The sequence below is a fragment of the Giraffa tippelskirchi genome, chromosome 8, assembly GCF_054371585.1.
Source record: "Giraffa tippelskirchi isolate mGirTip1 chromosome 8, T2T-mGirTip1v1.2.pri, whole genome shotgun sequence".
Lineage (NCBI taxonomy): Eukaryota > Metazoa > Chordata > Mammalia > Artiodactyla > Giraffidae > Giraffa > Giraffa tippelskirchi.
This window is the reverse complement of record NC_137282.1, coordinates 119,133,278-119,952,873: the sequence shown is the minus strand read 5'-3', so window position 1 is coordinate 119,952,873 and position 819,596 is coordinate 119,133,278. Positions and strand designations below refer to the sequence as shown.

Sequence of the window (819,596 nt, the reverse complement as noted above, 5' to 3'; positions counted from 1 at the left end):
TCCATGAATATCTAGGTTGCTTCCATGTCCTTGGGCTTCCGTGGTGGCTTAGATGGTTAAGAATCTGTGTGCAATGCGGGAGACCCAGGTTCAATCCCTGGGTCAGAAGATCACTTGGAGAACGGAATGGCTACCTACTTAAGTATTCCTGCCTGGAGAGTTCCATGGACAGAGGAGACGGGTGGGCCACAGTCCATGGGATTGCAAAGAGTCAGACAAAACTGAGTGACTAATACTTTCACTTTCCATGTTCTAGCTATGGTAAATAGTCTTCTGTGAACATTGGAATACATGTGTCCTTTTTAGTTATGTTTTTCTCAGGGTATATGCTCAAGAGTAGATTGCTGGGTCATATGGTAGTTTCACTCCTAGTTTTTTAAGGGATTTCCATACTGTTCTCCGTAGTGGCTGTATCAATTTACATTCTCACCAACAGTGCAAGAGGGTTCCCTTTTCTCCACACCCTCTCTGGCATTTATTGTTCATACATTTTTTTGATGGTGGCCATTCTGACTGGTGTGAGGTGATACCTCATTGTAGTTTTGATTTGCATTTCTCTAATAATGAGTGATGTTGAGCATCTTTTTGTGTGTTTGTTGGACACCTGTATGTCTTTTTTGGAGAAATGTTTGTTTAGGTCTTCCCCCCATTTTTTGATTGGGTTGTTTGTTTTTCTGGTATTGAGTTGCATGAGGTGCTTGTATATTTACAAGATTAATCCTTTGTCAGTTTCATTTGCAATTATTTTGTCCCATTCTGAGGGTTGCCTCTTCATCTTGTTTATAGTTTCCTCTGCTGAGCAAAAACTTTTAAGTTTAATTAGGTCCCACTTGTTTATTTTTGTTTTTATTTCCATTCCAAGTGGGTCAAAGTGGATCTTGCTGTGATTTATGTCAAAGAGCATTTGTCTGTGTTTTCCTCTAAGAGTTTCCTAGTTTCTGTACTTACATTGAGGTCTTTAATCCACTTTTGAGTTTATCTTTGTGTATGATGTTAGGGAGTGTTCTAATTTCATTCTTTTACACATAGCTGTCCAGTTTTCCCAGCACCACTTTATTGAAGAGGCTGTCTTTTCTCCACTGTATATTCCTGCCTCCTTTGTCAGAGATAAGGTGCCTATAGGTGTGTGGGTTTATCTCTGGGCTTCCTATCTTGTTCTGATCTATATTTCTGTTTTTGTGCCAGTACCATACTGTCTTGATGACTGTAGCTTTGTAGTATAGTCTGAAGTCAAGAAGGTTGATTCCTCTAATTCTAGTTTTCTTCCTCCAGATTGCTTTGGCTTTATATAGTCTTTTGTGTTTCCTCACAAATTGTGATTTTTTTTTTGCTCTAGTTCTGTGAAAAATGCCATTGGTAATTTCATAGGGATTGCATCGAATCTATAGAATGCTTTGTGTGCTATAGTATAGTCATTTTCACAATGTTGATTCTTCCAATCCAAGAACATAATCTGTCTCTCCATCTGCTTATGTTATCTTTAACTGCTTTCATCAGTGTCTTATAGTTTCTATGTACAAGTGTTTTGTCTCCTTAGGTAGGTTTATTCCTAGGCATTTTATTCTTTTGGTTGCAGTGATGAATGGGATTGTTTCCCTAATTTCTCTTTCTGATTTTTCATTGTTAGTGTATAGGAATGCCAGAAATTTCTATGTATTAATTTGTATCCTGCAACTTTACCAAATTCACTGATTAGCTCTAGTAATTTTCTGATAGCATCTTTAGCGTTTTCTATGTATAGTATCATGTCATCTGAAGGAGTAAGAGTTTTACTTTTCCTATCTGGATTACTTTTATTTCTTTTTCTTCTCTGATTGCTGTGGCTAAGGCTTCCAAAACTATATTGAATAATAGTGGTGAGAATGGGCACCCTTTTCTTGGTCATGATCTGAGAGGAAATGCTTTTACCATTGAGAATAATGTTTGCTGTGGATTTGTCATATATGGCCTTTATTGTGTTGAGTTAGGTTTCTTCTATGCCCATTTTCTGGAGAATTTTTTTTTCTTAATCACAAATGGCTGTTGAATTTTGTCAAAAGTCTTTCTGCATCTATTGAGATTATTGGATGTTTTTTATCTTTCAGTTTGTTTATATGGTGCATTGATTGATTTGCATATATCAAAGAATCCTTGCATCCCTGGAATAAACAAACCCTACTTGATCATGGTGTATGACCCTTTTACTATGTTTTGGATTCTCTTTGCTAGTCTTTTGTTCAGGATTTTTGCATTGTCCTTTTTTTAAGATAGGCTTTCTTTTAAGATAAGCTTTCTTTTTAGTTCTCTTGCTTCTTGATGCTGACTAATAAAAGCAATCTGAAAGAAAGGAAGAAAGGACGAGGTTTTAGGTTTCTTCCCAGAGGTGGGCAGTGAGATGGCAAGGATGACGGAATCAGGGTGGAAAGGGTAGGCTGACACACTGCTCTGCCTTGGCAGCCGAGATACACAGAAATCACAGACCTTGACCTCACACCCTGTGCCTGACTAAGTGGGCATTAGCTTTTATGGGTCAGCTGTCCTGCTAGGAATGCCTCCTGTTCCTCTGCTTTCCACGGCAAGAGGAGCTGGAAGGACCCAGTGTTTACAGTGTCCTCACTGGGTAAATAAAGTTACCAGGCCTTCAGATTTTAGGGTAACACACCCTGCACAGGGTAAGAATGAAACCTCTTTGATTTACAAAGAGTGGTGACTAAAATCTCTGCTGCAAGTGTGACACACGACAGGACTGAAGTCCTGGAACTGGAGTCACCTAAGGATAGAAGCTCCGTGGGACAGTCTGTTGGCAGCTGGGTAATGCCCAGGGCAGGCCCTGAATTAAGCAGTGATGATTCATGGAAATTCCATTAGAGAAGGTACTCTGTGCTTTATTACAGACTAAACTGGGGTAGCCAAGTCATTCTGGAAGGAATGTGTACAAAGTTTTCAGATGAGGACTTGAAGTTTTATAGGTTGGAATTCCATTTGATTCAAAACATCTGTTGAATATTCAGTTGAAACCATCACTTTTTTTCATATATCTCTCATACTTTACATCAGCTCAGGATAATAAATATTTGTTGAGAGTCCACAGAGTGTCCGTCACCAGGGTTATAAAGATGAACGACACAGTGGTCCCTGTTTTTGAGACTGTTATGGTCTGGTAGAAGTAAAAGTTATACATTTATATGTGTTTTCCTCTCCCTGACTTTGAGGTTGAGATCTGTAATTTATATGCACCTTGGTTGCCAGAGCTAAGCATTGGGTAAATCCACTTTGTTGGTGAAATAAACACAGGAGGAGCTCACAGTCATTTACCAGATACAGCAAACTTAAATGTATCATTATCGTGCATTATTGGTCCTGTAACACACAGGTTCCTAATGTAATTGCCAAAAACACTGTTCACAGTGAAGTAGTGATCAAAACTGTGGCATGGGAAAGCAATAAAGATGCTAAAATAGTTGGAAAGAACACAAGCTATTCTGTACTCCGAAGCTTAAAGTAGGTCTTTAATACAATAAAAAGACAGTTCTTATGTGACATGTTTAACTTTTAAGGTTTGCATGTTTTTCCAGCTCTCTCTTTGTATTTCTACTTGAAGAGATCTTTAGTCTTTCCCATTCTATTGTTTTCCTCTATTTCATTGCATTTATCAGTGAGGAAGGCTTTCTTATCTCTCCTTGCTATTATAGAGACACCAAGGGAATATTTCATGCAAAGATGGGCACAATAAATGACAGAAACGGTATGAACCTAACAGAAGCAGAAGATATTAAGAAGAGGTGGCAAGAATACACAGGAGAACTATACAAAAAAGATCTTCATGACCCAGATAATCACCATGGTGTGATCACTCACTTAGGGCCAGACATCCTGGAATGCAAGTCAAGTGGTCCTCAGGAAGCATCACTCCGAACAAAGCTAGTGGAGGTGATGGAATTCCAGTTGAGCTATTTCAAATCCTAAAAGATGATGCTGTGAAAGTGCTGCACTCAATATGACTGCAAATTTGGAAAACTCAGCAGTGGCCACAGGACTGGAAGAGGTCAGTTTTCATTCCAATCCCAAAGAAAGGCAATGCTTTTCTTTGTTCAATGTTCAAATGTTGAACATTTAGAACACTGAATATTCAAACTACCACACAATTGCACTCATCTCACACACTAGCAAAGTAAAGCTCAAAATTCTCCAAGCCAGGCTTCAACAGTTTGTGAACTGAGACCTTCCAGATGTTCAAGCTGGATTTAGGAAAGGTCGAGGAACCAGAGGTCAAATTGCCAATATCCGTTGGATCATAGAAAAAGCAAGAGTATTCCAGAAAAACATCTACTTCTGCTTCATGACTAGGCTAAATCTTTTGACTGTGTGGATCACAACAAACTGGAAAATTCTTCAAGAGATGGGAATACCAGACCACCTTACCTGCCTCCTGAGAAATCTGTATGCAGGTCAAGAAGCAACAGTTAGAACCGGACATGGAAAAATGGACTGTATATGGTTCCAAATTGAGAACGGAGTACATCAAGGCTGTATATTGTTACCCTGCTTATTTAACTTATATGCAGAGTACATCATGTGAAATGCCGGGCTGAAAGAAAGACAAACTGGAATCAAGTTTGACAGGAGAAATATCAATAACCTCAGATATGCAGATGACACCACCCTTGTGGCAGAAAGCAAAGAACTAGTCTCTTGATGAAAGTGAAAGAGGAGAGTGAAAAAGTTGGCTTAAAAACCAACATTCAGAAAACCAAGATCATGGCATCCGGTGCCATCACTTCATGACAAATAGATGGGGAAACAATGAAAACAGTGACAGACTTTGTTTTCTTGGGCTCCAAAATCACTGCAGATGATGACTGCAGCCATGAAATTAAGAAGCTTGCTCCTTGGAAGAAAACTCGTGACCAGCCTAGACAGCATTTTAAAAAGCAGAGATGTTACTTTGCCAACAAAGGTCCATCTAGTCAAAGCTATGGTTTTTCCAGTGGTCATGTATGGATGTGAGAGTTGGACTATGAAGAAAGCTGAGCACTGAAGAATTGATGCTTTTGAACTGTGGTGTTGGAGAAGACTCTTGAGAGTCCCTTGGACTGCAAGGAGATCCAACCAGTCCATCCTAAAGGAAATCAGTCCTGAATATTCATTGGAAGGACTGATGTTGAAGCTGAAACTCCAATACTTTGGTCACCTGATGCAAAGAACTGACTCCTTGGAAAAGACCCTGATGCTGGGAAAGATTGAAGGCAGGAGGAGCAGGGGACGACAGAGGATGATATGGTTGGATGGCATCACCGACTTGATGGACATGAGTTTGAGCAAGCTCTGGGAGTTGGTGATGGACAGGGACGCCTGGTGTGCTGCAGTCCATGGGGTCGCAAAGAGTCAGACATGACTGAGCGACTGAACTGAACTGAACCAGCTCTCTATGAAACGGTCCTAAAATGACATTAATTATCTCTCCTTTTAATTTAAAAGACACTTTGCAGGCAGTTTAGGGAAGACAAAGACAAATAAAAGGAGCTTGTCCAAAAAGAGCTGAAAATCTGGTAGTGCTACACAGTCAGCCACACATGTGTTTACAAACATTTCTGAAAGACTTAACAAAGCTGGTACGTAGGTGCATTTTTCTGAGGAGTACATTCATCGAATCATCCAGTAGATCATGATCCCCAAAGATGAAGGCTATCTGCAGTAGAGGGATAGAACTAGAGAAGAAATCATATGACATGGAAGTACTGGGGTATAACCCAGGAGCAAACAATGCAGGATAAGCAAAGGCTCAGGAGGATGGAGGCTGGTAGTCGAGTGGTGAGTGAAATACTGATTGAGGAGGGTTGGAGCCCCTAGAGTGGGGAGGTCACCACAAAGAGACACAGGTAGGGACTTCTAGGCCTTCTTTGGGGAAGAGCTGGTAGGTCATTCCACAGGCTGGGGGCAGTTACAGGCAAGAAAGTCATTGAATCTTGGGGCCATGCTGTGGGAAGCTTTCACATGTTTCTTGAATTAAAATTTATAGAGAACTTCATATAAAATTAAAATAGAACTTTAAAAATACCATCAGATGTTCCACTGCCAGTGTCTTAGTTCCCACAAATGTAAGCATTTTTCTGTTTGCAATAGACTAATTTTTTAAATTGTCCAAAGAAGTATTTAATATCATCTATCATAGCAAAGCTCCAATACTTTGGCCACCTGATGTTAAGAGCTGACTCATTAGAAAAGACTCTGATGCTGGGAAAGATTGAAGGCAGGAGGAGAAGGGGAGGACAGAGGATGAGATGGTTGGATGGCATCACTGACTCAATGGACATGAGTTTGGGTAAACTCCGGGAATTGGTGATGGACAGGGAGGCCTGGCGTGCTGCAGTCCATGAGGTTGAAAAGTCAGACACGACTGTGTCTGAACAGAAACAGTCATAGAAAAGGGCTTCCCAGGTGGTAAGAGTGGTAAAGAACCCATCTGCCAATGTAGGAGATGTAAGAGACATGGGTTCGATCCCTGGATGGGGAAGATCCCCTGGAGGAGGGCAGGGCAACCCTTTCCAGTAGTCTTGCCTGGACAATCCCATGGACAGAGGAACCTGGTGGGCTCCAGTCCATAGGGTGGAAAATAGTTGGAAGTGACTTAAGTGACTTAGCACAGACATACATCATGCTGATGTGATCACTGCTTCCCTGGTGGCTCAGATGGTAAAGAAACTGCCTGTGTTTAAGTTAAAAGAGGGCCAGTTTAAGACCAGGCTGAAGATAAAGCCAAGAAAAGTTAAATAAAAACAAGAATAGCAGAGAGGGATGGTCTTGCACCTAAAATTCTGATTGCAACACATAATATATGCCTGGATTGTAAGGTAAGAATGGGAGTTGAAGAAAGCAGACCACTCATAGTAGTGAGAAACACTGCAGAATATTGTAATGGTATGTTCTTACAACCTTGGAATCATATGGCATACATCAGCTCAGTTCAGTTCAGTTGCTCGGTTGTGTCCGATTCTTTGTGACCCCATGGACTGTAGCACGCCAGGCTTCCCTGTCCAACACCAACTCCCAGAGCTTACTCAAACTCATGTCCATTGAGTCAGTGATGATATCCAACCATCTCATCCTCTGTCGTCCCCTTCTCCTGCCTTCCTTCAATCTTTCCCAGCATCAGGGTCTGATCCAATGAGTCAGTACTTCACATCAGGTGGCCAAAGTATTGGAATTTCAGCTTCAGCATCAGTCCTTTCATGAATATTAAGGATTGATTTCCTTTAGGATTGACTGGCTCGATCTCCTGGCAGTCCAAGGGACTCTCAAGTGTCTTCTCCAACACCGCAGCATCAATTCTTCAGCACTCAGCTTTCTTTACAGTCCAACTCTCACATCCATACATACATGGTTTTATGTATTCTGCTCTGTTAACCTCATAGCATCCTAAACATTTTCCCAGGTCAATATTGTTCAAAAGCATATATATTTACAATATCCAGGACATGGAATCAACCTAAACGTCCGTCATCAGAGGAATGGATAAAGATGTAGTACATATGTACGATTGAATATTACTCAGACATAAAAAGGCTTCCCTCGTGACTCAGATGGTAAAGAATTTGCTTGCAGTGCAGAAGACCCGTGTTCAGTCCCTGAGTTGAAAAGATCCCCTGTAGGAGGAAAGGGCAATCCACTCCAGTGTACTTGTATGGAGAATTCCATGGACAGAGGAGCCTGGCAGGCTACAGCTCATGGGGTTGCAAAAAGTCAGACACAACTGAGCAACTAACACTAATACTTTCAGTCATAAAAAGGATTGAAACTGTGCCAGTTGCAAAGACTTGGATGGACCTAGATGGTGTCATACAGAGTGAATAAGGTCAGAAGAACGAATATCACATACTAATACATACATGTGAGAGAGTCCTTTCCAGGGCAGGTTGATAAGAAGTCTAGGGGTCCCCAAGGAGAGAGGGGTCTGGAATTCTCAAAGAGGAAGAAAGGACAAACTTTTTTTTTTCTTTTCTCTCTACATTCCTTAGGATTATATAACAATAATGTATCCTGCCTGAGGACAGTCTCTGGATTAAACTCTCTGGATTCTAATTCTGTTATCTTAAAATGTAAATTATGGGAGTAGGTCTGTCTTTACAAGGATTATAACAATAATGTATCCTGCCTGAAGGACGGTCTCTGGATTAAACCTTCTGGCTAATCCTGTTATCTTAGAGTATATAACTCCACTGCTAACACTAGCAAGGGGGTACTCTTTCTGCTCCCTTCTGATGCCTATGTCAGAAGTTTTCTCTGTCTCCTTTATACTTTAATAAAACTTTATTACACAAAAGCTCTGAGTGATCAAGCCTCGTCTCTGGCCCTGGGTTGAATTCTCCTCCGGAGGCCAAGAATCCCGGCGCCTTTTCGTGATTCAGCAAACAACCTTTCACATGTGGAATCTAGAAAAATGGTACAGATGAACCTATCTGCAAAGCAGAAATTGACACAGATGTAGAAAACAAACGTACAGACACCAAGAGGGGAAGGGATAGTGGGATGAATTTGGAGATTGGGATTGACATATACACGCTGCTGTGACTAAGATAGAGAACTAATGGGAATGTACTACTGTGCAGCACAGGGAACTCTGCTCAATGCTCTATGGTGACAAAGAGGTGCTATACGTCTACGTATTCCCTCTGCTCTACAACAGACAGTAACACAACACTGTAAAGCAAGTAACCTCTAATAAAGTTTTTTTTTTTTTTTAAAAGCCTGTGTAATGTCTCACAGGGCTTCCCTGGTGGCTTGGTGGTAAAGAAATATGCCAGCCAATGCAGGTGACACACGTTCGATCCCTGGGTCGGGAAGATCCCTTTGAGAAGGAAATGGCAACCCACTCTAGTATCTTTGCCTGGGAAATCCCATGGACAGAGGAGCCTGGTGGGCTCATGGGTGGGCGAAAGAGTTAGACACAACTTAAAGACTGAACAGTAACAACTGACATATTAGTGGAATTGGTACAGTTTGGTGGTTAGCACTGTGGTGCTTGGCTAGTCTCTGAGACTCTGAACCTGGCTCTGCCAGTTACTACGTGATCTTTGAAGTAACTCAATTTCTCTGTTGTACAATCCATATCTGTAAAGTGGGTTAATAACAGGGACTGCAGCAATGAAATTAAAGGATGCTTGCTTCTTGGAAGGAAAGCTATGACAAACCTAGACAGTGGGTTAAAAAGCAGAGACAACACTTTTTCAACAAATGTCGATATAGTCAAAGCTATGGTTTTTCCAGTAGTCATGTGCAGATGTGCGAGTTGGACTATAAAGATGGCTGAACACTGAAGAACTGATGCTTTTGACTTGTGGTGCTGAAGACGGCTTGAGAGTCCCTTGGACTGCAAGGAGATCAACCCTGAATATTCATCGGAAGGACTGATGCTGAATATGAAATACTCCAATACTTTAACCACCTGATGGGAAGAGCCAACTCATTGGAAAAGACCCTGATGCTGGGAAAGATTGAAAGCAGAAGGGACGACATAGGTTGAGATGGCTGGATGGCATCATTGACTCAATGGGTATGAGTTTGAGCAAACTCTGGCAGATAGTAAAGAACAAGGAAGCCTGGTGTGCTGCAGTCCACAGGGTCACAAAGATTCAGAAGCGATTTAGCAACTGAACAGAAGAGAACCTTAAATGGGTTCAGTTCAGTCGCTCAGTCGTGTCCTACTCTTTGTGACCCCGTGGACTGCAGCACGGCAGGCCTCCCTGTCCATCACCAGCTCCTGGAGCTTGCTCAAACTCATGTCCATCGAGTCGGTGATGCCATCCAATCATCTCATCCTCTGTTGTCCCCTTCTCCTCCAGCCTTCAATCATTCCCAGTGTCAGGGTCTTTTCAAACGAGTCTTTTAAATGGGTTATAGCAATACAATGAACTGACATGTAAGTTCCTCAGAACACGTCCTGGTACAAGGTCGGGGTCAACCCCTGTTTGGCCCAGGCTGGGCAGGTGCTCTGAAGCTTGACACTCTCTCAGCTAAGTCTGCATTTCCGAAACCTTGAAAGTCTTGAAGGAGCCTCCCTTCCTACCTTGACTGGAACTTCCCGAGGCCTCTTTTGTGAGCGAGACCCGCCACCTAGCGGCCTCAGCTCTGAAACGCTGCCGCGCACAGTGGGGTCGGCGCGGCCCGGGTTCGCAGCGCCGTCGCTTCCCGCGCTCTCCGCCTGTAACCGGCCGGCTCTCCGCCTGTTACCGGTCGGCTCCCCGCGGTCTCCTTCCGCAGACGCCGAGCGTCCCGGCTCGACGCGCGTCCCCTGCGGGCACTCGCCGCGCAGCGAGTGTGCGTAAGGGGCGCGCTGGACGCACAGCCGTGCCCGCGGAGCCCGCGACCAGGAGGAAAGCGGGCTGCCCCCGCGGTACGCAGGCCGCCTAGCCTCCGCCTCTGTGAGCGGTGAGCCGGGCCGCCCGCTCGCCGGGCTCTCTGAGATTATCACCCAGGGTCCCAGCCTGGAGCCGGTGCTGACCCGGCGCCGACCGCTCAGACCCACGCACACGTAGTGCAGCAGTGAGAGTGAAAGTCGCTCCGTCGTGTGAGATCTTTGCGACCCCACGGACTACACAGTCCATGGGATTCTCCAGGCCAGAATACTGGAGTGAGAAGCTTATCCCTTCTGCAGGGGATCTTCCCGACCCAGGGATTGAACCCAGGCCTCCCGCATTGCAGGCGGATTCTTTGCCAGCTGAGCCACCAGGAAAGCCCAAAATCACCTGGCAGCGGTGGGATTCCAACCCAGACCCCTGAAGAGGCTGGAGCCTTAATCCAGCGCCTTATCTCGGCTACGCTACGTAGTGCAGTACCTGGGACAGAAACCCAGAGGCCCCCAGAGCGCCCACTGAGCATGCGCGAGCCTGGGCTGGGCGGGCTTGGGGAAGAGGGCGGGCTCCACGGTCCAGCCATTTCCGTTTCCGGTCCCGTACGAACTCTCCCGCCACCTGAGAATAGCGGTTGTTTCGCTGCGTGTGTGTGTTTGGTGTAGTTGCAGGTGAGAGAAGCCTCCGGGGTTTGCGAAGACGTTGAGGCTTGCGAGCCTAGAGAAGGGGGAGAGCGGCGAGCGCGGAGGGACTGTGTCCGTCCTGGTGGCTTGTCTGGGCGGAGGCGGGTGCCGGGGCTGACAGACCGCGCTGCCTGAGGGACCGCGGAGGCGGCGTGTAACTCGGCGCCGCTGGACCCTCCGGAGAGGACCTCCGACGGGCGGCGCCTGAGAGACAGCCGTCAGTTTTCCGGGCTTGTCAGGGAGGAAGCGGGTAGCTAACTGGACCTGGCCTACGGAGTCGCGTTCCTAGCTGAAGCTCCCGCGCTTTCCTCCGAGTTCGGGGTCGCAGCCCTCGGGCAGTCTCAGCCTTACCCGGGAGAGCTCAGAGCCTTCAGGGAGGAGCGCGCAGACGCCCAGAGAACAGGCCGCGCGCGTCCCCTGCTGTGGACGTTGCGGGAAGTCAGGACCGCTGCCAGCGTCTGCGCAGCGCTCACCTCTCCCCACCGCCTGTGCACCGTGGTTCCAGCGGTGTTGTCGAAGGTCTGGAAGACAGGGACATGACTCTTAACATGTTATGCGTGCTCTTCAGAATCAATTTTGTTTTCCTTTGTGTGTGGAGTTATTGTTTCTTTTTAACTCCACTTTCCACCATGTTTTGTGCTTGCTTCCAAGGTAACAGCATGGAGTTTTCTGGAGCAAAACGGAGGAAACTGAGGTTGGCGGATGACCAGAGGAATGCTTGCTACCCACATAGCCTTCAGTTTTACTTGCAGCCACCTTCTGGAAACGTATCTTTGACAGAATTTGAAACGTTGGCTATCGATAGAGTTAAATGTGAGTGATTTGAGTTTTTGTATTTCTTAGAACCTCACTGATACCTTGTAGGGATAAATTAGAGTAATTTATTTCCTTCCTTAAACTAATATTTGCTGAGGTTTTTCTGTTGAGATGTTGCTGTTCATTCATTTTTTTCCATGTACGGTGCGTATTTATTGAGTGCCACTTGATTCTAGGCGGTAGGGATTTTGAGCTGAGTAATGAAATTCTCATGTTTGTTGAAGCTGTATTCTAATACATGGAGACAGATGTCCAAAGCAGTAAGTAGAGTTTAGTATTTTAAGTGCTCTAGTAGAGGTGCTATTGAAACATAGAGACAGGAGTGAATGACCTAGTCTGATTAAGCAAAACTTCTTAAGAGAAGTTGAAATGTGACCTGGATCTTGAAGCATGAGTAGCAGTTTCTCAATGGAGAGGAAGGGAGGGGTTTGCAAGCTGACATAATGGTCTGAAGGAAGAGTTGAAAGCACCAGAGAGTGTCACGCTGGAGGGAAAGGTGACAAGTTCAGGGTGGATGGAGAACCCTGGGTGACCAAGGGCGTTTTGCACCAAGCTACTGTTGGGATACTGGGGTGTAAGAAGGATGTGGCAATTTTCCTGAGCCTGCTTGTCTTCTCTGTGCTGGTGGAAGAAAGAAATAAGTTAGGTGTCAACTGCAACAATAGCACTGCCTGCAGAGTTTATGTTCCAAAGTGTATCCTGTTGGGAAGATCAGAAGTAGAGGTGAGAAACTGTTAGTCATTCTCAGAGGAGCTGGGTGAGAATTGCTAGTACAGAGTACCTGTATTACCTGTTTGTTGAATGAAAGAGTAAAGGACAGGGAGAACAGGCTCTGGGAAGCTTAGCAGTGTCAGATGCCTCATAGAGGTTAAGATAGTGGTTGAAAAGGGTCCCTTCGGTTTGGCCCTGGAGGTGAGATGGTAAGGCAGGGACAGGAAGGGAGAGATTGAAGGGATACCAAGGAGGTGTAAGTGACAGGGTTTGATGACTGCTTGGGTGTGAGGAACAGGGGATCTGGTGGGGATGGCTGTAGTTCCAGGGTGGCTGATCTGGTGGGTAGAAATGCTGCTGTTAGAGGTGGGTGGCAGGAAGAGGAGCAGGATTGAGGGGCAGAGAATGAGTTTAGTTTGGGAGACCGTAAAACGAAGGTCCCTGCTGGACATGGCTTTATGTTCAGGATTCATTTCAGAAGTTTTTCATTCTTGAGTTAATCTCTCTTTTCCTACCAATGGAAGAAGAATTCATCTGAGGAAGGGTTGACAGGTGCTTCAGGAGCCTTTGGACAGAGAGTAGCATCTAATAAGAGTGGCTCGTTTGCTTCTTTACTGCTGCGTCTTCTCCTTCTCAGCTTCATCATGAAGGGACAGGCTGTCTTCTGAAGAGTCTGTGCTAAGTTGGTGAAGCAGCTGCCTCACAGCCAGCTTCGCATGAGAGATGGATGTGCATGCTGACACACTTGTGCATCCCTCAGCAGTGATGCTCAGTACATCAGTGATTGTCCCCATCCCCCTCTCCCTTCCGGTTGAGAATCCCTGGTATGAGATTATGCTGTGGGATGTGGTTATTTTCTGCATATGGTTGGAAGTTATCCTCTTATAAACATATATAATTTATATAATGTGCTTGCAGAAAGTGAAGCTTAAGTATTGTCATGTTTTATAAAAAGTAATTATGGAATTGCTATCCATAGATTTGTCTTGGATTTAGTTTTTTAAAATTACCTTGCATTTATAATTTTACCCCCTTTCTTCTGTTCTTCACGTTTTTTTCTAGTGCTAAAATCAGTTGAGAATCTTGGTGTGAGCTACGTGAAGGGCACTGAGCAGTATCAGAGTAAGCTGGAGGCTGAGCTTCGGAAGCTCAAATTTTCCTACAGAGTAAGTAAAAGAGGGACAGAGATGTTCCTTCAGTTTGTATATATACTGGTAGTAACTGTGGGAAAGGTCTTGTATTATGCACAGGGCTTTAAAAAAGACTCTTCCTGAAGGAACCTACCGACCACGAGGGATGATTGACATGCAAGCAAACTCCAGTGTGGCAGGGTGTCTCCACCTTGGGAATGTGGACATTCAGGACCTGATGATTCCATGGTGCATTTAGGGGGCTCACTGGCATCTCTGGCTTCTGGGCTGTGTTTCCAGATATTGCCAGATGTGTCCTGTGCAGTCAAGGTGACAAATGCTATTATTTGATGTGTGCTCCAGGAACTCTGTTTTGCTCTCCTGGTGGCTTAGTGGTAAAGAATCTGCCGGCCAGTGCAGGAGTTGTGGGTTCTATTCCTGGGTCAGGAAGATCCCCTGGAGAAGGAAGTGGCAACCCACTCCAGTATTCTTGACTGGGAAATCCCATGGACAGAGGAGCCTGGCAGGCTAGAGTCCATGGGGTTGCAAAAGAGTGGGACATGACTTAACGACTGAACAACAGCTAGGAACTCCAAAAGCATAGAGAACTAGCTCAGGTTGGGGAGGGCTTCCCAGATGAGATAGTGTTGGAACCGAATCTCAATGGATATGATCTCATTTTTATTTTGAGAAGATGAATATCCACAGCAGATGGACAGGGTCGTCACTGTTGGGGAACATCAGTCAAGAGCTTGGAGACGACAAGTAAATTGAATGGAGTGAAGAGGACTGATTGAAGAGATAGAAGGTGGAATCATAAAATTATAGTGATTGAGTACAAGGAGAAGGGAGAGGAGAGTTCAGAATGACGCTCGGGTTTCTGGTGAGGACAGCTGGGTGGATGGTGGGGTATGTAGAAGAGGAGGCAAGTCTTACTAGAAAGAAAACTGAGTTTAGTTCTCGTTGTAACTCCGAGATGTTTGTGAGCTGTCTTGAGGGCTGCAGAGTGTGCAACAGATCTGGACTTGTAAACGGAGGCAGAAGGCGGAACAGTGGTAGTGTTTGGAGGAGAGTGGTGAGAGGTGGGTGTGGAATATTTCCTCTTCCAACATGTTTAGCTGAAAAGACTGGGGAGGTAGGTCTGAGTATAGGAAAATTTGAGGGAAAAAGATACACACATACACATGACAGCATATATTTGAACATATTTATAAGCTGAGCAGAAAGGTCTGGAAGAGAAGATGAGGGCAATTGTAGATACTTTGGGAGAACATTGATTAGTCACGGTCCTTAGGAGGCAGGAGCAGGTGAGCTTCGGAGTTTCTGTGTGGGATCAGCTGTGTGTAGGAGGAGAGAGTGTGGGATCAGCTGTATGTAGGAGGAGAGAGCCATCTGTCAGTAGGGATAGTGGGGAAGGCAGTACCACATGTGGTGGCAGGAGTGTGGGTTGAGCAGTCGGCCTGAGGCCTTTGCTTTCTGTAAAGTAGGAGAGGCCCTGTGATTAGAGGAGGGGACAGGGGTATATCGGGGAGCACTGGCCACCTAGTGAAGATCAAAACAGCTGTCCTGAGATGGAGGAAGGAATGGTTACGGGGCCAGACCCCAGCTCTGCTGCCTACAGGCTTGTGATCTGGAACAAAGTCAGTTTCCTCATCTTTAAAATACCTATATTTAGAAGAGTCACAAGGACCCTCCTTAATGATGGATTTAGCCAAGCTGATAGAGTGGTGTTAGTCTGGCTATATGTGATAACTCAAATGTGGGTGGTTTAATGAATGATTTTTGAAAGGACCAAGAATGTCATAAATCCCTCTTCGCATCCCTGTGGCTTGCTGTCCCCGCTCACTTTAGGGAGTTTGGGGGACGTAGGCCATTGCTAGTGTTTCAGCACTTTGAGTTTCCGGGAAATGTGAACACATATGTATGATCCATTTCTCATCAATTTGGCCTTCTACTGCTGAAGTCGCTTTACCTATTAAGTAACTTGCCATCAACAAATGAAAGCGGTAGCTTGTAAGTTTCCAAAAGATGAAACCTTGTACCATGATGAATAAGAGTATTATTTATCGGCAATGAGACGCTCTGATCTTCTGCAGACATGCCATCGTCTGCTTTGCACTCAGTATTATCTATTTTTATTTCCTGTATGGATGTCTAGAAATTCTTTATATGAGAAATAATTGCTGGTAAAATAGACCATTTTAACAAAGTAACTATATTTCTTTTTACCAAAAAATGCTATTTTTCTATGATGTAAACAATTGTTAGGTGGCAGATTTTTAAGGAAGTTTATTGTATTTAAGAGTCTGTATCCCTTTGTGTGAGAGGAACCCAGAGAGGGTTCGCATTTGCTTTAAAGCATAAACCCCTCACCCATTCACAACTCTTGCTACTCTTAGTTTATCTTAGAAAGAGATGTCAATAGAGACATTTTTCAGGGTTAATAAAATTAACTTTTCACACAAAAAAAATAAATAAATAAAATAAAATAGGGATATAGTGGTACCCAAAGGATTATGTGGATTAACGGATTACAAAAGCTTGTAACAGTGCCTGGTACCTTGGAAGCGCTCAGGACATGTTTGCTCTGACTGTGCTGAACTTGAAGAAAGATTCCTTGCTGTTACTTGTTTGACTTAGTATGAATAGAATGCTAGATTTCTAATTAAAAAGTAGATACGCAACAAGCAACAAAGGTTTACTGTATAGCATAGGAAACTATATCCTGTAATAACTTATGATGGAAAATAATTTCAAAAATAATATATGTGTATTTGTATAACTGAATCACCTTGCTGTGCACCTGAAACGTTGTAAGTCAACTATACTTCAATGAAATATATATATTAAAAAAAAAAGATACCTGGGTGTTGATAAAGGTCCAGTTGAGGTTTGTTGTTGTTCAATTGCTCAGTTGTGTCCGACTCTTGGCGACCAGTTGAGGGTAGAGGCTGTGAATTTTCAATGATCCTGATTCCTATAATTGTATATTTTTTTCCCAGAAGTTCTCAGCACTTTGGGAACAGGACTGCAGAGTATAGCTATGGATTTGACTAGAATCTAGGTTTTGCCAAATGGTTGAAATGAAGACAGTTGAGGGTGTATCTGAGAAGTGGTGGAAGAGGTGAGTGGCTAGGTGTAGGCTGGACAAGAAGGAAAGTTAGGGGAGGAAGAAAATAGTGGGATTCAAACCCAGGGGGAAACAGTGGCTGACTTTATTTTTTTGGGCTCCAAAATCACTGCAGATGGTAACTGCAGCCATGAAATTAAAAGATGCTTACTCCTTGGAAGGAAAGTTATGACAAACCTAGACAGCATATTAAAAAGCAGAGACATTACTTGTTAGCAGAGACCAACAAAGATCTGTCTAGTCAAAGCTATGGTTTTCCCAGTAGTCACGTATGGATGTGAGAGTTGGACTATAAAGAAAGCTGAGCACTGAAGAATTGATGCTTTTGAACTGTGGTGTTGGAGAAGACTTTTGTGAGTCCCTTGGACTGCAAGGAGATCCAACCAGTCCATCCTAAAGGAGATCAGTCCTGAGTGTTCATTGGAAGGACTGATGCCGAAGGTGAAACTCCAATATTTTGGCCATCTGATGCGAAGAGCTGAGTCATTTGAAAAGACCCTGATGCTGGGAAAGATTGAAGGCAGGAGGAGAAGGGGATGACAGAGGATGAGATGGCTGGATGGCATTACTGACTCAATAGACATGAGTTTGAGTAGACTCTGGGAGTTGGTGATGGACAGGGAGGCCTGGCGTGCTGCAGTCCATGGGGTCGCGAAGAGTCAGACACCAGTGTGCGATTGAACTGAACTGAACTGAACCCCAGGAGGTGGTGTTGTTCAATTGTGTTTCACCCAGTTGTCAACCTAAGTAAAATGATACTCATCCTGGGGAGCATGTTATGAAATCTCTGTTATTGAACTTCTGCTTCACCGTTGGCTTATGCTGACTCAGTAATTCTTTACACCTTTCACTGCTCTGCATTTATTTTCTTCATTTGCCATTGTTTTTCAGGAAAGCTTGGAAGATGAATATGAACCTCGAAGAAGAGATCACATTTCTCACTTTATTTTGCGCCTTGCTTACTGCCAGTCGTGAGTATACCTTTGTCCTCCACAGTCAAATCTGACATCTTGGGCTATAAACTGGGGCAGGAGGGATGACGAGTTTTGTACCTATCACAGGAAATCCCAGAATAACATCAGAAACCAGTGGTTTGTGGGCTGAACGCTGTTGCAGCGAATTGTTTGAAACAAGTTGACGACTAAAAATGAAAAAAAAAATTTTTGCAGATTTTGCCTATTAAGACACTTTTTACTTTGTGGGAGAGATTCTTCATTTAGGATTTAAAATTAGAGGTGATGTCATTAGGAAGAAGGATTTTGGAATCAAATGCATACTTGAATCTGCACAGGTTTTAGCGGTTGACGTGTATGGGCTGGTGTCCATTAAATTAAGATCTTTTCCTTTGGTAGTTTCTTAGAAGTCAATACTGCCACCCAGAGGAAAGGGTTGGTTGCATTTTTTTTTTTTTACTGTGTTTTTCCTTGTTTATTTTGGCTAAATTGCATAGTTACTATGTTTCTTTTCTGTTTCTTTTTTGGCAATAGGCTTATCAAATGGAAATCTTGAATTATTTACTATCCCAAGATAATGACTGTGAAATTATTGACCAACTTTGGTCCTAGAGTTTTTCTTTTGTTAAAAAAGCACATGCAGGTTATGCAATTTATGCAATAAATGAATTGCTGACAATGTGAAAGTCATTTGAGGAAAGAAATCATATTTTACATGGAGTAGTTTAATTATTTTATAACAACAATAATGCCTATCTGTCTTATAAATTAATATGTTACGTTTTGACTTTTGAGGCTTCTTTGGTGGCTCAGTCGTAAAGAATCCTCCTGCCAGTGTAGGAGATGTGGGATTTGATCCCTGGGTGGGGAAGATCTCCTGGAGAAGGAAACGACAACCCACTCCAGTATTCTTGCCTGGAAAATCCCACGGACAGAGGAACCTGGGGGGCTACAGTCCATGGGGTTGCAAAAGAGTGGTACATGACTTAGCGACTAAACAGTAACAAATGTTGACTTTTAAAAAGTTGAGGTATCTTATTGCATATTAAATTTTGTTACGTTATAAACTCTAAAGCTGTAAGCAAAGTTTGCTTTGCAGAGTTTATCTGATCATAATCTATTCAGAGGTAAAATTACCTTTAAAAATTTTTGATGTTTATTTGGCATTGACAGGAGGGATACTCCATTTTCTAATGTAAACAAATACTTTGCAGTTAGATTAAACGAAGTGCACTATTTTATGTTGTTTGATGATAATGCAGCTGGACTCTGTATTTAATTCTTTTAATTATGTTCATAACATCTTTCTTCCCCATATTTTACTCAGTCCCGGGAGATTGTGGCGTGTCACCTGTATTCACACTCTTACGATAGTAGAGAGCTTGATACTCTTAATTAACTTCAGTCTGTTGGCCTCTTGCTCATGTTTGAATGTTGTTTCATAGAAATTTCTTGGATTTAATAATCAGTGGACTTTTAAAATTGTCTTTGATCTTTTCACTTACAGTTTTCTTGTCTCTATTTTAGTGAAGATCTTAGGCGCTGGTTTATTCAACAAGAAATGGATCTCCTTCGATTTCGATTCAGTATTTTACCCAAGGACAAAATTCAGAGTTTCTTAAAGGATAGCCATTTACAGTTTGAGGCTGTAAGTATATTTTTATAGTCATTTCCAATGGTTGTCATCTCCCTTGACCTTCAGTGCTGGTGTTAATGTGTGGAGTTTGTTCTCTTTACATTTTCTTCCTGAGGACTCGCCTGAAAGAACAGCTGTTGGCTTTGCACAAAGGGAACGTCTCCCTTCCATGACTAGAAGAAAAGGGGCTCCTTAGTAGCAGAGCCTCACATTTATTTAGTTACTATATTAAGTATGTGACTTAATGAAAGCACAAAAAGGTTTAATTTATAAAAGTTCATCTTTACCCAGAATCTTCTAGGCCAAAAATTTAAAGCTAATAATATTCCAAAGAAAACAGAGAAGTGGTAGTACTTATTTCCAGCAGTGAGGTTTAGGGTGGATAATACTTTATTTTAGAAGTCGTTTGTCAGCAACATCTCTGAATAGTTTTAAGGTATAATTTTGTAGACAGATCAGAATGAGTTACATGTAGGAATTATATAAGAAAGAAGAAATGTTGGGTATATATTTAGCAAGGATAATTATTGTGGATAGAAACAGAATTTGTCTTTTAGGTGGGCCTGTACTGCTGTGAGAAGAAAGAAAAGTTCTGTTTTGGGAAACTCAGAGCAGTCGGATGGCAGTAGGACAGTCAGGACTATTTGGGCGTTAGAGTGGGGGCTCCAGGGCAGAGCAAGGAAAAAAGGAGAAATTGGAGTAGGTGAAGGAGTTGTCCTGCTGAGAAGTGGGCGTGCCCACTGCAGCAAGAACCATGGTGGCTTCCTGCTTTGGGGGAAGGAGATATGTGAAGAGGAATACATGAACCTTTGGTGGACATTCAGTGTGTCACCGGTGAGCAGGGCATTTTCCAAAGTTTCACTCACTTCCGAGAACCGCGTGAGGTTTCTTGTAACATCCACTCAGACAGAGGAAAGTGTTGGTCCCAGTACCGTCTCACCCAGCCCCATGCGTTCTCCACTTTGCTTAGAACTCTGATCTTTAGTGAAGTCCGTTACTGTTAATATCAGTTATAGTTCATTGATCCTCTCATATTAAAAATAGGTGTGTTTTTTTTTTTTTTTGCTGTTGTTGAAATTATGGTTTTAGTAGGTCAGAGAAGTATTTTTGAGATTGTGTTTATTCTAGATCGTCTCACTAGGTCAGGTAGAATTTTTTGTTTCTTTTTTTGAAAACTTTTTTACTGAAGTATAACATACACAGAAAACTGCACAACTTTAACTGTCTAGCTCCATGAAGTATCATGAAGGTTAAGGAAGAGAACTTTGCTGTCACCTGGTGTTGCCTTGTGTCTCCTTCCATTCACCACCCCATCTCCCTCTGATAACCACTTTTAATATCATGGATGATTCTGCCTGTCTTTGAACTTTGTGTTAATAGTATTATGTGGAGTGTATTTGGACATTAGAATGGGTGACTCCAGGCCAAATAAAGTAAAAAAGTAGAAATAGGAGTAAATGAAAGAATTGCCTTGCTGAGAAGTGGATGTGCCCCCTGCAGCAAGAACCAGTGTGGCTTCCTGCTTTATGTAAATAGTATTACATGGTGTGTCTTTTTTCCCTCAGCTTTATTGAGATATAATGGATGTATTAATGTTGTGTCAGTTTAAGGTGCACAGTGTGATGATCTGATACATGTATATTTTGTGAAATGTTTACTGCAATAAAGATAGCTAACAGATCCTCACATACATATTATGTGAGGTCAGGTCAGTTCAGTCGCTCAGTTGTGTCTGACTCTTTGCGACCCCATGGACTGCAGCACACCAGGCCTCCCTGTCCATCACTAACTCCCAGAGCTCACTCAAACTCATGTCCATCGAGTTGGTGATGCCATCCAACCATCTCATCCTTTGTCGTCCCCTTCTTCTCCTGCCCTCAATCTTTCCCAGCATCAGGGTCTTTTCCAATGAGTCAGCTCTTCGCATCAGGTGGCCAAAGTATTGGAGCTTCAGCTTCAGCATCAGTCCTTCCAATGAATATTCAGGGTTGATTTTCTTTAGGATAGACTGGTTGGATTTCCTTGCAGTCCAAGGGACTCTCAAGAGATTTCTCTAACACCACAGTTCAAAAGCATCAATTTGAACACTCAGCAATCTCACATAATTACCATTTTGTTGTGGTGGTGGTGAGAACGTTTAGAATCCACTCATAGCTGCTTTCAAGTACACAGTGCAGAACTCTTAGCTGCAGCCCCATGCTATCATGAGATCTCTGGAGCCCATTTCTCCTGTAACTGGATGTATGTGCCCTTCCACCAATATCTCACCTTCTCTGCTGCCCAGCCCCTGGCAGCCACTGTCCTATTCTGTTTCTGAGTTCGACTCTTTTAGATCCCACAGATAAGTGAGATCACAAGTATACTTTTTTATAATTGCTTTACTGAGACAGAATTTACATACCTTGAACTTCACTCTTAAAGTGTGCAGTTTGTTGGCGTTTTAGTATAATCATAGAGCTGTGCAACAATCAGCATCTAATTTTAGAACATCTTCATTATTCTAAAAAACCTGCACCCACTAATCATCATTCTTAATTTGTCACCGTGTCATCTCTTGGCAACAATCTGCTGTCTTTGTGAATTTGCCTATTCCGGGCATTTCACATAAATGGACATTTCATATAACTTGTTTTTTGTTACTGGCTTCTTTCACTTAGCATAATATTTTCAGGTTTCATGTATATTGTATATGTAGCATATATCAGTATTTCATTCATTTTAGTCATTTCTCTATTCAGTAGTTGATGGACATTGGATTATTTCAACATTTTAGCTATGAAGGAATAGTGCTGCAGTGAATATTTGCATACACGTTTTTGTGTGGATATCTCTTTATTTGTTTCAGATATATACCTGGGAGCAGGATTGCTAGGTCGTAGAGTAATTCTCTATAAAGCTTTCTAAGAACTGCCACACTGTTTTCCAGAGGGGCTGCACCATTGTACATCTCACTAGTTGTGAGGGTTCTTGTTGCTTTACATTCTATAGCAGTTGCTTCTGTCTGTTTTTTAAATATAGTCATCCTGGTGGGTGTGAAGTGATATGTCATTGTGGTTTTGATTTTCATTTGTGACTAATATAGTGATTTCATAGTGACTGATGAAGTTGAGCATCTTTTCATGTACTTATTGGTTATTTGTATGTTTTGTTTGGAGAAATGGTGATTTGTATCCTTTGTCCATTTTTTATTTGAGTTGTCTTTCTATGGTTTACTGTTACATACTCTACATATTCTGGATACACAGCCACTATAAGGTCTGTGAATTAGAAATCTTTTTCTTCTACTCTGAGGATTGTCATTTTTTAAAAACATTATTTACTTACGGTTGCATAGGGTCTTCATGGCTGTGTGCGGGCTTTCTTGAGTTGCAGCGAGCAGGGGCTACTCTTCATTATTGCAGTGTGTGGGTTTCTTGTTACAGTGGCTTTTCTTGCTGCAGAGCAGAAGCTCTAGGCATGTGGATTTCAGTACTTGTGGCACACAGGCTCAGTAGTTGCTTGCAGGTGCAGCTTGTGGGCTCTAGAGTGCGGGTTTCAGTAGTTGCAGAACATGGGCTTAGTTGCTCCTTGGCGTGTAGAATCTTCCGGGATCAGGGATTGGACCTCTGTCTCTGCATTGCCAGGCAAGTTCTTTATCACTGAGTCACCACTGAAGTCCTTGTCGTTTCATTTTCTTGTTAGGTTCATTTGCAACATGAAAGTTTTTTAATGTAGATGAAGTGTAAGTTGTCTGTTTTCTTTTGTTATTTGTGTTTTTATTGTTGGCTGTAAGAAGGATTTGCCTAATAGATGGTCATGAAGATTTACTCCTATGGTTTTCTCTAAGAGTTTTATAGTTTTTGTCCTTTTTAAGTCTGTTTACATTTAAAGTTAATTTCTGTGTATGGTGTAAAGTAGGGGCCCAGCTTCATTGTTTTGTGTGTGGATACAGTTGTCCTAGCATCATTTGTTGAAATGACTATTCTTTCCTCTTTGAATTGTCTTTTCACTCTTGTCAAAAGTCATTTGGCCATAAATTAGTTTATTTCTGGACTCAGTTTTATTAGTGCTGTGTGACTGGAGCATGGCAGTCCATGGAGCTGCAGAGTCGAACGTGACTGAGTGACTTAGCACCCACGTGTTTCTCCTTAATGTCAGTACTATGTGGTCTTAAATATTGATTCCTCTGGTTTTGTAATATGATTTCAAATTCAGTAGTGTGCATTTTCTCACTTTGTTCTTCTTTTTCAAGGTTATTTTGACTATTCTGGCTTCTCTATATTTTATGAATTTTAGGATCAACTTGTTAGTTTCTACCAATTAGCTGGGGTTCAGGTTGGGATTATGAGGTCTATGAAGATCCATTTGGGCAGTATTGCTGTCTTAATCCCTTAGGATAGGAAATGACAACCCATTCTAATATTCTTGCATGGAAAATCCCATGGACAAAGGAGCCTGGTGGAGTCCATGGGGATTGCAAAGAGTTGGATACGACTGAGCGAATAAGTGTGCATGCATGCTGTCTTAATATTAAGTCTTCTGATCAATGAACATGGGAATTTTTTTCTGTTTCTTGAGCTCTTTAATTTTTTTCAACAAAATTGTGTACTTATTTATACCTCAGTATTTTATTCTTTACTGTCATTATAGATATAGTTGCTTATTGCATTTTTGAAATGTTCATTGCTAGCATACAGAAATCCAGTTGATTTTTGTATATTGATCTGGTATCCTGTGCCCTTACAAAATCATTTATTCTGACAGTTTTTAGTGGATTCCTTAGGAGATTGGCTCTTACAAAGAAATAATCCTTACTTTTCAATCTGGATGCCTTTTATTTATTTTTTCCTTATTTCACTAGCTAGTGTCTCCAGTACATAGTTGAATAGAAGTGACAATAGTGGAAGTACTTGTCTTGTGCCTGATTTTAGGGTGAAAGCATTCAGTCTTTTACCAAGATATATGATGTTGGCTCTGAGGTTTTTGTAGGTAGCCTTTACAGACTGAGAAGATTTATAATTTTCATTGAGCATTTTCATCACAAAAGGGATTTTGTGCTTTTTCTACACCTGTTGAAATGATCATAGTGCTTTGTCCTATTTTATTAATATGGTGATAACCACAATGGTGTGATCACTTACCTCGAGCCAGACATCCTGGAGTGTGAAGTCAGGTGGGCCTTCAGAAGCATCACTGTGAACAACGCTAATGGAGGGGACGGGATCCCGGCTGAGCTACTTCACATCCTCAAAGATGATGCTGTGCAAGTGCTGCACTCAAATGTCAGCAAATTTGGAAAACTCAGCAGTGGCCACAGGACTGGAAAAGGTCAGTTTTCATTCCAATCCCAAAGAGAAGCAATGCCAAAGAATGTTCAAACTACCGCAAAATTGCATTCATCTCACACGCTAGTAAAATAATGCTCAAAATTTTCCAGGCTAGGCTTCAACAGTATGTGAACCGTGAACTTCCAGATGTTGAAGCTGGATTTAGAAAAGATAGAGGAACCAGAGATCAAATTGCCAACATCCGTTGGATCATCAAAAAAGCAAGAGAATTCCAGAAAAATGTCTACTTCTGCTTCATTGACTGCAATAAAGCCTTTGAGTGTGTGAATCACAACAAACTGTGGAAAATTCTTCAAGCGATAGGAATACCAGACCACCTTACCTGCCTCTTGCGAAACCTTTATGCGGGTCAAGAAGCAACAGTTAGAACTGGACATGGAACAATGGACTGATTCCAAATTGGGAAAGGAGTATGTTAAGGCTGTATATTTTCACCCTGTTATTTAACTTATATGCAGAGTACATCATGCAAAATGCCGGGCTGGATGAAGCACAAACTTTAATCAAGATTGCGGGGAGAAATATCAGTAACCTCAGATAAGCAGATAACACAACCCTTACGGCAGAAAGTGAAGAGGAACTAACGAGCCTCTTGAAAGTGAAAGAGGAGAGGGAAAAGCTGGCTTAAAACTCACTATTCAAAAAACGAAGATCATGGCATCTGGTCCCATCACTTTATGGCAAGTAGGCTTCTCTGTCCTTGGGATTCTCTGGGCAAGAATACTGGAGTGGGTTGCCATGCCCTCCTCCATGGCATCTTGCCCACCCATGGATCGAACCCGTGTCTCTTACATCTCCTGCATTTTGCAGGCAGGTTCTTTACCACTATTGCCAACTGGGAAGCCCTTTTGTTGTTGTTCAGTTGCTCAGTCGTGTCCGACTGTTTGCGACTCATGGACTGTAGCCCGCCAGGCTCCTCTGTCCATAGGATTCTCCAGGCAAGAATACTGGAGTGGGTTGCCATTTCCTTCTCCAGAGGATCTTTCCAACCCAGGGATTGAACCTGCATTGGCAGATAGATTCTTTAACCACTGAGCCACCAGGGAAACCCAATGTAAAGCTACTGTTGTTCAAAACCTGTAGCCAGAAGTCCACACAAGGCCAGCTCTGATCCTACAAGGATTTTTCTGAGCTTGGGAACTTGTTGGGAGCCCAGATTTCTAACCAAAGCCACTAATCAAAACTTATAACACAGGACTTCCCTGGTGGTCCAGTGGTTAAGAATCTGCCTGCTGATGCAGGGGACATGGGTTTGACCCCTGGTCCAGGGACTATGGTCCTACCTGTGCCATGGCAACTATTGATGCCCTTGTGCCACAGCTACTGAGCCTGCACACCCTAGAGCCCATACTGCACAACAGGAGAAGCCACTGTAGTCAGCCTGTGCGCCGCAACTAGGAAAAGCCCTCACACGGCAATGAAGACCCAGTGCAGCGAACAAACAAAGCAAACTTGGAATGCAGCTGTCAGACTCAGGCAATTCCGTCAAAGTGAGATATGCTTATTAAATTCTCATCAAACCTCTTGCAAACAATTTTATGAAATCCAGTGCTTACCCATAACCTGATTTCCTATAGAAAAAGACCCCACAAGATGTATGATTAATCTATTTTTCTCTACCAGTGTAGGGGTAGGTAGAAAGTAGGACCTTTTTCGACACCAAAGAACTCTCGAGTTACTGTTCCTTTATAATCCTATTCATTTCTAAAGATTGCTTATGATATCTTCTCTTTCATTCCTGATTTTAGTAATTTAAATTTTTTTTGTTGATCATTTAAGTACAGTTGTCAATTTTATTGATCTTTTCAGATAACATTTGGTTTTGTTGACTTTTCTCTTGTTTTTCTCTGCCTTATACTCTGTATTATTATCAGTTAACAATTTTTATTACTGTTTTCCTTCTGTTTGTTTCGAGTTTGGTTTGTTCTCCCCATGTAGTTTCTTAAGGCAGAAGTTTAAGTTACTGATTCAAAGTGTTTTTCTTTTTTTTTTCTTTTGAATTGTAATATAGTTGATGTATAACGTTAGGTTAGTTTCAGGAGTCCTACATAATGACTTGACATTTGCATGCATTATGAAATGATCACCACGATATCAAGTAACATTACCATTCAAAGTTATTACATCATTATTGACTATATTCCTTAATCATATCCCTGTGACTTATTTCTTTTAAACTGGAGATTTGTACTTCTTAATCTCCTTTACCTATTTCACCTACCTTCTGCCCCCTGACTTTTGGCAAACATACATTTGTTCTCTGTATCTATAGGTCTGTTTTCATTTTGTTTTGTTTGTTTTTTAGATTTCACATGTAAATAAGGTCACACTGTATGTTTTTCTGTTTGACTTATCTCACTTGGCATAATAACCCTGTAGGTCCATCATATTGTCGCAAGTGACAAGATTTCCTTATTTTAATGGCTGAGTAATATTCTTGTGTGTGTGTGTGTGTGTGTGTGTGTGTGTGTGTGTGTGTGTGTACACACATACACAAGCATACCATATTTTCTGTATTCATTGCTTTATCAGTGGATACTTAGGTTGTTTTCATATCTCGATTAAGGTGAATAATGCTGCAGTAAACATAGAAATGCATGTATCATTTTGAACTAGTGTTTTTGTTTTCTTCAGGTGAATACCCACAAGTCAAATTGCTGGATGATGGATGTTCTAGTGTTAGTTTATTGAGGAACCTCCATACTGTTTTCCATAGTGGCTGCACCAATTTGCAGTCCCATCAAGAGTGCACAAGGGCCCTTTTCTGCACCTGCTCACCAGCACATGTTATTTGTTGTCTTTTTAATGGTAGTCATCCTGACAAGTGTGAGGAGACATCTCATTGTGGTTTTGATATGCGTTTCCCTGATGAGTAGTGATGCTGAGCATCTTTTCATGTGCCTATTGGCCGTCTATATATTTCCTTTGGAAAAATGCCTATTCAGCTTGTCTCTTCATTTTTTTAATCTGTTTTTTTTAATGTTGAATTGTATGAATTCTTTGTACATTTTGAATAGTAACCTTTATCAGATATATTGTTAGTAAATATCTTCTCCCATTCAGTAAGTTGCCTTTTCGTTTTCTTGATAGTTCCTTTTCTTGTGCAAAGACTTTTATGTTTGATGTCATATTTGTTTATTTTTGCTTTTATTTCCCTTGCCCGAGGAGACATATACAAAAAGATACTGCTAAGACCAAAGTCAAAGAATGTACTACCTATTTTGTTTTTGGAGATTTATGGTTTCAGGTCTTACATTTATGTCTTTAATCCATCTTGAGTTTATTTTTGTGCCTGGTGTGAGAGAGTAATTCAATTTGATTCTTTTTGTACCTGTCCAGTTTTCTCAACATCACTTACTGAATAGACTGCCTTTTCCCCATTGTATATTCTTGACACCTTTGTTTTAGATTAATTGACCACATAAGTATGGGTTTATTTCTGGGCTCTCTGTTCTGTCCCATTGATCTAATGTATCTCCTTTTGCACCAATATCATACTGTTTCGATTACTGTAGCTTTGTAGTATAGTTTGAAATCAGGGAGTATGATTCCTCCAGTTTTGTTTTTTCTTTCTTAAGATTGTTTTGGCTATTTGGGATCTTCTGTGTTTCCACATGGATTTTAGAATTATTTGTTTTAGTGCTGTGAAAAATGCCATTTGTATTTTGATAGAAATTGCACTGACCTTGTAAGTTGCCTTAGGTAGTATGGTCATTTTTTAAAAAAATATTTATGTGGCTGCACTGGGTCTTTATTGCTGTGTGCAGGCTTTCTCTAGTTGCATCAAGCAGGGGCTGCTTTTTGTTGTGGTGTGCAGGCTTCTTGTGGTGGCTTCTCTTGTTGTGGAGCCTGGGTTCTAGGGCACACGAGCTTCAGTAGTTGCAGCACATGGGCTAAGTAGTTACAACTCATGGGCTCTGGAATGCTGGCTTAGTAGTTGCAGTACGTGGGCTCAGCTATGCTACACCATGTAGAATTTTCCTGGACAAAGGAATCTCTGTCCCCTGAACCAGCAGGTGGACTCTTAATCACGGGGCCATCAAGGAAGCCCAGTGTGATCATTTTAACAATGTTATTTATTCCAGTCCATCAGCATGCTTTACCTTTCCATTTGCTTGTGTCGTCTTTAGTTTCTTTCATCAGTGTCTTAAAGTTTTCTGAATACAAGTCTTTTACTTCCTTGGTTAGATTTTCTCTCATAGATATTTTATTCTTTTGAGTGCAGTTGTAAGTGAGATTGTTTTCTTAATTCCTCTTTCTGATAGTTCATAGTTAGTGTACAGAAATGCAGCAGATTTCTGTATATTAATCTTGTATCCTGCAGTTTTACAAGATTCGTTTACTAGTTTTAATAGTTTTAAAGTGGCCACTTCAGGATTTTCTGTGTATAGTATCATGTCATCTGTCAACAGTAACAGTTTTGCTTCTTTCTTTCCCATTTGAATTCCTTTATTTCTTTTCTTTGGTTGTTGTAACTAAGACTTCCAGTACTATGTTGAATAGAGTCGAGAGTGGCACTCTTGTCTTGTTCCTGATCTTAAAGGAAATGCTTTCAGTTTTTCACTGTTGAGTTTGCTGTTGGCTGTAGATTTGTCATATCTGGCCTTTATGTTGAGGGATATTCCTTCTATTCGCTCTTTGTTGAGTGTTTTTCCCATAAGTGGTTTTTGAATTTCGTCAAAAGCTTTTTTAACATCTAGGATGATCGTATGATTTTTATTCTCTGTTAGTTGCACATCACACTTAATAGATTTGGAGATATTGAAGCATCTTTACATGTCTGGGGTAAATCCTGTATGATCATAGGATATTTTCCTTTTAACGTATTGTTGAATTTGTTCTGCTTGTATTTTGTTGAGGATGTTTGTACCTGTGTTTATCAGTGATTTTGGGGTTTTTTTTGCGATGTGTTTGTCTTGTTTTGCTATCATAGTAATGTGGGCTTCATTGAATGAGTTTGGAAGGGTTTCTTCCTCTTCAGTTTTTGGAGTAATTTGAGAGGGATGGATTTTAAGTCTTCTTTAAATCTTTGGTATGCTCCACCTGTGTTGCCATCAGGTCCTGGACATTTGTTTGCTCGGAGATTTTTGATTACTGTTTCAGTTTCAATGGTGATAATTGGTCTATTCACATTTTTCTATTTCTTCCTGATTCAATCTTGGGAGCATGTACATTTTTAGAAATTTGTCCATTCTTTCTACATTGTCCATTTTATTGGTGTATAATTGTAGTTATACCTATGATCCTTTGTATTTCTGTGACATTGTAACTTTTCCTTTTTCACGTGATATTTTATTTGAGTTCTCTCTTTCTATCTTGATGAATCTAGCTAAAGGTTTGTCTATTTTGTTTGTCTTTTCGAAGAACCAGTTCTTAGTTTCATTGATCTTCTCTGATTTTAAGTTAGTCTCTATTTCACTTATTTTTTGCTTTGATTTTTATTATGTCTTTCTTTCTACTAATTGAGTTTTGTTTTTCTACTTCTGTTAGGTGTAAGGTTAACTTACTTGGTTGAGATTTTCCTTCTTTTTTGCTCTTAATGTTTATCTGTGTGTTTGGCCGTGTTTGCTGCTCATTGCGGCATTGCGGGCTCTTTGTTGTGGTCTGCAGGCTCCTGTCTCGCTGTGGCATGCGGGCTCCAGCGGCACAGGCTTTTTGGTTGCAGTTTGTGGCCCTAGAGTGTGTGTGCTCAGTAGTTGGAGCGCATGGGCTTCATTGTCTCACAGCATGTGGGATCTTAGTTCCCCAATCAGGGATCAAACCCATGTCCCCTGCATTGGAAGGCAGATTCTTAATGACTGGACCACCAAGGAAGTCCCTTTTCTTGTTTCTTGAGGTAGGCTTATATTACGGTAAACTTCCCTCTTAGAGCTGCTTTTGCTGCATCCCATAGATTTTTGATTGATATTGTCTTTCCATTTCATCTGTTTCCATGTAATTTGACTTTCTCTTGATTTCTTCACTGGCCCGTTGGTTGTTTAGAAGCATATATTTTTATTAATTTTGAAGTGTTTGTTATATATGTGTGTATTTGTTTATGGCTGCACTGGGTCTCATAGCTGTTGGCTTTCTCTAGTTGTGGTGGGTGGGGGCTGCTCTTTAGTTGCGAGCCTGGGCTCTGGGCACGTGGGCTTCAGGGTGGGCTTGGTAGTTGCGGCTTGCAGGCTGTCGAGTGCAGGCTCAGTGGTTGTGGCGCATGGGTTTAGTTGGCCATGGTGCGTGGAATCCTCCCAGACAGGGATCAAATCCATGTCCCCTACGTTGGCAGGTGGATTCTTAACCACTGGAACACCAGGGAAGTCCAGTAACGCGTTGTTTAGGCTCCATGTATTTTTCTTCTGGTAGTTTTTTCTTGTAGTTGATTTCTAGTCTCATAGTGTTGTGGTCAGAAAAGATGCTTGATATGAGTTCAGTCTTCTTTAATATTTTTGGAACTCTTTTGTGGCTTAGCATGTGATCTGACCTAGAGAATGTTTTGTGTGCACTTTAAAAGAATGTATTCTGCTGCTTTGGATGGATTTCTCTCTATGATTTGTTAAGTTCGTCTGTTTACCTGTGTTATTGAAGGCCATTGTTTTCTTAATGAGTTTCTGTCTGGAAGATTTGTGGAAGTGGAAGTGTTAGTCGCTCAGTCGTGTCCATCCTTTAATGTTAAGTGAGTGTTAAAGTCCCCTACTATTATTTTGTTACTGTCTCTTTGTTTTTGTTTACGATTGAGATGTGAAAAAGTAAATTGGAAGTAAGTATTTATGTTCAGTTTGCCATTTTTAACCAGAAGCCTCAGCAGTCTCAATTATTACAGTTTTAAGTTTAGGGAACAAAGTTAAATTTTTGGAATGTATTTTATTAATAGTGCCTAACAGTCCAGCATGTATCAGTGTTGGGCAAAACCCTCCCTCCACATGTCTCTCCTGCTCCTATACACCTTGCTGGGTATGTCAGGAATGCAGGGTCCTGATCCTGGGCCATTTCTTACAGCTGTGTTTTTAGCAGGCAGCCTCCAGGGATGAGATAATGTCTTTCTGTTATATCCAGTTGGGGCTTCTCAGCTGCAGTGCAAGCTCACTGTACTGAAGCATCCATCTGGGCTGTGTCATGATGCTCTTGAGGAATTTGAGGGGAGGAGAACTACAGAAACATGCTGGTTCTTTTGCTGCTTCCTGTGATGTGAGTAGTAAAAGTTCTGTGTCCCTAATGCAGGAGCCTGTATCTTCTGTTGGGGCTTCCTTGATGGCTCAGCTGGTAAAGAGTCCCCCTGCAGTGCAGGAGACCCTGGTTCGATTCCTGGATCAGGAAGATCCCCTGGAGAAGGGATAGGCTACCCACTCCAGAATTCTTGGGCTTCCTTGGTGGTTCAGCTGGTAAAGAATCTGCCTGCAATGTGGGAAACCTGGGCTCGATCTCTGGGTTGGGAGGATTTCCTGAAGAAGGGAAAGGCTACCCACTCCAGTATTCTGGCCTGGAGAATTCCATGGACTGTATAGACCATGGGGTCACAAAGGGTCTTCTGTCAGCCTGCATTAAGCAGTAATGGGTGAACTTGCTGGTTTATAAGTAGCATAAAGTCAGTGTAGACTTGATAGTTAGCTGTGTGATTTTTGAATGTGTACTTCAGTCTCCTCATCTGCACAATGGGAATAATCACAGTTCCCACTTCACTGATTTATGAGGTTTAAATGAGATAGAGTGTATGGCGTGTTTAGTACTGTGGCTGACATGTATGTTCACTAGTGATATTAAGGAGGAGTCACAGGCAGCAAATGCATATATGTTGGAGAATTTTGAGGTTATTAGATTGGTGTGTTTTGCTACAATTAAAAAAATCTATTTTGGGTCCTTATTTTAGGAAACAGTAATTTATGGGAAATATATGCATACTTTTAACAAGTGTGTTGCCAGTCATGATTGGTTTTTAATACTATTCTGGTTGCTTCTAGTCTGTTTGCTATAACTATTTATTTCCTGTTTTATTCTCCGGGCCATTTGAGGGACATGTTAATAAACATATACATTAAAGTAAGTGTGGAAATATGGATAAAAATGGAAGATTGGCTGAAGGGAGCATTATTATTCACATTTGTACATCATGGTGGACAGGGGTCCCATACAGTTTCTAAAAAGAACAGTAGCTTTGGCTTCTTGGGTGACTGGCTTTTCTAGTTCAGTGATTCTAGGTGGGTAGATAGGCTAGAGCTAGTCCTCTGCAGGGCAGGGAGGTAGAGCACAGTTTATCAGAACTGTGGATGGAGGTGTGTAGAGTGTTACACATTTTCTTTTTGAAATAAACACTGTAGGTAAAACTTGACCAAGTATTTGTAGCTGGTGGGGATGCATGGCATGTGGAGTGAGAGAGTATTGTGGGGGCCTGGAGAAAAGTCACTCTTGGGACAGATTGTCATCACTCTCCTTGTGGAGACCTGTCCCCCCTCCCCCCGGTCCCCTCCCCGGCACCTCCTCCTGGCGGATAAGGCACCTGAACTCCGGAGCTGTTGATGAGCTTGCCCCTCAATCCCTGTAGTTCTTCCAATTTCCAACGTTTTCTTTGCTTTGATTAGCATTTTGGCTTGCTCTCTGTTAAAACAGGTGTCAGTGATGCTTTTAGGCTCAGGATAAAGCAAGGGGTAGGGAAAAGTTACTAGAATGCGTCACATGAACTGGTCTTGGTGTATAACAGACTCTTGCCTAAGTTGAGGCAGCAGGAACAGCGGAGGACGGAGAGCCACAGGCCCTCTTGGTTTTCGTGTCACAGAAGCTGGGTAGCTGCTGGTGCCCGCGTCTTAGGATCTGCCTGCACTCCAGGTGCTTGTGTGTGGTGTTTGCATGTCTTCATCTTCCATTTCATTAATGCTGCAGTGACATTTTTATGTTAGGAGGAGATGCAATGTTATAATTAAATTGCATTACTTTTGCTTTTGTGGAGAAATATGTATGGAAAAAATAATTTTGTTGCATAGTTTTTTATTTTAAGTTTTATTTTTGCTCAGTTTGTTACAGCTGGTGTAGTTTTATTGGATAAAAATAGGAGGAGGTGAGGACGGAGCCGTTACCAGATGTGGGACTCTCAGTTCTGTTTCTGGCTTGGGCAGTCCTTTGTTATCTGACTCTTTTCTGATGTCTGGAAGATTTTGAATCTTCATGACACACAACAGAAAGCTTTAATACGAAGTATTATTCAAGAGGAAAAGCTGATATTTTTTATTCTTATACTTACATGTAGCTAACTTGGATTTTCAATCTGAAATTTCTAGGAGAGATAAGAAATGAGTAGCTACTGCTGTCTCTTGGGACTGTTTTGGGCCTCTCATTGCGGAATTGATTGACTCAGCCTCATGTCACAGTGAAGGGGGGAATGGGGAGGCGTGGCAGATTTCTCTTAGCGCTTCTTCAGCTGACCAGTTAGGCAGAGGTCAGGCTTTGACAGCTGACAGCATCCCCAACAAAGGGTCCCTGTGCTGCCGCAGTTCAGAGTCTAACAGCAGCTTATAATTTACCTTGATGTTTTTAAAAACCTTCTCAGGACAATCACATATTTTTCATTTGATTTGAAATGCCAGTGGCTAATGGCAGGATGCTTTTCATGAGAATAGTACTGAATGGCAGGGAAAGGGAGGCTGAGTATCCAAGTTGGAGAGGATTTTGTGTGTCACAGATGAAAACTCCACTTCATATTAAATAGAACATGTGTTGGTCAGTTCCCAAGTATGTTCAGAGAGTGAGGGTTTTGAGAGAAAGCAAGTGTGGTTGTTACCTTTTTTACATGACTCACTGAAAACAAGTATGTGTAAAACTTTGAATTGCTTATTTTTGCTTATTTTGAAATAACTTTCCTTATCCTGAATCTGACATTTATAATTTGTTTCTTACCCCTGTAGTTTGAAATCTGAATTTTTTCCATCATAGACATTATTTTATGTCATTTTTGGCTATAACTTCTTTTCAATGAACATGAATTGAAATTTAATTTGTCATTTGTTATTGAAAATGTCAGTTATGTGAATTTATTAGGACTTTTGAATGCTTTTTTCCAGTTAGCATTGGAACATTGATTTTATATTGATTTAATAGTTTTATGTGTGTAGAATTTTAAGATAGTTTTTGGTGTTCCCTTGCATATGCTTATTTCGTAGATTTTTGCAAGTTGGCCTTGAGATGGACGTGGTTTTCTGATCATTTTGGCCCTTATTATATTGTTAGTTGATCTCAATCAGGTTGCTTAAGCTCTTGTGGAATGTGCATCCATCGTGTGGTCAACTCTTTTTTTCTCTTACTTAAAATACGAAAAAGCCATTTGTGTGATGTACATGACTCTCTTCATGCCTTACCCTCTGCGACACATTTATAAATTATTATAAACCTACCAATAAGACAAAGTGATTTTAATGTGGTATCTGCAGAATGGAGATATACGTGTACCTTTGATCTTTCCTTTTGACACAGAATGAATTTTAGCCAGTAGGGAGTGTGATGATACAGCTGAGGCAGGACATGCAGATGTAAGAACAGGGCACACTAGAGAACGCACGTGTGAAAAGCATGGGCGCCTTCCCCAGAACTTCTGATGGGCGTTGCCTGTGGTGGGAGTGGGGAGGGGTCTGGAGGAGGGGGCGGCAGTGGTTAGACACACTCAGTACTTGGTGGGCTTTCAGAGCTAACGGGGACGAGCGGGAGAAGATTAGTGACCTGACGAGAGGGCACGTTTGCCTTCGGATGTGAAAGTAAGTTGTATGTTCCACGATTGTGAAGCAGGCATGTTGGAGTTGAATTGCCTATAGGGTTCCAAGCAGTCTTAAATAACTTGGGAGAGTCTTCTCTTTTTTTGTGATTTTATTTGTTTGTTTACTGTGCTGGGTCTTATTTGCTGCTGAGGCCTCTTTCTGGTTGCGGCCAGCGGGGGCTCCTCTTTGTTGTGCTGCGCGGGCTTCTCTCGTTGCCCAGCACAGGCTCTGGAAGACGTGGGCTCAGTAGTTGCGGTTCCTGGGCTCCAGAGTACAGACTCAGCGGTTGTGGCATACGGGCTGAGTTGCTCCGCGGCATGTGGGATCTTCTTAGACAGGGGATCGAGCTGCGTCCCTTGCATGGGCAGGTGGATTCCTTACCACTGGAGCACCAGAGACATCTCAGGAAAGTCATCTTTTAAAAACAATTCCCTGTGACTTTTACAAGGAACCTAGGGTTCCTTGTGCTCTGGTTGATGAGTCTATGCCTGTGAGTTTGCCCTTGAAAAAATTGTATGACTGTAAATTAACTAGTTTCCCATATATAGAGCTATGTCCTAATTGTCTTCTAATGTTATATATATAAGTTAATATTAAGCTCCTAAAAGAATTAAATTAATTTTACTAAATATTATTTTTAGTGTTTTAACATTTTCTATAGTCAAACATTTACATTGTAAAATGTTACTCATGTTTTCTGAAGGTGTTTCAAAAGAGATAGTTTTTTAATGTTCACATTATTTTTTCATTCCAAAATCTTTCCAGCCTTTTCCTTTTACCCTCAAGCTCCCTGAAAGTTTAATCCTTTTCAGTTGAAGTCACATCGTGGACTAGTTCAGAGCCTGGGTCAGATCACCTTATCTCAGTCTGTGAACGAGAACAGGAGCTGGAGTGTGGAGGGCTAGTGGGAGTGCGGAAAGCACCGTTGTGCTCCCGGTTACCGAGTAGCTAGATCTGAGTTACAGAGGCAGGACGTGGTTGCAGTGATGACGGTTACTCCGGCAGCTCAGGCTGTGTCCGTGTGTCCCTTCTCCTGCCCTCTCTCTGCTGCCCCTTGAGCCATACTGACATATGTTACAGGTCTTAAGATTCTGGGCTTCTCCTCACCTACTCTCTGCCTGCCCTGATTCTAATCTCCTGGCTCTCAGATTCCTGCTGCCATACTTCAGCCACTGATACCTGGCAAAGAGGGGTGGCTTTTCCCCTGCCCCTCTCTGGTTAGAATGTGGTCTCCAGGTCTGAGACTCGTGCAGCTTGTGGGCACGAGACTCTCTCTGTCGTCTGTTTGGAGCCCGGTGACCGGATATATCCAGCTTCTTTAGTTGACCCAAGGAGTGAGGTCTCTGCACGCGTGCTGGAAAACGCGGGGGGCTGTGGACGGCTTGCACAGGTCCTTGCTGCCTTGGGAAGGACTGCTTGTGGATGACTGGATGGACGGATACTTACTGAGGTTTGTTCTGCCCCATGGTACAAGGAGACAGAGGAAAAGAGTCAGTCACTAAGAGCTAGCGTTTGTTATGTGTTTACTGAGTGCCAGGCACTGAGCTATACGCTTTCCATGCTTTATATAATTTAATCCTCACAGCAGTTCCTCGAGGAAACCGAAACTCAGAGAGGTTAGGTAGCCTCCCCAGAGTGGAGTGAGAGAATTGGAATCTGAAAGTCAGACCTCTAGGTTTTCTGAAAAGTGTAAATCATGAAGCTTGTTACTAAATATGTGAGCAGATTTCTTTCTAGTTAGTCCTTCACTGGCAGTGAAATGGAATAGATGCTGACATGACCCATCAAAGGCATATATAAACACAGATAGGAGCTGGAGGTTTATACCAAGGTGAAAATTAAAGCAGTAAGGTTAGTTTACTGAGTTGTTTATTTTAGCTGCCAGTGTGAGCAGAAATGGAAACCAGTGTGTTATTAATAAATACACCGTAAGTGTTTTCCCTGTATAATATGTGTGCTGCCTCTTGGGAAACATTGTTAGGGAGGGGCTCTTCATCCAGCCCTTGACTTTTCCATACACTTTTTTGCTTTTCTTCTCTGAAGTGTTTTAAAAAACATTTCTTTTTTCACATTGCATGTTTTAGTTCATGTTCAACAGTAGACTCATGTAATATTCAAAGATCAGTGTAAACCAAAATCCATGAGCAGATTTTATACTGGGATGGGAGTAACTGAACTGAACCAGTCAGGAGAAGTTACAGAGGCCACTGGTTGTTCAGATTCTTAGGAGGATAGATTCTTTGTCCAGCCTCAGAGTTCTGGACTACAGGGGCTGTGTTCCCATCTGGATATTCTGGATACCTTTGTGGGACTGTGGGCAGCTGTGACGGTGCGGGGTGGGTTGGGAGAAGTGTGGGCAGTCGTGGCGGTGCGGGGTGGGTTGGGAGAAGTGTGGGCAGTCGTGGCGGTGCGGGGTGGGTTGGGAGAAGTGTGGGCAGTCGTGACGGTGCGGGGTGGGTTGGGTTGCCTGCAGTGCTCTGGGCAGCTCTGCACGGTGACTTGCCCGTATCTTCTTGACTGTTTCATGTTCCTTTTTTATATTCTTGTGGTTCATAATGACCTGTTTCTGAGGACCTGACTCTAGAACCAAGCATGGTTTGTATATACACACTGCATGTTGTCCCCCCGTGGTGTCTGCGCACTCGCTGTCCCTGGAATCCCAGGCAGGGGGAGGAAGCCCCTCCATGCGGAGTCTGAGGCCCCCTGCCTGCTGCTGAGAGGCGGCCGCGCAGGGCTCCTGGCGGCGGACGGCGTCCGACTCCTGAGCGGGTCACTGGTGCGCGAGGCCGCATCGTGTATCTGTATCACAGTTATTTTGTTTTAAATTACTTTGCTTTCCTTTTTTTAAAAATCTTAGTTCCAGTACTGTTGCTGTTTAGTTGCTAAGTCATGTCTGACTCTTTTGCCCCCTCATGGACTGTAGCCCACCAGGCTACCCTCTCCACAGGATTTCCCAGGCAAGAACACTGGAGTGGGTTGCCGTTTCCTCCTCCAGGGGATCTTCCCGACCCAGGGATTGAACCCATGTCTGCAGCATTGGCAGGCAGATTCTTTACCACTGTCCCACCTGCTGAACTGGTTATGGTATTACCCCGTTTAAAAAAAAACACATTTTTTACCTCACTAATACCAAAGTAGCTGTCATCCCAGGTATGTTGTTCCCATAACTAAAGTTATATCTGGATGTCTTCTATTTTTTTTTAAAATAATCTTAAATTAAGCCCTGAATGTTGCCTGTTTTAGGACACTCATGACTGTGATCGTAGCAGGTGAGGGAAGCAGCCAGGAGCAGCACCGCAGTCTTGCTTCTCTGCAGCCCCCTGGCAGCAGCGCGGGGCTGTCCAGTCCCCGGGGAGGAGGACTCCGGCTGCTCTCAGGTCCTCCGGGAGGCCCGGGGCAGGACATTCAGGTCTATCTGTCCCATAGAGCAGACAGTGAAGGTGTCTTTTCCCTGGGATTGTGCTGTCCATATAGGGATTTCTGGTCTTTAGTGTAGAAATAATTCCTAGAAATTATAAACTTATGATTATGACCTAAAGTAGCCCGTCTTGGGGGGCTTCCCTGGTGGCTCACACGGTAAAGAATGTGCCTTCCAGTGCGGGAGACTCGGGTTCAGTCCCTGGATCAGGAAGATCCCCTGAAGGGGGAAATGGCAACCCACTCCGGTATTCTTGCCTGGGGAATCCCATGGACAGAGGAGCCTGGCGGGCTGTAGTCCATGGCTTGCAAAGAGTCGGACATGACTTAGTGACTAAACAACAACAAACTAGTCCTGAGGAATGTTAATCATAAAAAGAATTGTATTTTTTCAAAATGTATTTATATTTTAATTCATGATGATAATGGTGGTGGGAGTAAACAGCATCAGAGAGGAATTGGAAGCATCATAAACCATTGAGAGAACGTTGCCTTTGGACCTAGGAGCTGTGAAATTCATTCAGCTTGTCAGTCTGCAGGTCCTGAAGATAGACCAGGGCGATGCTTTGGAAGGGGATGGGGTTAGGGTGGTCTCTCTCTCTGCTCCTGTGGAGGCTCTGTGGCTGCTGGAGCTGAGTTCTGAGCACTGAGTGGGGCAGGCCCTGGTCCCCCCTCTCTGGCGCCAGCAGCAGCTCCTCCTTCATGTGGGGGTGGGGGATGGTTCTTTCTCCGCTTTCCAGCTGGTACACAGGCGTGGCTCCGTTGTCACACTTTCCTAACCCTAGCATAACCCCCACCCCTTTGGAGGTCTAGGTGTCACACACCCTTTTCACTGAATGTCATTTAGATTGCCACATAATTCTGACGTGTATCTTACAGTGTGCTAGCCACACATGAGAATTCATCTGTTAAAGGCTTAGTGGGATTGATTAATTAGCACTAAGACCCTTGGGGTAAAAGTGATTGCTGCCAGTGGCGGTTCTCCTGCAGGTCTGCAGGCGTGGCACGGTGGCGGAGCGGTGCGCTTGGTTTTCTGAGGTCACCTTCCTACCTGAGGTGCTGCTGCATTTGACGAGACGGGTCACTGTGGGCTCCGGGCAGAGGCCTGCGGGGCCTCTCTGCTCTGCTTTGCAATGTCTTGTGAGTCTGTAATTATTTTAAAATTAAAAGTTAAGAGGAAAAGGGATTGCCAAGTAATAGCCCGTGGAGACTTCTGCTGGGGTTCTGTAAGGATATTGCTGATCTCTTCGTTAATAAAGAAAAGAGTTTGTTGAGTGAGTGACTGGCCAGCTGAAGGCCTGCCGAGAGTCTGACCTGCAGCCAGGCTGTGGCAGTGGAGAGCAGCGGGCAGGGCTGGCAGTTACGGCCGCCTGGGGGTGTGGTGACTGATGGCTTCTGAGGGGAGGACAGGGCCAGGCTCTGTGGGGTGGAGTGCAGGGACAGTGTCAGGTCAGTGGTGGCCGGGAGTACGGAAATAGGAGGACGTTTTGGGGAAGGATAGTATTAGTACTTTCAGTCCTGAAAATATTTCTGTGAGAGCTGGTGTACCAAGATTGGCAGTGGACAGTTCAAAATGTGTTCAAGAGGTCATGGGAATCCATAATCAAAATACCATGCAACGGTAATATTTGAAATGGTGGAAGAGGAGATTGCTGAGGGAGAGAGTGTGAGTGAGAAGACCTGGGAAGAGTAATCTCATGGTGGATTCATGTCCCTGGGTAAGTTGCCTAACCTTTCAGCGCCTCATTAGAACATCATAGCCCTTGGATGATTGTTGTGAAACCAATTGAAATTATCTGTGTAAGTGGCATAATTCTTGGTACATAGTAAATATTTACTAAAGGTTAGCTATTTTATCATTTATTAAGTACTTTGGTTATACATATAAACTCAAAACTAAATAATACTTCTAACTTTAGAAGTTGTATTGAATGTTTAAAATTAAGCAAGTGATCTAATTAGCTGTTATGTTGGTTTCTGAAGGTCTAGTTGGTTATAATTGTGGAACTAATGTTTGTGATAATTATAGTTGACCCTTGAACAACTTGGGGGTCAGGGGCGATGACATCTCTCCCCTTTGCACGGTCAAAATCCACATGTAACTTTATAATCAGCTGTAGCTCCCCATCCTCGGATTTAACAAACGGTAGATTGTGTGGAACGTAGTACACGTTTATTGGGAAAAGATCCCCATGTAAGTGGAACCACATAGTTCAGACCCCTGTTGTTCAAGGGTCACCTGTATATGATTCACTTTATAAGTGTGTGCTGTGTGCTTGGTTATGTTCGACTCTTTGTGACCCCACAGACTGTAGCCAGCCAGGCTCCTTTGTCCATGGGATTTTCCTGGCAAGAATACTGGAGTGGGTTGCCATTTTCTCCTCCAAGGGATCTTCCTGACCCAGGGATCGGACCTGTGTCTCCTGCTTCTCCTGTATTGGCAGGCAGATTCTTTACCACCAAGCTACCAGGGAATCACAGTTCACTTTAAGGTGTTTTTATAAAAAACTCCCATTTTTCTTGAACATTAATATCTTCAGTTTTCTTCTTCATATAATTCCTTCACCTTTTGAGACTTAGAGATAAAGTCTTGGTCGAATATATTTTTCTTTGATTAGGTTGATAGTGGGGTGGATGAGAGATGACAGTTCCAAGATTGAATCGAGTGCTTCATAAGTTTCTCCTAACGCAGGTGCACTGCAGGAACCCGCTTTTCATGTGGCATCGCTTTCTTTTCTCTGGGGCAGGATTATTGTGCTCGGGAAGCGTCGTTTGGGGGAGCCAAAGCACTGTGCTTTAGCTTGCAGCCGCCCGTTCAGTGTGAAGGGGAAGCAAAGAGGAAACGAAGTCCGTGCTTTGTGGTGTTGTGTGTTTCTTCTTTCTGCCTTAATTGTAAGTGGTTAGAGGGGTTCATTAAATATTAAATGCGTACGAGTCAGGCACATATCTAGAGTTTTAACTTTTTACATTTGCATTTTAGTTGTTCTGTTGATATTTTAGGGGTTAAGAGAAATTAGTCTTTTTCAACCGGATGTATGTCATGCCATGTCAGAGCTCTAGTTGCTCTGAATTAGGCTGTTGATTCCATGTCTAATTGAGTTGTTGTTTAGTCATTAAGTCGTGTCTGACTCTTTGTGACCCCATGGACTGTAGCCTGCTGGTCTCCTCTGTCTGTGGCATTCTTCAAGCAAGACTACTGGAGTGGGTTGCTATTTCCTTCTCCAGGGGATCTACCCGATCCAGGGATCGAACTTGCATCTCCTGCATTGGCAGGCGGATTCTTTACCACCGAGCCACCAGGAAGGGAAGCCTGTCTGACTGAGATCACCATAAACACCTAAAGAAGCAGCCCTTGAAGTAGAGACTTGGTTTTTCCAATCAGTGAACCAACTAATATTTTCTGAGGGCCTCTAGATGCAGAGCACTGTAAATTATATTAAAAATATTGCCACTTGAATAAGTCTGTAAAGAAACAGTTTGGGTACTGTCTGGTTGATTAGTGTATATCAGAGCTATTGTTTGGGTTTTGTAGATCCAGGGTGTTCAGAGATGCAAAGGATCTGGTACAGATGGATTGGAATTTGGAAAGGATAACCTCTTGTTTGTTTTATACTATGTCTTTGTTTTTTGTGTAGGTTGCTGTGTACTCTTTAATATGGATTAGAACTCATTTTAGTATCCCTTTTTAATATAACCTTGGCATGATTTTTTTTCCTCCTCTTTTTATTTACCACTGACTCTGACACAGGCGTGTGTATACACACACGAAAGAAGAGCTGCAGTTTGGGTAGAATTTATAGCAGGATAAAGATGTGATTTATTTGAAGTTTTTAGTAGGTTGTTATCTATAGTCATGAGAAAAGTCTACTTTGGAATTTCCCTGCCCCTTTTTTGTTTCAAGAGGATTAATTCTAGCACACAGGGCTGTCCCCAAGACCACATTTTCCTCCGAAGCTGGAGTCGGTGTGTTAGACATGACACATGCTTCCTCCACATCCTGTTCATGCTTGCAGTTTATTATGTGACTATTGTTGATCAAATCCAAGTGGCTTATTTTTGTTAGCTAATGGGGTGTTTTGGGTCAGTTAAAAGAGGAAATAATTTTTTTAAAAGCTCACATCACTCTTTGTGTTAAAGAACATAGTTGCTATAGGTAAAAGCAGTGGGCTAGTTGGGTGTGTTGTGATGGCAGCTTTGCTCCTGTATTGTCTGCCAGCTTCTCTTCATCTAACAAAGAAAACCGACTTTGAGTGCTTTTCTTTAAAAAACTGATCGAATGCCTAGTGAAATTGACTTTGGCTTCTCCAGTACTGAATGGCTAAAGTGGAAGGAAGGAAACCCACTCCTTCCCTCTCTCCTCCTTCCTTCCTTTTTCTTAAAAAATGCTATTTGAACCTAGTTTGAGTAAAGTTGACCTCTCGAGTATTGATAGAGAAAACTGAAATAAAATACATATTTTTTCTTCTTTTCTGAGCTGTGTGTTAAATTCTCCTTAAATGATAGAATTAGCCCAGATGTGAAGTGCTAGGTTTTAGCAAACTAAGGTGAACTTAATTTATATTTCTTTTTGAAAAAGATTCTTAAAACTTTTTTTTGATTTTAATTTGTTATTTATTTATTTTTTGGTTGCGCTGGGTCTTCGTTGGTTCATGCAGGCTTTCTCTTGTTGCGGCAGGTGGGGGCTCCTCTCTAGTCGTGGTGCATGGGCTTCTCATCGGGGTGACGTCTCTTGTTGTGGAGCACGGGCTGCAGGGTGTGTGGGCTTCAGGGACTTGGCACATAGGCTTGGTTGCTCCATTGCATGTGGAATCCTCCCGGATCAGGGATGGAAGCTGTGTCCCTTCCACTGGCAAGAAGATTCCTATTCACTGTACCACTAGAGAAGTCTTGATTTGTGTTTCTTTATTTTTACTGTTTATGTGGTAAAATTAGATAATTAATAAAGATTTAAAGGAATATCTAACTGATAAACTCACCCTGTTTCACCTTCTTAAACTTAAGAAGCATAATTTGCCTGAATTATGCAAAATACTAATTAAAGAGTTTATTTGCTAATCATCTCAGTTTGATTAGAAGCAGATGCCAATTATCTGCAAAAATCTAAACCTTTCAAAGATGGCTTTCAGTATTTAAAATCAACTTGTCAAACTAATTTAGACATAAACTTAAGGGATAACAAATACCAGTGGTTATCTGTAGACTTGCAGTATAACACAGGGCAGGATAACCCAGGACTGAAGACTTGGTGTGTACATGTAAAAATGTCATTATGATTTTCATTTTTCCCAAGGTTTAAGAGTTGAACTTTGGTTTATCTTACTGATCTCATTAGAGTCTCTAGTTGATGCATCTCTAATTTTTTTCCTGGCTCTTTTTCCTCCCGCTGTGAGTCAGAACAAGGGAGCCAGTAACAGTCCTTGCAGTGTCTTCAAACCAAGCATGGAAACAGGCAGGTGTGTCACAGGGCTGCCCGGCTCTCCTCACAGCTGACCAGATCTGCCCCGGGGCAAGTCTGAGATAATCAAAAGGTATGGGTCAACGTTAATGCCAGGAGGCATGGGAGCATCTCGGTTCAGTAACTGAGCAAGAATTTGGATCCCTGCTTTTGTGTTCTTCCTAGCTTTTTTTTTTTTTTTTTAAATCAGAAGATACTTTATAGACTGGTCAAGTGTCTGTCGCTGATTTAGGGATAAGACTAGGGAAACCAAGATAAAGAATGTATTACTCCTAGTCTGAGCAACAGTGAATGTTTGGGGTTTTTTAGTGGAGACCTAGGGTGTTAGGAAGGGGACCTGAGGTGTAGATACAGGAATCCTGCTTTGATCTGTGCCACGGTCGAGGGTGGTGTGCTGGTTCAGTGGGGTAGTCTGAGGTCACTCGGCCTGGGCCTGAAGAGTCCGGGCCTCAGTGATACACCTCCTCAGGTTGAATGTGGTGCCGCCACTGCACTAGGCCTTCTTTTTCCCTGTGGACTCCTTGCCTGCAGAATAGACACTGTAACAGCACTACCTCATCAGTTGGGAAGCTTCTATAAGTTACTGTATGGAAACTTCTTAGAACAGTGCCTGGCAGGTAATAAGCACATAATAAATGTTATCTCCTACTATTATTATTTTTAGTTGCCATGCTAGCTTTTGTATAAGATCTTCAAAAGATGGTGTATACAGAGAATATTGGATAGTTTCCCCCAGTAGCACTTTGAACCATTTAAAAATCACGGCTGCATTTGTAGCAACGTGGATGCAACTTCATACTGTCATACTAAGTGAAGTAAATCAGAAAGAGAAAAACAAATACCATATGATATCACTTATATGAAGACTCTAAAATATGACACAAATGAACTTATCTGTGAAACAGAAACAGACTCATAGACATAGAGAACAGACTTGTGGTTGCTAAGCAGGAGGGATGGAGTGGAAGGTTGGGGTTAGCAGATGTAAAGCTTTTATAAATAAACAACAAAGGTCCTACTGTTTAGCATAAAGAACTATATTCAGTATACTATGATAAACCGTAATGGAAAAGAATATTAAAAAATATGTGCATAACTGAGTCACTGCTGTAGAGCAGAAATTAACACAGCATTGTAAGTCAACTGTGCTTCAGTTAAAAATAACATGTACATGTAAAATAACAAAAATTATAAGAACTTCAGTTAGATAAGTGGAGACAATTTGGAATATGAGAATTTCATTAAAATACATGGGCTTCTCTGGTGGCTCAAACCATAAAGAATCCACCTGCAATGCAGGAGACCTGGGTTTGATCCTGGGTAGGGAAGATCTCCTGGAGAAGGGAATGGCTACCAACTCTAATATTTCTGCCTGGAGAATTCCATGGACAGAGGAGCACAGATTTTAGTCCAAATCTTGCTTTTCTGTGTGTAGTGTGATGGGTTAGGGATACATGCAAGTATGTGTTGGACAGACAATTAGACGATTCCGATCATGAGCACTTTTTACATTTTAATTCAGAGGGTAAAACGAGAGCTTACTTTAAAATTCAGTTATTTTCTAACTCCCAGAAGATTCAAAACAAGCTATTATCTAATAGGATGAAAGGGTTTGTTACCAAGAGGGACTTTGACCATAGAATATGGGGGCGGTGGTTCTCTGCCAGTGTCCAGGGAAGGCCATCAGAACTGGCAGCTGCTGCCTCCTGCATTCTGAGATGCCATGTAAGATGTCCAGCTAGACTTGCTGAGACCACCGTGTGGGAGAGATCTGTCCTGAAACCAGCATAAACCAGCAGCTGCCATGCTGGTTTCAGGACAGATCTTTCCCACAAGCTGGTTTGACCCTGCAGTACACAATGAAGCAGGGCAAAGGCTAACAGAGTTTTGTCAAGAGAATACCAAGTTACAGCAAACACCCCTTTCCAACAACCAAAGAAACAACTTAACACATGGACATCACCAGATGGTCAATACTGAAATTAGGCTGATGATGTTCTTTGCAGTGAAAGATAGAGAAGCTCTATACAGTCAGCAAAAATAAGACCTGGTGCTGACTATGGCTCAAATGATGAGGTCTTTATTGCAAAATTCAGGCTTAAATTGAAGAAAGTAGAAAACTCTAGGCTATTCAGGTATGACCTAAATCAAATCCCTTATGATTATACAGTGGAGGTGATGAATAGATTCAAGCGATTAGATCTGGTAGACAGAGTGCCTGAAGAACTGTGGATGAAGGTTTGTAACATTGTACAGGAGGCAGTGACCAAATCCACCCCAAAGGAAAAGAAGTACAAGTAGGCAAAGTGGTTGTCTTGGGAGGCTTTACAATAGCTGAGGAAAGAAGAGAAGTGAAAGGCAAGGGAGAAAGGGAAACATACCCAGCTGAATACAGATTTCCAGAGAATAGCAAGGAGAGATAAGGCCTTCTTAAATGAACAGTGCAAATAAATAGAGGAAAACAATAGGATGGGTAGGACTAGAGATCTCTACAAGAAAATTGGAGCTATCAAGGGAACATTTTATGCAAGGATGGGCTCAATAAGGGACAGAAATGGCAAGGACCTAACAGAAGCAGAAGAAATTAAAAGAGGTGGCAAGAATACACAGAAGTGTACAAAAAAGGTCTTAATGACTTGCATAACCATGATGGTGTGGTGACTCACACAGAGCTGGGCATCCTGGAGTGTGAAGTCAAGTGGGCCTTAGGAAGCATTACTATGAATAAAGCTTGTGGAGGTGATGGAATTCCACCTGAGCTATTTCAAATCCTAAAAGATGATGCTGTTAAAGTGATGCACTCAATATGTCAGCAAATTTGGAAAACTGAGCAGTGGCCACAGGACTGGAAAAGGTCAATTATCATTCCCATCCCAAAGAAAGGCAATGCCAAAGAATGTTCAAAACTACAGATGTGCTCATTTCACATGCTAGCAAGGTTATGCTCAAAATCCTTCAAGCTAGGCTTCAGGAGTATGTGACCTGAGAATTTCCAGATGTGCAAGCTGGATGTAGAAAAGACAGAGGAACCAGAGATCAAATTGCTGACATTTTTTTGTATCATAGAGAAAGCAGGGAAATTTCAGAAAAAACATCTACTTGTGCTTCATTGACTACACTAAAGCCTTTGTCTGTGGGGATCACAGCACTCTTGAAAATTCTTAAAGAGATGGGAGTACCAGACCACCTTATCTGACTCCTGAGAAAGTTGTATATGGGTCAAGGGGCAACAGTTAGCAGATATGAAACACCTGGTGGGTTCCAAATAGGGAAAGAAGTATGACAAGGCTGTATATTGTCACCCTGCTAATTTAACTTATATACCGAGTACATCGTGGGAAAGGTGGGAGTGGATGGAGCACAACCCAGAATCAAGATTGCCGGGAGAAATATCAGCAACTTCAGATATGCAGATGATACCACTCTAATGGCAGAAAGTGAAAAAGCACTAGAGAGTCTCTTGATGAGGGTGAAAGAGGAGAGTGAGAAAGCTGGCTTAAAATTCAGCATTCGAGAAACAATATCAGGGCATCAGGTCCCATCACTTCATGACATACAGAAGTAGAAAAAGTGGAATCAGTGACAGATTTTATTTTCTTGGGCTCCAAAATAACCACAGATGGTGACTGCAGCCATGAAATTAAAAGATACTTGCTCCTTGGAAATCTAGACAGCGTATTAAAAAACAGACACATCACTTGGCTGACAAAGGTCCATATAGTCAAATCTATGGTTTTTTCCAGTGGTCATGTACGGATGTGAGAGTTGAACCATAAAGAAGGCTGAGTGCCGAAGAACTGATGATTTCAAATTGTGGTGCTGGGGAAGACTTGAGAGTACCTTGGACAGCCAGGAGATCAAACCAATCAAGGCTAAAGGAAATGAGCCTGAATATTTCTTGGAAGGCCTAATGCTGAAGCCATGATACTTTGATCACCTGATGTGAAGAGCTGATTCATTGGAAATGACCCTGATGTTGAGAAAGATTCAAGTCAAAGGAGAAGTGGGTAGCAGAGGATGAGATGGTTAGATAGCATCATTGACTCATTGAACATGAATTTGAGCAGACTCTCAGAGATTGTGGAGGTCAGAGGTGCCTGGCATGCTGCAGTCCATGGGATTGCAGAGTCAGAATCAACTTAGATACTAAACAACAGCAAGAGGTAATAAACAAGGAGATATATTCAGGGTACTGTTCAGTTTGGCCTTGGAGTACAAAATGAAGTAGAGCAAAGGCTAACAGTTTTGCCAAGAGAGCGTACTGGTCATAGCAGACACTCTCTTCCAACTATACAAGAGACAACTCTACACATGGGCATCATCAGATATTCAATACCGAAATCATATTGATTTTACTCTTTATAGCCAAAGATGGAGAAGCTTGTATACAGTCAGCAAAAACAAAACTGGGAGCTGACTGTGGCTCAGATCATGACCTCCTTATTGCCAAGTTCAGACTTAAATTGAAGATAGTAGGGAAAACCACTAGACCATTCAGGTATGACCTAAATCAAATCCCTTAACGATGATACAGTGGAAATGACAAATAGATTCAAGGGATTAGATCTGAAGGCCAGAGTACCTGGAGAATTCTGGATGGAGGTTCATAACATTGTACAGGAGGTGGTGAACAAAACCATCCCCAAGAAAAAGAAATGCAAAAAGGCAAAATGGTTGTCTGAGGAGGCCTTACGAATAGCTAAGAAAAGAAGAGAAGTGAAAAGCAAAGGAGAAAAGGAAAGATATACCCGTTTGAGTGCAGAGTTCCAAAGAATAGTAAGGAGAGATAAGAAAGCCTTCTGCAGTGATCAGTGCAGAGATATAGAGGAAAACAATAGAATGGGAAAGACTAGAGATCTTTTCAAGAAAAGTAGAGATATCAAGGGAACACTTCATGCAAAGATGGGACAATAAAGGACAGAAATGGTATGGACCTAAAAGAAGCAGAAGATATTAAGAAGAGGTGGCAAGAATACACAGAAGAACTATACAAAAAAGTTCTTCATGACCCAGATAACCACGATGCTGTAATTGCTCACCTAGAGCCAGACATCCTGGAATGCAAATGAAATGGGCCTTAGGAAGCATCACTCCAAACAAAGCTAGTGGAGGTGATGGAATTCCAGTTGAGCTATTTCAAATCCTAAAAGATGATGCTGTGAAAGTGCTGCACTTAATATGCCAGCAAATTTAGAAAACTCAGCAGTGGCCACAGGACTGGAAAAGGTCAGATTTCATTTCAGTCTCAAAGGAAGGCAATGCCAAAGAAGGTGCAAACTACCACAACAGTTGCACTCATTTCCATGGTAGCAAAGTAATGCTCAAAGTTCTCTGTTGAAGCTAGGCTTCAACAGTACGTGAACTGAGAACTTCCAGATGTTCAAGCTGGTTTTATAAAATGCAGAGGAACCAGAGATCAAATTGCCAACATCCATTGGAACATAGAAAAAGCAAGATAATTACAGAAAAGCATCTACTTCTGCTTCATTGTCTACATTAAAGCCTTTGTGTGGATCACAACAAACTGTGGAAAATTCTTCAAGAGATGGGAATACCAGAACCCTTACCTGTCTCCTGAGAAATCTCTATGCAGGACTTGGAACAGTGGACTGGTGCCAAATCGGGAAAGGAGTATATCAAGGCTGTATATTGTCCCCCTGCTTATTTAACTTATATGTAGAGTACATCATGCAGAATGCCTGACCGGATGAAACATAAACTGGAATCAAGATTGCCGGGAGAAATATCAATAACTTCAGATGTGCAGATGACACCACTCTTATGGCAGAAAGCAAAGAGGAACTAGAGAGCTTCTCAAAAGTGAAAGAGGAGAGTGAAAAAGCTGGCTTAAAACTCAGCATTCACAAAACGAAAATCATGGCATCTGGTCCCATCGCTTCATGGCAAATAGATGGGGAAAGAATGGAAACAGTGACAGACTTTATTTTCTTCGGCTCCAAAATCACTGCAGGTGGTGACTGCAGCCATGAAATTAAAAGACACTTGCTCCTTGGAAGAAAAACCACGACAAACCAAGACGGTGTATTTAAAAGCAGAGACATTACCTACTGACAAACATCCATGTAGTCAAAGCTATGCGTTTTCCAGTAATCATGTATGGATGTGAGAGTTGGATCATTAAGAATGCTGAAGAATTGATGCTTTTGAACTGTGTTGTTGGAGAAGACTCTTGAAAGTCCCTTGGACTGCAAGGAGTTCAAACCAGTCCATCCTAAAGGAAATCAACCCTGAATATTCATTGGAAGGACTGATGCTGAAGCTGAAGCTCCAGTACTTTGGCCACTTGATGGGAAGAGCTGACTCATTGGAAAAGATCTGCTGTTGGGGAAGATTGAAGGCAGGTGGAGAAGGGGACGACAGAGGATGAAATGGTTGGATGGCATCACCAACTTGATGGACATGAGTTTGAGCAAACTCTGGGAGATGGTGAAGGACAGGGAAGCCTGACAGACTGCAGCTGCAATCCATGGGATTGTAAAGAGTTGGAAATAAGTGAGCGACTGAACAACAACAAAACAACAACTTTCCTGTTTTCTTTCAGCCTTTAATGCCTTGTCTGGCTCTTCATATTATGTAATTTGGATTACACTAGATAAGAGGGAGACTTTAATTTATGTGGAAAACGTATTGAAATTATTTTGTACTGAAAAACTGAAAGTATGTTTAAAAATTATTCTATAATTCCAGGGAAGCAGGACAGTTGAGATCTAATAAAACCTCTTTCTGTATGTTGGCAGACACATTTGCTGCCATTATGACGCTTTGCTTAAGGAACCAGAGAATTGTAGATGAATACAAACACAAACAACTGTTTGAATTTGCTGCTTAGCTCTCTGGATCCCTTAAGCTGTACCACTTTGGGGTTGTAATAATCTTACTTGATATGAGAAACAAAGTGAATGAAATATACCATAAAATTCTCTTGTAAGGTTTGAAGACTGTCTTCTTTATTTTTATAAAGTTGAGTTAATAGTTAATAATTTTGCCTTTTTGGGGGGTAATTTTAAACTAACAGTAGCAAGGAAAATGTAGTTAAGAAGCCAAGTGACTGATGTTTTGAATAAAAGATCAGTGTCACGTTTATTATAGAGAGCAGTATAAGGTATGAATTCAGCGTGTTCTGTCTCTTCTTGCAATTTTGAGGACATATAGAATGCAAATGTCTCCATTTAGTTGAGGGAGTTCAGGCTTTGGAGGGAGACTGTGTGGATGAGATACGTACGTACAGTATTGCAAGAATAATGCAATCATGTTAGTGTCACAGGCTCCTCAGGGCTGACATGAGCTCTTTCCTCGTATTTCTGATGTAGAGGAGCAGAAGGAGGGCTGTGAATTGACTGAGCCCAGAAGAGGTCCCCGGGCGGTGTGGGCAGGGTGCTTCCCGTGTGCTGCAGTGTCGTAGCCTGGAGAACTGGAGACTGGATGTCCCTGTAAGAGATACTCATGCTCTGTTAGTTGTATCACGGCGTTGCTGTGTTTGAATCTGTATTTCATGTATTTTGAGTCTAGATGGAGTGCTTGTAGGGCTGTAATGAGGGATGAACTGTGAGTTGGGAAGAGAGATTCCCGGGGAGGACTTGGAAGTACGATCATGGGTAAGCAGTGTCTGTCTGCAGGTATGTGTGTGGAGATGCTGGGAACACGTGTCTGTGTCTCTGTCTGTGTCAGCAGGTGGCCTGAGAGGACTTGACTGCACAGCTCCTTTCCTACCAGGGTCCTCAGATTCACACACAGTATATAAGAAATGTGCTTACAAGGCAGACTGGTCTATAAGATAAGTCCCTTAGCTGCCAGAATTCACTGCTGAGTCCATCCTGCTTAGAAATCCTTTATATTAGTTTGTAACCAGTATTTAATAAAGGCTTTACATATATCCAGCAGTGTGTGATGGAAGATTTGCATTGAAGTGTTTATAGTGGGGAGAAGAAGAGGAGACTTTTAAAGAGACAGAACAAGGTGAAATGTCTGATGCTGTCGGTAAAAGTTATGAAGAAGTAAAGAGGGTGTTGTTGTGGGCTGGATTAATCTAGGAAGGCATCAGTGAGGTAATGGTATTTCATCTGAATCTTAAAAGACAAGAAGGCAGAAAGGAGATGGCAGAGAAGCTCTGATGGGGGTTTTCCATGCCAACTGCAGCCTCGAATTTTCTGAGGAACTGAAGTTGTTGAATTGGGTCATTAATTATAGGACCCCTTTTTCAAAACCATAAAGCTGATTTCTAAAATTGTCAGTTACCAACATATGTATCTGAGCATCTCTTGGAATAAACACCTCTTCCTTCACTCAATCACTGAAACTGCCTACTGTTCTAGTCTCTGGGCTTCCCTGGTAGCTCAGCTGCTAACAAATCCGCCTGCAATGCAGGAGACCCCAGTTCGATTCCTGGGTTGGGAAGATCCTCTGGAGAAGGGATAGGCTACCCACTCCAGTATTCTTGGTCTTCTCTGGTGGCTCAGCTGGTAAAGGAATCCTCCTGCAATGGGAGAGACCTGGGTTTGACCCCTGGGTTGGGAAGATCCCCTGGAGGAGGGCATGGCAATCCACTCCAGTATTCTTGCCTGGAGAATCCCATGGAGAGAGGAGCCTGGCAGGCTACAGACCGTGGGCTCCCAAAGAGTTGGACGTGACTGAGCAACTAAGTGCAGCACAGCACATTCTACCGTCTGCTTGAATTTGGAATACATGATAGACATATAAATGGAGTAACAGCTAACTTACAAAAGGGAAGCCCCAGTGGCTCAAGAGGTAAGGAATCTGCCTGCAGTTCAGGAGACACAGGAGACATGGGTTCGATCCCTGGGTTGGGAAGATCCCTTGGAGAAGAAAATAGCAACATACTCCAGTATTCTTACCTGAGAAAACCCATGGACAGAGGAGCCTGGTGGTGTAGGGAGAGGGAGTTAGAGAAGATGAGGTTTGGGAAAAGAACGAGACCGGCACTTTACAGGAACAGATCACCTTTAATGAGGTGAGAAGGGGCAGCAGTCAGATGAGTGAGCTGCTGCCCTAACCCAGGAAAAGAGTAAGTATGTATAGGCATGTATGTGGAAAGCTACTGTCTTAAGGGGGCCTGTTCTTCTCCAAGGTTGTTCGGTTAGTTATCTCTTAAACAGCTTGGGCAAGCAATTCTGGAGATCGGCCAGAGGCTGGACCGGCTGGGAGCTGGGTGTAATCAACCTTAATGTCCATTTTTTTTTTTTTCTTCCTGTGAGAGAGTTCTTTGTTTTGCATAGACTGGTGGGGAGGACCGGAGGAGAGTTTTGACTCCAGGCTGTTTTGAGCCTGTAACTTTCCTTCAGGTGGGCTGCAGTCCATGGGGTCACAAAGAGCTGGACACAGCGGAGCATGCACAGCAACAGCTTGGTTTTTACTGAATTTCCAAGATCTGATGTCCCATGGCTTGTGAGAGAGAATCTAACAACTCAGTTTCTTTTTCTGACCTTATTTTCGCCTACTCGTATTCATTCTCTATTTGCTTGAATGAACAACATGACTTTACTGCTAGTCTGTACGGACTGTAAGCAAGCTTCATCATTCCCTCCCCAGCTAAAAGTAAAGCCTTGTTTTTGTAGTATCTGACTGTTAGCTGGTTACATTGGACAGCTTCCATCTTATCCTATCTTTTGTGTATGAGTTTGGCTGCCTCTCTTCCAGTGACCTTGAAAATGTCCAAAATGTTGCAGAGTTAAAAAAAAACTTAGAACTAAGTAAAGTTGAACAATTTCTACTGGGCTACATTGTAAAAGTGGGAAGGAAAATTACTTCCTTTGCTCTTTTGGGAAGACATTTGCCAGTTGGAGCCTCCACAAAGATTGAGTTTAGAGGCCTTTAATTGTGCACCAAAAGGTTATTGCAGAAGATAACATAAGGAGATGTCATAAAGTGGCAAATTTGAAGCTCAGTAATAGAAAGCCATGTGAAGGTATAGGCATTCTGCCAGTTTACTGGGTGCTTGAAAGAAATAGTTTGAAATTAAAGAAACAGTTACAGATTTCATATACTTCATTGACTTAGTTCACAGGAAAACTGGAGAAGGGGAACACATTTGAGATTGCGTTAGTTGTGATGTCTTCTTGGCATTTATTAAAATTTTGCTTTAAAATATTTATTGATTATAAAGTATAATAATGTAAAATCAGAGCAATTGTTAATCTAATACTTTATGTTAAACCATTGAAATAAAATTCCACATGTATTTGGGTGGAAATAAATTGTGATGGTAGGCATTCTGTCCTGAACTATTGACGAAGTCAGCAGCCAGTAAATATTTCTCAAACTAGGCACAGTGATTTTAAGTATGTAGAAGGGACACCCACTGAAGCCTGTAAATGGTACCTGACCCTTGGACGTTCTGATCTGTTGAAGAACCATAGCACAATTATATAAGTAACCAGTTGTTAATAATAGAAAATGTGTGATTGTGTATATAAGATATGTGCAGGAAAGCATTAAATATTAATCTTCCCATACATGTTAAGCTGTTCTCATGTTGTACTAGTTTGAGGTAAAGTACAATTTTTTAGGCTTTATTATTATTCTTTCATTTGAATGACTATGCCTCTTGTCCAAACACAAACAGGAAAGGAGATTGCATTGTTTTCTGTTGAAGGATATTTTTGCTGGATGAAGAATTCTTTGTTGGCAGATACTTTTAGCACATTGAAAATATATGACTCTGCTGTCTTCTGGCTGCTTCTTTGGCTGCTGAGAAGTCAGCTGGTGTACTAACTGTTGCTCCTTTGAGGGTAAGATCACCAGCCTACTTATTGTATGCTTTTAAGGTACCGTTTGATTCACTTCTGTTTAAACTTTCTCAGTGTGGCTGGGAGTGAAATCCTTTAATTGATTCTGTTAGGGCAGCTCTAGGTTTCTTGGATCTGTAGATTGGTGTCTGATACTGATTCTGGACATTCTCAGCTATATCGATTTAAAATTTTGCTCCATTCATTCTTTCTCCTCTCTGCCTGGGATTCCAGTTAATGTTTTGGAGTCCTTCTTAGCCAGTCCACATCTTAGTCTCATATCTGCCTTTTCCTTTTTTAAACCTTTATCTCTGCCGAATTACAGATTTATCCTGAACTGCTTCCCAGTTTGTTGTCTCTCTGTCCTGCTTTGTCTGTCTTGCTGCTGTCATGTGTTTGTTTTTTTAATGTCTATTTATTTATTTGACCGCATCAGGTTTTAGTTGCAGCCGTGGGTCTTGTCCTGCGGCACGTGACTTCTCTGTGTGGTGCGTGGGCTCAGCGGTTTCAGCCTGCAGGCTTAGTTGCCCCTCAGCACGCAGGGTCTTGGCTCCATGACTGAGGATCAAATCCTTGTCCCCTGCCTTGGCAGACAGATTCCCAACCGCTGGACCATCAGGGGAGTCCCTCCGTCATGTTTTAAATTTTGGCTATTGTAGTTTCTTGAAGTTCTTCTAAAGAACTGTTGTTAGATTTATAGATTCTTGTTCCTTGCTGATATTTGAAAATCTGTTGTTCTCTTTTCTAAATGTTGCAGGTTGTGCTTATCTCTAACTTGTGCTGCCTTGCTTTCCACGAACCTGGTTTTCTGTGCCTGGTTGTTGCCCATACACGATTCTGGGTGTTCCCAGGGTGGGTGCTCTCTGAGAGGCGGTGTGTGGCCTCTGACAGTCCTGGGGTGTCACTGGTCAGGGGCTCTTGTTAGTCATCTTAGCGCCGTTCCTCCTGGCCTGGGTGCGCTCTGCATGTGTGCGTGCCATGTGGCTGGAGTGGCTGCAGCTTTTCCAGATTGTGTTCCTGCCCTTTTCTTGTCTTTGTTTCATGCCTGGAGAGCCTGCTTCCTATTCTCCAGTCGTTGGGGGGGGGACGGTGAGTCACGCTAGTTCATTCTTCCCCTGGGTTGTTGGGAGGGTCAGGGTCTCCTTCAGGAGACTGTGGTCCTCGGGTGTTAATCTTGACTTTTGCCGCCTTGCCCCTTGAGGCTGTGGTTCTGAAGCACAAGCAGATGGCTAATGCCCTGAGGGTAAAAGTGGCCTTGGTTCTCCTGGGTTTCAGGTGTCCTCAGAATTTGGCTTGGCAGTTTCCCTTGTTCTGTCAGTTTTTTAGTGCTCTTAAACTAGTTATTTTTTAATGGTTTATCCAGTATTTTTCATTGTGTTCAGTGAGTAGATCTGAGTAACTTAAGAAATCAGAAACTGACCAAGGGCCCACGGCTGGAGCCAGGAGCCCCTGTCGGCTTCCCTGCTGTTGGGACTGTAAGCACACCGCCTCCCCAGTGGGGGCCGGACAGCCTCTGTGCAGGCTGGGCGCAGAGAGGACCGCTCTCCAGGGGGCTGTTGCTTTAATTTGCTGAACAGTCCATGTGCGCATCTGGAGCAGCTGTGTCAGGAAAACCGTCTTTATAAAGACACTGGCCATGCTTTCACCCGGCATGATCCTGTATCTTTCATTTCTGGCGGTTTCCTTTCCATCTTTCTTACCGCTTATCTTTTTCTCCCATTTCTATCACAGTATCCTAATTCTTGGATTACCTTACCGTTGCTCATTGGTCTACTGTAGTAACCTCTTGAGTAGTCAGTCGTTGATTACTATGAAAATTGAACATCTTTTTTCATTTATGAATTCTTATGACCTCTTGTGTGAGTTATCTGTTTTTATCATGTGATGAATTATTTTATTATATGCTCTCAAAAATTTTTAGTCATTTGAAGTTTTACTATACAGAATACTTATTCTCTTTTTCTGTATTTCTTCAGTTTGAACATCGTCACGTTTTATAGTTTGTACATTCTAGTCGGTAAACGTCTTACGGGGTTACTCTGACAGAAGCTGGGAGTATGAACATCACACGTTCATCTCTGCTTGCGAATGTGTGCTCAGTTGCTTCAGCGTGTCCGACTCTTTGTGACCCCAGTAGGCTCCTCGGTCTGTGGGATTTTCCCAGCAAGGATACTGGAGTGCGTTGCCATACCCTCCTCCAGGGGATCTTCTTAACCCAGGAACTGAACACACATCTCCTGTGTCTTCCGCATCGCGGGCCAATTCTTTACTGCTGAGCCACAGGGAAAGCCCCTATATCTTTGCTTAGGTTTGTGTTGTGGTGAGGAAGATACACACGTGCTTGTGCTACCGTGTGTAAATACTGTAACACTGCATGTTTAAGCACAGGAAGGAGAGTAACTTGTTGATGAAATTGGGGGAAACTCTGTGTAGATAACATTACCTGCATAGCCATTTTACTGTAGAAAAGCAGGGTATGGAAGGACATTTCAGATCTAGAAAATATGTGCAGAATCGAAGTGATGAAAGTCACGGTAGCATGGAGTGATGAAAGTCATGGTGGCGCGAAGTGATGAAGGTGGTGGTGGTGCGGAGTGATGAAAGTCATGGTGGCGTGGAGTGATGAAGGTGGCGGTGGCGCGGAGTGATGAAGGTGGCGGTGGCGCGGAGTCGTATAGGCTGGTATCACTGGGGAACAGAGCGCTTGGGGGACGAAAATGGAAGCCAGGGCGGGGCTCTAGACCTGGGATAGACTAGGCTTTGATGGGCCCACGGACCGCGTGCAGTGGGGACGACGGGCCGTGAGTGGTGGGCGAGGCGTCTGGCTGGGGAGAGTGTGTGGGCCGCGGGCTGCTGAAGTGGAGCGGGGTGGGCAGTGGGCTGGGACCGTGAGCCTGGAACGTTCTGGTCTTCACGTGGGTATGAGAGGCACTTCGGACAGTGGCAAGAAGGGAGCTGATACTGGGTCAGCAAAGTTGGGGTTTGGATTCTGTCTCTCCTAGTTTTAGCCCTGAAAATACCACGTCCTGAAAAACCCTAAGTCCTGTGAGAACTGGGACGGGGGTCTCCGTGGGGAGGGCTGATGCATTTGGGGCCTCGAGTGATGTGGGGAGGTGCTGGCTGGAGTCGGGGGAGGTGGGGTGAGTCTATGTGACTTAGGTGGAGCAGGAGCCCTGGGAAGGGAGTAGGCGGCTGGTTAGGAGGGCGCAGTGGGAGATGTTTGGGTGTGAGCTCAGCGTGGGTGTGCCAAAACTGGGGGGCTTGTAGAGGGCCGGGCGAAAGAGATGAGAGAGACTGGGAGCACGATGGGGTCTCTGGAGGGTTTGGGCTTTGGGTACTAAGGGCAAGGACAAGGGACATATGTGAAGATAATCGTGCAAAAGATTCATTGAGAACTTTGGTCAAAGCTGTTTCAGTTCTGGCTCTAGGTTTCTGACTCAGGCTTTTTTAACCGGTTGGTTGGGGGATGGCAAATAGATGGGGAAACAGCGGAAACAGTGTCAGACTTTATTTTTTTGGGCTCCAAAATCACTGCAGATGGTGACTGCAGCCATGAAATTAAAAGACACTTGCTCCTTGGAAGAAAAGCTATGATCAACCCAGACAGCATATTAAAAAGCAGAGACATTTCTTTGCCAACAAAGATCCATCTAGTCAAAGCTATGGTTTTTCCAGTGGTCATGTATGGATGTGAGAGTTGGACGGTGAAGAAAGCTGAGCGCCAAAGAATTGACGGTTTTGAACTGTGGTGTTGGAGAAGACTCTTGAGAGTCCCTTGGACTGCAAGGAGATCAACCACTCCATCCTATAGGAGATCAGTCCTGGGTGTTCATTGGAAGGACTGATGTTGAAGCTGAAACTCCAATACTTTGGCCACCTGATGCGAAGAGCTGACTCATTTGAAAAGACTCTGATGCTGGGAAAGACTGAAGGCAGGAGGAGAAGGGGATGACAGAGGATGAGATGGGTGGATGGCATCATCGACTCGATGGACATGAGTTTGAGCAAGCTCCAGGAGTTGGTGATGAACAGGGAGGCCTGGCGTGCTGCAGTCCATGGGGTCTCAAAGAGTCAGACACCACTAAGCGACTGAACTTAACTGGGGTGGAATAATATAATCTGATTTTTCTCTGCCACTAATTTCACTAAGGTTCAGTACTTTTATATTTAACCCATTGTCTTTTGTAATATATTTTTACTTTTGGTCTCAGGGATAGAGATGAATTTTTAAATAAATTTTCTTAGCATTGCTTTCTATGTACTCAGCATCATTTACTACATAATGTGTTGTTTACCCATTGTTACTTTACTTTATATTTTGCTATATTTACTGGCATTTTCCTAGACCACACCAGCCTAGGAGTGACTCAGCCCATCAAGTGGCCACTGTTGAGTCCTGCTCCCCAGTTCAGATCTGGGGTGGAGTGTGTGTGTGTGAGAGAGCAAGTGGGATTGATTGGTTAATTGCGGCTGATTAACTGGGAGTGACTTTCTTCCGTCTTCTGTGCTCCACGTGGCTTCCTGGGTTTCTGGCCCTTTCAGTGGCATCAAGCTGCTCATAATAAATCTCAGGATTTGATGCTGTGAGAGCTGCCTGGCCGCCCTGTCACTGATAATCCAGACCTCCGCCACAGCCACTGCCCTGTGGTGGATCGGTGCCCTTCGGGTGTGTCCGCGGCTGTTCTGTGCTGGTCTCTGAAGGCAGGTTCCTGGAGTGGACCCCTTGTCACCTCCCTTCCACCGCTGCATGGGCTTCCTTCCGTCTGCACTGGGCCTCGGGCATCCTGCCCCCGGGCCATTGGGAGAGTGTCCCTCCCCTCACCCGGCCGCCCCGGGGTGTGTGCCTCACCCCTGCCCCCCAGGCTTGGGGACACACTGGTCCTGGGGGAGCGTCTGCCCTCCTGTGTGCTGGCAGGAGACCCCCAGGCCTGGGGACACACCGGTCCTGGAAGAGAGTCTGCCCTCCTGTGCGCTGGCAGGAGACCCCCAGGCCTGGGGACACACTGGCCCTGGAGCAGCGTCTGCCTTCCTGTGCGCTGGCAGGAGATCACCTCACCTTCTCTGTGAGTTGCTGCTGCTTTCCAGTGTTACTGTTGGTGGAGTCAGCTTGTCTTGCGTAAGCTCTTGCTGTGGTTGAGTAACACTGTTTACAAATAGCACCTTAGTTTTCTTCCTGTCACCTGTGGGCACTGTCCCCAGCTCCTCGAAGGTGCTGTAGGCGTGTTGCTGGGTGGGGAAGGGTGAGTGGAATGCTTTCCTGATCCATCCTTTCAGACTGAACTGCTTGCATGTGTGTCTAGGCTTGTTATGCCCAACTCAGGACTGACTGCTGTTTTATTTAGGATACTTAAAGAAGTCTTGTACGAATTACCCAGCTTTTTTTTTTAAGAGGCTTGTTTTCTAGGAGAGAAGATACGTGCTTGAGTGTAAGTGATTAATCTTTCTTTTTTGGTATAAATTTTAGTGTATTCCAAATGTGCCTATGCTGTTAAAGAAAAAGGCAGTAATAAAATAAGCAGATGATTGATTTTTACATGGATCATGTTGGCAAAGTTATATCAACATACTAATTAAAATGTTAGGATATTAAATTATTATTCATTTTTCTAACTTTATATGTTTTGGGCAACTATAAATGAATGACAAATAATTTGTAAGTGAAGATTTCCCCTAGAGATTTACCAATTATTAACAGTTTAATTTTTTTCATATTTCCCTTTATTTGATTCTCTTCTGGACATTTAAATGAAGGAAGTATTTTGTAAGAATTGGATTGTAAGTAAAAAAAAATGTTTTAAATGAACTTTTATTTTAGGTAGATAAGTGTTCTGGTTAGTAGCTCAGTCATGTCCGACTCTTTGAGACCCCATGGACTGTAGCAGCCGGGCTCCTCTGTCTGTGGGCTTTTCCAGGCAAGAATACAAGAGTGGGTAGCCATTTCCTTCTCCAAGGGATCTTCCCAACCCAGAGATCGAACCAGGTTCTCCAGCATTGCTGGCAGATTCTTTACCATCTGAGCCACCAGGGAAGCCTGGTTATTTATTACTATGTAACATATGTCAACAAGCTTAAAACAACAATTCTGAAAACTAACATTAAAACTTAAAACCACATCCTAACCCTACTGTTTTAAAACAATTCCATTTTATTATATCTCACAGTTTTGAGGCTCAGGGGTTCAGACTGGGCTCAACAGCACATTTCTTCTGCTTCACATAGTGTCATATGGGGCTCCGTGAGCCAGTCTGGTCTAGGATGTCCAGGGCAGCTTCACACATGCGTTGTGCTGGGTGAGGACTTCTAGGAGGCTGGACAATGCTGGGATCCTCTCCATGGCGTCCTGCAGGTGAGGGGGGTGGACTTCTTTCCTGGTGGCCCAGGACTCTAAGAGATGGAAGCTGTCAGTCCCTCAGAGATGCAGAGATGCAGCCTGGAGGGGCGTGGCACCCCCATTCCGTGCTGTGTTGGTCAGGCAGCCCCAGGGCAGTGCAGTCATGAGGAGGCCGGTAGATCTCAGCTCTCAGTGGCAGAGTCAAGGCATTGGCTGCCATCCTCAGTCCCCACAGCAGGGGTGATGAATCGGTCACAGGGCGTTTGGGAAATACATGCCCTCCACAGATCACAGTGTTTACTATCCATGTAGGACCAATGTTTATTAAAAATAGTGAAAACTATTAACATCATGATAATTGCTTTCAGTATTGCTTTTCCCACAAATTGTTAACTTCATTTTAAATGATTCCTAATTGTTTTGTTATACACCGGATACTTTAAACAGTCTTCCCATTGTTTCTATTAGGTTTTTACTATCAATATTTTAAATTAATTTTGTAGTAAATAATATTAAATATTAATATTTAATATTAATAAAACTAGAAGTTTTAATATTGTTGGATTATTACTTTTTACCTGCTATATAGACATTTTCCATTTTAAGAAAAACTGGTACTTGAAATCATTTATTTGTATTTATTGATGCCATGCCCCTTCCCTCAAAGGATTTGAGGTGACTTGCAACAAGGCACATGTGATAAGTAGGTATAGAGACAAAATATAAATGGTAGTGGAGGATGCGGATCAAGAAAAAGACGAGTCAGTAAGTGGTGTCCGCGTCTGTCCCGTGGCTGAAGCCCCACACCCGGGAGTCTGTCTCTGCACCCTCCATCTTGCTGCCTCCCAGACACACCCCAGCTGTGCCCACTTGTGTTTTTCCTGATGTGCTCCTCTCGTTGAGGCCTGTATCCTTTCCCTACTGCCGACTGACGGTAGAGCTCTTTCTCCCTCAGTACAGTTCCTTAAAACGCAATCCCTTCTCCATTCACCAGCAGAGCAAGCTTTAAATCTCGGTGTAAATCAGATCAGAGCTTCCCTCTGCCTAAAATCTCAGCTCAGTGCACCGTTGTTAGCACAGAGCCCTGTCCTGGCCTCGGGCCCTGTCTGCCCCACTCCGCCCCTGCTTCATCGTCTCCCGTTCCTCTTCATCGCTTCCGCACGAGCTGTTACCTCTGCTTGGGATGCTCTTGTCATTCAGGTTTCCAATTAAGTGTCATTTCTCCAGAGAGGCTTTAATTGACTACACAGCAGACGTATAAATCCGTCCCATCCAGAGCACATCCCTTTGTTTTATTTTCACCATCGATCACAACCTGATAGTTCATTGTTTACTGTCTGTGTCACCCCATTAAAATATAAGCCGCATGAAAGCAGCGTTGTTTTTTTTTTTTTTGGCTTGTTTAATAGCTGGATTCCATCTGCTGGAAATTGTGCTTGGTACATAGTAGGTCCTCAGTGTTTCAGAATGAGTGAATTCTACAAAAAAATCAAATGCTAGAATTGATGGCAGTATTTCTAGAACAGCATAAATTTATTTTAGAAAAGAAGGTTTTTTCCCTGGGCTTTACTGTTTTAGACTAGTGGTATGTTTCAGAGTCATTATAGGACCTTTCAAAGTGCACACCTCTGTGCTTCAATCTGTAGGTCTAAGTGGTACAAAGGATCGTAGTTTTGAAAAGCTCCACTGCAAATCTGAGGTATAGCCATGTTTAAGGACCAGGGCTTGAGAGAGCTGTGTGGATTCAAGGAGAAAACTGGCCAAACTGTTTATTAACATGAATGAATATTGATGATTGAAAATTTATAGAATAAATCTCTGGAAAGCATTTGTTTATATCTTTACTTTAGTGGCCAGGGTAATAGCCTAGTGGTTTCAAAGTGGTGTGCCCAAGACGATCATTTGGGAGTGTGGGAAGGATGTAAGTAATACAACTTATACATTTTTAATATCATTCCTTTTACATTTTGGGGGGGGTGGACGAACATGTTTTCAGTACCTAATGTACAGTGATATGTGTATGTAATTTATAAACATACTGGAATTACGTGCTCAAGATAATTTATTTATGATAAATGTGTGATTCAGAGAGGAGGGAGATGACTTGTCAGTCAAGATAGGTGATGCTGTGTTAACAAATGACCCTAGGCATCAGAGACTGCTAAAAGCTTTGTTTCCTGTTCCTGCTCTGCATCTCCTGTGGGCCAGTGGTGGCCCTTCCCTGTGTCATTTGGGTGCCATGACTCAGGTGGATTAAGCAGTCTTTGTTTGGAACTTCACCAGTTGCTGTGATGCAGGAAGGAGAGAACCCAGTGAATCACGTGTTTGTAAAGCATTGGCTTGAGAGTGACATGTGTTGCCTCTGCTCATATTTCACTGGCAACTCGTGTGACTGCTTGTGAGTGCAGCAGGTAGCAGTTGTGTAACCCCCTCAGAGAGGGACTCGGCTCGGAGCGAGTAACGGGCAGTCTACACAGACAGCCTCTACCACATGCCTGTTCAGTGTGGGGCCGTTTGCTGCTCCACAGCTCACTCCTGACCCTTTCAGGAGTGCTGGCAGAGGAAGCCTGGTCTCCCTGTTCTTGGGTTTGATGAAGAATACCAAAAAGAAAAAGATACCACAGCCCAGATCCTTAATTCTGTTACTAAGGAGCGTGTAAAACAACATGATTATAAAATAAGGAAATACAATTTTATCAAAACTGTTAGAGCCCTGTGTAATTTTTTGCCTGAAAAAAGATTATACCACTACCCTGTATACCATTTGAAACATTCAAGTGCTTAATATTTGGTGGATAGTTGTGGAAAATAGAGGTTGAGGTGGGGGATTGTGAGTAGTGGTGGAAAGAAAATTTAGGGCTCAAATGTTCAGGGTCTTTGCTGATTGACAGTTAACCAGACTGAAGGTGGAGCACCCCTGGAATAAAAAAGTAAGTCATTCTGGAAGTGCAGTTCTATTTAGAGCAATTTGTTATATACTTCTTTTCAGGAAGATGTTAATTTGGGAGGCATAATACACCTTGATTGTAAGGTGCTGTAGTGATATCCTAGCTAACTTTATTACATGTTTTGTATACCCCCCTAAAGACCAGTCCTGTGTTAGTTTAATAAAATGACAAGTTCTTAGAAACAGTTTATTTACAGGAAGCATTTTACTTTATTTATTTACTTACATGAAATATAGTTGACTCACAGTGTCATAATAGTGTCAGTTACACAACATAATGATTCATTGTTTGTGTACATTACAAAATGATCACCACTATGCGTCTACTTACCGTCTGTCACCATATGAAGTCATTACAGTATTATTGACTATATTCCCTATCCTGTACATTGTATCGTCATGACTTAACTAGAAGTTTGTGCCTCTTAATTACCCTCACCTATTTGCCCTTTGCCCTATCCTGCACCCCTCTGGCAAAAACAAGTTCATTCTCTGTATTGATGAGTCTGTTCCTGTTCTGTGTTTGTTCTTTTGTCTTGGCTTTTAGATTCCACATATAGGTGAGATCATATGGTATTTGTTTTTCTCTGAGTTGTTTCACTTAGCATAATACACTCTAGATCCACCCATGTTGTCACAGTAGAAAGCTGTCGTTCATGGCTGAGTAGTATTCCATTGTGTATACATGCACCACGTCTTCTTTACCCTTTTGTCTGTCAGTAGGCACTTGGATTGCTTCTGTATCTTGGCTGTTGTAAATAATGCTGCATTGAGCATGGGGGTGCATACATCTTTCGAGTTAGTGTTTTTGTTTTCTTTGGATAAATACCCATGGGTAGAATTGATGTGTTTTACAGAAGGTTTATTTTCAGTTTTTAAGGAATCTCCATACTGTTTTCCATAGTGGCTGCACCAGTTTGCATTCCCACCAGCAGTGTATTGTTTGTCATGGTTTTGATAATAACCTTTCTGACAGATGTGAAGTAATATCTCTGGTTTCGATTTGCCTTTCCCTGGTGAGTAGTGATGTTCAGCATCTTTTCATGTGCCTGTTGGCCATCTGTTTGTCTTCTTTGGAAGAAGTATCTATTTGGTGCGTTTGCCCAGTCTTGTTTTGTTTTTCTTTTTATAAATCTGTTTATTTATTTGGCTGCTCTCAGTCTTAGTTGTAGAATGCAAACTCTTGGTTAACGGCATGTGGGATCTAGTTCCCTGACTAGGGTTGAACACCAGCCCCCTGCATTGGGAGTACAGAGTCTTAGCCACTGGACCACCAGGGAAGTCCCCCCAGTTTTTAATCAAATTGTTTTTTGACATTAAGTTATATGAATTGTTCATATATTTTGGATATTAACCCCTTATCAGTTATAATTTACAAATGTCTTCTCCCATTTAATAAGCAGCCTTTTTGTTTTGTTGATAGTTTTTCTTTTCTGTAAAAGCTTTTTTGTCTGATGTAGTCCCACATGTTCATTTTTGCTTTTGTCTTCCTTGTCTTGGGTGACAGATTCAAAAGATATTGCTGAGACTGATGTCAGAGAACATACTGGATTTTTAAAATTTATTTATTTTAATTGGAGGCTAATTACTTTACAGTATTGTGGTTTTGCCATACATCAACATGAATCAGCCACGGGTGTACATGTGTCCCTGATCCTGAACCCCCCTCCACCTCCCTCCCCACCCCATCCCTCTGGGTCGTCCCAGTGCACCAGCTTTGAGTGCCCTGCTTCATGCATTGAACTTGCACTGATCATCTATTTCACGTATGGTAATATACATGTTTCAATGATATTCTCTCAAATCATTCCACCCTCGCCTTCTCCCACAGAGTCCAAAAGTCTGTTCTTTACTTCTGTGTCTCTTTTGCTGTCTTGCATATAGGGTCTTTCTAAATTCCATATATATGTGTTAATATGCTGTATTGTGGAGAAGGCAATGGCACCCCACTCCAGTACTCTTGCTTGGGAAACCCCATGGATGGAGGAGCCTGGTAGGCTACAGCCCATGGGGTCGCAAAGAGTCAGACACGACTGAGCGACTTCACTTTCACTTTTCACTTTCATGCACTGGAGAAGGAAATGGCAACCCACTCCAGTATTCTTGCCTGGAGAATCCCAGGGACGAAGGAGCCTGGTGGTCTGCCGTCTATGGGGTCGCACAGAGTCAGACATGACTAAAGCGACTTAGCAGCAGCAGCAGCAGCATGCTGTATTGATGTTTTTCTTTCTAACTTACTTCATTCTGTATAACAGGCTCCAGTTTTATCCATCTCATTAGAACTGATTCAAATGTGTTCTTTTTTATAGCCGAGTAATATTCCATTGTATATATGTACCACAACTTCCTTATCCATTCATCTGCTGATAGACATCTAGGTTGCTTCCATGTCCTAGCTAGTGTAAACAGTACTGCAGTGGACATTGGGGTACATGTGTCTCTTTCAATTCTGGTCTCCTTAGTGTGTTTGACCAGCAGTGGGATTGCTGGGTCATATGGCAGTTCTGTTGTCAGTTTTTTAAGGAACCTCCACACTCTCCTCCATAGTGGCTGTACTAGTTTGCATTCCCAGCAGTGTAAGAGGGTTCCCTTTTCTCCACACCCTCTCCAGCATTTATTGTTTGTAGACTTGATGGCAGCCATTCTGACCTGTGTGAGATAGTACCTCATTGTGGTTTTGATTTGCATTTCTCTGAGTATGAGTGATGTTGAGTATCTTTTCATGTGTTCGTTAGCCATCTGTATGTCTTCTTGGGAGAAGTGTCTGTTTAGTTCTTTGGCCCATTTTTTGATTGGGTCGTTTATTTTTCTGGTATTGAGCTGCATGAGCTCCTTGTATATTTTGGAGATTAATTCTTTGTCAGTTGTTTCAGTTGCTGTTTGTTTCTCCCTTGCTTATAGTTTTCTTTGTTATGCAAAAGCTTTTAGGTTTAATTAGGTCCTATTTGTTTATTTTTGTTTTAATTTCCATTACTCTGGGGTGTGAGTCACAGAGGATCGTGCAGTGATTTATGTCAGCAAGTGTTCTGCCTATGTTTTCCATTTAAGAGTTTTATAGTTTCTGGTCTTACATTTAGATCTTTAATCCATTTTGAGTTTATTTTTGTATATGGTGTTAGAAAGTGTTCTATTTCACTCTTTTACAGGTGGTTGACCAGTTTTCCCAGCATTACTTGTTAAAGAGATTGTCTTTTCTCCATTGTATTTTTTTGCCTCCTTTGTCAAAGATAAGGTGTCCATTTTGTTCCATTGATCTATATTTTGTCTTTGTGCCAGTATCATACTGTCTTGGTGACTGTAGCTTTGTAGTATAGTCTGAAGTCAGGAAGGTTAATTCTTCCAGTTCCATTCTTCTTTCTCAAGATTGTTTTGGCTATTCGAGGTTTTTTGTGTTTCCATACAAATTATGAAATTATTTGTTCTAGTTCTGTGAAAAATACTATTGGTATCCTGACAGTGATTGCATTGAATGTATAGATTGCTTTGGGTAGTATACTCATTTTCACTATATTGAGTCTTCCAATCCATGAACATAGTTTATTTCTCCATCTGTTTGTGTAATCTTTGATTTCTTTCATCAGTGTTTTATAGTTTTCTATATATAGGTCTTTTGTTTCTTTAGGTAAATTTATCCCTAAGTATTTTATTCTTTTTCTTGCAATGGTGAATGGGGTTGTTTCCTTAATTTCTCTTTCTGTTTTTTCATTGTCAGTATATAGGAATGCAAGGGGTTTTATGCTTTCAGGTCTTAACATTAAAGTCTTTAACCCATTTTCAGTTTGTATGTGGTGTTAGAAAATGGCCATTTCATTCTTTTGTATGTAGTTGTCCTGTTTTCCCAACACCATTGATTGAAGAGACTGTCTTTCCCCGTTGTAAATTCTTGGCTCCTTTGTAGTAAATTAATTGATCAGAAAAGTGTGGGCTTATTTCTGGACTCTGCATTCTGTTCCGCTGATCTATTTGTTTTTGTGGCAGTACCATATTATTTTGATTACTGTAGCTTTGTAGTACAGTTGGAAATCAGGAGCATGATATTCATTCCAAGTTTGTTTTTCTTTCTCAAAATGGCTTTGGCTGTTTGGGGTCTTTTGTGACTCCACACAAATTTTAGGACTTATTCTAGTTAGGACTGTTTAGGGCTATTCTAGTTCTGTGAAAAATGCTATTCTTGGCATTTTGGTTTTTTTTGGTATTTTGGTATTTTGATAGGGATTGCATTGACTGTAGATTTTTGAGAGTATTATGGACATTTTAATAATATTTATTCTTTCATCCCATGATCATCTAATGTATTTCCAATTGCTTATATTGTCTTCATTTTCTTTCATCACTGTCTCATAGTTTTCAGAGTACGGGTCTTTAGCCTCCTGAGTTAAATTTATTTCCAGATATTGTCTTTATTTTGATGCAAAATGAGATTTGCCTAATTTCTCTTTCTGATAGTTATTAGTGTACAGAAATGCATTTAACTCCTGAGATTCCAGTCTCAATTCAAATTATATGCCAGAGTTAAACCAAAACATCTTTGTTGTTCAATCGCTAAGTCGTGTACAACTCTTTGTAACCCCACAGACCATAGCACGCAAGGCTCTTCTGTCCTTCACTATCTCCCAGAGTTTGCTCAAACTCATCTCCATTGAGTCGGTGATGCCATCCAACCATATCATCCTCTTCCTTCTCCTGCCTTCAATCTTTCCCAGTATCAGGGTCTTTTCCAGTGAGTCAGCTCTTTGCTTTAGGTGACCAAAGTTTTGGAGCTTCGGCATCAGTCCTTCCAGTGAATATGCAGGGTTGATTTCTTTTAGGATTGACTGGGTTGATCTCCTTGCTGTCTAAGGGACTCGCAAGAGTCTCCTCCAGCACCGCAGTTCAAAAATATCAGTTCTTCGGTGCTCAACCTTCTTTATGGTTCAACTCTGACATTTGTACGTAACTACTGGAAAAATCATAGCTTTACTATATGGACCTTTGTCAGCAAAGTGATGTCTCTGCTTTTGTTAGTATAGTGGTGAGTATCCTTGCCTGTCACTCAGGAGACTGGGGTTTGATTCCCCAATGGGGAGGCAACATGCCTTTTGGGCTTCTCTTGTGGCTCAGACAATAAAGAATCCGCCTGCAGTGTAGGAGACCCAGGTTGGATCCCTGGATTAGGAAGATCCCCTGGAGAAGGGAATGGCAACGCATTCCAGTATTCTTGCCCAGAGAATTTCATGGACAGAGAGAGGAGTCTTGTGGACTGCTGTCCATGGGGGTTGCAAAGAGTTGTACACAACTGAGCAACTAACACTAACTAACTAGGTTTGTCATAGCTTTTCTTCCATGGAGCAAGCGTCTTAATATCATGGCTGTAGTCACCGTCCACAGTGATTTTGAAGACCCAAGAAAATAAAGTCTGTCATAGTTTCCATTGTTTCCCCATCTATTTGCCAGATGGGACTGGATGCCATGATCTTGGTTTTTTGAATGTTGAGTTTTAAGCCAGCTTTTTACTCTCCTCTTTCACCTCCATCAAGACGCTCTTTAGTTCCTCTTCACTTTCTGCCATTAGGATCATGTCATCTGCATATCTGAGGTTATTGATGTTTTTCCTGGCAGTCTTGATTCCAGCTTGTGATTCATTCAGCCTGGCATTTTGCATGACATACTCTGCATATAATTTAAATAAGAGGGTGACAATATATAGCCTTGACATACTCCTTTCTCAGTTTTGAATGTGAAAGAGGAGAGTGAAAAAGTTGGTTTAAAGCTCAACGTTCAGAAAACTAAGATCATGGCATCTGATCCCATCACTTTATGGGAAATAGATGGGGAAACAGTGGAAACAGTGTCAGACTTTATTTTTTGGGCTCCAAAATCACTGCTGATGGTGATTGCAGCCATGAAATTAAAAGACGCTTACTCCTTGAAAGGAAGGTTATGACCAACCTAGAGAGCATATTTAAAAGCAGAGACATTACTTTGCCAACAAAGGTCCGTCTAGTCAAGGCTGTGGTTTTTCCAGTGGTCATGTATGGATGTGAGAGTTGGATGGTGAAGAAAGCTGAGTGCCGCAGAATTGATGCTTTTGAACTGTGGTGTTGGAGAAGACTCTTGAGAGTTCCTTGGACTGCAAGGAGATCCAACCAGGCCATCCTAAAGGAGATCAGTCCTGGGTGTTCACTGGAAGGACTGATGTTGAAGCTGAAACTCCAATACTTTGGCCACCTCATGCAAAGGGTTGACTCATTGGAAAAGACCCTAATGCTGTGTAGGATTAGGGGCGGGAGGAGAAGGGGACGACAGAGGATGAGATGGTTGGATGGCATCACTGACTCGATGGACATGGGTTTGGGTAGACTCCGGGAGTTGGTGATGGACAGAGAGGCCTGGCGTGTTGCGATTCATGGGGTCGCAGAGTCAGACACGACTGAGCGACTGAGCTGAACTGAATAGACTATAGTTGTTCTTACAAAAATTAGTGTTTTATTTAAATTTGAAATTGTTTTATATGGCTAGAAAATTCCACTCTTAGTTCAGATAGGTATTTTAATAAATTAACATAACTCCACATTGAGGTAATGTTCATTTTTTGTCTGTATTACCTTAATTTTTATTATAACTTCTTTTCTTTCATATTATAATACATTAACGATTATAAAATCACCTAGTAATTGTATTAGGAGTGATTTGAGATATCAGGGTTTCAAGAGTTTTAAAGTATAGAATCTTCACTAGGACAGGAAGTACTTTATTGAAACTGATCGCAGTTTTAATTTTTAAATGATATAAAATATGTTTCCTTCTAGATAAGTGATGAGGAAAAGACTCTCCGAGAACAGGATATTGTGGCTTCATCACCCAATTTTGGTGGGACTCAGTTGGAGCTGGAGTCAGTCTATAAGGTAGGTGCACTTTTAGAGCACTTCATAGGTTCCGTCGTGTTTAACTGGTGCATTTGTGCAGCCTCTCGGGTGCAGCCTCTCCCCTCCTGCTCAGATATTGTTTTCACCCGCTGCTCTGCTCAGGGCTGCGCTGCACCAACACCAGGCCCTGCCTGGGCGCTGAACGGCCTGTGGCCAGGCGCTCCTCCCTGTGCACAGCCTTGCCTCTCACACGCAGGGTGGCGGCGGGGGATGCGTTTCTCATGGGGCAGCAGCGCTAAAGAGCCCCCAGGGTCCCCACCCCTTGCCCGTGCTCTGGATCTGGCAAGCGTCATGACATGTACTGAAGTGCTCAGCCTCACGAGAGAAGAGCCTGTGCTGGAGCCACCTGTTCAGACTTCCTGCTCCCGTCCTTCCCGGGATTATGGAAACAATCCCTCTTCCTGCCTCCTTGTGTCCTGTGTGACCCCATACTGAGCTGGGTCACTGCTGCTCTCTGCAGCTGCTGGACTGCCACGCAGGTCCGCCTTGTTGCCTCAATCAAGCAGTGAATGGTTTCAGGGCAGGGACTGTGTGCTAGATGTACAAATATGTAAACTAATCAGAAACTTTCTGCAAAAACACATGATCTGATTATTATGTGGTGTCATTGAATACACTGAAGAATTATGGCCATATACATTTAACTCTTCCATAAAACTTGAGCCAATAGGTTATTTGGGGATTCTTTTCTTTTCTTTTTTTTACCTAATTTTTTGCCTCATTTTTAAGAAGTAGAAAAACTATTGAAGAGTAAGGATGATTTTTTTCAATTTATTAATACTGTTGTCATAATCTGCTCATCTCTTAAAATTTTATGGTAGTTCATAAGACTTAAAAAAAATGTAAGTAGAATAGTGTTCAGTTTTTAAAAATTGTTTACTGGCAAATACTTATTTTAAAGGCAATGCTGGACATTTATTATTATTTCCATTTCTTAGTATTGAGATTAACTTTTCTAATATAGTCCTGTGGAGAAAGAGTGGAAACATAGATGAAGAAATTTGGAACTAGTTTACTTACTAGCAATTGTTAGCACTGAGCATACTGTATATACATTAGATTCTACCTGATGCAGAAAAAAATGTGGAATATGTTGTATGAGGGCAGTGCGATGTACCTAGAGGGCTTGAGGTTAGAGTTTGAAATTCTAGTGATAAATTGATAAGAATAGAAATAAACCATTCTAACTTGGCTTGTTCATTTTTGAAAGATCTACTCTGAAGCAAAACCTTTTTTGGCCTGGCACTCCTTCCTAATGCTGTTGTTTACTCACAAGGAGTACAAATTGATCTTGCTTTTTTGTTTGTTTGTTTTTGATCTACCGGCACTGATGACTTTTTCATAGGAGGCATTTTGTTTAGATTCCCTACTGATGAAGTTTTAGGAGAGTTTTGTAACGACAGGTACTGACTTATTTTCTGTGTTTCACTCTGAATTCAGATCCCTTTTGCTGAAGCTCTGGATTTATTTCGAGGAAGGAAAGTCTATTTGGAAAATGGCTTTGCTTATGTACCACACAAGGATATTGTGGCGATCATCCTGAATGAGTTTAGAACCAAACTGTCCAAGGCTTTGGCTGTAAGTATTTAGTTTCCATATTCACTTCATTTCCATATGTTCATGTTTGCAATTACATACTCTTGATAGATTTGTTCTGTACTTCTTAAAAAATAATATAATTATTACAATGATATTGAGATTGCTTCTGTTACTTATAGAACTCCTAGATTTCAATTTTTTAAAAAATTTATTTTATTGAAGTATAGTTGATTTACAGTGTTCTGTTAATTTTGGTCTTCAGCAAAGTGACTCAGCTATGCATATATATATTCTTTGTTATGTTCTTTTCCATTATAGTTGATCCCAGGATATTGACTATAGTTCCCTGTGCTATACAGTAAGACCTTGATGTTGATCTATTCTGTGTGTAGTAGTTTGTGTCTGATAATCCCAGACTCCCAGTCCAGCCCTCCTTGGCAACCACGAGGCTGTTCTCTGTATCTGTGAGTCTGTTTCCATTTCATTTGTTGTTGCTTAGTCGCTCAGTAGTGTCCAACACTTGGCAACCCAGTGGACTGCAGCGTGCCAGGCTTCCCTGTCCTTACTATCTCCCGAAGTTTGCTCAAATTAATTTCCATTGAGTTGGTGATGCCATTCAACCATCTCATCCTCTGCCACTGCCTTCTCCTCCTGCCCTCAGTCTTTCCCAGCATCAGGGTCTTTTCCAGTGAGTCAGCTCTTCCCATCAGGTGACCAAAATCTTGGAGCTTCAACATCAGTCTTTCCAATGAATGCTCAGGGTTGATTTCCTTTAGGATTGACTGGTTTGATCTCCTTGCAGTGCAAAGGACTCTCAAGAGTTTTCTTCAGCATCACAGTTCAAAAGCATCAGTTCTTCAGTGCTCAGCCTTCTTTATGGTCCAACTATCACATCCATACATCCCTACTGGAAAAATCATAGCTATGACTATATGGACCTTTGTCGGCAAAGTGATGTATGCTTTTTAATACGTTGTCTAAGTTTGTCATAGCTTTTCTTCCAAGGAGCAATCGTCTTTAATTTCATGGCTGCAGTCACTATCTGCAGTGATTTTGGAGCCAGGAAAATAATGTTTGTCACTGTTTCCATTGTTTTCCCTTCTATTTACCATGAAATGGTGGGACCGGATGCCATGATCTTCATTTTTTGAATGTTCATTTTTTGAATGTTGAGTTTTAAGGCAGCTTTTTCACTCTCCTCTTTCACTTTCATCAAGATGTTCTATAGTTCCTCTTCACTTTCTGCCATAAGGGTGGTGTTATCTGCATATCTGAGGTTATTGATATTTCTCCTGGCAAGCTTGATTCCAGCTTGTGATTCTTCCAGTGCAGCATTTCACATGATATACTCTGCATAAAAGTTAAATATGCAGAGTGACAATATACAGTCTTGGTATACTCCTTTCCCAGTTTTGAAACAGTCTGTTGTTCCATGTCTGGTTCTAACTGTTGCTTCTGCATACAGATTTTTCAGGAGGCAGGTAAGGTCATCTGGTAGTCCTGTCTCTTTAAGAATTTTTCACAGTTTGTTGTGATCCATACACTCAAGGGCTTTAGCACAGTCAATGAGGCATAAGTAGATGTTTTTCTGGAATTCTCTTGCTTTTTCTATGGTTTAACAGATGTTGGCAATTTGATCTCTTGTTCCTCTGCCTTTTTGTAAATCCAGCTTGAACATCTGGAAGTTCTAGGTTCACATACTGTTGATGCCTAGCTTGAAGGATTTTGAGCATTACTTTGCTAGCTTGTGGAATGGGTGCAATTGTGCGGTAGTTTGAACATTCTTTGGCTTTGACCTAGATAAGTTCATTTGTGTTATATTTTAGATTCCACATAAAAGTGATGTCACATGCTATTTGTCTTTTTCTTTCTGGTTTACCTCACTTAGTATGATAATCTGTAGCAACCATCCATGTTGTTGCAACTGGCATTATTTCATTTTTTTTTTAATGGCTGAGTGGTATTTTATTGCATATACATAGCACATTTTCTTTATCCATTCATCTGTCAGTAAACATTGAGGTGGTTTCTATCTCTAAGCTACTATAAATAAGTGATTCTGTGAATATAGAGGTGCGTATATCTTTTTGAACTATGGTTTTTCTGGGTATATACCTAGGAGGGGGTTTGCTGGCTCATAAGGCAATACTATTTTTAGTTTTCTGAGGAAGCTCCATACTGTTTTTTATAATGGCTGTACCAGCTTACAGTCCCACGAATGATTCCCTTTTCTCCACACCCTCTTCAGCATTTGTTGTTTTTGTAGACTTTTTAAATGATGGCTATTCTGACTGATTTGAGGTGATACCTCACTCTAGTTTTGATTCACATTTCTCTAGTAATTAGTGATGTTGAGCATCTTTTCATGTGGCTCTTGGCCATCTGTATGTCTTCTTTGGAGAAATGTCTGTTTGGATGGTCTGCCATTTTTGATTGGGTTATTTGTTTTTTTTTGTTATTGAGTGATATGAGCTGTTTATATTTTGGAATAAGCCCTTATTCTTTGCATCATTTGCAAATATTTTCTCCCAGCCATTCCATTGGTTGCCTTTTTGTTTTGTTTATGGTTTCCTTTACTGTGCAAAAGCTTATAAGGGTGATTAGGTCCCATTTGTTTTAGTTTTATTTCTATGGCCTTGGGAGACTGACCTAAAAACTGAAAACAATGGTACAATTTATTTCAACGAATGTTTTGCCTGTGTTCTCTTCTAGGAGTTTCTTGGTGTCATGTCTTATATTTAAATCTTTGAGTAGGTTTTTATTTGTTTCTACTCATGGTTAATTTTGTCATTTTTTTCTTGCTTCTGATAATGCTAATGGTGAGATGACTAATTTTGTGAACAACCTCTGTTTCTTCAAGGTTGTGCCTTTTTTCCCTTGGAGATGGATGTCATGTATGACCATTAAGAATTAGTGGTGACTGTGGTAAATAAAACCCATAGATTTCTGTTCTGAATTGGAATTTTGTGTCAGTAGAGGGCAATGTAGAAGAAAGTCTTTATATTTAAGTACTAAAAGCAGTGCTAGGTTAACACTACTGGGTGAAATTGGAGATGGTGACTTAAATAAGTACCATAATCAATGCTTTTTAAGAGACTTGTCAAAAACAGACACTTAAGTGATAATATCTTAAACATACACACATTTTTCAGTGGTGTTGTCTGTTAATCTGAGGCTGGTTTTCTTTTGCACTTTTTTGGGCGCTTGAAGTCTAGTGCATAACTTCAGAGCTATTTGCTGTCACTCTCATCTCACACGCTAGCAAAGCAATACTCAAAATTCTCCAAGCCAGACTTCAGCAGTACAGGAACTGACAAATGCCAGATGTTGAAGCTGGATTTAGAAAAGGCAGAGGAACCAGAGATCAAATTGCCAACATCCATTGGATCATTGAAAAAGCAAGAGAGTTCCAGAAAAACATACTTCTGCTTCATTGACTATGCCAAAGCCTTTGTGTGGATCACAACCAACTGTGGAACATTCTTCAGGAGGTGGGAATACCAGACCACCTTACTTGTCTCCTGAGCAATCTATATGCAGGTCAAGAAGCAACAGAACCGGACTTGGAACAACCAACTGGTTCCAAATTGGGAAAGGAATACGTCAAGGCTGTATATTGTGACCCTGCTTATTTAACTTACATGCAGAGTACATCATGAGAAACGCTGGGCTGGAGGAAGCACAAGCTGGAATCAAGACTGCCAGGAGAAATAACAATAATCTCAGATATGCAGATGATACCACCCTTATAGCTGAAAGTGAAGAGGAACTAAAGAGCCACTTGATGAAAGTGAAAGAAGAGAGTGAAAAAGCTGGCTTAAAACTCAACATTGGAAAAACGAAGATCATGGCATCTGGTCCCATCTTCTCATGGCAAATAGATGGGGAAACAATGGAAACTGTGACAAGCTTTATTTTCTTGGGCTCCAAAATCACTGGAGGTGGTAACTGCAGCCATGAAATTAAAAGATGTTTGCTCCTTGGAAGACAAATTGTGACCAACCTAGACCAACATATTAAAAAGCAGTGACATTACTTTACTGACAAAGGTCCATCTAATCAAAGATATGGTTTTTCCAGTAGTCATGTATGGATGTGAGAGTTGGACTCTAAAGAAAGCTGAGCGCCGAAGAATTGATGCTTTTGAACTGTGGTGTTGGAGAAGACTCTTGAGAGTCCTTGGACTGCAAGGAGATCCAACCAGTCCATACTAAAGGAGATCAGCCCTGGGTGTTCATTGGAAGGACTGATGTTGAAGCTGAAACTCCAATACTTTGGCCACCTGATGTGAAGAACTGACTCATTGGAAAAGACCCTGATGCTGGGAAAGATTGAAGGCAGGAGGAGAAGGGGACGACAGAGGATGAGATGGTTGGATGGCATCACCGACTCTATGGACGTGAGTTTGAACAAGCTCCGGGAGTTGGTGACGGACAAGGAGGCCTGGTGTGCTGCAGTCCATGGGGTCTTAAAGAGTTGGACATGACTGAGCGACTGAACTGAACTGAATGTCTCATACATAACTTCAAAGTTATGTCCTGTCGCTTTTTTAAGCTTTACTGATTACAATATAAGCAAATGCCAACCTTTCCTTTTGAGTTAAAACTTGCATTGTTTTCTGGTATAAGTAATTTTGTTTCCTGACTCTGGGGTTACCTACACACATACAGTTTAGCTATTTGGAAACACAAAAATATTAACTTTTTACTAAATGAGGCCGTTTATGAAATCACATAACAAATTGAGTGCTCTTCCTCTCTCCTTACTCCTGTGTGTATCTGTGTGTGTGTTTTGTCCTCAGTAAAGTTAGTGTTCTCAAATAGTTTCTGTTTTATAAAATAATTTTATTCATTTATTTTTGGCTGTGCTGGGTCTTCATTGCTGTGTGGACTTTTCTCTTGTTGTGGTGCGTGGGCTTCTCGTTGCAGCGGCTCTCTTGCTGTGGGACACGGGTTCCGGGGTGTGCAGGCTTCAGCTGTTGGCGTGTGGGCTCAGTGGTTGCGGCTCCTGACCGCTCAGGCACCAGCTCAGTGTTGTGGTGCACTGGCTTAGTTGCTCTGAGGCATGTGGGATCTTCCTGGGTTAGGGATTGAACCTGTGTCTCCTGCATTGGCAGGCAGATTCTTTACCACCAGGAGTCACCAAGGAAGCTCCGGAAGTAGTTTCTTGACGTTTTACTAGCAATTTCTACTGTGACTGATCCTGCATCATAATGTACTTACAGATAAGGGCTGTGTCTTTCACAGCTGAAAGTCTCTCTGGAGACACTGATGTCTGCCTGTTGATTGGCTGCCCCCCTTCTTTTATTATGATTGGTTTTGTTCTTTCTCTCTGTCTCTCGCAACATTTTGGGCAGCACTTCTTTGTGTGAGGCAGGCGTGTAGTTTTTAGAACATTGGGCGTCTCTAGCTGTCATCCATTAAATGCCAGTACTGGCCTTCTAGCCCCATGACAGCCAGAAATATCACCATGAACTTCAGGAAGCTTGTGGTGCCACCTTGAACTGATCACGGCCATTTCCTCTTCTTTGCAAATTGTCTGTGCATGTGAGACAGTGCAGTTCTGACTGAAAATATGAGAAGTTGTTGAGGGGAACTTTTGAAAAACATTTTCCTTGCTGATAAAAATGGGCTAAAAGACCATGTATATTTGCTATTCAGTTTATCTTCCCAATAATCTAAAGTACACAGAAGGGTATGTGGCAATTATTTGCAAATATTATAAATTTTTTTCTTTATGGTTAGAATATGGAGGATCTAAATGTACTAAAATTAAAGATAAGACAATGAGTTCTTAAGTTAGTAATTTTTTCAACAAATTTCACTTAAGCTTTGTATTTCTTGGTAAGAAATATAGCACATGAACTTTGAATTCCTTTCTCCTGCTGTCCTTCCTGCTCATTCATTCTTCTTCCAACATGCTTTTTAAAAAGATTAATAAATTTTTGGAATTTTGAAACAATGGGAAAGTTACAGAAAAGATGCAGGTAAAGAAACAGTAACTTTTCCCCTAAATATTTGAGAGAAAGTTCCCAGTGTAAGGTCTCATTATCCCCAGTACTTTAGTATGTGGTTTCTACAAAGAAGGATGTCTTCCCGCATAATCACAAGTTTAGCTGTCAAACCAAAGCTTCGTGTCAATACATGGCTGTCCTCTCAGGCCTCATTCTGTTTTCACTACTTGGTCAGTCGTGTCCTTTATTTGAAAAAGATCTAATGTAAATCACAAGTACTGTTTGCTAATGTCGTATTAGTTTCCTTTGGTCTGGAAGGGGTTCTTAATTTCTCCTTTACTTTTGTGACTTCGTTCTTTTTGAGCATTACAGGCTAGGTATTTGTAGAATCTTTGTCGATTCAGATTTGTTGTTTCTGCATGTTCAGAGTCCAGTTATAAATCTTGAGCAGGGATATCATAGAAGTGATGCTGTATTCTTTTCACTGCATCCTAGCAGGTGACACATGATTTTGATTCATCTCAGTTCTGATTGTCTGTATCACAGTTTATCCCAGCCAGCTGTTGATAGGCATTTGGGTTTGTTTTCTTTCTTGTGATTATTACTAGTACCGCTACTCTGAACATCCTACGACATCTTTGACAGACACATTTCTGTTGGTTATATGCCTAGGAGTGGAACTGTAGGGTATAAGGTATGTCTGTGTTCTGCTTTAGTGGATTCAGCTGTATTTTAATGAATTTGTCCTGATCACCAGTGGGATGTGGAGAGTCCTGGCCTCAGTCTGGGTTGATCTGAGTGGGACAGTGACTGGCTCCCGCAGGCAGTGCTTGGCTTTCTCTTGGTAGGTCAAGGCTGAGTCTGGTTGCGAGGCTGTCCAGCGTTTGCCCTTTGTCTTGCTGTGCAGGGGAGTGGGTGAGGGGTTGTCCAGGAAGGTGTCCTGACAGCCTGGGGGCTGAAGGTGCTGGAAAGTGGGGAAGCGGCTGCTTTTAGGACTGCGCTGAAGGGGAGATTAAACCTATTGCGGTTACTGCCCTTTCCGGTGGGGAAGGTTTTGACCATGGAGTATGTAATTGGAAAAAATTGAAAATGTTCTTGAGGATGAGAAGAATTGCCCTAAAGATTTAGAAAAAGTTATTCTAAGTAGTGGAAGAGGATGAAATAAATGGGACTGGGGGAAGTCAAAATTGATGGGAGAGTTTTATCCCAGCTGACATCCCAAGCTGTTTAACAGCAGCTTTGATCATGTGGGTTATAATGAATCTGGCTTTTGAATGTGCTTTAAGACTGGTAAAATATGGACGTTATCTTCTTACGTGGTAAGCACTCTTTTCTCACCCCGCTGATCCTGGGAGACTCAGTTGTGGCACTATTTCCTGCTGGAAGCCTCCCTTGAGTCCTGGAATTAAGTTGAATTGTCTCCTTTGTGTCCCCACTGCGCTCTGCACTCACTGAAATTATTCTAGTTTGTGTTTTTCTTCTCAACTACAATGTAAGCTTTTTGAAAGTAAGGGCTTGGTCTTAATTAGACTTTTCTCTCAGCATAACTTAGGGTCAGTGCTCAATAACATTTTGTTGGAGTGATTCATACTGAATAATGAAGATGAAGCTCACGGCTTACACATAGTGTACAGTTTGTGTGATCTCACTGGATCCTCACCACAGGCCTCTGAGGTAGATGGAGATGACCATCTGCTCACACAGCCAGGCACGCGCTGCTCAGGGAGGCCGGGTGGTCGGTCCAGTGTCATGTCGGCCAGTAACTGCCAGAGCTGCACCCGAGTCTCACATTCTCTAAAACTGTGCCTTTGTGAGAAGTTGTATTATCAGGGGAGTTAGGTTTTCAAACTCTGAGGAAATATTGAAAGGCAAGTGTATTAGGGTCCAGGTTTCCCTGGTAGCTCAGCTGGTAAAGAATCCGCCTGCAATGCGGGAAACCTGGCTTCAGTCCCTTGGTTGGGAAGATCCCCTGGAGGAGGGCGTGGCAACCCACTCCAGTATTCTTGCCTGGAGAATCCCATGGACAGAAGAGCCTGGTGGGCTGCAGCCCATGCGGTTGCAAAGAGTTAGACACGACTGAGTGACTAAGCACAGCACAGAGCAGGGAAAAAAGGGTGAATTGGAGCTGAGATGCAATCAATTGACGGCCAGTTAGGGAAGAGAACGAGGGAAAGATACATTTCTGTGCTTCACACAACAAGTTTAGAACCTTTAACCAGTTCTCTCAGTTAATGTTTGTTTGTTTGTAATAACTTTTTATTTGTTAACCCACATGTTACTTTACATACTAGGGATACAGTACTTAACAGGATATATGACAATGAAACTTACATTCTAGTGGAATATAGACAATTACCACAGATATAGGTAATTACCACAGGAGAAAACAGTAAGAACATTACTTACGTTCTGATCATGTTAAGTGGGAGGTGCTTGTCATCCAGATGGAGATGAAAGTGTGAGGCTGGGTTTAAGTCTGGATTTCTGGGGAGGATAAAGTGAAGCCCCGAAGCATGAGGGTCACAGTGGGAGGTGTGGAGAAGGCAGAGCCCACCCCCGAGTTTGGGTTCTCACTGCTTCCACTCTGTGTCACTGGTGGAGCATGCTGGCTTGGTTTTTAGAAAACAGGCAGCTTCTTAAGTTCTAGCTGAATGTCTTTAAGGCAGATTCTCTTTTTTCTCACATACTGCTGAATAATTTCACTTTCTACAGGTGAGACTCATTATTAGAATGTGTCGGTAAAACTTCAGAAGATTGACTTTCAGAAAATATATATTTTTCTAATTTAGAGAAAGAAGGACTTTGAGACATGCCCTAGGAAATAACTGACAGCGAGTAAGCAGCTTTTTTTTTTTTTAGAGTTGAGAGGAAAGTAAAGATTTTCTTTCTTTGAAAAAGATTTTCTTTTTCACATTTTTAGAATAGTAGTTCAACTGTAACTCACCAAGTATTTGTTGCTTTGGAAAAATATTCTTTTTGTAGCACTTGATCAAGTAAGTTTTATTTCTACAGAGCTTCAGTTCAGTTCAGTTGCTCAGTCGTGTCCGACTCCTTGCGACCCCATGAATCGCAGTACGCCAGGCCTCCCTGTCCATCACCAACTCCTGGAGTTTACCCAAACCCATGTCCATCGAGTCAGTGATGCCATCCAACCATGTCATCCTCTGTCATCCCCTTCTCCTCCTGCCCCCAATCCTTCCCAGCATTAGGGTCTTTTCCAGTGAGTCAACTCTTCGCATGAGGTGGCCAAAGTATTGGAGTTTCAGCTTCAACATCAGTCCTTTTGATGAACACCCAGGACTGATCTCCTTTAGGATGGACTGGTTGGATCTCCTTGCAGTCCAAGGGACTCTCAAGAGTCTTCTCCAACACCACAGTTCAAAAGCATCAATTCTTTGGCGCTCAGCTTTCTTCACCGTCCAACTCTCACATCCATACATGACCACTGGAAAAACCATAGCCTTGACTAGACGGACCTTTGTTGGCAAAGTAACGTCTCTGCTTTTAAATATGCTATCTAGGTTGGTCAGAACCTTCCTTCCAAGGAGTAAGCGTCTTCTAATTTCATGGCTGCAATCACCATCAGCAGTGATTTTGGAGCCCCCAAAAATAAAGTCTGACACTGTTTGCACTGTTTCCCCATCTATTTCCCATGAAGTGATGGGACCAGATCCCATGATCTTAGTTTTCTGAACATTGAGCTTTAAGCCAACTTTTTCACTCTCCTCTTTCACTTTCATCAAGAGGCTCTTTAGTTCTTCTTCACTTTCTGCCATAAGGGTGGTGTCATCTGCATATCTGAGGTTATTGATATTTCTCCCGGCAATCTTGATTCCAGCTTGTGTTTCTTCCAGCCCAGCGTTTCTCATGATGTACTCTGCATAGAAGTTAAATAAGCAGAGTGACAATATACAGCCTTGACGTACTCCTTTTCCTATTTGGAACCAGTCTGTTGTTCCATGTCCGGTTCTAACTGTCGCTTCCTGACCTGCATACAGGTTTCTCAAAAGACAGATCAGATGGTCTAGTATTCCCAGCTCTTTCAGAATTTTCCACAGTTGATTGTGATCCACACAGTCAAAGGCTTTGGCATAGTCAATAAAGCAGAAATAGATGTTTTTCTGAAATTCTCTTGCTTTTTCGATGATCCAGCAGCTGTTAGCAATTTGATCTCTGGTTCCTCTGCCTTTTCTAAAACCAGCTTGAACATCTGGAAGTTCACAGTTCACGTATTGCTGAAACCTGGCTTGGAGACTTTTGAGCATTACTTTGCTAGCGTGTGAGATGAGTGCAATTGTGCGGTAGTTCGAGCATTCTTTGGCATTGCCCTTCTTTGGGATTGGAATGAAAACTGACCTTTTCCAGTCCTGTGGCCACTGCTGAGTTTTCCAAATTTGCTGGCATATTGAGTGCAGCACTTTCACAGCATCGTCTTTCAGGATTTGAAATAGCTCAACTGGAATTCCATCACCTCCACTAGCTTTGTTCGTAGAGATGCTTTCTAAGACCCACTTGACTTCACATTCTAGGATGTCTGGCTCTAGGTGAGTGATCACACCATTGTGATTATCTGGGTCGTGGAGATCTTTTTTGTATAGTTCTTCTGTGTATTCTTGCCATCTCTTCTTAATATCTTCTGCTTTTGTTAGGTCCATACCATTTCTGTCCTTTAGCGAGCCCATCTTTGCATGAGAAGTTCCCTTGGTATCTCTAATTTTCTTGAAGAGATCTCTAATCTTTCCCATTCTGTTGTTTTCTTCTATTTCTTTGCACTGATCGCTGAGGAAGGCTTTCTTATCTCTCCTTGCTATTCTTTGGAATTCTGCATTCAGATGGGAATATCTTTCCTTTTTAACCTTTGCTTTTCACTTCTCTTCTTTTCCCAGCTATCTGTAAGGCCTCCTCAGACAGCCATTTTGCTTTTTTGCATTTCTTTTCCATGGGTATGGTCTTGATCCCTGTCTCCTGTACAGTGTCACAAACCTCCGTCCATAGTTCATCAGGCACTCGGCCTATCAGATCTAGTCCCGTAGATCTGTTTGTGACTTCCACTGTATAATCAAAAGGGATTTGATTTAGGTCATACCTGAATGGTCTAGTGGTTTTCCCTACTTTCTTCAATTTAAGTCTGAATTTGGCAATAAGGAGTTCATGATCTGAGCCACAGTCTGCTCCCGGTCTTGCTTTTGCTGACTGTATGGAGCTTCTCCATCTTTGGCTGCAAAGAATATAATCAATCTGATTTCGGTGTTGACCATCTGGTGATGTCCATGTGTAGTATTGAAGTGTAATTTTTAACAGTGACTGGACATTGAGAAGTAATGATTATGTGTGCATCTTTGAGTTTCAGGCTCTTTTACATTGTCTGATTCTTCATTAATGAGAAAGAATGAGGATGAGAGAGAGATACATACATGACATAGAAGAATTTATACCAAAGTAAAATATTATATTAATTAAAACAACTTTGTCTCATAGAAATAAGATTGACTATGTCCTGTATTCAATCCAGGTCAGCTTTTTAATCTGTGACACTTAATAGTGGTATTAAAAAGAATAGTGGCCAGAAAAAGTAGATTAAAAAGAAGCATTTGGTTATATATGTTTGGCTTTATTTTATGACTGACTATCATTTTTGTCATAATTATATTGTGTTTAGAAAAAGATTTTTATTCCGATTCAACACAGTAACTCTGCGAGTATTCCCTGCATGCCAGTAAAATGCACAGGGGCACAGGTTTGATTCAGCTCTCTGGGTGCCCAGATGGTGAGGGGGCGGCAGTGGGCAGAGACGTCAGCAGTCCTCCTGCTCTGTGGTCAGGAGCAGAGCAGTGTGTCCTGGGTGCAGCCGTAGCACAGAAAGGCGGTGATGGGCTATGAGGGGACTGCAGAGAGGGCTTCAAGGAAGAGGTCAGCTCTGAGCTGAGTTTTGCAGGACCCTTTCTTGAATGTGAAGAGTCCCTTGGCTTGTCTGTTTTTGGGGTGGGAGGCGCTGGGGATGAGGAGTAAGACACGGGTCTGTTGTCTTCGTTGTGGGTTTGCTCTTTGTTTCCTCCCTGCCCTCTCCTTTGGTTGGTGTTTGTCTTCCCCGCCTCTCTGTTCAGGCGCACTCATTCTGGATCTTCCAGGTTTCACTGCTTGCCTATTTAATTGCGCACATATATATCTGAGGACTTTGGCAGGGAGTGAAGAATCCATCTTCTTATTTACATGCATTGGGAATCTTGTGCCTCAGAAATAAAAATCTTATTAAGGCTTTATGTCTTAATCCAGCTGACACAGACAGAACTCTGTGATCTCAAGTAGACGGCATATGTACTAAAATTGGAACGGTGTGGAGAATCTTGTGTGAAATGTTCGAGGAGAGTAATGTGTGAATTCAAAACAGAAATAAAAGCAGCAAATGAAAATTGTCCCAGACTCATTGATACTAGAAATAATTAAGGAAAGATGGAATTGAGAATCATTAAATGTATAGGTTTGGTTTCACCTAAATGTTTAAAAAGACACTAAGAGTGGGAGTAAATGTTCTATGAGACTTGCTGTTTGTATAAAATCCACTTTATTTTTAATAACTTATACTTTTAGGATACGTCTTAGAACATACTAGGTGAGTTTCAGTGTTTTTAGGCCTATATTTTAAATTAGTGACCTATCATAGACTCTAGTAGTATTAATATTGAAGGCAGTTAAGCTCTGGTGTAGAAAAAATTCTGGCTGTCCTTTGAGCACCTATGAGTTTGTCCATATCTATCACTGTATTTGTTGAGTTGCAAAGCAGTTTGGGAAACAGTGTCCGTGAGTAGCTAAATTGAAGTGTGATATTCAGAGTGATAATCTAGAAAATACAGACCTGAAAATGGAAAAAGACATAGAAATAGATTTCTTTCTCACAAACGTGGAAATAGAAGAATAGCAAAGTTGGTAACAGGGATGTTATCTTCCATACTCATTCCATCAAAAATTCCAGTTTTCACATTGACTATTACAGGCTGCAATAATGGGGAGAAGGTGAAATAACATGCAGTCTTTAAGAAAGAAATGAACTAATACAACTTTGGATTTTGGCAGAGTAGCTATAATCCCAAAGAAAGGGAGTAGCAATTTGCATTTATAGTCTTTTCTAACACTTTTGTAAGTACATTATCATTAATCCTTTGGACTCCTTTTGAGCTTTGTTTAAAATATTAGGAAGGAAGTCATCTCTATAAGTATGCTTGAACAAAATTATATACTGAAAGTCATAGAAATTTTGGCTTTCTTTGATGGATTCAGTGTTTTATGTGTTTATAACTCTCATTTATTTAAACACGTTGACCAAGGAATTTATCCTTTGGCAATATTTATCAGTTGCGCAGACTTGGATTACTGTAGTGTTGAATGGTTTGCCTTGAAATCAGAGATCATTCTGTCATTCTTAAGATTGCTTCCAAGTACTACATTTTGAATTCTTCTATTGACTGTGAGGGCTACTCCCTTTCTTCTACTGGATTCTTGCCCACAGTAGTAGAAGTAATGGTCATGTGAATTAAATTCATCCACTCATCACTGATTCCTAAAATGTCAGTGTACTCTTGCCATCTCCTGCGTGACCATGTCCAGTTTACTTTGATTCATGGACCTGACATTCCAGGTTCCTGTGCAATATTGTTCTTTACAGCATCGGACTTTGCTTTCATCACCAGACACATCCACCACAGGCTGTTGTTTCTGCTTTTGCCCAGCCTCCTCATTCTTTCTGGAACTATTTCTCTGTTCTTCCCCAGTAGCGTATTGGATACCTAAGGGGCCCATCTTCCAGTGTCGTATCTTTTTGTCTTTTCATACTATTCATGGGGTTTTCAAGGCAAGAATGCTGAAGCGATTTTCCAAGACAAACCATTCAGTATCACAGTAATCCAAGCCTATGTCCCAACCACTAACATTGAAGAAGTCGAATGGTGTATGAAGACCACCAAGACCTTCTAGAACTCATACCAAAAAAGACGTCCTTTTCATCATAGGGGATTGGAGTGCAAATGTAGAAAGTCAGAAGATACCTGGGGTAACAGGCCAGTTTGGCCTGGGAGTATAGAATGAAGTAGGCAAAGGCTAACAGAGTTTTGCCAAGAGAACACACTGGTCATAGCAAACACCCTCTTCCAACAACAAAAGAGACAACTCTACTCATGGACATCACCAGACGGTCAGTACTGAAATCAGATTGATTATATTCGTTGCAGCTGAAGATGGAGAAGCTGTATACGGGCAGCAGAAACAAGACAGGAGCTGATTGTGGCTCAAATCATGAGCTCCTTATTGCAAAATTCAGACTTAAATTGAAGAAAGTGGGGAGAACCACTAGACCACTCAGGTATGACCTAAATCAAATCCCTTACTATGATACAGTGGAAGTGACAAAGAGATTCAAGGGATTAGATCTGATAGACAGAGTGCCTGAAGAACTATGGACAGAGGTTCGTAACGTTGTACAGGAGGCAGTGATCAAAACCATCCCCAAGAAAAAAAATGCAAGAAGGCAAAACGGTTGTCTGAGGAGGACTTACAAATAGCTGAGAAGAGAAAAGTGAAAGTGAAAGTGAAATCGCTCAGTTGTGTCTGACTCTTTGCGACCCTGTGGACTGTAGCCTACCAGACTTCTCCGTCCATGGATTCTCCAGGCAAGAATACTGGAGTGGGTTGCCATTTCCTTCTCCAGGGGATCTTCCCGACCCAGGGATTGAACCTGGGTCTCCCACATTGCAGGCAGACGTTTTACCCTCTGAGCCACAAAGAGAAGCAAAAGGCAAAGAAGAAAGGGAAAGATACACCCAGCTGAATGTAGAGTTCCAGATAATAGCAAGGAGAGATAGGAAAGCCTTCCTAAGTGAACAGTGCAGATAGAGGAAAACAATAGAATGGGAAAGACTAGAGATCTCTTCAAGAAAATTGGAGATACCAAGGGAACATTTCATGCAAAGATGGGTACAATAAAGGACAAAAACTGCAAGGACCTAATAGAAGCAGAAGACATTAAGAAAAGGTGGCAAGAATACACAGAAGAACTGTGCAGAAAGGTCTTAAATGACCCTGATACCGTGATGTCTAGATCACTCACCTAGAGCGAGATATCCTGGAGTGTGAAGTCAAGTGGACCTTAGGAGTCATTACTACAAACAAAGGTAGTAGAGGTGATGAAATTCCAGGCGAGCTCTTTCAGTTCCTAAAAGATGATGCTGTTAAAGGGCTGTACTGAATATGCCAGCAAATTTAGAAAACTCAGCAGTGGCCACAGGACTGGAAAAGGTCAGTTTTCATTCCCACCCCAAAGAAGGGCAATGTCAAAGAATATTCAAGCTACCATACAGTTGTGCTCATTTCGCATGCTAGCAAGGTAATGTTCAAAATCCTTCAAGCTAGGCTTCAACAGTATGTGAATCGAGAACTTCCAGATGTACAAGCTGGATGTACAAGAAAAGGCAGAGGAACCAGAGATCAAATTGCCAACATCCACTGGATCATAGAAAAAGCTAAAGCCTTTGAGTGTATGGATCACAGCAAACTGTGGAAAATTTTTAAAGAGATGGGAATACCAGACCGCCTTAGCTGCCTCCTGAGAAACCTGAATGCAGCTCAGGAAGCAACAGATAGAACTGAACATGGAATAACAGTCTGGTTCATAATTGGGAAAGGAGTACATCAATGTTGTATATTGTCACTCTGCTTATTTAACTTATAAGTAGAATGTGTCATGTGAAATGCTGAGCTGGATGAATCACAAGCTATGGAATCAAGATTTCTGGGAGAAATACCAACAACCTCAGATATGCAGATGATACCACCCTAATGGCAGAAAGTAAAGAGGAACTAAAGAGCCTCTTGATGAAGGTGAGAGAAGAGAGTGAAAAAGCTGACTTAAAACTCAAGATTCAAATAACTTAAGATCATGGCATCTGTTCCCATCACTTCATGGCAAATAGATGGGAGAAAAAATGGAAACAGTGACAGGCTTTATTTTCTTGGGCTCCAAAATCACTGCAGATGGTGACTGCAGCCATGAAATTAAATATGCTTGCTCCTTGGAAGAAAAGCTTTGATAAAACTAGATAGCCTATTAAAAAGCAGAGATATTACGTTGCTGACACAGGTCTGTCTAGTCAAAGCTATGGTTTTTCCAGTAGTCATGTATGGATGTGAGAGTTGGACCATGAAGAAAGCTGAGTGCCAAAGAATTGATGATTTTGAAGTGTGGTGCTGGAGAAGACTCTTGAGAGTCCCTTGGACTGCAAGGAGATCCAACCAGTCCATCCTAAAGGAAATCAACCCTGAATATTCATTGGAAGTACTGTTGCTGAAGTTGACACTCCAATACTGTGGCCATCTGGTATGAAGAGCCGACTCACTGCTAAGACCCTGATTGAGGAAAGATTGAGGGCAGGGAGCCGAAGGGGGTGACAGAATGAGATGGTTGGATGGCATCACCAACTCAACGGACATGAGTTTGAGCAAGCTCCGGGAGATAATGCGGGACATGGAAACCTGGCTTGCTGCAGTCCATGGGGTTGCAAAGAGTCCGACATGAGTGAGTGACTGAACCAACAATCAGTTGCATACCATGGGTTTGGCCTGAGGCAGTAAGTTATATGTGCAGGGATACACCCACCCGTGTCTTACATTGCGTGTGCTCATCTTCTTATCACGTACATATTGTATGAGCTTTCAGTAACAGGTCTTTCATCCGTATTTCTTCCCAACGTTTGTTTTCTGTGTGGTAAAGTGCATGTAACATGGCCTTTACTGTCTTGTCACGTCATGTTTATGTGGGGCGGTTGCATGTGGTTCTGAGTGTCCTGGGAGGAGAGCCCCATGCACTGCTGTCAAACCAGGCGTTTCTCTCTCTGTTTCTGGTGATGAACTTTAGTTGTAGCTCTTAGTGCTTGATCACAACCTTTCTCTTTGTTTCTGGGGCCAAATATAGTTATGCTTCTTCTGTCTCACGTTGTAATTTCTACGTGTGCCGTTGCTAAAAGTACAAAGAACACGAATGGTTTTTAAAAAAGTCTGTGAATGTTACTTGTTAGTGAACTAGCCAACAATTTGATACTTATTTTGCTTTCAATAATGTCTCAGCTTCTAAGAATACTATATATTTGAACCCATTCTTTTACTTATAAAGAAAAAAATCTATATTAAATAGAGTTGTAAGTATCTGTTTAAAAATATGATATGGGGCTTTTAAATTTTCATACTGTAGTGTCAAACAATTCATCTATACTTTTGGTTCATTGTTTATTATGTTACTAGAATACTTCAACACATTTCAGACTTAATTCATAATTCATTGTGGCTTGGACATGGTTCAGTGTACACACACACATACACACACTTACATATACTCTCCAGTTTTATTTTTTAAACTTTTCCCCTCAGGACTCTGCTGGTTTATCACAGTGTTATGTTAAAAAAGATTAACAGTTTTCAGGAAGATGCAACCAGACAGTAATAGGTGGTTTAATTTAGAGTAGCTTAAGCCTAATGGACAAGCCCTGCCTTCCACTGAGATGATGTCTGTTGTGTTAATATGTAGTTCTTCACTAAAGAAACATGCAAGTGTTGATTATATTTTACTTTTGGTAGAGAATGTTGTTTGAGAATTAGGAGAAATGTGAATGCTGCAGTTCAGCACAGTACAAAGCTGTCTGTCCTTTATATTCATTGGAGGCTGTTTCCTCTTTCTAGGTCATTCTCTGGAGATTGTTAGAACCACTGTGTGTGTGTGTGTGTGTGTGCACGCTTGTGTCCCTACGTGAACAGTGTTAGTGATCTTCTTTGCTCTGTGTTTGCTTTAACTGTGCCCAGTATTGCTCTTTAAGGCCATCCTTGGCATCAGGGGCATTGAAACTGGCATTTTGTTAAGAAATGCCTCACAGTGGGGCCTCCTTTTCAGCAGCTGGGCCAATTCACTAAAGAATCCCTTATTCCTTGTTTCACAGTCTTGTTCTTTAAAGATCAGATATACTTCTCCCATGACTATCCAACAGAAGCCATCAAACAGAATAGAAGCTATTTTAAATGAGTGTATTTTTTTTCACTTGTTAAAGATTTACAGCATATTCTTGGAGAGTAAGTGTAGTGATGATTAGAATTACATATGCCTGTAGTATACCTTAGGTTAAAAATGTATGCAGGGTATATTTTAATGTTTATGAGCTCTATTTTTTTCTTTTTAATAATTTGTTCCTTTTTTCTATGATTGGGACTATGGTTTTTATAAGTATTATATTTAAATTTTTAAACTGGCTTTATTGAGGTATAAGTTAAATGCATAAAATTCAAGAGTTTTAAGTGTACAGTTGGATGAGTTTTGACATGCGTATGTGGTTGTGGAACCATCACCACAATCAAGGTATGTAATATTTCCATCTCCCCATCTCCTCCAAATTCCTTATGAGCTCACTTTTTATGGCTTATGTCATTGCTTAAAGTTTTTTTGGGGGGGGATTAGCTACCTGTTATCTAAAAATAGGTGTCTGGAACACAGAGACCACTCAAAAGTAGTAATTTGCAAGAAATGAAAGAAAATAGCAGTGAAACTCAAAACTGTGTGAAGGGGAGGGTAGAAAATTTGTCCTTTATAAGTAAATTTGATAGACAATATAAATTAAGAGTATGGGTGACTGACAAACAATGACAGAAAAAATGGAGGAGAATGAATTGATGTGTGTTTTGGTGGGCAAAACAAAATATAAACTTTTAAATAGAACCTTGGTGTATATCATTTTTATGGTACGTAGATTGATTTATAACCTCTTTGTTTCCACCAAATGTCTGAGGCAGCTTACACAAAGCATGTTGATTAAAATAATTTAAAAAAGAAAAAGGAAAGAAAATTAGGATAAATGAACAAATCATAACTTGTAAGTGTTAGTATGGATGCTATGATTGGGTTTTGTATTTCAGTGTAAACTTACTGGGGCTAAAGGCAAAAAGGAAACCAATTGTTTTCCTAGAATGGAGGGGACTATGCCAGTTCCTAAAATCCAAGACATGAGAACTGTGCTCTTCCAGATCAGTAAAAATTTTTTACTGATGGAGGATATATGAATTAATATAAAAAACATAAATCACCAAAATGGTAAAACCTTTCAGTATTTGAGACTCTTGTCAAACACTATAGTGGACATAAATGATTTGAACTCTTTTGTTTTTAATTTTTATTCATTTAATTTATTGAAGTATAGCTGGCTTATTATTAGTTTTAAGTACACAACAGTGATTTGATATTTTGACAGATTATACATCATCCAAAGTTATTATAAAATATTGATTATATTCCCTGGGCTATTACTTCCCATGATTATTTATTTTGTAACTGGTAGTTTATACGTCTTAATCTCTTTCACCTAGTTTGCTTCTCCTGCCACCCTTTTTTTCTGGTTTGTTCTCAGTATCTGTGAGTCTGTTTCTGTTTTGTACATTTGTTAGTTTGTTTCATTTTTGTTTTTTAGATTCCACATGTAACTGACCACATGCAGTATTTATCTTTCTCTTTCTGACTTATTTCACTAAGCATAATATGCTTCAGGTGCATCCATGTTGTTGCAGGTGGTAGAGTTTCTTTATTTTTTATAGGTGAGTAATGTTTCATTGTATATACCGTATATGCTACATCTTCTTTAACCATTCATCTGTCAGTAAGCACTTAAGTTGCTTCCAATCTTGACTATTGTAAATAATGCTTCTGTGAACATAGGGATACATACATCTTTTCTAATTACTCTTTTTGTCTTCATTGGAAAAATATCCAGAAGTGGAGTTGCTGGATCACATGGTAGTTTTATTTTTTATTTTTTGAGGAACCTCCATACTGTTTTCCATTGTGGTTGTATCAGTTTACCAATCCAACACTAGTACATGAGAGTTCTCTTTTCTTTTGCCATAAATATGTTGATGTGGACTATGCAATATACTTGATCCAGGTCTAGAGGTATTTGACTAAGTGGTAAATAAGTTGTGGGGTTGGTTCGACTTCTGCTGCTACAATGGTGAGGTACACCTGGACTGCATCCTTTGAGTTCAGTTCAGAGCCCAAACAGCATCAGAGTAGACAATCAGAGGCTACTTTCATACCTTTTCTAAAGGATGATCACAAATGATACCCATTTGAAGAGCATGAATATTTTTATTACAGTTGAGAAACATAGATTGAAAAGAATAGATGCTTCTTTTTCATCTTTGAATTCTCAATGCTTACCATATTACTTTGCATATTGTTGTTGTTATTCAGTCACTGTCACGTCCAACTCTTTGTGACCCCATAGACTGCAGCATGCCAGGCTTCCCTGTCCTTAGCTATCTTCTGGAATTTGCTCAAACTCATGTCCACTGAGTTGGTGATGCCATCCAACCATCTCATTCTCTGTCACCACCTTCTCCTTCTGCCTTCAGTCTTTGCCAGCATCAGGGTCTTTCCATTGAGTCAGCTCTTCACATCAGGTGGCTACAGTATTGGAGCTTCATCTTTAGCATGGGACCTTCCAATGAATATTCAGGGTTGATTTCCTTTAGGATTGACTGGTTTGATCTCCTTGCTGTCCAAGGGAATCTCAAGAGTCTTCTCCCAATACCACACTTTGAAAGCATCAATTCTTTGGCGCTCAGCCTTCTTTATGGTCCAATTCTCACATCCATACATGACTACTGGAAAAACGATAGCTTTGACTATATGGACCTTTGTTGGCAAAGTAACATCACTGCTTTTTAATATGCTGTTTAGGTTAGTCATAGTTTTTCTTCTAAAGAGGAAGTGTCTTAATTCTGTGACTGCAGTCACCATCTGCAGTGATTTTGGAGCCCAAGAAAATAAAGTCTGTTACTGTTTCCATTCTTTCCCCATCTATTTGCCATGAAGTGATGGGACTGGATGCCATGATCTTCGTTTTTTGAATGTTGAGTTTCAAGCCACCTTTTTGACTCTCCTCTTTCACCCCCATCAAGAGGCTCTTGAATTCCTCTTGGCTTCCTGCCATTAGAGTGGTATCATCTGCCTGTCTGAGGTTGTTGATATTTCTCCCAGCAGTCTTGATCCCAGCTTGTGATTCGTCCAGCCCAGCATTTCTCATGATGACAGTATACAACCTTGATGTACTCCTTTCCCAGTTTGAAACCAGACTGTTCCATGTCCGGTTCTGTTTCTTCTTGACCTGCTTACAGGTTTTTCAGGAGGCAGGTAAGGTGGCCTGATATTCCCATCTGTTTAAGAATTTTCCACAGTTTGTTGTGATCCACATAGTCAAAGGCTTTAGCATAGTCAATGAAGAACAAGTAAATGTTTTTCTGGATTTCCCTTGCTTTTTCTATGGTCCAGTAGATGTTGACAATTTGATCTCTGCTTCCTCTGCCTTTTCTAAATCCAGCTTGGACATCTAGAAGTTCTCAGTTCACGTACTGTGGAAACCTAGCTTGACGGATTTTGAGCATTACCTTGCTTACACGTGAAATGAGTGCAATTGTATGGTACTTTGAACATTCTTTGGCATTGGTCTTTTTTGGGGTTGGGATGAAAACTGACCTTTTCCATTCCAGTGGCCACTGCTGAGTTTTCCAAATTTGCTGGCATATTGAGTGTAGCACTAGCACTTTAACAGCATCGTCTTTTAGTATTTTTAGATAGCTTAGCTTGAATTCCATTACCTGTACTACCTTTGTTTGTAGTAATGCTTCCTAAGGCCCACCTGACTTCAGACTCAGGGATGTTTGGCTCTGGGTGAGTCTCCACACCATCGTGGTTATCTGGGTTTTAAGACATTTTTTGTATAGTTCTATGTATTCTTGCCACCTCTTCTTGATATCTTCTGCTTCTTTTAGGTCCATACCGTTTGTGTCCTTTATTGTGCCCATCTTTGCATGAAATGTTCCCTTGGTATCTCCAGCTTTCTTGAAGAGATCTCTAGTCTTTCCCATTCTCTTGTTTTCTTCTATTTCTTTGCATTGTTCATTTAAGAAGACTTTCTTAGCTCTCCTTACTGTTATCTGAAACTCTGCATTCAGATAGGTGTATCTTTCACTTCCTCCTTCACTCTTCAATTCTTTTCTTTTCTCATCTATATGAAGTTGTTTGTAACTTTGCATATTATAAAGATTCAATAAATGTTTATTGAATGACTGAAAAGAAAAATTGGAGAGATTTGTAAGAGAAATAAAATATTAAAAAGATAGAAACCTTTCTAAAAAATTTTAAAGATAGTATTAGGTGATGAGAGCTGTTAATTTTTCTAATGTAGTTATGGGGACAACTTGCCAGTAATGTCTTTGTTAGAATCTAGTTTATCTTCAAAATTTAAATGAAACTACTAATTTATAGGATGTTGTATATACTTAAAAATAATCCCAATATTAAGTCACTCTCACTAACCTGGCAGAGAAACCTCCAATTTGAAATAGCTGAATGTAGTAGCAGGTGTAATATTGCTTCTTAATCATCAAAGCTCTTTGAATACATTCTTTATTATCAGACAACTTGCTGGACTTTCATATTTTTGATATTTGTGGCATCTTATGCAGTGTCCAACCTTATAAATGCAATGTATGAACAACTATCTAAGTACTTTCTACATGTGGAGTAGAAGTGGTTTAAGACAGAATTGTTTTTCTTTTTAATCTATTTAAAAATTTTTTATTTTACTGAAGTGTAGTTGATTTACTATGCTGTATTAATTTCTGCTGTGCAGCAAAGTGACTCATATATATACATTATATGTACATTCTTACATATACATCCTATACATTCATATATACATATATATGTGTATATACATTCTTTTCCATTTTGGTTTATCACAGGATATTGAATATAGTTCCCTGTGCTATAACAGCAATAGGACCTTGTTTTCATCCATTCTATGTACAATAGTTTCCATCTGCTAATTCCGAACTCCCAGTTCATCCCTCCCTCCCCACTTTGGCAACCACAAGTGTGTTCTCTGTGTAAAATAGGATTCTTGATATGTGTACCTTGTTTCCTCTTCTAGTTGACATGGTAACAATCAACATAGCATAATAAAAACATCATTTAACAGCTATGTGGGTTTGGAGAAGGGAAGGGATCTCTGACTGTTAAGGAATATGAAGGCAACACTGATTAATCTTTAACACAAAGGTAGAAATCCATTAATTTATTTAGTTGCTTCTTACTGGTTAAAGAAGGAAAAGGAACTATGCATCTTTCTGCACTTCTTTTGACAAGTATGTGTGCAGGCATCTAGAGCCTTGCTAATCTGTTTGAACACAAACATTGTAAATCATTATTTTAACAGGAATTGAGCCTTTTGCAAATAGGTGAATGTTTATAGCCAGAAGGTTTCTACAAGGCAGCTCTGAGAGAAATTGTAGTGCAAAACAAATGCTAAAAAATCTTTCACCAAAGAATTGGAAGTATTTATAATTAAGAAGGCTTGAAAAGGGAGATATGCAAATGCCTTAGTCATGAGATTGAATGGAGAAAAATAACTGGGCAGAAGAGGACATTTACATTAGAAAAAATGTAGGGGAAATTTTTAAGAAGATAAGGTATGACTTTAGAGGGAGGATAAAGGATAAACTTAGGGATAGTAATGGGATAAAATTGTATTTCCTATACTTTTATATTCTTGTTCACTCATTAATATTTCATGATTGCCTCCTCTGTCCACAGTCTGTAAAGAGAAACTTAGGAAGTGTTTTCTGTCATTCAGTTTTGCCTTGTCTGTTAGAGTAGAGATCCGTTATTTGCCAAACTTGGTTTCCTTTTTCCCCATGCATCTACTCACACTCACGTGTGAGAGTGATGAGGATGGCAGGGAGCGTGGTGTAGGCTCCTTACATCTGGCTGTGCTTTAGGGCACCGAGAGGAATTGTTCTGGAGCACGCTTTCCACAGTTCTTTCTGTGGTCTCTTTGTATGGAAGAGGAAGTAGCTGTGGCTGGGGGTTGGAAGTTGGTCCAGAGCAAAGGCTGGTCTCTCCAGGCCTGGTGACTGGCAGGACCCAGCCAGGGTATTTGGGCTCCAGCCAAGCGGTCTGGGTCACAGTGTGGGTCCGGTTCCAGCAGCACATTGGAGTGAGCTCACCAACAGTCTGGTGGGATCTTGGACAGACCCATAGTAGGCGTGGAGGCAGGGGCAGGAAGGACAGGTAGGGTGTAGTACAACTTGTGTTTATATTTAAGCTCAACCTTTGAATAGCCTTTTTATATTTGGGCAAGTTTTACCAACATAAATATAGTCTTGTTAATGTAGGAGTCAGGTTTGCCAGTATAGAGAGTTGTACTCACATTTTCATTCTCTTTTGTAGCAGATCGTAAGAATATGACTTTAGACCCACCTCCCTCGGGACCTTGGTTAGAACTGAGGAAGCAGAGTCTGCAGAGAGCTTGTGTTGGTGGAGGGTGTGGGTTGCAGCCGGGGCTTCCTAGTGTCCCCAGGTCGATTGCCGTGACGGCTGTTTTCTAATTACTCTTGTTTTGTAGCATGGTTGGGACATTGTCCCTGGAAGGTTCATTTTGACCACATTTATCTTCCCAACAGTCCTGTGAGATGCCCAGTAACCTGTTAAACATCTTTTCTGTGATTACCCGGGGCCCCCTCCGTAGCAGAGGAAGCAAGACTCCCTCAGTGCCCCTCTGTGTACCTGGCTGAGGCTGAGCACAGGGGTCGGCAGTCAGTGCCGGCTGTCGAGGAGCAGTGAGGATGGTTGGAGACCGACCCCTGAGCCTACAGAACTCGTTTCAGATCGTCCTTTGAGGATGAGTTAGAAGAGAAATGGAAAACAGCTGTGGTGATAGTTGGTCTGACTTGAGTGTATGAAACAGTGATTTTAGTTTTGTACATGTTTAAGGTTCCAGTAGAATTATTCATTTTTGGAGCTATGTGGCATGTAATTGGAAATGCAGTTCTAACATTCAGGGAATAGAAGTGATTTATTCAACTGACAGTTATTTTAAGGTTCTGTTGAAGGTGGATGAGAGCAACAGGGAATGAGGAGAGAAGGGTGGAGGGCAGGCCTTGGTGGGCGTTCATACTTGTGGGGGAGCGAGCGCGGGTGGAAGGGAGAAGCTGAGGAAGGCAGAGTGTTTCTGGGAGCAGGTGGCAGCGCCACATCCTGCAGAGGGCATAGAGACTGAGAGAGGCCGTTGGTATTTTTGTGACTTTGGAGAAAATCATGGAAAATAGAACAAAACCTACAGTAGCAGAGTGAAAGGCTGAAATCGCATCTGGAAGAGTAGAGGTTAAGTGAAGATTCTGGTCAGATTTTGTTAGATTTGGAATCTAAATCATAAAATAAATTCTGAAACTGGTAAACAACCCATATCCTTAACAATTTTTATCAGGCTCGTTGTTAAGTTCGTCTCAGTACTTGCACCAGGGTATCAAATCCTTTGGTTTTCATGAGGCAACAGCTGTCTAGTGTGGAAAACTTGGGAAGATATTTTGCTTTTCAATTTTAGTGTTCATTGAACACTATTATGTAAGCTGTAAACAAATGTTAGCGAGCTTAAATGTTTGTGACATTTGTGTTTTTATTGTGAATGTGAGATATCATTTTGTATTACAATGATTATTGTTAACAATTTGACCTCATTGTATATTTCTGCCAGACTATTCAGTGATAGCTATTTGATTTATATCTTTTCTCCCTTTTATTCTAGTTTTTCCCCATCCTCATAAACAATGACTTCGTTATTACTGAATGAGAATCTTGACTGCTGTGTTTGGTTAGAGCCTCTGTGACTCAAGGTTTTCATTTTCTCTGCATTTTGAAGTGCTGTCTTTTTATATTTTCATTTTCTCTATTTTAAAGAGCTGTCTGTTTATGTTTGATATTCTGATAGAATTATCTGCGGAAAATGAAAGTGTGTGCTCCTTGAATTCTGACTTCAAAATAATCATTTAAAATAGATACGAGATGCTAGAGCAAGATGAAAGGCGCCAAGCTGTCAGCCTCGTTTACAAAGGTTCACTGTCAACAAGGCTGGACCTTGACCTGCCCCAGTGTTAAACATGTGTCTTGCATTGTTATTGGAGCAATGGGTATCTCATCGGACATGCAGTTTAAATTTATAGAGTCCTATTTTTTGACTCAAGTTGTGTAGTCAAATAGAAGACATGAAATTCAAACAGTTTCTTAAGATAAAGGTTTGTTTATATGTTCTGTCATTTTCGGGCAGTGTGTTTTAAAATGAATTGCAGTTCAGTCTTGGTTTGTGGAAGATGATCTGAATATCACTACATATCATAGAACTTTAAGGGTTCTTCAGTGGTTGTCTAGTTCAGCATCTAAACCTTCCTATAAATTATTCCTTTATGTAAATGAAAGTTTAAAGTGTCGTTTAGGTCTTGGTTTTGTTTACGACCCGATTCCTGGCAGCACACACGGTGCTAGAACTCCTCCTGCCCTGTCCCCACGATGGAGTCGCCGAGGCCCCCTGAGGGTGCCTGGCACCGGGGCGGCATCTGCTGCAGGATGGATGTTTGTCAGGGAGTTTGAATTCCTAGCCTGATATTTGTCTATTTGTTTTGATAAACTATGTCGACAGGTTTATAAGATAATTCATATAGTCTAAAAATTAAATATTTAAAAAATGTTTTTTTGTCATTAGCTGTATTGCGCAGGCTAACTACTGAAACTTAGAATTTTACCTAGAGACCAAAAACCCCACCAAACTTTTATTAGAATTCACATGTCAGAATTTGATGGCAATAATACTATTTACATTTCTTCTTGATGGGATTCCCCATTAGTGTAGTGCTGGTCTACAAATGAGAGCATCTTATGCTAAGCAGCTCTTTTTCCTAGGTGCAGCAGAGCTCTGTTTACAGTGTGACCTTTCAGAGTAAATTGGCAAGCATGTCATGCTCAGTGCTAAAAAGGGCTGGAAAAACAGTTTCTTGCCGATGAATCTTTGGGATGCTCCATTTACTTGAAATTTTAAACAATGAGTTAAAGGACCATGTTGAAACATGAATGTTTCAAAATGATGGTTAATGAGGAACTTGTCACTTGGGATTCACTTCAGGTCCTGTTTACAGTGTCAACCCAGAGTCACTCCTTGTAACACAAATGGATGATTTTTATAATGTGTACATACAAGGTTAGTGTAGGAAGATAGTAATTTAGCAACACAGTAAAAGCCTTGTGTCCTTTGCCTTTGCTCATTTTGAAGTTGACTTGTTAGCCTATCAGAAAGCTTATTTTCATTTCTTCCTTAGCATTGTACCAAGGTATTGAGGGATTCTTCTGAAAATTTACTTTTTTTATGTGTGTGTGTGTGTGTGTGTGTGTATGTGTGCTGTATACACACATATATATAAATATACATATATATATATGTTTTTTGTCCGAGAAGTTCTAGGTTTAGGAACATATTTAATAGATTTTTATGTACTTTCACCTAGTTCATCATTATTCAAATAAGCATGTGGGTAAACTTCATTTTAGGCCAGAAATGTTGCAGTTGATAGTATGTAAAATTAACCAGGATCAGTATGTTGATGGTTAATGTGGAAGAGATTTAAAAGGCCCCAAGGCCACATGTGCGACAACACAAACATTACATTAAACCCTGTCACACTGAATGGGGTTGAGGGTGGGGCCGCAGAGTTGGGTCTGGTAAGAGTTCCACAGTCACTGGACCGTAGGATCCAAGTTAAAGGTGCAGGGCCTGAGGTGATCACTGTCAAATCCTTTTGAGGTGATGAAGAAGCAAACTAAACTGGGTCCACGCACAACCAGCAGAAGCTCTGCGTTGCTGGAATGAGTAGCTTAGTGCTGAAGGTCCAGGGCTGTCGTGGAGGAGCTCCTGGAGCTCTGCTGACTGTGTTGAGGGAGGCAGCTTAGTGGGAGGCAGATCAGTCATCCGAGCTGTGCAGGAGCTTGGGGAGTCTGTGTCTGAGGGTGGCTCTGGTTGGAGGTCCTTCTTGTGTGTGCCTAGGTCTCTGTGTGCTGCAGGCATGCCTGTGGGTGTACATGGGGGTGCTTGTATCCCACAAGGCTTTGGCTTGACCGAAGCCCCATCAGTATCTGTTCACGCTATGTTCTGAGTATTTTCTTTTTAATACCTTATTTCTTAGGAGTGGCATTCTTGCATTTTGACTTTGGACTGACCAGGAATGTATATGAGGCCAGCTGTGAGTGGATGGGTACAGAAGTAGAGATGGGTGTGTTTTAGCCAGCATGGATTGTAAAAAAGTGCATTTACTTCAGTGAATTATGAGAAAAATAAGCAAAAAAATGTGGATTTAATGTAAACATCAGATACTCCCAGAAATTAAGAGATTCTTTTGCTGCCTGTTTAGTTAGGTTAGCTCTCTGAGGTTTAATTAAAAGACCAAGACAAATTATTAATAAATACTTGTTTGTCACAACCACATCTTATAGTGTTTGAAGTAATGTACTTTATTAATGTAAGGGTAGTAAAAGATTTTTTAAGTTGCATCAAAGGAGAGGTTAAACCTATTTGAAAGTCTGGCCAGAGAAAAACAACCAGATTTTAAATATTGAGTTAGATGAGAACAGATGCAAAAGATAGGAGCAGTTACCAGACTCCAGAAGATAACCTGAGAAAGTGCTAAAGTAAAGGTATTGAAACTTGTAAAGTAATTGATGAACAGCAGATCAAGGGTGGAGATCTTTGCAGTAGCTTCATTAAAAGACTATCACATTTGGGAAACTTTTATAATAAGGAGATTAAATTGCCATTAAATCAAAGAACTGCTTACACAGTAATTCTGGCCAGTAATTTAAGGGGATCTTATTTATGCAGAACAATACATTCAAAAGATTGTCACATTGGATACTTCAAGTTGGAAGAGATTGGAAAGTGCATTTCTCACATAAGTTATTACACCTGATGCTAAAATACCATTTCATCAGCAGTCTTTATGAAGAAGTTATTATTAATCTTGATGCAGATAGTGTATAATTTGAGACAACTAGAATATATTATTAATTATTAAAGAGTCTCTTTAGATATTTTATACATATGCAAATAAATGCTATTCAAATAACTAAAAAAACTCCTGAATTGTGTTCCCTCAAGTATAAGGTAGAAGAATAATGAATGAATGAACTAACAGACATACATATAAAACTTTTTTTTTCTTGGTTAAGTGGGTAACTATATTATACTTAAGAATAGCTTTGACTTCTCAAACTTTTCTCACATAACATGTGTACTGTGTTTGGTATTTCTGGTCTGACCGTGTATCTTTAAGTACGGCTGCACTGGATCTCACTTGGGAAGCGCCAGGCCTGTAGTGCAGCCTCCCCCAGCAGGTGTCAAACCCGGGACCCCAGCGTGGGGAGTGTGGACCACCAGGGAAGTCCCTGGTTGTGCAGCTAAATTATATTGTTATTTCCTTTGCTTTTTGAACAAATAATATTTGTTCATTTGATTTGGATTCTAAACGCAATATTTTATGGGATTGCCGTCTATGGGGTCGCGCAGAGTCGGACACGACTGAAGCGACTTAGCAGCAGTAGCTGTAGCAGTGTGGTCTGATTTACAATAACGTTAGACATTTGACGCAAACACTGGAAATCTCTTTCAAACATGTGAAACATTTGGTCAGTATAAGTTTAATAGTCTCTTTAAAGACTAGGTAATTCTCAGAAGCTAGACGTTGTTAATAGTCTGGGTAATGATGAGTTCATCTGGGTTCATCATTTATTGTATTTTATTCCTCTTTATTGCAGACTATTATTCCATTATGTGAATATCTTGAAATGGGGAAAAATTCAAACAGGCATTTTATAGAGTTGTATATGTATTAATGCCTATAAGTATCTGAAAAAAATCCTCAGTATCATGTGTCATCCAAGGAAATGGAAATTAAAGCCAAACTGGGATATGACTACATACCCTCTAGAATGGCTAAAATTGAAAAAACCATTCACAGCAAGTGTTGGTGACCAGATTGTATTCTCATGCTTTTCTGCTGGGGGTGTAGAATGGTGCTTGGCAGTTTCTTATAAAATTCTTATAAAATTAAGCATTCTTATAAAATTCTTATAAAATTCAGCATATATTTACCGTAGGATGCTGCAGTCTCACTCCTAGATATTTACCCCAAAGAAAGCAGACCATATCTATATATAGTCTTGTTCATTAATATTCATAGCAGTTTTATACATAATATTTCCAAACTAGAAACAACCCAAGGGCCTACCAGTAAGTGAATGGATGAATGCATTCTCATATAGATTTGATTTTGTTCTTATACCTGAGGTTTGTCCTTGGCTAACTTAGAAATGTGTAAAATTTTTACAAATGTAGTACTGAAAGATTCTTGAAAAAAATTGCCAGGTCTTTGTTAAGCTAAAAACTATAGTAGAATTCTGTTTCATTTCATTCCTAACAAATTAAAAAACAGTGGCTCTCTGCATTGTGTTTGTGACCGAGAATAAGATGGAGAACCTGATTGAAATTGTGGCCCAGCCATGCTCTGTCTGTCTGAAAGTAGTTCCCTTCTCCTGAGTGAGAACTGAATTGTCTAGAAAATGAGATGGACTTCTGTACTTCTGTATCCCTTGGCACAGATTGGCTTAGACAATGCAGTAGTTTGTCTTGTTCCTTTCAGATTCTTTCAGTCTTAGTTTTATTACATGTCTTCTTACTTTACACATTTCATAACTATTCAGAATGATTTGGGGAATGGATGTGTCAGATTGTTTTAAACCAAAAACTTCTGCAGTTGTAATTTAACTATGTCATTCAATTTTCAGCCTTATTGAATTTTTGTCAGTGTTGTCTGTCTGTATTGCAGTCCTATCTTTTTTGGGTTTATGGTTTATTTATAAATGAAATTAAGATGTATTATATGAATTCATTAGGGATGATGAATGAAGAGTTTTGTTAGAATTACTTATATAGTAGAAAATTGTAAGATCAGAAATTAGAACTCCTGAGTCTTTTACATATGGTTTGTATATTATAATGCTGCTTTTTCTTAAAATAAGAATACTATAAATTGGAGCCTTATTCTTATAAATGAAACTTTGCAGATTAACTGCAAATTTCAAGCTGTTTCAATTAATTTAAATTTGTGTAGAAAACTCAGTGATTGTTTCCTAAGGAGACTCTAGGAATCCTGTGGCTACATCTAGACAGCTCCAGAAGCTAAACTACAAACTGACTTTACAAAAAAGCCACTTATTAACTATGTGGCTTAATTTTAGACAGTTGGAGTTGATATTTTTTTAAAAATCAAAGATTATTTATACTCTGGTTTTCTTAAAAAATTATACACACAACAGATGTGTTAAACCTGTCATTATATTGCTGAAATATAATCAGTTACTCTCTGGTAACTGAATATAAATCAATACCAATACGCTAAGTTGTTTACTTTCCCTCTCTACTTTGCTTCATTGTTTCTAAAATTAAATCTAGGGAGGATAAAATTAACAAACAGAAATTGATGTGACATTGCTCTTGAAATCCTGGGCAGTGTATTTCACGGTGTATTAATCAAACCCCCATGTAAGGGTGTTTTGAAGAAAGAAATAACGTCACTGTTGATTTTTGCCTGAAACCTTGTTTCTCAAGTTACTTCTGCTCGTGCTCCATGTCTGGGTTTTCTTGGCTCTGGCAGCGTCCTCGCCCGACTGGGGGACACGGGTGTCTGAGTGGGGGCGGCCTGACGGCCCAGCTTTTCTTCGGCACGTGAGGAGGGTGGGCGTGAGCTGGGCAGCACAGCTGCTCAGCTTGTTTCTCCAGCCTTCCCTGGAGCATCCGGGAGCTATGAATGTGTATTTTTATAAACTTTTTTAAAGAAATGATTTTATTTTTAATTTTTAAAATCACTTATTTTTTGCCGTGCTGGGTCTTGGTTGCTACTTGGGCTTTTCTCTAGTTGTGGCAAGTGGGGGCAGCTTTGTAGTTTCTGTGTAAGGGCTTCTCACGGCAGTGGCCCCCTTGTTGCATGCAGAGCACAGACTCTAGGCCCCTAGGGCTTCAGTAGTTGTGGCGCGTAGACTCAGTATTGCTGCTCCGAGGTTCTAGAGCACAGGCTTAATAGTTGCGGGGCACAGGCTTAGCTGCTCTGCGGCATGTTGATCCTCCGGGATCAGGGATCAAAACCACATCTCCTGTGTTAGCAGGTGGATTCTTTACTGTTGAGCTACCAGAGAATCCCTAGAGATGAATTTAGACTCACACAAAACTTGGAAAAATAGTTCAGAGAGTTTCTACTCTACTCCTCGCTTAGCTTTCCCCAAAGATAACACCTGACCTAACCACAGCACTACCTTGTTATTGACTAAACTCCAGACCTTTTTTCAGATTACACTGGTTTTTACATGTACTCTTTGTGTGTGTTTTCTGTGAAGTTTTACCGCATGCACTGAGACTTGTAACCACCACACTCGAGATACAGAACTTTTCCATCACCGTGCTCCTCCTCATAGTGATGCCTTCTCTCCATCCCTGGTAGCCACCAATCTGTTCTCCATCACTACAGTTTCGTCACATTGGCAATGTGACAAAAATAAATGGAGCCATACCATTATAGGCTTCATTGTGTCTCCCAAAGATTCATGTGTTGAAATCCTAGCACTCAGTACCTTGGGGTGTGACCGTATTTGGCAACGGAGTCAAAGTGAAGTCGCTCAATTGTGTCCGACTCTTTGTGACCCCAGGGACTGTAGCCCGCCAGGCTCCTCTGTCCGTGGATTCTCCAGGCAAGATACTGGAGTGGATTGCCATTCCCTTCTCCAGAGGATCTTCCCCACCCAGGAATCGAACCCAGGTCTCCTTCATTGCAAGCAGATCCTTTACTGTTTGAGCTACAAGGCTGTTAAAAGAGGTGATTGAATTAAAATGAGAAACTGTTTGGGTGGGCCCTAATCCAGTCTGACTGGTGTCCTTATAAGCAGAGGAAATTTGAGCACACAGAGACACACCAGCAGTGTATCCACAGAGAAAAGACCATGTGAAGACAGAGAGGGAAGGCGGCCAGGAGAGGCCTCGGAAGAGCACCTTGATCTTGAACCTTTCGTCCCCAGAACTGTACAGAAACTGTTTCCTGTTGTTTAAGTCACTCAGTCTGTGGTGTTTTGTTATGGCAGGTCTGGCAAACTAATACATGCATAGTCTATAACCTTTAAAGATTTAAAAAAATTCAGCGTAATTCTTCATCCACCAGTGTATCAGCAGTTCTTTCCTTTAATTGCTGAGTGGAATTCCATTGTGTGGATGTCCTGCAGCTTGTTTATCCATTCTTTCATTCAAGGACATTTGGGGTATTTCTATGTTTTGGCCTTTCTGATTAGAGCTGCTGTGAATACTCATGTACAGGTTTTTGTGCAAATGTACATGTTTATTTCTCTAGGGTAAACTCGTCGGAATGAGGTTCTTGGGTCATGTGGTAAGTATGTTGTTTAACGTTCTATAAGAAACTGCCCTGCAGGCTTCCAGAGTGACTGAACCATTCTGCGGTTCTGCTGGTGATGTGCAAAGTACAGCTGCTCTGCTTTCTTAGCAGCACTTGGTATTGGCAGTATTCTTATCATTCCCATTCTGCTAGGTGTGTGCTGTTATCTCAGCATGGCTTTAATCTGCCTTTCTCTAATGGCTAATGACATTCAGCATCTTTTTAGTTGCTTGCCATCCCTCTCTTCTCTTTGATGAAGAATGTGTGTGTGTGTGTGTGTTAGTTGCTCAGTCGTGTCCGACTCTTTGTGACTCCATGGGCTATAGCCCGCCGAGCTCCTCTGTCCATGGAATTCTCCAGGCAAGAATCCTGGAGTGGGTTGCCATTTCCTTCTCCTCTTTGATGAAGTAATTGTTTCTGATTTTAGTTCAGATGTAGAGCATTGCAGTCCTGCAGTCAGAGCCAGGAAGTTGACCTTAAGGATGGGTATGGGGTCAGTTGGCATTGGGAGGTGTGGGGTGCTCTCGAGGTGGTGAGTTATTAGTCCAGCCACAGTGAAGTAGTCCTAATACATATAATTAAATCCCATAGTGTAGATTTTGAAGATTATTTGGATAATGAGTAATTTTAAAATATATCCTCTATTGACTTCAGGGATTTTCTTCAAATAAGCATATCCTAGCTTTAATGAGACTGGTTGCAGAACCAAAACAGAAAAGCTTTTGCATGTTTTGAAGATAAACTGTTTCAAATCAGACTACTTTCTCACGCAGTATTCATACTGTTGTGGATTTTGTGGACGGCGGTGTTAGGGACAGGTTTCAGAGTGAATGCTCCTGTGTGCACACGCTCGTGTCACCACATGCAAACACCCGCGCACGTGGACGTGGACACACATGGCTCCCCTCCGTCGGCCCCTTCCTCTCCCTGTCCTCTGGGTTGGTGCTTCTCCGCCTTGCCCCAGCCGCCTTCTCTAACGTGTCCACGTGGAAACCGGACAGTGACCGTGCTCAGATCTTTGTGACCTGCAGCGCCATGGCCGCACTCAGAGAAGTATCCGTGGGGCCAGTCTATCCTTCCCTATGTGATGCAGCACGCGTGAGCACTCAGGGTAAACCGCTCTGCCAGTTTCAGTTGTGAGTGACTCGACCGGTGACGTCTGGAAGAGACAACTTCAGCTGCTTTGAGAGTGAAGCCGAGTATTTGATCTCCGGGCATCTAGTGACATTTTCACGCAGAAGCTGCTGAGTGTCTGCTGCTCCTGTGGCCCAGCCTGGCTGTGATGAACGCATGTGCTGCTCTCTGCTCTCCTTCCACTTCCAAGCACAACATGGACACGTTCTCCTAAGTCAGGATTTTAAAATTATGCACGTGTCTGTAGGTGTTTATTTCTGTGTCTATTTTGGACCTGAAATAGAGAATTGAATGAATAGTTGTGGCTGTAATGCAGCAAGACTGAAGCATCTTTGTAGACATGGTTTACCGTAGCATCTGGTTTTACTGTAGGAACTGTAAGATATTAAAACATTATTTTCTCCCTTAATATGGATATGGTCTATTCCAAGTACTATGTTATCACCAACTTAGCCTTTGTAAAGTAAGAAAGATGAATGGAACACTGGCATTTGGGATTTCTTTTTTGTGTGTTCATCTACTCTTGGAGTAAGTGAACTTGGAAATATGAGAAATGAGAAAAACTTATTACATTATGGGCAACAGATTATGCAGTTGCTTTCATGAATGAAATTTGCTTACATTCTAGTAAAACGACTCTACCATTAAGCACCTGTTGAATCAGGAGTTGGCACACTATGGGGCTATATAGAGCAAATATTATTTTTGTAAATAAAGTTTTATTGGGACACAGGTTCTGGTGGCAGAGTTTGAATACTGAGATCATGTGGGCTTCAAAGACTAAAATATTTGCTATCAGACTACTGACCCCCAGTGCTACATGGTAGTACAAAAAATTTATATAAATCTTTGTTTTATTTTAAGTTGTGTTGAAAGACTAGGACTCTTTTCTAGTTAAAAAGTTAAGCTATCATTTTACACTGAAGGGGAACAGGGCACTTAATGTTGGCAACTTTGGGGATCCTTTCTTTACCTTAACTAGTGACTATGTATATAACTTTAAATAGAAACAGCCAGAAGTTTTTAATCATTGAATAAATGTGACAGACCAGTGTCTTTTAAGAAGCTAACAATTAAATTATACAAGACATTCAGAGCAGGTAGTTGGAACCATTTATTTTCACATTTTATTTTGTTTGCAGTTTATAGCAAATTACTTTATGTTTTATGATATGGAAATAAATGTTTAATTTTTTCCCTAATGCCTGAGTGGGCTTGTTTTGTGGCATGTCTAGAAAGACTTGGGTTTGAATCCTGCTTTTTCCCCTTAATAGTTATGTGGGCAGGTAACTTCACTTCTCTGTGCTGTGCTTAGTCTCTTAGTCGAGTCTGACTCTTTGTGACCCCATGGACTGTAGCCCACTAGGCTCCTCTGTCCATGGGGATTCTCCAGGCCAGAATACTGGAGTGGGTAGCTGTTCCCTCCTCCAGGGGATCTTCCCGAGCCAGGGATGGAACCCAGGTCTCCTGCCTTGCAGATGGATTCTTTACCAGCTGAGCCCCCAGGGGAGCTCCCATGGTAAAATGGGGATGACAGTCAGACCTGCATTGTAGGGTTGTTGGCTTAATACATGTAAAGCACATAATGTAAAACATATAGTACAGTGCCTTCATTTTGTAAATGCTTACTGTACGTTGTCATCTGTATGGTTTGCTTTTATAGCACCTCATTGAAATATCTCCAGCCACAAGGGGGCAGCCTCTATAATTGAAAGCAGTGTGCTTGATGAAGATAAAAGAAGTTTGTAAGAATTTGCCCTGAACCCTCAGCTCTTTCTGTAACAGCAGTAACTGTCAAGTTATGCTGTTCCTATGAGTTATCAGAGTTGAAAACCAAGCAAACACCTGCATTTCTGGAGTAACATGAAGGTTGTCCATCAATACAATACAATCAAATTTAATTTATTAACAGATTAATTGAGGCAAATACTTCTTTTAAACCCTTGACTCAGTTTTTCTGTTGCCTGCTTTCTGCCATTAAATATTTTTTTTTACAACTTGAGCTTCTGAGAGTGTAGTGTGCCTTTTAATATGTCAGATTGCTGAGTCTCTGCTCTGACCTTACTGAGTTGAGCTCTCTTGGAACCAACCTGTGGTGATTCTCATGCACACTGAAGTCTGCGAACCAGACCAGGGGACAGAGTGATTTAAGATGCAAATGACTGCATTCTCTTTTCCAGTATCTTTGGTGTGAGGCCCCACTGGGAGGAGAATGGATTTCTGTCCGGCCCCAGGGTTTGCTGAGGTTTGCTCGGGGCCTGTGGAGTAAGGCCATTCAGGAGACTGTGGGCTCTGCTGTCCTTCCTCCTCCTTGCTGTCCTGGCCGGGTCACCTTTCTGTCCCTCGGTTACTCCTACCCTTTGACTGCCAGCTGAGCCGCACTTACTTGAGCTAACCCTGTTAGGGCAGCCTGAGAATTCCTAGGGAACGTTGGAGACCGAGGAGAAAACAGATGCTTAAAGGAAGAGACAAACGTTGTGAAGTGTGGGCTTCTGTCTGCTTCTAAAGTTCTGAAGAACCGTTGGAGCCTGGGCTCCCCTTCTTCCAGCAGCTGGGGTGACACGCGGCTGGCTCTGCTTCCAGGCCCCTCCAGTGTGCACCGCCTCCTCCTGGCTACATAGAGGCCAGCTGCCTGCTCGTGTGGCTTCTCTTAAGACAGTGCCTACTGCTGGTTTACTTTAAACTTCCAGATTCCATAAATCTTCCCAATTTAGCTTCAGGAGTGTCACCAAATTCGGTATCTCTTTGTTGGTCATGGGTGGTTACTACTTAAACAATCTTCGTAAATTGCTACTCCTTTACTTTTCTGGGTCCTTCCCTGCTGGCTTAGATGGTAAAGTGTCTGCCTACAATGTGGGAGACCTGGGTTTGATTCCTGGGTTGGGAAGATCCCCTGGAGAAGGAAATGGCCACCCACTCCAGTACTCTTGCCTGGAAAATCCCATGGACGGAGGAGCGTGGTAGGCTACAGTCCATGGGGTCTAAAAGAGTAGGACACTACTGAGCGACTTCACTTTCACTTTCTTTTTCACTTTTACTTTTCTGGAGCCTTCTATTAACTCCTGTAAAATGAGTTTTCCTTTTCCTTTCCTTCATTAAGCCCTCCATATAGAGAAGCATCACAATATAACAGTACTTTGTCTCATGTTAATTTGTTGTGTGATGGTCTTCAGAATTGAACACAGTAGAGGAAGGGTGAGGTGGTTCTTCTGACATGGGACTCCCATCCCCATGATTGCAGATATTTGAGTTATTCAGTGACAAGTGCTGTAGGATTCCCCTGCTGGGGAAAGTTATTTGCATGCTTGGAGGGCCCTGTCCATGTCCCCTGACCCTGGAGAGGCCCACGTCTAAACTGTTCTATCCTTTTTTCTTTTTTTTCTGCTGCACTGCATGGCTTGTGGGATCTTTCTTCCCTTACCAGGAATTGAACCCCTACCCTCTGCAGTAGGGTAGCACCGAGTCCTAATCACTGGACTGCCGGGGAATTTCTTATATTCTAGCCTATTTTTAAAGTCTCTAACAAAGACAGTTTCACAGCCTGTCATGATAATCTGTTCCAGTATTTAATCAGCATTACAGATTATAGTACAGTTCTTCTGTACCACCATCAAGCTGTTGCTTTGAGACACATGAAGTTTCTTTTAGTTTCTTAATACTGATTGATTAAACTCGTGGTCCATTATGACTCTGAGATCTTTCACTGCTCCCATGTTTGTGTGACTAGACATTACCCATATCACTTTTGGGGCATTTAGTCTTTTAATCCATCAGTGGGCTTTATTATATTTCATTAGTATGGTGACTGATCATTTTTAATTTAGAATTCTCTGGAGCTGCTGATTGATTCTTCTTGTCAGCAGTTGGCAAATTACATTCAGATTCTAGCAAAATTATGCCATCCTCTTTTCATTAATAAAATTGGGTCTAATTTTAGCCTGTAAGTCTTAAGCACTTCTCTTCATCTCCTCCTCTTGTTCTGTTCCCATCTTCTCTTTCCATGTTCATCTCTCCCTGCATTTGCCCTCTGCTCCCTCGTGTGTGAGAGTGAAGGGGCTAATATTTGATTTCAGAGCTTTTGCTGAGTTTGCCAACAGTGGTATTGACTAGGTTGTAATTTTTAAGCGCTGTAGGGACAGCTTTATTTTGGATGAAGACGATTTGATTGAGTAAAGCTGTGGAAAAACCACATCATATCTTATAAATCCTTATAAGGCCCCTAAGTCTCTTGCAGAGCATAATGTGATTTGTCAGTTGTCACCTTTGTGAGCTGGAGATGTCATCAATCATGAGAGAGAAAAATTTCTACTTAAATGTGTGATCATTTGTCTTCAGAAAATGTGATTTTCAACTTTTTTAGAGTCACAAAACTTATAAGCAGTAATGAGTTGGATTCCCATCAACAGGACTGATTGCTGGGCAGTGTTCAGAAGCAAAATAGAGACTGACTTGCCTTAGATTGGATGCTGTTTCCCTAGCCCTTAGGGCCTTCTACTTGTGCCCTGGGCTTGAGTGTTGATGGGCAGAGGATCTGTGATGGAATATATTTTGTGTGAAGTTTCAACCCTTTTTTGTTGTTGTGATAAGAAGATTTGTCTTACTGTTGAACAAAAATTTGTGTGAAAGAATAAAAATAGGACTATTTTTTTTGCAGATTCTTTCATTTAAGTAAGTTGTGTGAGCTCTGGGAGTCTTGCTGGTGTGTGCATACTTAACAGAAATTGTGTGCCCTGTTTTTGAAACTGGAAGAAAGTGGAAGAAACTAGAATAAGGCACTTTAGGCTTCTCTGTTTCTTGTGTTTTGAAGTTTTTATAGAAACTAGTTGTGTAGACCAGGCCTTTTATTTTGGGGCTCCGGAGGGGGTTTGGGGTGCTGCTGCTGTTTGAGTCACTCTCTGTCCTCCTCAGTCACCCTGCCTCCATCTGGTTGACCCTTGTGTGTTCCTGTTCAGACTTTCCTGGACAGGGGTGGAGTGACAGAGACGCACATACGTTTTTGGAGGGAAGGGTTGAAACCTGGAATTCATTTTCAGTGTAGACTTTTGAGATAAAGTGATTGAAAGAGAGATGATTTGTACATTAGCAACTAACCAAGATCCTTGGGAAGAATTTTTAAATACAGTTGACCTTTGAACCACATGGGATTAAACTTTGTGAGTCCATTTATACGTGGATTCTTTTTCAGTGAATATGGACTATAGTAGTGTGCGATCAGTGGTTGATCGAACCCTTGGATGTGCAGCCCTGACTGGGAGGCTGACGAAAAAGTTGCAAGTGGATTTTTGAGTCGGGGTGAGTGGTTGGTGCCTCCATGTTGTTCAAGGGTCAACTCTAAACTTCTCCAATTCCACTCCCTATTTAAATGGTATTCATTACTTAAGTTAAATGTTTTCCTAACAGCATTGTAAAATTGGTTTGAGGAAGTCTCTTTTTTCAGTTTTGAAATATTTTAAATGTAGTCTTTTGCTTAAGTGAATAAATTAAAAATCTGCTAGTTATTGTTTTTTCAGATTTGCTCTTTAAGGTTTTTTCCAAAACCCTAAAGAATCCTCTTCTTGGTAGTGTGTCAGTGACCAAAGCCTTTTCCTGTAGAAATGTTCAGTTTTTCAAGCTTTGTTGCTTTGACATGGAAAGTCCGTCCAGGAAGGATTATTGTTGGGGCTAGGTTCACAGACTTGCATCCCAGGGACTGTGTAGAGGAAAATGAAGAGTAGGAAAATTGTTGTGGAAATTGACATGGGTGGTCTCTTCCTGGCTCTTCCAGCTCTAGTAAAGAGGTGCTGGCTGCTGGAATCACCTCCCCCACTTGGCCTGCAGCTGTGGCTCTCCTTGAGCTTGATGGATATGAGCATGTTTTAAAATTGTTTCAGAAAGCATCGTAATTCTGGCTGAATATTGGTGCATCAAAGTCTTATTGCTTCAAGCATGAAGGAAATAGATTTAAATGCTCCTTGAGAGGTGTAGTTTAAAATGATTGGGTTCTGAAACTTGGAGGGTTTTATGAAGTCTGTCTAATAGTGTTTGTTTACAGGAGCAGAAATCTATACTCTCTCTGGGGGTGGGGGTGGTGGTCCCTCCCTCTCTAGGTTGATTTTTTCAAGTTAATGAACTTTACATCTTGCTTTTGAACTTTTTAAGGAAATGCTGCATGTTAGGATAGGAGTCAGTCACTGTTGGTTTTTAAGAGAGTTCTGTGGCCGTATCTTGGACCTATTAGGTTGTTTAGATCAGATGCTTCATTGTTTTTTTTTTGGTTTTTTTTTTTTTAATTTTAGTTATGGCCACTTTGAATTTGAGTTGAAGGCTTTTTTTGTCTTTTGAGTGGAGTTGACAGTGTTATGTGGAAAAGACTTGTGTGTTTATTTTAACTTTTTCATTTAATTGAATCTAAACGAGGCAAACTCTTCTCCTAGAGCGCTCTCCCTGTCCTGGTCAGTTCAGTTCAGTCGCTCAGCCGTGTCGGACTCTTTGCGAACCCATGAATCGCATCACGCCAGGCCTCCCTGTCCATCACCAACTCCCGGAATCTACGCAAACCCACGTCCATCAAGTCAGTGATGCCATCCAACCATCTCAGCCTCTGTCATCCCCTTCTCCTCCTGCCCCCAATCCTTCCCAGCATTAGGGTCTTTTCCAGTGAGTCAACTCTTCGCATGAGGTGGCCAAAGTATTGGAGTTTCAGCTTCAACATCAGTCCTTCCGATGAACACCCAGGACTGATCTCCTTTAGGATGGACTGGTTGGATCTCCTTGCAGTCCAAGGGGCTCTCAAGAGTCTTCTCCAACACCACAGTTCAAAAGCATCAATTCTGCGGCGCTCAGCTTTCTTCACCGTCCAACTCTCACATCCATACATGACCACTGGAGAAACCGTAGCATTGACTAGATGGACCTTTGCTGGCAAAGTAATGTGTCTGCTTTTAAATATGCTGTCTAAGTTGGTCATAACCTTCCTTCCAAGGAGTAAGCGTCTTTTAATTTCATGGCTGCAATCACCATCAGCAGTGATCTTGGAGCCCCCAAAAATAAAGTCTGACACTGTTTCCACTGTTTCCCCATCTATTTGCCATGAAGTGATGGGACCAGATCCCATGATCTTAGTTTTCTGAACGCTGAGCTTTAAGCCAACTTTTTCACTCTCCTCTTTCACTTTCATCAAGAGGCTCTTTAGTTCTTCTTCACTTTCTGCCATAAGGGTGGTGTCATCTGCATACCTGAGGTTATTGATATTTCTCCCAGCAATCTTGATTCCAGCTTGTGCTTCATCCAGCCCAGCATTTCTCATGATGTACTCTGCATATAAGTTAAGTAAGTAGGGTGACAATATACAGCCTTGACGTACTCCTTTTCCTATTTGGAACCAGTCTGTTGTTCCATGTCTGGTTCTAACTGTTGCTTCCTGGCCTGCATACAGGTCCTGGTCAGTAGTCCATAAATTGTTTTCTTGCCTTTATCTCATGTTGAGAGGATTAGATTGCCGTGAACTTTGAGGACAGATACTTTTTTTCCTTGTGAAATTTATGTAAAATCTGTTACGTTGTATGCTCAGTTCAAGATTATATAAAATATGTCTAAAGCAGATGCTAGAATTTTAGTTTTCATGCATCAAACATTATAGTTGGATTTTTTTGAAGCTAATAACTAGATTATCAATTTAAAATTCAGACTTATTTAATGTGGAAACTTGAATGGTCAGTGCTTATTTTAAAAAAATATTTTAACTTGCGTATATATGCATATGTATATGGGAGAAGGCAATGGCAACCCACTCCAGTACTCTTGCCTGGAAAATCCCATGGACAGAGGAGCCTGGTAGGCTGCAGTCCATGGGGTCGAGAAGAGTTGGACACGACTCAGGGACTTCACTTTAACTTTTCATTTTCATGCATTGGATAAGGAAACTGCAACCCACTCCAGTGTTCTTGCCTGGAGAATCCCAGGGATGGAGGAGCCTGGTGGGCTGACTTCTAGGGTTGCACAGAGTTGGGCACGACTGACGTGACTTAGCAGCAGCAGCAGCATATGTATATAAATGTATCTACCTATATATCTAGATCTTTCTATCTGTTTTCTGATGACTAGAGTTCAGTTCAGTCGCTCAGTCATGTCCGATTCTTTGCAACCCCATGAATCACAGCACGCCAGGCCTCCCTGTCCATCACCAGCTCCTGGAGTTTACCCAAACTCATGTCCATTGAGTCGGTGATGCCATCCAACCATCTCATCCTCTGTTATCCCCTTCTCCTCCCGCCTTCAATCTTTCCCAACATCAGGGTCTTTTCAAATGAGTCAGTTCTTCCCATCAGGTGGCCAAAGTATTGGAGTTTCAGCTTCAACATCAGTCCTTCCAGGGAACACCCAGGACCGATCTCCTTTAGGATGGACTGGTTGGATCTCCTTGCAGTCCAAGGGACTCTCAAGAGTCTTCTCCAACACCACAGTTCAAAAGCATCAATTCTTCGGCGCTCAGCTTTCTTGATAGTCCAACTCTCACATCCATACATGACCACTCGATAAACCATAGCATTGACTAGATGGACTTTTGTTGACAAAGTAATGTCTCTGCTTTTTAATATGCTGTCTAGGTCGGTCATAACTTTCCTTCCATCAGTAAGCGTCTTTTAATTGACTAGAATAGAATAATATATGTTCCCTTTGGAAATTTCAGAAAATAACAGCAAAATGCCAGTAAGTAAATGAAAATTACTTACAATCCAATCACATAGAAATAACGTCAGTTTACATTCTAGTAAATATAATTTTTTTAGTTCAAATTGTATTTTATCATTAGGAGAAACTTCTTAGTCAGATTTTCAACCAAGGCTTCTGTAAAGAGTGTTGATTATTAGGTGACACCAAGAGAGAGATGTAAGAAAAGGAGTTAGGGATGGTACTTGGTTTGGGACCGCATTCCCCTTTCGTTCTCTTTTTTGAAAAAGCAGTTGTTTGCAGACAGCTGGTTTATTTTGAAGCACAGACATCCATTCCTCCATGCCCTGGATTCAAGAGCTTTCTCTAGACTTCAGGATATCCAGTTCTCTGACTAATCTGTCTTTGTGAACTCTCTTGTCATTTAGGTAATACCTTTGATTTTGACTTTTGACTGACAGCACTTTGAATGATTCCATCAACTAATACAGTAAGTGTATTTGTTGATCAAATTAAATTGCTTCCCAGTAGCCATATTTATTCATTCTCTGTGAAGCTCACTCTGTCTAAATCTTTTCCCTATAGCCTTCTTGCCATTAAACAGCAAAATTTGAATAGTACTTTTGTGCAGGATAAACATGTCAGAGCAGAAATGACGCTGCTTTGGCTCAAGTGGCATCAGAGCCTCTGTGCCGTCAGAAGGCGTCTGCATCTCTGATGTGTCATCTCCGTGAGCCTGAAGGAGTTCACAGGGGCGGGCTCTTTTTGCTGAAGTCAAGTGCTTCTTTGACATTTACTGTGTCAATGATGTGGTGCTGAATGTAGCTTGCAAAGGTCCCATTGTTGATGAGCTCGCATGTCTGTGTGTGCTTGCACGTGAAAGAGCTGTGTGCTCTTTCCTTCTCGGGTGTAACTTAAAGAGAAGCTCCATCAAAGAGAACCCCCTTCCCACTGCCAGAGCAGTAGCAGTCTTGGCTATGAGTTGTTCATTCTGCCAGACTTAATAATCAATACCTCTTTCTTTCTTTTCTGAGCTTACCCGAACAATTACAGATTAAACCCAATGGGAGAAAATAAACCAGTACATTAAAAAAATTGTGTTTTGTTTGTTTTTGCTTTTGTACAGTGATAATAATGATTCTTATAAGGAAAGTAGTAACATATGTGTGTGTGTTATTTGCTCAGTTGTGTCTGAGTCTTTGCAGTCCTATGGACTGTAGCTCCACCAGTCTTTTCTGTCCATGGAATTCTCCAGGCAAGAATACTGGAGTGGGTTGCCATGCCCTCATCCAGGGTGTCTTCCCGACTCAGGGATTGAACCCGGGTCTCCTGCGTTGTAGGCAGGTTCTTTACTATCTGAGCCACCAGGGAAGCCCAATAACATATGATAGTATGTAAGTAGTTTTGTTTTTCATCAGTGTTTTGTTTAAGCTATCTAAGGAACAGTGGCTATATAAACAGACCACTTCCCTACAGAATTATGATAGTTTTCTGGCTTTACTAGTGTTAATGGATAGTTTCCTAAAAGGTAAAATCCACTCTCAGGTAAATATAAAATGAATCTATGTCAGAAATTTTATTTAACTGATAAGATTAATGAGGCAATCAGGAAGGTGTTATGGCTCGTTCGAAGAGCATTTGAGACATTAGGCATATATAGGCAATTTAACAAGGAAATGTTTCTATCTAATGATAGAAAATTGGTTAATACCCACCGAAGACATCACCCTTTGTGGTTATCTGTTCCACCAGACAGACAGTTTTTGCATCTCATTTGGATAAATATCTGCAAATTCACAAACTCCTTCTCTCATCTTGGGAGCTTTAATCCAAAGTAAACAATGAGTTGCATTAGGTCCATGTGGTTGCTGTGTCTTTTCCTCCCCATTTGATACTGAAGACATGTGTCCAGATGTTTCCCAAGTTTGGATACCTTTTTTCCTCTTTTTTCTGATATGAAGAAAAGGGAAAAAAATTGAAAAGAAGGAACATGATGTTTGCTTTTATTACAAGAACACGAAGGGGGAAGTTTAGGAAAAAGAAGACGGGTTAGGTAAGAAATTTTTACTTTGACAGTGTTTGATATTAAAGATTAAACACATCTTATGTTATAGAAGAAATGACGTTTTTCCTTTTCTCCTGGTCTGTAATGTTGGTGCTTCTCTAAAAACCAGTGGAGAAGGTTAGCTGTTGTAGACTCATTCATGTTCTTGGGCCTGAGTTTGTCCCACAGCTGAGTAGAAGGAACTCTTAGTAGAACATCATCCAGTTAACATTTGAGCAGCTGACGTACTGAATCATATTTTATTTTGATTCATTTGTGAGACCCAGCTCTGTTGTAAGAAATAATTGTTTAAAAAAAGCGTTAAAAGTGTCAAAAATGGCCATGTAATTCCACTAAAATAATACTGAATAAACTTTATATTAACTCTGTGATGTAGAATCTTCAATGCTTAGAACAGGGAGGACTTCAGAGGTTTTATGTGGATAAGGAGAGGGAGGCCCAGTGAGGCTGAGTGATAGATGGATTCTCTGAAGAAGAACTAAACTCTGTGCTCCTGTTGTTGATCCAAGACCGCCTCTTAAATGTGTGCATAATTGTGATCCGTGGGGCAAGGCTGAGTGACTGAGCACAGCACACAGCACAGCGCTTAGAAACCGGTCATCCTGCCTTGATACTGATTTTGTGTTACTGTTTTACTAACTCTGTGCAAAGTATTTAAGCTACAGGGAAGATAATATACAGTCTGTACTCTTGAAGGGCTTAAGCTCTAGCTTAAGCGATAGTCTTCTTTGCTCTCCTTTAAAGCAGAGTGATCTTCATGTGTCTCTCTAGCATTAGGAGAAATTATTTGCTAAGGTGACAATTTTTCTAAATGCTCACAACACCTAGAGCGTGAACATTTATAAGGTGCGCCTTCACAGTGTGTTGTGTGGCAGATGTGATGCGATTGACGATTCTGCTGTTGGATTTCTCCTGTTGGATATCTAATTGCTAACTCCCATGGCATGTCTTTCTGAAGTACTGTTTTTGGTAGGTTTAGGCAGATTACAGAAAGATTGGCATTTTTGTGTTTGCCGACATTCTAATGCTAGAAGGGATTCAGGATAACTCTAGGGTAGCCTGTCATTTTTGTAACTGAAAATGAGACCCTATCTGGGGATAGAAAATATATGTATATATACACACACAAACACACACACGTGTGCATATATACACATCTATGAATTTTTCTGTATCTCTTGTGTGTATTGTAAAATCATGGGTTCATAATGATACCTTCAGTCCTAACACAGCATCTTGTAGCTCTTTGTGAATACTGTTTCTGGCAGTGAAAAACCCAGCATTTATTACCCTCAATCTAGTTCCTTATTTGCTCAATCAAAAATAACTTGCGTAGGTGCATCTGCCAGCTGCACTGCTGTCTTTGCTGCTCACCCTCTGTGTCAGCCCTGCATTGGCTTGATGGGCCCGGGCCTCTGCATTGACCCCCAGCCCCTCCTCACTGCTGTGCCATCGCCACGTGGCAGCTATGCTGGAAGCAGAAAGGGAGGGAGGGCAAGTTTTAATCTTTGATGCTTCAAAGATAGTGCCTGAGTCCTGTCCGAGTTTCTTGAGAACTTGTTTCTGAGATTCCTTTGTAGAGGCTGGGAATCCCCAGGCACGCACTCATTCCTGTGATTGCTCTGGCTGCTGTCTTCACAGAAGGGAGACTTGCGGCTCTCATTATTTTACTCGGGGCTGTGTTTCCTGCAGCCCAGGGTAGTTTTGGTCCACTGGAAAGAAGACGGGCATGGTCTTTGCTGCAGCCTCAGGCTTCACAAAGATGTCACTGGAGGCCTTCTGTTCACTTCTGATGGAGGGAGGCTCAGCTGTGGTCCTTACAGCTCTGTAGTTCAGCTTCTTCCTTAGGCACGGAAACACCAGAGCCATTTCTTGGTATTCACACCCTTCGAGCTGGGCTGGTCAGGTCAGGGGGAGGTGTGGCCCTAGCCAGCATTGTGTCCGAAAATTCCTCATGTGAATACTCAAACATCCTGATGCTTGAGGATGAGAGGAGTCCATTCTATTCCTAAACCTAGTATAGCCTTACTTTTTCTTCCTTTTTTTTTTTTTTGCTATTTAATTTAAGGCGAGCTTACTACTTCTTTGGAAGCTTCAGTTCCTAGTGGTAAAGAACCCACCTGCCAGTGCAGGAGTTTAAGAGACGTGGTTCAATCCCTGGGTCCGGAAGATCCCCTGGAGTAGGAAATGTTGACCCACTCCAGTATTCTTGCCTGGAGAATCCCATGGACAGAAGCACCTGGTGGGCCACAGTCCATAGAGTCACATAGAGTCAGAGAAGACTGAAGTGAATGAGCATGCTCATAGATATATTTACACACACACACATACATATATATTTTTTTATTCTTCATGGGTCCCAGCCTTGTCTCGAGGAAGGGGCTTGTGTTAACTCAATGAAGCTATGAGCATGCCATGCAGGGCCACCCAACACAGATGGGTCATAGTGAGGAGTTCTGACAAAACATGGTCCAGCTGGAGGAGGAAATAGCAACCCACTCCAGTATTCTTGCCTGGAGAACTCCATGAACAGTATGAAAAGTCAAAAGAATATGATACTGGAAGATGAGCCCCACAGGTCAGAACTTGTCTATTATGCTACTGGAGAAGAGTAGAGAGCAATTACAAATAGCTCCACGAAGAATAAAGGGACTGGGCCAAAGTGGAAATGACACTCTGTTGTGGATGTGTCTGGTGTGTGAGTATAAAGTCCGATGCTGCGAAGAACAGTTTTGCATAGATCTGTGATCAAGATAAATTGGATGTTGCCAAGTAGGAGATTGCAAGATTGAACATTGACATCTTAGGAATCAGAGAACTAAAATGGATGGGAGTAGGCGAATTTAATGCAGATGACCATTATATCTACTGCTGTGGGCAAGAGTCCCTTAGAAGAAATGTAGTAGCCCTGATAGTGAACAAATGAGTCCAAAATGGAGTACTTGATTGTAACCTCAAAAATGACGAAAATCTCAGTTCATTTCCAAGGCTAGCCATTCAGTGTCACAGTAATCCAAGTCTATGCCCAGCCACTAATGTCAGAGAAGCTGAAGTCGATCCATTCTGTGAAGACCTACAACACTTTCTAATTGTTGCTGTTCCGTTGCAAAGTCATGTACAGCTTTTTGCAATGCCATGAACTGCACCATGCCAGGCCTCCCTGTCCTTTTAATGCTGAAGAAGCTGAAACTGACCAGTTCTCTGAAGGCCTACAAGACCTTCTAGAACTAAAACCAAAAAAAGATGCCCTTTTCACTGTCAGGGATTGGAATACAAAAATAGGAAGTCAAGAGATACCTGGAATAACAGGCAAGTTTGACCTTGGGGTACAAAATGGAGCAGGGCAAAGGCTAACAGAGTTTTGCCTAAACAACACACTGGTTATAGTAAACACCCTCTTCCAACAACACAGTAGGCAACTTTGCAAATGGACATCATCATATGGTCAACACCAGAATCAGATTGATAATGTTGTTTGCAGCTGAAAATGCGGAAGTTCTTTTCAGGCAGTAAAAATTAAGACCTGGAGCTGACTGTGGCTCAGCTCGTGAGCTCCTTTTTGCAAAATTCAGAGCAAAATTGAAGAAAGTAGGGGAAACCACTAGACCGTTCATATATGACCTAAATCAAATCCCTTATGACTATACAGTGAAGGTGATGAATAGATTCGAGGGATTAGGTCTTGTAGACAGAGTGCCTGAAGAACTGTGGATGGAAGTTTGTAACATTGTACAAGTGACCAAAACCATCCCAAGAAAAAGAAATGCAAGAATGCAAAGTGGTTGTCTCAGGAAGTTTTACAAATAGCTGAGGAAAAAGTGAAAGGGAAGGAAGAAAGGAAAAGATATACCCAACTGAATGCAGAGTTCCAGAGAATAGCAATGAGAGATAAGAAAGCCTTCTTAAATATACAATGCAAAAATATAGAGAAAAACAATAGCATGGTAAAGACTAGAGATCTCTTCAAGAAAATTAGAGATACCAAGGGAACATTTGATGCAAGGATGGGCACAATAAAGGACAGAAACTGTAAGGACCTAGCAGAAGCAGAAGAGATTAAGAAGAGGTGGTAAGAATACACAGAAGAACTACACCAAAAATGTCTTAAGGACCCACATAACCATGATGGTGTGGTGACTCATCTAGAGCTGGACATCATGGAGTGTGAAGTCAAGTGGGTCTTAGGTAGCATTACTATGAACAAAGGTAGAGGAGGTGACAGAATTCCATCCAAGCTTTAAAATTCTAAGAGATAGTGCTGTTAAAGTGCTCCATTCAATATGTCAGCAAATTTGGAAAACTTAGCAGTGGCCACGGGACTGGAAAAGGTCAGTTTTCATTCCAATCCCAAAGAAGGGCAAGGCCAAAAAATGCTTCAACTACTGAACAGTTGCATTCATTTCATATGCTAGCAAAGTTATACTCAAAAATCCTTCAAGCTAGGCTTTAGCAGTACATGAACCAAGAAATTCCAGATGTACTAGCTGGGTTTAGAAAAGACAAAGGAACCAGAGGTCAAATTGACAATATTTGTTGGATCATAGAGAAAACAAGGGAATTCCAGAAAAACAGCTACTTTTGCATCATTGACTATGCTAAAGCCTTTGGATCACACCAAACTATGGAAAATTCTGAAAGAGTTGGGAGTACCAGACCACCTTACCTGTACCCTAAGAAACCAGTATGTTAACAACCGGACATGGAACAATGGACTGGTTCAAAATTGGGAAAGGAATCCACAAGCATGTATATTGTCACCCTGCTTATTTAACTTACATGAAATACATTATGCAAAATGCCAGGCTGGATGAATCACAAGCTGGAATCAAGATTCCCAGAAGAAATAGCAACAACCTCAGATATGCAAATGATAAACACTCTAATGGTAGAAAGTAAAGAGGAACCAAAGAGCCTCTTGATGAGGGTGGAAGAGAAGAATGAAAAAGCTGGCTTGAAGCTCAACATTTAAAAAACTAAGATCATGGCATCTGGTCTCATCACTTCATGGCAAACAGAAGGGTAAAAAGTGGAAGCAGTAACAGATTTTATTTTCTTGGGCTCCAGAATCACTGCAGACAGTGATTGCAGTCATGAAATTAAAAGATGCTTGCTCCTTGGAAGGAAAGCTATGACAAACCTAGACAGTGTACTAAAAAGCAGAGACATTACTTTGCCTACAAAGGTCCATACAGTCAAATCTATGGTTTTTCCAGTAGTCATGTGTGGATGTGAGAGTTGGACCATAAAGAAGGCTGATTGCCGAAGAATTGATGCTTTTGAACTGTGGTGTTGGAGAAGACTCTTGAGAGTCCCTTGGACTGCATTTAGATCAAACCAGTCAATCTTAAAGGAAATCAACTAACTCATTTGAAAAGACCCTGATGCTGGGAAAGATTGAAGGCGGGAGGAGAAGGGGTCGACAGGATGAGATGGTTGGATGGCATCACCGACTCAATGGACATGAGTTTGGGTAAATTCCAGGAGTTGGTGATGGACAGGGAGGCCTGGTGTGCTGCAGTCCATGGGGTCACAAATAGTCGGACAAGACTGAGAGGCTGAACTGAATTGAAGTGATGCTGGAGCTCCAATACTTTGGCCACCTGATACCAAAAGCTGCCTCATTGGAAAGACCCTGATGTTGGGAAAGATTGAGGGGAGGAGGAGAAGGGGGTGACAGTAAATGAGGTGGTTGGATGGCATCACCGACTCCGCAGACAGGAGTTTGAGCAAACTCTGGGAAACATTGAAGGACAGGGATGCCTGACGTGCTGCAGTCCAAGGGGTTGCAAAGAGTGGAACATGACTTAGGGATTGAACAACAACGGTTGATTTATAATTTTGTGTTAGTTTCAAGTATACAGCACAGCAAGTCAGTTACGTGTGTGTGTGTGTGTGTGTGTGTGTGTGTGTGTGTATGTATGTATGTATTCTTTTTCAGACTCTTTTCCCTTGTAGATTATTATAAATATTGATTGTGTTTCCCTGTGCTGTACATTAGGGCCTTGTTAGCTATATGTTTTATATATGGTAGTGTGTATATGTTATTCTGAACTCTTATCTTTTTTTGTTGCTCAGAATGGTAAATAACATTTCTTTTTAGTTGCAGATGATAGAATAGCTTGAAGAAGAGAGAAAGTGTGTGTGACCATGCAGCTGGTGAAACGCAGAGCTGAGTGGGCCTCAGGCCTGGCAGGCACTGGCTCTGTTTCTTTGTGATTCTCTTGGCTGTGCTCTCTCTGGAGCAGCTTTGACCTTCGGCCGCTTCCCTTATGGTAACTGAACGGCTCTAGTGGTCCCAGGCTTCAGATCGACATACCAGATGGTCCAGGGAGAAAGAGAATAGTATTTTGGTTTTATACTGATTAGACCAGCTCTGGTAATATGTTTATCTCTGAATCAAGGATTGTAGCAAGGGGGATGATTGTTGGATTATACGCATCTTAAGCTCTTTTTTTTTTTTTAAGCAGTATTGTTCAGTTTCAGTTTCAGGGTCGTTTCCCTTTCATAGAGTAGTTGTGAATCATGTGAAATGGACACTAATTGTTTATGCTGGAGGCTAGTTGAAATCAAGGCTAACATCAGATGAAATTCTGCTCTTTCATGTATAATATTAATACTTTCATGAAAATAGGTTTAAAAGTGCAGCGTATGAAAGGTAGGTAGTATAATATGTTTAAGTGTGTGGTGGATTTAGTTGTTTTCTAGGGAGATAGGAAATAGAATACAGTCTCTTATATGGGCTTATAAGGCAACTGCTTTGCTGAACACAGACAATGAGGTGGGTAGATAAGAACCATCAGAAATAACCAGTTAGTTATTAATGGAGACTTGGTCCAAGGCTGTCAGTTAAACAGCCCTTAAGGTTAAAATTTCTGCACAGGAATTCGCTATTTTCCTGGAGAAGGTATTTGGAAATAGAACCTACACTCTTCCCTCAAGATGAATGCAAACTGAACTGGCCGCCTCCACGTCTCATGTGTTATGCTGGTTCCCCCGGTTGCCGTGTGCACTTGTTCACTGCTCTGAGCCTGCACTCTTCGCTGGATGGTAGGCACTCACGGTTGGTCCAGTTGTGGGTCCTCGAGGGAGCAGTGAGGGCTTGGCCCTCGAACCTCACCACCGTGACCTGTTGGAGGCCTGATCTGGCCAAAGTCTCACAGCCACTATACCGTTGCAGATAATTTTTCCACCAAGTTCTGTGATGTATACAAGTGTATGATATGTGACAGTTGAGAATGACTTTAGTGAGTTTTTGTTGTGGATCTGGGCCTCTTTACCTTTATTGAGCGCTGGTGTGAAATCTGGGTATACTCAGGTGTGTCTGTGCAGATTTACAGAGGTAGTGGCTCTGGATGTGGTGTGTGGTCCCTGACCCTGGTCCCTGACCCTGCTGACCCTGGTCTCAGTTGCTCTTCAAGTAGCTGATCACAGAACTGACACACGTGACAGAATTGAAGAACAAAGTGACAGTTTATGTGACAGTGAGTTTCTAGAGTCAAAGGAAAGTCAGGCTCTTGTGGTCCAAAACTGAGAGATGTATTGAGCTATGTGCTGAAGATGGGCAGGGTCTGGGGAGCTGGAGAGGAGAAGGAGTACTGGCTCTTCAGAGAGAATGGGTGAGAGGGAACGTGGGGTTGGAGAGGGGGTGGGATGAGTAAAAACACTGCAGACAGTGATCACAGCAATGTAACTGAGGGAGCACAGGCGGAAATAAAGTTGACTAGGATGAGACACGGGGAGACATTCTAATATGAGGCCAAAGAAGCAGGGCAGAGAGAAGTTGCAGATTGAAAATATGGTATTTTAGGAGACTATTAAATTAAGCTTCTCAGCAGTAGCTTCTTTAAGTAGAGAAAGAATTTGTTTCAAATGATTTGTTCCAAATTGAAGAAGTGCTAGGGAATTAGGAAAACCTTCTAACTTCCCATTAAAATGGCCCAGAACTCAAAAAAATGTATGTATGTTTTGATGAAATAGTTTCATATTTTCATCATTGAAGAAAAATAGTTGGAATGCATAACGTTTTGTGGTTTTTTTTGGTGTTATTCGAATAGCAAAACTATTCCCAGACTTCCAAGGTTACTTTTGAGAGTAGTTAAATTTTGAGCTATTTGTGTCATTTGTTTGTTTTTCTTTTGGAAAGTGAAATAAGCAAATTGTCATTCACTTCTCTGAAGTGAATTTGAAAGAATTAAAAAATACTGCTTTCAAATGTATAGCAAACATTTTGAAAGTGCAATCCTCTAAGACTATTTATTGGGGCAATGCATTATGGAAATTTCTAAGGAAAAATCTAACACAAAATGTATTCCCGGCAAGAAATTTTAATCAAAATAGATTATTTTTAAAATCCAGTAACTTATACCTAAATTTTCAAATCAACAGGAGTCTCACAATTTCATGTAACGAAAATAGAATGTCTACTTAATACTTACGGTTTCTTTCAAACATTAATGTTGATTCTGAGAGTAAATTCTGAAATAGGGTGGGGTTTGGATGGGAAGGGGGATGCCCATCTAACAGCAGACTGTTTTGGGGATCTGTTATAAGCCTGGGATAATGTGGAAAAAAATTTTAAGCCATCTTTAAATCAAATTGAGGTTTATGTTTTCATTTTGATCAATAGGGATTAATTTGGAAAGTAAACAATAATGAGCCAATATATATGTTAATTTCTCAGGGTTGACAGTTTAGCCTTAGGTACTAAATTTGTATCAAAGAATTATGATCAAATAATTTCTCATTAAATTAGCAAACATTTGCTTTAAACAGTCCTCTCAAACAATTAAAATTATTGTTGTTCTTATGTTTGACTCTAAACTTGAGAAACTAAGTCTTCTAATTGCAAGGAGAATAAAATGACAAAATATGTCAGGACTATTCAATTATTTTATGTAAATATAAACCCATTTACTTTAAGGAGAACCATCTCACCTTTTAAAATGACACCAATCAACACCTTTGTTAGGATTGCTTTCATTGAGCTAATGAATAGATATTTTTATTGTGGAGATACTGCATTTTTAGTCTCCTTACTAATGCCCCCCACCCCCTCCCTGCAGAGGAATAAATCAGTCATCTGGCTGCTAGTAGCTCTAAGTGCTTTTCAAAGAGTGTTTAAATGCTTGTAACAACTAAACAAAGGAGTACTATGGATTAAATGTGTTATGAACCACACATGGAAGCAGTGTCTTTTTATTTTATTATCTGTAACTTTAACGGAAAGAAAATGTTAATTTAGGGTAATAAAATAGACCTCCAAGTATGATCAGTAAATAGACCATTAGGTTAATTAAAATGAGGATATGTATCACGGCTGTACTAGAGCTGTCACTGTGGAAGAGACAGATGCATTTAGTGTTTGAATAGTAAAATTCAGAATATGTCACTCCCAAACCAGATTTACTACACAACGGAACAAGATTGATATCAAGGGTAATTCAGTTTTGTTTCATTTTCTTTTACCTGTCACACTGCTTGTCATTCTGAAGAGCTTGTCACTTAAAGGTAAAAATTTATCCAGTCTTTTAAAAATCAATTAAGTGTCAGTTTTGTACTTCCCTATCTATCACCTAGCTGAATTAAAACACAAAAACAAGACTTAAGTAATAGGCAATGTACAGATTGTGATAGTTCAGAAAGTTCATTTCAGTTCACTCAGTCCTGTCAGACTGTTAGCGACCTCATGTGGCAGCATGCTAGGCTTCCCTGTCCGTCACAGGGACTTGCTCAAACTCATGTCCATTGAGTCGGTGATGCCATCAAACCATCTCATCCTCTGCTGTCCCCTGCTTCTCCTGCCTTTAATCTTTCCCAGCATCAGAGTCTTTGCCACTGAATTAGTTCTTCCCATCAGGTGGCCAAGTATTGGAGTTTTAGCTTCAGCATCAGTCCTTCCAATGAATATTCAGGACTGATCTCCTTTAGGATGGACTCGTTGGATCTCCTTGCAGTCCAACGGACTCTCAAGAGTCTTCTCCAACACTATAGTTCAAAAGCATCAATTCTTCAGCATTCTGCTTTCTTTATAGTCGAACTCTCACATCCATACATGACTATTGGAAAAACCGCAGCTTTGATTACAAGGACCTTTGTCGGCAAAGTGATGTTTCTGCTTTTTAATATACTCTCTAGGTTGGTCCTAGCTTTTCTTCCAAGGAGCAAGTGTCTTTTAATTTCATGGCTGCAGTCACCATCTGCAGTGATTTTGGAGCCCAAGAAAATAAAGTCTGTCACTGTTTCCAAAACCATCTATTTGCCTTGAAGTGATGGGACTGGATGCCATGATCTTAGTTTTCTGAATGTTGAGTTTTAAGCCAATGTTTTCACTCTTCTCTTTCACTTTCATCAAGGGTCTCTTCAGTTCCTCTTCACTTTCTGCCATAAGGGTGGTGTCATCTGCATATCTCAGGTTATTGATATTTCTCCTGGCAGTCTTGATTCCAGCTTGTGCTTCATCCGGCCTGGCATCTTGCGTGATGTACTCTGCATATAAGTTAAATAAACAGGGTGACAATATACAGCCTTGAGGAACTCCTTTCCCAATTTGGAACCAGACCGTTTTTCCATATCTGGTTCTGTTGCTTCTTGACCTGCATACAGATTTCTCAGGAGGCAGGTCAGGTGGTCTGGTATTCCCATTTCTTTCAGAATTTTCCACAGTTTGTTGTGATCCACACAGTCAAAGGATTTGGCCTAATCAATAAAGCAGAAATAGATGTTTTTCTGGAACTCTCTTGCTTTTTCAGTGATCCAGAGGATGTTGGCAATTTGATCTCTGGTTCCTCTTCCTTTCTAAATCCAGCTTCAACATCTGGAAGTTCTAGGTTCATGTACTGTTGAATTCTGGCTTGGAGAATTTTGAGCATTACTTTACTAGCATGTGAGATGAGTGCAATTGTGTGGTAGTTTGAGCATTCTTTGGCATTGCCTTTCTTTGGGATTGGGATGAAAACTGACCTTTTCCAGTCCTGTGGCCACTGCTGAGGTTTCAGAATTTACTGACACACTGAGTGCAGCACTTTCACAGCATCATCTTTCAGGATTGCTCAACTGGAATTCCATCACCTCCACTAGCTTTGTTCATAGTGATGTTTCCTAAGGCCCACTTGACTTCTCATTCCAGGTTGTCTGGCTGTAGGTGAGTGATCACACCATCGTGATTGTCTGGGTCATGAAGATCTTTTTTGTATAGTTTTTCTGTGTATTCTTGCCATCTTTTCTTAATATCTTCTGCTTCTGTTAGGTCCATACCATTTCTGTCCTTTAATGTGCCCATGTTTGCATGAAGTGTTCACTTGGTATCTCTAATTTTCTTGAAGAGATCTCTAGTCTTTCCCGTTCTATTGTTTTCTTCTATTTCTTGCATTGATCACTGAGGAATACTTTCTTGTCTCTCCTTGCTGTTCTTTGGACTCTGCATTCAGTTGGATATATCTTTCCTTTCCTCCTTTGCCTTTAGCTTCTTTTCTTGGCTATTTGTAAGGCCTCCTCAGGCAACCATTTTGCCTTTTTGCATTTCTTTTTCTTGGGGATGGTATTTATCATTGTCTCTTCTACTATGTTATAAAACTCTGAGCATAGTTCTTCAGGCACTGTGTCTGTCAGATCTAATCCCTTGAATCTCCCTTCTAAAAGTTAGCAACTTTGAATTCATTAAATTGTAAAAAATGTAGTTGAAACAACCACTGCAGCTTTTTGGTTATTAGTTCTTTTGGTTGTGTGTTGTCTGAATCTGTTGGAAACGTATTTTTTTATAGTTATCCACTTGGTCAGTTTACTATTTGAATTTACTGAAGAGCCTTTTTGATGTTTTTTCTTTCTTCCTTATGGAAAGTCCTAGCATTGTGTCAACTGTTGGTGGGTTTTGAGTAAGTGCTTTCCTGTTTTGATATGAAGGGCTCAGCTTGGGTTTAGAGTCTTCAGTTTCCCCGATCAGATGTCTCATGTAACAGATTAATTTCTATTCAGATCTTAGATCTGGAATCACAGCATGTAGCCGAAAAGTCAACCAACATAATCACAGCCAGTAGCTTTTTGTGTGAGGCCTGAAGTATGAATGCAGGTACTAAATGATTTATAGAGTAAATGCTTTCCCCAGAGGTTTATCAGTCAACCTAGTATTAATTGAATTCTGCTGCTAAGTGTAGTATTACAGTGGGTACTTTCATGTGCTTAAGGCTTTCTCCAGGCGGTGGTCCATGATCAGCATGGGCTTATGAAACAGCTTCTCTCCTTACCTTTAGGAAGGTGACATTCTCTTTCTCTTTTGTTTTACCATCTTGATTCTAGGAAAATTCTTTCTTATTTTTGCCTTACTTCTCTATTTTCCTGCAAAGTACCTAGATGATGTTGAGTAGGAGATATTTAATAACTTTATGTAAGTGTATGTATATATTATTTTTGATTATTTGTGAACATTACCTTAAATAAGCTTAATAAAGGGAAAATTTTTAATGATTATATTAGGAAATGCACATTCTGTGATTAGCTTTACCATAGAATTTTTCTGAATAATTGCCTTAGAACATGTAACAGATTTCATTTTGTCCTACTTTTTCTTTGAAGACTTACTTGGGCTTTTTCAGAAGAATAGGGACTTGTAATTCTTCAGTCATCCTGAATGGGACCCAAAGGCTGTGTGGAAAGGGCAGCGCTGGTGTTGGAGAGCTTTGTCAGGGCATCCGTGAGCCCCGTGGTCTCGCCTGGTGTGGTGTGTCTGTTGCTTTGTGTTGGCTCCATTTGAAAAATTCTTTAACTGTGTGCTCTCTTCACCATCTCCTGCTTTGTCTTTCCTTTTTGTATCTCACAGCTTCTGCTTACTTACAACTCAGTTTGACTTGTTGTGAAATATCGTGAGTTCAGCTGTAGCGTTTGTCATGCGTTGCTCACTGCCCCAGTTCTTTCTCTCTCTTGGTCTCCATTCCTCAGGGAAGTAATCGGATTGACATATAGGATCAGTCAAGATAGGCAATTTCATGTTGCGCTAACAGAGGTTATCCACCTACCCTCTCGTTCCTGCCATGTGGTCATCGTGGATTGATTGGGAACTGTGTCCCGTATTTTCCTCATTCAGGGATTCAAGCTATGCTCATGTTTTGAGGCGTTGTCAGAAATGAAGTCCCCATGCGTGTCCAGCTTTTATCCAGAAGTAACATCACTCTGGCTCATATTTCACTGATGGAAGCAAGTTGCCTACCCTCCCCGCCCCTTGGCATTGATAGAGTGGGGCGTGGTCTGCCCCATGTGCCCTGGAGGAGCTTCAGGTGTCTAGACTTCAGCTGGCCCCTCTAGCTGTCAGCCGCTCATGTCACGTTTCTTGCCACATGGGTTACTTTTTTCCTGGGAGCTAGTCCATGTCCTTGGCCCAGGACACCTTGGCCTGGGTGACTTCCGCACACTCCTAAGAGGCAGAGTGTGCTCTCTCCCCCTGTGGCAGGGCTTCCGTGTGACGTGGAGCACACGCAGACCTGATATACGCCAGCTCCGGGCAGAAGCTGTAGATGTTGTTTGTGTGATTTGACTTGAATTCTTTCCAGATGGGAAATTCAGGCTCCTTATGCTTTGATTCCAGAGTGAAAAGAGGTGTAATGTAGACCTACAGCCTGAAACAGGCTTTGTCTTGGCCCTTACCTTCTACTTACTGTGAACTCTGTGGTGCAGCTGGTCATTGAAACATTTGACTTTGTTACTACCAGCAAGAGCTTACTTTACACCATGAAATTTAGAGTTAAGAAAACCTGGACTTGTGTGTTAACTCCACTAGTTGTGTGATTTGGGGGTCCCTTAGGCAGGGTTTCCTCATCTACAAAATGAAGGTAATAATGCCTACCTTACAGGTTTGATGTGAGGGTTAAATTGAGTGACTTAATCAAGTAATTAGTGTAGCACTCAGCCCTCAAGAAAAGTCAGTGAATGTCGCTCCCTTCCCTTTACATTCTGCCCCAGTAGTGGAGATGTTTCACTGCAGGATTACTTCAAAGGAATTAGATAATTAATGGAAAAGAATCAGTTGTGAGATTAAGGATTGGATAAAATGTTCTTTTTAAGTGGGCCTTGTTAGCCCCAATTCAAGAATTTCCTTCTGAAGAGAATCCAGAGTGCCCTCATACCTGATCTTTTTCACAAATGATGGGTTCTTATTGCAGTGATAAGTCAGCTAGGTTTGTAACTAAGCTGAGTAGTCCCACTGCAGTAGGCCTGGCAGCCCTACAGACTGTCTGAGAGATCCCCCTCTGCCTGTTGAACAGTCTGTCAGGGACATTTGGAGCTCCATGGTCACCTCCAGTACCTCCTCCACAGAGAGTGACCCGCTGCACTGGGAACAGGGCAGTTAGCCCGGTGTCTTACTGGTGGCCTCAGGTTTGCCTGAGCTCGAGAAGGTGAGATGCTTGTGAGAGATCGTGGACTGAATGAACCTGCACCTTCAGGAGAAGACAGGAAACCACACAGAAAGCCCGTAGTGTGTGGGTGGGCTGGTCACCCAAGACGAAGTGTCCAGTTCACAGACAGGCATGAAAACATCTGTGGAGAGTTTACACATTTTGAACTTTGTAAGATAGAGACAAACGAATTGTCAATCCCAACAGTAAGGGTAAAGCTGAGAAAGAGAGGCAAAGACCAATGAAAGCTGGTCTGGCAAGGATCACAGCAAGAGTAGTTTCTTGCCTCATGATGTTCCTGAAATGTTTTGATACTGTTTCCTTCCGAAGGTGACGTGTGCCTTGCAACCTCATGATGTTCCTGAAATGTTTTGATACTGTTTCCTTCCGAAGGTGACGTGTGCCTTGCGGATAGTAGCGGGTGGGGGCACAGGCGTGTGGCCGCCAGCACACACTCATGCCTGCGTGGTGCCAGACTCCTTGTTCTCAGTCCCCATTGCTCATGTTGTGAGAAGCCAGCTGCCGTGTCGTGAGGACACCCACACAGTCTCTGGAAAGGTCCACGTGTGGAAGTGTGGAGGCCACAGCCAGTGTGAGGGATCCGTCTTCACACAGGTCTCCAGCCCCGCCAGCCCCAGGCGGGCCCTCTGGTGACCGGGACACTCAGCCCCGGCCTGACTGCCGCCGATGATGGGCTGTGAGCCTGAGCCTCCCGCCGAGGCCCTCAGGAGCTGTGGGGTCACTGCACAGCAAGTGAGATCTTTTCATGGAGCTAAGTGTCTTTTAGCGACACCTAGTGTAACCTTTCAGTATTCACTGTGTTCTTTCAACTGGACAAAATGACTCAGAAAAACAGTTGTTACACTATACTTAAGTTTCATTTGTTCTTGGTTTAAAATGATGATTTTAATAAAACACTAAAAGGAGAACAGGGGTTTACAGTGTAGCCTATTTTGGGGGAAAAACTATAAGACTTTTTATTGTTGATATTTTCTTTTGTTTTATTTTCTACCTAACTAATTTTCCAAATCTTAGTATTTCCTGAGCCTAAAACAGGTTGTGTCAGGCTGAATTCTCCAGACAAACAGACCCAATAGAAGGTAAAAGTTTCAGGCATTGGTTCACATGACTGGGGGCTGTGAGGTCTGGAGTCTGTGGGTGGATCGGTCAGCTGGCCGACTGGAAACCAGTGAGAACTGAGGTTGTCATTTTGAATTTGAACTATGTAGGGCAGGCTGTCATACTGGACATTGGCAGGAGTTCTAGGTTACAGTCCTGAGGCAAAATATTCCATTATCAGGAACCTTGGTTTTTGCTCTTAAGGCCTTCAACTGACTGACTGATTGAACAAGGCCAGTCCCCGTTAGCAGGGGGCAACCTCTGTAAAGTCCACTGGTTGTAAATGTTGATCACATCTACAAAATACTAGCACAGCCACATCTAGATCAGTGTTTGACCAAACAACTGGGCATCTAGCCCAACCAAGTTGACACAAAGTTAATGATCTTGCAGGTGAACAGGGCGGAGGAGGGAGTATGGGGTGTGGAGACTTCCTCTCCCTCTGCATTTGTGTGAAGGCTGTTGCTGCCTGTTCTCCCTGCTCCTTTAGTACATTTGATCCATGCAGTGGTGATGGTAACACATGTCAGCAAATGGCTTTGGTGGGGTCTTCAACCTGTCTGGCGGGCTCTGTTTCTCAAATTTACATTTAAAGAAAAAGTAAATTTTGTTCCTGTTTAGGGACTTCCAAGTTGACACTAGTGGTAAAGAACCTGCCTGCCAGTGCAGGAGGTGCTAGAGACAGGGTTTGATCCTTGGTTGGGAAGATCCCCTGGAGAAGGAAATAGTGGATCCACTCCACTGTTCTTGCCTGGAGAATCTCATGGACAGAGGAGCCTGGTGGGCTACACTCCATGGAGTCAAAAAGAGTTGGACACGACTGAAAACGACTTAGCATGCATGCATGCAGAGGTGAAAGTAGCTTGTTAGATATCAGAAGGAGGATGAGTCTAGAAAAATTTTCTACTGCTGGTCACTTGCTGCCAGTAGAAAAGTTAGGAACATGTTAAATTTGTTGGTGTGTTTAATTTAGTGATGGTTTATGGCAGACCTTTGCAGAGCCTTCTCAGGTATTTTGGAATATACCCAAGTCTCAGTAAGCTTCTCCTTTGAGAATCGAACAGTCTCTGTGATTTCACAGGCTACAATGCTTGTGGAAACCACCACGGTATTATTCCGTAGTGCTTCTTAAGTTTGTCTTCTTTAGAAGGTAAAATATTATATCTATTGGATTTTACACCTCTGTCATTTTAAAAAGTGTCTTTTAAGAGTTAACTGATTTAGGTCTTTGCAGTTTGATTTTACTTTTTCTTTTTTTAGTGCCTTTAAATTGAACTTTAAGGTTGATATAATTTCTGAAATGTCTCTGTGGGTTTGATTTGTTGCAGAAGTAATATTATTAATTTATGAGACTGCTTCTAAGCTGTGCTTTCCTTGCTCTTGAATTTTCTCTGTGAAAAATGCGGAAGGACTCCTTAGCTAAGTTTTATTGGGGTAAGATCAGTTTTATGAAGCCTAACGGCTTCCCATTCTGAGTTTTACCTGAGCAGTGCTCCAGCTTAGCTGAGGGGCTCATCATGGTGAGTGACTTCTCATCAGGGCCTTTATTGATTAATGACACAGATAAGAAAAATGTACATCACTGCAGCAGGATTTGACTCAAGAAAGCCTGGAGTCCCTCATCTCAGGAAGGTTGAAAATCAGTGTTTCAGGAGGATGTGAGCCGTGAGGGAGGGGGGAGTGTCAGGGCTAGCACGGCAGCAGGGAGCAGTGGGGAGAGCAGAGGAGGCTCAGGTTGGGCGTGGGTTTGAAAATAGCTTCTGGGAAATAAAGCCAGCAGAACGCTACATGAAACGTGAAACCCCTGTGGGTGAGCTCTGCTGGCCTGATGGGAAGATGAGCCCTGATCCCGCTGGTCTCCTTGTTCTGCTGTCAGAGTTGCTGGCACTCTTCCTGTTTTGACTGCTTGCTCCTTCCCTTCTGGTCTCACTGAGTTGGGTAGACCCTGATCAAGGGTGCCCAGTTAGTGCTAAACTGTCCTAAACCATTCTTGCTTTGACAGGTTCTGACCAGAGAAGCTTCTGGTAGATGTGCAGGTGTGGCCTCGTTGCTTCTGAGGGCCTGAGTAGTGTGGCAGAGTACCTAGCATGCCCCACAGCTGGATCCCACAGTACGCTCAGGGGAAGTCAGCCTGCAAGAGAGGAGAAATGCTGGAAATCAGGATGTGCTAATGTGGTCCTTTTGCTGCTGTTGCTGTTCGGTTGCTAGTTTATGTCCAGCCCTTTGCAGTACAATGGACTGTAGCCCACCAGGCTCCTCTGTCCTGGGATTTTCCAGGGAAGAGTCCTGGAGTTACCATTTCCTCTTCCAGGGGACCTTCGTGATCCAGGGATCAAACCCGCTTCTCCTGGTTGGCAGGCAGAATCTTTACCACTGAGCCACCACAGGGCTAACTTTGGTGAATTTTGATAGTACAGGCCTTTAATAAGATAATGGAGAATTCATGCAAAAAGAACTTGTATATATAAATGCTGGTCTATGTCAGACACAGTAAATGCCCACTCTTCTCTCTTCATAGAATTGGATTACCCAGTTCTGGAGTACCCTTTTGTATGTGAAAGTAATAGCAATGAAAACAAATGTACGTAGACTAGTACCTGGAATCAGTGTTCAGTGCAAATGAATAGAGGAAAACAATAGAATGGGAGAGACTAGAGATCTCTTCAAGAAAATTAGAGATACCAAGGGAACATTTCATGCAAAGATAGGCACAGTAAAGGACAGAAACAATATGGACCTAACAGAAGCAGAAGATACTAAGAAGAGGTGGCAAGAATACACAAAAGAACTGTACAAAAAAGATCTTCAGGACCAGATAACCAAGAAGGTGTGATCTCACTTTCAGCCAGACATCCTGGAATGTAAAGTCAAGTGGGCCTTAGGAAGCATCACTCCAAAGAGTGGAGGTGATGGAATTCCAGTTGAGCTATTTCAAATCCTAAAAGATGGTGCTGTTAAAGCGCTCCACTCAATATGCCAGCATATTTGGAAAACTCAACAGTGGCCACGGGACTGGAAAAGCTCAGTTTTCATTCCAATCCCTAAGAAAGGCAATGCCAAAGAATGTTCAAACTACTGCACAATTGCACTCATCTCACACGCTAGCAAAGTAATGCTCAAAATTCTACAAGCCAGGCTTCAGCAGTACGTGAACTAAGAACATCCAGATGTTGAAGCTGGATTTAGAAAAGGCAGAGAAACCAGAGATCAAATTGCCAACATCCGTTGGATCATAAAAAAGCAAGAGTTCCAAAAAAACATCTACTTCTACTTTATTGATTAGGCCAAATCCTTTGACTGTATGGATCACAATAAACTGTGGAAAATTCTGAAAGAGATGGGAATACCAGACCACCTGACCTGCCTCCTGAGAAATCTGTATGCAGGTCAGGAAGCAACAGTTAGAACCAGACATGGAACAACAGACTGGTTGCAAATTGGGAAGGGAGTCCGTCAAGGCTGTATATTGTCACCCTGCTTATTTAACTTATATACAGAGTACATCATGAGAAACGCTGGGCTGGATGAAGCACAAGCTGGAATCAAGATTGCCAAGAGAAACATGAATAACTTCAGATATGCAGATGACACCACCCTTACGGCAGAAAGTGCAGAGGGACTGAAGAGCCTCTTGACGAAAGTGAAAGAGGAGAGTGAAAAAGTTGGCTTAAAGCTCAACATTCAGAAAACTAAGATCATGGCATCTGGTCCCATCACTTCGTGGCAAATAGATGGGGGAACAGTGGAAACAGTGGCTGACTTTATTTTTCTGGGCTCCAAAATCACCGCAGATGGTGACTGCAGCCATGAAATTAAAAGATGCTTACTCCTTGGAAGGAAAGTTATGACGGACCTAGACAGCATATTAAAAAGCAGACACATCACTTTGTCAACAAAGGTCCGTCTAGTCAAGGCTATGGTTTTTCCAGTGGTCATGTATGGATGTGAGAGTTGGACTGTAAAGAAAGCTGAGTGCAGAAGAATTGATGTTTTTGTACTGTGGTGTTGGAGAAGACTCTTGAGAGTCCCTTGGACTGCAAGGAGATCCAATCAGTCCATCCTAAGGGAGATAAGTCCTGAGTATTCACTGGAAGGACTGATGTTGAAGCTGAAACTCCAATACTTTGGCCACCTGATGCGAAGAGCTGACTCATTTGAAGAGACCCTGATGCTGGAAAAGATTGAGGGCCGGAGGAGAATGGGACGACAAAGGATGAGATGGTTGGGTGGCATCACTGACTCAATGGATATGGGTTTGGGTGGACTCTGGGAGTTGCTGGTGGACAGGGTGGCCTGGAGTGCTGTGGTTCATGGAGTCACAGAGTCGGACATGACTGAGTGACTGAACTGAACTGAGAAGGGGAAGCAATGGAAACAGTGACAAACTTTATTTTCTTGGTCTCCAGAATCACTGCAGATGGTGATTGCAGCCATGAAATTAAAAGACACTTGCTCCTTGGAAGAAAAGCTATGACAAATCTAGATAGCATGTTAGAAAGCAGAGACATTACTTTGCTGACAAAGGTCCATCTAGTCAAAGCTGTGGTTTTTCCAGTAGTCATGTATGGAAGTGAGAGTTGGACTATAAAGAAAGCTGAGCACTGAAGAATTGATGCTTTTGAACTGTGGTTTTGGAGAAGACTCTTGAGAGTCCGTTGGACTGCAAGGAGATCCAACCAATCAATCCTGCAAATCAGTCCTGAATATTCATTGAAAGGACTGATGCTGAAGCTGGAGCCAAAACTTTGGCTACCTGATGCAAAGAGCTATCTCGTTGGAAAAGACCCTGATGCTGGGAAAGATTGAGGGCAGGAGGAGAAGGGGACGGCAGAGGATGAGATGGTTGGATGGCATCACCGACTCATTGGACATGAGTTTGAGTAGACACCAGGAGTTGGTGATGGACAGGGAGGCCCAGTGTGCTGCAGTCCATGGGGTCACAAACAGTGGGACATGACTGAGCAACTGAACTGACTACCTGGAAAATAAGAAAAGTTACCTGAGGAATTAAAACATTGCAGAGTAAAGCAGCCTGACATGAAAGATAAGCTATACCATAATCTTAAAAACTTGGGCTCTGGGCTCAAACTGGTGGCCTTAGATCCCTCTCTTCCACTTCAAGGACTCTTGACTGTTTTTTTTCCTCAGTGTAAGAATAGTAACAGCAAGAGTTTAAATGAGATATTCGTGAAAATCTGGCTGACTCACCTGCCCATCTGCATGTTAGTGGTCTCTATGGTAGTAATGATGACGCTTCCATTGTCTCTCCCCTAGTGAGTCAGTTGCGGAACCTCGATGTCTTACTAAGCATAGGCTGCCGTGACAAGACACGATAGATGAGGCGGCTTAAACAGCAAAGGTTAATGCTCACAGACCCGAAGGCGAGGAAGTCCAAGATCAAAGTGTGGGCCAGTTAGCTTACTGACAAGGCCCCCTTTCCTGGCTAGGGGTAGGGTGGGGAGATGGGCAGTCTCTGCTTGTATGGTCTGTCAGTCCTGTTGGCCCAGGGCTCTCTCCATAGGGCTTCCTCTAGCTTCAGTTACCTCCGAAGACGCTGTCTCCAGATATATTAGGTTGGGCATTACAGCTACAAAGCATTTGGGGAGATAGCTCACTCTGTAGCACTGAGTGATAAACTTAGGTGGTTTGTGACCATTTGGTGAAAATGAGCAAAGAATGTGGCAAAAAATGAAACTAAAGCTTCTGAAAGTATGAAAAGATGAATGTGGTAGAAATCTCTCTTTATCAAAATCAATGAAGAGGATCCTGCTGTGGTTTATGTCAGAGAGTGTTTTGCCTATGTTTTCCTCTAGGAGTTTTATAGTTTCTGGTCTTACGTTTAGATCTTTAATCCATTTTGAGTTTATTTTTGGGTATGGTGTTAGGAAGTGTCCTAGTTTCATTCTTCTGCAAGTGGTTGACCAGTTTTCCCAGCACCACTTGTTAAAGAGATTGTCTTTTCTCCGTTGTATATTCTTACCTCTTTTGTCGAAGATAAAGTGTCCATAGGTGCGTGGATTTATCTCTGGGCTTTCTATTTTGTTCCATTGATCTATATTTCTGTTCTTGTGCCAGTACCATACTGTCTTGATGACTGTGGCTTTGTAGTAGAGCCTGAAGTTGGGCAGGTTGATTCCTCCAGTTCCATTCTTCTTCCTCAAGATTGCTTTGGCTATTGGAGGTTTTTTATATTTCCATACAAATTGTGAAATTATTTGTTCTAGTTCTCTGAAGAATACCGTTGGTAGCTTGATAGGGATTGCATTGAATCTATAGATTGCTTTGGGTAGTATACTCATTTTCACTATGTTGATTCTTCCGATCCATGAACATGGTATATTTCTCCATCTATTTGTATCCTCTTTGATTTCTTTCACCAGTGTTTTATAGTTTTCTCTATATCGGTCTTTTGTTTCTTTAGGTAGATTTATTCCTAAGTATTTTATTATTTTCGTTGCGATTGTGAATGGACTTGTTTCCTTAATTTCTCTTTCTGTTTTTTCGTTGTTAGTGTATAGGAATGCAAGGGATTTCTGTGTGTTAATTTTATATCCTGAAACTTTACTGTATTCATTGATTCAGTTCAGTTCAGTTCAGTCGCTCAGTTGTGTCCGACTCTTTGCGACTCCATGAATTGCAGCACGCCAGGACTCTCTGTCCATCACCAACTCCTAGAGTCTACCCAAACCCATGTCCATCGAGTCGGTGATGCCATCCAAGCATCTCATCCTCTGTCGTCCCCTTCTCCTCCCGCCCCCAATCCTACCCAGCATTAGGGTCTTTTCCAATGAGTCAACCCTTCGCATGAGGTGGCCAAAGTATTGGAGTTTCAGCTTCAACATCAGCCCTTCCAGTGAACACCCAGGATTGATCTCTTTTAGGATGGATTGATTGGATCTCTTTGCAGTCCAAGGGACTCTCAAGAGTCTTCTCCAACACCACAGTTCAAAAGCATCAATTCTTTGGCACTCAGCTTTCTTCACCGTCCAACTCTCACATCCATACATGACCACTGGAAAAACCATAGCCTTGACTAGACGGACTTTTGTTGGCAAAGTAATGTCTCTGCTTTTAAATATGCTCTCTAGGTTGGCCATAACCTTCCTTCCAAGGAGTAAGCGTCTTTTAATTTCATGGCTGCAATCACCATCAGCAGTGATTTTGGAGCCCCAAAAAATAAAGTCAGCCACTGTTTCCACTGTTTCCCCATCTATTTTCCATGAAGTGATGGGACCAGATGCCATGATCTTAGTTTTCTGAACATTGAGCTTTAAGCCAACTTTTTCACTCTCCTCTTTCACCTTCATCAAGAGGCTCTTTAGTTCTTCTTCACTTTCTGCCATAAGGGTGGTGTCATCCGCATATCTGAGGTTATTGATATTTCTCCCGGCAATCTTGATTCCAGCTTGTGTTTCTTCTAGCCCAGCGTTTCTCATGATGTACTCTGCATATAAGTTAAATAAGCAGGGTGACAATATACAGCCTTGACATACTCCTTTTCCTATTTGGAACCAGTCTGTTGTCCCATGTCCAGTTCTAACTGTCGCTTCCTGACCTGCATACAGGTTTCTCGAGAGACAGGTCAGATGGTCTTGTATTCCCATCTCTTTCAGAATTCATTGATTAGCTCTAGTAATTTTCTGGTGGAGTCTTGAGGGTTTTCTATGTAGAGGATCATGTCGTCTGCAAACAGTCAGAATTTTACTTCTTCTTTTCCAATCTGGATTCGTTTTATTTGTTTTTCTGCTCTGATTGCTGTGGCCAAAACTTTGAAAACTATGTTGAATAGTAGTGGTGAGAGTGAGCACCCTTGTCTTGTTCCTGATTTTAGGGGAAATGCTTTCAGTTTTTCACCATTGAGGATAATGTTTGCTGTGGGTTTGTCATATGCAGCTTTTATTATGTTGAGGTATGTTCCTTCTATGCCTGCTTTCTGGAGGGTTTTTATCATAAATGGATGTTCAATTTTGTCACAGGCTTTCTCTTCATCTATTGAAATAATCATATGGTTTTTATTTTTCAATTTGTTTATGTGGTGTATTACATTGATTGATTTGCAGATATTGAAGAATCCTTGCATCCCTGGGATAAAGCCCACTTGGTCGTGATGTATGATCTTTTTAATATGTTGTTGGATTCTGTTTGTTAGGATTTTGTTAAGGATTTTTGCATCTATGTTCATCGGTGATAGTATCCTCTATGACCCACCTCCCAGAATATTGGAAATAAAAGCAAAAATAAACAAATGGGACCCAATTAAACTTAAAAGCTTTTGCACAACAAAGGAAACTATAAGCAAGGTGAAAAGACAGCCTTCAGAATGGGAGAAAATAATAGCAAATGAAGTAACGGACAAACAATTAATCTCAAAAATATACAAGCAACTCCTGCAGCTCAATTCCAGAAAACTAAACGACCCAATCAAAAAGTGGGCCAAAGAACTAAACAGACACTTCTCCAAAGAAGACATACAGATGGCTAACGAACACATGAAAAGATGCTCAACATCACTCATTCTCAGAGAAATGCAAATCAAAACCACAATGAGGTACCATTTCACGCCCATCAGAATGGCTGCTATCCAAAAGTCTACAAGCAATAAATGCCGGAGAAGGTGTGGAGAAAAGGGAACCCTCTTACACTGTTGGTGGGAAGGCAAACTAATACAGCCACTATGGAGAACAGTGTGGAGATTCCTCAAAAAACTGGAAATAAGACTGCCATATGACCCAGCAATCCCTCTGCTGGGCATACACACTGAGGAAACCAGAATTGAAAGAGACACATGTACCCCAATGTTCATTGCAACACTGTTTATAATAGCCAGGACATGGAAGCAGCCTAGATGCCCATCAGCAGAGGAATGGATAAGGAAGCTGTGGTACATATATACAATGGAATGTTACGCAGCCATTAAAAAGAATACATTCGCGTCAGTTCTAATGAGGTGGATGAAACTGGAGCCTATTAAACAGAGTGAAGTAAGTGAGAAACCAAAACACCAATACAGTATACTATCACATATATATGGTATTTAGTTAATCAGTAAAGATAACCCTGTATGCGAGACATCAAAAGAGACACAGATAAATAGAACAGTATTATGGACTCTATGGGAGAGGGCGAGGGTGGGATGATATGGGAGAACGGCACTGAAGCATGTAAATTATCATATGTGAAACGAATCGCCAGTCCAGGTTTGATGCATGATATAGGGTGCTCGGGGCTGGTGCACCGGTATGACCCGGATGGATGGGATGGGGAGGGAGGTGGGAGGGGGTTTCTGGAAGGGGAACACATATACACCCATGGTGGATTCATGTCAACGTATGGCAAAACCAATGCAATAATGTAAAGTTAAAAAATAGATAAATAAACTAATTTAAAAAAAACAAAATCAATGAAGAAAAAAGAGTTGTAGTCTTTCAGAACAACTCATTTGTTGGCATTCTTAATTCTCTCCATTTGAAGATGTTGTTGGATTCACCAAACTTTTGTTCTAAAGCCTTTGAATTAATGTTATAATGTTGCACTGATGTTTTATCCTATTTGACAGAAAATGAAAGGCCTTAGTTGGTATTAGAAACATGAAATTAATTAGCCTCTTTGTTACCAGGTGTCCAAACTATAAGTGACCCTTTCGTGTGTCTGGTCCAGCCTGATGCAGAGTCGTGTCAGGGGTTCACTATCCTGGTTGTTTTCTCTGTCACCCAGTCTTGGGCCCTCAGTGTTAGAGGGCTGTTTCCTTTGCACTTAAAAGACCCCTGCATTCCAGTGCAGCCATCTTGACCGTGACTTCTCCCTGTAGTGGAGTTAATGTATGAGGGTCACCTGGCAGGCAGTGCCGGTTTTTATTCCCTCTAATCATTATTTCTAAGAAAAAACACCTCTGACATCCATTCTTTGCTTATAATCTGACTCCTCTTGAAAGCGGAATCCTTAACAAAAAAGGGGAAATTTCCAGTTAAATCAGAAGTTACTTATTTTGGAGGACAGCAGGCAGGTGTTCAGCAAACGTCGTCCAGCACCCCCTGCTATGTGCTGCCCTTTGTTTCCGGTTGGTTGTGTTGCACGTTAGTGTTTTTTATGTCGAGGTGAGAAAGGAGCCGGCTTTCTCAGCGAGTTAAGACAGTTTTGGTTTTTGGGCAGGTTAAGGACACGGTGTTTTCTGAGGTGTAGACGAGCCGTGGGAAGAGCCCTGGTTTGGGAATCTGGGCCTGGGCTTTAGCCTGCTTTTGTCACTAGTGATAGTACAATTTCCTCAACCAGAAACGAGGAGGTTATCCTGGATCCTGTCTCTTGGTCTTTTCTATCTTTGATATATCCTTTTTAGTTTTGTGGTTTAGAACTCATTGTGGGTCAGTGGAGGACAGGACTGAAGTAGGTGGAGAGCTCGCAAATGCCTGTACAGAATCTTCAGAGTCCAGACAGTTCAGGCCTTTGCAGTCACGGATGTGACGTTTTGAGCGTGAATCGCCTCTTCCTCCTTGGGGTCCCCTCCTCAGTGCTGGTGGCGTCCAGCCGCACCTGGTGTCTGAGCTGCTCCTGAGGAGGGGTGTGGGGGACGGGGTCCAGGGCACACTGTGGAGTCTGTGCCTGGAAACAGAGCAGTGGCTGCTCACAGGAGCCATCGTTGGACGTAACTGGATCTTATTCGTCATCCGCTGCCAGGCTGGCTGCATTCAGAGCCTAGATCTTTTTAACAAATTACTCTTTCTACTTGAACTTGTCGGCTGAAGTCTTGCTGATAACTAGTACCCTGGCTGATGCTGCGGCACACACTTGTTGAGTGATAACTGTGAGTCCCGTAGAACAAACCATTTTTTTTTTAACTGGGCATCTAGAGAACCATTGCCCTATGCCTGTCTGGGGCCAAAGTGCACTTTTTTTTTTTTAAATTGAGATGCCGAACTCACCTGCTCCCTGGTTTCTTTCTCTCTGACTCGCCTTGCTCAGTCCTCAGGCTTGACCCCAGACTTACGGCTGCATTTGTTCATAAATCGCTGCAGAGCTACCCTGATGATGAGGCAGTTGTGAGGAGGCTCTGGGGGGACATCTGGGGTGTAGGTGGGAATCTCGTTGCCGCTGCCCTCGCAGGCCTTTCTGCACAGTCACAGTCATCACTGGACCAGTACCTCCTCCTGCCCGGGGATGTACTGCAGCGGGCCTGCCCCCCAGCAGATCTCCCTCTTCCCAGTAGATGCTCCTCCTGGACCTGTTGCTCTGGGTCCCTGAAGTGGACTCTCCAGAGGGAAGCTGTGGTGCCCACTGCACTGTTGGTGTTTTCACAGCAGGCAGAGTCTCTGCACCCTTCATGTAAAAACACTCCGGAATCACATTTCTGGTTTTGTCAGCATTACAGTCAGAACTGAGAGTGACATTTAAACCTGTGAACATTCAACCCTGATATTGACTGTTCATGGGAAAACCTTGAGAAAGCAGGTAGAACACTGTGACCTGAGTGATACGAATTCTCCAATCAGAGCTCACAGGGCGGTCAAATATGTGACTCATTGATTTTTGGCGAATTAAGCTGTTTTGTGTGCAAGGTATGAAAATAGATTGCGTTTTTGTCCTTGATTCAGAATGATCACTGAGAGCCAGGATCTGAAGCTGGAGATTGGAATTCATGTGGACTATTTTAGCAAATTTTAGCAGAAGAGATACTCAGTTTTCCATGTATTTGTAGCTGTATGTTTAAAACATAGAAATTTGTACTTATATATTAATTTGTTTTAAAATGGTACTAATTTATTAATAAATACATACTTTTACTAGGAACCTAGCAAAGTATCTAAATCTTAAAAAGACTCTAGCTGCATATTGTTATAAACTTTCTCTGCCTATATTTGAACATACTTTTTTCTGCATTCTTATCCTTTTAAATTTTGCTCTTTTGTAAAATTGCCCATTGAGAGCTTTATCTGTCAATTTCTGGTGCATTAAAAGCTAAAAATAAAGTAGGTTGAGTTATCCTGACCTTCCATTTTAACTGAAGTTCACCTTTAGAAACAAGGTTATCTTTTGGACAAATAGTGTTCAATAAGTTCTGCGTCCTACAACAATAATGTGTGTGGACTTTAATTTGAGCCTTGTGGCATTTTATCAGAAGTGCTTTCCATTTTCCCCTAATCATTTCAGCCACACCTTGCAAATATTTGGAAATACTTCTGTTTTTTCTTTACTCTCTGCTGCTCTATTCTGAGAGCTGGGTGCCTCTTCACTTAAATCCCATCACAGGTTAGTTGGCTTAAGTTTTTAGTGGGCTAACTGCTGTAAGTAAAATGTGGGGGAAGAATTCTATTCTGATTGTTCAGGTAATTTCTAGCAAAGCTTTAGACTAGAGAGTTGCTGCTTTGGTAGAGTAATGTGTAGAGAGTAAATATGTCAACATATTTCAGGATGACTTTGGAAACCTGAAATCCTAGGATTCTGCTTTAATGTTTAAATGACATTGAGAATTTATACTGGAAAAGGTACTTATTAAGTAATTGTATGTAGCCTCCCTGAGCTGAGCTGAGTGCCGAAGAATTGATGCTTTTGAACTGTGGTGTTGGAGAAGACTCATGAGAGTCCCTTGGACTGCAAGGAGATCCAACCAGTCCATCCTAAAGGAGATCAGTCCTAGGTGTTCACTGGAAGGACTGATGTTGAAGCTGAAACTCCAATACTTTGGCCACCTGATGTGAAGAACTGACTCACTGGAAAAGACTCTGATGCTGGGAAAGATTGAGGGCAGGAGGAGAAGGGGACGACAGAGGATGAGATGGTTGGATGGCATCACTGACTCGATGGACATGAGTTTGAGTAAACTCTGGGAGTTGATGATGAAAAGGGAAGCCTGGTGTGCTGTAGTCCATGGGCTTACAAAGAGTCAGACATGACTGAGCAACTGAGCCGAACTGAACTGAGCCTCCTTGTTAGCAGGTATTAATTCTAGTTTGGTGGAATTAATGTCCATTGTCTTTAAAAAATCTTTCTAGATGTTAGTTACAATTAGCTTTACTTACAGCCTCTTATCTCATGCATTTGCTTTTATAGTCAAGTAGTGCCTGTATTCTAGGTTTTCACTGAGACCAAGCCTCTCCTTGGTGCTGGCACTTCATGCGTTCCTTCCCACTGACTCTCCCTCCTCATTGCAGCTTCACAGAACAAGTCCTAGCCGTAGCTTCCAGGGTGCAGATGCAGAGATGAACATACCGCCCTGGTGGCTTCCCTGGTGGCTCAGACGGTAAAGCATCTGCCTACCATGCGGGAGACCCGGGTTCAGTCCCTGGGTTGGGACGATCCCCTGGAGAAGGAAATGGCAACCCATTCCAATACTCTTGCCTGGAGAATCCCATGGATGCAGGAGCCTGGTGGGCTACAGTCCACGGGGTCACAAAGAGTTGGACATGACTGAAACGACTTCACTTTCACTTTTCATACCACCTACTCAATTCTGTAAGGTTGAACCTAATTCTCTCTACTCAATTTTTGTAAAAGTATCAGTGGAAATTATAATAATAATCGAGTTGGTTCACTGTGACAGTTTTCTTATTGTTGTTCAGTCCCTAAGTTGTGACTGACTCTTTGAGACCTCATGGACTGCAGCACGCCAGGCCTCCCTGTCCATCACCAACTCCCTGAGTTTAGTCAAACTCACGTCCATCGAGTTGGTGATGCCATCCAGCCATCTCATCCTCTGTTGTCCCCTTCTCCTCCCGCCTTCAATCTTCCCAGCATCAGGGTCTTTTCCAGTGAGTCAGCTCCTTGCATCAGGTGGCCAAAGTATTGGAGCTTCAGCTTCAGCTTCCAGTGAAAATTCAGGACTAATTTCCTTTAGGATTGACTGGTTGAATCTCCTAGCAGTCCAAGGGACACTCGGGAGTCTTCTCCAACACCACCGTTCAAAAGTGTCAGTTCTTCGGCACTCAGCTTTCTTTATGGTCCAACTCTCACATCCATACCTGACTACTGGAAAAACCGTTGGTTTGACTGTATGGACCTTTGTCAGCAAAGTGATGCCTCTGCTTTTTAATAGGCTGTCTAGGTTTGTCATAGCTTTTCTTTCAAGGAGCAAGAGTCTTTTAATTTCATGGCTGCAGTCACTGTCTGCAGTGATTTTGGAGCCCAAGAAAATGAAGTCACTCTTTCCATTGTTTTCCCCTCTATTTGCCATGAAGTGAAGGGACTGGATGCCATGATCTTAATTTTTTGAATGTTGAGTTTTAAGCCAGGTTTTCACTCTCCTCTTTCACTTTCATCAATAGGCTCTTTAGTTCCTCTTCACTTTCTATCATTATGGTGGTATCATCTGCACATCTGAGGTTGTTGTTAGTTTTATAGTGTGATATATTTGCCTTTTTAAAAACAAAAGCAAAACAAAACACAACCCAGAGTCTAGTTTTTCTAGTCCCTTGGAATTTTAGATCTTACCTTTCTCCAGGGAGTCCCTGGTTCAGGAAAGATACTTGGATGGTCACATGAGGTGTGAGCTCCTGGGAATGAGACCCTGACAAGCCCCGAGGGGACAGTGGAGGGAGATGCTGAGGCAGTCAGAGAGCCGGAGAGCCGGAGAGGTGGCCGTGGTGGGGATGCAGCAGGAGGGTGGATGGGCTGGGGCAGGCAGGAGAGGTGACCTGAGGAAAGGGAGGAGGAGCTTGTCAGAGAAAATCTAGAGGAAAGTCAGTAGTGAGAGAAAGAAGGGGGTAGACTGGGTTCACAGTCAGGCAGAAACATTGGTTATAATAGAGTTAGCGGAGAGGAGGAAGCCCAGAGTGGGGGAGGGAGAAAACACCGGGGTTAGCAGAGCGGGAGGCGGGCGGGGTTGAGGGGTTGGCCCCCGTCCAGTGTCCGCCCACGGGTGCGCTTCCCCCCCTTCCCCCCACTCCCAGTGTCTGTCCGCAGGTCCGGCCCCCACCCCTCATCCCGGGGGTGTGCCCTGCCCTGTCCAGTGTCCGCCCATGGGTGCCGCCTGTGACTCTCCGTCCGTCCCTGCAGGGGTGCGGTCTGCAGCAGGCACTGCTGGGGGCTGCACAGCTCCTGAGGAGGCTGCAGAAGTGGTGGTGCACATCTTCCCATGTTATAAAGTTACACAAATCAGGTGAATCTTCAAAGTACCTTTTTCTTGAAACAAATTAAGCATAACACTTCAGTAAGAGAGCTTTGTGTGATGACGATGTCTACTACATACATGAAAAGTTGAATTTTAGATACTTCGTTCAGGATATGAGAGGAAGTAAAACTTAAGCCAAACATTTGAAAAGATGCAAGTTATTATAAAGCAGACTTTGGTAATGTTTATTCAGAACACTTGTTCTCGATGTGCAGTTTTTCTGGAGAACTGTCACTGTTGGCCAGGTAATACTTCCAACTTATCAAAAAGACCCATCTGTAACTGGAGGTAATTCTAGAGTCAGCCATCAGTTAGGTGACTCTGATGGATGGAGAGGACACATAGCTGAGTAGGATAGAGACAGAGACTTGAAGGATATACCTGGAGCTGTAGGCATGACTTTTGCCCGAGAAGGCAGACCGTGGCCTTGACAGAGATCAAGTTCTGCCCAGAGGTGGCCTTCCCTGCCGAGTGGGAGTCAGGCGTGGAGTGGAGATCACCAACTCGCTGGCCTTTAGTCAGTTCCTACCTGGGTGCTCTGCTTGTCACATCCTTAAATTGATACCTTTCAAATCCTTGATTTGAATTTTTTTGTTGGGACAATTTATCACTCTACTGGGGGGAATAGAGGAATTTAATCAATATGAAATCTTGTAATGTTCAAGTCTGAGGATAACTAGTTAAATTTAATCATAGGCAAATGTGAAAATTTGACCTTACTATTTTATTAGATTAAAAAGGGAAAATTATTTTGCTTAAAATAAAAGCATACTTTTAAAAGTTTGCTTTGGAGAGCAGGAAACAGTTTTAAGTGTGTGTAATTATCTGTATTCCATTCTAGCCTTTTTCGGATCAAATTGGTTTTCTCCAGGAAAGGCCGCTACGTGCAGAAAGCCACTCTTATTTGAATTCCTGTGTGTTGCAGGCAGTGCAGCCGACAAACCTTAAGTCATAATTACAGTTTCATATTAAAGGCTTTTGCTTTTCTGCTTCAGTAAGCCTAAATTCTCCTTTTGAAGAATTACTTATGTTAGGTCTTATGCTAAGTAGTGGATCCTGTCTTTCAGAATCTCATCAGGGGTGCTTGGCACAGTAAGGACTTCTCAGTTGGCTTTAAATGTACAGCTCGTAGTAGCTGTAGGGCGCCAGGCGGAGCTCGGTGGCCCTTACCCTGCTGATTGTTAGGCTCACCTGGGGCTTTTCCAAAAACCCGCCATCCCCACCCAGAGCTGTTAGATACCAGGCTGGGGTTTTTAAAAAGTAATTTTTATTGGAATATAGTTGCTTTATACTGTTGTATAGTTTGTACTGTACAGCAAAGTGAGCCAGCGATATGTATACACATATCCCCTCTTTTTTGGAATTCTTTCCAACTTAGGTCGCCACAGAGCACTGACAGAGCTCCCTGTGCTGTACAGGAGGTTCTCATTGGTTATGAATATCTATTTCATACACAGTGTCAATAGTATATATGTGTCGGTCACATGCTCCCAGTTCACACCACCTCCCCCATACCCGCTTGGTATTCATGTTTGTTTTCTCCGTCTTTGTCTCTATTTCTGCTTTGCAAATAGTTTCATCTGTACCATTTTTCTATTCCATATAAATGTGTTAATATACAATATTTGTTTTTCTTTGTCTGACTTACTTCACTATGTACGACAGTCTCTAGGCCCTTCCACATATCTGCAGGTGGCACAGTTTTGTACTTTTTTTTATGACCGAGTACTATTCCACTGTATATATGTACCACATCTTCTTTATCTGTTCCTCTGTTGATGTTCATTTTTAAAAAGGCTCCTTGTTGAATCTAATGTGTAGCCAAGAAAGAAAACACGTATCTGTTCGGGCCTATTTGGTGACTTTTCACCTAAAAAGTTAGTTTTTCTCTTTCCTTTGTTTTGGCTTCATGGAAGTATAAAGTATAATCAAGCAGAACAAATGAACAGAATCTGGCTGTGTTCTTTCCTCTTGGGCTTCTGTGATGGTCTGATTCTTTTCAGAGACAGGCATTTCCCTGGCCACTTCCTTAAGTTTTTGTAACTTCACCCTTTTTTCCCCATATGAAGAATGTCTAATCCAAGATTTCTTTGCTAAATTCACCTGGTTTCTAACTCTGTCAAGGACCTGTTTCTTCTCAGTGAGGCTTTGCTAGTTTTTTCCTCTGTGAATATGTAAGATTACATTTTGATCTAGAAAAGTTTTAAAATAAGGGTTTACAGTGTTTTTCTGTACATCTTTTTTTTTTGCAAATTACTAATTAAACTTCATTTCGTTTAGATTTCACATACCTGAGGAATTTATAAGTATTATCCACCCTTTTTATAAGAAAGAAAGATGTAGTAAGTACAGATTCATCTTGAATTTGAAATTGGGGTTAGTGTTCGTGGCCGCTGTGCCATCTTGTTTGGGTGTGTGTGGTGATAACTCAGTAGTGCCTGGTGGTGCACAGTGTTGCTGCAGGCAGTTCTGAGGGGAGGATACTATCAATGTCAGGCAAGCAGTGGCAGCAGGTGGTCAGAGCCCCGCTTGGGCCCTCCGTGCACCCGCTGTTGAGCCTCACACTGACTTCAGGGGGAGCACACTGTTCCCGTCCTTGGTTTGTAGGTGGGAGGAAGGCGGGGCAGGCGAGAGCCAGGCCTCTGCTTCTCGCCCTGCACCCCCCAGCGCACCCCGAGCCCCAGGCACCTTCTGCTCTGCCTCCTCTCTTCCCGTCTGCTGGACGAGGCTCAGGCTCTGGGGATGCAGGCTCACTCTGGACTTGCAGAGGGAAGGAAGGGCCTCCAGAAAGGCCGTGGAGAACAGCTCTGACGGTTCCCTTATCGGCCTGAATGCTGTGTGCTTCCTGTGTTCTGCTTTTTTCCTAACACTCATTCTGAGATACACGTCACATACTGCATGACTCACCCATATGAAGTGTAAAAGTTGTTAATTTTTGATCGATTCAAAAAGCTGTGCGACCGTCACTGTGATCAGTCTTAGCTAACTCTTCCATCGCTCCATCTCCGTCTCCTTGCTTCTCGCTGCTCCGGCTCTGGGTGCTTGTGTAAACAGTCGTGCCGCATGTGGCGTCTGTGCTGGGCTCTCTTGTACGGCAGTGCTCATGCTTGGTCCTTTCTCGTTGCCCAGTGACATCCCAGAACGCGTCTGAGCAGTTTCTGAGTGACTGTGGGGACACAGCGGTCTGGGGCCGGGGTTCTGACTTCCCCCCAGGTCCCAGCCTTGTCCTAACGTTGCAGCTGGGCTGGACCTCCAGTTGCTTCCCCGAGGATGCCCACCTACGTGCTCCCTGGCTGAAGCGGAGTGAGTCATTTGTCCAGCATTTACTGAGTGCACAGGACTGGGCTGGGTTTTTACCGCATATACATGGAGACACGTGGAAGGTATGATGTGGTGACCTGTGCAGTAAGTCCCGTTCAGAGGAGGGAAGCACGGTGTCCCTGTGTGGGTTGTTGGCTGCGAGTTCTGGCTTCCCGGCCTTGCCTGTCCCTACCAGTGCTTTGGGTCCTGGGTGGGAGCTCTCTTCAACAATTTTATCCGCCCCCCACCCTATGAATTTAAATATTAAAATTTGAGGCTGAATTGTTTTGGAATTTTTTTCAGTTTAAAACTAAAGATATTAAAATATTAGAATCTTGACGGTCATGGGTCATAATGGATCTAGAAACAGAGTATCACGTTATTCAGAAATGGTACACTCGGTCGTTAAAATTGCACAGTGATAATGTCCTATTTAATTCAGCTGAAATTCAGGCCAAAGGCAGGTTTAGTGGATGAGGGATCTCACAGCTTCTGCGTGTGCTGATGAGCGCTGCATAAATACTAGTCGTAGCACTCGGATGAGCTACAGTCACAAGAGAAGACCTGTTTAGGATTCTTTGAAGTGAGATGTCCTAGCTGCATGTTATCCTTTCCTGTTCCTTCTGCTATGTAATATTATGTGATATAAAATATTCACCACACTACCGTCATTGTATTTGTAATGTGATGTCATCAGCTGTGAAAGATGAATGCACAGCTGTGTACATACACTGCTCTTTCCTAAAAATTCTTTATGCCATCTTCATTCATTGATTTAAATATCGTATAGTTTAAATAATATAGGATTTAAAACTTTATAATAAACTGGGAAAAGGTCTTATTACTAATTTTGTGAATGAGTTGCATTTTAAGAATTTGTGAAATTTAATTCCTGGTTTTTGAAGATGATGATGTTAGCTATTACGAATAATACTGCTTATAGTTTGGACCCTATGTGTTTGTTTAAAAGTAGTATAAAGACATCTACAGAATTAACAGTATCAGATATCAAAAATGTTCTTTAGGACTTGACATCGATAGAAAATAACCTTTCTTCCACTTTTGAAAGGAAACTAAAATACTTTCCATTTGTATAGCATTTGTTTAAAAAACTTTTAAAGAGTTTTTTTTATACTACGTTCTACTAATGGTAGCAATAATAGTCATAGATATTTATATCTGTCAGCTTTTTAAAAAAAAATTTATTTATTTATTTTTATTTGTTTTGCCATACATTGACATGACTCCACCATGGATGTACATGTGTTCCCCTTCCAGAACCTCCCTCCCCATCCCATCCCTCCGGGTCATCCCTGTGCACCAACCCCGAGCACCCTGTATCATGCATTGAGCCTGGACTGGCGATTCGTTTTGACATATGATAATTTACATGCTTCCATGCCATTCGCCCATATCATCCCGCCCTCGCCCTCTCCCATAGAGTCCATGATACTGTTCTATTTATCTGTGCCTCTTTTGATGTCTCGCATACAGGGTTATCTTTACCGATTGACTAAATACCATATATATGTGTTAGTATACTGTATTGGTGTTTCTCTTTCTGGCTTACTTCACTCTGTATAATAGGCTCCAGTTTCATCCACCTCATTAGAACTGATTCGAATGTATTCTTTTTAATGGCTGAGTAATATTCTGTTGTGTATATGTACCAATTAAGGGTAGAATAATAGACAGGAAGGTGTCATAGTGCAAGTAAGTGGCGATAGGGGATTGGAAGCTCAATTAAAGATAGGTGTATTTGTTTAAAGACAGATATTAGCTTCTGTGGAAGAAGTCAGCATAAAACGGTAGTTAGTGTGTATATGTGTTATAAGCAATATTTAATAGTAAGTATCATACACCCCACTGAAGCTGGAAGCTATTTACATTTTACAATAGATAGCATAGTATTCATCACCCATGGCCATAATAAATAGATAGTGTGTGAGTTGATGATATAAATAATAACCAACAGTAAAATAACAATCATGGTTGGTGCTGATTGTTTACTGTAAGCCAAATGATGTGCATATTTTAATATAACCACAGTCTATGAGGTGTAGGGGTTTCTTACTTTACAGACTAAGAACTGAGACTCAGAGGGAGGGGATATAGCTGTCTTCTGCCATACAACAATGTGAATCAGTCATAATTTTATATATACATATATGCACAACCTTATAAAGCAGTTATCTTGCAATTAAAAAATAAGCATCAACAAAAAGAGAATTGAGGCTCAGAGAGGCTAAGCAGCTTGCCAGAGGTCACGCATACTTAATCTGTGTTCCCCACCACCATCATACTGGTTTGTCTTGTAACTTTCCTGTTAAATTATTTTTTTTTAATTATGAAATACTGTATGTTTGTTCTAACAAATTGAGCAAATAAGGGGTATATATTTGTAAATTTCCTGATATACACAAAGACAGAGATTAACATGAGTCTACTAATATTTAATTTTCCCATTGTGAGAATGTATCTTTTCTTAACTGTGAATTTGAAAGTGAACTTTGTTGGGGGGGGGGGATGGGGGGTGTTGGAATTTGTGTCTGCCCCGAGGTTGGACAGACCTCAGTCTGAAGGTTAGTTAGCAATACCTGTCTGATGGTTCCCTTGGGTGGACTCTCAGCTGTGAGATGGTGTCATTGTTGTGTAGCTCTCTTACTGACTTTCCTGGAGAGTGAAGAGACTCAATCAAACTGCATTCTAGGTTAAATATGTTATCTAAATTTTAGCAGCTAGGCTGAAAATGGGAAGAAAGTATATGCATTAAGAATAGAGCATCCATTTTATAATATATGGATATATCTGTAACTATATTGTGTAACAGGAACTAGTGTTGTAGTCCAGTTATACTTCAAATAAACAAACAAACTCATGGAAAAAGAAGATGAGATTTGTGGTTACCAGATGCAGGAGGTAGGGAGAAAGGGCCACTAAATAAGGTGGTTAAAAGGTATGAACTTCCAGCTGTAAGATAAATAAGAACTAGGAATATAATATACCACATGATAAATATAAGTAACACTGCTTTACCTTATATGTGAAAGTTGTTAAGAGAGTAAATCCTGAGTTCCCACTACAAGAAAAACATGTTTTTTCTTTTCTTTTTGTTTCTATGTCAGATGATGGATGTTCACTAAACTTACTGTGGTCATCATTTCATGATGTCTGTAAGTCAAATCATTATGCTGCACACTCTAAAGTTGTACAGTGCTGTTTGTCAACTATGTCTCAGTAAAACTGGAAGGAATGGGAAAGAATAGATCATGTGATTTATTTGAGGGGTAGTTGCTAATTCTGAGCATTAAATGGTCATCTTTTTGATACATATATGTGTGTGTATTTATACACAGATAAATATATATATCTATATGTATCAGTTCACTTCAGTTGCTCAGTCATGTCCGACTCTTTGCGAGCCCATGGACTGTAGCACTCCAGGCCTCCCTGTCCATCACCAACTCCCAGAGTCCATCCAAACCCATGTCCATCGAGTTGGTGATGCCATCGAACCATGTCATCCTCCGTCGTCCCCTTCCCCTCCCGCCTTCAGTCTTTCCCAGCATCAGGGTCTTTTCAAATGAGTCAGTTCTTCCAATCAGGTGGCCAAAGTATTGGAGTTTCAACTTCAGCATCAGTCCCTCCAATGAACACCCAGGACTGATCTCCTTTAGGATGGACTGGTTGGATCTCCTTGCAGTCCAAGGGACTCTCAAGAGTCTTCTCCAACACCGCAGTTCAAAAGCATCAATTCTTCTGCGCTCAGCTTTCTTTATAGTCCAACTCTCACATCCATACATGACTACTGGAAAAACCATAGCCTTGACTAGATGGACCTCTGTTGACAAAGTAATGTCTCTGCTTTTTAATTTGCTATCTAGGTTGGTCATAACTTTCCTTCCAAGGAGCAAGCGTCTTTTAATTTCATGGCTGCAGTCACCATCTGCAGTGATTTTGGAGCCCCAAAAAATAAAGTCTGTTTCCACTGTTTCCCCATTTATTTGCCATGAAGTGATGAGACCAGATGCCATGATCTTAGTTTTCTGAATGTTGAGCTTTAAGTCAACTTTTTCACTTTCTTCTTTCACTTTCATCAAGAGTCTCTTTAGTTCTTCACTTTCTGTCATAAGGCTGATGTCATCTGCGTATCTGAGGTTATTGATATTTTTCCTGGCAATCTTGATTCCAGCTTGTGCTTCATCCAGCCCAGCATTTCACATGATGTACTCGGCATATAAGTTAAACAAGCAGGGTGACAGTTTTCCACCTTGACATACTCCTTGCCCTATTTTCAACCAGTCTGTTCCATGTCCAGTTCTAACTGTTGCTTCCTGACCTGCATACAGATTTATCAAGAGGAAGGTCAGGTGGTCTGGTATTCCCATCTCTTTCAGAATTTTCCAGTTTGTTGTGATCTACACAGTCAAAGGCTTTGGCATAGTTAATAAAGCAGAAATAGATGTTTTTCTGGAACTCTCTTGCTTTTTCTGTGATCCAACAGATGTTGGCAATTTGACCTCTGATTCCTCTGTCTTTTCTAAATCCAGCTTGAACATTGGGAAGTTCATGGTTCGTGTACAGTTGAAGCCTGGCTTGGAGAATTTTAGCATTACTTTGCTAGCGTGTGAGATGAGTGCAATTGTACAGTAGTTTGAGCATTCTTTGGCATTGCCTTTCTTTGAGATGTGGAACGAAAACTGACCTTTTCCAGTCCTGTGGCCACTGTTGAGTTTTCCAAATTTGCTGGCATATTGAGTGGAGTGCTTTAACAGCATCATCTTTTAGGATTTGAAATAGCTCAACAGGAATTCCATCACTTCTACTAGCTTTGTTTGTAGTGATGCTTCCTAAGGCCCACTTGACTTCGCATTCCATGATGTCCAGCTCTAGGTGGGTGATCATACCATCATGAATATCTGGGTCATGAAGATCTTTTTTGTATAGTTCTTCTGTATATTCTTGCCACCTCTTCTTAATATCTTCTGCTTCTGTTAGGTCCATACCATTTTTGTCCTTTATCGAGCCCATCTTTGCATGAAATGTTCCCTTGATATCTCTAATTTTCTTGAATATATATGTATAAAATATATATATATATAAATATAAAAAAATATATATATGTGTATCTATATATACACATATATATATAAATTATATAAAAGAAGGAGAATGGCAACCCACTCCAATATTCTTTCCTGGAGAATTTCATGGACAGAGGAACCTGGTAGGCTACAGTCCTTGGGGTTGCAGAGTTGGACATTACTGAGTGATTATTACTCATTCACATATGTGTGTGTGTATATAAAACACATTTGAAATTGCTTGATTGACCATAGTTACTTGATTAATGTATTTGTGAACTGCTCAAAGAAATCAATAGTTAAAATAATTCTTTCAAGAAGAACAGGAATTGGAAAAGTTATACATTGTATAATTGCTTTTATTCATACTGTTTTCATAATTCATCTTGTTTCTCAGGTCTTAACTTGAGTAAGAGAAAACTAATGATTTTGCCTATCTGAGTAGGAGATAATTTGCAGCTCTTCTTTGAAGATTTCTAAAAGATAGAAATCTTGAGCATTAGATTAAGCATAATTTAAAATGTTCTTATTACAGTCTTGCAGGAAGAGGAACTTTTTTTTTCTAAATTATTTTGTCTGTCACAGCTAGATATACTATTCCATATCCATGTGACATTGAATGTGACATTCGAGTGCACCACAGGCCTCATAATGGTGCTTAGATGACTAAGGGAGTTGTAGGTAGAGACCTGGCGGCATGTTTAAGGGTGCGTGTGTGCATGTGTGAGATTTGCAGAACGCTTTGTCTGTTGGAAATCCAGCCAATATGTATTGTCAACCATCTGCAAGGTCAGCAGCTGGATGCTAGACAAGATAAAAAGATGAGTAATGTGGCCATGAATATGGAGGCATGTAGTGTGAGAAGAAGCAAAGCAAACGCTGCACTCTCCGACTGAGTGTGCGCATCTCCATTCCTGAAACAGTCATTGGCGGCATTCGGTGCAAGGGGAGTGCATACGTGATTCAGGGAGGCGGGACAGGTGTTAGGCAAGCAGAGACCTTCTGAAATGCGCCTTGAGGCACGAGAAGGGCTTCCTTAGCTGCTGATAGGGTGGAAGGAGTGAGTCAGGCAGGTGATCCACGTGGAGAGAACTTTGTGGGCTGAGAGCTGTCATCATAGATTCAGTGTAGCAGAGAGGGGTCGTGGGGATGTCTGTGTGGACATGGACTGTAAAGACCATGGAGAGAAAAAGTGTAATGAAAAGGTGGGTATTGGTGTTAGGTGATGAAAGTTTGGGGTATTTTTGACAAAAGTAAATTCAGAATTTTGTTTTTAGTTTTGAGACAGTGACTAATTTGGTTTCAAATTTTAAGTGCATCTAGAGCCTTTGGGTGGAGGTGTCCAGAAGGAAGTTATAAATCGGACTCTGCAGCTTAGAGAAACGTTTGGGCTAGAACTAGTTGAAGATGGAATATAGAGAGATGAGACTTCACCTTTGCTTGGACATGGGCAAAGCAAGCAAGAGAAACCTTGGAGGGACCAGTTTAGCAGATATTGGTGGCCAGCGGGGTCCTGTCCCCCAGCAGACGGAGGGAGATGCAGCTGGAAGAAGGGTGTAGTGGCCCCTGCAGTCCACCGGGATGTGGACTGACATGCGCACGTCAGCAGGAAGTTTGGTGATTTTTTTTTTTCAACACTGAACAAGCATGCATATATGAAGAGATAAGAGGAACCAGTAGAGCCATGGATGATTTAATATGCAGGTGAGAGCAGATCATCGCAAAGCTGCAAAGCGAGGGTGCTGAAGAGGAAGAAGCTGGGCGAGAGGACGGCCGACGGAGAGCATCAGGGACAGAGGAGGTGTCGTCTGCACCAAGGAGATTAAATCCCTCATCCCTGGACCCAAGATTTATGACTTTTAGATAAACCAGAAGATAGAATATCCTAGTGATGCTGAATAGAGGACAGGATTACTAGGTGATATATTCCCAGAGAAGCTCTCCTGCCTTCAGTGGCTGGGCCCTCCTGAGCTGTCCTCTGCAGCCTCTTTCTTTGCATTGTCATTACTGCACTCAGTCATCTTGACCTTAAACTTTATGTTGACCGTCTCCACCACCGGCAGGGGCTTTGCCTGGTTCAGTGTTCTGTCCTTAGCACGCAGAACAGTGACCGAATAGTGATGAGGGGATAGATCCTTGCCAGTGAAGTTGTAAAGACAGTTACTATGGAGCCGGTGTTTGGAGATGTTTGACTAGTGGTTTAACTGTGTGGGGTGATGAGTAAAGGGGTAAAAATCCACAAATGGAGGCCCAGGTTCTATGACCCTGTCACATAGGCCGGGAAATTATAACTTCACATTCTTCTGGCCTTGGTGGTTAATCCAGGATGTCTTTCCCTGGAAGGAGCGGATGGCGGAGCTGGCCTGTGTTCTGTGAGGCCTACCATGGCCCTGTTGGCTGTAGCTCTTCCTGAGAGTCTCTGAGTCGCTCCAACCTGGACCCCTTTAACAGTTGCTGTTTTCCTCCTTGGGTGGTTAGAGTTTGGCATCTGTTCCTTGTCTCTGAGAGTTCTGTCTCATGTAGGTGGACAGAGAGAGGTCCTGTGAATTAGTTCAGTGTTTTTGATGTTTGTAACCTTTAACATTAGATCTGAGTGGATATTGCTTGACGGAAAGGGCTAGTACGTATATTATTTTCTTGTTCTTTGAGTTTTAGGTCTCCAAGGCAGAGTAGGAAGATAGGAAAAAATTAATCTATATTTTGAGAACTCTTAAGTTACAGGAAGTGGGAATGTCCGTAGTGGTCCACAGATGACTAGTAGCTAGAGAATTATCTACTTATTCATTTATTTGGTAGGTGTTTAATGACATGTAGGGCATCTTCCTTACATGTCAAGGCTATTTCATTCATTTGACAGAGTTTTTATTGAGTGTAAACTCCCTGCTGCATTTATGGGGGCAGAGATGAACATGCCCTGGTCTGTATCAAGGAGCCTGGACTCCAGGAGAGGGAGAGCAACAGGAAGACCTACGAGCGCCACGCTCCAGAGGTTTTGACTGGGACGGATTGGAGGTGTTTCCTGGAGGCTCACAGATGGGCGCGGTGGGGTGTGGAGAGGGAGGACCGGAATCCAGAGGGCAGAGGCGCAGAGCTCCGGGCCCCGGAGGGCTGAGGGCTGCTGAGGGCCGAGGGATGTGGCCGAAGAGGAGGAGAGAGAGGCAGAGCACGCTCAAGGGTGAGGACGGTGACCTGAAGACAGGGAGGGGCCACTCAAGAGTTACTTAAGGGAAAAGCAGAACAGACCTGTATTTAGCCTCATTCCTGGCATGGCAGAGGGGGGCATAGGCTGGAGGTGTGTGAATGGGGGTTGGGGTCGGGGGTGGGCAGGGAGCAGGAGGGCAGGTTCCTGAAGCCTCCTGTTCTTAGACTTTTCCTTCGGGGAGAAGAGAGTTACGAGACCTGGCCTGAGCAGAGCCTTGATTTGGCTTCCAAAGGGCCCTGGGCCCCGGGGACACCTTCCTGATGTTGTCCAGTGTCCGTGATGCGGCCACCTTGCCCAGCACTGGTATCATCTTCATAACTCAGCCAGTCATAGTTCACACTGAGGGACAAACCTGCACGTCAGAAACGAGATCTTGGAAAACACCAGAACACCAGTATTGTTTCACCAAGTGAGGTGAATGTCATGGGAAAATGCCTCAAAATTGAGAGACACTGAACAGATATTTCTGTGGTTGGTTATTCATATAACAGTTGCTGGAGCCATAATCTCCTCTTCCCCTCACACAGAAGATAATTTCTTCCAGTTAGAAGCGTAAGGGTTTTACTCATATTGCTAAAGTAAAGCATTTCAGAAAAACTTGTTTCAGTTCAGTTCAGTTCAGTTCAGTTATTCAGTCGTGTTTGACGCTCTGCGACCCCATGGACCGCAGCACACCAGGCTTCCCTGTCCATCACCAGCTCCGGAGCTTGCTCAAACTCATGTCCATTGAGTCGGTGATGCCATCCAACCGTCTCATCCTGTGTCGTCCCCTTCTCCTCCTGCCTTCAGTGTTTTCCCAGCATCAAGGTTTTTCTAGTGACTCAGTTCATTTAGTGGCAAAAGCATTTCATGTTTGTTTTGTGACATATATTTAGCTATTGAATGTTTATTCACTGTTGCATCAGAAAAACAAAATATCCCTAGTGAAGTTCTAACAATTCTGCTAGAAAGTGACAACAAAAAAATGTCTTCCAATCAGCTTAATGTTAAATTTTAGTTGGAACAAGTGTGCAATTTGGTTTTGAATCAGTATATTCCAGTTTGCCCTCTTCTCTGAAATGTTCATATAGTAAAGATGGACAAGAAGGTGGAAACTACTATAAAAGAGACATGATCTAACGTGGTTCAAGGTATCTGTATTTGTGTTAATGTATATATATTTATTTTTTAAGAATTGTCTACTTTTGGGATAATATTGTAGTAGAAATGTGTCTCATGCTTGGGGCTGAGTTTATTTGATCAATGAAATTTGGAACCTAAAATAATTAGTTTTATGGTACTGTAAGCACTGTTTTTAGAAGTAATGAGAAGCAAGTATTTTGTGGAGGTGGTAATTTACTAAAATCATATAATAATAGATTTTTGGTTTTTTTTTTTAAGAAATAGATTGGATCCATTGGAAATTGAAATAATTTGAGAAATCATAAATGTATTCTTAGGATAATTGCCTCAAGAGTAAGCATATTAATTCTGAATGAAGCTCAGACAGTATGATTGAAATAATAGAAGTAATAGTAATGGTGAGGTGGTAGTTGTAGTAGCGGTTAGTACCAGTGGCAGCTAGTACCATCTCTCAGCATGGACCCTGTTGTTTTGCACAGTGCATGTTTGCTGAATGTATTATAAATAGCATACTATATTATAAATATATACTATGTTATGAATCTGTAAGTTTCTTTCATTTATTACTGTTAGTTCTTACAGTAGCCGTGTGAAATAGGAGCTAGTCCCGTCACTTTACAGATGACAAAGTGAAGCCTTAAGGAATTGAATACCTACTTCAAGGTCGTAAGCTAGTGAGGGCTGGATGTGAATCCAGGTTTGTGTAACTTGAAACTCAGGTGGACATTGTTCACAACTGTGTTTCTCCTGCCTGATTCCCCCTTCAGCCTCCCACACATTAAAGTCCTAGCGTGTGACCCCAAGGCTGGGGCCGCTAGGACAGAGGCCGGTGAGGATGTGCTACTGGTGGTGATGTTTGGAGTCTGGCAGCTCAGCATTTCTGGGATTGCCGTTTCAGCAGCCTTTCCTGTCTCTTCCCCTCCCCCAGGGCCCCATCTCCATCATCTTCAGTGCGGTGTGAGCCGGGCCTGTGATTCCAAGTAAATGCTAGGATTTCTGCAGTGGGTTTCAGGACTGCCTTTTAAAGCAGAAACTGTGATTAACTCAAAAGTAAAATGTAGGTTCAAGTCATCTGGACTTTCATGGAAAAATCTGTGATTTTGAGAATACGTTTTTACTTGAAGCAAGTGCCACGTGTCAGCATCATGGAGGAGGAGCCCCACCTTGTGGAGGGGAGCAAGGGGAGCACACGCGGGACCTAGGAGGGCAGCCCCCTGGCCTGTAGGTGCTGAGGGCACCACAGAAGGCAGGGCTCTCACACCGGGGTGAAACTGCACTCTCTCCTGGGGAGAAGAGGCAGGCCGGGGTCGGCTTCAGCAGGAGATGGGCCCCGTTAGTGGGGTTGCAGGGGGTGGTCTGTTTGCGTCCCTCTGCGTTGCGGGCCGAGGACCCGTCCCCTCCCTGCCCACGGCAGCTGTGGCAGTGGGCTTGGCCAGGTGCCACCCGCAGAGCTTTATGCAGAATGCAGAAGTACACACCAGACCTAGAACAGGGAGAGATCCCAAGAGAAGAGGGAGCGTCCCAGGCCGGGAGAGCGTGTCTCCTCCTAAGGAGATGGTCTGGCCTGAGACTTGCTCTTGCCCAGGTGTGCCAGGGCTGCGGGCATCCCTGTGATGCTTGTGTTGTGCCAGAGACATCTCAGGGGTGGAGTCGTGTCAGAGAGTCTGTCTCCGCTTTAAGAATTACTGTTAATTGTTGGCATTAGTCTGACAATTGGATTAGAGGTTTGTTTGTATTTTTAAGTGAGCATGTCCTGCTTTAAAGTGTTAGATTATTTTTACTCAGTGACATCAGTTATCCTTACAGATAACCCTGTTTTCTAGTATTTTACCATTTTCCTAAACTGTAGCACAGGGAGCCCGTTCCTTTGCTAAGTTACTTGACACTCTGTCAGGATGGAGAGGTGATGAGGGCTGTTGGCTCCTTTTCCCAAACTAACCATGGAGACACTGCAGATGTAAGAGGAAAGCCTGGATCTCAGGAAATAACTAAAATAGTTATGGGAACTCCAGGGGTTGTGAGGCTGTTGTGGGTTGGTGTGTGTGTAGGTGGTTCAGTCTTGGATATAGGCCTGAGGACTCAGGAGAAGGTACATTGTTTTAAGATTTTTCCTTTTAAGTGTCGTTTTTGGCCTTTCTCCTTTGGCTTGAAATAATGATTGCCTGCCTGACTGCTTCAGAAATTGACGTGGGCAGGCCCTGTCAGGGCAGCATGGGAGTCCTGCTGGGGGGAAGAGTGGAGAAAACGGGGTACTCCCTCCTCCCAGGGCCTGAGGATTGTGTGAAGACTGCCGTCTCCCGGTGCTGCTGCTTTCAGAGCTCAAAGGCCAGACCCATCTAGTCAACAGAAGTAAGTGAGAAAGATTGATTATTCAGTGCCTGTGGCTCATCCCACCACCCCCCTCCTTTTCAAATTTACACGGAAGGATAGGACTTGAATTTGGGCGTTTTCCACAGGTTTCCAGATCTGTTAGCTCATATCCTTTGTGAATATGACTGCATAAGCTAAAATAATTAGACACATGAAGAGTACAACTACTAGTGAAAACATAAAAGATAAACTGAATGATATATGCCTCATGAAGTAGGATGATTAGAATAGAAAAATTAATAATGTATAATAAACGTAACACACATACTCAGTGATAAAGGAGGATACTTAGTAGTATTAAGAAGAAACAAGAAATCAAAAAGAAAAAGGTGGAAATACTAGATATGACAGATAGAATAGCTGGAGTTACGGAACTTAATAAATCAGATAAACAAGGTGGATATAAGTGAAAAGCAAATTATTGAACTTGAAGGTCATGTTAAGGATTCTGAAGTCAGAGGAAAAGCAGGGGTAGAAGACAGAAAATAACCCAAGAAATGTGGAGGAGAGAGAGTGTGCCAACATTCAGAGAATAGGACTTCAGGGGAAGAAGAGAAATTGGCAGAGAAAAGAACATTTGAAGAACTAATGGTGGTTAATTATTCAGAACTAAGAAAGCAAAGACTTCAGATTGAAAGAACTAATAAAATACCAAGGAGGAAAAATAAGAAAAACCTACATCTTGATGGTGGTGGTGGTGGTTCAGTCGCTCAGCTGTATCTGACTCTTTGCAGCCCCATGGACTGCAGCACGCCAGGCCTCCCTGTCCATCACCAACTCCCAGAGCCTGCTCGAACTCACGTCCGTCGAGTCGGTAACGACATCCAGCCATCTCATCCTCTCTTGTCCCCTTCTCCTCCTGCCTTCAGTCTTTCCCAGCGTCAGGATCTTTTCCAGTAAGTCGGCTCTTCACTTCAGGTGGCCAAAGTATTGGAGCTTCATCTTCAGCATCAGTTCTTCAGTGAATATTCAGGGTTGATTTCCTTTAGGATTGTCTATTTTGATCTCCTTGCAGTCCAAGCGACTCTCAAGAGTCTTCTCCAGCACCGCAGTTTTTGAAGGCATCAATTCATCAGTGCTCAGCTTTCTTTATAGTCCAACTCTTACATCCATACATGACCACTGGAAAAACCATACCTTTAACTACACAGACCTGTCAGCAAAGTGTTGTCTCTGCTTTTTACTATGCTGTCTAGGTTGGTCATAGCTTTTTTCCCAAGGAGCAAGCATCTTTTAATTTCATGGCTGCGGTCACCATCTGCAGTGCTTTTGGAGCCCAAGAAAATAAAGTCTGTCACTGTTTCCATTGTTTCCCCATCTATTTGCCATGACGTGATGGGTTGGTGATGGACAGGGAGGCCTGGCTTGCTACAATTCATGGGGTCGCAAAGAGTCGGACACGACTGAGCGACTGAACTAAACTGAACTGAACTGATGGGACCAGATGCCATGATCTTAGTTTTTTTTTTTTTTTTTATAAGTTTATTTATTTTAGTTGGGGGCTAATTACTTTACAATATTGTAATAGTTTTTGCCATACATTGACATGAATCAGCCATGGGTTTACATGTGTTCCCCTTCCTGGACCCCCCACCCACCTCCCTCCCCATCCTATCCCTCTGGGTCATCCCATTGCCCCGGCCCTGAGCCTTTGTCTCATGCATCGAACATGGAATGGTGTTCTGTTTCACATATGATAATATACATGTTTCAATGCTATTCTCCCAGAACGTCCCACCCTCACCCTCTCCCTCAGAGTCCATAAAATTGTTCTATGCATCTGTGTCTCTTACTCTGTCTTGCACATAGGGTTATCGTTAGTTTTTTGAATGTCGAGTTTTAAGCCAGCTTTTTCGCTCTCCTCTTTCACCTTCATCAAGAGGCTCGAGGCTCTTTACTTTCTCTTCGCTTTCTGCCATAGGGGTTGTTTCATCTGCAAATCTTGGTAAGTGAGTGAAATTTAAGACTATCATAGCGAAGGACACATAAAACCTTTTTGGAGCTAAAGAATAAATTATCCACAAATTAAAATGAATTAGATTAAGTTACCTTTTCATCCCTGAGGTAGGTTCTTGGTTATTGTGAGTATTTGAGGTGAGGGAAATCATCTATATAATATATAATTGAAAATTTGGAAAATAAATTTATCAATTCTTACTGCATTTGATAAAATATTTCTCAGTGTAATAAGGTTCCTATTTTCTCTATAACCTTCCTGCTTGAGAAAAGATTTTCTGTATATAATTTTATGAATATATAAGTATTTGGGAAAGTTGCTGCTATTTTCATTGAAGAGATGCATTTCTTCTTACGTTTTTGGGGGAGTGGGTGTAGTTCTACTTTATCTCCTGTTGGGCATAGCACTTTTTAGAAGCATGCTCTGGCAGCCACAGATAAAAGATGGATGATTTTGTGTTTCTGATGTTTGCATGTGACTCTAGTGATTTGCAGTTTCTCTTCTTCATGCTCCTAGATTTAAATTATTTAAATAGCACATTATTACTGCTTGTGTTGGTACCAGAAGGAAGTCATATTCACCTTTGTTTCAGAAATCCTCTGTCCAGAGGAAATAAAATGTGATTTATGTAATTTTAAAATTTCTGAAATCTACACTAAAAAAGTTTTAAAAGATTGAAATGAATTTTAGTATATTTTATTGAACCTATATCTATATATATATATAAAATATTCAACATGTTGTCAATATACAGAATTATTAATGAGATATTTTACATTCTTTTAATGTTTAAAAGTTTGCTGGAGAGTTTGCAGTGCATCTTAATTTGAACTGGCCACATTTCACGAACTTAATACTATATGTGGCTGGTAGCTGCCATCCTGTCGGTGCATTCCTACTTCTAGGAAATGTTGGTTCAGTATCCTAAGAATTGTTGAGTAACTTCAGAGCTTCTTGCAAGGCTTCAGTTGTATTAAGGGATCTTCGGCCTTGGTGGTCCTATAGCAAGTGACACTTCATCTGTTAATTGTAGCTGATGATAAAAAGGAGCATTAAGATTGCAAGACATTGATTGCTGTCTTCCAGGTAGAAATTATGTTAAAACCCACAATGCCTAACAGGCAGTTCAAACTTACCACGGGCAAAGCTGAACTCGGACCTTCCTTCCAGATTGGCTCCTGCTGTGTTAGTAACTAGTTTCTTGGTTCTCTCCTGGCACAGAGGCCAACAGCTCCGTCTTTGATTTCCAGCTGGAAAGTTGGTGAAAAACCATAGTCTCCTGTTGCAAAGGTCCAGTTGCCTTAAGTCTTTCATTGCCCATGCTTTTACGATGATGTATCTTTAGTGAAAAAAAGGAGTTTTACATAATGTTAACGTCACTTAAAAAATTAACCTCAGTGAAGATTTAAGACAAATATTTGTGTTTTTCAGTCATTGACTTTAAAGTTTGTCAGCTCTGTGGTAGTTCACATGCCATCGCCATAGAAGCATCTTGGTAGGACTGATGTTAGCTCATACTGATAGTCATTTACGTTTGATTGAAATGATCAAACTGAGGGGAAAATGTAAGCCTGGCATAAATAGCAGAACAGAACAAAATCAAGCTTTGCATTTGGTGAACTGTACTTTGTCTGGAGGATCTTGTGGCTGTTCATTCAGAATATTTTATTGGAAAAAGTAAACTTTAACTTAGAAATGTAAGATGCAAAGCTCTTCCTCACACCAGTTTCATAACTGGTTTTGACTCTCTAACTGCAACAAAAATGCGTTTTTACTTAAGAATAGATTGCTTCAGGAGAGTACTGCTTTGGGCCTTTCTGTGTGTAGTGCGATTTTTTGGAACATTGCCTATAGGTTTTTGTTCCTTTTCCTAAGGTATGTGATAAAGCGTGAAGATGTCAGATATAAAGGATAGCTATTGCTCAGACTTGTCCTTTGCTTGTCTGGTTATCCATCAAACACTATCAACCTGATGGTGCCAGAAAGTATGAAATAATGTCATTGGAAAGCTGTTGGTCACATGTATGTCAAGGTATTTTAAAGTCTCAACTAGCTGTTCTGATGTCAAAGGATGTTTTACAAATATGCTCTGTGAAGTGATTGCTTTTAGGAGATGGGTCTTTATACATGCTCTCTTTATCGCTGTTGCCTGCTTGCTCAGTTACGTTTGACTCTTTTGTGACCGCATGGACTAGAGCCTGCCAGGCTCCTCTTGTCCATGGCATTTCCCAGGGAAGAATCCTGGAGTGGATTGCCGTTTTCTTCTCCAGGGGATCTTCCTGACCCAGGGATCAAACCCATGTCTCCTGGTTGGCAGGCTGAGTCTTTACCACTGAGCCACCCGTGCTCACTGTACCCCTTCCTGATTTCATTCCTTGGTGCTTTGGGCTAGATTCAGGTACAGGTTCTCACAGTATGTATGTCAGGGTGATCTGGCATCCACATCCTAGACAACTTGCAGGGGGCCATCTGTCACTTAAAGGGCAGCTCATAGTTTTGGGCCCTCAGAACAATAGGCACTTGTTATAATAGCCACGTTATTCTTTAAAAACCTTCTCCAGCTAAGCAAGCAGGGAAGGATTCTTTAAATTTTCAGACCAGTATCTCTTCTTTACCACAGAATCTAGTTACTGTCTCTAACTTTAAAATCATAGAAAAGGTCACAGCCTGGAAAGAAATAAGGAGTAATAAAAAATTTGACCTTTCTTAGGAAAATGGAATTTTGATTGAAATTTCTGTTTGCTGGTGACCTAAATTAACTAAGAATGACTTTATGCTTGTATTAATAAATTAAATTCATGGGTTTAGGTTGGTGTTCTTAAGGGGATTGTATATTATTAGAAACTTCTATGAATTTAGAAATGAGAAGATATCAGGCATCCAGGTCACTACTTGTGATAATTCTTAACTTTGGAAAAAAAGAAAAATAAAAGGAAGAAAGAAAAGAGGGTTTGGGGAACTCTGTTGTATTGGTTGAAACACTTCAAAATACATTTATTTCATTTTCCTTCATACTTCTTCATTTGTACTGAGTTTTGTCTCCAAATTTATAGTGAATTATTTTGAAAATCATGTTATCTGATGGTGGAGTGCTGAGGTGGAAAGTCCAGTTGGCGTTGTTTAAATGTCCTTATCACAACAAAGATGTTATAGTTCTCTGTTGCCTTCTCATAAGTGGTGGTTATTGGTTTTTATGTCCTAGTAAGGGAAATTTTTTTTCCTGTTCTGATTTGTTTTAAATATAGTAATCAGAAATTTTATGATCACAAGGTGAGGCAAAACATGGCTTGTCTGTGCATTATTGAAAGCTGGTCAAATATTTTAAGACACTCCTTTTAGAAGGGCTTAAGTGTAGAAATTTTTTAAGTAGAGTAACAAAATTCTATATGACAGTTGTACTTATTTTTAAAGGAAAACTGTAGGACTACTTCATAAATAGAGAAAATAGTTTACATTTCAGCTGAATTGAATGAAACCAGCAGTAGTGCAAAGCTTTGTTATTTCAGAATAAACTGAGTGAGATGTGGAGGCGCCCTGGACTGTGCACTGAACTGAGAACAGGCTGCAGCTGGAGCAGCGGGGGATCCAGGCGCAGGTGCAGGTCACAGAGGCTGCTCAGAGATGAACGCCTCCTGCGCCGGGTGTCAGCGCCCTGGCCGAGGGACACCTTCCCAGAATCAGTCATGCACTTTAGTTCAGCCGTGCGGGGAGAGGAGTTGTTTTTAAGTGACTTCAGGTGCACGCCCAGGAACTGTGTTTTGCCATACAACCATGCCTGTCACTGAGGCTGTGATGACAGTCCCTCTCCACTCCTTTGGCTCCACTCCTGTGGGCCCTGTCTCCACGTCCAAGTGCTCATGAAAGACTGAATTAAGGGAAAATGAGGTGTAGAAAAATGAAAGTACTGACACATACATATCCTTTGTGTGTCCCTACACTTGGTTAAGTGAGTGAAAGTCACTCAGTCGTGTCCGATTCTTTGTGACCCCATGGACTGTATAGTCCGTGGAATTCTCCAGGCCAGAATACTGGAGTGGGTAGCCCATTCCTTCTCCAGAGGATCCTCCTGACCCAGGATTTGAACCAGGGTTTCCTTCACTGCAGGAGGACTCTTTACCAATTGAGCTATGAGGGAAGCCCTGTCTCTACACTTGGTAGTTAAATATAATTGTGGATACTTTGACATTAAATTCAGATTAATTTATTTAATAAATTTATGTAAGTGTAAGGTAGCGTAGGTTGTTTAATTTGAAGTTTTCAGCATTAGAAATGGTACACTGCTTAGTAATATTTATAAAAGAGCTAAGATTGCCAGTTTAACAAGCAGCTGGAGTCTGACGTTTCTAACAGGAAACAGGTTCAGTAGGAAGTTAAAGAATTTTGGACTTAAGATAAAAACATGCACTGTGAAGGCCACTCTTCTCTCTGGATAGTCCTTCAAACCTTTACTAGAAGCCTATAGAAATGTTTGGCAACTCCAGTGCACATAGTGGAATGTATGTGGATATTTAGGAAGCTTTATGAGAAGCTTCCACATAATAAGATTCTGCTCGAGATTCATGCTTACAACAAACAGAAGGAATCCTTTCTTTCCAGAAAACTCAGATAAGTATACTTCTTACAGTAAATAAGAAGTTGACAAACGTAAATTTAGGTAAATATGGTAGAGAGATTTTGGAATACAAAAATGACAAATGAAATTGTGATAATGATGAAAAAGGACCATTAGAACTTCAGTTATTGCCTCACAAATTTATTAAGTGAATGAAAAAATCTAGGTATTTCAATGATGTTTAGAGTCTTTGCATATAAAAGTATATAGTGGAAACAAGTGTTTGGTCTGTTCCTCTGTAGTTGTGATATTACATGAAGTGACACTGGACCTGGCCAGTGAAATGTAGCAGGAGCCAGAATCACCTCAGTCAAATCCCCCACCTCAAATGTACCAGCAGAGACTGCTCTCAGGGGCTGTAAGAAGTGAAAGTGTGGTCGTATGTTTTCTAAAGCTATCAGATGGCCACGTCTATGGAATTGTATGTCCTACGGCATGTATAGAGAATGTATAGCACAGTGGTACTGTTTACTCAGTGGTAAACAGTAATAGTAAATCTTTAATAGTAATAGTAAATCTTTAACAGTAAATCAGGTGCAAATGTGGGATACATTTTTAAAATAAATACAGGAGACTAAAAGATAAGGCATAAAGGTCACTGGTTCCCTGGTGCTTTTGGCTGAATAGTTCTTAAATCCTTTCGGTGCCTTAGGAGGAATAACCCTTTTAGAGAAGGGTGTAGGATTGGACTCTGGGTGGGGCTCCTAGCAGAATGCTCTGTGAGTGTAGAGACTCGAGGAATGCAGGCTGGGTTGCTGCTGCTCATTCCCACCGGCAAGAGCAGTCCTTCACGAGGACAAACAAAAGGTCTGTAGTTCAGTCTCTCAGGTGCCAGTGTGAAAAACAAATGTGCTGAATCCACTTGTCAGGTTTTCATTTTGCTTGTGAGAAGTCCCGCTGAGAAACTGCTTGCTATAGGAGCTTAAGAACTTGGTACTCAAATTATGAGAATATTCTAGAAGTAAAATGATTTTATGGTTGTTTTACTCTGAGGGAGAAAATTCAGTGATCCGTGTACCACATATCTCTTTTTCATTCCTTTTTCCCTTGCTCAAGCAATTGTTTTACATTTTTAAATGATGTAGAGCCTCAGTAACGTGCTTAGCTTAACCTTTGAATAACAAGCTTCTTTTCATACCGTAGGCTTCATGACCGGAAATCAGCCCTGGGATATCTGCTTGTACTGTTCCCAGGTTTGCGTTCTCAGTTCTTCACATCATCCAGACTCCTGAGCTGGAAATATCTTGTTAACTCTGCACTGTTTAATATTCTTTAGAAACTCAACTGCTTGGGCATACTTAGAGCTCGAGTGGAATCTGCGCCTTTTGTTTGACATGATTTCCAATACATGGCCTCTAAACACCAGCCAACAACCTTGTCAAACAAAATGCGCAGATTCCACTCGAGCTCTAAGTATGCCCAAGCAGTTTAGTTTCTAAAGAATATTAAACAGTGCAGAGTTAACAAGATATTTCCAGCTCAGGAGTCTGGATGATGTGAAGAACTGAGAACGCAAACCTGGGAAAGGGGAGGGTCCCTGTGCTTGAAGCACCGCATAGGTGAGACCAGCTCTGCTGTGCAGATCAAGTGAGGTGGTGTGTCCAAGCTTGAGGAAAACCAGAAAGGGCTATGGGTGTCTGAACACGAAACCAAGGAGCAGATTGGGTTGCAGGGGTAACAGAATGTGAATTTGTTTGGGATTTGTGGTTGGGATCTGTTGCTATTATAAGAAAATATAGTTGAGAAAGATGCAGATTTTTCCATTGTTAAAATCAGTGAAGTTCAAAGAGCAGCTGCTTGTAAAAGTTCATTTTACTTGACAACTACCTCCATCCCAGTAATGAAAGAGCGCGATCTGTGGAACATCCCGTTCTCTCTGGAGCTGGATCTCAGTTACTCTGAAGTCTCGGTTTACATAAATCGTTGCCCTTTGGTTTCAAAGATTGTTTTCTTGACCATGAATTGTGTGTCTCTCAGAATATATATGCATGAGTATAGTCTGTGTCTTCAGTTTATTGTAGAGAAGGGTTGGTGTGCTTGATATTGACCTGATGCTCCCGGGGAGTTAGGGAGTGCAGGAGGAGACACCCCAGCTCCTGTGTAAAGTGGGAAGGACAAAAAGACATTTTGGAAAGCATCCCCTGTTTGTTTTTCATTAAAGAACAAAACAAAAACAAAAACCACCTAATAGAAACTTGGCATCCACACAAAAACCTGCATCTTTATTCATAATTACCAATGCTTGGAAGCAACCAAGATGTCTTTCAGGTGGGGAATGGAAAAGTAAAGTAATAGTACATGAGCTCTCAAGCTGTGAAAAATATGGAGCCAGTCTGAAAAGGCTGTGTCCTATATGTTTCCAACTATATGACATTCTAGCAAAGGCAGAACTGTGGAGAGGGAAAAGATCAGCGGTTGCCCGGGATGAGGAGGGAGGAGAGGATGCACACGTGGGGTGCAGAGCTTAGGGCAGTGAGACTGTTTTGTGTGACACTGCAGTGGTGGGTGAATGTCATCATGTGTTTATCCAAACCCATCGGACGCAGAGCAGCAGAAGTGAGCCTCTGTAACCCTCGGTAAACTCTTGGGTGATGATGGTGTCTCAGGGTAGGTTCATCAGTTGTAATAAATACACCACTTTTGTGGTGGTGGGGGGGAGGTTATGCGCGTGGGGGCAGAGAGTGTATGGGAAGTTTTGTACTTCCTCTCAATTTTGCTGTGAACCTAAAACTGCTCCAAAAAAAGTCTATTAAAAATAAAAAGTTTAAAAAAAAACCCAAAAAACGATCTCACTTTGGTCTCTTTGTTACGCGTGAATGGTGTGAATCCTGAGCTCTGAGCAGCACTGTCAGTGACGCCCCTGCCTCGTGTACACTCCCTGGGGAACCCTGCCCGTCCAAGTTGTGCCCCCTGCTTGCGCCTAAATCGACGTCCTTAGCTCCACACCTTCTCACGGGCATGTGTTCACTTGCCTCTTGGATATTCAGAAGCACCTCAAATGCAGCATGCCTTGGCGTATTCTCCTCTCCTGGGGCCACCGTATTGCCGTTTACAGAACAGTCCATCCCCCGACGGTGCTCTGTGACTCTCCTTCTGCTGTGACTGTGAACTTGTGTAGAGGATCCTCATTCTCATTTTCTCTGTTACTGCTGCTGTATTCTGGACCTCGGCTTCCAGATGGCCCTCCTCCAAGACGTTCCTCTCCCTTGGAGAAATTCCCTCAGCCTGCCCTCCCTCCCTGAACTACTTCACACACAAATGTATGCAAAGTGGTGTAACAGATGCTCATGTTCTTACCTCCAGGATCATCATTCCAAACGTTACCTTTTCCATGCCTAATTTCAGTGAGACATCTCCACATTGTTTTCTCTGTTTGCCTTACTCTTGAAGAGATCTGAGAACCCAGCAGGTTCTATAGCCAGACTTTTCCATTCTTAAGTGGATTAATCTAACTGTTATTTGTGTCAGTGTTTTCAAAATGTTATGTCCCTTTGGGATAGATGTGTTTCAAGACAAATATTTTGGACTTATCCACCAGAAACTGCAACTTGTAATAGTTAGCATTAATTAATATCTCAAAAAGTGTTTACCCCAGCACTGTAATTACAGCACTGTTCCATAAGTGACACAGGCTATTTCTTCACCAGACCACAGCTTTCTGTCCTGGCCTCACATGAGTGCTGTGCGCAGCTCCTGTGCTCCCGCTGGGGGGATTGCTTCCTCAGGAGGAGATGATGAGGTGGACCAGATTCCTCCCGACTTGCTTTTACCTTTTGTGCCTTTGAATCTGTGTGGTATTTAATGTCATTAAAAGAATTATTAGTTGGCAAAACACATTATTTCTCAGACCCAAATATATAGCAAAATGGAAGATTTACTAAATGGTAATCATCTTTGTAATGAGATTTATTTAAGAGTCACTGGTATATAATACTTGCCAGAAAACAGCGTAAACCTTGCATTAATTCAGTGTTCTAGATGTATCTTTAATGAGAAGACATCTTAAGAGCTCACCTCTGACCTCTCAACAATAATAAGAAATAAGATACATGTTATGCCAAGTTTTACTATGATTCCCATGAAACAGCCCTGACACAGACCCCGCATTTAGGCTTTGCAGATGTAAACTCTGATAGGTTATCTTTGTCTTTCACTGTTGGTGATTCGTGTGTCAAGGACGCCATTGTATTTTCTATCAAAACAAAGTGCTAAGACGTACGTAGAAACCGAAGACTATTTAAACTAGACAAATACTTATTTCAGGTTGTAGAGGAAAGTCCTTAATGCTGAAAATCTTGTTATGATTGTGTATCACTTTCTTGGAAGGCTGACAGTTGTGATTTATTAGTTTTTGATTTAGATTTAGTTGTGCTCAAAACAGGAATTTGAAAAGCTTTAGCATGAAAAGTATATAGATAAAACTGTTCATGGTTATCAATTTTTAACTAAAGTGTAGTTGATTTGCAGTGTTGTATTAAATTCTGTTGTATAACAATATGATTCAGTTATATACATATATACATGCATGCTTTTTTAAAAAATATCTTTTCCATTATGGTTTATCATAGGATATAGAATATAGTTATATGTAGAATCTAAAATATGACATAGGTGAACCTAGATATTCTTTTATTTTCATCAATTAATGGGATTACACAGTTAGAAGTTTTTGACCTCCTCATAGTCCAGCGGATATAGTAGTAGCTACTTGGGCTTGGAGAGGACTGTCAGAAGAAACAGTGGAAACAGCAGTCCCTAAAATGAAGTTTACATTTTGTCATCAAAAGGTCAGCAGATGGCTTTCACTCTAAAGAGCTTTGGAATAGCGTTGTTACTTCATGTCATTAACATGCGGAGATGTGTGCTCTTTTTGTTAGTATTTGCCTTATATATTGAGGTGCACCTATGTTGGTACATATATGTTTATAACTGTTATATCTTCTTCTTGGATTGAATGCTCGATCATTATGTAGTGTCCTTCGTCTCTTATAACAGTCTTTGTTTTAAAGTCTATTTTGTCTTATATGAATATTGTTACTCTAGCTTTCTTATGAATTCTGTTTGCGTGGAATACCTTCTCCTATCCCCATACTTTCAGTCTGTAAGTATCCCTAGGTCTGAGGTGGGTCTCTTGTAGACATCATATATATAGGTCTGGTGTTTGTATAGACCCAGCCAAGTGTATGTCTTTTGGCTGGTGCATTTAATCTATTTACATTTGAAGGTAATTATCGATATGCACGATGCTATTGCCATTTTCTTAATTGTTCTGGCTTTATTTTTTGTAGGTCTTTTCCTTCTCTTGTGTTTTCTGCTTAGAGTAGTTCCTTTAGCGTTTTTTGTAAAACTGGTTTAGTGGTACTGAATTCTCTTAACTCTTGCTTGTCTGTAAGACTTTTGATTTCTCCATTAAATCTGATCGAGAGTTTTGCTGGGTAGAGTGTTCTAGGTTGTAGGTTCTTCCCTTCATCACGTGAAGTATACCGTGCCATTCCTTGTGGGCTTGTAGAGTTTCTGTTGAGAAGTCAGCTGATAATCTTCTGGGATTTCTCTTGTATGTTATTTGTCTTTTTTCCCTTCAGTTCATTTGAGTCACACAGTCGTGTCTGACTCTTTGCAACCCCATGAATTGCAGCACACCAGGCCACCCTGTCCATCACCAACTCCCGGAGTCCACCCAAACCCATGTCCATCGAGTTGGTGATGCCATCCAACCATCTCATCCTCTGTCATCCTCTTCTCCTCCTGCCCCCAATCCTACCCAACATTAGGGTCTTTTCCAATGAGTCAACTCTTTGCATGAGGTGGCCAAAGTATTGGAGTTTCAGCTTCAACATCAGACCTTCCAATGAACACCCAGGATTGATCTCTTTTAGGATGGACTGGTTGGATCTCCTTGCAGTCCAAGGGACTCTCAAGAGTCTTCTCCAACACCACAGTTCAAAAGCATCAATTCTTCGGCGCTCAGCTTTCTTCACCGTCCAACTCTCACATCCATACATGACCACTGGAAAATCTAGGTTGGCCATAACCTTCCTTCCAAGGAGTAAGCGTCTTTTAATTTCATGGCTGCAATCACCATCAGCAGTGATTTTGGAGCCCCCAGAAATAAAGTCTGACACTGTTTCCCCATCTATTTCCCGTGAAGTGATGGGACCAGATGCCATGATCTTAGTTTCCTGAACATTGAGCTTTAAGCCAACTTTTTCACTCTCCTCTTTCACTTTCATCAAGAGGCTCTTTAGTTCTTCTTCACTTTCTGCCATAAGGGTGGTGTCATCCACATATCTGAGGTTATTGATATTTCTCCCAGCAATCTTGATTCCAGCTTGTGTTTCTTCCAGCCCAGCATTTCTCATGATGTACTCTGCATATAAGTTAAATAAGCAGGGTGACAATCTACAGCCTTGACGTACTCCTTTTCCTATTTGGAACCAGTCTGTTGTTCCACGTCCAGTTCTAACTGGTGCTTCCTGACCTGCATACAGGTTTCTCAAGAGACAGGTCAGGTGGTCTGGTATTCCCATCTCTTTCAGAATTTTCCACAGTTTATTGTGATCCACACAGTCAAAGACTTTGGCATAGTCAATAAAGCAGAAATAGATGTTTTTCTGGAACTCTCTTGCTTTTTCGATGATCTAGCGGATATTGGCAATTTGATCTCTGGTTCCTCTGCCTTTTCTAAAACCAGCTTGAACTTCTGGAAGTTCATGGTTCACGTATTGCTGAAGCCTGGCTTGGAGAATTTTGAGCATTGCTTTACTAGCATGTGAGATGAGTGCAAGTGTGCAGTAGTTTGAGCATTCTTTGGCATTGCCTTTCTTTGGGATTGGAACGAAAACTGACTTTTTCCAGTCTTGTGGCCACTGCTGAGTTTTCCAAATTTGCTGGCATATCGAGTGCAGCACTTTCACAGCATCATCTTTCAGGATTTGAAATAGCTCAACTGTAATTCCATCACCTCCACTAGCTTTGTTCATAGTGATGCTGTCTAAGGCCCACTTGACTTCACATTCCAGGATGTCTGGCTCTAGGTGAGTGATCACACCATCACGATTATCTGGGTCGTGAAGATCTTTTTTGTACAGTTCTTGTGTGTATTCTTGCCACCTGTTCTTAATATCTTCTGCTTCTGTTAGGTCCATACCATTTCTGTCCTTTGTTGAGCCTGTCTTTGCATGGAATATTCCTTTGGTATCTCTGATTTTCTTGAAGAGATCTCTAGTCTTTCCCAATCTGTTGTTTTCCTCTATTTCTTTGCACTGATCGCTGAGGAAGGCTTTCTTATCTCTCCTTGCTATTCTTTGGAACTCTGCATTGAGATGGGAATATCTTTCCTTTTCTCTTTTGCTTTTCGCTTTTCTTCTCTTCCCAGCTATCTGTAAGGCCTCCTCAGACAGCCATTTTGCTTTTTTGCATTTCTTTTCCATGGGGATTGTCTTGTTACTGCTTTTAATATTTTATCTCTGTCTTCAATTTTTGTCAGTTTGATTACTATGTGTCTTGGTGTGTTTATCCTGCCTAGAACTCGCTGTGCTTCCAGGACTTGCTTGACTATTTCCTTTTCCCATGTTAGGGAAGTTTTCAGCTATAGTCTTCAAATGTTTTCTCAGGTCCTTTCTTTCTTTCTTCTCCTTCTGGGACCCCTATAATGTGAATGTTGGTGTGTTTAATGTGGTCCCAGAGGTCTCTCAGGCTGTCTTCATTTATTTCATACTTCTTTCCATATTATATTTTGCAGCAGTTATTTCCACCTTTCTGTCTTCTAGGTCACTTATCTGTTCTTTTGCCTCAGTTATTCTGCTGTTGATTCCTTCTAGTGTGTTGTTCATCTCTGTTTGTTTGTTCTTTAGTTTTTCTAGGTCTTTGGTAAACATTTCTTGCATCTTCTCAATCCTTGCCTTCATTCTTTTTCTGAGATCCTGGATCATCTTCACTGTCATTATTCTGAATTCTTTTTCTGGAAGGTTGCCTATCTCCAGTTCATTTAGTTCTTTTTCTGGGAGTTTTTCTTGTCCCTTCATCTGGGACACAGTCCAATTTCTTTTCATTTTGGTTAGCTTTCTGTGAATGTGGTTTTGGAGGCTGTGGGATAGTTCTTGCTTCTTCTTTCTGCCCTCTGGTGGATGAGGATAAGAGGCTAGTGCAAGTTTCTTGATGGGAAGGAAGGACTGGCTGTGGGGAAAACTGGGACTTTCTCTGGTGGGCAGGGCCATGCTCAGTAAAGAATCCAGTTGTCTGCTGATGGGCGGGGCTGTGCTCCTTCCCTGTTAGTTGTTTGGCCTGAGGCCACTCAGTCCTGGAGTCTGTGGGCTTTGTGTGGGTGTTAAGTTGCTTCAGTCATGTCTGACTCTGTGACTCTGTGGACTGCAGCCTGTCAGGCTCCTCTGTCCATGTGATTCTCCAGGCAAGAATACTGGATTGCCATGCCCTCCTCCAGGGAATCTTCCCAACCCAGGGATCGAACCTGTGTCTCTTTCCTCTCCCGCTTTGGCAGGTGGGTTTTTACCACCAGCGCCAGCCGGGAAGCACTGTGGTAGGGCTAATGGCGACCTCCAAGAGGACTTAGGCCAACGTGTGGCCGTCACACGCCTCCCAGGGCTGCTGCTGCTGCTGCCCTGTCCCCGTGCAGGCCACTGACTACCCGTCCTCCACAGGAGACCCTCAAACTCTTACAGGAGGGTCTGGCTCAGTCTCCTGTAGGGTCCCTGCTCCTTTCCTCTAGGTCCTGGTGCATACAGGGTTTATCTGTGCCCTCCTAGAGTGGAGTCTCTGTTTCCTCCAGTCCTGTGGAAGTCCTGTAATCAAATCGCATTGGCCGTCATAGTCAGATTCACTGGGGATTCCCAGTCTTTTGCCAGATCCCCGGGCTGGGAAGCCTGTTGTGGGGCCTAAAGCCTTGACAACAATGCAAGAGTTTGTTTGGTATTATAGATCTCCAGTTTGTGGGTTGCCCACCTGGCACGGATGAGATTTGATTTTATTGTGATTGCACCCCTCCTACCGTCTTGTTGTGGCTTCTCCTTTGTCCTTGGAAGTGGCGTATCGTTTTTTTTTGGTGGGTTCCAGTGTCCTCCTGTTGATGGTTGTTGAACAGTTAGTTGAGATTTTGGTGTTCTTACAGGAGAAGATGAGCTCACGTCCTTCTACTCTGCTTGAACCAATCTTCTAAGATGTATTTTTAATACTAAAATAAATCAATAATCTTTGGTTGCTCATTTTATCATTTTGAAAACAAGACTAGGTTTATTCTTGAAGGCAGGAATTTCATTCTCACCTTTGACATTATTCCCATTCACTGGGGTTTCAGTTTCATTGACAAAACCCTAATCTGAGATGTGTGCTCTTTTTAAAAATGTTTATTGTTTTACAAGTTGAAAGCAGAACCTTTGGAAAACTCAAAAATCTTCCTTAAGATGATTTTACCCAGAACATTGACCCTTGTTTTAGGAATTACTGTTGTAAGTGATTCAATCTTGGAGATAGGTTTTGGGGGTTGGTAAGAGGTGGGCAGAGGACCGGATTATTGCGGCTGCGTTTCGGAAACTGGAGCTGGGGCCCGTCTCTGCCTGCTCTGCCCTGCTGTGTCTGGTGGAGATGCTGAGGAGTCCGTCCGCTTTGTCTTGACAGTTCAGCACAAGCGGCGGTTTCTAGGAAGCTATCTGATGAGAGAGTAGGTGTGATGATGTTAGCCTGAGGGAATTTTAAGTGATTTTAACTCAGGGAGTAGGTAACTTTGATTTTGAAAATTTGACTGTAGCCTTGGTGTAGAAGGAAAGAATTGGAGGCAGAAACATGGCGAGTGGAGATGCTGTCTCCATAGTCCAGGACAAAGGAAACTGAGGCTCAGGTGGAGATGGGAGTATGATTTAGAAATATTTCCTACAGGGATTGAAGAGATGTTTATAAATATTTTGCTGATGTTTGTGTCTGCTTGCTTTCATTTAGGAAACATGGGTTTATTAGGAATCATGCTACATGGATTTGCCAGGAGCAACTGAAAAAGCCTAGACTGTCTGCTTCATCTGTTTTCAGGAAATCGATTTTGAAATATCTAAATAAATTATTTTAACCATTTTAGAGCATAGCTTTAGTTTTGAACCATGAAACCTCTTGAACAATGAAAATGACATTTTGTAAAGAGATTTGACATTAACAGATATAGGGTGTAGAAAAGTGTTTTGTTTATAAAACCTTAATAAAATTTTATTGTCATGAACTAGTAGACTTAACATTTCTTGGGGATACTGAGAGTCTTTTGGTTGCACTGAAATTGCAGCAGACTGTCTCACTTTATTAACTGTTCATATGTTTTGACTCACAAAATTAGGAATTTTCATTATCATTAGATACAATATATAAAAATGACATCATATTTTGCATTTTGGTCAACATTTTTCACAATATAGTATTTATAAGATGTTTTTAAAGCATTAGTTTTATTTATAAAATGTTGAAAATTAGGTTTGATGAATTAAAATTAATTGATGAATTACTTTTAATTAACAAAATGATTAAAGAGACAGGTTACCCTATATATATGCTGAAGCTGAAACTCCAGTACTATGGCCACCTGATGCAAAGAGCTGACTAATTTGAAATGACCCTGATGCTGGGAAAGATTGAAGGCTGGAGGAGAAGGGAACGACAGAGGATGAGGTGATTGGATGGCATCACCGAATCAATGGACATGAGTTTGATTAAACTCCGGGAGTTGGTGATGGACACAGAAGCCTGGCGTGCTGTGGTTCGTGGGGTCGCAAAGAGTCGGACATGACTGAGCGACTGAACTGAACTGATACCCTGTATAAAACCAGAGGATATCCTTCAGTTTCTTTTTTGTCTTAAGAAGGTTCTCTTTGTGATTTGTCAAATGATTTATTAGTAGAATACAAGAGCTATATATTTGATACAGTTGAATCCAAAATAAATCTTTTACTTTTGGTGTTTTATTTAGGTGACTTAAGTATCTTATTACTTTGAAAGTTTTAGATGTCTTCAGTTCAAAATCTTATAGAATAAGAGGACTTTCTCAAGAAAAGAGAGAAATATAGGTACAGACACATATAATGTTAATATTATTGCACTAAAATATATCAGAGGCTCACATTTCCATGATACACTCTCAACCTGACAAACAATAGTTAGGGATAAGGCTTTGGCTCTTACATTTTGTTTATAGATCAATTGGGGGTCATATTTCAGTGTTGAGTACTTTGAATTGCCTTGATCAGTTCAGTTCAGTCACTCAATCGTGTCTGACTCTTTTCGTCCCCGTGGACTGCAGGACACCAGGCCTCCCTGTCCATCACCAACTCACGGAGTTTAATCAAACTCATGTTCATCGAGTCAGTGATGCCATCCAACCATCTCCTCCTCTGTCGTCCCCTTCTCCTCCCGCCTTCTATCTTTCCCAGCATCAGGGTCTTTAACAAAGAGTCAGTTCTTCACATCAGGTGGCCAAAGTATTGGAGTTTCAGCTTCAGCATCAGTCCTTTCAATGAATATTCAGGACTGATTTCCTTGAGGATGGACTGGTTGGATCTCCTTGCAGTCAAAGGGACTCTCAAGAGTCTTCTCCAACACTACAGTTAAAAAGCATCAATTCTTCAGCGCTCAGCTTTCTCTATAGTCCAACTCTCACATCCATATATGGCTACTGGAAAAACCATATTTTGAGTAGACGGACATTTGTTTGCAAAGTAATGTCTTTGCTTTTTAATATGTCTAGGTTGATCATAACTGTTCTTCCAAGGAGCAAGTGTCTTTTAATTTCATGGCTGCAGTCACCATCTACAGTGATTTTGGAGGCCCCCAAAATAAAGTCTTCCATTGTTTCCATTATTTCCCCATCTATTTGCCATGAAGTGATGGGACCAGATGCCATGATCTTCGTTTTCTGAATGTTGAGCTTTAAGCCAACTTTTTTACTTTCCTCTTTCACTTTCATCAAGAATCTCTTTAGTTCTTCTTCACTTTCTGCCATAAGGGTGGTGTCATCTACATGTCTGAGGTTATTGATATTTCTCCTGGTAATCTTGATTCCAGCTTGTGTTTCATTCAGTCCAGCGTTTCTCATGATGTACTCTGCATATAAGTTAAATAAGCAGGATGACAATATACAGACTTGACGTACTCCTTTCCTGATTTGGAATGAGCCTGTTGTTCCATGTCCAGTTCTAACTGTTACTTCCTGACCTGCATACAGATCTCTTAGAAGGCAGGTCAGGTGGTCTGGTATTCCCATCTCTTGAAGAATTTCCCACAGTTTGTTGTTATCCACACAGTCAAAGGCTTTGGCATAGTCAGTAAAGCAGAAATAGATGTTTTTCTGGAATTCTCTTGCTTTTTCGATGATCCAGCGGATGTTGGCAATTTGATCTCTGGTTCCTCTGCCTTTTTAAAATCCATCTTGAACATCTGGAAGTTCACGGTACATGTATTGTTGAAGCCTGGCTTGGAGAATTTTGAGCATTACTTTGCTAAAATGTGAGATGTGTGAATTGCCTTAGTACGTTTATAAGATATTCTTTGTTTTTTTTTTTTTTATAGTAACATGGTTGTCAAAATGAAGGAATGAATATGTGTGTGTCTGTGTGTGCATATAGTGCTGCCTGTAACCAGTTTCACAGTGACTGAGCTATAAATGAAAGTCTCTCTCCCTAATTTCTTCATCATCCTAGGATTCAGTGCTACATAATTAGTTGCTATAAATTTAGAAGTTTTTCCATTTTTATTTTCAATGATAATATTTTTGTGACCAGAGGCTTTTTCATGAACCTAGGTGGATACTGCCCTCTTACTCCTTGTTTTGCCCCCTTTTTGTTTACTTCCAGACTCAGGGACGTATGTAAGGTTGACTCTGTAAACCTCTGGTCATATGGTTAGCTTTAATGAAAGAATAGATCAGCTTTCCTTAGAATTTTTTGATTTAAAAATTAGAACAGTGTCCTTCAACTTTAGAAACATCCTCTCCTTCCATTCTCTTGTCCCTGTTTTGCATTTATTATTCAAATAAGTTCAGTCTGAGGCCTTTGGTGTGGTTATTCACCCACTTCTCTGCTTTCAGTTAACAGCCAGGTCCTTGCCTGCCGTGCAGTCCGACGAGAGACTCCAGCCTCTGCTCAACCACCTCAGGTAACACAACGGCCACCCTGTCGTGCTTGTAAGTTCCCCTCCAGCACAGTGTAGGTAAAGCACCACTGTGGGTGAAGCGCCCTTCAGGGCTAGGAACTTTACAAAGGTCTTCTCTTTTGCTTTTCTTTCTTTCCCCTTTTAATTCTGTGGTTTAAGTTCTTAGTGCCGTGTGCTTGTTACCCTTGACTGCAGAGTACGATAGACAGTTCTTTTAATTGAATAAAAGTGTAGAACTGGTTGTGAAGTTAAAATGAGTAGCGATGACTGACTTGAGAAAGATTTCAAAGGGAATGAGCCATTTCTTAACTGTGAGACTAAGGCAGACTTGAGGAACCTGCATATATTTTATTGAGCATAGTTGAAATAAGTTTTATTTGTTTTCTAAATTGAAAAAAAATTATCCTCATTATTTAAAAAGCCAACTTGGAAAATACAGAAAAGGAGGAAGAAAAGCCTGTCATCACTATACTTTTATATAATTAGCTATTTTTTTTCATTTTTTCTGTTATTAAAATCTCTCCAAAAGCTGAATTTTATTTTCTTGTATGGTTATCTGTTGAGGTCCTTTAATGGACTGGAACCTGGTGGTACAGAGTCGACAATAAGAAAGTAAAAGAAAGAAAGAGGCTGATGTTCCCTGGTTTACACAGAGAACCAATAAAACCCTGAGACAAAGGGTTTGCACCGCTTATGTAGGCTCAGGGCACCCTCTCGACGAGGTCTTGAAAGCCCAGGTAAGTAAGTAGGCACAGCGGGCCTCTGCGCTCCAAAGAATTAGCCTGAAGAAGAGAGAGAGAGAGATGAAGAAAGACATGGGGACCAAGCTCTGATGGAACAAGAGTGTTTTATTCAACATAGTGTGGGTATATATACTGTCTTACAAGGTAGCTTTTTCAGGAAAGATAAGGATCAAAAATCTTACAAATTATCGAGGAAACATAAGGCTAGAATTCATGTCAAAAAGAGAGGGTTGTAAATAATCACTTTGCATATCAGAAAGGAAGAGGGTCGTAAATAGTTACTTTTCACTGTATGGGAAAGCTAACGAAGGAAATGCATGCATTCCTCAGTCCCTGGGAGCGGCTTGCCAGCTCCTCTTAATCCTTGAATATTCAAGGATTAATAAGGAACAGAGGAATCATGATAGATCAAAAAACAGCACACAGGAAGCCTCCTGTTAAATGCTCCCTAACAGTTATCCTATCGGAGAAGGCATTGGCACCCCACTCCAGTACTCTTGCCTGGAAAATCCCATGGACAAAGGAGCCTGGTAGACTACAGTCCATGGGGTCGCTAAGAGTCGGACACGACTGAGCGACTTCACTTTCACTTTTCCCTTTCATGCACTGGAGAAGGAAATGGCAACCCACTCCAGTATTCTTGCCTGGAGAATCCTAGGGACAGCGAAGCCTGGTGGGCTGCCGTCTATGGGGTCGCACAGAGTCGGACACGACTGAAGCGACTTAGCAGCAGCAGCAGCAGCAGCAACAGTTATCCTATAGTATATTTATCATTTATTACGGAGTATTTAGACCACTTTTCATTCTTTTCACTAGTACAAAAAATGCTGTATGTAAACCTTTATCTGCATTTTTGATTGTTTCCTTAGCATAGGTTTTCAAAAGTGAAATTTGTCAAAGCATATGAATCATTTTAAAGATTTAAGATTTAAGTGTATGTATTTGTTTTTCAAAAACCTTATTCTACTTATGCTCTCATATTGTGCAAGATCCTCCATGTTGCTGTACCCTGAACAGATGAGACAATGAGAACAGTTGCTAATTTAATAGGTTTACCATAGAGATACTGTTGGTATCATGTACCTTGCATTGACTGTATTAAGAGTGATTTTAAAACATTTTAATTATCCATTTTATTGTAAGGTAGTTTTAATTCTCTGTATCTTTGCCCATTTATTGATAGCATTTCTTGGTTTTATTTGATCTTGTGTACTTTAGATATAAATATCAGCTTCCCTGGTGGCTCAGTGGGTAAAGAATCCCTCTGTAATGCAGGAAACACAGGAGACATGGATGGGTTTGATCCCTGGGTTGGGAAGATCCCCTGGAGGAGGAAATGGCAACCTACTCCAGTATTGTTGCCTAGAGAATCCCCGTGAACAGAGAAGCCCTGGTGGACTACAGTACATAGGGTCAACAAAGAGTCAGACAGGACTGAGCAAATGAGCATGCACTTTAGACATAAAGGATAGTAACTCTTTGTTGTTTTTGTTACAAATATTTTTTTCTGTAATTTTTTTTATTATGTTGCCTTATCTAGCATACCTAAATTTTCAAGTTTTATGTAGCTAAGCATGTTCAGCATTTGCCTTTATGGTTTCTTTTTATTCTTTTGAAACCTAGAGTGCCACTGCTTGGTCAGAAATTGGCCTGGAGTTTATTTCCAGTATCTTTGAGTATTGCTTATCCCTCCCCTTGCCTCCACAGTCCCTCTTTTCCTCCTCTCCTGCCTTCTCTTCAGTGGGGAGGGTGAGGTCCAGGCTAACATTTCTTGAGGGACCGGGAGCAGCGTGAATACTGCACCGTTGTTAGCCTTCCTGAGAGCTCTGTGTTAGCGAGCTCTTCCCATCCCCAGCCCAACCCCGGTGTCTCCCTCTGGTGGCCATTTATCTGTGCTGGCTTTGCCCTCTCGGTACCACTTCACATCATCGCTGCAGGTGAGTAGGGTCTGCCCTTTGTAGGGGTGTGAGGCCTTCTCATCGCCGTGGCATCTCCTGTCGCCGTGCACAGGTTCTCGGGTACTTGGGCTTCGGAAGCTGCAGCTCTCAGGCCCTCGAGTGCAGGCTCAGTGGTTGCGGAGCAGGGGCTTAGTAGCCCCGTGGCGTGTAGGATCTTCCCAGACCAGTGAATGAGCCATGTCCCCTGCCTTGGTAGGTGGATTCTTATCCACTGTGCCACCAAGGAAGTCCTATTTTGTTGCTTTTTTCCTTTTGTTGCCTAAAGTTTTTATAATTTATATAATTTATAAATCATATTATTACAGTTCTTTCTCCTATAAAACCACTAATTCAGAAGACATAGACCTAAAGGCTTGGGTCTTACCTCCAGTCAGTGCTCAGTCCTGTGCAATAATGATGGATTCTTCTTCCTCTACCCCAGTGTGGTCATTGTCAACAAGAATTTAGATTAACTACTGACACTTCATGAGTCCTTGAAACTTGCACAAACTGTACATTCATTTAGGGCTTTCATTTGCTGTGGAATTCACTCATGGCTGGTTGCTAGGCAACGAGGGCTGGATGCAACATGTAATATGCACCAACCGATGTTGCTGTTTTTATTATTATTAAATCGAATGGTTTCTTGTTTTATTACCATGTCAGAGTCATCTGTATGTAGGGTGGTAGCTGATGTGCATAGTTTGACACTTTCTATTATACAAAGTAACCTTGTGAAAGTCTTTCAAGCATACTGAATTGTCTCTTTTGGCTGTTTAAATATAATGTTTTTCTCTTACCTTCTTTTTGTTTAGGTCAAAATAGAAAAGAGTACTGTTTAGTTTGAAAGGTGCTAATGATAATCTTGTTAGAAAAAATAATCATCATTGATTTGTATGAACTGTATAGTTTAAATATAACCTAGAGGGGAAGAACATTAGGAGGTTGAAATTGAAATCATTATTAGGTCTTATTTTGTTTAATGCCTTTAATGATCAAAGAGGAATGATGAGTAGCATTTTAATTAAGTTAGTCAATAAAACTAATACGGTAGATGACACCAAAACCTGTAAAAATGATAGAGAAATTCTCAAGTCATTTTACAGGGTTTAGACATTGAAAGAGAATTATTATAACATTTTGCCAACCTACTAATTTAGGATATTGCTTAACAATATACATAATTCTGAGAATGTAGAGGCATTGTGCCCAGATTTTCTTAGTTGAACTTAGCTCTATAGTTAAAAAGTTAAATTAACCACAGGAAAGCATTTTGCTTCAATCTCTTATGGAAATGCAAGCTCTTCATTAGTGGCATCCATCAGGAACTGAGTGCCTATATTGTGCTTGGAGTAAAAAAATAAGACACAATTTCTGTTCTCAAGAAATTTACATTTTGATTTCATTTGAGTGTGTTTAATTTCATTCAAAAGGTTTATGAATGTAATGTGTAAGTGCCTGTGGCAGAAGGTAGTAGAACAAAATGGTGAATATGTTTTTCAATTATGTTCTTGGTGAAAATGAAAAATGTGTTTTATTTTTACTTAAAAAACTGAAGGAAATTTTTGGCCAACCCAATAAAATTTGGAAAAATAGAAACAAATTCCGCCTCACTAATATAACTGCTGCTAGGTTTTTGTTGTAATTGTTGTGATCTCGGTGCATATTTTTAGGTAATAATAATTTAAATGGTTAAACTTTAAATAAAAACATTCTTTTTCATTTAATATATCATTCCTATATGATAAAGGAGAAGATTAATTTTCATGGCTCTAATTTTAAGTGATTTGTAGTATTTAGATGAGGATATATATATCTATCTTTACGTCACCATTCCCATTTTACTGGATATTTAGGCTTTTTTTGTTGACTAAACCTGTGAAGAAAAACTGCAGACTGAGCGGCATCTGTGGCCAGGTGAGGGCCCTGGCCAAGAAGGGGTGCTGCGCTGACTCGTGAGGAGGGAGGTGTCGCCCAGCAGTGGGCAGGGCCAAGAGCAGGGCCGGCAGACCGCGCCACCTTCCTGGGGCAGGAGAGGCGAGAGAGTGGCCACGCTCCTAACAAGGGAACCAGTCACTTGACGAAGGCAGAATTCAGGATGATGAATTTTAAACCTTGTAGTGCATCTGGATTAGAAAATTTTATTGTAGCCATAACAAATTATCAGAAATTGAATGGATCAAAACAGCACTTACTTTTATCATACAGGTCAGAAATGTGACATGGGCTTCCCCAGGCTAAAATCGAGGTGTGAGCATGGTTCCTATTGGAGGCTCTGGGGCAGAACCTGCTGCTAAGCTTATTTGTGTTGCTGGCCAGATTTAGTGCCTTGTGGAGGTGGAACTGAGGTCCTCCCTCCCTTGCAGGCTGTCAGCCAGGGCTGCGTTCCTGCCCCTGCCGCCCTGCGCCCCAGTGGCCTCTCTGTGGTCCTTGCGTGGTCTCCTCTCAGCCAGCAGCAGCACCCCAGTCCTTCTCATTTCTCAAGTGTGACTTATTTGGCTGCATATCTGCCTCCTCCCTGAGAAAGCTTTCTGCTTTACAGGCTCATGTGATTGGATTGTCCACATGGATACCGGGGAGAATCACCCCACCTCAAGGTCCTTCATCTTAATTACATCTTCAGTGGCCTTTTTGCTATATAAGCTAACGTATTCATGGGTGAACATCTTTGGAAGCCATTGATCTGCCTATTACAGTGAGGGTTTTCTCTTGAAGACGGCTTTTAATATTCATTTTCATCAGTTTTACAAGTAAACCACTTCATTTATATACAATATTGAATTACCCTGGTGTTTTATAGTTAGGTCACTTTGTTAGCTTAACATGCTGGAAAGTTGAAAATACGGTTAACAGTGATTTTTATAAGAATATAAAGTTCAGTTCAGTTGCTCAGTTGTGTCTGACTTTTTGCGACCCCATGAACCGCAGCACACCAGGCCTCCCTGTCCATCACCAACTCCCGGAGTCCACCCAAACCCATGTCCGTTGAGTCGGTGATGCCATCCAAGCATCTCATCCTCTGTCGTCCCCTTCTTCTCCTGCCCTCAATCTTTCCCAGCATCAGGGTCTTTTCCAGTGAGTCAGCTCTTTGCATCAGGTGGCCAAAGTATTGGAGTTTCAACTTCAACATCAGTCCTTCCAATGAACACCTAGGACTGATCTCCTTTAGGATGGACTGGTTGGATCTCTTTGCAGTCCAGGGGACTCTCAAGAGTCTTCGACAACACCACAGTTCAAAATCATCACTTCTTCGGCGCTCTGCTTTCTTTACAGTCCAACTTTCACATCCATATGTGACCACTGGAAAAACCATAGCCTTGACTAGATGGACCTTTGTTGACAAAGTAATTTCTCTGCTTTTTAATATGCTGACTAGGTTGGTCAATAACTTTCCTTCAAAGGAGTAAGCATCTTTTAATTTCATGGCTGCAATCACCATCTGCAGTGATTTTGGAGCCCCCCAAAATAAAGTCAGCCACTGTTTCCACTGTTTCCTCATCTGTTTGCCATGAAATGATGGGACCGGATGCCATGATCTTAGTTTTCTGAATGTTGAGCTTTAAGCCAACTTTTTCACTCTCCTCTTTTAGTTTCATCAGGAGGCTCTTTAGTTCTTCTTTACTTTCTGCCATAAGGGTGGTGTCGTCTGCATATCTGAGGTTATTGATATTTCTCCTGGCATATTTAACTTATGTACTCTGCATATAAGTTAAATAAGCAGGGTGACAATATATAGCCTTGACGTACTCCTTTTCCTATTTGGAACCAGTCTGTTGTTCCATGTCCAGTTCTAATTGTTGCTTCCTGACCTGCATACAGGTTTCTCAAGAGGCAGGTCAGGTGGTCTGGTATTCCCATCTCTTTCAGAATTTTCCACAGTTTATTGTAATCCACACAGTCAAAGGCTTTGGCATAGTCAATAAAGCAGAAATAGATGTTTTTCTGGAACTCGCTTGCTTTTTTGATGATCCAGCGGATGTTGGCAATTTGATCTCTGGTTCTTCTGCCTTTTCTAAAACCAGCTTGAACATCTGGAAGTTCACAGTTCATGTATTGCTGAAGCCTGGCTTAGAGAATTTTGAGCATTACTTTACTAGCGTGTGAGGTGAGTGCAATTGTGTGGTAGTTTGAGCATTCTTTGGCATTGCCTTTCTTTGGGATTGGAACGAAAACTGACCTTTTCCAGTCCTGTGGCCACTGCTGAGTTTTCCAGATTTGCTGGCATATCGAGTGCAGCACTTTCACAGCATCAAATTTCAGGATTTGAAATAGCTCAACTGTAATTCCATCACCTCCACTAGCTTGGTTTGTAGTGATGCTTCCTAAGGTCCACTTGACTTCACATTCCAGGATGTCTGGCTCTAGGTGAGTGATCACACCATCGTGATTATCTGGGTCGTGAAGATCTTTTTTGTACAGTTCTTCTGTGTATTCTTGCCAGCTCTTCTTAATATCTTCTGCTTCTGCAGTTCGGACCCTTTTGTTGACTATGATGGCTACTCCATTTCTTCTAAGGGGTTCCTGCCCACAGTAGTAGATATAATGGTCACCTGAATTAAACTCACCCATTCCAGTCCATCTTAGTTCGCTGATTCCTAGAATGTTGACGTTCACTCTTGTCATCTCCTGTTTGATCGCTTCCAATTTGCCTTGATTCATGTACCTAACATTCCAGGTTCCTATGCAATATTGCTCTTTACAGCATCGGACTTTGCTTCTATCACCAGTCACATCCACAGCTGGGTATTGTTTTTGCTTTGGCTCCATTCCATCATTGTTTCTGGAGTTATTTCTCCACTGATCTCCAGTAGCATATTGGGCACCTACTGACCTGGGGAGTTCATCTTTCAGTGTCCTATCTTTTTGCCTTTTCATACTGTTCATGGGATTCTCAAGGCAAGAATATCGAAGTAGTTTGCCATTCCCTTCCCCAGTGGACCACATTCTGTCAGACCTCTCCACTGTGACCTGTCTGTCTTGGGTGACCCCACATGGCATGGTTTAGTTTCATTGAGTTAGACAAGGCTGTGGTCCGTGTGATCAGATTGTTAGTTGTCTGTGATTGTGGTTTCAGTCTGTCTGCCCTCTGATGCCCTCTCTCAGTGCCTACCGTCTTACTTTGTTTTCTCTTACCTTGGATGTGGGGTATCTCTCACAGCTGCTCCAGCAAAGTGCAGCTGCCACCCCTGACCTCGGGCATGGGGTAGCTCCTCTTGGCCGTGCTTGTGCGCTGTAAAGTACTGATTTTCTTTTCAGTTATATAGAAACAAGATAGGAAAATCTTTCCTTGCTTGTTCTACTGGCCATCCAGCCAAGGCAAATAGATACCTTTGTAAACAGTAGACTTTGTAATGAGATTGTATGTATTGGCTGTAACTTGGGAGTCGATGCAGAGTCACAAATCTTTTAGCATCTGAAGAGTTAGTTTTGTTTATCGTTGATTTAACACACATTACGGGGACTGCTTGGTGCCAGATATGATGTTAGGTTCTAGGGATACGTATTTACGTCTGACCTTACAGAAGTGATTGTTGTTCAGAAAAGAGGGAGTCTTGACTGAAGTAGTCACAGTGAGTTACGCGGCTGTCAGCGTTGGATAACGCCTGGCTCTGTGGGGTCACGGCCCCCGTGACGCCGTGTCCATGCAGCTTGTTCCCAACCAGAGGGTCCCATTTCCGTTCACCCCCCGAGTCCACGGTTTCTTAGGGATTTATGGAGTGTGGATGCTGTCAGTCTTCCTGGAAAGCAAAGTTTATGATTATTTATGTTTTTCAAGTAGTTTCATTGCCTGTAGTTATTAAATTTCTCATTCTTTACTCTTTGAGTTTCTTTAAAATATTGATTGTCCTATGTTGAGTAACAAAGAAAATTATTTACACTGTGTTAGGCATAAAGCCCTAACAAAGTACAAAATGGTGACGGTACTGTGGGAAACAGTTTTCCTTTGAAGCCTGAGAAAACGTTGTGGTAGTTACTGTGATATATTAGCAGCTAAAGAGCTTTGCAGTGGAACTTTCTGTGATGATGGAAGTGTTCTGTACCTGCGCCACTCAACCCAGTAGCCAGCAGCTGCTTAGGCTGTTGAGTGCTTGAAGTATAGCTCCTGTGTTTTTATTTTAATTCATTTAAATTTACGTAGTCGGTCGTAACCGATGCTTATTGGATTGGACAGCACGTTTCTCTGTCATACTTGAAATGTGTTTAGATAATCATATATTTTAAAAAGTGTAATAATGGTTTTTAGATGAACAGATTTGTATTTCTCAGTCTACAATGGCTGTGCCCATGGTTCTGGGGCTTGGGGCCATGTGAGGGTCTGAGGCACTGCTCCGCAGCAGCCCCGCACCCCCAGGTGTAGGGTGGTCCCATCGCCCTGGAGCTGCCCTCCCCTTACCTCCCCCCCCCCCCCACCGTGCTGGCGTTGCAAGAGGAGCGTGGTCAGGGGGTGTTCAGGCTGCCCAGCCGGTGAACTGGGGTCCTTCCTGGGTCTTTATGAGCTGCCTGGTGCCACATGTGACCTTTGGAAATTTTGCAAGTCTACGTGTTTGTGTCCTGGGAACCGGACCCAATTCACAGTAAAAAACAAAACTAAATTTGATAGATTAGGCTGAGGTAAGCCAGACGGCCCAGACTCACCAAAGGTGAAGAAGGGTGCCCTCTCAGCTGTTTGTAGCTACTGTGTACAAAGTAGCTCTAAAAAGGTAATACAAAGGGAATAAGAAGCCCGTTTGTAATTGAGCTGCTGTGGTCCTCGGTGGGCAGCAGGCAGACCGTCCACACTAGGCCCCTGGGGACCTCGGTCATAGGACGTAACTGGGTCCTCAGCCTCACGAGGGGCCTCTCCTGGTCACCAGCCCACATTCCTGCGCCTCTGTGATGCTCTCAGCTCTGTTTGCCTCGCAGCAGTGTTGCTGGCTGAAATGAAATTTTTACGTGTTCATTTGAATTTGGTGTTTGTCTGGGGTGTGTGCTCCATGGGAGCAAGGCGTCTGTGTGTCCTCCTGTTTTCCTTTCTCCCTGTTACTGCAGCATGGCTGCACCTCAGGGAAACTCCTGGATGAGCCAGTGCTGGGAGAAGACCCTTTCAGGTTTTAAAGTTTACCTCTCACTTAGGTTTTTTAAGCTACTAAATGTTGAGACTGAATTTTGTCAATTGCAAGGAAAAGCTCTTGGAAACACTAAGTAAAGAAACACTCTTTGGACTTTGTAGAAATTTCAGTGCTGGTTTTGCCTTTTGTTTTGGGACTTGGGACTCTTTCTCGGAATCAGTAGCTAACTGGGGAGAGTCTTTTCTTTCTTTTTCTCAGTGTGATTTTAGAAAGACCCCCATTTTTTTCCTCCAGTGACATATACAATCGTTGAAGACTGTATTTAAAAGCAGAATAAAACCAAACCTGTTATGAACCTTGCTATTTTGATCTGTGAAATGAAAGCCTTAACATGATGAGCCATTGGTAATGGCTGTGCAAGAGCAAAGGAGTGTGCAGGAAGTGTGTGACGGGGTCTCTGGATGTGACTTGTCATAATCACCCTCATTAGCTGTCCCCTTCATCTCCTCTTCCTCCGAAACCCCACCAAACCCCAATCTCATGTTCCTGGTTTTCTGTTATTAGGGAACAGCTGTGAGAGGGCGTTGTAGCGTGCCTCAGCTGTGACAGCCCATCTCAGAAGCGTCCCGCCCTCTGAATTACGGGGAAATGAGACAATGACCGTCAGTTCAGTGTCTTAGTTCTGCTGGGTATTAGAGCTTTATTTCACGCCCACCCATCCTCAGCTTTTCATAACCAGTCTCTCAGGCCAGTCTCTCTTTTCTTTATTGTAATCATTTGACCATCCTGGGTCAAGGTCCAGTCAAAACAGCCTCTCCTTAGGGAGTCATTGTACTTACAGAATATGCCGAGAATGTAAAGGAATATGAAAAAACGTAGTCATCTACGTAGTCATCTCTATGAAAGTAGAGATCTTTTGGGGGGGCTTTAAGTGTATGTGGTGAAAACACCTATGTAGTGTTGTAGAGCTACTATCTTATAGGGGTGTATGTGTATATTTTGTTTTAAATCAATTTTATTGAAGTATAATTTACATACAATGAAATGCACTCATTTTAAGGGTGCAGTTCCATGACTTTGGACAATTGTGAGGTACAGGTATTTTTGATAGAAAAATGAAATGCATGTCAGCACTCTTGCAGTTCACTGGACTGTTGCAGCTTAGAAACTGGAATAAATAGGAAAATATGGACCACATGGGAAAAGACGAGGCCATCTTGAAACAAGAAAGAGTAGTGATTGTGCTGTTTGTAGTCCTCACCTGATGTGGAAACCCATGTCAGCCTGGGTTTTTATTGGGTTTGTGTGCCTCTTGTCTCTTAGTTGTAAGGAAATATACATTATTATCCTTCATGTTGTCTGCCGGTAGATTTTTGGAGACAATTTTTTTTTTTTATGCAAAATGGAGTAAACTTTGTGCTTATGGAAAAATAATTTACATTCAATTTATAATAGAATTTTATTGATTTTGTTCTCATTGGAGTAACTGCAGGCAAAATCACCTGGGCTAACATAAGTTGGATATCATTTAAAAGGGATTTAGCAGTAGAAAGAAACTCATTCCATTGCAGTGGTGACAGCTGTTGAGTGAAGTTTTCTGTGATACTCTCACAGCAGGAAATGATACATTGTAGCTGTGGTTCCCTGATTTCCTGCGGGCTGCTGAAATCCAGCCTGACAGGACTGTGCTTTCTGAATGTCTGAGTAGCCTAGCTTAAGCAGTCAGTATTTTTTTTAATGTCCAAAGTGGATAGAATTGTGATTGCAAAAGTGGATATATGGGTGATATACAAAACCTTTGTTTGCTCTTTTCAAAATTGTTTTTCCATTTGTGCTATGATTACACCTGAGTTTCTGTGAAAAGGTTGTATTGGAACTTGGTATACTTGTATAGAATGATAGAGGAAATTACAGTTCATTTTGAAAGATATATCAGCTTACTTTTTAATTTAAACAGAAATAAGTTTCCTTAATGCAGAGGTCAGTTTTGATTACTTGTGATGCTTTCTTCACTGCTTTTTTATTTGATATCAATTTTTAAATTATGATACCCTATAGCTGCCAGATAGAAAGGAGTAAACAGTGTTAACCTCTTTCAAGACTACTGGTAAATACTTGACACAGAAAGGAAATGTGTTTTATGTGTTACTGTTTATGACCCTCAGAGTTTGTCTGTTGGTAAGGAGGAAGGGCATGGAGGTACTTTCTGAGGTTGGGAGGTGGGTTCTGTCCAGCCTGGGCCCCGGTCCTGTGGTCACTGGGACTCATACCTACCCCAGCATAGCTTCTTACAGATGAGAGGAGAAGGGAGAGTTGTGATTAAGTGTCTGTTGAGGCAGTCTGAGTGCAGGTTGGAAAAGAATTTCCCGACACAGAGAACTGCAGAAAAGAGTGAGTTTATTAAGAACAAAGAGCAGAGATAAAGTGGGCACTTCGAGCGCAGTGGGCCGACAACTCCTGACAGGCCAGGGAGAGTCGACAGTTTCTGTGAGTTAGTAGCCAATTTTTATAGCCACAAGAAAAAATTCATGCTGGAAGGTTGGCATTAGGTGATTGGTTGGGGTGCTATAGGTTGTTTAGTGGAGTGGGCATCTTTGCTTAATTTGGAGTCAGAAAGCTTGTTAGTGGTGATCAGGGGCTTTTGGCAATGGTAACAAAGAGGCCAAGTTAGCTTCAGAGTGACCTTGATTCTGGGCTCTGCTTCTGTGGATCTTGGTACAAGGCCTTGCACCTGTGGCCTGGGCAGGACTCAGCAGTGTAGAGGTGGACCATGAAGCCCAAAGACTCCCAGACAGAAATGTGTTACCCTCGACCCCCGAAGATTCAGGCCACCTCCAAGCTAATCAGAATTCATGACGCTTCCCGAACGGAGAAATGGAGAACTGTGGCTCAAGTTTGGAACCTTGAGTCTCAAGCATAGTGCTGTGAAAACAGGTATATTAACAGTCAGCTGGAGTTGCAGCTTGTATTCCGAGTATGACCAGCAGAGTCTGGTGTAACTTGGCAGCTGGCGTTTCTCCAGGTAGAGCCAGTCCTCACGGGAGGACCTTGGCGGCCTCAGGTCCATGTCCGCTCTCTGCGACCATGCTGCTCAGGAGAAGCAGTGAGCAGCACAGGTATGAGCCACATGTGTAACTTTAGATTACTTCAGTGTCATTGATTTTAGTAATATCTTATTTAACTCACTTCAACATGTAATTGGTATGAAAATTTATTGATGAAATGTTTTACATTATTTTTTCATAGTAAGTCCTGGAAATCCAGTGCAGGCTTTACACTCATAGAATGTCTTAATTCTGACTAAGCTGCATTTCAAGTGCCCAGTGGCCACAGTTGGCTGGTGGCTACCATGTTGGACCTGCAGCTTGGCACAGCTGGGTTCCGTTGAAACCTGCAGTGTTTGCAGCTGGAGTTTGGCGCCGTGAAAACGTCCTAAGAATGTAGATATAGGTATAACCTTCGAAATCATCAGGTTATTCAAAGACATCTAAATTCTATTTCAAGATTAAATATTATATGTGATAGTATAAAAAAGATAGGAAAGAAGTTTAAGTTTCTTCCTGACGGTCAAGGCAAGAAACTGGTGAATGTTAACAAGAGGGAAAAGCAGCAGCCAAAGCATCTAAGTGTAATAAATTGAGGCCTGGATGATAGTGAGGATTACAGTCTGACTGAAGTGTTGGCCACAGCAGCAGTGACCAGGCCATGTTCAGGTCGAGCAGGATCATGAAGCCCAGTGGTGAGAAGCCCCCTGAGTTCGAGTTGGGCATCTCCCAGGCCCTCCTGGAGCTGGAGATGAACTTGGACCTCAGGGCCCAGCTGCAGAAGCTGAACGTCATGGCCACCAAGGAAATTGAAGTTGGTGGTGGTCAGAAAGCTATCATAATCTTTGGTCTCATTCCTCAACTGAAGTCTCTCCAGAAAATCCAGGTCCTGCTGGTATGTGAGCTGGAGAAGTTCAGTGGGAAGCACGTTGTCTTTAGGCTCAGACGAGAATTCTGCCTAAGCAAACTCAAAAAAGCTGTACAAAAAACAAGCAAAAACTTCCCAGAAGCTGCACACTGGTAGCTGTGCATGACACCATCCTGGAGGACTTGGTTTTCCCAAGTGAGATTGTGGGCAGGAAAATCTGCGTGAAGCTGGATGGCAGGCAGCTTGTAAAGCACAGCAGAACAGTGTGGAACCCAGGGTTTAACGTTTTCTGGTGTCTATAAGAAGCTTATGGGCAAGGATATAAATTTTGAATTGCCAGAGCTTCAGTTGTAAACAAACATGAGTAAATAAAATATTATTCACAATTAAAAAAGACAACTTGAGTGAAAAATCATGCAGCAAACACATCTCCTTTGATCCTCACTGTAGCCCATGGAGGGGTACTTTCATGACCCCTTTTATGATCCCTGTTTCCCTGTAAGGAAATTGGAAGCAGAGTCAGCAGGCAGTGAATGTAAACCCAGGACTCGTGGGTCTGACCCCCAAGCTCCTCACCATGCTGCTTGGCTCTCCCTTACTCTGGTGTGCTCCCTGATTGCTGGGCAGATTGGACTTGGGAAAATTATGAAAGTGCGGAAGAATTGCAGCTGATTCCGAAGCTGTTGCAAGTATTCCACTACTCCTGCTCCCTCCTGCAAGGGAAAAGTTTCTCAGATGTGACTGAGTTTTAATTAAGTTGCATGTAGGCCTGTTGAACATGTAGGAAGATGCTTTTGTATATTTTGTGTACAATTAGTTCTCTTATCGTAGATGAATAACTTAAGACCATCACCTCAAAACAAAACAGAAAAAATAACCAAGGACAAACACTGAATTTCTTCTGTGTAAGCTAAGGGTTTGTTACACACAATTGCAAATTTTAGTTTTCTTAGGAAATATTATTATACACAAGTTTGGGGTTTTAAACTTGACAAGACCTCATTGAAGTCATGATTTAGCACTATATTATTGCAAAAGGAGATAGAATTTGCCTTTTATCTTGATGGTTTTTGCTTGGAGACCAGTGTTCCCCGCCCGCTCAGTTTCAGCTCTCTCTTCTCTCTTGCCTCTGCTTGTCTTTTTTGCCGCTTAACTCTACCTCTTCATCTGTAAACTGTGAAATTTCCTTGGTTTCACTGATCTCTTTCTACTTGTCCATCTGATATGTGCTAACCCTCTACTTGCTGAGAAAACAGACTCGTTTATTATCCCTAAGTGTCACCTCTTTATCACGTGCTTACTTTTAAACGGTCCAGCAATGCTAATAAACTCACATTACGTACTTTTCTGAACCAGGTCAAAATTTAAGAGTGTTTTTAATGCAGATAAAATTGTTCAACTACAAATGGTAAAAACACTAAAACAACCAGGCCCGTGACTTTTCCTTATTCCCTGACTGTGGTCTCCTGCCCCTCCCCTCTGTGCCTAGGCCCACCTGGTGGTCACCTTCTTCTCTGGCCTTGAGCTGGCCTGGCAGGTGCATATGATCAGCCTTGACACTGTGGTCAGTTGTCTCAACAGCATCCTCTGGACACTCAGAATTCTGGGTGCTGTCCCTGAGCACCCCTCTGTGGTGCCATTTTGGGGCTGCTCTGGGATGTGTCCTCCCCCTGCTTTGAGAAGGGCCTGTTCTCTGCAGCCTCATCGAGGTTCTCAACACCTCGTCATGTTGCACTGTTTGCATCATCTCTGGGTCCGTCACGACTTTGTGACTCTTCGTTGGTCAAAAAAGTGCTTGATGAAGGACTGAGAAACTGTGCAGAGACTCTTGAAAGTTTATTTCTTTAAAAAGGGTAATTAGAAAAGGACAACTACTGTGATAGAGAAAAGTCTGTTATAGAGAGTCTGACAGTCTAATGGCCTTTAAAAGGATAAGGTTCATTCTGGGTTTTATGCATTTCTCTAGTTCTCTTTGGTGAGTGCAAGTGTTTGTGTTGTTTGTACAGTGGAGTGTAACTGTTACATTTCAGCAAACACTCAGTACTGGTGGACCCACATCTTTATTCTCTGACTTTTTGGTAACTTGAGAAAAACGATATCATTTTACCTTTAGTGCCTTTGGCCTGCTACTCTAGCAAATAGAAGATAAATTAGCATACAGGATGGAAATAAGTTACTCTCCACATTTATGGATGAAAAACTTGGTGGCTCTGACTGCCTGCAATGCAGGAGACCCAGGTTTGATCCCTGGGTTGGGAAGATCCCCTGGTGGAGGGCATGGCAACCCACACCAGTATTCTTGCCTGGAGAATTCCATGGACAGAGGAGCAGAGGTTCATGGGGTCGCAAAGAGTCAGACACAACTGAACGACTAATGCACACAATTAATGCATAGTTTGACTTATCCTTTTTCTTTTTTACTTGTGCCAAAATAGTGGCTAAACTGAGAATTAAATCAAATTTTGACTTTTTAAGATTCTCTGATTAGTCATAAATTCCTCTTTATATTTGGCAGGATAATGATTAGTGAAATAATTTGAATTTTTTGACCCATTAAAATATTTTTTTGGTCCACTGTATTGAAAAAGTGACATTTGTGTTATGTCTAATTTATTCTTTTATGGAAGGTTAGAAGCAAGAAAGCTTTTATGCTGGCTAAAACCCCCTTGTTAAAACTGTATATCAGTGACAGCGAGTGTTTCTTAAAGCTGTGATTATTGAAAATGGACTGAAAACAGTGTTTTTTGGTGGGTTTGTGTGTGTGTGTATCAAACCAATAAGAAACTGGTTTTACTTTTAAAAATTACAGTAAAAAAGTAGTAAAACATTTGTATTAGTTTTTCCCTATTACCCCAATACAGTGATTAAGAAATGTTTGTTCATAAAATTGATCAAGTTTTTAAAGTCATGAAACTGAGACAGTATTTTGACAGTTCATTACACATGTTTTTGCTCATTAGTGTAGCAGCTGCACTATTTGAAAGCTGTGTGACATGAAGCTGCCACAGGCTCTGAGGGTGGCAGAAGGTGCCTCACTTGTCCTCGGCCTGTTGGGAGTCTCATCTCATAGCTTCCTCTTCACTTCCAAGTAAAATCCAAAGGTCCCGTCTCATGAGCTAATGTGAGTTGTTCCTAAGGATTTTTATTCTTTTATGGCAGCACTATTTGTTCCTTTTTCTTTTACCTTAATTGCCTTCCTTTCTCTGTTGCTGCTACTTTACAATTTTTGCAAAGTCTTCTCTTGTCTGGAATATTATATTCTTCCAACTGATTTTCCATTGCCTAGTCCTAATTTCTGCTTTCTTTCTCGAGTATAAACCTGCTTATGTGAATTCTTGCCCCAGATATTTTCATGGTTCTTTACTGCTTACAGACCATTGGATACCCTGCTTCTCATGATTTGTCTTTCTTGTATCTGAAAATCCTCCCCACCTTGGCTTCACCTATCCATAACTAGTACAAATATGTGTTAAATAGCTGTGATGTTCCGACTCCTTTAACAAGATACAAGTTAGCCTTTCTAATCCTGAATGAGTGGAGGAGAAATCTCATTCCAATACTTATGCTTCAGTTCTTTATTTCTGTCACTTTTCTTCTGAGAGTTCCACGCTTGCCCTTACTGGGTTGGCTGGTGGCCATCTTCCTGTCTATTCATAATGTTTTTAGAAATGTGTGTCTGACAGTTTCCTTATATTCTCTCTGTAATTATTTCTAACCAGCAAATTCTTTGTGTTTATCATTGCTGCCATTCTCTTTTTAATTTTTTTCCTTGGAATTTGGCCCTTTTGCATATCCTATCAAAGCACTGAGGAAGCATTTCCTACTGCCCTTCAGGTCCTCTTTATGCATCTTCTCTTTGTACTTTGTATACTGCGTTAATCTGGACTGAGAAAACTGTTTACTCATAACTATAATCATGTTTGTACATCATTTATACAAGACTTTTATATTCATGTATTTGAGCTGAAAAGTTCTGTTAGATGATTGTGATCAATTTATAGCCTAAGAAACGCAAGGATCTAGGAGTGACCCAGCATCTCCCAACTGGGGGACGAATTCTCTCCAGGATCAGCTGCCTCCCTTCCCATCCTGTTTTGTTGTCCTCTTTACTTATTGGTACAGACTGCAGTTGCTCTGTGTACTGGAATATGCTTTAGTGATTTTAGTTAGCACCTTGTGTTTATTATTTCATTTGATTTCCCCAGCATTTCTGTCGGTTAGGCAGGCTTGGCATTCTCAATACTATTTTATGAATGATAATAATGCTGATTGCCAGTTTGCCAAGCCAGTGATTTAAAGGACAGACACAGGAGCAGGTCTCCAGACACATAGCCTGTGCTGTTTTCATTGCCCTGTGTATAAGATACATTGGAAAGGGAAGTGTGTTTTTACTTTGAGGGGATTCAACCTGGGTCAGAAAGATCCCCTGGAGAAGAGAATGCCAACCCACTGTAGTATTCTTGCCTGGAGAATCCCATGGACAGAGGAGCCTGGTGGGCTACAGTCTGTAGAGTCTCAAAGAGTCAGAAACGACTGAGTGACTAACACTTCACTTCACTGAAACATTGCTCTGGTTGTGTTCTGTATTGAAATGTGGAATATTAAAGTTAAATGGCAGCTGTTGTTTTAACTTAGTCTGAATTTTGTGTGCCATGGGACTGCTAGGCTAAGGCTAAAGAGAATGAATCCCTTTATGGTATAGTGTCAGAGATTTGTTACTGGAGGGAGAAATAAAACCAAAGGCCAGAAGATGTGTTTTAGGTACAGGATCATTCTGTGTCACTCTCCACCATTTGCTTGTCCTGCTCTGAGTGATTCTGACCACTCTTAGCCCATAGAGGGGGGATTGTTCAGAGGGGACATCTGCACTTGTGACGCTTTCCTTGCCAGTGGCTGCAGTGTCTTGAGATAGCCTGTAGTTTTTGCTTCATAATCCGTACCCATTAGTGACTTGATTGATTGTAGAACAGCTTTTCTACAGAGCGTCTTGAAAGTGAAAGTGAAGCTGCTCAGTCATGTCTGACTCTTTGCGACCCCATGGACTGTAGCCCAGCAGGCTCCTCCATCCATGGAATTTTCCAGGCAAGAATACTGGAGTGGGTTGCCATTTCCTTCTCCGGGGATCTTCCCGACGCAGGGATTGAACCCGGGTCTCCCACATTGCAGGCAGATGCTTTACCATCTGAGCCACCAGGGCAGCCCTTGAGAGCATCTTGAGGGCATATGTTAACCAGCAGCAAGAAGCTCTAGTGCTGAGCAATGGAGAGTAGAGCATCTGGAATCCCTTGTGATTGTAATGATACTTTAGTCCAGAACTTCCTTTAGTTGTGGGATCTGCATGAGCCCCTGTTTGTGGTTTTCTGTGTAACCATGTGGTTCCTGGACGTCTGCATCTGAGTCCCTGTTGATGGAGCTGTGGGTGTGGAGTTGTATCAAGGAGATGATAAAGTGTACAGGTGGAGACTTTAGGTAGATTGAACCATGTTGCATTTCCTCATTTCTAAATATACAAGACGACAGTATATCACAGGAAAGAGAGTAGTGTGGTCTAGTGAAGAAACAGGAAGTTAGGAGTCAAAAGTTTGAATTCCTACTGCACTGCTGACTTGCTCTCTGATCTCACAAGTTCCCCTCTTCTCAAATATACAGTAAACTCACTTGCTTGGGGCTGTTGTGAGGATATAATTAGAGGATATGGATAAGGACTCTGCACATGTAAGTGCTGTTCACATGTTACTTATTTTAATGAATAGTGATTACGATATGTTAGGTCCTTTAACGAAAAATATTTCAACTCCAGCCTCCTGTCAACACTGCAGGCAGGCAGTGCCATCTCCATTTGACAGACAGGGATCTGGGGGGTGCAGAGTCTTGGTGGCTCACTCTAGGGCCTGCTGAGCAATGGCTTCAGATATAAGCTCTGTTTATCCCTAGCTTTGCACTGTGCTGTTGGAGAAGGAAATGGTAACCCACTCCAGTATTCTTGCTTGGAAAATCCCATGGACAGAGGAGCCTGGTGGGCTACAGTCCACAGGGTCGCAAGAGTTGGACACGACTTAGTGACTAAACCACCACCACCACTGTGCTGTGCTGTGACAAGGGGTCAGTAGTAGAGGAGTGTGAACTTTAACAACAATTTGCATATTGCTCTTAAGGAAATAGCACTCTAGATTAGGAATCGGGAGATACAGATGAGCACTATATTTCTGTATTATTTACAGGGAAAGTTACTTAAACATATTCTATTAAGTACCTTTGAAACACTTGGCTATGTTTCGCCTAAGGTTTATGTGTAAAATGTTGTCTCTTGACTTTTTGTCAGAATTTTGAAAATTTCCTTTGAGGTGATCAAAATATGTTTTATAAATCCTATATTAATATTTTGTTCTTTTTTTTCAGTCATTCCTACACTGGTCAAGACTACAGTACACAGGGCAATGTTGGCAAGATTTCTTTAGATCAGATTGATTCGGTAAGCATCTCATCCTGTTAAACCTTTATCAACAGAGAAAACAGATTTTCTTCAACCAAAGATTATTTTTAGGGTGGGATGATGGAAGAGAATGTTATTTCATTGCTTGCCAGTCATTTTTAAAATAAATCCCGTGTGCTGTGCATATCACTTTTTGTCATTATAGGAAAACCAAACAATCAGAAAATTATTTGTAGTCTGATAAAAACAATTTAATCAGTTTTCCAAAAGGAGGTTTATTTTAAGTGATGACACCTAAATAGTATTTATGAGTTTATATTTAAACACCATATAACTTAGAAAAGGAGAAATGGAGAGTACTAAGAATAGCTGTCTCTTAGGGCCGCTGTAACAGCAGACCACGGGCTGGGTGCCTTGAAAAACAGGCTCTTATCTTCTCACAGTCCTGGAGGCGAGAGTCCATGATCAAGCTGTCAGCAAGTTCAGTTTCTTCTGAGGGCCTCTCTCCTTGGCTTCTGGATGGCTGCCTCATCCCTCTGTCTCTTCCTCTGCTTAGAAGGCTGCTAATCACATTGGACCAGGGCCCCACCCCCATGATCTCATTTAGCCTTGATTACCTCCTTACAGGTCCCAGTTCTGGATACAGCCGTATTCTGAGATTGTGGGGTTAGGACTTGGCATATAAATTTGAGGAGGATGCAGATTATTCCATGACACTAAGTATAGGTCTCTTGTTGCCTCCAGAGTGGGGAGCTCGTTTCAGCTTCACTTTGTGGCTCTATAGGAGAAGCAATGCGTGTACACTCAACTATACTTTTACTGTATAGAATTTCACTTTAATGCACTGTAGGATTTCTGCATTACCCAAAAAAGGGAAACTAAGTCAACCATAAATAATCTTTGTTTAGACAATTACCAAATTATTTACAGTAAATTAGAAGTACACTGAGATTTTAATGCTTGGAAACAAGAGTTATAATGGTGAGTAGGGGGAGATTCTGAGCTTTTGGAGACCAGAATGAATAGATCATCTTCCTATTCGAGAAATTATAATCAAGTAGAAGTTGTTACAGTGAAAGACAAAGAAGCTACCTGGTCAGTCAGGGGAGCAAAGTGAGACCCATCCCTGCTCGGGAGCAAAGTGGAACCTGCCAAGGAGCCCATGAGAGGTGGGAGTTAAGTCTCAGGAGGAGGGTACTTGAGAAGGTGAGGGAGATGCAGCTGAGACCATAAATGAAAAGGGTTTTCTTTAATTGTTAATTTCTTTAACACATTTATTTGTATTTGCCTTTTGAGAGCCATTTCTCTTATTTTTGTGTTTACTTTTGGGTTATTTTAAAATTTCATCTGTGATTCACCAGTTGTGCTTTTGAACATTTATCCCAGGAAAATGAAATGTTAGATACACATGAAAATCCATACACTCATTTATTTGAAATAACCCTCAACTGGATATAACCCAGATGTCCTTCAATGAGTGAATGAGTGAATGGTTAGACAAATGGTATTACATCCATACACTGAGGAGATACTACTCAGCAATAAAAAAGGAACAAACTATTGATAGCTGTAACAATTTAGATGAATTTTGTAGGAATTATGCTGAGTAAAAAGCCACTCTCAAAACTTTATATGATTCTATTTACGTAACGCTCTTGAAATGAAAAAGTCATAGTGGTGGAGAATGGCTTAGTGGTTGCCAAGGGTTTGGGAATGGTGGGGGGCAGGCTGCAGAAGATGGAGGGGTATAAAAAGGGAGATAGGAGGGAGCCTGGTGGTGGGGAATTCTTGAACCTACAGGGAAAAAGTTACACAGTGTTAAGTACACAGAAATGAGCACGTGAGTGTCACAGAAAATCTAAGACTAGTGGATTGTGTTAGTGTCAATATCTTGGTGGTGATAATACACTACAGGTTTACAAGATATTACCTTTAGGGGAAACCAGATGCATGATATCTCTTTGTATTATTTCTTACAACTGCATGGGAATCTATAGTTCTCTCTAAAGAGAAAGTTTAATTAAAAAAGAAGATGAAATAGGTGAAATAAATGTTAATAATTTACTTAACCTAATATATCTAAAATATCATTTTGACATGTAATCAGTATAAAAATATTAATAAGAAAAGCGATTCATCTGTAGTCACAGTGAGACAATAATAACTTCTTTATGGTGTTTGTTTTTATTCCAGTTAAAACTGAATTTGCAATTTGCAAATTAGATTGATTTTATAACAGATATTGTAGGGATTGATAAATAACAAAATATTCTTTTTTTCTGTAGCTTTCTACCAAATCCTTCCCACCCTGCATGCGTCAGTTACATAAAGCCCTGCGGGAAAATCACCATCTCCGTCATGGGGGCCGCATGCAGTATGGCCTCTTTCTTAAGGGCATTGGCCTAACCTTGGAACAGGCGTTGCAGTTCTGGAAGCAAGAATTTGTCAGAGGGAAGATGGATCCAGACAAGGTAATTTTGGAAAATCTGAGGAGTAACTGAAATTTTAATTTGGTCTGAAGACTAAAAAATTTTTCAATGTGCCCTGAAATGTAGTTGAAATTCTATAATTTCACTTACGTAAAAAAAAACTCATGAATTAATCTAATATTTGCTAAACAGAAGATTGATTCGGTTCAAAGGGTAAGATTGAAACAGCCAATGCAAGATGTAAAGTAGTGCTTGGATGAGGATGCTAAACTTCTCCTTGGTAGGTAGACTGCCAGGATCGCTATACCTGAAATTGTGTTCTGAGTTGCATTTCTGTAGGAATGCGTGTGTATGTGTAATACGTATAGGCATATATACATACATGCACAAGTAATATTATTTTCAGAACTAGGAAATGCTGAGAAAAAATAAAGTGAAAACAGTTCAGAATGCATTTTATTGTGTTATGCAGAATCTTTCACAGGGAATTTATTTTTTCCCTCAAACTTTAAAATTTGTTTTGTATTTGGGTATAGCCAATTAACAATACTGTGGTAGTTTCAGCTGAATAGCAATGGCACTTCATTCATACATATACATGTACCTATTTTCCCCCAACCCCCCTCCCATCCAGGCTGGCACATAACACTGAGTAGAGTTTTGTGTGCTATAAAATAGATCTGTGTTGGTTATCCATTTTGAATATGGCAGTGTGTACATGACCTTCCCAAACTCCTTAACTATCCTTTTCCCCTGGCAACCGTAAGTTCGTTTTCTAAGTCTTTCACAGGGAATTTTTAGATAGATGTTTATCACTGTAAACTTGAGATATCATTGTTTTTTCTCATTTTAAAAACTGATATTATATTATGATCATTTTCTTAGGTTGAATCATTTTTGAACATATCATTTGTATTAGTTGCATGAAATCATGTCCTTTGAAAAGAATGTAATTTGCTTAATCATTTGCCTGTTACTGAACACTTGGTTGTATCCATTTGACTGTGTCATAAATGTTATTGCAAACAATATCCTGAGCACATAAATCTCTGATTATAGTTCTGATTGTGTCCTCTGTATGTATTCATCAGGGGAACAGTTTACTTGGTGAAAGACTGTAGACCGTTTTGGAGTTTTGTTGAATTCTATCATGCTACTAAATGATTGGAAAGTCTGTAAATTAGCCATTGTGAGGACTTTGCTCTGTCATTGATATCACTGTATGTTATTGAAAATGTTTTATGATCTTTTGATCTTTTTATTAGGAAGTTGATGTATTAAGTAGATAGGTGTGTTAGGGTTCTCCAGAGAAACAGAACCAATTGTGTGCATTTGTGTGTGTGTGTGTGTGTGTGTTTGTACAAAAAGACAGGTATTTAACTACCCAAGTGATTATGGAAGCTGAGTCCCCAAAGTCTGCAGGTAGCAGGCTGGAGAACCAAGAAGAAAGAGTTGGTGTTTCCGTTTGAGTCTGAAGGCAGGAAAGAATCCACGAGTGAGCTCATGGCCCTCACACAGGAAGTGTGTGTGTGTTAGTCACTCGGTTCAGTCACTCAGTCGTGTCCGACTCTGTGTGACCACACTGACTGCAGCACGCCCAGCTTCTCTGTCTGTGGAATTCTCAGGCAGGATTACCAGAGTGGGTTGACGTTTGCTTCTCCTGAAGATCTTACTGACCCAGGGATTGAAGTCGGGTCTCCTGCATTGCAGACAGATTCATTACCGACTGAGCCCCTGGGGAAGCAGGAGGAGATAACCTGTTAGTCACAGGAGAGTTGGCCTCTTTGTTCTGTCCAGGCCTGGGGAGGGTTGGATGAGGCCCCCCATACTGGGGAGGCATCTGCTTTGCTCAGGCCACCAGTTCAGATGTTAATCTCCTCTAGAAATACCCTCACAGACATATCCAGAATAATATGGCCAGAGGTCTAGGCCCGTGATGGTCAAAAAATTAACCATCACAGTAAGGAAGGATTTATGAGGTGGGGTTTTCAATGAAGGGAGTGAAGTTGAGGTAGCTCTTTAGCCTGGTTTGTGCTGTAACTAAGTGGGGGAAAGAGGAGCTGAAAGGAGGTAGAGGCAGATCTGGGCACCAGGCCTTTGGCTTGTGCGTCTGTCCTACACCCCTCTCATCCCCACCCCGGGATGGTCTCATATCAGGGCCATCAGTATTTACTTTTAAAGCTATGTGTTTGAAAATATTTTTCAAATGAGATTTTTATTTTAAAATATAAAAGTTTTCTTCAAAAATTATTGCAAAAGAAAAATCAATAATTTTTATCTTTCTAGATAATATGTAGCAGTCTGTATTTTCATTAGCTTATTACTGATTACAGCAAATATATTATTTTGACTAAAATGTTTTAAGGTACATGTATGATTTACTGTGTCTCTCTAGTGTTCTGTTGTTACAGTCTGTTGTAAATAAAAGTTCATGTTTTTCTCATTTATATCTTACATATTTTTGCAATGAAATGTAATTTAGCATCTCTTTACGAAAATACTCTCTTCAACTGTACATACAATTAAAAATACTTTTTAGAGGTACAGAAAATTGATTCCTTAAAATACTGTTTATAGAGCGTGGTTATGGAGGATATATTGGGCATTTCTTGTAGTGCTCTAATGAAAGGACCTGACGTTGAGCCCAGAAATGACTTGGAACGTTGCTTCTGTTGGATGGCTTGTTTCCTGAGGGTGCGGGATGCTTCTGAGCTGATGCAGTCATTCGCACTTGGACTGCTCCTTTCTGTGGTTTCCCAGGTGACCATACTTCTGATTGCTTTTTCTTCTGTTTACGCCCTCGTTGTAACTTATTTGACGTACGTTGCTTTGTGCGTCTGAGCAGAAATTATGGATACCTTACTGTTGCTTTTGGCGGAGCAGGAAGCGGTCAGCTTGTAGGTAGTAGGAACTGAACTGTGAAAGTATACTTGTGGCAGAGGTGATTCTGCAAATGCAGGCTTTCCCCCCCACCCCCCAACATAGTTACTAAGAATAGAAGGATTAGTAGCCAGTAGGACCTGGTCTTGCTAGATAAATGACTACCAACTGGGACCAGCTGTGTAGGGTCATGATAGTGTGATTTAAAGATACATAATTTCATAGCTTTGAACATTCACTAACATCATATAATCAATTTGAGATGTTATAAAAGTTTACACAGAAAATAGTATGAACAAGGTTTCCACTTACATTCCCTCCTGGTTGAAATGAATTTCACTTCTTTAAATATGGATTTTAGATTGTATCAGCCAACACTGATTTTTTAAAAGACTTTTGCTTTGTAAGATTTCAATCTGTTTGGTAATAGAGTGACCTGAGAGAGGTAACCAGAACACAGTTAGACAACACGGTGGTGAGAAGGAGCATGTTGTTGAGGTGGCCTGGAGGCAGTAAGTTATTAGACAGGGCTGTGCTAGAGAAGATTTGGTGAGATCAGGCTCAGGTCCAGTTTGAAGGAGGTGATGGTGCTGATCAGACGAAAGAGAGGAAAGGACAGCAGTACACGGGCACCAGGAACCATGGGAAAGCAGGCCAGGCATTGCCTGCTCTTCCATCATTTGTCGTTTTTCTGCCATTATTTTATAATTTTTCTGTTATTTGTTGCTGCTACTCATTCACCAGGTTTTATTTTTGTCAGCTGGTTTGGAGATTGTTGGGATATTTGAATGTCTGCTTTCAGACTTCTGTATGGATTTGACCTGTCGGTATATTCAAATATCATTTTTATTTGGATGCATATTATACTAGAGGGTAAGGAATTCTAGTTTTAAAACATCAACCACTTCCAGAGAACGTTCTGTTGTTATGAATGATCGTGTAGCGGACTAATTGCTTTAGGGTATAACTTACTCCCAAAGTATTAGTTTCATTATGTAGGATTTTTATATTAGATTAATTATATTGAGTGTGAATGTTTATGATATATTAAAAATTTAACAATAAATCTTTTTCGGTTACTCTTGTCAGTGGGGATCAGGGACATGTGAAAACTGCACTTAGGTTTCAAATAAGATTCTTTGAATTTATGAATGATTCTATAAGAGATATTCAAAGCTTTGAATGTGTTATTCCTTAAGTAATTTCTGAGATTCCTGAAATAAATGCACTTATGCTTTATGCAAATTAAATATATTTATGAATCATAGTACAGTTTTATGCAAGTTTTTCTTGTTGTAATTATAATTTACATGGCAGTCTGCCTGAGAGAAGGCCTCACCCTGTGCACAAGAGATAAAATTAATCAAACCTCTATTGAAAGCATGCAGAAACTTGGCACTAAATGTTCTTTCACTTGGAATTTGGATATTAAATCCCTTCAGCCACTGGCTTTGTTAAGGATTAAATTGAACTAGATAATTCTTCCCATAAATTCAAAGCAATGTGTCCACTTAATCAGATTGCTTGTAGAGCTGTTGTCTGAACTGCTTTGACCCGACTCTGTTGGACGTGAAGTGTGCTGTAGATCATGTGTTATGTGGCTGAGTTCTTCTCCCTGGTGAGGCTGTACCCGAGGTCTGCTCCATGTTGTCATAATTGGGTCAGGCAATGTTTAGCACTGTAAAAATGCTTATCTTTTGTTCCAGATCCAGCTCACATCATGACTTATTGCAGACCCATGTCATTAAAAATGGACCACCCAAGGATTAAGTATTTGGCTGGTGAGGTGTGCATATATGAAGCATGTTTACCACTGGGTTTTTCTTTTTAACACCAATGGTTCACCCATGACCCCAGTGAGCAGCATCAGCTTTAGCACTGTCTGGGAATTTGTCGAAAGTGATGACTCTCAGAATCAGACCCTGGAGGCGGGTCCATAGCTGATGGTTTCCACGACTCCACATGGAAGTGATGCACACTGCAGACTGGGAACTGTCTTAGATGTTGCCTCACAGAAATCTAAGTGATCGTAGTTTATCAGATAGAGGCGTGAAAATCTCCAGCTGTTTGCTCTCTTGTCTATTTCTGTTGCAATTTGAGTGTAATGTTGTCCTTTGTTAGTAACCCACGTGTATATATTTGAGGTCTGGCTGCACGTCAGGTGCTGGTCAATACTAACTGAACACACACGCAGAGTTCCTCCGCTGGAACCCTTCCAGCACACTCGGTGGCGCCCCCTGATCCCTTGAGGGAGTCGCTGGGCCTGGGGTGCTCAGTGTTAGTTGCCTTCAACTGTGAGTAGCTCCTTCCACTTACTTTACAAAATAGCGTTTTACATGTGCTCATATTAAAAAGGCTGGAGAAAACTAATATGAAGTACCGACTTGGAGTCAGACTGAGTTGACATTTGACTCCACACCTGGAATGTGTCCTCATCTACAGAATATGGACAGTAACTGTGTATACATCTGTGGATATATAGCTCTGTCCCTGTTTACCCTTGATTGACGTGTTGAGGATTTGGTAAAGGATTAGTCCAGATTCTGGCATGTAGTAAATGCTAGCTCTTCTCATTTAGGACTTCATGGGAAGGTGGGGTTAGCTTGACGCAGAGGAATCAGTAAAGTTTCCACAAGTCGAATAGAATCTGATGGCTGGTTAAGATTTCATGTCACCTAAAATAGAGATGAGGGTTAAGGGGAAAGACTGAATTCCAGCAGAGATGATTTGTTTTAGGAAATGTTTAAGGTATTTAGACTAAGGGAATGCATTTCAGGCCGTGTTCTTGGAAACTCCTGGGTTCCAGAGGAAAGAGGGCTGAAGTTTACAGGGGAGATTCAGATGTCTGATTTCGGTCCCCACTTTAACAAATGTAACAAAACAGTACCTTCATCTATTTTTATGTGTTGGAATTATATGTAAAATTTCACTTTAAAGAGGGTTTTCCTACTTAAAAGTGTTTACAAAATACTATTGTTTATTTGTGGTGTAGAATTTAGGAAAGTAGGAGATGAGACAGGAGGAGAAGCAGATTAATGTGAGAGTAGAGTTGCTTTAAATGAACCTCATTTTCAGTCAAGAGAAAGCCACTAGCGAGTGTTAAACAGGGAAAATTGTTTTTTCAGAAGAGAATCTGGAAGTGGTATGCAGCCTTTAGACTGGGAGAGAGTCAGGTCTTCTTGTGGTGGTATTGGGACAAGTTTAAATGGAAGGTTCAGGGAAGAGGTTGCAGGATAGTGGAGGTTGGACAGTCCACAGGTAACAGGAAGGTGGGAACTCCAGGAGCAGAGGTTGTGTGTGGACTTGATGGGTCTGGGATCAGAGTAGAGACAAATGGGTCATGAGTTGAGTTTTTGGTGTAAATTTAAATCCATGTGCAGGTAGAAATTCTTCTTGGTTGATTGGTTGGCTTATCTGTTCCTTCCTTCCTCTGTGGTTTTTATGGGGCCCTTAGAGTGTGAGAGGTGCTGTTCTGTGAGGAGAAACGCAGGGATGTGGATTTGAGAGCCATTCAGGGAGAGTGGAGGGAAAAGCCTCATGCAGGTAAGTGAATGGGCAGATGGAGAATATAGAGCAGTGCAGAGAGCAGAGGCTGAGCTTTGAGGGATAACCCCATTGCAGTAGTGATGGAGGAGCCTGAAGTGAGACCTGAATTGCTAGAAATATTGGGAGAGAAAGAGAGAATAGTTTGGGGTCCAGGGACTAAGAGGGAGAAGGCTTTCTGAAGTAAGCTGTTCCTGCTACCCAGCATGCGTAGTGTATGTTGGAAGTCACTTCTAAGAAAAGTGAGAACAGGAAACAGATTTTCCTGGTCTTAATGATAGATGACAAAATAGAGGCAGCAGCAGTAATGTCTACAGGTTTGAGAAATCAGGAAGACGAGAAATAGAACCGTTTGCTGTAGGAGATGCCTGTGTGGACAGAGATTGTCCTCATGTGGGATGGGCGGAAGCACTGGGGCTCCTGGAGATGCAGGAGGCGCTAGAAGTGAGTGAGGACTCAAGGCCTGGGGTAATGGGAAGGTTGTTGATGAACCTGCATCTATAGTATGATCATTATCCAGTGAGACAGGGATCAAGACAATCCCCATGGAAAAGAAATGCAAAAAAGCAAAATGGCTGTCTGAGGAGGCCTTACAGATAGCTGGGAAGAGAAGAGAAGCGAAAAGCAAAGGAGAAAAGGAAAGATATTCCCATCTGAATGCAGAGTTCCAAAGAATAGCAAGGAGAGATAAGAAAGCCTTCCTCAGCGATCAGTGCAAACAAATAGAGGAAAACAACAGATTGGGAAAGACTAGAGATCTCTTCAAGAAAATCAGAGATACCAAAGGAACATTTCATGCAAAGATAGGCTCGATAAGGACAGAAATGGTATGGACCTAACAGGAGCAGAAGATATTAAGAAGAGGTGGCAAGAATACACAGAAGAACTGTACAAAAAAGTTCTTCACGACCCAGATAATCACGATGGTGTGATCACTCACCTAGAGCCAGACATCCTGGAATGTGAAGTCAAGTGGGCCTTAGACAGCATCATTACGGACAAAGCTAGTGGAGGTGATGGAATTCCAGTTGAGCTATTTCAAATCCTGAAAGATGATGCTGTGAAAGTGCTGCACTCGATATGCCAGCAAATTTGGAAAACTCAGCAGTGGCCACAGGACTGGAAAAGGTCAGTTTTCATTCCAATCCGAAAGAAAGGCAATGCCAAAGAATGCTCAAACTACCGCACAATTGCACGCATCTCACATGCTAGTAAAGTAATGCTCAAAATTCTCCAAGCCAGGCTTCAGCAATACGTGAACCGTGAACTTCCAGATGTTCAAGCTGGTTTTAGAAAAGGCAGAGGAACCAGAGATCAAATTGCCAATATCTGCTGGATCATCGAAAAAGCAAGAGAGTTCCAGAAAAACATCTATTTCTGCTTTATTGACTATGCCAAAGCCTTTGACTGTGTGGATCACAATAAACTGGGGAAAATTCTGAAAGAGATGGGAATACCAGACCATCTGACCTGTCTCTTGAGAAACCTGTATGCAGGTCAGGAAGCAACAGTTAGAACTGGACATGGAACAACAGACTGGTTCCAAATAGGAAAAGGAGTATGTCAAGGCTGTATATTGTCACCCTGCTTATTTAACTTATATGCAGAGTACATCATGAGAAACGCTGGGCTGGAAGAAACACAAGCTGGAATCAAGATTCCCGGGAGAAATATCAATAACCTCAGATATGCAGATGACACCACCCTTATGGCAGAAAGTGAAGAAGAACTAAAGAGCCTCTTGATGAAGGTGAAAGAGGAGAGTGAAAAAGTTGGCTTAAAGCTCAACGTTCAGAAAACTAAGATCATGGCATCTGGTCCCATCACTTCATGGGAAATAGATGGGGAAACAGTGGAAACAGTGTCAGACTTTATTTTTTTGGGCTCCAGAATCACTGCAGATGGTGATTGCAACCATGAAATTAAAAGACGCTTACTCCTTGGAAGGAAGGTTATGGCCAACCTAGATAGCATATTTAAAAGCAGAGACATTACTTTGCCAACAGAAGTCCATCTAGTCAAGGCCATGGTTTTTCCAGTGGTTATGTATGGATGTGAGAGTTGGACGGTGAAGAAAGCTGAGTGCCGCAGAATTGATGCTTTTGAACTGTGGTGTTGGAGAAGACTCTTGAGAGTCCCTTGGACTTCAAGGAGATCCAGTCAATCCATCCTCAAGGAGATCAATCCTGGGTGTTCATTGGAAGGTCTGATGTTGAAGCTGAAACTCCAGTACTTTGGCCACCTCATGGGAAGAATTGACTCATTGCAAAAGACCCTAATGCTGGGTAGGATTGGAGGCAGGAGGAGAAGGAGACGACAGAGGATGAGATGGTTGGATGGCATCATTGACTCGATGGACATGGTTTTGGGTAAACTCCGAGAGTTGGTGATGGACAGAGAGGCCTGGAGTGCTTCAATTCATGGGGTCACAAAGAGTCGAACACGACTGAGCGACTGAACTGAACTGATAATCATTCACATGTTTTCTCCATGTATTTATGAATCTATTTAACTTTATAAAACTTTATAAAGTTTGGACAGAAACTTTAGTTTAATTGGTTATGTTTTTGGCTTTTCTTTCAAAAAAATTTTTGTTTTGTTTTAACTTTCCCATTAGCTATATCCTAGGAAAGTATTTGGAATGTAATAAAAAGTAGTTTCTAGTGAAAGTAGTCTAATCTTTGTTACTTTGCTTTTGAGTGGCAATTTAAAGGTACCTCTGCTGCTTAGTCACTTCAGTCGTGTCTGGCTCTCTGCGACCCTATGGACTGCAGGCCTCCCGGCTCCTCCGTCCATGGGACTCTCCAGGCAAGAATACTGGACTGGGTTGCCATTTCCTTCTCTAGGTACCCCTAGCAGCTACCAAGTCTCTAGAATGTGTTTTTTAAACTTTTGCTATATGAGGCTTCTGTTATATTTGCTATTCTAAGTATTTTATTGTATAATAAAGATGTGTGCATGTTAAGGTTTTAACTCTTACCTCCACGGCTTCCACTGCATTTCGAATACAAATTCTAGATAACACAGTATAAGAACTCATATTTAAACATTGACTTGAGCAGGTTGGACTTGCCTTCATGAGTTGTCAAGAGGCTAGCTAGTCTGCTGTTCAATTAAATTATGTGTTGTGTTAAATTTGTCATTAGACTAAAACAGGTGTTATCATCCCTCCCTCCAAACACTAGTTTGGTGAAAAATTGCTTCAGTAATAACTCCTTTTGCTGTTCTACTCCAAATGCTTGCCATACTTACATTAGGAAAATGAGATAAAAAGTAGAACAGTTCAACTTTAATCTTTCATTTGTAACTGTTGTCTTATAAGTGATACCTTATGGATTGTGTTGTATTAAAATGATATATTACCCACCATTTAAAAATGTAGTCTAAATTTTTGTTGTTAATATGCACAGTGCTCTTAGGAGAAAATGACAGCGAGAAGATACTAATTTAAGGTTTTACAGAGTAGTAAATTGACTCCAGGTAACTGGGTAAGTGTAAACTCCAAAATGGGCCAGACTGCTGATGCTAGGGAGAAGGCAGGGAATGTAGTTTTGAACAGAGTATTCAGTGAAGGCTTAAACCAAAGGTGACATTTTACTCACCACTTGAGCTTTACATAAGAGCCCTGGGCTTGGCATGGTTGTTTATACCATAGTAGAATCTGAATGAGCAAACGTCAGTCCTTACCACTTTATAATCAAGAAACTTGAGTCAAGGAAAACTACCCACATTCACTCAGAAATCCAGATCTTGGATCTCAGAGCCTTGGCTGTGGTGCTGTGGATCTCTGTGAGCTGAGCTGCAGGCAGCCAGAGCCGGCTAGAAAGTCAGGGCTTGAGGACAGGCCAGCGGGAGACAGTGGGCACCACCATGGACAGCCTCGCCCAGGCCTGAGGCGTGGGCGAGCCTGGGAGAGGACGGGCACACACCAACTGTCACTAAGCTCAGTGCTTCTTGGGTTTCAACCAGGGAGGGAGAAAGGTGGTTTTCCTACTAGATTCTCAAAAGAATTGTTGACTGTTTATCCCCACTGGAGAGATACCCAAAAGAGAGATGATTGATGTCTGCAACATAGTATGTGGATCTTGAGCTAATTTAATCCTCTTAGCTACTTTATCCTTTAGTTTTTCTTTACATCTTTTCACCTAAAAAAGTCTTTTATTGCAGCCTTTTATTTCTTTTTTTCCTTTGCATTGAATAAGACGGACTGTCTCTTACACTTTCTCAGCTCTGCAGATGGATTCCTAAATGCCACCCTCACTTCTGAATTTTCCCACTGACCTCAAAAAAATACATAGTAGTCATTATGCACTGAAGTCCTAGCGCTGCCCCTAGCAGGTCTATGCTGTCATCACTATGCAAAAGAATCCAGCAGTCTCTCCACCGTGCTGGGTGTTTTGTTCCTTCCTTGGACAGTTTTTTTGCCTTTTCATGCTGTTCATGGGATTCTCAAGGCATTCCTTTCTCCAGTGGACCAGGTTTTGTCAGAACTCTCCGCCATAACCCATTCATCTTGGGTGACCCTTTATGGCATGGCGCATAGTTTCACTGAGTTAGACAAGACTGTGATCCATGTGATCACAGCTATGGTTTGATCTAGTCAAAGCTATGGTTTTTCCAGTAGTCATGTATGGATGTGAGAGTTGGACCGTAAAGAAAGCTGAGCACTGAAGAATTGATGCTTTTGAAGTGTGGTGCTGGAGAAGACTCTTGAGAGTCCCTTCGACAGCAAGGAGATCAAACCAGTCAATCCTAAAGAAAATCAGTCCTGAATATTCATTGGAAGGACTGATGCTGAAGCTGAAACTCCAATGGTTTCACCACCTGATGTGAAGAACTGACTCATTGAAAAAGGCCCTGATGCTGGGGAAGATAGAAGGCAGGAAGAGAAGGGGACGACAGAGGATGAGATGGTTGGATGGCATCACCGACTCAATCAACATGAGTTTGAGCAAGCTCCAGGAGTTGGTGATGGTCAGGGAAGCCTGTCCATGGGGTGGGAAAGAGTCAGACACAACAACTGAACTGAACTGGACGGTTTTTAGTGAGAAGCTTTTTCTATAAATAAACCCTATTTCCCAGTCTTTCAAAATAAGCTCCATAATGAAAATTCATCTCAGATAGTCTCCTTGTAATGTTAAAAACCCTGCAAATAAGATGTATTTTATCCTATTTGTTTTATTGATACTTCGTTCAGTTTACCCAGCAGTACACCATCATCATTAGCTGGTAGTGGTGAACTGTGTTGTTCAGTTAATGCTTGTGTACTGGTAAAGTCAATTTAGTAAAACTGACATTTCACCGGTAATGTGTGGATTAGACCTTTTTATCTGTATAAATATGGTGATTTAGATATAATGACAGTACTTTCAAATCTCCCTTAAAGATTAGTTGTGCATTCCACTTTGATGTTTTCAGATTTTATCATAGATGTGATATTTCTTTACCAACAGAGGGGAAAATGTATGTTGACTAATTTTCTTAGGTATGACTTTTATCACAATTATCTTTTATTTCTACCTTCCGGTTGAAACCACTTAAAAATTCCCCTTGAAAATATGTGTTTAGAAAACACATAAATCTAGGAGAGTACGTGCTCAGTCCCTGAGTCGTGTCCGACTCTTTGCGACCCCACGGACTGTAGCCCACAAGGCTCCTCTGTCCCTGGGATTTCCCAGGCAAGAGTACTGGAGTGGGTTGCCATTTCCTTCTTCAAGGACATGCATACTTGAATATAATATCACCAACAAAAGCGGCTTCCTTCAAGGTAATTCAAGAAGAGATCATAGAACATGTCTCCTCCTCCTAGGAGGCGTGGCATTCCTTGTCCTTCCTGGTGGGCGTGTTTTCTCACTTCCCCTCGGGTCACTTCCGCTCTAGTCGCCCCTCCTCTGCCGCGGGTGGGCCTGGGTTAGTGAGCAGATCGTTGTCAGCAATGCTCTGTACTCCTTGCTGTGAGGTCTGGGTGGCCTTCAGGGATGATAATATGACCACAGAAACACCTTAACAGGATCTTGGAATTTCAGGGATGTCATAACACAGCTGCTTCCTGTCCCTTCTTCCTGCTTCTTTACCTTTTTCAAAGTGCTGCCTTGGCCACATGTAAATTCAAGCAGATGTTTCTGCAGTTTCTAAATTCTTACCACAGAGACTTAGAACCAAGATGATTTGCAAAAATACCTTATATAAGGCAGTCTCCATTTCTTACTGTTGTTCTCCAACTCACGGGCCTTCTGGGATAGTACAAAAAAAATCTGTCTTGATAATGAGCTCTTTCTGATAAGTCACTGTTAAACATTATTTTAACATAATTTTATGATGATTGTCATCTGCTACAGTTTTATATATTTTAATTATTAACTTATTGATTGCACCTTGAGGCCTTTTATATAAAGTATGCAACTTGAATAATGCTGTGGTAATGCCATTTAAACTCTGTTTACAACTGTATTGTGTTTCATTTCAGCCAGTAATGAGAACTCCTTCTAGTGGAGTCCATGGTATGCATGATTTACATGTAAATATTGTTTTAAAAGCTATACTTTTATTAAATTTAGAAATTTACATTCAAGATCATTCATAAAACCTTATGTGATCTTTTTTTTAAAGATAATTTAAATCTGCCTGTAGGATGGGTAAGTTTGATGCCTAGAGAAAAGAGAGAGATTGTACTTTTGGGTCAGGGAAAAAATTCTGAATAATCAATGACAACTGGATGGAATTAATTTCAGTACTACTGGAGATGAATTAGATTTCATTTAAGCCACTGTTGGTTGGAGCCAAAAAATCTTTCCTATTGATCCTCTAAGGCCTAACTCTTGTGTTAGCCTTTTCCTAAATATCTGAGCCAGCAGTGATTACCCCCTCAGTACTTCTTTTAATGTCAACTAGATTTTAAATGCCTTTGTAGCAGAAAAACTGTCTTAAGGCTTTCATTCTCTAGCCACCCACATGGCAGGGATAGAAAGCTCTGTATGTAGTCTTTCCTTACGATGTATTCATTGGTAGAAAACCGTCCTCCTATGTCAAGCTGTTCGTTTTCCTCATTACAAGTTACCGGCTGTGCTACTTTTGTTTTTTTTCCCTCTCCCTTCATATTTAGATTTAGCTCTAGTAATAAAGACCTGGTTTTCCCTGGTGGCTCAGATGTTAAAGAATGTGTCTGCAATGCAGGAGACCCAGGTTTAATCCCTGGGATTCCCTGGAGAGGAGAATGGCTACCCATTCTAGTGCTCTTGCTGGAGAATCCCATGGACAGGGGAACCTGGCAGGCTACAGTCCCTGGGGTCACAAAGAGTCAGACATGACTGAGAGAATAACACTTCTTTTCTTTTTCACAATAAAGACCTACTTTTCATTTAAAAGGTATAGATGGTCAGGAACAAGTTATTATTGTTTCAAGGAAACCCTCCAGCTGAATGACTTACTCTTCTGACTGCTGCTTATATGGTAGCTTCTCCTCCGACAAGTGGGCCCTGAGTGCTCGAGTGACTGGCTTGTGGTGTTTCCTCTTTGTGAAGAGATACAAAACTCTGAAAGAGAACACTTTATATACTGAAGCGAACTATACTGAAGCTCAGTGAGTTTTCTAGTGAGTGGAAGGTCCAGGGTCACAGGATCGTCCTGTCTGCTGGAGAGGCCCCACCACAAATGCTTGGTCTGCTTTGATGGAATTGTCCTCTTCTTTTGAAAACATGAAGAAAGGCGGACTATTGAAGGAAACGGGAGTAGGCATTACCGAACCCCTGATCTCTCACTTACTCTGCTGAGCCCTAAGTGTAGCGGAGATGGGGAGAAAATGCCATGATCCTCATTGGTGGAAAGAATTCGGATTTTATTAGACTATAAAAGCTTACATATTCATAGTATTTAAAATCTACATATACCAATGCTTTAAGGACTATGAGGGGAAAAACATGCATAAGACATGACTCACAGCCTCAAGGAATATAGTCTGTACCAGACTGAGGGAACTTTTATTATAATACAACTATTGAATTACCTTCTAATTAGTTATAGGCTTCTTGAGGGGTGGAGACAGTGTTTTTTTGTGGGAGGGGCATTAAATTCAAGTAATAGTTATTGGATACTTGGAAATCTTTCACATACCTTAATAAATATAACACTAGCCTCTCAAGCAGAGTAGCTGAGCTTGTTTCAAAGACAGAGTGATTTGATAGAGAGAGCGTGTGTGCTTGTGTATGTGCCTGCTTCAGGCGCTCCAGTCGTGTCCGACTCTGCGACCCCATGGACTGTAGCCAGCCAGGCTCCTCTTTTCACGGCATTTTCCCAGCATAATACTAGAGTGGGCTGCCATGCCCTCCTCCAGGGATCTTCCTGACCTGGGGACTGGACCTATGTCTCCTGCTTTGCAGGTGGATTTTTTACTGCTGAGCCCCCTGGGAAGCCCAGGGAGAGGGTAGACTTACATGATAGTATTCTTACTGTTAGTGTCTGATATATAGAAGACAGTAAAATGTCCCCCCTTTAGTGCTCATTCTAGGTAAGTTAGAAAGTAGCAAGCACAGAATGAGTGAAATACCACACCCCTCCCCACGGACCTCCGAGAGGCTTCATGGGGAGACTGATATTTGAAGTGAACCTTCAAAGGTGATAGGATTTGGACACATGAGTAGTTCATGACCCAGGAAGTATTTATATAAAGGCTGTTGGTATCATAATGGAGATCCCTTTACTACCATGGTTTGGCTAAAGACACAGATCCACTCCTCCAAGGAATGCGTCTTACACTGAACCTCATAAAAAGCTGAGCACCTGTTGTTAGGTCTCTGTGACAGTATTCTTGCTGGATGGGGAGAAGTTCCAGGTTGGCATCACTGCTGTCTGGGGGTCTTAGTACAGGGAGAGAGATTAGCAAATCTGAGTGGTTGCATGACAGATATGTTTGGATTTTCCACCAGAATGGCACATATCCAAAGAAAGTTGGCAGTGAGTGCAGAGATGAGATCTGTGCAGAGTTCACTTTTCTAGTGAATGCTGAAAACTAACTTCCAGGTAGTCACTCAGGATACCTTTCAGGCCTCAGATGACTTTGCTCAGTGCCCTCAGATTTTTCATGTTTGTCTCATGTTTGGCTGCTTGAATTTGGGCAGCACACATCAAGGATGTGGTTGACCCTTCCTTGGCCTTGCCCATACCTTCTGCTTGCAGCGCGTTGTTCCTTCCTCAGAATTGTATCTGAGGACCTACTCGGCTCAGGGTCTTATCTGCCTGATGTCACAGTAACCATCTTTCTTCAGTTGCAGCAAAGACAGATTTACCCTTTGATCAGAATTTAAAGAACTGCTTCAGAAGAGTTCATAGGATACTTGATGGGCTCAGTCCTGTGTCCATCAATGACATTCAGCAGCCCTAAGGTAGTATTATTCATTTTCAGTAATTCAGTGCCCCAGGAACAAAGCACAGTTTTTTTGTTTTTAATCTATACTGAATCCCCAGATGAATTCATCCTGTCTTAAGGCTTCTGATGTGTCTATCAGAAGATATCCTTCTGCCTGAGTTTTAGATCGTGATAGCCAAGGGCCCACTTAGGATCTAGATTCTAGATCATGCAAACTCAATAATATTTGAAGCATCTCAAAGTCTCCAAAAGTAAGGCTCTTGGCCATGAGCCTGCCCAAACCAGCTCTTCCTGCAGCCTTTTCCATCTCAGATAATGGCAATTCCATTCCTTAAGTTGCTCAGATCAAAAACCCTGCTATACAGAGTCTTTGACTCTTTCTCTTGTACCTGCCCTCTCAGCAGATCCTCTTGGCTCAGCCTTGAAAGCACATCCTTCTTACTACCCCTGCTGCCGAGCACTGGTCCCTGCCGTCACCATCTCTGACCTGAATTATTGCAGCAGTTTCTTAACTGCATTTCCAGCGCTTTTTTCAGAAGATTTGATCAGTGTCAGCAGAGCAGGGAGAGAAGGGCCACTGGTTAGGCAGTACTTTTTTTAAAAGTAGTTTAAAATTCCTTTGAGCCCTTGGACAAAATTTCTCTGAATACCCAGTAGAGTTTCATGCCCCAGATTTCGAGAGGAGTGCTTTTCCCCATTGTGAATTGTTGGCCATATTGCTCAGTATGGCCCCTATGAATGTCTGACTTGGAGTTGACCAATCTCTTGATTGACTCTTGCTGTATATACCTTAGATATATTACTAATCTTAAAGTAATGTGAATATTATGAGCTACACTCACCGCCAAAAGTGTGCTGAACATAGTCTCATCCTCTGTTTAATGATTTAGAATGATCTTCAGGATTTGGGCCTGGTGCACGCTGGTGATAGGAACATCAGTTATCATTGTACAGTAGAGGAAGTGCTGGTTAGGAGAGATTTCCAGTAGAGTTAGTGTAGCCAAAAGCAGATCTCTCTCTAGTATTAAAAATAGTTTGTTAAATCTTTCTGGTTATTTTTTTCCTCTGAAGTTTGAGGCATAAGGGTCATCTTTGGTACAATGGTGGTGTATTTTGCTGGGGACTCACCAGTACTGAAGGTTGGCTGGTGGGTTTTATATTTCACTCAAAAAAGAGAAGTTCAGTAATTGACTTGCGCAGGTATTTTGTTTGCCTTGTATATGCTTTACTTTCTTTATTTTCCAGCCATGTAGACCCGAGGCCCTCTCTGGTTTAGTAGCAAAGTAAAAGCTACTAATGAGAATGTCTTTGGGACATAATTATGTAGATTTAAAGGAACGATGTCGTTTTAATTATACCCTTTAGCTAGTGCGCTTGCATATTAAACCATTCGGGTCTCAGTGTATTTCCCTCTGAAACTTTGCTTTTTTTAGGCCTTAAATTACTAATCAGCTCATGGGTGTACCCAAAGGTTATATAAGCTGAGTTGAAGACTGCCAAAGAATGTGTTTAAACTATTAATCCAAAATATACAGAAGTTCATAGAAAAAATGGCCCATGCGTGTATAGTGTTCTTTGCTGGGTTATTGAGGAGAAATTCCAATGTTGTGTCTGTGAGCTTCCTCCTTCCCTCCCTAAATAAAAAACACCCTTTGATTGTAGTGTGTGCAAACACGTAATGCATTGTTTCCCTTGGGTAATTTTATAAAACCCAGTGAACTTGAAGTAACAATAATAGTAATTAATAATGATTTTTCTTTAAGTCAAACATTTTTTTACATCTTTGCCTTTTTGGCTTGTTTACTTTCATTGTAAGTTTCTCGATTTGGCAGAAAAGTAACTACCTTGAAGCTATGAAATGATTTATTCATTTGTGGGACAAAATATGAAGCTACCTAAACCCTACTTTGTGGGTAGTTTTGTTTTTATTTGTGAGAACCTAAAATAGAGAAAGTCCTTGGTAAATTTTAAGGAGAAAAATTCTAAAAACCTTTTAAGGTTGAATTTCCTTTTCAAGAGACAGTGAAATGATAGAATTCAGAACAGGAGTAAATAAGCTTTGTTTTCAGGGAGAGACAGAAAATATTTTTGGCTTTGTGGAGCATGTTTCTGTTGCGCTTACTCTGATGTATGTAGCCTACAAGCTCCTGCAGACAGTATCTAAACAGATGGATAAGATGATTTCATCATGACAAAAACAGGCAGTTGTCTGGGTCTGTCCTGTGGGCCAGACATAGTTTGCAGACTCCTGATTTAGAACCTGGATTCTTTAACTTTTTTCTTTATTCAGTTTTCAAACTGTCATTCATCAAATGCTTGATATGTGTCTTAGCTACTTTTTAATCAATGATCATCACAGTAAACTTATGAAATAGGTGGAGAAAATACTTGTGAATGTTTTTATATCATGAAACATTTAAAACAAGTACAAATACAAATCTACATATGCCAGTTTGCAACCAGTGACTCTGGGACCAAGAGGAGGCTGTAGCCACAACCAGAGGGTGTCTGGCCTGGTTTAAACTCTCCTCCAGCCTGACAGGGAAATCCAGCAGGCTTGGAGTCTTAATGGGACTCCCCCTTCCCCAGGGCTAATATTAAAGAGAAAATTTTAAAATAAATAATTTCTTGATATGCCTTGAAACAATATGTCAAACATTTATTGGTTTTTCTGTGCTGCATGTGTGCTAAGTCACTTCAGTCGTGTCCGACTCTTTGCGACCCTGTGGACTGTACCCTGCCAGGCTTCTCTGTCCGTGGGATTCTCCAGGCAAGAATACTGGGAGTGGGCTGCCATGCCCTCCTCCAGGGGACCTTCCTGACCTAGGGATCAAACCCACGTCTCTTACATCTCCTGCATTGGCAGATGTGTTCTTTACCACTAGTGCCACCTGGGAAGAAGCCCAGTTTTTCCACATTTTATTTATTTATTACTTTATATTCTTTATAGTTTCTCTGAAGTATCTTAAGGCAAGTTCTTGACTATGTCATATGATGGCTACATACTTTAATATATCTCTCTAGCAAAAATTTCCTTACATAATTATAATAACGATTATCTTACCACTTGGCAAAAGTAACAATGACTTTTTGACAACATCTAATATCTAGGCCTTGTTGAAATTTCTCCAATTGCCTAAATATATATATATATATATATATATATATATATGTATATGTATATGTATTTGACATCTGATTTCTTTGAACTGGAATCTGCATATGTTACATTTGGCTTTTGTCTCACAATATCTGTTAGAGATCCATTATTTTTCTCTTTTTGCTGTTTTGTCAGTCTATAACTTATTGAAGAAATGAGCCAGTTGTTCTATGGAATTTCACATTCCGGATTTATTTGTTTGCTTCCTACACTAATATTTAATTTGTTACCATTTTTCCTGTAAATGGATTAGCTGTAAAGACTTTTCTAAATTCAGATTCAGCCTTTTTGGCAAGAATCGTTCCTAAATGGTGCTTTCTTTTTCATATTGTGTCCCATTAGGAAGCATATAGGTAGCCGGAACCTTCCATTGTAAAATTCCCTTTAGCTTTTCATGTAATGGTTTTATAAATTGAATATCTGTGAATTTTCCAAATCAATTATCTTATTTGCATTTACACATTTATTAGTTGGAATTCTTCTGTAAAGAATGTTACTACACTGTCTTGGATATTTGTTTTGTAAGGAAGGCAGTATTTTTTAATTTCAATGTATAGTTTGGCATTGAGTCCTAAAAAGGTTAAATGAATTGTCTCAGGTCACTAACCCACTAACCTAAGTAGCTCAGAATCAAACTGAAGTTTTTGATACCTGTTCTGATTAACCTGCTTTCTTCAATTTAAGTCTGAATTTCGCAATAAGGAGTTAATAACTCAGACTTAAATTGAAGAAGGTAGGGAAAACCACTAGACCTTTCAGGTATAACCTAAATCAAATCCCTTACGATAAACAGTGGAAGTGACAAACCGATTCAAGGAATTAGATCTGATAGAGTGCCTGAAGAACTATGGACGGAGGTTCGTGACATTGTACTGGAGGCAGTGATCAAGGCCATCCCCAAGAAAAAGAAATGCAAAAAGGAAAAATGGTTGTTTGAGGAGGCCTTACAAATAGCTGAGAAAGGAAGAGAAGCTAAAGGCAAAGGAGAAAAGGAAAGATATACTCATTTGAATGCAGAGTTCCAAAGAATAGTTTGGAGAGATAAGAAAGCCTTCCTCAGTGACTGATGCAAAGAAATAGAGGAAAGCAATAGAATAGGAAAGACCAGTGATCTGATCAAGAAAATTAGAGATTACCAAGGGAACATTTCATGCAAAGATGGGCTCAATAAAGGACAGAAATGGTATGGACCTAACAGAGGCAGAAGATATTAAGAAGAGGTGGCAAGAATACACAGAACAACTATACAAAAAAGATCTTAATGTCCCATATATCCACGATGGTGTAGTCATTCACCTAGAGCCAGATATCCTGGAATGTGAAGTCAAGTGGGCCTAGGAAGCATCACTACAAACCAAGCTAGTGGAGGTGATGGAATTCCAGTTGAGCTATTTCATATCCTCAAAGATGATGCTGTGAAAGTGCTGCACTCAATATGCCAGCAAATTTAGGAAACTCAGCAGTGGCCACAGGACTGGAAAAGGTCAGTTTTCGTTCCAATCCCAAAGAAAGGCAAGGCCAAAGAATGTTCAAACTACCACATGGTTGCACTCATCCCACACACTAGCAAAGTAATGCTCAAAATTCTCCAAGCCAGGCTTCAATAGTACGTGAACTGTGAACCTCTAGATGTTCAAGCTAGATTTAGAAAAGGCTGTGGAACCCGAGATCAAATTGCCAACATCTGTTGGATCATTGATAAAGCAAAAGAGTTCCAGAAAAGCATCTACTTTTGCTTTATAGACTATGTCAAAGGCTTTGACTGCGTGGATAACAAACAACAAACTGTGGAAAATTCTTCAAGAGGTGAGAATACCAGACCACCTGACCTGCCTCTTGAGAAATCTATATGCAGGTTAAGAAGCAACAGTTAGACCCGGACATGGAACAACAGACTGATTGCGATTTGGGAAAGGAGTACATCAAGGCTATATACTGTCACCCTGCTTATTTAACTTATATGCAGAGTACATCATGAGAAACCCTGGCCTGGATGAAGCACAAGCTGGAATCAAGATTGCCAGGAGAACTATCAATAACCTCAGATACACAGATGACACCAACCTTATGGCAGAAAGTGAAGAAGAACTAAAGAGCCTCTTGATGAAAGTGAAAGAGGAGAGTGAAAAAGTTGGCTTAAAACTCAACATAAGAGCATGGCATCCGGTCCCATCACTTCATGGCGAATAGATGGGGAAACAATGAAAACAGTGACAGACTTTATTTTTTTGGGCTCCCAAATCACTGCATATGGTGACTGCAGCCATGGAATTAAAAGATGCTTGCTCCTTGGAAGAAAAGCTATGACTAACCTAGACAGCATATTAGAAAGCAGATACATTACTTTACCAACAAAGGTCTATCTAGTCAAAGCTATGGTTTTTCGAGTAGTCGTGTATGGATGTGAGAGTTGGACTATAAAGAAAGCTGAGCACTGAAGAATTGATGGTTTTGAACTGTGGTGTTGGAGAAGACTCGTGAGAGTCCTTTGGACTGCAAGGAGATCCAGCCAGCCCATCCTAAAGGAGATCAGTCCTGAATGTTCATTGGAAGGACTGATGTTGAAGCTTAAGCTCCAGTATTTTGGCCACCTGATGCAAAGACCTGACTCATTTGAAAAGACCCTGATGCTGGGAGAGATTGAGGGTGGGAGGAGAAGGGGACGACAGAAGATGAGATGGTTGGATGGCATCACCAACGTGATGGACATGAGTTTGAGCAAGCTCTGAGAGTTGTTGATGGACAGGGAAGCCCGGCATGCTACAGTCCGTGGGGTTGCAAAGAGTTGGACACAACTGAGCGACTGAACTGGTTAACCAGTTCTGGTTACCTCAGATGCACACCAGTGGGAACCGGTGGATCAACATTGTACAAGTTCTTCTTGGTTCAGAAGGTAAAAAGTGAGAAATTGAGTTAGCGATTTGGTATAATTTCACTTAACTTTCTCTGTCACTCTCCTCCTCCCCAAATAAATCAGAAAAGAGCAGGTGGTTTTATCTAATAAACTATAGATACTTATGTTGCTTGGGTTCTTGTTCCCGGTCTACGTCTTAGCAGCTATCATCTGACTTTAGGCCGGTTACTTACCAGGCTCTGGTTTTCTTGTCTGTAAATGAGTATCCTAATAGTATCTGCCTTAAAGGGTAGTTGTAAGGGTTAAGTGAACTTGATCCAAGATAAAGGCTAGAACAGTACCTTTCGAATAATCAGTACTCAGTACCATTCAGCTTTTCAGAAGTAAAACTCACCCGTAATTACATTTTTAATTCTGCTGGCCATCCAAATCAAACATTTGAAAAATACAGTAATTGTTAGGAAAGCAGTGTCATGTTGTGCTGTTGATGCTTAAAAGTGATGGTAAGTAAGGCTCGGGGTGGTCTTGTTTTGTAGGCCTAAGACTTGTGTGAACCTGAGGGGCAGAGACTGTGGCTGCTCTGTCTCCTGTGATGGCTGTTAGATGCGGAGAAAGACGATTTTTACAGTTTGAGTTAGCATCATGGGCCTGTTTAGAGAACTTGTGGACAGTGATTGCAGACACTATGTTATCTGAATACTCTTCATTTTAGATGTTTTATGATTGAATTTCTTAATGTGAAAAATATTTCTTTTTGCCACCTGAAAGCTTTCCTCTGAGAACAGTAGGAAAAGCTGTCACTTGTCATATTTTCAACAGCATGTAAAATACTTTATTGTGCAGAGTGTGTAAAAAGCAAAATACACTCTGTACCCCTTCTTCCATTACCTATGTTTCTACTTACTAGAGTTACAGATGGTATCACTATATTTAAGTTGCGTTTAGAATTATGTGTTAGTTGTGTTGGGGGGATCTTTAAAGATCAGTTTTAAAAGATTCTTTTAGCGGAGTATTTTAAATCATTTTATAAAGGAATGGCAATCGTCATTCTGTTTTTCAAGATGTACTGGAGTGCTTATAAGTTTATCATTTTGCATTATTTTCTCATGGTTGACATTTTAAGGCTGGACTGAAGGTATGTGTATGCATTTGGTTTGATCATAGACTATTCTTGTTTGTTCACAGCAATTTCTTCTCTGATTCATACAGTATTATGAAAGGTTTTTCCCCGTTTATTTCTTGAGTTGTCAAGTACCTGTTGAGTCATATTCAAAAGGTCAGTTATACTATAGATATGTGCTATACCTCATTTAAAATTTTTCCGAGTGTTTAAAAGTGTTTGACCGTGTGAATCAGATGGATATAGGGGTCGGATTTTCTCGATGGATAGTAAGCAGATATGTTTATCCATGACTGATAATGTGATTTGTTAGGATGTGACCCAAATGCAGTGAGTGCTTTCTTTGGTTTTTATCAGTCTCCCTCATGATTTATGTGAGATTGTATCACCCAGCCTGAAGTAGGGAGAGACAACACGTGCAGAGCTGCAGATTTCCAGGCCTGTGTTAACAATCCATGAAAGAAAACACTATTTATTCCCTAAGCCCATTTTCCAGTATTATTTGCTTACTACATGCCCCAGAATTTCTGTTTTTGTGAATGAAATGTCATTATCTTAAGTTCTCATTGAATACAGTTTCATTAGGATCAGTAATCATAGTTTCTTAATTAACTCTGATTTTCAAATAAAGGGAAATGTATATAAATTTCTATTCTTACACAACTGTTAAGGGAATAATAGAAATGATGAGCAAGTATGTGACTAAAGGTGCAGATCAGAGAGCTCTCAGTCTCCAAGGGGCCACGCCAGCCCAGAGCCTCTGGTGCAAACACAGCTCTTTCTAGCTTCTAGTGGGGCCTGAGAATCTAAAGGAGCTCTGGCTGAAGGCTATAGCACAGAACAGCCCCTGGCCTCTGCCTCGGGAGCTGCACGCCTCTGCTTTCTCTTCTACAAAAATAGGAAAGAATACCTGTTTTTATGGGTGAGTATTAAAGGTTAAGTTTCTTGAAATGAGGATTCTAAATTACAAATTGCTAGAGCATCAGAGATGGGCTGCATGCGCTATACTCGTTGTGAAGGAGGGTTGTGATTACTGTTAAGGTCTGTTAAGGTTTGACTTGCTTCATTTTGTGATCTCCGTCAGAAGAGCTGCCTTCCTCAAGGCCTGCGCTGTGCCCTTGTCTGCAGGTGGAAACACTAGTCCCTCGTTTGCCTTGTCTCCTGTGAGGTGCAGAGATCGTGTCCACCAGGTGCTCAGCACGTGGCCAGGCACACACAGATGCTCCGTGTTGGTCACTGCTGCTGGTGTTTGCTTTAAAAGATCTTCATTTGTGCCTGTTACTGTGAAAGGAACTGAACCTTTTTGGTAGAAGGAGGAAGCTGTATATATTAACTAATAGTGTGTGGCATTTGGGGAAAGTGTCTGTTTCTAGTAATTTTATTTTTTAAGTTAATCATATTAATTAAAAAGCAACTTTGCAAAATTAAGTGAACAATATTGACTTTTCTTGAAAACAAAACATTGATGATGAAAATAGTTAAGGAATTTTGAAGCTTAGATTTCATTTATACTAGATCTTTCTTTCTTCCCTGAATGATGTCATCTACTTTGTTCATTACTCAGGCTTTTTTAAAAAATTAGAATTTGAACATAAAGCTGTGGAAGTAAAGTATAATTAAATGAGAAAAACTTATTTGCTTAAGTTCAGCTTCTGCTTGTGAATTCTAAGATGAATTCATAACTTCCCACCTTCCGTTTGTTCTCACATGTGGTGTTGATTAGCTCAGCGAGTGGTCCTTGCCTGTTTTTTTCTCGTGGACATGGACATGAGTGATGTGTTCATGAGAAACCTCCTTTTTAGTTCATTGATTCCATCATGGAAGCCGCCCACCCACCCAGCCATGGCATCATCTGCAAGAAAGGTAGTATTGGTAGAAACACTTGTATAGGAAAATGTGAGGAATTGAAGTTAACTGATATGAAGGAGCCTTTTAACATTCTGTTTTATGTAGGTTTATAGTACAAGCCAGATGTTTTTCTTTCAGCTTTTTGGTTTGATCCCTTATCAGTATTGTGGAGTGGGAAATGATTTCTTACCTTTTTTTTTTTTTTGATGATCATTTAACAGATGTCTTCAATTTCCTTCTAGAATCCATGAACTTGATCATGTTTCCTCACTCTGTCAGTAATCTTGTCTATCACAATTATCTATATTCTGAAGGCTTTCTCTTGGTACTGATAAACAGCTTTGTTTTCTAACATTCAGATAATTTTCTGATTGTTGTAAAAATACTTTGATACTTAACATTGAAAAGATTGATTCCTTTCTGAGAATTCTAATGAAAAGGAATTACGTGGCTTTCCAGGATGTCCTAGATAAACTGAAGATTCTTGTCAACTTTTTGCCTATAAAAACACAGTTTATTAAGAGGAAAATAAACCATGCCATTCAATGTATTTTTAATAAATGATATAATTGTATGATTGTCAGTAAAGCATTGGCACTTTTGTTCAAAAACTAAAATATCTTGTGCTACATGATAATTAAGAGGTGGGTGTGCCACTATGACCATTTCACATTCTGTAATTCATAGCAGTCACTTGTTATACTACCAAAATGTCAAATATCATGACAATTTTTGAAGTTTGTAAAAATGTTGTATGTGTTTCTGTTAGCAAATTGATTAGAGTACACCTAATCTTTTAAATAGGTAACTCTTGGTATAGTTATTCATGCTGTATATAATGTATGAACAGTATTGTCTAGAAAAAATAATTGACTATGATGCCTACTTTTCAATCTAGGAAAATTGGAGGAATAATCATACTTTGAAAATATTGTTACATGCTGGTTAATTTTTTTTAAGTTGAGGTTTAGTTGATGTACAGTCTTAAGTCACAGGTATATAACGTCATGATCTATGGTGATTTGTACCTCTTAATCCCCCACCCCTGTCTTGCCTTCTCTCTTCCCTCTCTCTACTGGTGACCGTAGCTTGTTCTCTGTGTGAGTCTGCTTCTTTTTTATTATATTCACTAGTTCGTTTTATTTTTTTAGATTCCATATATATAAGTGATGTCATATGTGCTGGTTAAATTTTGTATTTCAGATTTGAAACACATTAATTTGATTAAAAAACAAAACAAAAAATACTTTTAGAGTAAATGCTTTAGAGTTAGACCTGATTTCAGATCTGAGTTCCACTTCTGACCAGCTGTACAGGCTTTGTGAAGCAGGTTGCTTTATTTCTCTAAACCTCAGTCCCCTTATCTATAAAATGGGACTGAAGCCTTTTTCTAAGTGGTGTTAGGGCTTAAGCAAAGTAATATGTAAAAGAGTACCTGGAATGGAGCAGGGAAATAACTTTTCTCTACCAGAAAGTAAAGCACAAATGTTGGAATATGAATTCAAGGTTATTGTTTAATTTGAGTTTTGGAGTCACTGTTTCACAAGTTGTGAGAAGATATAGTTCACAATAGTTGATATTTCTGAGACACTTTAAGAAAGTCTGTAAAGTTTCTTAGTCTTCAGGTTGTAAAGCTGGAGAGCATTTTTTTATTCAAACTACCATGAAATGGCATCATTCCTATAATTTTTTTGCCTTCAAGAGACTCACATTGGCAATTTATGCATAGAATTTTATTGGAAAAGAAAATCCATTTGATTTATATAATGATAAAACAGAGGATGCCAGAGTTCCTCTAGTTCTCTTGTATTGAGGTGTCAGAACCCCAGATCAAAAATATATGAAAAGCATTTTCTTATTTTTTTTAACGTTTTAATCACTCCCTTCAGATTTTGTACAAACTTAGAATTTTATGACGTTATTGAGTTTTAAGATGCCAAAAGTGGAAATGACATATGCTCTTTAAATTGTCATCCAAGTAAGAGTTCCTACATACCAAATTTGTTCAGTCGCTAAGTTGTCTCTGACTCTTTGCAACCCCATGGACTGCAGCATGCCAGGCTTCCATGTCCTTCACTATATCCTGAAGTTTGCTCAAACTCATGTCTATTGAATCAGTGATGCCATTCAACCATCTCATCCTCTGTTGCCCCCTTCTCCTCCTGCCCTTAATCTTTGCCAGCATCAGGGTCTTTTCTGATGTCTTCTGTTCGTATCAGGTGAGCCAAAGTATTAGAGGTTCAGCATCAGTTCTTCCAATGAATATTCAGGGTTGATTTCCTTTAGGATTGACTGGTTTGATCTCCTTGTTGTCCAAGGGACTCTTGGGAGTCTTTTCCAGCCCCACAGTTTGAAAGCATCAATTCTTTGGTGCTCAGCTTTCTTTATGGTCCAACTCTCACATCCATGCGTGACTACTAGAAAAACCATAGCTTTGACTATGTGGACTTTTGTCAGCAAAGTGATATCTCTGCTTTTTCATACAGTGTCTCAGTTTGTCATAGCTTTTCTTCCGAGGAGCAAGTTCTTTTAATTTCATGGATGCAGTCACTGTCTGCAGTGATTCTGGAGCCCAAAAAGATAAAATCAGTCACCATTTCCACTTTTTCCCCATCTATTTGCCACAAAGTGATGGAACTGGATGCCATGCTCTTAGTTTTTTGAATGTTGAGTGTTTAGCCAGCTTTTTCACTCTCCTCTTTCACCCTTGTCAAGAGGTTCTCGAGTTCCTTTTCACTTTCTGCCATTAAAGTGGTATCATCTACATATCTGAGGTTGTTGGTATTTCTCCTGACAGTCTTGATTCCAGCTTGTGATTCTTCCAGCCCAGAATTCCTCATAGTGTACTTTGCATATAAATTAAATAAGCAGAGGGACAATACACAGCCTTGATGTACTCCCTTCCCAGTCTTGAACCAGTCCATTGTTCCATGTCCAGTTGTAACTGTTGCTTATTGACCTGCATACAGGTTTCTCAGGAGACAAGTAAGGTGGTCTGATATTCTCATCTGTTTAAGAATTTTCCACTTCCCTGGTGGCTCAGATGGTAAAGAATCTGCCTATAATGTGGGAGAGTTCAGTCCTGGGCTTGAGAACATCCCCTGGAGAAAGGAATGCAACCTACTCCAGTATTCTTGCCTGAAGAATTCCATGGACAGAGGAGCCTGGCAGGCTGCAGTCCATGGGGTCGCAAAGAGTTGCGTGTGAATGAGCGGCCAACGTATCAACGAGATGATGAATAAGAGTTATGGGTTTTCCCCCCATGATGTTTCTACCCTGTTATTAGGCAGAACAGACATCAGTGAATACAAGTAAGAAATACAGTGAGAGTCAGGCTCACAAAACCAAAACTTATTTGTGAGCTATCCAGCAAGTCTGGCTAATTATAGTTGTTATGAACTGGGTTCATGGTTTCCACTTATAATCGTAACCCGCCTTCTTACTGGATGAGTGTAAATGGCAATGCAGGTCACCTCTGGTCACTAGAATGGAGCCCTCCTGCTTTCCCGCCTTGTTTGAGTGCCTGACTTCCAGCCACCGCTAGTCCTGCTGTGAGTGTTAAATTCTTAAATTCTGTCTCACTCTATATTTGTTGAAATATTTCTCTATGTTTGTATAATTATTTATGAATATTTTGCATCTCTACCTAGAATTTTAAAATCCTCGATTTTCTTTTAAACTATGCCTTTTATTTCCGGCCTTTTCTGCGGTTGTCCAAGATAGCATTCTCCAGTATGTTTCTTTAAGGAAAAAAGTTTAATTGATGAACAAGATACTGTCAGTGTATTGTAGCAAAAAGAGAAGAAAAGACAGATTAAAGTTTCTTTCTGTTTTTATTTGTTCAATCCCCAATTGTATGGCATGGTGCTGAGCCGCAGCCAAAACCATGGAGTTTGAGATACCTGTTTCAGTATTGAATGAAGGCTCAGCTGAGAAAGATGGGTTTTAGTGCATTTTTTTCCCCTTAGTGAAACTAAGGTGACTTTCCTTTGTACACGGTGTCACCTCAATTTAGGCACTAAACAGCTTTTGCTTGTTGGTCACGTGGCTTAATTCTGTGGCTTTTTGGGTACAATGTTTTCATAATAGAAGGGAAGGGTAGATAGCCATCCTTTGAACCTTTATGAAATTCATGTTTATTACAAATAAAATGCATTACATTTTTGCATGCAATTTTATGTGCATACCTATTGAATTTCATTTGTAATTGTTGAAGACCCTCACTATCAAGAGTAGTGAGCATCTGTAGAGAGATGTAAAGAAACAGAAGCCCCTGCCATCACAGTTCAGTCTGAACTGGATATGATGCAGCTGAGGAAAAGAAACCCAAACCACATGATTCCCTAACACAGGGGGCGAGTGCTTTGAAATTTTGACTCTCTAGTATCAGAAGACAAAAATATATTCTTCACTGTTCTTGGAAATCACCTACTGTTGCAGCTGCTTGGTGAAAGGGTTGTCATGATCTACTACTATTTAAATTTCAAAAGTGATTGTTTTTTAGTCACTAAGTCCTGTCCAACTCTTTTGTGACTCCTTGGACTATAGCCTTCCAGGCTCCTCTGTCCATGGGATTTCCCAGGTGAGAATAGTGGAGTGACCTGCCATTTCCTTCTCTAGGAAATCTTGCTGACCCAGGGATCGAACCCACGTCTCTTGCATCTCCTGCATTGGCAGGCTGATTCTTTACCACCACTCAGCCACCAGGAAAGCCCTCAAAAGTGATACTGTGCTTTTATTAATATTTCTTTTAGAAGCAAATTGAGTGTACCTGCCTGCTTGATTCAGTTCAGTTGCTCAGTTGTGTCCTACTCTTTGCGACCCCATGGACTGCAGCACACCAGGCCTCCCTGTCCATCATCAACTCCTAGAGCTTACTCAAACTCATGTCCATTGAGTAGGTGATGCCATCCAACCAGCTCATCCTCTGTCGTCCCCTTCTCCTCCCGCCTTCAATCTTTCCCAGCATCAGGGTCTTTTCCAGTGAGTCAGTTCTTCGCATCAGATGGCCCAAGTATTGAAGTTTCAGCTTCAGCATCAGTCCTTCCAATGACTATTCAGGACTGATTTCCTTTAGGACAGACTGGTTGGATCTCCTTGCTGTCCAAGGGACTCTCAAGAGTCTTCTCCAATACCACAGTTCAAAAGCATCAGTTTTTTGACGCTCAGCTTTCTTTAGAGTCCCACTCTAACATCCTAGCATGACTACTGGAAAAACTATAGCTTTGACTACACATACCTTTGTTGGCAAAGTAATGTCTCTGCTTTTTAACATGCTGTCTAGGTTGGTCATTGCTTTTCTTCCAAGGAAAAATAGTCTCTTAATTTCATGGCTGCAGTCACCATCTGCAGTGACCCTGGAGCTCAAAAAAATAACGTCTCTCACTGTTTCCATTGTTTCCCCATCTATTTGCCATGACATGGTGGGACCGCATGCCATGATCTTAGTTTTCTGAATGTTGAGTTTTAAGCCAACTTTTTCACTCTCTTTTTTCACTTTCATCAAGAGGCTCTTTAGTTCTTCTTTGCTTTCTGCCATAAGTATGGTGTCATCTGCATATCAGAGGTTATTGATAGTTCTCCTGGCAGTCTTGATTCTAGCTTGTGCTTCATCCACTCTAGCATTTCTCATGATGTACTCTGCATATAAGTTAAATAATTATTAAATGATACTATAAGCATTAAATAAATTAGCATTAAATAATACTATTATTGGAGATTATAGTATTTACCAAGTTACTCCTTAAAGCTACATGTCAAAATATTATTATTCCTGTAATTTTACATGTGTTATGCTTCTCATTACTGTTCTGCTTATTTGTGTGCTGCATAGAACACCAGAGGCAGCTTTCAGATTTTAAAGAAATTAATCTACATAGTAAGTGACTAGTAGACTTTTGATCCTAAAAGTTGTCACTTAGAGCACCATGCAGAGATTTTCACATCTATGCACAGCTTTATTTTTTGTTATTACCTTGTCATATAGATCATCAAGGTTGAATTATTGTTTCCTAAGAGTTCTTATTTCAGAAACAAGTTTTCTTTATAAAACAGAAACTGGTAATTTCTAGTAAATGCTGAATTTATGACATGAGAAATTGAAGAAGATAGGTACTCAAAACATTTTTTATAGCAGTATGATAATTTAAGGCATTATTCATACTCTTGCCTGGAAAATCCCATGGATGGAGGAGCCTGGTAGGAGCCTGGTAGGCTACAGTCCATGGGGTCGCTAAGAGTCAGACATGACTGAGCGACTTCACTTTCACTTTTCCCTTTCATGCACTGGAGAAGGAAATGGCAACCCACTCCAGTATTCTTGCCTGGAGAATCCTAGGGACGGGGGAGCCTGGTGGGCTGCCGTCCATGGGATCACACAGAGTCGGACACGACTGAAGCGACTTAGCAGCATATGTATATTTTAAGGGTCAGATTTGGGGGGTGTTTGTGTGTAAGAAAGGTGTTTCACATGAGTACTCTGTTGTTGTTCAGTCACTTAGTCGTGTCCGACTCTTTATGAGGCCATGGATTGCAGCACAACAGGCTACTCTGTCCTTCACTATTTCCCGGAGTTTGATCAAATTCACGTCCATTGAGTTAGTGATCCATCCAACCATCTCATCCTCTGTTGCCCTGTTCTCGTTTTGCCTTCAATCTTTCCCAGCATCAGGGTCTTTTCTAATGGGTCGTCTCTTCACATCAGATGGCCAGAGTGTTGGAGGTTCATCTTTAGCATCAGTCCTTCCAATGAATATTCAAGGTTGATTTCCTTTAAGATTTAGTGATTTAATCTTGCAGTCCAAAGGATTCTAAAGAGTATTCCCCAGCACTACAATTTGAAATCATCAGTCCTTTGGTGCTCAGCCTTCTTAGTGGTCCAACTCTCACATCCATATATGACTACTGGTGAAGCTGTAGCTTTCACTCTGTGGACCTTTGTTGACAAATGATGTCTTTTTAATACACTAAGTTTGTCATACCTTTCCTTCCATGGAGCAAGCATCTTTAATTTTATGGCTGCAGTCACTGTCTGCAGTGATTTTGGAGCCCAAGAAAATAAAACTAGTCACAGCTTCCACTTTTTCCCCTTTTGCCATGAAGTGATGGGACCAGATGCCATGCTCTTAGTGTCCTGAATGCTGAATTTTACTCCAGCATTTTCATGCTCCTCTTTGACTCTCAAGAGGCTCTTTAGTCCTCTTTGCTCTCTGCCATTAGAGTGATATCATCTGCATAAAGGAGGTTGTTGATATTTCTCCAGGCAATCTCGATTCTAGCTTGTGATTTAGCAAGCCCGCCATTTCGCATGATATTCTATCTAGGTAACTATCCAGGCAAAATCAATAGCAATGGGATTTTTTTCCCAAAACCTTCTAAATGTGACATAGCATAGGAAAAAGTTAAAGTGGGAAAACCCCTTAATGTCATTAAATACCTTAGGAGCATAACTATACATGTATTATATTTCTTTATCATTGGTGATAGAGGCAGGTGGTAATGAATTGAGCACAGAAGTGAATTTGGGAAGCTTGAATTTATTTATCTGCTCTTTCACTATGGTTTTAGAAAAGAATCCTCCTCTCACTCAGTTATTTTACTATAAATTGATAATTATAGTATTGAAAAAGGTGTTACAAATAGATTCAAAGTCAAGTGCTTATGTAATTTATAATTGCTATCTTTAACTTTCTAGTAATTACCTACAGAAGATATCAGGAAAAGGTAATGACTGGCATTATCACCACTGACAGTCAGTGTTTCCTCAGGGCCTGTAACGCACTGGATGTGAACAGGGGGCTCAGGACCCCAGAGATCTGGGGGAGCAGTGTCCACCCTCCACTCCTCCACTCTGCATGAGCCACTGGCTCATGGTCAAAAGAAAGATGGACATGAAAAATGAGAGTTCTTCATCAATTCATTTAGTACTAGATGGAACCATGTGAACCTGCCATTTACATAGAATTGTATATGTGTAACATCAAAGCAGTTGTATTTGGACCCACATAATATTTACAGTGCCTCTGACATGTGCCTGGCATTTATGTGGGAGCTGAAAGCGTAGTAGCTAACAAAGTGAACACCATTCCTGCCTTCATGGCGTTGACTTTCTCATGGGTTCTCCAGCTAGACCTCTCTTACTGTAGGGCATCTATTTGCCTACTCTACGTTGCACTTGCATGCCAAATAGGTGAATCAACAGTACATCTAGATGTGATGTCATCTCCTCTGTAGATAGAAATCACGGCCAGGAGGACCATGGACGTGTGACCAAGCCCGGGAAACGCCCCCAGCCTGTGTGTGTGTGACAAAATAGCAGAGCCAATAAACAAGGCAGTAATGTTTATGGCATCAAATGGTGGTTTTTATCTGTTGAATTTTAAAATATACCTAGTCATGAGGGTTAAACACATCTGTGGTGTATTTGCTTTAATTTGTTGGGCCAGGCTGTTCTGTGTCCTTTACTCTGTGGGGTGAGTGGCTGAGACGTGTTAGGATTCAGTGAATGTGCTCAGGGATGGGGCTCAACAGAGCTAGGTTGTGGTTTCAGGTTTGCAGTTGGGAAGCTCAGGTATCTATCAGGAAATGCAATAAGTTACCTCTGCTTACTCACTTCAGTGACGTGGTAAAATAAATGAGATAATAATGACAAGTGGTTTGAAAATTCACCCTTTAAAAAAGATGAGAATTGTAGATAAAATACGGATAGTGGCCATTTTCATATTCATAGTGCCTTCTGATTAAGGTGCTACAGACTTCAAAATCTCATTTTGAACAAAACCCAAACACTTTGTTTTGAACTGTATCAAACTGCCTGATTTCATGTTAGCTCAACAGACAGGTTGTCCTTTCAGCTGTTTTGTTGACTGTGTCCATTGTAATGTATCATTCATAGATTAATTTTTAAATTAAATCCCTATGAATGAATAGAGATTTGTTGGGCTGTTTAAAGCATCTTCTGACATTGAAAAATACATGCTTTAAATTTTTTAAGTTGACAAAATTGGAAAAAAATGTGTTTTCCTGGTTTGTCTTGTTCTTTCCTGTTGTCATGTCCCAACGGGCAAAATAAATTCAGTCTCTTAATGAGATGCCACATCAAAGTTGGAGGCGAACAGATGTTCTAAAACCACGTAGCAGGTTTCCATAGACTTCCCTTGGTTGAGCCATCTCCCTGCATTGCAGGACACCATCCTCAGTAATTCAGTTTAGTTACATTGGTTTATGAGAAAGCAGCCACTCTGTTTTGAAACTTTAATTCTGATTCTTTATCATAGTTCACAAGGTAATATAACTTACCGTTACCGTGGCGGTATCAAAAGGACAAAGAGGGAAGTTTCTCCTCCATCATGAATATTTTATTATTTCTCTGATGTTTCCCTGGAGTTTGATATGCTTCTTTTTTGTATTAAATAATATTTTTATGGTTATATAAGTAGGTGGTATAATGTTACCTGGCAAAAAAAACTCCACTGAAATAAATATAGAAACTCCCTTGAGTTCTCCTTGTTAGATGCCTGTGAACTAGTTAAGAAAATACCTTAGAGTTGTTTCAGTGCCTCTTAAACCTTAAGGGCCGCTATAACCAGCCAGCCTTTCTTATACTCTATGTCAGGAAGCAAGCAGTGTGATGTAGTTTGTGGAGTTCTGTGAGACTTGCTGGGTGTTACAGGAGATTAAAGTGGCTTTACTTAAATATGTATTTGCCTTTTAGTATTATGATAGAAAAGCTTTTTTGTTTCCCTATAGTGTTAGTCTCTCGGTCCTGTCCAACTCTTTGTGACCCCATGGACTGTAGCCCACCAGGCTTCTCTGCCCATGGGATTCTCCAGACAAGAATACTGGAGTGGGTTTCCATTCCTGTCTACAGGGGATCTTCCCGACCCGGGGATCGAACCCAGGCAGACTCGATCCCCTGCATTGCAGGCAGATTCTTTACCATCTGAGCTACAGGGAAGTCCTAATGCCACATGTTTTAAGCAAATTGAAAATTAACACTGAGTTCTAAAATTAATTTCTGCTATTGTCGACACTTTAAATTTTTAATCTAGTTTCAGAAGAGATGACCCGTGTTTCCTGGGTGGATGAGTGCATTTCCATTTTTTATCATAACATGATGGAAAGAACACAGATACTGAGCAGGTCCTGAAGTAGTTTCAGTTCTGACATTTTACTGTGTGCATCTGAACATTTTGTTTAATTGTTCCAAATCTCAATTTTCCAGGCTATAAAATAGAGATAATCACACTAATTTTGCAGAGTTGTTAGGAGGATCAAATGAGATAATCTGTTATGCCTAGTCCATATAAACTTCTATTTTGAAAAAATTTTAGACATACAGAAAAATTACAGAAATGGTACCAAGAGGTCCATGTGGCACCCTCAAGTTAACCATGGTGTAATGCCACTAGCTGGAGATTTTGTTTAGATGACAGCGGTGTTTTCACTAATGTCTCTTTGCTGTTTGAGGTGCCACCCAGCATCGCATCCGGGACAGTTTCTGTCTTTCCTTCCGCGACCTTGATGTTTTTGGTGGGAACTGGATAGTTTCTCTCTCACTTTGGGTTTATATATGTTTAGATCTAGTTTATCCATTTTTGGCAAGAATCTCACAGGAGCGATGCTTCTTCCTGATTGCATCGTATCAGAGACATATGATATCATCATAGGTTATTAATCTTGATCACTTGGGTCAGGGGCTCTCTGCTGGGCTTCTCCACTGTAGAGTTACTGTGTTCTCTTGAAAATGTCTTGGGGGGGAGACATTTTAGACCATGTAAATATCCTGTCTCCCCACTCATTTTTGCATCCCTTGGTGGATCTTTTAGCAGCTATTATTAGTATGATGCTCTAAGGGTTATTTTCTTTTTCCCTGTCCTTCTGTGTTTATCAGTTTGAATTCTTCTGTAAGGAAAAGCTCTTCCTTCTTCCCCCATTTCTTTGTTGATTCAGTTGTTTATGTCAGTGCATGTCCATGGATACTCTGTGAGTTGTATGCTTCACTCTGTGGACTGTTGAGGGCTGTTGGTGTTCCCTTTGTTGCTCATGTTGTCCCCGCTCTATTCCTCCGGCTCCCCAAGACTAGTCTTGGTGCCCTTTCTACAGACCCCTTCCTCCCTGAGCACATCCTTTCGGTACCACCAGATGCTCTGGGCTCATGTTGTTTTTCCTGCCTCAGTCTTAGAATTAACCAGTACTTCAGAATGCCTTGTAATTCCCTTGAAAAATAAAGTACCCATCTGTCACTCAAGATACCTTTGTCTCACTCTTGATAGAGTATTTTGTGTATTTCTCTTTTGATCTTCAGATGCAGCCTTAGGGAATTCAGTGTTGGCCAGTGGGAATTACTGGTTCCTAACCTTTAGATGACAAAGAAAACACTTGCCTACAATAGGAGGCAGTAGGTCCATATGCATCTTCTTTTTGTTGCTGAAATTGTAAAGGAGCAATATGACTTCCCACTGTAAATTAAATCTTTATCTCATGCTCTTTGTCATTTCAGGGCATGATATATTCCATCTATATTTATTTCCTATAAAAATGCAATGTAATTTTTTCCTTTGGTCATCTGCTATGTAGCCTAGCTTAGATGATTAGAAGATGAAGTGAAATATCTAAGTGTATTATTGTGACTCTTGGAAAATCATTTGATCCTCAGTTATCCTGAATCTAATTTTATAATTATGATGGAAGTAAAAGTGTGCTAAAGATCTTGTCTTTTTTGTAGAGAATCTGATTTATTTTTGACATAGATAGAAAAAGGTGTATTTTCACGAGCTCTGAGTAACCACTAGAGGGGGGTCATGGGTAGCCAGTTTCCCGTTTGCTATTTATTTGAGACTTTATGATGCAGAAAGATTGACAATAAAGGTGGAGAGAGGAGTACCAGCGAGTGGACTCAAAAAGGAAAGCTGGAGTGAGGATATTACTTTGTACAAAACGGTGTACAAGAGAAAAGTATTAAACAGGAAAATACTTATATTTCTATATGTTGATAAAAGGTGTACTCCATCAGGAATATATGACAGTTCTAACTTTATGCACCCAGAAAGATATCATTGAAATATATCAATATATATGTAAATATTTAAGCATTTATTCTAGAAATGTTTAGATATTTCTTAACATTTGTAAGATTAGGGAGTTATGTTTTTGCAGTCATCCTGGTAGCTCTTCAAAATCTTAGATTTATTGCACTTAATGTGTACAATAGGTTATAAAGCAATATCTTGAGACACCTTTTTAATGATAAAGCTAGATCTTTAAAATTCTGTCATAATAGAAATTCAGTTCTAGAAAATACAAACACTGTGGATTAACAGATACCTCAGATAAGGTAATCTAGCAAACAGAGTATTAAAAAAATGATAATCTGACAAAAATTAAATCTGGGGAAATCAGTGAATAGGATGAAACTAATCTACATTTATTTTGACCTCAGAATGTTGGTAAAAAGCAATCCTGTATCTGTGAAGAGGGTGCCTTTCCCTGGCCAGTGAGACACTCTCGTCAGCTCACTTCTGTGGTCTCGGGCTGCAGGCTTCAGCATTGTTCTCGGTTTGCTTCTCGCATTTCCAGTGAGTGAAAAGACCAGTTTGCAGGCTGAGCCGGCTCATCTTGGACCCATAGCGTCAGGCGGCCTGCTCCTCTGCTTCTCTGTGGTGTTTGTTTGTTGTTGGCTCTTAGGCTGCCAACAAGATAGGGACGACATTGGCCACCTTTTTAAGGGCTACTGAATTTAGTCTTTGACACTATGTGTGTGTGATTCAGTAAGTGCTTTTACTTTAGTGAATGAAGGTTTGTGGTTTCTGTCTTCGAATTTTTAGAAATTTTGTTTAGAACACTTTTAAGTTTTCATTCACTATTATGTCAGAGGCATCCATGCCAGTGAATCGAGCACACTTTCTAAAACAAGTATTCCACGTGGGATGCTGAAAATTCCACCACTGACCTGTGCCTTCCTAGTATCAGGCAAACTGGATGAACAATTGGTGATTTTTTTTTCTATTAAAATTTTTTTTAAAACATTGAAATATAATTGTATTAGTTTCCAGTGTACAGCAAAATGAGTTGGTGCAAAAGTAATTGTAGATTCGCATTGTTGAAATTTGCCATTTAATAATAGGAATGCATTCTAAGTAAATGTGCTTATGTTATACATCATTTTAATGCACATTTCTCACTTTATGTTCTTTTGCTAATGACTTGTTACTTGCTATTTATTTTATATTTATTTTATACTATGGAAATGGTGTTAGACAAAAAGCAAATTCAAACGATTTTCTTATTTGAGTTCAAAATGGGTTGTAAAGTAGCAGAGACAACTCACAACATCAACAACGCATCTGGCCCAGGAACTGCTAATGAACATACAGTGCAGTGGTGGTTCAAGAAATTTTGTGAAGGAGACGAGCCTGGAAGATGAGGGGTGTAGTGGCCGGCCACCACAGCCACCAGAAGCTGACAGTGACCAGCTGAGAGCCATCATTGAAACTGATCCTCTTACGATTACACGAGAAGTTGTCCAAGAACTCAGTGTTGACCATTCTTTGGTTGTTTGGCTTTTGAAACAAATTGGAAAGATGAAAAAGCTCAATAAAGTGGGTACCTCATGAACTGACTGAAACTCAAAAATACTATCACTGTCAAGTGTCATCTTCCCTAACTGTGTGCAACAGCAACAAACCATTTCTCAGTCGGATTGTGATGTGTGATGAAAAGTGCATTGTGTATGAGAACCGGCAATGACCAGCCCAGTGGTTGGACTGAGAAGAAGCTCCAGAGCACTTCCCAGAGCCAAACTTGCACCAGAAAAGGTCATGGTCCCTGTTTGGTGGTCTGCTGCCGGTCTCATCCAGTACAGCTTTCTGAATCCCAGTGAAACCATTATATCTGAGCAGATCGATGAGGTGCACTGAAAACTGCAGCACCTGTATCTGGCCTTGGTGAACAGAAAGGTCCCAGCTCTTCTCTACAACAACGCCTAACTGCGTGTCATACAACCAGCGCTTCAAAAGTTGAACGAATTGGGCTGTGAAGTTTTGCCTTATCTACCATACTCACCTGCCATCTTGCCAACTGACTACCATGTCTTCACGCATCTCGACAACTTTTTGCAGAGAAAATGCTTCCACAACCAGCAGGAGGCAGAAAATGCTTTCCAGGAGTTCACTGAATCCTGAAGGATAGATTTTTATGTTACAGAGATGAGCAAACTTATTTCTGGTTGGTAAAAATGTGTTGATTGTAATGGTTCCTATTTTGATTATTAAAGATATGCTAGAGCCTAGTTATAATGATTTAAAATTCAAAGTCCGAAACCATAATTATGTTTGCACCAACCTAATATTCTTTTTCAGATTATTTTCCTTTATGGTTTATTACAAGATGCTGAATATAGCTCCCTGTTCTCTACAGTTGGGCCTTGTTGTTTAAGGTGATTAAAAGTCGAATTGTTAAGGCCTCTTTTTAAATCATGTTAAGTGTTTGGCAGTGGGAAGTTGCTAACTCTCCTTTGTCCCTGAAAGCTAATGGAGTGATCAGTGTCAGGCTCACTTTCAATTCCCTGGTGGGGAACGGATCCAGTGAGCATACACACAAGGAAGATGCTCAGCGGTTCAGCCTTGTGAACGTGGAGCGAACAGCTGCAGTTTGCTAGGCTTCGTGCCTGCCTGGGCTTCAGCCTGGACCACGAGGGGCACCAAGTAGGCGCTGCAGAGACCAGGGCTCTTTCCCTATCGCCCTGCTGTTGAGAACTAGACCCCTTGCTCCTTGCTTTCCTACACGGTCAGGGCTACGCTAGATGTTGGTCGACACCTGCTCCAGGTCTTAAATTCCAGCTGATGAGGAAGCTGCATTCACTGAAGCTCAGGTCCAGACCCCGGGGAGGAGAGGGGTAGACACTGTGTCCTGCGTCCTCCCTGTCTTCTTTCACACCCCCTTTCTCCTGCTTTTGTACCGAGTTCCTTGTCACATCTCACCTCAAGTGGTAGAGTTCCTGGTACCAAGAGTGCCTGGTAATTTGAAAGCAGGAGGAAACACTGTTTAAGATTTTATTGTATTTTTCCATTTTAGATGGATAACTTCAAATTTCCTATTTTTAATGATTCTAAAATCATGATAAACTAGAAACTAATGCTATGTAAGTGACTTGTTAGTTAGCATTTCTTTGAGAGTAGACACTTTTCCCTGGTATCAGTAGAATGAGAAGCATTGTGTTCAGCTGCGTGGTTCAGTGTGACTTTCAGATGTCCATGAAGCGACTGAGTTGCAGCAGGGAAGCAGCCTACAGTTGCATGTTTGCCATGGATAACTGACAGTTTTCTGTATTTATTAACTTTGGAGTAGTTTCTAGAAAGTGAGAGTAAAATTTTAAACTCCATCTCTTTTCTACTAAGTAATTGAAATAACTATTCACTTGACCTCTTGAAAGTTGGCTCATTTATAAAATAGGGATACTTGACTTCCATACATTACAAGTAGTAAGGGGTCGGAGAAGAATCACTTTGTCACCACTAAAGATCTGTGGAAATGTAAACTGTTAATTATTGAAGTATCACTAAGTATGACTTTGATTTGATTGCTGATAGATAACAATAGTTATCTAATTGTACTAAATCCTCCATTAGGAATTTACAAACAATGCTCTTTAATATCTGACTAAATAGATACAGTTAAAGTGATGGAGACCGCACAGCCCCAGGTCACAGAAGACTCTCAAATCTAATTTTTTGAGTCTGTATCAATACAGACCTTGTATCAGAGTATGAAAGACAAACCAACCCACTAACACCACACCCTGCATTCCTGAACACATAGCAAAGTGGGGAATCAAAATTTTTAAATTGTAGCTTGATCTTGTCTCAGGGAAATTTGAAGGAAAGAAAATCTGCACATTTGGGGATCTAGAACTGAAAACGTTCTTCACAAAAAGGGATTAGGATGTGAACATGAAAAACATATATCCTGCTTTTCCGATGAAACCTTCAGGGAGGAATAAACCTTGTCCTGTACTCATCCCAAGTTCCCCAGCGTAGACCCTGTAGATTAGCCTGGCAAAGGACAGGTTTCCAAGAGAAAAACAAAGAGAAGTACTAACTTATACACAAGCAGTACATACAGGAACACACAGTGATGAGTAACTCGTAGGGTATTTTCAATTTGCACTCATATTCAGTTTTAGCCTAAATAAAAGAAAAGGGGTTTGGAGCTTCTGGGCCAGGGGGGCAAGTTTGGGAAGTCAGTTCAGTCACTCAGTTGTGTCTGACTCTTTGCAACTCTATGGACTGTGGCATGCCAGGCTTCCCTGTCCATCAACAACTCCCAGAGCTTACTCAGACTCATGTCTGTCGAGTCAGTGATGCCATCCAACCATCTCATCCTCTGTCATCCCCTTCTCTTCCTGCCTTCAATCTTTCCCAGCATCAGGATCTTTTCAAATGAGTCAGTCCTTTGCATCAGGTGGCCAAACCATTGGAGTTTCAGCTTCAGCTTCAGTCCTTCCAATGAATATCCAGGACTGATTTCCTTTAGGATGGACTGGTTGGATCTCCTTGCAGTCCAAGGGACTCTCAAGAGTCTTCTCCAACACCACAGTTCAGAAGCATCAATTCTTCTGCACTCAGCTTTCTTTATGGTCCAACTCTCACATCCATACATGACTACTGGAAAAACCATAGCTTTGACTAGATGGACATTTGTTGGCAAAGTGATGTCTCTGCTTTTTAATGTGCTGTCTAGGTTGGTCATAGCTTTTCTTCTAAGAAGCAAGCATCTTTTAATTTCGTGGCTGCAGTCACCATCTACAGTGATTTTGGAGCCCAAGAAAATAAAGTCTGTAACTGTTTCCATTTTTTCCCCATCTATTTGCATGAAGTGATGGGACTGGATGCTATGATCTTAGTTTTCTGAATGTTGAGCTTTAAGCCAACTTTTTCACTCTCCTCTTTCACGTTCATCAAGAGGCTCTTTAGTTCTTCTTCGCTTTCTACCATAAGGGTGGTGTCATCTGTGTATCTGAGGTTATTCATATTTCTCCTGGAAATCTTGATTCCAGTTTGTGCTTCATCCAGCCCAGCATTTCACATGATGTACTCTGCATATAAGTTAAATAAGCAGGATGACAATATACAGCCTTGACGTACTCCTTTCCTTATTTGAAACCAGTCTGTTGTTCCATGTCCAGTTCTAACTGTTGCTTTGTGACCTACATACAGATTTCTCAGGAGGCAGGTAAAGCACTTCCCAAAGCCAGACTTGCACCAAAAAAAGTCATGGTCAGTTTGGTGGTCTGCTGCCAGTGTGATCCACTACAGCTTTTTGAATCCTGGCGAAACCAGTACATCTAAGAAGTATACTTAGCAAATAGGTGAGATGCACCAAAAACTGCAACGCCAGCAGCTGGCCTTGGTTAATAGAAAGAACCCAGTTCTTCTCCAAGACAACGCCTGCCACACACGCACAACCAGTGCTTCAGAAGTTGAATGAATTGGGCTATGAAGTGTCACCTGATCCGCCATATTTAGTTGACCTTTTGCCAACTGATTACCACTTCTTGAATCATCTTGATGACTTTTTGCAGGGAAAATGCTTCTGCAACCAGCAGGTACTCAAAATGCTTGCCAAGAGTTCATCACAATCTTGAAGCACAGATTTTTACATTTCAGGAATAAACAAACTTATTTCTGGTTGGCAAAAACGTGTTGATTATAATGGTTCCTATTTTGATTAACAAAGGTGTGTCTGAGCCTACTTATAATGACTTAAAATTCACAGCCTGAAACTGCAATTACTTTTGCACCAACCTAATACTTGACTATTAAGTAAAACCTCTTTTTTAAAATTTCTCCTTTCAGACAGACACAAACTGGTTTGTACAAGTTTTATGCAAATTATTGTAGCAAATAATTATAGTATATACTTAGTAGCTTACAGTTTACAAAGTGTTTTTGCAGAGAGTGAAGGACAGGTCTCATTGTTCCAGTATTAAAAATGAAATAAAAAGAGAGATTGAGATACATCCCTAACTTTCAGCTTGTAGGTGTCAGAGCTAGAACCCAAATCTGTGTTCTCTCTCTGACTTCTGCTGCCTCTCCACCTGGTGAAAATTTCTCACCAGGGAGAAATGAATTAACTCCTACAGAGCAGAAGAAATATTCAGTATCCATATGAGGAAATTGACTGAATTAAAGTAATAGCAGCAGTGCCTTCCAGCTGAGTTACAGACCTCAAATCGCTCACCTAACTGAATGTCTCATGAAAATTAGAATAATGAGATTTCAGGTTTTCTGATGAGGAAGCTGGAGGCAAAACATACAAGTAATTTAAGTAGTATTAAGCACCACACACATCTGCCTCACTACTTAATAACGCCGACTAAGAACTGTCACTAGGCATCTGCTTCTACAAGGAGGAAGTCCCTGGGCACTGCAGCCGCTGACCTTCAACACCCTCTGAAAGCAGTTTAGGGCTGAGAGCAGGAGAGACCCTCTGTGCTCTGGGATGCCTGGCAGAACAGGCTTCAGGTAGTTAAATACTTTCAGGTAAAGACTTTATGAGCCCAAATTCTTGCACTTTTTCATACCTAGAAAACCACTAAAATCGTTAATGGAAGCATCTACTCTTGACTAGCAGCAACCTTCTGCCAAAGTGTGTGCAGGTACCTTGTTACTAAAATCACATGTATACCGACCTGCCCTCTGACTCTTTGGAGCAGTTCCTCAGAGCTATCTGAAAGGCTGTCTCCTGGGCTGTAGTTCTCATTTCAGATAAAACTTAACTCACAACTCTTAACATTGTGCTTTTTTTTTTCACTTTAAAATAGTAAATAGGTAATTGTAAAACTGACTGCCATGGTAATGATTGCCCTACAGTTTTGTGGGGTTTTTTTGAAAATTGGAGTATAGTTGATTTACAATGTTGTGTTAGTTTTGAGTGTACAGCAAAGTGATTCAGTTATATTTATATATATATGTGTATATATACACACACACACACATATGTGTATTCACATACATATATCCATTCTTTTTCACATTATTTTCCATTACAGGTTATCACAAGGTATTGACTATAATTCACTCTAGTATAAGTAGGTCCTTGTTGTTTATCTATTTTATATAAAGTAATGTGTATATGGTCGATTTACCACATGGCTCAGTGGTAAAGAATTCACCTGTCAAGCAGAAGATTCAGGTTCGATTCCTGAGTCAGCAAGATCCCCTGAAGAAAGAAATGGCAACCCACTCTAGTATTCTTGCCTGGGAAATCCCATGGACAGAGGAGCCTGGTGGGCTACAGTCCATGGGGTTGCAAAGAGTTGGATATGAATTAGTCAGTACATGGCAGCAGCAGTGTATATGTTAATACCAAAATCCTAATTTATCTCTTCCTCACTTTCCCCTTTGGTAACTATAAAATTGTTTTCTCTGTGAATTGGTTTTTGATTTATAAATAAGTTCATTTGTATTATTTTTTAAGATTCTATGTATAAGTGATAACATGATATTTGTCTTTCTCTGTCTGACTTAACTTCACTAGGTGTGATAATAGGTCCATTTGTATTGCTGCAAATGGCATTATTTCATTCTTTTTTATGGCTGAATAGTAGGCCGTGTGTACATGTACCACATCTTCTATATCCATTCATCTGTAGGTGGACAGTCAGGTTGTTTCCATATCTTGTCTGTTGTGAATAGTGCTGCTTTGAACATTGGGGTACAGGTATCATTTTGAATTAGTTTTCATCTCTTGTGGATATATGCCTAGGAATGGGATTGCAGGATCTTATGGTAGCTCTATTTGTAGTTTTTAAGGAACCTCCATACTACTTTCCATAGTGGTTGCACCAGCTTACATTCCCACCAGCAGTGTAGGGGGGTTCCCTTTTCTCCATATCCTCTCCAGCATTTGTTATTTGTAGACTTTTAATGATGGTCATTCTGACCAGTGTGAAGGGATACCTTGCTGTAGTTTTGATTTGCATTTCTCTGATGATTAGTAATGTTGAGCATCTTTTCATGTTGCCTGTTGGCCATCTTTATGTCTTCTTTGGAGAAATGTCTAGTTATGTATTATGCCCATTTTTTGATTGGATTGTTTTTTTTATATTGATTGAGAATGTATTCAATACAAAACTAATTCTGTGCTTGATGGTATGCCAGGTGCTTTATTCAGATGAGCTATTAGCTAATTGTCATACCAACCCTGTGAGTGAAATGTTACTCCTTTGTGTTTATATACCATGTAAGGGGATTGTTACAAAGAAGTTGAGTCACTTGCCCAAGGTCACAAAGTTAACACATAGTAGAGACAGACTTCAATTCAAGTATTTGATTTAAAGCACTTCTCTTAACTGTTAATCTTTGGTCTCCAGGCCTCCTTCAGTGTGTTGTTTGGTTAGAATATGTGATGTTTCAGTGATCTCTCAAAGAGTTAAACTGTGGCTAAAGTTAAGAGTTAGAGAGAAGTACTTGGAATCTGTAGGTGAACGATAACAAGATTAGTTTTACAGATAATTGAGTAATTTAGTAAGTGAGCATTTAATGGGGGCACTGTATTAAAGACTTATGGCATGCGTTCTGGTTATGAACACTGTAAGCAGAGCTTTAGGGAAGTGGCAGGAGGAGCGAGAATCAACAGGTCACCAGCTGCAGGAGAGCTGGTAAAGCTGTGGCTTCACGCCCTTCCCCAGGGAGGTCTGTTTCTACACGTGGCTCTGCTGCTAAGCTGTGCCTTCCTGGTAGCTTCCGGGGGCCTTCCTGGTTATGTGGGACGCTGGATCTGGGCAGTGAAGGACCGGCCTCCATAGTTGGTAGACTCACCCTCTTGTGTGTTTCTCAATATGTAAACTAGAGTTCCAGATTCTTGTGAGTAGGAAACAACCCACAAAAAAGGATCAACTATGTCTTTGTTAGAATTGCCATATCCTTACCCTCTTCTCTGCTCGTATATTTATGGTTGTTTTGCCTTACTTAGGTCAAGAAGATTTTCTTTTTGAATATAAATCTCTCTCTGAAGAATACTTGGTTTTCAACTATTCTCACTTAACCATGCAAGCCAGGCTTGACTTATGAAAGGCAGGTGTTGACGTCCTGCCAGTAGGAATAATACTTGGTCTGGGGGCTTTTCTTGGTAGGAAATGCTTTCTTCTAAGGAAGACAGTGCATGACTCTTGGCAATTAGAGGTATGTATACTTACGGCTTCTGAGTAGATTTGGGTGTAAATACTATAAAAAATATAATAAAATGCAGTCTCTGTGCTGTAGGTGGAGCTGGGGTGGGAGGCAGACTTGTGAGGGACTCTGAAATAGACCAGCCAGAGAGGATTAAGATGCACCTGCTTTATCGCATTTCTTGAATTCCGTTGGTGACATAGTGGCTCTGAAAATAACTTGTTGCTAACTTGGGAGAAATGCAGATTGCAGTGCCACAGCTGGAATGTTAGGACTAATTTGGAAGGTTGCCAACTTCTGCTTGACCGCCTTCAGGCTGTTGATTTTTCTGATGTTTCCTATTGCTGGCTGCGGTGGGATGGAGGAGCCAAGACAGAAAAGAGTGCTTCCACCTGGTTCTCACCCTCCTTCTCATATAAGTACTTAGTGACGTTCCTTTGAGTTGTGGATGTGGACACCTGAAAAGTATTCCCTAAGACATCGCCCAATAAATGTACCTTCTGCACAATATTTCAAGTGTTGGCCAGTTTGAAAACTAAAGACAATTTGTATGATAAATATGTGAATAGCCTGAAAACTGAGTAAGGTCCAAATTTAGATATACATACACATAAATGGTGTTCATTGGAAGGTCTGATGTTGAAGCTGAAGCTCCAATACTTTGGCCACCTCATGTGAAGGGTTGACTCATTGGAAAAGACCCTAATGCTGGGTAGGATTGGGGGCGGGAGGAGAAGAGGACGACAGAGGATGAGATGGTTGGATGGCATCACCGACTTGATGAACATGGGTTTGGGTAGACTCCGGGAGTTGGTGATGGACAGAGAGGCCTGGCGTGCTGCAATTCATGGGGTCGCAGAGAGTCGGACACGACTGAGCGACTGAACTGAACTGAACACATAAATGGTAAATAAATTGGAAGGAAAAGGGAGGGGGAAGATACTAATGTTAGCTTTTTTTCCTTAGAGAGAGTAGCTTTTCATTAAACAGAATGGCTGACTGAAAATTCTTTCAGTGTTTCCTGATGAATGTAGAGAAATCTTATGTCTAATTAAATTCAATTCATACCTAAAAGTTTGCACAAAGAGATTGATTATAGTTAAATGCTTATGACTAACAAAGCAAACAGAATTTGTCCATAAAAGATGTTTGCTGGAACTTTTAACATTCTTGTTTTCACCAGTGAAGTGTAATGATAATTTGAAAGATTTTTTTATTTCTTGAAAGTTTTCTTTCAGTTAAAATGCCATTTGTTTTCCTGGCTGTAGATTGCTTGTGGGCACATCAGTAGTTATGAAACTATAAGCTACTGATTGCTGAAAATTCCAGCAGTCTTTTTTTTTTTTGAGTAGAAATCGATAAACTGATTTTAAAGTTTATAAGGAAAAGCAAGGACATAAAATAGCCAAAATAATATTGAAAAAGAACGAAGCAAGAGGACTTACATTACCTGAAACTGAGACTTACTTTAAAGATGTAACAAAGAGAGTATGGCATTGGCAAAAGAATGGAGTGTAGAATGAAGCAGCACAAAGGCTAATAGAGTTTTGCCAAGAGAATGCATTGGTCATAGCAAACACCCTCTTCCAACAACACAAGAGAACACTCTACACATGGACATCACCAGATGCAAAAAGATTGATTGCAGATGCAAATCAATCACCAGATGCAATCACCAGATGCAAATCAGATTGATTATATTCTTTGCAGCCAAAGATGGAGAAGCTGTATACAGTCAGCAAAACAAGACCTGGAGCTGACTGTGGCTCAGATCATGAACTCCTTATTGCCAAATTCAAATTTAAATTGAAAACAGTGGGGAAAAGCACTAGACCATTCAGGTATCACATAATCAAATCCCTTATGATTATACAGTGGAAGTGAGAAAAAGATTTAAGGGACTAGATCTGATAGACAGAGTGCCTGATGAACTATGGACGGAGGTTCTTGACATAGTACAGGAGACAGGGATCAAGATCATCCCCAAGAAAAACAAATGCAAAAAAGGAAAAACGGTTGCATGAGGAGGCCTTACGAATACCTGTGAAAAGAAGAGAAGCGAAAGGCAAAGGAGAAAAGGAAAGATATACCCATTTGAATGCAGAGTTCCAAAGAATAGCAAGGAGAGATAAGAAAGCCTTCCTCAGTGATCAGTGCAAAGAAATAGAGGAAAACAATAGAATAGGAAAGACTAGATATGTCTTCAAGAAAATTAGAGATACCAAGGGAACATTTCATACAAAGATGGGCTCGATAAAGGACAGAAATGGTATGGACCTAACAGAAGCAGAAGATATTAAGAAGAGGTGGAAGAATACAGAGAAGAAATATACAAAAAAGATCTTCATGACCCACATAATCATGATGGTGTGATCACTCACCTAGAGCCAGACATCCTGGAATGTGAAGTCAAGTGGGCCTTAGGAAGCATCACTATGAACAAAGCTAGTGGAGGTGATGGAATTCCAGTTGAGCTATTTCAAATCCTAAAAGATGATGCTGTGAAAGTGCTGCACTCAATATCCCAGCAAATCTGGAAAACTCAGCAGTGGCCACAGGACTGGAAAACGTCGGTCATTCCAATCCTAAAGAAACGCAGTGTAAAAGAATGCTCAAACTGCCTCATAATTGCACTCATCTCAAACACTAGTAAAGTAATGCTCAAAATTCTCCAACCCAGGCTTCAGCAATATGTAAACCATGAACTTCAGATGTTCAAGCTGGTTTTAGGAAAGACAGCGAAACCAGAGATCAAATTGCCAACATCTGCTGGATCATCGAAAAAGCAAAAGAGTTCCAGAAAAACATCTATCTCTGCTTTATTGACTGTGCCAAAGCCTTTGACTGTGTGGATTACAATAAACTGTGGAAAATTCTGAAAGAGATGGAATACCAGACCACCTGACCTGCCTCTTGAGAAACCTGTATGCAGGTCAGGAAGCAACAGTTAGAACCGGACATGGAACAACAGACTGTTTCCAAATAGGAAAAGGAGTACGTCAAGGCTGTATATCGTCACCCTGCTTATTTAACTTATATGCAGAGTACATCATGAGAAACACTGGGCTGGATGAAGCAGAAGCTGGAATCAAGATTGCCGAGAGAAATATCAGTAACCTCAGATATGCAGATGACACCACCCTTATGGCAGAAAGTGAAGAACTAAAGATCCTCTTGATGAAAGTGAAAGAGGAGAGTCAAAAAGTTGTCTTAAAGCTCAACATTCAGAAAACTAAGATCATGGCATCCAGTCCCATCACTTCATGTCAAATAGAAGGGGAGACAGTGGAAAACAGTGGCTGACTTGATTATTTTGGGCTCCAAAATCAGTGCAGATGGTGACTGCAGCCACGAAGTTAAAAGACGCTTACTCCTTGAAAGGAAAGTTATGTCCAACCTAGTCAGCATATTAAAAAGCAGAGACATTACTTTGCCAACAAAGGTCCGTCTAGTCAAGGCTATGGTTTTTCCAGTAGTCATGTATGGATGTGAGAGTTGGACGGTGAAGAAAGCTGAGCGCCGAAGAATTGATGCTTTTGAACTGTGGTGTTGAAGAAGACTCTTGAGAGTCCCTTGGACAGCAAGGAGATCCAACCAGTCCATCCTAAAGGAGATCAGTCCTGGGTGTTCATTGGAAGGACTGATGATGCAGCTGAAACTCCAATACCTTGGCCACCTCATGGGAAGAGTTGACTCATTGGAAAAGACCCTGATGCTGGGAAGGATTGGGGGCAGGAGGAGAAGGGGATGAGGATGAGGATGGCATCACCGACTCAATGAACATGAGTTTCGGTAGACTACAGGAGTTGGTGATGGACAGGGAGGCCTGGTGTGATCCGGTTCGTGGGGTCGCAGAGTCAGACATGACTGAGCGACTGAACTGAACTGATAGAGGAATGGAATAAATTATCTTCAATAAATGGTGTTGGAAAATGTGTTTTCCAGTTCACTTGGGGGTACCAGATATACCATCCCCAAATATGGTACTTTGGCATGTTGACCCAAAAAAAAAGCACAATGTGAGAGTTGTGAGTTAAGTTTTATTTGGCGCAAAATAAGGACTATAGCCTAAGAGACAGCATCTCAGATATCTCTCAGAAAGTGCTCTGAAGAGGTAGCAGGGAGGTCAGTATGTTTGTGATTTTGGTGAAGGGGGAGTACACAAATTCAAGCTTGTGAGGCTTACTGCTCATTCCAAGGAACAGACATCACCATGAAGGATTTTAGTGCTTTCATAGATACAAGGAGATCCAAGAATTAGGCTCATAAAATCTTATCCTGAAAATGTCTAACTATCTGAAGACCTCTTCTGCCATTTTTTTCCCCAGAGCACAGAGTGCCTCATTACTAATCTCCAAATTGAACTCCTTTCAGGGGGAGTTGCGGAGAGGGCAATGGCAACCCACTCCAGTACTCTTGCCTGGAAAATCCCATGGACAGAGGAGCGTGGTGGGTTGCAGTCCATGGGGTCGCACAGGGTCAGACACAACTGAAGCGACTTAGCAGCAGCAGCAGCAGGGGGAGTTGAAGGTCAACAGCTGAAGCAGCTCATAATTTGATCCTTGTAGAGGTAGAAGGCAAGTGCCAGGTTGTAGGTGATACCATTTATGTCAAGTTGTAGAATGTCTCGGAGAAGGCAATGGCACCCCACTCCAGTACTCTTGCCTGGAAAATCCCGTGGGTGGAGGAGCCTGGTAGGCTGCAGACCCATGGGGTCGCTAGGAGTCGGACACGACTGAGCGACTTCACTTTCACTTTTCCCTTTCATGCACTGGAGAAGGAAATGGCAACCCACTCCAGTATTCTTGCCTGGAGAATTCCAGGGACGGCGGAGCCTAGTGGGCTGCCGGCTATGGGGTCACACAGAGTCGGACACGACTGAAGCGACTTAGCAGCAGCATCAGCAGTAGAATGTCTAAAGCCATGGTGACAGAAGTGAAACCAGTGGATGCTTCTGGGTGTGTAGATTGGGGGAGAATGCTGTGAGGGGGCTTGAGGGAGCTCTGTGAATGATGGAAATGTGCCGTTTCTTGATGGTGGTGTATGTCACATCAAACTGGAGACTTGGTGTCTACGCATGTCACTCAATGTAGATTATAGCCTTGAAATTAAAAAGCTCAGTTCTAAACAGCAGGGTCCTACTGTATAGCACAGGGAACTGTATTCAATGTCTTATAATAACCTATACTGGAAAATAATCTGAAAAAGAATATATGTATGTATATGCATAGCTGAATCACTTCACCGTACACCAGAAACTAACACTACGTTGTAAATCACCTGTATAACTCAATGAAAAAAAATTTCATCCATAAAAATCCACAGTGTTTTCTCATCTCTTGATTCTTTTTCCTATGTTCTTTAAAGTATTGGACAGCTTAGACCCACTATATTGAGCCTTTCAATAAGTATGAGTTCCTTTTTATCCCACCCTGCAAAGTCCTTCCTGTGTAGGTACCTTGCTTATTGAACATGAGTCAGGAATTCCTGGCAGGAGGCCGTCACAGTGTTCTTTCATTCTTGAAGCATTTGCTGACGGCTTGCTTTTGTGTAGTGAAAATGCAGGGGAGGCATTACTTATATCAGGAGGCCCTTCAGAAGTAGAGTAGGCAGGATGTGGAAATGCAGGGAAGACTAGCATAAGGTGGATAGAGGAGATGATTGACATCTAGCGTGATGTTTGGAATCAAGCCAAGAAAAGGCAAGTCGATTATTCTTCTCAGGAAAGAATTATCCTCATCTTTAAACATATAAACATTAACTGTCTCTAACCTGAGAAATTTATTTCTTTTAAGTTTTGCACCTTTAAAAACCTATAAAGGACCCAAATATTGTGTATGATACAGATGTACATCTGCCATTAATGCTGAATTTGTTTTATTGTATGCTTTGATTCCAGATGGCACTGCTGACACCATCAGTTCAATGCTGGGTTAATTGGTCTCTTCTCTCTGTCTCTCTTTTCCTCCAATCAGTTTGATAAAGGCTACTCTTACAACATCCGTCACAGCTACGGAAAGGAAGGCAAGAGGACAGACTACACACCTTACAGCTGCATGAAGATCATCCTTACCAATACACCTGGCCAGGGGGATTATCACGGTAAGCGCTTTCTCTGACGTGTCTGTAATGCACAGAAACCCAGGAGCTCTGCAGGGAACAGTGCAACAGACGTTGCATTACTAAAGGGAGTGGGCTTGTGGTTTCCTGTCAGTCATCAGGTCAAGCCAGAGGTCCACTGGCTCTTATAGTTTGTTTTATTACTGAGCCGGGCCAGTAAGAGAACGTTGTCCAGCTGTGTTCTGCTTTCTGCTGAGGCAGGCTCTTCAGTCCTTCAGCTTCTTCACCTGCTGTTCTCTTTCTTCTGCATGTGGCTTAGACAGCTGATCAAAAGCTTTCTAAAGTTGAGTGCTTCAAATTTTAGAAGGGTAGATTCATTAATTTTCTATCTGATTAATAAACAAAGGCTAAGCAAGGGATTTAACAAGTCATGATTTCAAATATCTATCAATTTGCCTAAGTTGTAGGTTAAAAAAAAAGCTAATCTGTTTTCTGTAGATTGCTGAATTTAACACCTTTTTTTCTAAAATAATTATTCAAGCATATCTGAAAAGTTCCTCCATTTGTCTGATGTGTAACAGAAAGATTTAATAGTCCATATTCATTAAATTTTCTAGATTACCAGGGCTGACTACAGTGTGTGTCAAAACTTTGTTTTAACAGTTTAAATGAAATTCTTTTTTAGAAAATCATACAGTTGCAAGCTGTTAAAGATCTAAAAAAAATCCCAGATGGAATTTTGAGAAAGATACTTTGTGTGTCCAAAGCATTTGTTCAGTAGACACAGAGGTGACCAGGCCTGGAACATTCGGTGAGTGGTTCTCACCTCTCATGTCCAGCATTTATGAAACTTTCAGAAATGCAGACTTGCAGACTCCACCCTCAGATGCATAAAATCAGATTTATTTTCAAGTTCTTGGATGATTTTTATGTCTTCTAAACTTTGAAAGCAACTGACCAGATACCTGTGGTGAGAAAGTCTGTAGCTTTCCCCAGTGGCCACACCAGGGAGTAATTTACAACCTGGTAATTACACCCAAGTAATTTACTTGGCCAAGTGCACCTCCCGAAGAGAGGGTTCTGTCTGTTTCCAGGTCCTCAACTCATTGCTTATTTACTTCAGTTTCAGCTCAGTTGCTCAGTTGTGTCCGAATCTTTGCGACCCCATGGACTGCAGCAGTCAGGCTTCCCTGTCCTTCACCAACTTCCAGAGCTTGCTCAAAATCATGTCCATTGAGTTGGTGATGCCATTCCACCATCTCATCCTCTGTCATCCCATTTGCCTCCTGTCTTCTATCTTTCCCAGCATCAGCATTTGGTCTTTTCAAATGGGCTAGTTCTTTGCATCAGGTGGCCGAAGTATTGGAGTTTCAGCTTCAACATCAGTCCTTCCAATGAACACCTAGGACTGATCTCCTTTAGGGTGGACTGGTTGGATATCCTTGCAGTCCAAGGGACTCTCACGAGTCTTCTCCAACACCACAGTTCAAAAGCATCAGTTCTTCGGTGCTTAGCTTTCTTTATAGTCCAACTCTCACATCAATGCATGACTACTGGAAAAGCCATAGCTTTGACTAGACAGACCTTAGTTGGCAAAGTAATGTCTCTGCTTTTTAACATGCTGTCTAGGTTGGTCATTGCTTTTCTTCCAAGGAAAAATAGTCTCTTAATTTCATGGCTGCAGTCACCATCTGCAGTGACCCTGGAGCTCAAAAAAATAACGTCTCTCACTGTTTCCATTGTTTCCCCATCTATTTGCCATGACATGGTGGGACCGCATGCCATGATCTTAGTTTTCTGAATGTTGAGTTTTAAGCCAACTTTTTCACTCTCCTCTTTCACTTTCATCAAGAGGCTCTTTAGTTTTTCTTCACTTTCTGCCATAAGGGTGGTGTCATCTGCATATCTGAGGTTACTAATATTTCTCCTGGCAATCTTGATCCTAGCTTGTGCTTCATCCAGCCCAGTGTTTCTCATGATGTACTCTGCATATAAGGTAAATAAGCAGGGTGACAATACACAGTACTCCTTTCCCGACTCCTTGATGTACTCCATTCCTGATTCAGAACCAGTCTCGTGTTCCATGTCCATTTCTAACTGTTGCTTCTTGACCTGCATACAGGTTTCTGAGGAGGCAGATAAGGTGGTCTGGCATTCCCATCCCTTTAAGACTTTTCCACAGTTTGTTGTGATCTACACAGTCAAAGGCTCTAGCATAGTCAATAAAGCAGAAGTAGATACTTTTCTGGAACTCTGTTGCTTTTTCTGTGATCCAACAGATGTTGGCAATTTGATCCCTGGTCCCTCAACCTTTTCTAAATCCAGCTTGAACATCTGGAAATTCTTAGTTCACATACTGTTGAAGCCTGGCTTGGAGAATTTTGAGCATTACTTTACTAGTGTGTGAGATGATTGCAATTATGAGGCAGTTTGAGCATTCTTTGACATTGCCTTTCTTTGGGATTGGAATGAAAACTGACCTTTTCCAGTCCTGTGGCCACTGCTGAGTTTTCCAAATATGCTGGCATATCGAATGCAGCACTTTCACAGCATCATCTTTGAGGATTTGAAATAGCTCAACTGGAATTCCATCACCTCCACTAGCTTTGTTCGTAGTGATGCTTCCTAAGGCCCACTCAGCTTCGCACTCCAGGATATCTGGCTCTAGGTCAGTGACCACACCATCTTGGTTATATGGGTCATGAAGATCTTATTTGTATATTTCTTCTGTGTATTCTTGCCACCTCTTCTTAATATCTCTGCTTCTGTTAGGTCCATATTGTTTCTGTCCTTTATTGTGCCCATCTTTGCACATGAAATGTTCCCTTGGAATCTCTAACTTTCTTCAAGATATCTTTAGTCTTTCCCATTCTAGTGTTTTCCTCTATTTCTTTGCACTGATCACTGAGAAAGGCTTTCTTATCTCTGCTTGCTATTCTTTGGAACTCTGCATTCAAATGGGTATATCTTTCCTTTTCTCCTTTGCCTTTCGCTTCTCTTCTTTTCACAGATATTTGTAAGGTCTCCTCATGCAACCATTTTTCCTTTTTTGCATTTCTTTTTCTTGAGGATGGTCTTGATTACTGCCTCTTGTAGAATGACGCGAACCTCCATCCATAGTTCTTCAGGCACTCTGTCTATCCGATGTAATCCCTTGAATCTATTTTTCACTTCCACTGTATAATTGTAAGGGGTGTGATTTAGGTCATATCTGAATGATCTAGTGCTTTTCCCCACTTTCTTCAATTTAAGTCTGAATTTGGCAATAAGGAATTCATTATATGAGCCACAATGAGCTCCCATTCATGTTTTTGCTGACTGTATGGAGCTTCTCCATCTTTGGTGGCAAAGAATATAATCAATCTGATTTCGGTATCAACCGTCTGGTGATGTCCATATGTAGAGTCTTCTCTTGTGTTTTTGAAAGCGGGTGTTTGCTATGACCAGTGCATTCTCTTGGCAAAACTCTATTAGCCTTTGCCCTGCTTCATTCTGTACTCCAAGGCCAAATTTACCTGTTACTCCAGGTATCTCTTGACTTTGTACTTTTGCATTCCAGTCCCCTATAATGAAAAGGACATTCCTTTTGGGTGTTAAGTTCTAGAAGACCTTGTAAGTCTTCGTAGAACTGTTCAGCTTCAGCTTCTTCAGCATTACTGGTCAGGGCATAGACTTGGATTACTGTAATATTGGTTTTTTACTTTTTTACCTTAAAGGTATTTCTCCTTTCTGTTATTTTATCTAATTTATTCCTGTCCATTTTCCTTTTTTTAATTTTGTTTTTAGTTTAAACTGTATCAGCTAGAAAATAATACACAGCTGACTCTTTAACAGCAAGGGTATGAACTCCAAGGGTCCATCTTGCATGTGGAGATTTTCCAACAAATATATACAGTACTACAAGATCCGAGGTTGCTTGAATCTAAGGATGTGGAATCTTGGGTATGGAAGCCCAGCCAATGGACTTGGGTACCTGCAGACTTTGGTGTCCTGGGCAGGTCCTGGAGCCTGTCCCCACAGATGCTGAGGGACCGCTGTACTTAGCAAACAGGCAGGAAGCTCATATTGTTTATTAGATACATTGATCTACTCTTTTTTTTTTTTTTTAATGAATAATCTTGGGTTTTTTTGGAGCAGTTTTTGGTCCACAGCAATACTGAGCAAGAGACAGATAGCAAGAGTTCCTAGGGGACCCCTGCCCTCCATGTGCTCAGCGGTCCGCATGGTGACACGGCCTGCGGCAGAAAGCGTGTCCCTGTGAGCTGAAGATGTACTGTCTGCAGCTATCAGGTGTAGCTGGCTGTGGGTGTCATTGCTGTCTCTGGTGAGTGCTCTGGCGCTCTCCTGTGGTGGTGACTCTCGTGCAGGGCCCGTCCAGCGTGGTCACGGTGTGGGAGCCGCCAGCGGTGGGCAGGCCTTCTCTCTGCGGTTCTGTCAGCTCTTCCCTTGTGCGTCTGGCTGCTCTGTTGTTATGTGCACGCACATTACAGACGGCGATGTCTTCTTGGAGTGTTCACCCCTGATTGTTATGGAAAGACCCTTTTTATCCTGCATAAACCCTGTGCCCTGAGGTCTACTCTGTCTGAAAGTAATATGTACTCCCACTTGCTTTGGTTTGTGTTAGCATGGTGTATCTTTCTCTTCTGTTCCTTTCAATCCATGTGTGTCTTTAAGGTGGGTTTCTTGTATACAACATACAGTTGGGTCTTGATTTTGATCCACTTTGACAATCTGCTTTTAATGGGTGACCATGGAGAAGGAAATGGCAACCCACTCCAGTATTCTTGCCTGGAGAGTCCTGTGGACAGAGGAGCTTGGTGGGCTGCTGGCCATAGGGTCGCACCGAGTTGGATACGACTAAAGCGACTTAGCATGCATGCATGCATTGGAGAAGGAAATGACAACCCACTCCAGTATTCTTGCCTGGAGAGTCCCAGGGACAGAGGAGCCTGGAGGGCTGCCGTATGTGGGGTCGCACAGAGTCGGACACGACTGAAGCGACTTAGCAGCAGCAGCAGCATGACGTTTAAAGTAATGATTGATATGTTTGGGTTAATGCTGCTGTATTTTTTACTGTTTTTTATTTGTTGTCCTTATTCTTTGTTTCTATTTTTGTCTTCCATACTTTTTCTGCTTTTTGTGGTTTTAACTGAGCATTTTATATGATTCCCTTTTTTTTCTTCTTAACATTTCTATTATACTTATTTTATTACTTTCTAAATTGGTTTTACTTTTAAGGAATTTTCATATATGTGTACAACTAATGTGTCTCTTTTTGGGTCACCATGTTAGGCGCAAGTAACGCAAGTGCCTTATAATAACGAATATTTCTATTTCCCTTGTATCCTTCTGTCATTCATTTCATTTATGATAAGGAAATATAAACACATGCAGATAGGTACATAAACCTACATAGTAGAATACCTTGTTCCCATTTCTTTGAACAAACTGTTATCTGTTAGATAAGTTATGAATAAGAAAAGCAAAGGTTTGTATATTACCTTTCCTGTTCTTTGATGTTCAGATTTTCTTTGGGTAGATCTGAATTTCTGCTTTATATAATTTTACTTGTCTTTGAAAAACTTCTTTTAATATTTCTTGCCCTGGAGATCTGGAAACATATTACTTCAATTTTTGTTTGTCCTAAAAAATCCTTATTTCTCCATCTCCTCTAGAGGAGAGTTTTGTAGGGTACACAATTCTGGGTTTGAGGGATTTTTTCTCTCAAGAGGTTAACTGTTTCACTCCACTCTCTTCTTGCATAGTTTCTGAGGATAAGTTCAATAAAATCTTTTTCTTTGCTTCTCTGTAGGTAAGATGTTTCTCCTTTGGCTTCTTTCAAGATTTTCCTTTGTTACTGATTTTCTAAAGTATGAATATACTATACTATACTATAATAATATAATGTAACATAAGATGCCTCACTGTCTTCTTTTGGCATTTATCCTGCTTGAGCTTGGTGTTCTCTGAGCTTCCTGGGCCTGTGGTTTGGTATCTGACATTAATTTCGAGGAAATTCTCTGTCATTATTGCTTATGTTCCTTTTTTTCTCCTCCTTCTGGGATTCCAGTTGTCATATGTGACACCTTTGTTATTCACAGGCTTTGGCTATTTTGTTCTTATTTTTTTGTCCCTGCCCCCCCCCCCCAGATCTTTTTTCCCTGTTTTTTTTTCTGCTTTGGGAAGTTTCTGTTGACATACCCTGAAGCATAGAGTTTTTTTCCTCAGCTGTGTCTGCTGATAAGCTCAACAAAGGCATTCTTCATTTCTGTTAGTGTTTTGATTACTGATATCTCTCTTTTTGATTCTTCCTTAGAATTTTCATCTGTCTGCTTATGTTACACATCTGTTCTTGCACGTTGTCTAGTTTTTCCAGTAGAGCCCTCAGCATGTTGATCATAGTTAATTTAAATTTCCAGTCTGATAATGCCAACACACTGCCATACCTGGCTTTGGTTCTGCAATGTGTTCAGTCTCTTCATATTATAATTTTTTGTTGAAAGGTAGATGTGACATACAGGGTGTACAGAAATCTAGTACATTCGCCTGTAGTGATGTGCTGGTGAGCAGCAAGGGGATGACTATAGACAGTGTTTAGTGTGCCTGTGGCTGTGGCCGTGAACTTCAGCAGTGATTCTCAGCTTCCCTGCTTCCAAGGGCACAGAGTGGTCAGAGGAGGCTGGAGCTGGGCATTTCCATTCCCCCAGACAGGTGAGACTCTGGTGAGATAGTTTCTCCTGAGGGCAGCCTTGCTGGACAGAACAGAGTGCTCCGGAGTATTTAAGAATGGTACCTTTGCTTATCCCCATGCCAGAACATGTGTGGGTTTCTCTGTTAGGTGCTGTGAGCACCGACGTCCAGCTACCCACTGTGGCCTCCTCTGGCCTGTTGCCCTGGAGTTTCTGTCTGTCAGAGTCATCCACACAGAGAACAGACATCTGTCAGTTCCAGGGTGGGAGTTCCCACCCCAGGGCTGATTCCTGCAGAGATTTCTGCTCCGGTGTGTCGTGTTGTGGTTGTCTGTGTCCGCTTCTCTCTCTAATTTTTACAGGCAATGGTTTACCCTGTGATCTCATTTCTCTGATGGGTCTGAGTGGAGTTGTTGATTCCCAGTCTGTTCAACTTTTTACTTGTTAGGATGAAGTGAAAGCTTCTATGCTCTTTCTGTGCCAGGCTGGAAACCTGTCTCCATCCTTCCAGGTTTGTGTAATTTACACAGCTCTGTAGTCCCCTAGGTTGACAGCATTTCATTAACCAGTGCTGCTGGGAATGGTTGTTCAGCCAATCATGAGTCAATGTAGGTAGAACTATATTCCAGACTGTTTATCCATCTCTTCCACAAGTGTGTGCTGGGCAGTTTTGTTCAACACTTGGCTGCAACAGTATGAGTTGTAGCTACACTCTCTTTACCTTCAGTTACCTGTGAGTTCAGCCCTTTCCAGTTTGGAAAGTTGTTGGAAGATAGAGGCAACGTTCAGAGTTGCTGAATTCTGTTTTCTTTCTGTCATTTGTCAAAAATAACACCGGCTTCCCTGCTCCCGAGGTGCATCGTTTCTTCTGTTTTCTCGTTGTTGTGAGCAAAGCTTTGAAAGGCTCTTTGTGACCTGTGGCTTTTTGTCAGTCTTTGGTTTCTTCTTGGCTTTGCCCTTTCTGACCTTTTCATGTAGGCATGGCCAGTACTTCAAGTGCAGTTTGGACAGTTCAGTTAATCTGTCTCTTGCTGGTGTCTTTTAACAATTCTAGTGGCTCAGACAGCAAAGAATCTGCCTGCAGTGCAGGAGACCTGGGTTGAGAAGATCCCCTGGAGAAGGGAACGGCTGCACACTCCAGAATTCTGGCCTGGACTGTATAGTCCGTGGGGTCACAAAGAGTCAGACACGACTGAGCGACTTTCACTTTTAATAATTCTGGACTTAACTAAGCCTCATTTCCTTCTCATTGGGATCCTTTGCAGTTTCATTATAAGACTTTTTTTTGGAATAATAATGTTGGCTAGCCCATGTTGAGGTGTGCTTCCTGTATGCTGGGAGTGTGGAAGGGCTTTATATACCATTCCCACAGGAGCTCTGCTGCGTATTGCCCACACTGGCAGAGAGTGAAGCTGAGTCAACAACAAGATGCAGACATGCACATAGCCCCCCAAACCTTACCTGGTAAACCGAGATTCAGATGCAGGAAAGGCAGCTCCAGACTCTTCACCACATGCTATGCAGCTGCTCATCACACTTTCTGGTACTAAACAGTGTTACAGTGTTGATCTTAAGAAAATATATACTACCGTGAACTTTGTGGCTTTCATAATTTGTAGGAATCCAGTGTTATCATGTGTGCTTTTATTTATAGTTAAGGCTTTTGGTAATCACATTTGCTTAGCTTCTGGGCTCTTTTCCATTATTTTTGTTGCAGCCAGCTTCACATTGATTTCATTAATAATGCACAATTGTTTCTAATTAACTGACAGGTCCATCAGCTGTATGACTGAAAAAAAAATTGCCCTGGCTTCCTGTGTTAGCTTTTAAATAAAATATGTTGACTTATCATTGTAGTTTCTTATTAAAATATCTAAAATTTCCTGGATTTTGGCATATACAGCTTTTAGATGTTTTCTGTGTTCTTATTTGTGCCATTGTTTTTAGTAGTCTATCTTTATTTTTCTTATGAAATAATATAGAGATTCTGTATACCTCCTATAAGTCATTTTCCTATGAAGTATTTTCCTGTTTGTTCATCTCATTTCTACCTGGGATTCCTCTAAATTTGTATGGATTCTGCACTTTGGGAAGTAGGCATAAAATTAACATCTGAAAATGATGTGAGATTTTTATATTTCCTGGAGTTTGCACAGTTTTTCTTTTCATTTATGCCATCTATCTTCTTTTATGCCTTTATGTATTTTTTTAAACTAGAAAAAAAAATGTGAGATTGAAAGGTTGAATGACATTTTTAGGTAAACGGCTTCATAGCTACTTGGTGATTGTTTCAGGTTGTTCGTAAGTAGCATGATTAAAGCTGTTCTCCCTTCCTAGTGGATGGGCGGCCTCTCCTGAGAACGCTGGAAGCTTTGTGTCCCTCTCAAGCCTGTAGTGCCCTGATAACGCACAGCTCAGCTGTCGCTTAGACGAAGAGAGGAAAGCCGCTGCGCCCATGGGCAGTTAACCCTTTCCCTCATAGCCTGTTGGACAGTTGAGGGTGCTCAGGAGTCTCTCGAGCGTGGTGCTGTGCTGAGTCCAGGTGGATAACCTGCTGTTGTGCTGCTTGTCGTTGCCAGGGTGCCCGTTCCGACACAGCGACCCCGAGCTGCTGAGGCAGAAACTGCAGGCCTACAAGATCCCTCCCGCAGGGATCAGCCAGGTAGGTCGGACCCTGCCCGCAGTCTCAGCAACTAGACAGTGGACAGGCCCTCAGCTTCATGACATGTTCTAGCAGGGACGCTATGTACTGCCTGCTTGACCTCACACCGGACAGCCCCTCTTCTAAGTGAATTAAGCCAAAGCCTTGGCTTCTCTGGTTTAGACTCCTTGGATATTCTAGTTCTGTCTGCTAGGCAACATTTTTGTGTAATAAAGCTGAAACCCCCCCTTTTTTTTTCCTATCTCTATTTGTTTTACCATCTCAATGGGGGCCATTTTAGAAAATAAGATTTTAGAAGAATGCGTTGAAGCTTATTAATGAAGCTGAAAATCAATGACATCGTGTTTCATTTTGGAGACTTTCTGTGCTGCGGGAGGTTGAAGCAGAAGGTAGAACAGTGCATGCTGACAGGGCGTTCTGATTTACTAATCAGATCCACACTTAGGAGGATAGTTTATCAGGTCTAATAGTTCATCAGATGCTTTGTCTGGTAAACCACTTAGGTAAAAAAAGAAATGCTCGAAGGTAACAGCAAATGTTTAAGTGTGTATCTTTTAATAAATATGCTTTTAAAAAACCTGTGAGCTCACAGAGATGCACTGTCTCTGTGAATTGGCTTGGGTATTGAAGGCATTTAAAAGGAGTTTCTGCTTTCTTAGCTTAAGAAGAACACAAATGCTCAGGGCTGGGGCAATGGGATGACCCAGAGGGATGGGATGGAGAGGGGGGTGGGAGGGGGGTCCAGGAAGGGGAACACATGTAAACCCATGTCTGATTCATGTCAATGTATGGCAAAAACTACTACAATATTGTAAAGTAATTAGCCCCCAACTAAAATAAATAAATTTATTTAAAAAAAAAAAAGAAGAAGAACAACACTATTTTACAGCCAGGACATCTAATTCATTATATATCAGTTTTCCTTGGAAAAAATAATTATTCTAGAAAACTCTGTTTCTATTGTGTCTAGAGTTTATATTGAGTTTAATCAATTGAATTCCTATCTTGGTTTTTCCATCCTCTGGAAAAGGCAGTGTCCAAGGTGACCAGCTTTTCACAGATGCTAAGAAGAATTGGATATAAACCCGTGTTCCTATAAATCCCAAGTCTAATGAGAGAGGCACACATAGGATATCTTGGTTCTTCTGCATACAGGAGATGGTAGCCAGATTGTGAGGTTGAGGATCACTTCTTGGAAGGGATGCTTTGTGAATTGGACCATGAGAGTATGGGAGGTGGCTAGGAAGAGAGAAAGTGTGAATAAAAGGCAGTAAGTGTATAGAATTGCTAGCATTTCAAGCTTAAGGTATTGGTGACACCAGTATATCAACATTAATAGGTCACTTGAAAGGAGTGTTTGTTGGTTTGAGAGATTAGGTTTGGAGCTGGGACAGTTAAATGACAGATTTGTAGTGTGTTAGAGAAGTTCCAGCTGGAAATCTGGTGTTCTTTGGGGTTAGAATTGTAGATCTAACAATGAATTGGATTGGAATGAACATTAGAGGAGAGTGCTTCACTTTGGTGGAGTTGTTGGGGGGGTGTGATATGGGTGCACAGCTCCTGAGTCATTGGTACCAGAAATGGAAGCCAGGCCTCTGACCCCACGGTGTTTTCTCAGCCCCAGTCTGCTTTAGAGCTGATCATCCTGAGTTTTCTCTGGGAGAGGGGAGCAGATAGTGAGAGAGGGGGAGGGAGTCAAGGCCAGGCCTCAGGATGGGATCCTGGCTCACACTTCCCTTTGTCAGATAGTAGAAGGAAGTAGCATCAGGAGAGAGCAGAAACAGGGGAGAGGGAAGGAATGCGTGAGGGAGTGCTGAGTGCGGAAGCCAGCAGAGAACTCTTGAGAGGAGGGTGTGGCCCACAGAGCCCTTCGTGGTGGAGAGTCTAGGTGGGACTAGGCCTGGGCAGAGGCAGCTGGATTCCGCGAGGGGTGTCAGCATCTCAGGGAAACCAGACCAAGACCACAGACACGTGGATGAGTGAGTGAGGCAGTGGCTTGGACCCGCAGGCAGGGGCACCTCTCACAGGAAGTGTTGGCACGGTCAGCATGAGCCTCTCGGGTGGTTTGCCTGCATGTCTGGGGCTGCTGTGGACCTGAGCCTGTTTGTAGGAAAAGAGCCCATCAGAGAGGCTGGGCTTGATAAAGACAAAAGCAAAGACAACCCCTCTCTAACCAAGCAGTGTTAGCTTCTCTCCACTACATCATGACCACGCTGTATGTGTCTGTGGTCTTTTTTTCCTCCAGTGTTCTTGAGACAAGATTGACAGAGCACTGTGTAAGGTGCAGCACAATGCTCTGATTTACAGATGCTGTGAAGTGATGGCCACAGTAAAATTAGCAAACATGCATCATCATATACATACAAAAGTTAAGAAATAGAAAAAAATGTTTTTTTCCTTGTAATGAAAACTCTTAGAGCTTACTCTCTTTACTTTCATATATAATGTATATTTATCATGTTGTACATTACATCCTTAGTAATTATTTTTCTTACAACTGGAAGTTCCTGCCTTTTGATGGCCTTCATCCAGTTCCCCTTCCCACAACCCCACTTTTGAAAATCACAAATCTGATCCTTTTTTTCTTGGTTGGTTTTCGGAGTGACCTTCAACACCATGTTAGTTCCTGGTATACAAACATAGTGATTCGCTGTTTCTGTTTCAGTATTTCACCGCCTCCATTTTAGTAAACATCTGTTTTTCTTTGTATCTTTGACTCTGTTTATTTATATTCATTTTGTTTTTTAGATTCCACATATAGGTGAAATCATACAGTATCTGTCTTTCTCTGTCTGACTTACTAAGTATGATAATTTCTAGGTCTATCCATGTTAATGGTACTATTTCATTCTTTTTATGGCTGAATAACATTCCATTGTATATATGTACCACATCTTCATTATCCATTCTTCTGCTGATGGATACTTCATGAACAATTACTTTTTCAAAAAATATAGGCTATTAACATTTTATTGAAAAGAGTGATGCTTTTATTTAACAGTAGTGACTATGTTTGTACCTTCTTTTTTTTGAAAAAGATATGTACTGCTTCATGAATTTGTGTGTCATTCTTGTGCAGGGGCTATGCTAATATTCTCTGTATCGTTCCCATTTTAGTATATGTGCTGTCAAACTGAGCACATGTTTGTACATTCTTAGCTCTGACTCCTTTGCATTCCTCTATTTATGCTCAGTTTGCAGGTGGATCCCTTAGGTAGTTGAAGCATGATCCTTTGGACCTACTTTGTAACCTTTTTCAAGATGCACAGGGCATGTAAGTGGGCTGTAGATAATGTTGTACTGTTATTTAATGCGTTTATTGAGTGGTTCTCAATAGAATAAAGCAGCTTAGGGCTGTGTTCTAAAAGGAATAAAGTTGATGTATGAAAAATCACGTAAAACATTTAGATGGATACTTAGTTGCAGCTTGGCATAAGTGCAAGGTAGATCTTAAAAACTCCAAGTATACATTAAAATGGAGAAGGCAATGGCACTCCACTCCAGTACTTTTGCTTGGGAAACTCCATGGACGGAGGAGCCTGATAGGCTGCAACCCACGGGGTCATGAAGAGTCGGACACGACTGAGCGACTTCACTTCACTTTTCACTTTCACGAACTGGAGGAGGAAATGGCAACCCACTCCAGTGTTCTTGCCTGGAAAATCCCAGGGATGGCGGAGCCTGGTGGGCTGCCATCTGTGGGGTCGCACAGAGTTGGACACGACTGATGCGATTTAGCAGCAGCATATGTTAAAATATTGAAAGAAAGTCAAGAAAAATATCATTTAAATGCATTTAAGGTAAAACTCAGAGCTATTTTTATTTCACAGAAAAACTACTTGACAAAGATACCTTCAACATTAAGAAGTACTTATATCTTCTTATAAGTTTTATAATATTATTATTAAAATAATCAGAATTTTAATGGTTAGAAGAGAGATCATTGTGATTTAACTGGCATCACCTACTTGCATAAAAGCATATTTATAGGATCACATTTTATTGTCCTTTTAGAATGAGCTTGGTATCCAGCTTAGGAAGACCAGATTGAACAGCACAGTAAAGCCAAAGATGGTGGGTAGTCTTGCATTTGTCCCTCAGCCCTCCCCTAGAAGAGAGGAGCATGGAAGTCAGGCCACCAACAAGACACCAGAGTCCTAGCTGTTCATGCCACAACAGCATAGCTTAAAAACACACGAAGAAAGACGAGAGAGGCCTGAGTGGAGAACTGGACAACTGCACAAGTGACATCTGGGCCTTGAGCACTGCTCGTTCAGGAATGACTGAGAGTGAGTAGGGATGTAGATGACTCGAGCCACACTGACATCTGTAGACACGCCACCCCACCGCAGGTGAGGAGACTCACCCAGATAGGTCACATTCTGGGTCTTAAAAAGTTCGTTACAAATTTAAATGAATTGAAATCAGACATTGTTCTCTGACTGTAACCATTATAATAAGACAAGAAAAAGAAATCAAAGGCAGATTAGAAGGGGAGAAAGAAAACCTTCCTCTATTCTCAGTGTGATTATCTATGAAAAAAATCTCAAGAACCCATCAAAATGGAAAAGGTTTTATCATATGCAGTCATACCAAAAAGACATAAATGTTTTTAAATGAATTTATTTACAAAATATGTGCAAGATCTTTATGCTGAGACGCTGATGAAAGCAGTCAAAGAACAGAGTTGGAGGTACACCGTACCTGGTTTCAGGCTTAATGTCGAGCTACTGTAGCTCTAACCACACCAAAACAGTGTGGTTCTAGGGAAATGACAAAGAGATCAACTGGACAGAATAAAACATCCAAGAACAGACCCACGTATATACGGGCAATGCATTTTGTTCAATAGGAAAAGGTAGTTTTCTCAACAAGTGGTTCTAGAACAACTGTTCTGGCTCTAGTCCATATCCCCCACGACCTCTGCTGTTGCCGCAAAAGAACCTAGACGCCTGTCCCACACTTTCAAAAAACTTAATTCAAAGTGGATCAGAGATCTTAAATGTCAACTGTCTAGGAGAAAACAAGAAAATCTGAATAACCTTGCAGTTGGTATGTTCAATGAAAGAAAATGTTGGTAAATTAGACTTTATGAAAATTAAAACTTTTGTCCTGCACAAATATTGTTAAGAGGATGATAAAATAGCCTTAGACTGGAAGAAAAATATTTGCAAATCATATCTTTCACAAAGTCCTTGTCTTCAGAATTATAAAGATAATAAAGACCTCTCAAAGCTCAATAATAAGAAAACAGTTTTTTAAGTAAGTAAAAAGTTTGAGCAGCCATTTCACCAGATATTTGAATAATAAGTAAATGCTTAAAAAATGTTTATAATTACGTATTAGGAAAATGTGATTTTAAAACACTGTGTTCATTTGAATTGATCTAATTAAAAAAAAAAAAGAAAAAAAACCCTGACAATACGAAGTGTTGGTGAGGATGCAGAATGACTGGAAGTCTGATACCTGTGGACTGGGGTTTGCATGGTAGAGCCATTGTGAAGGCAACTGTCAGTTTCTTATGGAGTTAAGGTTGTGCATACTGTTTGATTTTGTTATAGGACTTCTAGGTAATTATACCATTGAAATAGAAGCCTAAGTCCACACAGAAAGCTGTGCATAAGTGTCTAGAGAGGCTTTATTCTAATTCCCCAAAACTAGAAATAGCCCAGTGTTCTTCATATGTGATTGGATAAGCAAATTGTGTTATACCTTTTATTGTGTTTTACTTTTTTGTGCTTCAGAGATAGTGTGTTTTCTTACAAAATGAAGGTTTGTGGCAACCCTGTGTCAAGCAAGTCTGTCAGCATTATTTTTCCAATAGCATTTGCTCAGTTCATAGCTCTGTGTCAGATTTTGGTAGTTCTTGCAATCTTTCAAACTTTTTCATTATTATATTTGTTATGGAGACCTATGAGCAGTGACCTTTGATGTTACTGTTGTAATGCTGAGGGGCAGCACCATAGACTGAGCCCATGTAAGGTGACAGTCAGTGAGTGTTGGGTGTGTTCTGACTGCGCCACTAACACGCCAGTCCCTGGCTCTCCCTTTCCTTGAGCCTCTCTTCTCCCTGAAACACAGCAGTATTGAAATTGGGCCAATTAATAACTCTACAGTGGCCTCCAAGTATTCAGGTCAAAGAAAGAGTCATATGTCTCTCACTTTAAATCAAAAGATCAAGCTCAGTGAGGAAAGCATGTCAGAAACCAAGACAGGGTGAAAATTAGGCCTCTTGTACCAGTTAGCCAGGCTCTGAAAACAAAGGAAAAGTTCTTAAAGGAAATTGAAGTGCTCCTCCAGTGAACACCTGAATGATAAGAAAGTGAAGTGACCTTATTGCTGGTATGGTGAGACTTTCAGTCTCTGGATAGAAGATCAAACCAACCATAGCATTCCCTTAAGCCAAAGGTTAATCCAGAGCAAGGACCTAACTCCTTTCAATTCTATGGAGGCTGAGAGAGGTGAGGAAGCTGCAGAAGAAAAGTCTGAAGCATGTGGTTTACGGAAAGAATCTGTCTCCATAACATAAAAGTGCGAGGTGAAGCAGCAAGTGCTGATGTGGGAGCTGCAGCAAGTTCTCTGGAAGATCTAGCTAAAATAATTCATGAAGGTGGCTCTACTAGACAACAGTGTAGCCACCAAACAGACGGTGCCATCTAGGACTTCCATAGCTGGAAGGGAGAAGTCTGACATATCTGGCTTCCAAGCTTCAAAGGACAGGCTGACTCTCTTCTTAGGGGCTGACGCAGCTGGTCTTTAAGTTCAAGCCTATGTGTGCATGCGTGCGTGCTCAGTCATGTCTGACTTTGCAACCCTATGGACTGTAGCCTGCCAGGCTCCTCTGTCCATGGGATTTTCCTGGCAAGAATACTGGGATGATTACCATTTCCTCCTCTAGGGTATCTTCCTGACCGAGGGATCAAACCCGAGTCTCCTGTGTCTCCTGCATTGGCAGGCATATTCTTTACCACTGAGGGCTTCCCAGGTGGCTCAGTAATAAAGAATTCACTTGCCAAGCAGGAGATGCAAGTTCGATCACTGGGTTGGCAAGATCCCCTGGAGAAGGAAATGGCAACCCACTCCAGTATTCTTGCCTGGGAAATTCCGTGGATGGGAGCCTGGTGGGTTACAATCTGTGGGATTTCAAAGAGTTGGACATGACTTAGTGACTGGACAGCAACAACTCTGCCTGTGCTCTGTAAATGGAACAACACAGTCTAGATGACAGAACATCTGTTTACAGCATGGTTTACTGAATATTTTAAGCCCATTGTTAAGACCTACTGCTCAGAAAAAAAGATACCTTTCAAATTATTACTGCTCATTGAACATCCACTTGGACACTCAAGAGTTCTGATGGAGATTTCCTGCCTACTAATACAATGCCCACTCTGCAACCCATGGGTGAAGAATAATTTCGACTTCCAAGTCTTATTATTTAAGAAATGTTTTGTAAGGTTATAACTGTATAGGATCTGGGCAAAGTCAATTGAAAACCTTCTGGAAAGGATTCACCATCCTAGACGCCATTAAGCATGTTTATAATTCATGGGAAGAGGTCAAAATACTAACTTTAACAGAAGTTTGGAAGACGTTGATTCCAACTCTCACGGATGACTGAGGGGTTCAAGACATCATTGGAGGAAGTAATTGCAGATGTGAATGTAGCAAGAACTGGAATTAGAAGCAGAGCCCAGACATGTGACTGAATTGCTATAATCTTAGTGTAAATCTTGAATGAATGAGTTGTTTCTTATGAATCAGCAGAGAAAGTGTTGTTTTTTTTTTTTTTGAGATTAAATTAATCCTGGTAAAGATTCTATGAAGACTACTGAAATGACAACAAAGGATTTAGAATATTCTATAATCTTATTTTATGAAGCAGCGGCAGGGTTGGAGGAGACTGACTCCAATTTTGAAAGAAACTCTCCTGTGGGTACAATACCATCATACAGCATTGTGTCCTGCAGAAAAATCATTTGCAAAAGGAAGAGTCAGTTAACATTGCAAGTTTCATTGTCTTATTTTTAGAAATTGCCCAAGCTTTCAGCAGCCACCACCTTGATCAGTCATCAGCCATCAACTTTGAGGCAAGACTCCTGCAGCGAAAAGATTATGACTGGCTGAAAGCTCAGATGATGGTTAGTGTTATTTTGCAGTAAAGGATTTTTAAATTAAGATATGTACGTTGGGACTTGCCTGGTGGTTCAGTGGTTAGGAGTCCACCTGCCAATGAGGGGGCAGGTTTGATCCCTGGTCCTGGAAGATCCCACATGCCATGGGGTGACTGAGCCCATGCACAGCTGCTATCCCGTGCTGTAGAGCTCATGCTCTGCAGCGAGAAGCCTGCATGCCGCAACCTCAGACAGCCCGGGCAGCACAAGGAAGACCCAGCACAGCCAAAAATAAAGAAACAGTTAAAATATGTCTTAAAAGATACATATATCTGTTTAAGACATATTGCTGTTAACACAGTTAGTAACAGTAGGAAACCAGAAGGTATGTGCCTCAGTCTGTCTCAGTACTCGCTTTACTGTAGTGGTCTGGCACGGAACCCACAGTGTCTCTAGAATTCCATTGCACGACTGGAATATTACTCAGCAATAAAAAAGCAACAAACTTCTGGTATATCCAGCAATAGGCACCATGCTAGATGAGACATCAGATGTGATTCCTTTTATGTACAGAAAGCAGAGTGATTGCTGGGAATGGAGGAGGTGTTGTTTACAAAGGATTAGGGGGTGACTGGGTGATGGATATGTTGTGTCTGACTGTGGACGTGGTGTCATGACTGAGTTTGTCCAAATTAAACTATACACTAAAGGGGGGTATATTTTACTGCATGAAAATGTATACCTTAATTTTTTTAATGGAAAGAAAGAGAATGGGTGGATAGTAGCATGAAAGAAAAGTGAAGTCGCTCAGTCGTGTCCAACTCTTTGCAACCCCGTAGACTGTAGCCTACTAGGTTCCTCCGTCCATGGGATTTTCCAGGCAAGGATACTGGAGTGGGTTGCCATTCCCTTCTTCAGGAGATCTGCCCGACCCAGGGATTGAACCCGGATCTCCCACATTGTAGGCAGACACTTTACCATCTGAGTCACCAGGAAAGTCCGAGTAGCATAAAGAGCCAAATAACCATCTTTCATGGCAGGATTTCAATAGATTAAGTTAATAAATAAAGAACCCAAAATATCAGCATGTAACTTAGAATTATATAGGCAACAATCTGTATGGCCCCAAAGTGGAAATGGTTAAAGGAACTGCATCTTGAGAACAGACCAAGCAGGGAAGAAGGGTGTTGTGGGAGCTTTTGATATTAATAATTAGCCACACTGTATACTTAAAAATTTATTTTCACTCTCCCAAGCAGTCCCCACTTAGAGGTTGAACAGAACAGTCTCGTGTTATGTATGAAGTTTAAATTAAGTGGTCGCGCACCTGACGGGAAGGTGCTAATAGCAGTAGTGAGAGCTGACGTGTTATCTTTGGATGAGGGTTTCAGCCTTTATCCCCTATCCTTCCAGCACTGTAGTGTCTGGCCCACGTTAAAAGCTGTGAATGTCTGAAGTTTTGTTTGTCCTCTTTGCTAACTACGAAATTAGCTGCCACAGTTGCATAGATGATGGCAGAAAGATGACCGTGGCAGTAGAAGTTTGTTGACATTCTCTTGTGTCAGCTCCCTGAGCCCCAGTTCCCACGGAGCGGTGTGAGGAAGGAGGCGCTGCTGCTGGTGCAGCAGGTTCCGTCAGAGTCGGGGGTTCTGGGTCTCCCCCGGGCAGTGAGCATGGCTGCAGGAAGGTTCTGTCTCTTCTAAGAATGTTCTGAGGCAGGAGGGATTGCCTTTTTGAAGGAACACAGTTCAGCCCATAACACCTTGTGAAGTGGTATCTTATCGAGGATTTGACTTACATTTCTCTGTTGACTAGTGATGCTGAGCATCTCTTGTGCTTGATGGCTATTTGTATCTCTTCTCTTCCTGTTAGTTACAGGAACGCCCTTGACACACCTGAAGCAAAGGCCATTGTTTTCTCTGCTTGTAAAACGTTCAGTGGTTTGAAACCCTAGAAAATTCTCTCTCAGCTGTCCACGCTGGTGACCAAATGAATAAATATGTTTATAAGCTATATTGGCCAGTTTTTTACCCACACCGTCCGTTCTTGTCCTTGAAATACTGCTGTGCATTTGAAGCTCAGTTTCTTTTAAGAATTTCCAGTGAGGTAATAACCTGCCAGTGCTTTGCTGGTTTGTTCAGTTAACCCTATCAGTAGTTCCTGGCAAATTTAGATGTCTTGACTTTTGGTTTTTAGTTTTCATTTTGCCTTCACCTTTTGTATAAAAAATTGCAGTTTTATGATGAAATGTTAGTATTTTATAGTATGATAGAGAAATTTAATAAGAATCTGCATTCAAAATATTGAGAATAAAATCTCTAAATGATCTTAAATAGTTTGATTACTCTGAAGAGATTTTTTTTCTATTGTGGAAAGATACACATGAAATTTTCACATTGCAATTTTTTCGCTGGCACCTGGAACAGTGTGCTGTATCCTTTTCAAGTTGTAAAGTTGTTTTTTTACTATGCTGAATCACGCATGCATATTGTTAATTCTCATAGAATTTAATAAAGAATAGTAATTGCTGCCTACAGGATAACTTAAATGTGATAGTTCTCTGTAATATATGTCAAGGTAGAGTTAATACCTTTTATTGCAATCTGTGAATGCTTGTACTCTTTATTGCTTTTTCTCTCTTATTATGTAGAAACAAGTGATATACTTGGTCTGTCACTGGACACAGAACCTCTTCTCTGGTTTTATATCTTGGTTTGCTCTGCACGACTGTGCCAGGCCCTGTGATGGGGATTTATACAGTGGGCTGTACCTCATTCGGCTCTTGCTGCCTTGTCAGCCCATGTGAGAAGAGAAAGTGAGGCTGGAAAGATGAGCGAAGTGCTGACCTCAGAGCCAATATGGGAGGAGGTGGGACCCACACGCCCGTGTCTTGTTTTTCTTTTTATTTTAAATTCAGTTTAAATTCTTTTTGGTTTCTTTCAGGGAAAGCCTTTACTGTGAGGTGAATAGTGATTTTTATGTACCTAAATTGAGGAATATGTTTAATATATTATTTAAACTCTGGCAAATAATATGGAATAAAGATGAGAATAATTCCACTTACAGGTGGAAACAGGGTTTCAAAAGTCCTAGTTACTTTTTTTTCTACTTGAGGTAAAATTCACATGATATGAAATTAAACCATTTAAAGGCGTACGACTCAGTACATTTTGCACATTCGTAATGTTGTGCAGCCAGCACCAGCCAGCACCAGCCAGCTTGTCACCCTGGTGAAGCCCAGTCCCTGGGGAGCAGCCCTCCCCGCCCTGGCAGCCAGCTCGCTCCACGGATCTGTCCGTGCCGGGGCCACCTGTGAATGGAGTCACACAACAGGGGACCTTTTGTGTTTGCCTTCTTTCACTGAGTATGTTTTCAAAGTTCCTCCTTGTAGCATCTGTCAGTACTTCGTCCCTCTTCGTGGCAGAATAATATTCCAGCGTGTGTTTATCCATTCACCCCTCGATGGACAGTAAGTTGTTTCCCCTTTTGGCTGTATAGTCTTATAGCATCACGGTGAGTGTTCACATACAAGGATTTGTCTGAGTGCCTGGCTTCAGCTCTCTTGGGTATACACTGAAAAGTGGCATTGCTGGCTTATAGGATAACTCTGTGTTTAACTTCTTGAGGAACTCCCAGGCCGTTTTCCACGGCAGCGATACAGTTTCACATCCCGCCAGCGGTGCTGTGAGGGTTCCGAGTTCTCCGCTTCCTCGCCAACACCTGTCACCCTGCCCCCTTCTGTTTGTTACAGCCATCGGCGTCTGGCACCTCTGCTCTGTAGATGCATCACCCTGGTCCCTTCCTTTTCGTGGGGCGTCCTCCCGGTGTGTCTTCACATGACGTCTTCCCTCTGTGTATTCTTTGTTTCCTCTTTTTATAAGGACACCAGTCATGTTGGATTCAGACTGACGCTGATGACCTATTTTAGTTTCATTTCCTCCGTAAAGACCTTTTCTTCAAATAGGATCCCGTTCTGAGGCAGGAGGGATTGCCTTTTTGAAGGAACACAGTTCAGCCCATAACACCTTGTGAAGTGGTATCTTATCGAGGATTTGACTTACATTTCTCTGTTGACTAGTGATGCTGAGCATCTCTTGTGCTTGATGGCTATTTGTATCTCTTCTTTGGAGAAATGTCTGTACAGATCTTTTGCCCATTTTGAATTGGGTTGTCTTTTTGTTATTGAGTTTAAGTGTTCCTTATATATTTTGGATACTAGACTCTTATCAGATAGCTGATTTCCAGGTCTTTGTGAGCTGCTATAACAAGTTACCGTAGGCTGGATGGCTTCTAACTGCAGAAATTTACCCTCATGGTTCTGGAGGTTGAGAAGTCCAAGGTGAAGGCACTGGTAGATTCAGTGCCCAGTGAGGCCCCACCTCCTGACTCATGGATGGTTGTCCTCGTCTTCTTACCGTGTTCTCACAAGGCAGAAGGTGGCGAGAGCTCTCTGGGGTCTCTCTTACAGAGCACTCATCATCTGCCAAAGGCCCTAACTCCTCATACCATTGCTCTGGGGATTAGGATTTCAGCATACAAACTTTGCAGGGGGCACAAACATTCAGTCTACAACAGCAATTTTTTCCTCCCATTCTGTAGGTTGTCTTATCAATACTTTTTTGATAGTGTCTCTTGGGCTTCCCTTGTGGCTCAACTGGTAAGGAATCCGCCTACAATGCAGGAGACCTGGGTTCAATACCTGGGTTGGGAAGATGTCCTGGAGAAGGGAAAGGCTACCTACTCCAGTATTCTGGCCTGGAGAATTCCATAGACTGTATAGTCCATGGGGTTGCAAAGAGTCGGACACGACTGAGCGACTATCATTTCGCTTGAGGGACGAGAGTTTTTAATTTTGATGAAATCCAGTATGTTTTTGTTGTTGTTGTTACTCACAGTTTACTGTCATATTTGAAAGTCCATTGCCAAATTCAAGGTTATTGAAAATTGACACGTGTATTGTAGGATTCTTAAAGTTTTAACTCTTATATTTAAGTCATCAATCCACTTTGAGTTAATTTTTGTATATGATGTGATATACAGGAGTCCATCTTGATTCTTTTTCATGTAGATGGCCAGTTGTCCCAGCATCATTTACTGAAAAGACCATTTTTCCTATCGTAATCATCTTAAGACCCTTGTCAAAATGTCATTGGATGTAATTATATGGCTTTATTTCAATACTCTCTAGAATCAAGGGTCCCGAAGATTCTATAGTGTTGGTCAGTATGTTTGTCTTTTTGCCATATAACACTTTTTTTGATTACTAAAATTGTAGTAGATTTTGAAATCAAGAGGTTTGAATTTTCCAACTTCATCTTTTTTTAATATTGTTTTGACTGTTTGGAGTCCATTGGAATTCCATGTGAATTTAGGGACTGGCTTTTTCATTTCTGCAGGAAAGACCATTAGAACTTTCATAGGGATTGCACTGAATCTGTAGTTTGCTTTGGGTAGTATCACTATCCTCTCAATATTATGTTTTTATCTGTGAACAGGGATTGTTTTCTGTTTATTTAGGTCTCTAGTTTCTCTCAGCAGTGTTCTGCAGTTTTCAGCATGCGTGTCTTTCGTCTCCTGGTCTCCGTCATTTTATTCTTTGGCATGCTGCTGTGGATGGAACTTTTACTTTGTGTCCTTTGCTGATAGTTGATTGCTAGTGTTAGAACTACAAGTGGTTTCTACAAAGAAATGTTGTTCTTGTATCCAGCAGTTTTGCTGAGTTTATTTATTAGCTCTAATAGTTTCTTTAATGGATTTTATAGGATTTTTCTGTATATGAGATCATGTCATCTGTGGATACGGAGAAGGCAGTGGCAACCCACTCCAGTACTCTTGCCTGGAAAATCCCATGGACGGAGGGGCCTGGTAGGCTGCAGTCCATGGGGTCGCCAAGAATCAGACCCGACCGAGCGACTTCACTTTCACTTTTCACTTTCATGCATTGGAGAAGGAAGTGGCAACCCACTCCAGTGTTCTTGCCTGGAGAATCCCAGGGACAAGTGAGCCTGGTGAGCTCCTGTCTCTGGGGTTGCACAGAATTGGACACGACTGAAGCGCCTTAGCAGCAGCAGCGGCATCTGTGGGTATATATATTATAGCTTTGCCTTTTCCATTTGCATTTGAATGCTGTTTATTTCTTGCCAGTTTGCTGTAACTCAGACTTCAGTGCATTTGTGAATAGCAGTGCTGAAAGCAGGCCTCCTTGTCTTGCTTATTCTTGATCTCAGGGCTAAGACTTCTGTCTTTCACCGTGAATATGGTACTAGCCATAGGTTTTTCATGTGCCCTTCATTATGTTAAGGAAGTTCCTTTCTATTCTGTGTGTGTGTTTAAACATGAGAGTATGTTGGATATTTTCAGAAGCCTTTTCAGCATCTGAAGTGACGGTCTGGTTTTTGTCTGTGGTTTATACACTGATCAGTATTCATGTGTGAACCCCGGCATCACTGGGATAAATCCTGCTTGGACATGGTTTATAATACTTTTAATGTGCTGCTAGATTTGGTTTGCTAGATTTTTTGTATCCTGTATTCATAGGGTTTATTGGTCTATAATTTTCTTATGATATGTTTCTTTGGCTTTGCTGTCAGGGTAATGCTAGCCTCGTTGGTTGAGTTAGAAAGTGTTGACTCCTTTTTGGAGAAGGACTTGAGAAGCGTCGGGCTTTCCTGGTGGCTCAGACAGTAAAGAATTTACCTGAGATGCACAAGACCTGGATTTGGAAAGATCCCTGGAGAAGGAAATGGAAACCCACTCTAGTATCCATGCCTGGAGAATTCCATGGGCAGAGGAGCCTGGCGGGCTACAGTTCATGGGGTCGCAAAGAGTCAGATAGGACTGAGCAGCTGTCGTTCACTCACTTGAGAAGCATTGATGTTCTCTAAATGTTCAATAGCCATCTAGTCTTGGGCTTTTTTGTTGTTGGAAACTTTTTAAACACTCAAGTCTCTTTGACTATTATAGGTTTGTTCAGATTTTCTGTCTTCTTAGGTCAGATTTGGTAATTTGTGTGTTTCTAGCAATTTGTCCATTTCATTGAGGCTACCTGGTTTATTGGTATGAAGTTGTTTGTAGTATTCCTGTATGATCTCTTTCAATTTGGTGAAGTCATTAGTAATGTTCCCACTTTCATTGCTGATTTTAGTCTTGGTTTCTTGTCTCTCTTTTTTTTTCCTTATTCGGTCTTTGTCAAATTTTGTTGATCCTTTCAAAGTAACAAGTTGTTGTTTTAATTTTCTCTATTGTATTTCTCTTCTCTATTTTGTTTAACTCCACTTTAATCTTTATTTCCTTCTTTTTGGTTTTGGGTTTAGTTTGATGTTCTTTTTCTGGTATTAAAGTTAGGTTATTGATTTGAGCTTTTTCTTCTTTTTTATTGTAGTGTGTACAGCTAGAGATTTCCCCATGAGCATTCCTTTCTCTATATTCTGTATAAGGCTTGGGTGTTGTATTTTGTTTTCATGTGATTCAAAGTATTTCCCAATTATCCTTAGGATTTTCTTCATTCCTTGACCCATTGGTTATTTATGAATGTGTTTAATTTTTACGTATTTTTAATTTTTCAGTTTTCTTTGTATAATTGATTTCACCTCACTGTAATCACAGAAGATGTTTTCTATAATTTCAGAATTTTTAAAATTATTAAGTTTTGTTTGGCCACCTAACAGATGGTCTGTCCTGGAGAATGTTCCCTGTGCACTTGAGAAGAATGTGTATTTTGCTGTTTGGGGTGGAGCATTCTGTATTGTCTGTTGTTGGTTATAGTGTTGTTCAGGTTCTCGTTCCTTGTAAATTGTCTAGTTATTCTACCCATTTATGAAAGAGTTTCCAACTGTTATTGTAGAACTGTCAATTGCTACCTTCAGTTCTTTTGATTTTTGCTTCATGTATCCGGGGTCTTTGTTTTTCAGTGTGTATATGTTTGATTGTTCCTTCCTCCGGATGGATTAACCCTTTTATCAGTGTATAATGTCCTTTTTGTCTCTTGTAACATTTAAGCAAACATTTGGCTGCACTGGGTCTCAGTTGCAGCGCATGGGATCTCATTGTGTCATACAGGACGTTTCTTTGCAGCATGCGGACTATCTAGTCGTGGCGTGCGTGTTGCAGAGCCCCAGACTCAGGAGTTGCAGTGCACAAGCCTAGTGGCTCTGCGGCATGTGGGATCTTGGTTCCCCAGTCAGGGGTTGAACCCAGGTCCCCTTCATTGCAAGGTGAATTCTTAGCCACTGGACCACCAGGGAAGTCCCTCTTGTAACATTTTTTCACTTAAAATCTGTTATGCCTGATGCTAGTATGGCCATTCCAGCTCTCTTCTGGTTACTGTTTTCACTGGATATCTTTTTCCATCCTTTCACTTTCAACCTGTTTTGTCTTTGGTTCTAAAGTGAGTCTCTTGCAGAGAACAGATAGTTTAGTTATGTAATGTTAGCCACTTTTCCACTCTCTGAGATTGGAGAGTTAATCTATTTAAAGATAAAATAATTACTGATAAGAAAGGATTCACTTTTGTCATTTTGCTCTTTGTCGCATGTCTTTTGTCCCTCAGTTCCTTCATTGCTGCCTTCTTTTGCGATTCATATTTTTGCAGTGTACTGTTTCAATTGTCTTCATTTCCTTTTCTGTATATATATATTTAGTTATTTTCTTAGTGGTTACCCTGGGGATTCCTGTTACCCTCTTAAAATAATGACAGTTAGTGCCAGCCTAACCTCCATAGTATACAGACTTCCACTTCGTGTATCTCTGTCTGTCCCCTTTATGTTGTTGTCACAAATTACATCTTTATACATTGTGTGTCTATTATCACTGATTTATGGTGATTGTTTTATGCATTTGCCTTTTACTTCATTGGAAGAAAAAGAGGGCTTAGTGCATCGGAAGTGCAGTGATGCTGGCCGGATACATGATGGAGTTAACCTTTTCCAGGGTCCTTTGTTTTCGTCTGACTTCAGCTGTCTAGCGGTCTTCCCTTCCTGCCTGAAGGACTCCCTCTGGTGTTTCTTGTAGCGCAGGTCCACTAGCAGGTCTCAGCTTTTCTCTGTCTGGTAATGAATTAATTTCTCCGTTGTTAAAGGAAAGTTTTGTCGGACATACACATCTTGGTGGACAGCTTTATTCTTGGAGCAAAGCATGTCATCCTGCTGCGTTCTGGCCCTGATGGGTTCTGCTGAGAAGACGGCGGTCACTGTCGCTGTCTCTGCTAAGTGAGGAGTGGTTCTGCTCCTGTCTGGGTCCTCGCCTGTCTTTGTCTGTTCATGGCTTCTCCTTTTGTTTTTTTTCAAATGTATCCTTTATTCGTTCATTTTTTGTTTTTCAGTTTTCTGACTGTATGTCGTGTGGTATCTTGGTTCCCCAACCAGGGATTGAATGCACGCCCCCTGCGCTGGAAGCAGAGTCTCAACCATGGGGCCAGCGGGGAGGTCCCTCAGCAGTTTCTTCATCATGTGTGTCTGTGTGGTTGCCGTTGTGTCTGTGTCCCCGTTAAGGTATTTGGTTGTGTAGATGCACCTCTTACGTCGAGTGTGGGGACTCGGAGCCGCATTCCCCCGTCTGTTCTTTGTGCCGTGGTGTCTGTCCCCGCCCTCCTGCGCGCCCTGTGTGTTCGTTGGTGCATCTCTGGTGTCCCACACGCCTCTTTTGCTCTGTGCCTGTCTCTTTATTCTTTAACTTTTTGTTTCATATTGGAGTATAGCCAGTTAACATTCTGATAGTTTCAGCTGCAGAGCAAAGCGGCTCAGCACATATGCATGTATCCATTCTCCCCCAAACTCCCCTCCCATCCAGGCTGCCAGGTGACATTGAACACAATTCCCTGTGCTATACAGTAGCACCTTGTTGGTTATCTGTTTTAAATATAAGCAGTGTGTACATGTCCATCCCAAACTTCCTAACTGTCCTTCCACCCTGGTTACCATGTTTGTTCTCTAAATCTGTGCTTCTGTTTCTGTTTTGTAAATAAGTTCATTTGTATCATTTCTCTTTTGATTCCACATTTAAGAGATCATTATTCTCCTTGCTCCTTAGACTGGATGATCTCAACTGGACTGACTTCCAAGTTTGCTGATTCTTTTTTCTGTCTGCTGGAATTGGCTATTGTTTTCATTTTAGCTATAATTTTTAGCTCCAGAGTCTCTCTGGTTCTTTTTTATAGTTTTATTCTCTTCATTACCATTTTCTCTTTGTTAGGATATCATTCCTTTAGCTCTTTGAGGGTATTTAAGACAGCTGATGTCAAGTCTTTGTCAGATGAGTCCAATGCCTGTGCTTTCTGGGGGACAGTTTGTATTCATTTCTCCTGTGAATGGACCCTACCTACTTGTTTCTTTCCAAACTTTATAATAATTTCTAGAAAACTGGACATTTTAAATATTCCAGGTCGCTAACTCTGAAAGCCTGACTCTCTTGTACGCTTGATCTGGGCTATCCAGTCGCAGTCACCAGCTACATGCAGTGACGGTTCAGCATTTGAAGTGTGGATGAACCACACTGAGATGTGCTGAGGACAGTGGTGAATTTGGGGATCAGCTCTCCTGGGAAAAGAAAAAAGCCTTGACTTGTGTCATTTGCTGAGTTTTGTTCTGTAAATACTCTGACTGGACTGATGTCACATTATCAACATGATGTTACAAACCCTAACTTGGGAAGAGATGTGCACAGCCCACACCCACAAGCTGGTGTCATCCTCTCCAGCACACTGCCTGCCATGAGTGGAAAATAATGCCAGGTGGCAAAGGATTAATATGAGAAGCACTGTAAAAATCTTAGTAATGGTATGTTTATATTGATTACATATTGAAATGACAGTAACCAATACTTATTTAAATAAGATGTATTATTTAAATTGATTTCATGTTTCTTTTTACCTTTTTAATTGTATCTTTAGAAAATTTAAAATTACAGATGCTACTCATTGTGTTCCCATTGCTGAGTATTTCTCTAAATGGTTGGTACTAAATGTAGTACTGTTAAGTACTACAGTGATTTGGTCCTATTTCCATATTCATATTTTAATGTTTACTTCTAACATACAGTTGTGCTTGACCTATTAGAGCCAATATTTAGTTTTACATGTTGACCTATAAATGAGTGAAAATAAGGCTAACTCATTTTTCAAGTTTTTGATGAATGATTCATTATTTACAAGTGTATTTCTGTACTAGTATAGTCCACGGGGTCTCAAAGAGTCAGACACGACTGAGTGACTTTCACTTTCCTTTCTGTACTAGTGTTGTTTAAACTGTCTTTTTATGTTTCATTTTAGTCTTTTTTTTTTTTTTAAGAGAAGGAGAAAATGTGACTTAGGAATTTTACTCAGCTAACCATTAATGATTATTTTAAAGGCAAATCTAATTGGTGCTTCTGGGAAAATTAATAATGATATTAAAACCTTGAAATATGTAAAAATGTATGTTCTTTATAGTTTTTGAAAGGTTAATTAACCTCTCTTTTTCACCGTCCAAAAATTTTCAAGAGATTAGTGACCATATTAAATCTAAAACTGGTAGATGCCTTTTAATGAAGAAATCTTTCAAAATGGACAGTTTAAAAAACTTAAAAGTAACACTATGCCAAGATTTTATGGCAAATATAAATCTCAATGACTCCTTATTCTGTGTTCATATAAATCTGACCTAATCCTGTGGTTTTCTTAGGTGAGGAGTACTTATCAGTGGAATGTGGTATCCATCTGTTCATTGCTTTATGGACAGCAACTGCTCTCAAGAACAGCTTCCCTCTCTGTTTGATCTCCATGAGCATCTATTCTGATTTATAAGGATTGCTGCACTTAGTTTTGCTTTTCTTGGTGATATAGTTGAAGATGTGTACATTGTTCTTGATAAATCTTGAACAGCATTAAGAAAAGATGGGAAGTTGAACTTTAGAATTGGTGTCAGGAGGATATGGTTCCATTTTTGGCTTTATCATAAAAATCTCTGAGCATCTAACTTAATTTTTGTGTATATCTTTCCTTTTCATTAGGCTGAAGAAAAATGGTCATTTGAAGATTATTTAATGTTGTTGTTTAATGTTGTTTAATGTGATTCAAAGAAAAATCACTTTGAAAGTCAAATAAAATATGCCATTTTGTTAGCCAAGGCTATTAAAGTTTGCTTTCAGTAAAACTACATTAAAATAGAAAACATAATCTTTATTAAAAACATTCATTTCTGTTTACAGTTATGTATCTTTCTGTCATTATTATTTATTTATGTGGAATTTCTGGTATCTGTAGAGGAATTTCATTCAGTAGAATATAGTCTCTTATGATACTTATAATAAAATCCACCTGCCCTCCTGTGGACAAAGCACTATTCTCCCAACTTAGTTCTGTTTCATGATCAGTTTTATAGACTATTCTTCCAGAGGATTCCTCCTGTGCCCCTCCCCCTTTTTGAAAAGCAAACTTAAACTATACAGAAATTAAGTAGTTTTTTTTCATAAGCAAGTGTTTCAGATTCTTAGTCTGCTTGCTGTTAAGCCGTTTCAGACTTGCTGGTAGTGCTGACCATCAATTTACAATGTAGTTCTTGTTAGATGAACTTTCTGTTTCTAAATATATATATATGTATGTATGTATATGTGTGTGTGTTTGTGTATAAAATATGTTTGTGCACACTCAGTCATATCTGACTCTTTGAGACCCCATGGTCTGCAGCCCATCAGGCTCCTCTGTCCATAGAATTTTCTAGGCAAGAATACTGGAGCAGGTTGCGGTTTCCTTCTCCAGGCTATCTTCCTGACCCAGGGATCTAACTCTTGTCTCCTGCATCTCCTTCATTGGCAGGCAGATTCTTTACCAGCTGAACCATTGGGGAAGCCCATATAATATATATATAAAAGTTTATATATATATATTAATTTTTCTGTTAATCCTCCAGTCCTTGGAAAAACTATTTAAGTGACAGATGTTTGGTTTCTTCTAATTTAGTCTGTTTTAAGTAGAGTATCTGATACGATACATCTCTTTTGATAAGATCTTTGAAAGTAACTGTTGTCAGGGATAAATCCTTTTCATCATTTCCATTAAGATCACGCAGGACATAGTGATTCTGAAGTGGCTTGCTTTTATACTAGGCGAAAAAAAAAAAAACAACCAGGATACCCACAAGGCAGATGTAATTAGAGAGTAAAGTGTGGGATTGCGATCTGGCCATACTTCTCTGCCTCTCTCTGCAGACTTGACAGGAGTCTTGCTGCCCTCCCCTCCCACCCTCCCCTTGGCCTTCTCTTTCTCTCCCGCCCCTGTTCCAGGTTCACTTAGTTATTTATGTTTCCCTAAAGCTTAAATGCTTTAACCCAAACGTTAGACATATCTTTAATGATTCAGAACCTTTATCCAAATATAGTAAAAGTCAATGGGACATTTTCAATATTTGGGTTTCTGTATTGTGGATGAAAGTATACTAAGGAAATGATGTAATATGATTATTAAACAGCGTAATACGTCTTTCAGGAAGCCTCTCATATTTAGAATTTAGCTGACTTGCAGGAGATTTCAGGTTTTATGAGGGATGGCATAGTACACTTCTCTAGCTGGAGAGCATCACTGTTTTGGATTGGATTCTACCATGCATTACAAGGGCCTAAATAATTGCTGTAAGCATTCTTTTTTTAACATGTTTGCATATATATGTGAAGAGCAGATTTAGAGAGCTGGTAATTAAGTAAAACAACCAGAACAGTGTCTGATATAGATGGAGCAGGAGTATAAGATGCTCTTATTGTCCCTGTTACTCCTCACCTTGAGCCCATCCCTGGCCCTGCAAAGGCAAGCAAGCAAGCCAGCGAGCGGAACAGCTTGCACTGTGTCCAAGTCTGGTTCACTGTGGTGGGCTCTGTGTGCAGGATGTTCGCTGGGAGTGTTCTCAGGGTCAACTCCTGATAGGGAGGGAGCATAAGGGGAGTGGTCTCTCCACTCTGAGGGAGTGGCCCTGTGACTGGTACCTGATGGGGCATGACCTTCACGTGCCGCGTCGGCCAGTCAGAGTCAGGCTGCTCCCAGCTCTCCTCAGCCTCCGGAACAGCGCAACCTCCAGTCTCAGCAGCCTCTAAGCCTGAAGACCTGCGTGCCCGTTCTGAGGGGACAGCGCAGCCTCAGTTCTCTGCCTCCAGGGAGAGCTAGTGGGACACCAGATGTTCAAGCCAGAAATTGGGGCAACATCCGCTGGTCCCAGGGCTCTCAAGGATGTCCCCTGCTCTCATTATGTCTCCCCATTGTCCACAGTCCCTGTCCCCCAGAAGTCCTTCATGTTGAGGTCAGATCATCTTTCTAGTATGTTTTAGAGTCTGCCCATCCCCGAGCACCTTGCTTGGAGCTCCTGTGCCTCCTTTGCATGTGGTCCTGTGTCTGGGTTGCTCTGATGCTTTATACTTTATCTGCGTCACTGTGATTCATTGTTACCACCTGGTTCCATCCTCTGCAAAGGCTCATATTGAGCTGCCCCCGCCTTGTAGCATCTTCTGGGCTCCTGTCAGGTCAGCGCCTGTTCTGGACTGCTTGTTCCCTTGTCTGTCCTTCCCTCCAAACCGACTCTGTGGCCTTATCCTCCCCAAGGGCATAAGTGGTATCTTTCATCTCTGTAAACCTGATGCTGGACTCCCTTCCAGGGGCTGAGGGAATGTAGACCACGTGGATGGAGACAGTGACTGACTTGGTTCACAGTCTGAAAGCTCGTCTGAGAGCTGTGGGCTGAGGCTGCTGTGTGCGCAGACCAGGATAAGTGGAAACTATACATAACAATGGCAGATTTCTACATTTGGAGTTCAGTTAATTTGATGGAGCGTTGTCACTCTCTTCTCCAAAGTGTCCGCAGATATGACTGGAGAAACCTCTCAAGCCCTTTTAAAGCCTGTGGAAGAACTGAATTAAGTTAGCAATTTTTTCTGTGGTGCTATACCAAAAAATAAAGAGAGAATTGGAAATCAAGTGTCTAATTGCAGAGGTTCTGGTAAAAGTACTCTAAGACAGATTCAAACAGAAAGAAGTTTCTTTGGGAAGGAAAGACATTTATTTTATGGCTCAATAAACATTTTCTGAGCACCATCCACATTGCTTAGTTTTCCATATGTTCAGATCTCGAAATGGATGATTAAGAAACTGTGTTAGAGCTTTTAGTCTGGTGGCGTTAAAGGGCATAATTAACTATAATGAAGTATGAGAAGTTCTTTTAAAAATTATCCTAAATGCTAGTTGAAGAGCCAGAGGGAGAAGACTTGCTGAGGAGGGAGGGGGTAACACTAAGGAGTGCTTCCCGCAGGAAGTGACATTTGCATTGGGTGAGGAGGTAGGAGTAGGAGTTCCCCTGGAGGGAGATCAGGCTGGTCAGGCCATAGGGGGAGCGTCCATTCAGCGTCAGCAAATATGAACAGATGTGTCTGCTTTCCAGTCACCTTCCAGATCCTGGGAGTATAATGAGCTAGAAACATGGCCTCTACCTTCTCTGAGGAGACACTGCAGTGGAGACAGGAGACACTCCAGTGGAGACAGACACTCACTCCAGTGGAGATGGGAGACGCTCACTCCAGTGGAGACAGACACTCACTCCAGTGGAGACGGGAGATGCTCACTCCAGTGGAGACAGGAGACGCTCACTCTAGTGGAGACACTCACTCCAGTGGAGACGGGAGACGCTCACTCCAGTGGAGACAGACACTCACTCCAGTGGAGACGGGAGATGCTCACTCCAGTGCAGACGGGAGACGCTCACTCCAGTGGAGACGGGAGACACTCCAGTGGAGATGCTCGCTCCAGTGGAGACACTCACTCCAGTGGAGACGGGAGACACTCACTCCAGTGGAGACGGGAGACAGACGCTCACTCCGGTGGAGACAGGAGACAGACGCTCACTCCAGTGGAGACAGGCACTCACTCCAGTGGAGACGGGAGACGCTCACTCCAGTGGAGATGGGAGACGCTCACTCCAGTGGAGACAGACACTCACTCCAGTGGAGATGGGAGACGCTCACTCCAGTGGAGACAGGCACTCACTCCAGTGGAGACGGGAGACGCTCACTCCAGTGGAGACGGGAGACGCTCACTCCAGTGGAGACAGACACTCCCTCCAGTGGAGACAGGAGACAGACGCTCACTCCAGTGGAGACAGGAGATGCTCACTCCAGTGGAGACAGACACTCCCTCCAGTGGAGACAGGAGACAGACACTCACTCCAGTGGAGATGGGAGATGCTCACTCCAGTGGAGACAGACACTCCCTCCAGTGGAGACAGGAGACAGACGCTCACTCCAGTGGAGACAGGAGATGCTCACTCTAGTGGAGACAGACACTCCCTCCAGTGGAGACAGGAGACTGACGCTCACTCCAGTGGAGACAGGAGATGCTCACTCCAGTGGAGACAGACACTCACTCCAGTGGAGACAGGAGACTCTCACTCCAGTGGAGACAGACGACGCTCACTCCAGTGGAGACAGACATTCACTCCAGTGGAGACGGACACTCACTCCAGTGGAGACGGGAGACGCTCACTCCAGTGGAGACAGACACTCCAGTGGAGACGGGAGACACTCACTCCAGTGGAGACAGGTGGTAGAGAAATCCAGCGTGTGAGAGAAGGCTCAGCTGGGGGTGGTGAGCATGGTCACATAAGGTCCTGGTGAGTTCTGAGCAGCCTGATCCTGCCCGAGCTGTGAACACAGGTTCTAGGGACAGACTAGTTGAGAAGCACTACCTTGGTAAGCCTTGCCCTGAAGAAACTAGGTAATTCTGGACTAGACCAAATCAAACAATGCATTAGACCAAAAACACCCTCTGAGAAATCACTGGAATTTTGTGAGCTGAAATTTCAAAGCACATCCCATGGGAGAAGCTGGGCTGGAGGTGAGGCCCCAGGACAGGTGGGCAGGAGGGGCCCCGGGGGAGGCTGTGTCCTGCCAGTCACTGCCGTCCAGGAGCCAGCAACGCCAGGTTCGGACCTGGACTGCAGGGAAGGTTCTCTGGGGTTGGATCAGCAGCTGTCTTGAGTGAGGACGGGAGGAACCAAGAAGTTTTGCCATAAAAAGTGGATGACGAGGGCCTGAACAATGGGGAGGAAAAGATGGGTCTTAAGGACCCGTGGAGGTAGAAATCATTCAGTGGCTGTTACAGACAGTGAAGAGTGAGTCAGAAGCGTTCATGGCACACAGTGTCGTAAACACATTGCAGCGCACCTTCAGGAGTGGGAAGCTTGCCCTGACCTGCCGGCAGGTGAAGGTCACGGCAAGGTCATCAGGCGTCTGGGAGAAACAGGAGCCAGATGAATGAGATCAAAAGTGTTCCGGACTCTGCATCAGGACCGTTTCTCTCACCTTCAAGATAAAGTCAGAAATGGAGGGGGGAAATACCAGCAGATATCTCCTTGAAAGGTTGACTTGTTAAGAAAGAAACACGCTTGTGAACACTTTTAAATAAATCAGAACGTGACCTTGAGTTCGAGATAGCTGAGGTGTGTGTCTCCCCCCACCCCGCCTGTAGCCCAGGACGGGCAGGTGGCTGCATCCCACCGCCACAGAAGCCTCTGGAACTTGTGGCAGGTGCCAGAGTGAAGGTGTAGAGGACGTGTCAGGGAGCTTGAGTGCCAGGAAGGAAGGGCGGCCCACAGTAATAAAATGTCATTTATATTCCTCCTTCCTGCATGTATACGTGTGTGCGCAGGTGTAAAGACAGCATTCCTCCCTAGTACTTCGTATCGTGTGTCTGTCAGTGGGCTGTGCAGTAACACAAGCCACATGAGGAAACTGCCACCTTACTTGCTCTTTGCCCTCCTCTGCAGGGTTATCTTGGTTCTCAGCCGTTTTATTGGCATTCAGGACCAGACAGTAATTTGCCTTGATGATGAAATAGTCAATGAAGTGTAGTTGATACTGTTACTAAACTTAGTAAGTACAAACATGATGAACATCTTATAAAGACGGCAAACTGCATTGTTTAAAAAAAAGAAAGGAAAAACCATCTAATATTCTTCTCAATAGTCTTTAGTCAGCTGATAAGTAGTTTAAGATACTTAGAGAAAAAAGTTAAAGAACATGTGTTACCAAAATATAGTAGTATGGTATCGCTTTTCCTCTTAATTTTTCTTAACTTTCTGACTACTGATGAACTAGACTAGAATGATTGTTGTGCTTTACGTTTTTGTACTCTAGCCTGGAAATGTTGACATTAAAAACCAAACTCAAATTGCCATTTGAGCAATAGCCTTGAAAGGTTGTTGCTGAACCCACGAAAAGACACCGGGATTCTTGGCCTCTGGAGGAGAAGAATTCAATCCGGGGCCAGAGACGAGGCTTGATCACTCAGAGCTTTTGTTTAATAGAGTTTATTAAAGTATAAAAGGAATAGAGAAAGCTTCTGACATAGACATCAGAAGGGGGCAGAAAGAGTACCCCCTTGCTAGCATTAGCAGTGGAATTATATGCTCTCAAATTAGTTATTACAGTGAATCAAAAGGATGTCTGGAAGTTGTGAAGACCTCACCAGACCCACTCCCATAATTTACAATTTAAGATAACAGGATTAGCCAGAAGGTTTTTTCCAGAGACTGTCCTCAAGCAGGATACATTATTGTTATATAATCCTAAGGAATGTAGAGGGAAAGAAATAGTTTGTCCTTTCTTCCTCCTTGAGAATTCTAGACCCCTCTCTCCTTAGGGACCCCTAGACTTCTTATCAACCTGCCTAGGAAATGACTCTCAGTCTTAGACCTTCATTGGAATTTTTCTTTAAATAATAAGCTTTTGTTTTCAAATAAGCCTTATTTAATAAGATTCTTCAGATTGTTTATATTTTTCTAAAGCAGAATTAAGAAACTTCTAGCGTAGGCATCAGAATTGGCACTTGATTTGGCTTCCATCTTAAAGGACTGTTTGGTATCGATGCTGGCTCATGAGGAAGCTGTGGTGTGTTGTGTCTCTTCCAGAAGGACCGGGGAGCAGGGGGACTCAGGTCCTGCTGTGGGAGCGCGGTTGCGGCCGTGGACTCATGTCTGCAGGTCATGCAGAGCAGCTGTGGGCTCTGTTCCATGGACCCATGTCTTGGGCCGTTCACACTCTGCGCCCACCTGCCTCCCTCGCCTTCCTGTTGACCTTTCTGGTCTCCTTACATCCCCTCCTTCCTCCGGTAGAGTGCCTCACCCTGTGAGGGTGTGTCTCTCCCTGGTTCTTTCAAACCCTCACTCTGGCCAGTCCTGCCTCTGAGCCCCGCCTTGGGGAGCTGGCCCTTCAGGAGGTCCAGAAAGTACTACTGCCTGACTACAGCCTCATTCTGGCTTTTCTACAAATTTTTTTTTCTTTAAAAATTCCTAATATCATGTAACACATGATAACACGAAAAATATACATAAGCAAGCACATTATGAACTGACTTGCCATGTACCCCTCTCCCCCACCAAACATATTTTAAAAAAACATGGTTAGGTATGTTCAAAATTGCCACTATAAAATATTACTACATCCAGTATTTCTTCTTTCTTGAGAAAACATAAAAGAAAAATTTCAGCTTCAAGGAAAAGCACAGCACTTCTGGTTGAAGTTAACATCTCTTCGAGCTCACGGTAGCCTGGCTATAAGTCAGACACATCTGTCCACAGCCCAGGGGCACGGACTCTTCTGTTAAAACTTAGCACTTTAGAAAAGGTCACTTGAATTACAACTACATGAGACATTTAAACTCTGAATGAGACCAACTCTCCCTAAGACCCTGAATTTCAGGAAAGAAGTATATAAAAACATAGAATGCTGTGGTGGAGCGTTTTCACATGGAGCAGCTATTCTCCCCCCACCACCACCACAGTCAGCACTGCTGCAGACCCCTGTGTCTGTCCCCTGGACTCTCGCCGTGAGCTCACTCTCTCCACCTCCCCCCCCACCCCGCCCCCACCAACCCTGGCACAGCAGGCAGACTGTCCTGGGAAAATGTGCATCTTTGTGTCACACCCGTGCTCAGAGCACTGCAGACGCTCCCGTTCCCCTGGGGAGACCCAAACTTCACTCAGTGTCCAGTTCAGTTCAGTCGCTCCTTGAGCTTACTCAAACTCATGTCCATCGAGTCGGTGATGCCATCCAACCATCTCATCCTCTGTCATCCCCTTCTCCTCCTGCCTTCAGTCTTTCCCCATCAGTGCCCAGGACCCTTCCATTTCTTTTCATGTATCTGTCTCTTTACTGTAGATCATAATGGGAAACTAAAGTATAAGTTTTTATTTGTTTGGGTTTTTTTTTTTTAATTGGGATAGTAATGGTCCAGCCTGACCTTTACTGCGCTGTGTCAGGTCCATTCTCTACATCTGCATCTCTGTTCCTACCCTGCAGCTAGGTTCATCCGTATCATTTTTCTGGATTCCACATGTATGTGTTAATATACAGTATTTGTTTTTCTTTTTCTGACTTACTTAAAGGAGAGCGTGGGATGAATTGAGAGAGTAGCATTGACATATATACACTACTGTGTGTAAAATGGTGGAAATTGTCTGTATCATGCAGGAAGCTCGGAGGGTGTTCTGTGATGACCTAGAGGGGTGGGATTGGGGGCTCAGGAGGCAGGGGATATATGTATACATGGGACTGATAACATAGAGCTGATTCATGATTCATGAACGATGCATGTGTATGGCAGAAACCAGCACATTATTATAAAGCGATTATCCTCCAACTAAAATTTTTTTTTAATAAAATAAAAAATAAATTGCCAAAAAATAGAATAGTAATGTTTCACATTTTCTATCTTAATTTAAAACACATAAGTTTTTTAAGGAAAAACTGTCTCGATGAAAATAAGATCATTCAACTGTATGATTTTTCAGTTTTTAATTCTTTCCACAGGTAAATGGCCTTGACTAGACACACACCCCTAGGGTTTCCCAGGGTGCTAGTGGTAAAGAACCCACCTGCTAATGCAGGTTAAATCCTTGGGCTGGGAAGATCCCCTGGAGCAGGAAATGGCAACCGGCTCCAGTATTTCTTGTCTGGGAAATTCCATGGACAGAGGAGCTTGGCAGGCTGCAGTCCATGGGACCGACAAACAGCCAGACGTGACTGAGCACAGACAGACTCGCCTATTCTGGGAAGGTATATTTCTTCAAATCCCTACCAGTAACCCCCAGTCACCTCAGGGCACCTTTCTCTCAGGTTTCCCTGCTGGCTCACTGACGGTCTCCCAGGCTGATTGGTTGTTACCTGTCTTCTTCCCTCACTCTTCTTCTTGGGACACAGTTCATCCAGTGAAAAACACTCTATGACCTCTTTCCCCATTGCACCTTTATAGACGTGCAGAAACCTCATCCGTTCAAGTGTGCTGCTGCACAGTCAGTGAAGTTGTTTAAGGATAGGTGGGCAAATGATTTATTTATGAATGTGCAAGAAAACTTTCAATAAAAATTCTTCATAGGAAGATGAAAAAAAAGAGGAAAAGTAAATGGTTTTTGTTAAGGAAGAGACTAGTCTCTGGAGTGGAGTAGGAATTGGTGTAGAAAGAGGATTGTTGTATGATTTATTTTTTAAATCTAAATATAATTTTTTAATGGAACCTAAAATTTCAAGATACATCATCTTTCCTCGCATTCTATGGTTTCCATGTCAATTTCTCATAATAACTTTTTATGTGTGTACTTTACCCAACTACGCATTTTTACTATTATGTTTCTTACATATTATAAAAGTATTCTTTTATAGTATGTTTCCCAAACATATAGATTAGATTGTTATATATAATGTTACATATTTATTTTGCAAGATTCTTAAATGTACCATATATATATATATATGTATAGATATAAACAAGAAGTGTGTATGCATAGAATAGGATGTTAGATTCATTCTTTTGTTTTTACATAAAGGGAATTTATTCCATACCACACAGTTGAGGTTTTTCTCTGTTTCTGTGAATTTATTTTCTCCCAGGTAATTTATGGCATCATTTAAACTTAAGTTTATGTTTAAAGTCCTTGCTTCTCCAAGATTGTAATTCACAGACATTCACACCTTGGTATCACTGATGGTTTTTTTTTGTTTTTTTAGTAGATGTAAATAACATATTTACTTTTTTAAAATAGAATTCAAAGTGGGTTTTGTCCCCTAGCAATCTAGGTAGAAAATGCCCTTTCCCATGAAGTTTTCTAAGTATAGATACATAGGCTCACTAAAAAGCATCTCTTTGCAGCACTATTAACTTAATTAATGTCTCTGTGCTTCAGTTCTGTCCTCTTTATTTTTATTTTTATTTTTTTTAATAAATTTATTTATTTTAGTTGGGGGCTAATTACTTTATAATATTGTAGTGGTTTTTGCCATACACTGACATGAATCAGCCATGGGTTTACATGTGTTCTCCATCCTGAACCCCCCTCCCACCTCCTTCCCCATCCCATCCCTCTGGGTCATCCCATTGCCCCAGCCCCGAGCATTTGTCTCATGCATCGAACCTGGAATGGTGTTCCATTTCACATATGATAATATACATGTTTCAATGCTATTGTCCCAGAACGTCCCACCCTCACCTTCTCCCTCAGAGTCCATAAGACTGTTCTGTGCATCTGTGTCTCTTACTCTGTCTCGCATATAGGGTTATCATTACCATCTTTCAAATTCCATATATATGCATTAGTATATTGTATTGGTGTTTTTCTTTCTGGCTTACTTCACTCTGTATAATGGGCTCCAGTTTCATCTATCGCAATAGAACTGATTCAAATGTGTTTTTTTTTAATGGCTGAATAATATTCCATTGTGTATATGTACCACAGCTTCCTTATCCATTCGTCTGCTGATGGACATCTAGGTTGCTTCCATGTCCTAGCTATTGTAAACAGTGCTGCGATGAACATTGGGGTACATGCGTCTCTTTCAATTCTGGTTTCCTCGGTATGTATGCCCAGCAGTGGGATTGCTGGGTCATATGGCAGTTCTATTCCCAGATTTTTAAGGAATCTCCACACTGTTCTCCATAGTGGCTGTACTAGTTTGCATTCCCACCAACAGTGTAAGAGGGTTCCCTTTTCTCCACACCCTCTCCAGCATTTATTGCTTGTAGACTTTTGGATAGCAGCCATTCTGACCGGTGGGTATCACTGATGTTTGTCAGTACTCAACTGCAAGTTCATCTCAACACAGTTGACTTATCTATGTGTAAAAACATTGGTGAATATGAGCTCCGAATATTTGAATTACTTTAAAAACTTTGTGACTTTCTTCATTTTAAAGATTTACAGTCATTCATTTTAAATTGATGTGTTTTTCACTTTGCTCTTATAATTCAAGAAAAGTGGACAGGTCACATGGGCAGACAGGCAGGATCATGGGTGCTGTGATTGGTTGGCATTTACACAATTCTTTCATGTAGGATTTAGTAAAAGGTGACCTGAAATTTAGAAATGTAATCTACAAAACAGAGAAAACGTTCTTTTAAGTACACTCCTGTCAGTATGATGTGCTGCTTATTTTGCACTATAATTTTTTTTGTATCTGTCAAAAGATGTAAGCTATATTCAGTAAGGAGGACAGCAAGAATTTAAGATTTCACTTACATTGCTTTTTCTGATAGGAAGTTCATGCTTTTGAAAAAGGATAGAAATTAACATTTCTCCAGAATTATTTTTTTCCTTCATTTGAGGCTGTCTCTTACTTCCAGCATTGTACTGTGTTTTGTGAACAGGCCACATATGTATTTTATTTGTCAGGAGAAGTGATGAAAATTTACAAATTTCAGTTGGCATTGCACTCTGCTGACAAGGACGGGAGTTTACGTGGCTCTGAAGAGGTTACATGAAGCTGAATTGGGAAGCAAATTGTATTTACAAAATAGGGGATGATGTTCCTAATAGGTGTTTAGAATAGACTATTTACTCTCATATTTTGCTGAGCTTTACTAGAAATAACTTCATTTCAAAAAGGACAAATCTGATTGAAGGCAAAAGCATTCCCTCTCCACAGATACTCATCCAGAGTGTTTACATTAGATTTTCCTGATGGGCGCACAGCTGTAGTTTATGCTATTTTTGTACAAAGCGATAATGTGGAAAATAAAAATCTAAATAGTATACTTGATTGCTTCATGTACCAACCATTTAAGTTACTAGATTTATATGTACAATTTTGGAAGTTGTGTTGCAATATGGTATTCTGACAATAACTGTCAAAATCATAATGCTGGAATTTCTTTTCATCTTGTTGTCAGGGTAAAGTTATTGAAATTCACAGTTGGTAGGTCAGAAAGATCACTTATTATCTTTTGTCATCAGTGGTTTAATGCCGATCTACACAGCTACTATATAATGTCAAAGTTATCACAGCACCCAGGCTGCAGGGGTGCAGTGTGCCACATGATTCAATGCATTTCCTGTTGGAATGAAGGTTATGAAAAGGCCAGCAAGCAGGAGCTACAGTGGTTTAGAAGAAAATTAATTTCTAATTGTTCTTTCTCTTTTTTCCCTTCATTTTTAGATTTTAGATTTAGTAAAAGGGACACATTACCAGGTAGCCTGTCAGAAGTTCTTTGAGGTGACACATAATGTAAGTAAATTTTTAAACTTTATAACCTTATCCATTCTCTTCTGTTACTCTATGTTTCATTCAGGGGTTTTTGCTGCAGCAGTAGAAACCATTCCAGCTGTTTTCAGGGGAAAGGGATTTATTACACAACATGAGGTTGCTTATAAAATTTATAGAAGGGGCAGGGAATTAAGCTTGGATGCTGCAGAACCAGCAATAGTGTAACTAAGAAAAACTGCATTCTGAGAAAATCTTGCTTTGCTACGGCTACCACCCACCACTCCACTTCTAGGGATGAGACCAGGGTTCGGCAGATTTTCTGTAAAGGGCAGGTCATGACAGGTCCATGTGCCCTTTGTCACAGCTGCTCCTCTCTGCAGCTGTCATGCAGAAGCAGCCTAGACATTGTGGGAAGGAGTAGGCTTGCATCTGTTCCAGGAGAACTTTATTTATAGGAGCACATGGTGGGCTGGACTGGACTCTCAGGCCTTAGGTACCCAATCCTCAGAGTAGGTCTGGATCACTGGCTGCTGTTGTCCAGAAGAACCAAAGGCTTTTGCCATCTTCCTTGTAGAAAATCGGATGCTTTTACTTGTGGCTGCTCCCTCATGTTACCCTAGTCTGTTTCCCAGTCTCATGTTTATCTGCGTGGCAGACCCTAGGTTATGCAGTCGACCCACAAGCTGCAAGGGAGTCAGGGAAATGTGTTTGGTTGTTTTCTTGCCAGACTTCTGTACGAAAGGTCTGCTAGTAGGTTCTGAGAGGTGTAATGCCTAGGTCACAAACTCAGAGGTCTGTAGGGGTCAGGCAGATAACCCAGAAAAGTGAAGTTGCCCGAGATGAACACCACTGAATTAGTCACACTGTTGGAGGTGTTAACATTGACAAGTTTTACAGCTGTGTGCAGGCTGACAGCATGTCTGCAGTCGACTTAGCTCACAGACCCCCTAGTTTGCAGTCACTGGTCCTGATCATGGCTTTCTCATATGGGACAGAAAGCCAAGAATGGACCTGGGCCATGCACCCTTGAAACATTTTTTCTCTAAGCACATAGTGTGCATTTTGAAGCCTAGTGTTTATCAGGTTTCAGAGGGGTCCATGATCCTCCCAAAAAAGATGCTACATGTATGGAATTCATCATCAGCTACCATGGTACTTTAAGTTTTATAATCAGTTTTATGTTTTCTGGTTTTCATGAAACCATTTTTCTTTCGTGGTTATATAATTGCAGAATTTCTTACATTAAATTTTATAGGACAAATATATCTTATAACATCACTGTTAATAATGAAAATAATAATAGTATTGAATAATATCAGCCAACACCTACAAAACCCTTCACGTGTGCCAGGCCCAGCAGTTAGTGCTCTGGACACATTGGTCCTTTGGTTCACACTGCAGACTAAAGTAAGCACGATCCGCATCCCCATCATGACAGAGCTTAGAGGGTCTGAGGGCTTACGGCCCTAAGGGGTGAAGCTTGGATTTGAACAGGCTGTCAAAGCCCTCACCTGGAGCTCATGAGCCAGTCCTGACTGCTGTTCTGGAGTACCTGAAACTATGTTTGTAATAACAACTGTGGAAGCCATTAGTAGTTTCCTGTCTAGATTCATGATCCAGCCTTCACAGTTTACTTTAAAAAATAAGCAGGCCTCGTAATTCAGCATGACTTGCCTGAGGGACCACAGCTGCTTAGTGGGAGGTCTGGAGACAGAATCCTGGTCTGCTCTGGGCCGTGGGTCCAGTCCTCGTACTATTACACCTAACTGTTGAAAATAGTGTTTTTATTTAAAAACATAAAAATTTTATTTTTACAAAGTTGAAAGGACTAAATGTCAATAAAGTAGTGAACAACAAATTGTCATCAGTTTTATTAAAATAGGAATCTCAACAGTTGAGCCACATGTTTGGTATTTTCAGCATCAGCCTTGCACAACTCTTTCCCCTGTAGACTATTCTTTAATTTGCTTTCTCAACTTGAAAATTTTAATTTAATTTAATTCTTAATTATTTGTGGACCTTTTTAATTAAGAGGACTTAAAAGTTTCACAAATTAAGGTTAATTTATTTAACCTCTTTTTTTAAGAAGATATGAAAATTATATTTAGCACTGAGTCTGTGACATTGCTAAAAAGTAAGAAGTGTTTATTTCTCAGATCTGCTTTTGTAGCATCTCTCCTATTGATTAGTCCTATAAGAGTATTACTACTATTGCCGATGTTTAAAACTTGCTTTAGATTAATGCTGCTGCTGCTGCTAAGTAGCATCAGTCATGTCCAACTCTTCGGGACCTCATGGACTGAAACCCACCAGGCTCTTCCGTCCATGGGATTTTCCAGGCGAGAGTATTGGAGTGGGGTGCCATTGGAGAGACTAAAAACACACATGTCTAAATCCTCCCACATATAGAAAGTCTACTTTAAACCACATATAAATCAATGGAATATAAAGACTGTATTCACTAAATGTCTCCCTATAGATTTTTTTGTTGTGAATCTCTTCACTTACTATTTTTTCTAATTTAATTTAAAAACAAAATCTATTTTTATTGTCATGTTGCTGTCACTCTGCCTGCTCTCCCTCAAAAACCTGTGATTATTTTTTTGAGCCCTCTGTGATCAAACTCGCTTTAATGAAAGTTTTGAAAATGAACCAGTTAGCTGATAACATTTACAGCAGTGCTATGATGGTTCCATATGGCTTTTTTTGGTAAGACCAGCTGCCTCATTACAAGCTGTCATTGAAAACCTCTTGATTAAAACCCAAACATCCCATAGGTAAAACAGTATTGCTTCCGTTCCTTCAGAATCCACATTTGCTACAGCAGATATATGAAACCTTTGTTACTGTGAAGGTCATCGTGTGCAAAACATGCTGATTCTAAGCAGATGTTAGAGAGAGATTCACTTAATAGATACCAAAGGTGGGCCTGCTTGAAATCTGTTTCCCTCAGTATTTTTAGAGAGCAATATTTTATATTGTAGTGATTTTTTTTTGTTTGTTTTGTCATACTCCGTTTATAAATGAAAACACTAGGCCTTTGTGTAGATTAAACTCTGGATTTTAATTGAAAATAGTTTCTTTAGAAGTAGATCTCTTTAGGTACTGAGTCATTCTGGATACTTAATTTCCAAACAGCTGAGCAAAATTCCTTTTCACTGTAAGAGATCTCTACACAAATCTTATTAAAATCTATCACGCATTTTCCTACAGTCTTAAATAGGATATACGAAGTACACTTAAGCTTTTTAATCCTTGCTCAAGATCACTTTGGGGATCAGTCAGAACCCTGGGCCAGCAGCCACCACTGTCTCTTGTGTGGATCACTCACTGTAGCAGCTTCCCGACTCCTTCCCCAGCAGCTGCACACTTACGGCCTAGGTCTTTTTCCTTCACACGGCTGCCGGGTGACTTTTAAAACAGAGAAATCTGACCATTTCAGTAATGTGCTTTTTAAAAACATTTTAAAAGCCTCCCCCATCCCTCTTAAGATGAAACTCAAAATTTATGTAGCCTGTAAAGGTCTCCATCCCACCTCTTTTTTCTGCTCATCTTATGTTAGATCTTTGCTTTGGGACTTCCAAGATCATAGAGCAAGGTGAAGATGTGTCACGGGATTTCCGTCTCTCAATACTTAACAGAAAGTAGAAAACACAATAAAAAAAAAATTATTAACCACAAAGAAAAATATCACCAGTAGCAACCAAACAAGAAAAAAGGCAAGGAGAGAAACATTCACAGCAAACAAAATTATGAAAATTCTCACTTAATATTTCCAAATATAGAATGAAGCAAACTGAATCTCACCACCCCCCCTTTGTTTTTTAATGAGGAGTAAAGGAAATAATGGGGCTTCCCAGGTGGTACTAGTGGCACTAGTGGTAAAGAATCCATCTCCCAATGCAGGAGATTGCAGGAGGCACAGGTTCTATTCCTGGGTTGGGAAGATTCCCTGCAGTAGGAAATGGCAACCTGCTTCAGTATTCTTGCCTGGAGATTTCCACGGACAGAGGAGCCTGGAGGGCTACAGTTTATGGGGCTGCAGAGAATCAGACATGACTGAGTGCCGCCACCACACAAAGGAAATAACTGCCAACTTGTAAGCAATAAGTGAAGTGGGAGATTTTGATGTGGATAAATGTCTTTCTCTATTCTTTTTACAAATTGGTTAAAGTAAAATCTATTTTCATTCTATTCGGTTTATGCTTCTCCCCTTCCTCCCTAAAACTTCCTAATTTTATGTTCCTGAACAGGATGAAAGATAACTTCCTTCAGCCAAAAATAAAAGTGAAAGAAAAATTTCAAAAGAAATACCCCATCCTAGAAGAAATACAGTCCAGTAAACAGAAGGAAACTCTTTATAAGTTCATCATGCTACCAGGCATCTTTCTATTAGTTTGGTAAAATTAGCTTATTTAACAAAATGACTTAAGAAAGGGCGATTGCAGACCTGAGAGAGAAAGTTGGGAAACATGACATCAGGCAGAACCTTGGTTACAGGCCCTCATTTCAGTACCCTTGGCGTTATTTAGTTGGTTAATAAAAATATTAATTAAAACGGATTACATTTCAAAGGTGACCTAACATTACATTTTGGGCTTCCTTGGTGGCTCAAATGGTAAAGCATCTGCCTGCATGCAGATGACCTGGGTTCGATCCCTGGGTCGGGAAGATCCCCTGGAGAAGGGAATGGCTACCCACTAGTACTCTTGCCTGAAGAATTCCACAGACAGAGGAGCCTGGCAGGCTACAGTCCATGGAGTCTCAAAGTGTTGGACATGGCTAAGCAACTAACACAAAGAAAACACTACATTTTAAACTTAAAAACATTTGAATGTCGTTTATTTGCTAATTTTCTGATATAAAGGCAGTCTTTTGTTTGAGTGTAATTTAGGGATGGGAATTTGGTTTCATTTTTTTCCAAAAACCATACACATAATACACCACCACTAATTTCCAGTTTGTGTTTCTTTAAAGTGGAGAAAGAACTTACTGATAATACAAAGCAGTATGATCTTTTTCCCTGTCTTTTTGAGAATTCAGGTTGTTTATTTTTAACTAACTTGCCTTTCTTGAATCTTTCCAAAGCATTTAATATAGATTTCATAGAACCAACAACTCTTGCTTTTTATCCTCATATTTCCTTGGTTTTCCTCATAGCAGCCCTATGACATAACTATTATTACCTGCATTTCAGGGGAGAGGAAACTGATGCTTAATATAAAGTGAAAAGTGAAAGTGAAGTCACTCAGTCGTGTCCGACTCTCTGTGACCCCACGGACTATATAGCCTACCAGGTTCCTCTGTCCATGGGACTTTCCAGACAAGGGTACTGGAGTGGGTTGCCATTTGCTTCTCCAGGAGATCTTCCCAACCCAGGGATCGAACCTGGGTCTCCCACATTGCAGGCAGACGCTTTACCGTTTGAGCCACCAGAGAAGCCTGCTGTATAAAATATAAAGATGACCACATTTCATTTTGTCCACATTGGAATCTAATCATTCAGTTTACTCCACAGATAACTGTGATAGATATTTTGACAGTTTTAACAACTTGAAACAAGGTGTAGGAAATATGTAATTAATTATCACAAAAAGTGCTAGCTTCTTTTTGCATAAAGTGACCCAGCTATGCTTTTTATAATTCTTATAGACAAGTTTATCTCTAAAATAATATTTATAACACTGTGATTATAAGTTTGACTTTGCATAAAACCCCTTAAAACAGATTTCAGAGTAACTAAGTGACCTAAAGGCCTGAATTCTAATTCAGACACAACTGGTTACTAGTGCCATGACTGTGTCTAAACCATCTGGGTCTCAGTTTCTTAGTCTGTACTTGGAGGAGATTCAATTTAAAGGATTCCTTACATTTTTCCAATCTCTAGTGTTCTCTATTTATAAAAAACAAAGCCTACTGGTTGAAAATGTGCTGGGAAATAAACTTACTTTTCATGAAACACTTTGTAAAATGCAAACGTTATATTGAATCTCCCAGTTTTTAAAGAATTGAGTGAAAAACAATATAATAAAGAAGTTCACAAAATGACTCCATTGTTAATAAAAAATTATAGATAAAACATTCAGGAAATATTTTGAAACTAAGCAGGAAAGGAGCAGATAAAAAATTATTCTTAGTGATCTGAGTAATAACTCTTAGGTCAGTGTGTACACTATCAATCTGCTATACACTGAGTTATTATAAAATTATTGGTCCAACATGTATCAACAATGACCACAGAGAATCAGAGAACCCTGGGATTCTCAAGTAGGTTTTACCAGGAAAGATCTTCTTTCTGTTTATTGGTCTGCTTGTTAAGAAGCTTCACCCTGAACTGTAATGGTAACCTTAACCCCCTGCCAACCCATTTTAATCCACCATAAGGTTACACATATCTTTAATCACATCACTTCCCTTCTTAAGACATTTTAGTAACTAGTAAAAATTTTGATGCCTACACAATCGGGTCTGGGTCATTGACTTGGCTGTCAGATTTCTCGGTGGTCTGGCCGCGGCCCCTTCCCAGCCTCTTGTCCTGGCACCCCCTTTCTGCGCCTGGCACACCAGCCCGCCTGCACCTCCTGCTTTCCCAGGCACCGCTCTGCACCCTGCTCCCGGGGCCCACTGCTTGTACAGCCCTTGCCCATCGTCCCAGCTGTGAGTCTCTCATCCTTCTAGACTCAGCTCATCGGGAAGAACCTCCTTGTTTCTTTTCTTGTTTTGAAACAAATATTGACTGACAAGATGCCAGGCATTTTGCTCTGACATGCCTTTGAGCGTCTGAGGTGTCAGGTAGGAGGTGGGTGGGGAAGCATGGACGTACCGCTCACAGCTTGTTACTGTCAGGGGGTGGCTGAAGCTCCCTGTGAGTGAAAGCCTGTCAGTGATGGTTGAGATTTTGAAGGAGAATCTGTGTTTCAGGTGTTGAGTGGGTTCTGAATGAGGTCCGGATGGTTCTTCACGGCCCCTTTATTTGTACTTTTGTTCTGTATGTATTTTTGTGACACACATCTGCTTCTCGTGCAGGTAGATGATTGTGGCTTTTCTTTGAGTCATCCAAACCAGTTCTTTTTTGAGAGCCAGCGGATCCTCGGTGGAGGTAAAGACACCAAGAAGGAATCTGTCCAACCTGAAACGCCCCAACCCAGACCGAGTGTCCAGAGAATCAAGGATTCGTCCTCCGCTTTGGACTCACTCAGCTCCGCTCTGGACATGGATCTGGAGGAACTGGAGGAGTTGCTTCAGTGAATGGTTCCTGGGCAGTTAGTAGCTCATCTTCTTCACTGGCTTTTATTTCCAACTTTATGATTTTGCCTTTTTCTTTTTTGTCACCTTCTCCCTCTACCCTGCCTCCTTCATCCATCCACGTGTGCATGCTTCTCAGGAAGGCAGGCTTGCAGGTAAAAACAAAGACCTCCACTATATTTTGCTTTGTCAAAAGAGAACAGGAAGTATTTCTTTTGAAATCTAACACTTGAATGATGTAACTTAAGTCCTTTTTTAGGAGAGAAAGCAGCTTTCTGGACTGGTTACTGTCCCCTAGAAACAATACAACTGAAAACAGCTTTTAGTTTAACATTTATCACTGTAATGTTGGCCCAGACCTTTTCTAGACTCTCTTTGTTAATAAATATCAAAATGTATAGTGAGAATGTCTGCATATAATTGTGAGAGTCATATTATGCCTTTGCCTCAGGTTTTAATGTGGTATTCTGGAATATCCAACATATTGCCAAATTTTAAACTGTCTTTCTGCTTCCTTTTTCTCTTGAGTTGGCCATCTGAAGTTATTCTACCTCAGCAAGAGAATTTTTGCCCCTTTGAATGGGAGCAAACTCTACTGAAGTGAGTTGTGACTCGGGAATTAAGAGAAACTGAATGTGTACAGTTGCTCACACTGTTAAGGAGTAGAAGGATTTTATTATATAAAACCATAGTACTCCTTTTCTGCTGCCACTCCCGCTCACCTGGGGGGACAGCCCGTCACTGAGGTGAGAGGGCTCTAAGGAGAGACTGAGGTGCTTCTTCACCCCCCTCCAGCTCCCATTCCTCAGGGGACAGCCTCTCACTGAGGTGTGAGGGCTCTAAGGAGAGACTGAGGTGCTTCTTCACCACCCCTCCAGCTCCCACTCCTTGGGGGACAGCCTGTCACTGAGCTGAGAGGGCTCTAAGGAGAGACTGGAGTGTTTCTTTGCTCCCACTTCTGGGGGGACAGCCCGTCACTGAGCTGAGAGGGATCTAAGGAGAGACTGAAGTGCTTCTTCACCCCCCCTCCAGCTCCCACTCCTGGGGGGACAGCCCATCACTGAGGTGAGAGGGCTCTAAAGAGACACGAGGGCGTTTCTTTGCTCCCACTTCTGGGGGGACAGCCCATCACTGAGGTGAGAAGGTTCTAAGGAGAGACTGAGGTGCTTCTTCACCCCCTCTTCCAGCTCGCACTCCTGGGGGGACAGCCCGTCACTGAGCTGAGAGGGCTCTAAGGAGAGACTGGAGTGTTTCTTCACCACCCCCTCCAGCTCCCACTCCTGGGGGGACAGCCCGTCACTGAGGTGAGAAGGTTCTAAGGACAGACTGAGGTGCTTCTTCACCCCCCCTTCCAGCTCCCACTCCTGGGGGGACAGCTCATCACTGAGGTGAGAAGGTTCTAAGGAGAGACTGAGGTGCTTCTTCACCCCTCCTTTCAGCTCCCACTCCTGGGGGGACAGCTCATCACTGAGGTGAGAAGGTTCTAAGGACAGACTGAGGTGCTTCTTCACCCCCCCTTCCAGCTCCCACTCCTGGGGGGACAGCCCGTCACTGAGCTGAGAGGGCTCTAAGGAGAGACTGAGGTGCTTCTTCACCCCTCCTCCAGCTCCCACTCCACACTGCTTCTGTGGAAGCTGTGAGCTGCCAGGTAGATTTGGTGAATTCATTGACTCAGTGGTGATTATGCTCGTATTTTTAGTAATGCCTCTTTCAGTGCCATCAGTGGAGTTAGTCATGAAAGTTCATAGGTGTGCCCTGAACTAGTGCCCAGCTCCCTGCTGCCCTTGAGGATGCACCGTGTGCCTCAGGTGGTGCCCTGATCCGAGGTGTTTCCTCCCTGTGGGCGCTGCTCACTCGCTAGAGCATTTAAGCTCAGAGAGAAATGTGACCTTCACTCACCGACTCCCTTGGATGCCATTCTACACAGGTTTCTCTTCCTGGGGAAGAGGGCCCTTGCCCTTTATCCCTTTTTTAAAAATTACGATTGTTATTGTAGTGTAGTTGATTTTCAGTGTTGTGTTCATTTCACATGTACAGCAGAGTGAGTCAGTTACACACATACATATATCTACTCTTTTTGTCCTTTGTCCTCTTTAATCACATGAGACACTGCATGGTCTGTCTTAAACAGGATCAGTGCATCAGAACCTAAAAATGTCAGCTCATCAGGTTTTTATGTTACGCTACTGAGCAAAGATTTCTTGGAATATTTAGTGACATATAAAGGAAATCAGTCCTGAATATTCATTGGAAGGACTGATGCTGAAGCTGAATACTTTGGCCACCTGATGTGAAGAACTGACTCACTGGAAAAGACCCTGATGCTGGGAAAGATTGAAAGCAGGAGGAGAAGGGGATGACAGAGGATGAGACAGTTGGATGGCATCGCTGACTTGATGGACATGAGTTTGAGTGAGCTCCGGGAGTTGATGATGGACAGGGAGGCCTGGCGTGCTGCAGTCCATGGAGTCGCAAAGAGTCGGACACGACTGAGTGACTGAACTGAACTGAACTGATAACTAAAGGAGATACATTTGAGTTTTTGCTTGTCTTTGTGACTTATTATTACCTAGTTCAGAAAATAGTGTTACTCCACTACAAATTACCCCTATAAATCTCTCCCTTCCGAAACCATCTGCTATTCCTTGTATCATGTATAGTTTGCAGCAGAAATCTGATGACTGCCAACTGCAAAACCTTTTTTTTTTTTTAAGGACAGTTCAGTTCAGTCGCCCTTTGTGACCCCATGAACCACAGCACACCAGGCCTCCTTGTCCATCATCAACTCCCGGACCCATGTCCATCGAGTCGATGATGCCATCCAGCCATCTCATCCTCTGTCATCCCCTTCTCCTCCTGCCCTCAATCTTTCCCAGCATCAGGGTCTTTTCCAATGAGTCAACTCTTCCCATGAGGTGGCCAAAGTATTGGAGTTTCAGCTTCAACATCAGTCCTTTCAATGAACACCCAGGACTGGCCTCCTTTAGGGTAGACTGGTTGGATCTCCTTGCAGTCCAAGGGACTCTCAAGAGTCTTCTCCAACAGCACAGTTCAAAAGCATCAATTCTTCGGCGCTCAGCTTTCTTCACCGTCCAACTCTCACATCCATACATGACCACCGGAAAAACCATAGCCTTGACTAGACGGACCTTTTTTGGCAAAGTAATGTCTCTGCTTTTTAATATGCTGTCTAGGTTGGTCATAACTTTCCTTCCAAGGAGTAAGCTTCTTTTAATTTCATGGCTGCAGTCACCATCAGCAGTGATTTTGGAGCCCAGAAAAATAAAGTCAGCCACTGTTTCCACATCTATCTGCCATGAAATGTTCGGACCGGATACCATGATCTTAGTTTTCTGAACGTTGATCTTTAAGCCAACTTTTTCACTCTCCTCTTTCACCTTCATCAAGAGGCTCTTTAGTTCTTCTTCACTTTCTGCCATAAGGGTGGTGTCATCTGCATATCTGAGGTTATTGATATTTCTCCCAGCAATCTTGATTCCAGCTTGTGCTTCCTCCAGCCCAACATTTCTCATGATGTACTCTGCGTAAGGACAAGCACTATTTTACCCCCAGAATTAAGTTAGTGATGAAAAGCCAAGCACAGAAAGGCACGTCTCTGTTGTATTATAAGAAGGGAGATCGAGCCACAGCCTCCTGCTATAGCTCAGTGAGAGCCTCAGGACAGGGCATTTCATACCTGGCAGGATTTGCAAGGCTTTCTTTCCTGCCTCATGTTCTGCTCTCCTGAAGCCTGAGCACCCACCACCATCAGCACGACAGCGAGCACCTGTGTTGGAGGCGACTGCTTACCCGGCAGCCTAAAGAATTTGAACGTTTTATGTGTGTCTAGTCAAACTCCAAAATAACACTAGTTTAAATATTAGTTGTTTTCCCAGTTTCATTTCTTTGTAATAAGGCTTGGTTTCCTGTCATGTATTATACAGAAGAATATATAAATATTTTGTGAATTGTATAGATTAGAGGATGGGGTTAGAGGTTTATATAAGAAGATAGACATTAATGCCTTTCTGGTGCTTTATGGAGTTGGAAAAAGCAATTTATTTTTCATGCTTCACAGGTCTTGACAATTTTGATTTGTTTTCTTTGAAAGACCTGTTTGAATCAGATGGTGTAGGAAGAACTCAAAAGAAAAATCAAAAGCCAGCAACCTCTTTTCAAAACAGCAGCCAATGAAAGAGAACATGAGCCTTCCAGGTCTGTTAATGTCCCTCTTTTATTACCTCTTCAAGGAGGAGAGGCTGTACAATAATCAGAGGCAAAAGAAGAGACAGGAGAAGCCGAACCCAGGTTGGAAATTTGCAGCTGGTGGGAGCACCAACATTGTTTGTGGAGATGCTGTCCCATTTCTTTCATTTTGTTTCTCAATCCATTCAGATAGTCTAAAACTCTTAATTGCAATGTGCATAAAAGAATACTAGGAACGTTTAAGTAAACTTTTCATATATGGTTGCTTATCATATTATAGTCGTGAAAGTAAACAGTTAGACTTTGAAAAGTAGGGAGAGAACAGAGCAATGAAAAGGAAGGATCTTTAATGCATTTGGCCTTGTAAGCTGAGGGATTTCTCTAAAAGCACGGGAGTGTCCTGCTTGTTACACTTTGCTGCCTGACTGATACTCAAGGTCTTTGTAAACAAACTCCTGCAATTCTTTGCAAAGTAAAAAAAGAAAACTTCTGGGATTTAAGCTTGAAAGGCAAAATGAGACAACTCTAAAATTCTGGTTTAGTTAGAGTCTACTGTTTGCAGATTTAATCAAGGTCTTCCACAGGCATCAGCTTGACATTAAATTTAAGTGCCCGTTAAAGTGAGAGCTGACAGCCGTTCTGAATGTGAGGCTTGGTCTGAGAATATCTTTACAGCTTGAAGGAAAGAAATTTGAGAGCCTCAAACCACTGTGGTAATCAGATCCATTTGGCAGAGGGAGGGTGAGAGAAGGCTGGAGGAGGGGCTATGGAAATGGGCAGGCAGAGCCCTGCTGCAGGGGAGAGGGCGGCTTTCCCCTGACGGGGGTGGATGGGGGGCCTGATGTGTCTCATCTCCCTTTTACGCACAGGCAGGATCACTATGTGTGAGAGGTGTGTTTTGAACAAGTGCCCAGGTTTGACTGTCAGGCTCTCTGGAATGCATGACGCTGCCTGGGAGTGGGCTTCCGAAGAAGATGTTGGCCCAGAGTGAGTGTTTCTCACAAGAGTACCTAACTGGCATTCAGGTATCACCTGTTTGCCTAGAGCATCTGCCTTCTTTTCAGTATTGTACTCCTTTTTGACAGGTAGCTGTTGTCCTAGTCTGAGGCTTTTCACTGTAATTGTCATTCCAAGAAATTAGTGCTGTGAGTCTATGGAAATCTTGTCACCTGCAGGAAATTACCTTCCCACTTCATTTGATCATCCTGCCGAAAGTGATGCAATTTCCTGTTACTGGATTTGCTTTCTATCCTATAAGCTCCTTTTGTCCATTGCCTCACGGCATTTTATTTTCTCCAAGAATTATCACTGTAGAACCTTATCAAAAGTTTAAGAATATTTCTGTACAGAGAGCTTCTGTATTTCCCGAGTCTTCTGCTGCAGGTCTGTTTTTGAACATTGATGACAAGGTAGTGAAACAACTTTGCTAATAAATGCAGGATGGAGTTTTCAGTTTAGCCCTGTGGTTTGTAGGTATTCATTCCCTGTGATGGAACTATGAGGCTTATTGAGGGGTTTTGGTTTTTTGGATTTTTTTTCTTAGTTAATAGTTAATTTACAATACTCCATTAGTTTCAAATGTTATAGCACAGTGATTCAGTTTTATATTTATGTGTGTGTATATATATATATATATATATATATATATATATATATTTTAATTTCAGATTCTTTTCCATTATAGATTATTACAAGAAACTGGGTATATTAATAGTTCCCACCACTGTATGGTAGTAGGTACTTGTTGTTTACCTATTTTATGTATAGTGGTGTTGAATTTTGGGGCTGAAAGCATGGAGAGAAAATTAAGTCAGCAAATAATGCATTTAAAAATCTGTGGGGACTCTAATCAGGGTAGTGGAGTAGAAGGATATGGAACTCAAGCTATCAGCTGATGGCTCTGTAGAAACATTACAGGCCAGAAGAAAGTGGTAAGATATTCTCAAAGTCCTGAAAGAGAAAAATCTACAACCTAGAATACTCTACCCAGCAAGATTATCATTTAGAATAGGAGAGATAAAGAATTTCTAAGATAAGCAAAAGCTAAAAGAATACAGCAATAGTAAACCTATCCTAAAGGAAATATTGAAAAGTCATCTCTACGTAGAAGGGAAGTGAGAGCTATAGGAAAGAGAACATCAGAATTGGAAAGTAAATCATTTAAATAAGCCAGTACACAGATTTTTTAAGATCAAAAAATTCTGTGAAAGTGATAACCACAATGAGTAGCAGAAGGATGAATATGAAGATACAAAAGAGGACAACAAAATCATAAAATGTGGGGGATGAGAATAAGAAAATGTAGATTTTCTTTTCTAGAATGTGTTTGAGCCTATATGACTGCAGTTAAAAGCAAGTAGATATAGAAAAGGGTTAACATACTAGAAAAACAGGTAACCACCAATCAAAACCATACAAGACATTCACAAAAGCAAAACGAACAAGTGAAAGCATAATACAAAAGAAAATCATCAAATCACAAAAGGAAAAAGAGACAAATATAAAACCAATAGGAAAACAAGGACTAAAATGGAAAGAAATGCAAAGTGATCAATAATTACCTTAAATGTCAATGGACTAAATACTTCAATCAAAAGACATATTATGGCAGATTGAATTTTAAAAAATCAAAGTCTACAAATACTGACTGAAGAAACCCACTTCAGGGCAAAGAACACACATAGATTGAAAGTGAGGGGAGGGAAAAGATTTCATGCAAACAGAAGGGACAACGAAGTGGGGATCACTAATTATATCAGAAAAAATAGACTTTAAAGCAAAGGCTATAAAGGAAAAGAAGAGCACTGTATAATGATACAAGGGTCAACACAAGGAGAGGATATTATACTCATCAGCATATATGCACCCAATATGGGGTACCCAAATACACAAAACAAATACATACAGACATAAAGGGAGAAACTGATGGGAATATAATAATAGTAGGAGACTTTAACACCCCACTCACATTAGTGGACAGATACTTGAGAAAGAAAATCAATAGTACAACAGAGGTCCTAAAGGATTCAAGAGAACAGTTAGACTCAATTGATATTTCCGTACTAAAAAAGAGTACACATGCTTCTCAAGTGCACATGAAACATTCTCCAGGATTAGCCATACCAGGGCACAAAAAAGCCTCAACAAATTTAAGAGTATAGAAGTATTCAAGCATCTTTTCTGATCACAATGACATGCAACTAGAAACCAACCACAGAAAAAGAAACAAGCAAACAAGAAACAATGGCATGCAGACTAAACTACATGCTACTAAAAAACCAATTAGTCAATGATGAAATCAAAGAAGAAATTAAAAAATTCCTTGAGACAAATGACAAAGCAGAACCATACAAAATCAATGGGATGCATGAAAAGCAGTCTTGGAAATTCATAGCAATTCAGGCCCTTTTCAAGAAGCAAGAAAATTTTCAAATACACAATCTTAACATACTACCTAAAAGAATTAGAAGAAGAAGAGCAAACAAAACCAAAAGTCAGCAGAAGGAAGGAAATAATAAAGATCAGAGGGAAAATAAAATAGAGATTAAAAAAATAGAAAAAGTCAATAAAACTAAGAGATGTTTCTTTGAAAGGGTAAACAAAATTGACAAACCTCTGGCCAGGCTCACCAAGAAGAAAAGAGAGAAAACCCAAATAAACTAAGAAATGAAAGAGGAGAAATCACAACTGATACTGCAGAAATACAAAAACCATAAGAGAATAAGAATACTATGAACAATTATAAACCAACAAATTCAACTACCTAGAAGAAATGGACAATTTCTAGAAACATAAAGCCCACCAATACTGCATCGAAAACTTGAACAGACCAATCAGTAGAGGTGAAATAGACTCGGTAATAAAGCAAAACAAAAACTCCCTACAAGCAAAAGTCCAGGATGAGATGGCTTCACAGTTATATTCAACTGAATATTTAAAAAAAAAAAAAAAAGAACTTATGCCAATTCTTCTCAAACTCTTCCACAAGATTGAAGAGGAGGGAACACTCCCAAGACATTCTGTGAAGAAACCATCACCCTGATACCAAAACCAGACTAACACACTACCAAAAAAGTTACAGGCCAATATCTTTGGTGAATATAGATGCAAACATTCTTAACAAACAAACAAATAGAAACCCAAATCCACAACAAATAAAAAAGTTCATACACCATGACCAAGTTGAGTTCATACCAGGGTCAAAAGGATGGTTCAATATATGAAAATCAAGCAGTGTGATATGCCACATCAACAAAAGAAAAGACAAAACCACATGATCATCTCAATAGATGCAGAAAAGTCTGTGGTAAAATTAAACATCCATTCATGATTAAAAAAAAAAACCTTTACAAAAGTCAGTACAGAGGGAACATATCTCAACATAATAAAAGCTCTTCATGACAAACCCACAGCCATTATAACATGCAACCACAAAAAGCTGAAAGCCTTCTTGCTAAAATATGGAACAAGGGAAGGATGCCCAGTGTCACTACTTCTCTTCAGCATAGTATTGGAAATCCTAGCCATAACAATCCAACAGGAAAAAGAAATAAAAGGTATTCAAGTTGGTAGGGAAGAGGTTTAAAACTGTTATTATGTGCAGATGACATGATACTATATATAGAAAACCCTAAAGACGCCACTCAAAAACTTCTAGAACTAATAAACTCAGCAAGGTAGCAGGATACAAGATTAACATAGAGAAATTGATTACATTTCTTTAGACTAACAATGAAATAGCAGAAAGAGAATGTAAACAAACAATCCCTTTTAAAATCATATCAAAAAATAAAATACTTAGGAATAAATCTTACCAAGGAGTTGAAAAACTTATATACTGAGAATTATGTAATAAAGGAAACTGAAGATGATTCAAAGAAATGGAAAGCCATCCCATGCTGTTGGATTGGAAGAATTAATATTGTTAAAATGGTACTAACCAAGGCAATCTACAGATTTAATGCAATCTCTATCAAATTACCCATGACATTTTTCACAGAATTAGAGTAAATAATCGTAAACTTTATACAGAACCATTAAAGACCCCAAATTGCCAAAGCAATCCTGAGGCTAAAGAACAAAGCAGGAGGCATAACCCTTCCAGAATTCAGACAATGCTACAAAGCTGCAGTAATCAAAACAGCATGGTACTGGCACAAAAACAAATCAATGGGACAGAATAGAGAACCCAGAAATAAACCTATAGACCTATGGACAATTAGTCTTCAAAAAAGGAGGCAAAAATATGAAATGAGGAAAAGATGGTCTCTTCAGCAAGTAATGTTGAAAATTTGGACAGCTACATGTAAATCAGTGAAGTTAGAACACCCCCTCACACCATGCCTGCACAGTCACTAAGTCATGTCAACTTTTTGCAACTCCATAGATTGTAACCCACCAGACTTCTCTATCCATGGGATTTCCCAGGCAAGGATAACAGAGTGGGTTGCCATTTCCTCCTCCGGGGATCTTCCTGACCCAGGGGTTGAACCCACGTCTCTTGTGTCTCCTGAGTTGTCAGACAGGTTCATTACAACTGAGCCACCTGGGATGCCCACTGTACACAAAACTAAACTCAAAATGGCTTAAAGGCTTAAAGATAAGCCATGACACCATAAAACTCCCTGAAGAAAACACAGGCAAAACATTCTTGAACATAAATCATACGAATGTTTTCCTAGGTCAGTCTCCCAAGGCAATAGTTCAGTTCAGTTCAGTTCAGTCACTCAGTCGTGTCCGACTCTTTGCAACCCCATGAATTGCAGCACGCCAGGCCTCTCTGTCCATCACCAACTCCCGGAGTCCACCCAAACCCATGTCCATCGAGTCGGTTATGCCATCCAACCATCTCATCCTCTGTCGTCTCCTTCTCCTTCTGCCCCCAATCCTTCCCAGCATCAGGGTCTTTTCCAGTGAGTCAACTCTTCACATGAGGTGGCCAAAGTATTGGAGTTTCAGCTTCAACATCAGTCCTTCCAATGAACACCCAGGACTGATCTTTAGGATGCACTGGTTGGATCTCCTTGCAGTCCAAGGGACTCTCAAGAGTCTTCTCCAACACCACAGTTCAAAAGCATCAATTCTTCGGCGCTCAGCTTTCTTCACAGTCCAACTCTCACATCCATACATGACTACTGGAATAACCCTAGGGAGTAGCAAATAGTGAGAACTCACACAAAGGAAACCACTTGAATACAAGACCCAGCATCACCCAACTACCAGTAGCACCCTGTGCAGGATACCTCATCTAAACAACAAACAAAACAAAAATACAAACCGAATCATCACCAGACAGGATTACCACTTCACTCAGCCTTGCCCATCAGAGGAAAAAGAAAAAAAATCTCAGCACAAATCTCACCCTATACAAACCTTACACAAATCACTGGACCAACTTTAGGAGGGCAGAAACCAAATGGAAGAAAGAATTCAACCTTGAAGCCTGGGAAAAGGAGACCTCAAACACAGAAGTTAAAAAAAAAGCAGAGAAACACTACACAAATGAAGGAACAAACTAGAAACACAGAAGTCCAAATAAATGAAGAGGAAATAGGCCAACTACCTGAAAAAGAATTCAGAATAATGATAATAAAGATGATCAAAACCTTGAAAACAGAATGGAGAAAATGCAAGACTCAATTAACAAGGACCTAGAAGAAATAAAGAATAAACATACAGAGACAAACAACACAATTGCTGAAATTAAAAATACTCTAGAAGGAATCAATAGCAGAATATCTGAAGCAGAAGAAGGAATCAGTGAGCTGGAAGATAAAATGGTGGAAATAACTCCTGAAGAGCAGAATAAAGTAAAAAGGATGAAAATAACTGAGGATAGTCTCCAAAACCTCTGGGACAATATCAAATGCACCAATATTCAAATTATAGGGGCTGCAGAAGAAGAGAGAAAGGGTATGAGAACATTTCTGAAGAGATTGTAGTTGAAAATTTCTTCAACATGGAAAAGGAAATAATCAATAAAGTCCAAGAGGTTCAAAGAGTCCCATACAGGATAAACCCAAGGAGAAACACGCCAAGACACATATTAATCAAACTAACAAAGACTAAACACAAAGATAGCAAGGGAAAAGCAGAAAGTAACATACAAGGGAAGCCCCATACAGTAACAGCTGAACTCTGCAGGCCAGAAGGGAATGGCAGGATATATTTAAAGTACTGAAAGGGAAAAATAGACAACCAAGATTACCATCCCCAGCAAGGATCTCATTCAGATTTGATGGAGAAATCAAAAGCTTTTCAGGCAAGCCAAAGTTGAAAGAATTCAGTATCCCCAAACCAACTTTACAACAAATGTTAAAGGGACTTATATAGTCAAGAAATGCAAGAGAAGGAAAAATCTACAAAATAAACCGCAAACAGTTAAGAAAATGGCAATAGGAACATATATACCAATAATTACTTTAAATGTAGACGGATCAAATGCTCCAACCAAAAGACACAGACTGGCTGAATGGATACAAAAACAAGACCCATATATATGCTGTCTACAAGAAACCCATTTCAGAGCTAAAGAGTTATATAGACTCAAAGTGAGAGGATGGAAAAATATATCATCCAAAGGGAAAGCAAAAGAAAGCTGGAGTAGCAATTCTCATATCAGACAAAATAGACCTTAAACTAAAGAATATTACAAGAGATAGGGAAGGACACTACATAATGATCAAGGGATCAATCCAAGAGGAAGACATAACAATTGTAAATATCTATGCACCCAACATAAAAGCTTCTCAATACATAAAGACAAACACTAACAGACATAAAAGGAGAAATTGACAGTAACACAATAATAGTAGGAGACTTTAACACCCACTCACACCAATGGACAGATCATCAAAACAAAATTAATAAGGAAACACAAGTCTTAAATGATACATTAGATGAAATGAATCTCATTGATATCTTCAGGACATTCCATCCAAATGCAGCAGAATACACCTTCTTCTCAAGTGCACATGGAACAGTCTCCAGGATAGACCACATCTTGAGTCATAAATCAAACCTCAGTAAATTTAAGAAAATTGAAATCATATCAAGCATATTCTCTGACCACACTGCTATGAGGCTAGATATCAAATACAAGAAAAAAAACTGTAAAAAAAAACCCCAAACACATGGATATTAAACAATACGTTTCTAAATAACCAACAGGTTACTGAAGAAATCAAAAGGGAAATCAAAAAAATTTCTGGAAACAAATAACAACAAAAACAGGGCAACTCAAAACCTATGGGATGCAGCAAAAGCAGTTCTAAGAGGGAAGTTTATAGCAGTACAGTCCTACCTCAAGAAACAAGAAAAAAATCGAATAGACAACCTAACTTTACACCTAAAAAAACTCGAAAAATAACAAAAAACCACCAAAATTTGTAGAAGTAAAGAAATCATAAAGATCAGAGCAGAAGAAACAATAGTAAAGATTAATAAAACTAAAAAGTGGTTCTTTGAGAAGATAAAAAAAATCGACAAACCTTTAGCCAGACTCATCAAGAAAAAATAATCAAGTCAAGAAAATTAGAAATGAAAAAGGAGAGGTTACAACAGACAGTGCAGAAATACAAAGGATTATAAGAGAATATTATGAACAACTATATGGCAATAAAATGGATAACCTGGAAGAAATGGACAAATTCTTGGAAAAGTTCAATCTTCCAAGACTAAACCAGGAAGAAATAGAAATTATGAACAACCCAATTACAATCACTGAAATTGAAGCTGTGATCAAAAATCTCCCATAAAACAAAAGCCCAGGACCAGATGGCTTCACAGGAGAATTCTGTCAAATATTTAGATAAGAGCTAATGCCTATCACTCTAAATCTCTTTCAAAAAATTGCAGAGGAAGGAATACTTCCACACTCATTCTATGAGGCCACCATCACTCTGATACCAAAACCAGACAAAGGCAATACAAAAAAAGAAAATTACTGGCCAATATCACTGATGAACATAGATGCAAAAATCCTCAACAAAATTTTAGCAAACAGAATTCAGCAACACATCAAAAAGCTCTTCCACCATGATCATGTTGGGTTATTCTGGGGATGCAAGGATTTTTCAATATATGCAAATCAATCAATGTGATACACCATATTAACAAATTGAAAGGTAAAAACCATATGATAATATCAATAAATGCAGAAAAAGCCTTTGATAAAATTCAGCACCCATTTATGATTAAAGGTCTTCAAAAAATGGGCATAGAAGGAACTTACCTCAACATAGTAAAGGCCATATATGATAAGCCTACAGCAAACATCATTTCCAATGGTGAAAAACTGTAATCATTTCCCCCTAAGATCAGGAACAAGACAAGGGTGTCCACTTTCACCACTATTATTCAACATAAAGTTGGAAGTCCTAGCTACAACAATCAGAAGGAAAAGAAATAAAAGGAATCCAGATTGGAAAAGAAGTAAATCTCTCACTGTTTGCAGAAGGTATTATCAGAAAACTGCTAATCAGTGAATTTAGGAAAGTTGCAAGATATAAAATCAATATACAGAAGTCACCTGCATTTCTATATACTAACAATGAAAAATCAGAAAGAGAAATTAAGGAATCACTCCCATTCACCACTGCAACAAAAAGAACAAAATACCTAGGAATAAACTTACCTAAGGAGACAAAAGAAGTGTACACATAAATTTATATGACACTGTTGAAAGAAATCAAAGATGACATAAACAGATGGAGAGATATTCCATGTTCCTGGGTAGGAAGAATCAATATTGTGAAAATGACTGTGCTACCACACAGATTCAATGTGATCCCTATCAAATTACCAATGACATTTTTCACAGAACTAGAACAAAAAATTTCACAATTCATATGGGAACACAAAAGACCCTAAATAGCCAAAGCAGTCTTCAGAAAGAAGAATGGATCTGGAGGAATCAACCTTTCTGACTTCAGATTATACTACAAAGCTACTGTCATCAAGATAGTATGGTACTGGCACAAAAACAGAAATATAGACCAATGGAACAAGACAGAAAGCCCAGAAATGAACCCATGCACCTATGGGAACCTTATTCTTGACAAAGGAGGCAAGAATGTACAGTGGGGCAAAGACAACCTCTTCATTAAATGGTACCGGGAAAACTGGACGGCTACATGTAAAAGAATGAAATTAGAACACTTCCTAATACCACAGACAAAGATAAACTCAAAATGGATTAAAGACCTAAATGTAAGACCAGAAACTAGAAAACTCTTAGAGGAAAATATAGGCAGAACACTCGATGACATTAATCAAAGCAAGATCCTCTATGACTCACCTCCTAGAATAATGGAAATAAAACCAAAAGTAAACAAGTGGGACATGATTAAATGTAAAAGCTTTTGCACAGCAAAGGAAACTCTAAGCAAGGTGAAAAGACAACCCTCAGAATGGGAGAAAATAATAGCAGATGAAGCAACTGACAAAGGATTAATTTCCAAAATATACAAGCAGCTTATACAACTCAATACCAGAAAAACAAACAACCCAGTCAAAAAGTGGGAACAAGACCTAAACAGACACTTCTCCAAAGAAGAGATATAGATGGCTAAGAGACACATGAAAAGATGCTCAACATCACTCATTATTAGAGAAATGCAAATCAAAACCACGAGATATCACCTCACACCAGTCAGAATGGCCATCATCAAAAAGTCTACAAAAAATAAATGCTGGAGAGGGTGTGGAGAAAAGGGAATGCTCTTGCACTGTTGGTGGAAATATAAATTGATACAGCCACTATGGAAGATGGTGTGGAGATTCCTTTAAAAATAGGAATAACACCACCATATGACCCAGTAATCCCACTGCTAGGCATGTAACCTGAGGAAACCAAAATTGGAAAAGATGTATGTATCCCATTGTTCACTGCAGCACTATTTACAATAGCTGGAACATGGTAGCAACTTGGATGTTCATCGACAGATGAATAGATAAAGAAACCATAGTTCATATACACAATGGAATATTACTCAGTCATAAAAAGGAAATTATTTGAATCAGTTCTAATGAGGTGGATGAACCTAGAGCCTATTATACAGAGTGAAGTGAGTCAGAAAAAGAAAGATAAATATCGTATTCTAACACATATATGTGGAATCTGGAAAAATGGTACTGAATAATTTATGTACAGAGAAGCAACGGAGAAACAGACATAGAGAATAGACTTGTGGACATGGGGAGAGGGGAAGAGAGGGTGATATGTATGGAAAGAGTAACATGGAAACTTACATTACCATATGTAAAATAGATAGCCAACAGGAATTTGCTCTAAGTCTCAGAAAACTCAAACAGGGGCTCTGTATCAACCTAGAGGGGTGGGATGGAGAGGGAGATGTGAATGAGGTTCAAAAGTGGGGGATATATGTATACCTATGGCTGATTCATGTTGAGATTGACAGGGAACAACACAATTCTGTAAAGCAATTATCCTTCAATAAAAAATAATTAAAAAAATGAGCATCTCATGCAAATTTTTCTGATCCTCCTACCTTAAAAAAAAAAACCTTAGCTTTCACTTGGGTCATACAGGAAATCAGGATCTTCATATTGATTAAAAAGGTCACAGAACTACATGTTTCTCTTTTTACTTCCCTTTCACTGCAGAGAATTGGTGACTGTCCTCCTCCACCCAACCTCAGCTCTTGGTTCCCCAACAGCTCGTGCCCCACCACTGTTCTCATTCTGTGAGCTTCCCAGGTGATCTCATCCATCTACATGCAGAGAACTCCCAAATGTGTCTCCACCTGAGGCTCCGTCTGAGCCCAGTCCGTCCATCCAGCTGCCTCTTGGCCTCCATCATGATGTCCCACAAAAATCTCTTACATGTCAAAACTGAGCCTGTCCTTCCCCACCATGAACTGTTGTAGAAATTCTGACATTCACCTTGAGTATTCACTCATCACACATCCAAGTCCAGTTTATTCTGGTTTAATACCAGCATGTCTAAACCAGTGGATTTCATCTTGGGACTGATTATCCTGTGGGAGACTTGATAATGTCTGGAGACACCTTTGGTAGTCACAACTGGAGGGTACCTGCTCCTGGCATCTAGTGAGTAGAGGCCAGGGATGCTGCTAAGCAGACTGTAATGCACAGGACAGGTGACCCCCACAACAAGAGATGTCAGACTCAGGATGTCCTGGTGCCAAGCTGCGACATCCTATATAGGTCCTGCTCCCATGCCCACTTGTCCTGCACTGATATCTCTTTCCTCCCTTCCTGCTGTGTCCTTACCACGTTATCTTACTCTTCCAGTCTCCATTTCTACACTGCACCTCATCCCGCATCCTTTTTCAAAGTGTAACCTTAGTCCTGAAGTGTTTTTCTTCTTGGACACAGCCCTCTCTTGCCCACTGGGGGAAGCCAAGCTGCCCCGACTCCCAGGACTTTCTCCGTGGCTGGACCCCTCCTCCCTGTGCAGTCCCATCTGTTGCCTTTGCCCTGCCCACTGGTCCAACCCTCCAAGGCGGCCACCCTGCACACACACTCTCTCTTATCCCCCATCCTGTGCTTGTCCTGCCTGGACACCCCTCCACTCCTCACTCTGTCTCTCCACTCAGGCTCAGGTCAGGAGCAGAGCCATTCAGCCGTTTCTGATGATCCCAGTATAGAACCACTGTCTCCGAGAGGCCAGCTAACATATTCCTACCATAGGACTTACTAAGTTTATAGCCATCTCTATACTTAGGCTCCCCGTCATTGACTGTGAAGTCCCTGTTTCAGGTCCATACTTGAACCCCTAATAATGACCACTGTCTCCAGTTCTTAATGTGATGCACAGCAGTCTTGGGTCTCAGTTAATGTATGTGGAGTGAATGAATGGTTCTTACTTATCCACAGGAACTTCAAATTCATCATTTACAAATTCTGCAAATACAGTTAGAATGGACTTGAGGCCCCGGAGCAGGATCACCTCCTACTGTGTTACCTTGGGCAGGTTCCTTAGTTTCCGTGTGTTTCATTGGCTTCACCTGTGAAATGAGGGAAGTAACTGCATCCACATCAAAGGTTATTCTGTGAGAACAGAACCTTCTATTAGAATGGTGTTACAGAAGTGAGGAGGCTGTGACGGCTCGGCGCAGAAGCGAGGCGGCTGCGACGGCTCGGCGCAGAAGCGTGGCCGAGAGGAGCTAGGCCGGGCCGGGGGCCAGGAGCCGGGGGCGGCGGCCGAGAGGGGCTAGGCCGGGCCGGGGCCCGGGGGCCGGGGGCCGGGGCGGCGGCCGACAGGGGCCAGGCCGGGCCGGGGGCCGGGGGCGGCGGCCGACAGGGGCTAGGCCAGGCCGGGGGCCGGGGGTAGTGGCCGAGAGGGGCTAGGCCAGGCCGGGGGCCGGGGGCGGCTGCCGAGAGGGCCTAGGCCGGGCCCGGGGGCCGGGGGCGGCGGCCGACGGGGGCTAGGCCGGGCGGGGAGCCAGGGGCGGCGGCCGACAGGGGCTAGGCCGGGCCGGGGGCCGGGGACGGCAGCTGACAGGGCCTAGGCTGGGCGGGGGGCTGGGGCCGGCGGGGGTGGCGGCGGCGAGAGGAATTACCCAAGGCCCAAGGTAAGAGAAACCCAAGTAAGATGGTAAGTGTTGCGAGAGGGCATCAGAGGGCAGACACACTAAAACTAAAATTACAGAAAACTAGCTAATCTGATCACACGGACCACAGCCTTGTCTATCTCAATGAAACTAAGCCATGCCGTGTGGGGCCACCCAAGACGGATGGGTCATGGTGGAGAGGTCTGACAGGAAGTGGTCCACTGGAGAAGGGCATGGCAAACCACTTCAGTATTCTTGCCTTGAGAACCCCATGAACAGTATGAAAAGGCAAAAGGATAGGACACTGAAAGATGAACTCCCCAGGTCAGTAGGTGCCCAATATGCTAATGGAGATCAGTGGAGAAATAACTCCAGAAAGAATGATGGGATGGAGCCAAAGCAAAAACGATACCCAACTGTGGATGTGACTGGTGATAGACGCAGAGTCCGATGCTGTAAAGAGCAATATTGCATAGGAACCTGGAATGTTAGGTCCATGAGTCAAGGCAAACTGAAAGTGGTCAAACAGGAGATGGCAAGAGTGAACGTCGACATTCTAGGAATCAGCGAACTAAAATGGACTGGAATGGGTGAATTTAACTCAGATGACCATTATATCTACTACTGTGGGCAAGAATCCCTTAGAAGAAATGGAGTAGCCATCATGGTCAACAAAAGAGTCGGAAATGCAGTACTGGGATGCAATCTCAAAAACGACAGAATGATCTCTGTTCGTTTCCAAGGCAAACCATTCAATATCACGGTAATCCAAGTCTATGCCCCGACCAGTAACGCTGAAGAAGCTGAAGTTGAACGGTTCTATGAAGACCTACAAGACCTCCTAGAACTAACACCCAAAAAAGATGTCCTTTTCATTATAGGGGACTGGAATGCAAAAGTAGGAAGTCAAGAAACACCCGGCGTAACAGGCAAGTTTGACCTTGGAGTACAGAATGAAGCAGGGCAAAGGCTAATAGAGTTTTGCCACGAGAATGCACTGGTAATAGCAAACACCCTATTCCAACAACACAAGAGAAGACTCTACACGTGGACATCACCAGATGGTCAACACCGAAATCAGATTGATTATATTCTTTGCAGCCAAAGATGGAGAAACTCTATACAGTCAGCAAAAACAAGACCAGGAGCAGACTGTGGCTCAGATCATGAACTGCTTATTGCCAAATTCAGACTTAAATTGAAGAAAGTAGGGAAAACCACTAGACCATTCAGGTATGACCTAGATCATATCCCTTATGAGTATACAGTGGAAGTGACAAATAGATTTAAGGGACTAGACCTGATAGACAGAGTGCCTGACGAACTATGGACAGAGGTTCGTGACATTGTACAGGAGACAGGGATCAAGACAATCCCCATGGAAAAGAAATGCAAAAAAGCAAAATGGCTGTCTGAGGAGGCCTTACAGATAGCTGGGAAGAGAAGAGAAGCAAAAAGCAAAGGAGAAAAGGAAAGATATTCCCATCTGAATACAGAGTTCCAAAGAATAGCAAGGACAGATAAGAAAGCCTTCCTCAGCGATCAGTGTAAAGAAATAGAGGAAAACAACAGATTGGGAAAGACTAGAGATCTCTTCAAGAAAATTAGAGATACCAAAGGAATATTTCATGCAAAGATAGGCTCGATAAAGGACAGAAATGGTATGGACCTAACAGAAGCAGAAGATATTAAGAAGAGATGGCAAGAATACACAGAAGAACTGTACAAAAAAGATCTTCACGACCCAGATAATCACAATGGTGTGATCACTCACCTAGAGCCAGACATCCTGGAATGTGAAGTCAAGTGGGCCTCAGAAAGCATCACTACGAATAAAGCTAGTGGAGGTGATGGAATTCCAGTTGAGCTATTTCAAATCCTCAAAGGTGATGCTGTGGAAGTGCTGCACTCGATATGCCAGCAAATTTGGAAAACTCAGCAGTGGCCACAGGACTGGAAAAGGTCAGTTTTCGTTCCAATCCCAAAGAAAGGCAATGCCAAAGAATGCTCAAACTACCGCACAATTGCACTCATCTCACATGCTAGTAAAGTAATGCTCAAAATTCTCCAAGCCAGGCTTCAGCAATACGTGAACTGTGAACTTCCAGATGTTCAAGCTGGTTTTAGAAAAGGCAGAGGAAGCAGATATCAAATTGCCAATATCCGCTGGATTATCGAAAAAGCAAGAGAGTTCCAGAAAAACATCTATTTCTGCTTTATTGACTATGCCAAAGCCTTTGACTGTGTGGATCACAATAAACTGTGGAAAATTGTGAAAGAGATGGGAATACCAGACCATCTGACCTGTCTCTTGAGAAACCTGTATTCAGGTCAGGAAGCAACAGTTAGAACTGGACATGGAACAACAGATTGGTTCCAAATAGGAAAAGGAGTACGTCAAGGCTGTATATTGTCACCCTGCTTGTTTAACTTCTATGCAGAGTACATCATGAGAAACGCTGGGCTGGAAGAAACACAGGCTGGAATCAAGATTGCTGGGAGAAATATCAATAACCTCAGATATGCGGATGACACCACCCTTATGACAGAAAGTGAAGAAGAACTAAAGAGCCTCTTGATGAAGGTGAAGGAGGAGAGTGAAAAAGTTGGCTTAAAGCTCAACATTCAGAAAACTAAGATCATGGCATGTGGTCCCATCACTTCATGGGAAATAGATGGCGAAACAGTGGAAACAGTGTCAGACTTTATTTTTTTGGGCTCCAGAATCACTGCTGATGGTGACTGCAGCCATGAAATTAAAAGACGCTTACTCCTTGGAAGGAAGGTTATGGCCAACCTAGATAGCATATTTAAAAGCAGAGACGTTACTTTGCCAACAAAAGTCCGTCTAGTCAAGGCTATGGTTTTTCCAGTGGTCATGTATGGATGTGAGAGTTGGATGGTGAAGAAAGCTGAGCACTGCAGAATTGATGCTTTTGAGCTGTGGTGTTGGAGAAGACTCTTGAGAGTCCCTTGGACTGCAAGGAGATCCAATCAATCCATCCTAAAAGAGATCAATCCTGGGTGTTCATTGGAAAGAATGATGTTGAAGCTGAAACTCCAATACCTTGGCCACCTCATGCGAAGGGTTGGCTCATTGGGAAAGCCCCTAATGCTGGTAGGATTGGGGGCGGGAGGAGAAGGGGACGACAGAGGATGAGATGGTTGTATGGCATCACCGACTCGATGAACATGGGTTTGGGTAGATTCCGGGAGTTGGTGATGAACAGAGAGGCCTGGCGTGCTGCAATTCATGGGGTCGCAAAGAGTCGGACATGACTGAGCGACTGAACTGAACTGAACTGTGTCTTCAGCACTCAGAACACTGCTGACACATGGTAACACTGTAAATGTTAGATGTTGACTATTTGATAATCCAACAAATGTTCTACAGGAGTCCCTCCTGTTTGGGGGTCAACCATTCTGAAGACTTACCTGGAAGGATCCTGTCATCTGCACTAATCTGTAGTATGTGTGTGTGTGTGTATGTGTCTGTGTCTGTGTCTGTGTGTGGCATCAGTCAAACAAGGTTCTAGTGAGAGGACATAACATTAGTGGATCCTGACCTTTGGCACCTTGGTGGCCAGCAGGTTGATGGAGAAGTGCAAACTGTGAAGCTGGAGTTTTCTGCAGCTTTTTGAAAAATTAGAAACGTGGCACACGCTGCAGGGGAAGTCACTGAGATGGTGCCTCGGAGGATGCTGGTCCCTTAAAGGGGCAATTTGGATCCCCCTCAAGTGACAACATGTCCCTCCGTGATGGCTCAGTGGACTTGCATCTGATTCCCCGTTCCTGTCTGGGGCCAAGCCCGCAACATTTTAAGGTACTTTCCTGTAGATGAAATCAGGTGCCACCATGGCACCACTGGAAGTGTGTAAAAGGGAGAATCGTGTATTGTCCCTAAAGAAAAAAATGATACCTGGAGACGTTAAACCGCCTGACTTATGTCACGAGCCCCCTGATGACATCACGCTGTGACTCAGGCCTGTGTCATGAACCCCTCTGTGACATCACACTGTGGCTCAGGCCTGTGTCACAAGCCACCCCTCCCCCGTGATAGCACACTGCAGCTCTGGCCAGTGCACATCCTTTTCCATCACTGGTTTCCAAAGCCAAGGACAAGCCCGCTCCCATGACTGAGCAGCCCATACTGCGGCCCCAAGTAGATCAGCTCTACTCTGTTGTTTTGTAAGGTAACTAATCCTCTTGCTTCAGTTTCCTCATCTGTAAGATCAGGATAAGAAAATTACCTACAATTTAGGGTTTTTGTTTTTGTTCAGTTGCTAAACATGTCTGACTCTCTGTGACCCCATGGACTGCAACACGCCAGGCTCCCCTGTCCTTCACTATCTCTTGGAGTTTGCTCAGATTCATGTCCATTGAGTCAGTGATGCTATCCAACCATCTCACCCTTTGCTACTCCCTTCTCCATTTGCCTTTAGTCTTTCCCAGCATCAAGGTCTTTTCCAATTTAGTGTGAGATAAAATGAGATAATTTGTCACATGTTTTGTACATGGCCTGACACATGGTAAGCATTAAATAATTGTTAGCCATTATTATACAGAGGTTCTTTAAATTTTATTTGGAAAAAAAAAGGGTTTATATAAAATAAAATTTGTGAAGTATTAAGTTAAAAATTGACTTAAAAAAACAATTAAAATCTTTTGTATCAGAGGGCAAGAACTCTTTTTTAATATTGCTGTACAGAATAAAAATTCCAGAACACTTTGCTCTTCAGTTAAAACTACAGACTTTTAAAATTGTAAGCAGCTTATGTTACCAGGATTTCTCTGAGCTATAGCTTATTTAGTATCATGGAATAATCTAGAAAATGTACAGTCAAAAGTAGCACACAAAATCATTAGAAATTTTATATGCCTTGTGTTGCCATCAGCTTCTCTAATCAATATTGTGAAAATGACTATACTACCAAATTCAGTCTCAAGAACAGTTAGCATGTCACCTTGGTCAGAGGACCACACTTTTATTCCCTTGTCTGCTCCATGGCATCTCAATCCCATTACTCTGCCTTGACCACAGTAACTTATCTCCTGCAAGAAGTAATCTGGTTGTCAGTCATAGAAACCAGATAGGGCCTTTGGATTTTTCTTGTTTGGGGTCCCATCTAGGCCCCTGTATCATCATGACAGATGTCAGTGGTTCCATGAAGATGGTAGAAGCTCTGAGGGCACACCTAGCTTCTTGGTATTAAGCAAACTACTGAAATCCATGCACAACTTAATAACTGAGTCTATACAACCAAATTAAATAAGCTCCATAGTTGCCTATGGGGCTTTCCTCATAACTCAGTCGGTGAAGAATCTGCCTACAATGCAGGAGACCTGGGTTTGATTCCTGGGATGGGAAGATCCCCTGGAGAAGGAAATGGCAACCCACTCCAGTATTCTTGCCTGGAGAATCCCATGGACAGAGGAGCCTGGTGGGCTACAGTCCATGGGGTCACAAGAGTCGGACACGACTTAGCAACTAAACCACCACACAGTTATCTACAGCTATCTGTACACGAATTGCAGGCTTAAAGAATCACTAAGGCAAAAGGGAATACATATAGTAACTGGGTGACCCTACCTTTACATGAGAAAAAACAGCCTTTTGTGAAAGTGTTATTCATTGTTTGGACAAAGTTAAGGAGAAAAGCTGTCTGCAGATTCCCAGCACTTAGTTCAGTTCAGTTGCTCAGTCGTGTCTGACTCTTTGCGACCTCATGGACTGCAGCATGCCAGGCTTCCCTGTCCATCACCAACTCCCAGAACTTGCTCAAACTCATGTCCATCCCAGCACTTAAGCTGGGATGAAAACAGCTGTTGTTCAGTTGCTAAGTTGTGTCTGACACTTCACAACCCCATGGACTGTAGCAGACCAGGCTCCTCTGACCTCCTCTCTCTCTTGAGTTTGTTCAAATTCATGTCCATTGAGTTGGTTATATATCTAACCATCTCATCGTCTGCCACCCCTTCTCCTTTCGTTTTCAATTTTCCCAGCATCAGAGTCTTTTCCAATGAGGTGTCCAAAGATGTCCTTCACATCAGGCGTCCAAAGTTTTGGAGCTTCTGCCTCAGCATCAGTCCTTCCAATGAATATTTAGGGTTGAATTCCTTTAGGATTGACTGGTTCGAACTCCTTGCAGTTCAAGGGATTCTCAAGAGTCTTCTCCACCACCATAATTTTTTAATTTATTTACTTTAATTGGAGAATAATTACTTTATAATATTGTGATGGTTTTTGCCATATATCAACGTGAATCAACCACAGTATACATGTCTCTGTCTCATCCTGAACCTCTCTCCCACATCCATTCACACCCTACCCATCTGGGTTGTTCCAGAGCACCGGCTTTGGGTGCCCTGCTTCATACATTGAACCTGCACTGGTCATCTATGTTACATATAGTAATATACATGTCTCAAAGGTATTCTCTCAAATCATCCCACCCTCACCTTCTCTGACTGAGTCCAAAAGTCTGCTCTTTATATCCGTGTCTCCTTTGCTGCCCTGCATGTAGGATAGTTGGTACCGTCTTTCTAAATTCCACCACCATAATTTGAAAGCATCAATTCTTTGGCACTCAGCCTTCTTTATGGTTCAGCTCTCACATTCATCCATGACTACTGGAAAAGTCATAGCTTTGACTATATGGATCTTTGTCAGTAAAGTGATGTCTCTGCTTTTTAATATGCTGTCTAGTTTTGTCATTGCTTTTCATCCAAGGAGCAAGCATCTTTTGTTTTCATGGCTGCTGTCACAATCCACAGTGATTTTGAAGCCCAAGAAAATAAAATCTGTCAGTTTCCACTTTTTCCCCTTCTATTTGCCATGTAGCAATGGGACTGGATGCCATGATCTTAGTGTTTTGAATGCTGAGTTTTAAACCAGCTTTTTCACTCTCCTCTTTCACCCTCCATCAGGAGGCTCTTCAGTTCCTCTTTGTTTTCTGCCATTCAAGTGGTATCATCTGCATATCTGAGGTTGCTGATATTTCTCCTGGCAATCTTAGTTCCAGCTTGTGATTCATCCAGCCTGGCATTTCTCATGATATACTCTGCATATAAGTTAAATAAACAGAGTGACAAAATAACAGGCCTATAGTACTCCTTTTGCAACTTTGAGCCAGTCAACTGTTCCATGTATGGTTTTCTAACTTGCTTCTTGACCTGCATTCAGGTTTCTCAGAAAGCAGGTAAGGTGATCTGGTATTCCCATCTCTTTAAGAATTTTCTACAGTTTGCTACAATCCACACAGTCAAAGGCTTTCGTGTACTCAATGAAGATCAAGTAGATGTTTTTCAGGAGTTCCCTTCCTTTCTCCATGATCCAAGTAATGTTGGCAATTTGATGTCTGGTTCCTCTGCCTTTTCTAAACCTAGCTTGTACATCAAGAACTTCTAGGTTCACGTTCTGCTGAAGCCCAGCTTGAAAGATTTTGAGCATAATCTTGCTATCATGTGAAATGAGTGCATTGTACAGTAGTTTGAGCATTCTTTGGCATTTTCTGCCCTTGGGGCTGGAATGAAAATTGACTTTTTCTAGTCCTGTGGCCACTGCTGAATTTTTCTAATTTGCTGACATATTGAATGCAACACTCTAGCAGCAGCATCTTTTAGTAGTATAAATAGCTCAGCTGAAGTCCATCACCTCCACTAGCATTTTTCATAGTAATGTTTCCTAAGGCCCACTTGATTTCACACTCCAGGATGTCCAACTCTAGATGTGTGACCATACCATCATGGTTACCCAGGTCATTAAGACATTTTTTGTATAGTTCTTCTGTGTATTCTTGCCAACTCTTCTTAATGTCTTCTGCTTTTGTTAGGTCCTTACTATTTCTGTCCTTTATCATGCCCAGTCTTGCATGAAATGTTCCTTGATAGCTACAGTTTTCTTGAAATGATCTCTAGCTTTTCCCATTCTATTGTTCTCCTCTATTTCTTTGCATTGTTCACTTAAGAAGGCCTCTTTTCTCTCCTTGCTATTTTCTGGAATTCTGCATTCACTTGGGTATATCTTTCCCTTTCTCCCTTTCCTCCCTCATCTTCTTTCCCCAGCTATTTGTAAGGCCTCCTCAGGCAACCACTTTGCCTTCTTGCATTTCTTTTTCTTGGGGATGGATTTTGTCAACACCTTCTGTACAATGTTATGAACCTCTGTCCACAGTTCTTCAGGTACTCTGTCTACCCGATCTAATCCTTTGAATCTATCCACCAGTCCACTGTATTTTATTTGATTTAGAGCATACCTGAATGGCTTAGTGATTTTTCCATACTTTCTTCAATTTAAGCCTGAATTTTGTAATAAAGATCTCATGTAAACCCATGGCTGATTAATGTCAATGTATGGCAAAAACTACTACAATATTGTAAAGTAAAATAAATAAATTTATTTAAAAAAATAAAAAATAAATAAAGTTTATACATGGAAAAAAACAAGAAAAAAAAAAAAGATCTCATGATCTGAGTCGCAGTCAGCTCCAGCTCTTATTTTCGTTGACTTTGTAGAGCTTCTCCATCTTCAGCTGCATAGAACATAATCAGTCTGATTTCAGTATTGATGATCTGGTGATTTCCATGTGTAGAGTCATCTCTTGGGTTGTTGGAAATGAGTGTTTCCTATGACCAACATATTCTCTTGACAGAAATCTGTTAGCCTTTGCCTGCTTCCTTTTGTATTCCAAGGTAAAACTTGCCTATTATTCTGGGTATCTCTTTACTTCCTACTTTTGCATTTCAACTCCCTGTGATCAAAGGATATCTTGATTTTTGATGTTAGTTCTGGAAGCTGTTGTAAGTCTTCATAGAACCTGTCACCTTCAGCTTCTTTGGCATCAGTGTTTGAGACATAGACGTAGATTACTGTGATGTTGAATGGTTTGCCTTGGAAACGAACTTAGATCATTCTGTCATTTTAGAGGTTGCTCCCAAGTATTGCATTTTGGAAACTATGTTGACTATGAGGGCTACTCCATTTCTTCTAAGGGATTCTTGCCCACAGTAGTACATATAATGTTCATCTGAATTAAATTCACCCTTTCCTGTCCATTTTAGTTCACTGATTCCTAAGATGTCAATTTTTAATCTTGCCATCATCTCCTGTTTGACCACATTCAGTTTACCTTGATTCATGGACCTAACATTCCATGTTCGTATGAACAGAATGAAAACTTGGTCCTGTGAACAAAACAGAACAGAAACCATGTTCGTATGCACAGTATGAAACAGTATGGAGGGGGAACTTTCAAGATGGTAGAGAAATAAGACAGGGAGATCACCATCTTCCTCACAATTACATCTAAAATACGTCAACATGTGAAACAACTTCTGCAGAACACTTTCTGAACCCTGGCAGAAGACTTCAGATTTTAAAGAGGCAAGCTAACCTCCACAGAATGAGTGTGTGCCTTTCTTTGGGTGTTCTTGTCTGTTGAGTGTTGCTTTTACCATTTGTCTTGGGGCTTTGTCTTCTGTGCTGTGTGGCTTGTGGAGTCTTGGTACTATAGTAAGGGGTCAAGCCTGAACCTCAAAGGTGGGAGACCTGAGTCCAGGACTTTGGAACACAGGAGAGCTCTTGACTCCATGGAACATTAATTGTCAAGACTTCTCACCAAGGCCTCCATCTCAACACTAAGACCTGGCCCCACCCAAAGGCCAGCAAGTTCCAGGACTGTCCAAAGCCATACCAAGCCGTGGACACCCCAAAACACACTACTTGACTTGGCCTGCCCTTCACAGAGATAAGATCCAGCTCTATACACCAGAAAAGACACAAGCCCCCACAACCAGGAAACCTCACAAGGCACTGGTCCAAACCCATCCATGGGGGACAGATTCCCCAAATAAAAGAAACTATGACCATCTAGCCCACAGAAAGCAGACCCCAAGCACAGTAAATCAAACAAAATGAAAAGACAGAGAAAGATGCAACAGATGAAGAAACATGGTAAAACCCAAAAATACCAAACAAATGAAGAGGAAATAAGCTATCTACCTGAAAAAGAATTCAGAGAAATAACACTAAAGATCATCCAAAATCTTGGGAATAAAATGGAGGCAGAGATAAAAAGAATGGAGGCACAGATCAAGAACATACAATAAATGTTTAAAAAGGACCTAGATAAATTAAAGAATAGACAATCAACAATAAAAAACAAAATAACAGATTAAAAATACACTAGAAGGAAGCAATAGCAGAGTAAATGAAACAGAAGAATGGATAAGTGAGCTGGAAAATAGAATGGTGGAAATAACCGAAGCAGCACAGATTAAAGAATGAAAAGAAGTGAGGACAGTCTCAGAGACCTCTGGGACAACACCAGTATCAGAATTATAGGGGTCCCAGAAGAAGAAGAGAAGAAGATAGGATATGAGAAGATATTTGAGGAGATTATAGTCAAAAACTTGCCCAACACGGGAAAGGAAATAGTCACTTGAATCCACGTGGCCCAGAGAGTCTCATAAGTATAACAACAAAGAGAAACATCATAGGACACATGTTGTTGTTGTTGTTGTTGTTGTTGTTTAGTCACTCAGTCATGTCGGACTCTTTGCAACCCCATGGACTGCAGCCCCATGGGCTCCTCTGTCCCTGGGATTCTCCAGGCAAGAAGACTGGAGTGGGTTGCCATTTCCTTCTCCAAGGACACATGTTAGGACACATTAATACATGATAATCAAGCTAATGAAAGTTAAACACAAAGAAAAAGTGTTAAAAGCAGCAAGGAAACAGCAACAAATAACATATAACGCAGGAGGAGAAGAGGACAACAGAGGATGAGATGGTTGGATGGCATCACCGACTCAATGGACATGAATTTGAGCATGCTCTGCGAGTTGGTGATGGACAGGGAAGCCTGGCATGCTTCAGTCCTTGGGTTGCAAAGAGTTGGACATGATTTAGCAGCTGAACAACAATAACAACAACAATTATAAGGGGATATCCATAAGGCTAACAACTGATCTTTCAACAGAAACTGCAGGCCAGAAGGGAGTGGCAGGATATACTTAAAGTGATGAAAGAAAAAAATCCTACCACCAAGATTTCTCTACCCAGCAAAGATCTCATTCAGATGCAGAGGAGAAATCAAAAACTTTGCAGGTAAGCCAAAGTTAAGAGAATTCAGCACCACGAAACCAGCTGTACAACAAATGTTAAAGGAATTTCTCTAGAAAGGAAACACAAGAGAAAGAAAAGAGCTACAAAAACAAATCCAGAATAGTAAATAGTAAAAGATCGCACAAATCAGTATCATAATTACCTTAAATGTAAATGTGTTAAATGCTCCAACCAAAAGACACAGGTAGGCTACATGGATATGAAAACAAGACCCCTATATATGCTGTCTACAAGAGACTCACTTCAGACACAGACTGAAAGTGAGGGTCTGGAAAAAGATTTTCCATACAAATGGAAATCAAAGAAAGAAGGAGTAGCAATACTTATATGAGATAAAATAGACTTTAAAATAAAGACCATTATGAGACAAGGACACTACATAATGATCAAGGGATCAATCCAAGAAAAATATATGACAATTATATATGCACCCAACATAGGAGCACCTCAATACTATGGAAGCTGCTAACAACTATTAAAGGGGAAATTGACAGTAGCACAATGGTGAAGAACTTTTAACACTCCACTTACACCAATGAACAGTCATCCAGATGGAAAATTAACAAAACACATGCTTTAAATGATATATTGCACTAGTTGGACTTAATTGATAGCTATTGGGCATTTCATCCAAAAAGAGTAGATTTCACTTTTTTCTCAAGTACACATGGAATATTCTCCAGGAAAGATTGTGTCTTGCATCACAAACCATGCCTTGGTAAATTTTGAAAAATTGAAATCGTTTCAAGCATGTTTTCTCACTATGACACTATAGAATAGATATCAAGTACAGGAAAAAAAACTGTGAAAAACACAAACACTAAACAATATGCTTCTGTATAACCAAGAATATGCACTGAATAAGTTAAAGAGGAAATAAAAAATACCTAGAAATAAATGACAAGGAAAACAGGATAACTCAAAACCTATGGGAGGCAATAAAAGCAGTGCTGAGAGGGAACTCTACAGCCATACAAGCCTATCTCAAGAAACAAGAGAAACATCAAATGAACAACCTAACCTTACACCTAAAGCAACTAGCAAAAGAACAAAAAAACACCACCCCCAAGTTAGTATAAGGAAAAATTCATAAAAATCAGAGCAGAAATAGAAAGAAATGAGGGGGGGAGGAGGAACTGGGGTGGGCTGGCGGGCAGCTATGTGGTGGCAGTGGCATGGTGGAGCCAAACGGGGCTGAGCCGAGGCCCCCCAGTCAGGTCACTGTCACGACACCCAAAGATGAGGAGGAAACTGTGATCTGTGACCAATTCTAGGTCAAAGAGTTTAAAGAGAAAGTCTCCCAGAGATTTAAGGCTCAGCAGGATCAGCTTGTCCTGATCGTCAGAGGCAAAATCCTCAAGGATGGAGACATAGTGAACCAGCATGACATACTGCTCACCTTGTCATCAAGACCTCTCAGAAGGTTCAAGATCCAGCTACTGCTACTACTTCTTCTGCCTCCACCACACCTGCTTCACTTAACACTTCTGCCCAGTTCCCATTTCTGGAAGTGCCACTTCAGATACGGGCAGTGGAAGCCAAAGGAGCAGTGGAGGGGGTCTCTCCCCTGGGGAGGGGAGCCCCAAGTGCCACTGCATCCATACTCTCTGGCTTTGGGGGCATCCTGGGCCTGGGCTCTGAAACTTCATGGAGCTGCAGATGCAGAGGCAGCTGATGTCCAATTCTGAGATGCTGCCACAGATCATGGAGAACCCCCTGGTCCAGAACATGATGTCTAACCCTGACCTGATACGCCACATGATCATGGCCAACCCCCAGATGCAGCAGCTGATGGAGTGAGACCCAGAGATCACTCACATGCTCACGACACTGAGCTTATGAGGCAGACGATGGAGCTTCCTGGAAATCCAGCCATGATGCAGAACCATGACCAGGCTCTAAGCAACATGGAGAGCATCCCTGGAGGGTGTAATGCCCTCCGCCGCATGTACATGGACATCAAGGAGCCCATGTTTACCACTGTTTCGGAAACAGTTTGTAAACAATCTCTTTTCTTTCCTGGCTGGGAACTCTAACATCTCATCCTCCCAGTTTCTGCAGACTGTGAATCAAGAGCCCCTCCCCAACACCTGGAGCCCCTCAACTCCCACCTCCCAGGCCCCTGGGTCTGGTGGGGAGGGCACTGGAGGATTGGGGACCATCCTGGTGCACCCAGCAGTCTCCAGCCCCTTTAGGATCAATGCAGCTAGCCTGGCAGAAAGTGAAGAAGAACTAAAGAGCCTCTTGCTGAAAGTGAAAGCAGAGAGTGAATAAGTTGGCTTAAAACTCAACATTCAGAAAACTAAGATCATGGCATCTGGTCCCATCACTTCATGGCAAATAGATAGGGAAACAGTGGAAACAGTGAGAGAATTTATTTTGGGGGGGCTCCAAAATCACTGCAGATGGTGACTGCAGCCATGAAATTAAAAGACACTTGCTCCTTGGAAGCAAGTGTCTTTTATATGCAGAGTACATCATGAGAAACGCTGGGCTGGAAGAAACACAAACTGGAATCAAGATTGCTGGGAGAGATATCAATAACCTCAGATAGGCAGATGACACCACCCTTATGGCAGAAAGTGAAGAAGAACTAAAGAGTCTCTTGATGAAAGTGAAAGAGGAGAGTGAAAAAGTTGGCTTAAAGCTCAACATTCATAAAACTAAGATCATGGCATCTGGTCCCATCACTTCATGGGAAATAGATGGGGAAACAGTGGAAACAGTGTCAGACTTTATTTGGGGGGGGGCTCCAAAATTACTGCAGATGGTGACTGCAGCCATGAAATTAAAAGACGCTTACTCCTTGGAAGGAAAATTATGACCAACCTAGATAGCATATAAAAAAGCAGAGACATGACTTTGCCAACAAAGGTCCGTCTAGTCAAGGCTATGGTTTTTCCAGTGGTCACGTATGGATGTGAGATTTGGACGGTGAAGAAAGCTGAACACCAAAGAATTGATGCTTTTGAACTATGGTGTTGGAGAAGCTTCTTGAGAGTCCCTTGAACTGCAAGGAGATCCAACCAGTCCATCCTAAAGGAGATCAGTCCTGGGTGTTCATTGGAAAGAATGATGTTGAAGCTGAAACTCTAATACTTTGGCCACCTCATGTGAAGAGTTGACTCATTGGAATAGACCCTGATGCTGGGAAGGATTGAGGGCAGGAGGAGAAGGGGACGACGGAGGATGAGATGGCTCGATGGCATCACCAACTTGATGGACATGAGTTTGGGTAGACTCTGGGAGTTGGTGATGGACAGGGAGGCCTGGCATACTGCGATTCATGCGGTCGCAGAGTCGGACACGACTTAGAGACTGAACTGAACTGATGACCCTATTACCATTTTCTTAATTGTTTTGAGCTTATTTTCCGGATGTCTTTTCCTTCTCTTGTGTTTCCTGCCTAGAGAAGTTCCTTTAGCATTCGTTGTAAAGCTGATTTGTTAGTGCTGAATTTTCTTAACCTTTGCTTGTCTATAAAGCTTTTGATTTCCTCATTAAATCTGGAGGAGAGTCTTGCTGGGTAGAGTATTGTTGGTTGTAGGTTCTTCCATCACTTTAAATATATCATACTATTCCCTTCTTTCGTGTAGAATTTCTGTTGCGAAGTTAGCTAATAGCCTGATGGGAGTTCCCTTGTATGTTATTTATTGTTTTTCCCTTGTTGCCTTTAATATTTTATCTATGTCTTTAATTTTTGTCAGTTTGATCATTATCAGTCTCAGTGTCTTCATTCTTGGGTTTATCCTGCCTGGGACTCTCTGTGCTTCCTGGATTTTGTTGACTATATCTTTCCTATGTTAGGGAAATTTTCAGCTAATATCTCTTCAGATATTTTCTCAGGTCCTTTCCCTTTCTTCTCCTTCTGGGATCCCTATAATGTGAATGTTGGTGCATTTAATGTTGCCCAGAGGAAAGCCTTTGACTGTGTGGATCACAACAAACTGTGGAGAATTCTTAAAGAGATGGAAATACCAGACCACTTGACCTGCCTCCTGAGAAACCTGTTTGCAGGTAAAGAAGTAAGTTAGAACTGGACATAGAACAATGGACTGGTTCCAAATTGGGTAAGGAGTATGTCAAGGCTGTATATTGTCACCCTGCTTATTTAACTTATATACAGAGTACATCATGCGAAATGCCAGGCTGGATGAAGCACCAGCTGAACTCAAGATTGTCAGGAGAAATATCAATAGCCTCATATGTGCAGATGACATCACCCTTATGGCAGAAAGTGAAGAGGAACTAAAGAGCCTCTTGAAAAAAGTGAAAGAAGAGAGTGAAAAGCTGGCTTAAAACTCAACATTCAGAAAATGAAGATCATGGCATCCAGTCCCATCACTTCATGGCAAATAGATGGGAAACAATGGAAACAGTGAGAGACTTTATTTTGCTGCTGCTACTGCTGCTGCTAAGTTGCTTCAGTCCTGTCCGACTCTGTGCAACCCCATAGACGGCAGCCCACCAGGCTCCCCCATCCCTGGGACTCTCCAGGCAAGAATACAGGAGTGGGTTGCCATTACCTTCTCCAATGCATGAAAGTGAAAAGTGAAAGTGAAGTCGCTCATTCGTGTCTGACTCGTAGTGACCCCATGAACTATAGCCCACCAGGCTCCTTCATCCATGGGATTTTCCAGGCAAGAGTACTGGAGTGGGTTGCCATTGCCTTCTCCAACTTTATTTTGAGGGGCTCCAAAATCACTGCAGATGGTGACTGCAGCCATGAAATTAAGAGATGCTTCCTCCTTGGAAGAAAAGCTGTGACCAACCTAGACAGTATATTAAAAAGCAGAGACATTACCTTACCGACAAAGGTCCATGTAGTCGAAGCTATGGTTTTTCCAGTAGTCATGTATGGATGTGAGAGTTGGAGCATAAAGAAGGCTGGCACTGAAGAACTGATTCTTTTGAACTGTAGTTTTGGAGAAGACTCTTGAGAGTCCCCTGGCCTGCAAGGAGATCAAACCAGTCAATCCTAAAGGAAATCAGTCCTGAATAATCATTGGAAGGAGTAAGCTGAAGCTCCAATACTTTGGCCACCTGACGCAAAGAACTGACTCATTAGAAATGTGAAAGATTGATTAGATTAGATGCTGTGAAAGATTGAAGGTAGGAGAAGGGAACAACAGAGGACGAGATGGTTGGATGGCATCAAGCACTCAATGGACATGAGTTTGAGCAAGCTCCAAGAGTTGGTGATGGACAGGGAAGCCTGGCGTGCTGCAGTCCATAGGGTCACAAAGTGTCGGACACGACTGAGCGACTGAGCAAGAAGAAGAAGAGGTTTCTTAGTCATCTTTAGTTTTTTTCATTCTTCTTTCTATATTCTGTTCTGCAGCAATGATTTTCACCATTTTGTCCTCCAGGTTATTTAGCCATTTTTCTGCCTCAATTATTCATTGATTCCTTCTAGTGTATTGTTTATCTCTGTTTGTTTGTTCTTTAGTTCTTCCAGGCCTTTGGTAAACATTTCTTGGATCTTCATTGTTTTCCTGAGATCCGGGATCATATTCCCTATCATTATTCTGATTTCTTTTTCTGGAAGATTGCCTATCTCCACTTCATTTAGTTGTTTTCTGGGGTTTTATCTTGTCCACTCATCTGGAACACAACTTTCTGCTTCTTCATCCTGATTAACTTTCTGTAATGTGGTTTTTGTTCTAGTTACTGTGGTATTGTGGTTCTTCTTGCTTCTTCTGTCTACCCTTTGATGGAGGAGGCTAAGAGGCTTGTGTAAGCTTCCTGATGGAGGGACTGGTGGTGGGAAAAACTGGGTCTTGCTCTGGTAGGCAAGGCCTTGCTCAGTAAAGCTTTAATCCAATTATGTGCTAATGGGTGGAGTTAAACTCCCTCCCTGTTAGTTGTTTGGACTGAGGTGACTCAGCCCTGTGGTCTGTGGGCTGTATGGTAGGGTTAATGGTGACCTCCAAAAGGGCTTACACCAAGGGAGATCTTCCAGGACTGCTTCTGCCAGTGCCCCTGTTCCTCTGGTGAGCCCCTGCCAACCCACACCTCCACAGGAGACCCTCCAACACTAGCAGGTAGTTTTGGTTCAGTCTCCTGTGGAGTCTCTGCTCCTTTCAAGTAACACTTTGTGTGCACAAGATATTGTTTGTGTCCTCCAAGACTGGAGTCTTTGCTTCCCCTAGTCCTGTGGAAATCCTATAATCAAATCCCGCTGGCCTTCAATATCAGATTCCCTGAGGATTCCCAGTCCCTTTGTCAGATCCCCAGGCTGGGAAGCCTGACATGGGATTCAGAATCTTCATAACAGTGGGAGAACTTCTTTGGCATTATTGTTCTCCAATTTGTGGGTCACCCACCTGGCGGGTATGGAATTTGATTTTATCGTGATTGCACCCCTCCTACCATCTTGCTGCAGCTTCTTTGTCTTTGGACATGGCATGTGTTTTCTTGGTGGGTTTCAGCATTCTCCTGTAGATGACTGTTCAATTGCTAGCTGTTATTTTGGTGCTCTTGCAGGAGGAGATGAGCACACATCCTTCTACTCCACCATCTTGAACTGGATTCTCTCACTGCTGTTATTCAACATATTATCGAAACTCCTAACTATGAAATGCGACAAGATAAGGCAACAAAAGACATCCAATTGGAAAGGAAGAGGTAAAAATTGTCATTATTGGCAGATGATATAATCTTATGTATCAAAAATTCTATTGACTCATCCAAAAAACTGCTGGAACTTAAAAAAAATTATGTAAAGCTACAGGTTATAAAATCAATATACAGGGCTTCCCTTGTTGCTCACTGGTAAAGAATCTGCCTGCCAACGCAGGAGACAAATGTTCAATTCCTGATCCAGGAAGATCCCACATGCTGCTGGGCAACTAAGCCAGTGGGCCACAACTATTAAGCCTGTGCTCTCGAGTCCAGGAGCTGCAACTATTGAAGCCCACATGCCCAAGATCCTGTGCTCTGAAAAAATAAATGCCATTAAGGGAAGCTACCACAATGAGAAGCCCATATCTGCCACTAGAGAGTAGTCTCCATTCTTTGCAGCTAGAGTAAAGCCCATGCATCAATGAAGACCTATCACAGCCAAATAAATAAATGAAATTTTTTAAAAACAAAAAGAGAAAAGAAAAAAAATAGAATAAATAATAAAAAAAATAAAGTCAACATACATACAAAAAGTATGGTATTTCATAAAAATAAACACATTGCCCAATGGAATGCTATAAAAAGCCCAGAGATATATGGTCAACCCCATGTATATGGTCAAGTGTTATTTGTCAAGAGAGCCAAGGACAATCAATGGGGAAAGTTTAGTTTCTTCAGCAAATTGTGATGGGAAAACTAGATAATCACAGGCAGAAAAATGAAATTGAACCTGTATATTATACCACTCACAAAATTAACTCAAAATGGGTTAACGACTTAAACATAAGAACTGATAGTTAGACTCTTAGAAGAAAACACAGGTGGTTTCTTCACTTCTTCACTTTGTTCCCTGCAATGATTGAAATCAAGCTGAAATCAAGATTGCTGGGAGAAATATCAACAACCTCATATATGCAGATGATATTACTCTAATGGCAGAAAGTGAAGAGGAACTAAAGAATCTCTTGATGAGGGTGAAAGAGGAGAGTGAAAAGCTGGCTTAAAACTCAACATTCAAAAAACGAGGATCATGGCATCCAGTCCCATCACTTTGTGGCAAATAGATGGGGGAAAAATGGACACAGATTTTTTTGTTATTTTAAAATGACAGATTTTATTTTCTTGGCCTCCAAAATCACTGCAGATGGTGACTGCAGCCATGGAATTAAGACACTTGCTCCTTGGAAGAAAAGCTATGACAACCTAGACAGTATATTAAAAGCTGAGACTTGACTTTGCTGACTAAAGTCCATATTGTAAAGCTATGATTTTTCCAGTAGTCATGTATGGATGTGAGAGTTGGATTGTAAAGAAGGCTGAGCACCTGAGATGCTTTTGAATTGTGGTGCTGGAGAACACTCTCAAGAGTCCCTTGGACAGCAAAGAGATCAAACCAGTCAATCCTAAAGAAAATCAACCCTGAATATTCAGTGGAAGGACTGATGCTGAAGCTGAAGCTCCAATACTTTGACCAGCTGATGGGAAGAGCCACTCACTGGAAAGACCCTGATGCTGGGAAAGATTGAAAGCAGGAAGAGTAAAGGATAACAGAGAATGAGATGGTTGGATGGTGTCACAGACTCAATGGACATGAGTTTGAGCAAACTCTGGGAGACAGTGAAGGACAGGGAAGCCTGGCATGCTTCATGCTTCAGTCCATGGGTTCACAAAGAGTTGGACATGACTTAGCAACTGAACCACAACTATAATGATTGTTTTGGATAAGACACCAAAAAACACATACAACAAAAACAACAAACAATTTAGACTACATCAAACTAAAAAACTGCATAGCAAAAGAAACAATCAACAAATCAAAAGGCAATCTACTGCATGGGAGTAACCATGATAAGGGCTTAATATATGAAATAAATATAAAGGTATACAACTTAGTAGGAAATAAATAACCCAACTGAAAAGTGAGCAGAGAAAGTGAAGAGTCATTTTTCCAAAGAAGGCCTCCAAATTGTCAATAGGTATATGAAAATGTGCTCAAAGTCACTAATCATCAGGCAAATGTAATTCAAAACAATAATGAGATAATACTTCACACCTGCTAGAATGACTGTTCCAAAAAAGATGAGACAGCAAGAGTTGGCAAGGCTGTGAGAAAAGGGGATGCTTGTGCACTGTTGGGGGGAATGGAAACTGGTGGAGCCACTAGGGAAAACAGTCTCTATACTACCTATTTAAAAATAAAATCACAAGCCCTGGAACCCCCATTGCTGGTAGAAGGGGACCATGGCACAGCTCCTTTTGTGCTGAGATCATACCAATAGGGAGAAGAGTGCTGGTCACGGTGCCCAGAGACTCACCTAGTGGGAAACTGTCAGGGGATCTGAGAGCCCACACAGAAAGCTGTTTGGAATTGTCCTCATGCCAGAAGGTCATCCTTTCTCCCAGCTCCCAGAGACATAGCTCCACTGGAAGCATAACTCCACAGGCTTATGCCCTTTGTCTTATACCAGCTATGAGCACCAGCCAGATGAATAGGAGGAAGGAAAAGGAGTGTACAGAGGTAGGGTCTGCAGTTAGGGTTTCTGGAGTTGGAGGCAGTTGCTTGATGTCTGTCCGCTTCCAGTCATATGTGTATCTGCAAGCATATGTTCATCCATATATTTTTTCACTTAAAAAAAATGTAAGGGACTTCCCTGGTGGTCCAGTGGCTAAGACTCTGAGCTCCTAATGCAGCAGGATCAAGTTTGATCCCTGGTTGGGGAACTAGATCCCACATGCCACAGCTTAAAAATCCTGCATTAGGAGAGGGTGAGATGTATGAAAAGAGTAACATGGAAACTTATATTATCATATGTAAAATAGACAGCGAACGGGAATCTGCTCTATGGCTCTGGAAACTCAAACAGGGGCTCTGTATCAACTTAGAGGGGTGGGGGGGTGGGGAGGGAGATGAGAGGGAGGTTCAAGAGGGAGGGGATATATGTATACCTATGGCTGATTCATGTTGAGGTTTGACAGAAAACAGTAAAATTCTTTAGAGCAATTATCCTTCAATAAAAAAAAAAAAGAAAAAGATCCTGCATGCCACAATGAAGATTGAAGATCCCGTGTGCTGCAACTAAGACCAGGCACACCATATACATATATATGTAAATTTTAAAAATGTGAAATACTGAAAGAAATAAAATATAAAACTACCATACTACCTAGCAACCCCATGTTGGTATATAAATAAAAAGGACTAAAACAGGATGTTGAAGAGATCTCTGCACTCTGAAGAGATTATTGTGTTACCAACCAGGTTTCTCGGACTCCTTGTCCTAAGTTGCTTAGTTGTGTCCAACTCTGTAGCCCGCCAGGCTCCTCTGTCCATGGGATTCTTCAGGCAAGAATACTGGAGTGGGTTCCCATTTCCTTCTCCAGGGGATCTTCCTGACCCAGGGATCGAACCTGCATCTCTCCTGCATTGGCAGGCGGGTTCTTTACCACTAGTGGCACCTGGGAATGCACTCCCATGATCATCCCAAGAAACTCCCAGGTTTCTTGGATTCTTTAATCAACTGGAATTTACAAGAGGCCTGACAAGAAATTTACACAAGGGTTTATTGGAACTCCTCCTGCAGCAGGGGGCAGTGAGAACAAGTGGCAGGTGCCCTTGCTCATGCCCATGTTTGTCCAGGTGCAGCACTGCAGCAAAGGGTCCCAGGTTTCAAGTCCCAGCCTGTCTCATTCCCCTCTGAGTGACTCCACATTATTATTCCTAAGGGGTAAGAGGCCACAGGTCTATTCTTCTGAAACTTCTTCCTGCTAGATGGGGGTCGCAGACCCTAGCCTATCCTATAGGTGTAGAAGTCCTTCACTGACTGCCAAGAACAGGTAGGGACCTGGGCCACCTTCTGCTGGAATGGGCTGAATTCTTGAGCCATCATGAAGCTTTCTTGCAACTGTTGGAACCTAGAAGACACAAGCCTAACCAAAAGGTTAAACAGACAAGGCCTCAAAAGAGCAACAATTAAGGGGCCTAGGAAGGGAGGGAACCACGTTAACTTTAGAGGACTTTCCTGTTGACCAGAGAGTGGAGGTGATGTTGCCCCTGCCAAAACTGTGAAACCACTCTGCCTGGGCATGTTTTCCCTTAATGTTAATGTCTACCTGTCCTGTCACATTGGTCCAGGTGCAGCAGGAAGTATTAATTACCATGCAAAGTCCACCTTCTTCTGCCAGAAGGTTGTCAAGAACTGTTCATTGTAAAGAACTACATTAGCAAAAGAAACACTAGAGGTCTTAAGTTCTGTTAAGGCTTGCCCTGTGTGTTCTATCATAGAAACAAGCTGTGTGGTGAGATTTCTCAGTGTTGCCTCACGATAGGGAAAGACTCCCCGTAGAGCTGCCGGTTCCTATGGCCAGTTCTGCCCCGCCAACGTCATTCGTAGTGCTCTCTGGTTTTGGCAGTGAGCCAGAGTGTTTCTGTTGTAGATAAAAGTCCCTCGTATCCCTCCAATTCCTAGAGTGCACTCTCCTATGTAGTGGACATTATTTATGCATTTATAGGCTATAACTTGGTTGGAAAATGACAGGGCTTGGCCATAATTCTACAACATATGATGCTTTCGATATCCACAGAAGAAAACAAAACCTACAGGGGTGCAGACCTGAATTTCTGTCTCACAGTTTTTAAAACTAGACAGTTCCTGAAGGACATAACTATTTTTAGTACTTGAACAATTAGAGGACAGCAGAACATTATATCAATAACTAAGTATGTAAAACTCTACAGTGTTTTTAACAAGATGCTTGTGTATGATCCTTGCCAGCTCCATAGGCCAGATCACTGTTTGCCTGGAATCCTGCATATGGGCTGAATTGGATTGACTAGGTGGATGGGATGTTTCCCCTTCCATGATGTTTAAGGAAATGGGGCCATAGTTTGAAACAGGGCACCAGTTGGTAAGGTTATGGGTACATAACCTATAAAAGAGGCAGGATCTCTGGTGAAATGATGTTTCAGGGGGTTCTGGGGGCGTGTGAAACTAATGCCATTTATGCAGTTTCACAAGTGCCTTGGGACAGTTGTATGGGTGAGTCAGGTTAAAGTACTGTAATAGTCCCCTGGAAGGTGCAAATGTGACTAGCAGAGGTCGAGGGGGTGGCAACTGTCCCCAGTGTAGATTGTTAATCACCATTGGACCTGGAAGGTTCGGGGGAAATGCAAGAGAAAGGCCAGTAGCCAATTAGGGTTGTTATATCCAGTATTCTTTTCAATGTTCCCCTTCAGATATGATTCTAGAAAGGGTGACAGATGAGATTTCTTGTCACTATCCTCTAGTTACAGGGACTAGTAAGGGGTGCAGGGTTGATAGGAGGGGCATGTCTGTGTGGGGTGTTTCCCTTATACCCAGTATGGACAAAGGGGCTGCATCTCTGGTGGGGGTGGCTGAGCAAAGCGGTAGAATGCAGGCAAGAGTTACAATAGCAAGAATGTCAAATAGGAGTCCAACACAGCACATCATTTTTCTTATCTGTTGATGTTGTTGTTCAGTTGCTCAATTGTATCTGACTCTTTGTGACCCCATGGACTGCAGCATGCCAGGCTACCCTGTCCTTCATTATCTCCCAGAGGTTGCTCAAACTCATGTCCATTGGGTTGGTGATGTCATCCAACCATCTCATCCTCTGTGGTGCCTGTCTTTTGAATCGGTCTCTCAGATTTTCCACTGGCTCACGGGTAGATTATTCTTCTGTTGTGACTTGTAGTGTTTTTGGAGGTGAAAACTTTAGTCTGAACAAATGTACCCAATTAGATATGCTTTGCAGTTTGACAGAAGTGGGCATGACAAAATACTGTATAGGAACCCTTCTATTTTGACAATAGTTGGTCTTTGGGAGACCCTTCTTTCAAAGTTTTAAGAAGCTTATATCTGGGTTTATTTCTGAAGGAACTGCTCCTTCTGCTATATATTTATTGGAACTGGCAGTGCCTGTGGGTATCATCCTGAATTGCCTTCTGATCTTGTCTGAGATTAATAGTATATCACAGGGCCTGGTTCACTTCCTCTTCTGGTAGAATGTCAGTAGTAAGAAAAGGTCTCCCACAGGTCATTTCAAATGGGCTTAGTCTCAGACCACTCTTGGGGGCTACATGGACCCTGAGGAGTACAATAGGAAGCAAGGTGGTCCAGAGAGCATGACTTTCTTGGCAGAGCTTTGCTAAGGTTGTCTTTAAAGGATGGTTCATTTTCTCTACCTTCCAAGAGGTGTGCAGCTTCTAATCTATCCCTAGGGCCATTATGAGTCCCTCTGTGGTTTTGCCTATAAAAGAAAGTCTGTTATCATACTGCAGGAATTTGGAAATCCAAATTGAGAACTTATTTCATTTACAAGGACTTACAGGCTTCATCCCCTGGACTCAACCGGAATTCCATCACCTCCACTAACTTTGCTGGTGGTGATGCTTCCTAAGGCCCACTTGACTTCACATTCCAGGATGTCTGGCTCTAGGTGAGTGATCACACCATCGTGATTATCTGGGTCATGAAGATCTTTTTTGTATAGTTCTTCTGTGTATGCTTGCCACCTCTTCTTAATATCTTCTGCTTCTGTTAGGTCCATACCATTTCTGTCCTTTATTGTGCCCATCTTTGCATGAAATGTTCCCTTGGTATCTCTAATTTTCTTGAAGAGATCTCTAGTCTTTTCCATTCTTTTGTTTTCCTCTATTTCTTTGCATCTATCACCAAGGAAGGCTTTCTTATCTCTCCTTGCTATTCTTTGGAACTCTGAATTCAAATGGGTATATCTTTCCTTTTCTCCTTTGCCTTTAGCTTCTCTTCTTTGCTCAGTTACTTGTAAGACCTCCTCAGACAACCATTTTGGCTTCTTGCATTTCTTTTTCTTGGGGATGGTCTTGATCACTACTTTCTGTACAATGTCTCAAACCTCTATCTGTAATTCTTCAGGCACTCTATCAGATCTAATCCCTTGAATCTATTTGTCAGTTCCACTGTAGGGATTTAATTTAGGTCATACCTGAATCATCAGGTGGATTTCCCTACTTTCTTCAATTTAAGTCTGTTTGGCAATAAGCAGTTCATGGTCTGAGCCACAGTCAACTCCTGGTCTTGTTTTTGCTGACTGTATAGAGCTTTTCCATCTTTGGCTGCAAAAATATAATTGATCTGATTTTGGTATTGACCATCTGGTGATGTCCATGTGTAGAGCTTTCTCTTGTGTTGTTGGAAAAGGGTGTTTGCTATGACCAGTGCATTCTCTTGGCAAAACTCTATTAGCCTTTGCTCTGCTTCATTCTGTACTCCAAGGCCAAATTTGCCTGTTACTCCAGGTATTTCTTGAGTTCCTACTTTTGCATTCCAGCCCCTATAATGAAAAGGATATCTTTTTTGGATGTTAGTTCTAGAAGGTCTTGTAGCTCTTCATAGAACCATTCAACTTCAACTTCTTCAGCATTACTGGTCGGGGCATAGGTTTGGATTATTGTGATATTGAATGGTTTGCCTTGGAAACGAACAGAGATTATTTTATTATTTTTGAGATTGCACCCAAGTACTGCATTTCAGACTCTTTTGTTGACTATGATGGCTACTCCATTTTTTCTAAGGGATTCTTGCCCATTCTAGTAGATATAATGGTTATCTGAGTTAAATTCACCCAATCCAGTCCATTTTAGTTCGCTGATTCTTAAAATGTCGATGTTCACCCTTGCCATCTCTTGTTTGACCACTTCCAATTTGCCTTGATTCATGGACCAAACATTCCAGGTTCCTATGCAATATTTCTCTTTACAGCATCAGACTTTGCTTCTATCACCAGTCGCATCCACAGCTGGGTATTGTTTTTGCTTTGGCTCCATCCCATCATTCTTTCTGGAGTTATTTCTCCACTGATCTCCAGTAGCATATTGGGTACCTACCGACCTGGGGAGTTCCTCTTTCAGTGTCCTGTCTTTTTGCCTTTTCATACTGTTCATGGGGTTCTCAAGGCAAGAATACTGAAGTGATTGGCCATTCCCTTCTCCAGTGGACCACATTCTGTCAGAACTCTCCACCATGACCAGTCTGTCTTGGATGGCTCTACAGGGCATGGCTCATAGTTTCATTGAGTTAGACAAGGTTATGGTCCATGTGATCAGATTGGTTAGTTTTCTGTGATTGCGGTTTTCATTCTTTCTGCCCTCTGGTGGGGAAGGAAAAGAGGCTTATGGAAGCTTCCTCATGGGAGAGACTGACTAGGGGGAACCTAGGTCTTGTTCTGATGGGCGGGGCCATGCTCAGTTTATCTTTAATCCAATTTTCTGTTGCTGGGCGGGGCTGTGTTCCCTCCCTGTTATCTGACCTGAAGCCAAACTATGGTAGAGGTAATGAAGATAATGTTGACCTCCTTCAAAAGGCTATGTCTGTCAATGTATGGCAAAAACTATTACAATATTGTAAAGTAATTAGCCCCCAACTAAAATAAATAAATTTATAAAAAAAAAAGGCTATGTCTGCTATGATTTCATTAGAAACTTACTCTCCTTTTTATGCCAGCCTGTGCTTCCCTTTTCATAGCCCCATTTCTCAGCATGTTCTTATTGCTCTGGGGAATACTTGGGGGAGGCTAGAGAGTTCAGGGGGGCAATCACCAGAGCCGTAACTTGTTCAGGTTCCTGCAGTCAAGCTGCGTGTTTTGCAATTTGATCAACTTTGGTGATTCCTTGGCCCACAAAGGATCCATCCCTCTGATGACCCCTACTGTGGACTACTGCTACCTTGGTTGGGAGCTCCACTCCTTCTAAAAGAACCAGAATCAAACCTTTACATTTTGGGAGAAATTTCTAGTTTTTAACATTTCATTTTCTTTCCAAATGGCAACATCAGCATGTAGCATGTGGAACCTACATTTAGAGTCAGTAAAAACATGCAGTTTCTTATCCTTCCCTAATTGCAAAGCTCTCATTTGTGCAATTAGTTCAGCCTTCTGGGCTAGTGTCTGGGCGGGGGGCGGGGAGGGAGCTAGGCTGCTATGATTTCATCTCGACTAACCACGGCATACCCTGCCTTTTAGGTTCCCATTTCTATAAAACTGCTCCCATTAGTAAACCATTCGACTCCTGTCTGTCAGGAGGTTCATGTAGAAGATCAGACCTGCTATAGTAAGTTTGGTCTATGGTCTCTATACACTGATGCAGTAAGTCTCTATTTTTGACTGCTGGAAGCAGAGTTGCTGAGTTCAGTGTTTGGCACACCTTTAAGGTACTGTCAGAGATGTCCATTAGGCAGGCCTAATATCTTTTTAACTTTTCTCCTGTCAACCAATGATGTCCTTTGACCTCCAGCACAGATCGTACCCGATGAGAGGTTAACACAAGTAAGTGTCAACCCCGGGGTGAACTTGGAAGCCTTATTAACCAACTGGTCTGTGGCTGCTACTGCCCACAGGCAGCTTGGCCACCCCAAGGCCACTGAGTCCAGTTGTTCTGAAAATTAAGTCACTGGCCTCTGGTCTGGTCCCAGCCTTTCAGTCCGGTTTCCTCGTGCTGTCCCTGACGTCTTATGAACATACAGGGTAAAGAGTTTGCCCAGGTTTGGAAGCCCCAGTGCTGGCACTCTACTTGACTCAGGCTCTGGAGTTTCAAATGTCCACTGGTGGTCCCCATTCCATTGAAGGGGTTCCCTTTCTCCTCCCTTTAAAACCTCATGGGCCATAAGACCATAATTTGGAATCCATATATGACAGAATCCAGCCACTTTGAGAAAGCCTCAGGGTTGCCTCTTTGTGCTTGAAGATAGTAATGCACTACTTGCTGTTGTTGTGGCCAGGGCTTGTGCTTATGGGGGTCAAAACAAATCTTATATACTGAGCCTTTTGCTGTGAGATCTGAGCCTTGATTTTGGAAGATTTTATGTACCATTCTTGTCAAAAAACTTAAGATCTTAAAAATATGTTGATCTGAATCTTGCATTGTCTCACTCTTTATCAATAAATCATAAAAATATTGTAGTTGAGTCCCTTCTCAAGGCTCAGCTCCCTTGACTATGCATTTCCAACAAGATGGGAGCTGTCTTCAAAGCTGTATATAGAATCACTGTTCAGGTATATTGGGTGGCCTCCAGGGTGCCAGGGTCCCTCCATTTAAAGGCAAAGAAATTTGCACAACCCATTATCAAAATCAGCATTCCAGGAAAACAAAGTTTTCATAGGAGAGAGAGAAACCAAGTCGAGTCTTGCACCAATCTACACTTAAAATCCATTTACCTAAATAAATTTAATCCAGTCTTAGAAAGTTCTGACCATATACAAAACTTTTCCCAAAGTTCCTTTTTCATAAACCTCCTACAACTTTCTGCATCCATACTATCCTGTCCTTCACTTTCTTTTTTTTAATCTAGAAACAACCAGCTCTAGGACACCCCCCACTATTTCCCTCATACCTTCCCACTCCTCGTACCTTCTTCTACCAAAAATACACTTTCAGTTTTCCTTTATACTGAAATATTTCCCTTATAATTGTTGACCTTAAAGCCTTAACCTCTAGCAGAAACTAAGAAACAAGTAAATGTAACTTTTGTCATACTAGCATTTCCTGACTGGAATATTCCATCACCTCCAGAAACATGTATTTTCCCAAGAACAATTTCTTTCCTCAATGTAGGTACAAGACATGTGTTTAATAAATCAAAACATCTTTAGTTTCTCTCTTGTAAGGAGACAAAGCAAATAAATTTAGACCTGTTTAGCAATTAATGTTCCAATATTTTATTTTACTTGAAATGGCTTAGATATTCAATGAGTTCCCATCTTTAACTTTAATTTCAAATTACCAAAATCTGGAGGGACTATTTTAGATGGACATTTCCAAAACAAAATCATTCCTATAGAGTTTACCAAAAGTCCTTATCTCTGTTGCTGCTGCTGCTACTGCAGCTAAGTCGCTTCAGTTGTGTCCGACTCTGTGCGACCCCATACACAGCAGCCCACCAGGCTCTCCCGTCCCTGGGATTCTCCAGGCAAGAATACTGGAGTGGGTTGCCATTTCCTTCTCCAATGCATGAAAATGAAAAGTGAAAGTGAAGTCGCTCGGTCGTGTCCCATGGACTGAACTGCAGCCTACCAGGCTCCTCTGTCCCTGGGATTTTCCAGGCAAGAGTACTGGAGTGGGGTGCCATTGGCTTCTCCACCTTATCTCTGTTACATTTCCTTAAAAGTTTCATCGTATCAGGTGATTTTCCTTGTTGACAAATTTTATAGCAGAAACAATATGCACTTATTGGTTTCGAGTAACTCTCAGTATGATAAAAAAATATTATACTTAATGCTGATGTCTCTAAAGACAAGTCTGTGTTAATTAAATCCATAAGCTTAAGCTAGCTCTAATGCCAGATATTAATTCATTACTGAGTATTTCCCAGATCCCATTAATCTGAAATGTACCCTGGTGAGTTTCTTTTATATTTCTGAAAATGTATATCCATGTTTAATGTCTTTTAAGCCAATTAAATACAGCTCATTTATAAGTTAATTTTTACATAAAACCAGAACCAGGGATAACATAGTTTTCCTGATTGAGTTTAAAAAGTCTGAGGGACGACAGATGGATAAAATAGTTCCTGAGAGCCCAAGCAAGACACTTACATTGCAAAGGTGAGGAGAGAAATGCAAGCTCCTCTTGTGGGTCATGCTTTCATTTCAAGATTTATGTGCTGCACCATGCTTAGACAGAGACTTGCAAGAGTATTTGGACTGACACAAATATTTATAAATAAACTATACATAAGCCAAAGATTCTTTTGAATTCACTGATTGAGACTCAACATGTGACCAATGACAGAATCTTAAAGACACAACCAAGAAACAAAGAGATGGTCTCACTGAGAGATAGCCTCTAGAGGACTCTGTCCTGTCCATTATCTCTCAACCTTCTGCAAGCTGAAGTTGGGAACAAAACAGAAAAGCACTGGGTAGGGGGAAGTTGTGAAAAAGGTGACCCAACAGAGAGTTTCCAGGATGAAAAGGAACAAGAGTGTTAAGTGTGAGGACTGGGAGTGAAAAAGAGAGAAGGGACAAAAAAGACTAAAAAAATATAGAGACAGAAAGAGAGAGTTTGCCATTTCAACCCAACCCCCGTGGGTGTCTATACACCAAGGGACCAAGAAAATCCTGCATTTGTGACAACATGGATGGACATGAGGACATTATGCTAGGTGAAATAAGCAGACAGAGAGAGAAAGCCTGCATGGTATCACTTTCAGGGGCTCGATTGGGGGAAATAGGGAGGGGTGGGTAAAAGGGTTTTGTTGTTCAGTCGCTCAGTCGTGTCCAACCCTTTGTGACCCCATGGACTACAGACATTCAGTTATAAGATGAAAAAGGACGTGGATGAAGATGTGATGTAAAGCAGGGTGACTATATTTGATAGTACTGTTATATAAATAAATTTATTAAAAGTATACAACAAATATTTTTACCGAAAAAGTATATATGTATGTGTAGTGATGGATGTTAACAAATTAATTAGAGGAATACTTTGAAAACATAATTGTATATCAGATCACCATAATGTACACTTTAAATATCTTACAATTTTGTTTATAAATTATACCTCAATAAAGTTGAAAAAAAGTAAAATATGAGAGAAACTATAGCAGGGGCAAAGCTAGGTCTTTGTGAGGACTGGCCTTTTTCTGGTTTATTTTATTCAAAGGCATAGCTTTTGAGGAGTCTAAAATTAGAGTACTGGGCAGTTGAGAGGACTCTTTACCTTGCTGGGCCTTGAAAAGTTGACTAATTTCTTCAAGTTTATGTGGGACTTTCACAGTTTTTGCACCAAATATCCTGCATCCTTAGAAACTCCTCAGTCCCAGGAAAACTTGAGCAGTGGGTTCAAGCCTTAAACTCAAACTTCTACTTATGAGATGGCTGAAAACTCTGCTACTCTGTCTTAACTGGTCATCATGAATCAGTAAATGCCAGAAGGGCTAAAGGGATACCTAGTGTCCCCAAATACACCCAGATCATTTCCATGGTCAGATTTTAAAATTTATTTTTACTTTGCCTGCCATAGTCTTTTACTAAATCTTTCAGAAACTATCATTGTTCAGGGCTCAGCTCAAATATCTTTTCCAAAAGTGACCTATGTAAAGTGGCCATATTCTCAGGACTCATTCTCTAAGAGCTCTATGACATGTTCTTTATGGCTGTTATTTGTCTCTCAAATTATTCATTTGATTACATGCTTTCTGTCTGACTGACCCTAATCTAAGTGTATGTTCAGTGATATGAATTCTTAAGAGCACAAACTTTGTCCACCTTGTTTGTTTCCACATACAGAGGGCTCCCATGGTGGCTCTGACAGTAAAGAATCCACCCACAATGCGGGAGACGTGGGTTCGATCCCTGGGTTGGGAAGATCCCCTGGAGGAGGGCATGGTAACCCACTCCAGTATTCTTGCCTGGAGAATTCCCATGGAAGAAGAGCCTGGCTGGTCTCAGCCCATGGCGTTGCAAAGAGTTGGACATGACTGAGTGGCTAAGCACATACACAGAGGCTACCTAGAACATTTCCTGCAATTCCTAGGTCCTAAAGAAACACTTGCTGAATGTGTAAATAAATGGATGGATATTTCTTGCTGAGTTGTGTTTTCAAAGTTTCTCAAGACCTTAAGGCTGCCTCACTGAAAGTTCAGTTCAGTTCAGTCACTCAGTCCTGTCTGACTCTTCGTGACCCCATGGACTGCAGCACACCAGGCTTCCATGTCAATCACAAACTCCCAGAGCTTGCTCAAACTCATGTCCAAATGGATGCCGTCAAATGATCTCGTCCTCTGTCATCCCCTTCTCCTCCTGCCTTCAATCTTTCCCAGCATCAAGGTCTTTTCCAGTGAGTCAGTTCTTCACATCAGGTAGCCAAAGTATTGGGCTTTCAGCTTCAGCATCAGTCCTTCCAATGAACACCCAGGACTGATCTCCTTTAGAATGGACTGGTTGGATCTCCTTGCAGTCCAAGGGACTCTCAAGAGTGTTCTCCAACACCACAGTTCAAGAGCATCAATTCTTCGGCATTCAGCTTTCTTGATAGTCCAGCTCTCACATCCATACATGACTACTGGAAAAACCATAGCTTTGACTAGACGGACCTTTGTTGGCAAAGTAAAGTCTCTGCTTATTAATATACTGTCTAGTTTGGTCATAGCTTTTCTTCCAAGGAGAAAGCATCTCTTAATTTCATGGCTGCAGTCACCATCTGCAGTGATTTTGGAGCCCCCCAAAATAAAGTCAGCCACTGTTTACATTTTTTCTATTTGACATGAAGTGATGGGACACTCCTAGGAAGGAAGGTTATGACCAACCTAGATAGCATATTTAAAAGCAGAGACATTACTTTGCCAACAAAAGTCCGTCTAGTCAAGGCTATGGTTTTTCCAGTGGTCGCGTATGGATGTGAGAGTTGGACGGTGAAGAAAGCTGAGCACCGAAGAATTGATGCTTTTGAACTGTGGTGTTGGTGAAGACTCTTGAGAGTCCCTTGGACTGCAAGGAGATCCAATCAATCCATCCTAAAAGAGATCAATCCTGGGTGTTCATTGGAAGGTCTGATGTTGAAGCTGAAACTCCAATACTTTGACCACCTCATGCGAAGGGCTGACTCATTGGAAAAGACCCTAATTCTGGGTAGGATTAGGGGCGGGAGGAGAACGGGACGACAGAGGATGAGATGGTTGGATGGCATAACCGACTCGATGGACATGGGTTTGGGTGGACTCCGGGAGTTGGTGATGGACAGGGAGGCCTGGCGTGCTGCAATTCATGGGGTCGCAAAGAGTCGGACACCACTGAGCGACTGAACTGAACTGAACTGAACTGAACTGATGGGACCAGACGCCACGATCTTAGCTTTCTGAATGTTGAGCTTTAAGCCAGCTTTTTCACTCTCCTCTTTCACTTTCATCAAGAGGCTCTTTAGTTTCTCTTCACTTTCTGCCATAAGGGTGGTGTCATCTGCATATCTGAGGTTATTGATATTTCTCTCAGCAATCTAGATTCCAGCTTGTGCTTCATCCAGCCCAGCATTTCTCATGATGTACTCTGCATATAAGTTAAATAAGCAGGGTGACAATATACAGCCTTGATGTACTCCTTTCCTGATTTGGAACCAGTCTGTTTTTCCATGTCCAGTTTTAACTGTTGCTTCCTGACCTGCATACATATTTCTGAGGATGCAGGTCAGGTGGTCTGATATTCCCATCGCTTGAAGAATTTTCCAGTTTATTGTGATCCACACAGTCAAAGGCTTTGGCATGGTCAATAAAGCAGAAGTAGATGTTTTCTGGAACTCTCTTGGTTTTTCAATGATCCAAGGGATGTTGGCAATTTGATCTCTGGTTCCTCTGCCTTTTCTAAATCCAGCTTGAACACCTGGAAGTTCTCGGTTCATGTAGTGTTGAAACCTGGCTTGGAGGATTTTGAGTATTATTTTGCTAGTGTGTGAGATGAGTGCAATTGTGCGGTAATTTGAACATTCTTTGGCATTGCCTTTCTTTGGGATTGGAATGAAAACAGACCTTTTCCAGTCCTGTGGCCACTGCTGAGTTTTCCAAACTTTCTGGTGTATTGAGTGCAGCACTTTCACAGCATCATCTTTGAGGATTTGAAATAGCTCAACTGGAATTCCATCACCTCCACTAGCTTTGTTCGTAGTGATGCTTCCTAAGGCCCACTTGACTTCACATTCCAGGATGTCTGGCTCTAGGTGAGTGATCACACCATTATGGTTATCTGGATCATGAAGATCTTTTTTGTATAGTTCTTTTGTGTATTCTTGCCACCTCTTCTTAATATCTTCTGCTTCTGTTAGGTCCCTAACATTTCTGTCCTTTGTTGAGCCCATTTTTGCATGAAATGTTCCGTTAGTGTCTTTGATTTTCTTGAAGAAGTCTCTAATCTTTCCCATTCTATTGTTTTCCTCTATTTTTTTTTTTTTTGATCACCGAGCAAGGCTTACGTATCTCTCCTTGCTGTTCTTTGGAACTCTGCATTCAAATGGGTATACTTTTCCTTTTCTCTTTTGCCTTTAGCTTCTCTTTTTTTCTCAGCTACACTGGAACTTCTGCTTCAGTAAATAACTCCCTCCTGACAATCTGGGTTTCCTTCTGCAGTGGACTGAAATTGAGTCATTTAATGAGACTACTTGTCCAACTGTTTTTTCACAGGTATACCAAGGAGCACAAGACCCAGAAGTTTATCTTAGAATAATTTAAATTCACTCTGAAACTCACAGCTCAACTGCCCATGAACATTTTCATACGTCCTTCAGAAAGTCATGCAGGAGTGGCTTTATGTTCAGTCTGTCAAAGCAAAATGTAAATGATTATTCATCACTCTGGTGAGTGTGTGAACTAGTGCTGTGGACTGTTGGTGCACTCAGGGGAAGAGGTCAGGTAGCAGGGTTCACAATGTGGCAGACTCTCATCAGCACATTATCACTGAGTGCTTTCAACAGTCAAGGAGGCGCTAAAGGAAAAATAAAGAAAACCAAAACTGGAGGCCTGTTTAAGGAGAATGATTATGCTGTGATTGTGATGTTTCTTATGAAGAACACCCTTGACAATAACTATTAAGATGTGATTCATAAAATACAATTTAGGAATACTTTTTCTGTAAGTTGGAGAGTATTTTACTCATAGATCTGTGGTACAGGGAACTGAAAGAGGGCAAAACATTTTTTTGAGTGCTTATATAAGTCAGGTTAATAAAGTAAGATATATTAATATAAACTTAATTATATGAAGACAACAATAATAACTGTCATTAACTGGGTGAACCAGAATTCTTGGATCCATCTTCAACTCTGTTCTTCCTTTCACACCCTATACTCAATCATTCTGCAAGTCCTCTTACCTCTATTATCAAAATACATCCATAATGTGATCATTTCCCATCATCTCTACTGTTTCCATCCTGTTCCACGGTCTGATCCACTCTCGCCTGAATTATTGCAATGAACTTTAACTGGTACTATATAACTCATTCCTAAATTTGTTGAACATTTAATAACAGCTTTAGCAAAGACAATGTATCTTTGTTTATGAACAAGTTGAATAAAACCAAACAGCTGCTTATCTAAGCTTTTGCACGGTGATGGGGAAAGCTCTTATGGGTAGTGATGGGAAGAGACAGACAATGGCCAGCCAGCCAGCCAAATCCTTCCTGCATGTTTTTGTAAATAAAGTTTTATTGGAACACAGCAATGCCCACTTATTTGCATATGATATATAGCTGCCCACGTTACAATGGCAGGGTTGAATAGTCCAAACAGATACCAAGTAATCTGCAAAGCTTAAAATATTTGCCATTTAAAAAAACCACACCAAATTCATAGAAAAAAAAAGATTAGATATGTGGTTGCAAGAGGCAGGGGGTGCAGGGAAGGGGAATTGGAGAAAGGTGATCAAAAGGTAAAAACATCCAATTGTAAGATAAACAAGTTATAAGAATGTAACATGTGATATGACTGTGGTTAACACTGCTATTAACTATGTGATGTTTAGTAAAATCATTAAAGAGTAGAACCTAAGTTATCTAATCACAAGGAGATCTTTTTTCTTGTCTTCTTATTGTATCCATATGAAATTTTGATGCTAACTGAACCTATTATGGTCATCATTTCATAATATATGTAAATCAAGCCATCATACTTGATGCCTTAAACTTAATACAGTGATGTGAGTCAATTATTTCTCAATAAAACTAGAAAAACTTTACTATTTGGCCTTTATGAAAAAGCTTGCCAATTCCTGAGCTATAGGACATATCTAGTAATCTATTTAAACCACTGTAAGAGGGCTTGCTATGTTTACTTTCCTTAAGTCTAGCCAGTAAATTTCTAGATGCACTATTCTTGAATTTCTAGAATATATGTGTAAATAAACGTTGTCAAAAGTCAGATCGAGATAATGTTGCCTTCCCTAACACAGCCCTAGTTGTGTTTTCAAGAAGCATAAAGCTCAGTGTCAGTGATCTGAAAATGATATCAGAAGCAATTAAATTCTTGGGCCATCACAAATTAAAATTAGTTTTCTGGCCAAATTGCAACAAATGTTCTGTATGGCTCCATTTCTGTTACATTTACAAGTTGGATTAGATTCTTCTTCTTTTTTTTCTTTTTACTAAATTGGACCAATTTTTGGAAGAAATCATTTCCTTCTGGAAGCTTTCTGTGAGGCCCATGTTCATTTATTGCTTGATGTGGGATGATCTTATTGATAAACTATCTACATGACTCCCATGTTGGATCATCTGGTCCCAAGACTTTAGATAACATATATAAACCCTATATTCTTATAGATCTCAACTTACTCACTTTCTCGGCCTCCCTGACATTTCCCTGTATCTTATTTTTGTCCAGAACTACACTCTCAATCTCCCCCAGCCTCATCTGCTTTGCTTCAGACTCCAGCTAGTTGTGGACACCCCATCCTTCCAACATTTCAGGCTAAACAACTTGGACTCAGCCTAAGACTACTCTCTCATATTCTATATCCGAAATAAAAGACAATCTTATCAGTCCAAAATATCCCCAGAATCTTGTCCCTTCTCAGTTACCACCTCAGCCCCATCTCCTCTTCTTCTGATAATTCACCAGCTTCCCAGTTGATCTCCCAAAGCAGCAGCCAGAATGATCCTGCCAGGGCTTACATCTGATCAGGCTTCTCCTCTGCTCAAAGCCCTCCAACTGTTACCAAGTTCAAGCTTGTATTACTTGCTGCACAACTGGCTGATAAATTAAGACATGAGTTTTTAAGGCAAGGAATAGCAACTTTATTTGGAAAGCCAGCAGACTGAAAGGATAGTGGACTTGTGTCCCAAAGAACCATCTTCTCTGAGTTAGAATCCAGGCTTCTTTTATAACTGTTTAAGAGAGGAGGCAGTAGGGTCGAACATTTTCTGGTTTTGGTCAGCCTCTGGAGGGGGTGTATGAATTTCTTCCTCCCACAGCCACTCACAGGTGGGCCTGCTCAGGCTGTTTTCTGTGGGTTAAACAGAAGTATTTTAGCTTAATGCTCATTATCTGGGAGGCAGTGTTCCCAGAGATGGGCCACTATTCTAACTTAAGCTTATAGGCAACATCCCTTAAGATTAACAGCTGGTCACTCACAAAAACTCTGCAGTTCAGAAGGGAGTAGCAGGAAATATTTAAAGTAGTGAAAGGGAAAAACCTATAACCAAGATTACTCTACCCAGTAAGGATCTCATTCAAAATAAATGGAAAAATCAAAAGCTAAGATAAGCAAAAATTAAGAGAATTCAGTACCACTAACCTGGCTTTCCCTGGTGGTACAGACAGTAAAGAATCCACCAGCAATGCAGGAAGCCCAGGTTCAGTCCCTGGGTTGGGAAGATCTCCTGGAGAAGGGAATGGCTACCCACTCCAGTATTCTTGCCTAGAGGATTCCATGGATAGACGAGCCTGGTGGGCTACAGTCCCTGGGGTTGCAAAGAGTTGGACATGACTGAGAGACTAACACTTTCATTTTCACTTTCAAGTCAGCTTTACAACAAATGCTAAAGGGATTCTTTGGGTAGAAAACACAAGAGAAGGAAAAGACCTATGAAAACAAACCCAGAACAGTTAAGAAAATGGCAATAGGAACATACATATCAAAAATGACTTTAAATGTAAATGGATTAAATGCCCCAACCAAAAGACACAGACTGGCTGAATGGATACAAAAACAAGATCCCTATATATGCTGTCTCCTAGAGACTTCAGAGCTAGAGACATATACAGATGAAAGAGAGGGGATGGAAAAGGATATTCCATGCAAATGGAAATCAAAAGAGACCTGGAGTAGCAATTCTCATATCAGGTAAAATAGACTTTAAAATAAAGACCATTACAAGAGACAAGGAAGGACCCTACATAATAATCAAGAGATCAATCAAAGAAGAACACATAGCAATTGCAAATACTAATATACCTGACATAGTAGCACCTCAATACATAAGGCAAATGCTAGCAGACATAAAAGAGGAAATCGACATTAACATGCTAATAGTAGTAGACTTTAACACCCCACTTATACCAATTAACAGGTCATCTGGACAGAAAATTGGTAAGGAAACACAAGCCTGAAATGATACATTAGATCAGATAGACCTAAGTGATATCTATAGGATATTACATTCAAACACAGAACAATGCATTTTTTTCCTCAAGTGCACACAGAACATTCTCCAGGATAGATCACATCTTGGGTCACAAATCAAGCCTCAGTAAATTTAAGAAAATTGAAATTGTATCAAGCATCTTTTCTGACTACAATGGTATAAGATTAGATATCAATTACAGGAAGAAAACTAAAAAGCACAAACACCTAGAGGCTAAACAACACAATTCTAAAAACCAAGAGGTCATTGAATAAACTGAAGAGGAAATTAAAAAAAAAAAAACCTAGAAAAAAATGACAATGAAAACATGACTCCAAACCTATGGGATGCAGCAAAAGCATTTCTAAGAGGGAAGTTTATAGTAATACAATCCTACCCCAAGAAACAAGATAGACATCAAATAAACAAACTAACCTTACACCTAAATCAATTAGAAAAAGAAAAACAAACAAACAAAAAAAGCTCCCAAAATTAGTGATTAACTTAGAACGCAAAAGATTCTTCTGTATCACATGGTGACAGAGTGAAAGTCCCTGCAGCAGCCTGTGTGGTCCAGGCCTTAAGGCCTCCCCACTGCATCTCCTCACTGCCCCCCCTCCATTCTTCCTTACCCAATACGTGGGAGTACACAGAAACCAGAAAGCTTGCTGCAGTATTGTGGCACTAACATCATCTGGACGCTGGAGCCAAAGGACCAGAAGGCAGGGGAGGACAGAGCTGGAAGGTGAATGGGAGAATCCAGCCCAGCAGAGGACAAACTCTGGGTTTTCCAAATATTCAGGAAGATTCAAATTGCAGTGTGATTTAAGACCTAGCGGCAGACACTAACTCTCTCTGGCTTCAGGATAAAGTTTGAACACTCACAGAAGAGGGTATAAGTGCCAACAGAACAACCCCACTCCCCAGCTGCCCTGAACCAGGGCAGCCATGAGCCGGTGTGGCCAGCCCAGCCCCCTTGGTCCTGGTGGGACTGTCCTTCTGTCCCTGCAAGATGAAGTGCGGTGGCCTCTGGCAGTGATGGACTCATCAACTCGTCCTCTCGTGGCATTGCTCCCTCCCTTGCCCCTTCCCTCACTCTCCCAATATGTTTCTTGGGATCATCTCCCAAACAAACCTCCAGCCCTCAAATCCTAGCCTCAAGATCTACTTCTTGGAATCTAAACCTAAAGGAGACCCTGACAAATATCTATGATCTGTGAGGCTGGGGTTCAGGAATAGTCGACATTGGTGCACAAATAGGTTCGGCCACTGGCATTATTCTGACACATATGAGGACATTTATTTTCCTGATGGTGGGCTCCCTGTCTCTGCAGCGTGATAGGAATGGGCAGAGAGAAGAGCCTTGCAGCTGTGCCCCTGGAGACCTGGAGTGGCACAGAGGTAGGGGTGTGGAGGGGGCAGTTCCTGACCCTGTTCACCAGGTTCTGTGGAAGGTGGGCAGCTTGCCCTACTGAATTCTGTGGGGGGACAGGACAGTCACACTGCCCTCTGTGCTTTCACTCGGGGTTGGGGGGTGGGGAGGCGGGGAGCAAGACGTGAAAGGCAAGGAGCTCCCCCTACATAGAAGCAGAGGTCCTCCCCTACCCCAGCGCTGACTGACCATGAGGAAATGCCAGATGGATGATGCTGCTGACGTGAGCTGCACACCCCAACACACCTCAGACACAAACTCAGGATAACTCAGTTCAAATATGACAGGACTAGAAAATGACCCCACGCAACCACCGACTTTCTAGGACCCTTCTGCAAGACACAATTCAATAGTACTTTAGACTCTAAAGCAGTTGTCACCAGCCTTTTTGGCACCAGCAGCCAGTCTGACGGAAGAAATTTTCCCATGGAACAGGGTAAGGGGGAATGGTTTGGAGATGATTCAAGCACGTTACTTTCATTATGCCGCCGCTGATCTGGCCGGCCATGGGGAGTGGCTGTGAGCACAGATGAAGCTTTGCTCCCTTGCTCGCTGCTTGCCTCCTGCCGTGTGTGTGGCCCGGTTCCTGATAGTCCGGGTACCGGTTCAAGGTCCAAGGCTCAGAGACCCCTCATCGAAGGCCATTCTGCGCACTATAGATGAGAAGAGTTTTATTATTACTTAGAGACGGTATAAATGTGTACTGTACTTAGGAAGTTAAATTTTCTCTTAGTTCATATTCTATCAGTTTGTTAAGCTATTTTGTAAAGACCAGAAAGAAATGTATAGCTACACATGACACTTAGACTTTGTCAGATGATGACTATTTCTCTCTGTTAGTCACGTGTTTATTTTCCTACTTTAGCTTCTGGTTAAAACCACACACAAAAAAGCATCATCTCAATTCTTAAAATTCTAAGCCATCTTTCTTTTCTATCCATAGCATACATGGTTCAATAATATTGCATTTCACCTACTCTAGTACATAAATTTTATGTACAGACTGTTTGTTCCTAAATAGTGTTACCATCTCTTCTTAGATTTCCACTTGTAAGGAGAAGTTGGCCTCATCTGAAGAAATTAGCTCTCTTCTTCAAAACACAGTTCCTTATTACCTGACCAGCCAAACTATCACTTTTCAACATGATAGTTCTCTTATTTTAGAAACACATTTTAAAGTACAGATCTCATAATTATAGAGTTAAAATAATCCTTAAAAGCGTTCACATATTTCCTTTCTCATAGCAAGTCCAGTACTGTGGCTTTAAGTCTTTTGTATGTTAAATATCAGGATGTATATTATTGAATTTCATTCTAGATTTTCAATGGACTTACTGATACATGGGCATTCCATGTCTTAAATTTCATTGTTTTATATGTATGTAACATGTATAATATATATTTACACAAATATATAGTATGTTTATATAAACATATATATCACTCATAAGTTATATATTTATGTATAAGTATACAATATATAAAATATGTAAATATGTGACTTGTACATTATTTATAAACATGAGTATGATTGTAACCTGTGTAGTATTATATATATTTTATACACAAATATATTTGTTTCATACAACATATATGAGACACATTTATCATATATATCACATATGTATTTATAGACACACATTTGTTACCCATAGCATATATCATACCTATTTATGTCTTGTATATCATATATTTTATATCATATATTTTTAAAATTAATTTATTTTAATTGGAGGCTAATTACTTTACTATATTGTAGTGCTTTTTGCCATACATTGACATGAATCAGCCATGGGTGTACATCTGTTCCCCATCCTGAACCCCTCTCCCACCTCCCTCCCCATCCCATCCCTCAAGGTCATCCCAGTGCACCAGCCCTGAGCACCCTGTCTTTTACTCAAGTCATTGACTTAATTTTCAGCTGTTTCATTTTCTCTCTTGTGTTCATTCTTTCAAAGTCCTCTCCATCCTCACCTTACCTCTGCATCAGGGGCAGGTGTGCTTTATTTACAGATTAGGCTCCTTCAGTAACATTTGAAGGGCTGATGTGACCTGGAATGTGTTTACTATTCTGTTTAGATAGTAATCATATCGAATCCTTCCAGGAAGGTCGTCTGGTGCTTGGTGAAAAAGCAGCTCACATTCTCATTTCTGTTCTGAAGTGCGATTTACCCTGGTTTTAGGTAAGTTAATCCCGCTTTACTTAAATGTACAAAACTTGATAGTTGTTGAGGGCATATTGCAGAGCTTGTTTCTGGTTTTGTCACTGGAATTGACCTTGGACAAGGAACTGCAAACATCTCTCTGCTTTGCTTTGTCAGTGTGAGAAATGAGAATAATAATGTGCCCACTTTACAAAAAGGAGCCTTAATGAGTTTTGCTTTCATGGAGCATTATGAGATCCCAAGGCAAGGGGTGCTGGAGGGGCTGACTTGCTGCAGAAATCTAAAAGTGCTGTTTCATCTGGTATTTTAGAGATTTCTCCTAGGGTTGCAGTGATCTCAGACTATCAGGTTTTTTGAGTTGTTGTTAAGAAAAGGATTTGGAACCTAGTAGGAAGACATGGGAATTTGAGTTAAATTTTCCTATTTGCTCTTGATCCGAGTTTTCCATGCACTTATGTGATTCTGTGAAATTAATTAGCTTGGATATTCCCTGTAAAAACAAAAATGAAGCCTGAAAATTATATCTGTCACCTTTCTAACAAAGTTTGCCCAGTGCCCAGATGGCCAGTGTTCAGGCAAGGCCAGCAGTAGAAGGAAGAGCGTGGTGATGGTGAAATGAACCACTATCCTGGGAGCCTTGCCTGTGGGTGTGGGTTAGAACAGGGACAAGAGCTGATTATGAGTTTCTGCAGGGAATTGTACAGTAAGAATCATGATGGTCTTATTTCTATAATAAAACAGTCACCATTAGTCTAGAAATTTGGCTGATTCTCATGATGACTTCAGGAAAATCACTCTGCACCTCTGTATCTACTGCTGACAAGAGCAGATGAATGTGTAAATATAATCCAGGTTTTGTCTTGTAAGCGGCCAGTGGTGTGAGCTGGATGAGCTGGTTATCTGCTCGCTGGAGCCCCTTCTCCAGGCCCCCCTCCAGTCTTTCTCCAGTCCCCTCTATCCTCCGTGCTGCTGCCATCTCCTTTCTAGAAAGAAGCCCAAGCCTTTCCCTGAAGCCCTTTCCATGCTGACTGTTGGCTACAGCTGTCATCCTACACCCTACATTCCTTAAACAGCAATGCCCTTCAGTCTCCCTTTATCAAACCATTCCCTTTGCCTGCAGATGCTGTTTGCTCATCACCATCTTACAGACGCTAAAGGTCCTGCATCTGCTCCAAGGCTGTAAGCCTTCCTGGGAACCCCTCATTCTGGCAGACAGGTCCTCACTCTGCCTACCCTCACCCCACCCCTAGCACTCCCTCACATATCCTTTCTGCCTCTCACCCCGCACAAGCTGTCTCTACCCTCCTGCCTTTCATCTGCCTACCCCTGCTTCCACCTGAACCAGGCATCTGTATCTACTGAATGAATGCATTGTATCTCAGATATGAAATATACAGACATACTCTTAAACCTTATTAGAGGTACAGCTTCCAATGAACCTCATTTTAGGTGGCAGCTTTAGGGGAGACATTGGACTCCCCTGAGGTCCTTGTGCTACACTCGGGCAGGGACCCAGGGGGCTCAAGTTTCACTGATCCCATTTTGGTAACATGATAATGCAAGGCTGTAGTCAGGAGATGCTCACATTGTGTAACCACAGGGTGTTCAAGCTGGAAGGGGTCTGACTGAGGTCACTTATCTAATCTTAGATAACCAAGTAAGGAAACCGACGCCAGGAGGGTTGGGTCTTTCTCCAGGTAACACCAAAAGTTTGAATCAGAACTGAAATCAGCACCCGAAATCCCCTAACCTGTCAGGCTACTCTTGACCTCCAGCCATGGCTCTGCCGGACATCTTCCCTGCTGCTCAGCAAGGACAGGGGTGGTGGGCGGAGGGGCATGGCATTCAATTCTCTTACATCAAATGACAACAATAGGATCAGAAGAAAGTTGGCCATGATATTTTTTAAAAAATTATCTATTTTTAATTGGAGGATAATTGCTTTACAATATCATCTTGATTTCTGCCATACACCAACATAAATCAGTCATAGATATACACATGTGCCTTCCCTCTTGAACCTCCCTACCAATTCCCACCCATCCCACCCCAATAGAGAGCAAGTGGGAATTTGCTGCATGATACTGGGATACTTCTCTGCTGGGAGTTGCCCTTAGGCACGTAATCTGTGGGTTTTATTTATTTATTTTTCCTCCTGGTTATGTTGCCCTCCGAGATTCAAAATCTTCCCCCAAACCCGCCGGTGAGAGGGTTTCCTGCTGTTTGGAAACTTCTCCTCTTTTATGACTCCCTCCCCGGGAAGGGTCTCCGTCCCTAACTCTTTTGTCTCTCTTTTTATCTTTTATATTTTGTCCTACCTCCTTTTGAAGACAATGGGCTACTTTTCTGGGTGCCTGATGTCCTCTGCCAGTGTTCAGAAGTTGTCTTGTGAAGTTTGCTCAGCGTTCAAATGTTCTTTCCGTGAATTTGTGGGGGAGAAAGTGGTCTCCCCGTCCTATTCCTCTACCATCTTAGGACTGCCTCCCTTGAGAATGTTGGTATTTTTCCCAGCAATCTTGATTCCAGCTTGTGATTCATCCAGCTAGCATTTTGCATGATATTGTTGTTCAGTTGCTCAGTTGTGTCCGACTCTTTGTGACCGCCTGTGGACTGCAGCATGGCAGGTTTCCCTGTGCTTCGTTAACTCCCAGAGATTGCTCAAACTCTTGTTCTTTGAGTCAGTGATGCCATCCAACCATCTCATCCTCTGTCATCCCCTTCTCCTCCTGCCTTCAATCTTTTCCAGCATCAGGGTCTTTTCCAATGAGTTGGCTCCAAAGTTTTGGAGCTTCAGCTTCAGCATCTGTCCTTCCAATGAATATTCAGGATTGATTTCCTTTAGGATTGAGTAATTTGATATCCTTGCAGTCCAAGGCACTCTCAAGAGTCTTCTTCAACACCACAGTTTGAAACCAAGAATTCTTCAGTGCTCAGCTTTCTTTACAGTTCAACACTCACATCTGTACATAACTAATGGAAAAACCATAGCTTTGACTATATGGACCTTTGTCAGGAAAGTGATCTCTCTGCTTTTTAATACACTGTCTAGGTTGGTCATAACTTTTCTTCCAAGGAGCAAATGTCTTTTAATTTCATGGCTGAAGTCACCATCTGTGATGATTTTGGAGACCAAGAAAATAAAGTCTCTCACTGTTTGCATTGTTTCCCCACCTATTTGTTATGAAGTGATGGGACTGGGTGCCATGATCTTCATGTTTTTGAATGTTGAGTTTTAAGCTGGATTTTTCACTCTCCTCTTTCATCTTCATCAAGAGGCTCTTTAGTTCCTCTTTGCTTTCTGTCATATGGGTGATGTCATCTGCATATATGAGGTTATTGATATTTCTCCCACAATCTTCATCCAGCCCAGAATTTTTCCTGATGTACTCTGCATATAAGTTAAATAAGCATTTGACAATATACAGCCTTGATTTTCCCAATTTGGAACCAGTTCTATGTTCAGTTGTAACTGTTGCTTCTTGACCTGCATACAAATTTCTCATGAGGCATGTTAAGTCTGGGATTCCCATCCCTTTAAGAATTTTCTACAGTTTCTTGTGATCCACAGAGCCAAAGGCTTTAGTGTAATCAATGAAATGGAAGCATATGTTTCCCTGGAATTCTCTTTCTTTTTCTATGATCCAACGAATGGAGGCAATTTGATCTCTAGTTCCTCTGCCTTTTCTAAATCCAGCTTGTACATATGGAATTTCTCAGTTCAGGTAATATTGAAGCCTTGCTGGGAGGATTTTGAGCATTACCTTGTGAGCATGTGAAATAAGTGCAATTGTGTGGTAGTTTGAACATTCTATGGCATTGCTGTCCTTTGGGATTGGAATGAAAACTGACCTTTACCAGGTCAAGATGGACTGGGGAAACAGACTCCTGGAGGGCACAAAAACACCTTGTGTGCCCCAGGACCCAGGTGAAAGGAGTAGTGACCCCACAAGAGACTGAGCCAGACTTGCCTGCGAGTGTCCAGGAGTCTCCGGTGGAGGTGTTGGTTGGGAGTGGCCTGCTGCGGGGTCAGGGACACTGATGCAGCAGTCCTGGGAGTTGTGGCATGCTGGCATAAGTCCTTTTGGAGGAGGTCGCCATAACCCTACCATAGTTTGATCTCAGGCCAAACTACAGTGGGGGAACACAGCCCCATCCATCAGCAGAAAATTGGATTAAAGATTTACTGAGCATGGCCTTGCCCACCAGAGCAAGACTCAGTTTTCCCTACAGCCAGTCTCTCCCATCAAGAAACTTCCATAAAACTCTTATCTTCATCCATTGAAGGGCCAACAGAATGAAAACCACAATCACAGAAATGTAACCAAGCTGATCACATGGGTTACAGCCTTGTCTAACTCAATGAAACTATGAGCCATGCATAGGGCTACCCATGATGGATGGGTCATGGTGAAGAGTTCTGACAAAATGTGGTCCACAGGAGAAGAGAATGTTAAATTACCTCAGCATTCTTGCCTTGAGAACCCCATGAACAGTATGAAGAGGCAAAAAGATATGACCCTGAAAGATGAATTTTCCAGGTCGTGGGTGCCCAGTATGCTACTGAAGATCAGTGGAGAAATAACTCCAGAAAGAATGAAGAGACAGAGCTAAAGCAACAACAACACCCAGTTGTGGATGTGACTGGTGATGGAAGTTAAAGTCTGATGGTGTAAAGAACAATATTGCATAAGAACCTGGAATATTATTAGGTCCATGAATCAGTAAATTGGAACTGGCCAAACAGTAAATGGCAAGAGTGAACATTGACATTTTAGGAATCAGTGAACTAAAATGGATGGGAATGGGTGAATTTAATTCAAATCTACTACTGTGAGCAAGAATCCCTTAGAAGGAATAGAGTAGCACTCATAGTCAACAAGAGTCCAAAATGCAGTACTTGGGTGTGATCTCAAAAATGACAGAATGATCTCTGTTTGTTTCCAAGGCAAACCATTCAGTATCACAGTAATCCAAGTCTTTGCCCCAACCACTGATGCTGAAGAATTTGAAGCTGAATGGTTCACATGATGTACTCAGCATATTAGTTAAATAATCAGGATGGCAATATACTGCCTTGTCATACTTCTTTCCTGATGTTGAACCAGTCACTTTTTCCATATCTGGGTTCTTTCTAACTGTTACTTTTTAAAAATGTATTTATTTTTAATTGCAGGGTAATTGCTTTAGAATGTTGTGCTGGTTTATGCCATATATCAACTTGAATCAGCCATAAGTATACATATGTTCCTTCCTTCTTGAAATTTCCTCCCACCTTCCATCCTATCCCACCTCTCTAGATTGTCACAGAACACCAGGTTGAGCTTCCTGTGTTATGAAGCAATTTTAACTGTTGCTTCTTGACCTGCATACAGGTTTCTCAGGAGACAGGTATGGTCTGGTACTCCCAACTCTAAGAATTTTCCACAGTTTGTTGTGATCCACACAGTCAAAGGTTTTAGTTTAGTCAATGAAGCACAAGTAGATGTTTTTCTGGAATTCCCTTGCTTTCTGCATGATCCAGTGAATGTTGGCAATTTGATCTCTGGTTCCAGCGCCTTTTTCTAAAGCCAGTTTATACATCTAGAAGTTCTCAGTTCATGTACTGTGGAGACCTAGCTTGAAGGATTTTGAGAATAACCCCACTAGCATGTGAAATGAGTGCAATTGTACAGTAGTTGCAATAATCTCTGGCATTGTCCTTCTTTGAGATTGAAGTGAAAATTGACATTGTCTAGTCCTGTGACCACAGCTGAGTTTTCCAAATTTGCTGACATACTGAGTGCAGTACTTTAACAGTACCATCTTTTAGGATTTGAAATAGCTCAGCTCAAATTCCATCAGTGCCACTAGTTTTGTTCATAGTAGTGCTTCCTAAGGCTCACTTGACTTCACACTCTAGGATATCTGGCTCTAGGTGAGTGACTACACTATCATTGTTGTCTGTGTCATTAAGAACTTGTTTGTATAGTTATTCTGTGTATTCTTCTCACTTTTCCTTAATCTCTTCTTCTTCTGTTAGGTTCTTGCCGTTTTTGTCCTTTATTATGCCTATGTTTGCATGAAATATTCCCTTTGTATCTCTAGTTTTATTGAAGAGATCTCAAGTGTTTCCCATTCTATTGCTTTCTTTTGTTTCTTTGTCTTGTTCACTTATGAAGGCTTTCTTATCTCTCTTCGATATTCTCTGGAACTCTGCATTCAGACGTGTATATCTTTCCCTTTCTCCTTTGGCGTTCACTCCTGTTATTTTCTCAGCTATTTTTAAGCCTCCTCAGACAACTACTTTGCCCTCTTGCATTTTTTTTCTCTTGGAGATGGTTTTAGTCACCACCTCATGTACAGTGTTACAAACCTCTGTCCATAGTCCTTCAGGCACTCTGTCTACCAGATCTAGTCCCTTGGATCTATTTGTCATTTCCTCTGTATAATCATAAGGAATTTGATTTAGGTCATACCTGAATGCACTAGTGGTTTTCCCAACTTTCTTCAATTGGAGCCTGAATTTTGTAATATGGAGTTCATGATCTGAGCCACAGTCAGCTCCAGGTCTTTTTTGGCTGACTGTATAGAGCTTTTCCATCTTTGGCTGCAAAGAATATAATCAATCTGATTTCAGTACTGACCATCTGGTGATGTCCATGTGTAGAGTCATCTCTTGTATTGTTGGAAGAGGGTGTTTGCTATGACCAGTGCATTCTCTTAGCAAAACTCTGTTAGCCTTTGCCTTGCTTCATTCTGTACTCCAAGGCCAAACTTGCCTGTTGTTTCAGGTATCTCTTGACTTTCTACTTTTACATTTCAGTCCCCTATAATGAAAAGAACATCTTTTTCTGGTGTTAGCTCTAGGAGTTCTTGTAGGTCTTCATAGGATTGTTCAACTTCAGCTTCTTTGGCATTAGTGGTTAGGGCATAGACTTGGATTACTGTGATGTTGAATGATTTGCCTGAACCAAGATCATTCTGTCATTTTTGAAATTGCACCCAAGTCTGATTTCAGACTCTTTTGTTGACTATGAGGGCTACTTCATTCCTTCTAAGGGATTTTTGCCCACAGTAGTAGATATAATGGTCATCTGAACTAAATTCGCCCATTCCCATCCATTTTAATTCACTGATTCCTAAAACGTCGATGTTCACTTTTGCCATCTCCTATTTGACCAATTCCAATTTACCTTGATTCATGGACCTAATATTCCAGGTTCCTAATGCAATATTCTTCTTTACAGCATCACACTTTATTTTCACCACTAGACACATACACAACTGGGCTTTTTTTCTGCATTGGCTCAGCCTCTTCATTTCTTCTGGAGCTATTTCTCCACTTTTCTCCAGTAGTATACTGGACACCTAACAACCTAGGGGACTCATCTTTCAGTGTCATATCTTTTTGCCTTTTCATACTGCTCATGGGGTTCTCAAGGCAAAAATGCTGAAATGCTTTGCCGTTCCCTTCTCCAGTGGACCACATTCTGTCAGGCCCTAACTAGCTGGGACATGCCCTTCAGCCACACAGTGTAGTTGGCTGACATGCCCAGTGTTCTGGTTGTCCCATTGCTGGTCCTCACTAAGCATTGAAACCTTCACTGGCCATTGAGTGTCAGTCAACCTGGGGTCGGGGGTCGAGGCAAAGGCCCTGCTGGGGTGGCTGAGAATTGGGTCTGGCAAGGCTGGAGCAGGTATTGGAGGATGCTGGGGAGTGGAGGGCACCCAGGCCTCACCACTGTTGCTGGCCACTCTGGAGCCGATCAGCCACCCAGGAGTCACTGTCTGATTAAAGATAATGATAATTAGTTAATCTAGAAAATAAAATTTTATGGTTACTGCATTGCTTTGTGAGGTAAACATTTTCTTTTCTCTAATGATGTCATGTGTCCATAGATAAAATATGACTTATTGCTTGAATGAGACAGGATTCAGCATCTACTCTATTCCTGTTTTTAATGTATGTTAAGTGAGAGACATTATTTACATAGTAAACAGGAGAAAATGGAATAATGTTTCATTGTTGTTGTTGATAAGTTGTATCTGACTATTTACAACCCCAAGGATTGCAGCACGACAGGCTTTCTTGTCCTTCACTATCTCATGGAGTTTGCTCAAATTCATGTCCACTGAGTCAGTGATGCTATCTAACCATCTAATCTTCTGCCACCCATTTCTCTTTGCATTCAGTCTTCCCAGCATCAGAGTCTTTTCCAGTGAGTCAGCTCTTCACATCAGTTGGCCGAAATATTGGAGCTTCAGCCTCAGCATCAGTCCTTCCAATGAATATTCAGGGTTGATTTCCTATAGGATTGACTGGTTGGATCTCCTTGCAGTCCAAGGGCTCTCAAGAGTCTTCTCCAACACCACAGTTCGAAAGCATCAGTTCTTTGGTGCTCAGCCTTCTTTATGGTCCAACCCTCACATCTGTACATGACTCCTGGAAAAACCATAACTTTGACTACACAGACCTTTGTCAGCAAAGTGATCTGCTTTTTAATATGCTGTCTAGGTTTATCATACCTTTCCTTCCAAGAAGCAAACTTCTTTTAATTTCATGGCTGCAGTCACTGCCCACAGTGATTTTGGAATCCAGGAAAATAAAATCTGTCACTGATTCCACTTTTTCCCCTTCTATTTGTCCTAAAGTGATGGGACCAGATGCCATGATCTTAGTTTGATCATAATTTTTGATATATCAAAAATTGTATTTTATAATCTAGCTATTGACCACTGTTATACCTACTTTTAATTTTATTTAAGGCAAAATATAGAAATGTGATGACTTGTCAAAGCAGTTTTTAGTTAGTTTTTAGAATTATTAACATTCTCATTTCCTGGGAAATTCACCAGGAAATCTTTATCAAGGCTTCAAATACCCCTTAATCTTATCTGTTTTTCTTTCATTTACAGACTCCTGTGTATAGAGATAAGACTAGATGGCAACTCAGTAAAACCCAACACTGCAAAACTGTAAAGTGTATATTTTAGGATTTTTCCCATTGGCTGTGAATGGAACATATATGTTCTGAGAATAACACATTAATATTATTTGGAATAATTATTCTATTTCAGAGTAGTACATAAATTGATTTGCAAACACTTTATCCTATTTCCATTCACAAAGAAATGTCCTGCTTTAAACTTACAAATTAATGTGCTCTGTGGAAATTCACAGCTGGAAGAAAAGATCTTGGGCCATCAGTAAATGTGGAACCTGTAAGAGGTGGATAAAGGATTTTTAACATTATTTACAGTGAAGTTAAAATTAATTTTTTTTATTACAGTGAAATTAAAAGATGCTTACTCCTTGGAAGGAAAGTTATAACCAACCTAGACAGCATATTAATAAGCAGAGACATTACTTTGCCAACAAAGGTCTGTCTAGTCAAGGCTATGGTTTTTCCAGTAGTCACATATGGTTGTGAGAGTTGGACTATAAAGAAAGCTGAGTGCCAAAGAATTGATGTTTTTGAACTGTGGTGTTGGAGAAGACTCTTTTTTTGTAAATTTTTAAATTAGTCTATTTATCTATTTTTTAACTTTGCAATATTGTGTTTGTTTTGCCATACATTGACATGAATCCATCATGGGTGTACATGTTTTCCTCTTCCAGAACCCCCCTCCCACCTCCCTCCCTATCCCATCCCTCCGGGTCATCCCGGTGCACCAGCCCCAAGCACCCTGTATCATGCATCGATCCTGGACTGGCGATTTGTTTCACATATGATAATTTACATGCTTCAATGCCATTCTCCCATATCATCCCGCCCTCGCCCTCTCCCATAGAGTCCATAATACTGTTCTATTTATCTGTGTCTCTTTTGATGTCTTGCATACAGGGTTATCTTTACAGATTAACTAAATACCATATATATGTGTTAGTATACTGTATTGGTGTTTTTCTTTGGGGCTTACTTCACTCTGTATAATAGGCTCCAGTTTCATCCACCTCATTAGAACTGATTCAAATGTACTTTTTAATGGCTGTGTAATATTCCACTGTGCCACAGCTTCCTTATCCATTCCTCTGCTGATGGGCATCTAGGCTGCTTCCATGTCCTGGCTATTATAAACAGTGCTGTGATGAACATTGAGGTACACGTGTGGAGAAGACTCTTGAGAGTCCCTTGGACTGCAAGGAGATTCAACCAGTCACTCCTAAAGGAGATCAGTCCTGAGTGTTCATTGGAAGCACTGATATTGAAGCTGAAACGCCAATACTTTGGTCACCTGATGCAAAGAGCTGATTCATTGGAAAAGACCCTGATGCTGGGAAAGATTGAGGGCAGGAGGAGAAGGGAACAACAGAGGATGAGATGGTTGGATGGCATCACCACCTCAATGGACATGAGTTTGAGTAAGCTCCAGGAGTTGGTGATGGACAGGGAGACCTGGTGTGCTGTGGTCCATGGGGTTGCAAAGAGTCGGACATGACTGAGCAACTGAACTGAACTGAACTGAACTGACAGTGAAATCAAGAACATATTTCTATCAAGTTAATCTAAATGTAACATATGCATAAGATGAATGAATAAATAAGCGGAGAAGTGGTTAAAAACAAACAGGAGGCTTTACTAAAACAAAAGTGATTATGGATTCAGTACCATTTCAGTACAAATTAGTTAAGTTATTCCTTCTATGCATCTGAATAAATGTTCAAGATATTATGAGATGCTACCGTACCTTCACATGTGTTCTTTTACCTGAGGCTATAACACTGGCTGGTTAGGGAAGTTTTTCACTTCCTTCCTAAGATGTTGTGCCTTTTGGCAGTTGTCTAGGAATGAGAAAAGGGAAGTTGTTAGAGGAAATTTTTCTCACTCCTGCTCCCTCTGACAAAATATTTGAATTCAGAATACCCCAACTCTCCTAGCCTAGGTTCCCCCTAAAGTGGAGCCTGAGACAAAGGCTTGCCTACAGGAGCAGTGAGGCAGGAGAAGGGGAGCTGGCCACTGCTACGGAAGCCTGGCTGTTGCCACAGTGTGTGTTAGGACCACCTCTGTGAACAAGCGTGGGGGCAGCCTTTACTTGCCTGTGTCGTGGCTCCAGGATCTACCACAGAGGCACCATCCTTACCTGTGGAATGTCGCCTGTGTGGGCTCCAACCCTGTCACAGTACCAGAGAAGCAGAGGCCAGGACCTTCCGGGCTGTGTCTGCAGGAACTAAACAAAGGAACAAGGGAGGAGGAGCGCACGAAGCCACAGAGGTGGATTCTAGAGCCACACTGAGCCCCTTAAAGAAACCTGTAGGCTCGAAAAACACACAAGGCCCTGTCGATTCAGGAAGGCTTTGCTGAGACGAGAGGCTTGAATTGTTTCTTTGGACCTTTAGAGGTTTACATACCCTATAAGAATGTATCTTAGCACAATTAGGAATATGTGAGGAGAATACCTGTCTTTTATGAAGAGAAAAGAAAGTGATTGTTGAAGGGGAGGTGGGAAAGACTTTAACACCGGGACTTGTAGTATAATCAGGAAGGTCAGTTTTAAGGGTGGGTCATATGGAACTTGATCCCTTGAGTTTTCTTGACAACATATCCAATGTTCTTCATGGGTTTACACATCCACTTTTAAGTCACCCAAAACCCACATGGAGAAATTCCTCTTCAGAAAGAGGAATCCATTGTCCATTATCCCAGTGCAGAGGGCTTGTGCTGACTGGTTCCAACTCTCAGGCTTCTTGGCATGGAAGCGTGATGTCTGAATTCTTTCTCCACATTTCCACCCACTTCTGCTCGGTCCTCTTCGTGGTATCCTCTTTGGCGTCTCCCATCCAATGTGTGACCTGAGTTCCTTCCTTTGTTCTCTCCTTAATCTCTTGTCTTCGTACTCTCCAGATAGATCTCATTCGCTTCCATGGATGTGGAATACTTATTTACCAAATATGGATCTTTAGCTCTGAATCCTCTCCCAGAGCTGCAGACCTGTTGATATACACCTGCTTCCTGGGTATCCTAACCAGTGATGTCTGAGGATGGCTGGAACTGGCATGCATTACTTCTGAATCTATGCTTCTCCCTAATTCCCTATCCAAGTGCATCATTATTCACTTGTTTGAACAAGTTAGAAAATTGAAAGACACCCTGGACATCCTCCTGCACTTTCCAATCAGAGTCTTTTATTTCTCAGATACTTTTGCATAGATCTGCTTTTCACCATCCCCATGCCACTAGGTGAGTCCAGGACCTTTTGCCTGGATCAGACTAGTCTCCAAACTGGTCTGACTACCCCCATTCACTTCAGTCTTCCATTCTATTCCCCAAATTGCTCCCTAAGAGTGATCTCACTAAAATGTAAGCCAAATTATGTTACTCCCTTGCTTAAAATTCAATGAACTTACATTGCCGACAGAATAAAATTCCAACTGCTTAGCATGACATAAAGTCCTTTATGATTTAATTCTGACTACTAGTGTTACCAAAACAAGCAATTATGCAAATACAGTCTTCACCACCTGGAATGCCCTTGTAAATGTAACAGAGCTTCATTAATATTGCACTGTGTTAAGGGGGCTCTTTATCTGGTTTTCCCTACTTTGGGAAACAGAATTCTTTCTGCTTCAGAATTCTTTCTAAAATATTTCAAGCACATAGGAAAGCAGAGAGACGTAATGAGAAACACTGTCAAGCTTTGGCATATCTTAAAATCTTGACATGTTTGTTTCAGAGTATTTTCTTTGTTAAGAAAGTCAGAAAGAAAAAAACAAATACCATACGATATCACTTATATATAGAAGGTAAATCTGTATATCTATGAAACAGAAACAGACTCACAGACATAGAGAACAGACCTGTGGTTGCCAAGGGGGAAGAGACAGGGGCAGTGTTATATAAATTTGTATTATATACATTTATATAGCTGGTTCACTTTGCTCTACAGAAGAAATTATCACAACATTGTATGAGATTTACTTCAATAAGATTTTTAAAAAGTCATCACAGATACAGTGCAAACCTCCACCCTTCCTTCCAATACTCCCTATCCAGAGGCAGTCACCTTACTAAGTTTGGTATTTATCATTTTTCACTTTTACTCTGCTGCTTTTGTCACCAGAAATCCTATATAGTATCTTGTCACACACTTTCAAGCTTTATGTAAGTGGTGTTACATGGTATGCATCTTGCAACTTGCTTGTTGGCTCAACAATGCTTTTGAGGTTTATCCAAGTTGATAAATGAGACTCTAATTCTTGAGGCTATTTAGTACTCTACTGTACGAACAGACCATAGTTTATACATTCATTCTCTTTTAGTGGATATTTAGGTTGTTTCCAATTTTCCCCTGTTACAAATAATGCTGCGGTGAACATTTCCCATTCATCTCTCCCTGTGTACACATGGATCACTAGGTTATATGGCTAGTGTAGGTTAACTAGATTATATACTTAGAATAGAATTTCTAGTAAAAGTGTATATGTATCTTAAAGTTTAGTATCTAGTTTTCCCCCAAAATTCTTCAAGAAATGTTAGTATAAATTTTTATTCAAAGGCAATAGAACCTTGACTATTTTTTTTAAGGACTTTTGCATCTATGTTCATCAGTGATATTGGCCTGTAATTTTCTTTTTTTGTAGCATCTTTGTCAGGTTTTGGTATTAGGGTGATGGTGACCTCATAGAATGAGTTTGAGAGTTTACCTTCCTCTGCAATTTTCTGGAAGAGTTTGAGTAGGATAGGTGTTAGCTCTTCTCTAAATTTTTGGTAGAATTCAGCTGTGAAGCCATCTGGTCCTGGGCTTTTGTTTGCTGGAAGATTTCTGATTACAGTTTCAATTTCCGTGCTTGTGATGGGTCTGTTGAGATTTTCTATTTCTTCCTGGTTCAGTTTTGGGAAGTTGTACTTTTCTAAGAATTTATCCATTTCTTCGAAGTTGTCCATTTTATTTGCATATAGTTGCTGATAATAGTCTCTTATGATCCTTTGTATTTCTGTGTTGTCTGTTGTGATCTCTCCGTTTTCCTTTCTAATTTTGTTGATTTGATTCTTCTCCCTTTGTTTCTTGATGCGTCTGGCTAATGGCTTGTTAATTTCATTTATCTTCTCAAAGAACCAGCTTTTGGCTTTGTTGATTTTTGCTATGGTCTCTTTTGTTTCTTTTGCATTTATTTGAGAAAACAGAAAGAGAAATTAAGGAAACAATTCCATTCACCATCACAATGAAAAGAATAAAATACTTAGGAATATATCTACCTAAAGAAACAAAGGACCTATATATAGAAAACTATAAAACACTGGTGAAAGAAATCAAAGAGGACACAAACAGATGGAGAAATATACCGTGTTCATGCATCGAAAGAATCAATATAGTGAAAATGAGTATACTTCACAAAGCAATCTATAGATTCAATGCAATCCCTATTAAGCTACCAACGGTATTCTACAGAGACCTAGAACAAATAATTTCACAATTTGTATGGAAATACAAAAAACCTCAAATAGCCAAAGCAATCTTGAGAAAGAAGACTGGAACTGGAGGAATCAACCTGCCTGACCTCAGGCTCTACTACAAAGCCACAGTCATCAAGACAATATGGTACTGGCACAAGGACAGAAATATAGATCAATGGAGCAAAATAGAAAGCCCAGAGACAAATCCACGCACCTATGGACACCTTATCTTTGAGAAAGGAGGCAAGAATATACAATGGAGAAAAGACAATCTCTTTAACAAGTGGTGCTGGGAAAACTGGTCAACCACTTGTTAAAGAATGAAACTAGAACACTTTCTAACATCATACACAAAAATAAACTCAAAATGGATTAAAGATCTAAATGTAAGACCAGAAACTATAAAACTCCTAGAGGAAAACATAGGCAAAACACTCTCCAACATAAATCACAGCAGGATCCTCCATGACCCACCTCCCAGAATATTGGAAATAAAAGCAAAAATAAACAAATGGGACCTAATTAAAATTAAAAGCTTTTGCACAACAAAGGAAACTATAAGCAAGGTGAAAAGACAGCCTTCAGAATGGGAGAAAATAATAGCAAACAAAGCAACGGGCAAACAATTAATCTCAAAAATATACAAGCAACTCTTACAGCTCAATTCCAGAAAAATAAACGACTGAATCAAAAAGTGGACCAAAGAACTAAACAGACACTTCTCCAAAGAAGACATACAGATGGTTAACAAACACATGAAAAGATGCTCAACATCACTCATTATCAGAGAAATGCAAATCAAAACCGCGATGAGGTACCATTTCACATCCGTCAGAATGGCTGTTATCTAAAAGACTACAAGCAATAAATGTTGGAGAGGGTGTGGAGAAAAGGGAACTCTCTTACACTGTTGGTGGGAATGCAAACTAGTACAGCCACTATGGAGAACAGTGTGGAGATTCCTTGAAAAACTGGAAATAGAACTGCCATATGACCCAGCAATCCCACTGCTGGGCATACACACTGAGGAAACCAGAATTGAAAGAGACATGTGTACCCCAATGTTCATCACAGCACTGTTTATAATAGCCAGGACATGGAAGCAGCCTAGATGTCCATCATCAGACGAATGGATAAGGAAGCTGTGGTACATATACACAATGGAATATTACTCAGCCATTAAAAAGAATACATTTAAATCAGTTCTAATGAGGTGGATGAAACTGGAGCCTATTATACAGAGTGAAGTAAGCCAGAAAGAAAAACACCAATGCAGTATACTAACACATATATATGGTATTTAGCCAATCGGTAAAGATAACCCTGTATGTGAGACATCAAAGGAGACACAGATAAATAGAACAGTATTATGGACTCTATGGGAGAGGGCGAGGGCGGGATGATATGGGAGAATGGCATTGAAGCATGTAAATTATCATATGTGAAACAAATCGCCAGTCCAGGTTCGATGCATGATACAGGGTGCTCGGGGCTGGTGTACTGGCATGACCCAGAGGGATGGGATGGGGAGGGAAGTGGAAGGGGGGTTCTGGAATGGGAAAACATGTACACTCATGGTGGATTCATGTCAATGTATGGCAAAACAAATACAGTATTGTAAATTTAAAAAATAGAAAATCAACTAATTAAAAAAAAAAAGAACCTTGACTTTACTTCTCAGATAGGGTCCAAGTACGAATCTAGTCCAAGTATAAAACAAAACACAATGTGCGGTAATGAAGCTAGCATAAAGTTATCAGAGAACTTTGTAAATGATCACAGTTGTATTGAATTATGAGAATTTCAGTAACTACTCTGTGTGTATGAGTGTGCATTTGTGTGTATGTTTTGTTTGGAATTCTATGGTTCTGGCATGTCTCTAGGCTCTTTGAGTGAACTGCCTTTGATGGCGTTCTAAAGAATTAGCTTTCTTTTGAGAGCTCAGGTTCTAGGAACTGTTTCTGTTCATTCATGTGGTCAGTCAGTAAGTTTTTATTGTGTATCCACTCCACAATTGGCACCATTCTGAGAGCTGGCGGTATACAAGTGAACACAGGAGACAGAACCTTGACCCTCACAGAGCTTACATTCTGGTAGAGGTGGGTAAACAAACATACACACAAAAACAGGTAATATGTCAGCTGGTAGTATGAGCAACTTAGGAAAAACAGAAAAAGGGGACGAGGGAGCCTGGAGTGGCCGAGACTGAGTAAGCAGGGAGAAGGGGGTGCTGATGAGGGTGAGGTTAGAGTAGCAGAGTTGGGAAGAAGCTGTTGATTTTGCTCTGACTTGGGTGGGAAGCCATTGAAGGGATTGGAGCACAGGAGGGCCATGATCACATCTGACTTTTTGAACAATCACTCTGGTCATAAGAACAGAAGCAGGAGATCAATTGAGGAGGCTGTTACAATATTCTCAGTGAGGCATGACTGTGGTTTGGACCATGATTTGGGCAGTGGAATTGCTGAGAAGAGGTCAAATGATGGGTGTATTTTGAAAGAGATTTTGTGTTGAGTTGGATGTGGGATGTAAGAGAAAAAAGAGTCATGGGTGATGCCAGGGTTTCTTCCATGAATGAAGGAAAAGTGGAGAAACTAGCAACCGAGACGGGTAAGATCAGAGCAGAAACAGGTTGGGAGGAGTAAGCAGTTTCTTATGGGTTATGGTAAGGCTAAGATTCCTACAAGACCCCCAAAAATGTTTAGTGGGCAGTGAGATATTCATGGTGGAGGTCTAGGCTAGAAGTATACATGTGGGAGTCATCAACACTCAGATTTTTTTTTTTAATAAATTTATTTATTTTAGTTGGGGGCTAATTACTTTACAATATTGTAATAGTTTTTGCCATACATTGACATGAATCAGCCATGGGTTTACATGTGTTCCCCTTCCTGGGCCCCCCACCCACCTCCCTCCCCATCCCATCCCTCTGGGTCATCCCATTGTCCTGGCCCTGAGCATTTGTCTCATGCATCGAGCATGGAATGGTGTTCTGTTTCACATATGATAATATACATGTTTCAATGCTATTCTCTCAGAACGTCCCACCCTCACCTTCTCCCTCAGAGTCCATAAGACTGTTCTATGCATCTGTGTCTCTTATTCTGTCTCGCATATAGGGTTATCGTTACCATCTTTCAAATTCCATATATATGCATTACAGATATTTTTGAAAGTATGAGACTGAATGAGCTATGCTAGGAAGTTAGTTTGAACAGAGCTGAGCTGTAGAGGGCTGAGTCCCAGGGTCCCCAACACTTAAAATGACAGGAAATGAGGAGGAAACACAAGATGATGGAAGGCAATCTTTGAGGTAGGATGAGAGTCTGGTGTCCCAGAAGCCACAGGAACAATGTGTTTCAGGAAAAAGGAAGTGGTAATTCTATTAAGTGTTGCTGGAAGATCACATTTTTAAGGATTGAAAATTCATTATAAATTCTACAACATAAAGATTATTGGTGACCTTGACAGAACCTATCTTAATGGAGTGGAGGAATCAAATGCCTTTTTGGAGCAGGTTCAAGGGAAAATGTGAGGAAAGGGATTAGAGAAAAAGAAAATAGACTACTCTTTCAGGGAAGGGTTTATTGGGAAGCCTCTGTTAATGGTTAGGGTCTAAATTTAACCCGCCACCCCGACAGCTGAATGGCAACCTGACTCTTGTTGTATTAACGCCCTCAGTGACCTTGGCAATAGCAGTCTGATGATTCCCTCCATTTATTTCCTTCTCATTGTTGGCCTTATCTGCAGGCCTCTCCATATGTGTGAATTCTTAGATGGAAAAAATTATTCTTGACTTCCTGAATGTTTTTAGTGTAACCATATCACATTATAATCACATTGCTTCCCTGATGGCTCATTGGTAAAGAATCTGCCTGCCAATGCAGAAGCCGCAGTTTCAATCCCTGGGTTGGGGAGATCTCCGGAAGAAGAAAATGTCAACCCACTCTAGTATTCTTGTCTGGGAAATATCATGGACAGAGAAGCTTGGTGGGCTGTAGTCCACAAGATCACAAAGAGACATGACTTAGCAACTAAACAACAGAAGTGGTGACTTTATGAAAATAAGTGTTGTAACTTGCAGGGCTCTCAATGCTACTTACAGAATGTGCCTAGTACTTAGTAATGATCAGGTAATATTGGTTGAATAAAACAGAATGATTTTAAAGAAATGTAGGGTTCAGGCCTTCTGTTCCATTTAAACCTGTGCCCTTTTACTTCTGTAGGGAAGGGAGAAATAGTCTTCACCCTTCAGAGAAGCCAGAAAGAGGATGCTTATGGAGAGTTTGGCCAAGCCTGGTTTTTATTTATTTATTAAAAAAATTTTTAATTTTATATTGGAGTATAGATGATTTAAAATGTTGTGTTAGTTTCACGTGTACACAAAGTGATTTAGTTATACATGTTCATATTTCTATCCTTTTTCAGATTCTTTTCCCACATAGGTTCGTACAGAGGGATAAATTAGGAGGCTGTGATTAACACATACACACTGTATTTTGTTCTTATCCCAAGTTCTCCTAGCTGAAGTCAGAGGGGGCCTCGCTGATGTCCACCCTGAGGGTGCTGCCTGGTCTAGCGTCTTCCATGTGCTCCATCATGGTGATGGTGCTGTTGTAGGTGACCCTGGAAGGTGCCTTCCTCATGCACCATTAGGTCAGACTGAGGGCTCCATTAGTTTTTCACTCAAGCAACTGTATTTTCCTAATGTGCCTTCACCAAGCATTGATGCTATTTCATTCCCAGAATCATTTCAATTAGATTCCAAGTGGTCTTTTATTGCACTTTGGAAGTTTTGAAATGACAAATTATTTCTACATTCAATCTGCTGTTCTTTCATTTTCTCTGATTGTTCATGGCTGAAAGCCCCTGAGCAATTTTTTATGTGTTATTCGGCCAACTAGAAGTCATCTGAAATATAGTTGGACACCATTCCTAAAGAATAGTCTCTTTTTGTCTGTACTCTCTATGCTCATTCTTTGGTTTCTACTATTAATTAGCAAATTCATTTCCTGATATCCACAATGAGGTTAGAATAAATGTGCCAAGTTAGATGTCCAGCAAAGCCCAATGTGTTCAGACTGGTAACAAGAGACCAATTCTAGTCTGATAAACACCATTAAAAGGAAAAACAAATCAAATCTTATTGCCTTAGTCAGAAAGTTTTATGCTACAGAAGGAATCCAAGCTGAAACACAGCTGTAATCTGGCACCTTAGCTCAAAGCGACTGCTTTGTATTTTTCTCAAGGATCAGGACATCGAATCTGTACGCTGCTGCTCAGACACACCTTAAAGGGTGCCACCTTCACCTGGGTTGTTCAGAAGGCCCATAAGTCTTGGTAACTTGGTGGATTTCAATGCACAGCCATGAGTTCCACAGGGCATTAATTCTGCTCCATTGCTTGTCCATTTGAAATAAAAAGTGTCTGTGAATACATTATACTTGGGCACTTCTAAATCCCTCTTTAGTTTGCTGTCATTCTCAAGGTCACCCAACTCCTTTGCTATCATTATTTCAGCATCCAGAGCACCTTTGAAGTTTGCTGCTCTTATGTCCTTTTTTCTTGTATCTTTGTCAGCTGCATCAGCTCCTACTCTTGAGGAAATTAACATTGCCTTTTGTTCACAAAGCAAGATTATTTGGAAAGGTCAATGGATATAGCACATCAGTCTGGTATATTTCTAGAGAGACATGCCTGCCACATTTCAGCGATTCCCTGGGTTAAAGGTACAGCTTGTTTATGATGAATATCCATGTAGAAATGATCATTGTAAATTTGAAAGAAACCAACTTCATTTAGAAGATTTTATGAGTGGCTCTATTAGAGGAAAAGAGAATCACACCATTGCTACAGATCTGCCTCTGTGGGGACTGTATGCTCGGGGAGGGTATGCTTATTTTCATCTAGCTTCCCTCACCAAGTTTTTCTATTTCATTTTTTTAAAGATTTTTTTTGATGTGGACCATTTTTAAAGTCTTTATTGAATTTGCTGCAATATTGCTTCTGTTTTGTTTTGATTTTTTGGCCATGAGTCATGTGGTATCTTAGCTTCCCACCCAGGGATCTAACCCATATCCCCTGCATTGGAAGGGGTTTTAATCACTGGGCTGCTGGGTAAGTCCCTGAATAAGTTTTTCTTGACTGGGAAAGTCACTGTTGCTTTCCCAGTCATGTTTTCAGTGCACATAGGGAGTTAATTAAATATTATTTTCACTTTTATTAGGCATTTCTATTTCAGTGACTTGGATTAAACCGTGGTGAATCTAATATTATATTTCCTCTTACTTTTTGTATTAGTGAATATTGTCTTATGATATTGATTCTACCAGTGGTTATATCAGAATACAAATTGTAAAAGATGAAATTTTGAACCAGGAAAAGTAAAAAACATATGTAACTCGTGAGGGTAAACAGAGGTAGATGGACATGAAGCTGGAGGCTGTAAGAAATCATATTTTCAGCAAGAAGCATCTGAATCGTGCCAGTAGGACACTACTTGATCAGAAATTCTTCTGTGTGAGAGGCAGATGCATGTTTTACCAAGGGCAATGGTAGCTCATCCAGGCTTAGCAAATGAAGAGCAGATAGAGACCAAGTGTATCAGCATTATTAACATTTACTCTTACTTTCATTTTGCCAGCAAACCTCCATAGTACCACAGATGTATGACAGGACTTTAGGAGAATCAAATGTAACAGCTCAAACTTATAACATTAATTGTGCTTGCCCTTTGTTGTAATTGCTGGAGCTGTAACAGTTTGACCTTTTCACAGGTTGTGGTACACGGAGTAGAGAGGATGGTTAGGGTGTGTGAATTGGCTTGTTCAGGGTGCCAGCAATGTGAGAAAGTTCCTTCTGTGACACTGATGAAAACTGGTCTTCGTTTGTTCTGCAAACAAGGTAAGCATATAATTTACCATCCAAAGTAGGAGAATTTTGAAAGTAAGCAGGGGTGCTATTAATAATTAAATTAGGACACAGCCAACTCCATAGTGTCAGAGATTTTTATTAGAAATGCAATGACTTTAAAATATTCCTGTTCTTGTGAAACACTTTCTTGTCTATGTTGTAACAGAGAACTGAATTCACTTAACATGGACTTGGTAAAAAAAAAAAAAAGGTACTTTTTATTACTCTAGGAGATGGGTCAAAAAGGACCTTGCTAATTTTATCAAAGAGTATTCTGCCTATGTTTTTCCTATGTTTAAGTTTTAATTAGGTCCCACTTGTTTATTTTAGTTTTTATTTCCTTTACTCTAGGAGATGGATCACAAAGGATCTTGTTTTGTCATTGAGTGTTCTGCCTATGTTTTCCTCTAAGAGTTTTCTAGTTTCTAGTTTTAAATTTAGGTCTTTAATCCATTGTGAGTTTATCTTTGTGCATGGTGTTAGGAAGTGTTCTAATTTCATTCTTTTACATGTGGCTGTCCCATTTTCCTTGTGCCACTTACAAAAGAGACTGTCTTTTCCTCACTGTGTGCTCTTGCCTCCTGTGCTATAGATACGGTGGCCGTGGGCTCAGGGCTTTCTGTCCTGTCCCATCAGTCCATATTTCTGTTTTTGTGTCAGTGCCATGTCTTGATGACTGTAGCTCTGTAGTATAGTCTGAAGTCAGAGAATTTGATTCTTCCAGCTCCATTTTTATTTCTCAAGATTGCTTTGATTATTTGGGTCTGTTGTGTTCCCATGTTGTTGTTCACTTACTAAGTCATGTAGGTAATCCAATGGACTGTAGCCCACCAGGCTCTTCTATTCATCAAATTTTCTAGGCAAGAATATTGGAGTTGGTTGCCATTTCCTTCTCCAGGGGATCTTCTCAGATTAGGGGTCAAACCCATGTCTCCTGCATTGGCAGGCAGATTCTTTATGACTGAGCCACCAGGGAAGCCCTTTGTGTTTCACAAGTTGTAAAATCTTTTATTCTAGTTATGTGAAAAAATGCCCCTGGTAATTTGATAGAGATTGCAGAAAAAGTACTTTTTGTGGAAAATACTGAAAAATTTTTATCTAGGAACAATAAATATTGGGCTATGAAAAGAAACATTTACTTTGGTTTTATCTTAAGACTGAAGTCTAAGCCTATTAGGTCAAGTTGGAAGACACAGACTTTTTCTTCCCAGCTAATAGGACAGTGACTCAGAATGTGTTACTGATGTGATGGGAAAGAGAAGGTCCTGAAGGACTGGTGATGGAGAATCAGGCATCTGTCAGTTCAGCAAAGGACAAACTTGAGGACAGGAAGAGCAGTCAGAATGGCAGCACAGAGACAAAAGGAGCTGCCATCTTTCCTTTTGTTTTGTCTCGAAGACAGAACCGCCACAAGACTGGCTTGCTTGTGGGTTCTGGAGGATCTGGAAAGGCTGCCCTTGGAAGAGGCCAAGGAATTTCTTCAGCCCAGTGGATGAAGCAAACAACCTTTAATTGGATTTTGATGGCAGATGAAGTGTGAAATTGTATGCTTGCTATTCCTTCTGTGGCTTTCCCTATTAATTATATTTCTTTTTATTTAACTGGTAGAAAACATGCCTGACCTGTTTGTCAGCTATTTTCAGCAGGGCACGTTGGACATTGGAAATGGACTAGGATGTAAGAGATGAAGTTACAAAACTAGTTTGATCCCTAGTGGAATATTATAATCACCCAAGGAGCCCAGGCCCCTCTTACTGTCTTACTTAACTGCTCTGGGCTAGGACATGAGTAACTATAATTTAAGAAAGATTCTCAGATAGTTCTACTATGTAGCCAAGCTTGTGAACCACTAAATCAGAGTATTTGATGCAGCAACAGTCCAAAAAATTAATTGACTGAATGAAACTAATTGATTAATGAAATAATTATTGTTAAGCCTTCATAGCTTAACCTTCAGGTCTGTAGTTCATTACCCTGGTTGCTCACGTGCAGGTGTGCTGGTGAGATACTCTCAGCTTTTACTGATCTGAACAAGGCTTCATTTTGGTTCCACTTTTAGAGGATAGTTTCACTGAGTACAGCATTATATATTGACAAGCTCTTTCTTTCATTAGGTTAAAGATATCATTCTATTGTTTTCTGGCCAGCAGGATTTTTTATCTAGAAGTCAGCTGTAATAATTATCTTTTTAAAAATAAATATGTGTAATTTCCCCCTCTCTAGCCTTAACATTATCTCTTTGTCACTTATTTTAAGCAATTTGATTATGATGTACCTTTTTAACGTTTCTTCTTGGAGTTTATTGAGCATCTTGGATCTGCTGCTTTATGAAAAAAGTGGAAGTGTTAGTTGCTCAGTCGTGTCTGACTCTTTGTGACCCCATGACTGTAGCCTGCCACGCTCCTCTGTCCATGGAATTCTCCAGGCAAGAACACTGGAATGGGTAGCCATTCATTTCTCCAGGGGTTCTTCCCAACCCAGGGATCTTGCATTTGCAGGTAGATTCTATACTGTCTGAGCCACCATGGAATACCCTGATACTTTATAGTTTTTTTCAAATTTCAACAACTATTTCCTGAAATAGTTTTTCCTGCCTGTCCTCCTTTTATGGGACTCTAATTGCATGAAGTTAAACGGTTCTATGAAGACCTACAAGACCTCCTAGAACTAACACCCAAAAAAGATGTCCTTTTCATTATAGGGGACTGGAATGCAAAAGTAGGAAGTCAAGAAACACCTGGCGTAAAAGGCAAGTTTGGCCTTGGAGTACAGAATGAAGCAGGGCAAAGGCTAATAGAGTTTTGCCACGAGAACGCACTGGTAATAGCAAACACCCTATTCCAACAACACAAGAGAAGACTCTACATGTGGACATCACCAGATGGTCAACACAGAAATCAGATTGATTATATTCTTTGCAGCCAAAGATGGAGAAGCTCTATACAGTCAGCAAAAACAAGACCAGGAGCAGACTGTGGCTCAGATCATGAACTGCTTATTGCCAAATTCAGACTTAAATTGAAGAAAGTAGGGAAAACCACTAGACCATTCAGGTATGACCTAGATCATATCCCTTATGAGTATACAGTGGAAGTGACAAATAGATTTAAGGGACTAGACCTGATAGACAGAGTGCCTGACGAACTATGGACAGAGGTTCGTGACATTGTACAGGAGACAGGGATCAAGACAATCCCCATGGAAAAGAAATGCAAAAAAGCAAAATGGCTGTCTGAGGAGGACTTACAGATAGCTGGGAAGAGAAGAGAAGCAAAAAGCAAGGAGAAAAGGAAAGATATTCCCATCTGAATACAGAGTTACAAAGTATAGCAAGGAGAGATAAGCAAGCCTTCCTCAGCGATCAGTGCAAAGAAATAGAGGAAAACAACAGATTGGGAAAGACTAGAGATCTCTTCAAGAAAATTAGAGATAACAAAGGAATATTTTGTGCAAAGATAGGCTCGATAAAGGACAGAAATGGTATGGACCTAACAGAAGCAGAAGATATTAAGAAGAGATGGCAAGAATACACAGAAGAACTGTACAAGAAAGATCTTCATGACCCAGATAATCACGATGGTGTGATCACTCACCTAGAGCCAGACATCCTGGAATGTGAAGTCAAGTGGGCCTTAGAAAGCATCACTACGAACAAAGCTAGTGGAGGTGATGGAATTCCAGTTGAGCTATTTCAAATCCTCAAAGGTGATGCTGTGAAAGTGCTGCACTCGATATGCCAGCAAATCTGGAAAACTCAGCAGTGGCCACAGGACTGGAAAAGGTCAGTTTTCGTTCCAATCTCAAAGAAAGGCAATGCCAAAGAATGCTCAAACTACCGCACAATTGCACTCATCTCACATGCTAGTAAAGTAATGCTCAAAATTCTCCAAGCCAGGCTTCAGCAATACGTGAACCGTGAACTTCCAGATGTTCAAGCTGGTTTTAGAAAAGGCAGTGGAACCAGAGATCAAATTGCCAATATCCGCTGGATCATCGAAAAAGCAAGCGAGTTCCAGAAAAACATCTATCTCTGCTTTATTGACTATGCCAAAGCCTTTGACTGTGTGGATCACAATAAACTGTGGAAAATTCTGAAAGAGATGGGAATACCAGACCATCTGACCTGTCTCTTGAGAAACCTGTATGCAGGTCAGAAGCAACAGTTAGAACTGGACATGGAACAACAGACTGGTTCCAAATAGGAAAAGGAGTACGTCAAGGCTGTATATTGTCACCCTGCTTATTTAACTTCTATGCAGAGTACATCATGAGAAACGCTGGGCTGGAAGAAACACAAGCTGGAATCAAGATTGCTGGGAGAAATATCAATAACCTCAGATATGCGGATGACTCCACCCTTATGGCAGAAAGTGAAGAAGAACTAAAGAGCCTCTTGATGAAGGTGAGGGAGGAGAGTGAAAAAGTTGGCTTAAAGCTCAACATTCAGAAAACTAAGTTCATGGCATCTGGTCCCATCACTCCATGGGAAATAGATGGGGAAACAGTGGAAACAGTGTCAGACTTTATTTTTTTGGGCTCCAGAGTCACTGCTGATGGTGACTGCAGCCATGAAATTAAAAGACGCTTACTCCTTGGAAGGAAGGTTATGGCCAACCTAGATAGCATATTTAAAAGCAGAGACATTACTTTGCCAACAAAAGTCCGTCTAGTCAAGGCTATGGTTTTTCCAGTGGTCATGTATGGATGTGAGAGTTGGACGGTGAAGTAAGCTGAGCGTCGCAGAATTGATGCTTTTGAACTGTGGTGTTGGAGAAGACTCTTAAGAGTCCCTTGGACTGCAAGGAGATCCAATCAATCCATCCTAAAAGAGATCAATCCTGGGTGTTCATTGGAAGGTCTGATGTTGAAGCTGAAGCTCCAATACTTTGGCCACCTCATGCGAAGTGTTGACTCATTGGAAAAGACCCTAATGCTGGGTGGGATTGGGGGTGGGTGGAGAAGGGGACGACAGAGGATGAGATGGTTGTATGGCATCACCGACTCGATGAACATGGGTTTGGGTGGACTCCAGGAGTTGGTGATGGACAGGGAGGCCTGGCGTGCTGCAATTCATGGGGTCGCAGAGAGTCAGACACGACTGAGAGACTGAACTGAACTGAACTGAACTGAATATTCTATTGTATATATATACCATGGCTTCTTTATCCATTCATCTCTTGATGGACATCCAGGTTGCTTATGTTCTAGGTATAGTAAATAGTGCTGCAATGAATATTGGGGTACATGTGTCTTTTTCAATTTTAGCTACCTCAGGGTATATGTCTAGGAGTGAGATCACTGGGTCATATGGTGGTTTTATTCATAGCTTTTTAGGGAATCTCCATACCATCTTCCATAGTGGCTGTATCAGTTTATATTTCCATCAACAGTGTAAGGAGGTTCCCTTTTCTCCACACCCTCTCCAGCATTTATCATTTGTAGATATTTTGATGATGACCATTCTGACTGGTGTGAGGTGATATCTCATTGTAGTTTTGATTTGCACTTCTGTAATAATGAGGGATGTTGAGCATCTTTTCCTGTGCTTACTACCTCTCTATATGTCTTCTTAGGAGAATGTCTGTTTAGGTCTTTTCCCCCACTTTTTGACTGGGTTGTTTGTTTTTCTGGTATTGAGTTGCATGTGCTACTTGTGTATTTTGGAGATTAATCCTTTGTTAGTTGTTTCATTCACTATTATTTTCTCCCATTCTGAGGGTTGTCTTTTCACCTTATTTATAGTTTCCTTTGCTGGACAAAAGCTTTTAAGTTTAATTAGGTCCCACTTGTTTATTTTTATTTCCATTATTCTAGGAGATGGATCATAGAGGATTGTGCTTTGATTTATGTCATCTAGTGCTCTGCCTGTGTGTTCTTCTAAGTTTTCTAGTTTCTGGTCTTACATTCAGGTCTTTAATGCATTTTGAGTTTATCTTTGTGTACCATGTTTGGAAGTGTTCTGATTTTATTTTATTTTTTAAACATGTAGACTTCCAGTTTTCCCAGCACCATTTATTGAAGAGGCTATCTGTGCCCCATTGTATATTCTTGTCTCGTTTGTCAAAAATAAGTTATTCCTAAGTCCTGGGTTTATCTTTGGGCTCTCTCTCTTGTTCCATTGGTCTATATTTCTCTTTTTGTGCCAGTACTATACTGTCTTCATGACTGTAGCTTTGTAGTATAGTCTGAAGTCAGGAGGGTTGATTCCTCCAGCTCCATTCTTCTTTCTCAAGTCTGCTTTGGTTATTTGGGGTCTTTGGTTTTTCCATAAGAACTGTGACATTTTTTCTTCTAGTTCTGTTAAAAATGCCATTGGTAACTTGATAGGGATTACATTGAATCCATAGATTGCATTTGCTAGTGTAGTCATTTTCACAATATTGATTCTTCCAACCCAGGAAGATGGAATATCTCTCCATCTGTTTATGTCTTTGATTTCTTTCTTCAATGTGTTATAGTTTTCTGTATACAGTTCTTTTGTCATCTTAGATAGGTTTATTCCTAAATATTTTATTCTTTTTATGGCAATGGTGAATGGGATTGATTTCTTAATTTCTCTGACTTTTCATTTTTAGCATATAGGAATGCATGTGATTTCTGTGTATTGATTTTGTATCCCATGACTTTGCTAAATTCACTGATTAGCTCTAGTAATTTTCTGATAGTATCTTTAGGGTTTTCTATGTATAGTATCATATCATCTGCAAACAGTCAGCGTTTTACTTCTTTTCTATCTGGATTCCTTTTATTTCTTTTATTTCTCTTGTTGTCATAGCTAGGACTTCCAAAACTTTGTTAAATAATAGAGGTGATAGTGGATACCCTTGTCTTGTTCCTGATGTTAGAGGAAATGCATTCAGTTTTTCACTATTGAGAATAATGTTTGCTATGGGGTTATCATATATGGCCTTTACTATGTCAAGGTAGGTTCTTTCTATGCTCAATTTTTGAAGAGATTTTATCATTTTGTCAAAGGCTTTTTCTGCACCTATTGGGGTTATCATATAGTTTTTATCTTTCAATGTTAATATGGTGTAATCATAGTGATTGATTTGCATATATTGAAGAACCCTTGTGTGTGTTAGTCGCTCAGCTTTGTCTGACTGTTTGTGACCCCATGGAATATACCCACCCCAGGCTCCTCTGTCCATGAGGGTTCTCCAGGCAAGAATACTGGAGTGGGTTGCTATGCCCTTCTCCAGGGGATCTTCCCAACCCAAGGATCAAAACCAGATCTCCTGCATTATAGCTGGATTTTTGCCTGAAGAATCCTTGCATCCCAGGAATAAACCAAATTTTATCATGGTGTGTGAGCTTTTTAATGTGTTGTTTGATTCTGTTTGCTAGAATTTTGTTGAGGATTTTTGCATCTATGATCATCAGTGATGTTGGTCTGTAATTTTCTTTTTGTGTGTTGTCTTTGCCTGGTTTTGGTATCAGGGTGTTGGTGGACCCATAGAATGACTCTGGAAGTGTTACTTCCTCTGAAAATTTTTGAAAGAGTTTCAGAAGTGTAAGATTTAGCTCTTCTCTAAATGTTTGATAGAATTCACCCATGAAGCCTTCTGGCCCTGGACTTTTTTGGGGGGGAGATTTTTATCACAGTTTTGATTTCAGGGCTTGTAATTGGGTTGTTCATAATTTCTATTTCTTTCTGGCTCAGTCTTGAAAGATTGAGCTTTTCTAAGCTGTCCCTTTCTTCCAGGTTGTCCATTTTATTGCCATGTAGTTGCTCATAATAGTATCTTATAATCCTTTGTATTTCTGTATTGTCTGTTGTAACGTCTCCTTTTTCACTTCTAGTTTTGTTGATTTGATTCTTCTCTCTTTCTTCTTGATGAGTCTGGGTCAAAGATTGTTGATTTTGTTGATCTTCTCAAAGAACCAGCTTTTAGTTTTATTAATCTTTACTATTGTTTCTTTCATTTCTTTTTCTTTTATTTCTGTTCTTATCTTTATGACCTTTTCCCTTCTGCTAACTTTGGGAATTTTTTGTTCTTCTTCTCCCATTTTTTTAGTTGTAAAGTTAGATTGACTATTCAATGGTTTTCTTGTTTCTTGAGGCAGGGTTGTATTGTGATAAACTTCCCTCTTAGAACTGCTTTTGCTGCATCCCATAGATTTTGAGTTTCATTTTTATTGTCATTTATTTCTAGGAATATTTTTATTTCCCTTTTGATTTCTTCAGTAACCTTCCTGTTATTTATAAATGTATTGTTTAATATCCATGTGTTTTAATTTTTTTTACTTATTTTATTTTAATAAATATCTAGTCTCATAGTGTTGTGGTCAGAAATGATGCTTGCTACAAGTTCAATTTTCTTAAATTTGCTGAGGTTTGATTTGTGACCCAAGATGTGGTCTATCCTGGAGAATGTTCCATGTGCACTTGAGCAGAAAGTATATTTTTCTGCATTTGGATGGAATGTCCTGAAGATATCAATGAGATCCATCTGGTCTAACGTATCATTTAAGGCTTGCGTTTCCTTATTAATTTTCTATTTTGATGATCTGTTCATTGGTGTAAGTGGGGTGTTAAATTCTCCTACTATCATTGTGTTACTGTCAATTTTTCCTTTTATGTTTGTTAGTGTTTCTCTTATATATTGAGGTACTCTTATGTTGGATGCATAGATATTTACAATTGTTATGTCTTCCTCTTGTATTGATCCCTTGATCATTAAGTAGTGTTCTTCCTTATCTCTTGTAATATTCTTTATCTTAAAGCCTATTATGTCTGATATGAGGATTCCTCCTCCAGCTTTCTTTTGCTGTCCATTTGATGGAATATATTTTTCCATTCATTCACTTTCAGCCTATAAGTGTCTTTAGGTCTGAAGTGGGTTTCTTGTAGACAGCATATATATGGGTCTTGTTTTGTATCCATTCAGCCAGTCCGTGTCTTTTGGTTGGAGCATTTAATCAATTTACATTTAAGGTAATTATTGATATATATGTTCGTATTGCCATTTTCTTAATTGTTTGTGGGTTGTTTCTGTAGATCTTTTTCTTCTCTTATATTTCTTGACTATATCAGTCCCTTTAACATTGTAAAGCTGGTTTGGTGGTACTAAATTCTCTTAAATTTTACCTGTCTGAAAAGCATTTGATTTCTCTATCAATTTTGAATGAGATCCTTGCTGGGCAGAGTAATCCTTGTTGTAGATTTTTCCCTTTAAGTACTTTAAATATATCCTGCCATTCCCTTTTGGCCTACAGAGTTTCTTTTGAAAGATCAGCTGTTAAATGTATAGGGTTTTCCTTGTATGTTATTTGTTGCTTTTCTCTTGCTGATTTTAATATTCTTTCTTTGTGTTTAATCTTCGTTAGTTTGATTAGTTTGTGTCTTGGCGTGTTTCTCCTTGGGTTTATCCTGCATGGGATTCTTTGTGCTTCTTGAACTTGATTGACTATTTCCTTTCTCATATTGGGGAATTTTTCAAGTATAATCTCTTCAAAAATTTTCTCATACCTTTTCTTTTTCTCTTCTTCTTCTGGGACCCCTATATTTCAAATGTTGGTGCTTTTGATATTGTCCCAGAAGTCTCTGAGACTATTCTCGGTTCTTTTCATTCTTTTTTCTTTATTCTGCTGTTCAGCAGTTATTTCCACCACTCTATCTTCCAACTCATTTATACATTCTTCTGCCTCAGATATTTTGCTATTGATTCCCTCTAGAATATTTTTAATTTCAGTAATTGTGTTGTTTGTCTCTGTATGTTTATTCTTTAATTCTTCTAGGTCTTTGTTAATTGATTCTTGCATTTTCTCCACTCTGTTTTTGAGGTTTTAGATCATCTTTACTATTATTACTCTGAATTCCCAGGTAATTTTCCTGTTTCCTCTTCATTTATTTGGACTTGTGTGTTTCTACGTTGTTCCTTTATTTGTGCAGTACTTCTCTGCCTTTTCATTTTTTTTTTTAAACTTATTGTGCTTGAGGTCTCCTTTTCCCAGGCTTTGGGGTTGAGTTCTTTCTTCCTTTTGGTTTCTTTCCTCATACGGTTGGTCCAGTGGTTTGTGTAACCTTCGTGTAGGGTGTGACTTGTGCTTCTGGTGAGAGAAGGTGAGTTTTCTTTTTTTTTTTTTTTTCCTTTGATGGGCAAGGCTGAGTGAGGTGTTAATCCTGTTTGATCCTGATTGGGTTTGTACTTTTATCTTATTTTTGTTTGGAGGAGGCATCCTACACAGGGTGCTACTGGCAATTGGGTGATTTTGGGTCTTGTATACACATTGTTGCCTTTGTGGAAGTTCTCACTATTTGATACTCCCGAGGGTTAGGAGTTCTCTGATAGTCTAGGGTCTTGGAGACAGGACTCCCAATCCAAGGACTCAAAACTTTATCTCTGGCCAGGAATGGAGATTCCACAGGTGGTTTTTTATGACATTACTTGGGAATAAAACAAATACACAAAAACAAGAAACAAAAGGTACACCCCAGACAAATGACAATTACAAAATCAGGCAAATAATAACGAAAATAATGGAATATACACATATACATATACACCCAGCAACAAAACCAAAACAGTCCAAAAAAAAAAAAGGACAATAGATTGACCCAGTGAACAAAGGAAACAAAAAATGATATCCACCAGTTAAGAACAAAATTAACTAAAGAACAAGGTGGAAAACAAAACTAAAGCAAGGTGCCAACTGGGGGAGTAAAGCAACAAAAACAAAACCAGCTGACAAATATGGTGAGAAAAAGAAAGAATAGAAATGCAAACTTAAATAGAGGTAGATAAAGAAGATATAAAGATTATATTAAATATTTATATATTATATATTAAAGATTAACTGCAACAGGAAAACAACAGTAGGGAAAGCAAACAAAGGAATAAATGTAGAAAAAATTTTTTAAAGTTTTTAAAAATTAAATAAAAAATAGAAGGAAAAAAAGAAAAAGAAAGAGAAAAAGGAAAACCCTATAGAACCACAAAAGGCCAACACAGAGGAAGAAGTATATAACAGGAAAAAAAAAAAGTGTGATTAAAAAAACTCTCAAAATCTTAAATAGATTTAATAGTATTAATAAAATTGATAACTACAACAACAGAGGGAAAAAAAGAAAGAAAGAATCTAGAAGCAACTACAGGACAAGTCAAAGATAAGAATATTAAATGTTTTTCTTAAGTCTCTGCTGTCAGCATCCTTTCCCTTGCCTCTCTATGATGCCCTCCAACACTGGGCTGGTCTCTGGACCTGCTGAGGGGGCAGCTCAGGTCTAATCTGGTCCTACTCCTGAGTGTTCTTGCCTCCGATGTCCACAGCTGTCAGAACTAGTGTGCTTTCTTTTGTGAGAACTTTCATTGTCCTTTTACATATGCCATAGACATAGAGTCTGCTTAGTTGATCATGTGGATTTAATCTGCTGCTTGTACAGCTGGTGGGAAGGTTTTGGGTCCTCTTCCCTAGCCACACTGCGCCTGGGTTTCAACTGTGGTTTTATCTCCACCTCTGCATGTGGGTCGTCCACAGGAGTTTGATCCTGAGGCTGCCCTGGAGGACTTGTGTCTGCCCCTTTGAGGGCCAGGTATGGAGGTGGTGCAGCTGCTTGGGTCACAGGGGCCCTGGCAACATCAGAAACTCAGGGAAGCCAGTGGTTAGGGCAGTAGGAAATATAGTACTCTAGAAGGGTATGGCTACCCACTCCAGTATTCTTGCCTGGAGAACCCCACTGAGTTGGAAATGACTGAAGTGACCTAGTGTGCACAGATGCAGGGCTTTTTTAGTCTCTGTCAGCTCTGTCCTAGTGAGGATCATGCATGGAGTTGCTGTGGGTTTTTGAATCATGGGGATCCTAGCAATACTGGCTGCTATTGTCATAGGAGATACGGTTCTAATTAGGGTTTTTTCTAGCCTGCGGCAGCTCTGCCCCAACAAGGATTGAGCGTGAAAGTGGTGCAGTTGTTTGGGTTGTTGGGACCCTGGCAGTGCCAAGTATGCAGGTAACACGAACTGCCTCAGCTGTAGGAGCTATGGCCTTATCAGAGCCTTTTTCTAAGTCCCTGGCAGCTGGTGATCAGAAAGCCTCTTTGGCTAGTACTTCTCCTTCGCTCCACCTGAGAGGGCAACAGGCAGGAAGGCCAGGGGTCTCCAAACGGAGGAAATAGGCTGCAAGTGTCAGACATTTTATCTCTCTTAAGCGGCAGGAGGAAACAAACTGGCGATTTTTTTCCCCTTCTCTATACAAATTTAAAAGAGGTTTCTCTTAAAATACTGTGTTGCCATGACACCTGGTTTCACCTGAAGTTAACTATTCTCAAACTTTGAGTTAACCAATACATTTTTCTTATGGAAATGTTTGTCTTAAGCTATGTTAACGTACTGTGCATTTACCCCAAACGCTCTGTCTTCTGCCTAATGGCTCAGAACCTACTTGACAAACCAGTATGTTATACTCAGACATTGTTCCCCTAATCTATGTAAATGAAGCTATTTGCATGATCTGCCTTTCTGCAAAATTCAAGTCAGTCGTTTTATGACCCAGAATGTCCAGTGCCCAGATTATTCCAAAATGCATCTTATGGATGAGGGACCTGGTGCCATTCTGAGTTTAAGACATTCCTTTCTTTCATTAACAAACTGCTAGTGACTATATAACATCCAGCTGAAGACTAGCAGGGGGGGTACTCTTTCTGCCCCCTTCTGATGCCTATGTCAGAAGCTTTCTCTATCTCCTTTATACTTTAATAAAACTTTATCACATCAAAGCTCTGAGCGATCCAGCCTCGTCTCTGGCCCCAGATTGAATTCTTCTCCTCCAGAGGCCAAGAATCCCAGCCGTCTTTCTGTGGCTCAGCAACAATGTTTCACACCCATTCAGGAATTTAGAGGGCTCCCCTGGCTGGGGTCCTTCTCTACTTGGCACGTCAGGCACTTAAAGTCCTCCCACTCACCCACCCCCCGGCTGGTGTCCTACTCTGTTGTTCAGGTCGTCAGGTGCCTGAAGGGCCAGCCTCTCTATTGTTGCTGGCTAGTGGGGAGAGAGAGGCTACAGTGATGGCTGCATCCCCTATGCATGACTCAGCAATATTGTCTTGCTTCCATGGCTGCCTGGCTTTCCTCCACAAGTATTTCTCCCCACAGTCCCCCCTCCCCCCCTCCCCTCTGTCTCTCTGCAGTCAATGGCAACCCTCACCCTGAGATTGCTCCACAATCCCTATGCTCCAGCTCCCAGCCGCTGCACCTTCTAGGGGACCCGCGTCCCTATCTGGGGTTTGTATGGCTATGGCAAGGATTGTCTGTGTGATTCTCATTCCATTTACACTGTCACAGATCAGCGGCTTCACTCTCAGCCTCAAATGTTTCTTCTCTGTCTCAAATAATTGCCTCGATGAGGGGATTGGACCCCTGTTTCTGTTCCCCCACCCCCAAGGGCAGGTCCAGTCCTACTAACTCTCCTCTTTGCCCCCCTACTTCCTTCATCTTACCACATTTTGCATGGTTCTATATATTCTTTTCTGGTTGGTCAGGTACTCCTGGTACTCAGCTGGTGTTCTGCAAGCTCTTCTGTGTCTGAAGGTGTATTCCTGATGTATTTGTGGAGAGAGATGTACTCCATGTCCACCTACTCCTCTGCCATCTTGTTCGCTACAATACATTTTATTTATCTATTCAACAGCTGATAGACATGTGGATTGTTTCAATTTTTTGGTTGTAATGAATAATGCTGCTATTTACAGTCACCAATATGAAAACAATGTAAATGTGCATTGACAAATGAATGGATAAAGAAAATGTGGCACATATATACAATGGAATATTACTCTGCAATGAAAAGAAGAAAATACTCCTATTTGCAGCAATATGGATGGAACTAGAGATTATCATACTAAGCAAAGTAAGTCACAAAGAGAAAGACACATACCATATGACATCACATATGTGGCATCTAAAAAATGAACATATCTATAAAACATATAACAGACTCATATAAAATGGAAACAGATTCACAGACATAGAGAACAGACTTGTGGTAGCCAAAGAGGAAGGGTTTGGGGAGGGAAGTGTTGGGAGTTTGGGATTAGTACATGGAAACTATTATACATAAAATGGATAAACAACAACTTCCTACTGTATAGCAGTGGAAACTACATTCAGTATTCTGGGATAAACCATATTGGAAAAGAATGTGAAAAAGAATATCAATGTAGAATTGAGTCATTTTGCAAAACATAACATTGTAAATCAACTATGCTTCAATAAAACTAAAAAGTAATGCTATTGTGAACTTTCATGTACAAATTTTTGTGTGGATATATGTTTTCATTTCTGTCTAATATACACTTAGACACATGGTAACTCTATCTTTAACATTTTGAGAAACTGCCAAACTGTTTTCCAAAGCAGTTGTATCATTTTGCACTTCCCCAACAAAGTATGGGCTTTAGTTTCTTTATTTCCCTGCCAACTGTTTTTGTCTGGTTTTTAATATATAGTCAGCCTAATGGGTGTGAACTGGTGACTCATTGCATTTTCCTAATGGCTAGTAATGTTGACCATCTTTTCATGTGCTAATATTGGCCACGTGAAACGTCTTCTTTGGAGAAATGTCTATTGGAATCCTTTACCCATTTTAAAACTGGGTTATTTGTAGTTTTTACTGTTCTTAATATATCCTAGCTACAAGTTCCTTAAGACTTGATATCTTCTGTAGGTGTAAAATGTAAAGTTCAATATCATTTTCTGTCTCAATACCTGGAAAAACTAGAAGGGCTTGAGTACCCTGGCTCCCCACTCTACTCCATATGTGAGAACCCTGGGCCAAACAACTCACCTTGGCAAAAGGACCAAATGTAGTTCCTGCTTATTCTTGAGTAGTGAGTTTCAATTTCCTGCCAACCCATGGAATAATTCAGATAAACCAATCACACGCTTTCCAGGAAGCCAGAAGGCATCCACTCTCTTGATGACACAAAGTTAGACTCCACAGCTTATGGTGGTTCCGTCCGCTGCTCCATGCAACCCCGTGTGGCCCTGCAGGGCAGCTGTCCTCCTCCCTGGGCTGAGTGTTTGTGGTTCATCAGCTGCTGCTGATCTCACCTGCTGTGTGTCAGACGTTGCATGTTCTGGCATTCTTGTAACTCTAGGGGGGAATATTTCCCTCACTAGCCAGGCAAAGTGGAAACAAGACGTATATTTGATTTGCAGTTTTTCCCTTTTCTGTGTATCATCCTTCACTTTTTTTTTCTAAGATGTATTTTATCCAAGTATAGTTGATTTACAATTTTGTGTTCATTTCTGCTATATAGCAAAGTAATTCAATTATACATATATACAGTCGTTTTCATGTTCTTTTCAATCATGATTTATCATAGGATATTGAATATATTATACTTCCCCATGTTATACAGTAGGACCTTGTTGTTTATCCATTCCATACATCATAGTTTGCATCTGCTAGTCCAAAACTACCATTCTCTCCCTCCCTGACCCCTCCCTCCCCTTGGCAACCACAAGTCTGTTTTCTATGTCTGTGAATCTGTTTCTGCTCATGGATATGTTCGTTTGTGTCATATTTTAGATTCCATATATTTGGTGGAATTTTGGGCTCCAAAATCACTGCAGATGGTGACTGCAGCCATAAAATTAAAAGACACTTGCTCCTTAGAAGAAAAGCTATGACCAACCTCGACAGCATATTAAAAAGCAGAGACATTACATTGCCAACAAATGTCCATCTGGTCAAAGCTATGGTTTTTCCAGTAGTCATGTATGGATATGAGAGTTGGACTATAAAGCAAGCTGAGTGCCGAAGAATTGATGCTTTTGAACTGTGGTGTTGGAGAAGACTCTTGAGAGTCCCTTGGACTGCAAGGAGATCCAACTGGTCACTCCTAAAGGAAATCAGTCCTGAATATTCATTGGAAGGACAAGCTGAAGTTGAAGCTCCAATACTTTGGTCACCTGATGGGAAGAACTGACTCATTGGAAAAGATTCTGATGGTGGGAATGATTGAAGGCAGGAGGAGAAGGGGAAGACAGAGGATGAGACGGTTGGATGGCATCACCAACTCGGTGGAGATGAATTTGAGCAAGCTCTGGGAGTTGGTGATGGACAAGGAAGCCTGGCGTGCTGCAGTCCATGGGGTCGCAAAGAGTCGGGCATGACTGAGCAACTGAGCTGAACTTAGATTCCACATATAAGTGATACCATATGGTATTTCTCTGACTTACTTCATTTAGTATGATAATCTCTAGGTTCATCTATGTTGCTTCAAATGGCATTATTTCATTCTTTTTTTTTTATTATGGCTGAGTAGTATTCCATTGTATGTATATATAGTACACATATATACCACGCCTTCTTTACCTGTTCATCTGTTGATGGACATTTAGGATTTCCCCTTGTTTTTGCTATGGTGAATAGTGCAGCTGTGAACATCTTGTTGTATGTGTCTTTTTGAATTATATTTTCTCTGGATATATGCCCAGGAGTGGCATTGCTGGGTCATATGGTAGCTCTATATTTAGTTTTCTGAAGAACTTCCATATTATTTTCCATAGTGGCTGCACCACTTTACATTCCCACCTATAGAAGGAGGGTTCCCTTTTCTCCACATCCTCTTCTGTATTTATTATTTGTAGAGTTTTAAATGATGACCATTCTGACTCATGTAAGGTGGCAGGCACCTCACTGTAGTTTTGATTTGCATTTATCCAATAATTATTAATGTTGAGAATCTTAATTTTCACTTTCTTGATGGTATGATTTGAAGGACAAAATTTTTAATTTGATGAAATCTTATTTATCATTTTGTTTTGTTTTGGTACTTATGTTTTTGGTGCCATATCTAAGAAGGCTTTGCCTAACACACATTCACAAAGATTTGCTTCTATGTCTCCTCCTAGGAATTTTATGGTTTTAGCTCTTACATTTAGACCTACACTCCACTTGGGGTAAATGTTTGCCTGTGGGGTAAAGAATGATTCCAACTTCATTCTTCTGTATGTGGATGTTAATTGTTCAGCATTATTTGCTGAAAAGAGTATTTTTCCCCACTGAGTTATTTTGGCACCCCTGTCAAAATTGCCCATTTCTTTTTGACTGTCATTCTGTGTTTGGAGAAGTTTCTATTTTTTGAGCCCCACGTCCTTAGTGCAGAGTCAAACTTCAAGTCTGTAGCCCTTTCTGCAGGTAAAGTGTACCATGTATCCTGGGATGCATCTGTCAGATATGCCTGTGTGAGACACTGATCCAGGGAGAGCAGTGTGAACTCACAGGCCAGATGTAGACTCCCACTGGCTAGTGCAGTGGTGGCAGTGGCCACAGCAAGGTGTCCTAGTTGGCTCATAGCAGTGGGGTTGCTCTTTAACAGACCAACTGCACCATGGTTTTAAACGTTGTACCCAAGCTCATCCTTGGGTCTCCAGGTGTCCCAACCAACACTTCTGTGAATTGTCACATCCTTTTTTGTTTAGCAGCCAGTGTCAACCAAGAGTATGACTGATACACATGCTAAAGGAAGATAATGTAGAATTCTGGGAGTGAATTGCACTTTAATTTTGCATTCAACATGGATCTGACAATTCCTACTGGGTTTTGAGATAGGGATGTAGAGGATAGTCTTACAATAGTGGCATCTGTTTTAAGCCCATCAGGCACATCTCTGGGTATTCCATTCGCTGCTAAAGTAAAGACAAGCAGTGGACTCCCTGATCTAAAGTTGCACATACACTTTAAACGCTCATTTCTCACCAACTCTGCTCCATTCTCCCCTGTCCTGTTTATTAGCTCTATCCCACTCTTAGCTCTATCCCTCCTGATCCTGTTTCTTAGCTCTGTAGGATGTTCTTGGACCTGGCTACAAGTTGAACTTGAATCTCCTTCTTGGAGAATGGGACCTGATGAATGTCCCTAACTGAGCACATCTGAACTGGCTGGTTGATTCGCCCTGTAAGACCTAATCCCTGGATCCAGGTAGCCTGGCAGATGGGAGGTTGCATATGCCCAACCTAGCTCAACCCATTTAAGTCCAGCTTTCTGGATTCAGGGGCAGTCCAGTTGCCACATGAAGTAGAAATAAATTCTATCTCATGGGCCCTATGATCTGGAGGAGGTGGACACTGCACCTGAGGGGCGATGGGAACTCTAAGAAGAGGGGGTGACAGAGAAGCTGCAAATCACTTCCAGAAGCTTTCCCTACATTCTCCTTGAGGGGGACCCAGTTGTATTCCAACTCCTTTCTTCTGGAAGAATTATTAGGTAAACCAGACTAATGGCTTTACTTCTGTGCTGTGCTCAGTTGCTCAGTTGTGTCCAACTCTTTGCGACCCCACACTCCTCTGTCCATGGAATTTTTCAGGTAAGAATACTGGATTGGTTTGGCATTTCCTTCTCCAGGAGATCTTCCAGACCCAAGGATCAAACCTGTGTCTCTTGCATTTCCTGCATTGGCAGGCAGGTTCTTTACCACTGCGCCACATGGGAAGCTCTTTACTTCTCCATAGAGACACAAATCCTTAAGAAACAAACCCCACTACTTATTAATGAATTCAAAGTTTTGTCCTTTTTAATCCTTCTGTGAGGGGATTAGATGAAGTGTATGTCAGAATCCTCTGTCCTCTAGAAATTCCATATTTCTTATTTTTCTTCACCACAAAATTCACATTTTGGGGCTCTGGAGCCCCTTATAATGACTACCTTAAGAGCTACAAACAATGGTACGGGGATGAGTTGGGGTGGGGTGGTGGGGGTAGAGAAGGCTCTCATCAGCTGCAGGCATTAGCTGCCCGGTGGTTGCTGGATAATGCAGTCCTGATGGTCCCTAATATAGAGATGTATTGCATATTCTCTAGCCATCACTGAGAACTGAATTCTACTGTCATTTTCTTTTTGCCTCATAGACGATCAACTTAAATCCTTGCCTATGTTGTTAAAAACTGGAATCGGTGTGAACAGGGTCATTGGGGAAAGTTAGACATTTTTGAGAGCATGAACCAAGAAAAATAGATTGGTAGAAGTAATGTGAAATGGTCTCTATCAAAGTCATTATGTTTGATCAGTTTTTCTAAGGCATTAACCTCAGAGGTGTCTTGGAGAGATGCTTTCAAAATACAGTGCTCTTATAAAAGATGACAGCAGATTCACTGGGCTAAAAAATAAACTAGGACCCGGAGGATCCCATCTGAAATTCCACCTTCCTACTGAATCTCTGAGGTACAATGCAAAGTCACTTAGGCCATCACTGCTTCAGTTTTGCTACCTATAAAGGGGAACAATAGCTTCTTAAATAGTTTGAAAGCTCAAGAATTTCTTCCTATTACACGAGCATTACACGTTTATTCAGGGGAAAATGCAGATGGATAAGAAGAATGCAAAATACGTCTGCAGGCCTCCTTTCCTAGCCCAGAAGAAATCATTACTTCTCTCTAGTGCATGTTCTTTGAGATCTCTGGATTATCTTTGCATCCTAAGTTTTGGGAGTCATTCTTTTTTTCAAAGATGCTTACTTAAATTCATTTTGTTTATTTATTTTTTGGCCATGCTGTATGGCACGCAGGATCTTAGTTCCCCAACCAGGGATGGAACCCGTGCCTCCTGCAGTGGAAACACAGATTCTGAACCACTGGCCCACCAGGGAAGTCCTTTGGAGGCCATTCTTTAACAATGATTGATGAACATGAAATATTTAGTAAAATTTCAGCCCATTTCAATACGTCACCCTTCACTTTCTTGTTGAAGTAAGGTAAGGTCAATCATACCAAAAGACATATAAAATTGGTATAAAAGATAGATTTCATGTTACATCACAAAACTGTGAATTTTTACCACAGGAAGTAGGTAAAATTTCACACATGGATACATATGCTCAGGGCAACCACATTAGCAAACACTGATCTTTGTGGAACCTTGTGGACTGTATACAACAGGTCCTCAGTCAACAGTGGAGGGGAGAGTAATTCTTGTTAATGGGACAACACAGGGATGAACACAGCAAGCTCCTTTGCTGATGGAAAAATGCTGCTAAATTGGGTTCAAGGATTGAGAGAGATCCTGACCTCTATGTGATGCTGCATAATCCAGGGCATAGTGACTGCAGTGACCCATCAACCACACTGAGTTGCCCAGTTCGTTTTAAACTTTGTTGTTGTCATGAAATTGTGCATCTCCCAACATGCCCAGGGACCTTGAGGGCCTCTGGGTAAGTTTTTTTGTAAGGGTCTTTATGGATAGGCAAGTGGAGCCCTCCAATATTATTATCTCAGAGTAGGGAGGGGGTGGCTGAGGTCTGGATTTGTGAGATGGCTTCTCCATTACATGGACAGTTCATGGACTGGGAACCAGTTGCTTAGGAAGAGACATGGGAGACATATTTACACAGAACACCTTGTGCATTTCAGTTTTATACCATGCATGTACAAATATTATCTATTACAAAAACAAATAAAATTTAACATTTAGAAAAATCTAAACAGACAAATGGCAGTGAAAAAAATCCAGCATTTCAGGTGGAGGTTGGATTGCTATACAGCATTTAAAAATCCTGAATGCAGTTTAACTCTCTAGGAAGGATCAAAGAATATGATAAAATATTCACTTGTAGAAAATTCTACTTCCTACAATATCCTGGATTAATGAAAAAAATCTAGAGATGTTCCTTTTAGAGCAGACTGTACTCCATTCGGTGCTGTGACCACAGGACTCAAACCACCCTAACTAAACCCACTGAGGAATATTGAAGGATAGTGCCCAACTCAGCTGTGAATTAAGCCTCTCTCTACTGAGTGAAACATGTTCTATGCTATCTTCTCCACAACAGAGAAACTTGAATAATCCTTACCATGTTTTCTTACTTTTAAACTTTTATAATGAATTATTTTTAGGCCAATGGACCATTTTTGAGACTCTCTGAGAGGTGGTGTTTTTCTCTTGGTTCATTAAGTTATGCACAATAGCCTTTGGAACTTCACTTACTACACTAGTAGGTCATTTATGTAATCTCTCCACATGATTTGAATACGTGCTGCTAATGGTACTAGATTAGAGCCTGTAGTTCTTTTGCACAGTAGATTACATCATGACTTAAGATATTAATGGGACTGCACTGAAATAGTCTGTATTCATCCCACGACCTTTATTTATTTTCCAAATATATTGCATTTTACTTTTAATTTGGGCAAAGAATGAGCTTACCTGCAGAAAACACATTTAAAATAGACTGTACTCTGATAACTTTCCTTTGTTTAGAAATTTCATTTATAGTCCTGGGCAAGCACATGTTTTGAATTTTCTACCTACCTATCAATTATTGACCTATCATGAGGGTTCTCCAGAAGCTAATAACTGAAATAAACTCCAAGTGAAATTATTTCCATGTTAGTAGCTCAGGGCCAGATGTAAACACACATTTGCTGCGCACCCTTCTGCACCCACACGCCTTCGCCATACTGAATTTGGCTCTGTGTGTTTCTGGAACCTTCTAGACTCTCTTTCCCGGTCACAGTCTCCTCCTGCTCAAGCTTTGCATCTCTTTCTCTGTGTTCTTGCCTTTCATCTATTCTCCTTTGGGCCAACAAGATCATCTGCAGGCTTATAAACTGATATTCCTGGTTCAATCTCAGTATAATTATAGGGACAGTTTTCAACAGTCTGGATTTCTGCTTTTCTCTCCAAACTGTGTGGTTGATTAAATTATGCACCTGACATCTATGTTCTTAAAGCAGAAGTTCATCTAATGGACTACAGCAATCAAATAAAAATTTCCCCTTGTTTTGTTTTCCTCTAAGCTGTTTTTATTTTGAACAATGGCAAGGACACTGCAACAATACATAAAGTGTAAATGAACAGCTTAATACATTTTTATAAAGCAAAGAGTACTTAATCATCAGCCAGATAAATAAACAGGACATGGCCAGCACCCCAGGATGCCCTCATGTGTTTTTCCTCCTTGCCCACAAGTTTCCATGCTCTTAACTTTCCTGCCAATTTATTCCTTCCTTTTCTCTATAATTTTACCACGTATGTGTGGATTCCCTCCAGTGGTAATTCAGTTTTGTTTCCTCTTTTTGTATCAGTGTATTTTGTAAATATTTGAGTCTGGCTTTGTATGGGTCAGGTTTCTGACAGGAAACAACATAATCAAAATGAAAATTTAAAAGAGTTTGCTAAAAAGACTGTGTACAAGTTGTGTGCAAAATGAAAGCAGCACTAATACTAATAGTGGGGAAGTGGGGAGCCTTCCTGACGCAAGGTCTGTCAGGCAGGCAGATGAAGGGATCCTGTGCTGTCTCTGTACAGAGCCACTCTGGATATGCTCCATTTGCCCGCCAGGTCCAGCTTTCAGCCCTCTCTGCCCATGTCTGTGCTGGGAGCCTGACTAGCTTTTGGTCAGATCCCACTGACAAGAAGCAGGTGAGAGGGCGAGAGGACAGAGGGGAGGACATTCATTCCTGGGCTCCTTCTGCCTGGGCTTGGTGGTTGACCAAATGATTGGGCAAATGAACGGTGTTCAGAATGGCTTTTTTCTGCTTGACCTTATTTTGAGCGATTTGCACACATTGTGTTGCATATTAATCGCTGTGTTTTATTTTCACTGCTGTATACTGCTCTGTTGTGTGAGTTTATGGTTATTTATCTATTTACTGTTGATGGGATTTTGGGCTGGACCTTGCCTTTGGCCATCATAACTGATATCTATTGAGGCACACATGCATGTTTTCTATTGTTTCTATTGTTAGAATTCATAGAATATACCCAGTAGCAGAATTGCTGGGGAATGTGGCTTATATACATTCAACTTCAGGAAATAATGACAAAGTATTTTCTAAACTTGTTGCCCTGATTTATGCTTGCCGTGAAATCACTCCCTGATTTACGTAGCAGTTTGTGAAATAGAGCTGCAAATCTTAGGTACTGTCAATCTTTTAAATTTTAGCCATACTAAATGTAGTGTTATTTCATTTGGATTTCTTTCATCAGTAATGAGGTCACTCACTGTATACATTCATTGGCTATTTGGATAAATTTTCTGTTCTAGTTTCTGGTCTATTTTTCTTTTTTTTTTTTCCAAATAATATTCCTGTAATTCTCTTTCTCTTTGATGATTAATCAAAAACATTCCTTCCTGAAAGTTTTCTAATCTGTATATTTTTACCTACCAATAATGGGGCTCCACGCAGCATAATTTATATATATGCTAAAAATTTTGTTTAGATATTCATTTTCCTCTGAGAAATACTGCAGCATGTTTCCCTTAACCTTTAGCAGTCTGGGAGTCTATTTGCTTTTAAAATATTTTATGATTTTTTTACTTTACTTCTTGAAGTTTTCATCTTGTTCATTTCCTACTGCATTGTGCATTGTCTGCCTTTTCATTATTATATAAAGATATAATATTCCTTATTACAAAAATTGTATATATGTCTTCCTACTTATAGTTTGCTTTTTGCTTCTCTTATGCATTTTTATGGTTATAAGCTTTAAAATTATTATACCCTAATTTATTAATATTTCCTTTGCATTACTGCTTATATGTTCTATGTAAAAAATAATTCCCTCCTTATTTAGATTTTTTTCCCCTAATTTCTCTTAATAGTGTTTTATAGTTTTATGTGAAGAAAGCTTGTATATCTTTCATTAATATTCCTAGGTATTTTATACTTTTGACACTATTGCAAATAGTTATCTTCTTTAAGCTTCACTTTAATTGTTTGCTTCTGTTACAGAGAAGAAATACTAATTTTTGTATATTCATTTTGTATTACATGGCAGCTTATTTTCCACTCAGGAAAGCAGGAATTATTCTAAGTATTTTATACAAAGAGAACTTAATATAAGATATTTGTAACAGGTGATAGAGGAATTGAAAATTGAAAGAGAAGAGGTAATGGGGCAATTTAAATTATAAAAACCAGTGAGCTGTTTCCACCTCTGGACTGCAGGAATGAAAAAAGAAGGTAGCATTACTGAAGCCCAGAGACCAGCATCACTCAGCCTAAGTGGAGTCAGAGACAGCACGTGCAGGAGGAGCTAGAAAGAAATCAGTAGTTCCTAAGATGACACAGGGAGCAGAGAGAGAAAAACACCCTGGATCCACTCCCACCCCAACTATTATTCACCAAGGCTCTTCCATTGGCTGAATGAGTGTAAATAGAAGCCACAGGCCAAAATAAATTGCACAATTTTGGTCCCTTCAATACAGTATAGGACAGGGGAGAAATGGAATAGATGGGGGATGGATAGGTAACTGACCAGATTATATGTTACTTATTCTGATAATTTCTCTCTCTCCTTGAATACACACAATCATATCTTCCACAAATAATGGCACTTTTATTACCTGCTTTTCAATCCTTTGAATATATATTTATTTCCCTTGCTTTGTTGTACTGCCGATGTAGGTGGGTTTTTAGGCTCAGAGACTATCAAGTCACTCAAGTCTTCTGGAACTATCTGCAGGTTCTTCCTGGGTATCACAAGCTCATCTGCGATAGGTAGGACTAACTGCCTATCTCATTTTTATTTATTTATTTTTTACTTTTTCTGTATTTGGACAGAAGATCCTTGTTTTGTTTCTTTCTTTTTTTATTTATTATTTTTTTATTTTAATTAGAGGCTAATTACTTTACAATATTGTGGTGGTTTTTTGCCATACATTCACATGAATCAGCCATGGGTGTACATGTATTTCCCATCCAGGCCCTCCCTCCCACCTCCCTCCCTATTCCATCTGTCAGGGTCATCCCAGTGCACCAGCCCTGAGCACCTTGCCTCATGCATCGAACCTGGACTGGCGATCTATTTTGCATATGATAATATACATGTTTCAATGCTATTCTCTCAAATCACCACATCCTCGCCTTCTCCCACAGAGTCCAACAGTCTGTTCTTTACATCTGTGTCTCTTTGGCTGTCTCGCATATAGGGTCATCGTTACCATCTTTCTAAATTCCATATATATGCGTTAATATACTGTATTGGTGTTTTTCTTTCTGGCTTAATTTGCTCTGTATAATAGGCTCCAGTTTCAACCACCTTATTATAACTGATTCAAATGCATTCTTGTTAATAGCTGAGTAATATTCCATTGTGTATATGTACCATAGCTTTCTTATCTATTCGTCTGCCAATGGACATCTAGGTTGCTTCCATGTTCTGGCTATTATAAACAGTGCTGCGATGAACATTGGGGTACATGTGTCTCTTTCAATTCTGGTTTCCTCAGTGTGTATGTCCAGCAGTGGGATTGGTGGGTCATATGGCAGTTCTATTTCCAGCTTTTTAAGGAATCTCCACCCTGTTCTCCATAGTGGCTGTACTAGTTTACATTCCCACCAACAGTGTAAGAGGGTTCCTTTTTCTCTGCACCCTCTCCAGCATTTATTGTTTGTAGACTTTTGTATAGCAGCCATTCTGACCGGCATGAGATGGTACCTCATTGTGGTTTTGATTTGCATTTCTCTGATAATGAGTGCTGCTGAGCATCTTTTCATGTGTTTGTTAGCCATCTGTATATCTTGTTGGAGAAATGTCTGTTTAGTTCTTTGGCCCATTTTTTGATTGGGTCGTTTATTTTTCTGGAATTGAGCTGTAGGAGCTGCTTATATATTTTTGAGATTAAACCTTTGTCAGTTGCTTCATTTCCTATTATTTTCTCCGATTCTGAAGGCCGTATTTTCACCTTGCTTATAGTTTCCATCGTTGTGCAAAAGCTTTTAAGATTAATTAGGTCCCATTTGTTTATTTTTACTTTTATTTCCATTACTCTGGGAGGTGGGTCATAGAGGATCCTGTTGTGATTTATGTCAGAGAGTGATTTGCCTATGTTTTCCTCTAGGAGTTTTATGGTTTCTGGTCTTATATTTAGATCTTTAATCCATTTTGAGTTTATTTGTGTGTATGGTGTTAGAAAGTGTTCTCAGTCAGTCAGTCAGTTCAGTCACTCAGTTGAGTCTGACTCTTTGCGACCACATGAACCACAGCAGGCCAGGCCTCCCTGTCCATCACCAACTCCCAGAGTCCAAACCCATGCCATTAAGTCAGCGATGCCATCCAGCCATCTCATCCTCTGTCATCCACTTCTTTTCCTGCCCTCAATCTTCCCCAGGATCAGGATCTTTTCCAATGAGTCAACTCTTCACATGAGGTGGCCAAAGTATTGGAGTTTCAGCTTCAACATCAGTCCTTCCAATAAACACTCAGGACTGATCTCCTTTAGGATGGACTGGTTGGATCTCCTTGCAGTCCAAGGGACTCTCAAGAGTATTCTCCAACACCACAGTTCAAAAGCATCAATTCTTCGGTGCTCAGGTTTCTTTATAGTCCAACTCTCACATCCACACATGACCATTGGAAAAATCACAGCCTTGACTAGACGGACCTTTGTTGGCAAAGTAATGTCTCTGTTTTTAAAATGCTATCTAGGTTGGTCATAACTTTCCTTCCAAGGAATAAACGTCTTTTAATTTCATGGCTGCAGTCACCATCTGCAGTGATTTTGGAGTCCAGAAAAACAGAGTCAGCCACTGTTTCCACTGTTTCCCCATCTATTTCCCATGAAGTGGTGGGACCAGATGCCATGATCTTAGTTTTCTGAATGTTGAACTTTAAGCCAACTTTTTCACTCTCCTCTTTCACTTTCATCCAGAGGTTCTTTAGTTCTTCTTCACTTTCTGCCTTAAGGGTGGTGTCATCTGCATATCTCAGGTTATTGATATTTCTCCTGGCAATCTTGATTCCAACTTGTGCTTCATCCAGCCCTGCACTTCTCATGAAGTACTCTGCATATAAGTTAAATGAGCAGGGTGACAATATACAGCCTTGACGTACTCCTTTTCCTATTTGGAACCAGTTTGTTGCTCCATGTCCAGTTCTAACTGTTGCTTCCTGACATGCATGCAGATTTCTCAAGAGGTAGGTCAGGTGGTCTGGCATTCCCATCTCTTTCAGAATTTACCAGATTTATTGTGATCCACACAGTCAACGGCTTTGGCATAGTCAATAAAGCAGAAATAGATATTTTTCTGATACTCACTTGCTTTTTTGATGATCCAGAGACTGTTGGCAATTTGATCTCTGGTTCCTCTGCCTTTTCTAAAACCACTTGAAAATCTGGAAGTTCATGGTTCACGTAATGCTGAAGCCTGGCTTGGAGAATTTTGAGCATTACTTTACTAGTGTGTGAGATGAGTGCAATTGTGTGGGAGTTCGAGCATTCTTTGGCATTGCCTTTCTTTTGGATTGGAATGAAAACTGACCTTGTCCAGTCCTGTGGCCACTGCTGAGTTTTCCAGATTTTCTGGCATATTGAGTGCAGCACTTTCACAGCATCATCTTTCAGGTCTTGAAATAGCTCAACTGGAATTTCAACACATTCACTAGCTTTGTTCATAGTGATGCTACCTAAGGCCCACTTGACTTCACATTCCAGGATGTCTGGCTCTAGGTGAGTGATCACGCCATCGGATTATCTGGGTAGTGAAGATCCTTTTTGTACAGTTCTTCTGTGTATTCTTGCCACCTCTTCTTAATATCTTCTGCTTCTGTTAGGTCCCTACCATTTCTGTCCTTTATTGAACCCATCTTTGCATAAAATGTTCCCTTGGTATCTCTAACTTTCTTGAAGAGATCTCTAGTCTTTCCCATTTTATTGTTTTCCTCTATTTCTTTACATTGGTCACTGAGGAAGGCTTTCTTATCTTTCCTTGCTATTCTTTGAAACTCTGCATTCAAATGGATATATCTTTCCTTTTCTCTTTTGCTTTTCACTTCTCTTCTTTTCATAGCTATTTGTAAGGCCTCCTCAAACAGCCATTTTGCTTTTTTGCATTTCTTTTTCTTAAGTTTCATTCTTTTACCAGTGGTTGACCAGTTTTCCCAGCACCACTTGGTAAAGAGATTGTCTTTTCTCCATTGTATATTCCTGCCTCTTTTGTCAAAGATAAGGTGTCCATAGGTGCATGGATTTATCTCTGGGCTTTCTGTTTTGATCCATTGATCTACGTTTCTGTCTTTGTGCCAGTACCATACTGTCTTGATGACCGTTGCTATGTAGTATAGCCTGAAGTCAGGCAGGTGGATTCCTCCAGTTCCATTCTTCTTTCTCAAGATTGCTTTGGCTATTTGAAGTTTTTTGTAATTCCATTCAAATTGTGAAATTATTTGTTCTAATTCTCTGAAAAATACCATTGGTAGCTCGATAGAGATTGCATTGAATCTATAGATTGCTTTGGGTAGTATACTCGTTTTCACTATATTGATTCTTCCGATCCATGAACATGGTATATTTCCCCATCTATTTGTGTCCTCTTTGATTTCTTTCATCAGTGTTTTATAGTTTTCTATATATAGGTCTTTTGTTTCTCTATGTAGATTTATTCCTAAGTATTTTATTCTTTTTGTTGAAATGGTGAATGGAATTGTTTCTTTAATTTTTCTTTCTGTTGTCTCATTGTTAGTATATAGAAATGCAATGGATTTCTGTGTGTTAATTTTATATCCTGAAACTTTACTGTATTCATTAATTAGCTCTAGTAATTTTCTGGTGGAGTCTTTAGGGTTTTCTATGTAGAGGATAAAGTCATCTACAAACAGTGAGAGTCTTACTTCTATTCCAATCTGGATTCCTTTTATTTCTTTTTCTGCTCTAATTGCTGTGGCCAAAACTTCCAAAACTATGGTGAATAACAGTGGTGAGAGTGGGCATCCTTGTCTTGTTCCTGACTTGAGGGGAAATGCTTTCAATTTTTCACCATTGAGGATAATGTTTGCTGTGGGTTTATCATATATGGCTTTTATTATGTTGATGTATGTTCCTTCTATGCCTGCTTTCTGGAGGGTTTTTATCATAAATGGATGTTGAATTTTGTCAAAGGCTTTCTCTGCATCTTTTGAGATAATCATATGGTTTTTATATTTTAATTTGTTAATGTGGTGTATCTCATTGATTGATTTGCAAATATTGAAGAATTCTTGTATCCCTAGGATAAAGCCCACTTGGTCATGATGTATGATCTTTTTAATATGTTGTTGGGTTCTGCTTGCTAGAATTTTGTTAAAGATTTTTGCATCTATATTCATCAGTGATATTCGCCTGCAGTTTTCTTTTTTTGTGGCATCTTTGTTTGTTTTTGGTATTAGAGTGATGGTGGCCTCATAGAATGAGTTTGGAAGTTTACCCTCCTCTGCAATTTTCTAGAAGAGTTTGAGTAGAATAGGTGTTAGCTCTTCTCTAAATTTTTGGTAGAATTCAGCTGTGAAGCCGTCTGGTCCTGGGGTTTTGTTTGTTGGAAGATTTCTGATTACGATTTCAATTTCTGTGCTTGTGATGGGTCTGTTAAAAATTTTTATTTCTTCCTGCTTCAGTTTTGGAAAGTTATACTTTTCTAAGAATTTATCCATTTCTTCCAAGTTGTCCATTTTTTTGGCATATAGTTGCTGATAGTAGTCTCTTATGTTCTTTTGCATTTCTGTGTTGTCTGTTGTGATTTCTCCATTTTCATTTCTAATTTTGTTGATTTGATTCTTCTCCCTTTGTTTCTTGATGACTCTGGCTAATGGTTTGTCTATTTTATTTATCTTCTCGAAGAACCAGTTTTTAGCTTAGTTGATTTTTGCTATGATCTCTTTTCTTTCTTTTGCATTTATTTCTGCCATAATTTTTGCGACTTTTTTCCTTCTACCTACCCTGGGGTTCTTCATTTCTTCTTTTTCTAGTTTTTAGGTGTAGAGTTAGGTTATTTATTTTATTTCTCTCCTGTTTCTTGAGGTAGGCTTGTATCGCTATGAACCTTCCCCTTAGCTCTGCTTTTACTGAATCCCATGGGTTTTTGATTGTTGTGTTTTCATTTTCGTTCATTTCTGTGCATATTTTGATTTCTTTTTTGATTTCTTCTGTGATTTGTTGGTTATTCAGGAGTGTGTAGATTAACTTCCTTCTGTTTGTATTTTTCATAGTTTTTTTCCTGTAGTTGACATCTAATCTTGCCACATTGTGATCAGAAAAGATGCTTGAGATGATTTCAATGTTTTTGAATTTACCAAGGCTAGATGTATGGCCCAGGATATGATCTATCCTGTAGAAGGTTCCGTGTACACTTGAGAAAAAGGTGAAATTCATTGTTTTAGTGTGAAATGCCCTATAGATATCAATTAGGTCTAACTGCTCCATTGTATCATTTAAGTTTGTGTTTCCTTGCTAATTTTCTGTTTAGTTGATCTATCCATAGGTGTAAGTAGAGTATTAAAGTCTCCCACTATTATTGTGTTATTGCTAATTTCCCCTTTCATATTTGTTAGCATTTGCCTTACATATTGCGGTGCTCCTATTTGGGGGCATCAGTTCAGTTCCGTCGCTCAGTCGTGCCCTACTCTTTGCGACCCCATGAATCACAGCACGCCAGTCCTCCCTGTGCATATATATTTATTATTGTTATATCTTCTTGGATTGATCCTTTGATCATTATGTAGTGTCCTTCTTTGTCTCTTTTCAAGGACTTTGTTTCAAAGTCTATTTTATCTGATATGAGTACTGCTACTCCTGCTTTCTTTTGGTCTCCATTTGTGTGAAATATGTTTTTCCAGCTCTTCACTTTCAGTCTGTATGTGTCCCTAGGTTTGAGGTGGGTCTCTTGTAGACAGCATATATAAGGGTCTTGTTTTTTTATCCATTCAGCCAGTCTTTGTCTTTTGGTTGGGGCATTCAACCCATTTACATTTAAAGTAATTATTGTTAAGTATGATCCCATTGCCATTTATTTTGTTGTTTTGGGTTCGTGTTTATAATCCTTTTCTGTGTTTCTTGTCTAGAGAAGATCCTTTAGCATTTGTTGAAGAGCTGCTTTGGTGGTGCTGAATTTCCTCAGCTTTTGCTTGTCTGTAAAGTTTTTGATTTCTCCTTTATATTTGAATGAGATCCTCGCTGGGCACAGTAATCTGGGTTGTAGGTTTTTCTGTTTCATCACTTTAAGTATGTCCTGCCATTTCCTTCTGGCCTGAAGAGTTTCTATCAAAAGATCAGCTGTTATCCTTATGGGGATCCCCTTGTGGGTTAATTGTTATTTTTCCCTTGCTACTTTTAATATTTGTTCTTTGTGTTTGAACTTCATTAATTTGATTAATATGTGTCTTGGGGTGTTTCGCCTTGGGTTTGTCCTGTTTGGGACTCTCTGGGTTTCTTGGACTTGGGTGGCTATTTCCTTCCCCATTTTAGGGAAGTTTTCAACTATTATCTCCTCAAGTATTTTCTCATGGCCTTTCTTTTTGTCTTCTTCTTCTGGGACTCCTATGATTCGAATGTTGGGGCATTTGATATTGTCGCAGAGGTCTCTGAGGTTGTCCTCATTTCTTTTAATTCTTTTTTCTTTTTTCCTCTCTGCCTCATTTATTTCCACAATTCTACTTCCACCTCACTTATCCTATCTTTCTGCCTCAGTTATTCTACTGTTGGCTCCCTCCAGAGTGCTTTTGATCTCAGCTATTGCATTATTCATTATTGATTGACTTTTTTTTTTATTTCTTCTAGGTCCTTGTTAAACTTTTCTTGCATCTTCTCAATCCTTGTCTCCAGACAATTTATCTGTAACTCCATTTTGTTTTCAAAATTTTGGATCATTTTTGCTATCATTATTCTGAATTCTTTTTCAGTTAGACTCCCTATCTCCTCCTCTTTTGTTTGGTTTGGTGGGCTTTTATCATGTTCCTTTACTTGCTGAATATTTCTTTGACTTTTCATCTTCTTTAGGTTGCTGTGTTTGGTGTGGCCTTTCTGTATTCTGGCAGTTTGTGGTTCCTCTTTATTGTGGAGGTTCCTCAGGGTGGGGTTGGATGAGTGGCTTGTCAAGGTTTCCTGGTTAGGGAAGCTTGTGTTGGTGTTCTGGTGGGTGGAGCTGGATCTCTTCTCTCTGGAGTGCAATGAAGTGTCTGGTAGTGAATTTTGAGGTGTTTATGGGTTTGGTGTGACTTTTGGCCACCTGTATTTTTGTGCGGGTTATGTTCCTGCTTTGTTGGAGAATTAGCTTGGTATATCTTGCTCTGAAACTTGTTGGTTCTTGGGTGAAGCTTGGTTTCAGTGTAGGTATGGAGGCTTTTGGATGAGTTTTTGTCGATTAATGGTCCCTGGAGTCAGGAGATTTCTGGTGATCTCAGTTTTTGATTTTAGGCCTCTTGCCTCTGGCTTTCAGTCTTATTCTTGTAGTAGCCTCAAGACTTCTCCATCCATACAGCACTGATGACAAAACATCTAGGTTAATGGTGAAAAGATTTTTCACAGTGAGGGACATCAAGAGAGGTTCACAGTTATATGAAAAAGAGAAGAAGGAGGAGGGAGATAGAGGTGACCAGGAGGAGAAGAGGGGGAATCAAAAGGGAAGAGTGCAGTCTAGCCAGTAATCAATTTCCTATTTGCTCTCCACCGTCTAGAACACTCAGAGAGATTCACGGAATTCCATAGAGAAGAGAAAGGGCAGGAAGGAGATAGAGGTGACCAGGAGGAGAGAAGGGGGAGTCAAAAGGAGAGAGACCAGTCTAGCCTGTGATCAGTTCCCTAAGTTTTCTTCACAGCCCAGAACACCCAAAGAGATTCACAGATTTAAGTAGAGAAGAGAAGGGGGAGGGATGAGATAGAGGTGACCTGGAGGAGAAAAATGAGAGTCAAAGGTGGAGAGAGCAATCAATCCAGTAATCATACTCCTAAGTAAAAATGGGTTCTGAAGATTGGATTCTTAAAGGTTCAAAACTGATAACAAATAACAAAAAGCAAAGATTAAAAATCTAGAGTAGAGGTTAGACTCTCAAAAATACAATATTAAAAAAACAAAACATAATTGCAAAAATTATACAAAAAAAATACAGGCCCAGAACGATTTGCTTTAAAAATAGGGTCTTTTTTTTTTATAAGGTAATAGTAGGTTTTAAAAATGAAAATTAAAGGATTACTAAAGAACTTAAAAATTAAAAAAATTAAAAAGAAATAAAAAATGATGATAGTAAAATATATCTAGGAATTTCTCTGGAGCTGTTGAGGGCAGTGTGTGGTCAGTTCAGTTTCAGATATTTCCTTGTTCCATCTTATACTTCTTTTCAAGGTTTATAGGTCCCTTCCAATGTAGTCAGTGTTAACTACAGGGTTTTAATCTGTTTTACCTGTCACTGCCAGAGCCATTCCCTCTTCTTTGTTTATTTTGACTTCCTCTGTCTGCAAGTCTCTTCAGTATCTAACTTCCACCCTGACACAAGGGGGCGAAGGTGGTCATTTATTTAGGCTCACTTGTTCAATTGTCCTGGGGGGAGGGAGGAACACTGCGTACAAATATCACTGGCATGTGTGGGGAGTGCTCACAGTGTCTGGGTCACACTGGGTTTGCCCCCGCTCACGGTGTGTGTGCTTTCCCTGTCTATACTACTAGGCTTCAGGTTGCTCTGCTGGGAACTGTCTTCTGAGGTGGGCCCTGGGTTGTGTGCACTTCCCAGATCTATGCCACTCAGGTTCAGGTTCTCGGGTACTCCACAGAGGCACAGACTCAGTTGGGCCTGCGTTTTGTGCCCTTCCCAGTTCTGAGCAGCTCAGGCGACCAGCTGCTTGGCAAGCACACACTCCCCAGGTGGGGTGGGTCTATCACCTCCCTGGTCCCAGTGCTCGGTTTCCTGGGTGTGCAGCTGCATCTCAGGTGTGATGTGTGTCTCTTCTGGGGAGCTGATCTCTGGCTGTGACCCTCCTGACGGATGTCAACCGTCCAGGATCCCAGGAAGACTTGGTTAGCGACAGAGAGCCTGCCCGCAGTTTGGTAGGGGATGCCGTCTCTGGGGCCGAGATTGCCCCTTTCTGGTTCTGGCTGGCGCCTGCCTGCCTCCCTGCCTCTGGTGGGGGATGGGCCGGTCTGAAGCTGGCTAGCTCTCCTCTGGTATTCGCTCAATCCTTTGTTCTGTGATCGGGCCGGCAGTGTCTTAGGTTAGAGCTTTTTACGGGAAAGTTCTCTCTCTCTCTCTCCTCTTTTAGTTTTATTTTTTTCCCTCTCTGGCTGTCCCACAGTTTAGGTTGCTATCTCACGTTAGCTCCCTCAGATTGCCCTCAGGGCATTCAGGCCCGGTTCTCACCCTAAGCAGTGCAGCCCACTCCTCCCTGTTCAACCTCTGCTTGCTGATGGCGGGCGTGAGCTTCCAGGCTACTTCTCCACTAAGAGTTGTAGTTGGACCCATAATCTGTGGGTTTTATTTATTTATTTTTCCCTCCCGGCTATGTTGCCCTCTGAGATTCCAAAACTCCTCACAGACCCATTGGTGAGAGGGTCTCCTGGTGTTTGGAAACTTCTATTTTAAGAGTCCCTCCCTGGGGCAGTTCTCTGTCCCTAACTCTTTTGTCTCTCTTTTTATATTTTGTGCTACCTCCTTTTGAAGACAATGGGCTGCCTTTCTGGGTGCCTGGTGTCTTCCGTCAGCGTTCAGAAGTTGTTTTGTAGTATTTGCTCAGCGTTCAAATGACCTTTCGATGAATTTGTGGGGGAGAAAGTGGTCTCCCTGTCTTATTCCTCTGCCATCTTCGGATCCATCCTATCTCATTTTTAGAATCAAAGGTTCATGAGATTTCAGAGCTGAAAGGGCTTTAAGAAGTTATCTTATACAGGCATTGGCAAGCTACTATTCTACAGCCATTGGGGCAAATTTCACCTGCTACTTATTCTGTGAATAAAATGTTATAGCCACACTTCTTTGATCATGTGTGTCTGTGGCTGCTTTTGTGCTGCAATGGCACAGTTGAGTAGATGGACAAAGACCACATGGTCCTTTAAGCCCCCAATATTTATTATTTTGACTCTGCAAAATACGTTTCCTACCCTTGATCTAGTCCACCCTCTTCATTTGACAGATGAGGAAACTGGTCACCACCCATGGCCACACAGCAATTAGTAGGGGATGTGGATTAGATCACAGACCTCCAGATTCCTAGACTAGTGTTGTTTTCACTGCATTACACAATTAGAAACTTCTCCGGATTCAATGTGAAGTCTGTGCTGTAAGATGGGGCAAGACAGAAGTCCTCGTGTGGAGACGGCTGGGGGTTGGGCCCTTCAGATGGGGAGCAAGTGGGGACTCAAAGGTTGCAGCTCTCCTGTCTGTCTGCCTTTCTCTCTATTATGGATGAGACCACGGCAGCAACAGTTCTCCTTTGCCCTACAGCAATAAAAAGAGGGAAAAAATGTGAAGAATGAGCCTCTTCTCCTCTTGTGCAAAGTCCTCTACCCACATACAGTGCCAGGATGATGTTAGGTTAGCTTCCTCAAAGTACTGCACAATTTAGATTCATCAATTTCAACTTGAAAGTGTTGTGAATGTTATTGTTTGCTTGAAAGTTAAGATTTCCAAAGGACCTTGAATTATTATTTACTGTCCTTGTTGCCATTATTCACAGCTCCCTAGACATAGAAAACATTCAATTAAATTTTCAAGCAGTGTTGTTTGATGACGGATATAGGGAGGATTTCTACTGAAAAGGAATGACCTCACATTTACTTTTCTCAGTATCGAGGCCTCAGCTTTCTTCTATTTGAAAAGGCATAATTATTTTAAAAAAAATGTTAAATGATTTTACATTTTTTTCTTCCTTATGTCCTTAATATCTCACAGCCTCACTGTGGAGATTTCAAATGGAAAGACTGATTCTAGACTCTAAGTTTGTCTTTGTCCTCTGCTGTTTACCACTGCATTGTTTGGGGGTTTAAGTGCCAATTATCACAAAAGAATATTTACTTAACTAGATATTACCATAAGTGAGGGTCTTACAGTAAGAGAGATAAAGAGCTTTATTTTCTGTTAACCTAAACATATTCTCTCTCTCTTTTTACTACTATGTAGGAGAATTTTCTTTCTTAAAGTTCATTTCAAATCCTTCCTGCTTTGATTTCTTTGCAAAGCTATGACTTCAGTCAGAATATTTTAGAACTCAAATGCTGAATTTAATTTTTTTAAATATTTATTTATAGAGTTAAGGGAACGGCTGTTTCTTTGTCTTCAGGAGCATGTTCCTTTAGCTCTGATCTCATATCCTTCTATCTTCCCCTCTGGACAAACCCTGGAGAGGCATCTGAGTAACATGGAGGCAGGTGCAGGCTGGGGAGCCCATCATTTCATAGGACTCCCATCACCTGACTTTATCATCCTCTGAACCATCTTCCTCAGTTATATCTCTTGAGGAAGACGAGAGTGGTTTGCCATATTATTGTTTTCTAAGTCTGGAATATATAAAACTGCTCATGACACCGTGGTTCCAGAAAGCAGGCTGGACACTTTACCTCAAAATGGGGAGAGAGGGAACATGTGATGCTAAGTTGAGCACAAAATCTAGTGTCCTCTCCTCCCTTTTTGATGTGGGTCCCCATAGCGAACACCTAAGCATTGATTCCCTGTGAGATGTGTAATGAGAAAGCCTAGGTTTTGCCCATCTATTACTAAAATGAGGGCAGTCACAGTAATATAAAAATTTCTACCTCTTAAGTTTCCTACTCCTAGACCAAAGATAATTTAGTTGATTTTTTGCCCCCATAGTTCCTCCTTGTTGATTTCTGAGATTCCCCAGTGGCCTGTATATCTCAGTCCTGTCTGTCGTCAACGGCTACTCTTGACAGAAGGATGCCACAGTATCTCCCCTGCAGAACTCATGGGGTTCTTCTTGGGAGATAGCCCCACATCCCAGTCTCACTCAGAGGTTCCCTTCTCTTTCCAACACTGGTTCTGCTGGCCAGATAATCACTACTGAAGTCAGGCTTCAAAGAGCCCAATGCCATTTGCCACTCAGCTGCAGGGCTGAGGGAACTGCAGTGCTCTAAGTGGACAGACAGAAAAGGAAAGGGACAGGTTCCTCTTATGCTGTGCACCTATACCAGTGCCCCCTCCCAATATTACCATCCTCACAACTTGCTTGACCCAACAATTTGCTTTTAGGTGAACCCTAAATAAGATCTTTCTGGCTTCATAGACGATTTCAGCCTGTTTGAGAGAACATTCTTTCTCCCTGAATGATGTTTGGTTGGAGACTAGAAATATTAGATTTCTTTTTTTTTTTTTTCACTTAAAATTTTTTTTTAATTGAAGGATAATTGCTTTACAGAATTGTGTTAGTTTCTGCCAAACATCAACATGAATCAGCCATAGGTATACATATGTCCCCTCCCTCTTGAGCCTCCCTCCCACATTCCTCTCCATTCCACCCGTCTAAGTTGTTACTGAGCCCTGGTTTGAGTTCCCTGAGTTATACAGCAAATTCCCATTGGTTATCTATTTTACATATTGCAATATAAGTTTTCATGTTAGTCTCTCCACACATCCCACCCTCTCCTTCTCCCTCGCCCGTGTCCATAAGTCTGTTGTCTATGTCTGTGTCTTTATTGCTGCCCTGAAAATAATTTAATCAGTACCATCTTTCTAGATTATATATATATATGTATTAGTATACAATATTTGTTTTTCTCTTTCTGAGAAGTGTCAGATTTCTTAATGGTCTGTCTTTTTCCATTCATGGGATGACATTTCCCACTTTTGCATTCCCAGTGCTCCTCCTCATTCAGGGGATTCACACATATCCAGAGAAGCTGGGCAGAAGCAAGTAGAAAAGTAAAGTATATCAGATGTGTACTCAGGTGAAGCCTGGGGTTGGTATGGGCCAGGAGCCAGGGCTAGGACCTCTGACTCAGAGGGAAGCAAATGCTTTAAATTTTTTTTGTTGTTGTTGAAGTATATTTGATTTACAATGTAGTGTTAATTTCTTCAGTACAGCAAAGTTATACACACATATATATTTTATTTCTCATATTATTTGCCATTATTGTTTGTCACAGGATATCGAATATAGTTCCCTGTGCTATATATAGTAGGGCTTCTCAGGTGGCACTAGTGGTAAAGAATCCACCTGCTAATTCAGGAGATGCAAGAGACATAGGCTTGAACCCTAGGTTGGGAAGATTCTTTAGAGGAGGAAATGGCAACCCACTCCAGTATTCTTGCCTGGAAAATTCAGAGGATCCTGGCAGCTGCAGTTCACGGGTCTGCAAAGAGTTGGACATGACTGAGTGACTGAACACAACAACAGCACAATACAATAGGAGCTTGTTGTTTATCCATCCTGTATACAATAGTTTAGGGCTTCCCAGGTGGCTAAGTGGTAAAGAATCTGCCTGCCAAGAAGGAGATGTGGGTTCAATCCCTGGGTCCAGAAGATTCCCTGGAGGAGGAAATGGCAACCCAATCCAGTATGCTTGTCTGAGAAATCCCATGGGTGGAGGAGCTTGGCAGGCCACAGCCCACGGTGTCTCAAAGAGTCAGATATGACTTAGTAACTATACAATAACAACAACAATACAATAGTTTGCCTCTGCTAATCCCAAACTTGACAGATGAGTGGATGAAGATGTGGTACATTCAATGAAATATTACCCGGCCATTAAGAAAAGGAAATAATCCCATTTACAGTAACATAGATAGACCTAGAGATTATCATACTAAGCAAAGTAAGCCAGAAAGAGAACGGCAAACATCATATGGTATCACTTGTATGTGGAATCTCAAATATAGTACAAATCAGCAGGAAATAAATATCTAGGAAACAGAATCACAGACACAGAGACTTGGGATTGCCAAGGAGGTAGGGGTGAGGGAGGGAAGGACTGGATGTTTAAGATGCTCACTTTGCCTTCTCTTGGTATCTCAAGATCCTGTGTTTCTATTGATTCCTTCATCACAGTCTTAGAAAGGATTACATCATGTTACCTTAAAAAACAGTGTTGCTCTTGGAGAAAATGCTTAGAAGAAAACTGTTGCCCTTTCTTACCCAAGGCCCACATGCCAGTTACCTTCTGGACTACTTCACTCTATTCAGAACAGTGTCCCTTCTATTTATCAGATTTGGTACTCTGAGTCTGATTTTTTGAACCAAATTCTTTACTCTTTTATGGCCAATGGTTCTGAAGTTTTAGTGCCATCGACCTCTTTGGAAGCTTGAGGGCCTTCCTTAGGGATTACCGTATTAAATACATAACATGAAATATATAAGAATATAAAAGAGCCTAAATGTAATGAAATACAGTTAACCAAGTATTTTTAAAAATTTTCTGCTTCTTTTTTTAAACATTTAACAACAAGATCCAGTGACAAGTCTAATAAACAATTATGAAATGGCGATAAAATGATATTTTGAAATAACAGGAATAATTCTAATATGATGTGAAAATATCTGTGTTTTCTGTTGGTGACAATGTCATGGGTACTGTTAAGATTGCTCTGTTTGGGGCTTCCCAGTCTTTGCTAGTTGTAAAGAACCCGCCTGCCAAGGCAAGAGCTATAACCTTGCTCTGGTTTGTAATAGAAGGAAACGCTTTGTTGCAGTTAAAGATTAGTGAAAATAAATATGAATTATTTTTCTATCCAAATTAACACATCTGGGGTTCATGGATCCCTGGTTAATGTGTGAACTCTGGGCAGGATTTCCCTGGCCATTTCTGTGGTTTGGTCTTGGTCAAGGTCCCTGTGGTCCATTTAACATTCTGTGGTATCTTTGGCTCTTGCAGGGAATCAGAGTTTCTGGCCCCCTGGTTCAAGCAGAATTTTTAGCCTCTTAGGAAACTAGAAGATACTAATTAGTACCTAGAGAGGGGTGCTACTTGGCTGCCCAGCTAAGAAGAACCCAACTCTCAAGGGCAGATGGGCTTGGAATGAATAAGGGAGGAGGGCTGTACAGCTCCTCCTCTCTCAGGCAGCATATTAACCCAGCCTTGCCCCCTAGGAGGATTCCTGGGCCTCCTGGTGCTTAATTCAGGGCAGGGTGGACAGAGGCCATTCCATCCTGCCTTTGCAATCCCTGCATCCCAGCAAATCTGGCTGTACGGGCGTTTCCTTGTGCCTTCCCACTTTTGTGCTTTGCTCTATCTCTGTCCTTGAAGGAGATCCCTCCCATCAAGCTCTGTCTGAGCAGCTGGCATCTGGGGGCCGGGATATGAGCCATTTGTTTTATTCTTTCACGTGATTAAAATATCCACCCCCCACCACCCCAGAATGGCTACTGTTTATGTTGTGAGTGTACACTAATTTTATGGGAAAAAATATGATATTTATTTTAGACTATTACCAATCTTTTCAAGCCGCATTCAAATCCAACTACCTCCTAGGTGCCTCCCCTGGTATTTTCAGATACAGAGGACTCCCAACCTGTGTTCTCAGGCCTCACTGTTGTCATCACATTCTGTGGTGAATGGATGGCTTCTCTTGTCTCTTCTTCCAGATCAGAAGTTCTTTGAAGAGAATGTTTAGGTGTTTGTTTACTGATGTATTCTTCCCAGTACCCAGCCCGATATCTTGCACATAGCATCCTATTTTATCAGATTCTCATTAGTTAATTATTTAATATGCTACATGGTAAGCACATAAGAAAAAAACATTTGTGGCAACATTTTGAGTAAAAATAATGATTGATAATATTTTGGTTGAATCAATATAAAATTTTCTTGAAAAAGCCACTCTTCACTGTAATAAGAGCTATTTATAGGGAGGGGGCATTTCTACCTATCTTTCTGCATCATATTGGCCTAAGGATAGACCTCCTGACTTGATACAATCAAAGAATTCTTTGTTAATTAAATTGGTCAGCTATTTGCTAGGCTACATGTTAAGAAGGAAGGCATCTCCTCCCTGAATACAGGTGAGGCTGTCATCCATCCCTACTCTGGGGACACCAGCCATCCTAGTCTGTGGTGTGGATGTACTGGGGATAGGGCAGAAAGTAGGAGCCCTCTTGGCTCTTTGAGCCTAAACTGTTTCCCATATAACTTCTACCAAAAAGTAATTGTATGGGGGCTATTGGATGTCTTCCCAACTATTACTAGGTTTTACTTTGATTTCCTGTCGTCTATTTTACAGAAAAACTCCCTTAGTCCAGGTTTTCTCAAGGAGGTTGGGTGAACTAGGCAGGAACTGGTTATTTCTGGGTCTCTGTCCATGATGCCATCAGAATTTTGTCAAAACCTCATCTCTAACTTAAACATCACAGAGGAGAACTACAACAGGAAGTTGACCACATTCTGTTGATTACACAGGCAGCACTATTTCTGTTTATTTTGGATTTTAGAACATCATGAAAAAAATCACCCAATTTCATAATATGAATGGTATGAAGTTCTGTTTGCAAACTCTGGACACTCATGGCAGGTTTGGGACAGATTTGAAGATTCGCACAGTGAAAGGAGACCCAGATGGTGTGGGCTTTTCATGGTGGCACTTCTCCTTGTGTCATAATGAGGAGAGAAGGTGGGTTTACTAGGATGGGCTTGCTTTCCCAGATGAGGCAACAGGAAGAGTCCTAGAGCTGAACTGCTGTGTCCAGTTTTGCAACTGGCAGCTTCAGGCTCACTGTGGCATTTCTAGGTGACTTGCTTTTATTTCCTTTTGCTAGAGCTATGACCTGGTTTTATAACTTATCCTGCTGTGATATAAATGATACAGATGAAAATCCATAATATCACAGAAAAAATGCATGTACAGAATATTCATGGCATGGTTCTGTAATATCTCAAATGTTTAAAACTTAAACATCTTTACACAATAAATTATATTTTAGGTCCCTCCCCCTACTTTGGAACACTATCCCTTCATCAGTAGGTATTAGCCATGGAATCTGGAGACTAGATTTATCAGCTGGCAGCATCTAGGGATTAATTCAGTAGTTTTTCGAGTGAAAGTTTCTTAGAATTACTTAAATATTTTATAAGCTACGATTTTTGTCCAGGAATGTATTGTAGGAATCAGGTGAAACAGATTGTAGTTGATAGAAAATGAGACGTTGATCTCCAAGGACATAATTTTATTCACCTATAATAACTTTTTTAAAAGTCAGAGAGCATTTAAATCAGTTCACCTTAACCACTCCTAGGAGACAATATTTTGTTGAACGTCTATTCTTGTCTTTTTCTTCCAGCATGAACTTGTAAGTGGTTTTCACAATATTGGTGAAGCTAAAAGACCAAATAGAATTCTGGAAATAAACCATCTTTGTCCTGTAAGCTATTTGTTCATATGGAAATGGCTGAGAGGGAAAATAATGTACTTTTGCACTGACCTCTGCAGAAAATTAGCTAGAGAGCATAAGACTTGTACATCTAATCGCCTTTTAGCGTCTCCTGTTGGATGTCTCAAAGGCAACCAGAAACCAGACTTGGGGTCTCCTGCCTCATCTTATTATATTCCTTACATGGTGAGTGGTGTAACCCTTCACCCAGTGGCAAGTGGCAGAATAATGTATTGAATGGTTGAATTGTACTTTTTCTCCTCATGCTTCTCCTTTCCAGATCACTTAAAAGGGTGTGAATTTGCCTTATAGTTAGAGTGTCTCAGTGTGACTCCCAGCTTCAGGGATCCTGGCTGGGCTGAAGCAGTGTCTGAGGTCCAAGGCTGGTCTTTGGAAAGGCTTCAGCCAGTTGCAGAGGGAGGAGCTGAGGAGGGGAAAGGTTTTGAGGAAGGGAAGGGAGAAACCTATGAGGATCTCTGCAGGGGACCTGAGTGGCACTTCCAGGCTGTGTCCCTAGGGGGTGGTTTCCCTCGGGGGAAAGAGTTATTGTCCCTAAGGAGTTGGATTTAGCCCCATCAGAGGTTTTTGTGACCTGGGAGCAGTAACATCCTAGGAGGATGACGAAAACGAGGATCGTGTACAGAGCCGTGGTAACTGTGCAGAAGGAGGCTGTTGAACCAGGAGGAAGACTGATGGAAACAGCCCTAAAGAGAGAGCCCCTGTGGTCAAGAGAGCATGATGGAGGGTGAGGCAAAGTACGTGGAAAGAGAACCTCTCAGTCCACAGACCTGCCCTGCTGATCTGCTCAGCCCACACAGGCTTCTTGAAATACATTGCTAACTTGGTCTCCATCACCCCTCAGGGAAATGGCCCTCCTCCTGAAAGTGAATGCATGGGCCTCATCTGCTCCTGTCCCTCTCCTCCCAACTTTCCCTCCTGTCCTTTCTTCCTTCCCTTTAATGAAATAAGCCCCAAACAGGTATGTGTTGAGGTCTGCCTGGGGAACAGGAGTCAGGCTCTATCAACTAAGCCTTATTAATAAAGGGAATAAGCACAGCTTTCCAAGAGGACTATTGAGAGGAAAGCTCTCTGTGAAGCAGTTATCATGACTCTGGCTCCATGCATGGTGATCTCCAGGCTCGTCATGTCCTGACACTGGGACTCAGTGGTAAACAAGATGGGTTCTTGATCTCATGATGCCCTTGTCTTTCAGCTTGACCCTGACTCCCTGGTCCCATGTGCCTGCCAGCTGGGCTCTCATTCATTCATTTCTGAGTGAATGTATTCTTATATTCTTACCATAGAGTCTCCCAAGAATGACAAGTAATTTTTAAAGGTTTAAGTAAGAACAAGTCCATCATAAGGACTTTTATTGGAACACATGTACACCCAGGGCTGATTCATGTCAATGTATGGCAAAAACCACTACAATATTGTAAAGTAATCAGCCTCCAGTTAAAATAAATAAATTAATTTAAAAAATAAAATTAAAAAAATGTAGGAGGGAATTTTCAATTTAAAAAATATCAGTTAAAAATATTAGCTGTGCTTTTTGTTGCTCTTGAAGTTAATAAAACATGGATGTGAACTTTAAATAGTTTATTGTTTCAGTTCAGTTCAGTCGCTCAGTGGTGTCCAACTCTTTGAGACCCCATGGACTGCAGCATGCCAGGCTTCCCTGTCCATCACCAACTCCCAGAGTTTACTCAAACTCATGTTCATTGAGTCAGTAATGCCATCCAACTATCTCATCCTCTGTTGTCTCCTTCTCCTCCTGCCTTCAATCTTTCCCAGCATCAGGGTCTTTTCAAATGAGTCAGTTCTTCACATCAGGTGGCCAAAGTATTGGAGTTTCAGCTTCAACATCGGTCCTTCCAATGAACACCCAGGACTTATCTCCTTTACGATGGACTATTTGGATCTTCTTCTGCCCATGGGACTCTCAAGAGTCTTCTCCAACACCACAGTTCAAAAGCATCAATTCTTCGGCGCTCAGCTATCTTTATGGTCCAACTCTCACATCCGTACATGACTACCATAGCCTTGACTGGATGACATTTGTTGGCAAAATAATGTCTCTGCTTTTTAATATGCTGTCTAGGTTGGTCATAGCTTTCCTTCCAAGGAGTAAGTGTCTTTTAATTTCATGGCTGCAATTACCATCTGCAGTGATTTTGGAGCCCCTCAAAATAAAGTCTCTCACTGTTTCCACTGTTTTCCCATCTATTTGCCATGAAGTGATGGGACCGGATGCCATTATCTTAGTTTTCTGAATGTTGAGCTTTAAGTTTATGGTTTGAATTTATATAAAAATTTTTAGTTGTGTACATGCTCACTTGTATCCAACTCTTTATGACTCCATGGACTATAGCCCACCAGGCTCCCCTGTCCATGGGATTTTCCAGGGGAGTATACTGGAGTGTGTGCCATTTCCTCCTCCAGGGGATCTTCCTGACCCAGGGATCAAACCTGCATTTCTTGCATCTCCTGCAAGAAACTGGCAGGTGATTCTTTACCATTAAATGTTAAAATATAATCTCTGGCAGATGACAAAATTCTCTGACAGATGACACGATTATTTATTGGTTCTATCTCTCTCTGTCTTCTCCATCTGGGAATTCTTGCATTACTACATCCAAAATCTCTGTGATAGTTAATTATGTTCCACATACCAGTAAGTTTGCTATGAGGTTAATAAAATTTAAGCTCTAGGACCCCCACCTGCACTAGCTCTTCTAAGATTCAGTTCTAATTCTGTTACTACACTTTGTATAGTTAATCTTAGAAAAGAATTACTTCAGTTCAGATGCCACAAGAGCTGGAGTTGTTCCTGGTTACTCAGGAAGGGCTTTTTCCCCTTGGTGGTTTATGAGTCCACCATTCTTACTGTGTTTTCTCTCAGGTGAGCTCAGGGCTCATGCCACTGCTGATCTCCCTCTGCAACTCATAGCTTTCAGTTCACTGATCCTTCCTCTGGGGCTCTCTCTGTGTGAACAAAGCTAGTCTTTAGAAAACATATGCTAGCAATTCTGAAAATGTTTTTGTTGTTTAAATAATGTAATAATAAGCCTCCGTCTCATCCTGTTTTATTCTCTAAAGGGAACCACTGTTTAGCATTTGTGTCCATCTTTCTGAATCTTTCTTTGCATTTGTAAACATGAATACTTTAAAAATTTTGCACTAAAATTGTATATTATGTTAGCAAATAGTTATGCTATATGTATTGCTTTGCATATTTTTTATTTAGCAGTTTGTCTAGGATATCTGTCCAGTACATATAGACCTAACATTCTTTAGAAACTATGTGATTCTTGGATCTGGATGTCTTTTTCCTTTCCTGGGTTAGGGAATTTTTCTCCTATTATTTCTTCAAATAAATTCTGTGCCTATTTCTCTCTCTCTTTTCCTCTGGGATCCCTGTAACACTTCATGTTGTCAGAAGTCTCAAACTATCTTCACTTGTTAAAAAAAATTCTTTTTTATCTTCATCTTGGGTGATTTCCTGGAATGAACCTGGAATTTCTTTGGATGAACCTGGAATGTTAGGTCCATGAATCAAGGTAAATTGAAAGTGGTCAAACAGAAGCTTGCAAGAGTGAACATCAACATTTTAGGAATCATGAACTAAAATGGAAGGAAACAGGCAAATTTAATTCAGATGACCATTATATCTACTACTGTGGGCAAGAATCCCTTAGAAGAAATGGAGTAGCCCTCATAGTAAACAAGAGTCTGATAGGCAGTCCTTGGGTGCAATCTCAAAAATGACAGAATGATCTCTGTCTGGTTTCCAAGGCAAACCATTCAATATCACAGTAATCCAAATCTGTGCCCCAACCACTAATGCTGAAGAAGCTGAAGTTAAACGTTTCTATGAAGACCTACAAGACCTTCTAGAACTAACACCCAAAAAAGATGTTCTTTTCATCATAGGGGACTGAAATGCCAAAGTAGGAAGTGTCAAGAGATACTTGGAGTAACAGGCAAGTTTTGCCTTTGAGTACAAAATGAAGCAGGGCAAAATTTAACAGAGTTCTGCCAAGAGAACACATTGGTCATAGCAAACACCTTCTTTCAAAAACACAAGAGAAGACTCTACATATGGACATCACCAGACGGTTGATACCTAAATCAGATTGATTATACTCTTTGCAGCCAAAGGTGGAGAAGCTCCATACAGTCAGCAAAACCAAGACGGGAGCTGACTGTGGCTCAGATCATGAACTCCTTATTGGAAAATTCAGACTTAAATTGAAGAAAGTAGGGGAAACCACTAAACCATTCAGTTATGACCTAAATCAAATCCTTTAGGATTAAATAGTGGAAGTGACAAATACATTTAAGAGATTAGATCCGATAGACAGAGTGCCTGAAGAGCTATGGACAGAGGTTCATGATATTGTATAGGAGGCAGTGATCAAGACCATCCCCATGGAAAAGAAATGCAAAAAGGCAAAATGGTTGTCTGAGGAGGCCTTGCAAATAGCTGAGGAAAGAAGAGAAGCTAAAGGCAAAAGAGAAAAGGAAAGATATACTCATTTGAATGCAGAGTTCAAAAGAATAGCAAGGAGTGATATGAAAGCCTTCCTCAGTGATCAATGCAAAGAAATAGAGGAATCAATAGAATAGGAAAGACTAGAGATCTCTTCAAGAAAATTAGAGATACCAAGGGAACATTTCATGCAAAGATGGGCTCAATAAAGGACAGAAATGGTATGGACCTAACAGAAGCAGAAGATATACACTAAGAAGAGGTGGGAAGAATACACAGAAAGAATATACAAAAACAGATCTTCATGACCCAGATAACCACGATGGTGTGATCACTCACCTAGAGCCAGACATCATGGAATGCGAAGTCAAATCAGCCTTAGGAAGCATCACTCCAAAAAAGCTAGTGGAGGTGATGGAATTACAGTTGAGCTATTTCAAGTCCTAAAAGATGATGCTGTTAGATTTCTGCACTCAATATGCCAGTAAATTTGGAAAACTCAGCTGTGGCCACTTGACTGGAACAGGTCAGTTTTCATTCTAATCCTAAAGAAGGGCAATGCCAAAGAATGCTCAAACTACCACCTGGTTGTACTCATCTCATATACTATCAAGGTAATGCTCAAAATTCTCCAAGCCAGGCTTCAACAGTACATGAACCATGAACTTCCCAATGTTCAAGCTGGGTTTAGACAAGGCAAAGGAACCAGACATTAAATTGCCAACATCTGTTGGATTATCAAAAAAGCAAGCAAGTTCCATAAAAACATTTATTTCTGCTTTACACCAAAGCCTTTGACTGCGTAGATCACAACAAGCTGTGGAAAATTCTTGAAGAGATGGGATTACCAGACCACCTTACCTGCCTCCTGAGAAATCTATATACAGGTGGAGAAGCAACAGTTAGAACTGGACATGGAACAACAGACTGGTTCCAAATTGGGAAAGGAGTACCTCAAGGCTGTATATTGTCACCCTGCTTATTTAACTTATATGCAAAGGATATCATGCAAAATGCTGAGCTGGATGAAGCACAAGCTTGAATCAAGATTGCTGGGAGAAATATCAATAACCTCAGATATGCAGATGACAGTACCCTTATGGCAGAAAGTGAAGAAGAACTAAAGAGCCTCTTGGTGAAAGTGAAAGAGGAGAGTGAAAACGTTGCCTTGAAACTCAACATTCAGAAAACTAAGATCTTGGCATCTGGTCCCATCACTTCATGGCATATAGATGGGGAAAACAGTGACAGACTTTATTTTTGGGGGCTCCAAAATCACTGCAGGTGGTGACTGCAGCCAAGAAATTAAAATGTGCTTGCTCCTTGGAAGAAAAGCTGTGACAAACCTAGACAGCATATTAAAAAACAGAGACATTACTTTGCAGACAAAGGTTCAGCTAGTCAAGGCTATTGTTTTTCCAGTAGTCATGTATGAATGTGAGAGTTGGACTATAAAGAAAGCTGAGCACTGAGAATTGATTCTTTTGAATTGTGGTGTTGGAGAGGACTCTTGAGAGTCCCTTGGACTGTAAGGAGATCAAACCAGGCAATCTTAAAGGAAATCAGTCCTGAATATTCATTGGAAGGACTGATGCTGAAGCTGAAACTCCAACATTTCGGCCACCTGATGCAAAGAACTGACTCATTGGAATAACTCTGATGCTGGGAAAGATTGAAGGCAGGAGGAGAAGGGGATGACAGAGGATGAGCTGGTTGGATGGCATCACTGACTCTATGGACATGAGTTTGAGCAAGCTCCAGGAGTTGGTGATGGACAGGGAAGCCTGGCATGCAGGCACTGCAGTCCATGGGGTCTCAAACTGTCGAACACAACTGAGTGACTGAACTGAACTGGGTAATTTCCCCTACTCTCTCTTCTGGATCAGTGATCCATTTCTTTGTCATCAAATCTCCTGTTGATTCCTTCAAGTGTGTTTTTAATTTCTGATTTTGTGTTCTCCAGGTCTGTCCAGTTGTTTATATTGTCTAACTCTTTGTTAAACTCCCTGTTTTCATCTGTTTTTCTCTGGAGGTCACTGAGCATATTTTTGATCCTTGCCTTGAATTCTTCATTAGGTAGATTACCTGTCTCTATTTTGCTAGCTTTTCTTCTGGAGTTTTGTCTTTTTTCTTCATTTGGAATATATCTCTCTGTGTACCCATTTTCTTCATCATTTGGGTTTATTTATATATTTTGGATGTGTTGATTATGTTTCCTGATCTTGGAGAAGCCTTACGTAGGAGGCATCCAATGGGACCCTCCTGCACACTGTGGTCAGCAGAACTGAGTTTGTTAGGGGTACCCCCAATGTGGGCTGCTTGTGCCCTTCTGTTATTGCCAGCCTGACTCCTGTGGATGTGCTGTGATCAGGGCTGGCCCCTTCCCAGTTGGCTTATGGGTCCACCTCGTGTGGTGGCTGCCAGCCTGCTAGTGGGTAGGGCCGTTTCATGACACAACTTGCTGTGTGGCTCTGGCGGCCCTCGAGCCGATGCTGGCCTTCTGGTGTCTGGGCCTGGGTCTTGGGGCTGCTGGCTGTGGAATGTGGAGTATCCTCAGACTGGTGTTGGCCTGCTGGATGTCTGGGCTGCATGCCCAGATGTATGGGTGCACATCCTGGGAATGCCAGCCTGATGGTGGATGGGTAAGCCCCTGGCATAAGCTAGAGGGAGGACTCCGAAGTGGAGTTTTCCAGGACCAGAGGTTCTCAGGGCGGATTGAGCTCTCAGAAATACCTTCTTTCCCAGGGAGAGTCTGAGCTGCCTCCTGACTCTTGGGAGGCTCTCCAAGACCAGCAAATCTGTCTGACCCAGACTCTTTTTACTTGGAACTTGTGAGAGTCTGTGTGTGCCTTTGAGAACAGAGCTTCTGTTTCCCAGAGCCTCTGGCTCTCTCACGCATAGATTTCTCTGGCCTTCAAAGCCAGATGTTCTGGGAACTCAGTTTCCTAGGCAAGAGCCCCAGCCTGGGAGTCCAATGTGGGGCTTGGACCCCTTGCTCCTGGGGAGAACCTCTGTAGTTGTGATTGCCCTCTCATTTGTGTTTTGGTTTTCTGGGAAGATGCTTATCCAATTCATCTATCTGGACAAAAATATCAGGCTCCCTTGATTACTGTAGATTTTAAAAAATTCTGAAGTTGTGTTAGTCTACTGACTTTGTTCTTTCTCAAATTCATTTTGGCTATTTTATGCCTTTTACATTCCCACATGGGTTTTAGAATAAACTGGTGAATTTTCAGCAAAAAAAGCTTGTTGGAATTTTAATTGTGATTACATTGAGGCTAAAGATCACTTTTGGAAGAATTGGCATCTGAAAAAATTGAAACTTCTGATTTATAAACATGGCTTATCTCTCCATTTATTTATATTTTAATATATTTTAGCAATATTTTTTCATTTTCAGAGTACAAGTTTTGTTTACCTTTTGACAGGTTTATCTCCAATTATTTCATGTTTTGATGTTACTCTAAATGGTTCAGTTCAGTTGCTCAGTCAAGTCCAACTCTTTGAGATTCCATGGACTGCAGCATGCCAGGTCTCCCTGTCCATCACCAGCTCCCGGAGTTTACCTAAACTCATGTCCATTGAGTCAGTGATGCCACCCAACCATCTCATCCTCTGTCATCCCCTTCTCCTCCTTTCAATCTTTCCCAGCATCAGGATCTTTTCAAATAAGTCAGTTCTTCGCATCAGGTGGCCAAAGTATTGGAGTTTAAGCTTCAACATCAGTCCTTCCAATGAACTCTAAATGGTATTTTTTGTTAATTACAATTTCAATTTGTTCATTACTACTCTTGCCTGGAAAATCTCATGGATGGAGGAGCCTGGTAGGCTGCAGTCCATGGGGTCGCTAAGAGTCAGACATGACTGAGCGACTTCACTTTCATGCACTGGAGAAGGAAATGGCAACCCACTCCAGTGTTCTTGCCTGGAGAATCCCAGGGACGGTGGAGCCTTGTGGGCTGCCATCTCTGGGGTCGCACAGAGTCGGATACGACTGAAGCGACTTAGCAGCAGCAGTAGCAGTATAATAGAAATATAGTTGATTTTTTATTTGCTCTTTTTTCCTATAACAGTGCTAAACATTTATTAGTTTTGATTACTTTTCTGTAGTTTCCTTGGAATTACCTACATAGATACTCATGTAGTCTGCAAATACAAAGAATTTTACTTCTTTTACAGTCTGGGTGACTTTTCCTTGCCATATTGCACTGGCTGGATTCTCTACTACAGCTCTGAATAGAAGTAGTGAGAATGAAATGTTCTTTCTTATTCACAGTGTTAGAAGGAAAGTATCTAGTCTTTCACCATTAAGTATGATGTTACCAATAAGTATTTATAGATTCTCCTTTCTTCCTAATTTTCTGAGAATTTTTTTAAAAAATCAGGAATGGATGTTGAATTTTGTCAAATGTTTTTGCTGTGTCCGTTGAAATAATCATATTCATTTTTAGTGTGTTGATATGGTCAGTTACACTCATTGATTTTTGCCTGCTGGGATTTTGATTGGTACTTTATTAATTATTAAAAAGAAGGGTTGATATCTTTCCAATAATGAGTTATGAAATTTATGAAACTTGACAACGTTTTGCAGTTTTCTGTGTAGAGGTCTGGCACATATTTCTTCCTCTCCCTTTTTTTTTCCCTCCCTCTTCTCTCTCTTTTTTTGTTTGAACTCTTTAAGAGCAGATTCCCTACATACTCGTTTTAAAATATGTCCACCTGTTTTTAGCACTCCTTCCATTAGAAGTAGTTTCAAGCCCCCTTCTCTTGAATTTTGGTTGGTCTTAGTGACTTGGTTATGAGAATGGAATGCAGCAGCTGATGCTGTGTGGCTTTTCAGGCTATTTCTGAGAAAGCTGGATCTCATTAAGGACATTCTCTTGCATTCTGACATTATATTCTCTTACATTAAACGATCTTTTGTGATTCAGCCTTTACCCTGATGCCTGGCACTAGACTTTAAATATATTTAAAATAATTTTTTAAATAGTAACTTGTTCTACCGCTAGGGACTTGACAAAGCTGGAAGTGACGGGTTGGGGATGTGAGTGGGTGGAAGATAGGGAGTGGGAGCAAATTTTGTGAAGGAAATATTTCTATTATAATTCAGCACATAGGAAAACAAAGACCCAGAGAGGGTAAATTACTAGCCCATGTAAAGGTAGACCTGCAAATGAAGCCCCCAGGCCTTATCTGGCTCCAATGTTCTGGTCCTTCCTCACTATGCCAAAGAGAATAGGATTAATATGTCATATCTTCCTGGAGGATGTTTTATTTGAATATTTTAAATATTAAACTATACATGATATATTATGGAGTATAACAAACAACTTACCATCTTTTAAAAAGACAAAACAAGAAAATTCAAAGAAATATCATCCTTGCAGCTTCTTATTTTGGACTATAACTCCAAAATTATCAATTTACCTCTTCTCTTTGGTAGGAGTTTTAAAGATATTTCTGATCCAGGGGAAAAAATGAAATGTATTTTGCCATGCTTTTCAGGGCACCGATCACACAATTCTAAAAATTACTAACACATTTTTGGTTGTCAGTACATGCCAAATGCGAGGCGTATCATTCTTCCTCATTTGTATTTACTCCCTTTCTACAAACTAGACAATATTACATCCTATTTTAGGTGAAGCCCTTGAATCTCGGGCTAAGCAGTTTGCCTACATTTTCACAGACAGAGCAGGGATCCAGTGTTAGGTCTGTTTGTTTCCAAGGACTGTGCTCCTAATTCCTAATATTGCTTAAGCAAGGATTCTTGAACTGGAGCTCCTTGTAAGATGCATAGGGGTGGAAATGTTAGTAGTAGATGTGGGCAATCCTTGATTAGCTCAGTAAAAGAATTAGTCACTCAGTTGTGTCCTACTCTTTGCGACCCCATGGACTATCACCTGCTAGGCTCCTCTGTTCATGGAATTCTCCAAGCAAGAATATTGGGGTGGGTTGCCATTTTCTCCCTCAGGAGATCTTCCCAACCCAGGAATGGAGCTCAGGGATCCTGAATTACAAGCACATTCTTTACTGTCTGAGCCACTATAGTGTAATTCTGCATTCGAGCATGGTCTACAGGGGGACCATTCTGTGCAAGTTAGATCTCTGATCTCTCAGGATAGAACTCGTTATGGCTTCAGAATGCAGTCCTCAGCTCCTCTCTGACTGGCCAGCCAGATTGCAGTGAGGTCTCACACCTGGCTGTGCATCTGCTCAGCCATCTGTAGTGTGAGGTGTCAATCATTCTTACGTTAGGGACACTATGCAATTTTAGTTTAGGAAAATTATCGTCCTGCAGAAGGATAAAGCAGGATGCCAGTGGTAAAGATATTTTAATAACATGTCTTACTTTCTTAGATATATGGATTGTAAACTTAGAATTTTAAAGTACGTGAATAATCTCCCAGTCTCTGAAGGCTGTTTATTTTATGCCTAACGGATCACTGGCTCATATGTCCTCCTTCCTAGGACACTGTCTTATCAAGTCTGACAGACAAGATTCGCAGGCCAAATAAAACCACAGTGTCTCTGGGATAAATAAATTGTTCAAACCAGCTCTTTGGTCACTCTGTGAGTGTCTGGTTTTGGTCATTGTGGTTGTGGCACAGAGTGGGCAGTGGTGAACAGGGTAGGATGAGCCATAACCTGGCTAGTCATTCAGTAGTTTCTTAGAAAGGACACTAGTTTAGTGGTGTGGTGAATCTTCTAGTTGATGATTTATTTTTTCAAAAGACCTGAAACTGTTACACGCACCACTTCCTCGCTTTCTCTCCTGTGATCAAGTGAATATGATTTCAACAGCTTTGTCTCCCGTGAACATCCAACCAACACACTGACTTTTCAGTTTTATTTGTGTCCTACATCACAAATGTCGAGGGACAGTGTCCACAGCGAGGTTTTATTTTAATGTCTAGTGATGACGCTCAAAGCGGAGGGGACTCGACGGGTCAGGAGACCCAGGGCTACTTCTTGTTCCAGATTTGCAGTTAGTACTCATTTGGATGAATTTTCATTATTTCCTGCTCCCGTTGTAGACAGAATTCACAGCCTGCAGTTATATAAATGGAAGCTACTTCTGGCGACAGGATGTGATCTTTCTCCTCAGAGCTGGACCTTTTCCCAGTCTCAATGAATGGGGCTGTCATCTTCCTAGTCACTCATGACAGAACCTAGGAGCCATCCTATGCCTTCTGCCCCTTTGGCTGTATTCAGCCCATCACCGTGTCCTTCTCTTTAGTCCTGAAATAGCCCCTTCAGCAGCCTCCCTGGTACCCTCTGGGTGCTCCTTCTCATCAATATTCTCTACATCATAGCCAGAGTGATGTTCTCAATTTATGAACGTATTGGCTCAACACATAACTATGTGTTTACTGCCTACCCTGTGTAAGGAATACAGTGGGGAGTAAGAAAAAGCTCTTCCTTCATTAAAATGAAGAAGGAATTGCATTAGATTCCCAACTCTCTCCCCTACCCCCATCACCACACCTTGAAACACTTCCATAGATTTCTACGTGTTCTCAGGTGAAAACTCAATATCTTTCCAGTGGACTTCATAACCATGTCCCCATCACTTCAGCCTCACTTTTGTCAATATTCACTTCATTCTAACCTCCCTGCCTGTTGCTGTTCCTTAATTATGCCAACCACCTGCCATTCTCGGGCCTTTGCACTGTTGTCATTCTTGTCCAGAATACATTCAGCCTTTGCTCCCATCATCAGCTCTTAAGGTCTCACTTTCAAATGTTTCCTCAAAATGGAAGACTTCCTGGGTCCACAAGACTAGGCCACATCCTTGAATTCTATGCTTTAATAGTAACATAAGAACTTTTGTGGTAGTCATCACAGTTATTCTTAGGATTAGTTAATTAGTGACTTGACCCCCACAAGTCTTTAAGCCCCGTGAATTTTTTAAAAATTGAAAAATAGTTGATTTACAATGTTGTATTAGTTTCAGGTGTAAGGCAAAGTGATTCAGTTTATACACACACACACACACACACACATATGTATACACACACACATATACATATGCATGTGTGTATGTATATGTATTCTTTCTCAGATTCTTTCCCATAGAGGTCATTACAAAAGTTTGAGTAGAGTTCCCTCTGCTATACAGTAGATCCTTGTTAGTTATCTATTTTGTATAGTGAAAGTGAAAGTGAAATCTCTCAGTCATGTCCAACTCTTTGCTACCCTATGGACTGTAGCCTGCAAGGCTCCTCTGCCCATGGGATTTTCCAGGCAAGAATACTGGAGTGGGTTGCCATTTCCTTCTCCAGGGGACATTCCTGACCCAAGGATAGAACTCAGGTCCCCAAAATGCAAGCAGACTCTTTACTGTCTGAGCCACCATAATAGCAGATGTATTTTATATTAATATATATAGTAATATATACATATAGTTGTTGTTCAGTCGCTAATTTGTGTCTGACACTTTGTGACCCCATTAACTGCAGCACACCAGGCCTCCCTGTCCTTTTCTGTTTCCCTGAGTTTGCTCAAATTCATGTTCATTGAGTCAGTGATGCCATCCAACCATCTCATCCTCTGTCGCCCACTTCTCCTTTTGCCCTCAATCTTTCTGCACATCAGGGTCTTTGCCAATGAGTTGACTCTTTGCATCAGGTGTTCAAAGTATTGGAACTTCAGCTTCAGCATCAGTCTTTCCAATGAATATTTAGGACTGATTTCCTTTAGGATTGACTGGTTTGATCTTCTTACTATCCAAGGGATTCTCAATTCTCCAGCAACACAGTTCAAAAGCATTAATTTTTCGATGCTAAGCCTTCTTTGTGGTCCAACTCTCACATCTTTACCTGAATACTGGAAATACTGGAAAAAACCATAGCTTTGACTATATGGACTTTTGTCAGCAAAGTGATGTCTCTGCTTTTTAATATACTGCCTAGGTTTTTCATAGCTTTTCATCATAGTAGGTGTATTTTATATATAGTAGTGTGTATTTGTTAATGCCAGACTGATAATTTATTCCTCCCTCATCCTTCTCCCTTTAGTAACATAAGTTTGTTTTCTATATCTGTGAGCCTGTTTCTGTTTTGTAAGGAAGATTTTTACTCATCATTTTTTAGCTGCAGAGGCCAGTATACATCATGGGTAATAAGAGCTTAAAATGATATTTTAAAAATGCATCATTTGAACAAATGGACAGACTGGATCTTATGGAGTGGGTCTGCACTTACTGATTCAGTCTGGGTTAGCCACATACACTGATGGTGTCTGAGAGCTCAGGATCTTGAAATGCATGTTCCTATGAAGCCAATCCATCTCCTCTAATTATTAGCAAATTATTCACCCTCTGAATTTTTCAGTTTTGGTACCAATATCAAAAGGCTGTTACAAGGATTAAATGGAACATTGACACAAACCACACAGCATAGTGACTGGTGTGTGGTAAACAGTAAGTGATGGTCAAAATGATAGCAGTACGTCATTATCATTTAGCACAGCTTCTGTCTACACACTTAAGTAGCAGCCCTGGTCTTTACTGCTGTCAGTGAGTCATATGTAAATGAAGTGTCCCTTGGGGAGAAAGCCTTCAGAAATCCCAAGTGTCCTTCTTAGTATTCTGTACTCCACTTTCATGCAGGAGGATTTGCCCTGGGAACAGAGACCACTGCTGTTCTCCAATATTCATCCTCTCCTCTGTTGTAATAAAAAAATTTAAGGACTCAGAATTCCCAGAATAAAGTCCATGCTTACTAGTCTCCATTGCATCTAGTGTTTCTGATTAATTTCTGCCCAGTGGGGTAATGTTTGTGGCAGTTCTGGGGACATTCTTCAAGAGACAGCTGGTGTATACCCCCACCCTTTTTTATTATTTCTCTTTCTAGCTGTAATGCTGGAATGATGGCTGTACCCAGAGCTGCCCTCTGTAACTATGATGTGACTGGGCATGGAGACCCTGTGAGGCACAGCCGCAGGGTAGAGCTTGGGTTCTCAAGGCCTTTGAGGTTGGAGACTTGCTCTGTAGAGCAGAGCCACCAGGTGACTCTGATCTTTCTCCCTCCCCAGTTTTAAATCAGGGAGAAACAAACTTCTGCTTTGCTCAAGCCATCATCGTAGGAAGTTTTATTTGCAGCTTAAATTGAATTGTAGTTGATACAGTTCTGTACTATAAGACATGGAAGGAAAAAGAATGTCCTTATTTTCTTTCAAAGCCCTGGAAAATACTGATTCTGACTCCTTTTTTCCTCTGGGACTTGGCAGCACAATGCGAGGGCCAGACTTGAGCACTGTAGAGTCCAGAAAAGTCTTTCTATGCCTTTCTACACCCAGGCGCAAGACAGAGTCCCAGCACCTTATCTGGCTTCTTCACTCATTTATTCAGACCACAGATATTTTTCTGTTATGCCCCGTGAAGCAGGCACTGTCCCGGGTACTTGGGGTTCATCAGTAGGTTAAGCAGCTGAAGTGGGTTGTGTTTGAAATGATTTTTCTTGTTTCAGAAAGGAGAGCAAAGAGGAACTGCTATAACAGTCATGTTTATGGTTTTTATTTCAACCTCAAGATCTTTTTGGTTTTAGGGTGAATTTAGTGCTGAGACTTACAGGTAACACAGATAATTTCTTTAGCTTTCAGTGTTTGTGAAAACAAGTAAAAGTGACTCTTTTTGATGTTTTATGGTCAGAAATTTGGTCATCATAGGTTGAGAGGAAGCTTGAATGATAGGCCATAGGTATTTTTCATTTCATTTTAAAATTATTTATTTTTTAATTGAAGGATAATTGGTTTACAGAATTTTGTTGTTTTCTGTCAAACCTCAACATGAATCAGCCATAGGGATACATATATCCCTCCCTTTTGAACCTCCCTTCCATCTCCCTCCCCATCCCACCCCTCTAGGTTGATACAGAGCCCCTGCTTGAGTTTCTTAGCCATACAGCAAATTCCCATTGTCTATCTATTTTACATATGATAATGTAAGTTTCCATGTTACTCTTTCCATACAGCTCACCCTCTCCTCCTCTCTCCTCATGTCCATAAGTTTATTCTCTATGTTTGTTTCTCCTCTGCTGCCCTGCAAATAAATTCCTGGGTGCCAGTTTTCTAGATTCCGTGTATATGCGTTAGTGTACGATGTTTATCTTTCTCTGATTACTTCACTCTGTATAATAAGCTCCAGGTTCATCCACCTCATTAGAACTGACTCACATGCGTTCCTTTTTATGGCTGAGCTATATTCCATTAAGTTTATGTACCACAGCTTCTTTATTCATTCATTTGTTGATGGACATCTAGGTTGCCTCCATGTTCTAACTATTGTAAAGTGAAGTGAAGAAGTGAAAGTTGCTCAGTCACGTCTGACTCTTTGCGACCCCATGGACTATACAGTCCATGGAATTCTCCAGGCCAGAATACTGGAGTGGGCAGCCGTTTCTTTCTCCAGGGGATCTTCCCAACCCAGGGATCGAACCCAGGTGTCCTGCATTGCAGGCAGATTCTTTACAAGCTGAGCCACGAGGGAAGCCGGAGAATACTGGAGAGGGTAGCCTATCCCTTCTCCAGTGGATCTTCCCAATCCAGGAATCGAACTGGGGTCTCCTGCATTGCAGACAGATTCTTTAACAACTGAGCTATGAGGGAAGCTATTGTAAACAGTGCTGCAATGAACAACGGGATACATGTGTCTTTTTCAGTTTTGGTTTCCTCAGGGTATATGCCTAGGAGTGGGATTGCTGGGTCATATGGTGGTTTTATTCCTACTCTTTTAAGGAATCTCCTTACTGTCTTCCATAGTGGCTGTATCAATTTACACTCCCACAAGAGTGCAAGAGGGTTCCCTTTTCTCCACATCCTCTCCAGCATTTACTGTTTGTAGACTTTTTGGCCAGACTGGTGTGAGGTGATATCTCATTGTAGTTTTGATTTGCATTTTTCTAATAATGAGCAATGTTGAGCATCTTTTCATGTGTTTGTTAGCTATCTGTATGTCTTCTTTGGAGAAATGTCTGTTTAGGTCTTTTACCCACTGTTTTATTAGATTGTTTATTTTTCTGGTATAGAGTTGTATGAGCTGCTTGTATATTTTGGAAATTAATCCTTTGTCAGTTGTTTCATTTGCTATTATTTTCTCCCATTCTGAGGGTTGTCTTTTCACTTTGTTTATAGTTTCCTTTGCTGTGGAAAAGCTTTTAAGTTTAAACAGGTTCCATTTGTTTACTTTTGTTTTTATTTCCATTACTCGAGGAGGTGAATCAGAGAGGATCTTGCTTTGATTTATGTCTTTGAGTGTTCTTCCTATGTTTTTCTCTGGCCTACATTTAGGTCTTTAATACATTTTAGAGTTTATCTTTGTGTATGGTGTTAGAAAGTGTTCTAATTTCATTCTTTTACATGTTGCTGTCCAGTTTTTCCAGCACCACTTATTGAAGAAGCTGTCTTTGACCCATTATATATTCTGGCCTCCCTTGTCAAAAATGAGGTACCCATAGGTGCATGAGTTTATTTCTGGGCTATCTTGCTCCACTGGTCTATATTTCTGTTTTTGTGCCAGTACCACACTGTCTTGATGACTGTAGCTTTGTAGTGTAATTTGAAGTCAGGAAGGTTGATTCCTCCAGCTCCATTCTTCTTTCTCAAGACTGCTTTGGCTCTTTGGGGTCTTTTGTGTTTCCATATGAATTATGAGATTTTTTGTTCTAGTTTTGTGAAAAATGCCATTGGTAATGTGATAGGGATTGCATTGAATCTGTAGATTGCATTTGGTAGTATAGTCATTTTCACAATATTGATTCTTCCTACCCAGGAACATGGAATAAACTCCATCTGTTTATGTCTTCTTTGATTTCTTTCATCCATGTCTTGCAAATTTCTGTGTACGGTTCTTTTGTCTCCTCAGGTAAGTTTATTCCTAGATATTTTATTCTTTTTGTTGCTATGATGAATGGAATTGATTCCTTAATTGCTCTTTCCGATTTTTCATTGTTAGTATATAGGAATGCAAGTGATTTCTGTATCGGTTTTGTATCCTGCAACTTTGCTAAATTCACTGATTAGGTCCATTAATTTTCTGGTAGTATCTTTAGGGTTTTCTATGTATAGTATCATGTCATCTGCAAACAGCAAGAGCTTTCTTTCTTTTCCAGCCATGGGTCTTTATATCATCTCATGTGGACTAGCTCTTCTTCCATCCTTGCCAGGATGCAGACCAGCCTACTCTGGAGCACAGGGATGGAGGTGGTGTGGTTACAGTCAAGGAGGCAAGGACTACTCTGAGCTGGCTCACCAAGGACAAATGGGCAGTGTGGCTTTCCCTCCTTCCGGTTTAAGTCTGCTCCTGATAATCTTGGGCAGAATGTCCACAGAGAACCTTGCTTCCTCTTGTTTAACCCTGACTGCTCCATATCAGCATGAAGGAGGCCAGGCTTGTCTCAGTATCTTGGTACCAGTGTCAGTCTAGCTAACCTGAATTTTTGTTTCTTTCTAATGGGAGCAAACTTTCTCTCTTTTTGATGCCCAGAACTGTTATTTATTTAGTGACTTGGATTCAAGTGGGGCTGTACAATATTCTCAAATATTTCTTTATCTTTTCTTTCTAATTCAAGCTGATAGATAGTGCACTTTGTTTCAGAGGATTCTGGTTCTCTTTTTCAAAAGCATAAACTATTGTGTGGAACAGGATTGCCAGAGAGAGGAAGGCTGTAGGAATACTCTCTGCTTTGGTCAGACTCAAGATTCAGCAGGACTCAGGGAGGGTGCCTTGTGGGGCACCCCAGAGGCTGTGTCTAAGCCCTCCCTGTTCTTAGGTGGCCTGGAAGCAGCAGACCAGGGAACCTGGTTGGATCACACAGGTAGGGCAGGGTAATTTAGAAGTCACCCTGAGGAGGGATGGCAAACAGACACAATTCAGCAACTGAACAACAACAACAAGCATTCTATATGTTAGTTGTTAAGACTGCCTGTTTATAGAGGATATCCTTTTGTCTTTTGGTTATACTCCTTTTATAGACTTTTCAGTAACTCTTGGAGGAAAGTGCTTTGGAAAAGAAATGTAAAGCTACTGTATTAGGAGAACATTGTTCACTAAAAAACAATAAGAACTGCAAGTAATAATTTTTGAGTGATTTAAAACAAAGCTTAAGAAATGCCATGAGTGTGATCAAAGCAGAGAGTATCCTTACGGCCTTCCTCTCTCTGGTAATCCTATCCCTCCCAATAGTTTATGCTTTTGAAAACAAAACCAGAATCCTCTGAAACTAAATTTTCTGAGGCACGTAAAAACAAAGTGTACTATCTGCTTGAATTAGGAAAGAAAACATAAAGAAATATTTGAAACTATTGTACAGCTCCAGTTGTTAAAGAACAATTCAGGACATCAAAAATGAGTTCGCAGAAACTTGAAATTTTCTGGGAAACACTTTATTTGGTGTAATAAGGAGTAACTGCAGTAAATAATTCTGTGTGTTCTAACATCCATTTTTATCTAATCTATGGTCCAATATTGCAGAATTTTCTTCTTCCTCCCACTGCAAACCAATTCAGGAAACACACCCTCATGACCCATATTCCGTGGTCCTCTGATCTTGGGGACTTTCAGTCAGAACCTGATGCTTGTGCTTGAGTAACACAAAATAAACACCCACAAAACTTTGTGGCTTGATTATTTCTAAAATCTACATTAGTGTAGTTGGCAGAATACATCAATGAAGTTCTGCATTTTGGTCTTGTGCTTATGAAGTCTACGTCAAGGCATGTAAACCCTTGTTTCCTATTTAGACCCTTAGCCCAATGTGCCGGGGCAAAGTGTCTCAAACTGTAACACTTGAACCACCTGGGGCCTCATTAAAATGCAAGTTCTGATGCAGCACAATGGGGTAGCCCAGATTCTGCTTTTCAGACAACCCCCCAGGTGGTTCCCGTGGTCAAGGACCGTACTCTGAATAGTCAGGGCCTAGGTTATGACTGGAGACTCACACCAGCAGCATGTTGTGAGAGATGGGAGCTGTTACCAAGGGAACTTCCTTCTCTTTTCCTGGAGAACTGACGCATTGAATATGTAACAGTGTGATGGGAATTCTCTAGAGGCTGCACTCTGACAGTTATTGCCACCTCTGCAGCTTTATGATGAGATAACAGAGTTCTGTTGTGGTGCGATATTTAATTCCCCTACTGTGTCCACAAGTCTTTTCTCTATGGATATCTCTCTACTGCTGCCCTGCAAATAGGTTCATCAGCACCATTTTTCTAGATTTTGTATATATGCATTGATATGTTATTTATGTCAAAGAGTATTCTATATTTTCCTCTAAGAGTTTTGTAGTTTCTGGTCTTACATTTAGTTTTTTAATCCATTTTTAATTTATCTTTGCTTATGGTGTTAGGGAGTGTTCTAATTTCATTCTTTTACACTAAGCATGCACATGCGTGTGTGCATGCTTAGTCACTTCAGTAGTGTTCAACTCTTAGAGTAGCTCCCAGGCTCCTCTGTGCATGGGATTCCCCAGGCAAGAATACTGGAGTGGGTTGCCATGCCTTATTCCAGGGCATCTTCCCGACCCTGGAATTGAAATCGCATCACCTGTGTCTCCTGCACTGCAGGCAGATTCTTTACCCACTGAGACACCTGAGAGGCGCTCATCTAAACATAGCTGTCCAGTTTTCCCAACACCAGTTATTGAAGAGACTATCTTTTCTCCATTGTATATTCTTGCCTCCTTTGTCAAAGATAAAGTGCCCATAAGTGCTTGGGTATATCTTTGGGCTTCCTATCTTGATCCATTGATCTATATTTCTATTTTTTTCTTTTTGGTTTTTAAATTAATTTATTTAAATTGGAGGCTAATTACTTTACAATATTGTGGTGATTTTTTTTGCCATACATCGACATGAATCAGTCATGGGTGTAAGTGTGTTCCACCATTCTGGAACCCCCTTTCACCTCCCTCCTCACCCCATCCCTCTGGGTAGTCCTGGAGCAACAATTTTGAGTGCCCTGCTTCTTGTATTGAAGTTGCACAGGTCGTCTATTTTACATATGGTAATATACATGTTTCATAGCTATCCTCTCATATCATTCCACTATATTTATTTCTATTTTTGTGCCCATGTACAGTCTTGATGGACACGAAACAACAGACTGGTTCCAAACTGGGAAAGGAGTACGTCAAGGGTGTATATTGTCATCCTGCTTATTTAACTTATATGCAGAGTACATCATGCAATATGCCAGGCTGGATGAAGCACAGGCTGGAATCAAGATTGCCAGGAGAAATATCAGTAACCTCAGATATGCAGATGACACCACCCTTATGGCAGAAAGCAAAGAAGAACTAAAGAGCTTTCATCACTCTTGATGAAAGTGAAAGAGGAGAATGAAAAAGTTGGCTTAAAACTCAATTTTCAGAAAACTAAGATAATGGAATCTGGTCCCATCACTTCATGGGAAATAGATGGGCAAACAATGGAAACAGTGACAGACTTAATTTTCTTAGGCTCCAAAATAACTGCAGATGGTGACTGCAGCCTTGAAGTTAAAAGACGCTTGCTTCTTGGAAGAAAAGCTATGACCAACCTAGACAGCATATTAAAAAGCAGAGACATTACTTTGCCAACAAAGGTCTGTCTAGTTAAAGCTATGGCTTTTCTAGTAGTCATGTATGGATGTGAGAGTTGGACTATAAAGAAAGCTGAGTGCCAAAGAATTGTTACTTTTAAACTGTGGTGTTGGAGAAGACTCTTGAGAGTCCCATGGACTGCAAGGAGATCAAACCAGTCCATTCTAAAGGAAATCAGTCCTGAATATTCATTGGAAGGACTGATGCTGAAGCTGAAGCTCCAATACTTTGGCCACCTGATGCAAAGAACTGAGTCATTTGAAAAGACTCTGATGCTGGGAAAAATTGAAGGCAGGAAGAGAAAGGGATGACAGAGGATGAGATGGTTGGATGGCATCACTAACTTGATGGATATGAGTTTGAGTAAGATCTGGGAGTTGGTGATGGACAGGGAAGCCTGGTGTGCTGCAGTCCATGGGGCCTCAAAGAGTCAGACACAACTGAGCGACTGAACTGAACTGAACTGTCTTGACGACTGTAGCTGTGTAGTATAGTCTGAAGTAAGGAAGGTTGATTCCTCCAGCTCCATTTTTCTTTCTCAAAATTGCTTCGGCTCTTTGACTCTTGTTTTTCCATATGAACTGTGAATTTTTTTATTCTAGCTCTGTGAAAAATGCCATTGGTAATTTGATAGAGATTGTATTGAATCTGTAAATTGCTTTGGGTAGTACAGTCATTTTCACAATATTGATTCTTCCATTCCAAGAACATGGTATATCTTTCCATCTGTTTATGTCATCTTTGATTTCTTTCATCAGCGTCTTATAGTTATTTGTATACATCTCTTTTGTCTCCTTAGATACTTTTATTCCTTGGTTTTTTATTCTTTTTATTGCCATGGCAAATGGGATTGATTCCTTAATTTATCATTCTGAGTTTTCATTGTTAATGTATAGGAATGCAAAGGGATTTTATGTACTGATTTTGTATCCTGTGATTTCACTAAGTTCACTGATTAGCTCTAGTATTTTCTGTGTCTTTTTCTTCTCTGATTGCCATATCTAGGAATTCTAGAACTTTTTTTTTTAATAAATTTATTTATTTTAGTTGGGGGCTAATTACTTTACAATATTGTAATAGTTTTTGCCATACATTGACATGAATCAGCCATGGGTTTACATGTGTTCCCCTTCCTGGACCCCCCACCCACCTCCCTCCCCATCCCATCCCTCTGGGTCATCCCATTGCCCCGGCCCTGAGCCCTTGTCTCATGCATCGAACATGGAATGGTGTTCTGTTTCACATATGATAATATACATGTTTCAATGCTATTCTCCCAGAACGTCCCACCCTCACCTTCTCCCTCAGAGTCCTATTTTGAATAATAGTGGTGAGAGTGGACACCCTTGACTTGTTCCTGATCTTAGAAGAAATGTTTTCAGTTTTTTACCATTGAGAATAATGTTTGCTGTGAGTATGTCATATATGGCCTTTATTATTTTGAAATAGGTTCCTTCAATGCCCATTTTCAGGAGAGGTTTATATATCTATATCTATATCTATATAGATAGATATATAATGAATGGGTGCTAAATATTGTTGAAAACTTTTTCTGCATCTATTGAGACTATCATTTGATTTTTATCACCACTTTTGAGAGTCTCTTGGAAAGCAAGGAGATCAAATCTGTCAGTCCTAAATGAAATCAGTCTTGAATATTCATTGGAAGGACTGATGTTGAAGCTGAAGCTCCAATATTTTGGCCTCCTGATGCAAACAGCTGACTCATTGGAAAAGACTCTGATGTTGGGAAAGATTGAAGACAAAAGGAGACGAAGGCGGCAGAGGATGAGATGGTTGGATGGCATTACTGACTCAATGGACAACAGTTTGAGCAAGCTCTGGGAGATAGTGAGGGACAAGGAAGCCTGGAGTGCTGTAGTCCATGGGGTCACAAAGAGTTGGACATGACATAGCAACTGAACAATGCAACAAAATGGTATATCACATTGATTGATTTGCATACATTGAAGAATTCTTGCATCCCTTGGATAAACCTGAATTGATCATGATGTATGTGTGACCCTTTTAATGTGATATTGGATTCTGTTTTCCAGAATTTTGTTGAGGATTTTTGCATCTATGTTCATCAGTGATATTGGCCTGTAATTTTCTATTTTTGTCATATCTTTTCTGTTTTTGGTATCAGGGTGATGGTGGCCTCATAGAATGAGTTTGGAAATTTCCTTCCTCTGCAATTTTTGGGAAGATTTTGAGAAGGATAGGCATTAGTTCTCTAAATGTTTGATAGAATTCACTTGTGAAGCCATCTGGTCCTGGCTTTTGTTTGTTGGGATTTTTTTTTTAATCAGTTTTGATTTCAGTGCTTGTAATTGACTTGTTCATAATTTCTATTTCTTCCTGGTTCAGTTTTCGAAGACTGAAATTTCCTAAGAAGCTGTTCATTTTTTCAATGGACATACAAAAATGTGACATACCATTTTGTTGTGTTGTTCTGTTCCTAAGTCATGTCTGACTGCAGCACGCCAGACTTCCCTGTCCCTCACTATCTCCGGGAGTTTGCTCAAGTTCATGTCTGTTGAGTCAGTGATACCATCCAACCATCTCATCCTCTGCTGCCTTTGTCTCCTTTTTCTTCAATCTTTCCCAATATTAGGGTCTTTTCTAATGAATCAATGAGTCGTTTCCTTGTAATTGATATCTAGTTAATTTTATTGGCATATAGTTGCTCATAACAGTCTCTTAAAGCTTTGTATTTCTGTATTGTGTGTTGTGTATTTTTTCATTTCTAATTTTGCTGATTTGATCTTCTCCCCTTTTTTCTTGATGAATATGTCTATTCATTTGTCAATCTTGATTATCTTCTTGGAGAACCAGCTTTTACTTTTATTGATTTTGCTATTGTTTCCTTCATTTCTTTTTCACTAATCTCTGCTCTGATCTTTATGATTTCTTTCTTTCTACTCACTTTGGGCTTTTGCTTCTTTTTCTAGTTGCTTTAGGCATAAGGTTAGGTTGTTTTTATGTTTTTGTTTTTTGATATAGGCTTGTATTGCTATAAACCTCCCTCTTAGCAGTGATTTTAGTGAATCCCATATGTTTTCATTGTAACTTGTTTCTAGGTATTTCTTGATTTCCTCTTTCATTTCTTCAGCAATCTATTGGTTGTTCAGAAATGCATTTTTTAATATCCATATGTTTGTGTTTTTAAACAGTTTCTCCCCCTTGTAATTGATATCTACTTTCATAGCATTGTGGTCAGAAAATATGCTTCATACGACTTCTGTTTTCTTAAATTTACCAAGCCTTGATTTGTGACCCAAGATGTGATATATCCTGGAGAATATTCTATGTCCACTTGAGAAGAAAGTGTATTCTTCGATGTTTGGATGGAATATTCTGAAGATATAAATTAGGTCCATCTGATATAATGTGTCTTTTAATGCTTGTGTTTCCTTATTAACTTTCTGTTTTGATGACCTGTCTGTTCGTGCAAAAGTTTGTACAGTCAAGGCTATGGTATTCCTAGTGGTCATGTATGGTTGTGAGAGCTGGACTGTAAAGAAAGCAGTATGCCCATGCCTTTGAACGATAGTTCTGGAGAAGACTCCTGAAAGTCTCTTGGACAGCAAGGAGATCAAACCAGTCAATCTTAAGGGAGATCAACCCTGAATGTTCACTGGAAAGGCTGATGCTGAAGCTGAAGCTCCAGCATTTTAGTCATCTGATGCAAACAGATAACTCATTGGAAAAGTCCATGATGCTGGCAAAGATCAAGGGCAGAAGGAGAAGAGGGTGTCAGAGGATGAGATGGCTGGATGGCATCACTGATGCAATGAACATGAACCTGGGAAAACGCCAGGAGATTGTGAGGGACAGGGAGGCCTGGTGTGCTGCAGTCCATGGGGTCACAAAGAGTCGTACATGACTGGGTGACTGAAAAACAACAACAATTGGGGCAACTGAGGTGTTAAAGTCCTATACTATTATTGTGTTACTGTCCATTTCTCCTTTTATGTCGGTTTTTGCCTTATGTATTGAGGTGCTCCTATGTTGGGTGTATCAATTTTTATGTCTTCTTGGGTTATCTTCTTGATCATTTGTAATGCCCTTACCTATCTCTTGTAATATTCTTTATTATAAGATATATTCTGTCTGATATAAGAATGGCTATTCCAGCTTTTTTTTTATTTCAATTTTCAAGGAATATCTTTTTCCATCCTCTCACTTTCAGTCTGTATATGTCCCTAAGTATTAAGGGGTGTCTTGTAGACAGCATATATAGGGGTCTTGCTTTTGTATCCATTTCACCATTCTGTGTCTTTTGGTTGGAGTACTTAATCCATTTACATTTAAAGTAATTTCTGATACATATGTTCCTATTGCCATTTTCTTAATTGTTTTGGGTTTGTTTTGTAGGTCTTTCCCTTCTCTTGTGTTTCCTACCTATAGAAATTCCTTTAGCATTTGTTGTAAAGCTATTTTGGTGGTGCTATATCCTCTAAACTTCTGCTTGTCTGTAAACTTTTTATTTCTCTATCAATTTTGAATGAGATCCTTGCTGGGTAGAGTAGTCTTGTTTGTAGGTTTTTCCCTTTCATTACTTTAAATATATCCTATCATTCCCTTCTGGCCTGCAATGTTTATGCTGAAAGATCAGCTGTTAACTGTATGGGGCTTCCCTTGTGTATTATATACTGCTTTCTCCTTGCTGGTTTTAATGTTTTTCCTTTGTGTTTAATTTTTGTTAGTTTGATTAATTGATTTCTCAGCATGTTTCTCCTTGGGTTTATCCTATATGGGACTCTCTACACTTTTTGGACTTTATTGACTATTTCATTTCCCATGTTAGGGAAGCTTTTGACTCTAATCTCTTCAAAAATTTTCTCAGATCCTTTATTTTTCTCCTCTCTTCTGGGACCCCTATAATTCATATTTTGGTGTGTTTAACATTGTCCCATAGGTCTTTGAGACTACCTGCAATCCTTTTTTTTTTATTCTGCTTTTCAGTAGTTATTTCCATCATTCTATCTTCCAGCTCACTTATCCATTCTTCTGCCTCAGTTATTCTGCTATTGATTCCTTCAGGAGTTTTTTTAATTTTAGTAATTATGCTGTTGTCATTGTTTGCTTAGTCTTTATTTTTTCTAGGTCCTTGTTAAATGTATTAAATGACTCTTACATTTTCTCCATTCTATTTTTGAGATTTTGGATCATCTTTACTATCATTACTCTTAATTCTTTTTCAGGTAGTTTGCCTATTTCCTTTCCTCTTCATTTATTTGGTTTTATGGGTTTTTACCTTTTTTCTTTAGTTTCATAACATGTATTTTCATTTTATCTAACTTACTGTGTTTGAGTCTCCTTTCCCCAGGGTATAGGGTCATGCTTCTTCTTGCTTTTGATTTCTGCCCTTGGTGGGCAAGGTTGGTCCAGTGGTTTGTGTAGGCCTTGTCTTGGGAGGGACTTGTACCTGCATTCTGATGGAAGAAGGTGAGTTTTTTCTCTCTGCTGGACAGGACTGTGTGAGGTGGTTTGTTTTGGGGTGTCTTTGGGAAAGCCTGTATGCTGATGATTGGGTTTGTGTTCTTGTCTTGCTTGTTGATTGTATGAGGCATCCTGCTCTGTCTGCTGCAAGCAGCAGGTGGTGCTGGATCTTGGATACAGGTGGAGGCCTTTGTGGAAGTTTTCACTAATTAATACTTCCTGGGTCAGAATTTCTTTGGCAGTCTAGTGTCCTTGACTCAGTGATCCTACCACAAGCTCAGGCCCAATCTCTTGTTGGGGAACCAAGATCTCACAAGCCATTTGTTATGTCAATGAAGGGGACTAAAGCAAACACAGAGGAAACAAATAAAAAATCAAGAAGCAAAAAATGAACCTCAGACAAATGGTAAATGGAAAATCAGACAAATAGAAACCAAAACAAAGGAACATACCCACACACAAAACTAAAACAGTCCAAAGAAAACAAATTACGAGAGAGGCATCCAGCGAGCAAAGGAAATCAAAAATGATATGAACAAGTTAAAAGCAAAGCTAACTAAAACACAACAGAAAACAAGACTAAACAGAGTGCCAACTGAGGAGTCAAGCAAAGAAAAGAAAACAAACAAACATGGTGAAAAAAAGAGAAAAGATAGAAAAGTAAAGTTAAATAGAAGTATATAAAAATTTTTGTATATATTAAAGAATACAGCAAGAAAAGAACAACAGCAAAAAAAAAGAAAGAAAGAAAACAAGAACAAAAAACCCCCAGAAAAACACAGAACCACAAAAAGTCAACGTGGAAGTATGTATATAAAGGAAATTAAAAGTGTGATTAAAAAAAAGTTCTCAAAAGCCTAAATAGAAATAATAATAAAAGCAGCAACTGCAGAAACAGAGAAAAAAGAGGGAAAAAACCCAGAACCAACTACGGAATGAATAAAAATATAAGAACAATAATACATGTTTTTTTGGGGTCTCAGTTGTCACCATCCTTTCCCCCCACTTTGAGCCACAGCCCACTTCCACTTACCTAGAAGGCCCTCCAATACAAAGGGGGCTGGTCTCTGGCCTGCTCTGGGGACAGTTCAGACTCTAATCTGGTCCTACTCCTATGTATTCTTGCCTCGAATGCCCACAGCAGCCAGAGCTGTGGCATTTTCTTCTATGGGATCATTCATTGTCCTTTTATATATTGTTTTGGTAGTCAGTCATGTCAATCTCTTTGAGACCCCATGGGCTGTAGCCCACCAGGCTTCTCTGTCTATGGAATTCTCCAGGCAAGAATACTGGAGGGGGTTGCCATTTTCTTCTCCAGGGATATATTCCTTAGATAGAGTTTTCCTAGTTGATCGTGTGAATTTAATCTGCAACTTGTACAGCTGGTGGAAAGATTTTCAATCTTCATCCTTAGCCATTCTGCCCCTGGAGTTCCACTGTGCTTTTATCCCCACCTCTGCATATTGGTTATCCACAGGAGTTTGCTCCGGAGGCTTCCCTAGAGGACTTGGGTCTGCCCCAGTGAGGACCCCGCATGGAGGTGGTGTGGCTACTTGGATTGTGTGGATCCTGGTGGCACCAGGTGTGCAGGAAGGCTGGAGGCCTTGGGAGCAGGAGATATGGTGCCATTAGGACTTTTCTAGTCTCTGGCAGCTCAGCCCCAGTGAGGACTGAGTGTGGATATGGTGCAGTTTCTTGGATTGCAGGGACCATGGTGATGCCAGGTACACAGGGAAGCTGGCAGCTATGGGGACAGGAGATATAGACATGAGATTTGGCTCTCCTCTGTCACGTGTTCTGGTGAACTTGTGTGCCTGCCTGGGTTACGTAGGGCTTGTCTGTGTAGTTTCCACTCCATTCAGACTGTCACAGATCAGCTGCTTCACATCCTGGACAGCCTCAGATGCCTCTTTTCTCAGCCCCAACCAACTGCCTGATGTGGGGATCTCACCCCTGCGTCAGCTCCCCAACCCCCAGGTGCAGGTCCAGGCCTGCTCGCTCTCTCCTTTTTCCTTCTCTTCCTTCATCCTACTGAGTTTTGTGTGGACCTATGTATTCCTTTCTTCTGGTTAGGGGCTTCCTCCTGGGTGGTGTGGAGCCACTGAAATCTATGCAGAGGAATGGCATGATCCCACTGACAAGTTACAAGGGTTACTGAGTTGTTTTGTGGCTAGAAAGAGGGGCCCAGGTGAAGATGCTAAGGATACTCTGTGGGCAAGAAAGGATAAAATCCTGTAGTACAGCTGTGAGTATGGAGAGAAACAGTCAGGAGATAAAAATTTGGCCAGGCATTGTAGCCAGAAATCAAACAGACCTGTATCAGAACCTTTCTTTGTTATCGATTAGCTGTGGGGCCTTGGTCAAGTTACTGAAACCCTCTGAAGCTGTTTCTTCATGATGAAAATGGCAGGATGATCACCACTACGGTCATAGGTGTAGGAATGTGAGTAAAAGACTAACACGGTGTCCAGCGTGAAGGGTGGTGTAGTTGGCGCTTATGGATAGGAATGGGACATCCATAAATGAGACAGAAGTGGTTTCACCTCCTGCTTTTCCTCTTTGTGTGGCCTAAAAAGGGGTGGCTCCTGGCCCTTTGGTCAATCTCCATAGCCTCTGCTGAGCACTTAGCAGGTTTTCAGATTTTTAGATTTAAGTCCAAAATTGACTTTCTAGACCTGATCTCTGATTTGAGCTCCATTTTAAAGTTATTTGTTGACCCCTTACTAAGGGCTCTGTTTTATATGTAAATTTTTGCTTAATCTTAATTACTCAATATGTATCTCCTCATTTGATTCCCATCATAAACTACTTACTTTTTCTAGCTGTTTAGTTTTTGTATCTGTCCAATAATTTGTAGAGAATCTTTTAGAGCTTTGAGAAAATTTCCCTCACCTGGAGCCTGTTTTTCCAGCCCAATACTTCCTGATCTTCTTATAACTTAACACGATTCTAAATCAGAGGAAATTAGAGAGATGTAGGAATAGAGATATGAAGTATATTAAGCTTCTATAAATGTGTCTCAGCTAAGCGCCTTATTTTATTGTTTAAAAAACAGGTATTTGAGTAACTGTTCAAACAGTTCCTTTCTTTCTCCTCCCCCTTCAAAATTTCTCATCCAAAAATAACGTATGTGCTTTGAGTATTTCATTCAAGTTTAAAGATCTATTACATTAAAAAAATGTCCTCTGCTTTCCGTTTACAAAAATCATAGCAGTAAAGTTTTAGACAATAAAATGAATTACAGGGATTTCAGTGGATTGCAAAGTTGGAAAAAAAATTCATTAACATCTCCTTTATCCAGTAAAAAGCAAGTTTGTAGTCACTGGAGAATTTAAGGTTAAAGACAAAATTTTGAGGGAAAGCCTATTGATTTTTGGTTAATGATACAAGAAAAATAAGGGTAAAATGCCAAGTACAAGTTTCTTCTATTATTTTGAAGGGATTAAAAAATCACACCAGCAGAATGTTGAAACATATCCAGTAGCTGTTATTGATTGCTGAATGCAAACACAAATAAAAGCTATTCAAAAACATGGTTATTCCCTAAAATAAAAATATGATTTATGATTCCATAAAAATATGGTTATTATTTTTTCACACATATTAAGCACCAAACAAACAGCATTTCACTTAGCTTGGAAAGGTTTGTTTTAAAGAAAATGTTGGCTTTGTTGTAGTAACTCTTGCTTTTCCTCCAATGTTCTAGTTGGATTATCACTTATAAAACTGAAAAATGCATTTGTACATTAGTCAGGTATAGAAAGAAACTTGACCCAGGTTTTAGGGCCAAGTGTTTTTTCCAACAAAAGTCAAAGAGATGATTGCTAAAGGCTTTGTATTGTTTTCCAGTGAAACTGACCTTTTATGAAATGTTGTTTGATGGGACATGCAAGATTTTAGGGAGTTATGCAGTACAAAAAGAGATGAACATGCTGAACGAATTTAGAAAGTCAGTGGAGAACATAAGCATAAGTCATATGTTCTGTATTCACTTAATATAAAGAAAGATTAACATTTGGTCCACCTACAATGCTATCAATTACGAGTTTAGAGTTTAAAAGATGAAAAAAAAAAAAAAGAGAGAAAGAGAAAACCTAAGCAATTAAATGCAAGCAATAAGTTAACCCAAGTCTTTGACCAACTCTTAAAAATAAGCTATCCAATTAAAATAATAAACTTGATTGCATATGTTGACAGAATTGAAATAAATTCTTCATGTTTGTATAATAGAAAACCAGGTTAAATATGCCAGTTTTCTATTTTTTCTTTACCCACCTATCTCTCATTGATTGTGTTAACTGCTAAATTGATTTTTCTGGTATCTATAAAAATTTGATGAAATTTTATATATTTGCTTCTTTTGATTAGTCACTTATAGTTGATCAAATCTGAACTACTATTTAGTTTTTTCCTAATCCAAACTCTTTTATTTGGAATTTAGACCTTTTACTACCTAATTAGACAAATAATGGAGATTTCCTTTTTTCTTATATACCAATTTCATAATTATTTTCTTAATGGAATTTCCACATAGTCACAAAAGCATAGAGAAAAATATAACAAATTTCATGTGCTTTTCAAACAGTTTCAATAATGATTGAATTACTCCCAGTCTGTTTCATCTTTCTCTTTATTTCTCCATCCCTCCCACTTGTCACTGGACATTTTAAAGCAAGCTCCAGGCATGATTATCTTATTCAGTTCAGCTCAGTAGCTCAGTCGTGTCCAACTCTTCATGACCCCATGGACTGCAGGATGCCAGGCTTCCCCGTCCATCAACAACTCCCAGAGCTTGCTCAAACTCATGTCCATCGAGTTGGTGATGCCATCCAAACATCTCATCTTCTGTCATCCCCTTCTCCTACCTTCAATCTTTCCCAGCGTAAGAGTCCTTTCCAGTGAGTCAGTTCTTTGCACCAGATGGCCAAAGTATTGGAGCTTCAGCTTCAGCATCAGTCCTTTCAATGAATATTCAGAACTGATTTCCTTTAGGATTGACTGGTTTGATCTCCTTGCAGTCCAAGGGACTCTCAAGAGTCTTCTCCAACACCACAGTTCAAAAGCATCAATTCTTTGGTGTTCAGCTTCCTTTATAGTCCTACTCTCACGTCCATACGTGACTACTGGAAAAACCATAGCTTTGACTAGCCGGACGTTTGTTGGCAAAGTAATGTCTCTGTTTTTTAATATGCTGTCTAGGTTGGTCATAGCTTTTCTTTCAAGGAGCAAGCCTCTTTTAGTTTCATGGCTGCAGTCACCATCTGCAGTGATTTTGGAGCCCCCCCAAATTAAGTCTGTCACTATTTCCATTGTTTCCCCATCTATTTGCCATAAGTAATGGGACTGGATGCCACGATCTTTGTTTTTTGAATGTTGAGTTTTAATCCAGCTTTTTCATTCTCCTCTTTCACTTTCATCAAGAAGCTCTTTAGTTCCTCTTTGCTTTCTGCCATAAGGCTGAGTTCATCTGCATATCTGAGGTTATTGATATCTTATTAGGGGGGATCAATAATTGTATGTGTTCTCTTAAAGAGAAATGGTCCTCTATTTTAGTTCCATCTTATTTGCCTTCCCTCTAGTTAGTTATTTTTATTGCTGTTTTACAGAGAAATACATCCACCAATTTTATTGCTCCTCCCTGCATTTTGCATGCTATTTGTTCATTTTGGCCTTCATTTCCTTCTAGACCACATATTTTAAGTAATTCTTTCATCAAAAGAGAGTGGTTGTGACTCTGTGAATTTTCTCTCTCAATTTTGTATGTGTGCTCCCTGTTAAATAATATTTATCTGGAAATAGCATACTTGACTGACAGTTACTTTTCATAGCATTTTGAAGTTATTTCCCCATTACTTTCCAAATTTTACAGTTGTTTTGTAAATAAATACAAATCAGCTATCAATCTAGTTGCCACTGTATCTTTCATCTTCTTTTGATTCCCTTATATGCATATGACTATGGATTTTTAGCTTGTTTGTCTCAGCTTCTTGAATCTGAGAATTCATGGATGCAATTTTATCTCTTTTATCTCTTTAAATATTGCCTCTCTCCATTCTTTTAATTATCTTCTTCTGGAAGCTCTATTAAAAAAAATTGGACTGTCTTAGTTGGCTTTCCATGACTTTTAACTTGTTTTTTACAATTTGCATCTCTGGACTGCAGTAACTTTTTTTTTTTTTATAAATTTATTTATTTTAGTTGGGGGCTAATTACTTTACAATATTGTAATAGTTTTTGCCATACATTGACATGAATCAGCCATGGGTTTACATGTGTTCCCCTTCCTGGACCCCCCACCCACCTCCCTCCCCATCCCATCCCTCTAGGTCATCCCATTGCCCCGGCCCTGAGCCCTTGTCTCATGCATCGAACATGGAATGGTGTTCTGTTTCACATATGATAATATACATGTTTCAATGCTATTCTCCCAGAACGTCCCACCCTCACCTTCTCCCTCAGAGTCCATAAAATTGTTCTATGCATCTGTGTCTCTTATTCTGTCTCGCATATAGGGTTATCGTTGCCATCTTTCAAATTCCATATATATGCATTAGTATACTGTATTGTTGTTTTTCTTTCTGGCTTACTTCACTCTGTATAATGGGCTCCAGTTTCATCCATCTCAGTAGAACCGATTCAAATGTATTTTTTTAAGATCTAGCTTTCAGCTCTCTAATTTCCTTTGGGGCTTCCGTGGTAGCTCAGTCAGTAAAGAATCTTCATGCAGTGCAGGAGACTTGGGTTAGATCCCTGAGTTGGGAAGATCCCCTGGAAAAAGGAATGGCAACCCATTCCAGTACTCTTGCCTGGAAAATCCTTTGGACAGAGGACCCTGGAGGCTACAGTCCATGGAGTTGCGAAGAGTCAGTCATGACTTAGAGATTAAACCACCACTATATGATTTTATTTCCCAAAGCACCATTTGATTTCTTTTCTTTTCTTTTTCTTTTGCTTTTAAATTAGTTTATTTTCTATTTTTTAACTTTACAACATTGTATTTGTTTTGCCATACATTGACATGAGTCCACCATGGGTGTACATGTTTTCCATTTGATTTTTACCAGGAGGTCACTGAGTACCTATTTATTGTCCCAGTTTTACCCTCCAGAACAGGGCACTTAATTTCTTGTCTTTTAACCTTATATGTGCTATTTTCACATTTTCTCTCAGGTGGTCTTTTAGTGACTACATGATCTTCCAGCTCTAACCTCTTGTATGTATCTGTCTACTCTTTCCCATGGGGGGCTTGTCCCCACATGATCTTGAGACAGTTTAGGGGATATTTATTTGTTGCTTTTGTTTTGTGCTGGCCTCTCACCTATAAGCCTGGAATGTGGGAGGGTTCCTCCAAAGCAGTTTTGCACTTCCCTTTACTATATGACCCAGGGATAGCATTGATCCAAGACAGACTTTTGTGGTAATTTCTCAGTTTAGAGACCTCAGACCCCAGACCATGAAATTGAAGAAATTTGGATTACAAAATTGTGTGGCTTACAAATCTGGAGTTTAAATTTATTAGGAGATACTTTTCTTTCCTTTTTTTTTTCTTTGTCTTGAGTTCAGAGCTAGACAAGTTTTCCCATTCTCTTACAACACAGCTTTGAAATAAATGAATCTTTAGAATTCCTAGGCTGTCAAATATGCTACAAAAGAAATTTGTTTTTTGTAGTGAATGTGGAAAATCTAGAGGGGGAAAAAAAACAGAGGAAAAAATAAAACAAAATGACCTATTATCGTGTTATAAGCTGACCACTTTAATGTTTTGATGTTCTTAAAGTTTTATTTTTTGGCAGCTCAGATAGTAAAGGATCTGCCTGCAATACAGGAGACTAGGGTTTGATCCCTGGGTCAGGAAGATCTCCTGGATTGGGAGAAAGGCATGGCTACTTACTTCAGTATTTTTGCCTGGAGAATTCCATGGACAGAGGAGCCTGACAGGCTATAGGCCATGGGATCACAAAGAGTTGGACACAACTGAGTGACTAACACTTCATATATTTTTCTCAAAACAAAAAACAAAAAAACCCCCACAATAACTAGATCATATATTGCACTTTATTTTATAACCATTTTCGCTTAAAAATAATACACCATAAAATATCTGCATATCTCTAAATATTTTTCTATAGCAGGTTTTCAACTAGAGTGATTTTTCTCCCTCGGGGGACAGTTTTGATTGTCATGAATGGGGAGTGCTGCTGGCCTTGAATGGGTGGAGGTCAGGGATGCTGCTAAACATTTTACTATGTGCAGGACAGACACTCCCCAACTCCTAGCAAAGAATTATGTGACCCAAAACGTCAATGGTGTTGAGGTTAAGCAACTTTTACAACATTGTTTTAATGGGTGCTAGCAATATAGTCTCTTTTTTAATTTAATTTTTAATTGAAGTATAGTTGATTTATAATATTATATTAGTTTCTTGTGTATAGCAAAGTGATTCAGTCATACATAAATATGTATATGTTCTTTTTCAGATTCTTTTCCATTATGGTTATTATAAGATATTGAATATAATTTCTTGTATCTTTTTAATATTTTATTCTGATCTTCAAAATTCTTATTGATAAAAAATTTTTGGAGCCCTTTTATTTTTCTTGTTACTTGAGCAATAATACATGCAGTCTTGAACTATCTTTTTATTTTATCTAACTAGTCTTCTTTCTCTCTAAGGAGCTACTTCTCTGTGCTGTGTTTGTTGATGATCAATAGGCCCTAAATTCCTGCCTATTGATAATGGTGGAGACGATTAGCAGTATATAAATAGTGAAAGTGCAAGACTTCCTTTGTAGATTAGCAGTAGTGTGTTGGGACATGCTAAGGTGCTGTTCCTTAGCAATTGTGTAATCTGGACTTATATTTTTCTTCCTTTGATTTCAGTTGCCAACTGAGTATAATGATATTAATACTTAGCTTGTAAGTTTTTGTTAGAATTTGAGAGCATGTGGGCAAAATGCCTGTAGGAAATTAATAGTTATCATAAAAGTGATAGAACATGTATGTTTAGGGGGGACCCATGTGAGAAATATCTTGCCCAAGATTGAGCTTCCATTAATTTCTCATTTAAATGTTTTCTTCGCTGCAATCATTCTCCTTCTTTTCAGCTTTTAACTTTATTGAGGCTTTCAAAGGCTAAGTCAAATATATCTCTTGGTAAAGGTCACATTGCACTTGAAAATATGTGGTTTATTCTCAAATATCTTTATATACTGATTTCTAAGATAATGATAAGAACAAACTCTGTATGATTTCAATACTTTTAGACCATGAAATGTTTGCAACTTGTTTTATGTCCCTGGATATATTCCAGTGTCTCCTGGTTTATAGCTTATGGGAACATGAATAGAATTTATATCCTTCTGTTTTATGTGAAAATTGTATAAATCTTAATTATATTGAAATGGTTATAGTGCTATTTAGGTCTACTATATCCTTATACTTTTCCCTCTATTTATTCTGCTATTTTTGAGAGTTTGATATTGAAACTCCAACTAAAAACCTTAATTTATCCACATAAAAATTGCAAAATATAGTGTAACTATATGTAACTAACTTTGTTCTGTATTTTCCAAGTCTCCACGTTATCATTTTGTTGTGTAGTTACTCAGTCATGTCCAACTCTTTGTGACCACACGGACAGAAGCAGGCCAGGCTTCCCTTTCCTTTACCATCTCCCAGAGGTTGCTCAAACACATGTCCATTGAGTTGGTGATGCCATCCAACCATCTTGCCCTCTGCCGTCCCCTTCTCCTCCTGCCTTCAATCTTTCCCAGCATCAGGGTCATTTTTCAATGGGTCAACTCTTTACATTAGGTGGCCACAGTATTGGAGCTTCAGCTTTAGCTTCAGCATTAGTCCTTTCAGTGAATAATCAGGGTTGATTTCCTTTAGGATTGACTGGTTTGATCTCCTTGCAGTCCAAGGGACTCTCAAGCGTCTTCTCCAACACCACAATTTGAAAGCATCAACTCTTTGGTGCTCAGCCATTTTTTATTGTCCAGATCTCATATCCATACATGACTACTGAAAAAATCATAGCTTTGACTATATGGACTTTGTTGGCAAAGTAATATCTCTGCTTTTTAATACGCTGTGTAAGTTTATCACTGCTTTTCTTCCAATGAGCAAGCATCTTTTAATTTCATGGCTGCAGTCACTGTCCAAAGTGATTTTGGAGCCTAAGAAAATAAAGTCTCTCACTGTTTCCATTGTTTCCCCATTTACTTGCCATGAAGTGATGGGACTGAATACCATGATCTTCATTTTTTGAATGTTGAGTTTTAAGTCAGCTTTTTCACTCTCCATTTTCACCTTCATCAAGAGGCTCTTTAATTCTTCTTCACTTTCTCCCATAAGGATGCTGTCATCTACATGTCTGAGGTTATTGATATTTCTCCTGGCAATCTTGATTCCAGCATGTGCTTTATCCAGCCCAGTATTTCGCATGATGTACACTGCATATAAGTTAAATATGCAGGGTGACAATATACAGCCTTGACATACTCCTCTCCCAATCGTGAACCAGTCTGTCGTTCCACGTCTGGTTCTAATTGTTGCTTCTTGACCTGCATGCAGGTTTCTCAGGAGGCAGGTAAGGTGGTCTGATATTCCCATCTCTTTAAGACTTTTCCACAGTTTGTTTTGATCCACACAGTCAAAGGCTTTGGCATAGTCAATAAAGCAGAAGTAGATGTATTTCTGGAATCTCTAGCTTCTTCTATGATCCAGAGGATGTTGGCAATTTGATCTCCATGTTATCATACTTTCATAATTAAGGAAAAAAATGGTTGAGCTTCTAGTGAACTGGTAAAAGACAGACATTACAGAGTCAAATTCTATGCAAGTGCAAAACAGTTTCTTTGGAGTGAACAGTGCTCTTTACATAGTCAGTAGAGAGAACTGTGGTCCCTCTTTCAGTCAACTGGGGCACGACTCAGGGCACCGAAGCGGTAATTTACCAGCAGCCTGGAAGCAGTAGAGTGAGTGTTACAATGCAGCAGGTCGTGGGGTTTAACATTGTCAGACAAGATACTTTTATGTTAAGATCACTTAACAGGGCTGGCCTCGGGGAATAGTGTGGAATAGGCAAGGTTGGTCTTTATTTCTCATTTCACACCACTCAGGGCCAGCTGTACTGTCACCCCTGGCCAGAAGTCTGGGACTTTTCCTGGAGAGTGTTATTCTTCACTGGCTATCACAGCAGAAATGCTGACATGCATTCTGTCTATAAATCAGTCAACAGAGCTGCCAGTGGTATGTGCATTTTAACAGGGGTTTTCTAAAGACCAAAAAGGCTTTGAACTCAATGGAATGAGTCCTTCGGGGTAATTAAAGGTCATGGGGGAGATAGTAAGGTGTGGGGAACCTTTCCAACACCTCCAAAATAATATTTAATTTAACTGATGCTGTCTCATAAGGCTAATTTTTGAGATATATGTAGAAATTTTGAGGATCACTTGGAAGAAATGCATTGTGCTTCTGGGTACTATATCTGTATTTTAATTTATTGTGCATCCCTCCTGTCTGAAATACTGTCAATTTTGTGCATTAGCACTTCAGCAAAGGCTCATATTCATCCTCTGATATAAATTATCTCACTTAGAGATGGGGTCAAAGAGGTTGAGTGATGACATCTCAGGAGTTGTCAAGGAACACATTTGCAGGAGAAGAATCACCAGAGTTCCCTGCTGGTCCTGAAAAATGCCAATGTCTTTTCTAGAGTAGATCTTTGTGATGAACTAGAAGCTTAGGACTTCTGTACCCCTGTGTTCAATATCCCAAGGGATTCTGCCAAGATATGTAGCCTGGGGCAGAGGATGGGAAGTTACTGTGGTTAATTTCATGTATTTCCTTCCATCTTTATTGCTGGTTGTGGCTAGTCTAGTTGTGAAAAAGATGGGTTGTAAATCCATGTGTGTGTATAGGCACATGATGGGTTAATGTGTGTATGGGCATGTGTAGATATATACATGGATTCTGAATTGATGTTTTGAAGTATCCTGGTCCATTGGCTAGATGGATTTTCAAATGTCACAAGTAGTTTTAGAAATGATTGGCATTACCTAAGTGTACATGGCATCTTGTCCATCATTTTATCAGCTGTATCTCTGCAATTGGTATTCTTCCATTGCTTTCCCATCTACTGAGTGGGGTTCAGGACACACTACACCTTAATATAGCATCTTGGCATATTGAATATTTAAAGCTACAGGAGTTTGAGAAAATAGCAGATGCAGAAATGTTGCTCTGCCCTTCTCTCCTGAAACAGGTCATAAACCCTCACGTAAGGGCTGCCCTCCCTACACCTGGCAGAAAGGAGCATTCTTATCTCAAAAGAGTCCTTAACGACCAGGCCTTGCTAAGTTTCCCCCATGTACTGCTCTAACCTCACACTCCTTCACCTGCTTCATTTGTCCATGACTGCCCCCTCTTCATCAAAGTCCACGTATAAATGTCAGATCTGTTTCTTCAGGTCTTCATTTCCTTAGGAAACCTCTTGCATCATGTAAAACTCATACTACGTAAATCCTTATGTTTTTCTCCCATGAATCTGTCTTTGTTAGTTTAATTTTCAGAACCAGTGACCCTAAGAGAGTAAAAAAATCTTTTCGTTCTTTGTACACGCTGTAAATTTTGTTCTGTTTGCAGGAGCTCCTCTGATAAACAAGACTCTAGATGGGATCTCAGCCCTCATTTCTGCTCACCACACCCTGCCTAGTGCTTACTGGTGTTGTTCAGTCGCCCAATCATGTCTGACTCTGTGACCCCATGGACTGCAGCACACTAGGCTTCCCTGGCCTTCAGCATCTTCCAGCGGTTGCTCAAACTCATGTCCTTTGAGTCAGTAATGCCATCCAAGCATCTCGGCCTCTGTCATCCCCTTCTCCTCCTGCATTCAATCTTTCCCAACATTGGGGCTTTTCCCAATGAGTCGGCTCTTCGGATTAGGTGGCCAAAGTATTGGAACTTCAGCATCAGCCCTTCCAATGAATATCCCGGGTTGATTTCCTTTAGGATTCACTGTTGGATCTCTTTGCAGTTCAAGGGACTCTCAAGAGTCTTCTCCAACACCATAGTTCGAAAGCATCAATTCTTCAGTGCTCAACCTACTCTCACATCCATACATGACTACTGGAAAAATCATAGCTTTGACTAGATGGACCTTTGTTGGCAAAGTAATGTCTCTGCTTCTTAATATGCTGTCTAGGTTTGTCATTGCTTTTTTTCCAAGGAGCAAGTGTCTTTTGATTTCATGGCTGCAGTCACCATCTGCAGTGATTTTGGAGTCCAAGAAAATAAAGTCTGTTATTGTTTCCATTGTTTCCCCATCTGTTTGCCATGGAGTGATGGGACTAGACGCCATGATCTTCATTTTTTGATTGTTGAGTTTTAAGCCAGCTTTTTCACTCCTTTTTCACTTTCATCAGGAAGCTCTTTAGTTCCTCTTTGCTTTCTGCCATAAGGGCGGTGTCATCAGCATAGCTGAGGTTATTGATATTTCTCCCATCAGTATTAATTCCAGCTTGTGCTTCATCCAGCCTGGCTGTGGAGAGAGAGCAAATAAGCCAAGATGGTGTGTCCAGGCTCTCTTGCCCCACGTTTTGTAAATAATGACTATGACAGCTGAGTTCATTTATAGTATTGCGCATGCACATCATGAGGTACTCACTTTGTCATAGGCTGTTTTTGATGGATGAGCTCCAACCAAAAGAAGCCGCAGCATTACTGCAGTGTCGTGGCTGTGTCCATTGTGTTGGCCACAAGAGGAGAGAATACAGCATGTCTACTGCTACGGCTGCCGCATCAGCCAGGAGAGGATAAATGTGTCTGCAGTTCCTTGGCTCCTCAAGTCCTCTTCCAGCCTCTTAGCTTGTGCCTTGCCTACCCCGGGTTCAGCGAACAGTGTGAATAGCAAGACAACTGGCGTCACAAACAGGTTGATCAGGGATACACTTGGCATAGTTGGTAGGATACCCAGCAGGTAGAAAAGCCTGATACTCCACTGGGTGGAGGAAGCCACTGGCCACCGTATAGTATGTGGCTGCTATCCTTTTGGTTTGGGCTCCATTGGAAGACTGAGAGGCAATGGGTGGTTCACCAGATAGTATTGAAAAGGCATTACAGGTGGTGAGTTCCCATTTGCTGGACAAGGCGGCACGGACTTCTGCTGGTACTGTGAGTTGGGTTTTCCTGACTACCTTGAAGGTGAACATGGATAGTGTCTTATGAGACGCCATGTTGGTGCACCATATGCAGAGATGCTTGGAAGAACTAGAGCGATGTATATTGGCATCAGAGCAAGAACCCCATGGCCCTGAAGAACCCAGCATCTGTGTCAGAGAGTTGGTAAGTGATGGTAATGATGAACATTATGAGACTGTGGGTCCCTGCTTGGCAGCAAGGCCCCTTGTTCAGCAGAAAGTGAAGCATGAATAGCCTAGGGCCCTGGGGGACATCCTCATGGGGCCCCCAATATGACCAAGTTCATGACGTATATGGTGGGGTTGGTCTACTTGGGTGTGCAGTTTTGGCAAAGACAAGGAGAACCCTGGGCAGTTGGCTTTTGTGATGCTGGAGATGAGGTAGAAGAGCTGGTATCCATAACCACTTACCCCTCACTGAGACAAAGGTTGCAGAACACTAGGTGACTCGTGCAAGGGGCACCTAACCAAACACACACCCTCATGGAATGAATTAGCACTGCCATCCACACCATGTGGTCAAAAGTGGGAGAACTCCCAGATACTGTGAGTACATGGCATACCTATGCTGAGTTGACCCAAGTAGTGAGAGAACTGGGCATGAAGAATTCAGTGTTTAACCCAAACACCCGAGGCCCAGATGATGAGCATTTTACTGGCAGCATTTGAGATGCCATTTTGAATGATGCCCCATCTACCTCTTTTGGATCCCTGGCTGCTATTCTTGTGCCCTGTGTGCGATGCCCCACCTACGAGGTGATCTTGATGGTGGCTAACCTAGGAGAAATAGAAGGATGGTGGCAAGCAAAAGGGATTATGTGAAGACCCTGAAGGGGGCCTGAGCTAGTAAAGGCCCCATCTGGGTGACAAGAGTGAAACTGTGGGCTGATTTGCTGGTACCAGGAGTTGACAGAAATAAAACTGACAGCCCAGGGCTCTGTGCCTAGAGCTATGGAGGCAACTGAGACCAGAGTAAGTTTGCCAAGTTTGGGAAGCACCCACAGCAAGAGATACGGGCAGTTCAGTTAAAAGATTGCATGACACCCGAGGATGTTACTTTAGAGGATGCCCTTTTCCATTTTGAATAGGGCTCAGACAAAGGTGTCTTCCTGAAGAGCCCAAGCAGGGACTGGAGGCCCTCTGTAGAACTTGCAATTCACTGGTCACCAGCTAATGTACAGAGAGTAATGGCCTGGGTTGACACCTGTGCTGAATACAGCCTTGTTTATGGCAAGTCTGAGCAGTTTCCTGGTCCTAGTGGTTGATGGCTGTGGCAGCCAAATAGTGTGTAAAGGCTGTGTCCCTACTTTTGGAAACTGGATGGCTTCCTGTGCAGAGGTAAAGGCTTTGTCTTATGCTGTATATTTAGAACAGTGTTCTGTAAAGTCTGTGCCCTCAGATTCAGAAAACTGTAATCATATGGATGGGCTGTGAATGCTGCAAAGATCCCCTCCTTGAAGAGGTGGGCCTGGGGACTATGGGGAGTTTGAAGGTCCTTAATAAAATTCTGCAGGAGTGGAGTTGCTCCTGTGGAGGCTTTCCTGTAATTTCACAAGGACAGATGGTGGACTGGACTTGGCCATGTGAGATAAAGGCACTCCACATGCAGTGGGTGGCTTTTCTAGCCCCATGAGGGCAAGGACTGAAGCATGCATTCCAGGTGAAACTCGGTCATTGGGTTTTACTATGTATTGGGGATGTAATTGTTGTAGCATCTACTGCTGTTGCAAGATGTAAATTCAAGGTTCAGTGTTACTCACCAAGGAAATATTGCAGAAGATGGACTACATGTAGATGGTGAGGTGAGAGACCTTGAAAGAGTGAAGTGTGGGAAGAGAGCAAATTGGCCAAGATGGTGTGGTCAGGCTGTCTCACCCCATGTTTTGTAAATAATGACTATGTAACAGCTGGGATCATTTGTAGGCCTGCACATGCAGTCACGAGGTACTCACTTGGTCATGGCCTTCTTTTGATATATGAGCTCCACCCAAAAAAGTGGTGGCTGCATCATGACTGTGTCCATTGGGTCAGCCTCCAGAGGAGAGAATACAATGTGTCTACTGCTACAGCTGCTGTGTAAGCCTGGAGAGAGGCTGTGTTATGTTAGGTTATGCTGTGGCTGCTGCGTCAGTCAGGAGAGAGTGAAGTGTCTGCATTTCCCATGGCTCCTTCAGTCTTCTTCCAGCCTCTTAGCTCGTGCCTTGCCTACCCTGGGTTCAGTGAACAGTGTGAACAGTGAGACAATTTGCATCATGAACAGGATGATCAGTGATACACTAGCATTTCCCATGAGGTACTCTGTGTATAAGTTAAATAAGCAGGGTGACAATATACAGCCTTAACGTACTCCTTTCCTGATTATGGACCAGTTTGTTGTTCCATGTCCAGTTCTAACTGTTGCTTCTTGACTTGGATACAGATTTCTCAGGAGGCAGATAAGGTGGTCTGATATTCCCATCTCTTTAAGAGTTTTCCACAGTTTGCTGTGATCCACATAGTCAAAGGCTTAGCATAGTCAATAAAGCAGAAGTAGATGTATTTTTGGAATTCTCTTTCTTTTTCTATGATATAGCAGATGTTGGCAATTTGATCCCCGGTTCTTCTGCCTTTTCTAAATCCAGCTTGTACATCTGGAAGTTCTCGGTTCACGTGGATAAACAGCAAGAGCTTTGGATCATTGAATGGAGTTTTAGCTTGCTACAACATAGGGCCTTTCAGAATTCCATTTGTAACCTGGGGACCATAATATCTACCTCTCAGTAATGCTGAAGAATTGGAAATCAGGTGGCTAAACCTGTAAAACAGTACCTGGCACACAGTAGAAGTTTGGAGAAAGGCTTATACCTGTTTGCGTGTTGATCTTAGGTGTAAACTACTACATGTTGAAGACATGGAGCACAGTCTCCTGCATACAGTGCTCCAAAATTATTTTTGTGGACAAGTAAAAAATTGTGTTACTCATTTTCTGTGTATGGCATTCACCCTTTCATGGCATACAACAGACAGCTATGGATAGTTGGCCTTAAATAAGAGAAATTCACAAGGGTCCATCAGGAAAGGCTGCTACTCCTAGAACTTATTCCTGGTGAAAGGTCACAGAAGGTCTCTCAATTAAAAATCCTTTTGTGTATGTGCAGTTTTAGTGAGAAGAAAATGTTTGTGTTAGGATTTCAAAATTTATATGCTTTAAGATCTTGAAAATTGGAACCATATTTTAGAGAAGAGACTCTCAAATTTCACGAAAATTGCATGTAACAATTTCCTTAATGTCTCCTTTGGAACTCTAGGGTAATGTTTCTAAAGTTAGATGAAAGCTGACCTAATATATTTTTCTTTTCAGACTTAGGATGGGCTGTTTCCACCTGTTAAGTAAAACAAGATCTTGACTGATGCAGTTGGTTTCTAAAAAGCAGGTCAAGGTTTTCTGACATTGCTCTGAGAAAAAGGAATCAAACTGTCCTGCAAAAAATTGAGATGCCAATTTTCTCTCTTCTAACTGGGAAAAATACAGGAAGTTTCTGTTTATTATCTCAAGATCTGAAGGCTCACAGACAGTGCAGAAGAGAACTCTGCTTTAGATGTGTCTCTGTCCCAGCTCTTTCAGGAGGAATGCAGAATCTGAACTGGTTTGTGAATCGGGTTACATGCATTGTTGATTTCACAGGGTCATTTTCATAGTTCAGCACTCATAGGTGGAATATAAAATAGGACCAGCATACCCTAGAATAGCTGTCCCTAAAACATTCTAAATGTTCCAAGGAAAAACTCTGTTTATAATGTAAATAAGACCTCCAGCAAGGGTTACAGATAAAAGCAACTCAGATGACTCCAGGTAAAGTTGATCTCACTATGGTCTCTGGTGAGCAGTGAGAACCAGGTGGACAGACACACAAGGCTGGGTCGGTAGGCGCTTTGGAAACACAAAATGGCAGCTTTACTTCTTGCCACATTGTCAATCCTTCAGGGCAGGAGGGGTATATTTGTTCACCTTCTGGAGCTCTAGGATCACACTCTTCATGTGATTGGCACTCCAAAACCATCTGTTGCTTGGATGAGTGAAAGACAGTGTTGTTGACCACACTGACAAGGGACCAGCTTGAGGCCACTTTAGTTAGAGCTGTGAAATATGCCATGTGCAACCCTGGACAGATCCAATGTCCCTGCACCCTGTCTTAGGAGCACGGGAGGCTGCACCATTACCCATGTGGCTCTATACTGAGTGAGTTCCTAAAAGGAGCGTGACTACATGTGATTTTCTTTTTTGGCAGAAAACTGAGTGTATTACATAATACATAAATTAATAAAATATCTACATTGTTTCTATCCTGATGCAGCTTGATTATAACTCCCATGAGAATCATGTTTGTGTCTTGCTCTATTACACTGAGACACAGTGTTGTAAAAGGGATAAAAAATGGACTCTAGATTGACTGCCTAAATTGGAGTTTCAGGTCTGCCAATCTCTGTGTGACCTGGGCAAGTTACATAACCTCACTGTGGTTTGATGTTCTTATTGGAAAAATGGGATTTGAGTGCTTTTAAGAAGATGAAATAAAGTGAATGCACATAAAACATCTAAAACAGTAGTTGGAATATGGTAAATTCTCTGTAAAGGTAACCATTTGACAGAACTTTTTTCTTACACTTTTCCACAGATTTTAAGAACAAGAGTTTACATTTAACAGGCACCTGGTCTCTGCCTCTTGCTTTACATACCTTACTTATCATGAGCCAGAATTTGGTGTAAAGCTGGTCTCTCCTCTTCTATGAGTAGATCTAGTAACTGCAGGAGTGAAGCACCTGTGCTAGTTTTCGAAGCTGCTGTGGCAAATCACCCCAGATGTGGTGGCTTAAGACAGCAGAAGTTTATTCTCTCACTCATCTGGAATCAGTTTCGCTGGCCACAATCGAGGTGTGAGCTGCGCTGCGCTCCCTCTGGAGTTCTCAAGGAGGACTTCCTCCTTCCTGGTCTCGCCCAGCTCCTCGTGTCTGCCGACACTGCTAGAGTTGGAGCTGCATCAGTCCAGTTGCCCCTGGTCCCACTGCCTTCTCTTCTGTGTGTGACTCCCTCTAAGCTTGGGACCACATTCAGTGCCCATGCAGACAATCTAGGACCTGCAAAGGCCAGTTTGGAGCCCTATTAGATAACATTCACAGCTTGCAAAGATTAGAACATGGATATCTTTGTTTGAGAAATGGGCCATTTTTCAGCTTATTACAGCCCTATAAGGATTTCTCAAACTATGATTTCTAAGATTCTATAATGAGACTGGTACACTTATTAAACCACCCTCAAAATGGACATTATATAGCCTACATGGTATATCTCATTGAATATCACTAAATTCAAATTAATCATTATTTTTTATTTTTAAACTGAGTTTTCAAAACTTTTAAACATAAGTTAGATTAATCCTGGCATTCCAGCATTTCCTTAGAATGTTTTTTGTTGTTGACCTAATGGTGTTATCTTTTTATTATAAAAAAGAAAGTTGACCTTTAAAAAGGTAGTGCATTAACCAGAATCAAAACTTTGAGCCAACCAGGGATAGTAGCCAAAGTCTTTCAGCATTTCAGCCAGTATTCTTTATAGTTCATCCTGCTGACAAATTGCTTCCTTACCAACAGTGTTTGCACTTTCTTTTAAAAAATATATTTTAAAGAATCTTTTAAAAAAGCTTAAAAATCTTTTTCAAGTCTTTAGAAAATGTTTTAATGATGTACTTTAGATAGCATAAATATTGCTCTGTGTGAGGTCAAAGTAAAGATTAAGGAGGATTTCTTTACCTTACAGTTTAGTCCATAGTTTTAAGAAAACATAAATTTGCTATAGCATAATTGCTATGAAGTTATCTGTCTAACTGCTATGGTGTTATCTCTGTAAAAATCAAATGAATGTTGGTTGTTTGAGCTTCCCATGTATAACACAAGCATTAAAACACTGACAAATGTTGTGTGGCCAGACTGACAGCCTAGAGTGAAATAGTGGCAATTACAGAGGATGGATGGCAAGAAAGAGCTGACAAAGGAGACTGTTCTTTGTACAGCAGTAAGCAGCCTGGCTGGGAAGGCCAGGTCATCATTATCTTACTCAAATTTTTGTTTCCTTTGTTTCACTTGTTCTCCCATTGTCTTGTAATATTTGCATATCTGAGAACAAACACAGCCATAATTGGAATAATTTATTCCTAAACTATTTTGTAAAAATACTTCTTAGTCATAAAATGTACTCTAACCATGAAAGTTTCCTGTAGATTACACCTTAGTAAGTCTTCCAACCAAAAGGGAGAGGGGGTGGTAGGATGGCATAATGATAGTCCTTATTCATGGATTTTAAGATTTGTAATGTGGCTTGAAGATACTGAAAAATCTAGCAAATTGCAGTAAAAGTGAAAATAAACACACTGTGAGGACTGGTCTAATATCAGATTGGCAGAGAACAATAAAATGAGGCCAAACAGGAAAATAATTGTGGCACATGTTCCCCGCTGTCCCTGAATCCTGTATTGACTGGTAAGTGACTTTGTGTTGTACAATCCATCTAAGGACCAAGAGGGAACTAAAATACCACCTGAGTTCTCTGATGTGAAGGGGTTCTATAAATGCGATAAATAATTTTCATTAGGTGTTGTAATTTTTAATATTTTTTTAAGATAGAGCCCTATGTCAATTAATCATTTCTTCACAGAAATATCTTATATGTATTAGATGTCAATAAGTTCCTAAAATGGTTAAACACATTGCATTATTCACAAAACAAGGCAGATGTTATTTGTATATATGCTGTAGCTTTTGTAAAAACCACACACACACATCAGATCATATCTAAATTTATTATTGTGTATGTCTATCTATTTCTCTACCTACCTACCTATCTATCTAATCCTTACTTTCAATAACCTCTGTGGTAAGGTAAGTATTTCAAGATAGAAGCCCAGGCCCTTAGACTATCAACCTACAATGGAAAATCTGGTTTTGTAAAACAACTGGAGTTAAAGGGAAGCTTTTCAGGGGTAAATCTCAGTGAGATTGTTGGTCTGAAATAGTGAGTCAATCAGCTTTGGCTTCATAAAAGCCATCCCACCTCTCAGGAGCTCAAAATAACATGGTTTAATCTTGATCCTGGCCACACATTAGGGGGTCCATGTGTCTCTCATCTCCTAGCTGGACCATATTCGTCTCTTCCAATTCTTTCTGGAAGCCAGAAAGAACAAGCCAAATCATGTAAACACCTTTGAAATCTAACTGTGTCAAATTCACTAACATTCAATTTGCTAACAATGGAAATTGACCAAGATGAATCACATGACCAAGCTGAACATGAATTAAGCTGAACAGCCTCTCAACACCTCCCTCCCTGGAAGTAGGGGAAGAGACTGAATATTTCTGAACAATAATCCAAGTTACAGCAAGTACAGAGTCTCACTTTTGCTTTGGTCATGAACAGCCCAGAGATGGGCGGTGCTGCCCTAGGACCACCGGGCACCTGAAGCTGCCCGCCCCCCCCCCCCACTGCCTTGGTCTCCTGGGGAAGCCAAGGATGCAACACGGAGCAGCTGCCATTCCCCCTGCATCTGCGTAGCCTCCACCTCACCCGTCTGCTTTGACTGAGGAAGGGGAGGGCCAGCTGGGTCCTGTGTGGTGTAAAGGAAAGCAGTGTCCTGTGGTGGAAAGAACTGGGATTTTGCTGTCAGAGAACCACAGGCTGAATTTCAGTTCACCTGAAATTCAGCTCACCACCTCACCTCAATGACAGTGGAAAACAAGATCACTAGGTGAGTCTTTGTCCTGAATGCAACCTGAAAATAATATCCTTGTGAGAACAAATTACCTTGTAAGTGATGTGTCTGGCGTGGTGTGGGGCCCAGGGGAGGTGCTCAATGAACCTGAGTTCTCCTCCCCCTGAGGGAGGAGGCCGTGTAAGGAGTGAGTAGAATAAGTGATGCCAGAGACAACCATTTGTCTCTGGATTATTTCCTTGCCTGGTGCTCAATTCTGGAACTGTGGCTTTACTTTTAATGTGCTTTTGTCTCTTCAATTACATTAAATGGCTTTTGGAGGAAAGGGTCTTCTTGAATGCTCTGGGTCTCACACAGTACCCAGCCGTGTTGCCCTTGTGAGGAGGAGTCGGGAGAGGCGGAATGAAGAGGTCTCTGCCAGCCTCGCCCCTGCCGCCCTGAGCTCTCACTTTCTTCTTCTGGCTGTCTTCTGCTCACCTCTAGAGTGGAGACGGGGCTCTAGCCTCTACAGCAGTGCTTGACACATAATACAAGTGCAATGAAAATGCTTCAGGTAAAAGGATAATCCCTATTCACTCCAACAGCTTCAAAAATTCTACAATAAAGTTGGCTTAAGGCAGAGAAATAAGTGGCTGAACTTTTTAAAAATAAAATGTATCAAACATTATTTCCAATGGTACACCATCAGATTTCATATCCCTTCTTCCCAGAAAAATAGTCATTTGAAACAAATGAAATCTTATGTGCCACATGAAAAGATTCCTCTTGAGGTCACTTGTGACTTCTATTTAGCCATGAAAACAAAATCTGCTCAGGCAGACATCCTTCTAAATTCACCATGTTGGCAAAACCCCCAACTGCAGTACACAGTTTGGTTATTCAGTTTGCCCAATGATTTACAGCTTTTATATAATAACTCAGCAAACCTGTTGGAGGTTGAATAACTTTCATGGGTTCCCCATTGACTCTCAATGATGAAAATTCCTGCATCAACTAAAAATACATTTACCCCTGAAACACAGGAATATTCTTTGTTAGTTTCCCCTAAATTGCCTGTAAACCTAATTTCGCGATAGAAACTGAAGATACCTAAACATCTCGAACTATGAAAGCAGTCAGAGGGGTGAGACCAGATTTCTGTTGTGCTTTCTCATGGGATTCCAGGAGGATGTCTTATGGATTTAGTCAGTGATGCTATTTTTATCATTTCTGGCACCAATTTATCCTGGGAAACATTTCTTTCACTCCGATAAGAAACCGCGAAGAGTTTTGAAGAGAGAGGGATGATGCATCTCTACTCTCTCTCTCCCTAACCTATTGTCTTGAGAAAACATTTTATAGATTTCTTTTAGACCCACAGGATATCTATAGTTGTTCTAAGCTGGATGTCGACCCTGGGATCTGGAGTCATGGCTCTACAACTTGGGCAACTTACTTAACCTTCTTGTGGCTCATTATCTTCATCTATAAGATGGAAATTAGAATTATTGTATGAAAATTCAACGAGTTGCTATATATTAAGGGTTTACAGTAGTGCCTAGTACCAGTAGGCACTATGTAATTACTTGCTACCATTATTATGTCAATGTCATTTTTCCTGGTTTATTGTTTATACTCTGTTGCTTGGGTCTGAATACCACTGTGATTGGGGTTTCCCAGGTGGTGCTTGTGGTAAAGAACCCACCTGCCAATTCAGGAGACATGAGAGATGCAGGTTCGATCACTGGGTTGGGAAGATCTCCTGGAGGAGGAAACGGTAATCCATTCCAGTATTCTTGCCTCAAGATTCCCATGGATGGTCAAGCCTGCCAGTCTATGGTCCATAGGGTTGCAAAGAGTTGGACATGACTGAAGCAACTTAGCATGCACACACCACTGTGATTACAAGCTGATAGACTTCTTTCTTTTTGCCTTCTCACCTTTCATCTGTTTTTAGAAAAATCTTTTTAAAATTGGAAAAAAAAATCTTTAATAAAAGCAGTTCATCATGCAGTGAGGAATTTCTAAGCTGTCTAGAAAGGTTGCACTCTTTTTCCAGCTTTGTTGCCTTTTATGTTTTCCTTTGGGCAGCAGACTCATTTTGAAATTGTAAAGACTTGTGAAGCTCTGGTCTTGCATCAAAATAATTTCTGATGCATCCAATTTGCATGTTGAAAGCGATCTTTCCAGAAACACAAAGCCATCATTTGGGGAAAATAATCACTTCTCCAATTTAATGTCAGTGAAGAATATCTTGCAGCAAGAATGAAAAGCAAGGTTAGAAAATGCATCAGATAAGAAACTAAAACTGATAAGATTTTATTTGTAATGGAATTCACAATGTATTAGGCACCCTTGGGGCATCACCGTGTGTTCTTTTCATTAGTACCTCTTATGTGTTCTGTTGTCTTTCATTAAGATATCTCATTTCTCTCTTCCTGGAGAATCAAGGCAGAAATTTAAACTTCTAGGGCACAGCAATAAACCGCCTGTTGTACAGATGCTTCATGTTATTGGGTGTGAAGGCAGATTGGGAATAAAAGAGATGCAATATTTTTAAAATTGGGGTGTTATAAATTGGGTCAAATATTTGCCTTTAAAAGTTCTGACTCAGGATGCAAATGACCTATTTGACAGATGTCCTAGGTGGCTTATTAGAATATAGTACAGATCACCCAGACATTTTGTTAAAGAGAATGGCTTGTTTCTCTTGCCAAAATAAAACACCCTTTCTTGTTGTTTAGTCACTAAGTCATGTCTGACTCTCTGCGATCTCACGGACTGTAGCATGTCAGGCTTCCCTGTCCTTCACTATCTTCTGGAGTTTGCTCATACTCATGTCCATTGAGTTGGTGACCCTATCCAGCTATCTCATCCTCTGTTGCCCCCTTCTTTCTACCCTCAATCTCTCCCAGCATTAGGGTCTTTTCGAATGAGTCATCTCTTCACATCAGGTGGCCAAAATAATGGAGCTTAAGCTTCAGCTTTAGCACCAGTATTTCCAATGAATATCCAGGATTGATTTCCTTTAGGATCGATTGGTTTGATCTCCTTGCAGTCTAAGGGATTCTCAAGAGTCTTCTCTAGCACCATAATTCGAAAGCTTGCACTCAGCCTTCTTTATGGTCTGACTGTTTGCAACTTCATGGACCACCTGCCAGGCTCCTCTGTCCATGGAATTCTCCAGGCAAGAATACTTGAATGGATAGCCATTCTCTTCTCCAAGGATCTTCCCAACCCAGGTATTAAACCTGGGTCTCCTGCACTGCAGGCAAATTCTTTACTATCTGAACCACCAGGGAAGCCCCCAAAACACCTTGGAGGAAATTAATATGTCCCTAAAAGCTCTATTACAAGGCAGTCTGTGACCTTTGATATGTGACAGAAATAATTAATATCTGAGAAAAACATTCTGTTAGGGAAACAACTGACCAAAACCACCTGCTCTGTCCAGGCCTGATAGTAACCATTTGCATGAGTTATTCTTACAAGCTCCTCTTACAACAGGAGGTCCTTGTAATGAACATGAAACTAACAAGCTACCACCAGTGGGAAGAATTTGGAAAAGATCAAAAGGAGAGAGGAGACACCAGTCCATGTGTCCTAGGAAACTCCCAGGATACTTCTTGCTGGAATCCATCTTGGTTGAGTGATGTGTATGCTAGTCACATTAGATTGGCTAGAGAGAATGATTGGCCAGAGACTGATCTGGGTGACCTCAGACTGCAACAGCTTGCAGCGGGGCTTGGGTTCCTAGTCAGAGATTGAGGCCGGGATGCAGCATTGAAAAAATCAAATCCTAGACACTATACTGGTGGTCACTGACAAGGTCCTGGGCCCTTCAGCTTTGCAGAAAAGAATTTCCACAAAGATGAAAAGTAGTGAAGCAAGTAGAACATTTATTAAGAGAAAAAGTACAGTATGTGTGGATAGACAAACGGGCAGACTCAGAGGGAGAGTCGCTGTGTTGCACCCTTGTGGTAGTTTGAATCACCTTTATGGGGCATTTCTTCTATGAGGCCAGGATTCCTTTGGCCAATCACTTCGACTTGTTTGGTTCACAGGCCATATTTGGTAGATCTCAGGATCCTCCCATGCGTGAGCACCCATTTCTTAGCCAAGATGAATTTTACCAAAGGGGAGTATGGATAGAGAACATCCCTTCACATAACTCCCCTTTTGGCCTCCAAGGAGCCTTTTCTGCACATGTGTGGTTGGGGAGGTCTCCTGACTTGAAGAATAAGAAATATGTGGTCTGGGCAGGGCAGGGCCCACCCTCCTCTCTTCACTGTCCCGCTGTTCACACCTTGGAGTTTTAGTCCATACGGAATGAATCTCTAATCACTTCACCCCAGGGAAGCCCATCTACTTCCTGCCTGAAGACAGCCCAGAAACTAACTCAATTACCATAAAATCTGAGACTGTGGGTCATGTGGCAGAACATTTCTGGGTTCCTTTACCCTGCTGCTCTCCACCCAGGCTCCCTTTCTTAATAAAGCCTCTTGCATTGTCAGCACATGTGTCTCCTCAAACAATTGATTTCCAAGCATTAGACAAAAGCCCAATCTTGGTCCCTGGAAGGGGGTCCCCTTTCCTGAAACAAACGGCGACCTTGGTAGAACTCTTCTGCCCTACAACTGACATCCTGATCAATTGGGGCATTCAGGAACCAGCTTGCCCACTGATGAACCAGACCCAGAGGCTGCAACTGGGACTCTTTTGTCCTTGGTCTCCTCCTGACCAGGGACAACTGGCCAGAGTGTCCTGGCCAGGTAAAGAACAAGAGACTTTATTGATCTGTCTCTTCTTAGAAAAGGCAGAAGAACCAGAGATCAAATTACCAATATCTATCAGATCATAGAAAAAGGAAGAGAATTCCAGGAAAATGTCAATTTCTGCTTCATTGACTATGCTAAGGCCTTTGACTGTGTGGATCACAACAAACTGTGGAAAATTCTTAAAGAGATGGGAATACCAGACCACCTTACCTGGTTCCTAAGAAACTTGCATGCATGTCAAGAAGAAACAGTTAGAACTGGACATGGAACAATGGACTGGTTCAAAATAGGGAAAGGAGTACCTCAAGGCTGTATATTGTCACCCTGCTTATTTAACTTATATGCAGAGTACACCATGCAGCATGCAGGCTGGATGAATCACAAGCTGGAATCAAGATTGCCAGGAGAAATATCAATAAACTCAGATATGCAGATGACACCACCGTAATGACAGAAATGGAAGAGGAACTAAAGAACATCTTGATGAAAGTGAAGAGGAGAGTGAAAAAAGCTGGCTTAAAACTCAACATTCAAAAAAACTAAGATCATGGCATCTGGTCCCATCTCTTCATGGCAAATTAATGGGGAAAAAATGGAAACAGTGCCAAACTTTATTTTCTTGGGATCCAAAATTACTGTGGATGGTGACTGCAGCCATGCAATTAAAAGACACTTGCTCCTTGGAAGAAAAGCTATGATCAACCTAAACAGCATACTAAAAAGCAGAGATATCACTTTGCCAACAAAGGTGTGTATAGTCAAAGCTATGGTTTTTCCAGTATGGATGTGAGAGTTGGACCATAAAGAAGGCTGAACACCAAAGAATTGATGCTTTTTGAACTGTGGTATTGAGAAGACTCTTGAGAATCCCTTAGACAACCAGAGATCAGAGCAGTCAATCTTAAAGGAAATCAACCCTGAATGTTCATTGGAAGAACTGATGCTGAAGCTGAAGTTCCAATGTTTGGCCACCTGGTGTGAAGAGCTGACTCATTGGAAAAGACCCTGGTGCTGGGAAAGATTGAGGGCAGCAGGAGAAGGGGATGACAGAGGATGAGATGATTGGATGGCATCACTGACTCAATGGACATGGGTTTGAGCAAACTCTGGGATATAGTGAAGGACAGGGAAGCCTGGTATGCTGTAGTCCATGAGGTTGCAAAGAGTTGGACATGACTTAGTGACTGAACAACAACAACTCCTCTTTTCAACCCCTCCTATCCTACCATTTTTATTTTGTCCTAGTCTTGGACCCAGGATTCTGGTTGAAGGGCCTCAGCCTGATCTGAGGCTTGGAGCCTGATCACCTCCAGTGGGCAGAGAACTCAAATTCTGGCATGGTATTTGAATAGGGCTGTGTTCCTATTCTCCTTTCCCGGAAGCCCAGGATAAGGTCCCATAGTGCCTGAGCTTCTGCACCTGGCAGGAGAGGTCCATCAGTCCACCCCTTCCCCTCTTGTTTCAATCTGGTCTTTTCTCTGCCTTTGCAGTCTTTGAAGACCCAAGATATTCCTGTCTGTTCTGTCAATATTAGGATCTGAAGTTTTTTTTTGTCTCCGGAGGAGAATTTCTGAGAGACTAAATTCTTGTATTTAAGGGAGAGTCTGATTAGAATGAACTTGCCTATTTGTGTTTTACACTTTGTGTTCTGTGTTGTAATTTGTGATAGTCATTTTGCCTTGTGAAGTGGGAAATTCTGGTTCTGTTCCACTAGAAGCCCTCTTGGGCAAATTCTGTCTAATTGGGAAGATTTTGGCTATGAATCTATAACTAAGAAAGAGTTAATATTTAATTATAATACTGTGTGGCTACTGTCTTGTATAGACTCCAGAGAAATTTGGTTTAGGTAAAACTATTGAAAATTCCAAAACTGGTTCTTTTTGCATATAGAGTTAGTAAAAGAAAGCTTGATAAAATTTCTTCTCAGAATTCTGACCCTAAGGGAATAAGTCCTACTAGGAAAACTTGATTTTCTCTCCCTGTGCCTTGAGACCAGAGTTCACAAGATCACTTATCTAGACTATCTTTAATTCTCGAGACTGAGGGGAAAAATGGGTAAGGAACTTTTTAAATTTCCCTATTCCAACTGTTATTTATAAGCTAGCAATTTTTATATTATAATACCTGACTCACGACTAAATTTATAAAAGGGGCCTGTAAGATCTCTGATTGTGTCTGTCTATATGTTTATGTGTACATTACCTTTGTTTTTACCTTTGCATGGTTTTACCAAAATTAATTTGTAAATGAACTCTATTTAATTGGATTCAAGGAAATTAAGTGCTTATATAAATTCTCAAAAAAAAAAAAGAGAAAATAATTGGCCAGAATTAATTTCAGGTTCACATGAACTGGAAAATATTCAATATTAAATTAATACCTGGTATTAATGTTTAAGTTTGTTGTTTAATTAATAGAGATAGATCTATAGTGTCACCAATATTAAATATAATACCTTTATTGTACCTAGGTTTAATAGAAGTCAAATAAGACACTATTGTGTCAGTTGCAAATTTGTCAGCAAGAAAAATAACCTGGTATGATGAAATTTTTGTAAGTATACTAAATACAAGTGAAAAAAGCTTTTTGGATGAACTTTTTAAGAATAATTATGTCTTAGGAATCTTTACTTGAGGATGATCTCTACAGATATTTTGTAATGTGAAATTTTAAAGTTGTATTTAATTAAGCTAAATAATGGAAGCTTGTTGAATAGCTGGATCATTTCCAAATAAAATAAGACACTGAAACATCAATTACTAAACAGAGAGACTAGAGCTATTTGGGACTGTCCATGAATATGTTTGGTAGCACCCTGTAATGTCCTCTAGAAGTAAACAAATGTTTGCTGGTATATAGGTTCACCAATCTACAAAATGCTAATGTAAAAGACAATAATTGCTTACTTCTTCAGTTCAGTTCAGCCCCTCAGTCATGTCTGACTCTCTTTGACCCCATGAACCGCAGCACGCCAGGCTTTCCTGTCCATCACCAACTCCTGAAGATTCCTCAAACTCAAGTCCATCAAGTCAGTGATGCCATCCAACCATCTCATCCTCTGTCCTCCCTTTCTCCTCCTGCCTTCCACCTTTCCCAGCATCAGGGTCTTTTCCAATGAATCAACTCTTTGCATCAGGTGGCAGAAGTATTGGAGCTTCAGCTTCAGCATCAGTCCTTTCAATGAATATTCAGGACTGATTTCCTTTAGGATGGACTGGTTTGATTTTCTTGCAGTCCAAGGGACTCTCAAGGGTCATCTCCAACACCACAGGTCAAAAGCACCAATTCTTCTGCACTCAGCTTTCTTTATGGTCCAGCTCTCACATTCATACATGACTACTGGAAATCCATAGCTTGACTAAATGGACCTTTGTCGTCAAAGTAATGCCTCTGCTTTTTAATATGCTGTCTAGGTTGGTAATTGCTTTTCTTCCAAGGAGCAAGTGTCATTTAATTTCAAGGCTGCAGTCACCATCTGCAGTGACTTTGGGGCCCCAAAAAATAAAGTCTGTCACTGTTTCCATTGTTTCCCCATCTATCTACCATGAAGTGGTGGGACCAGATGCCATGATCTGAATTTTTTGAATGTTGAGATTTAAGCCAACTTTTTCACTCTCCTCTTTCACTTTCATCAAGAGGCTCTTTAGTTCCTCTTTGGGAACCAGACTCTGGGAGTTGGTGATGGACAGAGAGGCCTGGCGTGCTGCAATTCATGGGGTCACAGAGAGTCGGACACGACTGAGCGACTGAACTGAACTGAACTGATCTCCTCAGATTGAAATCAGGATCCTGAATATATTGTGTTTAAAAGTTTACTGTAGCAGTATTCACAATAGTCAAGAAGCGGAAAAAATGTAAATGTTTATGGACAGATGAATGGATTTAAAAAACATGGTATATGCATACAGTGGAGTAATATTCAGGCATAAAAAAGGAAGGAAATCCTACCTTATGTAACAACATGAATGAACTTTGGGGACATTGTGTTAAGTGAAATAAGCTAGTCACAGAAGGACAAATACTGCAAAATTCCATTATAGGAGGTATCTAAAATAGTTAAACTCATGGATGCAAATAATAGGATTGTAGTTGCCAGGGGCTGAGGCTGGAGGAAGCAGGGCATTACTAATCGATAGCATGAAATTCCAGTCTTGCAAGATAAGTTCCTGAATCTGCTGTACAACATTGTACCTATAGATAACAATATAATATTTTTACACTTGATGTGTTAGGAGGGTAAACCTCATGTGTTGTTACCACAGTTAAATTACAGAAAAAAGTGTGAAGTAAAATGAAATAAAATGATAAAAAAGGAAAAATTAAAATAAATAAATATTTTCACTTGTGAAAAAAATCAATATGGACCCCACACTTCCCTCTTTAGCTCTAGTGTTACAGTTTATAATATGATTTTTATTTTAAGGGAATTGAGGGCAAGTTTTCATTTCTGAGTTTAAAAAAAATTCTATCCTCATTAATTTATTCATCAAAATGAATATAAGTTTGACTCTCTGACTTTATAGTCTTTAAATACAAACTCCACCCTAGCAGAGGTGTCTTAGGGTGTTGCCCAGTCCTCAGCCTTCTCCCCTGAGAGCTGCACTATGGCTGCCCACCTACCGTGTCTGCATACAGCTCTTCCCTTTGGCCATAGCAGACTGGACTAGGAGTTAACCTCCAACTGAGCCGGGTCAGTTGAGTCTTTTGTTTGAAAATTTGGAACCAGGCTTCAGAAATGCTGTTAATTTCTTCAGTTGTCTTGCCTGAATTGACACAAATTCCTAAACAGAAGCTGCTATAGTGGGGTGGCCATTCTGAATCATACTGGTTTTCAAAGAAAGAGAAAAGTTAAGTCAACAAGCTGAGAGATGACGAGTTGAGACCACACGGATAGAGTGAGAGTGAGCGTGAGGCCAGGAGGGCACTTTTCTTGGTCTCTGATGGCTCCTCCTCCTGGTCTTAGTCCTCTTGATGCCAACAGCAGAACTTCCATTCATGACACACCTTGAGAGCCTCATAACACTTTCTCCTTTCTGTTCATTGGGTTAAGTGGGCTTCTAGTACTGGCAACCAAAAAATAAAATTTACTGAGATATTCATCCAATTATAAAAACAAATTTCAATGGTTCAACAAATTCATTGGCTTCCATCGTCAGTAGCCTGTCACTTAGAAATTTGCTTCAGCAGCCATCTGAATAATTTCAAAGAACATGCTGCCTACATTCTCTGAGTTTCCCTTGTTGTTTGTGTCTTTGTCTTGAAACCCTAGCAGAAAACACTCACTTTTTGTGATTGTAGGAGAACTGACGTTCTCAAGACTATGTTGTCAGCCAGCACTGATGCCTGGTGGGCACCAGGGCTCCTCTGTCCTGTCTTCTCCCCTCATCACCGCAGGGGTTGGGAGATGAAGTTTCAAACACCACATCTCCTACTTGCTGGCTGTGTGTTGTGTGGTAAATTACTTAACATCTCTAAGAGTCAATTTCCATATATTCAAAATGGGAAGCAGATATTAACAACAATTCTAGATTAACCAAGTTTGAAAGAAAATCCCTAATCACAGTAAAAGCATCACAGGTTGTCTGGCATCATGCTACCTGCTTTGTAGGCTGAGGCCAAGCCTGCTCCTGGAGCATCACCAAGCATCCTCCTCCAGGTCAGCCAGCTGAAGACCACTTTTCCCAGCCTCCCTTCTAATAACCACATTACTTATATGTATATAATTAAAAAAACAGATACAATGTACTAACTAGGATATAAAAAGAAACAAAAAGAAATATATATATATATATATATATATATAGAGAGAGAGAGAGAGAGAGAGAGTTAGTTACTAAGAATTTTAAGGTGTGAACTTCTAAGTATCCTAGAAGGTAAAACAGTTGTCAAATGTTTACACCCAAACATCCAACTTCCATGAATGTGACAGTTACACATGAAGAATGATTCAGGAGTGTGTTGGATGGTAACTCATTCTAGGAGTTGAGGTGCCATTGACCACATAATATCCCCACATGGTAAACAACTTTTGGTAAAATTCTGAATAAAAGAAAACATCATTTCCCTTGATTGACAGAAGTTGTTTGTATCAAAATCCTTCAAAATAATTTGTTTTCATAGATAAAATATAGTTGGGCTCAGACAATAATAAATTTGAAAAAGATAGTTTTACTTGTGTGATGCCTGGTAGAATATTCTAAAGTTGTGTGGAATGTAGGGAGCTTCTTTAGTGTGTTAGCTTCACTCACTGGCTGTCAAAGGTAGGCTCCCGTCACTGTGACAAACAAAGGTGCAATCCCCAGGCTAGGTGCCCCGCCATGAGAGGAGCTGAGTGGATCCTTGTGAGTAACTGAGGGAGGTGCCCAAGGAGACGCCAGGTCCGGGGCATCCAGGGACCCTCCTGCCCAGTGGGATCAAAGGGTTGCAGTTTCCTTCCTCAGGATCTGGTAGGTCTTTGTATTAACTTTTCAAGTTTTTTTGCTTTATGACTATTTCTTAAAAATAGCATATTCTTTGTAAATCATTTGTACACCCAATTTGAGAGACATTACTTACCAATTTTTCTCTTGATTGAAAAGTCCTACTGTTAACCCACAAAACAGAGCAATGCCAGCAGAGGGTGGATGCACGCAAGATCTCTAATAAGTGAATAAACTATTGCTTTACTGTAACCTTCAATGCTTTAGAAATTACATGTATGCTTTTTATCTTATATGTGGTTAAGTTTCATAATTGCCAAAATGACATTTTAATGGTAAAAACTTTTTATTTAAGAAGATTTCCACTTTTCCCTCATTATCTATTGCTGCTGCTGCTGCTGCTAAGTCGCTTCAGTCGTGTTCGACTCTTCGCTACCCCATGGACTGTAGCCCACCAGGGTCCTCTGTCCATGGGATTTTCCATGCAAGAGTACTGGAGTGGGGTGCCATTGCCTTCTCCCATTATCTATTAGCTTTTGTTAATAAAATCTTGGAGTTTATATATATTTAAAACTTTTTCCACTAAGAAACTTTCTGTGCTTGATATTTTCCTCTAGTTTTATAACCAGATTTACAATTATTTAGATATCATATTTTAATTGGTCTCCATGTTCACCCCCTATTCTTTTATGCCAGCTTTCCTGTCCTCGAGCTGTTAATTATACTTCTATCTTCCAATAATTTTTTTCAAGGATACAAGAGTGGCATCTTTCTTTAGATCTTGTATTTGATAACATTCATTGAAAGACCCCTTGGACAAACATCGACTTCTTAGGTTAAAACCCTTGAATAATGAGTTTCTGAATAACTGAGAGTTGGTTTGAGTGATACAATATTTTAAAGAACATTATTTTCAAGAATACTATTATTTACATTGTTCTAAAATATAAAATTAGGAAAAGAACAGATGAATTTGTCAGGTTTTTAATGCAGAGTAACTTTTTATTGCTAGTCATGAGAAACTCTCCCTTCCCTCCCTTTGAGGGCCAGATACTTCAGGTATGTCAGAGGGCTTAGCAGTCATTTTTTACTTTCATTTATTCAAGCAAGAATACAAACGTGTATGATTCATCAGCTTTTCTTGAGCAGTTACAGTTTTATCTCATAAACATGATTCAAAAGAAGAGGAAATTGTGATTCTTGACATTTGAAGAACTTACTAACTTGAGCAAGAGACACGAAATCCTGGTAATAATTGGGAAGCCAATTTCAAGGCAGTGCATGATCTAAAATTGCGTGTAAGTCATGTTTGTAAAGCATAAGTCAGATGTTTCTGCCACAGGTAAAAAACTTTAAACTATCATGTACGCATATAGTTGTGTATATTTATACACACACACTTTATAGACATAAGAGTTGTGAAGCTATTTGATTTTACATTTAGGGTATGCCAATCCCTGGTGGCTTGGTGGTAAAGAATCTGCTTGCCAATGCAGGAAACACAGGCTTGATCCCTGAGTTGGGAAGGTCCCCTGAAATAAGTAGAAAATGGCAACCCACTTCAGTATTTTCTGCCTGGAAAATCCCATGGACAGAGGAGACTGGCAGGCTGCAGTCCATGGGGTTGCAAAAGAGTCAGACATGACTTAGCAACTAAACAGCAACAACAAATCTCTGTTTAGGGTATAGAAAATTAAAAGATGATTAAAACTGAGTAAGGTACTCAAGAAATTTCTAGAAAGGTGAGGAAGAGAATCAGCAAGCAGCGAAGGTAAAGTAAAGACCCATTTGTAGTAAATGGATAACACAGTCTCCTGGGAAGAAGTGCATCCTGATGCTACTTCAGTGTTCATCAGATGTAGAGTTGAACAGAGATGGTGTTAAATCTCAGGTTAAAGGGAAAATGCCACTGTAGTAATTACAGTTATATAATTTTATCAGCACAGAGGAAGTGTTGGCTTTTGACACTGCATATTGCATATTTGGCATTCAGAATTATTGCTTGACCTGATTTTAATTCAACCTAAAACTTTTTTTATTTTGGTAATATTAACTTTTGGGTACCTTATGCTCTGCTGGTCTTCAGAGAATAGAGCACAGAGATGGCAGAATTGGTAAGCTCTAAGATAACTTGGGTTAGCCCAAAAGTTTTGTGATAGTTAATTTATATGTCAACTAGGCCCTAGTGTACCCAATTATCTGATTAAACATTATTCTCAGTGTGCTTGAAAGGGTACTTCTTGATAAGATTAACATTTGTGCTGATAGACCGAGTCATGTAGTTGACTTTCCCCAATGTGGTTGGGCCTCATCCAGTCCCTTGAAGGCCTAAAAAAAAAAAGTTGGAGTAGGAGAGAATTTGTTCCCTATGCCTGACTGTCTTGGTCTAGCAGACTGGTCCACTGATGCCTTCAGACTCAGACTCGGACTGGAACCACTGGCTCCCTGGATTCTCAGGCCTTCGAACTTGGGCTGGGGCTCTAGCTCCCTGACTGCAAATCTTAGGATTTGTCAGCTTTCATAATCACATTATCCAATGCCTGATCATCTATCTATCTATCAATCACCTATAGTTCTATGTATATATCTATCCATTTATCTATGTATCTATATATCCATTTTGTTGTTGTTCCATCGCTAAGTTGTATCTGACTCTTTGCGAACCAATGGACTGCAGCACGCCAGGCTCTTCTGTCCTCCACTCTCTGCTGGAGCTTTCTCAAATTCATGTCAATTGAGTGGGTAGTGCTATATAATGATCTCATCCTCTGACTCTCTCTTTTCCTTTTGTCTTCAATCTTTCCCCTCACCAGGGTCTTTCCCAATGAGTGGGTTCTTGGCAACAAGTGGCCAAAGTATTGGAGCTTCAGCTTCAGCACCAGTCCTTGCAATGAATATTCAGGGTTGATTTCTTTTAGGATTGACTGGTTTGATCTCCCTGCAGTCCAAGGAACGCTCAAGTCTCTCCAGCACCATCAGTTCTTTGGTGCTCAGCCTTCTTTATGGTCCAACTCTCACATCCATACATGACTACTGGAAAAACCATAGCTTTGACTATATGGATCTTTGTCAGTAAAGTGATATCTTTGCTTTTTAATATGCTGTCTATGTTTGTCATAGTTTACCTTTCCAAGGAGCAAGTGTCTTTTAATTGCATGGCTGCAGTCACTGTCTGCAGTGATTTTGGAGATCAAGAAAATAAAATCTGTCACTGCTTCCACTTATTCCCCTTCCATTTGCCATGAAGTGATGGGACCATATGCCATGCTCTTAGTTTTTTGAATGTTGAGTTTTAAGCCAGTTTTTTTTTTTTTTTTTTTTTTTTACTCTTTCAACCTCATCAAGGGTCTCTTTAATTCCTCTTCACATTTTGCCATTAGAGTTGTATTACCTGCATATCTGGGGTTGTTGATATTTCTCTTGGCAATATTGATTCCCACTTGTGATTCATCCAGCCTGGCATTTCACATTATGTACTCTGTATATAAGTTAAATAAGCAGGGTGAACCTAATATACAACTTTGTTCTCCCTTCCCAAGTTGGAACCCTAATTTTGTTCCAAATTGGGAAGGGTGAACAAAGTTGTATGTTAGGTTCACCCTGCTTATTTATGCATGTATGTATCTATCTACCTAAGTATCTTTCTGTCTGACTATCTACCTATCTATGTATTATCTCCTACTGTTCCCCTTTCTCTGGAAAATCTTGACTAAGAAAACTTCTGCTACCCAGAGTGTTTATAGGGAAACAGAATTTTAAGGTGAACTGGTTCCGAAAATTGGCTCTCTGTGCTGATTAATTTTAAAGACATTAGTGACTCTTTCTGGTACTAAAGAGATCACTGAGTCCCTGCCTTGATTTGGCAGTAGAGATATGAAAACTATCAACATTGGGTAGTCCTCACCAATCACTTCTACAAAACAAGGATCTACATGATTGTGTATATGACACTTTTCAGTGTTTTTGGCAAACTAATGAGTATACTGAGACTGACTGGTTGCTCCTGTTGTTGCTGGATGAAGTGAGGAAAGAAAAGGATGAGCTCAAGGATTGAAGTTTGACAAAGATCAGTGTCTCAGAGGCTGAGGAGTGTCCTAGAGGCCGAGGAGTGTCCCAGGGGCTGAGGAGTGTCCCAGGAGTGACAAAGATCCGTGTTCCAGAAGCCCATAACCTAGTGCCCAAAGTGGTGCTTGTACCAGGTTCTGTGAGCAGTTAGTAGGAATCGTTGCAATGATGGAAAAGCAAAAACATGGGACTGTATTAACGTCTTTAAGGGTAAGGACAAACTTTGTTTATGTTTGAAAATCTTGTAAGGCTCTGGGCATGGTACATTTTTACTGGTGTCTACTCAGTAAAGCCTGGATAAGTTGGGCCATGTCCTTGATGATGGGACATTTCTCTTCCTGTTAAGATTTTTCAATAGCGATAGGATTGTCTGATAGCTGACGAATGAGTGCTTAGGTGCAGTGTTCTGTGAACTAGTAAGGTGAGTTTATTTGTGCTAATGTGCCTCACCCCAGGTTAAACACTGCCTTGGGTGGCAATGTTTTTATTTATAACTGGCTTGACTACTAGTGAGAAAGTCAGGGCATGTACATTGTAATGATGTTAACTTTAGGGCCATATGTGCCATCTTTCAGAGAAGGCAATGGCAACCCACTCCAGTACTCTTGCCTGGAAAATCCCATGGACAGAGGAGCCTGTTAGGCTACAGCCCATGGGGTTGCAGAGAGTCAGACAAGACTCAGTGACTTCATTCCACTCACTTCACTCACTTCATACTTTATCACTGGAGAAGGAACTGGCAACCCACTCCAGTATTCTTGCCTGGAGAAATCCATGGACTGAGGAGCCTGGCAGGCCGTGGTCCCTGGGGTCGCAGCGAGTCGGACACGACTGAAGTGACTGAGCAGTGGCATCTTTTGCCTCAGTTTTTGCCCCAGTTCAGTTAAGTAGGATAATCATGTTAACTAAATCATCAGGCTGTTATGAAAAATATTTTAATAAAATATCCCCATACCAGTGCATCCCTTTGGTGATGAATCAAAACTTGGAATAATCTCCAGCTCAGTAGGAGGAAGAAAATTGCCATAGGAAGTTCTGAGATTCCTCAACTCACATGAGAGCAATTACAATAATGATCATATTAACAATAATAAGAGCAACAAACCCCAAGAGTGTTTACCATTATACGATACCAGAGTTAGAAGTTCTTTGTAAGAGGAGGGTGGTGATCTAACTGGAAGGAGGTGAGGAGGCTGAGAGGCTTGTCTTGTGGTTACATCTACACAGGGCTTTGCCTACGACTGGGAAATGGCATCTGTTAAAATCAAAGGTGGAAGAGGTTTGTGAGGGAGGAGTCTGGGAAAGGCAGGTCCAGGAGGCAGGAGGAGGGTGTTAAACCACCTCGCTCCCTCTCTTTATTCTCTCCCTCAAGCTGCTTCTTTTCTTTTTTAAATTGAAGTATAGTTGATTTGCAATGTTGTGTTAATTTCTGCAGTACAGCAAAGTGATTCAGTTATACATACATTTATATACTTTAAAAATATTCTTTTCATTATGGTTTATCTCAGAATATTGAATATAGTTCCCTGTGACACAGTACTTCCTGATACTGGCTGATGTGTGATGCTTTGCCTTCTTAGCATGCAAAATAATTTATTCACATCAGTATGTCTATTGCAGGCATGATTCCTGTGCAGTCTTTGTCCAAAGGAAGTGTTATTGATCTTATAATTTCTGTTCCATGCCTTTGTCTCACAGGGTGATGCCCACCTGTGGAAGACAGAAATGCTAAACAAAGACCCCAATGGCAGGCGATGAAGTTCTTTTGTGAGTGCCCTTCACATCATATATGACCTTGTCTTTTGTCAAGCATCAAGTGCTTGGGTGGCAAAGAGTTAATATTCCTTCATCTATTACACACATTAAAAGTCTGAGTATTACACATTAGTAATTAGGGCACGTTAAATGTGTTCTCTATGCTGTGGTCATTATAAACATGAGGTCAGTGATGGTCTGAATCTAGAGCCTCCTAAACCAGTCTTGAACATTCTCAGTCATCATTCCTAAAAGTGAAATATTATCTACTGTGTACATGAGCTCTTGAGAGCTTTCATAGATGTAACTAAATATACATAAAAGGCAAGTAACACTTTCAGCTCAAGCCACATGCTGGTTTGTTTTACCAAGCATTTGCAGAAGTTCTCCTGATTGGTGATTAAAAGTGGATTAACAATTTGGGTTTATTCTTCCTGGGGTATCAGTCACATTTCTTTAGTGGTCTCTGAGCCTTGCCTTGGGGCACATGTTCCAAGGTGCTAGGTTCAGTGTAAAATTCCAGATTGAACTTTATATATTAAGTGTGAATATTTGGTTTTGGATTCTTGAGTTTTCCTTGGGGCACCTTATCTAATTAATCATCCCATAGGTTAAGAAATCTTCAGCTCAGTCTTTCCTACTTTGTCAAAGGAAATAGAGGTCTCAGTCTGAAAAGTAATCCTTATCTGATGTGTCACATCATACAGATTTTAAGATTTAAATACATTTTCTTTTTAAATGTGGTGGCTTTACAATGCAGAAGGATGGAATGTTTGCATATATCCACCACTTGCCAACACTGTCAGACAAAAAGGTTGATACTATAAAGGAATGGCTATTTAATAGTTCTTTTATTTTCCATTCAGATCACATATGCTTTTTCTGAAAGAGACCACACAGCATGAAGTCTGATATTACAGTAGTGGCTTCAGGAAGCAATAATTGAATACTCCTCATTAAACTGGTTCATAACAGAATCCTATTAAAACCAATACAAATAATAAACCTTGAAAATGCCACTTTAAATTCTAAGAGGGTGGTGAAGATATGCTACAGTAACAGTCTTTCCACTCGTAGGATAATTTTGAAAGTCTGAATTTTTCCAAGCCAAGCAGGCACCTCAGTTCAGTTCAGTCACTCAGCCGTGTCTGACTCTTTGTGACTCCATGAACCACAGCATGCCAGGCCTCCCTGTCCATCACCAACTCCCTGAGTCCACCCAAACCCATGTCCATCGAGTCGATGATGCCATCCAGCCATCTCATCCTCTGTCGTCCCCTTCTCCTCCTGCCCTCAATCTTTCCCAGCATCAGGGTCTTTCCCAATGAGTCAGCTCTTCTCGTGAGGTGGCCAAAGTATTGGAGTTTCAGCTTCAACATCAGTCCTTCCAATGAACATCCAGGACTGATATCCTTTAGGATGGACTGGTTGGATCTCCTTGCAGTCGAAGGGACTCTCAAGAGTCTTCTCCAAAAGCATCAATTCTTTAGCACTCAGCTTTCTTTCTAGTCCAACTCTCACATCCATACATGACTACTGGAAAAACCATAGCCTTGACTAGATGGACCTTTGTTGGCAAAGTAATGTCTCTGCTTTTTAATATTCTGTCTAGGTTGGTCATAACTTTCCTTCCAAGGAGTAAGCGTCTTTTAATTTCATTGCTGCAGTCACCAACTGCACTGATTTTTGAGCCCCGAAAAATAAAGTCAGGGTGTGGGGCCACCCAAGACGGACAAGTCATGGTGGAGAGGTCTGACAGAATGTGGTCCACTGGAGAAGGGAATGGCAAATCACTTCAGTATTCTTGCCTTGAGAACCCCATGAACAGTATGAAAAGGCAAAAAGATAGGGCACTGAAAGATGAACTCCCCAGGTCGGTAGGTGCCCAATATTCTACTGGAGATCAGTGGAGAAATAACTCCAGAAAGAACGAAGGGATGGAGCCAAAGCAAAAACAAACCCAGTTGTAAATGGGACTGGTGATAGAAGCAAGATTCCCTGCTGTAAAGAGCAATATTGCATAGGAACCTGGAATGTTAAGTCCATGAATCAGGGCAAATTGGAAGTGGTCAAACAGGAGATGACAAGAGTGAACATCGACATTCTAGGAATCAGTGAGCTAAGATGGGCTGGAATGGGTGAATTTAACTCAGATGACCATTATATCTACTGCTGTGGGCAGGAATCCCTTAGAAGAAATGGTGTAGCCATCATATTCAACAAAAGAGTCCAAAATGCAGTACTTGGATGCAATCTCAAAAATAACAGAATGATCTCTGTTCGTTTCCAAGGCAAACCATTCAATATCACGGTAATTCAAGCAGGCATCTCACAACTGAATATAAGATGTGTTTGATCCAAGCCGGTGCCTCTTACAGTCAGTGACCCCAAGAACTGATACCTCATCATGCCAGAATACCCAACCAAAAGGTTGATATCTTTAATCACTTAATTAACAGATAATTCTCACAGAGAGACTGGATACCTAAATCCACCAAGTCTTCTTCGCCCCAGGAAAATCCAGCTCATTTCATACGCTCATTTCACTAAACGAGATTTTGGCCAAACTGTACGTAGATGGCAAGTGGATCCAACGTAAAAACAGTCATGAAAAAGTTATTTTTTTCCTTTTTAAATCATAGAGGTGACTGCAGAAGGCCCTGAACGTGCAGGGCATTCAGCTGCCCTCACCACCCAGATGGTGCTGCGGCCGGTCCTCCCAGGAGGGCACCCCCATCAGCCTGCCAGCTGCACCGCTGGCTTAGGCTGGTCTTTCTCCCCAGCCTCCCCTTATTTTCTGTTACCTCTCCATGTTCTCCCAAACTTCTTCCTCACTCAGGTTTCACACCTGTTTTTGATCTGGCCTCTGGAGGAGATAAAATGCATATGGACGGGCATTTGTGTCTCAGCCAAGGGTGACTAATGCATTTCTTGATTATGGATCTCAGAGAACTGGGGTGATGCATCTTAGATGTCTATATGCTCCAGTTCAATAGTTTCTCAGTTTTTCTGACCTGAAAAGCATAAGGGAGTCCTCTATTAAGCACTTTTGTTTTACCATTTATCCTCTGAGCCATGCAGTGATTGTTATCACCAACACAATAGTCATTTATTAGATAGCTGGAATCTCTGTAGTGTTTCTTTTTGGTCATTTTAATGAGTGTGATTTTTTCTGCCCCTCCCACTCAATATTTCTTATACCCTTTTAGTGGCTCCTCAGCCTTTAAATTCTAGACCAATGGTTCTTACACTACCTGCATCAGAACACCTGGAGGGCTTTGATAACTCAGGTTGCTGGACTTCCACTTCTAAAGTTTCCAATTTGGTAAACATGGGGTGAAGCCAGGGAATTTGTATTTCCAATAAATTCCCAGGTGATCCTGATACTACTGGAACCATTGCTCTAGAAAGAAGAGAAACTAAAGGAGTTTCAGGATCCATTGTGCGAGTCAGTTACAATCTCTGCTTTAACCCCTTTCCAGCTGGGTGGACTATCAGCTGACAAAGCTTCCTAAACTTCAGTTTCTTTGCTACTAAATGAGTTTAACAAAACATCCCTAGCAGGGTTGTTAAAAGGAAGAAATGAGATCATGCTTATTAAGCATTTGAAAGAAAAGTTGTTGTGATGGGTGTTTTATTGTTATTGTTTTATTTCTTCTTTAGCACTCAATTTTCAGGTCTTCTAATTGAATCATAAAAGATCCTTTAAGCACTCAATTTAGTTAAGGAAAGTGTGTGTTTGGAAAATAAGAAAATAAAATCCCTTTTGGAGGATTTTTGCAAAATAATGAATTTAAAATTCATCTGAATATTGCCAGAACATTTACAAAGAAGGCTCCTCTTTTGATTAGTGTTTTATCCCATCAAATATTAAAACAGTTTAGAATGTCCTGCTAATTAAAACAACATGGTATTGGCTTAGGAAAAGGCAAATAGTTTAAAGAGTAGAGTAAACAATCATATGTATATGATTTCAAGTCAATGAAGGAAGCATTAATTAACACTTGAGAAATTAGCATTGATTTAAAAGAAACTTTGCTGATTGCTTCTATCACAAAAGAATACTTCCTAGATGTGTTTCTAAAACCTAAAAAGTATCAAAAGTTCTTTCAATGTTTGTGATACAGTGTGATGTTTGTATAATTGTGAGGAATAAAAAGAAATAAAGGAAAAAGATATCACATTTGAATTAAATTTAATTTAAAATATTTATTTGAAAAAAGATGTTTATTATGAATAATAGAGGGAAAAACAATAACGAGGGAAAAACAACCTGGAAACAATTACTTGAATCATACAGATAAGAATTAATATCTGGATGATAAAACCATCTTTTCAAAGTGATAAAACAAAATACAAAGTAACACAAACATTTTATTCAAAGTAATAAAACAAAATAATGCAACAGAAAAACAAGTAAAACATACCAATAGCCCATTCAGAACAGAAAGAATAGACATTAAAGCCTTACCCAAAGATGGATAAGATTTAGTATTGTTAATGTTTAACTTGATCGATGGAACCTGATCATTGCCACGTAAAGTTCTTGGAAATGCAAGTTTATGAAAATTTGGGGAGCAAACTAAAAACCACACACATTTGGAAACAGCAAGTGTACCTCCAGAAACTTATGCACTAGAACTACTTTCATGTAGGCACAATGATAAGTTCACAGGAATGTTTATTGAGGGTTTTCTGTTAATACTAAAACATAAAAAATGGTCTAAATGTACTTCAGCAGGGAAATGGTTGACCATATTCTGATACATTCACAATATGGGGTACCATATATAAGATAGGGCCTGAACATCCAACAAATGAAAACAGATACTATGAGAAAGCCACAAGATAAATACAGCAAACATAAATTTGAAGGCGTAGTTTAACTTGCAAGAAATTAAGAAATGTTCACAGGGGCCAAAAAGAGAGAATTAGAAAACTTGAATGCTAGGGATGCTCTGAGGGACTTCCCAGATGGCCCTAGTGGTAAAGCAGCCGCCTGCCAATGCAGGAGACATAAGAGAAGTAGATTTGATCCCTGGGTCTGGAAGATCCCCTAGAGGAGGGCATGGCAACCCACTCCAGTATTCTTGCCTGGGAAATCCCATGGACAGAGGAGCCTGGTGGGTTATAGTCCAAGGGGTTGCAAAAGAGTCAGACACGACTTAGTGACAAAACAACAACAGGATGCTCTGAGGGCATTTGTTTACAGCAGTAATTAGAAATAGGGAGAGGAGGCAAGCCTGGGTCTGGGGCATGGTGGGGATCTGGGGCTAGTACTCCTGAACAGAACAGTTCCTGGGACTGGATATTCACTGAGAAAAGAATGTGCTGGGATTGACATCTGATAGCAAAGGGAGGAGAAAAAGACACTCGTCTGTCCCAAACTGGACTCTGGGAGAAAAATGTAAAAGAATTCCTAAATCAAAAAGCGCTAAAACAAATCAACAGAAAAATTGGAAAAATGAAATTTGCAGCAGTCAAAAATAGTCAAAACTATGTGAAAAAATGATTAAATGCACTGGTGATTAGAAAATCACAATGTAAAACAAAAATGGAACTTCTGTCTGCTGGGCAGTTATTACAGATCAGAAGATACCTATTGTCTTAGTCTGTGTGGGCTGTTAAAACAATGTTACAGTAAATGCCACAGGTTGAGTGGCTTATAAACAGGAGACACTTATTGCTCACGAGTCTTGGACGCTGGAAAGCTGAGGTCAGGGTGCAGCGTGGTCAGGTGAGGGCCCTCCTCCAGGTCTCAGCCTTCTCGCTCTGTCCTCGTGTGGTGGAAGGGGCAAGGGAGCTCTCTGGGGCTCTGAGATGTGCAGTACTTCTGCCCATGAGCGCTCCACTCTTATGACTTCAGCCCCTCCCAAAGAGAGCACCTATAATGGGAGAATAAAGTAGAACAACTACTTTGGACAATACAGTGGTTATAACTGGACAATTTTAAGACATCACTTCTTATGGTTCCGCAGTCCATGTCTGCACTCACACCTTTGAGGAGCTCTCACTCAGGGACATGATGCACTTACAAGAATGTTAATAGCATTTCCACAGCAAAAGTGAGAAACAACCTAAATAGTCAATAAGAGAAGAATGTATAAGGACATTATGATAGAATCAGATAGTAGACTGGCATTTTTCAGTGAAAATTAAGGAACTAGGGTAACATATATCCACCCAAGTGACTCCTACAACATAATTTTGAATGAAAAGTATAAATTATAGAGGAATGCATACAATGTGATGCCATTCCTATAAACTTTATAAACATGCAAACACTACTGAATACTGCTCAGCAGCACATATATTTTTATGCTTGTGATAAAAATAAATATAAAGAAATGTATGAGGATGATAGACACAAAGTTAGAATAATAGCTATCTTTCATGGGGATACGAGTAGGTGGTCTTATTGTCAGGTACACAACATGGAGCACACTCCATGTTTTCAGGTATATAACCACTGGAACAACTGTCCAGAGGTAAGTAATGATATACAAAATGTCAACAAAGCTCAGAATATTTTCAGTCTCCCAAAATAACAATTGTATAGATTATACATGAACCTGAAGAAAGATCTTGATATTATAATAAGACAATGCGAATGAGAGGTTTCAATATTTATGCTACATTAAAAATTACAGAAAGAAGCATGTGGGCAAAGATTGAAATGTAATATGCAAAAATGGAGGTAATTTTTCTGTTAAGGTGGTCTATGAATAATTAAAATTATTTTTCCTATTGATATACTGTATTCTCAATTTTTAATCATTTAAAAAGTTTACCTAAGAATCAATTAAAAGATCCCAAAGACTCTGAGTAGTGATCTGATAACTCAGTAGAAATTGTATAACCTGTGATTCAGAGCACTTACAGCTCAGAGCCTCCAAAGTACATGAAAGGGTTGAAGCAGCTAAGTTGAGGAGTGCATAATTTTTGTTATGGATGAAATGTATGTAGGACATATTTTAGAAACTTTCATGTAAACATGAAATCACTTAAAAATAAAATGAAAAATATTCATGAAGAAAAAGTAAACATGGACCAAAGATCCTAAAAAATAAGAGTAGTGAAGAATTATTAAAATACAAGGCATATTCTAGAGCTTCTATCATTAAACACATATGATACTGTCCCTCACACCTGTCAGGATGGCTATTATCAAAAAGCCAAAAGAGAGGTGTTGGTGAGGATGTGGAAAAATTGGAACTCTTGCACAATGGAAACACAAAATGGTGCTGCCAGTATGGAAAATAGGATGGAGGTGCCTCAAAAAATTAAAAATAGAATTCTACTTTTGGGTATTTATCCAAAAGAATTGAAATCAAGATCTCAAAGAGATAGTAACACTCTATGTTGTAGCACTATTCATAATATCCAAGATGTGGATGCAACCTCCATATCCTTGGCAGATGAATGGATAAAGAAAATGTAGTGTATACATATAGTGGAATACTATTCAGCCTTAAAAAAGAAGTAAATTTTGTAAGATGCAGTAAGATGTATGAAACTTGAGGACCTTATGCTAAATGAAATAAGCCATCACAGAAAGACAAATACTGCATGATTCTACATATATGAGGTATCCAAAATAGGCAAATTCATAGAATCAAAGAGTGGCATGGTGGTTCCCAGAGGCTGGAGGAGTCACTAATCAACAGGCAAAAAGTTCCAGTTAAGCAAGAGAAACCCTACAGACATGCTTTATAACATCATACCTATAGTCAACAATAATGTACCATACACTGAAAATTTCTTAGGAGATCTACTGATCTCATGTTAAGTACTTGTATCACAAGGAAATATTTGTTTTGGCTGCACCAGATGGTATGTGGGATCTTAGTTCCCTGACCAGGGATCAAACCTGGACCTCCTGCATTTGAAGCATGGCGTCTTAACCATTCGACCAACCAGGGAAGTCCTAGTAAGTTTTTTAAAAAAGAACATAATTCTCGCACATGAATAGCTTGCCCATTGGAAAAGAATAGAAAATTCAGAAACAGACCCAAATATGTACAGGAATTAGCCCCAAGAAACCATAGAAAGTAGGGATATGATAAAGTAAATTACAATGGAAAAGACTAACTTTTAAATAAATGGTGTTGGAAAAATTGGGTAATCTTTGAAAAGGAGAACACAGCATCTATATTCAAACCACGCTTCATAATAAACTCCACATGTGTCATCTGTTTTGGTGAACTTACGATTTTAATGGGCCTCTTTCCCAGCTCTAAGAAAGGGCCAAGATACAGTGGCATGTGGCAGGTGCTGAGAGCTTAGTTTCTCAGCCCCACTCCCACTAAACATAACCAAGGCTCTTTGAAGTATTGGGTAGTTCCACAATTTGCACGGAGATAGCACAAGATACCCTGGAACATCTTGTGCCAGAAAGCAGGGAAGAGCTGAAAGAGTGATGAGGACCCATCAAAAGAACACAGAACAACTGCTTGATGGGTTAAACTCCCAGTCATGTCTGACTCTCTTGACCCCATGAACTATGCAGCCTATGGAATTCTCCAGGCCAGAATACTGGAGTGGGTAGCCATTCCCTTCTCCAGGGGATCTTCTCAATCCAGGGATTGAACCCAGGTCTCCCACATTGCAGGCAGATTGTTTACCAGTTGAGCCACCAGGGAAGCCCAAGAATATTGGGCTATGAAGAGGGTAGCCTGTCCTTTCTCTAGCGGATCTTCCTGACCGAGGAATCAAACCAGGGTCTCCTGCATTGCAGGCAGATTCTTTACCAGCTGAGCTACCTGGGAAGCCCAAATTCCAGATAATATTGTACTAATATTGAAAAAACAACACAGTAATAGTTTATAGCATATTGAATATAAAAAATGACAAAGAAGCAGTCAGATCCTGGAACATTTCTCAAGACTATTTGTCACCGACCCACACTGGGGCTTGCTTGCCTCGCATACAGTAAAGCTAATCTGTTGACATGGGGGTGTGGTGAAGAAGAGTCCAGCTTTCACTGCAGGGCCAAGTGAGGGGAATGGGCAGCTCATGCTCAGAAGACCCAAACTCCTCGATGGCTTTTAGAGACAGTGTGAGTGAGAGGTCACAGTTTATGTATAATTCTTTGCAATCCCACTCCTGGACATATACCCAGAGAAAACTATAATTCAAAAAGATCCATGAATCCTTATGTTCACAGCAGTAGTATTTACAATAGCCAAGACATAGAAAGAACTTAGATGTCCAGTGACAGATGGATGGATAAAGAAGATGTGGTACATATATACAATGGAATATTACTCAGCCATAATAAGAATGGGATAATGCCATTTGCAGCAACATGGATGGACCTAGGGATTATCATACTAAGTGAAGTCAGAGAAAGAAAAATATCATATGATATCACTGATATGTGGAATCTAAAATACAACACAAATGAACTTATCTACAAAATAGAAACAGACTCACAGATAAGAGAACACACTTATGGATGCCAAGGGGAAGTGGATGAGGGAGGGATGGACTGGGAGCTTGGGATTTGTATATATAAATTATTACAAATAGAAAAGATAAACAAGGTCTTACTGTATAGCACAGGGAACTATATCAAATATCCTGTGATAAAATTGGAATGGAAAAGAATATGAAAAATTGTACATATTTGTATAACTGAGTCACTTTTTTGTGTAGCAGTAATTAACAAAACATTATAAATCAACCATACTTCAATAAAATTAAGAGAAAACAAACAAATTAAAAGGAAACAAACCCCTATTCTCTGATTAGTCGATGGTGAGGTAATGTGATGTTTTGGGAATCTCATTCATCAACCTTCTGGTTCCAGCTTGTGTGGGGTCTATGCACTTGTGGACAGTATGCAGTTAACTTCCTCCACCTGCAAAACAGCTCATGGATATGGCTCCGGATATTGCTTTCAGCCCCTCAGGAGGAACTAAAATTCTTTGACTTTTTTTTATGGCTAAACTATTATTATTTTGTCTTATTTGACTATTTTATTTGTTTATGCATTTTTTCACTTCTCTGATTGAATCTGATCTTTGGAACTTGGGGAAGGCCTAAGAGGCTAAAGCTGCTTTCTTTTATGAACAAAAGGTGGTAGTCTGTCCTGGGAAAGGCCCTTCAGGATCCTGCTCGGTTTTACTGTTGACTTGGACTCTTCAAAAACTGTCAGTCATGAAAAACAAACAAAAAAGCAAGATAATGTCTAAGGTAAAGGAGACTAAAGAGACATGACTGCTAAATGAAATTTATAATTCTTGACTGGATCTTGTGAAAAAAAAATACAGCTAGAAAGGACATCCTTGTAGACCATAAATTGTATATTAAACATTATTGTACCACTGTTAAATTTCTGGGTTATGGTAATGGTATGTTTATGTAAGAGAATGTCCTGGTTCAAAGAGATGTTGGGAATATGACTAGTGGTGAGGTGTCATGAAATGCAAGGTGTGTGTTCTGTGTGTGAGAGAGATGTGGGCAGCTGGGTACAGTGGGTACAGATGGGAAAGTGTTCACAATTGGTGGGTTTAGATGAAGGATATGTGTTCACTGAACTGTTCTTTCAGTTTCTCATTGTTGTTCAGTCACTCAGTCATGTCTGACTCTTTGTGACCCCATGGACTGCAGCATACCAGGCTTCCCTGTCCTTCACCATCTCCCAGAGGTTGCTCAAACTTGTGTCCATTGAGTCAGTGATGCCATCCAACCATCTCGTAGCTTTGCAATTTTTCAAACTAAAAAGTAGAGGAATAAAAGACAAAAAATTTTGCCATCAAATCATCATTTATATATACATGGATATTTATAGATCTTGCAATTACTTCAAATTCCTTATAAATTAAGGCAAATATAAGGAATAAATATCTAAGTACATTAAGGAATAAATGATGTTTGTAGAAACCATCTGTCTCTACTTGACAGATGAAGATGTAGGTCCATGAATAAATTAACTCCTGTAAGGTCACCCACTAATGTGTATAAGATTCCACTTCTGTGAGCTTTATACAGCAACTGAACATCAAAGATGGTTCTTTGAATACTTGAAATGTTCTTTCTAGGTTGCTGGCTTTGGGAAGTTCATTCTATTACCCTTTATCAGAGAGAACAGAGCTTTCAAGGATTTTGTTTTTATTCTTTATATATCTGCTATTTTTTTGCCCATATTTCAACAGGGATTAAAATATCTGTAGGAATGTTTTCTACTTCTTAACCCAGTTCTCCCTAAACTGGTGACAGTTGGAAGTCCGTTAGATCTATTGAATAAGGCAATAATGATGGTGAAATGAACAATACAGCAAGAATGTTAAAACAGATTCTAAACAAGAGGTAATGTTTTGAAAATGTACAGAATCTTTCTGTTTCTCTGAGTTAAGCCAGGACTCATCTAAAACCCTGAACCATCATGGATTACTCCATGCCTGGAGGAGGAAGCTGACACAGGGTTTGTTCCTCAAGTGTCCCTGTGTTGCTGAGTACAGATCCTGCTCTTCCCCCTACTGGCTGGCTAACTATGGGCAAGTTCCTCAGCCTCTGGCTTCAATATCCTCATGTGCTCAGTTCAGTTCAGTTCAGTTTCTCAGTTGTGTCCGACTCTTTGCGACCCCATGGGCAGCAGCACGCCAGGCCTTCCTGTCCATCACCAACTCCTGGAGTTTACTCAAACTCATGTCCATTGAGTCAATGATGCCATCCAACCATCTCATCCTCTGTCATCCCCTTCTCCTCCTACCCTCAGTCTTTCCCAGTATCAGGGTCTTTTCCAGTGAGTCACTTCTTCACATCAGGTGGCCAAAGTATTGGAGTTTCAGCTTCAGCATCAGTCCTTCCAATGAACATTCAGGACTGATCTCCTTTAGGATAGACTGGTTGGATCTCCTTGCAGTCCAAGGGATTCTCAACAGTCTCTCCAACACCACAGTTCAAAAGCATCAATTCTTTGGTGCTCAGCTTTCTTTATGGTCCAACTCTCACATCCATACATGACTACTGGAAAAACCATAAATTTGACTAGACTGACCTTTATCGGCAAAGTAATGTCTCTGCTTTTTAATATGCTGTCTAGCTTGCTTATAACTTTTCTTCCAAGCAGTAAGCGCCTTTTAATTTCTTGGCTGCAGTCATCATCTGCAGTGATGTTGGAGCCCAGAAAAATAAACTCTGTCTCTGTTTCCGCATCTATTTGCTGTGAAGTGATGGAACCAGATTTTATGATCTTAGTTTTCTGAATGTTGACTTTTAAGCCAACTTTTCACTCTCCTCTTTTGCTTTCATCAAGAGACTCTTTAGTTCTTCTTCACTTTCTGCCATAAGGGTGGTGTCATCTGCATATCTGAGGTTATTGATATTTCTCCCAGCAATCTTGATTCCAGCTTGTGCTTCTTCCAGCACATGCTTCTCATGATGTACTCTGCATGTAAGTTAAATAAGCAGGGTGACAATATACAGCCTTGACGTACTCCTTTCCAGATTTGGAACCAGTCTGTTGTTCCATGTCCAGTTCTAACTATTGCTTCCTGACCTGCTTACAGATTTCTCAGGAGGCAGGTCAGGTGGTCTGGTATTCCCATGTCTTTAAGAATTTTCCACAGTTTGTTGTGATCCACACAGTCAAAGGCTTTGACATAGTCAATAAAGCAGAAATAGATGTTTTTCTGGAACTCTCTTGCTTTTTCAATGCTCCAATGTGTACATGGGAATAACAATGGTGTCTGATTCATAAATTTATTGAGAATACTAAATGAGAATGCTCATGGCACAGGACTTTGTGCACAGTATATATATAGTTTTTTTTTTATTAAATTCCACCTTGTCAACTAGATATTTCTCAAATGTCTACCGAGTTTAAAATAGTTTATGTTTTACAGATATCATTGACTTTTCTACTTTCATATTTGTGTATCATGATGACTTGACTAGAAATTGTTGCACATAAAAATAGACTTAATTTTTGACATTAAAGTGCATTTAACAAAAAGACCTCTATATTTGATGTCCTTACAGGATTTTTATTTTGGTCAATGCAATTTTAATATATTTTCACCCTATATATTGTACTTCCTTCGTGGCTCAGACAGTGAAGAATGCACCTGCAATGAGGGAGACCTGGGTTTGATTCCTGAGTTGGAAAGATTCCCTGGAGAAGGGAACAGCTACCCGCTCCAGTATTCTTGCCTGGGGAACCCTATGGAGAGAGGAGCCTGACAGGTTACAGTCCATGGGGTCCCAAAGAGTCAGACATGACTGAACAACTTTCATTTTCTACTTTTCCCCCTATATATTAATATAATATCAGGAAATACCAACCATATAAATAAACCAAACTAAGCTTGCAGTAATCTCAGATATGCAGATGACACCACCCTTATGGCAGAAAGTGAAGAGAAACTAAAGAATAACTTGATGAAATTGAAAGAGGAGAGTGAAAAAGCTGGCTTAAAACTCAACATTCAACAAGGGAAGATCATAGCATCTGGTCCCATCACTTCATGACAAATAGATGGGGAAACAATGAAAACAGTGATAGACTTTATTTTCTTGGGATCCAAAATGACTGTAGATGGTGACTGCAGCCATGAAATTAAAAGATGCTTGCTTCTTGGAAGAAAAGTTATGAAAAACCTAGACAACTTATTAAAAAGCAGAGACATTACTTTTCTGACAAAGGTCAGTCTAGTCAAGGCTATGATTTTTCCAGTAGTCACGTATGGATGTGAGAGTTGGACCATAAAGAGAGCTGAGAGCTGAAGAATAGATGCGTCTGAACTGTGGTGTTGGAGAAGACTCTTGGGAGTCCCACGGACTGCAAGGAGATCCAACCAGTCAATCCTAAAGGAAATCAGTCCTGAATATTCATTGGAAGGACTGATGCTGGAGCTGAAACTCCAACACTTTGGCCATCTGATGTGAAGAACTGACTCATTTGAAAAGACCCTGATGCTGGGAAAGATTGAAGGTGGGAGGAGAAGGGAATGACAGAGGATGAGACGGTTGGATGGCATCACTGACTCAATGGACATGAGCTTGAGTAAGCTCTGGAAGTTGGTGATGGACATGGAGGCCCAGCGTGCTGCTGTCCATGGGGTCGCAAAGAGTCGGACATGACTGAGAGACTGAAACTGAACTGAACTGAAGGTTTTTTTCCAAACATGTTAGATTGAAACTAGTGCTTCAGAGATACATTTATACTCAAGGTTGGTTTTTTGTTTTTGTTTTTTCCCTCCCAAGAAGTAATTTTACATTTGACTGACTTTTACAACGTATTTAAGAATTTGGAGTTGACACAGGTATTTAGCAGCGGCAATCAGGTTCAACAAGAAGAGTGTGGACCTTCTCAGCTTGGGCTCCTGTTCTGACTGCTTCCTGGCTCTTTACTTCTTGTAAAACCACACTGTACATTGGTGCATTTATTCATCCTCTGTTAGCATTTATCACGCACCTGCTCTGCTCGGTGCTCAGGAGAAGATGTAAGAGGAGGCCCTATTGTCTAGGAAGAGCCAATGTAACTAGAAATAGGACTCATATACCTAAACAGGTATCTTAGAATGGATGATAATGCATCAATGGCCAAAATGAATGGTGTAGGTAAGTGGAGATTAGGGAAGCCAGGAATAGGCAGAAAGACTGCCCTGTTTGTGATGAATGAGTTGTTTACAAAACAATGAGCTGATTTATGAATTTAATGCAGTCCTGGCAGAATTCTGATAGGACCTATGGGAATTGCCTAAGGTGAGATTCTTAGTAACTGATCTGGCTCTTTGGAGGGTTCTTGGTTCCCACACCCTCTGAAGCCAGAGCTGGGCATTTGAGCAGATTAGCTTCTCCCAGCTTTCACATTTCTGCCTTCTTACCCTTGAGCCCTCGGAAGCCTCCTCTGCTTCTCTCGGGCATCAGCGTTAGATGCTCGTGGGTGAGGGCTGGGAGGGCCTTCCTCCCACAAGTTCAGCCTGGACATTGGCCCACACTGTCTGCTAGGCTTCACTGACATTTGACCCTGTGCCCATGCTTTACGTATGTTTCAAAACTGCTAGAGAATTACTATGTGAAATGCCTGATAATTCCAGTTAGGGCCTTGATGGTGGCTAGAAAGTTGACTGACAGTTGGGGAACGCACATTTACAGTGGGTCTAGGGAAAGAATAACATGTGAGGAAACTAGGGATGGCCTTAAGCTACTTAAAATCAAACGGTTTTTGTATCAAGTTCCTTGTAGGTGCCAAACAGATGAAAATAACCTTCAAGACCTGATTTCTAATGCATATAAAATCTGGCTATAAGCAATCTATCTCAATGGAAATACTGGCCTTGTGGAGAGAGAAACTAAGGAGAACTTACATACTAATATGAAAATTAGGATGGTTTTTCCTCTGGTAATTTGTTTCCTGACCCGAGAAAATATTTGTGTATAAAGAGGATTATAGAAGCTCCAGTTTATTTTCTCTGAGCATGTGTTACTATAATACTACAAAAATGCAAAGGCCTTGCCTTCTGAAAACATTAATAAAGTAGTTCTAAAAATATCCATCACAAAATTGGTCAATACTTCTTAAATATATCTTTAAAAAAGAAGAGAAATAAACATCATGGAGTAGCCTAATTGGTTCCAAGTGTGAACCTATTGGTTCCTAATTGGTTCCAAGCATGGGCTTCCCAGGTGGCGCTAGTGGTACAGGACTTGCCTGCCAGTGGAGGAAATGTAAGAAATATGGGTTGGATCCCTGGGTTAGGAAGATCCTCTGGAGGAGGGCACGGCGATCCACTCCAGTATTCTTTTTTTTTTTATTTCCTAGGGGAAAGTACAAACGCAGTCCACTCCAATATCCTTGCCTTGAGAATTCATGGCCAGAGGAGTCTGGCAGGCTACAGTCCACAGGGTCGAACAGAGTCAGACACGACTGAAGAGAGTTAGCACACATGTGAGCATGCATGTCTTCTGGGAATGCTCTTTCCTCTTAAGAAGAAATATTGTACTTATTATTCAGAAGTTTATTCTAAGGACATAATGAAAGCAAATTGAAACAGTTATGTGTGGTTAAAATTGTTTATTTTGTTGGATATTTACACCTCATCTACCGGCTTCCCTAGTAGCTCAGTTGGTCAAGAATCTGCCTGTAACGCAGGAGACCTGGGTTCGATTCCTGGTTTGGGAAGATCCCCTGGAGAAGGGAATGGCAACCCAATCTGGTACTCTTGCATGGAGAATTCCATGAACAGAAGACCTGGTGGGCTACAGTCCATGGGATCGCAAAGAGTCGGACACAACTATTTAGGAAAGTTAGGAAACTAACTTTCCTATTCCTTTTCCTATGGGTTCCATAAGAAAACAAAACGGACATTTTAAAAGAAAGAAATAACTTTGAATCAATGAATTTAGATGACTTAATTTTATTAAAAAGTCAGAAATCTAGGATAAATGGTAAGCACAACATGGATATTTTAATTTCTGTTGTCCCGGATTAGAGACTGTTTCATTCCCTACTCTTGCTGTCTTAGAAGGGTATTAACTGCCATGCAGATCTTTTGGAAAGCAGCTGTGAACCTGGAGATTCCACTTGCCTGCCAATATTTTATGACCCAACAGATGTGTATGCAAATCACACTTGTTCTAATTCCAGAAGCCCTGCTTCAGTCAATCACTCTAACATAACTTCTGTCTCTAAGATATAAAGTGCAGTAAAGAATACTGAGGGCTGGACAACAAAGGTGTCAACAGCTCCCCCACCAAGGGCACAGCTGAAAGCTATGGTCACATTTTCCGAGCTTTCCAGGACCCCAGGGAGCACTCAGTGACAGATTAATAAAAACTGGGAGGTGAGAAGCCTGGTGGGTGTGTTGGAGGCTCATCTTGCTCTGAAGATGTTTCTCTTCGCTCCTCTGTTCAGAAAAATCTCTAAGTGAAAATGGGCTTGCGTGGAACAGTAAGAGAGGTAAATCTCGTTTGGAAATTCAAACTTAGGGGAAGGTAAAAGGTAAAATAACTGACATTTACCATTTTACTATTCTGATTACTCTTAAAATATTTTGATGTTGAATCTGGCACAAACTAGGTTTCATAACCCAGAAAAGCAAGTGCCATGTTTCCTATAATGATATACTTATAAGGTAAGAAAATCTGCTTTTATTAACCCACATCCCCGGAGACCATGGTTTAAGTTGAATCCAGAGTGTTAAAAATTTCTGAAGCATTTTTAATCACAGAAAAGCAAGTTAATTCTGAATTGATGATGGGCTTGTACATCTGGGTTCTGTCACCAGCCTGGTACTTCTCTGCCCTTGGCCTCATATTTTCTTTGCTTGGTGAAAGCAGACTGTTCAGTATCTGGTCAGAATTTACAGGGCTCCATTTGGACCCCATGCAATTAGTTTTCACTGCATTCTTTGCAAACGCTTGGTTGTTGGTGACAGCAACTATGTCTGTTTTAATTCATGGAAGCTGTAGGCATGGCAGAGCTTCTGTGACCCGGCTGACTGGCTCACCAAGAGCCAGAGTTCTTTGTCATTAAGAGTCTCACATCCTTTTTTCTCATCCTTTCCTGTATCACCACTATAAAGTCTTTGATATAAATAGAGAGCATGCTCAGATCTTACAATGATATTCCAATTTTATCCAACAAGCTTACTCTGATCTTTTATTGATAAGTATTCCACATTACTTTTGAGGACCTCAAAGTTTGTACCCAAGATGAAATCTCCATCAGTAAGATTCTACTACAATGTTCTTTTATTTATAAGGCATAAAATTCCAATTGCCTTGGAGACAAATTTGTGCAGAATACAGTCCCAAAAAAGCTACAGCTTAAGTTTTACAGCGTGGTGATCATTGTGATTCACCACATGTACCTGCATCTGTGCAGGAAACGAAAAGGCCAGGTCCAACACAGCTTCCAAATCCTGGAACCATTTGTGGGACTGAAGCAATGGGGCTTTTGAGATCCAGTGCGACCTGGTCTTCATGCTGTCATTTCTGGAAGGGTTGGGCAAGACCTGGGCCCCCATCTTTGGTCCCTTGGGTTCAGATCGACTGGCAGTGCAGGACAGGATGGCGAGAAAACATGAGCGTGAAAATGTTCAGTAAAATGATTTCATCATTGAGCCTGTCAGAATCATAGTGATGCTTTTAGAGGAGCTTTTTAAATCTTGAGCTGTTTGTTTCTAGGCAAACTTACCCCTTGTTACTGTCAGTTTTCTGTTCCTTCCCTCTCCTGTCTTCACATACAAATTCTATGCTGGTAGATATTTACCTAGCAATGTAATAAAATAAAACTATTACAGTAGATTCACCTCAAGCTATTAAAAATTAATGTTTATCATATGTCCAGGTTGAGAGCTGGACATGCTATTTGGGATTCACTGACTTCTCTGTCCTCTGAAATGATTTGGGATTAGATCTACGAGCATATCACTCACGTGGCCCTGGTCTGTGCTATCAGAGCACAGAAAATGACATCTTGAAACTAGGCTTCGCTATGAAAAATAGATGAAAGGGATGCTGCTTGAACCCAGCTCAGATGGACCTTGGTGGGGCTGGAGGTAGCTGGAGGAATGTTCTCAGAGAAGGAGCAGGAGGTGCCGGCTGGGGTGTAGGTCTCTCTGTCTTTGACAATGCAGTGGGAATGCTTTGTATCTGAAACACCAGGAAAGACAAACAAATACATAACAAGAATATAAAGGCAGAGACTTAAAATTCTGAGCTTGTCTGCAAACACTCGCCTCCTGAGTCCACACTTGAAGCACCCCGAGCACAGCCAAGAAGCAGCTGAGGGGACGCTGTCATCCCAGACCGCACAGACGCGCTTTGGAAAGCGATCCCCGCAGCTACCACCACCACCACCTCGTACTTATGTTTTACAGTACTTTTACCCCAGACTTGAAAATAAGGAAAAAGAATAGAATCTCAGGTATTCTGTTTACCGTGGCTGTTCAATGCCGTCTTTTCAAGTGGGAGTTATTGGCAGGGGGGAGGATGCGGCTAGATCTTGTGAAGGGCGCTGAGGGTGGACCCATCACCCTCCTGGGGGTATCTGCTTGAAGGGACACCCTCTCACCTGAGCGCTTGTGGTACCAGCTGGGGACCGAGTTCCGCTCTGGGGATTTGCAACCTGGGTCAGTGGGTGAGTCAGCACGGTTCACCTTCACATGTTGGAAACTTGTCCTCCATCTAAAGCTGTCTTCTGTCTTGTGACTTATCTGTGTGCAGTGAACCTATAATTCCAGGTATTTCATCCAAAAAATCAAAGAAAAGACAGGGAAATTGAATACATTCAGTTTATTTAATATTAGTTTCCATGAGGGCTCTGAGTTCAGTGTTTATGTGTTTCTTCTGATTTGTTGTGCTAATTTTCTGGCTCGAATCTGTTTACAAATATAGGCCGTGACTTTACCACCATTTTTCATTAAAGCATAGAAATGGAAAATATAGTATTTTTTGTATGTAAGAGAGGGTCATAATATGAATTCTTAAAAACTTGACAAAAGACTGGATTTGTGAGAATCTGTCCTGTTTAGTGACATAGATGATGATGTGTTGTGAATTACTCTTTCAAAGGTACATTTTTTTTTTTCTTGCTGTGGGCTTGTCTCTATCAGAAAGTTCAGAAAGATTCTTGGTGTAACATACATTATGTATATTTGTATAGAAATCTCTCCAGGTATTTTAGATTGCAGACTATTATTTTGGAATTTATTTTGGAATTTTGGAAGCTCCCAGGGAAGTTTTAAGCAGAATAGATATTTAATCTTGGTCAAATGGAGACATTTATTTAATCTAAACCATGTCTTATGGTGTTTTGTATATAGGAGTGCATACATTTGGTACAAAACCTGAAAGGTATAAAGAGAGAGTCAGTGAAAAATAAATCAGTACCTCCAACTGCCCAGTACTTCCCCAAAGCTACCCCATCATTTTCTTCTTTTTGTTTATACACATGTATAATACACACATTATATTACATCCATCTCCCTATCTAAGATTTATTTAATCAGGTCCCTATTGATGATATCTAGGTGGATTTTAATTTTTATGAAAAATATTGTGAGGCTGTGTATTTAGAACACACTTCCTGTGGGTACCTGCATGGCTCTTTCCTCATCTCACTCAGGGCTCTGTTTAAATGTCACCTCCTTACCTGCCTTATGGAAACAGCCTCCTTCCCTCATTCCTCTTGACTCCTCTCACCCTGCTTGAATTTTGTTCATGCATCACTTGACATTATGTTTAAAATTTTTTTTTTATTTTTGATGTGGACCATTTTAAAAGTCTTTATTGAATTTCTTACAATATTGCTTCTTTTTATATTTTGGTGTTTTGGCCATGAGGCAGACATGTGAGTCTTAGCTCCTTGACTGGGGATCAAACCTGTACTTCCTGCATTGGAAGGCAAAGTCCCAACTGCTAGACAACCAGGGAATTCCCTACACTAGTTTATTGATAGTCTGTTTTCCCCACCAGTATAAGCCTCAAGAGACTCCACAGTTTGCTTTTCCTCTTCAGTGCCTAGAATCATAGCTGATACGCAGTTGGTGCTCACTAAGTATATTTATGAAATCAATAGATCATTTTGCAAGTATGAGTAATTTTGTAGGAACAATTACTCTACGTGGAATTGTTATGTTAAAGGATATGGGCACTGGTGATTTTTCCAAATTGTAGAAATTTATCCTTCCATCAGCAATGTACCAATGAAAACAAACTTAAATTTTTTTTCCCCAAGATTATCCTACTAAGTGAAGTAAGTCAAAAAGAGAAAGACAAACACCATATGATATCACTTACACGTGGAATCTAAAATATGACACAAATAAACTTATCTGTGAAACAGAAACAGAATGATGGGCGTAAAGAACAAAATGATGGTTGCCAAAAAGGTGAGATTGGATGTAGTGGGAGGTTGGTGTTAGTAGAATGCAAGCTATCATACATAGAATGGATGAACAACAGAGTCCTATTGTATCACACAAGGGAGTGTATTTAATATCCTGTGATAAACCGTAACAGAAAAGAATACGAAGAAAAAATACACACACACACACGTGTGTGTGTGTATAACTGAGTCATTGCTGTATAGCAGAAGTTAACACAACATTGTAAATCATCTATACTTCAATATATACAAAATTAAAAGACACATGCTCCTTTGAAGAAAAGTTATAACAAATATAGACAACTTATTAAAAAGCAGAGACATCACTTTGCTGACAAAGGTCCATATAGAGAAAGCTATGGGTTTTCCAGTAGTCATGTATGGATGTGACAGTTGGACCATAAAGAAGGCTGAGTGCCAAAGAATTGATGCTTTTGAATTGCTGGAGAAGACTCTTGAGAGTTCCTTGGACTACAAGGAGATCAAACCAGGCAATCTTAAAGGAAATCAACCCTGAATATTTATTTAAAGAACTGGTGCTGAAACTGAAGCTCCAATACTTTGGTCTCCTGATGTAAAGAGCCAAATCTGGAAAAGACTCTGATGCTGGGAAAGATTGAGAGCAGGGGGCGGCAGAAGATGAGCTGGGTGGATTACATCACCGGCTCAATGGACGTGAGTCTGAGCAAACTCCAGGAAACAGCGAAGGACAAGAAAGCCTGGCACGCTGCAGTTCATGGGGCTACAAAGTGTTGGACATGTCTTAGTGACTGAACAACAACAAATACTTCAATAAAAAGAATGTTTTGTTTTTCTTTCACCAGTGGGAAAAAGTTTTTTCCAAGTTGATATAACCCATGGTATCTCAACTTAGTTATAATTTATACACAAATTATATGTATGTGATATGTATGCTACCCAAAGTCTTTAGCTATTACAATGACTGGATACATCTGAAGACCTGAAGGTCTTTGTGACACTCATGTGTTTACACCTGATATTGCTGTTACCTGTCCCCTGCACTCTAGGTACATAGTGATTCTTGGCTGCCTTGGTTTTGTCTTTGCTCAGTTACTCTGAAATCCATAATTTATGTGTATTGAACACTGGTTGGTAAGATCAGAGATTAAACATTTCCTTAATTGCAGCCACAAGTTTTCTTCTTATGAAGATGTCCAGTTCACAAATGTTTCCTGCTCCAGCCTTTAACTACTGTGGAGCAGAGAAGTTTTCAGCATCCAGAGAAGGCTCTTCTCTCTTGAGCATTTTTAGTGTCCTTGTCCTGCGAAGTGTCCACACACTCCTGTTGCTTAAGTCTGATAGCCATGTTTATAGATTAATTTTGGTAGTTACTTTGACTTTTAGATTTCTTATGCAAGGACATCAAAACAGTCAATCCCAAAGGAAATCAACCCTGAATATTCATTGGAAGGACTGATGCTGAAGCTGAAGTTCCAGTACTTTGGTTAACTGATGCAAAGAGCTGACTCATTGGAAAAGACCCCTATCCTGGGAAAGATTGAAGGCAGGAGGAGAAGGGGGCAACAGAGAATGAGATGGTTTGATGGCATCATGAACTCAATGGACCTGAGTTTGAACAAACTCCCGGAGATAGTGAAGGACATGGAAACCTGGTGTGCTGTGGTCCATGGGGTGGCAAAGAGTTGGACACGACTGAGAGTGAACAACAAAATTCCCTTTGACCTTGTTCTACTTTCAGGTCATATTTGTGGCCTCTGTACCACCAGGAAAACCAGCATCAGGCAGGACATCTTGCCATAACAATTGAAAATACCAGAATTTGATGAACAGCTGGGCCTGAATAAAAGGGTGTTATCTTTCCATTGTGTTGTTTCTTAGTTAATTATAGCCCAGGGATTCTTTAAATTTCCCCTTTAAAAATGTTTGCATGTGCTTGACCTGTGTATTTGGAACATGATGATTTTACTGAAAGGTGAAAAAGGAGTTTCCAGTTGAAATGCATTCTTTGGCTCATTGGATGAAATCTCAATGTATAAATTAACAGGATTCTCATGACAAGAATAAAATAATGTCACTAAGATGATCAGCACCAGATTCTCTTGCTACTTACTGTAACTCTACTTATACCAACATTTGTATAGCCACCTGCAACCCCCCACTGCACTAAAGAGTAAAAGGCATGAATTATTTACCTGTAGTGACCTATACCAAAATATTGAAAAATGGTGCCATTCCAAGAACACTGAAGCAAAGACATCAAAATAATTTTTAGTTCTCCTTGAAAGTTTGTGTTGTCTTGGTTCTAATAAGAAATTGAATACATTATAAATGTGCTCTTCTGTTTTTGAGAGGTAGCCTAGTATTGTCTGCATATTAATGTGATTTGTGCTTATAAAAAATTGTTGTATGGTATTTGTTAGATAAGTCCTTCATTCCTTTCTTTTTCTTTGGGTCATGGATTATGAAGAATCATTGTTTAACGTCTATTAGTGATGTGATAAAATCCAACATTAAAAACAGTTGGTTATATATTGATCAAAATAAAGTTGAAAAATCAGAGGAATATTTTTTCTAAAATATTTTTCCCCAAATTTTCAAATCAGTAAATGCTCTATTTGAAGAATCCCATGCACTAAAAAACACATCACATGTATACATCCAACTATACAGGAAAAAATAAGATGATGAAGGACTTTTATTTGATAATGGTACAGGAAATTTTTGCAGTAATACTTGTGGGGCATGACCTTGATAAGAGAAATCTTTAAAAACACTGCAAAAAATAAATAAAGCAGCAGCCATAATTTTAGGGCCTGATGATTTTGAAAAGCTCCAGTGGCTATGAGAAGATGATCTTGGTGCTACAGTATAACATCCCTGAAGTGCTGTGGGTAACTACATTGTATAGTCTATAACTTACAGTGTATAACTTACAAGTGTATACAAGCTGTACAGTGTATAACTTAGAAACATCTTCATGCTGAGATTTAATACTTGGGGGTCAGTGCTGGTAAAGTTTGAAAAAATAAATATATCAACCAAATAACCTTCATTATTGTGTTCACCAGGGAGTCTCAGTATGAAATCTTATTACATCAAGAATAATTTCAACACTGAGTCAAAAAGCCTAAAGCACATAAGAGATCAATTGAGCAATGACAAGATTCTTAAAAGACATGTGAACTACTGACTTCTTATGTATAAAGTTTTACATTTAATGTACTTAAACATATATCACTTGAGGATGACTTTTCCAAGAATGGCAAAATATATATTCTTTGACTTGCATCTCCCGTGTCTCCTGCATAGCAAGCAGATTCTTTACCCACTGAGCCATGAGGGAAGCCATTCTTTGACCATTAACTCATTTTCTAAAAAGTAGTTAACCAAAGAGATAAAAATTACCGCTTAAGATATGAATAAAATTAAAGTATTAAAAGAAGTTAAATAAAAATTCAGTTTCTAGATGGAGAAGAGAAGTATTTTAGGGCAGCAAAATTATTTTTCTATGATAATAAAATGATGGATACCTGTGATTATACATTTGTGCAGGAGCATAGAATAGACAACACTAAGAGTGAACTGTAACGTCAGCTCTGGAGTTTGGGTGATTATGACATGTCAGTGTGGGTTCTTTGATCACAACATATGTGCCACTTCAGGGTGGTATTGATAATGAGGGAGACTGTGCATGTGCAAGGGCACGAGGTATGTTCACCTCTACTTGCTATGACTCTGTAACCACTCTAAAAAGACAATCCTAGTTTTAAAACCTCAGTTTCTTTTATTTATTTTTGCTTTTGTTTAATTTTTTAAAAATTAATTTATTTATTTTAGTTGGAGGCTAAATACTTTACAATATTGTGGTGGTTATTTGCCATGCATCGACATGAATCAGCCATGGGTGTACATGTGTCCCCCCATCCTGAACCCCCCTCCCACCTCCCTCGCCACTCCATCCCTCTGGGTTGTCCCAGAGCACCAGCTTTGTGTGCCCTGCTGCATGCATTAAACTTGCACTGGTCATCTATTTTACATATAGTAATATACATGTTTCAATGCTATTCTCTCATATTGTCACACCCTCACCTTCTCCCACATAGTCCAAAAGACTGTTCTTTACATCTGTGTCTCTGGCTGTCTTACATATAGGGTCTTGTTACTGTCTTTCTAAATTACATATATATGCGATAATATACTGTGTTGATGTGTCTCTTTCTGGCTTACTTCACTCTGTATAATAGACTCCAGTTTCATCCACCTGACTAGAGCTGACTTGTGTTCTTTTTTATAACTGAGTAATATCCCATTGTGTATATGTACCACAACTTCCTTATCCATTCGTTTGCTGATGGATATCTAGGTTGCTTCCATGTCCTGGCTATTGTAAGCAGTGCTGCAATGAACACTGAGGTACTTGTGTCTCTTTCAATTCTGCTTTCCTCGGTGTGTATGCACAGCAGTGGGATTGCTGGGTCGTATGGCACTTTTATTTTTGGCTTTATATTAAAACAATTAACAGCTTTTTGGAAGTACAATAGACATATAGTTAACAGCATGCATTTGTAGTGTATGTTTTGATATGTTTTGACACACATTTGCACCAGTGGAAGCATCTAGACAACCCGCATAGTGAGTGTTTCTATGACCAAAAGGGGTCTCCTTATGCCCCTGAAAATCCCCTCTCCTTTCCCATCCAGTACTCATCCCCAGGAAGCCACCATTTTTTCTGCCACTATAGAGATAAGTTGGCATTTTATAAGGTTTATATACATGAGATTATATAGTATGTGATCTTTTGGTCTCTTTTCACTCAGAACAGTTATTCTGAAAATCATCCACTTCATGGTGTTTCTTTTTTATTGCTGAGTAGTGCTGCATGGTAAGGATAGACCATACTCTGTTCACCCATTCTCTTGTTGGTGGAAATTTGGATTGTTTCCAGTTTTGAGCAATCACAAATAAACGTGTTATGAACATTTGTGTATCAGTCTTTGTGGGCACATGTGTGTTCTTTCCTCTTGGGAAAACAGCTGTGGGTGTACAATGGCTGAGTTCTAGGGTGTGTGTATATTTAACTTTATAATAAAGTGCTGGGCTCTTTCTTGGGTGTCTGTTCCATTTTATGTTACCACTTAGTAGTGTGGTAATGGTGAGTTCTAACTCTTCCTCATGCCAACACTTGTTGTGGTCAAGCTTTAGTTTTAGATGTTCCCATAGTTGCGTGGTGTTATCCAATTGTAGTTTTAATTTTAACTTCCCCATGACTAGTGGCATGGAGCATCTTTGAATGTACTTATTTGCTATCCATGTATCTTCTTGGGCGAAGTGTCTGTTAAGATATTTTGCCTTTTAAAATTGAATTGTATGTCAAGTTCAATTATCCCTTTTTCATATAACTATGAGACTGAACTTAAACCAATAGTTCACATGGTTATTGCCCTACTGCAGTGTCCATGGATTTATTACATGGGAAAAATACACGTTTGGGGTACAATTTGACCTATAGTGGTGGATTCATTTTCATTATAGGGGACTGGAATGCAAAAGTAGGAAGTCAAGAAACACCTGGCATAACAGGCAAATTTGGCCTTGGAGTACAGAATGAAGCAGGGCAAAGGCTAATAGAGTTTTGCCAAGAGAACGCATTGGTCATAGCAAACACCCTATTCCAACAACACAAGAGAAGACTCTACACGTGGACATCACCAGATGGTCAACACCAAAATCAGATTGATTATATTCTTTGCAGCCAAAGATGGAGAAGCCCTATACAGTCAGCAAAAATAAGACCGGGAGCAGACTGTGGCTCAGATCATGAACTGCTTATTGCCAAATTCAGACTTAAATTGAAGAAAGTAGGGAAAACCACTAGTCCATTCAGGTATGACCTAGATCAAATCCCTTATGAGTATACAGTAGATGTGACAAATAGATTTAAGGGACTAGATCTGATAGACAGAGTGCCTGATGAACTATGGACAGAGGTTCGTGACATTGTATAGAAGACAGGGATCAAGAAAATCCCCATGGAAAAGAAATGCAAAAAAGCAAAATGGCTGTCTGAGAAGGCCTTACAGATAGGTGGGAAGAGAAGAGAAGCAAAAAGCAAAGGAGAAAAGGAAAGATATTCCCATCTGAATGCAAAGTTCCAAAGAAGAGCAAGGAGAGATAAGAAAGCCTTCCTCAGCGATCAGTGCAAAGAAATAGAGGAAAACAACAGATTGGGAAAGACTAGAGATCTCTTCAAGAAAATTAGAGATACCAAAGGAACATTTCATGCAAAGATGGGCTCGATAAAGGACAGAAATGGTATGGACCTAAGAGAAGCAGAAGATATTAAGAAGAGGTGGCAAGAATACACAGAAGAACAGTACAAAAAAGATCTTCACGACCCAGATAATCATGATGGTGTGACCACTCACCTAGAGCCAGACATCCTGGAATGTGAAGTCAAGTGGGCCTTAGAAAGCATCACTATGAACAAAGCTAGTGGAGGTGATGGAATTCCAGTTGAGCTATTTCAAATCCTGGAAGATGATGCTGTGAAAGTGCTGCACTCGATATGCCAGCAAATTTGGAAAACTCAGCAGTGGCCACAGGACTGGAAAAGATCAGTTTTCGTTCCAATCCCAAAGAAAGGCAATGTCAAAGAATGATTAAACTACCGCACAATTGCACTCATCTCACATGCTAGTAAAGTAATGCTCAAAATTCTCCAAGCTAGGCTTCAGCAATAAGTGAACCGTGAACTTCCAGATGTTCAAGCTGGTTTTAGAAAAGGCAGAGGAACCAGAGATCAAATTGCCAGTATCCGCTGGATCATCGAAAAAGCAAGAGAGTTCCAGAAAAACATCTATTTCTGCTTTATTGACTATGCCAAAGCCTTTGACTGTGTGGATCACAATAAACTGTGGAAAATTCTGAAAGAGATGGGAATACCAGACCTTCTGGTCTGTCTCTTGAGAAACCTGTATGCAGGTCAGGAAGCAACAGTTAGAACTGGACATGGAACAACAGACTGGTTCCAAATAGGAAAAGGAGTACGTCAAGGCTGTATATTGTCACCCTGTTTATTTAACTTATATGCAGAGTACATCATGAGAAACGTTGGGCTGGAAGAAACATAAGCTGGAATCAAGATTGCCGGGAGAAATATCAATAACCTCAGATATGCTGATGACATCACCCTTATGGCAGAAAGTGAAGAAGAACTAAGAAACCTCTTGAAAGTGAAAGAGGAGAGTGAGAAAGTTTGCTTAAAGCTCAACGTTCAGAAAACTAAGATCATGACATCTGGTCCCATCACTTCATGGGAAATAGATGGGGAAACAGTAGAAACAGTGTCAGACTTTATTTTTTTGGGCTCCAAAATCACTGCTGATGGTGATTGCAGCCATGAAATTGAAAGACGCCTGCTCCTTGGAAGGAAGGTTATGGCCAACCTAGATAGCATATTTAAAAGCAGAGACATTACTTTGCCAACAAAAGTCCGTCTAGTCAAGGCTATGTTTTTTCCAGTGGTCATGTATGGATGTGAGAGTTGGACGGTGAAGAAAGCTGGGTGCCGAAGAATTGATGGTTTTGAAGTGTGGTGTTGGAGAAGACTCTTGAGAGTCCCTTGGACTGCAAGGAGATCCAATCAATCCATCCTAAAAGAGATCAATCCTGGGTGTTCATTGGAAAGACTGATGTTAAAGCTGAAACTCCAATACTTTGGCCACCTCATGTGAAAAATTGACTCATTGCAAAAGACCCTAATGCTGGGTAGGATCGGGGGCAGAAGGAGAAGGGGACGACAGAGGATGAGATGGTGGATGGCCTCACCAACTCGATGGACATGGGTTTGGGTAGACTCCGGGAGTTGGTGATGGACAGAGAGGCCTGGCGTGCTGCAATTCTTGGGGTCACAAAGAGTCGGACACGACTGAGCGACTGAACTGAACTGAACCTCTGTGAGACAGTGTTCATATTTGTGACCTGGATGACAGTTTTGTGTATTGACACTGGTGAACTCTACTGTACATTCAGGTACATGCATCTTGAGTTTCTGTTGCTTAGCCTGGGACTGTACTCGCAGCACATGTCAGTAAACAATGGTGGAATAAGTGAACAGATGGATACTCTGAATTGCAGAAAAACTGGGGCCAAATTATATTATAAGCTTAAACCAGCACTATATTTATTCACTTAAATTTTTCTTAATTTTTCTTTGCTGCTGATGCTGTTAAGTCGCTTCAGTCATGTCCAACTCTGTGCGACCCCATACACGGCAGCCCACCAGGCTCCTCCATCCCTGGGATTCTCCAGGCAAGAATACTGGGGTGGGTTGCCATTTCCATCTCCAATGCATGAAAGTGAAAAGTGATTTTTCTTTAAGTAGACGCAATTATTTGTGGAGAAATGCTGGAGTCAGAGTCTCCTAATCTCATATCTTCAATGTTTGAAAGAATAATGAGAGATCTATTGTTTTACATTCTTTTTGCTTTTTCTTTTCTACTTATTGCTCCTTCTCTTCCCTGCCACAGATAGATTACAAATTCATCACTGCCCTGATTAAAAAATTTTAATGTTTTCCCATCAAACTGAGGATAAGTTCCAAACTCTCTTTCACGTTGCTCAGGTCCAATAGTGCATCCTGGTGCCACCTCCCAACCCCCGACTGCCAGCTTCTCCTGCCTGCTCCCCCCAGCTGCCCACATAGGCCTTGATGTCCCCCAGATGCTGTGTCCCATCTGTTCTCCTCCTCATTTGAAATAAATTGCCCCATTTTATCCTAAATTTTTTAAATTTATTTTTAATTGGAGGAAAATTGCTTCACAATGCTGCTTTACAAAATTGCTTAACAATGTTTATGATTTCTGTAATTATACATATATCATCTTCCTCTTGAGCCTTCCTCCTCTCCATCCATCCCACCCCTGGGTACATATATACAATGGAATATTATTTAACCATTAAAAAGAATGAATTTGAGTGAGTTCCTGTGAGGTGGATGAACCTAAAGTGGTTTGAATAATGTCTCTAGCAGAACAAATGTCTGAAGCCCCCAGGGGTCCCCTGGGAGCTGACCCACATTTGGATGTACCTGTCATAGATTAGAGAGGTAGCCACAGTGACTTTTAGTGACTTCACTTCTTGAAATAAAGGTTGTGACTTTTGCCCAGCAAGGGTGGTTTCTTGTCAAAGGGAAGCCATTCCATGGCTCATGACTCTCCTGGGAGGTGGGCAGCACTTTCTGAACTGTGAATCACCCAGTATTCATATTGGTGGCACAAACAGCTGTCATTCCTTCCATCTCCCTCTCTGTGTTGTCACTTCCACAGTCAGCTTTTTAAGCTTGAATGAGTGTTCTCAGGGATATAATACCTAACTTTCCCTCCAAAGTCAAGTGTAGTTGAATTGACAGGAACAGTTATTACAGCTACATTGCACAATTTGTTTTTTATTTGGATCCATTTTATACAATTAATATGGACATTGCTATTTTTCTAGAAAAAGGAGGGTTTTAGAAAAGGCAGAGGAACCAGAGATCAAATTGCCAACATCTGCTGGATCATCGAAAAAGCAAGAGAGTTCCAGAAAAATATCTATTTCTGCTTTATTGACTACGCCAAAGTCTTTGACTGTGTGGATCACAATAAACTGTGGAAAATTCTGAAAGAGATGGGAATACCAGACCTTCTGGTCTGTCTCTTGAGAAACCTGTATGCAGGTCAGGAAGCAACAGTTAGAACTGGACATGGAACAACAGACTGGTTCCAAATAGGAAAAGGAGTACGTCAAGGCTGTATATTGTCACCCTGTTTATTTAACTTATATGCAGAGTACATCATGAGAAGCGCTGGGCTGGAAGAAACACAAGCTGGAATCAAGATTGCTGGGAGAAATATCAATAACCTCAGATACGCAGATGACACCACCCTTATGGCAGAAAGTGAAGAAGAACTAAAGAGCCTCTTGATGAAAGTGAAAGAGGAGAGTGAGAAAGTTTGCTTAAAGCTCAACGTTCAGAAAACTAAGATCATGGCATCTGGTCCCATCACTTCATTGGAAATAGATGGAGAAACAGTGGGAACAGTGTCAGACTTTATTTTTTGAGCTCCAAAATCACTGCAGATGGTGATTGCAGCCATGAAATTAAAGGTCGCTTACTCCTTAGAAGGAAGGTTATGATCAACCTAGATAGCATATTTAGAAACAGGGACATTACTTTGCCAACAAAGGTCCATCTAGTCAAGGCTATGGTTTTTCCAGTGGTCATGTATGAATGTGAGAGTTGGACGGTGAAGAAAGCTGAGCACCAAAGAGTTGATGCTTTTGAACTGTGGTGTTGGAGAAGACTCTTGAGAGTCCTTTGAACTGCAAGAAGATCCAACTAGTCCATCCTAAAGGAGATCAGTCCTGGTTGTTCATTGGAAGGACTGATGTTGAAGCTGAAACTCCAATACTTTGGCCACTTGATGCGAAGATTTGACTCATTGGAAAAGACCGTAATGCTGGGAAGGATTGGGGGCAGGAGGAGAAGGGGACGACAGAGGATGAGATCGTTGGATGGCATCACCGACTCGATGAACATGGGTTTAGGTAGACTCTGGGAGTTGGTGATGGACAGGGAGGCCTGCTGTGCTGTTGTTCATGGGGTTGCAAAGAGTCGGACACGATTGAGTGACTGAACTGAAGTGATTCAGGGAGAAGTACATGAAAAATGATCTGGGGAGAAATAGGCTCTTTCTAACGAAGATATATATCAGTGTAAGAACTTATTAAAAACATACCTTTTATAATGCACAAATTGTAGTTGTTGCAGTGGCCATCATTGTTATTCTGAGCTGTTTCTCCATATTTTCAAAGGAGATTAGTGTCCTCAGACAGTCTCTTTTGTCAGTGATGGATTTTTCTTTTCATGTCACAGGACTATAAGATTTGTTCCTTTACTTAGTTCAAAGGGATGCACTTCTGTTCTTCCCTGTTTTCAATAATTTCCTTTCTATCTTGTCTCTTCTAAGCTGGTTACAGGAGTTAAGTTTTTTCTCCTTTTCTGAAAGTAAACCAAGCAGAAGTTAACTTTCTGCTTTAAGGGAATTTAAAACTTCCATAAAAATATGTTCCCAGTAGAATTTCTGTAACAATCAATTTTGTTTCATGTAAGATTGTTTTGATGTCTTGTGTTTTAACAGCTAGGAGTACTGTGCATTTGTATCATGCCCAAGAAAAGGATGCATCCTGCCTCAGGTGAACTTTTTCTACATTTGCATGAAGAGTTTTTGCAAACATTTAGCTTTTTTTTTTTTTTTTTTAAGGATGGAAATAGCCCCTGAAAAGCATCGCTGGAACCAGCATGCTGGTAATTGTAAACAACAGCAGCAGATGGACTGCGTGGAAACTAGGTACTGGAAGTGGTATTGTTTGATGTGAAGGAGACGTGTGCATCAGTGTGACAAGTCTGAGAAGCAGTAGTAAGTCGAAGGGAGACAATAAGGAGTATGAGAAGAACGATGGATAGTGTATCATCTTTTATTATATAACCACACAGTAAGGATGTCCTCTCACTAGTGGCAGAACTTTCCAGAGAAGAGGACATGATTTATAGAGCTCGAGCCATGCAAAGCGTTGGATGCTCTTTATCTTACGGGTTGGGGGCCATTATGATCTGAATAGTTGTGTTCAAAATTCCTGTGTGAAGGACCCTCCCTCAGTGTTATGGTAGTTGGAGAGGGTGCCTTTGGGAGGTAATTGGGGTTAGGAGGTCAGTAGGGTGGGGCCTGCATGATGGGATTGGTGCTCTGCTAACACACACTAAAGCAACCCTCCCATCCCACATCGTTTCTCTCTCTCTCTCTCTCCTTTCCCTCAGCACACAAGGAAGTCACTGAGCATATAGCAAGATGGCACCCAGCTATGAGCTGAGAGATGTGACCTACCCTGCCAACACCTTGATCTTGAACTTCTAGCCAGCAGGACTGTGAGAAATAATTTCTATTGTTTAGGCTGTCCAAGCTATTGTATTTTATATGTCAGTCTGAGCTGACAAGGACAGGGGCCATGAGAAAATATGTGTGTGTGTGTGTGTGTGTGTGTGTGTGAACCTGGCACGGTGAGGGGAAACTCGAGTGTAGTAGTTTTTACATTATGACCGTTGTGGTCTTTCTCGTCACAGCTGATTGCAGGTTGAGGTGGACCCACCTCCACCTCCCACCACACATAAATTATGACTCTCAAAGGAGCAGATTGTGAATCCTGCTCTCTCCTTCATCATTTATCTTATCTTGGATCTCCTTGTTATTGAGACTAGTTTATATTTTTATTTTTTTAAAATAATGGAGACTCAAACGATGAAGAACAGCTCACCATTTTCACATATGGTCAACTCTGACACAGTTTTGGATTCACTGAAGTCGAGTTCAGCACAGTGGGGGCTGGGAGGAGAGGAGTAGTTTGGTCCCAGGAGCTGATGTGGCAGAGGGTAGGTGGACCCGGGCCATCCCTCTTCCCTGCCCCCACCCAACACTTCCCCAGGCACGCTTTGTCTCCAGATCCTCTGGGGTTGCCTGGTTCCAAGACTCGCTGTTCTCTGACTCCCCACGAGCCACTGTTTCAATGCTGAGCCCCACTGGGGAAAAGATTGGCTAATGAAACCAGAGGTAATCTAAACTAGACATTTCAGAGGAGATGTCTGTTTTGTTTTAGTGGCAACTTTGGGTTGTTTCTCTTTCCCCTACCTCTGTTATGCTGCTGCTGCTGCTGCTAAGTCGCTTCAGTCGTGTCCGACTCTGTGCGACCCCATAGACGGCAGCCCACCAAGCTCCGCCGTCCCTGGGATTCTCCAGGCAAGAATACTGGAGTGGATTGCCATTTCCTTCTCCAGTGCATGAAAGTGAAAAGTGAAAGTAAAGTCGCTCAGTCGTGTCCTCTGTTATACATAACATGAATTAACAGTACCCAACAGCATGTGTTTATTGGATCACCTCTGTATATTAGGCATTGTATAAGCCGCCAATTACAAGGATGAGTAAGACCTGGTCTCTGAACTTGAAATGCTTCCATTTCAATGTGTAATAGGAGAGTGGATGCAATAAGGCAATAAATAAAGAAAAATAATATTATTGTATTATGTTTTCTGGTTGAGGAAAGAGAGATTCATTCAGACATGGTCAGAGGGTGGATTTAATAGAGTTTCACAGAAAAAGTAAGAGTTAAATTTGGAGCTTGAATGATGAAAGTCTGACAAATGGGGTTGTGTAATCAGAGCCTTCTAAGGCAGGCAGAAGTGAAGAGACTTGGAGTATTCAGACAGCTGAGAATCTGGCTACAAGGTCAGTGAAGTGTGTTTATGGCAAGGAGAGGGCAAGAAATGACCCTGGAAAGTTGGGTCATATCTAGATTGAAAAACGCCTTGTAGGATAGGCTATTGGGTTCTCCTACCTCAATCTTGCCAAAGGGGAATGGCCAAGAGTTTTTTAAGCAGGAAATTATTGATTTCTGGACCATCCACTTAGGGTGGAATGACAGGCGTTAGATGAAATTGAAGCCTGTGTTAACATTCGCAGGGATGGGGATGCTGTGATTAAGGCAATGCAAATGAAAGAAGGAGCCAGAGAGGATTACAGGGCATGGCAGATCTAAAAAGAAGGGACAGTTGGTTGCACTTCCCTACATGTAAGACTTCAGAATGGAGGATTTTTTAGCTGGTAAGAAGAAAATTAGGAAATCATGTCTTCAGTGGGATATGATGAGAATAGACTCTGATGTGGTCATTTACCTGAAAACACTTAGTCTTATGTCATATAAATGCTGAGTTCTAAGTGCAGGGGTGGAGAAGATGCCTAGTTTCCTGATGTATCTAAATATTTGTAACAGTTTCGCCTGCCTCCAAGAAGGACATAGAAGAGTAACCTGTGCCATATTGAAACTCATGAAGCAAGTTAATGACAAAGTTAAATCTCCTTTAAACTTGACTTTTTTATGGAATAGTTTATTTAAATACACAATTGAATTAACCAAAGGTATCCTTTCAATAAATAGTAACTAAAGACCATACTTTGGAGAGCTCCCTCTCCACTTGTTTCCTATCACAGATCAGTTTTCATTTGATATAAGAAAGTAGGGCACAGTGAAATGATGAATAAATACCACTTGCTCTGGTGATCTCCACATATTTTTTTTATTCATTCGTTTAACTGTAATCCTATGTGCTTATGCTCTGGACACTTTTCTATGTATTAGGACATAACTGTTTGATACCAAGACGCTTATAGTTTGGCAAACATGATCTCAAAAAAATAGACATGTAGGAGCAGATATCAATATGGAAATTGTATTGCTTGTGTTTAAATATGAAAATACTGGTTAGAAAAGATACATCTTTCATTTAAAAATAAAAACCAGTATGCTTATCCTTTTTCAAAATATTTAAAGATATTCTTGTTCATATTGCAAAAAAAGTAATTCTGAAAAAGTATTATTTTAAACATATTATTTTGCTTGTTTTCAGTGATTAGATTCATACTCTCAATATCTTTATTGCAGTCTGTTGTGGTAATTTTAGCATATTAACATAATGTGATCAAAATGCTAATTCTTCTGTTTCTTGGTGATCACAGTACCAAGAGACTATTTTATATATTTAAACTAATAAATTTTAAATCATATTAAATATATTAAATGACTTCCCCTTGGAGTTATTCAACCACCATTATGTTCAATGCTGTGCCAAGAAATAAGAAAATCTATATGAAATGGAATATTTTCTAAGAAAAATGTTACCCAAATGAATTTAGAAGCATTGATACTTCTTATTAGAAATGGTTTTTTATAGGGATATTGAAAAAGGTAGTCAGAATTGTATCCATGTAAAAAGAAGTTGGCCTAAACTTATCTTTGACAAAGGAGGCAAGAATATACAATGGGGAAAAGAGTCTCTTCAATAGGTTGTGCTGGGAGAACTGGACAGCGTCGTAAATTCATGTCAATGTATGACAGAACAAATACAATGTTGTAAAGTTAAAAAATAGAACACTAACTAATTAAAAAAAAATTACAACACTTCCTAACACCATACACAAAGATAAAGTCAAAATGGATTAAAGACCTAAATGTGAGGCCAGAAACTGTATAACTCTTAGAGGAAAACAGGCAGAGGACTCTTTGACATAAACCACAGCAAGATCCTCTATGACAGACCTTCTAGAGTAATGGAAATAAAAACAAAAATAAACAAGTGAGACTGAATTGAACTTAAAAGCTTTTGTGCAGCATAGGAAACTATAAACAATGTGAAAAGGCAACTCCCTCAGAATGGGAGAAAATAATAGCAAATTAAACAACTGACAAAGGATTAGTTTCCAAAATATACACGCATCTCCTATAAGTCAATACCACGAAAACAAACAACCCAATCAAAAAGTGGGCAAAATACCCAAACAGACATTTCTCTAAAGAGGACATACAGATGGCTAACAAACACACAAAAAGATGCTCAACATTGCTCTTTATTAGAGAAATGCAAATCAAAACTGCAGTGAAATATCACATCACACTGGCCAGAATGGACATCATCAAAAAATCTGCAAACAGTAAATGCTGGAAAGGGTGTGGAGAAAAGGGAATCCTCTTGCACTGTTGGTGGGGATGTAAATGAATACAACCACTGCAGAAGACACTATGGAGATTTCTTAAAAAACTAGGAATAAAATTACCATATGACACAGAACCCCACTACTAGCCATATACCCTGAGGAAACCAAAACTGAAAAAGACCCATGTGCCGCAATGTTCTTTGCAGGACTATTTATAATAGCTCGGAAATGGAAGGAACCTAGATGTCCACTGACTGGTGAATGGATAAAGAACCTGTGGAATACTGCTCAGTCATAAAGGCAAACCCATTTGAGTTAGTTCTAATGAGGTGTAGGAACCTAAAGCCTATTGTACAGAATGAAGTAAGTCAGAAAGAGAAAGCAAATATTGTATATTAAATCATACATATGGAATCTAGAAAGATGGTACTGATGAACCTATTTGTGGGGCAGCAATGAAGAGGCAGACTATGGAACAAACTTATGGACACGGGGTTGAGGAGAGGAAGGTGAAGGTGGGAGGACTGGAGAGAGTAACATGCAAGCATATACACTACCATAGGTAAAATGGACTTCCTTGGTGGCTCAGATGATAAAGAATCTGCCTGCAGTGCAGGAGACCTGGGTTTGATCCCTGGGTCAGGAAGATCCCCTGGAGAAGGAAATAGCAACTCATTTCAGTATTCTTGTCTGGAGAATCCCTTGAGCAGAGGAGCCTGGTGGGCTAGAGTCGATGGGGTCACAGAGTCAGACAGGGCTGAATGACTAACACTTTCACTTTCATATATAAAGTAGATGGCCAGTGGGAATTTGCTGTATGTCTCAGGGAACTCAAACCAGTGCTCTGTAACAACCTAGAGGGGTGGGATGGGGGGAAGGTGGGAGGGAAGTTCAAGAAGGAAGGGACATATGTATACCTATGGGTGATTCATGTTGATGTATGGCAGAAACCAACGCAATGTTGTAAAGCAATTATCCTTCAATTAAAAATAAATAAAGAAAAAACTAATTAAAACAAAAAGAAAAGAAAAAAACAGTACCTGGCCCAGAAGATTTTAAGAACAATTCTTACCAAAGGTAAGAAATTGTTAATTTATATTACAATTGATCTTTGAACCACATGGGTTTGAACTTCATGGGTCCATACATACATGATTTTTTATTCAACAAACATATTGGAAAAATTTTTTTGAGATAATTTGAAGAAATTTGCAAACTATATAACCTAGAAATAATGAAAAAATTGAGAAAAACTGTGTGTTGTGAATGTGTAAAATGGATGTAGAAACTCGTGTATTTTATCAGCTATCAATATACACAAATCTATTATCAAAAGTTATCAAAATTTAAACCTACAAACATAGAATGTACATAATACCACTCACAGCTGGGAAAAAAATAAGCCCACAAAAAGACATGATATATTTCATTTTTACACAGGAATTTTTTTCTTTTTTTAATTTTTATTTTATATTGGAGTATATTTGATTAACCTTGTTGGGTTAGTTTCAAGTGTACAACAAAGTGATTCAGTTATACATATACGTGTAACTATTCTTTATGAAATTCTTTTCCCATTTAGTTTATTACAGAGTACTGGGCAGAGTTCAATATGCTATATAGTAGGTCTTTATTGGTTATCTATTTTAAACATAGCAGTGTTTACATGTCAATACCAAACTCCCAATCTATCCTCCCTCACCCCAGATTTCTCCTCTAGTAACCAAAATTATAAAGAAAACTGAGCGCTGAAGAATTGATGCTTTTGAACTGTGGTGTTGGAGAAGCCTCGAGAGTCCCTTGGACTGCAAGGAGATCCAACCAGTTCATCCTAAAGGAGATCAATCCTGGGTGTTCATTGGAAGGACTGATGTTGAAGCTGAAACTCCAATACTTTGGCCACCTGATGCAAAGAACTGACCCATTTGAAAAGACCCTGATGCTGGAAAAGATAGAAGGAAGGAGGAGAAGGAGACAACAGAGGACGAGATGGCTGGATGGCATCACCGAATCAATAGACACGAGTTTGAGTAAACTCCGGGAGTTGGTGATGGACAGGGAGGCCTGGCGTGCTGCAGTCCATGCGATCGCAAAGAGTCGGACACGACTGAGCGACTGAACTGAACTGAACTGAACCATAAATTCATTCTCTAACTTTGTGAGCCTGTTTCTATTTTGTAAATAGGTTCAACTGTATCATTTTTTAAAAAAGATTTCACATATAAACAATATCCTATGATATTGGTCATTTTCTATTTGACATACTTAGTATGATGATCTTTTGATCCACCCATGTTGCTATAAATGGCATTATTTCATTCTTTTTAATGGCTGAGTATAATATTCCTTTGTATAAATGTACCACATCTTCTTTATCCATTTCTCTATTGATGGATGTTTCTGTTGCTCCCATGTCATGGCAATCGTGAAGAGTGCTGCAGTGAACACTCTGGTGCATGTACCCTTTTGAACTATGGTTTCTCTAGATATACACCCAGGAATGGAATTGCTGAATCCTATGGTAGCTCTATTTTTAGTATCTTAAGGAACCTCCATACTGTTCGCATCAATTTACTTTCCCACCGACAGTGTAGGAAGGTTCCCTTTTTTCCACACTGTGTCCAGCATTTATTTTTTGTAGACTTTTAAATAATGACCATTTATTATTACCATATATTACCATATATCACCCACAATGGGTGATATCTTATTGTAGTTTTGATTTACATTTCTCTAATAATTAGTGATATTGAGCACCTTTTCATGTGCCTGTTGGCCATCTGTATGTCTGGAGAAATGCCTATGTAAGTCTTCATTCAGTCTTGTTTTTGAGCACCTGCTGTGAATTTGCACTATGACAGATCCGTGGTTTTATGGAGAAACCATTTTCTAAAAGTAACTTTTGCCCAAGTGGCCTCTTCACAGAACCACTCATACCTGGAGATCATTTTTCGTTTTCTCAGGTTCCATTACAAAAAGTATAAAGATGTGATATCAAATCACACCTGGCTAAATTTGCATAGGGCACACTGTCCTCCTGTAGTAACTTCCTAGTCACCTGTGTTACTAGCGTGCTGAGTTCAGTTGTCATGAGGATCCACTTGAAATGCATGTAATAGTCATCACCTCCACATGAGCAGTTCATCTCTCCCATAGGCTGTGTATCACAGTAAAATGTGACCTCTTGCCATCCTTGCACACTTTTCTTCATGTTTAATGTAATATTGTAAACCTTGAATAGCACCATGGGACCCACGGAGCGCTACTAATGATGGTGGAAGAGCTCCCAGGAAGCAGTGAAAAGTCATTGACGTTACAGGAGACGTTGAACTACTTGATGTATATGATGGGTTGGGGTCTGCAGCTGCGAGTGCCACCATTTCAAGATAAACGAATCCAGTATAGGGACTACTATAAAGGAAAAAGAAAAGGAAATTTGTGAAACTGTTGCTGCACTTACGCCAGCAAGCATGAGAACCTGGCACTCTTTGTGAAATAAGTTTTTATCTCAATTGAAAATGCAGTTTTTATGTGAGTGTAGGATTCTTTTAAGAAAGGTGTATATAAAGGCTCTAACATGATTCAAAGAAAATCAAAGTCACTTTATGACACCTTAGAGCAAAAGGAATGTGAAGAATCTAAAGCTGGAGAAGTTAATGCCAACAAAGGATGGTTTGATAATTTCAGAAAGATGTTTGGCCTAAAATATCATCAGGATAACAAGAAAAGCAGCTTCTGTTGATGAAGAGACAGCAGAGAATTTCCAGATGCCATTAAGAAAATCAGTGAGGAGAAAGAATATCTGCCAGATAGGCTTTTAATGCAGACAAAAGTGCTTTACTTTGGGAAAAGATGCCACAAAGGACATTTATTAGTAAAGTAGAGAAGAGAACCCTAAGATTTAAAGCAGGAAAGGACAGGTTAATTCTACTGTTTTGTGCTTAGGAAGCATCACTATGAACAAAGCTAATGGAGGTGATGGAATTCCAGCTGAGCTATTTCAAATCCTAAAAGATGATGCTGTTAAAGTGCTGCACTCATTATGCCAGCAAATTTGGAAAACTCAGCAGTGGCCACCAGACTGAAAAAGTCAGTTTTCATCCCAATCTGAAAGAAGGGCAATGCCAAAGAATGATCATTTCACATGCTACCTAGGTTATGCTCAAAATCCTCCAAGCTACGCTTCAACAGTATGTGAACTGAGGACTTCCAGATATATAAGCTGTATTTAGAAAGGGCAGAGGAATAAGAGATCAAATTGCCAACATCTGTTGGATCATAGATAAAGCAAGAGAGTCTCAGGAAAACATCTACTTCTTCTTCACTGACTATGCTAAATCCTTTGACTGTGTAGATCAGAGCAAACTGGGGAAAATTCTTAAAGAGATTGGAACACCAGACCACCTGACCTGCCTCCCGAGAAATCTGTATGCAGGTCAAGAAACAACAGTTAGAACTGGACACAGAAAAACAGACTTGTTGCAAATTGGGAAAGGAGTATGTCAAGGCTGTATATTGTCACCCTGTTTATTTAACTTATATGCAGAGTACATCATGCCAAATGCTGGGCTGGATGAAACTCAAGCTGGAATCAAGATTGCCAGGAGAAATATCAATAACTTCAGATATGCGGATGACACCACCCTCATGTCAGTAAGTCAAAAGGAATTAAAGGGCCTCTTGATGAAGGTGAAAGAGGAGAGTGAAAAACCTGGCTTAAAACTCAGCATTCAAGAAACTAAGGTCATGGTATTCGGTCCCATAAGTTCATGACAAATAGATGGTAAAACAATGGAAATAGTGGCAGGCTTTATTTTTTTGGGCTCCAAAATCACTGCAGATGGTGACTGCAGCCATGAAATTAAAAGACGCTTACTCCTTGGAAGAAAAGCTATGACCAACCTAGACAGCATATTAAAAAGCAGAGACATTAGTTTGCTGACAAAGATCTGTACAGTCAAAGCTATGGTTTTTCCAGTAGTCATGTATGGATGTAAGAGTTGGACCATAAGGAAGAATAAGCACTGAAAAACTGATGCCTTTGAACTGTGGTGTTGCAGAAGACTCTTGAGAATCCCTTAGACTGCAAGGAGATCAAACCATTCAATCCTAAAGGAAATCAGTCCTGAATATTCACCAGAAGGACTGATGCTGAAATTGAAGCTCCAATACTTTAGCCATCTGATGGAAGAACTGACTCTTTGGGAAAAACCCTGATGCTGGGAAAGATTGAAGGCAGGAGAAGGGACAACAGAGGTCGAGATGGTTGGATGGCATCACTGATTCAATGGACATGAGTTTGAGCAAACTTCGGGAGATTGTGAAGAACAGGGAACCCTGGCATGCTACAGTCCATGGGTTCACAAAGAGCCATGGCTGAGTGACTGAACATCATCAACACTAACTGTGTTTTTGCAAATGCAGTCAAGGTTGTGGTCAGAACTGACCTTTTCTATAAAGCTGCTAACCTCCAAAACTTAAAGGCAGAAGATAAACACCAGCTGCCAGTCTTTTGATTGGACAACAAGAGAGCCTGGAGTATGAGAACTATTTTATTTTTATTTTTTGGATTGATTCCACTGATGCTTTGTCCCTGAAGTCAGGAAGTATTTTGCCAGGAAAGGATTGCCTGTAAAGTTCTTTTGATGGAGGAGACAATGCCTTTGCCCACCAGAACTGCATGAATTCAACACCAAAGTCATAGTGGTCTACTTGCTCCCAAATACAATATCTCTCTACTTCAGCATCTAGATCAGGAACTTGTAAACACCTTTGAGGCTCTATGGAACAGATTATTAATGCTTTAGGAGATAACCCTGGACATCATGAAATTCTGGAAGGATTACATCATTAAAGATGCCATCATTGTTGTAAAGAAAAAAAAAAACTGTGAAAGCCATCAACTCCTTCCCCTATCACACCCCTTGAATAAATACGCGTTGGAGAAAACTGTGTCCAGATGTTGTGCATTACTTCACAGGATTTACAGAACCAATCAATGAAATGATGAAGCAACTTGTGGATGTGTCAAAAAAGGTAGAGGGTTTCAAGATACAGATCTTGGAGAACTTCAGCAGCTAATAGACACCACACCAGAAGAATTAACAGAAGACGGCTTGATGGAGATGAGTGCTTTTGAACCAGGGCCAGACAGCAAGGACGAATGTGTTGAATAAGCAGGGCCAGGAAACAAATTGACAGTAAAGAATCTGACAGAAAGGTTTTGACTATTCAACTGCTTTTGACTTCTTTTACGACATGGACCCTTCTATGATATAAGCACTGAGACTAAACAGTGAAAGAGAATTGGTCCTATATAGAAATATTTTTAGATAAATGAAAAAGTGAAAAGTCAGACATAGCAATATATTTCTGTAAAGTTACACTGAGTGAGCCTGCCTGTCCTACCTCCCCTTCCACCTCCTCCACTTCTTCCGTCTCTACCATCCCTGAGACAGTTGGACCAACCCCTCCCCTTCCTCCTCAGCCTGCTCAACGTGAAGACCTTTATGATGATCCACTTCTGGTTAACAAATAACATATAATCACCATGCAGCACAGTTCATACACTTAATCTGTTATTTATGTGTGTGAATGTCTTGTGAAAATCTAATAACTCTCTGGCAAAAACTGTATGCGATGTTTTGTGTCATCTTCATCATCATCACTAAGTGTCCATTATGTAGAACATCATGTGCAAGATTTGTATTGAAGTGGATAGCCTGTCCTTACATAGACATAAAGTGAGTGATAGTTAACATAAAATTAATAATGTGTTAGTTTTTTTACTGTTTTATAACTTTGCTTTCAAAGAATTACAAGTACTGTATACCTCTTTCTCTCTTGAATTGCAGAAACTTCATATCAGCCTATCATCACAGATAAAAGTTGTTTTTAAAAAAATAAAAAAGTTTTCTATATTGTATTACAAATATGATACTCTATGCCATAAAATTTTAATAGCAATTCATTTATTAGTGTGTAGGTTAGGCTACTGTGAAGCAGTTGTATCAATTACATTGTTGTTAGCCACTCAGTTGTGTCCAATCGTTTGCAACCCCACGGACTGTAGCCCGCCAGGCTCCTCTGTCCATGGAATTCTCCAGGCAAGAATACTGGAGTGGGTAGCCATGCCCTTCTGCAGGGGACCTTCTTGACCCAGGGATCAAAACAGGGTCTCCTGTGTTGCAGGCAGATTCTTTACCATCTGAGCCACCAGGGAAGTCCATCAATTACCTTAGGCAACATTAAAGCAATCATATTGCTGCATCTTTATTATTAATGCATGAATGGTTATGCCTGTAAATAAACATCAACTTCTTTTTCACAATATCTTTTCATTTTTGATGTCTTGTGTAGTAATACATGTAACATCTACAGTGTTTTTTATCATATAAGGCAATACTGATGAAGGTACTGACAGACAGTTTATCTTGTAAGCAGACAACATAAAGTTATGACATCAATAAGTACAGTACTATAAACATATTTTCTCTTTCTTATGAATTTTTTAAATAACATTTCTTTTCTTTAGCCTACTTTATTATAAGAATACCATTTATAATATATACAACATACAAAATATGTGTTAACTGACAGTTCATGTTATTGATAAGGCTTCCAGCCAACTGTAGGATATTAGTACCTAAGGTTTTGGAAAGTCAAAAGTTGTACGTATATTTTCAACTCCACAGTGGGTTACTACCCCTAATTCCTGTCTTGCTCAAGGGTCAGCTATATATGAAAAAGATGGAAGCCTTTTTAATTCGTTAAGTCTTGTATATATATAAGAAAGCTGAGTAAGTGAGTATACCACAAGAGAAATGACAGACATGTTTTATTTATTTATTTTATTTAATGTGTTTATGAGGATAAACATGAATAGCTTTAATAATGTATCAGCAAGTCAAGCCCATCAAATATATTTAAATTTGAAATGAGAACTGCCATTAGAATCAGAAATTATCACTATCAATATTGTACAGCTGATTTTAGCAAATGAAAAGAATAAAAAAAAATCAATAAATAGCTCCAAGACACAAAGAAACAAAAAAAAATGAGAATTATAAAGGGACATTATGCTTAATTTCAAACATCTTGATTTTCTACTCAACCAAATATTATTAAAGTTTCTATAAATATTTAAGGAAGGTGACTTATCATTCAGTCAACATATAAAAGCAACTATACTATATGGGTATATTTCTGTTTAGAAATGTAAATGGTGAAATGATATCCTTTAAAATAACCAAAAAACTTAGAATATCCAGGAATAAATCTAATCAAAATGTGAAAATCTATGAATTAGTTTCCTATGCTGCTGTAATAAATTACCACAAAGTTAGTGTCTTAAGGCAGCACAGATTTATTGTTTTATAGTTTTGGAGGTCAGGAGTTCAAAATAGTTAGACAGGGCTGCATTCTTTCTGGGGTCTCTAGAGGAGAATACATGTCACTACCCTTTCTAGTTTCTGGAGACTACCTGTGTTCCTTGGCTTATGAACCCTTCTTTTATCTTAATAGACAACATTTGCATCACTTTGACCTGTACTTCTTCACAGACTCTTCTGTTTCCCTCTTCCATCTTTAAGGATTGTGATTACATTGGGCCTACCTGGATAATTCAGAATAATCTCCCTCATCTCAATACCTTTAATTTAATCACATCTTCAATGTCCCTTTTGCCATGAAAGACATTAAAGTAGATTATTCAATCTACTGTAATCTGTATGAAGAAGATGAGGCACTATGATGTGGTCACTAAGATTGTTAATTGTAAAGTCAGACTACCTGAAGGGGAATTGTAATTCTATCACTTAGATTTACTGATTTTATGACCATAAGAAATTTTGCTAAGCTTCTTTTTCTTAAATATAAAGTAATAATAATTATTCTTCATTCCACAGTGATTCCAGGAAATAATAAGATAAACCACTGAAAGAGTTTTGCACAGTTTGATAATTTAAGAAGACATTGCATCCATAATCAAGAACAGCATGTGATAAAGAAGAAAGCTTATAGACAATAAAATATTCTTGGTAAATATATTTAAGCTTATCAATATAAAATTTTGATAGAACTGAAAGAAAAATTTCAGGAAATGTCATAATATAAAATAATAAAATGGCTTCCTAGGTGGAGCTAGTGGTAAAGAACCTTCCTGCTAATACAGGAGATGAAAGAGACACAGGTTTGATTCCTGAGTTAGGAAGATGCCTTAGAAGAGGAAATGGCAACTCACTCTAGTATTCTTGCTTGGAGAATCCCATGGACAGAGGAGTCTGGCAGGCTACAGTCCATGAGATCACACAGAGTTGGACACGACTCAAGATACTTAGCATGCACACAAGCAAAATAAGACAATAAAGGGAAAACATGAACTAAAGTTTAAAGACATAGAGAATAACTTTAGAAATTTCAACATTTGATAATGGGCCTTCCAGAAAGAGAGAACAGATTCAACAGAGAAATTTATAATAGGAATAAAAGTAGATAGTTTCTCACAGCTAAAGAATGACATGAGTCTTCAAATGGAAGAGAATTATTAATTGCTAAATGAAATGACTATTATCAGAGTTCTTATGGGAAATACTAGATTCTGTAAAGCAGTAGAATTAAATGTTAAAAATGTTAACAATGTTAAAAATCTGTCAGGCAATGAATTTCAACCTAGACTTCTATATCTAGTCCAACTATTACTCAACATAAAGAGAAGATAGATTTTCAGATGCACAGAGACACATGTTTACCTTCCATGTAATCTTTGTTAAGGAAGCAACATGAGGGAATAAAATAAAAGAAGGACTTGACATCTGGGAACAAAAGGTACCAACTAAGGGGAGAAATGCAGGCAGTCATATAATAAGTGTGGCTAAAGCCCAGAAAGTAATTAGTCTAGGTTGGAGTAGGAGGATAGAGGTCTTGTTGGGTCACTGTCTCTAGTGTGTGTAGCCTTAATCTGTAGGGTCCAAAATGTCTCACTGCCATGTCTGTATCTCACCCAGTGGAAAGGAAAAGAGGAGAAACTCCCCTTAAGTACATTATCAAATGATGCTCATTTCTGCTCAAGTCCTACTGACCAGAAATTAGACCTGCTGAACCTAGTCACATTTGCTGGAAGGAAACTCAGGCTCCCAACCTTGTAACCTAAACTATTGCATTATTCCATCTGCTCTTGAAGACTGTTTGCTAAATGCTTACCATGTGTCAGACACTGTGACAAGTTCTTGAATTAACTTACTTCACCTTCAAGATAACCATATGAGGTAATATTCTCATTTAGAAAATTAAAAAAAGAGAGACACATGAAATTTAAACTATTTTCCCAAGGTCACACAGCAAGTAAGTTGAAGAGTCAGGATAAGAGTTCACATCTATCTAACGCTAGTGTTTAGAATCTTCGTTACCAAACTATATTGCCTTCATCATGATTGTCAACTGATGCAACGAGTCATGGTTCACAACTACCAGAGCTGAAATCTTGGTGTCACCACTGCCATATATTATATGCCTAGGAGTTGTGGTCTCCTGAAAGGATATAAAGAGACACTGATATGAAGTTTGGGTAAAGATCCTATTTGTGGAGTGGGGCTGGTGTGGAGCAACTCTTGATTGTCTGGGATATAACTGAAGTTTCAAATGTTTAAATTAGGGGTGTCTGGAAGCATTTCCTCACATCTTATCTCCACAAATGGAAATGCTTTAGACATAACCCAGGTACTAATCATTTCTTAAATCCATTAATTTGCTTTGTATTTAGAAATAAATTTTTTCCAAACTGGGAAACTCTTTGATATTATTTATTTAAATTCTGTTACAACTTTGAGTCTTTTCATGTCTTCATGGGTCTTTTAATTGAAAAATGACTGAGGCCCAGCTCACTTGCTGCCTCCAAACTTGGAAATTAACTCAGTGTCAGTCAGCGTGCTATGGAAGGAGCAGCTATTAAAAGACAGAAAGCTGAGCCGTGGTTTCTTCATATGCTTAGCAGGTCTGAGCAGATATATTGACATCCAGAGGGGAAAAGTTATATCATATGAAATCACTTATATGTGGGGTATAAAAAATGATATAAAACAGAAATAGACTCACAGACAGAAAACAAATTTATCATTACCAAAGGGGATAGGTAGGGGAAGGATAAATTAGGAGACTGATATTAACATAAGCACATTATTATGTATAAACTAGATAATCAATAAGGGCCTACTGTATAGAACGGGGAACTCTACTCAATATTTTGTAATAAACTCTAAGGGAAGTAATCCAAAAAACAATATATATAGCTGGGTCACATTGCTGTGCACTTGAAACTAACACAAAGTTGTAAATCAACTATACCTGAATAAAAACGTTTTGAAAAGAAAAAATGGCTCAATGTTTAGCATGCACTTTCTCAGAAAATTAATGCTTGTCTTGTGAAGAGGTCTCTGTGTGTTGGTGATTGTATATGTATTTGTGTGTGTAGGTGCACAAGTGTTTCAGTGGTTAGGAAAGTCAGCTGGTGGAGAAAGTTTGAAGGGCACCAGCCTTGAAGTGTCTGCTCTGTCCTGGAAGACTTTGGAGTATCAGGGTTTGGCCTCATTCCTCAAGTCTGCTCTTCAGAGGCAGAATGCCAAATATCACCAATGACTGCTTGGCTAAGACCCCCAGGACTTTATTCTAGGGCACATTAATCAGATTTGGGGAAATGCCCTGATTGGGAGAAAGAAATGAATCTGGTTTGAAAATAGTACCTGTGAGCATACAGTGGGATTTGCCTCAAGGTGGGTCCCCAGCTACTTGAGGGTGTGGGAGGGCAGGGAAAGAAGGAGGTAGAAAAGCGTTATCTCTCAGTACAGAAAGGAGCAGTTCTGAAGGGGATGTGTTTGAGCAAGGAGTCCTGGGAAGATTTATTTCTCTGGATGCTTTTCCTTTGAACTCTCAGAAAAGCCATGCTTATAAGACAGTTTCAGTTTTCCCCTAGGTATAATCCTCTTTAATTTCTCCAGGCCTTCAGTAGAATCAAACAGCTGTGTGTGGGAATTGTTCTGAATAAAGTGAGGGTAAGCGGACATGTGAATTACATCAGCTGTCAAGAGCTATAATGAGGGGACAACCTCAACGTCAGGGGTTTGGGGGTGTCAGGCAGGTCCACTTTGCTGCTCTAAATGTTAGGGGCAGCACTTACATACAGTAACAGTCTGGGAAGTAGGCAGGACAGGAAGGGCTTACAGTAAACCCACCTCTTCTGTCTCCAGATGGCGGTGGGGAGTGGTGGTGGTTTATGGTTTCACGGAGGGAGGGTAATAACTGGAAGTAAACTTTGAGGTAAAGTGCTTGTTTATTTGTCTGTCTTTTGCATTGTCATAATTTTATGGCCAGTCTCCTGGTAAGATTAAAAAATAATGGTTAGTTAGATTTATTGTGGTAATCATTTCACTGTATAGAGTATCAAACACCTGAAATTAATATAATTCTATATGTCAGTTATATACCTCAATACATTTTTTAAAGATTAAAAGATAACAAGTGGTTTTTTCTGATAATCACCATCACAAAAACTTGCCTGGGTAAAATATTATTACTTTTCTCTATACATGTTTGTACAAGGAAGTACATTTTAAAGAGATTTCCAATAAGGGCATTTGTGCACAGCATAAATGTTCATAAGTCCTTTTACAAATACAATTCTGGTTAAAAACTAATATGCTTAGATTAGACTGCAATTCAAAGATAACGACGTGTTCCTAAGATATACCAGGCCTGCTGGAAACCGGGAGAGTTTGTAAATAATTTAACAGTCTTCAGTAGTATAGGCTGTGGAACATCTGGAATCTTTTTCTTCTTTTTGGATTGCACAATTTCAGATTTGTTTTGCCATCTTTCCTGTTTTTCCCCTAAACTATCCAATAAGGAAAACTGAAAATCTGAAACTGCTCATCCTCCTGACTGCTTTGTTTCCCCCTCTAACTTTCCTGACACCAGATGACAGAATGAAGTTTATTCTCATCATCAAGACACACTGGTCCTATTGAGAAGCCATTCTCAAGACTAACCTCTTACTGATGCCCCACTGCCAGAAGAGTTACTTGGCTTCACTGAAAGCCATCTTGTGCTCTTTCTGGCTACAGCTGCTGCATACGAATGAGGTAGGGACGGTCTTAGAGTCATTTTGTGGTTATTCTTCCATGTTCTCAGAGTCAAGAAATCTTTGAGTCCTTATTAACGTGCTCTATCCACTACCCTTAGGGTCCAAATTGCCATTTTAAAGTATACATCAAATCTTGGAGATTCCTGCCTCATTGGAGGAGAACAAGTGCTGTTCTGATAAGGAGATTCCACATGCAGCAGCTGCACAGGCCTGTCCTCATCTGTCACACCCGAGTCTACTGTGGGAGGTGAGGGGTTGCAGCCATCAGCATCTTCCCCACATGGCCTTCAGGGCAACTGTTCTTCTGGTAAATGTGCTGGAAAGTGGTCCTGTTGGGAGCTGTGCATGTCCACAGTCTTGACTGAGAGTCATTTTCCCTCTTTGTCTTGTCCTAAAACAGCAGAATTTTTGAGTTTTACAGGGACAGTGAACACAGAGATTACTGTATCTTTTCTAGAGTTGCCTGGTGATTTGAATCCTGTGCAATTTAGGTTATGAGATTTTGCATACTGTCATAGCCATTGATAGGGAAAATATTTTTAGAGTGATTCCATTATAAAGTGACATATTTCCAGTTTGCAGCTGAGCAAAGAGTAAGAATGACTAACCAAAAACACAGAGAATATTATTGATGGATTTTGGGTCTTCCAAGGAAAGCGATTCTCAAAGTTGTAACAGACAATCCTAAAACCTCTGTCACATTGTACTGTTTAATCCCATTTTTCAATCACATGAAATCTACTGGGGGAGAAAGAGATTTGTTACATGGTATAATTTGAAAATTCAGACTTCTTTCATTTTGTGGGGCAGCATGTTCATGTAAACCTGTATGTGGGTCAAGAAGCGACATTTAGAACCCTGTATGGAACAACGGACTGATTCGAGATAAAGAAAGGATATGGCAGGACTGTCTGCTGTCACCTTGTTTGTTTAACCTATACGCTGAGCACATCATGAGAAATGTCCAGCTGGATGAGTTACAAGCTGGAATCAAGATAGGGAGGAGAAATAACAGCAACCTCAAATGTGCAGATCAGCTGAGTTCAGTCACTGAGTCTTGTCCAACTCTTTGTGACCCCATGGGCTGTAACACGCCAGGCTTCCCTGTATATCATCAAATTCTGGAGCTTGCTCAAAAACTCATGTCCATAGAACCGAGGATGCCATCCAACTATCTCATCCTCTGTCATTCCCTTCTCATCAGGACCTTTTCCAGTGAGTCAGTTCTTTGCATCAGTGGCCAAAGTATTGGAGCTTCAGCTTCAGCAACTGTCCTTCCAGTGAATATTCAGGACTGATTTCCTTTACAATTAACTGGATTGATCTCCTTGCAGTCCAAGGGATTCTCAAGAGTCCTCTCCAATACTGGTTAAAAAGCATCAATTCTTCAGTGCTCAGCATTCTTTATGGTTCAACTCTCACATCCATACATGACTACCAGGACAACCATAGCTTTGACTTTTGTTGACAAAGTAATGTCTCTGCTTTTGAATATGCTGTCTAGGTTGGTCATAGCTTTTCTTCCAAGGAGCAAGCATCTTTTAGTTTCATGGCTGCAGTCACCATCTGCAGTGATTTTGGAACACAAGAAATAAAGTCTGTCACTGTTTCCATTATTTCTCCATCTATTTGCCATGACGTGATGGGACCAGATGCCATGATCTTAGTTTTTTGACTGTTGAATTTTAAGCCAGCTTTTTCACCCCCCTCTTTCACTTTCATCAAGTGGCTCTTTAGTTCCTCTTTGGTTTCTGCCATGAGGGTGGTGTCATCTGCATATATGAGGTTATTGATATTTCTCCTGACAGTCTTGATTCCAGCTTGTGCTTCATCCAGCCCGACATATTTTGCATGATGTACTCTGCATGTAAGTTAAATAAGCAGGGTGACAATATACAGCCTTGACAAACTCCTTTCCCAATTTTGGCTAGTTCATTGTTCCATGTCTTGTTCTAATTGTTGCTTCTTGACCTGCATACAGATTTCTCAGGAGGCAGGTAAGGTGGTCTGGCATTTCCATCTCTTTAAGAATTTTCCACAGTTTGTTGTGATCCACACATTCAAAGACTTTGATGTAGTTAATAATGCAAAAATAGATGTTTGTCTGGAACTCTCTTGCTTTTTCTATGATCTAATGGATGCTGGCAATTTGATCTCTGGTTCCTCTGCCTTTTCTAAATTCAGCTTGAACATCTGGAAGCTCTCAGTTCACATACTGTTGAAGCCTTGCATGGGGAATTTTGAGCATTATTCTGCTAGCATGTGAGATGAGTGCAACTGTGTGGTAGTTTGAACGTTCTTGACCATTGCCTTTCTTTGGGATTGGAGTGGAAACTGATCTTTTCCAGTCCTGTGGCCACTGCTGAGTTATCCAAATTTTCTGGCATATTGAGTGCAGTACTTAGGCTACATCATCTTTTAGGATTTGAAATAGATCAGCTGGAATTCCATCCTCTCCGCTAGCTTTGTTATAGTGATGTTTCCTAAGGCCCACTTGACTTCACACTCCAGGATGTTTGGCTCTAGGTGAGTGATCACACCATCGTGGTTATCTGGGTCATGAAGATCTTTTTTTGTTGTTGTTTTTTTTAATAAATTTATTTATTTTAGTTGGGGGCTAATTACTTTACAATATTGTAGTGGTTTTTGCCATATATTGACATGAATCAGCCATGGGTTTAATAGTTCTTCTGTGTATTCTTGCCACCTCTTCTTACTATCTTCTGCTTCTGTTAGGTCTATACAGTTTCTGTCCATTATTGTGCTCATCTTTGCATGAAATGTTCCCTTGGTGTCTCCAATTTTCTGAAGAGATCTCTAGTGTTTTCAGTTATATTGTTTTCTTCTATTTCTTTGCATTGTTCACTTAAAAAGGCTTTCTTATCTCTCCTTGCTATTCTTTGTAACTCTATATTCAGATGAGTATACCTTTCCTTTTCTTCTTTGCCTTTAACTTCTCTTCTTTTCTCAACTATTTTTAAGGCCTCCTCAGACAACCATCTTGCCTTTTTGCATTTCTTTTTCTTGGGGATGATCTTGATCACTGGGGATAATGCTTAATCATGTACAATGTCACGAACCTCCATGCATAGTTCTTCAGGCACTGTTTATTACATCTAATCCCTTGAATCTATTTGTCACTTCCACTGTATGCTGCTGCTGCTGCTGCTGCTAAGTCGCTTCAGTCGTGTCCGACTCTGTGCGACCCCATAGATGGTAGACCACCAGCCTCCCCCGTCCCTGGGATTCTCCAGGCAAGAATACTGGAGTGGGTTGCCATTTCCTTCTCCAATGCATGAAAGTGAAGTCGCTCAGTCATGTCCGACTCTTCGCGACCCCACAGACTGCAGCCTACCAGGCTCCTCCATCCATGGGATTTTCCAGGCAAGAGTGCTGGAGTGGGGTGTCAGTGCCTTCTCCATCCACTGTATAATCATAAGGAATTTGGTTTAGGTCATACTTGAATGGTCTAGTGGTATTCCCTACTTTCTTCAATTTAAGTCTGAATTTTCCAATAAGGAGTTCATGGTATGAGGCACAGTCAGCTCCCAATCTCGTTTTTGCTGACTGTGTAGAGCTTCTCAATTTTCAGCTGCAAAGAATGTAATCAATCGGATTTTGTATTGACCATCTGATGTTGTCCGTGTATAGAGTTGTCTCTTGTGTTGTTGGAAGAGTGTGTTTGCTGTGACCAGTCCGTTCTGTTGGCAAAAGTCTGTTAGCCTTTGCCCCGCTTCATTTTTTATTTCAAGGCCAAAGTTGTCTATTACTCCAGATATCTCTTGATTCCTTACTTTTGCATTCCACTCCCCTATTATGAAAAGGATTTCCTTTTTTAGCATTAGTTCTAGAAGGTCCTGTAGGTCTTCTTAGAACTGTTCAACTTCAGCTTCTTTGGCATTAGTGATTGGGGCATAGACTTGGATTACCCTGATACTGAATGGTTTGCCTTGGAATTGAACACAAATCATTCTGTCATTTTTGAAGTTGTACCCAAGTACTGCATTGGACTCTTTTGTTGACCATGATGGCTACTCCATTTTTTCTAAGGGATTCTTGCCCACAATTGTAGATATAATGTTCATCTGAATTAAATTTGCCCCTTCCCGTCCATTTTAGTTCACTGATTTCTAAAATGTCTACGTTCACTCTTGCCATATCCTGTTTGACCACTTCTAATTTATCTTGATTCATGGACCTAATATTTCAAGTTCCTATGAAATATTGCTCTTTACAGCATCAGACTTTACTTCCATCAACAGTCACATCCACAACTGGGTGTTGTTTTTACTTTGGCTCCGTCTCTTCATTCTTTCTGGAGTTATTTCTCCTCTCTTCTGCAGTAGCATATTGGGCACCTACAGACCTGGGGAGTACATCTTTCAGTGTCCTATCTTTTTGCCTTTTCATACGGTTCATGGGGTTCTCAAGGGAAGAATACTGAAGTGGTTTGCCATGCCCTTCTCCTGTGGACCACATTTTGTCAGAACTCTCCACCATGACCTGTCCGTCTTGGGTGGCCTTACATGGCACAGCTCTTAGTTTCCTTGAGTAAGACAAGGCTGTGGTCCATTTGACCAGTTTGATTAGTTTTCTGTTATTGTGGTTTTCATTCTGTCTGCCCTCTGATAGATAAGGATAAGAGGCTTATGGAAACTTCCTGATGGGAGAGACTGAATGTGGGGGGAACTGGGTCTTGTTCTGATGGGTGAGGCCATGCTTAGTAAATTTTTGATGCAGTTTTCTGTTGATGGGCAGAGCTGTGGTCCCTCTCTGTTGTTTGGCCTGAGGCCAGGTAGGGGTAATGAAGATAATTGCGACCTGCTTCAAAATGACTTGTGCATACACTGTTGTATTCAGTGGCCCTGACCCTGTAGCAGGCCACTGTGGACCCACACCTCCACTCAAGACCCCTGGACACTCATAGGCAAATCTGGCTCAGTCTCTTGTGGGGACACTGTTCCTTTCTCCTGGCTCCTGGTGCACACAAGGTTTTGTTTGTATCCTTCAAGAGTCTGTTTCCCCAGTCCGCTGGAAGTTCTGTAATCAAATCCCACTGATTTGTCCCCAAAGTCAGTCCTTTTGCTGGATCTCCTGGTAGGGAATCAGTTGTGGGTCTCAGAACTTTCTTAAGAGTGTGAGGATTTCTTTGGTACAATTGTTCTGCAGTTTTCAGGTGTGCAGATGATACCACTCCAATGGCTGAAAGCAAAGAGGAATTAAGGAGCCTCTTAGTGAGAGTGAAGGAGGCAAGTGAAAGAGCTTGCTTAAGAGTAAATATTAAAAAAAAAAAAGACTAAGATCATGGCATCCACCCCCATTACTGCATGGCAAATAGAAGGGGAAAAGGTAGAAGTGGTGACAAATTTCCTCTTCTTGGGCTCCGAAATCACTGTGGAAGGTGACTGCAGCCTTCGGAAGGTGATTACTTCCTGGCAGGAAAGCAATGACAAACCTAGACAGTGTGTTGAAAAGCAGAGACATTACTCGGCTGACAAAGGTCTGTGTAGTCAAGGTTATGGTCTTTCTAGTGGTCATTATGATTGTGAGAGCTGGACCATAAAGAAGGCAGAACAAGAAAGAATTGTTACCTTTGAACTGTGGTGCTGTAGAAGACTCCTGAAAGTCCCTTGGACAGCAAGATTAAACCAGTAAATCTTAAAGGCGATCAACCCTGAATATTCATTGGAAGAACTGATGCCAAAGTTCAAGCTCCAGTATTTTGGTTATTTGATACAAACAGATGACTCATTGGAAAAGTCCCTTACGCTGGGAAAGATTGAGGGCAGAAGGAGAAGAGGGTGTCAGAGGATGAGATGGCTGGATTACCTCACAGATGCAATGAACATGAACCTGGGCAAACTCTGGGAGGTGGTGAGGGAAGGGAGACCTGTCATGCTGCAGTCACTGGGTTTGCAAAGAGTTGAACATGATTGGGTGACTGAACAATAACAACATGTTCAAATATGGCCTCTAAGTTCATAGAATAATGGGAAGAGAGAGGGACTAGAGCAGGGTTGGCAAACATTTTCTAAAGTGTTAGATAGTTAATATTTTTGGTTTTGTGATCCATATGGTTTTGTTGCAATTACTCAAATCTGGCATTGTAACAGAAAAGCGGCTTTAACTGTAGCTTTGTTTCAATAAAACTTTATTTACAAAAACATATGATGGGCTGGGTTTAGCTGCCAGGTTATAACTTGCTGACTGCTAGAGTAGTCTTGCAGTATATATATTTATGATTTAGACAAAGGAGTAGCATGTATTTCTCCCACTCATTCTGTTGGCAAGAAATTAGTCCCATAGTCTCAGCCTAATTGAAAAAGAACTGAAATGAATTTTACCTGGGTACCCAGGAGAGGAGAAATGGATGTTATGGACCCCAGCAGCGTCTGCTACACTCTTCAACAGCTTAATGTGAACTGGCTCTTTCAGGCAAATCAGAAGCTTGTAATGATTCAATTTTTGGCTGAGATGTTAGATTATTTAAAGTTATATATCTTTTCTATTGTGGTTTTCGTTGGAAAAATCACTACAATGACAAAGCCTCAGAAAAAAGTCATTCTACAACGTGCATTGAACATTTTATTGCTCTTGTGATCTTGGTCCTAATGTTTCATAGAATTGGAGGAAAGTTGCCTGTAATTAAAACAAAGCAGATGAGTGCTGCCTCAATCCACTCTGCTTGGATGTGGAGCAGAGGAGTTTTCAAAGTCTCAGCTTTGATAAGAGACTCAACTTGAGGAGTCTGGCTAGTCCTTATGAGTTGCTTGATTCCGTTTATATGAGGTATCTAAAGAAATCAAATTCAGATAAACGGAGAATTCAAGAGTGATTGGCAGAGGTAGGGGAATTGGGAGGAGGGGATTTGTTATTCAATGATACAATGTTTCAGCGTTACAGTGTTCCAGAGATATGATGTGGAAAATGGTGCCTATAGGTCATGGTACTCTACTGTGCACTTGCAAGTTGTTAAGAATGTAGATCTCAACCTAGATGTCCATCAACAAATGAATGGAGAAAAAACTTGTGGTACATACACACAATGGAATATTGTGCTACATGCTAACACAATGCCGTAGACTGGCTGGAATATAAACAATGGGAGTTTATTTTTCAGTCCTGGAGGCGGAGAAGTCAAAGATTAAGGCACTGGCAGACTTAGTGTTTGATCAGGACTCATTTCCTGGTTCATAGATGACTGTCTCTTCACCATGTCCTCGTAGGGCAGAAGTAGAGAGCAAGATCTCCAGAATCTCTGTTATAAAAGCAATCATACGAGAAAAAGAAACAAGTCATCCAAATTGGAAAGGAAGTAAAACTGTCACTATTTGCAGACAACACGATACTATGTATGGAAAACCCTAAAATCTTCACCAAAAAACTTTAGAACTAATAAATGTGTTCAGTAACATTTCAGGACACAAAATTATATGTGAAATAATAAAAGAAGTCTGTTGCTTTTCTATAAACCAATAGTTAACTATCAAAAAGACAAAGCAAGAAAAAATTCCATTTAAAATCTCATTAAAAAAGTCTAAGATAAACTTAACCAAAGAGGTAAAAGATCTGTACTCTGTGAAATATAAAACCCTGATAAAGGAAATAGAAGAAGAAAGAAAGAAATGGAAAGATATATTATGTTCATGGATTGGGAGAATTAATGTTAAAATGTCCAAACTACTCAAAGCAATCTACAGATTTAATGCAATCCCTATCATTATATCCATGACATTTTTCACAGAACTAGAATGAATAATCCTAAAATTTATTCAAAACCCCCAAAGACCCCAAATTTCTAAAGCAACCTTGGGAAGAAGAATAGAAGTGGAGAAATCACACACCTTGATTTCAGACTATACTGCAAAGCTATCGTAATCAAAACAGGTTGATACTGGCACAAAAACAGACACATAAGTCATTGGAACAGAATAAAGAGCCCAGAAATAAACCCACATACTTATGATCAAGTAATCTATGACAAAGGAGGCAAGAATATACAACAGAGAAAAGACAGTCTGTTCAATAAGTGATTCTGAGAAAACTGGACAGTTGCATGTAAAATAATAAAATTAGAACATTTTCTCAAACCTTATATAAAATAAACTAAAAATGTATGAAAGACCTAAGCATAAGACCAAAAACAATATTCCTAGAAAGGAATATAGGCAGAACATTCTTCAACATAAATGGTAGCAATATTTTTTTGGATCTGTCTCCTAAGGCAAAAGAAACAAAAGCAAAAATAAATAAATAGAACTTGCATGTATTTAATTTATGCAATTTGATGAGTTTGGCATATGCATGCACCATCACCACAATCAAAGTTACAAATATAACCATCACCTCCAAAAGTTTCCATGTGTCTCTTTTTTTTTTCTTTTTCTTTCTTTCTTTTTGTTCTTTCAAAGAACTTTAACATGAAATCTACCCTCTTTAATTTTTATGTGTCTTAGAGGATTTCCATTTTAGTTCTTTTATAAAAAATTTTATTTATTTTCAGTTGAAGAATACTTGGTTTACAATATCGTGTTGATTTCTGCCATACATCAACAGAAATCAGCCATGGATATACATATGTCCCTTCCCTCCTGAAACTCCCTCCCACCTCCCACCCAATCCCACCCCTCTAGGTTGTCACAGAGCACCAGTCTGAGCTCCTTGAGTCACACAGCAAATTCCCACTGACTATCTATTTTACATGTGGTAATGTATATGTTTCTGTGCTACTCTCTCCATTCATCCCATCTTTTCCTCCCCCCAGCCCCCACCCACCATGTCCACAAGTCTGTTCTCTATGTCTGTGTCTCCACTGCTGCCCTGCAAATAGGTTCATCAGTACTGTCCTTCTAGATTCCATATATATGTATTAATATATGATACTTCTGACTTCACTTTGTATAATAGGCTCTAGGATAATCCACCTCATTAGAAGTGACTTGAATGCATTCCTTTTTATAGCTGAGGAATATTTTAATGTGTATATGTACCACAACTTCTTTATCCATTCATCTGATGATGGACATCTTGGTTGAGATCTACACTGTTACCAAATCGTAAGTGCACAGTAGAGTACCATGACCTATAGGCACCATTTTCTACAGCAAATCTCTGGAACTGACACATCTTGCAGAACTGAAACATTGTATCTATTAGGTAACAACCGCCCCCCCGCCCGCATTCTCCCTGGCCTCTGAGGATCACTCTTGAATTCTCTGCTTCTCTGAATTTGACTATTTCAGAAACCTCATATAAATGGAACATGCAGTATTTGTTTTTCTGTGACTGGTTTATTTCATTTAGCATAATGCCTGGGAAGTCCAGACCTCAAAGGAGTCTCCCCAACCAGTGCCAACTGCAGTTAAACTGAATTGCTCAGGAACACTATGAGGCTGTCACCTGGAGAAGCAAATATCTACAACTTATATCTTCTGATAGAATCAAATTTCAGTGACAGAAGGGCCACTATCTCCTGTCAGACAAGGGATATGGTCCTTGACACCAGAGGGACCAGAATATGATATGGTGCAAAGACTCTCTGTGGGTCCAAGGACCACAATTAGCCCTGCAGCCAAGAGGTCTCCTTGCACCTCCAGACACTTGGAGGCAAACTCAAACAAAGAGGCAGAAGAGAAAGCTCTGAGAAGCACTTTTGTCCGAGAGAAACTGAATAATACTAACAGTTCTATTGGGCATGAAAAAATAACCGTATTTTTTCTAGCTAATCAGCTTGAGAGCAAAGCTGATTAATTATAGACAAATTGAGAAATTACATTTTCTCTGCACATCTGAATTGACCTGTGAGTTAAATATTTGCTATCCTTCTACTCTATCTAATGAATTAAAATTAAGCAAAAATCTACAAAGAAACCATGTAATTTTTTTTTATTGCATTTCAGACTCTCAGCTAATTGGAAAATATTTGTGTTATCCAAAATGCATGTATATTTACATCCACCTATCTTGAAAGAATCAAATATAAAAAGCAAAAAGCACTTTTTTCAACATTAAGCAGAGATGTAAATTGGATGTTCTGTAAGTTTTATAATAATACACCTCACATAAACTGGCTTCATATACACATAATGGTTTACCTCCAAAATCCAAATGTGCCTTTAAAATATGTATCCTTATAGGAAAGTTGCTTGTCTTTTTATGCAATTGATAGCATCACAGAAAAAGGCAAGTCACTGCATACTTCTCTGTGGTTAACACTGAATGAAGCCACATGCCACTTTTCACCCTGAAGCTTCCCACGTATTCTACATAGTATTACATTGTGCCTAAGATGGAAATTTATCAGAGAAAAAAATTTGATAAATGTTAGAGAGGGAAAGCGTTCTCAAGTGAGGTGGGTGCAAGGGGAGCAATGTTTGCTTCCGCTTGTTTCTAAGGAAACAGGCTATTCATTCCCTGCTCTCCCGGTTGGGTACCATGGGTCGCATCCCTGTTCCCTCTGCGCATGCACGCCTCTGGCTGAGGCACCCCGCAGCGGCAGGCCTGCCCGGGGAGCAGACACGGCTTCCGCTGTGCATGGCCTTGGGGAGAGGCGCAGCCTGGCGTCCCCTGGCCCGTCAGCGTGCCTCCTCTCCTGTATAGTGTGATTCGATAGAATCCAAATCTTTCACTGCCTGGAGGGGCCAGGCCGCAGGCCCAGAGGCCCTTTTAAGTCAGGATTTTTCCACTTATTTTCATCCAGGGGAGATGCCAGCATTTTTCTGCCTCACAAACACAAACAAATCTGTACAAACACAAAGGCTGGTGAGATACAAAGTCTTGAGGAGAAGGTGGAGCCTGATTCTCTTGTGGGGGAAAACGTTAGCGCTAATGCGTGTGTTCTGTTGGTTGTGTTAATCCGCTGTGTGTTTCAGTTCTCAGGGCTGGATGCAGGTGGCAACGACACAGGAAGTAAACACGGGAGAAGAGTGCAGACAAACACAGCAGGGGAGCTGCAGCTGACACGCTGTGGGTCAAGTGACCCTGATGCAACAGTGTGACTGGCCAGAGTCACTTTCTCTTCATGTGGTTTCAGGGGGACCTTGGGGAGATGATTGCCCAGCACAGATTAGCTCAGCACTGGGTGTCTATGCAGAGATGCTGAGACGTAAGTTCACACAGAGCCCTGGACAAGCACTACAGAGCCTGGTGGTTACAACAGCACAGATGCTGGGACCACGTGCCTGGGTTCAAATCTCGCTTTGTCGTGAACTAATAATGAGAGTGTGGGCACATTTGTAACCTCTGTGTGCCTTCTGAGATGAGATAGGTGGTAACGACTTTGCATCCAGCGAGGGTTTAATGAATGAACACATGTGGAGAGTGTAAAGCAGTGTCTGGCTCACGTGCTATTCAGAGTGTGGCAGCAGCAGCAGCAGCAGCTTATTCAAAATGCAGGTTCTTAGACCCTGTCTCTGATCTCCAGCATCCGAATTACATTTCAACAAAATTCTGATGGACATTAAAGTTTTGAGAAGCATTGCTGTGTAAACAGTGTTGGTATTTCCAGCTGGCGCTAACTAGTTGAAGAGATCAGGGTGAGGGGCCACCCTGTTGATTCGCCTGTCCTTGCCAGGTTCTGAACTCCAGGAAGTCTTTGTCCTCCCTGACAGAGGCGTCTGATTATCCTGGCTGCTTGGTGGCCAGTGGACTGCATTTTGGGAGCTGCTGGCCTGTATCATCCTCAGCCTGCAGGTCAACCTTGAATGTCTCCCTTACATCCATATACTGAAGTTTCTGACTCCACCAACTTATTTAGCCCCAAGTCCCTGTGAGTGCCTCTGTTGGTCAGCTGTACCAGATGTATTAAATGAGATACCACATCCTGAGGACTTTCCAGTTCAGCTGAAAGGTTCTAACCCATTTGCCCTCCTGAACAAAACAAAAGTACTAGGAACATGTTAGGAGAAATAAGAAATTTGGTACTATTTCACACTTCCCTCCTAGGCTTCACATCACACAGAAACATTTATAGTCGGCTCCAAGAGGCAATCTTCTACCAGATTTTATAGCAGAGAAGAGAACTCGGCCTTTAAGGAATGCAAAGGTCAACAAAGCAAAATTCACTCTATTTGTGGTATTGGTGTGACATTTGGACATCCTAGCAGCCAATATTCTTTTCACTTTAGGAAAGGGTTCATTACCATACCTGCTTGCTTTATTTCATATCAAATGGTCTTTAGTAAAGAGAGATGGATGCAGAGACCTTCCGTTGATATTCATGCCAAGCTTATCACAGGTCCATGATGCTTGGCCAATAGCACAATGAGAAAGGATGATACAAGGATACAAGGGCCTTTGGTGTGTGGCAAACCGAAGGGAATGTAATTGTAGGTGAAATGGACAGAAGTTTCAGGGACACACTGGCTCCTGACTCACAGTGGCAGAACAACCCTGTCAAGTGGCAGGAATTCGCAGTAATAAGTTTCATATGCTGTTATGGATCAACCTGGAAAAGAGGAGAGGTTAGTTATTTGCAGACTGTGTAATTAATGGCATTCTTACTGCCACCTATGGTTGTGGGTGACCAAACAATCCTTCCACAACTGAAATGATTTGTGAGTCACATTATAGATGGCGCTAACTAGTTGAAGAGATCAGGGTGAGGGCTGAGCTCAGGGTGAGCTCCTTCATGGATCACAACCTTGTCGTGGCAGAGGGGCTTCTGTAACTTGATGAAGCTATGAGACATGCTCTGCAGGACCATCCAAGACAGATAGTTCATAGTGAAGAGCTCTAGCAAAACGTGGTCCATTGGAGAAGGAAATGGCAACCCACTCCAGTATTCTTGCCTGGAGAACTCCATGGACACTGTGAAAAGGCTTAAAGACATAATGCCAGGAAATGAGCCCCCTAGGTTGGAAGATGTCCAATATGCTACTGGGTAAAAGCAGAAGAGAATTACTAATAGGTCCAATAAGAAGAAAGTGGCTCAGCCAAGACAGGAACAACACTCAGCTATGGATGTGACTGGTGGTGAAAGTAAAGTCTGATGCTGTAAAGAAAAATATTGCTAGGAACCTGGAATGTTAGGTTCATGAATGAAAGTAAATTGGATGTGGTCAAGCAGGAGATGGCAAAGGCAAACATTGACATGGTAGGAGTAAGTGAACTAAACTGGATGTGAATCAGTTCAGTTCAGTTCAGCTGCTCAGTCGTGTCTGATTCTTTGCGACCCCATGGACCACAGCATGCCAGGCTTCCTTGTCCATCACCAACTCTTGTAGTTTACTCAAACTCATGTCCATTGAGTCGGTGATGCCATCCAGCCATCTCATCCTCTGTTGTCTCCTTCTCCTCCCACCTTCAATCTTTCACAGAATCAGGGTCTTTTCAAATGAGTCAGTTCTTCATATCAAATGGCCAAAGTACTGGAGTTTAAGCTTCAGCATCAGTCCTTCCAATTAATATTCAGGACTGATTGCCTTTAGGATGGACTAGTTGGATCTCCTTGCAGTCCAAGGGACTCTCAAGAGTCTTCTCCAACACCACAGTTCAAAAGCATCAATTCTTCGGTGCTCAGCTTTCTTTATGGTCCAACTCTCACATCCAACATGACTACTGGAAAAAACCATATCTCTGACTAGATGGACCTTTGTTGGCAAAGTAATGTCTCTGCTTTTTAATATGCTGTCTAGGTTGATCACAACTTTTCTTACAAGGAGCAAGGGTTTTTACTTTCATGGCTGCAGTCACCATCTGCAGTGACTCTGGAGCCCCCCAAAATAAAGTCTGTCACTGTTTCCATTATTTCCCCATCTATTTGCCAGGAAGTGATCAGACCAGATGCCATGATCTTAGTTTTCTAAATGTTGAGTTTTAAGCCAACTTTTTCACTCTCCTCTTTCACCTTCATCAAGAGGCTCTTTAGTTCTTCTTCACTTTCTGCCATAAGGGTGGAGTCATCTGCATATCTGAAGTTATTGACATTTCTCCAAGCAATCTTGATTCCAGCTTGTGCTTCATCCAGCCTGGCATTTTTTGCATGATGTACTCTGAATATAAGTTAAATAAGCAGAGTGACAATATACAGCCTTGACGTACTCCTTTCCCAATTTGCAACCAGTCTGTTGTTCCATCTCCATTTCTAACTGTTGCTTCCTGACCTGCATACCGGTTTCTCAGGAGGCAGGTCAGGTGGTCTGGTATTCCCATCTCTTGAAGAATTTTCCATAGTTTGTTGTGATCCAGACAGTCAAAGGCTTTGGCTTAGTCAATAAAGCAGAAGTAGATGGTTTTCTGGTACTCTTGTACTTTTTCGATGATCCAACAGATGTTGGCAATTTGATCTCTGGATCCTCTGCCTTTTCTAAATCCAGCTTGAACAACTGGAACTTCACAGTTCATGTATTATTGAAACTTGGTTTGGAGAAATTTGAGCATTACTTTGCTAGCATGTGAGATGAGTGCAATTGTGCAGTAGTTTGAACATTCTTTGGCACTGCCTTTCTTAGGGATTGGAATGAAAACTGACCTTTTCCAGTCCTGTGGCCACTGCTGAGATTTCCAAATTTGCTGGCATATTGAGTGCAGCACTTTCACAGCATCATCTTAGGATTTGTAAAAGCTCAACTGGGATTCCATAATTTCCATTAGCTTTGTTCGTAGTGATGCTTCCTAAGACCCACTCGACCTTCCATTCCAGGATGTCTGGCTCTGGGAGAGTGATCACACCATCGTAGTTATCTGGGTCTTGAAGATCTTTTTTATATAGGTCTTCTGGTATTCTTGCCACCTCTTTTTAATATCTTCTGTTTCTGTTAGGTCCATACCATTTCTGTCCTTTATTGTGCTCATCTTTGCATGGACTATTCTCTTGGTATCTCTAATTTTCTTGAAGAGATCTCTAGTCTTTCCCATTCTACAGTTTTCCTCTGTTTCTTTATATTGATCACTGAGGAAGAGTTTCTTTTCCTCTCCTTGTTATTCTTTGGAACTCTGCATTCAAATGGGTGTATCTTTCTTTTTCTCCTTTGCCTTTAGCTTCTCTTCTTTTCTCAGTTATTTGTAAGGCCTCCTCAAACAACCATTTTGCCTTTTTGCATTTATTTTTCTTGGGGATGGTCTCACTGCCTCCTGTACAATGTCATGAACCTCCATTCATAGTTCTTCAGGCACTCTGTCTATCAGATCTAATTGCTTAAATCTATTTGTCACTTCCACTTTATAATTGTAAGGGATTTGATATAGGTCATACCTGAATGGTCTAGTGGTTTTCCCTACTTTCTACAATTTAAATCTGAATTTAAGTCTGGATGTGAATGGGAAAATTTAATTCAGATGACTGTTATATCTACTATTGTGGGCAAGAATCCCCTAGAAGAAATAGAGTAGCCCTCATAGTCAACAAAAGAATTTGAAATGCAGTACTTGGGTGTACCTCAAAAACTACAGTATAATCTTGGTTCATTTCCAAGGCAAACCATTCAATATCACAGTAATCCAAGTCTATGCCTCAAACACAGATGGTGAAGAAGCTGAAGTTGACTGGTTCTATGAAGATTTATAATGCCTTCTAGAACTAACACCAAGATAAGATGTTCTTTTCAGCATAGGAGATTGAAATCCAAAAGCAGGAAATCAAGATACACCTGGAGTAAAAGACAAGTTTGGCCTTGGAATACAAAATGAAGCAGGGCAAAGGCTAACAGAGTTTTGTTGAGAGAACATGCTGGTCATAGCTAACACCTTTTCCCAAAAACCCAAGAGACCAATCTACACAGGGACATCTCCAGATGATCAATACTGAAATCAGATTGGTTATGTTCTTTGTATACAAAGATAGAGAAGCTCTATAGAGTCAGTAAAAACAAGACCTGGAGCTGGCTGTGTCTCAGATCATGAGCTGCTTATTGAAAAATTCAGGCTTAAATTGAAGAAGGTAGGGAAAACTACTACACCATTCAGGTATAATTTAAATGGAATCCCTTATGATTATGAAGTGAAGGTAATGAATAGATTCAAGGGATTAAATCTGATAGATGTAGTGCCTGAAAGACTATGGATGGAAGTTCATAACACTGTATAGGAGGTGGTGACCAAAACCATCCCCAAGAAAAAGAAATGCAATAAGGAAAGGCATTTATCTGAGGAGACTTTACAAATAGCTGAGGAAAGAAGGAAAGAAACAGGCAAGAGAGAAAGGGAAAGATATACCCAAGTAAATGCAGAGTCCCAGAGAATAGCAAGGACAGATAAGAAGATCTTCTTCAATGAGCAGTGCAAAAAAATAGAGGGAAAAATAGAATAGAGAAGACTAGATATCTCTTCAAGAAAACTGGAGATATCAAGGGAACATTTCATGCAAGGATGGGCACCATCAATGACAGAAATGGTAAGGACCTAACAGAAGCAGTAGAGATTAAGAAGAGGTGACAAGAATACACAGAAGAGGTATACCAAAAAGATCTTAATGACGTGGATAACCATAGTGGTGTATTTGCTCACCTAGAACCAGGCATCCTAAAGTGTGAAGTCAATGGGCCTCAGGAAGTATTACTATGAACAAAGCTAGTGGTGACAGAATTCCAGTTGAGCTATTTAAAGTCGTAAAACATGATGTTGTTAAAGGGCTGCACTCAATATGTCAGCTGATTTGGAAAACTCAGCAGTGGCCACAGGACTGGAAAAGGTCGGTTTTCATTCTAATCCCAAAGAAAGGCAATGCCAAAGAATGTTCAAACCACCGCACAAATGTGCTCTTTTCATATGCTAGCATGTTTATGCTCAAAATCCTTCAAGCTAGGCCTCAACAATATGTAAACCAAGAACTCCTAGATGCACAAACTGGGTTTCAAAGAGGCAGAGGAACCAGAGATCAAATTGCCAACATTTCTAGGATCATAAAGAAAGCAAGGGAGTTCCAGTAAAACATCTACTTCTGCTTCATTGACTATGCTAACGCCTTTGACTTTGGGGATCACAACAAACCCTGGAAAATTCTTAAAGAGATTATTGTACCAGACCACCTTGTCTATCTCCTGAGAAACCTGTGTGTGGGTCTGGAAGCAACAGTTAGAGCTAGACATGGAAGAACGGACTGGTTCAAAATTGGGAAAGGAGCACGTCAAAGTTGTATATTGTCACCCTGCTTATTTAACTTATATGGAGAGTACATCGTGTGAAATCCCAGGGTGGATAATCACAAGCTGGAATCAAGATTTCCAAGAGAAATACATTAAGAACCTCAGGTATGCAGGTAATACTTTCTGCTCTAATGGCAGAAAGTGAAGAGGAACTAAAGAGCATCTTGATGAGGGTGAAGGAGGGGAGTGAAAAACTGACTTAAAACGCAATATTAAAAGAACTAAGATCATGGCATCTGGTCCCCTCACTTCATGACAAATAGAAGGGGAAAAGGTAGAAGCACTGACTGATTTTATTTTCTTGGACCTCAAAATCACTGTGGATGGTGACTGCAGCCATGAAACTAAAAAATGCTTGCTCCTTGGGAGAAAAGCTATGACCAACCTAGACAGAGTATTAAAAAGCAGAGACATCACTTTGCTAAAAAAGCTAGAGTCATAGCTATGGTTTTTCCAGTAGTCATGTACAAATGTGAGAGTTGGACCATAAAGAAAGCTGACCACCAAAGAACTGATGCTCTCTAATTGTAGTCCTTGGAGAAGACTCTTTAGAGTTCCTTGGACAGCAAGGAGATCAAACCAGTCAATCGTAAAGGAAATCAACCCTGGATATATACTTCAAAGACTGATGCTGAAGTCAAAGCTCTAATACTTTAGCACCTGATGCAAAGACCTGACTTACTGGAAAAGACTTTGATGCTGGGAAATAGGGCAGGAGGAAAAGGGATGGTAGAAAATGAGATCATCCGATAGCATCATCAACTCAATGGACAAGGATTTGAGCAAACTCTGGGATATAGTGAAGGACAGAAGAGTCTGGCATGCTGCCGTCCATAGGGTTGCAAAGAGTTGGACATGACTTAGTGACTGAACAACTAAGGCAGCCACCAAGGTATAGAAAGTAATGACCTCAGCATCACATGTTAAAAATGCATATATGTATATTAGATGGAAATAAAGTTTATTAGGGAGTAAGTTGAAGGTTCCAAACAAGTAACTGAGGAAACGTTTCTTTTGTCTAGTCTAGAGGGGTCCAGACAACTTTGAGAGGATGCGGTTGGAGCTGGGTTGGACTTCAGAAGATCAATTGATATTTGTTATGTGTTGTACTCACAGTCTTAAAAAAGATGGCTGATTGTTGGGGGGCCATTAAATAACCATTTTTTTGTCATCCAAAAACTCAAATATATGAAGAGAAATACAGGAGTCAGAACCTTTGGGAGAACATCAACTTAACTACCAATGGAGGCTACATTGGAGGACATGGGAGGTGTGAACTGTATGCACTCTAATGCTTTGCTGCAGATGTAGGCAGAATTAGCTGCCATTTGCTGGGAAGAGCTGGATAACCACAGGACATATCACAAAGAGACATGGTCCTGCCACATGGGAGAGAGCAGACAAGGTGCATCTTCTTTGTATCCAGGCAGCCAGGAAGGAGAACCCAGAGGTGCCATACCTCTTGGCTTAGCACTTTCTCCAGGGTTCCCAAGTCAGAAAAGCATATCTCCTCTCTTGGAAATATACCCTCTCCCCCATCCACTTGCCTGATATCATTTCCCAGAGTTTATTTTATTTTTTAATGGGCTCTGTAAGTGGGTTTCCATGCTACCAACCAAATGAACAACAACATCATTTATCTTTCTTTAAATTTGTACATTTTTATGATGTCCAGTGTGTATATATATTTAATGTACTTATAGTGGTTTTATTTTTTAATTTTTTATATTTGATATGATATTAATAAAGCGTTAAGAAAAGATTGTATTACTTGAAAATGAGCCCTCTTTCCATGACCAACAGATATATTCCATATCACATGGATTGTGCTTATTGTTTGAGGGTCTTGATGCAGTTGGTTGCTGGTGAGCTTCTTTTCATCCATCTGACTGAGAACTACTAAAGAGACTCTGGATGATAAGATGAGAAAAGACTTAGAAAACAAACAAACAAAAAACTGAAAGTGTTTGGGCTATCATGAAGAAAGCATATGGAGATTTACTTTGACTGGTCTCAGTGGCTTGCATTTAAGAATAAAAATTAATTGCATCTAAGAATAAAATTGCATTTAAGAGTAAAAATTTTAAAAAGTCATGTGGAGATATTTTACACACATAAGGGAAAATTTTCCAGCAATGTGAACCACTTAAATATTGAAGCCAGTTTTCTCAGGAGACTGTGAATTTCTTATCTCTAGAAAGGTACAAATGAAATGACAGGAATTTTTTAAAAGTTATTTTAAGCAGCATACGACTGGTAGCCTAGATCAATCAGTTCAGTCACTCAGTCATGTCCGACTCTTTGTGATGGCATGGACTGCAGCACTCCAGGTTTCCCTGTCCATCACCACTCCAGGAGCTTGCTCACATTCATGCCCATCGAATTGGTGATGCCACCCAACCATCTTATCCCCTGTCATCACCCTTCTCCTCCCGCCTTCAATCTTTCCCAGCATCAGAATATTTTCCAGTGAGTCAGTTTTTTGCATAAAGTGGCCAAAGTATTGGGGTTTCAGCTTCAGCATCAGTCCTTCCAATGAATATTAAGGACTGATTCCGTCTAGGATGGACTGGTTGGATCTCCTTGCAGTCCAAGGGACTCTCAAAAATCTCCAACACCACAGGTCAAAAGCCTCAATTTTTTGGTGCTCAGCTTTATTTATGGTCCAACTCTCATCCATGCATGACTACTGGAAAAACCATAGCTTTGGCTAGATGGACTTTTGTTGGCAAAGTAATGTCTCTGCTTTTTAATATGCTGTCAAGGTTGGTCATAGCTTTTCTTACAAGGAGCAAGGGCCTTTTACTTTCATGGCTACAGTCACCATCTGTGGTGACTTTGGAGCACAAGAAAATAAAGTGTGTCGCTGTTTTCATTGTTTCCCCATCTATTTGCCATAAAGTGATGGGACTGGATGCCATGATCTTAGTTTTTTGAATGTTGAATTTTAAGCCAACTTTTCCACACTCCTCTTTACTTTTCTTCAAGAGGCTCTTCTTGTATCATGCGTTGAAACTGGACTGGTGATTCGTTTCACATATGATAATTTACATGCTTCAATGCTATTCTCCCATATCATCCCGCCCTCACCCTCTCCCATAGAGTCCATAATAATGTTCTATTTATCTGTGTCTCTTTTGATGTCTTACATACAGGGTTATCTTTACCGATTGACTAAATACCATATATATGTGTTAGTATACTGTATTGGTATTTTTCTTTTTGGCTTACTTCACTCTGTATAATAGGCTCCAGTTTCATCCACCTCATTAGAACTGATTCTAATGTATTCTTTTTAATGGCTGAGTAATATTCCATTGTGTATATATACCACGATTCATGCCAATGTATGGCAAAACAAATACAATATTGTAAAGTTAAAAAATAGAAAATAAACTTATTAAAAAAAAAAGAGGCTCTTCTTCACTTTCTGCCATAAAGGTGGTGTCATCTGTGTATCTGAGGTTATTGATATTTCTCCTGGGAATCTTGATTCCAGCTTGTACTTCATCCAGCCTGCTATTTTGCATGATGTACTCTGCATATAAGTTAAATAAGCAGAGTGCCAATATACAGCCTTGAAGTACTCCTTTCCCAACTTGGAACCAGTCTGTTGTTCCATGTCCATTTGGCTAGATCAGAAGCTCCTAAAAGCCTGTGTTAAAACTAGTGGCTCAGTGGATGTTTCAGATTAACCCAGAGAGTGTGTAAAATATAAAGATTTCTGGGGAGAAATTCTTATCCAATGAACTTTGGGAGATCCCCATAATTGCGGTCAGAACTTCCCAGTGTTTGTTATGAGGTATGCCATGAATGGGCTTGTGTTAGTGCAAACAGCCCCTTGGCCCAAGAGCTTGGTTCTGCTGTAAATCCCAACCTTTAACACTAGCTTCTATTTATTTTCCAAGACCTTGGTTTTACCTTGCCTAGTATATTGATTTTTTCTGTGAGAAGTAGGAAAAAAGAATAAGCGGTTAGTGGATGACTAATCTTTTCTGCTCCCAGCTTCCTCTTTAGCCATTCTGCAGGCAGCTTTTGTGGGCCAGAAAACATTTAATGGAAGATCACAAGGATCAGCGAGTCTGCATGCAGTGGCAAATGATGAAGAATCAGCATGCAGGCTTGCTGATCCTTGTGATCTTTCTTTAGATGTTATATTGCCCGCATAGGCTGCTTGCAGTCTTTCCTTTCTTTCAGCACTTATCTATTTTTTTAATTAGTTTATTTTCTATTTTTTAATTTTACAGTATTGTATTTGTTTTGCCATACATTGACATGAATCCACCATGGGTCTCTTGAGTACTGGCTTTTAAGTGTCAAGCAGTTGAACTTGAGTTCAGTAATGTGAGGGGTCCCAGGACCACCTTCATGCTCATGATCACTAGGACTCACAGGGTTCAGGAAAGCTGTGACACTATGGTTACAGCTTATTGTGATAGGACACAGATTGACACCAGCAAATGAAAAAGTCATGCAAGGAAAAGCCCAGAAGAAGCCAGGTGTCAGCATTCTCTCTGCAGAGTTAGATGGGGATGCACTCTCAACAGTGATGAGTGACAACATTTGCAAAGTACTGCCAGTCAGGTCAGGTCCCCCAGGACTTGGTGTCCAGGGTTTTGATTGGGTGTCAGTCAGGCATTCAGCACCTGAGTCACTGACCTTAGCATTTAGTCTCTGCCTCATAGACAGCAAACTGATACACTATGGCCCAAAGCCACACTCTTATCAGACAGAAAATTTCATGGGCTCAGAGACATTTTTTTGTCCTTGAGCCTAAACTTTAATAATATAATGTCTGGCCATATAGTGAAGCATACATTCAGTAAAAAAAAAAAAAAAAACACTTTTAGAACACATTAGAAATTAGAACTCACATTCTCCTCAATATAAGCATTCACTCCTGTGAAGTTTGCTATCACTAATCAGACTTCAGATTGAACCTTCCTCTGGTCAGCTCCAACATTGGCCCCCACCCCACCTTCATGGGATTTAATAAAGGGGCTTTTTGATGTTCTGGCAGTTGGAGGTCACCCCAGCAACTTCTTAACTCTGCTTCTACTGTAATGTCGTTCTAAAATACCACTCAAGAACAAGTCAAGGGCTAGTCCTTTCTTTGGAAAGCCCAGTGTTTGAGCAACCCAGGTTGTGGAGATGACCGTTCACTGCACAGGGATAATGGTGTGACTTGAGGTACCCAACTGACCCCTTCAGTACTCCAGAGACCAGTGCCCCCATGCCAGGTGGTATCACCATGAACAGATCCCTTTCCTGATGCAAGTGTTGTAGGAAAAGTTGAGAAGCACTGATTTGTAAATACTTCCCAGGTGATTCTGATAAGCTGCAAGGCTTGGAATCTTTGAGATTACATGATTGTCAAGGATTTCAAACTATGGTTTCTCTGATTCTTGGAGTTAAAATTCCTGGACATGCTTGCTAAATGTCTTTTTCTTTCTCTGTATACTTATTTGATTAAGTTTAGTTTCTGGCTAAAGATATTGCACTTTGGAGAAGTATCTCCAGATAGAAAATGAGGGTGAGAAATAGGTATGAGAATATAGTACCTCAGCTCTGTCTCCGGAAGAGGAGGTGACAGGAAGCCATTGAGGTACTTAACGTTGAGAGGAAGTAGGGTAGGATTGGCTCTCTGATCAGTTTCTACAAAGAGCTCAGGACAAAAGACTGTTGTCATTGAAATGTGATATAATGAAGAGATGTATGACAAATTATTGAAAAGAAGAATTTAGAATTTTGTTGCAACTCCAGACTATTACATGTCTCTTGGTCCCACTTACCTTATTAACTAAGTGAGATTAAATGAAACTATCTTTGCATGATTATAGTATTAAACACATAGATTGTTTTTGAGAAATTTGAAAATATAAGTGCTAATTATTAGATTAAAATTTCGCTTCCCTAAAGTGAGTTTAAAGCAGATGATCTGCCCACAAAGTTTAAATATACTCTAGAAATTAATTAATTTTCACTTTGGTCCTGGCTTCCTTCTTTGTAATTTGTTACTAGCACTTTATTGTGTTGTCTTGTGGCTTCTAAGGCATTTTCCTGTGTTTCTCTTTTTTGTCTAATATTTTTCTTATTTTTGTGTCTGGAACCTGTACTTTTGCCTACCCTTAAATATTAGTTGTGCCCCAACTTTATTTATAAGGTTATATTTTTAATGCCTACTTTTCCTTTTAGGCTCAGTCTTTCAGAGCTACAATCAAATAACACAAAGTCATTGAGTATTTACTACATGCCAGACAGTGTGCAAGGAACTGGGGCTGAGGCAAGAGAAGCAAAGGTCTCAGCTTCTCACATATCTGACCATCACTTATATTCAGTTCCTCTCCTCTGCAGTCCCAGCCCTAAATCATACTAAAACAGAGCAGAACCCTGAGTACCCAGCACAAGCACAAAGGCCCTTCCATGTCCCCTCCCTCTAGTTTGTAGAAAAGCTGGTTTTTTAGGCCTCCCTGAGTCACAAAAGAGTGGATTCAAGTGATTAAGGATTAGGACAATAGAGTCAGAGTTTCAGTAACTGGTATACATTATTGAATTGTTTTACAGATAGTGTAAGCCACCAGGGGAAAAAAGCTAACTATATGATGACCAGACTGCAGCTATGACATGAGCTACTCCATCTATGGCTAGCACAGTTCTAAGCACTGGCCTCAGGAGAATGGGATCAACATTATTGCTCATAATAATCTGCATCTTTGTGAGCATCAAAGTAATTGTAGCTTGCTTTGCCCATATATGTAAGCAGGCAACTGAAATTGTCAGCAAAGAGATGCTACAGACCCATGTCAACATCTTCTTCTTGAGAATACAACACTATGTTAGCATGAAGAAGCTACTGGAGATGGACCTCTGCCCCTAGTCCCATAGAAACGGAATAATGTCTTGACAAGTGAGGATTTGTAAGCAGCTCTTTTTTCCTTTGCCCATTGGTTTATTTCTGTTCCCCTTTAACTATTATCATAAACATGAGATCAGTAGGTAATGTTTAACCTAACTCCTGACTTATGCTCTACTAAATGTACACAGTACCTTGTCTAACCTGTTGATTCTTTACTTATATTAAAAGTGGAATTAAGTAGTTAAAGAATGACTAGGTATCTACCCAGAGCAGCTCCCTCAGCAATCTTGTGGGCAGACCATGAGGACAAGACAACATCTGAAGAAAGATCATGAGGAGTCAGCCAGTCTTGCACAATGTAAAATGATGCAGGGCTTGGCCTCCTGCCTCAGTGATTCACTGAGATTCTTCCCCTCTTTCCCTTTGAAAACTGTCATGGCCTAGCAGATTCATCTGAGCTGGTTTTAGGGACAGGAGTCCACCTTCTCCCAAGATGGTCAGGTTTTCTGATTAAAGCAACTTTCCTTTCTACCAACATTTGCCTCTCAAGCATTGGCTTTTGAGTGGCAAGCAGCTGAACCTGAGTTCAGTAACAATACACTGAGCACCTCTGTGTGGAGGTCCTGTGGGCATTGCATACTCACTGTGGAAAGTTGTTACCAAGCTCATTATCTTTCACTGTAAACCTACACTTCTGGGTTCCCTTCTCTATTAAACAGCATTATTCCAGCTTCTATGTTAGTAAGCCTGTCATCTTCTCTATATCCACTCAGCTGTCAGTCCTTGATTGCTCTGCCTCGGATGTGTCCCTCATCTCTCTTTCTCCTACAGCTCTGATTTGCACAGATGGGCCAGTGTCTTCACTGTGTGCATGTCAGGTTATCACAAGGCTCCAGAGCTTCCTTCCTGCCCCTTGTTTCCTGCTTACTTTCAGTGCAGCCCATGATCATTCCCACTGTGTCGTTCTGACTGCTCTCCCCATCTCCTGCCATCTTCACTCATTCAATCATATTCTGGTGGCCTCAGACTATACAGGACTGCTCCCCGCCGCCCCCCCACCCCGTGTCTGCCATATCTGGCTGCCTCTGTTGAAAAGCCTTCATCTGTAAAGATGTCTCCACTCCTCCCAGTTATTTGTCCATATTTCTCTTACGACATGTTTCATGTAGTATTTTCTATTCCCAGAAACTTGTTCAGTGTCTGGTATAGAGGATGATTTTTTTTTTTTTTTTTTTGGTGACTACTGAATAAGCAAAATGAATTTTTTTTTTTTGCATTTTTATATCTAAGGCTCTATCTCTGTGACCCTTAACACCTATTTTCACTTTAGCAATTTAGACTGGATCATTGAATAATTGATACATTTAATCGATGGAAATGCAATGTGAAATGTAAGCATTAACTTGCTGGGTTCACATTTAGCTGGGAATTACATCTTAGGACCAACAGAGAATTAATTTTTTAAAATATCTTTAGGCTTTTCTTATAATGTATTCTGATAAATGAGTTGCACCTGAAAAATTAAGATAATCCAGTTTGCCTCACGTATTTTCAGCAAAGGGGCTGAAGAAATTGAAAGCATTTTGAGGTTTTGCAAAGCGTATTTGCCTTATAGTCCATGTCTACATTTTTTTTAAATATTGTGCTTTACAATCTAATGAAGTAAATAGTGAATAGTGATAGGGTTTAATTCTTTCACTGGTTATTGGGAATATAAATGATAGGAAGACATACAGTTAATTTCACTTATTCTATTTATATATTTATTCATAAGCTGGTTGTATAACCCATTGTCACTATTTTTCATGGTAGTATTATTGAGTCCAGTTATTATGTGAAGCTTTGGGTTTCCCTTTAGTTCTAGGCATTCTAGGGTGGTGGCAGATGAGTTTATTATTGCTGCAGTCTGCTCCAGGAGATCATTCCTGGTAATCTGATTCTCTCCACAGGGTGGGTTTTGCAGATATACTTCAACTCATTCACAGCTCAGGATGACATGTGAGCTGGAGGACAAAAAGGATTTAGTGATGTTATTGCTGGGTTAGGCTGCATGTGGCTATTTTTACAATTCTTCTAGAGATTTAATATTATTTCCAAGGGATTTTTCTTTGCAGTATTTTGTTTAAGACTATTAAGAAGCATAACAAAAGAATACTTAGGATTCTCTTGGACTAAACATAGTGTTTAACTGACTCCAAACACTATTTTAGTGGATTGAGTGATACAGAGAGGTTTTTCCAAAAAAAAGGTTTTATTAAAACAAATGGGTTCTAAATATCTTTTTCTATTTTCTGATACTTCAGCTATTATTTAACTAAAATCTAGATCTGTAGCTGTCAGGGAAATGCTCCACCACCTAGCAGCTTGCTGCACACATGAGGTGGTTTTATTCCCTCTTTGTCTTTACTGACCCAGTCCCACCTGCTGAAGTCTATATAATTCCTGCTCAGTCATTAAGTCTCATAGCAAGTGTTCCTGATTCCAGGATATTTCCGTGTTACCTATCCTTGGGCTGAGTTAGTGTCTGTCTATTGCGTATTTCTTCCTCTGTATTTTTAAATCTCATTTAAATAATGATCTGCTCATCTGCTCATGCATCAGTTTCTGCCCTTAGACTGTATGCTCCTTGAGACCAGAGCTTGCTCTTTATCATTTGTGCCTAGCTCTGTGTCTTCAGTGCAGTAAGGGATAATGTGGGGATGTTAGTATAATAAATAAATGAAGCCAACTCTTAGGAGTTGAAATTTTCATTTCAGTACAGCACCATTGAAAGCTTTTACTTTGAAAATTGTATTAAAGAGAATATCACCTAAATTTTATGACATACCTGAATCACTGCACTAAACTACTGTGTTTAATTTCCTTCTAAAATAAAAGCAATATCTCTGGTCCTCTAGTTATTTAAAGGGTATATTTTTAAAACAGAATGTGAAGGTGAATTAAAAAGCATAAAGTCACAAGTATAAATTCCTTCCCAATATAATCTCTTGAGTCCATATTTAATAAAGATAAGTTACTGAATCAACAATTACCTCATGTGTGAGGGTATTTGTACATAAATCACTTAGTTGGCTTGGATCTAGCATTGATAGGACATAATTGGTCTTTAAAAGTTTTATGAAGAATCACAGACTGTGAAATTACAAGTGGTTATAATGTCTGACTTCGCCTTTCTATCAAGCTGACACCTGTTTTCTTGATAGTAGAGATCTCGCTTTATATGTATTATTGATCAGTCCATAAGTTAATTCCCTCATGATAATTAGCATCATGTTACTTTCTAGTTTACATCAGGAAAAGGTACCAGCATTTTCTAAGCTAATAAACTGTAAACTAGGGTTTCTTTCCACCAACCTAAAGTATTTAAAGCCAGCACCAAAGCATGCCTTTTGTGTTTCCTGACTCATGATTTGATAAACCAGTGTATTGTTTAAGCTTGTGTATGGCACAGAGTTGAGATGTGTGATAAGAGCTGGAAAATGGCCAGGAAACCATTTTCACTCTGTTTTTCTTAATCTATAAGAGGTTGTCTCCTGTAATTTTACTTTTTTAATTCTTTTGTTTTACTTTTAGAAACATTATTTTCTGTCAACCTCTTTCCGTTTTCTATTCAAGAGTCTGTGGAAGAACAGCTTAAGGAGGCTAAACTGGCGTCCCTCCCCATTCATTGGTCTGAGTCTCTGGAGGCTGGCTGGGCACCTACATCCTCAGAGGAGCTGCTGGAGGGCACCGAGTTTCCCTCTCCCCAATCTAGACCATGAAGAACACTGAGCTCATGAAATATCACCTGGATGAATGAATGATCTATCATTCTCCAATGATTAAAATGTCTGGCCAGCTAAAGTTCACCTCATAGCTCAAAGAATCACAAAAGTGATTTTGCTTGAAACAGACACTGTACTTTGATACAGAAAAGAAGGACTTGTACATTTTGTCATATGAAATACTAAAGAAAGGAGTGAACTTAAGGATTTACAGTTAACAATATGAATACTTTTTACTAATTCATCAAGGACACCCTTAAGTTAAACAACCTCTGTACCCCAACTATGAGGTTCAGAGGAACAAGTGACTGATTCAGGCTGCAGTACCAGAAGTTGTACTCACTAACTCATACTGCTTTGCACTGTAAGTGCAATTGAAGCAGGAGATAGATGGACCCCAGGTTAGACATTTACAACTAGCCTCCTGTTTACACTTTCAAAATAAGGATGAGTAACAGGAACAGGATAAGCAGTTGGATTTCATCTCCTGTGGGCACTTCAAGATAACAATAATGCTAGGAGCAGAGAGAGGCTGAGCCCTACTTGCATAAAAGATAAGGAGGCCACGTATTTCTCTATTTCTCGTTCTTAAGGCCGAGGAGATTCCCCCAAACTGCACATGTGCAGAAAGGTTCCTACAGGGAGGGGGTGCCAGACCATAAAAAGTTTTGCAACTTCCCAGAGACCCTCACACTGAAATCCATCTTGGCTAAAAGATACATGAGCACACAAGGAAGGGCCCCGAGCCAGAAGAAATGTGGATTCAAAGCCAGACAAAGCAAGACGATCAGCTGGAAGAAACCCAGAACAACTGCCCCCATATAAGTGGTCTAATTCACCTCAAAAGCTTGTGACATTTTCTCTGAGCCCACCCATTTTTTTACCCACATGTATTTTTTAATAAACAATGTTTCACTACTTTCCATCTCTTTGCTGAAATTCCTTTCTTTGAAGCAGACAAGAGCCAGGGCCATATAGTCACCAGCCCCTGTGGTATAATTGTTAGGATTTGGTGTTTTCACCTCACACCCTTGGTTCAGTCCCTGTCAGAGAACAGAAATCATGCTTCAAACTGCTGCAGTTATGGTCACCCTGAGGTCACAATGTCAACTCAGTGAGAAAGGCAAAGGGCAGCTTCATATTATTATGAAAATAGGGACCTGATGTTCCCTCTGATAGGACCTTTAGGGCTCCTAGAAGGTCTGTGGACCATGCTTTTGAGAACTGCTGTCCTAAGTGATATAAGGTTACAGAAGCTCTAATAACAGGCCTAGAGAGTGTTTACATATCTCCCTAGTTCAGTTGTCCCTTGGTATGAAAGGGGTTGGTTCTGGGATCTGCCCCACCCATAACAAAATCTGAGGATGTTCAATCCTTTATAGACAATGGTGTAGTATTTGCATGTAACCTACCCACATTCTCCAAATACTTTAAATCATCCCTAGACTATTTATACTACTTATTACTGTGAACATACTATATAAATAGCTGTAAACACAATATAAATGCTATGCAAATAGTTGCCTGAGCATGGCAAATTCAAGTTTTTCCTTTTGGAGATTTCTAGAATTTTTTTCTTAATATTTTCTATCCATGGTTGGTTGAATCCATAAATGTGGAACTCAAGGATACAAAGGGCTGACTATATTAGGTTTGCCCCAGCAGTTCTTACTTCTAGGGTTGGTAAACATTTCATCAAAGTTGGAAATTAATTTGTCAAGTTTCTCTGAAACGTGCTACACTTTTAATTAAGGGGATAGCATTGCTAATTGTTAAATAGCTAGCTTTTTCTCGCTTTTCAGTATTGGAGGATGCATTAACAGCAATCACTTCATCCTTATTGTATTTCTTCAAATTTATTTTTAATTGGTGGAAAATATGTTGTGTTGTTTTCTGCTGTACAACAATCCCAATCAGCCATTATTATACATACGTCACCTCCTTATTTTAGCTTTCATTTTTCTTTTCCATTCTATGCTTCCTTATCTAGAACCATCAGATATAAGGCAGTGGTGGAGGAAGAGATATGATACTTAATCTTCCATGGCCTAGGAAATTCACAAAACTCTGAGCAACTTTTTGGGGAAGTTTTCTGGATACTTTGTGGTGATAGATTGGAGATAGATTCAAACATATTCTGGCTGTCCTAGATCTCAGAATTGAGAATCTGGCCGCCAACTTCTTGATTTAAGTTTAAAAGGTGATATTCAGAGTTTAGTTGTGGGTAGCTCATTTCAGCCATGAATCTCACACAGCAATAGCAAAAGGGGAAACCGCCATGCTAATCTGTAACTTGCATTAGGTTTTTAGATTGAATTTGCATAATTTGTGACAATACTGAAATATGGTGTGTCAGTGACAGGTTAGAGTTTTGCATTGTGTTAATGTAGTTGTCTTTGTTTCGCTTTACACTGCAGCCTTCTTTGACAATCACTGAAAAAATTTTTTGTTACAGAAAATTTCTCAGCATGGCCAGGTGGCACTTAAAGAGCCTAATGAGAAAGATAACTTGGCTCTAAGTGTCCAAGTCAGAAGGCACATGGTGGCTGCCCTATCTGGAGATCTGGAAAGAGTCAGATGTTCTAGTTACTGCCCCGTGTTGCCCGGTCACTGCTCCCTTCCCAACACCCCCTTCTTCACACAGGATTCAGGTGATTCTTTATCTGTCCAGTTGGGTGCTTTGATTTGAAGCATTGAGCTTTATCTATCTCATGCATCTTGCTGTCTTTGGCACATCTGTTTTTTGTTGGTGGTGGTGCCAGGACTCAGCTCTTACATGACAGGCTTTGATAGACTGAGTCAATTTTTGTTTTTCCTTCTTAAAAAGCCTATCAGACTTTGTACTTCTCTTTTAAAAATGAAGGCTGCTTCATAATAGTTACTATTGGAAAAAAGAAAAATGTGACACAAGAAATTTCTATCATTTCACATTTGATCATGTTGGATAAATTATCAAGAGGAAAATGTTTTAACTTTTAAGTGCTCATTGAGATGGGAACAAATTTTAGATGTCCCAGAAATCTTACTTTCTGGAAATTTAGTATTAAGTGTATAGTGATTTGGCCTTAGCTTTTATAACCCTTTAGAAAGACAGAGAAGGAGAGTGTGTGTTCATTATTTAAGGCTTCCCTCTGCTACAGAAATGCAGCAGCTTTCCAAGGAGTACTTTCTTGGCATTCAGGACATTGCTTTTCATTTGAATGTTATTGGAAATTTCCTGTAAACTGTGGCTCTGGAAAACCTTAGGGTCAGGGCTGAGGGTTCATGACTTAAATATTTTTGATGCTGCTTCCCATAAAACCACAGACTAATATTGCTAGAACTCATTGCCACAGGATAAGCTATCCAAATGTCTAGATAAAATTGAGGAGTAAATTCATAAAGTTGAATGTTTCTTGTTTTTGAACAACCAAGTTAAACTTTTAATACCTGGTCATGTTATTCAAATCTAGACCCTCTCTGTTAAAAAACCATGATGAAATTCAAACTCCGTAAGATTTTCAGATGATGTTTAAAATAAAACTGATCCAAACTTATGGTTTAAAAAAACACATGAAGTATGTGTCTTACTCTTATATGACATGAATGAGAATGGTTCCACTGTGAGGAAACTTCCATAGTCTTTTGCTCTGTGAACAAGGGTGTGTTGGAAACAGAAGCTTCTTGAGGTCAAGGACTAGTGCCCAAGTTAACAATCAGCTAGTTTTACCAGTTATTTGACCTTGGACAAAGGTTATCTGCATGAAGACAATTAAGTAAAGATAATACAACATGAGAACAGTGCCCAACACATGATAAACACCATCTAACTCTTGGTTTTGTTGTGTTGTATGGTAATTGTATAACTGTTGTAATTGAGATGAGAATCGATGTCCAAGAAAAAAGTAGAGAGAAGGAGAGAGAGCAAGTGGGAAGGCAAGACAAAGGGTCTTCATTTTGTAGTATTGACTTGGGTCTGAAGTACCAACTGGGAGGCCTCTGGGCCCAGCTACCTTACGAGCCAGTGAAACTAGAAAGCACAAAGGAAAAAAAAAAAAAAGAGGAGAACAAGATGGTGGAGGAGTAGGTGGAGTGCATTTCTCTCCACAGATACATCAGGAATACAACTTTAGGCACAGAAATGCATGCAGAACACCAGCTGAGATTGGACAGGAGAACCTGACCAGTGGAAAAGAATGTACAGAACCACGCAAAACTTGAGATCAAGCCCTGTGCCTTTGGAGTGGGAGCACTGTCTCCAAGGCCCTAGACTACCAGAGAACTAACCCTAGGGAGTATCCAATAGTGAGAACTCACACTAAGGAAACCACTTGAATACAAGACCCAGCATCACCCAACCACCAGTAGCACCCTGTGCAGGACGTCTCATCTATACAACAAACAAAGCAAAAATGCAAACCAAATGATCAGCAGACAGGATTACCACCTCACCTGGCCTTACCCATCAGAGGAAAAACAAACAAATAAAAAAGTTCAGCACATCTTTTACCCTATACGAAGCTTACACAAATCACTGGACCAATCTTAGAAGCGCAGAAACGAAAAGGAAGAAAGAATTCAACCTTGAAGCCTGGGAAAAGGAGACCTCAAACACAATAAGTTAAATTTAAGATATATATATATAATGAGATAAAATGCTACACAAATGAAGGAACAAATTAGAAACATGGAAGTCCAAATAAATGAAGAGGAAATAGGAAAACCATCTGAAAACGAATTCAGAATAATGATAGTAAAGATGATCAAAAACCTTGAAAACAAAATGGAGAAAGTGCAAGAATCAATTAACAAAGACCTAGAAGAATTAAAGAATAATCATACAGAGAAAAACAACACAATTACTGAAATTAAAAATACTCTAGAAGGAATTGATAACAGAATATCTGAAGTAGAAGAACGAATCCGTGAGCTGGAAGGTAAAATGGTGGATTTACTTTTGAAGAGCAGAATAAAGTAAAAAGATTGAAAAGAACTGAGGATAGTCTCAGAGACTTCTGGGATAATATCAAATGAACAAACATTCAAATTATATGGGTACCAGAAGAAGAAGAGAAAAAGAAAGGGTATGAGAAAATTTTTGAAGAGATTATACTTGAAAATTTTCCCAACATGGAAAAGGAAATAGTCAATCAAGTCCAAGAGGTAAAAAAAGTCCCATATTGGATAAATCCGAGGAGAAACGTGCCAAGATGCATACTAATCAAACTAACAAAGACTAAACACAAAGAAAGAAATTCAAAGCAGCAAGGGGAAAGCAATAAGAAACATACAAGGAAAACTCCATACGTTTAATGGCTGATCTTTCAGCAGAAACTCTGCAGGCCAGAAGGAAATGGCAGTGTATATTTAAAGGACTGCAAGGGAAAAATCTACAACCAAGATTACTGTACCTGGCAAGATCTCATTTAAGATTGATGGAGAAATATAAAACCTTTCAGACAAGCAAAAGTTAGGAGAATTAAGTACCACCAAACCAGCTTTACAGTAAATGTTAAAGGGAACTATATAGTCAAGGAATACAACAGAAGGAAAAAGATCTGCCAGATCAACCCCAAACAATTAAAAAAATGACAATAGGAACATATATATCAGTAATTACTTTAAATGTAGACAGATTAAATGCTCCAACCAAAAGACACAGACTGGCTGAATGGATACAAAAACAGGACCCATATATACGCTGTCTACAAGAAACCCACTTCAGGCCTCAAAACACATATAGACTGAAAGAGGATGGAAAAATATATTCTTTCCAAATGGGAAACAAAAGAAAGCTGGAGTAGCAATCGTCATATCAGACAAAATAGACCTTAAAATAAAAATTACAAGAGATAAGGAAGGACACTACATAATGATCAAGGGATCAATCCAAGAGGAATACATAACAATTGTAAATATATATGCACCCAACATAGGATCACCTCAGTACATAAGGTAAACATAAACACATAGAAGGGGAAATTGACAGTAACACAATAATAGTAGGAGACTTTAACACCCCACTCATACCAATGGACAGATCATCAAAATAGAAAATTAATAAGGAAACACAAGTCTTAAATGATACATTGGATGAGATGGTTCTCATTGATATCTTCAAGAAATTCCATCCAAATGCAGAAGAATACACCTTCTCAGGTGCATATGGAACATTCTCCAGGATAGACCACATCCTGGATCACAAATCAAACCTCAGTAAATTTAAGGAAGTTGAAATCATATCAAGCATCTTCTCCAACCACAATGCTATGAGACCTGATATCAGTTAAAAGAAAAAAAAACTGAAAGAAACATAAACACATAGGAATTAAGCAATACGTTTCTAAATAAACAACAGGTTACTGAAGAAATCAAAAGGGAAATTAAAAAATTTCTAGAAACAAATGACTATGAAAACACGACAACTCAAAACCTATGGGATACAGATAAAGCAGTTCTAAGAGGGAAGTTTATAGCAATGCAATCCTACCTCAAGAAACAAGAAAAACATTGAATAGACAACCTAACTCTACACCTAAAACAAGTGGAAAAAGAAGAACAAAAAAATCCCAAAATTAGTAGAAGCAAAGAAATCATAATGATCCAAGCAGAAATAAGTGAAAAAGAAATGAAAGAAACAATAGTAAAGATTAATAAAACTAAAAGCTGGTTCTTTGAGAAGATAAACAAAATCGACAAACCTTTAGCCAGACTCATCAAGAAAAAAGAGAAATAATCAAATCAACATAATTAGAAATGAAAAAGGAGAGGTTACAACAGACAATGCAGAAACACAAAGGATTATAAGAGACTATTATGAACAACTATATGGCAATAAAATGGATAACCTGGAAGAAATGGACAAGTTAGAAACCAACTTAGAAAAGTTCAATCTTCCAAGACTGAACGAGGAAGAAATAGAAATTATGAACAACCCAATTACAAGCACTGAAATTGAAGCTGTGATCAAAAATCTCCCAAAAAACAAAAGCCCAGGACCAGATGGGTTCACAGAAGAATTCTATCAAATATTTAGAGAAGAGCTAATGCCTATATTTTAAAACTCTTTCAAAAAATTGCAGAGGAGGGAACACTTCCAAGCTCATTCTATGAGGCCACCATCATCCTGATACCAAAATCAGACAAAGACAACATAAACAAAGAAAACTACAAACCAACATCACTGATGAACATAGATGCAAAAATCCTCAACAAAATTCTAGCACACAGAATTCAGCAACACATCAAAAACCTCATACACCATAATCAAGTTGGGTTTATTCTAGGGATGCAAGGAATCATCAATATACACAAATCAATCAATGTGATACTCCATATTAGCAAATTGAAAGATAAAAACCATATGATCATGTCAATAGATGCAGAAAAAGACTTTGACAAAGTTCAGCACCAATTTATGATTAAAATTCTTCAAAAAAATGGGCATAGAAGGACTCAACCTCAACATAGTAAAGGCTTTATAGGATAAGTATACAGAACACCTTATCTCAATGGTGAAAAACTGAAAGCATTCCCCTTAAGATAAGGATCAAGACAAGGGTGTCCAATTTTCCCACTATTACTCAACATAGTTCTGGAAGTCTTAGCTACAGCAATCAGAGAAGGAAAAGAAATAAGAGGAATCCAGAATGGAAAAGAAGTAAAGCTCTCACTGTGTGCAGATGACATGATACTGTACATAGAAAACCCTAAAGATAGTATCAGAAAATTACTAGAGCTAATTAGTGAATTTCACAAAGTTTCAGGATACAAAATCAATACACAGAAATCATTTGCATTTCTACAATGAAAAATGAGAAAGAGAAATTAAGGAATCAATCCCATTCACCATTGCAACAAAAAGAATAAAATATCTAGGAATAAACTTACCTAAGGAGACAAAACAACCATATACAGAAAATTATGACACTGATGAAAAAAATCAAAGATGACATAAACAGATGGGCAGATATTCCATGTTCCTGGGTAGGAAGAATCAATATTGTGAAAATGACTATACTACCAAATGTAATCTACACATTCAATGTGATCCCTATCAAATTACCAGTGGCATTTTTCATGGAACTAGAACAAAAAATTTCACAATTCATATGGAAACACTAAAGACCCTGAATAGCCAAAGCAATCTTGAGAAAGAAGAATGGAGTTGGAGAAATCAACCTTGCTGATTTCAGATTATAGTACAAAGCTACAGTCATCAAGACAGTATGGTCCTGGCACAAAAACAGAAATATAGACCAATGGAACAATATAGAAAGCCCAGAAATAAACCCATGCACCTATGGGTACCTTATATTTGACAAAGGAGGCAAGAATATACAATGGGGTAAAGACAGCCTCTTCAATGAGTGTTGCTTGGAAAACTGGACAGCTACATGTAAAAGAATGAAATTAGAACACTTCCTAACACCATACACAAAGATAAACTCAAAATGGATTAAAAACCTAAATGTAAGACCTGAAACTATAAAACTCTTAGAGGAAAACATAGGCAGAACACTTGATGACATAAATCAAAGCAAAATCCTCTATGACCCACCTCTGAGAGTAACAGAAATAAAAACAAAAGTAAACAAGTGGGACCTGTTTAAACTTAATAGCTTTTGCACAGCAAAGGAAACTACGGGGGGGGGGGGTGAAAAGACAACCCTCAGAATGTGAGAAAATAATAGCAAATGAAACAACTGACAAAAGATTAACTTCCAAAACATACAGTTTTGGAAGCAGCTCATACAACTCACTACCAGAAAAACAAACAACCCAATTAAAAAGTGGGGGGAAAACCTGGACATTTCTCCAAAGAAGACATAAGATGGCTAACAGACACATGAAAAGATGCTCAACATGGCTCATTATTAGAGAAATGCAAATCAAAACTGCAATGGGATGTCCCTTTGTGCCAGTCAGAATGGCCATTGTCAAAAAGTCTACGAAAGATAAGTGCTGGAGAGGGTGTGGAGAGGGGGGAATGCTCTTGCACTGTTGGTGGAAATGTAGACTGATATAGCCACTGTGGAGGATGGTGTGGAGATTCCTTAAAGGGTTGGGAATGGGGCCGCCATATGACCCAGCAATCCCACTCTTAGGCATATACCCTGAGGAAAATAAAATTGAAAAGGACACGTGTATCCCATTGCTCATTGCAGCACTATTTACAATAGCTAGAACATGGAGGCAACCTGGATGTCCAACAAAAGATGAATGGATAGAGAGGTGGTGGTACATATACATAGTGGAATATTTCACAGCCATAAAAAAGAATGCCTTTGAGTCAGTTCTAATGAGGTGGATGAACCTAGAACCTATTATACAGAATGAAATAAGTCAGAAAGAGAAAGATAAATATTGTATTCTAACGCATACATACAGAATATAGAAAAATAGTACTGAAGAATTTACTTATAGGACAGTGATGGAGAAACAGACATAGAGAATAGACTTACGGACATGGGGAGAGGGGAGGAGAGGGTGAGATGTATGGAAAGAGTAACATGGAAACTTACATTACCATATGTAAAGTAGATAGCCAATGGGAATTTGTTGTATGGCTAAGAAACTCAAGCATGGGCTCTGTATCAACCTAGAGGGGGGTTGTGGGGAAGGAAATGGCAGGGAAGTTTAAAAGGGAGGGAATATATGTATACCTATGGCTGATTCATGTTGAGGTTTGACAGAAAGCAAAAAAAATTCTGTTAAGCAATTATCCTTCAATAAAAAAATAAATTAAAAACAAAAGACAAAGGGTCTTTTTTTGATGAGCAAGGGGGCTGAGTCACACTGGGCTGTTCTCTGCCTCTTCTAGAACACTAACTCTCTGAGTGGTGGACAGTTAAGGGGAAGAGTGTACGGTTCACAAGGCGAGACCACCTTGGCCACAGGGCCCCCAGCCTTCCTGAAGATGCCTGTGTCCAGTTAGCGGTGAGGTCAGTCAGGTCTCACCAGTGGTTAATGAAGGTGGATGAACTCGGATTGGGGGCCAGGGTGTCCCACTATTCCTTGGGGGCTGTAACACACACAACCTCTGTGCACTCTGGAGGGAGGAAAAACTCAGTAGGCTGGGTATTTGGAACTGTATTTTGCTGTTGTTCAGTTGCTCAGTCTGATTCTTTGTGATCCCATAGACTGCAGCATGCTAGGCTTCCCAGTCCTTCACTATCTCCCAAAGCTTTGCTCAAACTCATGCCCACAGAATGGATGACACCATCCAACCATCTCATCCTCTGTCTCTCCCTTCTCCTACTGCCCTCATTCTTTCCCAGCATCAGGGTCTTCTCTAATGAGTTGGCTCTTTACGTCAGGTGGCCAAAGTATTGGAGCTTTAGTTTCAGTATCAGTCCTTACAATGAGTATTCAGGGTCGATTTCCTTTAGGATTGCCTGGTTTGATCTCCTTGCTGTCTGAAGGACTCTTAAGAGTCTTCTCCAACACCACAGTTCAAAAGCATCAATTCTTCAACTCTCAGCCTTCTTTATGGTGTAACTCATCATTTATGGTCCAGTCATGTCATCAGTACATGACTACTGGAAAAACCACAGCTTTGACTATATGGACCTTTGTCTGCAAAGTAATGTCTCTGCCTTTTAATATGCTGTCTAGGTTTGTCAGCTTTTCTTCCAAGGAGCAAGCATCTTTCGATTTCATGACTGCAGTCACCATCTGCAGTAATTTTGGAGCCCCAGAAAATACAGTTTTTTACTGTTTCCATTGTTTCTCCATCTATTTGCCATGAAGTGATGGGACCAGATGCCATGATCTTAGCTTTTTGAATGTTGAGTTTTAAGCCAACTTTTTTCACCCTCTTCTTTCACCTTCATCAAGAGGCTCTTTAGTTCTTCTTCACTTTATGCCACTAATTTAGTGTCATCTGCGTATCTGAGGTTATTGATATTTCTCCTGGCAACCTTGATTCTAGCTTGTGCTTCATCCAGCCTGGCATCTCTCATGATGTACTCTGTATATAAGTTAAATAACATGCAGGTTTCTCAGGAGGCAGGTAAGGTGTTCTGGTATTCCCATTGCTGTAAAATTTTTCCTTTGTTGTGATCCATATAGTCAAAAGCTTTAGTGTCATCAATGAAGCAGAAGTAGATGCTTTTCTTGAATTCCCTTGCTTTTTCTATGATCCAACAGATTTTGGTAATTTGGGTATATTTAAATATAATTGAAAAATTCAATGTTTTCTAAGCACCTGGATTATGGACTGAATTTTATACTTGCAGTATTAATTGTTTCTTGTAAAGATATTATTCAGAGATGTGTTCTTTGTTTTGCATGCATGCATGCTTAGTCGTGTCCAACTCTTTGCTACCTCATGGACTCTAGCCTATAAGGCTCCTCTGTCCATGGAATTCTCCAGGCAAGAATACTGGATTTGGCAGTCATTTCCTACTCTAGGGGATATTTCTGATGCAGGGATTGGACTCATGTCTCCTGGGTCTCCTACATTGTAGCTGGATTCTTTACCTGCTGAGCCATTAGGGAAGCTGGGTTCTTTGGTTAATATGCATATATACTGTTTTTCAAAGTATATTATATCTTTGATGGCAGAGACCATTCCAAACTCTCTGTTGACATCCTCCATTGGGCTTGGACTATTGTGCTCTGGGAACAGTGAGTGTTTAGTGAATATGAATGTGCTGCTCAAGGCCCAGGAGAGCAGTACTCATCTGTGTGTGGGGCACAGAGGTAGACCAGATTCCTTCACCAAATTATATAGCGTGACGATTTTATCAGAGTATCATGCTTTGTGTGCATTCTCTGTACTGTCAGTCAGGGGCTTCCCAGGTGGTGCTAGTGGTAAAGAATCCTTCTGCCAATGCAGGAGACATAAGAGACACTTTTTCCATCCCTGAATTGGGAAGATCCCCTGGAAAGAACATGTGCTTTTGGCATCATGTGAGATATTTTGCACCAGGAGGACGTAAGAGGATCAGGTCAGGACAGAAGACAGTGCTATACATTTAGCCCGAAGAAAAGCAGCATAGAAAGGGAGTGAATGGAGCCATAACCATAATTTTTTTTTGTATAATTATTTACTTACATTTTTAAAAAATTTATCTATTTTTTTATTGAAGGATAATTGCTTTACAGAATTTTGCTGTCAAACCTCAACATGAATCAGTGGAGTTTTAATGGAAACTGTGACAGTGATTTCTGTGTTACTAGTAACTTTGATGATGATGATTTTGGTATTTAATTCTTTCAATGATGCTGCCAAACTTTTAGAATTCAAGAGTGTGACAAATCTGAAAAGTTGATAACTACTGCTCTGAGATGATTATATATTTTTAAAACACTGTGATGCGCTTGAATGGTAGGTTATTGATTCTTTCAACATCATCCTGTTGGGTCAGAAAGAGATGTCTCAGCTGGTTTCCTAAACAATCCTTGTCTACAGTCAAGTAGCCTGGCAGATCCTACCTGGCAGTGACCACTGCAGTGGCTGGGTGTACTTGCTCATTCTCACAGTTTTCTTCCTTAAAGAGAGAACAAGGCCACATGCAGGTACACAGTTCATGCAACAGAGCTTAATGTTTGTATCAATTTCCTTTTCCTCCAGTCCCATGGGGAAGGTGCAGGTGCGAGACTAGATGGATCTTGTACACATGTGGGGGGGGGGTGTCACCGCTGGGGTGTCCTGAGCTTAGGAAACACTAAACTTACACAGAGATGCTGGCAATCCTGCCCAATCTTTACTTCCAGGGAAGACATTTTTCTTACTTTGGAATGCAAGCATATCTCCTCTGAAAAAATCAGGGAGATATTATTATCTTGGACTGAGTAAATGAATCTGTTCTCTGACGAAGAAAGTGACACTCTTCCTAGCTTTCTTGGCTGTTTGTTATGGAAATATCTTTGAATAAAACTGTCCTTGAGCAAGCATATATGGGCAATGCACTGGGCTTAACATTAAGGAAGAAGCAACAGAGGCCATCAGATCTGGATTTGAGTTTGGGATCACTACTTCCTAGCGGCTTACCTGGTGGCTCAGATGGTAAAGAATCCGCCAGCAATGTAGGAGATCCAAGTTCAATCCCTGGGTTGGGAAGATCCCCTGGAGAAGAGAACAGTTAACAATTCCAGTACTCTTGCCTGGCGAATCCCATGGACAGAGGAGTCTGGCGGGCTACAGTCCAAGGGGTCACAAAAAGTTGGACACGACTGAGCAACTAAGGATGCACACAGGCACTTCCTAGTTGTATCATCTTGGGTGAGTTATCTAACCTTCCTGAGAAATCAGGAATATAGTAGAGCTATTGAGAAAATTCAATTCGGTATATTTAAAGCACTAGTACTTATAGACAAAATAGAATTTCTCTTGGACATTAAGAATGTGGAGCAGATGCTGGTGTCATCTGGCAGTGTCTGTGCCTGTGTTCAAGCCATTCATGCTATAATATGGTCCTTCTATGAGCAACAGAAACTTCCAACCCTGGCAGGCACAGACAGGAGCTGCTGGATGCTTTTTATTAGACGTTTATACCTAAATTTGAAAAGGCTAATTCTACTTAATCCAGTGGTCAAAGGACAGATTTATTCCAAGCTTCCAGATTTTAGACACTGAATAGCATATTTGGGGAACTCTAAAATGGAGCAATACGTGAACCATGAACTTCCAGATGTTCAAGCTGGTTTCAGAAAAGGCAGAGGAACCAGAGATCAAATTGCCAACTTCCGCTGGATCATCGAAAAAGCAAGAGAGTTCCAGAAAAACATCTATTTCTGCTTTATTGACTATGCCAAAGCCTTTGACTGTGTGGATCACAATAAACTGTGGAAAATTCTGAAAGAGATGGGAATACCAGACCATCTGACCTGTCTCTTGAGAAACCTGTATGCAGGTCAGGAAGCAACAGTTAGAACTGGACATGGAACAACAGATTGGTTCCAAATAGGAAAAGGAGTACATCAAGGCTGTATATTGTCACCCTGCTTATTTAACTTCTATGCAGAGTACATCATGAGAAACGCTGGGCTGGAAGAAACACAAGCTGGAATCAAGATTGCCGGGAGAAATATCAATAACCTTAGATATGCGGATGACACCACCCTTATGGCAGAAAGTGAAGAGCCTTTTGATGAAGGTGAAAGAGGAGAGTGAAAAAGTTGGCTTAAAGCTCAACATTCAGAAAACTAAGATCATGGCATCTGGTCCCATCACTTCATGGGAAATAGATGGAGAAATAGTGGAAACAGTGTCAGACTTTATTTTTTTGGGCTCCAAAATCACTGCTGATGGTGATTGCAGCCATGAAATTAAAAGACGCTTACTCCTTGGAAGGAAGGTTATGGCCAACCTATAAAGCATATTTAAAAGCAGAGACATTCCTTTGCCAACAAAAGTCCGTCTAGTCGAGGCTATGGTTTTTCCAGTAGTCATGTATGAATGTGAGAGTTGGACGGTGAAGAAAGCTGAGCGCCAAAGAATTGATGCTTTTGAACTGTGGTGTTGGAGAAGATTCTTGAGAGTCCCTTGGACTGCAAGGAGATCGAATCAATCCATCCTAAAAGAGATCAATCCTGGGTGTTCATTGGAAGGTCTGATGTTGAAGCTGAAACTCCAATCCTTTGGCCACCTCATGCGAAGAGTTGACTCATTGGAAAAGACCCTAATGCTGGGTAGGATTGGGGGAGGGAGGAGAAGGGGACGACAGAGGATGAGATGGTTGGATGGCATAACTGACTCGATGGACATGGGTTTGGGTAGACTCCGGGAGTTGGTGATGGACAGAGAGGCCTGGTGTGCTGCAATTCATGGGGTCGCAAAGAGTCGGACACGACTGAGTGACTGAACTGAACTGAACTGAAAATGGAGCAGAATGAACGCATTACAGTTAATTAGGCTCTCTGGACAGACTATTCCTGCTTACATAGGCAGCCTAATTGCCTTATATTTTAATTTCCTCTTCCTCATGAACAGGTACTGAGGGGCCTCATCAATGAATTAGCTCTCACCATTTTGGCTTTCAGCTTCTGTTCCATCTTTGTATGATCAAGAGTTGGTCAGCTGGTTATCACCTCATTCTGTGTAGCCTAGTTTCTTGGATGCAAATTAAACTATTCAATTCAGGATTATTTATTTCAGCATTTCCTCTGGTGTAGATGCTTCTAAAATGTATTTCTCACTCCTTAATAAGAGAGTGTTGAAAATACTTGGTTCAGATTTTAATGATCCAGCATCACCTTTTGAGCATTAGTCATTATTACGTTTCATAGTCATAGATGTTGATCTAAAACTTCTGTTGTCAACTTACTCTCTTCTTACTTACCTCCTGCTCATGGAATGAAGCTTGTTTAATTGTGACACCCTCCAGGCCAGTGTAACAGGCCCCCTCAAGGGTTGTCATCATCCTCCAGGAAGTCATCAGTGCCTGCATTGTTGGTTCCTCTGTCCTTGACCCCCTACCCGCCGTGCACTGACTGCTGTGATGTCTGTCACACCCGCAGTTGTACCTCGAGCAACAGCCTCTGAACCTGCCCCACCCTCCATCTGTGCTCATCTCATTAATGAAGTGAGAAGGGACGCTGTCTCACTTTTTCCAAGAATTTTGGAAGCAGTTTGAGTGGACTCCCTCCAAAGTAGCAGTTGGCAGAAGCTCCCTGTGAAGGGCAGTTGGTAAACTCTTCAGCCTTTGTGGCCACATTGTCACTGCCACACATTCTCACTCTCCTCTTCTCTCAGCCTTAGCTTGGAGAGTCCTGCAAGAGCACACCTGGGGCGGCGGTGACCTGCAGCTCAAGCTTGCTGATCCTCGCTCCAGACACACGGCACCTTATCATTAGAGCAGTGGTCTCCCAAAGAAAACAGATGTGGGGTTACCAAAGAGGAAAGGGAGACAAGGGATAAAGCAGGAGTTGGGGATTAACACACACACACTACGATATATTAAACAGATAACAAGATCCTACTATTTTGCATAGGGAACAATATTCAATACCTTGAAATAATCTAAAATGGAAAAACATAGAAAAAAATAGAGCAGTGGTCCCCAAAATTCTCTAAAAGTGGACTCCTAACAGTAAAACAGCTTTAAGAATATAGTCAAGCTATAGGTACTTATTTCTATTTCTAAAATAATTACATTTTTAAATCAAGTTGGCATTGCACTTATATTGTAAAACACACAGAAATAGAAATTTAAAAAGCTAGAGGTAAAAAGTGAATATACATAGACACTCTAGAAGCTCTTTCAGTTCTCCAGGGGACAATCTTGCCCAGTTCTTGTGGAAACTGCATGGCATCTCAGAGTTCTCTCTATTAGAGGAAAAAGACGACACTTCCCACATGACACCAGCCCTACAATTTTCTAGAAATCTTAATATCAGCTTCTACCTTGAGTCTACTTAAACTCAAGGGAACTCAATTCATTGGGACCTGTCAAAATAAATGTTGAAAAACATTACAAGAATAGACTGAGAAAAAAATCAGGTCTCTCAAACAGTTCAGAGAACAGAGTGTGATCAAAAAGAAGACTATGAAATTCTCATGGTTATTAGCCATTTACCTTCTTATAATGTGATACCTCACTTGAAATGCCAGGGCCACCTTTCGGGAAATAGCACACAACACAGGCAACACAGCGTTTACTCACAAGACTGTTTGGACTTCTCTGTGAGCAGTAGCCTGGGACTGTTGGCACTTGCAAATAATTTTCTAAAAACTATCATCTAATGATTCCTACGTCAGATCTCTAGATTTTTAATCTTGAGTATACGGATTTCATAAGTGCCTACAGCTGAGTTTTAGTATATCAATGAATACTTCGCGATTTTTATGCAAAATGGAATATATGAATGTGACAGGTACATATTTCTGGGAATATTACCTATTTGGGAGACAGAAATCATACCAGCTATTTTACTAGAGAGGATTTAATACAAAGAACTGTTAACTAAGTGTAAAATTATTAACAAGGTAAATGAAAAGGCAAAAAGAAAATTCGAAGTTATCACAGAGGCCGCAACTGCAGGAGGCTGTGGCTACTCCTAATAGTTGAGCACAGAAAGGAAAGGGGCTGGAATCATTAGCATTTAGAACCTGAATCTCAGGTCGTGGAGAAGCTGCAGCCCAGGGTGTTGGGACCCTGACCTCTCAGGGGAGACAAAATGGCAGTGAAGGGTCTCTGAGGGGTGCCCCTGCTGGTTGGGAGAGGATTGGAATTACTGTACTCAAACTGCAGCTTTGGAAGAAAACTGTTCTCTCTGGGGTGGAAAGCATCCTTGGGAAGTGCTCAGGGGACCTGAAGGCTGATGGGATGAAGCAAGACCCTTCTTGATCGCCCCATGTTGGGTCTCTCTGGAGCGCCCCCATCTGTGCTTTGCTCAACGGGCAAAGCAGAAAAGTGGCTTTGTAGTCTGGCAAAGGTGGGTGGATTGATTGATTGGTGGATGGACAGATGGATGGTTAGGATTTTCTTTCTTTCTTTCTCTTCTTCCAGTTTTATTGAGATATAATTGACACATCAGCAAGGAATCAGTTCAGTTGCTCAGTCGTGTCTGACCCTTTGCAACCCCATGGACTGCAGCGTGCCAGGCCTCCCTGTCCATCACCAACTTCTGGTACTTGGTCAAACTCACGTCCATTGAGTTGGTAATGCCATCCAACCATTTCATCCTCTGTTGTCCCCTTCTCCTCCAGCCTTCAATCTTTCCCAGCATCAGGGTCTTTTCCAATGAGTCAGTTCTTTGCATCCGGTGACCAAATTATTGGAGCTTCAGCTTCAGCATCAGTCATGAATCATCAATGAATATTCAGGACTGATTTCCTTTAGAATGGACTGGTTGGGTCTCCTTGCAGAGCAAGTATAATCCCTAGTATCTGTTTAATCTCAAGAGTCTTCTCCAACACCACAATTCAAAAGCATCAATTCTTTGGCACTCAGCTTTCTTTATAGTCCAGTTCTTACATCCATACATAACTACTTACCATAGCTTTGACTAGATGGACCTTTATCAGCAAAATAATGTCTCTGCTTTTTAATATGCTGTTTAGGTTGGTTATAGGTTTTCTTCCAAGGAACAAGCATCTTTTAATTTCATGGCTGCAGTCACCATCTACAGTGATTTTGGAGCCCAAGAAAATAAAGTTTGTCACTGTTTCTATTGTTTCCCCATCTATTTGCCATGAAGTGATTGAATTGGATGCCATGATCTTAATTTTCTGAATGTTGTGTTTTAAGCCAACTTTTTCACTCTCTTCTTTCGCTTTCTTCAAGAGGCTCTTTAGTTTTTCTTTGCTTTATGACATGAAGGTGGTGTCATCTGCATGTCTGGAGCTATTGAAACTTCTCCCGCAATCTTGATTTCAGCTTCTGCTTCATCCAGCCTGGCATTTTGCATGATGTACTCTGCATGTAAGTTAAATAAGCAGAGTGACCATATACAGTCTTGACGTACTCCTTTCTCAATTTGGAACCAGTCCATTGTTTCATATCCGGTTCTAACTGCTGCTCCTTGACCTGCATACTGATTTCTCAGGAGGCAGGTAAGGTGGTCTGGTAGTCCCATCTGTTGAAGAATTTTCCACAGTTTGTTGTGATCCACACAGTCAAAGGCTTTGGTGTAGTCAATAATGCAGAAGTAGATGTTTTTCTGTTACTCTTGTGCTTTTTCGATGATCCAACAGATGTTGGCAATTTGATCTCTGGTTCCTCTGCCTTTTCTTATTCCAGCTTGAACAACTGGAAGTTCATGGTTCACATACTGTTGAAGCCTGGCTTGGAGAATTTTGAGCATTACTTTGCTAGTGTGTAAGATGACTGCTATTGTGCGGTAGTTTGAACATTCTTTGCCATTGCCTTTCTTTGGGATTGGAATGAAAACTGACCTTTTCCAGTCCTGTCACCACTGCTGAGATTTCTAAATTTGCTGGCATATTGAGTGCAGCACTTTCACAGCATCGTCTTTGAAGATTTGAAATAACTCAGCTGGAATTCCATCACCTCCACTAGCTTTGTTCGTCGTGATTCTTCCTAAGGCCCACTTGACTTCACACTCCAAGATGTCTGGTTCTAGGTGAGTGATCACACCATTGTGCTTATCTGGGTCATGAAATGAAGATATGTTTTGTATAGTTCTTCTGTTTATTCCTCCCACCTCTTCTTAATCTCTTCTGCATCTGTGAGGTCCCATGCCTTTTGTGGCCTTTATTGCCTATCTTTGCATGAAATGCTCTCTTGGTATCTGTAATTTTCTTGAAGAGATCTCTCGTCTTTCCCATTCTATAGTTTTCCTCTATTTCTTTGCATTGATCACTTAGGAAGGCTTTCTTATCTCTCCTTGCTGTTCTTTGGAACTCTGCATTCAGATGGTTGTATCTTTCCTTTTCTCCTTTGCCTTTAGCATCTCTTTTCTCAGTTATTTGTACAACTTTAAGGTGTAGAGCATGATGATTTGACTTACATACACCATGAAATGATGATCACAGTAAGTTTAGTGAACATCCATCTTTGATGGCTCAGATGGTAAAGAATCCACCTGCAAAGGAGACCCAAGTTTGATCCTTGGGTTGGGAAAATCCCCTATTGGAGGAAATGGCAACCCACTACAGTACTCTTGCTTGGAGAAGTCCATGGACAGAGAAGCCTGGTAGGGTACAGAGTCAGACATGACTGAACGACTAACTCAGAGACACAAAATTTAAAAAATAGTAAAAATTATTTTTCCTTGAGTACCCTTAGGATTTATTCTCTTAACAACTTTCCATTATAATGTACTGCAGTGTTAATTATATTTATCATGTTGTACATTCCATCCCTAGTATCTATTTATATTATTGAAAGGTTTTTTTTTTTTTTTTGACTGCTTCATACGTGCCCTTGGCAATGAAAGTATGGAGTCCTAGCCACTGGTTCGCCAGGGAATTCCCAAATTTGTACGTTTTGGCTACTTTCATCTGATTCCACCTTTCCCATCCACTCCTGTCTCTGGTAACCACAGATCTGATACCTTTTTTCTGAGTTTGTTGTTTGAAGTATAATTGACCTGAAACACTATGCTAGTTCCTATTACACACATAGTGATTTGATATTTGCACACATTTCAAACTTTTTACCATGATATGTTTTGTTACCATCCATCACCATACAAAGATATTAGAGTTACTGACTGTATTCTCCCCACTATACATTTCATACCCTTGACATGTATTTTGCAGTTGGCCAGTAGAAGCCTACCTAGAGCATTTCTGTTGTGCTGTTTTTTGTTTATCCCAGTTAGACAGTGACTCTCCTAGGAATTCCAGCTACAGCTGTGACAGAGTGGTGGAACTTATCTCTAAGACTGTTTGAGGAACAAGTGGGGAGTGTATGGAAAGCACTTAATGTGGTCCTTATCAAACGTGGTAGCCTTAAAACCTGGCTTGCTCCCAGGTTGTGCTCTGCACAGCAGTTTCTCCCTGTGACCCCACTGTTGCCACACCACTAAGCTTGCCCTTCTCACGATACCCTGAGGCTGTTAAGGACCAGCATCATTGGGGGAGATAGCTATTAACTCACAGCAGCAATGTGTCATTTCTTCAAAGGCATTCACCTAAGTTAAGTGCAGGTATCTGTGTGGGCACCACCCCTTCAGCTTTTAAAGTTGTGTAGCTTTCTCTTTATTGTCTGCTGTGCAACCCTGCTGTTCTCTTCATCCTGGGTACCACCATCAGATGCTGAATTCCTGTTGTCATTGTTCACTGGTGATGTGAAGCTGCTCGTTGAGTCTATTTTTGCAAACTTTTCCTTTTGTTATGTTTCTTTTAAATCTGATTGCATATTTTGCTTCTTGGATCCTCATGTGAAATGTATGTATATATCTATGTACATACTATATTTCAGAAGATCTGTTTTCAATGAGACTTACAACTCATGCAGAGCAGTGTATTCTTACTGATGAGTGATAAAAAGCTAAGTTTTCATAGAAGGCTGCTTGGTGATCCAGGAATCAGTGTTAAGAGACATAAGATGACTCCTCCCCAACCTCAAACATGTACAGCGACTTGACTCAGCCATCATTGCCATAGGCTTGAAAGGATAAAAGTAATTTGTTATTCAGAAATGATTATTGAATTAATATCAAGCCAGACAGCTAAATAAAGATTAGTGTAATGGCTGCTATTTAGAATGAATAATTTAAAAATAAAACAAAATTGTTTTATGTGTGTGAACAACTGTCTGCCTCATAAATACAAAGAAATAAGGATTGACTCAAAACAAAACAGAAACCAATAAAACAAAAAAGCCTTACAAAGCAAGTGGAAGCAAGGGTTGTTTGGGAAGGTTTCCTACCATAATCAATAAACAAATCTATATAGGGAAACAAATGGCTTCATATGCACTGTAGCAGGTTAATCAGGCGTAGCATTGCCAATTTCACCCTCTCAGCCACGTGGTTTTCCAGTTTAAAGGCGTTGATCACTACAATATTATAAAGTATTAGCCCCCAACTAAAATAAATAAACTTATTTAAAAAAAAAGGCATTGATCTAAGCTGACCTTCTTGGGTGAGTAGAGTAACTGTGCTGACTGACCAGCTGCACCAGTCCCAGAGGCACTGCTGTGACCTATCTCAAGCTGCATCAGTGCATGAGACAATGTTGTGTCATAATGATACACCACGTTGCTGTCTTGTACCCCCACTCTCCCTTATTTCACAGACTCACGTATCTGACCGGATCATCCACATGAATGACCATCAGCTACTTCAAGCTTAACATATGCAAATCAGAATCCTTGACTTCTTCCTGAAAAACCTGTTCCTGCCCTTTTTTTCCTCACGCACCAAGTGACACCCATCAGCCACCCATTTCTCAGGCCAAGTACTTCCTACCACCTCTCTTTTGCTTACAGCCCATAACCACCCCGTCTGTTGTACCTTTACTACGTACCTTATTCCAGACATCATATCTCAGTGCCTACCATGTGATTTGGTTTTCTTCTGCCTCTGGGATCCTAAGTACTCTCCTCAGGGCAGCCACAGGGCTAGGTTTGAAACAAAATCACCTCACATCTTTCACATTCTCAAAATGTGCAATAAATATCCAAAATATTCAAAATAGCATACAGACAATATTTTCTCATTTACATTTTCTGTAATTACCATGTGCAATTTTTATAACTTGAAAAATAGTTTGGCTTTATCTTTGCTTGTATGAGGAATATAACATTTTGAATACAAATTGAAGAAAGCCTTCTTGGTACAGCTTTGCTTTCTTTAATCACTTTGTTTGATACACATAATCTGGTGCTAATTTCAGAGGCTGCCTTGTGTTTTGACTACTTCTATTACCAGTTAGTGGAGAAGGCAATGGCACCCCACTCCAGTACTCTTGCCTGGAAAATCCCGTGGACGGAGGAGCCTGGTAGGCTACAGTCCGTGGGGTCGCTGAAAGTCGGACACGACTGAGCAACTTCACTTTCACTTTTCCCTTTCATGCACTGGAGAAGGAAATGGCAACCCACTCCAGTATTCTTGCCTGGAGAATCCCAGGGATGGCGGAGCCTGATGGGCTGCCATCTATGGGGTCGCACAGAGTCGCACACGACTGAAGCGACTTAGCAGCAGCATTACCAGTTAGATAAGAGATAGTACACCAAGAGACAGCAGAGTATAGTGAAAAAGGTGTAGATTTTTAAACCATAATACTTAGAATCTAGTTTATTGGACAACAGATTAGCTGAGTAGCTGTAGCTAGTTGACTTAATTTTCTGTCCTTCATCACAAAAATAAAATGGGACTAAAAGTATCTGGCCTCCCTACCACACAGGATTTTTGTGAAGATCAAGCTGATATATGAAAGTGTTTAGTTAAAAATAATGGAATTACACAATCATCACATGGTGAATGGTAAAATCTACAGATGGAGTGATGAATTGTCTTAGTACACTCATTAAAATGAATTAAGGGTTCCATTGAGTATTGTATTTGTCATATGTTATCTTAATCCAATATTCATATGCACAGAGGAGGCTTAGATTAGTGGGTGTCAGGTGCTTACTGAATAAAGATGGAAATGATAGATGTAGACCTGGAGCCGCCATACTCTTCGAGGGAGAGAGCCATATGAAGCTCAGAGATGCCTGCCTGGGTCCACCTATGGGACTTCTCATACACCTGGAGAGAGCTGCTAAGAGCACAGGTAGGGATGGGCAGAAATAGTGCCCAGAACTGAGTAGGGAGAGAAGTTGTTGCACTTGCAGCCTCCACGGGGCAGCTGTGAATTCGCTACCAAAAGTAGAGGTCTGGTTGTTCGCCGATCAAAAGTCAGTAAAGAGGCAAGTTAGTGGAAAGGAAAGTGTGCTTTATTTTGGATGCTGGCATCCAGGAGTGACTCCTGTCCAAAATCTAGCTCCTTCCCACTTACAATCAGAGGGCAAGAACTTTTACAGGCTGAGGAAAGTGACTACATACAGAAAGAGCACAGTCAACTCTGACAGTTATGTTGAAATTGGTCATCAGTGGTTTGACAAACATCATTTTCATTAAGTACAGTTAGTCTTTAGTTAGAGGGTCAATTCGTTTCCATTTCTTGGAGGCCAGTTCTCAGAATTTTGGCAGCTTCTATCGTGGCTATAGTCTGATCATAACATAGCTAACTTCTTCCACCTGGTGGGGGTTTCAACATATACAAGACAGCTCATAGGATATGGCTCAGAGTATTATCTATAGTCCTTGAGGAGGAACTAAAGGTCCTTGACTATGCTTAATGACTAAACTATTATTATTTATTCTTGCTGGACTGTTTTTCCACATTTTCTCACTTCTTTGATTTAAAGTATTCTTTGGCTAACCCACTCCAGTATTCTTGCCTGGGTAATTCCATGGACAGAAGAGTCTGGTGGCTATAGTCCATAGGGTCACAAAGAGTCCAACACTACTGAGTCACTGAGCACACAAAGGTATTCCACAGACGAAAGGCAGGCAGAGGTATGGGTGAAGGACCAGACCACGGTCCTGCTCCATTTCAGGTTCACCTTGAGCAAAAGGTCCTATGTCCAGAGGGTCTTACAGACACTGTAGGCCAGCCTTGGAAGAATTCAGGTAATGGTGATGAGAGCTAAGGAAAAAGTTCTCAGTCTCCAGGAAAACTTTGAATTGGAGACTCAGAGGAAGGAACTAGATGAGTTTCGAGTTTTGCTTATTCAGTTTAAAGCAACCAAAATTTCACTGAGTACCAGCACAAGGCTAGATCCATTTACATATTATCATATTTTACCCTAAAAAAAAAAAAAAAAAACTTTTACTGGGGTATGATTGATTTACAATGTTATGTTAGTTTCAGGTGTATAGCAAAGTGAATATGCTATACACATGTCCACTCCTTTTTAGATTTTTTTTCCCATATAGGTTATTACAGAAAATTGAGTAGAGTTCCCTGTGCTATACAGTAGTCCTTGTTAGTTATCTAGATTTTATATAGTATTATGTATGTGTAAATCCAAATCTTCAATTTACCCCTCCATCACCTACCCCCTTGGTAACCATAAGTTTATTTTCTATATCAGTAACTCTATTTCTGTTTTGTAGATAAGTTCATTTGATCTTTAAGCATGCATTTTTAGGTAGGTATTATCATTTTGCAAATGGGGAAACTCTAGACTCAGAGGAGTTAGAAAAGTTGTTCAAGATCATCCTACTAATAGGTGAACTATCTTGGCTTGAAATTCAGTTCTGTGGTTCCTTTACTACATCCTCTTGAGTGCCAGGAAGCTTCTGTGTAGCTGACACCTTGATTCTGGCTGGAGACACACCTGTGGGCCTTTCCAGGGGTGTTGGCAGAGTATCTGGTGTGATGCTCTTGGAAGGGATGCAGCCCAGCTATGTGTGGACCTGTGATCTGCTTCCTTTAACAAAGGACACAGATTTGTGACTCAGTGTCTTTGAGAGATTATTGTGATTTTTGCAAGTCCCATATTTTATTGATAAATAAATATTTTGTTATTTTGAACATAGACTTTCAATACTCCAATAACCTTTCAGTACACCTGCCTTTCAGTGCATATTAATATAAGAAGCTGAGATTTTTGGCTTCACTAAGATCTTGTGTGGTTTCGTTTGGATGGAGGAAACTGGCATCACCACCTGTAATTCATGACCTGCTTTGTGGACTCAGGGATGTGGTTTGACAAGGCTGCTGCTCGTCATTGTGTTTCTGCTCCAAGTCACAAAACAGAGCTCATGAGTTCAGTGAGATTTTTTTCAGTCATGTGTGGCTTCATTTCAAATGCTTCCAGACAATATTTTTCTATTGGGGCAAATCCAAGAGGTAGTAAAAATCCAAGCTTTCCAAATCCAGTTTTCTTTTCATGAAGATTCACATCAGGGATAGACATAAGGTATTGTTTTCAATTTTTTTGGTTTCATATTTTTATTGGAAAAATCTTTTTAACACCTAAAGCACAGAGATGTTTATTTTCAATTTATCTTCAGTTACAGTGCATGCTCAGTCACTCAGTCGTGTCCAACTCTTTACAACCTGTAGCCTGCCAGGCTCCTCTGTCCATGGGATTTTTCAAGGCAAGAATGCTGGAGTGGGTTGCCATTTCATCCTCCAGAGTATCTTCCTGACCCAGGGATAAAACCTGAGTCTACCACCTGTATCAGCAGGTGGATTCTCTACCACCTGGGAAGCCTTCAGACATAGTAAAATCCAAAAATAAGGACATTTTATCACACTTTATTTTCTTTGGCATTTTATAGTTAACGCTTTAAAATGAATTTATAAAAATTGTGTGTTCATATATATAATGACAGTTGCTATGCGCATGCTAAGTTGCTTCAGTCATGTCTGACTCTTTGCTGGAGTCGTAAATGACTCTTACTCTATGGACTGTAGTCCACCAGGCTCCTCTGCCCATGGGATTTTCCAGGCAAGAATACTGGAGTGGGTTTCCATGCCCTCCTTCAGGTGGTCTTCTCTGACCCAGGGATCCAACCCACGTCTCTTTTGTCTCCTGCACTGGCAAGTGGTTATTTACCACTTGGGCAACCTGCGTCTCAGTAATTCTTTTCTAAGGAAAATTATTCTGTATATCTTAGCAAGGAAACAATTCTGGGTGTAAATTAACCAACCATATATAGTTCAGAGAGTGTACTGCTATCCTATATTATCTGAAATCAGCAATGCTTTAATAACTTAATTTGTTATAAATGGAACATCCATTTCAAAATTATGTTTCAAAACACCTAGAAGGCATTAATATAAAAGTTTTGTCATCTCCTTTTATGTGGTCCCTGAGGTCAATTCATGGACCTCATACCACAGTTTAAGAAATGATGTTTTAGATGAAAACAAAAAATTTGATTTATTATAGGAAAAGTTAATTTCCATAATCTGTAAAATAGACCCTTTCTGTAAGAACCCTTAACTGTATTATTCAGTTGGGTAAGTCAACTGCCTTATCTGACTTAAATCAAGGAAAGCAGTTTCTTTACTGTATTACAGCATGAAAAATGTCTTTATTTTATTTATTTATTTGGGTCATTTGTAGTGACATGAATGGACCTAGGGAGGGTCATACACAGTGAAGTCAGAAACAGAAAAACAGATATTGTATATTAATGCATATATATGAAATCTGGAAAAGTGGTACAGACGAACTTATTTGCACAGACATAGAGAACAAATGTATGGATACCAAGGGGAAAAAAAGGGTGGGTTGAGTTGGGAGATTGGGATTAACATATATAAACTATTGATACTAGGTATAAAATAGATAACTGATAAGAACCTACTGTGTAGCACAGGGAACTCTACTTGATGCTCTGTGGTGACCTAAATAGGAAGGAGTTCACAAAAGGAGGACATGTGCACATGTAGAGCAGATTCACCTTCTGTACAATAGAAACTAACAACATTATACAGCAACTATAATCCAATAAAGTTTCTTTTTTAAAAAATGCAAAAAAAGCCATTATTTTAGACAATAGAGTACAGTTTACAGTGAGTTTCCAGGGTATTTTGTACATGGTAAGGCTGTGTTTCAGTAATCTCTTCTGTATAACAAAACATGCCCACATATGATAGCTTTAAACAACACTGAATCTTTTGGGGAATACTGCAATGATGTTTTGCTGCACTATGATCTTTCCCAATCTCCCAGGCAGCATTGCTGGGACCCCTCCAGGCTCTTAGAAGGGAGAGGTGGAGGGTAACATCTAGAGGGGGAGCTTCTGCCTACAGCAAGCTTGCTGATACCCCACTGGCCATGGCGAGTCACTTGGCCAAGTGCAATTTACATGCTGGGTGTACTGGGAAGTGAAGTTTGCTAGGGGCTGCAATTTCAGCCTGTTCATCACCTGGTTCCTGTCCACCTCTGCCCCTTCCCCCAGTGACAAGAATCTAGGTGCATGGCCCCCTAGAATAAAGACTCCTGTTGCTACTTTAGCTCATCAGCTTGTGATTGAGAAGTTACACTTTTGGGCCACGGGATTTCAGCAGAAGTGTTGTGTGTGGCCTCAGGATACTGTCTTTATCATACATCTCTAGTTGTGAAATAAATCCCTCAAACATAGAGGCTGGAAGGAACAAAACATTCCTTTTCTCACACAGATTCTAAGAGTCAGAATTGAGAAGCAGCTAAGCTGGATGGCTCCGAGTCCCTCCTGTGGTTGCAATCAAGGTGTCAAGAAGGACAGCGACCTATGGGAGTATCCAGTCTGCGTGGCTCCCGCACTCGGTTGCTGAGGGAAGCCTCGGCTCCTTCCCATGTGCACCTTTCTCAGGGCTTCCTTAGAGGTCACTGGCTAGCCTCACGTCCTGGAAGTTAGCATCCCCCAAAATGAGTGACAGTGAGAAAGACAGACGAATCAAAGAGTCTTTTATGACCAACCCTTGTCAGTTACAAGTCATAACTTCTCTCCTCAGTGGGTCCCACAGATCAACCCTGAGGGTGCAGGGATGCACACAAGGGCGTGACCACCAGGAGGCAGGAGTCACTGGGGCCGCCTTGAGGCTGTGGACCACGGTGCCTTAGAGGAAAAGTGTATGTGTTCCTTCTTATTTTGAGCTTGTAGAATTCCTCAATATTCTAAGCAGTCATGTGAGACAACACTGAGCAAACTAATTCTGCACAAAATATTCTCCACAGTGTAGCCAAGCTCCAATTTATTTGTATTCTTCATTCTCATTAGGGGGGAAAAAAAAACAGAAAAGAAATAATTTCTTAAAATTAGTAAGGGTTATGACAATATTTACCAAGAATTCTGTTTTCTAACCTGCTAGGAGGGTTTTAATTTGTTTGAAAACAATTTAGAGAACGTGGTCTGAAACAGAAACATGGCTGTCTTATTCATACTCGTTGCAGAAATAATTACAGATTATTGTTCGCAAACTTGCCTTACAAAAAACCAAACTTTAAATGGGGCAGTGTAAACTGTGTAGTATGAAATGAATTTTTGTATTGACCAGTTATGGTAGAGCTCTGGGGTAAATCCTGCCTTTAATATGTCTAAGAAAATACTGATACTGTTCCCATAATTATTGCAGAGAAAGTCACATTCTGTATCAGTGTTTCCTGCTGTAAATTTTGATGATTTGATTCTCTTAGTGGATAAAAAATGTCCTTTGGGTCAAGGATTCAGGGTTTCAGATTAGTGGTGTGTCTTTACATGGGACTAACACTACATCCCAGGTTGTTGTTGTGTGTCATATAAGGTACATAGGCTCACAGTAAACACCCAATAAATGGAGCTTTATTACCTCCATGCTTTTCACATCTTTTTAGGATGAATGGGTCTGGTGAATGCTTGAATGCTAAGTTTACTTCCTATAATATGATCTTCCCTTTAAGGCAAAGTTGTGTGTAAGTGTGTATGCCTGTGGGTGTTTGTGTTTTAAAAGAAGAGATTATAGTACAAGATGAACTAGGATTAAGAAAATGTGTTTCCTTTTAGATGGTTTCTTCTGTTGGAAAATTTAACAGTTTGAGTTCTGTTAAATGTAAGCCAATAACTCAAAATCATCCATCTATCCGTTTAACTACCCAGCACAGCAAGTCATTTACCCAGCATTTATAAAGTGTCCATTATGTGCTATGGCTAAAAACGTGAAGAATAAGATATTGCCCCTGTCTTCCATGGTTTTACAAGTGAGTGAAGATTTCTATCAAAGAGAGATACAAACAAACTATTAAAGCAGCATGTCAGTTGCTATATTTGTAACATATCTGGGCTGAGCTTCATCCCGAAGGAGGCGCTTATGTAGGAAGAAGCACTTAACTCTCCAGGGTAGGCTTTCTGAGGGACTGAGTCTTCATCTGAGTCTTGGAAGGTGAAGCATAGTTTCCAGATGGTTAATTAAGAGACAGGACTTTCTGGGCAGAGGTTGTAGCCTGCGGGGAGGCAAGAAAGAAAGAAGGAACACGGGATATTCCAAGAAGCTGCCCTCGTTTGGAATGAATGTCAGGACTGTGGAAGCTAGGAGGCGGCAGCCAGGGTATGGCTGGAGAGTGGGACGGCCAGATGGCGAAAGAGCACGAGTGCTGTGAGAAAGAAGGTGAGCTTAGCCTTGTAGGTGTGGGTGAGCCATGAAGGACTTTTTAAGCGAGAAAAACACGATCAGATTAGCGGTGGCAGTGAGGCAGGTAGACTGGAGGAGGCTACTGCAAGGGTCCAGAGGAGCTGGCTCAGAGGCAGAGCGAAGATAGTGGCTGTGGATATAGAGGTGAGAAATTATGTCTGACTCTTCTGGGGGGAGGCGGGAAGATACTGGAGGAAGAACTCTTCAAGGGCCCCTGGGTTCTGCTTTGGGATGTGGAGCATGGCAGTGACCGTCCTGAGGCAGTAACGTACAAACAGGAGTAGGTATGTGGCGGAAGAAGCAACGTTGCTATCATTTTGGACCTCAGTGAGGGGTCTGATGGGCCAAGGCTGGTCCGGGTGCCGGTCCTATACCAGGAGGCTGAAGGAGTGTGGCTCAGCGCTGGACAGACTCAGTTCAAATAGCTTTTCAGCAAACAACATGTGCCACTGAACCTGGCAACTGCTTCTGGCAGAACTGTAATAGGAAAGGTATGTTCATCACCTGATCTTTACTGCACATAATTGGCTCCTATTTTTATCTGACCCATGTCTACTTTTTTAGCCTCATCTTCTACTATTTTTTTTTAACTTTACAATATTGTATTTGTTTTGCCATATATTGACATGAATCCACCATGAGTGTACATGTTTTCCCCTTCCAGAACCCCCCTTCCACCTCCCTCCCCATCCCATCCCTCCGGGTCATCCCAGTGCAACAGCCCCAAGCATCCTGTATCATGTATTGAACCTAGACTGGCGATTCATTTCACATATGATAATTTACATGCTTCAGTGCCATTCTCCCATATCATCCCGCCCTCGACCTCTCCCATAGAGTCTATAATACTGTTCTATTTATCTGTGTTTCTTTTGATGTCTCGCATACAGGGTTATCTTTACTGATTAACTAAATATCATATATATATATATGTTAGTATACTGTATTGGTGTTTTTCTTTCTGGCTTACTTCACTCTGTATAATAGGCTCCAGTTTCATCCACCTCATTAGAACTGATTCGAATGTGTTCTTTTTAATGGCTGAGTAATATTCCATTGTGTATATGTACCACAGCTTCCTTATCTGTTCATCTGCTAATGGACATCTAGGGTGCTTCCATGTCCTGGCTATTATAAACAGTACTGTGATGAACATTGGGGTACACGTGTCTCTTTCAAGTCTGGTTTCCTCAGTGTGTATGCCCACCAGTGGGATTGCTGGGTCATATGGCAGTTCTATTTCCAGTTTTTTGAGGAATCTCCACACTGTTTCCCATAGTGGCTGTACTAGTTTGCATTCCCACCAACAGTGTAAGAGGGTTCCCTTTTCTCCACACCCTCTCCAGCATTTATTGCTTGTAGTCTTTTGGATAGCAGCCATTCTGACGGGCGTGAAATGGTACCTCATTGTGGTTTTGATTTGCATTTCTCTGATAATGAGTGATGTTGAGCATCTTTTCATGTGTTTGTTAGCCATCTGTATGTCTTCTTTGAAGAAGTGTCTGTTTAGTTCTTTGGCCCACTTTTTGATTGGGTCGTTTATTTTTCTGGAATTGAGCTGCAAGAGTGGCTTGTATATTTTTGAGATTAATTGTTTGTCCATTGCTTCGTTTGCTATTATTTTGTCTCATTCTGAAGGCTGTCTTATCCCCTTGCTTATAGTTTCCTTTGTTATGCAAAAGCTTTTAATTTTAATTAGGTCCCATTTGTTTATTTTTGCTTTTATTTCCAATATTCTGGGAGGTGGGTCATAGAGGATTCTGCTGTGGTTTATGTCAGAGAGTGTTTTGCCTATGTTTTCCTCTAGGAGTTTTATAGTTTCTGGTCTTACGTTTAGATCTTTAATCCATTTTGAGTTTATTTTTGTGTATGGTGTTAGAAATTGTTCTAGTCTCATTCTTTTACAAGTGGTTGACCAGTTTTCCCAGCACCACTTGTTAAAGAGATTGTCTTTTCTCCATTGTATATTCTTGCCTCCTTTGTCAAAGATAAGGTGTCCATAGGTGTGTGGATTTATCTCTGGGCTTTCTATTTTGTTCCATTGATCTATATTTCTGTCCTTGTGCCAGTACCATACTGTCTTGATGACTGTGGCTTTGTAGTAGAGCCTGAAGTCAGGCAGGTTGATTCCTCCAGTTCCATTCTTCTTTCTCAAGACTGCTTTGGCTATTTGAGGTTTTTTGTATTTCCATACAAATTGTGAAATTATTTGTTCTAGTTCTCTGAAGAATACCGTTGGAAGCTTGATAGGGATTGCATTGAATCTATAGATAGCTTTGGGTAGTATACTCATTTTCACTACATTGATTCTTCCAATCCATGAACGCGGTATATTTCTCCATCTATTTGTGTCCTCTTTGATTTCTTTCACCAGTGTTTTATAGTTTTCTATACATCGGTCTTTTGTTTCTTTAGGTAGATATATTCCTAAGTATTTTATTCTTTTCATTGCGATGGTGAATGGAATTGTTTCCTTAATTTCTCTTTCTGTTTTCTCGTTGTTAGTGTATAGAAATGCAAGGGATTTCTGTGGGTTAATTTTATATCCTGCAACTTTTCTATATTTGTTGATTAGCTCTAGTATTTTTCTGGTGGAGTCTTTAGGGTTTTCTATGTAGAGAATCATGTCATCTGCAAACAGTGAGAGTTTACTTCTTCTTTTCCAATCTGGATTCTTTTTATTTCTTTTTCTGCTCTGATTGCTGTGGCCAAAACTTCAAAAACTATGTTGAATAGTAGTGGTGAGAGTGGGCATCCTTGTCTTGTTCCTGATTTTAGGGGAGCAAGCTGGAATCAAGACTGCTGGGAGAAATATCAATAACCTCAGATATGCAGATGACACCACACTTATGGCAGAAAGTGAAGAAGAACTAAAGAGCCTCTTGATGAAAGTGAAAGAGGAGAGTGAAAAAGTTGGCTTAAAGCTCAACGTTCAGAAAACTAAGATCATGGCATCTGGACCCATCACTTCATGGGAAATAGATGGGGAAACAGTGGAAACAGTGTCAGACTTTATTTTTTTGGGCTCCAAAATCACTGCAGATGGTGATTGCAGCCATGAAATTAAAAGACACTTACTCCTTGGAAGAAAGGTTATGATCAACCTAGATAGCATATTTAAAAGCAGAGACATTATTTTGCCAACAAATGTCCGTCTAGTCAAGGCTATAGTTTTTCCAGTGGTCATGTATGGATGTGAGAGTTGGACGTTGAACACCAAAGAATTGATGCTTTTGAACAGCGGTGTTGGAGAAGACTCTTGAGAGTCCCTTGGACTGCAAGAAGATCCAACCAGTCCATCCTAAAGGAGATCAGTCCTGGGTGTTCATTGGAAGGACTGATTTTGAAGCTGAAACTCCAATACTTTGGCCACCTCATGCAAAGAGTTGACTCACTGGAAAAGACCCTAATGCTGGGAAGGATTGGGGGCAGGAGGAGAAGGGGACGACAGAGGATTAGATGATTGGATGGCATCACTAACTCGAGGGACATGGGTTTGGGTAAACTCCGAGAGCTAGTGATGGACAGTGAGGCCTGGCATGCTGCAATTCATGGGGTCGCAAAGAGTAGGACATGACTGCGCGACTGAACTGACTGAACTGTGCTTTCAGTTTTTCACAATTTAGGATAATGTTTGCCGTGTGTTTGTCATATATAGCTTTTATTATGTTGAGGTATGTTCCTTCTATTCCTGCTTTTTTGGAGGGTTTTAATCATAAATGGATGTTGAATTTTGTCAAAGGCTTTCTCTGCATCTATTTGAATAATCATATGGTTTTTATTTTTCAATTTATTTATGTGGTGTATTACATTGATTGATTTATGGATATTGAAGAATCCTTGCATTCTTGGGATAAAGCCCACTTGGTCATGTTGTATGATCTTTTAATATGTTGTTGGATTCTGTTTGCTAGGATTTTACTAAGGATTTTTGCATCTATGTTCATCAGTGATATTGGCCTGTAGTTTTCTTTTTTTGTGGCATCTTTGTCAGGTTTTGGTATTAGGGTGATGGTGGTCTCATAGAATGAGTTTGGAAGTTTACCTTCCTCTGCAATTTTCTGGAAGAGTTTAAGTAGGATAGGTGTTAGCTCTTCTCTAAATTTTTGGTAGAATTCAGCTGTGAAGCCATCTGGTCCTGGGCTTTTGTTTGCTGGAAGATATCTGATTACAGTTTCAGTTTCCATGCTTGTGATGAGTCTGTTGAGTCTACTATTTTTTAACTTCCAGCTTTTATGCCAGTTACATCAAACAATGTGTCGTTTATGGATAGTTTATAATATTTCATGAATACATCGCACTATTCCAAGTTTAGTGTGTTCACATATGTCTTTTCTGAACTCCCTTCTTACTTTTTACATCTCATTGAAATTACACTCAATCACCACCTCCTCTTGGAAGCCTGCTCGGATTCCCCATCTTTTTTTTAGATAAGTTCTTATGCACAGTTCTTGAGTGGAGGGCAAAGCTGACTGTATCATTCCAAGACAGTATTTATAAGTATTACATGCTATAAATTTAATACTTTATGTAAATCAAATTATTCCTTTACTATTTACAATAGCCCATGTAAATGATTTACCTGTAAGTATTAGTGGAAGTATATTGTACTTATTTTTTAGACCTATATTCTTTAAAAACGATATAAGCATTTTCCATGTCAGTAAATATTGGTTGGCCAAAAGGTTCATTTGAGGTTTTTCCCTAGTAAAAATACAAGAACCCAAAGGAATTTTTGGCTTCTATACAGCTACGTGGTATTTTGCATATTGTGAGTGTTTGTTATATTCAATGGTGTCTTGAATGGTACTTATTTCCCTATCTTTCAATATTGAAATTTACTTCTCCATCTTTTCCTACAAGTTGTTGGGTCCTTGCTAGTTGTGGCTAATCTTTATTGGGAGTTTCTTTCAATTCCCTGTGGATTTCTGGTTTTTGCACACATTGAGAGCAGCAGTACTGACAACCTTCATCCTAAACTATCTCTTTAAAGGATGCTGGCACAGCAAACAGCATTGGAAGGTAGAGTGGCTCATTCTGGAGCAGAGGGCAGGTTTGATCACTGCTTCAAATGAGAACAATGTTCCCCTCATTGCAAAGTCAGGCAGGCTTGTTTGCAGCTCATTATAAGAGGTTTGGGTTTCTGAGGCTCAGAGTTTCTTGGTGTGACCTAAGTCTAATGGAAGTTGGGGAGTGACTGTAATTGATAAAACTAGAAAGCTTGGGCTGCCTGCTGTCCTGTGAGCAGCAAGGTCCAGCGTCTCCAACTCTGGCCTCCGGGCTCCTGCCAGCATGTATGAAACCATGGCAAGCTCAGCTGTCAGCTTGCAAGTAGGATCATATCTCAGACATGTCACAGTTTTTGTCTTAGTTCTTACTGATACCGTTACTGTTAATAAAGCTAACACTTACTAAGGTTTGTTGTTGCTGTTGTTTAGTCACTAAGTCATGTATGATTCTTTGCAACTCCATGGACTGCAAACTGCTAGGCTCCTCTGTTCATGGGATTTCTCAGGCAAGACTACTGCAGTGGGTTGCCATTTCCTTCTCCAGGGGATCTTCCTGACCCAGAGATCGAACTCATGTCTCCTGCATTGGCAGGCAGATTTTGGGCAGATTCTTTACTGGTGAGCCCCTTTACTTTACTATGGTCTAAATATTACATGTATTTTTCTTTCAGTCATCACACAATCATTAGTAGAATGCTATTTCCCCATTTTGTAGATAAGCAAATCACCTGGACAGGTAAATGGTGAAAGAAATGTTCACATACTGATGTGTGGGGATGTCATTCTGGCTTATACATGAGTTAGCTTGAATTTTTTGCTAACTAGAACAATCTGTGGCCTATCAAACCTACACTGCGCATCTGCTTTTTGGTATTAAAGAAATGTATACATTAACTGGAAGTGAAGGATGTCCATGTTAAAAACAAAGACTAAATCCTTCCATTCCCGGGACCCCATTGCTGGTCCTCCTTTGATGCTAAGACTCCCTTCCCAGGTGTCAAGGCTATGCTGACTTGCTGTCAATGTGCTGATCTGGTTTTTTTTTTGAAACCTTAAAAAAATATATCCCTGACTTGTCTGATGCTTTTTGCTCTGACAAAACATAAAACTTCTGAAAACCCTGTTTCTCCTGAGTAATCTGAGAGGTAGTATTCCAGACTATAGTCAGTTTGGCTCAGATAAAGCTCTTTCTATTCCTGCTATAGATTGTTTATTGATTATCTTCATTGACATAGACAGAATGCCAAGATCTCATCATCAGGAGTGCAGAGTCAAACCAGGTCTTTGGAGTCCCAAGGATGACCTTGGCATATCACTGCAGAATGTCTTCATGTATAAATCATTCTAGGAAAAGCTAGTACTGCAACTGGGTCCATTTGTTAACCCAGATGAATGAATTAATTGCTTTAAAGAGAATAAACACAGGGGAAGGGAGGCTTTTTGGGGTGAGGAGGCCTCCCTCACATTCAACAAATCGGATGATCAGAACGAATACTCTGTATGTACCTTCAGCCTGGCTGAGGGGGATAGAGTGTATGTTGGACATAATCCCTGCTCTCAGGGGTCTTGTAGTCTTGGGAGCTGAAATTGACCCATAGGATGCAATTAGAAGGTAAGACAGTATTTAATTAAGCTCCACATTAAATTCAAGCAATAAGAAAACTATCAGTTGAAAGAGGAGGGTTTGGTGAGAGCTGGATTCATTCGGGAGAGATTCACAGAGGAGGCAGGGTCTGGAGGAGGGAAAGCCAGCCCCCAGTGGCATCAAAACTTGAAGAGAAAAATTCAAGAAGAAAGTCAGGCACTTGCTATGTGTTCCAGAAAGAAGCATGTTCTATTCCTGCCTTTCTCCATGTGTGAAAATAGCAGTTTGCAGTTTTGTGTCTTTCAAAAAATAACATCCAAGCACTGGAAAAAATTCTAAACATGAAGCGAGAAGCAAAACCCACCGTGATATTTCCTCATTTGCACTTAACTCAGAGTTTGGGAGCTTTTACTGCTGGTGTGGATGCTCCTGACATTCCTCGCTTGATTGGATCCCTGCAGTGCAGTCTACTTCAGACTACCTTTTTTAGACCACTTGAAAGTTTTTCAATTTATTCAGCAGAATATATCAGCCTGTCAGCTGTGGAGAGTTGGTGCCCACAGGAGACATATCTTTCCTCTGCAGGTGGCACTGGCTGCCGATTTCCCTTTGGGGCGAGCTCTTGTTCTGAAGAAGCCGGTTTCCCTTTGGGGCAAGCTCTTCTTCTGTGGTCTGCGCACAGGGGTCTCGTTTCCTCCCACCACTCTCTCCTGGTAATGGCCCTACCTGCTGTGTGTGAGGAGAGAGAGCTCATGGGGTTCTTTCTTTGCTTTGTGATCAGCAAATTGCTTTTTCCTAAACTAGGCCATCCCATAACTTTATTCTTGCAATTTATCTGTCTCTACTGTTTCCTAGATTTGGATACCAACGTCACTTTGCTTCCAATGCTGTTCCCTGGGTCCCTGAAGCTCCTGCCGTCTTCTCTTTGATGACTTGCCATCGACACTGTAGAACAGCTTCACTCCCTCCTGCTGTCGGTCCTCATCACAGAAGCAGCTGGTCCAGTTGAGCTGCCACCCACCTTCCCTGCTGGACTTCAGTGCGGAAGTGGGAAGATTTCCGCAGGGATGGTCAGAGACCTCTGGAAGGCGTCTCCATCACTACCGGGAGCACTTGACAGGCAAAACATTCTCCCTGCCGTCAGTTTTACTAAGGGAATTTTATAAGGTCATGTGACACTGACATCAGAGTAATAATGGAACAAGAAAAGGACTTCTTGCTCCTGGAATTTCCCTCTTATGCTCTTCCTCTGCTACTTCTGAATGCCACTTCCCTTTCTTCCTTCTAAGCACAGCATGTCATCAGGAAATTAGTTAATTAAAAAGACAAATCACCAGATGGATGATAATTCCAAGCTGAATTTTGAAGCTTAATAATTCTAATAAAGGAAAAGTCCAGAAGAGGCCATTCAGTCCCTTCCCCCTATTTCTAGGAGGGAGGGACCTCATGACTCCCAGACAGATGGGTTTTGAGGCCATTTATACATATCTTGTAAAGCAGGCAGCAGGAGGAGAATCTGGCTTATGGTGGATGAGCCTGTATTTAACAAGTAACAGTTAGCAGTAATGAGGATTGTACACTATTAATAAAACAGCCAAGAAAAGAACTAGAGAATTATGGTAGCTAATGGTCTGAAGAACATTACTACAAACCTGATTTTATGATACATTTTAGAAGAGCAGTTTGATCATAAATATTCACTCTCTCGTGACACATTGCACATAAAGTCCAATCTCAGGGACATTTTAAAATATTTTTTAAAATTGGAAGAGACAAGAAAAGATAGCAAAGGAAGTTCTCCTAGGTTTTTGAGTAGCAACCCTCAATAAAATTATTTCCACTAAAGATTTACCCTTAGGGAAACTCATAGTAAAGTTAAAAGGTCAACTCACTGAGAATATTTAAACCTCTATAAAAGGAGGAGACAGGTAAGCGGCTCATAGGTGGCTTGTTTTTGGACTTCATTATAATCACAAGGAGTTTTTTTCTGCTCTTTCTAGAGTTAGTGCTTGGTCTTTGTGTTATACCACCTTATTTAACTTAAACACAAGTGAAGTCTCTCCTTTCTTCTGCTTGCAGGTGATGGCGGCGCATATTAGCTCAGTCTTATTGGAGGCCCTAATATTAGCGAAAACTTCTTCACCCACCCTGCTTGCACTATGGGCAGGGCCATAATTTCAAGCATTTGACTAGTACGTTGCTGCTGCTGCATTGCTTCAGTCGTGTCCGACTCTGTGCGACCCCATAGACGGCAGCCCACCAGGCTCCCCCGGCCCCGGGATTCTCCAGGCAAGAACACTGGAGTGGGTTCTAGTGCAAAAGAATTTTCCCTCTAATACTTCCTTAGTTCTTAAGGGCATGTTTTAATCTGATAATAAATAACCCTGGCTTCCTCTAAGGCAGAAACAGACAGAAGAAACTAATTGTACTGCAATGCACGTTGCTGTTTTTCTTCGATCTCCAGAGCAATTCTTTATTCAATTTGAATTGGGTAGTGAAGAAATATGTTAGAGAAGGGAAGATAAAAGGGGTATTTAGAACTTTAAAGCTCTCTCTCTCTCTCTTTTGTTTTTCCCTAAATTGGGGTATAGTTGCTATACACAATGTTGTGTTAGTTTCTGCTCTACAACGAAGTGAATCAGCCATAAGTATACATGTATCCCCTCCCTCTTCGACCTTCTTCTCCCAACTCCCATCCCACCCCTCTAGGTCACTACAGAGCACCGAGCTGAGCTCCCTGTGCTATGCAGCAGCTTCCCGCTAGCCGTCTATTTCACACATAGTAGCGTACTAGTCCGGAGAAGGCAATGCACCCCACTCCAGTACTCTTGCCTGGACAATTCCATGGACGGAGGAGCCTGATGGGCTGCAGTCCGTGGGGTCGCTAAGAGTCGGACACGCCTGAGCAACTTCACTTTCACTCTTCCCTTTCATGCACTGGAGAAGAGAAATGGCAACCCACTCCAGTGTTCTTGCCTGGAGAATCCCGGGGCCGGGGGAGCCTGGTGGGCTGCCGTCTATGGGGTCGCACAGAGTCGGAGACAACCGAAGCGATTTAGCAGCAGCAACAGCAGCAGCGTACTAGTCAAATCTAACCTCCCGTTTCACCTTACCCACCTCTTACACCACTGTGTCCAAGTGTCTGTTCTCTATGTCTGCGTCTCTGTTCCTGCACTGCAAACAGGCTCATCTGTACCACTTTTCTAGACTCCATATATATATGCTAATCTCTAAGTCATATCTTCAATGTGGGTTTTATTATTATTTTTTGCTTTCTTTAGGTTCCCAAACATCAAGCACACTTGTATTCAGGATAAGCATGAAAATAAGAAAATACATCCCAAACAGTATGTATACCTTATGTGGTTACTTGATATTTCTAATATATCTCTATTTTCTGACATTTTTGTAGGTTAAAGATCTATACAATATTTTAATAATGATCCATTGGTAAAATAATTTTAGTGAGCATTTCTCAAGTATCTTTATATAGATTTATTTTCTTACATATTGAAAACATTTGTCATTATACTAATATCTCATGTACATTAAAAATATACAGAGAAATAAATTAATAAGTAAAGCTAAGAATAAATTATTTTAAACATCTTGCCAATCAATATAGCATCTTGTTAATAGCTTGTGAAACTACAGAGAGTTACGACAAGGGTAGTTGTTAATCTTAGTAAAAGTATATCCACATTTCAAATAATCTTTTTTATATACTCAATTTATTTTGGTAGCCAGATTATCATTGTTTTCACTTTATAAGGAAAATCTCACGTAAAGAGGAAGAGAATTGTCAGCTCTACCCTTTACTCTTCACCCCTGTTTACATTATTAGTACTATATTTGATCTGTTGTCCCTGCAGGAGTGTTTTTAAACTACTTGTCTGGATTACAAGAGTCATTTGGCTAAAACTAGAAAAAAAATCCATAGATCTACATAGTTACAATTCAGGTTCACTTCATCCGCTGGGCAAACAGGTGAGGCACTGCTTCCAACCCATCTACACTGGGGAACAGCTCTCCACCCTCAAGAACCCGGTATTCTATATGTGATGACAGTCTGATGCACAGGTGAATGAGAGCAAGTGTTCATCTGAGTCCTAGGTGTTAAATAGTTGGTAGAGCCTGATTTTCTTTTTAATGAAAAAATAAACAGAAATTTTAGTACATTTTCTCAACTTCTATGGATTACCTTATGTACTTCCTGAGGGGGTGAGGGGTTCCCATCTTGGAGATCACTATGTGTGATAACATGTGTTGACAACCTAAAACCCTGTCTTTTAAGATGAGTCTGATTTTATTTTTTTATGATAATGAACATAGGGCAAAGATGAGTGTCATAGTTAAATCCCAGGAGGTCCTCAATAAAGTAGCTACGACTCCTGATGACTGCTCAGAATCACCTCATTTAACTCTGCTATGATATGAATTCCATTAAGGGCAACTTTCTAGGGAAGATAAGTCCAGCAATTAAGTTCTATTAATAATTAAGCTGCTCAGAGCACAAGTCAGTTCAAATACGCATTTGCTGAGGTAAAATGCAAACCTGTTAACACATAGTAACATCTATGAGAAATGAATCCCTTGTGGATGTAATGTGTCCAAATGAAATAAAATATCCCAGAACTGAGCTTGTGAGCAGTTAGATGGTTCTAGTGAAGATACAGCTAAAGTGCTCTGAGACTGCTGGAGAGCGGAAACATTCACTAACATAACTGATCTTAGAAGAGAGGTTCCAGAAAAATGAGCATGAAAGAGAGTAAGAATGTTGTTTTGGAGAGAGAACATCAGAAGCAAAACTTCTGATTACTTCTTGATTTTAAATTGCTTAAAATACTGATTTCTTATGTAAATTTGGAAATCAGTGTTCGATTTAGCTGTAAGGTTAGAATTCATTTCTTTGTAAGCACGTTCTTAAAATCTTAGGGTGTTATATATTTAACTTGAGGAAAGATAGAAATAGGTTCCCCTAATCTAGCAATAAATACAAGAGTCTATTTTCTCTATTTTTTTCCTCTAAATATTTTGTTCTTGCCTTCTAATTTTTGAGCCGTAAGCCATAGCAGAAGCAGTAGCTGTATGTTATAAGAACACCAACCTCATCCTCCCTTTCCCTGGTGATTTTTGCATGAACAATGGATGTTAAAATTATCTGCAGATTATGATTCAGAATTTTTGAGATGTAGCTGAACTATTCAAGTTTATTTGTACAAAAGAGGCTAGCTAACAGAAGATATAACTTCTTAAGCTAGAAGTCTGTTAAATTTTTACCCTAAGCCTCTTTTTGTGTCATTGTATAAAATCAGCAAGTATATTTGGGAGTAGATACAATGAAGACACTTTCTCATCCTCAAAAGCTTTTTGATAATAGCATTCTCTTCTTCCTGACTTATGTTGTGAGGCTAAGGCATTAAAATGTTGGCTGTATTCCACTCAATATTGTATATCCCATGGACATCAAGAAGATTTTGAATTCTCTTATTGTGTGAGAATCACATCTGTTTTTGTTTTTGTTTTTCCCAGTCAAAGTCTTATTCAGCTTTTGTTCCTTGAGCATTTTCAAAATTTTGTATCAAAATGTATTTGTGCTGTGACCTTCCCACAGAAAGTCCCCCCCCAAATCAATTCAAATTATTGTCATGAACTACTGAGTGATCTGCTTTACAATAGGAGCATGTGTTTGACTTTCCAGAAACAAAAGCTTAATTAATAGGCTTATATTGATTATTGATCAGTAAAGCAAAACTTTAGAAATGTCCATGAATCTTCATATTCTGGAAATTGCTTGGAATATGGACGAAATGAAGATTAAAAGTCTTACAGAGGATTCTTATTGTCTATACCTAAGACAATAAAATAGATTGTCTATACCTAGGTATTGTCTATACTTAATTTGTCTGTAGAGTAGTTTATGGTCTCTGTAGAGGCTTTTTCATTTTAATGGTGAGAAAAGTGGTTGCCAAGCATAGAGTGTGGGGAACAAGACCCCAACCAAGCGTCAGGTGTTCTGACTCAGCCATTCCTGCTGGGAGGGTAGGAATCAGTAGTTTAAAAACTTCCCTGTGTGATTCTAGTAGTGCGCCGTGTGTGTGTGTTAGTCACTCAGTTGTGTCCGAATCTTTGTGACCTCATGGACTGAAGCCTGCCGGGCTCCTCCGTCATTGGAATTCTCCAGGCAAGAGTCCTGGAGTGGGTTGCCATTTCCTTCTCCAAGTAAGCCATATTCGGATTTAAATCTAAAGGTGGCCTTTAGATTTCCTACTTAGTAATTGAAAGGAAAAAAGATTAACAATTTCACGTTTTTCAGAAGGGGAGAATTTCAGGCAATTGCAGCATCAGTACACTTTATAAGGGAGCATCCCAGGTGGTGCTGGTGGTAAAGAACCTGCCCGCCATGGAGGAGACGTAGAAGACTCAAATTCGATCTGAGGAAACCGCCTGGAGGAAGGCATGGCAATCTACTCCAGTATTCTTACCTGGAGAATTCATGGACAGAGGAGCCTGTCGGGCTACAATCCATAGGGTCGCACAGAGTCGGACACGACTGAAGAGAATTAGCATGCATGCACACACATTTTATACGGACTTTTTTTCCCAGGTGACAGGAACCTGGCAGAGTCCAGGACACGCTGTGAGGAGACGGAGCCCCAGGAGAAGAATTGGGGGAGAGCACCCCCCTCCCTGGTCCTGGTAGATGGTGGGCAGCTGCTCAGGATGAGACAAGACAGCCATGAACAGGTGGTCTGTTTCCCTCCCCCTTTACCCTTCCTGGTGGAGGAGCTGCTGCTTTGGAGCAGGCAGAGAGCTGTGGGAAGCAGCCTGGGGATGCTGAAGCTCATGGCTGCGTCTCTGGTTGTGTCAGGCAGGAATTAGGGCAGCCAGTCTTCCTGCCAGTGCCTCAGCTCAGCAGACCAGCTGAGGGGTGCAGCGGTCAGAGAAAGGCTGTCAGACGGGTAACAGGAAGGCAAGAGCCGAGTTTGGGGACTCACAGTAGTTAAAATTCCAATGGAGGGACTAGATTACCTTATACTAAATTTGCAAGAGTAATGGAAAGTACCAGATTTTACACCTCACGGGCCTCTCTTTTAGGGGTCAAAACTATAAAAAGGCAGAGAAAGGGGACCCAAGGGAATTTTGAGAAGGGGAAGGGATGTGTGTTGTGGGGGAGGGCCAGGGGATGTTTCTCCATCCTTCACTCCAATTTGAGTTTGGGGGAGAGGCTACGGAGGAACCACTCACAGAGTGTGAAGTGTGTTCCCTGCCCTTGGGTAGCAGAGAATGTGCCTGTCTGAGACGGCAGGCGCTGGGGCAGTGTGAGGACCACCTGATGCTCCTCATGGACAGCGTGTGTGTGAGCGTTTGCACAGCACTCCACGTGCGAAGGGGATCTTACACAGAGTTGGGAGGATGGGGTTCTTTTAATAATGAGAGTTCATACTGAGTGAGCGGCTGTAGAAGTTGGGAATGACCGAAAGGGCAGAGGTCCATGTGGTTCTCAGTGAAGGCAGCCTGTAAGGGCATGTTTGAGTTGAACGCCTTGCTCAGAAGACCTCTGACCAGACAACTGTGGTGTCTGCCATGGTCTTTGCCCCCTCCCTTAACCTTTCACTTCTGGGATCAACCTGGGGAAATTCTAAGTCTTGCTCACTAACCTAGTAGAAGAAAGGAGGAGGATCAAACACAGAAAGAGAAGGTTTTGCCCCTCCATCCCCACTGCAAAGCTGGTTCAGGTCCCACAAGTGGGATGGCTGTAACATCCACGTGGTGATGTTAGTAGAAACAGTACTGTTAAGAGTGGTGGTTATGAAAAACCATGCATGGATTATGTTCAATAAATATGCACTATAGTATCACACGTTTCATGGGGGTTGAACCACAGATGCAGAACTGGTGATATGCAGGGCAGACTGAAAATTTACTTTTGACTGCACAGGGGTCAATACCCTTATCCCCACATTGTTCAAGGTTCAACTGTGTAAGCAATATGAAAGAAAGCTAAAGGCTTGCCAAAAGCTTAGCAGAAAATTAACTTATTTCACATAAAAATCTATGACAATATCCTTAAGAAATTCTTGTATCTTCAAAACAAATGATGAAGCTGGGCAAGTCCTCAGTAATAGCAGAAGCCTCCCCTGGTTTTACAAGGACAAGTAGGAAATGGTGTGGCTCTTCCACATTTCTTCCTCTTGAAAACACTGGGATTCTGTTTGTTTCCAGGTTATATCTTAGATTCAAAAGACATATTTTTGAAATTTGGTTTTCTTTTCACACATGACTTCCTTTGATGTTTCCTTCACAGGCCACACATTTGCTATTAGCAAGTTCAAAGGGAATTTTCACAGAAAAGTTAGAAACATTATTCCCTATATAAATGTTAGTAATAATTATTTCAAGTACAATATTTGCCAGAAGATCAAGGCCAGTTTGAAAAATTAAAATAACATGTTGTTCTCTTAGAATTGTTAACTTACTCATTCCTTTACAATTGTTCCAGATTCTCTCCTTATTCTTTGTAGGCTCATTCCCAGCCTTTGATAAACTGCTGGAACCATCTACAGAAAGTCAACAGGTGATTTTCAGACATAACAACATACAGATTTAGTTAGACCAGAGGTATGTAAAGAAATATCTACAGGACAGGATCACCTTCTGGTTCTTCTAGCTGTATCTTGATGAAAAGTTCAACAACAAAAAAATTATGGACTCTATTAATAACCAGAAGAGTGTTCCCATTGGTACACCCTGCAGTTCAGAATGACACCTTCAAAGGGACTTTCAGCTTAAATATTTAAGACTGACTAAAATTCCATGAGATGTTTTAGGACCCTTTAGAGGCATGTTGGTGATGGAATTATCCAGTCATTCCCTGCTTGTTTTCCCTGGTAAACAGATGAGGTTTAACTCTCAATCTGCTGCATGCTCTCTTCTGCAGCTGTCTTCATTCAGTGCTGCTTCTACTTCTCCAGTGGCTTGTGCTGGGGAAGAAACTGCCAAATCATCCAGTTCGGGAGATATGTTTTCTTTTATTAGTCTTACTATTGTCATCATCACTGCTGGGAAAAAAAAAAAAAAAGACTGAATCCTCTGGGCCAACAGATTTTGGAAGCAGGAGACAGGAGCCTAATGTACCATAGAGACACTTCCATTGTACTTTCCTCTTAATTTCAAGCTTCAGTCATAATGGACTCTCTCATTTTCTTCATCACAGTTACCACACCTTGGGGCCCGCTTATCTTATGGGATTAATTGCAGCTGTTTAGACCTGAGGTGGGTGTTCTTTCCTTCAGGCTGCTGATTTGACTACTGTGTCTGTGCATTAGCAAGAGGAATATGTCTTCCATGAATATTCTAAGATATTTAGTGTATTTTCAGTTAATTTCCAATTATCCCTCAACATATTATGTTAAGTTATGGGGTCTTCCAAAAGTTTTAAAACTGCCACTCTTGTGTTGTCTTACACGTGTCTTCATGATGAAATCACAAGCACTCGTAACACCTGCATGTACTTAGCCATCCATGGAGGTGACAACACTTCAGCCCTGGAGAAGTGCTTCTTTGTGACTCTTGTCCACTGGATTGAGTTGAAAAGCAGTGGGATCCTAAACCAGGAGCACCTAAGGAAGAGAAACACAAGCTAATCAATTTGCCCAAGCCATCATTTCCTCACGACTCTTCAGTCATCTCATCTGCCCCTTCCCCTTCCGCCTCTGTTTAATCCATATACAAATCTTTATTCAGGTCAAGAAGCAATAGTTAGACCTGGACATGGAACAATGGACTGTTTCAAAATATGGAAAAGCGTACATCAAAGCCATATATTGTCAACCTGCTTATCTAACTTATATGCAGAGAACATCATGGGAAATGCCGAGCTGGATGAATCACTTGCTGGAATCAAGATTGCCAGGAGAAATATTAATAACCTCAGATATGCAGATGACACCACTATAATGGCAGAAAGAGAAAGGGAACTAAAGAGTATCTTGATGAGCATGAAAGAGGAAAGGATATAAGGGGGGAAAGTGGAAGAAGTGACAGATTTTATTTCCTTGGGATGGTAACTGTAGCCATGAAATTAAAAGGTGTTTGCTCCTTGGAAGGAAAGCTATGACAAACCTAGACAGTGTATTAAAAAGCAGAGACATCATTTGCCAACAAAGTTTCATAGAATCAAAGCTATGGCTTTTTTCCAGTAGTCATGCATGGATGTGAGGGTTGGACCACAAGGAAGGCTCAGTGCTGAAGAATTGATGCTTTCGAATTCTGGTGCTGGAGAAGACTCTTGAGAGTGCCTTGGACTGCAAGGAGATCAAACCAGTCAATCCTAAAGGAAATAAATCCTGAATATTCATTGGAAGGAGTGATGCTGAAGCTGAAGCTCCAATACTTTGGCCACCTGATGGGACGAGCCAACTCGTTGGAAAAGACTCTGATTCTGGGAAAGACTGATGGACGCAAATTTGTGCAAACTCTGGGAGATAGTGAAGGACAGGAAAGCCAGGCAAACTGCAGTCCATGGGTCGCAAGTGTTGGACATGACTTAGCAACTGAATAACAACAACAAATCTTTGTAAGTATAAACACATATCACTTACCTCAATAAAGCTACTCAATGAATTCAGGCTGTCCTAACACCCCTGACCTTGTCACCTGCCTCCTGAGGCATCCCCCTACACCTCCCCGGAAGCACCATGCTTTTGCAGATTGTCCCCTTCACTCCAGAAGAAACCTGACCTCCTTCCTGCCTTAGGGTCCTGTACATTTTGGTCCTTTTCCTTGAGATGCTCCCCACTTGACCCCTCCACTTCACTGTCCTAACTCCTTCCTATGTTTAGGCCTTAGCTTAAAGCTCAGCTCCATGAGATCAGGGTTTTTCTCAAGTGTATCACCTTTCAGATTGGCATCTGGCACAGAGAATGCACTTGGATGGAGCAACAGTTAATTGTGCTGCTCAACCATGCCACTCTTAGACCCAGGACAGGTGGCCTAGAGAAATGGGTGAATGAAGAATGCCACTAACTGTGCCCTCTCTGGCATGTTTGGGTGTCAGTCACTTTGTTTTTATTGAAGACGATAATTCCTGTAAAATAGCTACTTTGTGGAATTGTTAGAAAGAACATTTGAAATTTCAAACACACAAATAAGATATTTTGATTAATGAAAAGTGTTTATATCTGTGCCATCAAATACATAAGTATATTTATAGTTTGAAGTGAGTACATGTATATATGAGAGTGAAATGTCAGTAAACTGGACCCAAGTGGGTTTAAAAAATACTGAGATTCTTATCTCTCTTAATGGGAAGTCCGATGGTGGGGAAGCTCCAGGTACAAGCTGTCATGACTTTAGCTTTGCTTCTTTGTCATTCTCTGTTTCCCCCTTCTCTGTGATTAAATCTTGTTTTCAGATTCATAGCACAATTGCTGTAGCAGTTCTGGACATATTATACAGACATGACGGAATGCAGAAAAATAGCATGTATTTCTGTCAGTCGTATAAAGGGGGGAAGACTTCCCCAGATGCCCTCCACCAGGACACTCCCTTTCTTGTCAAAGTTGCATCACATTCCTGGCTTAAATCAACCCTGGGCAGGGGACTAAGACCAGTATGTCTGGCTTCAACTCTCTGATTGATAGTGGTGCCAGATTATGGGAATCTTATGAACCTGAAGAGAAGTGTGGATGACAGAAAAGCACTACATTGTTTCCAGAAGGAGGAAGGAGGGTGAGTGAGCGGATGTGGGGTAATCAACCAATGGCGTCTCTTGTGTCAAATATGAAAGTGAAAGTGTTGGTTGCTCAGTTGTGTCTGACTCTGCAACCCCACAGACTGTAGCCTGTTAGGCTCTTCTGTCCATGGAATTCTAGGCAAGAATACTGGAGTGGTATCCATTCCCTTCTCCAGGGGATCTTCCCGACCCAGGGATATATAGGTTTACAATTATTTTTCTTATTCATGGAGGTTAAGGTCACAGTGGAAATATGAGCTATTGTACTATTACATAATGCTTTAGAATACACGGTGTTAGAAATGATATTATTAGCAAATGATATCACTAGCAAGACAGCCCATGCTGTATATGTAACAATGAAGTAAGTTCCTTTGCAGTGTAGGCAGAAATCACATCTGATTATAAGGCAGAGGGGACTATCAAATGTCAAAGGGCTCCACAGCAGCAACAGCTGTCAGGGATGACATGCGTGTTCTTCACCGCATCCTGTGCTCATTGCAAACATGGCTAACCCATCACAGCACACTCCTCACTGAGGGTGGACATGATCTGGCATCTTCTCAGACCACTCCTGATTGTCAGCTGGAGTTGATCCTTCAAAGAAAGCCTGTCCACCATCTATGATACAGACATGTTACAGAACTCTATTTTTATACAAAGAAGCATCATGAGAAAAATTCCATGTAATTTAAAAATGAAATCATTAAGGATATGGACCCAAAGCAAAGGGAAGAGAAGGATGAGTGGAAGTTTTATGCACCATGATTTTTGGGGTAAGTGGCCTTTGCATCAGTCTTGCAGGAGGACTATTGATGGGAAAAGGAAGAAAAGAGGAGACGTGTCTGGGGATCAGCAAAGACAGGCAGCAGTAGCCCAGTGCAGTTCACATATTGAGATGGAAATGGGACCCCACCTCCTGCTCTCTGGGCTCTCTTCCTGCGTCCTCTGCTCATCCATCCTCATTTTGTTTACCCTCAGCCAAACCCTGCTGTCAGCGAGAGATCTGACAAGTCACTCATACGAAACATCACACCACACGATTGATAAAACTCACCGACAAATCTTCTCCTGAGCTACTTTGAATATTTTTTAAAAGCAAACCCTTAAACCGGAAGGTATGAAATTAAAGAGGTGGAATCTCACCAGCTAGAGAGACAGGAACAGGACAAGGGCAAGACACAGAGGCCTCCCTATGTCTGTGAAACCATACCCGGGAGGGAAACACTGAATAATGACAAATGTTTAGGGTAAAGACAATTGATTCTGCCTGCAGTTCCCAATGCTTTAACAAATGGCTTTATTGAGATATAATTCATACCATTCAACCTTTCACAGTATACATCTGAATGGTTTTTAGTAGCTTCACAGGAGTCTGCAAACATCACCGCTATCTAATTTTAGAACAAAAGGAGACCCTGTGCCCATTAGCATGAGATTCTCCCTCCCTCCAGCCTGTGGCAACCACTAATCTGACTTATCTCTATGTGTTTTCCTGTTCTGACCATTTCATATGAATGAATCGTACAGTATGTGACTTTTGTGGCTCACTTCTTTCCCTTAGCTAAAGGTTTTTCAAGTTCATCCATGTTGTAGCATCTATGAGCACTTCATTCCTTTTTATTTTTAAATAATATTCAATTGTATAGATATCATACAGTTTGCTAATTCATTAATCACTGATGGAAATGTGGGTTGTTTCCAACTTTTGACTGTTTTGAATCATATTGCTATGAACATTTGTGTACAAGAGTTTGTGTGGATATATGTTTTCATTTCTCTTAGGTATATACCTAGGAAAGAAATTGCTGGGTCCTACAGTAATTTTACATTTATTAACCTTTTCAGGAACTGCTAGATCATTTTCCAAAGTAGTGGTACCATATTAAGTTCCCACCAGTGGCATGTGAAGGTTCTGATTACTCCATATCCTCGTAACACTTGTTTATACCAGTCTTTTAGAATATAGCCATGCTGGTGGGTGTTTCATCAGTGTTTTTGATTTGCATTTCCCTGAAGACTTGCCAAACACTCCTGCATCTTCTTCTTCAGCCACAAGACAGGCATACTTCCATTGCTCTTGTCATGTGAAATCTCTTTCATTTCTCTTTTCTAGCTAACCACCACAGCAATTAACACAGTGGATGACAGCTTCCGTTTAAATGATACTGATCCTATTCCTGATTTGGAAGGTCGATGTTCAAGATTCTTCAGGTCATAAACAATACTATTTGAAAAGGAAAACCTCACCTTGTGTGTGAGAGCAGATTCCGATGAACACAAACTAAAAGTTAAGCTGTGCTTAACTTAACCCAGCCTTCAACATTGTACATCGCTGAATGGCCTTTCTGTAATTTGAAAGGGGGTAGAGTCATGGCTGTCCTAAAATGCAGTAGGAACTGAGAAAGATGAATATTCTATTTTGTTTTCTTAGCTCTTCTAAACATTAGTATTGTTTCAGCATTGCAGAAAGTCATATTTCTTTCATTTACATTTATCTCTAGTCAAAAGCATTCAGTTGCAAGTGGTCCCAAGATCCCTTGTGGAAGAGAGTCTCCGTTTACCAGAATTTGCTTGGCTGATGTCATTGTGCCATTAGGCCTGAAGTTGACCCTGATCACTTTAGGCAAGTCTCCATCTTATCCATTAACTTGGAGGAAATTCATCTTCATCTTTTGCTGTTGCTGTTGCTGTTGTTGTTCAGTTGCTAAGTCGTGTCCAACTCTGCAGCTCCATGGACACTAGGCTCCTCTGTCCTTCACAGTCTCCTGGAGTTTGCTCAGATTCATGTCCATTGAGTCACTGAAGCTACATAAGCACCACCCCTTCTCCTATTGCATTCAATCTTTCCCAGCGTCAGGGTCTTTTCCAATTAGTCAACTCTTTGCATCAGGTGGTGGAGCTTCGGTTTCAGCATTAATTCTTCCAATGAATATTCAGAGTTGATTTCCTTTAGGATTGACTGGTTTGATCTCCTTTCAGCGCAAGTATTCTCAAGAATCTTCTTCAGCATCACAATTCAAAAGCATCAATTCTTGGCACTCAGCCTTCTGTAAGGTCCAACACTCACATCCTTACTTGATGTTAGGAAAATTAAATAAACAGTCTTATTTAGGCTTCAGAGACAGAGCAGAGCCAGCCTCTGACCTTGCTTCTAACTTGCCTGGACACTGTCCTGACTGAGAGTGACTGTGAGTGAATCTTGCTGTGAGTGTGAGACTTGCAGCACCATAGACAAGAGAGGGGACAAATCTAGAAATTGTTGAGCCCCTGGAGGGGCCCTGGCCAACCAAGCCCCAGACTTAACAACATTTCAAGTTTTACAAGACAAAGCTAACAACACTAACATGAAACCAGACCTACTATTTGCTCACAGACTGATGATAATATTAGTTTACATCTTGGGATTATAAGCAGAAACCCCAAACTGCAATTTTTGAAGTCTTACCCATGGAACAGACATGCTGCCTGGGGCTTTTTCAAATATGGGACTCCAGATGTGCTGTGACATGTGACTTCCCAGTGTTTTTTGAGTCTGGACGTTGGTCAAAACCAAATTTGGTGATGTACCCTCTGCTGTTTCTATTTCCTTTTCTTTTAATGTTAGTGTATTGAAATTAAGCTAGATAATTCTCTAATAAATATTGATATTATTTATTTGTATAGAACAAGAGGGCCTCCCTCATAGCTCAGTCACTAAAGAATCTGCCCGCAATGCAGGAGAGTCGGGTTTGATTCCTGGATCAGGAAGATCTCCTGGAGAGGAAATGGCAACCAACTCTAATATTTTTGCCTGGAAAATGCCATGGACAGAGGAATCTGGCAGGCTACTGTCCATGTGGTCACAAGAGTTAGACACACCACCACCTTAGAACAAGTGGATTATCTTGTTAACAAGTCCGTTGAACCTGAGATGAAAGTAAAAACTTCTGGCAAAACACAGGACTACTGGAAAACCCATAGCTTTGACTATATGGACCTTGGCAAAGTGATGTCTCTGCTTTTTAATACACTGTCTAAGTTTGTAACAGCTTTTCTTCCAACAGGCAAGTGCCTGTTAATTTCATGGCTTCAGTCACCATCTACAGTGATTTTGGAGCCCAAGAAAATAAAATCTTTCACTAGTTCCACTTTTCCCACGTATATTTGCCATGAATTGATGAGACTGGATGTCATAATCTTAAGTTTTTTGAATGTTGAGTTTTAAGCCAGTTTTTTCACTCCTCTTTCAACCTCATCAAGGAGTTCTTTAGTTCCTCTTCACTTTCTGCCATTAGGCTGGTATCATCTGCATATCTGAGGTTGATATTTCTCTCAGCAATCTTGATTCCAACTTGTGATTCATCCAACCTGGCATTTTACATGATGTACTCTGCATATAAGTTAAATAAGCAGAGTGACCATATATGGCTTTGATGTACTCCTTTCCCAGTTTTGAACCAGTTCATTGTTCCATGTTTGGTTCTAACTGTTGCTTCTTGACCTGCCTACAGGTTTCTCAAAAGACAGGTAAGGTGGTTTGGTATTCCTATTTCTTTAAGAATTTTCTAAAGTTTGTTATTATCCACAGTTAAAGACTTTTGTGTAGTCAATGAAGCATAAACAGCTGTTTTGTGGAACTCCCTTCCTTTTTCCCATGATTCAATGAATGTTGGCAATTTGACCTCTGGTTCCTCTTCCTTTTATAAACCCAGCTTGTACATCTGGAAGTTCTCAGTTCACATACTGATGGAACCTAACTTGAAGGATTTTGAGCATAAACTTGCTAGTATGTGACATAAGGAAAATTGTACAGTAGTTTGAACATTCTTTGGTTTTGCCCTTCTTAGGGATTGAAATGAAAACTGACCTTTACAAGTCCTGTGGCCACTGCTGAGTTTTCCAAATATGCCGGCATATTAAGCGCAGCACTTTAATAACATTATCTTTTAAGATTATAAATAGATCAGCAGGAATTCCATCATCTTAACTAGCTTTGCTCATAGTAATACTTCCTAAGGCCCACTTGACTTCACATGCCAGGATATCTGGCTCTAGGTGACTGACCACACCATCATGGTTAGCTGGGTCCTTAAGACCTTTTTTGGTATATTTCTTCTGGGTATTCTTGCCACTTCTTCTTAATCTCTTTTGCTTCTGTTATGTCCTTACTGTTTCTGTCCTTGATAGTGCCTATCCTTGCATGACATATTCCCTTGGTATCTCCAATTTTCTTGAAGAGATCTCTAGTTTTATTCATTCTATTGTTTTTCTCTATTTCTTTGCACTGTTCACTTATGAAGGCTTTCTAACTTCTCCTTGCTATTCTCTGGAACTCCCCACTCACCTGGGTTTATCGCTCCCTTTTCCCTTGCCTTTCACTTCTCTTCTTTCCTCAGTTATTTGTAAAGCCTCCTGAGACAATCACTTTGCCTGGTTTTGATCACCGCTTTCTGTACAATGCTATGAACCTCCATGTATAGTTCTTCCCACACTCTGTCGACCAGATCTAATCCTTTGAATCTATTCATCACCTCCACTGTATAATCATAAGGAATTTGATTTAGGTCATACCTGAATTGCCTAGTGGTTTTCCCTGCTTTCTCCAATTTAAGCCTGAATTTTACAGTGTTGTTTCTGTTGCTTTTATATACCGTATATATATGTTTGTTACTTGTATTAATATTATAGTTTTCATATTTATCCCAGAAGTATCAAATTCCAGGCAGGACTCTGTTTTGTTTTCACTAACATATCCTAATCCTCTAAAACATGGAAGTGTTCACAGATATTCTTTGAACCAATTAATGCATGAATTGACTGCTTCCGACACTGGGTAGATAAGAAATGCTCGGTAAATATTAGATGTTATCTTCAAGTTCAACTTTCAGGTTAAGCACTTCACAATGGATACTTCTCTTAATTCTCCCAGCAACCGAAAGAGAGAAATATTGTTATAATATTAATTTTACAGATTAGGAAAGGAGGCACTCAGAGAGTTAAGGCGTTCTCTCAAGGTCGCATGCAAGGTTAGCAGTGGCACTGCTGTGGTTGAAACCAGGAGACTGGATTCCTGAGCAGGTACCCTTATTTCTAGGCTTCTAGCCTTCACTATTGAAGAGTAAACAGTCAGAGCCCAACCCTTTAATCATGGCCTGGCAGCCCCAGGACAGATGAGCATCCTGTGTGTGAACCACATCTCCTAGCTCTTCAGCAATACCCTTTGAAGTGGAGAAAACAGATATTCAGGGAACAGAAAAAGGAAGCATCAGACTGCTTGAGTTTCATATGAAAAGTTGTCAGTGGTATTGATCCATTCTGTGTGCAGAAGCTGATAATGGGTTGGTTTTAACTTGCTTTTTCCTGATGCCTGGAAGTTTTGCTACACTATCCTCAGATATGCTCAGACTAATCCTTCTGATGTGTTAGTTGAAGAATTTATACTAATACTCCCTTGTAATAATATTAGCTCTTCTCAAGGAGTGTAGAGCGGAATGATCATGAGGTGGCTTCTTCCAGGAGAAAATACCAAATATTTTTCCTGAGAATCATGGAAAACATAAAAATAGGAATCAGTGTTGACTTGTCATTTAGAGTTTCTCAGTGCTATTCCTATGCTAAGTCTTAGTGACTAATTATAACCAAGAAAAAATGTGCTATGTGCAGATTTGAAGAAATGAGGGCAGACATTTAAAATATATATGAGGCTGCTGGCAAATGAGATTTTTAATAAAGGTTGAGAACAGTTTCTGCCACAAAGCTAATCTGTCTTGAAGTATAATTGAAAATTTGTGGGTTAATACCAGTTTTATTTTCTAAAGCTGAAAAATTTAAGGGCATTCTGCAAGGCCAGATCTAAGGAGTGTTCTTGAGTAATAGTTGAATATCTGGTACCTGCGTTCCTTTAGCTTCATAGATACCAGGGTGAAGTTACAGTGAGGGCTGCATGGCTGAGCAAAAGCAGAGTATTTAGCAATTAGCAAGATACAAAAATCCAAGCTGAGGTTATGCTTTTCTAAGTTCGTTTCTTCATCTTAGTCTATTTCCCGTATGATTGTTGACATGGGAAATCTGACAGTAATGGAAATTCTCATGAGTCTGTCAGGCCTCCATTCCTATCATCATTATCATCATCATCATTATTTTCAATGCTGTTTGGATATGGCTGAGCTTGGTGTGCAGCCTGGGCTGATGAATAGAATTTCTATCCTCCTGGCCACAGGTACTGATTTAGGAATTGGTACAGGACCCAGTATGGGCCTGGAATCAAGGTCCAGGGCTTTTGTTCAGTCTGACCGATGAGAGAGCCCAGGTCTTCTGTTTTGGTTGAGAAGAGAAGAGCATTAGTTTGAGGTAACCATGAGTGCTCTCTGCATCATCACGGTGGGTGGAAACTGACCCAAGGCTGAGGAGAAACTGGGTCCTAGGACCATAGGTCCAGCTCTGTTTAAATTTATCCTTCATGAACCAGTAAATGTCCCCACTCTAGTTTTTTAAAAACCAATTTGATTTGGACATTCTGTTCCTTGCAATGAAAAGCATGTTGACTGATCTGGTGAGATAATTTTTAATTTAATTGATCCCTATCCTCTCCCCAACCAGAGTCACACATTGGCTTACATACTTAGGCTACTTTGATTGATTTATTGCACAATTCTGGTCTTTTGCAAAGAGCATATTTTTCATTGCTTGTTTTCTATTTAGAGAAATTATTTCACCTGAGTATTTGGGGGGTAGGCCTCTTGTTTAGAAAAATGACAAAGAGCTTTGGTAATAGTATCCCAACATAGCTATTCTGTATATATTCTCATTTAGTTACAAATTAAGTAAGGTATAATCTTTTTTGGGGGGTCTCAGACCAAACCAGGATGTTCTTTTGGCCTGTCTTAGGGTCTATCATAAACTTGTAGGTAGTTAGTATTATGGACTAAATGTTTGTGTCTCTCCTAAATTCCTGTGTTGAAATCCTAACCCTTTATATGATGATGTCAGGGGGCAGAGCCTTTGGGAGGTGATGAGGTCATGAGGGTGGAGCTCTCATGACTGGGATTAATGCTCTTGTAAGAGAGACCCCAGAGAGCTCTCTTGTCCTTTCTGCCTCCTGAGGACACAGTGAGAAGACAGTTGTCTATGAACCAGGAAGTGGGCCCTTACCAGACTCTGGGTCTGTTGACACTTTGATCTTGGACTCTCCAGCTTCTAGAAATTTGAGAAATAAATGATTGCTGTTTTTTTTAAGTTAATTTGTTTATTTTAATTGGAGGATAAAGTTCAATGCATGAAGCAGGGCACCCAAAGCTGGTGCTCTATGACAACCTAGAGGGACATGGTGGGGAGGGAGGTAGGTTCAGGATGGGGGGACACATGTATACTTCTAGTAGATGATTGCTATTTAAGCCACACAATCTATGGTATTATTGTTATGGACATCCACTTGGACTAAGGAAGTGATCCATAAATATATGAATAAGTATTCATTTGTTCCTATTAATTAAAATAGGACATTTTCTTGTCTCTGTTTGGGAAGAAATGTCCCATTACTGAAAGAAAGTCAATTTCAGCATTGTCAGAACACTTTTCAGTTTGTGTTTCGGTCTAAACAAATGACCAAGAGGCTTACCTTCCTTAGCATTTACTTATAAGATTGTTTATTAGGATTAATACTTACACGTTTTATCTTTTTTCTTGAAAATACATTTAACTTTAAAACTTTAATAAGTTTATATTATATTTAAAAAGTTATTCTTATTTTATTGGTGAGATTTCAGTCGTGGAAACAGAATCACTGTGGGTGATAAGATAAGAGATTTATTATAAGAATCAGAACCTACACCCTTGTGGGGAGAGCTGGAAGAGAGAAGGTCAAAAAGGAAGTTGAAGTATCAGAAAAAAATGCATCAACCAGTTAATATGCAAAGACAAAGACGTCCAGCTGCCAAAACGAGGCTGTAAGGCGATGCTCATGGGAGCACTTGTAGGGAGTGTGGGGAGCTGTGACTCTGGTAATGTCTCTGTGCATACACCACCATACTGTGGGGAGTGGGTAGGGGCTGGGCTGCTGTTGAGAACTGAATGTAGGCAGAGGAGAGTAGGACAAACTGGGTTACATTCTTTGGTTAGAGCCTTTTCTCCCTAAAAATGCTATTTTTGTGGTCACTAAGTATTGCAAAGGAAAAGCTTCTGCCTAGTGCTATTCCTTGGTAGATAAGCCAGTTTACTTGCTTTTCCTGCTTAGAGACTGGATGGAATTTATGTTAGCCTGTTAATTGGGCACTTTAACAGAACATGTATATGTTTGGTCTGTTGATTGACATTTACTTGGAATATAGTTGGGCTTTTATACTGAATTATAAGATCTTTTCTCAACTTGGGCAAACCTTCAGTTCTATCTCTATTGTTTCTGTAACATGTTTTCTGGTGACAACTTTGGGAAAAACTAATTCTTAACTGTTTCTTCACTGATTGGGCTTCACATCTATAATATTTTCATTTTCTGAAAGCTGATAATTTTTTCTGAGCTTCAGAATTCCTTTTTGATCAAGTCAGTGGTCAGACCTAGCATGAGTTAGGGTTGAGTAATCAAATTTTTTTCTCCTTTTTTGGTGTTTTCTTTTTGCTTAAGTATTTTTTGGAAATAAGATATTAATTATGATTAAAGGAAACATGGGGGGGCATTAGAAACCTGTGTTTGGTAAGGACTTCTTAAACACAAAAGCACAAGCTACAGAAGGGAAAAAATCAGTTAATTGGACTGTATCAAAGTTAAACATTTGCTTTCAAAAGACTTAAGAATGAAAAGGAAAATTGTGGAGTGGGAGAAAAATATTTGCAAAGCACATCTGACAATATACGGCACACTTGGACAGAAAGATCAAACCAGTCAATCCTAAAGGAAATCAGCCCTGAATATTCATTGGAAGGACTGATGTTGAAGCTCTAATACTTTGGCCACCTGATGCAAAAAACTGACTCCTTAGAAAAGACCCTGATGCTGGGAAAGATTGAAGGCAGGAGGAGAAGGGGACGACAGAGGATGAGGTGGTTGGATGGCATCACTGACTTGATGGGCATGAGTTTGAGCAAGTTTTGGGAGTTGGTGATGGACAGGGAAGCCTGGCGTGCTGCAGTCCATTGGGTTGCAAAGAGTCAGACAGGAGTGAGTGACTGAACTGAATTGGTTCATTGTGTTATATATATAATATGTCCATGAAACCACATACTAATCTCACAACTTAATGATAAGACAAATAAATGAACCAAAAAAAATGCACCAAAGATTTGAATAGATTCTTCCCTGAAGAAGATATGAAGACAGAAAAAGAGCATGTGAAAAAACACTCAGCATTATTAGTCATAGGGAAATTCAGATTAAAGCACAGTGAGACATTGTAACACTCATTATCAAATGGCTAAAATGTAAAAGCAGACCATACCAAGTGCTGACAAGGATGTGGAGGAGCAAGAACCCTTGCATGTCGTTGGTGTGATATAAAATGGCAGTAAAGTTTGGAAACACTTTGGATCACAGTATGGAGGGGTTTTTTTGTTTGTTTGTTTTTTTAAGTTAAACATACACCTTTTGTATGATCCAACTATTTTATTCTTATATACTTACCCAAGAGACATGAAAGCATATGTCCATTTAAAGATTCTTACATGACTATTCACAAAAGGTTTATGGGTAATAGCTAAAAATAAAAATAGTCCAAATGCCCATTAACAGTTGAATAGAAAAAAAAAACACATAAAATGGAATAGTACTCACTGATAAAGAGGAGTGAACAATTGACACACATGACATGGATGGATGAACCTTAAATTAATTAGCAGAGTGAAGAGAGACAGTCAAAATAGTACATAACATATGCTTCCATTTACATAAAATTATAGAATATGCCAACCAATCTGCTGTGATAGAAAGCAGATCTGTGCTTGCCTGAGAATGAGTTAAGGGCAGAGATGTAAGAGGAAGGGGTTCTGAAGGGATGTGAAGACACTTTGGGGCTGATGGATATGTTCATTGTCTTGGTGTGCACCTAGCTTCAAAGGTGCATGCTTATGTCAAAACTTATCAGTTTGCATATTTTAAATGCATGCACTTAACTATATGTCAATTATACTTCAGGAAAGCTCTAAAAGAAAAAATTAGGTAGGAGCAGTTAAAAGTAAATTAAAAAAAATAGCCATAAATCTGGTATATCAGGTGCTCAACATTAATACACCCACTCCAGTGTTCTTGCCTGGAGAACCCCAGGAACGGGGAAGCCTGCTGGGCTGCCGTCTATGGGGTTGCGCAGAGTCAGACACGAATGAAGCAACTTAGCAGCAGCAGCAACATTAATACTTAGAAAAATGCAAATCAAAGCACAGTGAATTATTACTTCCCAGGCATTAGGATATCTTTTCTCAAAAGAACAGAAGACAAGAAGTTTTAGTGATGAAGTGGAGAAACTGGAACCCTTAGACATTGCTGGTGGGAATGTAAAATGTTCCAAACACTGTGGAAAACATCATGGTGGTTTCTCAGTAAATTAAACACAGAATTATAGATTCCGGCAGTTCCACTTGTGGTAGATAGATGCACAAAAGAATTGAAAACAAGAATTTTAACAGATATTTGAACGCCAGTGTTTATATCAGCATTATTCACAGTAGTCCAAAGGTAGAAACAATCCAAATATCAAAGTGTGAACAGATATAATGAGATATATACTCACATATACCTGGAGTAAGAGGCAAATTTAGCTTTGGAGTACAAAATGAAGCAGTGCAAAGGCTAATAGAGTTTTGCCAACAGAACACACTGGTCATAGCAAGCACCCTCTTCCAACAACACAAGAGAAGACTCTACACATGGACATCACCAGAACGTCAATTCTGAAATCAGATTGATTATATTCTTTGCAGCCAAAGATGGAGAAGCTCTATACAGTCAGCAAAAATAAGACCAGGAGCTGATTGTGGCTCAGATCATGAATTCCTTATTGCCAAATTCAGACTTAAATTGAAAAAAGTAGGGAAAACCACTAGACCATTCAGGTATGACCTAAATCAAATCCCTTATGATTATATAGTGGAAGTGACAAATAGATTCAAGGAATTAGATTTGATAGACAGAGTGCCTGAAGAACTATGGATGGAGGTTCGTGACATTGTACAGGAGACAATGATCAAGATCATCCCCCAGAAATGTAAAAAGGCAAAGTGGTTATTTGAGGAGGCCTTACAAGTAGCTGTGGAAAGAAGAGAAGTGAAAGGCGAAGGAGAAAAGGAAAGATATACCCATTTGAATGCAGAGTTTCAAAGAACAGCAAGGAGAGATAAGAAAGCCTTCCTCAGTGATCAATGCAAAGAAATAGAGGAAAAGAATAGAATGGGAAAGACTAGAGACCTCTTCAAGAAAATTAGAGATTCAAAGGGAACATTTCATCCAATGACGGGCACAATGAAAGACAGAAATGGTATGGACCTAAGAGAAGCAGAAGATATTAAGAAGAGGTGGCAAGAATACACAGAAGAACAATACAAAAAAGATTTTCATGACCCAGATAACAACAATGGATGATCATTCACCTACAACCAGACATCCTGGAATGCAAAGTCAAGTGGGAATTAAGAGGCATCACTACGAACAAAGCTAGTGGAGGTGATGGAATTCCAGTTGAGCTATTTCAAATCCTAAAGGATGATGCCGTGAAAGTGCTGCACACAATATGCCAGCAAATAGGGAAAACTCAGCAGTGGCCACAGGACTGGAAAAACTCAGCTTTCATTCCAATACCAAAGAAAGGCAATGCCAAAGAATGCTCAAACTACCACACCATTGCACTCGTCTCACAGGCTAGTAAAGCAATTCTCAAAATGCTCCAAACCGGGCTTCAACAGTATGTGAACTGTGAACTTCCAGATGTTCAACCTGGATTAAGAAAAGGCAGAGGAATCAGAGATCAAATTGCCAACATCTATTGGATCATTGAAAATGCAAGAGAGTTCCAGAAAAACATCAATTTCTGCTTTATTGACTATGCCAAAGCCTTTGACTGTTTTATCACAACAAACTGTGGAATATTCTTCAAGAGGTGGGAATAGCAGACCACCTGATCTGCCTCCTGAGAAATCTGTATGCAGGTCAAGGAGCAACAGTTAGAACTGGTCATAGAACAACAGATTGGTTCCAAATTGGGAAAGGAGTAGGTCAAGGCTGTATATTGTCACCTTGCTTATTTAACTTATATGCAGGGTACATCATGATAAATGCTGGGTTGGATAAAGCACAAGCTGAAATCAAGATTGCTGGGAGAAATATCAATAACCTCAGATATGCAGATGACACCACCCTATGGCCAAAAGTGAAGAAGAACTGAAGAGCCTCTTGATGAAAGTGAAAGAGGAGAGTTGAAAAAGTTAGCTTAAAACCCAACATCCAGAAAACGAAGATCATGGCATCCAGTCCCATCACTTCATGGCAAATAGATGTGGAAACAATGGAAACAGTGACAGACTTTACTTTTTTGGGCTCCAAAATCACTGCAGATGGTGACTGCAGCCATGAAATTAAAAGATGCTTGATCCTTGGAAAAAAAGTTATGATCAACCTTGACAGCACATTAAAAAGCAGAGCCATTACATTACCGACAAAGGTCTGTCAAGTCAAAGGTATGGTTTTTCCAGTGGTCATGTATGGATATGCTGCTGCTGCTGCTAAGTCGCCTCAGTCGTGTCCAACTCTGTGCGACCAGATAGATGGCAGCCCACTGGACTCCTCTTTCCCTGGGATTCTCCAGGCAAGAATACTGGAGTTGGTTGCCATTTTCTTCTCCAGTATGGATGTGAGAGTTGGACTATAAAGAAAGCTGAGCATTGAAGAATTGATGCTTTTGAATTGTGGTGTTGGATAAGACTCTTGAGAGTCCTTTGGAGTGCAAGGAGATGCAACCAGTCCATCCTAAAGGAAATCAATCCTGAATATTCAATGAAAGGACTGATGTTGAAGCTGAAATTCCAACACTTTGGCCTCCTGATGCAAAGAACTGACACATTTGAAAAGACCCTGATGCTGCGAAAGATTGAAGGCAGGAGGAGAAGGGGCTAACAGAGGATGAGATGGTTGGATGGCATCACTGACTCAATAGACATGAGTTTGGGTAAGCTCTGGGAGTTGGTGATGGACAGGGAAGCCTGGTGTGCTGAAGTCCATAGGATCACAAAGGGTTGGACACGACTGGACTGAACTGAACTGATACTCATGCATACACACATGCAGTGGAATATTATTTAGACTTTAAAAGCAATGGGATTCTAATACATGCTGGAAAATGGAGGAACTGGAGAGCATTAAGTGGAATAAGACACAGAGGGACAAATATTGTTATTGCACTTATGTGAAGTAGCTGGAATAGTCAAAATCATAGAGAAAGTAAGTAGAGCAGTCGTTACTAGGGACTGGGCAGAGAGGAACGTGGAGTTATTATTTAAATGGTACAGAGTTTCATTTAGGAAGATGAAAAATTTCTGACAGTCTATAGTGGTGAAGTTCATACAACAATATGAATGTACCTAATGCCATGTAACTCTGCACTCAAAAATGAGGAATTGGAAAGTTTATGTTATGTATATTTTTTCACAATAAAAAAATTTAAAAACCTGATATATCAAATAGGATTCCTAAGGGGCAATCAAATTTTCATGTCTAAACTGAGTAAATTGTGCAAGAATTATAAGATGCCCTGGGCAAACAAACTGCATTTCTTTGGGGAAGAACTTTCTGAAAGGCTGGATTATAGACTGACACCGTTTAGGAAACATTTCTGGCCAAAGGCATTCTATGCCAAGGGGGGAGCAGGAGATTCCTATTGAAAGGAAGGCTCCCCTATTAGTTGGCCCTGGTAGTGGCAAAGTCCCATTCTGGCCTGGAGCATCCCTGAATTTCTGTTCCCTCAGCCTGCAAATGACTGCATTCTCCTTGCTGCTTCCCAGCCTTGTTTTCCCTATTTGTCATGTGATGATGACAATATCTGCTTGCCTCCAACTTTATACTGTCATTAGTGAATGGGCTAAAAATTAGTCAGCCTATATATTGCCTTTAGTTCCTCTGATTTCATGTGATTTCTGTCAACTGGTCAGCCCATGTATGTTCAGCATCTGTATGGAAATCCTGTGGCATTTCAGTTCACTGCATGTCAAGATGATAGTGACATGACCTAGAGAAACATTTATCAGGGGCTAGGGCTAAAGGCTGTTTCATATGGACTACCCCTCATCTCTACGGTCTCTTAAAGAAGAAGCATCCTAAAAGCATTTCCTAATGGAAGGAAATATAGTAAAGATACCACAGCTAACACAGTCTTAAAACTGTTCACAATTTTCTTCTTCTTTATACCATGTCATTACTGTAAGAGAAACAAACCCATTATGGGGCATTTTGCTAGTTTTTCCTAAAGGCTAAACATATGATTGTAATTGTGGTTAATATCAGTTTAGGAGAGTAATAAAATTTCCCAATATTATCTCTTTAAAAAAACTTTTATTGGAGTATAGTTGATTTTTAATGTGTCAATTTCAGGTGTACATGAAGTGAATCAGTTATACATCAGTTCAGTTCAGTCGTTCGGTCATGTCTGACTCTGTGACCTCATGGACTGCAGCATGCCAGGCTTCCCTGTCCATCACCAACTCCTGGAGTTTACTCAAACTCATGTCCATTGAGTCATGATGCCATCCAACCATCTTATCTTCTGTCGTCCCCTTCTCCTCCCACCTTCAATCTTTCCCAGCATCAGATTCTTTTAAATTAGGCAATTCTTCACATCAGATGGGCAAAGTATTGAAGATTCAGCTTCAGCATCAGTGTTACAATGAATATTCTGGACTGATTTGCTTTAGGATCGACTGGTTGGATCTCCTTGCAGTCCAAGGGACTTCCAAGAGTCTTCTCCAACAACACAGTTCAAAAGCATCAATTCTTCAGCGCTCTGCTTTCTTTATAGTCCAACTCTCACATCCATACATGACTACTGGAAAAACCATAGCCTTGACTAGACGGACCTTTGTCAGCAATATAATGTCTCTGCTATTTAATATGCTGTCTAGGTTGGTCAAAGCTTTTCTTCCAAGGACCAAGCGTCTTTTAATTTCATGGCTGCAGTCACCATCTGCAGTGATTTTGGAGCCCAAAAAAGTAAAGTCTGTCACTGTTTCCATTGTTTCCCCATCCATTTGCAACGAAGTGATGGGACTGGATGCCATGATCTTCGTTTTCTGGATGTTGAGTTTTAAGCTAACTTTTTCAACTCTCTTTTTTCACTTTCATCAAGAGGCTCTTTAGTTCTTCTTCACTTTTGGCCATAAGGGTGGTGTCAACTGCATATCTGAGGTTATTGATGGTTCCCCCAGCAACCTTGATTCGAGATTGTGCTTCATCCAGCCCAGCTATTATCATGATGTACTCTGCATATAAGTTAAATAAGCAGGGTGACAATTTACAGCCTTGATGGACTCCTTTCCCAATTTGGAACCAATCTGTTGTTCCATGTCCAGTTCTAACTGTTGTTTCTTGACCTGCATACAGATTTCTCAGCAGACAGGTCAGGTGACCTGGTATTTCCATCTCCTGAATAATTTTCCACAGTTTGTTGTGATCCATACAGTCAAAATCTTTGGCATCGTCAATAAAACAGAAGTATATATTTTTTGGAACTCTTTTGCCTTTATGATAATCCAACGGATGCTGACTATTTGATCTCTGGTTCCTCTGCCTTTTCTAAATCCAGGTTGAACTTTGGGAAGTTCATGGTTCACTATTGTTCACATGGTTCACTATAGTTCAGTATTGTTGAAGCCTGTCTTGGAGAATTTTGAGGATTATTTTGCTAGTGTGTGAGATGAGTGCAATTGTGTTGTAGTTTGAGCATTTTTTGGCATTGCCTTTCTTTAGGATTGGAATGAAAGCTGACCTTTTCCAGTCCTGAGGCCACTGCTGAGTTTTCCCTATTTGCTGGCATATTGTGTGCAGCACTTTCACAGCATCATCCTTTAGGATTTGAAATAGCTCAGCTGGAATTCCATCACTCCACTAGCTTTGTTCGTAGTGATGATCCTAAGGCCCACTTGACTTTGCATTCCAGGATGTCTGGTTCTAGGTTAGTGATCACACCATCGTGGTTATCTGGGTTGTGAAGATCTTTTTTGTATAGTTCTTCTGTGTACTTGCCACTTCTTAATATGTTCTGCTTCTCTTAGGTCCATACCATTTCTGTCCTTTATTGAGTCCATCTTTGCATAAAATGTTCGCTTGGCATCTATAATTTTCTTGAAGAGATCTCTAGTCTTTCCCATTCTATTCTTTTCCTCTATTTCTTTGCAATGATCACTGAGGAAGGCTTTCTTATCTCTCCTTGCTATTCTTTGAAACTCTGTATTCAAATGGGTATATCTTTCCTTTTCTCATTTGCCTTTCACATCTTTTCTTTTCTCAGCTATTTGTAAGGCCTCCTGCAACAACCGTTTTGCCTTTTTACATTTCTTTTTCTTGGAGATGGTCTTGATCACTGCCTCCTATACAATGTCATGAACCTCCATCCATAGTTCTTCAGGTACTCTGTCTATCAGATCTAATCCTTTGATTCTATTTGTCACTTCCACTGTATAATCATAGGGATTTGATCTAGGGTCATAAATCACTAAATGGTGTAGTGGTTTTCCCTACTTTTTTCAATTTAAGTCTGAATTTGACAATGAAGAATTCATGATTTGTGCCACAGTCAGCTTTTGGTCTTGTTTTTGCTGACTGTGTAGAGCTTCTCCATCTTTGGCTACAAAGAATATAATCAATCTGATGTCAGTATGGACCATCTGGTCATATCCATGTGTAGAGTCTTCTCTTGTGTTGTTGGAAGAGGGTCCTTGCTATGACTAGTGCATTCTCTTGGCAAAACTCTGTTAGCCTTTGACTTGCTTTGTTTTGTCCTCCAAGGCCAAATTTGCCTGTTACTCCAGTTATCTTGACTTCCCTGGTGTCTCTGATGGTAAAGCCTCTGCCTACAATGTAGGAGACCCGGGTGTGATCCCTGAGTTGGGAAGATCCCCTGGAGAAGGAAATGGTAACCCACTCCAGTATTCTTGCCTGGAAAATCCCATACATGGAGGAGTGTGGTAGCCTACAGTCCATGGGATCACAGCCTGTCAGACAGGACTGAGCAACTTCACTTTCACTTTCTTTCTTTCCAGGTATCTCTCGACTTTCTACTTTTGCATTCCAGTCCCCTATAATTTAAAGGATATCTTTTTTGGGTGTTAGTCCTAGAGGGTCTTGTAGATCTTCATAGAATCATTCAACTTCAGCTTCTTCAGCATTACTGATCGAGGCATAGACTTCGATTACTGTGATGTTGAATGATTTGCCTTGGAAACCAACAGAAATCATTGTGTCGTTTTTGAGATTGCATCCAAGTACTGCATTTCGGAGTCCTTTGTTGACTATGACGACTACTCCAGTTCTTCTAAAGGATTCTTGCCCACAATAGTAAATATAATGATCATCGGAATTAATTTCAACCATTCCAGTCCATTTTATTTCACTGATTCCTAAAATGATGATGTTCACTGTTGCCATCTCCTATTTGACCACTTCCAATTTGCCTTGATTTATGGATCTAACATTCCAGGTTCCTATGCAATGTTGCCTTTTATAACCTCGGACTTACTTCTATCACCAGTCACATCCACAACTGGGTGTTTTTGCTTGGCTCTGTCTCTTCATTCTTCCTGGTGTTATTTCTCCACTGATATCCAGTATCATATTGGACACCTATTGGCCTGGAGAGCTCATTTTTCTGTGTCCTATATTTTGCCTTTTCATACTGTTCATGGGGTCCTCAAGGCAAGAATACTGAAGTGGTTTGACATTCCCTTTTCCAGTGAACCATGTTTTGTCCAGAGATATACATGTATCAACTCTTTTTCTTTAATGATTCTTTTCCCATATAGGCAATTACAGAATACTGAGTAGAGTTTCCTCTGCTATGCAGTAGGTACTTCTTAGTTATCTATTTTATATATTTGTTGCTCTTCAGTTGTTAAGTCGTGTTCGACTCTTCATCACCCCATAGACTGCAGCACACAGACTTTCCTGTCCTTCACTATCTTCTGGAGTTGTTGCTCAAACTCATGTCCATTGAATCAGTGATGCCATCCATCCAGCTCATCCTCTGTCGTCCCTTTCTCCTCCTGCCCTCATTCTTTCCCAGCATCAGGGTCTCTTCTAATGAGTCAGTTCTTTGCACCAGGTGGCCAAAGTTTTGGAGCTTCAGCTTCAACATCAGTCCTTCCAATGAATATTCAGGATTGATTTCCTTTAGGATTGACTGGTTTGATCTCCTTGCTGTCAAAGGGACTCTCAAAAGTCTTCTCCAGCACTACAGTTTGAAAGCATCAAGTTTTCAGTGGTCAGCATTCTTTATGGTCCAACTCTCACATCTGTACATGACTACTGGAAAAGCCATAGCTTTGACTATACGGACCTTTGTTGACAAAATGATGTCTCTGCTTTTTAATACACTGTCTAGGTTTTTCATAGCTTTTCTTCCAAGGAGCAAGCATCATTTAATTTCATGGATGCAGTGACTGACCTCAGTAATTTTGGAGCCCGAGAAAATAAAATCTGCACTGTTTCCACTTTCCCCCCATTTATTTGCCATGAAGTGATGGGACTGGATGCCATGATTTTAGTTTTTTGAATGTTGAACTTTTATAGTAGTGTATATATGTTAATCCTAGTCTCCCAGTTTATCCCTCTCCCTACTTATCTCCTAGTAGTCATACGTTTGCTTTCTATATCCATGACTCTACTTTTGTTTTGTTAGTAAGTCTATTTGTAACCTTTTGTTAGATTCTACATATAAGCAAGATCGTAGGATATTTGTCTTTCTGTGTCTGACTTAACTCACTATGACAATCTCCAGGCCTATCCATCCATTAATGCTGCTGCATTATGACATTATTTTCCTTTTTGATGACTGAGTAATATTCCACCGTCTTTATCCATCCCTCTGTAAGTGGACATTTAGATTTATTCCATGTCTTATCTACAGTAAATAGTGCTGCAATGAATATTGGGGTGCATATATCTTTTTGAATTACAGTTTACATCTCTTGTAGATGTAGACCCAGAAGTGGGATTGCTGTGTCATATGGTAGCTTTATTTTTACTTTTTTAAGGAACCTCCATACTGTTCTCCATAGTGGCTTCACTGATTTACATTCCCATAAATGGTGTAAGAGGTTTTCCTTTTCTCTACACCCTCTCCAGCAATTATTATTTGTAGATTCTTAGATGATGGTCACCTAATATTGTGTTAAGTTCACAAAGTGGGGCCTTTGAATTAAACTGAGAAAAGACAAATTAACAAGATAAAAATATTGTTATGTATGTACACAGGAGTTTTACAGAAATGAAATGAAAACTCCAAAGAATGTGCTTAGGCCTAGGCATGTATATACCATTTTAATACAAGTGATACATTGTGAAGAAGTGATAAGCGAAAAGAAAGGGATTTGTGATTCTAGGGGCAGTAAACTCTGGAAAGGTAAATGTACAGGAAACATGGCAGATGTGGGTTATTTTAGTCTGATTTATTTACACAAACTCAAGTTGGTGTTTTCTTCCTGTGAAGGTAGCAGAGGACACCTTCACAAAGGATCATTTGTACCCTGTTTTTAGGCAGAAAGGGGGAAGATAGAAGTTCCTCCTGTGTCTGCTATTTCTTAATTACCTTCAGCACAAAATAACCACTGTGTCAAAGTGACATATTTTAGGGGGTTTATTCTGGTCCCTCTCAGAAGAAAGAGGATATTTTCTTCTTTCCAGTTTACTTTTTTTTTCTTCTATTTTTAGCAGAGACCAGTTTTGGATTATCCATAATTTTAAGGGATATCCTAGATAGCTATTTGTCCTTTGTTTGGATTTTGGTCTCCTGTGGTGTAACCTAGATCCTTTGTGGTCACTATTCACTCCAGTGTTAGAGAGTGCACATTTAGGCCTCGTAATCCCTTGAAGGTAAGCAGCTCTTCTCCCTCCCCTCGCTGGGTGGCTTCATGGTGGGGGCAGGTGATGAACAGGATGCTCCAGAAAGTCAGAGTTTAGAACTGTCACTTCTCCTGTTGGTCTTCTGGAAAGGCAGGGCTTTAGTTCTTTCTTAAATCAGGGTTTGTGGAGAGATAGTCTGTTGTATCCCACAGAGGATGAGAATCAGAAAGACATGCTCAGTGGAATCAGGGGTTGGAAGGGGTGGACCTATGACCTGAAACTTCCTTGCTGGGAGGACAGCCTTAGAAGAGGTGAGCTTGATTCAGGAGGCAGTTAACAGGGATGGTGAAGTATCCAGCAAATGATCTGAACAGCGTGGGAACAGCTTAGAAGGAAAGAGCAGTGGTAATGAGGAAAGCAGCAACTGGAAAGCAAAATTCAGGAATGTGTGCTCAGGTCACAAGAGAGGTGCAGATTAGAATAGGCAGCTTGTAGGAGAAAAGGGAAGCAAGCCCTGGGATGTACAGGGGAGAAAGCAAAGGCTTTATATTGCACAAAAATGAAAATCACATATCTAGGAAGGTGCTTATAAACTGTAGTAATAGCAAAGAAGGCTTAGGTGAAGAAGAAAGTTATTTGATGAAGACAGGGGACTGAACCAATGACTTTCTCAGATCCAGTTTAGAGTATATATTTCCCTTTACTTCAGGAGGGTTTGGGAGGTCAAAGGTAAATTCAAATTGTCTAATGTATTTGGTACTAGGATAAAGTTTCCTGGTACTTACTAGGGTAAAGTTTTCTTAGTACCTGTATCTGGTACTAGGGTAAAGAATCTGCCTGCAATGCAAGAGACCCCAGTTTGATTCCTGGGTTGAAAAGATCCCCTGAAGAAGGGATAGGCTACCCATTCCAGTATTCTTGGGCTCCCTTGGTGGTGCAGATGGGCTTCTCTGGTGACTCAGACAGTAAAGAATATGCCTGTACTGCAGGAGGCCTAGGTTTGATCCCTGGGTTGGGACGATCCCTTGGAGAAGGAATAGGCTACCCACTCCAGTATTCTGGCCTAGAGAATTCCATGGACAGAGGAGCCTGGCGAGCTACAGTCCATGGGGTCACAAAGAGTCTGATACGACTGAGCGACTTTCACTTTTCAAATTTTCCTGAATCATTTAGTAATCTCACTCAGTTGTTCAGGAGACTATCATTCTCATGCAAAGGTTATTCTTGTGACAAGCTGAGGTTTAGGGTCCTAACAAAGGAATGTTTATCCAGACACATCTTTAACTCTGTGGCCTTTGTCACCCATATAGCTCAGGCTCTAAAGGGTTTTCTCTCTCTGGGTTACTGGGTTGGTGGTCAAAGAAATGTGTATTTACCTTGTTTTCATAAGGGAAAACTATGATAAATAATTTCTTTAAAAATATTGGTACTTCCTTTCCACCAAATTAGCACTTTGAAAGTTGTCTCAACTGCGTGTTTGTTAGTGGAAAGACAAGGCAAGTTGGAATAGGGAGTCACACTAGGTATAAGCTTCCTGTCCTTGAAGATCTTGTGCATCCACTTTACACCATATGGTCTCTGAGAATATGTTGTGTATGTGAAGGATATTTCCAAAAGATTTGGTTCATAAAACTGTCAGTTGCCTTTGTACATCTAATTGAAACGTTTTCCATCTAAAATAGGGCAATTTACAGAAGTGTTTCTCTGGTTTACTTACACTGCATATTCCCATAAAGCAGCAGGTTTGCAATAAAACATTTGACACCCCCATGGTATTTTGAAAAAAAACGAAAAACATTCTGCAATCTGGCGTAAGTTAGCCCTGGTGTGAGATGGCAGACTGTGGGGACAGCATAAACAGCAGCAACTCTCAAGACTAAATTAAGTGTCATCTTAAAGAGGTTGCTGTTAATGCAATTTAAATTACCCACCTGAACTTAATATTCTACTGAGGGAAATAAAACAATTTAAAGGGTCACATAATTTCTGATCACTGTAATGTCATTATGTGGTCATGGACTATTTCCTTGTCTAATATGGTAACATGCCAGTTTCTTTGATCACTAGACACATTTTTCCGTTTTAATTACTTGGCTTCAGGAAAAAAAAAAAGAAGATCCACTTATTCCCTGCAGGTGGTTAACAATTTGAGATTTATGCTTTGCTTTGCTATAACTAGGTAAACATGACCTTGACCTATTAACATTGTACCAAATATTCATTCCTATGTAGGGAAGTGGGTTTTCCTGGTGGCACAGTGATAGGGAGTCCTCCTGAAATGCATCATATGCAGGAGACAACATAAGTTTAATCCCCGGGTTGGGAAGATCCCTTGGAGGAGGGCATGGCAATACATTCCAGTATTCTTGCCTGGAAAATCCCATGGACAGAGGAGTCTGGTGGGCTACAGTCCGTAGAGTCACAATCAGTCAGAAATGACTGGAATAACCGAGCACAGCACACATGGAGGAAAGGGGAAATCAAGACGCTGTGGCCTGAGGTGTGCCTTCTCCAGGAGGCCAGTTTCATTTTTCCCCTCTCTAGCCAGAGGCAGGAAAACTTAACCATCTCACTTTTCCCATTTGGGCATGTGAACATACCAAAGAAAAAACCTGTTATTATTATGTTTTTAATAACTAACGACCTAATTCTCTAGAGGAAAGAAGATGGCCTGCTGGATTCATTCTAAGTGAGGGAGCGATCTGAGGTGTCCAGGTTTATAGAGTGTCAGGCTGTTTCCATGGGACAAGGAGAGGACAAGCGTGTTGATGGTTTACACATGCCGCAATTAAGATTCTAAATGAGTGAGGATTAAAAAGGAAAAAGCAGCCCTCATTTCAGACTTGGTTAAAAGAGTAAAACAAAGGTAAACATTGTAGGTCTGATTAACATCCCCATTTGCTCCTGTTTTCCTAATATTCTTTGCATTTGGCCCTACAATCTTGAAAGTTTACTCATAGAAGGAAGAAAAGGTGGTGAGGTCATTGTGTTCTGCTAGTGGTTCTCAAAATTGGCTACACAAAGAAGCACGTGGGAGCTCCTCATCCCAAGGCTCTAAGAACAATGAAAGCAGGATCTCTGAGGGCTAGATTTTCTAGTTAGTTACATTTTAATGCTCCACGTGGTGATTGCAATTGCAGCCAAGATTGAATAGAAAAATTGCCATAGAGAAACTCTTGTGAGGGCAAAGATGTGTCTGTTGGCATCACTACCTTGTGAAAAATTCAATTGTCTATTTAATCTTACTGTTGACTTCTCTCTCCTTGCTATTGACTTCTCTTACTATTGACATCTTCCTCCACAAGATGGCAGAGCAGAAGGACATGCACTCGTCTCTCCTATGAGAACTCCAAAATTACAACTCTGCTGAACAACCATCCACAGGAGAATGTTGGATCCCACGAAAAAATGATACTCCACGTCCAAGGGCAAAGGATAAGCCTCAGTAAGATGGTTCAGTTCAGTTCAGTCACTCAGTCGTGTCTGAATCTTTGCGACCCCATGAATTGCAGCATGCCAGGCCTCCCTGTCCATCACCAACTCACGGAGTTTACCCTAATCCATGTCCATCGAGTCAGTGATGCCATCCAACGATCTCATCCTCTGTCGTCCCCTTCTCCTGCCCCCAATCCTACCCAGCATTAGAGTCTTTTCCAATGAGTCAACTCTTCGCATGAGGTGGCCAAAGTATTGGAGTTTCAGCTTTAACATCAGTCCTTCCAATGAACACCCAGGACTGACCTCCTTTAGGATGGATTGATTGGATCTCCTTGCAGTCCAAGGGACTCTCAAGAGTCTTCTCCAACACCACAGTTCGAAAGCATCAATTCTGCGGCCCTCAGCTTTCTTCACCGTCCAACTCTCACATCCATACATGACCACTGGAAAAATTATAGCCTTGACTAGACGGACTTTGGTTGAAAATTAACTTCTCTGCTTTTAAATATGCTATCTAGGTTGGCCATAACCTTCCTTCCAAGAAGTAAGAGTCTTTTAATTTCATGGCTGTAATCACCATCAGCAGTGATTTTGGAGCCCCAAAAAATAAAGTCTGACACTGTTTCTACTGTTTCCCCATCTATTTCACAAGAAGTGATGGGACCAGGTGCCATGATCTTAGTTTTCTGAACGTTGAGCTTTAAGCCAACTTTTTCACTCTCCTCTTTCACTTTCATCAAGAGACTCTTTAGTTCTTCTTCACTTTCTGCCATAAGGGTGGTGTCATCTGCATATCTGAGGTTATTGATATTTCTCCCAGCAATCTTGATTCCAGCTTGTCTTTCTTCCAGCCCAGAGTTTCTCATGATGTACTCTTCATAAAAGTTAAATAAGCAGGGTGACAATATACAGCCTTGATGTACTCCTTTTCCTATTTGGAACCACTCTGTTGTTCCATGTCCAGTTCTAACTGTTGCTTCCTGATCTGCATACAGGTTTCTCAAGAGACAAGTCAGATGGTCTGGTATTCCCATCTCTTTCAGAATTTTCCACAGTTTATTGTGACCCACACAGTCAACGGCTTTGACATAGTTAATAAAGCACAAATAGATGTTTTTCTGGAAGTCTCTTGCTTTTTTGATGAACCAGCGGATATTGGCAATTTGATCTCTGGTTCCTCTGCCTTTTCTGAAACCAGCTTGAACATCTGGAAGTTCACGGTTCACGTATTGCTGACGCCTGGCTTGGAGAATTTTGAGCATTACTTTACTAGTATACGAGATGAGTGCAATTGTGCGGTAGTTTGAGCATTCTTTGGCATTGCCTTTCTTTGGGATTGGAATGAAAACTGACCTTTTCCAGTCTTGTGGCCACTGCTGAGTTTTCCAAATTTGCTGGCATATTGTGTGCAGCACTTTCACAGCATCATCTTCCAGGATTTGAAATAGCTCAACTGGAATTCCATCACCTCCACTAGCTTTGTTCGTAGTGATGCTTTCTAAGGCCCACTTGACTTCACATTCCAGGATGTCTGGCTCTAGGTGAGTGATCACACCATTGTGATTATCTGGGTCGTGAAGATCTTTTTTGTACAGTTCTTCTGTGTATTTTTGCCATGTCTTCTTAATATCTTCTGCTTCTGTTAGGTCCATACCATTTCTGTCCTTTATCGAGCCTATCTTTGCATGAAATGTTCCTTTGGTATGTCTAATTTTCTTGAAGAGATCTCTAGTCTTTCCCAATCTGTTGTTTTCCTCTATTTCTTTGCATTGATCACTGAGGAAGGCTTTCCTACCTCTCCTTGCTCTTCTTTAGAACTCTGCATTCAGATGGGAATATCTTTCCTTTTCTCATTTGCTTTTCACCTCTCTTCTCTTCCCAGCTATCTGTAAGTCCTCCTCAGGCAGCCATTTTGCTTTTTTGTATTTCTTTTCCATGGGGATGGTCTTGATCCCTGTCTCCTGTACAATGTCATGAACCTCTGTCCATAGTTCATCAGGCACTCTGTCTATCAGGTCTAGTCCCTTAAGTCTATTTGTCACTTCTACTGTATACTCATAAGGGATTTGATCTAGGTCATACCTGGATGAACTAGTGGTTTTCCCTACTCTCTTCAATTTAAGTCTGAATTTGGCAATAAGGAGTTCATGATCTGAGCCACAGTCTGCTTCCGGTTTTGTTTTTTCTGGCTGTATAGAGCTTCCCCATCTTTGGCTGCAAAGAATATAATCAATCTGATTTTGGTGTTGACCATCTGGTGATGTCCATGTGTAGAGTTTTCGCTTGTGTTGTTGGGAGAGGGTGTTTACTATGACCAGTGTGTTCTGTTGGCAAAACTCTATTAGCCTTTGCCCTGCTTCATTCTGTACTCCAAGGCCAAGTTTGCCTGTTACGCTAGGTGTTTCCTGACTTCCTACTTTTGCATTCCAGTTCCCTATAATGAAAAGGACATCTTTTTGGGGAGGGGCAAAATCGCATTCAGAATCAAACTCTTTACCTGCCAGAGACACTCAAAGGGTTTAGATAAAATATTGTGCACACCAGGAGACCCCACCAAGACTGAGCCAGAACTGCCTTTGAGTGTCTCTTGCAGAGGTATGTGTCAGCAGTGGTCTGCCACAGGGGCAGGGGCTCTGGGTGCAACAGACCTGGGTGTGGCATAAGCCCTCTTGGAAGACGTCACCACAGAGGCACCAGAACTTACACAGGACTGGGGAAACAGACTCTTGGAGGGCACAAACAAAACCTTGTGGGCACCAGGACCCAGGAGAAAGGAGCAATGATCCTACAAGAGACTGACCCAGACTTGGCTGTGAGTGTCCTGGAGTCTCTGGTGGAGGTGTGGGTCAGTGGTGGCCTGCTGCAGGGTCGGGGGCATTGAGTGCAGCAGTGCATGCATGGGACCTTTTGAAGGAGGTCGCCATTGACTTCATTACCTCCACCATAATTTGGTCTCAGGTCAAACAATAGGGAAGGAACACAGCGCTGCCCATCAACAGAAAATTGGATTAAAGATTTACTGAGCGTCGCCCCACCCATCAGAACAAGACCCAGTTTCCTCCTCAGTCAGTCTCTCCCATCAAGAAGCTTCCATAAGCCTCTTATTCTTATCCATCTGAGGGCAGACAGAATGAAAACCACAATCACAGAAAACTAATTGAACTGATCACATGGACCACAGCCTTGTCTAACTCAATGAAATTAAGAACCATGCCGTGTAGGGCCACCCAAGGCAGACAGGTCATGGTGGAGAGTTCTGACAAAACATGGTCCACTGGAGAAGGGAATGGCAAACCACTTCAGCATTCTTGCCTTGAGAACCCCATGAACAGTATGAAAAGGCAAAAGGACATGACACTGAAAGATGAACTCTCCAGGTCTGTAAGAGCCCAATATGCTACTGGAGAAGAGTGGAGAAATAACCCGGAAAGAATGAAGTGATGGAGCAAAAGCAAAAACACCACCCAGTTGTGGATGTGACTGTGATCAAAGTAAAGTATGATGCTATAAAGAACAATGTTGCATAGGAACCTGGAATGTTAGGTCCACAAATTGGAAGAGAATAAATTGGAAGTGGTCAGACAGGAGATGACAAGAGTGAACATAAACATGTTAGGAATCAGTGAATTAAAATGAACTGGGATGGGTGAATTTAACTCAGATGACCATTATATCTACTACTGTGGACAAGAATACCATAGAAGAAATGGAGTAGCCATCATAGTCAACAAAAGAATCCAAAATGCAGTACTTAGATGCAATCTCAAAAACGACATATGGTGATTGCAGCCATGAAATTAAAAGATGCTTGCTCCTTGGAAGAAAAGCTATGACCAACCTAGACAGCATACTAAAAAGCAGAGACATTACCTTACCAAAAAATTCCGTCTAGTCAAAGTTATGGGTTTTCCAGTAGTCATGTATGGGTGTGAGAGTTTGGGGTCGCAAAGAGTTGAACACGATGAGCGACTGAAATGAACTGATTGACTTCTAGTTCAAAGAGAGAAGAGGAAATTCCATTAATTTAGATTTGGTCAAAATGACAGTGAAACTTTTCTCTAGGACAAGGGTTCTTCAGATATTATTTTTAGCTCAATGTTTGACATACAGGTGATGCTTGATGAATATTCCCTGTATAAATAAATTCTTAGTCTGCTTGTTTAAATTTATTAGATGGAAATTATTTCTTGTCTTTCAGAGACCTTGTTATCAGAGCACATAAAATATTTTGGAAGAATGCTCTTCTCACTTACACATCACTGCCAGATATGAATAAATAAACTTCTTCAGTAAAAAATACAGAAATATTTTTTTCCCAAAAAACTTAAGCAATGGGTTGAATAAATATTCTTTCTACTCCTCCATCGTCCTTATTCCTCCTTCAGAATAAATCTTCTTTACATGACTTGAATAGAATTAACTTCTGCATTTGAAAGCTGATTGTGTTCAAAACTAATCAGAAGCCTAAGCTTAGAGTAAGCATTGGTCACATGTTTGAATGAATGAAAGAAACAGTGATTGACACATAACACTGTCAGATGACAGTGTTATGACAGATAACACCAACAGAGAATTAATATTGTTTCTGAATATTATTATTTATGGTATCCAGGCTTTACATTTTGACTCAGTTAATAAGTGATGTCAGTCTATGTTTATCAGAGGAAAATAATTTCCAGGCACTTCAAATAAACCCTTGGGATAGAATAAGGCTTCCCCCCCCCCCCCTAGCCATCCATCACTACACCTACTTACCGAATTATCTAGCTTTCTATTGTTACCAAAATTTTTCCTTCCTCTTTTAAATCTACATTTCTGCTTTCATCAAAAGTAGAAGAGCATTCTACTTTTAGCCTTTATATTGAGATCTTAGAATTATCTGTCTACAGACATAGGGGACTGGAATGCAAAAGTAATAAATCAAGAGATACCTGGAGTAACAGGTAAGTTTGGCTTTGGAGTACAAAATGAAGCAGGGCAAAGGTAACAGAGTTTTGCCAAGAAAATGCACTGGTCATAGCAAATATATCCTTTCCAACAATACAAGAGACAACTCTACATATGGACATCACCAGATGGTCAATACCAAAATCAGATTGATTATATTCTTTGTAGCCAAATATGGAGAATCTTTATACAGTCAACAAAAACAAGACTGGGAGCAGACTGTGGCTCAGATAATGAACTGTTTATTGCAAAATTCAGACTTACACTGAAGAAAGTAGGGAAAACCACTAGGCCATTCAGGTATGACCTAAATGAATCCCTTATGATTAGACAGTGAAAATGATAAATAGATTCAAGGCATTAGATCTAATAGACAGAGTGCCTGAAGAACTATGGATGGAGGATTGTAACATTGCACAGGAGGTGGTGATCAAAACCATCTTCAAGAAAAAGAAATGGAAAAAATCAAAATGATTGCCTGAAGAGGCCTTACAAATATCTGAGAAAAGAAGAGAAGCAAAAGGCAAAGGAGAAAAGAAAAGATATACCCATCTAAATGCAGAGTTCCAAGAATAACAAGGAGAGATAAGAAATTTTCCTAAGTGAACAAATGCAGAGAAAGAGGAAAACAATAGAATGGGAAAGACTAGAGATCTCATCAAGAAAATTAGAGGTACCAAGGGAACATTTCATGCTGATAGGCACAATAAAGGCCAGAAAAGGCATGGAGCTAACAGAAGAAGAAGAGATCAAGAAGAGGTGGCAAGAATACTCAAAGAACTGTATAAAAAAAGATCTTAAGGCCCTGGATAACCACAATGGTGTGATCACTCACCTAGAGCCAGATATTCTGGAGTGTGAAGTCAGTGGGCCTTAGGAAGCATCACTATGAACAAAGCTTGTGGAGTTTATGGAATTCCAGCTGAGTTATTTCAAATCCTAAAAGACGATGCTATTAAAGTGCTGCACTCAATATGCCAGCAAATTTGAAAAGCTTAGCAGTGGCCCAGGACTAGAGAATGTTAGTTTTCATTCCAATCAAAAAGAAGGGCAATGCCAAAGAGTGTTCAGACTACCCCACAATTGCACTCATCTCACATGCTAGCAAATTAATACTGAAAATCTTCTAAGTTAGTCTTCAACAGTATGTGAACTGGGAACTTCCAAATTTTGAAGCTGAATTTAGAAAGGCAGAGAAATCAGAGATCAAATCACCAGCATCTATTGGATCATAGATAAGGCAAGAGAGCTCCAGAAAAACACTACTTCTGCTTCGTTGACTATGCTAAAGCCTTTGACTGTGTGGCTCACAACAAACTGAAAAATTCTTACAGAGATGGGGATACAAGACCATCTTACCTGCCTCCTGTATGTAGGTCAAGAAACAACAGTTAGAACTGGACATGGGACAACAGACTGGTTCAAAATTGGGAAAGGAATATGTCAAGACTGTATATTGTCACCCTGATTATTTAACTTATATGTAGAGTACATCACAAAATGCCAGATTGCAATAGTCACAAGTAGGAATCATGATTACAGGAAGAAATATCAATAACCTTAGATATGCAGATGACATCACCCCTATGGCAGAAAGTGAAGAGGAACGAAATAGTGTCTTGATAAAGGTGAAAGAGGAGAATGAAAAAGCTGGCTTAAAGCTCAACACTCAAAAATGAAGATCATAGTGTCTGGTTCCATCACTTCATGGCAAATAGATGGGAAAACAATGGAAACAGTGACAGAATTTATTTTCTTGGGCTTCAAAATCACCACAGATGGTGACTGCAGCCATGAAATTAAGAGACACTTGCTCCTTGGAAGAAATGATATGAAAAAACCTAGACAGCATGTTAAAAAGCAGACACATTACTTTGCCTCCAAAATCTGTCTAGTCAAAGCTATGGTTTTTCCAGTAGTTATGTACAGATGTGAACGCTGGACAATAATAATGGCTGAGCACTGAAGAATTGATGCTTTTGAACTGTGGTGTTGGAGGAGACTCTTGAGTTCCCTTTGACAGCAAAGAGATCAAACCAGTTAACCCTTAAGGAAATCAACCCTGAATATTATTTGGAAGGACTGATTCTGTAGCTGATCCTCCAATACTTTGCCCACCTGATGAGAAGAGCTGACTCATTGGAAAAGACACTGATGCTGGGAAAGATTGAAGTCAGGAAGAATAGGGGATGACAATGAATGAGATGATTTGATGGCATCACTGACTCAAATGATATGAGTTTGAGCACATTCCAGGAGATGGTGAAGGACAGGGAAGCTTGGTGTGCTGCAGCCCATGGCTTCACAAAGAGTCGAATACACTGAATGACTGAACAAAAACAACGCAGATCCCTCAGATCCTGCCACACAGAGATTTCCATGAAATCCAAGCACATAAGAAATAAATACTATGCAAGTTCTGATAATTTTTATGATACCATTGTCAGTAAATATTGGGTAATACTAGTGCAAATGATTAAATATTACTACTATATATGAATAGATTTAGCTTATAAATATTTTTTCTCTTAAAATTTGGCAGAGAGATTGAAATTATATGGTATCTTAGATTAAAATGAAAACTTTAGGAAGAATATTTAAATCTTAATACATAGTGAAGAAAATCAATATATGCCACTGAAAGTAAGCATTTATTAACAATTTGTCCTTATTTACCCTATCATTTCCCCCTTTCCCTTCTTCTCACTCTCTCTTCATCATTAATAAAAAATTTGCGACCATAGCTGAAGCTTTATCCTTTCTCACCTGCTCCTTTTTCCCTCCTTGAGGTCACCATACTTTTGAAGATCATGTGTTTTATTCCTATGCATATTTTCTACTCTATGTAGAAAATAAGTAAACAAGAATGAAATAGACAATTTTGAGTGTTTAAGATGCACAGACATAAATTTTTTGTTTATTCTAAGCATTGGTTTTTGAAATTTTTTTGTGGTATATAGAGTGCTGATTATTTGTTTGAATGGCTGTGTTATATTCCATTCTCTTGAATAATTTGCAAAGTATTATGTTCATTCTCTGATGGGGGTCTCCTAGGATTAGAAATAGACATGGAAAAGTTACCTGGAGGTAATAATTTTATTAAATCCTGTTTGGTTCCACACAAAGTTTAGAACTGCAGTTCCGTGAAAAAGCCACTGATATTTTGATAAGGATTGCACTGAAATCTACATATTGAATGCCATTCTTATCAAAAATATTAGTTCTTCCAATCCATTAACATTGTATGGCTTTCCATTTCTTTCTTTCTTCTTCAGTTTGTTTCATCAGTGTCTTATAGTTTTCAGAGTACAGGTGTTTCACTTCCTTAAATTATTTCTAGGTATTTTACTCTTTTTGTTGCAATTGTAAATGGACGTGTTTCTTAATTTCTCCTTTTTTTAAATGCATTTTTAATCAGAGGATAATTGCTTTACAGTATTCTGTTGTTTTCTGCTATAGACAACATGAATCAGTCAAAGTATACACATGGTCCCTCCTACTGGAACATCCCTCTCCCCACCACCCACCCAATCCCACCCCTCTAGGTTGCCACAGAATACCATCTTGAGCTCTCTGTGTTATACAGCAACTTCCCATTAATTATTTATTTTACACACAGTATGGTATATGTTTCAATGCTACTGTTTCAATTAATCCCACCCTCTCCTTCCCTTGAACTGCAAGGAGACCAAATCAGTCAATCCTAAAGGAAATCAGTCCTGAATATTCATTGGAAGGACTGATGCTAAAGCTGAAACACCAAAACTTTGGTCACCTGATGCGAAGAACTGACTCCTTAGAAAAGACCCTGATGCTGGGAAAGATTGAAGGCAGGAGAAGGGGATGACAGGGGGTGAGATGGTTGGATGGCATCACTGACTCTCGATGGACATAAGTTTGAGTAAGCTCCAGGAGTTGGTGATGGACAGGAAGGCCTGGCATGTGGCAGTTGATGGGGTCACAAAGAGTCGGACATGACTGAGTGACCGAACTGAACTGAACACCTTCCCCCAGTGTATCCAAAATCTGTTCTCCATGAATTTATATTCCTGCTCTGCAAATAGGTTTATCAGTACCATTTTTCTAGATTCTATATATGTGCATTAATCTATGACATTTACTTTTCTCTTCCTGACTTTCTTCACTTTATTTGACACTATATATATACACACACACCATAGCTTCTTAATCCATTCATTTGTTGATGGACATCTAGTTTGCTTCAATGTCCTGGTTATTGTAAATAATCCTGCAATGAACATTAGGGTGCATGTATCTTTTTCAATAATGATTTTCTCAGAGTATATGCCAAATAGTGGGATTGCTGGGTCATATGATAAGTTTATTCCTAGCTTTTTAAGGAATCTCCATACTGTTCTCCATAGTGGCTGTATCAAGTTACGTTCCAACCAACAGTGCAAGAGGCTTCCGTTTTCTCCATCTCCCCTTAAGCATTTATTGTTTGTAGATTTTTTTGATGATAACAATTCTGACCAGTGTGGACTGATACTTCATTGATTTCATTTGTGTTTCTCTAATAATGTGTGACATTGAGAATTTTTTCATATGTTTGTTGGCATCTGTATGTGTTCTTTAGAGAAATGTCTGTTTAGGTATTCTGCTGACTTTTTGATTGAGTTGTCTATTTTTCTGGTATTAGAGTGTTTGTGTATTTTTGAGATTAATTCTTTTCAGTTGTTTCATTTGCAGTTATTTTCTCCAACCTGAGGGTTGTCTTTTCACCTTGTTTATAGTGTCCTTTGCTGTGCAAAAGATTGTAAGTTTAATTAGGTCCCACTTATTTTTGTTTTTATTTTCATTACTCTAGGAGGTAATAAGGTCAGAGGATCTTGCTGTGATTTCTGTCAAAGAGTGTTCTGCCTATGTTTTCTTCTAATAGTTTTGTAGCTTTTGGTCTTATATTTAGGTCTTTAATCCATTCTGAATTTATTTTTATGTATGGTGTTAATAAGTGTTCTGATTTCATTGTTTTATACTTAGCTGCCCAGTTTTCCCAGCACCACTACTGAAGAGTATGTCTTTTCTCCATTGTATATTCTTGTCTCCTTTTTCAAAGATAAGGTGCCCATGGGTGCGTGGGTTTGTTTCTGGACTTTCTATATTGTTTCACTCTTTTGTATTTCTGTTTTTGTGCCAGTACCATACTGTCTTGATCACTGTAGCTTTGTAGTATAGTCTGAGTCAGGAAGGTTGATTCTTCCAGCTTCATTTTTCTTTCTAAAGACAGCTTTTGCTATTTGGGGTCTTTTTTTGCTTCCATACCAATTGTGAAATTTTTATTCTAGTTCTGTGAAAAATGCCATTGGTAATTTAATAGGGATTGCATTGAAACTGTAGATTGCTTTGGGTCGTATAGTCATTTTCACAATATTGATTCTTCCAACCAAGAACATGATGTATCTCTCCATCTGTTTATATCACCTTTAATTTCCTATATCAGAGTCTAATAGTTCTCTGTAGACAGGTCTTTTTCTCCTTAGGTAGGTTTATTCTTAGGCATTTTATTCTTTTTGCTGCAATGGTGAATGGGATTGATTCCTTAATCTCTCCTTTTTATACTATACTGTTGGTGCATAGGAATTCAAGATATTTCTGAGTATTAATTTTGTATTCTGCAACTTTACTAAATTCATTGATTAAGTCTAATAATTTTCTGGTGGCATCTTTAGAGTTTTGTATGTATAGTTTCATGTCATCTGAAAACAGTGAGTTTTACTTCTTTTCCAATCTCTATTCCTTTTATTTATTTTTCTTTTCTGATTGCAGTGGTTGGGACTTCTGAAACTATATTGAATAATAGTGGCAAGAATGGGCACCCTTCTCTTCTTATCTTAAAGGAAATGCTTTCAGTTTTTCATGATTGAGAATAATGTTTGCTGTGGATTTTTCATATTTGGCCTTTACTAAGTTAAGGTAGACCCCTGCTGGGATTTCTTGGTGGCTCAGATAGTAAAGAAGCTGCCCACAATGCAGGAGATCCCTTCTAAACCCATTATCTGGAGAGTTGTTTTTTTTTTTTTAAATCATAAATGGGTATTCAGTATTGTCAAATCTTTTTCTGAATCTATGGAGATTATCATATATTTTTTATCTTTGAATTTGTTTATATGATGTATCACATTGATTGATTTGTGTATATTGAAGAATACTTGCATCCCTCTTGATCATGGTGTGTGATCCTTTTAATGTGTTGTTGGACTCTGTTTCCTAGAATTTTGTGGAGGATTTTTGCAACTATGTTCCTTAGTAATATTGGCTTATAATTTTCTTTTTGTGTGTGTGGCATCTTTGTCTGGTTTTGGAAGCAGGGTGATGGTGGCCTCTTAGGATGAGTTTGGATGTTCCTCCCTCTGCAATGTTTTGGAGTTTCAGCTTAAACATCAGTCCTTCCAATGAATGTTCAGGACTGATTTCCTTTAGGATGGACTGACTGGATCTCCTTGCAGTCCAAGGGACTCTCAAGAGTCTTCTCCAACACCACAGTTCAAAAGCATCAATTCTTCGGTGCTCAGCTTTCTTCACCGTCCAGCTCTCACATCCATACATGACCATTGGAAAAACCATAGCCTTGACTAGACAGACCTTTGTTGGCAAAGTAGTGTCTCTGCTTTTAAATATGCTGTTTAAGTTGGCCATAACCTTCCTTCCAAGGAGTAAGCGTCTTTTAATTTCATGGCTGCAATCACCATCAGCAGTGATTTTGGAGCCCCACAAAATAAAGTCTGACACTGTTTCCACTGTTTCCCCATCTATTTCCCATGAAGTGATGGGACCAGATGCCATGATCTTAGTTTTCTGAACGTTGAACTTTAAGCCAACTTTTTCACTCTCCTCTTTCACCTTCATCAAGAGGCTTTTTAGTTCTTCTTCACTTTCTGCCATAAGGGTGGTGTCATCTGCATATCTGAGGTTATTGATACTTCTCCCGGCAATTTTGATTCCAGCTTGTGTTTCTTCCAGCCCAGCGTTTCTCGTGATGTACTCTGCGTGTAAGTTAAATAAGCAGGGTGACAATATACAGCCTTGACGTACTCCATTTCCTATTTGGAACCAGTCTGTTGTTCCATGTCCAGTTCTAACTGTTGCTTCCTGACCTGCATACAGGTTTCTCAAGAGACAGGTCAGATGGTCTGGTATTCCATTTCTTTCAGAATTTTCCACAGTTTATTGTGATCCACACAGTCAAAGGCTTTGGCATAGTCAATAAAGCACAAATAGATGTTTTTCTGGAACTCTCTTGCTTTTTTGATGATGCAGCGGATTTTGACAATTTGATCTCTGGTTCCTCTGCCTTTTCTAAAACCAGCTTGAACATCGGGAAGTTCACGGTTCACGTATTGCTGACGCCTGGCTTGGAGAATTTTGAGCATTACTTTACTAGCATGTGAGATGAGTGCAATTGTGCGGTAGTTTGAGCATTCTTTGGCATTGCCTTTCTTTGGGATTGGAACGAAAACTGACCTTTTCCAGTCCTGTGGCCACTGCTGAGTTTTCCAATTTGCTGGCATATCGAGTGCAGCACTTTCACAGCATCATCTTCCAGGATTTGAAATAGCTCAACTGGAATTCCATCACCTCCACTAGCTTTGTTTGTAGTGATGCTTTCTAAGGCCCACTTGACTTCACATTCCAGGATGTCTGGCTCTAGGTGAGTGATCACACCATTGTGATTATCTGGGTCATGAAGATCTTTTTTGTACAGTTCTTCTGTGTATTCTTGCCATGTCTTCTTAATATCTTCTGCTTCTGTTAGGTCCATACCATTTCTGTCCTTTATCGAGCCCATCTTTGCATGAAATGTTCCTTTGGTATGTCTAATTTTCTTGAAGAGAATTCTAGTCTTTCCCAATCTGTTGTTTTCCTCTATTTCTTTGCACTGATCGCTGAGGAAGGCTTTCTTATCTCTCCTTGCTCTTCTCTGGAACTCTGCATTCAGATGGGAATATCTTTCCTTTTCTCCTTTGCTTTTCACTTCTCTTCTCTTCCAAGCTATCTGTAAGGCCTCCTCAGACAGCCATTTTGCTTTTTTGCATTTCTTTTCCATGGGGATTTTCTTGATCCCTGTCTCCTGTACAATGTCACGGACCTCTGTCCATAGTTCATCAGGCACTCTGTCTATCAGGTCTAGACCCTTAAATCTATTTGTCACTTCCACGGTATACTCATAAGGGATTTGATCTAGGTCATACCTGAATGGTCTAGTGGTTTTCCCTACTTTCTTCAATTTAAGTCTGAATTTGGCAATAAGCAGTTCATGATCTGAGCCACAGTCTGCTCCCGGTCTTGTTTTTGTTGACTGTATAGAGCTTCTCCATCTTTGGCTGCAAAGAATATAATCAATCTGATTTCGGTGTTGACCATCTGGTGATGTCCACGTGTAGAGTCTTCTCTTGTGTTGTTGGAATAGGGTGTTTGCTATTACCAGTGCGTTCTCGTGGCAAAACTCTATTAGCCTTTGCCCTGCTTCCTTCTGTACTCCAAGGCCAAACTTGCCTGTTACGCCAGGTGTTTCTTGACTTCCTACTTTTGCATTCCAATCCCCTATAATGAAAACGACATCTTTTTTGGGTGTTAGTTCTAAAAGGTCTTGTAGGTCTTCATAGAATCGTTCAACTTCAGCTTCTTCGGCATTACTGGTTGGGGCATAGACTTGGATTACCGCGATATTGAATGGTTTGCCTTGGAAACGAACAGAGAGCATTCTATCGTTTTTAAGATTGCATCCAAGTATTGCATTTAGGACTCTTTTGTTGACCATGATGGCTACTCCATTTCTTCTAAGGGATTCTTGCCCACTGTAGTAGATATAGTGGTCATCTGAGTTAAATTCACCCATTCCTGTCCATCTTAGTTCACTGATTCCTAGAATGTCGACGTTCACTCTTGCCATCTTCTGTTTGACCACTTCCAATTTGCCTTGATTCATGGACCTAACATTCCAGATTCCTATGCAATATTGCTCTTTACAACATCGGACTTTGCGTCTGTCACCTGTCACATCCACAGTTGAGTATCGTTTTTGCTTTGGCTCCATCCCATCATTCTTTCTGGAGTTATTTCTCCACTGATCTCCATTAGTATATTGGGCACCTAATGACCTGGGGAGTTCATCTTTCAGTGTCCTATATGTTTGCCTTTTCATACTGTTCATGGGGTTCTCAAGGGAAGAATACTGAAGTGGTTTGCCATGCCCTTCTCCAGTGGACCGCAATCTGTCAGACCTCTCCACGATGACCCATCCGTCTTGGGTGGCCCCACATGGCATGGCTTAGTTTCATTGAGATAGACAAGGCTGTGGTCCGTGTGATCAGATTAGCTAATTTTCTCTGTCGGCCACCACTCCCGGCCGACAGGGAAATTCTGTATTGTTGGAATACAGAAACATTAAACTTGCTATGTTTGGGTCTCTGAAATCTTAGAATATGACAATAATATTTATATGTTGCTTTATATATTACCATTTAAAGTGAAAATTCAACTCTTTTAAAAACAATTTATACAGATGCACATTTTTTGGGAAAAATTAATTTGATTTCTCTTAAATATATTCATCATTTTCTTGTAGAAAACACAGGACCAAGTGTGTGTTTTATAGCAGAATGCCTGTGGAGTGAGAAATCAAGAAATGCAACTGACTTCACAAAGTACTAATATGGTATATGCCATTTTGTCTTTATTTTTGCATTGTAATGAGTTTTAACTTTCATGAATTAATTTACTGTAAAAATGAAATGTACCATTTAAAAAATTTTATTTGAAGATATTAAAGGTTTTTCCCCTGCTATTCAATAGGTAAGAGAACAAACCTGAAGCTGAACTGATAGATAATATATGAACTCTGTACTTGTACATATTATGAGCATATGTAATTACACATTTTAAAAAGCCATTGGGCTTATAATGGACAGTCCAAAATCTTGAAAGTTTAGTACAAGTAATATAAAGAAATGAACTCCATTTATTGAAATGTTATAACAAGGGTTAATGATGCTCATGTTTTATACACTACTAAAATGAAATTATATGGCTAAGTTTATTGTAATAGTCATTTCCTATTTCCAAACTTTATTCCTTGGAAAAAATGATTTCTGAAATCTTCCACACAGGTAATTATCCCTTGCTCCGTCTCATTATGGGGTGGAATAAAATAAGTCATAGACTTGATGTCCAAAGGAAAAGTTTGACTAACCTTCTTCAAGGAAGGTTATGTGGTTAGATATACATATATATTTTCTCACTAGGGAATTCAAGAATTCATAAGGGGATAACACATGCTTAAAGCATTATTAGAAATTTATAAGAGCATGTAGGACAGGCATACATTACACAAAGACTAATTGTTGAGTTTTTTTTCTATTATACTTAATTTAGGAATTTAAATATTTCAAAATAGTGTTTTAAATAATAACTTTTCAGGACTGAGCATTGGAAATGGATTCAAATATATTGTCTTATTCAGATATCCAGCTAGAATTTTATTCTGCTTTAATTTTTAAGATATTGTTTTCAGTTTTCCTATATTGTGACACTGTTAGGAACTCCTCTTTGCTTTGCTAAGACATAGCTGCAAATGTCTTCATTCCCTAGGGCTGATGTAACAAAATACCACAAACCGGGTAACGTAGAACAACAGACATTTTACTGACTTAGTTCTGGAGGCTAAAAGACCTAAATCAAGGTGCTGGCAAAGTCACACTGCCTTTGAAATCTGCAGGAAGTATTTCCTTTCCTCTTCCTGGCTTCTGGTGGTTTGCTGGCCATCTTTGGCGTTCTTTGTCTTGTGGGCACATCATTCCAAGTTTTCCTATTCACATGGCATTCTTCCTGTGTCTCTGTTAGGATGAGGCCATACTGGAATAGGGTGGGCCCTTTATTCAACATGACTGGGGCCCTTAAAAAGGAGCCTATATGAAGAGACAGAGACACAGGAAGGAAATAAGGTCATATGAGGTATTGAGGGTATTGAGGTATTGAGGGTTAGGATTTCAGCATATGAATTTTGAGGGGATGCAATTTGACCCATAACAATCTCCCATTCAAATAAAAACCTGAATGCCTTATTTATGCAACTGTGAACAAGCCCCTGTCTTTTGAAGTAAAAGGTTGACTCAAGAATTAACTTTTGGGAAATGTGATGATGTAGCAACAAAGAATAGCTGTTGGGCTGGGGAACTGGTAGCAATTTAGACTATAGACTGTAACTCCATCACATGGCAGAATCACTGAACTTGCTCCCTGAAAGATATAAAGGCCTGACACCCATTCCTAAGTTGTTTTTATAGGAAGCAGGTCCCCACCAAATGAAAACTTCTAACCAAAAGAACAGAGACCCTAGTCTGGTTGAAACCAGAAGATTGAGGATGCTTTAAACTTCACCTTGATGCCAAAGACCTGATCACGCACCCTGCAGCCCCTCCCCCGCACTGCCTTTAGCCCCCTTCCTGAAGGCCATTGGGAGTTTGGATCTTTTGGGTACAAGCTGCGTCTTCTTGCTTCCTGTTCTTGTTGTCCTTCTTCACTGCAACCTGGTGTCAGTAGATTGACTTTACTGCGTGCTGGTGAATGGGCACAACTTTGGTTCAGTCACATTTCCAAATGAACTTTTTTAGTGCAAGATGGTGCTGTCAGCTGCAATAATCAGTGCAGAGATCCTGCTTCTTTGGGAGAGATAGCAGTCACTGCAAATGTATCAGAACTTGACCGATAGGAAGCAGACCTCATCTGTTACCTAATACTGTTATTGTATATGTGGAGAGTCATCATTTAATTGTCCATATATGAAGGTCTAGACTGACTGACAGGAGATTTGCTTCTCACTAAGTGTAACTTGAAATTATTGAAAAACTGCTTTTCTCAGATACAAAGTATTAACATCTATCAGAATATATAACACACAGCGTTTTTATTTTTAGAATCCAATCTAACCGTATTGAAGGAGATTTTAGTTATTGGGAACATCTATCAGACTTAGAATATCATAAGCAGTGTTCCTTGTATGCAGCCTACAATCACCAGAATAGGCTCACTCTGTGTCTGGAAACCAAGTTTGTCTGGGCTATGGTCTAACTTTCCTGTTTATTATTAATGGTGCGGGATTTTGCAATTTTTCTGCTTTATATATCTCCTGACTGGATGTAGGTCAATAATATTGATCTAAGATAAATCACAAAAATCACACACACAAGTAAAACATACTCTTTTAAAAAGTACATTGAGCACATATTGATTCAGAAGTAGTGTCAGCAAATATCACAAAATAGATATCATGTGGAGAACTTTTCCTTATCTGAGAACAATCTGATTAGAAATTAACAATAAAAGATGTGTTTAAAAACCAAAAAACAAATTTCCAAACTCCAAGGTTGCAAACTTTTTAGAATGGAACAGTAATAAAGTACATATCAAAACCTCTGGAATGCAGATAAAAAAGGTGTTTTGAAAAATACCACACTTATGATCTGAAATAAGTTTATTAAGAAATAACATTTTATAGGTCTTTCGTTTTCTACTTACTCATGTTTGGAAAGATACTCTATGTATCCAGGCTATATTTTTCAATAGGCAAGGTGTCAGATGGTCTTTTTCTGTCTCTTTGTTCATTGAGTCTAGACTGAATTCACTTCTCATATTTACTTGGAGGACAGTATGAGAAAACATATACTCAGTCTTCCTTTTCAGGGCAAACTGAATTAACCTCTCCTATGCTTTGTGAAGATCATTTCTAGATGTTTGCTTTAAGTTGTTGTCAATCTTAATTTTGAGTGGGGATGTGTTTTCATCTTTTCATATGTCTCGATAAGTACTTTGGTGAAAAGGTAGGAGAAGGAGTATCAAAGGGTGTTAACAAATGCCATTAAAAAAAATTTGTGGTATTTGTTCCTTTGCTTCTGAAGCAAAGAAGTTATGAGCAAGTAAAATTAAGAGTTTACCTAGGCCATACTTTGATCAAATTCAGGCAGAGTCAGTTTAGTTCAAGCCTATAATCATTGCCTCTGTGCTGGTCATGTGATTTGCTTACAGAAGAAACCTCCTTATTCTTTATGTGCCTGAGTGACATACAGACCAATGATATAATTTCCTTCTCCATTTTACCTCAAACAAATACCCCTTATCTGCTTTCATTCTGAGGTTTTCAGATTTCGTAACAGTTTTATTCACTAAAAATCCCAGTAGACTCTCAAGCAGTTGCAAATAACACACTAAATAAAAGCTGAAATTTAGCCCAGGATGAAAATAGATACAGATGTACAAATCCTATCTCAGACTTTTGAATCAGAATTTGGGTTGGGATTATGAAATCAGGATTGGAATTTTGTAATTATAGTTTTAAAAAGTGGTTTTAACTCATGCCCCTGGTGGCAAAACAATCGAATGAACAAACAAAAACCAAAAACTCCCACTACTTTGATTTGTTGTGTGCAAATTGACTAATTAATTAATTAATATGGTGGGTAGGTTCTAAATTATATTCCATCTGGCTTCATTTCTTAAGCATGAATCACTGCAGTACAATTATAAAAGCTTGGTGGTTCAACTGGACTTGGACCAAATCCCACCCTGCTTCTTGTGAGCAGGTCTCATCCTGTTACTCTGTGCCTTGGCCAAGTCACTGTCTTTGAACTTGTTTTCCTATTTCAAAAATGGGGATAATATCATCTATTAATATAACAAAGGATTCATTTAATGGGTAGGATCTTGTTTTCCAGATGTCTGGGTGGAAACCCAATGCTGAAAATAGTAGGTGACAAGATCCTAAACATTCTAAATGGAATGATGTGCTGAAAAGTGACCAAAGCTGTCTTGAGACAGAAAGGCCACATATAAGAGAAGAGATGCAGGGTAGACTGATCAGAAAGGGGGTTTGTTTGAAGAGTTTATTAGCCTGGAAGGCATAACCCAGACCCCCATACAGCTTCTCTCTGATGCTGTGGCCTCACTCTGCAGATATTCTCCAAGGACAGGTTCCTATTAAGACGACTCTGTCTGTAGTCCTGCAAGTTGGCCCCAGCCCCACCCTTGTGAAGTAGGAGCTTGCCTCCACCATGACCCACCAACAGGGGTGAGGGGCACAGTGGAACAAATTGAGAGCCAGTGGTACAAAGAAAATATTGTGCTTTATTTCACAAGCTTCATTATTTACATATATTTAACCCACATGACTCTCTGTATCAGTTCTGGGTACCTTTATAATAATATCTCATTTGAGTACCATTTTGTTTGGTTAACTAAAACCTAGCATCTTCTACTTGAGGCTTCCCCACCATAGAACTGCCAAAAACTCTGGAATCTGCTTGGCTCAGGGTAGGAAATGGGGGAGTCAGTCTTCTGTAAGCTGAAGATTTGGAGTTGGATACCCCAGGTGGAAGTTCTTTGGGACTAGGTAGGTATAGCTGGTTGTTTGTCCATGGACTTTAAGTGTTGAGGTCACAAGTTCTCCATCTCAGCCTTCTTGTTTTCTTGGTAATCCTCTCCTTTGTAATCTCAAGCATTCTCATTCAGGACCACTGTTATGCAAACAACTCAAATTCCTATCCACAGTTACACCCTCTTGAAAGTGAAAGTGTTAGGTCTTTCAGTCTTGTCTGACAATTTTTTTGGGCTCCAAAATCACTGCAGATGGTGATTGCAGCCATGAAATTAAAAGACGCTTACTCCTTGGAAGGAAAGTTATGACCAACCTAGACAGCATATTAAAAAGCAGAGACATTACTTTACCAACAAAGGTCCGTCTAGTCAAAGCTATGGTTTTTCCGGTAGTCATGTATGGATGTGAGAGTTGGACTGTGAAGAAAGCTGAGCACCGAAGAATTGATGCTTTTGGACTGTGGTGTTCAAGACGACTCTTGAGTGTCCCTTGGACTGAAAGGAGATCCAACCAGTCTATCCTAAAGGAGCTCAGTCCTGGGTGTTCATTGGAAGGACTGATGTTGAAGCTGAAACTCCAATACTTTGGCCACCTCATGCGAAGAGTTGACTCATTGGAAAAGACCCTGATGCTGGGAAGGATTGGGGGCAGGAGGAGAAGGGGACGACAGAGGATGAGATGGCTGGGTGGCATCACTGACTCGATGGACATGAGTTTGTGTGGACTCTGGGAGTTGGTGATGGACAGGGAGACCCGGCATGCTGTGGTTCATGGGGTGGCAAAGAGTCCGACAAGACTGAGTGACTGAACTGAACTGACTCTTTGTAACCCCATGGACTGTAGCCCACCAGGCTCCTCTGTCCATGGAATTCTCCAGGCAAGAATACTTGTTGTTGTTGTTTTAGATGTTGTTCAGTCGCTTAGTTGTGCCAATTCTTTGTGACCCCATGGACTGCAGCATGCCAGGCTTCCCTGTCCTTCACTATCTCCCATAGTTTGCTCAAACTCATGTCCATTGTGTTGATAATCCCGTCCAAGAAAACCGGAGTGGGTAGCCATCCCCTTCTTCCTAGATGGAATCTTCCCCACCCAGGGATCAAACCCGAGTCTCTTGTGTCTCCTGCATTGCAGGCAGATTCTTTACCATCTGAGAAACCAGGAAAGCCTTCCACCCTCCTAAAGCTTATAAAAATGCCAACATCTCTTGCTTGGATGTTCGTCTCATTTCCTGCCTTGAGGACCTCCATCCATCTTCCACACAGTAACTGGAGTGATCACTGTTTTCTCTGCTTCTTTTAATCTTTCAGCTAAGCTTTAAAAACATTTTGTTAAGTTTTTAGTTAACATGTTAATTTATAGAGATTTGAAATCTTTGTAATGTTCACTTTCTCATTCAAAAACATGGTTATATGTGTCCATTTGTCCAAGTCCCGCTTATTTCTCCCAACAGTTTTATAGTTTCTTTATATAGATCCTAGAGATTTCCTGTTGGTTTTGTATTTCATCCTGTGAGTAGAAAGTATTTCTCTCTTCTTTTCTAATGAATTATTGCAAGAATATGTGAATGCTATTGAATTTTGTGTATTTGTGTAAAATAATTTACTTTATGAGTTAATTTGTCAGTTAATTCACATTTCCAGGTGAGACACCAAAATATTAAAAAAATACTGTTCATTTTATTAGATTTTCAAACATGCTTTTGTCTTGGTGTTCTTATCTTTATTTCTCAGAATCTAAGTACATGTATGTTAGATCTTTTACATGTAGTACACCTCTTCACATTTATTTTTTCTATTAAAAATGTTAAAAATAGTGATAATTTGGTCTTTTTTAAAAGTAAAGAATTTCCTGTTATATTGCATTGACTGGAATTTCTGAAATTAAAAAAAATGTTTCCAGTAATCATTTCTATTTCCTACATTGTGTACTGGTTAAAATAATCTCAGACTGCACTGAATCAATATTTATCTTCCTATTTCTGAAGTAGATGTATTTGGGGACAGTTTTCACCTGTGCTAGTGAGGTCTCTATCTGTTTATATCATTTTAAGTTGTTCAAAATCACTCAAATCGTTATTATTACCATTGCTATTATTACTCACAAAACAGTAAGATGACAGCAAACTATATTTGCAAAAAGAGAACCATAATTCCATTACTCTTATTATTAACAATTAGAGTTGGAGGGATACTTTTTCTGTTTTGAACTGAAAAGTGAAAGTGTTAGTCCCTTAGTCATGACTGACTCTCATGGACTGTAGCCTGCCAGCCTCCTCTGTCCATGGAATTCTCCAGGCAAGAATACTGGAGTGGGTTTCTATTCTCTCCTCTAGGGGATCTTCCCCACCCAGGGATTGAATCGGCATACTTATTTTATTTTTATCTATATCACCATTGAAATTCAAATGTTCTTAACATTTGGTAATTTATCTAATTTTTATAATTACAAAAAAATGTCTTACAAACTTCTTGTGTTTAACAAGGTTGTCTAATTGGGAAAACTTTACCTCATTTGTCCAACTTTTTGCAATCCCATGGACTGTAGCCTGCCAGGTTCCTCTGTCCATGGGATTTTCCAGGCAAGAATACTGGAATTGCTTGCCATTTTTTACTCCAGAGGATCTTTCTGACCCTGGAATCGAAAGTACGACTCTTGCATCTCCTGGTTTGGCAGGTGGATTCTTTATCACTATGCCACCCGGGAAGCCCTATTTAAGGTACACAAAAAAGGGATAATTTATTATAGTGATATTAAAATTTTCTCTAAAATTAAGTGATATGTAATTATGATAGTAACACCTATGTTATACTTAATAAAATCACATTTCTTAGGGTAAATAAAAATACTTTAAAGTATCTTGGTTTATTTTAAAATATGCTATTACTAAAGATTTTATTTCTAAGAAAGAATCACAATTCACAAGTTACAGTAGAGAACTGAATGTAAATGTTCTTGAGTTTTATATATGCCCAGACAGACTGACATTTTGATTGTTACTTTTGAAATGTTGTGTTTGTATGTCAATGGTTCAGGTTAGAGGTTTCATGCTGGTCTAAGTTTTTATCTACTGTTGCTCAATGACTCCATGGACTGCAGCATGCCAGGGCTCCCTGTCCCTCACCATTTCCCCAAGTTTGCCCAAGGTTCATGTCCATTGCATCGGTGATGGCATCCAGCCATTTCATCCTCTGTCACCCTCTCCTCCTTCTGCCCTCAATCTTTCCCAGCATCAGGGGCTTTCCTAGTGAGTCAGCTATTCTCATCAGATGACCAAAATACTGGAGCTTCAGCTTCAGCTTCAGCATCAGTCCTTTCAACCAGTATTCATGGTTGATTTCCTTTAAGATTGACTGGTTTGATCTCCTTGCTGCCCAAGGGACTTTCAGGAGTCTTCTCTAGCACCACAGTTTGAAGGCATCAGTTCTTTGGCATTATGCCTTCTTTACAGTCCAGCCCTCACAACCGTACATGACCACTGCGAAGACCATAGCCCTGACTATGTGGACCTTTGTTGGCAGTGTAATGTCTCTCCTTTTTAACACACTTTCTAGGTTTGTCATATCTTTCCTATCAAGAAGCAAATATTTTCTGATTTCATGGCTTCAGTCACCATCTACAGTGACTTAACAGCCCAAGAAGAGGAAATTTGTCACTACACCCACATTTTCCCTTTCTATTTGCCATGAAGTAATGGGATCAGATGCTATGATCTTGGTTTTTTTTAATATTTAGTTTTAAGCTGACTCTTTTACTATCTTCTTTCACCCTCATCAAGAGACTCTTTAGTTCCTTTTCATTTCTATCATTAGAGTGGTATCATCCACATATCTGAGACTGTTGATGTTTCTCTCTCCTATCTTGATTCCATCTTGTAACTCATCCAGTCCAGCATTTCTCTCTCAGCTTATAGGTTAAACAAACAGACTGACAGCAGACAGCCCTGTTGGACTCCTTTCTTTTATCTATAAACACACATATTATAGGATAATGCCATACATACAATAATAATGCCTCAAGAACATATCAATGAAGAAATCCACTCACTTTAAAGCTCAAGAAATGTGGAGAGATGGGATTTTTTTCCTTTCTTTCTTGACAGATACATTCATCCTATCTGGCAATTCCTGGTTCCTGCAGCATCTCCAGGCCAGCAGTGCAGGAGGCACAGAATTCAACCTTGGATGGCTGAACAAAATCTTCATTTTTGTTTTGATGTAATGGTATGAGTTCCCATATAAAAATGTGGCAGAATGTAACTATCAGTTACAGAATGTGATAGATGTAACTATCAGTTTTGATGTAATAGTATGAGCTCCCATATAAGGAAGACAAGGGATCTTTTTGTGTTACTGAAAGATGATTATCTACTTATTTTAACCACATGTACCTATTTTCAGATAATCTTCCTTGATGGATATTCAGTTTTCCTTTAATAATTTTTTCTGACTCTTCATTAGTTTTGTCTGAGAAGTTTAGATAAATCTGTCAAGATACAGACTGATTTTATATTGTACACTGTGTCTGATATATGTTTGCTTTTGTGATCACTCTGATTACTATTATTGCTACCATATTATTTTAATATTAGGTCTTCCTTGCTCTATAAGACTAATTATCTTTATACCAGTTCTGTCTAGGAAGTTGAATTACAGCACACAGAACACACAATAATAATAGAACTGCAGGCTTACCCTTAGAAAATAGTTTCAATATAGGGAAGAAATGGTCACAGTGCTTAGAGAACATGAGTCTCAAGGGTGTTGAGCTGTTCACGGAAAGCAAGGAAGACCTCCTCACTCTGTTTGCTTTAATCTTTGGTTGATTGCTTCAAGAAATTTTTAAAACTTCATCTCTTTGTTTTAAAGTGATAATTTATACAAAAATCAATTCCTATGCCATCATATGACTGGGATAAATTTAGTTCAACAGATCAGTTCTGTGAAAATAACATTTATTGATCACCCCTATGTCTTATGAGCCAGAGGTAATATCTATGCCCTGGAGGTATTCTAGTAAATACATTGATATCCAGGCACTTGAGAGAATCTAGTGGTTTCAAATACTGCATACCAATAATTTTCATATATAATGTAATAATTTACAAGGGGAAATGATGCTTAAATAATGTAAGGTTTGCTACAAAAGAGATACTTCCCTGGTGGCTCAGACGGTAAAGCGTTTGCCTACAATGCGGGAGACTTGGGCTCAGTCCCCGGGTGGGGAAGATCCTTTGGAGAAGGCAATGGCAACCCACTCCAGTACTCTTGCCTGGAAAAGCCCATGGACAGAGGAGCCTGGTAGGCTGCAGTCCATGGGGTCGCTAAGAGTTGGACACGACTGAGCGACTTTACTTTCACTATCACTTTCATGCACTGGAGAAGGAAATGGCAACCCACTCCAGTGTTCTTGCCTGGAGAATCCCAGGGACGGGGGAGCCTGGTGGGCTGCCGTCTATGGGGTCGCACAGAGTCGGACACGACTGAAGTGACTTAGCAGCAGCAGCAGCAGTCGCCACATATATTGGTAATTTAAATTAAATTAGTAACATGATGTACTATATTTTTTTCATTGAATCAACTTATCATTTTTTCATTAATTTACTATTTATTGAAATATTCATGGGTTTAAATATTCTGCCACATTTTTAGCAGCAGCATGATATACCATTTTTCAGAGGCATGGTGATTTGTTCAGTCAGGTACTGTTGGTCTTCTACAGCGATCAAACTTTGGGTCACCGTGAACAATGCTAGGTGATTTTCTGAAATTGGAATTACTACTTTGAAGTGTATACATATTTTAAAAGTAATAGTATGTGTTGTCAAAAAGCTTTGCAAGAAAGTTGCGTCAAGTTAAATTGCATGAAATAGTCTATGAAAGTATCTATTTCCCAGTACTTTAGTAAATATTGTCAATAAAAAATATTTTCATTAGTCTTAATTTACATTTTTTTACTTAAAAGCAGAGTTGATTATTTTTTCATGTTTAGTGCACTTAAAATTTTCTGTTAGTGACTTAGTTGATCATACTTTTTACCCATTTTATTGAATTTTTCTTTTTCACTCCACTGTGAGAAATCTCCTGATATATTAAATACCAAATTAAGCTCTCTACTTGTTTTATACATTGCTTAAGTTTTTCTGCTTATTTGCTTCTGACTCAGTTTTTAAATGTTAAAGTTAGTTTTCACAAGGAAAGTCTATCAGTCTCTTATGTTATGCTTTCTACATCTGTCTATGCTTAAAAAGTCTTCCTTACCAGGAGATCAGAATAAGAGAAATTAACATTTTCTTTCAGTACATTTTATATTTAGTGTAGGTGGTAGAATATTTTCTGAGTTCACAGTATGACCAAAGAATACATTTCTGTTGATTTCATATGTGAATGTCAGCAGGACTAAGTACAGACTGCCTGGGATCATTTCTTTTCACTCACAAAAATTCATCATTTTGTACATACTGCTCCATTGTATCTTACTCTTTAATGAAGATAACTTTATTTTCCTTTTTTTACAACAGATTTATTCTTTTTCTGCATTGAGTATTTATGAATCATTATTTATTTTTTAAATTGAAAGTTTTACCAAGATATGCCCAGATGGTGGTCTATTTTCATTATTTTTGCTTTAATTATGATAAGTTCTTTTTAATATGTAGGTTCATATGTATTTTCCAGGTTCAGGAAAGTTTTCTTGTATTATAACTTTTTGTACTGTTTTGGCGCCGTTTGTTCTTTTCCCCTTTTTAGTAGCTCCAATTATATGTAATGGTAAATCAATTTCCTACATATCTACTATCCTCTCTCATGATTTTATCTCTTTATTATTCTTTCTGCATTGTGGGTAAAATTCTAAAGCTTTTTTCCAATTAGATTTTCTGCTCTGTTGATTCTGATCTTCAGTACTTCTAAGACCTTCAATTTAAATTCAATGACTATGGTTTTATGTCTTTAAAATCTTTATCTCATCCAGCTCCTTTATGTTTCAGTAAGATAGCAGTTTAGACTGTTTTCTTACCAGTTTAGCTTTGGTCTCCTCTCTTTTTGCAGTCATTTACATTTTAAAAAATTGAGGACATAAAGACTACATACACCCCTGTTTCTGGTGACATGATTACCTTTTTATTTTGTTCCCAAATGTTTTCATTTGTCCCCTTTTTTTCCTCGCCTTTAAGAAAGAGCAATATATCTAGGGTCAACATGTACTCCAAACGGTCAGTAATAATCCAGTGTGTATACCAGAGAGCTCCAAGTTCAAACCATGGAAGATGGCATCAGATCGATGTACGTCTCAGAGATCACGGAGAAGCTGAGGCCTGTCTCTCCCATTGACCATTGACCATTCATCTTCACATATTCTGGAATGCAATCAATACCCTCAGAGTCTTCAGAGGCCAATGGTTCAGAATGTACAACCCCAAGGCTGCATGATGGATTGATTAGATTATGTCTGTATTGTCATAAATCCATGAATCTGGTATAAATGCAACACCATCATGCCACATATTTTAGAAAAAGATAAACAGTTGACCTATGAACAATATGAATTTGAACTGCGTGGGTTCACTCAGATGTGGATCTTTTCAATAAATACATACCATAATACTACAGATCTAGGATGCAGACTTATGGTTATAGTGGGCCAATTGTAAAGTCATACTTGGACTTTGGAGGCTGTGTGTGTCTGGAGCGAGATTAGTGGCCTTAATGCCCATATTGTTCAAAGGTCAACTGTATTTGTAGATTTGAGACCTAACTTCTAAGTTTTAACAAGATTACTTAGCACTTTCAGTGACTTACTGTTGTCTTTCAATGTAGTTTTTTTGTTGTTATATATTGGTATTATATAACATATAATATTTTATATAAACTATATATTTTTGTTATATTATTGTATTATATTGTTATATAATAAATCATTATATAATATCTTATTGCTATAGTATACTATATATTATCATATTTCCTCCTTTCTATTGTTTCTGCTGCTCCTCATCTTTCTGTCTTGAAGTACTCTTCTGATTTGTGTTGGTTTACTTTGTATTATAAACTATCATGTACTCTTTACCTAGGAGATTGTAAGATTTTTTTTCCTTTATTCTTGAAAATCAGTGATTTTATCAGATGTTCTTAAGCATGTGTCTGGAATTTGTTGAGCCTTTTTAATTAGAGGACTCAAGTTTGTCTTCAGCTCAGAGAAATTTTGCCTATCACCTGTGTCATTATCACATTTCATGTACCCCCTCAGAACCACTTATTTTTTAGGATCTGCACTTGAAGTCCCTTATCTTTTCCCTGAAGATATTTAGACATTTATCCCTTTGGGACCTGCATTAGGGGCCTGAGAGATTAAAATAAACGTCTTTTCTTAAAATCATTTCCTGAGTTTTAATTTGAAAATCATGTTGTTTATTGTTGTCACGTTGAATTTAAATCTTCTAGGTTTGCTTATTGTTTCTAGTTTGATAGTGTCTCTTCCTCTGGGGTTCTGTTGGACAAGATTCTGTTTGGTCTCTCTGGCAGTCGGTGTGATGGGGAGAAGAAGGCAGAGCTGCTTTACTGGAGGTGCAACCGGTAGCTGCATTGGCCTCAGAGGGGAGGGATACAGGGACTCCCACCTTTTGAGAATTTCACATAGTCCTAGCTTGGGGCAGCTCTTCCATAACTGGTAACACAAATCTTAGATTTTATGTTAGGAATCATGGACAACTTCTTAATCAGAAAAATTCTATATTATTTTCAAAACAACAACAACAAAGTAAATCAGTTTAACCCCTTGACATTTTTCTTCTTGTCACTAGAGCTATTTTGTAGGATTTTGTCACCCCAAATTTATGTGGAGTAATGGTTGAATCTAATAACATTATAAACTCTGATGGGATTGCCAGGAAGGTTTATAGTGTAATTCCAAATAACTGGCTGTTGTTAAAATATTAATAAGTTATAAAAAACTAATAGGATGTGAAGAAAATTCCTTATTTTACTTAAAAATTACTTTTCACTGTTTTACATTTTATTTTGTTCTCTCTGTCCCATGGGTGAGTGTCAGAGCAGTAACTATTCTCTGAAAAAAATGCTTCCACAGGCATTTCTATAGTATCTCCATAAATCAGCTGGGAAAGACTCCTGAGAAAGCAGTAACTCAGCACCTTGGGATCTGTCCACCTCTTATCAAATCTTTCTTCCTGGGTGTGAGGAGGCTGTATTTTTCCCTCAAAACAGGTCTTTCATGGGAATGTTTGATAAAGCATATTTTGGAACCATTTCAGAAACTTTAGAACCATGTTTCATTTCTTGTACATAAAAGTATATGTCAATGTGAGCATTTTGACTACTTGGTGCACAATTATATATAATCTTTCAATACAGGTCCTTTTTCTCTTCTCATCCTTCCTTTCCTGCTGCTTCCTGATATGTGTTTGATGTTGATTCAGTGTGTATTCACTGAGTATCCTGATACAGAGCAAATTAACATTATAGGTGTTAGGGTACAGAAATAAATATAGCATGGTCCCTGGGTACACATGTAATTTGTAAATGTACAACATGCAATTCTGTAATATTAAAATATTTAGTATGTTGCTCACACCACAATATTTTTTCAAAAGCTGAATAAAACTCTTAGTTTTATTAATTCTTCAGAGAGGTAGCATGGTTTGACAATTGTGCCACCTGTAGGTACATTATAGAGAACTCTGGGCAAGTGAGGAAATGGGAATTATTCTCTTTTATTTTTAATCCTTTAATTCCAACCTAGCCACAAAAAACTCTGGGAAATTCTTAAAGAGATGGGAATACCAGACGACTTGACCTGCCTCCTAAGAAATCTGTATGCAGGTTAGGAAGCAACAGTTAGAACTGGACATGGAACAACAGACTGGTTCCAAATAGGGAAAGGAGTACGTCAAGGCTGTATATTGTCACCCTGTTTATTTAACTTATATGCAGAGTACATCATGAGAAATGCTGGGCCGGATGAAGCACAAGCTGGAATCAAGATTGCTGGGAGAAATATCAATAACCTCAAATATGCAGATGACACCACCCTTGTGACAGAAAGTGAAGAATAAAAGAGCCTCGTGATGAAAGTGAAAGAGGAGAGTGAAAAGATTGGCTTAAAACTCAACATTTAGAAAACTAAGACCATGGGATCTGGTCCCATCACTTCATGGAAAATAGATGGGGAAACAGTGACAGACTTTATTTTGGGGGACTCCAAAATTACTGCAGATGGTGACTGCAGCCATGAAATCAAAAGACACTTGCTCCTTGGAAGAAAATGTATGACCAACTTAGAAAGCATATTAAAAAGATGAGACATTACTTTGCCAACAAAGGGCTGTCTAGTCAAAGCTATGTTTTTTCCAGTAGTCATGTATGGATGTGAGAGTTGGACTATAAAAAAAGCTGAGTGCCGAAGAATTGATGGTTTTGAACTGCCAGACTCTTGAGAGTCTCTTGGATTTCAAGGAGATCCAACCAGTCCATCCTAAAGGAGCTCAGTCCTGGGTGTTCATTGGAAGGACTGATGCTGAAGCTGAAGCTCCAATACTTTGGCCACCTGATGCAAAGAACTGACTCATTGGAAAAGACCCTGATACTGGGAAAGATTGAAGGCAGGAGGAGAAGGGGACGACAGAGGATGAGATGGTTGGATGGTATCACTGACTCAATGGACATAAGTTTGAGTAAGCTCTGGGAGTTGGTGATGGAGAGGGAAGCCCGGTGTGCTGCAGTCCATGGTGTCACAAAGAGTTGGACCCTACTGAGCGACTGAACTGAGACACAAAAATCAGCTGTTTATTTCCTGGGCAAGTTAAAAACTATTCTAAGCCATAAAAATAATCATCAGCTTTGTTACATAAAATTATATCTGACTTATAAAAATTGTAGTCCAATGGAAGGCGTATTATAGTGGGAGAGTAATATAATTAAGATCTTGGTCTATTGAATCCAGTAATAGCTCAAAATTTATTTCAATTATTTGGTATAAAATATATCTCAAAACTTAATGCAATGGAATGGAAAATATGTTTTTATGAATTATTTTAATCATATGAAAACTTTCTAGAAATGTAACATCTTTTGTAGAAATCAGTGCATAAACTGTAATCCAGTTGTATCTTAAAAAATGCAAAGGGATGTTATTTGAGTTTAGCATATATGTTCGTATGTTTGTAGGAAAAGCTAAGCTTTGGAATCACTAACATGTGTGATAGATTTTTCTAGATAAAAACTGATTTGAAGGGTTCACCTGTAATCTGAAATAACTTGTAACTGAAGGAGTTTATTAAGCAATTTTAGAAACAATAGTTTGAGTAATTTTTGTTGAAAGTGACATTATTCAACCTTGGTTCAAAGTATAATCATATTTGGAGGTAAAATATTTTTCAGGGAAATCATTTATAAGTGAAGGTAAATATTTTTGAACGGCTTCCCTAGTGGCTCAGTGGTAAAGACTCTGCCTGCCAATGCAGGAGACATGGGTTTGATCCTTGGGTCAGGAAGATCCCCTGAAGAAGGGAATGGCAACTCACTCCAGTTATTCCTGCATGGAAAATCCAATGGACAGAGGAGCCTAGTGGGCTATATAGTCCATGGGGTTGCAAAAGAGTCAGATATCACTTCGCAACTAAACAGCAACAACAACAAATATTTTCGAAGATTCTTATATTGTCAAAGTGACAACAAGAGCTGAAGCCCTTACGCAAGAGAATGGCATGTCCCGGGGCCTGACTATGTGTTAGCATTTGGTTAGAGACGCATGTGTCAGGGCTGATTCTGAGGACTTCTGTGCTGACATGCAGCAGAGGTGGGACCAGACCCTCAGGGAGACCGTGGCCTCGTGGGGGCTTATATCTAACTACCGTATCCAATCATAAAACCCAATTTTTCCATTTTGAGAGAAAACCTCTTTGCTGGATAGGCAGGAAATGTACTTGAGCCTTTTATAGGGATAGAACTGCATGACGCTCTGTGTGTGTCTGTGTGTTTGTGTGTCTGGCGTGTGTGTCAGTGTGTGTGTGTGTAGGAAGCTGTCTCAGGTTAAGAGCAGTGGTTGCATCCACACGAGGCCCCCGTTGTGGTGTGTCTGGTGTGTGACTGTGGCTCAGGGGACAGAGGTGGCAGGTTGTGCCCAGGGCTCTCAGGCAGTGGTCAGCCCAGAGGCTGAAGGAGCCCAGAACAAAGGGAGCCCTGACTCCTCCGGGAGGTAAGTAGTTTCTGCTTGTGGTCAAGGCCAAAGATGTCACAGCTTGCTTAGGTCAGTCCATTTGAACTAAAGACAACTGATTGGACTGGAAACGTAGAGTTAGTTATTTGCAAAACATTTTACTTTTAGCATTTATCTTGGAAATTTATCTTAAATTTCATCAGTATGATTTTTCCAGTCTTATATATATAATGACATAATCACAGCCAAAATTGCCTCAGATTTGTGAAAAGAATTTCAATCTAGTTAAATAGTTAAAGAATATGTGATAATATATTAATATATTGTTAGAGCTCTTTAAGAGAAACCTCTGAAACTATCCATAATAAAGTATTTTCTAGAATTTGGGCCTTAAGCTGTTCAACTGAAATCTTCCTCCCTGAATTATGTTTTGACTTAACGAATGAGATGATTTATCTCACCTTGTGCACCGTGCTAAGTCGCTTCAGTCGTGTCTGACTCTTTGCAACTCTATGAACCTTAGCCTGCCAGGTGCCTCTGTCCAGGTGATTCTCCAGGCAAGAATACTGGAATGGGTTGCCATTTCCTCCTCTAGGGGATCTTCCTGATCTGGGGATTGTATCCCTGCATTGCAGGCAGATTTCTTACCGTCTGAGCAACCAGGGAATGCCAAATAACTAGGTTATATTTGACTTAAACCAACTATATGTTGTTCTCATTACCTAGGAATCCAGAGTGATTAAAATATTTGAATCAGAAAACCATAGTGTTTTACCTGTTAATTTAATGAATGGAAGTCAAGTACTTGTCTCTTAGCCTTTTTTTTTTTTTTTCCTTCTTCCCCCCCTTCCTTGGTTCTTTGTTAATGGACCAAATCATGCTTTCCTCTTAGGTCCAGAGAAATGTTTGTCTTTGAACAAGACATATAGAAAAGACATCAGGTATTTCTTTTCTCAAGTTTTATAATACAGAGTCCCAATTTTTTCAGAGTGAATTTTAAGATTTATGGCTCTGAAAATTGAAAGTTAAAAAGCACATTAGCCATTATTTCAGAAATGCACCAGAAATTATGGATCAGTTTAAAACAGATTGTTGATATTCTAATGTCACTGTAGATGCAGCAGAAGTCTTTTGTAAAGAAGATTTTTGTTTCTGACTATATCCTTCCCCAACCTCCCTTCCTGCAATATCATTACTTTTTCCTTTTTAAGAATTTATTAAAAATAATTCCAAGGATACTATGTGATCTTCTACTTAGACTAGGTTGACAGAAAGGGAAAATTTTATTTTCTGTCTGAGTTTTACCCATAGCAATTTAGTAGCAAGTTCAGTATCTAGGTCTTCATATTACAAAAAATAGACATTTAATTACTATTTATTCTCAGAGGTACTTAATTATCAGTAGGGAAGATCTGATGTATTTAGTGATCTTCAGATCAAAGCAATGTGAACATCCATCATTTTAACATATGAGTGTCAATGCTAAGAAATTACCTTTAATGTGAGGTGAGTCTTTGAGATATTTTCTGACTTTGCTCAGGACTCATGGGTAACGTGATGCCGAGATACATCCATGGAAGGAAGGGGAACTTAATTCTGCCTTTTGTTTTGTGTTCTGCATAAAAGGAATTGCAGATACTTTGTCAATGAAAGGTTTTCATCATCCAAGATTCCTCTGTACTCATACTATTTTTCGGCCAGAGTTGTTTAGAGTGTTGCGTATGAGGAAAAGAAGATAGTCACACTGTAAATGGAAGGTATCACTGTTGTTAGCACTTAAATGACAGTAAGAGGGAGAAGACATAAACCTTAAAGTAAAAATAATGTGCTTGCTTTGAATGAACAGCTATCACTGGCACACTTGGGTATTTCAGCATGTGTGGTGATGAGACTTTGGTTTGTTATCACGTCTGTGTGTTCTCTTATTTGAGTCTTCACACAAACAAAAGACTTCTGAGTAAATGATAAGTGTCTTTTAAAGGAGAATTTATGTTGGAACTTGAACACCATAAACAATTGCTTGACAATTGTTTAACTCATAACTAATGAAAATACCTTTTTCCTCTTTTTTTTTTGATCTCCCACTTGCTTTTATATTTTAGCCCTTCAGATCGAACACTCCTGTAATTACTTCTACTTCCCAGAGTCTCCTGTCACTCAGCTCTATCTTCTTCTGTTAGTGGTTATATCAGCTCAACAGTATTTAACCAGCTTTCACAGTCAATTATTAAGAAATGTTTCATTTATCTGTAGTATTACTTTGCCCACAAACTGCTGTGAAGTTAATTACCTGGCAGTTTTTTGAAGGATAAAATTGAAAGAAATGGCTTTTGCAGTTAAATTGTCATGCAGACCCACTTTTGTCATTACAGAATAACAACAGATCCCTTTGATGACTAAGCTGAGCAGGTCAGCTGGTCCCTATTGTTCAAATGATTGATTAAATATTCACAAAACTGAAATCTGGTGGGGTCTGGAATCTAGGGCTTTGCAATTTGGACAGCATTTGATTCTGTCCTTTGTAGACTGGTTGTGTTCTTTGAACCTAGTTGAAAAGAAATGTTTATATTATGACTTGCTGAACTCCTCACATTTAAAAGAGAATAAGTGACTTCCACAAATCAGGGCACATGGGCAGCAGAGGGTACCTGGCAAACAGTGGCTGAAAGACCTGGGCCAAAGGTGCAGCACTGGCTTCATTGTTATGGTGGCTAAATGATAATGAATGATATTTGTGTAGGTTGCTATTGTCTACTCCAGAGAAGGCAATGGCACCTCACTCCAGTGCTCTTGCCTGGAAAAGCCCATGGACGGAGGAGCCTGGTAGGCTGCAGTCCATGAGGTCGCTAAGAGTTGGACACAACTGAGCGACTTCACTTTCACTTTTCACTTTCATGCATTGGAGAAGGAAACGGGCAACCCACGCCAGTGTCCTTGCCTGGAGAATCCCAGGGACAGGGGAGCCTGGTGGGCTGCTGTCTATGGGGTTGCACAGAGTCGGACACGACTGAAGTGACTTAGGAGCAGCAGCAGCAGCAGCTATGTTTACAAACTAAGGACTCCTTTCTGTCTTGACTCATTTAAAAATTCTCCTCCACGTATTATACTGAGGCAATATCTTTAAGATATTTAATTAGGAGCTTTCTGTGGGCTGTTGGAGAGAGTACTCCACCATCTCCATAACACAGTGGCCAGGATTAGTGGCTAGAAATACATGATGTTCAGTTAAATGTGAATTTCAGAACCCAAGTATGTGCTGTGTGCTTTGTATTTTATCTGGAAATCCTACATTCAGATTTTCTTTTTTTCAAAAATCTCACATAAAAGTTAACATTTATTTCCCATCACAGTAAGGAGAAAATTCATGAACATTGCACAAATGAAAGTCAAACTGGTATCATTATGTTATTTTGCAAACTTTCTGTTACCCAGGCTGTTCCAGCCCCAGAATCACACTCTTGCCCCTCCCTCAAATGAAAATCTTTAACTCTTATCTACATTTCAAGCGGAAGCTGCGAAAGCAAAGCAAGAAGTAGTTAGAATCAACGAGGCCCAAGATGGTAGACGAGTTGTCTTCCAATAGACCTTGGGCCTCATTACATGCTCATTGTAATGTATTAGCTAGATGACGTACCTACTAGCACCAGACATTTGACAGTTGCCATAAAATTGACCGGAAAAACCCAGACAAGGACTGAAAAGGAGAGTTGCATCAGTTCTGGGTCCAAACCACAACCCTGTTCTTGAATAAGTCATGAAAATCGCTCCCAACCTTTCTAAACCCCTCCCTTTTACTCCGACTCTCCTACATGCGGGGTGTCTTACCTGAATCCAGTTGATTTGTGAACTAGGTTCCCACTTCCCCATTCTTTGGCCACTGAATGAAGCTTGAGCTGTTTCAGTCTCAGCATGGGTTTCCTTACTGGCTGCATGAACATGAGCAGAAAAGTTTCCTCGGCTGAGACAAAGAGTCTCAGCCTGGGCTAGGAACCCAGCATAGGTCCAGACATCCAGTTTTGTAACATTTCCATTGGATTTAATTTGAGGAAGTTTTGAGAGTTTTTCTAAGTATTTCAAACCTAACCTGAGTATCTATTTGATTCTTATCTGGAAAACTAATAAAAATTCACTGAGGTGTGATCAAGATAACTTTTACATTTCCCTTCAGCCTCACTATACTTCAGACAGGCTTCTTTGTGTCTATAAGTCTCAGATCCTCCTTTTCTTAGAGAATGTATGTTTGAAAACTTGTAGTTGTAATATTTTCTCTACTCCTTTGAGATGTAAAACTTCTCCCATCCTCTTGCCAGTGTCATAACTGTCAAGTCTTCTCAGTTGAAGGAGTTTTGTACCCCTCCCTCCCAGTCTCTGTGAGGGGAGGGCATCCACCTTCAGTAGCAGGCAATTCACACACACAGGTGCTCCAGCCTCACTGATCAATTGCCTCCTTCACATCCTGCAAGGCTTTTCCACCAGCTCATTTTAGTGTTTTAAAACCCTCCTACCACAGCCATAAATCTTGAAATTTATTTAAAGTACAATTTGTAGTGATCTGAGAAATATCATTCCCTTCCTCCAATGACATCTTTTTATTTACTTATTTTTCAATTTATTTTTATTCATTTGGTTTTTTTGGCCGTGCTCTGAGGCATCTTAGTTCCTTGGCCAGAGGTTGAACCATGACCCTGTAATAGAAGCATGGATTCTTAACCACTGGACCACCAGGGAAGATCTTTTTAAATGCAAAAAAAAAAAAAAAAACCAAACCCAAAACACATTAGTCATTTCTTACTTTGTTCTTTACTCCAGCTGGATCTAGTAACAATTCTCAGCCTTCTGACCAACCTGACCTGGTTCCTGAGGATTGTAGTTTGTGTCCCTCAGTGAGTGGCCTCATGTGGCAGTCACTCTAGTGAGGCAGAGTTGGGGTGGGCAGGAGGAGAGCGTGAAGAGTGTTAAAGCTCCTCGATGGTCCTGCTTCCTCCAGCCCTCTCCTTCACAGAGCAAAGCCTGCTCTTTTCATTCTTGGGTGGTCTCATGGTTTGCCTGTGTGGGTTGCTTAGCAAGGAGATAACATCCTGCTCATTTTTCTTGTTTCCTCAGCCTGGAAATAAATACAATATTCTTTTCTTTTTCTAGCCTTTTGCAGGGTTTTTCCCACCTTCTCAGTGTACATCCTAACCAATTCTTCTTTTATGCCTGGCAAGATATAAAATTATTTTAATTTCACAGGTGAAATTTTTATGCAGATTTGTTTTATTCATGGGGCAAAGAGAGTATTCCAAATTAAAATGGGAAAGAGGTTAGTGACTTTTCTTTTTCTGGTGAAAGAATTGCCAATTTCAAATGACTTAATGCATCTGAAAATGGCATTCATCAAGTCTGATTATTTCCAGTCCAGGAAACAAACTCAGAATACTTCAACTGCCCCAGGTCATATAGCCGAGTGGTGCTAAGGTTAGGAAACATAGCCCGCTTCCTGGTTCTTCTATAGGCTAACCTATAGGCTCATCAAACTGCTATTTAGAGCCTGCTATGTGCTATGTATCATGCTAGGCACTGGGATACAACGGCAAACGCTATGAGGTCCATATACTTAGTAGTTTGAATGGGGAGACATAGAAAACAAGTAAATGCAATAGTATTTGATAAATACTTTGACAAGATAAGAGCCAATGTATCTTTCTATGCCACTTCTAATGACTGTTCTTTTTCAGAGACTTCATATTAGTATTTTGCTTTTAACAAGCAAATGTTAATATTCGTAATTGTCAAATTGGGAGCAATCTAGTTGTGATGTCCTTCAGCATATGAATGGATATAAAAAATGTGGTATATCCCCAAAATGGAATGGTATTCAGTAATCAAATGATTGAATGCAAAAACACCTTGTAATTTCATATGGAATTACTATAATTAGGTTTACTGAATTATTGGCTTAATAAGAATGATAGTATGTATTGGTTAGAATACATCTAGTATTTCATATTTTAAAAATAATTAGTACACTTTCTTCAGAATTTTCTTTTATTTCAACTTGGAGCCTAGATTACTTTGCCAAATAAATGTATTATTTTCATAATGCAATAAAATATAAATTAGAAGAATTAAAAAAAAAAGAAATAAACTACCAAGTCATGGAAAGAGAAGGAGGAAACTTAAGTATATATTACCACGTAGAAGAAGCCAATCTGGAAGGGCTACACATTATAGAATTATGACTATATGACATTGTGGAAAAAGCAGAACTATGGAGACAGTAAAAGGATTTGTGGTTTCTAGGAGTTGGATAGCAAGGAATGAAAAATGTGGAGATCTGAAGATTTTTAGGGCAGTGAAAATATTCTGTATGATACTATAATGGTGTAGAAATGTAATTAAATTTTGTTTAAACCCATAGAATGTACAATACCAACAGTGAAACTTAGCATAAACTATGGGCTCTGGGTGATGATGAAGCATCAATGTAGGTTCATCAATTGTAGCAAATGTACCATCTTTGAGTGATGCTGGCAAAGGGGGGTAATATTCACTTGTAGGGATGAGAGTATATGGGAAATTTCTGTACCTTCCTCTCATCTTTGTTGTGAACTTAAATTTGCTCTAAAAATCAGTTTATTAAAAAGAACAAATCTTAATCAAGACTTTTACTTTTGTTTATTTTCAAAGAGCTTCATTGTTGTAGAGTATGAGCTTCTGGCAAGTTGCTTCTGGCCTCTTGGCGGCTCCGCTTCTGCTGATGTTCTTTGCACAGATCCACCTGGTCTGCTGCAGGTGGCCTGAAGTTTGAAAACCAGCAGTGTCCCTTGGTATGGTAGTGAGGGGACCATAACAGCGATCGAGTTAACTGAACTAGTACAAAGCAACCATGTTAGATTCTTTACTGCTGCTGCTAAGTTGCTTCAGTTGTGTCCGACTCTGTGTGACCCCATAGACGGCAGCCCACCAGGCTCCCCTGTCCCTGGGATTCTCCAGGCAAGAACACTGGATTGGGTTGCCATTTCCTTCTCCAGTGCATGAAAGGGAAAAGTGAAAGTGAAGTCGCTCAGTTGTGTCCAACTCTTAGCGACCCCATGGACTGCAGCCCACCAGGCTCCTCCATCCATGGGATTTTCCAGGCAAGAGTACTGGAGTGGGGTGCCATTGCCTTCTCCGAGATTCTTTACTATAACATTCTAAATGAAGACTATTGGATAGATTTGGAGTAAGAGGGGAACACGGGGAGAGAAAAGGGAAAGAAGATTCACAAGTTATTCGACACTCATTGTGCTAGAGGAGGATTTCTCAAAATCCATTCCGACATTTTGAGTGGATAATTTTTGTGGGAGTTGTCCTGTGAATACACAGTATTCCTAGCATTTACCCAATACACAAGAGGATTCTTCAACTTTGAGGAAAAAAATGTCTTCTGCTGGGGCAGAATCACCCCATATGGACAACCATTGTGCTAGAATAAATATTTCAATGTGCCTCACAGAGCTGAAATCCTAGGTTTTATTGTTATCGTTCAGTTGCTAAGTTGTGTCCAACTCTGAAACCCCATGGACTGTAGCCCATCAAGCTCCTTTGTCCATGGGATTTCCCAGGCAAGAATACTGGAGTGGGTTGTCATTTCCTTCTCCAAGGGATCATTCTGACCCAGAAATCAAACCCACTTCTGCTGCCTTGGCACGCAGATTCTTTACCACTCAGCTGCCAGTGAAGTTTTAGGTCTTATTAGAATATTCTATATGTTAAGGGCTATACTTTTTGCACGAGTAGCAAATAGTTGAGCTTTTCATACAAGAAAAAAAAAGCAAGAGTATTGATAATTTTAAAGAATACCCCTTGCTCATTGAACAATTCAAAAGGGTACTATTGTGTTTACCTAGTCTACGGGAAATTTATAAATAGATTATGCAACAATAATTTGCCTTTCAAGCCAAATTTATCATTTCACCTTTGTCTCAGTTTATATATCACCTTCCACCCTGTCACCAAGTTTCAGGTTTCTAGAGATTAAGACTTGATTAAAAAGAATGAAAGTAGAGAGGGTGATCCCAAGATGGCAGAAGAATAGTATGGGAGACAACTTTCTCCCCCACAAATTTATCAAAAGATCGTTTGAATGTGGAGCAATTTCCACAAAACAACTTCTGAACACTGGCAGAGGACACCAGACACGAGAGGCAGCCCGATCTCTTCAAAAGGAGGTAGGACAAAATATAAAAGAAGAAAACAGAGACTAAGGATTTAGGGATGGAGACTCATCCTGGGGAGGGAGTCGTGAAGGAGGAGAAGTTTCCACACAATAGGAAACCCTCTCACAGTGAGGTCAGTGGAGAGTTTTGGAATCTCAGAGAGAAACATAACTGGAAAAAATTAGCAAACAAACAAAACCCCCACAGAACACGCCTACCTGCAATTACCAGTGGGGAAATGGCTCAGAGGCTCCTGTCCACCAGCAGCAAGTGGGGGCTGGGCAGGGAGATGCGGGCTGCATCATTGGTCCTTAGATTAAGGACTGGGCTTGGATGCCCTGAGGATAATCTGATGGGACTAATGTGACATAACAACCCAAACCATGGGATGGCCAGAGAGATCAAAGGAAATAGGACCTTTCCCACAAGAAGGCTCCAATGCCCCATGGTGACCTCTGGAGCACTCACGGAACAAAGGATTGAGCCCTAGTAAATGGCAAAGGACAGCAAGCTGCTGCCACTTAAGGCTGTCCCTCCTGGGAAGCAGAGAGACAGGTGTGTGACAGCCCTAGGCAGAAGACAACTGGCTGATGCAATTTTGGCCCCAGAGACCACAACTTCAGCCAGACTGTGAGCAGGCTGCCAGTTGCTAACCGTGTCTTCTTGGGCTCCTGGGTGGTTCACATCAGCCAGGCCTGTAACAGCTTGAAATCAGCTCCTCAGAGGAGACACACGGCACACCTGGGAAACTGAGTGGCCAGGACTGGAGAAGTGTGTAAAATGCACGGTGCACTCACCAAGCACCCAGTCACCTTAGTGGCTTGGATCTTGGAAAGGCACAAAATGCAGGGCCCACTTGGAACAGTGCCCTCACAGAGAATCCTGGAGCCTGAGCAGTGTGGACCTAGGAAGTACTCACCACCTTGTGCTGTGGCAAACCCAGTGTGTCCCATTCAGTGTGAGTACTCCCCACACATGCCAGTGGTATTTATTTGTAATGTCCCTCCTCCTCCACAGCACAACTGAACAAGTGAGACTGAATGAGTGGCCACCTTTGCCTCCTTGTGTCAGGGGGGAAATAAGACACTGAAGAGACTTGCAAAAAGAGGAAGCCAAATAAGCAAAGAAGGGGGAACTGCCCCAGAAGTGACAAGTGTAATAGATTAAGATCCTGCAGTTAATGCTGAGACTGTGCATTTGAGGGGGAACTATAGATTTTGAGAATAATTACAAGCTAGAAAAAGGGACTATCTGACAATGAACTGACCCCACACTGCCCAAAATAGACCCAGAGAAATTCCTAGATATATTTTTACTATTATCACTTTCTAATTTTCTAAAATTTTAGTTCTTTATTGCTCATTTAAATTTCATTTTTATAGCCTACTATTACCTTTCTAAAAAAAAAATCCTATTTTTTAAAAAACAAATTCTATGTATTTGTATTTTTAATTTTTGTGATTGATTTTTTTTTGTATTTTTAATATTGTAATTTTGAGAGTCTAACCTCTATTCTAGGTTTTTCATCTTTGCTTTTTGATATTTTTAAAATCAGTTTTGCACCTTTAAGAATCTAGTCAGTATCCATTTTCAGTTAGGGATTTGATTACTGGCTTGATTGCTCTCCCTTTTTGACTCTCCCTAGTCACCTCTACCTCCCTTCTCCTTCTTCTCATCTTTGTGTAACTCTGTGAATCTCTCTGGGTGTTCCTGGCTGTGGAGAGTTGTTTCACCATGAACCTAGGTGTTTTATCTTCTGTGCTGTGTAGATAGAGAAGTATTGAGGCTACTGTAAGAGGATGATCAAAACCCAGGGCAGGAGGCTCATCTCTGGAACTTTAGGACATCAGAGAACTCCTGCCCAAACCCATACCAAACCCATAGACACCCCAAAACTCACTACTGGACATTTCATTGCACTCCAGAAAGAAGAGCTCCAGCTCACCCAGCAGAATTCAGGCACAAGTTCCCCCAACCAGGAAACCTTGACAAGCCACTGGTCTAACCCCAGCCACAGAGAGCAGACTCTACAATTAAGAGGAACCATGACCTCCCAGCCTGCAGAAAGGGTACCCCAAACACAGCAATCTAAACAAAATGAAAAGGCACAGAAATATTCAGAGGTGAAGGAACATGATAAAAACCCACCAAACCAAACAAAAGAAGAGGAGATAGGGAGTCTACTTGAAAAAGAATTCAGAATAATGATAGTAAGTGAAGTGAAGTTGCTCAGTCATATCTGACTGTTTGCGACCCCATGGACTGTAGCCTGCTAGGCTCCTCAGTCCATGGGATTCTCCAGGCAAGAATACTGGAGTGGGTCGCCATTTCCTTCTCCAGGGGATCTTCCCAACACAGGGATCGAACCCTGGTCTCCCACACTGCAGGCAGACTCTTTACCAGATGATCCAAAATCTTGAAAACAAAATGGAGTTACAGATAAATAGACACGGATTGAGAAGATGCAAGAAATGTTTAACAAGGACCTAGAAGAAATAAAGGAGAGTCAATCAATAATGAACAATGAAATAAATGAGGTTAAAAAGACTCTAGAGGGAATCATCAGTAGAATAACTGAGGCAGAAGAAAGGATAAGTGAGGTGGAAGATAGAATGGTGGAAATAAATTAAGCAGAGCAGAAAAAAGAGTAAAAAGTTAAAAATAACAACCTCAGAGACCTTGGGGCAATGTTAAATGTCCCAACATTCAAATCATAAGTGTCCCAAAAGAAGAAGACAAAAAAAAAAAAAAAGGGCATGAGAAAATATTTGAGAAGATAGCAGTAAAAACTGCCTTAAAATGGGGAAGGAAATAGCCATGTATATCCATGAAACCCAAGGAGTCCCAAACAGGATAAGCCAAAAGTGGAACACATATTAATCAAACTTACAAAAATTAAGCACAAAGAGCAAATATTAAAATCACCTAGGCAAAAGAAACAAATAACATACAAGGGGATGCCCATAAGGATGACAGCTGATCTTTCAATAGAAACCCTGCAGGCCGGAAGCGAATGGCAGGATATACTTAAAGTGAAGAAATAGAAAAACCTACAACCACAATTACTCTATCCAGCAAAGATCTCATTCAAATATAAAGGAGAAATCAAAAGTTTTACAGAAAAGCAAAAGCTGAGAGAATTCAGCACCACCAAATCAGCTCTTCAACAAATGCTAAAGGATCTTCTCTAGACAGGAAACAGAAAAGGTTAATAAAAATGAACCCAAAACAACAAAATAAATAATAATGGGATCAGGAGTTGGTGATGGACAGGGAGGCCTGGCGAGCTGCAATTCATGGGGCCTCAAAGAGTCGGACACGACTGAGTGACTGAACTGAACTGAACTTAACAATAATTACCTTAAACATAAATGGGATAAATGTTCCAACCACAAGATGAAGACTGTCTGAATGGTTACAAGAACAAAACCCTTATATAGACTGTCTACATGAGATGGACCTCAAACCTAGAGACATATACAGACTGAAAGTGAGGGGCTGTGAAAATATATTTCATGCAAATGGAGATAAAAAGAACGTATGAGTAGCAATACTTATATCAGATAGAATAGACTTTGAAATAAAGACCATGATAAGAGGCAAAGAAGGACACTACATAATATCAAGAAATCAATCCAAGAAGAAGATACAACAATTATAAATATATATGCACCCAACATAGGAGCACCTCAGTATATAATGCAAATGCTAACAAGTATGAAAGGGGAAATTAACAATAACACAATAATAATGGGGGACTTTAACACCCCACTTACACCTATGGATAGATCAACCAAACAGAAAATGAACAGGAAAACACAAGCTTTAAATGGTGCAATGGACTAGTTAGGCCTAATTGATATCTACAGGGCATTTCACCACAAAACAATGGAGTCCACCTTTTTCTCAAGTGCACATGGAACATTCTCCAGGATAGACCACCTCCTGGGCCACAAATCTAACCTTGATAAATTTTTAAAAAATTGAAATTATTTCAAGCATCTTTTCTGATAACAATGCTGTAAGATTAGATATTAACTACAGGGAAAAAAAACTGCAAGAAACACAAACATATGGAGGCTAAACAACACACATCTGAATAACCAACAGATCATGGAAGAAATAAAAAATGATATCAAAATATGCATAGAAAAAATGATAATGAAAACACAAGAACCCCAAACCTATGGGATTCAGTAAAAGCAGTGATAAGAGGAAGGTTCATAGCAATACAAGTATACCTCAAGAAATAATAGAAACATCAAATAGACAACTTAACTTTACACCTAAAGCAACTAGAAAAAGAAGAACAAAAAGCCCCAAAGTTAGTAGAAGAAAAGAAATTATAAAAATCAGAAAAGAAATAAATGAAAAAGAAACAAAGGAGACTACAGCAAAGATAAACAAAATAGACAAACCACTAGCCAGACTCATCATGAAAAAAGGGAGAAGAATCAAATCAATAAAGTTAGAAATGAAATTGGAAAAATCACAGCAAACACCACGGAAATACAAAAGATCCAAGAGACTACTATGAGCAACTATATGCCAATAAAATGGACAGTTTGGAAGAAATGGACAAATTCTTATAAAAGTATAATCTTCCAAAACTGAAATAGGAAGAAATAGAAAAACTGATCAGACCAAACTGCCATAAGAGCCAGCAATCCCACTGTTAGGCATATACACCAAGGAAACCAAGGTACATGTGAAAGAGACACATGTACCTCAATATTCATTGCAGCACTGTTTACAGTAGCTAGGAAATGGAAGCAACCAAGTTGCCCATTGGCAGATGAGTGGACAAGGAAGTTGTGGTACATATACACAATGGGATATTAATCAGCTATTAAAAGGAAAGCATTTGAGTCAGTTCTAATGAGGTAGATGAAACTGGAGCCTATTATACTGAATGAATTAAGTCAGAAAGAGAAACACAAATACTGTATATTAACATGCATATATGGAATTTAGAAAGACAATAACAACGATCCTATATCCAAGGCAGCAAAGGAGACATAGATGTAAAGAACAGACTTTTGGACTCTGTGTGAGAAAGTGAGGGTGGGATGATTTGAGTGAATAGCATTGAGACATGTATATTACCATATGTACAATATATGATCTGTGCAAGTTTGATGCATGAAGCAAGGCACTCAAAGCCTGTGCTCTGGAACAACTTAGAGAGATGGGATGGGGAGGGAGGGGGGAAGGCAGTTCAGGATGGGGGAACACATGTGCACCCATGCCTGATTAATGTCGATGTACGGCAAAAACCATCACAATATTGTAAAGCAATCAGCCTCCAATTAATATAAATTAATTAATTTTTAAGAAGTATGAAAGTGTTAGTTGCTCAGACATATCCAACTCTTTGTGACCCCATGGACTAATCCTGCTAGGCTCCTCTATCCATGGAATTCTCCAGGCAAGAATACTGACTTGAGTAGCCATTCCATTTTCCAGGGAATCTTCCCAACCCAGGGATTAAACCTGTCTCTTATGTTGCAGGCGGATTCTTTACTGTCTGAGCCACCAGGGAAACCCAGACTTGATTAAAAGCAATGTGTAAGGGTGTGTGTCTGTGTGTGTGTTTAAATATTTGGATTAACAAATTCTTTTAAAAGCAAGGTTTTTTATAGCAAAGTCTATTTTTAAAAATAGCAACAACAAATCTTCATAAATCATTTAAATAAACATATAAATCACTGCAGATGGTGACTGCAGCAATGGAATGAAAAGACACTTGCTCCTTGGAAGAAAAGCTATGACAAACATAGACAGCGTATTTAAAAAACAGAGACATTGCTTTGCAGACAAATGTCCATATAGTCAAAGCTATGTTTTTTTCAGTAGTCATGTATGGATGTGAGTGTTGGACCTTAAAGAAGGCTGAGAGCCAAAGATTTGAAGTTTTTGAACTGTGGTGTTGGAGAAGACTCTTGAGAGTCCTTTGGAATGCAAGGAGATCAAGTCAGTCAATCCTAAAGGAAATTCTGAATATTCTTTGGAGGGACTGGTAATGAGGCTGAAGCTTCAATAATTTGGCCACCTGATGCGAAAGGCTGACTCACTGGAAAAGACCCCGATGCTGGGAAAGTCTGAAGGCAGGAGGAGAAGGGGACGACAGAGAATGAGATTGTTGGATGGCATCATCAACTCAATTGACGTGAGTTTGAGCAGGCTCCGGGAGATGATGAAGGACAGGGAAGCTGGCTTGCTGCAGTCCATGGGGTTGCAAACATTTGCACATGATGGAGTGACTGAATCACCAATATACATCTTCAGGTGAATATAATAGGCATTTTGACATAGCTTCTTTTTCTCTAGAGAGATTACAGGTAACAGTTTTTTAGCCAGGGTTATGAATCCTGCGGAGACTATTTCCTATACTCCAATAACCCATTTTCTTAATTCCTTTCTACTTTAATAGAGATTTTTCTTCATTTTGAGTGTGTGACACATTAGGCTTTCTTATGGCATACTTTCTCCTACATCTCATTCTATACAATAGGTAAGATTATCATACCTGTCTTAGATGCTAACAGTTTTCTGCCAGACTTTGAGTCAATTTCAGGAAACCAAGCACATGTATTTGATTATCAAAAGAAAGACCTTAGACTTCCCTCTTCGTTCAGTGGTTGGGAGTTCGCCTGCCAATGCAGGGGACATGGGTTCAATCCTTGGGCTGGGAAGATTTCACATGCCCTGGGGCAACTAAACCCCTGTGCCACAACTACTGAGCCCATGTGCTGCAACTATTGAAGCCTACACATCCGGAGCCCAAGCTCCACAACAAGAGAAATCGCCACAGTGAGAAGCCTGCACACTGCAACTAGAGAGTAGCTCCCACTCGCCGCAACTAGAGAAAGGCTGCAGGCAGCAGTGAAGACCCAGCACAGCCAAACAACAAGGAAACAAAGACCTCACCACACCCTGATTTCAGACATCATCAAGTGTATCTGGAGATGGAAGAGAGAAGGGTTCCCTGCAACTAAATGTTGATGGTTTCCTTTTGAGCACTTCTTTTACAATTCAGTACAGAAGTCTGATTCTGAGATGAGAAATTTAATCCACATGAATTTTTCATGACACTTTCTCACAAGGTAGCCAGTCACTCGAAGAGGACAAGTATATCTCCTGGCTTCTCTGTGCTTCTTTTTGAGGGCAGCAAGGAGGGAGGATGTCCAGTTTTCTCTGGTGGTTTGGGCCAGTGGGTTCCAAGGGAAGTCCCTGGGGTTGGGTCCGGGAATGAGATGGGCTGGCAAGATGTAAGGATGGAGGGCATGCAGTAGAAGGAGTTGAAGTGGTGAGAGAACCTTTTGGAAGGCTTTAGGGATATGGAGGGTCAGACATGAAGCTGAATCTGGCCTCTGTATCCTGATATTGAATTAAATCTCAGAGGCAGAGATTTGGATGAAGTATGAAACAATAGCTTTATTGTTTGTCAGGCAAATGTGGGTACAGCAGTCTAATACCTTCAAAACTGTGTGTCCCAACCTGGAAGAGTTTTATAGTAATTGTTCAAAGAGAGCATGACCAGCTCCTGGATATTCTTCTGATTGGTTGGTGGTGAGGTAAGTGGGAATCAGCATCATTAATCTTCTGGTTCTGAGGCAAGGAGGTAGATGGGTCCCCCAGGGTAAAGCAATTGGAGATTCATTGCTATGGACTGAAACTCTAAGACAAGAATAGCAGGACAATTAAGGGAGGAGGCTGGGCCCTGCCCTAACTACATATTTCTTGTTCTTGAAGTCAGGAGACCTCCCTGACCACACATGTACAGATAGGCTCCTTGGAGGCCAAAAGGAAGCAATGTCAAGGGGTGTTCTACGCAGATGCCTTTTCAGCAAAATCCATATTGGCTAAGGGATGTGTGTGCACACATGGGAGGATCCTGAGATATATCAATAGGAACTGTGAACCAGGCAAATCAAGATGATTGGCCAAAGGAAAACCAGAAGAAGTTGTTGTGGAACCTGGAGTCACAAAACACACCTTGGAGGGCAGTTAAGACAGCAGAGTACAGTTTATTACGCCAGTGGGTCAAAGGGGAATCAGTTCCCAACAATGACCCTGATGTTTCTGAGAGGCCCAGTATTATATCCTCCACTGCGTGACTGGTTACATGTTAGCAACCTCTTTGTTGTATATGACTGAGTTTTACTACAAGTAGGTGCTAGGAGAACAAACAATTAAGGTTAAAGGTGGGGGGTGGCGGGGGGACAATGATTATACATCAAGGGGGGATGTCTCCATGGTTAATCTAACAGGGGCAGCCTGACCTCAACTACAATCTCCATTTGCCATCTATAGGGAGGGAAGTCTCCAGGAAACCTGGTTTTCATTAGCAACGTTTTCCTCACTCTTGAGCAGGGTTCAGGCCCACTTTACATCCTGTCTTTAAGATGAATGACAAGCTTCAAGATGGAGTCTCTCCTGCTTTCCTCACATGGACCTCAACAAAATACCCCATAAAAGTGATTCAAACTGCCACGAGAGGACAACTCAGGGACTACCTCTCTGAGTCTGCTCATGTGTCTATCCATACATACTGTGCTCTTTTCCTCTTAATAAACACTTATTTTCAACACTTACTTGCTTCACTACCTTCAGTCTTTGTGGAAATTCTTTTCTGCAAAGATGAAGGGCCAGGGCCTTTGTCACTGACCACTGGTCTAGTGGCTAGAATCTGGTGCTTTCACTGTAGTGACCCAGCCCAATATCTGGCTGGGAACCCAAGGCCTGCTCCAAGTCACTGCAGGCCGACAGCCACCCAAGATTGATTCTAATCGGTTTGGAGTCTACATGCTTGAGGGCAGCATCCCTGCCCCTGGTAGGGTTTCAGCATCTGCAAGATAGTTCAAATATATTGTTGTGCATATCCTTTGAGGGGGAATCAGGACCCTGCCCCAAGGCTGATCTATTGTTTCTCTTGACTGCTCCTACCTTGTCTTGTGTTTCATCCCTTCCCGAATTAGTAACTGTTTGAACCTGCTCCTTGGAACTCAGGGATGGTCATGAAGGATAATTGAAGCCTGCTTCCTGTCATAAAGAAATGGTGGACACAGAAAGGCTTCTGTTCCCAGGAGCCCCACAGGGTCCTGCTCAGTATCAGAAGCTCAGAGTAGGAAAAAGATGACGTTAAGAAACAAGTGCTGTGCATTGGAAGAGCAGGGATGGGGCCAGTGATGGGGCAATTTTTGAAGATGATTGGATGTCCATTGGGAAAGTAAGTCAGCCTCTGGCCTTTTTTCAGGAGACTGAGAAGAGACTGCTACGCTTTCAGTTAAGTTCTGTTTCTCACTACACTATTACCGAGTCCAAGCTCGCTCTGCTGCCGCACAATAAATCCGAGACAAAGTGTTGAGGCAAGGAAGATGACTTTATTTGGAATGCCCGCTGACTGAGAAGATGGCAGGCTAGTGCCTCAAAATAACCATCTTCCTGGGGCATTCATGCCAGGTTCTTTTATGGATCAGAGACAGACCGAGGTGAGGAACAAAATAAAAAGACCATTTAATTCTTGCAAATATCTCCTAGACTGGCAAGCCTCAGGCAGTGGGATGTGTTAGTTTCACTTCCTTACAGACCTTCACATGTGGGCAGGGCCAGACTCTTCTCCCTCTGAGCCAAACAAAGGTACCCTAGCCCAAGGGTCAGGCAGAGGGGGCTGGGCAAGCCTCCCTGAGGCAGGCCATTATGTATGCCAGTAATAACAAAAGTGGCAAAATAAAGTCACAGAAGCAGATCCAGTGCGAACTCAAAATTAACCCTTTCCAGTTACAATACCTTAACTGACTTTCGCTTGTGAAATGAGAATAATTATTTGTGTCCTGTTGTAGAAGTTGTTGGTGGTAGTGTTGCCACCAAAATCTTGGCTTTCTCTGCCCATCCGGAGCTGAATAAGAAAATACGGAGACAGTTTGGAAGAAGTAGAAAGATAGCTTTAGTCCTCAAGTTGGCAGAGAAGAGAATACAGTAAGCTCATGCCTCAAAAAGTGTCTCCCATTATACAGAGTGAAGTAAGCCAGAAAGGAAAACACCCATACAGTATACTAATGCATATATATGGAATTTGAAAGATGGTAATGATAACCCTATATGCGAGACAGAATAAGAGACACAGATGCATAGAACAGTCTTATAGACTCTGAGGGAGAAGGTGAGGGTGGGATGTTCTGAGAGAATAGCATTGAAACGTGTATATTATCATATGTGAAACAGAACACAATTCCAGGTTCGATGCATGAGACAAATGCTCAGGGCTGGGGCAATGGGATGACCCAAAGGGATGGGATGGGGAGGGAGGTGGGAGGGGGGTTCAGGATGGGGGACACATGTGGACCCATGGCTGATTCATGTCAATGTATGGCAAAAACCACTACAATATTGTAAAGTAATTAGCCCCCAACTAAAATAAATAAATTTATTAAAAAAAAAAAAAAAGAAAACTATGAGATTTCTGTGTAAAAAAAAAAAAAAATTCTCCTTTCCATAGGGAATCAAGGGGTTCATATAGTCCGGCTTGCAGTCAGGACATGGAGATAAAGAACAAGGTGTAGGGATCCTGTATTCTTCTTGCATTGTTTGGAAACAGTCAATTGGCTGATATCAGGTAGCCCGTTAATTTGGGTCTGGCCTGCTAGCTGAGTCCATTGTCTTTTGTGGATTGCACCGTGACTTTCTTTCTGTAATACAAAAAGAGGGAAGACAAACTATAAGGGGTGGTTTGCATAGAAAATACCATAAAGTTAAGCATCAGGGTGTGATAGCATAAAGTTAAAAGCTAATAGAGGAGTGTGACATGCAGAGTTAGAGGGCAATAGGTGCAGGACATAGTTTACAAAACAGGTTAATCTTCTGAAAAGAAGAAACTTAGTTATCAATGCAGACTGTAGATCAGGAACAGTTAAAGTAGAGGACTCAAAAGGCAAAAAAGAAAAACTTTTTCTTAACTCAAGGCAACAATAAAAGAAGTTTTGTCTACTTACCACTGTGCCCCAGGGCAACCCCAGAAAGGGTCCTCTCTCTTTCCTGGGATGGCACATAAGGGCCATTTCTGTCCCTTTTCCCAAATATTTTCTCTTGGCTCAGGATTTTCAGGAGGATCTGGAAATTCTTTAAAGCATTTAAAAAATTTCTTTAATTTTTAATTTTTTTCTTAACCACACATTTCATTCTCTTATCTAATGTTTATTCCAGTGCCTTAAGCAGTGTATTGGCTTCTACCTCTGATAAAAACTCCCTAATAAACTGTCACTGAAGTTCTTTTTTTCTTTTAGAATCAGCGCTTTGGTCAGTTCTAATGAGAGCATGACTACAAGCTCCATTTCCATTTGGTTCTAGAAGTCTGGACTTGAGAAGTCCTCTAATTTTTTTTCCAGTTCCTTGAAACTCATCTCAAATGAAATAGGCACACAGTCTGCTTTCATTAAATGATAATATTTGTCTTATTATTATTAGCAATCTTATTAATATTTTTTTAAAAAAACCTGTGTTTTCTCCTAGAAGACTATTTCATTATAGATGTTTTCTTTATGAACAGTTTACATTTGGAGGATAATTATTAAACTTTTGTAGCAAACATATATATATACGTATATATATATATATACTTGAATGGACCCAATTAGTGAATAATGCTGCATATTTGAATTTATTGAAGTTGAGTCCTTTAATCCAAATGAGAAAAAAGTGACTAATTTTAGAATTGTATGTAAATTCTACTGTTCAAGAACACACAGTCAAAAAAAACTTCCCTTGGTTCCCTACCAAATTCCCCTGGTAAATTTGAATATATAAATGTAACCAAGCAGGACTCCATGGAGCCTTCCTGGGTTCAAGTCTTCCCCCATATCATCTGCTTTCGCTCCTCTCTGAAGTACCCAGATAATAGTACTTGATACACGTTTCCTGAGTTGTTTTGCAGATGTGAAAACCCCTACCACATGGAAGATGTTAACTACTTGATGATTTTGAGCATATAATCCCAAACCTCTTGGAGCCGAAGGACTGATAAAGTTAACCCCTGTGACATCTCCCTGTTACCTCACCATCAGCCAGTCAGAGAATTCTGTACAAGCTGACTCTGCAAACCATCCTCTCCACAACCTGACTTTTAAATGTGCTTTGCCATAACTCTTCAAGGAGTTCAGAGTTTTTTTAGGACATGAGCCACCTGTCTCCTTGCAGGACCTTACAATAAACCTTTCTTTCCTCCAAACTCATATTTGAGTTTGGCCTCACTGCACATCAGGTACATGAACTTGATAAATACATATGCACACGTGTATATGTCCAAAGTTTTTGAGTTTATATTTTGGGCTTTTATTTAGTTACTTCTATACATGCATATATGTATACTTACATAGCAACTCACTTCAATAATTTTGTAATGTGTCTCATAGTAAAATATCTCTTTTTATTTTAAATAAATTATCTTGGTCTTTTAAAAAAGCATGCAAGGGAAATAATGACTTTTTGAAATCACATTTAAAGCTTTATGATTCACACACAAAGGAGCAAGCATTTACTCAGAAAGCAGATCCAAAGAAAAGAGGATTTATATGAGACCAACTAAGCAAGCAGAGGGTGAGTTCCAAATTCAGGGAATTATAAAAAATGGTTATGAAAATATGTCAGCTCATCATTTTCGGACCATGCTTTTGAAATAGCCAGTGGTCCTCGTGCAGTTGACTTCAGATAGTGGTTCATTTTCTTTAAGTTAATAGGATTGGATACAGACAGAGGTATTTTGGGTTAATATTTAAACCCTTGATGCCGGCATGCACCAGCATATTATATAACTATGCTTCTGCTTATGATTTGAGTATTTGTTTTGTTACATTTAAATTATGAACATAATTTCAGTCCATCACCGTTTAAAGTGGATATAGTTGAGCTCCAGTTGGACATAAGCATCTTGCTGAGCCTGTGTGCTGTGACCCATAAGAACATGTATTAGCATACATTGATATGCTTAAGAGATTTTGTTGTATGCTAAAACAGAAAGAACTTTTAAAATTTCAGGAGCGCCTGGGAATGAGTGGGGAAATAGGACCCACACTGGGAGCAGGAGGGATATAGTGTTTTTGGACTTTTGAACCTAATAGAGCTGATGGAGCTGCTTTCTGGAGAAGTATGAAGGGAGCTAGGATACTCTGAGGGTGGGAGAGGGCTTCTTTCAGCCTCAGGCAGCCATCAGTGTGGCTCTGCCTCCTGGGAGATTGGCTACTTTGGGGACACAGAGAGGTGGCACTTTGACCTGTGCACAGTCATTTCCCAGGGCACATGAAACAAAGACTGGAGGTTTCCATGAAGAATGGAAAGCCCTAGAAAGAATGGTCCAGAGCAGACAACACAACAGGGTTAAGCTTTTCTTTTCAGGGGTTCCCAGAGAATCAGGGGATGATCCTGGAGACTGAGATCCCCTCTCCATGAGCCAGTAGAGACAGTGACCTAGTAAGTTTCCCATGTCTACTGTTCACGCAACTTCTTTCTTCATAGGCTGGTGAGATATGGGGTCATCCACATTATCTTTATCTATGGAGTTTCAAAATCACCATAATTACCCTTTTTAAAAGAAAGGCATATCTAGTTACTAACAAACACATTAAAAAAATATCCAACTGAAATTCCCAAACACAATTTTGTTTGCACAGTCTGGGTTCATTATAAAACTTCTGAATTGTCTTTGTTCATATTAATGAGTTTCATAATTAGACCAGGAATGAGGGAGAGTGTGTGGTTTAGAAGCAATTAGTCAACAGGACTGAAACACAATCTGTTTTTTCATTTATTGACAGAAATTTCATTTTTGTCTTTGTTTCTATATTTATTGAGAAAGATTGCATTTTCAGATTCAGAACTTAAGATCACATATCAAATTATCAGATAACTTATTTTGATAATAAAATTAGGACTACCATTCCATTTTTATTTACTCAGTGTTGCACTGAAGCATGTTTTACTTTGGTGCATGATGCTGAGGGTTGGAGATGGGTTAGCTGGATGATGGCTGGGTTTCAGCATATCCTGTGCTATATTATTTTACTTTAGAATTTCAAAAAATCTCAGACTGTGGAACACTATGAATGTCCTATGATGCGTCATGATTCAATGCTAATATACTTAATTTAGAGGTCATTCTTTTGTCCTATTTTGTAGTAACTTGAGGTTTTATAGCTGAGAAGAATTTCCATTATTGTTCAAAAATGTATTTTGAAGAGCTATTGATTTCATTTGCATCTTTTCATTACTAAAGCAACAGCATATTTTCCATTTAGTGACTGAAAGATAACGAACAAGCCGTTTATTTTCTTTAGTCTCAGGCTTGTCATCTGTAAAGTCTAGATGAAAGCCCTCATGTTGGTTATTAAGGACCAAGGTGATGGCCCCCAGCCTCTGCTGCTGGGCATTTTCCTTCCTTCTTGTGACACAGTTCTTATGAACAGCAAAGTCTTGGCTTTAAATTCTGATCTAGTCTCTCTTTTCTACCCAGTGTTCAGGTTTATAATTACATTGTCTTCATATCTTAATTCTTTTTTAAAAACTTATTTTATTGATGTACAGTTGATTTACAATGTTGTGTTCATTTCTGCTGTACAGAAAATTGATTCAGCTACACATACACACACAACACACATATACACACAACACACATATATGTATATACTTTCTTTTTTACATTCTCTTCCATTATGGTTTGTCAAAAGATACTGAATATAGTTCCCTGTGTTATACAGTGGAAACTTGTTTATCCATCCTATGTATAATAGTTTGCATCTGCTAATCCCAAACTCCCAATCCACTGCTCCTCCACCACCTCCTCTTTGGCAACCACAAGTCTCTTCTCTAAGTCTGTGAATCTGTTTCTGTTTCATAGATAAGTTCATTTGTGTCACATTTTAGATTCCACATATTAGTCATATCATTATTTTTCATTTTATGACTTACTTCACTTAGTAGGATAATCTTTAGATTCATCTATGTTGCTGCAAATTTCATTGTTTCATCGTTTTTATGGCTGAATAGTAACTCTGAAGAGATAGTGAAAAACAGGAAAGCCTGGTGTGCTGCAGTCTGTGGGGTCACAGGGTCAGACTCGACTTAGTGACTGAACAAAAACAACAACAGTATTCCATTGTATGTATGCACCACATCTTCCTTCCTCATTCATCAAGTGATGGACATTTAGATAGTTTCTATGTTTTGGCTGCTGTAAATAGTGCTGTTATGAATATAAGGATGCACGTATCTTTTTGAATTAGAGTTTTGTCTATATATGCTGGATTTCTGGATCGATTCTTTTTCGTTTTTTGAAAAACCTCCATACTGTTTTGAATAGTGGCTGCACCAATTTACATTCCCACTAACAGTGTAGGAGGTTTCCCTTCTCTCCTCTCCAGCATTTATTATTTGTGGACTTTTAATGACTGCCATTCTGAATGGTGTGAGAGGAAGCTCATTGGAGTTTTAATTTGCATCTCTCTAATAGTTAGCGATGTTGAGCATCTTTTCATACACTTTTTGGTCATCTATATGTCTTCTTTGGAGAAATGTTTATTCAGGTCTTCTGGTCAGTTTTTGATTGGGTTTGTTGTTGTTGTTGTTGTTGTTATTGAGCTGCATGAATTGTTTGAATATTTTGGAGATTAATCCCTGTTGGTCACATAATTGGCAAATATTTCCTCCTCATCTGTGGGCTGTCTTTTCATTTTTGTCTTTCATTTAGGATTATTTTCTTAAAAATTACATCATTACCCTTATCAGCAAAAGAATATTTCAGCAGGTCGATAAATATTTAAATTATGTTGTTGTTTAGTCTCTAAGTTGTGTCTTACTCTTTTGCGATCCCACGGACTGTAGCCACCAGGCTCCTCTGTCAATGGGACTTCCCAGGCAAGACTACTGCAGTAGGTTGCCATTACTTCTTCAGAGGATCTTCCTAACCCAGGAATCAAACCTGCGTCTCCTGCATTGGCAGGTGGATACTTTACCACTGAACCACCAGAGAAGCCCATTTAAATTATATCATGTCCTAATTTCTTTCTGACCTTTTATGTCTTTTTATAATAAGAGCACTTTTCCCGTCCTCATGGCCCTCCTGTGTATACTCTCATCATTCTAGGAAGGAGGGTTTCTGTTGCTGTTCTTGCTCTGGCATCTCTGCCTTTGGGTGCACTATTTCCCTTATCAGGGATGCTTCTTCCTGACCTAGACTTCAGGGACCTGCCAGGAATTTCTTTGCCTTTGGAACTTCCAATCCAATTTATATGAAAATGCCACAATATTATGTCTCTAGTACTCCTTTATCTGTTATTTTTAAGCATACTACAAACTAATTGATGTTGACTTTTTATATTATGGTAAAATATACAAAATAAAATTTGCCATTTACCATTTTGAGTGTACAATTCAGTGACAGTAAGCACATTCACATTGTTAGGAAACTATCAACACTATTCGTCTCCAGAAAATTTTCATCACCCCCAGCTAAGACTCTGTACCCTATTCTTTCTTCCTTCAGCCCCTGGTAACTATCCTACTTTCTATCTCTGTGAATTTGGCTATGTTAGGTACCTCATTTAAGTGGAATCATGCAATAATTATACTTTTGTGACTGGCTTTCTTTCTTTTAGCATCATGTCCTGGAGGCTCATCCATGTTGTAGGATGTATCAGAATTTCATTCCTTTATAAGGCTGCATAATATTCCATTGTGGCATAGACCACATTTCGTTTATCCATTCATCTGTTGATGGACTTTTGGTTTGTTTACACATTTTGGTTACTGTGAACAACACAGCTATAAACAATTGTCTTCAAGTAACTTTGCAAGTCTCTGCTTTCAATTCTTTTGTGTGTCTCCCCAGAAGTGGAATTGTGGATCATTCTATGACTAATCTGTTTAGGGCCTCTCATTCTATCTTTCACTGTGGTTACTCTGCTTTACATCCCCACCAGCAATACACATGAGTTCTAGTCTCTTCATGTCATTGCATACATTTGTGCTCTGATTTGGGGGTAATAGCCCTCCTAATGGGTATGAAGTGGTACCACATTATGGTTTTGATTTGCGTTTCTTTAATGAGCATGAAAGATGTCCTTTTCATTATAGGAGACTGGAATGAAAAAGTAGGAAGTCAAGAAACACCTGGAGTAACAGGCAAATTTGGCCTTGGAGTAAAGAATGAGGCAGGGCAAAGGCAAACAGAATCCTCCCAAGAGAATGTACTGGTCATAGCAAACGCCCTCTTCCAACAACACAAGAGAAGACTCTAAACATGGACATCACCAAATGGTCAACACTGAATCAGATTGATTATATTCTTTGCAGCCAAAGATGGAGAAGCTCTATACAGTCAGAAAAAACAAGACTGGGAGCTGAATGTGGCTCAGATCATGAACTCCTTATTGCCAAATTCAGACTTAAATTGAAGAAAGTAGGGAAAACCACTAGCCCATTCAGGTATGACCTAAATCAAATTCCTTATGATTATATGGTGGAGGTGAGAAATAGATTTAAGGGACTAGATATGATAGACAGAGTGCCTGATGAACTATGGATGGAGGTTCATGACATTGCACAGAAGACAGGGATCAAGACCATTCCCATGGAAAATAAATGCAAAAAAGCAAAATGGCTGTATGAGGAGGCCTTACAAATAGCTGTGAAAAGAAGAGAAGTGAAAAGCACAGGAGAAAAGGAAATATATTCCCATCTTAATGCAGAGTTCCAAAGAATAGCAAGGAGATAAGAAAGCCTTCCTCAGCGATCAATGCAAAGAAATAGAGGAAAACAACAGATTGGGAAAGACTAGAGATCTCTTCAAGAAAATTAGAGATACCAAGGTAACATTTCATGCAAAGATGCGCTCAATAAAGGACAGAAATGGTATGGACCTAACAGAAGCGGAAGCTATTAAGAAGAGGTGGTAAGAATACACAGAAGAACTGTACAAAAAAGATCTTCACGACCCAGATAATCACGATGGTGTGGTCACTCACCTAGGGCTAGACATCCTGGAATGTGAAGTCAAGTGGGCCTTAGAAAGCATCACTACGAACAAAGCTAGTGGAGGTAATGGAATTCCAGTTGAGCTATTTCAAATTCTGAAAGATGATGCTGTGAAAGTGCCACACTCAATATGCAGCAAATTAGGAAAACTCAGCAGGGGCCACAGGATAGGGAAAGGTCAGTTTTCATCCCAATCCCAAAGAAAGGCAATGCCAAAGAATGTTCAAACTACTGCACAATTGCACTCATCTCACATGCTAGTAAAATAATGCTCAAAATTCTCCAAGCCAGACTTCAGCAATACATGAACTGTGAACTTCCAGATGTTTAAGCTGATTTCAGAAAAGGCAGAGAAACCAGAGATCAAATTGCCAACATTCGTTGGATCATCAAAAAAGCAAGAGAGTTCCAGAAAAACATCTATTTCTGCTTTATTGACTATGCCAAAGCCTTTGACTGTGTGGATCACAATAAGCTGTGGAAAATTCTGAAAGAGATGGGAATACCAGACCATCTGACCTGTCTCTTGAGAAACCTGTATGCAGGTCAGGAAGCAACAGTTAGAACTGGACGTGGGACAACAGACTGGTTCCAAATAGGAAAAGGAGTACGTCAAGGCTGTATATTGTCACCCTGCTTATTCAACTTATATGCAGAGTATATCATGAGAAACACTGGGCTGGAAGAAGCACAAGCTGGAATCAAGATTGCCGGGAGAAATATCAATAACCTCAGATATGCAGATGACACCACCCTTATGGCAGAAAGTGAAGAGGAACTAAAAAGCCTCTTGATGAAAGTGAAAGAGGAGAGTGAAAAAGGTGGCTTAAAACTCAGCATTCAGAAAACTAAGATCATGGCATTTGGCCCATCACTTCATGGGAAATAGATGGGGAAACAGTGGAAACAGTGTCAGACTTAATTTTTGGGGGTTCCAAAATCACTGCAGATGGGGATTGCAGCCATGAAATTAAAAGACGCTTACTCCTTGGAAGGAAAGTTATGACCAACCTAGACAGCCTATTAAAAAGCAGAGACATTACTTTACCAACAAAAGTCCTTCTAGTCAAGGCTATGGTTTTTCCAGTATTCGTGTATGGATGTGAGAGTTGGACGGTGAAGAAAGCTGAGGGCCGCAGGATTGATGCTTTTGAACTGTGGTGTTGGAGAAGACTCTTGAGAGTCCCTTGGACTGCACGGAGATCCAAACAGTCCATCCTAAAGGAGATCAGTCCTGGGTGTTCATTGAAAGGACTGATGTTGAGGTTGAAACTCCAATACTTTGGCCACCTCACGTGAAGAGTTGACTCATTGGAAAAGACCCTGATGCTGGAAAAGTTTGAGGACAGGAGGAGAACGGGACGACAGAGGATGAGATCGCTGGATGGCATCACTGACTCGATGGACATGAGTTTGGGTGGACTCTGGGCGTTGGTGATGGACAGGGAGGCCTGTTGCGATTCATGGGGTCACAGAGTCGGACAGGACTGAGCGACTGGGCTGACTGAGTTAATGAGCATGACAGTGAGTATATTTTATAATGATTATTGGTCATTTTTATATCATCTTTGGAGAAATGTCTATTCAAGTCTTTTGCCTGTTTTTGAATTGGATTTTGTAATATTTGTTGTTGGGGTGGACCTTTTAAACAGCATATACTCAAAAAGATTTTAAAGACTGAAGTCATCAAGGGAAGCATGAACCAATATACAGTGTGTACTGTGCACTGGGAACTGCTGAGGAGCATGGGGCTTTCTGGTGGTTGCATATGGTTTGTTTATTGATTATGTTATTTATACATTTTTGCATCAATCTGATTGTGTATACCAGCTCTTCCTTTTGGTATTAACATGTTTGTCTATAAGAACCTTTCTTTCCAATACGGTGTCTTAATCAGATTTTTTGGGGGGGGAACTAGAAGATCCAGTATTTAATGTAATGCATAAAGGTAACTCCCATAAGCTCTGGTGAATACCTGAGAGACTCACCTATCGATGAAAGAAGAAACTTCACTGAATGGAGTTCATAGTGGCAAATGTATTGCTCACTGTTCTTTCTTACTGATGGAGCTCAGTAAGATTTCTTGGTGGTCTTTTCCTGTAGAAGGGAGGTTTTACAGTGTAAACATCTCAAGTGTAGCAGCCATATTTGATTGTTTACTGATTCTCTATTTATTACTATATTTATGTATTTACTTGAGTGTCTAATGAATATATTTTAGTTGTTTTATGATGGGTTCATTCAAATTGTATCATAGGATAGTTTTCATGGTTCAGTTCAGTTCAGTCGCTCAGTCGTGTCCGACTCTTTGTGACCCCATGAATCGCAGCACACCAGGCCTCCCTGTCCATCTCCAACTCCTGGAGTTTACCCAAACTCATGTCCATCGAGTCGGTGATGCCATCCAACCATCTCATCCTCTTTCATCCCCTTCTCCTCCTGCTCCCAATCCTTCCCAGCATTAGGGCATTTTCCAATGAGTCAACTCTTTGCATGAGGTGGCCAAAGTTTTGGAGTTTCAGCTTCAATATCAGTCCTTCCAATGAACACCCAGGACTGATCTCCTTTAGGATGGACTGGTTGGATCTCCTTACAATCCAATGGATTCTCAAGAGTCTTCTCCAACACCACATTTCAAAAGCATCAATTCTTCGGCACTCAGCTTTCTTCACTGTCCAACTCTCACATCCATACCTGACCACTAGAAAAACCATAGCCTTGACTAGACGGACCTTTGTTGGCAAAGTAATGTCTCTGCTTTCATGGTTATTTTAACCAATTTTTTCATAGATTAACTCATTCTCAAATTATGGTCATTAACAAGGTGAGACAAATTTATTTTGATGCTTAAAAAACTCAACTATATTAATAGGTTTTACTGTGTTACGAATAACTCCAAAACTTGATTTAAAAAAATTACTAGCTCAATCATTCACGATTCTGTAGGTTAACTGTGTGGACTGGAGTCAATTGGCTAGTTCTTTGGATGGTCTGGCCTGAGTTTACTCCTATGGCTCTGGTCAACTGGAAGGTCAGCTGGGATCTGGTTGGTTTCAGATGGTGTTCCTCGCAAGGGTGGCTGTTGGCTAGGTGACCAGAGTGACTGAGTCACAGACTTTTGTGCTCTTGTTGGCCAGCCCAGACTCTTCACAGAGTTCCAAAAGCAGCAGGAAAGGGCACACTCCTATATGCAGGTTTTCTTCAAGTTCTGCTTGGCCAATGTTCACTAAAGATTTTTGGCCAAAGAAGGCACATGACTAAACTCAGATTCAGAAGCAAGAGAAATAGATTCTATCTCTATATGGAAAAAGCTACAAATCACTGTGATTATTTTTTGTTTGTTTTAAATCTACCACAGCATTAGCATCAACTTATGTACTTGATTTTTTGAATGTAGTATAAGTCCCATAAGAAAACAGTATTTCCAGAATATACCATTAACCTATCCTATCTAGATTGAAGTAATAAATATAAGATTCTGAAATGGTGTGAGGCTTGGATATTTCTTGGTTTGAATTTATAGTTTAAATTATTTTTTCAACAGGTGTTTTTAAGAAATCAATCGTTTGCTTTTTAAATCAGTTTCCAAGGTAAGAAAATCACTAAAATACCAACTGAATGCCAAACGTTTAAACATCAAATCACTCCCCAAAGTAGCTGTATCCTTTTAAATTTTAACTTCTATAGAAGAGCATAAAAGGACAAAAATGAGTTAAAAAAAAAGCAAACATAGAGTAAAATTGTAGTCATAAATCTATTGAAGTTACCTAAGTTATTTGGAAGCTAATTATGAGTGTGTGCAAAGCAAATGATGTGAGAACTGAATTAATGAAGTCTAGCTACCTCCCATAAGCTAATGAGGCATGCTTTATACCAAGCCACAAACTGAAAAATTAAACTCTCAGGGGGAGAAAAATGGAGCAGCTCACATTAAGAATAACGTGCAAGGCCACAGGAGTTCCCAAAGGCATTCTCTGGAATTAATAGCATTTTTGCTTACGTTTCTATGATACTAGAGTCCCTGAAATTCCCTCCTCTTTTTTTTTTAATCCCCCTGTGCACCAAAGAATTCATAGACATGATAGTTTGCTTTAGCCCCACAGAGTCAATACAGGGTAAACATGTCCATGTTCAAATGTATTTATATTTCTCAGGTGTTGGCACTTAAATGCAGTGCAGTAGTGTCTTTCTTTTGCTGCTTCTTGACATCACCACATAAGTGTAGTTGACTTTTAACTGGATTCTTTTTATGTATCTTTCCTTCATTAAATCCATATACATAACCCACATATATTTTTATATACATAAAACATTATTACTATGTATATATATATGTGTGTGTGTGTGTGTATGTATATCTCTCTGTGTGTGTGTATATATATATAGATAGCTTAGCTCCCTGTTAGCTCAGATGATAAAGAATCTGCTTGTAATGCAGGAGATCTGAATTTGATTTCCCGTCAAGAAGATCCCCTGAAGAAGGGAACGGCCACCCACTCCAGCATTCTTGCCTAGAGAATTCCATGGAGGGACCATGGGGTTGTTAAGAGCTGGACATGACTGAGTGGCTAACACTGTCACTCTGTATCTATCTATCTATCTACTCTTCACAAGTATTATTCACCATCTGTACACAAGGAATATACAGTTATTTAGATGAATGCTTCATATTAAAGAATGTATTTGTAAAATGTAACATGATCAGTAGATAACATTTTTCAACTCCAAAAAGTAAAGATTATGTTTTAGACTTAAAATTCCAGTGAAATCTGTCTTAATCCTACTTTGTGGCTAACAAATGCTGTTCATTTATGTAAAAATACTTACAGAATGCCTTAAATTAAGCATATTAAAGATGAATTTTAATTTTTAGGATGATAACACTGCTCTCTGTTGTACAGTTATTAATTCTTCAGTTCCCCAAGATGTCAAATAAAAATTTTTTAATCACAGATTTAAAATATTGAATTAGAGTTTACTGTAACACCTGCTCTATGATTCACTATTACAGCAAATTCTAATTAAATATTTTAACTCTATGATGAAAACATATATTTTATACACACACATACCTTTTGGAATTTTTTTTTTTAATTCCGTATTTCAAGATCTCCATCCTTACAGTCTTGCAGGTACTACATTCAATATATTCCCTTTCATGGTACATCTCAAAACATCTGAAAGCATAATTTTTTTAGGAAGCCACTATAGTGCACAAATGTCTTCCCAGGTGGTGCTAGTGGTAAAGAACCCGGTTGCCAATGCAGGAGATGAAAGAGATGCGGGTTTGATCCATGAATTGGGAAGATACCCTGGAATAGGAAATAGCAACCCACTCCAGTATTCTTGCTTGGAAAATTCCATGGACAGAGGAGCCTGGTGAGCTACAGTCCATGGGGTCACAAAGAGTCAGACATGACTGAACGACTGAGCACAGAGTACAAAAAATAAATGTTATTTTTCTTCATTAAAAGTAGTTTTATTAAGACTGTACATGCTGCTACTGCTAAGTCGCTTCAGTCGTGTCCAACTCTGTGCGACCCTATAGACGGCAGCCCACCAGGCTCTGCCGTCCCTGGGATTCTCCAGGCAAGAATACTGGAGTGGGTTGCCGTTTCCTTCTCCAGTGCATGAAAAGGAAAAGTGAAAGTGAAGTCGCTCAGTCGTCCGACTCTTAGCAACCCCATGGACTGTAGCCTACCAGGCTCCTCCATCCATGGGATTTTCCAGGCAAGAGTACTGGAGTGGGGTGCCATTGCCTTCTCTGAAGAATGTACATAGGCATACACTATTTTGAAATTAATTTTAATCTTTAAAAAAGATGTCATTAGGAGATACAAGATGACAGAGAAGTAGGTGGGTGTAGAGTATATCTCTCTCCATGGATACATAGAGAGACACACCTCTGAGACAGAAGGTCTCACCTTCTGACACCTCCAGACACAGAAGATCCTGCAGAATACCATCTGAGAGCAGACAGGAGTATCTGACCGCAAGAAAATGATATATAGTACCACGCAAAACTCGGTAGGATAAAGGAAGTAGGGGGAAAAAGAGGAGAGTGAGTAGGACTGGATCTGACCCCGAGGAGTGGAGGAACTGAAGCAGGGGTCAGATCCCCACATCTGGGTAACTGTATGGGACACAAGTGAAGCGTTTGAGGCTGTTGGAGAGTGAAGCAGCTGATCTGTGATAGTCTGAATGGAATGAGAATCACGTAGCCAATCCTCGCTGCAGCTATACGTACCCTGGGCAGGGATACAAGTCCCCTAGGAAGTATAGGGGCAAGGAGCAAAGAGATTGGAGAGCAATCCCAGAGCAAGGTTGGCTATTGACTGTGGGGAGATGGCCCGGGGGGACCTGAGGGAAGAGATTGCAGTGGGAAATGCCTGTGTAGGAAAGCAGGCAAGCATGGAGACAGGGCGATACTTCTGAGTCACACACAGGGGTGGAGCCATCTCTGTAGCCTCTCTCTCCCTGCACACGTCAGTACTGGACAGCTGAAAGACCTCAGAGAGGGTGGCCCTTTAAGCACCTGATGCACTGAGCAACAGAGAAGGACTTCCACCAGGATGTCCCTTTAAGTGCCTGATGTACCAAGAAACAGAAAAGGATGCTAACCAGGGGGTCTTGTAAGTGCCTGACATGCGGAGAAACAGAGGAGTCCAACCTGGGGAAAGTGTAAGTGCCTGAACGGGCCAAGCAACAGAGAAGCATCAGCCAGAGAGGCCCTCTGATTGCCAACTGCCAGAGGCTAGAAAAAGGCTCTAATAAGACCATAGCTCTTGCGGTGAGACAGCTGGTATACCTGCACACTTGGCGCTGCCAGAGTTCCCACAGTCCAAGCAACTGTGCCACCTCCATGCACAGTTCTCACTGGGGCAGAGCTGCCAGAAGCTAGAAAAAACTCTAATAGTGCCAAACGTCCTGTGACAATTGCTGCCGGTACCATATCTGGCATTGCCAGGAACCCCATGACCCAAGTTCCTGTGTCACCCCCTCACATGATCCCCGCTGGGACGGAGCAGACAGAGGCTAGAAAAAACCCTAAGAGAACTATATTCCCTACTGTCCAAGCCTGCCTCCCCTGAGTACCTGGTACTGCCAGGGCCCCTGTGATCCCCTGCACCACCTCCACATCTGGTCCTCCCTGGGGCAGACCCAAGTACTCCAGGGCAACTTCAGGAGCAAACCCCTGTAGAGGACTCACACACAAAGGTGGAGATAAAACCACAGTTGAAACCCAGGGACAGTGTGACTAAGGGAGAGAACACAAAATTTTACCACCAGTAGTACAAGCTGCATCTTAAATCTACAAGATCAACTAGGCAGACTTTGTGTCTATGGAATACATAAAAGGACAATGAGGGCTCCACTAAAGAGAATGCACTAGCACTGGCAGATGTGGACAGTAGAGGCAAGGACGCCCAGGAGTAGGACCAGATTAGAGTCTGAGCTGCCCTCATGACAGGTCTAGAGACCAGCCCAGTATCAGAGGGCATCCTAGGGAGGCAAGGTGGACTGTGACTCACAGCAAGGGAAAAGATGCTTACAGCTTAGATCCAAGAAAAACATTTATTATTCTTATATTCTAACTTGTTTGGTAGTTGCTTTTGGATTTTTTTCCTTTTTTCTTTTTCTCCTCTCTGTTGCTGTAGTTGTTGATTTCATTAGTACTATTAAATCTATTTACACTTTTGACATTTCTTTTATCACACTTTTTATTTCCTTTAAATATATCTGCCTCTACATTGGTCTTTTGCAGTTTTGTTTTCTTTTCCTTTTTGTTCTTTCTTAATTAAAAAAAAATATTATTTCAAATGTATTCTTTTGTTTGCTTTTATTATGCTTTTCCTGTTGAAGTTATTCTTTAATATATATAAATCTCCTTTATCTACCTCTATTTAACTTTACTTTTCTATTCTTTCTTCATTTTCTCTCTTTTCTCACCATGTTTATTAGTCTATTTTGCTTTTGTTGCTTTATTCCCCAGTTGGCACATTGTTTTGGCTTTTTTTCCAGTTTATGCTTTAGTTAATTTTACTTTTAACTGGTTGATATCATTTTTGTTTCTTTTTGCTCACCAGGTCGATCTCTTCTTCATACTTTTTTTTTTTTTTGGACTGTTTTGGTTTTGTATATGTATATGTATATATATATTATATATATTATATGTATATATATATGTGTGTGTATATATATATTATATGTATATATAATATGTGTATATATATCACATTATTTTTTTAGTATTTGCCTGATTTTGGATTTGCATTTGTCTAGGATTTGCATTTTTTTTCTTGTTCTACTTTTAATTTCCTTTAAAGCTGTAACAAACCACCCATAATCTCAGTGGAATCTCAGCTCCCTGGCCAGAGATTGGGCCCTGAGCCTTTGAAATGAGAGCACTAACAACAAGACTCTAGACTCAGAAAAATCCTAACCCCAGGGAGTTTTAATTAGTGAGACCTCCCACAAAGACCTCCACCTATACACAAGACCCAGCATCACCCAGCTACCCAAGCAACAGACAAAACAAAAATGTAAATCCAGCCGTTCCCATCAGAGGGTATAAAGAAACATTACCTCCTACCACCCAAGCCACTCCCAACAGAAGCCTACACAAACCACTGGAACAACCCTACTCACCAAAGGCTGAAACCAAAAGGAGGAAGAAATTTGACCTCAAAGCCTGAGAAAAGGAGATCTCAAACACAATAAATTAAGCAAAAGAAATGAAAAGGCAGAGAAATATCATGCAAACAAATGAAAAACCTAGAAACAAAAAGGAAATAGGGAAACTATCTGAAAAAGAATTCAGAATAATGTTAGTAAAGATGTTCCAAAACCTCAAAATGGAGAAAATGCAAGAAGTAACTAACTCAACACAATTACCAAGGATATAGAAGAAATAAAGAATAAACAAACAGATGAATAACACAATTACTGAAATTAAAAATACTCTAGAGGAAACCAATAGTAGTTTTAAAAAAATCAGAAGAATGGACACGTGAGCTGGAAGATAGAATGGTGGAAATAATGACTGTAGAGCAGAATAAAGGGAAAAGAATGAAGAGAATTGAGGATAGCCTCAGAGACTCCTGGGACAATATTAAACACACCAACATTTGGTATTATAGGCATCCCAGAGGAAGAAGAGAAAAAGAAAGGCACTGAGAAAGTTTTTGAGGAGATTATAGTTGAAAACTTCCCCAGCATGGGAAAACAAATACTCAATCAACTCCAAGGAGTACAGTGAGTCCTATACAGGATAAACCCAAGGGAAAATCTGTCAAAACACATACTAATCAAGCTAACAGAGATTAAACACAAAGAAAGTATATTAAAAGCAGCAAGGGAAAAGAAAGAAGAAACATATAGGGGAAAACCCATACAGTTAACAGCTGGTCTTTCAGCAGAAACTCTGCAGGCCAGAAGAGAATGGCAGGATATATTCAAAGTACTGAAAGAAAAAAAAAAATTACAACCAAGATTACTCTACATGGCAGAGATCTCATTCAAAATTGATGGAGAAATCAAAAGTTTTATAGACAAGCAAAATTAAGAGAATTTAGCACCACCAAACAAGCTTTACAACAAATACTAAAGAAACTTATATGTCAATAAGCACAGACAAAAGAAAGAGCTACAAAAACAAACCCAAAACAATTAAGAAAATACCAATAGGAATATATATATATAAATAATTACTTTAAATGTAAATGGATTAAATTATTCAGCCAAAAGACACAGACTGGTTGCATGCATATAAAAACAAGATCCATACATATGCTGTCTATAAGACATCCACTTCAGACCTAGAGACACATACAGACTGAAAGTAAAAAGATGGAAAAAGATATTCCATGCAATTGGAAATCAAAAGAAGCTGGAGTGGCAATTCTCATTTCAGAAAAAATAGACTTTAAAGTGAATATTACAAGAGAAAAAGAAGGACACTACATAATGACCAAGGGATCAATCCAAGAGGAAGACTTAACAATTGTAAATATTTAAGCAACCAACATAAGAGAACCTCAATACATAAGGCAAAAGCTAATAGACATAAGAGGGGAAATTGAATGTAACACAAAAATAGTAAGGGACTTTAACACCCCACTTATACCAATGGAGAGATACCAAAACAGAAAATTAATCAGGAAACACAAACCTTAAATGAAACATTAGATTAAATGGTCCTAATTGATATCTTCAAAACTTTCCACCCAAATGCAAAAGAATACACTTTCTTCTCAAGTCTGCATGGAACATTCTCCAGAATAGCTCACATCTAGGATCACAAGTCAAATTTTAGTAAATTAAATAAATTGAAATTGTATCAGGCATCTTTTCTGACCACAATGCTATGAGACTAGATATCAATTACAGGAAAAAAAGAACTATAAAAAACACAAACACATGGAGATTAAACAGTATGCTTCTATATAACGAACAAGTTACTAAAGAAATCAAAAAGGAAATCAAAACATTCCTAGAAAAATATGACAATGAAAACACGACAACTCAAAGCCTATGGGATGCAGCAAAAGCAGTTCTAAGAATGACGTTTATAGCAATACAATCCTACCTCAAGAAACAGGAAAAACCTTGAAGAGATAACCTAACTTTATACCAAAAACAACTGGAAAAAGCACAAAAATACCCCCAAAGTTAGTAGAAGAAAAGAAATCGAAGATCAGAGGAGGAATGATTGAAAAAGAAATAAAGGAAACAATAGCAAAGATCAATAAAACTAAAATTTGGTTCACTGAGAAGTTAAAGAAAATTGACAAACCATTAGCCAGACTCATTAATAAACAAAGGGAGAAGAATGAAATCAACAAAATTAAAAATGAAAAAAGAGAGGTTACAACAGACAACAGAGAAATACGAAGGATCACAATAGACTATTACAAGCAACTATATGCCAATAAAATGGACAACCTGAAATAAATGGACAGATCCTTAGAAAGTTCAATGTTCCAAGACTGAACCAGGAAGAAACAGAAATTACGAATAAGCCAATTAGAAGCACTGAAATAGAAACTTTGATTAAAAAACTATCAAAAACAAAAGCCCAGGGCCAAATCTTCACAGGTGAATTCTATCAGACATTTAAAGCTAATCCTTATCCTTCTAAAACTCTTCCAAAAAATTGTACAGGAAAGAACACTTCCAAACTCATTCTATGAGGCTGCCATCACCCTGCTACCAAAACCAGACAAAGACAACACAAAAAAGAAAATTGCAGGCCATTTCCACTGATGAACATAGACTAAAAAGTCTTCATCAAAATTCTAGCAAACAGGATTCAACAACACATTAAAAAGATCATACACCATGAGCAAGTCAGTTTTATCTCAGGGATACTTAGATTATTCAGTATATGCAAATCAGTGAATGTGATACACCATATTAACAAACTGAAATATAAAACCATATGATAATCTCAATAGGTGCAGAAAAATCCTTCAACAAAATTCAGCACACATTTATGATAAAAACTCTTCAAAAAATGGGCATAGAAGGAAGCTACCCCAACATAATAAAGGCCATATATGATAAACCCACAGCAAACATTATTTCAATGGTGAAAAATGGAAAGCATTCCCTCTAGGATAGGAACAAGTGTGCCCACACTCACCACTATTATTCAGCATAGTTTTGGAAGTGTTAGCTATGGCATTCAGAAGAAAAATAAATAAAAGGAATCCAGATTGGAAAATAAGAAGTAAAACTCTCACTGTTTGTATAAAACCCTATAGATACCATCAGAAAATTACTAGGGCTAATCAGTGAATTTAGCAAAGTCACAGGATACAAAATCAATACACAGAAATCACTTGCATTCTTATACACTAACAATGAAATATGAAAAATAGAAATTAAGGAATAAAATCCTATTTACCATTGCAACAAAAAGAATAAAATATCTAGAAATAAATCTACCTAAGGAGACAAAAGAGCTGTATACAAAAACTATAAGACAATGATGAAAGAAATCAAAGACAACATAAAGAGATTGAGAGCTATTCACAATCAATATTGTGACAATGGCCTATACAACCAAATGTAGTCTACAGATTCAATGCAATCTCTATCAAATTACCAATGGCATTTTTCATAGAACTAGAACAAAAATCTCACAGTTCATATGGAAACACAAAAGACCCCAAATAGCCAAAGCAATCTTGAGAAAGAAAAATGGAGTTGGAGGAATCAACCTTCCTGCCTTGACACTATACTACAAAGCTATAGTCATCAAGACCATATGGTATAGGCACAAAAATTGAAATCTAGACCGAAAAAACAGAAAGCCCAGAGAAAAACCCATGCACCTATGGATACCTTAGTTTTGACAAGGGAGGCAAGAATATACAATGGGGCAAAGATAGTCTCTTCGATAAGTGGTGCTGGGAAAACTGGCCAGCTACATGTAAAAGAATGAAATTAGAACACTTCTTAACACCATATACAAAGATAAACTCAAAATGAATTGAAGACTTAAATTTAAGACCAGAAACTATAAAACTCCTAGAGGAAAACATAAGCAGAACACTCTTTGACATAAATTACAGCAAGATCCTGTATGACCCACCTCCTAGAGTAATGGAAATAGAAACAAAATAAACAAGTGGGACCTGATTAAACTTGAAGATTTTGCATTGCAAAGGAAACTATAAACAGGGTTAAAAGAAAACTCTCAGAATGGGAAAAAATAATAGGAAATGAAACTGACAAAAGATTAATTTCAAAAATATACAAGCAGCTTTTACAAATTAATGCCAGAAAAACAAACAACCCAATCAAAAAGTGGGCAGAAGACCTAAACAGACATTTCTCCAAAGAAGACATACAGATGGCTAATAAACACATGCAAAGATGCTCTATATCACTCACTATTAGAGAAATGCAAATCAAAACTACAATGAGACTTCACTTCACATCAGTAATGCCGGGAGCCAGCCCATGAGATCTCACCCATGACAGAGTCATGGGAAAGAGGAATGATTGAGCACGGCTTCTTCTTACAGATACACAGCTTGAAATCGTTTTTTCACTTTCTTCTCTCAGTGAAACTACAATACAGCTCTTGTCACACTTCCAGTTTTCTCTTCACTGCTCTTCGAGTTTATTGTCCCAGTCTCTGTGATCATGGGCTTTCTTTCCTTTTCTCTTCTCATTCTGCAGGTATTTGTTTAACTGACATCCATTATTGAGAGGATATGCCTGCAGGTGGACCCTTGGGCTGAACCCAGGCAATCGAGTCGTGCCCCCTTCCCCGTCCTTATAGCGTAGGCTCTGCCCACTGTCCTCACACAAGGAGCTGCCCAATGACGCAACCTTTGAGAGCCCTGTGTTGCTGACACCATCAGGACCATGTATGCGACTGAACCCAGTTAAAGCCTCTGTATACACTGTTATGATTCTGGACGGTGTGTGCTGAGACCTCATCTTGCCACCACCCAAGAAAAGCCTGGTATGTGTGTTCCCCGCTTATTAAGTTTGTCACCTATCAGTCTAGTGTAGCTGCCTCACCTGGCCCTCTGCACACAGGGATTAGTTTCTAATGACAGTCTGAGAACTCCTGATGTCATGAACCAACATCTGCCAAAAGATTAGTTCTCTCCATGTCTACTAATGGCATTTACAATTTTCCATATTCAGTCAATGCTAGAAGAGTTTGAGGAGGTAAGATTAACAGGCACCTGATGCTTAACCAGAATTTAAAATGTATGATGCTAATTTTACAGCTTTATTTATAGCAGAAAAGCATCTACCATTGTCTCTTGAGATGAGAGTCAAGCTGATTAGTCCAAGGAGCAAAGCTGACAGCATTGCATCTCTTCACAAACTGCCCACTCCTATGCAGCCATGTCTGCATCTGCGGTCCTTCTTCTCACCAGCCAACACTGATGCTATTGTTGATCTCAGGGGACTGGAGTGAGAAATACAGAACCAGCTTCCCCTCTGCTGCTACCTAAACAAGGTGGCAAGGGTGTACACTGGGAGAGGTGGACAGGGCTGCAGGGAAGTCTTCTTACATGAAGATTAGCAAGTGTGATTAAATATTCTTCATAGAGAGGTGATTGGATTAAATAATTGTTGAAGGTAAAATTCTATAAACTGCTCATCATTATGCTTTGTGGGTCTATTTTGCAGTTGACTAGCAGTCAGCAGATTTACCAGGAGGCGTAGAACCTGGGATGGTGCTCTAGTCACTTATCTCCACTCCCCGTGAGTGCTGATAGTTGTATCGTGGATGGATTTTGGTATTTACAGCATTTACAAATGTAATCTACCATCATGCTCCTCAAACTTTGGTATATGGGATAACAGAGTGAGATAGATAAAAGGAAATCTTTTCTGAAGAAAAGGAAGATTAAGGACAAGAGATTAGCAAACTGCTCACACTATTAATCACATATCACCACACCAATGTGAGTACTCTGAGCTTGTACACTGTAGGAAAAAAATAGAAATAGGGCTCAACTATGGATAAGTCTCTTGTGAGCAACTTGTTCCGAAAGTTCAATTTAATCTGTTGTAGTGCAGAGGTTTGAAAGATAGAGAAGCAATTACTCTTATCCCTGGAAGGCCAGGTGTTTCCCCATTAAGGAATTATGGCCAGCTCTCAAGATGATTTAAGAATCTGCCTGACAAATACCATATGTAAAATTGAATAACCCATAGTCAATCATGTCAGCGTGGTTTTCAGTAGATTTTAGGTAATAGAGCTTTGTTAATGAGCTTTCTAAGCTTGGTAGCCCCACCTCTCCTATGCAAACCACAAGGGGATATAATAAACTTTAACCATGTAGCACTCACTCCAAAATTGGTAGGAAATTAATGCATTTGACTCTATTGCTTTCAAGTAAAGATCTTTGAATGTTGGTAGGAGAGAAGAGAATAAAATTAAAAGTGACTGTGATGTAGAGCACGTACAAGAGTAGAACAGAGTGAATCATTAGAAGTCAACTGTGTTGAGATAAAGGAGAATGAAGTATTTCAAAATATTTGTTTAAGGTGCATAACTAATCACATGATGGGAAGAAGATTTCTGGAAACCTCCACTTGTATTCCCTTAGCCCATCACTGTTCTACTACTTTGCCATGTCTGACTCAGAAAGGGAAAAAAAAAAGATGGATAAACCAGTGATGGGTCAGCAAGCCGGAAATGCCTTGGTCCATCTGTGCTGGCCCGAGTCTGAGGAGACCTCTGGTTCTGTATGCAGCATCTGACGAGAGGGCCTCTCTGGAGGCTTCCTGTAGAGAAAGATAAGGGGGAAAAAAAACCCAATGAACTTTCTGCATCTTAGCTAGAGAAAAAGGAGCAACATCACAACTTCTTGAGGCCTTAGAGCCAGTGGAAGGGTGGGACTGGAGTTGGGAAGCTGTGTCTACAATGGTGGCAGCACAGAGTCTAAGTCCAGACCTCCTCAAGCCTTGAGCCCAACTCTCCTGGGTATGGGCTGCGTGTCCTTATGTAGGTTGCTTAATCTACCTGGGCCTCAGTTTACTGGTCTGTAAAATGGGGATAATATTAGATTGCTATGAACATTAAAGTATCTAGAATAATTAAAGTTCCTAGAATATTACCAGCCTATATAAATGTTTGTTCTTATAGAAAATGATATTAAAATTACTGTTGTTAATAAAATGAAATCACTGTTGTTAAATAAAAATACAAGAATTACTATCATTAAATACCATTAAATATTTACAAGATCTAGCTTCTAATCTGTAGCTAAGAACAAATTAATTGTGATTACTATTAGGCAATTAATTATTTCTTAATTAACTTCAGAAAAGGCAATTTCGTTTAGGGGAAAGGGAACTGGGCTTTGGAGACTGAACACCTGAGCTCATGTAAGGGCTCGGCCATCTATGCCTTCAGGACCAGAGTCCTCCTCTGCTCCTGCAGACCCTCTTTCTCCTCTGACTCTCCTTCAGTCAGAGCATCAACCCTGACTTCCCCTTTGCCACTGAGAACAATACTTGCCAGGAGTGCTAAGGTGCCAACCAAGGACCCTATCTTGCACTATTATCCCACTTGACTCTCCAAATTATCCCTTATTCTGCTGCTGGACTAATATTTGTAAAGCACCATTCCTTGTGTTTCTATTTCTCCCCTTCTTTGCAAACTTCTACTGGTCTTCATTTTTTTTTTTAACAAAGTCAACTCAATGTTTTACTGTCCAGTGCTCTAGACATCAAAAAGCTCCAACATGAAGGGAGAGTTAGCTCCCCGGCTTCATGTTGGAGTTTTTGATAAAACCAAACTGAGCCAAATTAATCTCCTGCTCCATGCACTGCTCAGGCTCCTTTCTTCCCTTCCAGTCTTCTCAACCTGCACCATTCATTACAAATATCCTTCCTGAAATTTTTGCCCCATCTTTGCTTTATGATCTACTTAAGATGTTGTATGCATCCTAGTTGACCTTATATTATAACAGTTGTTATTAGGGTTATATGGGCTCCTTGTACCTATGTCCCATAAGGCTTGGCTGCTCCTCGATTTTCTTGAGTAGGCACTCAAATTATGATGAATAAATCAGTTAACTGAATGAATAAGTGCCGTTAACTGCGTGATCCAGTAGATTTTACTTCTGGCTTGAATTTTACTATTTATCAAATAATAAGATTGAAGGAGACTCTCCAGCTTATATTCATGTTTCCTTCCAGCTTATAAAGATGATTCTAAACATTCCATGTCATCATATAAAGAGAACCTGCAGTGCATTTGAAATGAGTATAAAACCCTCTTTGAATACAATCACCCTTTCGGTTTCCTCAGCTTCAGTTATTTGTAATTTCCTGCTAATGTTAGTGTATTAAGCACAAATCCCATTATTGTTTAAAAAGTAATTAATTTAAAAAAAGTTTTTTCAAATAGAGAAATGAGTCATGGGGTTTTCAGTTGCTCAGAGAATCTGTTTATATCAAGATTTTCATGCTCTAATAGATTTTTCCAAAGTTTTGCACTGTGGCTAAGAAGTAAGGAACTTACATATTTGTTTTTATTTTAATTTTAGGTACGTTGATTATTGCTAGTCATTTCCCTCCTTTTTAATATCATGACTTTTAAAATAGAGTTACAGATGTAGAAAATGAACTTATGTTCATTTTGTTAAGTGGAATATTACTTCATTAAAAGAAATGAAGTAACGCCTTTTGTAGCAACATGGATGGACTTAGAGATGATCATACTAAGTAACATTCTTCATGTACACTCATGGCTGATTCATGTCAAAGTATGGCAAAAACCACTACAATATTGTAAAGTAATTAGCCTCCAATTAAAATAACTAAATTAAAAAATACAATAAAATGCCATTAGGAAGTGTCTTGCTGGTCCACAGATTCCTTCTCCATATTTCATCACACCCCTGTGAACTCAAGGGTACAGAGTGCATCAACCTCATCAGACACTTGGAAATCTCTGACTTTATGGTCATTAACCCTGGACTACAGCACCTATGGTGAACTAGTATGTTTTTGTAAGAACTATATGGGGCCAATAATAAAACAGGGAAAATATGGAATTTTTAAACTAATTTTTACTGGAGTATACTTGATTTACAATATTGTGTTGATTTCCACTATACAGGAGCCTGGTGGGTTACAGTCCATGGGGTTTCAAAGAATTGGACACTACTGAAGTGACTTAGCACTCAGGCACACATACATATATGTGTATATGTACATGCATATATGTAAATATATAGGTGTATATATATATATATATGTAATATAGTGTATCAGTTCAGTCTCTCAGTCATGTCTGAATCTTTGCAACTCCATGGAGTAGATCCTTACTACAACACGTAAGGCCTCCCTGTCCATCACTAACTCCTATAGCTTGCTCAAACTCATGTCCTCTGAGTCGGTGATGCCATCCAACCATCTCATCCTCTGTCTTCCCCTTCTACTCCTCCCTTCAATCTTTCCAGGCATCAGGGTCTTTTCGAGTGAGTGAGTGCATTGCATCATGTGGCCAAAGTGTTAGAGCTTCAGCTTCAGCATCAGTCCTTCCAATGATATTCGGGACAAATTTCCTTTAGGATTGATTAGTTTGGTCCCCTTGAAGTTCAAGGGAATCTCAAGAGTCTTCTCCAACACCACAATTCAAAAGCATCAATTCTTCATTGCTCAGCTTTCTTTATAGTACAACTCTCACATCCATACATGACTACTGGAAAAATCGTAGCTTTGACTATACAGACCTTCATTGGCAAAGTAATGTCTCTGCTTTTTAGTATGCTGTCTAGGTTGGTCATAGCTTTTCTTCCAAGGAGCAAGAGTCTTTTAGTTTCATGGCTGTAATCACCATCTGCAGTGATTTTGGAGCCAAAGAAAATAAAGTCTGCCACTGTTTCCATTGTTTCCCCATCTATTTGCCATGAAGTGATGGGACTGAATGCCATGATCTGAGTTTTCTGAATGTTGAGTTTTAAGCAACTTTTTCACTCCTCTCTTTCACATTCATCAAGAGGCTCTTTTGTTCCTCTTCACCTTCTGCCATGAGGGTGGCGTCATTTGCGTATCTGAGGTTATTGATATTTCTCCCAGCAATCTTGATTCCAGCTTGTGCTTCATCCAGCCCAGCATTTTGCAAGATGTACTCTCCATATAAGTTAAATAAGCAGGGTGACAATATACAGCCTTGACATACTCATTTCCTAATTGGGAATCAGTCTGTTGTTCCAAGTCCAGTTATAACTGTTGCTTCTTGACCTGCATATAGATTTCTCAGTGGGCAGGTAAGGTGGTCTGGTATTCCCATCTCTTTAAGAGTTTTGAACAGTTTGTTGTGATTTACACAATCAAAGTCTTTGGCGTAATCAATAAAGCAGAAGTAGATATTTTTCTGAAATTCTCTTACTTTTTCAATATCCAATGGATGTTGACAATTTGATCTCAGCTCCTCTGTCTTTTCTAAATCCAACTTGAACATCTAGAAGCTCACGGTTCATGTACTGTTGAAACCTGACTTGGAGAATTTTAATCATTACTTTGCTAGTGCGTGAGATGAGTGCGATTGTGCGGTAGTTTGAACATTCTTTGGCATTGTCTTTCTTTGGGGTTAGAATGAAAACGGACGTTTCAGTACTGTGGCCACTGCTGAATTTTCCAAATTTGCTGGCATATTGAGTGCAATACTTTAAGCATCATCTCGTAGGATTTGAAAGAGCTCAACAGAAATTCCATCATCTCTACTAGCTTTGTTTGTAATGATGCTTCCTAAGCATCACTTAACTTCACTTTCCAGGGTGTCTGGCTCTAGGTGAGTGATCACACCATGATGGTTATTTGGGTCATGAATATCTTTTTTGTATAGTTCTTCTGTGTATTCTTGCCACATCTTCCTAATATCATCTGCTTCTGTTGCTGCTACTGCTAAGTTGCTTCAGTCGTGTCCGACTCTGTGCGACCCCACAGACAGCAGTCCAGCAGGCTCCGCCGTCCCTGGGATTCTCCAGGCAAGAATACAGGAGTGGGTTGCCATTTCCTTCTCCAGTGCATGAAAGGGAAAAGTGAAAGTGAAGTCGCTCAGTTGTGTCCGACTCTCAGCGACCCCATGGACTGTAGCCTACCAGGCTCCTCCGTCCATGGGATTTTCCAGGCAAGAGTACTGGAGTGGGGTGCCATTGCCTTCTTCTTCTTCTGCTTCTGTTAGGCTCATACAATTTCTGTCCTTTATTGTGCCCATCTTTTCATGAAACGTTCCCTTGATATCTCTAATTTTCTTGAAGAGATCTCTAGTCTTTCCCATTCTACTGTTTTCGTCTATTTCTTTGCACTGATCACTGAGGAAGGCTTTCTTGTCTCTCCTTGCTATTCTTTGGAATTCTGCATTCAAATGGGTATATCTTTCATTTTCTCCTTTGCCTTTGACTTCTTTTCTTTCCTCAGCTATTTGTAAGGCCTCCTCAGACAGCCATTTTGTCTTTTTGCATTTCTTTTTCTTGGGGGTGGTCTTGATCACTGCCTCCTGTACAATGTCACGAACCTCTGTCCATAGTTCTTCAGGCACTCTGTCTATCAGATCTAATCTCTGTAATCTATTCGTCACTTCCACTGAATAATCATAAGAGATTTGATTTAGGTCATACTTGAATGACCTAGTGGTTTTCCCTAATTTTTTCAATTTAAATCTGAATTTGACAATGAGGAGTTCATGATCTGAACCATAGACAGCTCCCAGTCTGTGTTTGCTGACTATATAGAGTTTCTCCATCTTTGGCTGCAAAGAATATATCAATCTGATTTCGGTATTGACCATTTGATGATGTCCATGTGTATCACCTTCTCTTGTGTTGTTGGAAGAGGGTGTTTGCTATGACCAGTTTGTTCTTTTGGCAAAAGCTTCATTCTGTACTCCACGGCCAAATTTGCCTGTTACTCCAGGTATCTCTTGACTTCCTACTTTTGCATTCAGTCCCCTATGATGAAAAGGACATCTTTTTGGGTGTTAGTTCTAGAAGGTCTTGTAAGTCTTCATAGAACTGTTCAACTTCAGCTTCTTCAGCATTTCTGGTTGGGGCGTAGACTTGGATTAATGTGATACTGAATGCTTTGCATTGAAAACAAACAGCGATCATTCTGTCATTTTTGAGATTGCACCCAAGTACTGCATTTTGGACTCTTTTGTGACTATGAGGGAAACTCCATTTCTTCTAAGGGATTCTTGCCCACACTAGTATATATAATAGTCATCTGAATTAAATTCACCCTTTCCAGTCCATTTTCATTCACCAGTTCCTAAAATGTCGACGTTCACGCTTGTCATCTCCTGTTTGACTACTTTTAATTCATGGACTTAACATTCCAGGTTCCTATGCAATATTGCTCTGAGATTTTACTTCTATCATTAGTTCACTGTCACATCCACAACTGGGCATTGTTTTTGCTTTGGTTCTGTCTCTTCATTCTTTCTGGTGTTATTTCTCCACTGATCTCCAGTAACAAATGGGCTCCTACCGACCTGGGGAGCTTATCTTTCAGTGTCATATCTTTTTACCTTTTCATACTGTTCATGGGGTTCTCAACACAAGAATACTGAAGTGGTTGCCATTCCCTTCTCCAGTGGACCACATTTTGTCAAAACTCTCCACCATGACCCGTTTGTCTTGGGTGGCCCTACTGGGCATGGCTCATAGTTTCATTGAGTTAGACAAGGCTGTGGCCCTTGTGATCAGTTTGATTAGTTTTCTGTGATTGTGGTTTTCATTCTGTCTGCCCTCTGATGGGTAAGGATAAGAGGCTTATGGAAACTTCTTGATGGGAGAGACTGACTGTGGGGGAAACTGGGTCTTACTCTGATGGGCCGGGCCATGCTCAGCAAATCTTTAATCCAAATTCCTGTTGATGGGTGGGGTTATGTTCCCACACTGTTGTTTGAACTGAGACCGAACTATGGTGGAGGTGATGAAGATAATGGCGACCTCCTTCAAAAGGTCTCATGTAAGCACTTCCACACTTAGTGCCCCCAACCCTGTAGCAGGCCACTGCTAACCCATGTGTCCACTGGAGACTCCTGGACACTCACAGGCAAGTCTGGGTCAGTCGCTTGTGGGATCACTGCTCCTTTCTCCTCGGTCCTGGTTAACACAAGCTTTTATTTGTGCCCTGCAGAAGTCTGCTTCCCCAGTCCTGTGGAAGTTCTGTAATCAAATCCCACTGGCCTCCAAACTCAACTTCTCTGGGGGTTCTCAGTTCCTTTGCCAGATTCCCAGGTTGGGAAATCTGTTGTGGGTCCTAGAACTTTCTTAACAGTGTGAGAATTTCTTTGGTATAATTGTTCTGCAATTTGTGGGTCATCTGCTCGGCAGCTCTATGGTGGGGCTAATGGTGACCTCTTCCAAGAGGGCTTATGCCACAGGCTGTGTGACCCAGGTAGCTTCACCCAGAGCCCCTGTCCCTGTGGCAGGCCACTGCTGACCCGTACTTCTGCAGGAGACTCAAACACAGGTCTGGCTCAGTCTCTATGTGGTCTCTGTGTCCTGAGGCACAAAATATTTTGTTTGAGCTTTCTGAGCAGCTCTGGCTGGTATGGGGTTTGATTCTAAATGCTATTTTGCCCCTCCTACCATCTTGTTGAGGCTTCTCTTTGCCCTTTGATGTGGGGTATCTTTTTTTTGGTGGGATCCAACATTCTTCTGTTGATGGTTGTTCAGCAACGAGTTTTAATTTTGGAGTTCTCACAGGAGAAAATGAGCACATCACATCCTTCTACTCCCCCATCTTGAGAGGTTCAGTCTCTCAGCTATGACCTTGGACGTCTTACTCAACTACTTGATGGGATGGAGCCTGAGTTTTTCATTGTTACGGTGCTGGCAGCCATCTCATTGGTTTCCGGTGTCTCTTTGGTGCTTTTCTGGCTTCTCGATGTTGACAGCCATCATTAGCCTGCACATTCAAAATGCAACTCAGGCAGTAGCCTGACCATGATCACGGAGGGCTGGTGAGCAGGAGCTGAGAATGTGAAACTCAATGCACAGGTCTTTCCCTTCTCTAGGGGATCTTCCCAACCCAGTGGTCAATTGGGTCGATTGCAGGCAGATTCTTTACCAGCTGAGCCACAAGGGAAGCCCAAGAATACTGGAGTGGGTAGCTTATCCCTTCTCCAGTAGATCTTCCCGACCCAGAAATTGAACTGGTCTGCATATCTGAGGTTATTGATATTTCTCCCAGTAATCTTGATTCCAGCTTGAGCTTCATCTAGCCTGGCATTTTGCACGATGTACTCTGCATATAAGTTAAATAAGCAGGGTGACAATATACAGCTTTGATGTACTCCTTTCCCGATTTTGAACCAGTCAGTTGCTCCATGTCTCACTGTAAGTGTTGTTTCTTGAGCTGCGTACAGGTTTCTCTGGAGACAGATAAGGTGGTCTGCTATTTCTATCTCTCTGCTGCTGCTGCTGCTGCTAAGTCGCTTCAGTCGTGTCCGACTCTGTGCGACCCCATAGATGGCAGCCCACCAGGCTCCCCCGTCGCTGGGATTCTCCAGACAAGAACACTGGAGTGAGTGGCCATTTCCTTCTCCAGTGCATGGAAGTGAAAATTGAAAGTGAAGTCGCTCAGTCATGTCTGACTCTTAGCGACCCCATGGACTGCAGCCTTCCAGGCTCCTCTGTCCATGAGATTTTCCAGGCAAGAGTACTGGAGTGGGGTGCCGTTGCCTTCTCCATGCAAGTGCCGTGTTAAGTTGCTTCAGTTGTGTACAACTCTTTGTAACCTCATGGACTGTAGCCTGCCAGGCTCTGTCCATGAAATTCTCCAGGCAAGAATACTGGAGTGGGTTGTCGTGCCCTCCTCTAGGGGATCTTCCTGACCCAGGGATCAGTCCCACATCTATGATTCCCACATTGTAGGCGGATTCTTTACTACTGAGCCACTGGGGAAGCCCTCCCATCTCTATACTACAATATAAAATGTAAAAATTAAATAAAAAGAATGTTGTGACAGGGATGCCACTTTGAATCATCATTCAGTTAAACAGATGGATGCGTGATTTGGAATTCTTGACTTAATATGAAAGTTCTATATCACTTGGTATTTCACTGAATATTTGAACTTTAAAAGTCTTATTACCTAATATACAAACAAAATAATTCCAGTGCTTCCTATTTGACAGAGACAATAAGAATTTCTGTCTTGTATGTGCCACAAGACTGGTGTTTTAATGTCATGTTATCACATGATTTGTTGTTTCTGACACTGTGACCCTCCATATAAAGGAGATGTTTATGGCTTTACCACAAAAGTGTTGCCATTGACAATTCCAATGCCTCTGAAGGTTGGAAGAATTCAGCATTCAATGTATAATTGATTCTTTGCTTTGCATTACAAGAATGATTCTGTTGTAATTATAATTTTAATGCTATTTTGCTGTTCTTGCAAGTTTTGAGCAGTGTTAAAAGCATTGGATACTTTTTAATGTATAGGAGATATAATAAATATTTAATCAACTACTTAAACTTTAGTTCTGAGAAGATTGTTTATCTTATATCAATTATTTTTAAAACTTATTTATGTAGTCAATATCATTTAAACTCTCAAGCGTACTGACTCATCTCATATATTGAACAACATGGGCAACTTTGACTTGGCTAACATTTGCCATTTTTCAAAATGCTGAAGTTCTAGCTGATGGGGAAATACCTTTACCTTCCCCATTTTTGTCTTCAGATCCACATAGCTGGTGCTGGTTTCAAGTCTCTAAAGGAGACCCCTGGCAAATTTCTCTGCTTTTTATCTGGTTTGGAATATGGACTAGTCTGTTTTATAGGTATTAAGTAGTCCTATCTAATCCAAATAAAAACTTTCGTTCCACATGTGTGCTAAGTCAATTCAGTCATGTCTGACTCTGCAACCCTATGGACTATAGCCTTCCAGGAGCCTCTGTCCATGGGATTTTCCAGGCAAGAATACTGGAGTTGGTTGGCACGTCCTTCTCCAGGAGGTCTTCCTGAGCCATGGATCGAACCCGAGTCTCCTATGTCTCCTGCGTTGCCAGGCAGGTTCTTTACCACTGGCACCACCTGGGGCTTCTCCCTGATTATACCCTCGTACCACACAACTCCAGAACAGGGGTAACCAGGTTGCACAACCTGCAGCCTGGGGACTGAGGGAAACACCACCTTTTGCATCACAGATTCTTTGTCTCTGTGCCACTGATGTGTTAGCTGTTGCTTCTGGCTCCTTAGAATCATCAGGATGGAGATACTAGAAGGTCAGGTCGGGTCTTAACCTGGCTGTTCCTCAGAATCTAATATCATCACTATTCACGTGTGGTTCTTTCCCAGGCTGCCTTAGCAGGCGTAACAGAAGCCTTCCACCCACCCAGGGACATCCAACCTCATATATCTCTCTGACATGGACCACATGCTTTCCGGGGGCCTGTGTGAGCGTCCATCCCCTTGTTTCTGGCTCCTCTGAACATGCTCCATACGTTGTTGCCATGGTAGGTACTCTTCCTAAGCTGAGTGCTGTCCTAATGCCTCCCCGCAATCACCTGCCAGCCTCAGAGAAAATAGCTGCTTTCCCCCTGCATCCTAGCCTTGGACACATGGCCGAATGCTAAAATAAATCCTCTCTGGAGAAAAATAACAATGTTAAGCATCTCTATAAACTTTCAACCTAATGCACAACATTCAAGAAAATATTACTTATCTCGTTAGTCAGGCATATTCACTAAAGGGATCAAAAGAGAAATTAGACAATGAAAACAAACTCACAAGTGATGCAGATATTAGACATAGAAGGTGAGGGTGGGACAATATGAGAGAATAGCATTGAAACATATATATTACCATATGTAAAACAGATGACCAGTGCAAGTTCGATGCATGAAGCAGGGCACTCAAAGCCGATGCTCTGAAACAACCCAGAGGGATGGGGAGGGGAGGGAGGTGGGAGGGGCTTCAGGATGGGAGAACACGTGCATCTGTGGCTGATTCATGTCAATGCATGGCGGAAACCATCACAATATTGTAAAGTATTTATCCTACAATTAAAATAAATTAATTAATTTAAAACAAAAAGATGTGATTAAGAAGTTTTTCAGAGAACTATGCCCAACACACACAGACACACACACGTATTGTTTTTATTTTTTTACATTTAAATTTATTTTTATACTTACTATTTTCTTAATAACTATGCTATAAATTTGGATATAATTTTCAGGTCTTTATATTTAATTTGTCATTTAGGTATACACAGATTAGAGTTCTTCTTTTGATTTCCTTGTTAACCTGAGAATAATTAATGCTTATAAGGGTTTTTAAAATTAATTTTTATTGGAGTATAATTTCTTTACAATGTTGTCTTAGTTTCTGCTTTACAGCAAAGTGAAGCAGCTGTAGATATACATATGTGCTAAGCCACTTCAGTTGTGACCCTGTGGACTCTAGCCCGCCAGACTCCTCTGTCCATAGGATGCTTCAGGCAAGAATACTGGAGTGAGTTGCCATGCCTTCCTCCAGGAGATCTTCCTGACCCAGGGATTGAACCTGAGTCTCTTAGGTCTCCTGCATTGACAGGCGGGTACTTTACCACTAGCGCCACCTGGGAAATTCATACATGTACATATATCCCTTTCCTTTTGAACTTCATTCCCATTCTGATCTCCACAGTGCATCAAGTGGAGCTCCCCTGTGCTATGTATTATGTTCTTATTAATCACCTATTTTATACATAGTATCAATAATATATATGTGTCAATCCAAATCTCCCAATTCCCCCCACCTCCACCCCATTCCCCCCTTGACATCCATATATTTGTCCACTACATCTTGTCATTATTTCTGCTTTGCAAATAAGATCATCTATACCATGTTTCTAGATTCCACATTTATGCGTCAATATATGGTATTTGTTTTTCTCTTGCTTACTTACTTATGAACACTCTCTAGGTGCAACCGTGTCTCTGCAAATGACCCAACATATGTATTATTAACATCATACAAAACAGAACTAGGTTCTAGGATCAGATAAACACAAACAAACAGGTTTACACCTATGTGAATATCTGGTGGGGAACTTGAAAATCTTTCAGGATGTTCCTGGTGTAGAACTATCCTGAGAATTGCAGGGCATATAGCATTTCAACAGCGTCTTACAATTATCATGTCAACCGAACCACCCCCAATTTTCCCAGATACCCTTTGGGGAAGGAATTGACCCTGTTGGAAACTATGGCTCCATTGCTCCCCTTTCCATGGGGAGGGTGCACTTGACAACTGTGATAGTGGCACAAATCTGTATAGATTGTCCAGCTGGTAACTGAAAGAGGTGAGGCTTGAACCCTGACCTCCCAACTTCTAATATGATGCTCTTCCTCAAATCCTGGGTTACACTTAAACGTTTTGGATATATATATATCTCCAGATGAATGATACAGGATACCTAAAACCATGAAAACATTAGTTGTTTTAAAAACTCCCTTTATTATAGTAATTATTTTCCAAAATTTTGAAGTAGGTTAGGATGTTTTGCTGAGGGTTTAAAGGTCTCAAAATACCATATTTTGCTTCAGCTTAGGAGAATCAAAGCATCTTTAAAGATCTCAAGTTTGAAAAACATCAGAAAGTCCTCCTTGTAGAAAAATTCAAAGCAATCATAGGTGAATCATGAGGGATTTGTGTGGAAAGTTAGTATCCAAGTATATTTTTCCTCTGAAATGTACATAGGATTCTAAATTCAGTTGCATTAGCATTTTTATGAAATCTCTTACAACTCCACATTTCCTTGGCCCTGTCTGAGATCCTAGCCCCCTCCAGCTTCCATGGTCCTGCTATCTGCTCCCCATCCATCTGCCCTCTGTGTCTCTCATACATGGATAACAGAACTCTTCTAAAAATTTTTGATTTTTCTCCACCTCTGTCTTATAGGCAGTTTCAGATTTGCATTTTTATCACACCTCTCAAAACACATTGGTGCAGCTGTTGAGTTTTAATGGCCCCTTATTGGTTGTTCTCAAAACTAGTGCATTATTATTCAGTGTTCTGTGTATGTGTGTGTGTGTGTGTGTGTGCGCGCGCGCGCACGCGCACGCACGCGCGCACGCAAGCTCTCTTCTATTTCCTATGCTTTTTTTCCCTGGCTCAGCAGATTCCTAGTATCTACTAGTGAGATAGATGGATGTGCACGTGTGCATCTATCTCACTAGAGCCAAAGCTCAGTAATGAGCACTTGTACCTCAGAAAATAATTACGGAGCAGAACTTCTGCTGATAAATGCATACAAATCCAGGCAGTTCTACTTTTATCAGAGCCTCAACGAGCTCTTGCCAGGGGGCTGCTATACCCCACAGAGGGGTCAGTTTTTACTTGTTGCAACTTTAGGTATGCCAGCAAGGTTTGGGAACTGAGAACACCAGTGACTACTCCTTAGTCCCTGCCAGTGAGCAGTGCCCTCAGCAGGATTATCTCTCTAGGATTTAATTTGTTCTTGTCCCTCTGCTCAACAAACATGCTTGAAGGCTTGTCTAAGTGCAACACTTTTCTACTGGAAAACATATGACAATTAGGTTTGCATTTGAGTATTTCTGTCCATGGCAGTTTCTATGCTTTTTGGAAGTCTGTGCAAGTGTTACTTCAGTCCTAACTCTTTGCCTGAGTCTTTTTATGTAGCTGGCACCACGCAGCAAACCACATGCCACTCACTGCAGTGTGAGGATGGGTTCTAGGAGAATCATGAGATGTCTGACTCCCCTCCTTCCCCACTCTCCTCTCTCTGTTCCCCATCACCCTCCACACACTTCTCCCACCAGTTCATGACTAAAATTATTCTGCTACTTTGGCATTATGTATTTTTTAATAAAAATTTAAGCCTATTATCTGATTGTATGTTGGTATGAATTGGTGTATACTTTTAGGAGAGCAAGTTTTGATGATGAGAAGGTGAAGGAAGCCTGAAGAATCTGGTCCCTTGGAATAAGAGGGACCAAGAATAGACCAAGAAGAAGACCTCTTGGGTGGAGAAGGCAGCACTGCTTTGGGGGTTCCCCGAGCCCCTGGAGCAGGTCATGTGGTCTCAGCCTTGCTAGCCGTCAGTCTAGACAGCTGGTGCCAGAGTTGGTTCTCACCTTGTGTTAAGAGTTAGCAAAGTGGGGAGGGAAGTATGTGGTCTAACTTCCTATCATGTTGTCTGCTCACACTCTCAACGTGTGCTGGTCCAGGGTGCAGGAACCCACCTAGCATACCAGACTCAACAAGGTTGCATTCTCTTCAGAATGCAGGGTGAGAGGTGGACACAGTACTTAAGTTTCCTTTAAAATGGGCACTAACAACAGGATGGACCTCAAAGGGGATTGTGAGAATTAAATCAGAAAGCACATGGACATTAATGACAGATGAACGAAGATATGATATATATACAAAATGGAATACTACTCAGCCATTAAAAAGAATGAGATAATGCCATTCTCAGGAACATGCATGACCTAGAGATGATCATACTAAGTGTAGTAAGACAAATATCATATGACATTGTTTGTATGCGGAATCTAAAATATGACATAAATGAACTTATCTACAAATCAGAAATAGACTCAAGGACATAGAGAATAGACTTGTGGTTGCCAAACGGATGGGGGTTGGGGAGAGTTGGACTGGAGGGCTGGGGTTGGCAGATGCAAACTATTATATACAGAATGGATAAACACCAGGTCCTACTGTATAGCACAGGGAACTGTATTCAATATCCTATAATAAACCGTAATATAAAAGAACATGAAAAATATATATATATACATGTATAACTGAATCATTTTTGTGTACAGCAGATATTAACACAACATTGTAAATCAACTATACTTCAATTAAAAAAAGAAAATTCGTGGGCATTATAACAGTCTGTAGAATAGTGATAATTATGAATTATACTCAAGTTTAACTTAACCAACTCCTGTATGATTTCACCTGACTTCAAAATACGGTTTTTCAATATCCCCTTAGGTATTATTCCAAACATTTTCAGGGGCTGTTTACTGCAGTAATTTCTTTATCCTTTCAATGTATGATAGCTGTTGCCTGAATTTATTGGTTCCAGTGAATTACTTGGCCTTTCAGAGCATTTACTACCAGTGGTATCTTAATTTGACCACATTGTACAGACTTATTTTATGTTTTAGCTATTTTGTTTGATCAGCTGTTAATCCTCTGCTGTTTATTTTGAAAGGGATGAAGAAGGTGACAAAAGCATAGGCTAAGTTTATAATTGTCCAGCAAAGTTTTTCTTTCCATTTTCACATAAAAAAGTGTCCTAAGTACTTTCACAACGGCCCTCATCAGCTTTTATTTTTACCAAATTAGCTTTACCAAGGCATCTTCCAAATTACTCTTTCTTGGACTACTTTGGGTTTCCACTTTTGTTAGTGTCAATTGACACTTGCTTTTCTTCCAAATATATCCAAATTTATTGACATTGCCCTGGCCTCTGAACTCTCATTAACAGGTCTGGCATGTATTTTGCTTTCCAAGAAAAGCTGTTATTACATGTATACTTAACTTGTTGTGGTTGCCTTGCTCATGGTAACTCTCCAGGTGGTAGTGGGGATGCTGACCTAGAGATGACCATACCAAGCGCAGTAAGTCAGACAACTTAAGTAAGTAAGTATGATCAACTCCATTCCTGGGTTGTTGTTCCAGGGCATCTCCAGGCCCACAAGTGACAAAAGACTATCCAGAAGGTGGTAATCATGTCTGATCTCTTAATTTTGCAACCATGAAAAAGAACTCATTTCTATATTTAAATCCCTCTTGTCACTAGCAGTAAGCTGTTTGCCTGGAGCTGTAGCCAGTCATAATCCCAGCCCCCAGGCCTGGGAAAGGGAGAGATGAAATCCATGGAGGAGGAGAGGGCATTGGATTGGTGGGGTCCTTGGATCCATTATGTGCAACCAGCTCTACTGGTCTCACTCTGCAGATGTTATGTTTAGGCTTAAACTTGATTGAGATGTTTTTCATTTGAAAGCAAAGAAAATCTCACTAATTCAATGTCTTTAACCTTTAATCTCAAAGTTGAAAAAAAGGGTCTTGATTTTAAATATAAACTCTACTAGCAATTTAAGACTGAGGAGTCCAATGCCAGATCAACTACTCTAGAACAGAGAGAATGTGCACATTTTGTGAAATGCTTTTACCATGAACTGTAGACAAAATGTGCAGTGTAGCCTTAAGACTCGCAGATGAAATGCATGCATGTCCTGGCTGAGGAGTCAGATACAGTAGCTCAGACCACGTTCAAGTCCTGCGTTAGCTTCGCATCTGAGCAATCTTGAACCCATCATTTACAATCTTCCTTCAAATAATGGATTTGATGGATTGTGATGATCCCATAATGTGGTCAATGAGAAGTACAAGATGAAGAATAAAGCAAAGCTTAATAGGTCTTTTTCTCCTTGACACATGTAAGCATATATTCTGTTTCCTGTACAAACATACCTTGTACCTTTCCTCACTTTAATTGGCATTTGAACCTCTGTTTGTAAGGATTTTATTCTCTGAGGGGCTAGGTTGGGATAAAGCTGGTCTTGACCATGGACTAGAAGGCCATTTGTACCCCTGGCATTTTAGTTTATGGGAATCTCATCACTGTTATTGGAGCTTCAAGAATCTGAGCCAGAACAGCACCCTGACTGCTCTGCTCTTGTTTGATTCCAGCCCTGCTCCACGAAACACGGGGTGATGCCTCTCAGACACTGAGACAGAACAGCTTAGGATAGATTTTCCCTTGGCTGAACCTCCTGTTGGGAAGTTTAATTCCTAGCAGTTACTATAGCTCATTTCTTAGTTGTCTTTTGTTATTTGTCTCTCACATCAGCTCTCATCAAGGACTATCCATTTGCCTTGCGTCTTCCATACTACAGCTCCCCAGCCACAGGAAGATCCACCTGTCCTGCTCTCTGGACACCATTCATCCCAGCTTCCTCTGCTAGCAGGTGATATTCAAGGGCAAGCCTCTCTTTGATGCTTTAGGTTCACTAGACCTGGACCATTTTATATGCTGGATGGGTGGTAACCATAGTTACCACCACTATTGTGATGTTTGCCACATGTTAAGATATTGGATGAGCTGACATCTGTCACCCTGTTGGGTATGAGATTTCTTTCTTTCTTCTAACCTGAACATTGGGTGGGTGTTTTTCCTTCTTCTCCCTAGGCTATGTGTCTTATTTGAAACAGTTCACTCAACTAAGAAGGATTACTTTTCTGCATAAAAGAGAATCTTCTTTGAGCTAATGCACCTGACTTAAGGCTTTCTTCTTCTGAAACATACAAATAGGGTCTTGTACTTCCACAGCTGTTAAATCTATAATAATTAAACTTAGAACAGTTTCCTCATTAGGCTGCTAAATAAAATATGTCCTATAGTACATAGATGCTAGCAATAAGCCCGTCATAAATTCTCATGTGCTTTATGTTCTTGATAAGAATGGTGAATAGTGAGCTGTGATGTTTCTCCTAGGAAACAATTCTCATGTTCAAGGATATTATTGTCTCTTGAAACAAATGAACTATTTGGATGAGCAGGAAATAGGCAAAATGTACTTGCTCTAGTGGTAATAAACTATTTTTTCCTTTTAAATATATTTAATAACAAGACTGAGCAGCCAGTGTAGCAATTATTGACATTTTCAAAAAGTAAGAGCATAAATGATGTTCTGAGATTTTTACATTAATAGACACCAAAGCTGTCTTCATATCCCACTACAGCTAATAAACTTTGAGAAAGGGTTTTCAGTGGCTTTGAAGAATATTCTTTCCTGTTGATAGTGTGTATATAACTCAAATCAGGAGATTCCCTAGTGGCTAAGATAGTAAAGAACCTGCTTGCAATGCAGAAGACCTGGGTTTGATCCTTGGGTCAGGAAGATCCCCTGGAGAAGGGAATGGTTACCCACTCCAGTATTCTTGCCTGGAGAATTCCATGGACAAAGGAGCCTGGAGAGCTAGAATCCATGGGGTCACAAAGAGTCGGACATGACTGAGTGACTGTCATTTTCATTTCCACCAGTGCTACAGCCAAGCTAGCACTTCTGCACAAAGGAGAAAACAAGTAACTCTTGATAAGTCATCTTATTAATATAAGGTCATCTTTTCAATATCTTATCAATATCAGAATACCTAGATCTAATTTTCCAAGGGGAAGCAAAGAAACAAAGAAGCAGTGATTTTACTTTTAATTGTGCTTTTTTATCTGAAGCAATCAGTCTGGGAGAGAATTGTGTTAGGTGTTAGAGTCTCTGCTCTCCCAAATTCACAGCCCTTGCCTTTCCAAGAGTTTATTTCAACCTGTCCCCAAGGGGGAGGAGCAGGTACCATGTGTGTGAATCATCCTTGCAGTCACTGCCTCATCCGAGTGGAGGAGTTGGCCAGCTGTGCTGTGAATTTAGAGAAAACACTTCATGGAAGGCATCACTTTGATCAACATCGGGTGGTGGTGGAGCCAGTCCTGGAGACAACCCAGATGCCTGCGGAGTGAGATATTCTGTGCACTCAGCACAGGCTCTTTCATCTCACCATTACTTTTCACACAACTGAGAAAGTTTTATCTCAGGCACTTCCGAAATGATTAATCCTATTTGTCTGTGAAAATCGGTAAAGGAAGTGATGCCCACTTGCTGGTCCCCTTTCCTCCAACCCCAGGTTGCAGGAAGATGCCTTCAGCATAGTTTGATTTCCCCCGATGGATCTGGCTTCCAGTGCTGGTCAAGATCTCTGTCCTCTCTTCCATCCTGAGGACAAGAATGGGGCTGACCCTAAGTTGTCATTGGCAGAAGGTGCGGACAATGCACCAGCTGCAGCCTGTCCCTGATGTCCGCTCAGTGGGGTGAGTATCTCACGAGCTCATGGCCCCCAGCCCCTTTACACTGAAGTGAGGGTGGGGGCTTGTCTCTAATGGCTTATTTCTCCTAATGTTTTTCCTGAAATGTTTGTGTACAGACTTATAATCATTTTATGGTGTCTGCCATTGTATTTCAAAGGTGTTCTGATGAGTATGCTATAGTAAACTATTAGACATTTTGCCTAATAGAGGTCTTTTTTTTTTTTTTTTTGCTTTAAATTATAATGTATAAATACTTCCCTGAAGGGATACTCCTGTACATTGAGCTCTTAAGTAGTGTGATTTTGATCTAATGAAACACAGCACAAAAGTATGAACACATGTACAAAGATATCTTGGGTGTCCTGACACAGATTTGTGAGGAAGCTGACTCACTGTCAGGAAGGGCGGACATTCTTCTTTCCCATTGACAGCGTGGGATCCTCAATGCAACTGGCTTGTTCCCTTACCAGAAATTCAAACACAACTTTTACAAGTTGTATCAGCTTCTTGAAGCTGCTGTAACAAATCACCACACACTTGTGGTTCAAAATGATGAAAATGTATCCCTGATAGTTCTGGAGGCCAGAAGTCAGAAATCAATTTCAGGAGCCAAATCAAGGGTGCTCCACCTCATGGGGTTCTGAGGAAGGTCTATCTCTCACCATTTTCTGCTCTGGTGGCCACTGGCATTCCAGAGTTTGAGGCTGCATCATTCTTATCTCTGTCTCTATGGTTACCCTGCCTTCTCTTCCATCTGTGGTAGAGTCTCCCTCTGCTTCTCTCATACAAGGATACATGTGACTGCATTTATGACCCGCCCTGATAGTTCAGGACAATTTCCCCATCTCAGGATCTTTAATTTGCTCACATTTGAAATCCCCTTTCTTGTTGCATAACACTTGCAGATTCTTCCAGAAACCCACTATTCAGTCGTCCACACATATGTTACCAGCAGCTTAATAAATAGCATGACCTAAATTGCTAACAACAATTCTCTCAGGAATCTGCAACTTCCTCCACTAAGAATATAGAGCATCCTAATTAGCAAATGTGGGGCAGTTTGCTTATGAACTGGCTTATGAACCAGAATGCTACAAAACACAAAGATGAAGCTTGTAGACTTTGTGTAGATCCTGAGTTGCATGGAATTTTTCATTAGAATTTGTGTATGTTTTACATCGAACATCTGTTACTAATGCTTGTCTGTACCTTTGGATGCTTGTCAAAATCTAGAGATTGTCTGGTACAACAGCATTTTCTGGTCTACAGATATTATAGACATGGAAAACTTAAAATCAACTTTCTTATCAATTCACAGAATTGATGCATATTTGCATGTCCCGGAAGCCATGAAAGATGTGGCACAACATTTTTATCCCTCCATGTCACAGGGTTTACTTTTCATCATCTTAGATAACATGGAACTGACCCCTTAGCTCTTACATTGAGCCCAGGCCCCCCTTTTCAGATGGCCATACCCAGGATCTGATACACAGTGGTAATAGCTGCATCTTCATGTAAAATCAAAACTCCCCCCAGCCCCAGTTGCTCTTGATTGCATTTCTTCTCCATTGCAGATTCCCCAATTCTGAGGCTTAGCATTCTTATAGTCCTGACTTACTCTCACCATTTCTTCAACACTGACCACTGCCTAGTGGCTGACTTCTTCCTGTCTTTCTGTAAATGTTCCTGGCTGGTGACTGTCTCCCACTCTCTAACCACCCTGTCCACACAAGGGGTCTTGAAATACGATTATGCTTCCTCTTGACTTGAACCATAATTATGGCAGAGTAAAAAATAATAGTATGAAGAAATCCAAATGCTATGGTCAATGGCTTGAAGAGTCCTCTTTTCCCTCCACTGAATTATGAGAATGAATTATTCAGGCTGCAGTGGTCCAGGTTACTGGTACATTAATTGTAGAATACAAGAAACATGATGATTTTATAGATCTCTGTGCTAGAAGAGACTGCCCCAGAAACACCAAATGATTCATTTAACCAACAAGAATATTTCTATTTTCCAGGACTGTGCTAGGTGATAGGAACAAAATGATAAACAAAAACAGACTTGCTTTGCATCCTGTTGGGGCTTATATGCTAGAGGTAAAGTCATCTATTAATTCAAATAGTCGTAAAAATGGCAAGTTACAGTTACAAGTGATAAAAGACCTCTTCTAGGAAAAGTCAGAGGATGAAATTTGTTATCCAACCTAGTTGAGGGGAGGCATTCAGAGAAGGTTTCCCCAAAGAAGCAATATCTTTATGGGAATTTAAGAAATGAGTGGGAAAGTGTCAGGATGGGATGGTGGGAATGAGGAGCAGACCTTCCAGGCAGAGGGCATGTGTGCACACGTCCTGGTGAGAGAGAACGGAGGGTGTCGAAGGGCCTGACATCAGACCAGCGAGGCCAAACCAAGAAGCTGTCTTGATGCAATAATGTTGGTGAGGACAAGGCTCAAGTTTTCTGTTTTCAGGCCTTTAAATATTTTACCTTGCCAGAAAACCATAGGGAAATTATTGAATACATTAAGCAGAAACCTGATGTGATCAGGTTTGTTTTAAGGAGACTATGCTCGGTAGAGATGAATTTGTAGGAAATCAACAATGAGTGTGGGGAGCCCAGTCAGGAGACTAAAAAAGGTGCATGAGGGCTCCTTCTGTCTTTTTCATATTCTTTGATTTTATCCTTTTTTTTTTTTTTTGCTTTCAGGTTTGTCCTTGGATCAATATACATTTGCTTAAGGAAAAGGAAAAGATTTATGAATGAATAAGTCCAGTTCTGCTTGGCAAAGGAGAAAAACTCCAATTAGCCAGGCTGTGTGTTCAGTGTCTCAACTGTTTACCACAGAAACCCAGGCTTCATCTGAAAAACTCAGAAGTTTTTTGCATCATGAAAACACAGAGAGCAAATATGTTCTAAATATAAGAAATCACTCACTGGTGCATTAGGGAAAGAATCTGGAGAAACTCTAGGGATAAGGGGCAGACATCCCACATTGCGATCACTGTGGACAAGACAGTGATTAAGCAAAATTGAAGGTTTTTTTTAAGACTGCAGAGGGTATAGAGATCCCTAGGTTCTTGGTAATTATGCAACAGAAATTTAATCCAAATTGGCAGGAAATTAGTCTTTGAAGAATAAAAAGATGATAATAACTAAATTAGTTGACAATACAATGTTAATATTTTGTCTCAGCTAAAAAAAAAGGTCATTCTTTCAGCTTCATTAAGACTTAAGTATTTTATTAAAATGAAGATATTCTAAATATGTTAGGCTTTAGAAAAATAGATCCAGGAATTACAAAGAGATATTCTAAATTGCAATTGCTTGATATCCACCCAGGGATTGAATTAATAACCACAAAAATATGAACTAAATATTCATGCTGAAAATTTCCCCACATTTATCTTAGAATATTCAAAATTAAAATAAAGTTGGGGTTCTGAAGCTTTGTGAGTAGAGCTGGTGAGGGCTGGTTCCTCAGAAAAAGGTCCTGGTGGTGTGTTCTCAGTTATGTCTGTGAGGACCTGCCTTGACTGGCTTCTCCACAGAGGACTAGAGTCTTCACCCCTTGGTTTCATTTCCAGAGATCAAATCCAGAGACTGAGGATTTTATTTACTGGGAGAAGGGAATTCCAGGTTCTAGAGAAAATGAACCCAGGGAAAATCTTTAGGGGAAGGGTTGACCTGATGACACATGACAGATTCTCATGACTCAGGGAACCACTTTGCTTCAGACCCGTTGCAGATTCTGTAATCACAGCGAATTCTTCCAATCTTATTAAGAAAGAATACAACCTGGCTAGTAACACCCAGGATGTTATTTCTGGGGTCCAGTCAACCCAGGGAACCACTTTGCTTCAGACCCGTTGCAGATTCTGTAATCACAGCGAATTCTTCCAATCTTATTGAGAAAGGATACAACCTGGCTAGTAACACCCAGGATGTTATTTCTGGGGTCCAGTCAACCCAGGGAACCACTTTGCTTCAGACCCGTTGCAGATTCTGTAATCACAGCGAATTCTTCCAATCTTATTGAGAAAGGATACAACCTGGCTAGTAACACCCAGGATGTTATTTCTGGGGTCCAGTCAACCAGAGGGTAATTATTCATCTTACTAAAACCCTTCCATTGTCACAACATTGTACTATAGTAGACGGATACTTCCCTGGTGGCTCAGATGGTGAATCTGCTTGCAATGCGGGAGACCTGTGTTCAATCCCTTGGTTGGGAAGTTCCCCTGGAGGAGGGCATGGCAACCCACTCTAGTATTCTTGCCTGAAGAATCCCCATGGACAGAGGAGCCTGGCAGGCTACAGTCCATGGGGTCGTAAAGAGTCGGACACGACTGAATGACCAAGCACAGATCAATATGCAGCCTTTTGAATCCTGCATTCAGGTCAGGAACTAGCTTTATCAAACATTAGCCTTGAGACCTTGGTCATGGTGCAGAACCTCTCTAAGCCTCATTTCTCATTTCTAGAATGAGGATACTGATGCTGCTTACTTTCTACTGTTATTAAGTAAGTAAGTGTTAATCGCTTAGTCGTGTCCAACTTTTTGCGACCGCATGGATGGTAGCCCGCCAGGCTCCTCTGTCCATGGTATTCTTCAGGCAAGAATACTGGAGTGGGTTGCAATTTCCTTCTACATCTACTATTATTGGGGAGATGAAATTATTTGATCAACATAAAAAACTTATGAACAGTGAGTGGCACATAACAAATTAATTGCAACAATTACTCCGATTTGGAGACCTTTCAGAGTAAGTTGATCTTCATCCAGTTCCCAGTAGAGATGCAAACAAAAGAGTGAAAGATTTCCATAGAATATTATACCAATTATGCAAATATAATGAATATCCCATGAAACTAACGTCGATTCCTGGAGGCAATTTTAGGGAAAAAAAATATCATTTTGAAATTCACCATTGAAAGTTATAAACTGTAGCAAAAAATTGTCTGCCCTATTAGAACAAACTGTGGGAAATTCTTAAAGAAATGGGAATACCAGACCACCTTATCTGCCTCCTGAGAAATCTGTATGCATGTCAAGAAGCAACAGTTAGAATTGGACATGGAACAACAAGAAAAGGAGTACGTCAAGGCTGTATATTGTCACCCTGCTTATTTAACTTCTATGCAGAGCACATCATGAGAAATGCTGGGCTGGATGAAGCACAAGCTGAAATCAAGATCGCCGGAGGAAATATCAATAACCTCAGATATGCAGATGACACCACCCTTATGGCAGAAAGCGAAGAAGAACTAAAGAGCCTCTTGATGAAAGTGAAAGAGGAGAGTGAAAAAGTTGGCTTAAAACTCAACATTCAAAAAACTAAGATCATGGCATCTGGTCCCATCACTTCATGGTAAATAGATGGGGAAACAATGAGAAACTTTGTTTTTTTTGGGGGGGGGGTTCCAAAATCACTGCAGATGGTGACTGCAGCCATGAAATTAAAAGATCCTTGCTCCTTGGAAGAAAAGTTATGACCAACCTAGACAGCATATTGCAAAGTAGAGACATTATTTTGCCAACAAAGATACATCTAGTCAAAGCTATGGTTTTTCCAGCTGTCTTATATAGATATGAGAGTTGGACTATACAGAAAGCTGAGCTCCAAAGGACTGATGACTTTGAACTGTGGTTCAAAGGACTCTTGAGAGTCCCTTGGACTGTAAAGATATCCAACCAGTCCATTGTAAAGAAAATCAGTCCTGAATATTCACTGGAAGGACCGATGCTGAAGCTGAAACTTTAGTACTTTGGCCACCTGATGCGAAGAGCTGACTCATTTGAAAAGACCCTGATGTTGGGAAAGATTGAAGGCAGGAGGAGAAGGGGATGACAGAAGATGAGATGGTTGGATGGCATCACTGACTCAAAGGACATGAGTCTGAGTAAGTTCCAGGAGTTGGTGATGAACAAGGAAGCCTAGTGTGCTGCAGTCCATGGGGTCGCAAATAGTTGGACACGAATGAGTGAACTGAACTGATTAAAACATTTACAGTGTTTTCCTCAGAGCCACAAAAGGAGACGTGTTCATGGCATATCATGTGAATTTTTCTTATATTCATATATAATATATTATTTGCAAAATATTAACTGTTTAAGTAAACTCTGCAAAAGTTAGTGGCCAGAAGAAATAAAACTAATGCATACATTTAATAGAATATGCTAATGTTTTCTTGATTTGTTTAAATGGTATAAATCATGTGATTTTTTTTGAAAAATGCAATTTATATGAAAATGTAATTTCTAGATATTCACCAGCCCATTCATAGGATAAAAAAACAGTTGTCATAAATGAAAAAAATGCAATCTTATATTCTTGTGATTATTTACCAAAATGATATATTTTTCTGCAGGCATGATAAAGAACTTATTATTATATGCTTGGGGTTTTTAAAATTCATGTTTTGTTTCAGAAACAGGTTATTATTTCTGATTGACTGTTTTGGATTTTAAAACCAACATTGTCATTAGCCAAGAAGTATAGTGAGCTACATAAGCATAAACAAAATCAGGCTATACTTAAACAGCACCTCAGAGGAGGTTTCTCAAGAAATTATTTAGGTAATTTGAAATGTATTTTTTCTCTGATGTTCTAATATGCTACATATACATATGAGTTTAATTGCCTTTGGGTGATCATTTTAAGGGAATCACACAACTGAATCTTAATCCTTTAATATCTTAGGACCTCACAATATTTCCCTTGTGTTATCTGGTTTATCTCTTTTTTGCTAATGAATCCTAGAGAAGTTCTAAGAATTTCTCCCTTCTCCATATGCAAGTATTTGCTGTTGCTGGTATTTCAGAAGAGCCATGTGTGTTACTCACAACCCTTTTCCTTGAGAAATCTTTGTCAATATGTATGAACACCAGTAGGTATTTTTACATCAGATGATCTCTATCCTCTAACCTCAACCTCAGTAGACAAGATCCTCTTTCCTGTTGAAGGTGTTTCTGAGCCCATGTCAGCTCTGTCTTCATCAGCTGAGTTTCTCATTTGGGGGAGATACTGATCCATAATCTCCACAGACAGAGGGAAATCTAGTTTTCAGAGAGAGAAAGAGAATAGACAGATTATGTAGAAAGAAGAAAACTCAAGTCCATGAAGTCCCCAAAACTCAGAGCAATTTTGTTTCCTGACACTTTCCAGTTGCTGATGCCAAACCCTTAAGATACCCAGCAGTTTATGAATTCCATAAGCTATCCTGTGTTCTTATAACACGTTTTCCTTTGTTTAAGTAGCTTTTGTGAGTTTCTACTATTTGTAACTGAACAGCTTCTACTAAGGAGAAAATTTAAGTCTCTGGCCTTGTGTGGGAAAGAAAAAATTGTGGTTATGGGAGAAGAATTTTCTCTATGATATTGTAGAAGTCCGAATTCCTATACCCCTTAAAAGCATTTGCAATAGTCAGGGGCAAAAACTATGAAAATCATGTTTGAGGAATTTTAAGCCATTTTTTAAAATTGAAGTATACTTAATTTACAACTTTTCACATGAGGTGGCCAAAGTATTGGAGTTTCAGCTTCAACATCAGTCCTTCCAATGAACACCTAGGACTGATCTCCTTTAGGATGGACTGGTTGGATCTTCTTGAGTCCAAGGGACTCTCAAGAGTCTTCTCCAACACTACAGTTCAAAAGCAACAATTCTTCGGCACTCAGCTTTCTTTATAGTCCAACTCTCACATCCATACATGACCACTGGAAAAACCATAGCCTTGACTAGATGGACCTTTGTTGGCAAAGTAATGTCTCTGCTTTTAAATATGCTATCTAGGTTAGTCATAATCTTCATGTGAAGAGTTGGCTCATTGGAAAAGACTCTAATGCTGGGAAGGATTGGGGGCAAGAGGAGAAGGGGATGACAGACGACTCGATGGACATGGGTTTGGGTGAACTCCGGGAGTTGGTGATGGACAGGGAGGCCTGGCGTGCTGCGGTTCATGGGGTCGCAAAGAGTCGGACACGACTGAGCAACTGAACTGAACTAATTTACAATGTTATGTTAATTTCAGGTGTACAATAAAGTGATTCACTTCTACATATCTATATATCTTCTTTTTCATTACAGGTTATCAAAACATATTGAATATAGCTCCCTGTGCTATACAATAGGACTGTGTCATTTCTCTATTTTAAATATACTGATGTGTATATGCAAACTCCTAATTTATTTTTCTCCACCTTTTCCCTGATTCTACTATCTCCTTTGGTAACCATGCTTGTTTTCTATGTATTTGAGTCTATTTCTGCTTTGTAAATAACTTCATTATAATTTTTTAGGTTTACATATAAGTGATACTGTATATTTGTCTTTCTCTGTTTGGCTTATCTCTAGGTCCATCCATGTTGCTGCAAATGACATTATTTCATCCTTTTTATGGCTGAGTAATATTCCATTGTATACATACATAACATCTTCTTTATCCATTCATCTGTCAATGGGCATTTAGGTTATTTCCATGTCTTGGATGTTGTCAGTAGTGCTTCTGTGAACATAAGGGAGCATGTATCTTTTTGAATTAGAGTTTTGTCCAAATATATGCTCAGAAGTAAGATTGTAGAATCATGAGGTAACTCTTAGGTTTTTTAAGGAATCTTCATACTGTTCTCCGTAGTGGCTGTACCAGTTTACATTATTTATAAAATAAACTCAAAATGGATTAAAGACTGATAAATGTAAGACCAGACGCTATAAAACTCCTAGAGGGAAACCGGCAGAACACTCTTTGAAAGAAATCGCAGCAACATTCTTTTGGGTCTGTCTTCTACCATAATGGAAATAAAAACAAAATAAACAAATGGGACCTAATTGAACTTAAAAGCTTCTGCATAACAAAGGAAACCATAACCCAAATGAAAATGCAACTTATGGGCTAGGAGAAAATATTTGCAAATGATGACACCAACAAGGGATCAATTTTCAAAATATATAAACAACTCATACAGCTTAAAAGATACTAGAAAACAGCCCAATCAAAAGATGAGAAGAGGACCCAAATAGACATTTCTGCAAAGAAGACATACATATGGCCAATAGGCACAGGAAAAGATGCTCAATATCACTAATTATTAGAGAAATGTGAATCAAAATTGCAATGAAGTATTACCTCACATCACTCAGAACAGACATCACCAAAAAGTCTATAAATAGTAAATGCTGGAGAGGCTGTGGAGAAAAAGGAACCCTCCTACCCTGTTGGTGGGAATGTAAATGTGTGTGTGATTTTAGGAATTCCTGAATATTGACAAAAAGTGAAGCATGATATTCAATAGACCAGGAAAGCTTTGTCAACTTTCTTGTGAAAATTTATGGAAAAAAACTATAAAGCACAGAAGGGAAAACTACACAGGTATTTAGGAGAATAATTTTTGCTTCTGAGTTTATAATCTTATTTCTTCACGTAAGATGTGACTGCATGGTACATATCAAAGAGGTTTTAAGTCATTTTCTTAAGGTCACAGTAGCTGTGTGACAGAATTTAGATCAATTTAAAGACACGTCTCCTCAGCTACTTTGCTATTCTGCCTCTAAAGGTTATCTTAAGATTTGAAGATTGCTGCGGAGGTTAGTTCCTAGAAGTACATTTTTTGATGAGGGATGTGTACAAAGGAAGGGTATGAATAAAAGAAGCTTCTCACATTCCTTATCTATATTTCTTGCTCTTCTCAGATGTCCATCCTCCACTCCACTCCTCCCCTTCCTAGTCCCAGGCCTACTAGACCGTAAATAACTTAGACGTTACCTTCATTTTGCAGCATGTAACTACTTTACATGCACCTTTACTGCACCTGCTGGATTTTTCTTGTGATTCTATAGGACTAGGAGTTACATTTGAGATATCACAAAGCAGGATAGTGGTGCTAAAAGTCCTCCATAGAAAAGAAGCTTCTACTGTCAGGTATTTCCTCCTTTAATATGTTGTATGAGCTAATGACTTTAAATGCTGCTGCGGGTGAGTGACCACCTTCGTCAGTTTCCAAAATTTAAAATTAGACCCCACAGAGCCAGTAGTTCTTATTACTTTGAATAAAACTGATAACATCAGACAATTCCAGTATATTTTTATTTTAAATATATTTTTTATTTTAAATATATATTTAAATTTATTTTAAATATATTTTATTTTAAATATCATTTGTCAACGACAAATGATCACAGTTTATGTCTCTTTTCACAGGCATTTATCCACGCTAAAAAAAAAGGCCAACGTAGTTCTTATTGCAATGTATTGTGAGTCTGGGAAACAATGGACACATTTATGATGAATCAGTTACCTGGCTCCTGCAAAGTACAGCATTAGCCCTTTTGAGGATGAACCTAAAAATAGACACTATAGCTACTATAATGACTAAAAACATCTCACATCTCTAATAGGATTACCAAATTTTCTTCACGTAAAGAAATTCCAAGCCACATGATTTGTGAGTCATACTTGTGGTGCTAGAGACTAGTTTAGAGGAAGAGATATAACAAGCAAATTGCTTCCCTGAGTCCAGCTGGAAAAAAGGAACATTAAGAGTAATTGATACTGAAGGGATGAGGGAGATAAGACGAGATGGACTGGGAAAAATTTAATGACTCTTTGTAGCTTTACATCTGTCACAGTTTTTGTGCTACATTAAAGTTTCATTATTTTCACATTTCATGTTTTCATATTTTTCCATCCCCTTCTTTCTGCTAAATTTACCAAGTAATACAATGGAGATAATGGAGAGCTATTTCTGCAAATGTCATTGAATCTGTTACTGGAAATGAATAAATTGCTGCACTGATGCATTTCCCTCAAAATACATTTTCAATTAGCAGTAGAGGATTTATATACAAAACATACTCTTTAAAAAATTACAGAAAAGATAGATCATGCTATGAAAAACTGGAAGCCTAAAATCATGAATATTTGCATCTTTTTTCAACTTCAGTGGGACACATGGTTGTGTCAACCTGCTTTTATGAATTTTCTTCACTTATAATATTTAGTGTTTATCTAGAAATGCACTCCACCCTTCAACTCCTTGAACTTTCACTTGCCACAGGGTACATTTTCATAATAATTTCTGGTAATTTATAAGTTAAAGGTATTTTATGTGTGAATATCTGCAGTCATTAATTAAACTTATTTTGGCAATCTTGCATTAGCATAATTACTATTTTGGAGTAATTCTTCATTCAGAGTAAAGAAACCATGATTCTATTTTGTATCCATGATTAAATCATCATGCAGCCTCTTGTAAGAACTTGTACTTTTGGTACTTTAGTTGACTGGCATAGAAGAGAAAACATTTCAATATTTCAATGCTCTAAGCCTATGCATTCCAAGATGTGGAAGTGGGTTGGACTTCATGATGCAACTCCTTCAATCAAAGCTGAACTGCTGGGTCAATGCTGCAGATGGACTCCAAGAGGGCAGAAATTTACTTCTTCGTGTGCCATATAATTCTCTCCGTCTCTGTACTGCCATGACCCCACACTCAGAATTCCAAATCAAGAAGACTTGAATAGAATTGAATAGGAATTTAAATAGAATTTGTATAGTGTTGTTGTGTGAAAATTGTAAAAATCTTAATTATGTTGAATTGGTTCATGGTGCTTTTCAGGTCTACTATATCTTTCTACTTTTCTGTATATTAATTCTATTAATTTCTGAGAGATTGATATTGAAACTCCAACTAAAAATCTGAATTTAGTTGCTTAATATATAGTTGAATTATAAGTAACTTTGTTCTATATTTTCCAAGTTTCCTGTAAATGCATTATCATACTTTCATAATTTAAAAAATAAAAAAGAAAGAATTACCAAAAAAGTGGTATCATCTGCATACCTGAGGTTGTTGATATTTCTCCTGGCAATCTTGATTCCAGCTTGTGATTCATCCAGCCTGGTATTTCACATGATGTAGTCTGCATAGAAGTTAGAACTGTCAGGGTGACAATATACAGCCTTGATGTACTCCTTTCCCAATTTTGAACCAGTCTGTTGTTCCATGCTGTTCTGTTGTTTCTTGACCTGCATACAGATTTCTCAGGAGGCAGGTTTTGTGGTGTGGTATTCCCATCTCATTAAGAATATTCCACAGTTTGCTGTGATCCACACAGTCAAAGGCTTTAGCATAGTCAATGAAACAGAGATAGATGTTTTTTTTAGGGGGGAATTCCCTTGCTTTTTCTATGATCCAGTGTATGTTGGCAATTTGATCTCCAGTTCCTCTTCATTTTCTAAATTCAGCTTGTACATCTGGAAGTTCTTGGTTCATGTATTGCTGAAGCCTAGTTTGAGGGGTTTTGAACATAATCTTGCTTGCATGTGAAATGGGTGCAATTGTATGGTAATTTGAACATTCTTTGTCATTACCCTTCTTTGGGATTGGAGTAAAAATTGACTTTTCCAGCCCTGTGGCCACCACTGAGTTTTCCTAATTTGCTGGCATAATGAGTGCAGCACTTTAACAGCTTCATCATTTAAGATTTGAAATAGCTCAGCTGGAATTCCATCACCTCCACTATACATATATGTAAATTTATGTTTAATTGAAGGGTATTTGCTTTACAGTATTGTGTTAGTTTCTGCTGTGCAACAACATGAACCAGTCGGAGGTTTGTGTCTCCTCCTTCTTGAACATCTCTCCCATCTCCCACTCCATCCCACCCCCTCTAGGTTGTCACAAAGCCCTGATTTGAGTTCCGTGAGTCAAACTGTGAATCCACTGTCTTTTACCTGAAACTGCTCTCCAGGTGGAGCAGTCAGGACTTACTGAAGCTCAAGTTCTTTTGTCTCAGCACTGAAAGAATTCAGTGTGAGACAAAGCCACAAGTGAAGATATGTTATTAGCACAGGATGCTTGTGAAAGGTACAAGCAGGCAGGCAAGGGAGTGCAGGCTTAGAACAAAGAGGGTTGCATTTTTATAATCAAAGAAAAAGGGGAGAGAGGAGACCATCTTCTTCCTTATTCTGAGGTATACATCAAGCCTTACATCATTAGTTTCCTCTCTGACCCTGTATGGTCTAACAGGGACCTCCACGGTGCTATTTAAATCATATGTATACTACCATAAGGATAGTGGCATATCCTAAAATATGGTAATTCATCTCAGGTTTTGGTATACTGTATGTTTTCCCAAGTTTCTTTCCTTTTTACCTATTTTCTTGCCTAGGCTACAGGCACAAAAGCTGCTCTTCAGGGTCAGTGAATTCCCTGACTTCATATAACAAGATTCAGACCTCATATCAATCATCTGTGCTTTGACTATCAGGCCTTGTGGCTTGAGAGTACCTGGTGCTTTGATGCATCTGGCCTTTTTTCAAGGTAGAGTACACTGTTGCTAGGTTACTCAGTTCTTTTATTCAGTGATCATTGGATTCAGCCTTCCCAGATGGTGCTAGTGGTAAAGAACCTGCCTGCCAGTGCAGTAGACGTAAGAGACGTGGGTTCATTCCCTGGGCTGAGAACATCTCCTGGAGGAGGGCATGGCAACCCACTCCAGTATTCTTGCCTGGAGAATCCTATGGACTGAGGAGCCTGTTGGGCTACAGTTCACAGGGGCTCAAAGAGTCAGACATGACTGAAGCGACTTAGCATGCACACATGCATTCACTTCCCACAGTCTCCCAAACTCCCTTAAAATTCCCTCTCTGTCTTTAATCCCCTGGTGGGATTTCTAAGCTACTTGATTATATTGCCCTATCTCTATTATTGTGTTAGTGAACTTCATCCACATGTCTTCCTTACTTGTCCATGTGTTCTGCAGTGAGAAATGGACATTCGGTCTCACGGAGCCAAATAATGGAAGAAACCATGATATTCCAACTGAGACTCGAACTTGTCCTTCTCACCAAATATTGTTGAATTAATGTTGTTTCTGTTTAGTATATTGCACTCTTTTGGGTAGTTTTTCATTGAGAACTCATTCTCTCATTTTGTTTTTGCCTGAAGTAATGTTTTATAATAAGTGATGTTAACTTTTAGCTCTCGATTTGCGTCTCTTGAAAAAAACTGAGTTGTACATGCTGCATTTATGATTATAGGTGAACAAATCAAAGAACAGATAATCTAGGAATGCTTTCATTGCTATCTATTTGGAGTTTCACATTACATGATGTGACAAGGAGTGTTGTGTAATACAGTTTGCTGTATTCATCTACTGTCGCTCGTTCAGTAAACATTTATTATAACATTTCTTCGTGCCACTTAATTTCTGTGCTAGATGATAAAGCCAGGGCTAGAACTTCTAAGCTTGCAGTGTGCCTGTGGCTACCATCTGCATGTATAATGGACGCGATTGTGTGCACCTGTATTTGGACTCTTTAGACAGCTCTTGCAAAGGGGAAAGAGATGGCTTAATGCTGGATAACCTGGGTTCAAGTCCAGGCTCTGACTCTTGTCAGCTTGATGGTTTTGATTAAATCTTTTTTTTTTTCTTGAGCCTCCATTTCTTCTTGTGTCAAAACCAAACATGCTTGTCCTAGGATTGGATGAGATAATACACAAAAAGCATCTGTAAACTCTAGAGGGGTTCCCAAATTTAAAATACTAGAATTATTATGAGATGTGTAGGCAGTTATTATTAAGGAACAAATGGAAAGCACTTTCCATGAGAATGTATTGCCAGCTGAGACTTTTCCAGAATGTCTCACCCAGGGCTGCTTTGAAAGTGGACTCTGATCCATGATTGGCAGGAGTATGCTTGACACCCTCTACGGCCCTGCTTCAGTGCCCCGCTGTTCCACACAGCTTGCTTTTTGCTAATTAAACTGAGCCAAGAGTGTCAGCATTTATTAGGCTGGACTCTGGGACAAGCATGGAACTGTGAAAGCAAAAAAGAATCTCACATATGTGCAAGGTTACTGAAAATACATAGGCTTTGAAGTTTGCATATGTTGCTTTCTTTTACATTGTAGTTTAAAATAGGCATCTAACTCTGTGAGATAGTGAAGGACAGGGAAGCCTGGCATGCTGCAGTCCATGGGGTCAAACGAGGAGTGTGCAAAAGAAATGTCCAGCTTTGCTAATGCTGACTGGCATATGGGTTTTTTCAGTGCTACTGGAGCATTTAGATTTTTATCTCCAAGATGTCTGCAATCTGCACTCAGCTGGAACCAGTGAAAAAGAGTCTCAGAGATAACAATGTTATAGCCTGAATGTCTAGACTCATTTTAATCTGGATGATGCGTTTTACTTTCTACATCTTTAAAATGGAAAGGAAAAAAATATCCTTGTTTCCTGCTCGCCCACAATTGAGTAGCATAGCTCACATCTAGAAGGGTTATTGCCAGACTCCCATTTCTTTGATATATTTACTCAGAAGGGGCTCTCGATGATGAGTGATCATTTATAGACAATTTTAAATGTGGGAGTTAATGGAAGTGAGAGTAAAAGGAGAAATTATCCTTACTCGGTACTGTGCCTCCCTGTTAGAAGACTTTTGGCCTTGTCTAAAGGAAACCTGACTCATTCACTGGCCCAGTGATTATCAGTTAAGCTTGACTTACATCTTTACATACCGACATTAAAGGGCGCTGGTTTTTCTTTATCTTTGAGAATACTTCCTCCCTTGAGTCATTACAGCCAACTCTAAAAGGATTTCTCCCACTTGACTTCAAATGTGAGCACAGTCAATTTAAAGTAATGTATGTAGAAATAAATTGTACTTTGGTGCCTGTCTAATAACCAGAGGAAAAAGTGGGCAATTTCCTTGGAATTAGAGATGGACATGCTCACATTTACCAAATATTTATATGGAACCAAATGTTCCTTAAACAGATTAAGACTAACTAGGCACACACCAGCCTAGTCCAGAGTGTCCAGAATTATGGCGGGGCTCCTGTGCTGTCAGCATGTACAGGCATTGCCATCAGTTACATATGCTTGCTGTCAGCAGCTCCAGTTTATATACATTGCAATACTTATTTTTCAGAAGCTTTGATGAGTATATAAAGGTTATTTTTAAGAATGTTATACAGATTGTAGTTTCAGTTCAGTTAAGTTCAGTCGCTCAGTCTTGTCCGACTCTTTGCGACCCCATGAATTGCATCACGCCAGGCCTCTCTGTCCATCACCAACTCCCGGAGTCTACCCAAACCCATGTCCATCGAGTCGGTGATGCCATCCAACCATCTCATCCTCTGTCGTCCCCTTCTCCTCCAGCCCCCAATCCTACCCAGCATTAGGGTCTTTTCCAATGAGTCAACCCTTCGCATGAGGTGGCCAAAGTATTGGAGTTTCAGCTTCAACATCAGACCTTCCAATGAACACCCAGGATTGATCTGTTTTAGGATGGATTGATTGGATCTCCTTGCAGTCCAAGGGACTCTCAAGAGTCTTCTCCAACACCACAGCTAAAAAGCATCAATTCTGCGGTGCTCAGCTTTCTTCACCGTCCAAATCTCACATCCATACATGACCACTGGAAAAACCATAGACTTGACTAGATGGGCTTTTGTTGGCAAAGTAATGTCTCTGCTTTTAAATATGCTATCTAGGTTGGCCATAACCTTCCTTCCAAGGAGTAAGCGTCTTTTAATTTCATGGCTGCAGTCACCATCAGCAGTGATTCTGGAGCCCAAAAAAATAAAGTCTGACACTGTTTCCACTGTTTCCCCATCTATTTCCCATGCAGTGATGGGACCAGATGCCATGATCTTAGTTTTCTGAATGTTGAGCTTTAAGCCAACTTTTTCACTCTCCTCTTTCACCTTCATCAAGAGGCTCTTTAGTTCTTCTTCGCTTTCTGCCATAAGGGTGGTGTCATCTGCATATCTGAGGTTATTGATATTTCTCCCAGAAATCTTGATTCCAGCTTGTGTTTCTTCCAGCCCAGTGTTTCTCATGATGTACTCTGCATAGAAGTTAAATAATCAGGGTGACAATATACAGCCTTGACGTACTCCTTTTCCTATTTGGAACCAGTCTGTTGTTCCATGTCCAGTTCTAACTGTTGCTTCTGACCTGCATACAGGCTTTTCAAGAGACAGGTCAGATGGTCTGGTATTCCCATCTCTTTCAGAATTTTCCACAGTTTATTGTGATCCACCCAGTCAAAGGCTTTGGCATAGTCAATAAAGCAGAAATAGATATTTTTCTGGAACTCTCTTGCTTTATTGATGATCCAGAGGTTATTGGCAATTTGACCTCTGGTTCCTCTGCCTTTTCTAAAACCAGCTTGAACATCTGGAAGTTAACAGTTCACGTATTGCTGAAGCCTGGCTTGGAGAATTTTGAGCATTATTTTACTAACATGTGAGATGAGTGCAATTGTGCAGTAGTTTGAGCATTCTTTGGCATTGCCTTTCTTTGGGATTGGAACGAAAACTGATCTCTTCTAGTCCTGTGGCCACTGCTGAGTTTTCCAAATTTGCTGGCATATTGAGTGCAGCACTTTCACAGCATCACCTTTGAGGATTTGAAATAGCTCAACTGGAATTCCATCGCCTCCACTAGCTTTGTTCGTAGTGATGCTTTCTAAGGCCCACCTGACTTCACATTCCAGGATGTCTGGCTCTAGGTGAGTGATCACACCATCGTGATAATCTGGGTCATGAAGATCTTTTTTGTACAGTTCTTCTGTGTATTCTTGCCACCTCTTCTTAATATCTTCTGCTTCTGTTAGGTCCATACCATTTCTGTCCTTTATCGAGCCTATCTTTGCATGAAATATTCCTTTGGTATCTCTAATTTTCTTGATGAGATCTCTAGTCTTTCCTAATCTGTTGTTTTCCTCTATTTCTTTGCATTGATCGCTGAGGAAGGCTTTCTTATCTCTCCTTGCTATTCTCTGGAATTCTGCATTCAGATGGGAATATCTTTCCTTTTCACTTCTCTTCTCTTCCCAGCTATCTGTAAGGCCTCCTCAGACAGCCATTTTGCTTTTTTGCATTTCTTTTCCATGGGGATTTTCTCGATCCCTGTCTCCTGTACAATGTCACGAACCTCTGTCCATAATTCATCAGGCACTCTGTCTATCAGGTCTAGTCCCTTAAATCTATTTGTCACTTCCACTGTATACTCATAAGGGATTTGATCTAGGTCATACCTGAATGGACTAGTGGTTTTCCCTACTTTCTTCAATTTAAGTCTCAATTTGGCAATAAGCAGTTCATGATCTGAGCCACAGTCTGTTCCCAGTCTTGTTTTTGCTTACTGTATAGAGCTTCTCCATCTTTGGCTGCAAAGAATATAATCAATCTGATTGTAGTTTACTCTTATTTATTTGATCTTTTAAATCAAAAGGGACTCTTGATGATGAATGTTCATTTGCAGACAGTTTTAAATGCAGGAGTTAATATAAGGAGAAAGTATTCTTACTCTTTATTGTGCCTTCCAGTTAAAAGATTTTTTGTCTTATCTGAAGGAAATCTTCCTCATTCATCTGCCTGGTGATTATTAATAAAGCCTGACTTACATCTTTTCTTATAGTTAAAAATATAATGAATGATTGGATACACTCTGAAAGACATTAAAAAAAAACACTCTTTTAAACCCTAGATATAAACATTACATCATTTTTTTTAAATTCTTGATTAATTTTATCATTAGTTAATTTTAGACGATTCTCTTACATTTAGTTTCCTGTCTTATGTATGTTAGACATAAGAACAATGCTTTTCAGTATTTCTAATTTCCAAAGTGGTAAAAATTTCATGTTTCATTGTAATAATTTTTAGCTACTCAGCCTATTTATAACAACCAAGGAGAGAAACAGAATGGATCTTGTGAAGCAACATTCATTAATAGGAAAGTATACAGGGATTAGAAAAGACTGTCTGAATCACAAAGCAAGGATGGTATTTAGTATCCAAGTCTACTTCCAGAAAAATTAGCTAAGGCTTCTGTGAAGTTAGAGCCTGCTGGTTGCAAAATTGGAAACTGGTTTCCTGGGGCTTTCTGTAAACTCTTCATTACTTTACTCAATCATGGTTCATTAACAAGTTAACCGACAGAAGACCAGTGTAGGTTGGGATGTATGAGTAGCCAATCCTTCCATCTCCTTGAGTGTCACTTAAAACGTGAATGTCACAGCAGATTAGAGATTGCATCAAGTTGTGCTTTCATACAATACCATATGTGGTCACCCCACAAATCACATCCACTCAGCCTCTAAATATTGTTAGGTGTTTTTGTTTTGCCATGCATTTTACAGGTCAGCAAAGGTTTTAATTCCAAGAGATTCTAATGGAACAAATAAGAAATCTCAAAAGGCATCTGAAAAAGAAATAACTTGGAGAAATGCAGTTAAGAGATTTGATGAAAGCAGATTTAATGGTTTCCATTAACTTGGATCTAATTCACTGGAGGGAAAAAAATCCATAAAGACATTAGAGAATTTAAATGTGCTTCTGAAAATTCTTGGGCAAACTGTAGCCTTGGCTCATAAAATACTTTTGCTTAACCTAAGCAAATATTTTTGACTCCCAGAACAAAAAATTCATGTTACATAGTTCATATTTGCAAGAAAGTATTTTTGTAGTCTTGTGACTCATGAAAAACACTATCTAGAGAATGTTGCAGCATGCCAGCCCAGTAGTTGCCCTGTGCAGGCTCTAGGGTGCACAGGCTTCAGTAGTTGTGACTCATGATCTTTAGCATGTGGACTCAGAAGTTGTGGCACACAGGCCTTAGCTACTCGGTGGTACATGGGTTCTTCCCCTACTAAGGATCAAACCCATGTCCCCTGCATTGGCAGACAGATTTTTATCCGCTGTACTACCAGGCAAGTCCTCAGAAGATGTTTTGTTCTATATTTTGATTCTGGTGCCCAATAGCAAGAACATGTACTTGAGCAAGAAGAAAAGATGAAATGCTGAATTTTAATTTTGATGATGTGAATTAAAAACTCAGAACAATATACTTCTTTCTTCATCTTCCCTACACCTCAAAAAAGTATACATACACAAGACAACTTACAAAGATGAATCAAATCAACAATTAAAAACCCAGAAAATGAAAAGTAAAAGGAAAATAGGATAAAGAAATGTTGTAAACAGCTTATTTAAGATATTTGGGTTAGAATATAGTATGCTGGAATGTGGCACAAATGGGAACTTAACCTTTTTATCACCTGTGTGTGAGAAAGAGAATGGGAGTCCTGACATTTAGAATTTATTGCATAACACTATTTTCTAAAGAGAAACATGATGGTTCTTGACACTAAAGTTTAAGTTATACTGCAACCTCATAACATGTTTCAAATGCCAATTTTCTCATATTGCCCTTTGGTTGGTGGTGTAACACCAAAGCACCGAATACCCTTATAGGTAAAGAGAACAAAGTAATGGGAATCAGGTATTTGGGTCTCTGATGATCTAGATTATTTAGGGGAAAGATTTTAAATTCTCTGAAGAATGAGTGAGTTGATATCCTTCCTGCTATATTACAGGGATAACAAATTGAATACCCATTAACTCCATTTACTGAGTTTTTGAGAGCTTTCTGTTTCAAGACAGAACTTTTGATGTTATACTCCTTGATAGGCGGCTGAAGCACCTGTATTCATTACGAAATAAGATCACAGCTGTGTGCTGTTAGTAGCTGAGCTGGGGCTATGGCAGAAATTGTAGAACCCAATAAAGAAATGGAGGAAGAGTCAATATGGAATGCCATCCCAAGTTTCCATGAAAGTAAGCAAAAGGAGGGTATCACTGACCCTGTTCGTGACAACAATTTTCTCGCTGATCCCGTGCACACTGCTTGCTGAACCCAGGGAAGGCAAGGCACGAGCTAAGCTGAAGCTGGAAGGAGACTGGAGCAGCCATAGAAACGGCAGACTCGTTTATTCTTTCCTGGCTGGCACAGCAGCCGTTGTAGCAGGCGTGCTATATTCTCTCTTTTCGTGGCCAACCCAATGGACACAGCCATGATGCAGCAGTCATGACTGCTATATTACAGGGATAACAAATTGAATACCCATTAACCCCATTTACTGAATTTTTGAAAGCTTTCTGTTTCAAGACAGAACTTTTGATGTTATACTCCTTGATAGGCGGCTGAAGCACCTGTATTCATTACAAAATAAGCCAACTTTTTCACTCTCCATCTGTGCTATACATTGATTTGAAAGATTTGCAATTTAACTAAAGCAAACATTTATTTAAGCTTATGTTTCTACATTTTACAATTCACTACAATCCCGCCCACACTTATGCAGTTTTTGAATAGGCAGAAGAAATGGAATATAAAATTCAAAATGTGCAGGAGTTACACAGTGAAAAATACTGCTTCCATCTTCCAAATTCACTAGTTTATCATATGGTTTCCCTCTCCAAAGACAGCCACCAAGACCAGATGTGCCTTTAAATTTGACCTACCTGAATCTGGTTTCTTGATCCATCACTCCAAAGGAAAACTACCTTGGCTTACATTGCTAAATCACCAACTGTAACAGGTCTTCAAAACCTGCATCTCCCTGGACCTCTCAGTAACAATCACTATTGATCCTTGGTCTCCTTGGAAAACTCATCCTCTACTATTAGGGGGAGGTTTGAAGTCCTGAAGGCTTGATTTTAGGACTTTCATCTTCCCTTAAGTAAAATCATCTATATCTGCAGATTCAATTACCATCAGACTATATAGATGACTCACATTTTAAATCCATGTTCAGGTCCATATATCTAGCTTTTCACTGGATAATTTCTTTGGATAGCCCAAACCTATCTTAAAATTATCAGGGACAAAACTTAGCTTGTGGTCTGCTCTTCCAAACTTGGGTTTCATATTCCAGTGAGCAACACCACATGCCAGAACTCTTAGAGCGATCTTGCATGTCTCTTTTTCTCTTGTCCCATTATTTCTAAATTTTTAGTAAATCATGATCCCTTGGTCTTCATAATATTGTTTGTCTTGCTTCTTTTTCTACATCCCGCCACAATTACAGCATCCCCGAAGCCTTCCTTTCATAGCTGGATAACTGCTATAGCCTCCTAAGTATTTGACTTCTGCATGTTTTGAATTCTGCTCATATTTAATATATATATTTCAATGTGTTATTTTTCATTTTAAAAACCTACTCATGTCACCCTCTTTCCTTAAAATATTTAATATCTTGTTTTTCTCCTTAGAAAGAAGCCAACGCTCCCTACAGTGGCTTATGAGACTGCATTATCTAGCCCCTACATATAAAGCCACTTTGAGCCAACATAGCAACTTTGCAAAAATCAGAATAAAGTGAATCTTCTGAGAGATCTACTCCTGTGCTAGTTTCTAACTATAATTCAAGGGAGAATTTGTTTATTTGTTCCCTAATAAGATAACACTTTATTGAATATTATTTGATGCAAGGAGATTCTTATATTACTGGCAGGAGATTCTTATATTACCGGCATTGTATTTGGAGTTCTGTGGATTCAACTCCCCAAAGAGAAAAAATATCCCCAGAGACTCAAGTTACAATTTCCTTATGATTACAAAGAACTTGACTTTTATCTGTAACTTTAGCATTGTCATCTTCTAATTTTTGTACTTGGACATTTTATATCATTTCCTTTTCAGAAATCTGCCATGTATTTAAAGATATTTTGTAATATTTTACACAACATTGGTATGATACGTTTCCTTTACCTCGTCAGTTAGAAGTTCATTGATAGATTTCTAGTGTGGAAGGTTCTTGTCTTTCTGGATGAATCCTGGTTGGAACTGATGCATTATTTACTTATATTTTTGGACTTGGTTCAAAATATTTCATTTGGTATCTTTCACCTAAAATGATAGGTGTGATTAACCTACTATTTTTAGTTTTTTTCTCATAAAGCTTTGGAAGAAATATCATGTTTGCCTTGTGCAATTGGTTAGTTAGCTTCTCTCCTCCCCCCCCACCCAGAAGAATTTCCATAAACTAGAACATCTATTTTTGAGTTATAGAAGAGTTAGTGTAATTAGGGATATCTCTTTCTTGAATGTTCAGTAAAGCCATATAGATTTTCATTTTGTACAGATCTTCCGCTGTTATTTCAATATCTACTAAGATTGTGATCTATTAATGTTACTGCCAATTTTAGCCATGTTGGAGTAACAGGGACAGGATTCTTGAAACTATTGAAAAGCTAAACCAAATGTATGAAGAAAAACTTTCAAACGTTGAACATCATTCAATAAAGGACAATGACCTTGAGAAATGGGAAGTAAGTGAAGGGAACTTTATAATTGTCACAGTTGACTGCTGGAGAGTGTTTCCTGAGCCTGTTGCATTCTGGGGGAAGCCAAGCCAGGCCAGGTCAGTGTAGGTTGAAGAGACAGAGTTGGGAGGCCAGAGAGAAAAGGGGGGTGAAGTTCACAGAAAGGGTGTTGGAGAGGGCTGCAGAGAGTGGTGACATCATGACAGACTCTACTAAATACTAAATACTAGATACTAAAAGGACAGTAAGGAAATGCATGAATGGCTTCAGTTCAGTCACTCAGTTGGTTCCAACTTTTTGCAACCCCATGAACTGCAGCACGCTAGGCTTCCCTGTCCATCACCGACTCCCAGAGCTCTCAAATTCATGTCCATCAAGTCAGTGATGCCCCCCAACCATCTCATGGGTGGCTTTATACCAGTCAAAACACTTGGATAAATCCCTTGAAAGACAAGCCACAAAAACTCTGAAAAATAGATAATCTGGCTTTCCATATAGCTGTTAAAGAAATTTATAATTTAAAAATGTCTTGTAATGAAAGCTCTCTTGGTGGCTTCACTAGTGAGTCCTACATAACATTTAAGAACTACCAAATCAACACAAATGCTTCTGAAAAATTGAAAAGCATGTATCTGCACTTATTCTGTGAGGTAAGGTTGAGAATGTCACTTTATCTTTCTTTGCTGATTTCAAAGGCTTTGGGGGATTTCTCAGAACATTTCTTTGGAAGGACTGATGTTGAAGTTGAAGCTCCAATACTTTGGCCAACTAGGCGAAGAACTGACTCATTGGAAAAGACCCTGATGCTAGGAAAGATGGAAGGCAGGAGGAAAAGGGGATGACAAAGGATGAGATTCTTGGATGGCATCACCGACTTCATGGACATGAGTTTGAGCAAGTTTTGGGAGCTGGTGATGGACAGGGAGGCCTGACATGCTGCAGTCCATGGGGTTGCAACGAGTCGTACATGACTGAGTGACTGAACTGAACTAGACAGAACATTTCTAATGATAATTATTACTACTGAATTTTATGGGTATCATTCTGGTTACAGCTGTATTTTTTATTTGTTTCTTTGTTTTTTATGATGTGGTGCTCTTAGAATTTTATTTCAAGCAGACCAAATGTCTCTTTCATTTGAAAATTTGTAGGGGAGAATTGCCTCTTGGTGAATCTGAATTTGAAATTTCTGTTATTATCCAAAGTGGTTTGAATTTGTAAAGACTTTTAAAAATATATTAAGTATTTTTATTATTCTGTGAAAATCAGGATTAAATCCTGTACACTAAATTATTGTATGGTCTTTGTTTCTCATAAGTTTCTTACATTTCATGATTTTTACCATAGTCCATAAACATGTCTTAAAATACATAAAAGAAGCCAATATTCTTCCACATCATTGACTTGCAAAATTTTGTCATCTGAAATTTATAAGATTAGAATCAAGTAATTTCCACTAACAGTTTAGGAAGAGCATAAGTCGTTCTCTTTCTATGAAAACAAACTGAAAATATCAATGCTTGTACAATGTTTAGATGATATTTTGGATAATTCTAACACAAATATTATAAGTAGACTGAGAAAACAGATTATCCAATATGTATCAGGAAAACACTACCTATTTTATTAAAAAGAGTACAGTTTTACTATTCACTATGCATTGCTGAAGTTCAATAATTATTCAGTTTGATGTCATGCATGTTCCACAAAATTCTCAAATATAACTTGCATATGAGATTTTTTAATTTGTATATAATTGCCAACTAAAACTTTAAGATAGTTAAAGTGTGGAGTATGATGACTAATACATGTACACATTGTGAAAGTATTCCTCTACTAAGTTAATTTCACTCACCTCTCATATTTTCCTTTTGGTTATATATATTTTTTGGATGAGAATGTTTAAGTTCTAGTCTTACCAAATTTCAATTCTACAGTATAGTGTTATAAATCATAGTCACCATATTAGATATTAGAGCCTCAGATTTTATTTATTTTAGACTGAAAGTTTTTAGACCTTTTTACCAATTTTCCCTTATTTACTCTAGCCCCCAGGCAATCACTTTTCTACTTTCTTCTCCAAGAGTTACCTTTTTTTTTTTTTTTAAGATTCTACATATGATTGATAACCATGTAGTATTTGTCTTTTTCTGTCTGGTTTATTTCACTTAGCACAATCCCCTCTAAATTGATCCATGTTGTCACAAATGGCAAGATTTCCTTTTTTCTCATAGCTGAATAATATTTCATTGTATCTATATGTTCTATATCTTCTTCATCCATTCAATGGACAGTTAGGTTGTTTCTATACTTTAGCTATTGTGAATAATGCTGCAGTGAATATGAAAGTACAGATACCTCTTTGAAATGTCCTTTCCTTTTGGCATACTCCCAGGAGTGTGATTGCTAGACCATACAGTAGTTCTATTTTTAATTTTTTGTGGACCTTCCATCCTGTTTTCCTTGGTGGCTGTACCAGTTTATATTCCCACCAACAGACACTAAAGTTCCCTTTTCTCTGCATTCTTACTGAATGCATGCATGCTTAATCACTCAATTACTTCTGATTCTTTGCAACCCCTTGGACTTTAGCCAGTGATGCTCCTCTGTTCACGGAATTCTCCAGGTAAGAATATTGGAGTGAGTTGCCATGTCCTTCTCCAGGGGATGTTCTCAACCCAGGGATCAAACTGGGGTCTTCTGCATTGCAGGTGGATTCTTTACCATCTGAGCCACCAGGGAAGCCCATTTATCTATTATCTTTTTTATTCTAGCCACACTAAATGTTTGAAGCAATACCTCCTTGTGATTTTGATATACATTTCCTTGATGATTAGAGGTATTGTGCGTATTTGCCTGCACCTAATGTCCATTTGTATGTATCTGGAAAATTTTCCATAGAGGTTCTTTGCTCATTTAAACATTTTTTTTATCTTCTTATTGAATTGTATGAATTCCTTGAATATTTTGAATGTTAAATCGTTATCACCTTTACTGAACATGTGGTTTACAAATATTTTCTCCCATACCACAGGTTGCCTTTCAATTTGTTGAAGATTTTTTGCTGTTCAGATGTTTTTTAGTTAGATATAAACCCACTTGTTTATTTTTGCTTTTGTTGCCTTTGTTTTAGGTTTCAAAACTGATAAAAAACCAATGCCAAGATGGATACCAAGGAGATTATTCACTATGCTTTTTCCTAGGAGTTTTGTGGTTTCAGATCTTACCTTCAAATCTTTAATCCATTTTGAGATGACTTTTATGATGTAGGATAGGGGTCCAGTTTTATTCTTTTACATTTGGCTGTCAAGTTTTCCAGTTTTCCCAACACCATTTATTGAAGAGATTATCCTTTCTCCATTGTATATTCTTGATTCTTTTGTCATAAATTAATTAGCCATGTGTACATGGCATGTAACAGAAAATTAAATTTAAGCATTACTTTGAGAAATTTTACTGCTGTTTTATTCTTGATTTGAACTAAATTTAATGGAGTAAAGTCAGGTCTAAAATGTGAACGAATGGTATAATTGATTGAAAGTTGGGGAAAGAACTTTTTTTCTGGGGGTGGTTACTGGGTGGAAATATTTCTTAACTTTTCTCCTTAGCATTTAATTTATTATATTTTAGAATATAGCCTTTGTGCCCTATGCTCTAGTTTTTCCAGTGTCAAAATGAGCCAACATTTGGGGTGCCTTGAATATTCTTTCTTATTAAAATTAATACTTCTTTATTTTTCAAGTGATACCCTATCTTTGCCTATAAGCTTTTTTTAATGAATGTATTAGTTTATTATATTAGCAAAAAACAGAAGAAAAGTAATTATCAGTACATTTTTTGTTTGTTGGGTTCTTTGCCTTTGGTTTTAGAAGATGGTAAAAACCACTAAATCCAAAGTAGAGTTTTAGTGGGAAGAAGGCAATGCCAGTCTAATGATGACAGTTCCCAAAAGGTCATTTTGTATGTCAAGTAGATCAGTGCAGATTAATTATATTTTGAAAACTGAGATAAACAACAGATTACTAAATGTGAGTTACAGATTAAGAAACGTGAGTTCAACAATTTTGAAAATTAAGTGATTTTAATGACTGAGTCAGAAGATTTTAGTAACAAAATTTTCATTTAATTGTATGTATTAAGCAAGAATGTACACAAAATGGAAAAAATAGTAAAACTCATTGCTGGTCTATAGCTGTTTTTGTATAGTTTTTAAACTGTACACAAAACTTGATAATGCTTCTTTGTTTATAAGCCATCTGGTCATTTTATTAAGACATCTGTCTGTTCTTTTTATAAAAATTGTAGTGAAATTAGAATAGATTTAACTTAAATGCAAACTGGAGGTGGAATTTGTAGATGTTCAAAGAAAGAGCAATAAAATAAAATATACACTTTTTCTCTATTGGCAGTGTTGTTGACATAAGAATTTCAGGAGTGGCACAAGGAAATACAAATTTTCTACCTGAAAAACATTTCTTCTCTTTTTCTCCCTAAATCTTCCCTTACTCTGATCCTAAATGGCTCTGCCTTTGCAGAGTAAAAGTACTGAATCATTATGGTTTAAAATTTAATGTAATTCAGCTAGTTGGAAACTTCTAAAAGCTTGAGTGATCTAGCTGAAGTGAAATCTTTTGCAAACACAGTGGTTTTTATTGAGAGGAGACATGAATTATATGCTGCATGAAAAAAAAAAAAGGTTTAGCTAATAGATTTCTTCTTCCACTTGTCTTTCTCCTCTCACATCCAGAATATGGATCCTTTTATTTCCTAGAAGGCATTTGATGCTGATCCCCAAGAACTCTGACAATACTTTCCCCAATCTGATCTATGACCTTGTTATGATATGAATGCTGTGCCCCTTCATAATTGAAATAGTGTGATAGTATTAGGAAGTGGGGCCTTTGGGAAGTGAATAAGTTTAGATGAGGCCATGAAGGTAGAGTGTGATTAGTGCTTTTGCAAGAGTCACAAAAAAAGCTTGCTTCCTTATCTGCTTCCACACTGTGAGGAGCCTACAACTCAGAAGAGGTCTTCACCAGAACCTGACATGTTGGAACCCTGGTCTCAGACTTCCAGCATCTTCAACTGTGAGAAATAAATGTATGTTGTTCCTAAGTAAGGCTTACAAGGACATGCACTCATCTTCTCCTGCAAGAACACCAAAATTGCAACTAGCTGCTGAATAGCCATTGACAGGGGAATGTTGAATCACTCCCCAAAAGATACCCAGGTGCAAGGGCAAAGGAGAAGCCTCAACTAGACGGTAGGAGGGGTGAGTCCATGTTTAGAATCAAACCTCGTATCCACCAGAGATGCTCAGAGGGTGCAAATAAAACCCTTGTGCACACCAGCACCCAGAGAAAGCAACAGTGACCTCCAAAAGATTGAGCCAGACCTGCCTTGGAGTGTTTGAGTGTCTCCTGCGGAGGCAGAGGTTAGCAGTGGCCTGCCGTAGGGACAGGGGCTCTGGCTGCAAGGCCTGGGAGGCAAGGCATGTAGCATAAGTCCTCCTGGAGTAGGTGTGGCATTAGCCCCACCATAGAGTCATGGAGCTGAAGACTCACAAACTGGAGAACAATTATACCAAAGAAATTCTTGCACTGTTGCAAAAGTTCTAGGGCCCACAACAGATTACCCAACCCTGGAACCTGGCAAAGAGACTGAGAACCCCCAGGGAATTTGAGTTTGGAGTCCAATGGAATTTGATTATAGAACTTTCACAGGAATGTGGAAACAGACTCTTGAAAGAGATTTCAAACAAAATCTCGTACACACCAGGACCCACAAGAGACTGAGCCAGCCACATGTGTGAGTGTCCAGGAGCCTCCAGTGGAGGCATGTATCCACAGTTAGGGGCACTGAATGCAACAGTTCTGGGAGTCACAGCTTCTGGCCTAAGTCCTTTTGAAGGAGGTCGCTATTACTGCCATTAATCCTACCATAGTTGGCCTCAGCTCAAACCTACAGGGAAGGAACACAGCCCCACCCAACAGCAGAAAATAGCATTAAAGTTTTACTGAGCATGTCCTTGCCCACCAGAGCAAGACAGTTTCCCCACAGCCAATCCCTCCCATCAGGAAGCTTCCACAAGCTTCTTACCCTCATCCATAAGAAGGCAGATAGAATGAAAACCACAATCACACCAAACTAACCAATCTGATGTCATGTATGAGCCACACCATGTAGGACCACCCAAAACGGATGGGTCATGGTGGAGAGTTCTGACAAAATGTGGTCCACTGGAGAAGGAAATGGAAAACCACTTCAGCATTCTTGCCTTGAGAACCCTATAAACAGAATGAAGACAAAAAGATGTAACTCTGAAAGAGAAACTTCTCAGATTGGTAGGTGCCAAATATATTACCAGAGAAGAGCGGAGAAATATCTCCAGAAGAAATGAAGAGGCTGAGGCAAAGTGGAAACAACACCCTGTTGTGGATGTGTCTGGTGGTGAAAGTAAAGTACAATGATGTAAAGAACAGTATTGCATAGGAACCTGGAATGTTAGGTCCATGAAGCAAGGTAAATTGGAAGTGGTCAAACAGGAGATAGCAAGAGTGAACATCGACATTTCAGGAATCAGTGAACTAAAACGGGCCAAAACGGGAGAATTTAATTCAGATGACAATTATATATACTACTGTGGGCAAGAATCCCTTAGAAGAAATGGAGTAACCCTCATGGTCAAGAAAAGAGGCCAAAATGCAGTATTTGACTGCGTTCTCAAAAACAACAGAATGATCTCTGTTCGTTCCCAAGGCAAGTCATTTAATATCACAGTAATCCAAGTCTATGCCCCAACCACTAATGCCAAAGAAGCTGAAGTTGATCTATTCTATGAAGACCTACAGACTTTTTAGAACTAACACCAAAAAAAAAAAAAAAAACCCACTGCCCTTTTCATCACAGGGGACTGGAATGCAAAAGTAGGAAGTCAAGAGATACTTGGAGTAACCAGCAAGTTTGACTTTGTAATATAAAATGAAGCAGGGCAAAGACTAACAGAATTTTGCCAAGAGAACACACTGGTCATAGCAAACACCTGTTTCCAACAACAAGAGACGACAGGGCAGCACCAGATGGTCAATACCAAATCAGATTTATTATATTCTTTGCAACTGAAGATAGAAAAGCTCTATATAGTCAGCAAAAACAAGACTAGGAGCTGACTGTGGCTCAGATCATGAACTCCATATTGCAAAATTCAGACTTAAATTGAAGAAAGTAGGGAAAACCACTAGACCACTTAAGTATGACCTAAATCAAATTCCTTATGATAATACAGTGGAAGTGACAAGTAGATTCAAAGGATTAGATCTGATAGAGTCCCTGAAGAACTATAGATGGGGATTCGTAACATTGAACAGGAGGTGGTGATTGAAACCATTCCCATGAAAAAATGCAAAAAAGGTAAAATGGTTGCCTGAGGAGGCCTTACAAATTGTTGGAGAAACAAGAGAAGTGAAAGACAAAGGAGAAAAGGAAAGATATATCCATCCTAGTGCAGAGTTCCAAAGAATAGCAAAGAGAGATAAGAACGTCTTCCTAAGTGATCAATGCAATGAAACAGAGGAAAACAATAGAATGGGAAAGACTAGAGATCTCTTCAAGAAAATTAAAGATATCAAGGGAACATTTCATGCAAAGATTGCAGAATAAAGAACAGAAATGGTATGGACCTAACAGAAGCAGAAGATATTACAGAGAAGTGGCAAAAATGCACAGAAGGACTATACAAAAAAAATCTTAATGACCCAGATAACCACAATGGTGTGATCACTCATCTAGAGCCAGACATCCTGGAGTGTGAAGTCAAGTGGACCTTAGGAAGCATCACTATGAACAAAGCTAGTAGAGGTGATGGAATTCCAGCTGAGCTATTTCAAATCCTAAAAGATGATGCTGTTAAAGTACTGCACTCATTATGTCAGCAAATTTAGAAAACTCAACAGTGGCCACAGGACTGGAAAAGGTCAGTATTCTTTCCAATCCCAAAGAAAGACAATGCCAAAAAAAAATATTTAAACTACCGCACAATTGCACTCATCTCACATGCTAGCAAAATAATGCTCAAAATTCTACAAGCTAGGCTTCATGTACTGTTGTACATGAACTGAGAATTTCCAGATGTTCAAGTTGGATTTAGAAAAGACAGAGGAACCAGAGATCCAGCATTTGTTGGATCATAGAAAAAGAAGAGAATTACAGAGAAGCATCTACTTCTGCCTCATTGATGATGCTAAAGACTTTGTGTGGATCACAACAAACTGTGGAAAGCTCTTAAAGTGATGGGAATACCAGACCATTTTACTTGTCTGCTGAGAAACCTGTATTGTGGGTCAAGAAGCAACAGTTAGAACCCTGTTTGGAGCAACCTACTGGTTCAAGACTGAGAAAGGAATACGACAGAGGTGTCTGCTGTCACCCTGTTTGTTTAATCTATACACTGAGCACATCATGAGAAATGCTGGGCTGGATGAGTTACAAGTTCGTGTCAAGATAGGCAGGATAAACAGCAACAACCTCAGAAATGCAGATGATACTCTAATAGCAGAAAGTGAAGAACTAAAGAGCCTCTTGATGTGGGTGAAGGAGGAGAGTGAAAGAGCTAGCTTAAAACTGAATATTAAAAAATAATAATAATAAGATCATGGCATCTGGCCCCATTGCTTCATGGCAAATAGAAGGGGAAAATGTGGAAGTAGTGACATATTTCCCCTTCTTGGGCTCCACAATCACTGCAGATGGTGACTACAGCCAGGAAATCAGAAGACTTTGCTTCTTGGCAGTAAAGCTGTGACAAATCTAGACAGTGTGTTGGAAAGCAGAGGCATTACTCTGCTTAGAAAGGTCCGTGTAGTCAAGGCTATGGTCTTCCAAGTGGTCACGTATGGTTGTGAGAGCTGAAAGTAAAGAAGGCAGAGCACCAAAGAATTGTTGACTTTGAACAGTGGTGCTGGAGAAGACTTGTGAGGGCAACTTGGACAGCAAAGAGAAAAAGTCAATCAATCTTAAAGGAAATCAACACTGAATAATCAGTGGAAGGAGTGATGCTGAAGCTGAAACTCCAGTATTCTGGTCATCTGATGCAAAGAGCTGACTCATTGGAAAAGTCCCTGATGCTGGGAAAGATTGAGGGCAGGAGGAGAAGGGGGAAATGGAGGATGAGCTGGCTGGATGGCATCACCAAAGCAATGGACATGAACTCTGGCAAATTCCGGGAGATGGTGAGGGAAGGGGAGGCCCGGCGTGCTGCAATCCGTGGGGTCGCAAAGAGTCAGACACGACTGGGTGACTGAACAACAACAAGAATATTATTTGAATACCACCAGCCTTTTAAAATATTAAAAATTTCCCCCCCGTGAACTATTCGTTTTCATGGGCCCCCCTTGTGTTGTAAAACTTTATTTGCACAGATCTCTAACCCTAAATGGTCTGGACAAAGACTGAAGTTCACTGCCATTCTGTACAAGAACAGGAGTTACAGGTTGGCCAAATGCAGGATCAGCCCTGCTCAATTTCTTTATTTAACAAATGCTTTTTTTAGTATCTTCTATGTGTCAGAGACTATGCTCAATGCCAGATATATAATAAGAACAATTATATAGTGTAGTGTAAGAACTTGGTAATACAAGCCAATAAGTGAGTGTAGTAAGTACTAAGTGAGGCCAACACAGGATGTCCCCAAAGCTTTCTCTGACCACTCCCACCCCAATTGCCGTCCTCTCACTGGATTAGGTACCTCGAAAATGAGGGTGGTGAGCTCTGAAAGGCTTCCACAAATATATGGAATCTAAGCCAAAAACTGAAACAAAGCAAGACTTGGCCAGATGAGGGGAAGGTAGTGGACTAAAAGATTATCTCAAGGTCAAGGAACATTATATGCTAATTCCTTCTAGATTATTAGGGAGCCTGATCTACTTAGTGATTGATGAATATTTCAGTAATGCTGAAAGACAGTGTAAGGAGAAATGTAGAGAATGTTGTGTAGAAAGATGAGCTTAGCCAATAAGTAGATGCCTTTTTATGGATATTTTCAAACCATACTGTGATATAGCTGTATAGTTGGACTTCTTCATTCATCTTAAGAATTGGAACTTAGAAGTATTCTTCTGCCTGTATGAACCTAATCCATGACATATATAGCCCATGTGCCTGTGCAGCATTCTGCTTGCATCCTGGTTTCTACTCTTCTGCTCCTCTGGGATAGAAGCTTCTACTCTCCTCAAATTCCTGTCCCCCTCCTCTGGTTTTCACACTTCTTTGCACTTTGTTGGTTTACTAGAAAGAGTTATCCAGAGAAACAGAACCAATAAGATAGATAGATAGATAGATGATAGATGCACAGATATATAATACAAGACAGATAGGTAATAGATAGTTAGGGAGATAGATAAAGATAGAGATAGAGACATGGAAAGAGATTTATCCTGAGGGATGGGCTTACATGATTATGGAGGCTGAGAAGTTCTATGACCTACTGTCAGCCTATTGGAGGCTCAGGAAAGCCAGTGGTGGAGTCCCAGCCCCAATACTGAGAACCAGAGGAGCCAAATTTATAAGTCCAAGTTCAAGTCTAAAGCGCTGATTCAGATGCTAATTTTCCAGAAACATACTCATGGACACACTCAGAAGTAAGGTTTTACTAGCCATCTGGGCATTGCTTAGACCAGTCAAGTCTACACATACAATTAACTATCACAGCAGGACAGTGTCCCCCAATGCTTGAGCACTGCATCTCTTAGGCCACTCTGATCACTCATTAACCTACTAACTAAGACACTCATCTTGGACACATATATAAAGACACCACCAAAAAAAATCTAGAGCTAATCAATGAATATAGTAAAGTTGCAGGATATAAAATTAACACACAGAAATCCTTTGCATTCCTATACACTAACAATGAGAAAACAGAAAGAGAAATTAAGGAAACAATTATATTCACCATTGCAACAAAAAGAATAAAATACTTAGGAATAAATCTACCTAAAGAAACAAAGGTCTATATATAGAAAACTATAAAACACTTATGAAAGAAATCAAAGATGACAAAAATAGATGGAGATATATACCATGTTCATGGATCAGAAGAATCAATATAGTGAAAATCAAAGCAATCTATAGATTCAATGCAATCCCTATCAAGCAAACAATGGTATTTTTTCAGAAAATTAGAACAAATAATTTCACAATTTGTATCAAAATACAAAAAACCTCGAATAGCCAAAACAATCTTGAGAAAGAAGAATGGAACTGGAGGAATCAACCTGCCTGACTTCAGACTATACTACAAAGCTACAGTCATCAAGACAGTATGGTTCTGGCACAAAGATAGAAATATAGATAAATGAAACAAAATAGAAAGCCCAGAGAAAAATCCACGCACCTATGGACACCTCATCTTTGACAAAAGAGGCAAAGATATACAATGGAGAAAAGGCAATCTCTTTAACAAGTGGTGCTGGGAAAACTAGCAACCACTTGTAAAAGAATGAAACTAGGATACTTTCTAAAAGCATACACAAAAATAAACTCAACATGGATTAAAGATCTAAATGTAAGACGGAAACTATAAAACTCCTAGAGGAAAACATAGGCAAACACTCTCTGACATAAATCACAGCAGGATCATCTATGACCCAGCTCCCAGAATATTGGAAATAAAAGCAAAAATAAACAAATGGGACCTAATTAAACTTAAAAGCTTTTGCACAAGAAAGGAAACTATAAGCAAGATGAAAAGACACCCTTCAGAATGGGAGAAAATAATAGGAAATGAAGCAACTGACGAAGAATTAATCTCAAAAATATACAAGCAGCTCCTGCAGCTCAATTCCAGAAAAATAAACGACCCAATCAAAAAATGGGCCAAAGAACTAAACAGACACTTCTCCAAAGAAGACATACAGATGGCTAACAAACACATGAAAAGGTGCTCAACATCACTCATTATCAGAGAAATGCAAATCAAAACCACAGTGAGGTACCATCTCATACCAATCAGAATGGCTGCTATCCAAAAGTCTACAAACAATAAATGTTGGAGAGGGTGTGTAGAAAAGGGAATCCTCTTACACTGTTGGTGGGCATGCAAACTAGTACAGCCACTATGGAGAACAGTGTGGAGATTCCTTAAAAAACTGGACATAGAACTACCTTATGAACCAGGAATCCCACTGCTGGGCATACACACAGAGGAAACCAGAATTGAAAGAGACACGTTTACCCCAATGTTCATCACAGCACTGATTATAATAGCCAGGACATGGAAGCAGCCTAGATGTCCATCAGTAGATGAATGGATAAGAGAGCTGTGGTACATATACACAATGAGGTATTACTCAGCTATTAAAGAGAATGCATTTGAATTAGTTCTAATGAGGTGGATGAAACTGGAGCCTATCATACAGCATGAAGTAAGTCAGAAAGAAAAACACCAATGCATATAATAATGCATATACACAGAATTTAGAAAGATGGTAAGGATGACCCTATATGCGAGACTGCAAAAGAGACACGGATGTAATGAACAGATTTCTGGATTCTGTGGGAGAAGGCAAGGGTGAGATGATTTGAGTGAATATCATTGAAACATGTTTACTACCATATGTGAAATAGAGGGCCAGTCCAGGTTTGATGCCTGAGACAGGGCACTCAGGGCAGGTGCACTGGGACGACCCTGAAGGATGAGATGGGGAGGGAGGTGGGAGGGGTGTTCAGGATGGGGGACACATGCACACCCATGGCTGATTCATGTGAATGTATGGAAAAAAACCACTACAATATTGTAAAGTAATTAGCCTCCAAAGAAAATAGATAGATAAATCTACAAAAAAACTGAAGTGTTAGACTAGACTGGTTATTCCCATATTTGTCTAAAGAATGTTAATTCCTTATGAGGAATACAAGTCTCATGGTCAAGTCCTTAAGGAAAGTGTTGTGAGGGGTGGCTCTGGTTGGAGCCCTACTGAGCTTGGACAAATCCACATCAGCCACACAGGTGAGGCCTTCATCAGGCATAGTGAGCTACCAGCTCATATAGAGGTACCATGAAGGAAACAATTGAATGGGAAAGCCTAGAGATCTCTTCAAGAAAATTAGAGATCCTGAGGGAAAGTTTCATGTAAAGATGGGCACAATAAAGGACAGAAATGGTATGGACGTAACAGAAGCAGAAGATATTAAGAGGAGGCGGCAAGAAGACAAAGAAGAATTACACAAAAAAGATCTTATGACCTCAGATAACCTCATGACCTCAGATCTAAGATAATCAAAACAGTGTAATCACGCACCTAGAGCCAGACATCCTGGAATGTGAAGTCAAGTGGGCCTTAGGAAGCATCACTATGAATGAAGCTAGTGGAGGTGCTGGAATTCCAGTTGAGATATTTCAAATCCTTGAAGATGATGCTGTTAAAGTTCTGCACTCAATATGCCAACAAATTTGAAAAAGTTGGCAGTGGCTACAGGACTGGAAAAGGTCAGTTTTCATTCAAAGAAGGACAATGCCAAAGATATTCAAACTACTACACAATTGGCCTCATCTCACATGCTAGTAAAGTAATGATCAAAATTGACCAAGCCAGGCTTCAACAGGTTATGAACCATGAATTTCCAGATATTCAAATTGGATTTAGAAAAGGCAGAGGAACCAGAGATCAAATTGCCAACATCCGTTGGATCACAGAAACAGTAAGAGAATTCCAGAAAAATATCTACTGCTTTATTTATTGATTAACAAAGCCTTTGTGTGGATCACAACAAACTGTGGAAAATTCTTAAAGAGATGGTAATACTAGACCACCTTACCTACCTCTTGAGAAATTTGCATGCAGGTTAAGAATCAATAGTTAGAACCAAACGTGGAACAATAGACTGGTTGCAAATTGGGAAAGGAGACGTCAAGACTGTATATTACCATCCTGCTTATTTAAACCATATGTAGTCGGACACGACTGAGTGACTGAACTGAACTGAGTGTACATCTACATATGAAATGCTGGGTTGGCTGAAGCAGAAGCTTGAATCACAATTGCTGGGAGAAATACCAAGAACCTCATATACAGAGATGACATAACCCTTATGGCAGAAAGTGAAGAGGAACTAAAGAGCTTCTTGCTGAAAGTGAAAGAGGAAAGTGAAAATGTTGGCTTAAAAGTCAACATTCAAAAAACTAAGATCATAACACTGGTCCCATCACTTCTTGGCAAAAATACGGGAAAACAATGGAAAAAATGGCAGACTTTATTTTTGTGGGCTCCAATATCACTGTAGATGGTGACTGCAGCCATGAAATTAAAAAACACTTGCTCCTTGGAAAGAAAGCTATGACCAACGTAGACAGCATATTAAAAAGAAGAGACATTACTTTGCCAACAAAGATCCATCATAAAAAGTATGGTTTCCCAGTAGTCATGTATGGATGTGAGTTCGGTTCAGTTCAGTTCAGTCACTCAGTCGTGTCTGGCTCTTTGAGATCTCATGAACCGCAGCACGCCAGGCCTCCCTGTCCATCACCAACTCCCTGAGTCTACCCAAACCCATGTTCACTGAGTCGGCAACGCCATCCAGCCATCTCATCCTCCATGGTCCCCTTCTCCTCCTGCCCTCAGTCTTTCCCAGCATCAGGGTCTTTTCCAATGAGTCAACTCTTCGCATGAGGTGGCCAAAGTGTTGGAGTTTCAGCTTCAACATCAGTCCTTCCAATGAACACCCAAGGCTGATCTCCTTTAGGATTGATTGGTTGGATATCCTTGCAGTCCAAGGGACTCTCGAGAGTCTTCTCCAACACCACAGTTCAAAAGCATCAATTCTTCAGTGCTCAGCTTTCTTTATAGTCCAACTCTCACATCCATACATGACCACTGGAAAAACCATAGCCTTGACTAGATGGACCTTTGTTGGCAAAGTAATGTCTCTGCTTTTTAATGTGCTATCTAGGTTGGTCATAACTTTCCTTCCAAGGAGTAAGCGTCTTTTAATTTCATGGCTGCGGTCACCATCTGCAGTGATTTTGGAGCCCAGAAAAATAAAGTCAGCCACTGTTTCCACTGTTTCCCCATCTATTTCCCATGAAGTGATGGGACTGGATGCCATGATCTTAGTTTTCTGAATGTTGAGCTTTAAACCAACTTTTTCACTCTCCTCTTTCACTTTCGTCAAGAGGCTCTTTAGTTCTTCCTCACTTTCTGCCATAAGAGTGGTGTCATGTGTATATCTGAGGTTATTGATATTTCTCTTGGCAATCTTGATTCCAGCTTGTGCTTCCTCCAGCCCAGCATTTCTCATGATGTACTCTGCAGGTAAGTTAAATAATCAGGGTGACAATATACAGCCTTGCCATACTCCTTTTCCTATTTGGAACCTGTCTGTTGTTCCATGTCCGGTTCTAACTGTTGCTTCCTGACCTGGTGAGAGTTGGACTATAAAGAAAGCTGAGCCCTGAAGATTTGATGTTTTTGAACTGTGGTGATGGAGAAAACTCTTGAGAGTCTCTTGGACTTCAAGGAGATCAACCAGTCAATCCTAAAAGAAATCAGCCCTGAATATTCATTGGAAGGACTGATGCTGAAGCTGAAACTCCAATACTTTGACCATCTGGTGTGAAGAACTGACTCCTTGGAAAAGACCCAGATACTGGGAACGATTGAAGGCAGAAGGAGAAGGGGACGACAGAGGATGAGATAGTTGGATGGTATTACTGACTCAATGGCCATGAGTTTGAGTATGTTCCTGGAGTTGGTAATGGACAGGGAAGCCTGACGTGCTGCATGCAGTCCGTGGGGTCGCAAAACTCAGTCGGACTCGACTGAGAGACTGATCTGAACCATGAGGTCATCTCACATCGCCTGTCTGACTCCCCTGAGGGGCTGGCATGAGACAAATTCTTATCACCCCTGGATTCTGATAAAATGTGGGGTTCTCTGCCCTGATTGCCTTGGAGTAGAGCTGCAGAATCATCAGAATCTAGAATCACCCAGCTGCATTCTCGCATCTCCAGCCATGGAGCACATCACAATATGATTCATCTGGTCCCTTTCATTTCAGGGCTGTCCTCTTGGGTGTGTGGACAGGATGGCAAGGATCTAGTGCCTTTGGAGAATCTTCTTTTCAGTTAGTAAATAATTGCCTAAGTCTGAAAGTGTCTTGTCACGTCTTTACTGATGAAATTCTTCAGACCCTGCCTTGCATTGTCCTGTGTGTGCTGACCTACTGCAACCAATGTGCACCTCTTAGAAACTCATACGTTAGGACCTCATGGATATGAGCAGTCTAACAGTAAAGACATTTGATCATTTTGTTCAACTCAGTATTTCCTAATTTATTTCAATGTAAAGTTTTCCCCACAAAATCCCTACTAAAACCACAGGGAACAAACATACGCTGAGAATCACTGGATAAAATAGTACTGTGGAAGTAAAAAAATACATTTGAATCGGTTCTACTGAGATGGATGAAACTGGAGCCCATTATACAGAGTGAAGTAAGCCAGAAAGAAAAACACCAATACAGTATACTAATGCATATATATGGAATTTGAAAGATGGTAACGATAACCCTATATGCGAGACAGAATAAGAGACACAGATGCATGGAACAATTTTATGGACTCTGAGGGAGAAGGTGAGGGTGGGACGTTCTGGGAGAATAGCATTGAAACATGTATATTATCATATGTGAAACAGAGCACCATTCCATGTTCGATGCATGTGACAAGGGGTCAGGGCCGGGGCAATGGGATGATCCAGAAGGATGGGATGGGGAGGGAGGTGGGTGGGGGGTCCAGGAAGGGGAACACATGTAAACCCATGGCTGATTCATGTCAATGTATGGCAAAAACTATTACAATATTGTAAAGTAATTAGCCCCCAACTAAAATAAATAAATTTATAAAAAAAAAAAAAAAGAAATAAAAAAAAAATAGTACTGTGGAATTCATTCTTTCTCCTTTGGAGAAGCTTATAAGTGTCAATTTCATTTGTCATTCCTATAAGAATTAGCATGTTCTCTTTCATTGTCTGAAGAGTATGTTTTCACATTCAAGGACAGAACCTCTAATCCTCTAAGATAAATGTCCTCATTTAATTCACTGCCTCCAGAAATTTTGTAAATATGCAGTAAAACTGTATTCTCTACAATAAAATAGTATATGTTTTTTCCATCTCCAAGTCTCACATTCAGAAGAGAAACAAGATTCTAGGGTAGCTAATGTTTTTTTAAACCACGGCACTCGTTATTTTTACACAAACTAGCCTTCTTTAGAGGTAGCCTTACCAAATGTTACTCCTTGCTGTTTAGAATATTAGGTTAGCTGAGGGAGGATGGGGCTGTTGCTATTATGCAGACACATCCCATACTTCAAAACTCCTAAATTTTGTCCTGTAGTACATGATTTAAAAGTGGTATCAACTTAATATACATTTGAAAACCAAATTATCTTCTTTTTTTGACTAGTTAGGGATCAACTGCTTTTCAGCAGTTCAAGGGGTGATTCTGGATAACAAATGATGGCATAAGTAGTGCTGCCTAGAGAAAAAAATGTATCTGGAAATATTTCCATTAATAAATCTATAAATTTTTAAAGGATCAACATTCAGAAGGTGCTCTCCAGAATCTGGAAAATGATATGAGGAATTTTGACTACTTAATCTTAAAATGGTAGGTTTACATTTTATTTTTAGATGAAGAATAAAAGTGATTGAAGTGAAGGGATAATTCAACAACTGATAAAATGAAGTAAGTGCTTCACAGAGGTGGGTTGATGTTTCCTTCTCTGATAAGATTATTAAGGAATTTTGGTTGGCATCTTACCAGTGTGTGACTATTAATCAGCGTAAAGCAATGAATAAAATAATGGCTTATAATAAAAGCAGAGGCACAGATTTTTAAATTAGTTATTAAATGTTCAGCAACTTAATCAGCATTTTATGGTTAAATTGATATTTAAGGATAAAAGCCTCAGGCCTTTAAAACTGGATATTATGAAGATATATAAACATCAAGATATTATAAAGATATATTTGACTTTAGAGAACTCAAAGGTCCTAACAGTTTAATCAAATTTGATTTCACAATATGAAATTTATGAAGTGCTTAGTAGGTACTTCATAAAATATTGGCTACACAAGTGAATGATTTTCATATTGGTATTTAATTCTAATATGTGCTATTGAGTATAACAAAATTATTTCAAGAAGGAAAGAATTTATAATGTTTCTGACCAATAGCTCTCTCCCTTCTCTCTTTCCCTCAAGCATCTTACCCACCCTCACAGCCCAAACACACCTTCAAACACAAGCACATAGACCCTTGCCCCTGAACCAATGTAAAGTGTACTCTAAAGAGATACAGCTAATTAAAAACTGAAAAACCATTGGTTATCCAACTGGTCCCATTCCAAGAGAGAGGATGTAGGTGGGTGCATTAGTCACAGAAGTTTTCTTGAGTTTGGAGGAGATGGCAGATGGATAGGAAGCAATGAAGGACTTTCAAATGTGGTGCCAGAGAAACAAACAACTCATGTGTGAGGGGATCAAATCAAACTGCATTGATGAGAGTGTAAAACCTGTGTTTTTGAGAAGTGAAAAAGTTAATAAAGTGAGAGTGACTGAGTACAGAACAAAGTATTAACATTTAAAATTTTCATTTTACTAAAAGAGGGGTTTCCTTGGTGGTTCAGAGAGTTAACGAGTCTTCCTGCAATGCAGGAGACCTGGTTTGAATCCTGAGAGAGGAAGATATCCTGGAAAAGGGAATGGCAACACACTCCAGTATTCTTGCCTAGAAAATCCCATGGACAGAAGAGCTTGGCCAGCTACAGTATGGGATCACAAAGAGTCGGATGTGACTGAACGAGTAACACTTTCACTTCACTTTTACTAAAAGAAGCTGGGGAAACTTCCAAAAAATAAATAAACAATGTGTTTAACTTACTTGAGGAAGAAATTGAGGACGAGGCATCTTTGAATCTCTAGAGCCTAACAGTGTGTGACATGGTGACTATTCAATATTGATTATCAGTATCAAACTATTAGCTTCTGAGAAGACACTGCATTCTGTACTGGATTGAAGACTTGAGAGACTGGTGCCTGGGCTTAAGTTTAACTTCCACCACTTCCTCTGTGGCCTTGGGAAACTACCTTCTTCATAGAAAGGAAATGAGAACACTGTCAAGATTACATGAATGAACATATGTCAAGTCCTTTAAACTGTGCTGGTATGTTAAATGCTATATTAAGTTTGAGTGCTGAGTGCTGAGTTGTTCAGGCATGTCCGACACTTTGTGACCTTACGAACTGTAACCTGCCAGATTCCTCTCTCTTTGGAATTTTTCCAGCAAAGAATACTGGAGCAGGTTGCCATTTCCTACTCAAGAGGATCTTCCCAACCCAGGGATCAAGCCCCAGTCTCTTATGTCTCCTGCATTGGCAGGCAGATTCTTTACCACTGTGCCAGATATCAAGTTTAATACAGCATTTTTTTTTAATGCAAGTTAGGGACAGTTTTTATAGAAGTCTAAGGAAGTTGCCAAAGAAAACAGGAAATTGATCTATATATTTTCTTTTGCTTAGAGAATTTGATAAAATGCTGATTGAAACTGGACTTACCAAAGAAGCTTGGTGATCAAATATGAGACCTAATTTATAGAAAAATGTGGTACATTATTTCCCAAACTTTTTGTACAAGAGAACAAAAATATCATGTGCCCTTGACATAAAGATACTCTTATCAGATACATGTACAAATCATATATTGAACGTATGTATAATGTACAGAAGTTACTTTTTATAACTCTAAACATTAGTAATAGAATTTTATGAATGTAAGAACCAAGAGACTCTTGGTTAGATTCTTTCATTTTCCAGATAAGAAAACAGACTCAATGAAAGTAATCAGTATTTCAATGACACACAGCCAGAACTCTGGCATAATTCTAGTGCTCAATGCCTTGTTCATTATAGCATGTTGCCATTAAATCACAAATTCTTTTCTTGACTCACATGTAGCCTTTCAAGAGGAAAATAGAACTTGCAAATATTATTTAAGCCATAAATATCTTACTTTATAATTTCTTAAAATAATAATTTTGTTAGTTATATAAAAATTGCAATGTGCTTTATAATATTTTAAGCAATGTATAAAAGTATCAAAAAGTTTCTGCAATGAAATTAAAATTAACACTTCAAAGTAATAAACACTAACAGAAGATAAATATCCTTCCATGGATATTTCTAAGGATAAACATGATGCAAAATGAAGTAGTGAGACACATAGAAATTGTTTTAGTATTTCTATATGTTTTAGTATTTCTAGTCTATATTCTAATTCTATATTCCAATGCCAAAGAATGTTCAAACTACTTCACAGTTAACTCATTTCACATGCTAGGAAAGTAAAGTTCAAAATTCTCCAAGCTAGGCTTCAAGAGTATGTGAACTGAGAACTTTCAGATGTTCAAGCTGGATTTAGAGAAGGTAGAGGGACCAGAGATAAAATTGCTAACATCTCTTGGATCTAGAAAAAGCAAGAGAATTCAAGAAAAACGTCTACTTCTGCTCCATTGACTACACTAAATCCTTTGACTGTCTAGATCACAAAAACTGTAGAAAATCTTGAGAGGGATGGGAATATTAGTCCTACTTAGCTGCCTCCTCTGAAACCTCCATGCAGGTCAAGAAGCAATAGTCAGAACCAGGCATGGAACAGCAAACTGTTTCAAAATTGGGAAAGGAGTACATCGAGGCTGTATATTGTCACCCTGTTTATTTATCTTCTATGCAGAGTACATCATGCAAAATGCCAGCTGGAATCAAGATTGCTGGGAGAAATATCAATAACCTCTACGGTTGTATGGCATCACTGACTTAATGGACATGAGCTTGCACAACCTCTGGGAGATGATGAAGGGCAGAGAAGCCTGATGTGCTGCATTGCATGGAGTTGCAAACAGTTGGACACGACTGAGCAACTAAACAGCAATATGTTAGTATGTATTGGGTTGGCTAAAGAGTTCCTTTGGGTTTTCCAAAAGATGGTACAGAAAACCCAAATGAACTTTTTGGGCAACCTAATATTTTAAAATTAAATTAAATATGTTTAAATTTAATTTGAATTTAACCTGAAAATTCAGCTAGTTTGAATGTAAAAAATGGTTGAATTGTAGTCAGCTACAAAAACTCAAGATCTTAATTTTGATTTATGTTTTGGCTAACTTTTAATGACGTTAAAAGATGCTTGCTCCTTGGAAAGAAAACCATGACAAATGTAGGAAGCTTATTAAAGAGCAGAGACATCACTTTGCTGACCAAAGTTTAAAGGTATGGCTTTTCCAAGAGTCATGTATGAATGTGAGAGCTTGACCATAAAGAAGACTGAGTGCCAAAGAATTAATGGTTTTGAATTTTGGTGCTGGTGAAGATTCTCGAGAATCCCTTAGACTGCAAGGTCAAACCTGTCAATCCTAAAGGAACTCAACCCTGACTATTCATTGGAAGGACCTATGCTGGTACCACTTTGGCCACCTGATGTGAAGACCCTGATGCTGGGAAAGATTGAAGGCAAAAGGAGAAGGGGGCATCAGAAGATGAGATGATTAGATAGCATCACTGATTCAATGAACATGAGTCTGAGCAAACTCCAGGAGATGGGGGACAAAGGAGCCTGATGTGCTGCAGTCTATGGGGTTGTAAAGAGTCAGGTACAACTTAGCTACTGAACAACAGCAAGTGAATTTCATTTTTGCATTGTTAAGTGTTCTTGGTTGCCAATAGTAGAATCTGACTGTGTAACATGAGGAGAGAATGAAAACGTTTATTCTAATGCTATTAAGTAGCTCAAAGAATTTACAGGATTGTTCAAAAACTAGGTTCAGGTAGGTCACAGGGAAATGAGACATAGAAAGGTGCTGCTATTTTACCAATATTCTCTATATTTAACCATTTGACAATTGGGCACTTGCTGCTGATTTGATCATTGAAATGACTGGATATACATTGCAATGATGATGGACTTGCTGCCCTTGTGCATTTCTTTCTAGGCTTTTGGATGCTTATTGCCTTTCAGCAATATACTTCTTTGATTCCAGTATCCATAAAAATATCTAAATATTCTTAAACTGGACATCACATTCCATACTGAATATGAGCACCTTGGCCACACACACTGCACATGTCCACAGACCAGCTGTCAGAACATGAGGAAAGTGAACAGCTAATACTCAAAATGTTTTTTTTTTTTTTCAAAATGTTTTTACATGGCATCTGAAAAAGAGCTCATCTCTGTGGGATTCCTTAAAAATAGCAAATTGATTTGAGTGCTAGAAATCCAAATTTATGATTATCCATTAAAATAGTCAAGTTGTGTGTGTGTGTGTGTGTTAGTCCTCAGTCACATCTGACTCTTTGTGATCCCATGGACGATAACCCACCTGACTCTTCTGTCCATGGAATTCTCCAGACAAGAATACTGGAATGAGTAGCCACTTCCTACTCCAGGAAATCTTCCTGACCCAGGGATCGAACCCAAGTCTCCTGCACTTCAGGCAGTTTTTTTTACCATCTGAGCCACCGGAGGAGCCTAATAGTCAAGTTACTTTTTTTGTAAATATTCAAAATTTCAGTCTTTTCTGAGTTATATATTGTTTGAGGATTACTTTTTTAACCTTTAGATTTATTTTATTTTCTTTTTAAATGTATTTTTCATTGGAGAATAATAGCTGTACGATACTATGTTAGTTTCTGCCATCCATCAGTGTGAATCAGCCATAAGTATACTCATTTCCCCTGCTTCTTGAACCCCATCCCACCACTGTAGGTTGTCACAGAGTACCAGGCTGAGCTCCCTGTGTTATATAGCAACTTTCCATTAGGTATCTATTTTACATATGGTAATGTACATGTTTCAATGCTACTCTCTCAATGTGCCCCACCCTCTCCTTCTCATATTGTATCCTCAAGTCTGTTCTCTATGTCTGTGTCTCTATTCCTGCCCTGAAAATAGGTTAACCAGTAACATTTTTCCAGATTCCATATGTATGCAATAATATAATATTTGTTTTTCTCCTTCTGACTTCACTCTGTCAAACAGTCTCTAGGCTAATCCACCTCACTAGAACTGACTCAAATTCATTCCTTTTGATGGCTGAGTAATATTTCATTGTGTCTATGTACCACAGCATCTTTATGCATTCATCTGTCGACAGACATCTTGGTTGCTCCCATGTCCTGGCTATTGTAAATAGTGCTGCGATGAATATTGGGGTATTGTGTCTTTTAGAAATGTGATTTTTTCAGGATTTATGGCCAGTAGTGGGATTGCTGGATCATATGGTAGTTTTATTCCTAGCTTTTAAAGGAATCTCCATAGTGATCTCCATAGTGGTTGAATCATTTTACATTCCCACAAACAGTGCAACAGTGTTCCCTTTTCTCCACATAGCCTCCAACATTTATTGTTTGTACATTTTTTGATGATGTTCACTCTGACCAGTAGTTTTGGTTTGCATTCTTCTAAAATGAATAATTTTGAGCATCTATTCATGGGTTTGTTGGCCATCTGTATGCCTTCTTTGAAGAAATGTCTTTTTAGGTATTCTGCCCGTTTCTTGCTTGGATTCTTTCTTTTTCTAGTATTGAGCTACATGAGCTGCTTCTATATATTGGAAACTAAATCATTGTCTATTGTTTCATTTGCAATTATTTTCTCCCCTCTGAGGGTTGCCTTTTCATCTTGTTAATACTTTCCTTTGCTGTGCAAAAGCTTTAAAGTTTTATATGGTCCCACTTATTTATTTTTGTTTTTATTTCTATTGCTCTAGGAGGTGGATCAAAGAGGACTTTGCTCTGGATTTTGGTCAAAAAGTGTTCTGCCCATGTTTTTCTCTAAGAGTTTTATAGTTCCTGGCCTTACATTTAGGTCTTTAATCCTTTTGAGTTAATTTTTTTGTATAGTGTTAGGAAATGTTGTAATTTTATTCTTTTACATGTAGCTGTCCAGTTTTCCCAGCACCACTTATCGAGGAAGCTGTCTTTTCTCCATTGTATATTCTTGCCTCCTTTGTCAAAGATAAGGTGCCCATGGATATGTGAGTTTGTCTCTGGCTTTCTGTCTTGTTCCACTGACTTGTATTTCAATTTTTGTGCTGATAGCATAGTATCTTGATTACTATAGTTTTATAGTATAGTCTGAAGTAAGAAAGTTTCATTTTTCATTCTCAAGATTGCTTTGTCTATTCAGGGTTTTTTGTGTTTCCATAGAAATTGTAAAATTTTTGTTCTAGTTCTGTAAAAAATGCCATTGATAATTAGATAGGCAATGCATTGAATCTGTAGATTGATTTGAGTCATATATTCATTTCACAATATTGATGCATCTAATTCAAGTACATGATATATATCTCTCCATCTGTTTATGTCTTCTTTCATTTCTTTCATCAGTCTCTTATAGTTTTCTGTACATAGGTCATTTGTCCCATTAGGCAGGTTTACCCATAGGTGTTCTATTCTTTTTGTTGCAACAGTGAATGGGAATGATTTTAAATTCCTCTTTCTGATTTTTCATTGTTAGTATATAGAAATGCAAGTGATTTTTTTTCTGTGTATTAATTTTGCATCCTACAACTTTACTAAATTCATCAATTGGCTCTAGTAAATTTCTAATGGCATCTTTAGTGTTTTCTGTGTAGAGTATCATGGTATCTGCAAAGAGAATTTTAGTTATTTTTCAATTTGTATTCCTTATATTTCTTTTTCTTCTCTGATTGCTGCGTCTACCTCTTCCAAAACTATGTTGAATAATAGTGGTGAGAGTAGGCATCCTTCTCTTGCTCTGATCTTAGAGGAAATGTTTTCAATTTTTCACCATTGAGAATAATGTTTGCTGTGGGTTTGTCATATAAGGACTTTACTATGTGGAGGTAGGTTCTTGTCAAATTTTTTTTCTGCATTTATTGAGATTATCATATGGTTTTTATCTTTCACTTTGTTAAAAATTGCTGGGATAAAACCCACTTGATCATGGAGTATGATCTTTTTCATGTGTTGTTAAATTCTGTTTGCTACTATTTTGTTGAGGATTTTTGTATTTATGTTCATCAATGATATGGGCCTGTGTTTTGTGTGTGTGTGTGTGTGTGTGTGTGTGTGTGTGTGTGTGTGTGTGATATCTTTGGCTGGTTCTGGTATCAGGGTGATGGTAGCCCCATAGAATGAGATTAGGAGTTTTTCTCCCTCTGCAATTTTTTGAAAGTTTGAGAAGAATAGTTGTTAACTCTTGTCTAAATGTTTGATAGAATTCTCCTGTGAATCTGTCTGGCCCTGGGCTTTTCTTTGTTGTAAGATTTTTGATCACAGTTTTGATTCATGGCTGATTATTGGTTTGTCCATAATTTCTATTTCTTCATGGTTCAGTCTCAAAAGGTTTAACTTCTCTAAATTTGTCCTTTTCTCCCAGGTTGACAGTTTAATTGGCATATAGTTGCTCATAGTAGTTTCTTGTGATCCTTTGTATTTCTGCACTGTTTGTTGCAACTTCTTTTTTGTTACTAATTTTATGATTTGAGTATTCCCTCTTTTTTCTTGATGAGTCTGATTGGTGGTTGGCCAATTTTGTTTATCTTCCCCCAAAGCCAACATTTAGGTTTTATTGATCTTTGGTATTTTTTTCTTTCATTTCCTTTTCACTTGTTTCCAGTCTGACCTTTATGATTTCTTTCCACTAGCTTTGGGGTTTTTTTGTTATTTTCCGAAATATAGTACTTGGATGCAATCTCAAAAACGACAGAATGATCTCTGTTCGTTTCCAAGGCAAACCATTCAATATCACGGTAATCCAAGTCTATGCCCCCACCAGTAACGCTGAAGAAGCTGAAGTTGAACGGTTCTATGAAGACCTACAAGACCTCCTAGAAATAACACCCAAAATAGTTGTCCTTTTCATTATAAGGGACTGGAATGCCAAAGTAGGAAGTCAAGAAACACCTGGTGTAACAGGCAAGTTTGGCCTTGGAGTACAGAATGAAGCAGGGCAAAGGCTAATAGAGTTTTGCCATGAGAACTCACTGGTAATAGCAAACACCCTATTCCAACAACACAAGAGAAGACTCTACACGAGGACATCACCAGATGGTCAACACCGAAATCAGATTGATTATATTCTTTGCAGCCAAAGATGGAGAAGCTCCATACAGTCAGCAAAAACAAGACCAGGAGGAGACTGTGGCTCAGATCATGAACTGCTTATAGCCAAATTCAGACTTAAATTGAAGAAAGTAGGGAAAACCATTAGTGCATTCAGGTATGACCTAGATCAAATCCCTTGTGAGTATACAGTGGAAGTGACAAATAGATTTAAGGGACTAGACCTGATAGACAGAGTGCCTGACGAACTATGGACAGATGTTCGTGACATTGTACAGGAGACAGGGATCAAGAAAATCCCCATGGAAAAGAAATGCAAGAAAGCAAAATGGCTGTCTGAGGAGGCCTTACAGATAGCTGGGAAGAGAAGAGAAGCAAAAAGCAAAGGGGAAAAGGAAAGATATTCCCATTTGAATGCAGAGTTCCAAAGAATAGCAAGGAGAGATAAGAAAGCCTTCCTCAGCGATCAGTGCAAAGAAATAGAGGAAAACAACAGATTGGGAAAGACTAGAGATCTCTTCAAGAAAATTAGAGATACCAAAGGAACATTTCATGCAAAGATAGGCTCGATAAAGGACAGAAATGGTATGGACCTAACAGAAGCAGAAGATATTAAGAATAGATGGGAAGAATACACAGAAGAACTGTACAAAAAAGATCTTCACTACCCAGATAATTACGATCGTGTGATCACTCACCTAGAGCCAGACATTCCGGAATGTGAAGTCAAGTGGGCCTTGAAAAGCATCACTACGAACAAAGCTAGTGGAGGTGATGGAATTCCAGTGAGCTATTTCAAATCCTCAAAGGTGATGCTGTGAAAGTGCTGCACGCAATATGCCAGCAAATTTGGAAAACTCAGCAGTGGCCACAGGACTGGAAAAGATCAGTTTTCGTTCCAATCCCAAAGAAAGGCAATGCCAAAGAATGCTCAAACTACCGCACAATTGCACTCATCTCACATACTAGTAAAGTAATGCTCAAAATTCTCCAAGCCAGGCTTCAGCAATACGTGAACCGTGAACTTCCAGATGTTCAAGCTGGTTTTAGAAAAGGCAGAGGAACCAGAGATCAAATTGCCAATATCCGCTGGGTCATCGAAAAAGCAAGAGAGTTCCAGAAAAACATCTATTTCTGCTTTATTGACTATGCCAAAGCCTTTGACTGTGTGGATCACAATATACCGTGGAAAATTCTGAAAGAGATGGGAATACCAGACCATCTGACCTGTCTCTTGAGAAACCTGTATGCATGTCAGGAAGCAACAGTTAGAACTGGACATGGAACAACAGACTGGTTCCAAATAGGAAAAGGAGTACGTCAAGGCTGTATATTGTCACCCTGATTATTTAACTTATATGCAGAGTACATCATGAGAAACGCTGGGCTGGAAGAAACACAAGCTGGAATCAAGATTGCCGGGAGAAATATCAATAACCTCAGATATGCGGATGACACCACCCTTATGGCAGAGAGTGAAGAAGAACTAAAGAGCCTCTTGATGAAGGTGAAGGAGGAGAGTGAAAAAGTTGCCTTAAAGCTCAACGTTCAGAAAACTAAGATCATGGCATCTGGTCCCATCACTCCATGGGAAATAGATGGGGAAACGGTGGAAACAGTGTCAGACTTTATTTTTTTGGTCTCCAGAATCACTGCTGATGGTGACTGCAGCCATGAAATTAAAAGACACTTACTCCTTGAAAGGAAGGTTATGGCCAACCTAAATAGCATATTTAAAAGCAGAGACATTACTTTGCCAACAAAAGTCCGTCTAGTCAAGGCTATGGTTTTTCCAGTGGTCATGTATGGATGTGAGAGTTGGACGGTGAAGAAAGCTGAGTGCCACAAAATTGATGTTTTTGAACTGTGGTGTTGGAGAAGACTCTTGAAAGTCCCTTGGACTGCAAGGAGATCCAATCAATCCATCCTAAATGAGATTGATCCTGGGTGTTCATTGGAAGGTCTGATGTTGAAGCTGAAACTCCAATACTTTGGCCACCTCATGTGAAGGGTTGACTCATTGGAAAACACCCTAATGCTGGGTAGGATTGGGGGCGGGAGGAGAAGGGGACGACAGAGGATGGGATGGTTGGATGGCATCACCGACTCGATGGACATGGGCTTGGGTAGACTCTGGGAGTTGGTGATGGACAGAGAGGCCTGGCGTGCTGCAGTTCATAGGGTCGCAAAGAGTCGGACACGACTGAGCGACTGAACTGAACTGAGTTGCTCTAGATTTAAAGTTAGGTTGTTTATTTGATATCTTTCTTATTTCCTGAGGTAGGCTTGCATTGCTATAAACTCCTCTCTTAGCACTGCTTTTGCTGCATTCTAAAGGTTTTGTCGGAGAAGGCAATGACACCCCACTCCAGTACTCTTGCTTGGAAAATCCCATGGACGGAGCAGCCTGGTAGGCTACAGTCCATGGGGTTGCTAAGAGTCAGACACGACTGAGCGACTTCACTTTCACTTTTCCCTTTCATGCACTGGAGAAGGAAATGGGAACCCACTCCAGTATTCTTGCCTGGAGAATCCCAGGGACCGCGGAGCCTGGTGGGCTGCCGTCTGTGGGGTCGCACAGAGTCGGACACGACTGAAGCGACTTAGCAGCAGCAGCAGCAGCAGCAGCAAAGGTTTTGTTGTTCATGTTCTCATTTTCATTTGCTTCTAGGTATTTTTAACTTCTGTTTTAACTTTTTGATTATTTAGGAGTGTGTGGTTTATTCTCCATGTATTCACCTTTTTAACGTTTTTTCTGTAATTGATATCTAATATCATAGCATTGAAGTCAGAAAAAAAGTTTAATACAATTTAAATTTTCTTGAATTTGCCAAGGCTTGATTTGTGACCCAAGATGTGATCTATCCTGGAGAATGTTTCATTGCACTTGAGAGAAAAAAAGTGTAATCTGCTGTTTGGGAATGAAATGCCCTGATGATATCAGTTAGTTCCATCTGACTTAATGTGTCATTTAAGACTTGTGTTTCCTTATTAATTTTTCTATGTGGATAATCCGTCCAGTGGTGTAACTGGGGTGTTAATGTGTTGATTTCCCTTTTTATGGTTTTTGGCTTTTACTTTATGTATTGAGGTGCTCTATGTTGGGTATATAAATATTTATAATTATTTTACCTTCTTCTTGGATTGATTCCTTGATCATTATGCAGTGTCCTTACTTATCTCTTCTAACAGTTTTTAAAGTCCAAATTTATTTTGATTTCCATTTGCATGGAATATCTTTTTCCATCCCAAGACTTTCAGTCTGTATGAGTCCTTAGGTCTGAACTGAGTCTCATCTAGGCAGCACATACATGAGTCTTGTTTCTATAACCATTCAGCCTGTCTGTGTCTTTTGACTGGGGCATTTAATCTATATACACTTAAGGAGGCTATTGATATGTATGTTCCTATTGCCGTTTTCTTAGTTTGGGGTTTACTTTTGTGGGTCTTTGCTTTCTCTTGTGTTTCATGAATAGAGATGTTCCTTCAGCAGTTTTTTTAAGGATGGTTTGATGATTCTGAATTCTCTTAGCTTTTGCTTGTCTGTAAACCTTTTGATTTCTCCATCAATTTTGAATGAGATCCTTGCTGGGTAGAGTAATCTTGATTGTAGGTTTTTGCCTTTAATCACTTTTAATGTATCCTTCCACTCCCTTCTTGCCTGAAGAATTTCTGCTGAAAATCAGCTGACAGCCTTATGAGGATTCCTTTGTATGTTTTATTTGGCTTTTCCCTTGCTGCTCTTAATATTTTTCCTATGTGTTTAATTTTTGTTACTTTGATTGTATGTGCCTTGGCATATTTATCTTTGGGTTTATCCTGTTTCAGACTCTCTGACCTATGTTGGTTATTTGCTTTCCCATATTAGGGAAGTTTTTGATTATAATCGCCTCAAATATTTTCTCATATCCTTTATTTTTCTTATCTTCCTCTAGGACTCCAATAATTTGAATGTTCATACGTTCAGTATTGTCCCAGAGGTCTCTGAGACTTTCTTCAATTATTTTCCTTCTTTTTTCTTTATTCTTCTCCTCAGCAGTTACTGTTATCATTCTGTCTTCCAGCTCACTTACCCATTCTTCTGAATGAATTATTCAGCTATTGATACTTCTATAGTATTTTAAATTTCAGTAATGTGTTGTTCATTGCTGTTTGCTTTATTCATCATTTTTTAAGGCTCTTTTTAAATGTGTTAAATATTTCTTGCTTTTTCTAAATTCTATTTTGATATTTTAAAACTTCCTCATTCTCATTAGTTTAAATTCTGTTTTAGATATGTTTCCTATTTCATTTTCATTTTTTTAGTCTATAGGTTTTTACCTTGCTCCTTCATCTGTAACGTATTTTTTTTTTGTCATATTCTTTTCTTTCTTTCTTCTTTCTTTTTGTTTAAATTAGTGGGACAGTGTTCCTGTCTCCACTTGTTGTTTGGCTTGAGGTTTCCAGCAGTGGAGTTTGCAGGCAGTGGGATAGAGCCAGATCTTGATTTTGAGATGTGGACCTCTGGGATAACTCACTCCAATTAATCTTCTTGGGGCCTGATGTTTTCTGTTATTCAGCCCTCCCACCACATGCTCAGACCTGATATCTTGCCTGTGAATTGGGATCTCACTAACCATAGGGCATGGAAATAAAGGAAAGGAACAGTAACAAAGAATAAAAATATGATAAATTTCAAAAACTAACACATATTTTAGAAAAAAAAAAACCAACAAAACAAGGGTATATACAAAAGAACCCCTGGAGGGTAAGAGCAGACTCCAATAGGAAAGATAGAGAGAAATATATACACACACACACACACACACACACACACATATACAAATATATATATTTGTATATGTGTGTGTGTGTGTCTGTGTGTAATGTGCTAAGTCACTTCAGTCATGTCTGACTCTTTGTGACCCTATGGGCTGTAGTAGCCCTCCAGACTCCTCTGTGTATGGGATTCTCCAGACAAGAATACTGGAGTAGGTTGCCATTTAGTTTTCCAGAGAATCTTCCTGACCCAGGGATCAAATTCATGTTTCTTATGTCTCCTTTATTGGCAGGTAGGTTCTTTTCCACTCGCACCACATGGGTGGTCCAAAGTGGACTGCCCCTCTGAGGACTTTCAAATTATGAGACCAACACACTGAAATAAAAATTAGAAGGCAATGGGATGACCCAGAAGGATGGAGTGGGGAGGGAGGTGGGAGGGGGGTCCAGGAAGGGGAACACATGTAAACCCATGGCTGATTCATGTCAATGTATGGCAAAAACTACTACAATATTGTAAAGCAATTAGCCCCCAACTAAAATAAATAAATTTATTAAAAAAAAAATTCGAGGGAACAGAATAATAACACAGAGTAAAAATTAAAATACGTTTAGAAAACTAATAGAAATACTAGAAAAAAATAAGAGTATATATGAAACAACCTCTGGAGAATAAAACTGAATCTACTGGCAAGGAGTTTAAAAACAACAACAACAACAACAACAAAAGTAGAATAAACCTTATTGGAGGATCAGGGGAGGGTAATCAGGAGACTTTCTGAGGTCAGGTGGGTGGGAGAACACCAGACAGGTTCCCTGCTCTTCCACAACTCAAGGGACAGCTCCCCAGTCGGCCCAGTTCTGTCTCCTCTCCCCTCCTTCTTGTGCTTGCATGACCTATGTGGGTAGAGGGTGCCCTGGAGGACAGCTGGGCCCTAGAGGGAGAAGGGGTCCCTTGGAGGGAGGAGAGGGGTCCCATGGGTAGAGGGGTCCATAGAGGATGAACCGGGCCATGGGGGGAAGAGGGAATCAGAGAGATGAGAGGGGCTCCAGGGGATTCAGGTGGGGGCCTTGAGGGAGGAAGTAACCAGAGAGTGAAGAGGGATCCCAGAGGGCAGAGGGCTTGGCCAGGAGAGTTGAGGGGACCCTGGAGGGAGGAGAGGTTCCTGGAGGTCAGAGAGGGAGCCAGAGGGGAGAGGGAGACCTCAGAGGGTAGAGGAGACCCCAGAGGGTGCCCCACAGGGCAAAGGAGATTCTAGAGGACGGAAAGCTTGGCCTTGGGTCACAGGAGGCTCCTCAGGGCCGAGTGGGTGGGGAAACCCCAGGTAGTTCCCTGCTCCTTGAACTGTGTGTGTGCTTCCCCTTTTATGTTTTTCACTCACTCCACCGTGTCAGACTCTTCGTAACCCCCTTGACTGCAGCATGCCAGGCTTCCTTGTCCTTCACTGTTTAACAGAGTTTGCTCAAACTTACATCCATTGAGGTGGTTGAAGCCGTCCAAACATCTTATCCTTTGTCACTTTCTTCTTCTCCTGCCCTCAATCTCTCCCAACATCAGGGTCTTTTCTAATGAGTTGGCCCTTCACATCAGGTGGCCAAAACAGTGGAGCTTCAGCTTCAACATCAGTCCTTCCAATGAATATTTAGGGTTGATATCCTTTAGGATTAATAGATTTGATCTTGCTGTCCAAGGGACTCTCAAGAGTCTTCTCCAACACCACAGCCCAAAAGCATCAACTCTTCAGTGCTCAGCCTCCTTTATGGTTCAACTCTGACATCCATATATGACTACTGGAAAAATCGTAGCTTTGACTAGGTGGACATTTGTTGGCAAGGTGATGTCTCTGCTTTTTAGTATGCTGTCTAGGTTGGTCACAGCTTTTCTTCCAAGGAGCAAGTATCTTTTAATTTCATGGCTGCAGTCACTGTCTGCAGTGATGATTTTGGAGCCCAAGAAAATAAAGTCTGTCACTATTTCCATTGTTTCCACATCTATTTGTTATGAAGTGATGGGACTAGATGCCATGATCTTCGTTTTTTGAATGTTGAGTTGTAAGCCAAGTTTTGCACTCTTTCACCTTCATCAAGAGACTTTAGATTCTCTGTTTTCTGCCTTTAGGGTAGTGCCATCTCCATATCTGCGGTTATTGATATTTCTCCTGGCAATCTTGATTCCAACTTGTGCTTCATCCAGTTTGGCATTTCACATGATGTACTCTTCATAAAAGTTACATAAGCAGGGTTTCAATATAGAGCCTTGACATGCTCCTTTCACAATTTTAAACTAGTCTAATTTTCCATGTCTGGTTCTAACTATTTCTTCTTGACCTGCACACAGATTTCTCAGGAGGCAGGTAAGGGGGTCTGGTATTTCCACCTCTTTGAGAATTTTCCACAGTTTGTTGTGATCCACACAATCAAATACTTTAGCTTAGACAATGAAGCAGAAGTAGGTTTTTTTTTTTTTTTTCCCCTTGCTTTTTCTATGATCAAGCAGATGTTGGCAATTTGATCTCTGGTTCTTCTGACTTTTCTAAATCTAATTTGTATCTGGAAGTTCTTGGTTCATGTACTGCTGAAGCCTAGCTTAAAAGATTTTGAGTATTACCTTGCTAGCATGTGAAATGAGCACAATAGTTTGATCGTTTGAATACACAGTATACTTTGCCCAGTGTTTCAGTTTGGTCTGGCTGTCAGAACAATGTATCTGAGACTGGGCATGGTTACTATAGTAAGACTGGGTTTTCTCATGGATCTGGATGCCAGAAGTATGAGATCAAGATGTTGACAGGGCTGCTTTCTCTAGAGGCCTCACTCTTGGGCTTGTAGATGGCTGTCTTCTCCCTGTGTCTGCACATGGTCTTTTGTGTTTCCCCTGTGTCTGCATAATAATATCCTTTTATAAAAACATATTCCGTGCATTAAGGTAATTTTAGCTTAATTACCTTTTAAAAGACCCTTTCTCCCCAAACAGTTTTAGTCTGAGGTGCTAGGGGTTAGAATGTCAATAATATGAATTTTGGGGGCACACATTTCTGTCCATAACACAGAGATAATTTCAATCTTTTGATCTATTATTTTAGGTTTTATTTATAGCTCTTTCCATTCTCCCCTCCCCTTCTTTCTTCTTTCCTTTGTTTCATTATACGGTAAATTGTTTCCACTTTTTATGCTTCCTTCTTGAAATATGGAAGCAAACGGGGGATGATGATTTCATCCCCAACAGTGATGGTTGTGCTACACAAACTACAGGATGTGTACTTCTTCACAAAGGTCTCTGCTTGGTGAGATCCCAGGAAAAGTTAAAAATTTATCATAGCATGAACTCAACCTCCAAAAACCATTTTCTTTTTTTCTAGGAGGAATGACAAATTACCTGGTCATAAAATAAAGGTGAATTTATATCAAGCCTTGCTACAAAGTTTCCAAAGGTGATGTGGAAATGTGTGCTTTGACCTTGGCTGAATGTGAAACCTATGACTAATAGAGCAAGCTCTGCTTGTGGTAGACATAAAGTAACTTATTTCTGTTCTTGGCAAACAAGCATTTCCTGTGCTTGAGCTTTCTTCCATCTTTAAAACACTTGTACTCAAAACTATGGCTGTATTTTACCATTAACTGATAACTTGGGCAAAGTTTGCAACAAATAAACCAAGTTATAGTTTATTCTTAGTAACAGATATTTCCCCTAAAACGTTGCTGAATAAATTTATCAGACAATGCAGCATCTATATCTTTGTTAATATATCCCCATTTTAGTGTTTTGAGTTATATTCAACTAAATAATGTGGCAGAATCTTTTAAAACAGTCAACCTCTATGCTAATGAACATAAAGCATAACTTACTCTTCCATAAACTAATTCTCATACTAAGTGATTTTTCCATATATTTGAGGCTGTAAATAGCTTGGTCAGTTACAGGCTGAGTTGATATGAGACTATGCTATTCAGATGTAAAATCTATATAGAGCTAGTAGCTAGGATTATAACGAATCTTACAGAGCATTTATTTATGAATACACCAAGAGTGAGTGCTTGAAAACTTTGTGTGAAAGGAATAAATGATTGTAGAACTAAATACTAGCAACTTAGAAGTAAATCATTAAAGAATAGTAGTTTCATAGTTGGAAAAAGCAACATTTTATTTTATTATTATTTTTAAATCTAAAGTCTTGAAAGGTAATTTTACTTTTTCCTTTTTTAACTGAAAATACTTGTCACACAATAGTATATTAGTTTCACGTGTATTATGTAGCATCTATTATGAAAGAAGTTTAGTAACCATCTGTCCCCATACCAAGTTATTAAAATACTATTGACCATATTCCTTATGTTATATGTTGCATCATTTGCAGCTTATTTATTTTATAACTGGAGATTTGCTCCTCTTCACCAATTTCATCTTGCCCCTGTCCCTTTTCCTTTGGCAAGGAAAAACCTAATTCTCTGTATCTATGAATCTGTTTTTTTTTTAAATTTTCCAGGTTGTTATTTTATTGAAGGATAATTGCTTTACAATATTGTGTTGGCCTCTGCCATACATCCACATGAATCAGCCACAGGTGTACATATGTCCCCTCCTTCCTGAATCCCCCTCCCATCTCCTACACTATCCAACCTCTAATTCTGTCACAGAGCTCTGGGTTGATCTCCCATTGCCACACAGCAAATTTCCACTTGCTATCTATTATACATATGATAATGCATATTTTTCCATGCTATTCTCTCAGTTCGTCCCATTCTCTCCTTCCCCCACTGTGTTCACAGGTCTATTCTCTATGTCTTGCCTCTCCGTTGCTGCCCTGCAAATAGGTTCATCAGTACCATCTTTCTAGATTTCCTACACATGCATTAATATATAATATTTGTCTTTCTCTTTCTAACTTACGTCACTCTGGATAATAAGCTCTAAGTTCATCCACCTCATTAGGACTGATTCGAATTGTTTTTTATAGCTGAGTAATATTCCATTGTATATACGTACCACAATTTCTGTATCCATTCATCTATCTGTTGATGGACATCTAGGCTCCATATTCTAGCTATTGTAAAAAGTGCTGCAGCAAATATTTGGGTACACGTTTATCTTTTGATTATGGTTTTCTCAGGGTATAAACCTAGTAGTGGGATTGTTGGATCATATGATAGCTTTATTCCTAGTTTAATAAGGAATTTCCTTACTGTTCTCCATAGTGGTTGTATCAATTTACATTCCTACCAGCAGTGCATACGTCCTCTCCAGCATGTATTTGTAGATTTTTTAATAAGGGCCATTCTGACCAGTGTGAGGTGATACATCACTGTGGTTTTGATTTCCATCTCTCTAATAATGAGTGACATTGAACTGAGCATTTTCTCATGTGTTTGTTGGCCATCTGTGTGTCTACTTTGGGGAAATGTATGTTTCACTCTTCCACTCATTTTTTCATTGCGTTGGTTATTTTTCTGATATTAAGCTTCATGAGCTGCTTGTATATTTTGGATATTAATCCTTTGTCAGTTATTTCATTTAGAGTTTCTTCCATTCTGAAGGTTGTCTTTTAATCTTATTTATTGTTTTGTTTGCTGTGCAAAACTTTAAAGTTTAATTAAGTCCCATTTGTTTACTTTTGTTTTTATTTCCATTACTGTAGGAAATGGGTCAAGAGGATCTTGCTATGATATATGTCAAAGAGTGTATCACCTATGTTTTCCTATAAGAGCTTTCTAGTTTCTGGCCTTATATTTAAATTTTTAACCTGCTTTGAGTTTATTTTTGTGTACGGTATTAGAAAGTGTTCTAGTTGCATTCTTTTATATGTAGCTGTCCAGTTTTCCCAGCACCACTTATTTAAGAGGCTGTCTTTTCTCCTTTGTATATTCTTGCTTCCGTAGGTATGTGGGTTTATCTCTGGGATTTCTATCTTGTTCCATTGGTCTATAGTTCTGTTTTTATGCCAATAACAAACTCTCCTGATGACTGCAGCTTTGTGATATAGTCTGAAGTCAGGAAGGTTGATTCCTCCCAGCTCCATTCATCTTATTCAAGATTGCTTTGGTTATTTGGGTCTTTTGTGTTTCCATACAAATTGTTAAACTTTTTGTTTTAGTTCTGCAAAAAATACTATTGGTAGTTTGATAGGGATTATACTGAATCTGCAGATGACTTTGGGTCATATAGTAATTTTCACAATATTGATTCTTCCAATCCAAGGACACGGTTTATCTCTCTATCTCTTTGTGTAGTTTTTGATTTCTTTCATCACTGTCATATACTTTTCTGCATACAGTTCTTTTGTCTCTTTAGGTAGTTTTATCCCTAGTTTTTTTATTCTTTTTGTTGCAATGGTGAATGAGATTTTTTCCTTAACTTCTCTTTCTGATATTTCCTTGTTAGTTTATAAGTATGCAAATAATTTCTATATGTTAATTTTATATCCTGCAACTTTACTATATTCACTGTTTAGCTCTAGTAATTTTCTGGTGAAATCTTTGGGTTTTTTATGTACAGACTGATGCTGAAGCTACAATACTTTGGCCACCTGATACACAGAGCAAGCTCATTGGAAAAGACCCTGATGCTGAGAAAAATTGAGGGCAGGAGAAGAAGGGAAGGTGGAAACAGAGAATGAGGTGGTTGGATGGCATCACCTAATCAATGGACATGTGTTTGAACAAAGAGATAGTGAAGGACAGGGAAGTCTGCCATGCTTCAGTCCATGGGGTCACAAAGAGTGGGACATGACTTAGAGACTGAACAACAACAATGCATTGTATCACGTTATCTGCAAATAGAGTTTTACTTCTTCTTTTCTGATCTGAATTATTTTTCTTTCTTTTTCTTTTCTGATTGTTGTGGCTAGGACTTCCAAAACTATGTTGAATAATAGTGGTAAGAGTGGACACCATTGTCTTATTCTGGATCTTAGAGGAAATACTTTCAGTTTTTCACCATTGAGAACAATGTTTACTGTGGGTTTGTTGTATATGGCCTTTATTATGTTGAGGTAGATTCCTTCTAAGCTTATTTTTTGGTTTTGTTTTGTTTTTTTTAAATCATAAATGGGTGTTGAATCTGTTTTCTTTTTGTTTACACTGTTTGTTTTTTAGAGTCCACATATAAGTGAGATCATATGGTATTTTTCTGACATTTCACTTGAAAAACTCTAGGTCCATCCATGTTGTTTTAAATGGCAAGATTTTTTTTTTTATGTTCAAATAATATCCTTTCATGTATACATCACATCTTTATCCATGTATTTGTTGATGAGCATTTAGGTCACTTCTGTATCTTGGCTATTGTAATAATTCTGGAGTGAACATAGGGGTGCATATATCTTTTCAAATCAGTATTTTTGTTTTATTCAGGTAAATGCCCCAGAAGTGGAATTTGTAGATCACATGGTAGTTCTATTTTTAATTTTTTGAACTTCCATATTGTTCTCCATAGTGAGTGCATCAGATTACATCCCCACCAACAGTGCAGGATGGTTCCGTATTCAGCATATCCTCACCAACACTGGTTATTTGCTCTCTTTTGATCATAGCTATTCTGACTCATGTGAAGTGGCAACTCATTGTGGTGTTGATTTGCCACCAATAAAACATATGTTTTATTTTAACATAGAAAAAGAAGTGATTTATTTAAGGTTAAATGGCCAGTCTCAGCAAAACGAGGATGAAAGCTTTGTCATTACATTCTATAGCAGTGCTCTTTCCACACAAAAATAATAAAATATTTAATTAGCATAGAATACAAGTGGTAACTATGACAGATCATATGTGTATTAGGTGTTTGGCCTACCTATAGATTTGTTATTTAATATGTGTTAATCTCAGGAATCTGAGCTTTGGTGACATTTACATTATTCCAGTTCTCCTGATAAAAGGGGATTTTGCAGGGTTTTGGACACTGTCTCTGTGCTCTTTACAATACAATATTGTCTTTTGCTTTTTGTTTCTTTTTTTTTTTTAACCTTGTTGATCTATTTTCTATATAGTAGTTTTTATCAGTAATCCTAAATCTCTAATTTATCCCTCCCCCACCCCCTCTCCCATATGATAATCATAAGTTTGTTAAAAGCAATGGAATATTGCTTTTAATCTCTGAGATGAAAGAAATACTAACGATCAAGTTTACATTCTAAGCAAGCTATTGGACAATCAGGATAAGCTGAATTTAGTTAAGGTCTACCATCACAACTTTATCAGAGAAATCAATCCCTTAGTTTGGATACTGTACAGGCTCTGTGCAGGATCCTAGGGACCATGTCAAATCATAGTATGGCCTGCTCAGTTGCTTTAGATGACTATTTTGTTCTGTGTTTCCCTTAGAATAAAACATTGGATTAGGGGAAAGATAGAGTTCAAATTCAGTAGCTTACTATTTCCAAAATGGGCTTCCTCCAAAAGCTGCAAACAGTTCAGATTAACTCTATTCTTGGGTCAAATATCTGATTGTCCCTGACTATAGTCCAACTATGTCTACCGTAAGTATTTACTTCATATCGTTATATGTTCACTGAAGTTACAACCAGGAGTGAAACAGATTGGATAACAGAGCTAGATAGATACTGCCTCCAGTTATCATCTAGAGTTAGTGGTACCAACCAGGAGCTGGTACAAGGTAGAGAACAGTGGAACAGAACAAGAAGGCCTCCATCCTAGATACTCCGTCTACCACTCAGTAGCCATATGATCTTGGGTTAATTCATTCTTAACCTTTCAATTTTTGTTTGTATGCAAAAATGGGGACAATGATTTTGTCTGCATCTCAACACTGCAAAAATAAATGGAATAAGGTATTTTATAACATGCTTTTAAATGGAAGGGGTTATTATTAAACAGTGAGTTTTACTACTGGGCTTATAGTCCATTTTAATTGAATTTAGATATTTGAAGCCAGAACTTACCAAATACCACATCATACAGTAAGCACAGCTTTCAAAGAACCAAATAATACTTTGCTATTAGGAAAATATGACATGTGTCTATAGCCTAGAGGAATAAAGGGTATGATTATCATTTTTTTGGATGATTTGAGAAGAGAACACTGACTTATTGTGCATGTATATGTATGATTGAGTCCCTGCGATGTTCACCTGAAATTATCACAACATTGTTTGTTAATTGGCTAAACTACAATACAAAACAAAACATTAAAAAAAAAAGGACTCTGTCAAGTAGCTGTTATTCAATAAGATTTTGACAAATATTATAATGAAACAATAAATAAATAATTTGGAAGATAATGTAGGAAACCCAGTTACCAAACTTGTAGGAAGACAAACGCAATCTAATAAGATTGAGAAAAATAAGTTAAAAGTATCTTCACTGATGCATTCTATCCACATATTGAAAAATCAAAAAAATATGCCTATTAACTTCCAAGAAGACTACAATTTCTCTCCATCTGTGTGCTGGAGGGTTTAAAATACAACTGATTTTGGTAAATCTGAGTTTGGTCTCACTTAGCATGGAGTGAGCTTGGAAAGCTTTGAATCTTTTTGGAGAGACGATACAATTTTAAAACTTCAGATAAAAAAATCAAGGTTCTCTTCTCCTGAAGTGCCGGAGTCCAGCTCCAGCAGCCAGAGAAATGCCCAGAAGGGATGAACGGAGTCGGCGAATGATGCAGCCTCTCACTCATTTGGACTGAATGTTTATTTTAAGCATCAGGTTTTCTTTTATACTTTTACAAAAGCATTAGATCAGAGGTATGACATCTTCAGTTTCCCCTCACCCATATTTACTGTCTCCGTAAATCATTGTTGTCCTTCAGAGTTCTCTCTTAAGTGTCCTTGTGATAACATTGTAACTCAAGTTTGTCTCTGGGCTGTATATCACATTCCTCAGTTTATTTCTTATCTCTCTAAATCCTGCTATCCCCTAGTAACTCAAGCTCATCATCTCCCGAAAAAGCTTTTAGCTCTTAGTATCTCTAAAATTCCTAGTTTCTATAAGCTATAGTAAAATATGCCAACACTACAACATGCCTTAAACTTTTAGCTTCTAACTATTCTTAATTATTCCTAAATCCTAAACTCAGCAAACTTGTTTTGCCATAAACATTTCCCTTACAAGCAGGTTTCAGATTTCAGATAACAATGTTTCCCATGGCCTCAGGCTGCAGCCTATGTGCTCATCCTGGAGCATTCTTTGTAAAGATCCTTGAACAAATGTCAATAGTTAACTTTACAGATTATAACATTCTTTCCAGCCAACTCAGTCGGAGGAAGGAAAGGACAAGTCAGAATCACAAGACCTAACTCCTTCATCCTGGGACCGTGCCTGTGGGATGAGGAGAGGGGGTTGGGGCCGTGCCTCCATTTTGTCAGTAATGCCTAACGCGGCTCCCGACACTGCAGCCCTGTGGTTTGCTGCATTTTAAGGTGGACACATGAAGATGAAGAACACTGAAGAACATGGTTGGAAAGTAAGTGCAGTTTGATAGCAAGAGTTTCAGGCTGTTAAGATGATGGAAAAGAAATTGACCCTACTGCACGCCATGCAGTTACTGTACTGCTTAAGCTGTGCAGAAACCATGAAACTCCCTCACTTAACATGCACATTCAAGAATGTATTTTAGCCCCTTACTTAAATTCTAAAATCAATCAGGTCCCACATTTCACCTCCTCATCAGTCAACACACCCTATTTGTTGACCCAGTGTTATTTTATACAATCAATCCCCGTGTCCATTTTTAAAAAACAGAAAAAATATTTTTCATGCTTTTTTTCTAGAAATAATTGAAGTAGATAATTACAGCAGTCAACTGTTGTGGAAAGTCTAGTTTAATTTCTCCCAAACATCGGAAACATTGGTTGCATGTGGGAGCTTGTAAAAATACAGATTTTTGTCCCCGAGTTCCAAAGATACATTCCAGAACTGGAACTCATGAATCTGTTTTTTGTTTTTTCTTAATAGCACAGTCATTTTGAAGCAGGTAATCTCTAGATACACTGAGAAACTCTGAACTGGATATGTATGAACACTGGTGAGAGGAATTTGGGATTTCCTGTCCCTGGTGGCTCAGTGGTAAAAAAAAATCCACCTGCAAAGCATGAGACATGAGTTTGATCCCTGATTGAGAAGATACCCTGGAGAAGGAAATAGCAATTTACTCCAGTGTTCTTGCCTGAGAGATCCCTTGGACCGAGAGCCTGGTGGGCTATAATCCTTGGGGTTGCAGAAAAGTCAGATGTGACTAAAACAACAATAAACAATAAATATCTGAGAAACTTCAAAACTTGTCTCAAGGGCATGAGGAAAGGAGTATTTTAATCAAACAGGGGCTAAGTCCAAGTGCTAGGAAGTTAACCTGTGATGTCTCAATGTTTCCAAAGCCTACCAAGGCCTGGACACTATCATTACAATTATGGAATCATAATTTATTAAGTAGTGAAGCTGGAAATTAAGTGGTTTTTTTTTAGCATTGATAAGAGAAATGTTCACATATTGAGATATAGGGAAGTCATTCTGGCTTATACATGAGTTAACTTGAATTTTCTGCTAATTAAATAGCCTATTTGTGGCCTATCAAACATGCCTTGTACATGTGCTTAAATGATTTAAGAAAAGGATGCACTAACCAGAAATCAAGAATGTCCATATTAAAAGCAAAGATTAAATGCCCCTCTTCCTAGTCTTCTTTTCTGATTAGACTCTCTTCCCAGGTGCCAAGGCCATGCTGACTCTATCCTCTCTCTCTTTTTTATATGTTAAGGAAATGTAACCCTGATTTGTTTAATGTTCTTTGTTCTGACAAGATATAAAACTGTGCTGAAAAACTTGCTTCTTTGGAGCAGCTTCTCAGAGTAATCTGAGAGACTGTCTTCTGAGCTATAGTTCTCAGCCTGGCTCAAATAAAAGTCTTTTCTATTCTTATTATAGATTACTGATTATTTTCATTGATAGCACCAATGCCTAATAAGATCCTGTTTTTCACTATAATTCATAAACATATTATACTTTAAAAAACCTCACAGGGGCACTTCTCTAGAGGTTCAGTGGTTAAAACTCCATGCTTCCACTGCTGGGGGGCCAGGTTCACCCCCTGATCAGGAAAGATTCTACATGTCATACAGCAAAATAAAATAAACAAAAGTAAACTTCACCAATATTGGGTTGGCAAAAGAGTTTATTTGGACTTTTCTGTTACCAGAATGATTGTTTTTTGTCAATCAAATACTACGAAATAAATCTGTGAATGTTCAGCGTGATGGACAAGGAAAAAAAGAAAACTTCTATAGGAAATACTTTGTAGCAATATCATGAATTAAATCCAAAGAAATAGTAAGAAAAAGAATTAGAAAATGGCAAATTGTTTTAGTTATTATGGAGGAAGTGAAAGTGTTAGTTATTCAGTAGTGTCCAACTCTTTGGGACCCCATGGACAGTAGCCTGCCAGGCTCCTCTGTTCATGGAATTCTCCAGGTAAGAATACTGGAGTGGGTTGCCATTCCCTTCTCCAGGGGATTTCCAGACCCAGAGATTAAGCCTGGGTCTCCTGCCCTACAGGCAAATTCTTTACCATCTGAGCAGGGGGTAGAGACAAACAAAGGACTGTAGTTTATCAGTAATTTCCCAATTTTGCACAAAAGTGTGTCCCATCCTCCAAAAGTAAGGAAGATAAGACATATATTAAGAGATGAAGTTAATTAGACTTATGAAAAAGAAACAGTTAATAACAAAACTATTAAAAATTATTAAAATTTTGGACTGTGTCCTGAAAAAGGAGCCTGTACATTTATTTGACATTCGTGGGGAAATTAACAAGATGGTGCCAGTCAGGCTCTCACTCCACACTCTCATGCCCTCTCGCCCCATGTTCTGTAAACAATGACTCTGCACGGTTATGTAATAGCTGAGATCACTTATAGAACTGTGCATATGCAGCATGAGGTATTCACTTGGTTATGGGCTACTTTATGTGGTACGCCTGCATAAGCCTTACCATGAAAGCCCTGGCTGCTGCTGCATTGGGGCTACACTGGAGCAACATCAAGGTTATGTTATACGAGGTTATGCTATGGCTATGTTATTGTTATATTATGTCTGTTATGACTGCTGCGTCAGCCAGGAGAGAGGCTGTGCTATGGGTGCCATGCCAGCCAGGGGAGAATAAATGTGTCTGCAGTTCCGATGGCTTCTCAAGTATCCTTCCAGCCTCTTTGCTCAAGTCTTGCCTGTCCTTTGTTTAGTGAACAGTGTGCAGAGTGAGATACAACAACACAATTGACATCATGAACAGGATCAGCAATACGCTATTATCAATTGACATTATATTTGACATTATACTATTCCACACAGAAGCACATTTTTATTGTATGGAGTGTGTGTGTGAGCATGTTTGTGGTGGGAAGAGTCTGACATTTATTCCCAGCCTCAAGCTGCAACTTACTTTTCTCACTGATTTTTACTTTGCCCACTGTTGACTTTTCACCTTTTACTTTGTTCCTTGTCTTTCCATCTTTTACGAAAAACTTCAATAATTTTTCATTGCTCTATAAGTCTGAGGTCCAACACCAGTGTATTGCTTATTCTCCCAGCTCAGGCCTTTAGGTCTTCTCAAAGCTCTGATCTCTGACTGACAAGTTTTCCCCTAAGTGTAAGAATAATTCTGAGTTCAATACCTACAAGTTACTTTCCATAATTAGTCCAACCAAGTGGCTTTTTCATATCGATTGCACATTTGGACAGGCCATTCCCACAATTATTAAACTTGAAGACCATCTCAATTATACACTTGGCTGTATATTTCTCCCTAAATTCAGACTGAAAGCAAAACTCCCAAGTGAAATAAAACTTCATATGGAAAACAGTGACCCCATGGACTGTAGCCTGCCAGGCACCTCTCTCTATGGGGATTCTCCAGGCAAGAATACTGGAGTGGGCTGCTATGCCCTCCTCCAGGGAATCCTCCTAACCCAGGGATCAAACCCAGGTCTCCTGCATCACAGGTGGGTTCTTTACCATCTGAGCCACCAGGGAAGCCATTGAATATAATCAGACAGGTTTAATTTTTCAGAGAGTTAAAGATGAGAGTAGAAAATTAGTGACTGATAATTTTCCTCATGCTCGAGTTTCACTAATGGAAGAGTTCAAAATTAACCGGTGTTTCACTTCTTAAGAGTAATTAGCAATTACATACAAAATTTGCCTCTCAAGCCAGTGCATCAATTGCTTGTGATTCAAAAGGGTAAATTTTTGGAAACCGTATATGTTGAGATGTTTGGCCTTGAGTCAAATAAATAAATGTATGAAAGAGAAACTAACTTCTTATTCCACCAATTATTTTATTTACAGATGTATATGTATGTCACTTTACTTTACGAACAAAGGACCATCCAGTCAAAACTATGTTTTTTCCAGTAGTCATGTATGGATGTGAGAGCTGGACTATAAAGAAAGCTGAGCACCAAAGAACTGATGCTTTTGAACTGTGGTGTTGGAGAAGGCTCTTGAGAGACCCTTGATGGCAAGGAGATCCAACCAGTCAATCCTAAAGGAAATTAGTCCTGAATATCCATTGGAAGGACTGATGCTGAAGCTAAAACTACAATACTTTGGCCACCTGATGCAAAGAACCAGCTCATTGGAAAAGTACCTGATGCTGGGAAAGATTGAAGGCAGGAGGAGAAGGGGATGACAGAGGATAAGATGGTTGGATGGCATCACTGACTGAATGGATATAAGTTTGAGTAGGCTCTGGGAGTTGGTGATGGACAGGGAAGCCTGGTGTGCTGCAGTCCATGGGGTCACAAAGAGTCAGACACGACTAAGCCACTGAACTGGACTGATGTATCTTACCTTGTGCTTTGCGGAACTCAGGTGATGTAGCTCTTGTTCAGACATGGGCTGGAATAAAAACAGGCCACTGTAGGAATTTTGAGTAGGAAGATGCTTAATCAAGAGAATATGCCTGGAACATGTCTTTTGCAGAGCAGGAATTCTCCAGAGGACTTTTAGATCATCCAATAGCAGCTGGAAGGGGCTGCCAGTGACCTCAGCTACCTGTAATGAGAGCACAAGCAAAACTCCATGCCGTCATTAGAGACCGACCCACCAGCCTCCCCCTCTTTCTATGTCCAGCCTGAACCACAGAGCCACCATCTAACCCAGCACGAACGAGAGGAGACCTTGGAAGAGCAGGGCTTGCACTGAGTGTAATCAAAGTGCACCTGGAGCAGTGAAAGGATGATAGGTCCTCATTCACAATTTCATGAAAAGGTTCAGCCATCACAAGTCCACGAACTCTTAAAGAAAGCTTTGGCTTTTTATTGTTTTCTGATAGCTCCAGTTGTTAGGAACATTTATCTTTGAACAAAACTTCACTATCCTTAACTTGATCCTATGTCTTGGTTTGCTGTCTGGCAGGGAGGAAAGTAAGTCTTCCTGATTCATGCAAGGAGGCTACATAGCTCTGTGGCTTTGTGATTTTTATCATACAGTAGGTTTAAGCTACAATGTATTTCAGTATTGTGACGGGGCATATTAGAATGTACTTTAGTTATTTGATGTTAATATGAATGTGCTGATGTGGCCTGAATCAAGTAGCTTGCAGAAGAAATCGTAGTTCTTTCTCCTAATTTAACCTAATATTGTGATGCTTATGTTTCTGACATCCAGATTAATCTTATAGATCCAAAAAATTCTATGTTTTCTTTTATAAACAATTGTCCATTACTCATAATTTTGAATGGTATTTTGACTCTAAGTGTAGAATATTTTCTGAATCTCTGTTAAATTTTATTTTGGTCATTTTGACGGTTGTTGTAATGTATCAAGATTTTCTTGAATACAAGTTTTATTAGAGACAATTAAATTTGAATAAGTGAATTAAATGAATAAAAATAAGTATATTTTGTAAGAGGCAGGATATATTTTAACCCTATATATACATATTCATGTATATGTTGGGTTTTTTTTTTGCTGTTTTCTGAATGAACCTAACTCTCAAAGTTCTGGTATCAGGTTGTGGGCCCCCTGGGAGGTGGTTAGGTCATGATGCAGGCGGTGGGGGCTCATGAATGAGATTAGTGCCCTTAGGTTGCAAGGGAATGCTTAGCCCCTTCTGCCAGGTGAGGACACAGTGAAAATCTGCAGTCTTCAGCCTGGAACAGGAGTTTTACCAGAACTTGATCATGCTGGCACCTGATCCAGGACTGCCAGCCTCCAGAATTGTAAGAAATAAATTCCAGGTGTTTGTGAGCATTTGTTAAAGCAGCCTCAACCGTGACATTCCTAGAAACCTATCCTCTTGGGAAAATTCTTCCAGTTGTGTGTTTCCTCAAGCTTCTTTTCCTTTCTCTTTCTTCCATAATTAAAGTCTGGTTCAGTTATTGGAGATGGGAGATAGAATTTTAAGGTTGAGTTTTGGAAACTAGGAAACATCTGCCTAGTGTTGTTTCCCTGATCCTTATGGATCTGTTGATTAGAACTTGTTTTCCTACGGCTGCCGTAATAAATTTATGGGTAGATTTATGCTTTCAGTCATGGCAGATTAGGGAATTTTGGACAACTCTCCTGCTGAGAAAAATGAAAGAAACTGAGGAATATTTACTTGAAGCCATGAAAACCCAACAAAGCAGTGAAGAATAGGAAGGTTTACCCAGTACTTATGACTGCTTGAGCTTCGAGGGTTTCTGTGGATTTCAGGTGAAGTGACTGAGTGGTTGAGAAACTGCAGGGGCTTTTGAAAATTTCATCACTCAGAGAAAGGAAAATCCAGATCTAACTGTCCAGAAGGGGGTACTTACATTTATATTTCATTGAGATCTTGAAGGCCTCTAGGAGTAAGGATGCAGTCACAACAGGGCTGCCTTGTACAGGCTGAAACTCAACTTTGAACCATTTTCAGCCCTAACTTCAAAATGAAGGTCTTCCCAGAGTATGCTCCATCTCTTAGAGGTAAATCAAAATCTCCTCTTGGGGATTATGTCATCCTCAGCTGAAACCTGTTATTATTTCTACAATTTCAGATTTGTAATGTTTGACATTAATTGAAAAATAATAGGCACAGATAAAAAACAAGGAAAAAACAGACAATCAAAAAATAAAAATATCAAGAATAAAAAATAGACAAAGAACTCAATAGATGACAGAAACATATCTATGGTGTCCCAACATAGGATTGATTAGTCATATAATTTATAGCGATGGTTAAGATGCTGAAGAGTATAAAAGGTGGGATTGGAGATTTTTAGAAGAAAATTGAAAGGTATAAAAATCAAATAACAGTTCTAGAATGGAAAAAATATAACATTTAAAGTTGAAGAATCCATTATTGGATTTAATAACAGATTGGACATAGTTGAAGTGATAATTAATTAATGGAGATATGGCTTTGCTACTGAATCAGTAGAGGCTGGAGGGAATGGGAAGTTTAAGATGTCAAAATAAAAGAACTGTGGGTAAGAACTCTAAACTCAAGAGATTTTTCTTTAGCATTGAAGATGAAGACAATTTTTGAACAACAAAATATCCAGAATTTATCACTGAAAATGAAATAAAGAAAATAATGAATTGCTTTTTGAGGAAGAAAAACAAATACAAATGGAAGGCCAATGGTACAGAAAGGAATAAGAAAACAGTTAAATTTAATTACCTGAAGAAGTGTAATTATCTTCATAGAAGAGCAATAACACCCATTTCTAGGGTTTAAAATAAATGTAGAATGAAAGACCTGTTGACAATATCCCCAAAGATTTAAATTGTTTTAGCACCTTGCATTGTCAGATAACAAGGTAAATATACCAACTAGCCTCACCACATCCCAACAGCTTAACTCTTTCCCACCTCTATTTTTCTGCATAGCTTTATCAGCATCTGACTGTCTATGTGTATTGAGGCTTATGTGTATCATTAATTGTATTTATTGCTCCTCTAGCTCTTCTTGAATGTAAGCTTTGAAAGAATGGACTATTTTATTTATTCTATTGGTAACACCTGACACCAGTAATTATAATGGCATGTGCCGTGTATATATTGACTGAATCACTGAAATATTTATGCAAATAAAATATTTGCAAATGTACTCTTCTTAAAATGCAGTGATATACAAATAATTGTTCATATGTAAGAAGTACTGTTAAAGATAATAAATCTTAAAGGAGTTAGTAGGAAAAGACATTCCTATCTTACCCTGCTTTGTAGCTTTGACTTATCAAAATCAGCTAGGTTTAGTAATATTATATACTGACATAGTCCAAGTCAGCATGACATTTTAATAATAGATAATGCCTGAAGAAATGAAGCCAAATTTGAACTATAGTATCATGGAAAATGTGATTAACGATTACCTTCATACTTTTTGATGGTATTTTTGTTGTAGGATATCAGAGCTATTCACATCACTTCATATATATACATATATATGCATATATATATAAATTTGCAGGTTAACCTAACTGTAGAAGAAGACTTATGATATCATCATCTTTATGTATGAAAAGACTTTATTTGTATTTTGAAAAAATGATACAAACTCCTTAAATATATTTAGAACTTTTCCCTCCACAACTACTTAGAAATGTGACCAAGAAAAGTTGATTGAATTAAGATATTTGATAATATTAAGCTCTCCACGTCAACTATTTATTTTTCAATAAACAAATGTGTGTCAGTGGAAATCATTTTTAAAAAGAAAGCAAATGCCTAAAAGTGGGATTGCTGGGTCATATGGTGGTTTTATTCTAGGTTTTAAGGAATCTCTATACTGTCTTCCATAGTTGCTGTATAAGTTTAAACATATATTACCATATGAAAATAGATAGCCAATGAGAATTTGCTGTATGGCTCAGGAAACTCAAACAGGGGCTCTGTATCAACCTAGAGGGGTGGGATGGGGAGGGAGACGGGAGGGAATTTCAAAAGGGAAGGGATATATGTATACCTATGACTGATTCATGTTGAGTTTTGACAGAAAATAGCAAACTTCTGTAAAGAAATTATCCTTCAATAAAAAACAAATAGATTTTCTAAATGAATCATCTAGAATAAGAAAAAAAGTTAGAAATAAATGCTATTTAATAAAATGCTTGGCATAAATCAAGGTCTTTGCAGGAGATAAATGACAAAACTTCAATGCATTAATTAAAGAGATTTACAAAAGGAACTATTAATATTTGCAGAACTATGGACAGGGTATGGGATTCTGGTAAGTGATGCTGGTGTGCTCAGAGCTAGCATAGTTGGGACCACACCTATCCTGGGCTGAAGAAGCAGGAGGAGAGCCTCTGTGGCAAGGTGGGGGATGGGAGGCTCTGGTCCAGGGAGAGACCTGCCCCACACCTTCCGAAAAAGTGCACAGCCCAGCAGGCAGGGAGCCTGAGTCCATGTCCTGCCTCTTCTCCTGCCTCAGAGTGCCTCCTCTTGGGTCCTCTGTGGTCCAAACACCCCTCAGAAGCCAGACCACAGAAGAGCGAGGGGCCGCTGTCAGATTCAGTGTGGGGCACCTGAGAAAGGTGTAAGCGAGTTTCTGGCAGGTCAGAGGCACAGTATTTAGTACATCCTCATACTAACTCAGAGAGAGAGGTGAAAGGAAACATGAAGGTATAAACATGTTTGGTAGAAACCAACACGATTCTGTAAAGCAATTATCCTTCAACTAACAAATTAATTAACATAATAAAGTAAAAACAAAACATTGCCTTCTAGTCGTCACTGGTGCTCCAGATACTGAAGCTGTTCTGTGTAATTATGTAAGAGGATATTGTAACATTTAAAGAGATTAAATAAGTTTATCATGCAAAACAATCCATTTCATAGAAAACGCATTCCAAAATGAGTCAAACTTTTCCCATAACCATAGAAAACCAGGTAGATAAATTTCAGTAAAGCAATTGCTAATCAGTTAAATGTAGATTTTGGGAACTTTAATGGATGCTAAAGCCACAAAGAGAATATATTAAATGAAAGTTAAATCATTTCAGTAAAAAATATTTTAACAAATATTTAATTTTTAACTTCTCCTAGATTAACCAATGCTTTGAAGATATTTCAAGTTGGAAACTAATTTAAGCATTTTGTTAGCTTGTTTCCAGGATTTATACTACAAATCAGTCATAAATAGGCAGAAATTTGACAACAATAATCCCTGCACTTCTTGAACTCACATGTAAAATATACTAGATAGTTAAAATAATTGCTTATAGTTTTTCATACTAGAAACATCATACATTATTGGAATATAATTAAAATTTCAATGTTAATGAAGTAGTAACATTGGGAGCAATATGTTGATAGGTGCTCCTGAATCTATCAGAAAATATTACCGTATTTAGTGGCATATTGACTGACTCATTTTTTCATGATAAATATTGCAAAGAAAATTTTTTTAATAATAATAATACCCTCAAAAGGAAGATAATAAAGATTTTCCCTAAATTTTATTGATTTTTAGTTAATTTCAAAGTCAACACGGAATATTCTATTAACATTAAAATCACTATAATTAATACACTTTTGGGAGTATATTAAAATAGAGACACTGGGATAAGTTCAATGAACCCTTGAATGATTTTAGGTAGCAAATCCTGAAATTGCAATCAATTCAAAACTTTGATGCAAATTACTAAGAGTTTCATGATTGTAACATACCTGAGAGATAAGATTGACCTTAGTTATTGAAAAATAGAGGTGTAACATCATTTCTTAAGACATATTATTTCTTTTATGATAAATATTACAAAGAAAGATTTCTTTAATAATACTCTCAAAATTATTTCTTAATTGTCTGCATGCGTGTTAAGTTGCTTCAGTCATGTCTGATTCTTTGCGACCCTATGGACCATAGCCTGACAGGCCCTTCTGTCCATGGAATTTTCCAGGCAAGAATCCAGGAGTGGGTCTCCTTGCCCTCCTCCAGGGGAATCTTCCTGACCCAGGGATTGAATCTGTGTCTCTTACACATCCTGCATTGGCAGACAGATTCTTTACTACTAGCGCCACCTGAGAAGATCAATGTCACATCATGCCAATGAAATAATGACAAATATGCTTTTAAATTCTTATGCAATATTGTTTCAGGGCACAAGAAATACATAGTAGGATATTTTTCCTCCAGAAAAACTTCATAGCATGTAAAATTCTTAATATGCTGATTTTTATCCCTGTATTTATAGTATGCTGAATTTTATATTTTTCATACTGTGATATACGAAAAAGTATAGAAACTCTTAGTCTGTGATTCCAAAAACAGACTAATTTTATTATCTACTATATATGTTTCAGTGTTCCTGAATCCATTGAAATGGCTTAGTTAAAGTATATGTATGGACAGGACCAGGTAAGGGAAGCATCCAGAGACTGTCACCAGTAGGGAAGCATCACCACCCAGGAGAGAGGTGGACAGTTTACCTGAGCCATTGGAAGAGCAGAAAAGAGAGAGATATAATTGCCACCACAAGAGCAGTTCGGATGAAGAAGGAAAACACAGACAGAAATATCCCAACTGAGAGAGAGCTTCCACCCTTTAATCTCCAGCTGTTACTTCTTGTTGGCCAAAATCATTCAAAGTCAAGGGCAAGGGTGTCCACGTAACACCTCCTATGATTTAGAAACAATCGATATGGGAGCAAATGCAGAATAACCAGCAGAAAAAGTAAAATGCTTCATCATATCCACTTCTATAAAAGGACTAATTAAATTTACAGGCATTTCCCCATTTTTTGGTTGAAAATTTGAAATATTATTTTCTCTATTGTTTTGCCTTATGTAGGTGGTGAAGAAAACCATATTTGGAAATACGCAAAATGCATGCATCCATGTTTTGGATGTACATTTCTAATTTCAAAAATAAATCTCAGAGTGCTTCACTGATATAAAGCCAAGAAAAGTTTATTAATGACTTCAATTTCAAAGCACCTTTGATTAACTAGTGTCAAGTAAGCTGACCGGCAAACTACTTTTCACTAATGATTCTTTTTATTGTTTCTGTTACAAAATGTCTCTAATTGACAGAACATAGTTCCCAAACTGTCTGTGTTATTAGATTAGAAGCCTGATGCTATTCACATCTGGATATAGGAGAAGAAAGCAATTAAATTTAATAATAATGAAAAGAACTCACAGTAATAAATCATACCGCTACTGTAGTGTGAGTAGGAAAATTGAACGGGGACTAAATTAGAAAATGAATTCATAAAAATATGCCAATTACTGTAACCATAATAACATTTCTGTCCCAATTCAGGCTAATGTGAACCATGAGCATACCTCAAAACAAACCTCTTTGGATACCATTCCAAACATTAGATGCTTTCCAAAAACACAACTGATACACAAATTTCATGAAAACTTAATGCAAATATACATTTTTAAAGCAATGATAACCCTATTAGGTTATGTAACCCAGCTGTTGAAACTCATTCCTTTATCTGAATATTCATGGCTAACACATCTGTGATTTACTTTTTACGTGGCTTGGCCCCATCTCCAAGCATACTTGGACAAATAGAGCCACATCACCACAGAAAGTTGAGAGGATCAAACCTAAGTAACTGTATTTTTTACCACACTGTCTTCCTATCCATATGTGAGGTTATTACCAGTCAGTTGGGCTTCCTAAGTGGCACTACTGGTAAAGAACCCATCTGCCAATGCAGGAGACTGTAAGAGATGCAGGTTCAGTTCCTGGGTCAAGAGGATCCCCTGGAAGGGGGCATGGCAACCCACTCCAGTATTCTTATTTTATTTTATTTTTTGGAAAATCCCATGAACAGAGGAGCCTGGCCGGCTACAGCCTGGTTGTAGGGTCACAAACAGCCAGACATGACTGAGTGACTTAGCATGTATGAATGCAGCATTTAATTAACTAAAATGTTGAAAATAACCTTTAAGTTTACCTCCAGTCTCCCAATTTCATGGATTTGTGAGTTTTTATAATATAAATTTATTTATTTTAATTGGAGGCTAATTACTTCACAATATTGTAGTGGTTTTGCCATACATTGACATAAATCTGCCATGGGTGTACATGTGTTCCCCATCTTGAACACCCCTCCCACCAGCCTCCTCATCCCATCCCTCTGGGTCATCCCAGTGCACCAGCCCTGAGCACCCTGTCTCATGCATCGAACCTGGACTGGCGATTCATTTCACACATGATAATATACATGTTTCAATGCCATTCTTCCAAATCATCCCACCCTTGCCCTCTCCCGCAGAGTCCAAAAGACTGTTCTATACATTTGTGTCTCTTTTGAGTCTCACATATAAGATTATCGTTACCATTTTTCTAAATTCCATATATAGGTGTTAGTATACTGTACTGGTGTTTCTCTTTCTGGCTTACTTCACTCTGTATAATAAGCTCCAGTTTCATCAACCTCATTAGAACTGATTCAAATGTATTCTTTTTAATTGTTGAGTAATATTACATTGTGTATATATACCATGGCTTTCTTATCCATTCATCTGCTGATGGACATCTAGATTGCTTCCAAGTCCTGGCTATTATAAACAGTGATGCGATGAACATTGGGGTACACGTGTCTCTTTCAATTCTGGTTTCCTCAGTGTGTATGCCCAGCAGTGAGATTACTGGGTCAAATGGCAGTTCTATTTCCAGTTTTTTGAGGAATCTCCACACTGTTCTCCATAGTGGCTGTGCTAGTTTGCATTCCCACCAACAGTGTAACAGGGTTCCCTTTTCTCCACACCCTTTCCAGCATTTATTGCTTGTAGTCTTTTGGATAGCAGCCATTCTGACTGGCGTGAAATGGTACCTCACTGTGGTTTTGATTTGCATTTCTCTGATAACGAGTAATGTTGCACATCTTTTCATGTGTTTGTTAGCCATCTATATGTCTTCTTTGGAGAAATGTCTGTTTAGTTCTTTGGCCCACTTTTTGATTGGGTCGTTTATTTTTCTGGAATTGAGATGCAGAAGTTGCTTGTATATTTTTGAGATTAATTGTTTGTCCATTGCTTCGTTTGCTATTATTTTCTCCCATTCTGAAGGCTGTCTTTTCACCTTGCTTATAGTTTCCTTTATTGTGCAGAAGCTTTTAAGTTTAATTAGGTCCCATTTGTTTATTTTTGCTTTCATTTCCAATAATCTGGGAGGTGTGTCATAGAGGATCCCGCTGTGGTTTATGTCGGAGAGTGTTTTGCCTATGTTTTCCTCTAGGAGTTTTATAGTTTCTGGTCTTACGTTTAGATCTTTAATCCATTTTGAGTTTATTTTTGTGTATGGTGTTAGAAAGTGTTCTAGGTTCATTCTTTTACAAGTGGTTGACCAGTTTTCCCAGCACCACTTGTTAAAGAGATTGTCTTTTCTCCATTGTATATTCTTGCCTCCTTTGTCGAGGATAAGGTGTCCGTAGGTGAGTGGATTTATCTCTGGGCATTCTATTTTGTTCCATTGATCTATATTTCTGTCTTTGTGCCAGTACCATACTGTCTTGAGGACTGTGGTTTTGTAGTAGAGCCTGAAGTCAGGCAGGTTGATTCCTCTAGTTTTATTCTTCTTTCTCAAGATTGCTTTGGCTATTCGAGGTTTTTTTGTATTTCCATACAAATTGTGAAATTATTTTTTCTAGTTCTGTGAAAAATACCGTTGGTAGCTTGATAGGGATTGCATTGAATCTATAGATTGCTTTGGGTGTATACTCATTTTCACTATATTGATTCTTCTGATCCATGAACATGGTATATTTCTCCGTTTATTTGTGTCCTCTTTGATTTCTTTCACCAGTGTTTCATAGTTTTCTATATATAAGCCTTTTGTTTCTTTAGGTAGATATATTCCTAAGTATTTTATTCTTTTCGCTGCAATGGTGAATGCAATTGTTTCCTGAATTTCTCTTTCTGTTTTCTCATTGTTAGTGTATAGGAATGCAATGGATTTCTGTGTGTTAATTTTATATCCTGCAACTTTACTATATTCATTGATTAGCTCTAGTGATTTTCTAGTGGCGTCTTTAGGTTTTCTATGTAGAGGATCATGTCATCTGCAAACAGTGAGAGTTTTAATTCTTCTTTTCCAATCTGGATTCCTTTTATTACTTTTTCTGCTCTGATTGCTGTTGCCAAAATTTCCAAAACTATGTTAAATAACAGTGGTGAGAGTGGGCATCCTTGTCTTGTTCCTGAGTTTAGGGGAAATGCTTTCAATTTTTCACCATTGAGGATAATGTTTCTTGTTCTTTTTAAAAACTGAAAACTTTATTTAAATATATTTCACTATATCTTTGTAATTTTGGCATCAAAATGAATTTATCAAGTTCTACTTATAGGCAGATTGATTATAGTCTTTGCAGCAAAGATGGAGAAGCTCTATGCAGTCAGCAAAAACAAGACCAGGAGCAGACTGTGGCTCAGATAATGAACTGCTTATTGCCAAATTCAGGCTTAAATTGAAGAAAGAAGGGAAAACCACTAGTCCATTCAGGTATGACCTAGATCAAATCCCTTATGAGTATACAGTGGAAGTGACAAATAGATTTAATGGACTAGACCTGATAGACAGAGTGCCTGATGAACTATGGACAGAGGTTCGTGACATTGTACAGGAGACAGGGATCAAGAAAATCCCCATGGAAAAGAAATGCAAAAAAGCAAAATGGCTGTCTGAGGAGGCCTTACAGATAGCTGGGAAGAGAAGAGAAATGAAAAGCAAAGGAGAAAAGGAAAGATATTCCCATCTGAATGCAGAATTCCAAAGAATAGCAAGGAGAGATAAGAAAGCCTTCCTCAGCGATCAATGCAAAGAAATAGAGGAAAACAACAGATTGGGAAAGGCTAGAGATCTCTTCAAGAAAATTAGAGATACCAAAGGAACATTTCATGCAAAGATAGCTCGATAAAGGACAGAAATGGTATGGACCTAACAGAAGCAGAAGATATTAAGAAGAGGTGGCAAGAATACACAGAAGAACTGTACAGAAAAGATCTTCACGCCGCAGATAATCATGATGGTGTGATCACTCACCTAGAGCCAGAGATCCTGGAATGTGAAGTCAAGTGGGCCTTAGAAAGCATCCCTACGAACAAAGCTAGTGGAGGTGATGGAATACCAGTTGAGCTATTTCAAATCCTCAAAGATGATGCTGTGAAAGTGTTGCACTCAATATGCCAGCAAATTTGGAAAACTCAGCAGTGGACACAGGACTGGAAAAGGTCAGTTTTCGTTCCTATCCCAAAGAAAAGCAATGACAAAGAATGCTCAAACTACCGCACAATTGCACTCATCTCACATGCTAGTAAAGTAATGCTCAAAATTCTCCAAGCCAGGCTTCAGCAATACGTGAACCATGAACTTCCAGATGTTCAAGCTGGTTTTAGAAAAGGCAGAGGAACCAGAGATCGAATTGCCAACATCCGCTGGATCATCGAAAAAGCAAGAGAGTTCCAGAAAAACATCTATTTCTGCTTTATTGACTATGCCAAAGCCTTTGACTGTGTGGATCACAATAAACTGTGGAAAATTCTGAAAGAGATGCGAATACCAGACCATCTGACCCATCTCTTGAGAAACCTGTATGCAGGTCAGGAAGCAACAGTTAGAACTGGACATGGAACAACAGACTGGTTCCAAATAGGAAAAGGAGTACGTCAAGGCTGTATATTGTCACCCAGTTTATTTAACTCATACACAGAGTACATCATGAGAAACGCTGGGCTGGAAGAAACACAAGCTGGAATCAAGATTGCTGGGAGAAATATCAATAACTTCAGATATGCAGATGACACCACTCTTATGGCAGAAAATCAAGAACTAAAGAGCCTCTTGATGAAAGTGAAAGAGGAGAGTGAAAAACTTGGCTTAAAGCTCAACATTCAGAAAACTAAGATCATGGCATCTGGTCCCATCACTTCATGGGAAATAGATGGGGAAACAGTGGAAACAGTGTCAGACTTTATTTTTTTGGTCTCCAGAATCACTGCTGTTGGTGACTGCAGCCATGAAATTAAAAGACGCTTACTCCTTGGAAGGAAGGTTATGGCCAACCTAGATAGCATATTTAAAAGCAGAGACATTACTTTGCCAACAAAAGTCCGTCTAGTCAAGGCTATGGTTTTTCCAGTGGTCATGTATGGATGTGAGAGTTGGACGGTGAAGAAAGCTGAGCGCCACAAAATTGATGTTTTGAACTGTGGTGTTGGAGAAGACTCTTGAGAGTCCCTTGGACTTCAAGGAGATCCAATCAATCCATCCTAAAAGAGATTGATCCTGGGTGTTCATTGGAAGGTCTGATGTTGAAGCTGAAACTCCAATACTTTGGCCACCTCATGTGAAGGGTTGACTCATTGGAAAACACCCTAATGCTGGGTAGGATTGGGGACGGGAGGAGAAGGGGACAACAGAGGATGGGATGGTTGGATGGCATCACCAACTCGATGGACATGGGCTTGGGTAGACTCCGGGAGTTGGTGATGGACAGGGAGGCCTGGCGTGCTGCAATTCATGGGGTCGCAAAGAGTCGGACATGACTGAGCGACTGAACTGAACTGAACTGAACTTATAGGCAATACAGTGTAGGTTGGTAGGGAGAAGAGATTCTAAATGTGTACTGAGGTCCAGAAGCCCCAATATCTGTAGCACATGTTTCTGGCTTTGTAAGCTGTAATTTCCTTTTACTTGCTTGGAATTTTCCCTCAAAGCCAAGTACTAAATTAATCTTGTAGAATTCCCTGTTTAATGTTAAGCAAAATATATTAGTGAGGAACGAAATTAAGACTCTTAAATTTGTGTAGAGAGAAAACCTTGTCAGAGAATTTGTTACTGGAAAAATTGCTTGTCTGAAATTGGAAATCTGCTGTGTTCCTTAGAAAGGATGCATAGAGGTGGACCCTGACTGCAGGCTTGAGACTGCAGAAATATTTGCTAATCACTAAACATAACTTCTCCCCTCACTGAGTTGTTTTCTAAGTGCAATATAAATGTGTTAATGTCCTTTCCCTGGCAAGTTTCAGGAAAAAAAAAAGGAAGAGAACATGGGAAAAAAAAAAGGCATAAACAGAGAACATGAAAAAATAGATATAGAAGAATGTCATAAGTTTATAAAAAATATTTATATGTTCCACAGTTTCTACCAGATCTAACCTTGAGAGGTTCAAAATCTTTGATATCAACTGAATTATCAATTAAGGTCATTCAGAAACAAGACGGACTTATTGGTGAATTGTTGTTTTCTTAAAAATTAACTTCTTGCATCTTTTTCCTTGCTGAATATGAGAAATAATATAAGAATTCTTTTATAATTATATATATATATATGTTTCTATCTCTTGTAAATTTAATGAATAAAAACACCTGAATTCCTTATTCTCATTTTCTATGTCATAGAGGTGTTTTCTCTTATGCTTGAACTAGTGAGATAATAGTTTAAGATATTAACTTGTATCTTCTTAATTTCACTCATCATATTTCATTTTCTACTCAAGGCAGCATATAGTCTGCATTCTGTTTCTAAAACTCGTAGCTGAGAGTGGGGAGAGGATGGATCTGGAACAATGAAGTGAGTTGGATTAGACCCCCAAACCTGGCACAGTACCAAGTCTGTGGAGGGAGATGACTCAGATTTGTCTGGCTTCTTTCAATTTGGTTTATTACCAACTGGAATCAAAATTTGGTACAAGGAACAAACACATTAAGAGGAGACCTGCTTGCACAAAAGGGTGCTTCTAACTCGAGAAGTCTTAGGAGCCTGGATGAAATGAAGGATCTACCAGATGAGAGGAAGCCAGAACTGTGGGCTCCCTCCCTGTACTCTGGGACTCGGATGAAGGGTGGCTGGTGGCCCACCTGTCTTCAGTCTCCTCAGGATGTTGTCAGCAAGGGGATACTGGTTTGGCCACAGTCACAAATGTCCAAGTTCTTTTCTTACTGCATCACCAGGCCTACCTGAAATTGTCATTCAGTAGTCTTCACCATATCAGTCTAAAAAGATATTTTTCTCAGGGAGAAGAGATGAGGGAGAGAGAAAGTGAGAGAGGAAGAAGTTGGTGGGTTTACATTCAGGGCAGCTCACCAAGAAGGTAACATGACCCAGAGAACATTTCTGTGTCAAGAATCTAAGCTGATAAGGAGAACAAATATCACATATTAATACTTGTATGTAGAATCTAAAAAAAAAAAAAAATGGTACAGATGAGTTTTTGAAAAGCAGAAATAAAGACACATATAGACAACTAATGTATGGATCCCAAGAAGGGAAAGGAGGGTGGGGCAAATTGAGAGATTAGAATGGACACATACACACTATTGATTCTGTATATAAAATAGAAACTGATGAGAACATACTGTATAGCACAGTTCAGTTCAGTTCAGTCACTCAGTCATCTCTGACTTTTTGTGATCCCATGGACTACAGCATGCCAGGCTTGCATAACCAACACCAACTCCCAGAGCTTGGTCAAATTCATGTCCTTTGAGTCAGTGATGCCATCCAACCATTTCAACCTCAGTTGTCCCCATCTCCTCCTGGCTTCAATCTTTCCCAGGATCAGGGTCTTTTCCAATGAGTCAGTTCTTCGCATCATTTGACTGAAGTATTGGATTTTCAGCTTCAGCATCAGTCCTTCCAATGAATGTTCAGGACTGATTTACTTCAGAATGGAGTGGTTGGATCTGCTTGCAGTCCAAAGGGATCTCAAGAGTCTTCTCCAACACCACAGTTCAAACCATCAATTCTTCTGCACTCAGCTTTCTTTATAATCCAACTCTCACATCCATACATGACTACTGGAAAAACCATAGCTTTGACTAGATGGGCATGGAACAACAGATTGGTTCCAAATAGGAAAAGGAGTACAGCAAGGCTTATTTAATTTATATGCAGAGTACATCATGAGAAATGCTGGGCTGGAAGAAGCACAAGCTGGAATCAAGATTGCTGGGAGAAATATAAATAACCTCAGATATGCAGATGATACCACCCTTATGCCAGAAAGTGAAGAAGAACGAAAGAGCCTCTTGATGAAAGTGAGAGAGGAGAGTGAAAAAGTTGGCTTAAAGCTCAACGTTCAGAAAACTAAGATCACGGCATCCAGTCCCATCATTTCATGGGAAATAGATAGGGAAACAGTGGAAACAGCATCAGACTTTATTTTGGGGGGCTCCAAAATCACTGCAGATGGTGATTGCAGCCATGA

At 40.3% G+C, this 819,596-nt stretch overlaps 1 protein-coding gene, 5 long non-coding RNA genes, 2 other non-coding genes and 2 pseudogenes across 17 annotated transcripts; 5 read left to right on the top strand and 5 right to left on the bottom strand.

Annotated features, from left to right (window-relative positions):
- Positions 1-1,933: 1,933 nt before the first annotated feature.
- LOC145517396 (uncharacterized) lies at positions 1,934-10,854 on the bottom strand. The gene is made up of 2 exons (XR_014062011.1): positions 10,043-10,854; positions 1,934-2,316 (listed from the first exon to the last, which is right to left on the bottom strand). It is a non-coding gene; the product is annotated as an uncharacterized LOC145517396 (long non-coding RNA).
- Positions 10,233-307,444, top strand: PRIM2 (DNA primase subunit 2). 8 transcript variants are annotated; one of them, XM_081519726.1, is made up of 14 exons: positions 10,233-10,369; positions 11,660-11,821; positions 13,598-13,701; positions 17,687-17,766; positions 19,276-19,396; positions 71,128-71,223; positions 72,685-72,822; positions 183,282-183,349; positions 203,387-203,459; positions 205,706-205,891; positions 257,761-257,887; positions 267,114-267,196; positions 299,737-299,805; positions 306,811-307,444. In XM_081519726.1, exons 2-14 carry the CDS (start codon positions 11,668-11,670, stop codon positions 307,030-307,032), a joined length of 1,521 nt encoding a protein of 506 aa, XP_081375852.1. In that variant the 5' UTR covers positions 10,233-10,369; positions 11,660-11,667; the 3' UTR covers positions 307,033-307,444. The 8 variants fall into 8 exon arrangements, with proteins under 8 accessions (XP_081375852.1, XP_081375857.1, XP_081375851.1 ...); XM_081519731.1 differs by having other exon boundaries at positions 299,737-299,809; positions 306,815-307,444; XM_081519725.1 differs by having other exon boundaries at positions 10,233-10,404.
- LOC145517394 (small ribosomal subunit protein eS7 pseudogene) lies at positions 196,781-197,341 on the top strand (annotated as a pseudogene).
- Positions 270,231-270,337, bottom strand: LOC145519246 (U6 spliceosomal RNA). The gene has a single exon (XR_014063663.1). It is a non-coding gene; the product is annotated as a U6 spliceosomal RNA (small nuclear RNA).
- LOC145517399 (uncharacterized) lies at positions 291,643-328,760 on the bottom strand. Its single transcript, XR_014062015.1, has 4 exons — positions 328,693-328,760; positions 324,185-324,270; positions 303,320-303,417; positions 291,643-292,614 (listed from the first exon to the last, which is right to left on the bottom strand). It is a non-coding gene; the product is annotated as an uncharacterized LOC145517399 (long non-coding RNA).
- LOC145517398 (uncharacterized) lies at positions 313,884-319,357 on the bottom strand. The gene is made up of 2 exons (XR_014062013.1): positions 318,646-319,357; positions 313,884-315,516 (listed from the first exon to the last, which is right to left on the bottom strand). It is a non-coding gene; the product is annotated as an uncharacterized LOC145517398 (long non-coding RNA).
- Positions 328,761-328,828: 68 nt separating the features above from the next.
- Positions 328,829-555,953, top strand: LOC145517395 (uncharacterized). 2 transcript variants are annotated; one of them, XR_014062010.1, is made up of 5 exons: positions 328,829-328,966; positions 342,385-342,525; positions 494,887-494,955; positions 540,252-540,383; positions 555,349-555,953. It is a non-coding gene; the product is annotated as an uncharacterized LOC145517395 (long non-coding RNA). The 2 variants fall into 2 exon arrangements; XR_014062009.1 differs by lacking the exons at positions 494,887-494,955; positions 540,252-540,383; positions 555,349-555,953 and having other exon boundaries at positions 342,385-344,723.
- On the top strand, positions 337,074-339,778 carry LOC145517393 (ubiquilin-4 pseudogene; annotated as a pseudogene). Its single transcript, XR_014062008.1, has one exon. The product of XR_014062008.1 is annotated as a ubiquilin-4 pseudogene (transcript).
- LOC145517400 (uncharacterized) lies at positions 404,517-412,747 on the top strand. Its single transcript, XR_014062016.1, has 3 exons — positions 404,517-406,665; positions 407,009-407,194; positions 411,390-412,747. It is a non-coding gene; the product is annotated as an uncharacterized LOC145517400 (long non-coding RNA).
- Positions 502,793-502,866, bottom strand: TRNAL-CAA (transfer RNA leucine (anticodon CAA)). The gene has a single exon. It is a non-coding gene; the product is annotated as a tRNA-Leu (tRNA).
- Positions 555,954-819,596: the final 263,643 nt, after the last annotated feature.

Excerpts from the sequence above, each read along its gene's own strand:
- PRIM2 (XM_081519726.1), top strand. The coding sequence starts at position 11,668 with ATGGAGTTTTCTGGAGCAAAACGGAGGAAACTGAGGTTGGCGGATGAC. Across the intron at positions 19,397-71,127 it reads GCCATTTACAGTTTGAGGCT|ATAAGTGATGAGGAAAAGAC; the intron begins GTAAGTATATTT and ends GTTTCCTTCTAG. Across the intron at positions 72,823-183,281 it reads AACTGTCCAAGGCTTTGGCT|TTAACAGCCAGGTCCTTGCC; the intron begins GTAAGTATTTAG and ends CTCTGCTTTCAG.